At 45.0% G+C, this 1,153,433-nt stretch overlaps 1 protein-coding gene and 1 long non-coding RNA gene across 5 annotated transcripts; one reads left to right on the top strand and one right to left on the bottom strand.

Annotated features, from left to right (window-relative positions):
• Positions 1-268,414: 268,414 nt before the first annotated feature.
• LOC146783936 (uncharacterized) lies at positions 268,415-282,882 on the bottom strand. Its single transcript, XR_014970568.1, has 3 exons — positions 282,844-282,882; positions 271,491-271,544; positions 268,415-268,472 (listed from the first exon to the last, which is right to left on the bottom strand). It is a non-coding gene; the product is annotated as an uncharacterized LOC146783936 (long non-coding RNA).
• Positions 282,883-504,084: 221,202 nt separating this feature from the next.
• TRPV4 (transient receptor potential cation channel subfamily V member 4) lies at positions 504,085-1,105,414 on the top strand. Of its 4 annotated transcripts, none has more exons than XM_085636146.1 (16): positions 504,085-504,149; positions 770,893-771,315; positions 829,966-830,138; positions 847,286-847,438; positions 858,649-858,789; positions 925,033-925,331; positions 939,635-939,814; positions 987,196-987,354; positions 1,009,953-1,010,045; positions 1,013,001-1,013,074; positions 1,036,357-1,036,522; positions 1,043,617-1,043,683; positions 1,081,492-1,081,808; positions 1,088,335-1,088,462; positions 1,098,609-1,098,730; positions 1,101,242-1,105,414. In XM_085636146.1, the coding sequence occupies exons 2-16, from the start codon at positions 770,930-770,932 to the stop codon at positions 1,101,397-1,101,399; spliced, it is 2,616 nt and encodes an 871-aa protein (XP_085492272.1). In that variant the 5' UTR covers positions 504,085-504,149; positions 770,893-770,929; the 3' UTR covers positions 1,101,400-1,105,414. The 4 variants fall into 4 exon arrangements, with proteins under 4 accessions (XP_085492272.1, XP_085492270.1, XP_085492271.1 ...); XM_085636144.1 differs by lacking the exon at positions 504,085-504,149 and adding an exon at positions 643,475-643,720; XM_085636145.1 differs by lacking the exon at positions 504,085-504,149 and adding an exon at positions 643,533-643,735.
• The last annotated feature ends 48,019 nt before the right edge of the window (positions 1,105,415-1,153,433 follow it).

The raw sequence follows: 1,153,433 nt of genomic DNA, 5'->3' as shown, positions 1-1,153,433 counted from the left end.
CACAATAAACTAATTTTTGAATTAAAAAAGATATGGGAATAAGTAGGAAGAGATAGCAAAAGACTTTTTAGCACTTCACTCCCAGTCAGTCAGGGACTGGTGTCTAGCCTGATCTGGAGTCAATGATTGCTGCTGTAATCTTCTTTGCTGAAACCGCATCATCTGTTCTGTTCATGTTATACCTTCTATAGACTTGTGTTTCATCTCAGCCATGGCTATTTGTATTGACATACTTCATTGCCATTTTTTAGTAACTTTATAATATATATTCCATCTTTTCAAATTCACTGTGTAATAGATGTAAGGCCTCCCTCCCTTCATCAGTAGAAAACCCCAGCCTGTGATAGATGTTGGAGGTGCCCTACACAACACTGGTGAAAGGTCTTACATAAGTTACGTGCACTTATGGTCCTAAAATGTTGCATTATCTTCTTGCATGATGCTACTAGGTATGAGTCATTAATGGACTCAGATATAAACATTTACATAATAAGTGAGAGTGTTTCACTAAACATGCATATATCACTATGAGTCTCTAATCCCACAGCATACCTGGGTATATTCGGCAATCTTAAACCTGTCTAGAAAATATCCTGGGTAGTATAAAATTATCAGTCCGGGATGAGGAGGCGTGCACTGGCCAAAAGAACATTTACTATAGTTTTACAGCATGTTCTATAGCATGTTTTGGTCTTCATATTCAGACCACTTCACAGTCCCTCAACTGTCATTGATTTGGACAACCAATTTCATTAGTTATTGGCTATCATGAGGTCATCTATTGCAATCTACATTTAGAATGATGCTGAAATTGCCCCTCACAATAATATTTTATTCCATAAATTATAAAAGCAACTCGAAAGTATTTCGAGAGTCCACATTAGGTATATTTAATTACATCAATGTTCTCTCATGCACCCCCCAACAAGCCCCTAACAATCACAAACTACAAATACACGCCTGTTGGAAAGTGTTCCTGCTTGAAAATGTGATGGACGACCATTAACACCATTCTAGATCATCATGGCCTTTATAAATATCTCAGCTGCCCCCAAACTACAGCACATCTATTATAATCCACCCAAGGTAGGCGCATTTCATGCTACACGATCGCTTTCATCTTCAACCTATCTAAGTAAGCCATCCACTCTCTTGTGTATGCATTCCAAAACAAGAATCTAATCATTGCCCTTTCATTTTACCTGTTACATAGACCATGTCATGTGTAGGTATCACTTTGTTTGTCTACTTTTCTGTCTATTCACAGCGGGGTACTGCCTACTTTTATGCATACAATGTGCCAATCCAGTTCACTCCACTTTGCTGGCAAATATAACCATTATCTTGTTCCTCTCTATCCCAAAATTACAACTGAATGGCCCCAATATTAGACTTCATCTGCCTTCTCAGATGTCTTATCTTGGTGCTCTTAAAACCCTGTATATCCAGCCTCTCTTACTTTATTTACCAAAGAAACAAGTGTTCAGCATGTAGCTAAAGATAGAAGAGATCCCTCTAGGACTTCTTCATCAACATTTATACCCAGATGCGGCAAACGGGAATCTTAGACTTATACATTATAAGTATGTACACCAAATGTATTACACACCAGCACAACTCTATAAGTATGGCTTGAGGGACTCCCACTGTTGTAAGAGATGTGGTACCGATAATGCAGATTTTCAACATTTGGCATGGAGCTGTCAGAAGGTGGCTGATTTCTGCGGAAAAGTCACGGTGGCCGTAACAGAAATGGTTGGTGCAAAAATAGAATGTAATATGAAAGTTTGCTTGTTAGGAAATGTACTCAATCTTAAGAATACCAATCGAAAGTTGGTGACACTAGCGTTACAGATGGCAAAACGCAGGGTTTCACTCCACTGGGATGGTAGACCTGCACCCAAACCAGTACACTGGTTACGGGATATAGCCTATTGTCGTGATCAACTTACCTGTTATGCGGAAGAGCTGCCCAGTGCTTCAAGACCACGTGACATTTGGGGCCCATTTACTGCATATATGTTAACCAAAACTACTGAATGATGACATTATGTATGAAGACAATGTACATCTTGTATGCTTTCAATGAAGTGTATGTTCCAATGTCACTCTGAAATTATAGGATAATCTGTCAACTTGCTGCTATGTATTCTGTATCAATGTGAACAAGATGCTTTGTATTTTCATGATGGTTATATTATGACATTTATAAATAAAATAAAATAATAAATAAAAAACATATACCCAGATAAGTCAAAGCATGAAGGTCCAAGTTCATTGGGCTAGGTTCAACACCGGCTTTTCTACATTGATTATCTGCAATGCCAGACACAGCTTCGATGTTGCTTTGGATTTTGATTAGACTGTGACTTATTCCTCCAAAACAGATTACTGAGATTGTGAAAGATGTACAAATCTCAACATATCTGAACACACGCTTATGGACATGTCTGAATAAGGCCATCGTTCGGTTGAGTGTGGACCTCCGAAATCCCTTTTACTTGTGCCCACAATACATAGTGTATGGTGTATGGTAATAGTTAACAGAATAACAGTTTATACATGTACGTTGACAACTATGATATGGAAGACTATAATCTGTTAAGGTCCAAGTCATCTGATAGGAAGAGTCACCAGGTGTTGGAGCACATTTATGAAGAGCGAAAGGTGCGAGGTTTGACCATTTATGTACTCGGGTAAGCCCAACTAGTTGTAATAATCTGTCAAAAATGTCCAAGTTCTTACAGTAACATAGTGGCATAGCAAGGGGGGGGAAGTCTGGGCAGCACAGGTTTTTGGGGCGTCAACCTTCTCCTCACCCGCTCTTAGCTGCAGTGGTCGCGGGGCGGAGACCACAGGAATCGCCAGCACCCCCCTGCTCTTACATTAGGTTGTTACTGGCGGGAAATGCAGGGGCCGCCACAGGCGGTCTAAGGCCTAGCTACGCCACTTCACTAACCACTTACACAGCCTTTTTACTGGAGGCTGTAACCTGTAGGAAAACAGTGAAACAACTGATAAAGCTTATTGAGCTGAGGTTAGCCTTTGCTAAGAGAGAATGAAAATTATAAGTTAGAAATTATCAATATCCTCTATGTTGAAATTGTGTTAAACGTACATAGTGAAATGGGTAACTGTTGAATTTGGATTCTGGAGAGGCAGCATTCAGGACAGAGAATATATGTGGCTACCTTCACATGTGACTTGGCTTTGCCTAAGCTAGAATAGTCCTCAGATGACAGTCAGCACTGAGAGGCAGTCCACTTTTTGAAATGTAGCTGTCTGAATATGTCTGAAAATTCACAACTCATATACACGTTGACAATCTTTTGAATTTAAGTAGAACAAAATACTGACCTGTCGATAATATGTTGTACAAAACGTTTTTATACTATAAAATGTTGAAGTTTTTTTGCTGTGTACATTCCCTAGAAACTAACAGATAAGAAAACAATTACAAACATTTGCCTCCATCTTTGTCCACGGTCGTCGTGAGGAACGTAAAAGGAAGTGGAAACTATGTGGTCTGGAATAGTCCTGCTCACCAAGGACGCTGCATTGAATATGCCCTTGGACTGTCTTTACCCAGCCGTCACTTAATGCAGTGAATAGTGTCACACGACAGGGATTACTTTATAGTCAAGAAAGCTCCCAAACTAAGCCAAACATTGAGAGTTGTTAATGATGACACTATCCCATTTTTAAGAAACAGAATACTCAAAATGTAATTTACAGTTATTGTATTGTGTGATTTCCTTCCCAGATTTGTGACCAAAGGAACTTGGATTTTCAGGAAATGACCTTCTGAGATTGCTAAAGAAAATAAGTAGCACATTGGACATCCTATTCACCAGACACAGACGTGCTTAGAGCAGGTAAATTGAAGTTGTAATCACTGACAAATACCTGTATGTAGCTATGTGGTATTTGTATAGTGCAAACCTAGCTGAAAAGGCAGAAGAACAGGTCAAAGGCAAGCCTACACTCAATGAATGATAGTTGAGTTAGCTGGTTGTGGAGTCTTATCACATTGTGATGTAGTGATCTTTAAAGAGGTTTGTCTTCAACTATTTCCTATATTGGTGCAGCATTGAGGCAGCCCTTAGTACACAGGATGCTGTTCCAGATCCTGAGTGCATAGATGTAAATGGATGGCAGCCTTGGTTTTTTTTTACACTTAGTCTCCAGTCTGAAGGTGGCCTTGCTGTGAGTGTGCTTAGAGCCATCATAGATGGTGAGTTTGTCCACAAGATATGTATGGGTGCTGCTCATGATGTCTTTGTAAAGATGTAGCTGGTTTTGAAGTTGGTGCAGACCGGCAAGGGGAACCAATGGAGTTCCAACAGGATCGGGGTGATAGATCATTTTTCTTTCCTGACATGGGTGAGATAAGCTGTTGGGACAGAAAAGTTACTTGCATGATGATGTGCACCCCACTCTTCAGAGCCTAGTTGCTTAGATATCTGGATCCCTGGTAATGATTTTGTTCATGGGCAAACACTGTTCATGAACTAGACCTGTCGCATGGTTATGAGGTCTAGTTAGACTGGGAGGGACGCACCAGGTGCTATCCTCGAGAAGGTAGGTGTCTACCGCTCTTACATGAGTTAAGTGACACGAGTGCTGTGCTGGGCACATATCCATTTTCTTGTTTTTAATAGAATCAGTAATGTGAACAGGCCTTTTTACCTGTGCCACTGGAGTGTGGCTCAAGGGCCCACTCATGTAAAGCTCTATGGCTGTGTACTTAACTTACCCTTGGCCTGCTTGGATTGTGTGTAGCGCTGGACAGTGTATGACACTTGCCCAGTGCCTGGAGAGGTTGGAGAAGTAAGGACTGCAACGCCAGGCAGTGTTGCTGACTTTCCTGATGGGTTGGGCTGGGACACGCACAGTGAATGGATGGAGTAAAGCATCATCTGTGCAAATCAAAGGGCTCTTTGATTCCAGTAAGAGTTATTAGTTATTGAGGCCTGGGATCATTGTCAGAGATGGGGGGGGGGGGCGGGGATCAAAAAAGAGGAAGGCTTTGTCCTTTGAACCTTTGAGGGGCATATTTCAGTAGAGGTTGACAGGCAGGTGTGATCCCTGTTACTCCCAAGGCCAGTGTTGTGGGTCAATCAATTAAAATTCGGCCAATCCTGCTGTGGCAGACTGTCCCCTTGATAGAGGACAATGCAGAGGAGATAGCTCTGCAGACTTTTGAATGTTGGACTGAATTTTGTATGGTGTGCACACTACTTGGAAACAAAAAGACTAGTCCCAGCATGAATTTAACAGGCCAGACACTAAGGAGCAGATTTATCAATATTTCACCCAAAGCAGCAAGACAACTTGCTGAAAGGCAGAGGACAGGAATGTACTATATTTACCACTATATGGTGCATTCTTGCACTGTGCCTGTGCTGCGGTATAATCTGCTGCCTATCATCAACACAGGCACCCTTGCGCAATGGTGCAAGGGTGTATGCATTGAAGGCAGGATTGTTTTTGTGCAAGAAGGGCTTACTGCACAAAAACAATCCTTAGAGGATTTTTCCTTTTTCCAAATGAGCTGCAGAATGCACCACACTTAGAATGAGGAAACAACAAAGAGAAATAAATATACTTCACCTCGTTGCGCCTCCCTTGGGAAGGCATAGTATTCTGACGCATTCCCGGGTTTACTTGTCTTGGTAAATCTGGAAATGCACCAAAATCCATGGGTGGGTGTGTGGTAATACCCACGCTCAGCCAAAGAAAAGCCTTTCCAGAGCAGAGTATGCAAGGCAACAACCTGCGCTGCCTTGTGTTACTCCAAATTTACCAAACAAGGTGGCCTTGCATTGCTTTTAAATCTGAGTTAAGTATTGCGTTGCCCTTTTGATTACATGCGGGACGCAAGGGCAACGGAATGCAATGGTAAATTTGACCTTCATTACCTATGTATCAGCGCTTAGGCTGTAAAGGTGGGAGCAAGAGCCTCATACTTTGCTGAACAGCACCGGGAGGGGAGATTGCCAATACTTTTTGCTGGTGAAACCAGGACTGGGGACCAAGGTTTGCCAGTCTCTCATCTGGGTGAGGAGCAATCAACCAGGAGCCAAGAACAATTGCCATAAGCCTGGAACACCAGCCTACTGCTTGCCTGCCAAGACCAGTGGCCTTTGTGAGGAGGAGGAGAGTGCTTAGAGGCCTGCCTGCCTACCAGCGGAACCTGCGAGGATGAGGAGGGAGTCTGGAGGTGGTGAAGCCCAGCGTAGGTCCTGATGAGTGGATTTCGGTGAGCAGAGTGTGGGGCCCCCAGTCCAGTTGGCACCTTTGTTGTGAGAAAGCATCTGCTCAGGGAGATAAGTCAATAACCCCTGTCGGAGCTGCTGTGAAGTTGCTGGCCATTGCACGGTATCACTGTTCTCATTGAGGCCATTACCCATGTCTGTGACACCAATATGCAAGGAGGGGCTAAAGACTAAAGATGCTTGGGGCCGTTGCCCGATGCAACTGAGGATGTGGGCCATCACTAGTGTATGTGAATCCCACATGTGCCATGAGGGCAACACCCACACTGTTTGGGCCATTGCCCTGAGGATCCTACCAGAGCAGGCTGTTGCCTGTTCCAGTGACCCCCAGATGGAAGGAGGGTGCCACAAGGACAGTTGGGGCTATTGCAGTGTCAGAGGAATCGCTGCTATCATCAAAGCAGCTCCAGAACAAGAGTGGAAGTGGCCTGTTAGACTTCTGCTGCTTCATCATCTTACCTGAAGGGACCACGAAGAAGGAGCTTCTGGGCCCGGAGGCCGTCGCCTTCTGTGACTGCCTTGTAAGTGCTTCCCCTGCCAACTATGGGAGAATACAGTGCATGCTGCTTGATGTAGCAGCATGAGGGTGAAGAGCCTCATCTCCGAGACACTTTGTGGTGACTTGTACCAGCTCGGCTGTCTATCGCCCGAGAGTTGACTTTTTAAGACTAGAGCCAGACTTTGATGCGCACGCTACTATGGGCTGCACCTGGTGTGGCATGCCTAGTTTTACCCAGAAACACAGTGCTCAGAGAGGAGGAAAAGGGAGGAGAAATGGCACAGCCCTCCTTAGCACTACGGCACTAGCCTCAAAAGTGACTGTGTGTTTATTTAGCGTGTCGTGTTTTGTATATATAATACATACTGCTTTTATACTGAAATTGTTATTGGACTGGCCAATCACCTAATTGGGGGCACTGTGGGTATTTTGAGGTGTGAGCCCTCTTATATCTTACACCAACCTCCCCTTAAACAGATTTGGACTGCTCGACCAGCTCTACCAGTGAAAGTCAAGTGCTCATTGGGTAGTACTTGGCCAAGTTGAACCATAGTAGGCCAGCCCCTGGGGCAACAGGAGTAAAAGGCCACAACCCCCACGGTTGGCCCCAGCAGCTCATGCTTCCCATGGCTCTCTGAAAGTGGTTCTAACAAATGTATTTTTTGAGAGTGAGGATGGTGTCCAGAGTGAATCCAAGTGGCTTTGCATTAAGTGAAAGTTTGGGTTTGAAGTTGTGAAGGTTCATGCAGAGCCAGGTTTGTACTATTTCTTGTTTATTGTCCTTTGCAAACGACTAACAGAAACTCTCATTCTGTCTAGGCTGGGGTGAGCTTCAGGTAGGTGATGGATAACCACTTCTAAATATGGGACAGACTATGTTTGAGGCTTTAATTCTGCAGTAGTGAAGACTTCCAGATAGAGTTATTATCTGCATATTGGTGAATCATGATGCTGTTATCTGAGAGTAAAACCCTAAGGGGCTCCATGTAGAGGGTGAAGATGACAGGAGACAGTAGGGAATACTGAGGTACTCCGCAGGTAGTAGGGATATTTTGGGACCTGGAGGTGCCAATGTGAATAAACTGGTGTTGATTGGAAAGGTAGGTGGAGATCTGTTGAAGGGCTTTGATAATGAATTCCATTAGATGCTCAATGTGTGGATGAGGGCTGGATGGTCAACTATGCTGAAGAAAACTAACAGGTCCAGTGATATCAGAAGGCAGGTGTTATTTTAATCTGTGGTCAGAAGCACGTTGTCTGCAATGTGTTAGGTAGTCGGCTCCTTGCTGTGGCATGATCTAAACCCCAGATGTGTAATCATGCAGTTGATGGTTAGCATTAGTAGTGTTCTTGGGTATGAGCATACACTGCTTTTTCGATGAGTTTGCCGATGAGGAATAAGAGAGCAATGGGCTGGGAATTGGTCAGGTAATCAGAGTCTAATGAAGGTTTCTTTGAGGGTGGGAGAATCAGGCCTGTTTTGAGAGCTTCTGGGAAGATGCCTTGAATGAGGGAGGCATTGACTTGCTACTATATGTGAGACAGGTTCCCTGGAGAAATGTTGATAAAGGACTAGGGTAAAACATTATCCTAATAGGAAATAGCTTTGAGGGAGTAGAATATGTCGGGAAAGTCTCTGTGGGCTTTGAAGGATGACCATGGTGGGATTCTAGAAGAAGGGGTAGATGTAATTGGAGAAGAAGGCTTGGTGTTGTTGATATGCTGTCAGATCATCTTTTGTTTACCAACGAAAAGGTGATGGCACTGCACTTGTTTCTGGAGTGCAGTGGTCGCTATTTAATATGGGTTTCTGGGCTCCACCTCTACCATATGTGTTTAATCTTTTTTTTAAATTAAATACAATCTATCACTCTGACCCTCGCTCTGTGCGAGGATCAGGCAGAGTCAGACACTATTTGACAGGCACACGCCTTACCAGGCATGTGCTGTGTTGCAGGTTTTGCAGGGCTTGCTTGCTTACAGCCGAGGCCTTCATGACCTCGTAGGACTGTAGGGCTACTCCCCTCAGTTATATATGTTATAAAATGTATTAAGGGTGTAAATACATAATCAGGTGTCCTGGCGCTACCAGAGCAGGAGAATACAGGCAAAGGGGCAAACGGAGCTGACTAACCACTGATAAGCCAGGTTTTCAACGCTGTTTGGAAATGCAGCAACAGAGGGATGTTTACGAAGAGTATTTGATAGTTCATTCCCAGTTTAGTTGCCATTACCCAAAATGATTTGTCACCAAAATGGGCTTGCTTGACTTCTGGGATAGTAAGCAGAAAGTGTGTGCAGGAATATAGTTATTAAATGTAATTATTTATTTAAGGTTTTTATAGAGCGTAAACACTCATCCCCAGAAGGATATCATGGCGCGGAATTGCTGCATATGCGATAAGTTGAGGCACTGGGGTTCTTCTAGGAAAGGCCCAGCTGATGCATTAGAGTTAGTCTGAGAAAAGCCAGGTTTTTGTTTTTTTTCTAAATCTGACATGATTGTCCCAGAGGCAGAGATCGAAAGGCATTAGGTTCCAGTGGGCTGCTGCCAAATTGGAAAATGAGCGACCACCAGTTCTGGCTTAAATAAAGGATTTGTTTTTTGGCTGGTGCTAAATTCATTTTTCTCAGATATCGTGTTAGTTTATAAACTTCCACCTTTGATCGGAGAACTGCTGGGACAGGATCATAGAGTGCTTTGTGGGTTGGGTAGAGGAGTTTGAATTTTGCTCTCTTGTGGATTGGCAGCCAGTGAATGGGTTTTAGGCAGGCCGATGCCGAGCTGTATCTGTCTTTATAACAGATAAGTTTGGCGGCTGCATTTTGTATCACTTGCAGTCATGTGAAGACATAACCTTCCATTCCAACATAAAGTGCATTCACATAGTCCAATCTACTAATGATTAGAACTTGGACTACAATTCTTTGCCAGTCAACAGGGATGTAGTGAAAAATCGAGATGACCTGCTGGGTGTCGACGATGCATGAGCAGATCTCTTTTTTTATTTATTTATTTTTTATTTTCTTTATTTTATGCTTTACCAACAAGTTACAAAGTCGATTATTTCCTCATCAGACATCGTCCCCCCCCATCCCCCACCCTGGGTCCCGGAAAAAAAGATCCTTACAATACATACTATATTTACAAGCAGTGAGGCACAGTCTCCAAATATTAATAAAGGTTACAACATTATTTAAGCAACCGCAAAAAAAGGTAAATGAAAAGATATTTTGATTTAGAAAGGAGGGCGGGAGTGTAGAAAATAAAAACAAAGGGAGGCAGGAGTGGGCGAGAGGGAGCTGAAGGCGGGGGGGGAGGGGAGGAGAGCGGGAGGCGGGGGAGGGGGGGCCGATGGAGGAAGACATACATACATCAGAGAACAACTCATTATGCTTCTTGACCATTCAGAGTATCAAGCCATTTAGTCAGAGGATCCCAGACCACCGGGCCCTTTTTTTTTTGCCCATCTGCCCTTTTTAGCATAGATTACCCTCTCTAATTTGTAGGTGGCAAGCAATCTAGCCTGCCATTGACCAAATGAGGGGGGATTCAAATCTTTCCAATACGTAGCGATGCAAATCCGCAAAATGGTAATTGCAACAAACAGTAGTGTGCCCCCTTCCTTAGGTTCAATTTGATCATATAGCCCTAGCATGATAGAGGTTGGCGTAAGTTGAATATCTAAAGAAAGTACTCTGCTTAAAAATCGTTGTGTTTCTTTTAACAATGGCTCCAGCTTTGGACATGTAGCAAACATATGCACGGAGTCCGCACTATATTCCATGCAGCGCGGGCAGGTAGTTCCCAGTTGCCCATTTAGCAATCCTGTTAGGGGTTATATACATAAAATAACCCGTTTTGTAAAATTGCGCTTGGAATTTAGGTGATAACAGATATGTTTGCGCAAAACCCAAAGCTGAGCAGAAGGCATTAAGCGGAGTATTTCATTTCATCTGCCATTTCGCATCTATTTTACTTAGATCATCAGGTCGTCGTACATTCAATATGTAATAAATATTTCCTATCCTTGGTAAGTTAGACCGTAGCAATTTATCTATAAGCTCAACCGCTGCAAACCTAGCAGATCCCCCAGTTTTAATTGCTAAATATCTCGTAATTGCATAATACTGAAAAATCTGATTATTATTCAGCTTGTAACAAGTTTTCAAACCTTCGAATGGCCGAACACGGCCAGAGCTAATCGGATCTCCTAATCTATGAACACCTGCTAAGTGCCATTGTTGAAGATATGCATTCTTAAATATTAATGGCAGATTGTCGTTGTTCCTGATGGGGGGTATAATGATTCAATGTAGCTATTCCAAATACTTTACGAATATTACAAAAGACCCGATAAGCACAAATCATTGTTTTAAATCTAACCCGCTTGTAATAGCTGAATTCCCAATGTCGCCAAAGGCACCCCCTTATGTTTTCCCCTAGAAGTAAAAAATAAGGAGAAGGCAATCCTGAGGAGTTTATAATACGATCCTCGTGCAGTTGTTCACTGCCATATTGCAGGACAGCAGCCCAATCATATAGTTTTAGATCGGAGAGTGCCCTGCCTCCCCTGTCCCTAGGTAAAGAAAGAAAATTAAAAGCCCTTCTCGGTTGTGTATAGGCCCAAATGGCCTGAGAAAATATTTGCTCGAATACTCGAAGCATGTGATTATTAAAAACAAGCGGGATAGTCCGAAAAAAATAAAGTTACTTAGGAAAATAGGTAATTTTTAAAACATTACATCTCCCAATGATAGAGAGATGTAAGTTATCAATTTTCCGGAGTGATTTCCTCATATCAGCTGCCAGCGGAGTCAAATTCTCTGCCACCAGCGTGTCCAGGTCTGACACTATATTAACTCCTAAATATTTAGCTTTCTTGATAATTCTATTATCCGCCCAGGTTATTTTTTCATTAATAACAATATGTGTTTTTGTTCTATTCAGGGCATATCCAGAGATTGCTCCGAACTCTTGGGCTTCTTGCTCCAGGGCCCTGATAGCTGACTCGGGTTCCGGAGTTATTATAGCTACGTCATCGGCATAAGCCATGATCTTTGTATCTATGCCAAACCTACTCACTGGTAAAATTACGGGATTTAATTCAATTCTTTTAATCAGAGGGTCGATATAAAGGGCAAAGAGTAGAGGCGAGCAGGGACACCCCTGCCTCGTTCCTCTTGATATCTTAATTTGTTCTGATAGGTGCCCATTGATTAGTATTCTGGCCGTTGGATTTTGATATAGTGCCTGTAATGCTTGAACCATCCTTGGGCCAAAGCCAGACCGCCGCATGATAACCCAAAGGAATTGCCGGGAGACCCGATCAAACGCTTTTTCAGCGTCCAAGAGGATTAACAAAATCGGGTCTCCATCAGTAAAAAGGTCCCTTATTTGATGCGAGAAGACTTTATAGAATTCGACTGGTATGCTATCCATACCAGAAGCTTTACCATCTGGGAGGCCAGCTAATGCATCTACGATCTCATCCCAAACTAGAGGGATTTCCATTATATCGTGTGTATCACTGTTGAGTTTGACTATCGGTGTTTTCTCTAAATATTCCCTGATCTTAATTTCTCTATCTTCAAATGATCCTACCGTCTCTTCTAAATACAGCTTCTCATAAAACTTCCTAAAAGCTTCCTCTAGTTTCTTAGGATTAGTAGTTAACCCCTCGGTGTACGTATTAATTGAAGTAATAGTGTTTACTGTTACGTGTTGTCTAATAGAGAAAGCAAGCTGGTGACCAATGAGTTCGCTCCACTCACAACATTTTTCTCTCGATGCTGCCCATTTAATAGCGATTTTTTTTCTGCTAAAACGGTCCCAATCTCTGATTTGGCGACAGTGACCATTGTCTGTGCCTCCTCTATTCCTATTCCTGCTTAAACTGCCTGTATTAATTTTTTTTCCGCCTCTATCATCTGTCTTTGTAGTAGGTTAATTTGTGTCTTCTCCCTTTTGTTCCTCCTAATTGAAAAACGTAGCGTCTCCCCCCTAATGCCTGCCTTAAGGGTGTCCCACACCATCATTGTGGATGCAGTCCCTATATTTATACTCAAAAACTCCCATATCCAGCCAGCCATATATTCCCGATAGTCATTATCGTATAGCAGTGCCTTTTCGAATGTCCAGTTCGAGCTTGGCCCTCGATTGGCCCAACCCTCCAAATTTAAAATGAGGGGGTTATGATCCAAGAGCAGATCTCAAAGCTCCACTTACTGACAATTTTCGCGAGGTACGAGTCATACACATTGGAAATTGTTGAGTTTAGGGGGGAGCACTGACGGACCCGTATTTAAATGCAAGGGGAAGTGATATGAAGGTGTTTATCTGGACGGATTTAGGTAATTTACTTTAAAAAGTAGGCAAACCATTGTAGGGCTTTGGAGTGTACTCAAACCTCATGAAGTTTTTTTCATCATTAGACTACGTAAGATGGTATCAAATGCCGCAGAGGAATAAAGTAGAATCAGGGCAGTGGCCGTGCCTGATCCACTTCTAATTTGATATGTCCAGCACAGCGAGGAGGGTAGATTCTGTGCCGTGTTTGGCTTTGAAGCCCGTTTGTGACTAATCTTAACAGGTAATTGTTCTCAAGTTAACTGGGTATTGAGTAGCCTATCCAAGACTTTGAACATATAGCGGAGCGGTGATATGGGTCTAAAATTATATGATATGGAGATGTCAATCCCAGGTTTTCTAACGAGTGGGAATATTAGTGCTTGTTTTCAAGTATTCGGGTACTCTGCATTTGATAAGGGGACATTGAAGATTTGGGTCGGGTAAGGACTTAATATGGGTGCTACACAAGAAAAAATGAAGTGGGACAAAGGGTTTCTTGGGGAACCTGACTTGACCTCTGCCATCATGTTCTCAGCCTGATCCAAATAGAGCCTTTCAAATTTCCCCAAATGAGCGCATGCTTCAGTGTGAGTGCCAAGCTGTTCCCAAGGGAGCTCATCTAAGAATGGTTGTGGTCAAATGTCAAGTAAATGTTGTCGATTTTATCAGTGAAGAAGTTGCTTAATTCTTCGCAATGAATAGCTGAGGAAGTAATGGGCTTGTGAGAGACTGAGAAAGCTATTTTACTATTTTTAATACTGCTATTTTCTTCTAGTGTTTTAATAAAACGATCTTTCTTTGCTCTCTTAAGTGCTCTGTGATAGTTCTTCAGTTCTCGTTTATATGCTTGTCGGTCCCCCATAGATTGTGAATGCCTCCAGATTTGTTCCAATGATTTACATTGACTTTTTTCTGTTCTCAATTCCGAAAAGCACTATTTCAGAAGGTGAACCTCTAGATGATTTGTTCACTTTCCATGGGGCGCAGTTATACATGGAGTTGGAGATTGCAGAGTTGAAGTTATCTAAAACAGTATCAGTAGATGTCTCTTGGCCAAACTCCAGTGGGACAAAGTGATTTGAAAAAGAGTGGGCGGTTATTTTGCTCTAAGCCCCTTTGATGTTGTGGGACGTGCCAGGGGTATTTTTTGACCTAGTGATCGTGTGAGAGAAATGGTGATTATACAGTGATCAGATAAAAGTAATGGGTTGATGTCATAGATTTTGATATGGTAGGGCCAGTAACCCATTGTTTAAGGGGGAGGATTCGCATATCGTTCTCCAACAATCTGCAAAGTGTGTCTTCTGTGTTTTCAAAATGCAGATTAAAGTCCCCGATCACTAGATGGGTATATTTTAAACTAAGTGCTGACAACCAGGAAAGGAGATTGATGGCCAGTTGGGTGTTGTATCAGGCGATGGGGGAAAAGTCTTTAGAGAACCACATCTCCAAGCAATCTTCGCTCTTTATAAGACAGTTGGAAGGCTAAGATTTCAAAATTCTGCTGTAGAGGAGCTACGTTCAATAGAACATGAATATTTATCTTTAAAAATAATGTTGGTGCCACAGTCAGGACAGCCTAATCAATCAAATGCCGCAGTCAGGACAGCCTAACCAATCAATCAATCAATCAATCAGGCACTTGTAAAGCGCAGCTACTCACCCACTAGGCTCTCAAGGCGCGGGGGTGGGGTGGCTCCATTGAGTGCTGGGGTCATCCGATGAACCAGGTCTTGAGGTCCTTCCTGAACTGGAGTAGTGTACGGCATTGCCGGAGGTGGAGGGGAGGTCATTCCAGGTCTTGGGTGTGAGGTAGGAGAAGGACTTTCCTCCCGTTCTGGTCTTGTAGATGCGTGGGATGGTGGCCAGAGGGAGATTGGCTGATCAGAGGTTTCTCTTGGGTGCGTGGAATTCTATTCTGTCAGATTTCAAAATCTTATAGCCTATGGCCATTGAGACCATGATCTTGGGTAGGGTATAGTCATTAATCCAGGTTTCTGTAATAAAAACTACATCTGGGTTGGAGTCTGTGATTAAGTCCCAAATCTCTATGCAGTGTTTGGGTAGGAATCTACCCAAACACTCAAATACAAGGGACCCTTGTGGTATACAGTTTTGAAAATATGACACAGGGATTATAACACAATTCTTGTCTCCACTATAAGCCAGTGAAGATTGTTGAGGGTAGTGGAAGCAAAAGAAAAACATGGGAGACCTAGGCCCAGTCAGACCACTGCATATTGGACCCTTTGCAATTTCTTCATTAGGCTAATGGCATGGCCCAGAAAGAGAACATTACAATAATCCACCTAGCTTAAAATGGTTGTCTGGATCACCACACGATGGACAGACTGATGAATCAGGGGTAGGATCCTCCTTAGTACACTAAGAAGGAAAAAACAGGAAAGACAAGATGGTTAACATGCTTTTCTAATGAATGAAAGCTCTGGCTCTAGGTGAATGCCTAGATTTGTTATGGCTGGGGCTGGGTTAGGGTGGCTGGACCAAGTAAGCGGCTAAAAATCATGTGTAGAAAGGATGGAGGGAGCATGCATGATTTATTCAGAGCCCTTCCATTTTCCAAGAATGTAATTATAGTATAATAATAAGTTGTAGCTAGACTTTTTTGTGTTCAGTGTTTATTTTTTGTGGATATCAATGGAGGTCAGTGCTTTTAAAAATTGTTTTTCCAGTGCTCACAAAACATGGTCTTATAAAGCACCTATTTAATTTACGGAAGAAATAATGATGTGTCTTTTTATTGGTAGTGTGTCCAATGGACTTATGTTAGACTGTTTTAAGCATAGAAAGTCTGTTAATTGCACTCTCACTCACACTGATCTCATTACCCTCGCTCACCTTTCATTACCTCTCACACTCACTATGTCAGAGTTCTGCCTAGTTTACAGGACTATAAAGGGATTAAAAGAGTTGAGGGTCATTCACCTACTCCTTAATGAGGATTATGACCTTTTACTGGTGGTAACCCTGCTAAGAGTATAGTACCTTGAGAAATCTTTGAAATTTTGAATGACACCATATTCACTAGTAGCCCTACAATCTAAGGCACCTGAAACGTGATGCTTTAAGCGCATTTGCCACTGCTGTTCTGCACTCTTTGCCAGAGTACATTTAGGTGTTGTGCTGTTATGTGGCTATCCAAAGCCGCTTTTTACAGACATCACTTTGTATTCTAGGACCTGAAATTTAGCTTTTTGAAACTATGGGCATCATTACCTCCAGCAGGAAAGTAAAATTGATTAAAATGTCAATGGGCACCCTGCAGCTATGAATTATGTTGGTATGTACAAGGTCTTCTGTCATGTTTTTACCACCATTCCATGTGGCTGGTGACAGCACTCTTTTCACAAGTACCTGCCACTACACCTTCCAGTGACGGTTTAATGCCTGGGGTGTTTGGTATTTCACCTGATATCAATACACACTTGTGAGAAAAGGAGGCTGATGTATCAAAGTAAAACCTATTATGTGTCTGTGGGTAAATCTGTTACTACATATTGGCCAAGAACCGTATGAGCCACCCATTTTACCAATCAGTGAAAGTATTTAAACACTATCACAAGATAAAATATTATTTTTCACAGTTTCAGATTTGATAAATCATGCTTCTAAATCCTTCTCCATTTATCCAGCACATAACACTGGAAGAAACAAAAGAAAGAAGAAACAATATTTTAGTAACATCCTTACAACCAAACTCAAGCAGAATAATTTTATATCAGTCTTTCTTGATGCTACGTTGTACAACTAAGTCACATTGTTTTGGCCACTTCAGGAAAAACTAAAATTGGCTCATTCTTCTTCACTTTTCTTTTTTTGAATGATATTTCAGCTTGTGGTTGTGCAGGTGTGTATCAGTGTGGCTCAATGGTTAGAGCGGCAGACCCTGATGCAGAGGTCTGGCCCGGACCAGGGTTCAATTCCCGCCTAGACGGGTCTTGGGCTCAATTTCCCCGGACCTGATAATTCTTGCCTCGGTGCCTATTCAAATCATGGCTCCCACTCTGCAACTCTGGGCAATAGCTTGCTTAATCTCCACAACAGCCCCAACAGCGCTAGGATGCCTGGCTTCACCCTGGGGGTGCCCAGGAGTGGGCACTTCACAGGGAAAAGGCCAGGAAGGGTTCCACAGTGGTATGTGCACAGCGCCTGAGAGACCCTTTCGGGGGTGTGCGGAGCGCTATATAAATGCACTACATTTACATTTACTGAGGAGGGCTATCTCCCTTTGTTGGGGTTTATCAGTTATTATAGGTTTAAACCTAAAACAGGTTACCCTAGTTGTAGCCAACTGATTCGAAGCAGCAATTAATTGAGTGTCACCTGCATAGTTCATACAGTTGAAACCAAAAACTTTTACCAGCTAAAAGACAAATAAGTATACTAAAAGGTGTCAAGAGGACCCCTGAGGCACAGATTGATTTAGTGACTTACGTCAGGCATAAAGAGGGGTAGATAGACTGCTTGAGACCCATCTTCCAAATAAGACTGACGCCGCTCGAGAGCTATCACTATCAGTCCGAACAATAGTTTTGTGTGAAATATTTTATTGAACACTCTTGGCAGGTCCAGAAGCATAAGTGCTGATGTCTGTTGTCTGCCAGCAATCACAAATCATATGTGGTACACTCACTGATTGAAGGCAGTCTGGGCACTGTATGAAGAAGCCCTCTGCATCTGAGTCTGTATGTCAATCACCAAGTGGGCACCTCTCAACTCCTCACAGGCTAAGGTGGGATCTATTGATCTTATCCCACCTCACTGTGTGGCGAAAAGAGAAAAAGGGGATGAGAGAAGGCAGGATGAGAGACCATTGTGCCTTTAACAGGTGTCATTAGTCATGCTAGGTCATATGCTTTAAAGAGATATACTGAGTATGCTTCATTTTCTGTGATGTTTGCACAGTGTATCTGATCATCAGAAACTTTGAGGGAGTTTAGGGGAGGGCAGATCCAGCAAATGCTGCATGCTCTCTCTGGTCACATTGAGTGATATGGAGTTAACCTAACGTAGGATCATAGCATAGGAAAAAGAGAAATTCTGTTTATTCAGTTCCATGCTTCTGCGTGGTGTCTCTATGAATGCAGAGATTAAATTACTTGATAAGAAAGGTTGCCCTCTGGGCTGCGCACCCACCGAAGCTCGGAGGCAGACGCGCCAGTCAGGGATTATAGTCCACATAGAGGGAAGGGGTGCTCAGGTGTTAACTATTATGTGCTTGTGGCGGGCATGGCTAACCACCGAAGATGGCGGAATCATTGAGGAAGAGCTCCCAGGCCCGGACCTAATAATCCTGTCATATTCTTGCATTGTGGTGGCCATCCACCCTAGAAACTGAGTGCCAAAGCCTCCCATTGCCCAAACAAGTGAAAGGCAGTAGCTGCAAACTCTGCAACAAGCAAGTGGATTTGAGGATACACCGGCATATGAAACCCCTGGCAGCATGGCGGACCACTGATCGAATAACACTGTCCGGGGGTGTCCAGCTGGCGGGGAGAGCTGTGTCGGCTGGGAGTGAGGGGGGGCGGAGACCCATTACCTGAAACATATGTTGGCCGGTGATCCTGAACCTGTGGTGCAGCATGACCGGTTGAGAGTGGCCGTCCGTGAGCTGTAGGCTTGTCTTTGGACCTTACCTGGGTGGAGTCTGATGTGGCAGTTGCTGCCAATGAAAGCCAGCCTCAGGGGCGATGAGAGCACACAGAGGTGACTAGCAGACCTGGGGATCCGGGTATAACAGTGGTGACCGCGAATTGACTGCACGGCTGGGTTGTATCTGGAGGGGCCAGCTACCCATGGACGATTGCAGTCGCAGAGTGAGCCTCGCTGCGATCATGCGGATGGTGACTGTCGACAGAACGGCCTTGCAGTGATGGGCTCCTCAGTGCTTGGCCTGGCTGGCCTTGGATTGAGCTGCACTGGTGATGGGCCCGGACCTGAACAGCTGCGACCTGCTCCTGAGTAGTGCCAGCATGGCCCGCATGAACTGAAAGCCTCGAGGCGTAGGCAGGGCCTATATTTACTGGATTCTCTGAAGCCCGGATATCATGGTGCACCGGGCGCAAGCGGTCATCGTTGTGACTCCCCCTGCTGAACCCACCCATCGGTGACTCAGAGGCCACGGTGAGGGAATGACCCTGCAGTGTGTTGTGCGGGGCCCCATATCTGGCTCACATGTGCAGTGATTGGGTTGTGGCGGCTGATGATTTCCTGCATAGGCCTGGGCGGATTGAATTCGTTCGGAGAATAGAGCTATGCGGGTGCCACCCATGATGGCCATCCAGAAGTATTGCTAATGTCATAAGGACACTGCTGACCCTGGTGGCTGCCCAGCACGCATGGACCCCCCGCCTCGCACACCTGTTTATATACACCAGAACATGTGGTGACCTTAGGAACCTACTGGTACCTTGTCCTGGACTGCCCCAACTTCTCTGCTAACCATAGAAAAATGCAAGGGGGGGCCTGTTGCACAGATGGATATGATGCAGTGAACACGGCAGGAGGTGACACCCGGGACCGACCCTTTAACTGCTGCGGCGGGCTTTTTTTCTGTGCAAATCAGGACCAGCAATAAAGAACATTGACATTAGCCCACGTAATCGATGAACACCAACATAACTTTCAGGGACGGACTGGTAAGTCAGTAAAACAATGTTGTAATGCTTGAATGTCCTTAACACCCCCCCCGAACTTTGGTCTGGTGTATGTGTTCAGTGGAGGTAAGATAGCTTCATGGATCTTACTACTTTTAGGTGTGCCTCAACACACTATCTAAAGCCTAGTGTCAGCCCCAGAGTGAGGGGTGGAGTAGCGATATGGGCCGCACAATAGGAAAGATGACAGACCCAGCTGACCCTGGACGCTCACTGCCCAGCAGGTTGGACAGCTCATCCGCTACACTTGCCGAAGATTATGTTCCCCCTACGGTGATGGACTCACCCCCTGACAAGCTTGACATTATCCAGAAAGAAATGCAGGAATCTCAGATGGCGATTAAGCAATGGCTAGTGGCCCTCACTACAGATCTCAGTCTCCTCAAAGCTGACCACAGAAAGCTTGCCGACACAGTTAAGGACAATTTGTCAGTATTGCTAAAATAGCCCCTTGGAAGAAAGAATATACCGACAAGGTTGCACAACTCTCAGGCCAGGTGACCACTTTACAAGACCGAGTGGAAGATGTGGAAGGGAACTCGTGCCGCAATAATGTACAGGTAGTTGATCTACCCAAAAACAGTGAGTACCCCGACACCACTCAATTTATCGAAAAATGGCTGCGCGAGGTGGTGGCCCCAGAGAGGCTCACGGAGTTTTTCTGTGTTGAGAGGGTGCAGAGGGTCCTAACCAGGAAACAGATCCCAGGTGTGCCACCTCGCCCAATAATGGCCCGTATCGATGGAGATACCCTTCTCAGATGCGCCCCAGAAAAGGTACCCCTAACCTATGACAATACTCACATCTACTTATTCCAGAACTATACATACATGGGACAACACCAGAGGGCTTCATACCAAGAGGTGGATAAAACAACTGGGGACATTAAACCTCAAATATGCCCTGTTATACCCTGCCCGGCTCAAGATTATTCATAACCAGAAAAGCCACTTCTTTGAAAACCCAGAAGCTGTATGGACATGGATTAAAGACAACTTCCCGAATTGATCCCTTGCCCAAACTCAACTGTGTCCCTCCTTACAATCTCATCGGAGAGAATGTGGGAAAAGATGACGAACAAAGTCACCACAAAAGAAAGTTGAAATGACCCCATCACAGGAGCCAGTATTGGAGGGTCGACGAGCTGAGATCCTTTCAGCTACCATACTCTGAGACACAAGAATGCTCTCAACAGATGAATCATCAGCAGACACCATGATGCACTCTGATAACACTCTGGCACTTTTTCCCTCCATAACACTACAAACTGCGAACGACTTATTGGGCTGATGAATAAGCCACTGAACTCTCATGCTGAATGCTAGGTGGCAAAGTATGGTGATTTATTTGCTCTGTTACACAGATAAATGTGCACGCCACCTATGTAAATGCCAGTAAGGGAAGTATGTACCCCTTTGTTTTGAATTCCAGACACCATTGTAGGTACTACCACACCGACTGGTATTCATCATATTGGGGCTTGGTATTGCTTTACATCACAGTGTCCACACTCACACAGCAATAGCTTGGTCTAGGGCCGGGGGAAGCACTCCTCAGTAACAAGCAGCGGCCGGATACAACTGGCAACGCTGTTAATTGCTATGCTAAATGTAGCTCCACTAGCAAATGCACAATGTTCATCACAGTTAACATGATTGACTTTTAATGTTTGGTTGGACGATGTTCCAACGTCAGACCTTGTATTGGAGATGCAGAAGTTTTGGGAATTTGTTAAACTGACGGGCAGGCCTTTTTCCATCTCTACGAACATACCAAGTGTCTTGCTCACGCACATACTGGGAAGTAATACAATATACTATGTACCTCCATGGCTACTACGGGCCAACATAACTTAACCACAAGGAATGTCTGGGGAATGTCCGCAGAAGCTATGCACAGCTGCACAGATACAAGGCACATATAGTATATCTACAAGAGACGCACTTAACTAATTCTGAAATGCTCAAACTCCAGAAAAAATGAAGAGGGCAAATATTGAACACATCCTATTCCGTGTTTACAAGGGGGGCAGTGGTGTGGATAAAAACAGGGGTCCCTTTCAAAGTCCTGGATAAGTCAATAGACAGTAATGGCAGGTACACTCTACTCCGGGGTAACTTAGATGGCGCTCCTATGGTGCTCGGAAGTATTTTTGCCTCAAATAATGAACAGGATGTGTTACTCGCACAACTTAACTCGGCACTGGCTGACTGGTCAATGTACCCTTGGATATATGGGGAAATTTCAATGCAGTATTGGATGTCCAGTTGGACAACTCACATCCTCCTCTACCGGGCATGGCCTCCATTCGCCAGTCTAAGCCTCTCCGCACCTGGATCCAGGAATGGACAATCATGGATGCTTGGAGTAGCAAGAATGAGGGCATGCACAAAAATTCTTAGTATTCTCCACCACATGCACTACACATACAACTTGATGTACATTATGTACCACAGCACTCCTGCCCCAAGTAACGCCCACCACCTACCTTGGGAAAACACTCTGATTACAACCCCCTGGAACTCAGTTTGTCCTGGGGCCGGAGCCTCACACCAGTGCCTACATGGAGGCTAGACCCCCGCCTTGTAGAGGATGGGGTATTCCGTGACTCTATAGCCACCACCATAGACAACTACTTTACGGATAACACTGACACTGCCTACTCACACTTGATAGAGTGAGAATCATTTAAGGTTGTATTAAGAGGGACATTGATTAGCACAGTGGTGGGAGCACGTCAAACATTGAATAGTGAACGGAGGCAGGTGGAAGTGGGATTGGGAGCACTGGAACGAGCCGCAGCAAGGGACACAGACAGGGAAACAGAGCTTCATACAGCACGCATTGAATACGCAGAGTTACTAGAGTGCCTGCGCGAAATCAATCACCGATCCTGCACTCAGAAACAGACAATTCCGGTACACTGCTCGCCCAAATGATCAGAAATACTCCTTCACCAGTCCTTATACTTGAAATGAACACACCTACTAGGGCTCACATTACCATCCTGATTGAGATTAATGGCACATTTCATAGCTACTACGAATCCTTATATGAGGACCCTCCTGCGGTAGAGCCCCAAGCAATTGATGACTTTTTTGATACTCTATCCCCTTCCCGGATCACAGTAGCAGATAGGAGAGCTTTGGCACCACCTGTGACCTCCACTGAGATCCGAGAAGCCATAAACGAACTTCTTTGCAACAAAACACTAGACCTTGATGGCATTCCGGTGGAGTTCTATGCCATCTTCTCCTCCCAACTGGTTCCTCAGTTGGAACGGTTGTATCAAACCTCTTTCCTCAAATGATCTTTGCCCCTTACAACTGTACAGGCTCTGGTGACCTCGTTGCCGAAATCCAGCAGGGGCCCCACTGACGTCATAGCTTACAGACCTTTATTGTTATTGAATACTGAGTATATAGTGCTGAGCAAGGTGTTGACCCGTCGTCTCCTCCATCTCTTGCCAAGACATACAGATCATTGTGGCTTTAATCCGGCCACAGCACATCACTGAACATACATAGGCTCTATCAAGTAATGGATGCGACCGCTGATGCATTCCATGCGGGGGATGCTTTGCACTTGATCCACGCCAGGCTTTTGACACTTTAAGTTGGGCGTACTGGAGTCCACATATCAAGCCCATACCCAGTGCACAGGGGTACGAGACAGGGATACCCGCTATCCCCAATGTTGTTTGTCCTTTCGTTGGAACCTCTGGCGCAGAAGCTGCACCTGGACGCCCTAGAATGGGGCATCCCCATTGGCCGCTTAATCCACGCACTGTCACTGTACGCGGATGACATCATTTTATACATCAAAAATCTCCAGGACAATTTACAGACGGTAGCCCGCACTTTCTCGCTTTTTGAACACATTTCCGGGCTGGCAGTGAACGTGGATAATTCCCACGCTTTCTTCTTTGAGGATAATTCCCAGACTCTGACAGTATCATTTGGAGATAAGATAATTAAGGTGCACCCAAAACATTCAAATACCTATGGATCCAGGTGTATGGAATTGCACAAGATCTTTTACAAGGAAATCTACAGAAAGCGATATTCTCATTGCGCCCCCAGGTGTCTTTCTGGATGTCACTTCCCCTTTCCATAGCAGGCGCCGTGCGAGCTCGAAAATGGTAATGCCCTCACGCGTATTGTATTTCTTCCCTAATTTGCATTTAGTAGGCCTGATGCATTACTTTAAAGTATTGAACACGTTTGTGACAGACTTGAGCTGGGGAAATGGCCAGCGGCGAAAAAGCTTAGCAAAACTACAGTTGCCATCAGATAGTGGCTTTATGGGGGCACCAGATTTCAAATCATACTGCCTGGCGGGCCAACTGCAGTGGCTCTTGTACTGGTTAGCTGTCCATAATCTGCATGAGGTAGCCTACACGCCTCGCATGTTCACCCAGGGGTCGCTACACAAACTGCTATATCCCTGGGAGCAGACCCTCACTGCGGTTCCATTGCTACTAAAAGTCGCCCTTGCTTACTCCAAAATGTCCCTGAAATATAATGCGCAGACTATTCTCTACGCCCCCAATATACCACTCCTATGGCTCCCTACCCTAACACGCGCACTGACACAGCGACGACTGCGCTTATGTGAACAGGCAGGCGTGTCAACGGTGGGGGCGCTATTTGGAGATGGCATGTTGTTGAACCACGCAGCGTTCATAAATGAGAAGGGATTATCGGACTCACTGTTCCGTATGCATGCAAATATCACACAATACATTAAACTACATTGGGTGCCGGATGGAAAAGAACCAACAATGCATGAATTTGTACACTCCTTAGACTTAATAGGTAATGGCAGACGCTTGAGACGGTGGTTATACTGAGGCCTATGAACACACTTAGCATTACCTTTGGTGCAGCTGGGGTATCAATGGGGGCTTGACTTGGGAAGGGATTTGCAGGACAGGGAATGGAATGCTCTTCTTGAGTTCCCTAAGAAACTCTCAAGTAACTCCAAGTTCAAATGCCTACAATATATGGTCCTACATAGAGCCCTTCTCACACCCCACAGACTGCATGTTATGTTCTCAAATGCCTCTGCGGCATGCCCCAGATGCCCCGATCATGATGCGGGCCTGGTACACATGTTTTGGACCTGCCCCAATCTATCTTCTTTTTGGGCACAGATCAGCACAACATTTAGAGGAGATGACGGGAGGGACTAATTGGCGTACAGCCGAAAGCTGTCTGTTGGGGCTGTACCCACGCCCCTCGGGCTATAAGGTACAGGAGAAGATTGCAGACCTGGCACTTTTCCTAGCGAAGCGCCTGATAACCATAGGATGGACATCGGCAACCCCTCCTGGTATGTTGACTTGGAGGAAAGATGTTATACGATGGGGTCTTGCGGGAAGTGGCTTGCTCTGCCATGAGGAATACAGTGGGTTACAGAAAAGACCGATAGCCATGGATTGAGATGCCTTGCTGGAGTCCTTTAAAGCCTTGGACTTGCCCAGCGCCTGATCGCTGCATCATGTGACCCCTGTCCATTTGGGCTCCGTGTGAACACCTGCGAGATTCTGAATAATGTTTTACAACCGGAAATAACAAAATGGGTGTACCACAAATTTACTTGTGTCCTAACACTGAATGATGTTTGCCGTCAGTAGGGGAAAATAGGAGGGAGTTTGATGTTTACTAAGTTTAGGGCTAGTAATGCATTGAATAGAATACACTGCAAAGCACAAACACCATGCTCTGTATTGGTAATATGCCTATTATAGACCTACATCTGGACATTGTACATGACATATGTAACAACCAACTCTTGTTATTACCACTGCCATCATCTTCTTCCTTTTTGTTCTATATTGTGGTATTGCTGTGCACTCTTTAGGTGGAAACTCTGTAATTGATGTAAAAATGTTTTTGATGCTTGTCCAGAGATAGCAACGTTAAACAATGATAGGGATAGACTCTTGGAGGAACTTTTTCAAAATAAAAAACTGCAACTTCTGTTGCAACCTAAGAGGCTGTGTTTCAATGATTGACCTGTGTGTCAACAATTTTTCGATGTGAATGCTTGAAAATTAAAGTTGGATCTGCATGACTGGCAGATCGGAATTACTATACATGTGTAGTGCTCTGGATTGTTTTGTTATTTGTATATATGTAAAAGTGGTATTTTCATATATTCATTCACATTATTGAAGTGGCATAGTGTTGATTCATTTGAGCACAGTGTACTCTCAGTATCTTATATATTTACCTCAGACTTGACAGTTGTGCCAGCACTCTTGTTATTACCGCTGCCATCATCTTCTTCCTTTTTGAAATGCCATATGAAAACAGATTAAAATATATGGTCATATTTGAAGTGCTTTGCTGTGGTAGTATCATGTATTATATTAACTATAAAAACCCAATAAAGTTTGTGAAAAAGAAAACTATTATGCACTTGTAAAAGCGTGCTAAAGTGCACTAGACATGAAGTAATATGCACACACTTATTTGGGGAATTATGGGCATATTCTCAAGCCCTTATCGTCACGGGAACATCATTTTTTCCGACGTTGTTGTGGCGATAGGGTCAGCGCCTTATTCTCAAGGCAGCGTTAACCCACTTAACGTGGCTTTAAGCCACATCAAGTGGTTTAACGCTGCCTTGAGAATAAGGCCCCTTTCACGCTAAATTTAGCGTGAAAGGGACATGCAGTGGGTTTTGCAGTGGGCGTTCCACCGCAACACCTATTGTGACGACGCTGCCACTTATGATAGCCTATTATCAAGGGCGGAGATAATAGGTGGCAGCGCGGAACTTAAGACCAGAAAAATCCTTGTCTTAAGGTGGCAAACAAGGTGACATGCTTTATTTCCCCATCCTTTTTCCTTTTTCCATGTGTGCTGGCTTGTGCAGCACACATGGAAAAAGCAAAATGCCATGGTTTGTTCATGTACAGGTGTACATGAACAAACCTTTTCAAAAATGTCATTTCGTAACTTTGATGTGTGCTGCTCGAAGCAGCACACATGAAAGTTACTAAATGGTATTTTAGGATTGTTTATGTGCAGGAAGGGACACCTTCCTGTACATAAACAACCGTCTCCTGCACACAGACACCCTTGCACTTTATTGCACGGATGTCTGCGTTGGCGCTAAGTCATGAAACTTAGCGCCATCGCAGGAGGAAACGCCAGGCTACACCACATTCTTGAGAATAGGGTGCAGCCTTGCATTTCCGAAGTGGCGGTGAGAGGCGTTAAGCCAAGGAGGCTGACGCCTCTCACCGCCACGTCCTTGAGAATATCCCCCTATGTGCCCTTGCATTTAAGGAATCTGCTATGCTACTATTTGTATTTCCCAGTCCATGCACCTTCAAACCATGTGTTCAGTGTTTAGTTATTTTGCTGATCCAGTGATTCTCATTTGAGCGAAAGTAAGAGAAAGAGAGCAGTGAGAGTCAAAGTGAACTAAGGGAAAAGAAAGTTACGAAAGAAAAGGTAAATAGGAGAGGGAAGAAGATAGGTAGGTGGGGGAAGGAGATAAGGAAGGTAGTAAAGAAATCTTAAAGGAAGGAAGAAATGATCTCATTTCAAGGGGCTGTGTTGCTGGCATGTCGGCACTCCCTCTTACCAACATTTTCTTCACCCGCTTTACTTTCTTTTCCCTGTTTTGGTTTCTCCTTGGTGTTGACAAATTCCATCTCCGACTTTTAAACCTGCCAGACTCACCTTTATTTTTCAATTTTGCTGTGTTCCAAGCAGATTAGCTAAAGTAGCTTTGATGTATGTGACCAGTTTCTTTTTTCCATTTGTCTGACCCTAGATATGTATGTGAGACATTAAAACTGTTGATCGATCTGAAACGTTGGTCATATCAGCAGTGCTTCATTTAACATTTTTGGTGACAAGCAGCTGGGTATTTCCTAGGGATCTGAGCACACGTATTAACACAGTGTAATCTGATAAATGTTACGCAGTTTCTACCCAAGGCATCATTGCAGCAGCATGATTAAATGCCTTTGAATGTCCCTGTCCATAGTCAAAGCTCGGGGGACGGGTCAAACGAGCCTCTATCGGCTCCGGACAAAGGCAGAGATAGAAATCACCTTGCATTGCATTTGCAGCTGAGAGCTTTTTTGCATAGTAACAATTTTGACTGAGTAGGTTACATACCAGCTACTGGCTAGTCCATAGCATCTGCACATTGTTTGGACAACATAAACTAGGGGCTTGGTGTCAAGACTTATTCCGGACAACCCCGCAGGATATGTTGGCCTATAGACCAGCTAGCTTACAGTGCCACCGTAAGCCCTCATTACCTACCAGGATGCGAAGGAAGGGTTTCTGGCAACCACTGAACATGACAACCGTGAACCCTCAGGGATCGTGGAAACAGTACAGAATCTTTCGCTCAGTCACTTGTGCTTACTTATTCTCAGAGAAATATACAGAGCACACACAGTGGGATGTTTTCAATAAGTTGTATTGAACCAATGTAATTTTTGCATAATATACGTGTGCTGCAATCATTTGTAGGAAGAAACAGATAAACGTGATTACAAGCACCAAAAGGGTAAATAGTAGATACAGTTCTACGATGGTGCCTAAGCAATTTATATATGCAGGCATATGGCACAAGGCAGTAATCAAGCATACTCCTACGATGCAGACCCTATTCTAGGTGTACCTAGAGTGTGTTTAGGTGTAAAACCAAGAATCCCCGCAAGGGACGAACCAACCCCATTACATGATGGGATAGAGTGAAGGACCCCATCTTGGTCACGAACTGGACACCACTCACAAGATCTCACTCCGCGGCTTGGTGATTTCTCAACATGCAAGGTACCCTTAGAAGCAGCGGAAGTGCCTCCTTTACTAATCTATTGGGATGCTCATCTTTTATAATAAAAAGCAGCCTCGCGATGTGCGTATAGATTAGTGATGGTATGGATATGTAGATATCCCTGTCTCCCTGTGGATGAAGATAGAGATGACATTTGTACGTAATGCGAAAAGAGACCTTGTACATGATTTTCAGGGTGTTGTGATAATGTTGTGTGAAGCTAGATGTGTAAACAAGTTTAGTTTCAGGAAAACTAATCCAACATTGTTGTGCATGAAAAACATGTGCTGAAGGTCACAGCTGAAAATTTTATTTGTGAGGACAATGAAAGAAATAAGGCGCTTCGCTACTTGGGCCTAACTTGGCAATAAAACACCCACTCCTCATACTAAGGGTCAATACCTAAAAGCTATCTAAAAGCCAGCAGACAAATGTAAAAACGTTAAAAACTATTCTTAAAAGCATTAAAAAAGCGGGCTTCTCTTTAAAATATTCATTTAAACAGTTAATTATATCAACTTGAAATCCCAAGCAGTCAAAAAGCCATGGTGCCTAGAAAAAGAGAAAAAAAAGCAAAAGTTGTTTAGGTTCATTTTGTTTAAAAAGAGGCAACATTGTTCCCACACAGATTGGGCCAATTGTTTATGTGTTCCGAGTGGTAGACACAACATTACTGTTGCTCACATCAGCAGACATTCCCACGGGCACACCTCGTAGCATGTTTATTGAGCTAAGGTGATTCCATGCAGTTTCCACAGCAGCCGCTGAGGGAACCAGAAGAACGGTGACCCAAGCCCTCGTCAGCAGCAGGCTGGACTACGGCAACGCACTCTACGCAGGAATCCCGGCCAAACACCTACAACGATTGCAATGCATCCAAAACGCCTCCGCCCGACTGATCTTCAACATCCCACACCGCAGCCACATCACCCCCCACCTGCGAGACCTGCACTGGCTCCCCATCAAGAAGAGGATCACTTTCAAGCTCCTCACCCACGCACACAAAGCACTCCACAACACCGGACCAGCCTACCTGAACAGCAGACTCAACTTCTACAGCCCCACCCGCCAGCTACGCTCCACCAGCCTCGCTGCCGTCCCCCGCATCCAACGAGCAACCTCCGGCGGCAGGTACTTTTCCTTCCTCGCCGCCAAGACTAGGAACACCCTCCCTACCCACCTGTGGCAGACCCAGGACCTGCTCACCTTCAGGAAACTCCTCAAGCCTGGCTCTTCGAGAAGTAGCAGCACCCCCCTCCCCCAGTGCCTTGAGACCCTCAAAAGGTGGGTAGTGCGCTTTACAAATGACTGATTGATTGATTGAGGCGCTGTATCCCCTACATTTTCTGCAGAGCCGTTGTTCACATCACTAGGAGGTGAAGCATCTCAGGGTGACCTTAATAATGCGTTCTTCATCAATGGAATACGCTGGGGACAGCAATACCCATGGGCCTTTTTTTAAATAAAGTTTTATTCTTAACATTGAGAGAGACAGTGTGAAATACATTGCGTCACCTACAACCCTGGTCGGGCTGGCTGCATACCCAAGGATAACAGATCAAAGAAAGCAGTACAAGTGACACACAGCAAGTCGCTCACAACCACATTGGGCCGCCTGTGTTAGTATGGCAAATACAGAATTGAAAGCGATTCGCTAGGAGATATCAGTATATATGGCACATCTAATATTCCCTCTATTTGACTGATACGAGATGCATAAGAAACGCCCTAAACCCGTTAGGCATATGGCGGTAGGTCCCGGAAGCTATGTCACAGCCCATCACCCAACCATGGGAACATGATTGGTATTACGTTAATTGTAACTGTACAGCCTGATATGTGGAGGCATTTAAAATCCTGGTGAGGCTTGTGAACTAATGAAAAATATCTAACAAAGTAACTTCCTACAGGTCGGAGAGAGTTCTGTCTATGTGATCATGTCAAAGCGCAAGATCACGCAGTGGACGGGGGGGGGGGGCGGGCCCAGCATGCGGCAGCACGCGCGGGAAGTCCCAGGACAACTGAGGGAGACCCGAAAAGGTCAGAAAAGGTCAGAAAAGCTGAAGTGCTCTAAGTTTGGGGGGGTTGAAGCATGTTAATTCTATGCAGCTGAGATAGTGTATAAGGGGCTGCCATATCCGCTGAAACGTCTTATTGGTGTTAGCTAGGCTGTGTGACAGCCGTTCCATCACCATAAGGTGTGTCTTGCCTGCCTCACCCTCACAATACTACAGAGTTCCACAAATAACACTCCCACACAATGGCTCAAACACAGCGAAGCAAGAGACATAAAATACAACACCTAGAAAAGGGGTTTCACTTTACAAAATGCAAAGACTCTCTTTTTAGACTAAGGCTTGGGAATTTATTCATGCAATGCTCTCCAACAGAAAGGCTTTCCCAGATGTCAAATGAACAACATTTAAATGTATATAGAGATATATATTTATATGCAAACAATAATAACAAACTTGATATATACAACAGTTAAATGCATGGATAATTATATGAAATACAAGCAGCAAATAATATGTGATAAAACTCAGGCAAATAATATGGGACGTCCTGCAAGAGATCAGATAGATATATGTACACTAAACACATCAAATGATTACTTTGGATATGAATCTTGACTCACTTACACATCACAAAGAAAACGCCTCAAATGATGAAAGCCACTGGCCACACATTACAATGGCAATAATCAAAACTGGTGAGAGCGCTCTCCTTAAAGAAAGAGGGGCGTCTCCCGCATGCACTCAAAGGAATATGTTCAGTCCTTTCTCTTTTGCTCAATGTAGAGCCCCTGAAGAAGGGCATTTCTGCCCGAAATGCATTGGGCATAAACAATTGTTTGTTCGACATTACCAGTTATTAGGACGCAAGAATAACGAATTTGGATTGAATATCCCGGAACTCTTTGAAAAAACAAATGACAAATAAATAATTTACCTGAAACTAATGCTTTGTGAAAGTTTAATTCAACAAAAGAGAAAGGACTGAACATATTCCTTAGAATGCATGCGGGAGACACCCCTCTTTCTTTAAGGAGTGCGCTTTCACAATTGCTGATTCACACACTTATACTCAGGAGGATCTTCTCTATTGCACCATCCACCATTACACTTGGATTACCTCAACTACCCGACAGGAGTGCGTCCTTCTGTTTCAAGTTCAAATTCAATAATCAAAACTCAACACTTCACCTAGTGCAAATACTGCATCTTAGCCCACTCCAAACCGGGGGATTTAACAGCCGGAGATAAGAGCCTCAGCAACCAGGGTTCCGCTGTACCAATGTAGACACGTCAGTCCCCATTTGGATTCTAAAATCCCGGTTTCTAAGTCAACAACCCTCAGCTTTATAATCTCAAAACACACTAGAAGGTTTGAGAGTCTTCCCCTCTGCGCCAAGGAAACCTACTGGAACTGGCCAGTTTCCGGTCAAGCATTTCATGGCAAGAAGGGGTTCCCACGTTCCCTCTACATTCGCACATGTTCCAGCCTTTATCTTGACGAAGCTTACGAAAGCTTTCCAGCGTACATTAAACTATCTCTCACAAAACAAACCTTGAACATGATTAACCCAAGCAACTTGCAAACACTCTGGGGGCCTGTCTGTGCACACAGAAAAGCTCAAGCAAGGGGAAGTCAGAATTCAGGATGACATGAGGCCATGTCAAAGCCAATAGTAAGAACTTCATAATACTTCCCAATGTACAACACAATGCACATTTGTGCACCACTGCGCATAACACTGCTCTGCGAGACCAAAAAGTGCATTCCACACCTCTCTCTTTCTGTCATTCTTTCAAATGCACATCCCAAACGTTCTGTTCTTGGCAAGCTGTTCTACTGTGACAGCTCCCACTTCAAAACTACAAGAAGAAATCTTCAAGAGAAACAAGGATATGCAGGATGTCGTGCATTTAGGCTGGGATAAAATAACACACCAAAGTAAATTAAAATGATAGTAGTCAAAGGTCATCATGTGGTGTCAGACCACAAGAGTGCCTCTAGCACTACAAGGTGCCACGTCCTAGTGAACTGCTGTGCCACTGAGGGGGGTGACTTTTGTCTCCAAGCACATGCAATGAGCAGCTGCGTGGCTAGTAGCAGATGACTCGCTACGGCCCAGTCGGTGTGGGTCATAGCAGCAATGCCCGGTGGGCGAATGCCTAAGACCACTGTGCATGTCATGTCTTGGAGCGGGAAGCCCAAAATGCCCTTAATGTGGCCCAAGACCTCCTTACAAAAGGTTGTAATCGCCTTGCAGGACCACCAAATGTGGCAAAGAGTACCACCTTCCTGCCTGCAGCGCCAACAGACATTAGGGACCATGCAGTAGATAGTTGCTAGATGGGTGGACGTATGATACCATCAGAACATCAATTTATACACAGTTTTGTGCGCCACGATACTGCGATAGGTTTTAGGTATATCTTGCCATAGTGTTTCCCATTGTTTAGCATTTATCCCCCCAAGGGTATCATCTTGCCACGCAACTTGGTAGTTATGCATAAGGCCTGAGGTTGAATGTTGGAGCACATGATAAGTTCTGGAGATCAGCCCTTTAGAAACAGCAAAGGCATGCACTAGCATCTCGAAAAGGGCTAGGGGGCGCGTTGCTGGTGCGTATATCCCAGTATGCGTTGCCCAATGCCTCAGCTGGAGGTATTGGTGGAGTGTCATGGCAGGGAAGGCAATCCCCGCCCTACAGTTCTCAAAGGACTTGATGGTGTCTCCCACTAACAAGTTACTGATTGTCTGGCAGTCTCCCTCCACCCAGTGGTGGAAAGCGAGTGTCGGCAGGCTCGGGGGGAAGGCCGGATTGCGTGTTATGGGTGTGTTGGAGATGGAAAAGAAGTGAGTCCCCTTTTCAATGCAATTCTGTCCCAGATGTCTAATACCGTTCTGGTCGGGGCTGCAACATAGGCACTGGGTGGGCAGGCGGGCTCGTTTCGGCAGCCAGGCTAGGTCCCACAGGGATCGACACGCTACTGCCCGGTCCATGTGAAATCAGTACTTCTCACTTTCGCGCACCACCCACTCAGAGATGCACCTCAAGTTTGCCGCCCAGTAGCACTCCAACAGGTTTGGACATGGCAGTCCACCCCTGTCATGGGGCCACATCAGTAGTGGTGAGCAATGTGGGGATGCTTCCCATTCCATATGAAGGTGCGTAGATCTTTCTGAAGGCGTGGAATGTCCTCATGTGGTATCAATGTGGTCAGCGTCTGAAAGACATATAAAACCCATAGGAGTATGTTTATTTTGATAACGTTAATACGCCCCAACCAGGAGATATAAAGGGATTTCTACCTCTGCAGGTCTGCCAGAATCAAGTGACGGAGGGGGGACCAATTGGAAAGATTGGGGGTGATATGAAGACCCAAATACTTGATGGCGTCAGATGACCATTGGACAGGACTGGTGTCCTGTAATGTCTTGGCCTCCGTGGTCGGAAGGGTAAGATTGAGAACAAATTACTTAGTCATGTTGACCTTAAAGCCAGAGATAGCTGTAAAGGACTGTAAGTTTTCTATGATGTTGGGGAGCGCGACCTCAGGTTGAGCAAGGGTGAGAAGGAGGTCATCAGCGAATAGATTGATCTTATGCTCCTGCCCCCCAAAGGAGGTGCCCTTGTTCTCTTCTGAAGCCCGAATGCGGATAGCCAATGTTTATACTGCCAAGGTAAAGAGCAGGGGTGAAAGCGGTCACCCCTGCCACGTGCCACGACCTAGGAGGATCAGGCTCGTAGTCCTCCCATTCACTCCAACTCGAGCAGACGGAGCTACATAAGATGCCATGATTTTGGAGATAAAAGTTGTCCCAATCCAAACTTATGGAGCACCTGCACAGAGATATGTCCAGTCCACCCTGTCAAATGCTTTCTGCACGTCAAGCGACAGGTGGGTATGTCAGGTCTGCAAACTTTCTCTATTAAGTGGACAATGCGCTGTACGTTATCGGCTCCCTGTCGCTAGCGAATAAACCTCACTAGCTCAGGGTTGATGAGGCCTGGTACATACGGGTTGAGGCGTGTTGCAAAGATATCAGTAAAACGTTTGGCATCCGTGTTAAGGAGAGCAATTGGGCGCTGTGAGAGCATTGTGCAGGGTCCTTCTCTACATAGGGAATACCTACTGAGCTGAGACGGATTTGTTTCCCTTCCCACTATGGACGTCTCCTGCTTAAATGTGAGTAGGGGTCTCTGAGAAAGCACGACTGAACTACTCAGATTGACAGTTAAACAGGAGCCTATCCAATGTTGGGGGCGCCATGTCATGTAGTTTCTACTAATCAGTAGGATCTGTGCATTGTTTAGACAACATAAACTAGGGGTTGGTGTCAAGACTGATTCCGTACAACCCCGCAAGATATGTTGGCCTACAGACCAGCTAGCTCACAGTGCCACCATAATCCCCCCTAACCTACCATGGAGCGAAGGATTTCTGGCAGCCACTGAACATGACAACCCTGACCCCTCAGGGATCGTGGAAACAGTACAGAATTTTTCGCTAAGTCATTCGTGCTTACTTATTCTCAAAGAAATATAAATAGAATGCAAAGTGAGATGTTTTCAATAAGTTTTATTGAACCAAAGTTATTCTTGCATAAAATCCGTGTGTTGCAATGATTGGTAGGCAGAAACAGATAAACGTGATTACAAGCACCAAAAGGGTAAATAGTAGATATAGTTCTACAATGGTGCTAAAACAATGTATATATGCAGGTATATAACACAAGGCAGTAATCGAGCGTACTCTTACGATGCAGACCCCACTCTAAGTGTACCTAGAGTGTGTGTGGGTGTAAAGCCAGGAATCCCCCCAAGGGACGATCCAACCGCATTAACTGATGGGATAGAGTGGAGGACCCCGTCTTGGTCACGAACTGAACACCCTTCATGAGATCTCACACCCCTAAGTGGTGATTTCTCAGGATGCAAGGCCTTCGGTGTCAGTGGAAGTGCCTGCTCTACTAATCTATTGGGATGCTCATATTTTATAATAAAAATCAGCCTTTCGATGGGCGAATAGATTAGTGATGTTATGGATATGTAGCTAACCCTGTTGTCCTGTGGCTGAAGATAGAGATGACATTTGTACATGGTGTGAAATGAGACCTTGGACATGATGTTCAGGGCATTGTAATAATGTTGTGTGAAGCTAGATGTGTAAACAGGTGTAGTTTTATGGAAACTAATCCAACATTGTCGTGCACAGAAAATATGTGCAAAAGGCCACAGGTCAAAATGTTATTTGTGAGGACAATGTAAAAAATAATCTGCTTCGCTACATGGGCCTAATTTGGGAATATAATTCTATAAGCAATGGACTTGTGTTGTATAGACCAGATTGTGCAACTTGTTTGGGTCTCTTTCAAGTGTCCTTCTCAGGTTCCACTACAACTCCAGAGAGGTACGTATGCCTAACATGGGGCCATATGAAACATCTAAAGAAAGAAAGTCAATGGGAAAAACAGGGAAGGTTCAAGAGAAGGGTAAGTCAATGAGTGGAAGAGGCAATGAGAAGAAGGAAAATTGGATAAGTGAAGACTAGGGTGAGATATAGAAAATAAATAGATACATAGAGGGCTGGGAGATGTGGAAAACAATGAAGAATCTACAGGGCGTTGATGTGTATAAGGCTAGAAAGAAGGGAGGGAGAGGCATGGATCTGAAGTTTTGCCAAATTTTGGGCGAGGAGTTTATAGGCTATTGCTTGTTTCCTTTGCATTCTGGAGTTTGTAATTTTGTGTTATAATTTTAAATGTACCTCAGACATGAGATAACTTAAAATTGTTAAGGAAAGAGGATGTGAAGGACCGGTAAAGGCAAGACATAAGAAACTGGATGGAAGAGAAAGATAAGTGAAATTAATGGAATTACCTAGTGGAAAGAAGTGGGCTAGTTGTGTATGCAGAAAGAGAGGTATGGATGAAGGGAAGGAAAGAGAAGAGAAGAGAACATAGTGCACAGAAGAGGGATAGTGGCCCTGTCTGCTAAAACCCATTACCCAATTCTCTAACTCTTTTCTTCTCTTTGTATACCCCATGTTCAATTGTACCCATTTGCAAGTATCAGCCACTGAGTCACATGGCAGAGGGAGGGTCACTTCACGAAACAGAAGCAGCATATATGGGTACTGCAGTTGTGACCATTGAATGCACTGCTCAGAGAAAGGACATTATAGGGGTTTTGAATGATTTATATTAGAAATTGTGCTACCATATCCTCTACTTTATTCCATGTATTTTTAAACAATTCTCAGGAGAGATTTCCCCTGAACCTCCTCTGTCGCAGTCATGGGCACTCGCTCACAGTTTAATTCAGGAATTGCGCTTACACTCCACCACTTTTCAAGTTCACCATCAACTACTGGTGGTATGTGGAAGAGATGGGCCAGGCAGGGGACTGATGCAGTGCTGATCTCAAAGTGTTCTGTTTCTGTTTGTGGCTATACCTATGCCACCTCTACTGATGCAGTTAGTAGAGTGCTTTACTGTGGCTGATGTGATGATCTGACTCCATGTGCAGAAGGACTTCAGTATCATAAGCTCATCAATAGTTTTGCTTTGCTTTTCTTCCATTTACTTCCTGTTTGTGTTTTGAGAGGTTATTTTCTGCAGGGTCTTCATAGTATCAGAGTGCTAAAGGTTTTGGTTTGCATTTGTGCATTTTTGTTAGAGCGTGAAAGTTCAAATAGTTATCCAAAATAGCGTGGGTCGTTTAGAAGAGTGTTGGTGTTGGGCTTGAGTTAGTAGGGTGAAAGGTGAGTTCATGCATTAGAATGTAGATGGAGAAGTTTTGTCTTCTTGGTTTAGCAGTAGAATGCAGACCAAGGATATAGATATGGCGAGGTGGCCAGTCCAGTACAGGAGTAGGGATAGTTTGTGTTGGATTGTTGGTGTTGTTGAAAAGACAAGGTTGAGGATGTGGCCATTAATCTGTATGGAGGCATACAAGAAGATGGATTGTGTGTATTGAATGGATGAAGTGGCAAGGAGATCTGAGAATTCATCAATGAAGTTTTTGTTCTACCTTGGGAGCAGTGTATAACAAATGGAAGGTGGTGGTCTAAGTTGCAGGAAGTGAGAAGCGACATGTCAGTAGTGCCATGGAGTTGAGTGGCACTTGATTGCCTACAGCACAGGAGCAGGAGGATTTATGGATGACAGCGAGTCAACTTCTCTTCTTATGTGCTCTGGAAACATGATCGATGCTGTTGCCTAAGATGAGCGTATAATCTACGTTTCTATGATGAACAGGGTTTCAAGTTAAATCCCTGCAATCTTCATTATATGTGTTTGAGCTAATACACATTGTTCACCCAATGGGAAAACACTTACTAACCAAGTAAACACTAGATAGAACTATAAAGAATATTTCATTCAAGATTACAAACAGAGAAGAACCCACAAGTAAAATGATTATTTCACCAGCTGTAGCTATTCTATTAATATCCAAATGTTCATCTGTGAGAAGCAGTGAGTGCGTGGCTTTGGAGAATAAATGAAAGGGGTACTTGGGAGGAGGTATGTTCGAGCAGTAAAGTTAGACACTGTGGAACCAGGAGACACAGATCTGACTCCCAGCCTCCCTACTTTTCTAGGGGTTGTCTAGTGTACCCTGTGTACACATTTTATTAAGGTCCATAGAGCAAAGGAAAAGAAGATTTTGAGGCCTCAGAAGAAATTGATTAGGTTGAAAGGAGGGTTTCTTGAAAGCTGTGCAAATATCAGACTTCCCTTTAGCTGGCCCATCCGCATGTTGATAAATCTTCAACCTTGCCCTGCACTGACCAGTGGTGAAATGAGTCACCCTGAAAAATAGGTTATGAGCTCCCAATTATTGCTCAGCATAAGATTAACGCTAATCTAACCCTCAATAAAAAAAAAAAAATTCAATGGTATTGGGTTTCTGGTGAGGGCTTGAAATGCCGATTTCACCTTACTTTAAATACATGGTTATTTGGTTTAACAAAGTCCTAAAACAATACTGAATAAAATTGAGTAGCACCATAAACTCCACCCACAGTTCCAGTTCCCTTACTTTTAATGATATTTGAGATCTGGCCTACCCCAATGCCTAGTCTTTAAATGAGACCTGAGTTTGGGCCTACTGTCAGTGCCTGGGGAACTCAGTTTTAATTACTTTATGCGGGTATATCTTCCACAAGAGGAAAACCATGGGTGGATATGTTTAAGTAATTTCTCCCCTTTCTTACTTTATTTCAGTAAAGTTTTAGTGTGAGAATGGGGCAACCTTTTTGTGGTCAGTGAGGAATACTTGTATTCAATGTACTTTTAGATGTGCATGACTGTCCTTACACTTGGTTTTGTTGACAGTGTGGTTCTGGCTTGCTGCCAGTTTCTGGTGCCCTCAGTTTCATGTCAGTGGCGTTCTGCTCTACTACCAGGTTCTGACTGTAGCCTCCTCTCAATGCCTGAGACTAAAACATTTAATAACAGCAAGGTTCTAGACTGCTGTTTTATTTTAAGACCCTTGCTTTCAATGAAAACTGGTTTTCTGACCTTGGGTCAAGTGAGATTGTGGGGCTTTCATTTCGAATAACAGGGACGTTTAAGTCTGTTGCCAATGTCTTGGGTATAAAGCAAACACAAGGTGATGATGGACGGAGGGCTGAAACTTTTCAGACACTGACCCTCGGTAACAGATCTGGGTTGAATCCATCATCGTTCTTTAGCTCACATAGCCACTCCAGTTCAGTCCCAGTCATTTGCAAATCAGTCTTGACCCTGTTCCTCATGGGAACAGTCCAGTCTGAACTGCCAAGCCGGGTCTTCTCTGGACCAAAAGCAAGTATCCTGCGGTAACGCTCCTCATCAGCCAGAATAGCTTGAATTCAGAGGCAAAGTGAGCAAGGGACCCACGTCCGGGCATACCCTGCCAACTTAGGGCGAACAAAGCAAACACAAGGAGATGATGGATGGATGGATGGATTTTCAGACACTCACCCTCAGTCACAGATCTGGGTTGAATCCCTCATCGTTCTTTAGGTAAGGCCACTGGAATTATGAGATTTTGTTGCTGCTGCAGTTTTTGCTTTATTAAGGATTTGCCACATAACCCATCATGTGATGTACAATCTGAAGATTTTAAGGAAACAAACTGGATTCAACCTCAAACAGACGGAAGGTTACTAAAAACGTGGCAACACGTCACCACACAGTGGAAGAAATGCCATTTTCAAAGTTCGACTGGTCCCATTTCTGTTGCTTAGGGCTGTATTTCAGTGTTAAACCGGTACTTATAGGGTGAAACCTTTGCCCAGTGTTAACCTGTGTAAAAATGATAATATTTTTACAATCAGCAATCATGAATGGCGGTACTCCACTGCTTACCGTCCTGAAAATGATTAGAGTTGTGAAGTTATGTAGTGAACCCCAGTCCTTTATCAAACATATTACTGACGCATTTGTTTCTTGGAGGAAGAGGAAACTTTGAGGTCAGGAAATAGCCATAGGAGAGGAGCCCCACACTAGGGCAGGCAGCCAGCATCAAAAACGGTTAACCCATTCCCAGCTACTGCCAATGGAGAGCCACATGTTTGAAAATTGTTATATTAACAATAAAAAAATTAAACTATTTCGATAGTTTTCCAACATTTTACAGGACTAAGTACAGAAAGCTATGGAAAGCTATGTTTTTCTTAAATCTGAGGAATCGTTCGTCATTCCAAGAATTTTATAGAAGTTATGTCCAGTCCCACAAACTTTATACATTTTATGATGGCCGCAGGTCTGCATTATCCTACCTTAAACGTCCCCGATGGAGGCGTGCTGCTCCAGCCTACCAACCTTATGTACAAAGATATGAACACAAACTGACCAATGCAAAAACACATCTCTCTGTTTACCATATTTTCTTTAGGAAGTCCTCTCTCCACAGTTTCTTCTCTGGCAGTGTTCCCAAAATCTGGAACACCATCCCTCGTCAAAGAATGCCCTTTATTGTTCGAGGGTGAAATCAGAGCACTGCACGGTGCCTTGTTTTAGAGCACTGTACAGTGTCTTGTTTCAGAGCGCTGTACAGTGTCTTGTTTCAGAATGCTGCATGGTGTCTTGTTTCAGAGTGCTGCATGGTGTCTTGTTTCAGAGCGCGGCACAGTATCTTGTTTCAGAGTGCTGTATGGTGTCTTGTTTCAGAGTGTTGTACGGTGTCTTGTTTCAGAGCCCGGTACAGTGTCTTGTTTCAGAGCGCTGTACAGTGTCTTGTTTCAGAGTGCTGTATGGTGTCTTGTTTCAGAGTGCTGCATGGTGTCTTGTTTCAGAGCGCGGCACAGTATCTTGTTTCAGAGCGCTGTATGGTGTCTTGTTTCAGAGTGTTGTACGGTGTCTTGTTTCGGAGTGCTGTACAATGTCTTGTTTCAGAGCGCCACACAATGTCTTGTTACAGAGCACTGTATGTTGTCTTGTTTCAGAGCGCTGTACGGTGTGTTGTTTCGTAGCGCTGTACGGGGTCTTATTTTGTAGCGCTGTACGGGGTCTTGTTTTAGAGCACTGTACGGTGTCTTGTTTCAGAGCACTGTATGGTGTCTTGTTTCAGAGCCCGGTACAGTGTCTTGTTTCAGAGCGCTGTACGTTGTCTTGTTTCAGTGTGCTGCATGGTGTCAAGTTTCAGAGTGCTGCATGGTGTCTTGTTTCAGAGCGCGGCACAGTATCTTGTTTCAGAGCACTGTATGGTGTCTTGTTTCAGAGCGTTGCACGGTGTCTTGTTTCAGAGCCCTGTATGGTGTCTTGTTTCTGAGCACTGTACAGTGTCTTGTTTCAGAGTGCTGTATGGTGTCTTGTTTCAGAGTGCTGTACGGTGTCTTGTTTCAGAGCGCGGCACAGTAAACATGCTAAGCCTCCAAGCCCCTGTCTGAGCGCACAGACCAATCACAACACTGCTTAAGGCAGAGTTGTGATTGGTCAGGGGATTCTGGGAGGCTGGGGGCTTCCTGCTGGAGAAGACGCGGCGGCTGCGATGGCATCTCAAGGTAAGTTATTTTTCTTTTTCTATTATTTATTATTTTTAATTCCCTCCCCTTCTCCCCGCTCCGCTCCCTGACCTCTTCCATGCCTGTTCAGTAGCAGCTGCTACTGGCTGTAGCGCTGGTGGCACCTGGTGCAACAATGTTTCTGACCCCCAATAGCCTCCATCTCCACGGACTCCCTCACTACCACCCTCATCTCTCTATAGTCCCTCTCACATGCAATTAATTTGTTTTATTGCGCTACTAGTAGCAGCGTAGGGTGTCAGAGCACTTTATATCACACCAGTATTATACAGAGACAATGATTCATACATAAGTACATCGGTCTATAGGAAATGTTACATAAACCAATGAGTATTACAAGGTGTAGGAATCACGTCATCCACACTGTATATTTTAAGATTATTTGTTCTGGAGAAGCAAAAACTCGGGATTTAAAATGTACCACAATGGTTGGTGTTGGTTTTACTAATAAGAATGCATTTCTACCCAAACAAACCCTTTTAGCAACATTAGAATAATGAAAGAATGGTAGAAAATCATAAGGTTTCTAACCTGTACCATGCAGTTTGTATGCAACTCGTTGATGACAGTTCTTGGGTCGTTGTGCTATATTAGGATGGTTATTTATGAACTGCAAGTAACAAAGGGATCCCTGTGACAAAAGCGGTAACCCACTGAGCTATCCACAGAAACTACAGTTCCGTGATTTGTATGGTACACGGTCTTTGCAGCGGGCATATTAACCCTCTGCACTGCTTTATGATGAGTCAAAACTGCCTCTAGACAAAACTTCGATCTCTCTCCAGCAGGTCCATCAATCTCCAGAGTTATCTTGACATTTTTATTGTTCCCTGAAAACTGCTGGACGCACAAGGAACTCTGCATCAGGTTTCTTTTAAACCCATAAGTTAATTTTAAAGACAGCACCCCATGAAATAAGCGCCAGGTGCGGCTACACTGGTCACACCGCCCTAAAGCCAGCCATGCCTCGGATACACAATGTGGACATAACATGTGCTCTGTTCTCAAATCTGCAAAAATCAATAACTGGATCTCCATCAAAGTGGCACAAGCAACCTCCAACCTTAGAGAACAACTATCCAGGACACAGGAGTATTAGGGAACTACAAAACCCACAGAGGGATATTTTTGCACCACTTCTGCACATTTAACTCAGTTGATTTTAAATACGCTTTTATCTATCATGAGTTAGGCTCACTTGCTCCACTTACAATGTGCCTCACTGGTAAACACAGGAACAAAGGCATCTTGTTTTTTCAAGAACTCTTAATGAGGTTTTGGACAGACAGAGTAAGATGAATAAGAAAATGCTGTCCATGTCAAAACACAACGGCCACTCCCACCTCAACACATCCCCTCATTATCCACCTTGGTAAATACCATGTGCTGCTGTTAGGGAGGGCACAAGCACAACCAAAGGTAGATTGTAATTGTAACTGTATTTATATAGCGCTTACTACCACTGACGAGACATTAAAGTGCTTTTTGGGGAGCAGCACGCTACTCCGGAACCCAAATGGATTAATGGTAGATTAGTATAGGGAAATATGATGTTCATGTGAGCGCTGGACATGTGAGTGTGTTAGTTTGATTGAATAGGATAATGAAGGGGAAGCGTCTAGAGAGTGTTATTATGGAGATCATATTAGTGAGATGAGGTTTGGGATGAGTAAAAAGTTAGAGAAAAAGCGGAGGGAAGAGTTTCAAATGGGATTTAGGAGATCATAAAAGTAAAAGGAGGTTTGGGATGAGTCAAGGGAGAGATACATGAGGGAAGAATTTAGAAAGGGTTGTTTGGGAGATCATGGTAGTAAAATGGGGATTGTGGTGAGCTGAGGAGGGAAGAGTCTAGAACGGGTTATTTTGGAGATAATAGTAGTAGAGTGGGGTTCGAGATGAGGCAGAGTGGAGGTAGAGGATATATTAAGAGAGGTACAAGGTGAGAAAGAGTAGTGTATTGGGGAGAGTGAAAGTTATTTTTCCTTTCTTTGCATATGGGCACTCCTCGTGTTTAAGCGGGGTAGCAGGGCACAAGCGCCGGTAACACGAACATCAATTAGAGGTGGGCATAGATCAGACACACACACACAGCCAGACCTGCATTATGTAGAAAAATAAAACACAACTGCAACGCCAGCGCGACACACATCTATTAGCACAGACTGCTAGAAAGATGCGGCAGGCTGCAACAACTGCACGATAGTCTCAGACAAACAGACAAACAGCACAACATACAATGACTGGCAAACGTAACTACATGGAGTAAGAGACACCTAACAAAAATATACAGGGGCAGGTGTAGCGGTGTGCCTCCTGTGACTAACACAACAATATACTTTTCAACTGAAATGTTGTAGTAAGTGGTACATTTTAAAGTACAGTGAAGCTAGAAGAGGTCGCAAGAGGAGCTGCACGAGGACCGGTGACTTGCAGCCTACACATTTATGGCTGCAGGCTGTATGTTAACCAGCAGCGGTCCGTGGAGGGAGTTCCGTGGGGCTGAAAGGCGGGGCGGGGAGGGGCAGGGTGGGGGGTACTAAACACCGGAACATGGATAATTGGAGGTAAGTAAACAATTAAATAAATAAAACAAATTTCGTAGCGCGCCCTGCATCACAAAATGCGGTGCAGCGCGCGCTACGAAATTCGTTTTATTTATTTGTTTACTTACCTCCAATTATCCATGTTCCGGTGTTTAGTACCCCCCACCCTGCCCCTCCCCCGCCCCGCCTTTCCGCCCCACGGAACTCCCTCCACAGACCGCTGCTGATGTTAACCACTGAACTATTGCACCAGGGTTAGAGTCGGAAGGCGGTAGATTGCACGCGCTACTCTGCATTCGGTGCATCACTCCCTGCTGTGCACAGAGGATAGTTGCCACTACTTTTTTTTTTTTTCTTTTTTTGAAAAAACCTTTATTACACATTAAAAGGATACAAACAAGGGCCTACAACCACTGAGGCCGGCCGCTACAAAGCCCGGGGGGCCAGCAAGGCAACGCCATACATTCAAATGAACCATAAGCGAAAGCCCCCGGATGTTCGTGGACGCCTGTAACAGGCCGTGGCCGTAGTCCAAAAGCAATGAGAAAAAACGGTTTCAGATTTTCTATTTAAACTAACAAACAAATACACACAACAAGGCAATGAGAGTCCGAAATAGCAGCGTGCGCTCCCCAGGACGGGGGAAGATCCACATTATCTGGAGTAACTTGTGACATGAGGTGGCAGTGGGGGGGCAGCGGAGAAGAGGACAAATTATACAGCACATTTTGCGCCACTACGTAGGAATGCGCGGCTAGGGGGACAGAGCGACGTCGACCTCTAGCAGCAGAGGGGGAGCGCAGATACCTCCACGATAGGAATTCCATGGACCCCACACCTTAGTCCACCTCCCTGGCTTGCCTCTCGCCACATACACCGTCTTTTCCCTGAACATGCACCAATCCATATTCTCCTTCCATACCGAAATCGTAGGCGACTGCGGGGAACCCCACAGCTGTGCGATATTACGCTTGGCCACCATGCACCCCAGAGTCACCCACTGCGTTTGTGCCGCGTTATAGTCAGTTGGCTCCCAGACATTCAGCAAACACCTCCTGGCCTCTGGTAACAAAGCAACATGCGTAACCTCCTCCATTACCGTATGTACTCCGTTCCAAAACCGTACAACCTCCGGACATTCCCATAGGATATGAAGGAAGGTACCCAACAAGCCACAGCCACGCTTACACGTTCCATCCATCAAATAACCCATACGTATCACACCAGGCCCTGTAACATACACCCTATGGAGTATCTTCAGCTGCACGAATCGAAGGCGGGCCGGGATCGCCACCTCTTTCGGGGATGCCACCGCCGATACCCAATCCTCATCATCCAATTCCAATCCGTCGGCCGTCCATGCCTCCCGCAAATGGGTCAGCAGGGCAGTGCGATCATTAATAAGTTTTTTATAAATCAGAGAAATAGTGCTGTCGGGCACATAGCCATCTAACACTCTATCTTCCAACGGGGAATATTCTGGGATAGCCGCAACATCCGGAAAAACCGGACACAGAGCATGGTATACCTGTGCGTACCGGAAGTACTCACTGTTATTTAATTTATATTCAGTTTTGAGCACTTCAAACGTTTTAAATTTTCCTTTCGCCCAGAGGTCACCCACCTTACATATACCAATCGTTGCCGCTACTTTTAAGCACTACGTGATGCAAGACTTGAACCTGTGGAATTAAAGAACACTCAACACTCCAGGTGAGGATTCCAGGATGAGCCTTACACGAACGTTTGTAACTAGAGTCCGGTCTTCTTGCTCTGACTAATCCCACCCACGTGTTTGCATCACGCTTTGAAACCCCTTGATAACCTCAATCCTGAAAGAAGCCGAAGGGACCAACAGAAGGAATTTATTGAGACAAAATACTTAAAGGCAAATACAGGTAACCCCATTTATTTCGAAAAATATCTTTAAACAATCATAATCACCAAGGTGTGTGTTTTAGGACAAATCAGAGTTTTCTCCAAAACAATCACAGAAGTAATAAAAATACATAATGATTTTTTTTTCACGTTGTGAAGAATACATTTCAAGTCTAAGTATGTTGGATCTGAGTCATGGCACGGATAATTTTTACATTGTTATTTTGCTTTATAAAAATTGATATAGCAGACTGGGAGCAAACTGGCGATTAGGTTTCCTCTTAAAAGAATGTGCGCAGTAAACAGGTTAGCCCATAACGTTTGGCCTCAAATCTGTCTTTATTGTAGGAGACCACATTATGAGGAAGTAAACGAATAATTAAACACCACAGTATACAGCAATCAAACAAATCAGAAACTAAAAACAATGCACTTCTTTTGAAAGGAGGTGGAGCAATGCCTGGAAGCTTGTGCATCTAGGGCAACAGCAAGTCCCCAAACAAAAATAAACATTTGCCTCTGGTCCACAGGCTCAGGGATGTGGTAGGGTCCTTTCATATTAAGTCTCACCTGCAGACTGCTTTAGCTGTCTGTTGTTGAAGACCTGTTGACTACAATAAATTAAAAACAATGTTAGTTTCAGACCAGCCCCTCACTTATCCTGCTTTCTAATTTGATGGCTTTTCTCCTGTTCTAGTGCATGTTGCGCTCAGGGTGCATTACCTCTCTATATTGTTTCTGAACGGACCATTCATTTTCTTTTACTACAGCTATGAGGACACTATTGTTTATGCTGGGTTCAGCAGTTCTTAGGAGTTTATTTTAATACATTTTGGGAGGGCTGAGCAGCTGCATACCACTACCAGGCTGCTCGCTTGTGCTTGTTTGTGAGCCATCCCACACACACTATTTCTTAATTCACCTTTCTAAAATGACCATATCTATCTTAGAACGGTAACTTAAAAATAATTGCACAGAATGAAACCCCTTCTAATGACTATCTTATACTTTGACTGACGCATGCATGCACATGCGTGGATGGCCATCTTGGAATGTTTCCGACGAACCATTAGACCAAAGCAAGTTTCTGCAAATTAAAAGACTTATTTGATTTGCTAATGCTGGTTTTTAATTGGGCCATCTATATGTCTAAATCTCATTTTCATAAAAAAACAAGTATTAATGTTTCCAATCGCACTAGTCTAAGTCAAGTTACTTTTGTTATAAAACCACGTTTCCTTGTAAAGTTACAGCTAATTTTGCATTCCAGTGATTAACCATTGTCAAAAATACAGAAATTACGCTCAAAGAGCTACAGGTTATTCAACATATTTTCAAGAGGAGGAAGAAGTATGTGCCAACTGAGAGGGCCCTATGTGAGTAGATCCGACAATTGGAGACAACATGTTTGTATGTATAAACACACACACTTTTTGGGTTCAAAGCTGGCACATGGTTTAGACATCACAGGTTACTAGAAGACATGGATAACATGATCTACCCTACCAGCGTCGGTTCTCCTCTGTGGCGGTGGAGCGTCGCCCCCCCCCCAAAAACAAATGTCAGGAAAGTGAACAAAAATGACACTCACGTCGATTTATTTCTCCTTTCCTGTAGAGTCTTGGGGCGAGTCCTGGGTGTTGATGGCACTGAGGGGAGTGGTAGTGCACTCCCTTCACTGCGCATGATGGTTTTGCTTGCCGTCTCAGGCCAGCAAAACCATCATGCACAAACCTGCATTGCTGGGGTTGGAGAGAACAGGCACAGACTCCCAGTCTGCCCTGGAGAACCCATCGAGGGTGCTCCGGCCAATGCTGGAGCTGCTCTCATGTGAGAGCGTTATAAATAAAGCTCCCGGTTTTCAGTTTTTACGGATTTTTACAGATAAATACAGACAGAAAACAATGTGTTTTCTGTCTGCATTTATATTTAAAAGTGGATAAATACAGAAAATAGGGCTTCTTTTAAGTGACTCTGTGCTGTCTTTCATGAATTATAGGCCAACAGCTGAGCAGATTGACAGCATGGGAAATAAAAAAACAGGATGCAATTCCATTAAATAATGCCATGTGTCGACATACATTGGTGGTATAATGCTAATATTTACCAGTGGATGTTTTGGTATATAATATTTGGCACTTGAAATAGCTCAAACAGACAGACATCAAAGTATGAGAGCACGTCTAAAAGTTAAATGAATATGGAAATATACAGTTTTACAACTTTATTTATCCACAAAAAAAAAAAATATGGATAAATACAGATAAAGTGGGCAAAAAATAAAGATGGATAAACACAGACGGAAATGCTAAAAAAATAAATATCACAAAACCGGGAGCCCTGGTTATAAAACAATGGGGAAACCCAAAAATCCACCGGACCCGGGCAAGGTAGAGTACAAAAATAATGGTCACAGTGGAAATTAATTTTACAAAGAAATCAAATCATCACCTTACTAAATCAATTGATACGATTAATTCAGATTCATAATACGCTTATATTCAGATGACAGCACAATTATCCGTACATTTCTAAAAAGGTGAGAGCAGCTTCAGGATTAGCTGCAGGGCATTCTGGGAGCCAGCCTGTGCCTGTCTGAAGAAGAGTGCAAAAACAACAATTGATGGACAGAATGCAGAACAATGTCATACATTCACCCCAGTACAGAGATCTGGGCCTAAATCCATCGTTTTTTTGCTCACCATGCCATTCCAGTTTGAACCCAGCCATATGCAAATCAGTCTTGACCCTGTGCCCCATGGGAACAGTCCAGCCCGAACTGCCAAGCCAGGTCCTCCCTGGACTGGAAACAAGCATCCTAGGACCGGTTTCGGGCTTTCAGCCCTCGTCAGCCAGGATAGCTTGATTCCAGGGGCATGGAGAGCAAGGGACTCACGTCTGAGCATACCCTTCCCACTCGGGGTGACAAATGCAAAAACAACAATTGATGGACAGAATGCAGAACAATGTCATACATTCACCCCAGTACAGAGATCTGGGCCTAAATCCATTGTTTTTTTGCTCACCATGCCATTCCAGTTTGAACCCAGCCATATGCAAATCAGTCTTGACCCTGTGCCCATATGGCCATGTCTGAACTGGGGTGGCAGAGTGGGCTAAAGAACGGTGATGGATCAAACCCAGATCTGTTGACTGGGTGTGAGTGTTTGATTGGTTCTGATGCTCCGTCCATCACCACCCCCTTTTGCACCGCTTTGCTCGCCATAAGTTGGCAGGGTATGCTCAGACGTGAGTCCCTTGCTCACTTTGCCACTGGATTCAAGCAAGCCTGGCTGAAGACGGCTGAAATGCCAGAAACCGGTCCTAGGAAGCTTGTTTCCGGTCCAGGGAAGGCATGGCTTGGCAGTTCGGGCTGGACTGTTCCCATGAGGCACAGGGTCAGACTGATTTGCATATGGCCATGTCTGAACTGGGGTGGCAGAGTGGGCTAAAGAACGGTGATGGATCAAACCCAGATCTGTTGACTGGGTGTGAGTGTTTGATTGGTTCTGATGCTCCGTCCATCACCACCCCCTTTTGTACCGCTTTGCTCGCCATAAGTTGGCAGGGTATGCTCAGACGTGAGTCCCTTGCTCACTTTGCCACTGGATTCAAGCAAGCCTGGCTGAAGACGGCTGAAATGCCAGAAACCGGTCCTAGGAAGCTTGTTTCCGGTCCAGGGAAGGCATGGCTTGGCAGTTCGGGCTGGACTGTTCCCATGAGGCACAGGGTCAGACTGATTTGCATATGGCCATGTCTGAACTGGGGTGGCAGAGTGGGCTAAAGAACGGTGATGGATCAAACCCAGATCTGTTGACTGGGTGTGAGTGTTTGATTGGTTCTGATGCTCCGTCCATCACCACCCCCTTTTGTACCGCTTTGCTCGCCATAAGTTGGCAGGGTATGCTCAGACGTGAGTCCCTTGCTCACTTTGCCACTGGATTCAAGCAAGCCTGGCTGAAGACGGCTGAAATGCCAGAAACCGGTCCTAGGAAGCTTGTTTCCGGTCCAGGGAAGGCATGGCTTGGCAATTCGGGCTGGACTGTTCCCATGAGGCACAGGGTCAGACTGATTTGCATATGGCCATGTCTGAACTGGGGTGGCAGAGTGGGCTAAAGAACGGTGATGGATCAAACCCAGATCTGTTGACTGGGTGTGAGTGTTTGATTGGTTCTGATGCTCCGTCCATCACCACCCCCTTTTGTACCGCTTTGCTCGCCATAAGTTGGCAGGGTATGCTCAGACGTGAGTCCCTTGCTCACTTTGCCACTGGATTCAAGCAAGCCTGGCTGAAGACGGCTGAAATGCCAGAAACCGGTCCTAGGAAGCTTGTTTCCGGTCCAGGGAAGGCATGGCTTGGCAGTTCGGGCTGGACTGTTCCCATGAGGCACAGGGTCAGACTGATTTGCATATGGCCATGTCTGAACTGGGGTGGCAGAGTGGGCTAAAGAACGGTGATGGATCAAACCCAGATCTGTTGACTGGGTGTGAGTGTTTGATTGGTTCTGATGCTCCGTCCATCACCACCCCCTTTTGTACCGCTTTGCTCGCCATAAGTTGGCAGGGTATGCTCAGACGTGAGTCCCTTGCTCACTTTGCCACTGGATTCAAGCAAGCCTGGCTGAAGACGGCTGAAATGCCAGAAACCGGTCCTAGGAAGCTTGTTTCCGGTCCAGGGAAGGCATGGCTTGGCAGTTCGGGCTGGACTGTTCCCATGAGGCACAGGGTCGGACTGATTTGCATATGGCCATGTCTGAACTGGGGTGGCAGAGTGGGCTAAAGAACGGTGATGGATCAAACCCAGATCTGTTGACTGGGTGTGAGTGTTTGATTGGTTCTGATGCTCCGTCCATCACCACCCCCTTTTGTACCGCTTTGCTCGCCATAAGTTGGCAGGGTATGCTCAGACGTGAGTCCCTTGCTCACTTTGCCACTGGATTCAAGCAAGCCTGGCTGAAGACGGCTGAAATGCCAGAAACCGGTCCTAGGAAGCTTGTTTCCGGTCCAGGGAAGGCATGGCTTGGCAGTTCGGGCTGGACTGTTCCCATGAGGCACAGGGTCAGACTGATTTGCATATGGCCATGTCTGAACTGGGGTGGCAGAGTGGGCTAAAGAACGGTGATGGATCAAACCCAGATCTGTTGACTGGGTGTGAGTGTTTGATTGGTTCTGATGCTCCGTCCATCACCACCCCCTTTTGTACCGCTTTGCTCGCCATAAGTTGGCAGGGTATGCTCAGACATGAGTCCCTTGCTCACTTTGCCACTGGATTCAAGCAAGCCTGGCTGAAGACGGCTGAAATGCCAGAAACCGGTCCTAGGAAGCTTGTTTCCGGTCCAGGGAAGGCATGGCTTGGCAGTTCGGGCTGGACTGTTCCCATGAGGCACAGGGTCAGACTGATTTGCATATGGCCATGTCTGAACTGGGGTGGCAGAGTGGGCTAAAGAACGGTGATGGATCAAACCCAGATCTGTTGACTGGGTGTGAGTGTTTGATTGGTTCTGATGCTCCGTCCATCACCACCCCCTTTTGTACCGCTTTGCTCGCCATAAGTTGGCAGGGTATGCTCAGACGTGAGTCCCTTGCTCACTTTGCCACTGGATTCAAGCAAGCCTGGCTGAAGACGGCTGAAATGCCAGAAACCGGTCCTAGGAAGCTTGTTTCCGGTCCAGGGAAGGCATGGCTTGGCAGTTCGGGCTGGACTGTTCCCATGAGGCACAGGGTCAGACTGATTTGCATATGGCCATGTCTGAACTGGGGTGGCAGAGTGGGCTAAAGAACGGTGATGGATCAAACCCAGATCTGTTGACTGGGTGTGAGTGTTTGATTGGTTCTGATGCTCCGTCCATCACCACCCCCTTTTGTACCGCTTTGCTCGCCATAAGTTGGCAGGGTATGCTCAGACGTGAGTCCCTTGCTCACTTTGCCACTGGATTCAAGCAAGCCTGGCTGAAGACGGCTGAAATGCCAGAAACCGGTCCTAGGAAGCTTGTTTCCGGTCCAGGGAAGGCATGGCTTGGCAGTTCGGGCTGGACTGTTCCCATGAGGCACAGGGTCAGACTGATTTGCATATGGCCATGTCTGAACTGGGGTGGCAGAGTGGGCTAAAGAACGGTGATGGATCAAACCCAGATCTGTTGACTGGGTGTGAGTGTTTGATTGGTTCTGATGCTCCGTCCATCACCACCCCCTTTTGTACCGCTTTGCTCGCCATAAGTTGGCAGGGTATGCTCAGACGTGAGTCCCTTGCTCACTTTGCCACTGGATTCAAGCAAGCCTGGCTGAAGACGGCTGAAATGCCAGAAACCGGTCCTAGGAAGCTTGTTTCCGGTCCAGGGAAGGCATGGCTTGGCAGTTCGGGCTGGACTGTTCCCATGAGGCACAGGGTCAGACTGATTTGCATATGGCCATGTCTGAACTGGGGTGGCAGAGTGGGCTAAAGAACGGTGATGGATCAAACCCAGATCTGTTGACTGGGTGTGAGTGTTTGATTGGTTCTGATGCTCCGTCCATCACCACCCCCTTTTGTACCGCTTTGCTCGCCATAAGTTGGCAGGGTATGCTCAGACGTGAGTCCCTTGCTCACTTTGCCACTGGATTCAAGCAAGCCTGGCTGAAGACGGCTGAAATGCCAGAAACCGGTCCTAGGAAGCTTGTTTCCGGTCCAGGGAAGGCATGGCTTGGCAGTTCGGGCTGGACTGTTCCCATGAGGCACAGGGTCAGACTGATTTGCATATGGCCATGTCTGAACTGGGGTGGCAGAGTGGGCTAAAGAACGGTGATGGATCAAACCCAGATCTGTTGACTGGGTGTGAGTGTTTGATTGGTTCTGATGCTCCGTCCATCACCACCCCCTTTTGTACCGCTTTGCTCGCCATAAGTTGGCAGGGTATGCTCAGACGTGAGTCCCTTGCTCACTTTGCCACTGGATTCAAGCAAGCCTGGCTGAAGACGGCTGAAATGCCAGAAACCGGTCCTAGGAAGCTTGTTTCCGGTCCAGGGAAGGCATGGCTTGGCAGTTCGGGCAGGACTGTTCCCATGAGGCACAGGGTCAGACTGATTTGCATATGGCCATGTCTGAACTGGGGTGGCAGAGTGGGCTAAAGAACGGTGATGGATCAAACCCAGATCTGTTGACTGGGTGTGAGTGTTTGATTGGTTCTGATGCTCCGTCCATCACCACCCCCTTTTGTACCGCTTTGTCTGAAGAAGGGAGCAGAGAAGCGTGACGTGGGACGCGGCCGGCTGAAGGCAAGTATTTTTTATTTTTATTTTGCCCTCCCCTTTGTGACCCCTATGACGCCTCCTCACCTCCCCCTGCCACTCGTCCCAAACATGGGCCGCTACTGTACCCTACCATCCTTGTTTTTTAATAGGAACCAGGGTCACGGCTTGCTCACTAAGATTGGGGTGGGGGTGAGGGGGACTTTATGATTTCCCAACAATCACTCTGGCATGGAATGTTAAAGTACATGACAGACAGGAAAGGTGCATGAGAGGGGCTCTAGGGGCACTGGAAAGGGAGAAGAATACTGATGGGTGGGGTATTAAGTGAGAGAAAACACAATATTTGGTAAAATAACCAACACTTTTGAAGACTTTCAAAACTGAGAGAGAGAGAGAGTGTGTTTTTGTCCATGTTTATGTAAACATTCCTTGTGAAATTCGACAGACTCCTCTCCTTACCCGACTGAAAGCACCTGTACCCAACTAATTACCAGAAAATAAATTTATTAGGGGGGGGGGGTGTAACATCCCAAACACCTCCCCCCCAAGCTACGCCCTGATGGGAACCTCTGCCAGAAGCAGTGATCTTCACAACACATGAAAAAAAGATTGTAGTTAATTTGTCCTCACTCAATGTGTACTGGCTTTAAAGCTGCAGTGCATCTCCTTGTAACTCTTGCAAATCTCCATAAGTGGATTCATTGAAACCAGCTCCTTCTATCACAGAATACATGGAAGTACACCTTTTTTCGTTAACAACACATGCCGTTGCGGGTGGTGTGCGACTTATGGAAAGCGTGTATTTTAAATATGTACAAGAATTTTTTTTTTGTCAAAAGGAAAAAAGCAAATTAAAGAAGGGGGTAACCTGCTGCACTTCCACTGGACCTCCTAAGGAAGAAGGTGTTGGCTTGTTTATCTTTTTATACTTTTCCACAGGGCTCCTCTTGTGCCTATGTTCGCCTCACAATTTTGGAAATTAACTGTAAGAAAAACTGAGGCAAATCACTATTTGAAACAAGTCACAAACTTGCGTTGACCACGGCAGGTACAAACTGTGGTAAGGCACGCTCGGATTGGTGTACTGAGTGAGTTCAATCTCCAAAATGTGTTGTTATTTTGCATTACCAACAGGGACAGCAGGCCTCCTTTTTTAAGAGACAAAAATGCAATGTGAACAAGGGATGTGGAATAAACTAGTTTTCTACAATTGCCACCTATGATTTAGCTGATTTGACCAGGTGTTTTAACATTTCACTATTGAAATCAGAAGGGGCACACAGCAGTGAGAAGTGTAACAGAGCCTTTCTGACTGTAGAGATGAGGGGTCTAGTGGCTGTGTGGGCGGGCAGTATGGGCGGAGATAGGGGAGGACTGGGATGACAGGAAGAGGCGGAGTGGGAAGGTCAGGTCGGCAGTTGAGGGAAAGACATGCTGGTGTAAGGAATGCAATAAAGCACGTGAATAGAGAACCCTCCGTGTCTGTCGTCATTGTAAGTGAGTAGACACGACAGCTGGCGACGAGGGTGGGATGGAGCTGGATGCTCTCCCGAAACACCAGCACGCCGAGTAAGCTGGCGAGGGGCTGGTAGCAAGGAACCAGCGAAAGCGCCGCCACCCGTGACAACGTGTGAAGAGCCTGCGGCTGAAGGAGCGAGTGCTCTGCGGTGGAGAGGACCGCCGCCGTGGCAAGCAGCTGAAGGAGCGAGCGCTCTGTGGAGAAGAGGACCGCCGCCGTGACAGGCAAGGAAAAGTGAAAGCGCCGACGCGCGTGTCTCCCGGGCCGGATCGGAGCAGTGAATGTGAGGACTCCGCCCGCCTGTGAAGCCGTGAGTGAAAAAGAATAGTAATAAATGAAACTGACCACGAGAGGGGCCGTCCAAGCAGCGCGCTGCCCCCGGAATGAATGACTCGAGAGCCCGGCACCACGTGGGACGTCTACACACGCTCCCCAGCCGGCGGCCATCTTAAAGTCAGGCGGACTCCCAGACGCCCCATGCAAATAGGCCCGGGCGGCCATTTTGAAGTCAGGCAACATTGAAATTTCATCAAGCACAGGCAAATACAAAAAAAAAAAAAAATAACAAGAACGTGGGGACCTACCTAAATACAGCGCAAGACTCCACGAGGGATCCCCTGGGCCTGCTCTGCGCTGCCGCTGCGCACATCACACGCAAACCGCGATGTCGAATCAGGGGTCCCCAGCCCATTCTCCAGCGCGCCAAGATGCGAAGCCAATCATCATGGGGCTGTCGCACCTGCGCCCCCCAGAACCCCTAGCGCTCGTGATTGGGAGCAGCATGGGCCCGCGCTGGGAAGAGTGGATTGAAGACTTTGAGGACTACATTAAGGGCTCGAAGGTGACAGGGGACGAGGATCAACTGATCGCACTTCGAAACCTCGTGGGCAAGGATGTCAGCAAGATGATAAAGGAACTCCCCGCCGCGGACGCGGGAACATATGCGAACGTGCGCGCAGCCCTGGATCGGAAGTTTGTGCACAAGAAGAATGTAGACTATGAACGATACGTATTCCAAAGAGCGCGACAAGAAAAAGATGAAGTCATGGGCTCATACATCACAAGGTTGCGGCGCCTGGCGCGCCACTGTGAGTTCGACGAGTTCTCGACGGACGACGCCATTCGCCTACGGGTGATCGACGGCTGCCAGTCGGAGACGCTACGCAGGAAGCTACTAAAAAAGAGTCACACGCTGGATGAAATAGAAGAGATCACGAGACTCCATGATCAGACTGAAGAGCAAGCCAAGACAATGGAGGCAGGACGCGTGGACCGCAAGGAGGTAGTCTGTCAAGTACGCACCGACCGCCCTCGCCGGTGGTCGAGAGAGCGGGAACGACAAGCTCGGCCGCCATCGAGACACCACCGTCGCCCCGGTCATCGACGGCCTGATTCGGGGAAGAGAAGCAGGCGCCAGGATCATGGGAAGAAGGCGCCATTGAGAAGATGTTACCGGTGCGGGTACGACTTCCCACACATCGGAGCGTGCCCGGCCCTGGGACAGAAGTGCCACAAGTGTGGTCGCAACAATCACTTTGAGACCATGTGCGGTGACTACCGCCGGGAGAAAGAAAAAGCCTCCACGAGGTCACCAAGAGGGGAGACACGCCGCCACCACGCGCGAGCGGTACGTGACCGCCGGAAGTCCTCCTCCAAATCCTCCCAGTCCAGCAGGGAGTCACGGTCTTCAAGATGGTCTAGAAGATCACCATCAAGAGACTCCGAATCACCTTCGAGTGAACACGAATACTCTGTAGAATATGCAAACATGATTGCCGATCCCGATCAGCTCAAAAAATACCCTCGGTTGGACATTTGCGTTGGCACGCATCCCACAAAGTTCGTGATGGACAGCGGGGCATCCCTCAACTACATCCCAGTGACCGAATACCAGAAAATGAACCCTCGGCCTCGGCTCGACCCCGCACATGTGCGTGTCTACACCTGGATGTCCAGGAAGCCGCTCCCATGCTTGGGGAAGTTTTCAACGACACTAAGGCATCGAACAACATCTATTCCGGCCGTGATTCACGTCATCGAGGGACCGGAAGCTGACTGTCTCCTCAGTCTGCCAACCGCTGAACGGTTGAAACTGGTGGAAATCCTGTACCGCGTCACTGGTGAAAATGACACCGTGCACAAGTTCCCAAAGCTGTTTTCTGGACTCGGGAAAATGAACAGAGGCCAGATCCGCCTTCACATAAATGACCAGGTCCGCCCGGTTGCCCAACACCCGCGGAAAGTTCCGTTCCACCTCCAGCAAGCGGTGGAGGATGAGCTACAAGACCTGCTGGACGCCGACATCATCGAACGGACGGAGGGCGCCACACCGTGGGTATCTCCCGTCGTGATCGTACCAAAGAAAGGCACACCCGGGAAAGTGCGGCTCTGTGTGGACATGAGAATGCCCAACACCGCCATTGAGAGAGAGCGTCATCCCGGACCTCATTTAAGTGACATGATTGCCGCCCTCAATGGGGCGAGGGTGTTCTCTAAATTGGACCTAAACAAAGGCTATCATCAGCTGGAACTACACGAGAGCTCCCGCTATATCACAACATTTGCAACGCACCTAGGGTTATTCAGATACAAGAGACTGAATTTTGGCATTTCATCAGCCGCTGAAATATTCCAAGAAGCTATCCGGCAAACGATACATCACATCCCAAATACGCTGAACTACAGCGATGACATTCTAGTCTACGGGGCGACGCTCCAGGCCCACGACACGGCCCTAGATAGGGTTTGCCATGCTCTCCTGGAGGCTAACCTCACGCTCAATAAGGAAAAATGCGAGTTCCATCAGTCGCAACTGAAATTCTTTGGCCACATCTTTTCAGGAGCCGGAATGCAACCAGACCCTGCCAAAGTGAGTACTCTGAACAACACCAAGAGTCCACTTGACGTCAGTGATGTGCGATCCTTCCTTGGCATGGCGAGTTACTGTTCAAGGTATATCAAGGACTATGCCACAATAAGTCACCCACTTCGCACGCTCACCAAGCAAGGACAGGCCTTTGAGTGGACTCCCGAATGCGAGCAGGCTTTCCAGGACATAAAGAGAGCGGTGGGCTCGGTGGAAAGTCTGGCCTATTTCAGCCCAGATCGCAAGACAGAAATAACAGTGGACGCAAGCCCCGTCGGGCTAGGAGCCATCCTGGCTCAATATGACAAGGACACGGACCACCGCCACATTGTGGCGCACGCCAGCCGGAGCCTTTCTGACACGGAGAAAGCCTACTCCCAACCGGAAAAGGAGAGCCTTGCGGTGGTGTGGGCGTGTGAGCATTTCCACGTGTTCATCTACGGGAAGCATTTCACCATGGTAACAGACCACCAAGCCCTCGTCACCATCTATGGCAACCCCCGATCCAAGATGCCACCCCGCATCGAGAGGTGGGGACTCCGTCTGCAAGAATACACATTCACAATCGTGCACAAGCCAGGGAAGGCTGCCAACCCGGCTGACTATATGTCGCGCCACCCGGAAGACTCACAGCGACACACACCGTCCATGGCAGACGAGTATGTCCATTTTGTGGTGGACCAAGCGCGGCCACCGGCGGTCCCCCTAGAGGCCATCCTGGACGCCACCCAGCAAGACACCATGCTGCAGCAGGTGATCCGAAGGGTCCGAACGAACAGGTGGCGGCACGAAGAGTCGGAGGACGAAAAGGGTGATATCACAAGGCGTCAGGAGTGGCAAGCATTCCGGAACGTGTGCGAAGAACTATCCGTCACACCTGATGGCCTACTGCTGCGAGACATTCGGATTGTAATACCCCAACAACTGAGACAGGGAGTCGTCAACCTGGCACACGAAAGTCATCGAGGAGTAGTCACGACGAAAAGAGCGCTTCGTGAACGTGTCTGGTTCCCCTTCCTAGACAAAATGGTAGAGCACACCCTACAAGACTGTCTACAGTGCCAAGTGGTAAGGCAAGGAGACTCACCCGCTCCACTCCGGATGACGCCCCTGCCACCAGGGGTATGGCAAGAACTGGCCATGGACTTCTACGGCCCCATGTCATCGGGCAAGTATGTGTTAGTTATAATAGATGAGTACTCAAGGTTCCCCATCGCCCGGTTCGTCCCATCCACCAACGCAGCTGCCACGCTCACCGTCCTGGATGAAGTCTTTGCAGCCTGGGGCCTACCCGCGGAGGTGAAAACAGACAATGGGCCTCCGTTCAATGGCCGGGAATTCAGTGATTTCCTGACGCTCATGAATGTGCGACACCGACGGGTCACACCACTATGGCCGCAGGCCAACGGCACAGCGGAGAGATTCATGGCCACTTTAAAAAGGACATTCCAACAGGCCGCTCTGGACAAAAGAGACCCGCAGGCAGCCCTCAATGATGTACTCCGAGCCTACCGGACGACGCCGCATGCCACCACAGGCAAATGCCCTGCTACACTTATGTTGGGGCGCCCGGTCAGGACCCGGATACCCACTTGGGAGGGAGCGCTGCGACCGATTTCTCCCAACCGTATTCATCGGGAGGTTGAAGCCACCGACAAAGCTCGCAAAGAAAGCATGAAAGCGTACGCAGATGGCAGACGGCGGGCTCGCTCTCTCTCGTTCCACGAAGGGGACTGCGTGATTGTCAAGCAAGAACAATGCAAGAAGACAGACAGCAGGTTCAGAGCGGAACCTCTGACGGTCACTCGTCAGAAAGGCACCATGCTGACAGCAGAGTCAGACACCAGGCGTGTAACCCGGAATGTGTCTCACTTTCAGAAGTGCAGCCCGGCTCTGCAAGAGACTCTAGAGTCGCAACCTGCACCTTCAAAAACTCTGCAACCCGAGGCACAGAGCAAGGGTGACAGTCCAGTGGGGCAGACACCCGGAACCGAGTCAGATACAGTGCCTGAAAGCCGCACACTCCGTCCACGACAAACTATCCGTCAGCCCAAGCGGCTGATTGAGGAGATGTAACTCTTGGTGACCCCGTTCGTTGCTAACAAAGGGGGAGATGTAGAGATGAGGGGTCTAGTGGCTGTGTGGGCGGGCAGTATGGGCGGAGATAGGGGAGGACTGGGATGACAGGAAGAGGCGGAGTGGGAAGGTCAGGTCGGCAGTTGAGGGAAAGACATGCTGGTGTAAGGAATGCAATAAAGCACGTGAATAGAGAACCCTCCGTGTCTGTCGTCATTGTAAGTGAGTAGACACGACACTGACGACAACCCTTTTAAACTTTGAATTGTTATTCATTTGTGGAGTGTGCCATCAAAACATATGTTTGCTCCCAAAACCTAGAACACGCTCTCCTCGAATCGTGAATCACCGGAGTGTGCATTAGTAAGTTTTTTGTTTTGCTGATTTCACTTCTCTTTGCACTGTTTCAAACTCACTTTTGGGCGGTTCTGTTACCTGTGCAGACGCTTGAAGATCACTCTTTTCTTGACTGTCAATGATGCGGGTGATCCCTCGAGAGTTAGAAGTACTGGTAGAGAGACAATTAGGTTTTATTTTACTTTAGATGAAAATTGCTGACGACACGTTCCTTGGTTTTGCATTAAAACAAGTAGTAGCAAATATATTGTCGCTCAAACCCCACAACTTACAAAAATACTAAGTGACATTGTGCATAATTCCCACCCAGTACTTGGAGACTGGATGCTTAGAGCATAGTCTAGAAGAGTTTGTTGATGCGGTTCATCTAATAGCCCATGGCGCAGAGTGTGACATTTCGACCTGTGAAAAGTGGCCAGTATCGCGAGAGCTGCATACAACATGTGGCGCCCCAGTCCCTGGTAATCAGCTGTGGTGCGGCGTTTGTCACGAGCATCAACAGGATGCCAGGGCGGGTGAGTGCAGGGGTCTTTCAGGAAGCGCCCATCTGAGAACTTGAGACAGCCTGGGGGTAGTCAGTGCTGGAGTTGGGGTGTGAACGGCTCTCTGCTCGGATGGCTGGTGCCAAGATAAGATGCAGCCTTTCGAGTCACGGTGTTTTTTTCACCAAAACACAAACAATGGCGATTAGACGAGTCCATCCATCAGACAACAGGTCAGCGACAATCAGCACAAAAGGAGAAAGTTGATATGAGACAGGAAAGCCCCCATTGCTCCGTGCCACCTCCTCTTCCCGGATTTTCAAAGCTGAACTCAAAACTCTTCTCTTCCAAAGACACTTCCAGAACTAATACTTTTATACTCCGGCCCCTCTTGGAAGTTCGCTCTTCATTGTAAATTTGTATTTTTTCCTGTGCATCCCTCACCCCTGCGTGCTGTGTTGGATTTTGTGTTTGTGCACCCTTTATTCTCAGGCCCCTCTTGGAAGTTCGCTCTTCGTTGAAAATTTTATTTTTTCCTGTACATTCCTCACCCCTGTGTGCTGTGTTGGACTTTGTGTTTGTGTACCCTTCATTTTTAGTCTGTGTAATGTTATATTCTGTACCACTTTTCTCTTGTAACGTAACTAGCTCTATTGTACAGCGCTCTGACACCTTTGGGTAATGTCCGCGCTTTATAAAAATGCACTAAATAAAAATGCACTAAATAAAAAGCCCTTGATTGATATGATACCCCGTTCACAGCTTGGGGTTTCCTCCCCCAGCCCTGGAGAAAGATTGGCCGATGTGACTAACCGGAGCAGGCCGGGGGCGGTGGCTCCTTGACCGGTGTTGTGTAATATCTGGTATCCCCTTGGGATTGTGTATCCCCTGGCCTTCGGCAGAATCCGGAGGTCCTGTCTATTGGACACCTCGGACGAGCCCACGGAAGCCCCGCCCACCGCTGGAGAGGCAAGCCTCGGCTTTAGCAGGCAGAAGCAGCAGCGCTCCGAGCAAAGCTGCGGTTGTAACTGCACCTTTCTGCTCTAAAGCCGAGGAGCCATCTCATTCAAACAGGGTTAACTTAAAACACCGTATGTCGATTCCCTCATGGCAATTTTTAAAGGCAATCACCAGTTTACAAATGCTGAGAAATCGTATGATTGGAAGTGACAGTCCGTAACCAGGATGATTAAAACAGTGCACATGACATGAAAGGCTTGGTGGCATGTCTTCCATGTTTGTATTATTTTCCTATGAGCCCTTGTACGAGTTGTTTTCCCTCTAACTTGTATTTAGGACACCTTTTACTCATTTAAAAAGCAACAGGGGAAGTGTCACATTAGTACTTTGAAATGCGAGTACCTTGCTCCAATTTTGAAACTCTCTGGCAGACATTCGTTTTTTTAAATTAATTGAGGGGTTTACATCTAGGTAAGCACAGCGCTATGTTTTATATTGTCATATGTACAATGATAATTTTTTAGTTAATTTTAATAATAAGGGCTTTGGTAAAGCACTACTAGACACAAGGGGGCAGATTTACAAGCCCCTTGCGCCTCATTTACGCCGCCGTTGCGTCACTTTTGTGACGCAGCAGCGGCGCAAATCCTGCGCCATGGTGCGGGGTGCTTACAACGTGACGCATCTGGGAGATGCATCACGTTGTAAAGCCCTGCGCTACATGTAGGCGTTCCTGCGCAGGGGGGGGGCGTTCCGGCGCAGGAACGCCTCCTAAAAGTGGCTGAGTGAAATCTACAAGATTTCACTGAGTCACTTTTAGGCTCATGCTGCGTCAAAACCCTGCGCCTGCCTGAAGCAGGCGTAAGGATTGACGCAGCATTAGCAAGATAGGGCCCCCCAGAGCATTGCTGGAGCTGCGTCGCGCTCGCGACGCAACTCCAGCAGTGCGCCACTTTTACGGCACAGATGCGTCACGCATCTGTGCCGTTTTTGCCCCATGGTGCGCCGCATTGTAAATGCGGCGCATCCATGGTGGCGGAGCTGTGGCGCACAATAACTCCCGCATCCCTGCTGATATGCAGGGATGCGCCAGCTATTGTAAATCTGCCCCAAGATCCCTGCCCCAGTGCGCTTTGGGTGTGGACATTTACCAGGGGCACAAGACCCAAACTTCGGGGGGGGGTTGGCTAACACTCCCAGCTAGGGCTGGCCCTAGCACTGGCTGCACACAGTGTAACAGTCTTTTTTGGGGGCCCCCTGCCCCATTTCCTCCTTCATGAATTCTCTCACTACCACTCACCAACAATGCACCTCATCTTGCTGTTGCACCTTTCAGACAAACATTTAATTTTTTATAGCACTACTCATAGTTTGCTTACACTCAGTTCTGTGATCTGCATGGTACACTTTCTTGGTAGCAGGCACATTAATCCTCTGCGCTGCGTGGGTGGCAGGAGTGCCCATGTGAGTGCACGGTGAGCGATGCAACAGTGTGAGAGTAGGGTGAGTGAGGTGACCATATGAATTTGGGCGCGCATGTTAGTGCAGAGTGGGACTAATGAATGCATGGTTAGTGATGGGCTTGTTTGACTGAGATTGCAGATTGAGCAGTGAGGGAGACAGGTGAGGGAAGTGTCACATAAGTGCAGGGTGAGTAGTGTGCTCGTGTGACTGCAGGGTGAGGTACAGGGTGAACAGCGCAAGTGCATTGTGAGTGCAGAGTGATCACTGCGAGTGCAGGCTGAGTGGGTAAATGGGGCATGGTGATCAGTGTGAGTGCATTGTGATCGCTATGAGTGAAGGGTGAGCATGAAAGTGAAGGGGCGAGAATCAGGAATGAGTTGTCTGAATGCAGGGTGCATTACCAGACACTTGGAGTAACTCAGCATGTTATTGACGGCGGTGTAGGGTTTCAGATAAAGGTTAAACTATTGCTAATATGCAGGGCTTTGAGTGGGATAAAAAAAACGGGGGGTCTCTCAAAGGGGCGTGGCCGATATAATTAAAACATTTATGCTAAAAATCTGTGCTCAGCATAATGTGCTGCCCGACTGGTATTTCGCTGCTTCTGTTATTGCCTCCAAATAAGTAACATTGCACCTACGACAAGCCAGGACTATTGGCTTTGTCAAAGGTTGTTAGTTGCATAAGATAAATATACTACATGCATGCATACATCTATGGCTTTGTGGTATATTATAATAGAAAATGTTTTAGTTCTTGTGCAAGCGGTTGTGGCGTAATGGCTAGAGCTGCCAACTTTGGTGCTGAATAAGCAGGTTTCAGTCTCAGCTTCGGCTCAACATCCTGTGTTATAAGGGCAAATCACTTAATCGTCCGTGAGCTCGGAAAGATGGGAGGCTCACCAGGCCCATTGTGCCGGTACTTTGAGGCACAATGTATCAAGCTCGGAAGGGTGGGAGGCTAGCTAGTCCTGTCATCCCTTCTTCAGCCAATATGGCTGTCGTAAGCATGCAGAAGATTTCCAGAACACCCATGCACACTGTACCTCGGAATGACTAGCCCTTGTGCCAGCACACTGATGCACACTCTATTGAGCTCGGAAGGTTAAGATGCTGACTAGGCCTGTTTTGCCAGCACACTCTGATGCATACTCTATCAACCTTGGAAAGACGGAGGGCTGACTAGGCCTGTCGTGCCAGCACCCTGGTGCATACTCTATCGAGCTCAGGAGGATAAGTTGCTGACTAGGCCCCATGTGCCAGCACTCTGAAGCACACTCTATCGAGCTCAGGAGGATAAGATGCTGACTAGGCCCATCGTGCCAGCACTCTGGTGCACAGTCTATTGAGCTCAGAAGGATAAGATGCTGATTAGGCACTTCGTGCCAGCACTCTTATGCATGCTATATTTGGCTTGGAAGGATAAGATCCTGATTAGGCCCCTTGTGTCAGCAATCTGATGCGTACTATATCCAGCACGGAAGGATAAGATGCTGATCGGGCACCTCGTGCCAGCACTCTGATGCAAACTATAACCATCTCAGAAGGATAAAATGCTGACTAGGCCCTTTGTGCCAGCACTCTAAAGCATACTATATCCAGCTTGGGAAGATAAGATGCTGACTAAGCCCTTGTGCCAGCACTTTGATGCAAACTGTATCAACCTTGGAAGGACGAAGGGCTGACTAGGCCCATCGTGCCAGCACTCTGATGCATACTATATCCAGCTCAGAAGGATAAGATTGTAACAAGGCCCCTCGTGCCAGCACTCTGATGCATGCTATATCCAGCTTGGAAGGATAAGATGCTGATAAGGCCCCTCTTGCGGGCACTCTGATGCGTGCTATTTCCAGCTCCAAAGTATAAGATGCTGATTAGGCCCCTCGTGCCAGCACTCTGATGCATACTGTATCCAGCTCAGAAGGATAAGATGCTGATCAAGCCCCTCATGTCAGCACTCTGATGCACACTCTATTGAGCTTGGAAGGATAAAATGCTGACTAGGCCCCTAGTCCCAGCAATCTAAAGCACATTGTATAGACCTTGGAAGGATGGAGGGCTTACTAGGCCCATCGTACCAGCACTCCGCTGTATACTATATCCAGCTCCGAAGGATAAGATGCTGACTAGGCCCCTCGTGCCAGCACTCTGATGCATACCACATTAAGCCCAGAAGGATAATATGCTGACTAGGCCCCTCATCCCAGCAATCTGAAGCACACGTTCGACCTTGGAAGGACAGAGCGCTGACTAGGCCCGTCGTAGCAGCACTCTGATGTATACTATATTCAGCTCCAAAGGATAAGATGCTGACTAGGCCCTCATGCCAGCACTCTGATGCACACTCTATCAAGCTCAGAAGGATAAGATGCTGACTAGGCCCCTCATTGCTAGCACTCTGATCTACACTCTATCGAACTCAGAAGGATAACATGCTGACTAGGCCCCTCATCCTAGCACTGTGATGCATACTACATTCAGCTCAGAAGGATAAGATGCTGACTAGGCCCCTCATGCTAGCACTCTGATCTACACTTTATCGAACTCAGAAGGATAACATGCTGACTAGGCCCCTCATCCTAGCACTCTGATGCATACTACATTCACCTCAGAAGGATAAGATGCTGACTAGGCTCCTCATGCCAGCACTCTGATCTACACTCTATCGAACTCAGAAGGATAAGATGCTGACTTGGCCCGTCATCCTAGCACTCTGACGCATACTACATTCAGCTCAGAAGGATAAGATGCTGACTAGGCCCCTTATCCTAGTACTCTGAAACACACTCTTTCAACTTTGGAAGGACAGAGGGCTGACTAGGCCCTTCGTGCCAGCACTCTGATGCATACTATATCCAGCTCAGAAGGATAAAATGCTAATTAGGCCCCTCATGCCAGAACTCTGATGCGTACTATATTCAGCTCGGAAGGATAAGATGCTGATTAGGCACCTCGTGCCAGCACTCTGATACATACCTAATACAGCTCAGAAGGATAAGATTTTGACTAGGCACCTCATGCCAGCACTCTGATGCACACTCTATTGAGCTCAGAAAGATAAGATGCTGAAAATTCCCCTCATGTCAGCTCTTCGATGCATACTATATCCAGCTGGGAATGATAAGATGCTGACTAGGCCCCTCGTGCCAGCACTCTGATGTGTACTACATTCAACTCAGAAGGATAAGATGCTGACTATGACCCTTGTCCCAGCATTCTGAAGTGCACTGGAAGGACGGGGCGCTGACTAGGCCATTCGTGTCAGCACTCTGATGTGTACTATATCTAGCTGGGAAGGATAAGATGCTGACTAGGCCCCTCGTGCCAGCACTCTGATGTGTACTACATTCAACTCAGAAGGATAAGATGCTGACTATGACCCTTGTCCCAGCATTCTGAAGCGCACTGGAAGGACAGGGCGCTGACTAGGCCCTTGTGACAGCACTCTGATACATACTATAAACAGCTCAGAAGTATAAGATGCCAATTGGGACCCTCGTGCCAGCACTCTGATCCATACTAGATCCAGCTCGGAGGGATAATTTGTTGATTAGGTCCCTCGTGCCAGCACTCTGACGCGTACTATATCCAGCTCGGAAGGTTAAGATGCTGATTAGGCCATTGTGCCAGCACTGTGATTCATAGTATATCCAGCTCAGAATGATAAGATTCTGATTAGGCCCCTCGTTCCAGCACATTGATGTACACTCTATTACGCTCGGGAGGATAAGATGCTGATCAGGTCCCTCGAGCCATCACTGCCATGCATACTATATCAAGGTTGGAAGGATGAGATGCTGACTAGACCCCTCGTGCCACCATTCTGATGCACACTATATCCAGCTGGGAAGGATAAGATGCTGACTTGGCCCCTCGTGCCAGCAATCTGAAGCACACTGTATCGACCTTGGAAAGACAGAGGGCTGACTAGGCCCCTCAGCCCAGCAATCTGAAGCACACGTTCGACCTTGGAAGGACAGAGCGCTGACTAGGCCCGTCGTACCAGCACTCTAATGCATACTATATCCAGCTCCAAAGGATAAGATGTTGACTAGGCCACTTGTGCCAGCACTCTGATGCGTACTATATCGAGCTCAGAAGGATAAGATGTTTATTAGGCCCCTCATGCCAGCACTCTGATGCACACTCTATCGAGCTTGGAAGGATAAGATGCTGATTAGGTCCCTCGTGCCAGCACTCTGATGCATACTATATCAAGGTTGAAAGGATAAGATGCTGACTAGGCCTGCTATGCCAGCACTCATTTGCGTACCATATCCAGCTAGGAAGGATAAGATGCCAATTAGGACCCTCGTGCCAGCACTCTGATGCGTACCATATCCTGCTCGGAAGGAACGCATGCTGACTTGCCCTGTCACCTCTTCTGCAGATAGTCTGGCAGTTGTAAGTACACTGATGATTCCTAGTACACTGCATGTGTTGCAAGTGTATCTGGTGACTCTGGGATCACCTCAGCTGCAATCTGTGCTTGAGGCGTGCACACTGGCTACTGTGATCCAGAAACAACTCAATTGAATCTCTTTTGGGAACGGGGGAGGGGTTCGATGGCCCAGCCATCTTTTGGTGATCGAACTGCTGCAGAATCACAGTCACCCTGCTACATGACACTGGAACCTCAATGTACTGACAGCAAACACGTCTCTGACTCAGAGACACCGGTGCACCAGCAGAAACGAACAGGTGCTGTGTAATATTTGGTATCCTCTTGGGATCGTGTATCCCCTGCTCTTCGGGAGACTACGAGCTCCTGCCTATTGGACATCTCGGGCTGGCCCACAGCAGCCCCGCCCACCTCAGGTGAGGCGAACCTCGGCTTTAGCAGGCAGAAGCAGCAGCGCTCCAAGCAAAGCTGTTGCCCCAGTCGCTCTGTTTACGGGGACAATAAGAAATGGTCCTATTAAAGTCCTTAACTGTTTGTTTATCTTGCCTTGACCGCTGACTGTTTGAACTAAAATGCACTACATGTAAAACAAAAGAGAAAATAAACGTAGATCTCGAATGCTAAACGAAAAGATTCATTTAAGGAAATGAAACGAAATTAACATAAGGAAAAGAGCATAATAAGGGAGGGGAACCATCACATTAATAGAAAAAAGCAAAGAAAAATTGTAAAAACAAGAAGGAAACAACAGATATTTACAGCACTGAAAAAACTGAGAGAGAACGCATGAGAGAAAAATGGAGAAAGAAAACCTTTTGGTTTTTAATAATAAAATGTATTAAAATCTTTAAAGATGCTACAGGGACAGATCCGCAAAGGCCTTCCATTATTGCATGTAGACGTGCCTTGTGATGATATCTCATATGACTCTGGCTCCCTATTGAACTTAGAGCTAATGAAAATCATCCAACAAACATTGTGTAAAATATGATAAAGTCAAAGAAGTGTATTTCTTTAACTTGTTAATTCAACCTGCTACAAGTTGCATTGTGGAACTTGAAGACTTTTCTTTTAACCGGTGCTGGATGTGGTAAAAATGGCTAAAGGATCCCATAAATTGGGGCTGACGTGGTAGATGAACGGACTGGACGAGCCCTGCCAAGTTTTCCATGTCCCCAGTCTAGATTTGTTTTTAAAATTCTGGGACTTGTAGTCCTGTTCATTCCATTACAAAAATGAACTGCAAATTTGAGAATTCAAAGAAAAACCTGGCTAGAACAGCACATCATGCATTGATCAGGGAAACTTGGCAGCAATGCTAGAGTCACAAGTGGCAGAGATAAGAGGAGCAGGGGTTAGTATTTAACACACACACACACATAAATATATATATAAACTGTCCTGGAGATAGTTGGCAATGGACTGTATTTTTCGAGGGATCGAATTTTCCAGGACCGCCTCGACAAGGAACAAAGCCTGTGGCTGCTGCCTTGGCAGCCTGTGACTGCACGGGGAGCCGGGATGAGATTACTGCTTGCCTCACAGTCCGGTCTGTTTCCAAGTTGGGGCTGGGGCGTTGGGGACCGGAGGGAGCTCCTAGCACCATTGAGCACGCAATCACATACAGCCCCCTCCTTTTGCTTGGCACAACACAGCGCTTACTGAAGTTACATCGATCCAGCTGTCACACTTACCTTCGTGACGCATGCTGGGAGTAGTAGTCTCCCATTAGACTGCTGCGTTCCCAGTGCAGCTGGGTCAGCTGATCTCTCGCCAATGGGAGTGCCTGAGTAAATTCAAAAGGAGGGAGTAGGTGATTGTGGGGTATTAGCAACACCTGAGGAAGGCGGATAAACCGAAATGCATTGTGCACTGCTGTACCGGTGAATAAAGAGCTTCCAAAGTATTCCCCGCTCTGTCCTTGTGGTTTACTTTGAGGAATGGCCTGTTGGAGATATTTGTCACGGTGGCCAACTACGCGAAAGAAGGACCAGCCCTGCAAAGAGTCCTGGAGATAGTTGGCAATGGACTGTATTTTTCGAGGGATCGAATTTTCCAGGACCGCCTCGACAAGGAACCAAGCCAGTGGCTGCTGCTTTGGCAGTCTGTGACTGCACGGGGAGGCGGGTGAGATTACTGCTTGCCTCACAGCCCGGTTTGTTTCCAAGTTGGGGCTGGGGCGTTGGGGACCGGAGGGAGCTCCTAGCACCATTGAGCACGCAATCACATACAGCCCCCTCCTTTTGCTTGGCACAACACAGCACTTACTGAAATTACATCGATCCAGCTGCCACACTTACCTTCGTGATGCATGCTGGGAGTAGTAGTCTCCCATTAGACTGCTGCGTTCCCAGTGCAGCTGGGTCAGCTGATCTCTCACCAATGGGAGTGCCTGAGTAAATTCAAAAGGAGGGAGTAGGTGATTGCAGGGTATTAGCAGCACCTGAGGAAGGCAGACAAGCCGAAATGCATTGTGCACTGCTGTACCGGTGAATAAAGAGCTTCCAAAGTATTCCCCGCTCTGTCCTTATGGTTTACTTTGAGGAGTGGCCTGTTGGAGATATATATATAATTGGATCCCAAAGAATTGATAGATTACAGTAACTGTGTACTTTTTCGGTCAAAAATAGTCTACATTTTATATTACCTCTCAATAAGGCACTTGCTGTTGAGATCACTGTGTAAGCAAATTCCTAGGTATAACATTGATGAGATATCTATGAAGGTTAATGCCCTTGCTGAACAGATCTGTGTACAGTCTAGTTACAGGTTTAATTTATCATAAAATAGCATAGACTTCTCACCAGATCTTTCTCCAACACTACCAGTAGAGGGCATGACCCCCCCAAGCTGTTTACACCTTGATAAGTATACTGTGTTGTATACTGAATTGTGACCCAAATGCATTATTGTGTATTCATTGTATTTTTCATTTTAAATACACAGAATAAGATTTTTTTTAAATCTCATTAAGGGTTATGCCTGTTGCAAAGTACAGTGTGTAACATTCAAGTATGTATTATTGTGTGATAGCTTTGTGTTTTAAGTGGACATCTCAGTGTGTTATTACTTTTTTGTGTGGTGATCCTTGTATTAGTAAGTGCATCCTAATAATGACTCAGAAATATGCCTCTGACATTCGAATAAATCTTACATAAGTCTTAGTTTGGAAATATCAAACATCACACCAAATGATGGATGGGTCAAACATCTTACCCCTCCACCATGAAACATCTACCCTAGTTTACCTCTTGAGTACTTATGAAGTGACAAGCTCTGATAGATCTGCCAGCCATCGGGTGGAATTCCCCCCAACATTTGGCTTTCCTCCTCCATAGATTATGCACACTTTACCTCTGCTAACCAGTGCTAAAGTGCATGTGCTCAATCCTTTAAACATGGTCACATTGGCTAATCCCCAATTAGCATTTTTAATATCCTTTAAGTCCCTAGTAAAGTGGCACTACCTTTGCTCAGGATCTGTAAATTAAATGCTACTCATAGGACTACAGCACTGATTGTGACACCTACTGAAGTAGCCCTCTGAACATTCTAAGGCCTTGGACAGCCCTGTGGGCAGGGTGCAGTGTTTACATGTCCTGGTAGTCAAAAACTCTTACATTCATTGTGTTTCTACTGCAAGGCATACCTCTTCCACAGGATAGCATTGGTGTTACTTTATTACATTTAATAAGCTGTAATTTCTAAATGGGAGCAGGTAACCAGTTTATTTATGATGGCTTTGGAATTGCATTGAAAAATCCTAACTTATGATGAAAACAGATTTTAGGTTACAATTTTGAAAATACCACTTTTGGAATGATGGCATTTTCCAGCCTTAGCCATTTAGTGCATGTAAAATCTCTCTTGGTCACATGACTTGGTGTAGCTGACAAATGGGTTTTGTGTGTTCCTCCTAGACAAGCACAAACAATAGAGAGCTGCGGTGTGCCTAGTAGTTTCCATCACTGGCAGGATGGAAGGGTGGGGCTGGACCCAGCCCTAGTTACACTTATAGGTTATTTCCTCACTCCACACAAAGAGCTGCATACCCCCTGTAGTTAGTCTGGAGCTAAGGCAGGATCACTGAGGACTTCAAAGGGAAACGTGTAGAAGCTCCTCCCCACTTCAAATGCACAGCTAGATATAAATACTGGACCTCAGACACTAACTCTTCAGTACACTTCTGGACCTGTAGTTACTCTGCCAGGAAGACGGACCACTGCCCTGCTGTGCTGACCTGCTGCCATCTTGCCTGAGTGAGAAGGACTGGATCTGCACCTGTTGAACCCAGGACCACAAAGTGACCTGAATGGGCTAGTTGGTGGTCATCCTGACTTGGGCCTCAGGGACAGTAGCCTCCAGTCATCTTGAACTCAGCGCCTGAACTGTGCCATTTGTGAGTCTACCCTCTAAAGTGGTACCACCTCAGTCCCGAACCCTTGTAAATGGGCCTAAGGTGCTCTGCCAGGTTTTGTGAATCCAGTGGAATGGATGCATCTCCACTGCTTCCAAGCAGAACGCTGAGCAGAAACGATGTTTGCCACTGCTGCGTGGATCAGTACAAGGACAAAGAGCTGTATTGCGTCTCAGCCCATTGACGCATCGGAACTGCCAATGTGCGATACATTCTTGGTGTAGGGCTTCTCATCCCTCATCGACGACAGACTCGAATACGATGCCGGGTGGAGCATCGCAGCCGCTTAGCTTCTCAAAACGATGCATTGCCCAGACTGTGCAACGCTACCTTGAGGATGGAATTTAAATGCAAGCCCTCATCAATGGTACTGTCAACAACTGCGCAGGATCTTGCACTGCAGCCTTGCTGCACCTCAGAACTGACTCATCCCTTCAGTTGGGTGATGCATCTTTGACTCAGAACCACACAATGCTGTGCAAACCAGGATTGAAGGTACCTTGTTCAGCAGGCCTAACTGGGTCCCTGTAGCTGGCCCAAGCTCCATCGTGGTTGGCCTGAACTTGTTACTTTGTCTCGGTCTGGTGCAAACAGGTATCCATAGTTGACACTTAGTGACTTTTGATGCTATTTTTGCTGAAATCTTAAAACCTGCATGTCTCTGGTTCTATTGATTGGATTTTTGTTGATTTTATCTTCTTTTATTTATAAAAATGACCTGTATTTTTGTAAACTGATGTGGAATTCTTTTGTGGAGTGTTTTCACTCTGTTACTGTTTGAAGTGTTGCACAAATACCTTACACATTGCCTCTGAGGTAAGCCTGACTGCTCTGTGCAATCTATCGAATGGTTCAGCACAGGTTAATTTAGGGTTTGTTTGTCACTTTACCCCGAGAAGAATTGTGGTTGCTGCTTAAGAAGGGTTTTACCACCACTCAATCAGTAACCCAATTTCTTACAAGCTCTTTCTAGGGCGCTTAGCAAATGACTGGATGAAAAATCAATTGCATCAGAAGGGGGATTGAAAAAGATGTTTTTAGGTTCCATTTTTTTTATTGTCATAGAGAGCAATGAGGTTCAGGATGGCAGACTACATAAAAAAGAAACAAAACCAACTCCCTTCCAAACCTCCCCACCCCTTCAAGTCCCTCCCTGGATGCTCCCGACCCCCTACACCTATCTCATCCCCATCAGGGCCAGTTGAATGTCATGTCACTGTAACCCATCGAAGTTCACCAGGATGTTGTGCCTGGTGGTGCCAGTGGAGTGGATTCTTGTGGGGGCTACGAGAGCCGCAAAAGGCGCAAGTACTTAGGGCAGGTGAGTTCCCTCAGCCCAGTGGCAAGTAGGGAAAGGAACGGGCGCCAAATATCTGCAGAAGAGGCCCCATCTCCCTGTAGTGAAAGAGTTATGCGTTCCATGCCCAGAACGTGCCATCATTTGTGCAACCACCCCTGGTATGTGGTTATTCTATCTGTGCCCCAGTGGGATATTCTGTTTTGCAATGCTGCCCCAAGGGCTAGTCCCATTTGTCTACCCTTGCCCAACCTGAGGGGAAACGTAAGTGCGTTGGGTAGGCCCAAGACGACATCCACCAGGAAACACGGTATCTGTGTGTTGAAATGGTTGTCTACATCACCTAAAATGTGGTCCCAGTAGGGTGAACTGACAGGGCAGTCCCATAGTAAGTGTGTCAGTGTGCCCTCTGCTCCACATTCCCTCCAGTATTGCGACGAGCGATTGGGATTGTGTCTGTGTAGTCTGGGGGCGTAAGGTACCAATAGGTCACTACTTGGTCGCTGTTTCAATGCTGGAAATGTTCAGCGCGGTGTGGCGTATACAATAGTTAATGTCGCCCCATTCATTCTGCAAAAGTGTTCGCCCCAATTCTGCTTCACAACACCATTGCCCTGCAGAGGAGGTCCCCATTTCTGGGGGGCACAGAAAGTGATAAAGTTCAGTGATAAGGTGTGAGTTGGTCTTCTTGGTGTGAAGCCATTTTTTATATGGGGTTAGTGGTCTTTGGGCCCCTAGTCGCATCGAGGGGTGCATCTCCCAATGTCGTACCTGATGGAAGTGGTACCGCTCGGACCATGGCAGAGTGAGTTTGGAACGAAGATCTTCGAAGGTCAAAGGGCCCTCCAAGTCAAAAAGGTGTCCTATTGACCTACACCCTTCTCTATCCCAGCATTGGAAAGCCCTCTGATCTAGACCTGGGGTGAATTCCTCCTTTTTGACTATAGGTGTGAGGGGTGATGGGAAGGAGGTTAAGCCATATCTTGTTGAAGTGTTGTCCCATACCCTCAAAGTCATGTGAGTGATTGGCGAGCCATATAAACGAGCTGGGCATTGAGTCTTGTGAAGGAAAGGGATCCCCCACAGCGCCTGACCTGAGATCGCTCTTTCCATAACAGCCAATGTTTCTCCGACTTACTACAGGACCATTCCAGCAAAACACGCAATTGGGTAGCTTGGTAGTAATGAGCTATATTTGGGACTCCCCTATGGCTCAATTCCTTGCTCATTCTCTGCTTTTTTGTCAGCCCACACGATTAAACCGAATTCCAGCTGAAGCGATTTAATAATACCAGGGGGAGGCTCCACTGGGAGCATTTGAAAGATGTATAATATCTTGGATAACACGTTCATCATGAGTGCTGTCACTCGGCTGAGCAAGGGAAGGCCAAATGGCTTCCAGAGGCGTAGATCTTTACGAACCTGGGAGAGAAGATGCTTATAGTTCATGGTAACTGTAGCACACATGGACACTGTCAACATGATCCCTAGATATGGAATCGATTCCGTCTCCCACTGAAGTGGAACAGAATGCGCAAGGGTCTCCCAGGTTGAAGGCCGTAGGGAAATCCCTAGGACCCGCGATTTCGTAACGTTGACCCGGAACCCAGAACCCTCTGCAAAGCTCTCGAGTTAAGCAAAAAACACGGGGATGGAAGTCTGGGGTTTCTCCAGTGTAGCTTCTGCGTCGTCTGCTGAAAGACTGATAGTGTGAAGGTCCCCCCTGATTCTAACTTTAGAGAACAGCGGGTTCTGCTGCACCCTCTAGGCCACGGGCTCCATGTAAAGAGTGAAGAGCAGGGGACAGAGTGGACACCTCTGCCTCATGCCGCGGGCGATCGGGAAAGAGTCTGTGGAGCGGCCATTCACCCTCACCGTTGCATTGGGGTGGCTACAGCAGCTGAATATACATTTACGAAAACGGTCGCCCATCCCAAACCTCGCGAGGGTGGTCTCCAGATACTTCCAGTCTACTCGGTCGAATGCTTTATCAGCATCGACCGATAGCACCACACATTCCTCTTTCTGGTGTTGAGCCTTGTCAAGAAGGTGAAGTAGCCTCCGTGTGTTGTCACTGTACTGTCTGGTGGCCACAAAGCCAGACTGGTCGGGATCCAGCAACCCCGGCATCATTGGACCTAGCCTGGCCGCCAATATCCTCGTAAAAAGCTTTAAATCAGTGTTTAAAAGGGATATCGGTCTGTAAGAGGCACAGAGTTGAACATCTTTGCCAGGTTTTGGAATCACTACGACCGAGGCCATTAGCATCGTGGGGGGAATGTCCGAGGTATCGTCTACCTCGTTGAAAAGCTTGGTGAGAATAGGCGCCAATGTTGTGCAAAAGGTCTTGTAGAAAATGACGGGGTACCCATCAGGGCCCGGGGACTTAAGAGGCTATAGCTGTTATCACCTTCTCTATGCGAATAGGGCTTTTCATGCTGGCTGGCTAATCCGGTGTTAATCTGGGGAGAATTGCCCCCTGTGTGTAGGTGAGAGAATCTTGTTCTGAAAGGTGTTGGCCTGTGTATAGTTTTGGATTAAAACCATGGAATGCTCACGTTATGGCTGTGTCATCTGAGAACTCATTGCCAGACTCGTTGCATACTGTATGCATGGAGGCCGCTTGGCGTTGGGCGTGGAGCTTATTAGACAAAAGGCGCCCGCCTTCATCTCCCCCAAGTAGAAAGAATGTCGCAGCCTAAGGACTGCAAACTCCGCCTTATCCAAATCTAGGTGAGTGAGTTGCAGGCGCACTGCCTCTAATTGTCGCCATACCCGGGGGGGCCCCGGTTCATTTATTAATGCATTTTAGCTCCTGCACTTGCCTGTTGAGGCCCTCTCTTTTGTCCCGTCTAATTTGATTGTCTGCTGTGGATATAGCGAAGAGTTCCCCTCTAGCGAATACTTTGAGTGTTTCCCAAGGCGTAGTGATGGATGTGCCGGGGATATCGTTAAAAATCAAGAATTCCCGAACAATCTTAATGGTCAGGACTGTACACCGGAACATTGATACCTGACAAACTGAGAGGACTGCAATCCTGATACGGAGTTGTTGGAGAGACACTTCTCATGTAATGTATGAACTTACTATTGGGGAGCGGCTCGCCCGGGCCGCTGGGGTGCGGGTGAACACACCTTACAGGTATGAGCGGGATTAGTAATGGTGGCAGAGGTGATATATCCTGCTCCCGGGGGGGGCTCTTGGGGATTCTCTGAAGTCTCGAACCCCTTACCATGGTGCAAGTTCAGGGGTCAAAGCACTCTGCTCAGTTGGGGTGGCGAGCAGTTCCAGAACCGCCGGGCAGGGAGGCAGGGAGGGGGGCGGAGAATGGGTCTCAGTTTAAGAGGCGTAGTTTGTTTGTTATAATTTTAGATCCACAAACTATCAGAAGGTGTTCCATGATATGCACTGGTGCTTTGTCTATTGTGACACGCATTGCATGGCTTAACAACGACACTAACACATGGCACACACATTAGCGCGACCTGAGGATACAGGCAACAGCTCGCTGTCACTGGGGGGGCCAGGCACCGCCTTGCCAATCATATCCTGGAATGTCAATGAACTGGGTAATAAAATTAAAAGAGGGCTGGTCCTCCAATACTTAAAGCGTAAAGCCCCCGCAGCCGCTTTGACTCAAGAAACCCATTTGGTGGGCACAGCCTCTAGGGCATTGGATAGATGGGGGTTCAGGATGGTGGCCCATTCGGCATTTACCACCGGGTCCCGAAGAGTGGGGATATTGGTTCATAAAAGCTACCCTCTGATAATTAACGGGTCGTGGACTGACGACCAGGGCCGTTTCGCTGCGGTCTCATGTCAATGGGAGGGTAGGGACTACAACTTGATCTCAGTCTATGTTCCACCCGCGCTCCACCAGGTGGCCTTTCAAGAGCTGGGAAAATTCTTACTTAACCTCCCACCTGGAGAATTGATAATGGGAGGGGACTTCAATGCCACGATGGACTGCATGGTGGACCGCACACCTCCCAGAGACCCTACTAACACTACACGTAGACTAAAGGAGTTTATAGAAGCTCTGGGGCTTGTTGATGTATGGCGCATAAGACACCCAGTCAAGCAACAATACACTTTCCACTCCGGCGCCCATAATAGTCTCTCGCGGATTGACTACATTTTCACACTTGCAATGACTCCGGGAACACAGTTGGAAATATCCCATTTGCCGAGGGGCATTTAAGACCACTCCCCGGTTCAACTTGTTTACCTCTCGGGTGTGCCGAGCCGAAGACGACTTTTCCCTATTTACCCTGGGTATCTTAAGATCCCCAAGATAGGCAAGGGTCACAAGACGGTACTTCATTGAAAACGTGCATTCGGTAGCATCCCCTATCACACTTTGGGAAGCATACAAACCAGTGCTCCGTGGGCAAGCCATCTCGTTAATCACTAACCACAAACGAGAGCAGCGACTATACCTAGACACCCTGGAACAGGATGTGCTGCGGGTTGAAATTGCACATGCCACAAATATAACAGATGCCACGATGCTCAACCTGGCTCTGGCACAACAGGAGTATAAGGTATACGCATGGGAGGCGTCAAAAGCTCGACACACGGCGACGCAGCACACAATCTACGAAATGGGGGACAAAACAGGTCGGCTCCTGGCATGGCTAGATAGACGGGAAAAGGCAAGTCGCTGGGTGTCCCAGCTGGAGAGAAATGATGGCTCTGCCACGGCGGACCCACAACAAATAGCGGACACATTCGCTGCCCATTATGAAAACATCTATACACCCACAGCCACGGCAACCATACCCGAAAACATAACCTTTCTCCGGGACATTCGCCTACCTACTTTATCACATACAGAAATGCAGAACTTAGATGCGGCTCTGACCGAAGAAGTGTTGTTACAGGTGTTTGGGGCGCTCCACACAGGGAAAGCGATGGGACCTAATGGAATACCGGTAGAATTCTACAAGAAAACGGCCGCCATTGTGGTGCCCCATTTGCTCAATATGTACAATGAAAGTTTGGAGAAGGGAATACTACCGCGGGACTAACGTTTAGCCACCATCATAGTCATACATAAATCATGTAAACCACCGCAGAAGTGTGCATCCTACCGTCCGATATCCCTAATTAACGCAGAAGCCAAAGTATTGGCAAAAACACTGGCGATGCGGCTACAACCGATCCTCCCTACACTAATACACCCGAACCAATCAGGCTTTATGCCGGGGCGCAACACAGCCCTCAATCTTAGACGTCTGAACGGAGTAATGTCCCGCATATCTACTATACAGGAAGGCGCGGTGATCCTATCACTGGACGCACGCATGGCGTTTGACCTTGTCGAATGGCCATTTTTATTCGCGGTGCTCCAACGAATGGGTTTCGGCCCAAATTTCGAGCATGGATCCAACTCTTATATACAAAACCCTTAGCGCAAGTGGTGGCGAATGGGCGTATCTCAGGAGAATTTCCGCTGGGCCGGGGGACGAGGCAGGGCTGCCCTCTGTCGCTGCTCCTCTTTGCGTTAGTACTGGAGCCACTGGCGGTGTGGATACGACAGGATCAGATGATTCGTGGGATGAAGTGGGAGATGGGTTGGGAAGACCGTATTTCGCTCTATGCGGATGATGTGTTGTTATACCTGACGTCCCCGGCGCGCTCCATTGTTAGCTTGCTAGACATCTGCACCGTATATGGACAGGTCTCCGGATACACGATAATCTGGGAGAAATCCCTATTATATGTCCTATACGGGCCTGTTCCGAGGCTACCGCCCGGCTGTAAACGGCAAGTAGCGGCCGGGGGATTCAAATACCTTGGAATATTTATCACACCCCAACAAACACTCTTCATTGAAGAGAACCTCAAGAAACCTCTCGACAAGTTCCGTCATGATGTGACACATTGGAGATCGCTGTTGGGCAGAGCCGCCCTCTTTAAAATTATGGCGTTGCCGAGATTCCTGTATGCCCTACAGAACACGCCGTTTCCGGTACCATTGGAATATTTCAAGGCAATTGAGGCGGAAGTCACTACTTTATTGTGGGACGGAAAGCCAGCGCGTATAGCGATGCACAAGTTAAATCAAAGCTGGTATGATGGGGGGATTGCTCTGCCCAACATAAAACTGTACTATTGGGCTGCGCAACTAATGATTATAAACCAGTGGATACATACACCACAGGCAGAGCCAGCTTTCTGGCTGAACAGATACACCCTGCCGGCTGATCACATACTGAGGGCACTATTTACAAAAACAAGGAACAACAATCTCATGGGCCCGACAGCCCACACAGTCAAAATATGGCACACGGCGCAGCGAGCACTGGGGTGGGAGGGTAGACTGATGCAGGCCACACCGCTTTGGGAAACCCAACGACTGGGTAAGCTATACAACACCAAAGGGTTCAGACAGTGGGACCTTGTGGGCATTTCAAAAATAGGAGACCTTTGGGTGAAGGGTGGGGTCGTTCCCTTTGCACAACTGAGAGAAAAGTACGACATGGCCCCAACCGAAACTTTCAGATACATGCAGATTCGACACGCCTTGCTAAAAGCAATACCACTAAATACTCAGCTGCCGGAGGCCTCACCCTTGGAGGATAGACTCCTTACTGACCACATGACCACAAGGGCCATTTCCCAAACTTACCGCAAAATTATAAATAACCAGCGGGACCTCACGGTGTGCCTACGGGACCATTGGCGGGAGGACGTGGGTGCACTGGACGAAGCGGAGTGGCAGGAGGCATTGGCATCACCAAGAGAAGTGGCGATCCCCTCCAAACTCAAACTAGTACAGCTAAAGATCCTTCACCGCATATACTACACACGCATCCTGTTGCATAAATTGGGACGAGCTCCCGACCCCCTGTGCCTGCGACACTGTGGACAACCAGGCACATTTTTTCATATAATATGGGAATGACCGCAGATTATACCTTACTGGGAAAAAGTTATGAGGGTAATTGCGAGAGTGGGGGAGGCGGAGGTCCCACCGGAGCCAAAGAGGTCCCTCCTTAACATATGGCAACCAACAGACTTGAACCTGAGGATGCAGGAATGGGCGATACTGGTAATGACAATTGCTAAGCGTAATATTGCGCAGAACTGGGGTTCGGGGATGCCCCCCACATACCAACATTGTAGAAATGACATGGATAACGCCATGGTGGCGGAGCGAGCGGTGTATGTGCACAGGGTTGCCCCAAGAAGTGGTGCAAGATATGGGGAAAATGGAACGAATTCAGGGGCGACATATGTGAACCCCCGCGAGCTGCGTCCATTTCTGATGTAAGTGAATAAAAGATGGCTTATGTGGAGGGGCGGGGGTAGATTGATCGACGGTTGGAGCTATATGGGACAGGATGACTGCCAAAACAAACAAGGGTTCATGGTCACAAAGACACGGCACAGAAACAATGTATATTGTATGTTGAAAAGTAAATACCTTCAGGTGTTAAGATGTAAAATAGGACTACATGTGGATCAGGTTTGTTAATGTTTGCAAAATCAATAAAATGTTTTTTTTTTAAAAAATCAGGAATTCCTTCAGTGCCTTATCGTGATCACCCCTGGACGTGTGAAAGTGTGTCGGGCAGCTGCCATGTGTATGATGGTCTGTCTGGGGAGGGAATCGAAGCGTAAGTGTCAATGCGGCTTGGTCAGAGTGGGAACGAGGTTCAATATCTGAGGTCAGAGTGTGCTGAAGTAGCGAACTGGACCAGATAAAATAATCAATTCTGGCATAGGTTTTATGTGCATGCGAGTAGAATGTGTAATCTGTCACCTGGGGATGTATAGTGCGCCAGATGTCAACTAGTCCTAGATACTGCAGCCACTCCTCCCCCGTCTGTGAGAGAGCCCCTGCCTGCCCATGTCGTTGTGCTGAACGATCTAACTGATTGTCGAAAATGGAGCTAATATCTCACCTTAGTATAAGTTGCCAGTCTGGCGAAGCTGATAGTTCCATCACTGCCCGTCTTAAGAATGCCTCCTGCCTCTTGTAGGCGTAAATAGTGCCTAGGGTATCAGTATGCGCATTAATGGTAACCAAGAGGGCCAGTAGCCTCCCCTTAATTTCAGCCTGTTTTGTGCCTATTTTGCCCCTAAACATGTATGAGATGAGGATAGCAACTGCGGCTGGTTTAGCTGAGTGTGAAGAGAAATATTGTTGTGGGAAAGCCCTCGATCTAAGTCTGTGCGTGACCACGGCCAGGATGTGAGTTTCCTGTATTGAACATATTTGTGGGCTTGAATGTTCTAAGTAAGTTAGAATAGTTTTCTGCTTTATCTGGTTCTTCAGCCCTTTTACATTTAGCGTGAGGATTTAAATGTTCGCCAGCATGCAACTATGATGTCAATTGAAAGCCATGCGGGAAGCCAGTGTCCTGCAGGCACCCCCCCGTGAGCCTTCCCTTGAGATCTAGGAGTCTCACTCTGTGGGAAGCAGTGCCTATAGGTAAGGCTATAGATTTGTGGGACTCGGAAGAGGGGACAAACAAAGTAAAAATAAGAAGCATAATGAACCTCAACAATTGAACCCATGAGACAAAAGTCCATCATCATGGAGTGAACCTCAGTCTGGAGCAGTGTGCTCCAAAGAAGAAACAATGAACGGGTACTTGTGACCAATTTCACCTTGCCCCCACCCGAACCCAGCCCCAACAGCCATAAAAAAAGGATCAGGAGGAGGTATCTGCGGAATGTCCACTATTTCCTCCCGCTTTCGCCAGCCTTCATTCACTAGAGGGGTCCCCTGCGAGTGTTGCCAGTACTGCTTGCCGTTCCTTGGCCATGGTGTCTTGGTCAGGGCGCAGTTTGATTGCTGGGGCTTTAATTGTAGTCCATCCATGGCTGCTACATTGGCTTCTGTTTGTCTTGCTTTGTTGCGGTTCTTCCTTCGACTGGACCTCGATACGCAGGAGTCTAATCTAAATGGATGGCCCCAGTAGTAAGAGAGGCCAGCTGATCTGAGATGCATGGTAACGGGTCTGAAAGCATTGTGTTTCAGCAGGGTTGAGGCAGCCAGGTCTTGGTATAGAGCAGGTTTCTGGCCCTTGTATTTAAATGTGGGATCGTCTCTGGCAGCACGTAAGATCTGCTCTTTATGCTGCAAATCGTGTACACAAGTTGGGATATAGGCCGGGAGGGGGTCGGCGTGCCTCAGAGGACCCACTCTATGTGTACGATCAAGTTTAATGTAGAAATGTCTGTCACCATGGGCTCGATGTTTGCATCCTCTGTCCCGGACGCAATACCTCTGCTATGTATGTTGTTGCACTGGGACCTATTTTCGAGGTCCTCTGTATGCGCCTGGAGGTCAAGGTTTGGTTCTCACAGGCGAAGAACCTCTTGTTGCAGGCCCTCTAACTCCTTAACCTTGCTGGATTCATGATCTTACAGGGAGTTGACTCTCTTCCCTAGTGAATCTAAGTCCCGGCACACCTCCCTGAGGTCTCCTGGTAAGTCACGCTTCATAGAGGTGAGGTCTTCTTGAAGAGAAGCAAAAAGGGATTCCAGAAAGGGGCGTCTGACCGGGTCTCCGCGTCCTCAGCTCCCTCCACTTCTGTTGTGGGCTGCAGGGGCGGGGGATTCACAGATTGCGATTGGGGCGTCTTGAGAAGCATGTCCTTTACTGATCTGTCCTTTTTTACTCTACCGGAGGCCATGTCCAGGTTCACACCCCGTCTTGCAGGCTGTAGTCCACCTCTTCTTGGTAGCTTTTAGCACTCTGAATGTTAGATAGATTGCCCTGGGGGTCGAGGAGCTTGAGTTAGGGGAGCAGCAATGTCCTTCCCAGGGCTGCAGCTTGGTGCGGAATCGCCAGTAATCAAGGGGGCCCTAAGGGGGGATAAGGCAGTCCTCTAGACCGTGCAGTGGGGTCCAGGCCTGGGTCTGTCCTCCTTCTGCTGCCTCCGCTCTCCCCTATGGCACTCCCCACTCGTTGCGCACACCTGAAGCTGTCACAGCCCCCATAGTTATGGTGGGGGATCCCAGCCCCGCAAAGTGCTCTTGAGTGGAACTTGTCCATGGAAGGACTTCACTTTGAGTTGGGTTGGGGGTGGCGTCACCGTTGCGCTGCAAAGTTTTTCAGGCCGCTGCCATCTCTCTGCTCCTTATTTCAGCCCCCCACAGCTGCTCACCTCCTTGGCCTTGTGTCGCCTGCTTCTCCCGGAATTCACGGCATGAGGCCTCAGCCGTTCTGCCGCTTTCCTCAGCCGCCAAAGTCCACTGCACCATCTGCGTTCCTCTTTAGGCCTTGTTTTACCCCTGCCCTGTGGCTCAAGGTTTTCTGGCAGTCAGCTCGGCCTGGTTGCTGGCCAGAGTTCCTCCCCAGGCAATGGTGGCACTACCCCGCAGCCTGTAGTGCTCCTCATCGATGCAAATGGCCCATTGTGGGTGCTCATTGGCCCTGGTCTCATTGCCGGACAGCCCCAAGGTTTCAGCGACCCGGCACCTCTAAAACCACGGCACTGACTCTCCTGGCACAGCTTCTCTTCCACAGCTGGCTGTGCACCCGGCTCACTGGAGGCCACAGCCCCTGGACTCAGCACAGTTCTTCCTTCTGCGGTCTGTGTTGCTTAATAGCTGGTGCGGAATTATACTGGGCCTCTCTCAGTCACGCTGCCGCTCCCCCGGCCCCTTGTGGACTGGTTCTCCAGGCCACACAGTATCTTTAATGTGGGTCCTCACCGTCTGTTTCTCGCCACGGCGGGCTGCCTCCACTGCCGCCACAGGCACCTGTGCGGCCACCTCTCACCACCTGCCCGCCTGGATCTTACAGGGCTTAGTGATCCAGAAGGCTCTCTCTTACTTCCCCAGCACTCAGGAAGCATTTTGCTGGGGGAAGCATTTTCGAAGGTCCCCCTTCCGACGTCAAAAGTCGAGGCTGAGTCGGGCAGGAGCGAAGAGACAGAGAGACACGATCTAGCAAGTGCCATCTTGGCCACGCCCCCAAAAAGATGTTTTTAAAAGTGAATTCAAAGCTTGATCTGTCCTATGTTACATTAAGATCAGAATTTCATCCAGTTGGCATTGAAACTCTAACCAAATGTTCTTTGAGAATTAAATCTGGTCCTCTGCTAGACCTTTGCCCTTCCACATTGAGAAAGCAATTCTGGTCAGCCGCCTAATGACTTCACTAAAGTCCTCTCTTAATCAAGGTACCTGTTGGGCCTGGCCCTCTTTGTAGAGTCACTCCTAAACCTTTTTGCTTTTATCTCTTATGTTTCTTTATTAGTTTTTGTTGGCGTTAGGACTCCCAACTTTACTACTTCCAACCAGTGTTTAAATGCTTGTGATTTCTCCTTAAAACATGATACATGTGATTGATACATTTAATTTATTTCTGTAAGTCCCTAGTATATGCACGGCCGGACTGGGAACCAAAACCGGCCCTGGCAACTAGCTCGGCTGGCATACCAGGGGGGAGGGGGGATGGAGGAGCTGTTTGTCAGGGTCAGTTTTGTCCGCTTTTGTTACAGGGGACCGATATTGCAGCTAGGCTGCAAAACAGGCCCCCGGTAATAAAAACGGCCCCCCAGGGGTTCAAATCCTGCCCCCACCCTGGCGGTCTATTGGGGGAAAGCCTGGTGCCCGCTACGGCCAGTCCGGCCCTGAGTATATGGTACTACATGTACCAATGACCTGTAAATTAAGGTACATATTTAGCAAAGGTTTTGCGTCATTCTAGAGCCACGCAAGGGGACACAGAGGGATGCAAAACCTAGACTGAGATTTACGAGGCCAAGCAAGGTCAGCTTACATGACCCTGAGTGACTTGGTAAATCTGCAGTAACGGAAAGCAGCGCATGTCGCTGTCTTGCATTACTCTGTCCCCGGGAGGAATTCCATGGGTGGAACATGGGTGTTCCTGCGAACCCACTCATTAATTTGGGTGCCTTCCCAGATTTACCATGAGTGGTAGGCCTGGGAATGCGTCAAAATCCAGGGGAGGCATAATAAGGCGAAATATCCATATTTCTACTTGTTTGTTCCTCTATCAATGTGTGTTGCAGAATGCAGCACACGTAGAAAGAGGGACAAGCCTCACAGTATTGTATTCGTGCAGGAAGATATCCCCTCCTGCACAAAAACAATCTTGCTTGCCTCACAGGCCCATTTGCACCAATTGTGCAAGGGTATCTGCATTTGCGGTAGGCAGCCACAAGTGCACCAGGGCAAGCAAAGAACAGGAATGCTCAATGTAATGGTAAATATGGTGCATTCATTCTGTCTACCTGTCACGCAGCACTGCAAGGTGTCTTGCTCCACTGTGCTGCGTGACATTGTGCGAAATCTGACCTGCGATGCTGTTAGTGGGCTTGCAGCATGGATTGTGCAACCCACTAAAGTAGCACTTTAAAACACAAATCAAACCTGCCATTGCAGTTTTAAACTGCCAATCCGACCTGGCGTAATAACTTTTTGCCAGGCCTAAACCTTCTTTTTAATACATATGGCATTCCTTGTGTAGGCTCTAAAAAGATCACAGGGCATGGTGCATTGTAAATACAAAGTAGGGCATGTGTTTTTAAGTTTGCATGTCCTGGTAGTGAAAAAACTAGTACATTTAAAATGTGCTTTTTGATGGGGAACAGGTAAGGATGTCAAATTTTGACTCAAAAGAATTGTAACTTAAGATCCTCTTTAATGGTACAGTTTGATTTTAAGTTAACATTCAGAGACCGACACTTTTAGAAAGATTACTTTTTCATGTCCTGGCCATTTGGTGCCTTCTGCCAGTGTTCTGGGTCACAATACTGTGAGTAATTTAGCTGTTTGGCTTTGTATGTTCCTCCAAGTGAGACACAAGGGGATTAGGTGATGGCAGATTGTGCCATGCTGCCGGGATAGATGGGGGTGGAGCTGTTCCCTGCCACACCAACACTTCAAAAGGGCTGCCTTTAGCATATGCACCCAATCAAACCTGGCACTAGTCTTTTTCACCCCAGAATTCTTAGAGCCTTACAACCAGATGTGGGGGTAGCATAAGAAATGCCTCCACTTCAAAGGCCGGCACCAGGTATAACTATCGGAACCTTTGATCATCTTTTCAGTATGTTTCTGAACCTTTGGAAGACTTCAGAAGGATTTCATGGACTGCCAGATTACTGCCCTGCTGCTTGAGGCCTGCCGTGGTCCCCAGAGGACTGCCATGCTGCTAGCAAAATACTGCACTGCAGGTTGAGACCCGCCTTGCTTCCCAGAAGATTTCCCTGCTTCTAGAGCCCAACCTTTCTGCTAGAAGAGAACTGCACCATCTACTTGAAAGCAGGACAGCTAGATGTGACTCTATGGTTTAATTGGGCCTCCTGTTTGAGCTACAGGGGTATAACAAGCTCCAGAGACCGTGAACTCTCCCCTGGTCACTCTGCTAGAGTTAGTCCTTACAGCCTCTAAATGCTGCCCCCTCCCCCATCCTGCACCTTTAGAAGTGGTGTTAGAGGTGCTGCTCCCACCTACCGTAAAATCTTTTGACTTCAAAAACCTTTCACCATAAAGTGCCAGAAGAACCAACAGAAGACTGGAACCTACCTGCCAGTTGAGCCACCCAAGGTACATTGCCAGTCGGTTTGACTTTGCAGTAGCTCCAGCTAATTTCTTCACCATACCAGCAAATCCTGGTCACCGGGATTTCTCAGTGATGGCATCTGGTCTTGTGGAGCTCTCTTTGGCTACATCTTGTAGCTTTGTCCTGCTGGAGGTTTTCAACTCCCAAAACATTGTCTAAGCTGAAAGGAAATAGTCTTCACTGGGCTCAATGTCGATCAGCTCTTCATCAACAATGACAAACTCCTCAGCCTGGAAATTCAGCTTTTTCTGCTCAGAGCTATTTCCTGCCATTGTCATTTGCTTCACCAAGACTTTGTCCAGCACTCTCCAGCAATGATGAATCCTCTTTGGGCACAGCCTGCTGCCTTGCCCCATTGAACTCTACCTTTTCCTTCTTCTTTTCTTCAAACTTTCTTCGCAAGCCCAAAGGTAAGCCAAGGCCAGGTCCATTCCACCTTGTGTATCTGACTTGTGCTCCATTGCAGTAAACACTAAATTTTGACTTTATACCGGTCTTGCGCAACCAAATAACCGTGGTTGTCACTTTGATCTTTTAGGCTCTAGATTTTACTGAAGACTTTTAAAAATCATAACTTCAGTTGTACTGATTTGATTTGTTTTGGTGTAATTACATTTATTAAAACTTATCTAATTTTTCTACATTGGGTTGGGATTTTTCTTGTCTTGTGTTTCACTTTATTACTGTTTATATCTGCATAAATACTTTACACATTGCCTCTAAGTTAAGTCTGACTGCTTTTGTGCCAAGCTATCAGAAGGTTAAAGCAGATTAATTTAGTAACTTTTAAGGTTTTCTCTGACAGGTATTGTGACTGTTACTTCAGAAGGGCTCACCTCCCTTCCCCTCAACCAACAACCCAATTTCCCACAACAGCCTTATAACTTTCATTTTGTAGATATGTGACACCAGGATCTGGGATGTAGATGTGGTCAGTCTCACCAGGAAAAGTGGAGCACCCTCTTTTTCAAAGCAGAGCAAAACTTCAGAGAAAGTAGTTCCCAGGAGAAGGGACAGGATAGAAAGAAGGCACTGCTGAGAGGAGAGTGGCCAAGGAGAGGGAGGGAATAAGAGAAGGCAATACTGAGAACTGAGCAGGCAGAGGAAGGGACAGTGAGAGAGCATGCGCTGCTGCGCGGAGAGGGGGCCAAAGGAGGAAACGCATTAGAGCAGGAGATTTGCAGGCGAGAATCTTTGGAGGAAGAGGGAGAGCAATGACTGCTGAGGAAAGAATGTCCAGGCCGGAAGGGAATATAAAGAGTGAGAGCAACCACTGCTGGGGAGCGAGGAACTAGAGAGTGGAAGGCTGAAAAAGCAGGCATTGCTTAAGACAGACTGGAACTCAGTCAGGGGCTGATTCTCACACAGGGGCATACACCGTGCTTTCCCTGCCCTTTGATTTCTCATCCTGAGATATCAAAAGAGAGAGTCTTCAAACTGTTAAATATTAAACAGCTTTCACTATGTTTAATTGTCTTTTCTTTTCTGAGTTGCAATGTGCAATTGGTACCACCTACCATATACATTATTGCAACTTTCATTTGTGGTCATCAGGCATTTGAGAAATAGATTCACCATGTCCTCGAGTAGTTCTTTCTTTAATATTAGTAGTAGACTCACTAAAGATATCCAGGTGCTGCATGGCCCATCTCTCATCAACCAAGAAGTGCTGTTGTTAAAACCGCCCATATTGTAGTTTAGAACCTTTATATTTGAGCAAAAACAAACCTACCTCCATAAAAAAAATGATGTACGTTTCTATGCAAATCATTATCCTGAAAACTTCAGAATGCCAAAGACAAAACGCATAAAACAAGAGACTTGAGATGAAGCTCAGACATGAAAAACATCTGGTACCTAAGGGTATTCCAATGTATTTTATTTACTCTTATGTTACAGCCAGTCAACAATTACTGATATTGCACAGTTGTAAACAGCTTCCAACGTCGTATTTTTTATATTTTTATTCTGGTATATTTATGTACCGTAAACTCCATGCAAAGGCATACAAGTCCTTCATACTAGCTGTATTACGCAATACATTTTTTTTGGGGGGGGGGGGGGTTGCACAGGGAGATTAAGAGATTTGCTGAGAATCACAGGATGGTGAGCCCTGACACCGAGACTCACAGCTGATTCTCAGTTGCAAAGTCTGCGCTATGATGTAATGCCAGATCCTCTCCCTTTGCTCTGATTTTTTCATCAAACAAGAAATACAAAGTGATCAACACTCACTACAAAATTTCAAATAATCCACGGTATGACATCATTTCTGTCAGTAATAAGGTTAACTGCACCTTCTTTGTGAGAGATCACCTCAGTTTTAATCCTGAATTTTCACGTCAAATATAATTCTATTTCAGCAAAGCCATAAAAGTTTGATAAAATACAATAAATCTATAGGTAAAAGAAAAGTGCAGCACATTATTACATTGTTAATGAGGAAGTTGTCACAATTCCAAGTTTCAATCAACATTGGAACCCACAAACTGTTAAAAATAACAGAACATTCAAAAGTTGATAACACCAAAACCAGTGCATCACTATCCTAAAATCAATATGAAAGACATAATAATTTTATGACAGTTCTTCTCTTTGCCCACATCCGCCCTTAAATTGTTGCTACTGCACAGGTATACAGTATAGAAGGGTCCGATCTCAATACCCTCAAAGCAATGCAGTGGCTAGATGTGTCCAATTGTCTGCAAATGGGAGCCAGCCGTGCAGAGTGTGACTGGACATAAGCTGGGCATGCAAACAGCACATGTGGCAAAGACTCTTTTTGATCAAGACAGAAAGGGTAATTCCGAGAGACAGATTCCAACCATTTTGCAGTGAATGATTTCAGATGGAGCGTCCCTACTTTAAATTGATTGTGTCTAAAGGCCCCAAAATTAAGTCTTAGTAATTCTCTAAGCCATAAACCGATTTAAACTTAAATTCTCCCGTCATTGAAGTGCCTGCAACATTTTGCTCTCCCGTCTGCAGCATAAATGCCCAATTCTGTTTTTATAGTGTCACCTTGGAAGGTATTTGGGGTTCAGTAGGGTCGTGCCAATTATCCCTAAAGCCTAAAAAAACTGTCAACTTTTTAGTTGCAGTCAACGAGAGAATGTTTTAAATTCGATCGAACTTAATGATGACTTGTAAAGCAGCAGCATATTGAGCGAGCTCAGGGGCAGCCCATCATCTTCGTCAGAATAGCATGGACCATGGGGGACATTAAGGGCTACCTTTTTATTTCCCATTCCCAAAAATAGAAGGTGCAATGGTTTACTTCGTGGAAGGGAGGTCAGTGATCTTAAAAATTTTTCCCCAATTGCTCCAAAACCGAGACGTCACCAAAGCCCCACAGCTCAGCACCATGTAGTGCTGAGTCAAGGGCTTCAAGCAAGCAGTATTGATATGTGGACACCATGACATATAGGCTGACAATTTGATCCCAAGGTAATTAAACAAATCAACCCTCTCTAGGGCCTTATCGCCGAGCAGCAGCTTTTCCTTAACTTTTTTATGGTTGCTAAACAACATAAATTTTGTTTTGGCTGCGTTGATTTCTAAGCCACAAACTTGACAAAAGGCAGCACATTTTTTAAGAAAGAAGAATGTTCTGGCCACTCACAGTTTTCAATATTAAAAGAGTGTAATCTGCAAATATAAATATAGGGATCTTGGTGTTAGATATAACAGGGACATCCACTTTGCAGTCAAAAAGATAGCCGCCCAATCCATTTAGATACAAAGTGAAGAGAGTGGGAACTAGTACACACCCTTGCAGAATACCTTTCAGCACTGGGATCTTGTCGATCAGTTGACCCTGTTACCCCCATCTGACACAGGCGAAGGTATTCTCATGTAGCTTAATCAGTATTGACGGAATATTGTGAGGCATACCCATCGCCTTCAAAACCTGCCACAGCCTCAAGCATGGAACCAGGTCAAAGACAGATTTTAGATTGACAGAAACAACAAATAAGTTGCCCTTGCTGATCAGATCAATCTTCCAAAACAATTTGGACAAACCTAAATTCCTGCTCTATCGTAGAGGTTTTGGCTCTGAATCCCACTTGAAGTGGGCTTATATTATCCCAATCTGATATCCACGTTTGATTTCATACCAGAACAAAACGAGAATAGACTTTTTGAACTCAACAATAAGACTAATGAACCTATAATTCATATATACTGGTATAAATTCGGCACCCTGCCAAGATTCTGATATAGATGTATATATAACCTGGTATAACTTCGCCCTTCAAACTACTGGTATAACTTAAGGCACCGAGCCAAAATTCTGGAATAGATTTTTCCCAGAGCAATCACATTTGTTAGAGCTACTATATAGCCAGCCCAGTCATCAGCATTATGAGCAAACAAATAAAGAGGAATGGCAACTGGGCCTGGACGCTTCTCCTCGCAAATGTAGACAGTGAGTCTAGAACTTCCTCTCTAGTGAATGGGGGAAGAGGTAACATTCTGGAGGCTACTATACAACAGAGTAACTTTGGTGACAGGGACTACCTTCTCATAGTACAGTGCAGAAAAATGATTAACCTATTGTGAGGGTGGAACATGGTTTTGCGGTTCTTCCCCCCCAAGGGATTTGTACCACTGGCAACCAAGTGAAGTGCGAACATCCTCAGGATGGACATGCTTCCGCTAACTCCTGCTATCCATTATTGTCACACTTCTTCTTTGCATCCAATATGCCAAGTTTGTTTTACTTTCTGATGGCTGCAATCATAGATGGCTTTTTCAGCTTGATCGCCCTAGCTAGAGTGCGCCTCAGGTGCCCACACTCCCTGTTAGACCATCCGTTGGCTTTTATTTGAGGGGCTTCTTCTGAAATCATAAAATAAGCTGCAATCCTTCCTAAACGTCTTTTTGCAACACACTAAAGTCTAGGTGGTCTCCTTCCTTTTCCATACTTTTTGCAATGGTACTCCGAGTTGCCTGAACATCTTTTTTGATGTTTGACAAGATTACTGGCTTTCCATAACCTGATGCCATTTGAGGCGACATCTATCAGATATATGTACAACATTGTGAGTATTAGATGACCTGGCTGGGTCAATTGTATACTTATCAAACAAAGCTAGGAGCCTAAGACATAGAGGGTCATAGTCTCTCTCCACTCTTTCCTACTACCTGTACTACCATGTCACCCACTCTGGACCACAATCTTAAGTCGATGATCAATTGGGATTTTGGACAAATGGTTGTTAAAGTGTATGCTCCCTTGGTATTAGAATTAGTACGACCATTAGTAGCCCGACCCCCAATTCAATGGAGAGCGCTATCAACTGAAGGATGGCTTGGGTCCATTTTTGATTGAGTGAGGCTCCAGCTGGGGGATAGCCCAATATTCTTCCTCCTCAGCAGTGATTTCAATATCATCCATGACTAAGGGCTCAAATGAAGAATTAAGTCCCCTGCGAAGATCATATATAAACTTGAACAAGACTTATCCAGATGAGCCTCCAGGGCTTGAATTGCCACCGAAGTGTGTCTACTCTTAACCACATGTGCATATATGTTGAGGATCATCACACTATGGTCCCTCGCCCTACTTACTTCAATGCCTAGTATGTCAGTACAATCAATTGTTAATCAGAAAATCTTACAATTTGGGAAGGAATTCACCCATATTGTTAGACCACCCATAGGTCTTACAAACATATTAGACTTAGCTGAAAAATCGAAAAGACAAGTTGTGAGAAGTTGGCCTGGTATATGCTGTTCACTAATTAAAGTGGGCACCTTGCACAAGTCCAAACAACCTTTATGGTGATTTAAGAGGTCAAAGATGACCTTAGAAATCTTTCCAAATAGTAGCTGTGGAGAGCAGCCTTCAGTCTTAGTCTTGTTGGAATGTTAAGCAGCTTATTTTACCAGAATGCAATCTTATAGTATTGGTTAAAGGAAAGGAGAACCACACAGTAGTTATAGAAATATGTATTTATTAATATAACACTATCTAGTATGACACAGTATCTCTTATATGGAGATAATCACAAAGCACACACTACTTAAGCACAGAAATGACAGTAAATACACAGTGGGCCCCAGTGGGGGACCAAACCATATACTAAGTGAGTGGTATAAGAACCACAACTCGAGTCAAGACAGTGTTGAGAGGACGTAGAATCGCTGGGACCCCAAGGAACCACCCGAGGTGAGTAGATAGGGACCCCACTGAGGATGGGTGCAGTGTGGGAACACGACCGCGTGCTCTGCACAATTCTACGGGAAAGTCGCGGTTGAAGTTTTAGAGTTTGAGGATCCTTCCCAGTGGACTTCGAAGAAACCCAGTGGAAGACAGAAGGTTGGAGAGCCACCCCACCCCTGGATACCAAGATAACCAAGTTACCTATCCCAGGGAAGCTGGGTGCATAGGTCTGAAGTGGTGTCGGAAACCGCAGACGAACCCAATGGAGGACTTGGAAGAAGAGCTGCTGCTGGAAGGAAGAAAAGTGTCAGTTGGAATCCAAAGGTGGACTCTTGTTGAGATGTATGTGAAAGCAGAGGGGACAGAGTCTGGGTCACTTGTGAGTGACCAGGGCCTTGGTAGACGAATGCTCACCAATGTTGGGTGCTTCAGGTGAGTGGATGGAGACCTTGACTCTGTAGCTACGGGGACCAGGAGGCATCAAGGACAACCAGGAGCTGGATACGAGCTGTCCCATGAAGTATGTAGAGTGTGGAGGGGTCGGTGTCTGGTAGGAGCACCAACAAGCCTTGGCAACGGCAACCCACACAGAAGGTCAAGGATGGATACGGCTCAGACCAGCAAGATCCAGGAGACTCACCACAGCAAGAGGAGTCCTGGCAGGCCTGGAGCAACCAGCGGACCCCAAGAAAAGCAAAGTTGACCCTCAAGTGGACCCACAGGCTGGAGGCGCAGGAGTCGCAAGAGGACCTTGAGCGTTTCACCAAACAGCCCACAGAGCTTTCGGTGTGAGGAGGTCAAAGCTCTTGGTAGCAAATAGTGCCAGAGGTTGGGGCTACTCGGAGCTCAATGTACTTATTAAAGGAATGCCAACAAGTACATTCACTTGCAAATGAACACAGTGCACAGGGGTTCAGGTATTGCAGCCCCCATGAGAGATACTAGCCTCAAAATTGGTGAGAGGGCAGCTTGGGCCTCGAGGAACATAGAAACCCACCTCCTGTGTTGCTGGACCCTTCAGAGTACGTAGGAGCTTGGGATCAGCTGACTGGTCAGCGGGGATGAGGTGCCTGTGAATGCAGGGGAGTGACTCCTTCACTCCAAGGTAGATGTTTTTGGCTGTCCTTGATGCTCCACAGGTCCTGCATGTATCCTGTATGGTGCACAGGCACAGACGATGCAGCAGACTGAGTGGGAGACAAAGTCATCCCAAACGAAGTCCAGCGAAGTCCAGAGTGTCCAGACGGTAAAAGTTCAGTGGCTTTTGGTTCAGAATCTTGTCCATGTCGAATCATAGGTCCTACAGCCAGGTAAGCTCTTATGTACCCATGGAAGAGGGTTGGCAAGGTTCAGGGGACCATCCCAGGGGATGGTCTGGACAGTGGGGAGGTTACTCCCATGTCCTTTGTCCAGTTTTGTGCCAGAGCGGGAGCCCACATCACCCAGGACTGGTTTGAACTGGACTATGCACAGGAATACCAAATGTGCCCCTCATGCAGACTTTTGGTCACTGGCAAGCGCACCCACCCAGCCCTAATACACTAAATCATGTCTGGGAGGTAGTCACACCTCCCTGTGACAGGATGCCTATTGTTCTGCCTTCCTCTGTTCGAGCTTGGCTCAGCAGCAGGAGGGCAGAAATGTGTCTCTGGTCAGCAGCAACCATTTTGTGCTGTCCAGGACTAAAAGGCGGGTACCGGGAACACCAGGGACCCCACGAAGCTCGCTTCTGAGGGGTGGAATCATACCTCTCACACCGGTTACCAGTGTGAGGGTATGATTCCAACATGTTTGATACCAAACACAATAGGGTTAGTTTCAGCCATTTTAGAGTTGGTCATCACGCAGTCGCGTAATGCCCCTCTATATATCGTATATGGCTGCTTCACTGACAACCCGGTAGAATGGACTCCATAGGCTGCAGTGGTATCCCACTAATGCAGTGGCACCCTCTCACTTAGAACCAAGCACCCTGCCTTCAGGATTGTAAAGGCCTGCTATAGGGGTGACTGATAGGTTTTAAGTGCAGTGACCATTAGATATAGTAAACCTATGTCTGAAGTAAGTGGTGCATGCAACGACTTACACAGGCTGCAGTGGCAGACCTGTAGTTCCATTTTGCATGGCCTCTCATGGGTGGCATAATACATGCTTAATGGGAGGCCTCTGGGGTACCTATGCCCTGGGCACATGGGTACCATATACTAGGGACTGACCAGGGTACACCAGTATCCAATCTGGAGTGTACCGAAGTACATAACATAACAGTTTAGGGAGAAAGCAGATAGACTGGGGTCCTGATTAGCAGGATCCCAGTCAGACTCTTCGAAAAACAGCTTAGCACCTGGCAAAAAGTGGGGGTACACATGCAGAAGGATCCTACCTTCCTTCACCAGTACCCCACTTTATGTAGAGATTCTATTGACCAAGTTTCTGGGAAGTGGCATATGTCATGCTTGTCGACAAATTCACCCCATGGTGTCTGCATCATCCTGGCTTTGAGGCCAGCCACATTACCAGAAACCACAAAGATCAATGACAACATTGTTAATTTGGGAGTGGGTAAATAAGTCATGAGTATTCAAGCTGACCCAGTTAAGAAAGTTGGTATCTGGGCGTGAAAAACCATCAAACTGAGTATCCAAACTAAACATGGGTGAGCAGGGGCCCAAAAGTGTATCATGATGCTTGAGAGCCTCTGAACAGGTCGACTGTAGGTGAAAGATTCAGCACTTCTTGGGGTAGCCCTATATTATTAATACTTGCTGGGGGACTTGAGACAGGGGGGAAACCAGGGGGAGTCCAAGATAGTCGTACTAAGCCGCCACTAATCTGAACTGTAGCCAGGTCACACTTCCCTATCAGTTGTCAATTGTTATCTTCCAAGCTAGATAGAACCTGAAACCTATTCCCATGTGGCAGCTGAGCTATGTGTTGGTAGTGGCTGTGTGGTTGTATTTCATTGAGTCTCCTGGGTTTTGGGGCTAAACGTTTGTAAAAAAAATATCCCAATGGAACGACATTTATATGCCCTGGCTGTGCTAGATCTGTGTTTGACTTTTCACTTTACTAAACAGTTTGATTCTGTGCACACACTCATTTACTGTCGAACAGACAGCACAGCCTCACTCAATTGCCAACTCCCTAGAGCTCGTCCTTTACCCTGGCCAGAACCAGCTGCTCTAAACAATTCTTGCTCAGGTGGTTTCATGGAACTTCATTCACAGCAGGGACTTTGATGGAATAGCGCTAAAATGGATGCTTAATACTACTAGTCCAACTTTAGAATTTATTATTTATCTATTGAGTTTTGTATAGCATGAACTAGACCCGAAGGCATCAGAACGCTTTACAGAGTTATCACAGCAGCAATTACACGAGTTACATAAAGGGCAAATCAAAGTACATAGTAACCGTATAAAAAGTAGCATACGATAGACAGCAGGATATGTGAATGATATAGCAGCAATTACAAGAAGTACATAAAAAGAGTAAGTAGAAGTACATAGTAACGTATAAAAAAGAGGTATATACCAGACAGTAGGATATGCAAATTATATAGTTCTGAGGTAGTTACGGTTGGGTGTTGCGAAGATGGTGAGAATAGAGAAACAGTTTTTGTCAAGGGCAATGGTACTGACATTTCAATGGAGGTTGTGGGGTAGGAGCATTAGGCCAATCTGGTCATTTAGTGGGGAGGGTTTAGGTATTTATTAATAAGAAGAAGTTTAAGTTTCTTCTTGAAGTGAGGGAATGAGTGATTGTCATGTAAATCCTGAGGCAATGAGTTTCAGATTCTGAGAGCGTTCCCAGCAAAGGAGCAGGTGTACTATTTTTCTTTCTTGAATTATGGCGGAATCAGGAGTAGACTCTTGGAGCTTCAAAGAGGTCTCTTTTGGCTGGCTTTTGATAGATTGTTTGCAAGGTAAACTGTTTTTTCATGTAGAGCGCTTTGAGTGTTATTCAAGCACTTTTGAATATACATCTTGACTAGATTGGTAGCCTGTTGAGGTACTGAGAGTGGGAGTGATGTGGTCAAAGCGGCTCTTTCCCAGCAGGAGGGTAGATTTCAAAGGGGCTAAGTGTGTATTTGAGGTGCCCGTGATCATTGCGTTACCATAGTTCAGTTTGGAGAGGACGAAGACTTGTAACACTGTCTTTAGGTCTTCGATGGGGATGAAAGGTTTTTTATTTTTTTAAGGTGTTTATAACGTGTAGAAGGCAAGTTTAGCTGAGGCATTAATATACTCTTTCATAGTCAGGTTTTTGTCTAGTGTAATCCTCAGAGATTTTACAGAGTTAGAGATGGATAATTTGCAGTTTAATGCAGTGAGGCCGTCAAGCCAGATATCAACAGGGAAGGACTTTTTTTTTGGTTGGATGAATAGGAGTTCGGTTTTGCAAGGATTAAGCTTACGATGGTTTTTGGACAGCCAGGATTGAACCATGGAGGGAGTGCCATTTAAATGTTTTTAGCTGATGAAACTTTTATGTAGATTTGAGTGTCATGTGATAGGCAACTCTGGCTTGTTTCAGGATCATTGCAAGGGGTTTCATTTAGTGGTTGACTACGGCAGGAGACCCTTGCGGACCTCCTTGTAATTCTGGTGTTACTTTTGAGAGGGAGTGGTTTAATTTGATTAACTATGAGCATTCATTCAGGAAGGAAGCAAACCACTGAAGGACAGCGTCATTGATACCTGCACGTAGTACGAGGATGTTAAGGAGGATGTCATGGTTGACAGTGTCAAAGGCCGCTGAGAGGTCCAGGAGGACTTGGACTAGGAGGCAGGCCTGGCCTTCGTCCAGAGATCTGTGTAGGTCATCTACAATGTTCAGTATTGCAGTCTCTGTGCTGCAGCCGTTCCTAAACCCTGATTGGAAGGTGTTGTGCAGGTTGTATTTTTCATAGTGGTTTTTTAAATGAGCCGGCACACAGTTTTCCATGATTTGGCCAGGAGGGGGAGGTTGGTTGGGAGCATTACTGTGCAGCATGAAAAGGGACACCTGGATGACCTTATTATAGTTCCTCATGATTGAAGACACATCCTTTGCAGGCGTGATGTACTGAGAGTGGTTGGCAGTGCCTTGGGCTTCTCAGTTGCATGACAAAATGTTGATTTAATGGCCATGCTGTAAAGACTCTTTTCAGTGCCCCTGCTGGACGAGAGCCAGTTACTTTAGTACGTACTCTAGCACATGCCTGGCAGACTTCAAAGCACTCACACATTCTTTTTATTTTTTGTGGCTCTATAAGCTACAAAAATGGGCCAACTTTGATATAAAGTTATAAATGGGTAGTAACTTTGCAAAAATGCATAATAAAAGGTGTTTTAAAGATAATAAATACAAACATAACAGAAAAAAGTACCTGGCAGACACTACCAAGGGTTAATGTACTTTGCTAATGTCAGGCTAGGGTGAGGATACACACATACATGCCCCGCCCCACAGAATCTGTGATTTACACATACACACACACACACACCATCCCCCCAATGACCTATCCACCTCCACTTACTGGCTCAGTGAGGAATTATGATGTGGTGATGGCTGGTCACAGCAGGTCACCGTCATGCTCTAATCAGTGGAGGCCAGGCAGGCAGGTGCCAGTGCCTACAGTTCTGCTTGGCCTACCGTGCTTGCTCTCTGCAATGCTGCCACTGCCATGCTCACTCCGCTGAGCAATTAGAGTGGGATCAGTTTTTATACAGTGTCAGTGCAGAGCAGCACATGCGCACTGAGTTCTGACAGTGACTGCAGGTTTTGGTGGGCCCAGGCCACAAGCACGTAAAGGCAGCATTAAAGACCGCTTCAACTGGTTTCAGTTCAGTGCAAACTGATACAAACAGTATGCTATGCACTTTTAAATTGCTCCACGACATTCTAAAGTTTGTACAGAACTTTGCCAGCCTGCTCCCTCTCAGCACAGCTATCAGCTGCCCTCCATAACAATTTACCAATGGAATTAGAAAATGATGATGTGCCTTGGTGAAAGGCAGGTATGCACTGCTGACATTAATATTGTGATGCAGTCATCATTTCTGGGTCTGGGTGGGTGAGCAATATCAGGCAGACATCAAAAGGAGAACAGATACATTCATTTTTAATAATTACTGGACCCAATGCCCAGGGACGGAAAATTCAGTAGACATGGCCCTGTGAAATAAGTGCTGATGCTGAGCACTGGAAGCCACTGACACAAATTAAGCACTGGTTTGGACCCAGGTGCTACTTTTTTCTCAGTCATATTAACAATAGCAGTGGTAACCTTTTCCCAATATTCATTATGGGGGGGCAGGATCAAGTAAGATATAGGAAGTCCTTCTCCTCTGCAGCATTATGGGCGCAGCACAAGTCAGTCTGAAGGCCCCTTTGCATGAAGCCGTAAGGTGTGTGCTAAATTCAGTGAAGACATTTTTAATGAATGAGACACAGACTACTACAGGGTTAGAGGGTTCAATGACGGAATATCGAGGCACAAAATATCGATACACAAAAATATTCAAAAATAAATCTTGTGAACAAAAGTATGGCCTTTCTATACTTATCTAACAAAACAACAATTATAAAGAGCAAACATATCGCTGTAAACAATATAGTTTTTTACTAATATTGAATACAAAAATATTAGTTACAAAAATATCATTCCCTTTAAACAAACATATAAATTGTCGAAAATATCGCATCACAGAATGACAACAGCAATATTGCTAAAATAAGTATATTGTTAATTACTCATCATAAAAATACTGACATTATACATTAAAGAAAACATTAAACCAAACAATAAACAACATATACACATATTTTAACAATAGAATATTCACATTACATTACAAAATAAATATAAATAAACCCAGGAAAATATAACTCAATATATAACTTCAATAAAATAAATGTGTATAATCACTACATTTACACCACAATTTATATATATATATATACATATGTTAATACATATATTAAACCAGTCCTTAGTGCTGCATCACTCAACAATAATCCACAGGTCTCCTCTGCTGTTCAATAGTTTAATCAGGATATACACAAATACATCAGGCTCCTTGCACATGGGTCAGGAAGCAGACACTATGCTTGTCACTTATTCCTTTCACTGATTTGCAATTCACAGAGAGAGACAACACAGTGCTCATAATACATTATAGAGGGTCTGCAAACATGGGCACCATTTCCACATAAGAGTGATCAAAGCCATAACATAATGAAAAGAATGCAAGCTGCCCATTGTGTTTCGATTAGAAAATAAATGCCGTACTATTTTGAGTGACATCTCACAATAAATACTATAAATGCAAATTAAACATTAATCAATCTTGTGATATGAAGAAATGCCAACTCCTAATTCATGCTGACATGTCCGGTGGCGTCTGCCTACTGCACTTGCTCATAATTTCATGAGACCTAATGCCCATAGCATGAACCATTTAGATATTCACATAAGGCATTATTTTTACCCAAAAGCTTTTAATCCCTCATGTCCATTGTGTTTAAAACTGGACCTCATTCTGACCTCTCATGTACATAGTGTATGAAACCTAACACGCTAGGCAAAGGAGTCTCAGAAGCTGCGAGGAGCTATGGAATGACGCCCCAGTGGGTGTGCAACAACTTCCAATTTTCCAGCGCCACATTTGGAATGCAGTTATAACTAAAGAATTACCCTTTTGTCTTGTTTGGAGGGATCTAATTGCGGGTTTAAGACACATTTAAAATCCCCTTTAATAATCAAAGGCATATGCGCAAATCTGGTAAACAGGACAGTGAGATGGGCCAAGAAGGCTTGCTGTGCTACATTCAGCGCATACATCCAGGCTAATAAAAGGGGCCTGCCATCTAACTGCCACTCCACCAGAACATTTTGCCCTTGAGGGTCTATTTCCATGGCCATGCATCGAAAGGGAAATGCAGGCCTAACCCATATAAAGCCTGAATAAGTAGTGCTGTAACATTGACCACACCTACGCTCCTGGACACGCGCGTCTTCCTCTCCTGCATTACGGGTATCTTAGAGAAAGGCTATCTGGGCTTCATGCCTTCAAATATATTTTGTACTGTGTGAAGCTTGTTTGCTGTCCCCATACTTTGGACATTCCACGTTAAGATATGCAGCCTGGCCATAGCACAATGTGTAGGCAAAGGAGGGGAGACACCCACCAGTGGTGGGAGGGGCCCCTCATAATTCTGGTGGGTGGTAGCATGTGAGACAGGCAATACACAGGGCTGAGCAAATGCATATTATGTGACCTTGTCAACAAGTAAACTAGAACCACTAACTCCCAACCCAGGGAGGTCAAGAAAACTCCAACTGTCCAAACAATCAACAAACCGACCCACAGGTGGGATTATCCTAGTGGCATATTTTAATGCAAAACTACGCCTAAGGAGAGGGTCTGGGGGGCGGTTGGCAAACCGTCACCAGATACAGTAAGTCCCAAAATCAGTTCACCATCAAGGTGGGTCACTGACCCATTGCGGTTTAGTGATAGTCAGGAATATAAGAATCTGCTCACCCAGTCCCAGGCATCGGCTGTCTCAGTGAAGAAATAGGTGGTGTTGTTCACAATTACCTTCAATTTTACTGGGGAGAGTATCGAATAAGTCAGTCCTGCCTGCCTCAAGCATTTCTTTACTCCCAGGAAGGAGGCCCTACGTTACTAGATGACCAGAGTGTAATCTGGGAATAGGAATATAGGCACATTGTCATAGAGTATTGGCTCCGTGGTCCTACTGCTCCTGGACTGGCCTTTTTATCCCTGTAGTTCTTAAGACTGGCCACCACTGGCCTGGGAGCAGCTCGTGGTGGCAGTCGCTGCGCCGGCACTCGATGGGGATGCTCCACAAGGCCCAGATCTCTGTACTGGGGTGAATGTATGACATTGTTCTGCACTCTGTCCATCAATTGTTATTTTTGCATTTGTCACCCCGAGTGGGACGGGTATGCCCAGATGTGTGTCTCGTGCTCTCCATGCCACTGGAGTCAAAATATCCTGGCTGATAAGGGCTGAAAGCCCGAAACCGGTCATAGGATGCTTGTTTCCAGTCCAGGGAGGACCTGGCCTGGCAAGTTTGGCTGGACTGTTCCCATTGGGTGCAGGGTGAAGACTGGTTTGCATATGGCTAGGTTCAAACTGGAATGGCATGGGGAGCAAAAAAACGATGGATTTAGGCCCAGATCTGCGTACTAGGGTGAATGTATGACATTGTTCTGCATTCTGTCCATCAATTGTTCTTTTTGCATTTGCCACAAGGTATTGAGCTTATAGTTTCATCATGGGCACCCCTGTTTGCGCCAACCATGTTTCACAAAATAGCACTGGGTTGGACCCTTCCTCCCCTTTGGGGATGCCCGCAAAATTGCGAATGAGAGAACACCCTCTGATGCTAGCGCTGGCGCTAAATGTGCACCAGCGCTATCTGTAGTACAGAAGGGGCTGCACACTTGTCTGCTGCCCCTTCTGTAATACAAAAGTGCCCTGGCGCAAACACACGTTGCTCCCCCAGGGCACTTTGTATAATATGGTCCCTGGAATACTTTGTTTTTCGAAGTAAAATCCATGACATGGGTACACGTGGCAACTGTGGGCGCATAAGGTGGAAGCATATTTCACCGAATTTCAATTTAAATTGTATTGCATTCGATTTATCAGAGTCTTGTCAAGAAAATGCCCATAAATGATAAAGGAAATATGTAGTGTATGACATGCAAAATGTATAACATAAATGGAAATTATACTTTCAGAATACAGCATAAAAATTATTGCATGGCACGGCTTTTATGTTTGCGAATGTATGGAGGAAGGGGAAATGAAACAGGTGTTTTGGATATAAAGTAAGCTGGTGAGGCATTGTTTTCCTGACCTGTCACGTGGGCCATGTTTTTCCAGAAACCTGGGGCAATAATCCCGTCTTCTCTCTTCAATCTGCACTCATCTTTCAGCTGCAGACCAGTATTCAATACCTGTATAGAACGTGTATCTAATTAGGTACTTATTCATGGCAACTAGTTAGTTGTACTTCCAGGTTATAGGGCACAGAGTAACGGAAGGGGAGTTCACAGAAACGGTTTGGGGCAAAATGTACTTTCCTTGAGGGTATTGCCTGCATTCCTGAGGCTGTAGGGTGCAGACCCACACAATGGCATGTGGGAGGATGGAGACTAGGATACCCTTGGAAATGTTATGAGAACCTTTTACTAAGGGGTTGCTCTTCCTGGGCACTACTATTTGATAGTTAGTAGGGAAGAAGTCTGCCCGGAGATTCTGTTGTTATGGTGAGGATATTTCAAGGCACGGCCTGCCTTTTTGTATGTCCTTATTACTATGGCATAAAAGTGGATGATGGATGATCATAACTACGTGTTGTGAGAGATATTACCTTTAAGAAAGGCTTGACCATGTGGTATCTGCATTTTTGCCTGCACTACAGCCAAAGAAGACAACAAAAAGGAACACCTCAAACCAGTGCCAGGACCTTAGATAGTACATCCGCGTCCTGTCTGGAAAATGAGTATAATGGTTGTGTCCACATAACGTTTATGCAGTTTCCAGTTCCCCTTGACCATGAAAGAGAATATTTTGCAGGGTACTCACAGAGGTACTGTGATGCAGGGCTGGTATCTGCATGTCAGCCAGTTTCACAGAGGTGAGTGTATATCACCCAAAGTCTTTAAAACTAGCTGGAGAAGCTGTGGTTCAGCCTAGCACCAAGAAGACTGTATGACTGCTCAGGGAGGGAAGGAGAGAGCCTAGGCATAGCCGCACTGGAGGAGAGGCTGTCCAGGAGCAGAAGACCTGCTATGTTCCCAGCTGTGGAGTGTCCAAAAGAGGCCGAATGACACTGGAAGCCAAGCCTGTACTTTCCGAAGTTGTGTGATGTCAACCGTTTCCCTCTGCGATTAATGTGTGAAATCACATCAAGAAACTACAAGACAGCCAACAGTGTGATATCCAGCACTCTTGCAGCGTGCCTGAGGTGCTTGTCCAGGTGCTGCTGAATTTGTGGTACATCCTATGAGAGCCTGTCATCGCTGCTGTAGTGGTACATGGAGTCTGAAACTGCTAAAGACATATATTCACCAACCCGGGTTATCATGCTGCTCATTTGAGTGGCCTTATGGAGGTGTGAGTCCGGGGGCGTGGCAAAGACCACCAACAAGATGGCTGCATCTTAGTGAGGCTCAGGATCCGGCGGTCTCGGATATGTTGCTCGCCACTGCGTTATACTAACGCTGGTGTCCCCACTGCATACTGGGAGTGTTGTGGCTTGAGGAGATGCGGGGGGCGATGCCCTCACGCACCACTGTTACCTAAAGCTGAGGGGAATCAGGAGTGTTGCGGTGCCACCGACATTGCCTCGGAGGCCCTGCTGCAACAGGCCGAGATCGCTCGATCTTGTCGGTTGCCGACACTCCCCCTCCCTCCTCCTCCATGTGTGGGCTACGGAGCGGTTGGCTCCTTCAGACTTGCCCGCGGCCCTGCTCCTGATCCCAGAGCTGTGAGGCAGTGGGCTGCTGCGAGTCCAGAGTGTGGGCAAAGTGCGGCCTGAGTGGCTGTCTGAGTGCCGCAGGCTGCGCCTCCCCCTGGCGGCTGCCTGCAGTGCGTGGTTGGAGCCCTGCAAATGCCCTTATACAACGCTCATGGGAGGCTGCTGCGGGTGAAGAATGTTGAGTCCAGTCTGTGAGCTTTGACCTTGTTTAACCAAGCCGAACTCCTGGCACATGTGGAGCTGTGCAAAAGGGAGGTGCTGCGCTCACCCGTCTACTTGGCAGCCCCCCCAGAGACAGTAGCCTAAATCATCTGCTCCATAGCAGGGGGTGCTTGAGATATAGACCATCGTCTGGACACCGGCCGGTATGGGGCTACGAGGAGACAGGGAATGTTGAGTACATTGCCCCCCACTGGCCCGGACTCCCACAGTTTAAATATTGATCCTCTGGATTCTTGTGAGCAGATTCTGGGAGCTGATCTGCCGCACTGCCTGTTTACACCCAGAATTGGGGAGCTGGGGATAGGATCCCTGCCTACTGACACACTGCGTGACAGAAGTTGTGACCCACGGACATCTCTACGCATATAGACACAACGCTGGGGGCCCCACATGTGACACTTCATGCAACCCGCCTTGCTAGATTTTGGAGATTCCCCCGTAATAGGGGGACCCACCCTGGGTGGTAGTTCCCCACGCATCCAGAAACTCCACGATGTTGACTAAAGCCTGTACAACAATTGTGGGGCAGGCCTGGCTGGGGGGGGGGGGGGGAGGATTGAAGATGCTGAGTGCACACCCACACCCTGTACCCGCGGTATTTGCTTACTGAAGACATGACATGAGTCGTTCTGACCGCGCTAGTCACCGCGGCTACCAGTCAGATTCAGAAGAGCCCTCTGGACAAGGTGGTGCCGCAGCCCCCCATGTGACATCTTGGCAGGGATGGTCAAACTCAAGGCGGGCTTCAGAGCCATGGATGCATGCTTCGATACACTAACTGGCCACATGGACAGTCTGTGTGAGCAGGTGAACAGACAGTGAGCCCAGATTGATGGCGCTGAAGAAAGGATCTCCAGCCTGGAGGATAACTCTGTGACAACGCAGAAGCGCATAGATAAAATGGAGCGCCTTTTAAAACAAATGGCAATCAAGAACGAGGACCTGGATGCCAGATCTCGTAGGAATAACATTTGTGTCTCGGGAATTGTAGAAAATAACGACATGGGGCGTCCTGAGAACTTTGTTGAACAATTGCTACTGGCCTTCTTTGACCGCCCTAGTTTCTCCAATACTTCTGCGCTCTAACCTGCACACTGCTCATTTGGCTCCTGACCTCCGAACGGTGCTCCACCACGATTTCTTATAGCATGTCTGCTCAATTATAGGGACAGAGACACAGTGCTGCGGTTGGCCCAGGAAAAGGGTCCTCTTCAATACCAAGTTTCGAATATCCCCATCTTCCCTGATTTCACCCCAATAGTACAGGAAGCTCGGCGGAAATACCCCTTTAGACGCCAAGGCCTACTATAAAACTATCCATGCTGGATCTCCATAGAATGACCATGCGCCCCCGGAGGCTAATGGGACACAGGGACACAGGAGCCCGCCCACCACATCTCGAAATGAGAATGGGGGGGTGGTTGGCTGCTGGGTCTGATGTTTGATACCCTTGTCTCCTTGCTTGTATATACATCAGCAAATGACTCATATTGAATATCTCCTCACTTGTGTATCCGAATTCATGGGGGAAGCACCGCACTCCAGCTTTGACTCTTTACTTTGTAGGGACTGCCGGAGACTGAGTTGCTCCCATGCCCCCATGGTGAACACCATTTTAGATTGTTGTGGTTTTTGGTTTTCTTTCTTTCTTGAGGGACTAAATGGGATTCACAGGATAATGTTGGATCTAGTGGGGAGTGGTACTCTTCTGTGGGACTCTTTTACTAGAGTTAAAATGTTTTTTGATGTTGCACATCGTATCTTAGCATTCACCACCAACACAGTTGTATGGCACAAGGCCCTCAGTCCGATGTATGATCACTTCATACTATCTCCACAACATGGTCACGTCCATCGACCTAGGTGTAGTTACCTGGAATGTACGCGGTATTAACAATGCCTGCAAAGAGAAACAGGTACCGACATATCTTAATAGATATTCCGATAACATTGGTTTTCTTCAGGAGACCTATCTCTCCCCATGTGCTGACCATATGTTTGCTAAAAACTGGGGCACACATCGATATTTCTCATGTTACAGTTCCTACTCGCGTGGTACCTGTATCTTATTTCATAAAACTGTACCTTTTCTTTATCACTCCAACCACTCGGACATGGCAGGCTGATATCTGCTAGTACATTGAACGTTGGGAGGCTTTTAAGGCCTTCATCAGAGGGATGTGTATATCCAAGCAGGTGGGTATTCTTAGAGATATACGCACACAATTAAGCTGGATTGACACAAAACTGCAGGAGATGGAGCATAGCGAGGAGACTGATCGAGCGCCTGGACTGACTCTGTGGGCAGAACTACTGGCTGAATATCGCGAGTTGGCAGAAGGGGAAACCGCACATCAGAGTAAACACTCCCAAGCTCGTCGCTATTGTGAGGGCAAGAGACCTGGCCGCACCCTTGCTCGCATTCTACGCCCCAACAGATCGGTTAATTATGTCACAGAACTCCGAGCGATGAATGTAGGGGCCATTACGAGCACAGAACGTTTCATGGCCATGCTCTGTACTCACTACCAAAAATTGTACTATTCTCAGGTAACTGACTAATGACCCTGAGACACTATCAGCATACCTAGAGGATGCTGCCATGGTATGGCTTGAGGATGGTCAGAGACAATTCCTCACTGAGCCACTCACTCTAGAGGAGGTGACCCAAGCTATTGACACTCTAGATGGCTCAAAAGCGCCTGGGCTCGACGGACTAACAGGGGGGAATTTTATAAAGTGTATAAGCAACAACTTGCACCAAGATTGTTGCCATTATGCAACGAGGCCATGCAGGTTGGCACTTTACCCCCCACGCCCCGAGAGGCAGTCCTCACCTTGCTGCTGAAACCCGGTAAAGATCCTGGTAATTATGTGTCACATCGCCCACTATCTCTGTTAAAGTTAAATAATAAAATTTTGGCCAAGGTGCTAGCAACCCGATTTGCCTTGCTAATGGAGCAGCTCGTCTGCTCGGCACAGTATGGGTTCGTTTCACACCAGTCCACCTACTTGAATCTCCGTACTGCTTTTGCTATGCTCAATAAAATGTCTCCCGCCATGCCCTCTGTAGTGGCATTTCTCGATGCAGAGAAGGCCTTCAACTCCCTCGAGTGGCCTTTTCTCTGGGCTGTGTTAGGCAAACTGGGCTTTACCCCCAGTTCATATCGCTAATTATGCTACTATATTCCAATCCGACGGCCCACATTAGAGTGAACGGTGCTATATCAGATGCGTTCCTGATTCTGCGTTGTTTTCGGCAAAGGTGCTCATTATACCCTCTTTTATTTATAATGGCAATGGATCCTCTGGTCCAGGTGATGCAGGAGCGCCACTTGCATCGCGGGTTCCAACTCACCCATGGGCCTTTACTAATATCACTGTATGCAGACGACATTTTACTGTTCATCTGCAACCCCCACCTCAATCTCCCCCTTCTTAAGCAGGATAGTCAGATTCAGTGTCTTCTCAGGCCTCAGTATAAATTAGGCCTAGTCAGAGCTGTTCCCGTTAACGGACGCGACAGCTGCTCCCCCAGCTAAGCTCCCTGTTAAATGGGCACCTGTTGGAACTAAATATTCGGGCATCCACATCCATAGAGAAAAGGAGCAGGTACTAAAAATGAAATTACAGGCCAGCTCTGTCAGATCTCAATGCACAGGTGGAGCGTTGGATAAAACTACCTTTGCCAATAGCTGGGCGAATTGCAATTATAAAAATGGTTGTCCTGCCTCGCTTTCTATAGCTCTCCACTAACATCCGACCTTTGACCTTGTTGGTAGATCGCTCACCCACCACACAGCTCTGCCTGTGTGTCCTGACCCTGCCCCAGCTGCCGCTGCTGTAGAAGTTGAGGCCCTCCTCCACCCGCAGGCTACCACCTGCGCCTCATCCCTGGTGGCCACTTGTAGGCCTTAGGTTTGTATCTCTGTCGCTGTCTGTCTGTCTTCCCTGTACTGCCAATACTGTCTTCTGGAGTCTGTGACCGCTGTTGCCTGTCTCCCTCCTGTGCCTGCATTCTTATCTGTGCCCGCTTTGCCTTCTGTTCCCCCTCGCTGCCACTGATTTGTGCCCGTTTTGCTTGCCTTCTGTCCCCATCGTTGACCCTTAATTTCTGCACCCTCTTGCCTTCTGTTCCCCCTCGCTGCCCCTGATTGCGCCCGGTTGCCTTCGGTGCCCTTGCCGCTCCCATTCACACCGCTGCGTCCCCTGCGGCCCGCCCCCTCACTGCCCATTCGCTGCCCCTGCCTCCCGCCTCCCTCCTCCCAGCTGCTCCTCCCTCCCACATCCCCATATATGGCAGCCGCTGCGCAGCCACGCACAGCGGGTGCGCCTCTGGTGCGCCCAAGGCACGCCTAAGGCAAGCCTGTCTGCACCCGTCCGAGCCCGGACCGCTCTCAGCGACAGAACCCCTGGTCCCCGCACACGCCACGACGACCACCACCGCTGCGATGCCAGCACACTCTACGCTCTCAACCCCGGACATACCCACACCTGCTTCAAGGCCGCCCTGAAACGCACACACGGTCCCTTCACCTGCCTGAACTGCAGCTACACCAGCCTCAGAGCCGCTGAACAACCCGCCAAGAAAGACCTCAACCACCTCTGATGCATCCTACTGAACACCCGCTCTGCACGCAGATACACCGTCGAGCTCTGGGACCTGCTCGACACATCATCCCCGGACGTCGCCTTCGTGACAGAGACCTGGTTGAACGACTCTTCCGCACCCGGCATCGCCATAGCCATCCCAGATGGCTGCAAGATCACCCGCAGAGACCGCACCAACGGAGGAGGAATCGCCATTGTCTACAAGAACAGCATCTGGGTCTCGACCAGCACCGACGACACTCTCAGCACCGCCGAACACATGCATTTCCAGATCCACACAGACCCCAACTCCACCCTCAGAGGCACCCTCATCTACAGACCCCTCGGACCCCGACCCCAGTTCAGCGACTCCATCGCCGACTTCATCGGCACGCACGCCCTGACCTCCACCAACTACATCCTCCTCGGAGACCTGAACTTTCACTTTGAGAACGACAACAGCAACTCAACAACCCTGATCGATAACCTCGCCAACCTCGGACTGAGGCAACTCGTCACAACGCCTACCGACTCTGCTGGCCACACGCTTGACCCCATCTTCTCCGCAAGCCCCCATGTTGCCTTCAGCCACACCACTGAACTCCTCTGGACTGACCACTGCTGCATCCACTTCTCCTTCCAGAAACCCACCACACACCACCGCACCCAACAGATCCCTCGCCGCTGCTGGAGAAAAATCACCGAAAACCAACTACACACAAACCTCGCTCTCAGCCCAACCACCGAACCTTCCAACACCGATGACGCTGCCCACAGCCTCAGACGCTGGATCGACGACTGCGCCAACACCCTCGCCCGCTGAAGAAACCCCCCCACAGAGACACCAGCAAGAGGGCCAGCTGGTTCACCCCAGAACTCCTAACCTCCAAGCGAGCCTGCCGGAAACTAGAGAAGAGATGGCACAGCGAACCGACTCCGGACAGCCACGCAGCCCACAAGTACGCCGCCCGCAACCATCATCACCTCATCAGGACTGCCAAGAGGACCTCCTTCAAAGACCTCCTCGACAACAATGCACACAATAGCAAGGAGCTCTTCAACATCGTGAAGGAACTCTCCAACACCAGCTCCAACACCAACAACATTCCGCCGTCGCAAGCCCTGTGTGACTCCCTCGCCATTTTTTTCCACCGCAAGATAGCAGTCATCCACGACAGCTTCAACACCCAGACAGCCCCAACAGACAGCAACACAACAGACTCTCCACACACCATCGACCACGACCCCCTGCTAGCCTGGACCAGCATGAGCATCGATGACACCATCATGACCATGAGCACAATCCACTCCGGCTCCCCGTCAGACCCCTTCCCGCACCACATCTTCAACAAAGCCAGCAGCTCCATCGCACCCCACCTGCGCAACGTCATCAATCTCTCTCTCGAGACTGCGATCTTCTGAGAGAGCTGGAAAAACGCTGAGATCAACTCCCTACTCAAAAAACCCAAGGCAGACCCTAGAGACCTCGAGAACTTATGGCCCATCTCTCTGCTCCCGTTTCTGGCCAAGGTCATCAAGAAGATCGCCAACAGACAGCTAGCCCGATACCTCGAAGAAAACAGAATCCTCGACCCTTCCCAGTCACGGTTCCGCAGCAACCACAGCACCAAGACCACCCTCATCGCCGCCACCGATGACATCAGGACCCTGCTGGGCAACGGTGAGACCGCAGCCCTCATCCTCCTGGACCTCTCCGCTGCCTTTGATACCGTCTGCCACTGCACACTACGCGCACGCCTCCACGCCGTAGGGATCCGAGACAAAGCCCTGGAATGGACCACCTCTTTCCTCTCCGGCAGAACCCAGAGCGTCCGCCTCTCCCCAGTCCGATCCGAAGCCTCCGAGATCATCTGCGGCGTACCCCAGGGATCCTCCCTCAGCCCGACACTGTTCAACATTTACATGGCCCCGCTCACACACATCGCCCGACAGCACGACCTCAACATAATCTCCTACGCCGACGACACACAACTGATCCTCTCCCTCACCAAGGACCCCATCACCGCCAAAGCCAACCTCCATGAAGGAATGAAGGCAGTCGCCGACTGGATGAAGATCAGCCGACTGAAGCTGAACACGAACAAAACGGAGATCCTCATCCTTGGCTCCAACCCTTCAGCCTGGGATGACTCCTGGTGGCCGACGGCACTGGGGGCAGCCCCGACACCCACCAACCACGCACGCAACCTGGGAATCATCCTCGCCTCAACACTCTCCACGACCAAGCAAGTCAATGCCGTCTCCTCCTCCTGCTTCAACACCCTCCGCATGCTTCGCAAGATCTACAGGTGGATCCCGACAGATACAAGAAGAACAGTCACCTAGGCCCTCGTCAGCAGCAGACTCGACTACGGAAACGCCCTCTACACGGGAGCCCCGACCAAGCTCATCAAATGACTGCAACGCATCCAAAACGCCTCGGCACGACTGATCCTCGACGTACCACGCCACGGCCACATCACCCCCACCTGAGAAACCTGCACTGGCTGCCCGTCAACAAGAGGATATCCTTCAAGCTCCTCATCCACGCACACAAGGCACTTCACAAGACCGGCCCAGCCTACCTCAACAGACGACTTTCCTTCTACATCCCCAACCGCCAGCTCCGCTCCGCCGACCTTGCACTCGCCACCGTCCCATGCATCCGAAGAACAACCACCGGTGGGATATCCTTCTCCCACCTTGCTGCCAAGACCTGGAACACCCTCCCACTGAGCCTACGACAGACCCAAGACCTACTGACCTTCAGGAGGCTACTCAAGACCTGGCTGTTCGATCAGTAGCGTAATCAGTAAATGTTGATTGATTGATTGATTGATTGATTGAACATCCCTATTCCCTTAACACAGTACTTTTTCAACACACTAGGAGGAACCCTTTTGCGATTAATATGGACGGGAACCTGTCCCCGTATTCATTGGGACAACACTTACACTCCCTTGTGAGCGCAGGGGTCTATGTATCCATGACCTATATTCATATTATCTAGCAGCTCAATGCCATTACACATACCGTTCGTACCATCCTGACACTCGAATACCCTATTGATGCCCTGAAAAAGTGGTTCTTCAAAGAATCAGGCACACCCAGATTCTACCGAAGGGAATCCCACTCGACGATATGGACATACAAACGGTGTCCTTTACCTGTTGTGCATGGCACCGTATGCACTGCACATTGGGAGGTGGCCCCATCTATTCCAACGCCATCCCGCTGCATGACAACCCTTGGCTCCCTCTCACTAGGGAGAAACTAGACCAAGGAACCCTTCATAGGTATGACCTCCACACTATGGGGTACTTGTTCTCTGATGGGCATGATATTCCCCTTTTGGATGGACCATGGGATAGGGATATTCCGTACATGGAACAATTTATTTTCAGGAGACTGCGCAACAAGTTACGATCGCTCCACCCTTCCTATCCACTCCCTCCTGACGATTTTGCCCTACTGACAATCTCGACTACAGAGAGAGGACGCATTATTATTAGACTATATGGATCCGGTCTTGAACTAAAACCCAACACTACCAATAGAGTGCGTAAAGTTTGGGCGACAGAACTCCGGATGAAAATCAATGACAAAATGTGGGCATACTGCTGCACACAGATGCAGCACATTTCTATCGGTCAACACCACAAATTGTTACACTTTACATTTTTACATCGATATTATATATCCCCCTCCGATATTGCTAAGTTTGACTATACCAGATCTGATGCCTGTGCTAAGTGCCAAGATGCAGGAGCTGACTTTGCACACCTCGCCTGGACCAGCTCTATAGTACAGGCTTACTGGGTGACGGTGTTCGAACGGATCTCAAGTATGACGGGTGCAGGGCTTGCACCTTGTCCACTAATGGCATTATTGGGATATACCAACAAGGGGCAATGCATCGCCCAGAGGTTGGTGTCCATGGCACAGCTACTGGCTAAAAGAGAGGTAGCACTGCGATGGGGTAGTGCTTCTTCCCCCACAGCATCAGGATGGCTGGAGAGTATGTGTCATTGCTAGAAAGTAGGGGAGGATTATGCACAGATGCAACCCCTGATCTCACATCCCAAAGACTTCTGGACCCCTTTCCAGGCCTACCTGTCATCTATAGAGCGGAATGAAATACAGCTCATCATTCACGTCACTTTATACATGTCTCTGCGCTATCTGATGCCTAGAGTATCCCAATGACTAGTGCCATCCGGCTGAAGCATAGTTAATACTGTGAAATATTTGTAAATGGAATGCTACATGTCCAAATGGAATGTTACATGTTGAAATAGGATGGTCGAACTTTATTTTTTCATATATTATTTGACAAGTGTGATGTGCATACATTGTTGATATTAATTTGAAATGCTCAATAAAAAGTAGAAAAAAAAGGATGTGAGTCTGCCAACCAATGTACAAACTCAACTCAACTCTATGCTACTCCACTGTACAACACTGTCCTCCAGTCTAAACCAGTGTATATCACAGTAGTTTATTCTATGCTGCTGTACGCCACTTTGACACTCTATGCCCCTCCACTCTACCAAAGATTACTCCACTGTATGCTACTCCACTGTACAACCCTGTACTACAGTGTCAATGAGTGAGCCATAATATTTAGAATACCCTAAGGGAACCGGATGTAAAATCTTGTGGAATGATGTAAAACATCTGAAAAGATACTGTAGCCTGCTATCAAATAAAAGCCAACTTCAGGTGGTCAATGGCTAAAGCGTAACCCATGAAACGTATGTGGATCCGAGATATTGCAGCAATGCATGAGCCATAATATTTGGTATCCCCATTGTAAATGATGTTGGAAAGCAAAAGGAACACCGATATTTGGCATGGAAGTATTGTGCTCACCCATCCAACATAAGACTATGTCAAATTGAATCCTGCTAAGTTCTAACCCAAGAAACACAGGGGATACCGAATAATATAGGCGGTATGGACCATTATATATGGTATCCCCTAAGGGAACCAGACGTACAATCTTGTGGAATGATGTAAAAAATGTGAAAAGATACTGTCGTCTGCGATCAAATAAAAGACAATTTCAAGTGGCCGATGCCTAAAGGGTAACCCATGAAACGAAGGGGATACGAGATATTACAACAATGCGTGAGCCATAATATTTGGTATCCCCATAGTAAACGATGTTTGAAAGCAAAGGGAAGGGAGCTATTTGGCATAGAAGTACTGTGCTCACACATCCAACATAAGACCATGTCAATTTGAACACTGGTAAGTTCTAACCCCAGAATCACAGGGTATACCGGATTTTATAGCCGGTATAGGCCATCATATACGGCATCCCCTAATGGAACCGTATGTATAATCTTGTGGACTGTTGTAAAAAGTGTGAAAAATTCATGTAGTCTGCTATCAAGTAAAAGGCGACTTCAAGTGATCCATAGCTAAAGGGTAACCCATGAAACGCAGGGGATACAAAATATTACAGCAATGCGTGAGCCATAATATTTAGTATTCCCTAAGGGAACCGGATGCAAAATCTTGTGGAATGATGTAAAACATCTGAAAAGATACTGTAGCTTGCTATCAAATAAAAGACAACTTCAGGTGGTCAATGGCTAAAGCGTAACCCATGAAACGTATGTGGATCCGAGATATTACAGCAATGCATGAGCTATAATATTTGTGTGGCGGGGACGAGAGCGCCGCCTCGACAGACTGGAACTGGTGGGATTCACCGCCCTCTCTTCCCCTACAGCAGCCGCTGGACCGTTCAGCAGAGGACGCGTGGTGTCCCTACCCATCCCAGGACTGGACAACGGAGTCGGGACCGGGCTCCTTTAAAACGACCTACTTCACGGACGAAACCACGCCCCCTGATGACGTCTTGGCAGAGGGCGGGATAAAACCAGAGGAAACCCGGAAGACGACGGACGGCGATTCCCTGGAGGCGGACGGAGTGTTGCAGTGGAGAAAGACGAGGAGCTGGGAAGAGGAGCGACGTGGAGAAGAGACCGAAGACCAGAGAGCCGAGCGGAGTGGAGACGACCGCGACAAGCCAGGAGGCCAACGATCCTACGAGGCGCCCCGCCACGTTCCCACGGGAGGAGCGTGGCTTGAGCAGGTACGGGGGAAAGTAGCGGGCTGGGTGGGAAGGAAGACGCAGCCACCGCCTTGAAAGTAATTACCACCGTACTAGTGAGCTCTACACCCCCCCTCCCCTCACTGAGCACGAACTCACCTAGTTGCGGTACCACGAGCACTAGAGCACTTGGTTTCCCTCACTCCCGGCCCCGATTGTTAACAGAACGGCTCGGTGTCCTAATACCTGGTCTCTTCTTGTCTTGCATTGCTGCATTGGACCGAACACCCCGGAGCTTACCCAGAAGACGGAAGCAAGTCCCGTAGCTACGAAGGGAGGACTACACTCAATCTGGAGCCCCATCGCAGAAGCCTTCCCCTGGCGTCGAATACGAGACGACGAATAACACGTCAAAGGACACTGTTGACTAAAATAAAACCCTCGTTACAACGCACTGGTTTGGTTGTAGAGTCTGTTCCCACCACCCGCCACAATTTGGTATCCCCATGGTAAACGATGTTGGAAAGCAAAAGGGAGGTTGATATTTGGCATAGAAATACTGTGCTCACCCATCCAACATAAGACCATGTCAAATTAAATACTGGTAAGTTCTAACCCCGAAACACAGGGGATACCAGATATTATAGCCGGTATAGGCCATTATATGGGGTATCCCTTAAGGGTACCGGATGTAAAAGCTTCTGGGATTCATGTACAAAATCGGAAAAGATACTGTAATCTGCTATGTAATAAAAGGTAACTTCAACTGGTGAATGGTTAAAGGGTAACCTATGAAACGTAGGGGATACGAGATATTACAGCAGTGCGTGAGCCATTATATTTGGTATCTCCATGATAAACGATGATGGAAAGCAAAAGGAAGGGTTATAATCAGCATGGAAATACTGTGCTCATCCATCCAACATAAGACCAAGTCAAATTGAATACTGGTAAATTCTAATCCCAGAAACACAGGGGATACTACATATTATAGCCAGTATAGGCCATTATATATGGTATCCCCTAAGGGAACCGGACATACAATCTTGTGGAATGATGTAAAAAATGTGAAAGGTTACTGTAGTCTGTTATCAAGTAAAATGCGACTTCAAGTGGTCAGTGGCTGAAGGGTAACCTATGAAATGTAGGGGATACGAGATATTACAGCAATGCGTGAGCCATAATATTTGGTATCCCCATAGTAAACAATGTTGGAAAGCCGCTATTTGGCATGGAAGTACTGTGCTCACCCATCCAACGTAAGACTATGTCAAATTGAATCCTGCTAAGTTCTATCCCAAGAAACACAGGGGATACCGAATATTATAGGCGGTTTGGGCCATTATATATGGTATCCCCTAAGGGAACAGACGTACAATCTTGTGGAATGATGTACAAAATGTGAAAAGTTAATCTAGTCTGCTATCAAGTAAAAGGCGACTTCAAGTGGTCAATAGCTAAAGGGTAATCCATGAAACGCCGGGGATACAAGATATTACAGCAATGCATGAGCCATAATATTTAGTATCCCCTAAGGGAACCGGATGTAAAATCTTGTGGAATGATGTAAAACATCTGAAAAGATACTGTAGCTTGCTATCAAATGAAAGACAACTTCAGGTGGTCAATGGCTAAAGCGTAACCCATGAAACGTATGTGGATCCGAGATATTACAGCAATGCATGAGCTATAATATTTGGTATCCCCATAGTAAACGATCTTGGAAAGCAAAAGGGAGGGTGATATTTGGCATAGAAATACTGTGCTCACACATCCAACATAAGACCATATCAAATTAAATACTGGTATGTTCTAACATCAGAAACACAAGGGATACCACATATTATAGCCGGTAAACGCCATTATATATGGTATCTCCTAAGGGAACCAGATGTAAAATCTTGTGGGATTCTTGTAAGAAATCTGAGAAGATACTGTAATCTGCTATACAATAAAACGCAACTTCAACTGGTGAACAGCTAATGGGTAACCAATGAAACGTAGGGGATACGAGATATTACAGCAGTGCGTGAGCCATTATATTTGGTATCCCCATGATAAACGATGATGGAAAGCAAAAAAGGAAGGGTTATAATCAGCATGGAAATACTGTGCTCATCCATAAAACCAAGTCAAATTGAATACTGGTAAATTCTAATCCCAGAAACCCAGGGGATACCTCATATTATAGCCGGTATAGGCCATTATATATGGTATCCCCTAAGGGTACCGGACGTACAATCTTGTGGAATGATGTAAAAAATGTGAAAGGTTACTGTAGTCTGCTATCAAGTAAAACGCGACTTCAAGTGGTCAGTGGCTAAAGGGTAACCCATGAAACGTGGGGGATACGAGATATTACAGCAATGTTTAAGCCATAATATTTGGTATCTCCATAGTAAACGATGTTGGAAAGCAAAAGGGAGGGTGTTATTTGGCATAGAAATACTGTGCTCACCCATCCAACATAAGACCATGTAAAATTGAATACTGGTATGGTCTAACCTAAAAAAACATCGGGCATACCAAATATAATAGTTGGTATAGGCCATAATATATGATATCACCTAAGGGAACCGAACACACAATCTTGTGGAATGATGTACAATATGTGAATAGATACTGTAGTCTGCTATCAAATAAAAGACAACTTCAAGTGGTCAATGGCTAAAGTGTAACCCATGAAACATAGGGGATACGAGATATTACAGCAATGCATGATCCATAATATTTGGTATCCCCATGCTAAACGATGTTGGAAAGCAAAAGGAAGGGTGCTATTTGGCATAGAAATACTGCGCTCACCCATCCAACTTACCACCATGTCTATTTTAATCCTGGTAAGGTCAAAACCAAGAAACACGGGGGATACCACATATTATAGCCGGTATAGGCCATTATATTTGGTATCCCCATTGTGAGCGATGTTGGAAAGCAAAAGGAAAGGTGCTATTTGTCTTGGGAATACTGAGCTATTTTATCCAACATAAGACTATGTGAAATTGAATACTGGTAAATTCTAACCCCAGAAACACAGGAGATACCAGATATTATAGCCGGTATTGGCCATTATATGGGGTGTCCCTTAAGAGTACCGGATGTAAAATCTTCTGGGATTCATGTACAAAATCGAAAAAGATACTGTATTCTGCTATGTAATGAAAGGTAACTTCAACTGGTGAATGGCTAAAGGGTAACCTATGAAACATAGGGGATAAGAGATATTACAGCAATGTGAGAGCCATAATATTTGGTATCCCCATAGTAAACGATGTTGGAAAACAAAAGGAAGGGTTATAATCAGCTTATAAATACTGTGCTCACCCATCCAACATAATAGAATGTCAAATTGAATCCTTGTAAGTTCTAACCCAAGAGACACAGGGGATACCAAATATTATAAGTGGTATAAGCAATTATATATAGTATCCCCTAAGGGAACCAGATGTACAATCTTGTGGAGTGATGTAAAAAATGTGAAAAGCTGCTGTAGTCTGCCATCAGATAAAAGACAACTTCAAGTGGCCAATGGCTAAAGGGTACACCATGAAACGTAGGGGATACGAGATATTACAGCAATGCGTCTGCCATAATATTTAGTATCCCCTAAGTGAACCGGATGTAAAATCTTGTGGAATGATGTAAAACATCTGAAAAGATACTGTAGCTTGCTATCAAGTAAAAGATACATTCAAGTGGCCATTGACTAAAGGGTAACCCATCAAACGTGGGGGATACGAGATATTACAGCAATGCTTAAGCCATAATATTTGGTATCCCATAGTAAACAATGTTGGAAAGCAAAAGGGAGGGTGATATTTGGCATAGAAATACTGTGCTCACCCATCCAACATAAGACCATGTCAAATTGAATACTGGTATGTTCTAACCTAAAAAGCATAAGGGATACCAAATATAATAGTCGGTGTAGGCCATAATATATAATATCACCTAAGGGAACCGTACGCACAATCTTGTGAAATGATGTACAAAATGTGAAAAGATACTGTAGTCTGCTATCAAATAAAAGACAATTTCAAGTGGTCAATGGCTAAAGTGTAACCCATGAAACATAGGGGATATGAGATATTACAGCAATGTGTGATTCATAATATTTGGTATCCCCATGCTAAACGATGTTGGAAAGCAAAAGGAAGGGTGCTATTTGGCATAGGAATACTGCGCTCACCCATCCAATTTAACACCATGTCTAATTTAATCCTGGTAAATTCGAAACCAAGAAACACGGGGGATACCACATATTATAGCCGGTATAGGCCATTATATTTTGTATCCCCATTGTAAGCGATGTTGGAAAGCAAAAGCAAAGGTGCTATTTGCCTTGGGAATACTGAGCTAATCCATCAAACATAAGACTATGTGAAATTGAATACTGGTAAATTCTAACCCCAGAAACACAGGGGATTGCAGATATTATAGCCGGTGTAGGCCATTATATGGGGTGTCCCTTAAGGGTACTGGATGTAAAATCTTCTGGGATTCATGTACAAAATCGGAAAATATACTGTAATCTGCTATATAGTAAAAGGTATCTTCAACTGGTGAATGGTTAAAGGGTAACCTATGAAACATAGGGGATAAGAGATATTCCAGCAATGTGTGAGCCATAATATTTGGTATCCCCACAGTAAACGATGCTGGAAAACAAAAGGAAGGGTTATAATCAGCATATAAATTCTGTGCTCACCCATCCAACATAAGAGAATGTCAAATTGAATCCTAGTAAATTGTAACCCAAGAGACACAGGGGATACCAAATATTATAGGCGGTATAAGCAATTTTATATGGTATCCCCTAAGGGAACCGGACGTACAATCTTGGGGAGTTATGTAAAAAATTTGAAAAGCTGCTGTAGTCTGCCATCAAATAAAAGACAACTTCAAGTGGCCAATGGCTAAAGGGGTACACCATGAAACGTAAGGGATACAAGATATTACAGCAATGTGTGAGCCATAATATTTAGTATCCCTTAAGGGAACTGGATGTAAAATCTTGTGGAATAATGTAAAACATCTGAAAAGATACTGTAGCCTGCTATCAAATAAAAGACAACTTCTAGTGGCCAATTACTAATGGGTAACCCGTCAAACGTGGGGGATACGAGATATTACAGCAATGCTTAAGCCATAATATTTGGTATCCCATAGCAAACGATGTTCGGAAGCCAAAGGGAGGATGATATTTGGCATAGAAATACTGTGCTCACCCATCCAACATAAGACCATGTCAAATTGAATACTGGTATGTTCTAACCTAAAAAGCATAGGGGATACCAAATTAGTTGGTATAGGCCATAATATATAATATCACCTAAGGGAACAGTACGCACAATCTTGTGAAATGATGTACAAAATGTGAAAAGATACTGTAGTCTGCTATCAAATAAAAGACAATTTCAAGTGGTCAATGGCTAAAGTGTAACCCATGAAACATAGGGGATATGAGATATTAGAGCAATGCATGATTCATAATATTTGGTATCCCCATGCTAAACGATGTTGGAAAGCAAAAGGAAGGGTGCTATTTGGCATTGGAATACTGAGCTCACCCATCCAATTTAACACCATGTCTAATTTAATCCTGGTAAGTTCTAAACCAAGAAACACGGGGGATACCACATATTATAGCCGGTATAGGCCATTATATTTTGTATCCCCATTGTAAGCGATGTTGGAAAGCAAAAGCAAAGGTGCTATTTGCCTTGGGAATACTGTGCTAATCCATCAAACATAAGACTATGTGAAATTGAATACTGGTAAATTCTAACCCCAGAAACACAGGGGATTGCAGATATAGCCGGTGTAGGCCATTATATGGGGTATCCCTTAAGGGTACTGGATGTAAAATCTTCTGGGATTCATGTACACAATCGGAAAAGATACTGTAATCTGCTATATAATAAAAGGTAACTTCAACTGGTGAATGGTTAAAGGGTAACCTGTGAAACATAGGGGATAAGAGATATTCCAGCAATGTGTGAGCCATAATATTTGGTATCCCCATAGTAAATGATGCTGGAAAACAAAAGGAAGGGTTATAATCAGCATATAAATACTGTGCTCACCCATCCAACATAAGAGAATGTCAAATTGAATCCTGGTAAGTTCTAACCCAAGAGACATAGGGGATACCAAATATTATAGGTGGTATAAGCAATTTTATATGGTATCCCCTAAGGGAACCGGACGTACAATCTTGGGGAGTGATGTAAAAAATGTGAAAAGCTGCTGTAGTCTGCCATCAAATAAAAGACAACTTCAAGTGGCCAATGGCTAAAGGGTACACCTTGAAACGTAAGGGAAACAAGATATTACAGCAATGCGTGAGCCATAATATTTAGTATCCCCTAAGGGAACTGGATGTAAAATCTTGTGGAATGATGTAAAACATCTGAAAAGATACTGTAGCCTGCTATCAAATAAAAGACAACTTCAAGTGGCCAATTACTTAAGGGGAACCTGTCAAACGTGGGGGATACGAGATATTACAGCAATGCTTAAGCCATAATATTTGGTATCCCATAGCAAACGATGTTCGGAAGCCAAAGGGAGGATGATATTTGGCCTAGAACTACTGTGCTCACCCATCTAACATAAGACCATGTCAAAGTGAATACTGGTATGTAGTAACCTAAAAAACATAGGGGATACCAAATATAATAGTCGGTATAGGCCATAATATATGATATCACCTAAGGGAACCGTACGCACAATCTTGTGGAATAATGTACAAAATGTGAAAAGATACTGTAGTCTTCTATCAAATAAAAGACAACTTCAAGTGGTCAATGGCTAAAGTGAAACCCATGAAACATAGGGGATATGAGAAATTACAGCAATACGTGAGCCATAGTATTTGGTATCCCCATAGTGTATGATGTTGGAAAGCAAAAGGAAGGGTGCTCTTTGGTATAGGAATACTGTGCTCCCCCATCCAACATAAGACAAAGTCAAATTGAATCCTGGTAACTTCTCACCCGAGAAGCGCTGGGGATACCAAATATTATAGGCCGTATAGGCTATTATAATTGGTATTCAATAAGGGTACTTAAGGAAAAATCTTGTGGAATGATGTACAAAATGTGAAAAGATACTGTAGTCTGCTATCAAATAAAAGGCAAATTCAATTGGTCAATGGCTAAAGGGTAACCCATGAAACATAGGGGATACGAGATATTACAGCAATGCATGAGCCATAATATTTGGTATCCCCCTAGTAAATGATGTTGGAAAGCAAAAGGAAGGGTACTATTTGGTATTGAAATACTGTGCTCCTCCATCCAACATAAGGCAATGTCAAATTGAATCCTGGTAACTTCTAACCCGAGAAACACTGGGGATACCAAACATTATAGGCCGTATAAGCTACTATATTTGGTGTTCCCTAAGGGTATGGATGCAAAATCTTGTGGACTGATGTACAAAATGTGAAAAGATACTATAGTCTGTTATCAAATAAAAGGCAAATTTAATTGGTCAATGGCTAAAGGGTAACCCATGAAACATAGGGGATACGAGATATTATGGCAATGTGTGAGCCATGTCATTTGGTATCTCCTTAGTAAATGCTGTGGAACAGCCAAAAGAAGGGTGCTATTTGCTATAGCAATACTGTGCTCCTCCATCCAACATAAGGTGATATCAAATTGAATCCTGATAACTTCTAACCCGAGAAACGCCGGGGATACCAAATATTATAGACCGTAAAGGCTATTATAATTGGTATCCCCTAAGGGTACCGGAGACAAAATATAGTGGAATGATGTACAAAATGTGAAAAGCTACTGTAGTCTGCTATCAAATAAAAGGCAAATTCAATTGGTCAATGGCTAAAGGGTAACCCATCAGACCTAGGGGATACGAGATATTACGGCAATGCGTGAGCTATAATACTTGGTATCCCCATAGTAAGAGATGTTGGAAAGCAAAAGGAAGGGTGCTATTTGGTATAGAAATACCTTGCTCCCGCATCCAACATAAGGCGAAGTCAAATTGAATCCTGGTAACTTCTAACCCGAGAAACACTGGGGATACCAATTATTATAGGCCGTATAAACTATTATAGTTGGAATCCCCTAAGGGAACGGATGCAAAATCTTGTGGAATTATGTACAAAATGTGAAAAGATAATGAAGTCTGCTATCAAACAAAAGGCAATTTCAACTAGTAAATGGCTAAAGGGGAACCCATGAAACATAGGGGATACAAGATATTACTGTAATACGTGAGCCATAATATTTGGTATCGCCATTGTAAATGATGTTGGAAATCAAAAGGAAGGGTGCAATTTGCTATACAAATATTGTCCTCCTCCATCCAACCTAAGGCGATGTCAAACTTAATCCTGGTAACTTCTAACCCAAGAAACACTGGGGATACCAAATATTATAGGCCGTATAGGCTATTATATTTGGTATCCCCTAAGGGTACCGGATGCAAAATCTTGTGGAATGATGTACAAAATGAGAAAAGATACTGTAGTCTGCTATCAAACAAAAGGCAATTTTAACTTTTCAATGGCTCAAGGTTAATCCATGAAACATAGGGGATATGAGCTATTACAGCAATGAGTGAGCCATAATATTTGGTATCCCCAAATTAAATGATGTTGGAAAGCAAAAGGAAGGGTGATATTTGGTATAGAAATGCTGTGCTCCCTCATGCAACATGAAGTGATGTCATATTGAATCCTGGTAACTTCTAATCCAAGAAACACTGGGGATACCAAATATTGTAGCCGGAAAAGGCCATTATATTTGGTATCCCCTAAGGGAACCAAATGTAAAATCTTGTGGAATGATGTAAAAATGTGAGAATGTATTGTAGTCTGTTATCAAACAAAAGGCAACTTCAACTGGTCAATGGCTAAAGGGTAACCCATGAAAAATAGGGGATACAAGATATTTCAGCAATACGTGGGTCATAATATTTGGTATCCCTATAGTAAACCATGTTTTAAAGCAAAAAAAGGGTCCTACTTGGCATAGCAGAACTGTGCTAACCCATCCAACATAAGACTATATCAAATTACGCCCTGGTAATTTCCAACTCGAGAAACACAGGGGATACCAAATATTTTAGGTCATATAGGCTATTATATTTGGTATCCCCTAAGGGTACCGGATGCAAAATCTTGTGGAATGATGTACAAAATGAGAAAAGATACTGTAGTCTGCTATCAAACAAAAGGCAATTTTAACTTTTCAATGGCTCAAGGTTAATCCATGAAACATAGGGTATATGAGCTATTACAGCAATGAGTGAGCCATAATATTTGGTATCCCCAAATTAAATGATGTTGGAAAGCAAAAGGAAGGGTGATATTTGGTATAGAAATACTGTGTTCCCTCATGCAACATGAGGTGATGTCATATTGAATCCTGGTAACTTCTAATCCAAGAAACACTGGGGATACCAAATATTGTAGCCGGAAAAGGCCATTATATTTGGTATCCCCTAAGGGAACCAGATGTAAAATCTTGTGGAATGATGTAAAAATGTGAGAATGTATTGTAGTCTGTTATCAAACAAAAGGCAACTTCAACTGGTCAATGGCTAAAGGGTAACCCATGAAACATAGGGGATACAAGATATTTCAGCAATACGTGGGTCATAATATTTGGTATCCCTATAGTAAACCATGTTTTAAAGCAAAAAAAGGGTCCATCTTGGCATAGCAAAACTGTGCTAACCCATCCAACATAAGACTATATCAAATTACGCCCTGGTAATTTCCAACTCGAGAAACACAGGGGATACCAAATATTTTAGGCCATATAGGCTATTATATTTGGTATCCCCTAAGGGTACCGGATGCAAAATCTTGTGGAATGATGTACAAAATGAGAAAAGATACTGTAGTCTGCTATCAAACAAAAGTCAATTTTAACTTTTCAATGGCTCAAGGTTGATCCATGAAACATAGGGGATATGAGCTATTACAGCAATGAGTGAGCCATAATATTTGGTATCCCCAAATTAAATGATGTTGGAAAGCAAAAGCAAGGGTGAGGTTTGGTATAGAAATACTGTGCTCCCTCATGCAACATGAGGTGATGTCATATTGAATCCTGGTAACTTCTAATCCAAGAAACGCTGGGGATACCAAATATTGTAGCCGGAAAAGGCCATTATATTTGGTATACCCTAAGGGAACCAGATGTAAAATCTTGTGGAATGATGTGAGAATGTATTGTAGTCTGTTATCAAACAAAAGGCAACTTCAACTGGTCAATGGCTAAAGGGTAACCCATGAAACATAGGGGATACAAGATATTACAGCAATACGTGGGTCATAATATTTGGTATCCCTATAGTAAACCATGTTTTAAAGCAAAAAAAGGGTTCTACTTGGCATAGCAACACTGTGCTAACCCATCCAACATAAAACGATATCAAATTCCGCCCTGGTAATTTCCAACTCGAGAAACACAGGGGATACCAAATATTTTAGGCCATATAGGCTATTATATTTGGTATCCCCTAAGCGTACTGGATGTAAATTCCTATGGAATGATGTACAAAATGTGAAAAGATACTGTAATCTGCTATCAAATAAAAGGCAACTTCAAGTGGTCAATTGCTAAAGGGTAACCCATGGAACGTAGTGGATACGAGATATTACAGCAATGCGTGAGCCCAAATATTTGGTATCCGCATAGTAAATGATGTTGGAAAGCAAAAGGAAGGGTGCTTATTGGCAAACGAATACTGTGCTAAGCCATCCAACATTAGACCACATCAAATTGAATCTTCGTAAGTTCTTACCTGAGAAACACAAGGGATACCAAATTTTATAGGCGGTAGAGTCCATTATATATGGTACCAGGTATTACAGCAATGCAGAAGCTGTAATATGTGGTATCCCCATAGTGCAATATTATGGAAAACGGAGGGAAGGATGCCATTTGGCAGAAAAATAATTAGTTCACCCAGACAACAGAATGTCATGTCCAATTGAATCCTGGTAAGGTCTATCCCGGGAAACATAGGGGATACCAAATATTATAGCCCTTATGAGACATTATATTTGGTATCCTCCAAAGGAACTGGATGTGAAAGCTTGTGCAATGAAATCAAAATTGTGAAAAGATATAGCAGTCTGCTAGCAAATAAAAGGCAACTTCTAGATATTACAGCACTGCAGAAGCCATAATATGTGGTACCCGCGTTCTCATTGCCATCACCTGGGGGAAGTCTCCTGACCACGGGCGAAGCGCTGCCTGCTCGCCCCAACGCGCTAAACTCTTCGAGCTACAGGACTGCTCCCGTGCAAAGGGAGCCATCGCTGGTGACACCGCTTCATCTACAATGTTGGGAACTCCAAGTACCAGAAGCCCCTGCGCACCACTCACGCCTCTTAAGGCGCTCTACACTCCCGCTACACAGGACCCGCGATCTCATTGCATCACCTAAGGAAGCCTACTGACCACGGGTGAAGCGCTGCCTGGTCGCCCCAACGTGCTAAATTCTTCGAGCTACAGGACTGCTGTAGTGTAATTGGTGTAATCTACTATCATATAAATGGTAACTTGAATTGGTAGGTGGCTAAAAGCTAACTGTTGAAAAGTAGGGGATATAAGAAATTACAGCAATGCAGGAGTAGTAATGCCCGGTTACTCACCGGTAATATCCATTACTCCGAGTCCTGGTCTTCCCGTACCATTCCTTAACAGTGAGCAGCTAGTCTGCTACCCAGAAACCTAAAATCTAGCAGAGCTTTTCAGCACTTCCTCCAATATGGCGCCACCAATCCGGTGAGGATAAAGGGAGAAGTGCACAACATCACATCCTGAGAATACCAAAGAAATCCAGAAAACAAAAAAGCAATCACCAGAAACAAAACCACAGGGAGGGATGGAAGGGCACAGGAATGGGACGGGTAGACCAGGACTCGGAGTAATGAATATTACCGGTGAGTAACCGGGCATCACCTCCTCATCCTGTCTTCCCGTCCCATTCCTTAACAGTGAGCCAATACCCAAGCACATCGTGATTGTAAGAAAAAAAGACCAGAAAGTGCGTCAGACAGGTCAATTTTAATCAAAAGAAAGCAGTACAAATCACAAACCATGTACAACAGTCCAAACATAAGCTCCAAAAGCAGCCGAGGCCGCCATCCCCAACTGAAGACGATAATGAGAAACAAAAGTATTGGGAGAAGCCCACGTGGCAGCATTACAGATGTCACGCAAGGAGGCACCCTTGAACAAGGCCCAGGAGGAGGAGACACCCCGGGTGGACCTACCCTGGATCACAGAAGGGAGAGGACAGTGAGCCAACTCGTAAGCCGACACAATAGCACCCTTAAACCAACGAGACAAAGTGGACAAGGAAGGCTGAAGACCCTTCCCAGAGAGTCCGTAGGTGACAAACAAAGAATCAACCATCCTAAAACTCTTGGTCCGGTCCAAATAGATGCGGAGCACCATCAGCACATCCAAAGAATGGAGAACCACCTCCTCCAGGGAGGAGGGATCCGGAAAAAAGACAGAGAGGACAACATTTTCCTAACAGTGGAAAGAAGACAAAACCTTGGGCAGAAAAAATTGATTAGGACAAAGAACGACATTGTCAGAGCAGAAACGCAAAGGGGGGTGGGAGGGCAGCCATCAAAGCACCAAGCTCACCAACCCGCCATCCAGAAGTAATGGCCACGAGAAAAAGAACCTTAGCAGAAAGGAACTTAAGGTCCACTGAGAGCAGAGGCTCAAAAGGGGGCCTGGTCAAGGCCTGGAGAACCAGGGTAAGATCCCAGGCCGGCACAGGAGAGTGAGAGACAGGCCGCTGAATCCAAAAACTCCGCAAGAGGAGAGACACCAAAGGGGAGATAGAAGAAACAGAAGAACCCGGAAAAGCCAGAATGGTAGCCCACTGCGCCCAGAGGGTGGAATCAGTGAGCCTCAGGATAAACCCATCCCGCAAAAAGTCCAGCACCCGCACAGCCGCACAGGAGGAGGAAGACAGACCCTTACCAAGGCACCAGGAAGAGAAGTTCTTACAATGACGGTCATAGGACTTCAAGGTGGAAGGGCGCCTAGACAACTGGATGCACTGGGCAACCTCAACAGAACAACCCTGACCCAACAAACTCATCCTTTCAAGGGCCAAACCCCAAGCCGGAAGCGGCACAGGGAGGATAGGCGGAGAAGAGGAGCCCTCAGAGGGAGGGACAATGGGGAAACTGCCAATGGGGGCACACCAGACAGAGTCAGAAGAAGGGGAAACCAAGGCCGACGGGACCACTCCGGCACCACCAGAAGAACCTCCGCCTGGTCCAACAGAATCTTCTGGAGGACCCGGGGGATCAAGGCAAACGACGGCAAGGCAAAAAGGAAACCCAGTGACCACGGAACGGAGAAAGCCTGTATCGCCCAGGGCAGACGAGACGGAACGAGGCTGCAAAAATGAGGAAGTAGGGCAGACTCCTCCGAAGCAAACAGATCAAGCCAGGGCAGGCAGAACCAGAAGACAATCTGATCGAACAGAGCCTGGGACAGACACATCGTCACAGAGGAAGGGAACACCCTGCTCAGGGAGTCCGCAGGCCCATTCTCCCTCCTCGGAAGATAGACAGTCGTCAGAGTCAAGGGACTCTGCTCGGCCCAAAGACCAATCTTCCTGGAAAGGAGAAACAGAGACCGGCACATGCCCCCCTGATGATTCACATACGCACGAACAACCTGGTTGTCGGTTTGAACAGAGACAGCATGGCCCAGAAAGAGAGGAGCAAACCATAGCAGGGCCAACCAAACCGCCCGCAGCTCCTTCCAGTTGGAGGACTGAAGAGACTCTAACCGGTACCAATGGCCCTGAGCCTTGGAAGCACCCAGGACCGTACCCAAACCCACGGCACTGGCATCGGTGGACAACAACCACAGCCGGAGGGGGAAGGTCGAACCCCCGGGAAAGAGACTTAGGGGACAACCACCAATGGAGAGCAGCCCAAATCTCTGGTGTGATGGGAATAGGAGCCTCATAATCCCTAGAAGCAGGATCCCAGTGGGCCAGGAGATGATGCAGGAGGGGATACAAATGCTAACAGGCCCAATGGAGGAGATGCAGAGTGGAAGCCATCTCCCCTTGACTCCGTAACCAGAGCCGGGCAGAAACATGGGACTGGGAGAGAACCCAAGAAAGGTGACGGAACAAATTCAACTATCTCTCCTGGGAGAGGTACACCATCTCCAGATCCATGCGGAAGAGGGCTCCCCAGGAACTTCAGGGACTGGGAGGGCAGCAGGGAGGACTTCCGGAGGTTGATGAGGAACCCAAAGGACTCCAGAAGACGACACATCTGGTCCACATCTGTCAGAGCCTGAGAGAAAGAAGGAGAAACAATCAACCAATCATCCAGGTAGGGGAAAACCTGAAGACCCCTGGAATGGAGAATACCCACCAGAGGGGCCAAGAGCTTTGTGAAAACCCGTGGCACTGCTGAAAGGTCGAAAGGAAACACTTGGAACTGAAAATGGCGAGAGTCCACAGCAAAACAGAGATACTGGTGATCCGCAGGATGGATAGGGACGTGAAGATAAGCGTCCATGAGATCCAGGGAAGCAAGGAAACACCCCGGCAACACCAGAAGAAGGACAGACAGCAAAGTCATCATCTTGAAAGTACGCTTGGCAATGTAGAGATTGACCATTTTCAGATCCAAGACAGGGCGCAGATCCGTCGTATCTTTCTTGGAGACCAGAAAGAGGATTGAATAACAATCCCTGCCCCGCTCCAGAGGAGGAACCTCCACGACAGCTGCTTTCTCCAACAGAAGGAGCACACCCTCCAGCAAGGCCGCCCGCCTCACAGAGTGACAGGGCAGGGGAGTCTCCCGAAAGATTGGCGGGGGAGGAGAGAACTCAATCTGATAACCCGCCGACACAGTCTGCACACAACCAGGCATCCGGAAGAGTCAACCACTGATGCAGAAAGAAGCGAAGGCGACCCCCAACCGGAAAAGGCAGACAGTCACTGTGCAGGAGAAGGGGCAGGGACAGCACCGCCGGCGGGGGCCCGGGACTTGACACCAACCGGGGCCCCCTGGCCACGTCCCCTGCCACGAAAGGGCTGCTCAGACGTGAGTCCCTTGCTCACTTTGCCACTGGATTCAAGCAAGCCTGGCTGAAGACGGCTGAAATGCCAGAAACCGGTCCTAGGAAGCTTGTTTCCGGTCCAGGGAAGGCATGGCTCGGCAGTTCGGGCTGGACTGTTCCCATGAGGCACAGGGTCAGACTGATTTGCATATGGCCATGTCTGAACTGGTGTGGCAGAGTGGCTAAAGAACGGTGATGGATCAAACCCAGATCTGTTGACTGGGTGTGAGTGTTTGATTGGTTCTGATGCTCCGTCCATCACCACCCCCTTTTGTACGAAAGGGCTGCAGAGCACCCCGTGAAGAAGAAGAACCAAAGTCACAGCGGTAGCCAAACCCCAGCCCCCAAGAAGGAGGGTGAACTGGAGCCACAAGCTTGCGGTTTTCTGCTGACTGTTTGACTAAATCCTCCAGTTGGGGCTTGAACACCCGGGAACCCACAAAGGGCAATTTAAGCAGGACCGACTTCTGAGAGGTCTCAACCTTCCAAGAACGCATCCAGATATGATGCCTAGCAGCAATTGAAGCCCCAGAAGCAGCCGCTGCGGCACCCAAATTGTCAAAAGAAATGCCCGACAAATAGCGCACCTGGAGCTCCATGAGGGCCAAGAGAGAGAAGGCCTCAACCCCATCCTGTAAAAGAAGAGCCAGGGCCTGGAAATCCTTCAGCAGGGACTGGACCACGTAGTTGGAGCAGGTCGTCGCTCTGACTGTAAAGTTGGAAGCAGCGTATGAACGCTTCACCGCCCCTTCTACCTGCTTATCCACAGCATCAGCAGGAAGGGCATCATCAGACAGAACCAAACCCTGCGTGGAAAGACCAGCCATCAAATTGTCCACCTTGACAGACTGATGGAACTCAGTGGCAAACCCTTCCAAGGAATAACGCTTACCCAAAAAGCGAGGAAAGACGGACTTATCCACATCCTTCCACTCATGAGCAAGCACCTTGCGCACAGCACCATGCAAGGGCAAGGACTCTGGATCCGGCTGGTGATATTCAGTAAAAAAGTAATCCTCCAGGACATCAGGCACAGGAGGAGCGAAACCCAAATTGCCACCCAAATGGTCAAACAAGTCAGAGAGCTCCACATCCTGAACAAAGCGACCCCGCACACAATTATCCTCCTCGGTCCCTACACCGTCGGCCGAAGGGTCAGGCTGAACAAGAGACCCTTAAGGCACCTTGGCCAGAGGGCCAGCCACTTCCCGAGCCCGGAAAGCATTAGCAACAGCCTCATTAATCAGGAGGTGCAGGGCATCTAGAGTAGGATCAAAAGCATCAGGAGCATCCATGGCAGTGCAAGCAAAGTGTCAGGGGCACCAAACACAACAGCAGAGGCGGGAACCAACAGAAAATGGACCAGTTTTGAAAGAAAACGAAGTCCCGAGGCACCCGACCTCTTGCGGTACCAAGCAAGGTGGCGGATGCATAAAAGAGTAACCGGAAGCCCAAAAAAACCCCGGGAGGCAGGAATCCCAAAAGGACGCTCCGTGCCATCGGGAAAGACAGAGAAACCTCGCCCACTAAAGCAGGGCATGCTGGCACCTCGCCGGAGATGTGCGTGTGTATACCGGGTGAGGAGCCAGCAAAAAGAAAAACAGACACAAGCGATCGCTAGGAAGGCACAGTAAATGCTCCCCACAGAACAACAAGAAAAAGGGCGGCCGCTACAGCGGGCCACCAAAAATATACATAAAACAATAGAAGGGACACTTACCCGACCAGCAGCTCCGCTACGCAGAAAGGCAACTGACGAGGTCAGAAAAAAAGGAACAGGATGTGATGTTGTGCACTTCCCCCTTTATCCTCACCGGATTGGTGGAGCCATATTGGGGGAAGTTCTGAAAAGCTCTGCTAGGTTTTAGGTTTCTGGGGAGCAGACTAGCTGCTCACTGTTAAGGAATGGGATGGGAAGACAGGACGAGGAGGTAATATGTGATATCCACACAGTAAAAGATGTTGGAAAACACAGTAAAGGGTGCTATTTGACAGGAATATACTGTGTTCATCTAGCCCAAAGTATGCCATGTCAAATTGAATCCTGGTAAGCTCTAACCCGAGAAACATAGGGAACACCAAATATTACAGCCCTTGTAAACCATTATATTTAATATCCCCAGAAGGACCCTGATGTGAAAGCTTGTGGAATGAAATCACAAATATGAAAAGACACAGCAGTCTGCTATCAAATTAAAGGCAACTTGAGTTGAAAATTAAGGGAAATCAGATTTTACAGAAATGTATGAGCTGTAATATGTGGTATCACTTTAGGAAAAGATGTTGGAAAACTCAAGCAAGGATTCTATCTGGTAGAAAAAGTAATGTGTTTGTAGAGCCAACATGAGGCCATGTCAAATTGTATCCAGGCAAGTTCAAGCTTCAGAAAAATAGGGGCTACCAAATATTATAGGCTGTACAGGCCATTATATTTGGTATAGTCCATAGGAACCACATGTGAAAGCTGTGAAATTATATCAAAAATGCAAAACAAGACTGTAGGCGTCTAACAAATGAGAGGCCATTTAAACTGTTCAGTGGCTAAAAGGAAACCTTTGAAAAGTGGAGACAAAGATATATTAATGCATGATACCCCCATACAAAAAGATATTGGAAAACACAAAGATCGGTACACATTGATAGAAAAAAATATTGTGTTCTCTTAACCACTATGGAAATGTCTCGTAACTTACCCATTTCTAAATGTGAAATACAAAGTGCTATAGAGCAAAGGGAGAATGTGCTGTAACCAGTAGCATCCAAGATTGGCTGCTAGTCACTAACCAGACCAAGTAGAGGGAGTATCCACCACCTAAAACCAAATAACATATTGAGGCTAAGGATATTTTGTAGCTTTCAGGTTTTTTTTTTTATTTGCAATGTTTCCCCTTGAATTTGGCATACCCTTCATTTTGCACCTGAAGCAACCGCCTAGTGCACCTATAAACTCTGACCGTAACTTTTATTTTTTAAAGTGAAGTTTGCACTACAGGTATTTGAATGGCTGTATTCTCTTTGGATTGTTGACCATTACACTGTTCATTGCCACACAGCACTTTTAGTGTTCCCAAGCCAGTCAGTCTTCTCTGTTAAACTACAAGAGCGCTTTGCATGCTGCAATTTTTCAGCCATACTGTCAATCTTAAAAGAGAAACTAAAAGTCCCAGAATGCTCAATGTAGAATAAAGAGTGAAGATTTACATTGCATCTCTCATAATAAAGAGAGACTTGACACTGAAGCTGCACCAGAAACAAATATCATTTGGTTATGTTTACTATTCTGAAACAGCCAAGTGTTGGCACATGAAAATGTATTTGTGTAAAATGCCCTATATTCATTTGTAACAATTATGCTTCCTTTTAATAATCATTGTAGGAAATGAGCATATTTTGTGTGGCGTCCCTCCAGATTTTTCCCATATCTGCTTTGCTGGCTTTACATCTCTGTGCAATTTACCCCTACTAGTAGAGTGCCTGTGCGCCCTCTTAGATATGGTTAATTTGGCTTATTTCTCATTGGAATATTTAACTTGCTTGGATGTCCATACTATATGATGTAGAAAGTGAACACAAGGTCCGGAAATGTAACGGCACTAGAGGACTGCAGTGCCTATAGTGCCATCAACTACAGCGGCAGGGCAAACATGGCTTCGTGCCTACCCCGTGTATTCCTGACTGCTGCACTGTAAAAATCTACTGTGCTTTCATTCAACAAAATGTTTTTTGTTAGGTAAAATCATTTCTTTTAAATATCAAAAAGTCACTCCTGTGTAGGCCGTATAGCACACAAGGCAGTGTGCATGGTCTATGAAAGTGGAACAGTAGAAATATACAGTTAACAGTAGAAATATACAGTTAACATGCCCTTATAGTGACTAGCACCCAAAAGCTACTTTTACTGTGAGAAGGCTCTTGCTATCCCAAAGGGAAACACTGGGAAGCGATTGTAAAAACAAATGTTGGTATCTCCAGTTAGGGTCCAGCTACAAAAATTATGAAAAACTATTTTCTATTAGTTATTAAAATCCCAACTCAATAGTGTGAAGTCGTATTTTTAATGAATATTAGGGAAAGGTATATTTTAGAAAGTAACCTTTTCCCTGCTTGATGCTGCTCAGGCTAATTTGCATACTCTCATAAGCAGTGGCACAGCCAGGAATAAGCCATGATGAATGGTATGAAAAAATTATCATAGGTCAGGTAAAATGGCTTGGGAATGAGTTGTTTTTCTTTTCCCCTGGCAGTAAGACCAGTGGGGTTGGCCCAGGAACTTAATTTACTTCAAAGGGGTGTCCCCTGTAACAGGCAAATATTTGGTAACACCTGGAGAGGTCCGGGCTTATGTCCCTCTTATTAGGTTGGCCCCAAATGCTTCCTCCAGAACTGGTGTAGGGTGACCTCAGAGAAGGAGAGTGTTGATTTCCCTGGTCATACATCTGGGAGGGCAGTGCACACAGGCTCTGCATAAAGAGAAAAGGATTTCTCCATCTTGGATTTTGAGAGTGAGGGGGCACTGTGGGTTTGTTTACAGAAGGGCAAACAGGAACAGTTTTAAAAGCGGGTAGGGTTACCCCTAGGAACTTTTACCCATTCGCTTTGGGCGCCATTAGGAGCAATACACTAGTTGGTACCAACATTAATATGGAACCTCTAGACACTCTTTTTAATCACACTTTATGGACCTGTGGAAGAAGAGAACAGGACCAGACCTGATTTCTGTAACTAGAGCGAGCTACAGAAAAAGTTTTAAACCTACCTGACTGCTGTGTCCTGTGCTGTTCCGTGCCTCTCTGCTGCCTAGTGGGTCTCTCCCCGCCGCCGCGTCTCCCTGCATCGGCGCGGTCGCAGAGCGGGAGGGACTACCACCCCCAAGATCCTTTGCGGCAGGGAGCCGTCACCGACACCAACGATTTGGCGCCAGGAGGCGTTTAAATTTAGAGGACTCCTCCCGCGTCGCGGGACCGTGCGCGGGCGGCGCCGGGCTAAGCCCGGGCAAAGGGCGGGCCCTCTGTGGCCCTCAGTGGACCGAGGTAGACGGGGACGGGCCACCAACGAAACTGCTATCGCTAAACCTGGTCAAAGCATTGAGGTGATTACACTTTATATTTAAAGGCCATAGGTGAGATAGTTCGGATCGTTACTCCTAGCTAGATCTACTTTTGTTCATATACGTCAGTGCTTGTTACTGTGCCAGGTATCCAATACAGGATGACTAAAACTAGAAAGACCACCGTGACGACCAGATCAACTACCAGAAATAAGCCTGAACTTACTACACCATTACCATCCCTTACAGCCATAGACTTAATGCTGCAAAAGACCATTGGTGTGGTTGCTGATGCGATCCAAAACACGGAGAGATGTTTGTCATTGACTCCTAATATGTGCTTTCCAAATCTCTCAATGCACACTACTGTGCAGAGTAATACCGTGGAGTCCATCTCTAATGCAGAAGACTCACTTTTACTGCAATCTTTTTCGGGGTTGCCTAGTGGTAAAAGTTGTAGAAATAATATATCTTTAGTTTTACCTATTCTATCAAACAGTACTGAAGGTAGCCCATTATTTATCTCGAACGGAGGGGTCAACTCATGCCGGTTACATTCAGGTAACTTGTCAGTGAACTCACCAGGGGAAGTACTTGCAGAAAGTTCCCCTGTAATTAACACAATAGAAGTTGAAAAATCTCCCTCCCCTAAAATGAAAAAGCGCCACCATGGTAGGAAAAAAAAGACCAAATCCATCGTGAGGAAGATATATAAACCCCTAGGCTCCCATAAGCCTTCTGCAAAAGACGTCTGGCAAAATTTTAGATTGGCCAAACCGACAACTAGTTCATCTATTACGACTACAATAGCCACAGAACAAGCTGTCGTATTGTCCAATGAAAATCAGTTAAAGATTAATAAAAATATCAGTATAAATGAGACAACACAGACTGAAACGATGTGCTCTATAGATAATTTACACCTGACAGACCTAGAACAGTTGATCAGATCTCTGTTTCAGCCCATAAGTGAAAAAATTATTAGTATAGAGCAGACTCTAACTAAATTAGAGAAATCTCAACATAAGGATTATATCAGTACGCCCAAATCCTTAAATGCCTCTACTCAGATAGACATAATAGAAACTGCTGGTCATAATCCGACATCCTCCATTCCCTCGGGAGTTAAAGATCAAAACGTTGCAAACCAACATATAATTGTACCTAAAAAACCATTAGTTTTACCGCCTTTGCCCACTACATTGGCGGGCCCTCTAGCTGGTAATGACGAGAGTGAATGGGCCGCGGAAGATATATCCCCTGTCCCACCTGATGTTCAGGTTGCGCCTGACAGGCCTATAATAATGGTACCATCAGCCAGTAATACACGACCAGCGCAAGATTACATGCAGCCCCAACAAAATAAAAAACCCATTCACATCAATCTCCCTCCTGAATCCCAATTACATACTATAGTGTTGATAGGGGTACCGCAACTAGAAATGGGTAAGGTGGAGAGATATGGGGACCTGAAAAATAAAGTCAGTCATTGGCTAACTGTCAACAGACCGATCCCCCGTCACTTAAATGGTAAAATCACAAATGTTAGGAGGGTTGATTGGGTGGGCCATAGATTTAAATCAACCGAGGGTGACTGCATTGTTGTCACCTTTAGTGACAACCGCACAGTAAGGCATATTATCAGTTGGAAGGACGATATGATCAATAGTTTAATTCGTACCAAGGATTTAAGCTATTTTTACCCCTCAAGAAGCAATAGCTATAACAAAACGTCCTCATATCCTATTATTGCGGATGAGGTCAATCAAGCTACCCGTAACTCGAAATATAATGGAACAATGCCAAGGAATCCCGATCCATATACCACAAGAGATCAAAGATATCACAGAAGCGATACATTAGGCGAGTTTAGAAAAACAAACCACCAAGCAATATATCATGAGAGATGGGAGGGTTTAAACGGATTACGTAGTTATCATAATCAACCCCAACCAACACATTTGAAAACCTATTATAATGTTCCCATCTCAAATAGGTTTGATGCCTTTTTTGACCAAAACGGCCTGGAGGGGGTTGATTGACTGTGGGATACATCAGTCACTTCTATGTTTACCGATCCCACGTTAAAAAATCTTGCCAATGTTGATAACATTCCCCCCCTATTTTCTGATTCAGATAGTAAAAAATCTAAAGAGTCTGTATCAGATTTTCCTATAGTTAGCCTCGAAGCAGATGATCACGGGCTTTTTAGTATACTGCACTATCAGCCTGAAGGTCTTAATTTACCACCAATTCATGCAGACTCAAATCCTCCTACAGCAGATACTGTGGGAGTCACAAATGATGAACAACTAAATTGGGTTACAGAACCTATTATTACTGAGGCTGCAATTGAAATAGAGAATAACGACGCCTGTAAAGTGAGTTTGGTCTCTTGGAATGTAGCAGGCCTAGCTGATAAAATAGGCGACCCTGCCTGGCTTGCATTTGTTAAAAAACATGCAATTATATGTCTCCAAGAGACCTGGATGGAAGAAAATAATGCCTTCATTGAAGGGTATCAAAGCTTTCACAGGCCAGCAACCCCCTCAGCTAGCGGAAGGGCAAAGGGGGGTCTTGCCATTTTTATTAATCTAGCACTTTCTTGTGATAAAATTAGTCAAAAATGTGCAAATTGTAATACCAAAATGCTCGTACTAAAGAGAGGCAAACATGCTCTGACTCTAGTTAATTTTTACAATGCTACATCGAATCAAGGGGAGTGTAACATATCGATACTGAAAGAACTGTTGAAAGAAGGATCAGGCATATTGCCATGTAATGTATTGATCGCAGGTGACTTTAATGCACATCCTTGTGGAAATCCTCGAGATACCCCCTTGGGATCCCTGGGATGTAACAGCATGGACGGTTTCCATTTTGATCATACCAGGCGTGGCTCTAACCTAAATGATTTGCTAAACGAAATTAATTTGTTCGTAGCTATGACACTAGCCCCCGAGACTAAAGTTTATGATATTCCTACTTTTAAAGGCTTAGGTCATGGTTCTTACATAGATCACATATTATTATCCGGTGACCTTGTCAATCAGGCCACCAGTTTCTCCATTCAAGCAAACATTTACAGTGACCATAACCCCCTTACTATTAAACTGAACGGGGGTGTTTTTGAGCAGCGAAAACACTGTGAAGACAGGGGAATCCTAAAATGTTTAATGGGTAAACGCTGCCTGAAATGGCAGTTGGTAGACCAAGAAAACCTTTATAATGAAATTAACAAGTTATGTGATGGGGACTTGGTGGATTGTATATCAACATCTACGTCACCAGAGCAAACCTTAGCTATTTATGAAGATGTAGTATTAACAGTAGGGTCATTCTTATTAGTACCAGTGAAGGGGCAAGTTAAAAATAATCCTAAGTGGTTTGACCAAACATGCTCCTTGGCAAGTAGAAACTTAAGAAAGGCGTTAAAAATTAAACCCAGAGATGTAGGTCAAATCAAAAATCTCCGCCTGTCCTACAAAAAAGCACTTGATAAACGGAAAAGGGAAATTAAAGCCAGTACCTGGGAGTCTTTGCTTGACCCTTCAGTCCTAGGTAATAGCAGTAAATTTGGGGAAATTATTAACAAACCTTTGTTTGATGACCCAAGAGATACTGCAATAGGAACTAATATCCCAGAGGCAGATTGGGTCAGTTACTTTAGCGAAATTTTTAAAAGCCATGAACAACAGACAACCTATGACGTCTCAATGTCAAAGGAAAACTTTTTATGTTTTACAATCAATGAAGTAGAAAAGGCTATTCAAGGGTTAACTTGTAATAAGGCACCAGGTCCGGATGGCTTGCCTCCGGATCTTTTTAAATCTTGTATCTCATTATGGGCCCCCGTTCTCACAAAGGTGATAAACGCAACTGTAATCCTCGGGAGCCCAAAGTCCTGGGGGCAATCTACCATAGTACCTGTGTTTAAAAAGGGCGATCGTAATAGCCCGTCATGCTACAGGCCAATATCTTTAATTAATTCTGTAGCAAAAGTGGTAGGTGGTATAATTTTGAACAGACTAACAATTTGGGCAAATGAGAACAACATTATATCGCCAATACAATCTGGTTTCAGACCCGGTCACTCAACAGTGACTCAGTGTCTGAACCTATATTTGATTGTAGGTAAATACACCATGGCCCGGCAAGGAACCATTCATATGGCTTTTATGGACTTATCGTCCGCTTTTGATTGTGTGGATCGAGGCAAACTGTGGGACATCATGCAAAGGATGGGTGTTGATCAGAACTTAATTTATCTATTGGCCGATTTGCATTCAGACACTAGAGCAAATGTCCGTTACACTCAAGATCTTAAAGTAACAGGAGACATCAGAATCAATCGGGGTGTCCGTCAAGGATGCATTTTAGCACCATTCTTGTTTAACTTGTATATCAATGAGTTAGAGGAACATTTGACAAGAACAGGCGCTGATTACCTCTATGTCGGCCGAAAAGGCGTCCCAGTTCTGCTCTATGCGGACGATGCTGTCCTTATCTCAAGGACAGCAATCGGCCTCCAGATGCTCCTAAACTCATTCTACGATTTTATGAAGTCACGAGGCTTAAGCATTAATAATACAAAGTCCTACGTTATGAAAATTGGCCAAGGATCACGAAAACCAAACTCCTTTGTAATAAACGGGGAAAAAATTCCAAACTCCAAAACCTTCTCTTATCTCGGGGTTCTCCTTGACGATCAACTATCCTGGGGCCCGGCTGTAGTTAAAAAGAAGGGCGAGGTTACACGTGTTAACGCAGCTATACTTGGCTTTGCAAGAGAATTGGGCAATAGTCCAATAGAAGCCTTGCTCAAATTATATCAAGCAAAGAGCGTTGCCATCGCCTGTTAGGGCAGCGAGCTCTGGGGTTATAGTCAGACGCGAGACCTGGAGGTCGTAGAAAATAATTTTTTAAAAAGGTATTGAGGCTGCCAAGGGGAACCGGGAACTTCTCGGTCCACGAGGAGTTAGGCGTACCCTATCTTAGCGATAGATTAGCAGCAAATCCCCTATTATGCTGGATGAATTCTTGGCTAAACACTAATATTCCTCTTACCCATGATATTTTAAAAGAAGCTTTAACTTGGGATGGTAGGTTCAAGGTTCCGTGGCTGAGGTATATTAATGACCGCCTCTCTGAAATGGGACGGCCAGAATTGTTCTTAAACCCAATTTCCATAACTAAAGCTGATATCACCTTTGTGAAAAAAACATTCATGTCAACTAGGTATTTAGCCCGGGAGGAGGGTGAATTATTGAAAGACAGTGTTAGGAAACATGTTATACTTAAAACATGTCTGCAAATGGAACCGTATCTATCATGGCCTATGTCCGGCTATGACCGATATCTATTAACTCGGTTCCGTTTTAATTTATTTCACCTCATGTTGGCATTCCCAAGAGGGGCCCATCGAGGCCAAGTGCTACCTGCTTGCGGCTGCGACGGAAAGTCTCCGCAAGATATAGCGCACTTTTTATTTATCTGTCCTTATTATACAGTACCTCGGAAGTTATATCTAAAGCCCTGCTTAAAAGATTCAAATCTCACCCAGATTAAACCAGCTCTCTATTATCTTCAACTCCTGAATCCTAATTGCACTTTGTTTGTGTGCAGTTTTTTGAAATTATCTATCACCTTCAGGAAAAGTATGGAGGGCTAATTATGTTGCTACTATCATTGTACTTTTTAAATTTCTCTTTTTTAACTTTGGATAATTATTTATATTTTTAACTTGTTCTATTTGGACTGTTGCTCTGGTTCTTCGATAATTTAATAATTTGTAACCTGTTTTGTCTCTTAAATGAACTGGATGGTCAGCTTTATCTGCATATGTATGAAATGTGTTTATGATTGCATGTCTATGTAATGTACTTTTATGATTGTCACGTATACAATCGAATAAAGATATTTGAATTGAATTGAACTGTAACTAGAGCAGAGCCTTGAAGGATTGGACTTGCTTACCCTTGTAAAAAAGTAGACAGCTATTGACCTGTCTAGCTATAGGGACACAACAAGCTGCAAGAGGACTTTTCCATAAAGTGCCCAGCTGACCAATAACAACTGGACCTGACTTGGAACCTGCTGATGGCCTCTCCTGGAGTGAGTCTTGACTCTCAACTGTTGTTTCTCAGGTCCTGGAAACCTGAGCTGTGTCTAACTGCACTTGTCATACCACCTCTGAAAAGTTGGGACCTACAAAGTTTTAGATTTCCAGTTCTCAGGAGGATCGGAACACACAAACCCATTCTATCCACCCAAGGCAAAGCCACGCTAAATTGAAGAAAGTGGTTTCTCCCACTTGGAGCTTTGCCGCAGCAGCAAATCAGTGGGCCCTGAACGATAAGCCTGGCGGCTTGATCCACTGAAGAATTTTGACTTCGATTTCAGAGTCCCAAGGAAAAACTCTACTGTGGCCATTGACTATCAATGGAGTGTAATCCTTTTAAGTGCTATTATCACTATCACTGATTGTAGTTTCAAATCCGGTCCGGGCTTTCCAGGGAGCCCCTGAGAGCCGATCACCATTGTTTGCTAGAACCGCCATGGAGCCGGAGCTCCGGAGATTGGCGGACGGACGGAACCTGCTGTTTCTTTTCTCCCGCTCCCTACCTGCCTCTATGGCCTCTACAGCCCGCTTCTACGGCTTCTGACGCCTCTATGGTCTCTATGGCCTGCACAGTTCCTTACTCCTCAGCGCAAGGCACTAGCTCGTACTCCCACTGCACCACCCTTCCGCTGGCCTCGCCGCCCGCCCGGCAGCCCGGCTTCCCTGTTATCAGCTTGTGCGACCCCGGCCCACTCCTTCCCAGTCGGAGTTGGGAGCAAGGCACTGGGACCCAGGTGGCGGCAGAGGTGGCAGTGGTGGTAATGCAGCTGTGCAGCGGGAAGACTCACCAGGGTCTATCAATCAGCCCGCGGTGAGAGCGGGACGGAGATGGAGAGTGCGGTGTGGTGCGGTGTGGTGCGTAGAAGTGAGGTGCGGCTCTATGCCAGACACAGCCACCCCCCAACCACGTCCTGCTTGCCCTTCCAGGTGACTGCTGCTATCACCGGACAGCCAGATAGTCAGACCGCCAACAGATCACCAGGACGTCCATCAGGACACCCAAGAACTGAGTTGAGGTAAGACGAGAGGTGGGTGAAGAGAACTGTTGTGGATTGTGAGTGCACTGGAAGAGCATTTGGAGAGCCCGCTCACCCGCCCAGGCCCGCAACTTTAAAGAAACTCCAACAGCCCATCCCGACCATTTGGCTGGGGGAGCTGGTGAGCGGGCCCACAGTCGCTGAGGCTGCTGGAGGCTGCTGGGGGGTAGTACGGCAGCCTAGCAGGTGGCATTACATCAGCTCTCCACCACAAGAGCCCAGTGCAAAGATCAACCATGCGGACCAGAAACTCAAACATGGTCCAGCACCAAGACAACCATCTCCCTCACAAAACCGCAAGGCGGCAAAAATCCAAGATTCTGTATCCCCTAGGCAGAGGGTGAGCCAAACTCGGATTATTCCCTAGGGATGGGCCGCAAATGGGCGAGTCGCTAACCGCAACTGCAACCTCATCGGAAAAGACCATACATACAAGTGAAACTACGGCAACTGGTAATAGCAACAGTATTAAAAAGAGCACAACCACCACCAACAGTAACATAAGAGCGTACCTTTAATACACAACTTCCGAAGATAAATTTGGTGAATCTGGCAAAGCAGCCCACACACCCCGTGCTGAAAGCACTGTTAGAACATTGGCAGACGCCTACAAATATGGGGACAAATATGCAGACCCAAGTTTAGAACTTCAACCAGATGTTCCACTTTCTCCAGAAATAACTATTGTTAGGTGAAAAAGAGCTCCATAAACAACAATGGATCTAGGCTCATCCAGCTCCAACAACCCAGCACGTCAAACTTTAGGGACCGCAAAAATGGACCACATGGTCGAGAGAGACAACTTTTTTATTACAAACGAACTACCAGCGGGTACCTCACACGACCAAAATCAATACCAACCGCTAAACTTGGCTCCCCCGACATCCCAAGGGGGCACATTAACAAAAAGTGAGTTAATTGACCAGCCGACTGCGTCGTCCCTAAAGGTCTCAAGCAATGCCTCACTGCCTAGTCAAACAACTACGTCAACATGGTCCAACAACAATGACAGGGCTAAAAAAGAAACAAGTGTAGCATCAAAGGCATCCTCAATGGCTACTCATCCCAACGCCTCCAACCCAGGGTTTCACAGCCGAAATCACCTGCCAACCTTGAGAACATCTCCCATATTACCCATAAACCCTTCCGTTTTCCGAATGGCCCACAGTGCCAATAATCACGCAGAAAACAGTGGAGCACTTTTTAACAAATCAAATTAATCTCCTGATCTCTTAATTTCAGAATCGAGTGAGGGCTCTCCTCAGAACCAAGAACCAACACGGGCACACACAGAACTCCTTTAAGGCTTCAATCGGAGCCTTTTGATTCTTCTTCTGTGCCGGCTGAGTCCACAAGTCAACAACTCTCACCCACATGGAACCCTAATCTTTCAAACTCCAGCTTTCTTCCACACGCAAATGAGCCTTGGATCCTTGGTTCTCCTAAAAAGGGAGCGGAAATTGGTCTGCAGCCTCATGAAATCGAGAATCATCTAGCACTAATCAACAATGCCTTGATTTCAATGGCAAATGCTACCATAATGCATGCAGACAAATTGGACACTCAAATAAATATACTGCAAACAATCGCTGGACTGATCACTGGACTAGATTCAAAACTGAAACACTTAAATTCCCTGATCCATAGAACCCAGGCAAATACGGCTTTAATGTTCAAACAAGAAGATTGTGGATTCAGTCCAATACTGCAGAATCTGGAAAAGCTCCCAGAGATAATGAGCACCCTAGTTAAGGACTTCTGGAATTAAGTCAACAGGCGACCAAACACCCTAAACTCCCTGTCCCAACAAAAGACAAAGCGGACCACAAGCACAAAGGACTTACACACCAACCATAAAGAAGCTTTGCTTGAAATTACAGGGGCCATGGGTGACCAAATAAATAGTGCAGAAGAACCTGAAACAAAAACCTGCTGCAATTTAGACAAAGGTCCAGGAGCTATCTATTAGTCAAAGCCCATAACTTCAGACAGCCAACACTTGTCTAGAAAAAACAAGAAAAACTAAAAAAGTTAAACAAATAAAAAAAATCAAAACCCACAATGAAGGGTCTATCTTGCATTGGCTCCAGCTGGAAAACAAGGAGAATGAGGATCATAATAAAGAACACCGTGAGGTAATTACCTCTTCTCAAAAACGACCCCAAACAAAACAACTTCAGGCATTCAAACGGACGGCACAACCAACAGCAAAGTCATCGCTCTAGGCACCTTAGGACACCCTTTGGTGCATCCGTCTAAGTCCTTGGATACGACTGAACAAAAACCTAGGTGGCACTTTAATAATACACAAGGGCCACAAGTTGAAGAAGCAAACCACGAAAAAAGAAAAATCTGGAATCTAATTTAAAATGGCCTGCAGTGCCCAAAGCGGACAATGTAAGAATGAATAGCATCAATCAAGGAAAATCTAACCCAGGCAAAACAAATAAATGTCTTCCAACGCCAGCAACAGACCATTAGGAGCCCCAACTAACAACCACACCTATTAATTATAGGGAGATGAAGTCCATTCAAACATGCACCGAAGATCTATATTCGTCCACTGCCCACCACCATAAGTTCTGGAGCAACGCTCTGCGGACAGTAGTAAGCTTAAATATGCACGGGGAAGACTTGGATATCCAGGCGAAATCAACTCGGAACTCCATAGAGGCCCCTGACGCGCAGGAGGCAACTCTCCATCAAAATTTGCCATTCACTTACCAAACAAAAGACCAAGAAAAACTAAAAGTACTACTGTATCCCGATTACACCTCGCAGGGGAAACGGGACATTCTTAATAGAGGCAATCTCCTGAAGCTTTGGGGCATTCTTTGCACCCATGTATAACAACCAGACCACAATAGACTATATCTTATTAAGTGAGAGATTACAAAAACTCATGTCAAACTACACTGTGCAACCACGAAGTGAAAGCGACCATGCCGCCTTAATTGTTCAGTTAACCATCACAGCAGGCACTCGCCACTTTCTTAGCTGCATCGGGGCATCCAAAGGGGAAGAACAGCATAAACTCCTCAGAAGAATCAAATGGGGGCCGATGCCAATCAATAAATTTGACTCTTGAAACAAACGTGGACAGGCTGGCAAACCGGCTCAAATAATGGGGGTATCATAGACGAATGGGACCATTTCACCTACGAACGAGCCTCATTGCTTCGGGAGAGCACCACATCTAGAACTCCCACAGATTCATCATATACCCTAGGATACCCCCGCGATCAAGGAAAAGCGCCAAACAATTAAACGCCAAACGCAGAGTCTATCAGAAATCTGGGTCAGAGTCAGTGCTTAATTTGTAAAATATTAAGTGCCAGGGCTCTGACTAGGAGGCCACTGCAGCTTGCACCACCCATGACCCCTGTCATCGCTGCCAAAACAACCACTAACCATCTCTCTCGCATGTAAATGCGACAGTTCAGATTATTCTATGTCCCCAAAGCTAAAGGAATGGCTGGGGAGGCTGTATATTGTTTTCCTAAACAACTGTTAATCTGCTGATCTCTAAATTACATGAGCAGCGCCACCTTGTGGCAGACTGCCCTAAGTGTGGTGTTGACAATTAGGTCCCGGTGCAGAGCACCGGAAACCAATTAAGTGCCGGTGCTCAGCATTAAGCACTGGTCAGAGTCCGCCAAAATGCAATTTAAAATAGCTGCAAAAAGCCACTCAAAACAGGTCTGGAAAGCAAGACATGAATGCACGGAGGCAAAATGGCTGAAGATCTTTGAGCTGTTGGCACCGTGTAAATCCCAAGAATTTTGGCAATACCTAAACAACCTAACCCACAGGGCCACTAACAGAGAGAATCCACTTGACGCGGGCACCTTGGTAGCCCATGTGAAAACCCTGTACTCGGACGATTCAAACACAACTCCTCCAAATAGCCCCACAACACTAGGGGAGGGAACTGGCAACGCCACAGTTGAATGGACAATACTTTTGGATGATTTAACCCTCCCAGGTAAAGGACTAGTCTGCACAACTTTAAAAAAGTTTCAACACAATGGGGTGCCTGGCCCCAACGGGCTGCCTGGCTCCTTCTTCAGGGAAGATACAGACTTTTGGACGGAAAATTTGGCTCAGTTATACGCCGTTTACAGACTTCTGGGGGATGTTCCAGATTCCTGGAGGGGATCACTGCTGCATCCAATATATAAAAAAGGGCCTAACACTGACCCCAAGAACTACCGCATGATCGCCCTGTTGGACATTGAGGCCAAGGTTTATGCAAGCACTCTTCTGGCGGAACTAGTGGACTGGGTTGGCACTGAAGGCCTCTTGCCCTTCTTTAAGACCGGGTTTAGACCAGGGGGCTCCACTGTGGACAACATCATCGCCCTGTCATACTTAGCCCAACAAGCGGTGGCCCATCAAACCCTGCCGCTTTTCACCTGCTTAATTGACTACTCAGCAGCCTTCGACAGGGGTAGATCGCACCGACCTCTGGCAGAAATTGGCACGCTGGAATATCAGTCCGTCTTTACTACAAGCCATTAGATCGCTGTATTCACGAACCTGGGTAAGGGTCAAACTCTCGAGCGAGTTTGCCACAGAGAAAATCACCACGGATCGAGGGCTAAAGCAGGGCTGCATTCTGGCCCCAATGCTTTTCAATTTATATACAGCTGACATGGGCCAAGCCCTGCATGGAGCCACTTTAGCCACCCCCTGGATCGGGCACACAAAGATCCAATTGATGCAATACGTTGATGACCTGGTTCTTTTGGATCACACCAAAATCGGCCTACAAAAAGCACTCACAGCCCTCGCAGTCTACGATACCAAAAATAAATTGGTTGCTAACCCAACCAAGTCTAAAATAATGATTTTTGGCCACTATCCGAAAACAAAAGTGGCAAAGTGGAGGTTGGGTCCACTGACTTAGGACTGTGTACAACATTATAACTATCTGGGGGCTTGGCTTAGTGAAACGGGCCGGCCACGGGTCCACCTCCACAAACTGCAGCAGAAAAGGAAAAAGGCCACCTACACCCTCTGCAAATTACTCGCTACCCTAGATAGTCCAACAAGAACGGCCATTCAAAGAGTACTCAGGGCGAAACTACCACCCTCCCTCAATTATGCGAAACAGGCTTTTCCAAGGAAATTTGCAAATGACCTCGGAAAAAATACACTGCACAGCTTACAAAAAGCTATTTCGCCTACTAGTCTGCACCAGGAACAACTTAATTCATCTGGAATTTAATCTTAATCAACAAAAACTGGAAGAGATGGCGACCCTCAGCAAATACTTTTATCAAAAAACTTCAGCCCCGGAGAACTCTATGAAGGCTGTTATAAAACTCATCTTCCAACAACCTGACAATCCTTGGTTTGCCTGTCTCGCCTCCACCAAAGACCTCCTGCAACTTGCAATAGAGAACTGGGACCCCAGCATAATCATGTATGCCACTATTAAAAGGACAATAAAAAAGCAAGTACGTCTACGTTCTCGCACTTTGGATATGGAATCCTTGGTAGCAAGAGGCTTCCACGAGACCAAAAGCCTCCCCCAAACACTGCCCAGCCTCAAACTTCATCTTACACAGGCTGTGGGAAGACAAGCCCTACATAGAATCTTAGCTCCCTGACTACATCCTCTCCCTCTTAAAGAACTATATCCAACTGGGAAAGTAAGGCCAGTCATCATGGAGTGCCGCCTTTGCAACTACAAACGAGAGTCTCTGGTCCATATTTTACTCTGCTGCCAGGCGCTGCGTCTAGTCCGCAGAACCTACCTCAGGCCATCCTCCACCAACTGGGCACTCGCACAGCAAAGGAGGCAGTCCATCGCCTCTATACGTTGGACACAGTGAAACATATGGCCAACTTTGGCAAATTTGTCCACTACACTCGTATAAAACTGATGGACACCTCCCCCTAGGCTGTAAGGCGGGGGCTGCCATCTGTCCACTTCTTCACAACAGACTTATTTAATATAAAAGACTGATTATCACCTGATTGTTTTTTTATCTGAGATAGCAAAGGAGAATGTTAACATTGTTGTGCACATACACTTGCTTTTTTAATATTTTTAGATTTTTTTTTACACTATTTCATTTTATAAGCTGTATTTTTGTAATGGTTTTAAGTAACCACACAAAGAAAGAATTCATTCATTCATTCTAATATTTTAAATTCATATCTGTTGTATCCTTTAATGGATTAGTCTTGTTTTGGTGTCATTTTGCTTATTAAATTTTACTCTATTTTTATAATTCGGTTTGGTATTTTTATTTCTTGGTGTTTTTTACTTTATTACTGTTCTGACAGTGGATAAATAAGTCACACATTGCCATAAATTAAGCCTGTCTTATCTACACCATTCCTATCAGCGGGTGGAGCTTAGGTTAATTAGTGACTTTGAAGGTCCATGCTGTCTCGAGTTGTGATAATTTCTTGAGATGTATAGTTGTCCACCCCAAATATGAATCCAATTTCTTGCAATCATAGAAGAAATGCATATTTTTAAAGGACTTCTTTGTGCGTCCTTGTTTTAGGTGCAAATGTCAAAAGGAAAAAAAAATACATAGTTGTATTGCTTTTTAGGTTGAGCCTAGGGAACGCACATGTGCTGTCTGGAAGACCTGTTATATTGATAAAAGGAGTTTGCTCCTGCCTGCTGCTTACCATTGGTTCAGTCCAGTGTCGCTCTTCTTTGTTGCCTCCTAAGTGGTTCATGCAGCGATACCTCACTTCAGTTTTTCGCAGAGGAGCACTGCCTAAATACAGTTTCTTTCCGCTTGCATTCTTCATCTGTTGTTGGGGAGAACTATTTTTTCTTATTGTTGCAGTGCGGCACACCATGCTTCATCACTGTGCAGCAAATGTAAAGCGCAGCTCGTATGTACAGCTGCCCACCCCTGCATTTCTCTCATTACCAGTCCATAACCCCCCATTTCTCTCATCAGTCAGTGGTGAGAATAAAATATTGGAGGCTCGCCTGTGAACTTAAATGCATGAAGTCTGCACTCCCACAGTGCCTCTGCTCAGAGCCGTCTCGCTTCTTTCGCTAGTACTTGTTTTATGTTGCTGCCGCTGTATTAGGTTTGCGAGCCCTAAACCATGATTACGCAGTTTGCGATCCCTTAACCAAGATGGCACATCCTAAGCTGATTACCTTTAGCATTGATAGTACCTTAACTATGGCGCCCTTAGGGTGACAATGTATGGGTGCTGCGCTGGTCAAAATAATCCAGTTTTTGCCTTCCTTCTGCCTCCGGTGCTGGCTGAGATGCTGGAGGCCCTGGAAGGCAGCAACAAGCCCATGGGGTCCACGCTGCTGCAGATGCAGCAGATAAAACTGGGCCTGGTGAAGCTGGAGCAGGCAAGGGGCCTGGCCTTGGAGCTCCATTTGTTCAGGTAGGGCAGGGGTGGCGGGCTGTTCGGGCAGGTACAGCATCACAAGTTCGGCAGGAGTGCTTTTTAATACAATACATGCTGAACACCTGAAACTGTTATCTGCATCTTTGCAAGGCATACAAAATGTTTCTGGATCGTGTTTTGGGTATAGTTATACTTCTGATTTGTGATCCTAGACTATTGTTTTTTCAGAGCGCAGTGCAGCATTATTTCTACTTCGTAGTGCCTTCAGTGAATGCATGGGTCAGGTGTTTGGTGAGAGAATAAGGACTTTCACCTAGCCCATCAACTAAAGCAGTACATTTAACATTCTGGGGCCGTACTACAGATCAGTGCGCCAGCTCTAATTGTCGCTGTGCGCCAGAGAATGTCTGTGCTTATGTGCATTTGCGTCTGTGCGCTAATACAATAAGTGCAAACGCTTATAAACACAGAGTTCAAAGTCTTCACCAACATCATTGCGCATTACAGATTGATCCTCTGTAATGCCGTTGGGAGCATAATCTGGCGCACAGTGACAATTAGCGCTGGCGCAGTCATCTGTAATACGGCCCCAGAATATGATATCTTTTGTTTGGTCTTCCAATCGAGTAAGCAACAGAGATACTGGGAAGCTGCTGCTGTGAAGGCTCACTCGGTAATGTTGCATTCCTCAGAACAATAAGACGGTAATGCTGCCCCTGCTGTGCCAGTCATGCCATCCCTTCCTTGCCCTCACACAGATACAAGTTGCAAGGCTCCGGAAACATGTAGCATGCTTTTTGTGTGCATGACATGCACCAGAGAGTTTACAAATAGGCCTATATTTGGCAGTCTCAATGCCACAGAGTGGCATTATTGTGTTCATCAACAGGGCATTGTCAACGTGTCCTTGCAACGTGCAGAACACCACATGCAAGTGCTATAAATGAGACCAGTCAAGAGACTTTTCCTTCATCAGTCATAATTAGTAACTGTCTCTTGTAAGGTTTGATGGAAAACAGCATTTAAGATTTGAATGGGTTAAACCAGGGACCAAGTGTAATACTGTGTTGGAAGACTGCAGATTAGGCAGGCATCCAAGCAACTGACAACGAAGCATAGTTTTGGGGTAAGGGCACAAAACCACCACCAACTTCTGATTTGTAAATTGGATTTTATGTTTATTGAGATCTGGGCCACCATGTAGCCTGATATATCATCCAGTCTTGAGCAAAGGTCCAATAAAGTACAAAACTTTCCTGTTTATAAATATTTTCCCTATGTATCCATCTTTTTCTTTCCATACCAACCATCTGTAACTTTCCTACCCATGCATCACCTACCATCTTTTCATTCAACTGATCACCCAGACACCCATGTATGTACTCATACAGCTATCCATCCATTCAAGCATTCATACAAATAGCTATCATTCCACCAACCCATCTATCCTAACTGCACCTCTGCTTCTTAAATGCTCACATTATCTGGATGGTAGCCACATAATTCCACTACACACCACATACACCAACTCTACTCTATAGCACATAAATATTTACATTTACAATGTCAATAGCTTTAACTCTCGTTTTCTAACTGATCACTCCACTTATCTGTTTTGTAATTAACACATAAATAAAAAACATTGTCATTTACAATGCTAATAGCTCAAACTCTTGTAAATATGAGACCTATTTCCTTGCAAAGAAGTAGCCGCCATTGTCTCTGGCTGTGTGGAAAGTGAAAGCATGCATGGCGTGCTGAATATTGCAGGAAAACCTGTTCTGCCTGCAGTAGGAGAAACTCATTTGAAAACCAGCATTAGATTGTACTGTGCAGCATGAGGCATAAGCGTGCACCAGGTTATGTGCGTGAAAACCAGCATGTGGGAAACCAGCATTAAAGTGTGCTGTGCAGCGTGAGATATAAGTGTGCACAAGGACCCGTGCCTTAAAAACAGTATTGTGGAAAACCAGCATTAGAGTGTGCTGTGCCGCATGAGACATGAGCGTGCACCAGGGTCAATGTATGAAAACTATCATTAGTGTGTGCTTTGCTTTGATCCGTGTGTGAAAACCAGCCATGTGGGAAACCAGCATTAGAGTGTGCTGTGCAGCGAGAGGCATGAGCGTTCACCAGGATCCGTGCACGAAAACCAGCTGTGTGGGAAACCAGCATTGGAGTTTGCTGTGCAGCATGAGGCATGAGCGCGCACCAGTATCTGTGTGCGAAAACTAGCCATGTGGGAAACTAGCATTTGAGTTTGCTGTGCAGCACGAGACATAAGCGTTCACCAGAACCTGTGCATTAAAACCAGCCCTGTGAAAAACCAGCATTAGTGTGTGCTGTGCAACGTGAGACACAAACGTGCACCAGGATCTGTGCGCAAAAGCCAGCCATGTGGGAAACCAGCATTAGAATGTGCTGTGATGCGTGGAACACAAGCGTGCACCAGTATCCGTGAATGAAAACCAGCATCAAAATGTGTGCAGTGCTACGTGAAACACAAGCGTGCACCAGGATAAGTGCATGAAAAATACCCCTGTGGAAAACCAGCTTTACTGTGTACTGTGCAGCATGAAACATGAACGTGCACCAGAATCTGTGCATAAAAACCAGACATGTGGAAAAGTAGCATTAGAGTGGGCTGTGCAGAATGCGACACAAGCGCGCACCTGTATAAAAACCTGCCACGTAGGAAGCTGGCACCAGAATGTTTGCCATGAGCCACCAGCGTGCACCAGGATCCGCGTACAAACAAAGGCAGTAAGGGAACTAGTCCCAGAATGTGTGCTGTGTAGCCTGAGACACGAGCGTGCACCAGTATCTGCGTACGAAAACCAGAAATGTGAGAAATGAACATCAGAATGTGTGCCACCAGTCTGCACCAGGAACCATGTATAACAAGCATTTGCAATGCAATAGGTGTCACATTTGCCAGAGTTTAAGCTATTGGCATTGTAAATGACAATGACTTTTATTTATCTGTTTTGCTAATTAACACGTAAATAAAAGGCATCTACATTTACAATGTCAATAGTTCTAGCTCTTGTAAATGAGAGACCTATTCAAAGAAGTGGCCGCCATTAACCCTGGCTGCTCGGAAAGTGAAAACACGCATGGCACACTGAATGTTGCAGGAAAGCATGGTGTGCCTGCAGTAGGAGAAACTCATTAAAGAAAATAGTGCTTATAGACTAAAAAAGACGTACCATGTAACAACTGAAGTAAAAGGGACAGTCCTATTGGGAGGTTACAAATGAAGACAAGGCGGTACTAAGGAGGGACTTACAAGCCTATTTACGAATCAGAAGCAAGCATTTACGAAGGACAATGACAAAAGCCAGTGGCAAATGTGGGAGGAGAGTGGGCGGGGCTTCTATTCCATGCTCCAATACATCATGCCACAGAGTAGCGCATGCGCTACCCACGCTCAACCCAAAAAATAAGTAAAAAACATTGTCATTTACAGCGCCACTAGCATTTTACGAAGGACAATGACAAAAGCCAGTGGCAAATGTGGGAGGAGACCGGGCGGGGCTTCGATTCCATGCTTCAATACATCATGCCACAGAGTAGCGCATGCGCTACCCACGCTCAACCCATAAAATAAGTAAAAAACATTGTCATTTACAGCGCCACTAGCACTAACTTTAACAAAAGTATGAGACTGATTGCGTTGCCAATGCTTGTTTAATTAGCATGGACACAAAAAGACAGGGCAGGTGGTAAAATGCCAAGTATGTTGTATGAGTCAAACTGTTATTCAACTTATTTTGCAAGTTATATGTTTGTCATTAACACCTTCCTTATATGAAAATCAAAACACTTTCTATCCCCATTTTAATACTTAGCTTTTTTCATTGCCTTTTTTTTTTACCTTTACCCTTTAATCTTTCGCTCGTTTTGATATTATTTTCCCCCTTATTTGAACCCTGACAATTGTTTCTATTCTCTTCCCCTCATGTTATTTCGTTACGATTCGATATGCTTCAGCAATAGTTTCTTTGCTTTCACTATGTGTATTAATTAATTGACAATTCCATTACGATTCCATTACGATTCATTCTCTCTATTTATTTCTGTCTGTCTGTCTTCGTGCAAAAGCAGGCAATTTATCGCCAGAGCCGAGTTTGGCATCCTGTTGAATCGTGTATCCCCCTAACTCAGCCCGAGCAGTGATCAGCTGCTTCTGTCTGAACCTGCCCGGGCTGAGTTTCGTTTCCGGAAAGTGCCGAAGAGAAGGGGATACACGATACCGTGGGGATACCTGATATTACACAACACCGGCAGTGCTTCGGCCTCTTCATTGGAGGGCGGGAGCAGCCCCTTCTCGGGCAGCTTGACGGTCGAAACGTGCACTTGCCTTTCTTCGCTACGCTTGGCCTTCCGGGAGAAGATGTAGGAATAGGAAGCCCAGGCACACTTCACCAAATAGGACTAGACAAGCAGCACAGCGGCCAAGAACAGAGCTGCGACGAAGATTTCGACCCACCCTTCCAGCGGCTCACTGGGCTTCCTATAGCTCAAGGTGAGGTACAGGAAATACACCCTCGTAGGGTCCCTCCAGTTCAGGTAGTCCATGAAGTGCAGGCAGGGCGGAGTGCGCACGAACAGGCTGCAGATGCTGAAGAAACCGACAAATAAATCTAGGGTCAGCAAAGTGAAGAAGGGCAGCAATAGCGACGGGATGTTTTTACTACGCGCGATACCCGCCCCCACGGCTATCGCCGCCAATAGCAGACCGAACAGAACGTTCATCAGGATCAGGTACAACTCTACGCCGAGAAGCAGTCCGTAGAATGGGAACACAAGTAAGGCTGCCGTGCTACCCATGAACCGAAATAGCAGGCAAAAAACCAATATTCCCTCGAGATCCGCGTCTCCCATCTTAGCCTACAGAGGAATATCCAGACACGTCCGGGTGCCTCGTTAGTGCCAAGAGAGTCGGTGACGGTGACACAGATAGCTCTACAATGTCAGAGGGACTTTCCGAACGGGGTGGGATTGAACTTCAGGCACGCGCGTTCCCGTAACAACAGGACGCGGGCGGAGACTCCTGCGGCAGTATTCATATGCTATCAATCACACAGTGTCTGACTTCTAACTTCTTGGCTCTTGTGACACCCGCCCACTGACAGCCAGCAGCCTGTCACCCAAATGTTGGCAATCAGCTGGCACACAGACATAATCTCTGTATGAGACACGGCTGGATAAGGCTTTCTGAGCAGTGTCGGATTGGTAACGCGGGAATTCGGGCAATGCTGGAGGGCCGGTGTTCGAGTTCCAGCTGTGGGCTGCTTTTTAAGTCTCGCAGACCTATCACTGGAGTGCGCATGCGCTTCTTGCTCAGCGAGGCCTATTGTAGTGGATAAGATTTCAGAAGGGGACTTGTAGCCCTGCCCATCAATCTTATTGGCTGGTGCCATCGTTTATGTTAAACACTGTGTCCTGATTGAGAATGAGGCTTTTTCGTTACCGCCCTGTCACCTTCTTCAACAGCCCATCCAGGCTGTATTTTTTTACTTGCGGCGTTATACTGTCTTCTTCAATTACTTTGTGAGCACTCTTTTCCTCATTTGCACAATGGTGACAGCTTGTTTTGTTACTACTTTAATGAGTGCGGCGCCTGGTAGGGACACAGCAGTGACTTTATTTATTTATATTTTCTCAGCGTCCACTTCATGGGACATCGCGCTCTGTTTTAAAACATTTTTTTAAAGGAACCGTACGCCAGTGCCGTGGCAGATTGCCAATAATTCAGAGGCTGCTCCACTGTATCATTAGCAATAAAAGCCCTCTCTCCTTTGTGGTTTGTTGCGCCGTGAAGGGGATGCGGAACTGCTGGTCATGTCCGTGAGAGGCAGATTAATGGGCTGCCGCCTGAGCTAGGGCGTCGACAGACCCCGACTTTCGTGCCCAATCCAACCCTGTTTCTGAGTCTGCCCCCGGCGCACCCCAGGGTGCCCATATGAAAGGGCGGCCAACTTAGTGCCGCATTCAGCACATCCCCGTGCTCTAGTCACGGGGAACCCCGTTGTGTCCCCCAAAATCCGGTGCCAGGGCCGCGTCACTTACGGCGGGCGCCAAGTGATCCGGGCTCCTGCCATTATTGTGCCGCACAATCTCAGCCAACCCTATAACTATTTTTGACTTATACTATAGACAAGGCTCGGGCAGAGACTCACTTCATGCGCGCACAGCCATCAGTTCGGAAAGTCACTCCGTCATTGTCCTATGCAAAAATAACATTTTTAAAATATAGCATCTAGTTGAATTGAAAGGCCTACAAGTTGTAAGTTGACCAAAACCAGAAGAATACTTCCTCTTTTCAAGACAGTACAGCGAAGTCATCGAGAAAACCATCAACAGCCAACTCGCCACATTCATCGAAGAGCACAACATCCTCGACTCCTCCTAATCCAGCTTCAGAAAAAACCACAGCACGGAAACCGCCCTCCTCGCCGCAACAGATGACATCCGCACCCTACTGGACAAAGGAGAAACTGCAGCCCTCATCCTCCTCGACCTCTCAGCTGCGTTCAACTCAGTCTCTCACCGCACCCTAATACGCAGTCTCCACGATGCAGGGATCCAAGACAAGGCCCTCAACTGGATCCGCTACTTCCTCTCAGGCAGGACGTAGTGGGTCAGACATCCCCCCCCTTTCCTCTCGGACCCTACACCAACCACCTGTGGAATTCCCACATGGTCATCCCTCAGCCCTATGCTCTTCAACGTCTACATGGCTCCGCTCGCCCCAATCGTCAGAACCTACGGACTCAACATTATGTCATACGCAGACACCCAACTCATCCTCTCCCTATCCAACGAACCCAACACCGCCAGACACAATGTTCGAGAAGGCATGTAAGCCGTCGCCAAATGGATGAAAAACAGCTGCCTTCAACTAAACACCAACAAAATGGAAGTACTCATCATGGGCCCACATCCCGACGCCTGGAACGGCACCTGGTGGCCCCCCGCCCTCGGCAGTCCACCCACCCCCACGTACCACGCACACAACATGGGAATCATCCTGGACTCCGAATTCAAAATGGACCGCCAGATCGATGCCGTCTCGTCCTCCTGCTTCCACAGCCTCCGCCTCCTACGCAAGACCTTCAAATGGATCCCCCTCGAACCCAGAAAGACCGTCACTCATGTCCTGGTCATCAACAGACTCGACTACGGCAACGCACTCTACACCGGAATAAACAAAAACCTCACACGCAAGCTACAGAACATCCAGAACATCACCACAAGGCTGGTCCTCAACCTGCCAAGACACTGCCACATCTCCCAGCACCTGCGCACACTCCACTGGCTCCCCATCGAAGCTAGAGTCACTTTCAAGATGCTCACCCACGCTCACAAGACCCTCCACGACACCGGACTAGCATACCTGAACAGCAGACTCAAATTCCACGCACCCCAAAGGACCCTACGATCAGCCCAGCTCTCCTACGCTGTGGTCCCCCGCACCAGAAAGACCAGATCAGGCGGCCGCTCCTTCTCCTTCCTCGCGGCCAGAGCCCGGAACAACCTCCCTCTCCACCTCAGACAGACAACATCTCTCCCCATCTTCACAAGAAACCTCAAAATCTGGCTCATCGCCAGACCCCCTCCTTGATGGACTGGAACCTGCGAACCCCCCTCCCCCTCCCCCAGTGCCTCGAGACTCTCACGGGTGAGTAGTAGCGCTTAACAAACACGTGATTGATTGATTATTTTGCTCGTCAGTAAACCTGTCCTGGTTTAATTATTTGGTCACAGAGGCTGCATTTAAAAATATTTTATAAGTTACGGGATTATAAATAAGTGTAGAGGTTTAATGTACCCACTGCAAAGCACATTGTATAACATGTAGATCACAGATTTCTATTTTAGAAAGGTAAGCAAGTTACTGCTTTTGACACAGAGATCATTGGTGTCAGTTCACCAAAATGCAGGGATAGTGCAAGTGACATCCCATACCCTTTGACCACAACAACATCGCTAAAAGTGACATCCTATGACCCGAACCAGAATTTTTCCAGGAAGGCATGTTACATGACCTAACATCACAACAATTAAGGAGTTTCGCTGCATAGTATCACAAAGCAACACAAAGTTGGTCTATGTGCTGCTTTGCTCCATTTATTATCAAGGAGGTGTTCCAGGATGGTGCATGGAGGTTAGTATGCAACCACCCATGGGTTTTGATGCAAATCCCCCTCTACAAACATTGGTAGACAGCAACTTATGCCAAAATCTTATGCCTCAACGAGGCAGGCGTAACGAGGAGAAATGTTTACATTTGTTCTAGATTTCCCAAATTTAAATGTATGCTGTATTGTTCAACACACATACAAAGTGAGAAACACCTTAAAGCATATTTTTTGCACTGGAATATGTTTCAGAGAATGCACACACCTTGCACTCTGGCACAGGCGTTGGTGCATGGCAGCCAAAAGTGCACAAGGGCACTGGTAGAGAAAACATGTGCAATATCTTATTAGATATGGTGCTCCTTTTCTCTCCCCCTTTGATGCAGGGTTGCACAGCAACTCTGATGCAGTGTTGCTTTGCCTCAAAGAACAGGACATCTGGGCCTCAATCCCACCCACTACCTGTCACTTGACTCTCATTCACTTTCGCTCACACACACACACACACACATGCTTACAACAACTACAGAAACATTTTCTCATACATATGCATACCGTCTCTCAATTAAAAATGTTCTCACCTGCAAGCATGCATACAGTATACATTTAAAGCCGTTTTTACTTACCACAGCTGCCACCATCGGCCCTAAGCACTAATAGTGAATAATAAAATATCATTGACTATTAGTATAATAAAAATCAGGTAGACAATAAGTAATATAGAGTCCTTGAGTGTTCTTGGCACTGATTTTGCCACTTCTGAGGCCAGGGGTTGCAAAGGCATTGCCAGGCATTGCAAGGGGCGCGTCAGGCGTTGCAAGAGCGACACAAGTCGACTCCTAAATTACTTCCATGACAGAGATCCTTTTGTCACTTACAGTTGACGCAATATAATGAATTCATTAAGGCAGATAATTCACAAGAAAGGGAGAGTTCTCACATGTAGATAATTAGCCAATTAACCATTAGCATTAATGAAAGTCTTGGGACACTAATCTTATCTTTGTTAACTAGTCAAAATAATCATTACAGAAAATACAAGTTTGTTAATTAAGGAAATTAGCATAATCACATCATGAAAATCTGCTTTGCTAAGAAATCTGGCAATACACTTTCAAGCCACACTTCCCGGCTACACCATATGCACTCTGAATAGAGGAGGCAAAAGAGGCGGCAGGCTGGCTATCATATCATGACCACATTAAGGCCTCCTTTTCAGTGACGCCTTCATTGGATTGCGAAGCGCTGTATTTTAGTCTTAAAATACCATCACATTTTGATTTTAAAGGCATCCTCCTCAGGGACGTTTTAAGGGTTTTGGGGGCCCTGGGCCAAATGTATTTTGGGGGCCCCTGTTCAGGAACAGCTTTGATTTTATGATCCACTTTCAGCTCTTTCATGCCCTGTTTGGTCAAATTCTAAATGTGTGTACATCTGATATTCAGGGATAGCGATGTGTGTTTTCAATATTGTAACACAGCAGCAGCTCAATAATACTATTGCAAATAATCTTTGTGGCACCCTCCCATTTCTCATATGTGAGGTCCTGAATTGATCTAAAACAAACTTTTTATATGTATGTTGCATGAAACAAACACATTTTGTCTGCAAAATGTCTGTAATAGACTCACACATTAAAAATACATGATAGAAGAAAACGATTTTCAACAATCTGTTTAAAAAGTAAGACTCTCAGCAGAACAGAGCTGGCTCTATCAGGAGGCCCCCTAAACGGCTGTGGGCCTGGGCCAGAGCACACTTTGCCCATGCCTTAACCCCTTCAGTGCCCGCCCCTTTCCCCGCCCTGTGCCGGCCGTTGTATTAGCGGGCGGGGTTTATGACAAGCTGGTCTAGTCATGGGCACAGCGCAACCGCGGCCCATGACGAGACCAGCTCGTCATAGGCATTGAAGAGGTTAAAACGTCTCTGATCCTCCTGAATCGTCCTCCTGGGCACAGGGGATCATTTATTCCTAATGTTTGCTCTTTGTGTGAAGATGGTATTCGTTCCTCGAATTTCACATTAATGGGTGATTTAAATGATCATCTAGAAAATGCCAGAGATTCAGACTCATTCAATATAGGAGTTGGGCCCAAAGAGGACAAGGAGCAGGTAGGGCCGTACAATTGTGCACAAAAAAGGAATGCCCTGGACCTGGACTTTGGCTTCGATGGAGTGAATTGTAATACATTTTGTTGGTAGTAAAAAAGGGGGAAGCTGTAAGGCTTTGTGGTCCAAAATTAATTATTTTCCACCAAACACCCTCAAACTAAACTGCTTCCTACCTTTTGAGGCGCACATTCAATCCTATTTCTTGTCCGATTCTTTTTTCGCAGTCGGTGTTTTCAATTGTCTGTGGGAAAAGGACTTTGTTCAAAGGCGTGCTTCAAATGCGGGAACTTAAATCGTTATTTATACCAAACATATTACCGTCGCTTCTAAACTTTTCTTAAAAAAGCGTAACTTTACTCGGAATAAGTTCCTCAGCTTGCGCTTCTGTTTTAAATGAGTGCATTGCGACGCACGCGGCTGAATCTTGCGCAGACTATCTCTATGGAGAACGGAACCGTTATTTAATATTAGATACGGCACCGACCACTGTCGATTACCGCACTGCCCACAGAAAAGGATTTAAATAAGCGTACCTGGACACAAATTCCTTGTGTCAGGAAGCGCTTCAAATCACGACCTCCGAATCCATTCTAGTGATTCCTCGCATTTCTGTACGGGGAGACTAGAGTAAATATGGCATACTCCTCTCAGTTAGTTCCCAATTAACTCTCCAAACAATATGAGGCTTACCGAAATTAGTGTTAGCCGTCACTACATCGCACTTCCTGTCAGCTGTCTCTGTTTGAATACTGAACTTAGGGCATTTCCTCCTGCCGTCCCTCTCATAAGGCTCTATTGTGATATGCTTTGGAAATGTAGTTTCAGTACATTTAGCTCATCATAGTGCTACTGGTTTGGCCAAGCAACCGAAATGGTGCATTTTGGGTATTGTAGTCTTTAGAATTTGGACAACTCAGACATGCTGTTCAATCCAGTCACTACACTGTTAAATTTCAAAATAAAGTATGCTTCCTTATGAAGCAATACACTATCGACATCCATCAGATTTTTTGATTTATTTAAAGACACCAAGACTGTCCATTTGAACTGGTTTTCATTATGTGCGTTTTCAATGAAATGTTCAACCATGGGTGCAGTTATGATTTTCTTTTTAATTTTGGACCGATGTTGCGTGATCCTGGTGTTGATTTGCTGGTTCGTCTTGCCTATATATATTTTAGAGCAAGGGCATACAATTACATAAACCACATTTTTGGTTTTACAGTTGGTAAAATCCGTGTGTTTCCATTTAACCGTATTATGGACAAATTCAGTTCCTTCAATGGTTGTATTGCAGGCTACACAGGTGCCGCACCTCCGATGACCTTCAATCAGTTTGAGCTGCCACTGTGTCAATAAATTGCTTTTCGTTTTACTGGAGAAGATGTCAGCTTGCACAATTTGTTGCCTAATACTTTGATTTTTCTTCTTCGCAAAAAGAGGTTTTGGGAACTGGTATTCAAGGTTTTCTAACAGGTGCCAATTTTTTAATATGATCTGTCGGAATTTGTTGGCATCTGGGCTAAATGTAGACACACATACTAGTTTCTCAAATGGTGGTTTTTCCTTTATTTGGAGAAGATCTTCTCACAGTGTGAACCTGGCCCTTTTAGTGGAATGCTTAAGCAGTTTTTCGGGGTACCGTCTTTTGGCCATTTCCTTACAGAAGATATCCGCATGTTCCTCAAAATCAGATTTTCTGGAGCAATTTCTTCTGATTCTTAGTAGCTGCCCATAAGGAAGATTTTCTTTAAGGCTCCTTGGATGAGCACTCCTATGATATTCAAGTGCTTCCCTTGTTTGTTACGGAGACCTCATTTGTACTTCTTCAAGAGTGTCCAGGCTCACAAAAATGTATTATACCCTCTAAATTGGGGCTAGAAATTGATGTTGTCTTTTTTGTTAATGTCCTATAAATGTAGCAATGTTGTATTGTTGAATGTCAGTCGGGAATGTCAGCAGACTCGTAAAAAGTACATTTTGAGTTGCGACCGACCCGTTGTTGCGAGCCAGTCGTGGGAACCGTTGCGGATGCGATGTGAATTGTAGTGGTGCAGCGTCCTCAAGTCGCGGTACAGGCAGCGGGTCAGTGATGGTCATCCAGTGGCATCGGTGAGACTATGGCTGCGGGGCAGAGTGAAGGAGGTGCTCGCTGCGGTGCTGACAGATCACGTTGCAGGCGACAGAGTCCAGGGGTGGGGGAATCCTATCGCCCGACGCCCGAACCATGTTGTTTTTATTGAGGGGCAAGAAGATTTAATGTCTATTTTGTCCGACGGACAAGTAGACATTAAATCACGTAAATAAAATAGGCTGTGAGCACTCTAGGGCTCACAGCCAATCATAAAAGCTTGCCGAGCGCCTTTGGAGCCTTTGGAGCCCTCTGATTGGCTAGCAGCCCATGACTTCACTGGGCTCTAGCCAGTGATTGGCTGGGGAGTGAAACGTCACCCAGTCTCAGCAAGCAGTTGAACTTCGGGACAGCCGCGAGCAAGGCAATTACATTAGAGGTAAAATTAAAGCACTGCTAGAGTGTTATTTTTCCCTGCTTGCATACAGATTGCACTGAGATATTGGAATAGAACTTTAATGTCTGCCTGCTGAGGACCGTCGCTAATGCAGCGTCATTGTGGCTGCAGAAAGCAGGGGCTCTCATCGCTGCTCTTGCCGACTGCGCACGTTTCTATTGGTATGCACAGTGGATTAAAACTCCCTTTCATACCAGACGTCTGACACTGATTGGGCAATTTCTCTCACAAATGAGCGATATCTTTCCCATTAGTGTGAGAAAATGCTCAATTGGCCAGTGCCTATTTTTCTGGATTAATTTAGGCCGTTGTGCGTATTTGTTTTAAACTGCAGCGGCGCCTCAGTGTCGTCGCTGCAGTTTATCTCTCATAATTGTAAAAGGACGCTTAACTGTTCCCTTGAAAGTTAATTGCCGGTAGCATGAGCACTGCACATATAAAGTTGCACCACATCGGTGCCAGGACTTCGAACTCATCTGAAAGCGGGGGTTAAAAATACATTTCATTTTGGAAAGCGAAAGTAGCCGCCTCACTGTTCTGATGCTGAAGGTGTAAAGCTCTTTGTGACCGGGATTATGAGTCACATTAGAAGTCAGTATTTCTGCTGAAGAACGCTCCCGCCATCGCAAAAGGTCACGAAAGGCTCTCGAATTACACCACGAAGGAGGCATCTAGGGTGCTTGTGTTTTGGCTGGGCAATTAATCAGCTTAATGTTCTGGCGTGATAAAGTGAGGCAGCGCTGCACTGGGGAGAAGGAAGAGGCACACATACAGTAGTAGATTAAAAACTTCAGAAGGAGAAAGTGAAGGTGGAGGCGCGAGGAAAGGAAAGCGCATGCAGTGAGATTGAGCATGATCTACATTGGCATAAAGTGAACTGCAGGCGTGTGCTTATGTGGTACGGAAGGGCACTGCCTAACTGTGTGTATAAGGGGAGCAACTGTCACAGTGAGCCACACATCAGCCGCGCCGTGCTCCAAGTGTAGCAGAGAATGCCTAAGGCGAGTCACAGGGAGGCACCTGATGTACCTCTAGCAGCAACTTTGTTTTTCTCTCTGAAGACTACAATGATCGCCTCAATATTTTATTGGCGTCTGCCAGAATAATGTCCCCTCTGCAGGCTCTGCATAAGTTCACATATCATTTGATATTTCTCGTGCAGCTGCCAATAGTGCTACACTTTAGAAATAAATGAACGTGTCCTTGTAGTAATGTAACTGGCGCTCGTCTGAAGCGCTCGCGCTATTAAACTGCAAAAAAAGTCATTATTTTATTAGAAATGCACTCTCAGTGAGTCTCAAGGTCATATGCAAAAGTAGTCATGTCTTAAAATAACTTGGGCTAGAATATTAGAAACAAGTTAAATCGGGAGGTGGTGAGAAAGATATGAAGGGTACTACCATTAAAGAAGAAGAGAAAATGCTGATTTCACTTGGCAGGAGTTCAATTCTGGTGGCGTGTTCATTTGGTATGTGCTAGTTTATACAAATAGATATGCAGAGCTCCGACAATGAACACAACTAGATCAGTCTGACTGACTGTGCTTGTGTGAAACAGGGGGGCTGGGCCTCTATGAATAGCTCTGCAATGCACGTCAGTTCTTCCTCAAATAGCTCTGCAAATGCACGTTCATGTTACATTATTTAATCAAAGTCCAGGATTCTTTTGGTTATTTGTATCTCTATAGTCTTACTTGAAGCAAGTGGATATATGTTTTGATGACTGTCCGTTATTTGTAATATGTCTGCATGCTCTGGGATAGTCCAGTATTTTGGATAGGTAGTGGCTTGTTGGCGACCGATGTTCATTATTAGTGATCATGATTTTTTTTTGAGCAGTGAGTTAAGTACGTACTGGTTGCAATTAGTTGTGACATTGTGCAACATCCTTCTTGAGTGCAGAGTTTATTTACAGTAGTTATCTGCTATTTGTGATGTTGCAGAATTCTTGACAGTCCGGAACTATTTAGATACTCTTTGTGAAAGAGAACCTGGCTTGATAAATTAAAAACATAGCTTCCATGCTTAAATTGTGTGATCTTAGGCAAATATTTTATTTTCACCAAAACTAACTTTTACTTCATAATTAAGGCTCCCTGTTTTTCGTTTTTACTGATTTTTACAGGTAAATACAGACAGAAAACCATTTATTTTCTTATCTGTATTTATTTTTAAATGTGGATAAAAACGGAAATTGGGTGCTTTTTGAGTGATTCTAAATACACTTTTTCATGATTGCCAGGCCAATAACTGCGTGGATTGATAGGTCAGGGGGTTAAAAAAAGGGACTTTAGTAAAGAGGCTTAAATAGCACTAGATATGCACAAGGCTGATACTGAAATGTGCATATTTTCACATCAGTGTATTGATTTATCTTCTGCATGTGTTCATATCAATGAAGCCTGGAAGGCATTCAAGCATGAATGCATATTTATTGGTTAAATAAATGTGGAAATATACCAGTTTCAGCTTTGTTTTTTTCACAAAACTCATAATAAATATGGATAAATATAGACAGAAATGTCAAAAAAATAAATACCATAAAACCGGGAGCCCTAGTCATAAGAATGGAAGCACTTTCAAATGCATGCTGCGTTCAGAATACCAGCTGAGTCGACTACTGCTATTTCATGGCATTCCTGTGGACTCTCTTCAATGGTTCTTTGATAAACTTTGCTCAGGGAGAAAAACACATTTTATAGTGTTTAATTTGCAGCAGTTTAAAAAAAATACATATGGGTTGTAATCTGGTTCCTATACACTCTTTCCTTTCATTTTCTTTCTTTCCGTTTTGCCTCCTTCATTTTTCCTTCTTTCTTTTCTGCCTTTCCTGTTTTTCTTCCCTTTTGTCTTTCCTTTCTTTTCTTTCTTAATTACCTCCTTCATTCTTTATATATTTTTTCTTTCCTATCTTTTTGCCCCTTATTTCCTTAAGTATATTTATAAGAGGTTTGAAAATTTTAATTGCATGCCGGTTCAAGGTTTTCAGGCATTTGATTATACACTGTGGCCAGAAAGTAGAGAGGAACTCTATAAATATGGGCTCTCTGATATTGAGGCAATTGTACAACATTTTAAGGTACTTTTCACCACAGACGAGAGGTTGGCAATTGTAGAGGAGTTTTGTGCGGACATAAAAGGCCACATCTATCATAACTGTTGAAGTATTGCTAATATGAGTCTTAGAGCTTCCTGCCATGCAAGATCATTCATTGTTTTATTTCTACAATTTCTATATGTTTGGATAAAAGGGATAATATCGCTTGTCAAGTTTTTCTTAAGCATTATTATTGCACAGCATTTAATGGTTTACTGATTTTAATAAAACAAAAATATATTAATGTTTCTCTGTCCGCCAGAGCCCTTATGTTTGATGTGGGACGGGAGTAGGTGGGACAAGTGGATTTTACAGGACATGTAGATCTCAGTGGCATTTTGTCCCTTGGACAAGTAGATTATTTGGAAAATTCCACACCCCTGAGAGTCTGTTGTGGGGAGCTGGCGTCGGTCAGTCAGGACTGCGGTGTGACACGGGGCGGTGCATCGTGAGATTTACGAGCGATGCCCCCAAGCCACGATGCAACGGCGTCGGTGAGACCAGGGAAGTGAAGTGAAATGAGGCGGTTCAGAGTGCGGTGCCCAAAGGTCACGGTGCAAGCAGCGGCTTGGTGGCGGCGGCATCGGTCATCGTAGTCGGTGAGACCAGGGTTGCAGTGCGAGATGCGGACGGTGCCGTCTGCAATGCCTTCAGGACACGGAGCTGGCGACGGACTTGATGACGGAGTCAGCTGCTTCCCCCTCAGTGGCAACCAAAACAGTGGTTCCAGAAGCGGTATCCAGAGGTCAGTGAAGTCTTTGCGGTCCTTGAGACTTCAGAACAGGAGGCAAGCTCAGTTTCAAGCCCTTGGAGATACTCAGCACAAGTAAAGAAATGTCAGTTCAGTCTTTAACTGGCCAAGGCAGAAGCAGCAACGGCAGGCCAACCCAGTAAAGCAACAACACAGCAAAGGGGCAGTATTCCTCCTAGCAGTTCTTCTAGCTCTTATTCTTGGCAGGTTCCTTTATTCCAGCGAGTTCTAAAGTTCAGAGGTTTGGGCTCCAATATTTATACTCAGTTTCCCTTTGTTCTCTCAGGCAGAGAGACTCTGGGCTCAGTCCAAACCAGTTCTGTCTTCTCTAGCCTTACTTCCCAGCAGGAGGTGGAGACAGCATTGTGTAAGGTTAGATCAGGCCCATTCAGGTGCAAGGAAATCTCCTCCCACTACTCTAAATGCAGCCCAGGTCTATTTAGCCCAGCCCTGAATCATTCAGGAAAGGCAGGACACACCTCAGCCCCCCCAGTGTCTGTCTACAGTGAATGCACATCCCCAGCCCCTGTCACTCCAAAGCCAGACAGTCAATCCACAAAACCAGCAGAGGCACACAGGATGGCTAAGCAAGAAACACCTACTTCCTAAAAGTGGTATTTTCAAACACAGAACATACAAATCATCTTTACTAAAAGATGCATTTTTACATTCTGAGTCCAGGCAGAACAAACTCAATTTCCTCATCTTGTCCCAATGGGAAGATATGCTTATGAGATGTTATAATCAACCTCCCATTTTATCCTATGGGACAGATAGCCTTTCAGTGGGGAAAAATGAAATACACTATAATTCCCCACCAGGGCATGTCACACACACCAGTACATGTCTTACCTTTAACATACACAGCACCCTGTCCACAGGGGGAACTTGGGCCTACGTTAAAGGTGTCTTACATGTAAGAAAAATGAAGATTAGGGTCTGGCAAGTGGGTGCACTTGCCAGGTTGATATGGCAGTTACAAACTGCATGCAGACACTGCAGTGGCAGGTCTGAGAACCCTTTTCAGGGCTGCTTGTGTGGGTGACACAATCAGTGCTGCAGGCCCACTAGCAGCATTTGATTTAAAGGTCTTGACACTTTTGGTGCACCTTACTAGAGACTTACTAGTAAAGCAGATATGCCAATCATGGAAACACCAATCCATAACACATTTTACAACAGGAGCAGTTGCACTTTAACACTGAACAGCAGTGAGAAAGTGCGCAGAAACATAAAACCAGCACAAACAGAGCAAAAACCGGGAGGTCAGAAAGTAAAAAGTCTGGGGAAACATGCCAGAAGATGCCAGGTCTAACAACCCTCTTCTCAGGTTTCAGAGGTCCCTGCCCTTTACTTGGCCCGATCATTTGACAGTCCTCTTCAATCCCCCAATCCTCCCTAACAACACGACCAGTAACTCTAAGGTTAAACTCATCAAGTTTCACGCCTGGCACAAGATGGATCCATTGTTGTTTCAGGAACATCTCGCTTCTTTTCAGCCTGTCTACCAAGATGATGTAAACGCGGCCACAGCTTCATTCACTAGCTGGCTGCAAGCAGTAGGCTCATCACTAGCTCAAGAAATTCTTAAGCTCCCTTGTCGAGCCTGCCCCTCTGCCCCTTGGTTCCCAGATACACTCAGAGCTCAAAAACAAATTTGTAAACAGCAAGAACGTAGATGGCGCAAAGACTATGACTCCTGGTAAAAAAGCAAATATAAAATATGCCTCACTTACTATAAAACCCTATTGATACAAGAAGAATCTGCCTTCTACACTAGCTAAATATTCAAAGCAAAAAATTAGTCCAAAGAACACTTGAAAATAGTTAGGAATATATCTTTGCCCAACTTACCAAAGACATCAAGCAGCCAAGAGCTATGCGATTAAATTGGCAACCACTTTCAGAATAAAGTTAAGCAGATCTTCCACAACTGTTGTGGCTTACTAGTTCAGTCTACATAAGCTTCTTGTCAAGATCACCTGGAATCTTCCTCTATTGACTGTTCAGTTTTGCCCTTTTTACCCTGTTTCAAGCCCCTTTCCTCTGATCAAGTCCTAGATTTTTTCCATTCAACTAAGTCAGGATCCTCTCTGGATCTGTGTCCTGTCTCCATTTTTAAGTTTATCCCTGACCTTATTGAAGAAAATCTTACAGCCCTGTTCAATCTCATTTTCAAAACCAGTATTTTTTATCCTTCCTGGAAAAAGACCTCCACACTACCTCTGCTAAAAAAGCCAATCTGGACCCAAATGAACCTAATAACTATAGGCTAATCGTCAGACTACCATTTCCAGCTAAAATAATTGAGAAGGCAATGAATTGTCATATTTCCTCCTTTATCCAAACATCGGGCGTCCTCGACAATACACAATTCCACTTCAGAGGAAGCCATAGCATGGAGTCTACCTTGCTAAAAATAGTAGAGGAAATCAGAGAAGCACTTGATGGTGGAGGTCAAGCCGCCTTGATCCTATCGGATCTCTTCGCGGACTTTGATATGGTTCATCATGGTATCCTCTTGGACCTTCTTGCGGCCCTAGGAGTGCAACGGGCATCACTCACATTATTGCGTTCTTTCCTTTTAGATATGGTGCAATATGTAGAACTAAACACCTTAACTTCCAAGCCCTTTTCCCTCCCTTGTGGAGTTCCACAGGGCTCCTTTATCAGTCCAACTTTATTCAACATTTATGTCACTAAGGTGTCCCCAATAATTAGATCTTTTGGGTTCTCGCTGACGTCGCTGATTGTTTAAAACTGAACTTAGACAAAACAGAGGTTGTTCTGTTTGGTAACAATCTCTCCTTCTGGTCCCCTTCCTGGTGGTCAGCAGACATGGGCTCACTCCCTATGCCAACCACAAAAGTAAGAAATGTAGGAGTTATCAAGGACCACAGACTTACCTTTGGAGATCAGGTTAATTCAATTACTTCCACAACATTTCTTATCTTACGAATGTTAAGAAAAATCCTGTGTTTCATACCTCTAGATGCCCTGATAACCATAGTGTCCTTGCTTCTTCTGTCCAGACTAGACTACTGCAACAATCTGTACATGAGCATGCAGCAGCAATATCTTCACAGACTTCAGGTCCCCCAGAACGTGGCTGCTATGCTTCTTTCCGGAACTCATACATTCTGTCCCATTAAACCTGTGATCATGGACCTTAATTGGCTCCCTGTAATAAAAATAATTAAATACAAAGCACTCTGCATAGCCTATAAGGCTTCCTAAAATTCGGGTCCTGCCTTCTTCAGACAAAAGCAAGTCTGATATCTTCCCAGCAGAACTCGTCGATCCTCCAGCGCAAACTCCTGACAGTCTCCAGATTAAAAAAAGCCAACTGGGGAAGTCGAAGATTCATCCCGTGTGCTGCTAAAACCTAGAATGCTTTACCACTTTCCATTCATTCCTCCTGTAGTCTCCTGGCTTTTAAGAAGGCCTTGAAGGTTTGGCTTTTCTCCCATTAGTTTGCCCAGATTTAGTACTAGGAGCCAACGCCGGGATGCCTTCGGGTAGCTGCGTATTGTATAAAAACTCAATAACATTACCATTAACATAGTTTCTGCTCAAGCTAAAGTCTCAATAAAGTTTTCCAAAAATACGCCTTATTATACAGTGTTTGGACAATAGAAACACCCAAGTTATAGCATGATATATATGTAAATGGGCTGTACTAAAATGTTACTTTGCACAGCAATCAACTAATTTATTGTACGCCTGCTTCCTGTGATTTCTAAGTGCACATAGTTTGTTCTAGAGAGAAAATTATGTTTTTTTTATTAATGAAAACATGAACAAAAACAATAAGATGCTTTTGCACATACATAAATCCACATGTTATTTTTTACTCCGGAGTACATTTACCACGCATTTTTTACTTCGAATAGTCTGTTTCCACGCAAGCCTTAACACCGAACGCCTTTACCAAGCACTTGAACAGTAGGTGGCAGTGTTTTTTCTCTATGTAGCGTTTCTCTTTATTACAATCTCAGTGCGGATAGAAGATTATTTATTGAATTAATGACGGTATGTGCATCTGGGTGGCTAGTGCAGTATTACAAGGATAGTAGAAATGGAAATCCACCTTCTTGCTTGACGCCCCCGGTTCAACTGAATAACAGGCGTCAAAGCTCCCTAGCATGGAAGTGAACTGGCTCAGCTTCTAAAAGTCGTTCAGCAGTCGGTGGCTACTTCCTATTCAGTGGCGTACCTAGGGGGGGGGGGGGCGGTGCGCCCCAGGCGGCACTATTTTGGGGGAGGACAAAGGCATTCAGATAAGGCTTGGCTAGCGGGCAGAGAAGAAGTAGAAATAGGACTCCGGCAATGTCCTCTTCTTTTTTGTGCTGGCAGCTGTCCCCCCCTCTCTTCCTATTATTCCCTCTCTTTCTGTCTTGCTCCTCAATTACTGAACACCGTAACTTGAAGAAACGGTTCACAACCTCTCTTTCCTTCTTTCATTTAGTTGCTTCCCTGTGAAATGGATCCAAAAAAGAAAAACACTCTTGCAGGAAATGCCCTTTTTCTGACATTTTTCTATTCCAAAGTACAGCGGGATGGAGAAAAATAGAAGGTTTTAAATATGGAAAATAAATACATAACTAAATAAAGCAAGACAGAGTGGTTGCAAAGTGGCCAGATTGGTTTTATACATCCAAATACATCAGCCTCACTTTACAGAGTTTGCCAGTGAAGCGCTACTTTTGTTTTCTAGTCTTTCTTTGAACAGCATTGTTGTCCCCAGGTGGGAAAGTGTACCATTCCTGGAGGTACTGCAATACCTGGTTGATGGGTGGATTAGAAAACAAAATGTGTACCATGGCTCTGTGTTTATGGATGTGGTCTTTTTAAACCATACTGCTTACGTCCAGCTTGTCAACTATGCCAGGTGGCATTTGTTGCTTTTGAAAAAAGTGCAAAAGTGAACAGTTTTTGCATCAGTGTGGAATAGTTAGGGATATTGGCGAGGGTCAGATGATGCATTATCAAAAGTGTAATGTTTAGCAAAAAAAGGATACTTTATTACAGTTGGAAGACCAAGTAAACCAGCTCCGATAGAGTTGATTAGTTACTGTAAATAGATCACAGTGAAGGAGGTCTATGGAGTACGCTACCACTTTGCAAATCAATTACATGCAGGGGTATTTCTTCTACTCAGTATAACTATGATTGTATTTCATTCAGCTGCAGCTTTGAGGAAGTCTGATGGGATGAAACACATCTTGGCTGGACTGGCGATTTGTCATCCTCAATTTATCCAAGACAAGATATATCACTTTTCATTTAGAAAACTTTGGAAACTTTTTTTCTGGACAATTCTTTTTGAGTGCCTCAATGCCAAATCTTTCCGGCTACAAAGTCTGACTACACTGCGCACTGGGGCCATTATTGTAGCCTGATGTGGCACTCGCAATATTGAACCATTGCAGGCCAAACTGTTGGATGTTTTGTTGTTTGCTTTATCTGTGGCCCAGCAACTACTTGCAGTGGGTAACATTAAAGGAAATTTGCTGGCACTTTTGGTCTTTACTCTTTTTATGTTTGCCAGACCAGCTGTCCATGTTAAAATCATCTGTTGTGATGAGGTGTGTAAAAGTGTTTGACTCGTATGTTTCCTCCCAAAACTTTTGTAATGCTACAGTGGGATTTAAATTTGGTCCTCAGTTTCCTCATTTGCACTCCCTTTGAACCAATGCACAGCTGTCTGCTACGTCTATGGACTCTGAAGGCTGTGTAATTAGTCTCCATAACTTCAGCTCACCGTTTGAGTTAACTTAAAGCTCTCTTAGTGCAGCTGCCTTACACCACGTTCTTCCCAGTTAAAGAGGTGTTGGCGAGCAGGGCGGCCTTTTTGCCAAAAGTTATGACTGCTTTTCACGTTGGGCAATCCATCACTTGGCCAACTTTCTTTGCTCTGCTGCACCCCTCAAAAGAGGAGGAGAGATCCATCACCTTACCCCAAACGAGCTTTGAGTTTCTACATCAATTGCACCAAAGACCATCGGATGGGGGTCTCTGGGTGGAAAAAAGGCAAGGCAATGCAAAAAAGAACTTTGCCAATGTGGATAGACATTGCAGAAAAGAACTTTGTCAATGTGGATAGTCCTCTGCATTAAGTTCTGCTGGCCAAGAAGCAGCCTCTAGAAGGATTAAGGGCTCATTCTACCAGAGACAAAGCTGCTACCACTTCACTGGCATGCAGAGTGCCTGTCCTTGATATCTGTCAAGCCGCGATGTGGGTATCCGTACACAAACTCACAAAGCACTACTGCCTGGCAGACCGGTCGGCAGGAATGGCATTAAGCCTGACTTTATGATCTGAGCCTTTCCATAGACACCCCCTCCCACCTTGGACTGCTTTAGTATCTATTGTAAGGGTGAGGAATATGCAGTTTGAAGTAACCATTAGAAGTTATGATGCTCTTTCTGGTGGATATTCTGTGTAACCGCAGATTTCTCCTTGCCTCCCCGTTCTGTGAAATAGTTTTTTTTCCATCTAAAAAGATACCAAACTAGAGATTTGCACACTAGTATGTCTGACTATTGTGGAACTCCACATCCGATGAAGCAGACAGAGTCAAGAGGGAAAATGGAATCGATGTGCAGGGGTGGCACTTGTGTGTGGCTCCATGGCCGCTTTAGGAGTGGAGGAAAGTCAACACAGAGCCTCACCTACTGGCTTGCCGGAGCAATGCTGTTCAAATTACGCGGCTGCAGTCTGAGATGTTCTAAAGGTGAGGATTCTGTGGTCGGAATATCCACCAGAAAGAGCTCTACCAAAGGTGAGTAACTTACACAACATCTGCATGTGACATTTTGGATCTGGTAATAATGAAGGAGCCTGCCACTCATGCCACCTGATACACCCGAAATCCATCAGGATGCCAATTGTTTTTGGCCAAGGCATGGAGGGAAATGCCAAAGCTTAATGCTTTTCCTACAGATTAGTCATTTGAGAGGGGATGATCTTCCAAGAAACTCGAAAAGCCCAATAAGAAGAACAAATACTTTTCCTCAAAGAAACAAACTAATTTCTGGGCTTATTCTGAGTCACAATGCCGTTCTCAGACGTTGGGCTCTTCCTTACAGCCAGTTCCAAAGCTACAGGAGATACAACTAGAATCTCCGATTCCATCTGCCGACCCCACACAAGTGGAAGTTTTCTGTCTGGCTGTGTTGGACACCTTTTAGACACACTCGTAGGAGCGGACCTACTCCTTCAGACTTGGCAACTCTGGAGGCTCAGACACTTTCTGTCTCCACAGGCTCAGGTGCCTAACAAGAAGTTGCAGTAGCAGTGCCATTTCCTGTCCATTTATTGGCATCCACAGTGGCCACCGTGAGACATTTTTAACGTTGTATTTGAAGCCATTACTGGTGCTGTCCTTGAAATCAGCTAAAATTATACTGTTGGCTCAAGAGAAGGTCAGAACTTAAATTGAAGATCAGTCTCTTGTTAGTGCCCAGAAATATGCAGAGTAAATAAATGATGACTGAGAAAACTCAATAACTGAGTTCTAGATCAACGAAAAGCTTAAGGATTTTATTGCAAAATCTCAAAATAGGCAATACAGAAAAAAGCAACATTGATTTGCCATGAAGGCTTGGATATAGAGTATATAATTCTGAAATCAAAATTATTCCAAGTCTCAATAGGCAGTAAAAATTATAAATCGAACAGACAGCATCCCTGGAGGAATAGAAGAGGTATTAAAAATAATCTAACAGAATCTGGTGAAGAAAACAAAAAGTTCACCCCCAAAACTAAAGTTTTTTATACACATTTTATGCAAAAGAAATAAGTAAACTTGCAAATTCAGCATGGCATGACTAACTAATGATAACATATTGGACAAATCAGGATCGCAACCATAATAGTAATATTTTAGCACTAACCCAGTTTGAAAGAGTTAGTGAAAATCTTCTATTAGCTTCCACAGCAACAACAGTCAGGAGATGTACAACACAATGTGAAAAATTCTGAAACAAATATTCATACACTAGTGAGCTAGCAAGCATCCATAAGAATTTCCAGGTGAACATGTCCTTCATAAAATTACATTAGGAACACAATGAAAAACTTCATTCACAATAGGAAAATAACCAATTGTGTCAGTGTTTTGTGCTCCGCAAAAATTTGTGGGGAGAGAAGACGTGCATGGGGAAATTGATTGGGAGGGGTGATGAGCAGGAGCAAGTTTAATACTACGGCAAATACAGCATCCAAATTAATAAAATAGTGCCCCTATGAACATCTGGCATAACTAAACTACTTTAATAAAAACGTCTAAATGTCTAAATAAAATCGTTTTAGGTGCAACATAATTAATTTATCGGTTATGACTAAATTCATTGGAAAAATCTTTACTATTCACAAAATATTTGTCTCACTAAATTTCACATTCAGAAAAACTTTAACAGTGTCTAAGACTAACACTTTGCAAGAAATCTTACAATCATCTGCTTCAGTCACAGAAACTTTCCTCCCTTTTAAGGGGGAAACAACCATTACAACGCAGTCATTACAACCCACTACCTTAACAACGCAGCTGTTACAACACAACTGCCTTTACAATGGATGCCATTACAACGTATGTCATTACAACGCATGCCATTACAACGCATACTATTACAAAACATGCCATTACAACGCATTATAAGGTAAGTAATGGTTAGTTTTAGGGTGGGTATGGGTTTTGGGTTACCCCTACACTATTCAACACTTACCCTACTGTTGCACTCACTGGAGTGTGAATAGTAATTTTTACCTCTACACTATCAAACACTTACCTCACTGTCGCGTTGTAATGGTATGCATTGTAATGGTATGTATTGTAATGGTATGCGTTGTAATGGTAGTTTCTAAAAATGCATTGTAATGGCATTCGTTGTTAAATCATGCGATGTAATGGTAGTCACGATGTAAGAACCGCGTTGTAAAGGCATGCGTTGTAATTGTTTGTGTTGTAATGTCATATATTCTGTTAAGGAGACACTATTTGAATACACACAGTAATCCTTTTAAAATTGGTTAAAATTCCTCAAAACTGTTTCTGAAGAGTGTTTTGGATTCTGTACATACTGTGACATGAGCCATGGGCATGGCTGTCACATTGCACAGCATCCTGGATGCCTTCTAGTGGGTTTATAGAAGAGGTCCAGGTCACTTTGATGGACAATGGGGTTGCTGCACTACTTCTCTTGGACCTCTCCGCTGCTTTCGACACAGTTGACCGTGACACTCTAAACCAAAGACTCTACGAAGCCGGCATAGAAGGGACTGCCCTCGACTGGATCACATTCTACCTTCAAAATAGAAAATATATCATCCATTCTCCACCTTTCTCATCAAAACTGTACTCCACAAAAGCAGGGGTCCCTCAAGGCTCTATCATCTCACCCATGCTTTTCAACATCTGCATGAAGTCATTACCAGCAATCATCATGCATTTCAGCTCACATGCTATAAGTATGCAGATGAGAAACAAATACTCCTTAAATTTGAAAGCCCCAAAGACATTGAAAACTCACAAATATTCAGTTGCCTCAGAGCTGTTGATGAGTGGTGGACATGAAGCTATCTCAAATTGATTGCTCCAAAAGAGAAATACTCATGTGGCGATTGGAAAAATTATGACCCACTTTGCACCTGGCCTGACGATCTGGGACCACCTCCTAAAATGTATAAGGAAGTAAGATACCTTGGAATTACCATGGACTCCAAGTTATCAATGAATGTCCAAGTGGACAAATTAGCAAGATCAAGCTTCATTACTATGAAAACTCTGCAACGCATCTTTCCCACCATTTGATTTTCATGCAAGGTCCAAGCCACTATCTCTCTTGTCCCATCTAAACTTGTTTACGCCAATGGGCTCTACCACGGATCATCTTTATCAACTATGAAAAGACTACAAGGGTTTCAGAACTCTGCTGCCAGACCACTCCTACATGTAAAGCCACAAGCCTACATCTCCCCTCCCTTGAGGGCCCTACATTAGTTACAGATTTCCTAAAGATCCACATTTAAGCTGCTTCGTATCACTCACAGAGCAATACATGAAACAGGACCTCTTTTCATCAGAAATAAAATCACCAAATACATTAAACAAAGGAACCTCCGCTCCAGACTGACACCTCCCCTTAAAATGCCACCATACAAGAAAAGAACCATAGGTGGCACATCTTTCTCTGTTCAAGCAGCCAAACAATGGAATTCATTACCCCAAAACATAAGATCCACAGATAACTATCTTCTCTTCAGAAGACTACTCAAGAGTTGGCTCTTTCCTACATAAGCACCATAATAAAAAACAAATAGACAGCATATCCCTGTGTATGTAAACATTTAATTTGATTATATGTATATATCTAGATCTGTGTATTTCTTGATATAAATATGTATAATATGTACTTATGTAACTATATATTTATTAATTTACTCCTACTGTAAAAAAAATCTTTGACTCTCTCCAATGCACTACCTAATATTTCACCCTATACCTCTCTCAATATATCCTCTACCTTCACTCTCTGACTCATCCCAAACCTCATTCTACTACATGATCTCCAAAATAACCCTTTCTAGACTCTTCCCTCCTTCGATCACCCGAACCTCATTTAAATACTATGATCTCCCAAACAACTCTTCTAAATTCTTCCCTCACCTATCCCTCCTTTGACTCATCCCAGAACTCATTTTACTACTCTGATCTCCTTAATTCATTTCTAGAGGTTCACTAGCTCTCCTTATACTCATCCAAACCTCATCTTAATACTATGATCTACCAATAAACACTTTCTAGACTCTTCCCTCTTCTATCCCCCATCATCCTTTTCAATCCAACTAACAGACTCACATGTCCGCTGCTCAAATTAACTCAAATTTCACTATACTAATCCACCCCTAACCCTTTTTGGATTATGGAGTAGCATGCTACTCGCCAAAAAGTGCATAGACGCCTTGTCAGGGTAGTAAGCACTATATACATACAAGTGCAATGCAATGAGATTCAAAAATAAACATGCACTTCCTTCCGCACTCCTGCAAGCATTCTATTAACATGACAAAATATGGCATCCTAATCATGCTAACTAAAGTAACCTGAGCTAAACTATTATTTTAATAATGAAAACACACTTCAACATAGTTCACAAGGTGTCATCCTTCTAATATAGCACAAAGAGCAATGAAGCAGCCCCAAGGAGCTGCATGCAAACTGAACGGCATGGGTTTAGAATCATGCTGCTTTTTCCTCAAGTTGTCGATATTCTAAGGTTGTCAAAGAGGGTTTCTTTGGATGGGATTACGGTCTTTTTAATACAGAATACTCCAACTACTGTGCTATTTTTTAAATGCTGACATTGTGTTTCTCCAAACCATGCACTCAATATATAATGGCGATCAGTAAGGACAATATGTGACTCCTGCACCCTGAAAAGCTCATTGTGTTACGTAACATTTCCTGTACATAGGCTTCCACACTTGTATAACGTCTATCTGTCACTCACAGATAGACGACTGGCAAGAAGACTGAGGATATTTGCTCAGGAGACCTTACCTTCTTTATGCTACGGGGAATCCCGTGACATTGGAATTGCTTTAGATATTAGTGTGCTCCTTGACACTATCTTTGCTATTAGAAGAGAAATTTGTTTTCTCTGAAAATTGACCGCTCGGTAGTGGGGTCAAGTCAAGTGTGAGCACCTTTGTACTATTTCATATTTTGAGGACTTGTTTACTGGTGCAGCACATATAGCCCACACTACTGTTCCGTTGCTTTTAGTACTTGTGAAGAGTACTAGGATGCCTGTTTCCGGTCCAGGGAGGACCTGGCCTGCAGTTCGGGCTGGACTGTTCCCCATTGGGCACAGGGTCAAGACTGATTTGCATATGGCTGGGTCCAAACTGGAATGGCATTGTGAGCAAAAAAACGATTTATTTAGGCCCAGATCTCTGTATTGGGGTGAATGTATGACATTGTTCTGCATTCTGTCCATCAATAGTTCTTTTTGCATTTGTCACCCCGAGTGGGACGGGTATGCTCAGACGTGAGTCCCGTGCTCTCCATGCCACTGGAATCAAGCTATCCTGGCTGAAGAGGGGTGAAACCCCGAAACCGGTCCTAGGATGCTTGTTTCCGGTCCAGGGAGGACCTGGCCTGGCAGTTCGGGCTGAACTGTTCCCATTGGGCACAGGGTCAAGACTGATTTGCATATGGCTGGGTCCAAACTGGAATGGCATGGTGAGCAAAAACCGATGGATTTAGGCCCAGATCTCTGTACTGGGGTGAATGTATGAGATTGTTCTGCATTCTGTCCATCAATAGTTCTTTTTGCATTTGTCACCCCGAGTGGGACGGGTATGCTCAGACGTGAGCCCCGTGCTCTCCATGCCACTGGATACAAGCTATCATGGCTGAAGAGGGGTGAAACCCCGAAACCGGTCCTAGGATGCTTGTTTCCAGTCCAGGGAGGACCTGGCCTGGCAGTTCGGGCTGGACTGTTCCCATTGGGCACAGGGTCAAGACTGATTTGCATATGGCTGGGTCCAAACTGGAATGGCATGGTGAGCAAAAAAACGATGGATTTAGGCCCAGATCTCTGTACTGGGGTGAATGTATGACATTGTCCTGCAATCTGTCCATCAATACTTCTTTTTGCATTTGCTTCCCTCCATAGCATTCACCTCTAGGTGTTTAGCTCCTGATTGTTCCCAGCCAGGATGATACTGGAACTAAAAGACTATTGAAAGCCATTGTTTTGGTCTCATCTGAAAGTGAAAATAAGAAAGCCCCTCACCCTCTGCAATTTGCTAATGTGAACGGAAAGCAGACAAAGTATGTGCACTGCTGAATGTGTCCAGATGCTGCCAAATTACACCAGGACAAATTCAGCATATTTAACATAGGCCAACCCAGCTCAATAAAAGCAGCCCAATACGCGATCCCTCTGACCCTCCCCTCACCGTATTTCCTGCACATTGGTAGCACAGTACAATTGTTTCTGAAATTCTTTTTTACATTTTTTATTGGAACAAGGCAAGAGCAGTGTTAGAGAGAAAAATAAGAAAAAAAAACCAACAAGCATATCCATAAAAGGCATACACATGTCGCAGCATAAAACCAAAAACCTCCAGAAAGAGAGAGCACATTAAAATGCATAAGTGCGTAGCAGTCTTCTGATAACTGAATATTCTTACATTGTTTTCATCAACATACATAGCGTAAGAAAATTAAAGTGCAACAGTGTCAAAAAGTGCAATTATAACCGAATGGTACTTAATTAAACATATAAATACCTAATTCATCAGAACAATATATAACCCTCTCCTGATTGCTAAATACTCTTGTACAGAATCATACATGTCGAAAATCAATACGAATAAAAGGCAGCAGAACTTTAAAAATGCCTAAAACTAATTTGACATAAGGTGACAACAGTGCACTAGAATAAGTAAAACCCAATGCTATTCCTAATACCTTCACACTGATTAATTTACAAAGAGGAGAGAGAAGCTTGCCCATATTGCCCTGAATCTTCGAGTGGCACTAACCCTCTTCGCATACACTTCCTCAAATCTATATGTCCTACACATTTTACTGATCCAGTGACCCATCGTTGGTTGATTAATTGTTCTGTAAAATCAGTGATCTTGCCACAGCTATCAATATCAATATAAAATGCTGCTGATGTTTCTTGAGACATTTTACCTCCCCAGAGGAGCCGAATAAGACTAACATACATGATGGGTCAACTGTAGTGGACAAAGCAAACACAAGGAGATGATGGACGGAGAGCTGAAACGTTTCAGGCACTCACCCCCCCAGTCACAGATCTGAGTTGAATCCATCATCGTTCTTTGGCTCACTTTGCCACCCCAGTTCAGACACAGATATATCTAATCAGTCTTGACCCTGTGCCTCATGGTAACAGTCCAGACCGAACTGCCAAGCCAGGTCTTCCCTGGACTGGAAACAAGCATCCTGGGACCGGTTTTGGGCTAACAGCCCTAATCAGCCAGGCTAGCTTGAATCCAGTGGCAAAGTGAGCAAGGGACCCACTTCTGGGCATACCCTGCCAACTTAGGGCGAACAAAGCAAACACAAGGAAATGATGGACGGAGCGCTGAAATGTTTCAGACACTCACCCCCAGTCACAGATCTGGGTTGAATCCATCATCGTTCTTCAGCTCACTTTGCCATCCCAGTTTAGACACAGCTATATGCAATCAGTCTTGACCCTGTACCTCATGGGAACAGTCCAGACCGAACTGCGAAGCCATGTCTTCCCTGGACCGGAAACAAGCATCCTGGGACTGGTTTCGGGCTAACAGCCCTCATCAGCCGGACTAGATTGAATCCAGTGGCAAAGTGAGCAAGGGACCCATATCTGGGCATACCCTGCCAATTTAGGGAGAACAAAGCAAACACAAGGAGATGATGGCTGGAGCGCTGAAACGTTTGAGACACTCACCCCCAGTCACAGATCTGGGTTGAATCCATCATCGTGTAGTGGACACACAGCGAGAAATACTTATAAAAACTTCTATCTAAAATTGCTGTAAATACCTACATTAAAAAAATATATGAACCCAATCGCCTGCATCCTGTTTTTTACACCTAAAACAATGGCTACACATCGTGGGATACATCTTATGTAATTTTGAGGGTGTATTATACACCAGCCATCTTGACAAAAAATACATTATTTTAAAATTGGCACCCTGCAATCCTTTGTGATTCAGTTTGCAAACTGATGAGCATTCTTTTAAGTTAAATTTACAGCCTGTCTCAGAATGGGTTTCTTGAAGTTTGTCCAAGATATCTTTTTCCGCTTTTATGTTAAAGTGCAGCAGGTGATACCATATGCCTACACTCAATGTCCTCATAGCTATCTGTCTAGCACGTTGGTATGCTGACTCGCTCAGAGTGCCATAATTGCTTTTTAAGAAACTCATAATCTGAAAGAAACTTAAGCGGTCAGCCGTACTCAGGCTACCAGATTGCATCTGGACCATGTCACATGTAATGAATCTACTTGAATTAAAAAAAAATCCCAAATTGGACAAACCCTAGTTCTTGCCAGAATTATAGAAGTCTTTTAGACAGAAATAATCCACCTGCTGCACCATCTTGAATAAGGGTATAGGCATGATAAGTAGGGATATATTGGGAATTAAAAAACAACTGGATTTTACCTAACAATGCCAGTAGTAACTTATATCTAGTTTTCTTGGGCAGTTTTGCTACTCATAGAAAAACTGTCAGTTAAGTTGCACTTTCATTTAGCATATGGTTCAGAAGAAAGTTAACATAGACTGAATTTGGCTCACCTATTTGACATATCATGTTTGCCAAAGATGATTGATAATATCGCACAAAATGGGGTAGCGCTAAGCACCCCTGAGATGTAGCCAACTGCAGTGTAGCCAATTTCACACCAGGTTGTTTATTATTCCAAAGAAATTTCCGAATCATACCATCCAGTTCTTTAAATAAAGAGTTAGGAATTTTCAAAGGAAGATTAATAAAGAGAAATAAGAACAAGGGGAGTACTGACATTTTGACCATGGATACCCGTCCAACTAATGATAAACTCAGTGAGGTTTATTTATCTAGTAGTCTCTTTTCTTTTGTCAACATTTTTCCATAATTTAATAAAAACAGATCTGCATATTGGTCTGTGACTAGAATCCCAAGATATATAATAGGGCCAGGCAATATTTGTGGCAAACATGCAGGGATCTCTGCAGGAGTCAAATGAAATGTAAGAATTTTTGTCTTTGTTTAGTTTACCCTGTATCCCCCATTTCTTGTAAACTCATAAATTTCTTCCAGCGCAATATTTATATTTGAGCCCTCCACTTTAAGATATAAAATTATGTCATCTGAGTATAATTTAATTTTCACCATCCCTGCCATAGGGGGTAGTATATGCGCATTAGCCCATATTTTTACTGCCGGTGGATCAATAAAGAGAACAAACAGCAGGGGGGCTAATGGGCATCCCTACCGAGTGCCCCTATTAATATTTATCCTCCCTACTTCTGTTCCATTAATAATAATCTTGGCTTCGGCTTGGCTATATAGTACTTTTAACATACCTATCAGCTTATTAGCAAACCCAAACTTCTCTGATATAAAAAATAGGGCTCGCCAATCAACCAGGTCAAAAGCCTTCTCAGCTTCCATCATAAGTGAAGCGGCTTTGATTTGATTGGCCGAGCAGTAATCTGTTGCTTGTATTAATAAATAGGTTTTAGTTGCCAATAATCTCCCCGGCAAGAAGCTGTTCTGATCTATATTCACCATTTGTTGACCAGATGGTGCCATTCTCCTTGCCCAGATTTTCATAAAAATCTTGTAGTCTGTATTTAACAGACTGATAGGTCGATATGAGTTAGGGTCACATGGATCCTTATTTTTTTAAAGAAAAATAACCACTACTGACTTGTTAAATCCCTTAGGAACAGCTGCCCCCTCTTTTATTTGATTAAAAAGATTAGTTAAAACTGGTAGTAATTCATCATGAAACCTCTTATACACTTCTACGGGGATCCCATCACAGCCACAGGCTTTAGCATTAGACATATTTCTCAGCGCTTTTGACACTTCTAAAGGTTCTATATCAGTACCCAGCTGCTGAATATGTTCCCCCGACAACTGAGACAGATCTAGAGAATCAAAATATGAGATTCAATCATGCTCTTCTATTATCTGAGTTTTTGTGTACATTTTTCTAAAATGCGAGAGAAAGATATCTGCAATCTTCTGATTCTCCTCCACTAATTGATTAGAGATTGGATCCCTAAACTGGTGTGTTTTTTGGGCATATTTTCTGACTTTTAGTAGACCCAGCAAAAAATGTCCTAATCTGCTGGTTTTCCTCTTAGAGTGTTTGTTGGTAAGCTTTACTCCCTGTCATCTCTTCTACCAGAAAAACGTCCCTTTACTCCTCCTTAACTTTAGATAGTTCCCTGCTGCATTATTTTAAGTGAGTGTTCCTCGATAGAGGCTGCATTCATTTTTTGTCTAGCTTTGTCCACTGCTGCTTGCAGCCCCTCCACTTTTTGTTTATGCTGTTTGGACAGCCGTGCCTTATAGGAAATAACTTCTCCTCTAAAGGGGGCTTTAAAAGCTTCCCAGACCATAAATATTGAGGCAGTATTGAGATTAAACTGAAAGAATTGACTCATAAAAACCTTTGTCTCCTCCAGCCAAATAGGGTCGTCCATCAATGACTTATCAAACTGCCATCTTGATTTCTTTTCAGGAAAACTGCAGGGACAATGTAAAGGAGATTACCGAATGATCCAAAAAAGAGTTGGCCAAAATTTCAGTCTTTCCATTAGCCAACAATTAGTCTACCAGAAAAAATCCAATTGTGAAGCTTTTCTATATCTGTAGGAGTAACAGGTAAACTGAGAGAAGCCCAGGTGTTCCATCCTCCATGGATCTACTAGCGCTAAATCTGTTTTCATTGCAATTATTAACCTTGCTGTTTTAGGTTTCAATTGGCGTTTAGTATTTTTAAAGGTGTCAAGTCTCAGGTTTTGGATAAAATTTAAATCGCCCCCAATAATCTAGGCTCCTTCTGATTGTATTGCAGCATCATAAATGTGTTCTACCGCTGCAGATCATCATCAATGGGACAGTAATGATTCACCAAATTCAACTCTATTTCCTCAATTTTAACCTTGATCCATAACCATCTCCCCTTCTTATCCTGAATTACTTCCAAAACCTGCCAATCAATTGAGTTTGATAATTAAATCCCAACACAGCAAACCGCTGCAGTGGCAGAGGGAAAATATGCATGAGTATATTCCTTTGACAGGTGAATCCGGGGAGTATTAGTACTAAAATGAGCAAAGTCTGCCCGTGTTTTCGAACAAGAGATGTCCTAAAGGGCATAGGTAGAAACCATCCTGTGATTTTTTTTTTTATCACCACACGAGCAAGAACTGCTGCCGATGTGGTGTGTCTTATCAAGGATACTGGCCGCTTTCCATGTTACCATTACTGTGCGGTATTGGATGGAATTGTTGAACTTATATTTGCACAAATATTTCTATTGAGATTTCAGGATGGTTTCTACCTATGCCCTCTAGGACATCCCTTGTTCGAAAACGCGGGCAGACTTTGCCTTTACTTTAAACCCTGATGAAGTTCCATCTGTGGAACGAAACGCGTTGGCTGATGTCCAATTCTTATTTTCAACGACAACAAAGCTATTTTCTGGATACATTTGGAGTAAATTGACTTTATTTTGGTGCACTTTCCCTTAATTACAAAGATTATATAGCTCCTTATACTATCAGACTTTATCTCGAGATAGATTTGATAGAAAAAGATTTGCGTCCTCAACTGATGAAAAAACATGAAATTGTCTCTTCACCAACACATTTAGTGTCGTTGTTGCACAATAGAGGCTTGCCCCCCCATGCGTTTGAATTCTTGAGCCAGACCCTAGAACGCCTTGCGATCTCTGGCCATTGCAGCTGCCAAGTTCGGGAACACCCTCATATGCACATTTTCCAAGATAAGAAATTATTTATAATGGACTGCAGTAGCCGGGACCTGTTCCCTAATTCGATAATCTGCAAAATTGACTAATATTGTCCATGGGAATCTGGCGTCCGCAGAGTGTTGGACAGGGACTATATGTGCTCTTGTGATGGATAAATCACTTGGGGCATTTGGCAATATATATATATTAATAAGGGTATTCATCAATTGGAGGACGTTCTGATTTTCACCTTGGGCCTGGCTTCCTTCTGGGACCCCGATAAACCTCAAATTACTGCGTCGCGAATGGTTTTCCAATATTTCTATTTTGACTTCCAGCTGTTGCAATTTCTTTAGCTCTGGCCAAATTATCTTATCCATCCTTTGATAGCGGTCCTCATGATCAGAAATTCTTTGCTCAGTCTCCAAAAGACGTTTGGGAAGTTGCATCAGGGTATCCTCGATTATGGACAGCCTTTGATTGACTGTTGCTGTATCAAGAGCTTGCTGTACTCTGAGCCCAGGATCTCCATAAGAATCACTTACAGCAGAGGTCACAGCGCCTCAGAGTTAAAATTCATGTGGGATTCTACATTACCTGATTCCGGTGCTGTTTCAAGTGCTGGGTCCTGTTTGTCTTGCGCTGACATTTGCTCTGCACTTACTGCTTTGAGGACGCCAACCAAATCTGTGACATAAGGCAACCTTTCTGCTTCAAGTATCGCCTCAGGTATGGGTGATATCACATTGTCTTGGGTCTGAGGCAATTCTAAAGGAGTTCAGGATGTTTACTGTCTCTACCTGATATGTTTTGGGCAAACATTTTTGAAACAGAGGGTAATCTTTGGGCTTCCCTAAGGTGGCAATGGATACATTTTATGTTTACGCAGTTAGGGAGGAAATAGGCTGGGCAATTAATGAAGGAGACCACCCGTGAAATGACTCATTACTCGCCTCTGCTCCGTCCTCCTATAAAAAGGTTTCCTCCCCTGTTGAACAAGACGAATGGGCAGACTCCGCCATCTGGTACGCTGTCTTTCCGTAATGGATGGTGCTTCCACACCAGCAAGAATCTTCCAGCCCGCTACCCCGCACTGGGACATCATTTTTTGCTGCTTTGGAATGAACGGAGTCGCTGTAAGATTACCGGTCTGTTTGGAGCTCCGTTCTCTCATTGCGTTGGGATGCATGAGCTCCCACTGACCCTCAAGTTGAGCCAACCCGCAACTCCTCGCACGCTGGGCCCACCTACCTGGATCAGTTGATCGCCCTGCACCTTTCCACCTTTCACCTCCACATGAATTCTGACTCCTTCTTGGACCAAAGTTCGCACTCCGGGTGGGCTCCCCAAAATATGCAGGAGGAGAGAGCGCAGCGGGTCTGTGGTTCAGGACCTTTACACCACCTCGAAACTCACTCTCGGGGCCAATATTTGTCCTCGGTGGGGGGTGGTCGGAAACAGCTAAGAGAAAGAAACCCCCACAAGGAGTAAAATGCATGGACAGTCAGCGTTTTCCGATCCTGTTGCTACGGCAGTGAGCCTCGCGCAATAACTACACTTGAAACGTAAAAGGCCATTTTATTCGGACAAGGTTGCAATCATTTAGACTTTATTAACAGTACATAAATGCGAGAAATATACTTTTCCCATCTCATACCGACATATTCTCCCTTCATCCTTCTCAAAACCATCTCACCTGTTTGACTCCCCGTTCACTCAGTGACCTCCTTCCTTGCCCCATTCTCATCTTCACTTGCCCTCCAAGCATCCTCTGTTGACTTTCCTTCATTGCTTATTGCCTCCCGTGCCACGCTATCAGTCACCTGTGTACCGTTTCCCCCCCCGAGGGGTGGATCCACCCGAATGTGATTCACCACCCCTCCAAAGTACCGTAACATCGCTAATCTGAAACCTGCCCTAAACTGGCACGCTCTGACCAATCCAACCCCAAGCCCTTTGCCTAAGACCTGTAGGGTGGGTGGGTGGGCAAACTTTTCCCTCTAACCCCCCGGTGGTGCAAAGGTGTCAGGAAGAGGTCGGATCCTCCTCTCCTGATACCTTATATACATTCCTAACTCCCACACCTTCCCCCAATCTTCTAATCCCTCCCCCACCTTGTCCTTCCGGCCATTGGGTGAATAGCCCCGGTGGAAGACTGGTCTGCGACCTTCACTTCCCCCGGGGGCCTTCAGTGCAGCAGCAGCGTCGCTGAGAGCATCTTACGTCAGCCGGTGGGAAGGATCTCACTCCCAGAGCTCAGCAGCCAGGCATGGGGACTCTGCTTGCCATCAGTTGTTTCTGATATTCAGTGTTGATTCCTTGGATAGTTTACTTATTTTTGTCATGTATTATATTCCCTGAAAATCTGTGTGTTGAAAGCTATTTATTTTTCTGGCACTGGGCTTACAATGCTTCCAAACCTGTGACTATTTATCCCAGTAAACCTTGTGCACTTCCCTCTGACTAACACAGATGTTCACTTTTACTTTTTTAAACTGAAGCTTAATGCAAAGAAAAGTGGCCTTTGGAGCTAGTCAGTGTAAGACTGTGCACAAAGTGGTCAACGTCTTGCCTCAAAAATTCAGGTAAGTCAGGCATTTTAAGATGGTGACCCCGCTAAGGTCAATAGAGAATAAACACTTTTTTGAAGGGTGCCATGAAAGCAATTTGTCAGGTGGATAGATAAAAGTAAAAAGTGGATGACAACCGCCAAATGCTGGTGAGTTTATAGTATATTCACAAGGTTTTCAGATAAATATCCACAGATTGGGAAATGTATCTACTGGTATTTATATGGTGCAAACATAGCTGAAAAGCAACAGTGTACATTACATGGGGGTTGGGAGAGGTTCAACAAGCTCATGTACGTCAAGTGAGTACTACACAAATATATTTCATGCATTTTAAGCAGTAACACCTTATTTTTTTTACAGCAAAGAGAGAATAAGGGATTTTCTCAGAATCGCACCATGTTAAGCCAGGTGCTGAGGCTGGGATTCTAACCTGAGACCCTAGGTCCAAAGGTCGGTAGTTTCTGCCTCTAGGCCACAGCAGGAAATGAGTCATTGCTTTTATTTTTACCCTAAAAAATTAAGGTCCTTCAAATGACAGTAGGAGGTTTTTAAGTACTACAATTTCTTTTTCTAATTTTGTGATAATGGAGGGCTACATGCATTTAACTTTAATACAGAGTAGTGTGAATTCCATTGTAATCTTGGTTAACATGGATGTTGTGTTTCTGTTTGATTACCTCATGATTCTCAGTGAGCAAACCTGAATCGAGCACAAGCTTCCATCTGTGAGATAATACGGTGTAAGGTGTAAACTCCAGTTTTCTCCTGACTCAGAATTACAACCCAACATACATGCCAACATTTGGGAACAATTATGGGGGAGAGTTAGTGAAAAACATGGGGGGAATTAATTTTGCCATTGCAAGAAATTATTAGTTAGAGTGGATGGTAGTCTACCACAAGTAATAAAGTCACTGACTTGTTAGATACTGTCAAAGGTTTCAGCAATTTAGAAACGGAGCTCCAGCTAATTTAGAAGTACAAAAAACAGTTAAAATGTGAAAAACAAATATCCAAGTCCGAACTATAAAAATGGAAACAATGTAATGACCAAAATGACATCAAAACAACAAAAATCCAATAAGGGGAAGCAAAGAAATGTTTTTTTAAAGATTTAGGTGAAAATAGCACAAAGTGAAATGCGCCAATGGAAGTCATTGATCGTGATGGGGCGCGAGTTAGATACAAGAAGTAGATTGGGCCCACCAGGGCCTGGAACTAGCGAAATGTGAAAAAGTTTGTAAGTCTCAATCTGAAAAGAAACTTTTGCATTTTTCAGAGGAAAAACTCTTCCCTGCATAGGAGAAACCTAAAATTCAATCTGATGTTCTGGAACTGCAGTTCGGATAATATTTGCTGTCAGTTCCCTTGAAGCTCTAGATTAAACGTTTTAAAAACATTTCTGAACTTGTTCTGGTGCCGAAACAGTTACACGCATACACTTTGAAGGCCCCAAGAACTTCAGGTTGAGCACTTAAAGACTCTCAGTGTGTCAGGCAGAGGGCAATAGCAAAGTCCACTACAGGTCCAATTGCCACTGGTCAGCTTGGAATCTTCACAGGAATTTCCTTTTCAGCATTTCTATGTTCCGAACTAGCTAATCAGCCTTACAATCCTTGTAGATGTTTCTGTCCTTAGAGATTGGGTGGAAGGGGTCCAACCTCCTCAGCTACTTCTCTCGGGTCACAGATGCCAAGTGCTGCAGGTTCAATCTACCTGGTATCCTGTCAGAAGTCCATCAGGTTTCTGGGAAGGTATAGGTAAGGGTCCATCTTTTAGGTTTCACAGGCCTGTGTAATGGGACACCCTACAACACTCCTACTTTCTGTCTGAACAATCAAACTAAGTTCCCAGGCTCTGACATACCTACCTTTGCAGAAGCTACTGTTCGATTTACTGCAGACAGGCCCAAAATGCAATGTGCCAGGACAAATCCAAGATGGTGAAGGCCTTTAGCGACACTAAACCCAGGATCTGAGGCTGGCATTGTGAGTGGGGAGTGTAATCCTAGTATTCTCTCACATCTAACACTAAAATCCAGTTTGAAGCAGACATTGAACCCACAAAAAAAGCAGAGACAGAAGTCTAGTAGGACCAAAGCAGGGTTCTTCAGCAGCCAGCCAGGTGATAAACAACAGTTGTCTTGGCATCCTGTTCTCTCCCTTTCAAGTGTTCCCCAAGTGTCACATGTGGCTCAACACACCTGTCCAGCAGGATTTGACAGCGTGGTGTCACATGATGCCCACAACCCCCACTTTGAATATTTTGTGGAGTTCAGAGGCACCATCTTTGCCCATTCAGGTCTACTTATTGTATATTCTCGGGATGTATTTCTCACCTCTTTCACATGTAGTCCTGGGCTTGAGCACAGGTTGGGAGCTGGCAGAGGCTTATGCTAAGTAGCTTTCTGACAGTTCAGGCCAGTAAAATATTTATTTAAACTCTTCTTCACCATTGAACTGGATTTGTAATAACTATTACAAATAGGGGTTTAATTCATTTTCTAGCTTGCCCCATTCCTTAGATAGAAGTATTGGTATTTTAAATCAATACTCTGGGTTTCTACATAAAAAGCTAAGCCTGCCACAGTGAAAAGAGCAGTTAGGGCCATGGTATTATTAATTTTATCCATTATCCTACTTTTACATACCTTGCACCCTACATTGTGGACTATAAGACCTACATAGGGGCAACATGTTTATTTTAAAAGGGAGGTTTTTGCCTACAAAAAGGGTTATTTCAACAAGTCGCACTGCAGGTTTTACACTGCAGTAGTAAGGCTGCAATGGTAGGCCTAAAGCCATCTTTACTTTGTTACAATAAGTGCTGCAGTCCACAGGTAACATTTTGTTTTATATAACAGGTGCATTTCCTCAACATATACTATGACCTTATAAAAACGTTAATAAGCCAATCAGGGATTAGCCACTTTCAACATGTTTTAGGGGCCTGAGCATATATACTGGATACTGGACAACAGTGCTCGAGTGTGCCAAGTTAAATAAACAGCAATATAATTCAGCAGACAGGGGCTGACTGAAGGAAGTTGGCATTTTGTGTAGTGATGCCAATGTAAGGGCACACCAAGCAAAAAGGTATTGGTTTAGAGAGTTTACTTTAATATTTCCCAGTGCTCTTTTTGAGGTAATGTGGTCGAGCAGCTTAGGCTTATCAGAGGGGAAGTATTAGGCATGTGTTGTACACACACTGAATAAGATATCCGAGACCAATTTATAAAGAAAAGTAGATTTTTATATGAACAAGGGGGCAGATTTACAATAACTGGTGCATCCCTGCATATCAGCAGGGATGCGCCAGTTATTGTGCGTCACGGCTCCGCCACCATGGATGCGCCGCATTTACAATGCGGTGCACCAGGAGGCAAAAACAGACAGATGCGTGACGCATCTGTGCAGTAAAGGCAGCACATTGCTGGAGTTGCGTCGCAAGCGTGACGCAGCTCCAGCAAGGCTCCGGGGTGCCCTATCTTTGAAATGCTGCGTCAATCCTTACGCCTGCTTCAAGCAGGCGCAGGGTTTTGACGCAGCATGGGCTTAAAAGTGACTGAGTGAAATCTTGTAGATTTCACTCAGCCACTTTTAGGAGGCGTTCCTGTGCCGGAACGGCCCCCCCGCGCCGGAACGCCTACTTCTGGCGCAGGGCTTTACAACGTGACGCATCTCCCAGATGCGTCAAGCTGTAAATACCCCGCAGTACGGCGTAAAAGAGGTGCAAGGGGCTTGTAAATATGCCCCAAGATCTTTAGACTAACTTTAGTACATTCGGAAATATTGATTTTAGAAGAAAGTAGCAAAATAATTCAAATAACCGTTTTGAGGCATGAGCCTGAAACTCTACAATGTTAACCTTTGGGAGGAAAAACACTTGTAGCAAAATGGTATTTACAGCGTGAGTTCAGAGGTGCCCTTTGGGAATTAAGGTGCTGAGGAGTCAAGGTCCAAAGTACCGCCAGCAGTTTCACTTTACCTGCACTGATATGAGGTGCTGGTCAGAATGGTAGCCTTGAGCTCTACACTGGTAAAGTCAAGAGGACCTGAAATAAATAGGCCGCAATGGGGGCTTGGGGACAAGTCTGGCTGAACACAAAGGGGGGATCAGGTAGTGGGGGCCCCTAGGCCAGGAGTACGCAGTCAGAAGTCATGAACCTGGGCTGGGGGGCTTGGGTGCAGGTGTGCTTGGCGGCCTGGCTGGCTACTTGCGGTTGAGGCTCTCACGGTTGTTAAACAGCTGGGCTACTCTGGTCATGGTTCTCATGGTCCTGACATCCCTTGATGTGCAAGAAGGCTTCCAAGGTGGTGGTGTCCGGGCTGGATAAAGAAAAAGACTTGGCTGGTGTAACTGCCTTGGTATTCAGGGTATTGGTGCAGGGGGGTTCCTGGAGGGTCTAGCATCTCAAACCTCAGCAGAGAGATGAGGCAGATCTTCTGGAGCCATGAAAATCTCTTCCTGCCTTGTTGCTCCCTCGGTGGGCCCAATGGCCGACAACACGGTGAACCAGGTAGATGCGGTCGGTACCTGCAGATGCAGGTGGAAGGGCTCCTTTATTCCAAGGGAGATGCTAGATGGTTGTCGAAGTGCTGGACAGTTCTCCAAGTGTTGGGGAGGATGCATAGCTGCAAGACAAGTCAGGTCTGTGCAATCTTTAAGGAGCAAACAGCAAGTCAGGGTTTGGCGCCAGTTTCTGTGCAGGTCCTTGGTTCTGACTGTGTTGTTGCTTCTTTGTCCTTCTCCAAGGTAGTCGAATCTGAGGGCCTGGCGTTGGGAAGACTGAATTTTGGGGCTTTTAGGGAAGAATATGATGGTAGCCAATGGACCACCTGCCACTAGGGTGACTACGCCCCCTATATGTTCATTTTCTGTGGGGAGTGGGCACGAACCTGACCCAGAAGTCCCTATTTCACCAAAAATCAAGATGGTGAAACCCTTCTTTGGCTGTTCACTTCAGGTAGCCCACCAATCTATTTCTGGATTGCTCTGGTGCTGAATGGGCCCCAGGGCAGGTGGTGGCATTCCCCGTATGTGGAGGAGGGAGGGGTGGGGTGGCATATCAAAGGCGGCAGAGGCTTTGAAGCCTCTGGCTCCTGACATCTGACAGCATGGGCTCTCCCTTACAGGGGGTGAGAAACTTGTCTTTAGTAGAAGGCTGGAAGATACCAGTTACCCAACACACTAAGAACCAAATAGAGTACAGGGAGCACCTCTGGGTGGATGTCCTAATACATCTGGTACTGGCATCAGTACAGATTTATTGAGATGAGGTGTCTGATAACAAACACCATTATTTTCAGTGAATCCATCATGTATCAGGGCAACTCTTATTGACCAATCCCCAGTACATAGCCTCAAAATGGCTCCCTGAATACTTACAATGTCTAGCAACTGAGCTAGACATCACAGGGGCCTATATACTCATGCAGATGTGACCTCACTGGAAATATAATGCACCCTGCCTCACCTATAGTACATGCAGTGTGTGTGGGTATTGCACACAGGGGATCGCCAATGCCATGTTGTCAGAATGATTTGCATAATTTTAATGACGGTCTGCATGCAGTTTGAGTGTGGGTCCCTTTGGAGACATTGGGGCCGATTACGATGCGGTTCGTAAAGGCTCCAACCTAGAGTCAGAGCCTTTTCGGCCGCATCGTAATAGGCCACTTGGTTTCCTTTCCGACAACCTTATGATGATAGAGGTGGTCAGAAAGGAAACTGACCGGTCATTCCGGCAGGCTTCCAATGGGCTTGGAGAGCCCGTCCACCAGTCGGAATGCGGTCAGTAATCTCAAGGGTGGGCCTTTCTGTCCTTGAGATCACGGTGACAGTTTCCGACATGGTTTCCATGCCGGTCTGTCCGACTTGGAAACCATGTTGGAAAGCGTCTTTGAGGGCCCCCTTAGATGCCCGGCCTCCGGTCAGAGGCCAAGGGGGCACCAATGGTGCCCTCCTATTGATCCCTTCACCTTATGGCTGGGACCGTGAGGGGCCTGCCACAGGGGTGCAGGGATGAACCACACCTCCCATTTCACTATGGGAGAATCCATTACGGCTGGCTTACGGCATCACTGTATGCTCCCATAGTGAAATATATGAATGCGACCGAACAGTGTTTGGTCGCATCCTAATGAGGTGGTTGGGACCGCCGACCAGGTGTCGGTCGGTCCTATGATTGAGTCGGTGTCGGGCGGGACATCGTAATGACCCCCATAATACATACTGTAGCTCTTAGGGACCCACTTTAGTACTCATGCCCTAGGCACCATGGGTATCATTTACAAGGGTCTTACAAGCGGGCTAAAGTCCTTGCCAATTGGGTTACAATCAACATTGGTATCATTTTAGGGAAAGAGCACTAGCATTGGGCCCTAGTCTGCAGGGTCCCAGTGCCCTTCCAAAAAAAAAGCATCAGTAACAGCGAACATAAACGTGGGGATTACCATGTCAAAAAGAGGTACTTTCTTACACTGATTACGCAAACAAACATTGGCAAAGCCAATAGGTCTTGGCAATTCGAGAGCTATTGGTTTTGTGAATGTCAATGTCTTTCAGCCATGGTGAATAGCATCACTGCTGCTGTTCAGCATGGCTGAAAGCTATGGAAATAAGTGCTGGCCGTGACATCGCACTACTCTTTCATAGTGCTATTTTTTAATTTCAGAGTAGCTGTGAAGTATAGAACAGCCACCTGTGCATAAAGTGCTAAGTCTCAAACCAGTCTGGAGCAAAAGAAAGATAGCCGAAGCAATTGGATGGTCATGAATGTAAACATATTGTCTAATGGACGTTTGATGAAAAAGAAGCTACATCTGGCACTACCGAATAAAATGGGCATAAAATAGTACCTGGTAGTGTAAGTGTCATATGTCTCAACTAACAATAGTCATAGATAGCACACTTCTCATGAAAGTTTTGACCTTTAGTACCACATACTCGCAATTTAAACCTAAGTGTCAGTAAAACAACTATAACAGGTAACCGAGCAGTGTAAAGGACATGAAGCGGTGGTAGACCTCAACAGACAGAACACAGGTTTCTGTATCTTGAAACTTCACTGCTAGTTCAACTTTTCCTCACTGGTCTTGTAAATTCTGTCGATGGAGGGGAGGGGGCTGACGCTGAATGCGTGCACTACTTCCAACTAATTGGACTTTTGTGTAATTGCGTGCTTTGCTCTCAACCAGGATCGCATGCACAACCAGGATGCACAAACTGTGCATCTTGGGATTGGAATTACCAGTGGAGCCGCAGGTCGGCAGAGGAGATCGAAAAGCAAGCCGTTGTAGAGGATACTGGTTTGTGCTGAGATTTATGTAATGTTTTGAATGAAGCATAAATTGCCTGATATGTACGTGGAGAGGTTGCAGGGGATACATATGCTGTTGGATCATAACTGGCTCTCGGTGTAAACTGAGCTTGGCCCTGATTCCAAACACTACTTCTTTGTGGAAGCTAAGCTTTGAGTGTCGAAGAGTTAAGCACAGATTGGTGGTTGGATAGATGATCATTGCCTAAAATGGCGGCGGATGGCAAGTTTGCATGATGTCATGGGTGTACGGGTCAGAAGATTTTAAAGGAGCAATGACGGATATTGGACGAAATGATTAAATAAACCAGGCCAAGTGAGAATAAAAGGCCACCTTATTAGGACAGTATGCAGTTCTGAAACTCATTAAAACACTTTACAATTTAAAATCCCCAAACCATTCTTACCACTTTCAATCTTCACAATTCCCTTTCTTTCATTCACTGACCTTGACATGTGACTCAACCATCGATCCCCTGTGCTCCCTCTGTCAAAGCCTACTCTGCAATGCCCCCAACCCTTCCAGCCTGTCGCGAGACCCTCAATTTCAGCCACCAGGAAAAAAAACCTGCTAGGCCGTTTTTCATGTTCCCCCTAGTTTTTTTTTACACAAAAGAAACAAATGCACCTCATCATTGAAAAAATCTGTTGCCAAAACAGTTAGCCCGCTTAAATGCATTCAGAGGTACAAAAAACTGGCTGTGGCCATAACAGCCTACTAATTGTTAGCATCAACTTTGAAGAGCCAGAGTCAAAGCTAATCATTCCCTTATTTCAAGTCGATATAATTAATTGCCGCCAAACTAGAGGTGAACTCCGTCATGTCCCCCTACTCCTACAAAAATGTTGAACTTTCGGGTTAACTTTGCACCTTGCTCTTTCAACTGCTGTAAATTTAAGTTTGCCTTGCCAAACTCTTCTATGCACCAAAGCTGTCAACAATATTGTTGTCCCAGACTGAGATTTCCCAATAATATCAGGCTCATTCTTCATCTCTTTTATCAGACCAAACCCCGATAGCTTCACAAGATTGTTTTTACCTAAATGTAAAAGTAAAACATCAGGTAAAAGTTGCCCCCATTTCATGCCACCACTCCCCCACCAATCAATCTTGATTTAATCACTGCAAAGACCCAGAATCCTTGATTTGATTTGGTATTTCTAAAGCGCACGATTGCCCTGGGGCGTCTTGGCGCTATGTTCGATGCTAAATGAGGAATTGTGCTTACATGTATTGTCTTAGCAGGTAAAAAGCCATGTTTTTATGGCTTTTCTGAAATGCAGGAGCAACGGGCTGCATTTTATCATAATGGGGAGTAGGTTCCAGTCCTTGACAGTACATAACAAGAAACCTCTCCCTCCCCACCTCATCTGCTTGAATTTAGGAACTTGCACAGATTTTGAATGGGCTGACCGTAGACTTCTAGCCGGCATATACCACTTCAGATGAGTTCTCAGGAATTGTAGTCCCATCCCATGCAAGGCTTTATAAGCCAGACACAATGATTTAAACCTAATCCTCTTCCCCATAGGAAGCCAGTGAGGGCTACCCAATCTGTGGCCTACTGGTTCCAATCTAGTTATTTTGTGCGTCGGCGTTCTGCAAACGCTGGAGTTTTGCTAGGTGTTGGACTTGCAATCCTGAATATAAGGCATTTCCGTAATCTAGTCTGGCCAAGGCCAATGCTGTCACCAGTGTTTTGCACGAATCTTGAGTAATATATGGGCTGACTCTTCTAATCATTTTCAATATATACCAAATGGTTGATGCAAGGTTATTTATCTGGTCTTTAAAGTCAGTCGGTTATCAAAAATGACTCCCAGATTTTTAACCTTATTCACTGGTTTTGGGCAATCACCCAGACTATCTGGCCACCATCTGGGCGACCAAAAATCTGCCCCAGCTCCCAGTAGCATCACCTTGGTTTTCTCCCCATTTAGCTTCAAGCAGTTTGACTGCATCCAATGACCAACCTGTTCTGTACATTCATTAAAACGCCTTGCTGTTTCCTCAACATTCCCAGTGACTGACACCACTATTTGGGTGTCATCGGCGTATGACACTGGTGTTAAGCCATACTGCCTTATGATATCTGCCAGGGGAGCGACATACACATTAAAAAGTGTGGGGCTCAAGGATGATCCTTGAGGTACTCCACATGGTGATTTAAAAGGGGCAGATGTACATTCTCCTACTTTTACTGAGAAAGACCTGTCTCTTAAGAAGGAGGCCATCAGCATGAGTGCAGAGCCATGGAACCCTTGTGCTAAGCGTACAAGTAATATCTCATGGTTCACGGTATCGAAGGCCGCCGAGAGATGCAATAGAATCAGGGCGGCCTTCCCTCCAGCATCTAGAATCATCCTCAATCCCTTGGCTGCCAGAACCAATGCAAACTCCCTTGTTAGACACTCTTAATCCAATTTTAGAATCTAGTTTGGACGGGCCGAATTTTACAATCCTTGGGGATTTTAACTATCATTTAGAAAAACTTGAAAACAACAACACGGCAGCACTGGTCGATGCGATGACTAGCTTTGCCTTAACTCAAATAGTTAAACAAGATACACGCTTAGCACAAGGGTTGCAGTGCTTCTCTAAAAATGATCGCCAGCCCTCAGCCCCTCTTCCAATTTCTGTCTGCTCTAATGACCGCATAACCCACTGGGCGCGCTAGAGAGATATCTACTTCTGAGGCTCTGTCAGCCCAGGTCTCAGTTATAAATGCTATGTGTATTTTGTGTGACTCAATCAGTTCAGCCATTTCAGTATTATGCTTCACTAGTCATCTTGTGTTAAGTAACATTGCCTTTAAAACGCTAGTAGCCTTCTTAACAGGTGTGTTATAATCAGGTGTAAGCGCCTTGGTTTTTTAATATAGTAGCATCAGTTTGCAGTGCTCACACTGCTAAGTTTCCTTCTGCGGGTCTAAGCGCGGACACTCTGTGTGAACCATGTATTTGTAAAGCTCCACTTGCGAATATTATTTGCCTGGTAAAACGCAGGAAGAAAGTGCAGAGGTTGTGGCCCCAGGCCGGAACAGGCGCGGATGGACGCAGACGGGCTTGCCTTCGGTGTGCCGGGTGGCGCGCTAGTGGCGCGCCCGCTGCGCACGTCCGCAGCGCTTCCGTTCCGGCATTGGTTTAAGTAAAGTATGCAGCGAGAAGAACTAGCCCGCTGACCAGCCGGAAGTCTCAATGTCCCCCGGAAGAGTGTCACAGCGTGACGGCCCAGATTTACCCTCCTTTCAAACGGCACTTGCCGTGACGGACCGAGGTGCAGGCAGGATTTGCTAACAGCGTGCAGGTACAGCAATTTAAAATCACAGTATACACATTTAAAAAGATCGTAGGTTAAAACAAATTCCCAAATGCCAAGACCAGCGGCAGTCCACAAGGACGGTTCCCAGCTTGCTTCACGGCCCATTTAATGAAAGCGTGTCCAACTATCCAAATGGAAAAGAAAGCCACCTCCGGTCCTGCCACACAACCTGAAATAAGAAATAAGAGTTACTAACCACTTACAAGCTAAGCATCCTCAATTTCCCTGATGTACCGAAGACAACAATCAGATGATTGCCATCCTAATCTTTTTACCTCATTGAGAGAAAACCCCAACCTGCCTTCTTCAGAAGCAGCACTAATTCTAAAAGAATAAGTGCCAAAACAGAAAGGATCTTAACCCACATAACATTGAACCTTTCTAATTACCCCCAGAACCTGTGATGCAAGCAGCCACAAGCCATCTTGGTGAGCAGAAACTATACCTGATTGAGGCCCCCCTGCTGTCTTAAAATCTTGCCAAGTACCCACTGGACACACCAACCCACCAATTTTGTTTAGTAACACCTTTGCCCGCTTACCTCAGTTTTGGATCACTCCAGAAAGATCTGTATCGCTTCACCTCACACTGTTATATTATCTACTATCATACCCCCTGAATGGCCCCTCCCTAATAGCTCACATATCCTAAATTCCCCCAAAAATACCCAAGACATGCATACACTAAATAACAACTGTTCAAACAAAGAAAAACATGTGGAAGAAAGGCCCCTTACCATACGAAGCAACAATTTAATGGGAATAGGATCTCTGATAAAATGACGTCTCTGATTTACTTTAGCCCAGCTTTGTAACATTCTCCTACCCATCTCACCTGCTGAAGGCTCATAGCCCTAGAAAAATGTGCTGTAAAAATTAAAATCAGCTAACTTCCCACCAATCTCTGTAGCTGAAATCTTCTTATCAATTTTACTCATGATAAAATGTAATACATCAATCAATCAAACATTTATGGAGCATGGCAAATCACCTTTCTCGTCTTGACTCCTACGTGACGCTCCTATCCTCAAAGGTTCTTTCCAAGCTCTCCTGTAAGATGTTCTAGTACTCACTGCCAGAGATTTTTCAACAAGTTCAAGAATTCTTAATCCATTAGCTCCCACAACTCCTGTGGCACCTGTGTTTTCTGCAAATCTGCTCCGGGTGCCAAACCACAGAATCTCTGTCACTGTGAACGAGACAGTGCATTTGCGACATTTTTATCCACACCTGCCACATACTTGACTTTAAAGACAATATTAAACATCAAACAACCTAACATGAATCTTTGCAGTAGCTTTAAAAGATGCTTGTCCTTAACTCTATGACCATTGACCAAATCCACAACTGTTTTGTTGTCTACATGAAAAGTGCCAATTTTGTTGTCCATTTTCTTTCCCTATACTGACAAAGCCACCAACAAAGGAAAGAATTCAAAGTAGGAAATGCTCCATGTTGGACTTGGCTCTTTTTGTAGGGTCAACCCTGAACCTTTTGCCTTCCTCCTAGCCTTTGTTCTGACATGGTGTTGGTGGCCCTGGAGAAGAGCTCTGGAGCTTCGCAGCTGTGACCTACTTTGTGGGAATCCAGACGTGGGGATTCCCCCGCATTGCTGGTTTTTTGCGGGAGCCCACCCCGCATTTCAGTGCGCTTTTGCGGGAGCCCAACCCGCATTGATTCCTGTTTAAAAAGTGGGTGCCCACCCATCATTTGAGGTTCGTTAAAAAGCGGGTGCCCACCCGCATTGAACCGCCGAGAAAAGGGAGCCGATGCCGTTGCAAGCAGCGACCAGGAAGTTAGGCAAGCGCCGCCTGACTGTGGGCGGGGCCTGCTGTCAGCAGTCAGAGCCTCGTGAGCTCCATTTCCGCCTCCCTTTGCGGCGGGGAAGCCGTCCCGAGCCTCGCGGGCTCCATGCTAAAGTCCCCTGTCCCAGAAGAGGGACCGGGTGAAGTCAGGAGGGGTCCCAAGAGCGGGACCTGCTTGCCGGTGCCTGAAGACCGGGAGAGGCCGAGAGCGGGACCAGCCGAGACACATTGCCGGTGACTGTCCCAGGTGAGAGGCCGTGAGAGAGGTGGGGGGAAGTGTGGCTCTATTTTCCCCACAGTAGCAGTTGCCCCGGATGGTAGTGGGCACCTGCCTTGAGTCACTTCCTGGCCCAGAGCCGTTTTTGCGAGGCACATTGTCGGTGCCTGAGGCTCCCGAGGCACGATGGTGCCAGTGCCTGTTTTACCAATCCCAGCTGCCCTGCAAGAGCGCGCTCAGCTGCAACGTTTGGGGCCCATTTCTTTAATTAAGGAGAGGGTGAGTTGCACACCACGCCCCAGCGCATCTGCGCACTGTGTTTTTGCTGCCAGGCCAGCGAGGGGCCATTCGAGAGGCCTCATTTCAATCCCTGACTTTGCGGGACATAGGGCATTTGAGACCCAGTGAAAGGCCAGTTGGCCTGGGGATCAGGTTTATTGGTAGTGCGCAAGGCCCTAATGAGATTTATGCCCAGGGGGTTTATACTTCCGGTGTTTATGCTAATATGTTTTTGCCTACGTTGGTTGCCTAATGTGATTGTAGCATACTGTGTTTTAGGCTACTATTATGCTCAGGAGTTATGCACCATGTGTTTATGTTGCTAATATGATATAATGCTGAATACAGCATTTCGCCAGTAGTTACTGATTGCAATATTATTTCTACTGCTTGTGCTTGTGATGGTTCTGACAGTGGCTCGATTGGCCCAGTCACCTGTATATAATCCCCTTTAAATATTGCCTAGTACCAGTTGACACAGTGTATAGGTGTGATTACAATTCTAATGTGTTTTGGATTATATAAAGGATATTTTTTATATAACCTTGTGTGGAGTTTTTTTTTGTAGTGTGACTAGTGTGTTGCTGCTGTGTGTGTGTGTTTCCAAATGCTTTACACATTGCCTCTGGGATAAGCCTGACTGCTTGTGCCAAGCTACCAAAGGGGTGAGCAGGGGTTATGTTCGGTGTGTAACTCCCTTGACATGATGAGAGTGGTGGTTTCTGCCTGGCTTTGGCACAAGCCTTAGCCAATCAGAAATCCTATTTCTAACATTGGTTGTCAGCGGTGAGGATAGGACTTGCGTTTGCGCAGTACCACAGCGACAACTGGTTGCACTACAAATTTTGCATTTAGAGAATCACATGTTTGGGAATGATTTTTCCTGAGGTTTTTTTCTCCTTAAAAGTGTCATATTTGAATTGTGTTTTCCTGCTCTATTATATTTTGGTGATACCCCTAAAGTGTCATTCATGCCTCACCCCAATGATCCAGTAGTTGTTGTGACAGAAAGTGCAATTAGTGTAAGGGCCTTGCAAAGGTATACTGTGAAGGACCTAAAGAGGTTCTGTCAGGGTCTTGGGTGTCAAGTGAGTAGGTCTGCCCCAAAGGAGGAATACCAAAAGGCGCTGATGGCCTGGTTGGAATCTAGGCAGGCCAGTGAGCATCCTGGAGCGCTGGAGCAGGAGGGAGAAAATGACAGGGCAGGGACGCCAGTAGAGAGTGAGGACGCCACAGATAGGGAGTCCCTTGCTGGGTCCAGTGCCAGGGGCAGTGCCCCATCCCTTTCCTTGTCCCCACAGGAGTGGGTAGATAGGAGGGAAGAAAGGGAGCATCAGCTGCCGTTGGAAAGGCTCAGGTTGGAGCTATCGCAGCTGGGTGTGGAGGAGAAAAAGCTAGAGACTGAGAGGGTCTTAGCAAAGGAGAGGATAGCGGAGTCAGAGAGGGCCTTCGCCAGGGAGAAACTAGCTCTGGAGGGTAGATTATCCCCCGAGTGCAGTTTTAGTTGTCTGGATTCGCCAGTGAGGGTGGGGTCCAGTGGTGGCAGCAATATGGAGTCCAGTGCAGGAAGTCCCACTCCCAGATCCCAGAGTATGGTGCCTGGTTCCCGGGAAGAAGGGGGCAGGTTGAGGTTCAGGGGCAATAGAAAACTGTCTCACCAGTCTTGGGGGGGAGTTTGTGGATGAATGTTGTGATGCACTGGAGGATTGGGTGATGGTTAGCACAGCAAATGATTTTGAAGGACTGTTCAATATGGTTGTCAGATAGCACATGTTCAGTAATTGTTTTCCGGGGTTGTGCCAACACCTGTTGGAGTGTGAGTTCTCTGATCCCAGGGAACTTGCATGAGAGGCAGACCTCTGGGTGGTTGCCAGAGGTTATGAAGAGGCATTGGGGAGTGGCTCAGGTATCTTACAACCCAGAGTGGTGGGAGAGGTTAAGAGTAGCCCAGCTAGGTCCCTTTGTAGTGGGAAGGTTGTAGGGCCTCAAGTCCTGTCTCCTTGGAGAAGGAGTGAGACTGGGATATGTCCCGAAAGTACCCAACCTCAGTCTCAGGGCCTGGATGGTTCATTAAGGGAACACCAGGTAGGGACTCTAGTCTGTCCTCATGGGCCGCCCGTTGAGGGGGATCTCCTAGTGTCAGGAGAACTTGGAGTGTCTGTAAGCAGGACTCCATCAGTTCTGGTATCTGGCAGTGCCACTCCTAAGTGGATGGTGCAGAAGTCCAGATTGAGGGGCGAGAGGGGGAAGAACCAGTGAGTCAGGGGCCAGCCAGAAGGGCTGAGTCTCCAAGGAATGACCATGGTGACACAACTTCTGTCCTGGGGGATCTTCACGCACTGTCAGATGGACAGGGGCTGGGATATCGGCGCCAGGCAGACTGTCACACGACACATGAGTTATGTGTTACCCTTGGGGGCATGTGTGCTCCCAAGGAAGTCTTGGTGTGCCGGGCAAGTGTTCAACCGCAGGGTTCAGTACCTGGGTTGGGAAGTCAGGTTCAGGTTGTGCCTGACCTGGAGGGAAGGACAACTTTAAGCGGTGTCCTGACCGATGTAGCTTCTAGGGGTATCACTCCAGTTGGGAGGGTATAGAACTCTGGAAGGGGGTGCAGAGGGAGGGAGTCCTCGACTCTGACCCCGATGCAACCTGAGAGTTTAAATCCCAGGTTGGTAGATCACTTGCAGGGTCAAGGCCCTGAACTGGTGGGTGAGTTGTGTTCTGAGGTTGCCTCTTGTAGGAGGAGAGTGCAGAACCATAGAAGGAGAGGTAGGGGAAAGAGAGCCTGACCCATGACTTCTGGTCAGCCTGAGGGTGTGGACACTAGGTTGGAGGATCAGTGGCAGTTTGGAACTGCACTGATGAGGGGAAGAGTGAAGAATGGTTACGATGTGCCAGGGGTTCCTGCCCCCCACTCTGTGGATTGGAGAGGACCAGAGACATCTGGATGGCCTAGGGCCTGGTCCTGGCCACGGACAGCTAGGGAGTACCAGTGGGGTAGACTAGTTGGTCCTGAGAGCTTTGACAGAGGGAACCACATGGGTTCAGAGTGGCGTAGAACTGGAAGGTGTCCCTGCAGTTGCGGGCCCGCATCCGTGTTCTATCGCCCAAAGCAGGGAAGCCCATCAAGGTGGTGATTGGTCTACCCTGCTTTTTGGCTGGAAGGGGGTTGTGTTGGACTTGGCCCTTTTTGCAGGGTCATCCCTGAACTTCTTGCCTTCCTTCTAGCCTTTTTTCTGACATGGTGTTGTTGGTTTTAGGACTCTGGGCACTTTAACACTGCTGTCCAGTGTAAAGTACGTGTGCTGTCTGTGATAAATACGGTAAAGATTGGTCTGCACCTGTTTGGCATATTTAATTTACCTGTCAGTCCCTTGTAAAGTGATATCTCATATACCTGGGGCTGGTAAATTGAATGTTACTTAAGGGCTTGCAGCACTAATTGCACCACCCACCAAAGTAGCCTTTCAAACCTATCCCAGGCCTCTGCCATTGCTGGGTCTGTGCGCGCAGTGTTACTGCTGCTTTGACATGACACCTAAAGTGTATGCCACGTCTGTGACCCATCTTTTTACTGCTTGTCAGTCACGCCTAAGGTAGGCCCTAGCTAGCCCTAAGGGCAGGGTACATTGTAGGTGAAAGGTAGGACTTGTATCTTAAGTGTGTGACATGTCCTGGTAGTGACAAACCACCATTCTTGGTTTCTCACTGCTGTGAAGCTGCTCTCTCATAGGAATGCATTGGGGATTCCCTGATAAGTGTTTCAGTGGTAATTCCTGATATGAGAGGAGCAGCGTGGTCAAGTTTGGTATGTTTGGAATAGTAATAATAAATGCTAAGCAATGGTATGCACAGATTTATTATAACTATTTTAGAAATGCCAATTCTAGAAGTTGGCATTTCTGTGTGCTATGTGCCTGCCTGATGGGGATTGCATGTCTGGTTTTTGAGTGACAGGTGTGTGCCAGGTGCGTGTGGCTCCAGGTAGGGCAGGGTGAGTCAGTACTAGGCTGAATGGGACATCTGCATTTGGAGTAGTGGGAGGAGAAGTCCCCTGAACCTGAATAGGTCTGTGCCTGCCTAGGTGAAGGCTAGCTCCGCCCCCCCGTGGTGTGTCTGATGACGAGCCCCCACCTGACAAAGGGGAAGAGGAGCCTTGTCAACAAAGTGCTCCAAACCCCCCCAGAACCAGCGCAGGCTGGTTTCCCCAAGCCCTGTGCCATGGGCAGACAAAGGAGAAATGGAGTATAACTACTGGGGCTGTGACCCCATTAAGAGGTTGTGCTTTTGTGCTTCCTGTGGACTTGCTGCTGCTGGGTCCCAGGAGGAACCGCCACGATGGACTGCCTCCCTGCTGGAGGGCCCTGTGAGCTGGCCTGCCTGGGCCCAGCCTTTGCCCTGAATCTGTGGGCTTAGCGCCTCGTGAGCGCTGAATTCCTGCCCCTGGAGAAGAGCGCTGGAGTTTCGCAGCTGTGACCAGCTTTGAGGGAATCCTGACGTGGGGATTACCCCGTGTTGCTGGCTTTTTGCGGGATCCCACCCCGCATTTCGGTGCGCTTTTGCGGGAGCCCACCCCGCATTGATGCCTGTTTAAAGAGCGGGTGCCCATTTGAGGTTCGTTAAAAAGCGGGTGCCCACCCCGCATTGCAACGCCGAGAAGCAGCAACCCAGGAAGTCAGGCAAGTGCCACCTGACTGTGGACGGGGCCTGGCGCCAGCAGCCCGGAGCCTAGCGGGCTCCATTTCCACCTCCCCCTGCGGCGGGGAAGCCATCCGGAGCCTCGCGGGCTCCAGGCCGAAGTCCCGTGTCCCAGGAGAGGGACCGGGTGAAGTCGGGAGAGGTCCCAAGAGTGGGACCTACTTGCCTGAAGACCGGGAGAGGCAGAGAGCGGGAGCAGCAGAGGCACATTGCCGGTGCCTGTCCCAGGTGAGAGGCCATTGGAGATGTGGCTCTATTTTCCCCACAGTAGCAGCTGCCCCGGATGGTAGTGGGCAGCTGCCTTGAATCACTTCCCGCCCCAGAGCCATTTTTGCGAGGCACATTGTCGGTGCCTGAGGCTCACGAGGCACGATGGTGCCAGTGCCTGTTTTACCAATCCCAGCTGCCCTGCGAGATCACGGGCAGCTGCAACGTTTGCGGACCGTTTCTTTTATTAGGGAGAGGGTGAGTTGCACCCCACGCCCAAGCGCAGCTGCGCACTCTGTTTTCGCTGCCCAGGCAGCCAGGGGGCCATTCGAGAGGCCTCATTTCAAGCCCTGACTTTGCGGGACATAGGGCATTTGAGTCCCAGTGAAAGGCCTGTTGGCTTGGGGGTCAGTTTTATTGGTAGGGCGCAAGGCCCTAATAGTATTTATGGCCAGGGGGCTTATGCTTCCGGTGTTTATGCTAATGTGTTTATGCCTACGGTGATTCCCTAATATGATTGTGGCATACTGTGTTTTAGGCTACTATTATGCTCAGGAATTATGCACTATGTGTTTATGTTGCTAATATGATATAATGCTGAATACAGTATTTCGCCAGTAGTTACTGGTTGCGATAATATTTCTACTGCTTGTGATGGTTCTGACAGTCACCTGTATATAATCCCCTGTAAATATTGCCTAGTGCCAGTTGGCACAGTGTATAGGTGTGATTACAATTCTAATATAATTTGGATAAAACAAAGGCTATTTTTATATAACCCTGTGTGGAGTTTCTTTTGTAGTGTGCCTAATGTGTTGCTGCTGTGTGTCTGTGTTACGCAAATGCTTTACACATTGCCTCTGGGATAAGCCTGACTGCTTGTGCCAAGCTACCAAGGCGGTGAGCAGGGGTTATCTTCGGTGTATAACTCCCTTGCCCTGACGAGAGTGGTGGTTTCTGCCTGGCTTTGGCGCAAGCCTTAGCCAACCAGAAATCCCATTTCTAACACTCCACCTCTCTTCAACCCACTTCAATGGCCACTTCTCTGCACACCATCTGCCTTCCTAGAATAAGCCAACACCACTTGAGCCAGCTGCATCTGAGAATATCTGAACCATCCAAACAAAATCCGAATCCAAGGACCAGAGAGTGATACTATTGAAACCTTTCCAAATCATTACCCGAACTTCAAAGTTCACCCACATGCTGCACAGATCCTGATCCTGTGATTTGGTAACTTAGCTCCTGACATAGCAAAACCTTACTGCTGACAAAAAATCCTGCCTGCTTTTCCTACATGACAAGCAACGTTGAGATGACCTAGCAGTCATTGAATTTGCTTCAGTTATAGCTTAGGTGCTGTCACTGCTTCCTTGAGCAGCGCAACAATCTCCTTAACCTTCAATTTATGTACCTCTCCTCCATTTTAATGGTGTCCAGTTCAATACCAAGAAGAAATAAACATGCAGTAGGACCTTCAGTTTTTGGGAAGCCAAAGGAACACACAACTCACAAACGATAGGTGAACTTCATCCTGTCTGAAAACTGGAAATCTTTATTTTAATGCCAGTGTGTTCCAACCAACCTATATCCCTATTCCTACAAAAATGTTTCAGTTCCCGGTTAACTTTGCCCCTTGCTCTTTCAACTGCTGTAACTTTAACTTTGCCTCACCAAACTCTGCTAGGCATCAAAGCTGTCAACAAAATCTTTGCCAAAGACCAAGACTGCCTAATTATATTAAGATATTTCTTCTTCTCTTTTATCAGACCCAAACCCAATAACTGCACAAGATCATCTTTACCTAAATGTAAAAGTAAAACTTCAGGTAAAAGTTGCCCCCATTTCATGCCACCCCTCCCCCTACCAATCAATCTTGATTCCAACTCTCCAAATGGAGAAGAAAGCCATCGCCAGACCTGCTACACAACCTGAAATGAGAAATAAGAGTTACCAACCACTTACAAGCTAAACATCCTCAATCTCCCTGATGCACCGAAGACAACAATCGGATGACCACAGTCCTAATCTTTTTACCTCATTGAGAGAAAACCCTAACCTTGCTGCCTCAGAAGCAGCGCCAATTCTAAAGGAATGAGTCCCAAAACGGAAAGGACTTTCAACCACATGACATAGAACCTTTTTCACCCCCAGAATCTGTGACGCAAGTTGCCGTGAGCAATTGTGGTGAGCAAAAACTACACCTGATTCAGGCCTCCCCTACTACCTTAAAGTCTTGCAAAGTACCCACTGGACACCCCAACCTACCTATTTTGTTTAGTAACACCTTTGCCCCTTACCTCTTTGGTCAGTTTTAGATTACTCCAGAAAGATTGGTATTACCTCACCTCACACTGTTATATTTTATACCATCGTACCCCTGAATTGCCTCTCCCTAATAGCTCAGATATCCTAAATGCCCCCAAAAATAACCAAGACCTGTAAAACCTGAGAACAACTGTTCAAACAAAGAAAATCCTATGCAGGAAAGGCCCCTTACCATATGCAGCAACAATATCATGGGTATAGGATCCCTGATAAAATGACCTCTCTGATTTTCTTTAGCCCAGCTTTGTAACATTCTCCTACCCACTTCACCTGCTGAAGGCTCATATCCCGAAAAAATGTGCTGTACAAATTAAAATCAGCTAACTTCCCAGCAATCGTTGTAGCTGAAATCTTCTTATCAATTTTACTCATGTTAAAATCTAATAAATCAATCAAACATTTATAGAGATGGCAAATCACCCATGAGGGTCTTGAGGCATCCTCCCTAAACAGCAAGCAACTTTGTAACATTCTCCTACCCAACTCACCTGTTAAAGCCTCATAGAACCAGAAAAACATGCCATAAAAACTCAAACCAGCTAACTTACCAGCAATCGCTGTGGCTGAAATGTTCTGATCAATATTACTCATGACAAAAACTAATACATCAATCAATCAATCAAACTTATATAGAGCATGGCAAATCACCCATGAGGGCCTCGAGACATCCTCCCTGCGCAGCAAGCAACCTTGCTCCATTTGACTCCTACGAGACACCCCTATCCTCAAACATTCTTCCCAAGCTCTCCAGTAAGATGTTCTAGTACTTACTGCCAGAGAATTTTCAACAAGTTCAAGCATTCTCAGTCCGCTAGTTCCCATACCACTGTGGCACCTGTGTCTTCTGCAAATCTGCTCCGGATGCCAAACTAAGGAATCCCTACCACTTTGAACGAGACAATGCATCTCCGATATCATTGTCAACACCTGGCACATGAATGGCTCTAAAGACAATTTAAAAAATAAAACAACCTAAAATGAATCTTTGAAGTAGCTTTACAAGATGCTTGTCCTTACCTTTCTGACCATAGACGAACTTTGCAACTGTTTTGTTGTCTACATGAAAAGTGACAGTTTTGTTCTTCAGTTTGTTTTCCCATACTGACACAGCCACCAACAAAGGAAATAATTCAAGGAAGGAAATGCTCCACCTCTCTTCAACCCACTTCAATGGCCACTTCTCTGTACACCATCTACCTTCCCAGAATAAGCCAACACCACTGGAGCTAGATGCATCTGAGAATATCTGAAACATCCAAACAAAATCTAAATAAAAGGACCACATGGTGATACCATTAAAACCTTTCAAAAACATTACCCGAACTTCAAAGTCTGCCAGCATCACTGCGGAGATTCTGATCCTGTGGTGTGGTAACTTAGCTCCTCACATAGCAAAACCTTACAGCTGCCAAAAAGTCCTGCCTGCTCTTACAATACGACAAGCAAAGATGAGAAGACGTAGCACTCGTTGAATTTGCTTCAGTTGTAGCTTAGGTGCTGTCATTGCTTCCTCGAGCAGAGCAACAATCTCCTTAACCTTTAATTCAGGTAACCTCGCCTCCATTTTAACTGTGTCTAATTCAATACCAAGAAAAACTAAACATGTACAGCGACTTTCCATTTTTTCAAGAGCCAATGGTACACCCAACTGTCCTGCCATATCTTGAAATTGTTTTAAAGCTGCCTCACAGTCCTTTTTCTCTCCTTTTTGCCTCCTAAACCTACAAACAAAAAACCATCCAAATGGTGTGTAATGAATTCATAGCCTGTTCTGTAAACATAGCAACACTGCAAAAGGTACAAAAAAAAATCAAACTAACTGCAAGAGATGGAACAACCCATCCGTAAAACTATATCCACATACAACTGATTTTTAAATTGAATACCTAAAGAAAAGAAGTCAATATGACAAACTGGAAGGAGACGAATGGCAGAGTTGATGTCAGATTTTGCGTACTCGGCTCCAGTGACGTTGCACGGGGGAGGCGTGGAGGTGGAGGGGGAGGGGTGGCGATCCGGCCCGGGTGGCACAAGTTTTGGGGTTAGCGTTCTACCCCTCTCTTACCTGCTGTCTCGGGTGGCAAACACAGGGACCGCCACGGGTAGCCAGAGGGCTAGCTATTCCACTGCTTGGCTCCCAGGCCCACTGATCTGATTAGGGCCATAACTACACTCAGTGAAGCAAACTGCACTGCAGCATCTTTCTTTAAAATATCATCATTGACTGACAAAACCTGGGGCCATGGAAGGTGATGAATCACGTGGAATTTGCCTGCAGCTTTCTTAGGTACTACCACTAGGGGGGGGAATCATAAAATCAGGCAAAGGCCAGGAGTAAAGGGACCTGCCATCCTTCCTTCTGCTACTTCTTTGCTCAGTTTTGGTGTAATTATATGATGATGTTCTCTTGATGATTTTGAACTCTCTGCAAACCTGCATGTCCTAGAGCCCCGATAACCAAGTCTGAAACCTTCTTTAAAACCCTTCTCCAATCTTGTTGCTTCATCTCTATAGGGCAAATGTCAACCACTAACTTTAACAAATCACCTTTACTGGTGTAAAAACCTTTGTAACCAGGCTGGAAGGATCCCCCCATACCACTGGCTTGTCCTCTCCCCCCACAACCTGACTACTCCCTGAAAGACTGGGGGACCGCGTGCTCACACCAACATTTTGAACACCCGTGTTTATACTTATGAGATTTTCTCGGGCAATAACCCCTGTTGAAACTCCAGCAGGCACCTGAATTGGGACTTTGGCTTCTATCCCATGTTCCCACGCTTCCCCCGAGATGGGTTTCCTGAGAAAAGAGCGGTGAGGAACCGCTAAGCCACTTGTAGTGTGCATTGTTGGAAGAGATTTCTGTTGGTACATTCACTGGACCCATAACTCATTATATACTTCCCCCCAAGGTTTATCAGATATAAGTACCATAGGGGCCCTAAACATCTCATCGTAGGGCCACTATGTGAAACCCCCAAACTCCATATTGGCCATACGAATGATAACTATTGTTAGAAAATGGGTTTCTGGTTGGCTAGGGTATGCACCAAATCCAGGCAGCACCCACCACTCTAGTCAGGATAAGGGAGTTACACACCCAAGATAACCCCTGCTCACCCCCTTGGTAGACTGGCAGAGCAGTCAGACCTATTCCAGAGGCAATGTGTACAGAGTTTTCCGCAACACACACACACATCCCAGTGACACACTAGGCACACCACAAAAAGAGACTCCACACAAGGTTGAATAAAAATATCCTTTGTATTATACATAAAACACAGACCATAAATTGTATAAATCAGTTTGCCACTAAGCAATTGTCATGAACATTACACGGATCATGAATAACTTTGCCAACTAGTCGATTGTCATAACACTTTTAGTGCAATAAAGCAATACTTATAGATTGCACATGTTAGGAAACATCATCTTTTACCCTGTCCCCAGGCGTAAATTGACACATATCAGAACTCCGGGGCAGGAAACGAAATGCAGTAGTTTGAAGCACAACACATATACTGCCAAAACATCACCATTCCCATATTACCACCTACCACCCCCTCATCATGTTATGGGGCACAACACTCCTGTGCTCCTAATAAGTATTAGGCTGTACGTTTTCACAACACTCCGGTGGCAGGAACACCTGCACACCTACCCCAGTAATTACAGTAATTGCCTTTGTGCTGAAACTGCACTCATTGTTTCAGCTATGGCCCCTCGGGACCAGGGAGCCCATTCTGTGGGAAGGGCGGGAGACCTCACTCGTTCTCCCGCATATGTGAACTTAGGGAAGTGCAGCTGCCTGCGACTGTACGATACAGCTGCTGCTGACAAAGGGAATTTCAGTAATACTAAAGAAATACCCCTGAGGTACATGTCAGGACAAGAGGAGTTAGTGGTCCACCTCCCGGGGCGATGCTCACCCCCCCCATTGAAACGCAGGACAACAGCTGAGTTCCTCCTCTTCTTCCCAGACGGGAGGAGGCTGATTTGAGTCTGCAAGGCTCAGATTCCTTCCAGGTGTGGCTTTGGTTGCCGGGCAACGCCGGGAGGCAGGGATCCAGGCTCACAATCTTCTGTTTCCTAGCTGCTCTCAGATTTGCAGCTGGCCCCGCTCTCCAAGTTGCGGCTTCAGCGGGCGTCACCTCCTACAGAGAAGCTGCGGCCCCTATGGCAACGCGACTCACAGGTTTTGGTTAACACACTCTCAGCCCAGAGGCAGGTTGGCAGGCTCGAGCATTCGGAGGGCTGGTCTGTCTGGATGCTGCCACCACACACATCGCTCTGCACACAGCCCCAACCAAGCACGGTAGGGGAAATCCCCATGGCAGCCAACAGCACTCACAGGCTGAAATAATAACACCAATAAAGCGCTCAACACATGCTCTCTGGATAGCATGGGTAAAGGACACAGCTCTCCTTTCTGGTTTTATGCAACAGCATTCAAAGTGCTCATCACATGCTGTTTTTGTAGGAAAAGGAAATTGACTTGCCCAATGTTGTGCTTCACCACGCACTATAGTTGTCGGGGCCAGGGGCAGCAACCAGCACTCACCATGCGCTGGGTCCCCTGGGAGACCACTGGTAGGGCGAACACAAGGCAGGCAGCAGTAAACAAAGGGCCTAGCACCCTAGAGGCAATTTAGGGTGGTTCCTCCAGGCAGTCCAGCAGTGCCTAGGTAGTCTAGAGTCAGGGAGCAGGCTAGCAGCAGGGCAATACTGAGCAAAGCAGTCCAGTGTATCCATTTGCAGCTCAGCAGTCCTTCTGGCAGAGTTTCAGTCTGTAGACCCAGCAGCATCTGGTTGCAAGCCCCACACAGTGTCTAACGAACATGGGGTCACGGCCCGTGTACTTATACCCATAAAGTCTTTGTTTTGGGGGCATTTAAAACAACCTTTAGAAGTGCACAACACTCCCATTCAATCCCCAACCCTTGCTCCGGAAAAACTTCAAGGGGCAGGAGACAGCATTGTGAAAGGCAGGCACAGCCCTATTCAGGTGCAGGTGACAACTCCTCCCACCACTCAAAATGCAGACCAGTCCTATTCAGGCCAACTATGAGTCACCTAGGAAAGGCAGGCCCACCTCAACCCCCCTTGTTACCATCTAGAGTCAATGCACACCCCCTGCTCCTATCAGTCTAAACCAGATGTTGAAAACACAACCAGACAGGGCACAACGAGTCATAAGCACACAAAACTGCCGACTTCTAAAAGTGGCATTTCTAAAATAGTAATAACAAATCCGCTTCCACCATTAAGCAGGATTTATCCCTACTATTCTAATCGTACCAAACATGAGCACGATATCCCTTCATTAAAAACATTACCACTTAAACATATATCAGGGAATTCCCAATGCAAACCTATGAGAGACTCAGCCTCACAGCAGTGAGAAACCAAATAGGCTGTCTGTCACTACCAGGACATGCCACATAACTAAAGCATATGTCGTACCTTTTACCTACACAGCACCCTTCCCATAGGGATACTTAAGGCCTACCTTAGGGGTGACCTATATGTAGTAAAAGGGAGTTTGAGACTTGGCAAACACTTTAAATGTCAAGTCACTGTGGCAGTAAACTGCGCACGGAGGCCCTGCAGCCGCAGAGGCCTGCAAACAGGTTTGAAAGGCTACTTCAGTGGGTGGCGCAAGCAGCGCTGCAGGCTCACTAATAGCATTTAATTTACAGGCCCTGGGCATATAGGGTTTGGACTTCACACTTCACCCAAAGCTGCCCGGAGGTGGACATCCGACGAATGCCACCTCCAGGAGCCCCCAATGGAGATGGGGAGGTACCTAGCAAGGGTGTGTTCATCACCCTCTGGTGGCTGGCTGTGGTTTGCCGTTAAGTGTTGCTTAAATAGCTGTAGGCAACAGGCAGAATGAGTTCCATAAAAAGCAAATTGTTGACATGTTAATTATTCTTCGCACTGTCTTCCTACACCCGTACAAACTGTACTCCGATGCATATTTCACAGTTCTCTATAAGATCAAAATAGCATGACAGACAAACTTTCCATATGTTGTCAATTCAATTCAATTCAATATTTTATTAAAGATTTGGAACTCCTATGAGGTCCACATAAAAGTACATACATATTATTGCATGCAAGTATTAAACATATCAAAAACTCATTCCACGGACCATCATAAATTATCAAAGGCCTGTTTAGCAGGTCTAGAATTCCTTTGGATAACATTAGTCAATATCGTCAATTATCCTAATAGACTAAAAACTAAGATTTTCAACAATAATATCATTTAGCTCATAGACAGAAACAGAGGCCCAAAGACCTCTAACATAAAAAGTAGCGTATGTTAGGACCGTATTAAACAATAACAGCTTCATGTGAATATAAAATAATAAGCATCACATCAGTGCTTGAAATTTTTTTTTCTCCAATATTTGGGCAGTAGCACGCAACCGCTTTCACAGAAAATAACATTTGGGATTAGCAGCAGAAGGATTGAAGTAACAAAGCATATCCTAGAATGTGCAACGGGCAGTAAGTAGCAGCCAGTTCAAATACAAAATAGAGTCCAGAATTCAGCTTCAGCAGAAAGTTCAATTTGGAATTAGCAGCAAGAAAAAAGGAATAACAGGGCATGTCCTAACCTGTGCAGAAAGCATTTCACTAGCAGCCAGTTCATGTTCAAAATACAATCCAAAATCCCACTTCGATTGAGTTTTGAAGTTAACAACAAAAGCAAAAGTGGGAGACGAGCACAACATATCCCTATTGTGCAAAGAGCAGTAAATAGCAGCCAATCAATGTGCAAAATACAATCTGACAAAGGAGAAAATATTAATACTCCATAAGAAGATGACGGACAGGGGGGTTGACAGCCCATATAAAAGAATTTACAAAAGATTTAAAATATATACATAAACTCCTTAAAATAATTAAAGAGTTTCACATACACTGCTTTGTTTTAGGGTAAAAGAGAAAATCACGGGCTGAAGCTACATTTTTAACACAGTTTTGTAAAAACATCAGCCGAAGCCAGTGAAGATGACTCGAAACTAATGCTGGACAGGCAAATAAAACATGATTCAGGTTCTGAATACTCAGTTTACAAAAATTACAAGTTTTTCTGTTTTTACAAATTCTGGGACCAGTTTGTGGTTAGGTCGTTTAAAGGTAGAAGATTCATGTGACATAAAGTTAGCAAACGTCGACTTCCATGTTCTAAATTCCAGAATAAATATTTTTGTGAAATTCTCGGTGAGTTTGTCCTGGCTATTAGCTTTAATCTCTCTTTAGAATTACAAAATGTTATATCTCTATTAAAGCTAATCTTGCCACTTAAGGTTTTTTAAAAATATTTAAATTCTAATGGTGGGAGGGTAATCACTAATTCTTCTTGTACACACATTTTGTTTATTTAGTGCCAATGAGAAATCACGATAGATGGAGTAATTACCTGCCTTAACACCAAAGATTTCATGGCACATGAAACCTCTTAATGAATCAAGCTCGCTATTTTTTAACTGGTATCCCCAGCGTAAAACCCTGGATAGACCTTGGATATAGGAGCTTATCAATCCAAATTCCAGTCTAATAGCAGCTGTTGGAACTAACGTGTTAAAATTACATAATTTGCGTAATATCTGACCTTTATTCATTTTATTTTTTATTTTATTTATTTATAAAATTTTATATAACGCGAACAAGATCCCGAAGGATATCAGGGCGCTTTACAAAAAGGATGGACGGAAGGTAATAAATGCAATATTAAACATCAGGTACGAATACAAACAAGAATAAACGCATAATTACATGACAAATGGGTTCAAGGAGAGTAATACAATAAACAGGTCCATATCGGACTACCAGTGGGGCACACTATAAGGTAAAGAAGAACAGGATCCAATGATGGTCAAAGATTGTATGATCAATGACTATGAGCAGGTGAGCCTAGCCCCTTTAAGGTAAGAATTTGTTCATTAAGAATCTTTTTACCTACAGTTTGAAGGCAATTGTTGAGGAGATTCTGCGTACTTTCGGTGGGAGAGTTCCATATCTTTGGAGCGGTGCCGAAGAAGGCTCGGTGGCAAGTTCTCTTTTTGCTAAAGATTTTTGGTTTAAGTAGGAAGGTGTTAGCGCTTCTTGAGGCTCTACCTGCATTGTGTGCCAGAACAGCAATCTTTAACTGAATTCGAGCTTTGTAAGCCAGCCATTTAAGAGATTTTAGGACTGGGGATATATACAAATATCGTTTTGTACTTGTAACCAGCCTAGCTGCCGCATTCAGTGATGCCCTTAGTGGAGCCAAGGTGTATTTGGGAAGGCAACAGAGCGTAGCGCTGCCGCAGTCTAACCTCGGTAAGACAAGTGCTTGGACCATATGCTTGATATCAGTTTGTGGAAGGAATGATTTGATATTTCTAAGTGTCCTCTTCAAGTGATTTGTTCCCCTACACAGATTGCTGATATGATTCTTCATGTTCAGGTGCTTGTCCAGGGTGATTCCGAGGGATTTGGTTGAGTCTATAATGAGGTGGGTGCAATTGAAAGCTGTGAGGTGATTTAACCAAAGATCTGGTTTGGGGATGTAGTTCGGAGGGGAGATGAGAAGGAATTCAGTTTTGGAGTTGTTGAGCAGGAGATGGTTCTCAGTTAACCAATTTTGAGTAGCTATTAGGATCGTGTTGAGTGAGATGATGTTGTCCGGGGCGGAGATTTTCAAATAAAGTTGTGTATCGTCCGCATACATATGGAAGAGAATGTTTGTGGAATTTAGTGAGGTAGCTAATGGTTCCAGGAAAAGGGTGAAGAGTATGGGAGATAGGGCAGACCCTTGGGGTACCCCCAGGAGAACTGGGGAGGGCTGGGAGCGAGAGTGGTTTGCCTTGACTCGTTGCGATCTGTCGAGGAGGAAAAGGCGAGAACCATTGTAGCACCCGACCAGAGAAACCCATCCTATTCTTCAGTATGGTTAGAAGGTTGTCGTGATTGACCGTGTCGAAAGCGGAGGAACGGTCAAGGAGGATTAGGAGGCAGGAATCGTTTAGGTCCAGCATTTTTAAAATGTCATTCGTAACGTGAGTGAGAGCCGATTCAGTACAGTGCCCCTTTTGAAAGCCAGATTGATGCTGGTCAAGGAACTGGAAGTTCTCAATGTGAGCTTAAATTTGGGATTGTAAGCATTTTTCTAGGAGTTTGGCTAGTGTGGGGATGTTGGAGATAGGGCAAAAGATCTTGAGGTCAGCTCTATCTGCATTAGTTTTTTTTAGTATAGGTGTTACCTGAGCTGCCTTTAGGCAGTCTGAGATCATGCCTTGTGACAGTGAAGCATTTACAATCCTTGTCCAGGTGGGGATGAGGGCTTCCTTAATTTCTTTGAAGATGGCCGGTGGCAAGGGGTCGCTGAAGTGGTTAGAGGGGTTGATAATTTGGATAATCTTGTTAATGTCTTTTTCACTGAATGGGGTAAAGGTGCCCCATGATGCATTGTTCTTGGTGTTCATGCTGATAGGTTTGTAGTTTTCTAAGAGGTCAAAGGGTAATGCGGACCCGGAGGAAGGAAGTAGAGCCTTCTTAGAGGCGAGTTCAATGGAGATGAGTCTTGATTTCTCAGTGAAGACCTTTGATCCTATCTAAAAAACTCCAGTCCTTGACAGGGATTGATTCAATGGCATAAAGCAGGGCTGGAGGGATTTCTGCTTTAAAAACCATCACTAGATGTAAAAAATGCCTTCTGCCCATAGCACTATAAGAAATACGCAAACCATTAGCGTGGGATGCAGCTTTGCAGGAGCTATGTTCGATATGAAGTTTTTTTTTCGTACTACCCGCTATTAGTTTCCCTAAATAAAGGTATGAATCTACCACCTCCAGCTTTTCAGGACCAATTTGCCACTTAAAGTTACATGATTTTCTACTTTTGTTACATTTCATAATTAAGATTTTGCTTTTAGATACATTTATTTTCAAGAAATGGTCCACTGTATAATTCTGTAGTGATATCAGCTTCCTATTCAACCCAATAGGGGTTAGGTCCATTACTACTATATCATCTGCATATAAAAGACATGCAAAAGGCCGGCTACTTATCTTTGGTGCATCTCCCTGTACTTGAACAAAGCAATCCTGTTAATCTGCTATATATAAAGAAAATAGCAGAGGTGCTAACAAACAACCTTGTTTCAAGCCATTTTCTGTGGGGATTACATCTGATAAATCTTGATTCCCACCCATTAATATCTGGCACCAAGTTTGGGAAAGTAGTGCGATAATTAAGGATAGCAGGGGAGAGGGCAGTCCCATTTTTTGCAATTTTCTCCATTGTGATGGTCGATCTAACTTATCGAAGGCCGTTGAAAAATCTATTAAAGCCATGCATACATTTGAACTACGAGAAATTGTGTATTTCTCCTCAATTAGTTTCAACATGGAGATATTATCTAGGGTGGAATTATTTTTTCTAAAACCTGCTTGTTCTATAGGGAGGACCTTCTTCTCCGTCACCCAATCCGTGAGATGATCGAGGATACTACGTGCAAATATGTTTCCCGCCGCATCCAATAAGGCTATTTGCCGGTAATTACCTGAATGTGTTCTAGGGCCCTTTTTGTACAAAAGGATTAGAATACTTCCAGACCAAGATGGTAGTGTCTTCCCCTGAGAGTAGTAAAAATTAAACAGTGGGGCTAGATAAGTGGCTCACAGAAGTGGCTCCTTTTTGATTACAGTCATGGGAATTTCATCAAGACCCATTGCTCCTGAGGATCTCATTTTTTTAATTGCTCCAGCCACTTCATTAATTGAATGTACATAATTGGATACAGGGGTTTTAAACTGATCGGGTGCCGCAGTGATTAAACTGATGGAATTAAAATTCGCAGAATACAGTTCTAACAAAAGAAATTTCCATTCCTCTTCTTTAATGGGAATAGGGAGAGATTTCACTCTTGTGCCACATCAGTCTGTGATTATTTCCCAATACCTTTTGGAATTATTTTTTGAGGCCGCCTCTTTTAGCTACACACATACACCATCTTCCTTAATGTCTTAGGGAGCGTTTTTTCCTCGGTCTTTTCCTCTTTAATAGGCTTATTTAATGACTTTGTTCGCATGAAAAATTCAAGAACTGGGCCCTCACTAATTTATTTATTTCCCTATTTGAAGTAGGCAATGGGTTAAAATGTGATCGCCGTTTAACTGGAGCATGCGATAATTTACAAGATTTAGCCAGGGAACCTATATTATGGGAAAAGGCTTAGAGTAAATCGAATTGGGTAGCATCACACTCAACCGTTATTAAATGCTGCTGATCTCTTGTCAGAGTCGTTAAGTATGCTTTTAATTTAGCGGTCGCTTGAGTATTCCAGTGAATTCTACCATTTGTTGCATTGAACCCTACTGTGCTGCCTTTGAAGTTCCAGGGGCCTACCTTAGCACAAATAATTCAAATTTGAAACAGATCAACATATGGTCACTAAAAACATTTCACAGGACTTCCATGTTTATGAGTTTATAAACGAAATCTGCAGAAACAATTAAATAATCTATAATAGATCTCCCAGTTGGCGCTTTAAGAGTATAATTTGCTGGAATATCTTTTTGTAACTTCCCATTAGCAATTATGAGATCTAAAATTTGTAAACCTTCTAGTAATAAGACTCCTCTTTTGTCTGTGCTGCTTTTATTCAGAAATTGGGCATTGGGGATATTTAGGGCTTGGTTGTTTTCGGTATTAGAGAATACCCTGAGATGAGACTTTAGAGTTCAGATCTCCAACTAATAACTGGAACCTGCAGTCTTCACTTTCTAGGATAGAGGAGATAAAAACAAATAGATATTTTAATAGATAAGAGTAGGATATGTCGGGAGGTAAATATGCATTTACAATCAACAGTGAATTCAAATGATCCTGGCTATCCTTGTGATCTAGCTTAATCGCCTTGATTAGGTTAGAGGCATGAAAAGTTTCTTTATATGACCAACTAAGGTTTGTACTTAACATAATAGCAATACCTCTTTTAGCGTGACCTCTATTCACAGGAAGCGCAGACCGGCTCGGCACTATATAATCTTCAGTGGATCAGTTCTTTGTGATCCAAGTCTCTTGTAGGCATATAATATCAGCATTCTGCTCTTTTAAGAATAAGAGTTTATTTTTATTAGTGCTTAAGCCGGCTGCGTTCCAAGATATCACATTAATATCCGTGCTAGAAAGAGTTCCCACATTTTAGGCCTGAGGGTCTATTTGTATTAAGAGCACATGTGACCCAACTCCATTTCTTATCTTCCTCCTCTGCAGAAAGCACATGCTGAGTAGTTTTTCTCTGTGAGAAGCGAAACCCTCCTACCTTCTTTACCAAGGGAGACCTGCAATATACTCTCTCTCTCTCCGAGAAAGGTTTGCCCCTTGTGGTGGTTTCTAGATCGAAGTTAGACAGCTTATTTTGGACCACTTTTTTTTAGTGCTAGCTCCTCTTCTGGTATGAAAACATCAATGCCACAACAACGTAGTTTATCACTGTGTGCCATTATCAGATGGGAGATAGCTTTGGATGTAAATGTTATTCTCGCACCCCTAAAGTTATTATATTTTTGAACCTCAACCAGGGCGATGTCATTGCTTTCGATCATTTGAAGGCCTGGGATTTCACCAAAACAACCCAACAGAAAGGTTCTATTCATACATGGTTTGTGGTCAAAAAGAAAAGAAAAATCCAGGGTGTAAGGGGCAAGATGTGAGTTATTGACTAGGCTGGTTACCTGAGAAATATTTTCATAAGGATTATAAATGACAATATTACCTAAAGAAGAAGCAAATAGAAAAGCATTAGGGTTCAAGATACTCTGAGCAGAAGGGGGAACATTTATATCTAATACCATTGCATCTTGAGTAGATTTAATTGGTGCACTTGTGTTCGGAAGAGAGGAACAAGGAACCGATAGATTGAACACTGTTTGTCCATCTTCCTTCAAAACATTTTTTAATTCCAGGTTTGATGGTATATTATGGATAAGGTTAGGGTTCGAAGCGTAACCGTTTTGTCCTTTTTGCATTTATCCTTCGGCGTTTTTCCCTTTTTTCCTTCTTCTTTTTCTTACAGTCATTGTTACTTTTGTTCTTAATAACCTTTTCCTCAATGGGAGAGCAAACAACTTTTGGCCCTTCCTCTATAGGCTGCTTAGGCGATTTTACACCTGTGTTTAGGAAGATAGGGAAAACCTTTTGAATTGTACTTGAATTTGTTTTTTCCGTCTTAGATTGCGGGCGGGACGTGGGAACAGCCACTGTATCTAAAGACCTGGGATCGAAGAGCTGCTGTAGGTTAGAGGAGTGTAATTTGTCAAGTATATCTTCATTTTCTTTCATTTTTGTTTTATTTTTCCTACTAAAGAAAGGCTTACCAGCCTGAATTCCAAAGTCCCACCCTTTAGCATATGGAGGAGAGTCTATTTGAGTAGGACATAGCTTGTCGGAGTTATCCTCCAAAAGTAGGGGAGTGGAAGATCCCTTCCCAAGATTAGGCATACGAGAGGTGCGAGCTTTGCCAGGCGATAATTTTTGTTCAGAGGCTATAAACTTTGTCAGGGCCAAAACAGAGTCCAGAATAAAGTTGGAGTTACTTACTGATTTCTCCATTAAGGCTAAAGTAGAAGACAGCACTCTTTCCAGGCAAAGTAACGATTCGGACATCAGCATTTTTGGCTAATTAAAGGAAGAAAATTTGTGGATAGTTCAGGCGTTAATGAGCCCCATGAATCTAATAAGCTTGTTCCGCTGGGTGTATTACTGAACAGTTGCATTTTAGCAGGGCACTCCTTGGAGGAAAGTGAAGTAGCAGGAATAATAATCCTAGACGATTTCAGTTTATGTACGTGAGACATTTTAGGAGACTGATCTAGATTAATGTCAGGTAGCGTAAAATATTCCATTATGTGTTCTCCCGCTTTGGCACTAGTTGGGGTACCCCTTCAGGTTCAGAGACTCCATTTCCTAGGCAGTGGATGGTTAAATTAGACAGCAAAGAGTCAGCCACCCTAGATTCCGAGTGTTGGCGATCTATAGTCCATGGCCCTCCATTTTCGGACGGTAAATTGGAGGGAACTACTGGCAATGGTTTTCTGGAGATTACTTTAGCCTCTACATGATCTACATGATCTTTTTGGGTAGACCCCAGCATCCCTACTGATTTTAAGCTTATTTCTGTTTTTTGGAAAGAAGGAAGGGATGGTATTGAAACTCTTCAAACTGTTTATTTGCAGTGAGTTGTTCCTTAGGGGATTAGCTCTAGTTTTTTTGCATGCTCTTGTATACACCAATCTTCCAGAGCGCACTTTTTTTGCAGTCATATTTTGGTTCTTATAATTAAAAGACCCTTAGCCAGCCGATGCGCCAATCATGCAACACCGAGCACCGAGCACCGGGTTGCCACTCTCCTACGCACAGCTTCGCTTGCAGTCTTGCAGTCTCGCAGTCTCACGAGCTCGGGCAGGGGATTGTATTACAGGCCGCCAGTGCACGGCTCTAGGGGGGCAGGAAGGCGTAGGAAGGGAGCCGCGCTTGTCTCCTAGTCTCTAATAGTCAGCACGCTCGTCTACAATAGTCACAAGTCACTACAGGCATACACGACAGGCACCCTCTGTCTCCTGCATACCTCCAACAACCTCCAACAACATTTTTTCTCTGAGGACAGGTTTCAATTGTAGTTGCAATTGTAGTTTGGTAATAACAAGTTTAATTGAATCTTTGGCGAAGTTATGGCAGCGTTAAACAGGATCCTGAGTTCTACCAGGATCTTGATTACTTGGCAGCTTGGTGGCTTGGTAGCTTAGTGGCTTAAAACAGCTTAAAAACAGGGGAAAACCCGGGTGCTGAGCCGCAAAGTGGAGGGGGGGGGGCAGCAAGCTCTACAGGGCCTCCTCGTATTCTCCTATGCCCTGTGCCCGCCCGAGCCCATAAAACCCCCTCTGCCTCTCCACCTCTCCACCTCACCTCTCCACTTCTGCCCAGCCGTTCTGTCCAGCCGATCACCTTCACTGTCACTTCGCAGCCACTCCGCAGATCTATGACGCCGAATGGCTGCACTAACTTCATTATTTAAGAACTGGCCTATAGCGGGGCGTGGCTATACTGTTATAGCGCCGTGAGCTGTAATGACTATGGCACATCAATAATAGCAAAAAACAAGTGTCCAGCAAGCCCTTCAGATGCCTTTAAGTTTCCATACCCAGGATTTTTAACATGCTGTGTGCCAGTGCTGCGCATGGTTGAGAAGTGCTGGTTCACTTCAGTTGATAGATCACTCAGCGATAAGTGCAAAATAAGGCAGACAGGCTGGAAAAAGCCGAACACGATGGAGGGCAGGGTGGAGGAGGTAGGGTAGAGAAGGGACAGATAGGGCAGAGGACTGAAAGGGAAAAGCAACAACATGGATAAGGGAGATGAGGTGCTCAGAAGAGTGTACCCGGTAGCGTGGAAGATCTGTGTCAAGTCTCAGATGTCCTACCGAGAGCTCCAAAAACCTATCGCCAAGATTTGCCTCCAACAGCACCTAGAATTGCGTTCTAGCCTTCAACCACTGAATGCAGGGGTTCTGATAAACTAGCGCCTAATAGCGGGCTGGATTTATTTACTGCCAGACAAGGGGATAGCTCTCCTAGCCACAGGTAGAGCCCAAGAGCAGGATTTGGCTTCACTAGTACCTGCAGGTTTTTGTTTGGGCTCCCTTAAATCCTAAATCACTATCACTAGCGCCTAGAGGTGTGTTTAGTCTCCAGCAGCACCTCGATGCAGGTTTCCAGAGGTATAGAGATATAAATAGACAGGCATTTGAACAGAAGGATGCTCAGGATTCTTGCTGTGTCTGTTATGCTGTGTGGAGGATTTTTACCTTCTGAGTGAATGTAGAAAACTGTTAATGCTCCTCATTACACAACCTCTTGGTTTGCTTAATCAGTGGGGATGTTTGGTGTTCCTCAAATATACAAAGCGCTTCGACACCTTTCTAGAGCTAAAGCATTACATAAAAAGCGAATAAAATAGCGGCCATCGATGGGTTCTGGCCTTGCTGCTCCATTTAAAGGAACCAGTTCAACCTTCCCTTCCCAGGTCAAAGATCAGAAAATGGGATTGGGAGAGAGTTGCCTGAAAACAGGCAGAAACCCAATAACCAATATTAACACGTTTAATCTGCCTCCGACCTCACTGGTGCAGCCAGGCCTGGTTCCTGGCCACTATTTTCACACTTAGGTGTAAAGACGAAGGGGCAGAGTAAGGTATGGCCAGCAGACAAGGTGGAGAGAAGATGATTTGTTGTAACTTTTGATTCTTATGTATTTAATATCAAACACATCCGGGTAATGTCCATGCTACATATAAAAAAGCATAAACAAATACATAGATATGGTAAACTGAATATACGCAAGAAACAGACATGGTGTAGAATTAGACAGAGTGCAACACTCACAGAACGACATCTCCCCTCTTCCACAGCCAAACAGACAGCCATCAAGGGGGATTTGGGGGGCACCCGACCATAGGGAGGTCTGCCCTAGGTGTTTTGGGGAAGTGGAGCAGTCTGACGACTGCTCAATGGGTTTGTGCATGATTTGCGCTGCATATGTAGCCCAGCGGATACCTGACATTTTGTGGTACCAGCCACCATTTTCTCTTGGTGACACGGTGGCTGGTACCTGGTGCGGTAGGATTTTTTGTCGGGGAGTGATTAGCGGTTGCTGCATTTAGCGTAGTGTAGTTCATTACAATAATGGTGCTCTTTCCCGTTGGCGAAGACAAGGTGGCCTAGGAGAATGTGAGGCGATGGGAGGCCTCCCTGAGCCCGGGTGCGCCTCGCTATTCACGAATGGATGCGGGATAGCGGCGGACGTGTGCGTGGCCTCCAGCAGAGGGACGGGCAGGCTGGGGTTTTGATGGAGAAGAATTCTAGCAGACCGTGCTCGGCAGTTGCCTGCTCAGTGAGAAGGGGGAGGGGAGACTGGAAGAAAGGATTGTTTAGCTGAAGAAGAGAGCAGAGGCAGAACAGGGGCCGGTGCAGGTTTTTGAGAAGTTTATGACCAGCTAATGCTGGAAGAGGCAGAAGTAAATTGGTGGTAGAGCCATGTTCAGCCCAGGATAGTGGGCTGAACAAAATTGATTGGGGTGAGGATGGCTGGAGAGGGTGCTTGGGGGGGGGGGTGAGGATGGGTCAGGGCAGTCTTGGGCAGCAAAGGGGGAAATTGGGGTACCTGTGCGCCCCCGAGAGCCCCATGGTCAGCTAGCAGGGACGGGAGTGCAGATCAAGGGGCCTCCACGTACACTGGTGGTAGCAGCTAACCAGGAATGGAGTGAAGGGAAGGAAGAAGGACAGAAGGACAATTTGCATGAAGCAGGAGGCCAAGGTTAGGGGGTGCCACTAGCTCCTTGACAATGAAGTTCCCGAACAGGGTATAACAATATTTTAGTGACATCCCTGAACAATAAAACTCAAGCAGATCAATTTTATACCCGTCTTTCTTGCTGCTACCTTGTACAACAAAGTTACATTGTGTTGGCCCCTTCGGAAATAAATAAATATGGCTCATCCTCCCTCACTTTCCTTTTTTGAATGATAGTATAGTTTGCAGTTGTGCAGGTGTCTATATGTTAAAACTGATAAGGGCTATCTCTCTTCGGTGGGGTTTTATCGGTCATTATAGGTTTAAACCTAAAACAGGATAGGCTAGTTGTAGCCAAGATGATAGATCAGCCATGCGCTGGTGAAATTGCACTATGAGGCAGTACCACACTTTTCCAAAGCAACAATGAATTGAGTGTCACCTGTGTAGTTCTAAATCAAAAACGTTTACCTGCTAAAAGACAAAAATGTATACTAAAAAGCGTAAAGATGACCCCAGAGGCACAGCTAGATTCAGCGACTTAAATTCAGATCTAAAAGGGGGTAGATAGACTGCTTGAGAGCCATCTTCTAGATAAGACTGATGCCACTGGAGAGGTTTCCTGTTAATAACACCTATCACACTCAGTCTCAACAATAGTATTGTGTGAACTATTTTATTGACTGCTGTAGGCAGGTCCAGTAGCATAAGTGCTGCTGGCTTTGCCCTGTCTGCCAGCAATCGCAAATCATGTGTGGTACACACACTGATTGAGTCTGGGCACAGTATGAGTAAGCCCTCTGCCTCTGTATGTCAATCACCAAGAGTGCACCTCTCAACTCCTCACAGGCTGAGGTGGGATCTGTTGATCCAATCCCACCTGACTGTGTGACAAGCTGGGAAAGATGGGAGGAGAGAAGGCTGAATGAGAGACTAGTGTGCATGTAACAGGTGTCATTAGTCATGCTAGGCCATATGCTTTAAAGAGATATACTGAGCAAGCTTCATTGTATGTGATGCTCGGGCAGTGTATCTGATCATCAGAAACTTCGAGGGAGTTTAGGAGAGTAGACAAAGCCAATGCTGTATGCTCTCTCCTGACACATTGAGTGATATGAAGTTAACATAGGTACATAGCATAGGCATAGAGGAAATTGTGTCTTTTTCAGGCCCATGCTTCTGTCTGGTGTCTCTACGAATGCAGTGAGTGACTTACCTGACGAGAGAGCTTGCCCCATGGGCTGCACACCCACCGAAGCTGGGAGGCAGGCGTCAGTCTGGGATTATAGTCCACATAGAGGAAGGGGTGCTTGGGTGTTAACTATTATGCGCTTGTAACAGCCTGCTAAAATGCAGTGGACATGAAGTAATATGCACATCCTTATTTGGCGAACTATGTATCCTTGCATATAAGGAATCTGCTAAGCTGCTAAGTTATTTGTATTTCCCAGTCCGTGCACCTTCGAAGCATGTATTTAATGTTTAGTTATTTTGCTGATCCAGTGAATATCATTTGAGAGAGAGCAAGACAGAGAGAGCAGTGAGAGACAAAGTGAACTAGGGGAGGAGAAAGTTTTGAAAGAAAAAGTAAATAGGAGAGGGAAGACATGAGTAGGTGGGGAAAGGAGATGAGGAAGGTAGTAAAGAAATCCGAAGGGAAGTAAGAAATTATCTTCTCATTTCTAGAGGCAGTGTTGCTGGCATGTCAGCACTCCCTCTTACCAACATTTACTTCACCCGCTTTACTTTCTTTTCCCTGTTTTGGTTTCTCCTTGATGTTGGGACATTCCATCTCTGACTTTAACACCTGTCATACTCACCTTTATATTTCAGTTTTGGTTTGTTCCAAGCGGATTTGTAAAAGTGGCTTTGATGTGTATGATCGGTTTCTTCCCAATCCACCCCCCCCCCCCCCCGCCCCCCCAGTTTTCTGACCCTGGCCATGTATTTGAGACATTAAAACTTTCGGTCAATCTGAAATGCTGGTCATATCAGCAGTGTTCCGTCTAACATTTTTGGTGCCAAGCAGCTGGGTATGTCCAAGGGATTTGAGCGCCCGTATGAACACACTGTAATCTGGTAAATGTTACGTAGCTTTTACCTAAGGGCATCACTGCAGCAGAATAATTAAATGTCTTTGAATGTCACTGCCCATAGTCATAGCTCCTCTGGACAGGTCAAACGTTCATCCTATCAGCTCGGGACAAAGGCAGAGATGAAAATCACCTTGGTTTGCATTTGCATCTGTGAGTTTTTTCCGCATAGTATAAATTGTAACTGAGTAGGTGCTTACTACAAGCAATGGACTTGTGTTGTGTAGACCAGATTGTGTAACTTATTTGAGTCTCTTCCAAGAGTCCTTCTCAGGTTCATCCACAGAGATGTACTTATGCCTTACATGGGACCATATGAAACGTCTAAACTAAGAAAGCCAATGGGAAAGACGTAGAAGATTAGAGCGGAGGGTACATCTGTGAGGGGAAGAGGCAATGAGAAGAAGGGAAGTTGGATAAGCGAAGTCTGGAGTGAGATATAGAAAATAAATAGAAAGAGGGATGGGAGCTGTGGAAAACAATGAAGAGGCTGTTATGTAAAAGGTCAGAAAGAAGGGAGAGAGAGACATGGATCTGAAGTTGTGCCAAATTTGGTGCAAGGAGTTTATAAGCTTCTGTTTGTGTTCTTTGCATTCTGGAGTTTGTAATTTTGCATTATTGTTAGAAATGGGATTTCTGGTTGGCTAGGGCTTGCGCCAAAGCCAGGCAGAAACCACCACTCTAAGTCAGGGCTGGGGAGTTACACGCCAAAGATAACCCCTGCTCACCCCCTTGGTAGCTTGGCACGAGCAGTCAGGCTTATCCCGGAGGCAATGTGTAAAGCGTTTGTGCGCACACACAGCAACAACACCCTAGGCCCACCACAAAAAAAACTCTACACCAGGTTTATATAAAAAATAGCCTTTGTATTATAATAAACACATTAGATAATAATCACATAATTTACACTGGGCAGAATTTTATAGGGAACTATTTACACAAGACAGGGCCACATGGACCACTGTCAGAATTAGCACAATTCACCAATTGTAAATGTAGAACATATACCAGCTGTAGCACAAATTATCACTGTAGAGCACAACCAGTAACTACTGGCGCAATAATGACCTCAGCATTATCACAATAGAATCAGGTATCAAACCTATCCTGTATACATCACAGGGGCATAAACACATTATGCAATTTCTCACAAGTCCAACGCATTAGACCTTACCTCCTCAGTATAATTACACTAGGGGCGTACATCACACAGGGAAGTATAATCTCCCTATCTTAAACCTAAACAGGTAAAACAACCTCCTATGCAGAAATCATATCTAGAGGCATAAAACACAGGGTGCGCAAAACATACTACACACAGTACATTTCCTAACACCATAAGCATTAACACAGGGTGCGCAAAACATACTACACACAGTACATTTCCTAACACCATAAGCATTAACCCACCATAGTACTTCAATCACATTAGGGCCTGGCACCCTACAATCCCAACAGCTCCCCTGGCCAACCGGCCATCTCAAACAGGGACTCAAATGCCCTGTGTCCCAACAGTCAGGGTGCTACCAATGCCGCGAACTCCAATTGCGCCATTGCGCAAACCTAAAAGGTGCAGCTGGCACTAATTGCTGCGCAGCTGTAGATCTCACTGTAGGCGTGGGTCCTCACCGGGACTCCTATTATAAAGAAAGGCTGCCAACCATTGCAGCTGCCCGCGCTGGTGCGGCGCTGCTGTGAGCAAAGCGAAAGGGGGGCTCTCTAAATAACCTCACCCCTCGGTGCAACTGCCTTCTGCAAGCGGGGCAGCTGGGATACACAAACTGGAGGGGCCCTGGCACATCGGTGGCCTCAGGGCCCTACTAGGCTTTTTAATAACATTGGCCCCCATGTTGGAGCCCACGGGCTCTCCTGAGCAAATGCACCCAAAAGACTTTGCCCCCAAGCGTGGAGCGGCCCTCTGCCAGACGGGGCCGCTCTGACTCTGTGCCTCTCCCAGCCACTACGTACTCGAGCCCCACTCACCGGCTCACTGGCGCTGCTCGGGGTCTCCTCTCTGCTCTTCTCTCGGCAGGCGGGACCGGCAGCACTTCCCGGGGAATTCTCTCGCGGCCCGGGGCTTCCCTTCCCTCATGGGAGCCCCGCGCTGCCGTCGGCGGCTCCGGCCATGCTTTATCTTCACCCGGGCCCCCTCCTGGGACCCGGGACTCCTCAGTACTTCGGCCGCCATCACGGGGCTCTCCCTCAAGCATGGGAGCCCCGGGTCATCACGTTGCGCCGGCCTCTTCTGGCTCGGTGGCAAGCCCCGCCCACGTCCCAGGCAGGCATGCCTGACTTCTAGGACGGCCGTGGCCTGGGCCGCTGTGGTGATTATCTCTTCTGGCGGCAATGCGGGGTGGGCACCCGCTTAATTAAAGATCAATAGGCGAGGTGGGCTCCCGCATTCAGAATTAATAAAATAAAGAGGCGGCACTGAGGGGTAGGCTCCCTCCGAATTAAAAGTGTAACGCGGGGTGGGCACCCGCTTCGGCTGACATCACGGGGGAATCCCTACGATGCGGATTCCCTCTACACAGACGGCAGCCCAGCGCTGCGGAGCTCCAGCGCTCCTCTGGCTCAAAATAAAGCAATATAGCGCTCCCAGGGCGCTAAAAGCTAGAAGAAGCAATGAAGCGCTCACCAGGCGCTAGAAGTAAAGTCCTTGAAGTCCATCAGGCATCCAGGGGCTGGGCAGGGGCCAGGGAGGCAAGCCTTCCCCTGGGCCCCAGCAGCAACACGCCCCTGGCAGATTCGAGTCCAAGAACAAGAATATTTTCATGGGGTCACAGCCCCTCTTTTATACACAGAATCCTTTGTCTCCAAAGGTGCAGGGAAGGGGCGAACCAGATGCAACTGGTTCCTGAGCACTTTGTTTTGCTCAGCCCCTCTCCCTATTCACAGGACAGGCCAGGTACATTAGACGCACCACAGGGGGTGGAGCCAGCATTGTGTGGGGGAAAGCCCAGCCCTCTTCAGGTCCCAGGTGTACTCCTCCCTGCCATCAACATGCAGATCTCTCCACTCACCACCGGGGCAGACCCATCCCGACTCCTGGAGCCAGACACACCAGCCAATCACAAGCCAGAAAGTCACTGCACATTTATTACACAGACAGGCCAGCTTCTAGAAGTGGCACTTCTACACGAGACACCGTAACGCCGCACACATCATTGCGCAGCATTCACTCTCACGAGTTCGCACATACCAAACTCGACCCTGCACTCCTCTCACATCAGGACTTAACACGGTCCCTCAGATCCCCCATGCATTCCTATGGGAGGGCAGGTCAGTCTCACTAAACATACACAGAGCGCACGCACTTTCCACTGGACCCCAGTGCTAAAGTGCTCAGAGGCCTAAAATCACCAACACCAGGTTACAGAAAAAGGCTAGGAGAACGCAAAAAGTTTCGGGGTAAACCTGCCAAAAGGGCCAAGTCCAACAATTATAAACTTAAATATACTGCAGGCCCAAGATAACATGAAGTTGTTAAGGAAAGGGAATGTGAAGGACCGGTAAAGGGGAGACATAATGAACTGGATCGGAGAGCAAAAATGCAGGTTGAGGAAAATGAAGGAGAGAAAAATGGAGGAGAGGGATGTAGAGTGAAAGGGAAAGGAATGGAATTACCTAGTGGTAAGAGGTGGGTGGGTCGTGTAAGCAGAAAGAGTGGTATAGGAGAAGGGAAGGAAAAAGAACAGCATGTAGTGCACAGAAGAGGGCTAGTGTCCCGTTCTGCTAAACCCATTACCCAATTCACTAACTCCTTTCTCTTTGTATACCCAGTGTTCACTTGTAACCATTTACCTGTGCCAGCCACTAAGTCGCATGGCCGAGGGAGAGTCCCTACATGAACGAGGAGCAGCATATATGGGCAGTGCAGTTGTGACCCATTAATGCCCTGCACCAGGTTTGGATTGGGATTGAAAATCGGCACGGGCACACTAAAAAAACAGAGGCCCACATTTGCATATTGTTACAGCGGTAATTTCACGGTAATTTCTCAATGCAAAACCTCATTTTCTTCTAATTTACCGCTGTAAAGGTGTTGGACCCTTACCACCGTGTATTACTTTCAGGAAACTTTACATAAACATGAAAAATCAAAAATGCAATTAATATTTAAGCCAATAAAGAGAGCTGTGAGTATTTTTAAAGGGTTTTATTTTCTAGTTAAAAGTTAAGTTTCTCTGACCCTTTATTCATTAGTTAAATATCAATCAGGTTACAGAATTGAAAATAGGAAAAATAGAATTAATACAGAACATATTACAGACTGAATCCTTAAAGGAAGGGAATGAGGCAGCAAATGTCAATCAGAATTCTTTAAAGAATTCAGGAAAATATAATTCAAAAGTGAGTTTTTCAAGGCTAATCAATAATTATTAATTGGCAAAAATCTCCCATAAAGAGAAATAAATGCATAAGAAAAATAAATCTTTTCAAACTAGTTAGTTAGTCAAAGCATAAACTTAGAGTTTTAGCATCTAAATCGAAACCTTTTCTTTCAGCTGCATTCTCTGCCCTGGTCTGTTCAATCTGCCTCTCTGTGCTTCACACAGAGAGACAGCCCGCCCTTCACAAGACCACAGAGGAATGTGATCTGCCTTGCCAAAAATATGACGTGCAAGGACTCTCTGAAAAAATATGAGCAAAGTCCCCCACCTCCCTCTGTCTCTCCTGGGATGCAATCTCCTCCCAGACCGCACCCGCAGCGTTCACATACCTAACCCATATGATGTCTGGTCTCATCTGCCCCCTCTCCTCTCTCCTCCTATCTCTTCTAGCTCGTCTAAAGCTCTAAAGCCAACACGCCCCCTAAAGTTTCTAAAGCCTCATATGCCCACACGCCCACTAAAGAGGTCAATATTTATACTCTAATTCTGGGCTGACTACACTAATAATGTTGCAGTTTCAGTAGAAACTCACACTGTGATTGGTTAGTATAGATGGCATGGGGGTCTCACCAGCCTGTTCTCATTGCAAATCCAAACCATACCGGTTTTAACAAAATAAGCGTTAATGCTTAATACAATCATATATTTTTGCAACATTTATTAGGAAAAAACGTATCAGTCCAATTCCTCCTTCCTTTCACATCGCACGCAGGAAGGACACTGTCCACAAACTCTGGTACATTGGCATGATAACAAAAATGTACAGTTCACTGTGGTCTTGACCCATGTGTCTTCACTTGAGGCACTTGGCAGTATGTAACTGGTTCTGCGCATGCCTCTCTCATTCAGTACAATTCTCAGCCATGCTGGATTCCCAGGCAGCCATTTTATCTTGGGCCCAAAAACAAAACAAACACAAAAAAGTATTAATTTATGAAATAAAACCCATTATGTTTACTGTCCCCCATACTAGTACCCTGAATTAGGTATTACCTAGCAAAAGCTATTAATTTAAAGCAGCTTTTCTATTATTTGTGCACATCATGCACAAATGTGCAATGTACAACATAACATAAAAATGCACCAGTGCACATTTTCAAAGCGCAAGCAGTTAATTCATACTTAGAGCAACATGCTCTAATGTTTTAGATAGCTTTTCATGCAAAACATTTTTGCCTCACATGTAGTGCATGGTCGATTAGTTAATACACATTATGAAAAGATGTGTTATGAACTGAATATGCATTGTCTAAATATGCAACAAAGCCAAAGTCTCTTGAGATGGGTGCAGGGAGTATAATTTACAAGGGAAAGGAGCTGGGAGGAGAGAACACATTCCATGCTTATCTTTAAAGCAAAAAAAGGAAACTGCAATCACGAGTTTCTCTACACTGCAAAAACACATGTTAATTCAGCACAAGCATTTCAGACTGAAAGCATTTTGACCAGGCCTCATTTTATATTTTTCACTTTGCATGCACCAAAAGTGCCACTTTTAAAAGCATTTGACTAGGCATGTGCCATGTGTTTTCACTTGCACCAAAATGTGCGTGCCATTTTAAATGCAGTCTGTCAGAAACATAAAAAATAAAGCAATGCCTGAATCCAGATGAAATGTGAGCTACATCAATATTATCTTTCTTCATAACTCTTCTTCGGAGAAATTGAATTTTTTTAAAAACGGGGGGAGGGAATGCACGGATTAGTTTACACTGGTGAAACTGAAACACACCCGAAAACAAGTGAGGCCACGTCTGCTCAGGCCCCCTGCCTCCGCTCAAGCAGCATATATTAATGGACCAGCCCAGCAAAGAGAAAGGGAGTGACACCTCTGCCCTGTGATAAAAGGGAGGTAATGGACCCCCATCTGCCTCCAGAAAGGCCGCTCAGGCACCCACTGGGGCGCTGGCAGAATCCTAACAACGCAGAAACTGCCCAAATCGACCCCCCCCCCCCCCCCACCCCCCCAGACTGCTCAAAAAAGCAGCCCACAGCTGGAACTGGACACCAGCCCCTCTGGCATTGCCTGAGTGCCCGCGTTACCAATCCGACCCTGCCCTGCATGCATAAAGGGCATAATGGGGCTTTTGACCAATTCATATTAGAAATTGTGCTACAATTTGCTCTACTTTCTTCCATGTATTTTTAAACAACTCTCAGAGGAGATTTCCACTGAACTTCCTCCGTGGCAGTCGTGGGCACTCGCTCGCAGTTAAATTCAGTACTTGAGCTTACACCCCACCACTTTCAAAGCTCAATATCAACTACTGATGATGTGTGAGACAGATGGGTCAGGCAGGGCATTGATGCAGTGCTGATCTTCAAAAGTATTCTGTTTCTGTTTGTGGCTATACCTATACCAACTCCACTGATGCAGTTAGTGTAGTGCTTAACTGTGGTTGATGTGCTGATCTGTCTGAGTGTGCAAATGGACTTCAGTATCATAATTTCATCAATAGTTTTGTTTTTCTTCCATTTACTTCCTGTCTGTTGAATGACACTTTATTGTCTGCAAGGCCTTTATAGTATCAGGGTGCTGAAGGTTTTGGCTTGCCCTTGCTTTTTTTGTTGGAGAATGAAAAAAAAGTGTGAGTCATTCAGAAGAGTGTCAGTGTCAGACCTGAGTTAGCAGCGTAAGAGGTGAGTTCATGCATTAGGATGTTGATGGAGACATCTTTGAAGGATCTGAAGGTTTGGTCATCTCTTTTGGGTTGATCTTGGTTTATGAGTTGAATGCAGACCAAGGATTTAGGGATGGTGATAGAGCGGAAAAGTTTTCATGTTATTTCCATTAATGTAGGAGAGCAAATTAATCACATGTAGAATGCACTCACATGTATTCATTTATATTTTCATAGAAGGCTTGTAACATTTTTCATATTGTGGTCATTTCATTTAGCTGATAAATAAATTGTGTGTTGTGTAGTTTAATTGTGTTAACGTAGCAATGTAAAGTGATAGTTTAAAACATGTCGGATGTGAAGAGCTATAACATGCCAAATGAAATGATATATTGATTATGCTGTTGAGGAAATCAATAATAATGTTTCAATAGTTGCCTTTAACTGTAACATAGAGAATGTATATTTACAATCATTAGTGATTCTTAATGTAGGGAAATGTTAAGTTGACTTGATTATTAGTAAGCCTGGGCGATAAAATCCGCTTCGCTTGCGTAATTTGTGGAATTTTGGCAATTCCGCGTTCTGCGGAGAACGCGGAATTGAGGAAAATTCCGCTTTCCGCGTTGTAGCGGAATTTTTTGCTTTTTCGCGCTTTGCGTGTTCGCGCGTGCGGTAGCGACTTACTGGGATCCCTTTGTTCGGCGAAGAGTTTTCCTATCCGTGCAGGTGCGCCACGGGATTTTGGTAGCCTGCCGCGTGATCCCCCGAGAGTGTGCGATCGCGAACATGTCATTCGGACACGTGAAACAAGATGAGTGCGCCAATTGCCGACCGCTTGAGCAAGTTCGTGAGATATTTCCCCCCGAGCACGCAAACAGTGACCCCGAACAGGAAAAACGCATCGCGAAAGGGCGGAACAAGCAATTCCGCGTGCTCGCGGAATTCTGCGTAGCTCGTGGAGATTAGTTTTGCGGAACTTCGCATAAAGTGACTACGCAAATTCCGCCCACCCCAAATTATTAGGCCTTATCTGAAATGTAATTCTATGAGTGGGTTCTGCTTAGGGAAACAATTTGTTATTCATATGTATTGCATATGCTTTCTTTCTCACATTTTGCATTACAGGCGTTGAATGTATTTTCTTTAGATAAGAGTAGGGTCCTTGTTTTAGTGAGTTAGACGAAGCAAGAAGAATATACTGTTACATGATCTGAAGGTAACGGTGAAGGAGAACTGGTTCTCATGGGAGAAGTACACCGCTTCAGGGCCAAAGTGTATCGAGACTGGAATGAGGTGTCTCGTGGAGGCATGAGCATGGGAAGATACCTTTGGACCGATGAAGGATCAAATAGGAGTAGAGCATTTTGAGACTTTCTTGATGGATAACTGAGCATTGGAAAAAGGAAAGTGCCCGCACTTCTTTCTTCCCCACCAGAGAGAGAACATGTTTGAGATACTCACTCTGATGTAGCTTTATGCTACCAACTCATGCGCTCAGTGGAACAACTTCTTTATGGAGTTTTTACTACTGACACTTTTTTATCGAACATTCTAAGATAATGCTTATTGCAGGGACTTACCTAGCGTTAGAGTAGGGATAGATATATGCTCAATACGGATCAAATCTCAATGCAGATACATTTAGAAATTGGCTTGTTTGTTGCTTACATCATCGTATTGGATTTGGTGGTCCTATTAATTCTGTATCGTACAAATTTGGTGAGAAGTTTCGGTTTTATGTTGATCCCATTGTATTTTTACACTCTCGCACTGAGATGTGTTTATGTCCAGTAGGCTTTATTTCTGTAATAAATCCAAACTAAACTTTCTTAGCTCTCCATTGGTTATTTTGTAATTGTAAATGCTGGTTGTGAATAGCATTGACTAACTAATTTTCGCCCTTTCACACTTTCATGCTGCTTAAAAGAACCAACAGACAAGTTCTAGAAGATCCAGAACAGATTCTAGATTAGGCCCTTTCAGTTGGTAGCAGAGTAGGATGGTTCGCACATGAAGTAAGGGGAGAATCTAGAACTGGCCTAGTCCAGGAATTTGAGAGCCCCCAAAGTTAGAGCCCCAATGATCGTAAGTGCTGAGCGAAGGAGTGTGACTGAGAACAGCGGAATTTGACAGTGCAGCGAACTCTGTGGCAGACGGAGGTGTGAGTATAAGTGTGATGTGTGTGAAGAGTGTTAGATTGCCATAATGTATTGGTTGTGCAATGTCTTGCGGAGGTAGGATGACTGTGGAGTGAATGTGATTTCGGGTTGGACGCAACCCAAGGACTGATCAGGTTTAAGTTGCAGGCCCGAAGTGGTCTAAGTTCCTGGGATATTAAAAGGCGTATGAAGATGTTGTGATTATTTTGACTGCCTGACCAAGTATATTTGAGGGGTTAGTCGTGAAGACGTCCTCAACAGCTCCTCCTAAAACAGTGAACTTGTGTGAATTGGACAAATGCGAACTGTATAGTGGAACATCAGCGCAAAGAGAAAACTACACCAGTTCAGGGGATTCCACGCTGGTCGAGGTTGCACAGCGAATATGTATTCTCTTGAGAGAGTCAATTCTATCATTCTTTTAGTAGGCAGACAGTCACAGATTTAAAACAATGATGATGGAGGTGATGACATGAGACCATTGATTGAGTGAGTGAACGCATGTGGTTGTGTGTGTGTGTGTAAGCCGTATGGAGAAATTGTGAAGGAGGGTGAACTGATGCAAGGAGTGAGAGTGTCGTCAGAGTGTGTTGCGCAGTGATGCTTAGGACAGTGTGTTAGAAGTGTTACTAGCAGAAAGTCCACTGCCTTACAGTCCACATTCAGAGGAAGTAAGGAGAGAGCAGGAGGATCCAAATAGTGGGGAAAGTGCATCTGCCCCAGCTGCTACTGGACAGACGGTTAGTAGAACAATATCTGCAGGGACTAGGACCTTAGGAATTCCAGCTGTGGTGAGTGAGGAACAGAAGAATGCAGGTGCTACATCAAGGTTACTAGAGGTTCTTACAGTACCAGTTACTATTGGTCCTGTTGTTTCAGTATATGACCCAAGTCGAACGGAGGGTCTTGATTCCAGTCCATCTGTATTGAGGGAGGAAGCTTCAGGGGGAAGTAGAGGAGGAGGTTTTCATTATTTAGTGCCTATGGAATCTAGCACTGCATATGTGGCTACCGCTGACTCTTCAAGAGTCTTGGTGAGCTCCAGTATTGTTAGACATGTGCCCATGCTCAATGGAGAACCAGACTTGAGAAGGTGGGAAACTCCTGTAATGGGACATAACAAAGTGATGCAGGGACTGGAGATATGTCAGGGGACTCCCGAAGTTCAGAACATTTGAGATGGCTCAGGGATCACTGATGAGGGATTGCAGCTGTAGCAAGGACAATAGGAATTCTAGTTTGAGCCAGGATACCATCAAGTCTGCAGTGAAGGTAAATGTAGTGGATGTGGTCCGGTTGAAGGCAGAAGCAGATGAGATTATAGAGTGGAACATACCTATAGAAAGTGATGAGCTGTATGACACAGACAAATTGCTAATTGTGGACAAGGATATCACCCGTAAAGCAAGAAGGGCGCATGAAAAGTTGTTTGAGTTGGCTCAAAGGTATGAGGTGGATTTATCAAGGACCAAAATGTTGCAGGGTAACCACAGACTGGCTTACAGTGATCTAGAACTTGAGGGGAAGAGAGTTCCAGGATTGAAAACCCACATTTGAGAACTAGTCGTGGGAACAAGGGTTTGGAGTGCGCTAGATAAGTTGGAAGAGAAGTGGTCGAAGAAGAAGGTTGTCAGGAAAACAAAAAAGAAAACGCCTCCTCCGGGGGGGTGCTGGGAATTGTGGCATATCCATTACGGGAGGTGCTTAGTGGAGGGTACGTGCATGTTCCGTGGAATCGGGGAGATCTAGCTGCATTCACAAATAACTTTCCCAACCTGAGAGAGAAGGCTGTTGAATGGTACAAGCAAGTTGATCAGTTGTTAAAATCTCAAAGGTGCTATGTATTGATTTGAACATGTTGTTTGAAATTGTAGTACCTAGTTATCTGTGGTCTGCTTGTAAAATATCTATTAAGTGGCCTGATACTGAACCAGAAAGGGATGCAGTCACTCATGGTCCATCACCGATAGTTATAAAAATGTATGAACAGGTCATTACACCGTTGCAATCGAAAATTTCACCACAAGACATTGATTGGTCAAAATTGATCGAATGACCCAAGAACCCAAAGAAAAAGTCCATGCCTATTATGAAAGGCTCCTGCAAGCCTTTAAACAGTATAGTGGGTTGGACACATTGGAGCCTAAAGACATGGGAAAATTTGTGTCGAAACTTGTGACTGGAATCAGGCCGAAGATCAGCCTCATGATCCAACAGCATTTAATCTGCTGGCAAAATAAATCTGTGGACGAGATACTATGGCATGCAAAATATTGTGGTGATGAGGTAGAAGTCAAACTTAGGAGGATCAAGGAAAAGCCTATGTTGGTACAGATGAGGAATGCCTAGAGAGGAGAACAGGTGCCAGGGAACGATGGGTACAGTCAATTATAGTCAGGGAAATATGTCAGGCGTCATGCAGATGCAGCAGGGGGAGGATTGCAAATATCAGGGAAGAGGTAGAGGTATTCCCATCGACCCAAGGACAGGAATGGACATGGCAACATTGAAAAAGAAAACTGCATGTCATTTTTGTCATATGATCAGGCATTGGAAGTGCATATGTCGCCTTATCCTGTGATCAATCTCAAGGGGGAGAAGCCATGCAGGTGAATGGTAGATCAAATCAACTACAGACAGTGACTAGACCTAGGTCATTCCATGCCGGAGGGAATCAGAATCAGCTAGTACAAGTGCCACAGCCTCCCAGAATTCAACAGGGTAATTGAGCCTACCAGCAGATGCCTTTGATGGCAGCATTTGAGGGATTTGATTTGGACCCGTCCTTATGATGGTGCCCGAGGGGGAAGGAAGACTGTACACTTGGCGCAGTCTTGGAGGTAGAATAGAGTGGACCCTACGAGGAAGAAGACGTAGATGGACACCCAATTGCATTTGTGATTGATACTGGTGCTACCCGTTCTACTGTAAGATCTGCAGTAGCCCCAAACCTACCCCTCTTGAGAAAATCAATCCAAATAGTCGGAGTTGCAAACAAAAGAATGATTAATCCTTTGACGGAATAGGTGCCAGTTGAAAATCGGAACGTTCTGTGACAATCACACTAGCCCTGTATGTCTGTTAGGATGTGACATCTTGTGCAAGTTAAACTGTGCAATCTACTGAACACTTCAGGGAATTGAGTTACAGACAAATGATGAGGAAATTGCATTCAAATTGGTGAATCAAAATTACTGTGAGACAGTGTTCCCTTTTCTATCAGTGGAAAACATGCATGTAGATTTGAGGGATACAGTTTCAGAGAAAGTCTGGGACTTTACAGGGGAAGACATCGGACTGATTCGAGGAGTTGAGCCAGTTCACATACAGATCAAACCAAATGCCGTGTATCTGCATACTCTTCAGTACAACCTGACGCCGGAAGCAGTGGCAGGAGTTACTCCTGTCATCGAGCACATGAGTTCACAAGGCATACTGAAGGAGATTATGGGAAGTTCATGTAATTCACCTATTATGGGCTTGCAGGAAGGAAAAGCGGAAGTGAAAAATATTGCATTGTCCAAGACCTGAGGAAGGTTAATGCAATAGTGATTCCATGTTGTCCCGGGGTACCAAATCCATCTTTCATCCTGTTTCAGATTCCGTGTGAAGCTGAATGGTTTACTGTGATTGACTTGTGTCAAGCCTTTTTCTCTGTCCCATTGCATGAGGAAAGACAATTTTTATTCGCTTTCTGGCTGGGAAATCATGTATTAACATGGTGTCGTATCCCACAAGGGTATGCTGAGAGTCCATCGATCTTTAATCAGATCTTGAAAAAGAACCTCAAGAGCTTGACACTACCCAGAAACTCAGAACTTGTTCAGTACATTGACGATCTCCTCATTGCATCAGAGACATGCGATGACTGCAAGAAAGATACTATTGCTTTGTTGAACCATCTGGCTGAAAACTGGCATAAGGTGTCTCCGAGCAAATTGCAGTACTGCTTAGAAGAAGTGCAGTATTTGGGCCATCAGATTGAGGAAGGCAAGAGAAAGGTGTCATCAGATAGGGTCGAGGCAATCATGACCATGAATCAGCCCAGTACTTAAAAGGCGGTCAGAATGTTTCTGGGAATGGTCGGATACTGCCGACAATGGATTCCTAACTTTTCATTGTTGGCGAAACTGTTGCAAGTGTCGACCCACAAGGACCTGAGTGATCCTGTGGGGAAACAACATTTTCAACGCAGTCATTACATCGCAACATCCTTTACATCACATGTCACTACAACGCAGCCATTACATAACATGTTACTACAACGCATGTCATTACAACGCATGTCACTACAAAGCAGGCATTACATCGCAAGTCATTACAACGCATACCATTACAATGCATAGGACCCTTACACTATCCAACACTTACCCTACTGTTTCACTCAGTGCAGTTAGAATAGTAATTTGTACCCCTACACTAACCAACACTTACCTTACATGCGATGTAATGGTATGCTTTGCAATGGTATGCATTATAATGGTAAGATGCGATGTAATGGAATGCGTTATAAAGGTGGTTTCAAAAAATGCGATGTAATGACATGCGTTGTAAAAGAATGCATTGTAAAGGATGTTTCAATGTAAAAACTGTGTAGTAAAGGCATGCGTTGTAAATGTAGGCGTTGTAACATCATACATTCAATCCGGTGCCTTGGGATGACAAATGCTTGATCGCCTTCCTGAAGTTGAGAGAGTGCTTGTGTAGTACTCCCACTTTAGGAATGCCTGATTGCAACAATGTTTTTTCTCTCTTCTGCTGTGAGACATATGGATGTTCATTGTCAGCACTTACCCAAACACATGGAGGTGCCCGTAGACCAGTGGCCTATTACTCAGCCACGCTGGATCCCATAGCTGCTACGTTGCCCGGATGTCTAAAATCCTTTGATGCAACAGGTGTCAGTGTTAAACGATGTGAAAGCATTGTTATGGGTGATCCGCGTACTGTATATGTACCTTACATTTGGTTGAGCTTCTGATGACAAGGACGAAAGCACAACATTTGACTAATAACTGGCTGACGAAATATGAGCAGGTCTTATTAGCCACCTCTAATGTCACTTTGAAATGATGGTCTGTGTTAAATCCTGCTACTTTTTTGCCTGTTCCAAGCTTCGATGAAGAAGATTGTGAAGACCATGACTGTTTGGATGTCACTGAATTGTGCACAAAACCGAGACCTGATATTATTGATGAGCCACTGTTTGACCCTGATAAAATTCTCCTTGTTGATGGCTCATGTCTAAGGGACGATACAGGGAATCTGAGAGCAGCATTTGCTGTACGTACCATTTCTGGAGTAGTGGAAGCTGCTTGCTTGAAAGGAGTATATCCTGCACAGATAGCAGAAATCATTGCCCTCACACGCGCTTGTCGTGTCTCAGATCAAATTTGAGTCACAATCTACAGGGATAGCCAGTATGGTTTCTGCGTGGTTCATGACTTCGGACAGCTATGGTCACAGAGAGGTTTCCTCACGTCATCAGGCTCACCAATCAGAAATGGGGAATATGTAAGACAATTACTTGATGCATTACAATTGCCAAAAGCTGTTGTCAAATGTGCTGCTCATGGTAAACGAAACGATTTGGTAACAGTGGGTGATAGATACGCGGACAAAGTCGCACGCTACCGTTCCTTCAATTCTTGTGTACTTTGGAGAGGACGTGGAGAAGACCAAGCTGAACCTGATGTTAGCCATAGCAGATACTTGGGATGAAGTGATACAGTTGCAGATTGAGACTCCAGAGGAGGAAAAAGTAGGTTGGGTCAGAGCAGGTTATGAGACAGGTGTGAACGACATTTGGGTGTCAACAGATGGAAGAGCAGTGTTACCAAATAGTCTAGACGTTGGCGCAGAAACTATAACTGTAGAGAAGACCCTTTGCAAGGAAGCTATATCCAAATGACAGCATCTCATTAACCTAGAAAAGAGTGCATTTTCAGATTCAAATTTTCAGATTCAAATTCAGTCAGATTGAATCGGCTCAAAACTCTACTAAACAACTTTTTCAAGTCATCACCAAATTATCAGGGTCAGAGACTAACCCCCCCCCCCCAGCCCCCACTCAAGACCTGTGTTCCGCTTTGGCCCGCTTCTTCCTAGATAAAGTCAGAAACATCTACAACAATTTCACTTCTCACCCTAAAGCAGGTCAGTCTGATACAACTTCAGACAAAAGCGATACTCAGCCATTCCTCGCAAATTTCAGCCAAGTCTCCACAAAACAGATTACAGACCTCATTCTTTCCACTAAATCAGGCTCCCCGCTGGACCCCTGTCCGGCTTCCATCTTAAAGCTATTTCCCGATTTATTAGCATCAAATTTAACCGACATCTGCAATGCCATGTTCATGACCGGCACTTACCCTGACACTTGGAAAAAGGCCATCATCAAACCATTGCTGAAGAAACAACACTTTGACCCACTAGATCCCAAAAACTATAGACCTATCACAAGTTTACCATTCGCGGCAAAAATATTCGAGAAACTAATGAACCAGCAACTAGCCAAATATATTGAAGACAACAGTCTCCTAGATGAGACGCAATTTGGATTCAGGAAGGGCCATGGCACAGAAACCACCCTCATTAAAGCTGCCGACGAAGTAAGGACCATCCTAGACCAGGGGGGCACGGCAGTACTGGTGCTGTTGGACCTGTCAGCAGCCTTTGACACGGTCGATCACACCGCACTGATCGATCGTGTCTCAAACATAGGCGTTACACACAAATAAAATAAATTGCATAAAACATAAACATAAACATTACACCCCATGGCACAACAGATGCATGGAGCAGCACAGGTAGGGAGAGATGCGATGGTGCGATTGTTCAGACAGATTTGGTTCGACCCGAGTGTGATTGCATAGACTGTGTGTCACAGATGTGTTATGTGTCCCTTTAATCGGATGCATATGGACTTTATTGAAATGCCAATATGCAATGGCTTGCGATACCTTTTGGTTGATACAGTTGCAGATTGAGGCTCCAGAGGAGGAAAAAGTAGGTTGGGTCAGGGCAGGTTGTGAGACAGGTGTGAACGACATTTGGGTGTCAACAGATGGAAGAGCAGTGTTATCAAATTGTCTATTACACCCCATGTCACAACAGATGCATGAAGCAGCACAGGTAGGGAGAGATGCGATGGTGCGATTGTTCAGACAGATTTGGTTCGACCCGAGTGTGATTGCAGAGACTGTGTGTCACAGATGTGTTACATGTCCCTTTAATCGGATGCAAATGGACTTCATTGAAATGCCAATATGCAATGGCTTGCGATGCGTTTTGGTTGTCATATGCATTTTTTCACGGTGGGTTGACGCTTACTGGACGCGAAGGTGCAATAGCCTCACTGTAGCAAAACTGTGGCTTAGGGAGCTTATCCCAAGATTCAGATTTCCAACCTCCTTGGAATCGGATAGAGGATTTAATTAATATAATGAGATTATGTGACGATTGTGTGTGACATTGCAAGTGGATCAAAGACTACACTGTAGTTGCAGGCCATAGACTTCTGGTCTGGTGGAACAAGTAAATGAGACACTGAAGGCGAGGTTAGCGAAAGTTTGTGAATCAACATCTTTGAAGTGGCCCGATGCGTTGCCCCTAGTGCTGATGACATTGCACAGTATACCTGACAGGAAGACTGGGTTGGGTCTGCATGAAATACTGATGAAGAGAGCAATGCCCTTGCCTGCCATTCCTACTGCAGTGTTGGTAAACATCTCAGATGATTTGGTTCTTGATTACTGTAAAGGATTGGCTGACGTGGTCCGTTCTGTGTCTCACAAGGTTGAAACAGCAACTGCGCCGATGTCGAAGGACCTCTGCCATGATTTGAACCCTGGAGATTGGGTTCTCGTGAAACGTCATGTGAGGAAAAGCGGTCTTGAACCTCGTTGACTTGGTCCCTACCAAGTGATTCTGGTGACAACGTCTGCTGTAAAGTGTGGTGGAATTCCGAATTGGGTCCATGCCTCCCACACCCATAGAGTCTTACGTCCCTCTGATGATACAGCTCCTCTTCCAGAAGAATCGCCAGCTGTGACCGAAGGGTCACGGGAGAGGACAAGCCAAGGTGTAGAGGTACCTCAAGAGGCTGGATGTACACTTGGCCAAGCTGAAGAGGATATAGCTACAGACGATCCTGGTATAGATTCTGAGGGAGATGGTAACGTTGCAAGTGGTGGAGAGTCTAGTTCAGCTTAAGAGACAAGTGTGACAATGCAAACTGCACAGTCAAAACCAGGGAACGTGGCGAATAAAACGTGGCCTGAGGGACAGTAAAGAAAGAGTCTGAGACTCGCATCTGGGAGACAACTTGAGCCTATCATTGAGACCTCAGGATCGGATCTAAGTGAAACAGAGCAAGAGCCAGAAGGTAACCGAAGATCCAGAAGGGTTTGAGTGCCTTGTCAAAGATATTCCTCTCCTGAATGGACGTACCTGGTTACAAATGCTGGGGAGAAAGAGAACTGAAGTCTCATGGTTGGTCGTCGAGATAGTGCTGACGGTTCCTGGCATTGAGACAGATGCTCTGTTGTCTCTGACAGTTCCATTTCCGCCAAGGTTGAGTGGTTTGTGTACGTTGATCCTGGAAGATCTGGAATTCCCTGCATTTTGGTGTGCCACCGCCACCCTGAAAAACTGTTGCCTTGCGATTGAAGTTGCCTAGATAAGTCATCAAAGAAATTGGTTATGATCTCGTAAGGGATGTGAATTGAAGTTTGAACTGTAAATAAGTAAATAAAAGAAGATAACCTAGGCCTGAGTGGAAGAATAAACTTAGGGATTTTCATCTAGAAGAAAAAAGAGGGCTAAGGAAGTCTTTTGGACAGTGTATATATTTAATTGTAGCAAAGAAAAGGACACTTTCGAAAAAAAAGAGAGAGACTCTTTTTGGATTTTGGACATTGTCACATCTAGTTTGAAGTGAGGAGGAGACAAGGGACTCTGTGAATCATCATAACTTTGAACCGACTATCCAAGTATTCCAAGATGGAGGCTGCAAATCCAAATCGCAGGTGTATATGTGTTGTAGGAACACTTACAGTTATTGTGGTAGTAGTCATAGCTTTAGTCTTTGTAGAGCCAGTATTCAACTCACAGTGAAGTGGGTTGAGAAGGGGAATACAAAGCGTAACGCCCCCACCAGCACTTACAACTCCTGGAGGTACCCGAGGATCTGGGAAACTCTTAATACCACAAACTAGTCACCATCTGCACATAAATCTGTCTAAAGGAGATTACACACTAAACGCCTATTCAAAGATGCTTTTTTGATATATAGACACTATATAAGTGAGTAATTGCTATGTGTGTATGCAACTGCCAAGCTCTGTAGAAGAGGGAATTACATTACATCACTTACGGCTAACATATGGCATTAGTGGTAGTTTGCTTCTAAGCATGTTCTATGGGAAGGGTCATTATGAGATTTACTTTTCAAACTATGAAGTGATACTTGAATGGGTATGACTGACAAGGGAGGATAAACAGAATGGAAACATACTTTTCACCTATTATTACATTAGATAATGCTTATGGATATAGACATAACCTAACTGGCACTTGATGTAGAGAAGAAGTTTATAGATCAGGTAGAGGATAGACGTAGGGTACTAGTAAATATAGTAGATAAACCTGAAGAAAACACTGATTAGACTACAGAAGAGTTAGCTCTTAAGGCTAAGGGAAGTTCCGGTCCAATAGCTTGAGATTGTCAACATTGAGGGAGGCATTGTATATGACAAGCAGAAAGTAGAGAAAATTCTCTGTTTGTGGGACAAAGCGTATGTGATAACACATATCAACGTGGGGGGAGGTCTAAGGGAAGTTTAAACAAAACAATAGACCAGCAGGTTGTGTTTCCCCTGGCAACAAATATCAAAACACTAATACAACCTGGGTCAATGATTGAGCCAAGAAATTACACAAACAGGTCTAGGTGAACCCCATTCTCAACGTGACGACTCTATAAGAGAGCACTCCCTTCAACAGGACCCATCAATCACTTAAGGTGGTTAATTGTTATTATCATCTGGGTCTGTGTACTCCAACCAGCAGGACCAGTTCATGAAACAGTGACCCGGTCACTAGCATAGAAGGAGCAACCAAGGAGGATTGTCACCTGATCTCTCACGAAAATTGTCTTGGATGAGGTACTACCCATAGATCAAGGTGGGAAATCCTAAAGGTCAGCAGTAAAATCATAATAGTGTGAGTTAAAAATGGCTAAGGGTGCTCAAAAGGTCTTTAATAGTAGAGGACCCCTGTCATATTTAAAAAGCAAGATGGCAATATTGCATAAATTAAATTGACATTATGCTATTGTCCATAGCAAGTACGGTCAACATGTTTCTGCCCTCAATCGATCAGTAGTATCTGGGCTTTCGTCAGGACCTAAATTACTGCTGTGGTTTTCTTTGTGAAAAAACGTGTGAGTAAATTATACAAAAGTGGGGTGCAGATAAAAAATTCCTACCGCACCGGTCAAGTTTATCGGCAATCAAAACCGGATACCTGTGGAAAAATTGGAAAAGAAACAAAGACCCAATGTGTAAAACAAGCTCAACTACAGGTCAAACAAACTCAATGACCAAAAACTAGCATATACTAATGCTGTATGGCATTCAATACTGTTCGTTTTGAATTGCACTTACCCATAAACAGTGGGTACAGCCCTCACCTCAACCTGGTCTTGACTCAGGGAAAGGGGCCCCGCTCTAAAAGGACAAATTAGTAGGAGAAAGAGAAAACAGGTAATACCTGAAAAAACTCTCCTCTTTAGAAGCATAGTTTAAAAACCTGAGAACAGCACCAACTAATCCCAAAATGCAAAGGCAGATATGGTACATGAAAGTCATTATGGAAAGAAATATTAGAGCTGTGCCACATCTGCAGACACATTTGAATGTTCACTATCTTACTAGGTGATTATTAAACCGTGCCAGTAGACGTGAAACATGGAGGAAGACACACACTGTTAAAACAAGTCACATAACTCAAAATGAAGTTTGTCAAAATTGAATGTTAAGTCACGTGTACCAAATGTACTAGTATACAACAGAGTAATCACTGAGAACTCCCTTACATAGTGTGAGCTCAGTCAATCAAATTAATACAAAAATGAGATAAGCCTGGACAGACAAAGTGGAGTGTAGTAATCACCCAATCACGCCATCTGAAGCTAGCAAAATGAGCACTCACCTTTCCGTCGGTACCCCGGGGCGGTCTTTGAGTTAAGACCGGAGGTGCCGACGGACGCGGCGTGGAAGTCTATTTAACCCTCCTCAGTTCAAATGCCTACAGGTGAGGCGGGCCGATTAAGCTGCCCAAAGCACTGCCTGTAAAGACGTACCGCGCATGTGCGGTCAAGAGATGCTTCTGATAGAATGTTGCCCATGCGTGTAAGCAACTACCGCGCATGTGCGGCAAAGAGGTGTTTGTGATCGGGTAAGGCGCGTGCGTGGCGGAGAGGACAAAAACTCGTTCTCTCACGACAGCAACGCGTAGGTGCAGGATCTGCCCGATATGCATTACAACACTCCGACTTGTTATAAAACAAAACAAAACCGCTCCCATACGGTACAATAACCGCAAACATGATGTTGCTCAGAGGGTGTGTAAGTATTTAAGACACCACAATGATTGTGCAACCTAGGTTATATGAATGTATATAAAGAAGACTCTCTGTCAGGGAAGGTCAACAATGTATGTACATCCATGAAGGACATACATAGAAATAACCCATCTCCAGTGCGATAATGCAGCAATATAGTAGCCATCTAGTCGTCATAGTCCCCTCTGTAGCAAGCATATACATGCACATCAATATCAGCCAAAAAAGGGGGTAGATTTTACAACAACAGCCAAGGAATTTCATCATTCAAACCCTCAGTGTCTGAATGAAGTCTATGCACCCATCTCTGCTCTCTTACTAAAAGGAACTTCTGAATGTCAGTAATGTGAGCTGGAATGCGTGGTTGTTCTAGAACCACCCACTGAAGCTCGTTCTCTTTGTGTCCCACTGAGATGAAGTGATTAGTGAGTTTGGTAGCACTCTTTTTACATCGGATAGTGCTCTTGTGCTCCGATATTCTCACCTTAACCTTTCGTGATGTCATGCCCACGTAGTTTTTATTGCAGGGGCATTTTATCAGGTAAATCACTCGTTCACTGTTACAATTTGTATGGGTTTTGAGGGACCAAGGTCTATTCGTCCCTATCTCTACCTCAGTGGTGTGTCGAGTCTGGGGGCATACTGCACAATTTCCGCATGGGAAGTGACCTACAACTGGTGGTAACCCCCAAAGTGTGCTTGTTTCTTGGTTTCTTGGTTTCTCAACACCCTCGGGCGAGTGTGCACTAATCGATCTTTCAGATTGGAGCTCCTTTTGAAGCCCGCCTCACCTGTAGGCATTTGAACTGAGGAGGGTTAAATAGACTTCCACGCCGCGTCCGTCGGCACCTCCGGTCTTAACTCAAAGACCGCCCCGGGGTACCGACGGACAGGTGAGTGCTCATTTTGCTAGCTTCAGATGGCGTGATTGGGTGGTTACTACACTCCACTTTGTCTGTCCAGGCTTATCTCATTTTTGTATTAATTTGATTGACTGAGCTCACACTATGTAAGGGAGTTCTCAGTGATTACTCTGTTGTATACTAGTACATTTGGTACACGTGACTTAACATTCAATTTTGACAAACTTCATTTTGAGTTATGTGACTTGTTTTAACAGTGTGTGTCTTCCTCCATGTTTCACGTCTACTGGCACGGTTTAATAATCACCTAGTAAGATAGTGAACATTCAAATGTGTCTGCAGATGTGGCACAGCTCTAATATTTCTTTCCATAATGACTTTCATGTACCATATCTGCCTTTGCATTTTGGGATTAGTTGGTGCTGTTCTCAGGTTTTTAAACTATGCTTCTAAAGAGGAGAGTTTTTTCAGGTATTACCTGTTTTCTCTTTCTCCTACTAATTTGTCCTTTTAGAGCGGGGCCCCTTTCCCTGAGTCAAGACCAGGTTGAGGTGAGGGCTATACCCACTGTTTATGGGTAAGTGCAATTCAAAACGAACAGTATTGAATGCCATACAGCATTAGTATATGCTAGTTTTTGGTCATTGAGTTTGTTTGACCTGTAGTTGAGCTTGTTTTACACATTGGGTCTTTGTTTCTTTTCCAATTTTTCCACAGGTATCCGGTTTTGATTGCCGATAAACTTGACCGGTGCGGTAGGAATTTTTTATCTGCACCCCACTTTTGTATAATTTACTCACACGTTTTTTCACAAAGAAAACCACAGCAGTAATTTAGGTCCTGACGAAAGCCCAGATACTACTGATCGATTGAGGGCAGAAACATGTTGACCGTACTTGCTATGGACAATAGCATAATGTCAATTTAATTTATGCAATATTGCCATCTTGCTTTTTAAATATGACAGGGGTCCTCTACTATTAAAGAACTTTTGAGCACCCTTAGCCATTTTTAACTCACACTATTATGATTTTACTGCTGACCTTTAGGATTTCCCACCTTGATCTATGGGTAGTACCTCATCCAAGACAATTTTCGTGAGAGATCAGGTGACAATCCTCCTTGGTTGCTCCTTCTATGCTAGTGACCGGGTCACTGTTTCATGAACTGGTCCTGCTGGTTGGAGTACACAGACCCAGATGATAATAACAATTAACCACCTTAAGTGATTGATGGGTCCTGTTGAAGGGAGTGCTCTCTTATAGAGTCGTCACGTTGAGAATGGGGTTCACCTAGACCTGTTTGTGTAATTTCTTGGCTCAATCATTGACCCGGGTTGTATTAGTGTTTTGACAAAGCGTATGTGACCATATATTTTTGGTTAATGTTCCTGGGAGAACCTTCTTACAAGAATCTTTTTGAATGGTTCCAAGAGCATATTTTGTGCGTGGAAATGATGCGTACATGCGATTGCCAAACAAATGGCATGGTACGTGTTATCTGGCTGTTGTGTTTCTAAAGATATATCATGTGGATGATTTGGATAGTCATGAAGAGATAGGGGGACATAGAAGGAAACACAGGTTGAGCGCTGTAGAGGTTGTGGGTGATTTATTTGGTGCAATGATTCCAGGATTGGGAGTTTTTCTCAATAATGTCAAGATAAGGCGATTATCTACTATATTGGATAAGTTGTCTTTCAACACAGCTAAGTCCTTGTTGCTCATAGATGGAGAGATGGTATTTATAAGGGCTATGGTGATGCAGAATCATCTTGCTTTAGACATTATACTTGCAAAAGAGGGCAGAGTCTGTAAAGTGTTGAAGGTACAACAATGTTGTACTTATATCCCTGATAACAGCAAGGATCTGAGGAAATCCATCAGTAATATCACTGACATACATCAGGAGATACATGACCAGGCAACTGAGGAAGTATGGGACAAGGTTGGAAAAGGGTTTAGAGTGGTTGGAAATTGGTTTGCAAATTTGGGAAGTGGCATATTTGGATACATCTTTAAACGTATCTTGATTGTGGCAATTTGAATAGTTGTCGTGATTGGAGTAATAAGAGCATGTAAGTGGCATAAAGAATGAAAGCAAGCAATTGTTCTGAGGGAGAGAGAGAGGAGAATGGAAAGGCAGCAGGACAGCTATTATGGGAACGTAAAGCAAATGGAGGAGTTTAGGCAAAGAAGAATGACGAATGCATCTGTTTAAGTTGGTCTACTACATAAACATTGTAAAGGTGGTGTGATGACACAGGTCATCAGAGGTGGGACTGATAGAGTGGAAAGTTTCCATGTTATTTCCATTAATGTATGAGTGCGACATAAACACGTGTAGAGGGGACTCACATGTATTGGTTTAAATTTACAATTCGTAGAAGGCTTGTAGCATTTTTCATATTGTGGTCATTTCATTTAGCTGATGTATAAATCGTGTGTTGTGTAGTTTAATTGTTTTAACGTAGCAATGTAAAGTAATAGTTTAAAACGTGTAGGATGTGAGGAGCTATAATATGCACAATGAATCGATATATTGATTATGCTGTTGAGGAAATAAATAATAATGCTTCAATAGTTGCCTTTAACTGTAAGATAGAGAATGTATATTTAGAATCATTAGTGATTTTTAATGTAGGGAAATGTTAAGCTGACTTGAGTACTAGGCCTTAGCTGAAATGTAATTCTATGAGTGGTTTCTGCTTAGGGAAACAGTTTGTTATTCAGGTGTATTGCAGATGCTTTCTTTCTCACAGTTTGCATTACAGGCATTGAATGTATTTTCTTTAGACAGTAGGGTCTTTGTTTTAGTGGGTTAGACGAGGCAATGTTACATGATCCGAAGGTAGCGGTGAAGGCAAACTCGTTCCCATGGGAGAAGTACACCGCTTCAAGGCCAAAGTTTATTGAGACTGGAATGAGGTGTCTGGGGGCAGTGTGATCATGGAAGGATGCCGGTGGACCCATGAAGGATCAAATAGGAGTAGAACATTGTGGGACTTTCGTGGTCGATAGCTGAGCATTGGAGTTGGGAAAGAGCCCCCACTTCTTTCTTGCCCACCAGAGAGAGAACATCTTTGAGATACATCATTATGCTATCGACCCATGCACTCAGTGACTTCTTCATGGAGTGTCTATTACTGACACCTTTTTCTCAAAGATTCTAAGATCATGCTTATTGCAGGGACTTACCTAGCGTTAGAGTAGGGATAGATATATGCTCAATACGGTTCAAATCTCAATGCAGATACATTTTGAAATTGGCTTGTTTGTTGCTTACATCATCGAATTGGAATTGATGGTGTTGTTAATTCTTTATCATATCAATTTGGTGAGACGATTCGGTTTCATGTTGATCCCATTGTATTTTTAGACTCTCGTACTGAGATGTGTTTATGTCCAATTGGCTTTAATTCTGTAATAAATCCAAACTAAACTTTCTTAGTTCTCCATTGATCATTTTGTGATTGTAAATGCTGGTTGTGAAGACCATGACTAACACATTTTTTCCCCTTCACATTTTCATGCTTCTTAAAAGAACAATCGGACGAGTTCTAGAGGTTCCAGAGCAGATTCTAGATTAGGCCCTTTAAATGGCCACGTGGACAGTCCAGTAGGGGAGTATGAATAGTTTGTGTTGGTTTGTTGGTGTTGTTGAAAAGACAAGCTGAGAATGTGGCCATTGTAATGTATCGACGAGGTTGAGGAGGGGGTCTTGTTTTTTTAAGCTTGTGTTTTGAGGATGGTTGAAGGCAGTCAAGAATTTGGTTTGTGTGTGTTGAATAGATGAGGTGCAAAGAAGATTTGAGAATTCATCGATGAAGTTCTTGTTCTACCTTGGCAGGCCTGTATAAGAGATGGAAGGTGGTGGTCTAAGTTGAGAAGTGAGAAGAGACTGTTGAGAGTGAGAAGTGACATGTCAGTAGCGCCATGGAGTTGAGTGTCACTTGACTGCCTACAGTGCAGGAGGATGTATGGATGACAGCAAGTCTATTTTTCTTCATATGTGCTCCAGCCACATGATGGATGCTGTAGCCGAGGATGTGCATGTAAACTATGTTTCTGTGATGAAGTGCTTGTCAATTTAAATTCCTGTAATATTCGATATTTATGTTTGAGGTAATTCACAATATTTGTTTTTGAGAAGATACACATCCAATGGAAAAACACTTACTAACCAAGTAAACACCAAATAGAACCTGTGCTGGACTAATAATTACTGCTTAAATACCTGAACAATTATAAAAATATTGTCATTCGAGATTACTAACAGAGGAGCACTCCAAATAAAATGATAATTTCATCAGTTATAACTATTCTATCAAATCGCTTTTTGACGAGTAGCACGCTACTCCGGAACCCAAAAAGAATTAGTGGTGAATTAGTAGTGAAATATGAAATTAATTTGAGCGGTGGATATGTTAGTCTGTTATTTGGATTGAGCAGGATAGTGGAAGGAGAGAAAAGGGAAAAGTTTGCATTTATATAGCGCTTGCTACCCCTGATGAGGCGTCAAAGTGATTTTTCGGCGAGCAGCACGCTACTCCAGAACCCAAAAGGATTAGTGGCAAATAAGTATTGTAAAATATGAAATTAATTTGAGCGGTGGATATGTTAGTCTGTGTTTTGGATTGAGAAGGATAGTGGAGGGATAGGTTTGCATTTATATAGTGCTTGCTACCCCCTGATGAGGTGTTGAGGCACTTTTTGGTGGGTAGGACACTACTCCGGAACCCAAACAGGATTAGTGGGGAATTAGGATAGGGAAATATGAAATCAATTTGAGCAGTGGACATGTTAGTCTGTTATTTGGATTGAAAAGGAGTAGTGGGGGGTAGAAGAGGGTATGGCAAGTGTTTTTTTTTGTTCATAGAAGTAGGAGGGGGTTTGGGATGAGCAAAGGGGAGGTGGAGGTGCAAGAGTCAGAGGGAGGGGTTTAGAAAGGCTTGCTTGGGAGATCTGTATTGTAAAATAGGTACGAGATGATGCAAGATGGGGTAGAGTCTAGAAAGGGTTATTTTGGAGCTCATAGTAGTGGTATGGGCTTTGGCCTGAATGAGAGTGTGGAGGCAGAGGATTTATTGAGAGAGGTATAGGGTGAGAAATAGGTGCATTGGAAAGAGTAGTAGAATGAGGTTTGAGATGAGTCACAGAGTTGAGGTAGAGGATATACTGAGAGTGATATTGGGTGAGAAATATAGAGGGAGAAATAGGGTTGTACATTGGAGAGAGTAGTACAATGAGATCTGAGATGAGTCAGAGTGGACGTAAAGGTTATATTGCAGAGCTCCCTTCATAAAGACTCATGGAAATTAGAGGACAGTGAGGGAGAACAAGGCACAGGCAGCCATTTTAGAGAGCACAAAATAGCAGAAAACAGAGCTTGAGGAAGGAGTATGGGGGACACAAACCTTGTCTGTCACGATAATTACAACCCAACACAGGGTACACCTGAGCTCTGCACCCCCTGTGCCGGGCCTCACACACGCTAACAGATTAGCCACACTCTGAAAAGCGTAAGCACTAAGGCTACCCAGCAAACACCCCTGTGCACAAACCTAAACCACCAGGGAGCTTTCATTTAAAGCCCTTTCCACCTAACGCTGCTTGGCACCCTGCAATGATGCTGGTCTATTTACATTAAGTGACCCCAACACCATCCCTCGTACTATTATCTACACAACACCTGATCTCAGAAAGATGCATAACTGCTCCAAAAGGCTACAGTTTTGTGTTTGTTTTAAAGTATTAAACCCTAAACTTAACAATGACATACCAGTATAAACGCCCCAGTACACTTAGGAGAAATTCCCTGCCTACCCTGTTCTCTGAACACAGGCCTCAGTGCCCTGAACCTGCTCACCATTTGAGAAACAAAGTGCATATTCAGGGTAGTGCATACCAGCCTCAAATAGTTGGTCCCAACAACCATCATATACCATGTATGCACAAACAACCAACTGACAGCGTGCTTGAAGGACCACCCCCTTGATGACCATGACCCCCGTACATACCAAGTAACAGATTTTCAAGATAGTCCTGGATTCTCAACTACTGCCCATCCTTTTGTTAGAATCACGACCCGATGCCAAGACAAGGACCTCTTTCAAGCCCCACCCTCTACCCTATACTGGTGATTTCTCGTCCCATTGTTCAATTGTTCCATATCCCCTCCCGCTCATGTTCCCCTTGCCAGCCATACCTTCCCTTGGTGGCACACAGCTCTATAATCACATTTTCTTTGTAGTTTCACCCCATTACTCGAGCCCCCTTACCTGTGGAGTCTGCAAGGGCTACCCACTGCTGCTGGGACTGGTGGGTCCAAGGTGTCCCCACTGCTGCGTGGCCCTCCAGCTCCAGGTGGACCTCTATATTGCAGGGTGGGGGCTCCGTCAGGAACCCCGGGTGGGTAGCCTGCATAGGCGTGGGGGGCACGGTCAGCAGCTGGTTCAGAGTTGGGGTGGTTATGGGAGAACCCCATAGGAAGCACTGGGGGCCTCCAGGGTAGGACTTGGTGCATGGGTAGGCCCGGCCTGGGTAGTATGATTCGTAAGTTCACGGTAGGGCGCACCATAACCATCGGGCTGGTAGGGACTAGACTGGCACAGCCATGACTGAGGGAGGGACTGGCCTGGTGCAGCCACGAGTGAGGGAGGGACTGGCCTGGCGCAGCTAAGAGGGAGGGAGGGACTGGCCTGGTGCAGCCAGGAGTTGGGGACTGGCCTAGGTGCAGCCAGGAGTGAGAGACTGGCCTGGTGCAGCCACAAGTGACAGACTGGCCTGGTGCAGCTACGAGTGAGAGATTGGCCTGGTGCAGCCACCAGTGGTGTAGGGACAGGCTTGGTCCAGCCAGAATTGAGGGAGGGACTGGCCTGGCCTGGTGCAGCCAGGCATGAGGGACTGGCCTGGTGCAGCCACAACTGAGGGACTGGCCTGGTGCAGCCACAAGTAAGGGAGGGACTGGCCTGGTGCAGCTATGAGTTAGAGAGGGACTGGCCTGGTACAGCCATGAGTGAGGGAGGGACTGGCTTGGTACAGCCCGGCTTCTGACCTCCTGCTCCGTCCTGTTTCACTGCTGCAGCAGCTATCTGTACTTCACTCAGGGGGTCTGAGGGGGTCCAGTCCCTGCAGCTGACCCTGCCACTGGCCGGGGGGGCTTCCAGACAGTGGTCAAATGAGTCACCCTGAAAAATATGTTCTGAACTACCAATTATTGCTCAAGCATGAATGACCCTATTCTGTCCCTCAATAGAAAATACGTTTGAATGGTATTGGGTTTTGGGTGCAGACTTACAATGCTGAGTTCACCTTACTTTAAATACAGGGTTATTTGGTTTGACAAAACCATAAAACTATACTGAATAAAAAGGAGGAGCATCATAAACTAGCACTCACAGTTCCAATTCCCTTACTTAAATGATATTGGAGATCTGGCCAACCCTAGTGCCTAGTTAGTAAATTAAACCTGAGTCTGGGTTTACTGTCAGTGCTTGGGGCACTCAGTTTTAATGAATTTTTGCAGGTGAGGAAAACCATGGATTGATTTCCCCCATATTATCCATCATGTGATGCATAATCTGCAGATTTTAACAAAAAAAATGGTTTCAAGCTCAAACGGATCAAAGGTTATTAAAAAAAGTGGCAACACATATTGCTGCGCACTGAAAGAAATTCCCTTTTCTAAGGTTGGTTGGTCCCTTTTCTGTTGCTTATTGCTGTATTTCAGTGTTAAACTGGTACTCATGGGGTTAACCTGTGTAAAAATGACAAAAAAAAGAACTACTATCACGAAATGGGCTGCATTACACAATATAATTTGCCTTTTCTGGCCACATAATTTAGTCAACCCTGCTCCATGATTTAGTCCTCCCTTGCCGCATAATTCCTGTGGCCCTAGTCCTAGGACATCATGTAAATGACAGTATTTTTCTACTTGCCTCTTGTCCTGGTGCTCTCAGTGTCAGCAGCCTTATGTGGTAAATTAATTAATTACCAGATCTGAATTTCTATAAATTATCAATATAAATGAAATAATGAACTGAGGAATCCGTGGTGTAAGAGTTAAAATGGGTCTTTATTCAGTAACCCGGGTTAATGGAGAACAAACTCCATCACCATGAAAGGATCAGGAGTGGTCTGAGGCTTTATTCACAGAGTACAGTTTTTATACATATCACAGTACACTTTCAACTCATGGGGAGGGGCCCTCCTGGTTGCGTCAAAGGAAAAAAAAACGTTACAAGTTAGCATTGCTCAAGACGTATATGCAAAACCACACAGATCAGCACATTTTTCAAGAAAGCAACTCGGGTGGATGCTGTCAGAGGGAGAGGGGGCTTGTGTGACGGAAAGATAAGGATGTGGTGAGCGAGTCATGAACAGACAACCTTGGAGAGAACTGAGTTACGTGACATTCTGCGAGGCCCTTGGCCAGCCGGCCTTGAAGAGATACGAGATAAACTTGCTTTTCTTAGAAAAGAGGAAGATGGTGGGCCCATTTTTTTAGAATCGGCTTAACCACAAAAATGCGTGAAGGTTACTGTCAGAAAACCAGCTGCAGTATGAGGAGATACTTGAACTGGCTGACTCTGGGCAAGCTGACATGAATTCTTAAAATGGATGCTGTGTCCAAAATGGATGCTGTATAGAATTGTTTTAGAGCACAATGAAAAAGGGAAGTTTGTGAGGGGACAGAGCCGGGAGCGGTCTTTTAATTTTGATTTTTTTCATTCCCTCCTTGTCCCCAAGCTAAACTTATCCCTTTCTTTCAGATTACATCCATAGCCATGAGGCCATCCACATGGGCCTGCAACATAATTTTCTCATTTTCTCTTGCTCTATTAATTGGCTTAGGCACCAGGCATGTGGCACAGAGACCGCATAAAGCGGGGCCACATTGGTCACAGAGACAGCAGGACAATATCACCATCAACACAAGACCTAGTCCAGAAAGCACCTTCCAACTCCATGCTGACAATATGCCCCACAACCATCCCATTAGTGTCCACGAGCCAGGTTCTTGGTGTAAGTCTGAAGCCATTTTGTGCAATTTGGAAATTGCTGCATAAACTGACGGCGAGTTATCAGGTATATATACACAGCAGGAAGAACCTATCAATCTGCATGCTCCACCCCGGTCAGCCAGTATGACGTCAAGAACAAGACGATTTTGCAAAGTTACCATCCTTATGGCTGTCTGCTCCTCAGTCAGGTTTCCAAGGGCAGATATGGTCTGATTGATGACAGCCTCCAGAGTCCTGGTATGCCTACGTATTCATTTACTATTTTGTACAGGGCCTATGAAAAAGAAGAATTGCCTATTAAAATCAGTATATTGTTCCCAAGTTGTTTCAGTCTGGTCAACCCCTGAGGTATCAATTGTTCTTTTCCTTCGCTTGTGCTGATATAGCTGGAGGTCCCTATGATATGAAGGAGGGGCTATGAAAACTGGGGGGAGGAGAAACGCGATGTAACACGTGCCATCCCATCCTTGTGGCAATTGAAAATAGGCCATGGAGCCACATACAAAATAAGTGTGTCGGGAGGCTAAGGCAGAGGACTTACCCCTATCCTCAAAATCCAGTATTGTGGAGCAATCACTGTGTCCTAGTTTTAGAGACCCATTATGCCTAAAGCACAGATGGCCTTTAGTTGGTGTTACCAATATAGAGGGAGGCCCATTATTCCTTTTGGGTCTTATGTTCAGGATCTGGAATGGGAATGTCTTAGTCTTGTTATCTATTTGGTATTCTTCTTGTTCTAACTTGGACCCTCTTGATTGCTGGTCGCCGTTCTCATCAGGGTAACAGTCTTTGTTCATGACAACATTCAGATCTCCCCATAGCCATCCGTTTTTATAAGACTTCTTTCCATCAACTTTTCGTATATCCCCTCAGGAAGGAGAACCTTCAGTAATATCTTTATATCCTTAAAAGTATAATTCCCTAGACTCAGAATGTCCCTTATTTCTTTATGGAATCCTGCAGGGTCTTTTTCGTGTGGTGGGACTATCTTTTTCATTTCTAATATCTCTAACTTGGTAAGAGGGGTGTATACATGCACCCGCTCATACTCACCGTCATTACGCAGCCTTGGGTGTACCTCTCTCAGGGGAAATTGTCCCTTGTCATAGGTACCCTTACCGGACATTTCAGTTTCGAACTGTACATAACGTTGCCTTAGATCCAGAACTTTAGTAATGAATTCTTCATCCCTTGTGGACCAAAACCCGTCTGCGCAGTCACGCAGTAAATGATATATTTTCTTAGGTGGGGGACATGTTTTTTCATATAGTGTTGCCAAATGTTGTAACATGAACATACCTGCTATTCTTTGATCAGACAGGGAGAGGGAGAGGAAGATCTGTCCTACCATATCAGGGTCATAAAGTTGGTGCTGGGCAATCCAATCAGTGGCTGATCGGGCTATTTCTTTTTCATGTGGGGTGAAAGGCGGGTCGTCCTCGAGCCAGTGCTCCAACGACTGGACAGTGCACTGGAACAGCTTAGTGGAAGCGGTATCCGTTCTAGTATTTTTGTACTCAGTTGAGATATGAGGGGGAAGGGGAGGGAATCCGTGACGGCGATGGCTACGGGCTAGTCCCATAACAGGAGTTTTCCCTCCATCTTCTTCATCACCACTCGTCTCTTCCAAGACGTTTTCCTGTCTGTCCCAATCCTGATGGATGGTATGGATGCCCGATATCAATTGTAATAGTAATTTTTCTATCTGTTCGTGTTTAGTGAACTTGGACCGTTCAAGTGAGTGACTTAGGTCCAACAAATGGTTGGGCGCCTCGCGATTACTGCAGTCCAATATCCTTAAGAAACAGGTCACTGTAAACTGTAATATGGTCTGTTTGGTCGCGACCTTTCTACCTGTTATCATTGTTAACAAGGTCTGTTCATTTTTACCCGTTCGGACGAAATCGTGAACTGCGTCCAATTGGGATTTGCTGTTGGGAAGATTCTGGAGCGTGTCCAGGGCCTGTCTCAATCTATGAGATATTATGGCCATTCTACCCTCTCCGGGGCATTCATCATAAGGGCATTCCAAAGGCGGGATATCACTTTTATCCTCTGCCCCGTCTTTAACATCGTCTAGGGGAGGAGCGGTGGCCTCTTGGCCACCCATCGGTGCTGGTGATATTCGTTGCAGGGCTTGCGGTTGAACCACGTAAGGCGGGGGACTTTCTATTAAGTAAGAGGACACGAAATCCTCTGAAGGAGTTATTTTTACCTTCGCCATATGTTCTTGGATGGACATCTCCTCTCCAGTTGTTTCAGTAGGCAGAACGGGATAAATTCCCTCAATAAGTGCATTTTTTTCTCTTTCTCTTTGTTCAGTAATAACTCTCTCTCCCTCTTCCTGTAATTTCTTTTCTTTAGCCTGGTCTGACATTTTCCTACCTTTTTCAGCCTTCGTCTGTTCCTTCTGGTCCCTCCTATGCGCTTCCTTGCGCCACAATTCAATTGCTTTTTCTTGTGAAGGCCTTATTTTCTTTGTCCACAACTGTTCCTCTACCGCCATAATACATTCCATGTCCCACGTACCTGTAGGGGGCCATCTATGTCTGGGTTCTAGATGTTTTGTATAATCTGACCACAGGTCCAAAAACATTACCCCTTCAATACCATGTTTAGTATACATGAAATGTCCAGGTGTGTCTCTAGGTGGGACCGGAACAGCCTGCTCTAATAGTTTTTTCTTGGTACTTAAACCCCGAAATTTGGAGAATAAAGGCATTTTAAAGCCTTTTGCCTAAGCCTTATAAATATCAAATCACGAAAACAATATACTTGATATCTTCATACACTGGGGAACCAGTGCAACTTTACCGTGTTCTATCACAGAACCCGTCTTTATACATTCCCAGTAGTACTCACCGAGAAGCAGAACTTGAAGACCTGGTCATCGGACTGGAGCGCTGCGCAGTGGAATGAGGAATAACGGGACTCTGGAAACCTCGGACTCGACAAGTTCACTGGTCGGGCTCTGGGTTGGAGCGCTCCGCCACCTTCCTCACCGCCTCGTGTGGATGTTCAGTCTCAGTCTGTCTCCTCCTCGCCGCGAGGGAGTCAGCAGGAATACCCCGCCTCTTGTGCACGTGAGAGTCCATCGAGGGTGTGGAAGGGACAAAGACCGGACCTAGATCTCCGGCGCATGGGGAAGGGGGGGGCGTCCCTGTTCGGGCGCCATTAAATGTGGTAAATTAATTAATTACCAGATCTGAATTTCTATAAACTATCAATATAAATGAAATAATGAACTGAGGAATCCGTGGTGTAAGAGTTAAAATGGGTCTTTATTCAGTAACCCGGGTTAATGGAGAACAAACTCCATCACCATGAAAGGATCAGGAGTGGTCTTAGGCTTTATTCACAGAGTACAGTTTTTATACATATCACAGTACACTTTCAACTCATGGGGAGGGGCCCTCCTGGTTGCGTCAAAGGAAAAAAAAACGTTACAAGTTAGCATTGCTCAAGACGTATATGCAAAAACACACAGATCAGCACATTTTTCAAGAAAGCAACTCGGGTGGATGCTGTCAGAGGGAGAGGGGGCTTGTGTGACTGAAATATAAGGATGTGGTGAGCGAGTCATGAACAGACAACCTTGGAGAGAACTGCGAGGCCCCAGTGGGCCCTTGGCCAGCCGGCCTTGAAGAGATATGAGATAAACTTGCTTTTCTTAGAAAAGAGGAAGATGGTGGGCCCATTTTTTTAGAATCGGCTTAACCACAAAAATGCGTGAAGGTTACTGTCTGAAAACCAGCTGCAGTATGAGGAGATACTTGAACTGGCTGACCCTGGGCAAGCTGACATGAATTCTTAAAATGGATGCTGTGTCCAAAATGGATGCTGTATAGAATTGTTTTAGAGCACAATGAGAAAGGGAAGTTTGTTAGGGGACAGAGCCGGGAGCGGTCTTTTAATTTTGATTTTTTTCACTTAGCAAGAGACTGTTAAATTATACCCACATGAGGAGATGAGGCGCCTATGCTATATAGGCTCGGTATTAACAGGTATGAGAGGAAATGACACGAGTCCTCAATAAATATTTTTATTTGAGTGAGCAAAACTAAAGCAGTGAATACTTCAGATTATTTTGCTTGTAATTAGCAATCATGAGTGGCGGTGCTCCGCTGCTCATCTCTAAGCGCGGTCAGACCGCTGCATTATGACACAGTCGATCTGAAGGCATGGGTCCAGGGACCGACCAACAGCTTCCGACGGGCTCAAGGAGCCCGTCAGGCAGACAGTTGGATCACATTCCCCGCAATGGGGGAGGTGCCTTCTCAGGCACCACCATGGGGATTGTGATCCACCTTTCCGCCAGCCATTTCACGTCAGTTCTTCTGATGTGAAAAGGCTGGCAGAAAGGCTTTTTTGGGGCCCCTAGCAGTACTCCGCTATGGGTCTAGGGTGGGCACCTGCGGTGTCCCCTAAACAGCTCTGCATCGTGTGGCAGGCATCGCATGGTGCCTGTCACAAGGTGCAGGGATGTTTGGAAACATGCCTCTTTCCATTGGGTCTTGTGCTTTGGCCCTTTTCTAGGCCACAGCACAAGCCCCAATGCAAATAGGCATGTTTCCGACCACCTCCACGGCAAATTTGTTGGTTGGGACCGGCGACTATCTGTCGGACGGTCCCTTTGCCGCAACGATGCTGGTCAGACACTCGTGATTGGCCGCAGAGTAGTGAAGGTATGTAGTGAACTCTGGTCCTTTATCAAACTTATTACTGACCCATTGGTTTCTTAAAGTAAAATGACATTTTGAGGTCAGGAAGGGGCTGTAGGGGTGTAGCATCACACTGGTGCAGTCAGTCAGCATGGAAAATGGTAAACCCATGCACAGCTACCGTCAATAAAGAGCTAAATGTTTTCAGAATTGTTATATTATCTATAAAAACACAGTGGTATATTCACAAGAACGCATGATAACTACCACATGAGTAGCCTAACGCAACTTTCAATACCGCAGCCCATTGTGGGAAAATAACCCTGTGACAACGTGGAATTCACAACACGGCGGTACCATGCGATAGTCTGCCGAAAGCGTGGACAATGTCCGCGATACAACCATTACGATGGAGATAAAAACACAAACCACAACACCAAAAAACACGCGATGGGCCAAAGCGCGATAAGGAAAGCAGCGATAAGCAGCACCAGGCCTGCAACACACACCTGGCAGGCGTCAAAAAACACCATAGAAGATGAAAAAACAAACAAACACAAACTGACCAACACCCAAGCACCATGGAGGCAGCCGGAGCAGGCGCAGAGGATGAGTGCAACACCACATGCACCCTGGACAACCAGCCTGGGACCTCGGGGACAAGGAAGGGCAAGAACAAGAAGACGAGGAAGACGAAGTTCAGTCTGCAGGCGAACAGGATCATAGTCACGGAGGTGATGGAACACCATCAACAACTGTTCGTCACCTCCAACGTGTCATTGGGCACCAAAACTGGAATATGGCGGGACATCGTCGACAAGGTGAATGCCGTCGGAGAGCACAAGAGGACAATGGACGAGGTCAAGAGGCGATGGAATGACAGCCAGCGGAAGACCAAGGAGAAACTCTCCGCCAACCAGAAGGCAGCAACGCTGACTGGAGGAGGGGGGCCAGTGCCACAGCTGGAGCTGGATGACATGGAGGAGCTGGTGTCCACAGTCATCAGTGTGGAGACTGTGTCCGGAGTCTGGGGACCGGACACTGCTCGACAGGACACAACACTACAGTGAACAGGGTGAATGAAAAACAAGTACTGGGGGGACGGGTGGAGATGGCCACAATGGCACACATGCACAATCATGCAGGTCACAGTGCACACCCACAATGACCCTGGGTCCCCGCCCAGACCTACAGACTGTCACAATGTACAATGCCATGCTGTCTGAATGTCAACATGTGCCATGCGGCTACTTACATGTGGACACATTGTAATACACCATCTCCCATTCACATTTCAGGGCCACCGTCAACACCCCCTGCAGAGCAGTCCCAGCCACTCTTCACTGATGACAAGGAGGACAACACCAGCATCGACACCCAAACCATCCAAGACATCATTGACCTCATCTGCAAATCACCACCGGGATCAGGGCAGCCCAGCTACATCGATGAGACCCCACCCACCACCCAAACCCCCCAGCAGGAGGCACCCAAAGCCCCGGCACTCTCCCAAGACCCCCAGGAACAACACATGGCCTTCCAACGCTGTGTGCTGGAGGGCCAGAGGGAGATGGCTGAGCAGGTGCGGGTGGGCTTCGACCTCATGGCTACCAAACTGGATGCCATCCTTGGGTGTCTAGGCCCGACCCATTGTCTCCAACGAACCCTGACTGACATCGCTGGAGTCATGACGCAGAGAGAAGAACACCTATCCGCTCAGAATGGCTCCTGCAATGACAGCCGTGAGCTGGCACACATGTGAAAGCTCATGGAGGACTTGGTGCAGATGGAGGCGGAAAGGATGGCAGCCACTGCTGCAAATCAGCAAAATGTAGCTGGGATCTATCATGCACTGCTGGTCTACATCATGGCATTGCCACCACAAGGCGTGGTGCTGATGAATGCTGCTGCTCCCACACCATCCACATCTGGGCCCCCTGGTGTGTCATTGCCTCCCAGTACAGCAGGCCTATCCACCCAGGCACCTGATGTGTCAGGGGCACACAGTGCCGCAGCTGGTACAGCAACACCCACAGGTGGCGCATGCAACACATCCGGGGATGAGGACGTGGATGGGTTTGTGATCACAAAGAGGCAATAGCATTCATTTCCACCAATGGGCCTGTTGCTGCTTGGTCCCGCACATCGCCTCATGACCTTCCACTGTCCCCCGATACACTCCGATGCACTCACCTTGGACAGCGACATGGACTGACACCTCCTGTTCGACGAAAAATGACACGGCGGACAGACTGCGGACTGTACCCTTCCTCTACTGCAGTACATGTCATCCCCGGATGAACTCTGGCTGGTCCTCCACGGGCCCATATTGTGTGGTGTGCTCGGCATTGCCCTGTACCGCTCCAGCTGCAGGACTGCACTGGATGTGCCAATAAACATCTAGTGACGCACTGCTTTGTCATGTCTTACATCATTCAGGTATGGATGTGTGGATGGATGTGTGGACAGTGCCTTCCCTTGCGTCAATGATGTTCAACCTGCGGAATGCTAGTCAGAGGGTGCAACATTGCGTTTTGTGTACATGGTCCCGTGGACACTACAACAGAGACATACGCATCAGTCACTTCCTAGTCCGGACATGGACTGAACCACGCCCAGAGTCCACGAGTCATTGTTGCAAGCCCTGCGCTGGTCTGGCGTATGGCAGGCCAGACTGCTCTACTTACGCTCCGAGGGGGGGGCCACATTGCTACCCCTCGCAGGTGTACTCGCTGGTGGTGTGCAAGTCACTGGTCTAGTCATCAGCATGTCACAGCCGCTCCCTGAGGGCAGGTTTTCACACACACCACACCCATCTGGCACAGGCATCACTGGCCATGTGACTGCTCCAACATAAGGGGCCGACAGCGTCACATCCCTCTCTTTTGGTGCTGACTGGATGACGGACGCTCCATACTTCTCATCCATAATGGGCCCATTAGTTGTTGCTCACAGGGTTGGTGGCAACCGAGGCCTGGCGGACGGCATGGGCCTAACGCCACGTAGCGCTGACTGGGGTTGCACAGGGTTAGTGGGACCCAAGGCCTTGCGGCCCTAATGGGCCTGCCACCACGTGGCGCTGACTGGGGTTGCACAGGGTTAGTGGCATTGGAGGACCTGCGGACAGCACAGGCACCCCACCAAGGGACGGTGGCTTTGGGTGCACTGAGTCAGTGGCACCTTAAGCTGCTGAGCGGGTGTGCAGCCTGCGATGATGCCCGTTCCAGCGATCCGGCCAGCTCAGGTAATGTGTGCCCTGCTGGACCGCAGTGTGGGCCAGAGCCAGCGGGCGGCACAGGCCTACCGCCATGTGGCATCACCTCCTGAATCACAGAGTTAGTGGCACCCATAGGGCTGAGCGGGTGTGCAGCCTGCGATGGTGCCGGGTGCACTGGTATTGCATATGCCATGGATTAATCAGGACCCAGCACCACACGTAAGACCTGGTGGCCTGCGGAGCGTGGCTGCATGGTGTGGAGGGTGCCATGTCCGCGGGCCCCGGGCCCCGGGCTTGTGGCTTGCATGGCACATGGTGGGACCGCCCATCTACGCGCCAGTGACGGCAGGTGAGCATTGAGGCCTCGGTGTGCATGGGCGGCCAAGCTCGGATGGGCGGCGGGAGGGGCTGGTGTGCCTCTGCTTGGGTGTGCATGGGCGGGCAGGCGATGTTGTCTTGTGCAATTGTGTGTACTGTGCCAATCGTGTATCTGGACTCTGTTTCAGATGACGGCTCTGTCTCAGATGTTTGACCTGGGGTACTGCTATGCATGCCAGCAAGTGGTTGGAGACACACCGGGGGCAGCAGGTGAGCAGTGTGCCCTGGGTGCGCAGGGGCGGCTCTCCCTCACCCTCTCTTCTTCTCTCTCTCTCCTTCTCTCTCCCTCACCCTCTCTTCTTCTCTCTCTCTCCTTCTCTCTCCCTCTCCCTCACCCTCTCTTCTTCTCTCTCTCTCCTTCTCTCTCCCTCACCCTCTCTTCTTCTCTCTCTCTTCTTCTCTATCTCACCTTCTCTTCTATCTCTCTTCTTCTCTCTCTCTCTCTCTCTCTCCCTCTCTTCCTCCCTTCCTCTCTTTCTCCTTTCCTCTCTGTCCTTTGATGTGCGCAGGACACACCTTCTCATCATGTTTTTTGTCTTGCAGGCTGGGACCTGCGGATTGTCTAGAAGGGAGCGGACATTTGTCATCATTTAATTTCTTTGTTATTTTTAATAAAGTTACATTTGTTGCTTTGGAAGTGAATGTGTGCTGCTCATTTCTGTGTCGACACATGCATGTCACCAGTTGTGATTGTGCGACGGCAGGCTGATTATTTTGTACATGTTTGGGTGTAGCTGATGTGGCATGTCTTTGGTCGGGGGGATGCCAGGGAGGGGTGGTCCGGGGGGTTGTCGGTGGGTGTTGTCGGTGGGTGTTGTCGGTGTTGTGGCTCTCTTGGGTGTCCGGGCCGCATGATGGGTGGCTCCATGGCATCTGTTGCCCTTCCGATGTGGCCCTGGGTTGGTCTCCCTTTTGTGGTGCTGGCTGCCGGCCGATTTAACACCAGGTCAGAGCAGGTGTAGATTTCCTGGTGCTAATGCGCCTGTTTTGTGTTCTTATCGCCGATGTGGCTGTTCGTTGTGAATGTTGAGGAGTGGTGTTGTCGCGGCTTTTGGCACGGGAACGCCCACTCTGCATCTCATTAGCGATATTTGCGGGGGTCCTCTGTGGCGATGTATTTTGCGGCTGCTATTGCAGGGAAACTGGTGATAATGGCTGTTAGCACCAGCTTGTGAATGGGGTGGTAAATTTATCACGACTTTGGCTGCGATAAAGTGCCGTTAATTCAGCGATAGCTCCTTGTGAATATGGCCCACAGTTTCAACAGATTTCAAACATTTTACAGGACTAAGAACAAAAAGCTATGGAAAGCTATGTTTATCTTGAATGATGTCCTGTCCCACAAACCTAATACATTTTATGATGGTCGCAGGTCTGCATTATCCTTCCCCCCCAATAGGACATGCTGCTCTTTATGTGCTATGGTACGAAAAGTCAAACTGCACAATGCAAAAGCAGATCGCTCTGCTCATTATGTTTTATGTAAGAAATCCTGTATTCACATATTCTTCTGTTTGCAAAAGTCTGGAACACTATCCTACATCAAAGAATGCCCCTTGTTGTCCGAGGGTAAAATCCCTTAAGAACATCCTTCTTGTGAACCCTCTTAATTTGCCCACTAAACTCAGGACTCCTGTGTACAGCTCCCTTTGCTGTGTCTAACCACTAAATGCTGAAGGCTGCTCATTGGCTTTTTCCACAGACTCACTCAATTTATCCATTTGTTTTCCAAGATATTATTTTCCATCCTAATAAGAATGTTTCCATCCCATACTCCATATTACATACTAATAAGAATATATTTCTACCCAAACAAATTCTTTTTGGCAAGATTAGGATAATGAAAGAATAATATAAAATCATACCACGCAGTTTGTATGCAACTCTTTGATGACAGTTCATGGGTCATTGTGTAAGGATTGTAATTTATGAACCGCAAGTAACAAAGGGATCTCTGTGACAAAAGCAGTAACCCACTCAGCTATCCACATAAAATACATTCTGTCTTTGCAGCAGACATATTAACCCTCTGAGCTACTTTATGATGAGTCAAAACTGCCAATAGATAAAACTCTGATCTCTCTCCAGTAGGTACATTAATCACCAGAGTTCTCTTGAAATGTGCTGCCTGAAAACTACGGGACACAAAAGGAAATCGCATCAGTTGCTTTTAAATCCATAAATTATTGATCAATTACCTGTCAAGCATGCTTCCTCTCCTCCTCACAGACGACTTCCATCGGAAAATCGATAACATGCTCACCGAATTCCTCTGGCGAGACAAGAAGGCAAGGATTAGTATTAAGAAACTGAGGCTTGCTAATGGTCAGGGGGGTGGCAGGGGGGTGAACCTAGCAGATTTCAAAGTTTACCAACCAGCCTTCCTAGCAAAACAGGGCACACAGTGGGTGACCCAGATGCCCGACTACACACCAGCATGGCTACAGGTAGAGTATGCCATCCAAAACAACCTGCACCCTCTTGCCCTACTCACTACAAACACATACCCACACAAGTCTGAACAGATTCTTAAAAACACTAAAATAGCACTCCTAAAAATGGACAAGAGAATGGAGGTTAGCATCAGGGGATCCAAGTCAGAGTCACTGTGGACAACCAGCAAAATCAAATATAAGGGGAAAAGTCTTAACTTCGAGACATGGATAGAGAAAGGTATATGCTTTCCACACCAACTAAAGAAGGGGGTATCCCCGATTACTTTCTCTGACCTGAAAGCAGAACATCAACTAAAAGACTTAGACCGTTACAGATTCCTAAAGATAAAAGCAGCCCTGTCGAAGACAAAACTAATCAGCACCCAAACCTCAATCTTCCGCTTTGTGGCAAACATCAACAAACTAGAACACCAAGTCTCACAAATTTACAAGCTACTATGTCCAAAAAACACCAAACTCAATGCCAAAACAACCGAATACTGGGACAAACAGCTTCACCCCCGCTAAATGACCAGGAGTGGAAACAAGATCACCCCAGTCCTTGCACAAACAAAACTTTGGCTACTACACAAAACCTTCTGGACCCCAGACCGACTACACACACTAGGCCTCAGGGAGGACTCCCTCTGCTGGAACTGCAACACACAGAAAGGGAACCTAGCACACCTTATCTTCCACTGCCCAAAACTTGAGGTATTTTGGGGAAGAGTTTTTGACTTTATAGACAAAGTGTTTAAATGCAAAACAACGAAGGACTTCTCTTCCCTCGCCACAGCATTTATGAGATCTGATCTCTCCTCTGAGAAGGAGAAGGAGCTAATGGACTTACTACTGACTGCTGCTGTTAAACTGGTTCTGAACTGGAAAGACACTAGCAAAACTAGCTACCAAGGATGGTTAAACTGGGTCACTCACCTTAGAGGAGCGGATTGTTTGGCGCTGCAGTACTCCCCATGGAAGGCGTCTTCCAGGGGGCTGTGGGAAGCTCTGGACAGGTCCCTAGATCCATACAAGCCACCATAGATGAGTTGACCTAAGGCTTTTTGATCCTGGGAAACCTCGGAAACGATCTCAAGAACCCCGAGCTGTGGACTATTGAAATGCAGTTTGACTTATCGGTCGCTAAGGATTTTGCCTAGAATGTACACCTCTCTAATGGGCTTTCCTATCCCTTTCTCTGCTCCATTCCTACTTTGCTGTCCTTTTCCGCCTTTCATCTTCCTCTATATCAAACCATACCAGCAAGAGGGTAAGCACGGCTATAGCAATGTACTAACGATTAATTGCCAATTGAGGTGCTCCCTGCAACAGATTTTGATGATTGTATACAGTATATAAAAATGTTAATAAAAACAATTAAAAAAAACAAACACAGTGCCCCATGTAGTGAGCGCCAGGTGCGGCTGCATCGGTCGCACCGTTCTAAAGCCAGCCCTGCCTCAGCTACACACTGTGGAAATGCCATGTACTCTGTTCTCAAATGTTTTAAAATCTGCCAAAATCAATATCTGGGCTTGCCACAGAGTGGCACAAGCATCCACCAAGCTAAGAAAACAACTACACCAGACACTGTAGTATTAAAGAACTGCACAAACCACAGAGGGATGTTTTTGCACCACTTCTGCACATTTAACTTAGTAGATTTCAAATACACTTTTATCTATCATGAGTGAGGCTCGCCTGTTCAACTTACAACGTGCCCCCTGGTAAACAGAGGTGCAAATGCATCTTGTTTTGTCTAGAACAAGAATGAGGTTTTGGTCAGACAGACTAGGACGAAAAAGAAAATTCTGTTTATGTCAAAACACAACGACCACTCCCACCCTGACACAACCCCTCATAATCCACCTGAGTAAGTACCATGTGTTGCTTTTAGGAAGGGTACAATCGCAACCAAAGGCAGTGGTACTCAGAGAATAGTTGCAGCCACTATTAAATACCACATGATGCAAGACTTGAAACCTGTGGAATCAAAGAACACTCAACACTCAAGGCGAGGGTTCCAGGATGAGTCTTACACGTATGTTTGCAACTAGAGTTCGGGCTCCTTGCTACAAATAATCGCCGTTTACATCACGTTTTGAAACCTGTGGATAACCTCAATCGTGAAAGAAGCTGAAGGGACCAACAGTAAGAATTTATTGAGACACAATACTTAAAGACAATCACAGGTAAACACATTTATACTGAACAATATCTGTAAACAGTCACAATCATCAGGGTGCGTGTATGTAGGACAAATCATAGTTTATTCCAAAATAATCATCATCATCATAGACTTTATTTCGATCACTATGTATCATAAAAGTATAGACAACAAAGCAACCACAATACACAACTACATCAACATAGACATATAAATATCAATACATACAAGTTAGCTGTTAAAAACACAATACAATAAACACAGAAATTCATGTCACAACCGTTGTCTTAAAATAGCAAGAGACTAAAACCCCAGAAACAGTTCATAGCATAAATAATCCCTCCACATAACTTCATCAATGTCAAGCAGTTCATATCAAAGATCAGTGGCAGACTGTAGGAGTTTAGCTCGCTTAATCCAAAATGCCTTTGAAAACATAGCCACACAATAAATTACAATCTGGCTGGTGTCACTATACAGTATTCTAAATGTCTCCTTATGCTCCCTACAGCACAGATTTTTACGAAGGGGAACAATCCATTTTGCATGTGTAGATTTGTAAAAGGACCAAAAAAAAACATGGATAAGTGATTCAGAAAACTCTTCACAGCCTACACACAGTTCATCAAATGAGACTTTTTCCTGTTGCCATTTGCAGGTAAATTATTTTATAGGTAGAGTGCCATACCTGAATTGGAGATAACGTTTCCTCGCCAGTGGAGGGATGATTTTGTCAATAGTGCTTTCATAGGCGACCAAAATAATCACAGTAGTAATAAAAATACACGCAATGATTAGTTTTCAAGTTGTGAACAAATACATTTCATGTCTAAGTTGAATATGAGGCATGGCATAGATATTTTTTACATTGTTATTTTGCTGAATAAAATGTGATATAGCAGACTGGGAGCAAACCAAAGGACAAGATTTCCTCTTAAAAGAATGTGCACCGCAAACAGGTTAGCCTATAACGTTTGGCCTCAAATCTGTCTTTATTGTACGAGACATGTACACCCACATTAGGAGAAAGTAAACAAATAATTAATCACCACAGATAACAGCAATCAAACAAAGCAGAAACTAAAAACAAGGCAGTGCTTCAGGAAGGAGAAGGAGCAACGTCTGAAAGGTTGTGCATCTAGGGCAACAGCAAGTTCCCAAGTAAAAGTAAACATTTGCCTCTGGTCCAGAAGCTCAGGGATGTGGTAGGGTCCTTTTATATTAAGTCTTATTTACAGACTGCTTTAGCTCTCTGTTGTCAAAGATCTGTTGTTGAAAATAAATTAAGCACAATGTTAGTTTCAGACCAACCCCTGCACATCCCGTTTACTCATTCGATTCCTTTTCTCCTGTTCTTGTGCATGTTGTGCTCAAGGAGCATTTCCTTTCTATTTTGTTTCTAAACCGATCATTTGTCTTCTTTTACTACCGCTATGAGGACACTATTCTTTATCCTGAGTTCAGCAGTTTTTGTGGGTTTATTTTAATACATTAAAATACCACTATCAGCCAGCTCGCTTGTGCTTGTTTGTTTGTGAGCCATCCCGCACACATTATTTCTTAATTTACCCTTCTAAAATGGCCATTACAATCTTAGAACAGTAATTTAAAAATAATTCCAAAAACTGGCCATCTTCTAATGACTGTCTTATACTTTGACTAAAACTTGCATGCATATGCGTGCACGGCCATCTTGGAATGTTTCTGGCAATCTATCAGTCCAAAGCAAGTGTCTGCAGATTAAAAGACTTATTTAATTTGCCAATGTGGTTTTTAGGTCGAGCCGTGGCAGCGCGCATGTGCTGTTTGGAAGACCTGCTGTAATCACCCTACAGAGTGTAACCCTGCTTGCTTCTTGCCAGTGGCTTAGTCCTGCGTTGATCTTTTTTCCTGGCTCCTTATTGGCTGGTGCTCCTGATACAGCATTTCATTTAAGCAGAGGAGCGCCAGCCAACAACAGTTTTCTTACGCAGTAGGTTGTTATCTATTCCTTTGTGGACTACTTATTTTATATCCTGCTAGTAATTCACCAGGGCATATTTCTCACTGGCCACCGCGTGCATGACTTTATTTTAATTTTGAAGTGACTAACATTTTCACTCAGTGCTGCGAAAACCCCTCTCCCTTAAAGGACTGCTCCTTCCCATTTCTGCATTGCTCCTCTTTCCCCTAGTCTTCACTTCCCCACCCATTCGTCCATTGTACCTTCTTCCTTCCTCCGTTTTCGGGCTTTTATTTAATTATTTTCAAAAAGGAGATTGTTTTACATTTTTTTAGGTTTAACTGGTGGCTGCTGTTTACATCCGGCCCACTCTGTAGCACTCTCTCATACCTTTGGGTTGAGTTTGCGCTATAGAAAACTGTGAAAATAATAGCATTTGCAATGCAATAGGTCTCACATTACTAAATGTTTGATCTATTAGCGCTGCATTATTATTAGCAACGCTAATAGCTCAAACTTTCACTAATACAAGCCGTAATGCATTGGAAATGCTTGTTATTTGGGCCATCTATTATGTCTAAATCTCATTTTCATAAAAAACAAGTATTGAAGTTCCGGATCTCACTAGTTTACGTCAAGTTACTTTTTTTATAAAACCACATTTCCATGGAAAGTTACAGATGATTTTGTATTTCAGCGATTAACCACCATCAAAAATACAGAAATTACTCTCAAAGAGCTACAGGTCCTTTAACATATTTTCAAGCAGAGGAAGACGCATGCGCTAACTGAAAGGGCCCAATGTGAGTAGATTTGACAACAGGAGACCACATGTTTGTATAAACACACATACTTTTTTGGTTAAAAAATGGCACATGGTTTAGGAACCACTGGTTACTCGAAGATATGGATAACTTGATCTACCCTACCATTTGTTTTTTGAATGGGAGCCATGGGCGTAGCTTGGTCGCTAAGATTGGGGTGGGGGTCGGGGGAGTTTCAGATTTCCCAACAATCACTCTAGCATGGAATATTAAAGTTTGTTACAGACAGGAAGGGCGCATGAGAAGGGCTTTGGGGGCAGTGGTAAGGGAGAAGTATACTAATGGGTGGGGTACAGGGTGAAAGAAAGCACAATATTTGGTAAAATAACCAACACTTTTGAAGACCTTCAAAACAGAGAGAGGAGAGTGTGTCTTTTTGTCTGTGTGTATGTACACATTCCTGGGGAAATCCGACATACTCCTCACCATACCCGACTGAAAGCAACTGTACCCAACTAATTCCCAGAAAATAAATTTATTAGGGGGGTGTAACACCCCAAACACCTCCCCCCAAAGCCACGCCCCTGATGGGAAACTAGATCAGAAGCTGTGATCTTCGCAACACATCAAAAAAAGAGTGTACTCAATTTGTCTTAACTCAATGGGGTATATTCACAAGAACGTGTGCTAAACATCACCAAAAAATGCTAACACAATTTTACACAACGCAGTCTACCGCGGTAAAATAACCCTGTGTCAACGTGGAATTCACAATACGGCGGCCACATGTGATAGTCTGCCCAAACCAAGGCCAATTTCCGTGATACAATCTACTCGACGGAGATAAAAACACAAACCTCAACGCGAAAAAGGACACGATGTGCCCAAACGCGATAAGAAAACAGTGACAACCAGCACAAGAACAGCATACGGAAAACTGCGGAGTACCACGGATGCACCCTGATCGACTGCAGAGGACAACATGAACCCCACAACATCTAAGCACCGTGGAAGAACAGAATTGACAGGCACACCGCATGAAAGAGACCAGTGGTAGACAAATCAGAGTCGCAGGAGCAAATAACCCACCGTGCAGCATACGCACATAAGTATAAGTGCACCCTGACATTGACAACATCCCGGTACAAACAGCAACACCTTCACAACAGAACACAGGACACAACTGGTTCCGCAAATGCGCACAACATGGAAAATCACATCTAAAACGGCAGGAAACTGTGACATGACAATGTACAAGTACAACCTCTAACCTGCAAATATGTTTTGTTCACACATGCTGTGCAATTGGACATCTTGTATTGTCCCATGATTGCCAGGGACGGCCACAATGTGACGTGCTCATGAGAAGTAATTGTCAATGATGGTGTTCCTACGGGCCATTCCTGCAGTAGCTGCAGTGGGATGTGGGCCAACTACCCCATCATCACCATCATCATCCGGTACCTCTGGAACTGGGATCCATGGGGCATTGGTGCGAACACAGATGTTGTGCAACACACAACATGCAACGATCATTTTGCACATGATGTTCGGGCTGTACAGGAGCTTTCCACCTCTGCCGTCCATTTACCTGGAATGTGACTTCAACACACCAAATGTACTTTCAACAATGCCCCTGGTGCGTATGTGGGCTGCATTGTACTGCCTCTGGACGGGTGTGTTCGGGTCTCGGTGGGGTGTCATCATCCAAGGGCAGAGTGCATATCCTTGATCACCTGTGACAGTGCAGGGAGAAAAGAGTCAATATTTGGTTCGGCAGGATGTGATGGCTGGCCCGCTAATCCAGTGACGCCTGTGCTGGCTGTGTGTGGGGTGAGTGTAAGCCAGCCCTCAGGGAGTAGCTGGTGCTGGCAACAACTCCAACAGTCATCAGGCACTCAGAAATGCAATGTCAGAACAACAAGGGGGGATGACTTGAGTCGCACAGGGTTAGTGGCCCCGGATGCACAGCTGTTGACACGGGCCCACCGCCACGGGACGCTGACCTGCAGGAGACTGGGGTAGGGTCATGAGGGCAGAGCAGGGTCCCGTATGTGTCATAGGTGCCTTCCACGGAGTGTCACGGGGGAGAATGGGAGGTCTACCCCCAGGGCATGATGCAGAGGGCACATGCCAGCTGGGTCCGACAACATGGCGGATATGAATGCCACAGACTCATGCCAGACAACAAGTCTGTACCTGCCCGTTGCTGATGACAACCAGCAGGCCACAGGCTCAGACACCAATAATGTTCCGCCGGAGGCTGACAGTCACTCACGGCGCACAGGGTTAGTCACCGCGTGTCGCAGGCCTGCGATATGGAATTATGGCTCACTGAACGAGGGAGTCTGGTGCTGTTGCCGCTGCCTCGGACTTGGGGTCACTGCCATTCAGGACTCAGGACACAGTTCCACATGTGGGACCTACTGGGACAAAGAGTTTGCCGGTGGGGGCCAGCGATGGTCTGCAGAGGCTGCAGAGATATGCGGGACTGGGGTTTGGAACTTGCACCGGCATGTGATGGGCCCTCTTTGACAGACAATGGTGTCGGCAGGTGAGCAGTGCGGCCTTGGTGCGCTGGGGCAGGCAGGCCTGGTCTGTGTATCAGCGTCCTCGGGTGAAGCAGGCGCACAGGGTCGCAGGCCCCGCTGCTCACGGCATCGGCCTCTTGGCGGGCCGCGAGGCGCCGCACTGTCAGTGACGTTAGCCTTTCCGGGAGTGAACCATGCTCTGCGCCACGGGTTTTTGTCTACACCCCTGCACAGCCCTGGCGCACTCAGGGCCAACCCACTACACTCACGCACACTGGGGGACGCAGCGAGCGACATTTCCGCTATCTGACCCACGGCCTGGGGTGACATGGTTGCATCCACTGCTCACTACTCTCCAGTCACCAGCAGTTGTGGTCTGTATGGACATATCTGTGGTTTGCATACCCATGCCTGTCCTGCACATCCACACCTCACTTTTTGTATACATTCCCATTCATGGGTCACTTGCATCCTTCGCACATGGCTTCATTCCGCATCTCCACACGTTCAGCTGTTGTGTGGCTGTGGTGCCATGATATGGCTGTATTGTGTGCTGGGGTAGCCCAGGATGACCATGGAGTAGTGTTGTTGTGTCTGGTAGGTGGTTGTGTTGTTTGACATGTTGTATGCGGTTTGGTCACGTGTGTATTCCCACAGTTGTGCGTTGTGTGTTGGTGGCTTTGGGGTGTGCGATGTGTTGATTTGGCACTTACCAACGAGCAATCCAGTTCCATATGTGTCATCCTGGAAGCGCTGGTTGATGATGGACTGTCGGAAGATGTAGGAATTGTGCACATTGCCGGGGTAGTTTGCGACGACATTGGTGAAGAGTCCCCGGTGGTCCACTATTGCCTGCACATTGATGGAATGCGTGTGCTTTCTGTTGAAGTAGTGGTGTGCAGTATCCGCAGGGGGCACAAGTGGGACATGTGTGCAGTCAATTTCCCCCAACACGGCCGGGAATCTGGCTATGGCGTAGAAGCCTTGCTTGGTCTCCAGCTGTTCCTGCTCAGTGTGGGGGAAGTGAAGGTACTGGGGTATGAAGCTGAGGATGGCATCCAGGACAGGTGTGATGAACTTTGATAGGGCTAGCTGTGAGACCCCTCCGACTCCGGCAGTTGTTGGTTGGAAGGTACCAGATGCCAACAGGTGCAGCACAGCCAGCAGCTTTGTCTGCAGAGGTATGTTGGTTCTCCGCTGTGTTGGGACCTTCAGCCTGTGGGCGATGTAGGTCATGATGCGGAGGATGGTTGACCTTTGGAGACTGTAGTGAGCAATTACTTCCTTGGGCGATAGGTCTGTGAGAGTGGTGAATTTTCTGTAGGTCTGCTGTCTTACTCTGCGTTGCTTCTGTGGTGGTCGGGGGGGGGGTCCGGGTCCTGGGGTGGTGGCGGTCCTGGGGGTGGTGGCGGTGGGTGTTGTGGCCCTGTTGGGGCTCCAAGCTGGATGATGAGTAGCTCCATGGCGTCATTTGTTCTTCGGGTGTGGCTGTGTGCGGGGCTCCGTTGCCTACAGCAGGTAGTCGTCCGGCTTTACATCTGCAGGAGGCAGCCTGCTACCGTGGCTTATCGCGTGCTTTTGACTCGCATCGCGGATCTGGCAGTTTGTTGTGAATGTGGTGTTGTTGTCTTTTCGTGTGTTTTTGCAAGGGAACGCCTACTCTGCATCTCATTAGGGTTAGTTGGTGGTGTCTACCGTGGAGATAAATTTTGGGGCTGATATCGCGGGAATACTGGCGATGTCTGCAGTTTGCACCGGCTTGTGAATGGGGTGTTTAAACTATCTCCACTTTTGATGCGTTAAGGTGGAGATAAATCGCAGATAAGTCCTTGTGAATATCCCCCAATGTGTACTGGCTTTCAAATGTTTTGAAAGCTGCAGTGCATCTGACTGTAACTCTTGCAGTTATCCTTAAAATAATTCATTGAAACCAGCTACTGTCTATAATAGACTAGCATGGAAATCCGTCTTTTTTGTAATAACACATGCCATTGGTGGGGTGACTTATGGAAAATGTGTATTTTAAATACGGTACTTATATGTACATCCAATTTGAAAAAAGTAAAGCAAAGAAGAGGGTATGCTGTACTTTTGCTGGATCTCTCAAGGAAGAAAGGGCTGGGTACCTTATCTTCTATACTTTTCCACATGGCTCTTCTTATGCCTATATTTATCTCGCAATTTTGGAAATGTACTGTAAGAAAATAAGTCACAAACTCTTGTTTGGACCACAGCAGGCACAAACTGTGGTAAGGCACGCTCGGATTTGTTTATTGAAGTAAGGGTGAGTTAACTCTCCATGAATCATGATGTTATTTTGCATTACGAACAGGGACAGCAGGCCTCCTTTCTTCAGAGACAAAAATAAAATGTGAACAAGGACTGCAGAATTAGCGAATTTTCTACAATTGCCACCTATGATTCAGCTAACTTATCCAGGTGCTTTAGCATCTCACTAGTGAAATCAAAAGGGGCTCAGGGCAGAGAGAAGTATAACGAAGAGCCTTTCCGACGACAACCCATTTAGACATTTGCGGAGTTTACCATCAAAACCTATGATCTCTCCAAACCTAGAATATGCTCTCCTCGAATCGTGAATCATTGGACTGTGCTTTAGAAACTTGTTTTTGCTGATTTGTGTTTTCTCAGCGCTGTTTCAAATTCACTTTTGGGCGGTTCTGTCTGTACACTGTGCAGACGTTTGAAGATCACTCTTTTCGTGACTGTCAATGATGCGGCTGATCCCTCGAGAGTTAAAAGTACTGACTTAGAGCTAATCAGTTTTTTTTTTCTATGGATAAAAATTGTTGAGGAAACGTTCCTTGGTTTTGCATTGGAAACACGTGGTAGCAATTTATTGTCGCTCAAACCCCACATTTTACAATAATGCTAAGTGTCATGTGCATAATTTCCACCTTGTACTTAGAGGCAGGATGCTTACAGCATACTCTAGAAGGGTTTGTTGATGCGGTTCATCTAATAGGCCATGGGACAGATTGTGACATTACCTCCCTTCGTCCTGTGAAAAGTGGCCAGTACTAAGAGAGCTGCATACACGTGGCGCCCCAGTACCTGGTAATCAGCTGTGGTGCTGCGTTTGTCGTGTACCTTCAACCGGATGCCAGGGCGGCCTCGACCATCTGATGAGTGCAGGGGTCTTTCAGGAAGCGCCCATCTGGGAACTTGAGGCAGCCAGGGGGCAGTCAGTCCTGGAGTTTGGATGTGAACGGCTCCCTACTTTTGTGGGGGGGGGGGGGGCTGGTGCTAAAAGGCTGGAGTAGCTGACCCACATTTAGCACAGCCCAGCAAGTTGGTGAGCAGCCCTGCAGCTTTGGGGTGCATCCATCGAATTGTGGCACTGGTAGCCAGTGCTCGAGAATCCTACGGTACTGAGGGGTGACACTAAGCCCACCGGTGACGTTAGATCAGACCAAGAAATAATTGCAGCAGACATGGAGCCTCACCTGCAGCTTGGAACAGTCCCAGCAGAAAACGACCTGTGGAACACTGGGTCCTTAGGCTGAAAGAGAGACTCGGTTCAACACAAGGCAAATGAGTGGGAGAAAACGTCAATCGCCCCTTGGTTAAAGCTCCTCGAAATGTGGTGGTATCTTGGGATGCAGCATTTCGAGTCACGGCGAACTGTGTATTTTTTTTTCCCAAAACACAAACAATGGCGATTAGACTAGTCCATCCATCCAGACAACACATGTCAGCGACAATCAGCCCAAAAGGAGTACGTTAATAGACAGGAAAGCCCTTGATTGAAACCCAGCTCACTGCTTGGTTTCCTACCCCAGCCCTAGAGAAACAGTCGCCGCGGTGGCTAACAGGAGAAGGCCACTTATCGGGGGTTTGGGGTGGTTCTCCCCCCAAGAAATTTTTGAAAAAAGAGTGGGCAAATGGTGCATTTTCAAGCAAATATGAGAAAGCAGGAAGGTTAATAAAGCAATTGTGAATCTGTTCTAACAAAGAGAGTGACTGGCAAAATTGTCTATCACTTGTTCTGCTGATATCCTAGGTGCGCAAAAAGAAACCAGTATACTACTGGGTGTAAGGTTAGGTTTGTGCCTGAAACAAGACTATAATCATGCACACATTTACACATGCCCCAGTGATTTATGTCACAAAAAGAGCGGGTGCCAGCACTGCCAATCCTTTCAACCATGCACAATGTCCACACAATTCTCCAAGCAGCACTTATACTCATTTCGTTTCACAATAAAAGGGATCCTTTGAAGCCCCCAAAAGCCCTCCCTTAATTTCAAGTACCGAAGAAATGATGAAAGTATCAATATGAAGGGTATTGCATCCCGGCTCACTGTCCTCTGCAGCATAGACCGCTTTTGACCCGTACGGGGGTAGCCTTGCAATTTTCACTCAAATCGTTTCGAAAAGCACAACAGGATTTTATTTTCACTTACACAGGATCTTTCCCACATAATAGAGCACATTGGAATTACACCTCTGCAACATCGTTTTACCAACTCAGTGCCAAATAAAGATAACATTTTCAAACATATTGAATAGAACCGTGGGAAAAAATATATATTACAGACACACTTGAAGCAACAGCAATAACAAGTTCTGGGGGGGAGGGGTTACCAATATATGGGTCAACCAGTTCAATTTATAATTAATCAAAGTTAACCCAATAATAAGGGAGATGCAGAATAATGGACAAATTGTGGGCTGCAGAATCAAAAGATCTAAATTGTAATCCCAGCAACCCACTCGTGACAAGTTTGTGACCCAGGGCCAGTTCTCTGTGGTTTAGTATCGAGATATGGAAACAATGGGAGCACTTAGAGAAAATACATTTCCATAAATGAACAACCCTGCAGTTTGACAACGACTACTGTAGACTGAGTGATAACTTAACAATAGAATCAACTAAATCCGATAATTGCTCCCAGTCCCTCTAGGGACAGAAGACTGGTGTAGTGCTATCGCCGTGAGGCGGCAGGTGCTATGGAAGCGAGGATACAGCTACTGTATCTGCAACCAGAAATGCAAACTTTCACTGCTAGATATAACAAATTAACTCTGTCAAACGGTGCCAAGCAACTGAATGTGAGACAGCCAAGCTTAAAATAAATCCACCAAAAAGGTCCGGTTCCCTGACATCACACAGTACTCGGTGTCTGTACGTATTTCCAAGGAAGGAGGCAAACTAAAGTTTAGAGCCGACTGGCACAAATGTGAAAGGTCATACGTGTTAAATAACGGCCATCAGTGCACTGGTGGTTTACATGCCTTTACGTGGACTGTATGTCCGAGGATCATAGGGTCCATGCACAACCACGCTGTTTACTGCCTCTTGAGATTATTCTGGATCACATCTGGTGTAAACCCTGGCCCCATGTGTTCGGTTTATTATAAATCATACAGAGCTCTCAACTTTGCCCTGTGTGTAAAACTCCCCTTTATACCGTGGTTTACGGAGGGTCGGGTGGCTTCCGAATAAAGCGCCTACTCACGAATTTAAGAAAAAAAATAAGAGGTGTTGAAGAAGGGAGACGCACGATCTGGGAGAAAAGACAGCTGAGAAAGATAGGGTTCAAAGAGAGTGTCATGGTAAGAGGGGAGACGTGCGCTCTGGGGAGGAGAGAGAATCATAGTGGGAAGTGAAGAGAGAGACGTGTAGTCTGGGAGAAGAGATGGGATTAGAGAGAGTGTAGCAGAGACAAGAGCAAGATAGAGTGCAGCAGAGGGAAATGTGAAAGTGAGCAGGGAAAGGTGTATTTTGGGAGAAGAGAGTGTGGGCAGAGGGAGTCACCGGGGAAGAGAAGAGACAGAGGATGCAGAGAGAGAATCAGAGGGGAAGAGAGAGAGGCATGTTTTCTGGGATAATAAGAGACAGGGTGCAGAGACGATCAGAGGGGAAAGGAAAGAGGGAGCCGTGTGTTCTGGAATGAGATATGTGTATGTTTCCGTATGTGTATGCATGGCTATACGCAGGCATCTATCTTTAGGTGCACACTCTGGGATATATACCTGTAAGTGTGTGTACAACGGAGTCCAGTGCAGTGAAGTCCACTGATGCAGAGCGCAGCGCTCGATACTTCCCACCACTGAGAGCACGGGAAAGATAAGTAATTACCATCAAATCTCTGCGTTTCTGTGTTTGCTTTCCAAAGGAGCTGTCTCTTATAACTGTCACTTTGGCGCCCTGCGTGACAAGAGAGAACACCCGGACGAGAGACATAATGAAAAGAACAAACAGAAGCCCGGGCTCGAGTTACCCGGGGGCTCCTAGAGACGTTCTCGGGCGCCTTGGCTGTCTGCAACGCTACTCCCCAAGTTACACGAGGCAGACATGGTGTCATTGCGTGTCTGTCGAAACACTACATCTTGACTTATTTGAGGCAAAAACCCTCTAATTATATTCTGTGGGACAGAGAGGGGCCCAGTAAGGCGAGAAAGAGAATGGCAAACAGCGGGAGGCTGAGAGAATAGCAGGGTTCAAGAGGACCGCCATCTTCCTGGGAACGTCCTGGAGAGCCGTCTCAGGCACTGTGCCCTCAAACAACTAACTACAATATTTCAGGGAGTGTTGAGGATGAGAAGTGCTCCAGCAGGTAAATTGGTGCCTTGACTCAGTAACAAAAGAACTTGAATCTTGTCTCGGCTCCATACTTCAGCAAACACAACGTGTGATTCTCGACAATCAGCTATACAGGGTTCTGTATGAATTAAACGGTTCTATGTCACCCACCACGCAGTTGCGGCCAACAAGGCGGGGGGTTGTCTTGTGGGGATGGGGGCAGCGGGACAGCAATCAAAATAAAATTTATAACTTACCTTCCTCCCACTGCTTCCTCTGGGTCACGCGCCACCGCCTCAGCTTCTGCTGCTCCCGGCAGGGCCCGCGTTAACCTAGGCAGCCTCCCTTCCACTCCCCTAAGCCAATCAAAACGCTACAACGGCAGCGTTGTGATTGGTGCGGTGCAGCAGAGAGCGCCCCAGCCAAATAGAGAGAGTGCGCAACTGCGCATGACTGGTTTGGTCAGCCCTGAGCCGAACAAACAGTCAGCACCAAAGACAGTGGGCTAGCCAGGCCTCCCCTACACTCGAGCAGGAATGCCCACCCGCCCACCTCCAACCAGTCACTCCAGGCACTTCTGCTATCTCCCCTTGCGAAAAGCAGAAGCATGAAATGGTAGTTTCACCATTTAATGTTTCTGCTTCTCGCATTGCGAGAAAGCAGTGGGCCGACGCCCCACGCTCCAATGGAGGAGCCGCCACTGTCTATATGCGGATGACGTCTTATTGACTGTCACTAATCCGCGTGGCTCCTTACGCCCCTCTCCTAGAAGAACTGGCTCGGTTTGGAGAAGTCTCCGGCTTTAAGGTAAACACAGCCAAGACACAAGCCATGAACATCACTATACCATAAGCGGAGCAAGCCCACTTAGAAGACAAAATTCCCTTTCAATGGTCACAGCAGGGTATCCAATACCTGGGCATTCAAACACTACCCCCAATAGAAAGTTCAATCACCCATAATTATGAGGCTCTGTTGCAGGCTGTGAGATCAAATGGGCGGGTAAGCGGGCTCGGATGGCGAAGGAGCGCACGTACTCTTATATTCCATATCAGTACCCCAATAAAGGTCCAGGAAACATCGGACACTTTTCCTACATCAGCGCCCGTTATTTTATATGACCGAGCTTTATAAGGACAGAACTCCAAATAAGGATAGAATGCCTTATACGGACATAACGCCTTATAAGGACTGTATCCTTTTATGGACTAAACCTTTCACCTAGTTCCATGCTGAGGGTGGGTTTTTCCCAATCGACATTGCTAAGACGTCATCCTTAACGCATATGAATAATTGATGAGTACACTGTCCAGGGGGTACACTTCACCTCTCCCATCGACGCACAAGGTTTAATCCCCAACGTCATCCTCATACTGAACAATGGGGAACATACGCAGATAGACTGTATAAATACAGCACCTCTTGCTATCAGAAGGCAGGAGGGACCCGAGACTTCACGGCCGACACACTGACCAGAGACACTGCAGTTCCGGGATGCCATCGCTCCAGTTGACAGTGGTCTGACTATCCCTTGCGGGGTATGCAGCTCAAGTCCATGACGAAGTCCCACACTTTCACTCTTCAGGTAATGGGGTTCGACTAAAAGCCTAGCGGGAATCTCTGCTCTTAGGCTCTCAGGTTTAGGTTCTGTAGCACATACTTACATGCTAGGTACGTTTAGGTACATCTAGTCAGGCATGTTAGGAGCACTTTATTTTATAAATGCATTCTATTTCCATGTATCTGTTCATGACTATTACACAATGGTAGAACAATACTATTTCTTTTTATTCACTGTACTGCTGGTTCTATATCTCTGCTACTGTGTTACAGTTGTAACAGCGCACATATCTTACATGAGAAGAACAACGGTACAATAAACTCTTATTGTAAACGCTCCAACTGTTTCTTCTATGTGTCTCTCTGAGAGCAAAACAAGCAAGCACGAGTGACTGGGTGAAAAGTAATATATTGTTTCCACGAGTCTGAGGTTATTGTGTTCTGAGGTTGCCAAAAACGAATCTCTCCGACAACAGGGATTCTAGTAGGCACTGCGAGCTAGCTAATGCGAACCATAGACTGATATATGCGGTGGGGGTGTACAGAGTCAGTTTGCCACCTGACCCATAGTATATGTTATCCGTAATCGTCGTAGGTCCTGCATGACAGGGTATTATTAGGACTACACTACATAGCGCCCAACGTGGTATATTGAAGGTGCACTTACTCAAACAGTAGAATCTGAGTAGCTCAGTCGTGCTTAGTCTTATTATCAGGGACCCTACTTACAAAACCCAGCAACGTCTGGAGTAAGTGGGAAAAAACTCCGTAACAATTGAGTAGGCGAAATATCCTATGTATTGGCTGTTGGTTATTCAATCTTGAAAAGAAAACTTCCTGAAATTGTGCATAAATCCTTTGCATAAAACCTTTTTTTCATAATTTCCTTAGACAGCTGTTCTGTGTTCTAAACACGATGGCTGACGAAGAAGGAAATTTAAACCCAATAGACCATCTAGCCCAAGGACTTAATCAGTCTGGTGAGGAAGATGCAGATGCAATACATATTGCACCCAAAGTAAGACAAACCTTAACAGTCAAATTACTCAAACATTGGTTACCACCCAGAGAAGATGTAGTAATATTTGTGATAGAGGCACACGAAGATTTCAAAACGGAGGTATTTTTCTCTTGGGTTATATTCCCAGCAGCAGATGCTGTAACAAAAACTTTTTATTATTACTTACATGAAGACATTCCAGCGATCTACACTCCCTTTGAGGAGACTGAGATTCCGCTTACTTTCCAGGAACATATTTTCTGGTTTAATGGCACCCTACCCCACATAAGAACAAGAGCAAGGCTTGGTCCTTTAGGAAGACCAGGAGCAACATGGCCGATATTAGTGACCTATGCACCACATCCAGATATTGACACAATGCCACAGGATGAACTACTTGTTCAACACAAAGAGTTGATAACAATCAACAGAAATATGACAAACTTTGTCTTAACCCCTTCGATGCTCATGACGGAACGGTTCCGTCATGAGCATCGGTTGGGCTGTGCTCATGACGGAACCGTTCCGTCATGAGGACAGCCCCCGGGGGAAGCGCTGGCGCTCCCCCCCTTGTGCAGCGATCTTCACCCCCTTTACGGGGGTGGCAGCGGAAGAGCTTCCGCTGCCACCCCCGAGCCCCCCCGAGCCCCCCCACGCTTTCTGATGACGTCAGCGCGCACAGCGCGCGCCGGCGTCATCAGGAAGCGTTGGACGCGCTGGAATCCATTTCTTCCAGCGCGTCCAAGGGAGCAGAGGTAGGTTTTTGTAGTCCGGTGGGGGCCGCGGCGGTGAAATTTGTAGTATTGAGGCATCGGGGGAGAGGAAAGAGTATTTCCTCTCCCCCGATGTCTCAATACAGGGCATTCCTGCTCCACGATCGCGCACAGCGTCGCGATCGTGGAGTAGGGATGCCCCACTAGACACCAGGGATTTGTTATTTCGAATTTGGGAAGCGACCCCTTAGGCAAGGGTCGCTTCCTTGGGGGTAAAAATTTGGCGAAGTCTTTTCTGCCCCCCCTGGGGGCAGATCGGTCCGCTTTCTGCGCGTTTCTGCCCCCAGGGGGGGGGGCAGAAAAGCCCACTAGACACCAGGGATGTCGTTTTTACTATGTAGGAAGCGACCCCTTAGGCAAGGGTCGCTTCCTTGGGGGCAAAATTTTTGGAAGTCTTTTCTGCCCCCCCTGGGGGCAGATCGGTCCGCTTTCTGCGCGTTTCTGCCCCCAGGGGGGGCAGAAAAGCCCACTAGACACCAGGGATGTCGTTTATGCTATGTAGGAAGCGACCCCTTAGGCAAGGGTCGCTTCCTTGGGGGGCCCAATAATTTGAAGACTTTTCTGCCCCCCCTGGGGGCAGATCGGTCTTCTTTCTGCCCGTTTCTGCCCCAGGGGGGGCAGAAAAGCCCACTAAACACCAGGGATGTCTATTTCGTTATGTAGGAAGCGACCCCTTGGGCAAGGGTCACTTCCTAGGGTGGTAAAGTGATTAGAAGACTTTTCTGCCCCCCCTGGGGGCAGATCGGTCGTCTTTCTGCCCGTTTCTGCCCCCAGGGGGGGCAGAAAAGCCCACTAGACACCAGGGATGTCTTTTTCTTTATGTAGGAAGCGACCCCTTGGGCAAGGGTCGCTTCCTTTGCGGCCTAATTATTTAGAATACTTTTCTGCCCCCCCTGGGGGCAGATTGGTCGTCTTTCTGTCCGTTTCTGCTCCTAGGGGGGGGGGCAGAAAAGCCCACTAGACACCAGGGATATAAATATTATTGTAGGAAGCGACCCCTTGGGCAAGGGTCGCTTCCTTGGGCCCCTAAATGTTTTGAAGACTTTTCTGCCCCCTCTGTGGGCAGATCGGTTTTATTTTTTTGCCGTTTCTGCTCCCATTGGGGGCAGAAAAGCCCACTAGACACCAGGGAATTAGTTCAATTAGAAATAGAAGTGACCCCTCGCTTCCAGGGTGCAATTTGTTATATGTATTTGGCTCACCTGCCCCGGGACTGAATAGCCTTTTTTTTCCTGCTGTTTTCTGCCTGACCTGGCACACAAACCGATTGACCATTTGGGTAGTGACATGGCATGTTATAATGTTTATTGTTATATTTTTTGTGATTTCCAATTGTAATGTTTTTTTTGTTTACTTTTTTGTTCTAGGTGAAGGCTTTTCTTCTGTTCACGTTGACGTTTTGGTTCTGGTGGTTTTGCTGTTTGTGTAGTTTGGTAAGAGACTGTTTTTTTGTACAATGCAAATGTGTTTGATTTCTCTGCCTGTTTTTTTTTGCAAATGGTGTAATAATAGCAGTATGTTTGGTTTTTGAGTTTCAAAAACTTTTTGCATTGGTGCTCGATGTGTATTTTGTTGTCTTGTGAGTAATTTGTTTTTTTTTCTTCTTTCTAGTTTGATATCGTTGGTCTTTGCTGTGTCACTGCAGAGTTTGTTTCTGGTGAGTGCAGCTGTCTCTTTTGATTTTGGATTGTATAGTTTTTGAGTACATTGATCTTATTGATATAAGGTACACATTTCTTTACTTACTTGGTTTGCACATTGTTGGTTGTTGTTGACTTGTTTGTGCAGTCTTCTATCTTAGTAGGTATAATGGCTAGCCGCAGGATGACTGCTCAGCAGGTTGTTGGTTTGCTGTTTGAGTCTTCCTCTGATATTGGGTCAGAGACTGACTCTGCTTCTGAGGGAGAGGGGGCAGGGGACGATTCTGGCAGTGAGTTTTCTCTCCGTATGGGGTCATCGGATGATGAAGATACTCTTAGTGCGGATGAAGTGCCTGTGTTAGAGGAGGAGACTGATGTGCCGATAGTGCGGCAAGAGGCATCTGGGCTGCAGCCTGCGGCTGCAAGGCTTCCCGTTGGTGTAGTGCGGCAAGAGACATCTGGGCTGCAGGCTGGGACTGCAAGGCTTCCCGTTGGTGTAGTGCGGCAAGAGGCATCTGGGCTGCAGGCTGGGGCTGCAAGCCTTTCCGTTGGTGTAGTGCGGCAAGAGACATCTGGGCTGCAGGCTGGGGCTGCATGTCTTCCCGTTGAAAGTGATGACCTCTGGGTTGCCCCTGGCATGGTGCAGCCGGAATTTCCAGAGTTTACTGGTGTTCCAGGGTCTAGAGTGAATACTGAGAACTTTTTGCCTGTAAATTTTTTTCAGTTGATTATGGACGATGTGTTTTTGGCAGAGATTGTTGAGCAGACTAATTTGTATGCCGAACAGTTTTTGAGGGACAACAGTGCCAGTCTTAAGCCACACTCTAGAGCTACCCGGTGGACTCCCACAAATGTTGAAGAGATGAAGAAGTTCTTGGGTTTAACTTTTTTGATGGGCTTGCTAAGGAAGCCATCATTGGCTTCATATTGGTCTAGCAGTCCCTTGATGGCAACGTCTATTTTTCCGGCAGTCATGACTCGTGACAGGTATTTGCTTCTGCTTCGGATGATGCACTTTGTTGATAATGGTTTAGCATTGCCACGAGATCACCCTGATTGTGACCGTCTTTTTAAGATTAGGCCTGTCCTTGATCACTTTGTTGATCGATTTTCTGAGATTTATGCCCCTGGTAGAGAAATTGCAGTGGATGAGTCTTTGGTGTTGTTCAAGGGCCGCTTGGTTTTTAGGCAATACATTCCTAGTAAGAGGGCACGCTATGGAATAAAGCTGTATATGCTGTGTGACAGTAGGACTGGATATGTCTCTAATTTCAGGGTGTACACCGGTAAGGAATCTAGGTTTAACCTCCCTGGTTGTCCGTCCACTTTTGGAGTGACTGAGAAAATTGTTTGGGAACTTGGTAGAGGATTTTTTAACAAAGGCCACCATTTATATGTAGATAACTTCTACACTGGTGTGCGGTTGTTCAGGGAATTGGCCAAAGTGGACACTTTTGCTTGTGGCACAGTCCGCTGTAACCATAAAGGTTTTCCGAAAGAACTTGTTTGTCAAAAGCTTGTGCGGGGACAGTGCAGTGCGTTGCGTTGCCAGGAGCTTCTTGCTGTGAAGTTTATAGACAGGAGAGATGTCTACATGCTGACTTCCATCCATGATGAAAGCACTGCACCTGTGACTGTTTGGGGTCAGGTCGCTGAAGCGCGCAAACCTGTATGTGTTTTAGACTATAATAGGCACATGGGTGGTGTTGACAGAGTAGATCAGAGGTTGGAACCTTACACTGCTCTTCAAGAAGTTGGCTATCCATCTTTTCCACTTGGCAATGTTTAATGCTTTTGTTGTGTTCCAGGATTCTTGCCCTGAGTCAAAGATGACTTTTGCTAAGTTTCAGGAGTCTGTAATAGGCAGCCTTGTTGTAGTGGAACAGGCAAGTGTTCCTAGAGTTGGACTGGTGGAGGATGTTGCTAGATTGAAAGAACGCCACTTTCCAGATCACATTCCTCCCACACCCGCAAAAGATTTTCCCAGTAGGAGATGTAGAGTCTGTTGGCGAAGAGGTTTGCGGAAGGAGAGTCGTATGTACTGCCCCGATTGTCCCTCTCATCCTGCACTGTGTCTCTCTGCTTGTTTCCGAGCGTACCACACGCGTAAAAACTTCTGGGAAGATTCATGAGTGGTAAAGTGAACTGCCTGGTCTGTATTCTTTGGAAAATATGATTCTGTTTCAAGGTTGGTGTTAGTGCAATGTATTTAGTTGCTGATTTTCTGTTAGAAGATTTGTATCTATTTGCAATTTGTTTGTGTTTTTAATTTTTTCTAAAAAAATCCAAAATGTGATGGCGGTGTGTGTAGGCTTGCGCTTGGCTGTTGGTGTGTGTGGACTGGCACTTGGTTGGTGGTGTGCGTGGAATGGTGCTTGGCTGACGGTGTGCGTGGACTGGCGGTGTGCATGGACTGGCGGTGTGCGTGGACTGGTGCGTGGCTGGTGGTGTGCGTGGAATGGTGCTTGGCTGGCGGTGTGCGTGGAATGGTGCTTGGCTGGTGGTGTGCGTGGAATGGTGCTTGGCTGGCGGTGTGCGTGGACTGGTACTTGGCTGGCGGTGTGTGTGGACTGGTGGTGTGTGCGGACTGGTGTTTGGCTGGTGGTGTCCGTGGACTGGAGCTTGGCTGGTGGTGTCCGTGGACTGGAGCTTGTCTGGTGGTGTGTGTGGACTGGAGCTTGGCTGGCGGTGTGCGTGGAATGGTGCTTGTCTGGTGGTGTCCGTGGACTGGAGCTTGGCTGGCGGTGTAGGTGGATTGGCGATTGGCTGCCGGTGTGCCTGGACTGGCGATTGGATGGCGGTGTGCCTGGACTGGCGCTTGGCTAGCGGTGTGCGTGGACTGGCGTTTGGCTAGCGGTGTGTGTCGACTGGTGCTTGGCTGGCTGTGTGTGAGTAGTGACTTTCTGCTGGTCACTACACACACTGCTAGCTGAGTGCCACTCCACGCAATCCTTCAGCCTGTGTAGTTGCTGTGTCTGGATTGTGGGCGTGTGAAAGTGATGGGCCCTTGAATGGCGCTGTGTGCTGGTGTGAGTTTTGTTATGTGATGGGCCCGCGGCTGGCGGTGTGAATGGTTTTGTATGTCTCACACGTATGAAAGGTGTATGAATGGCCTGTAAAGAGGTTGGTGCCTTGTCGTGGCTTTACAGCTCACGAGCTGTGAGTCAATGGTTCAGTTTCTTGCCCTTTCAATTATTACCAGTGCATTTCATGTTTTGTGAAATCACTTGGTAATACAATTTTATTTACTGAACCATCACTCACCCTCGTGCCAAATCCAACCAGTATGTGTGTGTGCTTGCGGGTTAGATGACTGTGCAGTAATATTTGTCTTTCTGAAGCAGGGTGTACCTTGTCCCTTTTTGGTGATTTTTGTACTGTGTTGCTTTTGTACCTGGTGGTGCGAATGGTCTTGTTTGTATCACGTATGAAAGGTGTGTGAATGGCCTGTAAAGTGGTTGGTGCCTTGACGTGGCTTTACAGCTCACGAGCTGCAAGTCATTGGTTTGGTTTTTTGTGAATTTAATTATTGACAGTGCATTTCATTTTTGTGAAATCTCTTGTTAATAAAATTTAATACACTGAACCATGACTTGCCCTCGTGCCAAATCCAACCAGTATGTGTGTGTGTTTGAGGAATAGATGGTTGTGCAGGAATCTTTGTCTTTTGTTTCTCTGCCAAGGTACACTTTCCATGTAAGAATAACCCACCAACTGTAGATATTGTCGAAAACCCTTGGGAGTTCATGGTGATGTTTCTCTAGTGATTTGAAAAATATTTTTTATCCCCATTGTCCTGTAAACCTCAAATTGTCTACCACATTTTCTTTGCAGTATTATTCCTAAATTCTCACGCTGTAGTAACAATAGGTAATCTGGTTTTGCAAGGGGGGTTACTTTGGTTTTTTGCCCAGGGCTCGGCGGCCATCTAGGGAAACCTTTCAAACCCACGCATTTCTGAAAACTAGACACCCAACGGCTTCCAGGGAGGTATGGCTTGCGTGGATCCCCCAACGTTTCCTTACCCAGAATCCCCTGCAATCCTCATTTTTTGCCCAAAAAATCACTTTTTTCACACATTTTGGGGTGGGAAAGTAGTGGCATCACTGGGCTCACACAAATTTACCACCACCCAGCGTTCCCCCAGGTCTCCCGGTAAAAATGGTGCCTCACTTGTGTGGGAGGCCCAAGTACCCGCGGCAGGCAAGGGCCCCAAACGTAGTGAGGCGACATCAAGATGGCCTATCGCCAAACCACCTGGTTTTGCAAGGGGGCTCACTTTGGTTTTTGGCCCGGTGCGCGGCGGCCATCTAGGGAAACCTACCAAACCCAGGCATTTTTGAAAACTAGACACCCGGCGGCTTCCAGGGAGGTATGGCTTGCGTGGATCCCCCAACGTTTCCTTACCCAGAATCCCCTGCAAACCTCAATTTTTGCTCAAAAAATCACTTTTTTCACACATTTTGGGGTGGGAAAGTAGTGGCATCACCGGGCTCACACAAATTTACCACCACCCAGCGTTCCCCCAGGTCTCCCGGTAAAAATGGTGCCTCACTTGTGTGGGAGGCCCAAGTACCCGCGGCAGGCAAGGGCCCCAAACGTAGTGAGGCGACATCAAGATGGCCTATCGCCAAACCACCTGGTTTTGCAAGGGGGGTCACTTTGGTTTTTGGCCCGGTGCGCGGCGGCCATCTAGGGAAACCTACCAAACCCAGGCATTTTTGAAAACTAGACACCCGGCGGCTTCCAGGGAGGTATGGCTTGCGTGGATCCCCCAACGTTTCCTTACCCAGAATCCCCTGCAAACCTCATTTTTTGCTCAAAAAATCACTTTTTTCACACATTTTGGGGTGGGAAAGTAGTGGCATCACCGGGCTCACACAAATTTACCACCACCCAGCGTTCCCCCAGGTCTCCCGGTAAAAATGGTGCCTCACTTGTGTGGGAGGCCCAAGTACCCGCGGCAGGCAAGGGCCCCAAACGTAGTGAGGCGACATCAAGATGGCCTATCGCCAAACCACCTGGTTTTGCAAGGGGGGTCACTTTGGTTTTTGGCCCGGTGCGCGGCGGCCATCTAGGGAAACCTACCAAACCCAGGCATTTTTGAAAACTAGACACCCGGCGGCTTCCAGGGAGGTATGGCTTGCGTGGATCCCCCAACGTTTCCTTACCCAGAATCCCCTGCAAACCTCATTTTTTGCTCAAAAAATCACTTTTTTCCACACATTTTGGGGTGGGAAAGTAGTGGCATCACCGGGCTCACACAAATTTACCACCACCCAGCGTTCCCCCAGGTCTCCCGGTAAAAATGGTGCCTCACTTGTGTGGGAGGCCCAAGTACCCGCGGCAGGCAAGGGCCCCAAACGTAGTGAGGCAACATCAAAATGGCCTATCGCCAAACCACCTGGTTTTGCAAGGGGGTCACTTTGGTTTTTGGCCCGGTGCGCGGCGGCCATCTAGGGAAACCTACCAAACCCAGGCATTTTTGAAAACTAGACACCCGGCGGCTTCCAGGGAGGTATGGCTTGCGTGGATCCAACATCAACATTGCCTATCCCAAATGTCGCCTCACTACGTTTGTTGTCCTTGCCTGCCGCGGGTACTTGGGCCTCCCACACAAGTGAGGCACCATTTGGTGGTGGTAAATTTGTGTGAGCCCGGTGATGCCACTACTTTCCCACCCCAAAATGTGTGAAAAAAGTGATTTTTTGAGCAAAAATTGAGGTTTGCAGGGGATTCTGGGTAAGGAAACGTTGGGGGATCCACGCAAGCCATACCTCCCTGGAAGCCGCCGGGTGTCTAGTTTTCAAAAATGCCTGGGTTTGGTAGGTTTCCCTAGATGGCCGCCGCGCACCGGGCCAAAAACCAAAGTGACCCCCCTTGCAAAACCAGGTGGTTTGGCGATAGGCCATCTTGATGTCGCCTCACTACGTTTGGGGCCCTTGCCTGCCGCGGGTACTTGGGCCTCCCACACAAGTGAGGCACCATTTTTACCGGGAGACCTGGGGGAACGCTGGGTGGTGGTAAATTTGTGTGAGCCCGGTGATGCCACTACTTCCCCACCCCAAAATGTGTGAAAAAAGTGATTTTTTGAGCAAAAATTGAGGTTTGCAGGGGATTCTGGGTAAGGAAACGTTGGGGGATCCACGCAAGCCATACCTCCCTGGAAGCCGCCGGGTGTCTAGTTTTCAAAAATGCCTGGGTTTGGTAGGTTTCCCTAGATGGCCGCCGCGCACCGGGCCAAAAACCAAAGTGACCCCCCTTGCAAAACCAGGTGGTTTGCCGATAGGCCATTTTGATGTTGCCTCACTACGTTTGGGGCCCTTGCCTGCCGCGGGTACTTGGGCCTCCCACACAAGTGAGGCACCATTTTTACCGGGAGACCTGGGGAAACGCTGGGTGGTGGTAAATTTGTGTGAGCCCGGTGATGCCACTACTTTCCCACCCCAAAATGTGTGAAAAAAGTGATTTTTTGAGCAAAAATTGAGGTTTGCAGGGTATTCTGGGTAAGGAAACGTTGGGGGATCCACGCAAGCCATACCTCCCTGGAAGCCGCCGGGTGTCTAGTTTTCAAAAATGCCTGGGTTTGGTAGGTTTCCCTAGATGGCCGCCGCGCACCAGGCCAAAAACCAAAGAGACCCCCCTTGCAAAACCAGGTGGTTTGGCGATAGGCCATCTTGATGTCGCCTCACTACGTTTGGGGCCCTTGCCTGCCGCGGGTACTTGGGCCTCCCACACAAGTGAGGCACCATTTTTACCGGGAGACCTGGGGGAACGCTGGGTGGTGGTAAATTTGTGTGAGCCCGGTGATGCCACTACTTTCCCACCCCAAAATGTGTGAAAAAAGTGATTTTTTGAGCAAAAATTGAGGTTTGCAGGGGATTCTGGGTAAGGAAACGTTGGGGGATCCACGCAAGCCATACCTCCCTGGAAGCCGCCGGGTGTCTAGTTTTCAAAAATGCCTGGGTTTGGTAGGTTTCCCTAGATGGCCGCCGCGCACCGGGCCAAAAACCAAAGTGACCCCCCTTGCAAAACCAGGTGGTTTGGCGATAGGCCATTTTGATGTCGCCTCACTACGTTTGGGGCCCTTGCCTGCCGCGGGTACTTGGGCCTCCCACACAAGTGAGGCACCATTTTTACCGGGAGACCTGGGGGAACGCTGGGTGGTGGTAAATTTGTGTGAGCCCGGTGATGCCACTACTTTCCCACCCCAAAATGTGTGAAAAAAGTGATTTTTTGAGCAAAAAATGAGGTTTGCAGGGGATTCTGGGTAAGGAACCGTTGGGGGATCCACGCAAGCCATACCTCCCTGGAAGCCGCCGGGTGTCTAGTTTTCAAAAATGCCTGGGTTTGGTAGGTTTCCCTAGATGGCCGCCGCGCACCGGGCCAAAAACCAAAGTGACCCCCCTTGCAAAACCAGGTGGTTTGGCGATAGGCCATTTTGATGTTGCCTCACTACGTTTGGGGCCCTTGCCTGCCGCGGGTACTTGGGCCTCCCACACAAGTGAGGCACCATTTTTACCGGGAGACCTGGGGGAACGCTGGGTGGTGGTAAATTTGTGTGAGCCCGGTGATGCCACTACTTTCCCACCCCAAAATGTGTGAAAAAAGTGATTTTTTGAGCAAAAATTGAGGTTTACAGGGGATTCTGGGTAAGGAAACGTTGGGGGATCCATGCAAGCCATACCTCCCTGGAAGCCGCCGGGTGTCTAGTTTTCAGAAATGCCTGGGTTTGGTAGGTTTCCCTAGATGGCCGCCGCGCACCGGGCCAAAAACCAAAGTGACCCCCCTTGCAAAACCAGGTGGTTTGGCGATAGGCCATCTTGATGTCGCCTCACTACGTTTGGGGCCCTTGCCTGCCGCGGGTACTTGGGCCTCCCACACAAGTGAGGCACCATTTTTACCGGGAGACCTGGGGGAACGCTGGGTGGTGGTAAATTTGTGTGAGCCCGGTGATGCCACTACTTTCCCACCCTAAAATGTGTGAAAAAAGTGATTTTTTGAGCAAAAAATGAGGTTTGCAGGGGATTCTGGGTAAGGAAACGTTGGGGGATCCACGCAAGCCATACCTCCCTGGAAGCCGCCGGGTGTCTAGTTTTCAGAAATGCGTGGGTTTGCTAGGTTTCCCTAGGTGCCGGCAGAGCTAGGGTACAAAATCTACAGCTAGTCACTTTGCCAAAAAAAGGGTCATTTTTCGCTGCAAAACCACGTTGCGTTTTGCGCCGTTTCCTGTCGCGGGCACTAGGCCGACCCGCACAAGTGAGGTACCATTTTTCTCGTAGGACTGTGGGGAACGCAGGGTGGGTGGAAATTTCTGGATCCACGCAGATTCCAGAACTTTCCATCACAGAAATGTGGGGAAAATGTGTTTTTTTTGTCAATTTTTTACGTTTGCAAGGGATTCTGGGTAACAGACCATGGTGGGAGGCAGTCAAGTCACCCCATCCTGGATTCCCCTGGGTGTCTAGTTTTCAGAAATGTATAGGTTTGCTAGGTTTCCCTAGGTGCCGGCAGGGCTAGGGTACAAAATCTACAGCTAGTCACTTTGCCAAAAAAGGGTCATTTTTCACTGCAAAACCACGTTGCGTTTTGCGCCGTTTCCTGTCGTGGGCACTAGGCCGACCTGCACAAGTGAGGTACCATTTTTCTCGTAGGACTTTGGGGAACGCGGGGTGGGTGGAAATTTGTGGATCCACGCAGGTTCCAGAACTTTCCATCACAGAAATGTGGGGAAAATGTGTTTTTTTTTCAATTTTTTACGTTTGCAAGGGATTCTGGGTAACAGACCATGGTGGGAGGCAGTCAAGTCACCCCATCCTGGATTCCCCTGGGTGTCTAGTTTTCAAAAATGTATAGGTTTGCTAGGTTTCCCTAGGTGCCGGCAGCGCTAGGGTACAAAATCTACAGCTAGTCACTTTGCCAAAAAAAGGGACATTTTTCACTGCAAAACCACGTTGCGTTTTGCGCCGTTTCCTGTCGCGGGCACTAGGCCGACCCGCACAAGTGAGGTACCATTTTTCTCGTAGGACTTTGGGGAACGCAGGGTGGGTGGAAATTTGTGGATCCACGCAGGTTCCAGAACTTTCCATCACAGAAATGTGGGGAAAATGTGTTTTTTTTTTCAATTTTTTACGTTTGCAAGGGATTCTGGGTAACAGACCATGGTGGGAGGCAGTCAAGTCACCCCATCCTGGATTCCCCTGGGTGTCTAGTTTTCAAAAATGTATAGGTTTGCTAGGTTTCCCTAGGTGCCGGCAGGGCTAGGGTACAAAATCTACAGCTAGTCACTTTGCCAAAAAAAGGGTCATTTTTCACTCCAAAACCACGTTGCGTTTTGCGCCGTTTCCTGTCGCGGGCACTAGGCCGACCCGCACAAGTGAGGTACCATTTTTCTCGTAGGACTTTGGGGAACGCGGGGTGGGTGGAAATTTGTGGATCCACGCAGATTCCAGAACTTTCCATCACAGAAATGTGGGGAAAATGTGTTTTTTTTGTAAATTTTTTACGTTTGCAAGGGATTCTGGGTAACAGACCATGGTGGGAGGCAGTCAAGTCACCCCATCCTGGATTCCCCTGGGTGTCTAGTTTTCAGAAATGTATAGGTTTGCTAGGTTTCCCTAGGTGCCGGCAGGGCTAGGGTACAAAATCTACAGCTAGTCACTTTGCCAAAAAAAGGGTCATTTTTCACTGCAAAACCACGTTGCGTTTTGCGCCGTTTCCTGTCGCGGGCACTAGGCCGACCCGCACAAGTGAGGTACCATTTTTCTCGTAGGACTTTGGGAAACGCGGGGTGGGTGGAAATTTGTGGATCCACGCAGGTTCCAGAACTTTCCATCACAGAAATGTGGGGAAAATGTGTTTTTTTTTTCAATTTTTTACGTTTGCAAGGGATTCTGGGTAACAGACCATGGTGGGAGGCAGTCAAGTCACCCCATCCTGGATTCCCCTGGGTGTCTAGTTTTCAAAAATGTATAGGTTTGCTAGGTTTCCCTAGGTGCCGGCAGGGCTAGGGTACAAAATCTACAGCTAGTCACTTTGCCAAAAAAAGGGACATTTTTCACTGCAAAACCACGTTGCGTTTTGCGCCGTTTCCTGTCGCGGGCACTAGGCCGACCCGCACAAGTGAGGTACCATTTTTCTCGTAGGACTTTGGGGAACGCAGGGTGGGTGGAAATTTGTGGATCCACGCAGGTTCCAGAACTTTCCATCACAGAAATGTGGGGAAAATGTGTTTTTTTTTTCAATTTTTTACGTTTGCAAGGGATTCTGGGTAACAGACCATGGTGGGAGGCAGTCAAGTCACCCCATCCTGGATTCCCCTGGGTGTCTAGTTTTCAAAAATGTATAGGTTTGCTAGGTTTCCCTAGGTGCCGGCAGGGCTAGGGTACAAAATCTACAGCTAGTCACTTTGCCAAAAAAAGGGTCATTTTTCACTCCAAAACCACGTTGCGTTTTGCGCCGTTTCCTGTCGCGGGCACTAGGCCGACCCGCACAAGTGAGGTACCATTTTTCTCGTAGGACTTTGGGGAACGCGGGGTGGGTGGAAATTTGTGGATCCACGCAGATTCCAGAACTTTCCATCACAGAAATGTGGGGAAAATGTGTTTTTTTTGTCAATTTTTTACGTTTGCAAGGGATTCTGGGTAACAGACCATGGTGGGAGGCAGTCAAGTCACCCCATCCTGGATTCCCCTGGGTGTCTAGTTTTCAGAAATGTATAGGTTTGCTAGGTTTCCCTAGGTGCCGGCAGGGCTAGGGTACAAAATCTACAGCTAGTCACTTTGCCAAAAAAAGGGTCATTTTTCACTGCAAAACCACGTTGCGTTTTGCGCCGTTTCCTGTCGCGGGCACTAGGCCGACCCGCACAAGTGAGGTACCATTTTTCTCGTAGGACTTTGGGGAACGCGGGGTGGGTGGAAATTTGTGGATCCACGCAGATTCCAGAACTTTCCATCACAGAAATGTGGGGAAAATGTGTTTTTTTTGTCAATTTTTTACGTTTGCAAGGGATTCTGGGTAACAGACCATGGTGGGAGGCAGTCAAGTCACCCCATCCTGGATTCCCCTGGGTGTCTAGTTTTCAGAAATGTATAGGTTTGCTAGGTTTCCCTAGGTGCCGGCAGGGCTAGGGTACAAAATCTACAGCTAGTCACTTTGCCAAAAAAAGGGTCATTTTTCACTCCAAAACCACATTGCGTTTTGCGCCGTTTCCTGTCGCGGGCACTAGGCCGACCCGCACAAGTGAGGTACCATTTTTCTTGTAGGACTTTGGGGAACGCGGGGTGGGTAAAAATTTGTGGATCAACGCAGATTCCAGAACTTTCCATCACAGAAATGTGGGGAAAATGTGTTTTTTTTGTCAATCTTTTACGTTTGCAAGGGATTCTGGGTAACAGACCATGGTGGGAGGCAGTCAAGTCACCCCATCCTGGATTCCCCTGGGTGTCTAGTTTTCAGAAATGTATAGGTTTGCTAGGTTTCCCTAGGTGCCGGCAGGGCTAGGGTACAAAATCTACAGCTAGTCACTTTGCCAAAAAAAGGGTCATTTTTCACTGCAAAACCACGTTGCGTTTTGCGCCGTTTCCTGTCGCGGGCACTAGGCCGACCCGCACAAGTGAGGTACCATTTTTCTCGTAGGACTTTGGGGAACGCGGGGTGGGTGGAAATTTGTGGATCCACGCAGATTCCAGAACTTTCCATCACAGAAATGTGGGGAAAATGTGTTTTTTTTGTCAATTTTTTACGTTTGCAAGGGATTCTGGGTAACAGACCATGGTGGGAGGCAGTCAAGTCACCCCATCCTGGATTCCCCTGGGTGTCTAGTTTTCAGAAATGTATAGGTTTGCTAGGTTTCCCTAGGTGCCGGCAGGGCTAGGGTACAAAATCTACAGCTAGTCACTTTGCCAAAAAAAGGGTCATTTTTCACTGCAAAACCACGTTGCGTTTTGCGCAGTTTCCTGTCGCGGGCACTAGGCCGACCCGCACAAGTGAGGTACCATTTTTCTCGTAGGACTTTGGGGAACGCGGGGTGGGTGGAAATTTGTGGATCCACGCAGATTCCAGAACTTTCCATCACAGAAATGTGGGGAAAATGTGTTTTTTTTGTCAATTTTTTACGTTTGCAAGGGATTCTGGGTAACAGACCATGGTGGGAGGCAGTCAAGTCACCCCATCCTGGATTCCCCTGGGTGTCTAGTTTTCAAAAATGTATAGGTTTGCTAGGTTTCCCTAGGTGCCGGCAGGGCTAGGGTACAAAATCTACAGCTAGTCACTTTGCCAAAAAAAGGGTCATTTTTCACTCCAAAACCACGTTGCGTTTTGCGCTGTTTCCTGTCGCGGGCACTAGGCCGACCCGCACAAGTGAGGTACCATTGTTCTCGTAGGACTTTGGGGAACGCGGGGTGGGTGGAAATTTGTGGATCCACGCAGGTTCCAGAACTTTCCATCACAGAAATGTGGGGAAAATGTGTTTGTTTTGTCAATTTTTTACGTTTGCAAGGGATTCTGGGTAACAGACCATGGTGGGAGGCAGTCAAGTCACCCTATCCTGGATTCCCCTGGGTGTCTAGTTTTCAGAAATGTATAGGTTTGCTAGGTTTCCCTAGGTGCCGGCAGGGCTAGGGTACAAAATCTACAGCTAGTCACTTTGCCAAAAAAAGGGTCATTTTTCACTGCAAAACCACGTTGCGTTTTGCGCCGTTTCCTGTCGCGGGCACTAGGCCGACCCGCACAAGTGAGGTACCATTTTTCTCGTAGGACTTTGGGGAACGCGGGGTGGGTGGAAATTTGTGGATCCACGCAGATTCCAGAACTTTCCATCACAGAAATGTGGGGAAAATGTGTTTTTTTTGTCAATTTGTTACGTTTGCAAGGGATTCTGGGTAACAGACCATGGTGGGAGGCAGTCAAGTCACCCCATCCTGGATTCCCCTGGGTGTCTAGTTTTCAGAAATGTATAGGTTTGCTAGGTTTCCCTAGGTGCCGGCAGGGCTAGGGTACAAAATCTACAGCTAGTCACTTTGCCAAAAAAAGGGTCATTTTTCACTGCAAAACCACGTTGCGTTTTGCGCCGTTTCCTGTCGCAGGCACTAGGCCGACCCGCACAAGTGAGGTACCATTTTTCTCGTAGGACTTTGGGGAACGCAGGGTGGGTGGAAATTTGTGGATCCACGCAGATTCCAGAACTTTCCATCACAGAAATGTGGGGAAAATGTGTTTTGTCAATTTTTTACGTTTGCAAGGGATTCTGGGTAACAGACCATGGTGGGAGGCAGTCAAGTCACCCCATCCTGGATTTCCCTTGGGTGTCTAGTTTTCAGAAATGTATAGGTTTGCTAGGTTTCCCTAGGTGCCGGCAGGGCTAGGGTACAAAATCTACAGCTAGTCACTTTGCCAAAAAAAGGGTCATTTTTCACTGCAAAACCACGTTGCGTTTTGCGCCGTTTCCTGTCGCGGGCACTAGGCCGACCCGCACAAGTGAGGTACCATTTTTCTCGTAGGACTTTGGGGAACGCGGGGTGGGTGGAAATTTGTGGATCCACGCAGATTCCAGAACTTTCCATCACAGAAATGTGGGGAAAATGTGTTTTTTTTGTCAATTGTTTACGTTTGCAAGGGATTCTGGGTAACAGACCATGGTGGGAGGCAGTCAAGTCACCCCATCCTGGATTCCCCTGGGTGTCTAGTTTTCAAAAATGTATAGGTTTGCTAGGTTTCCCTAGGTGCCGGCAGGGCTAGGGTTCAAAAACTACAGCTAGACTCTTTGCAAAAAAAGTGTAAATTTTCAGTGTGAAAATGTGGTGTGTTCACCTTAGGTTTTGAGCCACTTCCTGTCGTGGGCACTATGCCTACCCACACAAGTGAGGTACCATTTTTCTCGGGAGACTTAGGGTAGTTCAAATTTGTAAAGCAACTGTTATTACCTATTGATTTTTGATGCATTTCTCCCTTCCAAATGAAAGACATTGTGTAAAAAAAAAGTCATTTTGAAAAATGACCAATAATTGTCATGCAAATATGAGTATTCCCAATTTCGAAAATGTGCAAATATGCACTGTTTCTGAACTCTGTAATTTGTTCCCATTTCAGAAATACATAGGTGACTTTCATACCGATTTTTCCATGTATACATTTTCCCACAATAATTGCTATATACCCGGACCAAAAAAAAAAAACATTACAAAATGCTGCTCATTTTTCTACTCTGGGTTCGTTGGGCTCTTGGTGAACCTACAAGTCCTATATGTCCCCACAACCAGGAAGGTCTACCGGATGTAACGGTACATTGCTTTCAAAGAGATGTCATAATTCGAAGAAGTTACAGGTAAAAACGTTGACTCAAAAGGCTGCTTTTTTCAACAAATTTTTAATTTTTCCTATATTTGCCTGTAAATTTCTATAAAGAAACCTTGATGGATCTACACAAATGACCCCTTGCTGAATTCAGAATTTTGTCTGCTTTTCAAAAATGTATAGCTTTCCAGGATCCATTATTGTTTTGTTACCCTTTTCTACCGTTAACTGGAAGGAGGTTGAAAGCACAAAAAATAGCAAAAATAGGGTATGTCCCAGAAAAATGCCAAAACTGTGTAAAAAATGTTGGTTTTCTAACAAAATTCTGTCATTCCCTAAAAGCTGGAGAAATTGTGATTTCAGCCCCACAAACCCTTTTTTGATACCATTTGCAGAGAAAAACCCAGAAGCTTTCATTTGCAGCCCGTTTTTCACATTTTTCACAAAAAAAAAAAAAATTGCTGTATTTTGACTAATTTCTGGGAACCCTCTAGGAGAATCCACAAACCCTGGGTACCTTTAGAATCCCCAAGATGTTGGAAGAAAAGGACGCAAATTTGGCGTGGATACCTAATGTGGTCAAAAAGTTACAGGGGCCTAAGCGCGCACTACCTCAAATAGCCCAAAAAGGGCTTAGCACAGGAGGGGAAAAGGCCTAGCAGCGAAGGGGTTAAGGACACTAGCAGTCCAACCTGCATTAATTGCACCTAATCTAGCTCCAAAACAAAACATAAGTAATACAATTACTCTACAAACGTTACACGCGGTAATGGGCAAAGTGCCCACAAAACGTGAACAAATTCCTTTCTGGGTAGCTCAGAAAATAACCCAGTTAGAAGCAGTATTTCCAAATACAACACCATTTGAAAAACACAGAATGTCAACAATCTGTTTGCCCATGGGGATAACACCAAAGTTAGAAGATTGCACCTCTCGGGGTACAGTCGTTGCTGCCATAAATACCAGAACTCATGGTGTTCCTTCATTAGCAGTAGTACCAGATGTGTTAAGACAAATACAAAATGACTATGGAGCAGAACCTGCCCTAAACTTAGGGATGAAGGCATTAAATAGCTATGACCAGGTATCAGCCATAATACTAGCTAACATTAAAGGGGAAGCAGCATCAGTGGTAATCCGCCAACGCCTAAGGGAGTTCTCACCGTTGAAACAGGAGAACGAACTACCAAAAAAAATTGACACTGCATATGCCGAATTAGGCAGAGATAGTTTGGGGGGGAAAGCTTTAAAACCTCAACTAAAGGGCAGTCCTGAGAAGGACACTTTTGAAAAAGACATCTTCTTCTTCGAAAAAAATGGGCATAATAAAAAGAATACTCTAAAGAGAAAAGATCTCAATCCCGAGGTAGGTCTTCCCAAAGGGAGCCCCCTGAAAAGAGGTACAACCTTAGGAACAGGGATAATATTAAAAAACCTGACAGGTATCAGGATACTGATACACGTTCCTCTCGTTCCTTTCAGGGCTTGAAGAAAGGCTCCAAAAGAGAAGGACGGTCAGAACACAGAGAGAAGTGCACACAGTCCAGAGACAAGCAGCGCACTCAAGGCTTTAATTCTATAAAAGAAGAGAAGCAAAATTCAAAACCTCAATTATCAAAAATAAAGTTGCCGATCTGAAAATCAGACCTGCCCAGAATTCTGAGGACACAACTTCTGAACAAGGAATGGGCTCTGAGGATGCTAGACAGTGCGGCAGAAGTAACAATAGCTCGCCAGAACCTGAGGGAATTTCTGGTGACAGCGGAGTTGAATGGTCACATCACCGTGGAAACACCAGACACCAGGGTGAGCGTCCCACATAAGTTATATGAAATAACACTCCGGCTGGAGGGGGACAAGCCCAGAAAGGTAAAAAGTCTTTTTTGGAAGAACTTATAATCTTGTTATGACATCCTGTTAGCAGAACAAGATTGGCCGCCTGCATCCGTTATGGAGTGCCCCAGGGGAGAAAGTGTCATTTTTACTGCATTTTTCAACTACGTTGCCGTTCACTTAAAACATGCTTATGCACAGAAGTGGGCAGTAGCCCAGGCTCCAGCACTGTACAAAAATGACGCTGGGTGGCATGAGAACTCAACCAACTACGTGATCCCGTTAAAAACTTCACCAAATGCTCGGAGGCAATACCCAATAAAGCAAGAAGCTAAAAAACAGGTCAGGGTGATCTTAAATCAACTTGAATACCAAGGGGTCATTGAAAAATGCACCTCTCCAATGAACAATCCTTTGTTTCCCTGTCTCTAAACCAGACAACACATATCATCTAGTTTTAGATTACAGGCATTTAAACTCATGCACAAAGACATTTGCTATCCAAAATGCACATAGTGCTGCCTTAATGAATAACATTGTGCGCAAAAAATACAAAACCACAATTGATATCTCAAATGGATTTTTCTGCCAAAATACAGCACCATACAGTATTTGACCGCATTCAGTGCGTTGGGGTCCCAGCGACAATTCTGTTGCCTAGCGTAAGGGTATAAAAACAGCCCAGGTGTATTCTCAGCAAGAGTAACAGAGTTACTTCAAACATTTGATGAAGAAGCATTGTCCTATGTAGATGATATCTAACTGACAGATGACAACTTAAAGAGGCAATTGACCAGGGTAAGCACCATTATCATGGGATTTGCTGCAGAGGGTTATAAGTTTAACTTTAAAAAATCGAAAATAGCCCACCTCAATGTCCTATTCTTAGGATATGTGTTGTCAAGTGAAAGCAAAAGTCTGGCAGCTAACTTTTTAGAAAAGTGTGCGATGCTCCAACCTCCAAAATCATTAAAAAATCTACAATCAATACTTGGATTCCTAAATTTCGGCAGCACATACATTTTAGGTTACGCACAAAGGGTAAAACCTTTCTATGACTTAATAACACCTTACTTTTCAGCCAGGGATTGGACACAAGAACATACTAATATTCTTTGTTTACTACAGGAAGACATGATTACTTCAAAACACGTACAGACACGCGTAAACGTATGCCACTTAGTGATCCGAATAATTGCGGGTCAATGCGGATACACATATTTGACCTTTAATGAGGGAGAAACCGTACCAATCGCTTACAAGTCACACCTGTACACAAATGCAGAATTGCGTTTCACTTCAACAGAAAAACTCCTGACAGCAGTTCAGATTGCAGTAGCTAGAGAAAGAGCACTGGCTCAGGGGAAACATTGTCGTAACCCCGGTACCAGCTTTTGGAAGCTGTTACAAAAGCCAGCATCCTAAATGCGAAAGCGTTACATCCATTCTCTTACTGCAACAGATGTTGAGTACAGATTTGATCCAAGTTTAAAAACACAAGCATTCCTGCAATACGAACAAGAATATCCTCTACCAAATGAAATCTTGCCTCTTGATCAATATGAATACATTATTTACACAGACAGATCTGCGCAACCGGTGATAGGGAGTAAGATGCTTGATGGCAAGTTCCATCCTAGTTGCACAAAGACGCAATCTCTAGGAGATTGCACAGCTCAGTTGGCAGAATTGAAAGCACTAATACTTTCACTTAAAAATACGGGTCACAAATTCCCCACACTTATCGTGTGTGATTCCTTTTACTGTGTACAGTCGTGCAATGAGTATTTACAACATTGGGAACAAAACGAATTAAAGATGCAAAAGTTGGCACAATCAAGCATAAATTGCTATGGGAACAGGTAGCGGAATTGAAAACCGAACTACCAAGGACTCACGTGATCAGTACCCTGAGTCATCAACGTGATGGTGTTCACTTTGAAGGGAATTCATTGGCTGATGAAGCCGAAAAAGGGGGCTGTTCGCACGGCTTCCGTGTCTGCGCTGACTCGTTCACAAACGAGAATAGACAGAGAAATAATGGTAGCTGTCATCGCTTCACGCAAAGGCAGCACAGCAGTACCAAAAAGAATTTCCACTCAAATACTCCTACAAGTTAGATGCACAAAGCATTCCATATGCTCAGATTCCTGGAGTGGGGGATAGAGTTATACCAAATATGGATCGTAGACAAGGGTTAATTTTAGCTGCACACGAAGGTTTGGGCTCTGCGCACACAGGCGTTACAACGACTATTTCTTTACTGAAACAGCGCTATTGGTGGCCAGGGTTATCCAAGCAGACTAAAGGCTATGTCTTGAAATGCGACATCTGCCAGCAGATGAAAGGTTCCACAGTTACACGCCCGGCACAGATGCCATTACTGAAGTCGGACAAACCTCCCCCCCTGCGGCCCCTTACAAACGGACGGGGCTTACAGGTAGATCATGGTTCCAGTAGATTCCTATGGGTTTGGTCTCAGTGTTCTGCTGACGCTCAAACTGTTATCAAAGATTTGCGAGTTTTTATCGGTACATTCGCAGTTAGCACTTTACACTCTGACCGCGGCCCTGCGTTTAGCTCTCTGGCTTACAAAGAGGCCATGGAAGGAATGGGTGTTACATTGCGGTTCTCCTCTCCATATCATCCTGAGGGAAATTCTGTTGTGGACAGAAAAAAACGGGACTTAAAGCAATCTTTAACAGCTTGGGTATTAGGCAAGGGCGGTAGTTGGGTCACACACCTGTATGGAGTTCAGCGGGCATTAAATAACCAGCCAAGAAGCTCACTAGGGGGAGTCACTCCATATAAGGTCCTCTTTGGGACATTAATGTGGGTACCTGATCTTGATTGTGAAGGCGCAATGGCGGATAAAAAACCATTTGATATCCATGATCGTTTGTCTGTTTTACAGGATCTGAATGAATCCAGGACAGAACAAATTAATGTCCATCTAAAACAGACCGTCACTGAAGAAGTCAAGGTAGTCATGGCAAGACCTGTCTGGATCCCAAAAGTCGGGGATCTGGTCAGAGAAAAAATTGCGGATAAAAAGGACTTTGGACCCTCTTACAGAAAACATGTACCAGTCCTTGCAGTACACAGAACAAGAACTGTACTTCTCCCGCCTCTTGCCAGAAAAAAGGAGAAAAGATTTGTCTCAATTGACTTAATCAAACTACACTATGTGGCCGATACTAAACAGTAGGCCTAGTGGACTCCGATGTAGCAGACGTCCTCCTCTAGCTTCAATCAAAGAAGTTCAAACATGAAGACTCATCACGTTTGAAGAGCCACCTCTAAGGAATGAAGGACTAAGCAACAAGGCTAGGGAAATTGTTCCACCTGAACCAAACATTCAAAATAAAAATAAAAATCAGAATAATTCACAAGTTGCAATTCGACCAAATACAGATGTCTACATCAACTTGCCTCATAGAGAGGAAAATAACATTTCATCCAATTCTAATGCAATTCCAACAATTGATCGAACTGCTTCTGGCTATTTCATTAACTTTGATATGTTTTCTGAGGCTCCAAGTGAGCCGGAAACGACACTAGCCAAAACACCGTTCAAGCAAGAAGCAAAGAACTTTCTTCTCTTTCTTCAAAAGACATACCTGGTATCACCATGGATTGAACGCTGGGTAATTTCTGGGATAATTATTTCTCTTTTATGGCTAGGTTTAGTAGTGACTTTTAGTATGCTTATCAATGGACACTATCTTCAACAAGATTCCACAGCTCAAAAGGTCAACATTCTCCTGAAGCCACACACATCTTCACATTGTGAACAAAGAGACTTGTCATCAGTGAACATCACAGCAGTTCCTATACCAGATAGAATAGTATGGGACAAGATTGATTATAACATAATCGGACTGACCGAACTTTTAAAAATTAACCATGTATTTAAAATATCATTAAGTGATTTCATTACCTCCCGTACATTTTCAGATGATTGGAACACTGAAACAGTTAATAACATGTTATATGATTTGGAAAGAACAGCTACATTTTCTAAAAATTAAATGTTAGATGGTTCATCAGATTATGACCGATTGTACTGCTATCAACATTATGGTCATCATTTCCTGCACAAATCCATTTCACCTAGGAATGTATTTGAATATAATCAGTGGGAACATTGTCCAACACCATCAAAGAGTATCTCACAGACGTTTGCACAAAAGTTTGCATACTTTTCAGGTTTTAACATGATAGATCCAGCCTCATTTTATTATAAGGTTGCACCAACAGCAGCACTGAAAATCATGCTAACAAACACTAAACAGATTTATTCTGCTTCCTTTTTGGCCCAATTGTCTGAACAGGGTTTCGACCTATGGCAAGACGAGATTGACACAAAATCAATTTGGGGTTCGAGAGAGGGGCAAGTCCAGGGTACAGAGGCACTATTTAGAGCATGCCTCATTCCACAGCAGATAATCTTCTTAAATGACACTGCGCAACAGACATCCTGTCTTGGAATAGCCAAGATGAAGGAACTGAACACTCCAAAGTTTCCAACACCATCACATGGGTGGCAGAATTCTTCTACACAGGGGCAACACTTGATGACATACTGAAGTACAATAGAACAGATCCCAACTGGAAGGAGTGGGCGGTTTGGGCCTTAGACACAAACACATGTCATAAGCGGTTCCTGCACATCACCAAGGGACTAAATATGCATAGGCCTGATCCATGTTATGAACAGAGAAAACATCCAGGGGTAGTGACAACCTGTAGTGTTGGGAAGTTGTTCCTACAATGGCTAGAAACCTCTACACTTTCAGAAGTGAAACAACACTTATCTTTACTCACACAAGACATAGATCTTAGGGACTTTGTACTAGGACCTAGGAAACAACGTCAAAAATGTTTCAGATATGCAGGAATTTATGCTGCCTATAATGGAATCTGGAAGATTTCACAACAAGAAGCCGCAGAGAGAATACGGGAAATTGACCGTATTATCTTAGACAAAGCTTTTGCTGTAGTGGAAAGTGGGTTAACAACTTTGACCTCCAGGGTATATTCATTGGGCAACATTGTATCTTCTGCTATTGACATAATAGAACAAGATTTAGCCAAATTACAACAAGGCCAATCACAGTTACGTTCTATCATGTTATTGAGCTGGACGCTACAATCTCTGTATGCAGGAATTGTGCCTTGGCGTTTTATAAACAGTATGTCTCTGTTTTCAGAATATAATCTTACTGATACACAGGTAGAAATGGCACAAAGGGGAGCTAAATATATGTAAGCGGGTTGCACAGAGGACACTATAACAGGAGGGTGGTATGAGGGGTTTTATTGAGGTAGCACAAGAAATGGACAGGCTCTGCTCTCGCACGGTGGTAGGGTCGACAGACTCGGTACTCTGCTCTTGGTCCCAGCGGGTTTGGGTCCCTCTTGCTTCTAGGCTCCTGGCTCGTGGGAAGGAGGGCTCTCGCCGTGCCAATGCAAATAAAGAAAGAGAGGCGGGTATTAGGATACGAGTGTTCCTTTGTCACTGTATTTGAGGGACGGGGAGTGAGGATAACACACAGTGATAAGGTGCTCTCAATGAACGCTCGTGAAGGGGGTGAGTGAAAGGAAGGGCGTGTAGCTATATACAAGGCAGTGAGCGGCGGCGTTCAGTGGCGCGCTCTCTTCTCCCGCCTCCCGACCCAACCCGCGAAGCGATCCCGTACCTGGGATAGCCACGCACCTCCTCCTGGGGCGTGGCTCGGCGGAGCGTGAATGCCGAGGTCTCCGGCCTCCAGTCCTCCTCTCGACTCCTGCTGCTCCTCGGTCGTTCGGTTCGCTCGGTCCCGTCTTCCTCCTCTGGTTCACCGTCGTGCGCTGTCTCCTTCCGTCCTCCGGTGTCGTCACACACCCAGGTTCTCTCTTCCCGGGTTCTTATTGGCGGTAGGCCCTCTACGGTGGAATAGAGGGCGGGGCTGTCCTGGAAGGCGTCCCAGTTAAAGGTACAGAGTTCCTTTCTTGTGCCGTCTGAAGTCTCTGTTGGCCACGGATCGTCCTGAGGGACACAAAACAAGTCACCGATCAGTTCGGGAGGGGACCACCAGTCACCTCCTTTGAGGACGGAGGCCGGGCGGTCCCGTGACAATATAAAATGCTGCAAATTGAAAAACTGGAAAGGCTACCATTTACAGTGGCTGAATCACCATCAACTGAGTGGCTAATCCATGGCCAAATCACTCTCCCGGTCACTACATTCCAGTTTCACTATTGCCTTGAGCAAAGGCAGGCAAGCACATATGAAAAATTGGGTAAAGAATACATTAGAAAATACTGGGATTTACCATATAAGTTTTGATGCCAGAATAGGGGTCAAGAGGTGTTTCTTAGTGGTACAACTGCAAGAACGCTTTAAGTGGTTCTCTCATATGCCAAGATATTGTTTTACACGGGGCCAGTAATGGTTCAGTTTCGAATCTGTCTTGCCACATGAAAGGAACACCAGCTAACGTCATATCGCCAGTGTTCGAGTTACTTTAGAATAGGAGTTACTTGATGCTGAACGATCAAGGTTGCTGTGGCATGCTTCCAGGCATTGCCTATCTGGTCACCGTGAACACCAGGGTTACTTGTTGTATGCAAGTATTATTTCCTCCAACAAATACAGTTAGGGAGGCGCTAGTATGGCCTTCACTGAATGTTTCATTGATACAATTTGATACTTTGAGCAGAATGAAAGCCATGCTTTTACAGCAAACAGTGCCACTGACCTCCGCTCGAGAATCCTTTGAACTTCAAGTTGCAAGGACCTCGACCGAGATACAGACACTAATTCGAACGAATTGCCCCCTACATTTTGCAGAAATGGCGGGACGTATCTTTAACATGTCTGATACAAGTGGCATTATTCACCTATTTTAGAGCATAGGGTCCGGATTCCTTAGCACATTCCAAACTATCCTTGGAGTTATTCCTAACTTCATACACTTCGTGTTTGGAGGCATTTTCGGGGGTCTGCCTCTGATCCTGCTTGCTGTAGCTGGAATCCTGATTATCGCCTACCTGCTGCGCAATGGACGGACCAACCGCCAGCGAGATTGCGAAAGCTCTCCTGGAACGACATTACCGTGTGCGCATGGTACAGCATCTCGGTGTACCTCGCCTACGAGAACTAAGTGCTTCTTGGTTCTTATCCTGAAGACCAATCTTTGAGTACTGCATCGTACCTGTCTTCCGATGCCTGTTCTGCGGAAGCGAATGCGGTTGGACATCTGTCTGACACCTCTGACGGAGACGCCAGCGGACTTGGAATCCAGGCTGGAGCCCTTGTGGTCCCATGCATGGCTCTGTCCCCTGTGTATTCCCATCTTGACAAATGCATTCCTTGAGGAGCCTCAGGTGCCTTTCACGACTGAATTAAATTTCAGCTCCACCATTGACACCGAGGTTCTGAATCCGGTACCAGAAGCGTACACACCAGCTACTGGCAACAAGGAGTTACATCTATGCACAGTTGATGTGTTATGCAAGGTACTGCAATGTTTGTCCCCTGCTGTAGCAGGCAGCGATAATGTTATGACTCCCAGCCAGGACTTCTAATCTGAATCTGGCTCACCGTGTGCTGGGAACCAAATATATAGAACTTTTTCTTCCTGTTTCCCTTTTCTATATAAGTTTTGCAAATTGACACTTCCTATTTCGAAGCATGGCCTTTTAAGTACGCTTACTGTAGTTCAACTTGCATGACCAAACTCACTTAGAGCTGTGATTTACGGAACTTTCCGACAATGTCAAACCTTACCAAAGAACACTTTTCTCATTTTTAAAACTGTTTTTAAATGACTTTTTAAAGTTTTTAGAAACTTTTTAATAGACTACTTTATAATGTTATACACTGTCACTCCTATGACTATGTGGTTCAAGAATGTGTATTATTATTGTTAAGTATAAGGAGGAGTGGGTGTTATATTCCATATTGGTACCCTAATATAGGTGCAGGAAACATCATACACTTTTCCTACTTCAGTGCCCGTTACTTCATATGAATGAGCCTTATAAGGACATAACTCCAAATAAGGACAGAATGCCTTATACGGACATAATGCCTTATAAGGACTGTAGCTTTTTAAGGACTAAACCTTTCACCTAGTTCCATGCTGAGGGTGGGTTTTTCCCAATCGATATTGCTAAGATATCATCCTTAGCACATATGAATAATTGATGAGTACACTGTCCAGGGGGTACACTTCACAGCTCCCATCGACGCACAAGGTTTAATCCCCAACGTTATCCTCATACTGAACAATGGGGAACATACGCACATAGACTGTATAAATACAGCACCTCTTGCTATCAGAAGGCAGGAGGGACCCGAGACTTCACGGTTGACACACTGACCAGAGACGCTGCAGCTCTGGCATGCCATCGCTCCAGTTGACAGTGGTCTGACTATCCCTTGCGGGGTATCCAGCTCAAGTCCAGGACGAATTCCCACACTTTCACTCTTCAGGTAATGGGGTTCGACTAAAAGCCTAGCGGGAATCTCTGCTCTTAGGCTTTCAGGTTTAGGCTCTGTAGCACATACTTACATGCTAGGTACGCTTAGGTACATCTAGTCAGGCATCTTAGGAGTATGCATTTTATTTTATAAATGCATTCTATTTCCATGTATCTGTTCATGACTATTACACAATGGTAGAACAATACTATTTCTTTTTATTCACTGTACTGCTGGTTCTATATCTCTGCTACTGTGTTACAGTTGTAACAGCGCACATATCTTACATGAGAAGAACAATGGTACAATAAACTCTTATTGTAAACGCTCCGACGGTTTCTTCTATGTGTCTCTCTGAGAGCAAAACAAGCAAGCACGAGTGACTGGGTGAAAAGTAATATATTGTTTCCACGAGTAAGAGGTTATTGTGTTCTGAGGTTGCCAAAAACTAATCTCTCTGATAACAGGGGATTCTAGTCAGCACTGCGAGCTAGCTAATGCGACCCATAGGCCGATATATGCGGTGGGGGTGTCAGTTTGCCACTAGACCCATAGTATATGTTATCCGTAATCATCGTAGGTCCTGCATGACAGAGTATTATTAGGACTACACTACAATACCTGCCGCTGGCTAAGGGGGGACTGGGAATACCTAACTTGAAGAAATATTATGCTACGATATATAGTCAAATGGCAGCGTCTGATGACCGAAAAACACTGGTGCTTCCTGGTCCAGGCAGTAGCCGGCATCCATATCTGGAAGATCCTGTGGCTACAGCGTAAATATCGCCCGCCTGGTGTATATATTTCGCCGGTGGTTAGGAAAACGGTTGGGGTCTGGGACAAGGTGTGCTCTTCCTACCAATTTTCCACATGTATTTCACCACTTACGCTGATCATAGGGAATCCGGACTTCCCTCTGGCGATGTCGGAGAAAGCTTTTGCGCTTTGGCAGAAAGCACAAAGGAGGCGGGTTGGGGACCTGTTTGATGTACAAGGCCTGTTGGATTTTAAGGACCTCCAACAAGTCTTTGGGCTCCCGGACTCAGAACATTTGCATTACCTAGCGGTCCGTCACTGTGTGTCTTTACCTACAGTTACACCACATGCTAGCAGAAGGCTAACGTTGTTTGAACTCTGGCTTTTCACTCGTAAGGACGACTCTCGTATTCTATCTGATATTTACTCCTTTTTAAATCTCCTGCCTACGCCGATACGCACTCCAGCTCAAAAGAGATGGGAGCGGGAATGCGAACGCAGTTTAATGGACAAGGAGTGGCTAGACGTTCAGCACTGAGCACGCACATCCGCCACAAGTGCCGCGGGCAAGGAAACTCTATTAAAATTGGCACATTACTGGTATTACACCCCAGCTCGCTTGGCTCAGTGGCAGAGGGGGTGGCCGGATGAATGCTGGAGGCACTGAGCTCACTCAGGCATGCTTGCCCACCTACTGTGGCACTGCCCCAAACTACATAGGTATTAGGCGGAAGTCCTGACTGATATTGACACAATGTTCAACACCCAAATACCCTCTTTCCTACCTATGTCCTATTGTGGTTGCCCAACGCCCTAACCTATCACTTACTCTCCGAACAGGGTAAAGCTATTACACTGGCTCTGTGCGCTGCGAAGCAAGTCCTCTCGTCCAAATGGGGCACGGATGTGATTCCAACCAACGTGGCCTGGCTCCATCAACTGTGGAACCTATTAGGGATGGAGAAATTGACAGCTACGGTTAACCACACATTATCCAAGTTTGAGAAACGTTGGGGGCCCTGTATTACCCACCTCTCTGGAGAATTTCAAGAATTAACCTGCCCAATATACCTATGCATACTGCAGATTACACCTCCCACAGCCCCAGCTGACCCAGGGGGAATGAAAGAGTGAGTCTACATCTAAGCAACTTGAGCACACATTGTTTTTTGTTTAAGGTTTGATGTGAGTCTGGATTATGTTTCCCTCCTATTTTTCCCCTCCCCCCACCCCCCATTCCCTCATTTCTGTCTGATCCCATGAATACCGCACCGGCCTATGGATGTAGGTGCAGGATGATGTCAACTGAATCAATACTTTACTGCTTATTCCTCACCAGCCAATGGATGTAGGCGACAGCTGTTGTTCCCTATTCCCCTTTATGAAATCAATAAAATGTTACAATCCTAAAATGTATAACTGCATGTGTGCGTTCAGGTGCAAAGCTAATAATGAGCTCACAACACATATGCAATGCATTTAGCATATTTTAAAGAAACATGAGCAAATATGAATGGGAACTATGATTTCCATTTGATTTCTAGTCATTGGAAGACTCTGTTACATTATTTCTTTAGTTTCTACAGTGAAACAACAGCTAATTATATGACTGATACTTCACTTCACATTAATAGCTTAAGGCACAATGAGTATAAAGGATGTTAGATACTGTACTCCTGCAACTAATGAGAGAGAAGCCTAAATTATGCTACTGCCTGGTCCTACCTCATTTAAGTCTTCTCCGTCAATTGCTTAAGCCTATGCTTCCTGTAGTATAGGATCCTATCTTTGGGCCACGTGTAACCTTCTATCGGATTCGCATATTGTCCTAACAGTCATCACTGATAGGACTGGTCTCCCTCTGTATTTGTTACATCGTCCCAAATTTTTTCTTTGCCTTACTTTGGGTATGGGCTAATCTCCATTATCCTCTCCAGCATATGGGGCCTCCTCTCACCAAGAGCTCCCCTCTTTCAATGTATTCTGTACTAAGGTTCTAAATTAGAATAATCTCTTTCCAGAATTAGGGATTCAGGCAGTTGAGGCTCTAACCCAACTATCAAAGGGGTAGGATCTTCAATAGATTTCTATATCTCTACAATCGCTAACAGATATTATTTCTGATCCCCATGTGGGCACTGAATTTTTATAGTACTCCGCAACTGTGGGGAATTCTCCTGTAGGAAAGTAGGATCTGCTTCTTATGGTTACCTTCACTTTTTGCTTCATGTGATGCTGTTTTTGACTAGTCTGACTAGGATCCTGCTAATCAGGACCCCAATCTATCTGCTTTCTCCCTAAACTCTTATGTTATGTACTTAGGTACACACCAGATTGGAAACTGGGGTACCCTTGTCAGTCCCTACTATATGGTGCCAATGTACCCAGGGCATAGGTACCCTAGAGGCCTCCCATGGGTTGAAGCATGTATTATGCCACCCATGAGAGGGCATGCAAAATGAAACTACAGGCTTGCCATTGCAGCCTCTGTAAGTTGGTGCATGCACCACTTACTTCAGATATAGGTTTACTATATCTAAGGGTCACTGCACTTAAAACCTATAAGTTACCCCTATAGCAGGCCTTAACAATCCTGAAGGCAGGGTGCTTGGTTCTAAGTGAGAGGGTGCCACTGCATGAGCAGGACACCCCTGCAGCCTAGGGAGTTCATTCTCCCGGGTTGTCAGTGTATCAGCTATTTATGATATATAGAGTGGCATTATGCAATGTCGTGATGACCAACTCTAGAACGGCTGAAAGTAACCCCATTGTGTTTGGTGTCAATCGTTGTGGAATCAAACCTCAGGTATAATTCCACCCCTCAGAAATGAGCTTTGTGAGCTCCCTGGTGTTCCTGGTACCAGGCTTCTAGTCCTGGGCAGCCCAAAATGGTTGCTGACGACCAGAGACACATTTCTGCCCACCTGCTGCTGAGCCAAGCTTCAGCAGGGCAAGGCAGAACAATAGGCATCTTGTCACAGGGAGGTGTGACCACCTCCCAGACAGGATTTAGTGTATTAGGCCTGGGTGGGTTCGCTTGCCAGCGACCGAAAGTCTGCATAAGGGGCACATTTGGTGCCCCTGTGCATAGTCCAGTTCAAACCAGTCCTGGGAGCCATTGGCTCTTGCTCTGGCCAGAAACTGGACAAAGGACATGGGAGTAACCTCCCCACTGTCCAGACCCTCCCTTGGGAGGGTCCCCTGAATCTGTCCAACCCTCTCCCGTTGGTACTTAAGGGGTTACCGGGCTGTAGGACACAAGATTTGACCTGGACAAGGTTCTGAACCAGAAACCACTGAACTTCAACCGTATGGGCACTATAGACTTCCTGGACTTCGTTTTGGCCCGACTTCGTCTCCCTCTCAGTCTGAAGCATCTTCTGTGCCCATGCACCATACAGGCTTCGTTCAGGACCCGTGGAACATCAAAGACATCCAAAGATATCTCCCTTTGAGTGAAGGAGTCACTCCCCTGCAACCGCAGGCAGCATATCATGATTGACTGGTCTGCTGCTCCTGGGCTCCTATGGACTCCAAAGGCTCCAGCAACACAGGAGGTGGGTTTCCAAATCCCTCGAGGTTCGAGCTGCCCTCTCACTAAGTTTGAGGCCAGAATCCCTCATGGGGGCTGCAATACCTGTACCCCTGTGCACCGTGTTCATTTACAAGTGCATATGCTTGTTGGAGAACAAGTGCACTGGGCTCCAGGTAGCCCCGAACTCTGGCACCATTTTCTACAAAGAACTCCAGCCTCCTTGCACCGAGTGCTCCGTGGGCTACTGCTCAAGGTCCCCTTGCGACTCCTGTGCCTCTGGCCTGTGGGTCCCCTTGAGGATCAACACTGCTTTTCCTGGGCTCCCCTAGTTGCTCCAGGCTTACCCTGACTCCCCAGTATTTCATGAGTCTCCTGGACCTTGCTGGTCCGAACCGTAACCTTTCTTGACCTTCTTCATGGGGTGCTGTTGCCAAGGCTTGTTGGTGCTCCCGCCGGACACCGACCCTGCAGCACTCGACATCCTTTGTGGGTTAGCTCGCATCTGGCTCCTAGTTGTCCTCCACATCTCCTGTCCCTGTGGCTGCAGAATCAAGAACCCTCTCAACGCACCTGAAGCACCCGACATCGGTGGGCATTTGTCTACCGAGCCCCTGGTCACTCCTGAGTGACCCAGACTCAGTCCCCTCTGCTTTCGGGTACTCTTCAACAAGAATCCACCTTTAGATTCCATCAGACACTTTTCTTCTTCCCAGCAGAGGCTCTTCTTCGAAGTCCACCATAGAGATCGACAGCGTTTTCTGATGCCACTTCAGACCTATGCACCCGGCTTCCCTGGGATAAGTAACTCTGGTTCTATGGTATCCACGGGTGGGGTGGCTCTCCAACCTCCTGAGTTCCATGGGGTTTCTTGGAAGTCCCCTGGGAAGGGTCCTAAACTTTAAAACTTCAACCGCAAGCATCTCCCATAGAATAGTACGGCGCACACGGTCGTGTTCCCACACTGCACCAGTCCTCCGTGGGGTCCCTACTTACTCAATATACAACAAATTTCTTCAAAGAGGGGGGTCCCAGGGAAAATCAGAAGACCAATACGGAATATTATCCCCACTCTAAACTCTTACAAACACATGAAAAACCGTAGGTCTGAAAAACCGAGCACTAACAGAAACAGAAAAGGAATGGTTCTTCTTGATTAGGAGAGTCCTCTGAAGGAGGGCGGAATCCCATCACCCACTGAGGTGGCATGCTTCATCATCTGGCATCTCCTCTTGGTTGCAATCGCTAGTGCAACCAAGGGCTCCGACCTTCTCAAAGGGGAAGGGAGCTCGCGGTTGTTTTTAAACAGAATCTACTATGATCCCCTCGAGGTGGAGCATGGAATGTTTTAAGGTGATGGTTGCAGTGCGTGTGAGTGTAAAAATAGAAGTGATTTAAAATTGGCTACCAGGACACAAACAAATTTAATAGGCGCTGTCCAGGTGTCAATTATAAAAACTGTGCGTCTGCAGTTTCAACCAAATAACTGCAATAGTCCAGAAGGATAACAGGTCTACATATTTCAGCCTACTGATCAGACTTGATCAAGGCTTTCATCAGGACCTAAATGTAAAATCGCTACTGCAAGTAATGTGAACGTGCAAAACAGGTACAGTCTCAATAAAGTGGTTGGTAAGATACAACCTACATTCACCTGTGGTTCAGAATTGGTCAACTTTCACAGAGATATTGGACACAATCCTGTAAAAGAAAAAGAATTCTTACAGAGTGCTCCTTACAAACATTAACATGCTTTAAGTTGGGAACGCCTCTTATACATCGCTGACATGCAAAGCGTCACCAAAACGGTTGCTTTCTCCATAAAGCTGTTGCTAACAGCTGTTAGCGACAGCTTGCTAATAGGGCGATAGAAATATCGCCGCTTTAGTGGCAAAAAGTGCCACTAAAGCGGCGATAACGCCCTAGCTAATAACCCCTCAGTCTGTTTTGTTTTGAAAAAAAAATCAGTCATCCGTTTTTGAATTACGCACTTCGGGGGTTTGAATCGAAGCAATTGCTGCAATACACCACTTAATGTTGACACTACGAGGTGTTCAGACTAGACATTTTCCATGAAAACTACAACATTTGGTGGTGTATTGTTTGGAGAAATACTCCACCAAATGACTTCGTTTTTCATGCACACACTCTGAGTAACGCACAACTGGCAACACTACATGGCGCACTTCATAATCTATCTTCCCTTTGGAATCGTTTTGATTACCTCTTCCCCCAGTTAACCACGTAGCAAGATTACTTGTGAATGCCTCCCACTCGAAGTATGCATGTAGAGTTAATCTGCTAACCTTCCAACTGGCACCACGCAGTATTGTGTATTGATCCAAGCAACACGGACTTGAATATTGCAGTTTCGAACCAATTCCAGAGGCTTTGAGAGCGGCTCTGTGCGTGAAATTCTAAAGCAGCCTTTGACTGTTGTGATATACCGTAAGCATTTCTAGCCGCAAACTGTGCCCATAAATTGTTTATCTGCCTCAGTTAAATTTATCATATCCACATATTACACAGTCCTTCATTCTCAATCAATTTTTAAATTGTTTTGCATTCATGTGAAAGATAGAGTGCATCTTTGCTATGATGTCAAGCATTATTTAAACTCATAATGACGACGAAATTGGGGACATATCAGCAACAACCGGCCATAATTATTGCTAAGCGTACTTAGCGCTAGGATAATTATCGCCGGCTATTGCTGGATTCTATCGTGGAGATAGCGTGCTATCAGCAACGCTTATCTCCAAAGTGATAGAAATCCAAGCGTTAGCTACAAAACAGTGCGATTATTGCTGGAAATCCAGTGATAATCGCACTGCGACAGGCGACACCTTGCTGATAGGGCAGGGTGGATTTAGCCATGTAATCCACCTCCCATTGGATTACATGGCTAAATCAGATTGAAAGCAGGCGTACAGGAACCTGCGTTAAGCGCGGCTAGTGCTGCTTTTCCAATCGCTAAGCAGGTTAGCGATTTCCTTGTTAATTGGAGAAATGTCGGTTGGCGACATTTCACGAGTTATTTTGGGAAGGAACGCCCATTTTGCATCTCATTAGAGATGCATAGCTGGGCATTGGGGAAAAGGGGCGCCAAGGCAAGGATTCACGCGATGGCGTGACCTTGCTGATACTGCGATAAAATTATTGCCGCTTTTTGCCCGGAAACGGACGCTAAAGCGGCGATAATTTTATTGCGCCGCCTTGATGATATGCCCCTTTCTTTTCTGTGTTGTGTGATAGTTAGGGTCTTCAGGGCTGTAAAGCAGGCCCCTGCGGCCTCTGCTCTGACGATGTGTGTAGACTAGAGTGCGTGCATGACAAACGAAAACATTTGGTGCTGGTGTATTGCTCGGAGCAATACTCCACCAAATGTTTTCATTTTTCACGCATGCACTCTAGTCTTCACACAGTTCACAGTCGTACCTCATTCCAGAGTACGTGCACGCAGGAAAAACAAAGACATTTGGTGGAGTATTGTTCCAAGCAATACACCAGCACCAAATGTTTCAGTTTTAAGAGTAAAAAATCTGTGCGATCAGTGTCGCCATGTATGATTAGCATATGTGTGCACGGATTACAATCCAATCCCATCGGCCCGTACCCCTCCCTCCAGGGCCGGACTGGCCTAAGCGGGCACCGGGCAATCCCCCGGTGCGCCGCACGGGTGGGGGCCGGTTTTGGGCCCTGGGGGCCGTTTTTTGTCCCAGGGCCGTTTTTCCAGCATAGCTGCAAAATCGGCCCTGTAAACAAAATCGGCCGAAAACCCGACCCGGGCAAAGAGCTCGGCGGCACCCCCAAGCCCGGGGGGAGGCCGCAGAGCACTTTGCCAGGGCCGGTTTTGGTTCCCAGTCCGGCCCTGCCTCCCTCCCCCAGTCCATCAGTGAAATCTTTAATCGTGCCAGCGCATTTTTTCAGTTAGTTCATTTAAAGTCACAACTCATTGATTTCAGCGCGCTGGAGGGTTGGCACCCATTGTATGGTACCTTGTGGCTGCCATTTCGGGTTGCAAGTGAGTAGTGTGATACTACTTCCTGCCTATCAATATAGTTTTTTATTGTTTACACCGCAGCTCCTCCAAACAGTAACATCGGTGCAGCGGTATTTATTTAATTTTGTACACTGTACATCTGCGCTTGGCTGTGATCAGGAGCCTCGCATCAGGCTCGGAGGCTCAGGCAGGCCACCACGAGGAGGTCAGGTGTGATCTTCATGCTCCCATGTTTGCAATGCTGCTGAGGCACTGTGCACGTACAGGGGAGGGAGAGAGAGGTTGATCAGCAAAGGCAGAATGGCCAATCACTGCACGGCTTCAACAATCAATCAATCAGTGACATTTATAGAGCGCGCTACTCACCCGTGAGGGTCTGAAGGCGCTGAGGGGGAGGGAGGGGGGGGGGGTGCTGCTACTGCTCGAATAGCCAGGTCTTGAGGTGTTTCCTGAAGGTGAGATGGTCCTGGGTCAGTCGTAGGTGTGCGGGGAGGGAGTTCCATGTCTTGGCTGCCAGGTAGGAGAACGATCTTCCTCCGGTGGTGGTTCTGCGAATCCGTGGGACGGTGGCGAGGGTGAGGCTGGTGGAACGGAGCTGGCGGGTGGGGGTGTAAAACGAGAGGCTGTTGTTGAGGTATTCAGGGCCCATGTTGTGGAGCGCTTTGTGTGCGTGGGTGAGCAGCCTGAACGTGATCCTCTTGTTGACGGGGAGCCAGTGCAGGTTTCTCAGGTGGGCGGATATGTGGCTGTGGCGAGGGATGTCGAGGATGAGTCGTGCAGAGGCGTTCTGTATGCGCTGAAGACGTTTCTGAAGTTTGGCTGTGGTTCCTGCATATAGGGCGTTCCCGTAGTCCAGTCGGCTGGTGGCGAGGGCCTGGGTGACCGTCTTTCTGGTTTCGGTGGGGATCCACCGGAAGATCTTTCGGAGCTTGCGCAGGGTGTTGAAGCATGAGGACGAGACTGCGTTGACTTGCTTGGTCATCGTGAGGGAGGAGTCCAGGATGAATCCCAGGTTGCGTGCGTGGTCTGTGGGTGTCGGTGCGGTGCCCAGCACCGTGGGCCACCAGAAGTCGTCCCAGGTGGATGGGGATTGTCCGAGGATGAGGACCTCCGTCTTGTCCAAGTTGAGCTTCAGACGGCTGTGCTTCATCCATTCTGCGACATCTTTCATTCTGTCCTGGAGGTTGGTTTTGGTGGTGGATTGGTCTTTGGTGAGGGAGAGTATCAGTTGGGTGTCGTCGGCGTAGGAGATGATGTTGATGTTGTGTTTGCATGCGATGGTGGCAAGGGGGCTCATATAGATATTGAAGAGGGTTGGGCTGAGTGAGGAGCCTTGGGGTACGCCGCATATGATCTTGGTGGCCGCGAAGTGGAAGGGAGGGAGGCGGACTCTCTGGGTTCTGTCGGAGAGGAACGATATGATCCAGTCCAGGGCCTTTCCTTGGATCCCAGTGTTGTAGAGGCGGGTTATTAGGGTGCGGTGGCAGACGGTATCAAAGGCTGCCGAGAGGTCCAGGAGGATGAGAGCGGCTGTCTCTCCGTTGTCCATCAGGGTCCTGATGTCATCGGTGGCTGCGATGAGGGCGGTCTCGGTGCTGTGGTTGGCTCGAAATCCGGACTGGGATGGGTCGAGCGAGTTGTTTGCTTCAAGGAATGCAGTCAGCTGTTTATTGACGGTCTTCTCAATGACTTTAGCCTGGAAGGGGAGAAGAGAGATGGAGCGGAAGTTCTTGAGGTCTTTGGGGTCCGCTGTGGGTTTCTTCAGAAGGGCGTTGATTTCTGCGTGTTTCCAGCTTTCAGGAAAGGTGGCTGACGTGAAGGAGCTGTTTATGACGTTCCGGAGGTGGGGTGCGATGATGGTGTCGGCTTTGTTGAAGATATGATGAGGGCATGGGTCGGAGGGGGAGCCAGAGTGGATGGTGTTCATGACGTGGGTGGTGTCTTCAGTGCTGATGGGAGTCCATGCGCTGAGAGTGGTGGTGGGGGTCGTTGGTTTGGTGGCTGGAGGCGGAGTCTGCGGTCCGAAACTGTCGTGTATATCCACGATCTTGCGGTGGAAGAATGTGGCGAGGGAGTTGCAGAGGTCTTGTGACGGTGTGATGTCGTTGTTGCTGGCGCTGGGGTTGGAGAGCTCTTTGACGATGCTGAAAAGTTCCTTGCTGTTGTGGGTGTTGTTGTCCAGCCGCTCTTTGAACGATGTCCTTTTGGTGGTGCGGATTATCTGGTGGTATTCGTGGGTGGCGCTCTTGAGGGCTGTCATGTTTTCTGATGTCCGTTTGTGGCGCCAAGCTTTTTCGAGGGTTCGGCATGATTTCTTTGCGACTTTGAGGGCGTCTGTGAAGCATGAGGTTTTTCTGTTGCCAGTCTTGCCTGGGGGTTTCTTCAGTGGAGCGAGGTCATCGATGCAGTTGGTGATTCACTGTGCGAGATTGTGTGCTGCGTCGTTGGTGTCAGGGGTGTCGACAGGTGGGTTCTGGCTCAGCGATGTGGACAGCTGGTCTGTGGTGACTTTGCTTATATGGAAAAAAGTGAACACCGGGCACAGTGTAGATAACAAATTTGTTGCACTACGACTCCCAATGTAATAAAAATCACGTTAACTGGACTCAGACATTTACAAAAATGTGTATGACAAATACATAGTGGGACCAACAAACTTGTATGTTAATAATAATTCATTTTAATCATTACTGAATTTGAATATTTTTTATGTTTTTCTTTTTTCTTATTTTTTCAAAAAATTAATTTCTCTATGTAAGCTTATACATTTAGGGATAGATCAACATAGTGTCTTTATACATACAAAATAGTTTCCTCAATAGTGCAAAATAAGATAACAGTACAGTCTTGTCATACCAGAGTTATTTCTTATAAGATATCTAATCAACACAAAATAATGTCAAATTAAATATATAGTGTACGCATTGCTAATTCAGATTTAAACTATGTGGGCGGTAGGTGGACACAACGCGTTTCGGCTAGGCCTTCGTCAGGAACCCGCTCAGGTTTGTACACTCTATACAAAAAAATAATTACAAAAAGAAATATATCACAATTAAAAACCAGTTATAGAATTGGGTGTCACTATAGCAATCAATAATCATTACAAAATAAAACTCTCTATCAAACTAAAAATATCAATAGATCTGGTCCAAGGTCTCAAAGCTAGACTGAGATAAACACCTGTATGAGATATTCGTTTATAACATTATGAGAGTCATAGAATACCAAGGGGAAAAAATGCTGGGTATGATACGTCTATTAAATGGCAGACCATTAAAGTTAATTCTCAAAAATAAAGATTACATAATGAATGCATACCTTCTTATGTGAGAGAACTAAACATCATACTGGTACACCTGATAATTCTTTATTAATCATGTATCGCAATTACTTGTACCATTTTAAATCAAAAAGTGTCTCACAGATACTTACATAGGGCTATGTATCTGTTAATCAATCTGTACATACTAACCCTATTTCATGTGGCTGTTCAAATTTTCAGCTTTTGGTGGACAGTTACACTCTGTATGTCTCCTTCTTCAGATACGCTATCTGCGGTAATAATGATTTAAAGGCAAGAAAGATATAGCTTGAGAGTTAAAATCAAACCAGGGATGCATATCTACAACACACTTGTTACTGTGTGGGTATTTTTGTGTTATGAGTAATGCTCATTCCCCTACTCAGAATTTTAAGATTAAGTATCTTTAATACTCACTTACCCTAAGGCAATACAATGACTTTCAAGATGGCTTCTTAGTATATATAATGACACAGGATGACAATTTTCTATCCTTGCTTCGAGGGAGATCTCGGATCAAGGGGCCTGAATATAAGAAAATACGAAGCAACTGATAGTTATCAAAAATATTATGTTCCTTTCAAAGATATGTGGCTTTTTTTCCTTATTTAATATAGGTGAATCTCTAGATAGTATGATATCTAAAAGATTAATGGAGGTCCTAAACAATAGTATCTTTAGGGCTATTCTGGGATTTACCAATTTCTTGATACATATCATATGTCTGAAACCTATCAGCTCATCATATCTTTTGTATGCACTGATACCATCCTGGAATTAGCGACATATATCTATATATTCATGACAACGTACCTTAATGGGTGCTGAATTTATTTTGAAAATATGTTGGATACGTTTCTTATTTTCTGCTGTCTCGTTACTTCCATGTGCCTCAAACTAGTCCGTTAACCTGATAGATAACATGAATATATTCCTATTAGCTTATACATTCCCTTACGTATTTTATCTAAACATATTTTTCATGTAGCTCAACTATAAACGGGCATGCTGATCATCCCGATTTGCCTTGTTATTAGTTTCTATGGACGTTATTCATTATTATATTTAATTATGAGCCTTCACCATCTTACCGACGTGTGTAAACGCTGAAGCTATTTAGCATTACATTGCCCCGAGGTCTCAAAGCGTGAGTTATGTGTCCATTCGCATAGGCTATCCCTCGATTTATTATATAGTAAAATCCGTGCAGGGTGCAGTCTTACCGACGAGTGATAACGCTGAAGCTATTTAGCATTACATTGCTTCGAGGTCTCAAAGTGTGAGTTATGTGTCCCTTCACATCGGCTATCTCTCGATTTATTTTATAGTCAGATCCGTGCAGCGTGTAGTTTTACCGACGTGTGTTAGCGTTGAAGCTATTTGGCATTACATTGCCCCGAGGTCTCAAAGCGTAGGTTACGTGTCCATTCGCATCGGCTATCGCTCAATTTGTTATATAGTAAAATCCGTGCAGCAATATCTGTTATCCTAAAAGGTATCTAATGGGTTTAATCTAGCTTACCTCCTCATTCGTGGATTACTCGTCTAGATATAGTTCGGCGATTCCCCGGCTGGTGGCCATTTTGATCTATATAAGGACATCGCGTAGACGTGCGCGTGTACGTCATGCTCGAGCATAGACATAGACATAGGTCTGTTTAAGAGACCCAAGGATGCCAACTACACTCGCGCCATTTTGAAGTACTCATATTTTATGTATCTGCCAAAATAAAAGGGTTGTTATACACTTATTACTGGTTTCCTCTTATGAGTTTATTACTAAACTTATTTACTGCTAACAACCATTATCCATATGATTAAATGTGTCATATAAATACGAGTTCATCAGCTCATCATACAATAACATGGGTATAAATATGACGCCTTGTGAGAAGGATGTGAGACAATGCCGGCTAACTGTCACCAGTAGTGTTTTAGATGTATATTTAGCCTCAAACTTGATGCTTCAATGTGCTCTCAATCAAAATTATTTCAGTATGATTCTTGTGGTTGGATACAGTAATATTGTATTTCCAGCTCTTGTATGTACTACTGTTAATAACTAGATCTTACCTAATGCAGATAAAATGCGATTATCTTCGACATGTTCTCTTACTGCTAGTCATGTGGTGACTTTGCTCCAGCATCTGTGGGGATCTGTAGCGTGTGGTGGTGGGATGTAGACTTCTTGAAGGTGAAGTGGATGCAGCTGTGGTCGGTCCAGTGTAGTCCGGTGGAGTGGCTGAAGGAGACGTGGTTGCTGTCAGATAATATGGGGTCGAGCGTGTGGCCAGCGAGGTGGGTGGGCGTGTCCACCAGTTGCTTGAGTCCAAGGTTGGCGAGGTTGTCGAGCAGGGTGGTGGTGTTGTTGTCGTTGATTTTCTCCCGGTGGAAGTTCAGGTCCCCTAGGAGGATGTACTCTGGTGAGGCTAGGGAGTGCGGGCTGATGAAGTCGGCGATGGTTTTGCTGAATTGTGTCCGTGGGCCCGGGGGTCTGTAGATGAGCGTTCCTCTGAGGGTGGTCTGGGGGTCGGTGTGGATCTGGAAGTGTAGGTGTTCGTCGGCGGTGAGAGTGTCTTCGGTGTTGGTCGTGACGCTGTTGGTGTTCCTGTAGATGATGGCGATTCCTCCTCCAGTTTTGTTGACGCGGTCCTTCCGGGTGATTTTGTAGCCGTCCGGGATGGCTATGGCGATGTCGGGGGCCGAGGAGGCGTTCATCCAGGTTTCCGTGAGGAAGGCGACATCTGGTGCTGTTGTATCAAGGAGATCCCAGAGTTCTCCGGCGTGTTTGAGGATGGAGCGGGTGTTGAGGAGGATGCACTTGAGGTGGTTGTTGTTATTGTTGCTGTGTTCGGTGAGCGGGGTGCAGGTTCGGAGGCAGGTGAATTTGCAGGCTTGGCAGGTGAAGGGTCCGTGGGTGCGCTTCGGGGTGGCTCGGTGGCAGGCGGCAGGTCGTCCGTGTTGAGTGCGATGAGGGTGGCGGTGTCGTATCTCAGTTGGGTGCCCTGGCATCGGCTGGGGCCAGGGGTTCTGGCGCTGGGTGCGATCCAGGCGCGGACTTATTCATAGTAAAGCCATACAGTGATTGGTCATTACAGTGCCTCGAGAGACTACAGTGGCAAGTCAACCACGCGCTACATGAGCAGCAGTACAACAAACAAATGATGGACGGAATGCTGACAATGCAGACATTCTCCCCCAGTCAAGAGATCTGGGTTAAATCCATCGTTCTTTTGCCCACTACGCCACCCCAGTTTAGACATGGCCATATGCAAATCAGTCTTGACCCTGTGCCTCATGGGAACAGTCCAGCCCGAACTGCCAAGCCATGTCTTCCCTGGACCGGAATCAAGCATCCTAGGACCGGTTTCTGGCTATCAGCCGTCATCAGCCATGAGCAGCAGTAGCCAATCCAGACGCTGCTCTCAATCCTGGCGCTTCTCTCTATTCTCAGAGTAGAGAGCAGTGCCAGGATTGGGGTGAGCATGCAAACTCGCCACTCATTTTTTGCCTACTGGGGACAGCAATTTAGGCCAGCTCCCACTCACCGATACTGTTTCAGAAAAGCCACTGTACGCATGTTGGGTTCCCAGCCGGGTAAAGGCAGCCAGCCAAACCCAACATGCTCACGGCACTGCTGTCGTGCCACAGACAGCCACTGAGTCGCACAGTCTGCAATCATTATTTCCTGCCAGCGCGCACCGCTCGGCTCATGTGAGTTCAGTGTCACGTGACGCCGCCACGCGAGAGCACCGGGTCATTATTTATTAATTTATTAGAAGAATTTCAACTTCCAAACTTTTAAATATGTACGTATTTAAAAGTTTTTAAGTTTGAAAATGATACCACCGTCCTAAAGCAAAAACCGCCACTGGAGCTCAATCCTGGAGGAACACTCCAGAAGGTTTGCTTAAATTCTTTAAGCCATGCTACACTCATACATGTACATATATTGATGGTTTTAATTTTTTTCACACCCTGGCTACCCCTGTTATCTGCACAGCGGTATCTAATTATATTAAAGTGTCGATGGCTATTAGAAAGCGCTACGTGACATAGAGACTGAATAAGAATTACACAATTTCATGTTATCTAAATCTATACTGCTGGAATTTGTATGACTTTTGTAACACTATGGCCCAGATGTAGGAAGCGAAATAGCAATTGCAATTGCGACCGCAAAATAGTCCTGTGCAATGTAGGGAGTGAAAACTCCAATCACAATATAAGGAATCGCAAAAAAACAGAGAAGTCAATTTGCGATTCCTTATAATGCGAATTTAACCTACCGAGTCCCAAATTGCGTCTCGCAAATAGAAAATCGCAAATTAATGTATGAAGATTCGCAAATTGGGATTTTAGCAGAAATCACAATTTGCAAGTCGCAAATTACCACCAACTCAAAGCAGGTGGTAACCAGGTGCACTGCATATAAACAGCCCCAGAATGCATCATTTTCCACACAATGGCAGCCCTGTATGTCATAGCAAGGAAGATGTGGATGCAAGCAGCAGCACAGAGGATGAAGAGGCGACAGGAGCGCATATATAGAGTACACATTACCCTGTTCCAACTTACAGAAGAAGAAATACATGAGAGGTACAGGCTTCACTCCACTACCATCCTAGACGTGATACATGACCTGCATTCAATCCTGGAGCATCAGATACGCAGGGTGCATGCAATTCCAGCACGTGTGCAGGTCCTGTGTTCCCTGCATCTACTTGCCTCAGGTAGTTACCAGGGAGTGATAGCTGTAGCTCGAGGGGTCACACAAAGTTGCCTGTTATGCTTCTTTAACACCTTCCTGGATGCCATGCCTCAAAGAATGCACCATTACATACGGTTTCCCACCATGCAACAGGACCTACATAAGACCAAGATGGATTTCTATTGGATGGCTCAATTCCCACATGTCATTGGGTGCATTGATGGGACATATATTGCAATCTGTCCCCCATCTGCTACTGAGTACGTATATCGGAACAGAAAATCATATCATTCAATCAACGTCCAGGTGATTTGTGATGCGTCACACATCATAACTGATATAGTGGCAACATTACCAGGAAGCACGCATGACTCCTACATCTTCAGGCATAGTGGAATCTATACACGTCTGACTGGGGGAGAATTTGGAGAAGGATACCTGCTAGGTAAATGCATGTGACACACTCTGATGTATACCTTGGATGTATCTGTAGTTGCCTGTGATTGATGTTTCAACCTTTGCCATTTAGGTGACAGCGCATATGCAGTGCGTGCATTCATACTCACCCTAATTCTAAACTCATCTACCCAAAGTGAGAGGAGATACAATGCTGCCCATAAGCCTACGCGGAATGTGTTGGAGCGGACATTTGGACTCCTGAAGAGCAGGTTCCGCTGCCTCCACAAAAGTGGAGGTGCACCGCAGTACTGCCCCGAGATATGCTGCAAAATCATTGCTACCTGTGCCATGCTACACAACCTGGCCACTAAGAAGGAAACCCCAGTGGAAATCACAGATTCGGACTCACAGGATGAGGAATGGCCACGGCCACATCACAGAGCAGCAGGTGGTGTAGCTGCCGCAGATGGGAGACACAGACGTGATGAGATCACACGTAACTATTTCTAAGTAAGTAATGATATTTTAAAACAGTGATTTATTGTCCTTACACCAGGCAATATGTATGCACACCACCTCACAATACTGGCCTCTGTGTGCCTTGAGTTGCCCATCAAGGCACGTCCACACTGCATGCACATTGTCAACCACTTTTACTGGGTCACATGGGTTACCTCACCCATCAGCAAATGTCAGCCACAGCATGGACTTATTTCCTGCGCCCATGCCCAGCAGTGCTTCGCTCAGTGTGCACACTTCCCTCCCTTGACGACTGTTCTGCTGATGGTCCTTGCCTTGCACTACGCCGTCTGGGCTCAGTGAAATGTGGAATAATGCTGCTGCAGCTGGTGACCTCAACAATGTCTCTACCATCCCCAGACCCTGTGGCAGCTATGTTGGCTGTCTGGAGCAGTTCAACAGCACTGGTGACCTGTACCAACCCCCTTGCAGCATCCTGGCTGCAGTGGGCCATTTCCACTTGCATGGCAACTGTGTGTCTGCTCAAGACAGCTGTAGCCTTTTATAGGCGGTTGACCGCCTTTGTGTATCCATCCATGCACTGTTTTTCACGGCGCCTCGCGCCACGTTCACTCTGCAATTTGCTGCATAACTGCTGTACTGCCACAGTCATGTCCCTCATGCACTCTGCATTGGCCCTATGATCCTCAGCAACAGTGGTGTTCAGTTCATTGATGCGCTCCTTAATGTCCCTCATGTTCTTGTTCAGAGACACCAGCTGCCGTTGCATTAATCCCATGGTTTTCATTTGAAGCCACTGCACCTTCACCATGGTGCCCTCAAGACCCGCAAAGACACTGGATTCCTCACCCTGCTCAGACAGACTTTGTGCCCTTGGTCTGTGTCGGAGACCACTGGTGTGGCTACGCTGCATGGGTGACTGTAGGTCGGGAGACTGTGCTGGCTCCTCGGGCATGGTCTGTGGAGCTTGCGGGGTCTCCTCCACTCCCCCCTCCATCTCCTATAGTGTGTCCACAGTGTACCTCCTAGGTCTTGGTGGTGGTGTAGGTGTGACATCTGTGGCTGTCTGAGACTTTTTCCTCCCCAACAGTTGCCCAGGTGCCTCATGTGTCTCCCTCTCTTCTGCCTGTGGCGCAGGTTCGCCTGTGGATACAAGATGTCCATTTACTGACTTTCCTTGAAGCAGTTGTATTACATTAAATTTACATGATTTGCTATTCACGCTAACAGTTCTCCGCTTGGTTATTGACTGGTGTGAGGCCTCTGCGATTGTGTTCACAAATGTCACTGCTATGCTATACGTTTTTTGGGACTACATCTCCCATGATGCATTGCTGGTTGTTATCAAAATGTGGACTGGAGTGGAATTCTAACTTGCTCATGGGGGATTGAGGATCGGGGAGGGTGAGGGTTCAGGACAGGCTGTGCATGCAGCTTACCTTGTATGGTGTTGTTTCGGGCTGTGTATTACAAGAGACAATGGTCCCTGAAAGCAAAAAATAATTGAACATACAATGAATATAGTCAAGATTGCTACTATATTACAGCCAATGTCCAGCCGGACAAGGCAACTTTAATAAGTGGAAATAGTTGGTAATGGTTCAGAGAATGTAATTTGAGTCTTAGTGGGACACAAGCCTGTATCCTGAGACTTACATATCGTGAGAACAAAATGTAGAACACATTCAGGCAATTACAATGATGTTTCTGTTTTTCAGGAGGATAATGAGTAATGAAACATCTAATACATTTTCTGTCACCTTCACAATAAGTTCAATACAGAGATTTGAATGTGTAAGGTAGACAATTATGTCGACGGCGTTTCGATCCTTATCAGGGGGATTTTGGATCATCATCAGGACTACTCAATTAAATTGCCCATATTCAAGTGCCTGAATTTACACAAACCATGAAGACAAACAACGAAAAATATGAAAGTTAGGAAAAAATGCAGGGGAAAAAAATTCAAAGAAAATCAGGGGGAAAGAAAATGCCAACATAATAGTTAATATAACATTTAAAAGTGAAAGTATAACAGAACAATCGCGTCAGATCAGGCGGTACTCTACAGTTAACAATCTATTACAGTGATGGCAATGTGGACACGAGAGAAGAGGTGAAATATAAGAAAAATAGGCAAAGGAATAAGTGCAAGGTTGGTAATGGAAACCACGTCAAGATAATATCATACTGTGCGCGTGATTGTGTGGGTATTACGGAGATGATGCTGATCGATATATTTAAGGAGCCGAGACAATCGTGCTACTAATACGAAGAAGTAAACCTGAAATGGAAAGCATGCCGTTTATAATGTCAAAATTGTGACACGAAGAATTGCCGAAATAAAGACGTTGTCATTAAAGCATGCCGCGAGTGTATTGCGCGGAAAGGAGGGAAGGCGAAGTGAAGACGTGATCTGGAAAGCATGCCGCGAGTGCATTTGCGGGGAAGGGAGGAGGAGAATTACCTCGTGGTACCGGTTGGGGTAGCCGAGGGGGCGCCAGGTCGTGGGCGGGTGTCGGGTTCGTCAGTATCAGAAGCGGACCCGGTTCAAGGGTGCAATGCCTAAGGAACAATTAATGGAATAAGGAGGTGGATCGGAAGCGGTGGTGGGGTGAACGGTAAAGCGGGAATTAAGCTTACCTGATAAAATAAAGTTCCGAGGTGGAGGGACACGGTGATTAATGAGTTACGTCTGAGGGAAAAATGGAAATGAATTCAGGAGCGTGGATGCAAGCACGTAGGGAGGGCATGGGAAACATCGTGGCGATTCTTACCTCAAAGTGGTAAATGAAACTAATTCCGTGGCCACGCGTATAACAGCTCGTTCGGATGATACCGGATCGACTGTGGAGTGGATGTGAGTAAACGTCATGCTCTGGTTAAATGCTATCATGTGGATGGTCACAAGGGGGGTCAGGTGATCCCAGAGAGTGCAGTATGAAGGAGAGGGAAGTGGTGGGCGTTCGTAGGCGCCATATTGGGAGAGTAAAAAGAGCACGAATTGCTGCATAAGAGCCAAGACGGTCAAGTGACAGAGAGTTGAAATAGTGTGGAAAGGAGTGATTTTGACAGAAATTAGAAAACACAAGTATTATGTATTATGGAAATACAGTGAATCGAGAAGGGATCACTTGTATTAAATTAATATACAATTTAAAGGTGCGAATAGTCGTTTGTGCCCAGCAAAGCCACTTAAACATCACAGCAGTGGCGAATGGGCAGTATCGCAGTCAATGTTTATAGATTGAGAAGGAATAAGTCCAAAAAGTTCATAGCAAGGAGGTCCAGTCCTCAAGACGGTTCAATCCATTGTGTATACTGCCAGTTTTCAGAATCCACTTTAATTCTTCTTTATTCAGCAGTTGGGAGAGATCCGCGCCTCTCGGTGGAATTTTCACAACAGAAACAACTGTCCAGCGTATGTCATCCTCAGTGTGGCCTAGAGCCTCAAAATGTTCAACCAAAGGTGCATTAGGGGTTTTACATCTTAATCTGCTTCTGTGTTGGCAGATTCTTATCCGGATTTTTTGCGTGGTCTGACCTATGTAGATCATATCGCAGGGACAAAAGATGGCATAGATGACATTACAAGTATTGCAGTTACTAAAGTGCTTGTGTGATTTACGTATATTCCCAAATGCAAATTCTTTACAGTCAGATGTGAATGCACACACAGAGCAGTTGCCACATCTGTTGTGGCCAATTACAGGAGGTAGGTCCCAGTGGTCATGGAGGGTGCCAGTGTTTGTTATATTGGGGAGTGCTGCTCTGACTAGGTGGTCTTTAATGTTCTTGCTTTTTCTGAAAGCAAAGAGTGGTCTCTCAAGGCTGAGTATTCCTGCGTTTACCACATTCCAGTGTTTAAGAATACTTTTGCGTAGTTTGTTTGAAGAGAGGGAGAAGGTAGTTACACATACTATACGGTTCTCTGTTTTCCTAGATTTAGGTTCCAAGAGAACTTCCCTTGGGCAGTACCATGCTCTTTTGAGGGCACTGCGGATCAGTCTTTTAGGGTAGCCTCTGGTAATCAGTTTGTTGCTGAGTGTTTTAGCTTCCCTGAAGTAGTCCTCCTTGAGGGTGCAGTTACGTCTTATACGTAGGTATTGGGAATAAGGTAGAGAGACTTTTAGAGCTCTTGGATGGTTACTGCTGTACTTCAGCAGGGTATTTCACTCAGTGGGTTTCCTGAAAAGGCTAGTGATCAGATGTCCATCTGTGTGTGCTATATTAAGGTCAAGAAATGGTATGGATGCTTTATTGTGTGTGAGTGTGAATTTAAGGCCACCGCAGTTGTTGTTTAGCCAATGGAGGAAATTATCAAGCATGGCTTGAGTGTCGTGCCAGATGAAAAATATGTCGTCTATGTATCGTTTCCATAACGACAAGGCAGTGAAGAAAGGGTTCTGTTGGACCAGTATATGATTCATCTCAAGTGCGTTCATGTACAGGATGGCCAGATTTGGTGCAAAAACTGCTCCCATGGATGTGCCATTGGTTTGCTGGTAGTAATGACCGTCGAACAAAAAGAAGTTTCTAGTAAGGCAGATCTCCAGAAGTTGCAAAATAAAGATGGTGGGGACTGCGTGTGGTCTAATCCGTGTGTCTAGAGTTGCCTCAATGATATGTAGTGCATCTCGCTGGGGGATGTTTGTATATAACGATTCGACATCGAGAGTACACAGTGTGTCAACAGAGGGGTCAAAAATGTGATTTTCTACCAAGGTAATCATTTGCATACTATCTCTCACATAGTAAGGAGTAGATGGGACAAAGTCTTTTATGAAAAAGTCTACATATAGACCTAAAGGTTCTAGAATAGAGCCACAGCCTGATACGATGGGACGTCCAGGTGGATTCAGAGTGTCCTTATGGATCTTGGGGAGAGTATAGATTACTGGCATCCGGGGTGCCTTTGCGTTAAGAAACTGGTATTCAAGTTTGGATAGGAAGCCTTGGTCTAAACCTGATAAGGTTACCTGCTGAATGAGTTGTCTGAGTTCATTGGTGGGGTTGGTAGGGAGTCTACAGTAATGGTCTGTATTACCTAGTTGCCTTAGTATTTCATTTTTATAGGTAGTGATTTCTTGTAGTACTATCCCACCGCCTTTGTCGGCGGGTTTAATGACAATCTCATTATTGGTCTTAAGAGCTTGGAGTGCAGATTTTTCTGCCAATGAGATATTATATGGGATGAAGTGATGTTCTGTGGCAAGTTGTGATAGGTCATTTAATACCAGCTTCTCAAAAGTAGAAATCTCTGGTGGGACCATGTTGGCCGTCGGAGAGAATGTGGATGGAGGTCTTAAAGGGGTGTTGGGATTTTTGGGTGAAAAAGAATTAAATTAAAAATAGCTATGTAGTCTTATCTTGCGGAAAAACCTTAGAACTTCAGTCTGTAGGTCAAGGAAGTTGGTCTGGGTGGTAGGGACAAACGAGAGGCCTTTACTCAATATAGATAACTCAGAATTATTCAATTGATGTTTGGTGAGATTAAATATAGGGAGTAAGAGATTGGTTTGTGTCTGACTAGAGGAATTGTCGTTGTCCATATGTTGTGGAGAATCTACCAGCGGTAGTAATTGCGTCGGGTTTGTCGTTCCCCTGGTGGGTTTTGCCAATGGGCACGTTTCAAGCCCCCTCTTTTTTGTTGCTCTTGTTGGCCACGTCCTAAAAAAGAGGCTGAAGGTTGTGGATTGCCAGGTACTCTATTGGCACTACTGGTCCCTTCGCCCGGGTCGGAATTGTCAGACGGGTCTGCAGAAGTATCTGAGAACCCCACTGGAGTGTTTCTTCTATTAAATCGACCCCAGGGACGGTTAGTGCGTTGGTTGTTATAGGATCTGTTGGTATAGAAATCTTTGGTTAAGTAGGGGTATGTGCGTTCAGTGGAATAGGATTTAATATCCTTCTTTACTTTATTAGATTTTTTATTCTGTTCTATTCTATAGAATTCATCCACGGTTTTCTGTACTTGTTCTAGCAGTTTTTTCTGTCAGATATAGTGTCGCTGTCTGTTATTTGTTTTTCAATGTCTGTTATTTCTTCCAAAAGTTTCTTGAGTTCTTCAGTTGCTATATCGATACCTAAGACCATCCAGTGCCTGGAGCAGGTTGTACTGATGTAACTGAAGTTTGTGATGTATTTGGGGATGTCAGTGAAAATACCCGGTATGTTTCTAACTTGGAGGCCTGTGGGAATTATGTCAGCTTTCAAATATTCTGTGAGCATCCGGATCATGAGTTGCAGCCTAACAGACTTTTTCTTGGTTTTCTCTAGTTGCTCGGGAAGTGTGGAGCTAATCTCTTGGGGGGCATTTGTGGAGTCAGTGAAGAGGGATGAACCTTCTAGAATCTTTTTGATATATTCGTCGGTGTAGAGAGGTGCGTGATCTGACATGTCAAAAAAAGGGGGGGGGAAAAAGAATATCTGGGGATATGGGAGTCGAGAGGAAAGGGAAGTGACCCACTTTCTAAACAAGAAGGGGGGATATGAGCATGAGCCCTTGCAATCCAGCGATTGCGCTTACTATGTGAAAAGGGGACAAGGGCACCCAAAGGAATTACACAGGGACCTTGGGAAGTTATGTATTACAAGAGACAATGGTCCCTGAAAGCAAAAAATAATTGAACATACAATGAATATAGTCAAGATTGCTACTATATTACAGCCAATGTCCAGCCGGACAAGGCAACTTTAATAAGTGGAAATAGTTGGTAATGGTTCAGAGAATGTAAGTTGAGTCTTAGTGGGACACAAGCCTGTATCCTGAGACTTACATATCGTGAGAACAAAATGTAGAACACATTCAGGCAATTACAATGATGTTTCTGTTTTTCAGGAGGATAATGAGTAATGAAACATCTAATACATTTTCTATCACCTTCACAATAAGTTCAATACAGAGATTTGAATGTGTAAGGTAGACAATTATGTCGACGGCGTTTCAATCCTTATCAGGGGGATTTTGGATCATCATCAGGACTACTCAATTAAATTGCCCATATTCAAGTGCCTGAATTTACACAAACCATGAAGACAAACAACGAAAAATATGAAAGTTAGGAAAAAATGCAGGGGAAAAAAATTCAAAGAAAATCAGGGGGAAAGAAAATGCCAACATAATAGTTAATATAACATTTAAAAGTGAAAGTATAACAGAACAATCGCGTCAGATCAGGCGGTACTCTACAGTTAACAATCTATTACAGTGATGGCAATGTGGACACGAGAGAAGAGGTGAAATATAAGAAAAATAGGCAAAGGAATAAGTGCAAGGTTGGTAATGGAAACCACGTCAAGATAATATCATACTGTGCGCGTGATTGTGTGGGTATTACGGAGATCATGCTGATCGATATATTTAAGGAGCCGAGACAATCGTGCTACTAATACAAAGAAGTAAACCTGAAACGGAAAGCATGCCGTTTATAATGTCAAAATTGTGACACGAAGAATTGCTGAAATAAAGACGTTGTCATTAAAGCATGCCGCGAGTGTATTGCGCGGAAAGGAGGGAAGGCGAAGTGAAGACGTGATCTGGAAAGCATGCCGCGAGTGCATTTGCGGGGAAGGGAGGAGGAGAATTACCTCGTGGTACCGGTTGGTGTAGCCGAGGGGGCGCCAGGTCGTGGGCGGGTGTCGGGTTCGTCAGGATCAGAAGCGGACCCGGTTCAAGGGTGCAATGCCTAAGGAACAATTAATGGAATAAGGAGGTGGATCGGAAGCGGTGGTGGGGTGAACGGTAAAGCGGGAATTAAGCTTACCTGATAAAATAAAGTTCCGAGGTGGAGGGACACGGTGATTAATGAGTTACGTCTGAGGGAAAAATGGAAATGAATTCAGGAGCGTGGATGCAAGCACGTAGGGAGGGCATGGGAAACATCGTGGCGATTCTTACCTCAATGTGGTAAATGAAACTAATTCCGTGGCCACGCGTATAACAGCTCGTTCGGATGATACCGGATCGACTGTGGAGTGGATGTGAGTAAACGTCATGCTCTGGTTAAATGCTATCATGTGGATGGTCACAAGGGGGGTCAGGTGATCCCAGAGAGTGCAGTATGAAGGAGAGGGAAGTGGTGGGCGTTCGTAGGCGCCATATTGGGAGAGTAAAAAGAGCACGAATTGCTGCATTAGAGCCAAGACGGTCAAGTGATAGAGAGTTGAAATAGTGTGGAAAGGAGTGATTTTGACAGAAATTAGAAAACACAAGTATTATGTATTATGGAAATACAGTGAATCGAGAAGGGATCACTCGTATTAAATTAATATACAATTTAAATGTGCGAATAGTCGTTTGTGCCCAGCAAAGCCACTTAAACATCACAGCAGTGGCGAATGGGCAGTATCGCAGTCAATGTTTATAGATTGAGAAGGAATAAGTCCAAAAAGTTCATAGCAAGGAGGTCCAGTCCTCAAGACGGTTCAATCCATTGTGTATACTGCCAGTTTTCAGAATCCACTTTAATTCTTCTTTACTCACATCCACTCCACAGTCGATCCGGTATCATCCGAAAGAGCTGTTATACGCGTGGCCACGGAATTCGTTTCATTCACCACATTGAGGTAAGAATCGCCACGATGTTTCCCATGCCCTCCCTACGTGCTTGCATCCACGCTCCTGAATTCATTTCCATTTTTCCCTCAGACGTAACTCATTAATCACCGTGTCCCTCCACCTCGGAACTTTATTTTATCAGGTAAGCTTAATTCCCGCTTTACCGTTCACCCCACCACCGCTTCCGATCCACCTCCTTATTCCATTAATTGTTCCTTAGGCATTGCACCCTTGAACCGGGTCCGCTTCTGATCCTGACGAACCCGACACCCACCCACGACCTGGCGCCCCCTCGGCTACCCCAACCGGTACCACGAGGTAATTCTCCTCCTCCCTTCCCCGCAAATGCACTCGCGGCATGCTTTCCAGATCACGTCTTCACTTCGCCTTCCCTCCTTTCCGCGCAATACACTCGCGGCATGCTTTAATGACAACGTCTTTATTTCGGCAATTCTTCGTGTCACAATTTTGACATTATAAACGGCATGCTTTCCGTTTCAGGTTTACTTCTTCGTATTAGTAGCACGATTGTCTCGGCTCCTTAAATATATCGATCAGCATGATCTCCGTAATACCCACACAATCACGCGCACAGTATGATATTATCTTGACGTGGTTTCCATTACCAACCTTGCACTTATTCCTTTGCCTATTTTTCTTATATTTCACCTCTTCTCTCGTGTCCACATTGCCATCACTGTAATAGATTGTTAACTGTAGAGTACCGCCTGATCTGACGCGATTGTTCTGTTATACTTTCACTTTTAAATGTTATATTAACTATTATGTTGGCATTTTCTTTCCCCCTGATTTTCTTTGAATTTTTTTCCCCTGCATTTTTTCCTAACTTTCATATTTTTCGTTGTTTGTCTTCATGGTTTGTGTAAATTCAGGCACTTGAATATGGGCAATTTAATTGAGTAGTCCTGATGATGATCCAAAATCCCCCTGATAAGGATCGAAACGCCGTCGACATAATTGTCTACCTTACACATTCAAATCTCTGTATTGAACTTATTGTGAAGGTGACAGAAAATGTATTAGATGTTTCATTACTCATTATCCTCCTGAAAAACAGAAACATCATTGTAATTGCCTGAATGTGTTCTACATTTTGTTCTCACGATATGTAAGTCTCAGGATACAGACTTGTGTCCCACTAAGACTCAACTTACATTCTCTGAACCATTACCAACTATTTCCACTTATTAAAGTTGCCTTGTCCGGCTGGACATTGGCTGTAATATAGTAGCAATCTTGACTATATTCATTGTATGTTCAATTATTTTTTGCTTTCAGGGACCATTGTCTCTTGTAATACATAACTTCCCAAGGTCCCTGTGTAATTCCTTTGGGTGCCCTTGTCCCCTTTTCACATAGTAAGCGCAATCGCTGGATTGCAAGGGCTCATGCTCTTATCCCCCCTTCTTGTTTAGAAAGTGGGTCACTTCCCTTTCCTCTCGACTCCCATATCCCCAGATATTCTTTTTCCCCCCCCCCTTTTTTTGACATGTCAGATCACGCACCTCTCTACACCGACGAATATATCAAAAAGATTCTAGAAGGTCCATCCCTCTTCACTGACTCCACAAATGCCCCCCAAGAGATTAGCTCCACACTTCCCGAGCAACTAGAGAAAACCAAGAAAAAGTCTGTTAGGCTGCAACTCATGATCCGGATGCTCACAGAATATTTGAAAGCTGACATAATTCCCACAGGCCTCCAAGTTAGAAACATACCGGGTATTTTCACTGACATCCCCAAATACATCACAAACTTCAGGTTACATCAGTACAACCTGCTCCAGGCACTGGATGGTCTTAGGTATCGATATAGCAACTGAAGACCTCAAGAAACTTTTGGAAGAAATAACAGACATTGAAAAACAAATAACAGACAGCGACACTATATCTGACAGCAAGAAACTGCTAGAACAATTACAGAAAACCGTGGATGAATTCTATAGAATAGAACAGAATAAAAAATCTAATAAAGTAAAGAAGGATATTAAATCCTATTCCACTGAACGCACATACCCCTACTTAACCAAAGATTTCTATACCAACAGATCCTATAACAACCAACGCACTAACCGTCCCTGGGGTCGATTTAATAGAAGAAACACTCTAGTGGGGTTCTCAGATACTTCTGCGGACTCGTCTGACAATTCCGACCCGGGCGAAGGGACCAGTAGTGCCAATAGAGTACCTGGCAATCCACAACCTTCAGCCTCTTTTTTAGGACGTGGCCAACAAGAGCAACAAAAAAGAGGGGGCTTGAAACGTGCCCATTGGCAAAACCCACCAGGGGAACGACAAACCCGACGCAATTACTACCGCTGGTAGATTCTCCACAACATATGGACAACGACAATTCCTCTAGCCAGACACAAACCAATCTCTTACTCCCTATATTTAATCTCACCAAACATCAATTGAATGATTCTGAGTTATCTATATTGAGTAAAGGCCTCTCGTTTGTCCCTACCACCTTGACCTACAGACTGAAGTTCTAAGGTTTTTCCGCAAGATAAGACTACATAGCTATTTTTTATTAAATCCTTTTTCACCCAAAAATCCCAACACCCCTTTAAGACCTCCATCCACATTCTCTCCGACGGCCAACATGGTCCCACCAGAGATTTCTATTTTTGAGAAGCTGGTATTAAATGACCTATCACAACTTGCCACAGAACATCACTTCATCCCATATAATATCTCATTGGCAGAAAAATCTGCACTCCAAACTCTTAAGACCAATAATGAGATTGTCATTAAACCCGCCGACAAAGGCGGTGGGATAGTACTACAAGAAATCACTACCTATAAAAATGAAATACTAAGGCAACTAGGTAATACAGACCATTACTGTAGACTCCCTACCAACCCCACCAATGAACTCAGACAACTCATTCAGCAGGTAACCTTATCAGGTTTAGACCAAGGCTTCCTATCCAAACTTGAATACCAGTTTCTTAACGCAAAGGCACCCCGGATGCCAGTAATCTATACTCTCCCCAAGATCCATAAGGACACTCTGAATCCACCTGGACGTCCCATCGTATCAGGCTGTGGCTCTATTCTAGAACCTTTAGGTCTATATGTAGACTTTTTCATAAAAGACTTTGTCCCATCTACTCCTTACTATGTGAGAGATAGTTTGCAAATGATTACCTTGGTAGAAAATCACATTTTTGACCCCTCTGTTTACACACTGTGTACTCTCGATGTCGAATCGTTATATACAAACATCCCCCAGCGAGATGCACTACATATCATTGAGGCAACTCTAGACACACGGATTAGACCACACGCAGTCCCCACCATCTTTATTTTGCAACTTCTGGAGATCTGCCTTACTAGAAACTTCTTTTTGTTCGACGGTCATTACTACCAGCAAACCAAGGGCACATCCATGGGAGCAGTTTTTGCACCAAATCTGGCCATCCTGTACATGAACACACTTGAGATGAATCATATATTGGTCCAACAGAACCCTTTCTTCACTGCCTTGTCGTTATGGAAACGATACATAGACAACATATTTTTCATCTGGCACGACACTCAAGCCATGCTTGATAATTTCCTCCATTGGCTAAACAACAACTGCGGTGGCCTTAAATTCACACTCACACACAATAAAGCATCCATACCATTTCTTGACCTCAATATAGCACACACAGATGGACATCTGATCACTAGCCTTTTCAGGAAACCCACTGAGCGAAATACCCTGCTGAAGTACAGCAGTAACCATCCAAGAGCTCTAAAAGACTCTCTACCTTATTCCCAATACCTACGTATAAGACGTAACTGCACCCTCAAGGAGGACTACTTCAGGGAAGCTAAAACACTCAGCAACAAACTGATTACCAGAGGCTACCCTAAAAGACTGATCCGCAGTGCCCTCAAAAGAGCATGGTACTGCCCAAGGGAAGTTCTCTTGGAACCTAAAGATAGGAAAACAGAGAACCGTATAGTATGTGTAACTACCTTCTCCCTCTCTTCAAACAAACTACGCAAAAGTATTCTTAAACACTGGAATGTGGTAAACGCAGGAATACTCAGCCTTGAGAGACCACTCTTTGCTTTCAGAAAAAGCAAGAACATTAAAGAGCACCTAGTCAGAGCAGCACTCCCCAATATAACAAACACTGGCACCCTCCATGACCACTGGGACCTACCACCTGTAATTGGCCACAACAGATGTGGCAACTGCTCTGTGTGTGGATTCACATCTGACTGTAAAGAATTTGCATTTGGGAATATACGTAAATCACACAAGCACTTTAGTAACTGCAATACTTGTAATGTCATCTATGCCATCTTTTGTCCCTGCGATATGATCTACATAGGTCAGACCACGCAAAAAATCCGGATAAGAATCTGCCAACACAGAAGCAGATTAAGATGTAAAACCCCTAATGCACCTTTGGTTGAACATTTTGAGGCTCTAGGCCACACTGAGGATGACATACGCTGGACAGTTGTTTCTGTTGTGAAAATTCCACCGAGAGGCGCGGATCTCTCCCAACTGCTGATTAAAGAAGAATTAAAGTGGATTCTGAAAACTGGCAGTATACACAATGGATTGAACCGTCTTGAGGACTGGACCTCCTTGCTATGAACTTTTTGGACTTATTCCTTCTCAATCTATAAACATTGACTGCGATACTGCCCATTCGCCACTGCTGTGATGTTTAAGTGGCTTTGCTGGGCACAAACGACTATTCGCACCTTTAAATTGTATATTAATTTAATACGCGTGATCCCTTCTCGATTCACTGTATTTCCATAATACATAATACTTGTGTTTTCTAATTTCTGTCAAAATCACTCCTTTCCACACTATTTCAACTCTCTATCACTTGACCGTCTTGGCTCTCATGCAGCAATTCATGCTCTTTTTACTCTCCCAATATGGCGCCTACGAACGCCCACCACTTCCCTCTCCTTCATACTGCACTCTCTGGGATCACCTGACCCCCCTTGTGACCATCCACATGATAGCATTTAACCAGAGCATGACGTTTACTCACATCCACTCCACAGTTGATCCGGTATCATCCGAACGAGCTGTTATACGCGTGGCCACGGAATTCGTTTCATTTACCACATTGAGGTAAGAATCGCCACGATGTTTCCCATGCCCTCCCTACGTGCTTGCATCCACGCTCCTGAATTCATTTCCATTTTTCCCTCAGACGTAACTCATTAATAACCATGTCCCTCCACCTCGGAACTTTATTTTATCAGGTAAGCTCAATTCCCGCTTTACCGTTCACCCCACCACCGCTTCCGATCCACCTCCTTATTCCATTAATTGTTCCTTAGGCATTGCACCCTTGAACCGGGTCCGCTTCTGATCCTGACGAACCCGACACCCGCCCATGACCTGGCGCCCCCTCGGCTACCCCAACCGGTACCACGAGGTAATTCTCCTCCTCCCTTCCCCGCAAATGCACTCGCGGCATGCTTTCCAGATCCCTGAAAGCAAAAAATAATTGAACATACAATGAATATAGTCAAGATTGCTACTATATTACAGCCAATGTCCAGCCGGACAAGGCAACTTTAATAAGTGGAAATAGTTGGTAATGGTTCAGAGAATGTAAGTTGAGTCTTAGTGGGACACAAGCCTGTATCCTGAGACTTACATATCGTGAGAACAAAATGTAGAACACATTCAGGCAATTACAATGATGTTTCTGTTTTTCAGGAGGATAATGAGTAATGAAACATCTAATACATTTTCTGTCACCTTCACAATAAGTTCAATACAGAGATTTGAATGTGTAAGGTAGACAATTATGTCGACGGCGTTTCAATCCTTATCAGGGAAATTTTGGATCATCATCAGGACTACTCAATTAAATTGCCCATATTCATGTGCCTGAATTTACACAAACCATGAAGACAAACAACGAAAAATATGAAAGTTAGGAAAAAATGCAGGGGAAAAAAATTCAAAGAAAATCAGGGGGAAAGAAAATGCCAACATAATAGTTAATATAACATTTAAAAGTGAAAGTATAACAGAACAATCGCGTCAGATCAGGCGGTACTCTACAGTTAACAATCTATTACAGTGATGGCAATGTGGACACGAGAGAAGAGGTGAAATATAAGAAAAATAGGCAAAGGAATAAGTGCAAGGTTGGTAATGGAAACCACGTCAAGATAATATCATACTGTGCCCGTGATTGTGTGGGTATTACGGAGATCATGCTGATCGATATATTTAAGGAGCCGAGACAATCGTGCTACTAATACGAAGAAGTAAACCTGAAACGGAAAGCATGCCGTTTATAATGTCAAAATTGTGACACGAAGAATTGCCGAAATAAAGACGTTGTCATTAAAGCATGCCGCGAGTGTATTGCGCGGAAAGGAGGGAAGGCGAAGTGAAGACGTGATCTGGAAAGCATGCCGCGAGTGCATTTGCGGGGAAGGGAGGAGGAGAATTACCTCGTGGTACCGGTTGGGGTAGCCGAGGGGGCGCCAGGTCGTGGGCGGGTGTCAGGTTCGTCAGGATCAGAAGCGGACCCGGTTCAAGGGTGCAATGCCTAAGGAACAATTAATGGAATAAGGAGGTGGATCGGAAGCGGTGGTGGGGTGAACGGTAAAGCGGGAATTAAGCTTACCTGATAAAATAAAGTTCCGAGGTGGAGGGACACGGTGATTAATGAGTTACGTCTGAGGGAAAAATGGAAATGAATTCATGAGCGTGGATGCAAGCACGTAGGGAGGGCATGGGAAACATCGTGGCGATTCTTACCTCAATGTGGTAAATGAAACTAATTCCGTGGCCACGCGTATAACAGCTCGTTCGGATGATACCGGATCGACTGTGGAGTGGATGTGAGTAAACGTCATGCTCTGGTTAAATGCTATCATGTGGATGGTCACAAGGGGGGGTCAGGTGATCCCAGAGAGTGCAGTATGAAGGAGAGGGAAGTGGTGGGCGTTCGTAGGCGCCATATTGGGAGAGTAAAAAGAGCACGAATTGCTGCATTAGAGCCAAGACGGTCAAGTGATAGAGAGTTGAAATAGTGTGGAAAGGAGTGATTTTGACAGAAATTAGAAAACACAAGTATTATGTATTATGGAAATACAGTGAATCGAGAAGGGATCACTCGTATTAAATTAATATACAATTTAAAGGTGCGAATAGTCGTTTGTGCCCAGCAAAGCCACTTAAACATCACAGCAGTGGCGAATGGGCAGTATCGCAGTCAATGTTTATAGATTGAGAAGGAATAAGTCCAAAAAGTTCATAGCAAGGAGGTCCAGTCCTCAAGACGGTTCAATCCATTGTGTATACTGCCAGTTTTCAGAATCCACTTTAATTCTTCTTTACTCACATCCACTCCACAGTCGATCCGGTATCATCCGAAAGAGCTGTTATACGCGTGGCCACGGAATTCGTTTAATTTACCACATTGAGGTAAGAATCGCCACGATGTTTCCCATGCCCTCCCTACGTGCTTGCATCCACGCTCCTGAATTCATTTCCATTTTTCCCTCAGACGTAACTCATTAATCACCGTGTCCCTCCACCTCGGAACTTTATTTTATCAGGTAAGCTTAATTCCCGCTTTACCGTTCACCCCACCACCGCTTCCGATCCACCTCCTTATTCCATTAATTGTTCCTTAGGCATTGCACCCTTGAACCGGGTCCGCTTCTGATCCTGACGAACCCGACACCCGCCCACGACCTGGCGCCCCCTCGGCTACCCCAACCGGTACCACGAGGTAATTCTCCTCCTCCCTTCCCCGCAAATGCACTCGCGGCATGCTTTCCAGATCACGTCTTCACTTCGCCTTCCCTCCTTTCCGCGCAATACACTCGCGGCATGCTTTAATGACAACGTCTTTATTTCGGCAATTCTTCGTGTCACAATTTTGACATTATAAACGGCATGCTTTCCGTTTCAGGTTTACTTCTTCGTATTAGTAGCACGATTGTCTCGGCTCCTTAAATATATCGATCAGCATAATCTCCGTAATACCCACACAATCACGCGCACAGTATGATATTATCTTGACGTGGTTTCCATTACCAACCTTGCACTTATTCCTTTGCCTATTTTTCTTATATTTCACCTCTTCTCTCGTGTCCACATTGCCATCACTGTAATAGATTGTTAACTGTAGAGTACCGCCTGATCTGACGCGATTGTTCTGTTATACTTTCACTTTTAAATGTTATATTAACTATTATGTTGGCATTTTCTTTCCCCCTGATTTTCTTTGAATTTTTTTCCCCTGCATTTTTTCCTAACTTTCATATTTTTCGTTGTTTGTCTTCATGGTTTGTGTAAATTCAGGCACTTGAATATGGGCAATTTAATTGAGTAGTCCTGATGATGATCCAAAATCCCCCTGATAAGGATCGAAACGCCGTCGACATAATTGTCTACCTTACACATTCAAATCTCTGTATTGAACTTATTGTGAAGGTGACAGAAAATGTATTAGATGTTTCATTACTCATTATCCTCCTGAAAAACAGAAACATCATTGTAATTGCCTGAATGTGTTCTACATTTTGTTCTCACGATATGTAAGTCTCAGGATACAGGCTTGTGTCCCACTAAGACTCAACTTACATTCTCTGAACCATTACCAACTATTTCCACTTATTAAAGTTGCCTTGTCCGGCTGGACATTGGCTGTAATATAGTAGCAATCTTGACTATATTCATTGTATGTTCAATTATTTTTTGCTTTCAGGGACCATTGTCTCTTGTAATACATAACTTCCCAAGGTCCCTGTGTAATTCCTTTGGGTGCCCTTGTCCCCTTTTCACGTTGTTTCGGGCTGAGCTGTCCACGTCTCCTATGCCTCTTATGCTGTTAGGCTGGAGGGTGGACTCCACAAAGTCATCCAGGGGTGTTGTTGCAGGCTCTGTAGATGGTCCGCCACCTCTCTTTTTGGCTTGCTTCAGCCTGTCTGCTACACTCTCCTTCGCCCTGGAGCCAAGTCATACCAGCGCTTCTTCAGGTCGTCGATGGAGCGCTGTGTGACCCCAATGGCATTGAGCTTGGCTTGTATCTCCAGCCAAATCTTTCTCTTCTGCGATTCTGGTACATGCAGTGATTTCTTGCCAAATAGTTGGTCATGTGTCTTCACCACTTCTTCAACCAGGACCTCCAACTCCTTTTCACTAAACTTGTGCTTCCTTTTCCTTTCTGCAGGCTCCTTTCCCTTCTCCTGTGTGTCCATCCTGTCAGTTGGTGTCTTCCTGAACACTTCTGTGCAGATCCTGGGTGTGTGTTCCTGCTCTCTGCCTCTCCCACAGGCTCAGGCACTCAGAAACAGCATGGGTGTGGCCACTTCCTGTATGTGATGTCATCAGGAAGCACCTGAGTAGCAGATTCGCTAATTTGCGATTTTTTTTAAATTGCGATTTCGCACATACAGAATCGTTATTTGCGATTCGGTATTCCGGGATGTGAGTTTTAGGGAATCGCTAAATATTTGCTTTTTTTTTCTACATAGCGGTTTGCAAATTCTTAATAGCGATTCGGCAAAAATCGCTATTAAGGATTCGCTAAATGGATTTTTTAAATTTTAGTCCTCATTTATTCAAATTATGCTTTAAATGAAAAGAAAATAGTGCATGGACCAATCCATTAGGCTGATTGTGTTTATCCCTGGTCACTCCACAAGGAATAGAAAGATATGATTTATCTCCAGGTCGACAATTTGACCGCTTGGTTGGAGAATGACACCAAATCTTCGATTTTTCTTTGAGCAGGTGCTTTTAAGGTAACAGTGGCCCTGCCACCGAAGCATCCTCGTTAGCATATTCATAATCAATGGACCGTGGTTAAAAAAGAAGAAAATAAGAAGAAAGAAAGTGAACAAAAAAAGAGGACTCCAGTCCAAAACCCAAAAAGGAAAGAGAAAACCGAATGTGCAATTTATATAAGTAATACTCAATGAGATATTTGAAGTGGAATTCTCAAGCCAGTCGTCCCAAATTTGCCAATATTTAGTTTTCTTAACCTGTTCACCTGAACGATCTAATAGGGATACCCTCTGGATGGATACATTCATTCCTCTTCCGTAGGGGAACAAGGAAGAATCCATTTAATACATAATTCCCTCCGAGCAAGAAGAATCAGTACAAAAAAAGAGCATTATGATTTTTTGTTAAGATTTGATTATCTGAATCCTCTTCTAACACCCCAACAATTATAGATGGTATAGTTAGCTTTATCTCTTGGCCCATAATATCTATTATGATCTTACCTACTTTCTGCCAAAAGACCTGAATTGAGGGACACCGCCAAAACATATGGATCTCATTTGCGCTGTCTTCTTCGCATTTCAGGCGTTTCATGATCACTCGATTTCCCTTTTTTGATATTTTTTGTGGTGTCCAATATGCCTTATGTACTGTGAAAAGATGGTTCTTTTTTAAAGGTGCAGATTTCACACGTGACCATAAAAGAGACATAGATACTTGCCCTCATTTTTAGAGATTTACATCCGGCATGTCCCTCTTCCAAATCTCTGTGGATGCGGTCTGCGCAACTTCTCCGCATTGAACTAACAGGCAATCCCACTCTGCAACTTCTTTCCAGGTTGAATGTCGTGAACAAATCTTTGACACCATGTCTGCTTTCCCTTTTAGCTACTGTCCTGAATATTTTACCCTGCTTGACCATTGGGAATACTTAAATTTTGAGCCAAGTGTTCGCAAATCAAAGAGAAATGATGCCATGAAATGAGTTTGAAGTCCACGATAAGTTGCCCCCATGTACAAATACCACATGATCGAAGTGGAACGGCAAGGGCATCCACCAGACAAGCCAGGGTGCCTGGAGAGTCCCAAATAGGTGCTGCATCACTATAGTAGGGGATTTTTAAAAGAGGAAAAACCCTGCCTGTTGAGAGAAGCTATCTGTAAGGGCCTTAAAAAGCAGAGAAACGGTTTAGCTATCCATCAATAATTGCCGAAAGTTCTTTGAGTGGAAGGCACAATAATACAAGTATAAGTCTGGGGTGGCAATACCTCCATGAGCTTTCTTTCTTCTAAATTGCTTTAGGGCTATTCTTGAACTTTTATTTCCCCAAATGAAACTAGAAAAAGCCCCTTGTACCTTCTTGAACCAAACCTTTGGGAATTCTAATGGGATCGTGTTAAACAAAAAAGTGAATTTGGGAAGAATTGACATTTTTAAGAGATTTTTAAGAGACTGGATTTACCCAGAAAAGAAAGTGAAAGAGCACCCCATGATTGCAACTGTAATTTGACCATCTTTGTTACTTTTTCAAAATTAACCTGAGCTATCTTGTCAATGTTATGGACTATTTGGATGCCCAAATTTCTCATTTCCTTTTTTGTAAGGTCACTCGTATATTGAGTATTCCATTTCATCAGTTCTGTTTTTTGTTGGTTAATCCGATATCCGGACACCCTCCCAAACCTCTCCATTTGATCCCATATTCCCGACAGTGACTGCTCTAGGTCCCTTGTTAAAATCATAAACTCATGGGCATATAATCCGATTTTCTCCCATCCCATTTATTACAACTAAAGGGGGTGATATTCCGGCAAGCTCTTAATTTACATGCAAGCGGTTCAATATATATATATTGAAAAGGAGAGGAGAAAGGGGACAGCCCTGTCTAGTACCCCTACCGATTTTTATTGATCTTGTAAGATTACCATTAACAAGAATTTTAGCAGATGGGTTTTTATAGAAGGCTTTGACTGCTGTTAAGAAGGTTTCCCCTAAATTAAGACACTCATTTTGAATAGCAAAGGCCAACTGACTCGGTCAAATGCTTTTGCAGCGTCAAAAGTCATTACTGCTAATGGAATCTTAAATGTTTGCGCCATGTCTATTGCCCCTATTAAGTAATGCGTTAACTCACAAAGCTGCCTCCCTTTCATAAAATCTTTCTGATCTGGGTGTATTAGTGGTCCTATTACCATGTGTCCAAACATTTAGCTATTATCTGAATATATAATTTATGATCACTATTTAAGAGTGAGATAGGCCTGTAAGATTCACAGGATCTCGGGATCGTGTTTGGTTTCAGTAAAATGGTTATAGTTGCTTCATCCCATGACTGGGGGAGATCTTGATCAACTATAAAAGCCGAATTAAACAACTGAAGAAGAAAAGGGGCGAGATCTTTCTTTAAGAAGACATAGATTTCATTTGGAATATAATCGGGGCCAGCAGCTTTCCCCTTTTTTAGAGTACTGATAGTTTGGACGACTTCTTCCAAAGTTATGAGGCGATTTTGATAGATTTTTTCGTCGCTCTGGAGAGATGGAAGATCTAAATCTAGATCTGAAAGACAGTCATCTATATTTTCTTCATTTAATATCAGTTCTTCTGTGTAGAGATTTGGAAAGAATTGAACAAAGGCATCTTCAATCTCAGAATCCTCAGAAATAATATTACCAGTGCTTGAGCATCGAAGATCCTTTATCAAATTTCTAGACTGGTCAGATTTTGTTCTCCAAGCTAGAAGCTTACCGCACCCCTCCCCGTATTCGTGGTGAGACAACCTACTAGCTTCCCACTTTTTTAAAATTATTGCTTCTAGGTAGTCCGGGAGCTTATGTTTCGCTGCTGTTAGACTTCGTGAAATATTCAAATTACCAGGAGTTTTTTCTAACTCCTCTTGATAAGTGTACACTTTGGCTTCTAGAGTTCTAATTTCCTCCCTCATTCTCTTGGTTTGGGCAATAGAGAGTGTTGTTAAAATCCCTCTTAGGAATGCCTTGAATGAATCCCATACCATATGGAGGGAAGCTGAATTAAGATTAAATTAAAAAAAACTCTTTGGTTGCTGTTTTAAGTTTTTCAATTACTGTAGTTTCCAGCAGTAGTGAATGATTTAGGGTCCACCTACAAAAAGACTGTCTCTTTGCAATGGCAACTTCCAGGACCACCACCGAATGATCGGACAGATGTTCTGGGACATGACTAACCTTGATGGTGTTTTTACCTGTAGCAGCATCGATCAAAAAATAATCAATCCTGGAGCGATGTCTGCACTTCTTATTATGAAAAGTAAAGTTTCCCCCGGCTGTCCCTGTCTTGTATCCCATCTCTCTCCAGATATTTAAAAACCCCATATCAGATATAAACTGCTTTAGGGCTGCTCTCATGTTTTGTGTTGTTACCGTTACTCTACTTGAAGTCGAGTCTTGACTGGGGTCCCAAACCAAATTAAAGTCACCACCAATTATAATAGGGCCATTCATATTAATTAATTGAAGAAGTAGGGTATACAATGGATCCGGGTTATCTACGTTTGGTCCATAATATCCCACAAAAGTCAGCCAAGAGCCAATAATTTTGGCTCTGGCAATTGCCCACCCCCCCTAAGTGGTCAACAGTGCAATCCCCTAGTACAGCTTCTATAGCTTTTTTGAACACAAGTGCAACTCCTTTTATTATACACGTTGTACAAATACAGTGTTCTACCCATTTTTGCGTTTTTAAGATTAGTTCCCATTCCTCCTTAAGCAGATGCGATTCTTGAATAGAAAATACAGGATGTTTGTTTCCAGTCCTGGGAGGACCTGGCTTGGCATTTCGGACTGGATTGTTCCAATGAGGCACAGGGTCAAGACTGATTTGCATATGGCTGGGTTCAAACTGGAACGGCATGGTGAGCAAAAAAACGATGGGTTTAGGCCCACATCTCTGTACTGGGGTGAATGTATGACATTGTTCTGCATCCTGTCCATCAACTGTTGTTTTTGCATTTGTCACCCCGAGTGGGAAGGGTATGCCCAGACTTGGGTCCCTTGCTCTCCATGCCACTGGAATCAAGCTATCCTGGCTGAAGAGGGGTGAAACCCCGAAACCGGTCCTAGGATGTTTGTTTCCAGTGCAGGGAGGACCTGGCTTGGCAGTTCGGGCTGGACTGTTCCCATGAGGCACAGGGTCAAGACTGATTTGCATATGGCTGGGTTCAAACTGGAACAGCATGGTGAGCAAAAAAACGATGGATTTAGGCCCAGATATCTATACTGGGGTGAATGTATGACATTGTTCTGCATTCTGTCCATCAACTGTTGTTTTTGCATTTGTCACCCCGAGTCAGAAGTGTATGCCCAGACGTGGGTCCCTTGCTCTCCATGCCACTGGAATCAAGCTATCCTGGCTGAAAAGGGGTGAAACCCCGAAACCGGTCCTAGGATGTTTGTTTCCAGTCCAGGGAGGACCTGGCTTGGCAGTTCGGGCTAGACTGTTCCCATGAGGCACAGGGTCAAGACTGATTTGCATATGGCTGGGTTCAAACTGGAACGGCATTGTGAGTAAAAAAACGATGGATTTAGGCCCAGATCTCTGTACTGGGGTGAATGTATGACATTGTTCTGCATTCTGTCCATCGGCTGTTGTTTTTGTAAAAAATACATCACTGTCAGAGAGTCTTAGATATTCTAGAATTTTCTTTCTTCTAGATGGAACCCTAAGACCATTTACGTTCCAAGACATAATTTTCAAGCTTTTTATTTTCTCTGTCCTACCTACATCTGTCATTGGGAAAGTAAATGGATTAGGGAGAGGAATCTGTGTATGACTAATAAAGTGACACATTTATCCAAGTCAATCTGAGATATTTGAGATAATTGATTGTTATTTGTAAATGAGGACAATTTATTTTCCCACATGCTCCCCCACCCTGTGCAAGAACCTAAATTTTGAGTTTTATTTTTATATGTGACCCCCCCCTTGCCTCCTATCCCTCCACCCTGGGGAACCCTCCCTCAATGCTAGAGGTATGCCTAGGATACCTCTTAATTCGGGCTCTGTCTCTATCTAGGCAGGATTTTTACAAATTCTCATTTGGATGTGCCTTTGATCTGGACAATCAGGGAGTTAATCTCAGAGGGGTCTTTGAAATTAAACATTGTATTGTTCTACATCACCCTTAACGAGGTGGGAAGCCTAAGTTTGCTGTAGCACCCAAACTTCTTAGTTCTTGGATGGATTTCCCACTGTTTGTCCTGTGTAGTGCGGGAAATGTCTGATCTAATACGGAACCACCAGTCCCCTTTATTAAACACTCCTGCTTTTAAACGCCCGGCAAGGATTTTTTCCTTTATTAGATAGGATCTAAAGTTGACTAGAATCCTTTTTTTTTTTTTTTTTCCTGGTCTCTTAGTGTATGGGTCATGATGGACTCTGTATATCGTTCTCCAGGGTCTCACTTTCTATATCAGGATGTAGTTCTTTGAGAAGGTTAATAATAAAGGACCTTATGTCTGCCCCCTCAACCTCTTCTGGGACGTTCAGAATCCTAATATTGTTCCTTCATGCGTTGTTTTCTATACTTTCTAGTTTGTCCCACAGTTCTTTGTCGCTGTTTTTTAATCTTGTGATTTCTGAAGAGTTATTTTCTACTTGTTTTGTGAGGTCTCCCAAGGCTGTTTCCATAGCTCCGACTCTCTCCGTTATTCATTTTAGTTTCTAGCTTTTCACAAACTGCTTGAATTTTTGTTTGGTTGCTTTCTGATACTGCACATTTTTCTCTAATTTCGGCTAGTAAGGTAACTAACATACCCTCTGTAGAAAGCAGAGCCTTTGAGTTGAGATCTGTAGCTGTAGCTGTAGCTATAGCTGTAGCTGATGTCCTTAGCTCCTCCCTCGGCTCATTTCTCTGTTGGCTGAACTGCCCCCCCCCCCTGAGTTTCGGGGCTTCAATTTTGACAAATGCCTTCAGTATTGTCTTTTTCTATCACTGCCAAAAGAGCAAATCGGTTTTCAACAGGTACAGGTACAGATTACATATCTATTCCTACTTCCCTGGTGTTTGTTATCATATGAGGCTCAGCAGAGGTCAGATATGAAAAAGCAATACTTCTACCGTTACTTAGCGTCACCTTGTAAGTAGATTCAGAGCTTGACTGGCTATCTTGAGAAGTTTGAACAGACTGGGCAGAGTGAACAGAGTGAGAGGGTCGAGAAGTTTGGGTTTGTACCTTAAAATATGAGCGGAGTGATGGGGTGACTCAGATGTTGACTGTTTTAGATTTAATTTGTTTTATTTTCTTCTTAATTGAGGGGGTCTTCTCCATCTTTTCCGTCTGTGCTTTTCTGTTTTGCAGGGCTCTAACTTTTTTTGAGGTTTAGTTTGCGCCGTGGATAGAGCAATTTCTTTGTTATGAGCCTCCGATGGGGACCGACTTCTACCCCAAATATCCCTGCTTCTGAGGGTGTATCTATTTAACCGATTTGCACCCGTATATGTCTCTGCAAGGTCCCCACTAGCTTGCTGTTCCTCCTGTAAAATGCCCATCTCCACATTCAATTTAGGCCCCCAGTCCCCATTCTCCTCCCTACCAGAGTCATTGGCAAGTGCCCTATACAATAATAATAATAATAATAATAATAATAATAATAATATCTTCTTTATTCGTTTTTTTTGCAATTTTAAAAACCATAAAAGAACAATTGTTTCGACAATACAATACAAAATAAAAGAAAAAGGAAGAGAGAAAAAAAAACACACTAATCTTAAAAAGTGTTGGTTAAAACTAATCAAATATCATATCATATAGCTTTAAACCATGGAATTACATAGTTTCGTTTCGTCAACATAGACTCAAATCAAACTCCAATTTACAGGTTATTCCTATGTTTCACAATACATCTTAGAAAGTTGAGGACATGATAACAGATCAATTCAGAGTCTAACATTTGAAGACGTAGCATCGCCGGGCGACATTGTCTTAATCCCCATCGCTTTAAAACAGGTAGTAACCAAACCTTCCTATGTGGATGATGAAATTTACAAAACAGGATAGTATGTAAATTTGACTGTGTTGATACTTCATCGCAAGGACAAAGAGTGGGAATCGAATCCCAACTATTTCTATCGGGGAAAGAAACTAATCTGAAAAAAGAATCTAATCTGAATTTTGTCAGCAACATTCTATGATAGGTGCTAATCTGTAATGTCAAGTATGGTTGAATGGAGTAAGTGATCTGAATCAGATTGGCATGAACGGCGGATGGCTTTGTCGCAACTGAGGTCATCCTCAAGGACTCCAGATGCGTTAACGCCAATTTTTTCAGCGTTCTCTTTGGGATTTCAATAATTTTTTTAGGGTCGGAATAATATTTCTCCAAGCCAAGATCCTTGAGGAAATTTCTTACATAACATAACCATTTTATTTTTACAGAATGGTCTATGGTCATTGAGTCCGTCAAAATTTCCTGCGAAAAGACATTATTATCGGACGTCCAAATACGTCTCCAGAGCAATAGGGGCTGAATTCTTATCAAATCCTCGAGATAGGGGATTCCAAGCTCCAAATGGAGAGCGTATACTGAGGTGCTCGTTAGTACGGCTAAAAGAAATCTCAGGAAGTTATTTTCAGCAACCTGGAGGGCGCTGACCTCTACGGATCCCCATACTCCGGCTCCGTAGAGGGCAATCGCCTGGCATTTAGCTAAGTAGATTTTTAGAAGCTCCACTGGGGGCCTTTTCCCTAGACTCTGTGAGAAACTTATCAGGGACATTATAGCTCTCTTAAACAGATGACATCTGGCCTCTACTGCTGCTCTCCAGTTGAGCCCGTCGTCAATCATTACCCCCAGATAGCAATACTTCGTAGTCACCTCCAATTTTTGATCTTTGAGAAAGATGTTCTTTACTCGCTTCTTTTTTCGCCCGACTACCATAACAAATGTTTTTTTGACATTGACTTGTAAGTCCAAGCCACCCATAAACTCGACATATCTATTTACGGATTTCTGCAGTTCGCATGGGGTGCGGGCCAAAATGACCGCATCGTCCGCGTAGAGCAAGGCAGGTATCAAACGCCGTTTTACCCGAGGTAGGTCCAGAGCCCCCCTCATCATCTCCACTTCCAAACCATTTGTATACAAGGAGAAGAGGAAGGGGGCGAGGACACACCCCTGCCTGACTCCTCGCTCCACTCCGAAAGGCGCGGTCAATTCACCCTTCGTACCAAAACGCACCCTTGCAGAGGCCCCAGAATATAACTCTCTCATAAAATCTACGAGAGGGGGGTCCACTCCCATATGTGTCAAGATGTTCCAGGCCCTATAAAATATCTTTCCGAGTATGTCGACCTGCTTTGAGAACCGCCGATTTCCGTGCTTTCCGCGTTGCTGTGAGCCGATTGAGCCCTGTTTCCTGTTTCTGGGGAAGTCCGCACTAAACGCCAGGGGCACACGAGGAACCGCAAAGTCGGTCACTCGACTCCCGCTGCCTTGGAAGCTGACCCTAGCCACGGTGCGCCTGCCACACACAATCCGCGCTGCCGCTACGGTCCAGCGGCTCCTTAGCAACGTTTCCTTCTCTCCAGCCGCCACCGTCACTCTTCAAACTGCCCCCAGAAACATGCCGAAAATGTCAAAAAGAGCAGAATCAGAAAGCCGTTTAGGCGTCGCTATGAAATCTCTCTTGATTTCACATCCAGGTATCGTGCATTCCGATTATTCTGCCAGGATTGAGCGTCAGCCCACGACCGCTCTAACTAGCGGTCGCCATTTTCCCCCAAAAAATAACAGATTTTACCTACATCTGGCCATATGTCACCTACACCTTCTATTTAAGATATTGAACTCCCTAATTGCAGAACTCTATGAATTGTGCCTCTTTTTCTTCCCATTTATTGCGATTGTTGTATACATTTTTTACCGGTAAAGCTTTTATTTGCTAAACATTTATGGTTCTTTGAGCCGCTATAAAGTTTTTTGACTTGACTTGAATCATTGGCATGTCTGAGCTAACGGTGGGCCCAAATATATGTTGTTTCTTGAGAAAGGGTTAATTGACACCATGTTGTCAGGTAAAGCTCCACACTTGTTCTCTATATAGAGGACTCTGTAGGTCCCAAGGTACCTTACTCCCCTGGATGCTCTAATACGACCAGTGGTGTCCCAACAGTTCAGTTATAGGGAAAGAGACATCATTCTCCAGCACATGAGTTTGAAAGGGTCATGACAAACTGGGAACACTATCACCATTATCCCCGACTAGATCTTTGAATTTCAAAGACTGAGAATTTCTTGTGTAGAAATTAAAAAAACATTTACGTCAGATCGGCCTGCAGTATGCCATCATGCATCTGGCTAAACTCAGAGTTGTAGTGGACGATTAACCCTTTTTCTTTACAACCCCATAGGATGTATGCCAGTGGCTCTAGACTAGGGGAGAAAACAGATGAATAGGCGGTTGAGAAAACTCATGATAGAGCAAGGAGTGTAGGAGAAAGCCTGAGTGGTCACGGAGATACTGGACCAAAATTGACAACAATTGCACACTGGCATGTCAGAGCAAGAGGAAGCTTTAGGATCAGAGGAGGGATACAGTGGAGACTCAGTCCAGGATACAAACAAGAAACTCCCTTTGACCCCCAGGTCTGCAGAACTGCTAATATAATGCTACTTACTGCCTTTGGTTAATGGTGCCAAAGACAAGCTTATGCTCCATGCACTCTAGACTGCCTAGGGAAATACACAGGGCTGTGCCTGCTGCCAGTTCAATTATATTGTCGGGGAGAGATACTGCATGGAACGCGGAAACATGTAATTTAAACAGATACAGAAAACCCCCTGTTGTTCTAGTGGAACTGGTTTTTACAAACTGACAGCATGTGTGGAGCTATCTTGCCTGTGGTTCGTGTTTGACAAGATGCCTGTTTATATTTAGACGAGAAAGCATGAGTTGAGAATGTTGATTTTTATTTCAGTTCATGGTTGTCCTCTAACAACCAATATTTACAAGATGACTTTCTACCGGCGAGGATTTATGATGGGCATTAGACAAATGTAAACATCACTTACCGAAAACACACTGTCAAGGAATGTGCAGGTATGGCCACACCTATAAAGAGACAAAGTTCACACTTACCTGAAATGTAAGCAAACCCACATTGCATTCATCAGGAAATGTAGATGAATAGAGATATAGAAACTTACTAGAAGGTGAAGGGGCCAAGTCATTGATACAACATATTCAGTATATGCCAGAGGGGTATTGATTTGGATATCACCTCCCACCCCATTGGTAGTTCAAACAAAATGGGTGGACCTGGAGAGCAGGTGGAGGGCTCCCTAGACAGTGAGCCATTACTCTTTATGGTGCTTTATGGCCCAAGCATGAATCAAACTGGGTTTCTAGACTCCTTCACTCATTTCCTGGTACCCAGTCCTCAGGCATTGGGGATTATAACTGCATTTTAGACATTGATTTAGACAGATCCCCCTCCACTTAAAGGAACTCAAACTGCTGGGGTGGTGAACCATGTGGTGGAAGTCTTGGTGATGCATGGAGGAACATGCACCCTCTGAATAGGGGATGCTTCTAGTACTCAACAGTGCTTAAGCTACAGTTTAGCCTGGATTTATTTGTGTGTAATCGACAAATTAGTAGCAAGGTACTTGATAGGGAATAGTTAGGTTGCATGCTATTAGACATTTCAAACAAAGGGAAATTTAGGAAAAAGGGGAAGCCTCCACTCACAACCAGACAGTAACAAAAGACCCCAATTTCCCACAACCCTGAAAAAATATCTTCACAAATAAATTAAGTCTTCTGATTGGGGCTTTCATTTATTTGTGGAGATATTTTTTCACAGGTGTGGTAAATTGTTTTTTGTGGTTACTGTGCCTGTAATCAGACCACAGCCCCCTCAAGATGGCTGTGGAATGGGGCTAGAAATGCTCAAAAAAACCAACATGGAAACTCAGTCTCAAAGCACGTACAGGCGCCCTATTTTGAGACTCCCTGGAGAACGATATTACGGACTACTTTACGGAAAACAATGGGACGGTTAGCAACATGACGGTGGAGTGGGACACATTTAAGTTTGTATTCCAGGGAATTTGCATTAAGACTTCTTAGGGGGCCAGGGAAAGGGTTGACCAAAGACATTTTGATGATATGAAAATAAATCTGGAAAGAAGAGTTCCGCCTGGCTCAAGGGTTGCAAAATGTCAAGGGCATCGGGACCTGAGAAACAAACACAGGGACCTACCTAGAAGACAGATTGAGGAAGTAGGCTCCAGGAAATACGAGGCACAACTACATGCCAGAGGTGATAGATCTAGGTGATTATGTTATGTTATGTTAAATATACTTCTATAGCGCTCGTCTACCCATAGGTGTCTTGGCACTTGCAGATCATGAGCTACTAAGCTAGAGCATTACTGATTCCTAAACAGCCAAGTCTTCAGTTACCTTCTTAAAGCGAGAAAGGAGGGTATGGACCTAAGATACAATGGGATGGAGTCCCACAGCTTAGCTGTGCTATAAATGCAACTCCTTCCTCCCTATTGATTACTTTCCTGGTTACTAAAAACAGATGTGAACAGGAAACAGATTAGCGTCACTATGAAAGATCACAATGTAGTGTCAACTCACAGGCCAAAATAAATTCAGTCTTTTTGAAATATTATCAGAATTTCTATGGGGCTCCACAAGGGCAAGACAAAATACAGCTATAAATGTATAGATGTCCCTGGTCTTGATCCTCTTTAACGCCATCATCTAGAGGAACCTTTGACAACTGAACAGGATCTGGAGACATTGGACCAGATGGCGAGACATAAAACCACTGAGACTGGTTGCTTATTGGACTAATTCCGTACTCCTTACAGAACCACATTGGCTTTGAAGCTCATTAGTTTACAAAACAGCTAGGTCGATTACAGACCTTGATCCATTTGGAACTTATAGGGGTCTTCCCTAAATAGGGTAGAGGCCCTCTATATCTGCAATCTTATCACATCCTGCCATTCCTGAATATCACTGTAAGGTCTTAGGAACATTACCCGTGAACAGGTTGCTGACTGTGATAAATTCCATGATACACCCAGACCAAGATGAAATTGTACCAGGCAGGAACACTTTCCTCAACTTGTAATGCCTGTTCAGTTTGATATCCTGTTGAGTTGGATAGAAAATGCTAAAGTTTTGGACACTTGACAAGAAGCACTGCTCTTCACTTAAAAAAGGCCTTTACAGCCCTTAGGGGTCCGTTTCTCATTTTAGAGAAAGTTGGACCTGCCCTAAATTTTTGTAAATAATTACTATAGTTATACACCAAACGAGAGGCCTGGGTGTGGTCAAGACACGTGATATTACAACAGCTTTCTATACATAAAGGATGCCCACTATCACTCCTGATCTTTGCCATTGTTATGACGCCATTATTGTGCCTACTGTGTAGCAGAAGAGCAGACTGGGGTACTCTCATGGAGGATAGCTTGCAATTCATCTTGCTTCATGCAGATGATCCCTTTATTTACATGAAAGACAAATTGTGGACCTTGCATAAGGTGATGGGTATCCTGGATGATTAAGGTAGCCACTCAATGATGTGAATGATATGGAGCAAGTCCTACTTGTTACCACTCCGTGCATTGTCTGAATCAGAGGGCAACACGGTTCCCTCCACATGACTGGAGATGAGATAGGACTCGTAAGTATCTAGGACTGATCATGTATTACAAGGTGAGGACCTCGTTGAGGGAAACCTGCGCTGGGTGGTAGTGGCAACACGCCGTCCCAGCAGGTTTTGGACACCATTGTCATTGTCCTCAACAGGTAGGCTAGCAATAGTCAACATGTTGGTTTTTCCCAGGTTCCTTTACTTCTTCTCTGCACTGCCAGCATGAACGGAAACGAGACTAGGTGTTTGACATTATCATAGGTGGTGAAATCCTGCACAGGCTCATGGCGCCAGTGATGAGCAGGCCAAAACAGCATAAGTTAGGAGAAGTGGCTAGGTACTGCTGGCAGCAGTAGACTCAATCAAAGGGCCACACTTGGCCCTATGATCCATGTGTTCCTCTGAGGTCTATTTCAAAGTCTCGGTCCTTGGCTGTTATACTCAGTAAAAGACCCTGGATAGTGGCCAGCACTGGGATGCTGGGTGCTCTTGTCATAAGGGAGGCACTATAACCATTGCAGGAGTTCCAAGACGCGTACCGTCTGGGACTGAGGGCATTCCTCACGTACAACACCCTGGGGGCATGTGCTCAGACAAGTATGGAAATGAAACTGAGAAGAGCTGGTTGAATCGACCACATTGCAGCTCTTGGCAGAGGGAGCAGGGCAGTGACCTCCCTTTATGCTTCACTCTGACTGCAGTGCTCAAACCCCAAGTTGCCAGCGCAAAACAAATGGACACACAACCTGGGACAAGACATAAAAGATAAGGAATGGACTTTTATTTTATAGTTTGGACACAGGGTCTCCTGAAGCTCCAGACTGAAACATACCCAATTTAACGACATCAACCAGACATATCTCACTTTCAGATGCAAAGCACATATATTCAAGGGTGGTAGCTGTATTTTTCCCTGCTGTCACCACAGTGAAGCATGTTTCTTTCATATGGCAATGTCCTTTCATAATACAGTTTTGTGTGGATATATTGAAAAACATGGCAGAGACAACAGGGAAACAATTGAATTTAAAGCCACCTAAGTGCCTAGGACAAAGAAGACATAATGTGTAAATAAATGTATGGATTTAGCACTGTTTTTGGCATTTGCTGGAAGTCTTCTAGGGCCCCGGACCTTGGTGTCTGGTTTCAGGACTTATGAAAATTAGCCACTTCTGAAGCAGTGTCCCCAATGGCACTGATGATCAGGAATGGGGAGTGAAAATGGGCATGCCCAGAGATGTACTGATGGAGTGGTTTGCTTTGTGCAAATTCTGGTCCAAATTCAGGTCATAAAGCACTCTCTGATTAATCTTTAGTTTCAACTGAGGCTAACACAAAATGTAAAAAAATATCAATCAGCGAAATAGATTCCACAAGGATGACGGAGAGTGAGTAAGTTTGAAAAAACAAAGGTTTATTGAAGGATTAGCAAAGGTACGAGTTCAAATTTATCAAATTAGTTGACAATCAATAATCTGTACATTAAAGAAGTACTCAATGTATAGTGCAATCTAATTCAAAGCCATAATGCAAACACAAACTATTAAAAAGTTGTCTCAAAGGAATTTTTAGGTAAAATCAGTTCTTTCATAAAGATAGCACCCTGCTCTACTGTCCCAGGCAAAGTTTTACTAATAAGTCAGGAAAAGTGGTTCTCAGTAAGAGCCAGGCAAAGAGGTTTCTTAGTTCTAGCCTATATCACATTAGCTTAAATCACACAATTCCAACTTTTGATACACCTGCATAAGGTTCCCATATAACAAACCAATCAGGTTAAAGCCCAGTGGAGTTGTGTCGCTCTCTATCACCTCAAAACATAGTGCTAGAGTGACACAAGTCCAAAGGAGATTTATGAAGCCACGTAAGGCCACTTTGCGTGCCCTGAGTGGATTCGTAAATCTGGAGTAACGCAGTGCAAATTGATGCATAACTCTGCCCTGGGAAGGCATTCCATGGGCGTTGCGTGGGTGTTCCCACACAGTTACCATAGTTTCTGACGTGTTTCCAGATTTACCAAAAGTGGTAGAACTGGGGATGTGCCAAAAGATACCCCTTCTCAGGGGAAGCTTAACGAGGAGGAATATCTTTATTTCTCCTCATTACTTCCTCTTTCTATGTGTACTGCAGAATGCGGCACACATAGAAAGAGGAATATGCCTCTCAGGATTGATTTTGTGAATAAAGGTGCCCCCTGCACAAAAACAATTCTGCATGCAACACAGGCACCCGTACACCATGGTCCAAGCATGCTTGCTTTGGTGCTATGTAGTCAAAACGGCACCAGAGCAGGGACAAAGGCAGGAATGTGCTGTATTCTTTTAAATATGGTGCATTCCTATTTTTTCTCTGTTGTGCAGTGCAGCAAGGTGACTTACTGCACTCCTCTGGGAGACATTCTCGTAAATATGCCCTCGTTATTTTCTCAAGGCACTACACAATGAGTACTCTAAACATATATTCAAATCTGCAGTTATCAGCAATATAAAGTGTCACATTGGACCAAGCTGTGCTCTTTAAATGTTCACAAAACTACATTCTACAGTTACCATGTAAGGGAAACATTTCACATAAATGTAAAAAATTCTCAAATGTCTCACCTGTTTTGTGTTTAAACTTGTGGTTTTTACCCGCCCATAACTGTTTTCATTTAACCTGTTGAAGTGTGGGATTTGCAGTCCAAAATCTGTAGTTTTTTCCCTCTAATTCCCCATGACTATCTGTTTTTTCCTCCTAATTTCTCCCTTGCTCTGTGCTCTGATATGTATGTTAAGCAATCCCCCCCAGCTCCAACTTTGTGCTAGCAAGTGAGTGAAACCAGACCCCTCCATTTCCTCCCCCCTAGCAACAGGGATATTCTACATCAGAGAGTGAACAGAGGGCGCTCTGAGACAGCAGCAATCTGAGGTGAGCTGTTTAACCTGTGTAATATAGGGATTGTGCACTTGTTTATGGCTAGGAGAGTGAGTAAAGTTTTATACAAACAGTATTGTTAGAGGACAAAGTTTGTTAGGCCCTGTCCTGCAGAAGTTCAAAGAGTAGATTGAGCCTGTCTGTCTCCTAGGAGATTCTGAATAGAGGAGCAGCTTCCTAGCCCCATAGATCCAGCAAACCTAAGCCTGCTGATTAGCTCCTAGGCAACCCTGAGCCCTCCTCTCACACCTGCCCAAGTTGTCTCAAAGGAATTATTAGGTAAAATCAGTTCATTCATACAGATAGCACCCTGCTCTGCTGTCCCCGGTAAAGTTTTACTAATAAGTCAGGAAACGTGGTTCTCAATAAGAGCCAGGCAAAGAGGCTTCTTAGTTCTAGTCTATATCACATTAGCATAAATCACACAATTACAACATTTGATGCACCTGCATAAGATTCCCATATAACAAACCAATCAGGTTAAAGCCCAGTGGAGTTGCATCGCTCTCTATCACCTCAAAACATAGTGCTAGAGTGACACAAGTCCAAAGGAGATTTATGAAGCCACGTAAGGCCACTTTGCGTGCCCTGAGTGGATTCGTAAATCTGGAGTAACGCAGTGCAAATTGATGCATAACTCTGCCCTGGGAAGGCATTCCATGGGCGTTGCATGGGTGTTCCCACACAATTACCATGGTTTCTGACATGTTTCCAGATTTACCAAAAGTGGTAGAACTGGGGATGTGCCAAAAGATACCCCTTCTCAGGGTAGGGTTAACGAGGAGGAATATCTTTATTTCTCCTAATTACTTCCTCTTTCTATGTGTGCTGCAGAATGCGGCACACATAGAAAGAGGAATATGCCTCTCAGGAGTGATTTTGTGAATAAAGGTGCCCCCTGCACAAAAACAATCCTGCATGCAACACAGGCACCCTTACACCATGGTCCAAACATGCCTGCGTTGGTGCTAGTTAGTCAAACAGTATTGTTAGAGGACAAAGTTTGTTAGGCCCTTTCCTGCAGTGAGTAAAGTTTTATACAAACAGTATTGTTAGAGGACAAAGTTTGTGAGGCCCTTTCCAGCAGAAGTTCAAAGTGTGGATTGAGCCTGTCTGTCTCCTAGAAGATTCTGCATAGAGAGCAGCTTCCTAGCCCCATAGAGCCAGCAAACCTAAGCCTGCTGATTGGCTCGCAGGCAACCTTGAGCCCTCCTCTCGCACCTGCTCATGCACCTTAAGGGTTTGCTGGGTGAACCCCAAAACATTCACGTCCATTTTGTGAACTGCAGTTTCTCTGTGCCCCAGATTGCAGTAAACCAAAGACCAGGAGGTGGTAAGGAGGCAAACTAGTGCTGTCTCTTTCCTAAAATTTAAAAAGCGATTTTCCCTACCTGTGATTGCATCATTTTTTTAAACTGTTTTGTTTGCAGAATTCCAAAGTGTGGCTTGAGGCTGTCTGTCTCCAAGGAGATTCGGAATAGAGGAGCAGCTTCCAACTCCCTGGCCAGCAAACATTGCCTGAGGTTGCTGGGACATTATATAGTCTGGTTTTGGATAGTACATGTGTGCACTGATTGGTGGTTGTATCTGGTGTTTCTATTGCATTAGGGTTAGTGTTCTCACTGACTGGGTATTTGAGGGTTTGGATTGGATTCCTGGGTCAGTGATTTAATTAATGTAGTGTTGGGACTAGGGCTAGAGTTATGCTTTCTATTGGAAGTAGGGCTTAGGGTTTCCTGTATGATTGGTTGCTGTGACTAAGGTTGGGACTAGGGCTAGGGTTAGGCTTTCGATTGGAAGCAGGGATTAGGGTTTCCTGTGTGATTGGTCATTAGACTAGGTGTGGGACTAGGACTAGGGTTAGGCTTTCTATTGGACGTAGGGATTAGGTTTTTGTGCCTGATTGAAAGCTTGGACTAGGACTATGATTGGCTGTAAGGTCTTGGTCTATTGGTTCCAGAGTTTAGGGTTAGTGTTAGGTCTAGGGGTTCCATTAGCTGAAGGGGTCACCTGATTACTCGGGCTATAAAAGGGCAGAGTTTAGGGCGTCTCAGTCTGGGCGTCGATGCTAAGGGTGGAGATCACAAGGGTGAGTGCCTGTTTGAGCCTGTTCAAGACTGGTCGGGACTAGGTACAGAAATGCTTCCCATTTTGTCATTCAGTAATACCCTCCCTGCACCATGCACATCCACAGAGTAACACCCTCACACCAAATGTTTGCCACACATTTACTACAAACCAACTGTATGCACAAATCAATGTACAAGCACACACTACAAAACCACACAAACCACACCTATATACCCTTCTATGCCAGCTACGACACATTTCAACCAGCACCTACAAAGAGTACACAACTCTATCCTATACCACTAACCAATCCACTCATCACTAACACAACCAAAATCCATACCATACTTAACTACAACACATCCAGACACACACTCTGTTTACTCCTAAAAGACCCCCTTTTATCACTAACAAACCTATACTCAGCCTTCCATCATTTGTCCAACCAACACCCTCCTCTTCCCCTACAGAAAATTACAGATTATATAAGTCAGCTATCGAAAAAGCAAAGAAAAGGTACTATTCAGACAGAATTCAAAATGCTAAATGTTCAAATAAAGAATTCTATAAAATAGTCAATGAATTTCATAAACCAAATTGCCTGGAAGGAACTCATCCCGTTACTCAATATTTCAAAGACAAACTGGCAAATCATTACACGGACAAAGCAGACTCATACTTAAAACAAAGACAAAGCACCAGCACTAACCCTTTTACAAAACAAAAATCCAAGACTACTCTAACCCAGCCTCTCCGTTCCTTCCAGCACATTTCTACACGATGAATTTATAGACCTGGTCAAAGCAAGCAGGCCTGCTGCAGCCCTTCGGACCCGTGTCCACCACAAACTTTCAAGACAATGCTTCTAACAACCTCTGCTGCCACTCCAGTAAAAATAATGATCAACAATCCCTTAACTGCCGGAATATTTCCAGAAGAACTTAAAAAGTCATACATACACCCTTCACTGAAGAAAAAAAACTTGGACCCGCTGAACCCTGACAACTACAGACCCATTACAAATTAACCTTTCCTGGGCAAACTGATAGAAAGAGCAGCTGTAGTATAGTGCTTTTGTAGTAAGTAGTGGGGTATTTAATAGAATTGTATTAGTCATATCCAGAACTGTGTATTTACGATCTAGAACATAGAACTGCTTGATGTATTAGCATTCCTCTTGAGTCAGTTCTGCCTGGAGACCGTTTGTGCTGGTAATAAAGGATCATACTTAATTCACAATATTGGTCTATTGTCCTTCTGAAGATACTACAACTTTCTGGCGACGATTGATGGCCCAGCCCCTGGCAATCCTTCAAGAAAAATCCTTTCAGCCTTTAAATTACTGCTGATTTTACGGACCTCTGCAAAAGATGCCAATTTCCTAAAGTATTCGAGCAAACAGAAGAGAGACCTGAGCGAGGGGACTTCACCGTCATATCGTGAGTGTTCCCTCTTTTCTCAACTGTACCTCTTCTACAACGTACAAGATAGACAACGCTGCTTGCTTTTGAACTTTCTGCACCCGCCGCTCCACGTGCTTCTCCTGATTCCCGAGGCCTGGCATTCCATGCTACTCCCCTGCGTTCCAGCGCGATCGCAATCTTCTACAACTTCAGAGTGTCCCCACATCACCACGCAGGGACGTAAAAAGTCACGTTGCATGACCCCAGCGGCCATCTTGTTTTTTTAGTCAGTAAAAAAAGTGCCGATACTTTATTTACACCACCGCAAACATTTCATCATATACTGTAGTGAACGCAAGTGCAATCGCAACTGGAGTATAGAGTTTCACAGTAACTATCCAGTAACTACAGTAAGACTATTTTGTTATTATTTATAATAACTCTCACTTGTTCAAGTGTTACTGCGAATATCTCATGGAAGGGAATTCAGGAACTACTCCTTCCACATCTAATATTACACAAGCTTCTAATGTTACCATCACCCTCAATGACCCCCAAAGAATTTCTAACTAATCGAGGGGAACCCAATGTCAAGTTGCTTGAATGGAAAAAATATTTTATAAATTATATAGCCACTCTTGAAGACAATGGCATCGTGTTATCTCCTGAAAGAAAAAAAAAGAATTCTAATGCATTGCTTAGGGCCTGATGGCCTCAGAGTTTATTGTCAAATGCAAAAAATTGAAAGAAGTCGGGACTTAGATGTTTTTAAGTGTGCCATACCCGACCTGGATGATCTCTATTTACCATCTGTATGTGTGGCTGTATTCAGGCATACTTTCTACAAGGGTAAACAAGATCCCAATGAATCAGCTGATGATGTTGTCTCTGCACTTAAACAGCTTGCCATCAAAGGCAAATTTGGCATGTTACACGATGACATGATCAGAGATCAAGTAGTGATGGTCACCAAGAATAAAAACATCCAGGATAGACAGTGGATCGAGGGTGAGGCACCTTTAAAAGATATCATCACACTAGTTAAAAAAGCGGAACTCTCAGAAAGATGCGCCAAAAATGTTTCTCCCCCACTGACGTAGTTTATGTCAATAAAGTCAGTGATGACATTCAAACCAAGACTATTTCCTACTTCCAATTTTTAAAAAACAAGAGAACTATACCTGTCAACAAGAGAACTATACCTGTCCTTGGTTCATCTGCTACAGACGTGGAAGCACTACACACAGCTTCTTTTAACAAAGGGGCTGGTAATAATGGGTCATACTTAATTCACAATATTGGTCTATTGTCCTTCTGAAGATACTACAGCAGAGCTCACTCAGATGTCACTATTCATTGAAGAGAATGCCATACTTTCAGACTTCCAAACAGGATTCCGTCCGGGAAGAGGTACAGAATCTGCCATCCTTGCCATCTGGGATGACCTGAAGAACACAGTTTACCACAACGGGATTTCTGCGATATTCCTCTTGGACCCCTCTGCTGCCTTTGACACGGTTGAAGATGACACTCTGATACAAAGACTTTACGAAACCGGCATAGAGGGGACTGCTCTAGACTGGATCGCATCCTACCATCAGAACAGAACTAATGTCATCTATAGCCCACCTTTCTTGTCCAAACCATACTCCACAAAAGCAGGAGTCCCTCAAGGCTCTATCATCCCGCCCATGTTTTTCAACATCTGCATGAAGTCATTACCTGCACTGATCAATCAATTTCACCTCACGTGCTATAACTATGCAGATGACACACAAATACTCCTTCAACTGGAATGCCCCAAAGACATTGGAAACTCGTCAATTTTCAGTTTTTTTAGAGCCGTGGATCAATGGATGACTTGGAGCCATCTCAAATTGAATGGTTCCAAAACGGAAATACTCACGTGTGGTGATTGGAAGCATTATGACCCGCTTACCGCCTGGCCTGATAAACTGGTATCACCGCCTAAAGTATCAAAGGTAGTAAGATACCTAAGAATGACCATGGACTCCAAGCTATCGATGAATGCCCAAGTGGACAAACAAACAAGATCTAGCATTGTTACAATAAAAACTCTGCGACAAATCTTCCCCCATTTGGAATTTCCACACAAGGTCCAAGCTACCATCTCCCTTGTTCTGTCCAAACTTGCTTACGCCAATAGCCTCTACCACGGATCACCTTTAATGACAATTAAAAGACTACAACGGATTCAGAACTCGGCTGCCAGACTTCTCTTGCATATCAAACCGCAAGACCCCATCTCCCCAGCCTTGAAAGTTCTGCATTGGTTACTGGTTGCCAGAAGATCCACGTTCAAGCTGCTTTGCATCACCCACAAATTGTATTTATTTATTTATAAAGTTTTATATAGCGCGAACATGACCCAAGAGGGTATCACAGCGCTTTACATTACACAGTTTTGAAACATTAGATGATTGGGGTAATATACATACATTCAATATTCGACAGTCAATACAAAAGAGGTAGACAATGGTATATAGGATAACATATGTGGCTAATAGTCACATATGAATTGGAGTCTTAGGATGTGAATTCGTTCATTAGAAGGATTTTTACTTCTTTTTTGAAGGAAGAAAAGGAAGAGATTCTGCGTACATCTGGAGGTAGGGAGCTCCAAATCTTCTGTGCGATACCTGAGAATGCTCTGCAACCGGTTCTTTTTTTGTGCAAGAATTGTGGTTTTAGTAGTAGTGAGCTCGCACTTCACGATTGTCTGCATCCTCCCAACCGCTCTAGCTTTTGTGCTAGGTAACTGGGGTCATTGCTATGCAGGGCTTTATGGGTCATGCAGGCGATCTTTAGTTGTATTCTTTCCTCGTAGGGTAGCCAGTTCAGATCTTTCAAGGTCGGAGAAATGTGGTTATTTCTTTTTGTTCCAGAGACCAGTCTGGCTTCAGCGTTAAGAGATGCCCTCAGAGGGGCCAGCTTGTATTTGAGAAGACCGCATAGAGTGGTGCTTCCATAGTCCAATCTTGGTAACACTAGGGCTTGTCCCGCCATTATTAAGTTGGTCTGTGGAAGGAAGGGTTTAAGTTTCCTTAGGATGCTCATCTGATGATTAGCTCCCTTGGTGGCATTACTGATATGCGCCTGCATATTGAAGTGTTTTTCTAGAGTGATTTCCAACAATTTTGTGGAGTAAAGGATGTGGGGAGCACAGTCAAAGGAAGTTAGATGCTTCAGCCACAAGTCTATCTTGGGTGTGTGATTGGGGGGAGATAAGGAGGAATTCCGTTTTTTTGGTGTTAAGAATGAGGTGGTTGCCAGTGAGCCAACTTTGAGTATTATGTAGAATAGCATTGAGGGAGATGAAGGCTTCTGGGGAGGAGATTTTCATATACAGTTGTGTGTTATCCGCATACAGGTGATATGGAATGTTCGCCGAGTTCAGCACGTTTACCAGGGGTTCCATGAGTAGATTAAAAAGAATGAGTGATAGTGCTGAGCCCTGTGGAAACCCTAGGGTGACCATGGAGGGTTGAGAAAGTGCTTGCTTCATCTTTATTCTTTGTGTTCTGTTATTTAGGAAGGAGCTAAACCATTGTAGCACGGGGCCAGATAGGCACATCCTTCGTTCCAGTAGGGACAGTAGGTTGTCATGCTTAACCGTGTCGAAAGCGGAGGATAAATCAAGAAGTATCAAGAAATCAAGAAGTAAAAAGCGATACATGGAATAGGACCACTCTTCATCAGGATTAAAATCACCAAACACATTCATCAAAGGAATCTCTGCTCTAGAGTGGCACCTCGCCTCAAAATCCCAAGATACAAGAAAAAAACCATGAGTGGCACATCCTTCTCTGTTCAAGCAGCCAAACTATGGAACTCTTTACCCCCATCATAAGATCCACGGACAACCACCTTATCTTCAGAAAACTACTAAAAAATGGGATCTTCCCCACATAAGCACCATACGCATATAGAAATATACAGCATATCCCTCTTTATATAAGCATTTTGTTTTTTACTAAAGATATGTACCTATATATATGTGTATTGCTTTGAATAAACATGTAGAATAATTATAATTTAATAAAAATATATATATATATATATACATTTTTAAGTAGAGCAACACTTGAAAAAAAGAGTTTATGTAATGCATCTGTAATCTCCATATACTTACTACCTTTATGCATCCATATACCTTCCATGTACTTGAATCTATATATTTATTTTTTCCTAAAAAAAGCATATTCAATGCACTACCCTATTTCTCACCCTATACCTATACCAATATCTTTAATCTACATAAACTTCCTTCCTTTATGTATCTACATACTTTCCATGTACTTATGGATCTATTTATTTATAACTTTCTTCTAATTCAGCATATCCAATGCACTACCCTATTTCTCACCCATATGCCTCTCTCAATATATCTTCTACCTCAACTCTCTGACTTATCTCAAACCTCTTTCTACTACTCTTTCCAAACACTACCCTATTTCTCACCCAATACCTCTATCAATATATCCTCTATATCCACTCTGTCATTCATCTTAAAACCCATATCACTACTATGATCCCCAAAATACTGTTCTAGACTCTCCCCTACTCTAGCCTTCCTTGCATCATCTGACACCTCTTTTACTATACAGATACCCAAAACAAGCCTTTCTAAACTCTTCCCTCTGACTCTTCCACTCCACATCCCTTTTTACTCATCCCAAGCAACTATGCTATGACCTCCAAATCAAAATAAAATAAAAAATAAAAAAAGTCTAAATCCTTCAATTTCTATCCCTCCACTATCCTTTTCAATCAAAATAACAGACTAACATGTCTACTTCTCAAATTTCATATTTCACTATACTAATTCACCACTAATCCTTTATGGGTTCCAGAGTAGCGTGCTACTCCCTGAAAAATTGCTCCAACACTGCATCAGGGGCGGCAAGCACTTTATAAATGCAAACCTTTTACCCTCTTCTATCCCTATGCTACCCTTCTCTATCCAAATAACTGAATGACATATCCACCACTCAAATGACTTTCATATTTCACTATACTTATTCAACACTAATTCTTTGTTGGTTACAGAGTAGTGGGCTACTCGCCAAAAAAGCACTTCAACACCCCATCAGGGTAACAAGCGCTATATAAATGCAAACCTTTTTCCCCTCTTCTATCCCTCCGCTATCCTTCTCAATTCAAATAACTTACTAATATCCACCACTCAAATTACTATCATATTTCAACATACTAATTCACCACTAATCCTTTATAGGTTCCAGAGTACTGTGCCACTCGCCAAAAAGCGCTTCAACACCCCATCAGGGGTAACGAGCGCTATATAAACCTTTTTCCCTCTTCTATTCCTCCACTATCCTTCTGAATCCAAATAACTGACTAATCTATGCACCACTCAAATTACTTTCATATTTCACTATATTAAACCAACACTAATCCTTTATGGGTTCTGGAGTACCGTGCTACTCGCCGAAAAAGTGCTTCGACACCTTGTCAGGGGTAGTAAGCTCTATATAAATGCAATTACAATTACAATATTACTTTGTGCGGACAGTTTTGGAGAGGGCCCTATACAGGTAGTCTTGTTTAGAGATGTCCAAATAACATATCCCATTGTTTCTTTGTTTCAAGAGCTACACAGATCTACACAGTCAGAAACCCCTGATATTAACCTAATTAGTTTTGATAATGCCTTCCTGAAGATGAAAGAGAGTAGCTTGGGTCCCACAGAGTCCAAGCTCAGAGGTTATTTATGGTATCTCTTGATACCACCGACTATTCATTCTGTGCTGACATGGATTTATTGGTATCGTAGGGGTGCAATTGACCCCCAAACCACGATTCTCAGTGTGCCCCCTCGGATATTTTTCAAGCAGTGGCACAATATTAAATGGGCTCTTTTTCCCTGCAGACTTTGTTTCAGTACGCCAGGGTCTCCAACCTTTTCTATAATAAGAGCTCCCAGGGCCGCCTTTAGTGCTGGTGGCTCCTTGTGCAACAATGTTTGTTGGGGGCCGCCAATTCCCACCTCCACCATGGATTCCCTCACCACCACCCTTTAACATTGCCTAAGTCCCCATAACCACTTTCTCTCTCAGATGCATTTAATTAGTTATATAGCACCACTCGTAACAGTGTAGGGTGTCAGAGTACTTTGCATCACACACACATTACATAGAGACAACCAATCATACTTTGGTAAACCAGTGTATAGGAAATGTCACAAAAGACAGAGGATTACAAGGTGTAGGAGTCACATGCCATACATACTGGTAGGCAGTTTAGTTTATTAGTGCTTGATCTAGACTAGTACAGTCTCAGAATTTTAAAAGGAACACCACAGTTGGGGTGCTCTTTCATAATAAGAAATGATTTCTACCCAAATTAACCCTTTTGCAACATTAATCTATGCCCAAATCTATTCTACGCAAAAACAACAGTTGATGGACAGAATGCAGAACAATGTCATACATTCACCCCAGTACAGAGATCTGGGCCTAAATCCATCGTTTTTTTGCTCACCATGCCAATCCAGTTTGAACCCAGCCATATGCAAAACAGTCTTGACCCTGTGCCTCATGGGAACAGTCCAGCCCGAACTGCCAAGCCAGGTCCTGGGGTGGCATGGTGAGCAAAAGAATGATGGTTTTAACGTAGATCTCTTGACTGGGGGTGAATGTTTTGATTTGTTCTGCATTCTGTCCATCAATTGTGTGTCTTTTGCTTTCTTGCCCTAAGTGCACCAGATATGCCCAGACGTGTGTCCTGGGCTCACTGTGCCACTGGAATCAAGCTATCCTGGCTGAAGAGGGGTGAAAACCCGAAACCGGTCCTAGGATGCTTGTTTCTGGTCCAGGGAGGACCTGGCTTGGCAGTTCGGGCTGGACTGTTCCCATGAGGCACAGGGTCAAGACTGATTTTCATATGGCCAGGTCTAAACTGGGGTGGCATGGTGAGCAAAAGAATGATGGATTTAACCCAGATGTCTTGACTGGGGGTGAATGTTTTAATTTGTTTTGCATTCCGTCCATCAATTGTGTGACTTTTGCTTTCTCGCCCCAAGTGCGCCAGGCATGCCCAGAAATGGGTCCTGGGCTCACTGTCCCACTGGAATGAAGCTATCCTGGCTGAAGAGGGGTGAAACCCCGAAACCGGTCCTAGGATGCTTGTTTCCAGTCCAGGAAGGACCTGGATTGGCAATTCGAGCTGGACTGTTCCCATGAGGCACAGGGTCAAGACTGATTTGCATATGGCCAGATCTAAACTGGATTGGCATGGTGAGCAAAAGAATGATTAATTTAACTCAGATCTCTTGACTGGGGTTGAATGTTTTGATTTGTTCTGCATTCTGTCCATCAATTGTGTGTCTTTTGATTGCTCCGACTGGCACACACCCACTCTTGTGGTGAAGGGAGAACAACAAGACAATTGGCATTCACCTGTATTAATAGGGGTAAGCAAACATTCCTGTGTCTGCGTGCAAGAATAGCAGGTGTAAGTGTGGGTGTAAGCTTGAATGGTGTAGCCTTGAATACTTCGAGTCCACCACATCCATGCCATTACTTTTATCCATTTAGTCTTTCTCCTGGTTGTCAAGGCCCTTGATACCAAACTTTTAATTAGTTATCTCAAGTAACTATAACTCGTGCCCTAAAGTAACTACAGCTTGTGTCCCCAACATACCTTTCGCCATATGAGGCACTTTTACACGTATAATACAAACATACAGAAATTTCTTTTAATGGGAGAAATTTAAAGTGAAGACATTTTTGAATTTTTTCTTTTCATAATACAGACCTTTTACCTGCACCTTAAATTTCACCCATTAACAAAAATGACTGTATTTTTCGGTTATAAATATGGCAGCATGTCTACAAGCCACTGGGAGCAAATTGCCTGCTTTGTACAATTGTAACATTTTAAATTGGGAGAAAATTACACTGAAGAGTTAACTTTATGTGTACATGAATTCTATAAAACTCATCATTTAAATTTTCTCCCATTTCATAGTGCACATTTACATTTACAAACCGCGGGCATATTGGTCCCAGTTGCCTGTAGTTACAGAGCCATGTTTATAACAGAACCGTTCAGCCATTTGTCCTAAATGGGAAGAATTTTAAGTGAAGAAACCTTCTTCATAAAACATTAAGACAAATTGACTTAATTGAAAGTAGAGAAAACCATTAAGACAATGGTTCATAGAAACATTTTTCTTCACTCTAAATTACACCCATTTAAAAACAAAATGGCTCTTTTTCAGTTATAAATTAAACTGAAGAGTTAACTTAATAATTAATTTACTTCTTCATTTTAATTTTCTTCCATTCAAAAGCATTCAGAAACATTATTTTGATCTCATGCTCTGCTATTGAGTTGACAAGGAGTCCTATTGAAGAGTTAAACACCTCCGTGCTTCAGGTCTTCACCTCTGTGGGTAATAAATCTAAGTTGAGCACTGCTCATTATCAGGCTCTGCTATCTGCATCCTGATGATATAAAATAAACACAGCCTTCCCTTAACTTTAAAAGGAATATATGAAATATTTATTGCACTGCCTAGCTGAAAATTAACTCAAGGGAGCGAGCTGAAGGTGTCAGTGAGATATTGGTAGCTCGCGATTGACTGGTTGGAGACCTCTGCACTATTCCAATTTTGGTCGCAATTGGTCTTGACGTGTTGATGACAGGGTGGTGAATAATTCTTCTGTATGTCTTTCACGGCACCACGTTCAGGCTTGCCCCATATGCACAAGCCTGCTACAGGCTGTAGGTGTGAGGAAGTATAGGATGGCAGAGGAGCCTTGCATCTTGTCATATAGTTGTCATAATTTAGAGATCTGCATTTCTGCTTGATCTAAGTTATGTGAAAATAAGTGGGCCCGTTTTTCTAAGCTAGACCCCCAGATAGTTGTAAGCAGATGTCTGAGAAATGAAAGACCCTGTTTTTAAAGCTTTCTGCCCTTTTTCAAAGACTATGATCGTTTTGCTATCATTATTCAGTAAGTGATTGTGTTCTTTGACTAGCTCTACCTGCTCCAATGACCTTCTCAGGCCAAATTTGGTCTCGCCAAAAATTATCATAACATCTGCATATTTAATATTTGAATGTATTACAGCCACAGTTTTGAAGGAAATGCATTTGCCATTTGTATATCTTGTCCCATGTACAGGCTGAATAAGAAGAGAGCCAAAACACAACCCTGTTTCATTTCCTTGATAGTGGACCAACATAATATTGGCACTACCCTCATTATTACAGATTAGACCACATAGCTATATTAAGGACATATGTATTTGTGACATATAATGTAACCCAGCAGGGAGAAGAGCACTTAAAGCTGTATATGAAGTGCACATTCTATGTAATCATGACCTTTGATATGTGTGTTTATTAATTCCTTGGCTTTTCAGTAAAAATGAGTTCCAGAATGTATGCATTTATATGACAATGTTTGCTTTTGCTATCTAATGGAATGTGTATTCATGAGAGTTGTCTTTATATTATAACATTACTATTCATACACAGACTTAGGGGACGAATAGGATTGCGTTCGGAGGAGCACCCGACCGTCATCATTGTGGGAACGGGACCGACCGACAGGTAGTCAGTGGTTCCGCCTGCCAAATTAGGGTCCGACTGCCATGGAGGCGGTTAGAAACATGCCTCTTTGTATTGAGACTTGTGCTGCGGCCCGGAAAAGGGCCGTAGTACAAGCCCCAATGCAAAGACGCATGTTTGTAAACATCCCTGCACCCTGTGGCAGGCACCATGCGGTGTCAAGGGAATCTAGATGTGGGAACCACCGCCAGCAAATCAGTGGTGGTGGAGGGGGTGGCCGAATGCACTAGGAGGAAGAGGGATGTGGGGATCCCACTTTTGCGGAACTAAGGTCCTCACACACCCAGCAAGCTAGGTATCATGCTTCATCATCTGGACCTGCTCCTCATTGGACCGGCGCTGCAATGCCCAACAGGCTCCCGTGAAGTGGCTGTGGTGGAGGGGGTGGCCGAATGCACTAGGAGGAAGAGGGATGTGGGGATCCCGCTTTTGTGGAACTAGGGTCCTCACACACCCAGCAAGCTAGGTATCATGCTTCATCATCTGGACCTGCTCCTCGTTGGACCGGTGCTGCAATGCCCAACGGGCTCCCGTGAAGTGGCTCTTTATCGGAGATCTTTCGTTCCTTTGCCGTATGTTAAAGTGGGGGTGTGTGGCCTGTGGAGGTGTAGATATGGTGGAGTGCAGTGAGTGCGTTAAAAAAGGTTGGATATTCCAAATAAAGTTTTATTCCGGCTGGTAATCCACCTTGTTGAAAACATGTAGAATGGCAATACCCCTATGAGGGGGTGGTCAGTTGAAACAATGCTCAGCTCTTAGGGTCGACATGTTTCTTGCCTGTTGGTTAAAAATACCGTGGCAATTCTTCAGGACCTATAATGTGAAAAAGTGAAAAATATAATATATTAGGACATGCCACACACATCAGGGCTTGTCCTACCTTATACTTACAATGAACACTGCCCTAGGGCCTACCATAGGGGTGACTGATATGAAGCAAAGGGAAGGTTTAGGGACTGGTAAGTGGGTGCACTTACCCAGTCGTGTTATCAAAAAGGGGGACTGGCGGGCTTTTGTTTACAGGAGGTCCAGCATACGTGCCCAGTTAATCATATCAAAAGAAAGAGTATGCAGTTCCTCAGAGAAAAGGGGGAGTGAAAGTGTGGAGAAGAGACCGTTAGGAAGAGGAATTCCTCTATTCGGAACTAGGGTCCTCACACACCCAGCAAGCTAGGTGTCATGCTTCATCATATGGACCTGCTCCTCGTCGGGCCGGCGCTGCAATGCCCGACGGGCACCCTAAAAGGGGCTCTTTAGCGGAGATCTTTAGTTCCTGGCCGTATGGTGCAGTGTGTGTGAGAGGGACCTAGTGGTGTAGATGTGAATGCATGTGTGTGGTTAAAACAAGTTGGAGAGTCCAAAAATCAGATTTTATTAGGAGTGGCTCTCCACTTGATTAAAACGAAAACAGAGTGGCAGCTGGCTGATATTATGATTCAGCTTGGCTATGCTCTTCTGTGGTGGTCAACATGTTTCTTGCCCGGTGGTCCTAATGATCCGTGGCAATTCTTCAGGACCTACTGAACTGTCAATTATCTACACAACGTGGTGAGTACAATTGTTACCTGCCACACGTTATATGGAAAACGATCTCGCCATATGTCTAAGGGGACCTAGGAAAAAAAGAGATTTTTAGGAAGGCAACCCAAGCATAGGCAGTGATTAAAATTAGTACTGTACAGGTAGATCTCACACAGTAGTGATTACTCCCTCGACCGAATGACACACGAATGCGTCCATTGTCACCAAGTGTCAAACTTTCCTATACAGTTAGTCGATATTCTCCTCAAAAAGTGAATATAAAAAAAGTGAATATAAAAACAAGCAACATTAAAACAGAAGACTGGAAGTGTTGTGTTCCCTATGAGGAAGTAATTACAAAATAACAACAAGTTTCTTCATTGAGGAGTTACAGGGCACTCACCTATTGTGGTGTGTATCCCTGCTCCTGTCCGTGGCCGTGGCGCCACCGGGACACCAAGATTCTGGTGTCCTAATGAGAGACAAAAATGTTAAATGGAAAACAAAGTAAAACATGGAGGGCAACTGGCCCGACATGTAGTGTCAGCACACGTAAAACAATATCGCCCGTGTGCGATCCCGTCATATGAGCTGAAGTAATGCGAGCCATGAAACAGAGGGGATTGTAGAATAATAAAGAAGCACCACGAGGGAAACTTATATGGAGTCACAATCAGAGGCGCATGGATCGTGAATGCCAGCCCAGACAATGTATCTGCCAGCCAGAGATGCGTAGCCACGGAGTCAAGGCACCGCAACGCAGTCGCCAACACCACAGGTGGAGTCTAGGGCAGGCCCGGTCTGCCGTCACGATGGAGAGGAACCGACGAGAACCCTGGGGTGCCCCCAGACCCCACGGTGTGCCAAGCAAAGTGCGCCAAAGAACCGTTTGATAAACAGCTGTTGCAATACACTGACAGCGTATAGTGTCAAAACCTATATATAGGAGCACTGACAACACCGCGTCTTAGTCATTACTCCCAAGTTCAGCTGCGGGATTCCATCCACCATTAACCATCGCCCCGTAAGTCACGGACACGCATTCAAACCACTCTCATGACCCATCACTATCAACCGGGAACATTGCAGTATCGCCGTTACACTTACTTGAAGGTTGTTGCTGGAATGGGCCGTCAACCTACCCTCGCGCCACTCAACCCGGGAGGAATAATTCCCGGCAAGATACCTGATAGATATACAGGCTGGCGTGTTGGGTTGGGGGCGGGCAGATTACCCGGAAGTGTGTAGTGTGAGAGCGTGAAGCTGGATCTATGAAAGGGAGTGTCAAATGCAGCGGCCATCTTAGGATGTGGTCATTGTAAGTAAAATCATTATTTATCATTGATTAGTGGTGTAAAACCTGCTGAGTTAAGGGGTGGAATACATTGTCCTGAAAGCTTGGGTGTGACAATTCGGTGGCCATGCAGACAGAATGGTGGGTCGGCTAGCTGGAAGCGGGTGTCAGTGTATGGCGTGTGAGGCTGCATCCATAGAGTGAATAAGTTATGGTGGCGGCCATCTTGGAGTGAGTGAACCTATCAAGTGTCCACAGGGCAACTAGAAAACGAAGTAAAGCACAACTACACTTGGGGGAGAGGCCCAGGGTAGCGTGTTCATGGTAAGTCTACTCCTTAGAGGACACAGTTATCGGAGTAGCAACGTGAGAGAAAGTCTGTATTATCTGTCCATGAGTACTGCCCATGGGATTTGATCATTTAAGCCTTCTAGGTCTGTCCTCAGACGGTGCACCCATCGCTGTTCGATCTTGAATAAGGCTTTCTGTGTGATCCTAGGGTGTGCCTCAAGTATTAGCCATCTAAGGGAGTCTGGTGTGTGGTTATTTTCTTTGCAGTGGGTATAAAGCTTGGTGGTTATTCTCTGGCATCTCACATTACTCTTGTGCTCTGTTATGCGTATCTTTACTGGTCGCATGGTCATGCCTACATATCTCTTTTCACATGGGCAGGTGATTAAGTAGATACACTGAGTGGTGTTACAATTGGTATGCCGCTGTATCCTCCAAGTGAAGGAGTCTGAAAAAACCACATCCGCAGTTTGATGGCATACAGTACACGATCCACAAGGGTAGTGTCCTTTCACTGGGGGGAGACCCCAGAGGGTGCTTTGGTCCTGGTGGTTAGTTTGTCTCGGTCTTGTGTTAATCAGGATATCCTTCAAATTTTGAGTGCGTTTAAAGGCAAAACGTGGGGGCGGGATAGTGAGGTCACCTGCAGTGAGAATCCCCCAGTGTTTCTTGATAATACCTTTTATGCATGTAGAGTCAGGAGTGAAGGATGTGACACAGGTCAATGTCTCTGACTTTTCCTTACTATTGGGTTGTAGTAGGGTTTCTCGTGGATTATTGCGAGCCCTCTTTAATGAGTTTTTTACCTGGCGGTCAGGATAACCTCTTTGTCTAAGGTTAGAACTCAATTGGTGGGCTTCAGTTAGGTAATCATTCGTGGAAGAACAGTTCCTCCTGATACGGAGGAACTGCCCAAAGGGCAAATTGTCCTTTAGGGCCCTAGGGTGATGGCTACTGTATAGAAGTAAACTGTTCCTGTCTGTAGATTTCTTGTAAAGTGTAGTGCTAAGGCCTGTGTCCTCTAGTGTGACCTTGAGGTCCAAGAAAGGTACATTGGAGTCAGAGATGGTATGTGTGAATTTCAGAAATAGATTCTGTGCGTTGATCCATTCGCAGAATGCTAGACACGTCTGCTGGTCCCCCTTCCAGAAGATTAAAATATCATCTATGAAGCGCCTCCACAAGGTTAAATTGTTGATATAAGGGTTGCTGGGGTGCCTGATGACTTCCTCCTCAAAGGTGGCCATGTAAATACAAGCCACACTAGGGGCAAAGGTGCTACCCATCGAAGTGCCATGCGATTGGTGGAACAGCTGTTTGTTATATTCAAAATAATTCTCAGTAAGAGCCAGTGTGGCGCATTCCATAACAAAGGAGATGGGGGTAGGTGATGTCCATTCCTCTCTCATAAGGGCACTCTCAATTGCCGTCAAAGTGGCACGCTGGGGGATATTAGTATATAATGCCTCCACGTCCAGCGTGACCAACAGGTCAATATTGCTTGTGTCGTGTATCTCCTCTATAACCTGCAGGATATAGGAGGGAGTTTTTTTGACCAAGGGTTGTAAGAAATGGTCAACAAACCTGGATAGAGGTTCCAAAAGTGAACCTATACCAGATACAATAGGACACCCTGGGACCGGTGTTGTGCCCTTATGTATTTTGGGCAGCGTGTAAAAGTATGGGATCTTAGGCTCCTTTGTATTGAGAAATTCAGCTTCCTTTTTACTGATCCAACCATTGCTTTCTGCCTCAAAGGTGATGGTCGCGATCTTGGTGGTAAGTCTGGGTGTGGGATCAATGGAGATAGGAGTGTAGTACCTTGTGTTGTCAAGTTGTCGTCTACACTCTCGGTCATAATCAGTAGTGTTTTGTATCACAGTAGCCCCACCCTTATCAGCCTGTTTGATAATGATATTGTTATCGTTGGCTAAGGTTCTTGCTGCTGACAACTCCGCATTGGACATGTTGTGAAAAGTACATTTAGCAGGAATCGTGCCCAGGTCACGGAGAACAGCTTTTTCAAATGTAAGTACTTCCGGGGGGACCATACTATTAGTGGGAGTAAATCTGGATGGATTACGTAAACCAGTGTCCGTGGATTCAACGACTGGTTGGTCTTGAAAAAATGCCTTTAAGCGTATTTTTCTGAGGAATTCATGAATTTCACAATTATCTCTAAATCTGTCTGTTCTCGGTGTAGGGACATAGCCAAGTCCCTTGTCGAGGACCGCCTCTTCCAAGGAACTCAAGGGTCTGTCAGACAGATTCACAACTAGTTCTTTTTCCCTCTGTTCCTGCCCCTGGGAGCCGACGGGAATTGTTCCTGATCCTGCCATTGAACTACCTTGGGGGCCCCTCTTTTTCGCCCTCTTCCTCTGCCCCAACCTCTGTCTAAAAAAGGAGGGTTGCCAGGGGGATAGAACTGTGGCTGTCCATGAGGATACATAGGAAACTGCCAAAAGGGGGGTTGTGGTGGACCTGTGTAGACCGGAGCGTTACTGTAAAGGGGGTATGGAGATTGAAAATTCCTTTTCTGCTGATTACCTCCCCAACTGTTTGAGCTCGAGTCACTACTCGTTGACCCCCTTCTTGAGTTGTCGGGACTATCATCAGATGAATAACTATTCTTAGTTGTCTGGAAGTCTGCTTTCAGATAGGGATAGATCTTCTCTTTATCAAACTTCTGAATATCCTTCTGAAGTTTGGTTATCTTTAATTTGAGTAGATACTCCTTATTATTAGAGATCTCACTGTTTATTTTTCTGTTTTAATGTTGCTTGTTTTTATATTCACTTTTTTTATATTCACTTTTTGAGGAGAATATCGACTAACTGTATAGGAAAGTTTGACACTTGGTGACAATGGACGCATTCGTGTGTCATTCAGTCGAGGGAGTAATCACTACTGTGTGAGATCTACCTGTACAGTACTAATTTTAATCACTGCCTATGCTTGGGTTGCCTTCCTAAAAATCTCTTTTTTTCCTAGGTCCCCTTAGACATATGGCGAGATCGTTTTCCATATAACGTGTGGCAGGTAACAATTGTACTCACCACGTTGTGTAGATAATTGACAGTTCAGTAGGTCCTGGAGAATTGCCACGGATCATTAGGACCACCGGGCAAGAAACATGTTGACCACCACAGAAGAGCATAGCCAAGCTGAATCATAATATCAGCCAGCTGCCACTCTGTTTTCGTTTTAATCAAGTGGAGAGCCACTCCTAATAAAATCTGATTTTTGGACTCTCCAACTTGTTTTAACCACACACATGCATTCACATCTACACCACTAGGTCCCTCTCACACACACTGCACCATACGGCCAGGAACTAAAGATCTCCGCTAAAGAGCCCCTTTTAGGGTGCCCGTCGGGCATTGCAGCGCCGGCCCGACGAGGAGCAGGTCCATATGATGAAGCATGACACCTAGCTTGCTGGGTGTGTGAGGACCCTAGTTCCGAATAGAGGAATTCCTCTTCCTAACGGTCTCTTCTCCACACTTTCACTCCCCCGTTTCTCTGAGGAACTGCATACTCTTTCTTTTGATATGATGCACTTACCCAGTCGACATGGCAGTGCGAGAATGCACTCAGGCTCTGCGATGGCAGACCTGAGACACACTTTACAGGCTGCTTCTGTGGGTGGCACAACCAGTGCTGCAAGCCTGCCAGCAGAATTTGACTCACAAGCCCCGGGCACCTCTTGTGCACTGTACTAGGGTCTGATAGTGAATCAAATATACCCAATCACGGAATCACTAATTCATACAACAATTTACCATAGGGAGCACTCGCACTGTGGCACTGGACAGGAATGGCACAGTGCCCTAAGCATCTTACACCAGAAAAACATATGAGGCACAGCAACAAAATGGAAGGGAGACTCACGCTATGGTGCCAGGTCTAACACACACCATACCACTTACTACACATCTACTCACTGGTTCTTAGGACTACACACACATCTACTCATTCACCCATACAATCACTCATACATGCAGTCACTCAATACAACACTATCATGTACACTCATACACCTACAGAGACACTCACACACCAGCACTCATCCAGAGTTACTCACACACCTAATCAGTCATGCAAAGAATCAATCACACTTCCATTTACTGGTCTACAGAGTTATACACACAAGAGATCACTTATTCAAACAAGAACAAACACATAATTACTCTCTTATACAATCACTGATACAAGTACACACTCATCTGTGCAGCCACTCTCACAATCATTGGCTCTCACATAGTCATTTATATACTCTAACTCTCACATACACTGCCTTTTACATATGTAGTTACTTGGACATGTACCACTTAGACATCCATTCACTCAGTAACACACCCATACACACACTGACCCACCCATACAGCTGTTTCCACATGCACTATTGAACCCATACACACAGTGAATCAATCACTCAAACATGTATGCACAGAGTCACACACCTCCCACGCATCCACACACACACTCAGGCACCCATACAAATACTCTGGCAACCAATCAATAACCCATATAGACACTCATGTAGCTACTAACCAACCCACGGAGGAGCTTATACAACAGCAGACAGACTGATACAGACATTCACACAGTTTAGTCACTGACCCAGGCATTCAATAAGACATATGTAATAACTCACTTAAACAGTCAGTGACGCACCTACTAAATCCTCCATCCAGACACTTATACACCCACTCATTCTTCAATTCACCTTGGTATATATATAATACATATTTAAACTTTATAGAAACACACATTCATAGGGCAGTCTTAGTTTGAGTGGCAATGTAGACACTATTTGGTCTAGCTTGTAGGGGGAACCAGGCTAAATCCCAAATTGGGCGGCAAGATACTGCACAATCCACGTGAAATAATTTTTTTACACTCTTCCTGACCACCCATTCTGAGTTATTTGTTGAGGTGTGCTGCCCTGCAGTATTCAGAAGTCTTGGGCTTGCCATTCCACACTTGTCTTTAGGGAACATAAGAAGTTTGTTACATAGGTGGAGTTCTTTACATGAAACATATTTTAGACTCTGGCTGGGCAATATCCAGCGAAAGTTTGGAGGTTGGGAGTGCCTGAAAGAGGAGGAGAATTCTGACTAGGACATTCATTTTAATGATGTGGATACGTCCCAACCAGAATAAGGATAATTGATTCCATCTCCTATGTTCTTCGAGAATGTCTGCAGTACTCTGCCCAATCAGGCTTAGTCCATCCCTTGTGGTTGTTCGTAATGTTAAGGTCCAGGTTCTGTACTGAGATGATGGCCTATTGGAAGGGAACTAGTGTTCAGAAGGGGAAAGAATGCCTGAGGGCAAAGTTAGATTGCAGACATAGGATTTCTCTTTATTAATTTGAAACCAGTTCAAACTCAACTAACACCTTTATTAGAGCGAGTGGGGAGCCGTATACATTGGTTAACAGAAGTAGGATATCATCTGCAAATAGGTTGACTTTTTGTATATGGCTCAAAAGTAGAATGCCCAATATCAACTGTGTTTACCTAATTCTCATGGGTCCGCCTCAGGGAAAAGAGAAGCAGGGAAAGAGGGCATCCCTGCCTAATGCCCCTAGTAAGTTTAATTGGGTCTGAGCATTGTCGCTTTTCTGATTAGTCCCAGTGGGGGAGTTATACTGTGCCATATAGATTTAGCACTGTAAGAGAACTCTTGCCCTTTTGAATTTTCCATTTTAAGTAGTTACCTGTTGCATCTCTGGTAACAAAGAGGCATCTGTCCAATGTGGGATTTCCTCAGGATGGGGAATCCCGCAGTTGTATTAGTATGAGATGCCCAGTATTGGTGAGGCTATTTAGGGTGATTGTGCATTTCTTTGCATTTCTTTGAGACATATGTTGTTGGGATGGTGTTGGAGCAGGCATCTCCAAAACTGATGTTGTTTGTTAGGGGAGTTTAAACCCAATAAGTTCAGCGAGAGAAGTTTAAATCTATGTGGGGTGGTCCCTGTCATTTTAGGATGGTACTCACAGTTAAGGGTGTTATATGTAGTGACAAAGTTTCCCCCCATCCCTAGGTAAAATCAGTTTTGAACAGAAAAGGATGATCAAAGGAAGGATACAAAATAAAAATTACAAATAATCAAAAATGGCCTAACCAGAACACCTTATGAAGCCAAGAAATCAGTGCCTGCACATTATAATTTATTACTGCAAGCATTTAAACAGCATAGTGGGATTTGCAACCCAGAAAGGGGGAACATGAGCAGTTTGTTCTAGGGTTACGTTCAGAGTTTAGTATGCATATCCAGCAGAATGCAAAATGCTGGCAGAACGAGCCATTGGATGAGATTCTTAGAGATGCAAAGTATTGTAGTAATGAGCAGGAGTTAAAACAAAAGTGACTTAAAGAAAAGTTTATACTTGCCCAAACTAAGTTGGCTTTAAATAGGTTCTAGAATGGGCCATTTGTGGGCCCTGTTGGCGGAATCTAAGGTGTGGGATACCAATGCAGAGGGCAGGCGGTGAAAAGTGAAAGTTGGGATTCCCAAGGTATAGATCGGGATGCTCAGGTTGACTCAAGCGCCAGGATAGATGTTGCAACATTGAAGCAGTTTAATCCATGTCATTATTGTAATAAATTGGGCCATTGGAAGCTGCAATTTTATCTAAGCCCAAACAGAGTATGCAGATGAAGAATGCGAACTCTGGGCAGATGCCGAATACTCCAAAGAGGAGAATGCGAAATCCTAACATGCCATAAATGGCAATGATGGAGCTTCCACAAGCCCCAACGCCTCAACAAAATGTAGGGAACCCAAGGTTCAACACGAACCAAGCTTGTAGAGCTAATATGAGTCTCTTTACAAACCAAGGCAAATATCAACAGTTTCCCATTTTAGATTCGTCTGAGGGCTATGTCTCAGATCAATCACAATGAAAGTGCCTGAGGGTGAGGAAGATTGCGTACTTGGCACAGTCTTGGAGGCAGAACAGAGTGGTCCATTAGTAGAGGGTGAGGTGAACGGCCATCAAGTGCCATTTCTTATAGACATTGGTGCTACCCGTTCCACTGTTAGAACAGCATAAGGCCCAAACCTACCTCTCTCGGGAAAACAGATGCAATTTTGTAGTTGCTGCTAACAAACATATCACCGACCCACTTTTGCAAAAAGTACCAGCAAAACTAGGATTGTTTGAAGAAGAGCATCAATTTGTAATGTATGACTCTAGTCCCGTAAACCTGCTAGGAAGGGACTTATTGTATAAGCTAAACTGTACCATTTACTGCACACCAGATGGTGTTGAGTTCTAAACACATATTTAAGATGTCTATTTTAATTTGGCCAGACAGGGGACAGTCATTGGCTTGTATCCCATAATGACTGTTGAGGACTTATCCCTGGTTCTGAGAAATACAGAGAAGCCCGAAGTATATGGCTTCTCTGGTAAACACATTGGTCTGTCCATCAAGCCAAACGTTGAGTACCCTGGAACACCTCAGTACAATCTCACACCTGAGACAACAACTGATATCACTCTAGTGATTAAGTCAATGATACTGCAAGGTATTTTGAGAGAGATAATGGGGAGTCCATGTAAGTCATTCATTATAGGACTGCAAAAACTGAAGTATTGGATTGCGCAGGACCTGAGAAAGATTAACAACATAGTTGTTCTCTGTTGTACCGGATCCAGCTGTAATTATGTTGGATTGGTTTACTGTTGTAGAATTGTGGCTGGCCTTTATCTCTATCCCGTTGCGTGAGAAAAGTGAATTCATATTTTCTTTCAGGTTCCAAAATAGAGTTCTGTCATAGTATACTCAGTGGGATACTGAGAGCCTCTCGATTTTCAATACATTTCTGAAGAAACATCTTGAGTCATTAGGCTTAGCGTGCAGTTCATTTCCTGTGCAGTACATTGATGACCTTTTGTTTGTGACAGGCTCACAAGAAGCATGTGAACCATTGCCCTATTGAACCATTTGGCTGAAAACAGACAAAAGGTGTCCCTGAGGGTAAACACCCATTACAACAAATCTTTTACCGCGACTACCATCACCCCATATACCATTACAACGCAACTACCATTACTCCACAATGCCATTACAACACATGGCATTACATTTTATATGCTTTTACAACGAAATTCGTTGTAAATGCATGAATGGTAAAAGCATATGTTTTTTAATATGTAGGTATAAGGTAAGTATAGGGTTTTAGTTTTGGGGTGTGTGGGTATATGTTTTGGGGTTCAGGGGTAATTTTAGGGTTAAGAGTATGTTTGGGTTTTGGGGTGCTGGGTATTTTTAGGGTTCATGGTGGGTTTGGGTTTTGGGGTAAACAGGGTATTTTTAGGGTTCAGGGTGGCTTAGGGTTGAGGGTAGCTTTAGGTTTTGGGGTGCTGGGGTATTTTTAGGGGTCAGGGGGTTAGGGTTTTGGGATGCAGAGGGGATTTTTAGGGTTCAGGGTGGGTTTGGGTTTTGGGGTACACAGGGTTATTTTAGGGTATAGGGTGGGTTTAGGTTTTGGTGTACTAGGGTATTTTTAGGGTTTAGGGTCGGTTTGGGTTTAGGGGTGCTGGGGTATTTTTAGGGGTCAGCGTGGGTTAGGGTTTTGGGGTGCAGGGGGTATTTTTAGGGTTTCAGGGTGGGCTTAGGATTTTGGGGTGCCGGGGTATTTAGGTTTTGGGGTACTGGGGATTTTTTAGGGTTTAGGGTGGGTTTCGGTTTTGGGGTGCAAGGGGTATTTTTAGGGTTCCGGGTGATTTTAGGTTTTGGGGTGCTGGGGTATTTTGGGGGTCAGGGTGGGTTTAGGTTTTGGGGTGCTGGGGTATTTTTAGGGGTCAGGGTGGGTTTGTGTTTTGGGTTGCAGGTGTAATTTAGGGTTCAGGGTGGGTATGGGTTTTGGGGTGCACAGGGTAATTTTAGGGTACAGGGTGGGTTTAGGTTTTGGGGTGCAGGGGTGTTTTATGGTTCAGGGTTTGTTTGGGTTTTGGGGTACAGGGGTACTTTTAAGGGTCAGGGTGGGTTAGGGATTTGGGGTGCACAGGGTAACTTTAGGGTACAGGGTGGGTTTAGGTTTTGGGGTGCACAAGGTAATTTGAGGGTTCAGGGTGGGTTTACGTTTTGGGGTGCTGGAGTATTTTTAGGGTTCAGGGTGGCTTTAGGTTTTGGTGTGCTGGGGTATTTTTTGGGGTCAGGGTGGGTTAGGGTTTTGGGGTGCAGGGGGGATTTTTAGAGTTCAGGATGGGTTTGGTTTTTGGGGTACACAGGGTAATTTTAGGGAATAGGGTGGGTTTAGGTTTTGGGGTACTAGGGTATTTTTAGGGTTTAGGGTGGGTTTGGGTTTTGGGGTGCTGGGGTATTTTTAGGGGTCAGGGTGGGTTAGGGTTTGGGGGTTGTTGGACCTGTCAGCCCTAGGGTGGTCTTCCCATCTATTTTTGATCGTGCCTCATTTTTTCCACCCTCATTTTTGATGTTGGACTTAGGTCTCCGGGCGCCTTTTCATTGCCAATCAGTGTTAAGGCGCAGGTGTTCCCTTCTCCCAAGATGGCTGCCACAGACCCCTGCTACTGCAGAGTGGTCTTCATAGTAGCACCCTAGCTGCCAGGAGCTGGCTGGAACCCCACAACAATGTTGCGACACCAGCCCGCCTTTTTGTCCCATAGGTAGAATGGGGAAGCTCCTGGAATGTGCTGGAACCTTCTAGAAGGGAGGTGTGGTTTTACTTTTGCTGCCTTGGCTAGAGGTCACCTGACCTAGGGCTACTTAAGTGAGGGAGGGAACTTTTAGTAGTTATTTGGCCAGTGGGGTAAAGCAGAGCTGGAGAATCCACGCCGGAGTGGAGGCGGTAGGGCCTAGCCAGGGACGTATGCCTCTGAGAGTGACAGAATTTAGGTGCTGCCTCTTAAGTGAGTGAGGGATCCTGTGAAACCCACTGATCTTGCCCAGCAGTAGGAGGACCCAGGGAACCTCTGCCCAGCCTGACTAGGAAGGACAGGCTTGCTTGAATCCAGTGGCAAAGTGAGCAAGGGACTCACGTCTGAGCATACCCTGCCAACTTATGGCGAACAAAGCAATTACCAAAGGAAATGATGGACGGAGTGCTGAACATTGCAAGCACGCACCCCCAGTCAACTGATCTGGGTTTAATCCATCACCGTTCTTTAGCCCACTCTGCCACCCCAGTTCAGATATGGCCATATGCAAATCAGTCTGACCCTGTGCCTCATGGGAACAGTCCAGCCCGAACTGCCAAGCCATGTCTTCCCTGGACCAGAAACAAGCTTCCTAGGACCGGTTCCTTGGCTAGAGGTCACCTGACCTAGGGCTACTTAAGTGAGGGAGGGAACTTTTTGTAGTTAGTTGGCCAGTGGGGTAAAGCAGAGCTGGAGATTCCACGCCGGAGTGGAGGCGGTAGGGCCTAGCCAGGGACTTATGCCTCTGAGAGTGACAGAATTTAGGTGCTGCCTCTTAAGTGAGTGAGGGATCCTGTGAAACCCACTGATCTTGCCCAGCAGTAGGAGGACCCAGGGAACCTCTGCCCAGCCTGACTAGGAAGGACCTAGTCGCCAACTCAATCCCTACCCCCCTGTAACAGAACCCCTCAAGGGCGCCAGAGACATCTGCGCCATCAAGACTTCATATAACAACTGAGTACAGACACTGAATGCTGAGACTGCATGTCCAGACTGAGCCCTCAAATCATATGCTAAGCGCTGAGACTGCGTGTCCAGACTGAACCCTGAAATCATATGCCAAGCGCTGAGACTGCGTGTCCAGACTGAACGCTGAAATCATATGCCAAGCGCTGAGACTGCGTGTCCAGACTGAACCCTGAACCCCTATGCCAAGCAGACTGAGGAATCGCTGGGGATCAACCAGGTATTAGCGCTGTGACCCCTGCGCTCCCTGACCTGGCCTGGGACCCCCGGCAGCGTGCTCCGCTGAGCGCGGAGCTCCCCTACTTAATTTGAGCCCTCCCCGGTGGCGTGGAGGCGAAGCGCGCTCACCGCTGCGGCCCGGAGGCCGGAAGAAGTGCCCCTCGGTGTCACGAGGCCCACGGAGAAGCCCGGGGCCCCGTCGCTGCCGTCGCAGCTGTTGGAGAAGGTGTGCGAGGCCGTGGACGATTTCCCCCGCCGCCGCCGGAGCGGACGCCTTCCGACGTCGAGAGCAAGGTAAGCCCGGAGGCTGGGATTGACCCCGGTGCGCCCCCTGCAGGCTGGGAGCCACACCGCACCCTGGGCCCGGGTTCCCTCTCCGTGGGAGTCCCCCGTTCACCACGACGTGGACACCCCTCCGAGAGATTTGCCCCCCTTTTACCCAGACTGTTCGGAAGCTTGGTGCGCCACGAACTGCACTGAAGGAACACTGGAAGCTTGCTCGCTCCGAGTAGCGTGGCCCCCTCGAACTGCACCGAAACCGTCTCTGCTCTGAATGTTATATGCTTTGGTGATTACGAGTAATGCCGCATTTGCAGGTTCTACTCTGAATGTTATACACTGTGCTAATTACGAGTAATGCCGCATTTGCAGGTTCTGCTCTGAATGTTATACGCTGTGCTAATTACGAGTACTGCCACATTTGCAGGTTCTGCTCTGAATGTTATATGCTTTGGTGATTACGAGTAATGCCACATTTGCAGGTTCTGCTTTGAATGATATACGCTGTGCTAATTACGAGTAATGCCACATTTGCAGGTTCTGCTGTGAATGTTATACGCTGTGCTAATTACGAGTACTGCCACATTTGCAGGTTCTGCTCTGAATGTTACATGCTTTGGTGATTACGAGTAATGCCACATTTGCAGTTTCTGCTATGAATGTTATACGCGTTGCTGATTACGAGTAATGCCGCATTTGCAGGTTCCGCTCTGAATGTTATATGCTTTGCCGATTACGAGTAATGCCATACTTGCAGGTTCTGCTCTAAATGTTATACGCTTTGCTGATTACGAGTAAGGCCATAATTGCAGGTTCTGCTCCGAACGATATATGCTGTGGGTGATTACATGGAACGCTTTGCTTGCAGGCGCTGAGTTGAATTGTAACAGGCTTCCTTATTACGAGTACCGCTATGGTGATAGGCTCCGCTCACCGGAGCTCCCTACGCCCTCACCACGAGTAGCGCTATGTCTCATAAACTGCGTGTACAATTCCTAAACTGCATATGCCTCATAAACTGCATGTACAATTCGTAAACTGCATTTGAAACCCATGAACTGCATGTACAAAGCCTGAACGGCATTGATCTTGAACTGTTGGATAAACTTGAGTATTCGCATAAAATATACAGTGTGGCGTCCCTTATAGTGTGTGTTCCACGTTCCATGAGAGGTGCGTGTTGTATGGTTGCTTTACACACAGGCCTTTGGGTGCCCAGCTGCTCGTGTCACGTTACCGCCATAGGGACTGGAGACCCCGGTTTCCTACATTGTTGGCGAGCGGTGGGATTTTAGGACCTGTGACCATACAGCACCCTTCCGTGAAGCGGAGGGCGCCACAATTAAGTGCCTATTTGTTCTAAAGCTCTAAAAACCATTAATTGCTGCGATTGGTAATTCCACTGTCCAGGCTGAGAGTGTAAGAATCCTGGTTAGCTGGTAACTGTCACCCATATCCTAGGAATTTTCTCCTCAGTATCTAGGTCCCCACCTGCCAGAATGGAATTCCGGTTAGCTGACCTCGAGGGGTACACTGTAAAGCAACTGAGAGAGTTCGGGCAGGGGATGGGGGTGCCTGGGATGCGGAAGGCCAAAGGACCGGAACTCCACACCGCAATTAGGGCATGGGTAGAGGCCCACCCAGAAGGGGGAGAGGATGAGGGACAGGAGGCGCCAGATGCACCTCAGGAGGAGAGCGCCCAGGAAGTACTAGACATATTAAATGTAGATGGGTCTGAAAATGTGCCCCCAGGGAGACGTTCTGGGGCCAGTAGTAGGACAGGGTCTAGGAGGAGCGCGTGTCCAGAGGAGTACGAGGACAGGAGGGAGGAGAGGCAGTTAAAGTGGGAGCTGGCCAAGTTGGAACAAGAGAAAGAAAGGGAATTGGCCAAATTGGAACAAGAGAGAGAAAACAAGAGATGGGCAATGGAAGAAAAGAAGCTGGCGCACGAGCTTCAGCTGAAGGAGTTGGAGCTGCGCGCCCTCCAGATAAATGCGTCCAATAAGGACAATGGTGGCAGCATACCTAGAGAGTCTCACGAATCGAAATTCTACCTACCTAAGGAAGTAATTGCCAATTACACAGTGGGGGACGACATTACTAAATGGTTGGAGGCATACGAGGTAGCCTTGACTGCCCATGGGGTACCCGAGAGTAATTGGGGAGGTGGTTTATATCGGTATATACCTCCCAATGTCAGGGACACCCTGCTATATTTGGCCAAGGCGGATCAGGTCAGGTATGCCCCCATGAAAGAGGCCTTGCTCAAAAAGTTTGGTCTTAACCCCGAGAGGTACCGGCAGAAGTTCCGTGGCAGCCATAAGCTGTCCACACAGACGTGGGTGGATCTTTTTGATTATGCGAGAAAGGCACTAGATGGTTGGGTGCGTGGCAGCAAGGTGCAGGACTACCAAGGGTTGTACAATCTTTTTTTAAGGGAGCACCTCTTGGATAAGAGCTTTCCGGAGCTGCGCCAACATCTGGTGGACCGCAAGTTGACAGATCCCCGTGAGCTTGCGGAGGAGGCAGATATTTGGGTGAGCACCCGGGTGTCTCACAAGGGCCCCGGGGGAGATGGCTCGAAAGGCGGACAGGGTTTCCCCCAGAAGAAAGAGGGGGGAGATAAAAGGTGGAGTTCTCGAAAGGTCCCCAAAATAAGTTTGGGAAGGGAGTAGGAACCCCACCCCCGTCCAATTCCACAAGACCCACTTACACTGACAGGAGTCAGCAGCCTAGGATTGTGCGGTGCTACGAATGTGGGGAGATTGGACACTACAAGGGAGATCCCAAGTGTCGCAAGCGACCCCCAGCCCCAACGGGCGGGAAAAGCCCCGGGGTGAGTAGTATAGCGCTTGGGGTGGAGCTGCCCTTAGATAGGGAAGGGGAGTGGACAGGCCTGACGCTGGTTTCACTCGGGGATAGAGAGGTGGTCCCCGTAGTGTCCCTGCCCCCGAACACTGCTAAATATCAGCAGAGGGTGAGAATTAATGGGGAGGAGGTGGAGGCTCTGAGGGACACAGGGGCCAGCATGACCACTGTCGTGCGGCGGCTGGTGTCCCCAGACCAAGTAGTCCCCGAGGAGTTCCATCCGGCCGTATTGGCTGACGGCAGTGTGAGTCACTATCCAGTGGCTCGTGTTCCATTCGAGTGGGGAGGAGTCAAAGGCCTACTGAGAGTTGCTGTGAGCCCTGCCTTGCCTGTGGGGTGCTTGCTAGGGAACGACCTGGAGCACACCAAGTGGAGAGATGTCGAGTTTCAAGCTCACACCGAGATGTTGGGATTACCAGGGTGGACTTGCGTAGTCACGCAGTCCATGACTGCCCGGCATGGAACTCACCCTGGATTGGAGCCTGGAATCATGGCCCAACCCACTGCCAAACATGGAAATAAGAAGGTGGTAGAGGACATGCCCCGTGAGATGGACGGGGAGGCCGCAGAGGTGCCCCCGGAGTCCGCGGAGGTAGATGTCGTTCCTGTGGAGGACTTGCCGACTCTTGCTGACTGGCATGTGGGAGGAGGGCCTACCCGGGAGGAATTTTGTCAGACACAAAGGGCGTGCCCCACGCTTGAAGGCATGCGGCGACAGGCCGAAGCCCAAGTGGCCAGTCAGGAGTTGGGAGGTTATCATGTGTATTGGGAGGATGGTCTCCTATACAGTGAGCCCAGGGTGCCGGTACATGGATCTTTGAGGGCCATAGTGGTCCCCCAATGTTACCGGGCCTTCCTGCTGGAGTTAGCGCACGAGATACCCTTAGCCGGACATCTGGGTCAGGACAAAACCTTTGCACGGTTGGTCCCCTATTTTTATTGGCCCAGGATGAGGATTGCCTCAGACACCTTTTGCAAGACCTGTAAGTCTTGTCAGGCAAGTGGCAAGACTGGGACTAAATTGAAGGTCCCTTTGGAACCGCTCCCGGTGGTCGGGACCCTTTTTGAGAGGGTCGGTATTGATATTGTTGGGCCATTGGACCCTCCGACCGCAGCGGGACACCGGTTCATCTTGGTTTTGGTGGACCACGCCACAAGGTACCCAGAGGCTACTCCTCTGAGGACCATCACTGCACCGGTGGTGGCGCGGGCACTGTTGGGGATTTTTACCCGAGTGGGATTCCCCAAGGTCGTGGTGTCGGACAGGGGCACGAATTTCATGTAGTCCTACATGCAGGCCATGTGGAAGGAGTGTGGGGTGACCTACCGGTTCTCCACTCCTTACCACCCCCAGACTAACGGACTTGTAGAGCGCTTCAATAAGACATTGAAGGGGATGATCCGAAGCCTGCCAGAGGGCTTGAGGCGTAAATGGGACGTCCTCCTCCCCTGCTTGTTATTCTCCTACCGGGAGGTACCGCAGAAGGGAGTCGGGTTCAGCCCATTTGAGGTGCTCTATGGCCATCCCGTTAGGGGTCCCCTCAGTTTAATGAAAGAGGGGTGGGAGAAGACTTCGCAGAAGCTTCCCCGTGACATTGTCAGCTACATGCTGGTGTTCCGCAGCCAGATTGCTAAGCTGTGGAAGGCGGCCTCAGAAAACCTGGAAGCTAGCCAGACCGTGATGAAGGAATGGTATGACCGCAACGCTTGGACGGTCGAGTTGGACGTTGGACAGAAGGTGTGGGTTATGGAGCCTGGGGAGCTTTGCGCCCTCCAGGACCGGTGGACTGGTCCGTACGACATTGTGGAGCGACGAGGCCAGACCACATACGTAGTAGACTTGAAGACCCCCCGTCAGTCCCTCAGGGTGCTCCATGTCAACCGCCTGAAGCCGCACCATGAGCGATCAGAGCTTTCTCTCCTGATGGTGACGGATGGGAGCGAAGAGGAAGAGAGTGAAGCTCTTCCTGACCTTCTAGCGGTACAAGAGAAGGATGGTTCGGTGGAAGGTGTAATCCTCTCCCCATCCTTGACCCCAGAGCAACAGAGGGACTGCCGCCATGTCCTGGGACAGTTCGCCTCGTTGTTCTCCCTCACGCCTGGAATCACTCATCTGTGTACCCATGATGTGGACACAGGGGACAGCCCCCCGGTGAAGAACAAGTCTTACCGGCTCTCTGACCGAGTGAAAGATAGCATCCAGCGTGAGGTGGCAAAGATGCTGGAGCTGGGGGTGATAGAACCTTCCAGCAGCCCGTGGGCTAGTCCAGTGGTGTTGGTGTCGAAAGCGGCCCCACCGGGTACGACACCGGAGCTTCGGTTCTGTGTGGACTACCGGGGGTTGAACTCTGTCACGAAGACGGACGCTCACCCCATCCCACGTGCAGACGAGCTGGTGGACCGGCTGGGAGCAGCCCGGTACCTCAGCACCATTGATCTGACATCCGGATATTGGCAGATTGCCATGGCCGATGGAGCAAGGGAGAAAACAGCATTCTCCACCCCCGAGGGCCACTACCAGTTCCGAGTGATGCCCTTTAGGCTCAACAAATGCTCCGGCCACATTCCAGCGGTTAGTGAATCAGGTACAATCTGGCCTGGAGTCCTTCTCAGCGGCCTACCTGGATGACATAGCTGTCTTCAGTGGCACCTGGGAGGACCATCTGCAACACCTCCAGGAGGTATTGCAGGCGCTGCAACGTGCTGGCCTAACAATTAAAGCCAGCAAGTGCCAGATTGGACAGGGATCTGTCGTGTACCTGGGACACCTGGTGGGCGGAGGTAAGGTGCAACCCCTCCAGGCCAAAATAGAGACCATCTTGGCTTGGGAGCCCCCCAAGACCCAAACAGAGGTCCGAGCTTTCCTCGGCCTCACTGGGTATTACCGCCGGTTCGTCAGTGGATATGGTACCATCGTAACCCCCTTGACGGAATTGACCTCGAAGAAGCAACCTCGCAAGGTCATATGGACAGCTGCATGCCAAGAAGCCTTTGACACGCTGAAACATGCGATGTGTACCGCTCCAGTACTGGCAACACCGGATTTCAGCAAGGAATTTATTGTGCAGACCGACGCCTCAGAGCACGGCATAGGTGCGGTGCTCTCGCAACTCAACACCGAGGGCCAAGATCAACCAGTGGCCTTCATATCCAGGAGACTCCTCCCTCGGGAACGGCGATGGAGCACCATTGAGAGAGAAGCCTTCGTGGTGGTCTGGGCTCTGAAGAAGTTGAGGCCATACCTCTTTGGAACTCACTTCCTTATCCAGACCGACCACCGCCCCCTTCGCTGGCTCATGCAGATGAGAGGCGAAAACCCCAAGTTGTTGAGGTGGTCCATTTCCCTACAGGGGATGGACTTTCGGGTGGAACATCGGCCCGGAGTTGACCACGCCAATGCTGTCGGTCTCTCCAGGTTTTTCCGCCTTAGCGATGAGAACTCCCTAGAGGTTGGGTAGCTCTCCCCTCTTTCGGCTGGGGGGGACGCGTGTTGGACCTGTCAGCCCTAGGGTGGTCTCCCCATCTATTTTTGATCGTGCCTCATTTTTTCCACCCTCATTTTTGATGTTGGACTTAGGTCTCCGGGCGCCTTTTCATTGCCAATCAGTGTTAAAGCGGAGGTGTTCCCTTCTCCCAAGATGGCTGCCACAGACCCCTGCTACTGCAGAGTGGTCTTCATAGTAGCACCCTAGCTGCCAGGAGCTGGCTGGAACCCCACAACAATGTTGCGACACCAGCCCGCCTTTTTGTCCCATAGGTAGAATGGGGAAGCTCCTGGAATGTGCTGGAACCTTCTAGAAGGGAGGTGTGGTTTTACTTTTGCCGCCTTGGCTAGAGGTCACCTGACCTAGGGCTACTTAAGTGAGGGAGGGAACTTTTTGTAGTTAGTTGGCCAGTGGGGTAAAGCAGAGCTGGAGAATCCACGCCGGAGTGGAGGCGGTAGGGCCTAGCCAGGGACTTATGCCTCTGAGAGTGACAGGATTTAGGTGCTGCCTCTTAAGTGAGTGAGGGATCCTGTGAAACCCACTGATCTTGCCCAGCAGTAGGAGGACCCAGGGAACCTCTGCCCAGCCTGACAAGGAAGGACCTAGTCGCCAACTCAATCCCTACCCCCCTGTAACAGAACCCCTCAAGGGCGCCAGAGACATCTGCGCCATCAAGACTTCATATAACAACTGAGTACAGACACTGAATGCTGAGACTGCGTGTCCAGACTGAGCCCTGAAATCATATGCTAAGCACTGAGACTGCGTGTCCAGACTGAACCCTGAAATCATATGCCAAGCGCTGAGACTGCATGTCCAGACTGAACCCTGAAATCATATGCCAAGCGCTGAGACTGCGTGTCCAGACTGAACCCTGAACCCCTATGCCAAGCAGACTGAGGAATCGCTGGGGATCAACCAGGTATTAGCGCTGTGACCCCTGCGCTCCCTGACCTGGCCTGGAACCCCCGGCAGCGTGCTCCGCTGAGCGCGGAGCTCCCCTACTTAATTTGAGCCCCCCCCGGTTGCGTGGAGGCGAAGCGCGCTCACCACTGCGGCCCGGAGGCCGGAAGGAGTGCCCCTCGGTGTCACGAGGCCCGCGGAGAAGCCCGGGGCCCCGTCGCTGCCGTCGCAGCTGTTGGAGAAGGTGCGTGAGGCCGTGGACGATTTCCCCCATCGCCGCCGGAGCGGACGCCTTCCTACGTCGAGAGCAAGGTAAGCCCGGAGGCTGGGATTGACCCCGGTGCGCCCCCTGCAGGCTGGGAGCCACACCGCACCCTGGGCCCTGGTTCCCTCTCCATGGGAGTCCCTCGTTCACCACGACGTAGACACCCCTCCGAGGGATTTGCCCCCCTTTTCCCCAGACTGTTCGGAAGCTTGGTGCGCCACGAACTGCACCGAAGGAACACTGGAAGCTTGCTCGCTCCGAGTAGCGTGGCCCCCTTGAACTGCACCGAAACCGTCTCTGCTCTGAATGTTATATGCTTTGGTGATTACGAGTAATGCCGCATTTGCAGGTTCTGCTCTGAATGTTATACGCTGTGCTAATTACGAGTAATGCCGCATTTGCAGGTTCTGCTCTGAATGTTATACGCTGTGCTAATTACGAGTAATGCCGCATTTGCAGGTTTTGCTTTGAATGTTATACGCTGTGCTAATTACGAGTACTGCCACATTTGCAGGTTCTGCTCTGAATGTCATATGCTTTGGTGATTACGAGTAATGCCACATTTGCAGGTTCTGCTTTGAATGATATACGCTGTGCTAATTACGAGTAATGCCGCATTTTCAGGTTCTGCTTTGAATGTTATACGCTGTGCTAATTACGAGTACTGCCACATTTGCAGGTTCTGCTCTGAATGTTACATGCTTTGGTGATTACGAGTAATGCCACATTTGCAGTTTCTGCTATGAATGTTATACGCGTTGCTGATTACGAGTAATGCCGCATTTGCAGGTTCCGCTCTGAATGTTATATGCTTTGCCGATTACGAGTAATGCCATACTTGCAGGTTCTGCTCTAAATGTTATACGCTTTGCTGATTACGAGTAAGGCCATAATTGCAGGTTCTGCTCCGAACGATATATGCTGTGGGTGATTACGAGGAACGCTTTGCTTGCAGGCGCTGAGTTGAATTGTTACAGGCTTCCTTATTACGAGTACCTCTATGGTGATAGGCTCCGCTCACCGGAGCTCCCTACGCCCTCACCACGAGTAGCGCTATGTCTCATAAACTGCGTGTACAATTCCTAAACTGAATATGCCTCATAAACTGCATGTACAATTCGTAAACTGCATTTGAAACCCATGAACTGCATGTACAAAGCCTGAACGGCATTGATCTTGAACTGTTGGATACACTTGAGTATTCGCATAAAATATACAGTGTGGCGTCCCTTATTGTGTGTGTTCCCCGTTCCATGAGAGGTGCGTGTTGTATGGTTGCTTTACACACAGGCCTTTGGGTGCCCAGCCGCTCGTGTCACGTTACCGCCATAGGGACTGGAGACCTCGGTTTCCTACAGGGGTGCAGGGGGTATTTTTAGGGTTCAGGGTGGGCTTAGGTTTTGGGGTGCAGGGGTATTTAGGTTTTGGGGTACTGGGGCATTTTTAGGGTTTAGGATGGGTTTGGGTTTTGGGGTGCAGGGGGTATTTAGGGTGGTTTTAGGTTTTGGGGTGCAGGGGGTAATTTTAGGGTTCAGGGTGGGTTTAGGTTTTGGGGTGCTGGGGGTTTTTAGGGGTCAGGGTGGGGTTGTGTTTTGGGGTGCAGGGGGTAATTTAGGGTTCAGGGTGGGTATGGGTTTTGGGGTGCACATGGTAATTTTAGGGTACAGGGTGGGTTTTGGTTTTGCGGTGCAGGGGTGTTTTTAGGGTTCAGGGTTTGTTTGGGTTTTGGGGTGCAGGGGTATTTTTAGGGGTCAGGGTGGGTTATGGTTTAGGGGTGGATGGGTATATGATTTGGGGTTCAGGGGTCATTTTAGGGTTAAGGGTATGTTTGAGTTTTGATGTGCTGGGGTATTTTTAGGGTTCAGGGTGGGTTTGGGTTTTGGGGTAAATAGGGTATTTTTAGGTTTCAGGGTGGGTTAGGGTTTTGGGGTGCATAGCTAATTTCAGGGTTCAGGGTGGGTTTAGGTTTTGGGGTGCTCGGGTATTTTTAGGGTTCAGGGTGGGTTTAGGTTTTGGGGTGCTGGAGTATTTTTAGGGGTCAGGCTGGGTTTGGGGTGCAGGGGTTCAGGGGGTATTTTTAGGGTTCAGGGTGGGTTTGGGTTTTGGGGTGCACAGGGTAATTTTAGGGTACAGGATGGGTTTAGGTTTTGGGGTGCAGGGGTATTTTTAGGCTTCTGGGTTTGTTTGGGTTTTGGGGTGCAGGGGTATTTTTAAGGGTCAGGGAGGGTTAGGGTTTTGGGGTGCACAGGGTAATTTTAGGGTACAGGGTGGTTTTGGGGTGCAAAGGGTAATTGTAGATTTAAATGGGTATGGGTATTGGGGTGGAATGGGTAATTTAACAATTCTGGGGGAGTTTAGTAATTGGGATACAAATGGACATTTATGAGTTTTAGGGGGTATTTTAAAAACATTAAATATATATATATATATATATATATATATATATATATATATATATATATATATATATATATATATATATATATATATATATATATATATATATATTTTCAACCTCAAATTGCCCAAGCATATCTGGAGGCACACACTACCATTGCAAACCAAGGGTTTATTAAGTTCGTAGCAACCAGCAGACACATTCCGGAAATGCAATTTCAGGGCCGACGCGTTTCGAGGATTTGTCCTCTTCTTCCTGGGCCATTGCATCAGTGAAGTTTGATTGGAGAGAACCAGCATGCCTTAAGTAATGTTCCCGCCCATAGTGGGTATTGCTTAGTGCACAGGGGCACGCTGGGACATGTAGTAAAACCGCTGAGTGGGTCTCCAAAAGCTTCTATGGCAAAGATATTCTTACCCTGGATAGGGTTCCGGATAGAGCGCTGGTCATTTTTTGCTGGCAACAGTAGCGCCGTGTAGGTAGGGATTAGTTCCCACCGTGGCCTCTCCATTTGTACGAGACGGTGCTCTCCAGCGCGGCAGGGCTGCCGCGATTCAATATTCAACCTCAAATTGCCCAAGCATATCTGGAGGCACACACTACCGTTGCAAACCAAGGGTTTATTAAGTTCATAGCAACCAGCAGACACAGTCCGGAAATGCAATTTCAGGGCCGAGGCGTTTCGAGGATTTGTCCTCTTCTTCCTGGGCCATTGCATCAGTGAAGTTTGATTGGAGAGAACCAGCATGCCTTAAGTAATGTTCCCGCCCATAGTGGGGATTGCTTAGTGCACAGGGGCACGCTGGGACATGTAGTAAAACCGCTGAGTGGGTCTCCAAAAGCTTCTATGGCAAAGATATTCTTACCCTGGATAGGGTTCCGGATAGAGCGCTGGTCATTTTTTGCTGGCAACAGTAGCGCCGTGTAGGTAGGGATTAGTTCCCACCGTGGCCTCTCCATTTGTACGAGACGGTGCTCTCCAGCGCGGCAGGGCTGCCGCGATTTAATATTCAACCTCAAATTGCCCAAGCATATCTGGAGGCACACACTACCGTTGCAAACCAAGGGTTTATTAAGTTCGTAGCAACCAGCAGACACAGTCCGGAAATGCAATTTCAGGGCCGACGCGTTTCGAGGATTTGTCCTCTTCTTCCTGGGCCATTGCATCAGTGAAGTTTGATTGGAGAGAACCAGCATGCCTTAAGTAATGTTCCCGCCCATAGTGGGGATTGCTTAGCGCACAGGGGCACGCTGGGACATGTAGTAAAACCGCTGAGTGGGTCTCCAAAAGCTTCTATGGCAAAGATATTCTTACCCTGGATAGGGTTCCGGATAGAGCGCTGGTCATTTTTTGCTGGCAACAGTAGCGCCGTGTAGGTAGGGATTAGTTCCCACCGTGGCCTCTCCATTTGTACGAGATGGTGCTCTCCAGCGCGGCAGGGCTGGAGAGCATATATATATAATATATATATATATATATATATTATCTACTGGCGGTCGCCAGTAGATAGTTATAGTTAGGACCGTGTTTCCATAGGAAATCTCAAAATTCTATTTTGAATAACTTTGGCGCCGGTTGACGAATCCTAGCGAAATTTTCAAAACTAATGGGGCGCTCCGTTCAGCTCCTACCCTGAAAGTCTCAGGGTGATTCGTCAAGCGGGGGCCGAGAAAAAAGGGGGTCCCAAAACGCATTTTCCCCATGCATTTTTCCATAGGACCTTTAGACGCAGCTACAGCCCGAACGGCTGAACAGAATTACTTGAAATTTGGCAGAGAGGTAGCCATAAGGTCAAGGAAGTGCCTTTTGCAGGTCTGGTGTAAATCTGTTCAGTATTTCGTGAGAAAATTGCATTTAAATGCATATCAATATCTATACGTGCGCAGGGTGCGCGCATCGTGCGAGCACCGTGCGAGCACCCTAACGTGCGCGAGCATAAGTCTGATTGGTGGTTACATGTTAGTCAACGTTCGAATCGGTCGAAATCAGGAAGTGTCGGCCGCCATTTTGTTTGTTTTCAGTGCGAGAGTAAAAAAGGAAGGTGGCGAACGTGAAAAAGGGGCAGGGTAGAGAGTTCCTGACCCCCTAGCCTTTGTCAGGGGGTCCCTGAAGGACCCCGAAGGCAGAAATTATTTATTTATTTTTTTTTAAATCGCGGGGTGCGCGCACCATGCGCGCACGATGAAAACCAAAAAAAAAAATACTTTTTTTAATACGTAGTTTATTGTAAAATAAATATATTAAAAAAAGAATAATACATAAAAAAATTAGCATTTAAAAAAACGTACAAATTCACTGAAAAAACCATAGGTTTTACACACGTTATAGTTAGGAATTAGCATTTAAAAAACCTTGCAAATTCACTTAAAAAACCCTAGATTTCACACATGTTATAGTTAGGTGGATATTTCACTCGTAAAAAACCAATGAAATTCCCCCGTTATAGTTAGTTCAGATAACTATAACTCGCGCGACCGCCACTCTATCACAAGGATGATGTCATCAGTGATGTCATGAGTGATGCCACTGACCATGTCATGAGTGATGTAATATGTGACGTCATGAGCAGTGGATTGCGGGCGCGCGAGTTATAGTTATCTGAACTAACTATAACGGGGGAATTTCATTGGTTTTTTACGAGTGAAATATCCACCTAACTATAACATGTGTGAAATCTATGGTTTTTTAAGTGAATTTGCAAGGTTTTTTAAATGCTAATTCCTAACTATAACATGTGTGAAACCTATGGTTTTTTCAGTGAATATATATATATATATATATATATACATATATATATTCACTGAAAAAACCATAGGTTTCACACACGTTATAGTTAGGAATTAGCATTTAAAAAACCTTGCAAATTCAATGAAAAAACCATAGGTTTCACAAATGTTATAGTTAGCTGGACATTTCGCTCGTAAAAAACCAATGAAATTCCCCCGTTATAGTTAGTTCAGCTAACTATAACTCGCGCACCCGCAATCCACTGCTGATGACGTCACATATTACATCACTCATGACATGGTCAGTGACATCACTCATGACATCACTGATGACATCTCAAATGACATCACTGATGACATCACTGATGACATCATCCAGTGAATGTGTGTTTCTGACCAATTTTAATATGTTTAATATATATATAGGGAAAGGCCTGTTGAAGAATGAATGGGTGTATAAGTGTGTGAATCGATGATTTTCTAGGTGCGTAACTGACTCTTTAAGTGAGTCATTAAATGTATCTTATTGCAGACTAGTGACTAAACTGTGTGAATGTCTATATGTGTCTGTTGGTGGTCTATAAGTGGCTGCATGGTTTTGTGAATAGCTATATGAGTGACTATATGGGTTATTGATTGGTTGTCTAAGTATCTGTATGGGTGCCTAAGTGTTTGTGTGGGTAGGGTGTGTGTGACTCTATGCATAAATGTGTGAGTGGGTGATTCTATGGGTGCATGGTTTTAAGAGTGCATCTGTGATGGACTGTATCGTTGAGTGAGTGTATGTATGAGTGTGTTAGGGATTGAATGTATATCTCAGTAGTACATTTGTGACTAACTACATATGTAAAAGGCAGTATATGTGCGTGTAACAGTATATAAATGAGTAGATATGAGAGTGTGTGATTGTGAAAGTGACTGTATGGATGAGTGTGTGCTTGTATGAATGATTCTATAAAAGGGTAAGAATGTGGTACTTTTTTATGACTAAGTGAACTTGAGTGTGTATAACCACATAGGGGAGTAAATGGGAGTGTGATTATTTGCATGATTGAGTAGGTCTGAGAGTACCTATATGCTTGATTGGTAGTGTGTGAGTGTCTATATAGGTGTATAAATGAATATGATAGTCTTGTATGGAGTGACTGTAAGTATGAGTGACTTTTCACATGAGTGTGTGTAGGTGTATGAAGACCTAAAAGTTAATATGTGGGTATGCAGTTATTGGTATTGCATTATTTATGGATATGAGAATGGAACTCTTTAATTTTGAGTTGGTTTATCAAAGGTTTTATAAGGGTGTGAAAAGATGTTGTAATTTATCACATTGTTGACGTCATCAGTGATGTCATTTGAGATGTCATCAGTGATGGCATGAGTGATGTCACTGACCATGTCATGAGTGATGTAATATGTGATGTCATCAGCAGTGGATTGCGGGTGCGCGAGTTATAGTTAGCTGAACTAACTATAACGGGGGAATTTCATTGGTTTTTTACGAGCGAAATGTCCAGCTAACTATAACATTTGTGAAACCTATGGTTTTTCAGTGAATTTGCAAGGTTTTTTAAAAGCTAATTTCTAAATATAACGCGTGTGAAAGCTATATTTTTTTGTGTTTTTGCATGATTTTTTGAATTTTATTTCCTAACAATAATGTGTGTGAAACCTATGATTTTTTATTGTTTTTTTTTCTTTTTTACATCATTTTTTTCCTTTTTATTTTTTCCTTTAAACACTATTCTACCTATGTATATATTCATGGTTTTAATTCATTCTTCAATTTGTAAAGATTCACCTTTTTTAAATAATTGGTTAGATATAGTTGTATAACATAGTTAATATCTTCAACAAACCTTTTTTAAATTTTTTTTAACCGTGCGCGTACGGTAAGCTTACCGTAAGCGCACAGTTCGCTTTATGTACGGTGAGGGTACGTAATATTTCTACTCTGTTTGCGTATGCTTACGCAATTTGCGTAGGCGTCCGTACTTCCTACGCGACGCGTAAGCGCATGCTTTACACGCGCATGCGCGCGCGCACGTTACGCGGAAGTGTTCGAGCGTGCCTGTAATGCGCATGCGCGCGTGCGCGTGTCTTTCGTACGTGCATGCGTACTTTTACTGTACGCGCTCGGTAAGCTTAACGTGCGCGTACGGTTGGTCATGTGATCAAGAAACAACACTTTTGATTGGTTTAAACTACTTTCAGTTCTAGAATCTTCCTACACCACACCCATTCTCCTCATTACTGCTTGTGATTTCTTAGGAGAAGGAGCTGAATTGTCTTTGGGATACAATGGCAGAGCAGCAGACCTCTTCTGAGAGTGAGCAGGGCAGCAGCATCATCAGGCAGAGAAGGAGGAAACAAAAGAGTTCTTTTATTTGGGAGTATTTTACATTTCCTGAGGGGCAGAAAAAGGTAAATGCTCCTTTAGTTACCTGCTTACTTTGTGAGCGTGTGTTATCTAGAGGTAATCCTAGAAAGAAGTATTCCTTTGGTAATCACACTATGTTGAGACACCTTAGGGATGTTCATTCAAGGACTTTTGCTCGACATACTGAAGCAAACCCTTCAGTAAGTCACCCGAGCACATCCGCAGAAGCTCAGCCGAGTACATCTTCGGCAGCTCAGCCGAGCCCTTCCTCTGCGGTGGGAGCATCACCCTCTTCTGCTCCTCTGGAAACGAACCCTCGATTTCTGAAGGTACAAATGAAGTGCACCAGATGTTATGGTCTAATTGTTCATGGGGAGAGCAGTGTTTCCCTAATAAACAATAAGATAGACCAGCACATCTGTGGTCCTTGTTAATATTCCCATTCTTTCTTTCCTCTGTCCCTGTATTAACCCAACGGCTCTTTTAAGAGCCAACCTTACCTCACAACTTTTTAAAAAAATTTAAAATAATTTTTTTATTTATTTTTTTTAAAACATTTTTTTTTTTTACCCTACAAGGTCCTTGAGGGAGTACAACAAAAATGAGAAAAGCAGAGAGAGGAGAAGTGAAAAAAAGGGAGCATGAAAATAAATGTGTAATAAATACAGAAATTTCACACTTACCTGACCAAAAAAATAACATATTTATTAATAAATGCTTCATTTAAATTGCTAGAAAAAAGTTTTTTTTAAAAAAAAAAAGAAATGTTCTCAATCTGAAAAAAAAGAAAAAAGTATTAATATTTAATAATACATTTTAGAGTACAGTACACATAATTTTATATTTTAAAACAATTTTTTGCCCTTTTTTTGCTGTTTTCAGAATATATTGAATTTCACTGTAAATCGTTAAAGCAATAGCATTCATCACTTAACAGCGGGCCAAAAAAAATAACAATCTGAAAGATTGTTTAAAAAAAGCCCAGAATCTCTTCTCACTAAAACATACCTTTATAGAAATGTTACATATTTTTTAAAGATATCATCTAAGAACAATAACTTTTTGCACTAAATATCGTCTTAAAATTTTTGTTGCATAAGCATAATCACCAAAATAATATGTGTGAAAGAAGTCCACAATACAAATTATTACCTTTCCTTTAGGCCAAATGGTAATTTTTAAAACCTTTTTTGATGACATTTCCAATGGTAATCCAATAAAATTGCAAAAATGATTTGTACAGATGTTGCAAATTCTATCTAAAATTTTGGTTTCAGAAAAATTAAATAGGAATTTGCTAAATCAAAAGGCAAACGTTGCTTAAAAACCAATTGAGAATCATTACACAGTGTCCAGCCTTTCTCACATTTAAGATAAACTGTGTAATGACCAGAAGTTATCGTAGGTCCATCATGGAAAATTATTGCAACTGTAACAAAAGTTTTTCCTGAAATTGATAATTGCTGTCCTATAAACTTCTTTATTAAAGTGTCCAATTTTGAACCATCAGCTCTACAACGTTGCATCATTAAAATTACATACTGTCCATATTTCTTTAAAAATAACGTTGAAAACATGTCAGATTTACATTCACAGCATTCCATGCTATGATTGGCATCTTTAACTAATTTACTAAAACTCACTGATTTACTTTCTGGCAATGTTAAATAGATAAACCTTTCTGAATCAACATTAGAGCTGCATGTGTGGAAACAGTTTTCACAAGTATGTTCCCATATATAAGAGAGACCAAACATATTCTCAATATCTATGCCTTCATCTTCCAGTACCATAAGGACATACATTAAGAATTCCTGTGCATCTTGCTGGACATTTTGAGTAAACTGTGTACGTCCTGAACATACATCTAAAAGATTTCTAATTTCATTAGCACTTTCTATTTTAGTTTTATCAATACTCAGTTTCTCATAAAGGAGACTTAGCACAGAACAGAATCTTTTATCATGATTTACTATTATCTGCTCTTGCAAACTATCAAGATAAAATACAACATTTAGCACTACATTAGCGTAGCAGTTGACACCAGAGCTATTTTCAAAATGACAACCAACAACCTCTTCAACATTGTCCTTTTTCTTTTTGCTTGCAATCACATGAATCTCTTTTTGTTTTCTCTTCTCTACATCCTCATTACAGATATTCTCAAATCTCCTTTTCCGAGAAACAACACGTTTCTCCAACACAGGATACTGACCTAAATGAGGAGCATAGGTTCTTCTTAATCTATTATACTCCTTTACACAATTTGCATCTGCACTAACTTTTGAGTCATCAAAGTCTATCATGAATAAACCAGATAATGTTTTCACTCGTGACAAAGCAACATATGCCATACCTTCTTTGAACACAGTAGATCCAATGTTTACAAAAGCACTATCTACAGTTAATCCTTGAGACTTGTGAATAGTTACAGCATATGCTAGAGAAAATGGAAACTGCTTTCTACGTACATATAAGTCTTTCACAAGCAAAAAACAGACTGAACAACGACTAATATCTTTAATCTCTGCAATCTGATCAAATTTTATTTTTAAAAATTCAATTCCATCTTTTTTCTGGTATTTCACAAAACCCACAACTTTACCCATAGCTCCATTCACTAAACCTTTTTCAACATCCAAATTTCTCCTTAAAAATACTCGACAGTTCATGCAAAGATATAGATTTTTTTCTAATCCAGCTATTTTCGAAATGTTCTTCTCTAGAGAATCCAATTTATTTTGCAGTTTGCCTGTTAATGTAATAGTAATTCCTTCATGCTGAATTTTATCAACTGCTTACATTTTCTTAATCTCTTCCTTTTCCAATTTCAAAAGTTCCTCATTGAATATCGAGCATTCACGTAGTGTTGGCATTAAGCAGATTACAGTATTATTTTCTGCAATATTCTTGTACATTTTCTCTGCAACTATTTCTTCCTTTGGAAATAAATTATGTAGCAACAGACTCTGTAATGCTTTTCTGCCAACTTCTGTCAGTAGTCCAATTCTGATATCTTTCAGAATACTTGCATAATCTTCATTGTTTGCTTGCCTCATATTGGTAGTAAGTTCTTTGTACTCAAAGAACGACCAAATATTTGCATTACCAATGCTTCCTAATGACTTCTTCGTGTCTTCATGTGTCACAGTATTAAACACTGGTTGTCCTTTAACTGGAGTAAGCTGTAGAAGATCCCCAAAAACTATAACATGTTTTCCTCCAAATAACACGTCATAGTCTCTCTTTAGAATTTGCTGCATTCTTATTTGCACAAAGGCAAGCATTAAGTTTGATACCATGCTTACCTCATCAATAATGAGAACTTGCATCTTCTTCAACACGCTTGAAACTTCGAAGCATGCTTCTCCTGTAAGCTTGTGATATTCTATTTTGTTCTCATGCTCCACTGGTAACATTAGCAAGTGATGTAAGGTAATTCCTTTTATATTATATGCTGCTAACCCAGTTGGAGCAGTAACAACACTAGACAAAGTTGAATTTGTTTTTTGCTGTAGGTAGCTTCTGATGACTTTAATTAGGAAACTTTTTCCAGTTCCAGCTTGTCCACTCACATACATCCTGATTGGTTCAAATGATGTGCATGTGCACTCTTTATTTTCATGTAGTAATCCGTGATCAATTTTTTTTCTGACTTCTTCATAAATTAGTTGTTGTTCTTCATTCAGTTGTTGTTCCAAATTTGGTAAGTCTATTAAATCTTCTTGAGCTTGATTCATAGCTGTTTCAACTTCATTCATGGCTATTGCAGCTTCATTTTCTACAATTGGTTGTCCTAGGGGATCTTGACTGAGCGTTTCAGAACTTTGGCTGTCTTGAGAACTGTCTCTAGCTACTTCAGCTGCAATTGTTGCTTCCTGTTCAATTTCTTCATTTAACATTTGCACATAATTTATGAAAGTACTGCATTCAATCGTATCTTTACATGCATTGAATGAATCCTCATAGCTTTCAAATTCTCCAAGTAGTTCGTCCTCTGTACGCCATGGTTTAAACAGCTGTAAAAGTGCCAAGTAGTAAAATTCCTTTTTGTCAGTAGTGTCGCAACTCAGCTTCCTATGATTAATCAAACTTCCTTTTGTTTGCTTCACCAAACATCCTTCCTCACCAATGACTTCATATTTTCCATTTTTGATGTCTTCTGTGGCTTTCCGTGAAAAAATGTAGTTTTGCAGCACTTCATAGAGACACATGTTCTCAAGATGACAACTTCTTTTTGGGTAATATGTGTCCAACATGTTTGTTTTCAAAATATCTGTACTTTCCGGGTCGTTCTCGGCCAAATATTCAATTTCTGCAACAGATTTCAGTACCCGATTTCGCATTGCTGCAAGGCCTAAACTTACCCAAATTATTCTTCTGGATTTCGAGTACAGACTTGCAGATGATAACCTATCTGAGCATTCGTAGGATCCAATTTCTCGATGCGATAACAACTTTAAACTGAAACTGTATATTTTTTTACTGTCAGTTTTCTCGTGAGAAATCTCTTCCCACATTTCCTTCAATTCCGTTTTCTCAGATTTAGTAATGTACGATGTGACATACCGAGCAACAGCAATAGAATTGTCTGCCACATACTGAATATCCATGTTAGCATTCCACATGGATAAAATGACTGGGTTGTAGTCATTTATATACTTTGACTCTTCTTTTCTTCTTAGGTTGTACGTATTTTTTGGAGATTTTCGTGTAATAGTATGTCGCACAGCTGACATAAAACTATTTACTCTTCCTTTTGAAAGAACAGGTCTGGGAAATCCAAATCGACATTTTGTGTAGAATTTATCTTTGCTCTTGTACTTCCGTCAACAGTATTTTCCACACCGATGACTTTGGAAACGTAAAACTTGGTCTTTTAACTTTTTCTCTTCTGTGCTTTTAGGTATAGCACATGTTGCATATTCTTCGATGAAAGATAAAACTGCTTCATCAGCATCTGTTCCAAATTTTGGGGCATCCTTGATCTACAACAGCATATGAATATGAGGAGCACCTCTTGCTTGGTACTCTTTTCTCCAAAAGAAATCCATAACTTCTCCAAGAGGTGGATTTTTTTTATTGCAGATGAAGGACATCATAGCCTCAAATCTATCATTGAAATATCTGCAAACATTAACCGGATCCAATGAGCACAGTTCTCCTGCTGTCTTGTATTCAATGTTTTTAATGTTTGAATTTGCCTCTCGAAGAAAATCCAGAAGATCATCCCAAGCGTACTCTGCACAGCTTAGGGTAAGGAACCATGTAGGAGTTCCTAAATTCCGTAACATGCATTTCAATTCTCCATGGCGTCAGAACCAATATTCATTTGTCCCACGCTGACAAGCCATCAGATTGATCAATTGTGATTCCAAATGATCATCTGGCTGTTGCACTTTGTTCATAAAATCCTTAGCAGACACATTATGTAGATGTACTCCACTTTTTAAAATGTGATTTACTGCATAATATAGTGCAGACAAGTCACTTTCAAATAACAGATGGAACAAATAAGGAATACTTTGACGAAATCTGGGATCGTCTGCATATAATCTTGTAGTCCGATACTCAGAAGCAGGAATCTGGACTGGACGTTCATCGTATCGTCCACCTTCTCCTGTAGGAAACAGCTGGGGAAAACAACAAGCTTCCAAACTCTCCTCCCATACACTTACGGGAGTTCCTTTGGCTTTTTTCATCTGAAATAGATCAATAGTGTTTGCCATAACTTCTTTTGAATGAAGAGGATGTATGCTGAAATGTTCATAAATTTCTTCTTCTTTTGACTTGTCCACTTTTTCAATTCGCCCAGTTGGTGTGTCTGTGTCTCCTAGTAAATCTTCTTCATCTTCATCTATATAAATTGATTCATACCATTCATTATTCCTTTTCAAATATAAATTTGCTCTTTGTACTTTCCGTACATCTACCAGCTCCTGACAAATTTTCTTACTCTTTGTAGGTACACCATTAACCAGAATAACTAATGGTTCAGTTTCCAAAGTATCTGTATCAATAGTTTCCATATTTGTTTTCAAATCCAACGGCAAATAGACAACTCTTCCTTTTAAATCTCTCTGTAAATCTGAAGGAGGTAATTTGCCTGTTTTTGGCTCCATACGTACTATTGTCTGGAACGGATGAACACATTGAATGAGTATAGACTCATACGTATTTAAATCAGAAAGTTCTGCAGGAACTTCAACCAATTCTAAATTATTATGTACAGCTCTAGCTGGCATTTTATTTTCTTCTAACTTGTTGTAACAGTATTTACAAATACGATGATCTTCACCCAAATCAAAACAATTTTCAAGAAATATATATGTTGCAAAAACCTTCCACTTATTCTTCTTCACTTTTTTTGTAGAGATCAACATTCCTTGTTTGGATTTTATAATGGCTTCTCCGGCAACAAATACAAGTAATATTTGGTCTTTCATTAGAGATGATAGCAAATTTTGTTATTTGATCTTCAAATTTCTTATTTACGGAGGGTTCTACATTCTCTTCCACATTTTCCTCAATAACTGTGTCATTCCCTGCACTTTCTTGTTCCGGACCAAAGTAACTTAACTGAATTTCATCAGTAACCTTCTCAACATCTGATACAGTTCCACGGAACAGAGCCCTATTCAACTCATTTAACTTTAGTGCTGGACTTTTAGCAAAATACAATCTTCTCACAAATTTTCTAATTTCAGTATGATGAACTGCCAGCATCCTAAAATGGTGAAAAACACTTTGACAAACTTTCCTAGATAGTCAAGCCAGAGAGTGTCCTTGCAAACCAGTATTCTCTCTCACTCTGCATGGATCTAGTCCTTGAAGCACCTTAATCTTCTGTTTAACACTCTTTTTACTATATTCTCTTAAAAACTCACGTAATTTATCAATAGATTCCTGTCGCAAAGTACAAATACCACTACAATTCCAAGTATACACTGGGGCTTTAGGACGTCTCCCCATAACCTCATCCGCAATCACTTCTTCCTCATTTCTTGGAACCATTTTCTCCTTTCCCATTATACAACCATCTTTTACTTCATAAGCTCGTCCAGTGGTGTCAACTGCATGCAGCAAACTATTACTTTGAAGATAACTCTCTTCATTAAAAAATGGTTCAGTACTTGAACTATGCATCCATTCTCCTAAAAACACTTTACAAAAGTTATTTCTTTTCACTACTCTTTTCGTTTTGCTTTGTGACTTCATTACATTGACTATTTTTTCTAATGTACGCATCCTGTTCAAAATTAAAATGAATAGTTTTCTTTTTATTTCTAAAGCCTTAGCTACAATGGCTTCAATATCTTTTTTTCTCTTGTAAAATTTCGCTCTTTTCTTATATTTTTTCACATCCTTTAGCAAATTGGACATCACTCTTCTCTGAAACATTTTCCTACGGATCTCTTTAAATGCTGTTTTTCTTTTTAAGTCAATTTTTATTGCTTCTGCTTGTACATTAGCATTTAGTAAATTCTCAGTTTTGTTCTGTTGTTTTCTACTTGAATCTGTTTTTCCAGTGGGGACATTTTTTTAATGTTTCCGAATATATTTTTAAAGAATTCCTTTGTCTGCTTACCAGAAGACTTTTTCTTTTTTCCAACATGAGCATCTTCAACTAACTTGGGTCCTCCAGTTGTCTTCAAATATACATTTTTTTCTGTTCTTTTCGCTTTCTTGATTTTATAGGCATCTTCTATTTCCTTCACTGCTCTGCAGCAATACCTGAAAGAAACTAAAAAAAAAAATACCTTTTTGTAATTTAAATATATTACTATATTTTTTATGAGCTTTTCTAATCTTAGAATACTATCTACCCCTTTCCTACAAGTGAAAAACACAATAAAACCAACACGAATTAAATCTCTAAGAACAATTCATGTGTGCACACAGACTCTTGGTGTGATTCTAGGCAGAACACGATATTTGATTTTCAATTCAAAAGCACACTTACTAATGTTTTTTTTGCAACTGATAATTATTCTAACAGTATGACACATTTTCCTTATAGTTTAGAGAGGCAGAAAAGAGCACATGTCCAAACAGCTTTTTCAGAGCATGTACATGTGTAACCTGGCTGACTGACTACACTCCAGCAAAGGTAATGAGCCTTGGTGATGTTCAATGCATTAGCGTTCCTCACTCTTACCTAAAACACCACACAGTGCTGATTAGTAAGCATGACTGTACAGGAAAAACAGCTAGCTCTCTGCTAAGAGTGTGGTTCTGGAGACTGTCTACTGTCAGGTGCAAGAGAGACTTGAATGGACCCTTACAGAACTGCATAAACACTGTAAACATGTATGTTAGACTACATGTGTGGTAAGGGTTAATATGAATTTTTAGCATGTAGCACCTACATGACCCATTGCACGAGTGGAAGAAAAATCTACCATGTTGATTTCAAATATGTTAGCATTTGCCTATTATTTGAGATACTGTTTTGGGCTGAATGCTAACCATCACATTTCCAGAAAACAAGCTTCCCCTTTCATACAAATACAATTCTAAATGAACCAGAGTGACACGAAATAGATCTCTGAGAACAATTCCTGTGTGCTCACAGACTCATGGTGTGATTCTAGGCAGAAAACGAAATTTGCTTTCCAATTTCAAAGCACACTTACTACTGTTTTTTTCTGCAAGTGTTAAGTACTCTAACAGTCTGATACATTTTCATGACAGTTTTCAGAAACAGAAAACAGCACATGTGCAAACAGGTTTTTGGAACCATGAACATGTGTGACCTTGGTGACTGACTACACTCCAGCAAAAGAAATCAGCCTTAGTGATGTTGAATGTATTAGCGTTACTCACTGCTACCTGAAACACCACTCACTTGTGAATACTAAGCATGATTCTACAGGATAAACAGCTGGGTGTGTGCTAAGAGTCTGCTTATGCAGACTGTGTATTTTCAGTTACAAGAGACATATGCATGGATACATCCAAAAATAACCAGAGTGACACGAAATACATCTCTGACAATAATTCCTGTGTGCTCACAGATTCATGGTGTGATTCTAGGCAGAAAATGAAATTTGCTTGCCAATTTGAAAGCACACTTACTACTGTTTTTTTCTGAAAGTGTTAAGTACTCTAACAGTCTGATACATTTTCATGACAGTTTTCAGAAAAAGAAAACAGCACATGTGCAAACAGCTTTTTGAGACCATGAACATGTGTGACCTTGGTGACTGACTACACTCCAGCAAAAGAAATCAGCCTTAGTGATGTTGAATGTATTTGCGTTACTCACTGCTACCTGAAACACCACCCACTTGTGAATACTAAGCATGATTCTACAGAATAAACTGCTGGGTGTGTGCTAAGAGTCTGCTTATGCAGACTGTGTATTTTCAGTTACAAGAGACATATGCATGGATACATCCAAAAAGAACCAGAGTGACACGAAATAGATCTCTGAGAACAATTCCTGTGTGCTCACAGACTCATGGTGTGATTCTAGGCAGAAAACGAAATTTGCTTGCCAATTTCAAAGCACACTTACTACTGTTTTTTTCTGCAAGTGTTAAGTACTCTAACAGTCTGATAAATTTTCATGACAGTTTTCAGAAACAGAAAACAGCACATGTGCAAACAGGTTTTTGAAACCATGAACATGTGTGACCTTGGTGACTGACTACACTCCAGCAAAAGAAATCAGCCTTAGTGATGTTGAATGTATTAGCGTTACTCACTGCTACCTGAAACACCACTCACTTGTGAATACTAAGCATGATTCTACAGGATAAACAGCTGGGTGTGTGCTAAGAGTCTGCCTATGCAGACTGTGTATTTTCAGTTACAAGACACATATGCATGAATACATCCAAAAAGAACCAGAGTGACACGAAATACATCTCTGACAACAATTCCTGTGTGCTCACAGACTCATTGTGTGATTCTAGGCAGAAAACGAAATTTGCTTGTCAATTTGAAAGCACACTTACTACTGTTTTTTCCTGCAAGTGATAAGTACTCTAACAGTCTGATACATTTTCATTACAGTTTTCAGAAACAGAAAACAGCACATGTGCAAACAGCTTTTTCAGACCCTGAACATGTGTGACCTTGGTGACTGACTACACCCCAGCAAAAGAAATCAGCCTTAGTGATGTTGAATGTATTAGCGTTACTCACTGCTACCTGAAACACCACTCACTTGTGAATACTAAGCATGATTCTACAGGATAAACAGCTGGGTGTGTGCTAAGAGTCTGCTTATGCAGACTGTGTATTTTCAGTTACAAGAGACATATGCATGGATACATCCATAACAGCATAAACATTGTAGTAATGTATGTAAAAGTATATGTGTGGCAAGGGTTAATAGGAGTTTTGTATATGTAGGACCAACTTCACCCATTCCATGTTTAGTTGCAAAATCTGCTATATCTATTTCAAATGTTTCATCATTTGCCTCCCATTTGTGTGATACTGATTTATACTGAATGGAAACCATCACTGTACCCAAAAAAAAGCTGACCCTTTCATACAAATGGCATTGTTACAGAACCAGGCCAACAGAAATAAAATCTCTGACAAAATTCAAAACCTCCCCTTTCCTACCAATGCAATTCTAAAAGAACCAGAGTGACACGAAATACATCTCTGACAACAATTCCTGTGTGCTCACAGACTAATTGTGTGATTCTAGGCAGAAAACGAAATTTGCTTGTCAATTTGAAAGCACACTTACTACTGTTTTTTCCTGCAAGTGATAAGTACTCTAACAGTCTGATACATTTTCATTACAGTTTTCAGAAACAGAAAACAGCACATGTGCAAACAGCTTTTTGAGACCATGAACATGTGTGACCTTGGTGACTGACTACACCCCAGCAAAAGAAATCAGCCTTAGTGATGTGGAATGTATTAGCGTTACTCACTGCTACCTCAAACACCACTCACTTGGGACTACTAAGCATGATTCTACAGGATAAACTGCTGGGTGTGTGCTAAGAGTCTGCTTATGCAGACTGTGAATTTTAAGTTACAAGAGACATATGCATGAATACATCCAAAAAGAACCAGAGTGACACGAAATACATCTCTGACAACAATTCCTGTGTGCTCACAGACTCATTGTGTGATTCTAGGCAGAAAACGAAATTTGCTTGCCAATTTCAAAGCACACTTACTACTGTTTTTTTCTGCAAGTGAGAAGTACTCTAACAGTCTGATATATTTTCATTACAGTTTTCAGAAACAGAAAAGAGCACATGTGCAAACAGCTTTTTGAGACCATGAACATGTGTGACCTTGGTGACTGACTACACCCCAGCAAAAGAAATCAGCCTTAGTGATGTTGAATGTATTTGCGTTACTCACTGCTACCTGAAACACCACTCACTTGTGAATACTAAGCATGATTCTACAGGATAAACAGCTGGGTGTGTGCTAAGTGTCTGCTTATGCAGACTGTGTATTTTCAGTTACAAGAGACATATGCATGGATACATCCATAACAGCATAAACATTGTAGTAATGTATGTAAAAGTACATGTGTGGCAAGGGTTAATTGGAGTTTTGTATATGTAGGACCAACTTCACCCATTCCATGTTTAGTAGCAAAATCTGCGATATCAATTTCAAATGTGTTAGCATTTGCCTCCCATTTGTGTGTTACTGATTTATGCTGAATGGAAACCATCATATTTACAAAAAGAAAGCTGCCCCTTTCCGACAAATGCCATTCTTACAGAACCGGACCATCACTATTAAAATCTCTAACAACAATTCCTGTGTGCACACAGACTCATGGGTTGATTCTAGGCACAAAACAGTATTCCTCAGTGATACCAGTACACCTTAACTTATGGTAAAACACACTCTATAATATTTAACTAGTTCAAGACAGTTAAATATCTCCCAAACCACAAAATGTAAAACATAACTTTTAAAGAAGAATCACAATTCTAATATTTATATCAAAAATCACCACATACATCCTCTCTCAAACTCATATCTCACCTTTAAAATTACTTAGTTGAGAAAGAAATGTGGCACTCAAACAGCAGACTATCAGAGTCAGAATATCAGAGCTCTACACCTCTCTCCTCTCTCCAGAACCAGTAAATGGCAATGTTTCCCTCTCTTTTTTCACACATATACATGTTAATTACAAATCTCAGTGCTTCCCACATTTTTTCAAATGAAATCACACATTTCTATTGGTTGAAAACTTCAACCCTTTTCCAAATGTACCCTTCCCCCAACTTGACTTCTGCCTGCTACCATAGCAACAGCTCATGGAACACTGCTGTGAGCAGAGAGGTCAGAAGTTCAGCACACAATGTTTCAAATCCAAAGAGCAAGAGTGCTTCACCTGTCAAACCTAACAGCAAATCCAAATTAATCTTCTGTGGGAACACAATTTTCTGAACCAATACAAAACATGCTTCTAAAAATGTACACATACAGCCTAGGTTTTACTGTAAAATGATTTGAATCAGCCAATGAGTTCTTTTTATTTAAAAAAATATGTATGCCTCCATTTTACAACTGTCTTTCATTTCATATTGCCATTCTACTGAAAGACACCTCCTGAGTGCATCCAGATCTCCTTGAAAGATGTTCACAGTGTGGATTGTAGGTCACAGCTATGTCTTCTGGAGTGAAAAGTATGCAGAAAAAAGAGGTATGGTGAGAGACCTTGCTTTGCCAAATGTAGACATTAAATGGATTGGTCAGAGAGGGTTAAAGTGGCACCAATTATTGCCTTTGGTGAAAACCTTTCAACATCTCCCACAGCCTAACCTTATTATTGTGCACTGTGGTGGAAATGACCTAGGCACTTTAACTGGGGTAGGTCTGGAAATGCTTATTAAGGACACCTTTGTGCAATTGATGTCGCTTTTTCCTCAATCTGCCTTTGTATATTCTAACATATGCCAAAGGCAAAAGTGGAACTGGTCCAACCAATTTTGTCCGCAGATTGACAAAGCAAGAAAGCATGTCAACAAATCTATTTCTGCTTTCCTCAGAGACTATGGTATGGGTTCTATATACCACAACAACTTGCGTTACAACATGCAAGGCATTTATAGAGGAGACGGTGTACATTTCACTGATGAAGGCAACAGAGTCTTCCTCTTGAAGTTTAGAATCTGCATTGGTACTTAAACACTTCATAAACACAACGGCTCTTTTTAGAGCCCCCTAATATCTAAACACTTAAATTTGTTTTTTACTTCTATTTTTTTATTTATTTTTTTTCTGCCGTACGCGTACGGTAAGCTTACCGTACGCGCACCCCGCAATTTTTGAAAAAAATTTTTAAATGTATTTTTCATACTTTTGTGACCTTCTTGGACCCCCTGACAAACGCTAGGGGGTCTGCAACTCTCTTCGTTGCCCCCTTTTCACGTTCTCCACCTTTGTTTATCAGTGTAAGACACACAAAATGGCGGCCGACACTTCCTGATTTCGACCGATTCGAATGTTTACAGTCATGTAACCACCAATCAGAATTAAGCTCGCGCACGGCACCGTGCGTGTACGGTAAGCTTACCGTACGCGCTCGGAGCGCGCTTACAGATATATATATTAATTTAAATGCTATTTTCTCAGCAAATACTGAACACATTTACACCAGACCTACAAAAGGCACATCCCTGACCTGAGGACTACCTCTCTGCCAAATTTCAAGTAATTCTGTTCAGCCGTTCGGGCTGTAGCTTGGACTAAAGGTCCTATGGAAAAATGCATGGAGAAAACACGTTTTGGGACCCCCCCTTTTTCTCAGCCCCCGCTTGACGAATCCCCCCAAGACTTTCAGGATAGGAGCGGAGCGGAGCGCCCCACCTATTTTGAAAATTTCGCCAGGATTCGTCAATCAGCGCCAAAGTTATTCAAAATAGAATGTTGCGGATTTCCTATGGAAACACGGTCCTAACTATAACTACTTACTGGCAACCGCCAGTAGGTAATATATATATATATATATATATATATATATATACAAAAAAACAGTGTCCATTGCTTGAAGACGCAACTCGAAAACAAGGCAGGACCCCATCATTTGTAACAGAGTCCTTTATTTAAGAAGAAACCAGCATTCTTTCTCGATATTCATCAAAAGCCCTACGCGTTTCGGAGACTCTTTCTCCTTGCTCACGGGCTAGCACAAGTGGTTGAGGCAGATATACGGGGAAGTTCGAGTCCCGATCTTTAAATGTCTATTCACGCCCCCCTGGTGGGCTTGCTCAGGTGCATTTCATTGCAAGCATCCTGGGACTTGTATTTCTCCCTCGTTTAATTATTCCCTTCGGTGGGTTCTGTCAGCAAACCACTGAATTACAGCTTATTGTTTAACACCCTCCAGTGGGTCACAAGAAGGAAGTCCGGTTTCCAATGACCCAGAACCTTGTTTTCCTGCATTAAGCGTGATTCCAATATCGCGCTGCAGCCCAACATTTTCCTATGGCGGTGCAATCTTCACGGCCAGGACTGGCCGTTGGGTTTATCCCAAAAAACAGTGTTCATTGTTTGAAGACGCAACTCGAAAACAAGGCAGGACCCCATCATTTGTAACAGAGTCCTTTATTTAAGAAGAAACCAGCATTCTTTCTCGATATTCATCAAAAACCTTACGCATTTCGGAGACTCTTTCTCCTTGCTCACGGGCTAGCACAAGGGGTTGAGGCAGATTTACGGGGAAGTTCGAGTTCCGATCTTTAAATGTCTATTCACGCCCCCTGGTGGGCTTGCTCAGGTGCATTTTATTGCAAGCATCCTGGGATTTGTATTTCTCCCTCGTTTAATTATTCCCTTCGGTGGGTTCTGTCAGCAAACCACTGAATTTCAGCTTTTGATGAATATCGAGAACGAATGCTGGTTTCTTCTTAAATAAAGGACTCTGTTACAAATGATGAGGTCCTGCCTTGTTTTCGAGTTGCGTCTTCAAGCAATGGACACTGTTATATATATATATATATATATATATATACAACACTTTTACAGAAGTTATGCCTTCACCGCGCATGCCTTTGCATTGGAATGGCATGCGTGGTAAAGGCATATGTGGAGTGAAAGTTTGCGGGTGTGATTGTATCATGTTGTAACATCACTTGTGTTGTAAAAAATGCGGGGTGATGGTATGCGGGGTGATGACTTGCGGGAAATTGACATATATTCGTCCCTGAGTAAATTGCAATACTACAATCAAAAAACGGGGGGAGGTTAAGGTTAGCTTCACCCTTTCTCACTGAATGCAGTTCCACACCATCCGGAATACTGGAATTAGAAACTTAACCATAGGAAGAACAGGGATTCCAATGAACATGTGTGAAAAACCCTCTTTCCAGAATTTTTTTTATTTTCTAGAGTCCCCTCACCCACCAGGCTTACCCTAAGGTGACATGCTTCATCCTTGCGGTCATCTCAGCCTGCTGCGGATTGAGGCGTGCTGCAACCTGCGGACTACGTAATATGTGTGGTGCAGTGATGTGGAGTGGGAGAAAAATAGGTTAAAAATACCTAGCTAATGAGTTAATATTTTATTCCTGCTCCTAGTCGGTATGTTTTAAAATCAGGGGTTAATACTAGGGAAAGACCTAACTGTAATGAGTATGGTGTCCCTAGTACTGGGTCGACATGTTTCGAGCTTTCCCCTAAAGGTCTTCTTCAGAAGCACATGAGGGCCAGCCCCGTGCGTTTCACTCCTAAAGAAACCTGTGAATTGGAAACAGTGGGGTGCACACCTAATGTGTGTTCACCTGACATTTAATCCATACGATTGTGCACTGACACACCGTATCAGTAGGAAATAAAGCAAAAGGAAATTTTAAAAAGCCTGCCTACTAGCCAAGCTGGTAGGCCATTTATAAATGCGGCATCATATCTCGATCAATGTACTCCTCTATAGCGGGTGTATGTGAGAAGTTTACATGGTATATGCTGTCCACTAATTAAAGTGGGCACCTTGCACCAGTTTAAATGACCCTTATGGTGATTAGGTCAAAGATAACCTTTATAGAAAGCTATTCTAATGGTAGCTATGGAGAGCAGCCTTCAGACTAAGTCTTGAAGGGATATAAAGCAGCTTGGTTTACCAGATCAGAACCTCCCGAGTGATCAAATAAAAGGAGAACCACGCAAGTGTTATATAAAAAATATGTATTTATTACTAAACACTCTCTACTAATGTCTATACGAGATGAGAACATAAAGCACACAATACTTAATCAATAGAACTTCAGTAATAGCACAATACACAGCGGGCTCCAGTGGGAGACCGGACAATATAGTAAAAAACAAATGGTAGAACAACAACGACTTCACTAGACACAGTGCCTAGAACACGTAGAATCACTGGGGCCCCAAGGAATCACCCAAAGGAGTCACACAGGGAGCCCACGGAGGACAGGTGCCGTGTGGGAACGCGTGCTTCGCGTGCTTCGTACAACTCTATGGGAAAGTCGCGGTTGGAAAATTGCAGTTTAAGGACACTTCGGAGAGGACTTCAAGCAAACCCTTTCGAGCATAGAAGGTTCTAAGGCCAGCACCCTTGTGAGTGCCGAGGTACCCGTGTTACCTAGCCCAGAGGAGCCGGGTGCATAGTTGTCAAGTGGTTTCGGAAACCCTCGTCGTTTTCAATGGCGTGATGCGAAGAAGTACTGCTGCCGGGAAGATGAAAAGTGTTTGGGGGAATCCAAGCCTGGATCTGAGGTGAGAAGAACCGGAAGGCAGAGGGGAAAGAGTCTGGGTCACTTCAGGGTGACCAGGGGCTCGATAGACGAATGCCCACCGATGTTGGGTGCTTCAGTTGTGAAGATAGGATGCTTGACTCTGCAGCCATGGGGACCAGGAGACATCGACGATGACCAAAGTCTGGAGGTGAGCTGTCCCACAAAGGATGTCGAGTGCTGAGGAGTCACGGTCCGGATTGAACAACAACAAACCTTGGCAAAGGCAACCCACGCGGGCAGAGGAAACAGATTACAGTGAGGACCAGCAAGGTCCAGGGGCCTCTCCAAGCTGTGGGGAATCAGGGCACGTCTGGAGCAACCAGGGAAGTCCAAGGAAAATCAAAGTGACCCTCGCCAGGACCCACAGGCCAATGGACCAGGGATCGCGAGGGGACCTCGAGCGAATTCACAGAGAACCAGCCCACAGAGCACTCGTGGAGTGGAGGCTGGAGATCTTAGGTGGAAATGCTGTTCGGGATCGGGACTACACGTAGTCCAAAGCACAGCCTCAGGGATCGCCGAAAAGCATATGCTGCTGCAAAAGCACATGTTGCACAGGGGGTCAGGTTGCACGGTCCCCACGAGGGGTACTGTTCTCAGGATTACTGAGAGAGCATATTGACCTCATGGAAACTCTGGAACCCACCTCCTGTGTTGCAGAAATCTTCGGAGTCCTCAGAAGCTCTAGGTGCCTGCTGCTGCAGGGGAGTAACTCCTTTACTCCAAGGGAGATTCTTCTCTTGTCCAGCGAAGAGTAGACTGTCAAAGTACTTGGTTTCTGTTGCAGAGTTTAGTCCAGGTAAAATCCGAAGTCATGTAATCAGGTTTCCCACTTTATACCCAGGGAAGGGGTTGGACTGACTCTGGGGACCCACGCAGGGGAGGGGCAGGACAGAAGGGTGGCTTCACCCAAGTCATTTGTCCAGTTTTGTGCCAGAGCAGGAGCAAATGGCTCCTGCAACTGATTTGAGCCGGACTGTGCATGGGGACACCAAATGTCCTTCTGGCACTCTCAGAGTGCACCCACCCAGCCCCAATACACTAAAGCCTGTCTGGGAGGTGGTCACACCTCTCTGTGACAGGAAACCTATTGACTCAGCAACAGGAGGGCAGACTCGTGTCTGTGGCTAGCAGAATCCATTTTGTGATGCCCAGGTCGAGAAAGCTGGTACCGGGTATACCGGTGATCCACATGAGTCCTTCTAGGAGGGTGGAATCATACCTCCCCGCCAGTTACTGATTCCAAGGTGTTTGACACCAAACACGACATGTTTCTAAGCAGGCGTTTTAAAGTTAGCATTTACCGCGATGTCATAATGCACTTAAATATATATGGTTGGCTGCACCACAGACAACCCCAGAGAATAGGTTCCGAAGGGCTGCAGAGGGGCCCTACTCATGCAGGGGCACCCTCTCACACACAACCCAGCACCCTGCCTTCATGATTGTTAAGGTCTGCCATAGGGGTGACCGATAAGTTTATATGTGTAGTGATTTAGAATAGATATAGGGAACCTATATCTAAGTAAGGGATGCACACACCTCCTTACATAGGCTGCAGTAGCAGACCTGTGGTGTAATTTTGAATGGCCTCTCAGGGGTGGCACAATACATGCTTCAGCCCCTGGGAGGCCTCTGGTGTACCTATGCCCTGGGTACATGGTGAACCATATACTAGGGACTAATAAGGGTACCCCAGAATCAAATCTGGAGTGTACCTAAAGTACATGCACAACCAATTTAGGGAGAAAGCAGATAGACTGGTGTCCTGAATAGCGGGATTCCAGTCGGACTAAGTCAAAGACCAGCAAAACACCAGAAAAAAAGTGGGGGTAACCATGCAGTCAGATCCTACCTTCCTACATAGTACTTAACAGCTATTTTGAGCGATCATCTGTGGCGGAAGAAATCAATCACATACGATGTCTTTGTGAAGAAAAGTGGTTATGTACAAATTGTAGTTTAAAATCACTAGTGAAAAAGACACCACGTGACATGCAACATATAACAAAATACTAGTATTACATCTCAATGACACCTACTTTTGTTTAGGCAGAATTATGCCTCATGATCTGCTGGGGTAGAGAGACTTGTAGTCACACCCTAAAATTGTAATGGGGACATAAAAATAGTCATTAGAGTTTCCTAAAGGTAAATGAGATAGGAACCGGGGAGAGAATTCCCGGTGCCTTGGCTTTCCTGGAAGGAAAATAGAAACCTTATTATTTCTTTGGAAAAATTAGAAAAAAGGTAAATCGGGTCTGGCTGGACTTACTTCATCAAAGCAGTCCTCTCATAAAATGACCTGATGGCATCCCTGGACACTGCATTGCAAGCTTCCTTCAAAAAACCAGAGCATGTCTCTCACAAAATGGCCGCTGTGACTGGCAATGGAGCAGGGCCATCTTGGATGAATGAAATAGACCCGGATCAGCATAGTCATGCTCACTTAAAAACTAAGCCGTGTCTCTCACAAAATGGCCGCTGGCATTGGAGGCCATCTTAGGCAAATGACCAAATATGTTGGGTATTGTGGACAAAAAGGCTAAAAATAAAATAAAACTAACTAGGGGGATAACTTTACAAGATATCTTCAAAACGGAAGAAGTTTTCCATCAGGGCCCACTTGCAGCACTCTAATATCAGATGTCTTGGTGTATGAGAGGTCCATTCTTGTTCATAGAGGACCTCTTCAATGATGTCCAGGGTCTCCTTGTGGGGTAAGCTGGTATAAAGGCTCTCCACATCCAACTCAATGAGGATGCTGGTTGTTGAGTCAAAATGTAGGTCTTGCAGGAGACACAGTACCGCTGTGGTATCTTGTAGGAACATGCTTGTTGCTTGTATCAAGGGGCGTAAAAAGACGTCCGTGAATCTAGAGAGTGGTTCTGGTATGGACCCTATGCCGGAAATGATGTGTCGTCCAGGAGGGTCTTCTAATGACTTGTGTATCTAGGGTATAGTATAAAAATAGGGGGTAACCGGGTGGGTATTAGCCAAGAAATCACCTTCTTTTTTGGTAATCCAGTTGTGTGCTGTGGCCTCTTCCACTATTCCAGCGATCTCTACCCGTAGGTGTTCCGTTAGGTCATCTCTGATGTGGAGGTAGTTCCTCTCATCTGCAAGGAGTCTCATGCATTCTCTGTGGTAGGCCTCTGTGGTTTGAAGTACGATGGCTCCTCCTTTGTCCACTGGTTTTACTGTGATTCTAGTATCGTTGGCCAGTTGTAGGATGGCTTCTTGTTAGATTTTACTGGTGTTGTGGAACACTCTTATGGTCCTGGGGTCGATTTTGCCTACTTCCTTCAGGATGGCCTTCTCGAAGGCTAGGAGTTCCACCAGTAGGTTGGCAGATGGAGGGGTGAAGTTTGATTTCCAATGTAGGCCTGTATCACCACTATGAGTGTCCATCATTGGTTTGTCCTCAAAAAATATTTGCAGTTTTATTTTCCGGATGAATTCATTCAACTCACAACTGAGTTTAAATTAGTCCAAATTTGGTGTAGGCACCAAGCCTAATCCTTTTTCCAGTACTGTCAGTTGGGCTGATGATAGTGTTATGCCTGACAGATTAACCACTAGACTGGGTGGCTGCTGTTGCTGGGCTTGTCCGCAGGGCCCATGCTCCTCGTGTCTATCCTCGTTGTTTCCAATGGGTGTGACCATTGTACTTGTTGTCCTCTTTTTGTTCTCCCTCTTGGTGTTCCTTTGCCTCTCCCTAAAAAAGGAAACAATTGTCACGACTGTTCTGGTTGTTGGGCTGATTCCCAGTTTGTGTAGTGTTGGTGTTGATAATGTGGAGGTCCATAGTAGAAAGGCAGAGCAGGGAAGGGTGAGGGTCCTTAATAGGTGGGCCATCCATATCCTTGTCCTCCTCTGTTCCTCATCCTACCATTGTAGTGGCGTCGACTTCTGGCGTTATTTTTTCGGTTGTATCCGGTATCTGAGCTATCTGAGCCGGTATCCGAACCATCTGTATCGGTGTTGTACCCTGGGTTCCTTCCTGATGGATTGTAGTCCTCTCTTTTATAAGGATATACTTTGTCATGTGAGAAGTTCTTGGAATCCTTTTTGAACTTCTGATATTTTGTATCTTTCAATGTCACTTTGGTCATGTATTTTTTCAAATCATCCAGTCTTTTCTCCAACTCCGAGACTGACTGGAAAGTCTTTAAGCGAACCTCAAGTGTATGTATCTCTTCTTTCATCTCCTGGGACAGTAGTGCCGCTGTTTTTATGATGAGTACCAACCAATATCTGGTGCAATGCCAGGAGATTAGGGACCACTCTTTTTTGAATGATTTATCTTGTTGAAAGATAAATGGTTCGTTGCGTACAATTAACCCTCGTGGTGCCGCATTCACCCTAAGGTATTCGGTCATCCTGAAAAATAGAACTAACTAGGGGGATAACTTTACAAGGGGGATAAATTTAGGCACTCAAATACAATCGTATTTCACCTAAGATGGTCCCGCTCCAATGCCAGTCACAGCGGCCATTTTGTGAGAGACATAGTCTTGTTCATGGAGGACCTCTTCAATGATGTCCAGGGTCTCCTTGTGGGGTAAGCTGGTATAAAGGCTCTCCACATCCAACTCAATGAGGATGCTGGTTGTTGAGTCAAAATGTAGGTCTTGCAGGAGACACAGTACCGCTGTGGTATCTTGTAGGAACATGCTTGTTGCTTGTATCAAGGGGCGTAAAAAGACGTCCGTGAATCTAGAGAGTGTTTCTGGTATAGACCCTATGCCGGAAATGATGTGTCGTCCAGGAGGGTCTTCTAATGACTTGTGTATCTAGGGTATAGTATAAAAATAGGGGGTAACCGGGTGGGTATTAGCCAAGAAATCACCTTCTTTTTTGGTAATCCAGTCGTGTGCTGTGGCCTCTTCCACTATTCCAGCGATCTCTACCCGTAGGTGTTCCGTTAGGTCATCTCTGATGTGGAGGTAGTTCCTCTCAACTGCAAGGAGTCTCATGCATTCTCTGTGGTAGGCCTCTGTGGTTTGAAGTACGATGGCTCCTCCTTTGTCCACTGGTTTTACTGTGATTCTAGTGTCGTTGGCCAGTTGTAGGATGGCTTCTTGTTAGATTTTACTGGTGTTGTGGAACACTCTTATGGTCCTGGGGTCGATTTTGCCTACTTCCTTCAGGATGGCCTTCTCGAAGGCTAGGAGTTCCACCAGTAGGTTGGCAGATGGAGGGGTGAAGTTTGATTTCCAATGTAGGCCTGTATCACCACTTTGAGTGTCCATCATTGGTTTGTCCTCAAAAAATATTTGCAGTTTTATTTTCCGGATGAATTCATTCAACTCACAACTGAGTTTAAATTAGTCCAAATTTGGTGTAGGCACCAAGCCTAATCCTTTTTCCAGTACTGTCAGTTGGGCTGATGATAGTGTTATGCCTGACAGATTAACCACTAGACTGGGTGGCTGCTGTTGCTGGGCTTGTCCGCAGGGCCCATGCTCCTCGTGTCTATCCTCGTTGTTTCCAATGAGTGTGACCATTGTACTTGTTGTCCTCTTTTTGTTCTCCCTCTTGGTGTTCCTTTGCCTCTCCCTAAAAAAGGAAACAATTGTCACGACTGTTCTGGTTGTTGGGCTGATTCCCAGTTTGTGTAGTGTTGGTGTTGATAATGTGGAGGTCCATAGTAGAAAGGCAGAGCAGGGAAGGGTGAGGGTCCTTAATAGGTGGGCCATCCATATCCTTGTCCTCCTCTGTTCCTCATCCTACCATTGTAGTGGCGTCGACTTCTGGTGTTATTTTTTCGGTTGTATCCGGTATCTGAGCTATCTGAGCCGGTATCCAAACCATCTGTATCGGTGTTGTACCCTGGGTTCCTTCCTGATGGATTGTAGTCCTCTCTTTTATAAAGATATACTTTGTCATGTGAGAAGTTCTTGGAATCCTTTTTGAACTTCTGATATTTTGTATCTTTCAATGTCACTTTGGTCATGTTTTTTTTCAAATCATCCAGTCTTTTCTCCAACTCCGAGACTGACTGGAAAGTCTTTAAGCGAACCTCAAGTGTATGTATCTCTTCTTTCATCTCCTGGGACAGTAGTGCCGCTGTTTTTATGATGAGTACCAACCAATATCTGGTGCAATGCCAGGAGATTAGGGACCACTCTTTTTTGAATGATTTATCTTGTTGAAAGATAAATGGTTCGTTGCGTACAATTAACCCTCGTGGTGCCGCATTCACCCTAAGGTATTCGGTCATCATGAAAAATAGAACTAACTAGGGGGATAACTTTACAAGGGGGATACATTTAGGCACTCAAATACAATCGTATTTCACCTAAGATGGTCCCGCTCCAATGCCAGTCACAGCGGCCATTTTGTGAGAGACATAGTCTAGTTTGTAAGTGAGCATGACTAGGCTGATCCGGGAGTATTTCATTCGTCCAAGATGGCCCCGCTCCATTGCCAGTCACAGCGGCCATTTTGTGAGAGACACAGTCTAGTTTTTTGAAGTAAGCATGACTAAGCTGATCCAAGTCTATTTTATGGCCACCGGTTGACAGACGCGGTAAGATGCGGTCTCCAGGGGTGCCATCAGCTCATTTTCCGAGAAGAGTGCTTTGACAAAGTAAGTTGAGCCAGACCCGTTTGACCTTATTTCTCATTTTTCCAAAGAAATAATAAAGTTTCTATTTTCCCTTCAGGAAAGCCAAGGCACCGGGAATTCTCTCCCCGGTTCCTATCTCATTTACCTTTATGAATCTCTAATGACTATTTCTATGTCCCCATTACCATTTTAGGGTGTGACTACAAGCCCCTCTACCCATGCAGATCATGATTCATGAGGCATAATTCTGCCTAAACAAAAGTATGTGTCATTGAGATGTAATACTATTATTTTGTTATATGTTGTATGTCACGTAGTGTCTTTTTCACTAGTGCTTTTAAACTACAGTTTGTACATAACCACTTTTATTCACAAAGACATTGTGTGTGATTGATTTCTTCCACCACAGATGATCGCACAAAATAGCTGTCAAGTACACCCACTATAGAGTAGACATTGATCGGAATACGACGCCGCATATATAAAGGGCCTGCCAGCTTGGCTGGTAGACAGGCTTTTTTATTTTCCTTTTGCTCTATTTCCTACAGATACAGCGTGTCATTGCACAACCGTATGTAGTAAATATCAGGTGAACACACATTAGATGTGCACCCCATTGTTTCCTATTCACAGGATTTTTTAGGAGTGGTACGCACGGGCTGGCCCTTGTGTGGTCCTAAAGAAGAGCTTTAGGGGAAAGCTCGAAACATGCCGACCCAGTACTAGGGACACCATACTCATTACAGTTAGGTCTTTCCCTAGTATTAACCCCTGATTTTACAACATACCGACTAGGAGTAGGAATAAAATATTAGCTCACTAGCTATGTATTTTTAACCTATTTTTTTCCACTCCACATCACTGCACCACACATATTTTGCAAAAACTAAGTGCTCCTACAGAGTCCGAAAGTCGCAGCAGGCCTCAATCCGCACCGGATTGAGAGGACCCTAATGTTGAAGTATACCACCTGGGGGTAACCCTGATAGGTGAGGGGACTCTGGAAAATAATTTTTCTCTCTGGAAAGAGGGGTTTTCGCACATGTTCACTGGAATTCCTGTTCTTTCTATGGTTAGGTTTCTAGTTCTGGTATTCCGGATGTTGTGGAACTAAATTGCAATACTGTCAGAAAGAAGTCCTCTATTTAGGACACCACTTTGAGAAAGGAGCAAGGAAGGTGTTGCAAGAGATAATCTCTGCCATGTTAAAAATTAATCTGTCAACCACTCAAAGAAAATTCAGGATGTTTCTGAGAAAGGTGGGCTACTGTAGACATTTGATAGCCCTCTTTCCCTTGAGACAAATCCTCTACAGAGGTTGATCCACAAAGATGTACCTGATCCACTGCCATGGGACATTGATGGTTTGATTGCATTCCTAGAGCTGAAAGAAAGTCTCCTCAATGCCCGGACACTGGAAATGCCAGATTACAGTAAAGTCCTTATACTTTTTTGCAGTAAGGGGAGGGCTGTGCTCTCTCACTTCCTACTCCAAAGCATGGGGAAGCTAGAAGGCATGTGGCTTATTTTTCGGCTACTCTTTAAAAAAAATATATTGATTTTTATTTATTTTGCTGTAAAAAAATAGGAAACAGAAAAAACCCAGATAACAAGCAAGATGCACAGCATGGTGATATAGATAAGCTAAGCAAAAAAGAACAATTGATGGACGGAATGCAAAAACAATTTCAAACATTCCCTCCAAGTACAGAGATCTGGGTCTAAATCCATCGTTTTTTTGCACAACATGCGATTCCAGTTTAGACCCAGCCATATGCAAATCAGACTTGACTCTGCTCCCCATGGGGACAGTCCAGACCAAACTGCCAGGTCCTCCCTGAGCCAGAAAGTCGGAAACCAGCATCATGGGCCAGTTTCAGGGCATCACCCCTCATTAGCCAGGCTAGCTTGACTCCAGTGGCATGGTGAGCACAGGACATAGATCTGGGCATACCCTTCCCACTTAGGGCGACAAATGTAAAAAGAACAACTGATGGATGTAATGCTGAAACAATGGCAAACTTTCACCCCTAGTACAGAGATGTGGGCCTAAATCCATCATTTTTATGCACACCATGCCATTCCAGTTTACACCCAGCCATATGCATATCAGTCTTGACCCTGCTCCTCCTGGGAACAGACCAGCCAGAACTGCCAGCCAGGTCCTCCCATGACCAGAAACAAGCATACTGAGACCGGTTTCAGGATATCGGCCCTCATCAACCAGGCTAGCTTGACTCCAGTTGCATGGTGAGGCCAGGTCCTAAATAAGCTTGGGACATGTCACCATGTGATACAGCCATAAGAAAGACAAACATACGAAAGATGTCTAAATCATAGTATTGCCGGGTCTCAACATGCCAAATTGGCACCAACATTTTCAATATTCACAATATGCTCGCCAGCCACCCCAAATACTTTGCCACTTCTGTGGGCATCCCCTGCTTTGATACACTACTCTCTCCGCCTATTGGTACCAGTTCATGTCCAATTCCCTGTCCGTGACCCTGTCCGTGACCCTGGGGGGGGCTTAATTTAGCCCCATGCCATGTTTCATTTAGCCACCCTGGCTCCCACTGTAAAGCACAATTTTTAGCACATCAGTTTGTTCTCTATGTTAAGGCCATTTTGCCTCCAAAGAACCTCCAAGTTCTTACTTGAGCCATTATTCATGTCAACCCCTCCCAATAGGTCTGAATGACTGCACTGATCAAGAGTATATAGTAAAAGGAGCTCTCCTGACCACAACCTCTCAAACAAAGTGCGGAGTCCCCCCTTTCTGTTTTGTGTAGGAGTGTTCTGGAGTAGTAAGACCTATGCAATATGCAAAGTTGAATTAATCGGAACTCTCCATTAATTGCGAGAATTCATGGGCTTTGCAGCACCTCTTCCCATTCATCGTCATCTAGCTCTCCCACATCTGCTATCCAGGTGTCCCTCAGAGTTTGAGAAGTGTTGGGAATTTTATGTATTATCTTTTTGTATGTCAGAGAGATGGATTTTTCTGGCCTGTTGCATGCCACCAACCATGTGAGTCCTAAGGGCATGTGGCACCTGTTTGTATCTGAACTGCTCCATTACTGCTAGTTTGTATTCCTACTGTAGGGCCTTAAAAGTCAACAATTTGAATCATTTCTATAAATCTCCTAAATGTTTTATGCCTATCAGGCCCCATTTGGAAAAGCCCTGTAGATCACCGACTTCCCTAAGCAGGCCACTGTTCCAAAAGCGGGTCCGCTCCATCAGTCTCCCAGCCCAGTCAAAGAATTTTGTGGCTTCCCTCCACACCTCCAGCATTGTCTTTGTGTGAGTTGGCAATGTGCCCACCTGACTCCGCTGACAGAGGATCATCGGATAGCCCATGGGTCCTATTTCCTCACTATCCATTTGAAGTACCAGCTCACCTCGGTCTGCAAAGACACAGTAATGTACAACCACAAGTTGCGAGACCCAGTAGTATTTAAGGATGTCCGGGACTGCAATTCTGCCATCATAAACTGCTTTCTGCAATTTATGGAGGGTGATGCGAGAGCAAACGTCATCCCACAGGAGCAGCCAGCCCTCCTGGTCTACGTTACAGAAGAGATCTCTGGGGACTCTGAATGGTGTAGTTTGAAGTACATATAAAAAATGAAGGAGCACCATCATCTTATACAGGGCAACCCTACCCCCGATAGAGAGGGGCCTGGTTCCCCAGAGACTGACGTAATGACGAAATTAATCAAGCAACACGTATAGGTTTCTTTGTAGGAATTTCACTGAATCTCGGGTTACATAATGCCTAGATACAAGAAACCCTCCATCATTATCAGCATACAGCAGCCCGGGTGGTAAACATGGAGCACCGCCCACCAAGGGATAGACACATGACTTGTCGCATTTGTTACGATAACCAGCATGGTCCCCGAATATCCAAAAGATCTGTTCCACTCTGTCTGTTGACAGGGTAGGCTGAGATAGGTAGAATAGTATATCATGTGCATACAATGATATCCGCTTCTCCAACTCCTTGGTGCAACCCACTCCTCATATCAGTGGATCTTGATGGACCCATTCCACAAGTGGCTCAGGTGCCAAAGCAGAGATTATTGTGGACAGCAGGCAACCCTGCCTCATACCCTTCTGTAGGGGGAAAGGCTTGTGACAGTATGTTGTTAACCTGTACTCTTGCCATCGGTCCGTGATACAAGCCTCACCCAGTTACAAAACATGGGGTGGAATCCCAATGGGTTGAGGACTGAAAATATATAATTCCATTCCATGCTATCAAATGCCATTCTGGCATCCAAGGAAAGCACAATTGCCGGCTCGCAGAGTGAACTCAAGTCACGTGCAGTACACTGTAGATGCGTCGCAGGTTGAGTCTAGTCCCCCTATGCGACATAAAACCGGGCAGATCAAGATTAATCACAATAGCATCCTGAAACATTGCTAGATTGTGCCCGACAGTTTAGTTGCCATGCGTTTACAAAGCTCCACTGGAGGCCCATTCAGACCTGCTGCCTTCCCTGATTGAAGATCCCTAATTGCTTTTGCTATTTCTCCAACCATGAGGTCCCTGTCCATGGCTCCTCTGACTTCATCAGAAGGTCCTGGAAGATGAATATCTTTAAGGGAAAGCATCACAATCTTCATCTGTCATGGTAGTTGTGGATGTGTAGGCGCCCTCATAGTAAGTCGTAAAGGCCCTAGCAATTTTGAATTACTCTTTCTGACCCCACCTGCCTTGTTTAATATTTCCAGGACCCAGTTCCGACCCCGGTAACACCTGTCCAGCCATGCCAGTTGTTTGCCTGCCTTATTGCCCATGCTGGAAAGTCGACTTTGGACAGCTAGAGCATAGGCTTGAGCTACGTTCTCACAATTCGTACTGCCAAAGGCGTAGTCAGTGTTTATGGCCAGAGTCTTCCCCAGCAAGGAGATGGGACCCCAACCACCTCAATTTCTTGCTCAAGTGTCGCAAAGTGGATCTGTCGTTTTTTCTTTTCTACGCTATGATGGAGAGTGCTTGTCTCCAAAGGACAGTCTTAAACGCATCCCATAAGAAACAAGCGGAGTCTACCGAGCCCTTGTTTTCCTGAAAGTGTTTGGTCTGCACCTCACCCAGCAGCCCCCTCAGGGCCTTACCGAGTAAATACCAGGGATCTAGTCTCGGGATTACCACACCATCCCCCATCTGGCCACGTAGTGTGACCCACACGAGTGAGTGGTCTGATATGCACAGATACTTATGAGGTGCCCTCCAAAATGTGTTAGCATGCAATTGTTGTGTAAATATGCAATCGAGATGGGAAAAGATAGTGTGTGCGACCGAAAACGAAGTAAACTGACGCACTGGCGGGTTGTGGTCGCGCCACAGGTCCACTAAGCCCAGTGCCTCAACAAATGCTGGCAGATGTCCAGATGTACCAGATGGCATTTCCTTCTTGCTCTGTCGACCCGGGGGTCAGCCACCTCATTCATGTCTCCCTCCAATATGAGAATACCCAGTGGCATGCCTAATATTAGGGCACTGATATCAGGAAATGTTGCGGCATTAAGTTGTGGTGAGACAGGTGGAGAACAGATGTTTAGGGTGAGACCTTCCCAGCTACCTGATTGCGTCACAAACGTACCGGACGTATCACTCCCCATGGGTTGTGAAATAAAGGGTATAGATTTTTAAGCAGTCTACCGGTCCCACTACAGTCAGACATGTAACCTGCATGTGACAAAAAGTCATACTCCAATCTATAGTCAACTTTTTGCTGACTTTACCGCTACCAAGGCTGTTGGCGACTATCATAGCTACCACTTCCTTTTTCTTTTACTCAACACTGCATCAAGAGGGAAATTCACAGCACCTTTGTGTGACCCAGGCCGCAACCCCTTTGTCGACGTTTTGCACCCAGTTTCTCCCCAGCACTGTGTCAGTGTTAAAACCAGTTCCCCAGCTGCTCCTGCTGCAGCACCAAGGACAGCCAAGACAACTCTGCATCCAGGCTTCTTGAGCCAGGTAAAATTGAACAGACTGTCGTGGCTTGACCTTGGGACCCGCATCACCTTAACCCCCAGTGGATTCTATGCAACTCAACCTGCAAGTGACCAATTGTCACTAGTGCCATTTACCATTGACCAAAATTGTACAATTTTGCTGTAGCGAAATGCACTGATTTATTTATTTTCTAAAATGTATAACTTCGGTTACACTGATCCGAGTTTGCTTATTTTGGTGCCTATATCTACATAAAAAGCTGCTTTATTTTTATAAATTGGTGTCGCATTTCTTTCAAGTCATGTCAATTACTTATTGTCCATGTTGGTACTCTGAAATGCTTAACAGATGTCCCTTTAATAAAGCCTTTATGCTCTTTGTCAAACTACCAGGACAGAGCTACGGATTTATTATTGTGAATTCAAGGACCATCTTTGGGGTATTGTGAGAGTATTGCATTATGAAGCCTAATCAGTTTCACCACATAATACTCCACCTTCCTACAGGTATAACTCACTAAGACTGATGTATATAATGCTAATTACATTACATTACGGAAAATCAGTTTTGCAAGTAGAAATGCTGCCAAATTGAAAGTCTCCTTGCTGCTATTTCTAAAGAAATCATGAGTACCCATAACCATGAAGCCCGTTTGTTAATACCTGGAGTACTAATTATTGTTATCATGGTATTACTGCTACTACTGAACCCATTAGATTAACTTTAAAACCTACCACATCTGTTCCTGCTGTACAGAATTTGCACAATTTTGATTTTAAGTTGTTGCCTAAGGATGCTTCCAGGGCAGATTTCTCATCAAGCGCATACTTTAGATTGCTTTATGAAAAGATTCTTTCAATGGGTGCATGGACTGGTATGGCTGCACTCAATTGATTGCTTCAGTTGCTGAGGCTTTATCTACCATTATATTCCGCTTAGCTATGGCATCACCTACAGTATCCTGCTTTTTCTCTTATATTGACAGGCTATTTTTGAGTATCATTTCTGAAACTGTGATTTGGTTTTCTCAGAAGTTCCAATGTATAAACATTTAAATCCACACCTGAATAGTAACACTATGAAGACAGTTTAGAGTTTCTTTAGACCTGTGACTAAACTTGACACCGCTTATTCCCACAGACAGGACCTGACATGTTCAATGAGTGACAATGAGAATAAATTCATAGACAAATTGGAGGATAAGCAAAGAGTTATAGAAGAAAGAACCAAAATGGGAAGAGATTGCGGGAAAGATAAATGGACAGATGAGAGAGGGAATTAAACTCAAGAATCTGGGAACACAACCCACGCTGATTTTAGATTGGCAACACAAAAATAAGTTTTGTGTTTATAGAAGAAAGGATGAGGTACATACTCATTTTATGGGAAAGAGCAAGTATGAGCACACATTTGAGTTAGGAGGTACCACAGATTGGCTAATGGGAGGGAAAGATCCTGGCATTCCTTGAGTCTACTATGTGTGCTTCTCACATGCTTATTTTGAGCTACCTAGACAATGGGCTGGTACATGTTTCTTAGCTGCAGTCTTATCTAAGATTCACCATGGAAACATTAGCTGAGCAAAAAGTAGGTTTCCCTGCTAGACAAAAACGTAGTAGTAGTGCATCATAAATTGTAGAGAATATTTTTGGAGCAATGATTCCCGCAGTATGAGGAAGATGCAACTCTAAATGTCGAGCAGATGTGCACTTAATTGTGTGAGGATGGGGATTTGGGGAGTTTACGGGTTCCCAGCAAAATGCGACTGTACAAGTGTCTCCAGACTGTGAAAATGAGATATGAAACTTCTAGGACCTTCCACTAAGCGTTCAATTAGTGTTTCATAGTTAGTTAGGGCGGAATCCATCCTGACTTGATGGGGAGAAGACCTGGCTCTCTACCCAGCTGATTTCCCCTATCGGACAACTTTATGCTGGACACTCTTTCTTTTCCCTTACACTTCTAGTGAGGTTCTTATTTTGCTGACACCTCCTGCTTCCCCTTAGAAATCCCATTGGAAATCCCCTTTATACTTCCGCTGCCAAAATTAGAATAGAGAAGTTTTTTTAGGGAATACTTGATGTGAGCTGTCTCTCAATGCTTCAAGTAGACAACTAAATGTCCAGATGACTTTATGGGATTTTGTTTGACTTCACCAAGAGATTAAGGGCCAGATGTATGACTCTATTTTGCGTGTCAAACAGGTTTGCCACCCTTTTGCGCATGCAAAATGTCACAGGGCCAATTACAATTCCTAAATAGCGAGTCACAATTTATTTGCGACTCGCTATTTAGGAATTGCCAGTCGCTATTAGGAAGGGGCGTTCCCTTACTAATAGCAACCGCAAAGCCATGTATGAATGTTTTGCGACCACAATTGCGGTCGCAAAACACTCGCAAATTACCATCCTCTTCATGAGGGTGGTAATGCACTTGCAAAAGGAAAGGGGTCCCAAGGGACCCCTTTCCCTTTGCAAATGCAGGGGAAAATATTTTTTAGGGGCAGGCAGTGGTCCCAGGGCCCACTGCCTGCCCCACTGCCTGCCCTCCCTTAATAAATGAAACGAAAACGTTTTTTTTTTTTTTTTTAAATACATCCTGTTTTCCTTTAAGGAAAACTGGCTGCATTAAAAAAAATACCTGCTTTATTGAAAAGCAGTTCCAGACATGGTGGTCTGCTGAGCCCAGCACGCCACCATCCCTGAGAGGGCCGCCATTCCCAATGGGGTTGCAAATTGCGAGTGGCACATTAATATTCATGAGCCTCGCATTTTACGACCCCATTGGGAATCTCAATCAGTGTCTATGACACTGTAGCACATTGTACATTTAGCCTGGCAAGTGTTATGTTATGTATCATAACATTTCCAATTTTTTTCTTGTGTAATGGCACACTGGTTTTTCAATTGGTACTGTATCCCCCATGATTGAATGTGTGTGATTTAGGTGAGTAAATGAGTAAGAGTTCTCTCAGTATTTGCCAACCAAAGGATATATTGTTACTTTTATCACGGGGTCAACATATCAACATATATAAATCAGACCCATTGTCGTTGACAAAAAGTCACCAATAATTATGTTCAAATGTATACTTTATGAATTCACATATTGCAATTTTTTAATTAACGGGATTCCCGCAAAACCATTAATTAACAGTTATTAAAAAAAGCATGTCTTTGAGTCCTTTTTTTCAAATTTATCAGGGCACAAAGTGCAGCCACAGAACCAAATACAAGAGGTCTAGCTGAAGAGCATACAGCTCCACCTTGGTGTGCTTTATAAAAATATAGTAAGCTATCCTGGGGTTATGATTGCAATGACCCAAGAGACTTACTATTTTTTAAGGTAGAGCCTGCAAGAGCATGCGCTAGCGCATGTGTCTCGCTTGCGAGACTCTGTTTCTAACAGAAAGGGCTTGGAGCCTGCCCATTGCTTAACTATTTCTTGCCTTGCTTGGCACTCTACTTTATAGCCTCGTATTTCGTCACATCAGGCCTAGCATAATGTCCATTCCTCTCTGTGGAGTAGGGACCAAGCGCTGATCGATTCAACTTAATCAGTGCCTGTCCGCTGCTCCCAACACGATTGATATACTATTTTGTTCTTTTTATCTTTTAGTGTCATGCAAACAGAAGGAGTGTGACTTTCAAAAACGTGCCCAGCAGTACAAAAGAAGATTGAAAAAATGTATTTTCTATAGTTAACTTTCTTTTATTTTGCCAAACCCCTTTCTCACTTTGTCCTCATGTTTTCTTTTGTTTTTGCTTGTGTGCCCTGTTCTAAAATGATCTAGATTATTTTATCATTCTTATGCGTAATTTCTGAAATGATGGTTTAACACATAATTATGCAGTACAGCGCAATCCACCCCACACCAATTCGCCCCACTCCAATCCACCCCAATCCACCCTATCTCAACCAACACAAATCTCTGCCACTCTATCCAATCTAACCCAGATCAATCCAATCCACCACATTCCAATCAACACCATTAATCCCAATCCAGTCCACACCAATCCACCACACTCCAATCCTACCAACCCACCTCACTCCAATCTGCCCCACTCCCATCTACCCCTCCAATTCTCACCACTCTAATCCAAAACAATCTGCCCCACTCCAATCCAAAACAATCTGGCCCACTTCAATCCAAAACAATCTGCACCACTCAATCCAAAACAATTGCCCCACACCAATATGCCCAATTCCAATCCAAAACAGTCTGCCCCACTCAATCTAAAACAATCTGCCCCACTCCAATGCACCCTACTCCAATCCCCAAAAATCTTTCTCCAATCTGCCCTGCTCCAATCCTAAGCAATCTGCTCCACTCCAATCCATCTCCCTCCAATCTTCCTCACTTCAATCCAAAACAATCGGCCCCACTCTAATCCAAAACAATCTGCCTCACTCCAATCCAAAACAATCTGCTCCAGTCCAATCCAAAGCAATCTGCCCCCCTCTAATCTGCCCCAATCCAATGCATCCTACTCCAACTCAAATCAATCTGCCCCACTCTAAGTCACCCCACTCCAATCAGCCCCTCTCCAAACCACCCAACTTGTCTAAGTCACCCCACTCTACTCCAGTCCTATTCACCCCACCCCAGTTCAGTCTACTCCACTTAATCTGAACCATTCAGCGCACCCCACTCAAATCCACCCCACTCCAATCCATCTCATTCCAATCCAATCCATCCCACGTCAATCAAATCCATCACCCTCCAATCCAAAGCACACCACTCCAGTTCAATCCACCTCACTCCAGTCCAATCCAACCCCATTTTACCCGAATCCAATCCACCCCCTCCAGCCAAGTTTAATCCACCCCACTCCACTCCAATGCACCCCACTCCAAACCATCCTACTCTAATCCAATCCAATCCTCCCCACCCCAATCCCCCACCCAGTCCTATCATTTCAATCCATCCACCAACTCCAAACCAATCTAATCTACTCCACTCCAATCCGCAGCAATCCAATCCATCCCACTCTAATGCTGTGTAGTTCCTAGGACCCCCCCAGGACCTGCGCATTTTGGATGACCTAAACTTAGGGCTTGGTGTGCAGACAGACTCTGGACACTCCCACAGGATGAGTCAGCCATTAGATCAGCTAGCTCAACTGTGCCACTACCACCCCCCCTGTATTCTGCAGTGGTGTATGTAGGTTCTGGCAACTACTGAATATGTCAAGCCTGATTCCTCAGGTATCATGGAAAACAATAAGGTATCTTTCGCTCAGTCACTCGTGCCTACTTTTCTCAGATTGCACATAGAATGACAATTGGAAAGGTTTCAATAATTATTTATTGGTCAAGCGTCAGTCTAGTGTAAAGCATATTTGTTGCAACAATCAAGAGACAGGAGCATACAAATGTAATCGCTATCACCAATATCGTAAACAGAAGATACATTTCTACCATAGTACTATTAAGATGAATATAAAAACAGATTATATCAAACAGTAGCTATGCAGGGAATAGGGTTTTTGTGAAGTGTGCGGTAGGTGGTGGCGCCTGAACCAGGTGTACGTAAGTATATGCCTGCAGTGTTTATGCGACGGTGCTACAGGTGGGGGATATCCCTCAACCCTTGGAAATATGACACACGGTCAAAAAAGCACAGAGCGGGCCCATGCACACATCAATAATGTATCTGTAGCAATTACTCAGTATCAGGGTGCCGAAGGTCAGAAATACAGTATTCATATGAAAAATTAAAACATGTAGAAGAACACGTTGCAGTAATGTTTGTTCTTCTTTATTGCGTGCTAATGCCCAGCCAACACGTGTTTCGTCTGGGGGATACCCCAAGACTTCTTCAGGGCTGATAGGCTGTATAGCAGACGCAGCTAGTCTCTCCGCCGGTTGAACTTCCTTCCCGGCCTAGCACAGGTGTCTGTGTACTCCTAATTAGGATCTCTGGTTCAGACTGTGATATTACGTTGGTGGAGCAGTGTTTGCGGCTGCACTTAAGAGAGCGACGAAAGAGCAGCGAGTGCGCTGCACCGAGTGACGACCGACGACTGGAAACCGGTTGCTCTACAGCCTATCAGCCCTGAAGAAGTCTTGGGGTATCCCCTGGACAAAACACGTGTTGGCTGGGCATTCGCACGCAATAAAGAAGAACAAACACTACTACGACGTGTTCTTCTACATGTTTTAATTTTTCATAGTAATACTGTATTTCTGACCTTCGGAACCCTGATACTGAGCAACTGCTACAGATACATTATTGAATTGTGCAGGGCCCGCTCTGTATATAAAATAGTAGCATTGGCGTACTCCAATGATGAATGGCCTACCTAAATGTACCTAGCCTAGATATGTAGGTGAAGCATGTATATGTGAATGCTAGAAAATGCTAGAATATGTCCTAATGGAGCCAAGAATCCCCCAGGGAAGTGCTAACCCCTCACTTGATGGTTCTGAATGAAGAACCCTGTCTCTGCATCGAGGATGCCACCCCGCAAGGGATGTCAGGTCTCTGCCTGTCAAAGGATCAGCCTGCAGACTCATTCTCGGTCCAGCCTGGAAGGAATTCTCCTCTGAATTTTTATGGGGGAGTAACGGCTCCTTTAAATTAAAGTGGCCACTCCAGGGTTTCTTCTAGGATCGATATGTTTTGGAAAACAACCGCTAATCCTTTGCTAATCCTTTTCTAAACAAAATGATCATGCACAGCTGTCTGTTGGCCATGGATAAAAAAAGTGGTAGACCTTGTACATGATAAATCTGCTGTGCCTGGGGACATGTTTATGTATGTCAGGTACAGGGATTATAATATTGTACTGAGAACTCTGTGCCGAAGAGACAGAGGTAAGCTACTAGGTAAAAGGTCACCTATACAAAACTGTTATGATCGTGTGGATGGGACAAAAGTGTATACGATTGCTATGTACATAATGGGACTATCCTAAGGGACATGACACCGACTCCTCATCGAAAGGTCAACAAGGTCAGCTAGGTAACAATAGTCAATGCTCTACAAAGGCATAAAATCAGTTGTACTAAAACATACTAAAAGCACTTAAACTGTCTTGAAAATGTCCATAAAACCAAGGTTTCTATAAAAGTCATTTTTACCTAAAAGGGTTTCTAAAAAAGGTCCTCTATATATTTGAATATATGTTCTTTGCTTTCTGAACACCTTGAAAGCCATTACGCTCAGAGAGAGCAGAGAAAAAAGTAAAGCAAAGTCAGTTTGACCTTTAATTTCGTGTTTTGTTTAAAAAAGTTACCAAACGGTTCCCAGCACTGAAAAGGCCAGATTGTGGAGAGGTGTGACGCAGTGGCCAGGGCAGCTGACTTTGGTGCACAGGGCTCACGGTTCGAACCCGGGCTTCAGCGGCAGCTCAGTTCAGCACCTTGTGACTCTGGGCAATAGCTCACTTAATTTCCACAACGGCACCCAGCACCTTGAGACCCATAGGGGTGAGTAGTTCACGCTTTACAAATACCGGATTTACGATTTAAGAATCCTGCGCTGAAGTCTCGACATCACTGAGCATGGCATCTGCAGGACGCAGTCCCTCCAATACTTTCAGTATGATGTCAAGGGAGCAAAGGTGATCATCTCCAGTTTCCACGGCAGCCACCGAGGAAGAATTAGTTGCCTATACGCCTGAGGCCGATGACTGCATAGTAGTTGTAGAGCTGATCTCCATCTCAACAGGAGCTGAAGCATCCTGTGGAGGCTCTAGGAATGCCATCAACATGGGAATACGCTGTGGACAACTGGTGCACATGGGCCCACAAAGGCGCCAGGGGCATGTCTATGTCTGGCAACGCAGCCGATGGAATTGACAGACAGAGGTGCAACACGCGTTCGGTTCCGCAAAATAGGAAGCGGAATACTGGCAGAATGCAGTCAAGCCACGCTGGTCTGAAAGATAGGAACCAATGCTCACACAGCTCTCGAAGCCGAGATGTTCCCAGGAAGAACACTAATCGCTCACAAAAACGTCGCTCCAGCCGTGTGCTCTCCATGTCTCAAGTGATGTCGGCATCCATTGAGCATCAGACATGTTAAAGATACGATGGACCATTTTTCCGAAATGGAAGTTAGTACGGACCAGAGCCTGTATCTTTGCCCAGGACATTGCAACTTGGAGATCAAAGATCTCTCGGGCAGAAGTTAAGTCCACAGTTTGCTGAAACAGCATGGCTTTCAGTCTGCTCAGAGAATCAAACCGTATGTTGGAAACATTCAGTGAAGGCCACTGTGATGCCTCCCTAGCTGTGCGAGCTAGGGGAAACAATACTTGTTTACAACAAATAACCCTGGATTTAACGGTCACCAGTTAAGCAATGCTGGGTGTCATACCACAGCAGCCTTGGTAATTCAGCATTACGTAACTCCCATTAGAAAGTAACTAAAAAACTGGATGAATTACAGCAGCTGGGGACCACCTCAGGAATCAGGACAGGTTCGCTATTGACGCATTACATGTGCAGTGAAGGGACACCTCTTTACACACTAAAGACCCACTCAAGGCCTTTTTGCAGTTCGTACCACTCAAGAAAACTTCCTTGTCCTTGTTCCTGCACCTCTATGTGTATGGTAACTCGCAGGTTTCTCGTATGTACCCTTTGCCCAACGCTTCATACCTGCCTACTGGGTGATATTTCAGGCGGTACTGGAATTGGAATGTCGTGATTGGCAGTGTGATATAGGCATGAATTAACCATTCCGTAGACCGTGACTCTGCTACAGTGAAAGGTAACTTCTCTAGTTTTTCAATGAGTAGCATGGTATACTTCGCATCTGTGCGTGCCATGGTCAATTGTCTGTCGGTCAGATTGTAAGCCGAAAACAGATTGGTGTCTTTAATGTATCTCCATGGAACATGGCCAGAACGCAATGATTGAAGTGTCCAGCTTAGAAGTGTGATAGCGCGCAGCTGAGATTGCCCATTTTGTAGAATAGACAAATCTTGTTCCATTATGTCGATAGCTGAGGACACAATGTTGCCCAGTGAATAAATATGAGATGACAGTGTGGTCATGCCGTTGTCTACCACAGCTAAGGTCTTTTCTAGGTTAATTCTATCAATCTCACAAAGTCTCTCCGCAGCTTCCTGTTGAGAGAATTTCCATACCTCATTATAGATGGCATGCGAAAAACATTTACTACATGGTTTCTTGGGATCTAGCAAGAAATCCCTAAGATACATGTTGTCTTTCAGAAGGGACAATTGTTGTTTCACTTGTGATAGTGTCAAGGTTTTTAGCCATTCTAGGCATAACTTCCCGACACTATAGGAAGTCACTACCCCTAGGTCGTCTGTGTGTACATAACGTGGGTTGGGCCTATGGATACTAAACCCCTCTTTGGTGCCCTTGAATCTTGAGTTACACATATTCGTGTCTACAGGCCAAATCAACCAACCCTTCCAATCGGGAGAAGATGAATTGTATGTACTTGTACCATGTGTCTCCTCACTTGTTAGTGTGTTATTTGAGATACACTTAATAGGTGTTTGATTTTTGCAAACTCGTAGCAGGTGGTCTGTTGTACTGTTCTGTTCAGGAAAATCATCTGTAATGGTATGAGGCAAGCTCCAAATAAAGCCTCCCCGAACCTGCTACTCTCTTGTCCCCCAGATGGATTTGATGTCTATGGCGTCCCTCCAGTAGTTGAAACCCTGTATAGACAGTTGGGAGATGAAAGGTGCTGATTTATATCGGCTTGGTATTCGTCAGCATAATTTTCTTTGTCGAATTTGCTTGTGCAACTCTGTAGTAATATGACACTGGGTCTGATGTATTGAACCGTGAAAAGTATGCAAATGTATGTTTAAATGTGGCAGAACTACCCTTTGGTGGTGTTGGGCACGGTTCACATTGATGGTACATATTAGTAGTGTGTGGTACACTTGCTCTATACAAAATGTGGTGACCATAATGCTGGTAACAATACATGGCATCATAATCAGTTGTATCTTCATACAATTCCCTGTAAAAAAATGCAGCAGACTGCTCTAAATCTGAAAGCATAGCATTTACAGTTTCAATATTCCAATTATCAGAGAATGTGCTTGGGGTAATGATGAAATCATTTAAAGATATTTTAAATACATGAGGAATTTTCAAATGTTCGGTGGGACCAAATACACCATATGAAACTTTATCCCAAACTATGCCATCAGGTATTGGAATTGCTGTAATTTTCACTAGGGACAAGTCTATTTGATAACAGTGTGATGACGTTTGTGGTTTCAGGACCAATTTCACAGATTGCATTGCAGAGCGTTCTGGGAGGTAATGTCGGTTCAGAAGTAGAAAAAAGACAGTCACTGTGCCAATCCAAATTAACAGGTATACTACCCCTATTGCAAACCAAATATGGACCACGGTGACACTAAGTACATCTCTTTGAGCAAATGATAGAATTGTAAACTTTTTTCTTCCTTTGAAATGGGCGGCGTTTGATCAGGTTCACTTGGATCTGAAGAGAAATCATCGAAGTTGATTAAGCTCCGCAGGTTTTGTAGAACTGGCAGATGTGTCGTTTGAATGTACATTAATGTAGACATCATTGTAGGGCCAAATTGTAACTTGCATTGTTGTTTCTGTTTGATGTTTTTCAATTGCAACTGGTGTGATTTGTACTCTATTATTCAGTACTCCTTCACTTTGTGTAGTGGAGTCTTGAAAGGTTATTAGTCTTTCCATCTGAACTTCCTGTATAGTAGCAAGAGGAGATCTGCGGCTAGTCAGGACCCCACGCGGCCTACTGTTGAGAATCGGCCCCATGATGCAGTTTGATCAGATCAATGGAGATTAATATTTTTTCTTTTTGATGGCAAGAGGCAGAAGTATACTGTTCTTGCTCCCACAACAACCAGGACAGGTACAGGTGCTCTGTAAAATGGCTCAAACTCTTTTCTGTCCACAATCTTTTCCGTGCCCAGGTCAACAATCCTGGGGACCCAGGCAGGTCTTGCCGGAACTGGTTTCACTTCCCCAGTGGTGATGCATTTGACTTGCACGTTGCTTTGTAACGCCCGGAATTAATTGAGTTCCTGTAAAACTGCCAAATGGTCATTCAGTTCAAATGGTTTTGCATCCGCCACTGAGCTGTCACAATCGAGATCAAGTACCCACATTCTTGTCCTAAATAGGATTTCATAAGGGGTACGGCCTTCCAAGGATTTTCTTGGCATGTTATTGGGTGCCCTCTGGACCCCATATAGGTGATTGACCCAACTACCACCCGCACCTAATACCCTAGCTGTTGAGGATTGCTTTAGGTCCTGGTTTTTCCTCTCCACCACCGAATTTCCCCTGGGATGGTAGGGAGAGGAGTACCGCAAGGTCACGCCCATACTTTCCATGGCTTCCTTGTAAGCCCTAGAGCTCAACGCATGGTCACAGTCGGAATATAACGTGCCTATTGCGGATTTCCGATGAAGACTCGCAAATCCATTTTAACAGTTTGAGCGTCAGCTGAGTGCTGGGGCCAAACCCATCGAAATCTAGAGCATGAATCCACTGCCCCTAAGATGTACTTGTAAGCCCTGCCTGAATTTAAGGGCTGCAGTGGTCCAAATAGACACATGCGAGAGGTCTGTCTTAAATCAGTAATGGTGTCTGTGGTGGCCTGTGAATGGTGGAACCCTTCATCAGCTGTCAAATATCGCACTTCAGGACATAGTCCTTTGTTTATTTTGTTAGCACTGACCACCGGTAACGCTGCTTCAATAATGAAATTGTTGCAGTGATTCATGTGTGTGCTTAGCCCAAACTCTTGTGTGCAGCTAGAATTAAACCTAATCTGCGATCTTTGTTTGGTATTACTCTATCCCCCACTCCTGGAATCTATGCATACGGTGTGTTTTGCGCATCTATCTTGTAGGAGTACTTGAGTGGAAAGCCTTTTGGCAGGACGGCAGAGCCGTTCTTTGTGGCATTGATAGCTACTAGTATATCTCCGTCTATTCTCGTGTGTGAACGAGGGATCGCGGCAACTGCAGCAGTTCGCACTGTTTCCTTGGCGGCTTCATCAGCCAGTGAATTTCCTTCAACGTGTATGCCAACACGCTGATGACTCAAGGTGTGAATAACTTGAGCCCGTGGCAGGCATGCTTTTAGCTTTGCCACTTGTTCCCATAACAATTTGTGTTTTATCGTGCAACCCTTGGCATCTTTAAAACCATTCTGGCCCCAGTAGTGAAGATACTCATTTCAAGATTGTACACAGTAAAACGAATCACACACAAATAGTGTGGGGAATTCCCGATCTGTGTACTGTAGTGCTAGTATCAGGGCTCTACAATCTTCTAGAGATTGTGTAGTCGTATTGCTGGTGTAGAACTTACCATCCCACATTCGACCTTTCACTATAGCACAAGCGGTGATATATTGTTGTTTACTTCCAATGGCAGGCTGGGCAGAATCATCAGTGTAAATGATGTGTTCATACTGATCTAGAGGCAAAATTTCATGCGGGAGAGGGTATTCTTGTTCGTACTGTAGGAATGCTTGAGTTCTCAGTGTAGGATCATATCTGTATTCTACATCTGTTGCAGTGAGAGAATTAGATCATCATGGCTGCAGCGCCTTCGCATTTGGAATGCTGGGTTTGGTTACCACTTTTAAAGTCGGTATCGGGGTTATGACAATGACGCATTTCCCCTGTGCTAGTGCTTTTTCTCTCCCTACAGTAGTCTGTACTGCCGTCAGTATTTTTTCTGTTTCAGCATTAGTGTACAAATGAGATTTGTGGCTCACTGGTTAGAGTAGACAGACCTGGAAGCAGAGGTCAGCCCGGGACCAGGGTTCAATTCCCGTCTTGGCTGGGTCTTGAGTCCATAAAATTGTCCATGGACTCGATAATTCTCGCTCCAGTGCATACTCGATTCATGGGTTCACACTCTGCGACTCTGGGCAATAGCTTGCTTAATCTCCACAATGGCCCCTCGCGGCGGGATGCCTGGCTTTCACCTTGTGGATGCCCTGCTGGGTTATCTCACAGGGGAATACCAGGACGGGTTCCCTAAGCAAGCGCTTAGAGACCGGTTGGTGATTTGCGCTATATAAATATCTGCACATTTACATTTGTATGTGATTGGAACTGTCTCACCTTCATTGAACGTGATGTAGGTATACCCTGATAACCCGGGGATGACCCATATTACCAGGTTGCTGACGTTTACTCGTGTCTGCAAGTGTTTTGTTAAGTGTTAAGTTAGTGCCAAAACTCGAACCTGGTGCCTCAGTTCCAAAGTCTGTAGCTCGAGCCGTAACACTACAGCCGAGACCCTGCATACTTAGTGCTGAACCACTGCACAGATACGGTAGAGTTTATGCAAAGATGGAGCTGAGCTCCTGCAGATACAATGCTGAGTTTCTTTGCAGACAGATTATTTATTGCACTGAATTAGAGCAGAGTCCCTGCATGCATGGAGCTGAGCCCCTGCACAGCAAGAGTCGTGTTGATTCATACATTGTTTTGAGCCAATTCACAGGCAGAGTTCAGCTCTTTCAGTATTCATTCCTTTAAAGTAAAAGCTCAACTTCTGTGGGGACTGAGATACCAGTCATCAGCTCCTGATCTGTGGGGGTGGTTAGTGTCTGACATGGCAAGTCTTGGATAGTGTGTCAGGAGGAGAACGTAGGAAGGAGGATGAGAGTGAGGAAAGAAATTGTGAAAAAGGAGCGACAGAGAGACGAGATAGAGAATAGTGACAGGCAAGAGAGAGAACATGTAAGAGAATAAGGATGGATGAAAGACAGGAAAAAGAAATGAGAGGAAAATGTGAATGAGATGGGTAAGAGGAGAGAAAACATGTGAAACGGGAGATGGCAGAGTGAGTGACGTGTGAACAAGCTGCAAGAAATTATGCTAAGGCAAACTTTACTACACATTTCACCTGTTACTTTTGCTCTCTTCTTTCCAATAATGCTGACTGTCCCCTTGTTAGTCTCCAGTGGCATTGCTAGTTGAGGGTGCTGCAGCTGCAATGAGACATTTTGGGTAATAGTACTTACGTTTTTTTTAAACAAAGCACCGTGCGGGGTGAAGCGGTTGCACATTTAATTTGGCAGCCATGTTTTAAAAATTTTACAAAGTGCTATAGTTACTTTTGGAACTGTGTTTAACATGGGACATTATGCATTAACCTTTCACATTTTCTTGAGTTTGGTCTTTTACTTAGATCACACATAAAAATATGCATTGGCAACTCCTTTTTTGGCTTCTGGAAAGTTAATTTATATTAGAAGGATCACTAAAACACACCAGAGACCCATCATGCCATTGGCAGCATCCCTAGCACAAAGAATAGGTACAGGACATGTGGCAACAGAAGCAGGAGCAGCACAGATGCTGTCAAACAGAGTAGGTACAAATAGGACACAGCTATTGAGAAAGCTTCTGTGCAGAACAGGTTGAAGACAACCATTAGTTTAAACGTTCTCTCTCACAGAACAGGTGCAGCTGGGACAGCAGCAGTGCAAGCTTCACTTCCTTATAGAGCAGGTGCAACTTAGGTGACAGCACTGCAAGCCTCCCTCTCTTACAAACCATGCATGTCCTCGACAGCAGCAATGTAAGCTTCAATACATATTTGGCCACTGCAGTAGAAGCGTTTTCCTCACAGAACAGGTACAACCTGACAGCAACAAACATTTTGCTCAAAGTAGGCAGCAGCGGTGTAAGCTCAACATCCATTTAGAAAAGACACAACAAGGCAGCTAAAGTGTAAACTGTTATCCCTGACAGAACATGTAAGCACAGGATGCAGGTTACACACAGTCTTTGAAGCAGGTCCTCAATCCATTGAATTTGGTTTATTGGTGAAAGTGTGAGTGCTGCTGCCACTATCACTTCGGTGGCTTTCTGACAGTACATGTGTAGTCACACTTGTTTTTTAAAATTCTGTTAGAGATGCTTCTGATACATCCTGAAACTTCTGAAGCTGTTGCATTGAGTGTTGATGTTACCAGAACTTCTACTTCTGTCATATTCTTGAGCCGTGTTGCTCTTTACTTTACTGAGTCTTGTCTTCATTGCCTGCAGGTCTTAATGCTACCACGCCCTGCGACGTGAGCCCTTGTCACTGCAAGTGTGTTCTGCTGCTATTTTATACTGTCAGCTCCTGTTGCTTTCACTCTGAGTACTGCTGTCAATGGACATAACTCATGCCAGTGCCCTGCTTCTTCAGGACATCATGCATAAATTGAGTGGATAGATGTGTGAAGCATAAAGCCTGTGAGAGTAGGCCAACTTCAAGGGTATAGGAGGATAGATTTTCTTCAGCAGCCTTAGGCTCCGATCATGGTTCCCTCAGCAAACAAAAGGTCTAAGCCCTCCCCTAGACTGTGAGCTTTTCCTTCGATCTTCCCACGAGAGATCATCGGCATCTGTTCAGGTGGCGGAACATGAGCTCCTTACTGGCTGGTGGTGCAGGTGATGTCAACCAGCTGGAGCTACAACATCTCAGTGTGAGTGGCCGCAGGTTCATGGGCATGCTCACACCTTCCCACATACATGGGTTTGTGCCCAGGTCTGCATCTGGTTATCCTCATTTCTCTCATTCTAATTCCGCAGCAATGTGTCTTGTGCTGTTGATGCTCACAACAACAAGGTTTAGTCTAACTTTTACACAGCTCCTTCATAAATGGCTGACAACATTATTTAGCATAATTAATTTTTGGTGCAGCATGCGCACATTTAAATTTTGGCATCTTTTTTTTTTTTTTTTTTTTTTATTGAACAGGCTGGTGAGTGAAACATACATTAATACATGTATTTACAAGAGAGGAAAGAAAGAAAGAAAAAAAACCCAGTAGGCAAAATTGAACAAAAGAGAGGAGCAGCACTATTCCATAAATGATCCCCAATTCTTTTCATGTTTCATCAAAGATCGAGTCCCCCTAAGATTAGCTAGTGCAAACTCCATTGAGTAAATCTCAGTTACCAATGTCCACCAATCCCACACCGATGGTGATTCGGAACGAATCCAAGCTCTGGCCAAAGTTAGTTTAGCACAAGACATAAGAATTGAAGCCAGAGCAGCCTGAGGAAAAGGAGTGGGATGGATATCTAGTAGAACAAAGGAGGCAGAGAATAGAGGAAGCTGGATTGACCTAATTTCAAGAACCTTGCGGATGTCTAACCAGTAATCCTTAAGGGTGGGGCAAGAAAACAGCATGTGTACCAAATCAGCTGCATGGGTAAAGCATTTGGGGCATTTAGTGTGGTCATTAGCAGAGTTGTTAAGAGACCATCTTGAGATGACTTCCGGTGTGTAATATAGCATGCAAGTCGTTCTGAATTGCTGTAACCTCAGACTAGAAGAATGGACGCGGTTGTTAATATTTAATAGGGAACTTTCTATATCTTTAGATGTGACGTTTGTGCCTAATAACCTACCCCACTTGTCAGCTAGTTTAGAGCAATCGTTTGGTTTAAAATTGATTAGAAGACTATAAGTGTTACTTATTGCCGATTTAGTTGTTGAAGAGTAAAAATGAGTCCAAATGTCGCAGTCAGTAATCTCAGATAGTTGTTTTTTGTTCACCAGATAGTCATATATCTGTCGATGTTTAAACCTCATAGATTCGGGGAGGTCATAAAGCAGTTTGAGTGTGTTAAAGTCTAAAGGGCCTTGCGTGCCGTATAAGTCCCCTAGATGCCTAATACCCCATCTTGCCCAGCTATAGGAATTATGTTCGTTAAAGATTCCCGGAAGACCCGGATTGCCCCACAACGGTAGTTTAGCGTGAAAAAAGGTGGTTTTGCAAAAAGTTAGTATGTTATCCCAGATCTTTGCTATGTCTCTTGCGGTCTTGAATTTTACTCTTTTAAAGTAGTTGGGGTCATTGACTCGTAGTAGGAACATATTAGAATCATGTTTTAACATAAAAAAATGAAAAAAAAATGCTCCGTCCTGATTTAATAAAGAGCGAATACGCAAAAAAAAAGCAGACCAAAAATATAATTTAAAATCGGGAAAGTTAAGCCCTCCCAGGTTTATACTGTTTTTCAAAGAATTCAGTGACCTCCTCGCTTTTTTATAGCCCCATATAAAGCTACTAAATGCACCGTCTTTTATTCAGAGAAAAAGAAAATATGGCTGAGTGCAAATGTGGCCTTGAAACATACCTATATTTTTGTGAAAGGTATGAAACCTTCCGCTTTCAAACAGAAGCTGGCTGTATAGTTGTCTTTGCAATTTTGGTGCTTTTCCTGTCACAGCAGCACATAGCTATTTCAAGAAAGGATTGTAGTGACAAAGACTAAAAAAAGATTCATCAACCCTTTGTATACTATTTTAAATAATAGAAAATATCCCAGTAAAATTGGTACTCATCATCTGGACCACTATCTCTGTTCCACCCTGATGGATACAATGCAGATGTTTCACTATTAATAAATCATAACAATGTTTAGAACCATCCAACTTTTTATGTCATATATCACATTATACGTTACATCATAATGCAAATGAGCATAGACAAAACTGAACTTTAAACAAGAGACAACATAATCAAGGTGTGACCCCTGTAGAATAACTACAGACCACAAGAATTTGTATTCACTGTACTCACTAGACATCATGGGGAATACGGCATAATCCCTATGGGAAAATATCAAAAGAATATAAGTAGTATTCACAAGGATTGCTGAAGATGATCTTTGGGATCATTTCCCACTGTTAACCTTTTTTTGAATGTTTTATTACATCAACTGAGGATGAAGATTTGGTGTAGTGACTAACTCAACATGGAGAACTGGTTTTTAATCCAGCTTGGTTGTTGTGCAGTACTGGGCAAATCACTTAATCTCTGGCGATGCCTTGATTCTGTGTAACTGTGTGTAATTCAAACATTTAAGCCTTACTTGATGTATATAATCTTGAATATATAATACTCCGTTGCCCCCCAGCTAAGTCTGTGCCATAAATCTATATAAACGCATATAGGTTTTTACATTGTAAAGTTATCCTGCTTACTTCACTCTGTGAATGCACTTTCCTTGAGTTCTTTGTGAACCTCTGTCATTTTGTGACATTCAGATAGAAATCCCGCATAATTTTCTTTATCCCAGTATGCCTCACACTTTTATTAGGGTTCATGTAAGTCTACTATTTGATGTCTGTGGGAGCACTTTCTTGTGTTGATTGGAAGATCCTGCATACACATCTTCATGTTACATGGAAGTATTTGTTTATTATGTGTCTTTAGTTGCTGTTGTTAACAGGAAACACTTTTCCAAAATGGCTTCAGTGCTTTCTTTTTTTTAGTGCGTCAGACATGCACAAGACTCGCTTGGTGCCCAGCATCTTGCAGACATCCAAAGCTCAGAGGTGTGGTGAATACTCTTGAAGCTCCAGCAGTGCTTAGTCTCTGGGTGAAAATTATTGGCTGGAGTGTGCTGAAGCAGGAACATATGGACATGCACAAATGTGGTTTGCATGAGTTAGCTCATTGAACCCTGTAATGGCCTGGGGTGAAAGGCACTAGGACCCTGCACCCGACCACAAGGCAGGAAGGGAACTGCACACCACTTCCGGTCAGGGAGTGGACAGGGCAGTATGAACGAGAAGGGCACGAGGACAGACGTGCATGTGGGTAGGGGAAGCAACAATAGCAAATAAAGAGTAACGCAACCCTTACCTGATTCCTGTGTGGTTCCTGGGGCAAGGGGAACACGACAACTGGCGACGAGCAAGGTGGGATTCCAAAGCGCCACCAAACGCGTGCACCGTGGTCCCTCGTGACTCAAAAACGGAGCCAGGAACCCTCCCTGGTCCGCCTGCCGCCGGAAAATAGAGAAGAAGAACAGCTGCGTCGTCCGAAGCCCACCCTGGCGCAGGAAGAAACGGAGCCAGGAGCCCACCCTGGTCCGAGCACTTAGGATCGAAGCATCAGCACGAGAGCCCACCCAGCCGCAGCGAAGACGCTGTAAGAGGACCCCCCACCTGCCTGAAGGAGAGCGGTGTACTCGTCTCCGTGTGGGTGTATCACGCGCCCTTTAGCGATACACCCGACTGTGTCCCTGCCGCCTGCCGCATCACGAAGAGCCCGGTTCGCGCATAGATTTAAAGGCAAATCTCGTGTGAACACGGTGGCCATTTTGGGGTCAGGCGGGAGCAGCCAATCAGCGCCCAGGAAGACCCGGTGGCCATTTTAGAAGGTCAGGTACCTGGAATCTCGGTGTCATGAGATCCGGTGGCCATCTTAAGGACAGGCAAAGCAAGCCAATAGAAGAAGAGGAAGGCCGGGAGGCCATTTTGAAGTCAGGCAGAAGCGTAAAAGGGTGGAAAAAAGTGGAATTCAAGGCCAGGAGACCAGAGTAAGGTGAAGCAGACAACTATACAAGGAGAAAGGCGTAATTCAAAAGAAAAAGACAACAAATTAAAGGAAGAAGTAAATGTAAATTGTGACAGTAAAACTGACAACAAAAGTGACAGGAAAAGTGACAGTAAATAGAGACGGAAGTGCCACTGTCACCGCAGAAAGAAAGCAATTATAGAAAAAGAAGACCTGCACAGGAGCTGCACGTCAAAAGAGTCCACAAGCAATATTTCGAAGAGCATTGCCATTCAGCTTATCGGAACCACAAGCTGGCATCAGGTGGGAAAGGTGGATTAGGCAATTCGAGCGTTACATGCGCGCCACGGACATTGTAGACAGCAAACAGCTGGACCTCTTTCTGAATCTCGCAGGGGATGAAGTGGAGAACCTGCTCATAACATTTTCCAGCGATCAAACAGCAACTTACAAAGGGGTGATACAGTACCTCACAGAGAAATTTGATCCACAGCGGAACATTGACTTTGAGAGATACACCTTCAACACAGCATGTCAGTGAACAGAGGAGTCCCTTGACGACTTCACAACATGACTGCGAAAATTGGTCACATACTGTGAGTTCGACAAGTTTGACAATGAGCAGGCGATACGGCTGCGCATCATCGAAGGCTGTCGGTCGGTAGAGTTCCGTGCACGTGTCCTGAAGGAACCAAGGATGCTGGAGAAGATATTGACCATGGCCCGCACGGAAGCGAGAGCAACAGCGCATGCCAAAGAGAAGGAGCTGGGGAAAGAGAAAAGAGTGAAAGAAGCGAATCGCATCACGGGAAACGGCAAGAAGAAAGAATACCTGGCGGCCTCACCAGCAAAGAACGAACAAACATGCTGTAGATGCGTACTCGACTTTCCGCATGTCGGTGCATGCCCGGCGATAGCCCAGAGATGCAGGAAATGCAACAAGGACAATCACTTCGCAAGAGCCTGCATGAGCAGGCAGTTCAGAAGTGAGCGGGGCAGAGTGGCAAGACCACGGATGACCCCCAGTACCACCAGCTGGTAGGCCAGACACATGGAAACAGCGAATCGCAGTTCCTCTGATGAGTCGGAACAAACGGCAGCACCTGTGAACGTGGCACGACTATACCTAATGTCCGATGCCCCCAAGGAAGACCGGAGACCAGAGCACATTCATCTCGTGGAGAAGCATCAAATAAAGTAAACTGCAACCGTGGACATTGAAGTAGGCCACATCTCAACGAGATGATCAGCTGTCTCACTGGGGCCTGCCGATTCTCGAAGTTAGACTTGTGCAAAGGGTACAACCAACTAGAGCTGGACCAACAGTCAAGTTACATTACCACGTTCTCGACGCACATGGGCCTGTTTCGCTACAAGAGACTGAGCTTTGGCATTTCATCGGCTGCAGAGATATTTCAAGAGATCATAAGGCAGGTGATAAGACCGGTGAAGAACAGCCTAAACTATAGTGATGACATTCTAGTATTCGGACGTTCAGATGAGAAACATGATAGGGCCCTGCACCAAGTATGCCTACAGCTGGAACAAGCGGGACTAACATTGAACGCAGACAAGTGTGAGCTGGGGAGAAGTGAATTGGTTTTCTTCAGACACATTTTCTCCAAGAACGGAATGAGGCCAGATTCCAGCAAAGTAGAGACACTGAGAAACGCGAGTCCTCCGAAGGATGTCACAGAAGTAAGGTCATTTCTTGTGCTTGCCAGCTACTGTGCTCGCTATTTCAAGGACTTCGCCACAGTGAGCGCACCGCTCCGAGAGCTAACAAAGCAAGGTCAGAAGTTCCTTTGGTCACAAGAATGCAGTTTGGCATTTGAAGCCATCAGAGAGGCCGTAATGACCGTAGATCATCTTGCCTATTTTGACCCTTAGCTATGCACGGAGCTGACGGTAGACGCCAGACCAGTCGGACTAGGAGCTATACTAGCGCAGCACCTGCCGGGGAGAGATTCATCAAGAAAGATTGTTGCGTATGCAAGCAAAAGCTTGTCTGACATTGAGAAGGCATACTCCCAACCAGAAAAAGAAAGCCTAGCAGTGGTATGGGCGTGTGAACACTATCACATGTTCATCTACGGGAAGTCGTTCACCATCATAACAGATCATCAGGCTCTGGTGACAATATATGGCAATCCGTCTGAAAAAATGCCACCTCGCATTGAGCACTGGGGCATACGGTTGATGGACTATGACTTCAAAATTGTGCACAAGCCCGGAAAGGAACATAACCCGGATAACTACATGTCGAGACACCCTCTACCACAGTCACCAGAGACCGCATCAATGGCTGAGGAATATCTCAATTTTGTACTAGAGCAAAACACTCCGGCGCCAATAACATTAGCGGAGCTAGAGTAGGAGACAGCAAAATATGCTACCCTGCAGCTGGCCAAAGAAACTACAAGGATGCAGAGATGGAGACGCATCAACAACAACTGCACCTGGGGAGGAGTAAACAAGGAGGAAATGCTAGCACTAAAGAAGATACAGGAAGAACTGTCGGAGACAGAAACAGGAATAATGATGCAAGGAACAAGGATAGTGATTCCATGGTCACTAAGGTGACAGGCTGTCAATGTGGCACTCGAGTCACACCGCGGAATGGTGGCAACAAAAAAGCTGCTGAGGTAGAAAGTCTGGTTTCCTGGCCTGGATAGAATGGTGGAAGACACCATCGTGAAGTGTCACATCTGTCAAACGACAGGACAGCCAGCCAAACCCGAACCGCTACAAATGTCAGAACTGCCAAGGTCGGTGTGGACAACGTTGGCAGCTGACTTCTTTGGGCCACTAGACACGGGCAACAACCTGCTCATGATTATTGACGAGTACTCACGATTCCCCATAGTGTGACACGCATCATCAACTTTAGCAACAGCGATGCTACCAATCCTGGATGACATATTTGCAGCCTGGGGCTCCCCAGAAACTCTAAAGACAGACAATGGTCCTCCATTCTCAGGAGAAGAGTTCCGAAAGTTCATGTCCTACCTAGGCATTCATCACAGGAAGATAACACCGCTGTGGCCACAAGCGAACGGCATGGTGGAACGGTTCATGGGGAACATAAAGAAAGCAGTCCAACAAGCGAAGCTGGCGCAGATCTCCACCGGACAGGCCCTATGTCAGGTTCTACGAGGCTATAGAAACACACCCCACAGCTCCACTGGAAGATGCCCCGCTGAGTTGGTATTGGGGAGGACAAGCAGGACAAGGCTACCACAGATAGAGGCAACGGCGTCACCAGAGCACAGCAGCATTGCAGCTAAAGACAAGGAAGCTAAAGAAAAGATGAAAGCATATGCAGATGCAAGGCGTCATGCCACCCCATCACACCTCAAAGAAGAGTCGCAGTGGTAGTGTGTCAGCGACAGCAAAGAAAGCCTGACAGCCTGTTCTCAAAGGAACCGCTAACGATCATAAACGTGAAGGGGCCAATGATTACGGCTGCGTCAGAACATCACTGAATAACTCTAGGGATGTTTCTACGTAACGTGGTAGTCCCACCACAGTGGCTTGAAGTACTGGCTACTCCCACAGTTCGGTCTAGTTGTGCCCCTGGCGGAGGTCAGAGGCGCAACTAGAGCCAAATTCCGGGAGGGGGGGGGGGCTAATAAAAATTTCGGGGGGGGGCCTAAGTCTTCCAGCAATAGGCAGAGTGAAGCTGCAGGGGCTCTAAGAAGAGGTGAAAACACAACAAAGCCTCGTTAACAAGTAAGTGGTCTTTTAAAGTCATGTGAAGTACTCGGGTGCGGCTGCAATAAGACGGTCGCCAGGCCGAGAAGCTGTTGCGCGCCTGCGGAGGTAATGTTATTCTCAACATGACGGATAAAGTACCGGTCCTCACACTTAAAATCATGCCCTTAATCTGCAGATGACCCTTAAACCACAGACTACATTTTAAAAATCCTATCCTACGTATGTGGTATTCTCCTAAATTTGCATTACAGAGAATACCTCCAATGCTAGTAAATAATAATAATAATAATAGAGAACACGACAAGTGATTAATTTTTGCTAGTAAACTCACTCCAATGTTCAATGTGAGCTGTGTGTACTAATATTCTGAAATTGCGTTTTTTAAACACCTATCTCGCCATCAAATTGCATGTATTTAAAAAATAAATGCATTTATTTTATCGGTAGTAGGCACTAGAGGGCAGCATTTTCCACTTAATAATTCAATAAAACCGCAGCTTTTGAAGGCTGGCGTTTACTTTACTTCTGTTTCAATGGTACCGAAAAACCCGACTAAGCTACTGAAAATGTCAAGGGCTGGGATGTCGTTGCAAGACTGTTGCAACCCATTAGTACGACTGGTGCTCCCAAATACACCGAGAATAACCTCTTTGTACCGAATGAGGATGCTGACATTTAACTGCAACCACGTGACAACAGTTCCTGGCAAAAGCCAGCGCATATCTTGGGGGAACGGAGTGTGATCAGAGATCTGGAACGTATGTGGAACAGTTTGAGACATAGTTTAGGGATATGTTTGACGGCAGTCGGAGAAATTGTCTGGGAACAGTCTGAAACATACTTTGGGGCAGCCTGGGGCATACATTGAAGATATAGATTTTTTTTTTTTTTTGCATATTTATATAGCGCGAACTCGACCCGAAGTGGAGCGCTTTACATAGCAACGTATTTACATTACACATTCAGGCACGGGGAGATTAAGTGATTTGCCCAGAATCACAGGATGTGGACGCGACCCCGAGGCTCGAAGCAGGGCCGGACTGGCCGTAGCGGGCACCGGGCAATCCCCCGGTGCGCCGCACGGGTGGGGGCCGGTTTTGGGCCCCTGGGGGCCGTTTTTGTTACAGGGCCGTTTTTGCAGCATAGCTGCAAAATCGGCCCTGTAACAAAATCGGCCGAAAACCGGCCCTGGCAAAGAGCTCGGCAGCACCCCCAAACCCCCCCCCCCCGTGAGGGAGGGAGGGGGGCAGCTGAGAACTTTGCCAGGGCCGGTTTTCGGTCCCAGTCCGGCCCTGGCTCGAAGCCAGGCGCTTTGTGAAAGTGCGGATTGAGACGAGCCATCAAGAACTCTTTTCTGGAATCTAATATTTACATAAAACACGCGGTAACATAAAATGAACATTAGCCTTCAAGAAAATAATTTTAAAAAAATGCGTTATAATATATATTTATACATAGTCATCATCCTGGGAAGGACAGTTAGATTAGTAAAGGCAACTTCATCTGGTACAGCGTAGGTGTGTTCTTAGTCAGAAATCCATTCAAGGAAACGTTACACCTCCTGAATATTTATACATACAATTTCATCATAATTGAGAGCAATTAAAAAACAGCTAGTTGGACAGCAGCCCACGGTATACAAACTCAGGTCGAAAAAATCTTTAGTGGTCACCACGCTCTAAATAAAAAAAATACTGCACTACACTGAATAATATCTAGATTTTTCTCAGTCTTAAATAAAAGGACAATGAAAGATAATTTGAATGTCACTCTCATGTGCTCTTGAGGAACAGAATCTGTTACTGGATTGGTCTGATGGCCATTAGAATTAAAGCACTGAGGGTGCAAGTGAATCTAGATGGAATTAAAATCTAGGCTATGCATCACATGTGTCATATTGTCTAAATATGCTTCAAAGTTTGTAGCACAAAGAGGGCGGATTCAAGGATGTGTAAACCTTTTCGATACAGTATTCTCAAAATGTTGATTTAATTAATTGAGTACTGGCTATAGTGATGCGTTTTGGATGGGACCACAGCTCATTGTAGGCCAATGTCCCGGGACGTCCTTCGCACTTGTGCGATCCAGCGCAGTTTAAGATTACTGCCACATTTAAGAGCTGTCTAAGTCCATCTGGGTAAATTTAGACCAAAAGAGAATAGTTTTAATTGAATCAGTATATAGCATATTCCTCATGCCGCTTTCCAGCGGTAATAACTTCATTGCGGCCAATTATAGCAGATAGCAAATTCTTCTACGGAAATAGTTTTGCACTGTTAACAAATCATCTACTTTCGTCCAACCCCAAACTTCACCCCCAAATATTGCACCAATTTCTAGTTTTGCTTTATATGTTTCCAATGGAGCTCTTATGTTTTTTTTCTCAATTTGGCCCTCAGCAATGATAAAACTTGAGTGGTATTTATTAACATATTGGTCCTCTTTCAGTCTTGTGGATCCCAAGCCTACTAAACCAGAGGTCCAGGTAAACAAACTCATCAATGATTCACAATATTGATTCATTTATTTTGAATGATTTCTTGGAAGTTTATCTGTTACTGTCACATCCTTGAATCTTTAGGCATGAATCCAAAACATTATTACAAACAATAAAAAGGTAGAAGGGATGAGTAGACATCCTTGTCTAGATCCCTTCATGACTTTGAAGGGCCTTGTCAGCTCTCCGCGTTACCAAAGCAGACACAAGCTGTACTGGAGAAGCAGATCAGGAAATAGCATCAGCCAAACTCCTGCTGATATTAGAAGGAATGACGGCCTCTCTAAGGAGCACCCAGTCCATGCGATCCACTCTAGTCTTGTTGAGAAAGGCCTCAAATCCCCGTCACATTAGAAAATTGAAAAGCTCCTTCGCTTGTTCCCAGTTCTGCTTGTAACACAGCTTCTCAAAGTACCACCATCATCTTTATTTCAATCTCTTTCAATAGGCAGGCAGCCACATTTTTTATGATAAAGCTTACCAACACCATTTAGAAGTAAAATCGATTAATAATACAATGGTGACATCCTACCTCCCTTTTTGGAGATAGGGGCAATTATGTCAGATTTTCAAAACTGCACTTGCTGTCAATACCTCATTAAATGAAAGCCATAAAGATCTTATCCATAAATGTATGTCAAATTTGAAAAATCAATTTGACATCATATCTAGCCCAGGTGCTTTTCCATTGCTTTGGCTATTTTGTGCACTTCTTACTTCATCAGTAGTTTTCGACGGGAAGAGATTCAAAAGGTAAATAATCAATTTTTCATTATCTTTCCCGAGAGACGCAGTTTGGCACCACAATCCCATAGAGTTTTGATAAATGGGAAAACCTTTCTCCCACACTGATATGTCCTTCAGTTTCATCCCTGTGGTCCTTTAAAATATGATCAATTAGAGACCAGAAACTTTTCCAATCCTTATTTCTACAAAATGCTGAAGGGTTTCCAACTCTAGCGCTGTATAACCCTTTGGGAATAATCTGGTAGACACTTGGGACTCAATGTAGGATAAACTGAGATATATTTTGGGCGGAGCCTGGCCATTTCATTGAGGGCAGTATGAGATATCCTTTTGGGATACTCTGAGACATACTTGGAGGACAATATAAGGCATACTTTGCAGACAATTTATAATGTACTTTAGGGATAAACTGAGACATACCATACCAATCAGAGATATATTTTGGGAACAGTGTGAGTTATAGTTTGGAAACTAACAAAAAAACTTGAGGGCAGTCAGTGACGTTGACTATCATCTGAGATATACTTTTCAGATAGTTTGATATATGATTTGAGACGGACAGACAAATTTTGGGGATAATGTGCTAGACACTTTGGGGCAGCTACTTTGGGAACAGTTTGAGACATGCGTTTGCAAAGTCTGAGACAAAATATTGAGGGTAGTTTGGGACGTAATTTGGAGCTGATCTTGGGCCTACTTTTGGGGGGGGCAATCAAATTTATATTTTGGAGACATCTAAGACATAAACTAGGTGTAATCTGAGAAATACTTGGAGTACAGCCTGTGGAGTGATTTGAGATAGACATCATGGTAGGTCATAGACATAGTTGATGATAATTTGAGAAATACCTTGGAGATAAACTTCGAAAATACTTGGAAAAATCACACTTTCGTTGGGGAAAATCTGAGATATGTATTGTGAACAGTCTAGGACATATGGGGACAATCCTCAGTGACTTGGATGCACTTACTGGTCACTGCACCGCCATTGTGCCACATTGTGCATCCCTATTTGCACACAAGCGAACATATAATCCACCAATCATCAGCCTACTCACCATGACAATGATGACATGTTATCAAAAGAGGCAGCTTTACAACAGCTTTCCCTTATAATCAACTGAATCCGTTGCATTTCAATAACCCTGGAACAAGCTGGCTAATAATTAGAACTAAAAAAAGCTGCTGATCTTGAAATTAATCTTAATACAAAAATATTCCTCCTTTACAAAGTAAATAGCGAAGGTCTCAAAAATCAGCAAGGCAACAGTGGCTTAAAAAGTCAAACTAATTTAAACCATTGTTTTAATGCTGTGAGTCATGGTGTGAGTTGCACACTCCAGCAAATATAGCACTGGTGGCCTGTTCAGTGTTATCATATGTGTCTATATGCTAAATGACCTTTGTTTGCATGATTGATCTAGAGTACTTTGAAGCAATTTTTCTATTTCATTGTGCTTTATTCTCATTCAAAAAGCTTTATTCCATTACAACTTAGATAATCATAAAGGTACAAGTAGTGCCACAATAAGAACAGTTAAAATATCGCCTTTCCATAAATAATTAAGGGGCACATGCATCAAGCTATTTTGCGATTGCAAATGTTGAGAATCGCAAAAATTGGCCATTTGCAATCGCAAAATAGCCATAAGCAATGCATGAAGCAAAATCACATAATCTTCTGAAAATTGGCAAAATTTAGCGATTACCTAATTACCAATTCTCAAATAGCAAATCCGTAATAGCTAATCGCTAATTGGTAATCGCAAACCTATGCATGTAAAATTTGCAAATTGCAAATCAGCTGGGAACTGCAAATTGCATTTGCTAAATACCACCAAATGAAATCAGGTGGTAACCATTTCATAGGTAACAAATCAAGTGGTAACCATTAGCAAACTACTTAAGCAGGCTCAGAAGGCCTCAGAATGTTTCACAATGGCAGCACTCTACGTCATGGCGAGGAGGATGAGGCTAGGAGCAGCAGCACAGAGAAGAAGAAGGATACAGGAGCGCATTTTCAGAGTGCGCGTTACATTGTTGGGGCAGACAGAGGAAGAGATACATGACAAATATAGGTTGGATGCAGACATGATCTATGATCTCATAGCTGAATTAGATCCACAACTGCAGCGTCAGACTTGCAGGACACATGCCATCCTAACTCATGTGCAGGTCCTATGTTCTCTGCACCTCCTAGCGTCAGGTAGCTTCCAGTGAGTGATAGCTGCAGCTGGAGGTGTCTCCCAAAATGCCCTATTGCGCTTTTTCAACCCATTCCTTGCTGCCATGTTGCAGAGGATACACCGCCACATAAGGTTTCCCACAACACCACAGGAATTGCAGCAAACCAAATAAGATTTCTATTAGGTAGCCTATTTTCCTCACGTAATTTGTTGCAATGATGGGATGCATGTAGCCATTTGTCCGCCATCAGTGAATGAATACATTTACAGGCACAGGAAATCATACCATTCATTGAACATCCAAGTAATGTGCAATTCCAAAAACATCATCACAGACATAGTGGCTAGTTACCCTGGCAGTACACATGACTCATACATCTTCAGACACAGTGGCATACACACACGTCTTCTTGCGGGTGAATTTGGCGAAGGATACCTGCTTGGTAAACATATGTAATACTGTCTTGAAGACTCTTCTCCCATGGTGACATATAGCAGTGAGTACTGTCTTTGCTTTACACCCTGTAGGTGATATCGCATACGCTGTGCACTTCTTCATACTGACGCCATACCTAAATTCAAGTACCCCAATTGAGCAGTGATATAATGAGGCGCATATTTCCACCCGCAGCGTGATGTAGAGGACATTTGGATTACTGAAATCTAGGTGGCGCTGCCTCCACAAAACTGGTGGTGCATTGCAGTACAGGCCAGATACCTGTTGCAAAATTGTGGCCACTTGTGCCATGTTGCACAACATTGCTACTACTAGAGGCATACCCCTGGAACTCTCTGACAGGGAGCCTGAGGAAGACAATCAGCCAGGACAACCACCACAAGCAGCACGCGGTTCGAGCGCAGCAGAGGGGAGACAGAGAAGTACAGAAATCACACAGCATTTATTTTTAAGGTGGATAATGATGAGACAACACACTACATGCTCAACTGTTTAATTAAACAAAATGTGATAGTGTTAATGCACACATATCAGGTGCAAACTTGAATTGTGTTTTACAAAAATTAAACAACATTACATTGCCTTGGTACTTTAATGTCAGCCCAGACAATTTGCATGCTACTGGTTACCTCACCAGATTTCACTTTGTTCATCATTTACTTCTAGCGGCCACGCACTCCCAGGGGCCTTTCTGTGGGCTCTGCCACATCCCTTGTGGAGCCTTTGGAGCCAGTGGTGCTGTGAGTACTGCGCCTCCTGCTTGTGGTTACTGGTGCCAGGAGACTTCTTAGGCTGGAGGCCTCCTTACTCCACCCCACCCAGTACATTGTTGCCACCGACTACAGCAGTCTGAAATTGTTCCACCACATTGGTGACCTGTATAAGGCCCCTGGCTACATCCCCACAGCAATGGGTCATCTCCACGTGCATCCCCACAGCACGACGGGACAGCTGAGCTGTGGTTGTGCTCAGGCGATTGATGGCCTTGGTGTACCCATCTAGGCACACCATCAAATTATGATGCCTTTTACTTTGTGACGCCTGGTCATCCTACATCACCCTGCACAACTCATGCATGGCTTTGGTGACATTGGTGAAATTGCCATTTGTGGCCCTCTGTCCTTCCACAACTGCAGTGGTGAGCTCCTTCATACAGTCCCTGATTTCTCCAATGTTTGTGGCCAATGTACCAAGTTGGGCCTGCATTAAGCGCATGTTCTTACATTGTAGGCGCTGAACCTTCAACATCTGTCCCCCCAGGCCACCCCAGACTGCAGACCCATTATGTCCTGCAGCTGCCATGTGTTCACTTGCCCTGCACCTACGAAAATGGACGGTTCAGCGCTGCATCAGTACCTCTGCTCTTGTTGTGGGCGTATGGCCAGCCTGTGATGTTGGAGGGTCAGGTTGGCTCCCCTCTTCAATTTCAAAATCTGGCAGTGGTGGCACTGTGGTCCTGCATCTAGTGGATGCAGGTTTTGGTGTTGCTGGTGTCACTTGTGTTTCCACTTCTGACTGGGTCTCAATATCCTGGGTGGCATGGACTTCACCACCGTCAGACTCCTGCGCAGCTGAATCTGTGATGTTAAACAGTGCAAGTTCAGAATTTTTGGTGGACATGTATGTTACATTGGCGCATGGCATTGTTTAATACAGTTATTTAGTTACACACAATGTCTAGTTTATTTTCTTGCTTGTTGTACTATGATGCACTAATTCTGTTTTTATCCCTCCTTGCCTTTCATATTGTAGTTGCTGTCTGCTGATACCATAAAGCATTTGGGTGTGGCAAATAAAATGTGGACTGGAGTCAAATTTGCTACACTAAGCCTGATCTGCATAGAGGGGAGATGTTTAAGATTTAACAATGAATGATAATTTGCATGGATCTTACCTTGTGAAGTACCGGCCTGTTCCGAGGTGTCAATCTGTGTTACACCAACTACTGCTTCCTGCTGCAGTGTTGACTCCACCATGTCCTCCAGGGGTGTGTTGGCAGTTTCGGTTGATGGTCTCCCTCTTGTCTTTTTGGCATCTGCAAGCCTTGTGGCCACCCTTTCCTTTGCACGGCTCCGCAGGTGATACCAGGGCTTGCGCAGGTCTGATATGGAGCACTGTGTGAACCCTACAGTATTGATCCTGAATTGGATCCCAAGCCATATCTTCCTTTTCACCGACTATGGGACGTGGAGTGACTGCTTGCCAAGCAGTTTGTCATGGCTCTGGACAACTTTCTCAATGAGGACTTCAAGTTCTTTGTCGCTGAATTTCAGCTTCCTCTTGCGCCCTTCTCCTTTCTTGATACCTGTTCCAGAAGCCATGCTGGTGTCCTTGCACAGGTTCTGCTCTCCAAAATGCTTCCTTCTGCTCTGCTCCAGCAGTCTGCCTCCTCCTCTGTCTGTCTCAGTACACAGATGTGAGCAATTCCAGCATTACTTCCTGGTTGTGATGTCATCATGCTGCACTGTTATTTCCGAATCGCTATTTGCGATTCGGTAATTGCGGATTCGGTTTTTGCGATTCTGTAATATGCAATTGCTAATAGCGATAGCAAATTTTACAGAATCGCCAACAATTTGCAAATATTTTAATGCATAGACTGTTGCGATTACCAAATAGCGATTTAGAAAATTGCAAATTGGGAGTTTGATGCACGTGGCCCTAAATCCCCCATAGAATTGCGACATTGCACAATACATTTAAGGTAAGACCCTACCATCGAACAGACCTCATCATCACTGAGTAACTGTAAAAATTGTAGGGCTGGAATACATCTTCTAAAATGTATTTGTTGCAAAAGAGGAATAAAAACCTTTTGGAGTATAATTCATAAAATATACAAACAAACATAAAATGCAGCATCGTCTGTTTCGAGGCATCATCTGGAGAGCAAAAGCCAATGCTAACTAACGTTTACATACTGACCCAGGGAAAACCCAACATATGGCGAATTGTTCCCGATCTGAATAAAAGCACCAGCTCTTATGGCAGATGCTGCATAATAGATAGGGTTCAGTAAAATGTGTAGTCTTTAGGTCTATATTTAGATATATGTTGGGCTTACTTAATTTGGTTCATTTATTTTCATGCCATCTCATGTCAAGGAATGTTCTCTTTGCCCAAAGTTTGTCCTGCATATAGATGGCAGGAGGATAAGTAGGATTCTCAGAAAAATTCAATTTTTCCCATAGATTTACAGGACTGCCTAAAATAAGAGAGCTTGTAATTTTTCTTTTTGTTCTACTGCTTGCTTGTACTTTTACGATTATCTAAGTTATAATCGAAGAAATGTTTCTGATTGGTCGATTTAATTTACTGGAAAGTCAGATTTGAAAGCAAATCTGTTTTGTATCGGACCAGTCAGCGTATTGCAGCTGTTACTGGTGTGAAATACTGCAGACAAGTGCGAACAAATACAACAAGCATTGGCATAGCCAATAGGTCTCGCTTTTGGGACCTTATAAGTATTTAGTTATGCAACACAATATCCTTTGTGCAACAACATTAACTGTTACATGGCTAAACACCTATAAGGTCCCAAAGGCGAGACCTATTGGCTATGCCAATGCTTGTTAAACTTGGTAACACTGTATGGGCATTGGTTCAACCTCATTAGTACCAGTTCAACACCCAGATATAGCAATAAGCAACAAAAAGGTGACCAGTCCAGCTTTGCAAAGGGTGTTCCAATGCACGGCAACACGTCACTGCATTTTTAGCAACTTTTTACCCATTTAAGTTAGACACACAAATGTTTTTTTTTAAATATGGAGATTATGTGGCAGATTATCAATTGTGTGGGAAATGCGGCACATCTATAATTATACGATGAGAAAGAGGGGTGTGGGAGAATAGAAGGAGATGAGGACGGATAAGCAGAGGGAGAGAAAATAAGGACAATGAGGCTAGAGTAGAGAAGATAACGAGATACAGATGAGACGATGGCGGTGGAGACGAGAACAATGAGATACGGGTGAGAGGATGAGTCGGAGGCTGGAGAAGTGAAGGGCGTGGAGGGCGGGAGAAGGGTGGGGGAGCGAGCATAGGAAAAGGAAGAGAAAAGGCTTCCGAGGGAATAGTGGAGAGGAGAAGAGGAAGGCTGTGAGGCGCAGAGGGAAGAGGTGAAAGAATGAAAAGTGGAACGTAATAAGGGAAGAAAAGAAAGTGAGGGAGGGGGCTCAAGGGTGGGATATTGTAAGAAATGGGTGGCAAAGAGAAGTGATGGGAAGGAAGAAAGTGGAGGAGAGAACATTAAAAGAGAGTGCTGCTCTAGAGGGGACACAAGGAAAGGGAGTACAGGGCATGAAAAGGGTGCGTAAAGGTGGTGAGAGGGAGCAAAGGGAGGGCTGGGGAAGTAATGATGTGGAAGAAGTGAGACGTAGGCTGAGATGGGGGTAGAGGAGTAGGTGCAATAGCATGGTATAATGAGGGGGAGTGGCGTAAGAGAGAAGGAGCGTGAGAGAGAGGTTAAGAGAGGGACGTGTGGTGGTGTGCATCAGGAGGTACTGGGACAAAGGCAGTCAGAGAACGAGGGAAATGAGACAGACCACGTGTAAAAAGAGACAGCAAAGTGGAGAGGATGGTTATAGGATTAGAGGCGGCACAGGTAGAAATGTGGGGAAAGAGGTGAGACGCGGAAGGACTGCATGGTGCACGCGGGAAGGAGGGGAGGAACAAGGGAGGGGAAGGAAGCACACTAGGTGTAAAGGGGCCAGGAGATATAACGAAAAAGGAAGAACAAAAACGGAGGTTGGATGGGCAAAGGAAGAAAGAGGCGACACACAAACTGGAATAAATAAAACTAAAAAGGAGGAAACTGGAGGAAACAAGCATTGGCCACGAAAGTCATCGCGATTACGATCGCTGTGAAAGCGAAAGTGATCACGATGACGCGCTAAAACGCGCAAGGGATGCGCGCGCAGGCACGCGTGCTTGTTGTGTGTTCTAGCAAGCTGGCTAAAAAGCTGGGGGGAAAAATGTTACCGCCGGCCACAGCTTGCACGCGCCCGCGCACATGCACTGCAAGCTGTAGCCGGCGGTAGCATTGGGCAAAGGAAGAAAGAGGCGACACGCGAACTGGAATAAATAAAACTAGAAAGGAGGAAACTGGAGGAAACAAGCATTGGCCACAAAAGTCATCGCGATCACAATCGCTGTGAAAGCGAAAGTGATCGCGATGATGCGCTAAAACACGCAAGGGATGTGTGAGCACTCCTGTGGCTCGGTCTGGGTGTGAAGATGAAACAGTATGTAAGGCAGAAAGGCGTTCCTGAGTGCTGCTGGCTGGCCTAGCGCATGGCGGCTGCGCGCGTGCACGCTCACGTGCACGCAAGCGTTAGGCCAGCCAGCAGCACTTTGAAAACTCACATACAAAATGTCTCTCCATGCAGTGCATGCACGCTGACTCAGCGAGACCTAAAAACTGAGTTTCAAATGCACATGCTTGAATAAAGGTGAATCCTCAGTCAACAAGCATTTGCAATGCAATCGGTCTCGCATTTGCGAGAGTATAAGCTATAGGCATTGTAAAACAATGCCTTTTATTTATATGTTTTGATAACCAACACATAAATAAAATGCATTGTCATGTACAATGCCAATAGCTCAAGCTCTTGTAAATGCGAGACCTATTCAAAGAAGCGGCCACCATTGTCCCAGGCTGCTTAGAAAGTGAAAGTGCGCATGGATCGATGAATGTTGCAGGAAAGCATGTCGTGCCTGCAGGAGGAGAAACTATTTAAAGAAAATAGAGATTACAGACTAAAAAAGACTCACTGTGTAAAAACCAAAGTAAAAGGGCCAGTCCTCATGGGAGGTTACGAATGAAGACAAGGTGGTACTAACAAGGGACTAACAAGCCTATAAACAAATCAGAAGCCAGCATTCATGAAGGACAGTGACACAAGCCAATGACAAATATGGGGGAGAGTGGGCGGGGCTTCTATTCCATACTCCAATACAGCATGGCTCGCAGAGCAGCGCATGCCTTGCCCAGGCTCAACCTAAAAATTTAGTTTACTAGAATTCCAAGGTACGTCTTCCCAGCAGATCACCTGTAGAGACCTGCAATGACCTGAAATGTTCACAGCTCCCCTCTGTAACAATGCTTTTAGGATGCTGGTTGATGCTGCAGAGAGCAGTGGTCGGGGGCTTCTAGTCCGCCAGATCTCTGCTGGCCTGCTTTTCACCTGAATCTCTTCCTTGCCAACCTGGGCCAGCTCTCTGAGCCACACCTGGGGCTCTGGCAATCTTGGTGAGATTCAGGATTCGAACCAGAGCCCTTCGAGGATTAGAACATTTGTGTTGTTGGTGGTGTCTGTGGATCCCACGTCAAGCCACATGGGCGAGGCTCTGCTGAGGACACACCTTGAATCTCTGTTGCTCCCCCTGGAAGCACACACCTTGCACACATGAACAGGAGCCTTCACTGCTGAAAGTTCTGTTAGCTGGCCAGAGCCGCTATCTCCAGGTGCAATTCTGCTTCTGCCACATTCAGCATCAGTCCACCGGGCATAGTCGCTGATCACCTCTTGGAAACAAAGGAGCTGCACCAGTGCTCTGCCTCTTGGAGAAAGTATCCTTCACTATGTGCTGCACATCCCCACCCCCTCCATCTTAAAGCAGTTGTAACAACATTATCATAATGAACACACAATGTAGCAAAGAAAGGGAAAATGTTTCTTGGAGCACCCTTCATAGGTTAATCACTCTCCCATTCCCACCTGACTGAGAATGCCGGCTTAGGATATATCTGTAATCCAAAGACATTGGCTGTCTTAAACATGAACACAAAAAATATCTTGGGCGACACTAAGAAACAGAATAGGGCTCGTGCATATAGATCTTGAGGCAGAACAAGTATTAACTTTACCTCCTCCACGTCAAAGGCCTGCTTCCCAATAAATGTTCCACTGGCTGATATGAAGTTCATGGAAAATCAAGGTAAACGGTGGGGTACATCGACTCTGGGAGAATGTTTGCCTAGAGTTATCAATGCAGCATCAAGGTTGGTGTAGCTTGACAAACAGTAGGGTGACATTTTTCCCCTGGCTAAAGAGTTGTGTGACCGAAGCGAAGACATGGCTTCGGGATGTTGTGCTCATTTCCTGAATGCATTGAAGTGTCGGAGATGGCCTGGCAACATTAGTAAATCTGAAAGAGAGAAACCAGAGAGAGCGGCTCAAGTTCTGCTTTTAATTATTTTTTGAAACCCTCACTTGCCTTCAGGGTGATGGGAGTAGAAGTGGAACTTGGCTACTTGTGCATGAAAGGAAAGGATGTGGCTGCGTGACTTGTTGTAGGATGGTATTAGGATGGCAATCCAGTAGGGCAGGAATAAGGGAACATGCTGATTGAAAAGTGGGCGCACAGTTCATAGGGCACACAGTGAATAATGCATAGCTTCGTGAACTTCATGTGCGTATTCATCAAAAGCCGATGACCTTTCAGGTGGGAGTGTCAAATGTATGTCCAGGTTGACCAAACTCTTGGCAGTGTTTTCATTAATACCTCTCACAATGTACATAAGCTCCATTTACATAAATGTAGGTCTATTTTTCCTATGTTTAATAATAGCCTCCTAGACAGACGCTGGATACCCTTGAAAGAGAATGACAGAATGGGGTACAGTCCACAGAAGAGATGGCAGGCTGCAACATAGTCAACCTAGGCGGAAAGGGGGGCGAGCAAGGGATCAAAGCGGACACTCTATGCAGGAATATTGGATGCCAAAAGGGTTTCATTCATTAATTTCTAGAACATACACTGGAAAGCTGAGTATGCCACCAATGGAAGTGCAATATAGTTAATGAGCAACAAGCAAGGCCAAAGGGAGCATCAAAATCAGACGAAAACCCAAGAGACAACCCAGTGAAATGAATGCCACCCCAGAGGCCCCTCTCCAAGGTCCTCCTCGGCCTCATTTCACGCCGGGGAACTTTAAAAGAAAAACACACAGCTAGATTGGAAGACAAACTATCTTCCTTCCTAGGGGCCACCGTGGTGGTGAGGAAGAGCTTCCTGGTAACATGATTCACTGACACCAGGTCTCCGCACGGGACCGCAAGGGTCGTGCCTTCTGTGCACTGGGGTGTGTAGCATGATCTGCCACAGTAAGAAGCGGAACGTGACCACGCAGCTGCACCGAGGTGGGCAGAGATGTATATTTGGAAAAGCAGAAAGGAGTAGGAAAGGAACGCCGTTTCTGCCCTGAACAAAGGGTGTCTGGCATCTGATCACCTTTATCCTGCCACATACATACTTACTGGGTTTTTTTTTGGGGGGGGGGGGGGGGGATAGCAGTTTTTATATCGCGCGAACTCGACCAGAAGGTATTGGAGCGCTTTACATGAGCATCAGTTACATCACACAAGGACACATTCGTTTTTTGGTGGGCACGGGGAGATTGATTCTGGGCAAAGGATGTTGAGCCCTGTTCCCCACTTCCAAAGTCGGCAGCTCTGGCCGTTAGCCACATCCTCATGACACAAGGTCTTGATAGACATTCACGCAGAAAAATTACAGAACTGAACATGTGTCCTATATTTTCATCTTTTCACATTTTTAGTAATCTTATTCAATTATTGGTTGCAGAACCTCTACCGGTGGGGGATTTCGGGAGAACCCCTGTTTTTTCCACTTTCAGTTCTCCTAGCCTGCCAAGTGAGTATGGTGGTCTCAGAGTAGAAAGGAAGCATGCAAGCAGAACAATATATACATAGCAGTGAGATCTCTGGAGCCAAGAGAGGTAACAGGACGACGGAGAATAGGTACTGCAACCCTCCTCCCGCGGGCTGTTATTCTAATCGCATTTATTAGTTATTAAAGCATCTGAGTAATAAGGTAAACCACATCAACAAAGCCGCCCTTTGGAGCCTCTACGGCTGCTTGAATGGTTGACTATCAGGGCTGGTGCAGAGTCAGTGATGTCAGTCGTTTGGATATACACTGGTCTGCATGGAAACCCTTCACTGCCAGCCCCCGCGCCAGGCTGCCGTCTGCAACCTTTCCCTGAGCCGTACAGGACCTACTTAAAGGATTACTTTGAACTGTCCGAAACTCCCGTGGCAAGGTCTTCACAGTCTGCTAAACTCCCTCCTCGAATTTGGCAGCTTGGAAAGGCCCCTCCGCCTGGGCGATGGCAGGGAACGGAAGAGAAGGGTACCCGGGCCCCTGGGCGATGTCAGGGAACGGAAGAGGAGGGTACCCGGGCCCCTGGGCGATGTCAGGGAACGGAAGAGGAGGGTACCCGGGCCCCTGGGCGATGTCAGGGAACGGAAGAGGAGGGTACCCGGGCCCCTGGGCGATGTCAGGGAACGGAAGAGAAGGGTACCCGGGCCCCTGGGCGATGTCAGGGAACGGAAGAGAAGGGTACCCGGGCCCCTGGGCGATGTCAGGGAACGGAAGAGGAGGGTACCCGGGCCCCTGGGCGATGTCAGGGAACGGAAGAGAAGGGTACCCGGGCCCCTGGGCGATGGCAGGGAACGGAAGAGAAGGGTACCCAGGCCCCTGGGCGATGGCAGGGAACGGAAGAGAAGGGTACCCAGGCCCCTGGGCGATGGCAGGGAACGGAAGAGAAGGGTACCCAGGCCCCTGGGCGATGGCAGGGAACGGAAGAGAAGGGTACCCAGGCCCCTGGGCGATGTCAGGGAACGGAAGAGAAGGGTACCCAGGCCCCTGGGCGATGGCAGGGAACGGAAGAGAAGGGTGCCCGGGCCCCTGCAGAGGAGCATCACATGCACAGGTTGATCTGAAGCTCTAACCTAAGGAGTGCGGCCGTAGCAACAGAGCTAACATTCAGTATTTCTGTTGTTAGGAGCGGTTTGTGCTGCTAGAATTAAACTTTTCTGATGTAAGTCGGAGACATTTCTGCGGTGAGAAGAAACTTTTTGAGGTTAGATGTGAATATTTCTGGTATCACGAGCATCTCTTGTACTGTTCGGATTGTACGGGTCTGTGAAGCAACTCCTCTGACTTTTGCAGCCAACAAAGATGCCGTGCCAGTCATGTCCTTGGAAATATGTCCTTGTGTCGTCAACAGGCGGGGATACGAAATAAAACAAGAATTGGCATAGCCAATAGGTCTTGCCTTTGAGGCCTTATAAGTGTTTAGCCATGCAACAGCTGATGTTGTTGCACCAAGGATATTGTGCTGGATAACTAAACACTTATAAGGTCCCAAAGGCGAGACCTATTGGCTATGCCAATGCTTATTTAAGTTCTATAGTGGTGTGTAACATGTTGTTAGCCCAGCCTTAGGTCTGAATATGCCATCGTCAATGTATGAACAATATGACATCTGTTGCTGAACTGTTCAGTCAACACTACATGCAACCCACAGGGAGGCAGGGTGGAATGTGGGTTAACTTAATACAATTGCTACATTGGCATGAACACATAATATGACATTGATATACAAATCTGACACCTACATTTCCTCATTTGGAAACATGGATGTCACTTACAGCTTCTGTAAGGAGACAGTGGTATTTTAATTGCAGCGTGGCAACGTAGCAATTCAAGGTTCACATCTGCAGACACATGTGACATCAGCATGAATTGTATGTAACCCGTGTGTGATGGTGAATGTGCATGTGTGACATGGTGGGTGCCGAGGACAATTCTAGACCTAATCTGTGGTAGGATCAGACTAGATTGAAAACCCAGGCTGCCTTTTAAAATATGAGCAGACAAAATGTATCTACATTAATCTAGGGAGAAGTACAGTCATTTACAAAAATGAAAGAAATTACATACGAATTAAAGTCAGACAAAACTGAAATGAAAAAAAAACACAGACCAGAGTCTACTTGCAAGGCAACTAGCACGTATAACCTACATTACAGGTGAAAGACATTCCTTGAGGAGGAAACCCAAAACTGAATACAAACGCTACATAATAACAGTGCATACAGAGAGTGTGTAGTCTGTAAAAATACGGTCAGGTCCTAAAAAAGAAGTGGGGGGACGCTCCAAGTTAGGTTGTGTCACCGAAAGTGACTTCTCGATAGGAAGTGACGTCACGAAATTTGCCTGTCTCCATCTGAAATGCAGTAATACATACAAGATACAAGTAGAGGTATAATACTGCAATAAGTGGCAGTCACTCAAAACACAAGAACACACTATAGACAGGACCCATTCCTCGGATTACACGGTTGTTACAGACTCGGGCCGTAGGCAGTACGGGCATCTGTCGGGGTCCCTGGAAGTGACATGCTCGGCGTGTTGACAGCGCAGCTCTTTGAAGACTTGGCGCCTCGGCTGTGCTCTGAGATTGGCTGGCAAGGGGAGGGCGCGAGGTGGAAGGGGGAATTATTCTGAGCCTCTGGTGCATTTGAAAGGCTATCATTCGCGCGCAGGTGCAGACTCGGGTAACGGCTCCATCTTTTGGGCAGGGGGGACGGCGTCCACCCGGTAAAAACCAGGTAAAATAAGTGGAGGGACGCCGTCCACCCGCGTGGTACCCCGACTCGAGTCCTGCATACGGTGCTATCTGCAGGGTGTTGTGAAGCAGGCGCTAAAGTTTAGAGCGAGCAGCTGACATGCTGAAGGGCCTCAGAACATTGGAATGCAGCCACGGGGAAACCCCATACACAGAGGTGACAGCCTGGCCATGCTTTAAGGGTTTCAAGGGCTGGATGTTTACAAGCTATTTTCATCCAGAAAGGATTTCCATTGGACTGTTTTCACATGGCAAGAGCATGCTACTCAAACGAAAATATAAACATCAAACCAAACAGACTGTGTAAGTACAGCAACATTTCAATACTTAAATATGCCCTGTACCCATATTTGTCATGGCCAACAGTAAGCATGTACGTGAACGGTATTCTAATGGGAACAGAAGAGTATCTGCACAAAAGTAACTATACAGGAGAAAAAGAGTGAAAACAAGAACACTGATGTCATTAAAAAAAGAGTCAAAGGTCAAAAACGTTCCATTTAAATTTTAGAGACCTTGTTCCAATCCCCACGTCCTAAAATGTATTTGTTCTGCCTTGATCCTCTCCTCTACCTAGATTTGTTTTAAATAAGAAGTAAAAGGATCATTAGGTTCAATATGGAAGGAACCCGTGGAATTTCAGTTTACTGTTTGTACCACAAGAAACTGAGGTAGGGGCTGTTGTGAGACTTGATGTGCTTTGTACATCACTGACGGGACAATTTGCATGAAACCCTTGCGTTTCTTTGCGACAAATCCCATTATATCCGATTGCCTGCGATTTCGCAATCCAACAGTGGACTGTGGTGCCCGTTCAATTTTCGCTTACATTCCTCAAAAAAAAAAAAGGGACCTTTGCTCCGTGAAGCAGCCTCTTCTACGCTCGCTCATTCCCAAGCACACTCCTCGCCCTTTGCTCGGCCCAGCAGTGTAAGGCCCGCGGAGGGTCGCGTGCTTGGCATCCAAATGTTGTGGCCTGACTGCTGAACTGCTCTAGTGCACAGATTTGGGGGCACACTTCCCAGTTTCAAAGAGGGCTCTGCCTAGAGGCCCCCCGGCACCCGCACCGACCCTGGCTGCCTTGCAGACAAACAACAGCGAGGATCAATAGCTGAGGAAGGCTTTGGGAGGCTCTGCGTGCGGCTGTCGTCCTCTGAATACAAAGAGCGCTGAAACACAAACGCAGCCCCACCGCCGCGAAAGTGAAACAGTACTGGGCTAACAAGTGGGAGGGGTGGGGGGATTGTGAGAGAACACACAGCGATTCCCTTGCAGGAGCGAGCCACAGACACCATGTGTTTGTAAGTTAATTACAAACATATGGTGTCAAGTTCGCTCCCGCAAGGGAATCGCCAAACGTGCACGCATTGCCATTGAAGGCAATGTAACGCGTGTACGTTTTTGGGACTAAAACCGTAGTGATTGCTACAGGTCTTTTTCCTAAGCAGCTCATGCGCGCTGAGTAAGCAGCGCATGCGCGCTGCGTAGGCGAGACCTAAAAACCTGTAGTTAACAAAGGCTGGTGCAATAATAATAATCCACATTTGTAAAGCGCGAACAATCACCCGTAAGGGTCTCTAGGCGCTGGAAGCCGTCGGGAAGAATTAGCAAGCTATTGCCCAGAGTCACATGGTGCTGGGCTAATCTGCCGCCGGCGATCGAACCGTGATCCCCAGATTCCGGAGTCAGTTGCCCTGGCCGTGGCACCACACCTCTTCCTTGACATACACTTGAGGTGGGAGGGGGAGGACGAGGAGTATTGTCGGGCTTGTATTGCCCATAGTGGCAAACCATTTACAGGTTGAGCAGATAAAAGCGGGGCTGTATAAGTAACACACGCGCACACACACATACACACCAGCAAAGATTTGAAAAAATGGCGCATGGCGCGTTGAATGTAAGCAAAGCACGTCGTGCTTGCAGGCAGAGAACCTCAGTGAAGAAAATAGTGCTTACAAGACTAAATACCACCTACCGTAACAACCAAAGTACAGGGGCCAGTAGCCATGGCAGGGTACAAATGAAGAAATGGCGGTACTAAGGAGGGACTAACAAAGTGATTACTTCATCAGAAGCCTGCATTTATGAAGGACAAACACAGAACCAATGACAAATATGGGCGGAGCGTGGGAAGGGCTTCTCTTCCATAATCTACTGCAGCAGTTCGTTAGAACAGCGCATGTGCGCTGGCTCAAGCTCAAACTAAAAGTTGAATAAAAAAGTGTCTGCACAAAACGCTATGCTCATGTGAAGGGTGTCACCTTCAACCACTTCTGGCTTTTTAGCATTACCACTTTGCATTCTGGAATGTTTACATATAAAGATCCCAAAGGAAGTACGAGATTGAAAGTGCCAGCATGCAAACTGATGTTGGATGAAAAACATACCGACTACAGTGTCACTCATGCGCAAATAGCTTTACATTTTTTCACTCTTTGCCTTCTGGAACTTGCAGTTTCATTTTTGCATTACAAATGCAGGACCACAAAGATAAAAGAGACCTAGTCATGCCTCATGCGTGACAGGTTGAGAGGCCTGTGTAAAGTAATCCTTTCTCAAATTGACTTGAAGAAGTAGGCAAAGCGGAAAGGGTATTTAAACCAGAAAGTTTTATTCTTGAGTAATAAACAGCATATCACAGGAGCACGACTGTTCCGATAGAAGTCCAACTGCTGACTACCTGTTTCAGCAGTTGGAATTTCTAGGGAGAACAGACATCATAAGCGATGCACTTTTGAAGGTAAAGATACCTTAAAGTGCGCACGCTGTAGAACACTATAATACAATGCATGAGAATAATTGACACAAAATAACAGCACTTTAATAAACATTGAAGGAAAACAGCTCGTTACATCATCTCCCTTTCTATACAAAAGAAGAAGAATCTGTGGAAAATAAAAGTAATGTTAAGACAAATAAAAATCCTTAAATTTTGCAGGAAAAGAACAATTCTGAGAAATTCTACTTGAAACTGAAACTGAGGGTGAAGGAGAAATGGGAATGGTTTGAGGAATGGAAACAGATGGTGTACAATGAGAGGAGTTATCAGAAGATGTTTGAGGAACTTGTGTGCAATGAGAAGGGTTGTCAGAAGGTGAATGTGAACATGAGAAGTTGTCAAGAGAATGTTTAGACGAGAGAATTCTGTTAGCTTGCTCAGGAGAAAGTTTTACTATAGCTCTCTTATTCCACCATCCCTTTTTATCCAAGAAAAGAGATCCTTTGGAAGTCTTAAGAATTTGAGTGGGTAAAGAAAATTTGGAAGCACCTTTCTTGACTCTATTTGGATTCTTGATCATAACCCAATCCCCAATTTGAAAGGTATGTAAAACAGGAGTGACACAAGAATCAAAATGTTTTTGTTGTAGTTTCTGTTGTGTAAGAACATTTGTCTTAATAACTTGTTTATCATAACAGGCTAAAAATGAATTATAATTCTTAGCAAGACTTTTGATCCATGAAGGACAAACGTTCCCATTAGGATTCCTTTTCTTAAGTAATCTGAAGGGTGATATGCCAGTAGTGGAATGTGGAGTGACAAGATATGACCATATTTTCTTTCTTAGAAAAGATTCAGCATCAACATTGCATGAAATGGCAGACTGTATGCCCTCTTTGATGAATCTGTTCATCCTTTCAATGAGACCATTTGAAGAGGGAGAGTAAAGTGCAAACCTAAGATGTTTGATATCATGTGCCTTCAAAAAATCTTGCATCAAAGAGGAACAAAAATATGAAGCATTGTCAGTGACAACTTCTTTGGGTGACCCTTCAGATAGAAAAACTCTGCTTAGAAAATTAATGACTGAAAGCGAGTTGGGAGTTTCACAAAAATCAAAATCAACCCATTTAGAGTGGTAATCAATGAGGGCAATGATATAGTGTTTGTTATGTGGTAATAGATCAAAGGGGCCGGAAAAATCAACGGCAAGTTTAGACCAAGCTTCCTCAGGTAAAGGAACGCTGTGTAAGGGGAGTTGAGTGGTCTTCCAGTGTTTGTCAGACACTAAACAGGTATCACAAGTATCAATCCATTGTGTGACATCCCTATCTAGAGCTGGCCACCAAAAGTGCTCCTTTAGTTTTTTTGAGGTGGCACCAATCCCTAAATGATCTTCATGTGCTGCATGAAAAAGTTTGATGTGAACAGAGGTTGGAGGAACACATTGATCTCCACGAAAAATGACATAATTGACAATAGATAAATCATCTGAAACCTGAGCAAATGATTTCAAAGGGGTGGGAAGAGAACGCTCCTTTGGCCAACCTAAGATTATCATATTTTTTACAGCATTGAGTATAGAGTCATCAGAATAAGCTTTGACCCAGTCCGATTGTGAAAGAGTGAAGGGAGAGAGAAGTAGGTCCTCAATAGAGGCCACAACACACTCTATGTCATCAAATTTTGGATTAACTGAATTGTCTTTTAAAGGTAATCTAGAAAGACAATCTGCCCTTAAATTATGTCCTCCAGAAATATTTTGTATGGTGAAATTGTATTCATGTAGTCTTGAAAGTATTCTAACAAGCCTTGCTGATGCTTTGCCAGTGCTGTTGCCGTTAAGTAAATGTAATAGGGGTTTGTGGTCACTGAGAAGTATAAAATGAGAACCCCAAATAAAAGTCTTACATTTTGCAACTGCCCAAGAGCAGGCAAGGGCTTCCCTTTCAATAGTGCTATAGTTTGTCTCAGCACTATTGAAGGATCTAGAGGCAAAACCAATGGTATGTTCTTTGGCACCAATCCACTGACAAAGAACTGCATCTAAACCATGTTGACTGGCGGCAACAGAAATTGAACATTTTAAACCTGGAGTAAAAGAGGATAATGTAGGTGTTTCAGTTATAACTTTTTTGACAAGATTGAATGCATATTCAATTTCTGTGGTCCACAAAAACTTTACATTTTTCTTTAAGAGTGCACGCAAAGGTTGAACAATTTGAGAATATCCTTGAATAAATGTCGAATAATATTCTGTCAAACCCAAAAAAGATTTCAAAGAGTCTTTGTCATTTGGAATGGGAATATTGGATATGGCTTGAGTGAGAGAATATTTTGGTTTGATACCATCTGCAAAAATCGAGTGTCCTAGATAATCAACTTGTGTGGCAAAAAATGTAAATTTTTCCTTTCCCAAAGTTACCCCAACATCTTTGAAGTGAGATAAAACCTCTTTCAAAGTGCGAATGTGTTCGTCATATTCTTTGAAAAAATAGAACGTCGTCTTTGTAGGCTTGGACAGAGTCAATATTTTTTAGTAGAGTATCCATAAATTTCTGAAAGACGCTGGCTGCTGAGGCCAAGCCAAATGGAAGTCTCAGGTATTTAAATGCTCCAAACGGAGTGATGAAAGTGGTAAGGTCAGAGGAAGAGGGAGATAAAGGAATTTGATTGTATGCACTGCGGAGATCGAGTAAAGTGAAGAATGTGGAACCAGAATTGCCAGTAAGTAAATCTTGTATTTTTAGAAGTGGATGACAATCAATAATTATATTTTGATTAAGGCAGCGAAGGTCAGCACATAAACTAATACTAGAATCTTTTTTTTTTACGATAACAATTGGGCTGACCCATTGGGATGAATTGGTTGGTTCAATTATGCATTCAGAAACCTTTTTATCTAACAATTTCTTCAAATCATCCCTTACATTTAAACGAATAACTCTCCATTGGTGCGTGACAGGAATAGCACCAGGTTTGAGCTTGATAAAATGCTCATAATTCTTGATTTTGCCAACTAATTCATTAAAAACTTCAGGAAAATCTGAAGTGATGCTGTTGACCAGTGAATCTTCATTTTTAGACACTAAGGAAATAGAGACATCATTGATTTAAACAGGACAATCTGAACCAAGAACCAGCTTAAGTCCCATTTTTGCGAGATCCTGCCAACCAATGATGCTCTTTCATTTGATTGCTACATAAACCTTGGTACTAATACATTTTCCCAAACGTGAAACATCACTTACAAAACATCCCAACATGTCTATATCTTTGCCACCATAATCTTTTGGGATGATGTCTAGTGAATTTAAATGTACAGGAGAAGAAGACCAATGAATGTTGAACAATAATTCAGAGATAATGGTTACAGGTGCACCAGAGTTTACCATCATGTTGAAAGGTATATTATCAATTTTAACTTCACATGTGGGATCTTTTGCACGATTGAAGTTAGATGGATCTTCACTGGAATCAATGGAAAGTATAATATTTTTTGTGGCAAATTATGGGAGGACACCTCCACAGCGTTAATGTCAAGATTTTGTAGGGAGGAGTCAAGGGAGGAAACATTAATGTCAGGATGTTCTAGTGATGATACAGCACTAACTTGAAATTTTTTTTAACTTTTGCACACAGTGTGAAAATGTCAAATTTTTTGACAATTAGTACATCTTTTACCAAGAGTAAGGCAAATGGGACTGTTTAAAAGATGTGCTCTTGAACCACATCTATAACATTTAGAAATTGCTTTCCTTTGAAAAGGTTTCGTAAATTTGTTTCTTGCAGTAATGCCATTAACGTGAGTGTCATTTCGTACACATTTTACTGGAGAAATACTTTCATCTGAAATACATTTTGATGAAATGATGGATCTTTCAATGCTTTTAGCCATGCCTATAACTTCTGATAGTGAGGGTCACGGCAGCTTGAAATCCTCTCTTGGATTTTTTATGGTAGCATTTGTAAACAAACTGGTCTCTGATAACTGTGTCAAGATAATCTCCAAAATTACAATCTACAGCTAAATTCCTGAGGGCAGAGATAAACTCTTCAACTGTCTCATTAGATTCCTGTCTTCGTTTCGTGAAATTAAATCGTTCCAACATTACATTCGGCTGCTCCAGGAATTTTTTATTAAGCCTTTGTACTGCGTCAGTGAAGACATTCCAGCCATCTCCATTCCCAGGGGGGGATAGAAGCAGGAAGATTGTCAAATATTTGACGCCCTGCACTGCCTAAGTGAATATATAAAATTGCTAATTTTCTTTTAGGGGAATAATCATCTGCATGATTGGCAACTAAGTAGCTTTCAATGCTGCGAAACCAAATTTTCCATGTTTCTTTTGGTTTGCTCGGAACCGGAAGAAAATGGTTAAGATAAACTATTTGTTGATTAGATGCCTTGTAATGAGAATGAAAGGAGCAATAAGTGAGGGAGAAAGGTGCAATATACAGGCGTGTATATCGCCGAAGAAAATTAAATAAATACAAGTACCTTATAATTTCAAGTGATCTGTGAGGGAAGGTTCACCAGGGTATTCCTTTACTCTGAAGCGTAGCGTATAAAAAGATGATCAATACACAGTAGGCGTGTGTATCGCCGTGAAACTGCTTCACGAAACGTTGCGTCTGTAAAAAGACGATAGTGGAGGAGGTTGCCTTGGAAACAAAACTTACGAAGAAATCAAAATTGCCGCTGAGTACGTGAATACGTTCACTTGATGATGTCGCTTGTAAGGAGGAATTCCGATGCCGTTGCTAGGATGCTGTAGTCAGGGGAGACGTCAGATGTCAGGCAAACGAGTGCTAGCAAAAGGCATGAAAGACTTCAAAATTTCACCAAGAACTCCCTGAAATTGGTATCGAGATGGGATAAGGAGGAAATGTAGCAGCGAGGAGCGCTGTTCAAGTTGAGAAGCGGGAGTGGTAAGTGAAGCGAGTCCGTGCAAAAATGGTGAAATGCTGCTCCGTTAAATCATGCCCAAAATGTAAAGTAATCCTTTCTCAAATTGACTTGAAGAAGTAGACGAAGCGGAAAGGGTATTTAATCCAGAAAGGTTGATTCTTGAGTAATAAACAGCATATCACAGGAGCATGACTGTTCCGATAGAAGTCCAATTGCTGAATACCTGTTTCAGCAGTTGGAATTTCTAGGGAGAACAGACATCACGAGCGATGCACTTTTGAAGGTAAACATACCTTAAAGTGCACACACTGTAGAACACTATTATACAATGCATGAGAATAATTGACAGAAAAGAATAACAGCACTTTAATAAACATTGAAGGAAAAAAGCTCGTTACAGCCTGCAAACTCCACCATCAATTAAAAAACATTTCACAAATTCTCTTCTGTTTCAGTAAAATGTTGGACATTTGCAACACAGAACACCAGTTGCAAAACATACATATGGAAATCTCATTCCCCCTCCACCAACAGCACAAGACTCTGTGATCAGTCATACATCATGTTTTTACAGGCATTCAGCTGTGAGCACACATAGTTAACACAGGACACTTCCCAGCTCCTGAGAGAATGAAATGAAGTTACAAATGAGTAATGACCTGGACTTGAGAGAAGAATCATTAAAAACAAGCGTTGGAAAAGCCATTAGGTTCGCAAATGCAAGAACTATTGTCTTTGCCAATGTCTTTTAGCCATGTTATAAAGCAGCGTGGCGTGGAGTAGAGTGGAATGCTATGGAGTAGAGTGGTGTGAAGCGGCATAGAGTGCAGTGGAGTGGTGTAGAGTAGAGTGGAGTAGTGTGATTGGAGTGGTGTTGAGTGGCTTGGAGTAGAGTGGATTAGAGTGGTGTAGAGTGGCTTGGAGTGGTGTAGTAGAGTGGAGTGGTGTGGTGTGGGGTGGCATAGAGTGGGGTGTCATAGAGTAGAGCGGAGTGACGTAGAGTGTAATGGAAAGGATTGGAGTCGAGCTTCATAGAGTAGACTGGTGTAGGCTGCAGTGGTGTAGAGTGGATTAGCATAGAGTAGAGTTGAGTAGAGATTAGTGTAGGGTGGAGTGGTGTAGAGTGGCACTGTGTGGAGTGGTATAGCTTAGAGCAGACTGGCGTAGAATGGAGTGGCATTGAGTCATGTGGAGCGGCATAGAGTAGAGTGGAGTAGCATAGAGTAGAGGGCATTGGCGTAGAGTGCAGTGGCATAGAGGAGAATGGTGCAGAATAGAGTGCAGGGGTGACTACTACAGTGGCGTACAGTAGGTGTGGTGTTGTGGTGTGTGTAGAGTAGAGTGGCTTAGAGTGCAGTTGTGTAGAGTGGTACAAAGTAGAGTAGAGTGGTGTATAGCGCTTTAGGGTAGAGTACAGTGGAGTACAGTGGTGTAGAGTAGAGTAGCATAGAGTGTAATGGCATAGAGTAGAGTGGTGTAAAGTGCAGTGGCATAGAGTGCAATAGCATAGAGTGCCGTGACACAGAGTAGGGTGGTGCAAATTAGAATAGGGTGGCATAGAGTAGAATGCAGTGGCGTAGAGTGCAGTAGCATAGAGTAGAGTGGTGCAGACTAGAGTGGCATAGAGTAGAGTGTTTCAGAGTAGAGTAGAGTGGCATAGAGTGCAGTACAGTAGAGAATACAGTAGAGAATGGTGCAGAGTAGAGTAGAGTGGTGCAGAGTAAAGTAGAGTGGGTTAGAGTGCAGTGGCATAGAGTGCTGTAACAAAGTGCAGTGGTGCAGTGTAGAGTGAAATAGAGTGCAGTGGCCTAGAGAGCAGTGGCAGAGAAGAGTGCAGTGGTGTATAGTGCAGTAGCATAGAGTTCAGTGGCATAGAGTAGAGTGGTGCAGAGTAGAGAACAGTGGTGTAGAGTGCATTGGCGTAGAGTTAAGTAGTGCAGAGTAGGGTAAACTGATGTAGAGTGCAGTGGGGCAGAGTAGTGCAGAGCGCTGTCGCATAGAGTGCAGTAGCATAGAGAAGAGTGATTCAGACTAGAGTGGCATTGAGTGCAGTTGCGCAGAGTAGAGTGGTACAGAGTGCAGTGGCATAGAGGAGAGCTGTGCAGAGTAGAGTGCAGTGATGTAGAGTGGTGCAGAGTACAGTGCAGTGGCATAGAGTGCAGTAGCATAAAGTGCAGTGGCGTAGAGTGGAGTGGTGCAGAGTAGAGCATAGTGGCATAGAGTGCAGTGGCATTGAAGAAGAGTGTTGCAGAGTAGATTAGAAAGGCATAGAGTGCAGTAGTGCAGAGTAGAGTAGGGTGGCGTGGCATGGAATGCAGTGGGCTAAAGCACAGTAGAGTTGCCTAGCAGGTGCATTGGCATAGAGTGCAGTGGTATATGGTGCAGTGGCATAGATTGCAGTGGTGCAGAGTACAGTGAAGTGGTGAAGAATGCAGCGACATAGAGTGCCGTGGGATAGAGAAGAGTGGTGCAGATTAGAGTGGCATAGAGTGCAGAGTCATAGAGTAAAGTGGTGCAGAGTAGAACGGAGTAGTTTACAGAGAAGAGGAGTAGAGTGCAGTGGCTTAGAGTAGAGCGATGTGGCATAAACTGCAGTGGCGTAGAGTGCAGTAAGGCAGAGTTGAATAGGGCAAAGTGGAGTGTCGTAGAGTACAGTGGCATAAAGTGGAGTGGTGTGGAGTGATGCAGAATAAAGTGGCATAGAGTGCAGTGCTGCAGAGTAGAGTGCAGTGGCTTAGAATGCAGTGACATAGAGAGTGCAGTGGCATAAAGTGCAGTGGTGCAGAGTACAGAGTTTCAGAGTGCAGTGGTATAGAGTAGAGTGGGGCAGAGTAGAGTAGAGTGGCATAGTGCAGTGGTGTAGAGTAGTACAGAGTAGAGTGCAGTGGTGTAGAGTAGAATGTTATAGAGTAGAGGGGCGTTGAGTGCAGTCGCTCAGAGTAGAGGGGTGTAGACTATTTAGTGGCTTATAATAGAGTGTTGCAGATTAGAATGCAGAGGTGTAGAGTGCAGTGGTATATATCGTAGGGTGGTGCAGAGTAGAGTATAGTGGGGTAGAGTGCAGTGGAATAGAGTAGAGTGGTGCAGAGTAGATTAGAGTGGCGTAAGGTGCTCTACTGTAGAGTGCAATGGTGTAGAGTAGAGTGATGCAGTGGTGCAGAGCCACGTAGACTGGTAAAGAGTGCACTGACGTAGAGTGCAGTGGCGTACAGTGCAGTGGTGTAGGATGCAGTGGCATAGATTACAGTTGCACAGAGTAGAGGGCAGTGTAGGGGCTATGGTACTTAGGCTAGAGATATGGAAATTAAATTAAAATGAAAAGTAAGGAGGAGTTAAAGGAGGGGGTCCGTTGATTTAAAAAAAAAAAATTAACACATACATTTTCAAATTATGTAACACATAAAAAATATATACATTTTAAATTAAATTAAAAGTACAGACAGATTAAAATGGGGTATTCCCCCAATTAATTTTTAAAGAAAGTAAATTCTACAACATATACATACAAATAATTAAACAATCATTATAAAAGACAATCAGTCTTGATTTGCCAATGCTGTTTGGTCACTGCTTCTGGCTTTGCCAAAGCTTTTTTTATTTTTGCAGTTTTTTTTACATATCGCAAACTCGACACAAAGGTATTACACAATGATACATTATTTATTTTATTTTTTTTTAGGCATGGGGAGATTAAGTGATTCACCCAGAATCACAAGATTTTGAGCCAACGCCGGGACTCAAACCTGGCTCCCCAGTTCCAAAGTTGGCAGTTTTGACTGTAATGCCACATCCTCACCCCAATGCTTTTATAATTGCACCAACATTGACAAAGTCAAGAGCAATGACTACAGTTTGAAAGTGCCCTACCTATGAATTCAAGAAGGCAGCCAGATTGATTGATGCAATGTGGCGTGATGCAAACTGGCAGCCATCTTAAAACTACAGAAAACAACAACAAGATGGCCCCCACATTGCATATTACAACATGGTGGCCATATTGAAAGTATAAAAAAAAATCTATAATTTCAAGATGGATGCCACATTGGTTTATCCAATGTGGTGTGATGCAGTCATCCTAAAAGTATAGAAAATAACATTTTTATACTTTCAAGGTAGCTCTCATATTGCATCGTGCAATGTTGGGGCCATCTTGAAAGTATAAAAAAATAATTTTCCTATACTTTAAGGATAGCTGTTACGTTGAGCCATAAGTTGCATCATGCAACGTGACTGTCATTTTGAAAGTTTACAAAATACATTTTCAATATGGCTGAGCAACACTATTCACTTTGTCAATGTTTGTGGAATATGGAGCAGGAGATGGCCAGCACGAGAGGGGCGGGGAGGCAAGGGAGAGAAAATGCTGGGGGAGCGGAGAGAAAGTCAGGGGTAGAGGTGACAGAAAGCGTGACACTAAGCCACAACTTAGTCTCAGTGAATAGGAGAAGAGGCCCAGGGGGAATAGATTGGAGGGTGTGGGGGGTTGGGGGGGAGTGAGATGAGAAAAATGTGTTTTAGGAGTGTGGTCTATGTGCACTAAGATAAAAGGAAAGAGGAAGAAGCAGGACATGTGGACCTATTGAGGGTTAAACGGAGTAAATGTTAACAAGCATTGGCATAGCCAATAGGTCTCGTCTTTGGGAATTTATAAGTGTTTAGTTATCCAACACAATATCCTTGGTGCAATAACATTAACTGTTGCATGGCTAAACACTTATAAGGTCCCAAAGGCGAGACCTATTGGCTATGCCAATGCTTGTTATAAACAGGAGCACAATCCCAACACTTGTTCTTGCCTAAATTTAGATTATGCTGTTGTCTGGGAACAGACTGGTGTAAATTAAGACATTTTTCGCGCCTGGATGTAAATTAGGACCCTACAGCGTGATATGCTTATCTCCGCTGATAACGTCAGTTCCTTTTACTTGGTAGCTGCATAGTTCTATAGGAATGTGGGCGGGGCCAGGCCTGTCACTAAGTGTGCCATCTGTGCATCCAGACATTCACTTGAGTCGTCGGAGAGCGGGTACACACAGGCATAGCCGAGGACATGAGATGTGTCCATGAATGGAAAACACATAAACATCTTGAAGGCAGCCAAACCCACGGGCTCAAGGGCGCGAGGAGCATCTATGTTGCAGCGATCAGTATTCCTGAACTGGCAATTGCCATTTAGCAGCATTGTCTCCTTATAAACATTAACCACATTAGCATTTTGAAACACATACCGCCAACCAGGAGCCCAGCTTCCCACATCGAATAACTCACGTCGAAATCCACTTACACCGCTGTGTGAAGTGCCTGTCCACCAGCAGCAGGCGACATCGCCTTCGTTACTGCTTAATTAAACACCATGGAGATGTACAGGTCATCCCACGTGCACACCCCCTCCCACCCCGATAAAGTGTTTCCTGAGCTCCTGGACATGGCTGAGTGTGTATTGGCTAACAGCTGGCTCAACAGGTTTGCAACATTCTTTGAGATCCCAGCTTCCAGTGTATGCATTGCATTCTAATCTATTTGCATGGTGATAATAATATAGTCGAGCAATCTTAATTATCACTGTACTCAATGGTACTCAATGTATTGACTTCACAAGGATAAAAGGCGGAGTGGTCTCTGATGGGATTCAAATCTGCGTACACAAAGACTATTTTCAACGGGCGCTGCACGTCTTGTTTAGTGACTAGTGCGTTTTGAATTTAGTTATATTAGCGTCACTTCGGTACCTGGTGGATAGGTGCTGCAGACCTCTGGCCGGGAAATAGTATCATCGCAATTCCGCGTTAAAGTGACATTTTCATTAGTGGTCTCAGACTCTGCCGAGAGGGCGGGAGGCCATTACTCGTTGTATAAGAATTCCGGGTCCAACCCTGGCCCTTCCTGATTCGCCTATCAGTGTGTGTTTTCAGAGTCAGGTAGTGGAGACCTTGCGTTCCTATTGCTTGCTTTGTTTCTGCCCCTTGCACTTTCGCACATTTGTGTGTGTACTGGACACGCTCTCTGTAGACAGTACAGAAAACAAAATATAAGGAAACCGACAAACTGCAGTGATTACGTACAGTCTGTCTCCGTTAGGAGCACCATAGCCCATATAAACAAATGTAAAAAAAAAAACACACCTTAGTACTTAAGTTAGTACTGCAGCTAGTTTTCATTCAAAATATATTTTATTGACTATGAAATTAAAACAAAAGACGATCTATCAGCAGGAAAGTTTGACAGGGGAGACAAGTGGTGTGGTGATATAGATGAATGAATGGGTAACAAAAACTTTTTTTTCTCTACACTGGATATACGCTTGAAGCAGACTTTAGTGAAAGACACTACGATACTGATTTCAATACAGCGACACGCACTATAAAAGGTTGGTGAGAAAATTCCCACAGTGGCATTGAGGGTCGCTTTGTCACTTCTGTAATGAACCTCAGTGGCTCTGTTGATTGATCCCAGTTAAAAACAAGCCTGCCACGCGCTGAAAGAGGAGGAGGCAGCAGGGGGAGGGGAGAGAGGAGGGGGCCTGTGCCTGTTTCCCTTGCGGGAGCGAGCAAGAACCAAATGGTTTCAAAGCTCGCTCCCGCAAGGGAATCGCCAAACGTGGACGCGTTGCCATTCAAAGCAATGCAACGCGTGCATGTTTTTGCCTGCAAAGCTGAAGCGATTACTAAACGTCTTTTTCCTAAGCAACGCATCAGCGCTGCATAGGCGAGACCTAAAAACTAGTTGCAGGACGTCTGCTGATCCAGTCAAAAGCGAAGGTAAAGAGGAAAGTGTGCTGCAAGGGTGAGACATCACAAGAAAAGGAAGGAATGTTATCCAGTCACGAGCAAGGGGCTGACCCAAAGACAATTCTTTGTAGTATTGTCTGAAATGTTGTCGGTGACAAGCATCTGAAGCTGTCTGCCGCTAGACACCAAAAGATATTTATAAATGTATAGGAAGAAATGCTTTGGTAGATGGCGCAATACTGCCATCTACAGGTTTAAATAAAAAATAATGAAAATTCGAGTTTTTCAATTGTATTCCCCATAAATTTAAATCGAATTTAACATTCATTAAAATGATGCTTTTACAAACAGAATATGTGGGCAAAAACAACCTCGAAATTAGTTTTCTGAGATTAAACTCAAAATAACGAATGTCCCCAAAACATTATCATGCCCTTACATAGATTAATAGGGGTTTAGCAGTATGTAATTATTGCAAAGCCATTTTGCAGTGCCCTCGCATCAACGTTTCACAAAAACCTTTGCACGAGAAAGATGTTCGAGGCTGCCATTTGCGCTTCTTTGTGTCTGTAACCCTGCAGTTACAATACTTGCACAAAGTCACGTTACTGCAACACTATGAATCCCACCTAAACAAACACACAAAGGGTAGAAAGGCAGACAGCAGGTGAGTGATGATACTAATCAGGGAAATGTTTAATTATTTAACTTTATTTTTGATGAAGGATCCTCTCTTAGGAGAAATGTGTTCCTTGTAACTTTTGCAGTGAATAATTCACTGGCCTCACACCAAGCAATGTACCAAAACAGCGAAGCTCTCCCCATGTGCACCTGTGAGTTGTTGCTCTCAAACACGGTGTCCATTTTTGAAGCGAGTAGACCACGACTCATCCTACACACTAGCAACCACACACGGAGTGGGACCTGGCCCTTTAAAATAAGAAAGTGTACTTCCTTTAGAACGTGGAGGTCTGGAACTCATATATGGTCTCTTACAATGAAGATCCCCCAAGCACGACTGTGCCATAGAGGACTATGTTTAAGGATTTGACCGTGTACTTTACGGTTGTTATAAGCGACCTTTGTGGCTAGGAGGTTTTGCCCTGATCTCTGTGCCCTTATATCATTCACCTATATGTCAGGAATGCCCATACTGCAGCCACAGTAAGGTCTCTCTGGTTATGAGAAAAGCCAGCCACAATTTTGATGTTAGAATTACTTGCCGAAACAAGATGGAAGTCAGTCCAGATCCCCTCAGCTTTCGTCATGCCACTGTGCTACCCAGAAACTACAAGATAAGGAGAAAAATTCCTATCACCATCAAAATTACTAATATTCAAATTAACAACGACTGGAGCAAAGCCTGGTTGACGAACACATTGTAAGGCCTGAACATTTGGAGAATGTGTTTGATATATTTGCAATCAAGTTGTACAAATACCTAAATGGCCTGATCTGCCAGAACAGAAACAACATGGAAACACTAAAGACAAGTGGGGGCCATGGGCCTGATCTATAGGTTCAAATAACATAAACAGACAACCAATATGCACAATGATCAATGAGTATGCGCAAGATAGAATGAGGACTGCAGGACCGATATGGCACAACCCCAACTGAGATCAACCTTAGCTGTCTGACATCTGTGCTGATGTGTCAAGTGAGCTCAGGGGGCTTAGAGACTGGGCCCAGCTTGTTCTGGCCTCTGATTCGCCACAGACAGTGCCCCTGCACCTGAGCTGATCCCATGAATTTGCAGTGCTGCAGGCTGCTTATAGAGATTGTGTCCATAAAGTCCTCTTTCTTGCCCTGCCACCATCTTGTCTAGCTGACAACAAGATGGTACCAGGACAAGAGGGCAGCAACTGGTGTCCTTTGGGTGAGCAGGTAGCATTAGGGTTGTGGGACACGAAGCCCCAAGTAATCCAACGTTTCTCCTGATACGCCCTGGTTGCAATGCTTCTTGGAGGCAGAGTGGGTGGCCAGAAGATAACCCCAACTCCCCCCCCTATATATTAACCGCTTGGCTTGGGACGACATAAGACGCTTTGCCCGACACAAAAAGCACAACGTTTTTGTAGCTTAATATTGGCACTGCTCTTTTTCAACACAATTCTATGTAAGCTGTGGCGTATTTTGACTGCTGTGGTGATGTAGAAATCTGAATCACTGAAGCGGACCCTACTGATTCGGACTTCCTTTTCCCAAAGTGTGGCAAGTTTTAGCAGCTCTTGTATGAGTGGAATGGCTTTGCAGAACCCTCTCAAGCACTTCCCTTCAATGCTACATTAAGGTAGATTTTTGTGCTCCAGTGTTTGATTATTCTGAATGGGACCAACTACATTGCATTATATATGTTTGTGAAAGATAGTGGGCACTGGGACCTGTCATGGGTCGATAGATGTTTGGAGCATGTTACTGCACTTTGAGCTATTAGCCTTCCAGCCTTATGGAGCAATAGCATCACATGTGGGAACGATTTTTTTTTTTTTGTGCTACACTGCTACTATCTTTGCCCTGACGAAGGCCCCAAAAATGTATTTTCAGAGCCGAAATGTATGCTGACTAGCCAGAGATAAATTAACCCTAAAGGTCTGTAGACATGTGGAAATAATTAATCCAAATGTATGGCCCATTCACTGTAACATATTATAAGGATGCTCACACGGTGCCCATGAGCTCGTTGTTATCGCTTGTGTTTTAATCAGTATTAATGAATGAACATGTTTTTATAGGTTTATTTAATGATCCACTCTTCCTTAGCTTGTTTTTCTTTCTATTTTGTCTCTTTCTTCCTCTTTTGCTATTGCGACTATTCGGTTCCAGTGGCCTTGACTTGGACTTAAATTAGGTATAGACATCAGTAAAATGATAGCAAATAGTTTAAATGCTGAGAACACCATTTGCTTTTTTACTGATTTGGTTGCAAGTTAGTTACGAAAATGTGAATTAACTGAACAAATACATCCTCTCCAAAAGGCAGCATGCGAATATATGCTTCGTTTTAAGAAATACAGTTACATCTTCAATAAAAATTTGAAAACTAAGAATAATGATTCGTCAGAAAGTTATAAGAAGAGTTTGTTGTTTTGAACACAGGGTGTAATGTGTGATGAACTGAACGTCCCCGTGTTTTTGAGCGCACAATGTCAGGGACATGTCGTATACCAATAATCTCAAAGGTCCTGAGTCGGGTGTGGGTGGGTATCGTAACATGACTCATGCACTTAAAGCCACAATGACAGCACCCGCTGAGTCACACACAAGCCGTCTATGTAGACAATCAACAAAGCATCGACCTCTTGCACAAAAAATAATCAGCGTCCCGCGAAGTTGCCCGAATATGCGCCCTACTAAACTTTAGTCCAGTAGGAGCACCTTAGCCCATATAAACAAATGTCAAAAAAAAAACACACCTTAGTACTTAGTACTGCAGCTAGTTTTCATTCAAAATATATTTTATTGACTATGAAATTAAAACAAAAGACGATCTATCAGCAGGAAAGTTTGACAGGGGAGACAAGTGGTGTGGTGATATAGATAAATGAATGGGTAACAAAAACTTTTTTTTCTCTACACTGGATGTACGCTTGAAGCAGACTTTAGTGAAAGACACTAGGATACTGATTTAAATACAGCGACACACACTATAAAAGGTTGGTGAGAAAATTCCCACAGCGGCATTGAGGGTCGCTTTGTCATTTCTGTAATGAACCTCAGTGGCTCTGTTGATTGTTCCCAGTTAAAAACAAGCGTGCCACGCGCTGAAAGAGGAGGAGGCAGCAGGGAAGGGGGCCTGTGCCTGTTTCACTTGCGGGAGCGAGCAGGAACCAAATGGTTTTAAAGCTCGCTCCCGCAAGGGAATCGCCAAACGTGGACGCGTTGCCATTCAAAGCAATGCAACGCGTGCATGTTTTTGCCTCCAAAGCTGAAGCGATTACTAAACGTCTTTTTCCTAGGCAGCGCATCGGCGCTGCATAGGCGAGACCTAAAAACTAGTTGCAGGACGTCTGCTGATCCAGTCAAAAGCGAAGGTAAAGAGGAAAGTGTGCTGCAAGGGTGAGACATCACAAGAAAAGGAAGGAATCAGGGGCGTAACACAGGCCCCCGCAGCCCCCGCGGTGCGGGGGGACCACCACACTCCAGGGGCCCCCTCACTCTTAGCGAGGGAGACGGGCCTGCAAGCAAGCCTCTTCAGTCTTCACAAATTCAATAGTGCTCCTGCACGCAGGTCCTCCCCAAGTACCCATAAATTAAACTGTGCACACACGCCACAATGACGGCTTCTAGGCCTCCGAGTCTACCCTCTCTCTCTGTCACCCTCCTCAGCTAGTGAAAACCGAGACTTCAAGAAACGGGTATTACCCTCTCTTTCCTCCTTTCGTTTATGTGCTCCCGTGTGAAATGGATCCAAAAAAGAAAAACATTTTTGCTGGAAACGTTGTCTTTTTCTGACACAAGTGCAGCCTCAGGGTGGAGAGAAATAAAACATTCCAATTGTGAAAAATAAATAACTAATTCAAGCAAGACAGAGTGGTTGCAAGGTGGCCAGATTGATTTATTTACACCTGAACACATTAGCGCCGCTTTACAGTGTTTGCCAGTGAAGTGATACTTTTGTTTTCTCCTCTCTCTTTAAACAACATTGTTTTCCCTGTGTGAGAAAGTGCATCTTGCCTGGAGGTACTGAAATACCTGCTTGATGGGTGAATTGGAAAATAAAGGGGCATATTAGCAACGCTTTGCGATAAACATTGCAAAGTGCGCTTAGCGTCAATTTGTTTACCGCTGGCTATCGCTGGTTTTTATCGCGGAGATAGCGCGTTATTAGCAACACGTATCTCCAAGGCGATAAAAAAACAGCGATAGCGGTGAAATGACTGTTCATTGCTGGACATCCAGGGATGAAATTCCTGCGATAGTGAAATCCTTGGTAATAAGCTAAGGTGGTCTCAGCCTGACAATCCACCTCCCATTGAAAAGATGTCTAAGTCAGGTTTCAATCAGGCATAAGGAACCAGCGATAATCGCGGTTAGCGCAAGTTTTTTTATCGCAACGCGGGCATTGATAATAGGGGAAAGTTGCGATTACGACTGTTTCCATTTAGTTTTAGTGATGAACGCCTACTTTGCATGTCATTAGCGATAAATATCGCTGACATGCAAAGTGGCAAAAAAACGGACGCTATTGCCAGTAAACTGTCGCTAACAGCTGTTAGCGACAGCTTGCTGATAGGGCAATAAAAACATCGCCGCTTTAGCGGCAAAAAGTGCCGCTAAAGCGGTGATATTGCCCCTGATAATATGCCCCAAAATGTGTACAGCGACTGTGTGTTACCGAATGTGGTCTTTTTAAACCATACTGCTTATGTTTTGATAAGATATAAGCAATGGGCACTGAAACAGGTCCCTTCCGGGCCCTGTAGTCATGGCCTTACCTTTTCATGCAAAAGCACTCACTAATTCCAGAATAATGAGTGTAAAATGAAAAAGGTAACCATGTTGTTCCTGCTTACATTTGACATGCTTTACTTAATCTTGCATTCCCTATGAGTGTTTGCTTTTTCTAGGATGTTAATTTTTTTTAGGCAGCATATTGCTCTTGTCTAGTGCGTAATTAGAATTGAGTCACATCCAGGTCTTTATAGCGGGTCAGTGCAGTGCAAGTTTCTCTAAGTGGGGCAGTATGGTTTTCAGTGGGGGAGAGGATGTGGCGCTATGGTCAGAGCTGCTGAAGTGGAACTGGTGAACCAGGTTGACCCTTAATGACCAGGCTCCCAGACCACTCTCCTGATGGAGCACATTCCTGTGCTACACCTTAGTAGGCGCCGCAAGATCTTAAAAGCCCTGGTGTCTTAGCATCAGCAGGTGGACCCTAGCGGTGCCAAGTGTGGATTAACCAGGCCTGTCCACCACTATCCATGAAGTTCACCTCCAGTCTTGGGGACGGACCTATGAAGCAGCACACCATAGAGTGGGAGTGATTCTGTCACTGAGGTCACAGGACCCTTGAGCAGGGTGGCTCTAGGGCAGTGCGACTGCACCGGGCACTAACTTCAGGTGGGGGCGTCATGTTTGTAAGTATAATATGGTTTTAAAAGCACTTGCTGCCTCCTTCCTGGCCTCCAACATTTTTGTGCAACAATAAAAATGTCTTGACAATTCCAGTGATTAATGTTCTTAGTAGAAGGTTTGACTCATGAAAAGGAATGGCAGAGGTGTAATGTGCATGCTGATAAGAACATGTGCCATGCAGATCACAAAGTGCACATAATGTGAATAGGTCAGTGGGTCACTGCTTTTGTCAGAGAGACCCTATTGTTACTTGCAGTTAATAAGTTAAAATCCTAACATAGAACAGTGAGCTATTAACTGTCATTTAAGAGCTGCATGCAAACTCCAAGGTATAAATTAGAGTGTTATGTTTTTTTTCCCCAGTCTTCGATTATCCTAATGTTGCAAAAAAGGGTTCATTTGGGTAGAAATCATTCTGATTATTAAAGAGAACCCCCAACCATGGTATTATGTTTTTAATTCTGAGTTTGTGTTTCTGCAGACTAATCACTATTAAACTATGCTGCCTACTAGTATGGTTGTCATGTGACTCCTACACTTTGTAGTCCTTTGTCTTATGTAACATTTCCTACACAGTGATTTGCACACATATAAATGATTGTCTCTGTGTAATATGTGTGATGTAAAGTGCTCTGACACCCTACACTGGTATTAGTGCTGCTGTAAATTTTCTGATACTTTATTATTTTGAAATTTGTACACATGCTAACAGTCTCTGCAAAGATTTTTCCTTATTAGTACTAGTGGAACATACAACTGCAGCAATGAGAAAGGTGACCAGTTAACCTTTGCAAAGGGCTCTCCACTTCACAGCAGCACAAGTCACATTTTTTAGTAACTTTTGATGTGTTTGAGCTATAAACAATTTATTAGTTAAAATCGTCAGATTATGCAGCAGATGATGTATTAAGTGGCAAATATGGCAAAGCCATAGTTATGTGGAAAACATTTGCAAACTAGGATATTTTGCCATTCATGTTTGAACTGCTCTTGTGGGAAAAGGGAGGAGAAGTGCTGATGACAGAAACTCCATGGCTGGGAGACAAATGGCTTGCGATTCCACTTTTAAGGATATTTGGGACATTCTGTGATTGGAAACATATCCCACTTTGTGAATGTATTTTAATGTCAGGAACACATATTTAACCTTAAATAAACGGTAAACAGACATAATATCGAAAAAAAAATATCGACTGGACAGAATATCGAGTTTGAAAAATATAGAATGGACAGAATATCGAATTGCCAAAATATAGTGGTGAAGAATATCGAAAATCAGGTAAGAAATATCGATTTACATAATATAGAAGTAAGTAATATCGACAGTCATAATATAGTTGTTAAAAATATCGAATTTTTTTATAGTGTTTTAAGTGTTAGTATATGTGTTAAAAGTATGTATTAATTTTGGAATGTATGTTTGAATATTTTTAAAGTAATGAATTTTATGTTATTTAATTTTTGTGTAATTTAATTCCGTAGCGGGTTGTGGGTTTATAGGGGATTAGGGTGGGAAGTAATTTAATTATAGTATATTAAATAATCTTTTTTAGGAAATAATAATTATTTTTAATTTTATTTTGCGTTTTACTTCTGTAGCGGGTTGTGGGTTTATAGGGGAATAGGGTGGGAAGTAATTTACTTGTTATTAAGTAATTTTTTATTGGTATTGTAAATTAATTGGTTGTTGATTAATTATTAATTGGTAAATAATTTGTATTAATTGGTAATTCATTTGTATTAATTGTTTAATTGATAATTATGTTCATTTTATTAATTTATTATTTGTAGCGGGTTGTGGGTTTATAGGGGAATATGGTGGGAAGTCATTTAATTGTAAATAATTAATTATTGAAATAATTATTGTATATTGATAATTAATTTATTATTAATTAATTATTTATAGGTATTGTTTGTATTTATTAATTTTTGGTATTGAAAATTAATTGGTTGTTAATTAATTATTAATAGGTAATTAATTTAAAAAACAATATATTGGTATTTATAACTACTTAATTATTAAATATTGTATCATTGGTAATTAATGTTAATACTTTTATTTTGGTATTAATAATTACTTTATTTTTAATAAAAGATTACATTATTATTTTCCCGACTATTGCACTTACTGGAATGGAAATGGTAATTTTTACCCCTATGCTATCCAACGCTTTCCCTACTGTTGCACTCACTGGAGTGGGAATAGTAAATTTTACCCTCCCGCTATCCAACGCTTTCCCTACTGTTGCACTCTCTGGAGTGGGAATAGTAATTTTTACCCCTACATTATACAACGCTTTCCCTACTGTTGCACTCTCTGGAGTGGGAATAGTAATTTTTACCCCTACTCTAGCCAATGCTTTCCCTACTGTTGCACTCTTTGGAGTGGGAATAGTAATTTTTACCCCTATGCTATCCAATGCTTTCCCTATTATTGCACTCTCTGGAGTGGGAATACAAATTTTTACCCTCCCGCTATCCAACTCTTTCCCTACTGTTGCACTCTCTGGAGTGGGAATAGTAATTTTTACCCTCCCGCTATCCAACGCTTTCCATACTATTGCACTTACTGGAGTGGTAATTGTAAATTTTACCCGCCCGCTATCCTATGCAAAAAATATTGAATATTTTTAATTAACATTACGTTAATATATATGTATAATTTTTTTTTTTTTACTTACATTAATTATTGATTAATTTTAAAGTTATTAAGTATTTTTAAGTATGTTTTAGTTAATTATATGTATTATTCCATTAATTTTACATTACTTTTAAGACATTTAAAAAATTCGATATTTTGACCAACTATATTTTTTACAACGATATTTTGGATTCTATATTTTTGTACTTACCTGTTTGTAGATAGGGATTCGATATTTTGGCATTCTATATTTTTTTCCTCGATATTTTGGCAAGTCGATATTCTCCTTCTCGATATTTCGTCAGAGATCCAAATAAACATGTGTATCTATTGGTTAAATTAAATAATGTAATAAGCTGTAACCGGTTAGTGAAATGGGAAACGAATACTAAAAATTGGGATATTTTGCTCTTTCTGCCACACCTCTCACTCTGCCCACTAACCCAATCCATTAGTTATTCCCGCCCTCTGATTCTCCTCCCACAGTTTCCCTACTTTTTTTCCCCCACTTCGACCACTGCCTGGCACTAACATGCATTAGAGACAACTGTGGGCTTTTACCACTGGGTCTCTTAGAGAACGACACCTCCGGTCCATACACGGGGGCTACACACAGCACGTTTCGGGGTTCTCCGCACAACTTGTTTGCTATTTGACGCCAGACTTCTGCAGCTTGAGTTGAGGAAATTAAACATCCCCTTGTGCTTGTATAAAACATAGCTGCCAAATGGCATTGGCACCATGTCGTGTCCATTCGTAGCTTTTATCCAACAACACTTTGAATGCTGGAATGTTTAACCCCTTACTTAGATGGTCACAGCACAACTCCCAGAATGCAAGGCGCTGTTGGCTTAAAATCCAGGCCTGGCTGGCGGTGTCACACGTGACGATAGAGCCATTTGGAGGCAATGGTGAATCTGTAATTTAGCAGGCCTGTGTATACTCTTAGTAAATTGTAAATACCACCAGTGTTAACACACTGAGGCCTCTGTTTGTTATGAAGTAAGGCCCAGTCTGGTTGTTCAGGTCAGTCCTTGTGAGGGAAGCTGCTGGACATGTTTTTACCATGCACTTTGAAAGTATTTTCACCTTGATGCAAGAAGAAAGTTGGATTGTTTTACAAAACATGCCTGATTTTTGTATATTGCTGGACTGATGATTGCTTTATTTTGCACTCTGAAAGTATTTGCACTTTTTCTTTTGCTTTGCCAACTACAGTTTAAATAGATTGTCATTAGGTACTTGCTAATATGGTTTGTTTTTATTCTACATGCGGTGTTATTTATGGTGCTGCTTGCACTTGTCTGTAATACGTGTACCTTAAATGTATTGTATTTGTATTTAGCATCATTTACACTACAGAAATGATAAATTAAAACAGACAAACATCTGCATCAATATTCTGAAGCATCCAAACAGTTTTCTTCCTCAGCCTTGTTTGCCTGCCTGTTTTGCAGTGCTTACTAATAAATACATTATGATTGAAATTTCTTCCTCAGTTCACGTTATTATCATACACAACCCTTGACAGTCGCTAGTGTGTGGCTGCAGATAATTCACCAGTCTATTTCTCTAGACATTCGCAGGATACTGAGTTAAAGCTTGTGTACTTCTCATGTATATTGTCAGTCGAGTTTTTATGGAATTGCAGGTTTGGGTTGGTCTTTCAAAGTTTCAATGTATTGTCAATTCTATTTCAGACCCTTCATAGTTGTTCTTTGTTCTTCAGCCATAGGCAGTTCCTGAGACAATAGGACCGCACCTTGGCATTGTTCTGATTGCTGCCTCAGTTAAATAATCTGATTTTGAAAGTATTGTTATAAATGGCATAGCTTGCATGTTAAGAGTGTTTCCCACTTTCTCATTGGAACTTAGAGAAAGACAATATAGAGTCATTTCATTTAAATGTTGGAGGTTTCAAATCAAAATATGCTAGATTTCTGGGTGGTAGGGCAAAGTGGCAGATGGTGGGCTGCGCCGCCGGGGGAGGGGGCCCCCCTCCATGTGCTTTGCAGGGGGGCCCCCTCAAGTTTCGTTACGCCACTGGAAGGAATGTTATCCAGTCACGAGCAAGGGGCTGACCCAAAGACAATTCTTTGTAGTATTGTCTGAAATGTTGTCGGTGACAAGCATCTGAAGCTGTCTGCCGCTAGACAACAAAAGATATTTATTAATGTATAGGAAGAAATGCTTTGCTAGATAGGTAGATGGCGCAATCCTGCCATCTACAGGTTTAAATTAAAAATAATGAAAATTCGAGTTTTTCAATTGTATTCCCCAATAAATTTAAATCGAATTTAACATTCATTAAAGTGATGCTTTTACAAACAGAATATGTGGGCAAAAACAACCTCGAAATTAATTTTTCTGAGATTAAACTCAAAATAACGAATGTCCCCAAAACATTATCATGCCCTTACATAGATTAATAGGGGTTTAGCACTATGTAATTATTGCAAAGCCATTTTGCAGTGCCCTCGCATCAACGTTTCAATACAAAAACCTTTGCATGAGAAAGATGTTCGAGGCTGCCATTTGCGCTTCTTTGTGTCTGTACCCCGCTGTTACAATACTTGCACAAAGTCACGTTACTGCAACACTAGGAATCCCACCTAAGCAAACACACAAAGGGTAGAAAGGCAGACAGCAGGTGAGTGGTGATACTAATCAGGGAAATGTTTAATTATTTAACTTTATTTTTGATGAAGGATCCTCTCTTAGGAGAAATGTGTTCCTTGTAACTTTTGAAGTGAATAATTCACTGGCCTCACACCAAGCAATGTACCAAAACAGCGAAGCTCTCCCCATGTGCACTTGTGAGTTGTTGCTCTCAAACACGGTGTCCATTTTTGAAGCGAGTAGACCACGACTCATCCTACACACTAGCAACCACACACGGAGTGGGACCTGGCCCTTTAAAATAAGAAAGTGTACTTCCTTTAGAACGTGGAGGTCTGGAACTCATATATGATCTCTTACAATGAAGATCCCCCAAGCACGACTGTGCCATAGAGGACTATGTATAAGGATTTGACCGTGTACTTTACGGTTGTTATAAGCGACCTTTGAGGCTAGGAGGTTTTGCCCTGATCTCTGTGCCCTTATATCATTCTCCTATATGTCAGGAATGCCCATACTGCAGCCACAGTAAGGTCTCTCTTGTTATGAGAAAAGCCAGCCACAATTTTGATGTTAGAATTACTTGCCAAAACAAGATGAAAGTCAGTCCAGATCCCCTCAACTTTCGTTATGCCACTGTGCTACCCAGAAACTACAAGATAAGGAGAACAATTCCTATCACTATCAAAATTACTAATATTCAAATTAACAACGACTGGAGCAAAGCCTGGTTGACGAACATATGGTAAGGCCTGAACATTTGGAGAATGTGTTTGATATCTTTGCAATCAAGTTGTACAAATACCTACATGGCCTGATCTGCCAGAACAGAAACAACATGGAAAGACTAAAGACAAGTGGGGGCCATGGGGCAGATCTATAGGTTCAAATAACATAAACAGACAACCAATATGCACAATGATCAATGAGTATGCGCAAGATAGAATGAGGACTGCAGGACCGATATGGCACAACCCCAACTGAGATCAACCTTAGCTGTCTGACATCTGTGCTGATGTGTCAAGTGAGCTCAGGGGGCTTAGAGACTGGGCCCAGCTTGTTCTGGCCTCTGATTCGCCACAGACAGTGCCCCTGCACCTGAGCTGATCCCATGAATTTGCAGTGCTGCAGGCTGCTTATAGAGATTGTGTCCATAAAGTCCTCTTTCTTGCCCTGCCACCATCTTGTCTAGCTGACAACAAGATGGTACCAGGACAAGAGGGCAGCAACTGGTGTCCTTTGGGTGAGCAGGTAGCATTAGGGTTGTGGGACACGAAGCCCCAAGTAATCCAACGTTTCTCCTGATACGCCCTGGTTGCAATGCTTCTTGGAGGCAGAGTGGGTGGCCAGAAGATAACCCCAACTCCCCCCCCTATATATTAACCGCTTGGCTTGGGACGACATAAGACGCTCTGCCCGGCACAAAAAGCACAACGTTGTTGTAGCTTAATATTGGCACTGCTCTTTTTCAACACAATTCTATGTAAACTGTGGCGTATTTTGACTGCTGTGGTGATGTAGAAATCTGAATCACTGAAGCGGACCCTACTGATTCGGACTTCCTTTTCCCAAAGTGTGGCAAGTTTTAGCAGCTCTTGTATGAGTGGAATGGCTTTGCAGAACCCTCTCAAGCACTTCCCTTCAATGCTACATTAAGGTAGATTTTTGTGCTCCAGTGTTTGATTATTCTGAATGGGACCAACTACATTGCTTTATATATGTTTGTGAAAAATAGTGGGCACTGGGACCTGTCATGGGTCGATAGATGTTTGGAGCATGTTACTGCACTTTGAGCTATTAGCCTTCCAGCCTTATGGAGCAATAGCATCAAATGTGGGGACGATTTATTGTTTTTTTGTGCTACACTGCTACTATCTTTGCCCTGACGAAGGCCCCAAAAATGTATTTATTTTCAGAGCTGTAATGTATGCTGACTAGCCAGAGATAATAAATTAACCCTGAAGGTCTGTATCCATGTGGAAATAATTAATCCAAACTTGCCTGATTAGATGATTTACGATTAGACTTTTCAGTTTGTTTGTCTTGGCCCATTCATTGTAACATATTGTAAGAATGTTCACACGGTGCCCATGAGCTTGTTGTTTTCGCTTGTGTTTTAGTCACTATTCATGAATGAACATGTTTTTATAAGTTTATTTAATGTTTCCCTCGTCGTTAGCTTGTCTTTTCCTTCTATTTTGTCTCTTTCTTCCTCTTTTGCTATTATGACTATTCGGTTCCAGTGCCTTGACATAGACTTCAATTAGGTATAGACATCTGTGGAATGATAGCAAATAGTTTATATGCTGAGAACCCCATTTGTGTTTTTTACTGATTTGGTTGAAAGTTAGTTACGAAAATGTGAATTAACTGAACAAATACATCCTCTCCAAAATGCAGCATGCTAATATTTGCTTCGTTTTAATAAGTAAAGTTGCGTCTTCAATTAAAATTTTAAAACAAAGAATAATGATTCGTCAGAAAGTTATAAGAAGAGTTTGTTGTTTTGAACAGAGGGTGTAATGTGTGATGAACGTCCCCGTGTTTTTGAGCGCACAATGTCAGGGACATGTCGTATAGCAATAATCTCAAAGGTCCTGAGTCGGGTGTGGGTGGATATCGTAACATGACTCATGCATTTAAAGCCACAATGACAGCACCCGCTGAGTCACAAACGAGCCGTCTATGCAGACAATCAACAAAGCATCAACCTCTTGCCCAAAAAATAACCAGCGTCCCGCGAAGTTGCCCGAATATGTGCCCTACTAAACTTTAGTCCAAAATCTTTTTACCCTCTTTTTTCTCCTCTGTGGTACCCTACACCCCCACAATTCGAATTACGTTTGCACTGTAGTCTGCAAAATGAATCATTTCCGATTTCAAAAGCAAACGCACTGCAACATTTTTGAAAGATATTTGGGTGTGCACAATTAAAACAGTGTGTGACCCAGCAGAACTCTTTCTGCTTTCAGGGACCAATTGAGGTGTTGAAACGTTTCCCACTGGAATGTGCAGGCGAAATGTACCCTGCTGCCGCCTCTTGTCTGCGCCTCTGCTTCACGGTATCACACTTCCCGCTCAATGGCGGCTGCTCGGGTTACAGCCGAGGAGGACAAAGGCCGCCGGCGTTCTTCCCACGGAGGAGGAACGGGCGGCGGGTGTGAGTGAGGGGCCGAGGCAGCAGGTGAGTGCGGTGGGAGTGACGACAAGAAGGGTCTGTTTCACAGGGAGGAAGGGCTGATGCTGCGCGTGACGGATGGCCCGGGGCAGACAGGTGAGCGATGGATGCGTGGGAGAGTTTATCTCCCAGGAAGGAAGCGGTGATGGCGGCGTGTGCGTGATGGAAGGACCGGAGAATAGTGATGCGTTTGACTTGTAGGCTTGTAGGAGAATGATGCGTGAGGGGACCTAGGGAAGCGAAAGAGTAGGGACCGTCAGGTGGAAGTTGTCTCACAGGAAGCTACGAAAATGCGACTGCTTGTATTTTTATTGGTGAAGCGCAACCTTACCATTAGGGACAGCTTCAAAGCGCTAGTCGGTGGGGGGAGTGCAGTGTGTGTGGCACCTTGGCTCAAAGAAAAGAGAGGTTGGACTGGCCATGCGGGGACAGTTGATGACCAGGGGGCTGCTTTTAGGAGTGTGTGGGGTGGGGGGGGGGGGGGTGGTTGGTAATCAGCATTCCATCCCAGCACGCAGCCCAAATGGGGTGCACACTGTTTTTTTTGGAGGAAGGTGTATAATTTCCCCCTCTTCCCCAGTCCTCCAGATGTCTTGCTCACTCGCTGCACTCACTCAGACCACTAGGGGGTGGGATGAGCACGTTTCCCAGGGCTGCCTCTAGCTCCCAGCCCTGCGCTGGCAGGGTGTGTGAGGGAGGGACCCGGGTCAAAAAAGGAGGATCACCTGGAGTCATTCTGAGGTCATCCCATGACTTCGGCGGGGCTATGCCTGTAATCATCTGGGGAAGTCATTGCAGGCCATCCTGAAGTATGTATAAAGACAGAATATGTACAGGGGGTGACTAGAGTCATCACTGAAACTGCTCCATGACTCGTTCCTGATTACTTCAGTGGAAAACATGTGATGATGTTTTACTGCTACCGGATGATCCCATGATGATTTCAGGATTAGACAGTATCACTCCAGGATGGGTTCCTGATTATTTCACTGGAAAAGGTGATGATCATTTACTAGAGCCAGAAACAGGTGAGCACGTGGTCTGCTGCTAAAGGGGGAGTGGGGGTGGAGGAGAATAGGCAGGAGTGGCCGCCTCAGCGCGAGCGAGTCAGGTGGTGGTGTACGTGAAGGGCGTAGGAAGAGAAAACTACAGGTCCATGGGGCTTCAGGGAGAGACAGAGGCGATGGAAGTGAGTTGCAAGGGAGTTTCTGTCGTAGAGGAAAAATAGGTGAAATGGCTGTTCACATGTGGTACAGAGTTTAGTGATGGGTGTGAGGAATTAGTTCATAGAGGGAATAAAGTCTGACAGAGAGTGACCCCACGAGGCAGATGTGAGTGCATGCATGTTGGCTCTGGTTAGTGCCTGTTCGATTAATAGAATATGTCTCATACACATCTGCTGCAACAACATCGCCCAAACCCCAAAACCCACATTTCACACCTGGAGCCTACCGGTGTCATCTGTAGTTGCTTAACTCAACTGTCCACTAAAGCGAGGAGACATAAGGTGAGAATACAGGTGGTATGGCCTGTCTGCTTGGGGATCGAGTGGAACATGTCTGTGAAGGAGGGCTACCGGGATGGAGGCATGAGGAGGGTGGGATCAGACGCCAGGTGGTGGTATTTCAACCTGGGAGAGAGGGGATGGTGGCAGGGAGGTTAGAGATGGAGCCTGTCTTCTGGCTGTTGACAAGGTGCTTTGGGGTTGGCGAGTGGTGTTGGAAGCCACTTGCTGGTGAAATACTTTGCTGACTTCTTCCCACTTCATAGCTCTCTGCAGTACACATATGCGCTGGCAAATTGTTATGTTTTTGGTATTTCAATAGCTTAGGATCTGTTATTGTTATGCACTTGCAGCACATCCTGTAGTCTGGCAGTGACTTTCCAAATAGCTGTGAGATTTCCATTGCACACCAGATTGAGATTAGGCTTGTGAAGATAGGCAATCAGCAGGGTGAGTGAGCATGTTTGTAGGGGAAGTTAATGTGTGTTTCTGGTTTCTACTGGGAGAGACTGAAGGGCTGTATTGAATCACTCACACATCTTCTAGGATGGTAAACAGGCACAGTTCCTAACAATAGAATATATGTAGCGTGTTTAGGCTGTGCTTGCTGTTTGTTAGGCGTAAACATGGGGTGTCCTGGTGGAGCATGCTGTAGTGAGCCCCATGTTCTGTAGCAAATATTCAGATGAATCAAGTGCAATTTATTATGATTGCCGAGTGTGGGTCATGACTCACCAGAGGCCTTCTGACAGCATACAGAGCCTGGATATCTCCACAGGCGTGTAGCCGTGCTTTACAAATCATGATTGATTTGTTGATACACAAATCTCTCAGCCTTTGGGTCTAGTGCCTAATGACGTCACCAAAATACCAAGATGGCAATATTAATGGGATTATATTACACACTTCCCCATTATGTATGCTCTCGCTCTTTAAATACAAATATATATATTTATAAGCAGATGTTTTAGTAATGATTGTGTATTTTTAAGTGTCATAATTATGCACTGTTGCTTACCTAACTTAAGTGTGATAATCTTTAGTTCTTTTGCAAAAAGTGTAAATAATATAAAAATAAAATTGAATATCAGTATTAACATATTAAAGTTGTATCTTATATGCATTTCATGCTGGCATCTTCTATTTGAGTACACTGCCACGTGTTTTATATGGATGTAATGATAGTATCACGTTTGTGAAAAAAGTAGACATTTGTGGACAAAAACATGTAGCATCATATATTGTATGAGCATGTTCTAAAACATTCTGCACTTAAACCAGTTTTTGGGTGAAATATAACTGTAATATTCCACACAAACTGTACATTTTCCATATAATATTGCTATTAGGTATTACAATTTGTAGAATTCCTGTTATTATTCCTTTTGTATTGTTTGTTGCTCCTCGCCTCCAAAGCATTGAGCAAGACAAGAGAGCTACACATCAGCCCTCATGCCTTCCACTGAAAGTGTGGGGGGGATTTCTTCCCTGCCTGGATTTGCCTACGGTCCAGGGGGGTTTAATTGTTTTGTACTGGCCCCCCACATTGCCTAAGAATGGGGCATTTCAGCACTTTGTCAAGGGATAGAGGTAGCCCTAAACCGTCCCTCATTGCCAAGAAGGGAGTGTGGGGCGGGGGTGCTTTTTTCACTGTCCACCCATGTTGCCCAAAGGGCAAGCCACTGAAGAGCAGGGCACCTCACACCTGCCCTTACTCCCTGATCCCAGTTCCGAACAGGGTGCTGGGGCAGCTGGGACCTGCCCTGCTCCTGAGTGTCATGAAGCCAGTGGCAGCTGGCTCATAATGGGCGATAGGGCTCTGCCTTACCACTTATAGACTGCCAACTAGAGTAATCTTACAAAAGAACATTCAGTTACCTACCTTGCTCAAGTGTACAGCTCTCGGTTACTAATCTAACGATGTTTTGCTGCTGTCTCTACGCTGTCAGCACAATCCTTCACTCAGATAAACAGAATAGTTAAGATCTGAGGAAATGGAGCAGAGAAAGGATCACCTCTCTCTGCCTTGTTTAGCAAGGTATGATGATGACTAGTTGGTATAATTCACATCATAGTCTCCTTAAATGAGTGGGTGTATCGTGTGGCACAAAGGAGGAGGATTAGTGAGTAAATTGTTAATTGTGCAACCATTGGTCCTGGGTCTAATGACGGCTTCCCGCTTCAACACATTGTGTGATCTGGGCAAGTCACTTTAATATAATATTCCAACTCCTATTGTCTAATTGGAAAAAATGTGCACTTAGAAACAACTTACACATCAGAGTTAAGCTATGCATATAGGCTGGACATATATTATGCTGATTCTGATTTGCTGTAGTTCAGATTGTATGAGTACTTTGAGAAAGTCAGTGGCCCTTGTCTTACATTGCACAGACATTCACCTAGTACGGGCACTTGACAACAACATATTGTATTCTGGGACTCGTAGTTCTCTTTGACATCCCCATTTTAATCCCAGCATGCAAGGTGCAGTTGGTTTAAAAGTGTCACAAACGACGTGGGATCACTTGCCAACTATCCCTCTGTAACATTAACTTAAAGTATTCCACAAAAACACTGCACCGCCAAACTGCTTTAATGGTTGTCTGGCTGAAAGGTACTTGGAAATTCCTACAACCAACACAAATGTTGAACGTGACTGGTACCAAAGCATCCATTAAATGGCCGCCATTAATTCACTTTGACAAATGAAGATGGTTATTGGTATTACTAGTAAAAAGGGATTGCGGAAGGTTGTTGATATCTTTCATTAATAACAAGAGGGTAATCACATGAATATATGATGTTACAATGCATGCAATTACAACGCATGCTTTTACAATGCAGTCTTTACATCGCAACTACCATTACATTGCATGATTTTAGAACGCATGCCATTACAACGCATTTGTGAAAACTACCATTACAATGCATACCATTACAACGCATAATACTTTTAGGGCAAAAGTAGGGTAAGTGTTGGATAGTGTAGGGGTAAAAATTACTATTCCCACTCCAGTGAGTGCAACAGCAGGGTAAGCTTTGGATAGTGTAGGGGTAAAAGTTACTAATTGTTGGATAGTGTAGGGGTAAAAATTACTATTCCCACTCCAGTGAGTGCAACTGTAGGGAAAGTGTTGGATAGTGCAGGGGTAAAAACTTACTAATCCCATGTACCACAAAACCCATAACCACCCTAATACTAAAAAATCTCCATTACTTATAATGCGTTGTAATGGTATGAGTTGTAATAGCATGCGTTGTAATGGCATGCATTGTAATGGCATGCAATGTAAAGGCAGTTGTGTTGTAACAGTTGCGTTGTAAAGGTGGGTCATTGTAATGACTGCGTTGTAATGGATCTTTCCCTAATCTCATACCACACACTGATTTGACTCTCGACCCCTTCATAATAAATGGTGATTAAATGTTTATAGTTAGGAATTATCATTTAAAAAACCTTGCAAATTCACTGAAAAAAACATAGGTTTCACACACGTTATAGTTAGGAATTAGCATTTAAAAAACCTTAAAAAGGAGGAGGAGCCTAGCGCGCAACCAAGATGGCCGCGTAGGTGCGAGGCTCCCGAGGACCTCCGCAACCTCCTACGTTTATCCTGTCTTCATCCTGAATCGGTTGAGGGGACTGTGTCGGTGAACCTGAGCCGAGGTGGTACCCGTTTTCCGTTTTTGAATCGGACCCCGGGGGCTGGGGTGGGCATCGACTGAAGTTTGCGGCCTTCTTCTCTCCTGACCCCGGACTCGAGTTTGGGGGTGACCCAGTGGCGAAGTGAATAACAACGGCGGGCCGGGCCTGGCGAGTCGCGTACCCCGCACTTTCACTTTCGCTTTTGAGTCCCCTTGCCGTCATCGCGAGTGGGACTACGGCGCTTCTTTGTGTGGTGGTGGCCTCGCTGGGGGACCCTGCCTGCCTGCCTGCGGGGACCCGCTCCGCCTTCCTGAGGTGACCCCCGGGGCTCACGGCCTTGATTGCTTGCTCTCCACTGCATGACTGGCGGGGGTGCGAGATACGCGACGATGGCCACGAAGCAGGATGGAGATCGGCTGAAGGCCAAATCGACCCGGCGTGGCACCGCACCTCAAGTCAACATTATGGATCGCTACACCCTCCCGAAGGGGTCTCCCGGCGGATCGCACAAGTCTTCCGAGTGTCCCCCGGATGCCCCGGATTTGCCTACGGATCTGACTTTGCAGGACGTCATGGGCGCCATTGCTGAGATGAAGACCTCAGTAGGCCAACAATTCGACACCTTGGCGCACAAACTCGATGCGGTCCTCATCGATGTCAACCTTGTTAGAGCAGATCTATCTAAGACAAATGACCGGGTTGACTCCTTGGCCCATACCGCGTCGGGCCTCACGACTGAGGTCGCGGCCCTTCAGACAGAGGTGCGCCGGCTCCGGCAGGCAAGTGCGCTCACGGATCGGCGCCTGGAGGACTCCGAGAGCAGGGCCCGGAGGAATAACATTCGCATCATCGGAGTGCCCGAGGGACGGGAGGACTCGGCGGCGGATCTCTTTGTGGAGGACCTGATTTCTACCCATCTCCAGCCTCGAGGACTGAGTAAATTCTTCGCGGTGGAGAGGGCCCATAGAGTTCCTGGCGGCAGACCGAAGGTCGGAGCTCCTCCGCGGCCTCTTATTGCCCGTATCTTCAACTTTCGGGATAGGGATGTGATTTTGCAAGCTTCCAGACTGCAAGGGCCGCTTAAGCTGGAGAACATGGAGGTGAACTTTTATCCTGATTTCACGCAGGCGGTCCAGAAGCAGAGACTGAGTTTCATGGGCGTTAAGCGGCGGCTTCGAGACATGAGCTTAAAATACGCCATGCTTTTCCCGGCCAGGCTGCGTGTGGAGGCTGATGGTCGCACTCACTTTTTTGACCGTCCCGAGGTGGCCGGGGACTGGTTGGACACTTTGTCTGGGGGACATGATCGGGATGGGATGGGGGCGGCGGGAGGAGAGTGCCCACCGGACCGGGTATGAGGTATTGACACTGGGGCTCATTCCTGATGATGCCACCTTTCGGCCAGGCTTAGGGTTTCTTGACTGTTGTGTCTTGTTTCCCCTCCGTTGGAGGTGGTGCTGTGTCTCGAGGGGGTTCTCTTTCCTCCTCTAGGGGGTCTTTGTAGTTTAGTTTACACAGGGGCGACAGGCACACTGCAAGTTGGGGGGGCTATTTGGGCTCATGCAGGGGTGCAGGGAGGGGGGAGTTTTGTTTGGGATGTTGGGTTGGGGTTGGGTATTGTTTATTTGTAAAACACACAAGATGATGGACGGAATGTTGCACAATGGCAAAACACTCACCCCCAGTCACAGATCTGGGTTTAATCCATCGTTATTTTGCTCACCACACCACCCCAGTTCAGACATGGCCATATGCAAATCAGTCTTGACCCTGTGCCTCATGGGAACAGTCCAGCCCGAACTGCCAAGCCATGTCTTCCCTGGACCGGAATCAAGCATCCTAGGACCGGTTTCTGGCTATCAGCCGTCATCAGCCAGGATAGCTTGACTCCAGTGGCGTAGTGAGCACGGGACCCACGTCTGGGCATACCCTTCCCACATAGGGTGAACAGCAAAACACACAAGATGATGGACGGAATGTTGCACAATGGCAAAACACTCACCCCCAGTCACAGATCTGGGTTTAATCCATCGTTATTTTGCTCACCACACCACCCCAGTTCAGACATGGCCATATGCAAATCAGTCTTGACCCTGTGCCTCATGGGAACAGTCCAGCCCGAACTGCCAAGCCATGTCTTCCCTGGACCGGAATCAAGCATCCTAGGACCGGTTTCTGGCTATCAGCCGTCATCAGCCAGGATAGCTTGACTCCAGTGGCGTAGTGAGCACGGGACCCACGTCTGGGCATACCCTTCCCACATAGGGTGAACAGCAAAACACACAAGATGATGGACGGAATGTTGCACAATGGCAAAACACTCACCCCCAGTCACAGATCTGGGTTTAATCCATCGTTATTTTGCTCACCACACCACCCCAGTTCAGACATGGCCATATGCAAATCAGTCTTGACCCTGTGCCTCATGGGAACAGTCCAGCCCGAACTGCCAAGCCATGTCTTCCCTGGACCGGAATCAAGCATCCTAGGACCGGTTTCTGGCTATCAGCCGTCATCAGCCAGGATAGCTTGACTCCAGTGGCGTAGTGAGCACGGGACCCACGTCTGGGCATACCCTTCCCACATAGGGTGAACAGCAAAACACACAAGATGATGGACGGAATGTTGCACAATGGCAAAACACTCACCCCCAGTCACAGATCTGGGTTTAATCCATCGTTATTTTGCTCACCACACCACCCCAGTTCAGACATGGCCATATGCAAATCAGTCTTGACCCTGTGCCTCATGGGAACAGTCCAGCCCGAACTGCCAAGCCATGTCTTCCCTGGACCGGAATCAAGCATCCTAGGACCGGTTTCTGGCTATCAGCCGTCATCAGCCAGGATAGCTTGACTCCAGTGGCGTAGTGAGCACGGGACCCACGTCTGGGCATACCCTTCCCACATAGGGTGAACAGCAAAACACACAAGATGATGGACGGAATGTTGCACAATGGCAAAACACTCACCCCCAGTCACAGATCTGGGTTTAATCCATCGTTATTTTGCTCACCACACCACCCCAGTTCAGACATGGCCATATGACTGGGGGTGAGTGTTTTGCCATTGTGCAACATTCCGTCCATCATCTTGTGTGTTTTGCTGTTCACCCTATGTGGGAAGGGTATGCCCAGACGTGGGTCCCGTGCTCACTACGCCACTGGAGTCAAGCTATCCTGGCTGATGACGGCTGATAGCCAGAAACCGGTCCTAGGATGCTTGATTCCGGTCCAGGGAAGACATGGCTTGGCAGTTCGGGCTGGACTGTTCCCATGAGGCACAGGGTCAAGACTGATTTGCATATGGCCATGTCTGAACTGGGGTGGTGTGGTGAGCAAAATAACGATGGATTAAACCCAGATCTGTGACTGGGGGTGAGTGTTTTGCCATTGTGCAACATTCCGTCCATCATCTTGTGTGTTTTGCTGTTCACCCTATGTGGGAAGGGTATGCCCAGACGTGGGTCCCGTGCTCACTACGCCACTGGAGTCAAGCTATCCTGGCTGATGACGGCTGATAGCCAGAAACCGGTCCTAGGATGCTTGATTCCGGTCCAGGGAAGACATGGCTTGGCAGTTCGGGCTGGACTGTTCCCATGAGGCACAGGGTCAAGACTGATTTGCATATGGCCATGTCTGAACTGGGGTGGTGTGGTGAGCAAAATAACGATGGATTAAACCCAGATCTGTGACTGGGGGTGAGTGTTTTGCCATTGTGCAACATTCCGTCCATCATCTTGTGTGTTTTGCTGTTCACCCTATGTGGGAAGGGTATGCCCAGACGTGGGTCCCGTGCTCACTACGCCACTGGAGTCAAGCTATCCTGGCTGATGACGGCTGATAGCCAGAAACCGGTCCTAGGATGCTTGATTCCGGTCCAGGGAAGACATGGCTTGGCAGTTCGGGCTGGACTGTTCCCATGAGGCACAGGGTCAAGACTGATTTGCATATGGCCATGTCTGAACTGGGGTGGTGTGGTGAGCAAAATAACGATGGATTAAACCCAGATCTGTGACTGGGGGTGAGTGTTTTGCCATTGTGCAACATTCCGTCCATCATCTTGTGTGTTTTATTGTTTATTTGTACCACAAGGCAGAAGTATTGTTGTGCTATCGCTAAAGTGCTCTCTGGGGGGAGATTGCTCGATTTTGGCTATGATGGGGGGTAGGGGACTGAGCCTTTTGTCCTGGAATGTCAATGGACTGGGGGACAGGATAAAACGGGGAGTGGTCCTGCAGTTCTTAAAACGAATTTCACCCGATATAGTATTTCTGCAGGAAACACACCTCATTGGAAACTCCTTTCGTGCCATGAACAGACGGGGCTATCGCCTTGCAGCCCACTCGGGCTTCACATCTGGTTCGAGGGGTGTGGGCATTATGGTTAAAACCTCGCTCCCGTTGGAGGTTGATGAGGTGCTCCATGATGATAGGGGACGATATACGGCTCTGGTGGGTAGATTGGAGGGTAAAGTGATTGTTTTGGTTTCTGTTTATGTCCCGCCAGGGTTGCAGACAACTAGTTTTGCTGATTTGGGGCGCCTTCTTCTTGGCCTGCCGGTGGGGATTCTAGTGGTTGGGGGGGATTTTAACGCTGTAATTTCCGGAAACGAGGATCGTCACCCTCCCAGGGATCTCCCCCGTGCCCAAGCTTGGTTATCTGGCCTCTTGGATACCCTGGGGCTGGTGGATTGTTGGCGGCTGAAACACCCTACGCAGATACAATACACCTTTCATTCCGGGGCTCATGGTAGTCTTTCGAGGCTTGATTATGTTCTGATGCCAGCAGCACAGGCAGGGAGGGTCGGGGAGGTACGACATCTGGCTCGGGGTATTTCAGATCACTCCCCGCTCCTGTTGTACTTCAACATTGTCCCGAGGGGGGAGGGGAGGGTGGTCCCGATTAATTCCTGGTACCTGCGTGACCCCACAATTCGCGCTGATTTGGTTAAATCTCTTGAGCGATATTTTGAAGACAATGTGGGGTCTGTGTCGTCTGCGGTTTCTTTGTGGGAGGCGTTTAAGACGGTACTCCGGGGGGAGGCCCTGTCCCTCATTTCCCATTCCCGGAGGCGCGAGCGGGAGGAGGTGACCCGTATCGAATCTGAGATAACTGAGTTGGAGGGTGATCTGGAGTGTGGGGTAATGGATGATAAACTGCATGCTCTCCGACTCAAACAGGCGGACTACAAGGCCCTAGTCACGGAGGCAGCCAGGGGCCTGAGTAGAGAGCAACAGGGGCGACTGTATGATGTGGGTGATAAGGCTGGTAAATTGATTGCGTGGCTGGATAAAAAGGAGAGAGCGAGTCGAGTTGTCCCGTCGATTGAGAGACTGGATGGTGTGTGTGTCACTGAGCCGGAGGAAATTGTTGAATGTTTCGCTGAGTATTTCCGTGGGGTGTATTCCCCGGTATCTTCCCGCTCGGAAGAGGATTCCCATGACCTGCTTAAAGACATTGCGCTGCCTTCCCTTTCGGAGGAGGATAAATTGTCGTTGGACGCGGCCCCGACATCTGAGGAGATTGCCCTCGCCATACGTTCGGTCGCCTCTGGCAAGGCCATGGGTCCTAATGGCCTTCCCATTGAATTGTACAAATTACGACCGGATACGCTGGCTCCGCATCTCCGCGCTATGTTCCTCGCGGCCCGGTCGGCGGGTTCCCTCCCGCTGGACCAGCGTCTTGCCACTATTGTGGTTATTCATAAGGAGGGGAGGCTGCGGGATCGGGTCACGTCTTACAGGCCCATTTCGCTGTTGAATGCGGAGCCCAAAATTCTCGCCAAGGTGCTGGCTAATCGGCTGGTTGGCGTGGTGTGCGATCTGATCCACCAGGACCAGTCCGGCTTTATCCCTCATCGCAACACCGCGCTTAACTTGCGGCGTCTGCACGGGGTGCTCGCGAGGGTCCCGTTCATACGAGAACCAGCCATTTTGGCGTCCTTGGACGCCACTATGGCGTTCGACACGCTTGAGTGGCCATATATTTGGGCGACGCTGGCTAAGTTTGGGTTTGGCCCAGGATTCATTGGCTGGGTGAAACTGTTGTATTCCGGACCGCTGGCGCAGGTGGCGGTGAATGGTAGAGTATCGGCGCTGTTTGAGCTGGGCAGGGGCACGCGGCAGGGCTGCCCGCTGTCGCCGCTCCTTTTTGCGCTTGCCTTGGAGCCCCTGGAGGAGTGGCTGCGGTGGCACCCTTCGATTCGTGGTCTCCGATGGACCCCCGAGTATGAGGATCGCGTATCCCTTTACGCGGACGATATTCTTTTGTACCTTGCTTCTCCGCGCAAATCACTGATTGTTTTAGTGGATGTGTTGCGTTCATTCGGCCGCAACTCCGGCTTAGTTATCAACTGGGCTAAATCCTGTGTGTATGTCCTCTCTGGGGAGGCTCCTATCCTTCCGCGGGGTTGTCCTATCCAGGTTGCTCCGCAGGGATTTAAGTATCTGGGTATCTTTATTACCCTGGACGCTGCGGCCCGATATAAACAGAACTTACTCCCCCCCTCCAGCGCTTGAAGGAGGATGTGGCGCGTTGGATGCGCTTGCCGCTCTCGCCGCTCGGCCGTGCGGCACTGTTTAAGATGATGTCGTTGCCACGTTTCTTATACGCCTTACAAAACACGATGGACGTCGTCCCGGCGCGCTACTTTCGGGAGGTGGAGGGTCTGCAGCGCCACCTGTTTTGGGATGGGAGGCCGCGTATCGCCCTCGCGAAGCTGACGCTCCCGTGGTATGACGGGGGGGTCGCCCTCCCAGACATCAAACGGTATTACTGGGCCTCCCAGCTGGCTGCGATAAACCACGGCCTTTATGGACCCACCCTTAACCCGGCTTTTGAAATGGACAAACTGTTACTGCCGGGTGGTGACTATAATCATGCGCTTTACTCTACATCGCTCGACGCACGTTTGACGGGCCCTACGCGGGTCGCGGTACGGGTGTGGCACGCGGCAAACTTGGCTATGGGGTGGAAGGATCGGTTGACCCGGGCGACGCCACTGTATGCATCTGAGCGACTGGGCTGCTTGTGGACCTCGAAAGGCTTTGAGAAGTGGGACATAATAGGCATCAGCAGGGTGGGCGATCTCTGGACGAGGGGGGGATTCAAAACATTCGATGTGCTGCAGAAGGAATTCCAGTTGCAGGACAGGGAGTACTTCCGATATGTACAGGTTCGTCACGCGCTGTGTTCTGTATTCCCGGATGTTGCCTCCATACCGGAGTGCTCCCCTCTGGAAGATAGAGTGCTAGATGGGCATGTACCGGATGGCACTATCTCATTGATTTATAAAAAGCTCATCAACGATCGCTCCGGACTGCTGACTGGCCTTCGTGAGGCATGGGTCGCCGATGGCTTGGAGCTGGATGACGAGGACTGGGTGTCTGCGGTGGCCTCCCCGAAAGAGGTGGCCATACCGGCCCGCCTTCGCTTCGTCCAGCTCAAAATACTCCACAGGGTCTATGTTTCGGGGCCGGGTCTGATGCGTATGGGATATGCCGTGGATGGACTGTGTAAGCGTGGGTGTGGTTTGTTAGGGACCTTTATCCATATTTTGTGGGAATGTCCGGAGGTGGCGCGATTCTGGCGTGGTGTACATGCGGTGTTGCAAGCGGTCACGCATGTGGCGCTGTTTCCCGAGGCTAGGAGATGTCTGCTAAATGTGTGGGAGCCGACTGATTATACGGTGCCGCAGACGTGGTGGGTGACTCTGGGATATATGGTGGCCAAGCGTGACATAGCACAATTGTGGGGCTCCCAGAGGTCACCAACGGTTTCGGTGTGGAAGGACAACATGGATTGGTGTATGTTTCGGGAGAAGGTAGTGTATGTGGCGAGAGGTAAGCCTGGGAAATGGGTGAAGGTGTGGGGCCCCTGGAACTCCTATCGTGGCGAGATTTGTACCCCGCCGCTGACGCCTGACTTGGCAGTGGCCCAGTCTCCCTAGTCTGCTTGTCACCTTGGTTCTGGGCATTGTGTCTACTCTGTTTCTGTCCCGGCCTGTCCCCCCCCCTATTCCTGTGGATCGGTAGGGTCCTCCCCAGGGGAGCTCATAATGCTGCTTTGACTTTTGCTGCCTTGTGGATTTGTTTGTGGTTTCTTATAAAAAATGGAACCGTCATTTGGGGGGTCCGGCCGGTGTGGCCGCCAACGCTTCCCTCGACTTCTGGGACCTTTATTACTTGCCGCTTGTGTTTAATGACTGTATTTTATGCTCTCACTGTTTGCTAGCGGCCGGCCTGAAGGTTGTAGGCCCATCTTTGTATATCTTTTGCATTCTGTAATAAAGGTTTAAAAAAAAAAAAAAAAAAAAAACCTTAAAAAATTTGCTGAAAAAACCATAGGTTTCACACATGTTATAGTTAGCTGGACATTTCACTCGTACAAAACCATTGAAATTCCCCCGTTATAGTTAGTTCAGCTAACTATAACTCGCGCAACCGCAATCCACTGCTGATGACTTCACATATTACATCACTCATGACATGGTCAGTGACATCACTAATGACATCACTGATGACATCTCAATTGACATCACTGATGACATCACTGTTGACATCATCCTTGTGTAAGAGTGGCAGACCTCCTCTCATCCTAATATAAACTTTGATACACACATTGAAAAATACAAACTAAAGTTTTGAAAACTATAGAGATTACCACTACCAGTTAGAACAAGCTATTCAGTAATTCCAAAATCTCCATACGCATCCACTCATTCATCAACACTTCTATATAGTCACTCATACATGTACTCAGTCATCATATATACTCATACACCTATACATCCTGTTACACACCTACACTCATACATAGAGTTACTCACACACATACTCACACATGCAAATAAACATCCATTTACTTGCATATACAGCTATACACACACCACTACACTTACTTCTACAGAAACGTACACATACTTACTCTCTTAACCAATCACTTATAGAAACACATACTTATTTATACAGGAACTCTTCCAATCTCTCACTCTCATATATCCTCACTTATATACATCAATACTCACATATAGTAGTTTAAAACATATGGACTTACTCATAAAGACACTATTCAGACAGTCATTCACTCTCTTACTCACCCATACACACACTCATCCACCCATACTGTCCTGCTCACATACTGTCTTCAAAACACATACAAACAGTGAGTCACTCATTCATGCATCTATACGCTAAGTAACATCCCCCACTGAACCATACAGACACTCATACTGATACTCTAAAAACGAACTAATAACCCATATACACACTCATGTAGCTACTCACCAACCCATGCAGCCACTTATACACAAAGTGAGACACTGACACAGATATTTAAATATTTAAGCATTACTCACTAATACTTGTATTCACTAAGATACTGTTAATAAGTCAGTTATACAATTAATTTTACAAAAAAAACATCAATTTAGACACTTATTTACCCATTTATTCTTCCATTAACCTTTAGATATACATATATAAAAAATATTTATTTTTCAGAAAGACACATATTCACTGGATGATGTCATCAAAGATGTCATCAGTGATGTCATTTGAGATGTCATCAGTGATGTCATGAGTGATGTCACTGACCATGTCATGAGTGATGTAATATGTGACGTCATCAGCAGTGGATTGCGGTCGCACAAGTTATAGTTAGCTGAACTAACTACAACGGGGGAATTTCAATGGTTTTGTACGAGTGAAATGTCCAGCTAACTATAACATGTGTGAAACCTATGGTTTTTTCAGTGAATTTGCAAGGTTTTTTAAATGCTAATTCCTAACTATAACATGTGTGAAACCTATGTTTTTTTCAGTGAATTTGCAAGGTTTTTTAAATGATAATTCCTAACTATAACATGTGTGAAACCTATGGTTTTTTCAGTGAATTTGCAAGGTTTTTTAAATGCTAATTCCTAACTATAACGTGTGTGAAACCTATGGTTTTTAAGTGAATTTGCAAGGTATTTTTAAATGCTAATTTCTAACTATAACATGTGTGAAACCTATGTTTTTTTTAGTGAATTTGTAAGGTTTTTTAAATGCTAATTTATGTATGTATTATTATATTTTTTATATATTTATTTTACAATAAACTACCTATGTATACAGTTATAGATTGACTGTATCCTGTAATATGGAATGGCGCAGCTCTTTTTTTAAAAAATTTGGATAAAGTTGAACAGCATAGTTAATATCTTCTATAAACTTATAAACAGTTTAAAATGTTTTTTTTTTTTTAAGGGTTTTTCAGGGTGCGCGCACCGTGCGCGCACCGGCAAATTTTTTTATTAAACGAAATGTTTTTTTTTTATTTACGAGGTCCTTTAGGAACCCCCTGAGAAGGTCTAGGGGGTCAGGGAGTGTCTTCCCTGCCTCCTTTTCATGTTTTAGAAATTGGGTTAAAAGTAATTCATTTCTGATCCGTGCTTGCACCGTGCGCGCATACGTGCGAGCACCGTGCGCGCACGGCAAGTCATGTGATTACGAAACAACACTTTTCATTGGTTCATAGTAGTTTCTGTTCCAGAATCTTCAAACACCACACCCACTCCCCTCACTATTTCTTCTTATTTCCTGGGACAAGGAGCTGAACAGCTATTCTAGTACAATTTTACTTGAAAATGGCAGAACAGCAGTCTACTTCAGGGAGTGAGGAGGAGACCTTTGTGATACCACCAAGGCAGACCAAACAAAAAGACTCTTTTATCTGGAAATTCTTCAACTTTCCAGAGGGCCAAAAGAAGGTCAATGCCCCGAAGGTGACATAAACTATTTGTGGAAGTGTGTTATCCAGAGGAGATCCCACCAAGAAATACTCGTTTAGTATTTATTCAATGTTGAGACACTTCAAGACAGTGCATCCTGCACCTTATGCTCGAGAGTCAACTAGAGCCCTAAGAGACAACCCTCCACCTGCTCAGCCGAGCACATCATCTGCGGCCGCAGATTCTCCGTGTACCAGGTCACTGAACATCCGCCCACTTTTCCAGAAGGTGCACATACATTGTAATGTGTGCAATGCTGTTCTTTGCTACGCTGAGAGCAGTATTAACTTGATCGAAAACAAAATACAGCAGCACACATGCTCCAGCCCATAATTTTTTTCATTTATTGTTTTTGTTCCTGTTGAACAGTATTTCATTACCAGTTTTTTTTGGGTGCTCTAAAAAAATTAAAAAAAATACACAATTGTTAAAAAACTAAAAAGAAAATACAAAACAAAAAAGACAAAAAAAACAGTTCTTTTCAGAACTCACTTCACTTCTCCAAGAAGAGCTATATTCCTAATATACTGTGTTGTAATTTTATTGAATGAATGTGTAGTGTATACATGAATGATTGAAATGATTGAAATGACTGAGTGAAGAGGAGGAAAGGACAGACAGAATGAGTGAGAAAAGGAAAGTATGATCAGTCATGAAAGGGAAGTGAAAGACTGACTGCAACAAAAGGACTAAGGGTAGAGGATACAGGTAAGAAGAGTGAATGAGTAAGGGAATGGCAGTGAGTGATGGAGAGTGATGGAGGGGGAGTGAGAAAAGGGGAGTAAGGGACGGAGATAGGAAAAGGGAGTAACAGATGAAGCGGATGAAGTACAGCAGGGTAAAGGGATTGAAAGTAAGAGAAGTGGAGTGATGGTGAGATAAGGGGTATGAGGATTAGAAAAGGGGGTAAGGGAAAGTGAGAGAAGGGGAGTGAGGGGATGGAGGGATTTAGGAAACTGGAGTGAGAGAAAGGGAGTCAGGATTTCAATGAGCAAAGGAGAGTGAGGGAGAGTGAAGGAAAGAATGCGAAAAGGTGAAGGGGTGTGAGATACAGACAGGAGGAAGTGAAGTAGGAGAATAGGAGTGACTATGAGTAAAGGATAGTGACAGTTAGGGAAGGTGAGGGAAGGAGAATGACAGAGAAGGTTAAAAAATTAACATAGATGGAAAATGAGTGATGGAGAGAGGAGGAGTGGTAGAAACAGAGATGTTAAGGAAATTAAGGGTAAGACAGACAAAGGGAGAGAGACAGAAACAGAGACAGAGAGCAAGGAACTGAGAAGGAGTAAGGCAGTTAGAATGACTGAGACATATGGAGACAGGGAGAGAAATATGGTTGAAAAAATTGTGATGGAGGCAGTAAACCTAGGGGAGTAGAAGGAGTGAGGGAGTTACGAAAGAGCAGTAAAGGAAGAAGAGAGAGGGAAGGGGAATGAGAAAAGCAGAGTGAGGAGAAGTGAAGAAAAGGTGACAGTGAAGCGGTGAGAAATACAGATATTTTAAACTTACCTGACCAACAAAATAACTTAATTAGAAATAAATGTTTTTTTTTTAATTACAAGAAAAATGGATTCAATTTCCTAAATTTTCTTTCTAGATCTGAAAAAAAAGAAAAAAAGTAGTAATATTTAACAATACATTTTAGAATACAGTACACATATTTTCATATTTAACAAAGTAATTTTTTGCCCTTTTTTGCTGTTTTCAGAATATATTGAATTTCACTGAAAATAGTGATATCAATTGTATTCATCACTTAACAGCAGGCAAAAAAATAAACAATCTGAAAGATTGTTTAAAAAAGCCCTGAATCTATCCTCAGTAAAACAAACCTTGATAGAAATGTAACATATATATTAAAAATATCTTCTAAGAACAATAACTATTTGCAATAAATAACGTCTGTGAATCTTGTTGCTTAAGCACATACACCAAAATAATATCTGTCAAAGAAGTCCACAATAGAAACATTTACCTTTCCATGAGGCCAAATGGTAATTTTTAAATCCTTTTTTGGTGAAATATCCAATGGTAATCCTATAAAATCGAAATAATGGTTTCTTCAGATGCTTCAATTTGTATCTAAAATTTTGGTTTTAGAAAAATTAAGTAGAAATTTGGTAATTCTGCAGGCAAACGTTGCTTGAAAATCAATTGAGAATCATTACAAAGTGTCCAGCCTTTTTTCACATTTTAGATAAACTGTGTAATGACCAGAAGTTATAGAAGGTCCATCATGGAAAATTATTGCAACTGCAACAAAAGTCTTTCCTGATATTGATAATTGATTTCCTACAAACCTCTTTATTAAAGTGTCCAATTTTGTTCCATCAGCTCTACAACGTTGCATCATTAAAATTATATACTGTCCATATTTCTTTAAAAATAACGTTGATAACATTTCTGATTTACATTGAGAACATTCCATGTTGTGATTTGCATCTTTAACTAATTTACTAAAAGTCACTGATTTACTCTCTGGTAATGTTAAATGTATGAACCTTTCAGAATCAACATTAGTGCTGCATGTGTTCATACAGTTTTCACAACAATGTTCCCATTTATAAGAGAGACCAAACATATTTTCTATTTCTACCCCTTCATCTTCCAGTACCATAAGCATACACATTAAGAATTCCTGTGCATCTTGCTGGACATTTTGTGTAAACTGTGTACATCCAGAACATACATCTAAAATATTTCTAACATCAGAAGCACTTTCTATTTTAGTTTTATCATTACTCAACTTCTCATAAAGGAAACTCAGCAGAGAACAAAATCTTTTTTCATGATTTAGGATTATCTGCTCTTGCAAACTTTCAAGATAAAATACAACATTCAGCACTACATTAGCGTAGAAGTTGACACCAGAGCTATTTTCAAAATGACAACCAACAACCTCTTCAACATTGTCCTTTTTCATTTTGCTTGCAATCACATCACTCTCTTTTTGTTTTCTCTTCTGTACATCCTCATTACAGATGTTTTCAATTCTCCTTTTCCGACAAACAACACGTTTTTCAAACACAGGATACTGACCTAAATGAGATTTGTGAATAGTTACAGCATATGCTAGAGAAAACGGAAACTGCTTCCTACGTACATATAAGTCTTTCACAAGCAAAAAACAAACTGAACAACGACTAATGTCTTTAACCTCTTCAATCTGATCAAATTTTATTTTTAAATATTCAATTCCATCTTTTTTCTGGTAATTAACAAAACCCACAACTTTACCCATAGCTCCATTCACTAAACCTTTTTCTACATTCAAATTACGTCTTAAAATTACTCGACAGTTCATACATACATAAAGATTCTTTTCTAAACCAGCTGTTTGATATGTTTTTCTCTAGAGAATCCAATTTAGTTTTCAATTTGCCTGTCAATATAATAGTTATTCCTTCATGCTGTATATTATCCACGGCTCCCATTTTCATAATCTCTTCTTTTTCCAATTTCAAAAGTTCTTCATTGAATATAGAGCATTCATGTAGTGTTGGCATTAAGCAGATGACAGTATTTTTTCTGCAATTTTCTTGTATATTTTCTCTGGAACTATTTGTTCTGTTGGAAACAAATTACATAGCAATCGACTCTGTAAAGCTTTTCTGCCATGTTCTGTGAGCAGTCCAATTCTGATATCTTTGAGAATACTTGCATAATCATCATCATTTGCTTGCCGCATATTGGTAATGAGTTTTTTGTACTCAAAGTATGACCAAATATTCACATTACCTATACTTCCTAATGACTTTTTCGTGTCTTCATGTGCAAGAGTATTAAATACTGGTTGTCCTTTAACTGGAGTGAGCTGCAGTAGATCCCCAAAAACTATAACATGTTTTCCTCCAAATAACACGTCATAGTCTGTCTTTAGAATTTGCTGCATTCTTAAATGCACAAAGGCAAGCATTAAGTTTGATACCATGCTTACCTCATCAATAATGAGAACTTTCATTTTCTTCAACACTCTTAAAACTTCAAAACATGCTTCTCCTGTTAGCTTGTGGTATTCTATTTTGTTCTCATGCTCTATTGGTAACATTAGCAAACTATGTAAGGTAATTCCTTTTATGTTATATGCTGCTAACCCAGTTGGAGCAGTAACAACACAAGACAAAGTTGAATCAGTTTTTTTCTGTAGGTAGCTTCTAATTACTTTAATAAAGAAACTTTTTCCAGTTCCAACTTGTCCACTCACATACATTCTGATTGGTTCAAATGATGTGCATGAGCACTCTTTATTTTCATGTAGTAATCCATGATCAATTTGTTTTGTGACTTCTTCATAAATTTGATGTTGTTCATCATTCAGTTGTTGTTCCAAATTTGGTAAGTCTATTAAATCTTCCTGAGCTTGATTCATAGCTGTTTCCACTTCAGTCATGGCTATTGCAGCTTCATTTTCTACGATTGGTTGTCCTAGGGGATCTTGACTGAGCGTACCAGAACTTTGACTGTCTTGAGAACTGTCTCTAGCTACTTCAGCTGCAATTGTAGCTTCTTGTTCAATTTCTTCATTTAACATCTGTACATAATTTGTGAAAGTACTGCATTCTATGCTATCTTTACATGCATTAAAGGAATCTTCATAGCTCTGAAAATCTCCAAGTAATTCATCCTCTGAACGCCACGGTTTAAACAGCTGTAAAAGTGCTAAGTAGTAAAATTCCTTTTTGTCAGTAGTGTCGCAACTCAGCTTCCTGTGATTAATCAAACTTCCTTTTGTGTGTTTCACCAAACATCCTTCCTCACCAATGACTTTATATTTTCCATTGTTGATGTCTTCTGTGGCATTCCGTGTAAAAATGTAGTTCTGCAGCACTTCATAGAGACACATGTTCTCAAGATGATGACTTCTGTTTGGGTAATATGTGTCCAACATATTTATTTTCAAAATGTCTGTACTTTCTGGTTCGTTCTCTGCTAAATATTCAAATTCTCGAATAGATTTCAGTACCCGATTTTGCATTCCTGCAAGGCCTAAACGTACCCAAATTATTCTTCTGGATTTGGAGTACAGACTTGCAGATGATAACCTATCTGAGCATTCGTATGACCCAATTTCTCGATGCGATAACATCTTTAAACTGAAACTGTATAGCTTTTTACTGACAGCCTTCTCGTGAGAAATCTCTTCCCACATTTCTTTCAATTCCGTTTTCTCAGATTTAGTGATGTAAGATGTGACATACCGAGCAACAGCAATAGAATTGTCAGCTACATACTGAATATCCATGTTAGCATTCCACATGGATAAAATGACTGGGTTGTAGTCATTTATATATTTTGACTCTTCTTTTCTTCTTAGGTTGTAGATATTTTTTGGAGATTTTCTTGTAATGGTATGTCGCACAGCTGACATAAAACTGTTTACTCTTCCTTTTGAAAGAACAGGTCGTGGAAATCCAAATCGACATTTTGTGTAGAATTTATCTTTACTCTTGTACTTTCGTCGACAGTATTTTTCACACCGATGACTTTGGAAACGTAAAACTTGCTCTTTTAAGATTTTTTCTTCTGTGCTTTTAGGTATAGCACATGTTGGATATTCTTCAATGAAAGATAAAACTGCATCATCAGAATCTGTTCCAAATTTTGGGGCATCCTTGATCCACAACAGCGTATGAATATGAGGAGCACCTCTTGCTTGGTACTCTTTTCTCCAAAAGAAATCCACAACTTCTCCAAGAGGTGGATTTTTTTATTGCAGATGAAGGACATCATAGCCTCAAATCTATGATTGAAATATCTGCAAACATTAACCGGATCCAATGAGCACAATTCTCCTGCTGTCTTGTATTGGATGTTTTCAATATTTGAATTTGCCTCTCGAAGAAAATCCAGTAAATCATCCCAAGCGTACTCAGCACAGCTTAGGGTTAGGAACCATGTAGGAGTTCCTACATTCCGTAACATACATTTCAATTCTCCATGGCGTCGGTACCAATATTCATTAGTTCCACGCTGACAAGCCATCAGATTAATCAATTGAGATTCCAAATGATCATCTCGCTGTTGCACTTTGTTCACAAAATCCCTTGCAGACATATTATGTAGATGTACTCCAGTTTTTAAAATGTGATTTACTGCATAAGATAGTTCAGACAAGTCACTTTCAAATAAAAGATGGAACAAATAAGGAATACTTTGACAAAATCTTGGATCTTCTGCACATAATCTTGTAGTCCGATACTCAGAAGCAGGAATCTGTACTGGACGTTCATCATATCGTCCACCTTTTCCTGTAGGAAACAGCTGGAGAAAACAACGAGCTTCCAAGTTCTCCTCCCATACACTCACGGGAGTTCCTTTTGCTTTTTTCATCTCAAACAGATCAATAGTGTTTCCCATAACTTCTTTAGAATGAAGAGGATGTATGCTGAAATGTTCATAAATTTCTTCTTCTTTTGACTTATCCACTTTTTCAATTTGCCCAGTTGGTATTCCTGTGTCTGCTAGTAAAACTTCTTCATCTTCATCCATATGAATTGATTCATAGTACTTATTATTTCTTTTCAAATATAAATTTGCTCTTTGTACTTTTCGTACATCTACTAGCTCCTGCCAAATTTTCTTATTCTTTGTAGGTACACCATTAACCAGAATAACTAATGGTTCAGTTTCCAAACTATCTGCATCAATTGTTTCAATGTTTTTTTTAAAATCTAATGGCAAATAGACAACTCTTCCTTTTAAACCTCTTTGTAAATCTGAAGAAGGTAATTTACCTGTTTTGGGCTCCATACGAACTATAGTCTGAAACGGATGGACACATTGAATGAGTATAGACTCATACGTATTTAAATCGCTAAGTTCTGCAGGAATATCAACCAATTCTAAATTATCATGTACAGCTCTAGCTGGCATTTTATTTTCTTCTAACTTGTTATAACAGTATTTACAAATATGCTGATCTTCACCCAAATCAAAACAATGTTCCAGAAACAAATATGTAGCAAAATCCTTCCACTCATAATTATTTTCTTTTTCACTTTTTTTATAGAGATCAACATTCCTTGTTTGGGTTTTATAATGGCTTCTCCGGCAACAAATACAAGTAATATTTGGTCTTTCATTAGAGATGATAGTAAATTTTGTCATTTGATCTTCAAAATTTTTACTAACAATGGGTTCTACATTCTCTTCCACATTTTCTTCAATAACTATGTCATTTCCTGCACTTTCTTGTTCTGGACCAAAGTAACAAAACTGAATATCATCAGTAACCTTCTCTACATCTGATACAGATCCACGCAACAGAGCACTATTCAACTCATTTAACTTTAGTGCTGGACTTTTAGCAAAATACAATCTTCTCACAAACTTTCTCATTTCAGTATGATGTACTGCCAGCATCCTAAAATGGCGAAAAACACTTTGACAAACTTTCCTAGAAAGACAAGCCAGAGAATGTCCTTGCAAACCAGTATTCTTTCTCACTCTGCATGGATCTAGTCTTTAAAGCACCTTAATCTTCTGTTTAACACTTTTTTTTACTATATTCTCTTAGAAAGTCACATAATTTATCAATAGATTCTTGTCGTACAGTACACATACTACTACAATTCCAAGTGTACACTGGGGCTTTAGGACGTTTCCCCATAACCTCATCAGCTAACACTTCTTCCTCATTTCTTGGAACCATTTTCTCCTTTTTGATTACACAACCATCTTTAACTTCATAAGTTCGACCACTGGTGTCAACTGCATGCAGCAAACTATTACTTTGAAGATAACTCTCTTCATTAAAAAATGGTTCAGTACTTGAACTATGCTTCCATTCTCCTAAGAACACATTACAAAAGTTATTTTTTTTCACTACTCTTTTCCTTTTGCTTTTTGACTTTATTACATTGACTATTTTATCTAATGTACGGATCCTGTTCAAAATTAAAATGAATAGCTTTCTTTTTAATTCCAAAGCCTTTGCAACAATTGATTCAATATGTTTCTTTTTCTTATAAAATATTGCTTTCTTCCTATATTTTTTTCACATCCCTTAGCAAATTGAACACCACTCTTCTCTGAAACCTTTTTTTATGAATGTTTTGAAATTCTGTTTTTCTTTTTAAGTCATTCTTTCTTGCTTCTGATTGTACATTAGCATTTAGTATTTTCTTTCTATTGTCTTGTTGTTTTCTTCTTGAAACACTATTTACAGTGGATATACTTTGTAAATTCTTTCTATGTTTGAGGATATTTTAAAAAAAATCCTTAGTCTGCTTACCAGAAGACTTTTTCTTTTTTCCAACATGAGGTTCTTCAACTAATTTTTGTTGTCCAGTTGTCTTCAAATATACATGTTTTTGCTGTTCTTTTCTCTTTCTTGATTTTATAGGCATGTTTAATTTATTTCAGTGTTGTTCAGCAATACCTAAAGGAAACAAAAAAAAAATACCTTATGTAATTTAAATATATTACTATATTTTTTTGAGCTTTTCAAATCCTATCATATGAGCTGCCACTTTCCTACGAGTGCAAGTCTTACAGAACAAGAGCAACACGAATTAAATCTCTGACAACAATTCCTGTGTGCAGATAGACTCATGGTGTGATTCTAGGCAGAAAACGATATTTGATTGGCAATTTCAAAGCACATTTACTACTGTGGTAGAGCAAGTGATAATTACTGTAACAGCCTGACACATTTTCCTTATAGTTTAGAGAGGCAGAAAAGAGCACATGTCCTAACAGCTACTTGAGACCATGAGCATGTGGAACCTGGGTGAGTGATTAGACTAGAGCAAAGGAAATGAGCCTTGGTGATGTTGAATGTGTAAGCGTTACACACTGCTATCTGAAATACCACACAGTGCTGAATAGTAAGCATGGGAGTGCAGGAGAAGCAGCTGGCTGTGTGCTAAGAGTGTGTTTCTGTAGACTGTGTATTGTCAGGTGCAAGAGAGATCTGCATGGACACTTGCACAACTGCATGAAGACTGCAGAGATGTATGTAAGATCACCTGTGGTAAGGGAGTTTTGAACATGTAGGAACTACCTCACCCATTGCAGGAGTGGAAGGAAAATCTACCCTGTTGTTTTCAAATGTGTTAGCATTTGCTTCTCATCTGCGAGATAGTGATTTGTGCTGAATGCTAACCATCACAGTTCAAGAAAACAAGCTGCCCTTTTCCTACGAGTGCAAGTCTTACAGAACAAGAGCAACACAAATTAAATCTCTGACAACAATTCCTGTGTGCACACAGACTCATGATGTGATTCTAGGCACAAAACAGTATTCCTAGGTGATATCAGTACACCTTAACTTATGGTGAAGACATACTCCATAATATCTTACAAGTTCAAGGCAGTTAAATATCTTCCAAAACATAAAATGTAAAACACAACTTTAAAAGAAGAAACAAATTTCTATTATTTATATCAAAATACACCACATACATCCCCTCTCAAATTCATAACTCACCTTTAAAAGTAGTTAGTTGAGAAAGAAATGTGCCACTCACACAGCAGATTATCAGAGCCAGAATCTCTGAGCTGTACTCCTCTCACCAGAACCACTAAATGGTAACATTTCTCTCTATTTTTTCACACATATACATGTTAACTTCAAATCACATTGCTTCCCACATTTTTTTAAATGGAAACACACATTTCTATTGGTTGAAAATGTCAACCCTTTCCAAATGATTCCTACCCCCAACATAACTTCTGCCTGCTACCATAGCAACAGATCATGGAACACTGGTGTGAGCAGAGAGGTCAGAAGTTCAACACACAATGTTATTAATCCAAAGAGCAAGAGTGCTTGACTTTTCAAACCTAACAGCATATCCAAAGTAATCTTCTGTGGGAACACATTTTTCTGAACCAATACAAAACATGCTTTTAAAAATTTTAACATACAGCCTAGTTTTTAGTGTTGAATGGTCTGAAACAGCCAATGAGTTCTTTTTATTAAAAAAGTATGTAAGCCTCCATTTTACAACTATCTTTCTTTTCATATTGCCATTCTACTGAAAGACACCTTCTGAGTGCATCCAGATCTCCTTGAAAGATGTTCACAGTGTGGATTGTAGGTCATACTCATAGCTATGTCTACTGGAGTGAAAAGTATGCGGAAAAAAGAGGTTTTGTGAAAGACCTTGCTTTGCCAAATGTGAACATTAAATGGATTGGTCAGAGAGGGTTAAAGTGGCACCAATTAATGCCTTTGGTGAAATCCTTTCTACATCTCCCACAGCCTGACCCTATAATTGTGCACTGTGGTGGAAATGACCTAGGCACTTTAACTGGGGTAGGTCTGGAAATGCTTGTTAAGGACACCTTTGTGCAATTGATGTCACTTTTTCCACAAACTACCTTTGTATATTCTAATATATGCCAAAGGCAAAAGTGGAACTGGTCCAACCAATATTGTCCGCAGATTGAGAAAGCAAAAAAGCACGCAAATAAGTCTGTTTCTGCTTTCCTCAGAGACTATGGCATGGGTTCTATATACCACAACAACTTGCGTTACAACATGCAAGGCATTTATAGAGGAGACGGTGTACATTTCACAGATGAAGGGAACAGAGTCTTCCTCTTGAACTTTAGACTCTGCATCGGTACTTACTTGTAGGTACAAAAAATCACTCAATGAACACAACGGCTCTTTTTAGAGCCAACCAACATCTAAACACTTAAAATTGATTTTTAATTCTATTTTTTAAATTAATTTTTTGCCGCCATGCGCGCACGGTGCGCGCACCGCGCAATATTTATAAAAATGTTTTTTTTGGGGGGGACCTTAGGGGTCTTTCATGGTCCCCCTGAGAAGGCCTAGGTGGTCAGGGACTCTCTACCCTGCCCCCTTTTCACGTTCTCCACTTGTGTTTTTAGCTCTCTTCTGCCTCTAAAACTCAAAATGGCGGCTGGGGGGTGCGCGCACCGTGCGCGCACACTGCGATTTTTAAAAAAAATAAAAAAAAAATTTTTTTCACCCTTCGGGGTCCTTCAGGGACCCCCTGACAAAGGCTAGGGGGTCAGGAACTTTCTACCCTGCCCCCTTTTCACGTTCTCCACCTTTCTTTTTCACTGTCACACACAAAATGGCGTCCGACACTTCCTGATTTCAACCGATTAAAATGTTGACTGACATCTAACCACCAATCAGAATTACGCTCGCGGACATTTGGTGCGCACCCTGTGCGAGCACCGTGCGCGCACGGTGCGCGCATATAGATATTTATGTACTTTTAACTGCAATTTTACTACTGAACAGATTGACACCATATATGCAAAAGGCACATGCCTGACTTGAGGACTACCTCTTTGCCAAATTTCAAGTAATTCTGTTCAGCCGTTCGGGCTGTACCTTCGACTAAAGGTCCTATGGGAAAATGCATGGGGAAAACGCGTTTTGGGACCCCCCTTTTTTCTCAGCCCCCGCTTGACGAATCACCCGAGACTTTCATGGTAGGAGCTGAGCGGAGTGCCCCATTAGTTTTGAAAATTTCACGAAGATAAGTCAACCGGCGCCAAAGCTATTCAAAATAGAATTTTCAGATTTCCTATGGGAACTCGGTCCTAACTATAACTATCTACTGGCGACCGCCAGTAGATAATATACACATTATATATATATAGCCCGAACGGCTGAACAGAATTACTTGAAATTTGGCAAAGAGGTAGTCCTCGGGTCAGGCATGTGCCTTTTGCATATATGGTGTCAATCTGTTCAGTAGTTCCTGATAAAATTACAGTTAAAAGCACATAAATATCTATGCCGTGCGCGAGCGTATTTCTGATTGGTGGATTCATGTCAGTCAACATTCGAATCGGTCGAAATCAGGAAGTGTCGACCGCCATTTTGTGTGTGACAGTGAAAAAGAAAGGTGGAGACCGTGAAAAGGGGGCAGGGTACAGAGTTCCTGACCCCCTAGCTTTTGTCAGGGGGTCCCTGAAGGACGATGAAGGGTGAAAAAAACATGTTATTTTTTTTTTTTAAACCGCGGGGTGCGCGTACGGTGCGCGCACCGTCGTGAGGTGCGCGCATGGTGCGCGCACGGCAGAATCATAAAAAAATAGAATTAAAAATCAAATTTCAGTGTTTAGATATTAGGTGGCTCTAAAAAGAGCCGTTGTGTTAATTGAGGGACAGAGGAAAAAAAGACATGGAAAAAATTATAGGGTGCCGCACGTGTGCTGCTGTATCTTGCTCTCTATCAGCAGAATGCTGGTTTCCGCATAAGAGAGAAGAGCATTGCACGCATTGCACCGTATATGCACCCTCTTAAACAGAGGGTGTATATCCAGAGGAACCAAAGAAGGTGAAGCTGCCGCCGCAGATGAAGTGCTCGGCTGAGCTGCCGATGATGTGCTCGGCTGAGCTGCTGCGGATGTGCTCGGCTGAGCTGCTGGAAGGTTTTCTCTAGCAGCTCGAGCATAAGCCACAGGATGTACATCTCTAACGTGCCTGATCATAGTGAAGATACTAAAAGAGTATTTCTTTTTAGGATCTCCTCTTGATAAGACACGATCACAAAGAGTGCAGGTGACTTTTGGAGCATTCACCTTCTTCTGCCCGTGTGGAAATATAAAAAATTGCCATATAAAAGAGTCATTCTGTTTCCTCTGTCTCTGTCTCACAAGGGTCTCCTGCTCACTCCCAGAAGATGACTGCTGCTCTGCCATTCTCAAGTACTGGAGTACTGGAAAAGCTGCTCAGCTCCTTCTCCCAGGGAATCAGAAGTAATAATGAGGGGAGTGGGTGTGGTGTTGGAAGTTTCTGGAACTGAAACTACTATAAACCAATGAAAAGTGTTATTTCTAAATCACATGATTTGCCGTGCGCGCACCGTTCGCGCACGGTACACGCACGGAGCACGCATGCATGCACGTACGGAGCACGTGCGCATGCGCGTACGCGTATGGAGCACACACGTACGGAGCACGCACGACGTACGCATGCGCACGTGGAGCACGTACGCTTGCGCACACGGAGTACGTACGCATGCGTGCACCGTGCGCGCCCCGTGCGCGCACGGACAAAAACACTTAAATATAAAAAAAAACATTTTTTAAGTGTTTATAAGTTTATAGAAGATATTAACTATGCTGTTCAACTCTTTCCAAATAAAAAAAAAAAAAAAACTGAGCCATTCCATATTACAGGATAAAGTTAATCTATAACTATATATATAGGTAGCTTATTGTAAAATAAATATTTAAAAAATATAAAAATACATTCATAAATTAGCATTTAAAAAACCTTGCAAATTCACTGAAAAAACCATAGGTTTCACACACGTTATAGTTAGGAATTAGCATTTCAAAAACCTTGCAAATTCAATGAAAAAACCATAGGTTTCATACATGTTATAGTTAGCTGGACATTTCACTCGTGAAAAACCAATGAAATTCCCCCGTTATAGTTAGTTCAGCTAACTATAACTCGCTCGCCCGCAATCCACTGCTGATGACGTCACATATTACATCACTCATGACATGGTCAGTGACATCACTCATGACATCACTGATGACGTCATCCATGTGATAAATTACCACATCTTCTCACACCCTAATATAACCTTTGATACACCGACTCAAAATTTAAGAGTTCCATTCTCAAAACCATACATACTGCAATACCAATAACTACATAGCCACTTATTAACTCTTAGGTCTACATACACCTCCACTCATTCACCTGTACAGTCACTCATACTTACAGTCACAACATACAAAACTATCATATGCATTTATACACCTAGATAGACACTCACACACTACCAATCATCCATAGAGGTACTCTCACACCTACTCAGTCATGCAAATAATCACACTCCCATTTACTCACCTATGTGGTTATACACACTCAAGTTCATTTACTCATAAAAATAGTATCACATTCTTACGCTCTTATAGAATCATTGATGCAAGCACACACTCATCCATACAGTCAATCTCACAATCACACACTCTCACATCTACCCACTTATATACTCTTACACGCACATATACTGCCTTTCACATATGTAGTTAGTCACAAATGTACCACTGAGATATACATTCAATCCCTAACACACCCATACATACACTCACTCAACCATACAGTCCATCACAGATGCACTCTTAAAACCATGCACCCATAGAATCACCCACTCACACATCTATGCATAGAGTCACACACACCCTACCCACACAAACACTCAGGATCCCATACAGATACTCAGACAAGCAATCAATAAATCATATAGACACTCATATAGGTATTCACAAAACCATGCAGCCACTTACACACCAACATACAGAAACATACAGACATTTACACAGTTTAGTCACTAGTCTGCAGTAAGATACATTTAATGACTCACTTATAGAGTTAGTTACGCACCACAGAAAATCATCCATTTACACACTTGTACACCCACTCATTCTTCAACAGGCCTTTCCCTATATATATTAAACATATTAAAATTGTTAAGAAACACATACTCAATGCATGATGTCATCAGTGATGTCATTTGAGATGTCATCAGTGATGTCATGAGTGATGTCACTGACCATGTCATGAGTGATGTAATATGTGACGTCATCAGCAGTGGATTGCGGGCGCGCGAGTTATAGTTAGCTGAACTAACTATAACGGGGGAATTTCATTGGTTTCTTACGAGTGAAATGTCCAGCTAACTATAATGTGTGAAACCTATGGTTTTTTCAGTGAATATATATATATATATACATACACACACATATATATATATATCTACTTCACACAGGGCGGGATGCATGGCCATACCTACCCCCTCTGATTGGTTTCCATGGCACAGAGGTTGATGCGGTTTGGGGACCCAGGGAAGCGCCTGACTAACATCGCAGCAGGACATTGGTTTTGGAAGAATCTCCGTTTGTTTGGCACGCAGTACGACCATTCTCACAATTTCATACCCCACTGCATCACCTACCTGATAGCCAACAGCATTCTGGGACTAGTAGTTCACCATCAATCTCGTGAGCTACTTCGTGTGAGCAGTTTCACCTGTGTGGGGGCGGAGCCAACATTGTCCTATAACATCGAAGCAGGGCTCACTTCAAACGGAACTGCCAAAACCTCCTGAACACTGCTTGGGCACTGAGGAAGGCCGACAGGCCGAAATTCATTTGCCGACAATAAAAGTGGTTCCCTGGATTTCCCCCGTGTGGCCTCTGCTTTCTTCGTGAGGAGGGAGTTTGTGGCGATATTGTGCACGTCGGCCGGAGACGTGATACAGAGGCACCCGCATTGCAAAAGGGTCCCAGCTCTTCTGGCTGCTGCTTCGGCGGTTTCTCTGACATTTCAAGGTATTGATAAGCTGGGACACGCCTCAACGCTGTGGAAGGAAAATGGTGGTTGTGAAGTATTCTACTTCACACAGGGCGGGATGCATGGCCATACCTACCCCCTCTGATTGGTTTCCATGGCACAGAGGTTGATGCGGTTTGGGGACCCAGGGAAGCGCCTGACTAACATCGCAGCAGGACATTGGTTTTGGAAGAATCTCCGTTTGTTTGGCACGCAGTACGACCATTCTCACAATTTCATACCCCACTGCATCACCTACCTGATAGCCAACAGCATTCTGGGACTAGTAGTTCACCATCAATCTCGTGAGCTACTTCGTGTGAGCAGTTTCACCTGTGTGGGGGCGGAGCCAACATTGTCCTATAACATCGAAGCAGGGCTCACTTCAAACGGAACTGCCAAAACCTCCTGAACACTGCTTGGGCGCTGAGGAAGGCCGACAGGCCGAAATGCATTTGCCGACAATAAAAGTGGTTCCCTGGATTTCCCCCGTGTGGCCTCTGCTTTCTTCGTGAGGAGGGAGTTTGTGGCGACACATATATATATATATATATATACATATATATATTCACTGAAAAAACCATAGGTTTCACACATGTTATAGTTAGCTGGACATTTTACTGATAAAAAACCAATGAAATTCCCCCGTTATAGTTACTGTAGGCAACTATAACTCACGCGACCGCAATCCTCTGCTGATGCTAATACTGTATTTAGACACTTATTTGCCCATATCTTCTTCCATTAAATTTTAGCTATACATATATTACAAATATTTTTTTTTCATAAAGACACATATGTCATCAGCAGAGGATTACGGTCGCGTGAGTTATAGTTGCCTACAGTAACTATAACGGGGGAATTTCATTGGTTTTTTATCAGTAAAATGTCCAGCTAACTATAACATGTGTGAAACCTATGGTTTTTTCAGTGAATTAGCAAGGTTTTTTAAATGCTATTTCCTAACTATAACGTGTGTGAAACCTATGTTTTTTTCAGTGAATTTGTACGTTTTTTTAAATGCTAAGTTACTTTACGCCATTTGTGGCGTGCGCGCCCACTTAACGCAGTTCGTTCCGTGCACGGTTTTTATCAACTTTAATAAGCCCTGTACATTTGGTGGCCTTCGGCCACCAAAAGCACAGAGGGTGAGGTCAATGTGGATAGTGTTTTTTTTATTTCGATTTTATAATTTCATGTTGCCAAAATTACGTTTTTTTTCTCTATTAATAAGCCCTGCACATTTGGTGGCCTGCGGCCACCAAAAGCACAGGGGGTGGGGTAAGTGTGGATAGTGTTTTTTTTATTTTTATTTTTTTACCGTAAGCGTACGGTAAGCTTACGGTAAGCGTACGGTAAGCGTACCCCGCGAAATTGCCGAAAAAAAAATAAAACCGTTTTTGCTCTGGGGGGATGTTTGGGGACTCCCTCAACATGACTATGTGGGAGGGAGTTGTCAAAACAGCCCCGTAACATGTTTTTGGCCATCATGTTTGATAAACAACACTCAGTGCGAGAGACAAAATGGCGGACGCCGCTTCCTGGTTTCGGCCGATTCGAATGTTTACTAAGATCTAAGAGCCAATCAGAATCGCGCTCGCGCACGCCACCGTAAGCTTACGGTAAGCGTACGGTAAGCGTACGGTAAGCGTACCGTAAGCGGGCTCAGATATATATATTGATTTAAAGGCTATTTTCTCAGAATCTACTGAACAGATTTACACCAAACCTACAAAAGGCACTTCCTTGACCTAGGGACTACCTCTCTGCCAAATTTCTAGTAATTCTGTTCAGCCGTTCGGGCTGTAGCTCGTTCTAAAGGTCCTATGGAAAAATGCATGGGAAAAACTCGTTTTGGGACCCCCCTTTTATCTCAGCCCCCGCTTGACGAATCCCCCCGAGACTTTCAGGGTAGGAGCGGAGCGTAGCGCCCCACCTATTTTGAGAAATTCGCGAGGATTCGTCGACCGGCGCCAAAGTTATTCAAAATAGAATGTTGAGGTTTTCCTATGGAAACGTGGTCCTAACTATAACTACCTACTGGCGACCGCCAGTAGGTAATATGTATATATATATATATTTTTTTTTACACCAATTTCCTCAGAAAGGAAGCACTGCACGCCAAAGAAGTTGTATGATTCAGGATTTATTTTCCGTGCAAATAGTCACCAACCTATGGTGGAGGTTGGTGACTATTTGCATGGAAAATAAATCCTGAATCATACAACTTCTTCGGCGTGCAGTGCTTCCTTTCTGAGGAAATTGGTGTAAAATTGATTACGAGAACTGGCCCGTTCTCGACACTAGCACCCGCTATGAGATAGCGCGCTCTCCTTTTGGGCCGTTTGACGATGATATATATGTATATATATATATATATATATATATATATATATATATATATATTACCTACCGGCGGTCGCCAGTAGGTAGCTATAGCTAGGACCTATTATCCATAGGAAAATGGTAACATTCTATTGCGAATAACTTTGGTGCCGTTTGACGAATCTTCGCGAAATCTTCAAAACTAATGGCCCGTTCCAGTCAGGTCCTATCCTGAAAGTTTAGAGGGTGATTTGTCAAGAGGGGGCTGAGAAAAAAGACGGGTCCCAAAATGTGTTTTCCCCATGTTATTCCCCTTAGGAAATTTTTTACATGGCTACAGCCCGAACTGCTGAATGGAATTACACCAAATTTTGCAAAAAGGTAGCTCTTGGTTCAGAAAGCACCCTTTTTTATGAAAATGGTGTAAATCCGTTCAGTAGTTCCTGAGAAATTCAAATAATAGTGGTGAAAAAATAATTTTCCCATAGGAAACTTTAGACACTCTTATAGCAAAAGCTGCATAACGGAATTACACCAAATTTGGCAAAAAGGTGCTGCTTGGCTCAGAAAGCGAACTTTTTAAAAATGGTGTAAATCCGTTCAGTAGTTTGGAGAAATGGAGAAATAAAGATAGTGATATCTATGGCCACGGAGGAACCACGCACCTTGCGTGCACCCTGCGCGCACCCCTCCCGATCACGAGCTTCATGTTAATTGGCTGTCAACACTCCAAACCATTTTGTGCCTCGGTAGAATAGTGGCAGAAGAAAACTGAAAAACAAATGTGGAAATCAGGAAAAGGGGGCAGGGTAGAAACACCCTGATCCCCTAATTGTGCTAAGGGGGTCCCAGAAGGACCCCCAGGGCAAAAAAATTATTATTTTTTGGGAAAAATCAGCCGAATACGCACAGGGTGCGTGGATCCTGCTGCGAAAATGAAAAAAAAAAAACGTTATTAATTAGCCCCTGGGTGGGCAAGTCCCGGGGGCATTTCTAAATAGTGTTTGTGGGGGCCCAGGGGGACCGCCACCCCCTGGGACTTCTTTTTTGTTAAAAAAAAAATGTGGGGGGGCTCGAGCCCCCTCACACACCCTGGGGACCGCCACCTCCCCAGGGAACAAAGATGTAAATATGGGGGCCCTTTAAGGACCCCCGAGCCCTGGGGACCACCACCTCCCCTGGGCTTTCTACAGATTTTAGAGAGCAGCTGTGTGGCCCCCCTCCTGGAGCCTGCGGTGGCCCTGGGGACTGCCACCCCCCAGGGCCGGCTCCTGCAGTGTCCCGGGGTGCCTACCCCCGGGACACTGTTGTTTGCAATGACAGGTCTGGAGCCTCGTGGCTCCAGACCTGTCATTGCAAACTGATTTGCTTCACTGAAGCGAGAGCAGGGAAACCTGCTCTTGCTTCAATGAAGCAAAGCAGATTGCTTTTCCACATGGGGAGCTGCATGTTAGCAGCTCCCCATGTGGAAAAGCAATGCTGGCTCCCGTAGGACGCGGGGAGCCGGCGGGACCGTGGGGGCATTGGGGCTCCCCCCACGGTCCCCAACGTGTTATATGGGCCCCGGGGGATGGGGTCCCTGGGACGAATAGAAATTAATGGTAAGAGCCATGTTTTTTTTACGGGAAAATATGGAGTCGCGTAACTAGCACGCCACTCAGCGCAGCCCCTAGTGTGCGCGCGAGGGGTATGCGACTCCTAGCGGACGAGCTATACCGGCTCCCGAAGGTCGCGGGGAGCCAGTGGGACTGTGGGTGCATTGGGGTTCCCCCCACGGTCCCCAACGTGTTATGTGGGCCCCGGGGGATGGGGTCCCCGGGGCGAATAGAAATTAATGGTAAGAGCCATGGTTTTTTTTTACGGGAAAATACCGAGTCGCGTACCTAGCGCGTCCCCTAGTGTGCACGCGAGAGGTTGGGAGATTTTTGTAGCTACATGTAAGTGCCAATGCAGAGTCTTAAGTTGTTGACAAAGACTCTGTAAAATGTATACCATCTCTTCTGTATATGCCGTCCATATTAAAACGCAGATTGTTGTTGTATATGGACCCCATACTATGGTCGCTGAGAAAAGCAGAAACAGCTTTATTGACAGTTTTTCTTGCTTTCTCAATCTGTGGACAAAATTGATTGGACCTGTTCCATTTCTGTCTTTGGCATATGTTAGAGTACACAAAGGGAGTTTGGGGGAAAAGCAACATCAATTCTGCAAAAGTATCCTTCATTAGCATTTCCAGAGCTAACCCAGTCAATGTGCCTAGGTCATTGCCACCACAGTGCACAATCATGAGGTCAGGTGGTTGGAGATTTAACCAATGGCATCAATTGGTGCCACTTTAATCCTCTCTGACCAATCCATTTAATGTCTACATTTTGCAAAGCTAGGTCTTTGTCAATACCTCTGCTTTCAGCATACCTTTTGCACCAGAACATATAGCTGTGTCCAATAATCTACACAGAAAGCATCTTGAAGGGATTTCTGTAGGTAATAAGACGATGACTGCAGCTGAGGTAGGCAGGTGGAAGAATAAAATCTATCTAAAGTGGTGAAAAAAAAAGTAGAGATTTGATTGGCTGTTTAAGAACACTCTACATTCAAATATAGGGTGCATTTTACTTTGTTTACAAAGCATGTTTCTTATTGGTTATTAAAATATGCTGGAAAGGTACAGCATAAAGGATAATGTCAAGCATTGCAAAGCCAACCACACCTGCTATTGTCATTTGCAACATTGTGTGGTGAACTTGTGACATGGCAGCTAAGTTGAATATTGCATGACCCGTTGCTATGGAAACTGACATTAAGGACAAGGGGTGAAGATGTCAGTTGAGAAGTATTATTCCCTGTGACCAATGGAAAATCGTTTTTCAATTTGAAAAACACTGGGAAGCAATGCCATTTGGTGCCTATGTCTATATGTGTTGAAAATTGAGGGAAAGTTTGCCAATACTGGTTCAACCTTGCAGAGTCTGTTGATCTACATTCTCTGTGTGAAAAAGAAAATCCTGACTGAGTGTGTGAGATTTTGCATTCAACAGGTGAGTTACATATTTTTTAGGTTAATTTAAAAAAGAATTGACATTTTTATGAAACTGTGTTGTTTGAAATATATTTTAAAATGCACAGATGTATATTGGGATTACTTTTATTGTACTTGAAGTTTGCTTAAAAAGCAGTATGTACAGTAATATATTTATTTAAGTGTGTTGGAAGATATAGTTGAATGAAGGCTTTTATTTACTATTAATTGGTTAAATATGTACTAAGAAGGTGGTGTTTCTAAAATATTCATATAATGTGTAGTTTATTAGGCATGATTATTTATTCTGTGTAAAAAGGTATAGTATAAAAATATTGCATTATTATAGATAGTGTGGTAAAATGAGGTACAATAGTGCTGTTTGTAAAATGAGCAAGAAAGAGGGTATGTAGTTCCTAAGTGATATATTAAACACTCAAGAGTGGGGGTTTAAAACAGAGAAAACTACAGGTAGTGAGGAGGGGGATCCCTCCTTTCGGAACTAAGGTCCTCACACACCCATCAACCTAGGTGTCATGCTTCATCATATCGGCCTGCTCCTCGTCGGGCCGGTGCTGCAATGCCCGACGGGCACCCTTAAAGGGGCTCTTTATCGGAGATCTTTTATTCCTTGCCATAAGGGTGCAGTGGGTGTGAGGGGCCTGAGTGAATGTAGATGTGCAAAGTGATGGTAAAACAGGTAAGGGAATCCTCTGTGGTTAGTTTATTCTGCGAGGAACCCGACCTGGTTAAAAATAAAAAGGGAGGGGTGACTCCTTTGTTTATAATGTAACAAAGCAATGTACTCTACTCCCAGATGGTCAACATGTTTCTCGCCTTATGTTGTCATGGAGTGATCATTGGCGATTCTCCAGGACCGTGTGAAATAAAAACTATCTCCATAAAAGTGGCAAGGCGCGATGCTACCTACCACTGATTGAACCCCTGGGACATTTCCCTGGGTAGAAAAAAGTAACCTGTAGTGCAAGAAAGAACACAATAGTATAGTTAAACTTCACACAAGATGCTAGTGCTGTAGTGTGTTCACATTGCTGAGTTAAGAACACAGTACTAATCATGCATATGCTGGAGCAATCAGTGTGGCATAAAACAACAAAACAGACAAGTGACATTAAATGTGACCCCCTATCATTAACCAAACGCACATTTAAAAAAACAAATCTTAGGTGAATGTCATGTAGACTCACCTAATTGGGCTTTCTATGCTGCCTCATCAGTTGCAGCGGAGTCTAAAAAGACACAGTAAGTGGAGTCCCTATGCAGTGGTAGAAAGAGACAAACGTAAAAGCACGGGGTTAGAGTCATGATGTATGGCGTTTTTTGTCTGTGCCACAAACATAATAAGCAACATGAGGATATAAAGTCAGCCTGAATAGGACCTAAAGGGGTGCTCTCGTGTCCAATCCTTATTGCAATATGTGAGGTAGCCAGGGTTACAAAACTCGATCCACGGGATGCAATGAGCCCATCACAACACAAGAAAACGTGGGGGAGAACCGATGCAAAAGGCGCTCATTATACATCCCCCGCGACCCGGTTGTGCACAGAGACCCCTCACAATACTGGGTTCAGGATGAGGGCAGCCAATGCTACCCAGGAGGGTACATAAGCAGGTACTGATACCATCTCCCCACATGCACCATTCGTAATAGGTCCGCCTTCCGTCAGTCATACTAACTCACTGACTCCTATGTTTCAATGTTTCTCATTGTCATGCCTACATATTGTTTGTCACAGGGCAAGTCAACAGATATATGCAACGTGTTGTGTTGCAATTAGTGTGTTTTGTGATTCTCCATAAGAATCTGTCTGTGAGTTTAAGTTCCTTAGTAGGTCTTGTCTGAGGACATGCGGCACAGGATCCACAAGGGATATGTCCTATGATAGGAGGGAGATCCCATAGGCGCCTTTGGTTAGTGGTGAATTTCTGTTTGGGTCTAGTGTGTATTACCATATCCTTCAGGTTATTTGTTCTCTTGAATGCAAACCTGGGTTTAGGAATTTTGAGATCACCCATGTTAAGAATATCCCAGTGCTTGTTGACAGCTTTCTTAATCAAATTTGATCTGGATGTGTAGGTGGTCACACATGTAAGTAGATTGTCCGGCTCGCTGTTCCTAACCTCTAGAAGGTTCTCCCGATGGTTATTATGGGCAGGTTTCATGCATGTGCGCACTTGTTTACTTGGGTAATCTCGTTTACTGAGGTTAGTAGATAGAAGTTCAGCTTCGATTTTGTAGTCTTGTGTCGAACTACAGTTTCTCCTGATTCTTAAAAACTGGCTAAATGGGAGATTATCTTTTAGGGTCTTAGGGTGGTAACTGCTGTACAGTAACAAGCTGTTCCTGTCAGCTGTTTTTTTTGTAGAGGGCAGTGTCTAATTTACCGTCTCGTAGTCTGATAGTTAAGTCCAAGAATGGAATTTTCGTGCTGGAAATCGTATGGGTGAATCTAAGAAATGGGTTTTTGGTGTTGATCCATTCACAAAATGCAATACAGGTTTGAATATCACCTTTCCAAAAGATGAGTATATCATCTATGTATCTCTTCCACAGTCTCAGGTTTGCTCCGAAGGGATTGCTGGCATGCTGTATGGTGTCTAACTCAAATGTTGTCATATACAGACATGCCACGCTAGGAGCGAAGATGCTCCCCATTGAAGTACCCTGAGACTGGTGGAAGAGTTGGGTATTGAATTCAAAGAAATTCTCCGTGAGTGTCAGAGTAGCACATTGCATGATAAAGGATATGGGTGTAGGTGACTCCCACTCAGTACCCATCAAAGCTGTTTCTATAGCTGCCAGTGTCTCTCTCTGTGGGATGTTGGTGTAAAGTTGTTCTACATCCAAGGTGACTAGTAAGTCAATATCAGTTGTATCTTCCAAACCATCAATGATGCGTAAAAAGTCAGTGGTGTCTCTCACATATGAAGGGGTTTGTTTTACCAATGGTTGGAGATAGTGGTCACAGAATTTAGAAAGGGGCTCTAAAAGACAGCCAATCCCGATACGATCGGCCTCCCTGGTACTGGTGTGATCCCTTTGTGGTTTTTTGGGAGGGTATAAAAGTATGGAGTCTTTGGTTGCTTAGTAATTAAGAATTCAGCCTCTTTCTTGCTCACCCATCCGTTGCTTTCAGCCTCGAAGACCATGGAGGCAATTTCTGCTGCCAACCTTGTTGTTGGGTTGGCTGTTATCGGTGTGTAAAATTTTCTATTCTCAAGCTGGCGCAAGCATTCGGTATTATAATCCTTAGTGGATTGAAACACAGTTTCATCACCTTTGTCTGCTTGTTTAATTGTAAATACTCATCTCTTCATTGAGTGATTTTATAGCTGCACGTTCTTGATTAGACAGATTATGAAAGGGGGTAGGTGCAATCCCTTTCTCAAGTTCCTTAACCCCTTCCATGCTGGACGGATTCCCCTGCTGTGCTGATCTTTTCCTGCGCGGGCGTGGTCATGACGGAACGGTTCCGTCATGAGCACAGCTCAACCGTGGCTCATGACGGAACCGTTCCGTCATGAGCACCGAAGGGGTTAAGTACAGCTTTTTCAAAAGTCAGCACTTCTGATGGTACCATGTTTATATTAGGAGTAAAAGTAGAAGGATTGTGTAGGCCTGAGTCGGTTTGATTAGGTTCTGGGGTATCTTGAAAAAATGCCCTCAGTCGAACCTTCCTAAACAGGTTTTGAATTTCACACTGCTCCTGAAACCTGTCTACCTTGGGGGTGGGTACGAAACCTAACCCTTTCTCCAAAACTTTTTTCTCAGTAGTGGTCAATTGTCTCTGTGATAAGTTCATTACTAGGCTCTCCTGCCCCGTGTCTTGCTCCTGGTATCCATCCCGTTCGTTTGATCGTCCTGCCACTGAACTTGTTTCTGACCTCCTCTTCTGTGCCCTCTTCCTCTGCCCCAACCTCTGCCTAAAAAAGGTGGCTTTTCAGTCGGAAAAAATGGTGGTTGATTAGGAGGGTACATTGGGACACGCCAGTATGGTGGTTGCGGGCCGTGGAACTGCTGTATGTTGTAATTGGGAAACTGGTAGTGGTTCCTCTTACTTTGATTAGAGACCCCCCAGCTCTCAGTGCTTGAATCACTGCTCGCTGAACCTCTTCTATTAGTGTCGCTATTCTCGTCAGATGAGTAGCTGTTCTTGTTAGAAGTGTAATCTGGTTTAAGATACGGGTACACTTTTTCCTTTTCAAATTTCTGTATATCTTTTTGTAATTTGCTGACCTTCTGTCTCATAAGGAACTCTTTCTGCTCTGCAATTTCGTTATTAAGTTCAGACAATTTGCTCTTCAAGAGGGAGATCTGGATAGTGGTCTTGAGAGCCCCTTCAGCTATTTGTATCCTAATTAGGAGGGCGTCTGCCAACCTTTTTTCTGTATTGATTATAAGGATGAGTAAGTCCCTGGTGCACTTCCATGCCACCAGGGACCATTCTTTTTTGAAAATCGCATCCTCTAAAAAGAGACGTGGACATTTTTTCACTATCAGGCCATTAGGTGCTATATTGGCCCTCAAGTATTCTGTCATCATCACTCCGTGAAGCGTAATTTTCAACCACTCTTTTTTCATAGTAGCGAGAGAGGTCCAATCCTCTGACGGAGTTCCTGAGGCTGCAGAGCCTACTGACTCCAAGATGGAAGGAGTGTTTCTAAGGATTCCAGCGGCCATTTCATCGCCGGAACTGATTCCAGGATTATCATCCATAATGATGGATGTGTCGTGGTGTTGTCAATGGAAAGGGGGGAATTTTGTTTTGCTAGGCGTCACGTAAAATGGGCCAGAAAAAGAAGGACACTTTCTGGTAACCTAATAAGTACCACGGGGGTAGCCGGTGCACAGTAATATCAAAGAATGGGGACGGAGAGGGCTTGAGTAGGTCCAACATACATGCCCAGTACACAATTAGCAAGAAAGAGGGTACGTAGTTCCTAAGTGATATATTAAACACTCAAGAGTGGGGGTTTAAAACAGAGAGAACTACAGGTAGTGAGGAGGGGGATCCCTCCTTTTGGAACTAAGGTCCTCACACACCCAGCAAGCTATGTGTCATGCTTCATCAGATGGGCCTGCTCCTCGTCGGGCCGGCGCTGCAATGCCCGACGGGCACCCTTAAAGTGGCTCTTTATCGGAATTCTTTTGTTCCTTGCCGTAAAGGTGCAGTGGGTGGGAGGGGCTTGAGTGAATGTAGATGTGTAAAGTGATGGTAAAACAGGTAAGGGAATCCTCTGTGGTTAGTTTATTCTGCGAGGGACCCGACCTGGTTAAAAATCAAAAGGGAGGGATGACTCCTTTGTTTATAATGTAACAAAGCAATGTACTGTACTCCCAGATGGTCAACATGTTTCTCGCCTTATGTTGTCATGGAGTGATCATTGGCGATTCTTCAGGACCGTGTGAAATAAAAACTATCTACATAAAAGTGGCAAGGTGCGATGCTACCTACCGCTGATTGAACCCCTGGGACATTTCCCTGGGGAGAAAAAAGTAACCTGTAGTGCAAGAAAGAACACAATAGTATAGTTAAACTTCACACAAGATGCTAGTGCTGTAGTGTGTTCACATTGCTGAGTTAAGAACACAGTACTAATCATGCATATGCTGGAGCAATCAGTGTGGCATAAAACAACAAAACAGACAAGTGACATTAAATGTGACCCCCTATCATTGACCAAATGCACATTTAAAAAACAAAATTTGTACAATGATCATATAAGCTGTTAATAATTATGAATCTGTTATTAGTTTGTACAGTTTGTGCAGTTTAAAACATCCTTATAAAAAAGTGTTCTTTATTACTCTTCTTCATTAAGTCTGTTGAGAGGTACAGTTTGATGAAGTTGCATATTTGTAGATTTAAAGGACAATATGTAGCTGCAAAGAAAGTCAGTACATTTTGTTATTTCTGGTATGTAGTAGTTGGTATGTCATGAGTCAGGGATTTGTTTACATTATATTTATATTTGTATGAATTAATGAGAGGTATCTGATACATTAGTGGATTGCACATGTGGTGTAAATGTGATTTTATATGTGTATGACAAGTGATTTTGTGGTTCTATAATGTCTATTTTCGTAGTTAGTATATAAGTAAATGTGCACAATCTATGCGGTACCTTTACCTCCAGCACACTAGTGATTCGCTCCTGTAAAAATCCATACAGTAGCCATGTAGGTAAGCAATCACACTGTTAGTCCCTGTCCACTGTTCCTATCATCCTAACAGCACTATGTCTGTATCTACTCTCTGTGCTGAAACACAAGCACTTAAAAACTCACCCTCCTGAGAACTACCAGCACTCTCACTATACACCTGTAGAAAGCCTCAGGCATTAAGCCACATACTGCTACAGTGAAATGTGTACAATGTATGCAGGTCTATAACCCCCAGCGGAGTACTGATTCACTCTTGCTATAAGCCAGGTAGTATTATTGTAGTGCTTCCTTCAATCAGCCTATCAGTCTCTGTCCACTCCTGCAATTATCCTGATAGAAGCATGTCCTTATCTAATCGCTATGCTAACACACAAGCACTGAAAAAGTCACCTTCCTGTCAACTACCAGCACTCTCACTATCTAGTCAGTCTCCATACACCTGTAGAATGACTTAGGCATTAAGACACATAGTGGTACAGTGAAATGTGTGTAATGTATGCAGGCCCTAACCCCTAGCAGAGTACTGATTCACCCTTGCAATAAGCCAGGTAGTATTCATGCAGTGCCCAATCAGACTGTCACTCTCTGTCCACTCCTGGAGTCATCCTGACAGAAGCATGCCCTTATCGATTCTCTGTGCCAACACACAAGCAGTTATAAACTCTCCCTGCAGTCAACTACCAGCAGTGTAAATATCCAGTCAGTATCCATGCACTTGTAGAGGGACTCAGGCATTAAGATAAGCAGTGTTACAGTGAAATGTACACAATTTATGTAGGCCTCTAACCACTAGCAGACTACTAAATCATCCTTGCAATAAGATAGGTAGTATTCATGTAGTGCCGCAATCAGCCTTTCATTCTCTGTCCACTCCTGCAATCATCTTAACAGAATTATGTCTTTATGTAATCACTGTACCAAAACCTAGGGATTTATAAATTCAGCATTCTCTTTTGTTGCAGTACTCTAATCATTCAGTCAGTATTTATGTACTTATGCAATGACCTTGGTAGTAATGCATCAATATTACAAACACCTATCCAGTATTCATGCAGTCCTCTAAACACATAAACACTACTTATTTTGTCCTTCATTTTTCAAACAACTACCTCTGTATTGCAGAAAATGGGTTGTGATTTCTAAACAAAACATATAAATACTTTTATGTAGAAGATATTTGTTTAATAATACAATAAATTATTTTATAGATTTATTTTAATAATATTATATTTTTTTTCATCAAACAGATAGTGTTCATCATTACAACAAAAGTCACCATGACTAAAAAAAAACCAGAAAGAAGGAAACAACAAAAAAAGGAGTATTATTTGAAGAAAACATAACAGCAACATTTAGATAAAGAACAACACGTGGGGAAAAAAAAGAAATCTTAGGTTAGAGAACTAAAGAATTTATTAAAAGACTTTCACAGCCTAGAAACAGTGTGCACAATGTGGAAAGTAGAAACAATGCCTCAAGAAGAAAGAACAATAACAAGAAAAAAGGAGAAATTAATGGGAAATTAAGTTTTCAAGAAAACAGATATGGTAAAAGGAGAAATAATCAATTTACTGAAATAAGAAAAAGAATGTTTTATAATAGAGTTATCTTTAATTTGTTTAAAGATGTGAGAACATATAAAACAAATCAGCATTTTATAAAAAACAGATTGAAACTATTGTTGAAAAGGCTTTTGAACTGAAAAGGAAATTATTCATTTTAGTATTAAATAGAGTTTTATCATTAGATAAGCCAATATCTTTTATGAAGGTCAAAAGTAAAAGGAAGAGATTAATTAACAGAAGTAACTTTTGTGATGTTTTTTGGGGTGAATGGAAACACAGTTCAAGTTCAGAGCCTTTTTTTAATGAAGAGAGTTATTTTCAAACCAATAGATTGTTGCATGCAGTTGATACCAGTGGTCATGCTCATGAGGTTAAAAACGGTTGTCCAATTGAAAAAGAACAAATGGTTCCTAGAAATGTAGAGGAACTGGTAGCTGATGAAGTTCTAGGGAGACATGCTAAGGCCCCAGTGTATACTTGGGATTGTAGTAGCATATGCAGTATACGTCAGGAATCTATTGATATTTTTGGGTATTTCTTACGAGTTTATAGTAAAAAAGTTTATAGGAAAAAAAAGTCTTAAACAAAAGATTAAGATGTTGCAAGGTCTAGATCCTTGCAGAGTGAGGAAAAATACTGGTTTGCAAGGTCATTCTCTGGCTTGTCTTTCTAGAAAAGTATGTCAAAGGGTTTTTTATCATTTTAGAATGTTAGCAGTGCATCATTCTCAAATGCGGAAGTTAGGCAGAATATTGTATTACGCAAAAAGTCCAGCAATATTTTTAAATGAATTAAACAGTGCACTTGTGCATGGGTCAGTATCAGATGTAAAAAAAGTTTGTGATGAAATAGATTTTCGTTACTTTGGTCCTGATGAAGAGTAGACAAAGTGAGACATTGATAGAAGTAGGCTTTGAAGAAAACGTGGAGAAGATTACTACAGAGAAATTTGAAGAAGAAATTTTAAAGTTTAAGGTAATTTTGTGTGAAAGGCCAAATTATACATGTATTTGTTGTAGACAAACTCACTATAAGAATCAAACTAGGACTGTTGATCTGTATTTAAAGAGTGAAAAAGAAAATAATGATAAGTGGAAGAAATTTATAACCTATTTGTTGGTAGAGGATTGCTTTGATTTGGGTACTAATCAACGTATTTGTAAATATTGTTATAACAAATTAGAGGATAATAAAATGCCAGGAAGAGCTGTGCATAAGGATCTGGAGTTGGTAGATATTCCTCAAGAACTTATGGATTTAAACAAGTATGAGTGTATTCTGATTCAATCTGTGCACCCGTTTCAGGCTATTGTTCGTATGGAGCCTAAAACAGGTAAATTACCTCCCACAGAGAGGATTAAAAGGAAGAGTTGTATATTTACCTCTAGATTTAAAGAAAAGTATTGAAACTATGGGTGTAGATAAAGAAGAAAGTAAACCATTAATTATTCTAGTGAATGGTGTTCCTACTAAGAGTAAGAAAATCTGGCAGGAATTAGTGGATGTTAGGAAAGTGCAAAAGGCAACATTGTATCTTATAAAAAACAATGATTTGTAGAAGATTGTGTTTGTTGAAGAAGAAGAAATACTTTTAGGAGATGATAGCGAAATGTCAAGGGGTCAGATTGAGAAAGTGGACATGTCGAAAACTGAAGAAATTTATGAACATTATAGTGTACATCCGTTACATTCTAATGAAGTTTTGGGGAATACTATTGAATTATTCCAAATGAAGAAAGCGAAGGGGAATCCCTTAAGTGTTTAGGAAAAGATTTTGGAAGCTCGTTGTTTTCCCCAGCTGTTCCCAACTGGAAAAGGTGGACGATATGACGAACGATCAATACAGATTCCTGCATCAGAATATCGGACAACAAGATTGTATGCAGAAGATCCTAGATTTCGACAATGTATCCCGTATATATTTCATCTTTTGTTTGAGAGTGACTTGTCTGGACTTTCATATGCAGTTAACCATATATTAAAAACAGGAGTACATCTTCGAAATGTTTCTGCAAAGGAATTTATGGAAAAAGTAGATCAGAGAGATGATCATTTGGAATCTCAACTAATTAATTTGATGGCATGTCAGCGTGGTACTAACGAGTATTGGTATCATTGTCATGGAGAACTTAAATGCATGTTAAGGAATTTAGGAACTCCAACGTGGTTTCTTACCCTAAGCTGTGCTGAAGACGCATGGGATGATTTACTTCAATTTCTTCGAGAAGCAAATTCAAACATTCAAAACATTGAATTCAAAACTCCTGGAGAATTGTGTTCTTTGGATCCTGCTAATGTATGCAGATATTTCAATCATAGGTTTGAAGCTATGATGTCTTTAATCTGCAACAAAAAGAATTCTCCTCTTGGAGAAGTTATTGATTTTTTTGGGAGAAAGGAGTATCAAGCTGGAGGTGCTCCTCATATTCATATGCTTCTATGGATCAAGTATGCACCCAAATTTGGAACTGATTCGGATGATACTGTTTTATCTTTTATTGAAGAGTATGTTACATGTGCTATACCTAAAAGAACAGAAGAAAACACCTTAAGGCAACAAGTGTTACGATTCTAAAGTCATCGATGTGGGAAATACTGTTGACGGAAATACAAGTCGAGGGAAAAGTTTTATACCAAATGTCGTTTTGGATTTCCACATCCAGTAATATCCAAAGGAAGAGTGAATAGTTTCATGTCAGCGGTGAGACATACCATCACTAGAAAATCTCCCAAAAATACGTACAATTTGAGAAGAAGTGAAGAATCGAAGTATATAAATGATTATAATCCAGTTATTCTGTCAATGTGGAATGCTAATATGGATATCCAGTATACTTGCTGATAATTCCATTGCTGTGGCTCGGTATGTAACATCATACATAACAAGATCAGAAAAGACGGAGTTGAAAGAAATGTGGGAAGAAATTTCCCACTCTCATTAAGAAATTGTACAGCTTTAGTTTGAAGATGCTGTCACATCGAGAACTTGGATCATAGGAATGTTCGGATCGGTTATCGTCTGCAAGTTTATATTCGAAGTCAAGAGGAATTATTTGGGTTAGTCTAGGTCTTGCTGCAATGCGAAATCGAGTACTTAAACCTATCCAGGAAATTGAATATTTAGCATTAAATGAACCAGAAAACACAGATATAGTCAAAACAAACATGTTGTATACATACTATCCAAATAGAAGTCCTCATCTTGAGAACATATGTCTCTATGAAGTACTGCAATATGACAGTTTTAAGAGAAATACTACAGAGAATATAAATGAAGGAAAATATGCAGTGATTGGTTCAGAAGGATGTTTGGTGAAACATACTAAAGGAAATTTGATTAATCATAGGAAACTGACCTGTGATACTCCTGATAAAAGAGAATTTTACTATTTGGCACTTTTACAACTCTTCAAACCTTGGCGTACGGAACTGGAATTACTTGGAGATTTTAAGTGCTATGAAGATTCTTTCAATGCATGTAAAGATAGCATTGAATACACAGTTTTTGCAAATTATCTCAAAATGTTGAATGAAAAAATTGATCAAGAAGCTACTATTGCAGCTGAGATTGCTAGAGACAGTTCTCAAGATAGTCAAAGTTCTGTTGCACTGAGTTAGGATCCTCTAGGACAACCAATTCTTGAAAATGAAGCAGCCATCACCATGAGTGAAGTGGAAATAGCAATGCATCAAGCTCAAGAAGATATGATGGACTTTGGAATCTTGGAAGAACAACTAAATGTTGAACAGAAAGAAATATACCAGCAAGTGAGAGAGCAGATCGACCATGGTTTTCTTCATGAAAAGAAAGAATGTACATGCACATCCTTTCAACCTATCTGAATGTATGTCAGTGGTCAAGCTGGTACAGGAAAAAGTTTCTTAATTAAAGTTTTGACCAGTTATCCAGAGAAAACAATGGACTCAGATTTGTCTTGTGTTGTAACTTCTCCAACTGGGTTGGCAGCACACAACATTAAAGGAATTACATTCCATATTACTTATGCTACCTGTAGAGCATGAAAAAAAATTGGAATATCACAAGCTATCTGGAGAAGCTTGTTATGAAGTTTCAACAGTGCTAAGGAAAATGAAACTTCTAATTATTGATGAGGTGAGCATGGTCTCAAACTTAATGCTTGCCTTTGTGCATTTAAGAATGCAGCAAATTTTAAAAACAGAATATGATGTGTTATTTGGAGAAAACATGTTATAGTTTTTGGTGATCTACTTTAACTCACTCCTGTAAAAGGACCACCAGTATTAAAAACACTTCAGCATGAAGACACCAGAAAGTCTTTGGGAAGCATTGGAAACGTTAATATTTGGTCATATTTTGAATACAAAGAACTTACTAAAAATATGAGACAGGCAAATGATATAGATTATGGAACTATTGTTCAAGATATAAGAATTGGAGTATTGACAGAACATGGTAAACAAGCTTAGAAAAGTCGGCTACTTACTACCTTGTTTGCAAATGTAAATATAGTTCCTGAAAAAATATACAAGAAAATTGCCGAAAAGAAATCTGTAATCTGTCTAATGCCGACACTACAAGAGTGTTCTACATTCAATGAAGAACATTTAAAGCTTGAAAACGAACAAATGATAAAAATGGAAGCCATTGACAAAATAGAGCATGAAGGAGTTACTATTATTTTAACAGAAAAATTACAAACATAATTGGATTCTTTAGAAAAATCTAGATCTAAAACTGCTGGTTTCGAAAAAATTTTATATGTATGTGTAAATTGTCGGGTCATTTTATGGCATAATTTGAATGTGGAAAAAGGTTTAGTAAATGGAGCAATGGGAAAGGTGGTTGCATTTGTCAATTATCAAAAAAGAGATGGGATTGAATCTTTAAAAATCAAATTTGATCAGATTGAAAAAGTAAAGCAAATTGCTTGTTGTTCTGCTCGTTTTTTGCTAGTTAAAGATTTGTATGTTCGTAGGAAAACGTTTCCTCTTTCCTTGGCATATGCAGTGACTATTCATAAGTCTCAAGGTTTAAGTGTAGACAGTGCTTTGGTAAACATTGGGAGTACCGTATTTAAAGAGGGTATGGCATATGTTGCTTTGTCACAAGTCAGAACTTTATCTGGATAGTATTTGATTGATTTTGATGAGAGAAAGATTAGTGCAGATTCAAATTGTGTGAGAGAGTATAATCGGTTAAGAAGACTATATGCTCCCAATTTAGGTGAATATCCTGTATATGAAAAGCGTGTAGTTTCTCGAAAACGGAGATATGAGAATATCTGTAGTGAAGTTAAAGAGAAGAAAAAAAACAAGATAATGTTGAGATTCCAAGCAAAAAGCAGAAGGAGACTATTGAAGAGATTGTTGGATATCAATTAGAAAATAGTTCAGGTATTAACTGCTATCTAAATGTAGTGGTTAATGTTGTATTTTCTTTAGAATATCTGCAACAGCAAATTATGGAGCATCGAGAAAAATGGTTTTGTTATTTGTTGCATTCTATATTTGAAAAAATGAAAACTGATAAAAGTAAAATCCAAAGTTTTTCTGATATTCGGAATCTTCTGGATATATGTAGTGGTTCTACACAATTTTCACAGACTGTCCAATAAGATGCTCAGGAATTTCTAATGCATATGCTTGCAGTATTGGAAGATGAAGGAATAGAAATTGAAAATCTATTTGAACTACGTTATAAATGGGAAAATCAATGTGAAAATTGTATATTTACTTCTACCAGTAACATACACACTGAGAGATTAATATATTTAACAATTCTGGACTGTAAAGCAGTATCTTTCAACAAATTAGTTAAAGCAGCAAATCAAAACATCGAGTGTAGCCCATGCAAATCAGAAATGTTATCAACATTGTTTATAGAAAGATTTGGAGAATATATAACTTTAATGATACAACGTTGTACAGCTGATGGAAAAAAATTAGAAACTTTAAAAAGTTTGTAGCAAGTCAACTATCAATATCAGGATGAACTTTTGTAGCAGTAGCAATTATTTTCCACGACCGACCTTCAACAAAATCTGGACATTGCACAGTCTATTTAAAATGCAATGAAGGATGGTGTTGTAATTTTCCTCCAGCCTCTTCCCTTGGTATCTCCCGTCTGCCCCTCCCCTACTCCCTTAGTTAGTATGCCCGGAGCTTACCTTAGAATGTTGACGATGTATTCGCCTGTTTGAGAGCGGATGACCTGTAATAAAGACACCATTTACCTTTGATCTTGTTACGTGTCTTATGAGTGACTTTACAACACTGGCGACGATCCTGCATACGGGGGCAGAACAGGTCATTTCCCCCTTTTGTGTGCTCTCGTGATATCTTAAGCGAAGCATCGACTGGTAATTTCATCATCTTGATGCGGTGCAGTTACAATTCTTGTCCACAGTCATCAAAGTCTAAAGAGGAACTACGAGGGATGCCAGGAAAGCTGAACCTCTGACGTGATCTTGACGGCATCCCGTTGAGGTTTCTCGTGGATGTAAGGGACTGTTTCTCTTCAGCGCTTGCCTGCTGTTCGCTGCTATCGTCAAGCGCACCAGAGGGAGATTTCTCCCTGGAGCTGTTGTGGTGATCGGGCATACTTCAGCCGCACAAAGGATCCTTTGCCCCGGGAAGCTGTGAGTGTCTGCGGTGCGGAAAGGCTTCTTGTCTTACCTCAAGACGACGGCTGGGTAGCTGCTTTATTTCCTTGTGGCCGCTGGAGGTACCTCCATAGCAGCGCCAGCTGAGTGCCTCGCCTACTTCACCTTCCTTGTGGACTGGAGCGGATCGTTGCTGCACTGCCTTCCTCACGTCTAGGGATCCTCCCTTCAGCGTCTCCTCAGTGGCGGCTTCCGGATCCCCACGGAGGCTCTCCCAGCATCCTTGCCTTCACTGACGCGCTTCCTGAGCGCCCATTGCACGCCCACTGCGGGCAGAGTCTCTGTGGGAACCTCTTCAGTGCCGGTTGGCTGTCCGACTCATGAGACATCCAGGTTACGGTGAGGTGAATTAACTTTCCTTCCCTCCTCCACGCTGCCAGGGTTAGTGCTCTTCACCTCACCCCCTCACCCCCTCCTGTGAAGAACTGACTTTTCTTTTAATATTTGTTTTCCGTTTCTCAGTTACTTCAAAACATTCTCGTGCTACGTAAGCTCTCACACCACTAGTCTGGTGTTCTTTCCTTGATGCTGTGTATATTACCACGTTATTTTTCTTCTTAACAACAAGCTTTCCTGGACACTGCCGCTGTGAGAATATTGCATTACTTGCATCCCTCCTCTGCTGATCTCAGCCCCATTCTGACTGTGCTCCGTTCCTCCATGTATCTGGATAATGGTGTAAACGTGGTGTGAGGACCCTCCTGCCTCTGCCTTTCTATTTTTGATAGTGTTGGTACAATTTACAACCTCTGGTTACTTACTTACCTGTTCAGGGGGTCGTCATTCCTTCTTCGTCCTTAACCAGGCATGGGTACGCCAGGGATCTCTCAACCTCCCTCATTTTTAAATGATTGTTGAGAACCTGATATCCACTGGAAGGAATGGACTAAATTATTTGAGTCCTATTTAATTGCCATGGGGAGGGGGAAAGGCTCTAGGCTTTGCTCAAGCAGCACATACTCTTAAATAATCTGAGTGTTCATGGTCGCAAAGTGTACGAGACCCTGCCTGAACCGGAATTAGAGGAGGAAGACGACCTAGATGCATATGAGATCACCCTGTTAAAGTTAGGCAACCACTTTGGCGACAAAATAAATGTTGTATTAGAACGTCACAAATTCTTCAGCCGTGTGCAAGGAAAGAATGAGTCCGTCAAAAACTATATTGCAGCCTTAAGAGGCCTAACTCAGCAGTGTGACTTTGGGGAACTTAAAGATTCTCTCATACGTGACCAGTTAGTAAGATGTACTAGCAACAGCAAGATTCAAGAAAAGTTGTTGTCCAAAAATCCCACGTTAGAGGAAGCTATCTCTTTAGCCCAATCAATAGAACATACTGCAAAATGCATGAACGAAATAAAAGTATCTGAGGAAGTGGTAGCTGCAGTAGAGGTTGACAGTATCACTAATAGTGTATTGAAAGTTAAAAGTAAAGGAGAACAAACCAATAGAGCAATAAGGGAACATTTTAATCTCAAATGCTACAGATGCGGAAGCAACAACCATTTAGCCAACAACCCCTTGTGCAATGCACGTAATGCCCACTGCAAAAAGTGCAACAGAAGAGGTCATTTAGCAAGAGTGTGTAGGGATGGTGAGAGCGGACAAGTTAAAGCAATTAGTGATGGTTGCGATGATCAACTCAAATTCGTTTTTCAAGTGAAAAGCTCTTGTGGTAGTTTTGTTGCAGAGTACCCTAAATGCTACATTCTAATCAACAACAAACCCTTTGAAATGTTTGCAGATTCCTGTTCTACATTTACATTGCTAAATATAGAGAATTACAGGAAAAGTCTGGATGTTCAGGGCATGATAATCAACAAACCTGACATCACACCACATGGTTACACGAAAGATCCTATCCCCCTGGTGGGTATGCTGGAAGCGCAGATAAACTTTAAGGGGAGATCCACAGTAGGAAAGGTGTATCTTGTGAGCACAGGGTCTAACCTTTTAGGGTGGAGACACCAAAAGGAGCTTGGCATCATTCTCGACCCTAACCGGAAGGACCAGGTCATTCTGGTCGAGGATGCTGATCTAAATAGATCTCTCTGCGATGAATTTCCACGCCTTTTTTTCTGACGATCTCAATCAATCAATCAATCAATCAGTACATTTGTAGAGCGCGCTACTCACCCGTGAGGGTCTTAAGGCGCTGAAGGGAGGGGGGGGGGGGGTGCTGCTGTTGCTCGAATAACCAGGTTTTGAGGTGTTTCCTAAAGGTGAGATGGTCCTGGGTCAGTCGTAGGTGTGCGGGAGGGAGTTCCATGTCTTGGCTGCCAGGTAGGAGAACGATCTTCCTCCAGTGGTGGTTCTGCAAATCCGTGGAATGGTGGCGAGGGCGAGGCTGGTGGAGCGGAGCTGGCGGGTGGGTGTGTAGAGCAAGAGGCGGTTGTTGAGGTATTCGGGGCCAATGTTGTGGAGTGCTTTGTGTTCGTGGGTGAGGAGCCTGAACGTGATCCTCTTGTTGACGGGGAGCCAGTGCAGGTTTCTCAGGTGGGCGGATATGTGGCTGTGGCGAGGGATGTCGAGGATGAGTCGTGCGGAGGCGTTCTGTATGCGCTGAAGACGTTTCTGAAGTTTGGCTGTGGTTCCTGCGTATAGGGCGATCCCATAGTCCAGTCGGCTGGTGACGAGGGCCTGGGTGACCGTCTTTCTGATTTCGGTGGGGATCCGCCGGAAAATCTTTCGGAGCATGCACAGGGTGTTGAAACATGAGGATGAGACTGCGTTGACTTGCTTGGTCATCGTGAGGGAGGAGTCCAGGATGAATCCCAGGTTGTGCGCGTGGTCCGTGGGTGTCGGTGCGGTGCCCAGCGTCGCGGGCCACCAGGAGTCGTCCCAGGCAGATGGGGATTGTCCGAGGATGAGGACCTCCATCTTGTCCGAGTTGAGTTTCAGACGGCTGTGCTTCATCCATTCTGCGACATCTTTCATTCTGTCCTGGAGGTTGGTTTTGGGGGTGGATGGGTCTTTGGTGAGGGAGAGTATCAGTTGGGTGTCGTCGGCGTAGGAGATGATGTTGATGTTGTGTTTGCTTACGATGGTGGTGAGGGGGCTCATGTAGATATTGAAGAGGGTTGGGCTGAGTGATGAGCCTTGGGGTACGCCGCAGATGATCTTGGTGGCCTCTGAGCGGAAGGGAGGGAGGCGGATCTCTGGGTTCTGTCGGAGAGGAACGATGTGATCCAATCCAGGGCCTTTCCTCGGATTCCAGTGTTGTAGAGGCGGGTTATTAGGGTGCGGTGGCAGACGGTATCAAAGGCTGCCGAGAGGTCCAGGAGGATGAGGGCGGCTGTCTCTCTGTTGTCCATCAGTGTTCTGATGTCATCGGTGGCTGCGATGAGGGCGATCTCGGTGCTGCGGTTGGCTCGAAATCCGGACTGGGATGGGTCGAGCGAGTTGTTTGCTTCGAGGAATGCAGTCAGCTGTTTATTGACGGTCTTCTCGATGTCTTTCGCCGCAAGGGGAGAAGAGAGATGGGGCGGAAGTTCTTGAAGTCTTTGGGGTCCGCCGTGGGTTTCTTCAGAAGGGCGTTGATTTCTGCGTGTTTCCAGCTTTCAGGGAAGATGGCTGATGTGAAGGAGCTGTTTATGACGTTCCGGAGGTGGGGTGCGATGATGGTGTCGGCTTTGTTGAAGATATGATGAGGGCATGGGTCGGAAGGGGAGCCAGAGTGGATGGTGTTCACGACGTGAGAGGTGTCTTCAGTGCTGATGGGGGTCCATGCGCTGTGGGTGGTGGTGGGGGTCGTTGGTTTGGTTGCTAGAGGCGGAGTTTGAGGTCCGAAGCTGTCGTGTATATCTGTGATCTTGCGGTGGAAGAATGTGGCGAGGGAGTTGCAGAGGTCTTGCGACGGTGTGACGTCGTTGTTGCTGGCGCTGGGGTTAGAGAGCTCTTTGAAGATGCTGAAGAGTTCCTTGCTGTTGTGGGTGTTGTTGTCCAGCCGCTCTTTGAACAATGTCCTTTTGGTGGTGCGGATCATCTGGTGGTATTCGCGGGTGGCGCTCTTGAGGGCTGTCATGTTTTCTGATGTCATTTTTGTGGCGCCAGGCTTTTTCGAGGGTTCTGCATGATTTCTTTGCGACTTTGAGGGCGTCTGTGAACCATGAGGTTTCCTGTTGCCAGTGTTGCCTGGGGGTTTCCTTAGTGGGGCGAGGTCGTCGGCGCAGTTGGTGATCCACTGTGCGAGATTGTGTGCTGCGTCGTTGGTGTCCGGGGTGTTGACAGGTGGGTTCTGGCTCAGCGAAGTGGTCAGCTGGTCTGTGGTGACTTTGCTCCAGCATCTGCGGGGGATCTGTGGCATGTGGTGGTGGGATGTAGTCTTATTGAAGGTGAAGTGGATGCAGCTGTGGTCGGTCCAGTGTAGTCCGGTGGAGTGGCTGAAGGAGACATGGTTGCTGGTGGAGAAGATGGGGTCGAGCGTGTGGCCAGCGAGGTGGGTGGGCGTGTCCACCAGTTGCTTGAGTCCAAGGTTGGCAAGGTTGTCAAGCAGGGTGGTGGAGTTGTTGTCATTGTTTTTCTCCAGGTGGAAGTTCAGGTCCCCAAGGAGGATGTACTCTGGTGAGGCTAGGGCATGTGGGCTGATGAAGTCGGCGATGGTTTCGCTGAATTGTGTGCGTGGGCCCGGAGGTCTGTAGATGAGTGTTCCTCTAAGGGTGGTCTGGGGGCCGGTGTGGATCTGGAAGTGTAGGTGTTCGGCGGCGGTGAGAGTGTCTTCAGCGTTGGTCGTGACGCTGATGGTGTTCCTGTAGATGATGGCGATTCCTCCTCCAGTTTTGTTGATGCGGTCTTTCTGGGTGATTTTTTAGCCGTCCGGGATGGCTATGGCGATGTCGGGGGCCGAGGAGGTGTTCATCCAGGTTTCCATAAGGAAGGCGACGTCTGGTGCTGTCGTATCAAGGAATTCCCAGAGTTCGACGGCGTGTTTGTGGACGGAGCGAGTGTTGAGGAGGATGCACTTGAGGTGGTTGTTGTTATTGTTGCTGTGTTTGTTGGGCGGGGTGCAGGTTCGGAGGCAAGTGAATTTGCAGGCTTGGCAGGTGAAGGGTCCGTGGGTGCGCTTCGGGGTGGCTCGGTGGCAGGCGGCAGGTAGTCCGGTGTTGAGTGCGATGAGGGTGGCGGTGTCGTATCTCAGTCGGGTGCCCTGGCCTTGGCTGGGGCCAGGGGTTCTGGCATTGGGCGCAGTCCAGGCGCGGACAGGTGCAGATGGGCTTGCCTTTGACGCGCCAGCAGTGCGCCAGCGGCGCGGCCGCTGCGCGGACTCCATATGAGGGTCAGAGGGAGGGAGGAGCAGCTGGGAGGTGGAAGTGGGGCAGCCAATGGGAGACGAGGGGGCGGGGCCACAGGGACGCAGCGGCGGGAAGCAGAGGCAAGGGGACAATGAAGGGGGCGGTGCACAAGGGGGAAACGGCGAGATGGGCACAGAGGAAGGGATACAAAAAGCAAAAATGGGCACAGAGGAAGGGTTACAAAAAGCAAAAGTGAGCACAGGGGAAGGGATACAAAAGCAAAAGTGGGCACAGAGGAAGGGATACAAAAAGCAAAAGTGGGCACAGAGGAAGGAGACAAAGGACAGTACCTGTGGCGACGCAGGTGAGGCGGGCTGAAAACGGGCGGCGGCAGCAGGAGTCACGGGTCACACAGGGGGCTGCGTGGCGGTGAGGGGAGCGACCTGCCTGGTGACAGGGTCAAAGGTCGCTCTGGGGCTATTGAAACAATATCAACGTAAAATAAAGATCAGACAAAGTGCTAAACCTATTGTCCATAAATTACGGCAAGTCCCTTTACTGTTAAGACAGCCACAAAAAATGAACTTGATAAACTATGTCATCTAGGATTTATACAACCTATTGATGCCTCGGAGTGGTTAGCTCCCATTGTTATCGCTTCGAAAGCCAATGGGCAAGGCATCCGCCTATGCATTGACTTACGCAGTCTCAATGAGAATATTTGGGTTGAGCGTTTCCCTCTCCCCAATATCAACGAAATGTTGAGCACAATAGGTAAAGCCAAATTCTTCTCTGTTATAGACCTATCTATGGCGTGCTACCAAGTTGAACTCCACCCGGAGTTCAGGCCTTTGACCGCCTTCTCATCACTATTTGGAACATATATGTTCTGAAGGATGCCTTTTGGCCTTGCCTCAGCAGCCGTTGTGTTTCAAAAAATGACGCAAAAAGTGCTGGACGGCTTCCCGAACAGTATGTGTTTTCAAGACGATGTTTTAGTCTATGAAGCGAATGAAGACGAACATGACTGTGTTCAGAAAAGTTTGTGCAAGACTGTCGGAAGCTGGATTGACAGTAAAGCACGACAAATGTAAAATAAAGGTAACTGAAGTAGATTACCTGGGGCATAAACTCTCGTGGGAAGGGATCAGGCCTAAACACAATCTAATTCAAGCAGTGGTAGACGCACCACTTCCCACAAATAAAGAAGAACTGAAGTCCTTCTTAGGCCTGTTAGAGTACATGGCAAAATTCATACCAAGATTCTCAGAGAAATATGAAAGCTTACGAAAACTTTTGAAGAAGAAACAAGAATTCAAATGGGAAGAGAGACATTCCGAGTCTGTAAACAAGTTAAAAAAAGAAATCGTAGGGTCTCGCGCCCTTGGTCCCTTCTACCATAAAAAAAAAAAAACATTCTAAGCACCGATGCCTCGAACAAAGGCCTGGGGGCTACCCTATCTCAGAAAGGGGAAGGTCGTGAGACCATCACAGCGTTTGCATCCCGTACCCTCAGTCAATCCGAACGGAATTATTCCGTAATTGAAAGGGAAGCTCTGGCATGCTACTGGGCCATTATTCATTTCAAATTTTTCCTTTGGGGAACAAAATTCACGGTCCGCACAGATCATAAGCCTTTAACACACATTTTTTCTTTGAAAAAAAGTCATTGTGATGCCCCTAGAATTGCTAAATGGGTCCTAGGGTTGGAGAATTTTTGCTTTAGGATAGAGTACCTCCCTGGACAGCAAAATGTGGTTGCAGATTTTGTATCAAGGTCACCTCTTGCAATCGAACATAATGAGGATACCTTAGATGCCCCCATTCTATCTATCCTTCTTCCTTCCTTCACTAAGGAAGAATGGGACGAAGAAATGATGAATGACTCTAATATGATTGCTTTAAAAAATCTAATAATCAATGGATGGCCTGAGAAATGCTGCAATGTTCCGGAGGAGTTGAAGAAGTTTTGGGAGGTAAGGAATGAGTTAACCATTTGTGACAACAAAGTTTACCGCAATACGAAAGCTGTCTCACCTGAGGCCCAAAGAGATAAAATCATAGACCTCGCCCATGAGGGACACTTAGGAGAAGTATCACCAAAAGTAAAGTAAGGAACAGCTTTTGGTTTCCCAACCTTGATTCTCTGGTGGAGCTGAAAGTGAAGGAATGCATCAGTTGCGCTAAAAGCGAAAAGACCAACATTTTACACAAAGTTCCATTATCCCCAGTAGAGGTGCCGGAAACTGCATGGACCAAACTTGCTATGGACATTATCCATCCAATGGAGGCATTGCGACCACAAAAAAGGTTTATGTTTGTTCTTGTGGACTACACCTCACACTGGGTAAATGTCAAATTCACCTAATCCACCACCACCAAAAATCTCATCACTTTTCTGAAGTCCGTTTTTTCATTCGAAGGGATACCAGCAGTCCTAGTAACCGACAATGGGGTGCAGTTTACCTCTGATGAGATGAATGCTTTTCTAAAGAACCTCAACATCAAGCACGAAAGGACTGCTCTCTACTGTCCAAAGGCAAACGGGTTAGCAGAAAGAACGAACTGCATGATTAAAGATCCTATCCAACTGGCAATCTCCAATGGGTTCAACATAGATGATTCCCTCAGAAACTGTTTATGGGCCTATCACACAGCACCCAACCTCGTAAGTGGAATATCTCCCTTTGTGGCCCTAAGAGGGAGAGAGCCTGGTACCAAACGTAACCCTCTCTGGCTGGATGAGGGTAAAACTGTGGTATAAAACAAGAAGGAGAGTCATCTTAAAGTCCTACAACATCAGTCCGGGTACAAAGATTGGTATAACAGGAAACACGGGGCGCAAGAACTTAACCTCCAAGTCAATGACCCCGTGGTGGTAAGGATGCCTACCCGGGTACAGGTGGGACAGAGCACATTTTTCCCTCCTCAAAATGTTAAGAGCTTAAAGAAAAATATGGTGCAGTTGGAGGATAGACAAATCTGGAGCGGGGATAGACTGGTTTCGTAGAGTCTTCCTTTCTCATCTTCCTCCTATGTTCAGTTATTATTCTGTGGGTAAGGAGATATGTTGTAATTTCCCTCTAGCCTCTTCCCTTGGTATCTCCCGTCTGCCCCTCCCCTACTCCCTTAGTTAGTTTGCCCGAGAGCTAACCTTAGAATGTTGACGATGTATTCGCCTGTTTGAGAGCGGATGACCTGTAATAAAGACACCATTTACCTTTGATCTTGTTACGTGTCTTATGAGTGACTTTACAACACTGGCGACGATCCTTCATACGGGGGCAGAACAGGTCATTTCCCCCTTTTGTGTGCTCTCGTGATATCTTAAGCGAAGCATCGACTGGTAATTTCATCATCTTGATGCGGTGCAGTTACAATTCTTGTCCACAGTCATCAAAGTCTAAAGAGGAACTACGAGGGATGCCAGGAAAGCTGAACCTCTGACGTGTTCTTGACGGCATCCCGTTGAGGTTTCTCGTGGATGTAAGGGACTGTTTCTCTTCAGCGCTTGCCTGCTGTTCGCTGCTATCGTCAAGCGCACCAGAGGGAGATTTCTCCCTGGAGCTGTTGTGGTGATCGGGCATACTTCAGCCGCACAAAGGATCCTTTGCCCCGGGAAGCTGTGAGTGTCTGCGGTGCGGAAAGGCTTCTTGTCTTACCTCAAGACGACGGCTGGGTAGCTGCTTTATTTCCTTGTGGCCGCTGGAGGTACCTCCATAGCAGCGCCAGCTGAGTGCCTCGCCTACTTCACCTTCCTTGTGGACTGGAGCGGATCGTTGCTGCACTGCCTTCCTCACGTCTAGGGATCCTCCCTTCAGCGTCTCCTCAGTGGCGGCTTCCGGATCCCCACGGAGGCTCTCCCAGCATCCTTGCCTTCCCTGACGCGCTTCCTGAGCGCCCATTGCACGCCCACTCGCCCACTGCGGGCAGAGTCTCTGTGGGAACCTCTTCAGTGCCGGTTGGCTGTCCGACTCATGAGACATCCAGGTTACGGTGAGGTGAATTAACTTTCCTTCCCTCCTCCGCGCTGCCAGGGTTAGTGCTCTTCACCTCACCCCCTCCTGTGAAGTACTGACTTTTCTTTTAATATTTGTTTTCCGTTTCTCAGTTACTTCACAACATTCTCGTGCTACGTAAGCTCTCACACCACTAGTCTGGTGTTCTTTCCTTGATGCTGTGTATATTACCACGTTATTTTTCTTTTTAACAACAAGCTTTCCTGGACACTGCCGCTGTGAGAATATTGCATTACTTGCATTCCTCCTCTGCTGATCTCAGCCCCATTCTGACTGTGCTCCATTCCTCCATGTATCTGGATAATGGTGTAAACGGGGTGTGAGGACCCTCCTGCCTCTGCCTTTCTATTTTTGATAGTGTTGGTACAATTTACAACCTCTGGTTACTTACTTACCTGTTCAGGGGGTCGTCATTCCTTCTTTGTCCTTAACCAGGCATGGGTACGCCAGGGATCTCTCAACCTCCCTCATTTTTAAATGATTGTTGAGAACCTGATATCCACTGGAAGGAATGGACTAAATTATTTGAGTCCTATTTAATTGCCATGGGGGGGGGGGGGGGGGGGAAAGGCTCTAGGCTTTGCTCAAGCAGCACATCTTCTTAAATAATCTGAGTGTTCATGGTCACAAAGTGTACGAGACCCTGCCTGAACCGGAATTAGAGGAGGAAGACGACCTAGATGCATATGAGATCACCCTGTTAAAGTTAGGGAACCACTTTGGCGACAAAATAAATGTTGTATTAGAACGTCACAAATTCTTCAGCCGTGTGCAAGGAAAGAATGAGTCCGTCAAAAACTATATTGCAGCCTTAAGAGGCCTAACTCAGCAGTGTGACTTTGGGGAACTTAAAGATTCTCTCATACGTGACCAGTTAGTAAGATGTACTAGCAACAGCAAGATTCAAGAAAAGTTGTTGTCCAAAAATCCCACGTTAGAGGAAGCTATCTCTTTAGCCCAATCAATAGAACATACTGCAAAATGCATGAAAGAAATAAAAGTATCTGAGGAAGTGGTAGCTGCAGTAGAGGTTGACAGTATCACTAATAGTGTATTGAAAGTTAAAAGTAAAGGAGAACAAACCAATAGAGCAATAAGGGAACATTTTAATCTCAAATGCTACAGATGCGGAAGCAACAACCATTTAGCCAACAACCCCTTGTGCAATGCACGTAATGCCCACTGCAAAAAGTGCAACAGAAGAGGTCATTTAGCAAGAGTGTGTAGGGATGGTGAGAGCAGACAAGTTAAAGCAATTAGTGATGGTTGCGATGATCAACTCAAATTCGTTTTTCAAGTGAAAAGCTCTTGTGGTAATTTTGTTGCAGAGTACCCTAAATGCTACATTCTAATCAACAACAAACCCTTTGAAATGTTTGCAGATTCCTGTTCTCCATTTACATTGCTAAATATAGAGGATTACAGGAAAAGTCTGGATGTTCAGGGCATGATAATCAACAAACCTGACATCACACCACATGGTTACACGAAAGATCCTATCCCCCTGGTGGGTATGCTGGAAGCGCAGATAAACTTTAAGGGGAGATCCACAGTAGGAAAGGTGTATCTTGTGAGCACAGGGTCTAACCTTTTAGGGTGGAGACACCAAAAGGAGCTTGGCATCATTCTCGACCCTAACCGGAAGGACAAGGTCATTCTGGTCGAGGATGCTGATCTAAATAGATCTCTCTGCGATGAATTTGAAACATGAGGATGAGACTGCGTTGACTTGCTTGGTCATCGTGAGGGAGGAGTCCAGGATGAATCCCAGGTTGTGCGCGTGGTCCGTGGGTGTCGGTGCGGTGCCCTGCGTCGCGGTCCACCAGGAGTCGTCCCAGGCAGATGGGGATTGTCCGAGGATGAGGACCTCCATCTTGTCCGAGTTGAGTTTCAGACGGCTGTGCTTCATCCATTCTGCGACATCTTTCATTCCGTCCTGGAGGTTTGTTTTGGGGGTGGATGGGTCTTTGGTGAGGGAGAGTATCAGTTGGGTGTCGTCGGCGTAGGAGATGATGCTGATGTTGTGTTTGCATACGATGGTGGTGAGGGGGCTCATGTAGATATTGAAGAGGGTTGGGCTGAGTGATGAGCCTTGGGGTACGCCGCAGATGATCTTGGTGGCCTCTGAGCGGAAGGGAGGGAGGCGGACTCTCTGGGTTCTGTCGGAGAGGAACGATGTGATCCAATCCAGGGCCTTTCCTCGGATTCCAGTGTTGTAGAGGCGGGTTATTAGGGTGCGGTGGCAGACGGTATCAAAGGCTGCCGAGAGGTCCAGGAGGATGAGGGCGGCTGTCTCTCCGTTGTCCATCAGGGTTCTGATGTCATCGGTGGCTGCTTTGAGGGCGGTCTCGGTGCTGTGGTTGGCTCGAATTCCGGACTGGGATGGGTCGAGCGAGTTGTTTGCTTCGAGGAATGCAGTCAGCTGTTTATTGACGGTCTTCTCGATGTCTTTCGCCGCAAGGGGAGAAGAGAGATGGGGCGGAAGTTCTTGAAGTCTTTGGGGTCCGCCGTGGGTTTCTTCAGAAGGGCGTTGATTTCTGCGTGTTTCCAGCTTTCAGGGAAGATGGCTGACGTGAAGGAGCTGTTTATGACGTTCCGGAGGTGGGGTGCGATGATGGTGTCGGCTTTGTTGAAGATATGATGAGGGCATGGGTCAGAAGTGGAGCCAGAGTGGATGGTGTTCACGACGGGAGAGGTGTCTTCAGTGCTGATGGGGGTCCATGCTCTGAGGGTGGTGGTGGGGGTCGTTGGTTTGGTTGCTGGAGGCGGAGTTTGAGGTCCGAAGCTGTCGTGTATATCTGCGATCTTGCAGTGGAAGAATGTGGCGAGGGAGTTGCAGAGGTCTTGCGACGGTGTGACGTCGTTGTTGCTGGCGCTGGGGTTGGAGAGCTCTTTGAAGATGCTGAAGAGTTCCTTGCTGTTGTGGGTGTTGTAGTCCAGCCGCTCTTTGAACAATGTCCTTTTGGTGGTGCGGATCATCTGGTGGTATTCGCGGGTGGCGCTCTTGAGGGCTGTCATGTTTTCTGATGTCCGTTTGTGGCGCCAGGCTTTTTCGAGGGTTCTGCATGATTTCTTTGCGACTTTGAGGGCGTCTGTGAACCATGAGGTTTTCCTGTTGCCAGTGTTGCCTGGGGGTTTCCTTAGTGGGGCGAGGTTGTCGGCGCAGTTGCTGATCCACTGTGCGAGATTGTGTGCTGCGTCGTTGGTGTCCGGGGTGTTGACAGGTGGGTTCTGGCTCAGCGAAGTGGTCAGCTGGTCTGTGGTGACTTTGCTCCAGCATCTGCGGCGGATCTGTGGCGTGTGGTGGAGGGATGTAGTCTTCTTGAAGGTGAAGGGGATGCAGCTGTGGTCGGTCCAGTGTAGTCCGGTGGAGTGGCTGAAGAAGACGTGGTTGCTGGCGGAGAAGATGGGGTCGAGCGTGTGGCCAGCGAGGTGGGTGGGCGTGTCCACCAGTTGCTTGAGTCCGAGGTTGGCAAGGTTGTCAAGCAGGGTGGTGGTGTTGTTGTCATTGTTTTTCTCCAGGTGGAAGTTCAGGTCCCCAAGGAGGATGTACTCTGGTGAGGCTAGGGCGTGCGGGCTGATGAAGTCGGCGATGGTTTCGCTGAATTGTGTGCGTGGGCCCGGAGGTCTGTAGATGAGTGTTCCTCTAAGGGTGGTCTGGGGGCCGGTGTGGATCTGGAAGTGTAGGTGTTCGGCGGCGGTGAGAGTGTCTTCAGCGTTGGTCGTGACGCTGATGGTGTTCCTGTAGATGATAGCGATTCCTCCTCCAGTTTTGTTGATGCGGTCTTTCCGGGTGATTTTGTAGCCGTCCGGGATGGCTATGGCGATGTCGGGGGCCGAGGAGGTGTTCATCCAGGTTTCCGTGAGGAAGGCGACGTCTGGTGCTGTCGTATCAAGGAATTCCCAGAGTTCGACGGCGTGTTTGTGGACGGAGCGAGTGTTGAGGAGGATGCACTTGAGGTGGTTGTTGTTATTGTTGCTGTGTTTGGTGGGCGGGGTGCAGGTTCGGAGGCAGGTGAATTTGCAGGCTTGGCAGGTGAAGGGTCCGTGGGTGCGCTTCGGGGTGGCTCGGTGGCAGGCGGCAGGTCGTCCGGTGTTGAGTGCGATGAGGGTGGCGGTGTCGTATCTCAGTCGGGTGCCCTGGCCTCGGCTGGGGCCAGGGGTTCTGGCGTTGGGCGCGGTCCAGGCGCGGACGGGTGCAGATGGGCTTGCCTTTGGCGCGCCAGCAGCGCGCCAGCGGCGCGGCCGCTGCGCGGCCTCCATATGAGGGTCAGAGGGAGGGAGGAGCAGCTGGGAGGTGGGAGTGGGGCAGCCAATGGGAGACGAGGGGGCGGGGCCACAGGGACGCAGCGGCGGGAAGCAGAGGCAAGGGGACAACGAAGGGGGCGGTGCACAAGGGGGAAACGGCGAGATGGGCACAGAGGAAGGGATACAAAAAGCAAAAATGGGCACAGAGGAAGGGTTACAAAAAGCAAAAGTGGGGACAGGGAAAGGGATACAAAGCAAAAGTGGGCACAGAGGAAGGGATACAAAAAGCAAAAGTGGGCACAGAGGAAGGAGACAAAGGACAGTACCTGTGGCGACGCAGGCGAGGCGGGCTGAACACGGGCGGCGGCAGCAGGAGTCACGGGTCACACAGGGGGCTGCGTGGCAGTGAGGAGAGCGACCTGCCTGGTGACAGTGTCAAAGGTCGCTCTCTCTACCGCTGCGCGGCCTCCATATGAGGGTCAGAGGGAGGGAGGAGCAGCTGGGAGGTGGGAGCGGGCGGCCAATGGGAGACGAGGGGGCGGGGCCGCAGGGACGCAGCGGCGGGAAGCAGAGGCAAGGGGACAACGAAAGGGGCGGTGCACAAGGGGGAAACGGCAAGATGGGCACAGAGGAAGGGATACAAAAAGCAAAAATGGGCACAGAGGAAGGGATGCAAAAAGCAAAAGTGAGCACAGGGGAAGGGATAGAAAAGCAAAAGTGGGCACAGAGGAAGGGATACAAAATGCAAAAGTGGGCACAGAGGAAGGAGACAAGGACAGTACCTGTGGCGACGCAGGTGAGGCGGGCTGAACACGGGCGGCGGCAGCAGGAGTTACGGGTCACACAGGGGGCTGCGTGGCGGTGAGGGGAGCGACCTGCCTGGTGACAGGGTCAAAGGTCGCTCTGGGGCTATTGAAACAATATCAACGTAAAATAAAGATCAGACAAAGTGCTAAACCTATTGTCCATAAATTACGGTAAGTCCCTTTACTGTTAAGACAGCCACAAAAAATGAACTTGATAAACTATGTCATCTAGGATTTATACAACCTATTGATGCCTCGGAGTGGTTAGCTCCCATTGTTATCGCTTCGAAAGCCAATGGGCAAGGCATCCGCCTATGCATTGACTTACGCAGTCTCAATGAGAATATTTGGGTTGAGCGTTTCCCTCTCCCCAATATCAACGAAATGTTGAGCACAATAGGTAAAGCCAAATTCTTCTCTGTTATAGACCTATCTATGGCGTACTACCAAGTTGAACTCCACCCGGAGTCCAGGCCTTTGACCGCCTTCTCATCACCATTTGGAACATATATGTTCTGAAGGATGCCTTTTGGCCTTGCCTCAGCAGCCGCTGTGTTTCAAAAAATGACGCAAAAAGTGCTGGACGGCATCCCGAACAGTATGTGTTTTCAAGACGATGTTTTAGTCTATGGAGCGAATGAAGACGAACATGACTGTGTTCAGAAAAGTTTGTGCAAGACTGTCGGAAGCTGGATTGACAGTAAAGCACGACAAATGTAAAATAAAGGTAACTGAAGTAGATTACCTGGGGCATCAACTCTCGTGGGAAGGGATCAGGCCTAAACACAATCTAATTCAAGCAGTGGTAGACGCACCACTTCCCACAAATAAAGAAGAACTGAAGTCCTTCTTAGGCCTGTTAGAGTACATGGCAAAATTCATACCAAGATGCTCAGAGAAATATGAAAGCTTACGAGAACTTTTGAAGAAGAAACAAAAATTCAAATGGGAAGAGAGAAATTCCGAGTCTGTAAACAAGTTAGAAAAAGAAATCGTAGGGTCTTGCGCCCTTGGTCCCTTCTACCATAAAAAAAAAACATTCTAAGCACCGATGCCTCGAACAAAGGCCTGGGGGCTACCCTATCTCAGAAAGGGGAAGGTGGTGAGACCATCACAGCGTTTGCATCCCGCACCCTCAGTCAATCCGAACGGAATTATTCCGTAATTGAAAGGGAAGCTCTGGCATGCTACTGGGCCATTATTCATTTCAAATTTTTCCTTTGGGGAACAAAATTCACGGTCCGCACAGATCATAAGCCTTTAACACACATTTTTTCTTTGAAAAAAAGTCATTGTGATGCCCCTAGAATTGCTAAATGGGTCCTAGGGTTGGAGAATTTTTGCTTTAGGATAGAGTACCTCCCTGGACAGCAAAATGTGGTTGCAGATTTTTTATCAAGGTCACCTCTTGCAATCGAACATAATGAGGATACTTTAGATGCCCCCATTCTATCTATCCTTCTTCCTTCCTTCACTAAGGAAGAATGGGACGAAGAAATGATGAATGACTCTAATATGATTGCTTTAAAAAATCTAATAATCAATGGATGGCCTGAGAAATGCTGCAATGTTCCGGAGGAGTTGAAGAAGTTTTGGGAGGTAAGGAATGAGTTAACCATTTGTGACAACAAAGTTTACCGCAATACGAAAGCTGTCCCACCTGAGGCCCAAAGAGATAAAATCATAGATCTCGCCCATGAGGGACACTTAGGAGAAGTATCACCAAAAGTAAAGTAAGGAACAGCTTTTGGTTTCCCAACCTTGATTCTCTGGTTGAGCTGAAAGTGAAGGAATGCATCAGTTGCGCTAAAAGCGAAACGACCAAAATTTTACATAATGTTCCATTATGCCCATTAGAGGTGCCGGAAACTGCATGGACCAAACTTGCTATGGACATTATCCATCCAATGGAGGCATTGCGACCACAAAAAAGGTTTATGTTTGTTCTTGTGGACTACACCTCACACTGGGTAAATGTCAAATTCACCTCATCTACCACCACCAAAAATCTCATCACTTTTCTGAAGTCCGTTTTTTCATTCGAAGGGATACCAGCAGTCCTAGTAACCGACAATGGGGTGCAGTTTACCTCTGATGAGATGAATGCTTTTCTAAAGAACCTCAACATCAAGCATGAAAGGACTGCTCTCTACTGTCCAAAGGCAAACGGGTTAGCAGAAAGGACGAACCGCATGATTAAAGATCCTATCCAACTGGCAATCTCCAATGGGTTCAACATAGATGATTCCCTCAGAAACTGTTTATGGGCCTATCACACAGCACCCAACCTCGTAAGTGGAATATCTCCCTTTGTGGCCCTAAGAGGGAGAGAGCCTGGTACCAAACGTAACCCTCTCTGGCTGGATGAGGGTAAAACTGTGGTATAAAACAAGAAGGAGAGTCATCTTAAAGTCCTACAACATCAATCCGGGTACAAAGATTGGTATAACAGGAAACACGGGGCGAAAGAACTTAACCTCCAAGTCAATGACCCCATGGTGGTAAGGATGCCTACCCGGGTACAGGTGGGACAGAGCACATTTTTCCCTCCTCAAAATGTTAAGAGCTTAAAGAAAAATATGGTGCAGTTGGAGGATAGACAAATCTGGAGCGGGGATAGACTGGTTTTGTAGAGTCTTCCTTTCTCATCTTCCTCCTATGTTCAGTTATTATTCTGTGGGTAAGGAGATATGTTGTAATTTCCCTCTAGCCTCTTCCCTTGGTATCTCCCGTCTGCCCCTCCCCTACTCCCTTAGTTAGTTTGCCCGAGAGCTTACCTTAGAATGTTGACGATGTATTCGCCTGTTTGAGAGCGGATGACCTGTAATAAAGACACCATTTACCTTTGATCTTGTTACGTGACTTATGAGTGACTTTACAACAGATGGACATATTGTAATGATGCTCATTTGGTTTTTAAATATCGTTTGCCTAAGGAATTACCGAATTTATACCTAATATTTTTAAAGCCAAAGTTCTAACAACATAATTCGGCCTCTTGGGAATATGTTAACATGTATTAATACCAATACTTTGGACAATTTCAGTATGAAGGATTTTAGTAATATAATTTGGCCTACAGGAAAGATATTAATAAAAATTAAGCAGTTTTTTAGAGATATTCTGTCAGCAAATATTTTAAATAACATCATTTAGAGTATATGGACATTATAAAGAATTGTTGATTGAGTTATTGTTTATCTTCTTTGATATTATATTGAGAAAATTCTGTTAGAAAGAAGCATTTTATATATACGAGAGTTGCATTATATACTTTGTTATTCAGGATGTTATTTATATGCAATGTGGAGAGATAGTTTTTTTTTTTGTAAAAGATTTTTATTGATTTTCCTCCATCCAATATAACAAAATGGCAAAGTTTCAAGCAATGGCCTCTTGCAAGAGGCTTAATCATCAGAAGACATATCAGGAGAAATCAATCTTCAGCATTTTCTCCCTAACACCCCCACCCCGCTCCCTCTCTACCCCCACCCCCCTTGTCAGTGTGCCTGCATCAATCCCTCCCATACTGGGGCATATAACGCCCCATGCGTCAAGAAAACTCTAATTCAGAACAATGGTGCGGGCCCTATCCTCTTCACAAGAGACAGGAGGCTCTACACTGCCACCGATGTGTTCTCCAAGGTCCCATCCTGACCCCTCGACCCTTCTCAATATATTTGGCAGATGCTGATTCCTCGCTGAAAGTGCTTAGGTGACCTCATCTTGGGCAGTCTCCCCAGCAGCCCTGGGGATTCCCACCGCAATCTCCGCATTCTGGTCCACTCCCACAGGAGCCCTGTCCCCCCGTCCTGTTCCTCCGGACAACGAAGCCCCTCTACCAATGCTCCCCACGTCCGGGCAGCGTCCAGCGCCTTGTCATTAGAGGCACGCCTGGCCAACTGTAAACGAAGCGTCCCTTCACTCCCTGCCCAGGCCAGGAAGCTCGTCTTCCACCTTCGAAAGCTCGGGCCAGCCCTTGCCTTCCAATGCATGGTGAGCTCCCTCTTCGCCATTATCAACCCCAAATCATAAAACTTGCTCGTGATTTTGGAACTGGGGGTATGCGGAAACCAAAGCAAAAGGCAAGTTCCCATCTCCACTTCCAACGCACGCTCTGTCACTTGATTCAAACATGTCACCACATCTACCCAATAAGAACCCAATCCCGGGCATGACCAAAACATATGCCCGAAATCAGACCCCTCCTCACTGCACCTAGGACACGGAGATTGGGACCCTCCAAAGTACCACAATATCTTTGCCGGAGTTAAATAGGCTCTATGGAGAGTGTAGAATTGGACCAATTGAAACCTAGCGTTGAGCGTGCCCTTCCAGGCTCGCCGCAACAACTGCAACCACGTCGTCTCTGGAATAGGCCTACCAAGATCCCCCTCCCATTTCTCCCGCAAAGCATCCAGGGGAGGAAGCCTCTCCGTGGACAGCCGCCTATAGAGACAGGTGATGACCTTAAATGTACCCGCCGCCATAGTGACGTATTGACACCCCAGGGATGTTGGGGGTTCCGACAGCCCCATCTTCCAGTGTTTCTGAATCCCTGACACCAAGGCGGTGTGAAGAAGAAAATCCCCCCTCGGCAAATCAAAGGCTCTCTGCAACTCCTGAAATGGCAACAAGACACCATCCCTGTACAAATCTCCGACCATGTGTACCCCGCACTCTTCCCAGCCCGCCAACGCTGACCAATCCCCACCATGTGGGAGGGCCGTACACATGCCCAAAGGGATTTCCGGGGCATATGGGACCATGAAGCCTGCCCGTTTCTGACTGCGAAGCCAGCAGAGCCGGAGTGTGCGCTCCTCGAGGGTGAGCTGGTCCAGCCTGATTTTCTGCGGGAGCACAATGAATGGCAACACGTGCCGCGGGATGATCCTGCCCTGGGGGCCCACAGGGCCTCTAAATTCACGCGCCACAGCCTGTGTAAGCCATTGTAGCTGTGACGCCAAATAATACCATTCAAAATCAGGGGCCGCCAGTCCTCCCTCCTCCCTTGGTCTCATCAGAGTGGCCAATGCCACCCGCCGCCTGCTAGATCCCCAGATGAACTCTGTCATCAGTGCCCGAAGCGTCTTAAAAAAAGAGACCGGAATCCATATCGGCAGGGTACGGAAAAAGTAAAGCAATCGGGGCAGCGCTACCATCTTCAGCAGTGCTACCCGCCCGGCCACCGACAGTGGGAGAGTGCGCCAAAACGCCACACTCCCCCGGAGCCCCCGCAACGCGCTGCCCACTTTTCCCTCATACAGATCGGCAGGAGCATGAAATATGCGAACGCCCAGATACGGTAGGCAGGTAGGTTCCCAACGCAGTTCGTTAAGCGCCAAGGGCGCCCGAGCTCCGGAGGACAGAGGGAACAGGCAGGTCTTAGCCCAATTCACCTGCAACCCCGATAAGCGGGCAAACTCCCGGAGCAGGGCTCTGGCGCCCAGTAAGGAGTCCCGCGCATCAGCTATATACAGCAGGAGATCATCCGCGTACAGAGATATATGATGGAGCTCTCCACGCAGCTGAACACCCTCATAGGAGCGCCCCGTCCGTGCATGTGCAGCAAGCGGTTCAATTGCCAGCGCAAACAAAAGTGGGGACAGAGAACAACCCTGACGAGTGCCTCTCCCCACCTGGCAAGCCGCTGAGATAGTACGTCCCGTACGGACCCTCGATGTTGCGGAATTATATAACAATCTGGTCCAGTGCATGAAGTGATCAACCAGGCCAAACCCCTTCAGCACTCTAAACAGATATGGCCACTCCACACTGTCAAATGCCTTTTCGATGTCCACCGACAGCACCACGGCCTCCGATGTGCCCTCCTCTCTCTCCCCCAGGATCCGCACCAACCGTCGAATGCACGTCGCTGTATTTCTCTTGGGAATGAAACCTGATTGATCCGGGTGTACCAATGTGCTCATGTGGCCCATGATGCGCGTGGCCAAGATCTTACTAAGGATCTTATAATCCACCGAGAGCATGGAAAGTGGCCGGTACGCCATCCTGGAGGTGGGCACCCCATCCTTCTTCAGCAGCGGTACTATGATCGCTTCTCTCATAGTGCTCGGTAGCCTACCCAAGTCCCACGTCTCCTTATACACTGCCTGCAAATGCGGAGCCAAAGTATCCAAATATGCTGCATAGAACTCCACTGGAAGGCCATCAGCCCCTGGAGTCTTTTTCCTAGCCATGTGTTTAACCGCTGCCCTGATTTCTCCCATAAAGATCTCCGCCCCCAATGCAGATCCCTGGTCCGTGTCCAAGTGCGGCAACCCTGCCTCCTCTAAATAAGCGTCCAGACCGTCAGGCAGGTCCCCCATTCTACTCTGATACAGCAGAGTGTAATAATCCAGGAATTGGTCATTGACCTCCTTTTACGAATAGACCAGGCCCCCTGCTGGGGTCGATAGAGACGCTGTCGGGGTTCTCCGAACAACCGGATTAGCCAGCCAGGCCAGCAATGACCCTACTTTGTCCCGTTCAGCGTGTGCTCGAACCATATATTCCCTATAGTCGTAGCAACGAAGCCGCTCCACCTGAGTGGCCACCCCCTCCCGCGCCGCCAACACCTCCTCCCGGGCGCCCCCATTTGTGTGGTCATCGAGTTCCACCTGGTGCAGCTGAGCCTCAGCTCGATCAATATCCTGTAACAGTACCTTGCGCGTCCTATCGGCAGCCGAAATGCAAATCCCTATAACCACCGCTTTAAGCGCGTCCCATTCATGGGCTCTGCTCGTTGCCGTCCCTGCATTGCCTGCAAAGTAGTGCTCTACGCCCCCCCCGAGCTCCACGTTAAACACAGGGTCCTCCAACGTTAGCGGATTCAGTCGGCGCATCGGAATCACTTGCCGCTGCCGTGACCAGAGTATCGTTATCAGACAGGGATTGTGGTCCGAGAGTGTCTTTGCCAGGTACTCGCTATGGCGCGTGAGTTCCAGGGCCCCCGGAGTACACAAAAAGCCATCAAGCCGAACATGCAGGTCACGCGGGACAGAGTAGGAGGAATAGTCCTTATCAAACGGATGGTGCACTCGCCAAACATCCACCAGGCCCCACACTTCCTGCCAGTCCCCTCTCACCTTAGCCACCCTGCGTACCGCCGACTGGGCTAGCGGGGGGTGAGAACGATCGAGTTCTACATCTGTGACAGAGTTAAAGTCCCCCCCAAGAAACACCGTGCCAACCAAAAATGTCGCCAGCCTCCCAGAAAGCCGTGCAAAGAACGCGGAGCAGTCGGAATTCGGGGCATAGACACTGCAAAATGTCACATCTCTGCTATCTAACCGACCTGACACCACCACAAACCTCCCCTCCGGATCAACCAGCGTATTCATAGGCTGGAAAGGAATCCCGGCCCGTATCCAAATTAGAGTCCCTCTAGCAAAGGCAGAAAAGCTAGTGTAAAATAACTGCCCTCTCCATCTCTTCTGCAGTGCCCGCACCTCAACCTGGTCTATATGTGTCTCCTGCAAAAAGGCTACCTGAATCCCTCTGCGTACTAAATATGCATGCACTTTGTAACGTTTTCACATGGAATTCAGCCCTCGCACGTTCCAAGTGACACATTTTAATTCAAGTCGGGTCACCATACGGAAGAATACAACAGAACACAATCCTATACGGCCTAGCGGGCACACTGACAAATCCCCCCCATATGAACCATCCCCGATAACCCCACAACCCTCCCATCCCCAGAACAGGCTCTAAACCATAGTTACCCATCCAAACACAGACCCAACAAAGGAAAATACCCTGGCAACTACCAGAGTCTCACAGTAAGTGTGAGGTAGAGGGGGTGACCCAGCACCAGCACAAGCCGGACGGCGATCTCACCAACCCTACCCGTACGTCAGCCTCCATTTTCGAATGCTCCCCCTTCCAGCGGCACCCCGCCCCCAGAAGACCCCCCCAATTAGGAAGCCCCCCCTCCCAGATCACCCCCCCATTTGAACCAAGAACTGTGCCCCCCACCATCTTCAGCATAACCATACTTGCTCCCCACTGTGCCACAAAGCGGCTTGCCATACATAAATCCGAAACAGGCATCCTCATCCGTCCAACATGCCATCTGCCGTGCCCGGCGTGACCTCCGGTAAGTGTCCAGCTGCTTCTCCCGAATCCACCGACCCCTCTGACCCCCCCCCTCTGACCCCCTCCGGGACCCTGAATCCGCCAGCGAGGCCGCAGCCACCGTCTCAGAAATGACAGAGACCGCCTGTCAAGCCGCCTGTCGCTCCGTCTGAGAGCGCGATGGCGACTGTCTGCCCGCCACACGCTTCCTGGTTCGGCGGCTCCGGTGAAGTTTTAGCCGAGTCCCAGCCTCCAAGTCCCCTCGCACGGCACCACCGCCACCTGCGTGGTATTGCTCCAGCCAGTGCCATGCGTCGTCCGGTGTATCAAAGAAAGTGGCAGTCCCATCTGTCATCACCTTCAAACGTGCCGGAAAGAACAGGACATACTGGATCCCCTCCGCTCGAAGGGCGTTCTTAATTGCCAGAAATGAAAAGCGACTTCGTTGGACTTCCTGAGAGTAATCAGGGTAAAGGGAGACGAAGGCATTGTCCACTCTGTATGGGACCAGACTTCCGGGCATTCTGCAATATAAGGTCACGGTCCCTGAAATGTAGCAGGCGTGCAACCACCGGCCACGGGGGAAGGCCCGGAGCCGGCCGGCGGGCCGGCACTCGATGAGCCCTCTCAAGGGTATAGAACTGCGATAGACCCTCCGGTGCCACCACCTCTCGCAACCACTTTTCAAGATAGCTGACCATGCTGTCCCCTTCAATTTTTTCGGGCAGGCCCACCACCCTCACGTTGTTGCGCCTGTTGCGCCCTTCCGCCTCTTCGGCCCTCTTCTCTAGCAGCTGCACCCTGCGCGACAAGCCATCCAATTATGCCTCTGTCACCCTCTGCGCCGGATCCAGTGTCTCGAGTTTGAGTTCCTTGTTTCTAACGCGGTCAACCAGTTTGCCATGGTCAGCACGCAATAGTCCAAGGCCCGTGGACACCTGCGCTATGTCTTGGCGTAGTGCCTCCCTCGTATCCGATATGGCCTTAAGGATCTGGTCCATCTATTGCTGCCGCAGCCCCGCTGCCAGGGCCCCAACCGGGTCCTGGTCCTGAGGGCCAGGCGGCTCCTCCACATGATCCGTCTGGGCTGCACCCGGGCCATGCCGCGGCTTCCCCATGAGCCGACAATGAGGGCAGCTCCCCGACTCAGCGAGCAATGGACCTCCCGCTGCGGCCTCCAAAGAAGAAGAACTGCGCCCCACTCAGCAGCCACCACTCTAGCTGCCCTGCATCACCCCAAAGGCTTCCCCTGGGTCTTCAAGCGCCGCTCAGGGATGGGAGCATCAACCACCGCCAGTCAAGGGGGCACCACTCCACCTAGCCGTCTCACCAGGTCCACCGGGAGGGGGGACTGTATCCTGTGTCTCAAGCAAGCTGACCACCTCGAGAGCCCCCGTCGCACTCCGGGTACAGTAGTTCAGGGCACCCTCGCAATGTCCCCAGCTGCTATGCCAGGGTCGCCATGACCCGCTCACCAAGGCCACCCGCCGCCTCCAAGCGGAGCCAACCCCTCCGAGGCATCCAGATCAGCGCGTTCAACAAAGTAGGGACCCAGCAGGAATGTGAGGGAGTGCCCTGTCCCACTTCGCCAACTGCCCTGTAGCTCCGCCGTAACAGGCCCCTCGATACGACCTCCATGCGCCAGTCCCTCCAAGACGCTCGGGCCACAAGGCTTCAGGGCGGCGTACTCCCGGGAATGCAGCCATCTTCACCAGTCTTTCCGTGGGTAAGCTCTCCCCCATAGCGAAACCCATGGAGCGAGGGGGCAAGGGGGAGGCGCTACGCACCACGAAGGTTCTGCCGTGTCCAAACAGCACCTCCGGCACCGCTCCCACGGGGGGCCGCAGTCCGCCCTCCCGGCCAGTCCCCAGGGCGCCGATGCTAGGCCCAGCCCTGCGTTCGCTGTCGTCAGCACAGCGGCCGCACCCATACCTCCTCGGCCGCTGCAGACTTCAGCACCGCCGGCCGTCCACAGTCCTCCAGGCGCCCCCCGGGCCGATAAAGATCAATCTGCCCGTCCCTGGGCTCGCGGGTCTCCATGTAGTCCAGGCGCCGCCGCCGCCAGGTCGCCTCTCTCCTCTGGCGGGCCCCGAATCACGCGAGGTCGGGGATTCCGGGCCACACACAGGCCCCAGGCAGAATTGCTAGGCCTCTCCAGATGGAATCCGCCTCAGGCATCGAGCACTGCAGCCCCCCGGGCCCGGGATGCAGCTCGGTCAGCAGGCAGGCGCAGCACAAGCACGGGGGGCCCGTCTCGGGTCCCGCGGCAGCGCCAGGGAAACTTTTAACAGGATAACTCCCGAGGCCGACACGGAGCTCCCATTTCACGCGTCCATGCTCGGTGGAGTCCAAACCACGCCCCTCATGTGGAGAGATAGTTGACTATGTTTAAAATATTTTTGACACAGATTTGTTTTTTTTTAAACAATCTTATTGATTGTTGTTTTTTTTGCCCGCTATTATGTGATGAGTAACATTGAAATCACTATTAATAGTGAAATTCAATACATTCTGAGAACAGCAAAAAAGGCAAACTAAATAATTTAAATAATGGTAAAATGATGTTGTGTTGTAAAAATTATAAGATTATATATTATAACTTTATTTTTTCTTCTCTTTTACATATCCTAATTCTAAATATGCAAAATGACTCTGTTATTAAGATACAAAGTGGTCCAGTCAAATGTGCACAATTTATGCAGTCCTCTAACCCCCAGCAGAGTAATGATTCACCCTTGCTATAAGCCAGGTAGTATTCATACAGTGCCCCAATTAGATTGTCAGTCTCTGTCCACTCCTGCAATCCTACTGTCAGAAGGATGTCCTTATCTAACCTCTGTGCCAACACAGAAGCACGTAAAAGGTCTCCCTGCAGTCCACTACCAGCAGTGTAAGTATCCAGCCACTATGCATGCACTTGTAGAATGACTCAGGTATTAAGACATGCAGTGCTACAATAAAATGTGCACAATCTATGCAGGCCCCTAACCCCCAGCAGAGTACTGATTCACCCTTGCTATAAGCCAGTTAGTATTCATGCACTGCCCCAATTAGATTGTCAGTCTCTGTCCACTCCTGCAATCATACTGTCAGAAGGATGTCCTTATCTAATCTCTGTGCCAACACAGAAGCATTTATAAACTGTCCCTGCAGTCAACTACCAGCAGTGTAAGTATCCAGCCACTATGCATGCATTTGTAGAAAGACTCAGGTATTAAGACACGCAGGGCTACAATCAAATGTGCACAATCTATGCAGGCCTCTAATCCCCAAGTAGAGTACTGATTCACCCTTGCTATAAGCCAGGTCGTATTCATGCAGAGCCCCAATTATATTGTCAGTCTCTGTCTACTCCTGCAATCATACTGTCAGAAGGATGTCCTTATCTAAACTCTGCTGCAACACAGAAGCATTTATAAACTGTCCCTGCAGTCAACTACCAGCAGTGTAAGTATCCAGCCACTATGCATGCATTTGTAGAATGACTCAGGTATTAAGACACGCACTGCTACAATCAAATGTGCACAATCTATGCAGGCCTCTAACCCCAAGCGGAGTCCTAATTCACTCTTGCTATAAGCCAGGTAGTATTCATGCAGTGCCCCAATTAGATTGTCAGTCTCTGTCCAGTCCTGCAATGATACTGTCAGAAGGATGTCATTATCTAATCTCTGTGCCAACGCAGAAGCACTTATAAAGTCTCCCTGCAGTCAACTACCAGCAGTGTAAGTATCCAGCCACTATACATACACTTGTAGAATGACTCAGGTATTAAGACATGCAGTACTACAATCAAATGTGCACAATCTATGCAGGCCTCTAACCCCCAACAGAGTACCAATTCACCCTTGCTATAAGCCAGGTAGTATTCTTGCAGTGTCCCAATCCGCCTATCAGACTCTATCCACTCCTGCAATCATCCTGACAGAATCATGTCCTTATCTAATCTCTGTGCCAACACACAAGCACTTACAAACTTACCTTCCTGTCAACTACCAGTACTCTTACTATCTAGTCACTGTCCATATACCTGTAGAATGCCTCAGGCATTAAGACACTTACTGCTACAGTAAAATGTGTACAATCTATGCAGGCCTGTGACTCCCAGCTGACTACTGATTCACCCTTCCAATAAGCCAAGTAGTATTCATGGAGTGCACGAATCAGACTGCCATTCTCTATCCACTCCTGCAATAATGCCCACAGAATCATGTCTTTATCTAAACTCTGTGTCAACACAGAAGCACTTAAAAACTCACCTTCCTATCAACTATCAGCACTCTCATTATCTACTCAGTATCTATACACCTGTAGAATGCCTCAGGCATTAAGACACATAATGCTATAGTGAAATGTGCGCAATGTATGCAGGCCCCTAACCCCCAACAGAGTACTGATTCACCCTTGCTATAAGCCAGGTAGTATTCATGCAGTGCCCCAATTAGATTGTCAGGCTCTGTCCAGTCCTGCAATCATACTGTCAGAAGGATGTCCTTATGTAATCTCTGTGCCAACAAAGAAGCACTTATAAAGTCTCCCTGCAGTCAACTACCAGCAGTGTAAGTATCCAGCCACTATGCATACACTTGTAGAATGACTCAGATATTAAGACATGCAGTACTACAATCAAATGTAAGCAGTGTAAGTACCCAGCCACTATACATGCAGTTGTAGAATGACTACGGTATTAATACATGCAGTGCTACAATCAAATGTGCATAATTTATGCAGGCCTCTAACCACTAGCGGAGTACTGATTCACCCTTGCTATAACCCAGGTAGAATTCATGCAGTGCCCCAATTAGATTGACAGTCTCTGTCTACTCCTGCAATCATACTGTCAGAAGGATGTCCTTATCTAATCTCTGTGCCAACACAGAAGCACTTAAAAAGTCTCCCTGCAGTCAACTACCAACAGTGAAAGTATCCGGACACTATGCTTGCCTGTAGTAGCACTGGGAAGCTGTTTGTGCACCAGTGCAGGAAGAAGCACAGAGTTGCGACATATTTATGTAAATATGTCACATCCCTGTGCTTCGGAAGTGCAACAGCGCGGCGCAGTTAAAGAGCTTGCACTGTATCGTTGCAGTACTTCCTCATAAATCTTCAATTATAAATTCACCATACACTACTAATACATTCTTTCAGTCATTCATACTCTACACATATATTCAACCAAACTTTCACACATTATCATACAAATATAGTTTTTTCTTTAACCAGAGAAGTTAGTTGTGATAAGAACTTTTTTTTTCTTTTAATTTATTTTTTTTCTGAACGATTTTTGGGGGTGTTTTTTCAACAACAAAAAAATGAAAAAATCAGGAAACTTCAGGAATTATTTTGCATTCCAAAAAACAAAGCAAACAAAAAACTAGCAACGGTGGTTCCGTTGCAAGCACAACATGCTTCTACAGACTGCTCCCCAAAACAAATGAGTTTTTTGCACTTCACGCAGTGCTGCTCTCGGAAAGCAAACTCAGGGCGTATGTCAGGTGCAGATGTAGAGGTTGATGTTCCAGAAGTACTTGGAACTGCAGCTAGAGGGTTCCTTTCTGCTCGTCTACACTCCTCCCGAGACAGATTTACCGGATGGATGGTCTTCAGATGTTTATACATCGAAGCAGTACCACAGGAATACTTCTTCTCGCTACTGCCTCTGGAGAGTACTCTCTCACAAATCCGGCAGGTGACCTTAGTGGCATTCACCTTCTTCTGCCCTGGTGGAAAGGTAAAGAATTTCCACACCACTGATTCGGGCCTTTTAGGACATTCAGGCTCCGGCAAAAATTCTTCTTCTGAAGAATGTTCTTCCTCCTCTTGCTGCTGTCCTGAAGCCATGATCTTCTTTTTTTTTTAAGAACACCCAAAAAAATGGTGAAAAAAGGGTTCTTCAAAGCACAGACATCACTCTCCAAAGATGCTCAAAGAAGAATGATTGAAATGGGTGGGGTCCTTCAATAGTTACAATGGGAAATGTTATGAACCAATTCAATCTTTTTTTTTTAGGTCACATGGGATCCACGCACCCAGCGCTTGCAAAGCACACACCCAACGTGACTTCACGAAAATATATTTAAAAGTAATATAACTTTATTACAAATAGAAATATATTATTTTTATGAATACCTTAGATAATCTCTAGCCCTAATATGTATATTAAAGACACATATATATCATTTTAGAACATAAAATTTTTTGTGGGAGTCGTGCACCCAGCGTGCCCCACATATGACATCACGCGGGGCCCGCCACCGCGCAAGCATCGCGTACCGTAATGCTCATGTGTCACGAATTAGTGGGAATAGGAGTCGCGCATCAGTCGCATACCTATCTCGCACAACACGTAATATTATACGTATATCACGTAACTGGAAAACACGCACCCGTCGCACACCATACGCGGATGCTTCACAACTTTTCCAATATGGTGGCTGTAATACGCACACCCATCGCGTTAGGTATGCTTAGGGTACACGACTTCAAAATTTCTTTAAAAAAAAATAATAATAATATAAATATTTTAAAATTAAAACATTTAAAAAAATAATTACAGTATATTTCAGTTTTAACTTTAAAGGAAAAAAAAATCAACAATTTTCAGAAAAGTATATAATATTGTTTAATAAATAATATATTAACAAATTAACAGTTTCCAAAAAATCTTCAAATTGTGTACAAAAAACATAGGTATAACTACTTTTATAATTAAAAATTAGCATTTAAAAAACCTTTGAAATTCACTGAAAACACCATAAGTTTCAGACCCGTTATAGTTAGGAATTAGCATTTAAAAAAACCTTAGAAATTCACTGCAAAAACCATAGGTTTTAGGGAAAGTTATAGTTAGTTGGACCTTTCACTCATACAAAACCCGTGAAATTCCCCCGTTATAGTTAGTTCAACTAACTATAACTCGCACCCCCGCAATGCACTGCTGATGACGTCACATATTACATCACTCATGACATGGTTAGTGACATCACTGATGACATCACTGATGACATCTCAAATGACATCACTGATGACATCATCCATGTGATAATTTCATGCATCTTCTCACACCCTAATAGAACTTTTGATACACCCACTCTAAATTACAGACTGCCATTCTCAAAACCATAGACACTCCAAGACCAATAACTAGATACCCACTCACTGATTCTTAGGTCTACACACACATCCACTCACTCACCCGTACAGTCACTCATACTTACGGTCACTCAGTACAGGACTGTCATATGCACTCATACACCTATACAGACACTCACACTCATCCATAGAGGTACTCACACACCTAGTCAGTGATGTAAAAATTAATCACACTCCCATTTACTCACCTATACAGTTATACACACACCAGCTCACTTACTCATACAAATACTAGCACATACTTACGCTCTTATACAATCAATGATACAAGCACAAACTCATCCATACAGCCACTCTCACAATCACACACTCTCTGTTATAGCCATGTATATGCTCCAACACACATATATACTGCCTTTCACATGTACTTACTCACACATATACAACTGAGATATACATTCACTCACTAACACACCCATACACACACTCACCCACCCATAAAGTCCATCACAGATGCACTCTTGAAACCAAGCACCCAATTAATCACCAACTCACACATCTATGTACAGAGTCACACACACCCCACACACACAAACACTCAGGCACCCATACAGATACTCAGACAACCAATCAATAACCCATATAGACACTCATGTAGCTATTCACAAACCCATGCAGCCGCTTACACACCAACACACAGACGGATACAGACATTCACACAGTTTACTCACTAACCCATGCCTTCAGTAAGATAAGTTTAATCACTCACTTATAGAGTCAGTCACGCACCTACTAAATCATCCATTCAGGCACTTATACACCCACTCATTCTTCAATACGCCATTCCCTATATATATTAAACATATTTAAACTTTACAGAAACACACGGTCACTGGATGATGTCATCAGTGAAGTCATCAGTGAGGTCATCAGTGATGTCACTGACCATGTCATGAGTGATGTAATATGTGACGTCATCAGCAGTGCATTTGCTGGGGCGAGTTATAGTTAGCTGAACTAACTATAACGGGGGAATTTCACGGGTTTTGTACGAGTGAAATGTCCAACTAAGTATAACTTTCCCTAAAACCTATGTTTTTTTCAGTGAATTTCTAAGGTTTTTTAAATGCTAATTCATAACTATAATGTGTCTGAAACCTACGTTTTTTTCAGTGAATATAACGCCGTATCTCCTTGTTTAAGGTAACAGCAAGCCGCGGACACAAAAATGCTTCCAGGCGGTGATTTATTTCAGCAAAGACAAAGGCAGACCACTCTCTTGTTCACGAGTACTGTGGTGACTACTTCCTGACATTTAAGTAAACAAGTGATGTAACTTCAATAGATAGTGAAAACAGACTTCGCAATTCAACGTTAACTCACTCAGAATCGCTAAACAAAAATGAAATCACCGTGTGTTGTGCAGGTCACATAATTTAAACACTATTAATTATAAATGTGCTGAACAAAAATTCTTAATTCATTATCCATTTAGAGAACTCCAGCTCGTAAAGCGCATGTCACCTTGCTGCGTATTTAACCCCTTCGCTGCCAGGCCTTTTCCCCTCCTGTGCCACGCCCTTTTTTGGCTATTTGGTGTAGTGCGCGCTGAGGCCGCTGTAACTTTTTGACCACATAAGGGATCCACGCCAAATTTGCGTCCTTTTCTTCCAACATCATGGGGATTCTAAAGGTACTCAGGGTTTGTGGATTCTCCTAGAGGGGTCACAGAAATGAGCCAAAATACAGCAAAACATTTTTTTCGGAAAAATTGGAAAAACGGGCTGCAAATGAAAGCATCTGGGTTTACCCTGCAAATGTTATCAAAAAGGGTTTGTGGGGTTGAAATCACCATTTTCCCAGCTTTTTGGGGATACCAGACTTTTGTCAGAAACCCAACATTTTTTACACAGTTTTGGCATTTTTCTGGGACATAGCTTAATTTTGCTATTTTTTGTGCTTTTGACCTCCTTCCAGTTAATGTCAGAAATGGGTACAAAAGCAATAATGGATCCTGAAAAGCTATACATTTTCGAGAAGAAGACAAAATTCTGAATTCAGCAAGGGGTCATTTGTGTAGATCCATCAAGGTTTTTTTATAGAAACTAACAGTTAAATATAGGATAAATTGAAAATTAGTTGAAAAAAACAGCCTTTTGTGTCAACGTTTTCACCTGTAACTTCTTCTAATTATGACAGCTCTTTGAAAGCAATATACCATTACATCAGCTGGACATTACTGGTTGTGGGGATATATAGGACTTGTAGGTTCACCAAGAACCCGACGAACCCAGAGCCAAAAACTGAGCAGCAACTTGCAATGGTTTTTTATTATGTACCGGGTATATAGTAATTATTCTGTAAAAATGTGTACATGGAAAAATCGGTATGAAAGACACCTATGTATTTCTGAAATGGGAACAAAATATAGAGTTTAGAAACAGTAGATATTTGCACATTTCTGAAATTGGGAATACTCATACTAGCATGAGAATTATCAGTCATTTTTTAGAATGACTTCTTTTTTACACAATATCTTTCATTTGGAAGGCAGATATGCATCGAAAGTCAATAGATAATAACAGTTCCTTTACAAATCTGAATTACCCTAAGTCTCCCGATAAAAATGGTACCTCACTTGTGTGGGTAGGCATAGTGCCCGCGACAGGAAACGGCGCAAATCGCAACGTGGTCACAACTCAATATCGCAGTGAAAATTTACCCTTTTTTGGCAAAGTGCCTAGCTCTAGTTTTTGAACCCTAGCTTTGCGGGCACCTTGGGAAACCTAGCAAATCTATACATTTTTTAAAACTAGACACCCAGGGGAATCCAGGATGGGGTGACTTGACTGCCTCCCACCAGGGTCTGTTACCCAGAATCCCTTGCAAACCTAAAAAATTGACAAAAAAACACATTTTCCCCACATTTCTGTGGTGGAAAGTTCCGGAATCTGCGTGGGTCCACAAATTTCCACCCACCCCACGTTCCCCAAAGTCTTACAAGAAAAACGGTACCTCACTTGTGTGGGTCGGCCTAGTGCACACGACAGGAAACGGCGCAAAACGCAACGTGGTCACACCTCAATTTCGCAGTGAAAAATGACCCTTTTTTGGCAAAATGTCTAGCTGTAATTTTTGAACTCTAGCTCTGAAGGGCACCTTGGGAAACCTAGCAAACCTATACATTTTTGAAAACTAGACACCCAGGGGAATCCAGGATGGGGTGACTTGACTGCCTCCCACCAGGGTCTGTTACCCAGAATCCCTTGCAAACCTAAAACATTGACAAAAAAAACACATTTTCCCCACATTTCTGTGGTGGAAAGTTCCGGAATCTGCGTGGATCCACAAATTTCCACCCACCCCGCGTTCCCCAAAGTCTTACCAGAAAAATAGTACCTCACTTGTGTGGGTCGGCCTAGTGCCCGCAACAGGAAATGGCGCAAAGCGCAACGTGGTCACACCTCAATTTGGCAGTGAAAAATGACCCTTTTTTGGCAAAATGTCTAGCTGTAGTTTTTGAACCCTAGCTCTGCGGGCACCTTGGGAAACTTAGCAAACCTATACATTTTTGAAAACTAGACACCCGTGTGCTTCCAGGGAGGCATGGCTTGCGTGGATCCCCCAACGTTTCCTTACCCAGAATCCCCTGTAAACCTCAATTTTAGCTGAAAAAATCACATTTTTCACACATTTTTGTGTGGGAAAGTTGTGGCATCACTGGGCTCACTCAAATTTCCCACCACCCAGCGTTCCCCCGGGTCTCCCGGTAAAAATGGGGCCTCACTTGTGTGGGAGACCCAAGTTTTGGGCCCTTGCCTGTCGCGGGTAATTGGGCCTCCCACACCAGTGAGGCACCGTTTTTATCGGGAGACCTGGGGGAACGCTGGGTGGTAGGAAATTTGTGTCAGCCCGGTGATGCCTCAACTTTGCCACACAAAAATGTGTGAAAAGGGTGATTTTTTCAGCTAAATTTGAGGTTTGCAGGGCATTCTGGGTAAGGAAACGTTGGGGGATCCACGCAAGCCATAACTCCCTGGAATCCCCCGGGTGTCTAGCTTTCAGAAATGTGTGGGTTTAGTAGGTTCCCCTAGGTGGCCGCCGAGCACCGGGCCAAAAACCCAGGTGACCCCCCTTGCAAAACCAGGTCGTTTTGAGGTAGGCAATTTTCATGTCGCCTCAATACGTTTTGGGCCCTTACCTGTCGCGGGTACTTGGGCCTCCCACACGAGTGAGGCACCGTTTTTATCGGGAGACCCGGGGGAACGCTGGGTGGTAGGAAATTTGTGTCATCCCCATCCAGGATTCCCCTCGGTGTCTAGTTTTAAAGAATGTAGAGGTTTGCCTACGTGCCAACTGCGCTAGGGCCCAAAATCCACAGGTATGCACTTTGCTAAAAAAAAATCGGAGCCCAGTGGGCTTTCTGCCACCCTGGGCGGGAATCGGGGAAGGGGGTTTCATCCTGATATGCCCCTAAAGGGGCAGAAAGACTGTGGCTATTTTTTGTGGGGGTGGGGGCATTGGTATGACCATTTTGGGAAGCCCCCACCCCCACGCATAAAAAAGCCTGCGTACTCGCTGGTACCTACTGGGCTTTCTGCCCCCCCCAGGGGGTAGATCAGGGGCCACTGCCACCATCTGCCCTCCCGGGGGGGCAGAAAGACTGGAATTTCTCTGGGGGTGGGGTGGGGTATTGTCATGCCCATTTTGGGGAGCCCCTACCCCTACACTAATAAAACAAAAAAATCCATGGTTTCTAGTGGGCATTCTGCGCCCCCAGGGGGGCCAGATTGGGGGCTACAGCCTGGGGGGCAGAAAGACTGTCATTTTTGTGGGGGGGGGAGTGGGGGCATTGGCGTGCCCGTTTTGGGCAGCCCACACCCTAAAAACAACCCCCCCCTGAAGGGGCAGATTAGGGGCCAATGCCCCATCTGACCCCCGGGGGGCAGAAAGACTGTGATAATTGGGGGGTGGGGGCATGGGCCTGCCCGTTTTGGGCAGCCCCCACCCCTATTTTTTTTTTTTTACCATTCCCTGGTGTCTTGTGGTCTTTTTGCCCCCGGGGTGGGCAGATTGGGGGCCAATGGCCCATCTGCCCCCCAGGGGGGGCAGAAAGGCTGTAATGGTGGTGGGTGGGTGGGTGCATTGGTGTGCCCGTTTCGGGCAGCCCCCACCCTAAAAAAACAGAAAAGAAATCCCTGGTGTCTAGTGGGCTTTCTGCCCCCCCGAAGGGTCAGATTAGGGGCCAATGCCCCATCTGCCCCCCCGGGGGGGCAGAAAGACTGTGAATATTGGGGGGTGGGGTGGGGGCATGGGCCTGCCTGTTTTGGGCAGCCCCCACACCTATTGTTGTTTTTTATTAATTTCCCTGGTGTCTAGAGGGCTTTTTGCCCCCCGGGAGGCAGATTGGGGGCTACTGCCCCCATCTGCCCCCGGGGGGCAAAAAGACTAAATAATGCCCAAAATAAACTGGGGGGAGCAAAGGCCCTTGCCCAAGGGTCCGCTCCTCCTCCCTGGTGTCTAGTGGGTGGATCCCTGCTTGGGGATCGCCCTCCTGTGGCGATCGCCAAGCAGGGATCCACTGGGGAGGGGTATCATTGGAAAGGGGAGATTCTCCCCTTTCCAACGATACCTCTCCCATCTTTCTACGTGCTCAGGGGGCTGAGATAGCCCCCTGAGCAAGTAGAAACTGAAACTGAAATGAGCCTCTTGGGTCTTTTCAGTTTCACTTTCACTGTAATGACGTCGCCGATCGTCATTACAGTGAAAGGGGGGGGGGGGGGCCTCGGGAGCTGGGGAAGCTCTTCCCCAGCTCCCGAGGCTATTTTGGCAGAGAGGGATTCCCTAGGGAATGCCTCATGACGTGCTGGACACGTCATGGGCACAGCGCGACTGTGCTCCATGACGTGTCCAGCACGTCATGGGCAAACAAGGGGTTAAACAAAGTGAAATACGTGACCGCGTCACCATGGCAACTGAAAGCTTTGCATGGAATACAAAACAAACATTGTTTCAGGTTGCGCATTGAGACATGTAATCCTGCCATGGCATACTAATAAATAACATGTTCAATAATAAATTGCACAAGCATGTCAAAATTCTTAATACTTTGTCCCATTTCGAGAAGTCCTGCTCGTAAAGCGCATAACGCCTTACTACGTATTTAAGCAGAGTGGAGTATGTGACAGCGTGGTCATGGCAACCGAATGCATTTCATGAAATGAAGAAGAAACATTGTTGCAAGTTACGGGTTTAAGACAGACAATCCTGCCACGGCATACTTGTGAAGTACGGTAATCAATTGCACAGGAAAGTCAAGTCACAATCTACGGATTCATTGTTTCGATTTAGAAATATTCACTGAATGGCGTCGAGAAATAAGAAACATACTATTTCAGTGCATATTTTTCCCGAGGGGGCACAACACAACGACGCCCTTTATATTTGGCATAACAGTGCAGCACACAAATTCAAAACTGATCTACAGATGCAATTGGCACACGCTTGAGTGCTGATCCATCAGCAAGGTTACACGCGCAATGCAATTCTGCCCATGTGGGCTGAATTAAAAGAATAGATATTTTCATTCTTTAGCATTCTTCTTTGTGACCTCGAACACATCCTCTGTAATAAAATAATAAAATAAAATTAGTTTTCTCAGAATAACCCTTATACCTAACCCCACAGTGCACTATTTTTAAAAAACGCTGTTACATGAGCAGTGGCATTCTTATATTAAAAAAATGATTATACTGTATCAAAAAGCCAAGAGCATATGGAGATATTAATCTTAACTTATATCATTTTTCCCTTAACCTAAATGGACTGCAAGTTTTTCATCGCAATTATGGCCTATTGGTGCTAGGGTTCTGTACTGAATTAATAACTTTGACTCAAGGCGTCGCAGATCTTGTACTCTATTCCCACCTCTCTCATTGGCTTTCACTTTATCCAACACACAAAAACTTAAAACATCACTATTTTCGCTGTGATGGGTTTGGAAATGTCGCGCCACTGGATATTGTTTGTCTCCATGTTTTATGGGGCGAAGATGTTCTAACACCCTTATCTTAGCCTAATGTATGGTACTGCCAATGTAGGTTTTTTGACAAGGGCAAAACAGAGCTTAAACTGCATACTCTGTGTTGCATGACGTGTGTTTCGTGATTTTGTAAGGCTTGCACTCGGGAGACAATTTGCACTCCTTGCGATTCTTGCTGTTCTTACAAGCTTTACACTTTCGACATGTATAGAATCCCTGTATACCTGAGATACTCATGGCGAATGGTTCGACAGCTCTACAGAGTGTGTCTTTTAATGATCTAGCTTTTCTGAATGTGATCTGTGGAAAAGTTTCAGCTACGTCTTTGTCAGTCTGTAGGACTGGCCAGAATTTCTTTTGACCTTTCCGTATTTCATGGGCCTGGCTGTTGTATGTGGTGATAAACCTGATCTTCTCATTGGGCCCACTTTTGATGTTCTCTATCTCCACCAAAAGTGAGACTCTGGTTCTTTTGGCAACTTCGGATCTTGCTTTGTTAAGGACTGATCTGGAATAGCCTCTCTCCAGAAATCTCTCAGTCATCACTTGTTCCTCTATGGTATAGCTCTCCTGCGTACTGCAATTACGCTTAGCTCGTAACAATTCACCCAAAGGGATGCTGGTTATCAAAGAGCTAGGATGACAACTGCGGGCATGAAGGAGGCCTGCTGTCACTTTTTGAAATAGTGAACTTTTCAAACAGTCTTCCTAAATGGTTAGTGAGAGATCAAGAAATTCTATACTCTCTCTCGACTACTTGCTTGTAAACTGGAGGTTAAAGCTATTCACATTCAGAATTCTCACAAATTCATTTGCTTCTCTCTCATCTCCCTTCCATAAACAGAAAATATCATCTATATAACGTACCCACATAGCTACCTTGTCTTTAAAGGTGTCTAGCTCTCTTACAACCTTCTCCTCCCAGTACCCTAAATAGAGACCCGCAATGCAAGGAGCAAAGCAGGTCCCCATTGATGTTCCAAGGGTCTGTTTAAAGATTTTACTGTAAAAAATGAAAATGTTCTGTTTTAAGACAGAAAGTCATCATCTCAATCAACATCTCTCTATGGAAAATATATGAGATGGATCTTTCGTTCAGAAAATATCTGCAAGCTTTTAACCCCAAATCATGGGGGATGCAGGTGTAAAGACTCATGACGTCAAGTGATAATAGTGAATAATTACTTCTCCACTCCAGGTTTTCAAGACATCTAAGGAAGTCTCCTGTGTCCTTGACATAGGATGGAAGCTTCCCCACGTATGCCTGTAAAAAGAAACCACATACCTTGAGGTATTTTCCATACAACTCCCCCTGGAAGAGACAATAGGTCTTCCAGGGGGATTCTGCAGGATTTTGTGAATGTTGGGAAGCAAATATAAGGCTGGCAGCTTTGGGACTTTGCAAAACAAGAAGTTGTACTCCTCTTGTTCTAACAAACCCTTATCTCTCCATTCTGATAAGCTTATTTGAAAAACCCTGATGGAGTGTTCATATTCCATTCTGTTACTCCTATTGTAGTTCTCCTTATCAGAAAGTTGTCTCATGCCTTCCTCTATGTATTTTTGTCTGGATTGCACCACTACGTTCCCTCCTTTGTCCGATTTTTTTAATGACTATTGTGTTGTCGTTCTTCAAATCATCAATAGCCTCACTCTGCGCTTGTGTGACATTCTTCCACCCATACCATTTTTTCATGAACAGCCTTTCTCAAATACATCAATGGCTTCATTCGTAACTTGCGGTAGAAAAACAGACTTAGGCCTAAATTCACTTTGAGCGCTTAAGTCAAGGGGAACATTTTAATTCATCAAATTAATAAAAGGATCATTTTCAACCTCCCCTTCATCTGCTAGTACATTGATTGTAGTGAGCAACTCTGCATCACTGATGCTATTAGCACTTGGACAATCTTTGCTATTTCCCACATTGGTTGAAACCTTGGTTGCATACCACTTCTTAATACGCAATTTACGTGTGAAGTAAAATAAATCAATTCGACTTTGTGTGTAATTAAAATTGTTAGACGGGCAGAATTTTAAACCCAAGGATAAAAGTTCTACCTCAAAGTCGCTTAGTGTCCGTTCTGAAAGGTTGATTACAGTCTTTTTATCCATTACTTCGCCTTGGTTTGGCCCCTTGTTCGGCTTCCCACTGGGCTTCCAAGCTCTCCTAATGCTGATGTATTTATTTTTCCTGCACCTCTGTTTCATCTTCCACGACAGCGAAAACCTCCCTGCTTGTTGCCCATCTGCCTCCCTTTGGCTACTAGGCTGAATTCCGTTAAAATGCTGTTTTTTACTCCGTCAAATTCTAATATGCTTGAGAAGTCGCTTCAACTTGTTACACTTCCATCTGTCCGATGCTCTGTACCTGACTGATCTTCGGAATTACTTACAGGTTTTGGAGGGTTTCCAGTCCTAAGGGCCGTTGTTGATGTAACATCGCAATTGATCATACTTCTTTGCGAATGTAAGGATTTGTCCTTTGTGATAGTCCACTAAGTCCCGCTGAAATTTTCTCTGTTTTTTCAACTTGACTTGATCTTCAATTTTTTCTAAATTTCTTTCCATCTTCTCCATTTGTTTCTGGAATTCTTCCTGTCCACATATTGCTTTCACTTGTTGCGTGATGTTCTCTATAGTTTCAGTTAGTCTTTCACAGTCCCTATGGGCATATTTCACCAAAAGCCCTAGCATGTTGACAGAGCAGTTGTGGTTGTTGCTGGCCCAGACATTCACCAACTCCGGGTCTGGGTCATTAAACGTCGATGTGATGAAGATGCGTAGCCCTCTTGGTATTCTACTAACATCGATGTATTTTTGGAGGGTCAACGCTTCCCACCATTTATTTTGCTCCATTTTTAAAGCCTTCCATAATTGGTCCCGTAATTGTAGTTTGCTTGACATAATATTTGCACTGCTTGTGGGTGCATTTGTCTCCATTGCTTCATTAGTTTCAAGATTGTCAAACATTTTGCCAGCTGCTTCTGCGTGTTTAACATTCCTGGTCATTGCCATCTCGAAAATACTTATTTCACGCATTTACCGTGTCATCGCTTAACGCTGCGAGACTGAAATTACTTCACAAAACAGTCTCGCGCACCGTCTGCTGCGTGTCAACTACATTTGTGCGTTTCGGGTGCCTTTCATATTTCTCACATTAGAGAGTTTCCGTCTAAAGAAAAAATCCTCTTCAGATCCAGCTCTCCTTTTGAGTTACGTACACCCAGATTCCTGCACACAGCGGGTCGGGGATTTTTAAATTTCAAAACTGCCAAACAGTGCTGCACACTGTAAACGCCATTCCCCTTCATCTTGCGATGGTGGCCCGCGGTGAGGAGGCGAGCCTCAAAACGCGGTATCTCCTTGTTTAAGGTAACAGCAAGCCGCGGACACAAAAATGCTTTCAGACGGTGATTTATTTCAGCAAAGGCAGACCAACTCGACGCGTTTCGGGAACACTCCCTTGTTCACGAGTACTGTGGTGACTACTTCCTGACATTTTTTTATTTTTTTATTTTTTATTAGTTATATCTTCAATAATTACAAGAACAATACAACCAACATAACCAGCCAGTCATTGTTATAGCATATTCATATACATGATGTTGTCAGGTGCCATACAAAGGTTTACATATTACAATATTGGTCTTGTCAATTCCATTTTAGGCAAAGCACAATGCATGCTAGAATAAATCCATGAGTCACAGGGGCTTCAACCATTAGCATAATTACATGTAGACACAAACATTCAGGACACACAGGCCATTATCATAGCTGTCATATTGCTCCACTTTAACCTGTGCAATTGGCCGTAGATTTTATTCTAGCCCATAGCTTGGGGAAATCAGAGTGCTACCTCTTTTTGCGGAAAGTTCCCCCAGCTCCCCCTTCATCCACCCCAGAGACTACCCATCCAGGGCATCACCCTCTGTCTCCATGCCCTGACGCTCCTGAGCCCAACTCACAAACGGTTCCCAGATATCGCGAGGTCGGGATGCGGACGGCATCAACTCCCAGAGCGTGTTTAGCTGTGTATGCCCATATGTTACGTCAGCCAGCCAGCCTTTTAACGTAGGCACCCTCCGTCTGCCCCAATGCAGCGCTACTTGTCTTTTAGCGAATAATAGAAGCAACGCATGCAATTTGCATGATTTGATTTTGGTGGAGTGTCCCTGACCTATCCCAATATACCAATTATAGGGGATGGGTTATCTGAGCGCCCAACAATCTGGTTTACCAAATTGAAAATTTGAGACCAATACTTCTCTATCAGTGGGCAAGACCATGCTATGTGTAAAAAAGAGGCAGGGGAGTGCCTACATCTCCAGCACTCATCAGTCTCTCGGAGCCCCATTCTTTTCAGACTGATAGGGGTTCTGTAGAACCTGTGTAAGTATTTAAAGTGTATTAATGGTAGCTTATAGTTGGGGGAGAGCTCAGTAAGCTGCCCACAGCAGAAATTCCATTGTTCCTCGGACAGTGGGGATTGGAGCTCCCCATTCCAATACTGAAGGGATTTAGGTGTGACCACCGGCGCCGTGCTTTGCATTTGCCGGTAGATACGGGTGACTAACTTGCGCGGGGACGGGGAGCCCACCACACCCTCCAAAGCAGTAAATGTCGGAGGGGCCTCAGGGAAGTCCCCGCTGAGCGCGCAACCTGTGATACAAAAATAAGTCAGAGAAGGGCGCAGTGCAGCCCTCCTCTGCCACTGGGGGGACATGAACTTGTTGTCAGGGAAGAGGTCTGCGAATGTATGAAGGTGCATTTTTTCCACTAGGTGTTTGGCAACTCCATCCGCAACACACGGCAGCATCGGGTTATTCATCAAGGGAAGCGAGGGGGCATAAAGCAACGGGACTCCAGCCCTCTTGCGCAACTCCTCCCACGCCCATTGTAGTGTCCCAGCAGTATCCACATCTCCTCTAGGGCGTTTTGCTGTGGCACATATCGCTACGTTTAGTGGAATTGGCGCGACAGCATCCCGTTCCACTGCCACATGTGGCTGAAAGGGAGTTGGGTGGGTCCAAAAATGCAAAATTGGGCTTGAGCGCAAAGTGCATATAGCCTCCCTGTTTTAAAGGCAGCGTCAGCATGTCCCATGCCACCCTCGCTTGTCCGCCTGCCCATGCTAGTGCAACCAGATGGGATCTCAGGGTGGTAAAAAAATGTGATGTGAGCGGAATCGGTATATTTGCAAATAGATAGAGGAATTTAGGTAATATAATCATTTTAGCCAGTGCTATCCTCCCTGTGAGGGACAGGGGTAGTTTTGCCCATATCTTCACCTTTTCTCCCAACCACATCATCGCTCTCCCATAGTTAAGATTCCAGATCGCTTGAAGGTCTCGACTGATCCATAACCCCAAATATTTGACCTCGTCTGCCTCCCATCTCAAGGGGTATTCAGAGGATACCCTTGCGGTATTATCAGTCAGGGGAAAAATTACCGACTTGGACCAATTGACGGAGATGCCCGCAAGACCCTCAAAGCGGACTAATTCACGTAATACCGGATTTAAGTTTTCGTCCGGATTGATAAGATAGAGGGTCACATCGTCCGCGTTTAGCGATATTAGGAGATTTCTAGAACTGAATCCTGTACCCCTTGCCGTGTGATGCTGTCTAATTCTGGCAGCCAGAGGCTCCATAGCTATGGCAAACAACAGCCTCGTGCCCCGCGAAATGGAGAAAGGCTCCGAAACCAGGCCATTTACCCTCACCCGGGCTCTGGGCATTGTGTATAGCAAGCAAATTTTTTTGATGAGGAGTGTACTAAAGCCCATCCTGCCTAATATAGTAAATAAATAGGGCCACTCAAGAGTATCAAAGGCCTTGGTGGCGTCTAAGAACACCACCGCAGCCCTAAACTCTGGGTGCAAGTAATGCAGGGCTGAGAAGATCGTGCGTAGATTGTATGAGGTTGATCTCCCTGGTGTAAATCCCGATTGATCGGGGAGCGCTATCATAGGTAACATGGGCTGCACCCGGTTCGCAAGCAGCTTGGCAAGGATCTTCACATCTACATTTATCAAGGAAAGGGGCCTATAGGAGTCTAAGTCTTCTGCCGGTTTATCCGGCTTTAGCAGTGTGATAATCAAAGCCTCACGCATGGATGCAGGCAAGACGCCCGTCTCCAAAGCTTCTTCATAAACTGCTAACAGCCTGGGCGCCAGCTCCTCAGTGTATGCCTTATAAAAGGCCGTGGTTAGGCCATCCGGTCCCGGCGCCTTATCTGGTGGTAAGCTCTTTATGACCTGTGCCACGTCCTCGGCGTCTATCGGGAGGTCCATGTATTCCCTGGGTGTGTTATTAAACCATACCAACGCAATCGAATCCAAAAAGGATTCCAACCCATCCTGGGTAGTTGTGTATAATTTAGAGTAAAAATCAGAAAAGGCCCCAAGGATCACTCCTTGTCCTCGAACCTGGACGCCAGATTTTGTGCGCAGTTCATGTATGTATGTCGCAGATCTTGGTGCTTTTAACATTCCTGCTAAGGCTTTCCCTGGTCTTCCACCCTCGCCATAACGTCTAGCCTCCGCATATTTACCTAAAAATGTTACCTCACGTTGCGCTTCCTCGGCGTATTCCAATAACTTGGCTTTCATCAGACCCGCCTTATCTTGCTGGCCAGTATCAAAAAATGTTTGTTCGAGTTTTTTTATATCGGCCTCCAGCGATGCCACGGTGCTCCGTATCGCCCTTAACACTCCAGCCTGCCGGGCAATACACTGGCCTCTAATGACATCTTTAAATGCTTCCCATAGGGATGTCTCAGTGTCTACCGATCCTGCATTAAGTTCAAAATAGTCAGTGATATCCTTCCTAATCTCCACCTTAAATACATCATCTAGTAGAGCGTGAGGCGGGAGGTGCCATGTAAATGCCGGACGTGGACCGCACGGGAGCAACAATTTCAACATGCAAGGAGCGTGGTCCGATAGAGAACGGGGCATATGTTCTACGTCCACAGTCCACAAGGCTATGTCTCGCGACACTAGCCAATAATCTAGGCGGGACCAAGCGTTGCGGTGGGCCGAGATGCAGGTGCCCTCCCTCAGCGCCTCATGTCTGCTTCGCCAAACGACAATGAGTTCGCCATCAGCTATTATTTCCTGTAGCGCGGTACTGGCCATCGGGTTCAGTGCACGAGCGGCCCTTTTCCTATCCATTTTGTCATCAAGAACCACATTTTAAATCTCCCCCCTAGAGAATCGTATTGCAACCAGTAGCCCTAACTTGTCCCCAAACCTTATGAAAAAAGTGGGGAAGTCAATATTAGGACCATAAACAGCCACAATAACCACCGAAAGGCCATATATCAGTCCCTGCACCAAAACATACCGACCCTCCGGGTCGCCTTGGACCGATCCCTCCCTCCAATCCAATCTTCGTCTGATCAATATTGCCACCCCACGGGCATAGTTGGAGTAGATAGCCGAATAAGCGTGTCCCCACCTATTATGCCGCAAGCGCTGGGATGGTGCGGTATTTAAGTGTGTTTCCTGCAACAGGCAGACATCTACATTGTGACGTACTAAGTAGGCATGCACCAACCGTGTCTTCCTATGATCATTTAGCCCCCGAACATTCCAGGTCAAACAATTCAACGTTTTATTCGCTTTGTGCATATGCCGCTATAGTCCAGAAGAGGAAAATAACAGTTCGACAAGACCCATTCCATATGCAGAGGACACTAGACCTACATTGTATGATCTTGGTGCTGGCATTGAACAAGGAAACAGACCCTACCCTCCACCCCCCACCCACTCCAACCCCCCAACCGGGTTGTAGAGTACCCATCCCATCTAATAACCCTAAACCAACATAAAACAAGCAAGGGAACATTCCCGAGGGGGTCTAGCTATGCCAGCTTCTACCCTGTATTTAACAGGGTGGCCAGAAAACCTGCGGGAGATGTGAACCGCCCAAGACTCATTTATTTAAAAAAAAACTTTAGAACAGACAGTGTGAATTGGTGTCCAGAGGCGTTCAAATGCACACTACAATTGACCATATTTCAGCCCCCAGTCGAACAATTTGATAGGTCCCATATATTCACAATACGATACCCATGTTAATCATTGTCACTCAGCCGGCCTCATGCTGCCTCCACTTCACCACGATGCCCTTTTGTTTTCTTGCCTCGCACATGCTTGGCGAACTTCAATGCCGATTTAGCGTCAGTAAATATGTGGGCAGTTCCCTCAAATGACATTTTCAGTTTAGTGGGGTATAAAAGAGAATAAGGAATCTGCGCTTGTAGGAGAGCCCGCTTTGCTGGAAGAAATTCTCGTCGTGCCACCTGGACAGCTGGAGTGAAATCTGGGTAGAATGAGATATTATTGCCTTTATGCGCGATGCTGCCTTTTTCCCTGGCCATTCGTAGGATGAGATCACGATCTTGATAGTTCAGAAGCTTCGCAATAATAGGTCGAGGCGGCACCCCAACAGGGGGGTTTCTGCCCCAGGGACCTGTGTGCCCTCTCCACCACAAACACCGCAGACAGGTGTGGATCAAATAGCTCGTGCAACAGGTCAGTTATGTAGGTTTCCATTTTTGATATTGCCATTGTCTCCGGAATACCGGTAACGCGAAGGTTATTGCGCCTTGACCTTGCTTCCAAGTCCTCATTCTTAGCTCTGATGACGCCGAGCAGTTTGTCCATATGTAGCAACTGGTCCTTCGTTTCAACTTGGAATTCATGAAACTCCGTCTGATGATTATCAAGCGTATCCAACCGCGTCTCGTGGGTTGCCACCTGTGATTTCACAGCGTTTAATTGAGAGGTTAAATTATCCAGTTTAGTGTCAATGTTGCGTAGGCTCGAACGCATCTCCAGCATAATTGTCCGCAAGTCCTCTCCACGATCTTCGGCCGTGGGATCCCACTGCTCCTCCGCCGGAGTCTCCGGCTCCAAGTCCGCCTGCCGCATGGAGCGCATATGTTCGAAGGTCAGCTTCGGCTGCTTAGAGTCCTGCTTGCCCATTGCCGGTAGGATGCACCAATATCTCGCGGAGAAGAGCAGCAGATGCACCCCCGAGCCCACAACAGCAGATGTTGGGCGGCAATGCCGTTCCACACCTTGGGCAGTTCACCCCCTGTCTATGCTTATTTTTGAATTTGGGAGGCTTTGGCCGTATTGCCGATATACACCACGTGCCGATATGTTACTTAGGCCAGCCTCACCACCAGGCAACCGCAGCTTCAACAGGCGGCGAGGCCCACCGCCCCACATCCGGTATCCTCCAGGGGAGACTTTCCAACAGCGGCCCGCTATATCACATATTGTACAGGGGGTTGGCAATGCAGCACCTACCCACAGATGGCAAAAAGCAGGTGAGTCCTCGACAGCTCCGGCACAGAAACCCACACCAGGGGCAAATAGCGCCGTGATCGTGTAGGAGCTCGAGTGCAGCCGGGGCCTCCTCTAGTCCGGCCAGCAGTGGCGCCCCCAGGCACCGGCAACAAGTACGGCCACCGATGCCCTCCGGGCAGCCAGGAGTCATCGCCGCGACCTCAGGAGCCTCCGCCGTTATGTATTTGTACCGTGACAGCCCTCTGGATGTGCACACATCCTCCAGGTGCCAGTGCTGCCCCGCCGTGGCGCTTCTCACAGGCCGTCACATCAGCGCTCCCAAGATGGCGGCCCCACACCTCTCCATTCACTGACCGTTATGTCTTGCCGAACGTCTCGCCGCCATCATAAGCCCGCTCCAACACTCCAAAACTCCAGCGTCATCCACACATATGCGGCGCTCCCCGGGGCACCCGATCACAACTCCGCCTACCGCAATGGCGTCCGGCGCACAGTGCAGCGCCTCGATCTCCTGCCGGCCTCTGTATCGCCGTTCGACCCAGCAGGCATCAGAGGCAGTCCACGCCACAGCCCTTCACCACCGGGGGGGAGGGGGGCATCCGCCGTCAGAGGCAATCAAATTATGGCCAGTCCAGGCTCCGCTCCCCTTCCCAATCACAGGCCATGATCAGCAGGTTCGCCTCAGCCTTGATTTGCAGCGCCTCCCGTCTACGCACCAGCAGATACCGCCGGCGTCCCTCGTCTCGGACTCCAGCGGGTCACAGCTCCAAGCTGCCCGAGGCAGGACGGGTATGAGGGACCTCCGCCGATGCCACATTGCTACACCAGCTATTTCTGACGGTCTGGGCAGTTCGTCATCACCCCGAAGTGCAGGATAATTAAAGGATAGGTTTCCGGCCGGCGGAGCACACTCAGAGAGCAGCAATTTCGCTGCTCAGCAGGCAACGCCCCCCTCCTTCCTGACATTTAAGTAAACAAGTGATGTAACTTCAATAGATAGTGAAAACAGACTTCGCAATTCGACGTTAACTCACTCAGAATCGCTAAACAAAAATGAAATCGCTGTGTGTTGTGTGCAGGTCACATAACTTAAACACTATTAATTATAAATGTGCTGAACAAAAATTCTTAATTCATAATCCATTTAGAGAACTCCAGCTCGTAAAGCGCATATCGCCTTGCTGCGTATTTAAACAAAGTGAAATACGTGACCGCGTGATCATGGCAACTGAATGCTTTGCATGGAATACAAAACAAACATTGTATACATACATATGTATATATATATATATATATATATATATATATATATACATATAGTCGCCAGTAGGTAGTTATAGTGAGGACCTATTTTCCATAGGAAAAGCGTTATTTGATTTGCCAATATCTTTGGCGTCATTTGACAAATCTTCGTGAAATAATAGGGTTTGACCGCTCAGTTTGTGTGTTGAAAGTTTCGGGGTGATTCATCAAGCGGGGACCGAGAAAAAAGGGGGGTCCCAAAGCGCGTTTTCTCCATATTATTTTCCATAGGAACTTTATTACAGGCTACAGCCCGAACTGCTGAATGGAATTACACCAAATTTGGCAAAAAGTAGGTCTTGGTTTAGATTGTGCCCTTTTTGTTAAATGGTGTAAATCTGTTGAGTAGTTCCTGAGAAATTAAAAAAAGAATTATATCGATATTTGAGCACCGAGGGTTCGCAAACCCTCCCGGGCACAAGCTTCACTCTGATTGGCTGCCAACTCTCAAAACCAGGAAGTGTTGGCAGCCATCTTGTGACCCGCTAACCAAGTCACAAGAAAAAGATAAAAAGAAGGAAAAGGGGGCAGGGTACAAACACCCTGACCCCATAGGCCTGCTCAGGGGGTCCTTGTGGGACAAAAAAAGCATTTTTTTTTTTAAAAACAGCAGAATTTGCGTTGGGGTTGCGAATCCTGCCGAAAAATTTTAAAAAATGAAGTGCGGGTTCCCGCGCTTCATTTTAATGAGGCCCCCGGGGCAATGCAAAAATGAAATAGCGGGGGCCCGCCTCCTCCCTGCGGAAATGCTAATTATGTGTGGGGGCATGCGGCCCCCCCGCAGCCCTGGTGACCGCCATCTCCCCAGGGCTTCTTTCAAAATGAATGTGTGGGGGGGTCCCAACCCCCCCACACTGCCCCAGGGACCGCCACCTCCCCGGAATACTCTGCAAACGGGCCTCTTGGCGCACTGGTGGTGTAGCGATGAGGTCCTCTTGTGTCCTGAGGACCTCAGGACACAAGTGGACTTCATCCCCCGAGCAGCAGTGTGCCAAGAGGTGTGTTTGCACAGTGCTGTAAAAAAGGGGCATGGCCTCAGACCACCTCTCTGCAATCCAGCTGTGTGGCGCTTACTGGAGGTACCTGGTGGGCTAGTTGACCCTCAGTATTCGTGGGGACTTAATCCTCCAACTTAGAACATGCCAGAGAGCATGTTTTCAGAGTGGTGAAGAAAGGGGGCATGGTCTGTCGACCTCTCTGCAATCGAGCTCTGTGGTGCTTACTGAAGGTACCTGGCGGGCAGGTTGGCCCCCAGGGACCCTCAGTATTCAAGGGGACTTAATCCCCCAACTTAGAACGTGCCAGGGGGCACGTTTGCAGAGTGTTGGAGAAAAGGGGCGTGGCCTGTGTCCACCTCTCTGCAATCGAGCTCTGTGGCGCTTACTAGAGGACCTGGAGGGCAAGTTGGCCCCCAGGGACCCTCAGTATTCAAGGGGAATTAATCCCCCAACTTAGGACACGCTAGGGGGCGCGTTTGCAGAGTGGTGGAGAAAGGGGGCGTGGCCTGTGTTCACCTTTCTGCAATCCAGCTCTGTGGTGCTTACTGGAGGTACCTGGTGGGCAATTTGGCTCCCAGGGACCCTCAGTATTCAGGGGGAATTAATTCTCCAACCTACAATGCGCCAAGGGGCGTGTTTGTAGAGTGGTGGAGAAAGGGGGCATGGCCTATTATGTGAAGTTAGCAATCCTGCTGTGTGGGACTTACTAGAGGTAATAGGTGGGTAGTTGGCCCCCAAGGTTGATGTAGGGGGCTTACTACCCCTCCTGTAACCTCCAGTAAAACTCACACAGAGGGATTGCTAAGAGGTGTTCGGAGGCCACGCTCACCTTTCTCCACCACTCTGCAAACGCGAAGCTATGTTACAGTTAGAAATTAGCATTTAAAAAACCTTTGAAATTCACTGAAAAAACCATAGGTTTCAGGGACGTTATCGTTAGAATTTAGCATTTGAAAAAACCTATGAAATTCACTGAAAAAAAACATAGGTTTCAGGGACGTTATAGTTAGTTGGACCTTTCACTCGTACAAAACCAGAGAAATGTTGCCGTTATAGTTAGTAGAGCTAACTATACCTCGCACCCCCGCAATGCACTGCTGATGACATCACATATTACATCACTCATGACATTTTCTCGGCACCCGCTTGATGAATCACCCTGAAACTTTCCATGAAGAACTAGGCAAAGTAGGACACTTTTTGGAAACATCGGGGTGATTTGTCCCCTAGGGATTTTAGCCTCAATTACAGCCCGAACCGCTGGACAGAATAACACCAAATTTGGCAGAACGTTAGCTTTTGGTCCAGAAAGAGCCCTTTTTCCAGTTTGGTGTAAATCTGTTCAGTAATTGTTGAGTAATTAAAGAAAAAAGAAATACAGATATCTGGGTGGAGCCTAAGCACAGATCTCATGGTGCGATCTGGTTGGTCATGTTCTTTCATGAGGTCCGGATGGGCACGGTTGGAACACTAGAAACTTGGGAAATTGGCAAACTACCCCGTGTGTGGCTCGACAAATAAGTGCACCTTGAAAGGATGTTTAAAGCGCAGGTTGACAAGGATTAACGCGATTAACATTGATCAAAACGGATTAACTATTGGATCGCCACGATGGCGCATATAGCTGTGCGACTGGCAGGGGCTCAAAGGACGCCCCACCTCTTATTGCGATCTGATTGGCTACCAACACTTCAACCAGGAAGTGTTGGCAGCCATCTTGTGACTTGAGTCCCAAAATAAAACATAGTGGGGAAATAAAAATCTCATGGTTTTTATGTCTTGCTCGTTTTCTTTGTTGGTCCTAAATGTACTGAAGGGCAACATGTGGGCCCTGGGTAAAGGAAAGGTCACTTGCTATTAGAAGTATCAGTGCAAATTGAAACAGGAGGTCGCTACTTAGACTGCTCCATGCCAAAGGAGTGTGATGAGGGCGTGTTCTAAAGAGAGCCATTTCAGCGTGGGCATAATATCCTTTATTTTGGGAAAATAACTTTATCTTGCGGTGTGTACAACAATGATTGTTTCCTTGGGTAAAGTAACTGGTGCTAATGTAAGCGCTCTAATACCTTCAGGTGGTGTTGGCGCTATATATAACTGCACAATAAAGTAACCTGTGCTAATGTAAAGTGCTCCAATACCTTTGAGTGATGTGGGTGCTATATAAAACTGCACACAAAAAAGTAACTGGTGGCTATGCAAAGCGTTCCAATACCTTCTGTTTGTGTTGGTTCTACATAATACTGCTCAAAAACAATTTTGAAAAACAGAGTTGGTAGAGGAGGGATCTCTGCAATGGAGTGCCAGCTGAGGCAAGCGGCGACATGTGGGAGGTCCACAGGCAACCAACAGCAAATGTGAGCAGCCACGGGGAGATTCAGTGATTTTCCCGTAATCACAAAATGTGGAATCAAAGCTGAGACCAAGGAGATGATGCGGCGTCCCCTTGGAAGAGGATGTGGTTTAAGGGCCACAGCTGCTGACTATGGAGCTGGGAAACTGGGTTTGAGTTTCAAGTGTCTGCTTAACATCCTTGATTCTGGGCAAATCACGTAATCTCCCCCTGCCATAAAAAAATGAATGTGTCCTTGTGTAAAGGAACTGGTGCTAATTTAAAGTGCTCCAATACATGATGGTGGTTTTGGTGCTATATAAAACTGCACATTAAATATTTGAAAAGCAGAGTTGGGGAAGGAGGGGATCTGTGCAACAGAGTTCAGTGAGCAAGCAGCGATGAGCAGGAGGTGGACGGGCAACCAACAGCAAATGCGGGCTGCCGCGGGGAGATTACGTCATTTGGCTGTAATCACAAGGATGTGGCATAAGGACCACAGCTGCTGACTAAGGAGCTGTGAAACCAGGTGTGAGTATCAGCATTGCCTTAATATTCTTGATTCTGGGTAAATCAATGAATCTCCCCGTGCCTAAAAAAATGAATGCGTCCTTGTGTAAAGGAACTGGTGCAAATTTAAAGCGCTCCAATACCTTCTGGGGTGTTGGCGCTATATAAAACTGCACAAAAAAGTAACTGGTGCTAAAGCAAAGTGCTCCACTACCTTCGGGTTGTGTTGGCACTATATAAAATTGCACAAAAAACAGAAAGAGGGGGCGTGGCTACGAGCCGATGAAGATGGAAGCGGTGTGAAGAGTTCCGCAAGCTAAAATCCCCCACCGCCAAATATCTGTCAAACTAATCCGCCCAAATTGCGAGAGTTGTCCCGGCGTCCCACAAAAACTGATGCTGTGAGGACCCGGGAACCGAGGCGCCAACAAGGCCTACTGGAGCTGTGGAACGGCGTAACCGACGTAGCCGAGCGATGTAACCACAGGAGTGGGGGTGGGCGACGGGATGAAAGAGGCAAACGACCATCGACCATCCGCAGGTGCAGGGCCTCTGAGTTCTTCCTGAAGCGGCATGCAGTGAGCCCAAGCAGCTTTTAATAGCGTCGGTGCCACCAATGAAATGCCGCCTAGGCCTGACCTGAGGCCCCAGACTGGATTACCAGCCAGAGCCGGGTGAAACTTAAAACTACTAAGAGGTGAGGGACGCAACCTCACCTTCCCCCACGCGACGATTGTGATATATAAACCAGGCAGCCTCCCCCGCAATATACGGCTCCAGAAATCACTGAAAGCGCGCATAGCATAAATTGAGCGCGATCCACGCTACTGGGCCATAAGTGTGCGCCTTGGAACTTAGTTGTCCTCCATAATAATAAATAAACACTGTCAAGGGAAAACTCCTGTGAGCCCAATTGACGTTGCCCATTGAGAGTGGTGCATGGACCCGCCGCCATAATGCCCCACCAAGAGTCCGGACGGAGGCACCGGTAAAGAGAGAAGTAATGGACCAGGGAGTGAAAACACACTCCACGAAGGAGAAATCTGTATAGCAGGACTGCGACACCAGCTGAGGCCTAAAACGCTGTGAGACATTCTTGAGCTCGATTGGTGATTGTTATCAGGTGCCACCAAAATCAAGAGTAGTGGGCCGTCAGGCTGGGCCTCAGCCCTAGGGGGAACCCCGACAGGCCACGTGGGGGCTAGTGACCATCACCCCACGGTCAGGCGGTGGGAAATATCCTCTGGGGAAGCGGGCCCGGCCTTGCGGTGAGGTCCCGTTGGAGCACCCTCCCGCCCCACTGGTGGTACGACCAAGCAATGTCCAGGAGTAAGTGGGGCAAGAAACACGCACCAGACAAAATTGGACAAATTTGCCTCCTCAATGACCACAGAGACGGAAGGGGCAGGAAAGACAGAAACAAAGAACACAATGGGACAAGGAGCTGAGGACTCCTTCCTGAAAGACATTATGGATGCCACCACTGGCGTACATGCATTGCTTTGAAAGTACGATGGACTCAATAACAACGGAGGTAACACTAATTCAAGCAGACATACAGAAAATGCGCAAAAAACTTAACATGATGGATCAGTTACAACAGATCTCTGCCACAGCTCCAAAACAATACAGCAGCAAATCAGAGACCTCCAGGTAGCGAGTAAATGATGGAAAATAAACTAGACTATTATGAAGGGAGATCACAAAGGAATAATGTTTGAATACTTGGAGTACCTGAGCGGGCGGAGGGACCTACACCTGATCTCTTTGTGGAAGAACTAATTACTAAACGCCTCCAACCGAAAAATCCTTCAAACTTCTTTTCAGTGGAAAGAGCGCATCGAGTCTCGGGTGGTAGGCCAAAACTGGGCACCCCCAAAGCCGCTTTTGGCTCAATTGATCAACCTCAGATATCGTGACATAGTCTTACAGACGGCCTGCATGGCTACACCTATTAAGATCAAAAATAGCATGGTGGCATTCTTCCCTGATTTTACTGTGAACGTACAAAAATAGAGACGCTCCTTTCAAGGCATCAAATCCCAACTAAGGGATAAGGGACTTAAATATTCCATGCTATTCCTGGCGAAATTGTGAGTTGAAGCAGAGGTAAAGAACTGGTTTTTCGACACCTCTGAACTGGCACAGGAATTCCTTGATGGATGGAGAATGGTCAGCGGAAACGGCACCAAGCAAGGGAAAGATCAAACGCCGAGGAAGCTCGAATCAACAGAGATGCATCCCAGGCGACAACAAGAAGGCGACAAAGAGGACTAGTCGACACCAACTTGACTGGCGCAGATCGAAATGGGGGAGGGCTTCAATCGTAGAGCGTGACAATGATGTAAGGAATCCTTCAAAAATATTCCCCCCTCCCTCCTTCCTCTTCCCTCCTTTCCCCCTCCCTCTCCTCCCCTGGCTGATCTAGGTAAAGTGACTCCTGGACTCTTTGCTGGTGAACATATGCAAGGATTTTTTCCCAACATTTCCCCTTCCCTTCTGTTCTTAAGTTAAAGGCGGTTGGGAGGATAGAGAGATAACAACACCCCACACTTTTCTTGTTAGAATTTTACAATGGGGCGAGAGTCACTCCCCATAGTTGGGGATAGGGGCTCAGTTCTGCCCAGATTGCAGGGAGGCAGGGAGGGGGTTTTGGGGTTACACTTAGTTTTAGTTATTAGGTTAGATGACACTAATATTTTATGGATAAGAGCAATCGACAATTCCAATGGGGCACGTCTAGGAACAATACCCATACACTACTTCAGCGCAGTGGTAGCGAAGGCAAAGGAGAGACCTACACATAAAGAACCTCCCATCAAATCAAGTAACACAGGTATTGAGTAAGATGGGTCCGATAAGGAAAAAGGAATATCAAGCTACTGTCGTGGAATGCAAACGGCCTGGGGGATAAGCTAAAAAGAGGGATTGTGCTCCAATTTATTAAGAGACATTCACCGGACATGGTGATCCTTCAGGAGACACACCTCATGGGAACTGCATGTGGGGCCCTCACCAGATGGGGTTATAAATTAGTGGTGCACTCGGCATTCACGACCGGATCTAGAGTAGTGCGCATAATGATTAGAAGGAATGTCGATTGAACATACGTGGACAGATACATTGGGCAGATACACTGCAATCTCAGGAACATTTGAGGGTGAAATCCTAACATATATCCTTATATGTACCCCCGAGCCTACAGGTGTCGGCTTTTAAAGATCTGGGGGACTTATTGCTTACTCTCCCTAAAGGATTATTGTTACTGGGCAGAGACTTTAATTCAGTAGTCTCAGGACAAATGGACTGCCATCCGCCAAAGGAAGTCCCATCATCAAGAACACAAATTTGTGACTTTATGGACGCTATGGGACTGGTTGACACATGGGGCACTCTTCACCCAGTGAAAGTGAAAATACTCCGATTGGAGGGGAGTATATGGGGAGAGGGTGAGGCTGAAGCCAAGCACAGGTTGGAAATAACACTCAAAGAGTATAGTAATCTAGCCACAGAGGTGGCCGGGCGCAATATAGAGCCACACAGTATAGGATATATGAAATAGGGGACAACGCAGGGAAGCTGTTGGCATGGCTGGACAGGAGAGAACAGGCCAACAGACTAGTGGCAGAGCTCAGGACTGAATCTGGGGAACACTTGATAGAACCACAAGAAATATAAATATAAATCTCACACATCCTCCACAGAAGAGGAGGCAAGTGCCCTTCTGTCGGATATGTCCCTCCCCACAGTCTCCGGAGAAGAATCCTCTAACTTTGATGAAGAACTCACACATGCCGAGGTGGAGCGAGCAATACAAGGGTTGCAGTCAGGGAAGGCAATGGGTCCCAACTGATTACCCATTGAACTATAAGTTTGCACCTAGTAAGATAGCACCGCATCTCATTAATATGTTCCTTGAAAGTCGGGAAAAGGGGATACTGCCAGCAGACCAGAGACTAGCCATAATAGTGGTCATACATAAGAATGGTAGGCCCAAAGACAAATGCGCTTCCTATAGGCCGATATCGTTGATCAACGCAAAGGACAAGATCTTGGCCAAATTACTGGCCACTCGTCTCCTGGGGTTAATCACAAAGCTTGTGCATCCAGACCAGTCTGGCTTTATTCCATCAAGAAATACCTCACTTAACCTCCGGCGCCTGCATGGCGTCATGGGCATTGGGAGCCACCATGGCGTTTGATACAATCAAGTGGCCCTACATGTTCACGGTTTTGAAGAAAATGGGCTTCATTCCCAACTTTGTCAGCTGGGTGCCATTGGCTCAGGTGGTGGTCAATAATAGGAAATCAAAGGTGTTCGCGCTAGAAAGAAGAACCAGACAGGGATGTCCCCTCTCCCCGCTGCTCTTTTCACTGCTGCTGGGACCCAATCATGAGGAAACTGCGGTGGGCAGAGGGAAGGGAGGACCGAATCTCCCTGTATGCAGATGATATACTACTATATCTGGCATCACCAAAAGCCTCCATAAATAGCATACTGCATATTTTTACGAATTTTGGCAAGTACTCCGGATATAAAATAAACTGGTCCAAGTCAGTCATCTATGTATTAAGGGGAGACTTTCCCAGGTTGCCTAGAGGATACGTCATAACAGAGGCGAAAGAAGCGTTTAAATACCTTGGCATCTATGTCACCAAAGATCCAGCTCTATATTATGAACGCAACCTCCTCCCCCCTCTGCAGAGACTCAAGAGCATTGTTCAGCATTAGAGATCCCTCCCACTGTCCCTATTGGGGCACGCTGCACTTTCAAGATGATGGCACTACCACGATTCTTGTATATATTGCAGAACTCTCCGTACCCAATACATGTATACTATTTTAAAAATGTAGAGACCAACCATAGAGAATTGATGTGGGAAAGGAAACCAGCATGAATAGCGACCCAAAAGATAAGAAGGGGATCGTATGACGGTGGCATAAGGCTCCCCGACATCAAAAGATATTACTGGGTGGCATAGCTAGTGCCAATTAACCATTGTATATATAGAACCAATGATGACCCCGGCTATAGAATGGATAGGTTGCTTCTCTCGGAGGGGAACTACTCTAGAGTGCTCTATACAAACCCGGCCAAAAGAAAGTTAACAGGCCCAACTAAACATACAGTGCAAATATGGCACACAGTGAATAGAAGTATAGGATTTGAGGGACGCAGGTAAGTTGGGCATCTTGAGACACTCAAAGGGCTTTGGGGCTTGGGAATTGATTAGGATTTCCCATGTGGGCGACCTGTGAAAAAAAGGTGGGGTGACTCCCTTTCATCAAGGCTACGATTGGTACAGCTTAAGGTACTACATAGAATTTACTTAACAAGTACTGCTCTAGTGAAGATGGGGTATAAGGAGGATCCCAGGTGTAGTGGAGGATGCGGCTAGAAAGGTACCTTTGTCCATACCATGTACGAATGTATATATATCCAGCGTCATTGGACAAAGGTGGCCAAATGCATGGCAAATGTGCTGAGCAAACGAATAGAGCCCAAGATAAAATTGTGTCTTCTGAATATATGGGAGTCCTCTGACTTGGTAGAAAATGAGAAAACTTGGGTGGCACTGGGGATGATGGTGGCAAGAGAAATACAGCTAAGTTGTGGGGGGCGCTCGAATCACTTACACTGAATACTTGGAAAAATTACATGGACTGGTGCATGGTATTGGAAAAAATGGTGTACAAGTCGCAAGGTTGTCCCAAAACTTGATCAAATATCTGGGGCAAATGGAACACGTACAGATGTAATGTGAGAATCAATGAACCATATGGTCACAGTATTATTTGGAATTGTATTTGCAACAAATTCAAGATGTCATCAATAAAGAGAATTAAAAATTAAAAAACTGAGAGAATCACAGTGTTAGGCTGATTTACAGTAGTGAACATGAAGAAATACATCCCTTCTACAACCACATTAAAAGGATTACTTTTGTCTTGGACACTGATGGGCAGGCTGACCTTGATGACATCAAGACTCAGCCTAGCTCCTTTGAAGAAAATTCAAGTTAAGCAACAATGGCGCATGGGAATACTTCACCGGTGAATGCAGAAAAGAAAGAAAGTGTCCTGACGGGAGAAATTTTAAAAAATAGAGTCCCACCACAAGAAATGAGAACCAACAATGTGAGACACCAACAGTTTAATCATTTTTCACAGGAGAAACGTGGCTATGCAATTGCACAAGAAGACCTAGGCACTTTAGAATCTCTGACATGCCCTGTGATAACGCATACCTGATTCACTTGAGGTCTGATTTTCTAGCCATAAACACCATTGCCGAATGACCACATATGGTGTAAACAAGTACACACCTACTACCCACACATGTGGGAAATAAACAGAAAAGACATGTGTACCAAGTAATAGCAGCCTCCACGCATGCTTCAATCAGCACATCAGCTATAAACTAACAGGACATTAAAGGGCAGCACACTACCACTCATTAGAATGAAACAGACTACAATGGGGGTTTAAAGCAGTGACAGAGTCAGGGGCGGGGGTGATTTGTGGATGAGGCAACCACTGATTGGTGCGAGAGAGCAAACAAAGACGGGATGGAGGAGGTGGGGGAAACGGAAAGCAGCAATGAACGGAGAAGCAGTTTCGGGGTAGGGGTGATTTGGGGACGGAGCATGAGGGCAGGTGGGAAGAGACATAGCTGGTAAAAGCACGAGCACTGTCTAAAGTGCTGAAAAAGAAAGAAAAAAGTAGGTCCTAAAATAGTCATAAAAATGGGAGCAGAAGATGTTTACAAGTTCTTGATCCATGCTCTGGGGGTAGGGCTGAACACAAGAAGAGACATGACCATGCTTGCCAGGGACAAATGGTGACAAAGGATATGAGACAGACGATAGCGCGAGCATTTGGGAAGCCTGTGGGTGGGCTGAAGTCCACAGATTAAACACAAAATGTGTCATCGAGACAGCACACATGCTGTTTAGCCGAGACCTAAAAAACCCTAGAAGTTCAATAATGAACCAAATGTTACAGAGACGTCATAGTTAGGTTCAGATTTTACATGCACAAAACCATAGAAATTCAGGAGTTATAGTTATACTTATCTGAAGAAACTATAACTCGTGCCCTGGCCATGCACTGCTTATTACCCCACATATCACATTGGTCCTGACATCTTCTATGACATCATTGATAATATCACTGCAACATTTGCAATAAAATAATTGATGAGAAAATTGTGCCTGGCGGGGGCACCAGTTATAGTTACCTTAGGGCACAAGTAATAGTTTCTTCACATAAGTATAACTATAAGTGCTGAACTTTTATGGTTTTATTTGTGTAGAATCTGAACCTATAACCTTTGTTTTTTTCAGTGAATAAATATACATATAACTATAACTGCTGAATTTCACAGGTTTTGTATGAGTGAACCCTGAGCCTAACTATAACGTCCCTGTAACGTTTGGTTTTTTCAGTGAATTTCTAATGTTTTTTTCTATTTTGTTTCCTAACAATAACGTCCCTGTAACTTTTGTTTTTTTTAGTGAATTTCTATGGTTTAAGTTGTAATGGCATTTGCAGAATTGTGTAGAAAGGGGGAAAGCCTTTGACCAGCTCGCAGGAATCCCACTGTGTAGAAATTACCAGGAGGGCTTCTTGGCCCCCAATGTCTCTCAGCATCCAAGAGGACTTAATTCCCTAAGCAGTAGTGCGCCAGGAGACACGTTTGCAGATTGGTGGAGAAAGGGGGGTGGCCTCTGAAGACCTCTTAGCAATCCCGCTGTATGAACTTCATCCCCCAAACAGTAGTGCGCCAGGAGGCATGTTTGCAGAGTGGTAGAGAAGGGGGCAGGGCAACGAAGACTTCTCAGCAATCCCACAGTGTAGGACTTACTGAGGGTAGCAGGAAGGGTAGTTGGCCCCCATACCAGGCTGATTTTGGCCCTGAGGACCCCATCCACCAGGCCTTGGCCACAATACTGGGTGCCCTGGTCCCACCCAGAGCACCCAGTCATTTTTGTTGGGGACCACGGGGGGAGCCTGAATGCCCTGTGGTTCCTGCCTGGTCCCCGCATCCTGCGGGAGCAGGCATTGCTTTTGGACAGAGGAAGCTGCTGAACATGCAGCTCCCTCCTTCCAAAAGCAATTCTGCTCTGCTTCGAGTAAGCAAGAGCATTTTACATGCTCTCGCTTACTCGAAGCAAAGCAGAGTTTACTATGGCTTGGCGGGAGTGGTGCTATCGCCAAGCCATAGCAAACTGCAATGTCCCATGGGTGGGCACCCTGGGACATTGCTGGAGCTGGCCCTGCCATGTGGCTGTCCCCAGGGCAATCTATGTCTCCCCTCTCTTTAATTTTTACCATTTGCCCTGGGTAGGCCAGAGCCCCCCCTGCATTAATATTATATTTAGCCCATGGAAGTTGGCGATCCCCGGGGCTGCAGAGGGGCACGTGGCCCCCCACCTTTGTGTCATGTTTTGCTCCTGGGAGGTAGTGGTCCCCATGGCTGTGGGGGGGGCGTGCAGGCCCCCTCCCCACATTCTTAAAAGGTTTGCCTGGTGAGGTGGCAGTCCCCATGGTGGGGGGTTGCCACAAGGGCAACCCCTGCATAAATTATGAGGAGGTGGTGGTCCCCTGGATTAGGGATCCTAGGTGGGGGGCCCAGTGCACACCTCTCCTACATATTTGGGCATGCCCCTGGGACCTGGCCCACACAGGAACTGATTAGAAATGAAGAGTGGGAGAGCACACATTTTTTTTCGGTAGTCAATGATCCAGTGTGACTCCAGCTGAAATGCTTTTTAAAAAAATGCTTTTTAGGCCCTGTGGGACCCTCCCCAAAAGCCCTTGGTGGTCAGGGTGTTTCTACCCTGCCCCTTTTCTATTTTTTTTTATGTTTTTTCCTGTGACTCGGTTCAACCGAGTCACATGATGGATGCCAACACTTCCTGGTTTGAAGTACTAGCAACTAATCAGATCTCAGCACGAGATCGGGGGAGGGGTCGCGGATCCATCGCGCCCCTATATATACAACTGGAAATTTCTTTAAATAACTCAACAACTACTGAACTGGTTTACACCATTTAACAGCTACCTTTCTGCCAAATTTGGTGTTAATTTGATGTAATTCCATTAAGCAGTTCGGGCTGTTCCTATGGAATTGAACATGGGGCAAACACGTTTTGAGACCCCACCCTTGTTTCTCGGCCCGCTTGACGGATCACCCTGAAACTTTCAAGACCGGAGCTCAAGTAAGCGGCAAACTAGTTTGAAAATTTCACGAAGATTCGTCAAACAACTCAAAAGTTATTGGCAAAACAGAAAAACGCTCTTCCTATGGAAACTACACCCTAACTATAACTACCTACTGGGGAACGCCAGTAGGTAATATATATATATATAAATATTTATATATATAGTTTCACTTACCTGTTATATACTTACAATTTTGTTGTAAAGGCATGCGTGGCAAAGGCATATGCATGCTAAAGACTTGCGTGGTAAAGGCAATGCATGGTAAAGTCATTGCGTGGTAAAGGCATGCGTGGTAAAGGCACTTGATGTAATGTCACTCAACCTTTTCCTGGAAGGAATTAATGTTTTTACAAAGCGACAGGGTAGAAACTAGGTCGCTCTTAAGTTAGTAGGAAAACTCAGTGGTTCAGTGCACCTGCTCTCATATCATGCCACAGTCAGGTAATTGATTGGGAGGGTGATAAAATGTGTGCCATAAATATGGAATTAAATGGCACCTTTCACCTAGAGTGACAAAGTTGTAAGACTGTGAGAACAAGTTGTATTTGAAACTATTTTGTATAACTTAAAATGAATATTTCTTGCTAGGGCCCTCAGCTAAGGATTGTTCCAAATTATAGTTTAAAGGTGACATGTGCAAGTAGTTTTTTTGGTGGGTACAAGTTACACCCCGCCCAGACATTGTGTCATTACATTGATTGTATCCATGTGTGTGCCTCCCAGAAGTTGGCATATTTATATACTTCCCCCTCAGAACTGAAGGGAAAGCATGGCAATATGCCCACATCGAGGACAGGATAATTTACAGTTCTAAGTGCAGCCTTCCAAGAGGTGGGCAAACTGCATTTCTAGAATGTTTGCCGGAGCGTCAGCAAGCAGGGAGATTACAATAGCGGCTTGTTAGTGGGCAGGCATGCTTCGTATGTGTGTGTTCTGCACAAATATTAGAGTATACAGTGCTTATAGTGAGCAGGTACTGTCCGGTACTGAGTACCTGCACTTTTTGAATTTTAGAGGGAGAGCACCTGCATTTCTCTGCACTGCTGCAGTACATTTAATGGGAGAGTTCCAACACTTCTCAGGAGCAAACAGGTGTTAGAAAAAATGTGGACCTTTGCTGCTATATTTCCATTTAAAACACAGAGCATGGAAAGAAAGAGAGCTTCAACATAAGGGTGTTGGCATAAAGCAAGGTAAGGAGGAGCTTTTGAGCACTACCCAGTTGATTGTACTGACTTAGGGCCCGATTACGAGTCTGGCTGCCCGAGGGCATGGCAGTGGCAGTCCAGCCACCGCCGCATCAGCGGTCCAACTGTCCTATTACAACTAGGGTGGTCGGAACACCACCGCACTGCAGCAACCGCCAGGGATCAGAGATCCCTGGCAGTGGCGCGGCGGTTTTGAGGCCGCAATATTCTTGGTGGGACTGCCAAGCATATTACGAGTTTCCTCTCTGCCACTGTTTTCATGACGGTTCCTACTCCATGAAAACCGTGGAGGAGAGGAAACAAAGGGGGCCCAACAGTGCCCCTTATGCCTCAGGGTCATGGGGTGCATGTAGGGTCGTATGTTTTGGCCCCCTGTGTGCATGTCCCCCGTGCCTGCACGGCAGGGACTGCAACAGTCCATGCTATGCAGGTAAAGTCTTTGGCGCTCCCATTGCGGTGCCAAAGAACAAACCGCCAGTGACAAGAAAAGTTGTAATCTAGCATGCGGTGCGGGTTGCTGGCGTGTCAGTCCCACTCCCACACTGCCAAACTCCCAATCAGGCCCTTAGCTTTGAAAGTGTATGGGGAGCATACAGCAGTGAAATTTCTATTTTGCTTAGAGCACTAAAATTCATCTCGCTCTTTCTGTAAAGGCACACCAGCCCAGGTTCTTTCTTAAACTTTTACATTATTGCAGGGCTTTTAAGAGTGTAAGCTTCAATTCATGAAGCAGCGGTCACTTTAAACTGGAAACCTCATGACCTTATTACTGGGTTCACAATATCAGGTTACAATAAGCAGAGTGTGTCAAGGCCTCACAGAAGTTACAAGGTACTACCTAGGTCAGCAGGAGTCTAGGATATGAGCAAGATTGGGCTGGGGATACAGGTGTTAAACATCTGTATATTGAGCGTGACCATCTCCAGCAGGGTAGAGGGTATCTCCCGCCAACCAGCACACTGACATGTGTAGTTGTGGTTAAGGTCTCATGGAGGATCTATTAGGGGCGAAGCTTAATCAATTATGTTAAGGGGGGGTGAGTCTGAGACTTGTCAACAAGCGACAGCAGTGTACCCAACTAAAAAAACACCTGAGGTGGGCAAAGAAAGAGAAATTAGTTTGGAGTTTGAAAAAATGAATGAATATTTTTGGTTGCATTAATATATAGCTAGAATCATCCACAGGCAACAACAAATGTGCACACCCCTGAGAGATAACACGCTACAAAGCCCAGTTGAGTAATAAAGAAATGCTAGACAATACAATAAGCATATGACAGGGTTCCCTTCCAGAGTGGCACAACTCAATTCCATATTCACATGGCATACATCAGTACATATGCACATGTGGCAACAACATTGTGCTTCTTCAGTTCTAGGTTGTGTGCTTGCCATTGGTCACTGAGAAGTGTGTTTTTTCCAACTGGATTCTTTAAAAATCCAGTCCTAGTATAAAACATGCCAAATGCAAGATCCCGGGCCAAACAAATAAGCTGGGAAATTATGGGATCCAGATGTGTACAGAATTAAACTTAAAGAAACACAGCAAGTGCAAATGGACCCTTAACTCTGTTGCCATCACCATACTAAAACTAGCATCCATGTACGAAAGTGAAGGTGCACCAAAAACCGAGTCAATGTCCTCCAAATGTATCCAAAGAGTATCCTTTTATTGTTCTTGATAGTAAAACATGGGTATCAGCCAACACGTTTCGTTCCATTGACCACAAATTTCGGGATAGTGAGAGCTCTGGTGCTGACGGTGCACGTATCGTATTAAGGATACTGGCTGTTAAATTGTCATTCTCTCTGTGGAGCATAATTGCTGGAAATGACACCTTTTGAGTTCTCATTTTTGTTACATACGTGTCAGGATATTTGGATCGTTTTTACTAATTATTACCTTGGACTCATCGTATTTTAGAACGTGGATATATTATTCCCCGTCTTTCTATATGAGGAATTCGGATGATTCTACTTACTCCGACCTTGAACACAATCTGATTCTGAGCGTGAATATATTGTCCCTCGTATTGTTATATGAGCCCTGATGAACTTCCCTCAGTTGAACAAAACGCGTTGGCTGATACCCATGTTTTACTATCAAGAACAATAAAAGGATACTGTTTGGATACATTTGGAGGATATTGACTCGGTTTTTAGTGCACCTTCCCTTTCGTACAAGGATTACGTTTCTGGTTTCCATTAGAGCTTAACTGCGGCAAGCTCTGGAAGTGGTTGCACAGGACTCTTAGTGTTTATGAAAACTTGGGATTTGATGTGCTGAACCTGTGGTCAGCCGTTGATCGTGCTTTTTTGTTAAGACTAAAACTAGCACATTAAGAAAAGTTAGGTATTGAGCCAGGCATTCAGTCCTAACTGATATCACTGTAGTTGTATCTGGAGGCAGGACATCTCTTGCCTTAACTAAAGCTGTTTATAGGCAGTCCACTTCCAAGATCAGAGTATGATGGTGGAAGAGCCAGCCAGGAAAGTGTCTGAGTGAAATGGTAGATTATAGTGGGCGATGGTGGACAATAGACCAGTTTCTTGGCACAGCATCATAGCGTAACAAGCATTGGTATAGCCAATAGGTCTCGCTTTTGGGACCTTATAAGTATTTAGTTATGCAGCACAATATCCTTGGTGCAACAACATCAACTGTTGCATGGCGAAACACTTATAAGGTCCCAAAAGCGAGACCTATTGGCTATGCCATTGCTTGTTTAAATTTGCTAACAATGTATGGGCTTTAGTTGCACTTGTCTACGTGAACATAGCCAGCGAGATAAAGGGACGTAAATAGTCACAACTGTACGGAGAACATACACCACGGTACATGTACACAAGAAATATAAGAAGACAGAATGCTGCACAGAATTAGTGCAGTCAGTAGAGTCTGTTATTTCTACTGCATGTTAGTGCCTGGTGGACATGGCAGACAGGAGTTGTCCTGCTGTGCAACATGGCTCAAATTTTTTTTTAAAGTGCTATGACGCGTCCTACTTTGACTGTCTCATAGTGTTATTTATTTACTTTAAGTCATGTTCCACAGCAGCGGAACTGCTGTGCAACAATGAAATAAAATATTGACAACGCTAATATATTTTGTATAAGCGAAACCTACTGGCTAAGGCAATACATGGGGTTGAGGGTGGGATATGCAATTATTTTAGTATAGAGATATAAGTAGGTAGATGTTACCTGCCCCCCGACATAATATTGTAGACACATTTTTGGACACAAATGTGTGATAATCATGCATGCTGTTGAAATTATGAACAGGTGCCAGCTGGGAGCTCTCGTATCAGCTGTCATTTTTTACTTTTGGTCAAATGTGAATACAATAGTGACTATTTGCTTATTTGTTTGGGGGCATACAAATACATAATATATGAATGACCTGCAGTAAGTGAAGAATATAAAAATATATTGCTATGCAATAAAAGGGTGCTGATGGGGTTAAAGGCGTGACCCCACACTGTATGTTCTTAAAGCGAGGGAGTGAGCCTGGCTACATTATTCCAGCCTGCTGCACATTAGAACTATGGTACACAATAAAATACTAGGTCAAAAGTGAAAGGACACTTGCTGCACACACTGTGATCGCGGGGAGGGGGAGGGAATTGAAAGTGACCGCGGGGGAGAGGGAAAAAGTGACGCGGCCGCGCGGCCAAGAAAGTGGCCAGGAGCAGCAGCAGCCAGCGGGAGGAGCTGGACGCACTCTGTGGTGGGGGAGGGACGTGCGTTGAGGCATGGGAGAGCGAGAGGAATGCCAGATGGCGGCTCCGCGTGTGAAAGTGAGAGGGGTGAAAAGCGCTTGCGAGACGCGCTCTGTGGTGGGGAGGGGCGTACATTGAGGCATGGAAGAGCGAGAGGAATACCAGATGGCGGCTGCGGGCGTGCGTAACCGCACTCTGGTGGCCGGCAAAAGCCTTTGGTAGCACTTTAAAAACCCGCTTACTAAATGTCTCGCAGCCAGCGCATGCGCTAGCTCAGGCGAGACCTAAAAATAAATAGCCGTGTACCTCAACACTTGGGGTACTTAGCACCTTATCACAAGCATGCCTGCTTCTGTGTCAGCTTGTAACGCACTATTTATCTTCAGATTCAGACACATCTTAGCATGTGGTACTGGTGCAATCTATTGCATGCAAGTCTAGGCTTGAAAATGGATACAATTATTGCTTACGGGCGAAAATCATTCAATAACTATTTGACCCCTGGCTTCAACCTCCTGCAAACTCAGGAGCACACCAAGGACTTCAACCGGGCTAAACCACTGGACAACCTGCTCCAGGCAACAACAGATGACACTTCATTCATTTTATTCTTTTGTAGCAGACTATTATGTTGTGTTGTGGCAGATGGTATTATGGTTAAATGTAGACAAAGTTGAGAGCCAAAGTGACTTTTGTCCTTCATACATTGCACTGATAGTTTAGAAATGATTAACCTCACCGCGCTAGCATCTATTTTCTCAGTAGAGCAACTCTTCCTGAAACAAGAATACCTCTTTAAAATACTATCCACCATGCCCTACATTGATTGATACGACAGTACGTTAACTGATATCATATGGGGCTCCCAACATAACTATTGAATACGCTCGAGCTTGATTACAAAATCATAAAGTACTGCATTTTAGGGCACGGAAGATCTGCAGAAAACGAATGCATTGCAGAGGCGATTTGAAGTGTTATACCATAAAACAATTTAGGAAGTAACTCAATGAGTAAAGAATTCCCTGAAAGTGAAGTATGTTTAAGTATCCCTCATCCAGAAACAAAACAAGGCTTCAGGCCCCGATCGGATACCAACTGATAGATTCAGATCAGAACTTACTACATGGGTACCAATTCTAACCGTAGCCTGCAAAGCAACATGGAACCAGAGGATGGTATTGGCACCGTGGAAATCTGCCATAATCATCTCACATCACAATGAAAGGTTCTTGGGATGATACCACAAACTATCGACCTATCTCCATACTTGATGCAGTAGAGAAAGCAAAGCTTTTGTACATTTGCCTAGATAATTGGTTGTGCAATAATGGGATTATACACACATTTCAGGCAGGTTTTAGGAAAGGCCAATGAACAATTGACAAGGCAATGCAGATATTTAACAATGTCCTGAAATATACCAGCATCAAGCAATCAAAATTATATTTGGCATTTACAGATTAAAAATGGCCTTTGACACTGTGAGCCATGATCTATTTGGGCAAACATTATTATCCCAGGGCTGTCTAGTAAAGGAAATTTCAGCATGTAAGCTTTTATACAGCAAAATACTTCCGCGGATAGATATGGCCCAAGAGGAGAAATTACTGAAAGCCTCAACATCAATATTAGGGTCAGACAGGGATGCGTCCTGGCCCCAGCTTTGTTTAATATCTTTCTCAATGATGTCACCAGTTATCTGAAGGCCTTAAATCTCGATATGTGGGGCCAACAAACTGCAATTTTGCTATTCGCTGAAGGGGCAGTGCTCCTGGTGCACACAGAATTAGCCATGCACAAGCTTCTGAAGGCATTTGAACACTATTGCAATATAAAGAAATACAGATCAATGCTGCAAAAACCATAATCTATGATCCTAAAGGGCAGTTTCAGACCGAGGAGCTCCTTCAAAATGTATGGAATCCCATGGATCATATTGAACATTATGATTACCTAGGAGTAAGGTTATACTCAAAGTGAATTGGTCTGCTAAAAGGAGAGGCGCCACTGAGTCAATATGCCTGGTTCCTAGTTTTGCTAAAAGGCAGGGGAGCAGATAGATTGGTCCTGTCCTTCAGGCATATAGAGCGCAAGCCCTTGCGGCAGGCCTATATGGAGCAGAGCTATGAGTTATAAAAAGGCCAAGAGATTCGTCTGGACAGAGAACTGCTTTCTATACCGCCTACTCCTTCTGGGCACAGGGTTAGATGCACTAAGTCATGAGCTGGATGTTAAATAGTCGAGCAGTATGCAGCACTACGTCCCATATTATACTGGGTAAGAATATGGGCAAAACATGAGCTGAGATCTTACCTAGATTTTAGGCAAGAGGCTTGGCTGTATGCTAAGTAAGTAAAACTACCTTGGTTTAATTATGTGGCCACTGCCTTGCAAATCATAGGATGTGCGGATTATTGGCTTGAGCTAGAAAAGATGACTTCGGACTCCAGAAAGGTTATAAGAAAGTTATAAGGAAATGCTTTGGCAATATGCTTCCAACAATCAGTCAGGCAAGAAGATAAACCAACTCCAGACTTTCAAGCCCATCCCTACCTTTAATCCATACTTGGAAATACTGTATCCATCCCTTAAAATTATTAATTTCAGACTAGGCACTCTGCCGGTAAAAGAGTACACTAGCTCATGGAAAAAGGGCAGTAAGCCGCTCACTCATTTGCGGGTGTGAGTTTGGAGGGGAAATGGGGGTCAGAACCTGTAATGCATATTGTTTTTCACTTTTACTCAGAGCCTAAAAGAGACTAACTCCCTCCGCTTTTTAATGTTCATGCGATAAGAAATTGCATGAACGCTATAGCTTTTGAGTATGCGTATAGATTCCGAGCAAATGTTTATCCATGTTTCCTCGAACATATATGTGTCTTGGAGAGCAAGTAGACAAATGCATTAACTATGTCATTCAGGGTTTCTTAATGTAGTTTTTAATCTATTCATTTGTACCTATATACACCTATTGTATGCATTACAGTTGGCAGGCCTGGCTATGGCAAGTTGTGGGGACATCTTGAAATGCACTTTGTTAATGACTGACTTTGTCTTTGAGTTAAAAATTATTATTGCCATCATTTAATTAGATGTCATTTTTTTTTAGGCACTAGCACTTTAGAGCCGGACGATGGCTATGCACTTGCACTTTACTAGTTGTTCAATACCTAAAATGTTTTTTAGCGATAATGTAGACTGTTCTTGTTTTTTTAGGAATGTTATTTTGTAATCATCAGATAATCAAATATTAAATGATGTATTATTTTGTATTGTATATTTTAGGGCGTGTCTTTGACAGGCTGACACAATAAATAAATAAATAAATGTGTCACAGGCACTTAGAAAAGAACGTAAAGGATCTGATTATCACCGCCCTATTCTGGAGCCACCAGCTTGAAAGGATACATTGAGAAACTCTAAAATGTTCAAGCAGTCTGCAAACCGCTGTGACTTTCCAATATGCACTACAAAAGAGTTCAGTAGCTGAGGCAATAAGGTCCCGCTCATAACTGGTTCATGCTCTAAAAAAAAACAATACCAGCAGAACACTCCATGTATGCTCACTCACTGACTCCTACGAGCACTAATGGAGACGAAACAAGCAATTGGCAGCACTGATGGCTCAAGGTTCGGACATATAAGTTAGGTATTTTCTCTTTCTTTTTAAACAAGCGCGCGCGCACCTTGCGCTAAAAGTGGGATGGGTTGGGGGGAGTGCGAGAGAACATAAAGTGTATCCTTTGCGGGAGCGAGCCAGGGGCACCATGTTTTTGTAAGTTAATTACAAACATATGGTGTCAAGCTCGCTCCCGCAAGGCAATCGCCACACGTGCACGCGTTGCCATTGAAGGCAATGGAATGTGTGCACGTTTTCGGCTGAAATGCCGAAGCAATTGCTATAGGTCTTTTTGCCTATACAGCGCATGCGCGCTGCTAGGCGAGACCTAAAAAGGACCAGGAGAGCAGACCTAGGGCTTTTCCTAGTCTACTAAGAGTAGACTGGGGTGAAGAAGGAGGGAGGGAGGTGTGGTCAGCAAGAGCAGGTTTAATAGAAGCCCAAGCCAGCAGCAGAGCAGGCATTGAGAGAGGGACCCACGGCATCAGGCCCAGCAACAGCATCAGACTTGGCTGCAGCAGAAAGAATGTTCATGCACTAAATGAGAAATAAAAGTTACAAACTCTGCTAGGTGAAAACTGTCAAAAAGCAACAAAAGCTGATGAATAACCAGCAACATGAAACAATTTGTGCCTGGTTATGACTTTTGGCAGAGCAGTGGCACGGTGGTGCAAACTGCGTGTCACTGCTCCGCTGAAGTTCACTGCCTCCCGCCAGTTTACGACTTTTCAGTGGTCTGGTGAGCGGACGGGCAGCGTGGCGGTTTCGAGGCGGTGCCTCTTTCAAAGACGGCAGTGCCTTTGAAAAAGGCACCGCAATGGGACTGCACTACAAGGTTCCTGCACTGCATGGACTTGAAAGTCCATACCGTGCAGAAACTTATGTACATCCACACAGGGAGGCACATGTTATGCCCCCTTGTGTGTATCGACATGAGGTTGAGACACAGGGGGACCCTGTAGAGCCCCCTTTGTTTCCTCTCCCCCAAGGTTTACATGGAGGAAGAATCCCCATGTAAACCTTGGGGAGGAAACTCGTAATATGCTTGACGAGAACGCGGCGGTCCCACCAAGCAGATTGCGGCTTCTGACCGCCGCTCCAACGCAAGGGGACAGTGGTTCCCTGGTGGAGTCAGCAGTCCCAGGGCAGTCTGACCGCCTGACTCCTAATGGGTTGGTTGGACTGCCGGTGCGGCGGTGGCTGGATCCGCTGCTCCTCCATGAGTCTGGTAGTCCTTGGACCGCCAGATTCGTAATAGGGCCCTTAGTGTCTTACAAGTAGTTTAGCCAATAGCATACGGACATACAGCACCCTCTGCTAATCTCGTTTTTTTTTACATTAGACTTGAGCAAAATTTTAATTACGCAGTCATAATTCGCGTAATTTTGAAAATACCATGCTATACTTGTTATGTGAAATTCCTGAAATGACGGCATTATGCCATTTTGTGTAATTATACTTTGAGCAGTTGTTCGAGATGCTCTTATTCAGATTCTCTTGTTTTTTGGGACTATTTTTAGCACAAAATGTGTCCTTGTGTCAAAAAATTGCATTCAGTACTAGAATGTAGCGCAAAATGGTGGATTTGCGTTTTGCATATTTTCTATGAAATTTCACTTAATTGTGCAGAAGCAAATTATGTGAATTTTGCACGCCCTAAATGCGACATACACACGCGTACTCTACCAATGCACATAACACACAACCTGGAGAAGCCATTCATTAAGCTATTTGTGGCTGACAAACTAATGTTTTTGCCTATGCACTCAATTTGAAATGCTGGGTGCTGCTTCAACCATTGTTCACAAACCGACACAGACACTCAAGCACATACATACAGACACAACACGCATATGTATGCACACACTCACATACACACATAAAATATGAGTTAGTGAAAGAGCATGTTCAGCATTTGGGGTATCTTGGCAAACAGGAATTATGTTTAATGCTACCCAGCTTAATGGTTTTCATTTTATTGACCTCAGAAGGATAAAAACCTGAGTAGACTTTCCCAGATTCAAATGTGTAACCACTATGTGAAACTTAAATTTCTGCACATGCAGACATTTATGTGCATACAGTTACGTGCACACTTGTTTATATGCACACTCACATGCACACACACGTATGCATCCACATTCATCTGGGTACGCTTGAGCACTACACTCACATGCGTACTCATAGTCACACACTCATGTGCACACACTAACACTCGTACACACACATTTTTCTGCGTACTTTAGTGGGTATACTTAATCTGTGGGCGCTGTCCCCAAGCACTCTCAGGCAGGCTCAAACTGCTTGAAAGCAACACGGACCTTAGGGAGGCAGACAACCAAATGAGTGCTGTCTCTGTGGGTTGCACCAATTACTAAGCACAACATATCAGTCCTGAACCCCTTAAATCTGATGCAGGCCGGAGAAAGCCTTTCTGAGTAGGGTCGGACTGGGACAGAAAATAGTTCTGACCCCCATTAGTGAATTAGAAAGCTATAAACAACCCATGTTTGCAAATTGGGGCAGTTTTGAACTTGTAAAGGCACACTGTGTAACTGTTTTGTAATATATAGAGGGCTGCATGGATTTGAGCTTTATGCAGGCTATGTTTGTTTTAATTTCAGGGAAATCAACTGTAAAAACCGACCCAGCTGACTATAAAACAGGCCAACAAACAGTCCAAACACTGACCTGTCAGATGAGCCCAGTGGACACTGCTTGGTAGTCCTACAGGACAGTCCGACCATGTTCCTGACTCCTGTCACTATGTAGCAGCATGCACGCCCAGCCACTTGAATCACAGTCAAAAGTAATGCCGTGTATTTAGAGTGAGAGTTAACCCTAATTAACGCCTGTCACAGGGACAGGCGCACTGTTTCACAGAGCGCACCCCCAATATACTTTAAAGGCTTAGGAAAGTGGGACCTAACACATTAAACCTTATTCCCGCTAGCCTATTTAATTCTTACAGGGAATAAACCTTCAATCACTACTATTCTGCCAATTGCTTCTAAAAAATATTTGTATTTCAAATTTTCAATAAGTACTATTTTTCATGAAACGTATATTTTTAATATAAGAAACATCATTAATCTATACATCCAACTTTATTACTTCTTCCAATAATACAATAAAAACACAATATTTCATCATAACAATTTAATCAGCATATAATATAATGAAAAAACACAAACCATAAACAATTCTTATATCCATGCAAAGCATACACAATAACACACTCTCAATACATCTAGACACTCCTCCCTCCCCCCCGCCCCACGTCTTCTTAGCAACACAACATGAGACCCTTCTTTATTCTTCCATCGGTATCTTAGACAGGGGGTTCAACTGAGGGTCAACACACGTTTCGGTGGCTTAGATGACTCATCACCACCTTCTTCAGGACCTTTATTTAATATCACTTATCTCATAACGAATATATGGGGTTTGTTAGGTTGCCCGGCACTATAGTCCTTGTATATATCACCATCTATACATCAACTGATCATAATCTTCAAACGTTGCTAATGATGCTCACACCCCTTCTATCCAATGGGGGTAAATAAGACCTTGTGTGTTACAAAGTCCTCCACATCAGAGATTCATGTCAATTTCATTCACATCCTTTTCAGGTGGCACAATGAAGATTGGTAATGTATTTAGTCATTTATAATGTGACCTAAAACTTAATTGTGCTGCCCTCGTTGGTAACAATAGTCCTCCACTAATGATTTTGTGGATCATGGCACAGTGACAGGGGCACTCCAGTGGAATGTATGTGCTTCCTATAATTGTGAAAAGGCCTAAGACAGGGCCCACCACAAGATCCTGCTCTGTGGCAAGGGAACTAGTCCACAGATTAGCTGATCCGACCAGCTTGTCAACTGTGCATGTTACCAAACTGAAATTAAGCATTGAGGGGTGCTCCACCCCCAGCAGAGGATACACCCCTGGTACCTAGTTAGAAAGGGGAGTTAACCCCACCCATTGGTAGATTATAGATTTTATTCACGATGAATGGGGTTTCATTTTTGCACTTAGGCCATTTCATTGATGGAGCAAGGACATGACCCTACAATGAGAGGGACATTTTGCACAGAGCCGCGAGAGACTATACCATGTCTTTGATAGCTAATAGTGTGCTAATAGTATGCTTATTTTGCTTGTAGGCTGATTAAAATTCATGTCAGCTCAGCTTAGATTTGAGCTTGTGTCTGCAGAGTATGTAGAGAAATCTGCAGTTAATGTCCAGAAGGAGGGCAAAGCCTGTTGGTCTGGCCTTAAGGTGTTAATATATGCAAATGTAGCCATGTACAAAAGCTGTTTCCATACACAGACAGACCTATTGCTAGTTATTGTAGATTCTCAAGCATGAGGCGCTGCAAATACAACAGCAGTTTGATGAGTAACATGTAATCGGACATTACACGCGTTTATATTTTCAGGGAGATAAAGTGATTTTCGAGCATCACTCGATTATTGGTGGCCAGGTATCTGAATTGGAATCTGGATCACAGAATACAAGGTCAACGACTTATTACCAGAATATATGAAGAACACCCACAAGCCCTCTGAGGTGAGGTGCAGAGGTGCAAGCCAAACAAAGGGGAGGGAGAGACATTTGCCTTCCTAGGTTAGGTTCTAGGTGTAGCTGCATTCTGCAGTGGAAGAGTACTCTTAAAACTGAAGGGTCCCCACCACATACATTGGGGAGGTGAGGGGCAGACTCACGATTAATATTAGAAAATGGGTATTTGTGTCAGTGGAAAAAAGCCCCTTCCCCTCCCTAATATAACATAGGTGTTTGTATTAATTCTGATAAGCATTGTCACCCCGAACAACCCCCTCTCTCTCCCCCACGCACACACTTACGCCCCTTGCCACTGATACAGGTCGGGTCAGTGTTATGGGACGTCACTCTGAAATACCCATACCTAATATTAGACTATATACAGCAGTGCATTAAATGGGAAAAAATAAGTGCAGGTACTCTTAAAATGAGCTATGAGTGTAGAAAATGGGCGGGGCTAGGGGCGGGACTAAGGACAAGACATATAAGACACTTCTACTATGTGGCCGATTGCTTATATATGTGTGCACACTCACAGAAACAAGCAGCAATGCTCACACAAAGCATTTAAATAATGTCCTTTAAAATACCTCCCTAGTGTCTGGATTCTCTCCCTCTTTCACTCGCTTTTCTCACACACACACACAAACATGTGCACACAAGCAGGCAAACACCCAGACACAGAGAGACTCTCACTCAAAAGACTCAGGTGGTATAAAGGCCATTTTACACTCCTTATCTCCCGCGCGTTCTTAATTGCTGCTATTGCTGCTGTCATCGGGATGCCTGGATTCGAGTGTGTGCACAAATACACACCATGGTGTGAATGTGATTGACAACACAGGGCCTGAATAGGCCCTGCTCTGTCAAACACAGCGTATGCTAATGATCCCTGCTGAATTGTTTAGTGGTGGCTCAGCTTGGGCTAGAGGCACTTTGGCGGTCAGACAGCCTCGTCCGTGGTCGTGAGCACTAGCAACAATGAGCCTACCTTGGATGAGTACCGGTACTCTCCTTGGCAGCAGAGAAGTGCCGGTACTCAGAGAGATAAAATTGAGAAGTGCCGGTACTCAGTACCGGTGAGTGCCGGCCCATTTAAAGCACTGATATACATGCCCTTAATGAAGTCTTATGGTTTGAATGAATGTAGGCATTTACGTTTGCAAAAGCATGTCAGACGTCCTGGTTTAAGATTAGATGATGTGATGTAATGTATGGTGTTCCATAGCCTGCTTGTTGCCATCCTTATCAGTGATATTTTATTGATATTACTTAATGAATCGCTTCCATAATGCTTTTCCTGTTCACAACCTTTATTAAGCATAGTTGCACATTGAGTTAACATGTATGTTAGCTGTTCCTAAAGCTTTCCACCTGCCTCTGGATGCGGCATCCACCTCTAAGCTCTACCTTAAGACACTTGCCCTTCACACCTGCGTGAAGCCCACAGTGCATCCCTGCCAAGGAGCTTTTGGTCCCAGTTGTAGAGCATCCAGAAAGGTCTGTAGGCCACCTCTGACCTAGACCTCAGGATGCACCTATTTCTAGTCCAGTGATGGCTAAGCTTTCTTATATCCCCAGCACTTATCTTCTATCAAGCTTTCTCTGGCTTCTGCCCAACGATGTACCCATCTCCGACCTGAATCAAACCACGTACTCATCTATGGCGTGCAACTAGTCATGTTTCCGCTTCCCTACATGAGCAATTCTTATTGCTCCCCTTGTAAGCCATCTCCGGTCTGTATTCAGTAACCATTTTAATCCTAATCATATACACGTAACAGGGTTCTTAAGTGTGTCCTGGCCTGTGCTCTACAGGCAGATGGCCAAACCATGGTCTGAAGTGAAGGGGTCTCGAAAAACGTGAAGCTACATTCTCCGAGATCTACGCTTTTTAGCTTACAGATGCCAACAGTGACGGTAGCAAGGGTGGGTGGGGCAGGCCACAAGTTTTGGGAGCGGCGGCCCCCCTTACTCCTGCTCTTACATGCTGCGGTCGCGGGCTGGCAAATACAGGGACCGCCATGGGCTGCCAAAGGTCTAGCTATGCCGCTGGTTGCCAAAGCTTTCTTTGGAACTCTTGACATGATTCTGACTATCCCTCACAAAATGCTAGAAGTGGGCGAGCCAACGCATTTACAGGGAGAGTCGACCCAGAGCCGAGCCATGGGTCTGGCTCGGATCTTAGAGCCTTTGCTCGAGCCAAGCCTGAAAAGATTTGCTATGTAAATCACACAACAAACATTATGTAAAATATAATAAAGTTGCTTCAAAGTTAAAAAAAAGTGTATTTCTTTCACATATGAAGCTTTGACATTAATGTGTCACATTACAGCACTGCACTGAGAAGTACTTATTAAAAAATTATAATGCACCAATGCTTTATGTTTAAAAACGAAGAGGCAAGACAATTGTCATGTAAACCCAGTAACTGGCCTAGATAATTATAGAGCAACATTATCCTCTATTAAGTCAAGCACAATAGGATTTGACCAACGGGTATTCCAAACTCACACATTTGAAAGTGCTTTCATACCCGATAATGAAGGGAAAAAAATGTGGGTGAAATAAAATATTTACCTAAGACCACACAATTTCAGCGGAGAAGCCACCATTTCTCCAGGTTTTCTGGTTTCACTTTGCACAATCAGCCATGAAAAGGGCATCTATTTTTCTTTCCTTACATTAAGGCTTTATTTTTTGCTCTTTGTGCATTCTTCTGCAGTTTTGGTATAGCACTTTACATGAGCACCTGTTATATTACACAAGATCACATTCATTACCGGGAAATTAAATGACTTGCCCAGAATGTTGAGCTGACACTGAGACTTTTCCAAAGTCTGCAGCACTGGCTGTAACCCCACTTCCCTGGGAAAGGGAGGGAGGTAGGCAAAAGCCACATGGAAGCTCGGCTCATTATGGGCTTGAGTTCCAACAGGACCTCAAGCTGAGTCAGAGCCAGACTTCAGGCTCGAGTCTGGCTTGAGCAGTCATTGGCTCGTCCACCTTAACAAATAAGCATTTGCAATGCGATCGGTCTCGCCTTTGGGACCTTATATGTATTTAGCTATGCAGCACATTAGCCTGGGTGCTGAAACATCTACTGTTCTTTAACATGGAGGTAAAGTAAGCACCAAACTGCGTGACATGCCAGGTATGGGAACACAAGAGAGAAATGTTGCCTTTCAGCGGGAAATGGTATAGTCCAAAGATCTGTTTTTAATATAAAAGCAGGGCCTTCGGTGATCATATCACTGAAAATACAAGATTTAAAAAAAAATATTATTGTCTACGGGTGTTTGTGGAAGACAATTTATATGGGCTGGAAACTTGAGAATACTAAAGTGATTCTGGTATTTTACTGACCTCTGCTAAAGTATATACTAAAGTATATACAAGAGATCTCTAATGCTCGACCTAAAAATGCTTTTGATTTGCTGGAGTTGCCTGAACTTTTTAGTAACCCAGAAGAAGTTGTCAACAGATAGGGGAATGGTAAAGCGGCCACATAGTGCAAATCTCAAGGATACCATGCTAGCACAGCATCCAAGTAAATCCTCACTTTAGTACCAATTTGATTTACTGACAGCGAGGGGCCCGAACTACCATCCTATGGTTTTAAAGCCTCAACACAGACTTTAACGCGTTTTAGATTAAATACTGTGCATTTCCTGTTTGCGTCCCTAACTGTGGTACTTGGTCTGAAAATCTCGTTGAATGCCCCAGTATAATTATAATGCACAGAGCATGTTGCCATTTTTAGTACATTGTATACTTTGCCCAGGAAAAGCTATGTTATATTAACTTAGGTTATGGCTTGATTTGAAGATAACTAGGGCTTTACAACAATTAGCTTCAGAAAAAGCTTGGCTGACCATAATTTATTTCATTCAAAGTACTTGGAAGATACGGAAACATTATGGTGTGGTAGCATTATGAATGAAGTTTTTACGTTAAAATAAAGTAACCAGCTAAGCATCCATCTCTGTTGGAAACAAGCATTTGGCATAGCCAATAGGTCTCGCTTTTGAGACCTTATAAGTATTTAGTTATGCAGCACAATATCCTTGGTGCAACAACAACTGTTGCATGGCAAAACATTTATAAGGTCCCAAAGGCGAGACCTATTGGCTATGCCAATGCTTGTTGCTGTTTTTGTGGTAGTGCAATATATAGGGATGTTATTTGTCACAGTTTACAGTTTGGATTAGATCATTGATGACACTATTGTTCATAGGATCACGATGTCTCCAGTGACAACTTCTTGCTGCCCAGGTCGTCCCGAGGAGTTCCTTTTCCGATGGTTCTGCTGTCCTGATCGAGCCGAAAGTCCTGCTGCAGTTGTCTCCTCCCTCTATGTGTGTGGTTGTGGTTGTGTGTGTGGTTGTGTGTGTGTGGTTGTGTGTGCTTGTGGGTGTGGGTGTGGTTGTGTGTGTGGTTGTGTGTGGTTGTGTGTGTGTGGTTGTGGGTGTGGCTGTGTGTGTGGTTGTGTGTGTGGTTGTGTGGTTGGTTGTGGTTGGTTGTGTGCGTGTGGTTGTGTGTAGTTGTGGTTGTGGGTGTGTGCGGTTGTGTGTGTGTGGTTGTGTGTGGGGTTGTGCGTGTGGTTGTGTGTGTGGTTGTGTGTGTATGTGTTGTGTGTGTGTGAGTATGTGTGGTTGTGTGTGTGGTTGTGTGTGTGGTTGAGTGTGTGTGTGGTTGTGTGTGAGTGTGGTTGTGTGTGTTTATGTGTGTGTGGTTGTGTGTGTGTGTGGTTGTGTGTGTGTGGTTGTGTGTGTGGTTGTGTGTGTGGTTGTGTGTGTGGTTGTGTGTGTGGTTGTGGTTTTGTGTGTGGTTGTGTGTGTAGTTGTGTGTGTGTGTGGTTGTGTGTGTGTGTGGTTGTGTGCATGTGGTTGTGTGTGTGGTTGTGTGTGTGGTTGTGTGGTTGGTTGCTGGTTGGTTGTGTGTGTGGTTGTGTGTGTGGTGTGTGTGGTTGTGTGTGTGGTTTTGTATGTGTGTGTGTGGTTGTGTGTGTGTGTGCTAGAGTGTGTGTGTGGTTGTGTGTTTATGTGTGTGGTTTGTGTGTGGTTGTGTGTGTGTGTGGTTGTGTGTGTGTGGTTGTGTGTGTGGTTGTGTGTGTGGCTGTGTGTGTTGTTTGTGTGTGGTTCTGTGTGTAGTTGTGTGTGTAGTTGTGTGTGTATGTGTGGTTGTGTGTGTGGTTGTGTGTGCATGTGTTGTTTTCCTGTTTGTAAGCCCTGCAAATTCACAGTGTTACTATACCAGATTAATGGTGATCACATTGCCGATCTTGAAAGGCGCAAAGGCCGTCTGTTTTGCAGGGATTTGAACATTTGACTTGCAGAGCAGTGCAGATATCAGCAGTGATCATTTAACTTATGGAGCCATCATTTCGGTTCGATTTCGATATATATGTTGTGTAGAAATGTTGATGTATTTGTGTATTGCATCCTGCAGATGAAATAGTTTGCGTTTCTCATGTCACCACCCACATACAATTATCCAGAAGGAAAAAAAGTGTAATGGCGATGGAGCAACTTACACTTCTAAAGGAGAGTTTGTAGATTTTTCTGCGATGTAGCCCAATTTTATTGATGATTTCAACAAAGAGTTCGTAAAATTCAGAGATGCTGTTTACCTATTGGCTTGCAGAAGAAACCTCTCTTTCTTGTATTCTGTGGAGGGCTAAGCAGTATTCAAGTCTGCTGCTCGTAAATGTCCTTACAACGAACATAACATAACTCGTATTGTTATTTTGAGTTGCTTGTTCGTTTTCTGTCCTCTGGGGGCAGTGGTGCTGTTGCAAATGCAAGCATCCAGGCATGAGAGTTGCATTCGCCCAGTATGTTGTATTTGCAAGTGGATTTGAATTATTGTTGGCTTCCTGAAATTTTAGCAGAATAAAAAGGGTGTATATCAGTAGCCATTATGTTATGCTGCATCATGTTAATTTGCTTACGCTTGTAAGCGCGAAGGTAGGGGGAGGGGCGGAGGCAGGGAGCAAGCAAGAGGAAAGACAGATGGTGCTGAAGGATGGCGGTTCGCGCTTGCACGCTCGTGTGAACGCAAGCTTGTCACCAGCCTGAAAACTCACCTACTAAAGTCTCTCCGAGCAGCGCATGCGCGCTGACTCAGTGAGACCTAAAAAGTACTGGTGGAAACCCTTGCCATATGTGATGACAAATGAGCATAAAAGGCAGAATCTAGTCTTGTGTTATGTTTAAATTTGTGAGTTCTTGGATGAAAATGACGAGCCGGTGTTTGAGAAACAAGCTTGTCTATACTTAAGAAAATGAAAAGCTGATATTTTAGAAAACATAATGCTTTTTCATTGTTTAGGTTAATAGGGCTTATTTGAAACATGCCTGTAATAGCACAGTGTGTACAATTAATTTGTTAGCATTTTCATTATGGGTTTTGTAGACTTATTGCTGATCTTGGTTCTTTGTGAGCTATGATCGTAATTTCATAACGTGTGGTTTATTGTATCATCTTTATTGATGAACTATTTTTACATTATTACTTCTTTTAATTGAGGTCTGAGCATGTAAAATTGGGTAACCTTTCTGATCCTGCTAGGGCGAGCTAATTTAGTAGTAGCGCTGTTTTATTGCTGCCTCAGGTCTGTGATGATGAGATGAGCTTCAGTTCTAATCTTACATCCTGACTTGTCCAAGTGGATTCTCAGGCAGAACATACTGAGAAACTACTTGGAAATGGCAGTCTTTAAAAATGCACAGACGTAGAACGTGGAAGAGAATACAAATTCTACATTTTGTAAAATGACAGGTGATGGGAACTCTCATACTCAGACTTTTTTTAATTCCTATAATACCAGTAGATCTTTAATTTATGAAAATTCCTGAATAATTCATTTTTGCTGGTCTTTTTCTAAAGTTTCCTAGAGGATGTTGAACCACAAGGCTCCTGAGGATGCTACAGCTTGGCTGGCACACCAAGAAAGTATTGAATTATGTAATGAGTTCCCCTTCAGAAAGTCAGCATTTAAAATCAGTTGGTATGGAAATCGTTCTGCGAAAGATACCAGGTGCCACCATTTTGTTCTCGCAATTTACTCTGCGAGGAAACCTATGAATCTGTCTGAATGAAGCCCAGCTCGCCTGCTTCGATGACTCGCTCTGTATTCACGCCCCACTTCTTTCAAAGATTAGCAGATACTGCCTGCAGCATGTAGCGGTTCACATTGGAGCGGGCAGATAACAGCTGACCATGCACTTAGGGCTTTAAGTGGACAGGATCCTTCCGGGTCTCTGACCTGGTAGCAATTAAAAACGGACATTCAACTGGGTCCCTATCGGGTCCTATATTCCTGTCCTATAACTCCACAGGTAAAAACAGTGATCGATTTCTGAACAATTAAGGTAAAAACGCTAAGGTAATTCATGTCAGCTACTTCGTTTCTGTTTATATTTCACATATGTAATACTCTTACGGAATGCGTGATTAAGTAAGCTATTTCCAGAATGTTCTGTTCCTGTATTTTGTTTTCCATGTAGCATATTACTCTTATATAATGCACACTTTCAACTTAGTCGCCTGTGGGTGTTTACAACGGGCCGCGGTTGAGATCTCTGGAGTTGAGGCTGTAGGCAGCATAAGTTTCTCACAGTGCCTGTCAGTGGGTCAAAAACATGTTCAGAATACATGGACATCCAATTCTTGGCCTCTCTTCAAAGCAAACGGAGCAATGGTGATGTATTCCAGTTACAATTGGTATTCTGTGCAAACATTTGTGAAGGAGGTACACAGCAGTTGAAATATTTACAAGGCGATAGTAAATGAAAATGCAGTGCTTACAGGTGAGTGGGTGTGTTTTGTTTGGGAGGTAGTGAAGTGAAGATGCGAGAAAGTGCATTCAGTCTGGAGCAAAAACAGGGTGCTGAAGAGGAAAGAGATGAGGTGTAAGATAGGCAGATGGACGAGATATGTAGAGAAAAAGGATGTACATGTCTAACATAGTGAACAGACCTGGAGTGACTGAAATACTCTGTGGACCATTATCCCTTCCACAGGCCTCAGTAATGATTAATTTGCAGTCTCAGTCTCAGAAAGGAAACATTTTCAATATTATTTACAACAGAATCGTTGTTACTCATTTCTTTTAGCTAACAACCATTGACTAAGCCAATAGGCCTGGTGGGCTTTAAATGTATGACAGTTGTGATATGTATGAAGTTGAGAATAGAGCGCTAGGACGGGTGTGAGCTACTCTACTTCTCAATAAATCACAAAAGGCTGCAAGCCAAGAAGTAGTGCAATAAAGTTCTACCAGCACTCGAGTCAGAGCTGGCAGCTGGCCAGGTACCTAGGGCTAACGCCGCATGTGGGCAGGAGCACTCCTGCCGCCCTCGGACTAATACCGCTAATTGGATTAATTCCCTAACATTCCTACATTCTCCTTGACTCAACGGAGCTACCTGCAACATACCCTTGACACCGGACAGACCCTCCTCCCCGACGGTCACCCGCGCTGGATGCATCCTTTCTCCTGGACACCGCGCTCTTCAGTCTCCCCGAACAAGCTCAGAACACCATATCTGAAGGTGCACCCCCCGGCCTTCCTGCCCTCTACATTGTCCCCATGTCAATCATGGTCCCTTTGGACCCATGATTGCATCAAGCTTGGGACCCCTTATCCGTTCAGCACGATAACCTTGTAACCTGGTCCTGATGATGACCTGAACTCGTAACAGGTCGAAACGTAGTCGACTGTCCAGCGCAATTACTGGCGGACCTCCACGGTTCACCTATATTGCCTAAAATGTTGGATTTTTATAAATCAAAATTGTGAACCAAAAAACCTTCGTAAATATTGTCACCACTGTTTAGCTTTTGCGCCGCCTCACGCTGTCACACTTGTCACTTGCACCGTTCACCTTTTCATGAGCACTTATGTGCACAAGTACCCTCAGGTTACTTACATTCTTGTAAATAGTGCTGATACTGTTCCTCTGGCCTTAATTTAATTTTAATTTTTTATTTTACAGTGTTTTATACAGCGCAAACTTGACCCAAATTGTGTATCAGAGCGCTTTACAGAGCACCAGTTGCATTACATCAATCAATCAATCAATCATAGAATTTCTAAAGCGCGCTACATACCCGTGAGGGTCTCAAGGCGCTGAGGGGGGGGGGGCGCTACAGGTCGAAGAGCCAGGTCTTGAGAAGTTTACGGAAGGCCGGCAGGTCCTGGGTCTGTCGTAGGCTGGTGGGGGGAGTGTTCCAGGTCTTGGCGGCGAGGTAGGAGAAGGATCTGCCGCTGGCAGTGGTTTTTCGGATGCGTGGAACCGTGGCGAGGGCGAGGTTGGCTGAGCGGAGGTTTCGGGTGGGGGTGTGGAAGCTGAGTCTGTTGTTGAGATAAGTAGGTCCGGTGCTGTGTAGTGCTTTGTGTGCGTGGATGAGGAGCTTGAAGGTGATTCTCTTGTTGACCGGGAGCCAGTGCAGGTCTCTCAGGTGGGGTGTGATGTGGCTGCGCCGGGGAACGTCGAGGATCAGTCGTGCCGAGGCGTTCTGGATTCGCTGTAGTCGTCTCAGGAGCTTGGTTGTTGTTCCTGAGTAGAGTGCATTTCCATAGTCGAGTCTGCTGGTGACGAGGGCATGGGTGATGGACTTTCTCGTGTCGGGGGGTATCCATTTGAAGATCCTGCGGAGCAATCGGAGGGTGTTGAAGCAGGACGCGGAGACGGCGTTGACTTGTCTGGTCATGGAGAGGGTGGAGTCGAGGATGACCCCCAGGTTGCGTGCGTGGTCCGTGGGTTCCGGGGCCGCGCCTAGCGAGGTGGGCCACCAGGAGTTGTCCCAGGCTGAAGGGGTGGGGAGGGTGAGAACCTCCGTCTTGTCTGAGTTCAGCTTCAGTCTGCTGTCCTTCATCCAGTCGGCAACGGCCTTCATTCCTCTGTTGAGGTTGGCTTTGGCAGTGTGGGGGTCTTCGGTGAGGGATATGATCAGCTGGGTGTCGTCGGTGTAGGATATGATGTTGAGGTTATGTTGTCGTGCGACGTGGGCGAGTGGTGCCATGTAGATGTTGAACAGCGTCGGGCTGAGGGAGGACCCCTGTGGGACGCCGCAGATGATCTCTGTGGTTTTTGAGCGGAAGGGTGGGAGGCGGACGCTCTGGGTTCTGCCGGAGAGGAAGGATGTGGTCCAGGCCAGGGCCTTCTCTTGGATTCCGGCGTTGTGAAGCGTGCTGATAGGGTTCGGTGGCAGACTGTGTCGAAGGCTGCTGATAGGTCCAGGAAGATGAGGGCGGCTGTTTCCCCTTTGTCCATCATGATTCTGATGTCATCAGTGGCGGCGATAAGGGCGGTCTCGGTGCTGTGGTTGCTGCGGAAGCCAGATTGGGAAGGGTCCAGGATGCAGTTGTCTTCGGGGTAGCGGGTCAGTTGTTTGTTGACAATCTTCTCTGTCACTTTGGCCGGGAACGGTAGCAGGGAGATGGGCCGGATGTTTTTGAGGTCTTTGGGGTCCGCCTTGGGCTTTTTCAAGAGGGCGTTGATCTCGGCGTGTTTCCAGCTTTCCGGGAAGGTTGCTGACTCGAAGGAGCTGTTGATTGCTTTCCGGAGGTGGGGCGCGATGGTTGTGCTTGCTTTGTTGTAGATGTGGTGAGGGCAGGGGTCCGATGGGGATCCGGAGTGGACGGAGTTCATGGTTTTGATGGTGTCTTCGTCGCTGACATGGGACCAGGCGGTCAGGCGTCTAGTGGTTGTAGGGGTGGTGGTCTCGGTGGTGGGTGCGGGAGTGTCAGAGTTGAAGCTGTCATGGATGTCGGCGATCTTACGGTGAAAGAAGGTGGCTAGGGAGTTGCACAGGTCTTGCGATGGTGGGATGTCGTGGGTGCTGGAGCTGGGGTTGGAGAGTTCTTTCACGATGTTGAAGAGCTCTTTGGTGTTGTGAGAGTTGTTGTCTAGGCGATCCTTGAAGGCGGTTCTCTTGGCGATCCTGATGAGTTGGTGGTGTCTGCGGGTGGCGTTTTTGTGGGCTGTGTGGCTGTCTGGTGTTCGGTCGTGGAGCCATTTCTTCTTCAGCTTCCGACAGGTGCGCTTGGACATCCGGAGGTCTTCGGTGAACCAGGCGGCTGTCTTGTTGGTGTGGTCGGTAGTGGAGGTCTTGAGGGGGGCGAGGGTGTTGGCGCAGTCGTTGATCCATTGATTGAGGTTGGTCGCGGCGGTGTCTGGGTCAGTGGGGTCGGCTGGTGGTCTCAGTACGAGGGAGGTGGTCAGTTGGTCCTTGGTGATCTTGCCCCAGTGGCGACGTGGTAGCTGTTGGGTGCGGTGGTGCGTGGTGTGTTTCTTGAAGGTGAAGTGGACGCATCTGTGGTCTGTCCAGTGGAGTTCGGTGGTGTGGTTGAAGGGGACGTGGCGGAGAAGATGGGATCCAGCGTGTGTCCAGCGGCGTGGGTGTCTGTCGTCACGAGCTGTTAGAGTCCGAGGTTGGTGAGGTTGTCGATCAGGGCGATGGAGTTGGTGTTGTTGTTGTTTTCGAGGTGGAAGTTCAGGTCCCCCAGGAGGATGTAGTCCGTGGAAGCGAGTGCATGGGTGCTGACGAGGTCGGCGATGGTGTCACAGAACTGTGGTCGTGGTCCGGGTGGTCTGTAGACGAGCGTTCCTCGGAGGGTGGTGTTGGGGTCGGTGTGGATCTGGAAGTGCATGTGCTCGGCGATGGTGAGGGTGTCGTCGGTGTTGGTTGAGACTCTGAGGGTATCCTTGTGGATGATGGCGATTCCCCCTCCAACTCCGTTGGTGCGGCCTCTGCAGGAGATCTTGTAGTCCTGCGGGATGGCTATGGCGATGTCAGGTGCTGAGGTGGCGTTCAGCCAGGTCTCCGTCAGGAAGGCGACGTCAGGGGCGGTGGAGTCTAGGAGGTCCCAGAGTTCGACTGCGTGTTTGCGTGCGGAGCGGGTGTTGAGGAGGATGCATCTGAGGTGGTTGGGTTCCCTGGTTGGTGGTTTGGCGGGCTAGGTGCTGGTGTATCTGCAGTTCCGGCAGGTGAAGGGTCCTTGGGTGCGCTTTGGCGACGCCAGGTGGCAGGGTTGGAGTCGTCCGGTGTTGAGTGCGTGGAGTTTGCTGGAGTCGTAGTGTAGTCTGGTGTTGCGGGGGCAGCGGGGGCCAGGGGTTCTGGCGCTGGGCACGGTCCAGGCGCGGACAGGCGCAGACGGGCTTGCCTTTGGCGCGCCTTCAGCGCATGAGAACACATTCATTTTTGTTACGCACAGGGAGATTAAGTGATATGCCCAGAATCACAGGATGTTCAGCGTCATTGCAGAAACTTGAACCCAGTTCCCCAGATTCGAGATCGACCGCCCTAGCCGTTAGGCCAACTCCTCTCCCCACTTGCACTTTTTCTCAAACAACTACCTTGGTCTTCCTGTATTCGCCTTCCTGCAAATTAATGTGCATGTTTTATAAACTATCTTCCCGTTGTTACCTGTTGAGACATTGTTATTTGTTACATAATAATTACACCTGGTCTCAACTGGGTTTACAGGGTGCCTCCTGTTGTTTGTTCTCCAGGTTCCTAGGAGGGCAGGTGCCATCTACCAGGTTCCTCTTATGTCTGCAAAATGCTTGAGGTGAGCGAGCCACTGAAAGCTCGAGCCAGGCTCAAGTCTGCAGCCTGGCTCAGCTCGAGGTCCTGCTGGAACCGTGAGCCAATAACGAGCTGAGCTTTCATGTGGCTTCTGCCTACCACTTCTCCACGCCCCATTCTACCCAAGAAATGGGGTGTAATGGCCAGAGCTGCCGACTTTGGATCTTGGGAACCAGGCTTGAGTCTCGGCATCAGCTCAACAGCCGGTGATTCTAGGCAGATCACTCAATCTCCCCATGCCTATAAACAATGAGTGTTAGCCTGTGTACTGTAACTGGTGCTCATGTAAAACACTCCAATACCTTTGTGCTGAACCCGCACTACATAAAAATCGAAGAAGAATGCACAAAGAGGTAAAAAGAACACGCTATGTAAGGAAAGACAGATTCCCATTGACTGGCTGCTTTGTAAATCCAGCTTAAACTGTGTGATCTTAGACAAATGCTTTATTTCACAAAAACTCCTTTTCCTTCATTCATATTCTCTTCATTATCGCATATGAAAGTACTTTAAATTGTGTAAATTCAGAATACCAGTTGTACAAAACCTTTTGTGTTTGATTTCATAGACTATATAATGTTGCTCTATAATAATCTGGACCACATACAGGGTTTACATGTGAACTGTCTTGCCTCTTGTCTTCTCTAAAAGTTCATGTTTAACAATTATCCCTTTTAATAAACAGGTCGCAGTGCAGTGCTATAAAACGATCTATTAATGTCAAAGCGCCCATATGTTATAAAAAATACACTCTTGAATTTTGGAGAGACTTTATCATACTTTACGTGCTATTAGTTGTGTGATGTACATAGCAAACATGTTCAGGGCTCGGCTCGTCCACAGCCTCTAAGAGCCTAACCAGACCCTTGGCTCGGCCCCCGCACAATGCTGCCTCCCACCGAGGCGTGGAGCGGCTGACAACTCTTCAGTGGTGAACTCAGCTCTGGGGGAAGCTGCGAGTTACCCGCCGGCCTGTGGCCTGCAGCATTTCAGCATCTCGCGGCCATGAGGAGCGGGGCACCTCGCAGCGACCACCTCCTTTATGTGTTCTTTTTTAACACCACTGCACCCGTTGGGCAAGGCAGGGGTGGGGAGGGTGGCAAATCTATCTCTTGTCATCCTTGAGGGCAATGGGGCACAGAAGATAGCCATCCTTGGCAATGCGGAAGTAGCTAGAACATTATGTCCCCTTGCCACTGGCAAGGTGGGCGCGTTAACCCCCTAATGTCCCCTCTCGCCCTTGAGCAATGTGGGGTGTGGCTAAAAATTCCACGGCCAATTTTTGTTAAATCTCTCACTATGTTTGCGAGCATCAGGAGAGATTAAAAAAATAACCCCTCCCGTCCTTAGAGTGGGGGGGGGGGGGGGAGGCAGAAACAGGCCTCGGCACCTGTGCACGTTTGGCGGTATTTCTTTTTCAAAGAAAGTGGATTTTTTTCAAAAACAAAATAGTATGTTTTCAAACCAAAATTTCCAATTCTGCAAAACGGTTACCATTGGTGGTAGGGGGACCATGACAAGGACAGAGATTTGGACAGGAAAAAAGAAGATAGGGACAGGAGGACAGGGGCGGTGAGATACGCAGGAGCATACCGACAGAGAGAGAAGGGCGGTGACAGAAGCATGGGGACAGGGACGCATGCAGAAGGAGAAAGAGAATTAAGGACAGGGCACGGGGGCAGGAACGGGGAGACAGGATGGGGAAAGAAACAGAGAGAGGCATGGTGGGAAGCGACAGAAAAGATAGAGAGGAGGGACAATGGGGCAGGAAATGATGGACAGAGACAAAGGGACAGGAAAAAGACAGGGAGAGGGACACACGCAGGGAGACACATTGCTGTAAAAATGTCACCATTGGTGGCAGTGGGACCATTGCAAGGACAGAGACTAGGGCAGGAAAAGAGATAGGGGGACTGGGACATAGGAGTACAGGAACAGAGAGATAGGCAGGGGGCATATGGACAGAGAGAGAAAGACGGGTACACATGCAGAAGGAGAGAGAGTTATATGGACAGAGGCGTACAGGCTGGAACGGAGAGGCAGGCAGAGGGAAAGGGACAGGGCGAGACAGACAGGCATGGTGGACAGGGGCACACGCAGAAAGAGGGGAGGAAATGATGGACAGGTGGACAGTGAGAGGTACAAGCGCTGGGAGACAGGGACGGGAGTCGGGACAGGGGGCAGAGCAAGGGTCAGGGGGAGAGAGAAACGAAGGGCAAGTCCTATTACTGGTGATGGGGGGTGTCAAAGGGGCTCTTCTGAGGAGTGTGGCGGCAGCAGGTGGTGCGTGGGCGGGCCATGTGACACGGGGGGCAGAATCACCGATGGCAAGGGTGTGCGGTGGGAACGCGGCAGACCGGTGAACCCTTGGGACCTTATTTGCTAAGGGTGGTCACCCTGGGAGAGGCGCGCTTCCTGTCGGCTGGAGCTCCGCTCTGGAGACAGGCCTGTGTTTGTCGGGGGTCTGCCTCGGAAGGCGTGGTGTTTGCTCAGGAAGCAGGAGGTGGTCTGCTGGCGGTGGGGTGAGGGGAGGGAGGCAGACAGGCGGAGGGAAGTTTAGCAGTAAGTCAGCGAACGGAGACACGTTACAGACGGACTGGAAGGAGCTCCCCGGGCACAGCACGGCAGCAGCGGCGCCTCCTCCCCTGACACATCACAGCCGCCAGCGTGCCAGCCCGAACCGGCGGAGCTTCCCACCAGTTCTCGGCTCGACGAGGAGCTGCACCGAGCCAGCCTGGCGTCCGGAGGTAGATGGTCAGGACTCCGGAGCCCGCAGTCCCGGTAAGGACGGAGCAGGTACTGCAGGTGTGGGGCGGGTACCGGGTAACGAAATGGGCCGCTGCCGCGCACACTAAACCTGCTTCCTTTCAGCTGCCTTCAGCTTTGCCCTTGGAGTGAAGGTGCTCTCTGGATCGGTAACCCTGTTTGTCGACTCCCATCCCTGTCCCCCTGCGCTTGCCATGCCTGATATCACATGGTTCGTCTGCCTTTTCAATAGACCTCTTTTGTACCACCAACCCAGGGATGTATTCGGGGCGAGCGCTTCGAAGAAGGTTGTTAGTTCGTCGCACATCTTTGTACCGAGTCAGGTAATTGGGATGCAGTGTGCAGTGCACTGCAAGTGGCACAAGAGCTGCCCCTCTCACCCCAGTTATTCTGTTCTGCTCCAGTCCTGAAGGCTTGGCGCGCGTGTGACTTTTACTTCTGTTTCTCTTTGGCCGCTGTTGTGACGTCAGTCGTTCGTTTGTGTGTTGAACCGTGACAACTTCTAAGTCGTGCAAGACGGTAGAGAGTGGGCACATCACGTGTTCTGCTTTAGTGAATGTTTGATAAAAGGGAAATGCCCCGGAGAGCTCCAATCTCCTCCCCGTGTGCGGATTCAGCCCCCGAGGGGAAGTGCTGCTCTCTGCGGGGAGCAGGTTTCAACAAGTGCCGGAGTGGGGCAGGGGAGGCGGGGTGGGCAGGGCTGCTCGCGGTGACAGCGCTGCTGTATGTTCCTCCGTACTGTTTGGCCAACACATGATTTTCCGATGGCAGGTTTGTGTCCTCATAGGGCCAAGAGCGTGGACTGCTTGCACGGACGTTTATTTATTAATTGTGCATTCTGCTGTTCTCTCAACGGCTTTAACCTTTTATACATTCCTAACTCGAGGTGGCTGAGCCAACACAATAACGAGAGCCGAGCCAAGGGTCTGGCTTGGCTCGAAGAGTCTGGTCACGAGCCAAGCCATGGAAATGTTCAGAATGTAAATCATGCAACAAACGTGTAAAAAATAGGATATAGTCCCTTGAAAATTAAAATACATGTGTGTAACACGTTGAAACGTTTCACCTTAGTACACCCTATTGAATCACTGCAGTGAGAGGTATGTACTTAAAGGTATAGTTTTTAAAAATTAACTTAGTAGTAGTTCTGCCACCCGCCCTTGTCCCCGCCCTGTTGGTGATGCCATTAGTGAAGAAGCAAGCCAGTTGTCACGTATACCCTAATTATGGCCTAGATTCTTATTATATATGGTGCAAATCTTTAGCCTAGATTCTTATTATATATGGTGCAAATCACACAGAAGAGCATTGAAACATGTCCTAGGGAGTAAAGCTTACCAGGGAGGGCTCCATCGACAGGGCCCGGAAATGGTAACCACAAGAGGAAACCGCTCCAGGCAACTATAGGTGTCCGGACTTAGAATTATTAGGCCCACATGGTGGGAACAGAAGACAATTCCTCCAGCTGTAGTAAAAGGAGAACAGTCCATCCAAACCCTCACAGGCAAAAGAAATACCCCCCCCCCCCAACCATTTACCACTTGCTCCACACAGGTGGTATCAGTGAACCTGTAATGTGTACATCTAATTTATGTTTGAGATAGAAAACAAAAACTGGTCCATTTAATTCATGCTGATTAAAGTGTGCCACTGAGATTTCCAGATCAAAACACCAATATTTCTAGTGCAGGGTTTTCATTTCACAATTCAACGCACTCCTGCAGTTGCAGTTGTTGTTTGCTTCGCTTGACTCAACTGAACTAAACAGTTCATAAAAGTTCAACACACAAACACAATCGTCTCTTCCGCCCACTTCCTTATTAAGAAAGTGAGGAAGATTCTTCCCTATATTCCCACAGATACCAGGAAAACCGTAGTTACATCCTTAATTCAAGCTAAATTGGATTATTGTAACGGACTATTGGTAAACGTGCAGAAGCAATGCCTGAAAAAGCTTCAGAGCGTACAGAATTCAGCCGCGAGGTTACTGTCTAATATCCCTAGGCATAAATCTGTTTCCAAAGAAATTCATAGTCTGCATTGGCTCCCGGTTGCACAACGAATTAAATTCAAGGCGCTGTCCCTGGCTTACAAAGCACTAAACCATACAGGTCCTATCTTCCTGCAAAACCTCTTCGTCTGGCATGAACCGACTAGACATCTTCGCTCTTCAGGAGCCAAACTCCTGGAAGTGCCCAAAATTCGAACTTTACTTTGGGGTGGCTGCAGTTTTCACTTTGGCATCTCTAAACTTTGGAACACTCTTCAGACTGAGCTCAGAAGCGCAAGCTCTCTCCCCTCCTTCAGAAATGGTCTGAAAACCTGGCTGTTCCAGAACTAGTTGCCAGAACAGATTCTCTTCCGTCCTCAGCGCCAAGACACCTCCAGGTATACGTGCGCTTTATAAATCACAGTAACATTAACATTATGATAGGAAATCTCACTGCTGGGTAGTGCTGCTAGTTGTCCATTGAGCATTCTAGTAGCCCTGACGTGTGGCATACACTAGTTGCAAAGACGTGCAGGCGCTAAATTTTGTAAAGTGCAGTCTATTCAAAGAGGCCAGGGATGGAAAGGGTATTCGAAGTGGACCTCATTGTTAACTATAGGAAAATATGATATGGCGATCAAAGCCTTCCACTAACTGTTTTCTCTAAGGAGATGCCAAGGTCTGAATGGGCATTTATACTCCCCTATGTTCTCCACCTTGAATGGGTTCTTCTCCGCAGACGGGTTAGGTATTAAGTGGACACGACGCCTGAATCCCACCAGAACTAGTTAAGTCCAAGGTCCAGCTGACTGTACTGTCAAGTCAAATATTAATTTCTTCAAGATTAAAAGCTAGCCATGCCAAGGGCCTGCAGTGTGGAATGCGACAGCAGGGGAACCCTGCTAGCTCCATCATTGACTGCCTGCTCTCCAGCCATTGGCTCTACAACGCCTTCAGATTTGCCTTTGTTGTCCCACTCCTATTTTTCCACATAAGGTTATGCAGGCACTTTTAAAATAATTGTTTTCTTCTTCTACCACTTCCGCCTCTTGAATTCAACACCCATTCACTTCCCACTCAGTGCAAACAAGTTTCACAGTAAGACCTGGGGCTGCTGGTGTTATGTTGTCTAGTTCTAGTACACTACTAGTAAATATTCAGCATACATAACATAATATAACATAACATATATGTGCAAAGTGCACGTTCATCCTAAACGGTACCATGGCGCTGAAATAGCAGAGGTTCATTGTTACCCAACTCACTGCTGTGCCAGTCACTCAGTAATAATGATCCCTCCATGCTCACTTGTTCAGTGACTTTCTCAGGTCTGCCACTCATCTCTTACTGTTCCTCATGGCTTGGCCAGGTTTGCCTCCATCTCTTAGTCCCCTGGGTGTGCTTGGACTTTCCACCCATCACTTGGTAGCCCTACAGGTGTGAGAGTGTCTAGTGAATAAGAACTGATATGTGAAATGTTAACAATAAGTAGGGACGCTGGAATTATGCAATTTTGTGGCTGCAGCGTTTTCTGCATAGGTATGGATGTGCTACAGCCACATAATCTTGCAGCAAAATTTGCAGATTTTAGCAAAACAATTGATTTAAATTCACACGGATTAAAGTTGTTTACAAAAAACGCAGCGACACATGTTACCGCACAGTGGCGGGCTCCTAGCAAAGGTTCATTGGTCTCCTTTCTGTTGCTTATTGCTGTATTTGGAGGTTAAATTGTTACTAATGACGTAAAGCCTATGCCAGAAAATGTTAACCTATGTAGAAATTACAAAATAAGGAAGTAATACTATTCCAAATATGCCACATAATGCAGCATACTTTGTCTTTTCTTGATACATAATTTAGTCAACCGTGCTGCATAACCTGGCCCTCCCCTGCCACATAGTTCCAGTGGCCCTGGCTATTAGGTAGTGCTGCCCCTTCTATATCACCCAAGAGTTGTTTTGTTGACGTCACCTCCTTTCTTTTTACACTTCAATCTCTGAATGGGTTTCCAGTCCTAAGTATTCCAGCTCTCCAGAAGTGGCCAGAGATTGAATGGGAGTTGACACTTTTTTTTTAAAATTTTATATAGCACGAACTAGACCCAAATATATCAGGTATCAGAGCGCTTTACATGAGCACCCGTTTCGTTACAGATGGACACATTTATTTTTGTGAGGCATGGGGAGATTAAGTGATTTGCCCAGAATCACAGGATGTTGAGCGTCGTTGCCGAGACTCGAGCTCGGTTCCCCAGCTTCAAGGCCGATGGTCGTTGCCGAGACTCGAACTCGGGCCGGTGTCTGCAAGGTTGCTAGGTTGTGGGTGCATGCATATCTGCATGGGTGCTTCTTCTGTCTCTGTGGCGATGTCTGTAAGTCTGATTACTGTGTGTGTGTGTGTGTGTGTGTGTGTATGGATTACCTTGTTGCTCTGTCTGTGCATAGATGCCGGTATCTGTGGTGCTCTATTTGTTCAGGTATGTGTGATCTGTGTCAATGTATGAACGCATGTTGTGTGTATCTCTGTGCATAATCCCTACAAAAACAAATTTCGTTAATTAATGCAGATGGCAGGGTGGGGTGAGGGGGACGAAATATGCTGTCCAATGAGGAAATAGATATGTAGTCATGGAATACTGAACCCCTTGCAGTGCTCCATGCTGAGCTCTTCTCGTAGTGCTGTGAAGCTCTGACCTCCAGGTGCGCACCTGTCGCTCTTCCAAGGGGCTGGATCACAAGACCTTCAGAGGTTTTGGATGTCATTCATGCAGAATGGTTCTGCAGGGTAAGTTTTGCAGTTCTCGATAAATACTGGATTATGGCAGGATCAAGGATATTATATAAAAATATCTTGGGGTAAACCCTAAGGAAATATCTTTATTGGTAGGTACCGCGTGTATAATTAAAAACAAAATGAGAAAGCGGATGAAATAGGGTATAATGTCCCATTGCACAGGCATCCATGATAAAAGAGTGGTCAGAAGGGGACCAGTGATAGATCAGACTGCGGTAGGATAGTATTGCTTCAAATATTTTTTGGAGTGGGAGTGCTGGCCAACGGCATCACCTAACAAGAGTGCTTGACTGTACTTTCCATGCGGGTGATACATGTTTGTGGTACTTGTACCTTACAATGTAAAGAAAGCAAGCATCCATAGGTGCTGGAAGTTTGGGTGGTGGGGGGGTTCTGCAGCACCCGCAAAATAACCAATGCCTGAGTTCAGAAAGGGCATGAGCCATAAAGATTTCTTTACAGTGGAGATTCGTGTTTACTTTCTCTTATTGCAATGCGAGACGGTTTTCTAAAGAGAGCTATGTGAAAATGTTAAAGGGAATGTAAAAGTAAAGGCTATAGGATGACATTTTTTTCAGAACACACAATAACATTTAAATATCTAAAAATGAACTGTAAAAATGTTTCAGAATTTATCAGCAGTTTGGAAAGCACAAATGAGGCTCCATTTTTTGGAAATCTAAAATGTGATGGAAACAAAGATTTTAATAGGATCATAACAGATCAAGAAATACTTATTTCCTTCCACACATTGTCGTTTGTGCACTTTTTATCTGTAAAACTGCATGTCTGAGCACATTTTGTGGCCATTTGAATGGAAAATGTGCTGTCTGTAAATGATACTGTGCTACTATACCATGCTTTAGAAATATATTTGCGAAAGTGTACTCCAAAAAACACCACAGCTACACACTACAGCCTTACCGCTCTCCTGCTGAATACAATTGCTACACTTGTTCTTTGTGTGACTCTTGGATTTTTCACAATCCTATGACTTCAGTGATGTAACATTGATGGCAGCACCCCGCACTCTGAAAATTGTTCCCAGCATCGCTGCACAGATCTTTATATATGTGTTAGAAAACTTCTACGATAGTCCGGCCTTTTCCTTTCACCTGTATGCCAGCAAGAGTGCCACTAGTTAGAATTGCAAAATACCCTAAACATGCAGCCAGAGAAAGGAATAGTAAACACAGCTCTCCGTGTTAAACAAATAGCATCATTTTGTGAAACAAAGTTTCCTATTGTAATGCACAGTAAATACTTCAGGACTAATACGTAAGGGCCTCTTTAATGGTAATTCTCCACCTGAACGCCATCAAGGATATATGGGGTGCTGCAGCAGCTCAAGATAGGAGGGATTTAGTGGTGTGGCTGTGTGGGGTCATGTCAAACAGGTTATGCTGTGGGCGAGAGTTTTTTCGTGAGATTAGGAGATAAAAAATGGCATGTAAACAGGAAACGGAGAGGTGGGGCCTTTGAAAGTGAGAGGCCGGGCTAGAGCTGTGAGATATATATATGTGGCGTTGAAAGTGAATGGCTGCCGCTGTGTGGACCTTAGGTCTTCTGGTGGCCATGAACGGTTGTCACTGTGTTGACCTTAGGTCTTGTGGTGAGCATGAATGGTTGCCACTGTGTTGACATTTGGTGTTCTGGTGGTCATGAATGGTTGCCACTGTGTTGACCTTAGGTCTTGTGGTGAAGGGACATTCAGGGGATATGTAGGATTCGGGAATGAGGGTGATCATAATGTGCATGCAAACAGTTGGGATGTCCAAGAAGAATGTGGTGTTGCGGCAGTTGCTGAAAACCAGGAAGAGTCTTGAAAGCCAGAGACCCGTTCAGGACACTGATCCATTGGGGTCAAACTTTGGGGGGCTGCAGAATCTTTGCACATCTTTGAGGCCCAGACAGCCTGAAGGGTACGTATGGCACCATGCCATATAATTGATTTTCGGGGAGAGAAGGACCTGTGGAACTGAAGTTGGCAGCATTGCTGGAAAGCAAGAGAGGCAGTGGTTCATTGTTGTGCTAAAATGATAATCTGGATGGATTGGATGGCAGGTCCCATGGCCAGGCCCTTACTCAAGAAGTAGCAGTAAGAGGCCTAGGAAGTGCATCTGGATCCCAACTCCAAAAGAGAACAGATAAGTGATGCTTGGAAGTAGGATATAGGGCCTCAGCTTGCAGTAATCACTAGAATAGGGTTGGTGTAACCAATGTGGTGGCTGTGCAGTGGAAGTAAATTCTGTTGCCAGGGGGAAGCGTAGCAGGGCCAACTCAAAACCTCATCCTTCTGGGGGCAAGGCAATGCGTTGCATTGAGCCAGGTAAGTATACCTGTCACTAAGTACATATTGGCATTATTGCCATAAAGGACATAATAAGGGGTTGCATGTCAGGCAGTTAAGTATCATGCATGGTCATTGTGGCAAGCACCCCCCCTTTTCCCAGATACACGGGCTGCAAGCCAGAGGAGAAGCGGAGCCAGTAGGTTTTAACCCTCTAACAGAAAGCCCCAAAGATGCAGTGGGATGGAATTCCACAGTTTGGACCCTGGTACATGAGAGGATCGCCTCACTGAAACAAAAAGGCAGGGTGTTCCGAGAGGTAGACCATAAGCTTCCGCAGTTGAGGGGGATACAGTTTGGAAGATTCCAGAACCAACCCCATCCACTTCATTGATAATCTGAACCACAGGCAGAAATCTCCTCACTCCACAGGAACCCGTGTTTACTTTTCTGCATGCACTTGATTGTACTACTGAAAATCAACACCAACACTATCGGGGTATGAGAATACGGAGAACAGGCTTTCGAGGGGCAAAAGATCGAAAGATAAGTGCATGTTGGGAAGTATAGCTTTACTCTTCCTAACTCTCATCTACTTACCTTGAAGATATACGTAGTGTGTAGGTATATATGTGTGGAGTTAGGTATAGTACATCTAGATTCGTTATTTAACAATGTTTTGTCCTGGATATTCTGTCCCACTGATATTGTGGGTTCGATATTCAGGGGCACACCTGTGCCCCCCTCTGTTCTTTGCCAATGGTTCAGTCCTCACACCATCATCCTTCGATGCGCGTGTCTTTAGTTTCATTTACTATTTTAACTGAACAGTGCAGCGTTATATGCATTTTAAAAACATCCGTTATTTCCTACAGATACAGCCTTTCTTTCAAAAATTACAAGCCATTTGTTTATATTTTGCTATTTTGGCAGAGCCGACTGGCCAAGAGCTGGTTGGTGAAAGAGAGTGTGTGCAATTCTCTTTCTTCTTTTGTACCATGGCAATAATATCTCTTTTTGTTTTAATAATCATTTAGACATTGAATAGACAGCTCTCAAGGACCTTTAAGTGAGTTATTTATGTGTTTTTCTGTTTTAGGTTTATATTTTGAAAGGACAAAAAATACCGGAGTGCACTGCTTTTCCCACATTTTTTAGGTCGAGCCTAGTGCAACGAGCATGCGCTGCTCTATAGGAGGCTTCTTGGGAGCACTCCAAACTTCTCCGTGTGGGTGTGACTCCACCCACACATTTGAATTGGCCTTTGCGTGTGGCTTTCAATAATGAAAGCATGCAAATGGCCAGAGGCGGGTGCATGTCCCACCTCTTCTTCAAATGTTCACTCCCATGGCATTTTGGTCTCGGAAACGAGCAGCGGCACAGAGTGGCAGCTGCATTCCTTACATTCCTTACAGCGCGCGCACCACTCGCACACAGTTCTCTGCAGCAGGCGCTTAACCCGCCTCGCTCTCTCACCAGTTCCATGTCTGCAGGTTCATCTGGTGTGCAGGCACTGTGCAGGCAGAGACAGGAGCAGGCACTTAAAATGTGCAGACTCCTTGCACAGAGGGGTGGAAGGGTAGGGGGCAGCTACCACAGCGCAGTGGGCATCAGGGCAAACCGGGCAACTCTGCGCAAGCTGCACGGACACATGAAAACCAGCAGGCACTGTTTCCGATGCCTAAGACCCGCCTTTCCTGTCTTAAATGTAATCATCATTTTGAAAAGATAGCGCTTCTATCGGTGGAGGTGTGCTGTTGATTTCTTGGCGCTCTTTCTTTTTTATTCTGAAAGCATCTTAGGGCAGGGCCCCTCCTGGACCAGGCCTTGGATTTACAGGAATAAAAACACAGATGCAATGTCTTGATGTCATGAGGAAAAAGCAACACCATGAGATGGTGGCATCGCACATCAGGCCCCAGGGGCTCCTGAATAGATAGTGTCCTTTTTCTAACCATAGTCTTCCTCGTCTGTGTTCCCTCATCTTCTATTTGCATTTTTTGTTTGCATAAGGCCCTGTGGAGGAGCAGTCCCTTCAAATCCAGGCACCCACTCAGCCAAATGAAAGGGGGCTTGGTCTCCCTTCTGTGCCAATTAATGACATGACCTATTATTTAGCTTTGTACATAAACTCGGCCCACTGAAAAATCAGAATTCTGACTGACTCTCTCATTCTCTCTCTCTCTCTCTCCCTGACTGACTGACTCTCTCACTGACTGACTGACTCACTGACTGACTCTCTCACTGACTGACTCTCTCACTCTCTCTCTCACTGAGTGACTGACTCTCTCACTCTCTCACTGACTGACTGACTCTCTCAATCTCTCTCTCACTGACTGACTGACTGACTCTCTCACTGACTGACTGACTCTCTCACTCTCTCACTGACTGACTTACTCTCTCACACTCTCTCACTGACTGACTGACTCTCTCACTCTCTCTCTCACTGACTGACTAACTCTCTCACTGACTGACTGACTCTCTCACTGACTGACTAACTGACTGACGGACTCTCTCACTCTCTCACTGACTGGCTGACTGACTGACTGACTAACTGACTGACTTTCTCCTTCTCTCTCACTGACTGACTGACTCTCTCGCTGACTGACTGACTCTCTCACTCTCTCTCTCTCTCACTGACTAACTCTCACTCTCTCACTGTCTGACTCTCTCCTTCCCTGACTGACTCTCTCTCTCAGTGACTCTGTGACTCTCTCACTGACTGACTCTCTGACTTTCTCTCTCTCACTGACTGACTCTCTCTCACTGACTGACTCACTCTCTCTCAATGCCAAATGGGATTTCCACCTTCCTCGATCAGCGATGCTGCATTTCTCCCCCTCTTGGGATAGGCTCAGAATACACTGTTTTAATCAGTTCAGTAATATTGTTTGGTTCGGGTCTTGAGGCAATGGTTGTACTATAGGCTAATCCTATACAGACTCGAATCCTTTTAATTCCTGACTGTCCCACTGTTTTTCCTAATTATATATATTTGGCCCTAGACTGATTCCCGCTCCTGCCACATAATCTTACGCATTAGCTCAGACTTCCTGTCTGTGTTTTACAAGCCGCAGTGAGGTCCCGGGGGCCCGGCCTCTTCAGGAGGTTGGCAGAGCTGCAGGACTGTTGGCACTGCAGGGCCCTACGTTTAGATGGAGGCTGCTGTACGTTTCTCAGGAGCTCGGCCCCTCAAGCCAGCATTTGTAGATTGGGCGTCTGTTCCTGGTGATTTCATCTCATTTTATATTTATTGGTGTTTGCCTGCTGACGTATGTCCGTGACCCGCAGATCTTGAGTTAAAATTCGAACAGGAGAAACACAGACTTTCATCATTCTAGGGGCGCGTGCGCCCAGGACCATAAAATTGGGTCATAGTTATTTACAGCGTCTAAAAAAGGCAACCCGGCGCTATTCTATATAAACATATTATGGCGAGTATGACAGTCGTGTGCTGTATGAATGTCCATGCTAGAACTTGGCAGTGTTTCAGTTAGTGGTTAGTATGAATCTTCTTTACAGTTTTTCTATAAATATAATTTGTGGCCTTTTTCATGTGCTGTGGGGATAAAATCATTATTCTATTTGCCTGACTGGGAATATTGAAAATATACCCGTGCTACATTTTCATTGCAATCATTTTACATCAAGGCAATGGTGTGTGTGAATTGTTCCACATGCAGGAAATAAGAGACAGGTTCATACTGCAGACTTTATAATAAGCTAAATACTCTCCTATGTGACCTGCAGGTTAGAGTTGGAATTCTGGCAGGTCTGACAACTCCCTTCATCCGTCTAAGATTGACAAAGAGTAATGCACATTCTTCCATTCACGCTGTTTTGTCATTGGAAATGAGACGTTTTGCTGTGGCTTTGTGTCCTGCTTGAAGTCCAGAATGCATTGATAATTTTGCTTTTTTTCTGTCAAGCACTCCGTTACTTTCAGGTCCCTTTCTAAGCCATGGTAACTTTAGGTACCCACCGTGGAGCTACCTGCAGAAGCGCCTTAGCTTGCTCCCTCAAACAGGCCTTGTGGTCCCATTCCTATTGGAGGAGGATGGTGTAAAATGTAACTTCACCCAGGGTGGCAAACCACCCTATGTTACTGCAGGGTTGTGTTGGGGGGGCTGACACCTGCCAGGAGCGTGGCAAGATGGAGGGTGCGTAATTGTGGGCGTACACCTTTGAAAAACGGGTCAGGACATTTGGGAGGTAGGCCTGAGCACAAATCACTTGGGATATGGAGCAGGTCAGTTGAAAGATTGGTCAGGTTTGAGTGAAATCTCTCAGGAGATCTGCCATATTGCTCTAGAGACAGTCAGATCACTCACGACTTCTATTACAGGGCACTTTGCAAACCGTATTGAAAACTTGGCTGATAGGTCAGAACTCTCGAGAGCCTAAATAGGCCGGGGCACTTGGGAGATGGATCAGAACACTTTGGCAATGGGTCGGAGCACCCAGCGGTATGCCGGGACACTTGGGAGGTAGGCTAGGAGACCACACAGACACATGCATAGCACTCCTCTGTGTTTTATTATGGGTGGGCTCCAGGCACGCAACACCCATTGGACTCAAAGGGCTTCAGCCCCCCCCCCCCTCCCAGTCGTGTGTGGCAGCCCGGGATGAGACAGCTTCCCGGGCACACACGCAGCCGCACCCGAGCACTTCACAGGTCTTTAAAAGACCATTTGCATGTTAATGAGGCCTCGCTGTTGTTTCACCCTTTCTAAGAGCCCCTGCAGCCCCACTCTGCCTATTGCTTAAAGATTCAGCCCCCCCCCCCCGAAATCAGCTCTACTCTGCCTATTGCTTAACGATTCAGCCCCCCCCCCAATTTTTTCGTAAATCCCCCCCCCCCCCCCGAAATTTAGCTCTAGTTGCGCCTCTGGTGGGCACTCTATTACATCTGTTCCTCTACTTCTAGAAGAGCTTGTAGGCAACCATGTGATTCCTGCACTCCCCTAATCTGCATTGTCTCGCTTCTTCCCACACCTGATGCCCAGCCCCTGGGGCATGAAGTGCTGTCCAGGGTCCTGGCTGTGGACCTGGAAGGAGTACGTCCTGTTAGTTCCTTGTACCCTCACAACATGACCTTTTCCCTTGACAAGAAGATCTCTGAGATAACTAAGTTTTGCACTGGTGGCTCACCCAGAGGGGGAGCCAGGGTGCCGCCGTACCAGCTCTTCTCCCATCTGCTCCTTCCCTCTTCAAATGTGTGCAAAAAACGGTCTCAGTGATATTTTATTTTCATGTAAAAGCTGCAATATCATGCCAGCAGCAAGGCGACTCCACTGTCGCAATTTCTACTGTGCATTTGTGAGGGCGATGGCTGTACAGTCAGTTCTCACACATTCACAATGCACAGCTAAAATGCTGCAGCATGGCAGCTAATGGAGCTTCTGGGCTTGCCAACCCTTATGCTCTTCAGCCCTTTTAGAAACTAGGCTAGAGAAGGAGGGGGCAACTCCTGGTTTATCTTCTCTCCTGCTTGGACAGAAGCTCATAGACAATGCCAGGAACAAGCAAAGTCTGGCAATCAAGATGGCTTCCACTGGCTCCTTCTAGTTGATGGAATGCTGGAGTCTGGAGGCGCAAGGATCGTGGATCTGGGACCTAGTAGGCTGGAGTCTGGAGTGCTTGTCGAGGAAGATGATCTCACCTTCCATATTCCAAAGTAAGATTTAGTAGAAGTTGTTACGTGTTTGTGTGTGTGTGTGTGTGCGTGCGGACGTGTGCGTGTGTGTGTGTTGCTCTTGTGGAGGATTTCAGATGAACGCATGCATAATACTGGCACAAGGACACATGAGCCAAAGGCACTTTAAGGAGCAGGTTTTCTTATAAAAAGTGTTACTCGTCTGTCACTCTGAGAGCTTTGGGAAGATCACAATGCTCCGGAAGTGACAGAGGAGGAACTGTTTTCTTGTGAATATTCGCATACCTCGTGCTCCTTAACTGCAAAGGTCCATGGTCTACTCCAACGCCCTTGGTTACAAGAGGCAGAGCCTCTATTTAGTTAGAACAAGTAGCAGCAGAATTTGTAGTTGAATTTATTTGAAGGCAAAATAAGGTTGGCATTGGTTGGAAGAGGGGAAAACAAGGTTTGTGGAAAGGGAGTACCAGAGTTACATGGGGTACAGCTGCAAGGAAATCGATTGGTGACGTCTGATAACTCTTTTTAAGTGAGGTTGAGAGGCAAATCCTACGTAGCATTAAGGACAGAGAGCATCAAAAAGACACGTTTTCTTGGTTATGTTTTGCTATGGTATGAAAGGCTGCAGATGCACACACTGCTTGGCTTTTGTGCTAAACTGGTAGGTTGAATTGCTAATTTGGACTGCTAAATTGAGCTACATTGGTATAATGTGCTTTGAAAACAGTTATACCTTATATATTATCATGTATGGGATTGTGGGCATATGGTGCACCACACTGTTGTGCTATGCTGCTATGTGATGGTTCTTTCTTGTGTTGTGTTGTTATTTTATGTTTATTTTTGTTATGATACCTCATAACGAATGAAATTAAATTACGCCATGGGTGTGTCTTTTTGTATCGTATGTTATAAATTACTGTTATGCTATGTGTTAACATTTGCTGCTGTTGGCCAGTCAGCAAATACTGCATTGTGTTAGGTTCGACTTAGTTTTATTATGCTGTGCTACCCAACATTTAGGTGTCTCTCAAGCCATCTTCTCCCAGATAAGGCTGCCACCCTTTGCGGAAATACACTGCTGTACCAGTTCTGCTGTATCTTTATTGTCCTATTATATGATTCTTTGCTGTGCTGATCTTTTGTGCTGCTAGTTCGTAATTTCTGCTATGATACTTCATAGATCGGTATGACATTGTTTACACATCTTTGATACCTACCTCTTCTCTTTTTATATTGGGAGGTCATTATAAATCATGGACAATGGATATCAGTATATAAAAGGGTTCAAAAATCAGTTTGTCAATATTTGGTTATTAAGTGGACAACGTTGTAGTTCAGATCCGTAAGAACAGGTAATTAGAATACAAGGTGTAGCCAGGTGCGGTTTTGTTTAGCAATAATCGATCTAGGCCCACTAAGGCAATACATGTTGACAAAAGTAAGGTGCAATAGAAAAATATACTCAGAGGCGGAATTTGTAATGAGTGGAGGGAATGCAAACATGCAACAAATAATGCATTATAAATTATACAAATCAGCCAAGAAAGGTGTCTACAATCAGCCCTACACGAGATGTATGCAAATGCAATGTACTTGTGAATTTACTCATCCAGCACTTTAAGTTAAACATTGATTACAAGTATTTCATTTTGGATTAATCATATACCTACAATCATGATATTAATTTATATATATGTGTAGTACTCAATGGTGGTTGCTACTGGGTAGTTCTAGTTTGATTTGCTTTTCCATGTTCCATAGAAATTTCGATTTTTTGGTCTGTTAATTGTTTGGGATCCATTTGCTGAATCTTCACCAATCTTTCTAAAAAAAAGTGCTCTTTAGTTGAATTAGTTTCTTCATGGAAAGTTTTGGGTTGATACGTCAAGTAAGGGCTGAGAAAAATGCGAGAGTCCCAAAACGCAAAATCCCCATTCATTTTACATAGTTTTCTGTATTAAGCGATACCTCGAAAAAACACTGCTAAACGGAATTACACCAAATGTGGCAGAAAGCTGTATCTTGATCCAAAAAGCCTGCTTTTTTTATTTGGTTGATGTCCTTTCAGTAGGTTTTGAGAAATAATTAATAAAATATATTTCTATATCTGGACGGTTGGGTTTGAGGGAGTCTTATTCTTACTGGCCTTGGGGGAGTTTTTCTCCTTGAGCCTCCTCACTCTCGGGGACCCCATCCCCTGGGGCCAAATATTAAAAACAGAGGAGGGGGGAAATGTGGTCCTCCTCCCTGAGCCACAAGTGGGTCCCGGGAAGCGCGTCCAGTGGGGCCGATTGTTAAAAACAGGGAGGGAGTCATGTGGCCCTCTCCTCGAGCTACTAATGGGTTCCAAGCACGCCTTCCCCTAAGAGGCGATTTGTAAAAAGAAGAGAAGGGGGTGCGCCGGCCCCTCCCTGAGCCATTGTTGGGTCCTGGGACTCCATCCCTCTGGGCCACATTTCATGCAGGTATCTTTCCCAGAGACTACACATTGTCCCGGGGAGCCTACCCCCGGGACATTGCAGTTCCATGCCTAGGAGAGCCCGTACCCTGCCCGTACTCTCCCGGGCAAGGAACTCCACCTTGCTCCTGCCCAGCAGGAGCAGTATAAATGTGCTGCTCCAGGTGGGGACAAAGGAAAGGTGCTGGCTCCCACCATCACCCAGTATGGTGCTGGCTGGGGCCGTTGTGGTCTTAGGGCTCTCCCTGCGGCCCCCATGGACCCTCTACTTTGTGGGTGCCCTTAGTGTTCAGCTCCCACAATGAGAGCTAGAAAGGTCTGCAAGGCTGTCCCGGTGGCCCCCAATGACTCTCTATGTTTTTAACAAAAAAGAATCATATATGAGCGGCAGGAACTGCTCATTTATTATTGACTGCTCTGTGAAGGAGCGCCCCATAATTAGGGGTGGGCTACTCCGTCAGCAGAGTTCGCAGAGTTTTGGCAACTAAGTGGCCAGTAAGCGAACGAGAATTGGCATCCTCTAGCATTATTTTCGGGCGCTAGGGAGGCATCCGATGAGATTTTTTCAACACGAGCGGTCACGGCAGTTTGTAGTGAGAAAGCTACAGCTCGAGTAGAACATCTACTTGAACGGCAGCATAGAAGCAGCGCCATCTGGTTCACTGTGTGGAGCCGTTCGCACTAACTGTGCAGTGCAGAACAAGCTCCCAGCACTAAAAATCAGCATGAGCAGCGCAGTGTACCGATTTCTGCCCGCTCATGGACCTCTGCAGAATGATTGAATTTCATGGGCTGGAAATTGTTAAAAGAAAGAGACATGCATGCTGTTTTTATTCAAAACAAAAAAAATATGCCTCTTAGTCTTTCCTTTAACATTTTTCCGTCCACAAAAGTGTTATAAGAAAGAATCACAGACATGTTTGTAATTAAAACTTTATTAAACATTTTTCTAATAATCACTACAGTTAAACATTGCATTGTGCAAACTACTAATGTATACATAAGATTAAAAATATTAGTGCGTTTTGGAGAAAGATCTGGTAAATATATATATATATATATATATATATATATATATATATATATATTCACTTATAAAACCATAGGTTTCACACATGTTATAGTTAGGTGGATATTTCACTCGTAAAAAAACAATGAAATTCCCCCGTTATAGTTAGTTAAGATAACTATAACTCGCGCGCCCGCAATCCTCTGCTCATGACGTCACTTATTACATCACTCATGACATGGTCAGTGGCATCACTCTTGACATCACTGATGACATCATCCTTGTGATAGAGTGGCGGTCAGGCGAGTTATAGTTATCTTAACTAACTATAACGGGGGAATTTCATTGGTTTTTTATGAGTGAAATATCCACCTAACTATAACATGTGTGAAACCTATGGTTTTTTAAGTGAATTTGCAAGGTTTTTTAAATGCTAATTCCTAACTATAACGTGTGTGAAACCTATGGTTTTTTCAGTGAATTTGTATGGTTTTTTACAATGCTAAGTTATGTATGTATTATTTTTTTTTTTATATATTTATTTTTTAATAAACTACGTATTAAAAAATACGTATTTTTTTTAATGGTTTTTCACCGTGCGCGCACCGTGCGCGCACCCCCGCGATTTAAAAAAAAAAATTAAATGTTTTTTTCTGCCTTCGGGGTCCTTCAGGGACCCCCTGATAAAGGCTAGGGGGTCAGGAACTCTCTACCCTGCCCCCTTTTCACGTTCGACACCTTCCTTTTCCACTCTCGCACTGAAAACAAACAAAATGGCGGCCGACACTTCCTGATTTCGACCGATTCGAATGTTGACTGACATGTAACAACCAATCAGAATTACGCTCGCGCACGTTAGGGTGCGCGGCTATAGATATGTATGTGCTTTGTACTGCAATTTTCTCTGGAACTACTGAACAGATTGACTCCATATATGCAAAAGGCACATCCCTGACCTGAGGACTACCTCTCTGCCAAATTTCAAGTAATTCTGTTCAGCCGTTCGGGCTGTACCTTCGACTAAAGGTCCTATGGTAAAATGCATGGGGAAAACGCGTTTTGGGACCCCCTTTTTTCTCGGCCCCCGCTTGACGAATCCCCCCGAGACTTTCAGGGTAGGAGCTGAGCGCCCCATTAGTTTTGAAAATTTCGCGAAGATTCGTCAACCAGCGCCAAAGTTATTCAAAATAGAATTTTGAGATTTCCTATGGAAACACGGTCCTAACTATAACTATCTACTGGCGACCGCCAGTAGATAATATATATATATATATATATATATATATATATATATATATTTTAACAAACAAACGCCCTTAAGCTTTCCAGGACGCACTCGGTGTTAAGCCTGCCATGCGGCTTGTCAGGATATTCCTCTCCAACAGAACCCAAGTGAATTATGGTGCCTGACGCGTTTCAGGGCTTGCCACCCCTTAATCATAGGCTGCTCAGTACGCGATGTTGAGAGGCTCTTTTATTTTAAATTATTGCATGCTTTCTATTGGTTCCCTGCCCTTAGTGGGCTGCACTTCATTTGTGTCCAGTTTCGTGCATGCTGGGAGATGTATTGTTTACAAAAGAGCCGCGATTATTTTCTTTAGTAAGTTCAATATTGCATACTTAGTTGAAGAGTTTATGTTGTCCTGCAGTAGGATCCCGGGAATTGTGGAGAGTTATTTACATCCGGCTCATCACGCTTGGCAAATTGAACTCGTTTCAATCTGCAGCCTCTTCTATTAGTTTCTCAGCAGGAACGATGAAAGAAGATGGTGCAATCCTGACGCGGCAAGGACACCGCGCTGCACATTTTAACAAACAAACGCCCTTAAGCTTTCCAGGACGCACTCGGTGTTAAGCCTGCCATCCGGCTTGTCAGGATATTCCTCTCCAACAGAACCCAAGTGAATTATGGTGCCTGACGCGTTTCAGGGCTTGCCGCCCCTTAATCATAGGCTGCTCAGTACGCGATGTTGAGAGGCTCTTTTATTTGAAATTATTGCATGCTTTCTATTGGTTCCCTGCCCTTAGTGGGCTGCACTTCATTTGTGTCCAGTTTCGTGCATGCTGGGAGATGTATTGTTTACATGCAATAATTTAAAATAAAAGAGCCTCTCAACATCGCGTACTGAGCAGCCTATGATTAAGGGGAGGCAAGCCCTGAAACGCGTCAGGCACCATAATTCAATTGGGTTCTGTTGGAGAGGAATATCCTGACAAGCCGGATGGCAGGCTTAACACCGAGTGCGTCCTGGAAAGCTTAAGGGCGTTTGTTTGTTAAAATTTGCAGCGCGGTGTCCTTGCCGCGTTAGGATTGCACCATCTTCTTTCATCGTTCCTGCTGAGAAACGAATAGAAGAGGCTGCAGATTGAAACGAGTTCAATTTGCCAAGCGTGATGAGCCGGATGTAAATAACTCTCCACAATTCCCAGGATCCTACTGCAGGACAACATAAACTCTTGAACTAAGTATGCGATATTGAACTTACTAAAGAAAATAATCGCGGCTCTTTTGTAAACAATACATCTCCCAGCATGCACGAAACTGGACACAAATGAAGTGCAGCCCACTAAGGGCAGGGAACCAATAGAAAGCATGCAATAATTTAAAATAAAAGAGCCTCTCAACATCGCGTACTGAGCAGCCTATGATTAAAGGGCGGCAAGCCCTGAAACGCGTCAGGCACCATAATTCACTTGGGTTCTGTTGGAGAGGAATATCCTGACAAGCCGGATGGCAGGCTTAACACCGAGTGCGTCCTGGAAAGCTTAAGGGCGTTTGTTTGTTATAATATATATATATATATATATATATATAGATATATATAGATATATATAGATATATATAGATATATATATAGATAGATAGATATGCTCACCCCCTGAGAAAGCCATTAGGCTCACTTTCTATACTCTGGTGTTGTGAATGCTTGACAAAGTCAGTAAGCATGCCTGAGTGCGGCTAGGACCCGTGGCCAACCCAACACCGCACACAGCCTTTGGCTGTGTGTGGCTTGGGGTTGCTTTCTGTGAGGGATTTGATGCAGGGCCTGATAGCAGGCCGTGTGTGGCAGGTTTTTATGTATGGTAATAAAATATTACTTTACCTTAAAAAAAATCTAGAAATTTACTGCAAAAAAACGATTAAAGAGATGTAATAGTCAGGTGAACACTTCAGAGACAACATAACGTTTTAAACAAAAAAAACTTTGAAAGTCACCAGTTATACTTATCTCTAATAACTATAACTTGTGCACTGAAGTTACCGTAATCGCACCCTTGCCATGCACTGCTAATTACCTCACATATTACCTCACTTTTGACGTGCTATGTCACCACTGATGACATCATTGCAACATCTTAAGTTACCTTATTGATGGAAAGATTATGCTTGGTGGGAGCGTAAGTTATAGTTACTTTAGCGTATGAGTAATAGTTACTAGAGATAACTATAATGGGTGAATTTTAGTGTTTTAAAAAAAAAATATTATGTTGTCACTGAAATGCTCACAAAACTATATACAACCATACTTTGACCTTTGTTTTTTCCAGTGAATATACATATACACATATAACATAAAGTAAGCATGACTATCAGATACAGTGAACTCTTACAATTTGAAGTGGATATACAATAAACGTAGTGATATAGTAGTTTATTTTAATTTTTCATTATTCGGAAACTTATAAAAGATGCATTGTTCGTGCTTCCCTTTTGAATTTTCCATCATCTCCTGACACTTTTATGACATTCCAACACCTTTTTCAGACCAAATCACACCCCAAACCCATTCAATGATATGTTAACCACCTGTTCTGTTAGATTATCCTTCCAGGCCCCTTTCTGCCCTGTCCATTATCCATGCCTCCATATTATAATTTGGTTATCTCTCGTCTGCCTCAGTGGAAATTTCAGAAACTCTGGATTTGTATCGTTTTAAGTGAAAATTATGCTGTAACCTGCACCGTTTGGCCATTTATATCTTGGAGGAAGGAGAGGAACCCCCCCTACTCAAATTCTGCTAAAGAGGTCTGGCTTGATGATCACTCACTTAGAATCACTCAGAGTGGACGAAGTTATTTACATCCCACCACATTCAAAGTTCACCAGCCGCCACTGATTATTTTTTTATTTGTGTCATTTGTATCCATTATGCCCGCTGCGCTGTCAGCACACGAGTAAATCATAATGTAGTGTTCAGGACTTCACTGACAATACAGGGGCCGTGGTAAATCCTGTGCCCCAGGGGAACAGTAAGTTGTTTCAGTTCTGGCTGGACCAGTGGATCCCCAGCCCTACCAGCCAGAGGGCAGCCTTGAGAGAGGGCCACACAACTTCCTTTAATAATCTTGTATGAGGTTTCCTGCTGCTTAGAAATCACACTCCTGAGTTTTGTGGCAGGTTCTGAAGCATTGAACTATTTCACTATCTGAAACATTAAACTATTTTCCTTCTGTCTCGTCAGAACTGCCTGCAAGACCTACTGCTTTTTATCCGATATATTTGGGAAATTAACCTGTAAAATTAACTGCTTGGAGCCATTTCGTTATTAAAAATAGTGTTCCGGGGGGCGTGGGCATCCTTCACACACTTCCTGACCTTCCTGGAGGGCGTCAGACTGGTCCCCTAAGCTCAGTCACTCGGCGGTGCAGCTGAGGCCTGTTGTTTTAGCCTAATCTGATTTATTTTTTTAATTAATCGCAGTCCAGCCCTTTATTGTATTATAACACTAATATCAGGTCCCCCATGAGGCCCTGAAACCTTCCGAGAGGAGAGGTAAGAAGCTACTTCTTTTGCTGTGTATGGGTACTAGAGAGTTGATACAAACACTGGCCTGTGTGGGAAGACTTCCGGTGTGATGTGCGTGGGTTGGGGGCATGCTTCAAGAGCATCACTTAAAACTGGCAATACCCCTAAGCATAGAGTGAAGCATACTTACCACCTCTCCAAAAAAAGATACTGTATTCACCTGTCATACATTTTTATGTGTTGTGTAGAGACACCAATGGGTTAAACGCATGGAAGGAAAAGGTCCTCTCTGCCCCCGCTTGGGTAATAAAAGTCGGTCATACTTGGGGCAGTAGAAGTCCCCATTACCTCAAGTCCCTGGCAGGCCTACCAACTAAGACAATGCAGATGCTGCTGTGTGACGTACCTTTGCTTCACTCATTACACAGCAGCCCGGTGAACAGTCACTCACACAGTGAGATGAAAACCTTTGCCCAGAATACGTTTCCAGCTCAGTTGTGAGCTCTCTACACACATGGACTCCGATTAGAGCCTCCCATGATAGAGGTGGTAGCTCCAAATGAGTTTGGTCTTGCTGTGAAAGCAGGAGTGGCTGCTCCGTTATTATAAAAAAAAAATCTGTAGCTACGAGGCTGGGTTAGTGCTGACAGTCTCCATAGCAGAACTGTCCTAAGATAGAATTTACACACACACAACACATTCTACAATCTAGAACTATATGACACATCTTAAAGCCACATACTACACAATCCCCCTTCTTTAAAGAAAACAAAAAAAACAAATAAAACAAAAACAAAAAAAACAAAAAATCTAAATATCATCAACTACAATCAAAAATTTCTAGCGAGTTTGGTTTTTTAACAATTCTACCACTAGAAGTTTTTACAATGTTTTCATCGCAAGATAGGGATGTATGATGTTACAACGCATGTTACAACGCATGCTTTTACAACGCATGCTGTTACAACGAAATTTTTACAACGCAAATGCAGTGACAACGCAAGTCTTTACAAAGCAAGTCTTTACATCGACTTGCACTAGATGGCGTGCTAACATTAAAAAGTGTAATTTACTATTCTAACTCCAGTCCACGTAACAGTAGGGAAGGTGTTTGGATAGTAAACTACACTATTTTTAATGTTAGCACGCCATCTAGTGCAAGTCGATGTAAAGACTTGCGTTGTAATGGCATGCGTTGTCAATGCATTTGCGTTGTAACAGTTTTGTTGTAATGGTAGTGCGTTGTAAAAGTTGCGTTGTAAAGGTTGTTCCCCGACCTCAGGTACAGAGACACTATTTGGAGAACCAATACAATCGGTTGTGAAACTTCAAAGTTAACATCAGAAGATATTCTTTGATTTACACTTTCATCATTTGAATTGGAATTATCAACATGTTGTGAAAAATTACACGTATCTAACCACCAACATTTTTTGCATTTGTCACGCTCTTCTGATTCAGAGTTATATGAAACTGGTGCCAAGCGACTACAATACCAAACTTCACCATTTTGAAGTAAAGCGGTGTTGTTCATAACCTTGACTACCAGTTTAGGTTCACTAAACTTGCTTTCAGTCTTTGAAACTTTCTTAGCGTTTTTTACTCTAACCCATTGACCACTATGTAAGTTAACTTGTTTAGTGCCATGTTTTAAATCATAATAGGATTTGTTTTTCATCTGAGATTCTTTAATATTCTCTTTCACAATAGGTATGTCACACGAAACCATTCCACTTTTATTAAACCAACCCGGATTGATTTTCGAATGAGGAATCCTACCTCTCATTAAAGAAAAAGGACTTTTACTAGTAGTACCATGGATAATACTTCTATAAGCCCAAAGGAGTTTTTTCAATTCTTCTTCCCAAGATAGGTTACCTTTGTTAGCAAGTTGGATAACTCCTTTAATACTGCGGTTAGCTCTCTCAACAATACCATTGCCACTAGGATGATACAATGCCGTGAATCTCTGTTGAATCCCAGAAGCACTTAAATAATTCTTAATCTCAAAAGATTTGAACTGTACTGCATTATCAGATAGGATAAATTTAGGGAAACCTTCTCTTAAGAAGATATCATCTAAAAATGTTATCACCGTTTTGGTATTGATGGTATCCACAACACACATTTCTAACCATCTTGAAAAAGTATCGACGAGTACCAAAATGTATTTCTGCGAATTATCTTGCCAACAAATTGGTCCCATACAGTCAATGGCTACAACTTCCCAGGGAAAATTAGGGCAACTAGGAGAAGCTAAAGGTGGATTGAATGTTTTAAGTGTCTTATCCGAAATCTCGCACTTCACACATGATCTTACGCATCTTTCAACATCTAAATCAATCCTAGGCCACCAATATAATTCTTTTAGACGCAATTTGGTGCGTGTAATTCCTGAATGCCCTTCATGACTTAAATTAACTATTTTATTCCTTAAATATTTTGGTGGTACAATTTTATCACCACGTAAAACAAATGTATCTGAAAGACTTAGTTCATTCCAAACTTCCCAAAAACCTCGCAACTCATCATTCACAAATTGTTTATCAATTCCATTCCACCCCTTCATGATTAATTGTTTAAGAACAAGTAAAATTTGATCAGAATTCTCCGCTTCAAGCCATTCTTCTTTGCTCAAACTGCATTGAGTCTTATTTGATGATATGTGAGCTACTGAGAAATCATTCCAAGAATTCATGTCAAGCTCAACCAATGGTAAAGACATACGGCTCAGAAAATCTGCCATAAAATTTTTAACACCAGGCACATATTGCACTTCATACATGAAATCCTGTAGCCTCATGGATAACCTAGCTATTCTGGCTGTGGCACTGGTCAACCCATCAGTGGTCAGTAATTTAGTCAAAGGTTTATGGTCGCATTGTAAAATAAATTTCCTTCCCCAAAGAAATTTCCTAAAATGTTCTAGAGCCCACACACAAGCTAGGGTCTCCCTTTCTACAACTGAATAACGTTCTTCAGTAGGGGTGAGAGAACGTGATGCAAAGGCAATAATAATTTCTTTGTTGTTCTCATCCAATTGTGTAAGTACACTACCTAACCCTTTGCTACTAGCATCAGTGGTGTCAATGGTTTGTGCACAAGGATCAAAACCTTGAAAACTAGGTGCTTGTGCTATGGCCTTTTTTATTTCTTCAAAAGATTTTTGGCAAGAATTACACCAAATAAACTGTGCCTTGTTTATAAGTAGGGATCTCATTACACAAGTTTTCTCTGAAAACTTGTCCACGAATTTAGAGTAAAACTCTGCAAGTCCCAAAAAAGATCTAAGATCCTCTTTAGATTTGGGTGGAGGAGCATCTTTAATGGCACTTACTAAGATGGTTTTGGGTCTAATACCTAAGGCACTGACTTCATGACCCAGATAAGTTACATTGTCTTCCGCAAATTTACATTTTGACAGTTCAGCTGTAACCCCTTTGTTTTGTTAGATGTTCATAACTTTTCTTAAACGCTCATCATGAACTTCCTTATTAGGACCCATTATAAGAATATCGTCCTGAAAGAATATTATACCTTGCATATCACCAAAAAGTTCATACATCAGCCTTTGAAATACCGCAGCCGCGGATGCTAACCCAAATGGCATGCGACGAAATTGGTAACAACCAAAAGGAGTACAGAAGGCTGTGAGGTGTTTACTCAAGAATTCTTTTGGATTACTCAGAGTAATGCTGACATTTGTGCTTTGTGTGTTCTTGCTTGCAGTGGAGACTGTACTGGATTCACCATCCATATTCACTTATTTATAAATGACTGTTTAATATAATAGAAATATAAGAAAACAGATATTACTATGAACTTGGGTGAAAACTTTGGATTTCTTGTTTGTAACCCTTGAAAACTGTGTAAAATTCTTTTAAACGCTTTTACGATAGAAATGCTTCACTCGTACTGCATTTCTAATGACAATTGGATAGCCAAGATGGCCGCCAGGGTCACGGTGCGTGACCTCGTAGCTTACGTAGGTTGACGCGTTGCGCGTTACACTGTCACGAAGCAAGAAGCAGAAGCGTCTTTCAAAGCAGGATTACGCGCTGAAGAACGGAAGCCACCGTCGTCCGCGCGAGGTAAACAGCGCTAATGCATGTAGGCAACTGTCATTGATTCGAATATACACAGCGCTAGCGTTGGCAGATTTAAATAGATTGTCAAAGTAAAACTTTGCGGATTACAAGAAAACACAACTGAACTCACGTAGATGTCGAGTTGTTCGCTGTGATTCCTTTCCATGAATAAGTCGTCTTTTCCGAAATCAAGACTGATAATGTAATTATGCACTCAGTTCAATAGTTGGCAGGGGGCTGAGCATCCTTGACGCCAAATCAATGTAGCATCCTTAAATGAAGATCCACTCATTAAAGATGATGTTTGCTGAGTTCTTTATTACAGCCCCCGCACACAGGAACAACACCTCCAACGCTGACAGTCTCCATAGCAGAACTGTCCTAAAATAGAATTTACACACACAACACATTCTACAATCTAGAACTATATGACACATCTTAAAGCCACATACTACATAAGTGTTTTAAAAAAAAAAAAAAAAAGGTTTTGATCACACACTCCCTCCACTCCGCCACCCCCGTTCCCTGCCAGCCGCCACTGTGTGGGAGAGAGCATGTGTGAATGGAGCGCAGGGGGTACAAAACACCACTCTCCAGGGCCCTGTTTATTCCCAAAGTCCTTTCCCCTGTAGGATCATACAGTGAAGGTTTATTCTAGGGGTTGTGAGGTCTGCCCTGGTGCTACTGTACCTGATGCGCTAACACTGCTAATCCTCAGGGCTTAGCTGTTTTTAGTGAACAGGTGCAGTGGTAACGTGGGAGGAGTTTTTGTAATGTTTAACGCTTTGAAGACAGCTTGCTTCTAAAAACCTGTAAAGTGACCAATAATCGAGTGAAACTTGGCAAGAGCTTGGGTGGTATGAAAGCAGTTCTCACAGTAATGCTCTCCATCTTGGTGTCTGTGCTGGGGCGTAGCCAAGGATTGTATCCTCAGGCAGTCACAACAAATCTCTACAAGTGGCCGCCACATTTATCACTCAGGTGGGATGTTTTCCCTTCAGTCAAAGGCAATAGCAAAAAGTAATGTCGTCCCTCGCTTCCATGTGAAGAACCTGTTTTAGGAATGTGGAGCTAACCTGCATGTTCTTGCGTTTTTCTCTCTGTTGCATCTTCTGAGGAGCTGGGAGAGAGTATATATATATATTTTTTTTTTTGTTTTGTTTTTTTACGACAAAAGACAAGACGCCGCACTCTGGAACCAGTAATTTCAAAATTTATTTAAGCAGAGCCCAGTCTGTTGTACCGACGCATTTCGGCCATGACGGCCTTTCGCACGCGACCGCAATCCTCTGCTGATGATGTCAGATATTACATCACTTATGACATATGTGTCTTTATGAAAAATAAATATTTGTAATATATGTATAGCTAAAGATTAATGGAAGAAGACATGGGTAAATAAGTGTCTAAATACAGTGATGTAATATCTGACGTCATCAGCAGAGGATTGCGGTCGCGTGAGTTATAGTTGCCTGCAGTAACTATAACGGGGGAATTTCATTGGTTTTTTACGAGTGAAATGTCCAGCTAACTATAACATGTGTGAAACCTATGGTTTTTTAAGTGAATTTGCAAGGTTTTTTAAATGCTAATTCGTAACTATAACGTGTGTGAAACCTATGGTTTTTTCAGTGAATATATATATATATATATATATATATATATATTACCTACTGGCGGTCGCCAGTAGGTAGTTATAGTTAGGACCCTGTTTCCATAGGAAAACCGCAACATTCTATTTGGAATAACTTTGGCGCCGGTCGACGAATCCTCGCGAAATTTTCAAAATAGGTGGGGCGCTACGCTCCGCTCCTACCCTGAAAGTCTCGGGGGGATTCGTCAAGCGGGGGCTGAGAAAAAAGGGGGGTCCCAAAACGCGTTTTTCCCATGCATTTTTCCATAGGACCTTTAGACACAGCTACAGCCCGAACGGCTGAACAGAGTTACTTGAAATTTGGCAGAGAGGTAGTCCTCAGGTCAAGGAAGTGCCTTTTGTAGGTCTGGTGTAAATCTGTTCAGTAGTTCCTGAGAAAATAGCATTTAAATCAATATATATATCTGTGGCAGCTTACGGTGCGCTTACGGTGCGCTTACGGTAAGCTTACCGTACGCGTACGGTGCCGTGCGCGAGCGCGAATCTGATTGGCTGTTAGATCTTAGTAAACATTCGAATCGGTCGAAACCAGGAAGCGGCGGCCGCCATTTTCTCTCTCGCACTCTGAGGGGGGGCTGAAAAACAAAGGCCAAAAACATGTAAAGGGGCTATTTAGACAGCTCCTAAGCACATAGCCATGATGAAGGAGTCCTCAAAGATCACCCACGGGCAAAAAGGCAATTTTAATTTTTTCGAAAATTTCGCCGATTACGCTTACCGTACGCTAAAATTTTTTAAAGAAAATAAAATTATCCATACTCTCCCCACCCCGTGTGCAAATGATGCCCAAAGGGCATCTTTTTTGCATGGCATATGTAATATATGGAAAAATAAAAGATTACCTTTCACAACGAAGCGCATAATATGTCCTCCATGTGCGCACGATGCACGAAGCGCATCGTGCGTACATGGCCCATCTAGCGTAACGTGGGCACGCGGTGCGCGTAGCGCACCGCGTGCCCACCGTGCGTGCACGGCACTAACTGCGTAAAGTGGGCGCGCGGTGCGCGAATCGCACGGCGTGCTCACTGTGCGCGCACGGTGCGCGAAGCGCACCGTGCGCGCACGGAACGAACTGCGTTAAGTGGGCGCGCACGCCACGAATGGCGTAAAGTAACTTAGCATTTAAAAAACCGTACAAATTCACTGAAAAAACCATAGGTTTCACACACGTTATAGTTAGGAATTAGCATTTAAAAAACCTTGCAAATTCAGTGAAAAAACCATAGGTTTCACACATGTTATAGTTAGCTGGACATTTTACTGATAAAAAACCATTGAAATTCCCCCGTTATAGTTAGTGCAGGCAACTATAACTCACGCGACCGCAATCCTCTGCTGATGACATATGTGTCTTTATGAAAAAAAAATATTTGTAATATATGTATAGCTAAAATTTAATGGAAGAAGACATGGGCAAATAAGTGTCTAAATACAGTATTAGCATCAGCAGAGGATTACGGTCGCGTGAGTTATAGTTGCCTGCACTAACTATAACGGGGGAATTTCAATGGTTTTTTATCAGTAAAATGTCCAGCTAACTATAACATGTGTGAAACCTATGGTTTTTTCACTGAATATATATATATATCAAACAGCAAAGAAACGAAGCCGCACTCTTGCTGGATATGATCGTAATGGTTTTAATGACCTCCTCTCCACCAACGCGTTTCGAACTACAACAGTTCCTGATCACGGTATTCACATAAGTCTATCTTTTGTTTCACATATTTATACCGACTGTTCCGACCTGCCATTGATGAGGCATTATGGGAGTGGTAGTTTTGTATCCATTATGCCCGCTGCGCTGTCAGCACACGAGTAAATCATATAGTAGTGTTCAGGACTTCACTGACAATACAGGGGCCGTGGTAAATCCTGTGCCCCAGGGGAACAGTAAGTTGTTTCAGTTCTGGCTGGACCAATGGATCCCCAGCCCTACCAGCCAGAGGGCAGCCTTGAGAGAGGGCCACGCAACTTCCTTTAATAACCTTTTATGAGGTTTCCTGCTGCTTAGAAATCACACTCCTGAGTTTTGTGGCAGGTTCTGAAGCATTGAACTATTTCACTATATGAAACATTAAACTATTTTCCTTCTGTCTCTTCAGATCTGCCTGCAAGACCTACTGCTTTTTATCCGATATATTTGGAAAATTAACCTGTAAAATTAACTGCTTGGAGCCATTTCGTTATTAAAAATAGTGTTCTGGGGGCGTGGGCATCCTTCACACACTTCCTGACCTTCCTGGAGGGCGTCAGACTGGTCCCCTAAGCTCAGTCACTCGGCGGTGCAGCTGAGGCCTGTTGTTATAGCCTAATCTGATTAATTTTTTTAATTAATCGCAGTCCAGCCCTTTATTGTATTATAACACTAATATCAGGTCCCCCATGAGGCCCTGAAACCTTCCGAGAGGAGAGGTAAGAAGCTACTTCTTTTGCTGTGTATGGGTACTAGAGAGTTGATACAAACACTGGCCTGTGTGGGAAGACTTCCGGTGTGATGTGCGTGGGTTGGGGGCATGCTTCAAGAGCATCACTTAAAACTGGCAATACCCCTAAGCATGGAGTGAAGCATACTTACCACCTCTCCAAAAAAAGATACTGTATTCACCTGCCATACATTTTTATGGGTTGTGTAGAGACACCAATGGGTTAAACGCATGGAAGGAAAAGGTCCTCTCTGCCCCCGCTTGGGTAATAAAAGTCAGTCATACTTGGGGCAGTAGAAGTCCCCATTACCTCAAGTCCCTGGCAGGCCTACCAACTAAGACAATGCAGATGCTGCTGTGTGACGTACCTTTGCTTCACTCATTACACAGCAGCCCGGTGAACAGTCACTCACACAGTGAGATGGAAACCTTTGCCCAGAATAGGTTTCCAGCTCAGTTGTGAGCTCTCTACACAGCTGGACTCCGATTAGAGCCTCCCATGATAGAGGTGGTAGCTCCAAATGAGTTTGGTCTTGCTGTGAAAGCAGGAGTGGCTGCTCCGTTATTATAAAAAAAAAATCTGTAGCTACGAGGCTGGGTTAGTGCGGTGCAGGCCTGGGAGGAGTGGTTTGTGCACAATAAGTGCGCATGATGGTTTGGCTGGCCGTCTTGGGCCAGGCAAACAGTCATGCTCACTTAGCATGTTCTCCACCGGGCTGTAATACACAGCCTGGGTGGAGAACATGCACAGGCTCCCAGTCCCCTTCTGAGCATCGAACCACGGCGTTCCGACCAACAGCAGCGTTGTGATTGGCTTAAGGGAGCCTGTGTAATTCCTGCTTCAGGGTCTCGCCAGGAAGAGAAACAACGACTGAGGAGAGACAGTAGCCATGAAGAGGTAAGTTGTAGCATCCTTAAATGAAGATCCACTCATTAAAGATGATGTTTGCTGAGTTCTTTATTACAGCCCCCCGCACACAGGAACAACACCTCCAATGCTGACAGTCTCCATAGCAGAACTGTCCTAAGATAGAATTTACACACACACAACACATTCTACAATCTAGAACTATATGACACATCTTAAAGCCACATACTACACAATCCCCCTTCTTTAAAGAAAACAAATAAAACAAAAACAAAAAAACAAAAAAATCTAAATATCATCAACTACAATCAAACATTTCTAGCGAGTTTGGTTTTTTAACAATTCTACCGCTAGAAGTTTTTACAATGTTTTCATCGCAAGATAGGGATGTATGATGTTACAACGCATGCTTTTACAACGCATGCTGTTACAACGAAATTTTTACAACGCAAATGCAGTGACAACGCAAGTCTTTACAACGCAAGTCTTTACATCGACTTGCACTAGATGGCGTGCAAACATTAAAAAAGTGTAATTTACTATTCTAACTCCAGTCCACGTAACAGTAGGGAAGGTGTTTGGATAGTAAACTACACTATTTTTAATGTTAGCACGCCATCTAGTGCAAGTCGATGTAAAGACTTGCGTTGTAATGGCATGCGTTGTCAATGCATTTGCGTTGTAACAGTTTCGTTGTAATGGTAGTGCGTTGTAAAAGTTGCGTTGTAAAGTTTGTTCCCCGACCTCAGGTACAGAGACACTATTTGGACAACCAATACAATCGGTTGTGAAACTTCAAAGTTAACATCAGAAGATATTCTTTGATTTACACTTTCATCATTTGAATTGGAATTATCAACTTGTTGTGAAAAATTACACGTATCTAACCACCAACATTTTTTGCATTTGTCACACTCTTCTGATTCAGAGTTATATGAAACTGGTGCCAAGCGACTACAATACCAAACTTCACCATTTTGAAGTAAAGCGGTGTTGTTCATAACCTTGACTACCAGTTTAGGTTCACTAAACTTGCTTTCAGTCTTTGAAACTTTCTTAGCGTTTTTTTACTCTAACCCATTGACCACTATGTAAGTTAACTTGTTTAGTGCCATGTTTTAAATCATAATAGGATTTGTTTTTCATCTGAGATTCTTTAATATTCTCTCTCACAATAGGTATGTCACACGAAACCATTCCACTTTTATTTAACCAACCCGGATTGATTTTCGAATGAGGAATCCTACCTCTCATTAAAGAAAAAGGACTTTTACTAGTAGTAGCATGGATAATACTTCTATAAGCCCAAAGGAGTTTTTTCAATTCTTCTTCCCAAGATAGGTTACCTTTGTTAGCAAGTTGGATAACTCCTTTAATACTGCGGTTAGCTCTCTCAACAATACCATTGCCACTAGGATGATACAATGCCGTGAATCTCTGTTGAATCCCAGAAGCACTTAAATAATTCTTAATCTCAAAAGATTTGAACTGTACTGCATTATCAGATAGGATAAATTTAGGGAAACCTTCTCTTAAGAAGATATCATCAAAAAATGTTATCACCGTTTTGGTATTGATGGTATCCACAACACACATTTCTAACCATCTTGAAAAAGTATCGACGAGTACCAAAATGTATTTCTTCGAATTATCTTGCCAACAAATTGGTCCCATACAGTCAATGGCTACAACTTCCCAGGGAAAATTAGGGCAACTAGGAGAAGCTAAAGGTGGATTGAATGTTTTAAATGTCTTATCCGAAATCTCGCACTTCACACATGATCTTACGCATCTTTCAACATCTAAATCAATCCTAGGCCACCAATATAATTCTTTTAGACGCAATTTGGTGCGTGTAATTCCTGAATGCCCTTCATGACTTAAATTAACTATTTTATTCCTTAAATATTTTGGTGGTACAATTTTATCACCACGTAAAACAAACTTATCTGAAAGACTTAGTTCATTCCAAACTTCCCAAAAACCTCGCAACTCATCATTCACAAATTTTTTATCAATTCCATTCCACCCCTTCATGATTAATTGTTTAAGAACAAGTAAAATTTGATCAGAATTCTCCGCTTCAAGCCATTCTTCTTTGCTAAAACTGCATTGAGTCTTATTTGATGATATGTGAGCTACTGAGAAATCATTCCAAGAATTCATGTCAAGCTCAACCAATGGTAAAGACATACGGCTCAGAAAATCTGCCATAAAATTTTTAACACCAGGCACATATTGCACTTCATACATGAAATCCTGTAGCCTCATGGATAACCTAGCTATTCTGGCTGTGGCATTGGTCAACCCATCAGTGGTCAGTAATTTAGTCAAAGGTTTATGGTCGCATTGTAAAATAAATTTCCTTCCCCAAAGAAATTTCCTAAAATGTTCTAGAGCCCACACACAAGCTAGGGTCTCCCTTTTAACAACTGAATAACGTTCTTCAGTAGGGGTGAGAGAACGTGATGCAAAGGCAATAATAATTTCTTTGTTGTTCTCATCCAATTGTGTAAGTACACTACCTAACCCTTTGCTACTAGCATCAGTGGTGACAATGGTTTGTGCACAAGGATCAAAACCTTGAAAACTAGGTGCTTGTGCTATGGCCTTTTTTATTTCTTCAAAAGATTTTTGGCAAGAATTACACCAAATAAACTGTGCCTTGTTTTTAAGTAGGGATCTCATTACACAAGTTTTCTCTGAAAACTTGTCCACGAATTTAGAGTAAAACTCTGCAAGTCCCAAAAAAGATCTAAGATCCTCTTTAGATTTGGGTGGAGGAGCATCTTTAATGGCACTTACTAAGATGGTTTTGGGTCTAATACCTAAGGCACTGACTTCATGACCCAGATAAGTTACATTGTCTTCCGCAAATTTACATTTTGACAGTTCAGCTGTAACCCCTTTGTTTTGTTAGATGTTCATAACTTTTCTTAAACGCTCATCATGAACTTCCTTATTAGGACCCATTATAAGAATATCGTCCTGAAAGAATATTATACCTTGCATATCACCAAAAAGTTCATACATCAGCCTTTGAAATACCGCAGCCGCGGATGCTAACCCAAATGGCATGCGACGAAATTGGTAACAACCAAAAGGAGTACAGAAGGCTGTGAGGTGTTTACTCAAGAATTCTTTTGGATTACTCAGAGTAATGCTGACATTTGTGCTTTGTGTGTTCTTGCTTGCAGTGGAGACTGTACTGGATTCACCATCCATATTCACTTATTTATAAATGACTGTTTAATATAATAGAAATATAAGAAAACAGATATTACTATGAACTTGGGTGAAAACTTTGGATTTCTTGTTTGTAACCCTTGAAAACTGTGTAAAATTCTTTTAAACGCTTTTACGATAGAAATGCTTCACTCGTACTGCATTTCTAATGACAATTGGATAACCAAGATGGCCGCCAGGGTCACGGTGCGTGACCTCGTAGCTTACGTAGGTTGACGCGTTGCGCGTTACACTGTCACGAAGCAAGAAGCAGAAGCGTCTTTCAAAGCAGGATTACGCGCTGAAGAACGGAAGCCGCCGTCGTCAGCGCGAGGTAAACAGCGCTAATGCATGTAGGCAACTGTCATTGATTCGAATATACACAGCGCTAGCGTTGGCAGATTTAAATAGATTGTCAAAGTAATACTTTGCGGATTACAAGAAAACGCAACTGAACTCACGTAGATGTCGAGTTGTTCGCTGTGATTCCTTTCCACGAATAAGTCGTCTTTTCCTAAATCAAGACTGATAATGTAATTATGCACTCAGTTCAATAGTTGGCAGGGGGCTGAGCATCCTTGACGCCAAATCAATGTAGCATCCTTAAATGAAGATCCACTCATTAAAGATGATGTTTGCTGAGTTCTTTATTACAGCCCCCGCACACAGGAACAACACCTCCAACGCTGACAGTCTCCATAGCAGAACTGTCCTAAAATAGAATTTACACACCCAACACATTCTACAATCTAGAACTATATGACACATCTTAAAGCCACATACTACATAAGTGTTTTCAAAATAAAAAAAAAAAAGGTTTTGATCACACACTCCCTCCACTCTGCCACCCCCGTTCCCTGCCAGCCGCCACTGTGTGGGAGAGAGCATGTGTGAATGGAGCGCAGGGGGTACAAAACACCACTCTCCAGGGCCCTGTTTATTCCCAAAGTCCTTTCCCCTGTAGGATCATACAGTGAAGGTTTATTCTAGGGGTTGTGAGGTCTGCCCTGGTGCTACTGTACCTGATGCGCTAACACTGCTAATCCTCAGGGCTTAGCTGTTTTTAGTGAACCAGGTGCAGTGGTAACGTGGGAGGAGTTTTTGTAATGTTTAACGCTTTGAAGACAGCTTGCTTCTAAAAACCTGTAAAGTGACCAATAATCGAGTGAAACTTGGCAAGAGCTTGGGTGGTATGAAAGCAGTTCTCACAGTAATGCTCTCCATCTTGGTGTCTGTGCTGGGGCGTAGCCAAGGATTGTATCCTCAGGCAGTCACAACAAATCTCTACAAGTGGCCGCCACATTTATCACTCAGGTGGGATGTTTTCCCTTCAGTCAAAGGCAATAGCAAAAAGTAATGTCGTCCCTCGCTTCCATGTGAAGAACCTGTTTTAGGAATGTGGAGCTAACCTGCATGTTCTTGCGTTTTTCTCTCTGTTGCATCTTCTGAGGAGCTGGGAGAGAGTATATATATATATATATATATATATATATATATATATATATATCGCTGCTCCGTAGGTCTTGCCTGCTGCCGCACTCGTGAGCGGGTGCCCGGTCCAGCGGTGGCAAACCGCTAAATATCACGCTCCTTACTTCCCAGTAAATTAGGGCCAGCACTCACGTTGGGTATAAACTTTTACGGTTTATTTCACGAGACTCAAAATAACAACAAACGCGTTTCGGCGTCAGCCTTCGTCAGTGTCGACGATCGCCGTTACTGTGGCAACTTAAATTCAAACCAAATACATGTAATGGACAAAGGACTTACGCTCAACTTCGAGCGCCATCTTGTAACATGTTATTATTCACATATACTGTTTCAAATTAATAATAATACAGCCTGATGTAATGATTTGGTCAAATTATATCATAATTCATTCAAAACCACAATTGATAAGCAGGTCGCTTCATAGGCCATGAGTAATAGCGCGTACATTCAATTGATTCATTTAAGGCATAATTTCGTCCTACATGGAATCGCGCTATTTCCTCGGCCACCAGTGCGTAATTAGATGGCAAAAACATTTCCATTGTGATAGATCTGACACATGGCACTTAATCTAACTTAAACTTTAAATAGTGGCACATTGAAGTTATATAGTTCAATCATTTTATAGAAAACTGATTAACGCCCTGAATGGGCTTACATTTAAAGTTCAAACTTACTCGTCGAACAGGTTTATATGCATGTGGTACCCGTGATCGGTCTGTCACATGTAGTGGGCAGTATGTTGACACCAGAAGATGAAGAATTATGATTGACACTACATGTGACAGATCGATCACGGGTACCACATGCATATAAACCTGTTCGAAGATTAAGTGCCATGTGTCAGATCTATCACAATGGAAATGTTTTTGCCATCTAATTACGCACTGGTGGCCGAGGAAATAGCGCGATTCCATGTAGGACGAAATTATGCCTTAAATGAATCAATTGAATGTACGCGCTATTACTCATGGCCTATGAAGCGACCTGCTTATCAATTGTGGTTTTGAATGAATTATGATATAATTTGACCAAATCATTACATCAGGCTGTATTATTATTAATTTGAAACAGTATATGTGAATAATAACATGTTACAAGATGGCGCTCGAAGTTGAGCGTAAGTCCTTTGTCCATTACATGTATTTGGTTTGAATTTAAGTTGCCACAGTAACGGCGATCGTCGACACTGACGAAGGCTGACGCCGAAACGCGTTTGTTGTTATTTTGAGTCTCGTGAAATAAACCGTAAAAGTTTATACCCAACGTGAGTGCTGGCCCTAATTTACTGGGAAGTAAGGAGCGTGATATATATATATATATATATATATATTATTTTTTTTTGTTTGTTTTTTTACGACAAAAGACAAGACGCCGCACTCTGGAACCAGTAATTTCAAAATTTATTTAGGCAGAGCCCAGTCTGTCGTACCGACGCGTTTCGGCCATGACGGCCTTTCTCACGCGACCGCAATCCTCTGCTGATGACGTCAGATATTACATCACTTATGACATATGTGTCTTTATGAAAAATAAATATTTGTAATATATGTATAGCTAAAGATTAATGGAAGAAGACATGGGTAAATAAGTGTCTAAATACAGTGATGTAATATCTGACGTCATCAGCAGAGGATTGCGGTCGCGTGAGTTATAGTTGCCTGCAGTAACTATAACGGGGGAATTTCATTGGTTTTTTACGAGTGAAATGTCCAGCTAACTATAACATGTGTGAAACCTATGGTTTTTTTAAGTGAATTTGCAAGGTTTTTTAAATGCTAATTCGTAACTATAATGTGTGTGAAACCTATGGTTTTTTCAGTGAATATATATATATATATATATATATATATCAAACAGCAAAGAAACGAAGCCGCACTCTTGCTGGATATGATCGTAATGGTTTTAATGACCTCCTCTCCACCAACGCATTTCGAACTACAACAGTTCCTGATCACGGTATTCACATAAGTCTATCTTTTGTTTCACATATTTATACCAACTGTTCCGACCTGCCATTGATGAGGCATTATGGGAGTGGTAGTTTTACATTTCAAAATTTACAAACATCGTTGTCAATTCACGCTATGACTGCTCAATAAACATTTACGTCTATATTATATGCATTTCATGTTCACTAAACAATGTATCACCTAATTAATTCGTGATTTTTAATACATCGTTGTGGCACTTGTGAGGTATTCCCCTTTGTGTGTGATGGCTTCAGTGGGGCAACCTTCTTTCTTTTGTGTATAGCGGCGTGTCCAGCTGCGAAGCAGTCCCGCCGCTTGAGACAGGGGATCCATAGTGCTCGCAAACTCGAGCCTATATTGGAACAAAGGGGTCCTGAGCCACGGTATCATATTGGCTTGGATTGCAACGAGACAACTTATTGCTTCACCCACTTGGGAAAAGACTCAGTTATGCTTGTAAATACTACGGACTATGTAAATACCCACATGGGGAATTATGGGACTTTGAGTATGGCATGTATTTTGGGAACTACTTTAACCACAATGCCAGCGCCCAATGGGGCGGGGCTTACATATTTAAATAAATCAGGTGTCCCACAACAGTGTTCCTGTGTCCGTGCATCATTAAGGAATGACAAGCTGCCAGTGAACAAGGGTACGAGGTTACTCGAAACGCGTTTGGCTTAATATTTGAAGCAAAGCAGGATCGCTGTGATTATGGCCGCCTGTGGCACTTGTGAGGTATTCCCCTTTGTGAGTGATGGCTTCAGTGGGGCAACCTTCTTTCTTTTGTGTATAGCGGCGTGTCCAGCTGCGAAGCCGTCCCGCCGCTTGAGACAGCGGATCCATAGTGCTCGCAAACTCGAGCCTATATTGGAACAAAGGGGTCCTGAGCCACGGTATCATATTGGCTTGGATTGCAACGAGACAACTTATTGCTTCACCTACTTGGGAAAAGACTCAGTTATGCTTGTAAATACTACGGACTATGTAAATACCCACATGGGGAATTATGGGACTTTGAATATGGCATGTATTTTGGGAACTACTTTAACCACAATGCCAGCACCCAATGGGGCGGGGCTTACATATTTAAATAAATCAGGTGTCCCACAACAGTTTTCCTGTGTCCGTGCATCATTAAGGAATGACAAGCTGCCAGTGAACAAGGGTACGAGGTTACTCGAAACGCGCTTGGCTTAATATTTGAAGCAAAGCAGGATCGCTGTGATTATGGCTGCCTGTGGCACTTGTGAGGTATTCCCCTTTGTGAGTGATGGCTTCAGTGGGGCAACCTTCTTATATATATATATATATATATATATATATATATATATATATATATATATATATATATATATTTTCCACCAAAAAATCCCTCGTTTCTCCAGCGCGCTCACGGTCGGTGCGAGAAATGCAGACAAGGGATTGAGATCTGCATCTATATTTTTCACCAAAAGAAGAAATACTCGCACTCCAGGACATAAGTATCAAGAGCTTCTTTACTTCAGATTTTCAAAACAGCCCAACACCATCGAGTTCCCTTAATTAACCAACGCGTTTCGACCACTCTGGTCTTGCTCACGGTTACCGTTACAGCACCGTTTGTACACATCATGTTAAATTAAATAAATATTCTGGCAACAGCTCATTGAAGTGTCCGTGTTCCTGTTTTGGTGCGACGATGCGGAGTGGATATATATATATATATATATCTTGGGGTGGGCTGCTTACTTTAGCTTAGCTTCACAAGAAAGGTGAGGAACCAGAAGGGCAGCCACCGCTTAATTTGTGACAGATATTTCATGGTGTAGACACCGGCACGGATATGGGTCACGGCCGGGCTTAGATTTTACCATAGAACCTAGAGTAAGAGAGTGAAAAAAAAGAAAAAACATCCACCAAGGGTAGAAACGGGTGAAAAATTGCCTGCAAGAGTGAGATAAAAAGACAAGTAGTGAAAGAAAGAGGCATGGGGTGGAAAAAAAAAGTAGGCAGTGGCATTCCGCAACCACGGCATTTGGCGGGGCTGGTGACTGGCTTCTAAGAAAACCTTTGGGCCTTTGCACTTTTTGAAGCACTGATGATTCCATGTTCAGCATACAGAAGAGCTGTCCTCATTGTCTGTGGTTCAAAAGAGCACTTAGTTGCAGTTTGACTTTCAAGCCAAAGCTGTTTGCACTTCTGGTTGGTTTGCGCAGCTCCTTTTATGACGGAAAGCTTTAGAAACGTGATGTTTGCTCTGAATTCCACGGTTGTAAGTCATAATACATACACTGTTATGCCTAAAACATTTACATCCTAACACTTGACTGCAATGGCTATAACCTAGTCACAAAATGACAAAAACCTAATTAATCAAAGCTGGACCTTAGCCTATCAAAGCCCACCTTTTACCTAAGTCAAATGTAATCTTGAACACAAGTGTTACCCTAACCTTGCTGAGCCTAAAGCTAACACTGATGCTCAACTTCATCTTAACGAACCTTTTAATGCTCCACTTTTTTTTAGGTCTTGTCTTACCGACGGTTGGTATTTCTGCATTACTTACCATTGGTTAGCATTCAACTGGCGCCCTCGTGTACATCTTTCCCTCACTCCCTCCCTTATCTTTGTTGCTTTCCCCCATCTGTGATGCTTACCCCATGCACCCACCCTCACCGTGTTGCCTTCCTTCTTCATGCCGCTTGCCTCCTTCATGCCGCTTGCCTCCTTCTTGTTGCTGGCCCCCACAAACCCTCTTTCTCTCCCGAACCTGTGTTGCTTGCCCCCACTTTCCCTCTCTCATGTTGCTTCCTCCTGCATTCCCTCCCCCGTGTTGCTTGTGATCCAGCGCGAGACTGGAAGAAAAAGGGGGAAAAGAAAGAGACAAATATATTTATACACAGCTATCCTCCCTGCGTCGCAGCCCCGACTTCACACTAGCTCATTCACACACGCAGTCATTGGTGGGGCCCATAACACCAACACTCACACGTCTCTTACTCATGAGTCTGCACACAGGAGGGGTGATGATTTCGCGCTGGACATGTGGGGGGGGGGTACCTTGTTACCTATAGGGAATAAAAGTTATTTTACAAAATATACATTTAGCATTCACCACCTATAGATTCCTAATCCCAAACATCAAGGCACTCCACCCACTAGGCCGACAGACCAATTAGTTGGATTGGTTGATGGTGATTTAGAACCAGCGAAAACACATTTTAAGACTCAGAATCCTTTATTCTCCTCAACGAAAAAAACACAAACTCGTAATTTCAGTTAATCAAATATTTGTTTATCTAAATATTGTTTGCAATTAATTTCGACATTTATGATTAATCAAAGTTTAGAAATTTAGTCAAGTAATATAGATCGCTGGACATTTATATTTACCTATTCTTGCTATCTGGATTTTTCTCTAATTCATTTGGCTCTGCATAACCAAATTTAGCCGTTAATTGTCCAAATAAAGCAGGCCAAAGCTCAAAGTCCAAAGTTCTTTGCTCAGCACGTTACAGTCCCAAAGATCTCCAAAGGATCAGAAATTGTGCAAGCATCTGTCATCGCCTGTGAGGTCAAAAAGGGTGTGCGGCCATCGAAAACCGCCGAATGCATTCGCTCGTCAAGAAAAATGGGAAATGGGGAAAAAGATGTCCCTCCCTATTCTACTACTCTTTTTATAATAAATTTCGGAATAACATGAAACATTTTTAGGCGACGAAAGTCTGTGATTGGCTGATTGGAAAACGTCCGATTTGTATTCTATGAGGTTCCCATGGATTTTGCTGGTTCATTCCCGTACCTGCTGTAGCCCTTATGCAACAATGTTTAAGGTTTGCTTGCATGTCCCAATTGTTCATTTAGACCAGTTTTTACTGACTGAAGTTTGATAGTCCACCAAGATCCTATCCTTGACCGAGGACATGGTGAGCAGAGGTTGTCAGGAAGTTCACGAAGCCATCCGAGTCTGCGCAGTAGGCATCGCGCTCACGAGACGGTAGCCACTTCTGAACTCGATTTCCGACGCCATTTTTAGGTAGGCCCAAATGTCAACTTAAGCGAAACAAACACAAAAGAATAATTAATACAAAGAAATGATGATTCTAATGTTAAACCCTCACTAATCCCTTTATGTATTAGTATTTTCCTAGCATATAGCAATATTTAAAGCGATAATATTCACCTTTAGGATCCAAACAAGAACGCAAACATCACATAAGCAACACAAATCATGCGATATCTATTACCACATGTACTACTATTAATATGGTGGTACGAGGTGCACAAATGGAATAAAAATTTCACCTTGCACTATATTTCTTTGGGTCCATGGTCGTCTTTCCCTGTGGATTGGAATTTGAAGACGAAGTTCCTTGTATACTATTAATATGTGTACATATTTTAGTTATTAGAGTTATTTTGCCATGCAAATAGCAATTTCCCACGTGTAATTGGTGTATGCAAAAGGTTGATTTAGTATCACACAGCAATCCGTTAGTAAAATTATAATCAGTAGGTTATATAGTTAGTCTTTTCATGTAAAATAGAGGAGGTATACAACATTTTGTTCTACCTGCTCCATCACTTGCTTTCAGCCATGTATCCACCCCATGTGGCTTGCCCCCTACTGCCCTCTTATCCCCGTGTTGCTTGTCCCCACCCACCCTCCTTCCCCGGTGTTGCTTGTCCATTCCTACCCATAAACCTCTATGTCGCTTGGCTCGACCCAACCTCAGGCACTCTTGCTGCTTGTCCCCATCCACCCTCCTTCCCCGGTATTGCTTGCCCACAGGAATGTTGTTGGTCTCTTCCTACACTCCAGCCTCTGTGCCACTTACCCATAACCCACCTGTCCCGAATGTCTGACAGAATATCGACGGACAGAAAATCGACCTACAAAAATATCGCCACAAAAATATCGATGACAAGAATATCGAGATCCTATCTACAACATGGTAAGTACAAAAATATCGAAAATAAAATATAGAATGTCAAAAATATCGTTATTAAAAATATAAAGTATTTTTTAGCTAAAATTTTTTTTGTAAAATAAACCAAATAATACTTATAAATAAAATAAACATAATTAAATATATGTTATAATGTTTAAAATTAATAATTAATATATATAATGTAATAAAACATTAATTAAACATATACATATAATATATAAATATATATACTTAATAATACATTTTAATAATCGTTTTAATAACTTATAACTTGTTAAAAATTATTATAAATTACAAATACATCATACACATAAAACAATAACATGAATAAAAATTAAATAATTATATATAACACATTTAAAAAATTACATTTAATTTGAATATTGTTAAAATTAATTATATATTACATTAGCTAAAATAATACAAAAAATAATAAATATCAGAGAGAATAAAACTACTACTCCAGCTCCAAAAAAAAAACAGTAAAGAAAATGTTGGATAGCGTAGAGCTAAAAATTACTATTTCCACTCCAGGGAGTGTAACAATAGGGAAAGTGTTGGATAGCGTAGAGCTAAAAATTACTATTCCCACTCCAGAGAGTGCAACAGTAGGGAAAGTGTTGAATAGCAGAGGGGTAAAAATTACTATTCCAACTCCAGAGAGTGCAACAGTAGGGAAAGTGTTGGATAGCGTAGGGGTAAAAATTACTATTCCCACTCCAGAGAGTGCAACAGTAGGGAAAGTGTTGGATAGCGTAGGGGTAAAAATTACTATTCCCACTCCAGAGAGTGCAACAGTAGGGAAAGTGTTGGATAGCGTAGGGGTAAAAATTACTATTCCAACTCCACAGAGTGCAACAGTAGGGAAAGTGTTGGATAGCGTAGGGGTAAAAATTACTATTCCCACTCCAGAGAGTGCAACAGTAGGGAAAGTGTTGGATAGCGTAGGGGTAAAAATTACTATTCCAACTCCACAGAGTGCAACAGTAGGGAAAGTGTTGGATAGCGTAGGGGTAAAAATTACTATTCCCACTCCAGAGAGTGCAATAGTAGGGAAAGTGTTGGATAGTGTAGGGGTAAAAATTACTATTCCAACTCCAGAGAGTGCAACAGTAGGAAAAATGTTGGATAGCGAAGGGGAAAAAATTACTATTCCCACTCCAGAGAGTGCAACAGTAGGGAAAGTGTTGGATAGCGTAGGGGTACAAATTACTATTCCAACTCCAGAGAGTGCAACAGTAGGGAAAGTGTTGGATAGCGTAGGGGTACAAATTACTATTTCAACTCCAGAGAGTGCAACAGTAGGGAAAGTGTTGGATAGCGTAAGGGTAAAAATTACTATTCCAACTCCAGAGAGTGCAACAGTACGGAAAGTGTTGGATAGCGTAGGGGTAAAAATTACTATTCCCACTCCAGAGAGTGCAACAGTAGGGAAAGTGTTGGATAGTGTAGGGGTAAAAATTACTATTCCAACTCCACAGAGTGCAACAGTAGGGAAAGTGTTGGATAGCGAAGGGGTAAAAATTACTATTCCAACTCCAAAGAGTGCAACAGAAGGGAAAGTGTTGGATAGCGTAGGGGTAAAAATTACTATTCCCACTCCAGAGAGTGCAACAGTAGGGAAAGTGTTGGATAGCGTAGGGGTAAAAATTACTATTCCAACTCCAGAGAATGCAACAGTACGGAAAGTGTTGGATAGCGTAGGGATAACATTTACTATTCCAACTCCAGAGGGTGCAACAGTAGGGAAAGTGTTGGATAGCGTAGAAGTTAAAAATAACATAGTTATAAATAAAATAATTATTTAAAATAATTAGTGATTTAATTATTAAATAACTCAAAATTATTTACAAATACCAATAAATAATTATTACAAACATAACTACCAAAGAATAATTAATTAACAATACATTAATAATAAATACCAATAATTAATAATTAATAAATATTAATTACCAAATAATAAATATTAAACAATAAAATATTTTTTCATAACCAAAAACATATGAATTATTAAAAAGTAAATACCAATTCAATATATTTAACCATTTAAAAAAATATATACCGCAAAATAATAATTATGAAACATTAATTACCAATTAAAAAATATTGAACTATTAAATATTTTTCATACGCCACACATTACTTACCAATTAATAATTACTTATTAATATATTAATTAGAAATATCAATGCATAATATTTAATTATATTTAATTCACAATTAATGATTAATCAACAATTAATTATTTTTCATAACCAAAATATTATAATTTAAAATATTTACCAATTAATAATTACTGTCCAATTAATTAATCAATACCCAACAACTAATTTAATATTTACTTAATTAGATTTCAATTACTTCCAACACTATTCCCCTATAAACGCACGACACACTCCACTAATATAATAATACACTTAACATAATTATCAATTAATCAACTAATTAAAACTAATTGCCAATTAATAAAAATTAATTACCAATTAATACTTAATTAACAATAATATAATTATCAATACTAATAAATGAAAATAAATTATTAATTAATGACAATTAAATTACTTCCCACCCTATTCCCCTATAAACCCACAACCCGCTACGGAACTTAAACGCAAAAATGTATTAAAATCAATTTATAATTCCTAAAAATGTATAATTAATTCCATATAATTAAATTACTTCCCACCCTATTCCCCTATAAACCCACAACCCGCTACAGAACTAAAGAACTTAAACGCAAAAAATAATTAAAATTAATTTATAATTCCTAAAAATTTATAATTAATTACATATAATTAAATTACTTCCCACCCTATTCCCCTATAAACCCACAACCCGCTACGGTACTAAAACACAAAATTTACTTAAAAAACCATTGTTAACATATAAAAATTGTATACATATATGTTAAAACCAGTAGAACACTTAACTAAAAACATATAACACATACATATTAAATACATATTAAAATACATAACAATAATATAAATATCGATATTAGTAACATCAATATTAGTAAAATCGATATATTTGATGTCGATATTACTAACTTCGATATTACTAACATCGATATTAAAATACTTACCTTAGGATCGATATTCTGTCCATAGATATTATTGACATCGATATTCTGTCCCTTCGATATTTAAAACTCGATATTTGTGTAGGTAGATATTTTAGTTTCGATATTTTGGCTGCTCACCCCTGTCCCAGTGTTGCTTGTGGTCACCTGCCCTCCCTCTCCCATGTTGCTTGCCCACACCTTCCCGCCTTCCAGTGTCTGTGTAATTTCATGCCAAGGTGCTGGCCGCTTCATAGCGCTTTTTTTCAAAGTTTAAGCATGGCTGCATGGCAGCCATGCTTTTGTATAACATGGATAAAAAAGTATTGACAGAGCCAATTACTCTTGTCTCATAATTATGACCAATTGGCTTTACCAATGATTGTTTCTTGTAGTTATGATCTTTCTCTTACCCTCCTTGTCACTTTTTTAGGTCGAGCCCAGAGCCAGAGCGCAAGTGCTTCTCTGGGATTGATCTGTGGTAGTTGACTACGTGAGGGAAGCCCTGCCCGCTCCCCCGCCCACTTTTTCATTGGCTTGTGTCTTTGTCCTTTCTAAATGCTGCCTTCCGATTGGTTTATAGGCTGCTAGTCCCTCCTTATGACGGCCATGTCATCACATGTATCCTTCCATAGCTACTGGCCCCTTTACTTCGTGTTTCATGAGCACTATTTTCTTCCCGTGACCCCCTCCCGCTGTCCGTGCCTTCTCTCCTGCCTCCCACTCCCGTTGTTCGTGCCTTTTTGCCCCCCTGACACCCGCCCACTTGCATTCCCGTTTGCAATGCAATAGGTCTTGTGTAAATGCGAGTCCTATAGCTTGTTTTCTTCTACTGTGTCTCTGTTACCCAAGTTTGTACCTTCAAATTGTCTTAGCCTTCTACCTCCTCCTCTCTTATTCTTATTGAGCATCGTACCCGACAGAGCCACTGTTGAAATGATTTTTAAAGAAGTGGCTTAGCTAGGCCTTATGCCGCCCGTGGCCCCTGCGTTTGCCGCACGTGAAGACCGAATGTAAGAGCGGGGGGGTGGGGTGGTGCTCGTGACTCCTGCCTCTGCCATCTCACGATGGCCGCAGGTAAAATCTGGGGAGGTGAGGGGAGAGGCCGCCGCCCCAAAACTCCTGCCGCCCGAGTCGGACCAGCCCCCCTTGCTACGCCACTGTTTCTATGTGCATATATATGAACATGCCTGACCTGCCTTACAACATAAGGTATATAAAAACTTTCTATTCTATCTTCAGATTCACTGTGAAGTGTACCTGCACTTTAAAGCGCAAGGTAATATTTTTTTGCCTAGAACTTCTCGGCAAACAGCAGACATTTATATCTTTAAAGGGACATTATTAGCTGCCATCTTGGTCGATCAGCATACTATTCTCTAAAGGAATGCGATTTAAAATCAAAGCAGCGGTGCGAACGCGCAGCCTATGAGCAAGGTTCTGTGTTTGTTTTATCAACACTATTTTACATCATGCTGAGCTATTCTACTAATTAGGAGGACTCTATTTTAGTTTTTAATAGGGCTGTTTTTAATCTCCACATTTTAGATGTCAATAAAGAACTTACTGTAAATTGAATTTGAAGAATTGGGAGCTGATTTGTTTGTTGCACCCTGCACTTTAACGTATGAGGTAATCTTTTTCTGCAAAGTGCTTCTCAGTGAGCAGTAGACATTTGTACCACTAGAGGGAATTATTAGCCCCGATTTTGAAAGGTCAGCATACTATTCACTCGAGGAATGCAATTGGCAGCCCCCTTTAAAAGCACTGCAGCAGCGCAGATGGGCCACTGCAGCGCCTAGGGCAACTCGTGTAAGCCCAACCGCGTCTGTTCCATGGCCAGCGCCATCCATGCTGTGCCCGTTGAGAACCAGTAAGGCATATGATAGCCTACTCTGCAGAGAACCTCACCTAGTTGGGAAACACAATAAGCTGTAGGAAACAGTTGCAAGTTCATTCCATGCTTGGGCCTTTGTGTTGTAGTAACTATCACAAACTAATCTCAATCGAAGAAAAAGGAAAAGTGGGTGCTCATAGGTACTCACCTGCCGGTGGTGGCTTGAAAGCAAATAAATTCAAATTTCGGGGGTGTCTTGTTAATGCTCGATCAGTGGTCAAACACACATCATTACTGACTTGATTATAGATATTAGGCTGGACATTTTGTTTATCACTGAAATGTGGTTCAGTGAAGCCTCTAACCCTGACATTGCAGATGCTATGCCTGATGGATATGTAATCCTACATCTGGATAGCGGGAAAAAGGAGGGAGGATAGCTATTGTCTTCCGTAATACTTATCAATGTACTGCATTTACGCTGGTAGGATTATCATGTGCAGAAGATTTAGCCTTTAGCTTGAAAACCTCACACCAATATATATAGATCTCCCAGTCCATCAATTTGTTGAATTGTTAGGTCATATCATTGCCTAACACTGTGATCAATTTACAACTTTCACAGTGCTGGAAGACATGAACTTTCACCTAGGTAATTTGAATTATTCGAATGCCAAATTCTTTCGGGGCACATCCATAACCGTAAACTTGAAGTATTTAGCCCAAGAACCTACATGTCTAGCTAGACACATATTAGATTTAATCTCTTCCAACGAACATAATCTTAAAATAGGAGAATTAATTTAATTATACTGGACCAATCACCGGTTGATACATTTCAGCTGGGATGTAATAAAATTTAATTTAGAAGACAAAGCTGATGTTAAACACATTAGTCGTGAGTGAAATCAAATAGATGACCTGGATCTTATCCATAACTTACAAACTTAATGTCACATCCTCTCAGTGAACTTGGACGTTGATGCACAAAGGTTTATTCTCATGGTTGGATAACACCTTGTGTAAATTAGCCCCGTCAATCCATCAGACTATACACAGGAAAAGAGATGGAGCTCCCTAGTTTTCGATTGAGATAGGACTGGGAAAAATAAGATGCAAAAATCTAGAATGAAAATCGAGAAGGAACTAATGGTTAGAAGATAAATTCACATATAAGGCCACCCTTAAATCCCATAAGAAATCAGTTAAATGAGCTCAATCAAATGTATTTACCTTGGAGATTAACAAATCCAAGAACGAGCCAAGGAAGATCTTTTGGGCTGTGAATCTTATCTTTGCAGCATAATGTTGTAATATACCCTCATTGGGACAGTCATAATCTGTTAGATGTTTTAAGGACAAAGTAAAAAACCTACAAGCTGGCTTTGATATGAGTAATTAAATAGATATAGACTGGGATCTCCCCGTAGTCACAATGTCAAAAAAGAAAACGTCTCTGTCAAGTTTTAAGAAACTCAGCCTGCTGCATTCAGAATGGGCAATCAAAAACTGTAAGGCAGTATCTCCGGCAGACCCATGCCTTTCTAGGATGTTGATCAGAGCCATTGAGGTTCTAAATCCTGTGGTCAATGCACTGTTTATTAAATGTAAAATGATACCCCACTTGTGTGTTTGTTCAATGCAAAATTGGCTAAAAACTTTATTTTTTTTGTTTTAAATGTAGTGCTTAGAATTCGCTGTTATACCTTTAATCCCAATGTTTTTGGCCCTTCCCAGGCACAGGCCCTTGTCCCACCCACGCAAGTGAGGTATCATTTTACTTGTGAGACTGAGGGGAATGCTGTGTGGTAAGACATTTGTGCCGCCATGGTGATCACAAATATGTGGAAAATGTGATTTCAGCTAAATTTGAGGTTTGCAGGGGATTCTGGATAGGAACACATTGGGAGATCTATGCGAGCCATACCTCCCTGGACTTCCCCGGGTGTCTAGTTTTCAGAAATGTGTGGGTTTGGTAGGTTTCCCTAGATCGCTGCCGAGCCCGAGGCCAAAAACCCAGGTGACCCTCCTTGCAAAACCAGGTCGTTTTGAGGTAGGTAATTTTGATGTCTCCACAATATGTTTTGGGCCCTTGCCTGTCGCAGGTACTTGGCCCACCCACACAAGTGGAGTACTATTTTTACCTGGAGACTTGGGGAACACTGGGTGGTAGGAAATTTGTGTCAGCCCGGTGATCTCATAACTTTCCCACACACAAATGTGAGAAAAATGTGATTTTTTACAGCTAAATTTGAGGTTTGCAGGGGTTTCTGGTAGAAAAATATTGGGGGGGGGGGGGGTGTGGTCCACGCAAGACATACCTCTCTGGACTCTCCCGGGTGTCTAGTTTTCAGAAATGTGTGGGTTTGGTAGGTATCCCTAGATGGCTGCTGAGCCCGGGGCCAAAAACCCAGGTGACCCCCCCTTGCAAAACCAGGTTGTTTTGTGATAGATCACTTTGATGTCTCCACAATATGTTTTGGGCTCTTGCCCGTCGCAGGTACTAGGCCCACCCACACAAGCGAGGTACCATTTTTATCAGGAGACCTGGGGGAAAGCTGGATGGTAGGAAAATTGTGGTTATTCTGATACCAGAAGATTATGACGCAGTAATGCAAGAAAATGTGTGACTATAGTCACATTTTGAGGTTTGCATGGCGTCAGGGCCGGACTGGGAACCAAAACTGGCCTTGGCAAAGTGCTCGGCGGTCCCCCAGGGGGTTGGGGGTGCGGCTGAGCTGTTTGCCACGGCCGGTTTCAGCCGATTTCGTTACAGCGGCCGATATTGCAGCTACGCTGCAAAAACGGCCCTGTAACAAAATCGGCCCCCAGGTGCCCAAAACCGGACCCTAACCCTGCTGGCCCACCAGGGAAATGCCGATGCCCGCTACAGCCAGTCCGTCCTTGCATGGCATTGTGAGTAAAAAAAATTGCTGGGATCCATAAGAGACACACCACCCAGTACTCCCCATATTTTTGGGGTTTACAAAAATATCTAAAGTTGGTAATTTTTCCATAGAGACAAACTCCACCTTAGCACAGAAAGACAGATAAACCAAATATGACTGCCCATCCCTCTGTTCCTCAAGCACACAAACATACTGGTTGGATTTGGTACAAGGGTGAGTGAAAGGCTCAAAATGTATATTTTATTAACAAGAGATTTCACAAAAAGGAAATGCACTGTTAATCATTAAAAGGTTAAAAACATGAACCAATGACTCACAGCTCGTGAGCTGTAAAGCCACGGCAAGGCACCAACCTCTTTACAGGCCATTCACACACCTTCATACTTGACACACACGTTCACACCACCAGCTGCGGCCCCAGCACATTTCAACACTCACATCAACAGATAATGTTGAGACAATGTACACCCTGGCAAAGAAAGACAGAAAAGACAAATATTACTTCACAGCAAACTATTCCTTAAGTACACACATATACTGGTTGGATTCGGCACGAAGGTTCAGAGCGTAACATTTTATTAACAAGAGATTTCACAAAAAGGAAATTTATTTATTTATTTATAACATTTATAGAGCGCTGCTGTTACCCAAGGGTGTCCTGGCACTATGTGAGAGTTACCAAAAAGCTCAGCATCAAAGAGGAAAATTATTCCGAAAACATCCATGTTTTTAAGGCTTTACGAAAAGCCAAAATATTAGTCAGCTCTCTTAGATGTAGTGGGAGCTTATTCTAAGCTTTAGCTGCGTTCACCACAAAGCTTCTGCCACCCCAAGAGGCTTTTTTTACCCGAGGTACGCAAATTTGTTTCGCTGCCGCGGACCGGAGCAGTCTGGCGGGAGTGTACCACACTAGCCGCTCTTTTAAATAAGCTGAACCTGTTCCATGAATCGCCTTGTACACCAAACACAAGGCCTTGAACTGGGTGCGTTTTCTGATTGGAAGCCAATGAAGCCTCCGTATCTCCTTTGAAATTGGAGCATACTTAGGGGTGCCTAATATCAGCCTAGCGGCGGCGTTCTGCAATAATTGCAATCTGTTCATTATTCCTTCCTGCATGTTAAGATATAGGCTGTTGCAGTAATCCAGCCTAGACATAGTGAGTGCAGTGACTACTGTTTGATGATTCTCTATAGGAAGGACCGGGAGAACTTTCTTGCAGGACCTTAAAGCAAAGGATGGAGCAGAGGACACCAAATTCACTTGATCGCTAAAACTAAGCTTATGATCCACCCAAACTCCAAGATTTGTTACCTTATTACTATTAGTAGGGAGCGGACCCATGGAGTCAGGCCACCACTCTGGGGTCCAGAACGTAGGGGCATTGCCAAAGCAGACCACCTCAGTCTTATTAGAATTCAATTTAAGACAATTTCTGGCCATCCAGTTCCCAACAGCGCTCATACAGTTCCTGAAATGAATTGCCGTACTACGCCATTCACTTGTTTGTAGAGAAACCACAATTTGTGTATCGTCGGCGTAGGAGGTCAGGCTAAACCCGAAAGACTGAATGAGCGGCGCCAGGGAGGAGACGTATACATTAAACAAAGTGGGGCTTAAAGAGGATCCCTGTGGAACCCCACAAGTTAAAGAGAAGGGTTCCGAAGAGAATTCCCCTACTGACACTGACTGACTTCGATTAGTGAGAAAGGACTTCAATAATTTCCATGCGGATCCCTGGACTCCGATCTTCAGCAGCCGGTCCATCAACAGATTGTGGTGGACCGTATCAAAGGCTGCAGAGAGATCTAACATGATGAGAGCAGCCTGACCTCCTCTATCTAAAATGAATCGGATCTCTCCGTGGATTTGAGAAGAGCCGATTCCGTTCTATGGCCCCCTCTAAAGCCGTGCTGGGTGGGATCCAATACTTGTGCCGCCTCAAGATACAAACTAAGTTGAGTTTTTCTCCACAATTTTGGCCGGCAGCGGTAATCTGGAAATAGACCTAAAGCTATTGGGGTCTTTTATATCCAAATTTGGTTTTTTTAAGAGAGGCAGAATGGAGGTTTTTTCCATTCTAGAGGGAAGTATCCTTCCTTGTAAATAGTGTTAAAAATGGGAGTAAGAACTCGTGAAATTGGTTCTGCTGCTAATTTAATTATGGATATCGGGCAAGGATCTGAGGGGGATCCAGATTTGATCCCTGTCATAAGATTAATAGTGTCATCAATTGTGAGCTCAAGAAATTGATCCAGACAGGCTTTCTTTATCACTGTGGTATCATCCCCATTATCCAGAGTTGTTTCAGATTTAACTTGAGAAAAGGCGGAGAAAATGACATTCACTTTCCCGTGAAAGAAATTGGCGAGTTTATCACAGAGTCCCTTACTAGGCGTGATTGTAATAGCTCCCGGATTGGCCAGATTGGTGACTGTATTAAATAGTTCCCTAGCTGAATTTTTTGCTTTGCTAATTTTCATGGAGAAGAAAGACGCCTTAGCATTGTGGATCAGCTTTTTATATTTAGCAAGTCCACATTTATAATCCTCCTTGTCACCATCTATATAGTTCTTTCGCCATTTTCTCTCAAGATGTTTGCAAATTAGCTTTTGATCCCTCAACTCCTGTGAATACCACGGGGCAGATGGAGCTTGTCTTGTAAACTGGCATATTTTGCTCGGAGCTAGTTTTTGGCCTGCATTTTCTAGCCAGTTTGAGTAACATTGTGTGGCCTTGTCCAGATTGTTAGGAGGCAGAACTAAGGTATCATTGAGGACCTCCATGAGGTCTCCAGCAGATACCTTATTCCAGGCTATTATCATCAATTTTTTTTTCATAGGTTTTTAAACCAGTTGCTCAGGCGTGGTGAGCTTAAAAAGAACCGCCTTATGATCAGACCAAGGTAAAGGAAGAATAGACAAAACCTGCAGTTGCGGGTTATTTGAAAATATACCATCAAGAGTGTGTCCAGCCCGATGGGTCGCACCCAACACCATTTGCACTAAATTGTTACATTTCATACGATCTAATAGTTGGGCTGTATCTAAGCTGGCTTCCAGATGAAAATTAAAATCACCTAAAACCGTGTAGGAGCTAGCTGTAATGCTACTCTCTACAAATTTTCCAGCCTGCATGCAGAAACTGCTTCTTGGGCCTGGTGGCCTATAAATCAAAGCACCTTGAAAGGTGGATTTAGGGGATAGGTGAAAGGAGAAGTCCAACACTTTGCAGCCTTCCACCCCCCCTGAATTAAAAGTGGCTGCCAATGAAGAGTGTTAAATGACCGCTAGACCACCTCCTCTTCCAGTGGGCCTGTTTAAAGTGTAGCAAACATAGTTGGGAGGCGTAGCTTTAACTAAATCCGGGCCTGAGGCATTATTTGTCCATGATTCTGTGATGAAAGCAATTTTTACGCCTTCATCCTCTATAAATGATGCACATTCCACGCTATGTTTGATTAATGATCTTACATTCATGAGGACGCACTTCCAAATAATAGTATTGAGCTCCCTTTTTGACTTCTCTTCCATAATAGGGGAGTCATTAGTTTGCAATAAAAGCTCTGGGATTGCCAATCCACACCCTGGGCATTCCTTAGGATGCTTCATAGGGCCATACTCTAGATTAAAGCAAAGGCATGGATGGGACCTATTAATAGGGTAAATTTTAGAGTTAATACCTTGTAAAACTAGACTATCATATTGTAATTTAATAAAAATAACTGAGTTTTCACTATCAGGGGGGCTGGCGCTGATCGCCAAACGATCGCGGACGGGCGCAGACGGGCCTGCCTTTGGCACGCCTTTGGCGCGCGCGCCAGTGCGTGAATAAATAGTCTTTAGCTGGCCAAAGACTAGTCCGCCGACCGTGATCCTGCCCAAGATGGCGGACCCACACTCTCAAACGGGAAAGCAAAGGCAGTGCTCGTAGTTGCGGGAGAGGAGTAGCAACCCCAAAAAGGCAGAAATCTAAGTAGGTCATTTTTTGTATTAAAAACTTTTAAATTAAGAACTTCATTAAATTTAAAAAGAGCAAATTGGTGCAAATAACTTCACTAAATTAGGTAAGTAAATAGGTGCAAATAACGCAATAGCAGCAAATACAGTGAACAACTCCCGGCTGAGCCTCAGGAGGTAAAAACACACTAAGCGCTCTCGCGCCAGTGCGTGAATAAATAGTCTTTACCTGGCCAAAGACTAGTCTGTCGACCGCGATCCTCTCCAAGATGGCGGACCCGCGCTCTCACAGCGGGAAAGCCAAGGCAGTGCTCGTGGTTGCGGGAGAGGAGTAGCAACCCCAAAAAGGCAGAAATCAAAGTAGGTCGTTTTTTGTATTAAAAACTTTTAAATTAAGAGCTTCATTAAATTTAAAAAGAGCAAATTGTTGCAAATAACTTCACTAAATTAGGTAAGCAAATAGGTGCAAATAACGCAATAGCAGCAAATACAGTGAACAACTCCCGGCTGAGCCTCAGGAGGTAAAAACACTGCACTGCAATGTACTGTTAATAATTGAAAGGTTTAAAACCTGAACCAATGACTCACAGCTGATGAGCTGTAAAGCCATGGCAAGGCACCAACTTCTTCACAGGCCATTCACACACCTTTCATACGTGACACACAAGACCACTCACACCACCAGCTGCGGGCCCAGCATATTACAACATTTACATCAACAGACAGCGCCATTCAAGGGCCTTTCACTTTCATACGCCCACATGAATGACACAGCAATCACACCGGCTGGTGGTTGACATAGTGTGTGCAGTGGCGTTTGGCTAGCAGAGTGTGTAATTATCAGCAGCAAGTCACTACTGACACATTGTCAGCCAAATGCCAGCCCATGCACACCCCCAGTCAAGCACCAGTCCACGCATACTGCTAGCCAAACGCCAGTTCACGCACACTGCCATCCAAACGCCAGTCCACCCACACAACCAGCCAAACACCAGTCCACCCACACCGCCAGCCAAATGCCAGTCCACCCATACCGCCACCCCACCCACACCACCAGCCAAGCATCAGCCCACGCACACCACCAGCCAAGCGCCAGCCCATGCACACCGCCAGCCGAGTGCCAGTCCTTACACACTGCCAGTCAAGTGACAGTCCATGCACATCGCCAGCCAAGCGCTAGTCCATGCACACTGCCAGCCAAGTACCTGTCCACACACACCATCATCAAAAAAATTTTTAACAAGAAAGAAAACACAAACCAATTGGAACTAGATACAAAACTCTAACTACAAACACAACAGCTGCAACTAAAAACATCATTCTAATGCCAACCGTGAAACTAAAGAACAATTCTAAAACCAAACAGACCAGGCAGTACATTAGTAGGATCACTTTTGCTCCCAAAAACTCTTTTGAGTATGATACAATCTGAAACATGCGGGCACACACAGCGCAGGATTAGAAGGACAATCAGCACAGTGCATACGACTCTCTTTCCGCATTACTCTTTTCAAACAGACTCTACATCTCTTACAGGGATTGTTTTTTTGGGTGTGGGAGGAATTAAATTGGGAAAGTGGTGATCTTTCAATCTAGCCACATCCTCCACCACTCCAACTCTAGGAACACTTGCCTGTTTCACTACAACAAGGCTGCTTATCAAAGATTCCTGAAACTGAACAAAAGTCATCTTTGACACTGGAGAACACTCCTTAAAAGCAATAAAAGTTACTAAATTGAAAAGATGGATGGCCATCGTCTTATACCAAATGTAAGTCTTACGAACAGCAGTGTAAGGTTCCAACCTCTGATCTACTCTATCAACTCCTTTTGATTGTAGTCTACAATGCACATAGGTTTGCGACTTCAGCAACCCGACCGCAAATAGTCACAGGTGAAGTTCTGTCATCATGGATGGTAGTCAGCATGTACACATCCCTCCTGTCCACAAATTTCACAGCTAGCAGTTCATCACTACGCAAGGCACTGCACTGTCCCCTCTGAAGCTTTTTGCAAACAAGCTCTTTTGGGTAACCTTTACGATTAGAGCAGACTGAGCCACAAGCAAGAGTGTCCACTTTGAACAATTCCTTAAACAATTGCACTGCAGTGTAGAAGTTATCTAGGTACAAATGGTGACCATTGTTAAACAGTCCTCTAGGAAGTTCCCACCCAATTTTCTCTGAAACTCCTAAAGTGGACGGACAACCAGGGGGCCAATAGTGGAATGCCTACCAGTGTACACTCGAAAAATATAGACATATCCTCTTCTACTCTCAGACAACATATACATCTTAATTCCATAACGTGCCCTCTTGCTAGGAATGTACTGTCTAAAAACCAAACGGCCCTTGAACAGGTCCAAAGACTCATCAACAGCGATTTCTTTCCCTGGAGTATAGATCTCTGAAAAATGATCTACAAAGTGATCAAGAACAGGCTGAATCTTATAAAGATGTCACAGTCAGGGTGATCTCATGGCAATGCCAAAGCATTATCAACAAAATGCAGCATCCGAAGCAAAAATAAATACAGATCACGACTCATAATTGCAGGAAATATGGCTGTTGCCATCAGTGGACAGATAGACCAATATGAAACCAGGGACGGTTTCCTTATCAAGCCCATCAAAACGTCAAACCCAAAAACGTCTTCATCTCCTCCATATTTGTGGGAGTCTACCAGGTAGCTCTATAGTGGGGCCTAAGTCTGGCACTTTTGTCCCTCAAATACTGTTCAGTATACAAATTAGCCCGCAAACATATCCCTGGTGGTCTCGTGGCGCATAAATGGCCCGATCTGCCCCCTGGGGGGCAGTAACGCCCAAAAATATTGCTCTCCAAAGGGGAGCGACCCTTGCCCGAAGGAGCTGCTCCCCGCAAACAGAAGAATACCTTTAAAAAAAAATCCCTGTTGTCTAGTGGGCATTCCTGCTGTACGATCGCGCCCCATGCACAATCGTGCAGCAGGAATGCTCAAAAGAGGCATTGGAAGAAGGGAAAACCATTTCCTTTCCCCCGATGCCACTTTTATTTAAATTCCCCCCTCCCCGAGGAGAAACTCACCTCCTCTCTGCTGGACGCGCTGGAAGCATATGGCTTCCAGTTTCATGTAATGACGTTGGCGCATTGGGCGTGCTGACGTGGAGTGGGGGGGAGCGGAAGGGCTCCCGCTGCCCTCCCCGGTGGGGGCAGCATGAAGGGCAGCCCACGGGGGGGGAAGACCACCGCTTCCCCCGTGGGTGTGTGCTAGGACATCCGGGAGCTGTCCGACGCACACACCCACCATGACGTTGGATGGCTCCCGGCCGTCCGATGCACGGAGAGGATTAATAGACGTCAGTTGGTACAGAATGCGGCAGCACGGCTGGTCCTGATGCTTCCGAGGCGATCACCTATATTGGGCCATCTCAGACCTTTACACTGGTTGCGAGTACACAAGCATATCCAGTTTAAATTATTAACTTTGGTTCACCGAATGTATCATGGGGTTTGGTCTAAATATTTGATAGACAGACTCCATCACTGCAAACTGGTCAGAAATTTGAGCTCAAGTTAAGCTAGGTTTTTTCAGCTCCAGGCTGTTAGACTAAAGACAAGGGTAGCAATGTATTGTCTTATTTAGCAGTTGAACTATGGAACAGCCTTCCCCCTTACCTGTGAGAAGTTGATGAAGAAGCTGTCATGAGAAACCAGCTGAAAACATGTATGTTTTCCTCCCAGTAGTTGGTGATTGTCTAAACATTCTGACTTGGTCTTGTGCTCAGTGCCAGGAAGCCCTTTTCTGGGCAGCTGTTGCCCTTTATAAATGATGTAATTCATTCATTCATTTATTCCTCACACCGGGACAGACTACAGAGCAGTGTTGCTATTCCCTCTGTGTTGATGGGTACACAGACCCTGGGATCCACCTCAGGCTAGGAGTCCACGCCACTGCAAGTACAGACTCGCTTGGGTCTTGTTGAGGCCAGTGAGATAGACTGCGTGACCACATGTACTTGTGTGCCCTTGAGGGTTCGGAGGCGTGGGACAGCCTCATACCCGAATGGTGGCAGAAGCATTATGGGGAAAAGATAGGCATCAAGGGGCCTCAGGGACCTAGCAACAAATTTACAAAACCTATGGTGACTAAGGATGGGGGCCCGCTCAGTTGACAGTAAGCCCGATGCAGGATGGAGAGGCAGCTATGTGGAGATATCAGGACTCGTGTATGGGTGGCCCATATCCTTGATCAGTGTGTACGCCACCCGCCTCTCCCAATGGACTTTCCCACTGTCTTAGGAGTACTGATGGCACAGCTCTCAGCAGGACTCTGCATCCTAGGGGAGAATCTAAATGGGGTGGTCTACTGGAGCCTGGACAGGTCTAGTGGGAGTAAAACTTGCAACCCCTCTCCCATGGCAAGGTTAGTCGAGGTGTTAGGTTTATTGAACAATTGAAGGGCTCTACACACCCAGGAACGCTGCTATACCTTCTACTCTGGAGCACATAGAATGTTCTCTCTCGCTTTGACTACGTACTTCTACCAAGGGCTGAGTCCCCTTTAGTAGAGGGGGCACACATCCACGCTAGAGGACTGTCAGACAACACACCAGTGGAGCTGCTGCTGCAGCTGGACACAGGAGGGGTGGGGATGGGGTGGCGGCTGGGTGCATGGTCGTTGCAGGACACAGAGACGAGGGTGGTCATATCAGAAGCTCTCACACATTACCTGAAAGAGAACATGGGCTCAGTCGGCTCCCTAGGGCACTCTGGGAGGTGTTCAAAGCCGGCTCCATGGAAACATCATCAGCCACATACTTGGTAGGCGGAGACAGAAGGAGGTGTCACTCTTAGAGGCATGTATCCTGTAACTGGAAAGAGAAGTGGTGGCGCCACACTCGTCCGTTCCACTCAGAGATTCACTACACACACAAACTGTTCTCCAACAAACCCGCTTGACAGAAGCAAGAACAATATGGTTCGTCATGCAGAGCCATATCTATCAGTGGGTTGACAAATCCAGCAAGCCCTACCCTAGCTTTGCACGAACACCACCCACCAAGAGCCAATCACCTACGTCTTAGATGTGGAAGGAAACAAGAGTAGCGGCGCGGCTAATATAGCTAACTGCTTTGCACCTATTATACAGACTGGTACTCACCCACAGACGTGACAGACATGACTATGTTCCAGGGGTTCGTAGCAGACCAACAAAACCCCTGACCCAGGAAGACAGACAATTCCTTGAGGAAGACGTGACTAGGGAGGAACTGACAGATGCCCTGGGACAGATGCAGACCAGCAAGGGGCCGGGCCCTCATGGATTACTGATGGAATTCTTCAAAACTTACAAGACCTAACTCCTAGAACCACTGCCCCCCCGCCTTTGTGGAAGTCCATAAAACAGGACAATTTCCCCTGCGACTGGTCGAGATAGTGGTTCGCACCAAGCCTGGTGGCCCTTCAGATAGCTGCTCCACCTACGCCCCATCTTGCTTCTAAACATCGAGATAAAGATATGGGCCAGGGTACTAGCTACCTGCCTCCTAAAAGTCATACGCTCCCTGGTACCCTCTGATCAGAATGGCTTTATACCTCTGCGTGCCACCAGCCACAGCATACGCCATGTTCACAATGTGCTGTCCCTAGCTAAAAACCTGCCTGGAGCCCACACGCTCCTGTGAGTGAACTTCTATAAAGCCTTAGACTTGGTTAGCTGGGAATAGCTATTTCTCCTCTAGTCCAAATTAAATGTAGGCCCCAAGTTCCTCAGGCATGTCCGACTATTGATTTGGTGGCATGCGTGCGAGTAGGTACTGCTCTCTTGGTTTCATTCCCAGTGTGCAGGGGAATGAGATAGGGATGTCTTGGATAAGAGTGGATGCTCGGATAAGGGGGCTGGAGTGGGCAGCCATATTATTGCATCCGGTGCCCCTTTCAGTGGGCCCTGGATATCTGCCTGGCTACCCCATCTCAGGCTGTCCTGGATTTCGAACTGTTGTGGCTAAAACCAGTTACTTGGGTAGGCGGTTTGTGTACAGCCCAGCGTTAGGGCCAGTGGCCGGAGGTGATCCTTGTGCTGCTTCACAGTGTGTCATTTGGATCTCAGTTTCATCAAAGGTAACACGGGTTCTCCTTGGATCGTCCTATCGACAAATGGAAATGAGGAGAATGTTTGTTCCTTTGACCTGCTCAATATGATGGCTGACATTTGCAATTTGGAAGGTTCAGAATTTTTACTGAAATTAATGTCATTCCACTTGGCATCCTACATCCTGGGTCCCGGTGATACGCTGTAATTGGATATATCTTTTAGCACAAAAAGTTCCTTTTAAATAGGCAATATTGTTTTTTGGACGCTCTCCAAATGCAATTGGTTATACGCTTTGGTTCTTCTCATCATTTGACTTCTGATCTCATTTTGGTGCTACCATCCTGACCAAGGGAAGGGTGTAATATGTCCCTTGCAGGTATTGCCATTTTCCATATGTTAGCATGAGCATGTTGCTGACTGTCCTCTGCTTTGCGCACATTACTCTACAAACATATTTTGATTTGTGCCACACTGTACTTTCACACATAGCCTGCTGTTGTTTTTGTGTTCTGTTCTTTCCTTTGATTTAGTCTGAACACTGTAGAAAAGGTTGAACAACAATGCCCCTTGTTATTCTGTTCTGGTCAGGCCCTAGCACCTAGGCAAAACACACAGAAGCAACTGTTGTTTGGGAACACATGCTTTTGTCATATAGGTATGCAAGGATAGGTAACAACACCCACTTGGAGAGGGACCTTTCCAGAGAAAAGCTCATACCAGCACCTGAGATGTAGTACTTTCATCTGTGTATGCTAAGGTACGGAGTCTGCTTCTAACACCCTGAGATCTTCTGAGATATAATCATTCAGCTTCGGTAGAAGGGGAGGGAGGTTAGGCCACCCTGTCTTATATCATAACAGCTTCTTTTATGATGTATGGACTACTTACTATGCTGATTGTATTTGTGTTAGGCATTTTCTTACTTATTGTGGCACGTATACCGCGTACTAGAGCACGATAGTTAAAATAAACATTTAAAACTTTCCTCGTGTCTCTGTCAGAACTTATTGTGGACTAGTACGAGTGTGAGAGTGAAAAGGTGTGTCCTGCAACCGCAGTTCCTGAGACCGTCGGGTGTCTTGTGTCCTGGGGTGTCTATTCACCTGTTCCTCTGGGAGTGAGTAGGAGGGTAAGTGAGACACTATAGCTAGCCGGTCCCGGGTTTATAGGTGTTCAGGTGGTAGGATGATGACTCAGTCCCTGCCTACTAAGGTTCCATGATCTTAAGCATAGTTCTGTGACTCAGCAGAATCCCTGCAACAGGTATAGCTGAGAAAATAACACTATATGCAGACGATGTTCTCATCTTTCTGGATGATCTGCAGGAGCCCGTACCTAGGGCCTTTCAGATACTTTAAATCTTTGATAGATTCTCAGAGCTCTTGATAAACATCGCCAGAACTTCAATAAACCCCATAAAATGCTTGACTTTGGCTCTAGAATGGGCTGACAGCCTACAGGTTCTCAGCCATGGCATTAAGTACCTAGGGGTCCAAGTGATGAACAATCCTCAGAGGGCATGGAACAGAAGCATACGTGTGACCCAGGATTCTGGCCGACCCTCCCTTTGTCTATCATGGGTAGGTTCAATCTATAAGATGGTTGTCTAGCCCTGTCTCTTATACCAGCTACAAAACGACCCCTTCCCTTGCTACACATCTTCTTTAAAAGACTAGACACGACACTGCGGGAATTCTTATGGAAACATTAAATCCCTTGGATTGCCCTGGCCAGCTGCTTCAAATCGCACTATAAGGGCGGTAGCAGTGCCAACCTCTGATCATACTCTAAGACCTCTCACCTAACCAACATCAGAATGGTGGTTTGACTCCTCAGGAGACCCGGCGTTCACATCAGAAAAGTGGTCTCTCAAAGACACATCACTTTTTCAGCTGCTCTATGGGGAGGCCTCACCACAATCTCTCCCCTTGGCTACTAAAGGGGTGCTCCTGGTGTGGAAAAATACAAATTGGACCCTGGGATGGCCGGGGCAGTTGACCAAATTGACACCCCTCTGGTTTAGGACCATACTGAGACAGGTAACGGCATTGCAGGGCTTAAAATCCTGGGACACCATAGGTATTACTAAGTTGGGTGATGTCACATCCGGAGTGACAATGAAGTCCTTTACAAATCTCTAAGCAGAATCTGACCTGCATCAATATCTACTGCTCCTACATGTACTCACACCATTTATAAGGGACCTCGGGGAGTTACCTGACTTCAGCCCCATTGAGACCAAGGTCTTTTTAGATGAGCTGACGACACACAAGATATCAAACATACACATGCAGCTCATTAGTAAACAATCCAGTGGACACATTCGACCTGACAGTGGCATGGACAAGATACTTGGGACCGTTGTCAGATAACGACTGAGGAAGGTGTGGGACTTCCTCCGAGAGGCACTCTTTGCCTCACAGTTCTGACTCATCCAACTGAAATATCTGCATAGAATATACTACACACGAGAAAGACTGTGAAAAATGGGAAGGATAGACACTCTGACCTGTCTGAGATGTGAAGCTCTGAGAGGCGACTGGCTGCACAGTGTATGGACTATGGACATGTAAGCGATTGGTGCCCTCCTGGGAGGAAGTTACAGCATGCATAGGGCAAGTGCTGGGGTGGAGAATCCCCAAGGACCCCAGGTTTGCCCTGCTACCTGTGACTGTTGACACGGACTGCACTGGCAGCGCTTCTGTGGTTGGGGTTGGTCGTGGTAAAAAGGGACGTAGCCAATGAATGGAAATGGGTTGATTCCTCATCGCTGGAGGGTTAAAAGAGAGGCCTGGACCACTGCATGGGTTTAGAGATTCCTGCCCAGAGAAACTAAACAAAATATGGTCTGAGTGGTGCCAATATATCCCCCTCTTAGACCTGAGGAGGATACTATCACAAACCATGGATGAAGAAGTCAGAACCTATGGCAGAAAGACACCTGTCTGAGAGGGGGTGGGGGGATAGGCAGAGTGATAGTGGACTCATAGTCCATTTTGATGTAAACAAATGTCCATCCTTATGGCACTTGTTATGCTGTCTGTTACATTTTGGGATTTTATAAGCATTGGCATATTAATGACTGATATGTCAAACAAAATCAATACAATGTGGTATAAAAAATGAGCTGAACTGTATCCCTAATTCTGTGTCTAATCTTAAACCTGACCATAAAATAAAAAAAATGAACGTGAATGTAGCCCCAGCCATTGCCCTGTTCCTAAGATGAATACTAAGCAAGGGCATTAACCTTTGCCTAATGTCGACAATACGCTAAAGTCTAACCCCCAACTCTGGGCCTAAAGTTAACGCTAACTCTATATCTAACTTTAGCCATGACGCCTAGGGTCTGATTCACAAAAGTTAATGTACACTTTTATGTAAGCTTACTACTTTTCATTATTCATGACAAGTGCAGAGTTTTATGACTCCACACTCCCTACACTTATGTGTGCGGAGTTCTTTCTCCCCAATTGTGGAGTCTTCAGATACATAGAACCTTGCACACATATGGAGAGGGTGTGCTTAGGTGTAAAACTCAGCATGAAGTTTGTGAATACCGAAAACCAATACATTTACATAAAAGTGTAAGGTTACCTTTGTGAATCAGGCCCAAAGCGCGCTGCTAACCCTAAAATTAAACCCTAAATTGACCCCAAGCCTAATGTTAAGCATCAGCCCCGAACCTAAGCCTAATATCAACCTTCTTTTTAAATTTCTTCAATCTCAGTTTAAAAAAGACTCTGGGCCCGATTCACAGAACTAACTTAAGACAAAATCCTAAACTTACTACTTTGGGAAATTCACAGAAGTTAGGATTTTGTCTTAAGTTTGTCTTAAGTCTGTCTTAAGTCTGTCTTAAGTTTGTCTTAAGTTTGTCTTAAGTCTGTCTTAAGTCTGTCTTAAGTCTGTCTTAAGTCTGTCTTAAGTCTGTCTTAAGTTTGTCTTAAGTCTGTCTTAAGTCTGACTTAAGTCTGTCTTAAATTTGTCTTAAGACAAACTTAAGACAAAATCCTAACTTCTGTGAATACCAAAAGTAGTAAGTTTAGGATTTTATCTTAAGTTAGTTCTGTGAATCGGCCCCGACATGTTTAACAACTGATGAATTTCAACTTTACATTTCCGATATTAGTATTTTAGATATTTTCCCTCATCTGTTATAACTGCATACCGTATGCCAAACGGAAACAATGTCCCTAGTGGTCCACGTGAAAGGAAATCTCCCATGCCACCCCCTTCAATTAGAAAGGGTAATGCAGCCACGATAATTGTCTCATGGTTGAGCCTAAAAGTTTCAAACTAAACAATTGAAAGCTGCTTGAGGGGGTTTTATGGGAATGGGTGTCATCTCGAAAACTGGTGTCGTTGGATAGCCCGGACTTTGAGCTGCACCAGCGTGCTTCTCTGCGTGGACATTTTTATTGACCCTTTATACGCATGTGCTATAAATATCCTGGGGTAATCGCAAGTTCCAGTGGTAATCTCTTCAAAAACTAACCAATGATGGCAACACCTGGCATGCTGTGGCAATGCCTGCATATGATGGCGTCACAGACGCACGTAGATACTGAAGGGCTGATATCTGACACAATCAGTAAACTTAACCGGCCCAGGTGCCCAGTGGAGTCCCTTGCGGACTGGTTTGTAGAACATTATGTTATGAGATACCTTGAAATATCTGATCAAGATCTCAGATATATAATCTGAGGGAATCTGATGGCAATGCTCTTTCAAAAAAAAAGCGCCAGTCCTGATGATATGACATTCTCTGGAACAGTAACTTTAACGGGCTTTTAGCCGGCACGTGGACATTGATAGGGATTACATTTTCTGGCACGGTTTTAAATGTTGATGTCATTTTTCCTTTAGGGTGCAAAATGATTTGGCAGAAATATATATCTGCTGTCTGTGCGAGCAGTACTTCTCTCGGGCACACAGTTTTTCTACGACAAAGACACAAAAATACGCGACTCCTTGCCACATACTAAAGTAGATTAATATTTTATGACTTCCTCTTCATAACTGCACGTGACATTTTACTAAACATATTTTGGGCCCTACGGGGGGGGCAACACAGACCACAGGCTAGCTTGTTGGTGTGAAAAAGGCCGCTTTATTGGAAACAGGTGCACCTTACATAGAAACATCCCTTGGCCTGTGCCGTACAAAACTATTCCTCACTAAATATAGCCTTCCTATCTGGCCCCCCACCCTCTCCCCTAAAAATGTTTACCCCCCTGCAACAATCATAAACCAACTTACAATTCCTAACTTTCCTACCCTACCTAACTAGGTAAATTCTTATGTCCTACCCCACCGTAAACATAAATCAGTATATGTCCCCCACGACCTAGGAAAAACGCCACTCGAAAGTCGGAACTGCCGGCTTTCGACCCCCCTTTAGGCCTCCTGACGTCTCGGGTACCTGCACACCCCCATTGCCCTGTCCAATGCCTCCTTCAACTGAATAATATATAGCTCCATGCCATACTGAGACAAATGCACCCCGTCCTCTCTAAAGAAGTACATTGCCGCATAGCGTAGTTCCGGGTGTTCCATCCTGCCTATCCCCTCCCTGTCACAAAAAACTCGCATGGCCCTATTAATCTCCCCCCTCCAGATTCTCCGCGGAATGAATTCTGACCAGATTATGCAACAACCTGACCACTGTGACCGAATCTCCAGCAGATCCCTTTTCATCTGCTTCAGCAACGCCAGGCCTTTGCACTGCACCAAATCATTCTCCCCTAAATGCACTACCAGAACATCAGGACACACCCCCCCTTAACAAACCTATTCAATACCGGAAAAAGTCCATGCCATCTCATACCCCCTTGCCCCTGCCACTGACATCGAAACAACCTAGAATCCAACTCTAAATTCAGGTTCCTGCTCTTGTCCCATTCGTATCGCTCCGCTCGCTTGATGAAAGAGTGGCCCAGGATGAGGATGGACAACGCGGCCGCGTCCGGCCCCGCCACCGCACCTGGAAAGAGACACATGTCAGCACAAAGGGAGTACCCCGCCTACTCTTCTCCCCCCCCTGCAACCTGCGGCCGAACGTATGTCTGGTAACAGTCCGACTTCCACCTCCCCAGACGCATAATGTCCTTCCTCCCCCACCCTTGACGCGCCGCATCGGTTGCCGCCCCGATCCGAAAGGAATGTGTCTCGAACAATTTCGGCTCCACCCCCATGCCGAGCAGGGCGTGCCGCAGGACCCACAGCAGCTGGGCTGCCGTCACCCATTCCTCCGCGACCCGGCGAAAGATTTCACCCTCCACCGGCCGCAAACGCGATGACAAACGCCACCCCCACACCGCCGGGCAGATGTTCTGCTCCAACGCGTGCCCCAGAAACACCCAGGTCCCCTCACCCCGCTGATCCGTCTTCGAGCGCTGCATGCGAACCGTCACCTCCCCGGCCCGCAGTTCCACAGCCTCCCAGCACACCCCAGCCTTACCCCGTTGCCCCACCAGCTCAGACACCCTGAACGCCCCAAAATACATCCACGACATAAGGGTGGAAAACAAAAGAATCTCCTCCCTATTGTGGCAGAAAGCAGGCAGGCGCCGAAGCACCCCTCGTAGCATGGCCCCCGTAATAGGCCGACGCTGCCGAGCTGTGGCCCCCCGTTCCCGCACCCAACCCTCCAGTAAGCGCGCGCCCAGCTCCCCTGCCGACGGCGCATAGCCCCACCACAACTTCCCCATGAACGCCATGGCCGACAGCTTTCCCACAATTGTCGCTTCAGACAAGCCCTTGTCCATCAATGCCAACATGAACCGCACCACCTGCTCACACCGAGCCCCCGGATCCCCACGCCACCCCGCCCCACTGTCCACAAACTCCCGCCACGCCTGCTCATATGCCCTCCACGTCGACCTGGCCACCGACCTTCTTACCAATTGTACGACCCTTTCTCTCCTACCGACCACATCCCCTCCGGCACTGGCGACTTGCAGTCGTCTGCCTCCGTGGCTAGCCCATGGAACCTCTGCCACTGTGAACGAGACAAAGCATCCGCAATGTCATTGTCCACCCCCGGCACATGCCGTGCCTGAAACAATATATCATGCTCCAAACAACGCAGCACAAACACCCGCAACAACTTGAGCACCTGCGGATCCCTAGCGGACTGCCGATTTACGACATGCACCACTGACATGTTGTCCACCTTGAAAATCATGCGCCTGTGCGCCAGCTCCCGCGCCCACACCGTCACTGCCACCACCAACGGGAACAGTTCCAAAAACGCGATGCTCCTCCCGCCGCCCTGCCAATGCGGCGGCCATTCCTCCGCACACCACCTCCCCTGCCAAAAAAGACCGAAACCACCCACTCCCGCCGCATCCGACGAGATGGTGACATCCCACTCCCAATCCTCTGGGGGGGCCATCGGGATCCCATTGAAATGTGCCAGGAACGCCCGCCACATACGAAGGTACTCTTTCGTGCCCGCTGACAATCGCATATGATGATGCAGCAATGTACCTCCCGCCAGGGCACGCCCCAATTGCCTACAAAACGTCCGACCTGCCCGCACCACCCGGCAAGCGAAATTCAAATGTCCCAACAGAACCTACACCTCCCGCACCGTCACCTTCCGCTGCCCCAACATGCCATCCACCAAACCCAGCATGCCCAACTTCTTCTCCTCCGGTAACCGGGCCTCCATGGCCACCGAGTCTAGCTCAATGCCCAAAAACGACAGCACCGTGCTGGGACCTTGTGTCTTCTCTGGCGCCAGGGGCACACCCAGGTAGCCCATGAGCTCCGTAAAACTATCCAGCTGCTGCTGGCAGGCCGCCGAACCGGGCAATCCCACCAGGAAAAAGTCATCCAGATAGTGCGTCATCGTCGCCTTCCCCGTGTGCCATGCAAATGCCCACTGTAAGAAGGTACTGAAGCGCTCAAACAAAGCACACAAAATCGAACACCCCATTGGCAGTGCTTTGTCCACAAAAATGGCGCCGTCGAACTGTATACCCAACAGTTGATAGTCATCCGGGTGGACGGGCAACAACCGGAACGCCGACTTGATATCGCACTTCGCCATGAGTGCGCCGGGCCCCACTGCCGTCACCAAACGCCGCGCCACGTCCACCGATGCGTACGAAACTGAAGACAATTCCGTCGCAATGTAATCGTTGATCGACGCCCCCTCTGGCCATGACAGATGCTGGATCAGTCGAAACTGTCCCGGCTCCTTCTTTGGCACCACCCCAATGGGCGAGATAATCAGCTCCGGTATCGGCGCCCACCCAAACGGCCCCGCCATCCGCCCCTCCCGTACCTCCCTGTCCAATTTCTCCCAGACCACCGACTTCTGTGCCGCGACCGATTTCAAGTTTTCCGCCCACCGGGCGATGCGCCGACCCTCGTAGCCCAGCCGAAAACCCTCCCGGAAACCCTGCTGTAACAGCCCCGCGTCCTCCGTCCGTGGATAAGACGCCAGCAGGGGTTCCAACCGATCCAGTCTAACCGGTGTACGAGCCCTTCCCCACAGTCCCTTGTCCCCCCCGACCTCCCCTGCCAGCCGCCTGCTGTCCCCCCGGAGCGGGCTGCTGCCCCTAGTTGCCTCCCGTCCCCCAGCATTGCACCACCGGGTGACGTTTCCCACATTTCGAGCATTCATGCCTGAACTTGCAATATTGTCGCGTACAAAGACCCTTGTTGAAGTCCCAGCATGCCCCCACCAGGGTTCCGCCGGTACTGTCGCCTTGCCCCACCCCCCCTCGGGTGGGGCGGCTGGTAAAGGGGCGGGGCACCAAGGGCAACCCACTCGCCGTGTAGATTGTCTTGCCAAACTTGGCCCCCCCCATGGTCTGCTGGTACAGATCAGTATCGATCTCCCCCCATTTCGCCTCCGGGTCCCAGGCCAACCGCGCCCGAAACTCCTCATCATAATGTGACCATGCGTAACCCCCATAGGTAACTTGTGCCCTCCGGACTACATCCATGTACTTAAAAAGGGCAACGGACCGTTCCGGATACTTTTCGCAGTAAACACTGGCGAAAATCAAAAACCCCGCGGACCAGTTCTCGATATTCATGGGCACTCTGGGGCGCTTGGCTAATTCCTGCTCCTCCTCTTTCGACCCCTCCTTCGCCGTCAGCTCCCTATGCAAGAGCTTCAGGATGTCCACGTAGTCCCCTTTCCAAATCTTTTCTTTAGTGGCCAACGACAAATGCGCCCCCAAGGGTTTCCTAATGCCCATATAAGGCAGCTTACGCACCGGCAGCTCATGGCTCTCTTTCCCCTCTTTTCCACCTTTCCCCTTCTCCCCCTCCTTGTCCGGAGTCGCGGTGCCCCCCGCCGACCCCGCTCCGTCCATTCCCACCCCTGCGTCGCACACGTACATGCCCAAATTCAGCCGCACCCCCCCTCCCCCCCCGCCTCCGTACCAATCGCGACTGTGCGCCTGTCCCCCCTGGAACCCCTCCCTGCCCCGTTCTCTGCCTTACCTGGCATCAAGGTCGGCGTCCGCACCGGATCCCGCCGCCTCACCAGTGGAACAGGGGGGGCGTCACTCTCACCGCCTTAGTCCGCCGGGGCGCCTCCTGCAATGAACTAGACAAGGCATTACTCTGCTCCCCTCCCCCCACCTCCTCCCAGATTTCCCCCTCCTCTTCACTCTCCTCCTCATAATCCAGGGACTCTCTCCCATCCTCATCATCCACCCCGCGATCCTGCCACAGGCCGCCCTCCACGGGCTCCAGCCTGCTCAGACCAGCCTGCTCCCTACACGTTAGCAACAGCTCACTAAGGTCCACACTCGCTCTCCGCCGCTTGCCATGCCGCTCTTCTGGGTCCCGATCAAAACGGACGGACCGCTGCCCCCGTCCCCCAGAGGCCGCATCTACCCTTTGGGGTGGGGCTGGCGGGGACCTACCGCCCCGCCTGTCTCGCGCCACCGCTGCCAGGTCCCTCATTGGAGCGCGACCGCCCACATGAAGCAGAGCCGGCCCATCCCCTCGGCGGATTGGAGCCGTATGCAGCTCTCCCGAGCACCTCTCCAGACGCTCCTGTGGAAACAAATAAGTGGAGTCCAACATGCCGGGGTTAAATCGGCCCGCCCCCCACCCCGCCGCATCGCCCCACGTTCCCCCGCCCCTCCCGACCCACGATGAATGCCCCCCCACCGCGCCGGGGCTGACCGCCATGCCCCCGCTTGCCACCCCCCATCCCGCCCCCTCCTTCTCCTCACTCCCCTCCAGTGCCTCCAGTTCCCGCCGTACTGCCCCGCCCCCCCCGCTCTGCACCCCAGCCCTCCACCCCACCCCCCGGTACCCCCCATGCCAGTCCTCCGCGCGTCCCCCCAGGTCCCTCCCCCCCGCTGCCCCGCCCGACCTCCCGCACGCCATCTCCGGGACCACCCCCCCCTGCCGCTCCTCACCCCCCACCCGTTCACCACCAAGACCCACCCCCCCGCCCCCCGTCCTGCTCTTCCCCCTCCCCCGAGCTCCGCATCCTCGCCAACTGCGCACCCCCGTGCAGCCCGCCGGACGCCCCCCCGCCACTCCCCTCCCCTTCCCCCTCCTCCGAGCTTTCTATCAACAGCGGCGAGACCCCACCCCCACTCCCCCCATCCATCCCACCCCCCTCCCACCCAGTCGCATGCCGTCCTCCCGAGCACCCTCCCCCTCTGCTTGTCCCACCACCTCAGTCGGTGCCTGACCCCATGCACACCGCTAACCTCCCCCCCACCCCCCACAAACTGCAGCACAGGCCGCTGTGCCCCCCGCCGCCCCCCCGCTTCCGTCGCACAGGAACCGCTACCGCCCCCCGCGCCACGCCCCCCCCGCCGCCACCCGCTGCCGGTCGCACGCGATGATCGCTGCGGCGACTCCGCTCGCCGCGCGCCTTTTAGGACTCACCTGAGCGTCGGGCCGCAACAAATCCGTGCGGCCCTCTTCAGCGAGGAGGCGGAGGGCCTCCACCACCCTCGGATCATCACTCCGCGCCATCGCCGGCGGAAAATGCCTCCCAAGTATGCCAAGCAATAATCACCGCCGTGAAAGGAAGCAACGCGACCCAGGAACTGCCGGTAGCAGGGCAGATATGCCCCGTAGCTACGGTACCGCTCCTGGCCAATATAAACCCCAAAGCGGTCTAGGCGCTTTAAACTCCACAGCGCAACCCCAACCCCAAAGCTCGACAAAACTAAACCAACCACCCCCAGCCGGCCGTTGTGTCACGATCCACCAAATGGTGGGTCGCCACACGAAATGGCCGGCTATATATCCCCCCAGCCCAAAAGGAGCCCAAGGAGCCCAACCAGCCCAAGGAGCCCAAAGCCCGGAAGTCCGCCCCCCGTGCTCCGGATGCCCCCCCCCCCCCCCTCTGGAGGGCGAGCCTCCCGCTGGTCGGCCACCCTCCCAAAGACCTATTGAAAAATATGATGTAAAATGTACCCTTTGAAAAAAAATATGAAATTCACTTGGGGTGCGGCAGGGTGAATGTATCAACTTCCAGCCGCATCTGAGGCGAGTCCAGAGTTACTGTTTGTGCCCAGTGACCGATGGGGCGGACATTGACAGCCCAGCTGTTTCAAAGTTCGCTAGCCATCTCTGGGGGGCATCAAATCATTCCTTGATAGAACCAATACCTTTATAAAAACTTAGATTGGCTATGGAAAAAGTAAGGCAGGAAATTGAAAAGGAAATATTTAAAACTTGGATGCTCTGCTCCCACAGATGAGGAAATAGGATGATGTAATACCATTGCTCCGTTATTACTCGATGACATTGTTTAACTTCCTGACTTCTTTATATCAGCAGGGTTAATTTCCAGACTCCGTTTCGCGTTATCTGCTGCGAACGCATCCTTCCCGGGGCAGCAAGCAGAGATTTGGAAGGGTTTGAGCATGCATACGCTGTGTCAGCAAACACAAGGAAAAAACACTTGCACATGTCTACTGTTGTTCATGCTTATTGTGTTTTCATTCATGCAAAGTTCAGGTTTTTTTCTAAAAGAAGACAAGTGATTAATGGGTGCATGTGATGTTAGAACTCCACCCTTTATAAAGGCAGCGCCGAGGAACAATAGTTTTTGTACCATAATAACACAAGATTCTCACCCCGCCAAAACTTCCCAAAATATTTGTACATTTATTTCTGCCTAGTGGAGGAGAGACATACATAGCTTTCAAAGTACGTTCCCCATAGCACGTTTCAGCCACTTCACATTAAATGTGTGTCTAGGGCAGTGCTTCCCAACATATTTAGAACCACGACCCACATTTTTAGAACGACAAACTTTCTCGAACCTTCTACCCCATTGTCGTTGCTTCTTTATCATCCTTGTTTGCACCTGTCTGCCTACTATTGTTGTTGCTTGTCCCCCTCGCGCCGTTGTTGCTTGCCTTCTTGTCATTTTTGTTTGCACCATCCCCTGTTATTGTTGCTTGCCTCTACTCTCTCCATCTGCCCTTGTTGTTGGTAGACCTGCCGCTGTTGTTGTTTGCAAACCTTACACCTGCCGTCATTGTTGCTTGCCTTCCCTCTTCACCCTCCCATCATTGCTGTTTGCCCTCCAATTGATGTTTTCTCCCCAATTCTTGTTGTTTGCTCCCTTGTCATCGTTGTTGCTTGCCTCCCCCCTCGTCCCATCATTGTTGCTAACCCCCCCCCCCCCCCCCGCTTTCATTATTCGTGGTAGAAAAAAACGCTATTACTCGGCTGCATCTTAGCACTTGCGGTGTCTCTGATTTCCCCTCCCATCTTTGTTGCTTGACTCCTCCCCCTTGCCATCCGGGTTGCTGTACAACAAGACTAAAATACATTGACAAAGCCAGTAGCTCTTGCATAGGTAAAACCTATTTGCTTTGTCAATGTAAATTCTAATTAAATGCCATGGTTGTCCTGTGTCTAATTTTTGATGTTTCACCTAGGGCAGGCTTTATCAACAAGTAGCTTGAGGGCTAATGGTAGGTCCTGAGCTACCTGTAAGTGGCTCTCCTGTGTGCAGCCCAGCCTACTAAATTAGACACTTTTGCTTGTTTGAATTACCATATGTATGCCCAAGCTGAAAACTGCGTAGTTGAGATGAAAATGTGTTTTTCAGAATTCATAAGCTGATCTCTGGATAAAAAGTTGTTGAATTTCCAAAATATATTTTAAACTGGTATTTGAGTGGCAAATCAAGCAGCGTTGGGGAGACTTACTACTAATATTATTACCTTTTACCTGGGGCATTGCAGCTATGACTGTTGTGCAATATCCATGTACAGACATTCCACATTAACAAAGGCTTTTTTACATTACTGCTGGCAAAAATGCCTGATGCACGGAGGTGATCTCTGCTGGCAATCTTCAATACGGTATCTGGTGGCCACTAATGTAATGTCTGATGTGATCACTATTACAACACCAGCATTAGGAGCTTGGGGTGATTTTCATTGAACATAAGTAGCTCTTAAGACAGAAAAGGTTGGAGATTCCGGACCTTGAGCCTCATTCCTGCGTTTCAAGGCCGCATCTGGCATGTTCTTATTCCAAACTGGAGGCAACCTCTTAGAACCTCTACCATATTGTATGTGTCAGGTTTTAGCAGCCACATTGTTGTATTTTATCTAGTTCTGAAGGCCTTGCCTGAGCTGTTGTGTTCAGTTCTAGAGAACCCTCTGATGTACTGTTTCAAGTTCTTGAAACCATTTTTTGCATAGTGTGTTTAGCTCTGGGGACCAGTTGTGATGTCTTATGTCCAACCTGGAAGTCAGAACTAGAGTGCTCTGTCGGGTTTTGGAGACACCGAGAGCAGCACTGATATTCAAACTCATGAAATAGTGGTACCACGCATGGGATACAGCCTTTCATTGACATCACAGATCTGCTTAGTTGTTATCATGTTTTCGTCAGCATGTATGAGGAGCAGCATGCTGTTCTCCACTTTAACAACTGTATTACACTCTACTTTTAAAACTGTTACTAATCTTGGCACAGAGACTGTGGAGATGGCTCTCCCTCTTAAGTTGTTGTTTTGAAACATTATGGTTATGGTTTGAGTTTTTACCCAAAAGAAACATGGAGTAGTGGGTAAAATGTCCAGGCGCGTAGCTTGGTCAGTATGATTGGGGGTGTGTGAGCTGCAGATTTCCCACCAATCATGCTAGGACATCTTGTTAATACACATTATATGAGAAGCAAGACATGAGGGGGGCTAAAGGGGCACTGGAAAGAGCGAGGGGGCGGCTCCTTAGGGGTACTTAAGATACAATATTTTTCAAATGAATCAACATTTTCTAAAAACCTAGGCTAGAGATTGTGTGTTTTTGTCAGTGCGGGAATGTACAAATTCCTAGTGAAATCCAACAGACACTTCACATTACCGGACTGAAAGCACTCACACCCAACTATTTACTACAGAATACATGTTTTAGTAGGGTGTAACACCCCAAACATCCCGCTGGAGCTAAGCCTTTGTAAATGTCATAGTAAACCCTAGATACAGAGCAATTTGGTGTGGTGGGAGAAACTGGGTTGAAATTGGGGGGGGGGGGGGGAGCAGTTAGGACAGAGGAAGAGCAAAGAAGGGCGACTTTGAGGTGACCTTGAGTTAAGATGAGTTTGAGGTGACTGAGATGAGATGAAGCTTGGTTGAGGAGGTAGAGTTTAGGTGAGGGTTGGAGAGAGGTACAGTTGAAGTAGGGTCAGTTCAAGTTGAGGTTGAGGGGTTTCAGGTGGAATGGGATGACGTTGGTTGAGAATAGAAAGAGGTTGAAATGTTTTTGATGAGACATGGGATGAAGTAAAGCTAAGGTAATGAGTGGTTAAAGTTGTCGTACCTCTGTGCTCTTGCCGGGTCCACAGACACATCACGGACAGTGTGTTTTTCTAACGCAAAGTTTGTTCTTTCACACGGGAGGTGTTTGTTGGACTTTCTTCCAGTGCGGCTACCTGGGTCAGGATGCTGAAATGTGAGTTTGGTCTTTAACAAATTCAGACCCTCACATTTACTGTTTTCTCTTTGAGAGTCGACTGGGGAGATGGCCTTGCTGTTCCACCTCCAACTCTGTTTCTGTGCTCTGTAATATTTCACTTACCAACCGTCTTTTTTCTAACACCATTTCTGAAATGTATTTTGATTCATGGACACATCACCAAATAGTTTCTATCCTAGGTCTCCATTTTTCTAGAACGGGAAGTTACGCCTTTTGTTTTACCCAATCCTTCATGGCTTTCACACTTTCATGTTGCAACAATACTTTCCCCAATTGATCATGGATAATTCCATTTCTATATGGCACTTCCTGCTGCTTCTTCTCTCTATATTTTTCCTGACTATATAAAAAATCTGGAGCCATCAGTACCATGTGTTACAAACGCTCCAGCAACTCCAGCTTACAATTGCTCCTCGTTTCCTCTTTCTCCTCCTCATAAGAGTCTGAAACTCTTGAGGAAAGAGGAATGGAAATTCCTTCAGCTGCTTCTCCTGGAATCTTGCTTTAGTTGGATCCGGTAATGATCTCCTCCGATGTGGGGTTTGTATGTGCCAGGTTCCCTTATCATAGTCTTTCTTGCATTCTCCTGCATGCCTTGAGGTTACTTTGATGCTCGGCTCTTTCCTCTGTTAATGGCTCTTCTGAGAATAACCTGTTGCTTCCATGTGATATTCACAATGGTTAAGGGATAGATCTGCACTTCTGGTGCGAGAGGCACAGTAAGGTTTGACAAATCACTCCATGTCGATAGGACACCATTTTACGTCACCTGCTTTCTCTTTACAACTCCTCAGAGCAGAGCAGCAAAGACCCCATATCCGACACAGACAAATTCTCTTGCTGTAATGGAGGGACGGTGCATAGTAACACTTGTGCCAGCGCTGCTCACTGCAGAGCTTTCAAGTTCCATGCAATAGACTATCCTTCCCAGGGTTTTTTCTTTACATTCTAGAACTTGCATCCTGATTTTCTAATGAGATTAAAAAATCACGTTGATTTATATTGTAATAAAATTTGCATTTTATAGTGCTTACTACCCCTTATGAGATAGGCAGCATTTTACACCGGAACTCAAGATTAGTGCTTAATCCAGTGGTTATTTTTGTTTGCTGGGATTAGCATTGGTAGACGAAATGAAGAAGAGTTAGATGTGATCATTAGGTGGGGGGTATTTGAGTTCACAGGAATTCATCTAATGGTTGGTAGGATGAAACAATAGGCAAGAGGAGATTAGGTTTTGTTGCAGGGTAATATTTCAAAGAAGATGTAGGTCTTTAAGGAGAGATGTAGGTAAATGGCAGAAACACAATAAAAAAAAGGCAGACAGAAATGTATTGGGAGGCCCGGTGACTCCATGTCTATGGGACACCAGTTTTTCAGTCCTGACACTTAATTTAACAAATTGCCACCTTCTGGGTAGGAGAGGGTTAGTTTGATTCCTTCGAGCCAATTACACCCAGACACATGAAAGTAATTACTTGTAAAAGGAAAGTGCGGGACTGGAAAGCCGGTGTCCATGTGCCATGAAGTCATCTGGTCACCCTAGGCATGTGGCTTACAGTAGGCTACACTCAGAGAGAGCAAGGTATGTAGAGGATGGAGAGTAAGAACATTGTTATTTGATAGAAAGGAAGCAGAGAGATACAGTGGCTGGTTTTAAGTGAAGGTCCCTTTTTAGGTCAAGCCTGCTAAACAGTCTGTTGCAAGACCTATTGTGGCTTACCAAGAACATAGAATTCGGACCCACCCATTGCTTACTTACTGTTGGCTGGCTTTCCTTGTCACTCCTATTTACTTGCTTCTTATTCGTGTCCCAGCTTGTCAATCTTGTGTTTGTCCCACCCATGGAGTATTTCCTCTTTACACAGTAGTTTGATTGGCTGACATCGTTGATTCCACTGCTTGCTTTTCAAGCACTACTTTTTTCTTTTCTGCAAAGCACTCCATTATAATTAGGGCTCCCGGTTTCATTGTATTCATTTTTTTTAACATTTCTCTCTGTATTTATCCATATTTATTTTTGGGCTGTCTTATTGGTATTTATCCACATTCATTTTGTGTTTTGAGGATAAATGGAGTCGTAAAATGGTACATTTCCATGTTGATTTAACTCTTAGGCGTGCACTCATACGTGGATGCCTGTCACTTTATAGCAAATTAAGCAGCCGTATATAACAAAACACTACACTCACAGGTGCATATTAGTGTTCTATTACAATTATATGTTAACATATACCTTTAATTTAAGAAAATCTGATCCTGGTTTGTAACTCTCCATTCTATCTGCTCAGATTTTGCCCCAAATTCATGAAAGACAGCATGGAGAGGATTTCACAAAAAAGCACAATTTTCAGTATTTCTACAAATAAATACAAACAGGAAAGACATTGTTCGGAAATCTGGGAGCCTCAATTATAACGTGTGTGTTTCTGGCCTCTTTCTACATGCACACTGCACTGGTAAATGGTGAACCATGGAGCCTGCTGGCAAGTCCCACTTTGTTTGTTTGCAGCTACGGGAGCAGGTGGCACTGTGTCCATTCTGGGTCCTGCATCGGGTGGGAAGGGAAATAATGTATTTGTGAAAGAAAGGACTCTGTCAGCTCAGCAGTGCTGGGTCCGCTACAGAGATGCGAGTTTGGGTCTCAAGAGGAAAGAGCGAAATGTGAATCAGACTCTTGCTCAAATGGAACACATGGCTTTTCCCCACTGGTCGCTGGGTGTATTTCTCATTCAGCCTTATATTTAGTGTTTTTTTTTTTTTTGCTGGGCTGGGCTAAGTCATGGCCATGGTGTCCTTGCACCTTCCTGTCAGGCAGCATGCTTACTTTTGGAATTTGTGAGACACAGGATTCTAGAGTATCTTCATTTAGGCCACGCCCTTAATTACATAGGCCACACAACTGCAAATAACTCATGGTCACGAATATTTGGCCATGCGCATTTATAGACACTTTTTTAAAATTTCTTTAAAGGCCTGGATTTAAATAAGAATGCGAAGAAAAAATATCTGAACCGCTCAAGTGCTGTTGGAAAACTTGTCAACTGTACATCACCGCTGTGTTGTCTGCAGTTGGTAGATCCAGGTGGGGGCGTGGGAGGGGAGAGGCCGAGCAGCTCGTAGGAAGTCCTTCTACCAAATAAGAAAAGCATTTGTCCAGCAGATCCTTCATTGTTGTTCTCAACATGCTGTAGAAATGATGGGACTCGGGCTTTTTTTTTTTTTTGGGAGCTCGGCTTTTTTAACCCGCCTTTCTTTGGTGGGACTGTGGAAGCTTCATTGAAAGCTATGTGCAAGCCCACACGTACCAGAATCCACTTCCAGCAGGCGTCCTGACTCAGCCTGCTCTCCGGGCTTGTCTCACCAATGGCGTTCACTGAAGCACTGCGCGGAAGTAAGCATGGGTAAGTGGAAACAAAATTACCCGCGTAAATTGTATTTTCGATTTATCCCGCATGCATTTGAGTCTATATGCACTCCGGGTTAGATTTGGACTTGCGGTTTTTTTTTTCCTCTCCACTTTTCTGTTTTATTTGTGGGCCTCCCCACCTGACGCCGAAATACTCAGTCACTGAGTGTGTTCACTAAGAAGACCCAGTTTCATTGCACCCCTCGTCGTGCAAAAATGGATACGCCCATCCCTTTATCTCGGCAAAGATGTTGTGCAAGAACAACAATATAGTGACAAAAGTTGAAAGTTTTCTTCGTGGAAGGAAGGAAGCCTGTTCATGGCACGATGAAATCCGAGAATTCCTTTGACAACCTTGTTAGCCTGGGAACTGAACCCCATTCTCGTGATTGTATTCGTATTGTGCATTATCATTTCAAACCACTGCTACACTGGAGGAAGGCTGTGGTGGGGTAACTGGACTCCCTCCCTCCCCTTTCTCAGAACTGGAGGCGATGATGCTTTCACCTCTTGTGCGAGTTTCGTTTGTGGTGTTTTTTTTTTTAATAGTAAGCTTCAGAGGAATTTACCTTTTCCGCCATGCTTCAAAATTGAGCTCTCCACTCCCCTCTTCAGTGTTCAAATACACGGTTTATATCCTTAGGCCCAGACTGTGCAAACAACCTCTTAATTTAAAAACAAAACAAACGTATACCTGCCCTGTTGCAGTTTCTTTACAGGAATAAACGGGTCTGACGGTTCACTCCCCTAAGCAGATCTTCCTGATTCTAATCTTGGACTCTTATTTGCCAAGCCAGTGGATTCTGGGAGTTGTAGTCTTTTGCTGATTTTTAAAAAAAAGGATCTGTGAAAAGGAAAACCCAGTCTGAAAACTTGATACCTGTCAGTAGGGAATGCTCCCTAAAAAGAAGTGTGTTCATCTTTGTGGCTTGCAGGTGGGCTGCGGCATTTGGGATATCCGTGTGCATGCTGTTCCAGATCCAGGGTGTGAAGATGGACAAGGCCCTTCTTCAGATTTATATTTTTCTTGTCCTTTTTTCAGTATCCACGGGGAGTGATTAGATTATTGGGCAGGTTTGCCGCTGTATTGTTTTGGAATCCCTTGTAGGTGATGCATCTGCTCTTGGAAACGTTGAGCCGAGAGCGGGAGCTTTTATAGCTCTCTCACGGTTGGGGAGATGTGGTCGAACTTCTTCGGGTCCATATTGAGGCGTGCTGCTGTCTGGGATGCCAGGGTTACATGACCAGATATCGCTTCCATAAACACCGCAATACAGGCAAAACCTTCGTCCAGTCCTACGTTTAAGTCGCCAGCATTTTACATTGTAGATCTGGTAAATTTGGATTTTCAAATATGATTAGGGAGTTACACGTTCCATTCCTGCCAGTGAAAAAATCCAGTAAGAGCCTAAGCTACCACAAGTGGTTTCAAACTACTTAGTGGCTATACGAAATTACGCACTAATCATTAAAATGTATCTATCACACTGTGTGGGACAGAGACATTATTTCTCACTTGAACTTTAATAATTGAAGGCTGTCATTCTCCGGTTTAAAAACCTCTATCTATCTATCTATCTATCTATCTATCTATCTATCTATCTATCTATCTATCTATCTATCTATCTATCTATCTATCTATCTATCTATCTATCCATCCATCCATCTTTGTAATAACCTGTTTTGGGTACACAGGATGAAGGGCTCCAATCGTACCTCCATCAGCAAGGCCTGGTGTCTCTGTTCAACGAGGTGAAGTACACATGAGAACTTGGCACTGTTACCACTAATGGGAGGTGGTTGCACGTGCGAACCACTTGGCTGTTGTCGTTGTGGGTGATTACGCCATCAAATCCCTCAGCAGCATTTAAGATCCTACTACACCATACCGGGCATGTGCGTTTGTATAGGACATTACTACCGTCTCATAGCGCTTTCCAGTTCTGTGTACCAATTGCATGTATATATTGTCATGGTGGTCTACTAAGATGAGTGACTACACAGAGAGGAAAGGGGGAGGCAGTTCCACTCAATGTTGGTTGATTTGCAATCTGCAAGAAACAATATTTGTAGTGCAGATGCAACCTTTCCCCTCAATATACTGTGTGTGAGATAACTGGTTTGTGTAGAGTAACTGAGGCTATCGTTTCCTAGCAGTCTCCAAGCAGACATCTAATTAGTCAGTTCCAATTGTTATCATGTGATGCCATGAGTTTTATTTTTTTTTTTTTTTTTTTTTATCTCTCTTCAGGTTTTAGACCTTTTTATTTCTCCCCTTCTATTGCTTGGTTTAATGGAGCTGACTGGGCTTTTCCAAGATTGGAAAATAGCGCCTATTATTATATAAATCATCAAAGTTTTTTGGTAAGAAACATCAGTTGAGGTAAGTTGTGTTTATTATGATACAAAACCTACAGATGACAGAAATTCACCCATAAAGGTGAACATTGCAACCATAGCTCCCCAAATGTATGGTTAATGACCTCATACATGATGTCACAGATGAAAACACGCATGATATTATTGGTGATATCTCCTATCCAATGAACTCACCTTTTGCATCACTGAAGAGGCTCTACTTTCCTACACCCGTGGCCTGGCTGCAGGGGCTGGCATTTGTTCATGGCCCGTGCTGAGTGGGAGGGCAGAGGCCAGACTCTCCTGCATCCTTTCTGAGCAGGCTTTGCATGCAGGGACTGCCTTCAGCTGGACCTGTACAGAGTAGGAAGGTTTGCTGAACCCTCATCAGCAGTACACAGAGTGCTGTTGGTACAGGGCTTGGCCTTTGCCAGGCGTTGTGCTCAACAGCGCATCCAGAGAGCTCTCTGGGCCTGGCCTTGAATCCGCCCTGCTTAAGTACCCTGAGAGTCCGATTCCATTGGGCGTGATCTTCAATCCGCGTCTTCGCTAAGCTTTCGACACTTCGAGCCCTCTGGACATGGCCTTTCCACCTTGCCCCTCACCTGGCAGGCTCTGTTTGCAGGGTCTATCCTAATATTTTGTCTGGCCTCTTGGGGTCACCCAGTTAAGGGCTCTTCATGGTTCTAGCTAGAAGACTATGAGAATGTCTCTTTCTAGTCACTGAGGCGAGGTCTCCAATAACAGAACTTGCCATAGCGCGTGAGTTATGGTGCCAAGACAAGAGTCTGCTGCATTTTACAATTAGGAGACCCTGACAGGTCCATCCTAAAGACCTTGGAGTGGGTGCTGCCCAGTATGTACAGAATTACACATTGCAAGCCTCATTCAGTATGAAAAATCAACCCGGCAAACCACCTAAAAAGTGTATCATTCTTCACATACAAGTAAACATGCCGGGAGCACCCCAACCCAAGTTTGATGCACTATATCCTCAGTTACCACAACATGAACAGCTCAGCACACCCATCTACTCTGAGCTGACCCTCAAATGTCGCATACCATGCAAAGAGCGCACACATGTTCCAGCTGTATTAGATATATACAGTGTCATTGTAAAAGCAAAGCATGTGTCAGAAATCAGACGAATGTACTCATTGAAACATCAACTGTGCAATAATGAACGAGCATGTGACGAACAATACCCTCTGTCGCTGCATGTTGCAGCAAAGATAAGCTGATTATTAATGAACATGTTCGCTAAAAACCAATTAAAACAAATAAAATAAAAAAGTGTATCATTCCTATCCATGGGTAATGTGCTTGGATCTTAGACTTCACCACGGTAGCTTTAATAGCCCTTCCCACTCATTGCTTTCTTGTACTTGTTTAAATAGTCCTGAATTGATAATAGAAAACGTGTGTGTGTGTGTGTGTGTGTGTATGTATGTGTGTGTGTTTATATATGTGTGTGTGTGTATGTATATATATATATATATATATATATATATATGTGTGTGTATATATATATATACTCTACATGTGCAAGAATGCTGGACAAAGCAGGACACCTGGCATGATGCAGCCTTAGATCTGTGTGCTAGGAATTTCACCCATGTTTAATGTATCATTCACTGTATTGTTTCCGTAAAGGTGAACGCAGCCACCACCCTTGTTGGGTGTATATTTCCAAATCTTTACTTAAATTTTCTCTTTTGCTTCAAGGGGGTGCACAGCTGCCAAGTTGTTTAAGAATGACTCCTGACACCTTGTAAAACCTGTTGCAATTTCTATGCTCCTCTCCCTCAAATGTGGAAAGTGTGCACACTTCTCTACAACAGTTTAAGAGTTGCATTGCGGTACAGTGACTTTTCCTTATGCCTTCTGCTGCTAGATAGGAAGCTCCCATAGAGTACTACTCCACCAGTGTTTTAGTGCCTCTCTGAGTGTTCTCTTATTCACAAAGTAACAGACAGACATCTAAAATAAGGCCAACCTATTAGCGTTGCCCGTGCTTGTTAGCAACATCAGATAAATGCGTAACAACGATTTTTGTGACTAATCAGAAATACAAATGTTTAAATGTTGGAAATATGAGGCTGTGAAATAATCGTTATAAGGTCTTTGAAAGGTTTTGTAGTATTTGGGGTGTTTCAATCACTCTCGTTCTTCCCTTCCCATCACTTTACTTTACAGTCTTTCTGTTAGACACGTATGCCCCTTTTCTTGCCACATCTTTCTGAAATCCTCCATCTGCCTGGCTCACACCTAGTCTCTTTCCTCTTTAGCACACTTTTTACTCTCCTGCTTGTATTTCCTTTCCTCGCCTTCACTTCACCACACCCAGACATGCACTAAGGGGAAACTGCCATTACAGCGCTGCTGTTACTATGCGATACGTTTACAACGCGGCACTTACAACGTGGCACTTACAACCTGACTACCTTTACCAAGTGACTGCCTCTACCACACGTGATTTTACAACAATTATGTCTTTACTACGCATGCCTTTACAACAAATTAAGCTGTAAAGATATGAACGGTAAAGGCAAATGCATGGTACAGGGTTAAGGCATATGCGTGGTAAAGGTAATCACCGTCCTTACCTCATTTAGCTGCCACCTGGAAGAAACCAGAGAAGGGATAGACGTCAGACTTTGCTTAAAAAACAAGCATTGAAAATGCAATAGGTCTCGCCTTTGATTAAGTTAAAGCCATTTGCTTTGCTAATGGTTTTGTATAGCAGGGTGGGAACCCGGACCCACTGACGCCTCTCCGATGTTATACTGGAAACACTGCCTTGTGTGATGCAGGTAACACGCGGGATTATCAATTTTCTGAAGAAAATATCTGTATTTTATAAATTGTTAGGTACCTCACTCTGGATACTGTTCCAGCGTCTGTGATTGCACAATTAAATTCAAACAGCCAAAACTAATACTTGAAATGCTGGCATGCCACATGCCACAGACTGCGCAGTGCCGTTTAGCTGGCACGTTCTGCCAATGTTAGGGATGCAACTCCCCTCAAAATTCAAGAAAAAAAACATGATGCAAACCCCATCTTTAACCCCTTCAGCGCGGCGCGGATTTCCGCGCCACGCTGAAGGTTCTGAGCGCGGGCGGGGCCATGACGGAACGGTTCCGTCATAAGCACAGCCCAACCGACGTGCGTGACGGAACCGTTCCGTCATGCGCGTCGAAAGGGTTAATATATGTATCATTTATAAGGCTTATCTGTGGTAGAGGTGGGCGAGCTACTGAAAGCTCCAGCCAGGCATGAGACTGTGTACAGCGCACCGTGTCCTCTATGTGCTTGAGCAAATACCCCCACAAAGAAAGTTTCCGACTGGAAGAGTGCACATTTGGAAGGTTTAAAAACACAACTTTCAGGGGAAGCCGTGGTATACAGCTATGGTTTAACAGAGAGCGCACAATGATGCGTCGTGATTAAAGCTAGGTCTAAAGAGCACACTGGTAAGGAAGGAGATCACAGAAGATGCCTGCACGGAACCCGAAGACCAAGCATGGTTAAAATGAACTTGACTACAGAACCCATTTCTTAGGTACCCGTTAGTGGTGGGTAAGATGTAGTCCAATATTTTCCCGAGCAACGGTCCCTACCATCTCCAGGAGGATTTTCGGGGGGCATTTACATCTCTACGTATACATGGCACGTGTTCCACTGGGCTATGTGCCAAGCTGCGTAGAGGATGATCTCACACACATACAAAAAGCAACCCTTAGTCATTAGCCCGGCGGGGGTTCCCATAACCCAGATGGCCAATGGAGTCCTGGTTCCCTATCACAGAGCATGCACTTATGGGGGCCAGTCAGAGATCCTACTCATACAGTCGCACTAGAGAGCAGTGTTAAACAGCACCTAAGCACAGAGCAGGATTATGTGGACTCAGACTAAGGCAATGGCTTCAGTGACCCCAGAACACTTCCATACACAGGCCCGTCACCAGCCACAGAGCAAACCTCTAATAAGCAGCGGATACCCAGCGCCTCCATTCACTCTTATACAGACCCTAAAGTCAGAGTACGGTCATACGGGCACCGATACACAAATGGCTTATACGGCCCAACTACCGACCATGATGATACAGAACACAAGTGCAGAGGGCAAGGGAGGGCCCTAGTGACAGACCACGCTTACACGGTGCCAGGCTGTAAACTGCCCTCATTAGTCCCTGCTGTGGTGCTCACAGGAACCTGGGCCGGGCACCAGGGTCATATGGACCTCCACCGCGCAACTCACTGCAGGGACCTGGCATATAGCACCGGCTTGTGGGACACTCTCTGTGCAACACGCCCCAGAGGACGTAAAGGCGGAACGTGCTGAGGCGCGCCTCTGCTCCGGGACACCACAATGTGGAACGTACTCCCAGGGACTGGACTGTGCGACCCCATCCACAAGAGCTGACAGTGCAAAAGCGAACCCAGGGAGCCGGCTTTGTTGGCCGGGCCATGCTGTGGGGTGTGTCTCAAGGAAGCAGACTGTGTAACATGACCCCCGGGCTATCGGTTGTGGACTGTGCTCCCAGGCACCAGACCACGGATCATGCAGTCAGCCACAGACTGTGAGCTGTGATCTCCGGGCCAGCTATGGGACATGCTCCCGGGGACCAGACCTCACAATACGAACCTAGTGACAACACAGCGCAACACGATCTCTGGTAGCAGAGATGGCAGGCTGTGCTCCCAGGGGGAGACACTGTCTATCGATCGTGGACTGTGCTCCCCGGGACCAGACTATGGGCGCCGCTCCAAGGGGCTGTACTAAGTATCATGGACATAGGGGCAACACCATGCGACTTAATCCTAGTGGACAGGCCGTGAGCTGTGCACTCCGGGACTACAGTATGGGACACGATCCCAGGGGTTAGACCACGGAGCTTGCGCCTAGGTGCCTACCAGGCAGTGCCCTGTGAGTTATGCCCTAGGTGACGGACTGTAGACGTTGCTATCAGGGCGCACACTGCGCTGTACTCCTAGGGGACAGGTTGTGAACTGTGTTCTCAGGGCCCAGACTATGTAACACGACCCCTGGGGGCAGAGCATGGAACGGGCTCCTATGTGGTGGGCTGAGCACCCAGGGTCCAGACTATGGTGCTTGGAGGGACCTGACCACGGATGTGCTCCTGGGCCAGACTACATGTTTCCTGACCACACAACTCGCCCCCAGAGACCATACGATGGGACACACTCGAAGGCCCCCTGACCACGGAATGCCAGGCATTCCAGCCTTGCAACAGCTCGTGCGCACCTACAGTGTGTTGGCACACAGCACACGTGAGGGGTCCTCTCCATCCAAGGACCTACAGCTTGTAGGGGTCCGAGCCAGCGAAAGCCTCTCACTCTGACATCCCCGCTGAGCAAACCACCTGCCGTAGTCAAGAAACAGGAACCCGTCACTCCCAGCCCGTGTCCCAGCACTTGCAAAGCCAGAAAGCGCCTAGAGTGGGCTCAGTCGCCCATGTCCCGCTAGACACAGTGCAGGTGACAGTATGGACCGTCCGTCCCCCCCACACTGACTTAAGGCAACCGCTGCTCCCGGGCAACTTTGTCATGTTCACAGTGGTCCACCGGGACTAAGAAACGAGTTACAGACCGGGAGATGCGCCCCATGGTACCGGTCTGACCTCTTTGGGTAGTCCTCCCCCTGACATCCGAAAGCACTGCGAAACCAATCTACTGTCAGAATGTGTGCTATATAAGTAGTAAATACGCGCAATAACAATACAGTGGACTTAATTGCCCTGTTCCCTCCCCCAGCAGGTCTCTTCCCCTCATCCGACATCCCTTCCCCCAGACTGGCTTCTAAATCACAGCAAAAACTCCCTTCATGGTGGACTGGGGGGATTGGGGAAGGGGGTCGATGGGGGTGGTGAGAGAGTCAGGTCACAACCACTTTGTGAGAGGGTCAGGACAAAGTGGTTGTAAGATGTTCACTACGCACAACTGTGCGGTGAATTCCACTAGGCACGACACAAGATCAAAAAGTCTGTCGCTCAACCCCCTCACTCCCGGCCCCAAAGGCAAGCCCTGCGCACTGACCTGTGGGAGTCCCCGTCTCCAGGGAGCAGACCTGCAGGGTCCAGGCCAGGAGGAGGGGGGTGCAGGCAGGCATGCTGGCATGGTACTCCTCGCACCTGTGGCGGAGGTCTCTTGACCTGTGAGGGGGGGTCCCTCCCCTGCATGCTCCCCTGAGCAGAAGAGGAAGGAGATCTCCTGTCCCTCGTGGTCTCTTGATCTACGAGTGGTCTCCGATCCTAAAAAGGGGGAGGGTTCTCCCCTGTCCTGTGTAAAGTGCTGTGTCCCGCGCAGGGTATCCAATGGCTGGGGTCTCCTGTGCCACCGAGGGGGGGCGGTTCTTTCCCACAGAGAAGTCTCCGGCCCGGCAGAGGGTCTCCTGTCCTGAACGGAAGGTGTCCTGTGCAACAGTGAGAAATCTCCCATCCCGCACTGGAGGGCTCCTGTCCTCTAAATACAAGTCTCCCTTCGCCAGGCAGGAGACCTCCGCTTCAAAATAATGTACGTCACGTTGAAATGCGGAAATGAGAGGATTGGAGACGCAAATGTAGCCATACAGCTTCGACTTCCAACCGGGTGCTCAAAGAAACAGAGAGCTGACTAAAGAAACAATTTGAGAGATGTAAAACAAGCTGCATACGCGAAGCTTCATTTTCGTTGCTATGGCAACGAAAGCTTCGCAAGATGGCGGCGGACGGTCCACTGTCCCACGGGCACACACATGCTGTCTGCTATGGACAAATGGCAAGAGCAGCCATGTTTGTCCATGCAGACATGTGCATTCAAGCCCTCGGCAAATTGATTCCAAAAGGTACTCGCAATAGCGAGTGCAGCGCATGCGCTGCTTTCGCTAGGCGAGACCTAAAAAGGAAGACCTGGTTGTCAGTACGACCTTCTTCCTCCTTTTCCTGCCATAGGTATGGGGAATGCACACAAGGGCCTTTTAGGGCTTAGGGCTGGGATTAGGATCGGGAGTTGGTTTTAGGGCTAAGGGCTAGGGCGGGGGAGGGGTTTTAGGGCTGGCGCAGCACCGAGTCTGGCTTAAGGGTTCAGGGCTGGGGTGGGTTTTTTTAAGGGCGGGGGTGGGTGGTGTTGCGCCAGGGGCCGGGTTTAGGGCTCAGGTCCAGGATTGAGATCGGGAGTAGGTTTCTAGATAACGGCCAGGAGTGGGATTGGGTTTGGGGAGAGCAAGGTGAAGCAGGGTTGTGCTGTGGTCCTAGTTTTGGGCTGGGGACTAAGGGGGGGTTGAGCCAGGAGCTGGTTTTAGGGCTCGGGCCTGGGAGAGAGGTGGTTTTTGTTTTTGGGGAAAAACTATTACCACGCATATGCCTTTACCATTTATACCTTTACAACGAAATTCATTGTAAAAACATACATGATAAAAGCATAATTGTTTTAAAATCCTGCATGGTAAAGGTAACGCGTGGTAATGGTACCCGAGTTGTAAAGACATGGGTGTTAAAACGCATTCATGGCTCCATCATACAACCAACACAACGCACCCACTCACCTGTAAGCACTGCATTTTCTTTTACTTTCACCCCGTCAATGTTTTGACAACTGCATACTTCCTTTACCCATTTTTGCAGAGAATCACATTATTTTAAATGGCACAATGACCATTGCTCTGTGCTATCTGCCGAGAGGCCAAGGATTGAATGGGCATGTATTCTGAACAAATTTATGACTTACTGTGAGAAACTCGCACTGCCTTCCAGCTCAGCTTCAAAGCTCTAGATTGTTGTCCATTATTAGCACCTACTCACAACCTGAACTCTAACAGACACCTAGGGATGACTCGGTTCACATGAAGAGCTATAGGAGAGGCTGCACGCAAACTACATAAAGACATAATCCTTGAAAAAGCAAACAGTATTAAGGAGTGCAAGAGTAAAAAAAAAAAACGACACCCTTAGTTTTTACAGTCACTGTTCAGTGTTTTTGTCTGTAAAGTTAAGCTCATGAATATAGGGTCCAAGAGGAACCCGTTTCACTATCTGATTTGTTTAATTACTGCAGAGGCTGAGACGTGGAGGGAGCAGGCCCTCTGGAAGCGGTTCTCTTATTTAATAAAGGAGAAGCCATGTAGTCTGTGCTGCCCGGTCTCTGTACTCTGTCACCTTCTAATTGAACGTCATGTGCTGGTAAAGGTAGAATAACTAGGGAGCTTGAAGGAACATAAATTACAAAATTAGAGCACTTTGTCCATCGCCTCTCATGCCAGGTACAAACCTTCCACTTAGATGGTTTGAGAAAACATACATTGCCCTCAGTACTATGTCATCAGTGTAGGCAGAGTTAATTGCATGGTGACAAAAATCAGTAAACCCACATCAAAGGAAAAATGTGTCTTGCAGTCTCTGCTGTGTTGAGCATAGGTTGTTGTTTCTTAGTTTATTTAAACAAAAGCTTATTTAGAAAGATGTATATTGGTCAGTACATTTTTTTAAATGTCTGGCTTGACAGCGCAGCTGTCGCCTGAACTGTTATGGTCTCCAGAAAAAACTTTAAGATTCAGTACTGAGAGAGGCACTTAGCTTCTGCCAATATGGTGATAACTTATGGGTCGAGACTACTAGACAGCACTTGTGCTGTCTGTTACAAGACCTACTGTAGCCTACCAAGAACTTAGAGGGGCTTGAGCCTGCCCATTGCTGATCATTTGTTAGCTTTCTGGCCACTCAAGTTTTTTAGGTCTCGCCTGACCCAGCGCATGCGCTGGTCTGGCGAGACTTATTGAGAGGGCTCCAAAAAGTGCTACCAGGCCAGCATAGAGCTACAGTGCATGTGCACGGGCGCCGCGCTTTACTGCAATTACTTTCACGGCCGCACGGCCGCTTTGATGTTTTTTTAAAAAAATATTTTTATTGGCATTTTTGGTACATAACCACACACAGAATAAAACATCCTAACAGACAGGTCAGTATCGAGCACCATCCCCACCACGTCCATATCGAGCACCATCCCCACCACGTCCAGGCCGCTTTGATGTTTGATCGTAAATGCGATCACTTTCACTTTCCGCAGGGCCGCTTTGCATAGCCAATAGGGCTCGCTTTTGGGACCTTATAAGTATTTAGTTATGCAACTGTTGCATAGCTAAACACTTATAAGGTCCCAAAGGCAAGACCTATTGGCTATGCCAATGCTTGTTTATTCATGTCCCAGCTTGTCACTCTTGTGTCTGTCCCTCCCATGGAGCATTGCCTTTTTACCATATCTTCACTAGCTCGTATTTCTACTTAATCTGCTTGCTTTTAAAGCACTACTTGTTTTCTTCTGTGTTAAGCACTCCGTGAGAGGACATGTTTTCTCAAGCTGTCTGCTTCATGTACTTTTCTCCCCTCTCTTCTGTCCCTTGCTCTCGTATCTTCTGTGTGCTTCTCCCCGTTCCCTAACTATTGCACTCGCTCATTTGCTTCCACACACCCGTGCCCTCCTTCTCTCTCTTTTATTGCTTCCCCTGTCCAGCGCCCAGTGTTACTTTCACCAAACCCCATGTTGATTCAGCACCCTACTTCTGTCTTCCGTTGCTTAACCCCACCCACCTTTAATTATTATTATTTTTTTTTTAAATCGCTATTGCGCATTTTCTTTTCTTTTTAGTTACTGATCGAACTCGGATTGGTTACTAAAAAGAACAAAAAGTGGGCATGTCATTTTGTAGGCACATGAAAGCATTGTGTGCCGGCCTACAAAATTAGGTTGGTGGCAGCGTTAAAGGGTTTTAACCCCTTGTGTGCCACGCCCTTTCCCCGCCCTGTGCTGGCCGTTACATTAGCGGGCGGGGTTCATGACGAGCTGGACTCGTCATGGGCACAGCGCAACCGCGGCCCATGACGAGTCCAGCTCGTCATGGGCACACAAGGGGTTAAAAAACTTTTACTTACCTGCACAGCATTGGAATTCTATACAGCATGGCTAAAAACACTGCAAAGTCAGTAGGTCGCAAATGCATTTTCTATCGGCTTTACAATGCTTGTTTCTAAAACGTTTGGTTGGGCAGAAGGGGCGTGCTTCTGCGGAAAAAGACGCCTGGCATTGGAGGGATTATGTTCCATACAGTAGTCCTGAGTTGGTTATGATGACACGCTAATGATCAAGGCTATAAGCCTAATTGGTTCTTTGGGAAAAGTTAGGCTGCAACAAAGGCAGTAGTTGTGACACATTTATTGTGAAAAGCTTATGCTAAATCTACTTGTCTTTTAAGAGAGAATTGTTATTCTACTGTGTCAAAACCTCTAGACTGGTGCTTTGTAAAATTCAATTTCAAGGATTGTTGTTTTGATGACCCAGGATGACAAATGCTGGGGGAAGAAGATTTACACTGTATGATAATTGCTAGTTCTTTTTAGGACAGGTTGTACATTGTTTTATCAACTGTAGTGCGAACAGATTAGTAAAAATATGCTCAATACAGAAGACCTGAATTGGTTATTTTTGCAAGCCATTGATAAACTCAATTGGCCTGATTGGTTTAGTGCAAGAAATTGTGTCTAATGCCATCCATCTGATCTTTTTATTTTGAAAAGTTATGACAATAGGCCTGACCTTTTTATTGAGAAAGCATACGTTCAAGCCAATATGCGTATACAGGTGTTTTATTATTGTACGTTGGGAAAGCCTGTAGACAGGTATTTTGTTATATAACATCTCAAAAATTACTAAAGTAGGTAGGTAAGGGCTTTAGTATTGGTTTCCTCCCTTTGACTGATCCTGGGAGAAGAACATTTGCATTATGGAAATAGGTCCTCCTAGGAGGGTTTGTATATTGTTAGCCAACTGAAAATCTGAACATATTTGTAATTTAACCCTATGTGTACATCAAAGAATATTTTAGATCTGGCATGAAAGCTTTAGATGTCTGGCAGGAACTTGTAATTTAAATAAAATCTTTAAAATTGCAAACATACACAAAGGGGCAGTTTTTTCTATTTTCTATTGTTATTTTTTATTTTATCTGTCATATGCTTGGTGATTTTGTGTTTGGCACCTTTTTCCATTTGTGTCAGTTTTATTGTATTTAGGTGAGTGGGTAAATGCTAGAATTAGTTGATGGTGGATGAATGAATGCATGAGTGCAAGATTGAGTAACAGAAAACAAGCCTGCGTGATTGAGAGGCTAAACGCCCCAGTGACTGAAGAGGTGCTTTCATTTATAGGCCTGTCATTTTATTGTTGCAAGTGCTTGTTTGGCATAAAATGTCTATGCTGTCAGTCAACTGCACTGCTACTGTAGCACTTCAGAGGAGATGAGTTATTTAGTGGCTACTCCAAATAAAATGCTTCCCTGTTACAAAACCACCATTATTATTTGAAGAGGTGACTGTGCAGTGTACCTATACAATTTCGGACATAGAATTTCATGTATCAAAAAACAAGTACATATATGGATAAGGTGTTAGGGTTAAGGGGATATATACACACACACACACCACTCTGTTATGGTTGGGTCAGAATTTCCATATGAAAATTATTTTTTGCTTCTTTAATAACTTGGGCGCCATTTGAAGAATCTGCATGGTGTTCCAAGAAACAATTCATCCACTTTGGCTCCTTCATGGAAAGGTTTGCGCTGATCCATTACGTCGGGCCAAGGAAAAGGGGTAGACAAAAGTGTTATTTCACATGTTAATTTCCATAGCAAAGTTTGTTCTTTGCTTTAAAAAAATGGCTAAACAGAATTATACCCGATTTAGCAAAAAGTTAGAACTTTACGCAGAAAACACATTTTCTGTTTTTTGGTGTAAATACGTCTAGACGTTATTTGAGAAGTTAACTATTAAAAAGGTGCTTGGGTGGTTTTTTAGGGGTTTGAACACGAATATAAAGTTACAGATATATGGACCTTTTGGTGTCTAAATATGCACTGATTGGTCCACTCATATTGGATGGGCGGATCCTTTATTACTGGTGACAACATGGAAAATATGTTGTAGCAGCAATTACAGGACTCTGTAATGCAGTTCCTGAGTCCTGAAAAAAAAATCAAATGCCATATAAATGTGCAGATTGGGCACAACTTGACACCCATGGCCATGTGTGGGGGTCCCTGTTAGATCTGGGGGTCTCTAGTTGGCAGGGGTAGGTACCACTGTCCAAATAGGGACCCTTGCTTCTAGTCAGGGGGTTACACTCTTTAGATAACCCCTGCTCACCCCCTTGGTAGCTTGGCACGAGCAGACCGGCTTATCAGAGGCAATGCGTAAAGTATTTGTACCAACACTCACAGTAACTCAGTGAAAACACCACAAATGGACTCCACACTAGTGTAGATAAATAAAGTACTTTTATATAAACCACACAAGACCAAAACGACAAAAATCCAACAAACACAGTTCAAGAATATGGTTTCTAAAGAGTTCTTATCTTAGCGACAAAATAATCCACATTAGCGTTGATTTTAGCCAACAGTACCTGGTGATGCGACAAAAGTTCCTAGCGGCGCTCAGGAGTCTCAAAACGAGCAACAGCGTCAGACCTGAGACCCTGGGGAGGCGATGCGACAACCCCGCTGCACGCAGCGGGCGTGTGCGACGAATCCGGTCTGTATGGGGAGTGAGGCGATACTTGTATGGATTCCAAGGTGTAGCTTCTCCGGTAGAAATGTACTCGCAAAGACACGATGCGACGAAATACGGCCCGCTAACGAGCGGTGTGACGATTTTCGATGGCTCTGCGACGATGTTCGCAGCGACTAAATGTGGCCCGTTAACGAGCGGTGCAACGATCTCCCTCAGTGGCGGCAGGCTCTACTACGATACTCGCAGCGCTGGGAATCTTCCCGCTCCGGGGGGCGATGCGCTCCGAAGATGAACGCGGCGTTGACGTTGCAGCGGCGACAGGCGCTGCGACGATCTTCGCGGCGACGGAAATTTTCTCGCTAAGCCGGTGGTGCGTGAAAAAGTTGCAGATCTTTTACTTTCTTTTGGTCAGCTTCCCAACAGCAGGCACAACTTCCAGAGGCCCCACAATTGGAGCAAGCACTCTAGGAAGGGCAGAACTCACACAGCAGAGTTCAGGGGGAAGCTGGGGGTGAAGTCCTTTTTGTTCCTGGGACTTCTTAACAGGAGGCCAGCTCTACTCAGGCCCTTGGAGATTCCTTCAAGCCAGGGGACACAGCACACAGCAAAGTCCTTCCCCTCTCCTTGGCAGCAAAGCAACTGCAGGTCAGCCTTACAGCAGGTCAGTCCTTCTTCTTCAATCTTCCAGCTTTCTCCTTGGCAGAGGTTCCTTCTTGATTCCAGGATGATCTAATTTTCTATAGTCTGGGTCCCAATACTTATACCCCAAAATCCTTTGTCCTCTGAAGGCAGAATGGCCTTGGCCTAGTCAGAACCAGTCCTGGAGCACTCAGTTTACTTGGTTTCTTCTTTCCTTTGAGACAGAGGGGCAGGGTCGTCAGCCGCCCAGCAAGGGGGTGGAGTCAGCATTGTGGAAGGCAGGCACAGCCCTATTCAGGCCCAGGTGTTACTCCTCCCACCCATCTACAGGGGAATTTCCCTATTCAGCCCTGGGCTGACTCATTCAGCCTCTGGGAGCCACCTCTGTCCCTGTCACTCACAAACCAGACAGTCAATTCACAAACCGGCCAAGGCACACAAAGGGCAAAAAAGGAAACCGCCACTTTCTAAAAGTGCTGTTTTCACACACAGGATTTAAAAAACATCTTTCCTAAAAGATGTGTTATTAAATTCTGAGTTCAGGGATACCAGACTTTAATTTTCTATCTTGCTCCTATGGGAAGATATGCAGGTAAACATTATACTCAGCATTCCCCATTATAACCTATGGGCAAGATAGCCTTTCAATAGTGAAAAACGAAAATGGCTGTAATTCACTACCAGAGCATGTCACCTACACCAATACATGCTCTACCTTTCCTATACACTGCACCCTGCCCAGGGGGGTACCTAGGGCCTTCCATAGGGGTGTCCAATGTGTACAGAAAGGGAAGGGTTAGGCCTGGCCAGTGTGGACACTGGTCAGGTCAGCATGGCAGTTAGCAACTGCACCCAGGCACTGCGGTGGCAGGCCTGTGACACCATTTTAGGGCTACTCCTGTGGGTGGCACAATCTGTGCTGCAGGCCCAATAGTAGCATTTGAATCACCAGCCCTGGCACACTCAGTGCACTTTACTAGCGGCTAACGGGTGAAACAAATATACCAATCATGGATAACTAATCAATATAACAATTTACCTAGGGAGCACTTGCACTTTGACACTGATCAGCAGTGGCAAAGTGCCCAAAGCATCTAAACCAGCAAAAACGAAATCCAGCACAGCCTCAAAAATACAGGAGGTAGAGGCAAAAAGTCAGGGGAAACCACGCCAAAGATGCCAGGTCTAACAGTCCCCAAGTGACCCCAGCCCTGTTAAATGAAAATAAAACAAAATCAGGTTGTGGTACCCAGCAAGGTAGCCCCATGTGGTACTAGGGTTGCAATCTGGGGTAAAAATAAAAAGCATCTGGTTATAGGCCAGACCCTGTGCCAACTGCCATTATGCAGGTTGTAGACTGTGTGCAGTGGCACACAGCCTATAATACCCCCCCCCCCTCATAGCACACAACCTAAGGTGTGCCCATTGGGGGTCGGGGGGGGGGGGGCTTTGGCCACTTGATTTGAGTTGTGCACCCACATAAGGAGTTGGCCGCCTCTTCTGGTGTTTGGTGCAGAGTATGGCCTCCAGTGACGCCCTGTGAACCCCCACCCCCAACTGCGCACAGCCAAAGGCTCTGCACAGGCCCAGACTGGGAAAACAAAACAGCCCAAGCAATTTTGTCAGACCAGCACCCGGGGGGTGGGGGCTGCCAGTGTGAAGCACGCTGCTTTTGTTACTGGTGGCCTATATTGCAGCTCTTCTGCAAAACCGGTCCCCAGTAACAAAACCGGCCCCACCATCTCAAAACCAGCCCCCACCCTTCCAGCCTCCCGGGGAAATGCCCGGTACAGCCAGACCGGCACTGGCTGTGCACAGTGGGGGGATGGATGCTTGTGGGGCATGAGCACTGCCTGGCCTTACGTTGGGCTCCTACCGGGGTAGCAGGGGGGGAGTTGGACACAGGGCCTGGCCAGACATCATTCCTCATGGCTGACCGCAGTACTAGAACCCAATATCGTGATACCCAGGGAGGTACAGCAGTACTGAAAAGCCTTTGAAAACCAAATAGATGGGTCTGGTCATGGTCCAAAATTGTGCAGCCAACTGTCTCACTGCAGACTGCAGTCTGTGTGAAGTTGGGGTTGCCTGCAGTAGTCTGCCCAGTGAGTCAAACCAATGCTGTGCATGGCAGGCTAAAGGCCATAGGGCTTGAGAGCCTGTGGATAGGTTGGTTTAGGTCCTGGCTGGAGATGGGCCATCACTCCGCTGCGCACCACCAAACGCCTTGCGCAGTGGTGGGTTGGGTGCCTGCTGGGTGTTGGGTTCAGGGCCTGGCTCGATGGAAATTTCAGAGATTGCTTCGATCTTCTCTTCCCCAAATTGAACAAATTAAACAACACACCAAGTGTGGACCTAATACACCATATGTGTACCTAGTACTCCTTATAGTAGGGCATGAAGACTTTGTGGTGCGGATTGTTTTCCTGCTGTTCTTCCACAGCATGCCTTTTTGTAATGCAACCTTTAGAACTCCTTGTCATACTTCAACTTAAGTTGTCAATGCATAGTTGGCATATTAAAGGAGTAGTGTCCTGTTTTTCCATTGCTAAGGATTTGTTTATACATCCGGTAGGTGACTCTGCATGCTTTTTGATTCTTCTCCCTGGCAGTATGGGTGAATATCACCCACAAATCGGACTGCTTCTCCTTCTCACCACCCTCTCCTTGGCATTGGACTTTCTATTCCTCCTCCTCTGGAGTGGCAGGCAGGGGCCAGGTAGCACTCCTTCTCCAGATTAAACCATAGTGGAGATGCCTGAAGCTCTGAGTAGCAGCAGCATCTGATGAGGCCTCTTGCTCTTTACCAAATGGTGGATATGTTTGCTGTTGCCAAGGAGTAGGCTCTGTTTGTGTGGTGAGAAGGGAGACAAACTCTCAGACAGTGAGAAGCTCAGAACACCTTTTAAAATATTAAATAGTGTAGAGACTACACAGAAAGTTCTTTGCTCCTTCTTAGGGGTACTGGATCTGTAGTCTCATGAGACAGCCTGCGGAGTCATTGCACTAAACAAGGCTGAGTTTCTACAGCCCCCTAAAATTTGATTATGGTGCCGGGGGAAGCGCTGGAAAAGGCCGCAGAGTCCGCTTTAACAATCCGGTTGAACAGTGTTCACTTGCTAATACCCAAGTACATTCATTGAAATAATGTATAATCTCTTTCCTGCTGTTCGGGCCGCGAGGCCATGTAGGTTACAAAGGGGACCAAATATCTATTGCCCTATTTTTGGCAAATGCAAAAGGAACAGATGAGTGTCGGAATGCTGACCAAATCAAACATTCACCCCCAGTCACAGATCTGGGTTAAATCCATAGCTTTTTTTGTTCGCCATGCCATTGCAGTTCGGATCCAGCCATATGCCCTGTGCTCCATGGGAACAGTCCAGCCCGAACTGCCAGGTCAGGTCCTCCCTGGACCAGAAATAAGCATCTTGGGCCCAGTTTCGGGGTATCAAACCTCATCAGCCAGGCTAGCTTGAATCCGGTAGGTTACAAAAGGGGTCCAAATATCTATTGCCCTATTTATGGCAGGCATCAGGGATCCGTGGACCAGCATTTTTCCAGTTCCTGGCATTATGCAATATCATTTAACCAGCAACCTATCCTGCGCCCACAGTGGTTTGCCACCGCCTCTATTCCCCACAAGCGAAACAACTAACATAGGTGGAGGGGGTAGGGCTGAAGGAGAAGTGGGAAGACCTGGGTTGGGGCAAAAGGTTAAAAAAATGTGTGTTCTCATTATAGCACTCATATGAAAATTTTACATGGAGCTACATCAAAAACGAATTACGACATCAAAAAAAGGAAATGGGACATACAATTATAAAAGGCACATAGTTAACACTTAAATATTACTAGGCAAATTGCAGATTTCGTTTTAAAAAAAAAAGTTAGAAATTAAGTAAATTTATTATTTTAATTTTAAATGATTGTTTGTGGAATAAATGATTAGGCGCTTAACAGGTCAAAATAATGGTGAGATGAAAATATTGAAGAAGAATTAGCAAGATCCGCCTGACTGAATAACAACCATGTGGTTTTTAAATTTTTATCATAAAATAAGTAACTAGATCATGAAGCACCCGGTTCTTTGGCAGAATTGCCACTTATAGCAAGAAAATAGAAGCTGTAGTTACATTTTAGACAAAGCATTAAGTTCTACATCTGTTTTGATTTTGTGCACTTTGTGGCTTTAGTGTAGGTTAAAAGATGTCTGCTTCTCTCAACATAAGGAGCTATGTAAGAGTCTCTGTCACTCACATGAACCTAGTTACAAATCAAAAGATTGCTGGACATTGGAGGGTTGGCACACTGCTGGCGGGACAGGGATCCTCAGTGCAAAGAGAACCGAGTGGTGAGAAAGTGATATGGGGTTACTATGCCTGAAGGTGCTGGGTAGAGAGAATGCATCTGGAAGCAGGGGACTTATCTGCATTTATTGCTCTCCTCTGGCCACATGCCTGCATGGTAATGTGGTTATCGGACATTAATATGGTGTTTGAAGAGTAGGGATTTTAATTCCTTTCTCATGTGGGGGAGGGGGGATGCTTAACATTTTGTTTGGAACAATGTTTCAAATCCTTGGAGCACAGCAGGGCTATTATCTGGTTTTCCATTTCTTAGTGTAGGAATGCAGCTGCTATGGATTTAGTTTAAACCTGAAGATGTTTCCAGCTTTAATGTCAAGTAGGGTGGAGGTCTGTAGTGGGCTACCTTGGAGATGCTGCAGCAAGTTTTGGTGGTGGTACAATTAGACAGATCTAGCCATTCGATTACTGGAATTATTGTGCAGAATTTGGTAAAAGCTTTAGTGAGTTGTGCCGCTACTTTAAAAACATGCATTTCAGGGGTGCCAGGATGCCCACAGTAAGGGCATTCCCTCAGTTGAGCTGGGACAGGGCTGGTGCTGGGACAGGAAATCTTAATTTTTCTCCTGGGAGAAATTGTATCAATCTATGGAGCAGAGACCGCTGAAAGCATGTGATCCTGAGAGGAGCCTTGGACATCCAGACTGATTTGTAGCAGTGCAGGTCTTTATATGGTTGCTGTCTTGACTAGAGGTTCCCTGCGTTGATCTAGGCATCTGGTGTGTATCTATAAATACTAATTTCTTGTGGCCAGTAGGACCAGCTGGAGTTCCAGTTATACATTGAAAATAATTGGTGACAGAATGAATCCCTGAGGTATCCGATAGCTTACTGGGCTAGGCTCAGCTTGGGCCTGAGGGTGTCGTTTGGCAGTTTTACGGTCTGTTCTTCAGTTAGGATGATCACCACAGTATTTTGGTGTCACTGAAGCAGGGCTTGATCTTGGTCCATAATGGAAAGTTAGTAGGAAGGGGAAGCAGGAGGAGAATGCGAGCATTGTTTTTGTTTGAGATCTGGAGGGTTTCACAGCCACTTGGATGATGACAACCTCTGTGCTAAGGTGGGAAGCTGGATTGACATTTCTGCAAGAAAGGGTTAGACTTGATTTTGTTGTGAAGGTGGTTAGTGATGCTATTAATGATGGTTTTTCCAAGCAATAGCAGGTAAGGGATTAGTTAATACTTTGCAGGGTCATCTGGGTCTTGATTGAGTTTCTTGAGGAGAGACATATGTCTCAATTTGAGAATGCCATGAAGTTCTAGGCAGGTTGATGGAACCGCAAAACTTGCATTGAAACTGGAGGTTCTGATTTGTCCCAAGACCTGAACAGGTGCATTAGTTTGGAGAAAAATCTAAATGGCTCATTAATTCCTCTTTTGGTAAATTATTAAAAAGATGAAAATATTTTTCTTAGATGATTATCACTAAAAAAAGAAGTACCGACCTAGGTTGGAATCCTGGGTCCTATGGTATTGGAAATTGTAAGAATAAAAAGAGCTGCAGTGCTGTCTTCTCTCTACCCTAACCCTTAAAGATAAATGCATTTATCATGGGGCAAGAAAGACCGCGCAGAGTGTAACAGTTGAAGAGGATTAGAGGTGTGGATGGTGGGGGTAGGTGAGGGGGTGCTTGTGCTGCAATGATGGTAGGGAAATCAACAGCAGGAGTAATATTAAACAAGCATTTGCAATGCAATCGGTCTCGCCTTTGGGATCTTGTATGTATTTAGCTATGCAGCACATTAGCCTGGGTGCTGAAACATCTACTGTTCTTTAACATAGAGGAAAAGTAAACACCAAACTGCGCGACACACCAGGTATGGGAACACTTGGAGAGAAATATAGCCTTTCAGCAGGAAATGGTATAGTCCAAAGCTCTGTATTTAATATAAAATCTGGGCCTTCGGTGGTCACATCACTGAAAATACAATATTTGAAAAAAATATTATAGTCTACGGGTGCTCGTGGAAGACAATTTCTATGGACTAGTATCTAGAGAATGCTAAAGTGATTATGGTATTTTACTATCTGGAAAATTAAATAGAGGCAGTTGCCAGAAAAATTTTAAAAAAAGAAAGTCCCTCAGCAGAAAGCAATTCTGGTATTTTACAGACCTCTGATGGTAGTTTTCTATCAAGACAGTTAAATAGAGACAGTTGAACAGAAAAAAAGTCCCTAAGCGGAAGCAGACCAATCCTAGGGCTGATCTCCAGAGCCCACAAAGTACATACACATATAAGTATATCATAAGTATATACTAAAGTATATACAAGAGGTCTCGACCTAAAAATGGATAAGGTAAATATGGGGTTAACGGGTTCCTCAAAGAGGAAAGATAAGAGAATTGATAGAAACGAGAACATGAGAGAGCATTCTAGACCATAGTGAGTTAGGAGAGAGATGGACTACTCCTGAGAGCCTGATTACTGTTCAAAGAAAAGCCTTGAAATTGAAGTGTATATCACGATTAGAGGAAACCAGACTATCTTCCGAAATTATGAAACCTTCGGTTTTGAGAATCGGATGATTCTGACTAGTCATCACATGCAACCCTGTTTAGTCAAAGCGTATAACCCACGCCACAGGTTCGTGTTGACCCGCTTTCGGATGGATATTTTTCACCATCTGATTAGTTTCCCGACCATTAATAATTGGTCACTCGCTGGAACCATTGGCGGCCTGGATCCGCAGGGACCCAATAATCCAGGGGATGCGTTGGACGTTGGAGTGGGAGGACCGCATCTCCCTCTACGCAGACGATATTTTATTGTATCTGACTGCTCCGAGGCGGTCCTTGATTGTGGCACTGGATATCCTCACTGCTTTCGGTTGATTTTCCGGTTATTCGATTAACTGTAGTAAGTCCCTGCTTTTTGTGGTGGCAGGGGTGCCGCCGGGCCCACCGAAGGGGTGTCCAATACAAATACGCACTGATGGCTTTCAGTACCTGGGAATCTTTCTTTCCCTGGATCCTTTACTTCGTTATACCCAGAATTTACGTCTCCCTTTGGTCAGGCTGCGGAAAGACATACTTCATTGGAAATCTCTTCGCCTTTCCCTACTGGGAAAGGCGGCCCCTTTTTAACCCCTTCGGTGCTCATGACGGAATGGTTCCGTCATGACCCACGGTTGAGCTGTGCTCATGACGGAACCATTCCGTCATGACCCCGCCCGCGCAAGATTCCGCCAGCACAGCGGCGGAATCTGCGCAGCATCGAAGGGGTTAAGATGTCTTTGCCTCGGTTTCTATATGTTTTGCAGAACTCCTTGGACCCAGTCCCGGCTTCATATTTCAGGGAAGTAGAGGGCCTCCAGCGAAATCTATTGTGGGAAGGAAAGCCAAGCATCGCTCTTGGTAAACTCTCCCAGCATTGGTATGATGGTGGTATTGGCCTCCTCGATATTAAAAACATAGACAGATGGTTGCTTTCTGGTGGGAACTACAATATAGCTCTTAATTCCAAACCGCGACGTTTTCCACTTACGGGCCCCACCAAGCACTCAGTACATGTGTGGCACGCAGCCTCTAAGGGCCTGGGTTGGGATCAAAAACTTACCCTTGCGACACCACTATGGGGCTCGGAACAGCTGGGTGGTTTGAGGAAAAGTAAGGGGTTTGACAAATGGGACCTAATAGGCCTCTCACGCATTGGTGACCTATGGGACAAGACCGACATTAAACCATTCTCGGCACTGCAGAAGCAATTTGACTTAGCTGACTCGGAGTACTTTCGCTATACGCAGGTTAGGCACGCCCTGGGATCCCGTTTGCAGCGTGGAACTGCCCCTCCATACTCCTCCCCATTCAAAGATGGAGTTTTAGACAGTCACATTCCAGACAGGACTATCTCGCTAATATACAAAAAGCTCATTAATACCATGCCAGACCCTCTCCACGCACTTCGAGAGAAATGGTCCAAAGATGGTATTGAAATGGACGACGAGGAATGGCAGGACGCCGTGTCCTCGCCCAGAGTAGTTGCTATACCTGCTCGCCTCCGACTGGTCCAGTTTATAATCCTCCTTAGAGTGTATGTGACTGGACCTCAGCTAGTACGGTTGGGGAGATCGGATGGGAGTGAGTGCAGACGGGGGGTGCGGTCAGGAGGCCACTTTTATGCATATAATTTGGGAATGCAACTCAATACAATCTTACTGGCGCCTCATACACAACGCAGCCTTGTCCACACATCTTCGGCTAGAAGCCCGCAGATGCTTATTGAATATATGGGAGCCGAATGACCTTAATACCTACATGATACAGTGGGCTACTTTGGGGCTTATGATTGCCAAGAGAAATATTGCTCAGCGGTGGGGGGCATTACTCCCGCCTACAGTGCGAGACTGGGAGAAAGACTTGGACTGGTCAATGTTCCGGGAGAAAACAGTGTTTGTGTCCTGAGGTGTTTAGCCATGTGTTTAGCCATGCAACAGTTGCATAACTAAATACTTATAAGGTCCCAAAAGCGAGACCTATTGGCTCTGCCAATGCTTGTTGCTTGCTTGCGTGAGGAAGAGAAGTAAGAGGGGAACTTAGCATCTCACGAAGCTCTTCCGTGCAGTAAGGGAGGGGGAGGAGCGGGTGAGGGAGGGGGAGGAAAGCCGGCCATGCGAGGAAAGGAATGCTAGAAACCAGGATAGCAGCTGTGCGCGTGCACGACATCGCGAACGCAAGCTGGAGGCCTGAAAAAAGCCACTAGGTTAGCACTTCCAAAACCCGCTATAAGCGCTGGCTCAGGCGACACAAAAAAGGACCTTTGTGAGCCAGACAAAAAAAGGGTGTAAAGGCAATTTTTTTTAGATGAAAGGCATTTGCCAGATTAAATTCAACAACTTCAGAAAGTCCCTCATTTTGAGAAAGAAAATATCAAGAAAGCTTGTTCAAGGAAAGTGTTTCTGCAGACCACTTTTTCAGCATCTGGGCTGTGTGAAATTGGATTATTATTTGGAGCGGGTGAATGTTCACCCCAAGTCAGTCACAACCCTTCTCGGGGTGATCCCTCAAAGTCTCTTAATTAACCTGAGCTAAACTCCCTGGTAGTTATTGCACACAGGAGACCAGCTTAACTTAGGGCAATGTGTAGAGTATTTGTGCGGTGCCAAAACCGCTCTAAAATCAAAATGCAAAACAATAAAAATCCCAAATTGAATTAGAAAAAAAGAGTAAAATGTAATAAACTGAGTGACACCAAAATGACGAAACTCCACTAAGGGGAACCAAAGCTATGATTTAAAAAAAATGTTAAGTAGAAATAACAGCACAATGCAGCAATTATAGTCGATCGTGGCAGACCTAGGCACTAGTTGAGGCTGACCACGATGGAGTGCGGGTCAGATATACCAACCAGGTTCGTCCAAGTCAACAAGTTTACCTTTTTACTTAGACTTTTTAGTCCCAATCCTCCACAGGAGTACACTTCTAAAGCCTCACAAGACCTCAGGGGAGGCACTTGGAGACTCAGAGTGTCAGGCAGAGGCCAACTTAGTGTCCCAGGCAGCAGTCCAGGCGCCACTGTTAGGCTGGGTCCTTTCAAGTAAAGGCCTCTTGCAGCTTGTTGTCTCCTTGTAGCCACACAGTAGTCAGCCAACTGGCCCTTGCAATCTACTTCTTTGACCTGGATAAAAGAGGCAGCAGGTCCAGTCGTTCAGCCTCCTCTGAGATCACAGACAGCTGGTCCAGTCCTCTTCTGATCTTTTCCAGGTCAACAAAGTATTCTGAAGTTGGCATCTGGAGTTGCCACATTTATGCATGGCTCGAGCTAGTTGATGGTGTGACTCCTACCCCCGCCCTAATAAATGGGGTAAATGTTCCTAGGCATTGGCCTACCTTCTTTTGCAGTACTTTGTTTGCCTTACTGCAAAGAGGTCACAAATGCAATGTGTCACGGTAAATCCAAAATGGCGAAAGTCTTCTGCCACACTCGACTTGGGCTGTGAAGGCCAGGGGTGTTCGCGGGAAGTGTACTATTGTAATCCTAGTGTCTGCCCACATCTAAGAATAAAGTCCAATTTGAGGCAGGCACCTCAACCCACAACAAACCCAAAGGGTGAAGTCTGATAGGACAATAGCAGGGTCCTCCAGCAACCTGAAAGGCAATACACAAGGATGGTCTTGGCACCCGGCTCTCTCCCTTTCAATCTCTCCCTTTCAAGTGGTCCCCCAAATGTTTCATGTGGCTTAACAGGCCTGCAAAGCAGGATTTAATGCTGTGGTTTCAAAAGGAGGTCCACAGTTTCCCCTGTTCTGCTGAACTCAGAGGAGTCCTCTCTGACCATTCAGGTCAGACTATTGTTTGCTTTTGGGAGCCATTTCACACCCATTCAAGGTAAATTACTGGTTGGTAGAAACTGTTGAGCCAATTCAAAGTAGCCCCCAGGAACTTCAGACAGAGAAAATGTAACTTTGTAAAAGTGACTGCTCCTTAATATTTATTAAAAATCAGACTCCACAATTGACTTGGATTTTTAAGAACTTTTAAAGTAGTTCATTATTTTTCTAGCTGGTCCCATTGCTGACATACAGCATTAGGATTTAATATTGCTGCCAAGTGTTTACTGATGGGCCCGCCAGCCTTCCTCCAGTAAAAATAGCTGTTGGGTGTTAGACTCTGTAAAGACGTGTAGAAATTTAATGTCAACATGTCCTTCTTTTAAATACCATGCACCCTGCTTTCTGGGTACACTGCCTGCATAAGGGTTCGTTTTTAATATTTAAAAGGGAGATTTTGACCTGTCAAATGGGTTTATTTTGACATTTCGAATTGCAGTTTGTACACTGCTGCAGTCATATGATAATGTTAGGCCTGAAGCCATGCTTGGACTTACCTATAGGGAATGGCACCATAGGTTCTGCATTTCCCTAGTGATATTTCCCTTCCAGGCCCTTCAGTGATTTATTTTTTTATTTTTTACCTAATACTGGGGACTGATGATCCCTGTGATACACAAGACATGTCTGGCTTTTAAAGTCGACTAGTAGACCTCCAAAACTTCATTGAATTACCTCTTTTCCTAAGCTTTCTGACTGTTATACTTGCTCATTCTGGCACAGTAATGCACAACCTCTCAATTCAGCTTTAGCTATGAACATACCTTTCTGAATAGTGTTTTTTGGCGTTTAGTCGGAGATCTGCTCCTAGTTTCAGATATGTGGCTTGTTCTCATCTCTGTAAGCAGCGATCTTGTTTGGACTTCTTGTGAGTGGTATACAACTTTTTCATTCCTTGGGTTTTCTCTCGTAAGTCATTGTTATCAAGCGTGCAAGTCTAAACTGATTGAATTGAGGTGAATGGCTGCTACAGTGTTGCATGAATTGATTTGCATCAGTAAAAGCACAAACCTGTAACAGTAGTGTACTATTCACCCCAAGCCAACTGCTAACCCCATCCCTGGTAGAAGGTTGTGAATATTATTTTCATTCATCGGATGTTTACAAAGGAATCAAATACTGAAGGTGCTAACGACTGAAGAGAAGACAAAGGAAGTAGGTATTTCACAATCTAATAAAAATGTTCATGTGTGATAAACCTGGAGCACTGATGCAGGAGCATACACATAACTTCAACGTCCAATCACAATCGCCTTCTTTCGTTCACCTGCCCACACCTCTGATCCTACAGCTCCAGATGAACTCTCCTGTTCCCCTCGCCTCTGGGTCTGACCCATGCGTCCTGGAGTCAACAGCCAGCCTCTACCTCATACCCTTTTACTGCAGCCCCGAAGAGCCACCACATAACTATTCTTGGCATCACAGTGTGCTATATGAGCTGCTCCCCTTCCTTATGTTCCATCATCTCCATGGTATAAGAGATGCGCTCTCCAACCCCCTAAAGTAATTGCCAGGACCCTCGGCCCAGAAACCACAGTTCAAACAAATGCTTCTCTCGGCAAACCAGAGACTGGAGCCTTTCAAACAAATGTTTAGGGTGCTGCCTCAGCCATCACCCCCAGACCTGACATTACCACCCAACAAAAGACAAGAAGAAACAGCACCATGTATTCTGGCCCAGGGTTGGTTCACTGGGGCGAAAGAAATCGCAAGTGCAGGTGATTGGGACTCCTATGCCCAATACCTAAAAAGAATCGAAGTCATCCGCTCTCAAGTTTTCCCATATCCTATCTCCGTTTTCTCCGTCTCTCCACCTATACTTCCCACTCATTTCCACTCCATGTTCACCTCACCCTTTCCCTCAACTCCATCCTCTCCATCACTCCTCCTTTTAACTCTCCTTCTTCCAACACCCCTACCCGACCCCCACTATTCCCTCCCTCAAACCTTCTCCTCCAACCTCTCACTCTCTTTCACTTCAGGCACGCCCTCCCATATGTCTTCCTCCTACCTCCTCGCTTTTACTTCCACGCACCATCAGCATCTCTCCCTGCCTACCCTCACAGCGCTCCCACTCTACACACTTTCATTTCCTCGTGACATCTTTCACCTGAGCCCTTCATCAGTCTACCTCCTACCTTTCTTCCTCCTCTGTGTGTCCCTCCTCTCCTGTCATTTTCTTCCTGTCATCTCTGTCCTCCTCCCTCTCTGAGCTCTCCCCACTTCTCTCCCACCTTTCACAACTACCCCCCCCCCCCTCCCTCCTCCTTTATATTCACTGCTTCCAACTTGTTTTTGAAAAACAAACTTTTCAGATTATGGCCAGAATCGCAGAATGCCCTCAAAAGTGCGCTGCCTTCACTTCAGCTGCTGCACATGTGGTTACTTGGAAGGCAGGCAGGGATCTCATCATAAGGTGGGTGGGTGGGCCTCCCCCAGGGTAGCAGAGACCAGCGCCTACGCTGACTTGGAGGTCTTTGGGACAGCCCATTGAACTATAAATGACACTGAAAATGTTTCAGCATTCAACGCTATCTCTACACTAAGAGGGAGAAAAAAAGTTACTGGGAGCTTAAAGTTTTGGAGGATTCTGACTCTGGGCAGGTGCTTCGACATCAGTTGTCCTAAGTTTATCCACTCACTAGCTAAACTAGATGACCTTGACATGCCCTGACATGCACATCTTTTTCAACCATATGACTAGGTGACGAGCATGTTTTAATCCGCAAAGAAGAACTGCTGATGACACTCTCTTGGGTCGGTGGAACTCCACAAGACCCATCCATCCTCCCGTAGAGACATCCACTGGGGAAACGCACACAACTTTGAAACCAGGATCACATGGAGAAGTGGCACTGAATATCGAAATACTTTACCCGTGGGAATCGCACAGATAATGGAATAAAATTACACTAACACAGAGACAGGGAAAACTCACAGGAGCATGGAAGGCTGGGACCCCGGGGGAGGGACAGAGGCAGGTTTGGTGGAACTCTGCCATTCACTCCAGCAAGTCCTCGTGGGTGCCTGTGGAGGGTGTGTTTCTTAGGCTGAATCCCTGGTGTGTACTGTTGTTTATCACCATGCCCTAGCATTAGCGCTGTATGTGGGGTTTGGGGAGGGGGGAGGGTTTTGCTGCTGCATCCCCCCCAAAAGAACCATGCTGAAGTGCTGAATTTCATAAAGTGAATGAGCAATAAAGATGCCTTTAAATTTAGTTTTTGTCTTAACACACTTGATGTGCGTTCAAAGAAAATGGTCAATTCTCAGGCTTTGTCTTCTGACAAATTGCTGCTTCTTTGGAAACTGATATTTACTTTTATTTTTCTGAATGCAAAGTAAGAGAATTTGGTAAAAGTGACCTAGGTAATAACCCATCTGAGGTGCAGAAAGTGTGAAAGGAAAGGATGTAGGATGCCCATTTTTTTTCTAACACACAATATTTAATACCTGTAAATGAAGTATATACATATTTCAAAATAGATCAGCGATTAGCAAAGCACAAATGAAGCACAATTTTGTAAGTGTGATGGAAACCAAGATTTTAATAGGATCAAAACGAGTCAAGACACTTTACTTGGTGATGTGAAAATGTTAAATAAATGACCGTGTGCTACCTCCCCAGGGATCCATACCGCACGCTTACCACTCTCCTGCTGAATGAGCATTGCACATTTGCCGGATTTGGTTTTTGTGTGACGCGTGGAATTTTCACAATCCCTCTGATTCAATAATCTAAGATTAATGACAGCACCCCCACTCTGAAACTAGTCCAGCATCACTGTGTCTTAGGGCCCCAAGTACTATTGCGCTCTGATTAAAAGAACAAGATATGCATGACTCGCCAGAAGTAGCTAAGTTGGGTGGTCAAGGCTTACTTCTGGAGGTGGTAGCAGATTTGGAACTCCGAGCTGGACACCATAATCATATGCAAGAAACGTAATATTCAGGAAGAGCCACTGCTTAAAACAATGTGCCCTTATTTCAAATAGGAAAAGTGAGACCGTAAAAACCATACTCGACTACACTAACTAGAAAGTATGAGAACCTTTAGTGGCCAAGATATAAGATGCTGAAACTGAAATAACACTGAGACACATGGACATAATGGGAGAAGATAGTGAATGCTTGGGGATCCTCTGACTACTTCTGGTTGGGCTTATTTTCCTATTAAATCGGATCTCATTGGACAAAGGTGCTAGACAGAACGTTTCAAATGCATCATGGCTGCAATGATAAGTCTGCCCTTTGTTTCTAAGCGACTCTAGGTTTTATCAGGGGCAACTCCTCAGGTTTGAGCTGCGGAGACTAAGAAACTGCAGTCATCAGAAACCCTAAAAACTTTTAAATGCCAAGCTACACACTACCTAAAAGTAAAGTTGGACTCCTGCACCACAAAAGATGCTGAATTCCGACACCGAAGAACTGATGTCAACGTTCCTGTGTCCAGATAATGAGCCATTTGTGGACCCAGTGGTCATTGAAGAGCATCGGATACTCCATTGGTCCCTAAAGTCAGTGTTTGTACAGGAGGGTGGGTTGTTGGTTCAGGAAATGGGCTTAGTTTTATCTGTAGGTTTCCTGGGGAATCAATAATAAGGGCACGCATCTTGAAGTGGCATATCGTGTTTGAAATGTTCGAGTGGCGGAGTGACCCACTAGACCAGGGCCACTCAAGGGACTCACTGGTACCAACTAGAAACTGGACAATTGGGACTTAGTGTTGGGGCACTGTCTAATGACATGAGATGAAATGGGGAAAACCCCATCTTTCTCTTAGGCTGAAGCAGGACAATGTGGTCTCCTGCCAAGAAAATAGGGTTCGAAGGGCAACAGACTTATCACTAGGCGAAGTCCTTTGATGTTCCAATCACAACCTTGCCCCTCAGATGAAGCCGTTGTCATGCGCTATTCAGACATTTGGCCGAAAACTCCTAGTAGGTTAAGTTTCCTAACTTGTACAGATGCAGACGGCTGGGCCCTGCTTTAGTGCATGGAGTCAGTCGCGACTCTCTCTCCAGATGAGTGCATCTCTAATTTTCCAAGACACAGCAGTGGTGCTCTTTTGAGTCTTGGGCCTAGTTCAAGCCTTGAGGGTAAATATCCCCTCACGGTGTCCTGGCTCTGGCGAGTCGAACCTCCAGACAGGTGCTGTCCAGCTTCTAAAGTCGAGAGCAGTACAAAGAACTGCCTCTGGACAGCCTGTATGTGTCCATTTTAGGGACACTGGTAGGAAGCCAGAGAAAGTTCAAAGGGGAGTCCTGTGCAAAAGCCATACCTCTTGCGAACAAGAGCTGGGCATAGACTATCTCCATAAAGCAGGCGTGGAAGCAAGCAGCAACTGGTTAAAGGGATGTGTATTGCTGAGACACCATGTTAGCTTTCTGAGTGTGGGCTCTGTGATTTCCAGACAATGTCCAACGGAAGTCAAAAGGTGAGGCCTCAGATGGCCGCAAGGATGTTAATCCAAGGGGCCCCAGACCATCTTAGGAAAGAGTATCCAATTCTCTGGGAAGATCTGCAGGCATTACTGCCAAGTAGAAAACCAGCTCTGGCAAAGCCAATAGGCCTGGCGTTGGTTGACAGCCTTTTGGCTTTGTCAATGCTGGTTTTGTTTTTTGCAAAACATTTCTGTTGCGGAAGCTGCTGGTTCCTCACATTATTCAAAAAAAGTAACTAAAATCTAAAAAATGTCTTGCTTCTCAAAGAAGTATTGTCATAGTAGTCCCAGGCATTGAAGGGAACTACTTTGTGTGCGGATGTGTTCCCTGTGAAGAAGCCGAATGTACTCAATCACACTCAAGTTATCCAAAGGCTAGTGTGCTGACCTCCTGCCCCATGATGTGTGCTGTAGGGGTCTGAATAGAAATGTGATTGACACAACAGGCCGGTGGCTAGGGCTGGCTGAAAGCCTCTTATAGGTATATTCTGTATATCATTTAGTAAAAGCAAAAGGCTAATGTCAGACCGAAAAACGATTTAGTTCAGTCCTTTGTTGAGTCGCAGGGCTCGTGCACGTCATGTCTTCTAAACATGGGGATGAACCTTCGGCTTGTGCTGCAGTCGCTGTGTCGTCAGAAAGGGCATACAGCATGTTTACAATCAGCCACATAACACATGAAGATCACTCCCGCTGTGCACATGTCGCAACACGCCACATACACATGGGGACAAGTGAAAGACGCCATAAATGGATGCCTTTATAATCTCCACTCCCAAAACTAAACCTAAATAAATAGGTACGTGGGCCTAAAGTTTTTTTCTCCGGAACTCTAGGCTGATGAATACCCGTGCTTGCCCAACGCCAAGGCCGTCTAGATTTGTCTCCACCGCACGTTCCTTGCTTTCACCACCCTCCATTCCTGTCCTTAATTTCACGTTCACAAAAGTTTCCTTTCATCCCAGTTTTCTCCTTTGATCTTCCCTAGTCACTGACTTCTGTCGTTCTCTTCCTCCTCAAAGTCTGATGATGAAAATTAATACGGTGCGGCCCCAGAAATGAGTACCGGTACCCGCCGCCTGCCACCACCGGCACAAATTAAGCACTTATTGTGCTTGACTATCTGTGAGTTACGTTCATTGTACCCGATTCTTTCAGTTGAGCTGACATTTTGCACAAGATTTCCACGCCCGTTGTCATGTTCTTTAACCTGCAGTCCGTTATTCTGGGCGCTACAGGCCCTCACTGTAGCTCAGTTCTCGTCTGTGATTGGCGCCTTCTGTTGCCTCGCTCTCATCTGAGATGCTGCCTGCTGCTGCCCACAAAATCACAGCGCGTCTCTGATGACATGTGGTCGTACAAAACCACGCCGAACGGGCTCTTTTTTGGTAACTCTTCTTGTAGTAACGTTTATTGTAATTACAAAGTTCTGCGCTTCTTCAAAGCCCGGAATTCGTACCAGTGGACGCCATTGCAGGGAAGGCCTCCCATTAAACCGCGTGCCTGTACTTCCACGGAGTACAAAATTGCACGTTGAAGCGCGCCTCCTTGTATTTATAGTAGCAATGAAAGGCGGGCCTGTTATAGACGCCGCGCCGAGCCCTGCCCTTGAAACCACATCTGGGCTGACCCTGGTTTGTGGATTTCGGATCACTCCATCACAAAGAGGCCTTGAAATGCAAACTGAAAGGCAACCCCGCGCTGTGGACGAGCTGTCCCTGTGACTCTTGCACTGCTCTGGCTAGCGAGCTGCCGCTGCCCGTCTCTATGAAGGCGCTTATTATCACAGCATTGCTCTTGAAAGTAACTACCAAGGGGTTTATACCCTGCCTCCCTTTACATGGGGTCTGAGGTATTGTGTTGGAGCAGCCTTAGGACAGGTAGCGTTATTATTTGCGCCTGACCTCAGATGGCACCTGCAGACACACACTGACAGGTATTCTGGTTTAGCCAAAGTTTTGTGTTGATGGCAGACGTAGTTGTGGAGTGGTGTCCGATCCAAGGCAGGTCATCCTTGTCGTACCCTTATTGAGGGGCACTGGCCCCATGGCCATCAAACACGGTTTGTTAGATCCCTCATACAAACCTATTTAACCTGCTGGATCAATTTAACTGAGACATACACATAGAGTGGGCTATGAGTCATCCCACCTCAACCATTGGTTTATTGTGTTCTTTCTGCTTCAGGTATTGTCACCCACACTTTAGATCAGCCCACAGGTGATTGACTCTCTCACCTAGTGCTTTCTGGGTCCTTCCTCCTCCTATTTAGCGCTTGCATTGCCGTGCATGAGGGATATTTTGGTTCCCTCTCTTGCTTCCTCTTAGCGGCTTATCAGTGCTCCAACTCCTCTCCCCTTGCTGTCCCCACTCGCTCGTTCTACTTTCCCACCCCCAGCACTCACGTTCACTTTATTCTGCTACCCCTCTTCCTTCTTATCGCCGTGAGACACATACTTTTGTCCTTCAGATCCAGCTCTGTGCCCCCCCCTCTTAAAGTTTTGGTTCGCCCTGACGCCTTTGGCTTTATTCTACCACATAACCTTCGCAGGGATTGCAAAAGCCCATTCAAAGGCAGTAGCAGTGGGTGGTCATCTTGAAATGGTACTTTTTTTAAAGCACTCGTACCACTCTTGTCATATTCTGTGTAAACATAGTAGGTATCTATCTAGTAATGCATTCTTTTTGGGTTACAGTTGCACCTTTCCAAGACGGTTGTCAAGTTGCGCTTAACCACAGTATGTACTCTCAGTGGCCATCTTGGAATGGTTCAAACATATGAACTATAGATTTAAGATGGCCACCCATTGCACTGCTAGATTTACTAAAGCTTGGACCGCAGTTGATCAAGCATTGGCGAAGGCAACACCAGAGTATGGCAGCCAGCCAAAGTAAAGACCAAAATAAAAGCATTGGCAAAGCCAATTCGCCAGGCAAGACCTATTGTGTTTGACAATGCTTATGCTGAGGAGGTGTTTGCCATCTCCTTGGAGTACTTAAACGATAGCAATCTAGGTAAAGGTACACATTTGTTTTTCTCAGCACACTTACTGCTGTCCTTTTTTGCAGAAGTAAATAGCAGAGGGTTGTGATCCTTTAAATCACATATTTGTTGCAGCATTCTTCTTCACTTTGGGCTGTTTGTGTCCAGCTACTGTGTGAGATTGATTGTGGTGCCATAAGTTTAGCCCGCCACCATTTGCCAATCCCGTCACAGTATTGGCATGATATTATGGATGTTGATAATACCGATAGTAGCACAAGAGTGTTTGATACCTCATTTGAAGGACACCATCTCCTTCCTGGCCACAGCTTTCGGGTGACCTTGGATGTCTGAAGGGGCATTTTGGACCCTCCTGCAGCTGACGCCCTGCATGACTGCCTACCATAGTCTCACACTTGAATTGTCTCTGAATATTCCTGCCTTTGGGCGCCAGTGTTCTCGTACTGCGACATAGATTGAGGGACATGGAGTGCAAAATTTTTTTTAAAACTTTTTTTTAATCATAAAGTGGGTAGTCTTCTAAAAGGCTGTTACTTTCTGATCAGCTTTCCTGCTCAACGGAGGGATAAAAAGGTTCGGAGTAGAATAGGAAGCGAGAGAAGAGTGAAAAGAAGAGAGGCAGAGGTATATCCCCGATGTCAAGGATCTAGTCCCGAAGGGGAGGGCCCAGTCTTGCCTCTTAGTTGCCCTCACACACCCCGAAGGATGTCATGCTTCATCATCGGGCTTTTATTGCTCCTCGACGGGCCGGCTCTGCAATGTCCGACGGTCCTCTGAAGGGTCACTTTCGCAGAGATCTTTTAAAGAGAAAAGCCGATAGGTGAGTGCGGGTGTGTGGGGAGGATCCAAAAAAGGTTGTGGAGTGCGTGCAGAGGTGTGTGTGAATAAAAATACCTAGGGGTGTCCAACTGAGGTCATTTAATAGTGCGGGACCCCTGGTAGATTAAAAAACCAGAAGGTTAGTGAGTTACTGTAGGGCTCAATGTGCCTGTGTAACTTAAAATAAGGTCGACATGTTTCACGCCTGATTAGTCGGTGAGATCAGTGGTGTTTCTTCAGGACCTAGCTGATGTGAATATTTGTGCACGGTGTAAGTGGGGTTCCAAGTTGGAATAGGTAACCCACGTAAGTGTAGGGGGGCTTGGGTGTTACCGCAGGGTTCAATGGTCTAATGTGCGGTGTTTATCTAGTTCCTGACTTGGTTAAGTATAACTTCTTGGCACACAGTCTGGATACATAAGAGTTTTCAACACCATAGATATAAAATCGAACATGCCATTTTCCAGAGGTTTTGGAGTGCCTTGGTGCACTACATATACAGAATTGCGAAAAACGGTAAGAAATTCATGAAAGGCAGGCACGCAGAGTGTTTTAGGGATGGGAGGACTTGGAGACTGGTAGAGGGGACCATGGACTTCGGGACAGGTAGACAGACCCTGGGACTGGAATAGGAAAAGGGGAAACTTGGAGAAGAAAACACTGGCAGCTGGACAGAAGGACAGGCTGAGCTAGAAGTCTAGATGGAGACACAGAAACTGACATGAGGCATGGGAAAAAGGCAGCTGGGAAAGAGGATTACAAAAACTGCCACTGGGACATAAACCCATGGACAATTGGACAGGTGGACATGGGCGCTGGGAGAAGGCGTACGAGGAAGCCTGTGACAAGTGGACATATGAATTTCGGATCAAGAGGAGTCAAAAGTCAAGAGAAACCTTAGTGACATGGAAAAATGCTCACATGTGCATATGTGCAGAAACCGGCTGGGGAAGACGAACACAGAAGGGACAGTGAGACATCTGAGCAAGGAGACAAGGGTGTCCCAACAGACTCCAAGGGACGAAATGTTGCCAGATGTTGTCTGGTCCCAGGGCTGTTGTCAAACCTTGTTATATTCTGAAGGGTTCCCAGTTAATCGAAAATGACAGAAGGGGTAGCCCACCCGGTCCTTCGTCTGCTCTTTTCAGCTCTGATTTTACCACCTACGCTTGTCTGTTTTATAGACTGCATTCCAGCTTTGATCAAAACTAAACTTGAAGTAACATACGCAAAACTAAGAGTAACATTGTAAATTGACCCACACCTGCAGTCGATGTACATCATTTATTTATTGTCTAATTTCCTTCAAAGTACAGTACCTGGCTCAAGAAATTGAGCATTGAAAGCTGCTGCTGGTGTGATCAATTCCTTATTGGAGGTAGCAATGGTACTGTGAAATGTAATTCAAACTGATGTGATTGGTGCAGAGTTCAAACTGATGTGATTGGTGCAGAGCTTATCCAATGACATCTGTGTTCTCTAGGGGAACGCAATATATCCAGTGTGGTGCACGTATTTTTTTACATTCGAATGAAAATACTATTATTTAATTAAACTGGGCTGTTTGGAGAAACCTTATCTATGTTAACTGGAGAAATTCAAAGCTGGCCACTGTGTACATTTTTAAAGGCCAGTCTTGTTTAAGAAAGATTCACTTATGGAATACAAACTGTAGAACATTTATTGCACACACCTGTACGAAATACCACATGCCCTAACCAAAGGACGTAGCATTGCTCCGGTTAAGAGTCTAAAGCTGATCACTGGAGAAAACCAGGACCTGTTTTCCATTTCAGTGTTTGTTGCTCCGTGCTTCATATGCAATTTTGAGTAATTTATTATTCTCCCAGCGATATGAGGTAATGTTAAGTTGCCGTCCTATAGTTCATGATTGCCACATATGTGGCATCTTAGCGCTGCCAGTCTAAATGACTCGAGCAACAAAAGATTCACTTGCAGGTCCTTGGAGACTGCACGTTTCACAAAAAAGGTTGTTCATCTAGTACTGAATTTTCGGTCTGGCCTAGAGACAGCTGAGCTGTTTTTGCCTGCCTCGTGTAAAAATGAAAAAATGCCCACATATATGCATACATAGAGGTGTTTTGGGTCAGCTCTGTTCTCCTTTGGAGTGTTCACCTGTCATTTATAGTTTGGTTCAGCCCACCATTGCATGCAGTATTGGGCAGTGGGTCTCGCCCCACTTCAGCCATTGGCTCGATTTCCTTGAGTGATCTCATCCTCCCCGATCACAGATGCAAATCTGCCGAAAAGATGTGTACTTGAATGCTTTACTTGATACTTCACTTCCCCAGTACTTTTTCTTTTTCAGGGTTTATTTATTTTAATTTTATTTTAATCATTCTTGTGTTTAAACTATGTCTTCAGGTTACTGTAATTCAAAGGTATGAATACCCTTTCTCGGCGCCAATAAGATTAAAACTTTCCTCTGATATGGATTAAAACGAGTTTCTATACCTGTTCTAGGCGCACCTCCATGCTAGGAAGCAGCTTTACAGGCCTATTTAAATTATATGTGGTGGTCATTTTTTTTATATATACATATTTAGTACAGAAATGTAGCTAGCCGCGTTTGGGTGGTTGCATGTTTCTTTTCGCCTTCTTTTTTAATTCTTTTTATTCTTGCAGTAAAAAATAACCCTTGCACAAGCTTGCTAAGACCAGACCTATTGGCTTTTCAATGTTAGTTTTGGTCACTTGTAAATTCACTATAAACTAACAGGAGGCTTGAAAAACATGTGCAAATCTCATCTTTATTAAACGATTGTATCAATATTTTGTATTGTGCTCAATACCCACCGCAGAGCAAAAGGGTACTTTGTGAAATTTGCAGTACAACTAATGTCAAGAGACCCATTCTGTCGACCCAAGAAGGATGAAGGGGTAAGTCAACCCAACCTTGGAGTTCAACGTGTGATCTTCAGGTTAATACAGGACCAGGCATGTTTATCCACCGACCTATACCCCCGCGGTCTCCGACTCACGCAGGCCTGACTTGCTAAAGCCACTTTTAGGTCACACGAGGTGCAATCCAATGACCGAATGCACAGACAATGGATGTTGAGGGAATGCTCCAATGCCCTGGAATCGACATTTTTTTTTTTTAAACCTTCAAAGACCTCGGATCGAGACTTTTTCTGCAAATAGGCGTGTGTAATAAAGTTAGAAATGTCGTATTGTTTTCTACAGGAGCAGCACAAGTGTCATTATTTATTTTCACATTTATAGAGCGCTTGACTGAAAGAATGGCTTTAGTGTATTTTCCTGCTGTACATTTTGGGAATTTTATGAAATCTGGAAGCTTCATTGTGGTTTTCCTGTGACAGTTTTGCTATTTGAGCTTTTGCGAAAATTGCTAACTTGCTTTTTGGAAACTCGGATGTAATTTTTTTTTTTAACTTTTATCTAAATTCAGGACATGGAAAGTCCTATGAAGGTTAAGATTTGCTGGAAAAAGACACACGACTTTTCATTCTTTTGGAGAAAAATTATCTAACAAGAAAGGTTTTGTGGCCAAAGGCACCATTTAAACCTTATTTTACTGGAAAATCGTTCACACACGAAATTTGCAACAAGTTTGTAGTGTCATAAAGTTTATAATCTTCTCAAAACATTGTGGAAAAAACCTATTTTAACACACCCTACTTTTAGTGTGAATGTTTCCTCCTTTCCAATTCACCCATTCTGTTACAAATCGCTCACATTCTCCCCTAATTATTATCGCTATTATTTTTTTTAGTCTCCCCTACAGTGAACTTTAGCTGTCTGTTGGCGACAGACCTATTGTATCCAATGTAGACCTTAACCCCTTCGCTGCTAGGCCTTTTCCCCTCCTGTGCTAAGCCTTTTTTGGGCTATTTGGGGTAGTGCGCGCTTAGGCCCCTGTAACTTTTTGACCACATTAGGTATCCACGCCAAATTTGCGTCCTTTTCTTCCAACATCATGGGGATTCTAAAGGTACCCAGGGTTTGTGGATTCTCCTAGAGGGTTCCCAGAAATTAGTCAAAATACAGCAACATTTTGGTTTTTTTGTGAAAAATGGGGAAAAGTGGCTGCAAATGAAAGCGTCTGGGTTTTTCTCTGCAAATTATATCAAAGGGTTTGTGGGGCTGAAATCAAACTTTCTCCAGCTTTTAGGGAATGACAGATTTTAGTCAGAAATCCAACATTTTTTACACAGTTTTGACATTTTTCTGGGACATACCCTATTTTTGCTATTTTTTGTGCTTTGAACCTCCTTCCAGATAATGGTAAAAATGGGTAGAAAAGCAATAATGGATCCTGGAAAGCTATACATTTTTGAAAAGTAGACAAAATTCTGAATTCAGCAAGGGGTCATTTGTGTAGATCCATCAAGGTTTCTTTATAGAAACTAACAGGTAAATATAGGAAAAATTAAAAATTTGTTGAAAAAAGCAGCCTTTTGAGTCCACGTTTTCACCTGTAACTTCTTCGAATTATGACATCTCTTTGAAAGCAATGTACCGTTACATCCGGTGGACCTTCCTGGTTGTGGGGATATATAGGACTTGTAGGTTCACCAAGAGCCCAACGAACCCAGAGTAAAAAACTGAGCAGCATTTTGTAATGTTTTTTTTTTTTTGTTCCGGGTATATAGCAATTATTGTGGGAAAATGTATACATGGAAAAATTGGTATGAAAGACACCTATGTATTTCTGAAATGGGAAAAAATTACAGAGTTTAGAAACAGTGCATATTTGCACATTTTCGAAATTGGGAATGCTCATACTTGCATGACAATTATTGGTCATTTTTCAAAATGACTTTTTTTTTTACACAATGTCTTTCATTTGGAAGGGAGAAATGCATCAAAAATCAATAGGTAATAACAGTTGCTTTACAAATCTGAACTACCCTAAGTCTTCCGATAAAAATGGTACCTCACTTGTGTGGGTAGGCATAGTGCCCAAGACAGGAAGTGGCTCAAAACCTAAGGTGAACGCACCACATTTTCACACTGAAAATTTACACTTTTTTTGCGAAGAGTCTAGCTGTAGTTTTTGAACCCTAGCCGTGCCGGCACCTAGGGAAACCTAGCAAACCTATACATTTTTGAAAACTAGACACCCAGGGGAATCCAGGATGGGGTCACTTGACGGCCTCCCACCATGGTCTGTTACCCAGAATCCCTTGCAAACGTAAAAAAATGACAAAAAAAACACATTTTCCCCACATTTCTGTGGTGGAAAGTTCTGGAATCTGCGTGGATCCACAAATTTCCACCCACCCCGCGTTCCCCAAAGTACTTCGAGAAAAATGGTACCTCACTTGTGCGGGTCGGCCTAGTGACCGCGACAGGAAACGGCGCAAAACGCAACGTGGTCACACCTCAATTTTGCAGTAAAAAATGACCCTGTTTTGGCAAAGTGACTAGCTGTAGTTTTTGAACCCTAGCTCTGCCGGCACCTAGGGAAACCTACCAAACCCACGCATTTCTGAAAACTAGACACCCGGCGGCTTCCGGCTTGTGTGGGAGGCGGGTACTTGGGCCTCCCACACAAGTGAGGCGCTATTTTTACCAGGAGACCTGGGGGAACGCTGGGTGGTGGTAAATTTGTGTGAGCCCGGTGATGCCACAACTTTCCCACCCCAAAATGTCTGAAAAAAGTGATTTTTTTTCAGCTAAAATTGAGGTTTGCAGGGGATTCTGGGTAAGGAAACGTTCGGGGATCCACGCAAGCCATACCTCCCTGGAAGCCGCCGGGTGTCTAGTTTTCAGAAATGCGCGGGTTTGGTAGGTTTCCCTAGATGGCCGCCGAGCACCGGGTCAAAAACCAAAGTGACCCCCCTTACAAAACCAGGTGGTTTTGCGATAGGCCATTTTGATGTCACCTCACTACGTTTTGGGCCCTTGCCTGCCGCGGGTACTTGGGCCTCCCACACAAGTGAGGCACCATTTTTACCGGGAGACCTGGGGGAACGCTGGGTGGTGGTAAATTTGTGTGAGCCCGGTGATGCCACAACTTTCCCACCCCAAAATGTGTGAAAAAAGTGATTTTGTTTCAGCTAAAATTGAGGTTTGCAGGGGATTCTGGGTAAGGAAACGTTGGGGGATCCACGCAAGCCATACCTCCCTGGAAGCCGCCGGGTGTCTAGTTTTCAGAAATGCGTGGGTTTGGTAGGTTTCCCTAGATGGCCGCCGAGCACCGGGTCAAAAACCAAAGTGACCCCCCTTGCAAAACCAGATTAACTATTGTTCCTACAGCGTGAGAATTTTGGAGTAAAATTGCAAAGAAAATGTGGCAGACATTTTGAGGTTTGCAGGACATTGGGGATAAAAAAATATTTGAATTCACAAGAGAGACATCACCATGAACTCCCATGGGTTTTAGACAATATCTACAGTTGGTGGGTTATTCTTACATGGAAAGTGTACCTTGGCAGAGAAACTAAAGACAAAGATTGCTGCACAACCATCTATTCCTCAAACACACACACATACTGGTTGGATTTGGCACGAGGGCGAGTCATGGTTCAGTGTATTAATTTTTATTAACTAGAGATTTCACAAAAATGAAATGCACTGTCAATAATTAAATTCACAAAAAACCAAACCAATGACTCGCAGCTCAAGAGCTGTAAAGCCACGTCAAGGCACCAACCACTTTACAGGCCATTTACACACCTTTCACACGTGATACAAACAAGACCATTCGCATCACCAGGTACAAAAGCAACACAGTACAAAATTCACCAAAAAGGGACAAGGTACACCCTGCTTCAGAAAGACAAATATTACTGCACAGCCATCTAATCCGCAAGCACACACACACATACTGGTTGGATTTGGCACAAGGGTGAGTGATGGTTCAGTAGATACAATTGTATTACCAAGTGATTTCACTAAACATGAAATGCACTGGTAATAATTGAAAGGGCGAGAAACTGAACCATTGACTCACAGCTCGTGAGCTGTAAAGCCACGACAAGGCACCAACCTCTTTACAGGCCATTCATACACCTTTCATACGTGTGAGACATACAAAACCATTAACACCGCCAGCCGCGGGCCCATCACATAACAAAACTCACACCAGCACACAGCGCCATTCAAGGGCCCATCACTTTCACACACCCACAATCCAGACACAGCAACTACACATGCTGATGGATTGCGTGGAGTGGCACTCAGCTAGCAGTGTGTGTAGTGACCAGCAGAAAGTCACTACTCACACACAGCCAGCCGAGCTCCAGTCCACACACACCACTAGCAGAGCGCCAGTCCACACACACCGCTAGCAGAGCGCCAGTCCAGGCACACCGCCAGCCAAGCGCCAGTCCAGGCACACCGCCAGCCAAGCGCCAGTCCAGGCACACCGACAGCCAATCGCCAGTCCAGGCACACCGGCAGCCAATCGGCAATCCACGCACACCGCCAGCCAAGCTTCAGTCCACTGACACCTCCAGCCAAGCACCAGTCCGCACACACCACCAGTCCACGCACACCGCCAGCCAAGCACCATTCCACGCACACCGCCTGCCAAGCTCCAGTCCACGGACACCACCAGCCAAGCTTCAGTCCACGGACACCACCAGCCAAGCAACAGTCCGCACACACCACCAGCCAAGCACCAGTCCGCACACACCACCAGTCCACACACACCACCAGCCAAGTACCATTCCACGCACACCGCCAGCCAAGTTCCAGTCCACACACACCGCCAGCCAAGCTCCAGTCCACGCACACCACCAGCCACGCACCAGTCCATGCACACCGCCAGTCCATGCACACCGCCAGTCCACGCTCACCGCCAGCCAAGCACCATTCCACGCACACCACCAACCAAGTGCCAGTCCACACACACCAACAGCCAAGCGCAAGCCTACACACACCGCCATCACATTTAGGATTTTTTTAGAAAAAAATAAAAACACAAACAAATCGCAAATAGATACAAATCTTCTAACAGAAAATCAGCAACTAAATACATTGCACTAACACCAACCTTGAAACAAAATCAAATTATCCAAAGAATACAGACCAGGCAGTTCACTTTACCACTCATGAATGCTCCCAATAATTCTTTCGCGTGTGGTACGCTGTAAAACAAGCAGGAAGACACAGTGCAGGATGAGAAGGACAGTCGGGGCAGTACATACGACTCTCCTTCCGCGTACCTCTTCGCCAACTGACTCTACATCTCCTACTGGGAAAATCTTTTGAGAGTGTGGGAGGAATGTGATCTGGAAAGTGGCGATCTTTCAATATAGCAACATCCTCTACCACTCCAACTCTAGGAACACTTGCCTGTTCCACTACAACAAGGCTGCCTATTACAGACTCCTGAAACTTAGCAAAAGTCATCTTTGACTCAGGGCAAGAATCCTGGAACACAACAAAAGCATTAAACATTGCCAAGTGGAAAAGATGGATAGCCAACTTCTTGTACCAAATGTAAGCCTTACGAAGAGCAGTGTAAGGTTCCAACCTCTGATCTACTCTGTCAACACCACCCATGTGCCTATTATAGTCTAAAATGCACACAGGTTTGCGCGCTTCAGCGACCTGACCCCAAACAGTCACAGGTGCAGTGCTTTCATCATGGATGGTAGTCAGCATGTAGACATCTCTCCTGTCTGAAAACTTCACAGCAAGAAGCTCCTGGCAACGCAACGCACTGCACTGTCCCCGCACAAGCTTTTGACAAACAAGTTCTTTCGGGAAACCTTTACGGTTAGAGCAGATTGTGCCACAAGCAAAAGTGTCCACTTTGGCCAATTCCCTGAACAACCGCACACCAGTGTAGAAGTTATCTACCATATAAATGGTGGCCTTTGTTGAAAAATCCTCTACCAAGTTCCCAAACAAGTTTCTCAGTCACTCCAAAAGTGGACGGACAACCAGGGAGGTTAATCCTAGATTCCTTACCGGTGTACACCCTGAAATTAGACACATATCCAGTCCTACTGTCACACAGCATATACAGCTTTATTCCATAGCGTGCCCTCTTACTAGGAATGTATTGCCTAAAAACCAAGCGGCCCTTGAACAACACCAAAGACTCATCCACTGCAATTTCTTTCCCAGGGGCATAAATCTCAGAAAATCGATCCACAAAGTGATCAAGGACAGGCCTAATCTTAAAAAGACGGTCACAATCAGGGTGATCTCGTGGCAACGCTAAACCATTATCAACAAAATGCATCATCCGAAGCAGAAGCAAATACCTGTCACGACTCATGACTGCCGGAAAAATAGACGTTGCCATCAAGGGACTGCTAGACCAATATGAAGACCTTGATGGCTTCCTTAGCAAGCTCATCAAAAAATGTTAAACCCAAGAACTTCTTCATCTCTTCAACATTTGTGGGAGTCCACCGGGTAGCTCTAGAGTAGGGCCTAAGTCTGGCACTGTTGTCCCTCAAAAACTGTTCGGCATACAAATTAGTCTGCTCAACAATCTCTGCCAAAAACACATCGTCCATAAACAACTGAAAAAAATTTACCAGCAAAAAGTTTTCAGTATTCACTCTAGACCCTTGAACACCAGTAAACTCTGGCAATGCCGGCTGCACCATGCCAGGGGCAACCCAGAGATCATCACTTTCAAGGGGAAGCCTTGCAGCCCCAGCCTGCAGCCCAGATGCCTCTTGCCGCACTACACCAACGGGAAGCCTTGCAGCCCCAGGCTGCAGCCCAGATGCCTCTTGCCGCACTATCGGCACATCAGTCTCCTCCTCTAACACAGGCACTTCATCCGCACTAAGAGTATCTTCATCATCCGATGACTCCATACGGAGAGACCACTCACTGCCAGATTCGTCCCCTGCCTCCTCTCCCTCAGATGCAGAGTCAGTCTCTGAACCATGGTCAGAGGAAGACTCAAACAGCAAACCAACAACCTGCTGAGCAGTAATCCTGCGGCTAGCCATTATACTTACTAAGATAGAAGACTGCACAAACAAGTCAACAACAACCAACAATGTGCAAACCAAGTAAGTAAAGAAATGTGTACCTTTATCACAAAGATCAATGTACTCAAAAACTATACAATCCAATTACAAGAGACCGCTGCACTCACCAGAAACCAACTCTGCAGTGACACAGCAAAAACCAACGATATGCAACTAGAAAGAAGAAAAAAAAACAAATTACTCACAGGACAACAAAATACACATCGAGCACCAATGCAAAAAGTTTTTGACACTCAAAAACCTAACATACTACTATTATTACACCATTTGCAAAAAAAAAACAGGCAGAGAAATCAAACACATTTACATTGTACAAAAAAAAGTCTCTTACCAAACGAATCAAACAGCAGAACAAAACGGCAAACTGAAAAGAGCAAAAGCCTTCACCTAGAACAAAAAAGTAAAAAAAAAAAAATTACAATTGCAATTCACAAAAAATATAACAATTAACATTATAACATGCTATGTCACTACCCAAATGGTCAATCGGGTTGTGTGCCAGGTGGGGCAGAAAACAGCAGGATAAAAAAGGCTACTCAGTCCCGGGGCGGGTGAGCCAAATACATATTATAAAAAATTGCACCCTGGAAGCGAGGGGTCACTTCTATTTTTATTTCAACTAATTCCCTGGTGTCTAGTGGGCTTTTCTGCCCCCCCTGGGAGCAGAAACGGCAAAAAAATTAAACCTATCTGCCCCCAGAAGGGGCAGAAAAGTCTTCAAAAAAAATTAGGGGCCCAGGAAACGACCCTTGCCCAAGGGGTCGCTTCCTACAATAATAATCAGATCCCTGGTGTCTAGTGGGCTTTTCTGCCCCCCCCGGGAGCAGAAACGGCGAAAAAATAAAACCGATCTGCCCCCAGAGGGGGCAGAAAAGTCTTCAAAAAAATTAGGGGGCCTAGGAAGCGCCCCTTGCCCAAGGGGTCACTTCCTACAATAATAATTAGATCCCTGGTGTCTAGTGGGCTTTTCTGCCCCCCCCTGGGAGCAGAAACGGCGAAAAAATAAAACCGATCTGCCCCCAGAGGGGGCAGAAAAGGCTTCAAATAAATTTAGGGGCCCATGGAAGCGACCCTTCCCCAAGGGGTTGCTTCCTACAATAATAATAATATCCCTGGTGTCTAGTGGGCTTTTCTGCCCCCCCTGGGAGCAGAAACGGCGAAAAAATAAACCGATCTGCCCCCAGAGGGGGCAGAAAAGTCTTGAAAGTATTATGGGTCCCCAGGAAGCGACCCTTGCCCAAGGGGTCGCTTCCTTTTCATCATCAAAGCATCCCTGGTGCCTAGTGGTGGCATTCCTGCAGCACGATCGCGACGCTGTGCGCGATCGTGCTGCAGGAATGCCCTGTATTGAGACATCAGGGGAGAGGAAATACTCTTTCCTCTCCCCCGACGCCCCAATACTTAGAAAATCCCCCCCGCGGCCCCACCGGAGCACAAAACTTACCTGCTCCTTGCCTGGACGCCTGGAAGCAAATGGCTTCCAGGCGTCCCAGCGCTTCCTGATGACGCCGGCGCGCGCTGTGCGCGCTGACGTCATGGGGAAGCGTGGGGGGGCTCGGGGGTGGCAGCGGAAACTCTTCCGCTGCCATCCCCCTCTGTGGGGGCACGATCGATGCCCCAGGGGGGGAGCGCCAGCGCTTCCCCCGGGGGCTGTGCTCATGACGGAGCGGTTCCGTCATGAGCACAGCCCAACCGATGCTCATGACGGAACCGCTCCGTCATGAGCATCGAAGGGGTTAAGAGGGCTTCGTGTCTGTTCCTTGCTCATGATTCACCGGCTTTCCTCTCTGACAGCTTCCTGCTATTGATTCAATGGTTTTCTCCCTGTTTAGGTCTCGCCTGACACAGCGCATGCGCTGGTCTGGGGAGACATTTTGAGAGGGCTCCAAAAAGTGCTACCAGGCCAGCCTAGAGCTACAGTGCATGTGCGCGAGCGCGCGCGCCGCGCTTTACCGCATTTACATTTACTTTCGCAGCCGCAGGGCCGCTTTGATTGATCGTGATCGCGATCACTTTCACTTTTGCGGCCGCTTTGCATAGTCAATAGGTCTCGCTTTTGGGACCTTATAAGTATTTAGTTATGCAATTGTTGCATGGCTAAACACTTAAGGTCCCAAAGGCGAGACCTATTGGCTATGCCAATGCTTGTTTTGAGATTGTCCCTCCAAAGGAGCATTTTGGTCTCGCCATGTTCTGACTGGGTGAGTTTTACTCTTTCACTGCTGACTTGAGACCTTGCTTTGCAGTGCACGATGAACTATTTTCTTTCCTTCTGTCTGTCTGTCAGAGTCTGCTCCCCAGCTCATTTTCCACCCCAATGTTTTTTGTAAACAAAATTAGGCCTCCCGCTACCTGCTTGCCCACAAGTCCACTTTTGCCGCACCTGTTACCAGTGGCGGCTCCTCCGTTAAGGCGGGGGGGAGCGCTGCACCACAGCTCTTTGAGCAGTGGGAAAAGGAAAGGTAAAATGATCATAACGCAACATTATCATTTGATTTTTCCATACTGAGGGAGGTTTGCCTGGCGGGGCAGGGCTGTCATCACAGCCAGCAGGGGAGGAGTGGTTGGGGCTCTTAAGTGTGCATGATGGTTTGGCCGGCCGTCTGTGGTCGGCCAAACAGTCATGCGCGCTTTGCATGTTCTCCACAGGCTGTATTGTACAGCTTGGGTGGATAACATGCACAGGCTCATAGTCCCCATCTGAGCGCCGAACCACGGCGCTCAGACTAATTACGACGCTGCAGGCATGGTGACAGCAGCATCGTGATTGGCTTAGGGGAGTTGTGTGTGCTTCCAGCATCCGGCAGGAACAGAAGAGGACGGCAGCCAGGTAAGTCAAATTATTGACTTTTCTACTCCGCCCCCGCCTCGCCTGTAGTTTTTGGTGCCAGCCGCCACTGCCTTTTACAGTATTGTTGGGCAGCTATCTTTAAACGCTTTTTAAACCATTCCGTTAAGACTGCCTGCGGGATTCATTTTAGAATGATTTTGCTTTAGGTGTAAGAAAAAACATTCAAAAATAACAGCTGGAAATCCATGCGTGTGTTGCTATCTTCTTAATGTAAGGAAACCGCACTACAAGGCCAAAAATGTTGCGCTCTGATGTCAGGAGTGAGAATCATTGCTTTGTCAATTCTTCTTTTAACATATTTTTAGAACGCTGTTTTGCACCTTGTTATCCTCTTGCGCTAGATGAAAGATGTTTTGAATATTAATTTAATTAAATAAATATATAACCAATGTGGGAGAGAAAAGTCCCAGAGAGGTACTGCAGTATATGTACTTTAAAGGGCCACAAAATACAATTGATAGTCGTAAAACCTTTTCTCTTAATTAAGTGTGTCTCAATCTCACACTCTTGTGTAACCTTGTGTGTCCGAAGTTGTGAAGGTTTTTTTATCACAGAATCGTGACTTTAAAAAAATCATCGTAATCCTTTTCCATTTCGTAAACTTAAATGAGTTTAAAAAAAAACCGACATGAATAAACTTTATTTAGCATTGGTATGAGTGTGGAAAGCCCAGCAAGAGCTTATACTTCACTTTTTGACACAGACCCTACAATTTGTCCCATTTCTTAGTGCCCTGTGACCTTTATATGTGGGTGTTATATTATGAGAGATTGTCATTGTCTGCTATTCAGTGCATGATCATGTATGCCATCTTTATGAAGTAGTGTTTTGCAGCAGCCAAGCTACATCACAACAGATGTTCATTAGGTGTTTCTGTCCAGATGTATTGCCTTTGCCTCCTGCATTTCTACTCCTCTGGTCAGTTTGGTGTTCTTTGAACTCTCAGATAGGAAAGAAAATCTGTTTTTCCTGTGAAGAAAATCCTAAACTATTTGTGGCTCGTATGGCCCCTTGTCTTTTTGAAAATTAATGTTAAGTGTGTTTTCATCACTTTCAGGCAAGATTCAAAAATTCGTGGAATTTACAGAGTCGTCATGGCGGATTCCGATGAGCCACCAAATCTCAACAGCTCCATTGATGTCAGCGATTCACAAAATGATGATGGGAATCCCGCAAATGAATCCTTCCCTCTGTCCTCTTTGGCCAACCTGTTTGAAAACGATGACGGTACGCCGGCCGTTGAGACAACCAGGGCTCCGCCGCATGCTGCGGGGGACAACAAGCACAACTTCAGGACCAAGTTCCAAGGGGCCTTCAAGAAGGGCATGCCCAACCCAATGGACCTACTTGAATCCACCATTTACGAGTCTTCGGTGGTTCCAGCACCCAGGAAAGCACCCATGGATTCACTGTTTGATTATGAGACGTATCATCACCACCCCACAGAGAACAAACGAAGAAGGAAAAAGATCAATGCGGAGTGAGTATTTTATATTATTTCCATCTGTGAAGTGCCATACCAGCAATGCAAATCATTGTGAAAGAGTACTTATTTAGTATATTTAACATTTGTAATCTCTACGATGCTCCTCCTAGTAAAATATAGTTTGAAAGCTTCAAACAACCTTTTTTATTTAAGAATGGGGTTGATGTGCCAAATGTCTACTTCAACAACCCAAACAACTACCAAGGTGCGAGTACAAATGAAACTAATAATTATGTACTCGTACCTCCTGCAAAAATATAAGAAAAAATCTAGAAAAGAGAGGAACCAAACAAGGGAAAGTAAAATTGAAATAGCATAGGCAGAAATCTGTAATTCTAATACACTAAATTTCATTGCACATTATTAGTCTAACATTTAAGGTAGAGTAAATTTCATTCAGGACTTCCATTGGTTGACAGTCCAGTGTGTGCCTCAGTTTCCTGGAAATACTCGGAGGACGTGGAATGGCGTCGTAATACGTGTTCGCATACAATGGTCTAGTTTGCTGGTAATACATTACGCAATGGCCATTTTAAATACAAGCTTGGTGGTGTAATGCATATCCACCTTTATAATGTGGTGCTTTTGTACTTAATTTGAGGAGGGGGCTGCCAGTGGTGGGCTCCAGCACTTACTTTTGGGGAACAGCACTTATTTTTCTGCATCAGGGAACAAGAGACGGAAAAACGGGCAAAGCGGAAAAACTGAGGCAGAAACGTCATAAAGGAAGAGAGCAGGAGCCTGTAAGAGTGAGATAAAGGGACAGGGCGCGTTGGGTAGTGGATTAAAGAGAGCTGAGGTGAATTCTGGACTTTGCAGTCATGGTATTTGATTGGCCGACATTAACTTCTCTGGCTGTGGGTTTCGGAGCAGAGCTTTGGGCACCGACACTCATTCCATTACAAATTAAGCACTGCTTGTACTCAAAAGCAGCAAACATTTTAGGGTTAAATCAGAAAAGGATATTTATCCTTAATGTAAGTTTACAACCAAAAATACAGTTTTTATACCCACTAGGAATTCACAAAGGGAGTTCGGGCAGGCATTAATGCCTTTTCATACTGTGAATTTCTTTGACATGAATGCCGAAACATTTGCAGCAGTAAATCCCAGTTAAAAGATGGGAAATAGGCATTGCAAACATGTAGGTTTGTTGGCATTCCCAGACTTTTCTACAACCATTTTAACCCAGAAAATGGTCAGCTGCTTACTCCAGCCAAGCGCTGGAGCTAACGTCCCACTTCACATCGTGGGAAAAGTTATTTTCCAGGCTGGGAAGTGGGAATTCAGTGGCGGCTGGTAGGCTGGAAAGTGGGAATTCAGTGGCGGCTGGTAGGCTGGGAAGTAGGAATTCAGTGGTGGCTGGTACCATAAATAATTGGTGCGGCAACAAGCAGGCCAGTTATTTGATCCAGTGACCAGCATTGCCTTTAAGGTCAACGCTAAAGGTCTCTGTAATGGCTCATTATAAATTGTTTATAAGGAACCATGACTATGAGCTCTGGCGTTGAGGCTGGAGGGAGTGTGAGTTTCTTACAGTGCTTGTCAGTTGGTCATTTATATAAAAATAAAATATGTACTTACCCACTGCAATTCATTGACTCTCCTCCTCCGGTCCTCATACTTCCAGTCCCTCCACGCTAGTCTGAACAAATCCCCCTAACCAATCTATGCACTGCTTTCATGCTGCTGATAATGTTAAGCAGCATGAGAGCAGAGCCAGTATTGGTTGAAGCGGGCTGGCTTGATGTTTCTTCTGGCCCTGGGGACCTGCGCCTGCTCCCCACCCAGCTGCCTTAGACAGCTGGGTGGAGAGGTTTTAAGTGTGCATGTCAGGCTGGCCATCGCATGAGAGATGGCCAAAGTGACATGCGCACTCTAAACTGGAGTGAGCACCTCTTCCCTGCAGTCAGTTAGCAGCATTGGTCCTGCCCGTCCTCAAACACGGCTCGGGCTGGAAGCAGTGAAGGAAAAAAAATGGAAATAAATTAATTGTGTTACCATTTTTATTTTCCACCTTTGATGCGCTTGCAGCTGGGGGGGTGACGCGTCTCTGTCCTAATGCAGAGGCCGCCGCTGTGGGAATTGCTTTCCAACCTGGAAAATAACTCTTTCTAGAATGGAAAGGGAAACCAAGCATATTTGTTATTTAATTCTGGTGCAGAATACCAAAATATGTAGTGTCAACAGCAGCGTATAGCGCACATGAAATGTAATAATAATATATCTCAAATTGCACGGGGAATAATTTTTGTAGTAGGTAATGAGATACTAGTACGGTAAGCATTTAAAATGTTGTAGTTGGAGGACAGGGTCTTTACACAGAGGTGAGGAGCCTTTCAGGTAGGAGGTGACTTATTTTTATTCCATGTTAGGCTCTTAGGCTACAACTACAGCCTGATAGATCCTGTTCGGGCTTCATTCCCCTTTCACCTGTAACCAGCTGGCAGGCTTCACCTGGCACACTCGCCATCATTGCATGCATCATCACATTGTCACGGCATCCATGTTTGACAGGATGCCCACTCAGCCTGTGCCTACACAGACACATTGCATCACTTCACCAACCTCTTTCCTTACACACAGGGCAAACCAGACATGCCATGTCACTACTTGCTTGTAATAGGTACTGAATCTATAGACCATATTAGCACAGTAGCGTTTATTCAATAATAAGCATGGTTCTGCTGGGAGCCCTATTGTTAGATTGTTTGTGATGGAGTAAACATAGGCCATGTTTGTACTTAATGATCTAGTCTCCCTGTTAGGTTTAACCCCTTCGGTGCCCGCCCCTTTCCCCGCCCTGTGCCGGCCGTTACATTAGCGGGCGGGGTTTGTGACGAGCTGGACTCGTCATGGGCACAGCGCCACCGCGGCCCATGACGAGTCCAGCTCGTCACGGGCACCGAAGAGGTTAAGTATTGGTGGAGTGTGCCAAAAAAGTGTTCCTGGATGTTCTTCGGTGTGGATGATGGTTGGAGCGTTGCTTCACACACTATCAATTGCTCCTTACAGTAAACTTTGGCTTTTGTCCAGTGTTTGTTGTCGGTGCTGGGCGTTGTCCCCCTGCAGGGCAAATTGACTCTGCCAAGAGTAGTGCGAGTGCTTTCTATTTCTTGGAATTCGTAGTGATATCTTTCACACAAACGAGAAGAGCCAGTTTAGGTGGTTTTGGGACGGTCTGGCTTACCATGTTCTAAATGTCTGTAAATGCTGTCTGCCACTAGGCAAGACCAAGCCAGGTGAAAGAAGCCTCCAGCTGAGGCACCACATCTGTTCTAGGAGGAGACCTCCTTTAAGCCACACTTCCGCCTCTCACAAGTAATATTTGAAGTGGATTAGCCTGTGTCTTTTGGAGATAGTCTGCCTATGTGAGTGCTGCAGTATCTCCCCTCACCACCAGGCGTCTGGGAATATAGCTCTGCATTCTCTTTATCCATGGCACAGGGACAGAAAAATGGGTGCTTCTTCCTGCATAGAGTTGTACAATTGGTATCTTAATAATCTAGGAGCAGGGAATCTCACGTGAATGGGTCATCAGCACATTTGATTGAGGCATATGGGAAGGACCATCTGCACCAGCAAAGTGTTTTTTTTTCCAACAGCAAAAGAAAATCTTGTGCATTTGCACAGGAAGCTCCATTACCCCTAAACAGTATTCTACTCTAGGTAGAACGCTGCACAGAGAGGATAAGAGCCCTTGGAAATTGTCAAATGACCTTCCTTGAGTGTCACGCTTAGAATCCTGTTGCAGATGCTGCTTTCCAGGCATGATGCTACTGGAACGTTTGTGAATAACAATAGGACATTTTCACCCATATGGAGGAATACTTTTAGGGTTGGAGATTTACTTCTTTTTTGGTGATTAGGGCTCTTTGTATATACTGTTAAAATAATTTTTTTAATTCTTCGTAAGCAATTTGATTTCTAAATCGAGGTCATAAATTTTGAGTGTGAGAAGGTGGCCTGACATATGCTGTCCACTAATTATAGTGGGCACCTTGCACCAGTCCAAACAACCCTTATTGATGATTGGTTTAAAGTCAACCTTTATTGAAAGCTATCCTAGTGGTAGCTATAGAGAGCAGCCTTCAGGCTAAGTGTTGAAGGAGTGTAAAGCAGCTTGATTTACCAGATTATAACCTCTTGAATTACTAAATGAAAGGAGATCCACACAAGGTATATATAAAATATATGTATTTATTTCTAAACACTCACTACTAATCTCTTTATGAGATTAGAGTCCAAGATACACAATAATGCAGTTCTAAAATGACAGCACAATATACAATGGGCCCTAGGGGCGGACCAAACCATATATTCAGAAAGTGGTATAAGAACCACAACTTGACTAGACACAGTGCCTAGAGCACGTAGAATCGCTGGGGCCCCAAGGAACCACCCAAGGTAGTGACGCAGGAGACCCACGGGGGACGTGTGCAGTGTGAGAATACAGCCGCGAGCCCCGTACTTTTCTATGGGAAAGTCACGGTTGGAATTTTAGAAGTTAAGGACACTTAGGAGAGGACTTTGAGCAAACCCCTTTAGACTTAGGGGGTTCTAGGGCCAGCACCCACGGGAGCACCGGAGTACTCGAGTTACCTCACCCAGGGAAGCCGGGTGCATAGGTGTCAAATGGTGACCGGAATCGTCGTTGATTTTAGTGGTGATCTGCTGCTGCCGGGAAGGAAAAAAGTGTCCGGTGTGATCCAAGCCTGGATCGAAGATCAGAAGAACCTGAAAGCAGAGGGGATAGAGTCTGGGTCACTTGCAAGTGACCAGGGGCACGATAGACGAATGCCCACCCATGTCGGGTGTTTCAGGTGCTAAGCGGTGAAGCTGGACTCTGTAGCCACGAGGACCAGGAAGCGCCGATGATGATCAGGAGCTGGATTCGAGCTGTCCCACGAAAAATGTCGAGTGCTGCGGTGTCGGTGCCCGATTGGACCCAACAAGCTTTGGCAACAGCAACTCATGCAGGAAGAGAAAAGATGCTTCGGTGCGGACCATCAAGGTCCTGGGGACTCCCCAAGCGATGGAGAGTCGGGGCACGTCTGGAGCAACCAGGTAAGCCCAATTAAAGTTAAAGTTGCCTTCACAGGGACCCACCAGTCGACGGACCAGGGATCGTGAAGGGACCTCGAGAGAAAACACAAAGGGCCAGCTCACGGAACACTTGTGGAGTGTAGGCGGGCAATCTATGGTGCAAATGCTGCTTGGGGTCAGGGCTACAATTAACCCAAAGCTCGGCTGCAGGAGTCATTGGAAAGCTGATGCTTCTGCAAAGTGACGCAGTGTCCAGGGGTTCGGGTTACACGGTCGCCACGAGGGATACGGGCCTCAGACTTGCTGTGGGCACTGATCGACCTCTAAGACCACAAAACCCACCTCCTGTGTTGCAAAATTCTTCGGAGTCCGGCGGGATCTTCGGCGATGCAAACCGGTCAGATGCGTCTTTGGTGCCTGCCTTGCAGGGAGTAATCCTTTACTCCAAGGGAGATTCTTCAGTCATCTAGTTCAATGTAGATTGTCGAAGTTCCAGGATTCAGTATCAGAGTTTCGTCCAGGTATAATCTAAAGTCCTGTTGCCAGGGGTTCCTATCTTATACCCAAGGAAGGGGTTAGACAAACTCTAGGGACCCACCTATGAGAGGGTCAGGAAAGAGGGGTGCCTACACCCATTTCCTTTGTCCAATTTCACACTGGTAGCCCCTGCAACCGGTTTAAGCTGGACTATGCACAGGGACACCAAATGTGCCCCCAGTGCAGACTTCAAAGCACTCTTGGAGTGCACCCACCCAGCCCCAATACACTAAAGCTTGTCTGGGAGGTGGTGACACCTCCCTGTGACAGGAAACCTACTGTCCAGTTCTCCCCTGCCAGAGTTTTGTCCAGCAGCAGGAGGGCAGACTTGTGTCTGTGGCTGGCAGTATCCATTTTGTGATGCCAGGGCTCTGTTAGTTGGTACCGGGTATACCTGTGCTGTCATGTCTCTTCCTCTAGAAGGTGTTTGACACCAAACACGATATGTTTCCGTGCAGCCATCCCAAAGTTAGCATTTACTGCTTGGTTATAATGCACTTAAGAGTATATGGTTTGGCTGCATCACAAACAACCCTGGAATAAAGGTTCCGAAGTCTGCAGAGGGGCTCTGCTCATGCATGGGCACCCTCTCACATAAAACCCAGCAACCTGCCTTCAGGATTAGTAAGCTTCAGGATTAGTAAGGCCTGCCATAGGGGTGACTGATAGGTTTATATGTGCAGTGATATGGAGAGATATAGTGAACCTATATCTCAGGGGTGCATGCATCACCTTACGCAGGCTGCAGTAGCAGTCCTGTGGTGTCATTTTGGAAGGCTTCCCAGGGGTGGCATAATGCATGCTGCAGCCCCTAGTAGGCCTCTGGGGTGCCTATGGCCTGGGTACATAGTATACCATATTTTAGAGACTTATAAGGGTACCCCAGAATCCAATCTGGAGTGTACCTAAAGTACTTGTAATTAATTTAAAGGGGGAAAGCAGATAGGCTGGGGTCCTGAATAGCAGGATCCCAGCCAAGCTAAGTCGAAAACCAGCAAAACACAAGGAAAAAAGTGGGGGCAACCATGCAGTCAGATTCCACCTTCCTACATTGAGTTGTAGGCTGAAGATTTCTTAACTACTGTGTCATTAAATCCTAATGGAGCACTATTTATTCTTGCCATGATAAAGTAGCAGAACACAATTAGGCCTCTACAGAAATTTGAAAAGATTCATTCAAAGCTCCTGCAATTTGGCATTGGAATCGGGGGCCCCGTTTCGTAAAGGTTTTTCCAGATGCAGGTCGAAGCGATAATGCGTGCACGTGTACATTGAGAATGATTCAACGAAGCATCTGTGAGTTCCATGGACATGATGAACACAATGCATGAGTGTGTATATATATATATATATATATATATATATATATATATATATATATATATATATATATATATATATATATATATATATATATATATATTACCTACTGGCGATAGCCAGTAGGTAGTTATAGTTAGGACCACGTTTCCATAGGAAAACCTCAACATTCTATTTTGAATAACTTTGGCGCCGGTCGACGAATCCTCGCAAATTTTTCAAAATAGGTGGGGCGCTACGCTCCGCTCCTACCCTGAAAGTCTCGGGGGGATCCGTCTAGCGGGGGCTGAGATAAAAGGGGGGTCCCAAAACGCGTTTTTCCCATGCATTTTTCCATAGGACCTTTAGAACGAGCTACAGCCCGAACGGCTGAACAGAATTACTCAAAATTTGGCAGAGAGGTAGTCCCTAGGTCAAGGAAGTGCCTTTTGTAGGTTTGGTGTAAATCTGTTCAGTAGATTCTGAGAAAATAGCCTTTAAATCAATATATATATCTGAGCCAGCTTACGGTACGCTTACCGTACGCTTACGGTAAGCGTACGGTGGCGTGCGCGAGCGGGATTCTGATTGGCTCTTAGATCTTAGTAAACATTCGAATCGGCCGAAACCAGGAAGCGGCGGCCGCCATTTTGTCTCTCGCACTGAGAGTGATTTTTAAAATATCAAGCCCAAAAACATGTAAAGGGGCTGTTTTGACAACTCCCTCCCACATAGTCATGTTGAGGGAGTCCCCAAACATCCCCCAAGTGCAAAAACGGTTTTATTTTTTTTTCGGCAATTTCGCGGGGTACGCTTACCGTACGCTTACCGTAAGCGTACGGTAAAAAAATAAAAATAAAAAAAACACTATCCACACTTACCCCACCCCCTGTGCTTTTGGTGGCCGAAGGCCACCAAATGTACAGGGCTTATGTTAAGGGCAAAAAACACTATCCACACTTACCCCACCCCCTGTGCTTTTGGTGGCCGAAGGCCACCAAATGTACAGGGCTTATTATAAGGGAAAAAAACTTAGCATTTAAAAAACCTTGCAAATTCACTGAAAAAACCATAGGTTTCACACATGTTATAGTTAGCGGAAATTTTACTGATAAAAAACCAGTGAAATTCCCCCGTTATAGTTAGCGCAGGCAACTATAACTCACGCGACTGCAATCTTCTGCTGATGACATATGTGTCTTTATGAAAAAAAAATATTTGTAATATATGTATAGCTAAAAATGTATGGAAGAAGACATGGGCAAATAAGTGTCTAAATACAGTATTAGCATCAGCAGAGGATTGCGGTCGCGTGAGTTATAGTTGCCTGCGCTAACTATAACGGGGGAATTTCACTGGTTTTTTATCAGTAAAATTTCCGCTAACTATAACATGTGTGAAACCTATGGTTTTTTCAGTGAATATATATATATATATATATATATATATATATATATATATATATATATATCTCACTCACTCACTCACTCACTCACTCACTCTCTTTTTTTCTCACTCACTCACTCACTCACTCTCTCTTTTTTTTACTCACTCACTCTCTCTCTTTTTTTTCTCACTCACTCACTCACTCTCTCTCTCTCTTTTTTTTTTCTCACTCACTCACTCTCTCTCTCTCTTTTTTTTTCTCACTCACTCACTCTCTCTCTCTTTTTTTTCTCACTCACTCACTCACTCTCTCTCTCTCTCTTTTTTTTTCTCACTCACTCACTCTCTCTTTTCTGTCTCTCTCAGTATTCAAGTGGGATTGCAATATTAGGGATTCTTATTGCATGGATAGAGGAGTGTGCAAATGCAAGTTAGATACACACCCACAGAGTGGTAATGCTTCTGTATTCACTAAGCTTCAGACAAGGATATTCACGAAGCTGTGCAGAAAGGGCACATAAACACACCTGTCCCTTCAACCATTTCAAAATGTGTGAAGCGTGGTGTGGCATGTATGGGGTAATATTTATTATTAATAGAGCAAGATATAGAAAGTAAGAATAATTTGGGAGTTCTGGGATTTTATTAACCATGCACATGTGATTTCTGCATGATACACAGTACATACTAGAATTTAAAATGGCTGCAAGTTTTAAAGTCAGAAGAATACCATACAACTAGCCATGTAATGCGTACACAATGCTCACTTTGTCATTGAATATGTGAGTCAGCAACAAAATGGCGTCCCTGGGCTTCTGAATCAGACATTAGCAATCTGTATAAGTAAATGAATATTCTATGGTGGGGCAGAGTAGACGCTTCAGCGTTGTAATTTAAGGTCAGCTGCGTCGTCTCTGGAGGGTTGTGTTTTTCATGTTGTTCATTAAACAGATTCTTAAAATGGGGCCTTTTATTTTGTGTTGGGGTTCGTATCCTGCTGCTGGTTCAACAGCACCTACCTTAAACGCCGCTCTCTATGGTATGAATGAATCTGTTCAGGAGTTCGCTTTTTTTTTTATCGTAGCACCGCTGTGCCAGGAAAGTTTATAGTGAGACGGAAAAAAAGGTCTCAGTCCAGTATATTTTAGGAGTGTCTGTAACAGGCCCCACATAATTAAGACAAGCAACTTCAGTTTTCATGCAGGGCACTGAGACTGTAAACGAGCAGATATGTAAATGCTTAAGTTTAAGCCAGCAATATGTAAACGCTTTCATTTAAAATTGCAAAACGATATGTATCCCTATTTTAAAGCTGCCCCCTTTCCCATGCTGCACCCTTGGTTGTAGTTAATGCAAGAGCCTTCCTTGAACTACTGCAGTGTTAATAAGGCCTTTGCCAGTTTTGTGTTCTTGGAATTGTAGCCAGTTAATTTTTAGGGTTGTGCGAAATTTGCTTTTGCATAATTGTGGGACATGTCGGAAAAATTATGCGGAATGGGAAACTGGCATTTAAGCATGAAATGCGTCCTTGTATGCGTTTTGGAGACCGGGACACATTGTTCGCTAAAAAACGTAGCACAAAAAACCCAAGTGCTGTGAGCAAAAGCCGCGAGCATTTTGGTCGCTTGCATTGTTCTTGTGCCAAATATAATTACACCACATGGTTTAATAGCGTAATTTCACATAGAAATCTGGAATTTCGTGTCACGATATTTCGTAAAATTGTCGGTGTACTGCAAACTTCACCCGGGCCTAGTCATTTCTGATAATGGTCATATTTTTCACCAAGTTATTCTGAGTGACCTCCTAGAAAACGGCCACCTTGTTAATTTGTTTACCAGGCATTGCCTTCTATTCTGACGCAGCCTTCCTCAGGGAACCGAGGCTGTCTGTGGGCGCTGCCTGCCCAGACCAGGCTTCCCTTTGGCAGCCTTTGAATTACAGATGGTGTAGGGAACGACCTACTGTTCTGTATATTACTATTGCCAATGATGCAGTAACTTTGAGTACTTAACTTATTATTTTGCTATTTGTGATCCTGAACATACATTTATATATGCATTTTGCATGGAAGTCAGAACAGAGGGGTGCTAGCTTCCATAATTTGCCTTAAGAACTTGGGGGCATATTATCAAGACAGGCGATAAAATTATCGCCGCTTTAGCGGCAGAAAACTGCCGCTAAAACGGCGATAATGGGCTTGATAATATGCCGCAGAGAATTCCCATAGAAGCCCATGTTAGATGTGAAGGACATCTAACATGGACTTTAATTGGAATTCCATAGAGCATATTATCAAGCCCATTATCGCCGTTTTAGCGGCAGTTTCCTGCCGCTAAACCGGCGATAACTTTATCGCCTATCTTGATAATATGCCCCATAGTAATTGTTATTAATACCTGCTGTGAAATGCTAGTATTAGCTCAGCAAAACTACAAGGCTTAGTATGCAGTCATTAACTACTGTTGTTTTCCTGTATTGTAAGTTCAGTTTGAAGGAGCGACACACATACGTACAGCAGATAGGGGCAGTATGTCTGCCTACGGCATATGAGTTTGATGATAATGTTAGTTAATGCCGTTATTGACAACGCGTTGTGAGGCTTTAGCAACTGTCCTTTTTCATTGTGCGCCCTGAATCGGGGCCATAATTGTGCCGTGGACATTTAACCGCTGTTAATAAATGTAACATAAGTCAATAATGCTTAACTAAGTGTCTTCTGTCATACCATGAAGCTAAAACTGCATTTATTCTCAAATACATATGCTCCCATGCATGAGGGTGCTCGCTTATACCTGCAGATTGGCCTCTCAGTAAAACCTAAAATCCTGTCCCTTCTCGTGAATTTACAAATGCATTTTGTGAACCAAAAATTCCAGTAATCCTGACTTCGTGAATGGAGATGGAATTTTTTGTAAGCAAACTGATTTTTTGTGTGCTCCGGGCTTTTCAATTTAGGTACTCAAAAAACGGTAGTGAATCGGGTTAAGGACGTAAGAAAAAAAATATGATTAGTAGCTTGCAATGATCTTCGTTTTTAGGTCTCGGCTAGCGAAGGCTGCGCTTGCACAGTCTCGCTCGCAAGATTTAATGTCTTGGAGTAGTGGGGCTTGAACCCGCCCCTCTTCTCTCCTCTTCTCCATTGGCTGTCCTCTTAAATGCTGGGCAGCCATTGGAGAAGAGCTTTGTCTCTCCAAACAAGCCCGTCTCTTTTGGATTCGTGGGCGTGTTTTTTTCGATTCTTTCTCTCCTCTGGAATGTAAACATTCAAGCCAATGGCAAGAGGAGAGAAAGAAAAACACGCCCCCCGACTCCTGCGTTTCTCCGAGGCATTTCTGCTTGACCTCGGAGAAAGGCGGCGGTGTTCATAGCTCTCGCCAGGTAAGGCGCTGGGACTGATTTCTTTAGGTTTTAATTTTTTTTCTTCAAACAGGCATCCCCTCTCCTCGCTGCTTCCGTCCCTGGCCGGTCTTTGCCTCCTGGCCGCCCTCTTCGCCCGCAGAGGAGCCTGGTGTGGGGACCAGGGCTGCGGGCGGACATCGTCATGCCCGTCAGGTACTTCTTCATCCAGGCAGTGAGCCCCGAGGGACGGAACCTGACGAGCTCGCCCTCCGGTACCGATGCACGCGCATGCCCCTTTGTGACGCTGCTTGTCTGACGCTGCTTGTTTATCGGCATTACGGCTTTTTTTCTTTTTGGTGGGTGCGGCTCCGACACATTGACTTGTTTTAAATATTCAATAGACGATCCTTGAATTATGTATTGCTACAGCAATGCCTCACAGTTCATAAGGTGGGTTCGTCTACAGTACACCCTGGTCTTGGGGGGGGTGGGGGGGGGGGCGTGGGTGACTCCCCACGACCTCGAATGGGGAGGCCCAGCTGTGCTTGAAACCCCTTCCTTGGCAAGGAGCCTGGTGACGTTAAGATTCATTGTTACTGCTGCCTTCCCATTGGCCTTCGAGCCAGGCTCCTCTGCGGACCAGTGCTCTTCGCGCACGTTAATTAATGCACATCTCAGAAGGGACAAGTCACCCCTCTGATTCCCTCACAAGGAGGTTTCAGGTTAATCTTTAGTACGTTGCTTATTGTTATTATATCAAGCCCCCAGTATACACGATGCATGGCTCATCAGTGATGCATGTTTATACATCTTCAGACACTAAATTGATGGGTGAATTTTTGCAAACCGATGCTCCGTTTTAATGCATCCAATCACCAAGGCAGTTCAGTGCGCACTTTAAGTATACCCAATCCAAGGTGAATGCATCCGTGCGTTTTCTTAGGGTGCCACATTGCAGAACAATTTATCTTAATCCATCCTTGTATGCGATTGATTCCCTTCGTACACCATCTTGTCAAGATGTAAAATCGCGCTGTTCTAAGGACATGACCAGGAGAAAGAGGAAGTTGACGCGGCTCTGGCTTACTTTATGAGCCTCACACCGACCGCGTTTTAATATAGCTCAGGAGGAGGAGGAGGGTAAGTCACCGGCACGATCCAGGTATGTTGCATGCTGCAGTTCTCGGGGTATCGTACCAATAAGGTGGCTTATGCTACTAATGCACTTGCGACAGTCTTGTCGTTAATCTCCAGTCGCAGGGGGGTGGGGGGGTGGAATTGCGCTTCGTAGACAGATGTATATCTCGTAACTGTCGGGGTATGATATGGGTAATGTAGGTCAGATAGACGGTTCACTGGCTGCAAATATGTAATCTCTGGTCGCGGGCTAATAGATATTATCATAGCTTAGCTTAAAGGTGTTATCTCCCTTCTCGAGCGTTGCATGAAATCTGCAGGTTCCAGGTATGTGACCTTGTAAGGTTACTCAATGAACTCGTGCACTTGTTTCCGAAATCCTTGTGTAACCTCCTGTTCCAAACATCTCCTCTAACGTGTAGTTGATCTGTTTGATTCCCTGACGGTTGCAACTCGATATTTCCTTCTTCATAGGCTGCTAAAGTGAGCTTCCTTGGGTTGGGTAGAAAGTAACACCTGTCGTTAAGGTCCATAAACAATTAAATTTGCACGGGGTGCTCTCAAATTGTCACTGTACGTGTAATCATGGACCGATCTATAGGCAGAGTTTAAGAGATTGAAATTATTTATTTTTTTCTGGCCAAATTGCCACATGACAAAGATTTTTTGTTGTTTTTCCTGATGATTTTTTGGATCTGAGAGACTTCTACTGGAAAGCTGTAAGTAGGTTAATTTAGACGATCCAGTTTATCATTTTTCAAGTACAGCCAAATTGTTTTTGTTAAAAAAAGCAAGTAAGAGAGGGCAAAATAAATCTGAGTGAGATATGTTATTTTGTGTAAAATGGGCTAGGGGAACAGTTTGCAAGTGTTTTAAAATAAATAAGAAAGATTTGCTGTTTCGTCGGTATGTGGCTCGGGGACAGGGAAAAGAGGCAGAATGTGAGGCTGTGTTATTTTTGCGGCCTCCATGCTCTTTGGGTTATCTGCAAATGCCGTGCCCGCCGCTCTTTATTTTGCATCGCGGAAATGTAGTGCTTTGTTTGGGAGAGGTGGTGGATAAAGGAGCCCTCCGCTGCTCTGAGCTTAAACTATTTTTTCATTCTTGTTGAAAATGTTCGAATGGAACCCACCCGTGAGCTAGATTGCATGAATGTGCTTGCTGCATTGTTTGAGACACTGCAGCAAATCTGTGTGGGGGGGAAGGGGAGGGTGGTATTCTCACATCTCAACAACAACCGTGGAGCAGACTCTGTTGCATTTTGTGATCTATTATTTCTAAAGTGCGCGTGGAAGCCTGTTCGAATGTGTCTGACTTCGTTTTGAAAGAGGTGCCCTTGGGATTTTACGTTTTATAGCCTGATCATATAATATAACTCTTTGATTTCGGCTTCAGAGCCCGATCCCGATAACATTACTGGCACTTTGTTATCCTGTATCAGTAGAACCTATTGTGATGCTGTACAAATATCTTTTGAAGTATGTGTATGTGTGAGTATGTGGCTCTGTGTATGTGTGTGGCTCTGTGTGTGTGGCTCTGTGTGTGTGTATGGGTGGTTCTGTGTGTATGGGGGAGGCTCTATGTGTGTATGTGTGCCTCTGTGTGGGTGGCTTTTTTTGTAGGTGGCTCTAAGCGTGGGTGGCTCGGTCTGTGTGTGGGTAAGTGTGTGTGTAGGTGGCTCTATTTGTGTATGGGTTGCTCTGTGTGTGTGGATGGCTTTGTGTGTGTGGCTCTGTGTGTGGGTGCAAATGCAATAGGTCTCGCATTTGAGAGAGATGAAGCTATTGACATTGTAAATAACAATGTTGTTTCTTTAAATGTGTTAAAAACATAAACAAAAATGTCATGAGCCATGCCAATAGCTCAAACTTTAACAATGCCGAGACCATTGCATTGCAAATGCTTGTTCTCTGCAAGTATGTGGCCATTTGATTGGACCTCTGAACCTAAGGATGCTTCCTAAAGTGGCAAAAAATTTTAATTTTGTTAGGCTGGACGATTATTTTAATGCAAGCATTTTATATCCTGCCAAATTTACAGCTTTTATTTGAGCAATGAATAGTTAAATAATGCATTCTTGTTTCAAATTCAATTTTTTCCATGATTGTAATGTTTTTTTTGGTAGGCGATCAATAAAGGCTTTCCAATTAGCATGACCCCCAAACCAGCCTGGTTTATCTAAAGCAGGGACAAGCCAATTGGTAGCTGGTTGTCAGAGAAGTGTTCATGTATCTGTACAGTAAGAAGGTAGATTATTATTTGAGGCGGGTGACTACCGACTTGAAGGAATAATCACAACCATTGTCAGAATGAACCTTCAAAATCACTAAATTGCCCTGAACCCCTTGATAACTATGGCACGGAGCAGACCGGCTTACCGTAGGGTAATATATCAAGTATTTATTCAAAACCAAAATGGTTATAAAGTCAAAATTCAAAACAATAAAAATACCAAACTGAATTAGAAAATTCTAATAACATTTAATAAACAAAATGACAAAAATCCAATAAGGGGAACCTAAGATATGAAATGTTTATAGTTTCAAGCAGAATTAGTGCCAAAAAGCACAAAATACCAAATTTAGTCAATGGCGCTGTAGATCGGGACATAGGTGAATTTTGAGGCTGACCATGAAAAAGAGCAGGTCGGATACACCAACCAGGTTCATTTTGGTCAAAGATTTTAGTTTCCAACTTAACGCCTGATTTTAGAGTTCAGTGGATGGGTTACTTCATAACAAACTTGACAGATATCCCGCCTGCTGTATTACAAGTGCCATTGGATATAATGCACTCGTAATCTGGGAAATACATACCATTTTAGACGGAATAACCCATATGCCAGACTCTAAATAAGGTCCTTAGTCACTTAAATCACAATCCACCACAGGAGAATACGTCTAAAGCCCCCTCCCCCCAAAGCCTGGGGGGTGGTGGGGCTTTTAGAAACTCACAGGTTGTCAGGCAGGGTCCAGTCCAGGTCCAGTTGCCATTGGTCAGCTGGGTACTTTCAAGAAAAGGCCTCTTGCAACTTGTTGTATTCCTTAAGCTTGAACAGGAGGCCAGCCCTATAACCCTTGGAGCCCATTTCTTTTTCCTGGGTACAAAAGGTGAGCAGGTTCAGCCCTTCAGGTCACAGACAACATATTTTAACCCCTTTAGATATTCCAAAGGTCCAGGAAGTGTTCTGAAGTAGGTGTTTGGCGATGCCACATTTATGCCTGGCACAAGCTAGTGGGTAAGAATGACTCATAGGAACACCCTAACCAATGGGGTAAGAGTTCCCCGGGGCACCCCTACCCACGTTGGCAATTTTCAAGATGGCAAATGTCTTGTGCCACACTAAACTTGGGCTCAGAAGGCTGGGGCTATATGTAGGGAGTAGACTATGGTAATCCTAGTTTCCTCCCACATCTAACATTGAAGTAAAGTTTGAGGTAGCCACTGTACCCACCATACAACCAGACACACAATTCTGGTAGGACACAGAGAGAGTCCTTCAGCAACCAGACAGTGGATCCAAAAGAATTGTGTTGGCATCTTGTTCTCTGCTCTTTTAAGTGTGCCTTAACTGTTGTATGTAAATCCAGCAGACCTGTCAAGCAGGATTCTACACTGTAGTGGCAAAAATGATGCCGTCAGCACTCACCCTGCATATTCTGTGGGCTTCAGAGGAGCCCTCTTTACCCTTTTAGGACAGCCTATTGTTTGCTCCTGGATGATATTTTGCACCTATTCACAAACATTAAAGGCTAATGAATGGCTAGGAAAAGCTAGAGAGGTAATGCAACTGAGGCACTACAGGCAGAGAAATTGTAACTTTCTAAAAGTTACTTTTCCTCTATTTATTAAAAATTAGGCTTTTGTAAATGTTTTTTTCACTTGTCACAAGATATCTGACAAGTGAATAATATTACTTTCGGTCTTTTAGTGAGCTTTATGGGTCTGCCAGGGTTGTGAAGGGCTTTGTTAAATATATTTCCACTTGTACTCACCCAAGAGATCTCTCTCTATAGCATGAACTGCTTCAAAATGAGATCTTCCTAATAATTACTAAAGTTGAAAAGGTTCATATCCCACTTCTAGATTTTTGTGATTTACTAAAGGCAATTATACTTTTACCCCTGTCCACAGCAATGTAGATAGAATTTTGTTCAGCTCTTTGAAAAATGTGCTTAAGATAGGATTTTGATTTGTAATACTGCACTTTGACCATCAAAATGTCTCTGATCAATAAATATTCAAGAATGCCCGGAAATTGAGTGCTCTTCTACAATACCTGACAAGGCTAGAATTGAGCAACCAGAGACTGGAGGGAAAAAAATGATGGAATAGTTTAGGCTGCATATGTGTTTTCTTTACCACGCTTAAATATTCTAGTAAGCAGTACCCTAATCCTGACTACTTAAGCTTAAAAAAATTATGATGAACAAAAGTGAAAGTGGCATGTATCTTTTCTCTATACCACTTTGTAGCTGGAAGTATTTAGATTCAATCCCACTTGGGTAAATATTGCACCTAGTTGAGCTTAACAGCACTAACATTTTCAGTAAATCTAACCTCTATCCCAATGCCGTTCAAAATCCTTAAACATGTTCCACTGCATCAGGTGGCCAAAAGCCTTTTGCTGATCCAGACTAGCTGAAACCAGATATTGACCATTCCCCGACAGAGCCCATGATATTGCAGATCAGTCTGATATTGGTGGTGGCATAGTGTCCTTTATAAGCAAACATTGTCAAAGCCAATTGGTCTCGCCTATGAGTACAAGAACAAGTAGGCGAGACCTATTGGCGTTGACAGTGCTTGTTGGTACAGCTATGGCTATTTTCATGTTTCAAACGTTGACAATATGTCAATCCATATAAAGCAAGTGACATCATATGAGAATGTGGAGAGGATGGGCCTAAATGTTAGAGCGTTCAACCTCGAAACTGGATAACCGGGTTAGAGTCTCAGCAGGAACGCTCAGCATCCTGTGATTCTGGGCAAATCACTTAATCTCCCGGTGCCTAACAAAATTAATGTGTACGTCTTTAACGCAACTGGTGCTCAAGTAAAGTACTCTGATACCTTTGGGTTGAGGTTGTGCTATATAAAAACAAAGAAATATGAAAGAGACTGAAGATTCATACAAAAAAAATGAGACCTCCGAGAAACAAAGAATTGCACCATGGCAAGTAGAAAAAACGAACATAGATGTAAGAAATTGGGTTGCTGGTTGAGGGGGTGAAACCCTTCTCGAGCAGCAACCACAATTCTCCTCAAGGTGAAGTCAAAAGCAAACCCTAAATTAACCTGTGCTCAACCCTTTGATAGCTTTGCATAGAGCATTCCGGTTTGAGTGCGAGGCAATGTGTAAAGCATTTGTGCAACACTTAAAACACTAACACATTGAAAACACACCACAAAAAGAGTCCACAACAGAGTTAGAAAAATAGAGTATTTTTTTTCAACCAGACCAACACGACAAAAATATTGAATTGTAAAGATTTAAGTAAAAATAGTGCCAAAAGGTGTTAAGTACCAACTGCGGATATCTGTTCGTGCCTGACCAGGACAAAGTCACAAGTTGAGGCCGACCGCCATGGAGTGCAGGGCTGGCTACATGGGCCCAGTTAGGCTAGCTGAACAGAGTATCAAAAATCCTGGTTTGCGGAGCTTTGCGCTTATCCATTTCGAAGATGTGCCTTGCAGTTAAAGCGATGCGTCGGTTACGAGAAGCGGTGAGGCTGCGGTGAGAGGTTACCGATGCATAGACGTTGAAGATCTGTAGAGTCCGAAGTCGAAGATGCATCAGGGTGTTGGGGCGATGCATTGGTTCCGAGGAGCTGTGATGTGGAGTCCAGCATCGCAGTTGAGGCTGCCGTTGATGAGAGATGCAAGGGCCTGCACCAAGGATGCATTGCACAGTGTCAGTTCTGAAAGTGATGTGAGCTGTGGCAGCAGTGCGGGTCTTTGCTATGAGTCTAATTTACTCAGAAGCGGAGATGCGTCGGTTCTTCTAAGCGTTGCGCTGCGAAGCAGAGGATGTGCATCGGTTCTGCTTGATCCACAGAGGCTGGTAGAGCACCTTACGCCCTCTTCCAAGGGTCCAGGACTGCGGTGGCACCACTTAGCAGGTAGACTCACAGAGGGTAGAGTCCAGATGCAAGGCTGTTGGAAGCCTTTTATGTCCCTGAGGCATCAGATCAGGAGGCCAGCCAGTTAGCCTTTGAAGTCTCTTTGGGTTCTGGGTTCAAGAGATGCATGCCAAAGGGGATGATGGACGGAGCGTTAGAGCAAATCAAACACTCACCCCCAGTCAACTGATCTGGGTTTAATCCATCATCATTCTTTAGCTCACTCCACCACCCCAGTTCAGACATGGCCATATGCAAATGAATGAATGAATGATTACAGTCTTATATAGCGCATAGCTACCCGAAGGCATCCCAGCGCTTAACTCACTAGATCTTGAGGAAATCAGGCAAACAGGAAGGTTTTTAAACTCTCCCTGAACCTGAGATGGTTAGCTTCCAATCTGATGGAGTCGGGAAGTTTGTTCCAAAGGGTGGCGGCTTGGAGGGAGAAGCGCCTGCCTCCCATTCGCACTCTCCTGGTTCTGGGAATTGCAATCAGCTTCTTATTTTCAGACCTTAGAGCTCGTCCTGGTAGAAATAAATGAAACATAGATTGAATCAGGGAGGGTCCTATTTTATTAATAGCTTTATGGACCGTAGTCAGCGCTTTGAACTGTACTCTTTGCTGGACAGGCAGCCAATGTAGTTGTCGCAGTGCTGGCTTAGCAGAGGTCCGACGAGGGGTATCCAGCAGCATTCGGGCCGCGCAGTTCTGTACTGTCTGCAAGGTTTTTATGGTAGCTTGTGTGGTGCCTAAATACAGCGCATTAGAATAGTCCAAGCGTGAGAGAATCAGCGCCTGCACTAATATTCTCCTGGCCTCAAACGGAAGGAGTTTAATTATCTTCCGAAGAAGTCTAATGAAGGCATAGCAGGTTCCTGCCACCTTGCGAGCCTGAACACCAAAGTTCAGGGCAGGATCAAGCCAAACCCCCAGGCTCTTGATTTGTTCTTTAGGTGGCGGTGGAGGGCCCAGATTAGACGGCCACCAGTTCTCTACCGTATTGGATGGTTTATAACCTAGCAGCATCACCTCCGTTTTTGATCCATTCAACTTTAGGAAGGATCGGTCCATCCATTCCTTAACTTTATTAAGGCACAGGGAGAGGTTCTCAAATGGGGCGCCCTGAGAAGCCAGGGAGATGATAAGCTGCGTGTCATCTGCATACGTTACCAGCTGTACTCCCCAGGGCAACACCACCTCAGCCAATGGCCTCATATAAATGTTAAATAGGGTAGGGCTGAGGGAAGAACCCTGGGGGACACCACATTGCAGACGCATTTGGGGGGAACAGGCATCATCCTCAAAGACCGCAAAAGTCCTATCGGACAGAAAAGAGCGCAGCCACTTTAGTGCGCCTCCTCCGACACCTACTTCCATCAATCTATGAATCCAGATGGAATGATTCACGGTGTCGAAGGCGGCACTAAGATCTAATAACAAAATGGCTGCCCTATCTCCATTGTCCACAATCTTCCTCGCTTCCTCTACAACAGTGATTAGGGCTGTTTCAGTGCCCTGCTTAGCTCTAAATCCTGTTTGAGTGATATGGAGGGAATTTCTGCTCTCAAGATAGGATCCCAACAATGCGTTCACATGCTTCTCCGCCAGCTTACTGATGGTTGGCAGTAAGGAAATAGGCCGATAATTAGCCCAGTCTTCTGGGTTTAGGTTTGGCTTCTTCAATAAAGCTTTCACTTTTGCCTGTTTCCAAGAAGAAGGGACTATGCCAGATGAAAGTGAAGCATTGATCACCCCTTGAATAGCTGGGGTTAAAACATCTGACACCAACTTTAGGATGGTAGGCGGGGCGGGGTCCGCTGGAGAGCCTGACTTCAGATTGTTCAAGAGGGCCCATGCAGTGGGGTAATCTAGTTGAGAAAAATGATCCAAACCGGTATTACCGGTGTCCATTGAGGGGGGAAGGATCTCTTCAGCGGGCAGAGGCTTAAACGAGGAAAAAATATTATCCACCTTATCGGAGAAATAATGCGCCAGTTCATTACAGCGGGAACTTGCCAGTCCAGGGTCGTTAACAGGCATAGGAGGAGTGACCAAGGATTTGAAAATTTTGAAAATTTCCCTGGGGGCATTGGATGCCGAATCAATTTTTTCCTGATAGTAATTTGATTGGGCAGTTTTGATTCCCTGTTTATATTTCTTCAGGGCCAATTTATAGGTGTCCTTACTCTCTTCTGAGTAGTTTTGCGCCAGTGTCTCTCCTGCTGCTTGCATTGGCGCTTTAAAACTTTAAGTTCCAATGTATACCAGGGTTTTTCATTATTGCCCATCCTATGGGACAGTTCACTTTTGGGGAGGGTGACATCCAAAGAGGACGATAGCCATTGGTTAAATTGTGTATCGGCTATCAAAGGGTCCTGGGAGAGCGCAGGTAATGAGTCACTCAGTTCCTTCCTCCACCTCTCGGTAGAGAGTTTGGACCAGACCCGTATGGACCTCCTTGTTGTATTGGAGGACTCAGACAAAATCAATGGAACCAGGGAGAGGAGCTGCAATTTATGGTCAGTCCAGGGAATATCGATTAATTTCTCAAAAATGAGATTATCCAAATCAGTCTGACCCTGTGCCTCATGAGAACAGTCCAGCCCGAACTGCCAAGCCATGTCTTCCCTGGACCGGAAACAAGCATCCAAGAGCTGCATGTCCAGTCCTCCCCACCCAAACAAGAGGGCAGCAGGTCCGCACAGCAGGGCAGCAGTTCCTGCAGAGCAGCAGTCCGGTAGAATGGAAGTCCTTGTAGTAGCACAGAAGTCCTTCTTGTGGTGTCAGAGCATGAGGTCCAGTTATGCCTTTGAAATGGAGGACAAGTTTCTTGAGGTTTCCCTTTGAAGTCTCTAGACACCTTGCTTTCCCTGCCATGGCTCCAGACTAACTATGGGGATATGCAACCATTTGTGTGGCGGCAGGACACAGCCTATTGAAGTGTAAGTGGGGCTGTGCCCAGCTCCTCCCTCCAGTCTGCCAGTGATGGTCCATCCAGACACACCTTAGCTCCCTGTTCTGTGTGGCTCCCTAGAAGGAATTTACAAAGCTTAACTGTCGGCTACACCCAGCCATGTGACCCAGGTACAGGCTACACTATGTTTAGAAGAGCGAGCAAAGGCACTGGTTGGTAGTTGTAAAGTGTGCAGATTCGTAAGGCCAGCAAAAAAGTAGATCAGCAAAAATGTAGAAGGAAGGCCCAAAAAAAGTTTTGGGGAAGACCACCCCAAGATCGACAAGTCTAACAATAGAATTCTACAAATGTACTGTCGATTTAAGGCTAGTTATAATTAGGGATCCCGGTTTTATGGTATTTATTTTTCTAACATTTCCATCTGTATTTATCCACATTTATTTTTGTTGCAAGAAAAAAAAAAACTAGTATTTTACCACATTTATTTAAATTGACATGTACACTTGCACTAGGTTGTTATAGCTATTTTTTTTAATTGGATCCTGTGCTAAATGCATTATTCACATTGGGAGCGTCCCTGCCTTCCTTTGAGAGTGCAGGCAAGTTTCTTCCTACCCTGATGAGGCATGCCGCCCTCCCACCCCAGATCGTTCCACCCCTATGACCCTACTGAGGGAAAGCATGCTCTCCTGTCTGGTGGCTGGTCGGCGAGGGGAGGCCCTCCCCATCACTACCCAGAGAAGTGAAACCTCTCTAGCGCCTAGGGCCTAAAGAGACAAGAGCAATATGCAATAATTATGGCCCGTAAATTCCGGAATGGAACTACCTTGCTATTATACCCGCTGGATTTCGTCGCCATCACATGCCCCACTCTTGCACGCCCTGTGTGGTATGGATATGAGGTATGAGTGTTTTGCCCACCTCGCTTGAAAATCGCTGGCATTGCAAAGCATATCTGAGCTCACTCAATCCGTCCTGGGAGCTGCAATCTCGGGTTCCTTTGGTCCCTGCCAGGGGTGCCTCACTCCCTCGTACCCATCCCTCCGTTTCTTGGGACCGTCGCTCCACCTTCAACAATCCACTATATTTTAAAATAAATGGTGTTCTTAATGCGCTCCCCTTTGACCCCCTCCGTTCCATGTGAGCTAATAGTCGTTAGAGGCATGTCTTGCCCCCTCCGTGCCCTGCCACATCAACCTCCTTCCCCCTCCCATACAACAACAAAAACAAAAGGTTGCTGGGGCTTCAGTCGATGTTCTGGGGTGTTTTCACACCTCTTAATGGACATCGGCTGCTTGCACTGCTCCAACAATGTACACCTTGCCTGGCCTCCGTTGTGAGGGCTCCTGGAGGGTCTCTGTAGACACGGCACTCCCGGCTGCACTTGTTTACCCCTCTTCGAAGCGGCAGTTTGAGGGCAGCAGTTTACGATTTCTTTCGGAAGCCCCTGTGCACCTCTAACTCAGATTTTATAGAAGAGCACAGAGGTGGCAGGAGAATCTGTTTTGTAAGTATTTTCCAGTTTCTATATATAAATAGAGACAAAAACCAAAAGGTTTTCCGTCTGTATATGTAAAAATCCGTTTATACGGAAAACCGGGAGCCTTAGTTATAATCTTCAAAATATCGATTTGAAAATATGCAAAGACATTAAACACTGGTCTACTCTCCTAGTCCCAATGCTGGGTCAAATAGCCCTAATATAAATATAAAAATAATTCTCGTCTCTAAAATCATTCAAGTACTCCCAAAGATGCTTAAGGTCGCCACTAAGATTGACTATATGGCAGGGCGAGCGTCCAGGACTGGTTGCAGCAACTATTGTACTGTGCTCCTTGCTTTTGCTGCTGGGCTGTCCTTCTGTGATCACATTCTACAAAGTTTTTTTTAAGAGTATGTGACAGATGTCTTCTCTGGCTGGCCTCCCTTCCTGACTTGGATCTGGAAGAGGCACATGCTGAATGCACGCCAAGCGTTTGCAGCGTAGCCAAGTTTCAAATGCGTTCAAACACTTTTGGTTGACAGCCATTGGGGTGACAGAACACAATATGTCAAATACCAAAAACATGAAAATCATCTAAAAATAAACATTATCATATAGTTTACTGCATGTGATTAGAAGTACAGAATAGAAAATAGTTTGTTAAGGATTGACCTAGTTTTATGCCTTTCTTTGCAGAAGACATTGATACAATCTAGTGAACCTAGAGGAAAGCTGCGATCTCACCCTTTTTTCAAACGCGAATGACACCCAGATTATTTTCTCACTGTCGTCCGAGCAGGGAGCTTCTTCGGAAGACTTTAACTCCTGCCTCTGCCTCGTCTCCAACGAAATGCACTCTAACTCTTTAAAACTGAATGGTAACAAGGCTGAGGTCATGGTATTGGGTAAGAATCCCCAACTCTGGGAGCCCCAACACTGGTCTTCTGCACTTGGGACTCATCCTGTACTCACTTACAAGGTGAAGAACCTTGGCTTTTGGTTAGACTCGCATCTATCCATGATGCCCCAAGCAACCAAGATTGCCTACTCATGCTTTGCCATTATGAAGTGGCTTAAGAAGATCCTATGGTTCCTGCCCAGAGATCCATCTTCCAGGCCATGATTTTATCTATGCTAGATTACAGTAACATTTTATTTCTGGGAGCAGAAAAGTCTGTGATCAGACGCTTTCAGGTGGTTCACAAATCTGCCGCCAGGCTCCTGTTATGGCTCCACAAATGTGCCTCCATGTCTGATCTCCTTCATGGCCTCCATTGGCTTACAGAGGACAAGCGCTTTGATTTTGAGGCATTATGCTATATGTATAAAACCTACTCGTGCTCAGGACATCAGTATCTGCAAAATCTTGTCTCCTCTTATCTCCCCTTCCGCACCCCGCCCTTAAGTAACCCATCTCTTTTCACAGCTCTGAGAGATAGGCGCACCCGGATGGGCGGTCGCTCTCGCTCTTCACTTAGCCCCAGATTGTGGAATGCCCTCCTGGAGTCTCTACGTTGCTCCACCTCTCTACTCACCTTCCGCAGGGAGCTGGAAACGTGTTTATTTTAATCTACTCCTCACGCCGAAAGAGCCGAAACCTGGTTTATTCTAGTATCACTCCTTACCGTGTCTGGCCTGCCACCTATGGGTAGCTGCGCGCTATACAAGAGTGCAATAATAATTATTCTAATCCAGGATCAGAGTTTATAGATGCCAATATAGGCGCTGTTTGGGATTAATTCAAAAATTGAATGAAGTGGTGGCGTGAATCGGGCAGAGGCAGGCAGAGTGAACTGCAGCTGTCCATCATCGTTTTGACTCAAAACCATCTTTAGTGTCAAAGGCTCATTTTGTAAGAACTTCTTAATGCGTCCAGTAACACTTGTGGCGCATATACGTAGTCCTTAGCATGAATTTTTTCTTTCTGGCCAGTTGAACCTTTTGAATTATTCGTATGAACAAAGCGAAAACAGTTTTTGGCGTTTAGAGGCAGTATTGTGTGTGGGTGCTGTTACTTGCGACTGGTGTCCCAATCAGATAGATACTCAAGGTACTGTCAGTGGCCGCATAACTCTCCTACTGTAGCTGAAGTGAAGGTTTACTGCAAGTCAGCGGAAGGTTTGTAAACTTAAGCACTGCCTGGCACATTAAGTCGCACATCATAAACCAGCCAGTGCAATAACTTCAAAGATGAAAAGGACTTTGAGTTACAGGTAAGTAAAAAAGAGACACTATGAAATGTGAAAACAGAAGTTTCTACTGCTATAGAGCGCCGAGAGACAACCTGCAGCAAATTGCTACTGGCCCACCTGCCTTAAAAGTGAGTTTGTTCTACTTCTGTATTTCTGTTTTTTGCCGATTCATCTCAGATAGTGAAAGAAAAATTACGACTGTCATTTTATAGGTGTGCGATGCAGCGTCATCATGCTATTTATTTGATTTTTTTTCACTTTCTTTCCATGCTGTACAACCTCCTCATGATGAACTATAGCTTGGCTAAGAGGCTTTGACCAATCCAATAGGTCCCAAAGGAGAGGCATGTTGGCTTTGCCAATGTTGGTTTAGTATTTACGCACACGTTGTTATACTTTGGGGCTGTGTTAGGCTGGTCTCCGCAATCATTCTGCCTGCTTGAGGTTGGTTTGGTGTTTATAAATGTTGCTTGGGCAATAATGCAAACTAAAAGGCACTGTTGCAGGATTGTTTATGAAATGTTCGATTGTCTGGTTTCAGTGGTTCTGGCTGTGTGCACACAGGGCAGCTCGGTGGACAGAAGCCCCAGCTCTCATTTACGCATAGTCCATAATCAATTTAACTAGTTAGTCCCAGCAGCAAGGGTCTAGTTCTAGCTCCCGAGAAGACAGACCGTGCTTAATGTGTGCAGATGTTCGTAGGTGGTGGGCACTGTTTTTTAATTTCACCAAGTATTGACCCAGAGCTGGAGAGAGAGACTGAAAAGGGAGAAAGAAGCTGGAATAGAAAGAACAGGAATGAGATAGAGAAATTAAGTTTAAAAAAGAAGTGAAAGAAAAGAGGTATGAGGTGTATTCAAGACTGGACAGATGGGGTATTTTGCACTCCGAATATTCATTGCGCTACTAAAGAAATATTTGGGCTCCTGCACTTTTTTTTTAACCAAATAAAGTGATGATTCTGTGTTCTATATAACTTCCACTTGTTTTCAACTGCAGTATAATTTAATGGCTTGATGGTGTCACCATTATCACCACTTTGAAGATGCTTTGGAGGCTCAAAGAGGGAGCCTGGGACACCATAGCCATGCTTTGTTTCAAAGTTCAAAGCTTCCTTCAGTTTTTATAAGGTTTTTTAAAATATTTGATCTGTATCCTGTTTTTGTAGGTTATTTTGCATATAGAATGACTGCTCACACCGGTTTGAACTGGTTCCGGTCAGGATGCATATTGCACTCGTATTGATGCAGCCATAGAGGTCAATTTATTCCTCAAAATAGATAGAATGGGGAATCCTTTGTCCGCCTGCGAATTTTGGGCACAGAGCCCTGAGTTATGTAAGATGAATTGTAGAGCATGGACTAATCACCCGTGAGGGTCTCTAGGCACAGAGTAGGTGCGGAGGTTAGGGACATCAGTCGAAGAAGCAGGTCTTCAGTTTCTTGAGGAATATTGTGAGCGTGGAGGCTGTTCGGATGTCCTGGGGGAGGGCATTCCAGGTCTTTGCTGATATATAGGAGAATGAGCGGTGCCTCCTGATGTACTTCTACAAATGCAGGGGATGCGTGCGAGTGATAGCGAAGTAGATCGGAGGTTCCAGGTTGGCAATGGAAAAAGTGCAGCTATCCATGTGATGTACCTATGACCACATGACCACATACAGTTTATAATAAACACAGTGTGGCGTAACACAAGACCCCACAGCCCCCGCGGTGTGGGGGGGGGCGAGCTTCAGGGGGCCTCAGCAAAAGTGGTCGGTGGTGGGCCTGGGAGAGGGGGCCCCTCCATGTACTGTGCAAGGGGGCCACCTCAAGTTTTGTTACGCCACTGATCAAACAATCACACACACACACGCATACACACTCGCCCCTCCTCTCTAGTGAGCTCAATGAATATTGCGTACACTGGAGCCAAAACGGAAAGCAGGATGGGAAAAAAGGTCTTTTAGGGTAGCACCTCCTTGCCTTACAAAGCCATACAGAGGACCTCTGCCTTGATAGCTTGCTCTTGCCCGATCAAAATACCATAGAGTTACTCTTGGCCAGAATACTATCAGTTGTCCGATTGACATTCTGTCTACATTCCCACTATGTGCCCCTACCTAATGCTCTGTGGTGTCTTTGGGTCATTCTTTTCCTGCAGGGAAATGGACCACCTCGGAATGGTTTCACAATTAACTGCCGTACTAACTTGAAAGCTTTATTATCTTACTTAAATTTTACTTTGTCCTTAACATTTTAAAACCTTGACATGGCATCACACTCCTTCTCAACCGCAACCCATTTCTACCCTCTGGGCAATAACCTGACACTGAATAAGGCATTAGGAGTCTCTCTAACCATCGAATGAGTTGAGTGAAGACGTTCGCTTCAACCTCCTTGTCAGTGTTTTAGTTTCAGAGTTTGGCAGTAGTTTAGTGCCCTCCGTATGGGTGCTTGGTACACTGCATGTTTTAGGTTCTTCAAACAACATCTGACACTGCAGACTAGATAAACGTCTTGGACTGCTTCTTGGAAGTCAGGGATATTTGAATGGTAGCTATGGTTCCATAGTTGGCCGCAAAGTTGCAGCAAAAACCACTGAGACATAGTGGGGGTCTTACCTTGGGTGTGAGGTGTTGACACCTTTCAATCCAGCACAGCCTCAGTATTGGCCTCTGGAGTTTAGTTTTTCCACTGCTCACTTGGTGATCAAAGTACATCACAGAAAACTGACCAGACTGCCACTTTGTTGCCTTCTGCAATGGAGCCCACTCCCTTTGGAGGTGTCCCACATGTTCCTTCCAGTGGAGGCGTGGTTCATGCCCTCCACTGAACAATGTGCTCCATGTAACGGGGTAGGAAGGGGCTTTGAGTCTTTCTCGACTTGGTGTACAGCTATTAATGGAGCTGGCCATTTGCTGCTCCTGAGGCTCCAAAGAGTCATGATCTCTTGTATCGAGTCTCGATGTTGCCCTCTAGACCTCTTAGGACCATGGGCCTGCTGCAGACGTGTTTGAATCTGTGCTGCAACGCAGAGAATGCCTGCACCCTTTATGCACATGCTATCTTACTGACACTTCTAGTGCCCTAAAGAGACGTACAGGGATTTCCCTTTACCGATATTTTCTTGATGCCATCAAGCAGCAGGGACTTTAAGAAACCGATGTATAACCATTAAGGGTTTATTCATGTGCCCTTTAAATTCCTTGCATGAATTGAGCCGTAAACTTTAGACACTCAAGACTATACCCATAGTAGGTGGTAGTGCAGAATACAAAATTACCTCACTGGTTCTGAAAAAAATGCCTCGAACACATTCCGGGAAATCGTGAGTAGGTGAATCAGTCTGATCAACACTCCCACGGGCACAGCAAGATCAGATATGGTATGAAAAAAAAGAAATCTCTTGAGGAGCATATGTCGTAGACGATCAAGGCAATGTTAATTGTAAGTTAACTGCATCAATGGATTCTTGGGAGAAATAGGAACACAGTCTTCAGTCCTAGTCAGAACTTCACCCAAAAATTACAGAAATGCCCTCTTGGTAGAGTGAGAACACAGGCCTTCTATTTGATTCTGAGCTTCCGTCATGTGTTTCATTGCCTTTATCAGGTAGAAGCAAAACAAGATCACGTAGACCATTCTAAGGCCCTCCTTGTAAAGCAAATTGTTTTAAGTTTGCAAACCTAGATGCTGAAAGCATTGGTAGACCGTGGAGGACCAAGGATCTTTCATAGAAACCTTGTTATGCCCTTCTGTCCACTGATCACTAACTCAGCATTCGGCTACTGCCCTCCGATTCAGATGTCTCCAAACTCCTTCTGTGCTGCAGGTGGCTATGTGAAAATCTCAGTCCAGACTCATCAAGCCATCCACTCCTAAGCAAACATTCTCCTTCCTTGAAAGGGTTAAGAGACCCGAACCAAGAGTCACATCTCTGCCCCACATATGACTGCACTTTGGGAAGGAGACTGCCTTACCTTTTGTAATCCTGGGAAACCAAAACCTAATGTTCCAGCAGCAAGATCTGCTGGTACGTGGCCCGGGGCATTGTTTTATAGTTTTTATCCTTAACACTGGGGCTACTGTTCCTTTTGACTAAAAGTCCATCAACCGGTTTCTGATTCCCCCTGATGCCCCCTGTTCTGCCTCAAATACTGAGTCACCTGAGAGGTCCCAAAGAGGTCTCCATATCTCCGCCTTGCCCTCTCCTCCCCGGAGCTAATTGCCATGCTCTCCTTGGCTAGTGTAATGAGGTGGTATTTGGTACCTGCTGTGCTTGCTGATGAGTTTGATTTTGGTGCTGTTTCTGGACGTCTGTTTCCTGTGCAGCTAAGCAGTGTTATGTGTTTTACCCTGGAATGACATGATAATTTCTAATCGCACCATCAGAGGAACATTTCTTAGATTCATACGCTAAAATGTGCATTTCCCTATGGTGGTGTGGAGTGAGCTGCCCCATCACACCCCTCTCAATGGGCACACAAGCAACGCCAGCGCTTCTCTGGCTCTCAGCGGCCGCAAGGAGTAAGTTTACGTTTCATTGTACCACACACAAAGCCTTTTCCTGGAGGCGTCTGCAGAGATTGTGGCCCTCTATGCACCATCCATGAATTTATCACACTCAACCGCTCACCTTGAAACAGGCCGGGAGGTATACATGGGCCATAGTTCACAACCTCTGATGTTCCGAACCCTTACGTCTGGACATAGCGCTGTGAAGCACCGTTCTGGGGCAGCTATGCTTTTTAGAACATCACATCACATACTAAAATCGCATCTGGTTTTTCAGGAAATACCCGAAAACTTCCTTTAAGCGAACCAGGTGTACATCTGGGGTTGTGATTGAAGAACAGCTGAGTGATCCCCTCTGTACCTGACTGTGTGCTAACTTGCCCTGCCTTTCCCAACTCTGAAATCCTGCATAGTCCTTCACAGCACACTGACGGTACCGAAAGGAGATGCACTTTGAAAAAAACAAAAAAACGACTTCAGGCAAAAACTATTTTCTATGACATTGGAGGTGATATTCTGCCTTTGCTACTGAGGCCAGTGGTGAATGAAGTACATTCCTCTGAAAGCCCCTTCTATTTCCGTGCACCACCTTCTCAGGAAACGATGCTGCTCTCCGGAGGATGTCCCTGCTTGCTTATGTGAATTTTAGCCACATGCATTCCAAGTATGAAGGTATTTTTATTACCTGAAGAATGCCATTGAAGATGGAACAATTTAAATACTCCATTGCTGACAGAATAAAAGACTCCCTTTTCCTGCCAAGAAAAGAAATGTAAAGTAAATTAAGATTAAAAGTGATAGATATTTTCCAGGTCAGTCTTGCTTTTTAAGATTTTAGATGGGATAACTGCGTTACTGGGATGGTGATTAACAATTATGGTGCAACCTCTGCTTTGGAATTATTTTCCTGCTCCCAGGTGCAGTCATAGTTGGTGCACCCAGTCCTGGGAAATTCAGTTTCTGGTTTAATTACGGTTTCTAAACCTGTGCAGTGTTTTCGAGAATAAAGTCGTCCTGTGTAGAGACTGCAGCGTTTATTAGTTACTTGCAATAGCAAATGCAACGACGTCTGAGAAATAACTTTGTGGGATGTGCTCGGTATGTGAACAAACTAGATCCACCAGAGAGATCGCATTGACTGACCCATTCACATGGAGGCTCAAGCGACACACTAACTGCAATACATCCAAGTGTATATACCTTATTACATGCCCTTGTGAGCAAAAGTATGTAGGGATGACTATGAGACCAGTGACGATACGCATCACTGAACATAAGAGTAATTTGAGGTGCATGAGAGTTACAACTAAAATGTACACACACTGCAAAGACCACAACCACTCTGTGGAATCTCTCAAATGGGTGGTCCTCGAGTCACACCCCAAACTAACGAAACGGGTGCTTTTCAGAATCGAACAGAGGTGGGAGCACCGCCTATCTACCAACTCATTCGGTCTGAACGATGAAATACCTTGGGTCGTGCTGGCTCAGAGATAGCTTCTTCCGGTCCTTATGGCTATCTCCGGGGCCCCCTATTTGCCCGGTTGGTGCCACGGTCAATTGACATCTCGATGAATACATATCTGGCACATAGCCTTTGAATTATATGGATCCCCTGTCCGATATATACACACACACACACACACACACATACTGTACTGCACGAGCACATGGGTGCACTCGCCCATTCGTCACTACTGTGCAATTTGAGCTGTTTCTTGTATACTTTTGTGCCGTACATATTTTGAATATCCGGGAATAGAGTAGCTAGAATTATGCGCACTCTGTGTTATTCTGATACGGTGCCCAACTGCAATTGTTCGGTCTCACATGGATCAACATAATGGCCTGATAGGATATGGGCAACAGTCAACCGATGGCCACTATCACCATTATACACATTACATCCCTACACTCTAAGATGGCCGCTGTGTTTCCTGGGCCACCCAGACTTCTGAGACTCCCCCTGCACCACGTGAGATGATGTGACGCGACACCGGCCGTCTACGCAACGGGCCGCGGGAAGCGAGGAAGACTGATGAGCGCTATCCGGATGGCAGCCGTCACAGTTTCCGACTTTTTGGCTCGGCGCTGGGTAGGCTACGGGCGCATGTCCTCATCGGACAGGACACCAACACTTGGGTGTCTGGAGCTGAAAAGACTGAATGGAGTGAGCGTTACCCTCCAGATAGGTGAGCTGTGCGTTGAACTACTGACTCCCTCCCCTAGTGATTGATCTCATACTTTTACCATATGTCTCTCTTCTAGCTGTTCTTTTAATCCAGTCGATCTTTTAAATCACTCTTTTAAATCACTGTTTCCATAGTTAGGGGTGCATTACACAACCCCTGTGCACACACTAGATGGACAAAATTATTTTTGAGGCTGTTAGGATGATGATTTGTCTGCTAGACCTATGCATCTAGTGACTTTGCTTTTGCTTTTGCTTTCATGTCATCCCCCTTTAGGCTACAACTAGGATTAGCGGGACATCGTGCTCGCGGACACAAAGAGTGGTAGGTAGGAACTTCTACACCCACCACCAGGTGTAGATATCTTTTTGCACTTAGGTCCTGAATAATTGCAATGGATCATTATTGACCGCTATGCATGAAACATGTCGACCACATCGTGAGAGTTGAGCTTAGCTTCACTGGACCATTGTTCCAGCAAGCGGCCACTTTGCTTTTCTTATTATAAGGTGGATAACCAACCCAATAAAAAGTTTATTTGGATTATCTAATCTTTTTTAAACATCACTCACTAACGTCACATCTACACTGTCTTTTAGGGCCCTCACACCCAAGCACCATACGGCAAGGAGCAAAAGATCTCCGCCAAAGAGCCCCTTTATGGGTGCCCGTCTGGTATTGCAGCGCCGACCCGACGAGGAGCGAGTCCATATGATCAAGCATGACACCTAGCTTGCTGGGTGTGTGATGATGGTGCAGATCGGAGCTTCCAAATCCCCTCTACTTCCACGGACGGAATGATTCCACAGTCACACACGCATACACACATCACACGCTGGTGGGGCCCATTACACCAACATTCATCCTAAATCACTCTATCCGTGCCTGGTAAAAGGAGAAAACACTTTCAAAATACACCTATCCGATCTGCCTATACTTTGAGGTCAATGCGACTAGCTAGTTGTCTTGTAGATCTAGCAAAATACATTTCAAAGAATACACAATTAATTCAATAAACATGACAAGAAATAACCACCCGAGACAGAAATTCAAACAGATTTTTCATTTATCTAAAATTGTAAGGAAAGCCAATTAAATGCAAATTCATTTCTCTCATATTTACCTATTCTGTCTAAATGTCAGATCCTAAGTCAGAACCGGTCCTCAGTAGGAGAAACAGAGTTTCCTGCAGTCATGTAGAGTCTCCGTCCTCTTCGTCAGCATAGGGACCTCACATCATCAGCTCGGGAAGAAGTGGCGCTAGACCTCTCTAGTCTACTATTATTTATACAAAAACTTACATTCTAAAAGTTACATTTCTTTATTCAAAACTGATGATTTGGCGGAAATAATGTCATCTTGGTACTTTTCGATATTGTGCGAGATTTTCTCATGCATAGATTGTCCCAAATAATGAATAGAAGAATTGAACGTCCATGACTAATTCGATACTTTTACGGATGTCTCTACTAGGTGAATTTGTTTCAATAGTGGGTTCAAAACAAGTTCGTGTTGTCAATATTTTAGCTTTTGCAACTTTTCCGTCTTCCAGGGGCTTTTGGCAGATGTCCCGGACTTGTCATCATGCTTATGGCTTTTCAGTTCATCGGAGGTGCAAGGTCACAGGCAGAGCGAAGCCTTTTTGTAAATTTCCAGCAACTCCAATGCAAGGTGCGGGTGGTGGCCATTTTATGACAGGCCACAATGGACAACTTAAGCAAGAAATAAAGACAAAACATAATTACTGCACATAAATTATTATACAGTGTTATTCCCCTGCTAATACCCTTATGTGTGTGTATTTATCTAGCCATTTGCGACATCAAAAGCCATTAATGCATATTAATTATAAGCGCAAAACACCATAACATCACATAAGCAACATTGATTTCTATCAGTTTGCTCACCAACTTAGTTCACTTATTATTGTAGCCATGCAATAGCATTCCCACGTGTAATTCTCTGGTTAATAGGGTTGATTAGTCAACATTTGACAAACTTTTAATACTTAATAATTAATCCGTAGTACTTTTAGTTATAACATACGGAAATGAAACTGGTATTCGGTTTTAAAGAAAAAACCCTGCTCCATCAATGACTCTAGTTCCGATAGGGAGGATTTCCCTCCTTCAGCCTCTGCACTTATTGTCTACCTTAGGGGAACAGCATACTCTTCTTGTAACACAAATAACTTTGTTAACAACAGATATACCAACATTTCATAACAAAGCTTCATGCATTACTCTAAGTATTTCATGTGAGGCTTTTATCGCATCCATACAGATGGACCTAGGAAGCAGGTTACACTGGTATAGAGAGTTCCATCATGCGGAAGTACGTAGAAAAGTAGCTGGCCGTCAGCAGTGGCCATTTGGGTCGATTTTGATAGGTGTGCTGTCACGTATTCTATGGCATCACAGTACTTGTGTCTGCCAGGCCACCTTTTGATCACTAACTAAAAGGCCGCATCTGAACATGCATAAGTGGGAACTTTTTATTGAAAAGAGCAGGGCACAGTCAGGGGTACATGCGGGTAGACTGCATCCACCCACTATTTTCACAGGGTGAACGCCGTCCACCCTGCCAAGAAGTTGGGCTCCACTGAAAAATAGGCTGAATTTGGCCCAGTGTAATTTACAAACACCGGGACACATTCAGCAGCGTCTGCATTTTGTTGTCTGCTTGGACTTTCTTAGTTTCGACTCCTGTTGGGCCCACAACAAAGACCGAATCTGAGGGGTCATCAGGCCTCCTTTTGTTCGAGTCTCCCAGCTTGGAGCAGCCAGGAGCCTCACACCTGATGCAAATGAAGCGGAGAGGAAACAAAGGCTCACAACATGTTAGCCCTACACACATACTTGAGAGGCAGCTTTTCACTGTGTTTAGGCCCTGTTTACGTGATATGCATTCACTGAAAGAATGTCAGCTGTGTTGGTCTTTTCCTGTATGTACACAAAATAAATGCAATTTATATAGTGCTAACTACCCCTAAGGAGGCGTCGTATAATTTAAGTACTACTATTTTTTCTTGTAAAGCACTATGGGTATAGGAAGTTTACACTGACACAACACTGTTTTATGTGTAGCTTACTTAAGTGTGAATCTTCTGCCTAAATCAGGAGGGTATCCCTGTATACTCGAAATATGCTCCAATGTACTCATGATAGACACGTTAAACATATGTGGGGGCTTAAGATCTGATGTCACTTCTTATGATGCCACTTCCTGTGTTGTCACGCGCTGAGATGCCACTTGCATACTGAATAACCAGGTTAGTCCCCCCACTTCTTTTTTTAGGACTTGTGCCCTGGTAAAGAGGGAGTAAATTCTGGTTGAAGTGAGGCGTAACGTAAAATGATGGGGCATCCCTGCAGATTGTGAAGAGAGCCTCAAAGTCTTCCATATCTCGCAGATATTCATTGGCCTTGGGTGGAATGGGCCCCCATACCTATGGAAAATAACCCCACACGTACAAATTTACACTCCTCTGCCCACTGTACATTTAATCCTGGACCAGTGAGGCAATTGTCACTTTGAGATCTTTGAAATTACCTTTAATTATGGCGACCTATAGCAAATAGTCTTAACAGGCTTGATCTATATTTTTAAATAGTTGGTAAATTATATTTAGCCAGTGTGGGGCAAACTTTCCATTATCTCTGCTCAGGGCACCATCAGAAGGTGTTTCTTGGGTAGTTGTAAACACCCTCTCGCACACCAAGGGCAAGGCCTATGACCTCACAATATTTATACCAATATATAACATGACCTAAAAGCACAACATAAGTGAATGGCAGCACACACTCAAATCACTAAATAACTCCACATTTGTAGTTGTCTCGTTCAATGTGTTAAGGGTAATGTGATTTGTAATTTAATTTTTAAGGTTTGTAAGGTTAGTTCTGACATTTGCAATTGTCTCTCATGTCAGGGGTGAGGTCAGGAGCGTTTCTTTTGGTTTGCGAGTTATAGTTTGCATGACTGTTGTGTGAAGTATGGATGTGAAGCTAACCATAACTTGCACAGTTCAGTGGATTTTCAGCTTTAATTCATAATCATAACTTTAATTTTTTATTTTTTTTAGTATGTATGTCTGCATATGGTATTTCTACAGCGAAAACCTAGCCCAATGGAAAAGTCGTCTTGTACAGTGTGAAAAGCCAGAATAAAGTCAAGGAGTGATACGAGAGGCTGTTGGGTTGTGGATCGTTAGTGCATTGAAACGTGGTGTTCTTTATTGAGGAGCATTTTCCGTTCTTTCCTAACATGGAGCAGCACTGGGGCAGTCCTGATGGACACGGGTTCCAGATCCAGAGTGTCCAGTTGGAAAAGGCCTACTCCCTTGTTTTGAATTTTTTACACTTTTTAGTCTGCAGTCTGATGGCGTCCTGGCTGCAGGTGTGCTCAGAACTACCATACATGGTGAGATTGTCTGCCAGATTAGCGGGGGTGCTGGTCATGATGGCTTTGTAATGATGCCGCTGGTTTTGAAGATGGCATGAGCTGGCAATGGGAGCCAATGGAGTTCCATCAGGATGTGGGTGAGGTCTTATTTCTTAGGGCCCTGGATGAGACGTGCAGCAGAATGTAGGATGCGCTTAAGAGGTGCCAGTGTGAAATCTGGGAGGCTGTGAATCCGGTATTACTGCCATCCAGTTGCAAGAGGAGGGCTTGAAGAGCAGTTCTCAAGTTGCTTTCTGTTAGAAACTGTTTAACTTTTTTTAGAAAAGCGAGTTGGTACCAATAGGCCGTTTTTTCTTTGACATTGTGTTCCTTGATATTGAGATTCGGAGCCATAGTAATTCCAAGTGACTAGGCATACTGTAAAAGTTTGGGTTTGAAGTGTCAAGGTTTGTCATTGAGTCACATGTGAACTTTATCTTGTTTGCTATTCTTTGCAAATAGAAATTCTGCCATGTGTGGATTGAGCTTCAGGTAGATGCTGGACCTGCACCTTTGGACAGTGTGCAGGCAGGGTTTGAAGCGTTGGATGTCTAAAGCTGAGAAGACTTTCAAGCAGAGTTGTGTAGTGATTGGCATATTGGGGAATCTTGATGCTGTTGTGTGAGTAGTTCTAGAGGAAGCACACTACTCTGTAGACAAAACAAGTTTGTGTGGTACAAGAAAATAAATTTGCCATATATGACCATCTGTTAGAACCGGGGTCTCTAGTTGGCATGGGTATGCACCCTAGTCCAAGTAGGGACCACCGCTTCCGACAGGGTAGCTTGGCGCAGAGCAGGAAGGCGTAACTTAAGAGGCGGTGATTCCGGGTACACTGCGCTTGCAGGACAGAGTACTGTCGGGTTGCCCGGGCCGGCAGCAGTGTTCTTTGGCCAAACAGCGCTTCACCTCACAACGCTTTCCTGCCACAGTGTCCTCACAGCGCGATCAGGTCCCAGGGCAGCGGCGGTGATTTTGCATAAACAGCGCTTCTAGCTCACTGCGCTTTCTGGCGAGGTTTACTGCTCCAGGGCTTCCCAATAGGGCAGAATATGAGAAGTCCCAAATTAGGTGCAGAGGCACGCGCCCAGGCCAGCAAGGACGGTTTTGAAAGGTCACAGACACAGCGTTGCAGGGAGCAAGTCCTGGAATGCGCTACAGTTTCAAAAGGCAGTCCTTTAAGATGTTATGGAGACACACTGGAGACGTTATTCCTGGTTCAGCTCTGGCAGGGCAAGATCGGCAGGCAGGCAGGACAGCTCAGCTAACTTGGGGCAGCAGTTCCTAGGAGCAGCCAGCCTCAGCTGTGTAGCAGTCCTCCTAGCACTGCAGTCGTCACTCCAGCAGAGAGTCTCCAGGTCCAGTAGTGTAACAGGGATGTGTGGCCAGAACCCTCCCTAATATACCCTAAGTAAGGTCAGGTGACCGGGAGGGGTGGCACCTTCTGGAAGAATCTAGGGGTTTGAAAACACTGGAAAAATCCAGGAGGCTCTGGGGGTGTTCCCTCCCCTTCCTATCTGTCTGTCACTGAGGACAAAAGGCTACAGTAGCAAAAAGTCCCAGAACATGCAGACTACCAGTATGTAAATGAAGGACAGGCCTCACTGCAGTAGCAGGGCCTGTAGCTGATACTCTAATGGCACCATGTTTTAAAGGGAGAGCACCTGCACCTCAGCACTGTTTAGCAGTTGTAAGGGGCCATACAGCTGGTTGCAATAATCGATAGAGACCCACGCCTACTTTCAATGTGGCACCTTTATACTGTGAGAGGTATGTTTGAGGACATTTAATCTGAGGCATTTTGGGAGTGACAAGTGTCCTCAGTAGCACCAGTGGATTCTAGCTAATAACTATTCTCTACCTGAAATTTTCATACGCTTCCTTGTAATATGCCGCGAGGAGGCATAAATTCATTCAGCCAAATAGCACTGGCCTTCTTCAAGAGGAGTTCACTATTTTAATCGCAACAAACTGTATGCTTGATTTATGTTAAGGAAGAATGGGATGTTAAACATGATATGCAGTAACTCTGTGCTTTTTCGCACTTGGAACAACCACTACCAAAATTACGCTATTACACTTTTAGACAAAAAAAAAAGATTTCAAGGGCTGTGTATTGCCTTCAGGGAATGCAAACTGTGTGTTTAATGTAGCAACAACAAGCAGTGACTTACCTATGTGATCTGTAAAATAAAATGGGCTCTTGATTGATTCAAACAGATTCACAATCCTGTCCTTCAGCTGTATTGTATAAAAGAGTAGTGCTATTGATGTTTTACAGAGTGGTTACTGTAATCACTTGTCTTTAGTACCTTCTGTGAACTGTCTCATTTGCAATTTCAAATAATGACTTGACCATTATTGTAGATTTGAAGTACCATTGAGTCTATGCCTTCCCTTTAGAGTACCCTGCTGTCCATACCTTTTGTACTAGATCCCAGGTTCTTGAAGGCTATTTAGGCTAGCCCTGATAACCTTTAAATGTGAATAGAGCATCTAGTGACGTCTGAGATTGAAGATGGCAGGAGAAAATGTGGAATGCTATGTGACTCTGCAAGCAATTAGGATATTTTGAGACCTGCAGGTGCCCAGGTTAACAGACAGGTGTCAGTTTTGAAAGGTAGAAGGAGAACAAGTGAAGGACAGTGTGGTAAATCCCATTCAAGATTCAGGGATGCATATGAGGGTGAGATGGTCGACTGTACCAAAGGCAGCTGAGAGGTCTAGCAATATCAGAAGGCAGACGTTATCTTAGTGTAGAGTGACAAGGGCATTGTCGCTGATGTGTATGGTACAATTCTTTGTGCTAAAACATTATTTGAAGTCCTACTGCTAGTTTTAAAGGAGACGGCTAGCTCTGATGTGAGCTTGGAGTTGAATATTGTCCACATTTTCAATGATCTTGCCGATGAATGGTAGGTGAGAGATGGGTCTGTAGTTGGCAAGATTATTAAGGTCTAGTGTAGATTTCTTTAGGAGCGAGAGAATCTGGCCTGTCTGGATAGCTTCTGGTAAGATGCATTGAGTGAGGGAGGCATCGACTATGGTGAGAAAGACAGCTTTGATTAAGGACCAGGGTAAGCCGTAAGCAATCATCTTCACAAGACGTTGCTCTGAGGGAGTTGAGTATGTTGGCTGGATCTGCAGAAGATGAGGCTTTGAAGGCTGACCATTGTGGAATTCTAAGGTAAGGGGGCGGCAAAAGAGATGAATCAGGCTTGGTGTTGTCGATGTGCTGTGGGATATACTGTATTTTTTCACTAAAGAGAAGGTTGATGAAATTGCACTTTTCTGTGGAGTAATGAATAGGTGGGTCCAGCAGGGAGTGATGCATTGCTCGATTGTCCTGAAAATTATTCTGCTTCAGTTGCTGGCTTAATGGATAGTGTTATAGTACTTTGCTTTGGCTGATGTGATGCACTGTCTGTGTGTTGCGTGGAGGTACATTAGTATCGTGGGGTCCTCCGTTCTATTTTTCTTCCATTTTATTTTCAGTCTGCACATGGGTCGTTTGTCTGCAAGGCCTTTAGAGTACCAGTGGACTGAGGAGCTTGGCTTTAACATGCATGTATTAACTGAGGCATGGATGTTCACATATTTTTCACAAAAGTGTTGAAATTGGTTAGAAGGGTGTTGTGAAGTATATAGAGTTCATAGGATGAGAGGTGAGTTCAAGAATTTGGTAAAATAAATGTGTATGTGTGTGTGTATATATAATTGTTTTTACAGTTTACAGTTTATGTTGAAAAAACCACAGAAATTAAGTTAAAGTGATGTTATAGTTACCTAACAACTTAATACCCACTGAAATGCACCGGTTCTGGCTAGGTAAACTAACTATAACTAGTGCCTCTGGCTTGCACTGCTCATTACCTATCACTAGACATAAGTAATGACATGTTAAATGACTTCACTATTGACATTATTTAAAGATTCCACTACATTGTTCGCTTTTATTACAAAAACATATTAAGTATTTACTGTTTTTTGTGTTGGTTACCATTTAATAGTATTAAAACAGATGTGCCTTGCCTAAAATGACATCTATAATAGCAGTGTAACCACGGCTAGTGAAATATATCCCTGCTTCATAGATTAATGCACTTAAAATAATTTTTCAAAAAAGTAGCTTTATATCACAATTCCTGGAATATTATTCCCTCATACATATACTGGTATGAAACTATAAACAATAGGCAGACACCCACTGTTTCACATACATTCACCAACACACTGAACAATCAGAATAAACATATACACAATAGCTATAAAACGTGAAACACTCAATATCCAATTATAGCAAACCTCACGTCATAAAACAAAATCATTTAACAACAATATGGTCAGTGTCGCACAAAAAATAATTTTATAAATTGAATCCACAATAAAAGTAGAGCAAGCATTAAAAAATACATCCAGTTATCCTGTACACCACTATACAGACACAAATATTTTGTCAGAAACCTACTACAGTATATAGGCAATATATAGACATGCAAGTACTATTCTTGAACTGGAAACGTTAATTAAAAAGATGCATATCAAATACAAATGTATTCAGCACTTCAAAAATACTGCAACAAAAACATTACTTCCCAAAAAGTTTATTATAAGAATATCCTAGTATAAACGATGATGTGAAATAATTATTAATTTGCCTCCGTGCAGAAATCAAAAGTAAAGTGTACAGCAGTATCACAGATGATTTCATCATTGTTGTAATCCATCATGTAAATGTATTTGTTTTTTAATCTGTAAATTACATTAGGTTGTCTTCTATCTTCTAGCCATAAATTCACTTTAATTGTGGATTTTCAAGTGAATGTTAGAGGTTAAAAAAAAAAGTAGATATAGTATTTTATATGACTTCTACCTATTACTTGAAGTGTTTTTTTTAAGCCAATTTCGGAGTTTAAATGAATTATAAGTTCTAATATTTCATATAAGATTCAATCATAACTGCTTTAACTGTGATTTTTATTTTCAGTGAACATAATATTGACTATACAATTTTGGATTGCTAGTCACTAGAGGGAGCGTCTTGAAACATTTCACACCCTGTTAAAATGCCATGTTTGGCAAGCCAAATTTTTTGCAGGTTTATAAAGGGCTAAAAAGTTGTTTCCTAAAAATAAAAAAAACTTTATTTTTCATTTTTATAAAAAACAACAAAACAGCAGTTATTGGAGTGTAAAACATAGAACAAAGCAGGCTCATTCCGGGAAAGGGCGTTCGGAACCAAACAACCCTCTCAGCATCTACCCGAGAGACAGCATATCCCTCCACACATAAACACCAATTTCTACCTCATTGCTATGGGGGATTCCCCTCCTCCCCAACTGCCTCCCCTGGAGGGGTCATCTGTGCTTTCGCAATCTGTTGAGGCAGTGGCAGCGTCGGGATCTAGGAGTGGGTCGCTGAGGACCCTCCAGGCTGCAGTATCCTCAATTACCTTGTTGTCTTGCCTCCTGAACTTCATGTGAGATTCCTTAGCCAGCGATTATTCCTGAACATCACTACGCCAATGGTCGATCTCGGGTGTCCTCTGCTCCATCCAAGTGATGGTGATCCTATGTCCGGCCAGCACTAGTGCCAGTTGCATAAATTTGTAGACCATCTTCCTACCCCTTGGACGTTTGACATTGCCCAGTAGACAGTACTGTGGTGTATGTTCAACGTGCAGGTGCATGGACCACTTTATATCTGTGACTACCCGGGTCCAGAAGCTTTGCACTCTCTTGCCACTGCCAAGCCAAATGCAAGAAGTCCGCCCCACTGGTACCGGTCGGGACGGGTGTATGTCCTTAGGGTTAAGATGGGTCCTATGTAGGAAGATGTCATGAACCAGCTTGAAGCCGACATTACAGGAAACAGTTTGTGTGATGTCATTAACTTGCATCCAATTGCCATCTTCCAGTGAGACCTCCAGATCGGTGTCGCTGCACTTGAACGTGAAGGGAGCCTCACTGCATCTGCTTGCATTGCCTTATATAACATGTGATCAAGTGGTGGTTTGAGCCGCAGGACAAGAGTATCCTGAGAGTATGTGTAGGTGTGGGTGCAGCAGGGTAGGAGGGCCAGGTCACCCTGGCTATGTCTGCCAAGCAGGCCTGTAGTAAGAAGCGCCAGGGGCCAAGTGAAAATTCAAGGCAAGCCTCCTCGAAAGTTATGAAGGTCTCTCGGGGTATAAATCCTCGAGGTAAGGGCACCTGACGTACAATGTGTGGGATGTCTTGTGAGATCCCTGCGCCTGCCATCAGCAGTTCGATCAGTCATCCTGCTTCTACCTTTCTAGCCAGTAGGAGTGTTTAGGTCTCGCCTAGCGTTGGAGCGCGCATGCGTTGCTGGCTCTGTGAGAGCTTTAGTAATCGATATTTCAGAAGGGTACTTTAAGCCACACCCCTGTTTTCAATTGACTGGCGTCATCGTTTAGGCTAAACACTGGCTCGTGATTAGCAATCGGGCTATTTTGTTTCCGCCCTGTCGCCTATTGGGACGGCCCATCTGGATTGGCCCACACCATATTTGTTTCCCATGACGTAGGAGGGTGTAGCCTGTTTACTGGCTCCTGATTGGAAATCCTACCCGCTCCTCCCTTACCTTCCCCCATCCCAAAGCAAACTTCCCAGAGTTGCGCTCTTCATTGTTCATGGGCGTCCCGAGGCGGAGGGCAAAACAGATGCATGGGAAAGGGGTATACCTTATTATACTGTGTTTTCCTTAAAATCCCATCATTTGTAGACAGAAACAAACTATTGTTGATGATTGTAAGTCATGTTTTTTTTTTTTATAGCCTTGTGTTATGGTGACCTTCACAGACCACTCGAGCCCCCTCGTAGCTCGGTACCTTGTCACCAGACGCCATGGACGGCCATAGCATATGGCTATGGTGTGCACAGAGGACACCGAAAGTGATTACAGTTAGTGAATGTTATGTTCTAATGTACATGCCACATATGTTTTTTTTTTGGTAATGTGTGTAGTTGTGAGAGATATTGGACTCAGGTGCATATGTGGACTGTAAGGTACATAGTTATGATCCTGGATTTATTAGGCATGGTATGTTTGTGTCAGACTGATTTGCATATGGCCATGTCTGAACTGGGGTGGCAGAGTGGGCTAAAGAACGGTGATGGATTAAACCCAGATCAGTTGTCTGGGGGAGAGTGCTTGCAATGTTCAACACTCCGTCCATCATTTCCTTTGTTCGCCAGAAGTTGGCAGGGTATGCTCAGACGTGAGTCCCTTGCTCACTTTGCCACTGGATTCAAGCAAGCCTGGCTGAAGACGGCTGAAATACCAGAAACCGGTCCTAGGAAGCTTGTTTCCGGTCCAGGGAAGACATGGCTTGGCAGTTCGGGCTGGACTGTTCCCATGAGGCACAGGGCCAGACTGATTTGCATATGGCCATGTCTGAACTGGGGTGGCAGAGTGGGCTAAATAACGGTGATGGATTAAACCCAGATCAGTTGACTGGGGGTGAGTGCTTACAATGTTCAACACTTCGTCCATCATTTCCTTTGTTTTTGCTATGTTTGTGTGGTAACCAAACTAGAGGCATTCTGTGGATGTATGGCTGCTATAATTAGGGTGCGTTGAGCCGCTCGGGCCTGGTACTACTGCACACGCTGCACCATTGAGAGCTCAGCTGCTGCCCGAATCGGAGCCGCGCTCGTGACTTTACTGCGTGGGCGCGCGCAGCACCCGTCCACACCAGGCTCCGTTTCATAAACAACCGCTACCGGGTGGAACTTGCAAATGCTTTGTTACCGCCCTGTCGCCTTTTGGGACAGCCCATTTGGACTGGCCGACGCCATCTTTGTTTGGCGTGACATAGGAGGGCTCTGTTTATGTTAAACGCTGGCTCATGATTGCAATTTGCTTCTATTGATCGCGCATGCCCACTTTCACTTTCAATGCGCTGCCGGGACAATGCGACAGTTTATGTCTCGCATTTAAATGCGAGACATATAGCATTGCAAATAGCTTTTATTTTACGGCGTGGTCCGCTTTCAAGAAGCCACGCGCCTTTGAGAGACTCCTCACTCCTCCCAACCCCCCACCCCCCCAGTTTTTTCATCCCACTTAAAGTCCTAGATGAGTGTCGGCACAGTGTTCCTGACAGCATGGTTCCAACTAAGGCAGATACTGTCAGTAATACCGGTAGCTACCACAAAGGTAAGCTCCTTTGTTGATTTTCGGATGGTGGAGTATTGTTAAGTTGGAAACTTGTGGTAGTTACATTGTGAAAACATAGGTTCTATAAAAAGTGTAACGCTTATTGGTATTCTTGTAGCTTTCACGATACATTTAACAGATGTATCCTTCCTAAATTGGGAGTGGCGCTTTGTCCCCCCACCCCCACCCCCCAAAAAAGTAGGTAGAAAATTAAGTAAGGTAATAGAATCTCAATGGGAAGGCTTACCCATGAGAGTGGATTCTGTCACTGATGACCATTGTTGCTGATCTTGGTAAATGATATGGGAGGGGGGGGGCATGCTATAATGTAACCAGGTATCATGGTGTAGAAATCGTACGCAAGGTCGGACTTCTAGGGCAATAAGGCAGCACCTGATGAGCTGGTCTAAAAGCTCTGTTTGTGGCTTTGTTTTATAATCTCCTGGGGCAGTTTAATATTGTTGATTTCACCCATAATAAAGCAAACTGTACTTGCAGCAAGCTCAAATCCATGTATCAACTCAAGAGTCCCTCTACAAATTGTCCCGTGAGACACGGGGGTCTGCTAGCGAGCTTTTCCGCCATGGTAAACGCAAGGTCAATGGTGCAGAAGTGGCAACGGGGCCACGAGAATTACCATAATTGCTGTATGTTATTACTCAATCCATGGTTAGGGGAACATTTTCAGTGTATTTACTCGTCACAGTTGTGTAAACTGTCTTTTTTTTTTTCTAAAAACGAGCCATTTCTAAGCAGGAATTGCAATTATAACCTTTGACTAGCACTACGTTGGGGTCCGTATGTCCTGCAACCGTAGTTTGCTTTCCCTTAGCACAAGCTTTCTTGATTCATGTGGAGGTTATTTCACAGGCCCGGTTCCTAATGGCTGGGGCGTTTTTAATAAAATATGTAAAGCTGCTGTTCTGTTATATTACTTGTATTATTTAAATGTGCATAGCTGCCATTTTGTATTCTTTTCTGATGTTTTTTTTTTTTTCTTTTTTCTGTGAGTAGTGTATGCCCCCCCCCCCCCCGCCCCACTTCTCTTTGCTCTGCTGGTGTCCATCTCTTGTTTCTTTTGCCGTGGCTTGTTTATTTATTCTTCCCCTCACCGCCCCTCCCCTCAATTGTGCTTAGAATTGGAGGCATTGAAGCACTTGAAAAATGTTTTTTTTAATTAACTCGCTTCAGGGACACCACACTTTTTTTTTTTTTTTTTTTTTTTTTACTTTAATAAGCGCGACGCGGTCTTCACGGACACCACGCTATACAATGCAAGAGGTGTTGATTTTAATATTGTAAATGACAATGCCTTTTAACTTTTTTAAAAGACATTGCCATTTACGATGCCAATAGTTCCAAAACTCGCAGTTGCGAGACCTATTGCATTGTAAATACTTGTTCTCAGTTGTTACCCGGGTGCAACAATCTAGCCGCGTGTTGCAGATGAGCAGTATAATGGTACAGGTCAAGTTGTGGGATTTCTAACCCCCTCATACAGTCGTGTCAGAGTCGTCAGGACCACCCTGCTACATCGTCCCGCCCACAGGAGGGAAATTAGAATTGAATCCAGCTGTCTGAAGACCTTCATTGGAAGGGGCAGAGCGAATTCTGTAACACATACAGACAACTCGGCAGCAACTCCATCATGCCGATGGCCAGTTGGCCCATCAGGGAGAGGGGTAATGTGCTCCAAAAGATCACGGAGGATTGTAAACCCTCCAAGACCCTGTTTACATTTAGGAGGAGTTGTAGTTTCCTGGTGTGTGCCACCCTAATCCCCAAGTATCTAAATTATGACGTCTCCCATCGCAGGTGGTAGCTTTTCCACTGGTGGAAAGATAGGTAAAACAAAGCATCATCCGAGAAGAGCGAATTAATGTGACGGACATCACCCGAGAGTATTTCCCAGTCCACACCTCCGATTGACAGCACTCAATGTGCACTCTGGTGTAGAGGAGCCAAACCCACCCACGGAACTGAGGCCATGACATGCAGCACTTATAGCAGGTATCCCCAGTCTACCGTATGGAAGGCCTTTTCCAGGTCAATGGTGACTAGGGCCATTTCGTCGTTGCGGTGTACAACTTCATGAAGAACATGAGCGAAACACCTCAGGTTCATCTCAGTGTTATGGCCCGGAATGAATCCGTACTGGTCCTCATGTACCAGTTGTGTCATATGGGCAGTCAGTCGAATGGCAAATAATTTACAAAGAACCTTCATGTCCAAATGAATCATTGTGAGGAGCCTGTATGCCACCATGTAGGCCTTGTCTCCTTCTGGTTCAAAGAGCATGCATATCTCACCCTCCCTTATGGTCGGTGCAAGATTCCTCCAGAACAGCCTCCAGGGAATCCTGTGTTAGCATTGCAGTGAATGCTTGATAACATTTGGTTGGGAATTCTTAGCCCACGGGACCATGTGTAAAGCTGTCCTGAGCTCCACTAATTATAAGGAGGCATTTAGGTTCTCACCCACCAATGGTTTGAGCCTGGGAACATCTAGACTCTCCATAAAAGGAGTGTATAAGTGTGTAGGAATGTCTGTTAGCTGTACATACTCCCTGCAAGTGCTGTCGGAACATGTCCACTATGGCCTCCCTGGATATGGCCCTTATACCCTCAAGTGTCTTTGGGTGTGTCGTGAGTGGTGGGGGGTGCTGCCTACGCAGGATCCAGGCTAAGAGCCTACCCGACTTATCACCCTCCCGGTGTAACCTCTGTCGGTGCTTTCAGCGTATATTTGTCTAGTTGGTCTCAAATGCTTTCTATGCTCTGGCGAACCATACGCTCCCTTTGCAGCATTTCAGGGTTTCTCGGTACAACCGCCTTTACTGAAGCAAGCACAACTTTTTCTCTACGCAGTTCCGCCTGCAGCTATCTGCACACCCATATGTCAGTCCCAGGCAGGTACCTCTCAACACTGTTTTAAGGGTCTCCCACTCCATGGACCTATGTGCTGTACAGCCCTAGTTTGTCTCCAGGTAACCAGTAGGCAGTGTGACAGTCCATCCTCCCTGATAGTCACCCTCTGGGGCCCCATGGGAGAGGACTTTGAATTTGAACTTCCACCCTGGCGATGCTGTGAGTTTCCATGGGGCCGTGTCCCCCAGGACCATTGTTCGGCTACCACCTGAATGGGGTGCCACAGCATCGTCTTGGAGCTCTAACCATTCCCACACCTCTTCCGGGCAGTCAAAGTGAGCTTTCTCATTGAAGATGACTTTCAGCCTCGCTGGATACAGGAGCATGTACCGCAACTGAATCGCTCGTAATTTCTGTTGGACACAAAGGAAGGATTTGGGTTGCTCGTGAACTTTTTTTGTATAGTCTGGGTACATGACGATTTTACTGTTGCTGACGAAGGGGACAGCCTGTTTATGCGCCTCTCTGAGGATGCAGTCCCTGTCAAGATAATTATGGATTTTGGTGATGATGACCCTGGGGGAAGTGTAGGCTCCAGGCAACGCGGGGGGCACCAGGGACCTGTGTGCCCTTTCCACCACAAACATTTCTGACAGACCCATGGTTTCAGCTCCGTCAGTGCCCAGTCTTCCAGTAATTATTCTTTAGAAGCCCTCTCTGCCCTTTCTGAAAACCCCAGGACACGGATATTGCTCCGATTGGAGCGGCTCTCAGCACCATCAGCCTGTCTCTCCAGCTTTGGAGCAGCTGTGGTCATTTGGGCCATCTGGCGCTTAAGGGTTGCGACTTCGCCCTGCAGTTCTGTGATGTTGATTTCCGCAGTTGTAACTTTGTCTGCCACTTTCCTCAGGACTGCTTGAAGAAGGCTTATGTCTATAGGTATAGCTTCAATTTGGGTTCTAGAGCAGTCCGAGTCCCGTATAACTGCCAAGAGTTCTGCCCTGGAAGACTTGGCATCACCTTCCGGTTGGTCCCCGACATCACTGGCTACCATTTGTCATGTTATCCTTTAGGTGGGCTGGCTCGGAGTGTAATACTGGGTGATGGTCTTGGAGGCGTGAACAAGGACTGGCTTGTCCTTACAGGAGAGAAGTGGGATCCCCGTGTGGGTGGCTGCGTCGTGGTTTACTGTTCTCACCGGTGCCCTCTGATCTCAGCGAGCTAGGGTCAGGGGCCCTGTCCTCTATGTGTGTTTGCTGCCCCCAGGCAGGGGGGCCCATCGTGCTGGTGTAGAGTATCCCAAGGGAGGCAGTGTCCCACTTCCGATTCGTTCACAGCCTCTGAAGGGGATCTCCCTGGGTGATCCCTCCTCCAGCTATGCTGGTCTGGGCACAATTTCTGGTGCCAGGCTTGAGGTGCATGTAAGCTACAGCTTCCTGCGTGACCCATGCATAAAGTCTGAGCAGGGGCTCAGCGTGTCAAACACGGCCATCAAGGGACCCCTATGTCCCGGCCATAACAATCGCCCATGATGGTGCATGGAGAGGACTATGTGTGCGGAGGACCACCAGTAGGGATTCGCCACTGGGCCCAGCCAGCCTCGCAGGACACAGGCAGGTGATGCTCTGGGAAACCCTCCTCGTGTTCCTCCAGCAGCTATACGGCCTCTGCACGGTGTCCCAATCACAACAGGCTGCAGCAGCAACCGCTACAGCCGTTCGTCATTCCAAGGCATCACTTCTCCCAGACATGAGCCCGCACCGCAGCAGTATGTGACAACTCGGCGGCTGCACAGCACAGCGGGCCGCCGCACAACACCGCCTCAGCCTAGCAGACCCAAGCACGAACCTACAAATGGGGAGGCCACCCTCAGCCCTTTACGGGGAGTCTGCGGCACTATCAGCATACCCAGTGCCACAAAAGGATAGAAGTGATGAGGCCTCGTTGATTCACTCTGTCAGTCTGCAGCTCCGGCAAGCCGCACTCCGCAGCAGATCACCACTCCACACAGGCCCAGCCCTGACAGGTCGCAGTTACGAGTCCTGTCAATTGCCGCATTCACACACAGGAAGGGCAGGCTGCAGTCGGTCGGGTGTCGGCCAAGCATGGCTCTTCGGGGAGTCAAAAAGGCAGCAAGATTGTGCAGGATTCAACAGGATTAAATGTCCTGGCTGGCCGGAAGCCCACATTCTGCTGGCCATGTTTTCAGGCCACGCCCCTTAAACCGTTGAAGGGGGGGAAAAACAAGACTCATTTCCCTCTTGGCTCCCATAGGAAATTTTGCTCTCCACTACAGCAAACACTTCCCAATAGAATAACATAAAACTAGCCATAAAACTAGAACTTTACTTTGAGGAAAGCCTTTGCTTTCCTGGTGTTAGTGCAAATTTGTTCAATTGTTTTTTAGATATGAGCGTTGAAAAATCTCAGGCCGGCATCGAAGAGGTAAAGTGTATAGATATCTTTATTTACTGAGAAGGTGTCTTTTGATTTGCCAATGAATTTAGCATCATTTGATGAAAATGTGTGAAATATATCTAACATTTAGCATGTTAAAATTACTTTCTATACTTTTAACAGCATGAAGATCCAGCAAGACTGGGCACTTACAAAAAACAAGCATTGGCATAGCCAATAGGTCTCGTCTTTGGGAGCTTGTACGTTTTTGGCCATGCAGCACATTATTAGATGTGCTACAACATCTACTGATGCTTCACATGCCACTAGTGAAGGGGGGAGTGAGAGCCGCCAATTAAGCCAGGATGGGCTTGTACAGGCCACAAGAGAGTGAAGAAGCTGCAAGGGTCAGGTATTATACTATAGAAGGGAGGGTGGAACATGTAGTGCCCTTGTATTAGTAAGAGATATAATGGTGATGCGTGTGTGCCTGCCCACATGTTACAGAAAAGTAAGAGACCAACACAAACCCAGCATTCAGCGCTAAAATGTGTGTATGTGTCAAATTTAGACACAAGGATGCATTTTTGCACCCCAAAAAATCACGAAAAACACAAGTACTGTGAATAACATACGCTCATTTTGTGGTCATGCATGTTGTTTTTGCGTTCCCACTTAATTTTGCAGCAAATGTAGCAACAAAACCCTTCATATAAAAGAGTACTAGTTATCTAATACATGCTCAGTTCGCTGATAATGTGGGTTTGAGCAACTAACTCTACAAATTAATCAAGAGACCTGTAAGCATCTAATACCAAATACCCACATATTAAAGTCTGTCAGACTTACTGTTACACTGAAGTTAAAACAATCGTGCCGCCTCCGACAGCACGTCCGAGCCTCAGCTTATGGAGGGCACGATAAGAGAGAGCAATCGTGGTGGTCCAGCTCCTTGCCAGTCACTAAGTAAAGTAACAGGGCCCATCTTGGAATTAATCCAATATAATAAGATGCAAGTGTGAAGTGCAGAGAATTGAAAATATTGGACCGCCTCCCTTTCAAAAGATCACAACAATACAACCATAATTAGAATGTCCTCACCATTGTTGTTCTTATGTTATTGAATGCGATGTTTCTCCTCATGTGGAGACCGGCTAGCTTGAATCCAGTGGCGCAGGGAGCAGAGGATCCCAAGCCTGGGCACCCAAGCCCACACTTTACAGTCCATTTTTTCGATCATTTATTAACTACATGGGAGCCATCCATGCACTTGACCGACTGCAGGAGTGCTGTCGCTCTCGGATGACATCACTGCACCCCTCCCCACTCTTGACTTTAATTGCCGAGGCGCACAGACTCCAGCCACTGTCAAGATGTGGTTGGTAAACATGTGCCTCGGCAGCCCTGCGCAGCCTACCAGCAGGGAGAGTTTATAAACAAAGGGGGGTTAATAGGCTGCATCCAAACAGGTGTCTCCTAGGGAGCGTACAGGTGTGATCTCCGGCATTAACGTCAATGGCATCTAGCTGTACATCAGCATGGTGGCAGGGAGCAGAGATGTGACCCGGAATTACTGCAAGGAGCTAGGATGCACTGCAGCATTACTGGCAGAGAGCAAGTCTGCATCCAACATTCAGAGTGGAAGGACTTTACCTCAGCATGTCAGAAGGTCATGCTGGCACCCTGCATTCCTGGCAAACTTGCAGTGTTCAGACCTGTGCCACAGCATGGCATGCCTATACCCCGGCACCGAACAGACCTGCACCCTAGCACTGTGGTCGTGGAGTAGGTCTGCATGACTGGCAGGGAATACCGGAGCACAGGTGAAACGAAGCACTGTCTGTGCTGACCAGCACTGGCAGGACTGTACCCAGCATTAGGGGCAGAAGGTGGTGTGTGCAATTACCATTGCTGGCTGTTTTGTACCACTATAGTGTTGTCGGTCTGTATAACTGGCAGGAGTACTAGCAGGCTTGTCCTTCAGCAGTACTAAAAAGGTGCCGGCAGGCATAACCCCTGCGATGCCCCTTCATCACAAGACGTGGGTGTGCAGTCTCAGAGAGGAGTGCAAAAGGTGCATCCGTTTTAAAACCTAGGGTAAAATTGCCAGATAAGAATGCGGTGGTTCAGCTGAGTGCGGGGAGGGGGGGCCAGTCTGGAGTCTGCCCCAGGCCTGGATTGCTGCTACACGCCTGCATTATTCACCGACTCACGTCTAGAAGGCTTCCAGTCGCTTTAGGACCTCCCTGCTGGGGGGGGGGCTGACTCTTACTGAATCGTACTCACACCTGGGATCCCCTCCCAGCAGTCACCGCTCTGACCTTGATGTTTGCATCTGGTACCTCTATGCCAGCTACGTCCCTCACCCCGGCAAACACCCCATGTTGCCGGACTTGTAAAATAAAAACTGAAGCAGTGCCAGACGCACATGTACATCCAGGAAGTGCCTGTATTCAGAGCTGTGTGCATGGTTAATGATCCACTTGTCTCCTGGCGTGTAAAAACCCCTATGCAAATGACTTGAGGCGGACGGGTATAGTGTAGGGGAAATAGCAGGATAGCAGAGGGATGCTTGGAGATCAGGATCACATCCAGTTGTGTCCTGCTCAGCACAAGCGGTGGACAATGGATAGGGTGTCTCCTTGTCTGTACGGTGGTGAATAACACACAAAGCAAGAAACAACACTGGGAGACATCTGAACAGCAATAGCTCCAACTCAAAACAAGCAGCCGCAAAAGTTAACGCGACCGCCATCTGTTTCCAATTAACGCGACCGCAAGACAGGCAAATGTAAACAAGCGCGGGCGCGATAATTGTAAACAGATGGCGCAGCTGCTCGCTCCCGCAAGGTAAACGCCATGCATGCACCAGTGCTCATTGGAAACAGTGCAGTACATGCACGAGTTTCCGAAAAAGTCCTGAGTGATTCCAATAGGTCATCTCCTAAGCAGCACTTGTGCGCTGCGTTAGGCTCGCCCTAAAAAGTTAAAACCTGTCTGACCGATCTACGTGAAAGCCCAGATTCACAATCGAGGAAAAATTAAAGGGAGATCAACTAAACGTTGATTTGCTAATACCTGATACAATTTCATGAATGTGTTTTGAAACTTGCCAGACACTTACCACATTGGACTTTCTCTTGATATTTTTATTTTCATGCAAATATGCCAATGGGGATCATAAAGGTGTTCATTTGCTGATAGCTTTATGGCTATTTAATAAATCTGCATTACATTTTGCAGGCTGTTAGCTAGTTAAGTCTGGAGCAAGGATCTCGGGTTTCAGCAAAATCTGACAAGCGGCAAAAAGATACATGGGGAGGTGGAGGCAAAAAAATAATTCATGCTCAATGTTGGCTGGCAACATGACCAAACTCTGGCCAGCATGCTGCAGGCCACTAACCACTTCTGTACAGCAAAGACTGGTTCTTTTTATTTTTTTTATTGTATACATTTTTTATTCTATCTATTTTTTTATTACTATTTTTTTTTTTTTAATGTTTTGGGGAATCCTAATGCAAACCCTTAAGGACTCGTTGTGCTCCTCGCATCCATGCAGGATTTGGAAACCTGGAACAGGAGACTAACATGAGTCCACCACTTGAAGAGTAGGGTTTGTGAATCTGAGTCTCACTCAGCAGTTTATGAACCCCCAGCCAAGGGTCCAGAAACCCCATGGTACAATTTCCTTTTTTTGTTGATTGTTTTTTAAACAATAGTACCACCCCACATGGCACAAGTGTATAAATTAGTGGAACATTAGTGCTTTGGTGCTGGTCATGTACATCTGGGTAAAGGGTAGTGGACAGGATTTCCATCCATTAGTTACATTGTTCATTGTCCTTAAACTATAATTCATTTGTTTATTATTTTCATTATCGTATAGAAAAAAGTTATTTTGTGTGAGCTATTTTTAGATGGCCAGAAATGCTTCTCATTGATTCTTTTTGGAACAGTCGTAAGTTGTCTGTCTATTCTTCTGGTTTTAGTAATAAGTATCCTTACATTTGAACAGGGGGCAACTTTCCCATTGATTCTTGAAGAACGTTAAGAATACAAGGCCTGAATTAGAATTTAGAGGACCGGGTACTCCGTTGTAAACTTGAAAGAGTATTCTGTCTGCCAAACCCTTGCTTTGCTAGATATTTTCTCAGTCTGCTGACTGTTTGTTTTCCAACAAGAGATGCCCCTGCGGATCAATGACCCAATATTGTGGTACACAATATTCTTGACACAAATAATTGTCAAAAATATTATTTACCACAATATCGTGCACCTATGCTTGAAAAGCAAATGGCAAAACAATCCCAAAAATATTATTGTGGACAATAATCTCGTCTCAAACCATGCAAAATTATAGATTTTCTAATACATAAAAAGTTTAAAGTAGTAAATGTTAAATATTATAATATATATAAACTTTAAATAATATAAAGTAAAACAAAACCAATAAATATGTGTTTCTGTATACAAATATATATATCCATAAACATATATATAGCATAACATATTTTTAAAAAAATGTAATATACATTATATTGCATTTCGTTTTTAAGATATTTAATTTACTACTATGAATCATTTTATATGCAAATAATGTCAAATAAATAAATATTATAATCCTATTTCACCAATAATGAGAAGAGTGTTTGATTCTGAAAATATTAGATATACTATTCTCACTCCAGTTTATGCAACAATAGGGAAAGTTCTGGACTTTAGAGGGGTTGCATTTATTATTCCCACTCTTATCTGAACAGTAGGGAAAGTGTTGGACTTCAGAAGGCTTAAATTTAATATCTCACTCAAGTCTAAGCAACAGTAGGGAAAGTGTTGGACTTCGGAGGGGTTAAAATGATTACTCCCACTCCAGCCTTTGCAACAGTAGGGAAAGCGTTGGATTTCAGGGGAGTTAGAATTTTAATTCATGTAAAAAGGATTACATACATGAATACAAATTCTATTCAACTGATTACCGTAATAGGCAAGGGTTTTGATGATCCCCTCTGACAAACCAGTGTGTTGAGTGTTTTTTCAATTTCATTGTTTTTCTGGTTTGGCTTGAAGGTACAGCAGTGTGGGAGGGATTATGACATCAGAAAAAGGGCAGTCAGAAGTAGAACTAAAAGAGGACCTGTGTCTCCTACCACATGTTGACCTTCTTCTCGACAAGCATTAGTTTGAAATATAGATGTTAGTCCACTTTGACTGATAGGTACGTTGTTAACGTAGGCCACACCTGGTCAAACACAGTAGAAAGAAGCTTTTCATGTTATACCTTGTGGTCATTAAAGTAGAAAGGTTTCCACATTGTGAATACTTTACCAAATGTTATAGTAAGGAGTTTTAGATTGATGGACTTGCCAAAATCAACATGAAGTAGCTTTACATTGTGAACTCTTTTTCAAATGCAACAAGCAGAGGTTTTAAAATGTGATCTCTGACAAATACAATAGGAAAGGTTTTACGTTGGGAACTCTGTGGCAAATGGTACAGAAAGAGAGTTTACATTGTGAATTCCATGATACACAGAAGGAGAGGGCTTACATTATGAATTATTTGATTAATTCAATAGGAATGGGTTTTACTTTTGTCAACTCTATATTAAATGCAATAGGAAGGATAACAGTCTCTGCAAACACTTGGTGTCTCCAGCAGGAACAAAACATTTTATTGTGTTTTTAAATGTGGTGGAAAAGGCAGTAGGCCTCTCATTTTATATGGCGAAGACTTGACGAAGCCTGTAGACTTAACCTTTTTGACTGTGAAAAGCTTCTTGGTTTCCAGTAGACTCCATGTTGGACCATTATTGTTTTTCACAATTAGAGCCTGCTGGTGTGAAAATTGCCACATGGTACCTCAAAGATAACTGAAGCAGACTATATTTACTATATTAGTTGTCACTGTGATATATTTTTAAGGTCTGTGATTTGCACCCTGGTTATTCTTTGAGGCCCATAACGGAGTGATTCTAATTTATTGTTCCACCTGAAATCTTGATTTTGAGTATAGTATTTAATTGTTTGTGCATTTTATCTTTTTGAAGAAAATTGAGTGTTTGATAATCAATAATATTTGAAGTTGAATGCAGATAAAATAAAGCTGATAGTTTTAGGGAATCATCCCTAGGCCTGAATAGCCTTTGGTAGTCATTGGCTCTTGACCTACCCTCGGGCTGTGCTACTATGACCAAAGATGTTGGTGTTACTGTTGTCGTTGATCTTAACTTCTTCCCACATGTCAATAATATTGGTGCTACTTGTTACTTACCTCTGAGTTGAAGGGAAAAGGACAGTGATCCCGCTATCTCATCCCGTTGGCAATATAAGTTTGTGTTCTTGCTTGGCTTACTTATCTGTCACCTTCAAATTGTTCAAAATGCAGCTGCCAGGTCTGTTACTTAATTTAACTCTGTGTGCTTTTGTTAAGTCCCAGTTGGACATCCTCCTCAAGTTACCGTTGAATAAAGCTATATTGTTTACGGCACTTTGCATTGTGCACAAGGCGCTTGCTGATGCATGACTGAGAATCTTCGCTCTCGGCTTCCGTACCATATGCTGTATTCCCCCTTCTCATGTTCTCTTGCTTGTGCCCTTGTTCCATTGCACCAGAGCAGGCTGACACTCTTTCTTGGTTTTCACTCTGACATGATCGATAAATGTCTCTGCCCATATGAGTGCAGGGAAAGTGGTGTGCCTGTAAGAATGCAGGGTGAAGCTTATTAAATCCAAAATCATTGACATTGCCAATGCTTATTCCAGTATTCAATGACCTACAACACCCACATGGTCCTCAAAGGCATATATTCTTAGAACAGATGTTTCTCATGGATGTTCGCAATTCTTTTTCACCTCTAAAGTGTTTGAGAGATGATTATACATTTGTGGATGGTCCGCATACTTCAATAAATGTTTAAAAAAATATTACAAATCCACCTAAGATTCCCTTAAAACGTATGTATCTTACTGGAAAATATGGTTTAACTAAACTCTAAAATAAATGTTGAAATTAGCGAACTATGCCACTGCAATCTTGTAGGCCAGAAGGTCATGCTACAACATAAAGAACCTTCTATTTGGATTACTTTGGAATGCTAACATTAACTGACCACTTTAGTTGTTTTAGGAGATATCAACCATAACGTTTCTTAATGGAATATTTTTCAGTGAATAAATATCTTTTAAACGTTTATGTAATCGGTATTGGACATTAACATTCTGTTTTAAGTTTATTTGCAATAGTCCTGTTTAAGGTCCTGTTTTGGAACAGTCATGGAATGCTGCATTAGTCACCTAATTAACAAAGTGATTGCTGTTGTCTTTTTGCAACTGCCTCGAGGACCAGCCCAAGCGAGATGCGCGTGCTTGCGTAGACAACGTGTTCCCTCGAAAAAGGTCAATGAGTAACATTGTAGTCTCGTCACGCATATCCTGTAAAACAAGTTTGGTTGACCTTAATTTACTGCTGATTTAAAAACTGCTCAAACTGGGGACTTTTATTAGACTGTACTGGAATGCGGTCCTGTTTCCATCCCTCAGATCAGATAGCTCTCTGGTAAACATTTACAGGATTTTCCTTTATTTACGCTTGTTGCATTCCACTAAAGATTCCTGGGTTGGTGCACCAAGGTCAGTCTCAAAGGATTTGTTGGCGGTGATCTTAAAAGGAAGGAGTAAAAATATAATGCATAGGGGTGCCCATTCACAAATATGCTGTATGCACATAGGAACATTAGCAAGATCCCGGTTCACAAAGCACAATTTCAAATTTTCAAGAGGCTTCCTGTCCTTCAATGTTGATTGAATAGTCATGGCCTGGTGATGCACATGGCTTTTGCAAATGCATGGAATTACCATGTCCCATGCCAGTACAGGGACGGAGTCTTTCTCTGTGCAGTGGGCATGCATTCCACAGGACCTTATCCTAGGATACGGATGATGTCCCTTAAATGGTCCAACCTAATCTCAGATGCATTTGTTTGCTGCTTTCACATGCGAAAAAAATCTACCCAGCTGCCTTTATACATGAAAAAACCACAGCTTAATTTTGCAATCCAGGGGTCCACTACACCCAGCATTCAATTGTGTGGCTCTGGATCACCATAAAACAATGACAAGTGCTTTGGGCCACAGGGCAGCAGACAACAGTGTCCCCATTTGTGAATGATGGATGTGATGATGCTACCTCAATGAGTTCCATCATTATGCCTCTATTTTGTGCAAGTGCACTCACTGGAGTTGTCTTCGTTTGTGCACATGCGTCTTTGGAAACATGTGTACAAAATTAGTTGTGAATAGTTGGTTTCCAACGCATATGTCTTGCGAGTGAACGCCAGAAGGTAAAGGGAAGATTTAACATTCTGTACAACTGCAGCTCCACTCTAGTGACTTGGGTGTATGCATTTTAGAAATGTGTGAAATTGTTGGGAATATAGAACAATGTGACAGATCAGGTCCAACGATGTACAGAAATTTTTTTAAACAAATCAACAATGTATTTCAAAAGTTAGCATGTTCTGTCCCCTAATGAAGGCCTACTTGACTGATAGATGGCTTGTGTTTTAGTGTGTCCTGACCGGTTGATTTAACTAAACCCTCATCTTTTGACAGTAAACAGAACCAAAGTCCAAAATCACAAGCATCGGACCCACCTCTGGTCATCAAGGTGTTCAACCGGCACATCCTCTTTGACGTTGTGTCGCGAGGGTCAACGGCTGACCTGGACGGATTGCTTACTTACCTGTTGACTCAGAAGAAGCGCCTGACCGACGAGGATTTTCGAGGTGAGTTGAGAGCTAGCATGAGCAGTTGGAATACAGAGACTCTATATGCAAAGGCCTAGAAGGAAATTCCAAAATAGTTAACACACTTCTGGCGGCAGGGATAAGCTTTTACAAGGGCAACATTCCTTTCTCTGTGTGTGTATTAGGAGGGGTAAGTTTAGAAGGTAGCAAATTATGCCTCAATGTAAAGGACATTGATGACCCATTTCTGAAGGTTCTATCTACCTTATAGCAGTGAAATATTTAAACATGCTACTGATCAATTCTTGATACGTCTTTGCTTTTCTATTGAAGTTGGTTCAAATATCCGTACACAGCCCTCGTAATTGTGTAGCACAATGCTGATCCTCCTGTGCATCCCACAGCAATATATAGATCTTTGAGTTCTAAAATGTGACTCACTTCATATTTTCTGTTACTCCCTAATGGCTACATTTACAGCCCAAATATATCATAGTTTCACTATACTCTCACAAAGCCTTTTGGCTATAGAGATCGTATCTTACATAATTAAAGCAATCATTGCAGTTTTGTATTGGCATTTAATTAGCATTATTTGGTTGACAGTTTTATCTTTAGTGATGGTGTTATCCTTAAATGTACAAACTCTTTGTTGTACGTTTTAGTTTGCATGTGTGTTCATTTTTGTTGATGTGCCAACAGTCATGATTCTCGATGTATTCTAGTTGGAATTCAAAACCATGCGCAGCACAGTATTCAAAAACACAAACTACAACATTAGTATTGCGTAAATGATTTCTATGTGTATGCTATCATGTCATTGGAATGTTGAATGCTTCATTGAAGACCGTGGAGTGCCATTAAAAGCCCGGTGCATCAACAGTCCAATGTTTGTTCACAGCTGTTGCTGTGAACCAAAGGCTCACGGAACCAAAGGGATTTTAACCCCCCTCGGGCTCCGTGAAGCCTTTGTTTTACAAATTTGAACATTCTGCCCTCTAAGGGTGTACTGTTCTAATAGCCTTGGAGCTCTCCGTAGCAGGCTCTAAAGGCCATCAAAGGCCCACTCCCTTGTTGGAGTGGGCCTTTTAATGGCCAGTAGAACCAGCTACAAAGGGCTCCTAAGGCTATAATATTAATCGTATCTATCAAATTCTCCATAAATTGAGTACCATTGACTTGGATAGTATTAGCACATGTATTATAAAGCAAGTTTAAGTAACTGTGTTAAGTGCTACATTAAAACAAGTTTTATAATCATTATTGCTTTACATTTTTTATAGCCACTTAAACATGGTTTCAGATAAATCGCTATCCTCTCCTCCGAGATTGACAAAGTGTGTACCACTCTATTGTGTGATATTTTAAAAGTGGCAATGGACAATTTATTTGTCCATTTCATCAACATTTAGCAGGTGGTATGTAGAAATACTAGAATAGCAAGCGGATATCTTCTCCACAGTTACCCATCCCTTGTTGACTATCTAGTAAGCTACTTTCACTATTGAAGTGCCATGGTGCTTTAAATTATTTCAACTTATGGTTTCACGGTGAAGCATTACTCCTTCGTAGCGGCCCCTACCAGCCTGGAAGTTATCAGCGCATCGCTACCTCTCCTTAACTGACTGGTCGACCATATCCAGTCTGTTAACATCTCTTGCAATGCTCCTCAACAAACTCAGTGACACAACGCTCACGAGATATTGCCCCAACTCATGGAGCATAAGCTATCCTAAAAATCTCTCGAATAATGCAAAAAAGAATTTCAAACAAAGACTAATCAAACGACTTCCAGAAACCCTAATAGTCGATACCTACCAAAGCGGGAGCAATGCAACCAGAAGACCGACTTCGTCTTCTACACTAAACTGCCTGCAAAGTGGAGAAACACCTTCCTCTCCAACTACAGATTTCTAAATCTATAAAAAAATCCCCTATGGAACCAACCTCACTGCTTCCCCCTTTAGAGGGGAAATCTCCATCTCTTATTTTCAGGACAGGGAACATACTTATACAAGCTTCAGACCGTCACTTCACCATCTTTGACCGACACTTTCTCTCACTTCTAGATTCTGTTACCAAACATGCCCTTGTGCCCCACAGTCGCCTCCCCCCTACATCCCCGAACAACAACCCCAATACTACTCGCCTCCTTGCCTTCACTGACTCGCTATGCACCACTGCTGCTCCCTCTGACAAGATGAGCAACATGACTACCCCCCTGGACGTGTGCCTTCAACAAATCTTATCTAAAATAACTTCAACCGAACCTACCTTAACCAACGAACACACGGGAACTCAACTCGCTTACTCACTGCATGAGCCAGTTGCTGCCAACCCCAATTCAAGACCTTCCACAACGGAGTCCCCTTTGGACTCAGCCCTCTTTCCTACTGCAGTATATAGAACAATTGGTTCTGTTGGGTGGTACAATTACTGTGCACACTGTATTTACTACAGATGAAAGAGTATCTCACAATTTTTTATTTGTGACACACGAAAAAATAATTTGGAAAAGAAGAACCCACCAAAAGGAGAAATTCACAAGTAAAATTAATTTACTCCTATATTTCAAAAATCTGTACTGGCTGTCACAGATACACATGAATTGCAACAAGACAACGAGTGACTAAGGTGATAAAGTGACGTAAAATGAATAGTGAAAGAAACAGTACACTATATACATGACAGTTATAAGTGACCTAAAAATAAAAAGAATATTTTTGTCCTGTCTTAATTTTTCACATGCAATAAAGACCCATTCACAAATCAATTTATGGTCAAGAGAACTGTGTGGACATATGTAATAATAAATATATAAGGATTAGCAAACTAAGGGATGAGGCAAAGCAAACAACCGCACCTGTCAAAACAAGTTCCGGGAAAGTAGTGGTGGTGCAGGAAGACCAAAGAGTACTACTCTCTATACTCCCTATTTGGAAACCCAAAACCGCATAAAAAACAAAGGAATTCCGCACACACAAATGATCTATCCATTCCAAGTCAGTTAGGCAACAGTCATAGTTGATGATGCGAAGAAATTCTCAAACGTAGTATTTCTGTTTTCTTTCAAACATTGTCCTTTATTGAAAAAGGATGATACACCAAGTTGATAAAATCCAATAGCTAGAATCCAATAGCCGACGTGTTTCGTCCCAATCGGACTTCTTCAAGGCTTCAAAACCACTTTCTTTCGCAACCAACTTGACTGCGCTAAGAACTGAGCCAGAGAGCTCGTCAACATTATTAAACGGCAAACTACCCTTTCATCCCCACACGATACAAAAGCCACCACTGAGCGCTGTGATGGAATTACTTTCCCCTCGGCCTCACTCCCCTACATGGCAGAACCCCCTCCTGGGCCTCTATAAAAACTAATTTCAACCTTGATCTCCTTCAACTGAAAAACAAAGCGAATTAGTCCGATTTTGAACCTATGACTGAAAGTGAAGTCTTCAATATAATTGCGAAGTTGAAGCCAAAATCCCACACTTTAGATCCTATGCCTTCCACAATAGTTCAAAACCTCAACCATATCTTTGCCCCATTCTGGATTAAAATAATTAACTCCTCTCTCTCCACTGGCAGTGTTCCTGACTGCCTCCAACTAGGCCAAATCACACCCAAACTCAAAAAACCAGGTGCGGACCTCAATGACTTCAATAACCTCAGACCTATCACCAACCTTCCCTTTCTAGCCAAAACATTGGAGAAGTGTGTCCTACAACAACTAAACCAACACATAGAAGAATTCAACCTCCATGACACCTTCCAATTGGGGTTCAGGAAAGACTGTAGCACTGAAACTGCTATGCTCAATATCTCGGATGACATTCACAGATCCTTGGATGAAGGTGATGCATGCCTCCTAATCTTACCTGACCTATTGGCTGCCTTCGATACCGTAAAATACCCTGCTTTACTTGCAACACTCAAGACCCGTACTGGGAACAATGGCACAGTCCTTAGATGGTTCACATCTTACCTGCAACATCGCTCGCAACAAATAAAAATCAACAACTGTTTGTCAAAAACCTAGTTCCTCATGGTGTACCCCAAGGCTCCACTCTATCCCCAGCCCTTTTCAATCTCTTCATGGAGCCCCTTACGGTTATCCTGAACCAAGCAGGGGTCAATTGTCACCTATATGCTGATGACACTCAACTCTATTACAAGATTAAATCACCCAGGGACATCCTACATCTGAATTCCACACTAATCAAGATACAAACTTGCTTAATATCAACCACTTAAAGCTGAACTCCCAAAAAACTGGACTACTACCTTTCTCCCTGAAAAAGAACCTGCTACCAATCCAAGTATGGCTCAAGAATATGGACGCTCTAAACTGTTCTCTAACACTGTCCAACACCGTTAAGTTCTTTGGTATCACCCTGGACAGAAACATGTCCTTGAAAGCCCACATCAACTACTCAGCCAAAGGAGCACTCCTCACACTAAAACACCTCCAGAAAATCCAACCTTTCATTCCCCCTGAAGATTTTAAGATGGTAGTGCAATCACTTGCCCTCTCAAAACTGGATTATGGTAACGCGATCTTCACAGGAACTCCGAAAACTCACCTGGCCCCCTTAAGTTCAGTTCTGAACATGGCAGCCCAGCTAATAACAGGTTGCAATCGGTTTGAGCACATCACACCAGCCCTCAAGAGCCTCAATTGGCTCACAATCGAAGAAAGATGTTTCTACAAGACCGCTTGCATCACCCACAAAGCCCTTAACTCACATAACCCCAACTATCTGGAGAACAAACTTTCGAAAGCTGGTAGAGTTGGATCTCTAAGGCGCTCCAACGCACTTCTTCTCATACCTCCCAAACTGAAAAAGACATCCTCCCAGACACGTTCTTTCTCTGGAAATGCTTCCACGGTATGGAACTCACTCCCGAGTGACATGCGCTGCAACCCCTCATTTTCCTGTTTCAAACGGGACCTTAAACACCTACTGCTCAACAAATACTTCAACATTCACCGTAACTGAGCTATGTTCCCAAAGCTCACGCCCACTCTGCCTTGACCAGTTGTAGAGGTTAAATTCGTGTTTCAGCTGTCCACTATGTCTTGTACATCTTTTAGCTCAAGCTGTTCCTATGTCTGCATACTGTAACTAGTGCTGCGACCAAACAATTTTCTTTGTCTGTTTTTTTTGCATGTACTTCAATCTAATGATCTCGCATTATATGTAAAGCGCTCTGATACCTTTGGGTCTAGCTAGCTCTATGAAAAAACTTATAAATAAAAATAAATAATATTTGCTGTGCGTGCTATGAAGGGTTAATATTCATGAATATTATATGAATAAAATATTTACATGCACACATGACACATATGAAGGATCTAGGGTTTGCTTTTAGAAGACACATTGGTAGGGCGGATGCTTACAAAAGGGAGGAGAATGGTGTTAATTGGCGTGAATTCTAGTCATTGGTGCAGGACCCAGGAGTAGCCTGACCGTAGAACAGGTGAACACTTTACCCATCTTGAGGTGCTAGACAGTGATCTCTGGAATGGGTTCCTAATTACTCAAGGGTAAATGAGCAGGTATGCTGGGTCAGCACCTATGGCCACAGACCCCGTGGGTGCATCTGGTGTTTGAGCGCTAGCCACTTCTAGAAGTACATCTTGGGTGACTACTGTGGTGTGCATGGTAAAATGTTTAGATAGAACCATAGTTAAACAGTTCCTGCAGACAAATAACCTGTATTTTCTATGAGGTCTCACTAGTTTAGCCCCACAGACCCTGCACTGTCCAGTGCCATTTAGTTCCCCTAGTCTAGGGAGGTATCCCAAATTATGGAAGCTACAGGGTCCTGGGCTGAGAAGCCTAGAGCAAGAACTTTGAGAATCTAGATGCTAACTTTATTTACAACTGTATCTTCTGAGCATTTATATTGCTGCTACAATCGGCTAGTGTAAATACACCCTCCCAATGTGAGCATGTAGACTGCTTGTCTTCAGACTAGACCCGGAATATCTTCCCCCTCCTCCAAAAGAAATCCTCATGTGAATTGTCTCCATAGGAGCTATTAACACCCACATCCACGTAACTTTCCAGTATAGAAGTGTGATTTAATTATTCTGGCATATTGGGAATATATATGTTGCACCCCATTCGGGGGAGGGAGCATAGGGCAGACACGGGGCTACTGGTCCCCAAACATGGTGCTTGAGGTTGTTTGCCACTAGTTTCAGCAGTCCATCCTTTTAAGGCTCTGCAAACTAACCAAGACCAACTTTTCCTCACTTTACTCTCAGGGTAGTGAGGGTGAGCAAAGGCTTCTCAGGGAGGTAATATGGAGGGCAAGTCCTCAGAACTCAATACTCAACCAGACACAGTAGCATATTGTCCAGCCGAGCGATTTATTTTTTTGTTGAAAGAAACTAATTTAATCTTGCAGCAAAATGAAATGTTACATGCACCAATGATAGTTTTGTTGCAGGGTTGTAAACTTGCGTACTAGATTTAGTAATGTTTGTTTACCGTCTACAGGGCCCTTTCCTGCTCTCCCTCACTAGGAAGCTCCCAATGTCTGTGGGCACTTAGGCAAAGCTACGAAAATAGACATAGTTTAGGCTCGGTTGCAAACAGTATCAATTAACCAAAAGGTTAGTGCATAGATCAGTTCAATAGTTTTGATGCCAAAACTTTTGTCACAATAAAGGTTACTGTTCTAACAGCAGTAGTCCCTTTTGGGGAAGTCACGCATAGTCATTCAGTTTGTATGAGCTCAACTTATCTTTCCTCCACAATCTTGTTGTGGATCTGTGCTGGCCGGTGTGGTCAGCGACTGTACTCCCAGCGTTGATGACCCCATGAATGATTGCTTCTCCATTCTCTTGGCCACAAGTATTGAACACCACATCAGACCTGCTTGTCAGGTGCTTGGCTTCAGCATCTGAGACCTCCAGGCCAAGGCAGGTGAGCGTTCAGCTTCAGAAGTGAAGTTAGCAGGTGCTCCTATTTGGTAGTTGCGGACAAAGGCTGATGCAGCGCACCTCATAGTCGAGCACGCCTCACACCTCTGGAAACCAGTGACAGCACCAGACCAGCGGCAAAATTCCCTGGCAGCACTAAGATATTTTAGTGGATAACTTCTTCATATAGCTCATGCCTAGAGTTGCACTGCAAGGTGGGCCGCTCAAGACAGTGACTTTGCTCTCTGAAGGCATTCAGCTACTTCTCTCTGTTCCCCGCTCCAGGAACATGCTGGGATTCTCCTACTGGGAAGTATTTTCCCCTTTTCCTTTCTGAGCAGGCAGAAAGACTTCTGCGCTCTAGGCAGACACAGCTTATCCAACAAATTGTAGACTTCAGTTGATATCCCTTACCTCTGGAAGACCGTACATAGACATGTAGACACCAAACCCGGTCACACAGCCCTGTTGAGCACTCTTTTCCTTGGTCAGGAAGAATGACATTGAAACAAGGTGGGGAGGTTTGGATCAACTTTTATACTCCCATTGTGGACAGTAGATGTGTTTCTACTCTCTATTTTATACAGTTTTATATTGGTCCCGTTTCAAATAGGGGCAGCTCCTCCACTAGGGTGGAGGAGCGTCGCCCCACGTGAAAGCCCAAACATAAAATGGTAATAACTTTTGGTTATTACCATTTTATGTTTCTTTGCGCATTGAGGGTGGGCTAGTGGGCGGGTGGGCGGAGCTGGCAGGGCAGGAGCGATTGGCCCACTCCTGTGTGCGCAAAGACTGTCGGTCAAACCAGTCATGCGCACTCTGCACTTCTCCATGTAGGCTGCAGTGCAGCCTACATGGAGAACATACCCTCCCCTGGCTGGGCGGCATCCCGACCAATCACAACGCTCCACTGGAGCGTTGTGATTGGCATAGGGGAGGGGAGGGAGGCTGCCTGCTTCCTGTTCCTCTCGGAGGCAGGAAAGCAGGAGCAGTGAAGACGCTGGCCCCGGGCGCGGCGGGAAAATAAGTGTAATTTTTTTTCATATTTTTTTATTTTTCAATTACGTTTTAGGCTGGAAACCCTGAGCAGAATTAAAAAAGAATAGTGAAGTGCCAGAATGTAAAGAGAAGCGGTTTCTAAAGCCTATTTTACTTTCTGCAAGATTCAGCCATTTGGTCCTCTGTAGTATGCCAGAGAGCAGATTTAGGGGCCTCCAGGAGAAGTGTCACACTAAGTACACCTTGCTCCTCGGGCGCAGCTGAGTGAGTGCAGCATATGGCTCTTCTCCCAATTGCCATAAAAGCTTTTGTGCCAAAGCTTGTGCTTTCCTGCAATGTGGGGTATGGAGGACATGAAACAAAAAGACCCTTAAAGTCTGCTCTTCAGCCATGCCCGAACAAACAAATCCCGGTCAAAGTGCTTTTACAGGCCAGCAGGGATGGGTGTGGTGCAACACAGCTTGGGTGGTATTTTTAAGTGGGACTAGCAGCCCACGAGGGATAGAACTAGAAAACATATGTGCTCTCTTTGAATGTTGAATAAAAAAGAAAAGAGTAGTTCCCTAAATGTGAGTAGTGGAAGAAGACAAGTCAGCCAATCGAAAGACTTGTAATGAGGATATGCTCTAGGAGAGGGTCAAACACTTGAAGAGTGTAAGAAGCAAGTACATGAGAGTTACTATTAAGCCAACCAATGTTAAGAAATGGGTGGGATGTAAGCCCACAGAAAAGTCACAGTAGGCCTTTCACAACCAGACCGCTTGCTCTGTTTGTTAGCTGAGGTCTGGTGTTACTAAAGACAGGAACCCAGTAGGCTGCCACCACTGAGTTATGTGACAAACCTTGGATTTGGACAACAATCTAATGCTCAATACTAGGATATGCTTTATGTGTCCATCCAAGTCACAGAATGGGTTCTGGACCTCTCATTACCATGGATAGGCCAAGGCCTGTGCACCCATGCTAGATTAGAACAATGCCAGGGCTAAACAAAAAGTCAGACTACCAGTTTCACATGCTGTCAGATCAGTGGCGGCTCGCCAAGGGAGTGTAGCGGGGCAGTGAGTCGGGGCGGGGGAGGGGCAGGGTGGGGGTTAGTAAACTCTGGCATATGGAGGTACGGGGTTAAGTAAATAAATACAACAATTTACATTGCGCGTGCTGCATCACCAAGTTGGCGATGCAGTGCGCGCAATGTAAATTGTTGTATACTACCCCCCACCCTGCCCCACCCCACCCCGCCCCACCCTGCCGCTCCACCTCCCCGCAGCACTCCCTCGGCGAGCCGCCACTGTGTCAGATACACCATACAGGGTACATGCCTGTTTACCATGCAGGAGACATTTTTGCCCTAACGGTAATATTGATTATGCAGTTACTGGACTGTCTAAGAATCATATGGAGGCACTGTGTTAGTACTGCACGTGGTTCATGCTCTGCTGCATCAACCTGCACTCATTTTGGTGTGCCTTCTCCTGGGCATCACTGCAGCTTGCTTCATCCTAGTAGACAGGCACATATATATTCTGCCTCATGAACCTCAGTTTGAATGGGGTCACCAAAGTAAGAAAGTACTAGAAAAAGGTAAATGATTGTGTTTATTACATTTTGGTTAATATCAAAATATACTGTTTATCATTAAAGCCACAAAGTATACAAAATGACATAATCCTGATTAGTACAAATATACACAGTTAAAATGCTAAGTTAAAGTGTGCACATAAAATAATATACCCTGTTGGAAAACTCTAAAACTTTTCAATAATGCTGTAGATGAGGATATACGTCCGACATAACGAAGCAAAACTTAATTACAAATACCTGCTATTTTGTATTTTACACATATAACATAGTGTTGCCACTGCAAATACACAATCTAATCTAAGTATAGTTGTTAAAAACGAGGACCTCTAAGACCTTTCCAGTCTTTGAAAAGTCATGCATTTGATTATTTTTTTTGTCACCCAAACATTTGTGGATGATGAGCCTTTAACTTTTTAGTTAAAGAGGTAGGGCATGATTTAGAGTTTGGCGGAGAGAGTAATCCATTTCAATGGTGACAGAATACCCTCTCTGTCAAACTAAAGCTCTGCCTGCCTCATTTAGAGTTTGATGGAACATATGCGTGTCAGCAACTGAGACTACTCCATCTCCGTCGCAGACCTACTCATTTAATGACTAAGGGTCGTCTGAGGTATTGCCATTTGTCTGCACAATCCATTTAGAGTGGACGGACAAATGGTCAGTTTTTATTTTTACATACCACCACCCAAAACGTGGTGGTAAGAGAAAGTAAAATAATTTTCATGACCCACTTGTCATTGGAGAAAACTCCTATGGCGACTGGGGTCATTGCTTTTTTAATTCTCAAAAAGAAAATCCTGCATGTTGACGGAGCTGCAAAGCATACTTTCAATGCATTGACTGCATCCGCTGTACTAGTGGTTCCTGCCACTGGTCCACGATGATCACTGATGTGGCAGACCTTTTTAAATTTGGAGTGTGGTTACGCCATCATAACGATGGAGTATTTTGCTGCATTGCCTTGATGGAGTAAAAACTGCACTCTGAACTCTAACTCATTCCCTTCATCTGGAATCCTGGGATGGCATAATTGAGAACTCTTGTGGAGGGTCAGCCTGCACAGGAGAGAGGCAAGTAAAGACAACTTCACTACAAAATGTTGACATAAATTCCCCATCTCGGATAGCTGGAATGTGATCCTCGTGGCTCGTCACACACCTTGATTTGGTAACGGAAGATTCATAGACTAAGCTACTTACACTTAACGGGAGGATGAAGCTATACACTCTTTATCTAAGGGTGACCGCAATAGAATCCCTCAGGGAGAACTCTTGAATGGGATTCGGTAAACTCAAGAATTGAGTCGCGGAGTTGATCAACTTTATGCACTATCAATTCTGGGAAGGATGTGTTGGGTAAGAGCAGCCTAGGGTTAGTTGGTTAAAGGTTTAAGAACTTTTCGATTTAATGAATCTTAAATGTTGTCAGCAAAATGCATATCCTTGGCAATGGAATCGCCTATTGTACAACGAAAATGTGACAACATCTTTACATGGACCCATGTAAATGAATGCTGTAATGTCTTTACCAATCAACCCAGAACATTTTCATCTCTGCTGCATAAACTGTAATTATGTGTGTTTTCATGCTGCAAAACTAAATAAATAGATCAAACCAAAAAAATAATCTCTACACAATTTAGATATGAGCAGTGCATGGATTTTGGCTCTGTGAGGGTTGAGGTGAGGGGACCTATACAGAAATTGAGTGGGTTGGACCAGCTGCAGCGTGAAGACTAAAAAAGAGATACATCTTGTGGTTAAAGTGGACTTCTTATTTCTCTTTCTCCCAATTACATCTACTTTATAAAGGCTGTGGCTCCTGTGTCTCCAACACTACCATTCACATTTGTATGTACCTTGATGCACTGAAGGCTCCATGTCCTCCACACACTTGAGTGTTTTAATACCACGGCATCTGTTTTAAAGTGTGATTAAGTGTTTCATTTCTTCATTTGAATTGGCACCAATTCTTCAATTTCCCACTGGCCAGTCACTGGTCCGTTAATTGATGTCCATCAGGATATGTGGAATTTTTCTATTGTCCCAGTATTTCCAGATCAGTGAGGAAGAATGCTGATCATCCCATTACAGGACGCCATGGAAAGATTGCTAAAGACAATGAAGAAGAACATTTCTACTTTGACAACATCTAAGGCTCCAAATAATAAAAAGATGGACTCTTATAGAGAAGCCTATCTATGTTCTTTCTCCTTCTCTTTCCCAGTCATGCAGTGTGTCCACATGCTTTCAGTGACATTTACTGCACCTCTGAACATAAAAGGTACATTTCAAAATCAGCTTGGATTTTTTTTTAATTTAGAATCGAGATGGTTTAGATCTTATTTTCTCCATGAGTTGAATGTCTGAGACAGAACTAAGCTTTCCGTCTCCTTGTATGCAGCTAGCATATGCATTTCTCCCCATTTTGCTTCTCCTCCTCCCTTAACTTGGTTCTTTTAATGGATTTTCCCAATGAATTCAAATTTTGTGACGGCACATCCCCTTAGACATACTGTCTGCTCTTTTTCTGGTTTGTTGTGAACACTATGACATGGCCCGTTTGGACCTTTACTATTTTTATAATGTGTTTATTTGCAGATTCTTTTATTCTTTTAGTAGAAAGTGTGCGATTTTAAACCCACGCAAAAGTATTAATATCCTGTTTGCCCGCTATCTATGCGGACGTATTTTTATTGTTATTTGTTTGTTATGGTCTTTGCCATAACATCTGGGACACTTCCAGTTGAAGATGACATGTTTTATTGTTTTAGTTCTAGGAGCTTAATATCTATGGTCATGTTTTTGCTTCAGTGTCTGCACGCCCTGTATCATTTTATAAATATGAGATTAAAACTGCGATCAGATACTATAAAAACCATTCATTTGAGGTACTTCGCACTGTCACTCTAGAGGTCATGCTGATTTGCATTGACAGCCAGCGTCAGTCAGGGCTGCTCCTAGAGAAGTGGCCTTCAGCCTTGCTTTGCTTATCATTCCCAGACAAGAGCTGTGATAGAGAATAGAGAAGCAGCTATTTTTTACTGAGGGAGGGTACTCTATATGATCCATCTTAAGAAACCCGATTTATAGGCCTGCTATTTTCTGCTTCTGCTCAAATTTAGCTTACTGGATAGAATTAGCGATGGGATGTTAGGATACTAGGAGCCTACTAACCATGTTGGGAATGCTGATATTGTTTTCACTTGCAGTGTCCGGCATTACTACATTTATCTTTTCATTCTGCGCAGACAAATGCTCTAGGTCTGGGTTTTAGAATAATCATATTAAAGTTCATCCTCTGTTTCTTAGTGGTATTTAAATTTACGAAAGATGGTTTGGAGCTCAAGTGTGTCCCTGAACTCATCTAGTGGGACTGATCATGGCCAGAAAGTACTTCTCAGCTCAGTGTGTTGTGTATGGGTTGCAGAGCATCTGCATTTCTAATTCATATTGGTGCTTTGGACTAAGTCCTTGAACCCGGGGCCTTAGAAATCTGACCCCTGGGACTCTTGGGGAGGGAGGCAGTTTGTGACAATGGGCATGCAACGTGAGGTGCTTGATTATCTGAATTTTTGGAGTATGTTTTGATAAATTCTTTTGAAAACAAATATTATAAATATACGGAGATGTTTGTTGCAATATTGATTCCCTCTTTCTTGTTAAATAGAAAAGCCATGTTTATTGGAGGATTGTCAAGCTTGCTTCTTAAAAGTGCATTTCCACCATTCTGTGGCTTCTACATTTTGGGTTTTATGGTTATTAAATGTATTCATTAGAAAATGGCAGCTCCTGTTGCGATCGGAGTAAATTACAAGACAGCAGTTACACAATATCTCGAATACAGAGGTGTCCCCAATTCTGGGTTTCATTAAACGTTGCTATTCAAACGCATTCTCAAATTATTTATGCATGGGTGGGGTTTGATCCTATAGATGCCAATACTGGGTATTTTCACACCTACAAAGCTGCAGCCGTTCCACCACAATACCTAACACATCATGACTTGGAGGTCCTTTGACCAACCAAGAACGCCACAACTAGTGTGATGTTTAATTAAAATAAAAAACAACAATAACACACCCCCCCCCCTACCCCCATTGGATCCACCCACCCCCGAAATGGATCCCTCAAGTAATGATATGGCCACCTGGCCTGTATTAATTGGGTATATGCCTTTTCCTAATCCAGGAAGCCTACAGGCTGCGGAAGTAAAATATTTATTTAAGTCAGTAGCCTTGTATAGACAGCTCAGACAATATGTACTGCAGCCAATAGTAGGCAGAGTAGATCCAGCAGGACCTGCACCACAGGCTTGGGTTGCCATACAGCCAATTAGTTCAGAGACTATAAGGGCTATTATGAGCAGATTGCCCGTAAAGCTTGACGAAATTGCCTTCTGGATTGCTTCCAAGACGAACCAGTTGCAAGCGGTCTATCTTCACTCAACACCTCAAGACAAGCATAGAATTGTGACTATATTCCTTCCGCGTGGGGTTCATGCAACCTGAAGAGGAGTGCAACATTTGCATGCTTCTATACATGGTACACCCTCACTGAGTTAAAACATGTACAAATTGTACACAGAGCTGCACCAGCTGTAGATCTGGGAATGATATTAATGGGAGGTGTTTAAACCGTTTTCACAATCATTCTGAATAACATTTAGGGAAAAGCGGTAGTTCCGGCTATACGTCAGATCTTCAGCAGTTCCTTTCAGAGAACAAGAACAGGAGCTATCTAATACAGTTTCTGTTATGTATACATAAGTGTGCCATGACATCCCGGATTCATAAGCCTACAAACTGCATCTCAAAGCTGAAATTGAGAATTAGGGTACTGGTAAGGAAGAAAACAAACAAGAAACTAAAAGGAAGCGGAAAATAAAATGGAAGACATGGACTGGATCTCCATCAACCTAGGAATCTAGCTGGAGTGGTTATAATTTGAGGGACCATGACAAAATAAAGCAGCCAGATTGTTAGCAGTATTGCTTTAAAGGACTCTGACTGTAAAAGAACAGGAAGGAGTGGATGGACCGAGTACCGAAGAAAAGACAAGCATGGCAAGCCGAACGGTGAATCCGGACATGAAGCTGATGTTAGTATAAAGAAGTAAGATAACGATTTGGACTCGGAGTCCCTTTAAAAAGAAAAAAATAGCAGGACTAGCTAAAACATGTCTTGCAAACTATGGATACTTCGCCGAAATAGAACTTGGGTGACAACCCTTCTGGACAGTGCACCAGACTATCCAAGAGCTTCTGGTGGTGAAAATGTGTATAAGTTGAAACTGCAGATAGACGAGTAAACCCTCTAGATGGGGTTTATAACGTAAAATACAGATTGAGGGAGATATACCACACACAATTGAAGAAATATTCTGGACACATTTAAAAGATAGCTACGACATTATTCTTGCAGAGGATGACTGGACTCTAGTCTTTATAAGGGGGTAATAATGTTAGCAATTTCTTCATTTATACCTGAAAACCTCAGAGAAAGATATGTACGTGAGTGGGATTTAAAACCAGCTGCAACACTACATAGAAATAAGTGAAGCACCTGTTCCGCAACACCTACCCTACTAGTCTAGTCAAATTAGTTAAAACAATGGGTTGTTTATTGTATTAATCCCAATTTGATGTTATAGTCATCAGAAACAATTCTTGATGTTATTATTTACTTTCCCGTCCCTAAAAACATATAAAATGATACCACACATGGGCATATAAACAGTTATACCCTATATCTCAAATAATGGGCAGCCATTTTGAAAAATCCGCCATATTGGATTAACGTGTCATGATAGAGTGGTAGACTTTTCACCATTGTTTTCTACGGAAAAATTTCAATAACAATCCACTCACAGAAATTGTATTGCAATTAGTTCTAGGTTCAGCAACAAATTGACTAGTCTATACCGCTGAACAGTTTGCCGATCGGACTGAGAGCCCTGAGCAGCCCTGTTAATTTTGTTGTAGCAGCCCTGGGGGGAGGTTGGGGCGTTCAAGTGTGAAGCACTGCTGCTTTTGTTACTGGGGGCCGATACTGCAACACTGCTGCAATACAGGACCCCAGTTACAAAACCGGCCCTCGTCACTAAAAAAAACCACCCCCCAGCCTTCCAGCGGAAATGCCTGATGCCCGCTACGGCCAGTCCGGCCCTGGGCGCTAACAAAATTCTTTCTTTACATAAATTCACAAACATTATTTAAAATATATTGTAGAGAAGACTAAATACAAAAAACTAGTCTCATAGAGCTGGATAATCAAAATGCACCTCACCTCTTCCAAGAGGGACAAAGGTTGCATGGAGTATCCTTGTGATGAGCAGACAATAAAATGAGGGCAATGTGAAATAATAGGTATTTTCCCCACACATTATCTGGGTTTTCAGCATAGCTTTATGACTATTGTTTGGTTTACTGTATCATCTGTTCATCCATCTTTTGTTCGCCCTTGACCTCTGCTTTGCAGTATCCGTTCCCAGCTTCCTGGGAGGGAGGGAGGGAGGGTCGGTTGGAGGTCGCGTTGTTGAATTGCTACTATGCATAATTGCTGCAAGCAATATTTTTCCTACCAGGCTCAAGAATGCATCATGTAAAAGCAATTCCCCAGACAAAATGTGAAGCAGGCAGGTGTGATGAAGACATGCAATTTTTCCCAGTACTCTGACCTTTCAAATTAAAGAATTATTTTAAAGGCCACCGCTATGCATGCGCTTTAGGTGTTTAGACTGGCCACAGCTAGAGGCCCCCAATTGCCTCTGTCTTGCAGTTGTAACCCGGACTGTTCGGGACCCCTTGTACTAACTTTTCAATGAAATTCTTTCAGGGTACAGATCAATTCTGCACCATAACGAGGACGTGAGACAAGAGGGACGTAGTCGCTGTTTCTCTGGTGTAGAGGGTCTACATTTGAACCATATGTTTTATTTATTTTATTTTAGTTCTGCGATACATTATGCTCCTAGCTTCATGAAGCAGTGTAACAATTTACAAAGAACATTTTCATTGTACGAGGAGCATTTCAAATGATGTAATTTACTCAGTGTGGTGGGAAAAAACAGATCATAAATACAGTGATGTGATTAAAAAAGGGAACACATGCAATTGGTTCTGTGCTAGACGGCACGCAAAAGCTTTTTTTCTGTTTTATCCTACATGATGTACCACAGCCTCTTGTGCTCAACGTCAAAACTTAGCTAATTACCTGACCATGGAAATTACCTTTAACAAGCCTGTCTACGTTCATAAAACTCTACAAAGACTCTGAGCGGGTCAACATAATTTTCACTTTGACATCGACCAACACGCACCACTAACATGTCTCTTTTACCCATACACTACCAAGCAACCACACTTAGTCCATTAAAGAAAATCCCAAACCCATATGAAAAGGGCACCCACATTCAGAAAGCACTGCAATGCCGTATTAGTGGTAGAAGCCCTACATAAAAGCTGATAACAAAAGAAAACCTATTTTGTTTATGAGATCAAGTAATATGGGCACATTGATATTTTCTCACCTCGCGTCCACAATCGAGGTGTTAAATACGTTTACAGATGTCTGCATTGTGTATTTCTGCAGTTTATACATAATTTGTATTCTTGTCATTTTTTTCATAAGAATGGCTACTAGTTGTCTCACTGATGGTTTGTTTTACAGAGGCCTCAACAGGGAAGACATGTTTGCCAAAAGCATTGATGAACCTGAGTGGAGGGAAGAATGACACCATCCCCATGCTCATGGACATTGCAGAAAAAACAGGAAACCTACGGGAGTTCATCAACGCGCCCTTCCGCGATGTGTACTATCGAGGTAGGTTTCGGAGTTATTCATCTGACAGTGAGTAAAAGATTCCAGAGTGAATATGTAGAATAAAGTCTGATTCCTTGTAACTTTTTTCAGTTAATATTTTTCTTCATGTGTTATCTTAACACTTTTGTATATGGTTGGTAAACACCTTCGGTTGCATAAATCTATTCTAGCGATGTAATGGCTTTGCATAGTTGGAACCTATGTCTTTCATTCTAATTGCCCATCGTTAGTTTCCCCTTCTGACGTATATCATCTTTAATTCAAGCCACATCCAATAAGGCAAAAACTGCCAATGCCTCGATCTATCGGGATGAAAAATAAGGTACCGTAGAAGACTAATGTTAAAGCAAAGAATCCAATTCAGACATGACCAACCAAGAAAAAAACACAAGTGTTGGCATATCCAAAATGGCTGCCTTTTGCAAGCTGGTGCAAAGGTTAACTAAAAATGTTTTTTCAAAATGTTGCCAGCATATACCACAAAACAATACTGCCACCTAAATGTGGCTATCATAGACTTGCATTATTAATTGAAATATATCTTTTTTAAAAAATTACTAATATGTACTAGTTGTGTTTTAAACAACTAGCATTTTAATTATGCCATGCATTTTTTCTTGTTAATATTTGTGAACGATACAAGAATGAATAAAAACATAGAAATCTAACCTAGCATTTAAATCACAGGTAGCTCCAAAGACACTTACACACTGTGTATGAGTAACTTTAAAAAGGTACCGAACAATAAATAACCATTTCAGAAAAATAAATCGCAGTTATTTAAAAATAAAAAAATAAAAAGGGCATTTGAACCAGGTTTGTCACTTGAGAGAAAGGAACTATTTTAAAGTTGTTGTCAACAATGTGAACAGGCTTTGTGGAGTCGCTCAAAGTAAATTGAGCATATGGATAAAGTGGGCTGATTTAATGTTCTGTGCGTTCCAATGTGGTTTGCAGACGCACAAGGTGAATGATGGTTTAACAGAGCAAAGATGAATCCTGCTGACCAAATGCCCCTTAGTGTTTGTATACTATGTACAGTTGTGGCCGGTATGACTTGCGGGTGGGGGGGTGTCACGTGGGGAGGTGGGGGGTGGGGGGGGGTTAATTATATTAAATATATATTTTTTTAAACATAATTAAACTTACCTGGCTGTGTCCCGGGTTACGCGTCTTCTCTGCTCTCCTGCTGTCCAGGAACAGGAAGCAGAAGCAGGCAGCCAGGCTTCCTCCCTCCCAAAGCCAATCACAACGCTGCTCAAGCAGTGTTGTGATTAGTCGTGACTCCGACCAGCCAGGGGCTAATGGGGAGGCCATTTTTGTCCATGTAGGGTGCATGCAGCCTACACGGAGAAAAGGCAAGAGTGCATATGAATGAGTGGTTTGGCCTGCCCAAGGGGCTGACCAAACTGTCTTTGCGCACTCTTGAGTGGGCAGGCACACCACTCCTCCCCTCCCCTGCTCTCAGAGCAGCCCCGCCCACTCGCAACCCAACATAAAATGGTAATAACGGAAAGTTATTACCATTTCATGTTTCTGATTCTCGCACTGTGAGTAGCAGTGCAGCGACGCTCGTCCGCCCTAGTGGAGGAGCCACCCCTGACTATGTATGAATATATTGGGAAAACAATAGTCTGGCAAAACAACTAAAACTTTCTCAAAGGCCAGACGTAAAAAACACATGAATGCACCAAGAGGCAAGTCCTCTCGATTTATAGGTCTGGGATCTGAAAAATCATTTAACTTGTTCGCTATTTTGTATTTTTTTCTGCTACCACCTCGGTTTATTATAAAGGTACTAAAACCTCAATCCTTCAAAGAGTGGTGAAGAACCTTCTGATCCAATGATGGAGCCTCATGGCTCTGTGGCCCTTTAACTAACCTCTTTACCCCTTCATCCCTTTGTCTTTGCAGACAAAATTAAAGTGTTCCATACTTGTCTGTACAGTTCATGGTACATTGCTAACTCACTTTTTTTCTAGTTCTGATTACGCATTAGACGTCCCATTAAAATACAGACATACTAACTAGTTGCTTACCGCACAAATGTTTGAGAGGCAGATGTTGGAGCTGTGTGAAAGGCAGATTAGAAGGTTGCCTTCCACAATCTAAGACAAAGATTACAATTTGGAGAAGAAGTTGAATGAACTCAAATTAGAGAATGTAGCTTGTAACTGATGGAAAAAGCACATTGTCATGTAAGCCAGAATTATCCTTTAACACTCCTTGGGAAATAGGTTGCTAATAAAGAACGCTAAATAGACTAGAAAATGCCCCAATTTATCACTTAGCTTTCATAGCTTTCTTGTGAAAGCTGGTTAGAGGTTAGAGCTTGAGGGATTAAATCACTTTCAGGAGCATGTGATACCCACTATGAACTTTGGAAAATGTATGCTTCCATTCACCTAAAGTGTTAACAGTTTAACTCGTCATTTTCTTTCAAAGAAAACAAATCGCGATTGAAAACGCTTAAACATAGTTTCAGACTAAAAAATGGAGACCAGTTGTTCCACTGATCTGCGTCCTCAGTATAAGCGCGATACAAATTCCACAATACAATACAAAACAAGCATTGGCATAGCCAATAGGTCTCGCCTTTAGGACCTTATAAGTGTTTAGCCATGCAACAGTTAATGTTGCACCAAGGATATTGTGCTGCATAACTAAATACTTATAAGGTCCCAAAGGCGAGACTTATTGGCTATGCCAATGCTTGTTTTATATATTTCCATTAAAAGGACAAATTCCATAGTCTATCAATTAAAACCTGTATTGGCTCCCAAGCAACATTTAGATTTGTGGAATAACCAATTGCACACTTTTACATTTCTTTAAGGTAGCAGGCACCCTAGAGGGAAGGCTTGTTTCTTCTTCACTGCCTCAACCATCTCTCACTCCACAGCAGAGGAGACTCTTCTTATGCATTTTCAACCCATGGAGCTCAAATATTTCAGGAAGGCTTGTTTTAAAAAAAGAAAAGTATGGAAACAGTTTTGACCAAATTAATAAAGCTTGGGATCGTCCATCACCTGCCAGCTTTGACCACAGATGCACAGACACACGCCCTCCCCACCTGACACAGGATTAGCTTCAACATTTGACACAAGTCAATATATTAAGTTCACTTTTGAAGCACCTGCTCTAGTATAATTTCCTGAGTCAACATGGATGAAAATTCGAACATTGACAATTAGGTCACCAGAGATTCCATGTTGGCATCTAAAATCATGACATTTGGCTTGATAAGAACCCGTAGCCTGCCTTATAGATGGGGGCAACCCTACCCAGGCAGCTTCATGCAAAACAATGACTCGCAAGCGAGGTTTGCATGGAGCATCTGATCTTATCTTAGTTATGTTAGAGAGGCGATGCTGGCTCCACAGATGTTTTTAGAATTTCAATGAGTCGCATTATCCCCTTCACGCTACAAGTATTTTTGTTCATTTATACGAACTTAGACCGAGGTGAAATTTAAATTAGGCTGGTGTAATTCACATAATTTCGCAAAGTTCACATTATCCTTGCATGCTAACATTACACCATGCCGCGTAACTAGATTGCTGTATGTGGCACTATGGTTGTGTGGGAACAACCAGAAAACAAGAGACTGTTGGTCGCAACACTTTTATTTTTAGTGCCTTTTTAGTCTAAAATGTGTCCTTGCGTCAAAAATTGACAGGCCATATTTTGCACTAAAACATTGCTCTTATTGATGGATTTGCAGTTCACATAATTTTGTTACATTTTGCCCAGATTTCACGTAATTACACAAAAGCAAATTATGCAATTTTTGAACACCCCTAAATTAGAAAGGGCAGTTGGAAGCCATTTTGCCATGTGTCCCTTTACCACAGAAATGGTACCATAAAAGTTTACCAGCAGTGTATTGTCCTTCGATATGTTGTGACACACCCCACACCCGATATATGTAGTATTACATTAACGTACACATTTTAAGACTCACGACACGTGAGTACTGCTGGGAAGGAAACTGCCGCCAGCAAGCCAGACAAAGTGCTGTGTGGCTGCAGAACACACACTTCAAACGATTTTAGCGCGCAGATAGACGGAAGCAAGAAACACTTGCTGATCGCCATGCGGCAGGCAGGGCTGTAAAAGTTGGCGAGCAGCAGCAGGCCGCTCACTGAGGGCGGCCTGGCTGAGAGGCTCCCCTCCCGCCACGGTGAAGCACAGGGAAGCGCCTCCTCCCTGCCTTCCCACACATACATCTTTTTGAGCCGGAGGAAAATGCTATTTTATATTTAACAAGGCGCTTATAACAGGATTTTCAAGCTCACCCCAGATCAGAATCAGTGTTATACATCACAAAACAACGTGTACAAAATGCATCTGGCAAGGAAACCTTTTGGTCTGGCTCAGCACCTGAAAAATCTATGAACGCGTGCCCCAAATGTAACATGACCACGGAAAATAAAATCTTGTATTTTCAGAGGAGTAGCTACCAGACGTGTATCAAGTTCAGTTGCACCAAGGTCCAAGTCGCAAATAATAGATGTTTTTTAAGTTCCAGACCTGGGGATGAGGAATCCACTTTCCTTGACTACATTGGGACCTTTGGCAGAGTTGGCACACTAATGCATGAATAATAGGGCAGCCCGAATATACCAGCCCTCTCAAGCAGGATAATCGCTTTTCATTTGAATAGAAAGAATAATAATAATTTTCAAACTTTTTAACACTTCAAAAGTATCCACCTTTCAACTGCAAGTCAATGAAAAACGCACGCACCACTCCCTTCGAGAAAATCGTTTAATTAGCAGCGCCCTAAGTGATGGAATGTGTGATTTTGGTTTCTCAGTTACATAGCATCTGGGTCTATTTGGTTCTCTGGCTGAAAAAGTGTGCGATTGATCAAATTTAGATTTCTTTGCTTCTAGCTGGCAGCACGGGAAACACTTCAGATTAAACATCAAAGCGGCCGTGCGGCCGCGAAAGTGAAAGTAATCGCGGTAAAGCGCGGTGCGCGCGCCCGCGCACATGCACTGTAGGTCTAGGCTGGCCTGGTAGCACTTTTTGGAGCCCTCTCAATAAGTCTCGCCAGACCAGCGCATGTGCTGGGTCAGGCGAGACCTAAATACAATACTGCGCCAGTAATGAGATCAAAGGAGGGAGGATACTTTTTCAGTGGGCGGAGGCCGTGTAGTGCTCACTTTGAATATATCGCACCATGGGTTTACCCCAGAAGTTTCTGAAAATTGCGTTATAATAATGAGAACCTCACCCATGAAAAAACTGAACATTTTGCTTGGAAGTCGTATTTTGTGAAGTTTTGGCACAGAAATACGTTGAAACCTACCTTTAAAGTGTCTAGACAGGGATCACTTGTATAATAAAAGTCTTATGGCTCCAGTAAACGTAGATAATGGTAAGAGAATGTGCACCGTTTATGCAATCTGCAGTCTATCTTTGGACAAGAACGAACTCGGGCCGGAATCCAAAAGGTAAACTTACGCTTTTGTGTAAATGTGCTACTTTTTAGTATTCATAAGCTACGTGTGCAGTTTTGAGACTCCTCGCTGCCTTACCTGTGTGCAGAGTTCTCCACATTGACTGCGAATTCTCTGGGCGTGGAGAACTCCTTACACATAAGTTTAGGGAGTGTAGAGTCGTAAAACTCGCTACATATTTTGTGAATACCAACAAGTCGTGAACTTACACAAAAATGTAAGTTTACCTTTGTGAATCAGGCCCAGAATTTGTAGGTTTCACAAAAACATGCCAACGCACGTTTCGGGATCCTGGCACATAAGAGACATTAGTCCACTTGGGGCCGAGTTGGCACCAGGGGCAGATATTTAGCTGAAGTGAATTTCAGGTCCTTCATTAAAATGCTGGGTGCATCCTACTGTGGTCTCAAAAAGAATACAGACATTATTTCAGAGTAGCAAACCGGTTTCCCCTTGCAGTTGCTCTCTTTCAAAGCAGGAATGCATTCTTCTGAAAAAAAGGGAAAGCGAGAACAGCTTCACACTTTTTGGAAGTCTTCAAGCCTTTCCCCCAATCTCTGGAAAGGCCACATGGGCATTTGTGGAAGCATGGAGTAACATGTAGTAACCTACATTTGTCTTAAATCGTATCTTCCAGGTTTTGTTACTTTTTTGTTGTTGGTGTGTGTGTCTGTGTGTGTGGGGGGGAGGGGGCGTTAGGGGTGCCAGTTTGTCCTCTAAAATAGATCACTCTAGACAACTGCTAGAGTGATGTAGCTGAAGAGACCGCCTGTGGCCCACTCCCATGGAATGCCCATTTACTTCCTCTTGTATGTCATTAAGGAAAAGTGTCCCCCTCCATCCCTTGCTGTGTGCATGTAAAAAGAACAAGCAATAAACAGGGCTGAGATTCCCTGTGTTTAAAAAGCATATGATTATCATACCGCACCCCCTTACACACCACTTTCACCTAATTGTCTTGTATGGCAAAGCCCCTCCCTGTCAAGTCAAAAACTTGATTCCATTAAGTGGTACATAAACACATACAGAGTTGAAGCGCAGCCTCCCCACCATCCCGAGTACCACTCTAACTGCCACATATTAAGATAAGTTGTATATGCACATCCGCACCAGATTGCCTAGCATGCCACCGACTGCCTGGTATGATTCTTTGCACCCCTTTCTCTCATTTCTGTGTCAATCACTTATACCATTTCATTATCTGAGCATAGAGTACCTTCACACATTCAAGTTACCATCTAACTGTGCACTTTACACTTGCAACAGGATGTGACTATGTACCCATTGTCAACAAGTTTGAAAATTGTTAATCAAGTGGATTAAAAACTATATACATCAAGCCCATGGTCGGATATGATTACTCTGCTTGTTAACCAGTATAATTCCAAATGCTTGCCCAAAATGTCTTTCTCCTTTTTCAGTCATCCTTCCTTTTCGCCATCTAAAGGCAACCCTCTGGGGGGACAAAGTGGGATCCCATAACCCAATGCCCCCCTCCCCAAAACATCACCCTGCAGGCGGGTGCAGTCATTCACTGCACCAGCCTGCAAGGGGATCTCTAATCCATCTTGAAAGCGCAAAGAAACAGCAGCTTTAAAACAGCTGCTCCGTATTTCTCTTGAATGCACTGCTCCCAGTTCGCGGTTGCCCGAGGGCAGTCCATGCAACATTTTCCCTGTTTGCACCCGGTGCACTTTGAGTTGGCGTACCTTGCACATAACAGAGGGCCGCCATTAGTAGTTCCACTGGCAGAAGCCTATAATGGGATCTCCAAAGGCTTCCTGCAAGAAGTTCTGACACCATCTAGGGGCACCACAACAGCAGGGCCTTAAGAGCTCCTTCTTTTGACTCTTGACCACACAGCAGTCAACATCTCCAGAGGCTCCAGACCTGTGGTGGGGGGTGCATAATCCAGAAACATCCCCCCACCAACACTTGATGCAAAAGGCGGAAATATGAGCAGAAAAGAATGGGGCTACTCCAGAAATTGGACTGATTGGCTGGTTTTGACCCCTTGATGTGGTAATTATCTTGTCCGGCATGGGGCTGGCTGGAGGGGGTGGGTTGTGGACCTTTCAGCCCTACCCTAGGTTGCCTTGAGTTCATTATGGATGGGGGCTGGTCAGTGCAGAGGTACCCGGGTAGGGACTGTGCATTATGCTGTATCCTGGAGTTATATATTATGTACCAAACTATGTGTGTTTCCATACCTCTTCTAGTTAGAGGTGAAAGCTTGTTTAAATTGATGTTGAAAATGTTATTTGCCCAAGAACCCTTGGTGGGGAATGAGAATTGTTGGCATCAGGTGCTTGCCCCTGCAGAGGTTGTATATACTAAGAATCTGCTAGCTACAATACATTTGTGAACTGTTAATCACTGGACTTCGGAATCATGGCTAATTATTTTCGGATTCAATTATCTCGAGAGTCACTTGCTGTTCAATATAGGTGTTGCAGTGTTGCCTTCCTTGTTTCTTTGCATTTATAGAAAACTCCTATATGACTATTTCATTTGCTAACAGTATGTTGCTTGATAAATAGCTACGTCTTGGTAATACCACACACTTATGTCTCACATTCGTCTCCAAGGATGGGGTGGTGGTTTAGGGGTGAAGTCCTGCGACTTGCATGTTGTGAGCGCACTTTTAATGTTGCGCCGTGGAGCAAACAGGAAAAGTGCACCCTATCTGTAATAGGGCCCCAGGGACCTTATTTACCACAGTGTTCTTTATGGCCAATCAAAAGCATCCTCCTTTAAGGCGATTGTTTTAAAAACATAAGGTGACTGTTCCATTGGTTCATGTTACTCCATTGTGGCCCTCTTCTCTTTATCTGGTCTCTTTCCAACCACTTGACCTAACATTCGGAAATTCAGCAGGCCAAGCCGGGAAACATCCATTACAACACAGTCATTACAATGACCTACCTTTACAACGCAGCTGTTACAACGCAACTGCCTTTACAATGCATGCCATTACAACGCATGCCACTACAACATATACTATTACAATACATGCCATTACAATTCATTATAAGGTAAGTAATGGAGATTTCTTTAGTATTAGGGTGGGTATGGGTTTTGGGGTACATGGAAATAGTAATTTATACCCCTACACTATCCAAAACTTCCCCTACTGTTGCACTCACAGGAGTAGAAATATACATTTTTACCTCACGCTATCCAACACTTACCCCACTGTTGCACTCACTGGAGTGGGAATAGTAATTTTTACCCGTACACTATCCAACACTTACCCTACTGTTGCCCTAAAAATATTATGCGTTGTAATGGTATGCATTGTAATGGAATGCGTTGTAATGGTAGTTTAAAAAAATGCGCTGTAATTGCATGCGTTGTAAAATCATGCAATGTAATGGTAGTTGCGATGTAATGGCATGCGTTGTTAAAGCATGAGTTGTAATTGCATGCGTTGTAACGTCATATATTTGCCCAGTCCCTTCTGAGTCTTTTGACACTAGCCTGCAACCTTGCCTTTTCTCTGGTGTGAGTGAGGCCTTTCGCAAACATACAATATGCTGTAAAAAAAAAAGTACATTTATTTTACAGATCTCTACTCTTCCGTACGTCATTTCCGCCTCCTGACATGTAAGAGACGCATAGAGAATTTAGCGAAGCACTGCTCATCGTTCATCGTAATTGGTTTTGGGGCTGCTTATTGTGTTTGTAAAACACAATAAAGTAAAACTTTGTTTTATATTTGTATTATTGTTTTTACGTGTTTGTTGCTTATAGTCTGCAGAACCTTTAGCGCTCCCACCACTTGTACATCTATTCCTGTGACGCCGTGCACCTAGTTTTCTTCACGTTTTGCGTTGCGCAAGAGCAGTTCTTCGAATGAGGAAGTGCAGCCGCGTGACAGCGCGAGAGACAGACAGTTCATCACATGCTTTACCACAGCAGAGAGCAGTCTGGGTTTGAGGAACGTAGTTTATTTTTGTGCGAAGCCAACCTCGCCTCCGGTTTGGATGTGGTGAAAAACATGCCTACACGGATCTGTTGACTTCCAGGCAGAAGACAAGTCAAATGAAACGGAATGAGATTAGCAAATTCAACTTTTACATTTGGCAACAAACGCGAGGCCCAGTTTTTGTCGTCATTCTTATTTCGTTTAGTGGCGCATGTCGGGCAGCTTTGTACATAGTCTTGTCACCTCATTCGAGACAACTATAAGTGTAGAATTTCTAATATTTGTGTAGTTAAAGTTGAATTTGTATACCAAAAATAAATAACATTTTCCTAACTAGAACTAAGCTTTGACCTTTGTTTTTTATTGGAAATTCGATGGTTTTTATAATTTTAATTAAAACTTTTTAATAATCTGACAGCTTACTGTTGTCGAGTGGAGTGTTATTAAATTGAGTGTGGTACAATGTAGTGGAGGATAATGTTCTAAAGTGTACTGTGTTACAGTATAGAGTGAAGTAGAGTAGAATGAGGTGGAATAGAGTGGTGTACACTGAAGTGGCATACAGTGGAGTTGCGTAGCATATAATGGCCTGGTGTAGAGTCAAGTCGGATCGAGTGGAGTGGCGTACTGTGTAGTGGTATACAGTGGGGTAGCATACAGTGTAGTGGCCCATTTTCTTTTAGTTCTGCATGCCTGCAATAAAACAAACAACTATCGCACTGGCTGGCCAAGGCCACACCTATTGGTTTTTCATTGCCAATGTTTTTTGGGGACTGGAACTTACTTTTCATAATCATATTGTGACCCAGAACATCACAGAGTAAGGCATAAAAGGGAGAATGAAGTGAAAGCTAATAAGACAGTGACAAATGGAGAAAGCAGGGATAAAAATACCCTCCAAGAGTGAGATCAAGAGACATGAAGTGTATGGTTGTAGAATCGGGACAAGGAAGCCTTATTATATGGCAGCGCAGGCATTTAGCAGCACTGGCCGTGGGTTCCTAAGAAACATTATGGGCCTCCGCACTTATGCATTTTTGCAAATTCGTCTCTGATTAGAATTGCCACAAATGGTGCATTGATATTCAATCTTTCTTCACCAGGAGTTGGTGAACAGCATTGACAGTGGGAGTGACTTACGCCTCACCAGTCCTTGTGATCATCTTTGCGCAGATATGGATAAGTGACAGCAGAGAGGCCTTTTTGAGGAATTATTTTGGAGGGCAAATTAGTAAATTCATATAATGTAAATCAGAGAAATATCTCGATGAGATTTGCTACAGGTTAATCGGAGTAGGTCAGGGAGGAGTTGATCCCTCCTTGCTCCCGCCATAGGCTGGCTAGGTGCTGATGACCAAGGTCGCTTGTTTGACTGGACATAAGGTTTAGTGACAAGAGATTCCAAGGCTTTGCAGGATGGATTGTGTTAGCAGCATCTGTGGCAGTGGAGTGGTATTTGCCTCTTTGGCTGAGGAGACCTACCTTTAACTTCTCTGCTCTACCCAGTATCCACCAAAAAGATTTATCTAGTCAGGTTGCCAGACCAGGTTGCCCTGAAGATCTCAAAATTGCTAAAGTCCTTTTGCAACCATCTTCCTCTTCCCTAGAGTTTCATGCCTTATATGAAGATATTTAACAGAGTTAATATTAGTTTACCAGGGGGAATAGATTTTCATTTAGCATTTTGCAGTATGTAGTTTTGTGTAGATTCCAATGAAGAGAGTAGGCCAACAAAAAGGCGTTAGTGGCCATTCAAAGTGACCTGATTCAAAATAATTTGCTCTATTACATGGTGACACTGTATTTTGTTCCAGGTCAGACGGCGCTGCACATTGCTATCGAGAGGCGGTGTAAGCATTATGTGGAACTGTTGGTGGAAAAAGGAGCAGATGTACATGCGCAGGCCCGTGGCCGCTTTTTCCAGCCGAAGGACGAGGGGGGATACTTCTACTTTGGTAAGGATGAATGCCTGCTGACTTGTGTGACTTTAGGCACTTTTGTGACTACACTGTGGAGTTACTCTTACTTGATGTAAAAATAGCAGGAATATAAAAAAAAAAATGTAGCAGAGAGCGGGACCCAACCAAACCATTGAGATACTTTCTTAGATCCTCTGAGGAGAATTGGTGTTATACATCAAAGAAATAATTTGGGCCCTGCTGTTACTGCAACTGTCAAAACTAAATAAGGCAACTGAACCACTTTCTTAGGGACTATTGCCTTTGCCTCTCCAGAAACATCCCTTTCATCGAGATACTGTGTATACCTTGTTAGAATTCTGAAAGGAATCAAAGATGTGCACTTTTTACTTCAGATAAATTCTGACATTTACGCAGAATGATGCACTCTAAAGCTTGAGACCAGTCTAGGTTTGTGCAAAATTGCAAACTTTTTGGTGAAGTACGTGTAAATATATAATGATAATTAAGCAAAATGACATGTATTACACAAAATGTACATGGCTTAGATCGCATATGTAAATTTTACACGCAAGCACACCTCACTTGAAGTAGTACCAGATACTGGCATGGGACTGGTTCGAGCAGAAAATGTCAGTTTTACAGTTCCCATGGGGCACTTTCTGCTCAACCGGTCTCCTGCAGCTAAGAATTTGTCAAAATTCACAAACGCAAAATGGGGAAAGAAAATCATCAAGAAACAGAGGAATTTCACAAGATTGTGTGTGCCTAATAAAAATGTCATCCATGCTTAACATCATGCATTCAAATTGCACCCCCCTTACTTAAGATCTAGCCCAGAATTTGAAGGAAGTACTTGCATCATCAGAGGCAGGGCAGACAATGTTTTTTTAACCCCTTCCGCTAATCCTATCAATAAGCTCAACAAGCATTGGCATAGCCAATAGGTCTCGCCTTTGGGACCTTATAAGTATTTAATTATGCAGCACAATATCCTTGGCGCAACTTAAACTGTTGCATGGCTAAACACTTATAATGTCCCAAAGGCGAGACCTATTTGCTATGCCAATGTTTGTTATCTTATGTAACATTTTCTAGACACTGATTTACACACATATAATTCATTGTCTCTTTATGTGTGCTAGATGTAGTGTATGAGAGGCACTATAAAACAAATGAAATACATGTGAGAGGGGCCGTGGAGAGGTGAGGGGCACTGTTGGACAGTGATAGTGAGGGAATCACTGGAGGCCCCCAACAAGATTGTCATATCCTGGTGCACTGTAAGGTCGTCATGTACTGTGCTTACTAAAAGCTAATAAGATTGAATAAATAATGAAAATGTGTTGTAGAATGCACCATTTTTGTATTTTTTTTTTTAAACTTTTCTTGGTGAGAGAACCCTCCCCCCCCCCCCCCCCTTTGTTTTTGAGTGTTGGGCATTGAGAGTTCTTCGAGAGTCCATTGTCTCCTGTCTCCGAGCATCAACGCCAGGTTGTGTTCTAAATAAAGAAGATGTGGAGTTTGACGTTGGTGTTATTACTACGCTGTTACTACACTATTCATGGCTTTTATAGACTACGTAAATGCCTAGCACAGAGCCTCGGGGAAGGGTATAGGCCCTCTGTAAGTCGTGACAGTCGAGCAATATCTGAAAAATACATTGGAGTTGACTTTTAGATATGACCTAGCTCTACATAATAGGTATGGGGTTTAAACTGAAAGCAAAGTGATGGTTTGAAAGGCATAGTAGGCATGAGTGGGTAGTGATTTTTGTCCTTACATTTGAGCACATCCCACAGCAGTCATCCTTGATACTGCCAAGTCTTAACCTTTCTTTCAGAGTTGCTTCGTCGCCTAGCAACCAGAAGGATCAGGGGGCAGGGGATTCCTCCCTTGAACAACTGTCGCCTATGAATCTAGGTTGAAAGTTTTAGTTTGAAATGCATTTTGTTTGAAACCAGTAGTGATAAACATTTAGTTCGAAATTGTAAAGCATCTATAAAAAAACTCAATAGAAATTAGTTGAAACTGTCATGTGTGGTAAAAAAGGAAAAATGATCGCTTACAAAAAAAGAACAAGTTACTTCCATTTTTGTTAACTTTTTAAATGTACAAAAACATGGCTATTGCGCTGTCTTGCCGTCATTAGAATTTATAATTCTAATTCGAGTTCCTACTAGTGTGAGTTACAGTCAAGTGTGTGTACTAAGAAGTGACCATCGTCATATTTCAAATGTAACACATTTTTTTCGAGCTCTTTGCAATGTTTTTTAAACTAACGAGTTCGAGCTACATGTACCATGTAACAGGGCTCTCACCTGGCACAGGTCAAGGCGAGAGCTCCGTCGATGCAGCATACACTTTACATTAAATGTCACAAGATATTCTCTTTCTTGCATGTAATTGTGTAGGACATGGTTTTGCCTCCAGTGTATTTGCTTAGCAATTGCAATCCCATCAAAGCAAACGTCAAAAATAGAAGCTTGAAGTAAAGAACAATGGGAATGTATGCGAATTATCAGAGACAACAAATATGAACAGAAATCCCCTTCAAACCAATCCTGTTGCACTGCCAAAAATGCTTAAACAAGCAGCCGCAAAAGTGAAGCGACCACCATTTAAAGGGGAAAAAAAAGCCAGGGCCAGGAAAGCTCCATCTGTGAAAGCGAAAGTGATCGCAGGGACGCCCTCTGTGGTGGGGGAGGGGCAGAGCAAGGCGCTTGGGAGAGCAAGGCTTAATGAGCCATTAAAGCCACATGGCGGCTGCGCGCGTGCATGCGCTCGTGAATGCAAGCTTGAGGTCAGGAAAAGATTGTGGTAGCACTTTCAAAAGCCACTAAATAAATGTCTCGCAGCGCATGCGCTGGCTCAGCGAGACCTTACAATTGAGTGCTGAGCGAGCTGCTGCTGTGTTAATAGTTTACACATCGCAGAGCACGTGCAGGAATGGCATGGTGTTGACTTTATCATCATCATTTCTTAGTACTGAACTGACAAAGGGTCACACGTTTGCCCAGGAACCATTGCGTCTTTGTTGTAAATCTCAAGATTTAGACTTATTTTTATTCTTTGTTACTAAATTCGATTCTTGAAATCTTACATTCATGCTCCTACTGTCGGCACCATAACTGAAGGGGTTGTGAGAGCTGCTACTGGGATCAGTTTAACTTGAGAGCCTTTGGCTTGGGTCCCCGATGTTCGACTCAGTCTTTCAGCCTAACATTGTTGATAAAGTGCCTACACTAGTGGCGTGTGTTGGTTAATTTTTATTTTCAATGATTTAATGACTTTACATCGCTTTCATACTATACGTCCGTTTCTATTAAGATGGTTCAAAGTTGGAGGCCACTGGCTGTCATTTCATGGCTATTTAGCCCAGGTGCTTTTATTTAGCAATGAGTATGCATGAATTATATTAGCTTGTTAAGCGGTGGAATCTAGCTAGAATGTGCCATTGGAAGGGGTTGCACTAATATTGCCAGGGCTTATTATATCCCTTTTATGTATTTAGCACATAATGTTAAATTAGTAGAAAAGTAAACAAAAAAAAAGACATTTACAACTGTGAACTTTTTGTTGATTTGTGGGTTGAATTATATTTCAAGAGCACTATTTGTACAAACAGAGATATCTATACATAGAGATGTATAGAGCTACTGCACTATAAGTAGTACCATGACAAACATTCCCGGTTTCAAAATTACATAGAGGACTAGTCGTAAAGTAGGTGGGAAATAGCTTTGTAATTAATCCATAAAAAATGAGTGTAGTAATGACACACAGCAGTGGCTACTGTGAAAGATCAAATACCACTTGGGCATGTGGGGGCAGTGGTCAAACACACAAAACACTCTCATGGAGTGCAGTGTGGGAATCTGGAAACACGTGTTTTCCCTTATCTAGACAGAGATGTACAAACTGCTGCCTGCAAACAACAGCAGATACAATTCTAATCTGACATTTTCTTAAGTAAAGCCCACCCGGTTTCTCAGTTGTAATTAATCATTACTCTCTTGGCACACAAAGGCAACATGTTGAAAAGATGCAAAAAGTCCACAAATATATTTTGTGTGATTATGCTGTTCTCTTTAATTACTTGTTATGCCTAATGATATCCACAGAGTGCAGAACAATGTCATACACTCACCCCAGTACAGAGATCTGGGACTAAATCCATTGTTTTCTTGCTCACCATGCCATTCCAGTTTGGACCCAGCCATGTGCAAATCAGTCTTGACCCTGCGCCCAATGGGAACAGTCCAGCCCGAACTGCCAGGCCAGGTCCGTCCTGGACTGCAAACAAGCCTCCTAGGACCGGTTTCGGGCTTTCAGCCCTCATCAGCAAGGATAGCTTGACTCCAGTGGCATGGAGAGCACGGGACCCACGTCTCGGCATACCCGTCCACACTCTGGGTGAGTAATGTAAAAAGAACAATTGATGGACAGAATGCAGAACAATATCATACACTCACCCCAGTACAGAGATCTGGGCCTAAATCCATCGTTTTTTTGCTCACCATGCCATTCCAGTTTGAACCCAGCCATATGCAAATCAGTCTTGACCTTGCACCCAATAGAAACAGACCAGCCTGAACTGCCAGGTCAGATCCTCCCTGGAATGGAAACAAGCATCCTAGGACCGGTTTTGGGGTTTCACCCCTCAACAGACAGGATAGCTTTATTCCAGTGGCATAGAGAGCATGAGACCAACATCTGGGCATACGCGTCCCACTCGGGGTGACAATTGCAAAAAGAACAATTGATGGACAGAATGCAGAACAATGTCATACATTCACCCCAGTACAGAGATCTGGGACAAAATCCATTGTTTTCTTGCTCGCCATTCCAGTTTGGACTCCCCCATATGCAAATCAGTCTTGACCCTGCGCCCAATGGGAACAGTCCAGACTGAACTGCCAGGCCAGGTCCGCCCTGGACTGGAAACAAGCATCCTAGGACCGGTTTCGGGCTTTCAGCCCTCATCAGCAAGGATAGCTTGACTCCAGTGGCATGGAGAGCACGGGTGAATGTTTGCATTGTCCAGCATTCCGTCCATCAATTGTTTCTTTTACATATGTTGCCCTAAGTGGAAAGGGTATGGCCAGACCTGGGTCCAGTGCTCACTACATCACTGGATTTCAGCTAGCCTGGCTTATGAAGGGTGAAGCCCTGGAACTGGCACTCCCCGCCCGCAGCTCATCCTCCTCACTGTGGTGCCATGATGAGCTCATGCAACTTAAACTGACCATATCTCACCTGTGCATCTATTCAGGCCCTTTTAACGTCAGGAAAGAAAGGTATTTACAGGCATAAGGACAGAACCATGCCCTACCTGTATTATTCTTAAAGAGAGCAATTTGTTTTCACTGGCATGATTTGAATGAAAAATATCAAACAATATGCTATTTCTTCATGCTCAAGAAACAATTGATGGACGGAATGCTGGACAATGCAAACTTTTACCCACAGTCACAAGGATCTGGGTTTAATCCATCATTCCTTTGCACACCACACCACCCCAGTTTGGACCCAGCCATATGCAAATCAGCCTTGACCCTGTTCCTTATGGGAACAGTCCAGCCCGGACTGCCAAGTCAGGTCCTCCCTGCAAGAAGAAGAGAGGCCTAGGAGGACAGCCAGGAGAGAGGCTGGCACAGGGAGCCAGTGAAGACCGCTCCCTGCTGAGTTCACCCTCCTTGAGACCAGGAGGGCGAAGGAAAGTGCTCCTAGTGGCTGGTGCGCGCCACCAGGAGCAAAAAGAGGCCAAGCTGGCAATAATTGGTCCGTTGGGGGCTGAGATATGCCCCCCAGGAGGTAGGTGACCTTTGACCTCTGGCTGGACCGACAACGAGGCACGTGGGGCTCTGCCGCCGGTCTTGGCTGGGCCCCCGGGTTAGGTCAGGTCCTGGGGGCTGCCCCCACAAGAAGTTAAGTTGGGGAGCGCCATCGCTCTCCCCGTGAAAATGTCCACACGGAGTGCCTGGAGCCGACCCTAGCCCCGACAAAAATGGAGACAGGGGAGCGCCATTGCACCCCCTGGGAACGGGGAAAGGGGCCCTGGACCTCCAACTCCGAGCCCCGCTCCCCCCACGAAGAAGCCAAGTTGGGGAGTGCCATTGTGCCCCCCCACCCCCACAAAAAAAGCGAAGTCGGAGAGCGCCATCGTGCCCCCTGTGAAGAAGCCCTGGGGCCCGGGATCCCAACTCCGGGCCCCAATGTGGACCGCGAGGTTGGGGAGTGCCGCCGCATTCCCCAGTGGCAGGAGAAAGGCGAGGGGAGTGCCGGCGCACTCCCCAGAAGTCCCGTCGGACCGGAGGCAGCATTGTGTCTGCCCGTGGGAGCGGGCAGACCAGAACAGCAGGAACGGCTCCCGCGGCAGCACACAAGGGTGCTGGCCAGACGGGGAGCCGCCGGGGTTGAGCTCCCCAACGTTCTAGACAAGTGGGGTGCCCGGGTGGGACCGGGCCCCCGGAGAAGCGGCAGGAGCGGCCGGGGGTGGGCTCCCCAAGCTGTGCAAGACGTACCTGGGTGCTAGAGGGGTCCAAGTGGGACCAGGCCCCCCAACGGGGGGCTAATGCGGCACAGGTCCGCCATCACAGGCACCGTGGCTCTCCCCGGACCAGCGGGAGAGCCGCTCATCAAAAATGCACACGATGGGGGTAGAGCACCCACTAATGCTTTGCAGGCCCGAACCGGCCTGCAAGGAAAGCGGATTTTGTTCTGTGTAGGGTGGCCCCAGGAGGATGGGGTAACCGCCAAGTGAGTTACCAGGTGCAGGGGGAGCTGCAGGAGCAATGCAGTCTCCCCCAGCATGAAGAGGAAAGTCCCCCCCTAACTCTCTGGGGGACCCCGAAGAAATAACCCCTCAAGGGCTCAGCCAGGCATAAACCGCATCCAGTGGCTGGAACTTTTGTTATTCAGCTGGGGGTGTGTGTGTGTGTGTTTGGGCCTGCACCAAAGTATGAAAGGCCTAAAAAGAAACCTATGAGAAACACTTATCCTAGGCCCTTTCCAAGCAGTTTAAAAATGATTTACACCACCAGGTACCTAAGTTGTAATGCTGTGGTACCATGAGGCATGACTCTTTCTTCATTTGACTCAAGGGCACTTGACTAGTGTAGGTTATAAAGGTGACTGGCCAAGTAGGACTAACCCATCTGCAGGAGTAGGCAGTGCCCCCCTCTTACTCCCTGGCATGGATTTCGAAGCTGCCCTAAAAGAAGCTGAAGACCAGATCCACCCCATGGGTAGGACTGGTGGCCTGAATCTGGTGAGTGTTAATATCCCCTTTTGGGTACTAGGGAGAGGGAGGAAGTTGGTGGTTAGCTTCTGCCATTGGTATGCCATGACACGTATGACTGGCCTTCCCTCCCTAGCATCGATAATCCTCGAAGAGATCCAGGTGTTGTCATGAACACTTCTTGCCATCTGCCTAAATATCCAGGTGGAAGAAACCTTGATCAGTATCAAGATGGGGTGAGCTGCAAAGGACAAGAACAATATTTGCATCCCTAATCAAGGGAAGCTTGACAAATTTCGCCAACACTAATGACCAGTGGCACCCCCTTGGGGTTGGCCATGCCCAACCCACCAGTGTCAGTTCTTTTTGTATGCTATTTATAGAATAAATAGCAATATAGTTATTTCATTACTTATTTTGTCTAAATATCATCTATTTTTCAAATATGATGAATTTGAATTCACGAAGAGAAACGTGCATCAAGTTATAGCGGATCTGGTGCATTTATTTTTTCTCTCTCCCTTTGATGCAAGGCAGCGCAGCAACTTTGGCACACTGTTGCCTTGGGTCATAGAATAGTAAATCTGGGCCACAAGACCAACAGATAAGCATACTGGCGGAATAGGCCCATATATCAATATCTTGACATGGATCTGGAGACAGTTAAATGTTCACAATAAAAGGGTGATGGTGAATGTCACAGTGAGGAGGGAACGAGAAGTATTCCATCTAGACCAAGACTAAGAGGCGCTTGGGCTGATGCTAATGGTTAGTTTAACTCTTGAATAAAATCTGAAACCATGATATAGGACCTTGCATGCTCAAGTATAATAAAACAATGGTACTAAATGGATGGACTGTAGTTACCTTGAATACGTTTATGGGGTAATTCAGACAAAAATGTTATTACGAACCCAATGCATTTCTAGTCACGTTAAAAGAGGAATTGTGAGTATAAAAGATACGTTATAATTCCCATTGTTCATAATAAAACCATGTTTAAAACACCACGTTCATTTTTTGTCCCCACAATAAAACATGCATTCAAAACTGACAAAGTGCAGAAACCGAGAAACTTGTCGAAAATATTTTAGCTGTTGTATTCAAGTGATGAAAGTTATACCTATCAAATTGTACAATTTTGTACAACTTGTGCAAAACGATAACTGAAAAAAGAGACAAACTCCAGTTGGTGCTAGCAACCAAGATCTCAAAAAATATCTACACAGTACTCAGACATTAAAATGTTTTTCTTTATTGTCTACATTTTCCTAAACACAAATTTATTTAGATGAGGAATCGGGGTATTGTCAACCCCCCGTAGTGCTCAGTGCGTGTTAATGGGTAAACTCCTTATGTCTAAATTACTTAACCGTAGACGTGATGCGTGCTCGCATACCAGTTAGATTTTGTGATACATTCCCCGGGAATAACTAGCAGTAATCCTTTGTAATGCTACTTTCCTTAACTTAGGTGCATAGCAGTTACCTGTATCCATTTGCTTATAGCAAAGCAATGCAGTGTTACTCTTTTCACAGAATACACTAGAAAAGCGAATTCTGTTAACTGTGCAGTGATTTTAATTACCACACATTCAACACATTTTCTGGCACTTTAATTTTGAGTCTCAAAAGATCAGGATCACTGGAACAGAATGTTAGAAAGACACATAAATAAATAAATTTAAGGATTCAGAGTGGCTAGATACCCTTCGGGTGAGGTACAGTGTTAGAGAGTATTTCCTCTTGAGCTCAGGTGTTGAAAACTGGTTAGGCTAGTAGTTACTGCACCTAGTGGACAGGTGCCCCACCCTCACACATAAAACCAACCACCTCACTAGTCACGTGCTGACAGACTCACCAGATAGGCTCGAGACCTAATGAGTAAATATGTTTCCTCTACTTCTGAAGGCACTTCTGGCATTGTTTCTAAGTATGGATCATCTTTTTGATAAAAATTAAAGTTTAAAATCAATATCCATGCTGTGCTTTAAAAACAGGAAAAGTATAGTATCGCACAGCTAAATACTGTGCACAAAATAAAAGTTGCCGGAGGTAATTAACTTTATTTCCAAGTAAGCCCTTTCTGAACTAGAGGAGAAGCTGTGTCCACCATTAAACATTATACGTTCGAAAGGATGAGTCGCTCTGCTGGGATACTGTGTTTCCAGGCCTGGATCCAGCATTTAACAAGTCGGACATGTAGTTTTGCTTCACTTCTATTGGACTAAATGAACGGACCCAGCATATGATAGTGATGTCTAATAGGGAAGCTTTGGACTGGAAACTCTGTCTTATTGAGGAGTGAAAAATTCTAAAAATACAACTAATAAGCCGTCCTATTAAAGAAGTCAATTCAAGATATCAAACACATGTCCTTGCGTATTGGTTTAGTATTGGCTATGCAATATTTTAAAGTGTTCATTTTAGGTTAGCATTTTAACAATGTTGATCAGAAAAGTAAATGGCAAAACACTTGGTGTTATTTTGAGCGAAATTGTCCACCTTTTGAAGCATCATCCTTTTTACATTGAATTCCAAGAAATGTAAGCTCTTGAGTTACGCTATTGATCAGAAGTACTTCATCTGAAATCATATTCCACAATCTGTATGCCCGTGATGCAGTCCATTTTGCTCATGTCTTCTTGTCAATATAGGATTCATGCATAATGAAATCAATGTGCCCATAATATTGGTGTGTGTACAGTGGCTCAGTTGAGTGTATAGTGGAGTGTAGTGTTAGACTGGCACATCGGTTTCACTGGAAACGGTTGCTTTTATTTTGTGAGTGGATTAATGAAAGCTAATTTGGTGTGGGGGTCAGTTCTCAACTCCATGTGGGATATGTTCCATTCATTTTACTTTGCTCTACAACAAGGGAACATATAAAGATTCTGCAATCCCCCAAGTTGAGACTGTCAGTGCAAACAGGGTGACAAACTGGCAAGGGTGCAGGTGGCTTGCAGGCCAACTTCCAGGGATTATGACCAGGATAGAGCCAGTCGTGGCTGTGATGCTGTCCACTGTATTTTCTGAAGTATGCAATAAGGGATGGGTGAATTGCTTAAATTAATTGCAGTCTCTGGTAATTACTTGACCCTGATTCATTGTTATTGTGCACATCATGCCATCTCCGCTTGGACCTAGCCATATGCAGTTCAGTCTTTACCCTGCTTCAAAAGGAACAGTCCATCTCGTACTGCCAGGCCAGGTCCTCTCAGGACCGGAGCACATGCAGCCCAAGACTGCTTGCACCCTGATTGGGTCTCGTCATGTGGGTGCAGCTAGGTTCCCAGTGGCACAGTGAGCATGAGACACACATCTGGGCATACCCGTCGCACTTAGAGCTTTGCCCCGAAGAATACAAAAAGGTGATCGACGGATTGCTTGGATTAATCTCAGCCGCTGTCAATTACCTAGTGCTGCTGTGCGAGATCGGTCTTGGGCTGCTTATGTTCCCATTCAGGGAGGAAGCCCTGGCCTGTTAAAAAAAAAAAAAAAAAAAAAAAAAAGTTCTAAAAAGCCCAAAATTCAAAAGACGGATATTATCACAATCTCTTTAAGAATTATATACCTCCGCCTGGAACTACCTAACTTAAAGATAAGAGATTCTTCACTCTGTAATGTTCTTCAGGAATTAACTCAAATCTGTGCAATATCGTGAAATATATTCTTGCCACACTGAAATTCCATAGTTCACCATGGGCTTAGTGGATTCATCAAAATGCCAGGGGTAGCAAAAGTGACATCACAGACCCTTTGACCATAATGTCATCACAGGAAGTGACAACATATGACCCTTGACACGTTTTTTTACAGGAAAGCATTTCACAGGACCCCACAATCACTTTAAAACTCTCTTACATCCCTCACACTTGTTCTTATTCAACTCATTCACTTACTTGCATTCCCTCTAAATCTCACTCATACTTACTCTTTACTGCTCTCTGTCCGCTTGAGTGCCGGGATGCTTCTTTGGAAGCAGCGGTGCGCTATACAAATGGATAATTGATTGATTTTAAGCCCCAGGCTTACTAACTAATGCTTTTTCACTGTTTGCTTCCCTTTTGCGGCACACACATGGAGCAAAGTGTTAGGGTGGAATTTACTGTCCAACAGAAATCCTGATTTGCGTTGGATAGTATCCCAAAGTAAGGCAAATTGAGCTATGTGTTGCTTTGCATATTTTGCGTTAAGGGGGTGTTTCATGGGTGGTGCATGGGCATTCCCAAGCAACCACCCATGGGTTTTGATGGAAGTCACTACCTGCAACCATTAGTAGACAGGTATTTGCGCCAAACCTTATGACTCCTTGAGGTAGGCGTAACGAAGAGAGAGGTTTTCATTCCGCCTTCTTTTTCCAACTTTGCTTATCTTCTGCATTGTAGCATAGTTTCTGTACTGACCCCTTTCAGTACAAAACCTAGCTTTCAGAGAATGCACACACCCTTTCTCTACGGCGCAAAGCTGTATGCGTTGTCAGCCAGAAGTATACGAATGCTCACGGAGAGAAAACGTGCATCAAATCATAGCAGATCTGGTGCATTTTTTCTCTCTCCCTTTGATGCCAGGCAGCGCAGCAACTTTGGCACAACGTTGCCTTAGGTCATAGAATAGTAAATCTGGGCCTGAGTATAACAGTCTCACTCATTACCCGTCACTGACTCTCGCTCACTTTCACGTGCAGACACAGGCTCACACATACACGTGCTCTTTCTCACATAAACAAGCACTCACCTGCAAGCATGCTCACAACATACATTTAAACCCATTTTTACTTACCACACTAATAGTGAATAATAGACTGATAGTCCCTATCAGTGTCATGAAAAACGGGCAGCATGTAAGGAATGCGGAGATGCCCCTGTGTGCCTGGCACTGATTGTGCCATCTCTGAGGTCAGAGGTCGCAAAGTGCAAGTGAGAGGTTTTGACTCTTTTGCCTTCTGCCTGCTTCTATCTGCTTGTGCTAGACATTTGAATGTTTGTTGTCTCATATTTCGATTGTCTATTTTTATTCTACATTTGTTCTCTGTGGGAGCCAGGTTTGGCTCCTTTTCCCACATTCTTCGTTGTAACCTTCTCTGATGCTGTCTGGCCTAGATTGCAGACTGAAAGCGTTAGTGATCCATGAGTGTCTCCACTCAATTTTTTTTGCTTTGTGAAAATGGCCGTCTTGTACTCAAAAATAACTTTTCCATTGACTCTAATATAAAAAAGCCTCTGTCTGAGTTTGGGGTCCTGGCAAGCAGTGGGGAGGGGTGCGGACGGGAGTGAGGAGCCGAGTCCCCTCAGTTCTGTCCGCCTTAGTTGTGTGAACAAAAAGTCAGACACTTGGGTCACTGAAGCATGACCATGGACTCGAGTCCTCCTCGCTGAAGCTGAGCCGGGTCAACATGCCCTTTCATACACCTGGCTTCCATTTGTGCCAAAGGTTTTTTACTTGCATGCTTCATCCCATGCAGAAAACTCTTGCATGTCCAGACGCAGGCCACAACTTCGGGCCAGTGTATGATAGTTACTTCATTAGATGAGGTGACCTCATTAATGAAGCAAGCATTTGTAATGCAATACGTCTTGCATTTGCGAGAGTTAGAGCTATTGGCGTTGTAAATGACAATGCCTTTTACTCATGTGTTTTGGTTTGGAGTGGAATGGATGTATGAGGTTTGTATTGGAATTGTTTGTTGCGGGATTGTGTAGGGTGGAACTGTGTGGTGTGTAGTTGATTTGTGTAGTGAAATTATGTATCCTGGTGAATAGCTAGTGGTCAGAGAGGCACAGAATAGATAGAAAGGAAGATAGGGTGGGATAGGTAATTTGTGCACGAAGTGGTGAGTGAACTTCAGATAGAGGAGCAGAAAGTGTGTGTGTGTGTGTGTGTGTGTGTGTGAGAAAGCGAGAAAGGAGGGGAGAGCAGGCTACAGACACATAGAGCGTGAGTTTGAGGGACATAAATGTTGAAAAGGCATGGGAAAGAAACTGTGCTTGAAGATCTGAAATGAACCAATATGAGAGAGGCGGGAAAAGTACGTGAGAGCGCGAGAGGTGTGAGAGAGCATACAAGAGAGAGACGAGTCAGAGGGGCAACCAGAAGGGGCGAGAGGTGAACTAGTGCACAGCGCAAAGTGGTGCAGGAAGGTAGCATGTGTGAGCAGGGAGTATAAAGAGGAGACGGGGAGTGTGAGGGAGGGATGAGGGGACCGTTTAATTGCAAGATGAGAGGGGGTAGGGGGAGTGTAAGGGAGGGACAAGAGCCGCAGTGAGTGTGTGGGGAAAATATGATGGGTTTGGTGGAAGTGTGAGGTAGAGATGGGTTGTATTGGCATTGCTTGTTGTGGGATTGTGTGGTGTGAGGGTGTGAGGGTGTGTAGTGGAAATATTTGGTATGATGTGTTTTTGAAGTATGTGGATAGTAGTTAAGTGGTATTAACTGTTATTGAAATTATGTCGAGTGTGATTGTGTGTTATGGAGTTAATTATGTGGAATAGTATTGTGTGTTGTGGAGTGGCACGTTGTGGAATTGAATTATGTGGTGTGTTGTTACAAATTTGTGTTGTGTATCGGAGGCTTATTAGGTATTCTGAATGATGTAGAAGGCATCTGTCGAACTGCATTCCGAGTAGCTTTATGAATTTAGGGGGAAACAGAAAAGCCAAATAAGCAACTCAGAAACTGACAATGTTTTAATGACAAAATTCAACCAACCAGACATTTAGGTAAGCTATTGTTAATGCATTAGGATGGGGCGTAATGGGGTCCCCCTCAACCACAATGGTTAGAGAGGGCCCTGTGCTTTCTGTTCTCGAGGGGGCCCTTTCGCCCTCAACTTGTGTTTGCTGCCTGCAGTGTGACGAGCAGACACTGTCCCTTTAATAATCTGATGTTTAATGTGCAGAGCGCTGACTAACAACTTCTCAATGCTTGAACTCTTAATAAAACAAGTACAAATGATTTCTAGAGAGCATAAAAATGAGTGCAAGCAGAGTGCGAGAAGCAAAGAAATCCGGAACAAAATGTGAATTTATAGGCAGTAGTATTTAGCGCAAGTCTCCGGTCACTGCTTTTAATGCTTTAGATAATTAGCTAAAGATTCCCAGCAAGAACTACAAAGGCGATTTTAATACACATGTACCAGTTAGACATTTGATGTGAAATAGAGTATGTAATGTTAAGACCATATCCGTAACCCAACATTGCGTGGTATACAGGCCAAGGGAAAATAATTACTGGCAGAGTTAAGAGAGGCGCATGCACTAAATTGAAACTGTGTAAAATCTGGCCCACAGAGACGCTTGACAGGGCTGTGGACTCGTGTTGGAAATAATTATTAAAGGCGCACGGACTCCCAAAGTGGCCGAAATACTGAGAGAGAAAGCGCAGCATCCGTAAAGCGAGTGCTGTGCTAATTAGGTCAACCAAAACATGACCCTCTCACCAGTGGCGGCTGCTACTGAACAAGGGTGGTGGTTTGGGGCAGGGCGGGGAATGAAAAATAAAATTGCACTTACCTAGGTACTGTCACAGCTGCACCTCTATCCTCCTAATGATGAAGCTGGAAGCACACAGACTCCCCTAGCCAATCACAATACTGCTTTCATTGGCATGGCCGCAGCATCGGGACTGAGAGCCTGTGCATGTTCTCCATCCAGGGCTGTGCAATACAGCCGGGTGGAGAACATTATAAGTGCACATGACCAGTGATGTAACGAAATTTGAGGGGGCCCCCCTGCAAAGTACAGGGAGGCCCCCCCCCAAAGTACATGGAGGCCCCCCCCCCCCCCAATTCTCCGTGCCAGACAAGAGCTCTCAGGCCAGCGACCCGCCATACTGCAGGGACTGCGGGGCTATTGTTACGCCACTGTTCCAAATACAGCTGTTACAAGTAAACCTGGATAGTGGAGTTAATAGTTGGGTATACTCTGCCAGCACAATATCATAGGTGGTGGTCTATCCACTGCAGCGTCCCTGCCATCAGTACGCAGGGGAAGTTTTCCCTATTTTAGGTGGGTTTCCTGATGCAGACTCCTGTCATGAAATACAACATTGGGCCGACTCATCGTTTAGTTTTGCCAAAAGTGCATCCACTGCTCCTTCTTTCACACCTCCCACTGCTCCTTCTCTTTCACACCTCCTTCCTCCCTCTTGTTTTCTATCTCTTCCTTTCCATTATTTCGGAGCATCCTATCTTTTCTTCATTCTCATCCCTGCCTTTTTCTTTCTATTCTCTGTCACTTTTATCTCCAACTTTTTCTCTCCTATCCCGTCGAAATCATTCCACCATGCTTTCCTATCTCCTGTGCAGTATTTCACTCTCTTTCTTGGCTCTTTTCATGCTATCTGCTTTGTATTTCCTTCGTCCATTTTCTCACCCACTCCATTCCCTACCTCTCTTGTCTCGTTTCCTCTATTATACCCCACATTCTCTTCCTTATCAGCTTTCCGGCTGACCTTGTTCTTATAGCCCATCGTGATTTCTTTCCTTCATACTTCATACTTTCTCGCTGGGTCCCTTGATTAGCTCTTCCAGTGAATTCTTATCTATCACTATGCTCTTCATCAATCCTGTACAGACCTTATTGCTATGATAATAAATTGTAAAGACCAGGCAGGGCTAAGGTTTTTAACACATGCAACTGTCTGTTACCATTCTTGGACAGATGTATTTAAACAATCCATTGTTGTATTTCCTGGATGCCTACATCTCGCTCTTGCTTCTTTTTCAACTTCCACGACACTACCTCACAAAGCCATGTACCGATAAGCACCACTATCGATCAAGGACAAAATCACCCCAAAAAATAAGCTGTGCTCCAACCATACACCGTCCTCCCAATAACTCACTTTCAAATACTCCGCAGAGGGCTGATCCATTTAATGTTTGACAACAGCCCTTGAAACAGACTTCCTGTAGAGCATCACAACCCATCCAACCTGCTACTGTTCAGAGAACAACTCAACGATCTCCTGCCAACACCCAACCTACCAACATGTGATGCTGCTACTCAAGACTCACTAGTTTCCACAACTCCTGGTTTATTGATCATCAGCCCAAAACTAAGACCGACCTCTTTCTCCAACCTACTGTCCTGCAGAAACAGTCCAACGTGTCTTCCCCAAATTTCTTTAAATTGATTAAGACAAAGAGAACCAGCCACAAACATAATCTTTCACACTGTGCAGCTATCTTTTCCAGGGTGTCTGAGATACTGACAGACAGGCACACATTCACTGCAGAGTGAGTCTCAGCACTTCTCGTGTCAATTGACAGAGACCAGGCTTTCCATCGAGTGCACTGGCTTTTTTTCTGTGAGAAATACTGGAGAAGGCGGGTCTGGGTACACGATTCAAAACATGGGAATTGTGCACCTATTCTAGCCCCGCAGCTCGGAGGCTGAGCTGGACTTTCACTTCATCCAAAAGAAATGGACTGACATCCTCCACAAAATGCACACCTCCTCATTCTGTGCCTCGAGGAAAAGAAGCAATACTTCAGATTGCACGCTATTGGCACTACAGCCCAGCCAAAAGGTGAAATGGAAACTCAACAGTCCTAATGGCTGTTAACGCAACTTCGGCCACCCAGACACACTGACTCGTCTCCTCAGGCTCTGTCCCAAACTCAAACGCTACTGGTAGGCCGTCTGAAAGATATCAATGAAATGTTTGCAACAGATATACCCTGTCTTTCTAGCTACGTCCTATTGAGACTCCTCAATGCCCAACACAGCCTCTACACTCTAACGAAGGGAAGGCAATGATAATGGCTTTGGCTTTGTGTGGGGCTAATCATGTCATCAAAGCCAAATGGGGCAGAGATACATTGTCATCTCACTTTGACTGGCTGCATAATCCGTAGGACCTCACAGGGATGGAAAAGATTACTGCTTCCCTGCAGAACAAGTTAATACAGTTTGACAAAATGAGGGGCCCATGCATCCAATCGCTGGCACAGGACTTTTGGGAACTTAATAGTCCTCTTTACTTATGAGCACACCAGCTTACAGGACGAGGGGGCATGCCTGATCAGCAAGACAAAGACTGACCGCAGTGGGTATGACGCACTAAAAGACCCAGCCTGCTAACACTGAATACATTGCAAAAGAGCTAATTCTGGTGAGAGAGGTGATGCTCCCTGGGTGACAACCCCTGATATTTTATCCCTCCTCTCCTGCCTTTCTCAGCCCCCCCCGGTATCCTCCCCTCCTTGCCATCTATCTCCTTCTTCTGTTCTCCCACTGTTATGTCCCACTGTTCTACCTAATCGGCCTTTGGATTTAGGTAAGAGTATTTGTTCCTGAATGAATAAATAAAAAGATCTGAACCACAAAACATCAATGGGTCAGCAAAATATTTAAATTCTAACATTGTTAATAATATATTCCATCAACATAAGGTTTCTCAGATTTGTGGTCTTAGGTTTTCGCTGTTACTCTCAAACACTGTAAACCTATTTCACTCTCCTTTGGTCTGCAGAACTTTCTGATAACACTCTTCACCTCAAGGCACCTCTTAAAATAAAGTGTTTCTTTGTTCTGTATTTCTACAGTTTCAAAGGCATTACTGTACAAATTTACCAACCTCAAAAAGATGAAACTATGACTTGGCCTAGTTGAGATTCAAATTCATGAACAGATCACAAAACATGTCTTCTCTTTTGATTTCACTGTATCTTCTCTCTTACTTTCTCCCTCTCTCAAAGTCTTCTTCTCTTCTTAGTTCTCTCACCCTTCGTCTCTTTTTCTCTCTCTCTCTGCCTCACTTACTCTCATTCTTTCCATTTATCTCCTTCTCAATAGCTTGCTTTCCTCGTTGTCCGTGCTTTCTCCTCTCCCTCCACCCTCCCATTGTCTGTGCCTTCTCCCCTCCTCTCATTGTCCGTGCCTTCTCGCCCCGTCCCCCCTCCCTTTGTCTGTGACGCCTACCATGTGCAATGCAATAGGCCTCGCGTAAATGCAAGACCTATTGCATTGCAAATGCTTGTTTATGCGGGACATCAGGTTGGCCATTACCCCGGTTCTTTCCCTTCCTCCCCCATCAGCGTTGGCACCATGGCTTTCATTGGAAAAGCTTTCCAGCATGAACTGCATGTTGTGTACATGCGACTGATACGACGTAGCTGACCTGCTCTACCACACAAGAAATAAAACCATCTTGAAGGAGCAAGAGGTACGCTTCACCCCCACCCTGGCGCAAGGCTTCAGCTACGACTCGTCGTGGTCAGAAAGCGTTTTTCGAATCTCCCCTGCTCTTCTCCTTTTGAGGTTCGTCAACTAGAAACGTAGCCGGGGGAGGGGGGTTACACTCTTCACATAAAAGGAATCACGGTGTTGTGTAAAACATTTGCACAGTGTCACAGGGTTAATTCAAGTGGCATAGTGTTGGGCATGCAACGCTAACGGACATGGGCCCATCGAGAGGGCACAGGACATTGAAGGAGACAAGCAAGAGAAACTAGCTGGCGCAGTACATACGACCAGCAGGTCACTACACATACTACACGCTATACATGCCAATGTGGAACTCTTTGAGCACGGAACATACAACACAATAGGAGACGTGGATATGCCAATGTGAAATCCTTCGAACACAGAGCTCACTTAGACAGTGGAGACGTGCGTGCCAATGTGAAGCTATTTGGGCAGTCCTTTACATACCAGACAAGTGCACACCAATGTGAAACAATCTGGGCACAGAACGTACTGCACACTCAAAGCGACATACATGTTAACAAGAAACACATTGTAGGGGACGTGCATGACAATGAAAAACTATTTGGGCACAGTAGAATCAGAAGAAACGTGTGCATGTCATTGTGAAGCTATCTAGGCACAGTTAATTTTACACCTGCTAGAAGAAATGTGCATGGCAATGAGGAATGTTCTGGGAAAAGTACACACTTCACATCTGAGGACAAGTGCATGTACAAGAGAAACTATCTGGGCACAGAACATACAGAGTTTACCTATGTGTATGCCAATGAAAAATTATTTTGTTGCAATACATACAGCACTCAATAGAAGACAGCTTCTTGTCAGTGTGGTACTATCTGGGCACAGTACACATTGCACTCACTAGGAAAGATGTGTATGCCAATGTAAATCTATATGGGCACAGCACATGCAGTGCCTTGTGTGTCAATGCAAAACTATCTGGGTACAACACACAGTGCCTTGTGTGTGAATACAGTGCCTTGTGTGTGAAAGTAAAACTATCTGGGCACAACACACAGTGCCTTGTGTGTGAATACAGTGCCTTGTGTGTGAATACAGTGCATTGTGTGTGACTACAGTGCCCTGTGTGTGAAAGTAAAACTATCTGCGCACAACACACACAGTGCCTTGTGTGTGAATTTAAAACATTCTGTTCACGGTACGCAGAGCACTCACTAGGAAAGCTTTGAGTGTCAAAGTAACATTTTTCAGGACATACGGAGCTATCTAGTAAAGATGTGTATGGCAATGTAAACCTATCTGATTGCAGTGCATACATGGCTGTGTGAGTTAATGTAAACCTATCCGGACACGGTACATACTGTGTTCACTGGGAAAGGTGTATGTGCCAATGTAAAACTATTTGTGTGCAGTAAGTGAGTACATGGCTCACTGGGGATGACTTGTACGCGCCGTGCATATAGTGTTGTGTGTGTCAATATAAAAAAATCCGGGGGTAGTACAAGCAGTGCTCGCTAGTGAGCAAGCATGCAAATGACAAATATTTGTGCAAAGTACGACACAAACTAGAAAAAGCATTTGCAATGCAATAGGTCTCGTATTTTCGAAACTTTGACCTACTGGTATTGTAAATGACAATGCCTTTTATTTATCTGTAGCTTTTTAAAGAAATAAATAAAAGGCATTGCCATTTAAAATGCCAATAGCTAAAAATCTCGCAATTGGAACCTAATGCACTGCAAATGTTTGTTTTTCTACCTGTCCCTCCAGTTTCTTTCTCTCCAGCGAGTGGAAACAGAGAGGTTGGTGCAGGGCAGATAAGAGGGAAAACACTGATCTGAGAAGCCAACAAGTAAAATAAATGCAGTCATCACAGGCAAGATGCTCCCCTTGCTCCTGAGCCCCGGTGCCACTGCACTAGCTGCACCACTGATAGGCCCCTGATTGTGTACCTTCCAATGCTTCTGATCAGTCTGTTCCTGGAGGGAGCTGCAAACCTTCTGCTTCCCCAGTCAGCTCGTCCCTTTTCAGAGGCTGTCCCTGTGGGGAATGTTCTCTCTGAGGTCCCCACCCCCATCCTTTTCCGGGCCGGGCTCTGACTGAAGAGAAACAATGTAACTTGTTACTTTGTCTCTTCAGTCCTGGGTCAGCGGAGAAGCTCAGAGCAGGCTGCACACTGCAGCTGCTTAAGAACAAACCTCTCACAGCTCTCTACCGATGAGCTGAGGGGGCCCCCCTTCATGTACTGAAGACTGGGGGCCCCCCTGCACTGCGGGGGTGTTTGTTACGCCCCTGCACATGACTGTTTGACTGGCCGTCCCAAGATGGCCGGTCAAACAGTCATGCGCACTTAGAGAGTGCCCACCACTGCTCCCCCTGTTCTAAACAGCCCAGCCCCACCCTGCACCTAAGCCAGTATGGAAAAATAAAATTATAATAATAACATTGCGTTGTCATTTTCATTTTCCTTTTTGAAATGCTCTGAGAGCTGTGGAGCGATGCTCCTCCGCCTCAGCGAAAGAGCTGCTGCTGCCTCTCACCTTCTTTGTCAAAAACGGCATCAGAATGGAATCACGTATGGGCTAGTAAAGGAGAGATTGTGCATGTTTTCTTTTGTAAAGAGCCATTTTGAATAGATGACCCCAAAGATTAGCATGGCAGTAAAGATTGCTGTGCTTGGGCTGGGCGTGAAATGCATGGAGCTGGGGGTCCAGAGTATGCAGAACTGCCCCAAGAGGGGGGCCGGGCACCAGAACCAGGGGCTCCCGACAGCGCGTTCACTCCTCCAAGTGAACGCGCCGTGAATTCAGTGAATCATGGTGGGTGAAGGCTCTAGGTGGTCATGGATCCTGGGTCTGGAGAGAGACGGCAGGGCTGTTTGCAGAGTGTGTGTGAGAGCGAGGTGGAAGGGAGAGTGTACCCACAAAGTATAAGATTGTGAAAGATTAACCTGGAAAGATAGGACCTAAACTTAAAGAAAAACTACTATATAAAAGTTAAAGAAAGAACTTACTTTCAATCGACCCTGTCCCGGTCTTTTTTGCAGTTGTCTGCCAGCCATACCTTCACTGTAGACACAGAACTGGATGCCTGCTTTAGCCCTGGTGTACTACTGAATGCGCCATGATGATGGGAAGCACTGAAGTCTGTCCCAGATTGTGCCCCGGGGGAACTGCTGAGTGTGTGCTCCATCGGAGCATATAAATGCTTTTTGAAGCACGTAAAAAACTACAATCCGAAGAAACACATAAATCCCTTTTCTAGGCCAATAATTATTTAAACGCCAGCTAAAAAAACAAACTGAACACTGCCTTTTCAAGCCACGAAAAAAATTAACCCCACGAAGCCCCGAACGATGTGTCCGCAAGTGACCGTTGTGAAGAAAAGGGGGGTTTAGTATTGCGGTCTGGGAGGCCGCATACGGCATAGCATGAGCAGGAAAGGTGAGCGTAAAAACAGCTCTTGTGAAAAGTGCTCCTAAAGGAAAAATAAATTAATGAAGCAGCAACGTGCGGAAAGTGACGGGCGGAAAGCAACAATTAACAAAAGAGATCTCACAACAGAAAAGCAATGCAAGCTTAAGGACACTGTACTTGGCCGGCGTTCCTCTGCGACAAACAGAAGATACGTATCACTGCATTAACCAGTTAGGAGGCAGCAAAGAAGAGCAACACTCGACTGAACCCATGGTAAGCAGCAGGCAGGTTATTCAATACAACAGGTCTTGTAGAGAGCGCATGCGCACTCCCTAGGATCGACCCAAAAAGTAGAATTGTTATTGGAAGTACCAATATCAGAATTGAATGGCAATAGGACACATTGCCAAATTAATTCTAATAGATTCCAAAAAGTGCCCCAAGTTTGAGTTGAAAAGACTCAATTTATTACTTTCTTATTACTATACAGCTAGGACGTGGCAATCTGATTTACCTTAGTAGGTCATATGGAACTTCCACATACTGAGAATCCTTTGAAGGCAATTAATACAACTTTTGAGCATAGTTATTACAGTATCAAAACCCTTGGTTCTAAGAGTGCTTTTGTGGTTCAAGAATAGAACGTCATGAAGAAGCAGCGGCTTGTTCCTTCCTCCCGAGCCATCTCTAAGTCACCTTCAGTTGTGATGTCCAAATTTCATCTATCGTGGTTATGCAGCTTTTCAATTGTTACCACTAACTTTCTAATTATGCCGAATACATTCTCATACACTGATTTTTTTTTTTCTGGCACCCAAATCCTGGGTGCACATTTTTACTTTTTTTTTTTTAAATGACTCTGTTTTTTTATGTTGCAACAGCTCCTGAATATTGCATCAATAATCAACAGTAGGGCCTATTGCCGTCCCTTCCCCACAGTGGCCCCATTAGAGAGGTAATGTGAAAGTACATACAGTGAGCTCTAGGCTTAAGACTATGGCGGCAAACTCAGTGTCTCTTGAGCTAAACAAAAAGAAAATAAGCGTTGGTATGTTAACTAAACTAACGTGTAACTCTTGCTTATACTCCGTGGAGACTGGGCACCTTAGGCCATGTCATATTGTCCAAAGGCACCCTGATGAGTGAGTATCTCGCCCCGCTGCCCAACCTTGCAGGACAGAACAATCCTGTAGCTAAGTTCTGGCAGCAACCACAGTGGTCATTGCGCAGTACATGGGAGCGGTTCGCCTCTAGGTTATACATATCTGTCCTAGCAGGCTGTGGCAACTCTGTGGAGACTGGTCATCCCGGGTGTCCAAGGCCTGGACGAAAACAACCATTCATGGATCCGGTTGTTCCCTAAGGTATTCACCACTGCAGTCCTTTCTGGGTCAATACTATCTCCCAGCCACCTCATTGGCCACTGGTCCTGCGCCACCATGTAATACCACTTATAATTCAGGGCACCCAGGCCACCCTCTTCCAGCAGAAGCTGCATTTTATAGACTCTCTTCCGCTTCCCGCCCCAGATATAGTTTGAGAGCATGACATGCAGTTCCACAGAGAATGCCGTTTTAAGCACCATGGGGATGGTCGTGAACAAATCGAGTAACTGTAGGAGAATCTGCATCTTGGCTATAGCCACCTGGCATGATGGAGATAGTGGGAGCGTGCACCAGAAAGCCACGGTCTGTTGCGTAGCCAATAGCACCTTTCCCAGGTTTCCCCTCACAAGATCATCCTCATTTTGCTTACCCCTAGATATTTGAAGAGATTGGCCTCCTATACAAGTCTGATGAGGAGGACCACCCGATTAAGACGTCAGGCCCTTTTTAAGTGGAAAGAGGCAGGATTTGGCCCAATTGATCTTGAGCCCGAGAACATACTATATCTTTCAAGCTCCGATGTTAGCAAACATAAGGACTCACTGGGATTGCAGAGATTCCAAGGGTGTTGTCCACATACAATGAGTACATACCACTCTCCCCCGAAGGAATCCCCCAGTCTGGCTCTGTCTGGTAAACAGACATGCCAAAGGCTCCAATGTCAAGGTAAATGTAATGGGAGAGAGTGAGCGACGCTGCTGTGTGCTGCGGACGATCTCCGATCCCTCCGAGATAACCTGGCCAATTCGAACTCTTGCCAGTGGACTTGTAAACCAGAGCTGCTCCCACGACAGAAACTCCGACCCCAGACCCAGTCTCTTAAATACCATCTGGAGATCATGCCAGCCAGGCGTGTTGAAGTCCTTTCAGGATCCAAAGACCCCGCTACAGCAGTTTCCCCTTCTGTGCCACCTGCATCCATCAGGCCAAATAGTCTCCGAACGTTCATGAAGGTGTTGCGAGTGGGAATAAATCAATTTGTGAGCATGGTTGACCATTGGTAATATTTGCAGGACTCTGTTGGCCAGAATGCGGCTCAAGACTTCATAGTCCTGAGTCAAGAGGGAAACTCTTTGCGTACTTATTGGAGCCTTTCCATGACTTTGTAAAGTGTAAGTGAAAAATATAAAAAGTATGCTAACATTCTAAAAATCCGTAAGTGGGAAACCCACAAATGGGTAAAGGGAAATGCCTCCATCTATTGGTGCCACCTCCAATGATTAAACACAATATCTAATGAAAATGTAGGAACCAGAACTAGCTTCAGTCTTAGTCATTCATGCAATTATCAATTTAAAGCTCTGCACCATCTGCAATCAAATTACATACCTCTATAGCAGTGTTATTTCTAAAGACCAGTGTAACATAAATGTGATCAGGGTATCCAAAATTACACCACGCTGTTACAAGGAAACGGAAGGCTCAAAGAACATGATCGTACATGGGTTTTGTCACAAATGTACTTGTCTCCTGCTGTCCTAACAGTTTAAAAACGATCAAGTGACTTCTGAATACTACATTGTAGCTCCACTGACACAGTTCAGGTTTTACTTTCAAGAAGCATATCTAAAAAAACATTTATTTTATAATCTCATGGTAGGTCGTTTGCTGAATTTGCACATGGAGCTAAAGCTGATTTCCACACCAGATGTTGCGAAATGAACCTAGTTGAGTTTCCATTACAGAAAACATCAACAAAATGCTGTAGTTCTTGGCCCCACACCAGTATAATATAAACCGATCTTCACACTAGGGTTTTGTTAGCATTGCCCAGCGTTCTACCAGTCTTTGTTATTTACTTATCTTGGAGTTTTATAAAGCTCTGCGCGTCCCCTTTTCAATAATTCTGAGAGCTGCAATTGAATGAAAGTCCGGTCAGTGAGTTGATGAAGAAAGGCGAGTTCATTTGGCTCCTGTCCTGCAGCCTTCTGTCGGTCCACTCATTTGCATGGAGTTTAGAGAAAGATGGTCCAGAACAGATCCGTTTTCTGACCTTCATTTTTTTAATTATTAGAAAATGCCTTTCCCTGATCTTAACATGCCCTATCTCTTCTGCTGTTGGAGGAATAAACAATACTTGAAGTGATCAGCTAAGCAGGTGGGGGGGGGACAGGGATGCAGGGCAGTAAGCATGACATCGGGTGTATTCAAGCTCATGTCCGGGAATTAGTCCAGTAATAAGTCCATTTCACACCACATTGTGATATATTGTGATACTTCAGTTACACTACTCTTGCATTACATCACAGGTGATAATTGCTAGGTTTATTTTACTCAAGGCGGTCACTCTGTTTCTTTGCATATTAGATTACAGAAGATAAGCCGCCTACTCTGCATAAAATACAAGAAAGACGTTACTCCACTTGCTCTACATCCACAGCGCTCAGTATTTTGGGCTATTCTAAACACATTCTGGTGGCACAGAAAGAGAAGTAAACAAGCATTGGCTATGCCAATAATTCTGGCTTTAATGTGCTGAAGCATGCAAATGCAGGTATGCACAATGCTGTTTGCATATATTGCATGCACAAATGCTGTTCGCATATTAAACCAGATATCTTAGCTTGGAAAAGTAGCAAAAAATAGTTGCTTTCTGTCTACAATGCATATAGAGAACAAAGAACTGCCTGTACCAAATAGTGTGACGATCAAGCGTACTTTTAAGATTTAAATTAGACCCTCGTGCATTTTAATGGAAGCACCTCCTAGGAGGTGGAATGATCCTCCAAACAGCCAATAGCATGAGATGAGGGAGATAATCCCCTGGTTAAAACCAAAGCCCTATCTATATTTTAAACCGTTTGTAAGAATAGGCCTTCTGTTATGAATTGGGTTATAGGTAGAGGGGGTGAAACCCTACGCAAGCAGTATCCACAATTTCTGTCAGGGTGAAACACCAGCAAACCCCAAAATTTGACCCCAAATATTAATGGCAAAATGCCGAAAGCCGACCTTGATGAGTCGGCAGTAACGAACGAGACGTCTCCTGTCAGGTAGCGTCCGGTCCGCATTTTGCCAATAATATTTGGCCCATCTCATCTTGGTTGGACCGAGGTTCCCTTCGACTTGATTTTCTTGTATGTCTGTTTAGGTCTCGCCTGAGCCAGCGCGCATGCGCTGCACTGCAAGGCATTTAGTAAGGGCTTTTAAACCCTGAACACACGCTCGTGCGTGTGTTTATCACCCGCAATTGGCCTTTGCGTGCGTCTTTCTAAGAAAGACCGCACGCAATTGGTCCAAGGCGGGGCATGTCCCGCCTTCTCTGTCCCCTGGCCTACGGTGCTCGGGAGCGAGCAGCAGCGCCATCTGTTTCCAATTATCTAATTTGAAACAGATTGCGGTCAGTGTTGGTCGCGCTGGTTATCTTGTTTTTTGGGTTACTTGAAGGTATATACAATACATTTCCACAAGGGAGAAAGGGTCCTAGGGAAGGGTTTAACGACCAAGCTTCAGATTCAGTGCAGCAACTTAATTGGCATGAATAGAGCCAATGTAAATCATCCATTTGAAATATATAAACTGTAGGGAACCTTATAAACTGTTTTATTACTTCAGAAATAGAATATATATGTTTGTATCTTACAGGTGTGAAGAGTACCCTGCTTGTTCTGAGATACCACCACATGAGGTTGTACTTGATGGCAACTTTTGAGCACTTTTTATTTGCACGTTTTCGCAGTAGCTGGTTGTTTGTGTCCTGAAGAAAGCCGGGGTAAAAGGCCCTGAAGGCTGAAACTAGTTGACCATTTTGTGAAGCGGCCTATTTGCTAAAAGTTGCTTTTGCATTATTTTAATAGGATTGGTAGAGAGATGTGTATTAAAGTCTTTTTTCTCTCCCAACTCCCTTTTTAACTTTCACTTATATGCACTGCACTATGAATTTCCATTATACAAGTTATGGTTTCCCATGCTTGATTTTTTGCTAGATCATGACCAAATCGGTCGTTTCCTGTCTTTAACTTTATTTCTTCCTGGCATTATCTTTATGGCCTTGTCGCAATCTATGCTACATGATTTCCCTCTATGTTATGAGGAGTAGTGGCAAGGTGGAAGGATATCCAAGTGATGACACTGGCCTCTCTTTGTAGTTGATGGAAATCCTATCATTTTGCGAAGGCTTTTTCCTTCTTTCACCTGCATCATTGCTTTCTAGTGACTGACTCTGCGGCTATATTCTGCAAAGTTGTGATAATTTTTTTTTTTTTTTTTCCCTACTTTTGTTTTCTTAGACCACCAGATTTTTCATAGAGTAATTATTACTTGAAGGTATGGCAGGCATTCAACCTCTTCTCTGCGGTGCCGTCTGTTGCTGCGCACGTTTTTGCACACATTGATTTATCACTTTCTTACTGACAGAGCCTTTCTTCTCGGTATGTGGCAGGAGGCCCCCCCACACAATACCACTCAGTGCCACATAATTATATGCTACATAATTACACTGCACTCAATGCAACATACACTCCAAATAATACCACTCAGTGCCACATAATAATTACACGCCACATAATTACACTCTACTGAATGCAACATACTCTCCACACAATACCGCTCAGTGCCACATAATTATATGCTACATAATTACACTGCACTCAATGCAACATACACTCCAAATAATACCACTCAGTACCACATAATTACACTCTACTGAATGCAACATACACTCCACACAATACCACTCAGTGCCACATAAATATGCTACATAATTACACTCTACTGACTACAACATACACTCCCCATAATACCACTCAGTGCCACGTAATTACACGCCACATAATTACTCTACTCAATGCAACACAAATACACTCTACATAATACCACTCAGTGCCACATAATTACACGCCACATAATTACTCTACTGAGTGCAACATACACTCCACACAATACCACTGTGTCACATAATTATATGCTACATAATTACACTGCACTCAATGCAACATACACTCCAAATAATACCACTCAGTGCCACCTAATTACACGCCACATAATTACCCTCTACTGAATACAACATACACACCCAATAATACCACTCAGTGCCACATAATTACATGCCACATAATTACACTCTACTCAATGCAACATAAATACACTCCACATAACACCCAGTACCACATAACACGTCACAATTACACTTTATTCAATGCAACCTATATCAACTCCACATAATACCACTCAGTGCCACATAATCACACACCACAGAATTACACTCTACTCAATGCAACATAAATACACTCCACATAACACCCAGTACCACATAACACGTCACAATTACTTTATTCAATGCAACCTATATCAACTCCACATAATACCACTCAGTGCCACATAATCACACACCACAGAATTACACTCTACTCAATGCAACATAAATACACTCCACATAACACCCAGTACCACATAACACGTCACAATTACACTTTATTCAATGCAATATATATCAACTCCACATAATACCACTCAGTGCCACATAATCGCACACCACAGAATTACACTCTACTCAATGCAACATAAATACACTCCACATAATACCACTCAGTGTGACATAGTTACACGCCACATAATTACACTCTACTCAATACAACAAATACACCCCACATACCACTCAGTACCACATAATTATAAGCCGATGCATTTTGGGCTATTACAGATATATATTTAGATTATATATATATATATATATATATATATATATATATATATATATATATATATATATATATATATATATATATATATATATATATACAGTTATCCGAAGATGCGAACAACACTGTTGCGAAACATTTCCCCTGACGAAGGGCTGTAATATCCCGAAATGCATCGGGAGATACTTGTTTAAAAGGATTTGATTGATGCTGTCAAAGTTCACCTCGAATGTTTTGATATGAAGACAATAATATCAAACCATGAATAAATGCAGCATACATCTATTTGGTTGATTATGGAACAAAGATTGTGTACTTGGTTTCATTAATTCCAATACCCAAGTTGTGGGTCTTATTGCTGTGCTCAGGGGGACATCCTCTAACCAGGAGACGCTACTTATTGTTGAATTCATTACACTCTGTGACCAGAGAGTGAAACCCCAGAGGCACGCAACAAACAAACAGACTATACACCTTGGTGGTGCGTGTTCCAACAAAGTTCCCCGTGTCGGTAATGGATCTTATTTTCAAAAGCATTTTCACAGCCAATAGGTCTGGGTTTATACGCTAACGCAGCCCCCCAGGAGAGAATCACAGGAGCGGACGGGGGGGAGGTTATAGTTGTGAATTAGTTCCTCTTGCATTTCAGTGCAAACAGTTGAGTGGAAATGAAAGGCTACCTCCAAGCATCCAGTAACATCAGGTGAGGGATGAATACTCCACTGGTCTGAGCCAAGACTTGATTGACAAAGTCTCAAGTCCATTCCTTAAGAGAGGCTGATTGAAGTGCGCCCGTGGTTGAAAGGGTTCGACCCAAAGCCCGCTCTATGTATATTGTTAGCGTAGTTCTGTTGGACAGCTGAGCTGTCCTAAAATGGTATTGTCCATGGATTATCCCCCAATATCTCTTTTGCCAACAGTAGGAAACATCGCGCGCATAGGCTGATGTCACTCAGCTGCTACTCAGATTGGATGATAGCGCAATACATCATAAGCTATTAGGTTCATGCCTTCCCCTAATGGGATAATAGATACTGCTAGTCAACTCCAGCCAACTGGTTAGTTCTTGCGTTGGAACGACAGCTGTTGACCTTTTTACCCACACTCTTATTTAATCAGGCCTCTCCACACTGTCTTTTTCTAGAAATGCCAAGGGAAGCTTGGGTGAAAGCCTAGGCATCTCCTTAGACATGTGTTCATGGAGTCCCAGGTGTCAAACCTCTGTAAAGCATTGTTTTCCTGCTGGCAGGCACATATAGATGATATTAGCCACCCAGAGTCCGGCATATTTTAGTTGGCTCCATTGTGAGCTCCTGTTTAACCTCTTCCTCTAACCTCCTACCGAATCAGCATCTCGGGATCATAGCGCTACAACTTTTATTTAGAGGCTATTTAAGGAGACATTGTAGTTTGAGAATTTCAAGCAGTTAGCGTTTCCTTTGTCCACCCATCGGAGGGTTTGACTTGTTTCCCAAGCCTATTTTGCAGGAAATAAGTAGAATAGCGCCTAGAGACTCGCTCTTCAATTTGCAAGTTATACAAGTTGTTTTTCATAATCAATAAATTCTTACTGAGCTGCCACAAGTCCAGTGACCAAAAAAAAAAAAAAAAAAAAGTTGGTACTTGTGCAAAACACTACTTCCTGCATCCTCTTCCACTTTCTTCGAACTTGTCTGGAAAACTTCAGTAAAGTCTCTATTTTAATGGTTCGTTTACCACGTTGATGAAGGTTCCTATGGCGTACAATATCGAATTATTGAGAGAAGGTTACAAAAGGTAAACAGTGTTTAGTTCACAAGCGGAACAACGCAAGCCATAACAATGTGGTTGTTACAATGACCACGGTGTTATTTCGCATACTGATACAACGCAAGTCGGAAAAACGATTAAGGGGGAAGAGGGTGTTTAAAAATCCAACACCTACACTAGTGTCCGCACAGACTGGAGTTTGAATAGTAAATTATACTATTCCAACATCCAGCGCCACCTACAGCAAGTCGTTGTTCCGACTTGTGTTGTAACGGTATGTGAAATAACAATGCGGTCGTTGTATTGACCACGTAGTTTTGGCATGGGTTGTAAACGCATGCGAAAAAAAGGTATACATTCCTTACAAAATAGTGGAGTGTTTAAATCATGGGTCCTAAGAGGACAGGCTAACGAATTTAAATATATGCTCAGAGGCCACGAAATTCCAAAATGGAAAGAAAGAGAATAAGTGGAAATCACTTTCAGTAGAAGACAGTTCTTTTGTTCCATAACAAAATGTTGTTAGTCAAGTCACAGAACCTAAGCCAGGGTCCCCGTATGTTGATCCAGGCAGCCCCGGACAGGGTACACCTGTTCTAATTCTGCACCTCTCTCCGCCCCCCTCTGCCAACGGTGGGCACTCTTGCACAACCAACAACGGGCAGTCTCTTCTCTCAATTAACCTAACCTGACCAGCATCTGCTTGTGTTGACTGTGTGCCTCCTTGTTTGTGACTCCCGCGGTGCGATCTGCGGTGCAAGCGGGACTGGGCCCGAGAGGACCTGAGTAAGTGTCGCCTGAATGTTGGGCCAGTATGTGCGCAGTCCCACACCACTTGGAGAAAGATACAACTACAAGACTCGTTACATCGCATCTCACGCATTCTGCGGCTGGTAACTTCGCTATTGCATGCAGGTGCCTTGGCGTCTAGTAATGTCTCTCGAGGATCTTGTATGTATCCGCCTCAGGCGCGCAGAAATGGCCTGCTCTATGGGGGCCATTTTCCCCTCTTGGCCCTCATTGTCGAAGACCATTCTTAGAATAAAGGGCACAGTCTGAGACTCGAGCAGGGGCGTGGCTACCAGTAGTGCAGCAGGTGCAGTGACAATGGGGCTCAGTAATCTCCAAAGGTCATCTACATCTAGATGTAGCGTTTTTTGCTAGTAACCTAGGGGATGGAGGCCCCTTCTCCTTGCTTGTGCCCTTTCCACCCTTTCCACCCTTACTACTGCACTGGGCTGGGCTGATGCCGTGTCCGGGGTATCTGGGGTGAAACAATGCAGGGAATTCCGAGACACCCTCCCAGCTGATAACAGGTGTGACTGGCGCACGAGGGGAATTTACCTAGTAATGAGTAAAAGCTAGAGGGAACGTCAAACATGGGCTAGGAAATGGCAGTGTAGGTGGGCCTGGCCTTCCTTATCTGCGGGCAGCATATGTTTCTGTGTTGACTTACAATGACGTGTTTGCCTTCAGCTGCCCTAAACCTGATTTAAAGCTCTCGCGGGGCAGCGACCGCGCGGCGGATTGTTCTCCGCTTTCCTGCGCTGGACATTTCCGAACAATGAATGGAATGGGTTGTTTGTTGACCTCACAACGATGAACAATTATAGTTTCGGAAGATAACAAAACCACTCGAATCTCATGTGGAGGTAGAGTCCACTCTTAAAGGACAGCAGAGTCTGAAAGTATCTATTCCAAGATAACCGTAGACTCTGTCAATACTGCAAAGAAGAAGAGCGCAAGGCGTGTTAGTATATCCTCTCAATAAAGCTGTCTTACTCTCCCTAGTCACAAAGGCAGGGTTTCATGGGGAGAGCTATGCACAGGGAGATCTCCTTACGGATGGCATTCATCATTTCCGTGCAGTTCTCCACCGAGATGTAGACTTATGACTTGTCAACCTCTTGAATGAGGCAGTGGAGATGACCAAACTTATGACCCCAAATTTACTATTAATTATGTTCCGACTTTTTGTGAAGCTCTCCATCACCAGGACAGAGATCGCCCTATAGAAAGACATAGAGAAGATTAAAGATAAATTGAGATTGTAAAACATTAATATATAAATCTAAATAAAAAACGTACTTCCCTCATGCCACATAATTTTTTTTGGGGGGGGGGAGTTTTATATAGCGCGAACTCGACCCCAATATATCAAAGCTCTTTACATGAGCACCAGTTGCTTACAGACTGGCACATTCATTTTGTTAGGCATGGGGAGATTATGTGATTTGCCCAGAATCACAGGATGTTGAGCGTCATTGCTGAGACTCAATCCAAGTTCCCCAGCTTCGAGGTCGACTGCTCTACCCGTTAGGCCACATCCTCTCCCTCCCACTAACAAGGCTAATTATAGTTTAAATTAATGTTCTATATTTACATTCTGTCTTAATCATTTAAATTAATTAAGTTTTGACCCCCCCACCCCCTTTAAAGTATCACTTCTATGTATTACACGTTACCAAATAAATTAAAATGTATTTAATGGTCAAAATGTATTCCCAACCGTAGTGTGTTGCAGTGCCAGTGGTTAGCTGTGTGTGGTGATTGACTAGCTCCAAGGCATGTCTAGAGTACATTAAAGCATGATTTATTTCAGTAGTACGTCTATCTTTTGTGAATGGGAACTGTCATACCCATTTGTGGGTGTTTTTTTGTTTCGGTATGTCCAATCCTAAATCCTTCTTTTATTTCCTTAATTCAAAACTATTTGTAGTAATTATTCCCCACTTTACCAGATTTTCCCTTGGTTTCCCCCCACATTTCCTACTAAAACCTGTGCCTCCATGTCCAGAGATCTCCATAGTGAAAAGATAGAAAGGTGGAGATCTCGGACCGCAGGCTTGTGAATTGCTTTTTGGAATACATGGTCCTATTATTTTTTTGTCATCCAAAATGGCATTTCCGAATTTCCAAATGCTTTTTGTCACTTTGTAATTTGTGTGTGTATATATGTATATGTATAAGTGTATGTATATATATATATATATATATATGTGTGTGTGTGTGTGTATTTATTAACCGAAAAAAATAAAGGTTGAAGTAACTTTATAGTTAGCTGAAAATTTCAGTGACAACATAATATTTAAACAAAAAAAAAAACACTGAAAAGCGCTTTGACACCATCAGGGGCAGCAAGCACTATATAAATGCAAACCTTTTCCTCTTCTATCCCTCCACTATCCTTGTCAAGCCAAATAAGAGATTAATTTCATATTTCACTGATCTGATTCACCACTAATCCTTTTTGGGTTCCGAAGTAGTGTGCTTCTTGCCGAAAAACAATTTGACTCCTCTTCAGGGGTAGTAAGCGCCATATAAATGCAATTACTATAATTCATGCCCTAAAGTAGCTATAACAGTCTTGTCATCAGTTATGCCATTCCAGATGTTGCAGTGATGTTATCAGTGATGTCAGTAGATAATGTCATGCGTAATGTAATTTATGTGGGGTAGTTAGCTTGTGCATGGCAAGGACGAGATTTAAAGTTACTTTATATTTCGATATATTATTTTGTTTTTTGATTAACATGAGGCTGGCTAGAGTCTCCTGGACAGATCTTGAAATGAGAGCGTTCTTGGAAGCCGAGCGGATCCCCTGAAGTTCAGCGTGTTCCTGAAAAGCGTCCAATGTGTTTTCGGTGTTCCTCATCACACCACTGTAGTTGGAGGGACAAGTGCTTCTTTGTGCGCGCCGCGGTGGCGACACCTCCTTGAAACGGGGCCAGCGTGTTTGTGTTGGTTCTCATTGCCTTCGTCGTTCAGGGCGTGCTTAAAAAATAATTACCGGCAACAGCCAGTAACTAAACCTGACCAAACACCTGACGCTCCCACCTGAAGTCTGCCAGGAGCCTTTCTGCAGCGACTCATACAGTAAATAATGCAGGCTGGAGTCTGGTTACACGAAAATCTGAGCGTAGGTGTTACGCCAGTCCAGACAGGGAGGTTTACGCTTCCTGCCCGCCTTTTTCTTTCTTCAGCAGAACAAAAAATTATTTTGTTAATTCAGAATGTAGTTTATTTTTTGAGTGACTTATTAAAACATTTCTCTTGTGTGTAGTGTTTTTAACAGTAGCGTAAATATAGCCTTCCCCATTTCAACGGATATCCTGCAGGGGCAGCATTAGGGCGAGCTTTTCCAAGCTCTCTTCTGAAGATGTGAGCCTCTAGGTAACGCAAGGGTAGTTTTATGTTACAGAACCATTCTTTTCTTGGCCTCTCTGTAAGGGCTGCCAATAAACATGTAAGCCACTGACGATTGAGGCCCTAGCTTCAGTGGACATCAGCTCGCTGTAAGGTAGGCTGTCCCTACTAATATAAGACTGTTCTATTGGGTGATATTGAGCCCCAATCATCTTTAACTTGAACTGTGCAAAAAGTCTGTCACTTAGAGGTTAAAGATACTGTAACTTGGGCCAAAGGCTTGATCCGCCTGTTGCTCACTAGGACTCTTGGGTGCGTGAAGGCCAAGGGCAACCTCCGTAGGTCTGGAAGCGTCGGATCTATGCCTTATTTTCAGCATAACCACGGACTATGTACACAAGTTCCATTTCATTGAATTGTATGTAATTGTATCTTGTGTGGATTTGCTAAAACTCTGGCATGAATCTGGCCTTTTTGGACCAACATTGGACCAGCAGTGGACACCCCTGCGTCAAACGATTGAGTCATCAAGCACCCAAATTAGGATACGTGTGTGCCAGAGCTGGCAAGATCCCCAAACAGGAAGCGGATATAAAAATAAATGTATATCTGAATACATTTATACCAAACCATAGAGCCGGTTAGCCCTCTGATTAGGACCCTTTTATATATGGAGCTATCATTCTATATCTGTGGCAAGCAATTGAACCACTAACTCTCTGATGAGGAAGCTTGCATATCGGATGTCCTCAGTACACACCTATGCCATTTAATGGACGTCATTTGGGAGTAGTCATGGGTCGCAGCTGTGACCTGTAGATTGCTCCCTGATAATCCTGGCACTTCCTTTGCCACCCCTGGCCTCAAAGAGGGCAACACCTTTTCCTCCTCTGAGGCCAGGGGTCGCAAAGAAAGTGCCAAGAGCAGCATGGAGCAAGCCAGAGGTCACAGCTGCGACCCCTGACTACTCCCAAATGACCTCCAAATCTTTGATGAGCAGGCAATCCTACTCATACATTGTTCACCGCATCTTTGCTGTTCTTTGAGCTGGGCCTTGAATGGTCGACCTCCCACCCAGAGTGAGGCCCGGCGCCCTAGATTTATTGTGTTGGGCATATCTTCGCTGCACCTCCAGCTGAGCCGTGCTTGCTTCATCAGCAGGGATGACCAACCCTTACAAAATAACATTAGATTCATTTTTCACCGTGCTGTACTGTGGCTTTCCATACATGAAAACAAGCGTAACCGAGTTTGATATGAAATATTGTTTTATTATAGTTTTTGGAATCGACAGTATTGAGTTGCAGATCTCCTGCTGGTTGCTCTTCCTGAAACTTCAGATCTCCACTTTGGAAATATTTGGACTGAATACAAAACCAAACTGCATCAAAGCACATTTGATGAAAAGCAAACGCTTCTGTTAGTCGCTAATAATAAAAATCAGATACGGAGGTATTACACTATCACCTACTCTCACAGTGCAATGGTGATCCGAGGGCTCGGGACGGATATGACGTATATGGAGAAAACGTGGTTCTGGCCCTTTAATACTTGACATTTTACTGAACTGTTTCATAGCAGCAGAAATTAAATAAGCACAAGCCACATTTTATAGCGCTTTTTTGTATCACAGGAGCATCCTCGTGGCGCACAGGGCCTTCTGTGATCAGCACGGTGGTTCGCTGAGCATTTTATGACTCCACTTACAGCAAACATCTACCTTTTGCTACCCGCACGCTCCTTCTCAGCTGCATTAGCTTGTCTTTGTCTTTGTTTTAATGTCACTGAGTGGTGCGAGTGGCTTGTATTTTATGTTGTATTTACACTGGAAGCCATGACAAATGTGGTTTATCTGAGTAAATGAAGTGGGTAAATATTTAAACATAGATTACACAACTTAATGTGTCCATTTTGATCACAGCTGTATAATTTCAATAACTGTGGTGTCATGGTAACATTTACTCCGACTAAAAGGGTTCAAAGTTGGAAATATTTTTTTTTTATTCCATTTGATCTTTTAATGTATTTATCTCCTATATGACCACAGGCAATTTCTTTAAATCTCGTATTTTTTTTTTAATACGATTGTGTTGATGTCTAACCAGGGTACAGCGATGACTGTCCGCAAGACCTATTCATGTTACCAATAACATATACAGAGGGTTAAGCAGCAGTCTGATATCGTGACTGTGGAGCAAGAAGGCGCCAGTATGTTAGCAACTATCATTGGGCACAAACAGGCTTGGACATTCCTTCTGACACTGCCTGATACCTTGTGATCTGCCCGGAGGAGCTTACCGTGGGGAATTAGAGGGTCGAGTGTTCCTTCATCATCAATTCTGCTCGCGGGACTGCGAGGACCAGCGGGCCTTGCGCTCACTCACTGCCTGCAGCTGGGGCCTCTTCCCGACCCCTCCCCCCTACAGAACATAACGCCTCGCGGCCCCCGCTTCGCAGGAGCCGCTCGGAGGCTTGGACATTCCTTCTGACACTGCCTGATACCTTGTGATCTGCCCGGAGGAGCTTACCGTGGGGAATTAGAGGGTCGAGTGTTTCTTCATCATCAATTCTGCTCGCGGGACTGCGAGGACCAGCGGGCCTTGCGCTCACTCACTGCCTGCAGCTGGGGCCTCTTCCCGACCCCTCCCCCCTACAGAACATAACGCCTCGCGGCCCCCGCTTCGCGGGAGCCGCTCGGAGGCTTGGTCTTTCCTTCTGACACTGCCTGATACCTTGTGATCTGCCCGGAGGAGCTTACCGTGGGGAATTAGAGGGTTGAGTGTTTCTTCATCATCAATTCTGCTCGCGGGACTGCGAGGACCAGCGGGCCTTGCGCTCAATCACTGCCTGCAGCTGGGGCCTCTTCCCGACCCCCTCCCCCTGACTTCTATTTCTGATACGCCCACTTACGCGTAAGCGGGACGCGAGCGGGGCGCAGACCGGGCAAAGGGCGGGCCCTCTTAGGCCCTCAGAGGCCGAGTGAGGCCGGGCAGGGCCCAGTCATTTAAATCGTTATTTATTATTCTGTGTCCATCTGTACTCCCCGATATTATTGCTGTTATGCAAAGACATTGAGGGAGATATAGTTGTAGTTAATTTTAGAGATCCACGTGCAGTTGATTATATACTGAACTGGCCTATGGGAAATGGTAACAACTGCATCATCACCCGCGCCTTGACTTATTTCTACCCTAGATCCCTGGTGTTCCCTTTATCTCATGCAAGTAAACAGGCTCCAACTCATACAAACTTCTCATAAGCATCCATTACTAAGCATTTGGCACATGGCCCCCACATAGCTCCTGATGTTGATTCCCTTGGGTGGAACATCGTACCTCCTAGATTTAATAGGAATACCAACAGGAGATTGGACCATTTGAGAACCTTTACCCCTTTGGAGATAGAGAACAGGTTTGATGTGTTCACCGGTATGGATGAATGCGATTGAAGACTACAGCCAATGCTGGGCACGGGGGGCCTTTTAGGCGCTGCTAGCCCAGTGGGCAGTGATCATGAGGCTCATATAGAGGCCATTAGTTCAGATATTGGGAAAGAGGTTCCATCGGTAGCCAATAGATTTGATATTAGCGGGATTCCAACCACCACTCACCCACTGTCACTGGGGTGCAGTGGCGACGGCTGTCCACCGTCAAAATCAATAGGCCCATTAGAAGCTACTAAGGATTCTATCCCATGTGTACTGGGTGGGAACAAGGGGGTTATTCCTGACCCGTTTGCAGTAGGTAATGAGGCTCTCCATTTGGTATCTTGGAATGTGGCTGGATTGCAAAAAAAGATGGCTCTCCCAGAATGGAATACCTTCATCGAGAAGTTCGATGTATGTATGTTCCAAGAAACCTGGAGTTTGCTCCCAGTACACAAATCTGGTTATGTAACCTTTTTCTTGCCCGCTCTAAGTTGTGGGAAGGGCAGACCAGCAGGTGGTTTACATGTTTGGGTAAAAATCGAATTGAATTGGGATGTTTCTACCCACGAATCAGCGAATAGGGACATTCAACACCTCTCATTCGCAGGACAAAAAAAGGGCAGCAGGATAGATCTATTTAATATCTATTCTAGAGGGACCCCGGGGGATACAACCTCATGTACATTAACGACCTTAGAACAGGCACTAGCCAACTGCCCCCCATCCTCCAAAATTATTGTGGGTGGGGATTTTAATTGTACATTTGAGCCCCTTAGTGGGGATGATCCTTTGGGCACAGAAGAGGAGGATTCTAGATGGTCCATCTCGGCCCTGACACTAGCACCAATTAAAAAATGGTCATCAAAGGTAATACAGATCAATGCCCTCACAGTGGAATATAATCTAAGAGCACTAAATGGCAGGTCACCTTCTGACCGAGCTGGAGCGATGACCTTTAATAGGCTTATTGGCCCGTCTAGAATTGATTACATCTTATTGGATGTCACACTGTGGTGTGATCTAATAGATATGGAGGTGGTACCCTCGCAGGATAGTGATCACAACCCCCTATGTATGAAGTTAAGGTGGGGTAAACCAAAAGGTTGTGTGTAGAACGCCCCCTTGAGGTCAACCAACGAGGTTGTCCCTTATAATGGTAATCGTAGGCTGAAATGGGATAAGGTTCAATCCCAGGTTGATAATTTGGCGAGGATCAGGGCGCATGTAGTAGATCTGACTATGGAGTTGGCGGATCTTGAACTGGGAATAGGTAGTGTCCAGGGGCCGCCCTTCGCCTTGGCTTACAAAAACGCAATAGAGGAAGTAGGAAAATACTTTTTAATCCAGGGTAAAAGTGGCAGATCGAATAACAAACTGCCCAAAGCCAGCAACCCTTGGTACACGGATCAGTGCAAGGTAAAAAGGAAAGAGATAACAGTTGCCCTGCGTAAAAAGAGTCAATCTCTAGTTAGAGCAGCTAGGAAGGATTATGCAAAGGTATTGGTGCTGGCCAAACGAGAGTGGGAGGAACAACACTGGCAGGATCTTAAATGTGCTTCTAAAAGGAAGAATGCATCGCTGTTCTGGGAATTGATTAATAAGGCTAGGCAGCGTAGCACGCCACCAATAGTTAATCATATAACAAGCCAACAATGGTATTCCCATTTTTCTGCACTGTATGTTGGGATAGATGCGACCCACTCTTTTCCCCTGATTCAGTTAGCAGGGCCCCTTCTTTATTGATGTTTGAAGAGCCATTTTTGGCTTCTGAGGTAGTATTGGCCATTAGACACTTGACCCCGAAGAAGGCTGCTGGCCCTGATGGGATACCAGGGGATCTCCTTCTGGATGAACCTGTAGCCTGGGCTAAACTTATTGCCAAAATAATGAATCTGATTTCTAAGGGATATCCTGTGCCAGACTCGTGGAAGGGAGCAGAGGTGATAACGGTGTATAAAAAGGGTGCTAGAGATGACCCTGCCAACTACAGACCGATCAGTCTGATTGACGTGACCCAGAAGGTGGTTGGCAGGGTCATTATTATGAGGGTGGGTGTTTGGATGGAAGAGGAGCACGTTCTTTCTCACTTCCAAGCCGGGTTTCGACAAAAGGTGGGCACGATGGACCAGGTCTTCCGCTTCTTTGCCATCTATTGGAAGTCAGTGACCATCAATAAAGGTAGTCTCTACCTGGCTTTCATAGATCTCAGGATGACGTTCGACCTGGTCCCTCGTGCAAGGCTGTGGGATGTTTTAGAGAAGATGGGCATCCCAGGACCACTTTTGGGTTTTATTGTGAAGCTCCACGAGGGGAATTATGCGAGGATCAGATGGGGCACACAGGGACAATTGACAGAGAGGGTGCCCGTGAGGAGGGGAGTACGCCAGGGATGTGTTATTGCACCGACCCTGTTCTCTCTCTTTGTTAATGGAGTGGTGGACCATTTGAGAGCGGATTCGGCAGATGCGCCATCCCTGGCAGGGGAAAAAACACCTACCCTACTCTTCGCGGATGACACCATTTTGATCTCTAAAACCCCCGCTGGCCTCCAAAAGCTCCTGCACCGTTTTAGTGCGTTCTGTACCGACAGAGGTCTTACCATCAATACCTCTAAAACAAAGCTTATGGCCTTATCACCCTCCAATAGATTCAGGAATAATCTCTTGCTCAATGGTGAGCCTTTGGAGTTGGTAGATTCCTTTGATTATTTGGGTGTTAGGGTAAACAGTCGGATGAGTTGGAAAGATCACTTGGCCAAAATGTTACTAAACTATAAAAGAGTCTCAGGGGCGGTCCTGAGAGAACAGCGGGAGTCGTTGAGTAAACCTGTTGCACCGACTCTCGCAATTTATGAGGGCCAAGTATTACCATCCGCACTATACGGTTCTGAACTATGGGGGTTCGAGAATACATCGGAGCTAGTCACATCTGAAAACAAGTTCTTGAGAGATCTGGTAGCCCTTCCTGCTTCCACCCTGTTAATCCCATTACGGTTAGATCTGGGTAGGCGCCACTTTAAAGACCTAGTGCGCCTGCGCCCATTACTCTTTTGGGTTCGTTTGAGAAGGACCCGGGAGCTTCAAAATTATGCAGCTGCTCTAGACTAATTTATTTAATACAGGTAATAAGATTAAGTGGTTGAGCAATCTGAGGCAGTTGGTTGTGCAATTGGGTTTGAGTGAATCATGGAAGAGCCAAACACCACCCCCCAAGCTAGTGATTAAGAAGCTGTATTGGGACTGGGTCCAGAAGGAGGCCACATGTAGAGGTGTAGGGGGTCCTCTCACCGAGCGGTTCATGGAGTTCAAATGGACAAGGAAACTTGAACCGTTTTTTGACTTTATAGAGAAACCCCTGGATAGATCACTCTACCTAAAGGTCAGGTTCAGGACTCTTCCGGTGAATGATTTCCCCTCTGGGTGGAATAACCAGGGTGGCTCATCGAAAGCTTGCCCGGGCTGTGCAGCCCCTAATGAGTCCGTGGCGCATTTCTTCTTTGCCTGCCCAGCATACAGGGTGGCCAGGAGGACATGGTTAAAGCCACTATGCAAGGGGCTGGGCCTTAGATGTCACAAAATGGCCCTGCGGGTCCTTTGCACCGATACGACCTCTTCTGCCATGGTGTGCGGAGTAGCTAAATATTTGGGTAGTGCATGGCTGACACGCATGAGGAGGACTAAGGCCCTCCCTTATTCCACCTAATTGTTAGTGGGCACCCTGGTAGGAAGTCCCCATGGTATCTGACAGTTGTTTTATGTACATTTTACTAAATTAGAAAATGCGTAGCATGTGTTGATGTATGTATTTAAGGATTGGTGGGTTTTGTTTCTATCTCTTATGGTATTGTATAAATTGTACACTTTTATGATGAACTTTTTATCGAATAAAGTATTACTACTACTACTACATATACAGAGTGAGGTTTGACTTCTCCTTGGAGGAGAATTACTAATCACCTCTTGCTACTGGCTGTTTGGTGTGTCAGTGTGCACCTTACGCACTGCTTGTCATGCCATTCATGATGGATGGACTATTTTACAGCAAAAAGTGTACTCCATTATCACACGTGAAACTTTTTGATTCCATTCATGCACTGAACACAGGACGCCTTCCTGTTTCTTCCACTCCAGCAGGTTTTTTAAGTCTGGCTGGGCAGCACAGCTGTCGCTGAACCTTATGTGATCAAAAAGAGCTTTCAGGGTGACTACATGAAGGACTTGTGGGAGTCCAGCTTTTGATTTGTCAATCGCTGTGTGCTTCCTCAGAAAGAGTGCTTACCTTTCAAACAGCTGTGATTATTTTGTGTATCCAGCTGCTTGAGCCAGGCTCTTTATCAAGCAAAGCTATTGAGTTTGACCTTTCAGTCAGACACAACACTGTGATGGGTAGAGCTTGTCTTTGAAGGTCGTACAAATGCCACTGCAATGCTATTAAACAACTACTAGAGAATTACATACATATCGTGTTTATTCTTCTCTGGTTACATACCATGTGTGTAAGCATGTGCTCAACACAGTAAGGCTTTGTTGGTTATGGTGGCAAGCCAGTGATAAGGTTAGATGCAGGCCCGCTGGAAATATGCGGCAGGAAAGTATCAGTTTATGTGGCAGAGTTGACTAACGTGGTGAGAAGGAGCAAATTATGCAGCTTAATGCTGCACATTTTGTGACCGTATTTCTTCGTTATTTTGTATTTTTTACCGTGTTGAGTCTCTTAGTAAAATCTTTTCTGCATTAGCGGCACTTGAACACTCAAATACAGCAATTAGCTACTGAAAAGTGACTAGTCAACCCTTGTTGGCAAAGAATCGCATAATTCCCGTGTCCCTTGCTATAAACTACATCTGTTTATTATGCAAAGTTATCATAAAGTAGGACGAACTTATTAGTAAAAAGGATATGCTAAAGTCAATAGTCCTGTAAGGGTAGATTGTTATGTCTCTGTTAAAATCTGCAGAGAGATATTTTATTATTTGAAGTCTCAGTTTCTCAACAGAGTCAAGAATGCAAATGTTGGTTGGCCCCTCTTATAAACAGTAGCAATACATTTGCACAATGATAATCCTTGTTAGGTCCTCTTAGGAGACTTAATATTTTGTTTTGCTAACTGTATTGTTTACATTTTTAGGTCTCGCCTGACCCAGCGCATGCGCTGGTCTGGCGAGACTTATTGAGAGGGCTCCAAAAAGTGCCACCAGGCCAGCCTAGAGCTACAGTGCATGTGCGCGTGCGCCGCGATCACTTTCGCGGCCCCACGGCCGCTTGGCATAGTCAATAGATCTCGCTTTTGGGACCTTATAAATATTTAGTTATGCATCTGTTGCATGGCTAAACACTTATAAGGTCCCAAAGGCGAGACCTATTGGCTATGCCAAAGCTTGTTTATTTTGTGACTGTATGCCTAATGGTTGCCTTCTTGAAATGCTCACAATCCATACAGCAGGCCCGAGTTGTTTATGATTACAAGGGTACAGTCCTGGGTCGTTTGCTGGTAAAAGTTACGGCCAAAGCTATTCAACTTTTGTGGTGGTTCAACAACACTTTTTCTAGCACCCAGTCCACTAAAGATCGTGATTTCAGTGACACTGTCACTGCTCGGCCCAAAGGTGAACATTAAACCATGGCCATCAGGATTCTTCACAACCCGACTGTAGCGGGCTATTCTAACCGTTAGCAGAGAAAATCCAAATGAGTGGTAAAGTGCTTCTGCTCTCCCTTAAACTCATGGTAAAATTAGCCTCCACCTGATTTGTACATTTAATTTACTCTTAAGTATATGGTACTACATGTACCCAGGGCCTGTAAAATAAATGCTACTAGTGTGCTGCAGCACTCGTAGGGCTACCCACTAAAGTAGCCTTTTAAAACATGCCCCAGGCCTGCCACTGCAGCCTGTAGTGCAGTTTTAAACTGCCCTTTCGACCTTGCCAGGCCTAAACAATCATTTTTAATACTTATAAGCGGCCCCTTAGGCAGTCTCAAAAAGCTCATTGAGCAGGGTGCATGGTATTTAAAAAGTAGGACATGTGTGTTTAAGTTTTACATGTCCTGAAAGTGAAAAGCTCATAAAGTTGTTTTTGACTGTTGTAATGCTATCTGTCACATAGACTAATACTGGGTTACCTTATTCCACTAAATGTTTGATAACTTCAGTTTGGGACCAGATAGGGAAATGCTATTTACACTCAAATGAATTGTAAATATGTGTAGTGGTAAAGTCCGAATTTAAGTTAGGGATTTGAAAATGTCCATTTTAGAAAGTTGTTGTTTTTCTGTCCAAACCAATTTCTCCTTTATGCCAGTGTCCTGGGTCACTAGACTGTGAGTTGCTCTCTTGTTGTGGGTTGTCTACTGCTATGCTATGATATGGATATTTGTAAAGTGCGTAGCTACCCAAGGGCTTTTCAGTGCTGAATGAGTCATAGCATACACTAGCGTGTTTCTGAGACAGTAAGTATCCAGCGCTAGTGGGGGTATAGCCATGTTTTAAGTATTTTCCTGAAACATGTCTCATTTATTTTGTTTCTGAGCTCAGCGGTGCATAGCATTCTATAGCTTAGGGGTCAAATGCGGGAAGGATCTACCTCTCCATCTGATCCTCTGGATTAGCTAAACCATTAATAATTGTGCATTGGAGGATCTGAAGGCCCTGCAAGGGTGAAAGGTAACATAAGTTCCCTTAGCAGAGAGGGTCCTATGTGGTTTATTGCCCTATTATCCAGATAAAGTCCCTTAAACTCCACTGAAAGCCAGTGCAAGGAGGCCAATGCGTGTTTGGTAGCTTAAGGATAGTCCTATCTGCCGCGTTTTAGACTATCTGGAGTATCTTAATAATGTTTTTAGGTGAGCCCATATACAGGGAATTCCCCTAGTCCAAGTGGGAGAGAATCATCGCTTGGTCCACTATTTTCCTAGATTGTGCGGGTAGGAGGTCTAGGATTGTGTGTAGGGTTCTGATCATGCCAAAACAAGATTATGTTAGCTTTTTTTTACTTGGGCCTCCATAGATAAACAGCTATCCAGCCTCATACCTATGCTCTTTGGGGAAGGAAGGGGTTGGCGGAGTTCCCAGGCACTCTAGCCATCCAATTGTTGTTTGTGGTGTTGGCTTGTTTCCTAAAACCATCAGGTCTGTTTTATCTCCATTCAACTTAAGTGAACAGTTAGCTATCCACCATGCAACTTTCTGTAGACAAGGGGTCTGTTGTAAAACAGTCCCCGGGCAAAGGGAGATGAGCAGCTGGGTGTCGTCCGCATAGGAGACTATCAATTCCCCAAATTCCTTGACGATATTTGCCGATGGGTGCAGATAAATGTTAAAAAGAGTGGGGCTCAATGCAGAGCCCTGTGGAACCCCACACTTTAAAGAGAAGACATCTGAGTAGCAGGGAGATTTGCAAATTTTGAAAGGATCTTTCTTTTAGGAACGAGGAGAGCCAGTTCAAAGCACCATTTTGGATTCCTATTTCACTCATCTTGAGCTCCAGAGTCTGATGGTCAACAGTGTCGAACGCTGCACTCCGGTCACGGTTAATAGCGGTGGAACTTCCTTAGTTCAGCAATATCTTCAACTCCTCTATTATTGCTAATAACACGGTTTCCATACTGTGTTGTGGACCGAAACCGGTCTGAGTGAGTTTGAGAGGTGAGTTCTCTTCCAGGAATAGGGAGAGGTTTTGACTAATATGTTTTTCTAGTAACTTCCCCATGGCTGGAAGCAAGGAGATAGGTCTGCAATTTCCTTGGACATGCAGGGTCAAGTTTTGGATTTTTTTAGTAGAGGCTTGACCACTGCACGTTCCAAGCTCTTGCAAGTGACTCCATTGTGCCAGGGAGAGGGGTGGGGGGGAGGGGGTTTGAGATACATGTCCTCTCTTTGTGCAAAACGTGTCTCTGGCGTTATGAACATGACTTTTGTTTTTGTCTGCTTTAAATTTCTATAAATAATAGCTGTAAATTACTATAAATAATAGAGACTTTATCTTGGAAGTACGCTCCAAGTTCATTGCAGTGTGCTACGGTAAGGGTAGGCAGCATATGTTCAGCTTTTGGTGTGGTAAGTGACTTGACATATGGAAAAGTTCCCTCAGGGCATTTGCTTCATTTATCACAACCGTATCATAATATGATGCCCGTGCCTTTTTAATTTCCAGATGGAAATGTCTGCTAGAAATCCTGTCTGGGAGTTTTTATTTTGTTTCATAATTGTTTCTCCATTTTCTTTCTAGGATTTTACATCCTTTTTCTTTTTTAAAGAGGACCTGGTGGGCAGTGAACCAAAGTGCTGATTTCTCTTTATTTCCCCTTTTTATAGTAGTAATAGGGATCATTTAGTCTTCTACTATGGAGTTTGTTGCCACAGGATGTTTCCCAGTGGCCTGTTTAGTTGCGGTTAATGAGGTAATCTGTTTCTTTATTCAGTTTTGACCATCTTTGACCTAAGCTGGTAGTGGTCTTATTGTCTGATGGAAATTAGATCAGGGCATGGTCTGTCCATGTCATCTGACGTGGTTTTCTATTTTTTATATTAGGGTCATTATTGGACACCGGATCTAGAAGATGTCCTTTGTCATGGGTGGAACCTTCTACTCTTTGGGTAAGCTGCAAACAGCCTAGGTCATGTAAAATGCCTCACACCGTGGGATTATTGATCTCATCACAGTGAACGTTGCGATCCCCTAGAAGAGTAACATTCGTTTTTTAGATTTCAAGGCTAGATACCATCTCAGGTAAGGCTTCCACAAACTTAGTAAAGGTCCGGGGGGGTCTAAATACTAGTAATCCCGAGAAGGAGGCAGTGGGTGACAGATGTGTATATAAAAGGAGAGATTTTTGCAATCTTGGATGGGCAAGGGATGAAAAGTAGATCTATGCATCTTTTAGGATGATAGCGATATCCCCACCACTTTTATGTGCTCGGTCTTTCCTACTTATATAATATCCTGGGGAAAGCGTTTGATGTCTGGTGTAAAGCTGTCACGTAGCCATGTTTCTGTTAGAAACAGGACATCCAGCTGTTCATCCTCCATTAGCTCAAACTTATGGAATGACAGGGATCTACAGTTGATAAGTGTGAGGATCCATTTATTGGGCCCAGGTATTGTAGCTCTGACTTCCTCGTGGCTGCAAATCCAGAAACTTCGGGGAGGGCAGCACAAGTCTCTGTTCCCTGGCCATAATGGGAGGCAGGTGAGCAGGGATGGTTTAGGCCTGAGCGAATATAAGGATTGAGCTGAATAGTTTACCTTCTTCGATGGGATTCGGGCAGGGTTCCTGGCTCCTGGTCCTGCATCCCGGCCTCCATTTAAGGCTGTGCAAATGAACACTAGAGCACCAACCTCACTTGTGTCTCTATGGTCACGTGCAAATGCAGAACCTGTGATCGGACTACCAAGTGCGCAGTACTTCTAATGCTTTCCAATTCCTCCTTTATGTGCAACTCCCCTTCATAACTCAAATTTAAGTTATCAGTTCCCGCTTTTAAAAATAGACATTTAAACAGCTTTTTAAAACATTTAAAAAAATGGTAAAATGCAATTCTGTCAGTGCAATTTAACTTACCCGCTCCCTAAACCTTTCCAGTTGAATCTTTCACTGTGAAGGTACGTGACCTGTTAACTACACTGCGTTACATGCCGTCGTATACAATGGGGATTTCTATAGCCTATTTCTGTCATTTATTGATTACAGAATCCCTGATTAGTTCAGATGTCGGCTGAGAACTCTAACGAGAGAAAAGGAAACTAAAATCCCATATTACCCAGACTCCAGGTGAGCGTCTGTGACACTGAGGGATTCCTTTATTGTTCCTTCATTCTTCATACACACATGTCCCTTATGTAAAATTATTTGTACTTACAGGCAGCCAGCCCTACTTTTTTGTCCTGAGGAAGACCCGTTCTAGATGCACACAACCCAGCACGATTATATAGGGTCGAAACGTCGACGTGCTTTGTCCAAATCGTCCACGCACTTCCACAATCAGAATTGGGAAATCATGTCCAACTGTGGTCAATGCTCTTGATTTGTGGACTCTGTCTGTATCATTTTGTGTTTGTTATCTTTGTGATTCGTGTATATGGCAAATGTGATTTTTTGTAGGCACTGAATGTTCTATGTTGTATTTGTATTAAGGTTGGTCAGACCTGTAAATGCACAAGTTTTTTTTTTTTTGAAAAATTACCGGACACTGATTATAAAATTAATTTAATTTCTGAATCCCTTTGTCCATGTGTGTATATTATCCCCCTCCCCATGAATGAATGTTTATTGAATAAGGTTTAGCATTTATTGCAAGTGTAACTAAGCTTACCAATTCCCGACAGAACCAATTTTTGCCTTTATCACAAATGCCCAGGTTCTGAGGGTTACTGGGTTACCCCATTATCTTTAATGGTTCCCTAAACCGTTGCAGCATAGTGCTTGACTGTACGATTGCGTTCATATATTAAGACAAAAGAGGTCTAAGTGCCAGGGGAGATGCTCTTCCTGATAGGATGGCTTGGGAGGAGTTGTGCCCAGCCCTGATTACACCTCACCTGTAGCACATGCAAAGGTACCTGACACCATGCCTGCCCTTGCTTTCATCAACTCAGACAGTTTGGACCCAAACCCAGGGGAAGGGGAAGAACTGTTAAGAAGCAGTTTTGCGGGTTGGAGGTAGGCCAGGAAATTTCCCAAAAGCCCGCTGACGCTCAGTTTAAAAGTGGCACCCTCAGCCCCTCTCATCTTTGACCTGTGGAAGATTCAGAAGAAGGACTGTGCTGCTGTCTGAAGAAAGAAGATTAGACCTGCTTGCCTTGAACCCAGTCTCTCCAGAAGGGATTCCAAGGGTCAGTGGGTTGACCTCCTGTTTGAGCTACAGAGACACAACAAGCCCCCAAAGGCCTCCCTGGCAACTGCCCATCTGACCAGCATCAACTGGACCTGCCTGAGCCCTTCTTCTGGCCTCTTCTGTAGTGAGTCCTAATCTCAAAGAAGCACCCCCAGATCCTGGAGACTTGGCTGATATTAGAGTGCACCCCCTTGAAGAAAAGGTGAATCTGCAGAAGATTTGAGCTCATCGCGACTGCGGAGTGGCATTTTCGTGCCGAGAAACAACCGCCAGTGCAAGGCTCCAGGGAGATCAGCACTATGCAACAACAGTGAAAGACTCATCGTCCAACAACGCAAAGCTCCTGTGGCGACCAGGTCATCAAGCTACAACAATGACCATCGATGATGTCTGACCTGATCCTCACGCTGACAACGACATCCTCGCATCCCCCACTAACATAAACAGCAGCTTCTCATCCGGACTTGAAGGTGACTCTTCAGTGGGATGAACCTGGTCTCCGTACCAGACCTGCGCTGCATCACAGTTGGCATATCATAACGTGTATTTGTAAAGCACACATTCACCCTGAAGGGTATCTTAGCACTGAATAACAGATGGTGATTGTTACCCAACTCAGTGGTACTCCTTTTATCGACTTCAGAAGGAGGAAAGGCTGAGGGGACCCACCAGGATTTGAACCTGTGACCATGTGCTCAAGCACAGGGCCCTACAATGGACGCATTAGTTCAATAAGCCACTAGACCCGGCTTTATCTTGAACTTTTTACTACCCCCAGTGCAGTGTAACCAGTCAGCCGTTGGTGGGGCGTTTTGCTTTTTCTTGCTATTTTCACCTGAAACTTTAAAAATTGAAAAGTTTGTTCTACTGATTGGATCATTGCAACTTTTGTGTCATTTTGTTTATTAATTTCTACTCTATTTTTCTAAATTGGTTTGGAGTTTTTCTTGCGTTGTGTTCACTGTATTACTGTTTGAGTGCTGCACAGTGCCTCCAAGTTAAGTCTGGCTGCTTTTGTGCTGCGCTACCAGAGGGTTAAGCACAGGTTTATGTAGTGACATTTGTGGGTCACTCTGATAAGGATTGTGTTTATTATTTGAGCGGGGCTTGCACCACTCTCAACTAATAACCCAAATTCTTGCACTCCATAATAGAGTGATTACATACTTGTTTTTTTATTCATGGGACTGATACCTGCATTTACCGTTAAATTGAATGAAGTCGCGCTTTGGCTTCACTAGTGTTTGGCCTAGTATAATATTAAACTATCTGTATGCAAGTTCAACGGTACATACACTCCACACATTAAACTTTCTTAACTCCTTCCCTCCCTTGATTTACATTGTTTTGGTTTCTAGTGACTGTTCGAAAATATTTGTACAATTAAGCAGGCGGTGACCCAACTTAGTTTGCCTAGCAAGGTCTTCGGCACCATAACTAATAAGGTATTCTATAGTGTAGTAATATCAAACATTATGTATTGCAGAGTTCTGCATTGCTTTAAGGATGAGTAAAGGCAGCCTTCTTTTCCGACTTACGAGGAAAAATGAATTGATTCCTCTCTGGAAAATGCTTATAGGCATGCACTGCCTTAAGAAACACCGCATATTCCATTTTCTCTCTATCTTGTAGTATTCCACTTTGCACGATTCCTTTTGTACATTGCCATGGCATGCATATCCTGCATTGATCCTTATTACCCTTTAGTTTATACCCTCTTCTTGAATGATCTGTCCCAATTATGTACACAATTGACTTGTACCTGGCCTCTGCTGCTTCTTTAACCACTTCTACCACACGTGCCTTGTGCCAACCAGTATCGGCCATTTGTCCATCCCTTATAATAAATCAACAGATCCAGAAATGTATCAAACCACAGACCTACATGATTCATAATCCATTTAATATGCTCTCCATCAAACGAGGTATAGTTTCTTGCTTCAGTGATCTTCCTGAATAGAATAGTAGTTCTGCTGTGAGTGGGTGGTCGCATGGGTGATATTTAATAACTTTTCAACAATCCTCGACAAGGATCTGTTTCACTGATCTATTGAACTGGATTGTAAAGTCCACTGTCCAAAGCCTCCGCTTTGAACAACTTCTGCGATGATTAGGGATGTATAAGGGCAGTGGAGTGTCTCCCACAAGTTGTCTCCAGAAGCCAAAGAGCCTCTGAGGCAGATGTGTCTGCCTTGGGGTGAAGAACCCTCTTATAACGGGGGCGCTAACGATTTTGAGGTGGTCGGATTCTAGTTAGGGTAATCTTTCCACACGGTTGTGCGCCAAATGAAAGGGTGCATTCTCCTTCGAACGGTGTGAAGGAGCTTGATGTCTGGACATTCTGAGTCCCAGAATCTAAACAAATTACGTGGTGTTTCCACAACTGGAGAGCAGTGTTTTAGTAAATATTAATGTGTGTGCACATTAAGTGCAAAGGAAATGAGGATTACCTTGAGATAATTGGTTGGAATGCCCAGTAACTGTGGAAAAGTCAAGTCAGTGAGAGGTTTTGTGGCACGGGTGGTCAGACTCTGGCTACAAGTCCGTAGCCCGGGCAGGTGAACAGCTTTATTCATGGGGCGCCAGGAGAGACCTCGAGCTGCTCACAGTGGGTGAGGGGAATGCCGTAGTTCATGTGTAAACAGAACTCCACCCTCCACATTTTCCTACATGAAAAGTGGATTTTTGAGTCCCTGAATGTTTTGCAACAGTCAATGAAATACTTTATTGCACATGCAGGGCGTAAGCACAAATTGTGCTGCCCCATCCGCGTGGTTACTTTGAAAGAAGGCTTGTTGAATGTTGGTGTGTCACTGCCAGCCACAGGTATGGAGTTCATGCAATCACCACAGGTAATAAAGAAAAAGAGGAAAACAGCAATGGGCAATGAACCTCACATACAGTCGTTCAATGCCCATAGTGTCTACTTCATACTCTCCACGTAGCGAGTAGGCTGCAGTACTACAGATTATCCATACCGCCTGAGGGAGCAGGAATTCCTGGACTATACAGAGGCTTTTTCTCTAATCTCTTTTACATGCTTGTTTGTATTTTCATGAGAAGAGAACTTGTCTGATCCTTGTGGCCGCTACAGTCATGCCTAACATAATGTTGTGACCAAATTCACCTCACTTATGCCTGTCAGGAATTCACACACGGATTCCTGAGAGGGGTAAGCCTGGTTACAAATGCTAACATCTCCACCACACTTGTGGAGTTTGCCACACCCTTACATCCAGCATTCAGGGAGTGGGATTGAGGGTGTTCCACAGTTGTCTAAGGCTTGTCTTTGAGGTTTGTGAACACCCACAAAGTAGTATATTTTTGGGCATTGACATACTCCTATGATTCCCCTATCCAGCTTGGATAGGATTTTGAATTTCTCCCGTCAGGTGCTTGTGTACATCCCTTGCCATGGCGGGAAGAGGAATGGATCCCCACATTTGGTGGAGGTGTGGGGCAAGCACTGCAGAATTAATTCCCCCCATGTTGAGTTCTCCGCTCTAGAGAACCTCATTCAGCGGGAATGGATTCCAAACTTGGAACTCCCAACTAATCCATATGGAAACCTGCACTAAGCACAGTTTGCATGTTGGATTCCAATCAGGATTTTTGAATTGCAAAAAGTAGTAAAACTACACTTGGAAAATAGATTTAAAAATACAAGGTAGTATTACTCCTATTCTTTGGGGTATCGCCCAAATACATTGAATATGAACTATGTTTTTGGCTTAAAACTACTCCTTGTTGTTAATTCATTTTGATTTATGTCTGCTTGTAAGGCACTATCACTCGTGTGAAGCACAGAGGTGAAGGGGTTGTTAAAACTCATAATTTTCCAGGTAATAAAAATAATGAAAGACGGGAACAGCGTGTTTAAAAATGTGTATTTAATCACATGACTGCCCATTGCACTGTCAAAGGTCTTTTATGTTTGAAGAACTTGAAGGGTGTTTTCAGTGGAAGATGTAGAAAGTAAATTGTGCTCTTCAAGACACTGGATCTTCTGCCCTCGAGACTATTTTTGACATCTCTGAGGCCAGGGGTTCCAAAAGCAGTGCTGGGGGTTGCACGAGGCAAGCCAGGGGTTTACAGCTGCGACCCCTAAATGAGTCCATACTTTTAGTAAGTTACTGTTTTTTTCTTTACTGGAGAGCTCGAATTCCTATGGAAATAAAAGTGAAAAAAAATCACTACCCCGCCCTCTTGTGATATCATACACAAAGCTTGCTAAGCTGAATCCAAATCGTAGGGACCTTTTTCTATTTTCTTTTAAGGGAAATGTTTTGCAGATTCCTCGTACGGCATCAAAATTATTAAGAATATAAAAACACCTTTTAAATGACAGAGACACTATTGCCTGCCGCCTCTAGTACATGCATATCGGGCAACCTGCAGAGCAGCCTCTTGTATATTCTATAGGATATGACATAGAAAAGTGGTTTGGACAGGTTGCAAGAACTGCATGATCGTTGGGGCCCTGTGGCTTGGAATATTTGCCTGTAACCTGAGGCTCTTCTGTTTGCCTCCTGTAAGCAGGCTCCAGGGAGATGAGATGAGTGCAGTGGGCTGTGTTCCCTTGGCAGCCACCAGGTGACATCCCATCGGATGCAGCTTGTGTCTTAAATAGCAGCTAATTACTGTGGCAAGGAGGCCTGTGCGGCTACTGCATTCTGCTCAGCAACTAGAACTCCTGCCCATGTGTACAATGGCATTGTGGCACATAATGAAAGGGACCTTCTTTACACATATCCTGAGAAACTTTCGATGCTGTATGTGTAACACAAAGCAAATTACTGAAAAAAAGCACATTTTCATGGCTTACTCGATGTGGAAACTTAGAACGTCCACTGAAACTTTATATGTTGGCAGGCACACCGCAGCCTGGATTCAAAGGCTAATAAACAGCCTAAATCACAAATCTATATATAAAAATCTCACATAATCCGCATATAATACCAGAGCGAACAATATTTTGTTCCATTTTTTTAGTTGATAAAAACTGATCTCAAACTCTGGCAGTTCTGGCTTCAGGAGGAGAGCTGTTTAGCATGTCTCTCTCGCGATTGCTCTACACACCGGTGATCGCCCAGTGCTGTGCATGTTCACGCTGCGGCATTCCCCTTTCTACTGATTGGCTGTCGTGGGCTACATAAAGAAAGCACGAGCCCACTCACATTTGTCAGTATTCTATTGCACACACTAAATGAAATAAATTCAACCACTTTGTTTTCTTGACCACAATCTGTAGTGTCTGTGCTAACATTACTGAAAGCATCATTCTGGTCATAGCAGCCCTAGAAAAGAATGCACCTTAGTGACATTAATCACGAGAGAGCAAAGATCCACACAGGACTGGCCCTAGGCTTGGTTGAGTTGGGCGACTGCCCAGGGCTCCTAGCACAGAGGAGTGGTCAAAGCTGCAGACACAACAGTCTTGGCCACTAGCTGCCAGAGGGGAAGTGTGTTTGTTTGCCCGGGACCTGCGTGTGGAGAATCGAGACCTCCCTACCCTTAATTCTTCTTGCACTTCCTTTAGCGCCCTACAATACCCCTGTCACATTAGTTATACTCTCTCCAGGAATACTGCATGGTGAGAAAAGGTGGAACATTTTGGTGGGCCTTATCAATGATTTTTTGTTATTCTGTCTGTGTTTTAAGCAGTGCAGGTGAGAGCAGTGTTTGAGGGCGGAGGGTTGGGGCAGCCGTTAAGAAGTGTATTCATCCAATCTATGCAGTGCCCATAACGTTTTTGTTATGTTTTCTTTGCATTTGGTACTTATTCTAGTGCACTTGGTGAAAGAAAACTGCAAGTAGGACAATGTATAGAATTCAAGGACAGGATGACCCAGGGATAAGTGGATACAGGATTGTTGGGATTCTCACATTCTGGCACAACCTACCATGCTTCACCTTCGCCCGCACTGTGGCTGGCAAATGCGACCGTGGTCTCACGGTAGCTTACGTCGGGCAGGATGGCTGATCTAATTATTATTTTGTCTGTTCGCTAAGTTACTGGTAGTTATGTTACTTTAAAGGCTTAACTACAACTGAAAGTAAATTCAATAAAATTGACCACTCAGGGTGAAGTACTCCCAGCTGTTATGATGTTCAGCTTATCCTGCTGCCGTCTGTACTGTACCCGCCGTGTGTCTATCAAGCATTTGTGCACTTTGTACTGTCCCCATGTTAGTGTGCTTCAAGGAGGCCTGCGCGGCATATGTCTGTGTTGTAACTGTCCTCTGAGTGAGAAAGGCTTATGCCTTGGTGCCTTTTGAACTGCATATCTCAACCAATCAAACTTGTTCAGAAGTGTGCAAGAAGAGTCCACCTTCCATGGCCACTCAAATGTTGGTCAATGATAGCATCCCTGCTCAGAGGGGTTTACACTGCCACATTAAAAGGATAAGCAGTCCTACGGAGATGCTGTGGAACGGTTTATAAGAGAATATATCATCTCTGCTGAGATGTTCTAACAATGTATAACTGTTTAACAGCCACACCGGGAGGTTCTTATACATGCGTGCATAGTGTGGCAGCCAATGGTAGTTGGTAATGAGTCCATCATAGTCCACTGCTCTCGTTTTTCCAGCTTTGTTCTAGCTTATTAAGGAATGTTCCAACTTTCTTGCATTGGGTAAAATTGAGTAAGTGCATTAAAAAATGGTAAACAATTCCCACTGCAAAAGCATGATGAGCAGAGCAAAACTGTAAGTACTTTGTACACCTGAGAACCAACCGCTGCCTTATGGAGGCATAAAGAGCTATTCGGCAAACACAAAAGAGAGAGAATTGTATAAACCCATATGATATGAGACATGGCGTATTATTTGGGAAAAAAACACATCTATTTTCTCTGCAGGGACTGGGCCTGAGTATGTTGAGAATTTGAAATGCTACTTTAAGCCTTTGTATTTTTGAAGAACTTCTTAGCCGAAACCCCATTCTTTCAAATGTGACGAATAAATCCTTCAGCCCCATGACATGTTTTATTTATAACATTTTATATAGCGCGAACATGATCCCGAGGGATATCAGAGCGCTTCACAATTACGGGAGGGAGGATGATCAGGGATGTACAGGCGTCAAATACATGTCAAACGAAACAGTTACAAAGGGTGCATCAAAACATTACAATAGCTAAGAATAGCAGATCTGGGAGGGGAAGAAAAGATTAAGTAAGAAAATATAGCAAATCAGTACCAGATGTTTCAAACTATGCAGAAGTGTAGCAAAAAATAAGTTAGAGGTATCCCCCAATTCTCATATTATTTAACCTTGATTTCTTGCACATCCTATATTGGTGTGCAGGTAGCAGGGTTTAAGTGAAAAGGTCCTTGAAGACTGAATTTTCTCCACCTCTCCCTTTCCCTGTGGTTTTTTGCAGTATTCACTGTAGTATTCACCCATTTATGCAGCAATTATGGATATTGGGGTTCCATAAAGGCTGACTATGCTTTATGCTCCCTTCTTTGATATTGTCTGAGCTTTTCTCTGTGATGTTGACAGACCTAAGACCCCCAAAGATTTAGGTGTTAGGGTATTGCTTATTTGGGCAATTCTGCCACCTACTTGTTTTAGCCACTTAGCCTGCAGCTTTTTAGGAGGCCTGACCAGGCCTATACAATTCACTGCCTTTCCTCCATTGAAATGTAAAAAACAAGGCATTTCCAGGGAAAAGCAGTCCCTAGGAGGTGAAGCTAAAAGTTTCTTAATGTTTAAGAGGAAAGCAGGGCAGTGAAGGGAGGGGCATGTTTAAAGTGAAAGCACACTCATTTTTAGGTGTTGCCTGAGACGGCACGCACGCTGTCCCTTGCTTGTTGCCCCGTCCTTCCCGCTCCTGTGCTTCAGGTGGGGAGCTCCATGTCCGCATTGATGGGTTTGAGCAGACAAAATAATTTTACTTGTCATATGAGGACATGCTGCATGCAGTATCTGGCTCAGGTATGACTATCGGTCTATGTCATTGGAGGCCAGATAAGTTCTAAATATAGCCACTCCTCTGTCCTAGAAGGCATCCATACTATTTTATCAAAATTGTAGCCGATTTTCAATTATTTTTTAATTATCACTTTCTTTTTGGAAATATGTGGCTGCAACATTTGAGCATTGGCATGTTTTCTTTCTAGTCTGCTTTTTATTATTGTGACACATGCTAGTAGTAATAAAAAAAAATAACTCTAATCACTGGACCAAAGGCCAAAGCTATTGTTTTTGCTGGTGTGGGGCTAGAACTAAGCTTTTTAAAAATGTATCTGATGCTCATATGTGGGGCCAAGGGGGCTCCACTTTGAGTGCAAAGATGTAGCTTACACTAATGTCATCACTGTGGAAATTTGACATCATTTCCAGTGTTGTCGTCATTAGGCTAATTAGCACCTTCTAAACCTGAAATATCCTGCCTCTTTAATGTCACATAAAGTTAGCAGGTATATCAGCAAAGGGCAGGTGAAGCAGTGCAGCTTCTAAGAATGAAACCACGTGACTACATTGAAAGTGGAGCCTCAGGAGATGTGAAACCCTGCATTACCCGTGTATGGAGCACGTGCAGCTGCTTCTCCATCACTGACGTTGCTCACCCGCAGTGAACACAGGTGTAGGGCTGGAGGTGGCTGAAAGCCAATGGATGCTCAAGGGACTACATTTAATTATGGTCTGTTAGAGTAAAATTTCCATTGTACATGTATTTATCACACTAGCCTTCTCCCTCCACACTGCCCCCACCCTAGCCTGAATTGTTGACGAGACCGAGACCATTAGGAAGGAATTAATTACATGAAATAATGTGAAAGTTTTTTAAAAATAGCTTTTCATTGCGGCATCAAGTAAACAGATAAGGTCTTATTTGCAGCCGCGGCCCGTGCAGGTAAGAGCGGTGAGGCCGGGTTGAGGGGGGATTCGACAGATGATCACGAGGGAAAAGTAAATTTCCCCCGTCGTCGTCATCTGTGGCAGGCGCTGTGACGGTTTCTTCGGCAATGCATCGGAAAATAAGTGCGAATAAGACACGCTTCTATGGTGTTTGGTCAATTTTCCAGCTCCTCGCAACAAACAGTCTCCAGAGGCCCTAAACAGCAGCAGGCACCTCTTTGCAGGTTGGAATTCCCAGCAAGAAAATTCAGGGTAGCTGGGGGTGAAGTCTCTGTGTCCCTGAGACTTCAGAACAGGAGGCAAGCTCTGTTGCTAGCCCTTGGAGATCTTCCTCAAGATGACAAACCAAACAGAAAAGTCCTTTTCTCCTTTCCTTGGCAGCAAGCATCCACTGAAGGCCAACCCCAGACAGCAAACCGCACAGGGTCAGTATTCCTCCTCTGCATATCCGGCGCTTCTCCTTGGCAAAGGTTCCTCTTGATTTCCCAGAAGTGATATAAAAATCTGGGGTCTGGGCCCCTCTTTTTATACACCAACATCCTTTGTTCTCTGAAGGCAGAGAGTGTCTGTATCCAGCCAAAACCAGTTATGTGGGGCCTTTTGCAAGTGCACCCCAACCTCCTTTGTCAGTGTGAGCCCTGGCTTCAGACACACCACAGGGGGGCGGAGCCGTCATTGTGGAAGGCAGGCACAGCCCTATTCAGGTGAAGGTGCTACTCCTCCCACCACTCCAAATGCAGACCAGGCCTATTCAGCACAGCCCGGACTCATCAGACTTCTGGAGCCACTGCCCTTCTCCAGCCCCTGTCATCCAAAAGCCAGACATGCAATACACAAACCTAGCAGAGGCACACTGGATGGTTAGGCAAGGAAATATCTACTTTCTAAAAGTGGTATTTTCAAACACAGAATGTAAAAATCACCCTCACTAAAAGATGCATCTTATCATTCTGAGTTCATGCATACTAAACTTTATTTTTCCATCTTGTTCCTAGTGTCAGTTATGTTTATAAGATGTTATAAACAAACTCCCCATTCTGTCCTATGGGAATAGATAGCCTCGCAATAGTGAAAAAGGAAATTGGCAGTAATTCACTATCAGGACATGCCACACACACCAGGGCATGTCCTACTTTTCACATACAATGCACCCTGCCAACAAGGGTACCTTGGGCCTATCTTAGGGGTGACTAATGTGTAGAAAAGGGAAGGTTTAGGGACTGGCAAGTGTGTGCACTTGCCAAGTCGACATGGCAGTCCCAGACTGCACACAGGCTCTGCAATGGCAGGCCAGAATTACATTTTACAGGCTGTTTCTGTGGGTGGCACAACCAGTGCTGCTAGCCCACTAGCAGCATTTGATTTACAGGCCCGGGTCACACAAAGTGCACTGTACTAGGGACTGACTAGTAAATCAAATCAGCCAATCTTGGAAGCACCAATCAATAACAGTAATTTACAGGGAGAGCATATGCACTTTTAGCACTGATCAGCAGTGGTAAAGTGCCCAGAGTCATGAAACCACCAACAACAGGTCAGAAGAAATACAGGAGGAAGGCAAAAAGTTCTGGGATGACCCTTCAAAAAGGGCCAAGTCCAACACTAACTTACTGTGAGTGAGGTCATTCTGCTCTTTCACAAGGAGCACAGTTGCACTGCGAGGGAATACTGTGGCAATATGTGCGCCTTTTGAGGCCAAAGAATATTTTGGGTTTTACAAATGTTTTTATTTTATATTGGCAAGGGCCCGGTTGCTACCCCAGCAATATTTTTTTTAAAAAAAAGACCAACTAAAGCAAGCATTGACAAAACCAAATGACTGCCAAACAATGCCGGGCCTATTGACTTTGTATTTGATTGTTTCATAATGGTGTTTTGCCACTGTTTTTTTTTTGGGATCACAAACCTTGCTACAAAGCAACCAAAAACTATACCGTAGGATGAATAGGCTATGTTGACCAAGACTGCGCACCAGGATATATAAATGGGCCTGAGAGTAATGGTAAGATGGAGATGAGAACCATTAGTTTAGGATTCTGATGTAGATGTAGGAGGAGGAGTGTGGAAAAACAGGCAAGAGTGGCAATTGGAGAAATTCGGAGAGCATGAGACACATGCAAATGAGGTGTCTCTTGGGTGTCTCAGATCCATTTTGAAGCAAAGAATGGATGATGCCAGGCATACGTCAACTCCAATGGCATTCCTTTACATCAACAGGCTTGCTTTGCTGTTTTGTTTTTACTTTTTTTTTCGCTTCTAGTGGTATTTTCCTCTGCTATTCTGTTGTAGTTAGGTAGCAAATATGTTGTTTCTCATTTATGCTGCCAGACTATTGCATTTTGTTTGACTCTTTAAAAATTACATTGAAAACAGTTGCAATTTTTCTAACAGTAGAGTCACATTATGCAACAAACATGACACGTGGTCCTAAACTGTGGATATAGTTTGTGTTGCAAGGACTGACAGTAATAACTTATTTTTTTTATTTATTTGGAGATTTGTACCACTCTCTTCCATTACTAAGCGCTGTGAACACCAGATTTTACTGGTACCTAATTTAATGTTACTTCATTTACCAAACTTGGAAGGATTTAAGTGTCAGCCGCCTTTGCAGGGATGAGAACATGAGACGTGAAGATCCCTCGTGCAAGTTCTAGCCATCGGGGTTTGTGTCTGAGACGCAGCAAGGTAAAGAGAGGTGCAGCTATGCATGGGCTCTACGCGAAGGGAGGCCTACACTAGAGGAACACATCTAAGACCCTTGGAACCCACTGTTTCTGATGTGGTCTACTGTATTCATTTCAGCTACTGGAACAGTACTTACCTTGTGGTTTGCACTGTGAAAGTGCTTGGTAAGAAGACAAAACAACACAAAAGATGGCAGAGAGTTTGATGCAGACTTGGTATCACTAAGTTTGCCTTTGAAACACAAAACAGATTTGATGTTAGCAAATAACACACACAATATGTACTGTAGATGACGTGCAGCCATGCACACCAAAGCAAGTTAATTTTACAAAAGTGCATTAAAAGTGTTCCTAATCCTCCTGTAAGAAAAGTGAAATGCAAGCCTAGGAGCCATTGTTTGGCTTTGAGCACCATGTTGGTGCAAACATATCATTATTGAACACTCTTGGTCTCTCACAAAGTGATGCTTGGAGCTGTGCTCTTCAAGGGGTTTTAGTAATATGCTGGACGGGTGACTGGACAGCTCATGATTACAAAGCCTTATTGAAAGTCTTGTCAACAGAAATACAATGCGGTTCCATGATCTACCAGTCATTAGGAAGACGGAAAATTACCTGTGAGTTAACATTCGCCCCCGACATCTCCAGTGATCTGAAGGGCACAAGTTTGAATCTCATAAATGCAGATTGTGAGTTCCATCCCTCAGAGGTCAGTAAATTGAGGAACATCTAAGTGGATAATAGTAACTCATGTTATGTACATCACTTACAAATATCAGAAGTTATATATGGAGCATCATAAAAAGATCAAGTTAGTATTGCTGTTATTGTGAAGGGGACACACCATCCAAAGTGAGGTCAGATTCTCATGTCCTTTCTTAAAGGGATACTGTAGAAGCTTCAATACCTAAAGCTAGGAAAGTTTCAGACTGTTACCTGTTGTTCTCGATCTTTAGGATCCCTGCATAGTGCTGGAACCGACATCTTAAAGCTGATTGAGACTGGCCGATCATGGATGCAGCATGCATGATGATTTTTTTTTAGTTGAACTCAAGCAGCCCTTACAGCTATGTGGATGTCATCAAGTGGTCCCAGACTAGAACTTATTGGTAGTTCATCCAAAAGATTGTGGTCTACTGTCTGCTTATTATTGCAGACTATACTAGACCTTTACCCTAGAGGGATACCTTAAATCACGTTCACTGGATTTTAGCAAGACGTCAGTAGAAAGAAAGCATTGCCTACTGTAGACTTGTAGTTTCATTAGCTATAATAGCAGAAACTACTGATGTAAACAAATAATTAAGCATAAATGTTTAAATAGTGACATTTGTCTAGCAGGTAGCCAGATACCGTCTTATATACAAATATGTTTGGAAGACTCAATACTTTGTGTCCTGCTACCATTTCCCATCATCCTGTGAGCCCTCTCTCACCACTTGATGGCCGTGCTTTCTACTCTAATCAAAAGCGGAGAATTAGCTCACTACTCCACTATCAGCATAAAACTGAAATCTTTTGTCAGTCATCACTGTGTCGGACCAGCGAATGACATGAGAGATAGCAGTGAAGATCACCATCCACCTTCTCTCATCTTCTTCGGGTCCTCCGAGACATGGAAAGGGTGGGGGAAATGCTCCTGGGATCCCCTGCTGTCAAGACCTCTTTGGAATACAACCAGTGAACTTTTGATTAAGGCACCGCTTACCCTCTGTTCAACCACTGATGAACCAAATCTGTCTGGATCACCATCAGGGATGACCTGAAGACCACCATCAAATCAAAACAAACAAAGTTGCTGCACTACTAAAATGCCTCTCTCCTGCTTTTGATAACGTCCATCAACCCAACTCACTTCAGTGACCAAGAAACATTGGTATTATAGGTACCATCTTAGACTGGATTTTCTTCTATGCCTCTGAAAGATTCAACATGGTTTTCTTCCATCTTTATTCATCAGCTTATTTCATCCCTTATGCTTATGTCTGTCAGGCTTCTAACACTTTTCCTCTTGTCATGAATGCGAACGTCCGATCTTCACTTGGCCTCATCAAACCATTCAAGCCAGTATGCCACAAGTGCACTGATGACATCCAGGCCAATCCAATGCTAAAAAGTCATTTGGATTTTGACATCAATTTTGTAGGTCCGTGCCTTCAAAGATTTGCCTGTGGATAATACACATCTACCTCAAACTAGTCTCTTCAAAAACAGATGTTCTCACCAATGACAACTGGGCAACTTTTCACTATACTAACCATGTAGAGTTGGATCTTGGATACCTACCAGCCACCTCACCTGAAATGAGGAATCTGGAAGTGATGATGGGCTTCAAACTCTTGCTTGTGCCATAAGTAATTCAAGTGACCACTAAACCATGCAAGTCTTGCGTTCATCTTATCACATGTAGGGTTTCTTGGGAGAACACAAGTTTGAATCATAGAAAGGTCAATTAAGCTGTTCATTCTTCACTGCTCGTAAATGCAGGTGCCATTAATTGGGCAATAGTAACACCTTTTATTTACAATACTTACAATCAGCAAAACTGTGGTGTTGAGTGGTATACTAAGCACAATATTAATAGTAATGCTATAATCATCATTGTTACCAGGAATCCATTGTATTGATACTTTCAGGGGGTGCTGTGGTTTTTTTCGCTACACCATGAAATCTCATACCTTCAGAGGGTTGTGCTCTAATGTAACCTGAAACACTGTGATGTATCCCTGGAACACTGTTCTATCTACTCTGAGGATGTTTGAGAACATTGACTGCCGTGGAGTCTGAGGGTGGTAGTTGGTGACTGGGAAAGGGCAAGGGGCCCACTTTCTGACATACGTTTCATGAAATAGGTCTGTGTTTGATTTTACACCAGTCTGAATTCGGTAGCAATGGAAAATACCAGTCGCACATCTATTTCCCTGTTGTTTGAACAATTTTTGGTGCCCATCGGGATAGAAAGAACATCCCACTACCACGGATGTGACCGACCACAAGGCCCGGGAGGGGGTCACTTGTAGTCACTAAACGTTTTCTAACTGGGCACTATCCCGGCACTCAAACGTTATTAATCAGAATATCAATAGTTATAGTGAGAGATATAGCATGATTACAAAGTGTCGTAACAAGAAGTCTTGATTGTCCCCCAGAGCTCAGAAAAAACAATAATGTCCCAACAGAGAGTCTTCGTAATGAATCATGTGATTTAATATGTGTCTGATATCACATATTATGCAGTTCCAGAAAGACCGACCTATTCTCCTGGTTACATTAATATGAATACACAGTTCATTGGATACACAAAGTTTTTGTGTTACACTGTAAAATTCCACCAACTGTTGTAGGTGACACAATATTATAGTACAGTACACACAGTTAGTTCCTTTGCAATGCACCAATTTCCCAAACAGTAAAGAGAATCAGGTGTCAGAAATTCATCAAAGCGGTGATCCAAGACAGCCGACACGTGTTTCGTTACGTGATGTAACTTTTTCAATGCTGTGAAAGTAATGATTTCAAGAAAACTTTATATTGGCCAACAAGTACAAGTCAAAACACAGAGTAGTACTGTGACTCAACAATGTTCATTAATCGTGGTGTACTGATATATGTAAGGTGGACAGAAAGTATCCCAACAAAGAGATTTGGTCCAAGAGCATTTGTGTATCGTGCGTGTGCTAATCCATTTGTGATCCTGGTACAAGAACCCAATAATAGGAAACCAGAGAGCAGGAAGATAGCCCAAAATAGTGTTGCATGCCGATAGTAAAAAGAATGAGTAATGGTTGTGGTAGTATAACAGAAAAGCGTCCAAAAGAGTAGAGACGTGCATAGATACATAGTCAGAGTATTCAGTCTCTGTAGGTATTACCTTTACAAATGATAGAGTTGTGGACGGTTTAGGATAATTTGGTAGTCCCAAGGTATGTTCCTCTGACAAGTAGTGATCCGCGCCGATAACGAGGTATATTAGCTAGGTGCCGCCATTCCGTGATCTAAAATAAACACGCAAGAGTAAGTAACTAGAAGAAAGAAAGTGTATCTATGTTAGAAAAGTCTCAGCAGACTGTTCCACCAGAGAAAGAGACTGTTCGCGGGGCAAGATTTCCTAATGTCGGTATATAGCCACCAGTCTAGGAAAAATCCGACGCCAATGCAAATGTATGCGCATGAGGTCAGAGCAAGGTGTCTCGACAAACAGAAGTGGTCACCCATTACCCTTCTGCTCAGAAAAATTTGTAATGACCAATACGTGTATTCTCTGGCCCAGATGTATAGGAGGCTGGTGGACTGGATTGGAAACCCTAAGCTTATCTATTTGCTGGGTTCTGTAGTTTCCCCCGCGAACAGTCTCTTTCTCTGGTGGAACAGTCTGCTGGGACTTTTCTAACATAGATACACTTTCTTTCTTCTAGTTACTTACTCTTGCGTGTTTATTTTAGAACACGGAATGGCGGCACCTAGCTAATATACCTCGTTATCGGCGCGGATCACTACTTGTCAGAGGAACATACCTTGGGACTACCAAATTATCCTAAACCGTCCACAACTCTATCATTTGTAAAGGTAATACCTACAGAGACTGAATACTCTGACTATGTATCTATGCACGTCTCTACTCTTTTGGACGCTTTTCTGTTATACTACCACAACCATTACTCATTCTTTTTACTATCGGCATGCAACACTATTTTGGGCTATCTTCCTGCTCTCTGGTTTCCTATTATTGGGTTCTTGTACCAGGATCACAAATGGATTAGCAAACGCACGATATACGAATGCTCTTGGACTGAATCTCTTTGTTGGGATACTTTCTGTCCACCTTACATATATCAGTACACCACGATTAATGAACATTGTTGAGTCACAGTACTACTCTGTGTTTTGACTTGTACTTGTTGGCCAATATAAAGTTTTCTTGAAATCATTACTTTCACAGCCTTGAAAAAGTTACATCACGTAACGAAACACTTGTCGGCTGTCTTGGATCACCGCTTTGATGAATTTCTGACACCTGATTCTCTTTACTGTTTGGGAAATTGGTGCATTGCAAAGGAACTAACTGTGTGTACGGTACTATAATATTGTGTCACCTACAACAGTTGGTGGAATTTTACAGCGTATCACAAAAACTTTGTGTATCCAATGAACTGTGTATTCATATTAATGTAACCAGGAGAATAGGTCCGTCTTTCTGGAACTGCATAATTTGTGATATCAGACACATATTAAATCACATGATTCATTACGAAGACTCTCTGTTGGGACATTATTGTTTTTTCTGAGCTCTGGGGGACAATCAAGACTTCTTGTTACGACACTTTGTAATTACGCTATATCTCTCACTATAACTATTGATATTGTGATTAATAACGTTTGAGTGCCGGGATAGTGCCCAGTTAGAAAATGTGTTTGATTTTACTCAGTCTATTCGTTGTGAGACATAACAAATTAACAGAACCCTAGTGCTGACCAGTCAGTGCCACTGGCAAATAATGTACAGCTTTCCTGGCGATATGGAAAGTATTGCCATAAAATCTGCCATAATCCTGGCCAATTTCTTAAAAGCTTCAACTCAATAGTTGGTGGTTACTGTCATTTGTTTCTAATACTGTCAAAGTGCTTTCACTGGTAGCCACTTATGAAGACATGCCCTTACTATCTTCTTGTGCCTTTAATTACTCACTTGTGTTGTCTGTTTTCTTTTCAGGTGAATTGCCTCTCTCTTTGGCTGCCTGCACCAACCAACCGGACATTGTACACTACCTCACAGAAAATGCCCACAAAAAGGCTGACCTGCGCCGTCAGGACTCCCGGGGCAACACTGTCCTTCATTCGCTTGTCGCCATCGCTGACAACACCAAGGAAAACACTAAATTTCTCACAAAAATGTATGATCTGCTGGTGATCAAATGTGTCAAACTTTTCCCGGAATGCAGTCTGGAATCTTTCCTAAACAATGATGGACTCTCTCCTCTGATGATGGCAGCCAAACTGGGCAAAATCGGGGTAAAAATGGTTTATGTTTAATTTGTAATTTGACTTCTGTCACTGTCCTTTTCCCATCTGTTCAGCCTCTACAAGGACTTCTTAAAAATGTTGCTTCTTTTCAACCATGTCATGCTGATGGACTATTTTAACTTACTGTCAAACATATAAAGCATAAGGCCTTCCCGCCATGTTTATGCACCCTGGCTTGATTATGAAACCTAGATTCCTCTTGAAATATTTTTGAAGCATGTACCCTCCTGTGCTGCTGCTGAAGGCTCTGTCCCTCCTTTCAATGGATCCTCTGCCTGTCACCCTGGAGGCGAAGCCTCTATCCTTCCACCTGTTCTGATAGAATCCATGACCTTTTGTCCCTCTCGCCCCTCTCGTGAAACCTTTATTCTTTCACAATCCATGCCACTCCTGCTGCCTTTGCTCTCTCTGCTGATAAATCTTCGGTCTTTTCTAACATACCGATTGAGGCTTTATCAGGTTTGCTGTCCTGATGAGGCCTCAAACCTCGTGTTCTGCTAACAAAGCTCTGTCTCTTCTGCAGGACAAAAATACCTCCCTCCCGGCTGTTGTTCTGCTGATTTTCTCTTCATCCCTCCAACTGTGTTGTGAAGGTTGTATCTCCCCTGATCTCCTGAATCATCCTCAATTATACCTGTCAAACTGATGAAACTCTTACCCAACTGATACAAACTGTTCCTCCCCTTCCCTGCTGATGACCCCCTGACCTCCTGCTCTGTGTGGATGGTATCCCCACCCAACTGCTATACTGATGAATCCTTCTACATCACTGTGACACTTAAGCGATCTGTATCCATTTTGCCCTGCTGATGAATCCTTTATTCCCCATGACCTGCTAATGAAATGTCTATCCTTCCAGCTTTTAAGGGATGTATCCTTCCTTCCTTTCTAATGGAACCTCTGTCCCTCTTGCCCTATTAATTATACTTGTAGTCATTGTACCCACTGCCTCTAAACCCTGTGCTTCCTGCCATGCAGATAAAACCACTATTCCTTTTAAACCGGGGAAGCCTCTAATTCTTCTGCCTCTCTGATGAAGGGATATTCCACCCAGTAGCCAGGAATTGAAAACTGATTGGATAGCGACAAAATACAGTGGGGCTGTCAAGATTGGGAACACCTCGCTGGATAGGATTTAAAAGTAAGCTTACAGGAGGATTTGGGAGTTATTCTTAAGGATGTTTAGGGGTACATCGTGAGAAATTGGGAATTTAGAGCACATTTATAGCATCCTGAGCCATTAATAAAGGCATGTAGCAGCAACATACAGGGGAATTTGAGTTCTTTCCCAAGAGATTCTTGGGAATATATTGGCAAGTGGATTGTTTTAAAGCACACGGTGTCTGTAATGTACGCAAAAACTGGATAAGCTTTAAAATCAATTTTACAGGGGATTCTCTCCAATGTATTTGTTGAAATCTTCGTGGCCCACAGTAAATTTAATTCACATGAGAACAATTTTGCATATGCTTCAAAAGTGATACTGTAGGAGAGTTTTTGTCTTCCCAAATATTTTTTAGGCAGGATATGTGGTATATGTGCACACTGCGACTATATAATTGATCACTAAGGAACCTACAGCACACCTTGGCTGCAGCAGCAATGTCCTTCATAGACAGCGCTGCAAGTGCTACTTAGCCCATATCTGCAGTATCCCTTTCACTCTCTACAAACTGGGATTCACTCAAAACCCATGATGCACCTTCGTTGTAATATGCACCAGCCCCCTGCTGCTGGGAACCACTCACCACTGGGGCTGCTCTGCCAAATATTCATAGTCCAGATCTGCAAGACCCTATTCCTCTCACAGAAGTGGTACCAATGAAAACCCTTTTTAATGCTTAACAATCCTGTATCACCATCCTTCTCTCCCAAAATTCACAGACTGGTTTGCCATCTCTTTGGAGCTGTTGCACCCCTTGCTATACCAAAGCTCCTTACTAAATCCCATAGATCTTTACTGCCAAAGTTTCCCAGTCCTGATCTGCTATGCTCTCTTTTGCTGGAGATATTTATACACAGACAGCTTTGCAGAAACACCTCAGCCCTGAACTGCAGCTACCATTGCTATCATAGGACAAGGATCCAAAAGCACCTGTGCCAAGGATGCTCAGCTGAGTCTTGGTCTCTTTGGCAACTAATGGGACATAACATGCCGCATCCTGCATTCCCTCCATCCATATGTATGAGGTGGGGGTGGATCCGTTGGCCCGCAGGTTTGGGCAAGCAAGCCATCCTGCCTAACCCTGTCCTCCACTGCTTGTTTGGTGTATTGCTTTTGTCTAGCATGAGTTGAAGAGTGTTTGACAACTTAGGGTTTGATTACGAGTCTGGCGGTCCATGGACCGCCAGATTCCCAGGGGCACTGCGGTAGCGGTCTTCTGACCGCCCTATTACAATTTGGTCAGTCGGACTGCCATTGCCCCACCGCAGCCGCCGGGGAACCACGTTTCCTGGCGGTGGTGTTGGGCCAGCAATATGCTTGGCGGGTATGCAAAGCATATTACAAGTTTCCTCTCCACCACGGTTTCCATGGCGGTTCCTCTGCCATGAAAATCGTGGTGAGAGAAAACAAAGGGGGCCCTACAGGGCCCCCTTGTATCTCAGGGCCCTTGGGTGCTTGCAGGTGGCACAGCATGTGCCCCCCCTGTATACATGCTCCCCAGTTCCTGCACGACATGGACTTTACAGAATATAAAAGTTCACTGGTTCTTTGTATTTGCAGAGAAAAGCACATGTGTGTTTTGTCTCTCATGTATATAAGTAGTATTTGTGTTTCACACTGGAGCACTGCGTTGCCTGCACTTATGTTAATTATATTATCTGCATATATATATTTTTTTAAATAATACAAAAAAATTACCACAGAAACCATTATCAGCATTTTTCGATCAATTAACTGTACTTACTTACTTATGAAAGACTACCAAAGTGTGTAAGGTACCACTTGGTGTTTGAGTAACACATTAAATGGTGGCTTCCCCAAACGAATGGAGGAGGGTGGCTTATTCCTGGAAAGAGTCCCACGGTGGACGCTGGTTGCATATACGTGTGAAATGAAGCCACTTGTCAGTTATGTGAGCGAGTTTGTGCAGTGACCTTTTAAATTTTGGGCACAGTTGCTTAGTGTGTGTTATCAGTGAGAGGATTTGTGGCTAGGGGTCACTTCTATCTGTATACGTGGCACTGTAAGTGTTCAAATCACGAGAGGCGGTGGGGGCAGGGTTCTAGCTGTCGTGAATTGCTCACGTTGACCTGTGCTCCTTCTTTAAGGTAGTAATGCATATGTAATAGCCTACAGTGGAATTAATATTGGAGTGACTCCTTTGAATAAGCTGCAGTTCTTTTTCTTAATACCTTACATACAAAGTGAAGGGCCTTCACTCTGTCAAATGACTTCTTGGCTCAAACCCATATAGTTTGGGTGGTGGCATCGGATGTATTGACGAAATGAAACTGTGTGCACCTAAATACTGCTTTCATTTGTACGATAAGGGAATCTTAAGACGTTTTACATTATTCACTCCAATCTCTTGAATGTCTCATCCTTTCTTAAGTGCTGCTATTCATTTTAAGAACTATCTTACTTGTCAGCTTACTTACAGCAAATTGCCCACAGCAGCGCTTTACTATTCAGCTCTGAGCATATGAGCAGTAGTGTGGTGAGATGCAGTAAACAGTTCACTCTGTAGAGTTACCTGGAGATCTACATCTCTTCAGCTCCTCAAACTGGGTCACTGCTCAGACAACACAAGCTTCTGGTGGTCTTATGGAATCTATGCCATACATTTACATTGTTTGAGCAATCCTCAGATAAAAGTGGTGAGCTTCAATGAAACTAAAATAAGTGTCTTAACACCCACCATTGTTGGTTCTAGAAACTTCATTATTCTCTAAAGCACTGTTTTTGTCACTATCCCAAAAGGACGTAGGAGAGGTTTTCTATGGAATGCCTTGTGTTTTTTGTGGTATGTACAAAATGAACTTCTACAAAAAATAGAGAGACTAAGAAGAACAAGTGGGGAGGACCCAAAGAGGGAGGACCCTAAGAGTGGTTGAGCAGGAGAAGAAACACATCTGGATTTGTAAGAACACTTAGCCAAGAAAGGTGGCTAGTAAAGCTAGAGATAGGGAAGGTGGAAGAAGAAAGTTACCCTAGGAATGTAGAGTATTACAGATACATTTCAAACCGGAACTTTGTTAGCGTTGCAAAATTGGAGGCGGTCTTTTGAGGGGGTTGGCTCTAGTGAAATTGGTTCAGCAATGCCGAAAGCAGGGGTTGCTGTCATGGACAAACATGAGCTTGGTCACCAGTAGGTTTCTTAACTGAAATCTGTACTCTAGGACCGCCTTGAATTAAAGCTCCTCTTTAAACCCCATGAACATCACCTTTCCCAGTGGTCAGCACAGCTCACACTTTCAACTACTTGCACTTCACACTCCTCTTCAGTCAGATTCAGGCTCAAATCACAGACTCTCTGCAGCTTTGGCTGGCACTAAAATGTACTGGAGTGAAAGACGCTTAACATCGACGTGTAAACACCAACGCGCAACCAAGAGTAAGTAGCCTGATTCAAAAACCTACTTAGTTTAAACAAAATATAGGCACCATTTTTGCCAAAAGGTTCCTAACACAGAAATCTTGTACTCCTTTCAGGGATGACTTACATAATGAGTGAGGATTTGACCACAGTCGGTGAATATACGACTGCAATTAGTGCATGCATGGACGCTGCCAGTGAGAGTATGTGTACAGTCAGTGAGGGTATGTGTGTGCACATTCATTGATGTCATGGATGGTTTCAGTGAGGGTATGTGTGTGCACATTCATTGATGTCATGGATGGTTTCAGTGAGGGTATGTGTGTGTGCACATTCATTGATGTCATGGATGGCTTCAGTGAGGGTATGTGTGTACACATTCATGGATGGTTTCAGTGAGGGTATGTGTGTGTACATTCATTGATGTCATGGATGGAAGACATGCATGCATGCCATAAGTGCAGTTATGCATGCGTTCATTAGAGTGATGTGTACAGTCAAGTGAAGGTGTGCAAGCAGTTGATAATGTCATGGTTGCAGCCACCGAAAATTGTCGATAGTGTGATGTATAGCGTGCTGTCACCCACACATGACCATTCTAGTGCTAGAAAGACTGACTGCAACTCAGAGTAATTGCATCTGAAAAAGAAATTGTGTCCAGTAAGCAGAGTTGAAAATGTGAGTCTTTGATACCTTAAGGAAAGCAAGGTGGCTATTGATTTTCAAGCTCTGTCCACCAAAAAAACAGAAAGATCGGATATCAGAATGGCTCTTGTGTGTCCCAGGGACCACTAGGAGATGGCAGGAGGCAGATCTGAGGGGGTGGGGTAGTGACATGATGGACTAATCTCCATTGGAGAAATCGGAGGACCGGGTGGTAGAAGACACAAACTTAAATTTAATCATGCGACCGGGGATAGGTGGTCAATGCAGGCAAGCTTGTCTGAAAAGAAAAAAGCTGTGAGGAAGCTGAAACGTGACATGGGCTGCTGTATTATAAAGTCTGGACCGTGTAGCAATTGACGATGCAGGAAGACCCAGTCAGAGTTGCAGTAGTGCAGAGGTGCAAGAATGATGCTCTGGACCATTGTTTGTAGAGTTGATTGAGGAAAGAGCAGAGTAATTTTGCAAAGTAGACAGATATGATAGAAACAAGGAGAGAAGACTCTGGCCCGATTCTGGGCAGTAGCCAAATCTGCAGGCCACCAGTGTATACAATCGTTGCCAACTACTAAAATCTTAGTTTTGTCAGTGATGGTTTTAAGTGAATTTCACTGTAGCATCAATGTGAAACAAGATCTCTGTATTTTCAGCGGTGGTCATAAAGAAACGTCCAAAGGAGTGGAGGAAATTGGCCAAGGGAGAAACGTAACCATTGGACATAGTGGGCTCAGGAAAGCAGGGTCGGATTGGGAAGGCGGACAGGCGGACATTGGGCGACGGACCGGTGCCTAAGGGTGACATGTGGACCGTTTTTTTAAGGGCCTCTGCTTTGTTCCTCCCCTGCCACGTCATCGCCACGTTGCTCCATTTGTTGGGCCATTCTTACCTCTGGCCCGGTTTGGCCCTGAAAGCAGTGTCTTGCTCCTGACCCCTCCCCTGCCAGGCCATCATATTCAGGCAATGGTGGGTGGGAGTATGCAGGTACCTCGCATGGGGGTGCAGGTTATTTTCTGGCTATAGGCCATCTACATCTCTTTGCATTTGTCACCCCGAGTGGGATGGGTATGCTCAGACGTGAGTCCTGTGCTCTCCATGCCACTGGAATCGAGCTATCCTGGCTGAAGAGGGGTGAAACCCCGAAACCGGTCCTAGGATGCTTGTTTCCAGTCTAGGGAGGACCTGGCCTGGCAGTTCGGGCTGGACTGTTCCCATAGGGCACAGGGTCAAGACTGATTTGCATATGGCTGGGTCCAAACTGGAATGGCATGGTGAGCAAAAAAATGATGGATTTAGGACCAGATCTCTGTACTGGGGTGAATATATGACATTGTTCTGCATTCTGTCCATCAATAGTTCTTTTTGCATTTACATCTCAGCACCTCCCCCCCGAGCAGCAGTAGCTGTGTCCTTTCTCTTGAGCCCTTCACTGCAAGGCCATCGCCCTGAGGCTATTGAGGGCTGGGGAGGGAGTGATGTAAGAGAAGCCTTCCTGGAGGGTGTGTTTGTGTTTGCATAGGCCTCGCTGTGCGCCAACCATTATTAATCTTTTATTAAACTAGAGAGGAGGTCGTGTTACAGCCAAATCTGCTAACTTTGGAACTGGGAAACCAGGTTCCAGTCCCAGCGTCGGCTCAAAATCCTGGGCAAATCACTTGTCTCCCAACACCTGAAGTAAAAATGAATGTGATCTTGTGCAGTGTAACAGGTGCTCATGTAAATCGCTCCAGTGCCCCAGCGCCGAGTTCACCCTATGTAAAACTATTAAAAAAAAGCAATTAGAAAACAGCAGCAATTTATTTATGTTATCGGATTCTGCAAGGGCCAGAGCATGATAATTAAAGCGCACTCTATATATACAAATATACATATTATTTTGTAACATGGCTTTTCTGTCTTTGTTTAGTTTAACTGATGAGGAGAGCAGCTTTAGAACACATTTTGAGGTGCTTTCATCTTATGTTGACTGTTAAAATACATACTGATGGGTGTTACAAATGCAGACTTTTGGTGATTTTCTTCATTTTTTCGTACTGGCCAGGATATTAAAACACAGGCCTTGTCAGTAAAAAAACGGCCAGGTGGCAACCCTAGCCAGGTCCGGCATTGTGGCCCTTGGGGCATTATTTTTACCTCGCCCTCCTAGCCAAAATGCAGTAGTGCTCGTTTCCCCCAATCTCACTGATGATATAGGCTTTTAAATGCTTAGGTTACCAAGCAATTTTTTAAAAATGAGTCCAACGAGACTAACCAAATGATGTTTCATGAATGGGCACGATCCGCGAAGGTTGGACACTCTTTTTTGGGGGGACTGTCTGGGCCGGATTGCAATCCCCATCCTACCTTGCAGGGAAGATCCCTGTGGAGCGATTGGCTTCACAGTGATTGCCTTGAGTGAGGATCTAAAAAAAGGAAGGAAACTCTTTGTAAGCGATCTGCCAGGTATTGGGCGATACAGGCAAGAGCGTGATCGTCGATCTCGAATCTTGAAAGCTGATGCGGCAAATTCTCATATGGCATTGCATCGGCTATGGCAAACAAGTCTCGGAGGATTAGGGCGGCAGTGCCTACCTGATCCACTATTAATCTAAGGGTTGTCCAAGGTCCTGACTAGGGCAGATTCAGGGCTGTGTTAGGGCTGGACCAGATCGATAGTGATCAGTGAGTTCATGCAGGCAGTCAGGGGGGAGGAAGAAGTTGTCTACAGCCATTGATGGTGTCTATGTCTCTAAAGGCATGGAGGGGGTGTTCACCATCAGAGGGCTTTAGTCAATGAGCAAGTGAGTGCACTGAAGGTGTGTAGAAGAATAAATATTAGTCGTTTTTTAAAGTACATACACAGCTAAACAGAATTTTAAATTGTAAAGCGTTCTGTAAATGTGAAGGGATTTGAAATTGGAGGCTAAAAATTAAGTTGATTTCTTGGAGAAGCGCAAATACTGCAGACAGTAGTGGGGAAGATTGGCGGGCGGCCTCACTGGAGCGCTAGTTCTCCCTGACAAAGGAGGGGCTGCGATAGGAGCATAAAAGATAGCGATGTGGGAGAGTCGAGTACATCGTCTTATAAAAATAGGAGCACACTTAAAGCTCAAACCTTCCCATTAAAATTAACATTTCAATTTTTGTTTGTAAATAAAAATAAAAAAATCATACATTTTTGCATTTTTTGATGTATACTTGTTTTTGTAGTTTAGGGTATTTTTTGAGTTTCATATCTTAGAAATTGATTAAGTGGATGTTTCTCCACTTCAATCCTCATTCAGTGGGAGTCAAAGGTTAAGAACCGCTGTCATCTCTGAAGCAGAGAGACTGACAACTGGACCTTTAAGTCCCAGTCAAATGCGGAAAAATATTCTGGCTGCTTTGTTAATCTGCTTTACAATAATGAGAGAACCCATGTCTAAGATAAACAGGTTATATTGACAAGCACGGTGCTTATCTAGACAGCAGAATGATTAACTTGTCCTTTTCAGATTTCTGTGGTTTAATATTTTGTTTTTAATGAGTGGAGTGCTGCTGCCATCTTGTGGTCAAAGCAGTGCTTTGAAATGTAACTGATGGATCGGTCATAGTCCTGTTTGTCATTTTCAGTTTTCCACCTCTTGGTATCGAGTACAGGGCCAAGGGTATGCTTTCTCATTATTTACGCTACATTTCATGCTGCAAAGCGTTAACATTCTGAAAACATTATCGCACCATTATTAGTTGCATGAAAAAAATGTAATTTATGATTTTTGATGAGCAAAGCTGTGCGAAAGAGGAGCAGCTTTTCTCACGGGTTTGCTGCTCGGGGGTCCAGAGTTCACCAGGTCAACGAGGGCTGGTGCACAGCCCGCAGTGCGTGGTCTGCAGTCTCTGAGGGCTTGTGCACAGCCAGCAGTGCGTGGTCTGCAGTCTCTGAGGGCTGGTGCACAGCCCGCAGTGCGTGGTCTGCAGTCTCTGAGGGCTTGTGCACAGCCAGCAGTGCGTGGTCTGCAGTCTCTGAGGGCTTGTGCACAGCCCGCAGTGCGTGGTCTGCAGTCTCTGAGGGCTTGTGCACAGCCCGCAGTGCGTGGTCTGCAGTCTCTGAGGGCTTGTGCACAGCCCGCAGTGCGTGGTCTGCAGTCTCTGAGGGCTTGTGCACAGCCAGCAGTGCGTGGTCTGCAGTCTCTGAGGGCTTGTGCACAGCCCGCAGTGCGTGGTCTGCAGTCTCTGAGGGCTTGTGCACAGCCCGCAGTGCGTGGTCTGCAGTCTCTGAGGGCTTGTGCACAGCCCGCAGTGCGTGGTCTGCAGTCTCTGAGGGCATGCATGCACCCGACCAGGTATGGCTGCTGTGCGGTCTGTATGGCCATAGGGGATTTCAGTGAGGACCTGTGCAGTGGCCGCTTAGCAGCAATTATTGTATGTACTGATAAAGGCTGCTAAGACAGCGACGTCGTGTGTAAGTCCTCCCTTGTTGTTCTTTAGTGCATTGTATATAATTGAGTTTTTAAACAATTTACTTGAAGATTTCAAGTTGCATGATCCCGCAGACCTTAAGAGCGCTTTGTTTACAACAAAAGTCCAAACCGCGAATTATAATGTTGCCATTGCGTATGAGATCGTAAGGCGAGTGGACCACGCAGTGCATTTAGATAAAAATGATAAACATTATGAAACGAAGCGACCAGAAATGAAAGCGAAGCGAGGAGGAAGTTCATGAACACGGAAGAAGTTTGGAGTTTATTTATTGAGGTAGCCTTTCAATCAGAAAGACTGCTGCTAGAAACACGTGGAACAATTTGGAGGATACATAGAGGGGTAAAGGGGAGACAGTGAAATGTGATTAGTAAGACATATAATCCTTTTGTATGCTTGCATATTATGCTTTCGTGACCATATGTGGACCCAGACAAGAGGTGTATTTCGAAACCAGTCAGGGAATGTCATTTCACCATTAGATTGCATTAGATTAGAGTGAATTACCTTTTTTTAGTGGAAGACTGAAGTAAAACTGTGTTTTGTCCTTTAAGAGGCACAAGTCTACCGCCTGATTCAATAGCATTGTCTTGCATGTCATGCATTCCACGCTCTGCCTTTGTCAGTCTAGTGTGAGTTGAAGGCAGGGGTTTAAAGTGAGATAGTCATTCATTTTCTTATTAATTTAGGATGCAGAAATCAAATATGCAGGTGAAGGCAGACATTTAAGAGAGGGATCCATTTAAGGTGAATGGCGAGTAAACATTTTTAGGAGGGTGCTATATGTTTCAAGCGGCCAGTATGATTTTGGTGTTTGATCTACAGAAGGCTGGTTTTTAGGAGCATTTTAAATGATGGAATGGAGGCTCGCAGGGAGTGAGTGCCAGTGAAAGAGTCACAAAAGAGTGGACTGTCCTTTGCTTCACGAGGTCAGGGGCATAGCTTCAGGGAAGGTGTTTGGGGTGTTACTTCCCCCTAATAAATGGTTTTTGGGGGTAAATAGTGGGTACAGGTGCTTTGAGTCCGGTTTGGGGATGAACCGGTCGGATTTCACCAGGACTCTTTCCATACACGCAGACAAGCGCATACAGACACTCCATCACTGGGTTCTGAAAGTCTTTACAAATGTTGGTTATTTTACATATTTACATATTTTAATATATTTTACTTTACAAAATATTGTGATTTCTCTTACTTAGTACGCCTACCAATCCGCATTTCTCTCCCTTTTCCCTGCTGCTTAAGCTCCTGTCGTGCACCCTGCTTGTGATGTAATCTATTTTAACAGTATATTGTTGGAAAACCTGAAGCTCCCACCCCCATCTTACTGACCAAGCTACGCCCCCGCACAAGGTAGTTTGTGGATAGCTAGGAGGTTCACACTTGAGGATTGTAGATTGCAGACTGGAGTGTATCTAGCTAGTGTTTGTGAGTGGTGCGTTGGAACCAGGGGCGTAACACAGGCCCCCACATACCCCGCCATGCGGGCAGACCCCCGAGCTGCAGGGGGCCCCCTCAGCCCAGTCATAAAACCTGAGCGCTCTGTATTAAATCCGGATCAGGGGCCCCTCTGTGTACATAGCAGGGGGGCCCCTTAAACTTTCGTTACGCCACTGGTCGGGACAGTGCCATCGATCACTCTAAAGACTATAGGGAGCTCGGTATTTAGCAGACAGTCTGTCATCTTGGTGATTCTGAGCTGGCTGGGAGTTGCTTGTCTGAGGTGGTTGTAGTTGTGAACGGCAAAGTTAATGCGCGTGTCTGGGGAGATGTATGAATGTATTTTTATTTGTAGAGTGCAAACATAGCTCAAGAGCAACAGAGGGCTAAACAAGGAGCATGACCCCTCTGCAAAATGCAATCATGGGCGATGGCCAAGGGTAGACCACCAGGTCAGGTACAGTGCTCCTTGCAGCTTTTCTCTGCCCCAGGCGGAATTCATCAGTGAGCTACACTTTGAGTTAAATGCACGATGAGCACGATGGCACAGTGAGCACTGGACCAATCAATCAGATGTCTTGTAAAGCGCGACTACTCGCCCATAATTGTCTCAAGGCCTGGCCCTACCCATTACATTTAGGGGGCTTCACTGAGAAGACAAAGGTGGTAGGTGGAATGCTTAAATGAAACTCAGCCACTGGTAATTGCTCAGGACGGCGTTCAGCCTACAGAAAGGCGGTAAAAATGGAGAGAGAAATTTGTCGTGAGAGGTGGTTTGTAGGGAGAAGATGTAAAGCCCCAAGACTGAATGGACCCCCTGGTACACCCACTGGTAAGGAAGTGGGTGTAGAAAGAGAGGCATTTTGGGATTGTGAAGGATGGGTTGGAGAGGTAACAGGAGAATGAGCCCAGTGCCGAACCTATCTCTAAATGACGCAAATGTTGCACCTGGTCCAGGATGGTCGACCATGTCAAAAGTATCAGAAGTGCTCAGAAGAATTTAGATGCAGCATCTTTGGTGGGCAGAAGTGAAAGTTTGAGGTACATGTGAATTTGGTCTCCGTGAAGTAAAGTGTCCGGCAACCATATTTGGAGTAGGTTTAAGGCAATCGTAGGTCTAAAGGTGTAGTGAATGAGCACAAGGCGTCCAGTGTCTTAGAAAAATAGTCGGAGTTAAGTGAGTTGGGATTGAAGTGTTTTTCCAGCTGTGGTATGACAGCAGATTTGAAACATTTTGGGTGGAATTGGGATAGAAGAGTGTGAGTGAGTTATGAAGTCGGTCAGGCCTCTAACATTGGAGAACAGTTCTAGATAATTCATCATTTCAGGGCTAAATGCATCAGACTAGTCAAAGGAAAGGTTTTCTGACTTGAATATTAGTAAGAGTTCTGCAGGAGAGGTGGAAGGTGGCAAGTTGAACATTATGAGTGATGGTGTGTAAATGAGTGTGGTTGCAGTGGGAAGTGAGGAGGCAAGTTCAGCCCTGTCAATGGATTGGTTGTAGAAAAAAGGCAAAGTCAAAGGTGCTAAGGGAAGCATAGGTAGTGGGCTGTCTATGCGGAAACAGGAAGGAGAAAATGGTACAGGCTAAATATTGTGCATGACGTTATAATGAGGTTATAAAAGTAGGAATCTTCGTCAATTTGGAGAAAAATTGTAAGTGTATTGACTACCAATTTGTATTCCTGCCAGTGTTCATGGATTCTGGATTTCTGCCATCTTTGGTGGAGTAAATGTATTTGTGTCTTGAGGGGGTGGATATTGAGAGTGAGCCAGGGATGTGGGTAGGGTGCAACAAGGTAGAGTTGTTTTCCCATGAAGATGTGCAAAATAACAATAAGCCCATCTCAAGGTGAAATCTGAAACCAGCATTGGCATAGCCAATAGGTCTCGCCTTTGGGACCTTATAAGTGTTTAGCCATGCAACAGTTGCATAACTAAATACTTATAAGGTCCCAAAAGCGAGACCTATTGGCTATGCCAAGAGGCCGTGCGGCCGCGAAAGTGATTGCGATCAAACATCAAAGCGGCCGTGCGGCCGTGAAAGTAATCGCGGAAAAGCGCGGCGCCCATGCACTGTAGCGCTAGGCTGGCCTGGTAGCACTTTTTGGAGCCCTCTCAAAAAGTCTCGCCAGACCAGCGCATGTGCTGGGTCAGGCGAGACCCAAAAATGAGGTCAGTTTCTTGGAGTCTTTGAGAAACCTCATGGCCTATCTTAGATGCGGCATGATCTTTCCTCGTAAAGAGAAATTAGTGTATTCTTCTTGTGACCTTGCCCGTCCCCCTCACCTACCGTTCCCTAAGAGCAACAGAAAAATCACACAAGTAAACAACTACCAACCTTTGTGTTTGATCTTGTACCTAGTGTTTCTACCATGTCAGGTAAAATATGGCTGATCATGTGTATGCTCTTGCGAGGTTAGACTGTGCTGTACATTTATTTGTGGTCCAATTTTCAGACGTGTACTGGCCCCAAGGTCAATATTCATTTTTCCAAGAGTCCAGTGCCTCCAATGAGCAGGTAAAGTGATTTGAGACTCAACCACACATTAGTTGAGCCTGAAAGGTGGCTTAGTGTGCCCGATCCTTACTAGCCTTCAGAAGCATCAGCATATCGTGCACTCTCCCTCGTCTGCTGCAGTCTAGCCAGCATCTTCATTGGACGACATGCTCCACAGAACTGCATTAAGGGTTCCTGGAAAGCCCTGTTGTTCATTTTATGGACAGGAGGTTCGAACCAAGCGTGCCAATTGGCATCTGCGCTCCGTACAAATAAGGAACAAAATCAATCATTTGTCTCTGCTGCCAAACAGATAAACCAGATAACAATAAAGTTGATCGTTTATTTTATTATGTAAGTTCTTATAAAAAATCCTGTTTTTTTAATTCCATATTGAGTGACCTGTTAAATGACTTTTATGACACTGGATCACTCTGACCCTCTTCGTGATGAAACATGACGCTGCTTGGCTATAGAAACCTTCCTCCAGCGTTGGAGAGGAATGTCGGTGTGTACTGGTTATGGCAGTCCGCGCCTGCAACAGCTCAGCACATCCTAGACCACAAAGCCGCATTCCCTCCTCCACGCCTCAAGTGGCCCTGCTATCGCCCCACATCCCTAATATACATTACACTTTCTTATACTAGTTTGTACTGTGGAAGCCGCATTCCTGATCATATGTGTAGCCTGAAATGGTTTTCTTTTCGATGCAGGTATTTCAGCATATCATACGTCGGGAGATCAAGGACGAGGATGCGCGGCATTTGTCGCGAAAGTTCCGCGATTGGGCCTATGGCCCAGTCTACTCTTCTCTGTATGACCTCTCTTCGTTGGACACCTGTGGAGAGGAGGTGTCTGTCCTGGAGATTTTGGTGTACAACAGTAAGATAGAGGTAAGGGTGTGGATGGGTTCTGGTTTAATATCATGTTTGCTTGGTGTCAATAGAACTTTACTGTGGCGTGGAAACATTGTGCTCAGTATGAATGTATTATCTGTATAATGCACCATGGACAATCACCGTAGACTGAGAATAGATCACAGTACTGGAGCGCTGCAACACGGGCATTCTTCTGTTCGTTAACACCTTCTGAAAAAATCCGTAGGGCATTGGCCACCGATGGACAGTGAAGCCTCAGCCTTCCTGGCAGGGTGTGTCAGGCTGCCTTGCGGCATGTCCCTCGTGCAGCTCTGCACGGCAATGGGAGCTGGGATGAGATTTGATCGCGTGGTCCGCATAGTACCCTTTCCCCGGGCACGGCTGATGCACAGTGACAACATACAACACAGTTTAGAAGGCCTCCCTTACCTTCCTTGTGGCAGGCAAGCATTTTAGGGAGTCATTTCCTCTCTTCTAGAAACTGGTGATGTGGGCAAAAGAAAGGAAAGCTCCCGCCCTTTATTCTCTCCTAGGAAACAGCTTGCTTCATCCTTAACCAACTCAAGGGCCCCCCCTTTCTTGTGAGGTATTGAGAGCGCGGTTTGGAAGTAAAGAAAGAGATCACTTGTCTTGAAGACCTCTGCTTACTTTGTGTTCCTAACCGAGCAGGCTCTAAACCAGGGGCTTTAAGGGTGCAATCTGGGATTGCAGAGGGGGAATCCGCAGGTGCCCAGGGTGGCTTCTAATTGTGGCCCGCGGTGGAGCTCTTCAATTTGCTTTCCCTTATAATGCGGTGAACTACAGTGCCAGGCTCTGCACAGATAGAACTTTGTTTCCGTCTAGATAGCGGAATACAACATTTTGCAAATGCTTTTCTTTTAATCCACTCCCCTTTATATTTCAGCCCCCACTTCTGTACCACTCCCTCCATGGGTATGCCCATCCTCCCTATCACTTTACATTCTCCTCTCTTGTCTTCTTTCTCTACATCCCCACCCGTACACCAGCGAATCCTCTCTTCCTTGCATCCTCCCATTGCGAAGACTAAAAATCCCTTCTCTTTCAAAGCAACTTGCTTCTTTGTAGCTAGGTTTGCGCTTTATGAATCACATGCAGTGTCTGCATAGATATCTACTACAATGGCACAGTGTTTAAAAGTGAGCAATGGCATGTTTTTCCTGAAAGAAATACCCATATTATTAGGATCATGTCCTAATCTAGATTACGGTTACAGTCGCCACACTCTTTGCAAATGCATATTCAGATTTTCTCTCATTAGCCCTGTTGGAGTATCTTCAGTCCTAGGAGTAGCAGAGTTTTCTTCCAGTTGGGGTCTTTATGCCCTTCCAGAAAAGAACCCCCGAATTGGCCATAAAATTGCACTTTTCATAAATACTGATCACAAGGAAACCCCGAATTCCATGCACCACATTTGAATCTATTTTTCAGTCAATAATCTTTATTCGGATAAAAGACAAGATATCCATAAAAGATACAATTCATACAACAATATTAAACTCCAATAAAAATGATATGAGTCAATTATATACATTTCCAGTAAAATCAATAATATAAAATCCCTATATAAAAACAAGTTAAAAAACGAACAATCCAATGCGGAAAGCCTTTATATACGACAATCTTACATGAAAGGGGGTAAAATATATCTGTGTGTGTCAAATCATTCCCAGACAAATTGTCCATTTTCTGCTTCATTGGGCCTCTCCTTTGGTCAATCTTAATTTGACTGCAAGTCTCAAAAAGTGCACAGTGCTAAATAAGACAAAAGGGTCAGTCGACATTTTAAGGAACAAAAGGGCCACTTTGGCCTGTCTAATTTTAGCTCGTTTTAAGACTGTTTTTAAAAACCGGGACCTTGGTAGTGCATAAAAGGGACGAAGTGTAGGGTGTCCTGCGGAGATCGCAGATCGCAGCCGCAGCACCCTTTTGTCCTAACATCGCTCACAAAGCCAGCGGGGACTGACAAAATGTGATGCACAAGGTTTAACCTGAATCTAGTCATCAGGAATCTATCCTGTTTGTTGTATGTGTTAGACAGGTAGGCTTCCATCCCCACGGAAGTTTTTGTGAGCTGATAGTCACGGACACTATGTTTTCGGCCTTCTATTTCCTCTCTTGCCCTGGCTATATGTCGTAGGTGGTCAGCCTTGGTGAGAACCAGATCATTCTTGGCCAGTGTAGAAGGTTTGTTGAAAAAGGATGCATGGCCCAATGTATCTAGTGCCTCCCTGACGTGCTTGAGCCAAGGTATTAGCAGGCCCTTATCCCCCCTCATGCAATCCTCCAAGATTTGTCTAGTTAACAGTGCCTCGGGGTTTGTCCAGATCTTGATCCAGTAAATTAACGGATTAAGCTGTATCCTGTCACCAAGGTGAGGAATGCCCAATTCCTCGTGGGCGATGTATGAGGGGATACATTGGGGCACTTGCAATAATCTCCTTAGGAACTTGTTTTCTTCCACTTGGATTTTGCTTGGATCTATAAAACCCCACAGCTCGCTCCCATACAAAGTCTTAGCACAGCAAACTGACCTATATAGCGTTACTATTTCTTTGGGAGACCACCGACCCAGTCTACTTGCATAATTCATGATTTACCCCGCTGCACTCGGGTGTTGACTGCATTTGTGCTTTGCAAGGGGTTTAAAAGAGAGGTCCTTATCGAGCATGATCCCCAAATAATTAAAGGTTTTTACCTTCTCAAGTTTATGGGTGTAATTCCTTAGAGGCGTTTTGCCCGCTTCCATGACATAAGACTTTGATAGGTTGGGAACTAAGTCTAAATCTGCCATGAAACGTACAAAGCCGCTGATGAGGGTCTGCAGGCTCCTTCCTGTGCGTGCCAGGAGTACCGCGTCATCTGCATAAAGGAGGACTGGTATACTTCTCCTCCCAATGCAGGGACAATCGGCCTCCAGCTCTCTGAGTGCCTTGTCAAGTCCATTAATATAGAGCGTGAACAAAAAAGGGGCGAGGATGCACCCCTGTCTCACCCCTCCACTGCACCCAAAGTCCTCTGTCACTTCCCCTCTCTCACCAAATCTGACTCGTGCCGTGGTGTTTAAATGGAGTGTTTGTAGAATATGAATCAGGCCAGGTTCGACGCCCATCGCAACCAGGATCTCCCACAGTCGTCTTCTGTTCACGCAGTCGAATGCTGCTGAGAGATCCATAAAAGCCAGGTAAACGGTGCCTTCCCTGGCCACAGTGTACTTCGCTGTCAGGAGGTACAGGTTAAGGCACTGATCAGTAGTAGAACGCCCATTTCTAAACCCGTATTGCACATCCGTGATGATGTTATTTTCATCGGCCCAAGTCAGCAGACGATTTAAAACAGCTCTTCCTAAAATTTTTGCCGAGACATCAATAAGGGAAATTGGGCGATAACACTGTGGATCGTTTCTGTTGCCCTTTTTAAATATGGGTACGATCGTAGCAGTGGACCAGGATCTGGGCATGCCTACTTCAGCGGCTGTGTTCAGCACCCTAGTCAATACAGGGGCCCAGAGATCTACCTGGCTTTTAAAAAGGTCGGGGGGTATCCCGTCTGGGCCTGGGGCCTTCCTCATCACCAAGCACTCAATTCCCAGTGTGACCTCCTCAACCGTGAAGTGGGACCAATCGTCACCGAGTGATTCTATGCCAATATTTGGCAACTCCTCCGACTCACCACGGTTGTATAGGCCACTAAAATGCGCCATCCATTCATCTGGCAAAATATGGGAAGCCACCTGGGGCTTATTTGGGTGTTGAAAACATGGGGCGTTTATAATCCTCCAGAAACTGGTCATGTCATGGAGCTCTGCAGCCTCTTTCAGGGATTCCCATGCCTCTGTTTGTAAGGATATTTTTCGCAACTTCGTTGCCTTTTTGTACCGGGCCCTACACGCTGCAATCTCTCCTCTATTCCTAGGGGCGGATGATAATGCCATTTTTAGGTCCCTATGGGTTCTAGAGCAGTTCTTATCGAACCATCTAAGGCAGCAATCTGCCTGGGACCTTGGTTTACTTCTTAAGAGGGTGTCTATATGCTGTGCGGTGCCCTCAAACGCTGCAATCAAATCCATCCCCTCAACCGTGGGATCTAAACATCTCCACAGGTGATTCTCGGCATTGGCAAGGAGGGCTTTATGGAGTTGTTCTCCATCGATGTTTTCCCATTTGATTCTTCTTCCTTGATCCTTTGCCTTGAATACACCCGTGGTGGTCCTTCTGTCTATTTTGGTGCCTGGGAGGATGTCCACTAGAAGCATAACCAAGGGGTTATGATCGCTAAACACGCTGGGTACTATCATAAACTTGCCTATACTGTGTATTAAGACAGTGGGAATGAAGATGTAGTCTATTATTGAATTACAGCCTCTTCCTTTAAAGGAAGGGGCTATATCATCAGAATTCCCCCGATCAATCAGATCCATTGTGTGGGTTAGGGCGAACTCACTCAATATTGTACTCAGGGAAAAACCCTCTCTGGAATGCTCCAAGTGCCAACCCTTAATAGAGGGGCAATTATCCCAAGTGCCGCCCTCCCATTTCAAGTGTGGGCACTGGTGGCAGTTAAAGTCACCCATGAGAATTAGTTGATAGCCCTCGTCCCCTGAGTTCTGAAGGGTGGCCAATCTTTCCTCTAATTCCATCAAGTTTATTAATGATTGTCACGCATTATAAAAATTTATAAAAATCAGCTTTTGACCCACCAATGTGTATTTTATGCCCTGAAGGCAGGCAGAGTCCCACCCCAGATCTTGCCATTTCCCCTGCAATGACAATGCTACATACGTGATTAAACCGCCTTTGGCTCTTCCCATGTTAGATTTCAAGGCTGGTACAAAAAACATTTTATATCCTTCCAGGAATGGGACAGTTTTGTTGGATTCCCATGTTTCCTGTAGGCAAATGATTTGAAAGTTTGTTATAAATGCTAACCATTCAGTGTTATGGATCTTGGTAGCGAGTCCTGAAATGTTCCAGGAAATGATGCCCAAATCCCTGGAGTTTGGAGCTATACCCCTAGTCTTGCTAAGCATCGTTCTTAGGGAGGGGCTCTTGTCCAGACCGTGTGATGTTAGCGGCCTGTCTTCCGTTTCCGTCCCTTGCTCTACACCAGGGGCGGCTACTACCACTTGCTCCGGGATCCCTATGGCATCTACAATGTTGACCAAGGTAGGATTTACCTGCTCAGGCACCATACTCCCTAATTCCAACAGTCAGTCCTGTTCGTCCAATGCAGAAGGACAAGAGAGCGGTGCAAATCTATTTGTGTCAAATACAGGTGCCACCTCCCTCCGATTTTTGGGGCGCCAAGGACCCCGCCATCCTTGCCCAATGTCTGGTATGTTATTCCTATAAAAAAAGTGCAGGGGTAGCATCGATATGGGTGACTCTAAGCCCCCGTACATGTGTCGGTTGTCAAGTAATTCTCTCACCATCTCGGGGTGTCTAAAATTAACTATGATGCAGTCACCTGTGAAACTTTTCGCGCTATTCACGATCCAGGCCACCCTCCTAGCCATTAAGATGTGCCTGTGTTCGAGCCTCATCCCATGTGGTTTGTTACGCACCCAGTGTGCGGTCTTATTTATCAGGGTGCTAGTTGATTCCTCGACATCTTTATTAAGGCCTGGAACACCTACTAACACTAACGTGTAGGGACTGGATGCAGGGGGTAAATCAAGAATCGGGAGGCCTGGGGTATTCTGTGCGCAAGCAGTGTTGTTGCTAGTGTTGGGCCGGACTACATTCTCGTTTAGACCACAGGGGGCGGTGTTTGGGTCGGGAGGGGTGCGTGTGTTACCCTTAGATTTTTGTCCCGGGTGCTTATTGCCTGTATGTGCTTGTACTAAGGTGGCTTCCCTACAGTTACTATGTTCAGGTTCGTTATTAAAGGTAACCGTTTTGTCACAGGCAACCCTGTGTGACTCTTCTTCATTCCCTCCACCCTCTTGCCTCCTCTGTGGGAGGATCCCATCTGGCTTTTCAGAAACTGATTCCACCAGCCTCCTTATTGTGCGTTCCAAACTGGAAAGTGCTAATAATACCGGGCCTAGATGTTGGACTAATAGCTGTTCCAATTTCCCTTCCAGTGCTGTAGTGGCTTCGTTTAGCCCTGTCGAGCCAATTATGGTTTTACAAGTTGTGCATTTAGAGCACTCAAGGTTCTTGGTGGTCTTGGTTGGTCCTCTGCGACTAGGCTTACTCGCGGGATTAGGGGTATGCATCCCTCCTATGGTTACTGGGCCTGGCTGTAATTGAGATCTTTTCGATCGAGTTACCACTTCCCTGGTGGGTGATTGTTTGGATTCAGTGACTACTGCTGGCGAGAGTGCATTTGGCCCCCCCCTTTCTGCTTCTCCTGAGACAGTGTCAGGGTGTTGAGAGCCAGCAGCTTGCGGCTCCCTGGAAGTCGGGGAAATAATTATGGCAGACGGGCTTTCTAGATCTAGGGACCCCCGTGGACTAGGTTCCGCCACCTGCAAAGGGTCAGGGAGAGTTCCTCCCGGCGTTACACTGAGGGCTAAGTTTCCCAGCGAGGAACGTTTCTTGGCTATTAAAGCGTCCAGGGAAAGCCGCTTTTCCGTCAGTAAGATTTCATGGGCAAGTAGGGACTCTGCTCTTACGATAAAGGCGTCCAGGGTCCCCTTAACCCCTCCCTCCGCCCTAGGCTGAGGGTTGTAATTGTAATTGTAATTGTAACAGTATTTATTGAGCGCGGTTGCTGCCCGCAGGCGTCCAAGCGCTGGATAGAGGGAAAGTGACTGAGGGAGCTTAAGGTACATAGGATTGAACAAACAACAGTGTTTTTAGGTTTTTCCGGAATGCCAGAAGGTCAGGGTTGGAGCGGAGTGTGATGGGAAGAGCATTCCATAGCCTAGCGGTGTTCAAGGAAAACAGCCTGCCTCCAGACCTAGCTCGCTTCACCCTGGGTACAACGGCCAGGAACGCCTCCGAAGACCGGAGGTTCCTTTTAGGATGGTAGGGGGTAACCAAGCCAGTGTATATGGCAGGTCCCGTCTTCCAAAAGGTGCGATGTGCCAAGCATAGCGCCTTGAAGGACACTCTCTGCTTCACTGGCAGCCAGTGGAGGCTCTTCAGAGCAGGTCTGGCCGACTGGGTCCGTGGAATTTTCAGCAAAGTGCGTGTTGCACAGTTCTGAACAATTTCCAATTTCCTGAGGGTCATCTCCGGGGCCCCCAAGTATAAAGCGTTATTTGAGTCCAGGCGAGATTGAATCAGACCTTGGACTGCCACCTTTTTGGCCTCTAGGGGAAGTAACGGGAGCACCTTCCTCAGAATTCTGAGTAGGCCAAAGCAGGTGGCGGACAGCTTCTTGGCCTGGGTGGAGAAGGAAAGTTTGTTATCTAGCCATACTCCCAGGCTTTTAACACTTTCTTTGTGAGTGGGCGGGGGACCCAGGGCACTGGGCCATAGGGAGGTGAAAGACACAGGAGAGGTTGGTCCCAGGAGCATGAGCTCCGTCTTTTCACCATTCAGCTTAAGGGAGGAGTTGGTCATCCATCCCTTCACGTCCACTAGGCAGTTTAACAGGTCTGCTGCGGAGTGAGTATTGTTCTCCGTTGCCAGCGAGACCACAAGCTGGGTGTCGTCGGCATATGACACGATTTTAATGTCATACGGTTCGACAACACCCGCCAGCGGCCTCATGTAGACGTTGAACAACACAGGGCTCAAGGAAGAGCCCTGTGGCACTCCGCAGCTCAAGGGTTTCCTGGAGGATACTGTCTTTCCATCGAAGATCTGAAACGACCTCCCAGACAGAAAGGACTCGAACCACCTTAAGGCGTCACCTGAGACCCCGATGTTATAGAGACGGTCTAGCAAGGTGGTATGGCTGACCGTATCGAAGGCGGCACTTAGGTCAAGGAGGATCACTGCCACTGATCCTCCCTGGTCTAGTATCCTTCTGGTTTCTTCGGTGACTGCCAATAAGGCGGTTTCAGTACCATGCTTTGGTCTGAAGCCTGTCTGGGAAGTATGTAGTAGAGAGTGGTCCTCCAGGAACTGGACCAGCTGCGCGTTTATGTGTTTCTCTAACACCTTGCTAACCCAAGGGAGAAGTGAAATGGGGCGATAACTGGCGTGGTCGTCTGGGTCTAGGCTGGGTTTTTTTAGCAGTGCCCGCACCATGGCCTGTTTCCAAGCCATGGGGACTGAACAAGCAGATATGGAGGTGTTGAGGAGGTCTAGAATTGCGGGCAGGGTGGTATTGCTGGCTCGCATAAGGATCTCTGGGGGGGCAGGATCACAAGGGGAACCCGACTTGACTTGTTGGGCCACCTTGCTTAAGGTGTCCAGATCCTGAGGATGGAAGTACTCAAGGGAGGGCTGGTCTGGGTGAGGGGGCGGTCTAGGGGGAGGTGAGATGCTCGAGTCCAGGGATGTGGCTGCGATAGGGAATGTAGAGTAAATTTTTAGAACCTTTTCGTAGAAGAAGTCCGCGAGCTCGTTGCATTGGTCCTGGGTTTTAATGGGTGGAGGGGTCGTATTGACATTGGAGCACTGTTTTATAATTTGAAAGATTTCTTTTGGCTTGGATTTTGCTTCTAATATTTTCTCGGAGTAATGGGTTGCCTGGGCTGACCTGATTGCTTCTTTGTAGGATCTGATCGCCTCTTTGTAGGCAGTCTTCTTATCTGGGAGGAAGTCTAGGCGCCAAGCTCTCTCTCGTTGTCTGCAAATGCGTTTTAATTGTCTTAGAGAGTCGGAAAACCAGGGAGCGGATTTCTGTGATCTCTTCGCGAAGGACTTACGATGCGGAAGGATCGCGTCTAGCGAATGAGTGACCCAGCTCTCATAGTGGGTGTTTGCCACGTTGGGGTCTGGACAGGGTAGCGGGCGCGTGGAGTCTAGGTTGTTCATCCAGAGCTCTAGTGGGAGTTTTGACCAGTTCCTCCTGGTGGTGGTTTGGGGAGGTAGCTGGGGGGTCTTGTGTTTTACCCAGGAGAAAGGAATTAAGAAATGGTCTGACCATGGGAGGGGGATGGGTGGATCCACAGTTAGATTCAGACAGTTACTGAATATGGGGTCGAGTAAATTGCCTTTATCATGGGTCGGGGCAGCAACCAGTTGGAGCAGTTGGAGAGCTTCCAGGTCCTCTTGTAGTTCGTGAGCAATGTGGTCTGAGGGGGAGTTAAAGTGAAGGTTGAAATCACCCAAGATTGTGTGATTGGCAGAGGAAAGGATTCTTTGCGTTGTAATTTCTGGAAGAGACCTGTGAAACTCTTTTGCAGGCTCGGGGGGGCGATAGATTAGAGTGCCAGAAAAAGTGCTGTTGGCATGAAACTCTATACAGAATTCTGCACTCTCGCACTCAGGGATGGTTCCTGATGTAAAACGGCATCGGTACTGGTCTTTTAAGATGATCGCCAGACCTCCGCCTCTCCCTAGCGGTCTATCCACTCTGAGGATATAATATCCTACGGGTAAAGCTTTTACCACGTCTGGCTCGGAGTGGGCAGTGAGCCACGTTTCTGTTAGGAATACCGCGTCCGCTCTTTCCTCCTCCAACAGCATGGAGATCTGTGTGCTGTGTTTAGGTAGGGCGTGGCAGTTGAGCGCGTACATACGGTACGTTAGAGCCGCGGTCAAGGGGGTTTCGTAGAAAGAGTGTTTGCACCCTGAACATCGGGCAGGTAGCTCTGTGGGTCTGAAGGTATGAGGGCACTGGGGAGTAATAGTCCTGCCTATGCTATGTAAGGTCGTCGAGCTGTAGGTTCTGCTCTGGATAAGGCAGGAGCCAGGGGTCATGGCCCCGGGTCCCGGCTGGTCGCGGACGGGCGCAGACGGGCTTGCCTTAGGCGCGCCTTCGGCGCGCAAACGGCGCTCCCGCTGCGCTCGTCCGCTGCGCTTCCTGTGGATGCACATATTTGACCAGAGGGGGGTGTGGCCTAAGTGGGCGTGGTCAGCGTGCACGCCTCGTCTGATGGCGGCCGCTGGGGCTGATGAGGAGCGTCAACAGCGTTTAGAGCAGCTGTGCGCTAATTTCCATCAAGTCCTGGCGTTGGTGCAGTTTAAAAGCAGCACGTTTAAGTGACACCACACAATTGTAAAAGTAAGCTTTTGTATTTAAAAACAATCAAGTATTTCTCAACACTCGTACCTCCAGCTCCCGGCTTTCCGCCTCAGGAACTGGGTCAACAGTCTGCCGGTGCGCTGGAGCTCAGCGTATATATAGTGCGATCGAGGGGGCGTGGCCTAAGTGGGCGTGGTCAGCGTGCACGCCTCGTCTGATGGCGGCCGCTGGGGCTGATGAGGAGCGTCAACAGCGTTTAGAGCAGCTGTGCGCTAATTTCCATCAAGTCCTGGCGTTGGTGCAGTTTAAAAGCAGCACGTTTAAGTGACACCACACAATTGTAAAAGTAAGCTTTTGTATTTAAAAACAATCAAGTATTTCTCAACACTCGTACCTCCAGCTCCCGGCTTTCCGCCTCAGGAACTGGGTCAACAGTCTGCCGGTGCGCTGGAGCTCAGTGTTTATATAGTGCGATCGAGGGGGCGTGGCCTAAGTGGGCGTGGTCAGCGTGCACGCCTCGTCTGATGGCGGCCGCTGGGGCTGATGAGGAGCGTCAACAGCGTTTAGAGCAGCTGTGCGCTAATTTCCATCAAGTCCTGGCGTTGGTGCAGTTTAAAAGCAGCACGTTTAAGTGACACCACACAATTGTAAAAGTAAGCTTTTGTATTTAAAAACAATCAAGTATTTCTCAACACTCGTACCTCCAGCTCCCGGCTTTCCGCCTCAGGAACTGGGTCAACAGTTCTTGCACTTTACCATGGCGATAGGGTAAGGGACGGGCCAACTATAAATTTAATGGGCACCGAAGGGGTAGTGCAGGACACAACATAGATCTCTCACCACTGCCTCCAACCAATATATGAGGCGGGATGAAAGCGGGACTTTTGACAGCAAAGAACGGGAAAAGTCAGCGGTCAACAGAATACAATGGATACACCCAGTGAATCGACATCCGCAGCAACAGTCTCAGTGTCCCAAATCCTGTAGCGGCGGTTTTGTACTTGCCTTGCAGGACAGTGTCTAGTAGGAGAGGGAGCAGGATGAGCGATTTGCCACGGCCCGCCCTCTGCCCGGGCTCAGCCCGGCGCCGCCCGCGCGCGTCCCGCGACGCGGGGGGATCCACGTCCTTTTAAGCGCCTCCGGGCGCGTGCTTTGCGTGAGGCGGGCGCTAGGGCACCTGGGGAATGTAGTCTCCCCGCTCTTCGGCCGCACGATGGTGAAGCGGCAGCAGGGGAGACACGGTGTTAGTTAGCCCAGGAACAGCGACGGGACAGCAGGTCAGGGATGGCGCCAACAGACTTTCCCCCACAGAATGTCCAGTTTTCAAATTGGAAGGTTTCCCGCTCCCCAGAGGGGTCCACGTCCTTTTAAGCGCCTCCGGGCGCGTGCTTTGCGTGAGGCAGGCGCTAGAGCACCTGGGGAATGTAGTCTCCCCGCTCTTCGGCCGCACGATGGTGAAGCGGCAGCAGGGGAGACACGGTGTTAGTTAGCCCAGGAACAGCGACGGGACAGCAGGTCAGGGATGGCGCCAACAGACTTTCCCCCACAGAATGTCCAGTTTTCAAATTGGAAGGTTTCATTTGAATCTAGATCCCTATAGCCTGGCCCAGCTCTAGACTCTGCCCACTGTGACTCTTTCCATTACACTCTGACTCTCACAGCCCCCCTATACTTTCACCCTTGTTGGCCATCACCTAACCCTGCATAACTCAGAGTATCTGCTGGCTAAAAATGATTGGAATTGGAAACCATCTCAGGTCCCAGACTGTTTGACTGCAAAGTAGCCCCAACAGCTCTCACATCGGTTCTTGGTGTAGTCAACCCTGCCTGCTCCAAGACTTCATCTGCTCGTTTGAATCCAAAGCTCACTGCGTAACCAGCACCATTAACTATTTACAGGAACCCTTTCTACTTCTTATATCAACTTTGCCACACAAACCATCGTCGTCCTCCACAAAGACATTTCCGCCAATTCCTATGACCACCAAGCTGAATAGATGCCTGCAAAATTACCCTAAATGACTTACTTTGATATTTAAAGCTACCCACAGCACCTCCGCAGTCTAACTCTCTCAGTCCTTCAGGATAAGACTGTGCAATGTCTGCGCCCCTCTAACCACAGTCTTCTCACTGTCTCAAAGCCACTTTCTGTCTCGTCCTTGCACTTACTTGCCATCCATCTCCCTGCCCCTCTCCCCAGAGCTCCTTCCTCGCAGGCAGAGGGCCCATCCCTTTGTCATAATTCCCCATCCTAGGACAATACAGTGGGTAATAAAGTGGTATTTAGCAACTTTTCAGGACTTGAAACAATACAGCAGACGAGTCATTCCCTCTTTCCCGAACCCTGTAGTCATGAGATACCTTGACCACCTTATACTTATGTTTCTTCCAGCGAAGAAGACAGACCCTCATTATATCAAGATTTCAGAGTATACTGCCTTTTTACATCAACAGCATGCGTGGTACGCAGGGCCGGTTCTAGGATTTTCGGGGGCCTGGGGGAAAGAAAAGGTGCGGGCCCCTATAATTTACATAATTGACACCTTCTGGGCTCCGGAGGGTTCTTTGTGGAGACTCTTCCTGGACCGCAGCTCCTCCTTTCAGCCACCCACAAGCACCTCTTTACAGCTCCTATCGGGCTGAAGGTGTGAGAATTGCTTGGGGTCTGACAGTTAAAACTGTGGGGACGCTAAAGTGCAGACTATGGGCGTCCTGCGGTGTCTCTGAATGGGCAGCCCGAGAGGAGGCAGAATTGCAGGACAAACCTTCAAAGTGTGTTTCCCTGCAACTTGGACAAGAGGAAGTGTCCCCCTCCCCTGGGCCTTTCTCCACCATCCCTGAGAGGCCCAGGGAAGGGGCCCCTCTCCCATGGGCCCAATTGTAAAGATACACCTTTCTTTCAATTGGACCGGCAGGGGTACATGAGCACTGGTGGGTTGTTGGAGTTGTGCGGGGCCCCATGCTGGCAGGCTGAGTGGGAGGCCCTGGGGACCAAGATGAAATGTGAATATTATTTCAAATATGTTGGAGAAGTAACTCTTTGAACCCGCTGACTCCTGTGAATTCAGGTGTGGCTTTGAAGAAAAACATTTTATTATTCCCCATTTAACTAATCCAGTCATTAATTTTCAGGTTCTTCTCTAAACCATTGAGTTTTCACAGGGACAGCGGTACCAGTGATTTAGTCTGTGCATTTACGTGGCAACCAGAGTGTTCCTCTACAAACGTCTTTCCGGTTCTCCATGGGCCCCAGTGCATAGAGTGAGCACAGGAGGCGTGGCCTCAAGCACAGTTTTGGGCTGACTGGTGTCTTCATCTAGGGTAGCTCGTGAACTATGAAATTGGGGGAGTTTGGGGGAGGGGAGAGTCTCTCAGTCCTCTGCCGGCACCCCATTTCCCACCATACATATTCGAACGCAAACACACACACGCCATACTCCTTTACACTCATTCACTCCTAGGTGGGCACACACAACCACCCCCGTCCAACCCCCTCCTCACTTACCACTTGGTGGCTCCGCATTTCATCTCATCAGCAGGCGGCAACTGGCTGTGGTGAAAGGAGGGAGCTTCGGGCTCTGGTGATGGTAGCCACCTGGTGCTAGACCCCAACAGGGTTTAGGAGACAGACAGCTGCTGTTTACAGCTCTCCCCCCTCCAGAGCTTTGCTGAGACCGAGCACCAACATCAATTGGCATGGGGATCAGTGGAGGGGGGAAAAAGAAGGATGACAGCAGTGAAGGTAAGTGCACAAAGAAAGAAATGGCTGTTTTGCGCTCTCTCTTTCCCAGATCTAGCCACTGCCTCTCATTGACTATAATTACAAAGTGCAGTAAAACACAGCAGAACAACAAATCACAAAGCAAAATAACAACACAATAAAAACAATAGAGGGCAACAACATATTTAAATAGTGAAATCCAACAACCAAAGTACAGCAGAACAATAACTCAATGCAATAATACAGCATGATAAGGAAACCACACAAAAATAAACAGCACATCACCACCACACGAAATTGCAACTCAAGAAATATACTTGTCCCACATGACCATCTCCACAAATCTGCTTTTATCATACAATGGTAAAAGGTGTTTGCCCCTAGCACTGGCTTACTTACCACCAAGGACGTGTAATAGCACCAGTCTAGAATGTATTGCAAAATGGCCCAAGCATTTAGTGCTGGGGAAATATTTCAAAATCTGCATATGAGATGTGCACTGAGACGTATTACGTTGACTGGATCAATGAGGTTACTCTTAAAACATGGCTGCTGTGGACTTCGGATGCTCTCGCAAGAAAGATTCCTAGGCATCCATTTTCCTCTGTATAATACTTTGTGTCCCTCACAGTTATTAAAGGGGCCTGGACCACTAGAATCAATGCAGTTCCTGCGACTTTACAGATGTATGTTAGCAACGCTAACATCAGAACATATATGCCGGCCTCACGAAAGCCCTTGCTAACAATGGTTTGGGATGTGCCTGTTGACATACTCTAAGCGACGTATACCTGCCAGTCTCCGCCCCATGATTGGTAACAAGTGGAATTCGTTATGACAGTAGGGAAAATTTACCAATGTTGGAACATCTCTTATGTTAGATCACCCTGATTCGACATTGAGAGGTCCAGCGGTTCCTAATATTTACACAGGCATACGCGCAAGCGCTGTGATCCTAGGTATGGTGAATCGGGTAAAAAAAAAAAAAAAAGGACGTTCCATCATTTGGCGGAACTCCAGAGATCAGTACCGGGTCAGCCATTCTGCTCTTGCTCATAAATATCCAACACCCACCCACCGTATTTTATTTGACTTTTGCTTATGGCACATTTTCTTAATTTACTTAACATTGAACCATAATCTAAATAGATAAAACATATTTTTTCCTGATGTCTGTGTTTTTGAGTAGGCCAATCTGAATTTTTTTATATTGTTAATGGGATCATTTACTCTTTTCAAAATAAAATCTGTTGTTCCTTACTATTAAAGTCTTAGACCCTGTAGATATTTTAATTGACCATTTTCCCATAATTCTTTTTTTTTTTTTTTTAACTTAGTTGTAAGCACTTTCCTCAAGCAGGCTATCCTCCATCTTGTGAATGGGTCTCCAACGCCTGAAACGAGAACCTTATTTGAGTGAATCATTTATAGGAAATTTACCGAAGCTATTTTGTGGGAAGGGAAATACAGGAGTCCTTAGTCAGAAGCATTAGGAACTCCAGTAGTATTTAATCCAAAAGAACGACCCAGTACTCAGGACACATCCGGATGCTTCAAGGGACTCAGCAGAGCACCGGGTGAAGTTCAAAGAACCATCCAGCCCGTTCTAAAGAACGTGGAACCCCAACCAAAGAAATACACTTTACAAGTAACGATGTATACATGAGTACAAAATACAATACAAATAAAAGAAAACAATAATAAGCACATACTACTTCACCTTTCCCCCATAATAAAGAAAAGATAAAGATAATACAATTTATCTACTTTTTTTCAAATTCAATACAACTCATGTTCCTTGAGTTTTATCGGTACCTCAACTACTCTAGAGGAACGAGTGACTGCAGCACCTTGCCTTGCTGGGACACTTGCTCCTGTGACCAACTGTTCATAAGTATTAGGATTGGCAACGTTCTGGGAACCAGACCCATTGACATCAGTACCATCGTTTCCATTAGAAGTGAGAAAATCTGTGGGTAACATGGAATCATAATCCTCTGGTAATTTGCATGTCTGATTGTAAATGATAGCTTGATATTTGGAAATAGGATTCAAACTATTCTTGTTCCACCAGCCTCTCCGCCTTGTAACAAAACCGAAGCTGCCCCAGTTTTGATCACTTTAACTGGAGAAGTATCTTGAGATTCACACTTCAAGACTCTGTGTGGTTTCCTTATTAATACAAAATTATTTACCTTTAAATCTACATCATGTACCCTGTACTTGTTATCATACCAATTCTTTTGTTTGCTGTGTTTGTCCAACACTCTATCTATTACACTCGGTGAGGTGCTTCGATTCCTAACTGACTCACACCCTGAGACTAGTTGTAGCCACCCCGGAATAAGTTTAGATTTGGCATCTCCACCTCTCAGATAATTGTAGGGAGACACCCCAGTGGTCGAGTGAGGAGTAGTTAAGTAACTCAAAATGTTGTCCTCCAAAAATTCTACTACATTGAACCGAGCAGAAAGAGCAGCTTGGAAACCTTTTTAGGTCTCGCCTATGCTGCTTAGGAGGGTACCTCTTGGAATCAATTCACTTTTTTGCCCAAAAACGTGCACGCTCTGCATTGCTTTCAATTGCAACGCGTGCACGTTTGGCATTTCCCTTGCGGGAGCGAGCTTTGGGGACATCAGTTTTTAATTATCTTGCAAACAGATGGTGCCCCTGCTCGCTCCCGCAAGGGAAACGCTGTGTGTGTCTGGTCCACCCCACCCGAGTTCAGTTCCTGTCACCCCGCTCGTATGCATCGGCCCCTCCTCCACCTTAAAAGTACAGACCTGCTCGTGTGGCTTTGAGAATCTGGTCACCCTATGCTGACCGCAAGTAAGGGTGGCTGTTCCTGTGTGCACTTTCTGGTGGGAGGAAGCGCTGTGTGTGCACTGCGAGGAGAGCTGTCCGGTTGGGACTGTAGTTCTCGCGGCGGCACATGGGCATGTTGTGTGTTCGTGTGTAGCTCGCAGCTGCTTGTGCACCCATTTCCCCAGTTCAGTTCCTGTCACCCCGCTTGTATGCATCAGCCCCTCCTCCGCCTTAAAAGTGCAGACCTGCCCGCGGGGCTTTTGTTCTTCGCATTCGGGCACTTATAGTCTTGTTCATTCCATTGTAAAATAACGCTTACAAATCCCACAATGCACTTCAACCCAAGACTTGGCGACTGCTTCAGTGTGGGCCTGGGAAACTTAAGGGGACTGTGCTCCTCAACCGAAACGCCCCCCCTGCTGCAGTCCTCGCCCGCCCTCCCTTAAGTTTCACTTTCATTTATCTGCCGCCTCTTCCCCAAAACATTGTTAAGTCTCTGCGCATCCCACTGAGGTAAATCCGCTGCTGCTCCCTTGTGAAGGGATTATTTCCCACCTGGAGCTAAGTGAGGGGACAGTATCACTCTGCCTTGGGGGAAGGGGAGACAGTCTGCCTCCGCTTACACGGCGCTGATGTACATCTGCTGCAGCCCCTGGGGTGAGGGGATTTCCACATGTGAGGGGGGTGGGGTGTGTCATGGTCGGCTCATTCGACCTCAGTTCACACATAGCGTTCAGATTCAGTTACCAGAAAATAATTTTTAAATAAGTTCCAATGTGTCTGACAACTAAAATGTGCATTTTGTTATTTGATTTCGTTTAATGTTGTCACCCTGAGACCAAATGTAGCAACTCTGGTAAATTATTCTGTAAAGAGCTTAGACCCTTAGACGCCGATTTCTGACTAAGTATAACCGAATGAAATGACCCAGAAAGGTGATGAGAGCTTGAAACGTATATTGGCAGCTAGGGAATCCGTCACTGCAACACCTGGAGTAAACACCAATTGTTTAAACCAAGTTACTCACCCCCAAATGGCCAACTACCAATTGGCCATACATGAAATACTTTAGAACATAGAATGAGAGGCCACAATAGTCTAAAGTGATAAAAGCAACAACTTAAACACCGAACTAAAGAAAGCAAGACGCGCCAGTCACTGCTTGTGATTTATCTTTTATTCATTTATTTCATTCCTTTTCAGCTAGCGCTGCCAACGCGTTTTGTCTAAATGTAGGCTTCCTCATGGCTGCAATCGTGTAAAAAACATATTACAAACATAAGTGTTTTTGAAAACCAAAGACACAAATTTCCGACAAAAGACAAAAATACATGCCACGTTATAATGCAAATGTTTACAGCTATACAAACATTAAATATATCCAATATCACAAACATTTAAGAACAAGCATTGGCATAGCCAATAGGTCTCGCCTTTGGAATCTTATAAGTGTTTAGTTATCCAGCACAATATCCTTGGTGCAACAACATCAAGTGTTGTATGGCTAAACACTTATAACGTCCCAAAGGCGAGACCTATTGGCTATGCCAATGCTTGTTTTAAAATGCGATTGGCTCTTTCCACCAAACCATTGGAAGATGGGCTGTAAAGAGCTACTTTCAAATGTGTAACATCTAAGCTTGTTATGAAATTGTTCACCTCTCTTGACACAAAATGGGTATCGTTGTCTGTAACCAAAAATTGCGGAAATCCTTCAATTAAAAATATCTTTTTGATAAAATCAATAGCTGATTTCGTGCTTGGTGAATCCACAAAGGAGTAGTGAATCCATTTAGAAAAGTAATCAACTAGCACAATGAGAAATCTCTGGTCAGAGGGTAACTAATTGAAAGGCCTAGAGAAAACCAAAGCTACTTTCACCGAGGGACCTGAAGGCAAAGGAGCAGCATAAAGTGGCTTGACAGTGGGGATCCAATGTTTGCCCGAAACCAAGCACTGAGCACATTTATCACTTATGGTAGCAACCATTTTGTCCAAACCTGGCCACCAGAAAAATTGTTGAAATGTTTTACTTGTGGATGAAATACCCAAATGACCACTGTGAGCTAACATAATTTTGTGCTCATGTAATCCAGATGGTGGAATAAATAAGCTTCCTCAGTAATGCCACACAGCTGAGTGCGATCGATATGCAGCCGCCCGCACACGAAGAGCAGGAAAAAAAAAAAGTGGCAACCTGCCTCAAGTTCTCAAGACGCAGGGTGATCCGTCAACTGCGCGTTGCAAGAAACATCGCAAAGCTGTAATCGCAGGGACGTCACAACAGGAGGCAAACGCACTAAGGAATGCAGACTGGAGATGGCAGCAAACACATCAGAGGGAATGCAATGCAGGCACATGACGAATGGAATCCTGACCAAGTTCAAACGACGCCGGGGCTTCCCAGCGGTACGTCCTCTCACAGGAAAATGTAGGAAGTAAACCATTTCACTCACTGTCAGCAGGCTGTTGGCAGGTTGTACTCTTCGCGGTCAAAAAACATCTGATAGAGATGTTTGGTCGGTGGGTTTGCGTGTTCACTGGAAAGTGCGGAGATCAGTAATTATTCCCTTTCTGCTCGAGGCGATACCCCACTCCTGGCACCAAAGTGTGGGAAGGGAAATAAAGGAGATCGCAGCAAGAAGGAGTATGAACTCAAGTAGTATTTTTTTATTTTTTTTTCAAAAGTTTTTTATTGGTTGTTACAGCATAGACATATATAAAGCAAGTCCATTAGTGTAATATGAGTCATAAATTTACGAATCAAAATTACTGTACGCTACAGTACATCATAGTAAATGTCAGTACAAAAGTACAACAGTAGAGCACGTATCACATACTCACAACAATTCAGTAACAGACATTGTATTTCAACAGCATTTTACTCATTCATTAAGGACAATTATTTACGGTGGCTAGGAGTGCAATGAAGGCAGTCGGGCAGCATATGTTGGTGAGTCGTGGATGGTGTGTGGGCCCATCTAAGGTGGCTTACGTGTCGTGAAGTAGTTATCAAGAGTCGACCATAGTTTTCTCGTGGCAGGACGCCACGGTGTCTGAAGGAGTGTAATATTGTCTGCTCCACGTAAGCTAATTATCCAATTTAACCACCCTGCGTAGTTGGCCTTGCTGGTATCTTTCCAGTTGCTGAGGACTGTCTTAACTGCAGCCGAGAGGAGGAGGTCAAGTAATGCCCTATCATCTGCATCAAGGGATGGGTTCTGGGTGAACCCGAAAACTAGATAAGGGAGCTCTTTCACCGGTGAGATGTGGAATAGCTTTGAGATCAAGTCGAATATATTCTCCCAGAATTGCGCCACGCAGTCGCATTCTAGGATGATGTGTGATAAGTCACCCCCCGCGCGTTTGCAATTCCAGCAAAAGGCATCTGGGGAGAGGTTGTGTGCAAATAATCGTGCAGGGGTCCAGAAGGCTTTGTGTAAGAGCCAGTATTTTGTCTGTGATAGTGTAGGGCTGATTTTGTGTCTCGTGCAGGATATCCATGCGTTGGTCCAATCTGAGTCTGTGATTGGCCTAGATGAAAGGTTATTCCAGAATTGTGTGATTGGGGCAGTAAGGCCAGATTGTTGGGGACGGCTGAGTTTATAGAGAAAGGAAACCTGGTGTCCTAGTCTGTTTAGTCTGGCAAGGTATGGTGGGAGTGAGGGCGGTGTCGGGGAGAGTTTGAGTTTGGACAAAGCCGTTTTTACGTTTAGGAAGTTATAGAATTCAATTGGTGCAAGATCGTATTTGATTTGTAGGTCGCTGAAGGGAATAGGGTATTCCCCCGCGTACAGCTGGTGTGGGAACAGTATGCCTTTTTTGATCCATGTCTCGTTGTGCATGGGCTTACCCTTGTACAGAATGTTACGGTTGTCCCAAAGGGATTCCCATCGTGAGCCCCGGATGTTGATTTCTAGGATTCTATCAAACTTTAGGAGAGCAGATTTTGTGTTATGAAATATCGATTTAGAATGGGTCAGTTTGTTCAGGTTGGATGAGAGGGCCGCGCTAGGGGAGATACCGTTAAGAATTTCCTCCTCAATTTCTAGCCATACTGGGGTGTATTCAGGTGAGGGAGCGAGCCAGTGGGCTCCTTGTTTGGCTAGGAAAGCGGTCTCATATCTCTTAAAGTCTGGTAAATTGACCCCTCCCGCGGATTTGTCTAAGCGAAGCTTTTTTATGCTGATTCTTGCCCTTTTCCCTTTCCATAGGAAATTAGAGATGGCCATGTCTAGTTTGTGATAGAAGTCTGGTGTGAGGGTTAGTGAGAGCATAGATATGAGGTAATTAACTAGAGGTGAAATCATCATCTTGATGGTTTCCACCCTACCCCACCAAGTGATGAAACGGGGGGACCACCCCTCTAGTTGCGTCTTGATTTTATTTAAAGTGATTTTTTCATTTCGATGGAGGGTCTCCATGAGGGAGTCACCAAACTCGATACCTAGGTACTTCACAAACTCTGGTTGCCAACATAGCCCTGAGTCTCCCAGCACCTCTTTGGTGGTTAAAATATTGAGTGGTTTGACCTCAGATTTATCCCGGTTGAGTTTGTATCCTGAATGGGAAGAGTAACTATCTATGGTGGACATTAGTGCAGAGATTGAAGATTCTGGTGATTCCGTTACAATCAGGATATCGTCCGCATAGGCGGCGAGTTTGACGCACTTATCCCCGAATTCCACACCTTTGATGTTATCATTTTTTTTTATATGTGCAATTAGGGGCTCCATTGCCAAGAGGAAAAGTGAAGGGGAGAGGGGGCAGCCCTGTCTAGTCCCTTGTTCTAAGGGAAAGGCGTCCGACAATGAACCGTTTATAGCAATGCGTGCGGAAGGTGACCGGTATAGGGCCATAACCAAATCAGTGAAAGTTTCTCCCAGATTAAAGGCGGACATGCAGCTCTTGAGAAAAGACCAGGAGACTCTGTCAAACGCCTTCTCTGCGTCGAGGGTAATGGCTACGGCCGGGGCTGCGAGCATTTTGGCTTTTTCAATGACGTGACAGAGGATCCTCGTATTATCGTTAGACATGCGCTGTTTCATGAAGCCTACTTGTGATGTGCTGATTAGCTTTGGGAGTTGTAAATTTAGACGTGTGGCGAGGATCTTAGCATAAATTTTGCAATCTAAGTTAATTAGGGAGATTGGCCTGTAATTTTTGGTTAGCAGAGGGTCTTTACCATCTTTAGGTATGACTATGATGGTAGCTTCACTCATGGAATTGGTAATACTTTTTGTTACGCTAAAGGATTGGAATAGTTTTAGGAGAGTTGGGCTCAGGGAGTTTGTGAGTTCTTTATAGAAGCTGGCTGAGAACCCGTCAGGACCCGGTGCTTTCTTACATTTAAGCGTCTTAATGGACGCTGATATTTCCTGAAGGGTAATCGGAGAGTTCAGTGTGTCCTTATCAGTACCGTTTAGTTTAGGAAGACCCAGTGAGGTTAGGTACCTGTTACACTCTTCCGAGTCAAAGTCTAGGTTATTTTTGTACAAGTCTTGGTAAAATGATTTGAACGTATTAAGAATTAGATTCTGCTTTGTTTGGATGGCATTGTTGCTATCTTTAACTGAGGCAATGTTGAATTGCTTATTTTTATGTTTTAGATATGATGCTAAGATCTTCCCAGCTTTGTTGCCCTCACATGTTCTTAGAGCCTTAAACTTATTGATCCAGACCCCTGCCCTTCTGCTGAGTATCGAGTTGTATTCATATTTGAGTTTGGTGAGGTCGTTTAAAATATTCGAGTTTTGGAGATCTGCTATATGGGCGGTTTCCAGCTTTTTGATGTTGTCTTCCAGAGTGGACAAGTCTTTGTTTAGTTTTTTGTTAGTTTGAGCTCGGATGCCTATTATTACTCCTCTCAAAGTGGCTTTGAGTGCCTCCCAAACACTCGCTATGTCTGAGTCGGGGGTGTCATTATGTTTGAGGTAGTCAAGGATGGCCTCCTCGATTTTTCGTTTGTTTTCTGGCTCGGAGAATATTTCGTCATTGAATCTCGTTCTTTTAGGGGGGAGAATGGAACTGGAACCCACTAGTTTGGTCTGTATGCTTGAGTGGTCGGAAATCAATTTAGGGGCAATACTGGTTTCTTCGATGAGGTGGGTGAAGGGGCTATTAATGAGGATATAATCTATCCTCGAGTAGGAATTATGAGGAGGCGAGTAGAAGGTGTAATCACGGCCATCAGGGTGTTGGAGTCTCCATGAGTCGTGTAAGTTGAATCTGGAGCATAGGCGGTGTAAACTAGTATGTGAGCGTGTGGGGTGGTAGGCGCAATTCGAGTGTCGATCGGTGATTGGGTCTAGTGGCAGGTTGAAATCGCCCCCCACAATTAGTAGTTCTCCCTGGGGAATACAATCTAGGGTCGGGGCTAGTGAATCCCAAAACTCTGGATCGTCATTGTTGGGGCCATATATGTTTAAGACATGGATATGATCTTCGTTTCTCTGAAGGTGTGCCATGATGAAGCGGCCGTTATCATCGTGAGTGTGTGAAACTACGGAGATGTTGGATTTCTTAGCTATTAGTGTGAGAACCCCCCTTTTTTTGCCAACTGCTGGGGAGCAAAGGTTGTGAGATATCCAATGTTGGTTTATAAAGACAGCGTCATCCTTTGATAGTTTAGTCTCCTGCAGAACCCCCCTTTTTTTGCCAACTGCTGGGGAGCAAAGGTTGTGAGATATCCAATGTTGGTTTATAAAGACAGCGTCATCCTTTGATAGTTTAGTCTCCTGCAGGAGTAGAATGTCACCCTTGGATTTTGCCAGATAATCTAGAACTTTTCTCCTCTTGACCGGATGGTTGAGACCTTTGACATTGAGGGAAACAATGTTAAGGCCCTCCGAGATGGATGTATTACGAGTCATTGGTTACTATGGTGTCGCTCTAGTTCTGGTGTATTATTGTTGAAGAGTACGTTAGAGGGTGGTAGGTGTGTGATGAGTATGAATGAGTAAGCTGCTTCATTGGATCTGTTCTGTCTCGCGTGTAGTGCTGTTACAATGGTGATGTTAGAGCAGACGCATTTCGGGTTTGTAGTGAACATGGTACTGGAGGCTATTGCTGTGGATAGGCTAGTAGCACAATAGGTTAGGTCACCGCATGTGTACTGCGAGGGCCCCCATGAAATATCGGAAAGCAGTCCTTTTGCTGACATATAGTTGAGAAAGAGCATTAACCTCAAATAGAAAAAGCATGCTGAAACAAACCAGATTTTTCCTCCCCCTTCCCCCCCCTTGCCCCCTTCCCCCTCCCTCCTCCCTCCCTCCCTCTACTACCCTCCCCCCTCCCCCCTCAACAGAACTTGGGAACTGCGACGGCATTGCCATCCATCTGCAGCGCAGGAAGGAGTTAGACTGATGGATGTAATAGGGAACAGGTAATTAACCATATTCGATAGCTGTAAGTAGTAAGCAGTATATAGTAGTGTTTGATACACTGATAGTTTTTGTAAACATAAAACTTAACCAAGCAGTGAAGTTTAAGAACATATTCAAAAAGAGTAATGACCATTTAGCCACGCACACCGTGTGCATTCATACGTGTAAGACATGCGTAAACAAAAGGTATGCGCAAATAGAAGACAAGATGACATGAGGGGATTTTCTGCAGATACATATATAGATAGTCCCTGAGGAACAGCTGATTCCCCGGTATGATCATGGTGTAGAGAGTGAAGGAGCAGAGCATATGCCCCGATTTCGGATTAGAGAGCATCAAGCAAGATCCATTCTAAAACACTTGTTAAGGATATTAATGGATGTACAGGTGACCACGGTATGAACACTGGGCGGTCTTACCTGACGGAGTCGATCAGAATCAAAGCATCAACAGAAACTGAAAACAGAAGAGACAGCAGAAAGTTCGGCTGCTCAGGGGTGAAGATTATTTCAACTAGCTATTTATCATAGGCGATACTGAACAATGAGAACATTATGCACTTCAAATTAGAGGCTTGAAATTGTTCCGTTAGAGTCACCCATGACCAGAAGCCGAGTTTATATTTTCTTGCGAGTTGGTCTTCCGTTTGAACTCAAGTAGTATTTAATCCAGAAAAACGATCCATGACTCAGGACGCGACCGGATGCTTCAAGGGACTCAGCAGAGCACCCGCTTAAGTTCCAAGAACTGTCCATCCCATTCTACAGAACGTGGAACCCCAACAAAAGAAATGCCTTTTACAAATAACGATGTATACATGAATACAAAATACACTGCAAATAAAAGAAAACAATAATAAGCACATACTACATATTTGCAATAAATTCAATGAAACCTCTTGATCAATATATGCAGAATTCACGAAGAATAGAAGAGATGATAGGATTTAGAAAAAGAAGATGATCATGGTAACAACAAGTAAAAAAGAACCATGTCATCCTGATAATAAGTATGTAGTATTCATAATTAGTATGTAGTAGTCACAGTCTTAAGCCTCACAAATCCTCCTCAAATAGAAGACAACAAACGTGGTAGATGGGAACCCATATTAATGTGCAGTGTTTGAATATTGATTAATACAAGCAGCTAAGATTTCACAGTTACTTTGAGGACAAAAGCCAATGCATGTGAAAGGGGACCCTAATGGTCCTTCAGATTGGCCAGGATCCCTGGTACCAGAATGAATGAATCCAACAAATGTCCAGAGATGACAGTGAATATGTTCACTTTACCCCACTCTTTAGGATGAGATGAGAAAGGGGATTTTATTCATGCATACTTATATAGCCCGGACATTACCAAAAGGTGCTAGAATGCTTTATAGGAGAAATATTTTGTTCAATCAAAGTTAGAGGGTTTAAAATAGATAATGCAGTTATAAGTAATTACAAGCTTGAAGCTAGAAACAGGTAGATCATTACATAAAACAGAATGTACAAATGCTGTACGAAGGTTGAAGTAGTATACAGAGTGTTCAAAAGGTATGTAGGTCCGTAAACAGGTTGAGGTAGTATACAGTCTTGCAAAGGTTGAGGTAGTATAGAGGTCTGTGCCAAGAGTTCATTACAGTGTTTTAGCTGAAATACCATTGGATGAGCAGGACTTTCAGGTCCTATTTGAAAGTCGCCAACGAGGTGGTTGTGTGCAGATTTGGAGGTTGTGAATTCTAGATTATGGTTGCGCTTCCGGAGAAGGATTGTGCCATCAGTTGTTCCATTTTAAAGGATGGGGTTCAAGGAGCAATGGCCTGGAGCCACCTGATGGCTTGAGTTTGTCCACCCTGTAATAGGGAGTGGATGTGTGCAGGTCTTTCTGGGTAATGTAGGCAGTCTTGTAGATAGCCCTCCCTTCAACAGGCAACCATCGGAGAGTGATCAGCATGGGGGCAATGTGGTTATTTCTTATGGCCCTGTTGACAGACTGTGCTGCTGAGTTTAGAATTGCTTTCAGGGGGTGAGATGGGTTTTGGGGAAACCAGTCAGGACATCATTATAATAGTTTATTCTGGAGAGCACCAGTGTATGAGCAAGAGATTGACCATCTTGTTCTGAGATGAAGCTTCGGATTCCCCACAGAAGTAGTTGGTGATGAGTGTTTTTGGCCATGGTACTGATTTGAGAATGTAAGTTGACTTTTGTCTAGGATGACTACCAGAGATTTAACGCCGTCAACAATGGGGGGTTTACTGGTGAGGATGCTGTGTGTGTCCATCCAGGATTGCAGTGGAGGTGTTGTTTTCGAAGGGGAGATCATTCAGTATTAGAAGGGTTTAGCTGTAGTTTGAGAGGACAGGTAGGCATGAACAGAGTTTCGGGTAGTGGAGAGCTGATGAGATATAAGGAGACTTAGATACAGCTGTGTGTCATCGGAGTACTGGTGATAGAGGATCCCTGACTTCTTAAGTAGGACTCTGAGTGGTTCGATGTATAGGTTGATAAGGGTGGGCAAGGATGGACCGTGGGGGACTCAGTAAGCCACCGCAGTTGGTGAAGAGAGATAATCGTCAATTTTTATTCGTTGCAACCAGTTCTGTTCGTGATGTTTTGTTTTTTTTTAAACTAAGTTTATTGGCTTTTTTTTTTTTTATTTTATTGTGCAGAGAAAAAGGGTACAAGCACGGGCCTACAACCTCCTGGGCCGGCCGCTAGTATTCAGAAATGATCAAGCAGTTCAAAAAACAATGACTGGCCCACAGGGGCTCCGCTAAATTACAGGAGATCAGACTGCACATAAGGGACGTCAGGATATACCCTTTTTACATAAATATTAACCAAAGTAAAGAAAAACAAAAAGCAAGGCGAAAAACATTGAAAGGGCGTCTAACCACAGCAGAGGAACTCCACACCCGACCACCCTAGGGTGGTCAATAAAAAGGGGGATCTGAGAGGGAGGGGGGGGCCGCGGGAAAACCAGATCTATACACAGATGAACAAGTTAAGCAAGGAACCCTCAAGGATCAGGGGGACAAGGCAACCTCAGACGTATCCACCAGGGGGGGAGAACAGATAGTCCCTCGATACACATTCCACTGACCCCAGATTCTACCCCACGCCCCCGGTTTACCACGAGCCACATACACCGTCTTCTCCCTGAACATGCACCAGTCCATGTTCTCCTTCCATACGGACACGGTGGGAGGCCGTTGGGAACCCCAAAGCTGCGCAATATCTCTCTTTGCGATCATGTTTCCAAGGGCCGCCCACCGAGCCTGGGCCGCATTATAGTCATTGGGCTCCCACACATTCAGAACACATCGGCGCACCTCCGGCAGCAGAGCGACCCCAGTGACTCGTTTCATAACATCATGCACCTGGCGCCAATATTCCGCCACCTCGCGGCACTCCCAGAGGATGTGGAGAAAGGTGGCACTGAGCCCGCAGCCACGCTTACAGAGCCCGTCGTCAGAAAACCCCATCGAAACCAAACGGGGACCCGTCACATAGACACGATGGAGAATCTTAAGCTGGACCAGACGGAGACGGGCCGGGATGGCGACCTCCTTAGGGGATGACAGCGCAGACTGCCAGTCCTCGTCGTCCAACTCAACCCCATCTCCCGTCCACGCCTCCCGAAGACGCACCAAGAGATCAGCCCGATTATTTATTAGTTTTTTATAAATCAGATAGTACTGTCGGGGACGTGTCCGTCGAGTATACGGTCCTCGAGAGGCGAAGAAACAGGGACCGTGGTCCCCTCCCCAAAGACCGAGAGTAGGGCGTGCCGAACCTGGGCATAGCGGAAGAACTCCCTTTCACTAAGCTCGTACTCGCTCTGAAGCGCCGCGAAGGATTTAACCGCGCCATTAACCCATAGGTCCCCCACTCTGCTAATGCCGATCGTATCCCAGTGCTCAAAGCCTTTCGTTGTCCAGAGGCTTCCCAAGCGCTCTGAGGCGAATAAAGGAGTAGCACACGTTAAACGCTCACTCCAGCCCACAGCTACATTCGCCGCCGTCCACACACGTACCGCAATCCTAGTAGGGCTCGTGAGGGTCCTTCCGGCAGATCGAGAGTAAAGTGCTCTGTTATAGTTACCGCCGGGAAGCAGGAATTTATCCATCTCATATGCCGGGTTCGAACCAGGAGCGTACGTAGCAGGGTTAATGGCAGACAGCTGGGAGGCCCAATAGTACCTTCTAATGTCAGGAAGCGCGATGCCCCCGTCATACCAGGGAAGAGTCAGCTTTGCCAAAGCGATACGCGCACGACCGTCCCAAACCAGTCTCCTCTGCAAACTCTCCACTTCCCTAAAGTAGGCCGCCGGAATGATATCGAAGGAGTTCTGGAGTGCGTAAAGAAATCTGGGAAGGGACATCATTTTAAACAGTGCTGCGCGACCAAGTGGAGACAAGGGCAACTTACACCACCGAGCCGTATCCACCCTCAAACGCCGGAGGGGAGACAGGAGATTCTGCTCGTAGCGGACCGCCGGATCCAACGAAACGTACACCCCCAAGTATTTAAAGCCGGATTGAGATGTTTGGATCGGAAGCCGAGGCGGCAAGAGAGGAAGGCCACCGGAGATAGGATACACGCAAGATTTGGACCAGTTAATTATCAAACCCGAATTTCTCCCGAAGGAAGTAAGGACATCAAAAAGCACACTGAGCGACTTCCGCGGCGAGGTGAGGTACAAAAGAATGTCATCCGCGTACAACGAGACCCGATCCTCGAAGCCCGGGGCCCACCGGATCCCTCTAATCGAGGGCTCCCAGCGGAGCCAGGCAGCGAGCGGTTCCAAGGCGAGAGCAAAGAGCAGAGGGGACAACGGGCACCCCTGCCTAGTACCCCTCCCGAGAGCGAAGGGCCGAGAAACCCGCCCATTGACAACAACCTGAGCCATTGGTCCAGCATAGAGGAGCTTAACCCAACTAATAAATCCCTCCCCAAAGCCAAACTTCGCCAAGACGGCCCAAAGGAATGGCCACTCGATGGTATCAAAGGCCATCGTGGCGTCTAAGGAAACCAATATGGCCGGTTCAGAGAAGTACTCCGCCCTAGCGAGGACGCCATGTAGACGCCGCAAGTTGAGAGCGGTATTACGATGAGGGATAAAGCCGCATTGATCCGGATGTATCAAATCACATATAACTCTCAGCAAGCGATTAGCGAGGACCTTGGCAAGGATTTTCGGTTCGGCATTTAGTAGGGAAATAGGCCTATATGAGGCACAGCGGTCTCGTGGCTTACCGTCCTTGGGAATCACAACTATAGTAGCCAGACGCTGGTCGTCGGGAAGGGAACCCCGCTCGAGCGACTCCAGAAACATACGACGGAGGAAGGGCACGATTTTATCCGGGCGTAGTTTATACAGTTCAATCGGCAGTCCGTTGGGGCCCATAGCCTTGCCTGAGCGAAGGGAACGAATCGCGGTAGCAATCTCGTCGACAGACAGGGAGGCCTCCATCTGCTCACGGTCCTCGACGGATAGGCCGGGCAAGGCAATATCCCGCAGCAAGAGACGAGAGTCATCCTCATCTCTATCAGACACCGGGGAGTACACCGCCCGGAGGTGGTCAGCAAAACACTCCACAATCTCACCAGGCTCAGTCACACACACTCCATCCGAAACCCGAAGCTCCGGGACCACACGATTCACTCTCTCCTTCTTATCCAACCAAGCAATCAGTTTACCCGCCTTGTCCCCGGCATCATACAACCTACCCTGTTGCTCCCTATATATGGTCTTGGCAGCGTCCGTAACAAGAGACTTATATTCAAACTGCTTCAAGCTGAGGGCATGAAGCCCATCCTGAGTGACACCCGTCTCCAAAGCTGCCTCCATCCCCGATATTTCAGTCTCCAGCTTCACCACCGCCTCATTCTTAACCCTCTTAGCCTCCACTATCTGGGATAGGGCATGCCCGCGGAGCACTGCTTTAAAGGCCTCCCACAGGGACACTGAGGACAACACCGACCCCTCATTCTCGAGAAAATACTGATCAATCGACTTAACAAGGCTATCACGAATCTTGGGGTCTCGCAAGTACCAAGGGTTAATAGGGGCGATCCGCCCAGCGGACCGCGTCCCGGTGTCGAAAAGCAACCACAGTGGGGAATGATCAGAGATACCCCGGGCCAGGTGCTTAACCTCTCGAATCCGGGCAGTCTGGGCCGCGGGCATAAGAAAATAATCCAATCTGGAGAGACTGCCGTGGGCCCCAGAGTGAAATGTGTACTGACACTGTGTCGGATGCATTAACCTCCAACAATCCACCAGACCGAGGGTATCCAAGAGCCCGCCGAGCCACGCCTGGGCAGCAGGGAGGGCCCTGGGCGGGTGGCGATCCAGATCACCCGAAACAACCGAATTAAAATCCCCACCCATAAGCAAAAGACTGTCAGGAAGCTCAAGCAGCATACGACCCAAGTCTGAGAAAGTGGAGTTCTGGAGGCCCGGGGGAACATAAACCGAAACCAAGGAAAGGGACTGTCCCTCCCACCTCCCAGTCAGGGCCGCATAGCGCCCTCTATCGTCTAGGACAACCCTGTTGATCTCTAGCGGAAGTGAAGATCGTAGGAGAATGCCCACCCCTCTGGAGCCGGTGGTGAAACCGGAATGGGCCACGAGTCGGTAGCCCCCCCTGTTCATGGCATGACAAACATTACCAACCAAATGCGTCTCCTGTAAGAATACCACATCAGGAGTCAAACGACGCAAATATTGCAGCACAACACCCCGTTTGATACGATCCCCCAATCCGTTGACGTTCCAAGACATCAATCTCAACCCGTCCCCCCCCCCATCCCCTCCAGTAGGTCAAGGGTCCCCCAGCAAATAGCGCGACACCTGAAACTGAAACAGAGCCAATACCTTGCCTTGAAAACAAAAAACACAAATCCAAACAACCCCTCCCACCCACCAACCCCCCCCCGAATTCAACTCCCCCCCACCCTGCACCCCTGCGGTCCAAAAAACCACCCCAACTTGCAGTGTGCCTGTCGCCCTACAAACCCCATTCTACGAAAAGACCCCGGAGGAGGAAAGGGACCCATCCCTGCCCGCCCCCAACACAGATCATAATTAAACAAAATGTACAAAAGAAGTAGAACCCGGCTGAACAAAACAAAATGTCAAAGTCAAGGACCAAAAGTCACTCCGAAAGAGGCCCGCCACCCTCGGTACCACCAGAAGGCCCAGGCCGGTCACCCCGGTCCGGCAGAGAATCCAGACAGTCACTCACACTCGCAGGACAGTCAAAAAAGGTAGTCCGGTCTTCGTATTCCACTCGGAGCCTAGCAGGAAAAAGCATAGAGTACTTGAGACCCAGGTCCCGGAGACGGCGCTTCACCCCCTGGAAGCCCATCCGCTGCTTCTGGACAAGTTGGGTGAAGTCCGGGAAAAAGTTAACGGATAAGTTCTCATATCGGACCGGGCCATGTACCCGTGAGGCCTGCAGAATCGCATCTCGGTCTCTGTAGTGAAAAAGTTTTGCAACAATAGGCCTCGGGGGAGCCCCCGGTCGCGGCCGACCGCCTGGGACTCGATGGGCCCGCTCCACGGCAAAGAACTTACTCAGGCCAGCGGGGGCAAGCTGGTTGAGGATGAGATCCTCAACCATAAGATCAACCGGGCGATTGTCGGAGGTCTCTGGAACACCTATGACGCGGATGTTATTGCGTCGAGCCCGTCCCTCGAAGTCCTCCAGCCGCCGGGCCATCAGGTCGTTGGCCGACTTGAGGTCGCCAAGAGCAGTCTGCAGGTCCGACACATCCGTACCAAGGGTGGACGTCCGCAAATCCAGCGATTGAACCCTCTCATTGGTCTTAGAGAGATCCGCCCGAATTAGCGTAACATCAATGGCCACCGTGTCGATTTTACGGGCCAAGGCCTCGTACTGCTTAGCGATGGTCTCCTTGATGCCGTCAATGGCGCCCATGATGTCCTGCAATGACAAATCCGGAGGGACGGACGGAACACCACCAGCGTCATCCGGGAGAACACTGGCCGTCCCAGGGGACCCTTTACCTTGAGTGTAGCGGTCCATGTTGTTAGTCTGGACCGGTCCCCCACGTAGGGATGTCTTGGTCTTACGCCTCTCGGGATCCCCCTTGCCACCCATGTTGAGCCACGCTTGCCGAAGGGGACCACCGAGCAAGCGGCGAAGGGGCACAGGCGAAGCAGACACGAGCCGTACCAGAGACCGCAATGTGGCGGTGCGAGAGGATCAAAGTCAATGGGCACACTGGTATCAGGCGGAGGCAAAGGCACCAAGCGAAGGCCGAGTGAAAACCCAGCCGCACAAAGCAACTCCACGGTCCAGCCACTCAGAGATCCAAAAGTGAAACCGAAAGTGATGGGACGGCCGCCGGCACAGCCCCGATGCCGTTGTTGTTCAACTATGCCCCGGCTCCACAGTTCACATTCGCACCGGGCACAGCCATCAGTTGGGCCTCAAAAGTTCAAACCACCATAGATCAGGTCTCCCAGGTCCGATTTGGTTTCTGAAAAGAGTTTAGGGTTCAGCCAACGTTCATCTTCCAGAATCCGTCAACCAAGTCAGGATAAAGTCAGGATAAGTTCCGAGGAGCAGCGAGGGTCCGGGGAGCCCTGTGCTCACGCGACCATCTTGGATGCGTGCTAGGCTCCTCCCCCTTTATTGGCTTTTTTGGTTTCATATACAACATGGCATGCTTACAGGAGCCAAGTCGTTATACTTTACATCTCCAAAACAACCAATTCAATTCAATTCAGCTGTAATTTCAGCTACTTAATGTCAGTGTGCGTCATATCAAACAATAATCCCCTACCACGCCCCCCACTCCGTGTCACTCATTAGTGTGCCCAATAAAGCAACATTATACTGGTTTACATGGTCTTCTTAGGTGTCACATGGCATTCCCCTTACAAACTTTTCCCCACAAGTCTAGTGGGGACTGGGTACACTTGGGGCAACCCCCCGTCATCAGAGCCATCTTCCCCATCCACGGTCTGTTCCCCTTTAGTTCTGTTATCCTATGGGACCATTCCTGTAGATCCTCCTCAAGCTTTTCATCCGATGTCACAAGTTTCATTTGGATCCGCTCTGCCGTGGCCCATTTAGGCATATAATCCAGCTTTCATATTTCGGAGGTCTAGGACACGGCCATGCTATAGCAATCCGTTGTTTTGCCAACACAAGACCCAGCAAGACAAACCTTCTGCACAGTTTTTTTGCCCTTAGGTGAGGGTAGTAGGCCTAATAAGACCTGCCTGATCTCCTCAGGCACCAACCATACTGTGGCTTTCCACAGGCAAGCAAGAACCTTGCCCCAATAAGCACAGAGCGCCTGGCATGTCCAGACCGTATGCATAAAATCTGCTGCATTCTCTCCACATCTCGGACATTCGTCTTTACAGGTAGGTTATATAATATGCAGTGTTAGAGGACTGAGGTATGTCTTTTGAACTATATTGAATTGAAGGAGCTTAAAACGCGAGTTAGAACTTACTGTTCGTACCCCCTCGTGTACTTTCTCCCATTCTTTATCTGTCAAAGGTTTGTATAATAACCTTGCCCATTTTGTATGTACCCGGAGCTCTCCTCCCGATAGATCGTCTCGTATTGCCCTATAACGGTGTGATATCAGTCATCTGCCCTGTGCCATACACAGCATTACTGATAGCATCTTAGTGCTAGGGGGTTCTTCAGGAAATGTTGGCCAAATTTCCCTTGCCACACTTGGAATATTCTCATATTGCAGAAACGGGCCTGTCCCGAAGTCAAAGGTGGCTTCTGCCTCGGCTCCTGTGATATATCTGCCCTCCGTTTACAAGTCGCCCAATGTAAGACATCCCCCTTCCTTCCACCAGTTCACAGACATTGAATCAGCCATGCATACAAAAGGACGCAATGCGCATATAGACATATCGTGCGTGAAAGGTGCCCTTTTTATCACCCGCTACACTACCGTATGCCACACCGTGGCCACATGACGCACCACATATGGGGTCAAGGGCGGAACGCCTCTCCCAAGCATCAGTAGCTCCAGTAGTGGGTGGCCCTGATGCGTACCCAGCAACAGCCTTTTTTCCCCAATTATATCCGCTATCTAAACAATGAATTGTGTTGCAACTGGGAAGCCATGTACTAGAATTCCAGGCAGGGCACCTCCAATCCTCCCCTAGCCCATGCTCTCTGCAATGTCGCCAGCTCTACTCTTCTCCATCTATTTCCTCACAGAACTGAAGGTCCATCACCACAGCATCCAATGTTTTAAAATAATGACGTGGTATCTATATATGCAGTTCTGCAACACATATAGGCATCTGGGTAGAATAATCATTTTCACAATTGCGACACAGCCTTTTAAAGAGAACAGTAGCTCCTTCCAAAATCGTACAGATCCTTTCAGACCCTCGATCACTCTCCCGATATTAAGATCAAAATACGTGGAGGCATTATTTGCCAGTCTTATCCCAAGGTATCGCGTCCCCTCCCCCGTCCACGGCAACTCCACTCATGGCAGCTCCGCATCCGTCGGCTACGACAGGCGTCCAATGGGAATAAATTTAGATTTCCCAGGATTTGTATAAAGACCAGAGATTACTCCAAATTGTCGCATCACCCCCAAGGAGTACCGGGACTGAGTGCTCCGGCTGTCATGAATAAATCAGTGTGTCATCAGCGTAGAAAGAAATATGTTTGGTCTCTCCCAGGCGGATCCCCCATGGTTCCAATACTTACCGTAGGGTGGCTGCCAGAGGCTCCATAGCTACTGGAAACAGCAGCAGAGACAATGGGCATCCCTGATATGTGCCATGACCCAGAGCGAGCTGTTGGGATACCACCATACCGATTTTGACTCTTGCCGTTGTGGTTGCATATAACAGCCAAATTCATTTAAGGAACCGCGCACCTACACCCACCCTTTCCAGAACCAGCCACATGTAGTGCCAATCTATGGAATCAAAGGCCTGTTCAATATCTAACTGTGAGAGTACACAGTCCTCTTCCATCAAGGCCGGGGCATGCCATACATGTGCCAATCGACGTAAGTTACGAGCAATGATTCTCCCTGGGATAAACCCGCCCGGTCCGTATGAATAAGATTGACATATCCGGCAGGAGACATGCCGCCAGTATTCCAATGCGAAGTTTGACATTTAAATTAAGTAATGAGATTGGTCTATATGAGTTGGGAAGTAAGGGATCTCGGTTAGGTTTCGATATCATGGCAACTAGCGACTCCCGCATAGACGGCGGCAGAACGCCCAGCTGAATTGCCTCATTATAGACTTCTAAGAGCCTATCAGCCAGCAGATGGGCAAATTTCTGATACAATTCTGCTGGTAGTCCGTCGTTACCCGAACTTTTCGAGTGTTAGTTTTTGAATGGCCAACATCACCTCCTCCCTAGTTATAGGGATCTCCAGGGCTTCGGCCGCTTCCTGTTCCAGTCGGGGGAGCTCAACTAAGTCTAAAATGTTTGTCACCTCATCCTGGCTGGGCGACGATCCGCTTCTATACACCCCTCAAGGTGTCTCACTAGGACCTTGGCAATTTCATTTTGGGAGCATACTAATTTCCCGCTACTGTCACGTAGCTGTAGAATGGGGTCCGTCGGGGATTCCCGGCGTGTTAGGCACGCCAGCAACGCTTTTGTTTTATCACCTTCTATGTGTAGCCTTTGACGATGTGCCATATAAACGTGTTTCTCTAGCCTACGGAGGTCTGTTAAAAGAGCCTCTTTTGTTGCACACGAATCTGCCATCTTATGAGGAACCATAGGGACCTCCCTCTCTAGTCTGCTTACCTTCTCCTCTTGGGTGGCTACAACCTTTTCTAATTGCTGCCTTACTCCATATGATGTTTTAATATATATTTCCCGCATCACTACCTTCATGGCTTTCCATTCGAGTACACAGGTTGAAGCTGTGCCCCAGTTTTCCTCAAAGTACTTTTGGAGAGCTACCGTTACCTCCTCTACAAACGGGGGATCTGTTAATGCTTCCACGTTCATTCGCCACAGGGGAATTCGGGATCGAGATCTGGATCCCTCCTTTACTTTGGGCCCAAGCTCAGCCGACACATACCAGCAGTCCAAGCGGCTGAACGTACCAGTGGCCGGGGTATGAAAGGAAAATCCATCCAGTACGTCTCATAACATCTTCATCATTCGGGGTTTGGTATTTTGGCATTTGGGTTCACGCTCCTACATCCCATTCATTATACAGTTGACATTCCCAGCCAAAAGTAACGGACAACTCAAGAACGGCGTCACCGTCTCAACCACATTAGGAAACACGCATTTTTCAATGCAATAGGTCTCGCGTTTGTGCGAGTTTGAGCTATTGACATTGCAAATAACAATGCCTTTTATTTTTGTTTTCGTTTTAAAAACATAAATAAAATGCGTTGTCATTTACAATGCCAATAGCTTAAACTCGCATAAATGCGGGACCTATTGCATTGCAAATGCTTGTTTTAATGACTGTCAAATAAAGGTACTACACGTCAGGGTGCAGGATATATGCGCATGCACAGGTTGAGGTGGACATATCCGGGAATATTTTTAATGCTGCAAGGCAAATGACTCTTGAGAAGATCCCAGATACAAGAACGGACAATGTAGGGTTGTAAGCCCTCGGTACAGTATTCCCTATTTTAACCACGCTGGCAGACGAAAACTCTGCCTCGAGCCCTATTACCAATGCGCTATGTGATTATGGCATGTCACACCGACAAAATGTGAACTTCTGCTACTCTTTGCCTGGGCAAGCCAAGTCCATGTGCCAGGCTATGACACTAGTAATTGTTGAAGGCAGCTCGATCCATTTGTGAGATGCACACCTTTTTACGTGAACCCCCAATCTGTTTCCTGAAGGATGGCTCAGACGACCTCATTCTTGACCGGTAAATAATCTGAAATGAACTTGGGATGCCCAGCGTACCATACCTACCCCGTCTAAAACACAAAAATTACCAAGCCACACGTTGGAAATGAGATAAGTGAAACCCCAGCCTGTTTGTTCCTTTTGATATTTCTAGTAGAATTAAGATTACAAATTTTCTGTTTTACTCATTTTTACAAATGATTCAAATGTGAAATCATTTCCCATGGGTATTTCTACATAAAAATGGAACAACCGGAAACCATATAATATTTAGGTTAACTACACACACTACGTCACTAAGCACTCCAATACAGAGGTATACTGACAGCATAGAAAGAGCAAAACTTCCCGGAAGTACCTACGTTTATAAACGGATGCTCGGCAATAGGTACTTAACCGAAATAAACATTGCATTATCGTTTTAACAACCCAGTAACAAAAATGTATTGTTTGTTTTGTAAAACGGCTCATTAACCTGCATAGAAATTCATGTGTGAGAATATATTTTATGTACAAGTAAAAGCGAAAAACAGTTACAGGATTTTATTTTCAGGCACCAAAAATCAAACCGTATAACAAAAGATAAATTGAGGAAAAATAAATATATATAAATATGGACGGAAATGTTAAAAACAAATAAATATACTATAAAACCGGGAGCTTGAACTGTAATTTAAAGTAGATCACAGGACGAAAGTAGAATTATCAAAGTAAACATGCGTGGTTACAGCAGAATAGCGCGTCGTCAACATAACAGCATAAGATTGACTGAAAATCCCTCCTCGATTTCCGTATAAGCAGAATGTCTGAGAGGAAATGTTCTAATTTAATGCCCTGGATGAGGGTGGCACGCGGGTTCTGTTCTTGGCCTTCACCCCCACCCCCCCCCTTAATTCTACGTCAAGTTTAGTTACACTTCTGCCACCCTCCTGAGGAGGTCCGGGTGTCTCGCCAACTGTGCGCAGAGCAGGAAACGCCCCTTCAGAGATCGCCTCCAAAAACATACCCGTTCGGCAACTTTATGAACACTAATGGGTGGTTAAGGCGAGGAGAGGGTTCGCTATAATGAGAGGTAATCTAGATTTGCAGCAGTAAAAAAAAAAAAAAAAGACAATGAGCAGGAAATAACAAGCGCGTACCCGAAAGTGAAAGAGGACCGCGCTGCAGCCAGAGCATGGGGATCTCTTGTCTTTATGGGGCCATGTGTTTCTAGAAACACATGGCCCCATAAAGATAAGAAAGTGCTTTGCAACAGCAGCAAAGCAGGCGAGCCAGTCCGACTCGGAGGCAAGAGGGCGTGAACCAAAAACCCTAATTTCCAATGGCAGGTCACCGTTTAGCATAAACGGTGATGCCAGCCAATGGGAATGAGGGGCGGGGCTCTTCGTTCACAATAATTCTCGCCGAGTCGAGCAGCGCTTTGCGCTGCAACGCCACGCGAGTCCTAAAAACATGGGGCAGTCATCATTAGGAGCGTATACATTGATGATACGCAAGTCTCTGCCATCTGGTTTACCATACAGAATAATTTATCTCCCTTCCGGATCTATTACGTGATGGAGGTGCTGAAATGGAACCCCCGGGGCCACCCAGATTAGCATCCCTTGCGCATAACCAGAGTAGGATGTGACATATAACTGACCCCCTCCAGCGTTTCTGTAAACATGGAAGTGAATCCCCCCACATATGCGTCTCCTGTAAACAGGCCACAGCAATATTAAACCTCCACAAATAGGCGAACACTCTTCTACGCTTTTCAGGTGCGGCCATACCACGGACATTCCATGTGATCATTTTAGTAATGTTGGCTGCCATATAACATTTTTTCTATACATATCACTAGTATAGGTCGACATTTTCTCAGACAATGTATACACCAGTAACCCTGCTAACTTCACTTTGGGCAACACAGAACGACATACTTGTGGAGATACCCACCCTTCCCATCCCCAAAAATGAACCAACTCCCCACCCCTCAGGGCAATGCCGACCCCCCCCGCCCCCCCAAACCCACCAAAGGAGACTAGGAGAGGGAATATCGCCTTCGCCCCATTACCCAATGAATCCCAAAACACAGAAAAACACAAAACCAAACTTTCATATTTTGGCTTTTGGCTTTTAGCTAATGACCAGTCTGCCGGTGGGGTGTGAGTCAATGCCTCCAGCTCCCCGTCCGGGTACTCGTCACCAGGGGTGCTAATCCCCCGTCTACCAATAGCTAGGATGTAGAGACACACCCACTTAATATTCTTACCACACCCCTGTATTCATTAGCGAAGACTATCAGATCAGTCATTATCAGAAACATTCAACCATTCCTTGGTTCCACAGACTTAGATATACTACACATACAGGTACTTATATGGGTTAATCATAAGCGTCTTCATTCGGAGCACCGCTTGTAGATTGTGACAGACGACTTTCCAGAGTCCAGGACGGTGTCTGGCAATCGTAATGTTCCATCTGGACACACCTGGACCCTGCCCAGGCTGTGGCTTCTACCACCTGTAAGCTTTTGGTCCTGTTTTTTCAGATTTCTTGGCTGCCTTGCTAAGCTTGACAATGAGGACGAACTTGTTGGGAGTACTACCACCTCTTCAGGTCTTTCTTAAGTATCCAGCCAGTCACTTGCCTCAGCCGCTGAGAAGAACAATGCCCTTCCATTACTTTCTATACTCAATTTGGTTGGGTAGAGGAGGCTGGATTTCAAGTTAAAGTCTCGTAGTCGTCGTTTTACTGCTACAAACGTTTTTTGTAGATCTTTCACCGGTTGTGTGTAGTCGGGAAAGATGGATATCTGATGTCCCCCAAACAAGAGCTGGTCTTTCGCACGTGTGATTTGCAAGACAGCATCCCGATCAGGAAAATGAATAGCCCGGCTATGATAGCTCTCAGTGGCGCATCCAGTCGCGGTGGGGGAACCAGAGCACTGTGTACTCTCCCCATGGTGAAAAACGTAGAAAGTTTCTTGGGAGCCAGTGCCCTAGTGAGCCAGTTTTCAAGGAACAGTTCGGTGGACGGTCCTTCCGCCTTTTCAGGAAAGCCCAGGAACCGTAAGTTATTTCTTCGTGATCTTTCTTCAGCATTTTCCGCACATTCATCAAAGTGCACCACACGTTTCTGGAGGCCATGAACGTATCACGTAAAGTGCTGACCTCGGATTGCAAGCTATTCATCGTTTGCTCAGTGGTTGTGACTCTGAGACCTTATGCAAGACGCAGTGGAGCAAATTCACATCAATAGCTATAGAGTCAATTTTATGGATCATTTCATCTCGAGTAGTGTGTATTGCCACCAATCCCTCTGCTACTGAGGAGGTCTGTTCCATCTACTAGTGTTGCTCATCAGCATGCTCACCTCTGCCCTTCTCCGCCATATCCTGGTGCATAGGCATGAGCTGTGCATAGTTAAGTATTTCGTTGGATTGGGCTGAGTGATTACCTTTATCTTTCACCATAATGCTTGACTGCATTTACTCCACTGGCCCCAGTGAATATTCAACGCTGCTTAACACCTCCAGCCAGACCCACCACTGTGTGTATTCAGATTCGCAATGTATTGTGGTCAGGGCCTGATCCCGGATTGCGTCCGGCCTGCCTTCTGTATCCCTGGGTGTTGGTCTCCTCCAGAACAGAAAATGGGCATAGTCTATCACCTTGACCTCTTTCTAGGGTTGGAGCCGGTGTTTCCTGCCTACTCCAGCCACGATATATATGCCAGCCATTCAATTATATAGGGTACCTATGTCCCTGGTTTAAACCTTCCCATAAATATGCCGCCTTTCAGTTCATCACAAAAGCAGTCCACTCCACTACAATCTGTGTCGTTGGAGATGCACAGAGCTCAGCTGTCCATTCACCGCTGGTCAGAATAAACTTCCAGACCACCCACTGGTCTTCCAACTATGCTATACTGCCCCACACTGCCGCCTCTCGCCCGCCGCCGTGCTGTCTGCAGAGTTTCAATTTTGGGTGCTCAGTCCGTGCCACAGCGCTTCCAATATGCTCCGTTGCTGCCCCAGGGCCGCGCTACACCCCAGGCCGATGCGCACTCCGCCTCCTCGGCCACTCATCGTGGTTCGTTGACTAAACTTCGAGCCTGAGAGACTCTCTTGGGCAAATGCGGGGGGCTCTGTCAACAAGCGGCCATCCCAGTCTGTCGTATAAGTGCAATCAACAGGAGCTTCAGTAGAAGATGTCTGTCCAGCCATGATGTTAGGCCACGCCCCGCTATTGGTGATGGATGAGGCAGAACAGCTGATGAAGCCAGGGGCAGAACTCCCCTGTCATCCTATTTAGGCCTTCATAGCAATAACTCAATGCCGCAGATGCTGATAGCCCCCAACTGACCCGCCTGCAGACATTGACCCATTCCTTCCTTCCTCCCAGCAGCAATGCTTGATTTCGACAAGGCTCAAAACAAAGAACACAGGACCCAGTAACAGTTGTAAAGTCTTCCTAGCAGGTCAACATGGCACCTCGCTTTGGCCACAGCAGAAGTAAACAGGAAATCAAATGGAGGAGGTCCATATCACAGTGGTTAGCAAAATATGCATTCTTCACCTTTGTTGATGAAATGCATGTAAATTGTGTTTTCTTTCGTACACAAAGAAGAGAGGAGTTGGCCTAACTGTTAGGGCGCTCGACCTCGGACCTGGGGAAACCGGGTTCGAGTCTTGGTAATGACGCCAAACATCCTGTGATTCTGGGCAAATCACTTAATCTCCCCGTACCTAACAAAAAATGAATGTGTGTCCTCATGTAACGTAACTGGAGCTATGTAAAGCGCTCTGATACCTGATTGGATTCGGGTCAAGTTCGCGCTATATAAAACTCTGCTGTATGATTGTGGGAGGCTTTGATTAGACAAAAGGACAGCGCACGATGGAGGACCCCAAACAGAAGGTGGTCCGGGAATCGCATGCTTACTTACCTGGTGTTCCTGATTCTCCCCTTACAGACTCCTATACAAAAATGTGGAGGGCAAAGCGAAAGCATTTATGATTGTGAAATCGACTGGAAATTAAAACATCATTTTATTTCTTTTAAACCTAAAAAAAATATGGTCTTTACACCATTGAAGGTGAGCAAGCCTGTAGCTGGGTTTACCAAGTTTGTAGCTTGTAACCATCTTCAGCAAGCGGTTGACCGTGACCCTATAGATTAAACATTGAGTATTAACTCATCATTGTGTACCGTGGCTTAGACACATTTTTGGTACCCAGCATCACTATGAGCCATGTGAGTTGAAAACGTGTAATTGAAAGTGTCGTTGTGCCTCACTGTGATCCGTGAAGGTGGCAGACGGTATTAAGCCCTTGCGTTCTCAGTACTAGAATAAAAGTATAGCTTTCGGGTGCATGTATGTTAGTTCTTTTAGGTAATATTCGGAAAGACTCATTATCCACAGACTAAGTGCATGTATAAGAACTGCAGCCTTTCCCTTCCCAGAAGGTCATTGTAACCTGCTCATGAAAAGAGGCGATTTAGCACGGAGTGTTCCTCTGCCGATTACCAGAAAGCCCTGGGCTTCAGGTCGGAGCTGAAGAACCGCAGACCATCAAGGAAAAGCAGGATCTGCCCCCGAAGTGTATTTATCTTGACATTGGGAACAATTACATAGGGCTGTCGGTTTCATCTTCTTCCTCGACGCTTTTTATGAAGCGCAATCTCTCGCGAGACCATGATTTAACAGGACACGGAGCCCTCCGCGTGCACGGGCTCGCTTCTCTTTCCTTTTCTCACAGCCTCTGTGGTAGTAAATCAAGGCCTCCTGATGGTAATGGCGATGTTCCCGTCCCTTTTAGTGCTAAGGGCACAAAAGATGCAACTAGAAGTTTGGCATCTGTTCAAACCACGTTGAGGAAGGCAACTTCCTTGGACTGCGGTACAAGGGAAACAATAATGGTGCCGTCGGTTTCTCCTGTCTGCAGTTCCGATCTGTGCGATGTTCAAGCGACATCCACAATAAAACTAATTGAACTGTTCAGGTTTTTGCAGTTCATCACTTCTCATGTGTCTTTATCCTGCTTCTTATCTGTTTGATCAAAAGACACACCATTGATGAACGGAATGCAGAACAAATCAAAACATTCACCCCTAGTTAAGCGATCTGGGTTAAATCCATTATTCTTTTGCTCACCATGTCACCCCAATATAGACCTGGCCATATGCAAATCAGTCTTGACCCTGTGCCTCATGGGAACAGTCCAGCCCGAACTGCCAAGCCAGGTCCTCCCTGGACCAGAAACCAGCATCCGAGGACCGGTTTTAGAGTTTCACCCCTCTTCATCCATGATAGCTTAAATTCAGTGGCACAGTGAGCCCAGGACCCACGTCTGGGCATACCCAGCGCACTTACGGTGAGAAAGCAAAAGACACACAATTGATGGACGGAATGCAGAACAAATCAAAACATTCACCCCCCGTGAAGAGATCTGGGTTAAATCCATCATTATTTTGCTCACTATGCCACCCCAGTTTAGACCCCGCCATATGCAAATCAGTCTTGACCCTGTGCCTCATGTGAACAGTCCAGCCTTAACTGCCAAGCCAGGTCCTCCATGGACCAGAAACAAGCATCCTAGGACCCGTTTTGGGGTTTCACCCCTCATCAGCCCGGATAGCTTGAATCCAGTGGCGCAGTGAGCCCGGGACCCACGTCTGGGCATACCATGCCAACTTAGGATGAACAAAGCAAACACAAGGAGATGATGGATGGAGCGCTGAAACCTTTCAGACACTCACTCCCAGATCTGGGTTGAAGCTCTCATCGTTCTTTAGCTCATTAAGGCGCAGATCTCTGTACTGGGGCGAATGTATGACATTGTTTAGCATTCTGTCCATCGATTGTTCATTTTGTATTTGTCACCCTGAGTGGGACGGGTATGCCCAGACATGGGTCCCGTGCTCTCCATGCCACTGGAGTCAAGCGAGCCTGGCTGAGGGGTGAAACCTCAAAACCGGTCCTAGGATGCTTGTTTCCAGTCCAGGGAGGACCTGGCCTGTCAGTTCGGGCTGGACTGTTCCCATTGGGCACATGGTCAAGACTGATTGCATATGGCTGGTTTCAAATTGGAATGGCATGGGGAGCAAAAAAACGATGGATTTAGGCCCAGATCTCTGTACTGGAGTGAATGTATGACATTGTTCTGCATTCTGTCCATCTATTGTGCTTTTTGCTCTTATCTGTTTGATGGTCTATTGACCTGTCCAACTGTCTAGTGGTATATTTTCTGTCTCTCTATCCATCATTCTGTGCATTTTTTGATAGCTCTGCCATCTGTTTATCGGCCTATCTGTGAGTATGTCTGTCCATCAACCTGTCCAACCATCTTTTATCAGTCCCTTAGTTAGCTGTCTTTTTTCAATCAATGTGTCCATCAATTGGTCTGTATTCTGCCTCTGGTCTGTGGATCAAGTCATTGCTTGGTCACTATGTCGTTCTGCTCTTTTTTCTGTGTGTTTATCCATTTGTCCACTTGTCTGACTATTCATCTGTATAACAGATAATTGCTTGAAAAGTAAAATGTACATACAATAAAGACAATGTACTATGTAGACTCATTCAGTTTTGTGTTTGTTTCTATTTTGTGTAGACTTTGATAGCTTAAAAAGACAGACTATAACATTCAGAATAAATTAATATGGGCTCAATGTACATCATACTTTCTAAGAATTCTCTCTCTACTAAATGATATGTCACGTATGACTTCAATAATAGTTTCTACACTGTTCGACTTTGGTGTCCGAGGCAAAAAGAAAAGCATCAAGTGCATTGTAAGGCTATCTGTTCCACCATTCATTGCTACGTAAACAGCCCTCTGCAAGCGAACCACCCAAGAGAAGATGTTTTCGGGCTATCTTAAGTTAATGCAAGAGATGACATTGTCTCAGACTTCAACTTTTTCAAGAGTTGGCCTGTCTTTTCCACTTCAGAGAAGGCAGCAACCTTTCAATTATAATTTACTTGCTTCTTGGACTGTGCCCCGAGCTCCAGGACAGACCTCTTCGGCCCTGAAGCTCAATGTGGTTTCAGAGCCCACATCAAGGAAGAGTAAAAATCTTCTGCCCCAAAAGTAATCCTCATTGTTTATCGTTGCCATGTTGATTTTGATCTCCGAGGCTCATAATCTGTCCTGTTCCACTTTCCTGCTCCTTCCCAAGAGCTTTTTCTTTTTCTTTTCTTTTACTGTTTACGTTTTATGCCCGTCTGCCATAATTATGTAGTTAAATTAACTATTAAAAGATTTTGTGGAGCATCTATAGCAGGCCCATACCAAATTCTGTAGATGATCCACTTTTTCCACATAGTGCACTGAAGATGTGGCACAAAACTGGCGATCTCTAAACACATTTGCTCATCAGACTGAGGTCAGCTTTTCGTTTAAATCACTAGTGGCCCCACCACATCTTTGTTTTCCTATCAGTCTCTGTCGCTGAGACATTGCAGCTACACCTACTAATCGTTCATGCATTTTTTCTTGTTTGAGTCCCGCCCTATCGGTCAGTTTTTGAGAGCTAGTTCTCGGTTCTGAGTTCGATGTGAAAGTTCCCACCTTGTTCAAATCAAGTTTGTTCCCCCTTTGATTCAATAGTTTCAGGAGTTATTTACTTTGCTGGTTATATGGGAATAGCACAATCATTCTCTTGCCTGACACTGGGATCAACCTTCTAGATTCAACTGAATTCCCATATCTTAGATGTACATCTCTACGTCTTTCACCATGGAAAGGAGAAGGGTGGTTGCTCATCAGTGCTGATCCTCTGCTAGCACAGCTCCTTCTTCCACTGATGGCTCCCTCAAGCAAAGAGACAATACAGCATGCCGTCAGCACTTTAGCGGTATTTTCTTTTCTGCTTCTTCTTTCCCATTATTTCTTATAGTTCCAGTTCAGCTGCAAATATTTGACTATGTCAGGACAAGAGTTCTAGGTTTCCTCTTGCTCATGCTTTTTGGATGGGGCGATTGAGTGAACGCATCTTGTTGAGGAACTTAAAATCAGGACAAGATGAGAATGTTCAAAGGATATTTCAGCAAACAGGCAATCGCGTTCACTAGCACACTACAGGTTGTAATCTTCAAAATGTGTAGTTCTTATTCTACAGAATCCATACCCTCATTGTTTGACTTTAAGTTTGGTTCCAGGAAGGAAACAGTACATATACAGATGCTGGTGAATATTTTCTATTACCACCCCTTTTTTTCTACTCCCAGTAGAAGAACTGTGGTAATAGTAGCCCGATCTACACACTAAAAGGCATCTTCTGGACTATGCGTGTGGGCACACCCAGAATAATTACTGATGTCTTTATAGATACAAAAACACGACTGAGATACAAGCTCCTGCTTGTGTGAAGCTAACAGAGCACACGCAGACCGCATACATGCACCTCATTAGTCCAGAGCAGGCCAGTCCCCATACATGCCCAAGGATGTTGAATGTGCAGGAGCACAGTGCCACACTGCTCCTTTGAATGCATGGTGGACTTAGAACAGACATCTGCCCAGGAGAAGCCAAAGCATTAAAAGCCTCATGGACATGAACGGCCAACTTGACCCTCGGATAGTTCCCTCTACTTGGTATGCTCACTACTAAGCTTTTACTATACTAGCCCATGAGAGGAGGCACTGCCCAGTGGCAGAGTCACCCTTCATGAAATTTAAAATCTTAGACCACCTTAGAAATGATCTCCATGAGCAGCTCTTAAATCCAGACAATCCAGAGAGCAAGATCTCTCATTCAAAGGGCAGCTACCTTCTATGACTGAAACAGCAGCATAACCAAATATGTCTACAGTTAACACCTCCCACGATCCCCTGGTAGACTAGTGTAGTAAAAAACCACCAAGACAGCGTACGCTGGCAGCAGAAGGCTTTAACGTCTACCACCCACCTCCACATATGATACTCTAAGCCGTGGTTCGACCCCAGCTTCTTTTGAAAAACATTGAAGTTTGTAACATTGCTATATAAAAAAAATCGAATAGAGACTGTGTTACTGTATTGCTAGGGAATTGTGTTACAAGACAGTTTGCATTGCCCCCTTGCCAGGCTCAGTACGGTTGGTGTGAAAGGTCTGCATAATACATCTTCATGCATCTGGTTATAGGGGCGCTGAGAGATGAGGAAGCATGCAACAGGCAGGGATTAAGGACGGTCTGCAGACTGTTCAATCGTTGTTGCTCAACTGCAGATGCAGTGATTTCTTCTGGTCAACCAGCAGGAGTTTGGATTACAGCACCATCACAGATGGTCGTTGATCGGGATCATGGAGTGGACGTACTTTCTACTGCTTCCTGGATTGGTCTAGTGGTCAATTGGCTTCTTAGCAAGTGGATAATATGTCTAATTTTCCTGCCTCTTGTAAAGCTAGTAGGATACCTGGCAACACCTAGTAAATGGACACACCAGTTGTAAGTGAAAAATTAGGAATAAAAATTGTCTTCCCAGCTCAAAGGAGCAAAATCCAATGGAATGTGACGCTGGTTGTTTTATTTAAAACATTGATGTATGTGGCGTGTAAAGGGACTAACATGCTACAAAATGGCTTCTTTCAGAACCGGCACGAGATGCTTGCTGTGGAGCCGATTAACGAACTTCTAAGGGACAAGTGGAGGAAGTTTGGTGCAGTTTCTTTCTACATAAGTGTTGTTTCATATCTCATTGCCATGATCATTTTCACGTTGACTGCATTCTACAGACCACTGGATGGCATCGTAAGTAACAACGGATTTACCTATTGTGAAATGTTTATCACGATCTGCGTACTAGGTTAAAAGACATTTATATTTAAAGCAACCATCTAAACATTTCAGGCAACATCGAGCTATCTTTAAAAGAATAGCATGCGCTCTTAAGGAACTGGTGTACTTAATTTGGAAATTCGCAGTTTTGTTAGAAGAAAATTGGGTGAGGATCCAGATTACGTGATGGTCATCAAATAAATCAACTTGTAGCATAAAATAATGTAAATGCAATTTAACAAGTGTCATATTATGCCAATAATTTTTGTCAGCATGATGTCTAAAAATAATTCAGGCAGTATTCTGCAAAATATGGCTATTCTCTAATAGTGTTTAACAATGCAAACCCTTATTAAAAAAACAATGGTATTTACTACTGCTTTTTTTTTATTTTTTTTTAAACAATTTTTATTGTTTTCTTTCAACACAGTACAATACATCAACTGTTGATCACTTATTAGTTTTCCAGCATATAAAAAGATCTCAAGTGGCTCAACCCCCCACCTCCCAACAACACCCCCACGCATACTACTGCTTCTTTTAAGGCTGATGTTCTTGCTTCTGATAATCATAGAGTGTGATGATTGACCTCTAATCAATTTATTCAAAGACAAGGGAACCCATTAGGGAAAACAAGGACCTTGGGTAGTGATTTTTTTACAAAAACAATGGTCCTTGATAAGGCTCAGTATTAATAGAAATGAATATAGAATGCAATCTCTTCTATATAGTCACTGTCCATCCAGACAGTGAGATTTAATCAATCTATACGTTCAAAAATTCTCAGCGACAAATGAATAAAGTGGGACACAGTCCTATATCCTACATGGAACATTAGACATAAAAGAACAGATAATCAGGCAAAACAACAAGGCTTGTTGGTAAATATTCGTGGTTAAACAAGCGTAATGAGCAACCAAAAACCGTTACAAATTAGATATGGATACCTTAGTGCGCGCCGAACGAACAGACGGACATTGCTCTGCCCCGGACCCCCGAGCTCGTAGCACCACACGGATTCTACTGCTTGTAGCCGGATTTCCCTCATGTCTGCCTCCAGTAAACTGCCGGTACAGACTCCTTGCTAAGTTTTAACTAGCAACGCCGAATAATTCATTTATTCAAGCCCCACCACCTTCCCCACGGATATCTCCGGGCATCCTGCGCTGTAACAAACAACGACCATTGCCTCATCGAGTTGTATGTCTTTCAGGCAATTATTTCAGTTTGTCCTGATGATGATCCCATTATTTGTCTAGAAGTGATCGAAACATCGTTGACTTTTTAAACCGTGTATACAAACGTATTCATATCTAATTTGTAATGGTTTTTGGTTGTTCATTACGCTTGTTTAACCACAAATATTTACAAACAAGCCTTGTTGTTTTGCCTGATTGTCTGTTCTTTTATGTCTAATGTTCCATGTAGGATACAGGACTGTGTCCCACTTTATTCATTTGTCGCTGAGAATTTTTGAACGTATATATTGATTAAATCTCACTGTCTGGATGGACAGTGACTATATAGAAGAGATTGCATTCTATATTCATTTCTATTAATACTGAGCCTTATCAAGGACCATTGTTTTTGTTAAAAAAAAGATTGACCTCTAATCAGCATTCTGGTGGGGGAAAGGCTGACGGAGTATTTTAGTGGGAATTGGGGTTCCTCGACTAGTGAAGTCAGTGAGTGGGAAGTGGTGAAAACGGAGATGTGGGGGGAGTGCATTAGTAAAGTCTACGGTATTACGCAACAGTTGACTAGAGAGGTGGAGGCAATGAAAGGGAAGTTGGCAGAGCTGTGCGACACTGAATCCCACGGTGGGAGTGGAATTGATTAACAGTATGCATACACTGGGGGAAACATGGGACTGGCTGGACCAATTCACATACAGAATTCCGTTAGAGACTGCATAGAGAGGGAGACAGGCCAAATATGCTCCTGGTGTGGCTGTTAAAGTGAGAAGATAATAGACTCCCCATGATGGCTCTGAGGAGGCTTGATGGTACTTTGGCATCGACGCAGGTGGGGGTTAATGGGGCGCTTAGGACTCACCTGGAGGGGATGTATATGGAGGGACACCATGTGGAGTAGCTGTGGTGACTGCCGGGCACAGGTGGATCTTAAGGTGGTCTCCCAAAATCACAGCGAGGGGCTAGAGGTGGAGTTGATGTTGGTGGAATTGTGAGGGACATTGGGAAAGATGGCTGGGAGAAGTCTCCGGGTGGAGACAACTTCCTGGTGGAATTTTATCAGACTTTTACAACGCCTTTGACGGAACTCTTGTTGGAAGTTTATAGGGAGGCATTTAGGTATGGGCAGGGCCGGATTTGCCGTAGTGGGCACCCGGCATTTCCCCGGTGGGACGCTAGGGTGGGGGCCTGTTTTGTGCCCCTAGGGGACCTTTTTTTTTTTTACCGGGGTTCGGCAATATCGCCCCCCCCTGTTACAAAATTGTCTGAAACCAGCCCCCCGCAAACTGCTCGGCTGCACCACCCCTCTCTCCAGGGGAGCCGGCCGAGCAGTTTGCCAGGGCCAGTTTCGGTTCCCAGTCTGGCCCTGGGAAGCTGTTTGTGTGGTACCCAAACTGGGTGGGGATGTTATGGATCCAGCGGCTTATAGGCCCCTGACCATGTTGAACGTAGACACGAAGGTGCTATGTAAAATACTTGCAAAGTGTCTTAGAGCGGTGGTGGGGATACCTCGTGTAAGAGGACCAATGTGGCTTCATTCCGGGATGGAGTACGGCCAGGAACTTGCGTAGGCTGGCTCATGTGTTGCATTTGGTTGAGGGTAGCAATGAGGAATCAATGGACAGTATGAAAGCATTTGATACGCTTGACTGGGAATATCTGCTGTAGGGGTTTGGGACGCATGGGATTTGGTCTGGGTTTCTGGGTGAAGCTCCTCAATTGTGTGCCTCAGACCCGGGTCCGTAGCAGCAGGTTGGTGTCAGAAGACTGGGCGGTAGAGAGGGGTACACAACATGGGTGTCCCTTTACCCCACTGCTGTTTGCATTGGTTATGGAACTGTTGGTAGTGAGGCTGTGCAGTGACCTGCAGGATTATGGAATAAAGATAGGGGACGGTATGCATTTGATATCATTATATAAGGACGATGTATTTTATTTGTGGAGGCCAAGGGATTTAGTGCATCTGTTGATAAACAACCTAGATGAATTTGGATCTGTGGCTGGGCTCAAGATTAATAGGAATGAGACACTGCCATTCCCTCTGGGGGTGTTACAAAATAGTATGGGATCTGAATTGGCTTAGATGGGAGACTGAGGCCTTCTGATACTGAGGATTATGATTGGGTATGGTGTGGAGGGACAGAGGCGACACAACATGGACAATAAGCTGGGGGGATTGACAAAGTCAACTGCTTTTTGGAATGCATTGCCATTATCACTGGCAGGTTGAATTGCTGTAGCTGTATTATGTACTGAAGTCACTTCTTACAATTGCCCATTGTACGTTCAAGGCACTAGATAGCTTGTTGATTTACTAGTGTGGGTGGGAAAGAGCAGCAGGGTGGCACTGGCAGCACTTAAACTGGACCAGGAAGAGTGAGGCATGAGCGTCCCTGACGTCGAGTTGTATTATGCTTCCTAGCTGCAGCACGCAGCGCAGTGGTTGACGGAGGAGGGCAATTGGGAGAAACGGCTGCTGAGGGGAACGTGTGGAAATGTGTCCCTGCTGGAGTTGTTGATGATAGGGGTGAGAATGCCACAACACTTTCCACACTTGGTGTGGTGAACTGCGGCGATCTGGGAGAGTGTGATTGGCAGAGTCCTGAAGAGGCCGCCATTTGCAGTAGATTTAAGTAGTTGGTCATTGTTGCCATTTAAAGGTATTAGCGAGAGTATGTCCATAGCTCGCTGTTGAAAAGGGGGCTGTGAGATGCTGGGGGACTTCTATCCAGAAGAGCGGTTTGTTATGTTTGAGTATGCACAAGTTGAGTTTGCGGTAGTGGCGTGTCACTTTTTACAATATGCTAAAATTGCCAGTACGTTCAGGGAGATGTGGCGGAGGTTTCTGGAAGCCCCCAGCCGATCAGAACCGCTGCAACTGTTGCTGACAGTGGGAGATGGAGGGCGGGTGGTGACTGTTTTATGGCATGCTTAGAAGCAACAGGGCCAAGGGGATTTGCAAAGCTAGGCAAGTTTATGTGGATATTTTGGAGGAACCTGTCACGGACAAAGCGTGGGCTGAGACATTTTTCGCTTGTGTGTTGGGTGTCCTGTAATCCCCAGTTCAAATTGATCCATTTTAACCAAGTACCCGTACCTATTTGACACCAATTAAGCGGAGTAGAATGTATGCTAATAGATCAGCGGACTATTCCGATGTGCGGCGGTGGGTGCCGCATTTTGGCACTTGGCCTGGATGTGTCCCATCGTGAGCACATACTGGGCGCCGGTGACGGCGAGACTGAGCAAGGTGACTAGCATCGGGTTGGGGGGAGGCCCCTGGACAGTGTCTTCTAGGTATGGTTCTGGTACCCCATGTGGGGTGGTGGAGGGTGGCGATGAGATGGAGGTTTCTACAGTTAGCACTGGGCATTGATGAGTAGCAATGTGAAGGTAGGGCAGCGCGTTCCATCGGTGTCCCTGTGGGGTAAGGATATAGTAGAATGGACCCTAGCAGAGGAGACGCATATTTGATTGTCGATGGATGACAGAGTGAAAGAATTTGGAGATCTGGGCCGCGCTACTGGAAGCAGAGGAGGTGGCACTGGGACTGACGGTGACTGGAAAGGTGAGGGAGGTGAACATGCAGAACGCACATGGGGAGTGGGTGGAGAGGAGTGAGGACACACAGGGGTCAGTTGCGCCGAATGGGTGAAGAGGTTAGTGATGATGGGAGAGGAGATTCTGAGGAGGTCCCTTGTGATCCCAGACATTGTGGCCAGGGTTTACATGTATGTAGTCATTGTTCTGAGAGGGGGAGGTGGCTCTCCAGTCAAGCTGGAAGTGTTGACACTGTGATCCGTTATGATTGTATTTTTGTCTATTGTGATGCAACAGTCTTCTTTTTTGTATCAGTGAAAACTATAAGAACACAGTTAAAAAAATTTGCATTATGTTACTGACAACACACACGCAACACAGGGGGGCGAGAGGTACCACCCTTTCCTAAATACTACCTTCTGTAACACTGCAACACACCAAGGAAAGGAAGGGGTAAATCATGACCTATTGTCTCAAAGGGAGTTGCTCAGCATTCTGTAGTGGGAAATCCCTTTGTATTTAAATAATGCCCTCACACACTAGATAGTGTCATGCTTCATCAAAGGGCACACATCATCATCCTGACGCAAACCAACAGCCAGAATGAAGCAAAAAAAAAACATTTTTTTAATGTTATTATCAAAAAGTTGAGGAACTAGAATCAATCCCTCTGTCCCACCTGGGTTCAGGATCCTCTAAACACTTCCCCTGGAAGGATTAAAAATGGCAATAGGCGGGATATTCCTGGACCCTTCGTATCCGTGCCACGTAATATATTTATTGTGTTAATCTATATACAAGTTTCGACCTTCTGTATGCCCCGGAGGGTGTAAAGCCTTCCTCAGGATTAGGATAACTCTTACATAGGCATATTCTGCACTCCCCTACATTCAGTACCTTATGTCTTCAGGTATAAGTGTAGTAAATTGTAATCGCTCTTTCTCGTTCCCACTGCAACTTTTCTCAGGAATATCCTACAAATATAGTACTTTCGAGTCACTCTTCAACCCAAGTGGGTTTAGGAGTGACTTGAGAGTGCTATATTTGTTGAGAGGGGGAAGAAGACCACATAAATTGTTTTTAATGAGGGAGCTGCAGGTGATGCAGCGTGGAATGCAAAATCCCTCGCTTCATCACAGATCACACACAATACTACATACGCTGGTGGGGCCCATAACACCAACATACACCCATCTAATAACCTGTTTCAAAGAGGTGATTGTTCCACTCGCTGTAATGGAAGAGAGTACTCACATAACCCAATTCATAAAGATCTAAACTTCACCTTTAGTACTCCTCCCATGAATAGGCCATGGATCTACTAGCTGCAGGTTGAAGTGATAACGAAATCCATAACATCATTTATATAAATACATTTTCTCAAATAATAACGACCCAACACAGTTCTTGTAATGAATATTGAATTTTTATCTAAATAATTGAAATTCGATTCTCTAGGTTTTAATCAAGCAAAATAGATCATCATAGTTACCTATTCTGGCTAAAAGTCGCCCTCTAAGTCAAAATCTTGGTCATCAGTTCATACTGTCAGAGTCTTTGGAAACAGCTGTCCTGCAGTGTCATCGTCAGCATAACGTCAGGAAATCGCAAATCTTCTGAAGGGTCTCGACTGAAATCTCTCAGAATAATAATAATCTAACCTCTCTAGTCTACCATTTTTATAGCAAATTTACATTCCAAAGTGTAACGATTGATATTTTGGACAAGTTTGATTGGTCCGTCGGGGAAAGTTCGACTTCTTTCCCATACATATAATGTGTCTTTAGATATAGTTCCAATCCACACAATAGTATCTTTTCATTGTTTCTTTCAGAGCAGCTGGCCGAAAGCCCGGGAAATAGCCTTGGTTGTCACAGTTGAGTCGGGGTCGTGTAAAGGCCGCGGCTGCTGATGGCGACGCATGCGCACTTCACCCAGAGATGCTCATAATGGAGTTGTTCTCGTCTAACAGGGACGTCGGCCATTTTGTGGCCACCAAATGGTCAACTTAAGCAAAGAAACACAAAAATGTAATTAATACATAGAAATGACTAATAATCTGTTATCCCCTTATTAATACCCATATGTGTATGTATTTATCTAGCAGGAGCAACACTTAATACGGGTTATATTCACATTAATAAAGCACAAATCACAAATACATCACAAAAGCAACATATAATCATGCAGTTTCTGAATATATTTTATTAATATGCATACAAATTCAGTTTACGTCATTAGTTAGGCCATGCCACTGCAATTCCCACGTATATTTCTCATATTAGTAATGTTGATCAATTCACACAGCAAACCATTAGTATAATTACTATTAATTAATTAATCTTATTAATCTAAACATGCAAAATGGAGAGGGTATACGATTTTATGGTTTATATGTTTTTATTGAAAATCAGCCCAAAGAACATGCGTCGAAACCCAAGTACACATTCCTATGATATAACTACCATCTGGGTCATTGTCGTTCTTCTTTTAAACCGAAGTGTGCTTAGCTGAATAATCATTTAATCAAACACAACTTTCAAATATAAACCCTCCTCCCCCAATAAAAGGCCCCTCCAAACAAAACAACCCCCCTCCAATCTCCCAAACCCCATCCTCCCCCCTCCCTGGCTCCACGTCTTTCCCAAGGTCCCACCATTAATGCCCGTCTCCCACTGGAGTCTCCGCAATACGTAACAGTCTTAGATATCGGGGACAAGTGACTTCCCTAAACTCTGAGGCTAAGAGTGATAAAAAGGGCTTCCATAACTCCCCACATCTGTCCCCTTCCCCCGCCATGGTTAGCGCTAGCTTTTCCATCCTAAGACATACCACAACCGATGGAGCCATCCCGTGAAGGTCGGTAGCTGGGGTGTACGCCAGTGCGCAAGTATATTTTGTATAGCAGACCCCAGCGCGATGTTTATCAGCCTGCCTCTGCGTGAGCGCAATGGGTATGTCAGAGGGTTGGGCAGACCTAAAATTACATAAGCAGGGAAACGTGGTATCTCCGTCTCGAAGTGATTATCCACTTCATCCAATACCCGCTTCCAGTAAGATTGGAGATGTGTGCAGTCCCACAATATGTGCGTTAGACTACCCAATTGACCACCACCCCTCCAGCATGTCGCCTCCCGAGAGTGGTCCATCGCATGTAAGCGCTCCGGGGTGTAATACCAGTATGTCACAATCTTCGTGAGAGTCTCTGTGAGCCCCATGTGGTATGCCGAGTGCCGTGCCCTGTAATAGATGCCCTCCCATTCTTTATGACTCAGTGTTCTTCCCAGTTCTCGTTCCCATCGGTTCCTGCTAGAATTATATGTGTGTTTGTGTTTGACCTGCAACTGTTTATAGAGATCGGAAACGAGGTGTTTGTCTGATGTGCGTGTAATAAGCCATCGCTCGTAGGGGAAGAGGCGCCAGTCTGCCCCGGAGCAAACCTGTGGCTGGAGAGCCCAATGTCTCACTTGCATATACCGCAACCTCTCTGTCACCGGTAGCCCGTAATCTCTCTGCATCTGTACGAACGAGTGTACTCCCCCCTCTCCATAAACATGACACAGGGACCGGCAACCCGCTGCCTTCCAGCTCGCAAAGGCGGCATCCTCTAATCCTGGGGTGAAGTCGGGGTTGCCCATCAGCGGGGTAAGCGGGGACGGGAACGATGTGAGTTCATGTGTGAGATTAGTGGTGTCCCAAACCTCCAGAGGGACCCGCGTAATGTAGGAGGCATATAGGTTAGGCGGACGGTGCGCCTTGCGCAAGAAAGGAATATCCTGTAAAGGACGCGCAGCCACCGCCTGATCTTGAAATAGCCAATGTTTCTTGGATTCCCATCTGCTCCACTCCACCAGATATCTCAGTTGGGCTGCTTGAAAGTAGAGCCCCAGATCTGGGATTCCTAGTCCACCCGCTTCCGGAGCTAATACCCCCAGCGCCCGTCGCATTCGCGGTTTCTTCCCGTTCCAGATAAACCGGGCCAGGTCTGACTGCGTCGTTCGAATCCATCCCGCTGGCGGACGGAGAGGTATAGTGCGGAAGAAATAGAGAATCTGTGGAAGAATGGTCATTTTAACCACCGCAATCCTACCCAACCACGAGAGGGGGTAGTGCCGCCATCTGTCAAGTTCCTGGCGAATCCTGTCGCGTAACTGCGCGTAGTTCGTCTGAACCACTTAAGAAAGCGATGGGGCCAATTGGATCCCCAAGTATGGTATCGTGCCCGTTGCCCAACGAATGGGAAGCCGGGATTGCAAATGATCTTGAGTGGACCGTGACAGCGACAGGTCTAGGGCTAAGGATTTCTCTGCATTCACTTTGAACCCGGCAGCTTGCACGAAAACCTCCAGTTCTGCCCAGCACGCTGGGAGGGCGGGTCCCGGATCAGATAAGGATAATAATACATCATCCGCATATAGACTGATTGTATGGACGAAGCCCCCAAACCGGATTCTCGTGATTTCAGGGTTTTGTCGCACCCTCTGAGCCAACGGCTCCATATAAAGGGAAAAGAGGAGGGGGGGACAACGGACATCCCTGCCTTGTGTCTCTCTCAATGTGAAATCGAGAGGATGTGTACCCGTTCACTCTAACAGTAGCTGTGGGGGATCTATAACAGTTGAGGATATGCGTGCGGAATCGGTCGCCTATTCCTGCTTTTTCCAACACTTGCTCTAAAAATGGCCAGTGTACCGGTCGAACGCCTTTTCGGCATCAATGGCTAGCATCATGAACTCCCCTGGGACCCGAGTAGCCCTTTCTATAAGATGCAAAATCCACTTAGTATTATCAGTCGTTTGCCGCTCAGGGATGAAGCCCGCCTGATCCGGGTCTGTGAGTCCTGGCACAAGAGGGCCGAGGCGGGAGGCCAGTATCCCCGTGTATAACTTAAGGTCTATGTTAAGGAGTGATATCGGGCGGTAAGAGCCACACTGCGATCCGTCCTTGCCCGGTTTAGGAATTACTGCTATCGATGCCTCCAAGAGGTCGCCTGGAATAGCTCCCTGAATGGCAAAGGAATTGAACAGCCTGGTGAGGATCGGGGCCAACAGGGAACAAAATTTCTTATAAAAAATAGCGGGAAAACAGTCTGGACCAGGGGCCTTTCCCAGTTTAAGCCGAGAAATGGCAGACACCACTTCCTCCGTTTGAATGCTTCTTTCTAGATATTCGGCCTGTTCAGGTAATAAAGCCGGCAATGTGACAGAATCCAGGAAGGCCACCCCCTCAGAGCGGGCCAGCGGGGCCTCCGCACACAGGGTCGCATAGAAATCGCGGAATGCCTCTGCAATATCTCTATCGTCCGTTACTGTTGTGCGATCTTCCCGAGAGATCAATTTAACTCCCTGTCGTTGACGAACCTCTCTGAGCTTATGAGCCAAAAGGCGCCCACATCTGTCCCCACCCGCATAGTAGGCATGTCGCAGCCTCAGTGCCGCAAACTCCGCCCTGTCTTGGTCGAGCGCTGTCAACTGTTGGCGAGCTGCTTTGAGTTGCCGCCATACTCTCGGGGCGCCCGCCCGCTGGTGTATCCGCTCCAATTCCCTCACCTGTTGTGTAAGCTCTTCCCGTTCGCGTCCGCGCTCCCTATTGTCCGTCGCCGAGATCGAGCTAAGCTCCCCTCTAAGGACCGCCTTCAGCGCTGCCCACTGCGTTGCCAGCGAAGTGTCTGTTGTCATTATGTGTGAGATAATCATGAATCTTGCGCTTGATGTGTTGAACCACCTCTTCTCTCTGCAAGAGAGCATCCCTGAGACGCCACACTCTGGAAGGACGCGGTGTGGGCGGAAGAGTGAAAATAGCGGTCACCGGAGCATGGTCCGATAATGACGCCACCCCCATGTCAGCTGCTGTCGAGAGCGCCCGCAGCGGTGCAGAAACTAAGAGATGATCTAATCTGGCGTAGGTCTTATGCGCATTAGAATAAAAGGAGTAGTCCCTGTCGTGGGGATGCATGGTGCGCCAAAGGTCGCATAGCCCCAAATCTTGCAAACGCGCAAGCCCTCCGCAGAAATGGCCCCGACTTGATGAAAACGCTGACTGGCTCTATCCGGAGCGTTATCGAACACCAAGTTAAGATCCCCCCCGAGAATGACATGGCGGGCTGGTGTAGTCGTGGCCTCTGAGTGCAGAGTGTAAAAATCGCTCGGGTCCCTCATTCGGGGCGTATATGGAGCTAATAGTAAATGGCATCCCCCCAAGGGCAAAGCGATAGGTCAGGAGGCGCCCCCTGATCTCGGCCACCCTATGAAGGACCTTCCCCCGAAACCGTTGTGCCACCAGAATCGCCACCCCAGCTGTCTTAGTAGGCCCGGAAGAAAAGAACTGAGTGGGGAACCTCCGGGACCTAAGGCGATAGCAATCGCGCGCTAATAAGTGGGTTTCCTGCAGGAGGCAAAGGTCTGCTTGGTAATTTTCTAGGTATGATAGGACAGCTTTACGCTTAACTGGGTTATTAAGACCCCGGACATTCAGGGTCAATACTTTAAGTGTAGTGGGTGGCATGATAAATATCACATGAGGACACTGCAGCTGTAAAGCAACAGGCATCGCGGCTCTAGAGTTTCCGATGTGTAAGCGAGTCAGGGACATGGGGGTGCAAGTGGAGGTTCCGGCTTTAAAGGGGAGGCGAACGTGGAGCCCCAGTCCCTCTCCCTCCCCTACCCCAACAAACCCCTTAAAAAAAAAAAATACCCCAACAATGAGAACTAAAAATATATAGTCCGTCACTCGTCTGCGACTGGTAAAGAGTCATTGGGGTGTGTCCACCAACCGTGGAAAGAAGCCTCCCTCCCGCCGAAGGGCTGGATGTAAGAAGAGAAATACCTCAGGTACCGTGCGTGTCCAGTTCAGCCACTCTGAGAACCTGAAAGATCCGTTGACACAGATTCCAACGCCGACAGACGGCCTTTCGTAATCTCCGCAGCTGGTGGTTTCTTGAGACAGCGTCTACACCCCTGTTGACGCCAACGAGGCCCAGCAGTTCCCGCACCGGACGTGGAGGCCCCCTCTCCATCTTCTTCCTCCGGGAGGTCCACACCCAGCAGTTTGCCGGCCTCGGACAGAGAGCGCAATTGGTACAGTTTGTCATCTTTACGAAACACCAAGCGGAAGGGGTGACCCCAGCTGTAAGGAATGTTATTTTGCTGAAGGTGCATCGTGATGGGTCTGAACAGGCGCCTTTTTTGTAGCGTGAGAGCGGACAGGTCTTGGTACAGCACCGGTCTGTGATCACGAAATTGTAAGGGGTGCATACGGCGTGCCTTTTGCATTATCATCTCCTTGGTACGGTAGTCCTGCACGCACACTAAGATGTCCGACGGAGGGGCCGACGGTGCCCTGGGGGGACCCACTCTATGCGCCCGATCTATCCCCAAATTCGTGTCCAGGATGTGGTTGAATAATTCCCTCGCATAGGTGAAAAGATCCTTCAAGTCGTCATCCGTTTTCACGCCCCTGATTCGGATGTTATAACGACGAGAGCGGTTCTCGAGGTCCTCAAGGTGTCCTTGAAGGTCCACCTGTTGATCATGCAGTCTGATGATCTTCTGCTGTAGATTTGTGATTTCCTCGTCCCTTCCATTGCTCTTGCCCTCCAGGTCCGCCACCCTTTCACCAATGCTATCCATATCGCGGCGGACCTCTTTGAGCTCAGACGTGAGCTCTTGTTTGAAAGTTTGGATATCATCCCGTAATGCTGTGAACATTGACTCCAGGAAGGCTTTAGTGATGGGCTCAGAGCCCCCGGCATCCGGCTTCCCCTTTCCGGTCCCCCCGGCATCTGCCGTCGTAGCCATCTGACCACCCGGGGACCTGGAGAACAGATCCTTAATATTTTTGTCCTGCCGTTTCGGTGATGTGGACATAGCGCGACCCGCAAAGCCCCGTGTGTGTCCTGCAGAGATCCTGTCCCCTTCTCACCAGCTCCTCGTCAAGGGGACAAGACCCGGGTATACGATTTTAAAAGAAAACCCTACTCCAGCACAGGTCTGTAAGACAAACACTGTTTATGAGATCTCATTCCCCTGTAGGATATTCCTGAGAAAAGTCTGCAAAGGGCTTTCGTCTGCGCTGGAACACATCGCCATGTTTTTATAAATTTTTGGTCCATTTGAGCTAGAATCAATGTTATTGTTAACATATGCAGATTAAGCAGCAGATGATAAATGATGGCTAATACTGCAAATCCTTAATTATGCTGAAAATGCCATGGCTGCAAAATTGCATAATTCTAGTGGCCCTACCTATAGGCTCACTATCTGCACAAATCCCCCACTTCATGAGCAGCTTTTCGTGGGTTACGGTATAGGTGGTAATTACCAGGGCACAAAGCACAACAAAGCCAAAAGAACTGTTTCATGGCCTAGGAAAAATGGGGGCGTGGCTGTGAAAAGTATGATTGGTAAAATATAGGTCCTTACCGCAGTCCCATTTCAGGCAGTAAGAGGTGTTTGTACACTACTTGGAATCCTCATTTGGGTGCAAAGTTTGCCCAGCTCGTGCATTTCTTTCCTATACAGATTTCTCCAGGTAAAACCGGTGAAGACGAGCGTAGGGAAAAATAATCTTGAGTTGTAGAACTAGGAGCGAAAAAAAACATACGTTATTAATATGTGTTCCCAATTCTGTGGAACTTGGAATGGGGGAGATAATACCAAAACCAGGGTAAAATAAATAATGCCTTATTAGTAAGTATTACCGTTCGGGATTACCACAACCAGTGTAATGAGCGCTACAGGCAGTAAGTGGATCTGTTTGGCTACTTGCACCCAGTTTAGGGAGAGAAGAGCCAGAGAGTAAAAAAAATCCATTGAAGAAGGTGCAGGAAAATCAGGGATGCTGTATTCTGGAGGTGCTAAATGCATCAAACTGGCATAGGCAAAGAGCCTCCATTGGTTTTTTCAGGACTCGATGGCACCATTAAATATTGAGGTACCTTTCTGGCCCTGAAGTGAAATGTGCATGCTTTGCTTCACAACCCCACTGTGAGGCAATGAAATCCAACGCAGTGTCTACATGTACACCCAAGTTCATTATCTTGGAGACAAGTAGGGAGCAGTAAAAAGACAGTATCTTAATTGCCTTGACATGCTGAGGTCTCACCATTGAAACTCCTACGTAGCTCTGCATAGTGAATTATATTTCACCCAGCGAATATCGCAGTTAAAACACAATAGGAGTTACAATTAATTATTTCAATTTTGGCTAGCATGTGTTATCTTTTTCTGGTATTTGCTGAAAAGTCAAATGGATTTCAGTTCACATAAATTCTATACAAAATAATAGTGAAAATATTTTACGATAACTCCCACAGCCACTATATGCACGCTGAGCATATTTCATCAAGATAGAAAACCCATGGTGTGCTTCCTTTAAAGCCACAGTGCATACATGCTTTAAGCACCACAAAGAGGTGCAGGTTTCCCAGGAGACAACAATCAATTTCCTAAAAGAATTTAGTTTTGGATTAGTCCATAAATGTGTGAAGTGGAGACAATAGTAGGAGGCTCTAAAGATGGAGGAAGGGCAACCTGAGAGGCTGTGGTGGTGCAACTCAACCAGCACAAACTTTTTGTATGCACATAAATTGAAGCATGATATGCTGTGTATTTTGGCCTGGTGTAAACTCCTACTTCAAAGGCCAGGCAAGAATTTGGTAGACGGATCTACACATATTTTTGAAGTGTTGAAAATAGTTTTAGCATTCTGTGTAGGACCTTTGCAGCGTGCATCAAATATGTCTCTATATTTATACTCTTTGACAAAAAATTACTTGCTATTTCAAAACAAGTTTGGTCAAGGTACAGTGAATATTTTTTTTAAAATGACTTTGTTCCTTGTTCCTATGCTTGGTTGGAAACATTGTTAAATTCTGAAGATAGTCGAGGTGTACCAGTTGGTGAAGCATCAGGTGTCAAGGAAATGTGACCTTTGAATACCCCACTACAAAAGCCCTAACCCTACTATAGAAACATGGATTTATCACTAATCACCAGAACGGCCTCTGTCTCAATGTGGTCTGTGCCTTAGCTCCCACAAAGTTAAACAATTTAGAGCCTAAAAACTGTTTAAGAGGAATTTTGTGTTTACACTTAGTACCTTGGCACAATAGAGAGGCTTCCCTCAGAAAAATGCATGTGTTGTATTTAACAGCACCAACAGAGCAATAAAGTCAAGGAACTAGACAAAATTCCTGAACCATTTGAGTACATTTTCTAATAAAAGAATACTAAAATGATGGCTAAGGGAATCAGGAGTTATGTGTTTTTAAAGTATTAGTAGACTTTGGGAAACACAATACTCCTTGTAATCCTATAGTCCGCTGCAGACTGGGATCGAGGCACCTTTTGTGACCAACTCAATGTAGAAAGATTCTCTGACTGGGTGAAGCTGGATTCGGTAGCGAAGCAGGGCTCAAGGAGATCGGATAGGATACTTTCTCCCTGCTCTTCTACAGCAGGAAAAAACGTCTCTTTCATAAGCTCCAAACTGGACATAGCTGTAAAAAGGTGGACACCAAAGGTGTGTCTTTTTTGTGTATGCTTGCAATTCTGTTGTGGTTAATAACACAACTGGAGTCTTTGGAAAGCTCCTGGTTTTATTGCACACAGCATTAAATGCAGCACACCGAGACACTCTCTCCCCCTCCCCCTCCCCCTCTCCCTCTCCCCCTCTCCCTCTCGCCCTCTTCCCCCTCTCCCCCTGGTGACCTCATCATCTGTTCAACTGCCTGTGCTGGAACCCACTAGCACCAAGCAACCAGCCCTCACAATTTACCCCTACCATTCCTTTCCACACATAAATTTGTTCTAGTCTTTCAAAAGTGAAAATATTTTTAAAGTCTCAACAACCAAAAGTTGAAGAACTGCATTGTGAATTTTCCAATTTCCCCAAAATTGTCAGGTCCTGACCGTGGATTTCAGTGAGAAGACAGGCCCATCAACCATTCTTCTCCAGCCCACAGCCTAAAGTTCAGTTTCTACTATTCCTGCTCGTTTTCTCCTGGTCAGCAAAGCATACTCTGTTACTTGGGACTCTCCCTTTGCTGCAGCCCTGGGAAAAGTAGTCCACAGAAGAAGACACTCAAGGATAAATCCAGAAATCACCTTTGTTCTTGCTGTGTGCAAGGGACCGGTTCTCTTGATCCTGAGATTTTCTCTTGTAAGCAGATAATAATGGGAAAGCTAAAGTCAACCCCTCTACTGTCCTCTTTCAGTGGGATCAAAATGTCTTCTATTGTCCTCTTGGTTCAAGCAGCATTATGGCGTGTAGGTGGTGGGAGCCTTACCTGATAGTGGTACCCCCTAGTGATTGGTGAGGTTTCTTAAGCTTATCAAAGTATATTCCCCAGCATACCCCTCCTAGTGCTTGCAGTACATCTTTTATTTGAGGTGGATTTTTCTACAGCGTACCTGAAAAATAAGTATGCATGTAGAACCAGTGGCATGTCGTTAATCCACCACCATAGATAATTTAATTGGTTGATAAAGCCAAGGTGGTGTTTGTGGATGTCACTGACAAGTTCTGGAGATCAGACCCAGCTCTGTGGGGACATGCCAGTGCCTGTTTCCTTAGTTAAAAAATCATCGTGGATGAAAATCAGATTTTGGACTCTTTGGTCTAACATTTAACTTTGGAGCGTAGTTAAGATAAATCTGAAAATGTTTCCATGTCCGTTATGTGAGAGATCTCAAATCTTACTGCCATCTTCATATTTGAATTATGGCAATGTACTATTTAGGGCATTCTGCGATTGCAAGGAATGGGAACTGTTAAATCTCCTCAAACAACCCTGAAGACATTTTAACACATTTCCTGCAGCAGTGGCTAGCAACCACTTTCTCCCTCACACTTTTCCTTGCATTTTTTACTGGAACCTCAAAGGAATGCGGGCACTGTTTCTTAAACACAAGATAAGAAACTGCCTTATCAGCTCCTATCTACCCACCCTATTCAATTAATGCAACCCACTCCATTGATGGTCATAAGGACTTTTCAGCTTGTAGCATTTATTTAGGGTCCACGTACGTCAACCAGCTTCCCATGGTCTGTGTATTTTTGTTCGAGTTCCAAGTCCTGTGTTCAGTGAGAAGTGATATTGTGTTAGCCAGTCTTTTCATAGTTATCGCAGTAAAGCAAAGTATTTTCAATCTTGGCCCTTGCCCTCTGGAACTTCTTTCTTGCATCCATGAGTTGTGCTGAGAAAAACCTTTCTTGTGATAGAGGGATAAAACTATGTCCATTCTTGCAATACGCATGGTCATGTTCCACTAGCCTCTTCTATATTGTTTCTAATAACCATTAGTATAAACAAATATGGTGAACACATGTCAATTCAGGCTACATTGTTTATTATTATTAGTTGACCTTGAAAAATTGATAAAGACGCTTTTTCCAGACTGATGTCGCATCAGGTGTTCTTATGGACGTCATTGTCCAGATAGCTTGACATGCTTGCAGGTTCTTAGAAGGATAAGGAGAAACAGCATCTACCTCAAAGGTACACCTGCTGATGACCGGGCAAAAAATGGTGTCTCAGCGTGCTCAGAAAGGAGTCTGGCCTAACTGGGTTTACGTCAAGGGCTCCTAAGCAAAAAAAAAAAGCTGGTGGAAGATCCAACTTCTTAAGGTGTCATTGGTTATATTAACTAAGTGAATGTTTAATAAGGTTACTAGAGTACTGTATCGGATATTTTCATAAACTCCCTTTCCGTATGCAGGTTAGCAGGGAGTATGTATGTGAACTCATCTTATGTTGTGTTGGTCGCTATTCTTTTTTCGCTGCAGTTATTCTCAACAAACCCAAATTTGGTAAAGTATCTATCAGCTCTGTGTAAAAGGTCTTAGCACTCTCTAGAAGCTCCATGACCTTAAAAGATGCCTGCCCGTTTGGGTTGTAATACATTCTGAAAGCTCGGTGTCAGTGAATATGTGTTTTAAATGTATTCTAGACTTTCTGTGTCGAATCTATGGTCTCAGCTAGAAAGGGCATTCTGATACATGTTTTTTTTTTTCAGTGACAAGGCACCCCAGAGATATTGCAAAGTCTAACCTAGTATAGTGTAGATCAAGCTCCAGGGGGCAATTGAGCATTTATAGAGAACCTTGTTATCACAGAGGACTATCTTGAAAATTGTATGGTGTACAGACACAAAGAGCAGTATGGCGTGTCTGGTTCAGTAGAGGATATATTAACAGACACCGATTGTGATGGGAGTATTAAGAGGGACTTTGCTTTTTTACATATTTGCATGGCATGTTTGCTCTTTGAAACACAGTGTGATTAAGCAATTTGCCCCGAATTTCATGCATTTGTGTCATATGCCGAAGCCTGGATTGAGAGTCCGATCACAGGGTTTCTAGACTGGCAGTTTAGCTCATAACCCAGTTCTACTCATTTTCCTATGAAGAAAATTAAGATGGGCCCATCAGCTGTTGTACTTAAAAACAGGACACATTTGTGATCCTGGAAAATCACTGTGCTTCCACAATGTTTCTTGTGGATCTTTTAAAGGCCATCACAACAACCTCTGTCAGGCGTGCCGCATACACGCAAGGCTCTGATAACTTGAGCCTACAGTGCTGGAGCCTGTAAACAACATTTATGTTTCCACAGGAATACCAAGAGCCTATGTGTTGCCCTGTGGCTGATGTTAGAAGGCATACATTTCTATTTAATTTTATGTCTCTTGTTTCTGGGAGTAAGGTACTAAAGAGTCTTAGAATGCTTAATTATTTCTTGCTATGTTTGTGTTTTTTAGTCATCCTCAGCGGTGTGGGGATTAACAATGTGCTCATTTCCCCAATTTATCTTTCAGTGGTAACCATTATACTGTGAATCAAAGGTATTTTACTTGGTAGAGTAACCAGGACATTGATTGGGGATGACATTAATGTGTTGAGACAGAATTCTAAAGCTAGCACTTTTCGGCAAAGCTGCCCTCATCTAGCTTGGGATTTTAACTACACAGGCATTCCTGTGTCAGTGGGGCCTGAAGAAGTCAGTTCAGTTTACAAGCAAATGTAGATGGATGAGAGGAGAGGTTTCTGTTAGAAGGTGATGAAAAGAGGCAGGGTCGGACTGGCTTGCAAGCCAATGAGGTACAAAAGGGGGTGGTGATGGACGGAGCATCAGAACCAATCAAACACTCACACCCAGTCAACAGATCTGGGTTTGATCCATCACCGTTCTTTAGCCCACTCTGCCACCCCAGTTCAGACATGGCCATATGCAAATCAGTCTGACCCTGTGCCTCATGGGAACAGTCCAGCCTGAACTGCCATGCCATGCCTTCCCTGGACCGGAAACAAGCTTCCTAGGACCAGTTTCTGGCATTTCAGCCGTCTTCAGCCAGGCTTGCTTGCATCCAGTGGCAAAGTGAGCAAGGGACTCACGTCTGAGCATACCCTGCCAACTTATGGCGAACAAAGCGGTACAAAAGGGGGTGGTGATGGACGGAGCATCAGAACCAATCAAACACTCACACCCAGTCAACAGATCTGGGTTTGATCCATCACCGTTCTTTAGCCCGGATCTGTTGACTGGGTGTGAGTGTTTGATTGGTTCTGATGCTCCGTCCATCACCACCCCCTTTTGTACCGCTGTAAGCCAATGAGGCTGTGCCCCCAAGGGCTGGTATGACAGGTAGTTTGTGGGCTGTTTTTAGGTTGAGCCTAGAGTCAGCATCCATGCGCTGCTCTGCGAGCCATGCTGTATTAGAGTATCCATTTGAAGCCCCGCCCACTTTCTGCCCATATTTTTTGCTTGTCATTGCCCTTTGTGAATCCTGGCTTCTAATTCGTAAATAGGCTTGTTAGTCCCTCCTTAGTACCGCCTTGTCTCCATTTGTAACCTCCCATGGCTTTTTACACGGTGTGCGTTATAAGTAGGTGAGCACTATTTAGTTTATGGCTGACTAATGGGGACAACAGCGGCTGTTTTTGTTGTATTTGCAGTGCGCTCACACAGAACAATGGCGGCCGCTTTCGTATTGAACGCTATGCCGCACTAACTTTAAAAGTTCCTGCCCCCTACCTTGACAGTACAATGGCATTTAAAAAAAATTAGTTTTAAGAAGAACGCGGCGTGTGCTTCAGGGACACCGCGCTTTGATTTACATTTTTATTTTAATAAACTTGCATGCCGAGCAAGGCACCCGCTTCAGGGACACCGCAGGGTTTCCCTTTTTTTTTTTTCTTTTTTTTTTTTTTTTAACTTTACTGGTGAGTGCAGCTTTCACTTCAGGGACAACACGCTCTTTTTTTACTTTAATGGTGAGTGTGGCGCCCGCTTAACGGACACCGCACTCTGCAGTGCAATAGGTCTCGCTTTTGGCGAAGTTTGACCTACTGGTATTGTAAATGACAATGGCTTTTAATATTATATGTTTTATGGTCTGGTGGGCCGGTTTTTGTTGCTGAGTTACACGATAATACCACAATTATTGCTTACAGCAAGCTCAAATGCATGCAGCCCCATACCTTGCAAAATTCCTATACAACTTGTCTTTACACGTTCAAAACGGCCCTGATTTCCAAATGACGGGCACCTTTTTGCTGTCTGATTCCCCAATGGGGGGCACTTTTATTGTGGATCCCGGGCCTGTTTTCTGTCCCAGTCCGACACTGACCGGTTTGTTTTGGCTTTGAGATCGTCCAACGATTTGCTACTTTGCACTGCTACATGTTTGACGTTATGTCAATATGCACAGTGCTAAAAATATACTAATGATGAGATTGCCATTTTTGGGGGAGGGTGTTTGTAGGCTTTTTAATGTGTGCTACAGAAGACTCTGGAACCTAAACAAATATGGGTCATATAGATTTATGATTATAGTCCAAACTTGGAATTTGCGAGGGAGCAACAAGGTGAAATGTTGATTTCTACAACAGGGTTTTATAATTTAATACACACTTTTGTAGGTCCATGGGCAATAATCTGAACATAGCAGCTTGGCACAACAGGATTGCCAATTGATTCACTGCCTGATTAAGAGTTTGGCGGCCCGACCGCCGAAGGACCACGTCTACGGCTGCCATTAGCTATTACGAGTTGAGCGCGAGACATGCTGTGTGGCTGCAGCGGTGGGCAATGTTTTTCCAAATATATCAATGCATGTGTGTACATTTCAACAGCATATGTGTTGAATGCACACATATGCATGATACATATGGAAAAATGCCACCTACCCATTGGCGGTGTCCGACCCATATGTGGGCAATCCCTGCAATGGGTATATGGCATCAAGAGCACTTACCTGTGCATCGCCGCAGACAGGGTTGTATTCCTCAGGGTGAAGATCCTCCTGTGTAGGGGGGACCTTGAGAAAGGGATCCAAATTGAAATCTGCTGGGAAAAACTGGAAAGGGGTGGGTATGCACTCCACATATTTCATCTCTGCTGACCTTTAGGCAGCGGTCCGACCGATATGGTGGGCTCGTCGGAAAGTCAAACCATAATACGTCCGGCGCTGTTGCGCCTCTGTACTGCCCTATGGAGGCTCCTCCCCGCCCCCCCCCCCGGACCGCAGTCCTTGGTGGTTGGCGGGATGCTGGCAGTGCTGATGGTCCAGTCTTGGTCTCTGCACAGGAAACACTCCCAACTAGTAATACGGCAGTCAAACCTTCGAGCTCACCATGGTTGGACCACCACCGCCGGTACGATGGTCCACGGACCTCCAAACTCATAATAAGTCCCTCAGTGTTGACATGGCAACATGTTTCTAGGCGTCGGCCTTCAGGTTGCAAATCGTTGCCATAAGTTGCACATGTCAAATTGATTCTGTTGTAGCTGCAAAGACTGCACCGCCCAGAATTCATTGATATGTTCACTGAAAGGCAAGGCCAGAAAAGCCTCTTTTCTATGGACACAGAATGTATCTTATAAATCATCTCCCAGATGTATTCCTGCTAATTTATTATTCTTATTTTTTCCCCCCTTTCTCTCTTCACCTGTGATCTTGTCTTTTTATTTCCATTCTAGAGGTAGCTTGAAACCCCCTTTATTTAATTTTTTTACTTTCCAATGCCCTTATCTTATTTTTTACACCCCCCCCCCCCCCACCACTCATTTGCTTTGGATTTGTTTTGCTTTTGTTTTTCTACTTTTCTTTCTTTCTTCTGGGAAATAACATCTGTTACCCCTTTAACTTCTTCCTTAACCTCTTTTTCCTCAGTTAATATCTGTATACTCGATCCTTTCTGAACCGGATTTTTGTTTCTTTTGAATTATTGACAATTTAAAATTATTTTGAGAAGCAAATCTTAAGAAGTACTGAATTAATGATTAAAATTGTGCAGGTTTTGAGATATTATCATAGACATACAGAGATCTGGAAATCCTGAGTGCAAGCAATAGAATCCAACATGGCTGAGACTGTTTTATGACAACTGAATAAGCCCAAACTGAAGTGTTTATACATTTGATGTTTCTTTGTCAAAGTTATACCGGGGATATCTCTACTATAGGATATTGTGTCACAACTTTATCTCTAACGAAGTGAGCAGAAGTAGAAAATATGAAGAAACCAGTCAGAAGACTTCTCGTGCCAAACTGTTTATTCCAGCTGTGCCCAGTGTATGTTCAGGAGGGCTGAATCCACATCAGATCTTCAGTATCTGCATATAGTTTAAATTTACATTTAATAGGTCTAAATTGAAATTGTTTATATAATTAATGGTTATCCTGAAAATTTGTCATGGATTCAGCCGCTTCCAAACCTGTGTTTTATACTTCTGTTTTAGTCTATTTATTACAGGATTTGGGGAAATAGTTTAGAGCCTGATCTGAGTAGTCTTAAATTATTACTAAATTAATCTTTTACTTTTCCTCTTTTTCAGCCTCCCTATCCCTATACCACTACAATAGATTACTTGCGCCTGGCTGGAGAAATCATAACTTTGTTCACTGGCATTTTATTCTTTTTTACTAATGTGAGTACTCATATCATAGCTGATAATGCATGTTTCTTCTCTACTGAATCACTGTTTGACTTGTAACTGATAAAGTAAATTATTTTCCTAGGCATTAAGTCCAGACTAGCCTTTGAGGGTGTGTGGCTCTCAAGGGTACAATCTTCTGACTCCATTCCTATTAAGTGTTGCTGCTCATTTCTGAATGAAGATATGATATGTCTCTAAGATGCTCTTAGGTGGGTATTTAAGGGACCAGCGAAATTAATAGTCCCTTATTCCGTGCAAGCAGACTCATTCTTGTCATTATACCAAATTAATAGGCGGGAAAGCAGGATTTGTTATCACACATGCTAGGTTGCCTGATGATATCACAAGTCAAACCACAGAGCCCTTTAACCTAATGATATCACAGGAAAGTGATGTTACACACTGTTCAACCCTGAGGAATTCACAGGAAGTAAATGAGAAATTATTCACAATAATCTCACTGATGCATAAAATGGCAAGTGTGCCTGTGAGAAGTGGGCTGGTTGCGTACAAAAGCATCCTCTTGCCGTCAAGCTCTTTCTAGTTCCTAGAGGCATATAGGTAGCTGTTATGTTGTGTTTTGGGAGTTTGTGTAAAGCATAACTGTTAAAAATTAAACAAACCCCTTTTACACTGACAAACTAGACTCCCTGCCAAATATCGCAAAAGAAGCCCTGGTTCAAATTGGAAACAGAAAGGTTTTCCCAACTTGCCGAAATATATAAAGGTCTTCCATTGATTTTAGATCATGTGACAGGAGACTGAAAAAGCCCCAGCAATGAGGGGAGTTCTTTATAATTTAGGAAAAGAAAGTTGTCAAGGATAGTCTTTAAAGTAAGGCTCTTGTTGGATTGTAAAACCTGTTCTAATTATTTAGGCTGACGCATAGGCACTGCCTATGTCCAGGCCTTAATACGTCTGTCACCTCAACATCCACCCACCATGACAGCTTGTAGTATTTGCCCTAGATTACAGGGGCAGGCAGCTCATTCCTGGTGGATGGTGGGGGGTAGTGATGGACATTATCATAGCGATACTAGAACCGCTGTGCTAATGTTTCTGTTCATCCTTGTGGTAATGGTGCCTTGCGCATGCAGTGGGCCCTAGAAAATCTCCCAAATCCATTGGTAGACCTACACGTGCAGGATAGTGCCAAATGACTCTGCTCCCAATTGTTTGAGTGTCTCAAGGGAAAACAACCTTTACATCGCGGTCTAATGACCGCGATGCCTTTACAACATGGTCATTATAACGACCGCATTGTTACAAACGCGATGCCATTACTACGCAAGTCATTAAATCGACTTGCAGTCGATGGCGCTCTAACATAAGGAATAGTATAATTTACTATTCCAACACTTTCCCTACTGTTGCGTAGGCTGGAGTTGGAATAGTAAATTATATATTCCTAATGTTACGGCGCCATCTACTGCAAGTCGATGTAATGACTTGCGTAGTAATGGCATCGCGTTGTAACAACGCGGCCGTTGTAACGACCGTGAAGTAAAAGCATGCGTTGTAACATGCTATATTCATCTCAAGGAACACTCGTTATCCCTAGGATTATATTCCCAGTGTGCGCACGCACACCCGCTGACAAATCGGTAAAAGAAGACTCCTGGGGACTCAATTGCCTAAACTGCCTGAAAGTGTGGTACAACATTTCCCTTAGGCAGTACCACTTTAGTACTACACGTGTGTTCAGTGTCTGCAAGGAAATAGATGTGATTCCCCTTTTGCCAGGAGTTTATGGGCAACCCTGGAGAGGTAATCTCAGCTATTACAGCTAATGTACGTGAATGAGCGGGGGGATGGAAGCTGTCTCCCACACCCTATGACTGAGGGAATAGTCTGTGATTTCATCCCTTTGGCCTACCCCATATGAGCAACAGACCAGTGGGACACTATGCAGGGATTCTCTGAGGTGAGGGATACTTTGGGCTACTGCAAGTTATGATCTATCAGCCCCATCATCACTCCATCACCATCCTTCATTCCACCAGGCCATATTAGACTCAGGTGGTGAATGCCGCCATCTGATATAGGCATGGTGAAGGTTAGGTCGCAGAGGTAAGGAACACGCATGTGATTGGTGCTATTCCTACCACCACCACTGCCTTGAAATTTACAGCAGGGAGTTGGAACCGTGGTGGAAGAAGGCATTAGCCTCCTTCCGTCCATGCCAAAGTGACTTAAAATTTATCAATTTTCAGTGTACTTGAGTCCAATTTTCAAAGCCTGTGTCATGGTCTATCCGAAAGCTAAGACTTTCATGACATGGGTTGATAATTTTGTGCATTGCTTAAATTAGTTATGTGGCCTACAGAAGAGCCTTTGCTGAAAGGCAGTAGAGTGTCTCATTACCTAGGGGTCAACCAGAGCGCTGTTCCTGGTCTTGTTCCTATGTGACAACCTTGGGGATAGCTCCGCTTAGCTAGCTCATGACTGACCAGAAGAGGTGACCCCTCTAGTTCTCTGTTGTGTGGACAAGATTATCAAATGATGGTCTCATTTTGTGTGGCTGAATGATGGGTGTATGATATCATTGTGTACTTTGTTGAGTGTTCTACTGAAGTCAGGGTTGGCATGGAGATCAGATACAGGAGTCTGTCATTGAATATCAATGCCTTGGTGCTGCAATTGCCTAAATAGTTGCCTTGGTACTTAGCTACTTAAGAGACAAGCTTTCTGAATTGGTCTTCTGTACCTTCTGAGACCTTCAGAACACTTGTGTCCTCTCTTGTTAATGGCCAATAACCTTGGTCTCTAAGCCCTCTTGGTTCATGTTCCTCTATTTAGAATAATTCTCCCAACATCCTTTTTATTTATCATACCCTACATTTAACACTGCAAAGGGTATTTAGGAACTATATTACTTTTGCTATTACTGTTCTTACATTTCCTGAATTAAAATGTCTGCATTATTTGATTCTTTGTCTTGCTTAGATCAAAGACCTGTTTATGAAAAAGTGTCCAGGAGTGAATTCACTGTTTATTGATGGTTCATTTCAGTTACTGTAGTAAGTACAAGTTCTTATTCCATATGTGTCTGCTTATACTTGACACTTTCTTGGTAACTGTGACTTGTTTAAGTTTATGAAAATGTTACCATATGCTGCCATGTTTGCTTTGCGTGCGCGTCACTTGCAATTCCGCAGGTGGAACCCAGTTACTGCCCCGCTGATGATTGGCAAGAAGGCTGCTATGCCATATGTGCCCAGCATGGCTCACTGCGGTTCTGTATGTAAACTTACCTACCTTTCATATTGACAGAAAGACTATAGCTAAGGAAGTATAGTTAAGATTTCCAGTTTAATGTTTCTTGTTTATTAATTTTGTATTTAATCTTGTTTGCACTTAAATACGGATCATATGGTACGAATGCACTTTGAAAATGGAAAAATTCACAAAGAAGGTCATATTTTTATTTACTTCATGTTGCCAATCGTGCCTGCCATGCAATATCTCTGCGGTTTGTGAACATGGCAAGAAAAAAATATTATATGGTTGATATTTGCATAAATAGCAATGGATGTACACGTCCTTTTAGTACAAGGTGGATGTTTTTCAAACAGTCTATTGTTGTATTAGTTGTCTCGTTATTGCAAAAAAACGATAGGCATGCAATTGAGAGTGTACATTTTTTTAATGAAAAAAAGCACATTGAAAAATATTGAAAGATTTGTCAAGAATGAAATATGGCTGAATGCAGACAGCAATTGTGTGTGTGTGTGTGTGTGTGTGTGTGTGTGTCCGTGTCCGTGTGTGTGTGTCCGTGTGTGTGTGTGTCTCCGTGTGTGTGTGTGTCCGTCCCCCCTACTGCGGTTGCCAGTAGGTAGTTATACTTAGGGCCTGGTTTCCGTACAAAGGGCTTTATTTGTTTTGCCAGTAACTCTGGCGTTGTTTGAATCCATAAGTTACTCACTTAAGCTGCCGTCTTGAAAGTTTCGTGGTGACCCGTCAAGCGTGGGCTAAGGAAACAGGGGTTTTCAAAAACATTTTCCCCATGTTAATAGAGATTTTAGCTATGCTTACAGCCCGAACTCCTGAACGGAATTACACCAAACCTAGCAGAAAGGTTCCTGCAGATCCAGAAAGTGACCTTTTTGTAAATTTGCGTAAATCCGTTCAGTAGTTTTTTGAAATATTGAAGGAAATCCAAATTTGTATATATAGGGACTCCGATCCTCCGATGATCCGACAGTCCTAGTGCTGAAATGTGATTGCCTGCCAACACTTCAACCAGGAAGTTATGGCAGCCATCTTGGAACTTCGGCCGAGTCCCACGAAATCTTTTTAAAAAGAAAAGGTAGGAATACACTGCCCCCCAGGCCTCTTGGGTGATGCCGGGGTCCCACATTTTATTTTAAAAACGTGTGGAGGGAGATGCTCAGGATCCGCGACTCCTTTATTTCTGTGGGAAGTGCGGGCTCCCGCACCTCTGTAATGTTTAGCTTCAAGATGGGCCAGGTCCCTGGGCATGAGCAATTATGTAAAGGAGGGGGACGCACGGTACCCCTCTCCTAGGAGTTCAGAAAGCTTCGGGGGTGGTGCGACCTCCCCAGGCACTTTAAAATATATATGCTGGTGGGCCCGCTGGGTCTGCCCTCACCCCGGGGAGTGCCACCTCCCCGGGGGTAATCAAGTTAAATTAATGCAGGGGGCCCGCACGGGGACCACCACCTTCGCCAGGCTGAAATAAATTAATGTAGGGGATCCATCATGTCCCCTGACCCCGGGGACCACCACCTCCCTTGGGCAAAGATTTACAATGGAGGGGGGCTGAGCGGCCTACCTTGTAGAGCCATTTATGGCCCTGGGACGGCAACGCCCCAGGGCCGGATCCTGCTACCTCCCGAGGTGAAAACCCTTGGGAATTACTTGTTTGCTTTTGCTTGGTGGGAGCTGGCAGCTCACACCAAGCAAAAGCAAATAGAACTCTGCCTTCGGCAAGCCAGAGCTGTTGATCAGAAAACAGAGTGTTCGAGGCATATGAGCTGCAGATTGTACACTTAGCATAGATCGCCATCTGGTGTTGGGCCCGGATGTTTGCAGTTTGTTTTTCTTCTTGGACAGTCTTTGGAAGTCACGAGTTTGGTGACTCCTCCTTCGGTCCGTACTGCGCATGGGCTTCGGCTCCATCCTCAGATTGTTTTTTTCCGCCATCGGGCTCGGATGCGATACTTCGTGCTCCGGCTTCGAACTTCTACAGTTCCAGCCTCGACGGAAAATCCTCGTCTCTTCGAGTTTCTTCATCATCATCTTCATCTCTCGAAGCGGCACTTTTCTCCATCCCGTACATCGGCACCGGCCTTCGGGCCCTCCTCGACTCCGGTCCCGGCCGATGGAAAGGACTCCGTTCAAAAAGTGCCCAAAATGTGGGTCTAAATTTCCCCACACCGACCTCCATCAGGTGTGTAATCTTTGCCTCTCTCCAGAACACGAGGCCAGAGACTGCCCCGCCTGTAAGTCTTTTCGATCGAAGAAAACCATCCGGGATCGAAAAGCTCGACGCACCATGGCGCACTCATCGTCTGCAGCTCCACCGGACATCTTCGGAGACGGCGCCGAAGCTTCGGGGCAAACACACACCGAGCAGGAAGAAGACGTCGTCAGCGCTTTCGAGGCCGACGACTCCGACGTGGAGGACATCACACCGGCGCAGCGGGCCGTGAGTACTGTGCCCCCTCCCACCCCCGCGCCCAAAACCAAAGAGACTCAGGTTACTCCCTCGCCTGCCGGCCTGGGCAAAACCAAGACCAAAGCTTCGATCACCCCACCTTCGGGCTCGGTGTCGAAGCATCCAAAGTCTCACGGCAGCTCGGGATCGAGCCAGCCGACGCCCGGTGCCGAAAAACGGCATCCGGCACCGAAGAAAGCAATATCCAGCTCGACTCCGAAGCCACCGGTGCCGAAGCCTGGACTCTCGGTGCCGACCAAACACAAATCTGTCGGCACCGACGCTCCGGCGCCGAAAACTCCTTCGACGCCGAAAAAACAGGAGGCCCCAAAAAAGCATGGCGCACACAAACCATCGAAGTCCTCGGTTCCGAAATCACCGGTGCCGACGGACGATTCGACGCCACTGGCTCTGTTTACACCAGACCCTCTACAAAAGACTCTGTCCAAAGTTCCAAAGACTGGACTATTGACTTTAATTATCAAGAAAAGACGCCTTGATACTCCGGCTCCTCCTCCACCACCCAAACGGAAGGACTCTGCTACTTCTCCCCTCAGAGTGCCCTCCCCACTACCACCTCCCCTACCTCCTCCACCTCCTCCACCCCCTCCCAGGTCTCCGCCACCCTTACCTCACTACTCTCCGGCCCCGTCCCCAGATCCAGACGACGGGGACCCGGACAATTATCCGGCGGATGCCCCCATGGATCCCACTCCACCAGGGACCCCAGACCCGTGGGAGGATTACAATAACCCTGATGTACCCGATATTCCTCAGGACGACCTATACCCATCCAGGCCGTCTCCTCCAGAGGACTCCTTAGGGTTCCATCATTTAGTGCAGAGAGCAGCACACTACCATGGGGTGGACATGCACACTGAACCAGTGGAAGACGACTTCTTACTGGATACATTCGACATACAGGACAAATCCACCTCCATCTTACCCATGCTTAAGGGTGTCACCAAGCATGCCGCAGAGGTGTTCAAAGACCCTGTCAGGGCCAGGGTACTAAACCCTAGAATAGAGAAAAAGTATAAGGCGGCACCCACAGACCCTGCATACATTAAGGGCCCTGCTCCCTTAGATTCCCTAGTTGTCTCTACAGCTAGAAAGCGGGCTAACTCCCAGTCCTCAGGAGAAGCCCCACCGCCAGACAAGGAATCCAAACTCCTAGACGCGTCTGGCAAGCGCACCGCCTCTCAAGCTGCAAACATGTGGCGCATTGCAAACACACAAGCGCTACTTGCGCGCTATGACAGAGCACACTACGATGAACTTGAGGCTCTTATGCAGCACCTCCCCGAGAAACACAAGCGTAGGGCTCATGAGCTAATACAGGAGGGTAAACTCATTACAAACACCTCCATTAAGTGTGCCCTCGATGCAGCCGACACTGCTTCTAGAGCCATAAATACCAGTGTCCTGCTTCGTCGCCATGCCTGGCTCAGGATCTCAGGGTTTAAGCCTGAAGTCCAGGCGTCCATACTCAATCACCCCTTTGACCAACAAACGCTCTTTGGGCCCAAGGTAGACGAAGCGTTGGAAAAGATGAAAAAGGACACAGACACAGCAAAGTCTATGGGGGCACTCCAAACACAAGCGTCTAAACGTTCCTTTCGACGCTCCTCCTTTCGTGGCACAGGCAGAGGCTTCTCCACCGATAGCACCTCTACCTCCTACAAATCCCCTCCTCAAAATACCTTTTCAAAGGGCAACCAAAGGGGTGGTTACAGAGGCAACAACAATAAGGGCAGGGGCAAAACTAACAACACCCGTTCTGCCACCCCGCCCACACAATGACTTCCCTCCGCTCCCCCCAGACCATTCCACTCCGGTCGGGGGCAGACTACAAAACTTTATCCACGCATGGGAGTCCATAACATCGGACAAATGGGTGACCCAAATCATTCGGTCAGGGTACTGTCTCGAGCTAACATCTACCCCACCCAATATCCCACCAAGGCACTGCCCAATGTCTCAAGAACATTCCACACTGCTCAAACAGGAGGTACTCTCCCTCCTCCAAAAACACGCTATGGAGCAGGTCCCCACCAATCAGCAAAATCTAGGGGTTTACTCCCTATATTTCCTAATACCAAAGAAAGACGGGACCCTCAGGCCCATTCTGGACCTCCGGCCTCTAAATGCCTACATACATTCAGACCATTTCCATATGGTCACCCTACAACAAGTCCTCCCACTCCTCTGTCAGGGAGACTTTCTCACAACATTGGATCTGAAAGACGCATACTTTCACATTCCAATACACCCCTCTCACAGGAAATACCTCAGGTTCGTGGTGGACGGGCAACATTACCAATTCACGGTTCTCCCCTTCGGGGTCACCACCGCACCACGGGTGTTTACCAAATGCCTAGCGGTAGTAGCAGCACACCTCAGACGTCAACACATTCACGTCTTCCCTTACTTAGACGACTGGCTGATAAAAGCCGCGTCTTACCACCAATGCGTGCAGCATACAAACGGCACCATCCAACTGCTCCACCAGCTAGGCTTCACGGTGAACTACCAAAAGTCCCAACTCATACCATCTCACACAAAGCAATATCTCGGGGCCACTATAGACACCTCCAAAGGTATTGCCTATCCAAACACAGCCAGAATCACAAGCATTCAAGCCTTATGCAAAACATTCCTTCCCCAACACTATCTTCCAGCAAGAGTGTTCATGAAGCTCATAGGAATGATGGCGTCTTGCATCTTTATAGTGCCCCATGCAAGACTACACATGCGTCCACTTCAGGAGTGCCTAGCACAACAGTGGAACCAGGCCCAGGGTCAGCTGACGGATCTGGTGTTGGTGGACGGCCGCACACATCACTCTCTGCAGTGGTGGAACACCACAAACCTTTCCAAAGGGCGGCCGTTCCTGGACCCGGTTCCTCAGGTGATTCTAACAGCGGACGCATCGCTCTCCGGCTGGGGAGCGCACCTCCTACACCTCACAATGCAAGGTCTATGGACGCCACAGCAATCTTTCTAGCCCTAAAATCTTTCCAAAAACAGATTTCGGGCAAAGCAGTCCTCATTCGCACAGACAACATGACTGCAATGTATTATATCCAAAAACAGGGGGGGACACACTCTCCCCAGCTCTCCCGCTTAGCCCAGAGCATATGGAGATGGGCAATTCCCCAAAACATCTTTCTCCTGGCACAACACGTTCCAGGCGTACAAAACACCATGGCAGATCTGCTCAGCAGACAAACGCAACAACTACACGAATGGGAACTGCATCCGCAAGTTCTTCAGCCATTCTTCCAACAGTGGGGGCATCCTCAGATAGACCTCTTCGCCACCCACGAAAACAAAAAATGCCCAAGCTTCGCCGCCAGATACCCACACCCATTGTCCAAGGGCAATGCGATATGGATGAACTGGTCAGGCAGATTTGCATACGCCTTTCCACCTCTCCCACTAATTCCATTAGTGGTCAGGAAGCTACAACAGCACTCCCTCACACTCATTCTGGTAGCTCCGACGTGGGCCAGGCAGCCGTGGTACACCACGCTACTACAACTATCAGTGGTACCACATCAAAAACTGCACCTATCCCCATGCCTCCTAACCCAGAACCATGGAGAAATCGGGCACCCGGACCCAGCTCAGCTCAACCTGGCGATCTGGCTCCTGAAATCCTAGAATTCGGATACCTTAACCTTCCCCCTGATTGCATGAACATCATCATGGAAGCCAGACGTCCTACCACTAGAGCATGTTATGCCGCAAAGTGGAAAAGATTTGTTATTTACTGCCGTAACAATACAATCAACCCTTTAGATGCATCCATACAGCACATCATATGCTATCTGCTCCATCTTCACAGGTGTAACCTGGCATATTCATCCATACGCCTACACCTAGCAGCGATCGCTGCTTATCTACAAAACAGACAGCATTTATCTCTTTTCAGAGTGCCCGCTATTAAAGCCTTCATGGAAGGCCTTAAACGAGTAATTCCTCCCAGGGCACCACCTTCCCCTGTATGGAATCTAAATTTAGTTCTTACACGACTAATGGGTCCGCCCTTCGAACCAATGCATAAATGCGAGCTACAGTTTCTCACCTGGAAAACAGCTTTTCTCGTAGCTATCACTTCCCTTATAAGGGTTGGTGAAATACAAGCGTTCACTATACAGGAACCCTTCATACAAATACATCACAGCAAGGTCATACTTCGCACAAATCCGAAGTTCCTGCCCAAGGTCATTTCCCCCTTCCATCTCAATCAATCGGTGGAATTACCTGTCTTCTTCTCGCAACCTCAATCTGTTGCAGAAAGAGCCTTACACACACTCGATGTAAAAAGGGCCTTGCTATACTACATACAAAGAACGCAACCCTTCAGGAAGACTAAACAATTGTTCGTCTCCTTCTCTCCACCACATAAAGGCAACCCCATTTCTGAATCAGGGATAGCTAGGTGGATTGTAAAATGCATACAGATTTGCTACCAAAAGGCTAAAAGAACATTATCTGTTCCGCCTAAAGCCCATTCTACAAGAAAGTTAGGGGCTTCTATGGCCTTTCTAGGGAATATACCCTTAGATGACATCTGCAAAGCAGCCACATGGTCTACACCGCACACCTTCACAAAACATTACTGTGTAGATGTGCATTCCAAGCAGCAAGCTAGAGTGGGCCAGGCTGTACTAAAGACACTATTTCAAACCACTGCAACGGATACCGGTGGTCGCCGCTAGGGTTGGGTACTGCTATATAATCTATGCTAAGTGTACAATCTGCAGCTCATATGCCTCGAACGGAATATGCTACTTACCAGTATGTATCTGTTCTTGGCATGTAGAGCTGCAGAGTTGTACACGCCCACCCGCCTCCCCGGCTACCTGTATCCGTTCCAGTACATCTTATTTAGATACTACACACATGGGTTTCTCACTGTGATTACCAAGCTCCATCATTTCCCTGTTGGCGAAAAACAATCTGAGGATGGAGCCGAAGCCCATGCGCAGTACGGACCGAAGGAGGAGTCACCAAACTCGTGACTTCCAAAGACTGTCCAAGAAGAAAAACAAACTGCAAACATCCGGGCCCAACACCAGATGGCGATCTATGCTAAGTGTACAACTCTGCAGCTCTACATGCCAAGAACAGATGCATACTGGTAAGTAGCATATTCCTTTCATCTGTTTCCCCTGCATACAAATATGTGTGCAGGGAAACAGATTAAAATGTTGCTCCTACAAATAGGGAGCTGCTATTTCAAGCTGCTCCATGCTTGCGGGAGCAATGCAGGCTCCCGCATGAGTCCGGAGCCGGCTGGTACCACGGGGATCTTGAGTATGCCCATGTAGTCTCATAGCACACTGTGTGCCCTTGTGGCACCCAGGAGACATGGCTGGGGCCCCACCCCTATTGGATAATGTGCTGGCCCCGGGAGATGGGGTCCCCAGCGCTGAAATCGGCCTGGGGAGGAGGTCCGTGTGGGCCCCTCACCATTTGTTTTATTGCCGGTCCCAGGGGTTCCTGGGCCCAATCAACCTGGGGATGGGGGGCACATGGGTCCCCTCACCCATTTAAAATATATATTTGTGAAGGCTGGGCCCCAGGTGATGGGTGCCTCCCCTCCCCATTGAGTTGAGGCCGGGCCTTGGGGGATGGGGCTATATGTGGCTAGGGAGGGGTACCATGCGGCCCCCTCCCACTTTGATAAATCTGTATGGCCCCGGGGCCCGGGGGGTCTGTGTGGCCCCCTCACAATTTTTTTTAATAAAATTCTCAGAGTGGTGGTGATCCCCCAGGGCCCGGTGGTGGGCCGTGTGGCCCCCACATTCATATAAACATAAGCCCTGGTTAGGTCTTGGTCCCCAGGGCATAGGAATGACAAGAAATTCCCTCACAGCTGGATTGCTGAGACGTCATCGGAGGCCCCACCCCCTTTCCCAACCACTCTGCAAAGGTGCCTCTTGGCACACTACTGGTTTGGGGATGAAATCCTCTTGGCTGCTGAGGGTCATTGGGGGCCAAGAACCCCCATTGTTACGACACGTAAGTCCCCCACAGCGGGACTTCTGCAGTATTATCGGAAGCCCCGCCCCCTTTCTCAACCACACTGCAAATGGGCCTCCTGGCGCACTATTTATAATAAATATATGGAGAGGGGGTGTCAGTAGGGCCTCCCTCTCTGAGCCCACTTAGAACCCTGGGGACTGCATCCCTAGAGCCGGATACATTTAATTTAGGGGAGGAGGTGCGCTCCCCCAGCCTGGGAAGAACTTAGAACCCCATCCCTTGAGGCTTAATATTTTTCTGTTATAAAGGGGTGGGGGTTGCGTGACACCCTCCCTGAGCCTTCTTAGGCCCCGTATACCCCATCCTCTAAGGCCAAAATGTAAAAAAAAATAAAAAATTGGAGGGGGCCATGCTGCCTCTCTCCTTGAGTCTTAAAAAGGCCCTTGGAATCCCATCCACTGAGGCCAGCCATGAGGCCACCCTCCCTGAGCCTTTAGAGGCCCCTTGGACTGCATCTCTGGGTGCCAGCTCACTTACTGTGTCCCAGTGAGCCCACTCCTGGGACACAGTAGTTTCCCTGCTGCACTACTGGGATGTCCTCAGTGATGTCATAAAGATTCCATAGAACATGTCATGAGTGATGTAATTTGTGAGGTCATTAGCAGTGCATGGCAAGTTCTAGTTAGTTCAGTAAACTAGAACTGGTGAATTTCAGTGGGTGGTTTTTTAAAAACAAAAAAAAAAGATAATTTTTTATATTAGAGTTAACTATAACCTCACTTTAACCTTTGTTTTTTCAGTGGAATATATACCTTCACCTTCCTTGCTGTCCAAAACAACAATGACACACTTCAGGGCAGTAATTCTGCTGAATTCTTTAATGAGGGAAACCAGTATTTGCATTCCTGATTCTTTTCTTGCCTGACCGGTTTCGGAGCCCCCAACTCCTTAATCATAGGCTTGCAGATGCTCCCAAACATTTCCAAAACTGCATGCTCATGAAATCATTGCCCTTCGGTGGGCCTCGCAGGTGAGTACTTTGCAAAGCATGCTGGATTTTGTAGTTTGTTGACTGCCAATTCTTACCCTTCAGTGGGTACTACATGATTGCAATTAATTCATTTTATATTTACAGCCCTCAAGTTGGCCTCAGGAAAACAATTGCATGGTTTAATTTTCAAAAGCTGCTCTGCCACTTGTGGGTTTTCACCAGTTCAAGCCCCTGTGGCCCCAGTGCACCACCACCACTGACAATACCACCACACCATGGAGCACCTCAACTTCAAGCTCCACACGGGCAACCATCAGAAATACCCTAGCATACCGACCCCAGGCCCACAGCCCCAGCTTCTGCAACACAATTGCAGACTTCATTGCACACCTCGCCCTGGACTCCAAGGACTACATCTTTCTCAATGACCTAAACTTCCACCTTGACGACCACAACAACACCAATTACACCCACCTCCTTGACAGCATGAGCAGCCTCGGATGGACCCAGATCATCTGCGACCCCACGCACATTGCCGGACACACACTGGACCCCATCTTTACCTCCAGTGACCACATAATATACAGCCATGTCACAAAACTTAAATGGACAGACCACTCCATCTGCTGCAGCATCTCCAGTCCCTGCACCACCACCCCCAAGTTGGCCAATCCTACCCCTCCACCCCCCCAATAAAGCTGGACCAAAATTTCAAAGACCAGCTGGACGAACGCCCTCACCACCGCCACCCTAGCTACTGCCACCAACCTGGAATAGGGAATCAAGAACTTGAACACCTGGATCACCAACTGCGGCAAAAGCATTGCCTACTGCAGGAGCAACAATCACAGAAGATCCTCCAAAAAGGCCAGTTGGGGCACCCAAGAACTGAGAACTGCTAAACGTGACAGCAAACACCTGGAAATGCGATGGCGCGCAAGCAAGGACACACCGACAGGGCAGCCTTCAAGACCTCTATCTCTGCCTGCTGAAGGCAACAAACAAGACAGACCTAGCCACATGCATCAAAACCGGTGCCAACTACAGCAGGGAACTTTTCACCATTCTCCAACCGGGCTCCCAGTGAAAACAACATCACACCCTCACATGAACTATGCGACAACCTCGCTGACTTCTTCCATGTCAAGATGGCAACCTTATACAGAGACTTCTAACCCCAACCTAAATACACACACTTCATCGACCGATACACCCTCCTGGCAACCAACACACACCTCAGACTGACCACCCAGAACCACTCTCCACCCAGGACGCCACCTTTATTATGAAATTCATCCACACAGAAGTTACCACAGACCCATGCCCGCACCTCATCTTTAACCTCAAAGGCCAAAGAATAGGCCAGGAACTCACCACCCTGTTGAACACCTCAATCACCACCGCAACATTTCCCAATGCCTGGAAAAACACTGAAGTCAGACCACTACTCAAAACAAAAACCTCCTACCCCAGTGAACTGGAAACCTCAGGCATATCTCCATGTACCCATTCCCTGCCAAGTTACTCGAGAAGACTATCAACCAGCAACTCACAACACACCTGGAGCAGAACCAGCTACTCTGCTCCTCCCGATCAAGCTTCCACATTAATCACAGCACCGAGACCGCCCTTATCACAGTCACTGACAACATCTGAACCCTCCTCGACCGAGGAGACTCATCAGCCCTGATCCTCCTCAACATCTCAGCAGTCATTGACACCGTAACCCACCAAACGCTGATCGAAAGACTCCACCCTCTCGGCATCCAAGAACACACACTCAGATGGATCACCTCCTTCCTCACCGGAAGAACAGAGGTTCTGCCTACCACCTTTCTCCTCAAAACTCAAGAACATCACCTGGGACCAATACCTGCAAACCACCCTAGAAACCTCTAAATCATCCTCTATATCAAGCTCAGCATGAAATCGCAGATCAATGCAGTCTCCTCCACCCACTTCCTCACTCTATGCACGCTGGCGAAGAACTTCAAGAGGCTTCTCCTGCACACGAGATGCACAGTGACACATGCCCTCATCACCAGCCGACTGAACTTTGGCAACGCTCCCTACGTAGGAATCGCTGCACACCTCCTACAAACTATACAGATTGCTGCTATCAGATTCGTCCTTGACCTCCCCTGATGAACCCACATAACACCTCACCGTAAGCAATGCCACTGGCTCCCCATAGAGAGATGCAAATTCAAGCTCCTGACCCATGCACACAAGGCTCTACACAACCAACGACACGCCTACATCAACTACCGCCTGAACTTCCACCAACCATTGAGAAGACTATGTTCCGCCTCCCTATCACTGTCCCACATTCCCAGCATCCACTGAAGCAGAAGTGAAGGATGCTCCTTCTCCCAAATTGCCGCAAAGACCTGGAATGGCCTCCCCATTCAGCTCCGGACCATCACCTCAAGGAATTCCGAAGGACCTCAAGACCTCGCTGTCTGGGACCGGCAAGTGCCTAGGTACCCTATTGGGTGATTAGCAGTGGTATATAAATGCTGATTGATTGATCTCTTGACAAAGTCAATAGGTCTGCCTTATTTAAAATGACACCTAGGCCTGCGCTCAATTCTCCGCTGCCCATGGTTAGGGTGTAAAGAGGTGGGTTGGACATCACCAGGGGTTGGGGGTAGGGCCTGACCTGTGGCCAGCCTAGGCTGTGTATGTCCAAAGGCTGTGCACAGCAGAGTTGGCTCCTAGAGAGTGGTATGACAAAGAGCCTCGCCACGGGCCAGGCCCTGCATTCAACCCCATTCTGTGTGCGGAAGAGGGCCTTTCACGGTGTGGGGTTGGCTGCTTGCCAGGGGTTGGATGCAGGTACTGAGCACAGCAGGCCCTGTGGCTATCACCACACCACATACTGCCAAAGGCTATGTGCGGTGTAAAGTTGGTGTTACATATGGTAAAAAATATATACCTTTACATTAAAAAAAAAGTAAATATTCACAGAGAAAGCCAAAGGTTAATGGGATGCTATAGTTAAGTGAAAATGTCAGTTAAAATATACCTTTGTAAACAAGCAAAACCAATGAAATTCACTATTTATAGTTCTCTCAACCAAGTGTCACTAGAGCCCTAAAATAACTATAACTCGCGCCTTGCCATGCACTGCTGATTAGCTCCCATATTTCATCACTCATATCATGTTCTATAACATCATTGATACGATAACCTGTATCATCTGAAATGACATCATGATCAGACGACTACGCATGGCTGGGATTCAAGTGGATAGTTCTAATCTCAGGGCCATCTTGAAACCTATGGCCCCAGAGGATTGTTTGTTACACCTGCTGCGGTCTGTGCATTCCAGTCTTCTTTCGGAGGGGAGGTATGGCGCAAGCGGGAAGTGCACTGATCGGTTCTGGATAGCCCAGGGTGTCGAACAAGGTTTTATATCGGCGCCAGTTTTGTTTTCCTTACATACTATTTGACAGAAGAACTAGTACAGGTTTCTCTGAAGATTAGTATTACATTATTGTTGCTTTTGCTTTATGCCAACGAAGCAGTGCTGATATCGCAGGTTGTTATTGGTTTGGACCATTTGTGATCGAAATATGTGACTTATATGATATCTTGCAGCTGGAAACTAAAGTGCTGACCTCAAACTTTAAGTCCATAGCCCCTTTGTCTGCCAAAACAAGGAGGATAGGGATAGGTAACTTCGGGCCTCGTATTAAGAATTGACTTGCAAAAAGTGGCTGCATATTGCGCAGCGACTTTTTGCAAATCAGTTCTGATTTTGCTAGCCGCCCTATGTACATATGGGCCGGTTCACAAAATACCGAATCGTAGAGAGGCGCAGAACGACTTTCCTGATTAATATAATAGGCAGGTTGTAATTTGCAACTCCTTGTGATTATCTGCACGGGTCAGCAGGCCAACATGTATGTGATTGTGTTAAAAGAAAACCTTTCTTAAATGTATCCTGTTTTCCTTCAATTTTGCGGCCGCGCTTGTTGTTTTTCTATCCCACTCAACTCTAAGACTGGGCGCTCGGCATAGTCAGAGTAGCTCTCTTTCCTCCATCTTCTGACTTCTCTGCGTTCCAGTCCTGAAGGACAACTTCAGCTTCCTTCAGGACAGGACTCGAACGCATGGCCGGGGGAAGTGGGGGGTGTTCTCACGCGCCTCTTTCAATTTTGCGGCCGCTCTTGTTTTTTATTCCTGCTTTTATGTACTGTGTGTGCCTTTGCGGCGCTGTAACATGATCAGTTTCACTAGGGGACTCATTGGGTAGGAGCAGCGTGTGCCCGCGATTACTTTGACTTGCTACATTTGACCGTGTTTTTTTTAATTCCTGCTTTTATGTTCTGCGTGTGCCTTTGCGGCACTGTAACACGATCAGTTTCACTAGGGGAGTCATTGAGTAGGAGCAGTGTGTGCCCGCGATTACTTTTACTTGCTACATTTGAACGTGTTTTTTTTTTATTCCTGCTTTTATGTACCGCGTGTGCCTTTGCGGCGCTGTAACACGATCAGTTTCACTAGGGGAGTCATTGGGTAGGAGCAGCGTGTGCCCGCGATTACTTTCACTTGCTACATTTGACGTGTTTTTTAAAACCTCTATCTCCTTGTTGGCACTTTCTTCGATAGTGCCATTTATGAACTGGGCGGCCTTTAGCCGCTTGTACGAAATATGGGTGCGTAGCCCACGCTTATGAAAAGTGTAAGCTTGAAGTCAGGAGGACCTAAAATACCTTACAGGGTGCTGGGATTTCACCCTTTCCTAGATTCCTGCTCCTCACACTGCCCTCCGGGAAGAACTTCCAATATTATCCATAAATTGTGAGTGCCCAGCAGTGCCAGATTCGTACACAGCCCACTGCAGGTGGGCAATGCCCATAGTGCTCAAGGCTTCAGCCCCCCCCTTCTCGTCCTGTGTCTCAGCCCCGGCAGCTTCCCAGGCCCACACACAGACTGTTTTTCAGCTGCCAGCAGCACCAAAGTACTTCACAGGTCTTTCAAGACCATTCACTTGTTAACGAGGCTTTATTTTTTTACCCCTAATAACCCTTCGAACTCTTCACACATAGCCATATGTTAATGACCCAGCCCAGCAAAAACGTCCCTCCTCTCTCAGTGGCGCCCAATTGCTGTCCTACCATTTCCCAGTATTTGCACATACCTGACCTGCAATCACAATGCCCATCCTACACAGTTTAAAGCCACCCGACCGCGCCTACCCTGTGAACCCCCCTCATCCACCATCCTCTCGCGCAATGTTCCACTCCTGCCGCCCGATCAATATAGGAGGCGGTGGGGGGCAAAAGAGGGCACTTTTGTTGTGTTTCCGGCTTCCAGCTGCTATATGGCCTGGCCTCGGCCCCTGTGCAGGGGCTGCTGTTCGGGAGAGTGAAACTGCATCGGCTTGTGCAGTCCCAGCGCGTGGCAGGTACACAATCCAGGGCATCTAAGTTCATGCTCCCCGGGTACTGCTTGGAACAGACACCATGGCGGCAGCAATCGCAGCCCCTTGTCCGCAGGGCGGTGGCATAAAGGTGCTCACCCCCACCGTGGCGCAGATCAATACGGAGTTTGTTACCTAGGTACATGCTTCTTCTCCAGACCACTTTTTAAAAAGTGCTTATGTTACAATCTCACTAAGGATCAGTTGTGAGTAAGGACTCCCCTAAAACATACACAGCACATATGCGATACTCCAATACTGACAAGTTACATGTAGTAAGAAATGTGCACTTCAAGCCGCCTAGGATATCAAATAGGAGCTGGATAGCAAAAAGAGGTGCCCTGTGTCTATAAGGAGCAGGCATTGGTGTGTCGAGCGAATGGTGCCCAAATCCCCACGGTCCAAGATAGTTGAGAGATAATGCTTGCATCTTCAAGTTGACAGATGCCATGTGGGCAACGGTTAATAGATGTGCTTCAAATATCATGCACAAGTTTTACCAAAGATAACTCATTAAGGTATTGAGAAGTTCGAACTCCCAGAGTTAATGTAGTTGTGCTTAAGACCACAACCCCCCAGCGAAGCCACGGACGTCACACCTTCCCAGGAACTCTGCGACAAGCTCAGCTCCTATTTCCACCAGAAGATAAAGGTCCTCTACTACTACTTCAGCGAACAGCCGCCGGACACCACCCCCCTATGCCGCTGATAAACCGACCATCATGACCTGGAACCCCACAACCGTCCAACACATCACCCGACCATGAAGAAAACCCACTCGGGACCTAACGGACCCCTGCCCACTACGCATATTCCACAGGGCCGCCGCCGCCAACTCGCCCGAACTAGGGCGGACCATCAACACCACCTTCATATCCAGCAACTTCTCAGACGACTGGAAGCAGGCAGAGGTCAAACCCCTCCTCAAGAAACCAACGGCCGACACAACAGACCTGAAAAACTACCGGCCTATTTCTCTCCTCACCTTCGCAGCCAAAGTCCCCGAGACACTTGTAAACGCCCAACTGACTGCCTTCATCGAAGAGAACTCCATCCTGGATGCCTTCCAGTCTGGATTCCGCAGCAACCACAGCACTGAGACCGCCCTCCTTGCCGCCACCGATGACATCCGCATGCTACTCGACCAAGGACACACTGCGGCTCTCATCCTTCTAGACCTCTCCGCAGCCTTCAACACCGTTTCACATTGCACGCTCGCAGCCAGACTCCACGAAGCGGGGATATAAGGAGCCGCCCTCAGCTGGATCCAATCCTTTCTCTCTGGGCGAACCCAGAGGATCAGACTCCCTCCCTCCCTTCCTCTCCGAACTCAACGATATTTACTGCGGAGTATCCCAAGGATCATCGCTCAGTCCCACGCTCATCAACATCTACATGGCTCCCCTCACCGCCATCGTCAGACAGCATGGGCTCAGCATTGCATCCTACTCTGACGACACCCAGCTCATCCTCTCACTCACAAAGAACCCTGAAGACACCAGACTCTGTTTCCAGGAGGGAATGAAGAACGTGGCAGCCTGGATGAAGGACAGCTGGCTGAAGCTCAACTCAGAGAAGACCGAAGTCCTCATCCTCGGACCCTGCACCTCTTCCTGGGACGACTCCTGGTAGCCCCCCGCCCTCGGGAATCCACCCACCCCCACAGACCACACACACGAAACCTCCGCATCATCCTCGACTCCTCTCTCTCCATGAACCGCCAGATCAATGCTGTTGCCTCCACCAGTTTCAGCTGCCTGCGAATCCTCCGCAAGACCTTCAAATGGATCCCCCCGACTGCAGAAGGACCGTCACCCACATGGTCATAACCAGCAGGCTGGACTACGGGAACGCCCTAGACGCTGGAATCAACAGAACCCTCCTACACAAACTCCAAACCATCCAGAACGCTGCAGCCAGACTCATCCTCGATACATCACGTCACGAACACATGACTCGTCACCTACGAGACCTCCACCGGATCCCCATCGAGAAGGTCACCTTCAAACTCCTCAACCACGCCTACAAATCCCTCAACAACATCGGACCCAAATACCTCAACGAGAGAATATCCTTCCACGCACCCAAGAGGAACCTTTGCTTCGCAGACCTTACCCTGGCAGTGGTCCCCCGCATCCGCAGAAATAGAACAGGTGGGAGGGCCTTCTCCTACATCGCAGCCAAAACCTGGAACCAGGTCCCGGTGAACATTAGACGCTCCCCAACCCTGCACACGTTCAGACCCTGCACACGTTCAGGAAGGACCCTAAGACCTGGCTCTTCGACTGATCCGGAGCTGATCCGCAGCTTCTCTCCCCCTCCTCCCCCCCCCCCAGTACCTTGAGACCCTCACGGGTGAGTAGTGCGCTTTACAAACCCCTGATTGATTGATTGAATGATTGATTGATTACGTGCTCCTGCTCATGAGCCCATCTACCTCTTTCCTACCCTCCACAAGTAGAGTACCTGAGCGCACTGCCCGAGTCCTCTCCTACCCTCCCTGCAGGACTAACCACTTCTAAGGTCCCAAAGGCGAGACCTATTGGCTATGCCAATGCTTGTCAAACCAGTTCCCACTGGCATCGGACCAGAACAGTAAAAAAGGCCTGGGCACCAAAATAAAAGTGACCCCATTAATGAATTAGATGCCTAAAAAAGTGGCCCATGTCTACATTGAACTTGTAAAGACATCCTCTATATGCGTTTTGCAATTTATGGAAGGCTGTATGCATTTGGGCTTGCTGCAGGCAATGTTTGTGATAATATCAAGGAAATAAACAGTAAAACCTAGCCCACCAGACCATAAAACAGACCCACAAACAGCCAAAAGAAAGGCCCACACACTGACCTCCATTGACATCCAGCCCTTTGGGCACTGCCTGATTGCCCTATTTGCCAGTTGAACCCTGGTTACCATTGCAACTTGCCAGTCAGTAATTTTTCAATGTTTCGGGACCGGATTACTGTCACAAACATTGATATATCAGCATTCGAATCGCTATTTGGAAAGGGCACCCCAAACACGCATCTTAAAGTAGCGATTCTGAAACCATTTCTAAACCCATTTAGCCGTTTTGAAAACATTTGCTAAATCACTTAATGGATTTTTTACATTTGGAAAAAAGGTTTTAGCATTCGCAAACGGCCTGATTTACTGAATCCGAGGGTTTGCGAATGCTAAAACCCATTGCGCATGTGGCCCCACCCCTTTCATAAAGTTAATTCTTTCTCCTACCAGGTGGTGGAATGTGATTGTAACTTAAATTAGTCCCCCCCCCCCTTCTGACCACCAGGAGATTGAGTAGCAAGGGTGAACAGTGATATTTTCAAACTCACCTGCAGCCATGGAGACACATATTTACTATGTATGAAAACAACTTAAAAATCAATGTCTGTTCCGTTTGCAACATATGGTGCAGGATTATGAGGTTAATTACCTACTGACTGCCTACAGGGAGAGCAGAATGCATTTTTCTATCACCTGCTGCTTTTGTCTCAATAAGAACCTACTATTTCTATCACTAGGCAGTGGCGTAGCAAGGGAGAGGGGTGTGGGAGGGGGCTGGGGGTGGTGATTAGGGGTGGGCGGAATTTGCGAAAGCGACTTTCGCAAATTATCGCGAAAATGTTTAAAATCTCCGCAAACACGCGGAAATATCGCGAAGATGCGGAAGTTTTTTCCCGCCCGTTCACGGTATTTTCTGCATGTTCGCGGCTCGCCAACTTACCCATGCGGTTGCTTGCGGGCGCGGCCATCTTGTTTTCACTCTTCTCGCGGTGCATGATCGTGAGAAGAAAGACGTGATCGTGCGACGCATGACGTCACTGCGGGCGCGAACTGTCGCGAGACAGCGCAAATGGCTAAAACAATACAACATCTCATGGAGAACGCGACCGGATCGGGAAAACTTGTCGGCGAACGCGGGGATTCAGGTAAGGCGATCGCGAGAATGTATTATTTTACAGCGCGAGCAAGAACCAAATTATCGCAAAGCTGCGGAATGCGGAAATTTTGACATTTCCGCGCTCTCCGTGGAAAGCGGAAATGCCAAATTATCGCAAATTCCGCGAACGGAACGGAAATTTTGCCCAGGCCTAGTGGTGATCCGCCCCGGGTGGCTCAAGTTTACGTCCTCACGCCTTACCTGCGGCCTTCGCGGTAATTGCCAGCGCCATCCTTCGCCCCCCTCACACCCCCCCCTTTACCTGCGGACATCGTGGGAATTGTCAGCAACCCCCCCCCCCCCCCACACACACTCCTACATGTGGCAAACGCAGGCACCGCTACGGCGGCACATGGGCTGGCTATGCCACCGTCACTAGGCACTTTCTTTTTTGGTTATCACACACTTATCAGTGTAGACCAAGGCCTCTGCCACATTCTGTCGGCTGATCCTACTGTACTGCTGGACCTGGTCAGTGACACTGCATAGGTGAAGTGGGTGGCAAAATGGATGAGCCATCCATAAATGATGTCACATTCGGATAGTCTGATGGCACTTGAAAGGTAGAAGTATGCACAATTACCTTTCCATCTCTGGTCTTTGACATTGTATCAGTGGAAGTTGTGATACAATGAGCCAGTTTTCGTTTTTAAGTTTAATAACTAAATGATGTGGAACCAAATCTTGTATGGGTAGAAGCCGCTATGATGATAGGATACTGGTGTCTTGCTTTATTTTGGACGGGGTGTCTCTTTTCCAGGACACGTGGGTGTGAAATAAATGTTGCTCCATGCTCTTGTGAGGATATTTGATCAGAAACTTTAATGCAGTTCTTTTTCTGCCGGAAAGTATTGTTTACGTCCTGTGTCAATTACCTTGGGTCATAGAATGGGCCGTTCAGCTTTTATGGACTTGCTGTTGCTGAGCAACCCACTTACTGCGCTTATTGTCAGGAATGGGCAGCACAGAGATAACGAAAAACACTGGAGGTTGGTGTATAATTGTTTCATGCAGCTGAGTATTATATGATGAAATGTTATGTTTTTATACTGTGTTTTTATGATTCTGTGTGCATCAAAATAATGAATCGTAGCTTGAATCTTCCACTTTGGGGAGTTTTTTTTTAAATTTAGGAATATAAGCACTTAAGTGTTGAATGACTCTTAGAACTTAAAAATTCGTGTTTTCTCATTTGCAAGAATAAATTCTTGGCTCGAGCTCAGAGGCATCATGTACAGTTATGGAATGGGCTGTCAACTGTGCAGAGCTTCTTGGCCAGTCATTGCTAGCTTTTGTGCTGCAAGTGGTGATGGTGCTTGCACGACCTTGGCGTTATTTGGCCATTTACATAGCCCTCAGTATCAATGCCTGGGTTACCGATGAATCGCCTTGTTCCTGTGCAGAGAGTCCAAAACTGGCTTTGAGCCAACATGCTTGATCTGGGTTGCTGGCTCCGCCTGGTCTAGCAGCTATCGTGGTATTACTGTTCGACTCTAACCCTGGTTTATTACCAAGTACTGCTATTGATGGCATATCTTGCAAAGTGATTTGAGTTTCATGGTGTGCACTGTGGAGGGAGTCTGTCCATCGCCTGTGCTAAAAAGTGGATGCTCATCGTCTTTGTTAGACGAACACAGGGTGGCTCCTCCGTTATGGCGTCGGAGCATCGCCATCCCTGCTTAAAGCAAGCCGAGGCAAAGGACAAAAACAAAATGTTAATAAATCATTTTTATTATAATTTTACTTTTCGTCCTTCAGGCTCAAACTGTGAGCCGAGGGAGGGGCGTGGCCACCTACACGGACGCCGCAGTTGCAGCACTAGGGAGGAGGGGGGAGTGGTGGGCGCTGTCAAGGACATAGGATGGTTTGGACGGCCAAACCGTCATGCGCACTTGGCCTTTCTCCATCTAGCTGCGCTGTACAACAGGGTGGAGGAACCAACACAGAATCCCAGTCTATGTCTTAGCACCAAACCGAGGCGCTTAGACCAATCCAGGCTCTGCTCACATGCTGGGAATAGTATTCACAGCATGTGAGCAGCGCTGGAATTGGGAGCTGGGAGCCTGCATAGTGTGCTGCAGTTCCTGGACGTCTGGGCGGCAAGGATTGGGAGTAAGGCGGAGGCTGTTGGTGCAGGTAAGTGCATTTTTCTTTCTTTCTTCATATTTCTTTTTTTTTTTTGTCTCCCCTCACCCCGCCCCACTACTTCAAAATATGAATGGCCGCTCCTGGATTGTCACAGTACCAACTTTGGTGAAAATGCTTGGAGTACCTGTCCGGCTTCATGTCTAATCCCAGGGGCTCCTCGCCCGATAGCTTCAGAAAGTTTGCAAGCCCACTCAGCTTGCTCCACCCTCACCCAAGCTACTGATGAATGAATGGAGTCTTGGGGATACAACTAGGTTGCAGACAACTATGGTGGTAACATAGCTTCAGCAACAAGAGCCAATACTCAAGGGGTGAAAGATCTGGTGACGTCTAAACAGAAGCTAGCCAGTTTTTCCCATCATTTTTATTGTTTAGTATCAAAAAGAAGGCACGTCATACACAAACTCCTTACAGATCAAAATGTTAAGAGGAGAACAAGGCACATGTAAATCAACCAATTTGTATCGAAGATACATAAATACATTTACCATAGAAGGCATCCACAACCCCTGTAGCCGTCAGGCCTTTCTCTGAGTCAAAGCAGTTTCTAGTATGACCACCCTGGGACGGGAGGATGTCGATGCTACCCAGATGAGCTGGGGCCTGGCCAGGATCCACCATGTGTTACATCATGCTCGTCCATGATCCCCAGATCTTAGTGTTTTTTTTGGGACACCCCTTGGCCTTATAAGGCTGGCCCCATTTCAAGGTTACGAGCGGCCCGTTTCAGCAAAGCAGGCGTGGGGGTGGCCCATGCCTTCCACTTTCTTGCCAGATCTCTTTCGGCCATCTAATACCCAAGACAGAGGACTATGTGGTTCGATATGTTGCCCTCCGCTATTCCATGATCCCAAATAGGTTAACAGTAGGTGTCCAGTCGATAGGTTGCCACATCACAGAGGACAAAGCATGTTGGACTTATTTCCAGTAGGGCTATGTCCCAAATCATGTGCATCAGGGTGCACCTTGAAGTCTCACATCTACTGCAGCTAGAGGGCAGTACAAGTCCTTCCTCCATAGCAAAGATGGGAGATATTATCTTCTATGTGTATAATACAATGGAACAATCGGAGTCTGGCCGATCTGAAGCTAGTTATTTTAATTCTGAGCGCCAGTGCCTGAAGACGTGGAAGCCTCCCCATTGATGTGGCATGATGTGATTGCTCCTTCCATTAGGTGCTCGATCTGCCTGTCCTTCTTTGAGTTTTCAACCTCTTTAAGATGCTACTCAAACCAGGGGACATTGAGTTGAGTGCATTTCCATGGTGGAGTGGGTAGCATGGTTCAAACCATAGTGAAGGTGGCATCTTGTGTAGCTTGTGTATGAGAAGGAAAAGGTTGCTGAAGTTTGGCATTACCATTAGACTCTATAGACGGACAAGACTAGCAATATAGCAGAGTAGCATGGGAGAAAACAGTGAATTAATTCTAACAAAAACTGACTGACCAAACTGTAATGGCAGGTGGCAACCACATATGTATGTATGTGTGTGTATGTATGTATGTATGTATGTATATATATATATATATATATATAGTAAAAATGAAAGGTTACAAGGACGTTATAGTTGGGCTGAGATTTCACTCATGACATCTCAAATGAGTCACAGAAAGAAAAATAAATATAATAAAATAAGATGACTTTTGACCTTTGTCTCTGAATGTCAGCAAATATGACAAAATAACGAGATTTAATGCCATCTGTATTGCTCTTTCACTTTGTGAGCAATAAAGATGCCTTTAAATATTTTTATCTTGTCACATTTGCTCTGCTTTCAGAGACCAAGGTCAAAATTCAATTTGTCTTCCCTGAAGTTAGAGGTTTTTCAACTGCCAAAAAGGGTGAGTATCCCTAAAAATAGCTGGTCCTAAATAAATCTTGCTCAACAATGCGAGTGGATTTGCTGAGCCCTGTATTGTTTGGAAATAAGTATCTAACATCATAAACAACACACAGAACAGTTTGTACTGTATTTAAGAACGTTGTTCTTCCTAAACACAGAGTCGGGCCTATTGTCTTTGTCATTATTTGTTGTGCAGAGCATGCTTACTTTAGCCATGGTGGTGCTGGCAGGGTGACGCTTACATTGACAAGACTTTTTCTCTTGCAGCTTCATCTATTCAGTCCTGGTGATAGTCTCAGCAGCATTATATTTGTCTGGGATTGAAGCTTACTTGGCTGTCATGGTCTTTGCCCTGGTGCTTGGTTGGATGAACGCACTTTATTTCACCAGAGGGCTGAAGCTGACCGGCACATACAGCATCATGATCCAGAAGGTTAGTTTCTGTCTTGTTTATGACTTTTGCTCGGCATTGAAAGTGGAAATGTTGTACCGAAAAGATGGGGTGCACATAATTCAACAAGGTGTACACCCCACAAGAACATATGCCATCAACAGTAAATAGAAATGAGTCCTTGTCACACAACTGTCTGGCATAAGAAGCTCTAATGTTACTGTGTGACTTTAGTCTGTTTTAGTGTTGTAGAAACCAGCTAGATGCCAGTGTGCCTCATACCATTTTTTTTAAGCTTCTTTATATTTTCACAGTGCTCAGTCGACAATACATAGAGGACACATTACACAGAATATCATCAGTCAATGAGTCACAAGTACAGTAATTGCATCAAACATCATCTGACTAAATGATTGTGACAAGATTATACAGATCCTCGTCCTATAACTAAAGACAGTTCCTACAGTCCCCGATATGCCTGCCAGTCACCCTATAATTTTTTTCATTTACCTGGGCACCCTCTACTCATGGATATTGTATGTTCAGCTCACCAACACCAATCCAAATCTGTTTTCCAATCAGCCACTCTCGGTGGAAAAGCCACCCCCCATCACCTCACTATATTACGCTTTGCCACCATCGTGGCCAGCGCCAACCATAATTGTTTATATCTGGTCCAAGTCTCCTCCCCTAGGATAAGTAACAAATATCATTTTGCTTTGAGAGGGACCTCCACCCTACCATCTCTGCCATTATCTCCCAAGCTCAGACCAGTAGTTCTGGATTAACGGGCATTCTCACAGCAGGTGATAGAAGGTCCCCTCCTGCCCACAGCTTCTCTGGCATAGTGTATTTTCTGTGCGTCCCAGGCGATGCAACAGTGGTCTGGAGTAGTATATCCTATGGAAAACCTTCATTTGAATCAGCCAGAAACTGGAACGTATGGGCACCTCCCTCAGGCTGTAGCTGTAGCTATCCCTCACTCTACATCTTCAAGTGGACAAAGGTCATTCTCCCAAGCCGCCCTAAGAGGTCCCAGCGGGTCTGGAGAATTGTTCACCAGCTTCTTCTAGATTAACGAAATCGCCTTGTCTTCCAGTGGTTCTTTCAGCAACCGATCTTCCAATAGAGCTGCCTCAACCAGTTCCTCCCCTTCACGAATATAACCTGGGAGAGAGTGCCCCAACAGTAAATACCTGAGCCATTTCCCATTCCCCATCCCCCAGATTGAACTCTTACCATGGGAGGTGAACATGTTGTAAGCTTGACCCCTCCATATTTCACCCAGTCTTTCAAGGCCTATCAGCTCCCATTTTCCAAATTCTGAGAGCTCCCCCACTCCCCGAAGCAGATCACTGACTCAGAGCGGGGTAATCCCTGTCAATCTTCCTTCCTAACCCAGACTTTTAGTGGCCTCCTGCCATGCCCTAACCACTGTTTGCATGTGCAGAGGTAATACCATGTCTCTTTTCCTCATATAGAGTAGTAGTGGCTATCCCTTTAGGCCCATGGCCAGTCTATATACACGATAGACTAGGTCTGCCCGATCCCGGAGCACCCAGTCATTCACTGTGACTAGTTGGGCAGCCCAATTATTTTTCTTAATATCATGGACCGGCAGTCCCTCGTCAAGGACTCCTCTCTGCAATTTATGTAGAGCTATACGGGCGGCACAACCACCCCACAACAAGGACCATAATTCAGCATCCACCTTTTGGAAAAAGGCTTGTGGAACAGGAAAGGGTGTATTCTGCAAGCTATACAGCATGTGCAGTAGTGTCATCATCTTAAATATTGCTGCCCGGCCCATCAATGACACCGGTAGTATGCCAGTGCTGGGTGGCTCTCGTGACTCTGTCCAGTTGAACCAGCAGTTTCTGAATGTAAAAGTTCTGGGGTCTCCTAGTCACATATATTCCCGGGTATTTGAACCCATTCACTTCCACTGGGATTTTGCATCTAGACGTTAAGGTAGGCGTCCCACCCACAGCAGGGACGTATCCCAACTTATAGGATATCCAGAATATATATCCCAAATATATGAAAGATCTGCATAATTCTATCAATGAATTGTTTTGGTCTAGTGAAGTATAACAGGATATTGTCCTTATATGATATAACTCACTCATCCCATTCCTCACCTATTGGGATGCCCCAAATGAAGGGATCCTGCTTCACCCAGACAGCTAGCGGCTCCAGGCTAAGGCAAAGCGCATCGGGGACAAAGTGCACCTCTGCCTTTTCCCTTTCCACAGCGGGAACACTCTAGATACTGTGGTGTTAACTTGCACACAAGCCAACAGTTGTGCATAGAGAAGTTTTACCCAGCCAATGAATTTAGAGCCAAAACCCAGATGCCGAAGAACAGCAAAGAGATAACACCATTCCACACTATGACATGCCATTTTTTGTGTCTAGGGACAGGAGAGCTGCTGGCTCAGCAGAGGTGGGCTCCGTGACATGAAGGATTCCTAACAGCCATTGTAAATTCAACATAGTCCCTCTATGAGGCATAAATAGGGATGAACAAGTGAGGTGATCACCATGCACAGGCGGTGGGATAAGACATTGGCCAATACTTTGACCTCATAGTTACGCAGTAAAATGAGTCTGTATGACCCAAACTCGGTCGACGGCATTTCCTCTTTAGGAATCACTACTTTCACTGCCATCCTTAGCTCTGTGGAGAAGATACCATATTTCCTGGCTCCTTGAAACCTATTTAAAAGATGGTCCACTGTTTTGTCTAGCATCCATTTAAAGGGTTCACCAGGCTGACCACTCTGCCCCACCGCCTTCCCAGATTGTAGGGCCTGTGCCGTTCCGCTTATTTCTTCCACGGTCAGATCCCCTTCTAACAGTTCCCGGTCCTCTACCGACACTTAAGGGAGTCTTCTAGAAGCTCCATACAGTCCGACTCTCTCATCCCAGCCTTAGATATATATACTGCCTCGTAGTAGGTTGCAAACGCCTCAGCTATCTCAGACCTAGTGGCATGTCATATCCCCGCCCCATCTATTTTTTCCGGGACCTATCTGTTGCCTATATCTAGCTTATCCAGCCCCGCCTGCAGGTTATTGGACTTATTGCCAATGTCATAGAGACGATGTTTCGTGGTCAGAGCCTGCGCCCTGGTGCTATCACCCAGTAATGTCTGTGACTCATACTGACATTCTTAATTGATGCCCCAGTGTTGGTGACACCTTCTATCATCTGGCAATGCGGAATTCTAACTGAACAATGTTGCTCTCCAAAGTGAGGCTCTGCACGCTCTTTTCTTTTTTAATAGCTCCCCCCTGAGCTTGGGCATGATCCCTAATCACAGTTTTAAACTCTTCCCACAATGTAACTGGTAAACTCACTGACCCCACATTTTCCTTGAAAAATAGTTTGGCATGTTCCCTCAAACTAGTTTTAAATTTCCTATCTTTAAGGAACCACAGGTCGATCCTTGGAGGTAAGACGTCGTCTCTAGTCAGGCCTTCCAGTATTGCCGCCACTGGGGAATGATCTGATACTCCTCGTGGCACATGCACAGCTCTGTGAAACTCACCCAGGGCGGGTGGCTGTGTAATCAAGTAGTCCAGCCGGGTGAGGCTCCCATGAGCCGCCGACATATAGGAAAATTGCTTGACATCAGGGCATTGATGTCGCCATATATCACTCAAGCCCATAGCCAGCAGGAAGTCTTGCAGCGGGCCAATACTCCTCCCAGATGCAACTCCCTCCAGAATACCAGCCTACCCTCTTGGAGCTCTAGAAGCAATGGGACTAACACGTCAAGCATGAGAGCCTGACGCTTCAGTGGGACATAAATCGAACCGAGAGTAAGGATTTGTCCCTCCCACTGGCCACTCACTGCCACATACTACCCCAGGGGGTCATTCCAAGTTTTTTTTCGGGTGAAAGGCAAAGGCTTCCTACATAGTATTCCCAGCCCCCTAGATCCAGTGGTGTAATCTGCATGTACTATTAATATGTATCCAAACCTGTCAAGGTCTTTACAGTGATCTCCCAGCAATTGCGTTTCTTGCAGTAAAATAACATCGGGGGCTTGCCTCCTTAATGAATTGCAGAACCACAGTTCTCTTTATCTTACCGTTGAGGCCATTAACTTTCCAGGGCCATATTTTTAACGTGTATACTTTTCAGGGCCATATTTTTAACGCGTATACTTTAATCCTAGACACATTTGAGACAAACGATGTGAACTCGCCAATGAATCCTCCCCTTGCGGGAAATGTATGTCCCCCTCCTCTCGTGTCTGTCCCTCTGGAAGGTGGCTCCACCCCCTCCACCCCACAACGGAGCACGACATTCCACACTGTGACATTACAACAAGAACTCAACTTCCCTCAACTGGAACACCCATCCCTCCACCCTGCTAGATAGGTTTTGCATTCCCCGTCACCCCCTCCTGCAGAGAGCCTGTTGCCCAAACAATATCGCTCTGCTCTGACTGCCTGTAAACAAATTTAGATAGTATATACCTATGTTCTTCAAATTTAATGTGTGGTCCCATTACACCAGCACCTCCTCCTGTGTAGCTGTACCCAGGTATTGTCTTTGTTCCTGTAATGAATTATAGTCCAGTTGGATTTACCTTCAGGACAGTCTAACAAGAAGGCATTTCATACCCAGCACTGCATCACATTATGTCTGGATGCTGTCCATCTTGTTGCTTCTCCTGTAACTCCTCTGTCACTTTGTCTTGGGCCGGTTCCCCACGGCCATGCCGTGGTCCCTTTCCTTCCTTCCAGCCAGGCACACGCCAGCCCTACAACCACTCCCAGACCTTCTCTGGCGACTCGAAATGCCAAGTTTTGACCTCCATGATCACTCAAAGCTTTGCTGGAAATAGCATCCTGTATTTAAGTTTGCGTTCTTGGATCTCTTTCTTCACTGCCTCAAAGCTATGTCGTTGGTGCTGGACCAGGAGGGTGAAGTCAGGGAGGAAGTGAATCGAAGCATTTTCATACTTGAACTCACCCCTTGCTCTTGCAGTTTGAAGAATTGCATCTCTGTCACAATAATTAAAGATTTTGATGATTATCCAGTGCGGACAGGTGCCTGGTTTGGGTGAGGGCACCGGGGCTCGTGCGCTTTATCGACCAAAAAAAACTTTAATAATCTTTTAGGTCGCAGAGTGTTCAATATAAAGTCCTACAGGAAAAGGCTTCAGCCCCCTCCGGCACACCCACCACCATGATGTTATTCCGTCTTGCTCTTCCTTCTTGGTCTTCGAGCTTTGCCGCCAGAGACGTGGCCTGTTGCGTTAAGGACTGAACCTGCATCTCCAAACGCTTCGTTGTGGACTGAAGTTGAGGTATTTGGACCTCTGCAGTTGTGACTTTTTTTACTAAGCTTGTGAAGGTCCGCCCTAATCGAGGTGACCTCCATTGTGACTGCATCTATTTAATGCTCGAGGGTACCCTTCACATCTTTAATCGCCACCATAATAGCCCCTCCCTTGCGCTTCCTCCTGGTGCCACAGTGGCTTTCTGGACCGCATAATTGTCCATTTTGTTGGTTTGGGGTACCCTTGGGCTTGACCATTGCAGTATTGGTATAGTTGCTCCATCTATGATAAAAATCTAGGCCATGTTTATGGTTTACATGACTATCGTCTTGCCTGTTAGTTCACTAACGGCATTGTCGTTGAGAGGGAACCATGAATGTTTCACTTCTTTTAATAAATGTTTGTCTATGCAGTGATATGACCTGTTGTATTTGAGTGAAACACGCATGTTAAAGAAATACACTTTTTTTTTTTAAATTCTTAAGAGATTGTTTCATATTTTTACACAGTTTTCATGTTAGGGAGAAACCCAAATATGGAAATTTTACATGGCTCCTGGGTACACAAAAGCTAGAAATTGTGAAATGGTGTACTTTTGGGGGGAAGGTAATGTGTGGGAATCTTACTGAAAAGGCCCATATTGAAAATAACATTAGCAAAGCCCAGTCTCAAACTAAAGGCTTGGGTGCTTTTATAGGGCAAACGGGAGAAGACACTTCTTGCATCTTTTAGAGGTCTATAGAGCAAAAATTCCGGCCTCTCTGCTCTATGGCCAGGAGCCAAAGTAGCTAAATGTTTTTTCTGTAGCTATGATGGCAGGACGAGTCCTTAGAAACGTATCTTCTATTAATTCTACTAATTCAGCGACCTCAGTGGTGGCCTTAAGATTGGAAATGGGCATGAGAAGTGCCATTGTTCAGGGTTTGGTGGGGATGGTACGCTTAGCAAAGATGATACATTAAGTGCCTATGTGAAGAAAGACATTTTGGTTGATATTACAGATAAGTCATCAATTTGTAGAAACTTTGCTCATGCTATTGATATGCTTCAACTAGATTCTAATTTGGTTTCTGCTCCAGCAACGCAGCAGTTAAAAGCTAGTTTAAGACAAACTACACGGTCCTTAAACTTTGGTATGCCTCAAAGAAACGGGCTTTCAAAATATAATTGTCTACTTGGCAAATGCACTTTTCCTTTGCATGTGTTGTTGCAATACTTTTAAAGTGCAGCCTATCTAGTGCATAGTGGTGCCTCTGAAAATCATATATTCATGTTATGCATGTGGGAGCTGTAAATAAATACTACCTGTCACATATGTTATTCAGCTTCCAGGCCATTGGAGTTCATCTGCACCATAAATCTAGAAAGTTAAATCCAGCTTTGTCAGTACCATTTACTCCAGAGTACATGCACTATGGTATTATTTGGCAGTTTCACAGCACACTGTCCTAGCTCAGCAGGTGCATGGTGTGTCCTCCAAATGCAGACCACTGGGGGAGTGAAGTATTACCTGTGCTATGTTGTTAAAGATCTTTTCTCTGGTACAGTTACACCTGAATGGTTCTTGCCGCTTGCTGAAAAGAGTGATCTTATTGGCCGTGTGTTTAGTTTTAGTATTAATGTCACCTATACTAACAGTGTAACAGTTATACAATACAGCTCTGCTTGCTCGGGTGTCAAACCCTCTTTGATGGGTTACACCATCATGGAGGATAGATCAATGAGCAGCTGTGTAATGACCAGTGTTAACTGTAGAATACTACCTGGAGACATGGGACAAATGTTTTGACAAAATTACAAAACTGTTGAAAACTAAAATGCCTGCCTTCTATTGCAGATCCTGTTTAAGGACCTCTTCCGCTTCCTGTTGGTCTACCTGCTGTTCATGATTGGATATGCCTCCGGTATGTAGCCAGAATGCATCACGGGTGGGAACCCCTTACAAAGATAGTGAGAACAATTCAAATGCATCAATGATAACAAAAATGATGTGGAGTAACAATGCACTCAAAGTGCAGGCGAGACACATTCCACATTATCACTTACACACATTCTCTTTCCGATAGGAAGGAAGGATGCAGCAATGTTGCTGATCATGTGGAACATTTATTTTCAGAGTTATTGCATGGCAGTGAATCATTGCAAAGTGCACATATTTAAAAATACAAGAATTTAAAATACAAAATGAAACCTAGAATCATCCAAATTTACAGCATGAGCTGCCCCTGCCAGATAAATCAGTAGTATAAAAACAGGCGAGACTAGTCAAAATTAATTAGGATGGTGTTCTAAAATACAAAACCATATATGAACATATGCAAATATGGAAACCTACTAATTATTGGGGACATATGTGTGACCTAAATGAATAGTCGTTATCCCTTATACTCCAAGTTCTTCACAAATGAAAATACTTAGTCCTGCATCCAGGGGCAGCCGGCATGGCTCGCGGGTGAGTGATGGGGGGGGGTGGGGGGGAGGTCGCGTGGGGTAGGGGGGGTAGCGGGGTTTCGAAATTTACAGAATAGAAACTTGCCGAGTCCTGCGTCTTCTGTGCTCCTGCTCTCCTGAGTCCGCTTCCAGGAACAGGAAGCAGGCAGCCAGGCTCCCTCCCATAAGCCAATCACAACACTGCAGTGCAGCATTGTGATTGGTCTGATCAGCCTGACACAACGCTCAGCCAGGGGCTGTAGGGGTGGGCATGTTCTCCATGCTGGCTGTAATGCATCCTGCATGGAGAACAGGGAAGTGTGCATGACTGCCTTGGGCGGCCTGAGAGGGCCGACCAAACAGTCATTGTGCACCTCAGTGGGCAAACCTCTCGGCCCCTGCCCTGCTCAATGAGCAGAGCAGCCCTGCCCACCTTCCCGCCAGCAAAGGAAACATAACATGATAATATATGAAAGTTATTATCCTGTTTTATTTCCTCTTCTCTCACTGCTTGAAAGCAGTAGGGCGACGCTCCTCCGCCATAGAGGAGGAGCCACCACTGCCTGCATTCCAAGGTGTCCACAGATAAAGATATTATACTCTTATGCCCCACGTTCTCCGTAAAGACTCCATTATTGCTGACTGAATGCCTGGATCAAATCAATTACAAATAAAGCACAAGGCTTCTGAAATATTTTTCTCACTTTATCTTAAACATTTAAGGAGACTAGCACTTTACATGTACACAGAAAAGAGCTTAATGATTCCCTTGGCATTCAAAACCAATGAAATAACTTCAACAGTGGCACTATTCTGAATCCATGTAGACTACCTTTGGGTGGGAAAATATATTCTAGGGTTCCATTCAGAGTTCATAAAAGCATTTTAATCCTGATAAAAAGGACGTGGATACCCTTCCGGATCACACACTTCTGACCATTTAAAGTGTCTAAGCAGCCTTTTGTCTTCAACTGAAGTGTCTTGATGGCTGAAACTGGCAGGTCAAAAGAACGTTTCTCTATATTTGCTTTGCTGTTGACAAAATCTCTGGCAATTTACCCAGGTGGTCGGAGCAGCTTCTGGCCAACCTGTTTATTTGATGCTAGAGCCTCTCTTTTTGTATTGTAGAGTCCTGTCGACAAAGAAGAAGAGCTCACTTTCTGATTCATGTAAAATGCCTAAACCCGTTATTTTATCAACAACCAAACACTGATCTACATCACATCCACATGGGTTAGTAGGAAGGCATCAAGCTGCACCTTCCCCTCATACATCTTTCATGCAGAAAGCATATTTAGTCACAGACATCAGGCTCTAGGGATGTTGGGATGGTAAAGTTCTCTGCATGGTAATGGATGTGCACCCCTGCCCTGAGTGCTCAACTGTACTGATTTCTGGGTCGCTGATGCTGATTTTTGTTGTAAGCTAACACAGATCATGCATGTGTGCCATCACATAGGCCTGTCTTACGGATTGCGGTGTTGTTGAACCAGAAGAGGCACCTAAAGTGCTACCCCGACAGTGATGAAAAGCTTCTGCCTTCAGCGGGAGTTAAGCAGCATGAGTGCGGTGCTGGCAGCATACCGTGTAGTAATCAATAGGAGTGAACATGTCCTTCCCAACGTGTCACTGGAGTGAGGCATACTGGCTCACTTATTTTTAACGTTCTGTTACTGGCACACTCATATTTAAAGTTCTGCTGCTGTGTGCTTAACTTTTCCTTTGCCTACATCGGTTTGGCGTGAAGTGCTGTGCAGCACAGTGGTGTTGTATCTGCGCTGGGTTTATATGTGCCTGGGAAGGGACAATTCAGGGATAATGCAGTACTGAACAGTGCATGCACAGTGAATGCATGTGCTGGATGCATATGTGCCTATGAGTGGTACAGTACTTTAAGGCTGTAGTGCTTTGCTGTGCGTGCAGGATAAATGCATGTGCTGAATGTATGTGTACCTGTGAGTGGGTCAATTCATGGAGGACGCAGTGCAAGCATTTAAAATGCATATGCAGAATGTGTGTGTGCCTATGAGTGGTTCAGTACATGATGGAGACAGTCCTGAGCGGTGTGTGCATGTTACATGCTAGTACTGGATATATGTGTGCCTGTGAGTAGTAGAGTACAGTGAGGACACAGTCTGTGCAATGCTTTTATGCTGAATACACTGGTGTATGTGAGCCTGTGGATAGTACACTACAAGGAAGGGGGGCTTGGGTTCCATTCTGGGAGAACCAGGCCTGATGGTGAGAAATGGAGAGGTGGTAGAGAAATCCCACCAGACAGATATGTGCATTGCTGCATTCCTATAAGTTGATTGAGACACACTGGGAAGGGGAGAGCAAGGCTTATCCTGTACACTTCAAAGGATGCTCTTTGATTAAGTGAGAGGTCACACAAAAAGGGCTCGAACATCCTAGGAAGGATGTTGGGCCAATAAGAGAATCATAAAGAGTATGGCTAGGGGCTCTGGGCATGGCCAGTCTATGGGGGGGGGGGGGTTCAAGTGTGAAGTTCTGCTGGTTAACTAACTCGGCCCCAAGCCCTGCTCTTTTGTTACTGGGGGCCGATATTGCAGCACTGCTGCAAAACCAGCCCCAGTAATGAAACCAGCCCCCACCGCTGCTTGCCAAGACTAGTGTGCCCTGTGAGGAAGAGGACAGCATGCCATGTTGCGCCGATCTGGCCGAACCCCTGCATTGTTCCGAGGCAGTGGCCCCTTATGCCAGAAGAGGTCCCTGGAAAGAAGATGGCCTTTGCCTAGTGGGTGGTAAATTAATGCATACCACATAGGAGGAGCCGCAGAGAGCCTCTAGACACTTCGGGAGCATGACCGTGAGTGAGAAACTTTGCAACCACTGAGAGCAGTTGCTTGGGCTGCATGTGGCTGGCTCACTTTAATTCAACTGCATCCACTGCGAGTGCCAGTGGACGAGGCGCACTTAGAAACTGAACGTTTCACACCTGGTGGTACAGGTAGGATTGCTTTCAGGAATGCCGGCGCTGGGGGAACATATTGCCTAATTTGAAGCATAGCACTGGAACACTACTGAGTAGAGTCCTAGTGTACTCTTGAGACTCGGACTACTATTGGTGCATACCCTGGATGTTACCAATAGTGGAAGAGGAGTAACCATGATCGCTAATGCAAGGCGTGAGTGGGGCAGGGAACCGCCAAAGAAACACTAGAGCCCCGACCTCAGGGAAGGATTGTCTAATTGTTTGTGAATGTTGTATTTTTTCCTTTGTGTGTGTAGTGGTAGAAGTAAAATACTTCTATTTTTTCATAAAAGTGAGTATTTAGCAAGGTAAAGATGTATTGCTGCTACTGAACACATTTGAGTTGTTAGTCTGTGTTCACTATTCTGTATCCACCCCTCACCTTTGAGAGGGCCTTGGACTGCTTGAACCACACTACCCTGAAAGTTAAGTGAAGAAGGGGCACATGGCCACATGGCACAGGATCCATAGTTGGTCAGGTCCTGGGACATCAGGAGTAAGGCCTCAACCCCCATGGTTGGGCGCGGTAGCCCTTGCATGCCCTGTGGACCTCTGAAACGGGTTAGACAGGGGATAAATCAGATGGGACAAAGACCATTTCACCTATGCAAAAACAGCCATCTACTGGAAGTGGGTTGATGAGAAGATATGAACAGGTAAAACAAGATCCTCTAAGTTTTTCTAGCACATTGTAGAAGAGCATGCACTCTACGGTTATGATAAGTGTGTATGGCCAGGCTCCCCTCTCCCCCACATGGGACGACCGGGCATGGCTTCAACAACACAAATAGTTCATATCAATGGTTTATGCTGCAGTAACAACAAATATTCTAATGTAAATTCATTTAGTCTGTTTGATTGGGTAGCTGTGTCTGCTTTCGGTCCTGCATGGCTGATCAGGTAACACTAAAACCAATAAAAATCTTCCAGGGAACAGCTTGTACCTCTATAGTCTTTCTGTCCGGGCATCAGTGGTCAGGTCCTGCTCTTGATATTGTACTTTGCAGCAGCCTCAGTCTCTTCTTTGAGCACTTGGTTGTAGCTAGCATGGCACTAGTGCACCGTTCGTGTCCACATTTTGCCAGTGTGTGCGTATATCTCTAATACCCATCTGCTGCACAGGGTCATTTGAACATGTTGGGTCTGAATCCTGAAGGCCCCAAATCGTACTACTGATAGTAGTGTCATCTCAGCTCCTCTAGGTTCAATGGTACATGTTCCTGGTACCCGTTTCTCTTTCTCTATCCATACCAGTGCAGCAGCTCCACGTGCACCTGCAGCTGTTTTGAATAAGAAACGTATCTCATCTGTTCTAGTCGGACAGGTTGTCCAGCGGCACTGGCTCTGGCATCTCTTTTAAAGTTTTCTTTCGGTCTGAAAACAGGGCTGTCCATAATACACCATATGATCTAATATCCAGAGATAACCGCATTGAAAATCAGATTAACTTATATTTTTAGGATTCTAGAAAGTACATGAGACAAAATGTAATAGTCTTGGAGTCGATTCATTTTTCATGAGGCTTATGTACTGAAAACGGACATTTCCCAGATGTGTGGAATTGCGAAAAGTATGCACAATCTCCCAATGTGTTAATCAATCAGGGGAATTGTAAGCGCGCTACTCAACCGTGAGGTACATTGAATTGTGATTTCCCAATGGAGTGTCGGGGAGTGCGGTCAGGGAATCCTCATTACTTGAAGTAAACACTTTTGATAATTTTGAGGGTATGTAGGCAAACGTCTTCCATGCATTTCCCACACGTATGTTCAGATCAAAAGTTACAACTGAGTGATTAGTTGTTAAGTGCTGATAAATGGACATAACTGGTCCGAGAAATTATGTGAATCCATGATGGTCAGAATTTTTTTTGTTTTTTGCTGATTGGACACAACTGCTCCTGAATCACTTTAGAGAATTTTTGATTAGTAGTGCACTGACATTTATTCCCTGGAGTGACTCGTCTCTAGTCTCTCTATGTATTGAGCTCTTATCCAGTTTGCCTGTTTCATTTGCTTAATTTTCCTTGAAGTCGAACTCTGCCCTCCGGCCCATTTATAAGCGCTTCACTTATAAATCAGCGCCGCACTTTTGAACACCACTGGAATAGTGGCATAGCTAGGACTTCTTGATAGAGACATTTTTTTGCCCAGAGGCTATGTACTTAAATCGAGATGTGGCATGATTTCCAAGGTAGCCACTACTCAAGTTAATGCCCTCAGCCATGAAAGCATAGGTAATCTTGCCTTCTCTTTTTGCATAATTTGAAAACGTGTCTTTTTTTTACATTCATTTATATTTTGGCAGTTTTATTTCTTAGCACCTGGATGCCCCTAGGGGTGTTACTTACGCATAGTTTTTTTTTTTGTTCCCCTCTTTTTGTTTCTGGCCCACACCAAGTGGAAAGTATCTTCAATAGTGTACAACCATCCATGTGTATATTAATGAGTAAAAAGAGCAGGACTCGGGTTTAAGAGGAATACAAAATTAACCTAAAGAATTTATGGTAAACTCCTGCTTGAAGCATGTGTTGTAGATCATATGCTGAACACTCTTCTGCTATCTAATTTAGGGTTTAGAATATTTTATTTTGTTTTCAATTGAAGCCTTTACACTTCAGGCAATCTCTGTTTTTAAACAACTGGATTTGTCCTACCGAGAAAAGTAGGCTTACCCTTGTATTAGAAAAAAAGTAAAGGTGCATGTCCCAGAATGCATTGTGATGTGGGCTAAAAAGCCTGTAGTGGTGGAAAGCTTCACAGATAAAAAGACCACCTGTCAGCACTGGTAGCCTGGTTTGCCGTTCAGTGCAGTGGTCTCGAAAAACTCAAATAACAACAAAAAATCGTTGTTTTCGTCATCAGTGCAGAAAAGCAAACATCGATTGTATTTATGAACAGATATATTGAAGGAATAGTTACACTGCCAATGGGGAAATCCTTCTCAGTGCATCTCAAACATCTCTGCAACTTCTGTATATAGAGACAAAGAAGGACGGTTTTGTTGAAGTCTCCCACATTGTACCCAGTTTCACCATAGTTTTCTCAGTAGTACCGCTTCCCTTCTCTAACCGTTCCATTCTTTAGGTCATCCCCTGCTGGCGTGCCCCGTGTGCCCCCTCCGGTGGAAGGCTCTTCGCTTAATGCTCTTGCTGCCATTTTCCAGTTGCTTCTGAATATATCCATCTGCTTCTGAATGGATCCCTTCCAGTCTAGCTGTAGGTTTCATGAATAAATTGTAAGAAAGTAAAAAAGTTATTTATGTTGACAGTGCTTAACTCCTGAAAAGCCAGAACATTTGCCTGGCTCATCTCTTCCTTCATTAACCTAAATTTCACAGGTTTACATAACCCCTACTCTGCCTCAAAAAAGTGTTAAACCGTTTTGAACTCACTTGGTAGGTATTTTTAGATAAGCCAAATATATATATATATTTTATGTTCACATCGTCAAGGTGTAACTTCCAGATGAAGGTGCATGTGGTGTAACATATGCCAAGGTTAAATAAACGGGCCTCTGTTTATTATTCCTGCGATGTGATGTGTCCTCAATTTAACCTGAACGCCCTCGCAGCCAAACATTTCACTGACTTAGTTTATACTAAAACCTACTTTAATATATAGTGAATATTTACAAATCTGCTCTTTCCGCCACTCTTCCCTCGTCCACCCTGCACAGTGCCAGGACAAGGTCAGAGGGCGGCCATTTTGTAATGTAGGGCTGGAAGGCCAAAAATCCACATGCTAGCTATGCCCTTTATCAAGCCGCTGTAATCGCTGGTACACTAGCTGATTGTTTTTATTGTGAGTGCTGTGTAACCGCTTATCACTGGAAGCCCTTGAGGGGCAGCTCAGGAAACATGTGCTGCGCCATTTCAAGGCAGGGGTCGAGGTATTGCAGGTACTCAACTAAAATTGCACCATCCTCTAGGACAAGGATGGCCCAGAAATAGGAGTAGCGGCACATTGTCTAATGTCTTTTCAGGTTCTTGCTGGCATTTTCAGGTATCTCTTGGCTTTTTAGCATGCAGGTTTGTTGAAGTGTGAATGTTAGCCTTTAGTACTGCAGTGCGCACATTTACATCTGAAAGGTTATCTCTGCCCTCTCACTCACTAAGGGGTATATCAGCAAGACGAGGCGATAAATATCGCTAAGCGCACTTAGCGCTAGGATAATTATCGCCGGTTATCTCTGGAGTCTATCGCGGAGATAGCGTGGTATCCGCAACGCTTATCTCCAAAGCGATAGAAATCCATGCGTTCGCTAGAAAACAGTGCGATTATCGCTGGGAATCCAGCGATAATCGCACTGCGACCGGCGATACCTTGCTGATAGGGCAAGGTGGATTTAGCCATGTAATCCACCTCCCATTGGATTACATGGCTCAGTGAGAAGAAAAGCAGGCGTAAGGAAAGTAGCGATAACCACGGTTAGCGCTACTTTTCTTATCGCTCTGCTTGTTAGCGTGAAGCTTGAAAATGGGAGAAATGTCGGTTAGCGACATTTCTCCAGTTATTTTGGGAAGGCACGCCCACTTTGCATCTCATTAGAGATGCGAAGCTGGGCGTTCCGGAAACCGGCGCTAAGGCATGGATTCACGCGTTAGCGTGTCCATGCTGATAGGGCGATAAAATTATCGCCACTTTTCATCCGAAAATGGACGCTAAAATGTCGATAATTCTATCGCCTCGCCTTGCTGATATGACCCTAAGCTGTGTAGCCTTTGCTTTTCTACAATTCATAAGGCAGGCAGTCAGAAACTAAATTTTACTTTTCATTTTACAAGTCTGCCAAGTAGTGCTATCACATATGATACAATTAGCCATTACTGGCTTTACTGCCAATACCATGTTGTATTGTGGAACTTGTAGTTTTGCTTTTAACACAGCAATTATGGTTTCAAAACCCTAATATGAAAAGTGCTGCTGGCTAAAATTCCAGAATTAGACAAAAATCTTATACAAGTCATGGAGATACTTGTCAGCGTTGTTTTAAAACATTTTTCAACGTCTAGTCTGTTTAAAAAAATTCCTTGTTTCATGCATGAATCCAAAATAAAATTCTGCTCATGTATGTCGTGAGGTTTGCATCTTACATTCTCATCAAAACGAGTGTTGCCAATGGTTTTGTATTTTTTGTAGTGGAAAGTATTAAACCAAGCTTCAAACCCCAGCAAGGTAGCAGCGTATGAATAGTAGCAGCACAGTCTTCTGTAACATAAAGAATAAGGGACAGATAACAGTAGCAAGAGTAACATCGTGTGATTCACTTACACATACAGGGCATGTATAACAAAGGTGGCTAACACACTAGAGAGGGAATGAGAGGAGTTAAGAGACTGTTGTATGCTCTCTGTAAACAGACCCAAACAACCAAGAAGTAGAGAATTCCTGAAAGAAATAATAAACCTCTTGTGGAATTGCCACACATAAATGTACTCAACTAGGAGATGAACCCTCACATACCTAGGGTGGTATGAGTTAACAATGGGTTCCACAAATAGCGCTGGGAAGTATTCAGGAGAACTTTTGTTCATTGGTTGTACAGCCTTCTAGTTATGGGTTCCCCATTTGTATGAGGTTATGCCCCTTATGTCACCATTTATGTTTTTCTTTTGTTAAACTGTCCAACCCCTAGCAGGTCCCCCTTCTGTATGTAGCCTCTGGTTGGGGGCCGGGGAGGCACCTATGGTGCTCCCTTGTTAATCCCTGCACTGTATGGCAGGCACCCTCGGGTGCCTGCCACGTGGTTCAGGGATGAGCACAACCTCCCTTTTCCCAATGGTAGCTTGTGCTACGGCCGGTTTATGGCCATAACAAATGCTCCCATAGGGAAATGGGAGTATGCGGACATGTGCGGTCGCATCGTAATTAGCCAGTCGGGGCTGCCAAGCGGAGGTCGGTCCGTCCTGTTTCTGCATCCGCCCGACATCGTAATAAGCCCCTTAGTTGATATTCCACATCTGCTGTTGATCTTAATGGATATACCTTATGAGTATTCTGATGGCCTTTCTGCTTTTACTCAAAGACCTGCTGTTTCTGCTAATTATTTGGCTTAACACATATTGAGACCTAGCCGTTACCCAATGCCGCCTCATTATTTAGAGCAGCCCAGCCACATTCTAAGTAACTATGCTCTAGACAGGCACAGAGGTGGCATCCTCTCAAAGACTGAATGCAGGCGCATGATGCTCCGTGCAATCCCAGCCTCGGTGCTGCATCTGTTCAACATGTTGAAGCCGCCAGTGACTATCCTGCTTACTTTATTGATGTACAAAGAAGGGTGCAGTGTGCTGCTGATAGCCAGTCTATGCAGCGTGATCTTAGTGGTACTTACAAACTGCATAGATGGCGAGATGAACGCTCGCAGCTGAGGGGCAGTAATTTGAAGGACACAATTCAAATGACGACAGGGCAGACTCAGACTTTTATCTTTCGTATGAAGGCAAATTCCATATCATTAAATGGGGTAACATTAAAATTTGCTACTAACAATACTCAGAAAGGACACAAGTGCAGTATGATGTGATATATGAAGACAAATTATTATTAATGTGACCTCATAGTGTCCTCCATCTTTCTACGTGGTGCATGGTCATGAAAAATGGCTTAACAAGTGGCGGCTTACACATATAATTCTACATGGATATATCGACCTCCTCATACCTTTCCACCGGCCTTCCTGGCCGGGCCACCATCATGCGGAGATGTGATCTTTTTTTTAAACTCCTTGTATCAGCTGAGAGAATCAATACCAACTCTGTGCTGAGCCGCAGGGTGAAAAACATCAAAGAAAATAATCATTGCAGTCTGGGAGGGTGAACTGGCACTGTGAATACACACATTCCAACAACTGTACCAGCTGTTTCTTTCAATGAACATTCTCCACAGCACTAAATCTTATTTGTAATGTTCCCTGTTAACGAATGGAGTGCTATGGCACTGCTGCAGTAATTCAGTACTGTGGGTATTTGTTAAATTGTATTTATTTGATCCTTGCTGTTTTATACTGCGCAATCCTGGCCAAAGGCATTAGAGTGCTTTACATGAGCACAAGATTGCATTACACAAGCTCAGATTAATCTTTTTAGGTCTCGCATAGACAGCACATGCGCTGTCTCTTCACGACGCATTATTTTGTAACAGCGGGCTTGGAGACTGCCCATTATTTATCATTGGTTGACTTCATTGTCACTTTCATTTCCTTGTTTCCTTGGTTACCTGCCATAGCTTTCCTTTCTGTATTGTTTTTCCTCCCCTACATCATGGATGCATTACTTGTATGCTTCCACTGCTCATTTTGTAGGCGCTACTTTATATGCGATTAAGCAAACTACCAGGGTGCATGTTTGGTCATGTCTCCCGCCTGTACTTGCCCTACCTCCATGTTCCTCCCGCTTGCTGGCTCTCCACTGTCCATCTGCCTGTCTCTAGCCCCTCCCACCATCTGTCATCAGCTTGCCCCAACTCCTCCCTCTCACCCTCTGTTGTCGTTAGGTTGCCTTCCATCCCACCCTCTGTTTTCATCAGCTTGCCCCAATCACTCCTTCCCACCCTCTTTGGTTGTCAGCTTGCCCCCAGCCCATCCTGTCGTTGTCAGCTTGCCCCCAGGACCTCCCTCCCTCTGTTGCTCCCACCCATTCCTGGCTCATCCCTATCCCACAATAAACAAAAACAGAAAACTATTACTCTGCCTGCGCTGACCCAGTCATAGACCTTTTTTCCCCACACCTGCTGCCCGTGTTGCCCCTTCCACACCCTCCCTCTGTGTCGTTTCCCACCCCCCTTTCCATCCCGCCAACAGACCAAAAAACCCCACAAAAAACACTGGTTCACCCAGCGCTGATCACGCCATAAGACAAGGCTAGACAACATTGACAAAACCAATAGTTCTCTCAAAGGCTAGACCTATTGGTTTTTGCCAATGTTGTTTTTTTAGGCATAATGGCATAAGGAGATTAAGGAATTTTCCCAGAATTACAGGGTGTTGTGTCAATGCCGGGACTTGAACCTAATTTGAGAGTTCCAAAGTAGGCAGCTCTGGCTTGCAAAAGCTATTGACTACTTTCAACCCCTTTGATGTAGCCAACCTGACCAATGATTTTTTCATTGCTGTGGGTTTTCAGTGCTTCTTACAATAGTTGGATATAGTGATTTATACCATTAACTGTTTATTAAGGCCCTGCAGCGTCAGGTTTTTAACTAGCGCTTATACTTCCGATCATGGGGATGGAAGTTAGTTGTTGTGCTGTGACAGAGTGCCATTGGGCCTAGTCTGTCACTTTCGCAACCCCAAGTGATTGTGGTGAATAGAAGTCACTACATTTTACATTGTGATTAGCAACATATATGCAGACCATCCGACTTCCATTGTACCGCCATGTGTGCAGTGTAGGCCTATGCATTTGTTTGTTTTATACGGTAAGCGTACTGTCCTATAAATACTAATTCTCATGTATTTTCTGCTACATATAATTTTTGTTTTGCTTATGCTTTACTCATACTTTTTGCTTGCGGGATTCTGTTTTAAGCTGCACATGCATTCATGAAGTGTGAATGTGTGCGGTGACTGCATATGCTGCACAAACAATGTTCATCTCATGAAAACAGTACTGTACAATAAATACATGAAGCAAGTCTCTTGTGTGACTTCTGTTGCTAAGGCATACCTCAGGTACAAGTTCGACACAATGCAATTTATTTTTGGAGCCACATCATGATGGGATTTGCTGGCTCAGTCTGTGTTATGCTCCTGCAGGGTGTTAAGTGGAATCATTTAACCTGATAATTGTTTGAGTTATTGCTTTATTTTCAGATAAAACAGCTCTGAAACATTGAGAAAAGTTTGCCTCTATCTGTTTTTGAACAGGGCTATCTGAAAATAGAAAACTAGCTCTGAGAAAAATTGGGTTAAATTAATTCAGTTTATGCACCGCAGCCACATAAAACGGGCACCTGGCTCTGTGCTGCTCCAGCAAAGACCACTATGACATGGCCAACGATGGACAGGGAGGCGTTTCTCTGTGCACATGAAGGGGTGTGCACACAGGAAGAAGGGGAGGAGCATAAAGCCTCTGTCCGTTCTAAGGACTGTCGAAGAAAAGACCGCACCGCTAGACAGGGTTCTGTTTTCACTGAATAAGTTACCTGCATAAAACACAACCCTGTGACTTATTCTGCTTTGGTGATCAATGGCTGTGAGTCAACAGTTATTAGAGGCACGTTTGTTGGGACTGACAAGTGCACTTTTGTTTGGAAAATGTATTTTAAGTCTTGAGACTAGGTAGTTTAGTCATGCCAAGTACCACGCATCTGGGGTTAGACTGACGCTTTTTAGTGCGGGTGTACGCATTATAGCTCCCGACCTTCTCAAGAGGCATAGTGCAGGAGGAGCTGCATTTAAATGGCCATTGTGCTGGTAATGAGTGCACTGTGCAGAGAGAAACTGCATCTCGCTTGTTTACTAAGCACTCTGCATAAAATGATCTAAATAAACTCTGGCTCTGCTTTGGCGAAATGTATTAATTAGAAATTGAGCCTGAGCGTGCCACCTGGGCCTATGTCATGGGAAACAAATCTGTACGCGGCAGAGTGTTCCTTGTAGATTTGGAGCGGCGCTATGCGTGTTGTGACTATACACGGTCTGATTGCCCAGAGGCAGCCACTCAGTGGACCATAACTGTGTTTTAACATTCCACACATGTGACTGGCAGTGAGGAGGTGAGTTGTGCTCACAATGTTGCACGGGTCTGTAAGGCAGGATATTTTCAAAGCCCTGCAGCCACAGCCTACCTCAGCAACCCCCAGCACTGTCAAGCAATCATCGCCGCCTGGACAACCTGCGCTCCCCTAATATTGGTGCGGCGGAGGGAGTACCCACTCTGACTTAACTGGCAGGATTTTCTCAAGCAGGGCCATCCGCAAGGCGGGTGGAGTAAAGTTAGGGCGCTTGCCCCCCTCTGGATTTTTCACTTGCCCTTTAATGAATATGCCCCTGAACATTGTTAAAATTATGCCCCCCTGAAATATTTCTGCAGACGCCCATGTTTTCAAGTTCTTGCATTCTGCCTCAGCAGCCCCCGCTGGATCCAGGAGCTGGTTAAGCACCCGCCCTCCACAAATGATCAATCACTAGCAGTATGCCTGTTTCTTGTTAGAGCTATAATCAACCTTCGTCTCTCTTTGCATAGGCCTGATATGGGCTTTTTGACAGAGACTTGGCTAGGCCACCCTCTATTACTCAGGCTCTCTCAGATATTCATCAAATGATTAAAGTAGACCGAGTCGGGAGATCCGGGAGGGCGCATCTCCATTCTATTTAAAGATACCATTAAAGTTTCTTTTATAGGCTCCCTTAATTTGGAGTGAGTAGAAATGTGCGTCTTCAAAATAGAATTTTCCTCAAACAATCATTGGAAAGGTGCCTCACTGTATTGCCGCCCTCCCCCCCCCCCCCCCCCCCCCCCCCGCGCCTTGGGCCCAAAAAATATTTTAGACATCTTATTGAGAGCATTGCTACCCACGTGCTATCAGTCCAAAATTTCTACTATTAAAGATTTTAATTACCATTTTGACGACCCTTTGGACACAGACACGCCCCAGCTTCTAGCTGATTTAGAGACCTTGGGGCTTTATCAAAAAATTGGATGCCCTACTCACACAGCTGGCCACTCCCTGGACTTGATTTTTGCAAACTCTAAAGATTTACATTGCAAGCCACCCCTTACATAGACCGATAATGCTTTGATCAGTTTCCAGATTGCCAACTCTGGAAAACCAGATCTGAGACAACTTAACAACAAAGGGGCCACAAGACATTGTCACTGTGTCTCCTCAAATTCCTTTTCTGAGGTTTTTGACCCCTTCCCTCCCCACCATTAGGCAAGGTTTTGAAGTCAACCAAATGTTGGCAGGATTTCTGTCTGCTATGATTCTAGCCTTTGATAGCATTGCACCTTTAAGAACTCTAACTAATACTTCACTGCGTCTTTTTGCACCCTGGTACACCACAGAGCTAAAAGCTGAAAAAGGGCTGTTTTAGAAATTAGAAAGACAAAGGCAATGCAATTACGATCCAGACGATAAAGTAGCCTTCAAGAAGGCACTTTCTGTGTGTCATCACAACATCAAAAAGGCTTGCAAAATGTATATTTCTAACAAAATCGAGCATGCTGATAACTCCTCGAAGGAACTGTTTAAAAATTCTTGAAAACTTTAATCAACCTATGGCATGCTCACAGCCGCTGGCTGATTACTTTGAAGACAAGATCAAGCAGATTTATCAGATTTCTACAAATAATTTGCCCCATTACACTGAAGATCTAATTGATGCCCCTTCTGATAGTCCTAGGGGTTACAGGATGGACAATTTCAAACCCTTACTCTTGTTCAAGTGCAACATGGGCTTGAAAGGGTGAAATCAGGCTCTGCCATGGACTCCTTTCCACTGAGGAATGTAGCTCTAGTGTCCAGCCAGATTGCCCCCACAGTTAGTGCATTATTCAACTTATCCATCAGATCAGGAAAAATCCCCTTAGCCTGTAAAAGTGTGCAGATCATACCCATTCAAAAGAACAATAGTTTAGATCCTTCTATTCTTTCAAACTACAGACCCATATCATTACTTCTGTGTTTGGGCAAGCTGCTGGAAGGCCAGATTAACAAACAATTGACTGATTATCCTTAAGTGAATACAATCCTATATTCTTTTCAATCCGGCTTTAGAGCAGAGCATAGTACTGAAGCATCCTTGGTGGCCATGGCTGACATAATTAGGTGCTTGCTGGACATTGGTAGATCTGCCATGCTTGTGCTGGTGATCCATGGCTCTGCCCTGGCTTGGTTCCAGTACTTCTTGAAGGATAGAGTGCAGGTTGTCTTGCTGGGAACTTTTAAATCCAAGCCCAGGTTGGTTGAAAAGGGAGTCCCGCAAGGGTCATGTTTGAGCCCTACTTTATTTAACATTTATGTGGCACCCCTTACTGAAGTCCTCAGAGAATATGGGTTTATTATATCATATGCGGACGATAATCAGCTGGTCTTGTCCTGAGAGGAAGATCTCGACAAAGCAAAGTATCGGTTGTTGACTGGTATGAAGGAGATTGTCGAGTGGATGGCAGATAAGTTCTTGCAGGTAACCCAAAGTAAAACAGAGATTGTTCTGTTTGGGAAGAGCCAAACCCTCTGGTCTCCAGATTGGTGACCACCTTAGTTAGGCATGGACCCCATCCCTAGCAATGTAGTAAAAAATCTAGGTGTCAAGATACATCAGGAACTTAAAATGAAAGAAAAGTTCTGTCCACTGTGGGCACCTGTTTCGACATACTACGCTTACTCAAGAAGGCATTACCATTTCATCCGTTATCTGCCAGGAAGACCTTGGTGTGTACGCTCTTGTTGTAAGCTGGCTGGACTATGACAATGCGCTAATGGCTTCTGCCAATGAGTCGCTATTGTCGAAATTGCAGATTGTGCAGAGTAGACCAGCATGGCCGATTTGCAATTGGCCGCGTAGAACAGCCTGCGTTCCCCTTCTAAAATCTCTTCACTGGTTGCCAGTAAAGAAAAGGATAACATTTAATTAGTGCTATTTAACCTACAAAGCCCGGCTGGGCAAAGGTCTTGACTATATGTCAGAGGCTCAAATGTTATCACCCTTCTAGGAATCTGCCTTCCAGTGAGAAAGAGCTACTGTCGGTTTCCCGTATTCATCGATCTAGATGCGGTGGAAGGTCTTTTTCTTATTTGGCTCCCACCCTCTGGAACAAACTGCCATTTTCTGTCAGACCCTGTCCGGACTAGAACACATTTAGGGATGCACTTTAAACTGCATTATTTTAGATCTGCTTTTGCCTCTCTGTGCTGTCGGTGTGCCGAGACACCCCGGTTGGGGTGATTCATGTGCGTTACCAAATTAAATCATTCATTCAGTCAGCAAATGACAGGGCCTGCTGCAGCCCGGTACCCTACCCACCCCTCCTGCCCAGCTCTAGCCAAAGAAGACGCTCTCGCTCCTGAGCGGCCTCACTGTGGTGGACTCATCCCATCAGGGGGCACTCATAGGCACACAGTCAGGTGAGTGTGTCCAGCACTAACTGTGATCATTATAAAAATATAATCTGCTGGCTAACTCTAAACACGCTGAGGCTATTGCATAGTATGGGTCCATGACCTTGTCAAGCCACAGGCCCCCTTCTTCGGGGGTGGATACGCTTCAGCTGATCACAGCCGCTATAACACAGCAGTCCATTTTTGTTTTGAAATAAAAAGATTCTGTTTTCATTAATAAAAACTTTTTTAGAACGCAGTATGTGAAAGGGACCACTTCTCCCTTCAAAACATCCCTCCTGGACCGTACAGTTCACATTTAATAATTGTAAATTGTATGGCTTTATTGTGATGAATGTCAGCATGTGTGGCAAATGCCATCTTCATGCAGTTCTGAAAGCCAAGCCTTTTGCCATCATGGAGTATGATACAGTGCTGCTCGCATGCCCTTCCTGTAATGATCGTCTTAGAAAAGGGCATTAGTTTAGTGACCTTTCAAGTCCGGGGTTTTTGCAGCAGCTTCAGGGTCTTTTTAGAGCTTGTCATTGCTTGGAAGAGTGTACTTTCTGATATTTATGTGTCCATTGACTTAATTGCTTCATTTTATTCTTGAAAAGGGTGTCACCCTTAAGTGTCAAGCGTTTGGCAGTTGAATGTCACTCGTAGTACACAGAAACGGTGAAAATGTCACACACGAGCAGTCTGAAAACGTGGAAGTTGTAGCGTTATGGAAGCTGATATTGGCACTCCCGAGTGTTGCAAATGCACCACTTATAAAAATATATTGAGACTGTGAAGTTATAATCCTCAGTACTAAAATGGACTCACAGTTTCAACTCGTTTACTCACTTTGCAAAGACAAAATGTTGCTTACTGCTCCAGAAATATGAAATGTTTTACAGTGTTGTGATACCTGTGCTTAAGTTCATGAGCACCAGTTAAGGACACATTCATTTACGTGGCAATTAAATGTTTTGCCCAGAATTACAGGATGTTGAGCCAACTCTGAGACTCGAACCTGGTTCCCCCAGCTCTGAAGTCTGCGGCTCTGGCTATTACGCCACATTCTCTCCCCACTTTTATTGTTTGCATTTGGTTCTGTTTTAGGTGGCTCTAACAGGAGAAATGGGCTGGTGCAAGCTGCCTCCTGACAAGAACCCCGGCCCTTTTTAAATTTTTTTTTTTACAAATTAACCACTGTGTTATACATTGAATTATTGACCACTAACTGCATTTACCATAGTTAGATTTCAAAAGTGTGCGGATGTTGTCATGGAATCACAAGCGCAAAAATATTGAATGCGAAGGCCTCCTTATGTTAAAGACATGAATACTGTAAGGCGTGATATACCACAGAATATAAAGTGGGAGAATATAAACTCCTGCTATTCTCCTCACCTGTTGGTTACTGGTGATGAAATGAATGCGTGATCTGCTTTTACTTCCACCAGCAGTCCTTGCATTACCATATGGGCTATAGTTGGCATACAACCTACCGATTGCTTACCATTGGTTGACTTTATTGTCACTCATTTACTTGACTCCTTTTTCATGCCGCTCCTTTCTCTTCATGTGTTTGTTTCCAGCTTCCAGTTAGAGGAGTTCTGCTTCCAGTAAACCCCAGGGTCTTGAAAGAACTGCCTCACAAAGAGTATCGTTTTTTTAATTTTATTTTTTACCTGTAATGCTTTAGCCATGGAGAATATTATTTAAGAAAATACTTCTACAAACGCCCACCTATAAACATTTACCAAACATAACCTAAAATGTTACACCAGACTCTGAGGTGTATTTAAATTTGCCCAACTTCTTTACCATCCTTTTTGTTTGGACAATTTTTAGCCCTCTACTGCCTACATTCAGGGCTATTTTTCTTTAGATTTTAGCACTCCATGGGAGTGCAAGTGTTTTTTTTTACCTCCCTGGTATGCTGCTTCCACACTAAATCCCTGCCCTCCTGTAGGAAGCTGGCTCTGTATTTACTATACCAAAAAGAGGTATAGTGTGCACAGAGTACAGGGAGTTCCAAAATGTCTGGCAGAGGTTAAAGTAGTAAATACCTTACTCTAAGTTTAGCGGTAGCTGGGCTGAGCAGATAGACATATCAGATGGTAGTGTGAATGCATTTGGTGATCATATTCATACAAGGAAGGGACAAACACTCAATGACTAACTCCAGGCCAATGTTTTGTACAAAAATATTACTTTGGTTACTTATATTTCTCGGAACCAAGTTGAACTCAGTTGCAGGTAAGTAGACTTTTATGTTGTACTTTCAAATTACTGGCAAGAGATTTATATAGCATCAAACAATACTTTACATGTGCATGAAATGCTTTTCAGTACAGAAAAAGATACTTTGTATTCAGGATCACACTTAGTATCATACAGTGAGAGACCAATGCAATCCTATAAAAAGGAAAGACTGGTGACTTACTTACAGGAAGGTAAACGATTTTGAGATTGTCTCCAGGGGTTTGGATGACCACTGGTAAACCATCGGTTGTGCACATGAAGGCCTGGGGGGCTGTGGGTGCATGGGTGTCTTAAGGCATCTGATTTTTCTCACCACATCTGGTAGCGGCAGCGGGGCTCTTCAGGTTGAGGCTGCAGTGGTGCAAGTGCCGTGGATTAGCTTGGATCTGGAGTCCTTGAGCTAGTTTCTTGTTAGACAAATCCGGTGTCCATGGGAGACAAGAATCTTTGTTGAAGTCCGCGCCGGTCCCCAGGTTCTTGGAGGTTGTTGTCTGCAGGCCACGCCGGTATCTTGGAGCAGGGTCGCTAGAGGAAGAGACAGGCCAGTAAAGATGGGGCCAGGTCAGTCGTCGTCGTCTTCTCCAATGCTGCACGGCTCTTTGGTCCTTCTTCTTCGTAGTTCGTCGAATCTGAGGAACAAGGTTCAGAGGAGCCCTCAAATACTAAATTTAAGAGCGTTACTGAGATCGGGAGCAATAGCTTATGGCTACTGTCCCCTATGGTGACAACACCCTTTAGGTGCCCCCTCCCTTTTGGGAGTGCGGCACATCCCTGTTACTATTAGGCCTAATTCTCTAAATCAAGAAGGTGAATTTCAAACAGAGGGGTTCACCTCAGCTCTTGGCTACTCTAGGGGTGTTCCAGGGTGAAGTAGACACTCCTACTCTGCTTACTAATTTGCCCGCCACCCCTGCTCCCAAAAGTGGGGTGAGGACAGGGGGGGTGGGCATCTCCACTAGTTGTAGCCTTTGTAGTTCACCTTTTGCTGTTACTGCCAGGGGGGGTGTGAAGCACCTTCACCCAGAGCAAGCTTTCTTTCTGACCTCCGAGAGCACAAAGGTTCTCACCCCATGATGTCTGAAACCTGTCTGGTTGTGGCTGGCTGGAGGGAACCAGTCAGCCAGTACACTAGAACATAGTCATTTTTCGGGGGTGGGGGCGTGGCTTAGGGGGCCAATCAAGATGGCAGCTCTTTAGCGGAGCTCCGGACCGCACTTCCAAGGTATCCCAAAATCCGCACAGTCATCCGATCCTGCTGACATCCATATGCCGGTGACGTACAGAGGAACGTTGGTAGCCAGCAATAAGCTGTGAAATGTCCGTGGTGCACCGCAAACACGCAGGTACGGAGCACCGGCAGGAGTGAGGCCTTCACAGCATCGGCCAGCGCAACCATCACAGTGAGGAGTGGAGGCAATGATCGGTGGAGGCCGCAACACACTCCCATCGTGAGGTGGTGGCACGCTGCATGTGAGCTGTTGGCAACAGAGACCCCCCCCACGTTCTATGCCCTTCCATCGCGGGACACAAATAAGCAGAACATGTGGCAAGACCAGCAGCGGTAGGCTCAGGGAGCAGAAGTGGGCAGCCGCAGTGAAACTTCGGGGGTCCGGCTGTGGTCGCACCAGAGCAAGAGAAAAACGGTCACACTAGCTGTGCAGACACCCGGAAAAGGGGCTATGAAGCCGCGAACAAGGTGTGAGCTGCAAGGAACAGCAGAGGTGGCTGGGGGTGACAGAGTGTACATGTGGTTTGCGACCACGGGGCGAGAACTGTCAGGACCCCAATTCACAGCGCCCACTACCACTTGGGCGAGCGGACGCTATACCCAAGACCCAGTGAATACTACGGGAATTATACGGCCATGGCCATAGCTCCAACGTGAGGAGCTACATCTACAGCGTAGGGTCTCCGGATGAGGCCCAAGGGACAAACCGGGACGCAGACCAATAAAATGAACAAGTACGCGGTCCCGTGGCAAATGGTAGGAGCCCAGGAACAGCGGTCGAAAGAGACTGTGGAACCTTCCTTGACTGCAATAATGGCAGCAATTATGGACTTAAAAGGTACGATAGAACCTAAACTAGATGCAGTGACCATAGATGTGAATCTTCTGCGGGCAGAGCTCCACAAAATATCCAACAAAGTCACTGAGACTGAGGTGGCGCACTTACAGACCAAAACAAAATGCCTCAAAGAACAAGTTCTGATCCTCACAAAACCGCAAGAGGTAATGGCTGCTAAACTGGAGTATCAGGAAGGGCTGGCGCGTAGAAACAATATTAGAGGTATGGAGGGACCGATTGTTGATTTGTTCTTGGAGGACTTAATCCTCAATCATTTAAAGCCCAAACGACTCTCCAATTATTTTACCATTGAAAGTGCACACAGGGCACCCATAACCAAGTCAAAGCCTGGTGCCCCACCCAGAACAATCATTGCACAGAGCCTTAATTTCTGGGATAGGGACGCCATTTTGCAAGCAGCGCGTGCACACACAGACCTCCATCCTCCACCACGAACATGCAGTGATCCGGTTCTTTCCAGACTTCACGCTACAAGTCCAGAGGCAGAGACAAACTTTTGAGGGTGTCAAAAGAGAACTACGCAGCAGCAAAGAGATCAAATATTCAATGCTGTTTCCAGCAAAGTTGAGATAGGTCGCAGAGGGGAAAACCTGGCACTTTAACTCAGCGTAGGAGGCCTGGGAATGGCTGGAAGGCTGGCGTACAGTGGGCCACAATCCCCAGCGAGATAGAAGACATGGACCACAGAAAGACAAACCAGGGGGATCAAAGGCGGAATTAATCCATACCTCGGACTAGGACTCATCCGAAAGGAGAGTCTGGAAAAAGAAAGCAACGCGCACGTACTCTGCTAGCAACTGAATGCATGGGATCGTACATCCTATTACAGGTGGGAGGGGGGAGATAAGACATTGTGAGTGGGGCTGCAGTCACTGGGACAGATAACCGACCAAGGGCCCGAAGTGTTGTCAGCAGGAATAAAGTTAAAGCCGGAGGAGTTTGTGGTATGTGGGAGATCGAGGCGGTGCTCTAATCTGTTCAGCACCTGCCAAGCCTCGCTTAGTTATCGAGTTAAAGGGCGAAAGGCACTCTGCGATTTGTGGTTTTGAACCCGCCAGCAGGGCAGCAGGGAGGGGGGAAAATATATAGTTGGGGTATGAAGTGTTATTTTTGTTCTAGAAATTTGTATCACTTGCTACAGAAATGTCAGATTGTGGGGAATGTACAGTATCCAGGGTATTAAGCGATGAGGTCAATGCATGAATGGTTATTGAAGGTGCTTTTGTATCCCAAATGGAAGATCAAAATGTAAGGGCGCAGTGTCGGGGGAGCACCAGAGTGACACCAATCTTAGAGTACTGTCTTGAAATGTCAACGGTCTGTGTAATCTAATTAAACGCTCAATAGTCTTACAGTATCTACATAGACACACCCCGACCTGGTGCTGTTCCAAGAAACTCACCTGAAGGGGAACAAGCATAAAGCTCTGGATAGATACGGCTACAAGTTTGTAGCACACTTGGGTTACACAACGGGATTGAGAGGGGTAGGGATAGTGTTTAAGACTGCTCTCCCCCTGGTAGTGAGGAAGATCTGGCATGACCCGTTAGGAAGATACGCAGCGCTCTCAGGGAAATGGGAGGGACAGACCCTGAATATTATCTCATGCTACATACTGCCGGCCATGCACACAGAGGCATTGTCGGCACTGGGGGCCTTACTGGTTGACCTCCTGCCAGGGTTCCTAATATTTGAGGGGACTTGAACTCCACCATAGATCCAGAGAGAGATAGAGAAACTAAGGCCAACAGAGGGCGGGGGACGGAGCCACTTCAAGAATTTGTGGAAGCCATGGGCCTGATGGATGTATGGCGCCTACATAATCCCTGAGACCGACAATATACATTCTACTCAGCAGTGCATTTTTATTTTAAAAGTTTTATATAGCGTTGGCTAAACCCAGAGGTATCGGAGCGCTTTACATGAGGAGGTACAATTGCTTCAAAACATAGTTACAACAGTTTCAGGTACGTAGTTGCTGGAGATACATAAGTTACAAAGGCATGGCTCAGGTATGGGTAAGAAAAAGCAGGCAGGGGGAGAGAGATTCGGGGAGAGAGGGAAGGAATAAAAGAGGTAGATAAAGAGTGAGGGAGGAAAGAGTAGATGGAGGGGTAGGAAACACAACGGAGCGACGAGAAAAGAAAGTGTCTGGTGATCGGATGGGTAGGTGACGGCCAAGGGGGGAACCAGAGCCAAACTTCTCAATAGCTGCGTAGGGCAGCTCCACCAGTCATCGTCGGAGGGTTAAAGTATCAGCCTAGAGGAGATCATCAAGGGGTTCAAAGAGAGCGCCTTTCATGGTGTACGGGGCTGAGTTCCCAGCGATAATGGGAACCTTCCCAAACCTCCGCTATGTGTTTGTCCCTTAACACTGTGGACTCTCTCAGAGGGGAATCTGAGACTCTGGGGCATAAATGCTGGATCCCTCCCCAACAAGGGGAGAGTGAGTGCTTTGGCACGGGGCACATTCATGGAGGCCATTTACGGACAGTTGGGTGGTAGGGGAGGACCTATACAGCAGAGTGGGGGAAATGAGAGAAGGTACGCTGGTACAGACGCCTACTGCCCTAGAGCAGCTAACGTTGGAGGTAGTAGGAAAAAGCTAAGGAAATAATATGCGTAGTCTGCCAAAATGAACGTAGCTTAATCTAAATCAGTTACCCTCATGGTCTAAAATGGGAGGGTTAGCAGTAAAAAGCGAGTTAAAGAGTGAAGAGAGCGTAGGCAGAATACGGAGATCGCAGAAACAATGGAAACAAAAGATTGCGGAGGGGAAGGGAAGATGTGGCCCGGGGGGAAATGTTTGGCCGTCATTTTTAAGGTCAGGCCGGTACAGGCAGTGTCACAGGGACGGTCACCGGGGGTGCTGGAAAGACCCAGAGGAGTCAGAGTGCTAACAAGGGTATTGGTAAGATACAAAATTACACAGTTAACAAAGGATAGATGCAGTGATGCACCATACGAACCAAGGTATTAAAATAATCGGGGGGGGGTCGACATGACATAAAAAGAGTGGGGGGGAACAGGTATCCGCAATACTCTTAGACGATGCGTAGATCCGTGGAGAGGAGAGAAGATCGAAAGTAGTCCAGGTGGAGATCAGTGGGGCCGGAGGTACTGACCAGGTCGCAAGATGGCGGAACGGGACAGAAGTGACTATCGGAGATGGTCACAAAATGGTGGGATGCAAAAGTGACGTAGTCCAGAAGTCCATTGGAGTAGTTTTTACCTCCGCTCAAAACCTCCAAGTTCTCCCAGACGTCTTACGGGAGGCAAACCAGTCAGGATGGCAGTAGGAAAAGCAGCGGCAGTCCAGTCCGGAGGCAGAGGGAGAGTCGTGGGGTGGGGGGGGGGGGAGCCTCAGCCCGGTTCCTCAGTGGCCATCCGGAAAAATAAAGTCAGAGGCATCAGCGGCGTTGCGATGAAATCCGCCGAGAAGCGTCGAGGAGTAAGTCAAGAAGCGGCGATGAGCGTGGAGCAGGGCTCAAAGAAAGGGGCGGAAGAGAGAGATGGCTGAGTAGAGTGGATCCTCACCTCCAGCCTCGGGGTTCTGGTGGCAGTCTGTGCCGAAAAAGTCTAATCACGGCAAACCGAGGCGCTCGCCCCAGCAGCCCTGCCAGTGGTAGAGCTCAATTGAGATGGTCCATGTCTGAGGCGTGGGAAAGGGGACAACACAAACACCGGCAGCCCCACCAGTAAGGGGCACCCAGGGAGGACCTCACTCCGAGGACCCACGTTGTCTGCAGGGAATGGCGGCGCGAGGGAGCACGTCCCAGTCCAAGGGAGAACTCGACCAGCGATGTTGTGGAGTGTCCAGAAAGGGAAGCAATGTCGTCACTATGCATCGGAAGATGAGGGAGTCGCACTCCGGAGCGACGAGGCAGGACCGTTCCTAGCAGCAGATTGGCCCCAGTGCAGGAGATCAGCCGAGAAGTGCAGGAGACCGGGCAGCGTAGGTACAGACCGGAGCAGCAGCAGCGGTCGATCCGACGGGTAAGTTGGATGATAAGTTCAGCTTCAGTGGAAAGTTTCAGAAGGGTGCGCCGTCTGGTCCTAGGGGTGGAGAGGTGGTTTTTACGGGGATAACTACCAGATTGGTAATCCCCAAACCAGGAGCTCCTCGGGAGGCTGCTACTCAGCAGCCATCTTGCTCTGACCCATCAACTGCATAGCAGTTACTCTCACCTAGACCATGTTTTGACACACAGGGGGAGTGATGGGTGGATCCGAAACACCCGAATTAGACCACGAGGGATCTCTGACCACTCACTGGTGGAAGTGGCCCTGCAGGGCCAACAAGAACAAACATACTGCTGCCTAGAATAAACCCCTGGGTTTTCAAGAATAAGGATCTAGTTGACCAAATTAAAGAGAGGGCCCAACTTTATTTTCAAGGAAATGAGGAGTCAGTGGATTTGGCATGCACCTTATGGGAAGCATTTAAGTCCGTAATAAGGGGACATATCCTGGCGCATCATGGGGGATGTCAGGAAGAAAAAAGGATTCAGTGGGATATATTAGAAGAAGTAGCAGCTACGCTGGAGGCCCGAATATTAGCCGGGGTAGAGGCTTACCCACCGCTCATGCATCGTCTTGACATAAAAAGTAGGAAATAAGACCTGGCGGACAGCGCCGCAAGGTCCGTTGCATTAGCAACACAAAGAAGGCTATATGACCTAGGAGATAAGGCCAAGAAAATGATTGCATGGTTGGGAATGAAACTGGGTGGCAGATATGTGATTCCCGGGGGGTAATGCACATACTGGTGAAGGAATAGCGAGGGCCTTTGTGGATTATTACGAGGGGGTCTATGCCTCCAACCCTACCAGAACAGAAACAGACTATCGAGAACTATTAGTTGATGTCCGGCTACCCACGTTTTCCGACGAGGATAGAGAGGAAATGGAGAAAGATATAACAGCCAAAGAGATTACAGGAGTCATACAAGATCTGCAGGCAGGGAAGGCCCGTCTCCTAATGGACCGCCAGCTGAGTTATTCAAGGGCATGGCGAGTGTATTGGCACCGCATCTTCTGAACATGTTTGATGAGGCCGGAGAAAGGGGTTGTTTACCACTAGACCAACGAACAGCCACCATTGTGGTAAAACCTAAGGCGGGTAAGCCACCGGAATAATGTAGTTTCTACAGGCATATATCCCGAGTACAGCCCCCTAGAGGACTGACTCGTATTAGACCCAATCCCAGAAAAGGCACTATCCTTCACATATAAGAAGGTCATCAACAACTCACCCAATCCCTTGACTTTGCGAGAAGCCTTGGAAGCCGACATCGGCCTATTAGAAGACCATGATTGGGCAGAGGCCATACATAGCCCAAGGGAGGTAGCAGTCAGAGCGAGATTTAGGCTAGTACAGTTAAGGATTCTTCATAGATCCTACTCCACGAGCGTAGTTATGCACAAGCTAGGACGCACCCACACAGATCTACGCATACGGGGCTGCGACCAGAGAGGTACCTTTTTCCACAATATCTGGGAGTGTCCAGCTATACAACAATACTGGAGAAAGGTAATACGAGTTATGTCAGAGGTCCTTGGGCAGGAAATTACCATAGATGCCAGATGGCATATATTATGTGTAACAGGGGAGCAGACATGGCCGAAATACCAGAAAATGTAGCTACTAGTGGCGGCAATGGTGGCCAAAAGGCATATCTCCAGGGCGCGGGGAGCTACCCTCCCCCGAAGATGGGTCAATGGAAGGCCGATCTTGATTGTTGTAGCGCAGCTGAAAAGATTGTTTACAGGAGCAGGGGAGGCCCACGAAAATGGGAGAAAATATGGCACCGATGGGAGACATATAGGGATCTTTGAGAGGGGGAGAGAGGGAAGACACCGAGACCGACAACAGGTGGGACAAGAGAGTTACCAATGATCAAAGTTGTTATGGAGATGAGATCCGGCATAACTGTTGTACCAGTGGATTACAGATTTGGATATGTATGCTTCTGTGTTTGTGACCAAACGCTTGTTGATGGTATGCTGTACACTGCATCTGACGCATGTTTAATAAAAAGGCTTTTTTTTTAAGAAAAAGAAGTTAGTCGTTTTCAGGGGGTATCTCTAAGATGCCCTCTGAGTGCATTTTATAATAAATCCAACAGTGGCATTGGTGTGGGTTTATTATACTGAGACATTTGGTACCAGATGTCCGAGCTTTCAGTAAAGCCATCGTGGAGCCCATGTACTCCATATGGCTTCTCCGCACTTACAATGTCTGTGAATGGCACAGTCACTGTAGGGGCATATTTCTCATGCAGTTATGCCCTCATGTGCTATAGTGCACCCTGCCTTATGGCTGTGAGGCCTGCTGGAGGTGTGACTTAACCATGCCACAGGCAGTGTTGTGGGCATGGAAACCAGAGATGGGTGCCATGTTGAATCTTCGGTTTGTTCTGCACCAAAACACACAGCCTGCAATGGCAGTGTGTGGGTGTTAAGGTGAGTGGTTTCTAATCGTGGCATAATAAATGCTGAAGCCCTCAGAGACCCTCTCTAGTCACAAGGCCCTATGTACCAGGGGTACCTTTTACAAGGGACTTACATGTGGCCCAGAGGTGTGCCAATTGTGGAAACAAAGGTAGAGTTTTGGAAATGAACACAGGCCCTGGGAAACCGATTGGCTTGTTCCGTCAAGTTAGCATCCGTTTTCTGGCAAGAAGTTAGGAGGTAACCATGCAAAAAGGGGCATTTTCCTACATCCCCTCTCTCCAAGACACTCATATCTGCTTGAGATGACACGACAGTCTCCAAGCAACCCACCTCCATGGATGTTATGTTAGTGAGTTTTCTTAAGTGCACAAATTCCCTGGGGCGTCAAGACGCTGTGGTAGAAAACAAGACCAGGATCTTAGTTAAGATGGTTACCTTTCTCAAATATTAAGTGCCCTAAGCAAAAGGTAGAAATTCAGAATTGTAAACTAGAAAATTTATAAATTTTCATAGCAGGCAATGTATAAGATCTGTGCAACTTGTGAGCACCATTGACCTTAGATTGGCCAATGGGAACTCACTGTCATGCCTTCTGCAGCGGCACCACTTATTCACTGTTTGTAGCTGTAACTATACTCTATCATCCCTTGAGTGAGTGGCTGCTCAGGGGTTGGTCCTGTGGGTACATTCGGTATTACTTTAGAGTAGGTGGTTTGTGAACCAGAGGTGTGTCCTTGTTCCCTGACAGCTCTCCTGGTAGTTTATGCCATCTATTCCTTCTACCTGGCTTGGTTTTAGCTATCTGAATCCTATTTCCCAGCTACAACGGAAGTAGCAAAGCTGCTGGAAATGACAACATATAGAAGTGCACTACAGGAAGTGGGGTGAGGTGTTAGTCTGAATGTAACTTGTTTTCTGAACAGGTTTGACAGGATTTTCTGATAGTGCTCAAATATATTGAATGAATGGAAATGAAAGGAGTTTAAGCCCCAGCTATGTTTGTTTATCGGAAACTACCTGACCTCTCTGTTCCTTCTGAAAATAGCCAGAATCACTTTTTGCTTGGTCAATGCTACAGTAAGGCCACTGCAGATGGCTAGAAGTTGGTGCCAGATAGCCATAGATCGACTAAACACAACCCTTGCTGCTAGGGGCAAGTGAGCACCCGAATGGTAAAATGTGGTTTTGCATGGGGCTCCGAAAATACCCTGCACTGAAAATCCAACCCTGGTGTAAATTATTAAATCACACTGGAAACTAAATACCGCGCTGTTTATGCTCACGTCAGATCCTCATGTTATCACTGGCCTTGAAAGTATAATGTGTCTTTCCCCTTACACCAGTCTTCTTTTCCACATTATTTCAGCGAGGGTAAACAGAGACACAAAATATATATGCTGACCAATGTCATGCTTTTTTTTTTTTTTTAACTCAGGACGGTCTTAAATGTGTGCTATTCCTATGTCTCACATTATTATTTGAACCATGGAAGCTTTTTGTCTTTTGTTATTTTCTTCGGTTTTATAACACTCTTGTCTTTGTAAGCCTGAGACACAAACACAATATGATGGGAGGAATGCTTGCACATGGTCCAAAACCCTGGCAATCGGTCTGGGTAGCATTCAAACCTATGTATTTGCATCCACTCGACCACTCTAGGCAGAGGTCCACCTTATGTAAATTCATTCTGAGCCTCCTGCACATGGGGACAGTCCTTCCTGAGCAAGGCTGACATCAGAAGCGATTTCACATTTTATTGCCTCGAAGGGGTTTGTTTTGTATGGCAATAATGAAAGGACCTCTATCACTACATCTGGTAGTTCATAGCTTTTTGTGTTATGGCTTGCCATCCATAATGGGTTTATCTTCATGCTGTTGGTGCCAGGCCATTACTGCTTCAGTTTTGACCCCCATGCCTCTTATGGAGACCTGCTGAACTTGTTGCCAGTTGTCCATCTGTGCTGTCTCTCGAGGTGATTGTCCTGACCTTATTCCCAGCAATGACATTGACGTTTGTTAGGCAGGTTTTGAAAAACCACTTTATCTATTGAGATGTTTTCCTGAGACTCTCCCTCAGTAAGATCAGTGGCCAGGTGACATTATAATAAGAAAAGGTGATGTGGAGAGCTCTTTGTAGGCGAGTGTATGAAGGTGGCAGGGTGCCAATTCTGTGCGTGCAGACGAGCCTGTGTGCCTTCGCCATACTGAGGAGCCTACGAGGGCATGCTGTAAATTCTGTGTCTGTGGATGAGCAAACATTGATGTCTGGAATGGAAGTAGGCGTGGCCACAGCGTATTCAGGGAGGAGTCTGGGGTGAATGATGTTTCCTGTAGAAGACCAATAGTCTGCAGGGAAGGGTCTGAAAGGAGAATGTTTTGTAATTAAGTTTTGTTGCTTGTGAGTGGAATATGAAGATCTCCCCAGTGGGCACATCCCATGGTGTGTAAGTCTAACCCTTTGCTCTGTAGGCAATCCAGGTATTGACAAGGCCATCTTGAAAGTGGACTCGACTTTCCGAGACCCAAGTGACATGTCAGCCCCATGCGGTCTGAAGCCACCAGTGGGTATATTCCCCAGGGTTGTTCCTGGTCCTTGTACAGTTGCACAGCCTCTCACATGGTTGGAGACGGTATTGAGCTATCACAAGCCAGATTGAGTAAGCGGAGATACACTGCAGGTTAACTTTGTAAGGCTACCAGCCAGCAGGGGTCAGGATGTGCTTCACTCCTCAGTCCTGAGGATGGAGACCACTTTGCACCTAGTCCAGAGCTGGAGGTCGACCCTAACTTCACATCAAGGGGTAGTGATTTGCCTAGATATTGAGCCTAGGCAGTACGCATGCGCTGTAATCAAGACCTGTAGTAGTCCGTAAAAGGACTTTGCTCCCGCCTGCTGCTTCCTCATTGGTTTAATGCTGTGTCACTCTTCTTAGCTGCTTTCTAAATCGTTGATGCAGCGAAATGTAACTTCCGTTTTTTCAGGAAGCAGCACCGCCCAATCACAATTGTTGCAGCCCAGCATGCTGACCTGCATCGTCTAATATGGAGGCCACATATTTATTTTGTTATGCGTGGCCATCTAATTATCTTGCTGTGGAGTGAGGCCGCAAGATCCCTTTTCAGTACTGAGCCGGTCTAATCGTGCCACGGCTGTGGCTGGAGCCGCTTTTCTTTCCACCCTTCGCTGCGTTCAGCCTCCATGTATTTTACCTATTTAGCTCGCTTTTGTTTGAGGCCCTGGGATCCCTCTGTTACACCGAGCCGGCCCAGTTCTTGTTTCCGGTGCGCCACGATTTTCAGATTTCACTGATTCTGCTTCACACACTGGGAAGCTCAGGGAGAATCTGCATACTGCCAGGCAATGCCGCATTTAGCAGGGCATTAAGGTACAGTAAATGGCAGCTGGAGGGTTATTGCACATGGTCAGTGACTGGCTACCGCCCTCCCCCAATGACCACACCACCCCCGGACACAGCACCCAGACGTGGTATCTTTGGAAGGCGGGGGGTCGCGAAACCCCCCGGCCGTATTTATTAAGTACAAAAACAATAAATTTCAAATTTGCATGATAAACGGTTATACAAAATTCAGCAGGACATTAGATACATAATTGTCAACAGGTGTGAGTGTCTATCCTTAACAAAGACTCTAATACAGATAGTTTCCTAACCGAATCTAAAATCCTCCTCTGCATTTTGTATACTAACATTTCTGGGTCATATGGCAAGGTCGCTAACCGGTGTCAGGTCCTACTAGCTGCGCCTCCCCTACAGGTGTGCGCATGCGCAGCCGGGCCCGGTAATTACCCGGTCCACGCCGTGAACTTCATTTACCCACTAAAGGAGGGCCCTTACTCTGCGCCATCCGGTGACGTCATGAGTATGCGCGCGCGGGGTGGCTACCAGCCTAAGGAAAGCGTGACTCCCCAACCCGCGCCCCTTTGAAGCACCAGTTACCTTGCCCCTGAAGTTCTAGGAGGGGCCAATGGCGTCCAGGGAACAAGGGGGTCACCTGGGCGCTCCCCACCGCTTTATCCCCCCCCCCCAGTGGCCCTCCCCCCTCCCTTCCGACCCGGATGTCGATTAACGACATCCGGGTCATACAGGCAGCCAATCGGCGGTAGGGCGCGCCCCCTCAGTGACGCGCCCCACCACCGAGTAGTCCGGGAGGAGGTCGCCGCACAGCCATGCAGGCGGGGGGGCCAAAAGCCCCCCCTTTCCATAACAAACAATTGAGAAAATCTAACTATCTTTTTTACGCGGCCTTTCAAAGATCTGTAAAGAGCAGGTTGTTCTGGAATTATCCAATTTTCTTACACATGTTGACGGAAAGATGAAAGGCGGAGCCTCCCCAGAGAATATAAACGTGTTTCTTTAATATAACACACTCCGCTCCACTATTGTTTCTCCAAGTACTTCTTCATACAGTCTGCATTACTACTATTATTACTCAAATAGATGTCACTCATTTTATCGGAAATATGAGGCAGAGTAACCTCTGACAGACTAACATATTTATGTAACTCGCTGGCGCACCGACCTGTCTCTTAGAAAGGCAATGTAGTAATTCATATTCAAAATGTCTTTATTCTGCACCGAAATTGGCCATAAAAGATCGACAAATAAAAACATCACAAAAATCTGGTATAACATTCGAATTTGTTAATGTAGTAATACTGTATATCGTGGAGACAATTGTTATTTAATTCGATGTTGCTCATGTCCAGGGCCGGACTGGCTGTGTCGGGCACCGGGTATTTCCCCGGTGGGCCGCCAGGGTGGGAGCCGGTTTTGGGCCCCTGGGAGGCTGTTTGTTACTTGGCTGATTTTGCAGATTAGCTGCAATATCGGCCACTGTAACAAAATCGTCCGGGCCCTGCCAAACAGCTCGGCCTTTACCCCAAACCCTGGGGGGGGGGGGGGGGGCGTCCGAGCACTTTGCCAGGGCCAGTGTTGGTTCCCAGTCCGGCCTTGCTAATGTCGTCGGAATAATGAACAGCGAGACAGCCCTGTCGGAGAACAAACAGCGTATTTTTTTTTTTACTTCATCACAACGTTTACTGGCACCTTACTGTGTCTAGAAATATTGCTGTATTTTGCACGTGTTATTTATTATTTACCATGACGGCAATAGTATATGTAGGATAACAGTTGAATATGCCCTGCGTGGATTCCAAGATGTAATTTGAAGGTTGCATGTACGCATCTGTTGAAGGGCAGTTAAGCACTGATTTTTTTAACGTACTAGAAACATATGGGAAATCGTATTCTTCGTTTTCTCAGTGTTTCGGTCCACTCACTGCATCTGTGAGGGTCTTGCTTGCTCCCCCACCAACCCTCACCAGTCGACCCCGTTTGTAAGAGCCCCAAACCCCCCTAGCCACAGCTGCAGTCATAATGGGAGGGAACAGGTCGGAGTCATTGCAACACGTGGATATTTGAGGTCTCCACCTGCCCCAGTGAATTAAAGTAAATGTTGATTTTGCCAATGCTTTTTTTTTCGTTGCTGTTAATCTCCTTCCCCATCCACGTTTAGAACTCATGAACAGCAGATCACAGCAGATGTTAATTAAGAGCGGTGAAGTCACTGCGCCACAATTCCACCATTCAAACGTGAAGCCCTTGCACAAGTGAGACTTGCCTCAAAACCAAACTGGGAGGTTTCTTGCCGTTTCTCAATTCTTGTGAGTTGTCTGCACTTCTAAGAAATGTCTAGCCAAGGATAGGGCTTTCACACCACTGTCACACGCACCTCTCTGAAGCCTCAAGCAAGGCACTATGTAAGCGATAACACCATGGTTTGGCACGCTGAACAAGTGGGCGAATGACCTTATAAAACGTGCAGAGATTCGGCGAGTGATAGGCCAATGACCGTCCATCTTCACTCTCCCGCCCCCTTTTCTAAATCTCCAACAGATGACACGGTTGCGATGTTACGCACTATTTCTAGCCGTAGTGACATTTCCACAGGAAGCTGTTTCAGTACAATACAGCCGGCTGATTTTAGAAGTAACCACGTTATTTTTGTTTTTTTTAACAGCAATATTGTTTTGTTTTCATGATAACAATCAGTTACATCTTTTGTGACTTCTGGGAAATGGCTAAACAGTGAGCTCTCACGCCAGCCTTTTCTTGTGCTGTCCTTCTCACCGTGGTTGTATTACCTTCAGGGTTAGGACAAGGAGATTTAGGTGGAAGACTTCACAGCTCAGTAGGTTGAGTAAGGACTGTAAAGATCAGGGTGATCTGCAGGTTTTGTAAACACATAAATAAAAGGCATTATCATTTACGATGCCAATAGCTCAAACTCTCGCAAATGCGAGACCTATTGCATTGCAAATGCTTGTTTAACCTTCTTACCTATCAATCTACAGTTATTGGCCTGGTAGCCATGGCAAAGTGTATTTAGAATCACTCAAAGAGCACCTAATTTCTATTTTTATCCACATTTTAAAATAAATACAGACAAGAAAATAAATGGTGTTCTGTCTGTATTTATCTGTAAAAATCTGTAAAAACGGAACAGGGAGCCTTGTTAATAGACGGCTCACTAGGGGTTGGTAACACAGCTCTGTTGAATTTTCAAGGATGTTCGCAGTACCCCGAGCCTCATGGGTGTAACACAATCTACTGCAGGCGCTGCATTGCAATGTGCTCCCCCCCCCCCCCCCCCCCCGCCAACCCTTGACGGAGCTCCATGGGAGCCCTAGGCCAATGAATATTTGTGAGATATGGTACTCTCAAGGGGCCCTTTTCACATTCTGCAGGGGGGACAATTATTTAGTGTTACGCCACTGCCGAGCCTGTGCAAATCATGATTCACCCCGACATGGCCTCATGATTCTTGCGATTACAGGGGTTCAGGATAACAGTGGAACTGTGCATCCATTCCCTTCTCTCTGGCCCCTCCAGCCCCCCCCCCCCCCCAGCCCCACCCGGGGAGTGACATAGATTCTCTCCTAGATACGTCTGCCCAAATAACAATGTGTTTATTGTTGTAAAACTGTTAGTCGTCTTTACTAGAGAACACATTTGGAAAAACACTAACAATGTGGCCCCTAATCGGCTGTATTAGCTTCTTTATTTGCTGCATTAGTGATGGTTTTTTACTTTGGACTTGTAGTTGGGTGAATCCAAAGTGATTGCTACTGCCTGGCCCCGTCTTATGAAATCACTGGCTCTGCTTTTTTTAAATCACTCGTCCAGTGACAGGTGGATGGGATTTGTTGCTGTGAATCCATCCGCTTACTGCTGGTCTCCTAGGCATTGCTCTACAGGAGTCGTTTCCCTCAGGCCTGAGTGGGTCAACCCCTAGATTGAGGAGGGTTCAGTAGTACTTCTTGTTCTCCGGTAGGTGGAGTGCATGCACGGAATCCCGAAATTGGGGCTTTTGTTAAAATTAATAGAAGAGTTCTCTGCCTGGATCTTCTCAAGAAACAAAAAGTTGGGGCGCTGTTTTGTTTCTGGGTGGGAGTACATTTCTGTAGATCCTGTATGGCATGTAAGACTCGAATGGCTTTTCTTCCTCGGTGAAAGTGATTCCTGTCCCTTGCTCAGTTCCGCAGAGGGCGCTACGCCTAACAAGATGGTGTACTAGAGAGAATAGAAGACCTTGACATGTGTCTGAGTTTGGCGGTGTTATGGCGTGACTAGGTATAAAGAAAGTATGCTTGTTGAGAAGGCTAATACATTTTTGTATTGTATTATTATTGATCATGCTTAGTGCTTCCTACCCCTGGCGAGGCTTTGATTCACTTTACGGGGCAGGTAGCACGCTACACCTTAGGGGAGTGCTTGGTTGGAAGAGTGTGACCTATGTGAGGAGCATTCCGCTGCCACGAGGGTTGAGCCTTAGTGGCACTCTTAGCTTGCCATAGGTCACTGCGCTAAGCGTGTGATGGAGAGAAGACGAGCGCAGAAAAGAGCGCATGCTGTTCACCTGGATTTATAGTGCCTCATTTATGAAACGTGACCCATCACTGCATGAAAACAGATGCGTCACTTTTCATTGTGCCCTCCGTGCGACATGCTGGATGCGTCATATTTATAATATAACGCATCATGTGGCAAGGAGTTACAGATACGTCAGTATTTCTGATGTATCTGTTGGCGCAAAAATGGCGCATTGCTGGAGTGTGTCACAAAAGTGATGCAACTTCAGCAACGAGCCATTTCACATGGGCAAGTCCCATTTCAATGTGCCTGCGTCAGTCTTACGCCTGCTGTGAGGCAAGCTTAAGATATTGACGCATTTGTGTCCTAGAAGTGGCGCCGTGAAATCTCATAGATTTCACTGCGTCACTTCTACGAGGCTTACTTGCGTCCTAACGCCCCACCTGCATACATTATACCTGGCGCAGGTATAATGTGGTGCAGAGGTTTACAAAGTGACGCGTCTACCTAGATGCGTCACTTTGTAAATATGAAGCAACATGGTGCATTTTTTACGCTGCTGGTGCGTCACAAAAAGTGACGCACCTGTGACGCAAGGGCTCATAAATAAGCCCCGTAGTTGTGTGTGGGGTATGAGTGTGGCCTGCACAGGGAGTGTTTTGGTGTCATACATGAAGAGTGGTGGGTTGCAGTGCTCGTGTTGTTGTAGTTGTGTCTTCTCAGTTATGCGTGGAGCGCAAAGGAGGAGAGTCAAAGATGGCAGTGCATGTGGACGTGCCTACCACCCTGCGCAGGGCGAAAGGCCCTGGTTCTTGGTTGGGGTTTGAACAACAGAGGAGCATCCCACAGGAATGCACTGGATCTCAAGCAGCCAGGTAAAAGCTCCGAGGGGCCCAAGTGACTGAGGACACACCCAGGAGCGACAGTGGAACAGTCCACAAGAACATGGTCCGTGACTGGCTACCCACCCCTCCCAGCTTTCCACACCACCTTGAAGAATTGTCATAAGCAAATTATCTTTGGAAGGCGGGGGGTCAGAGACCCCCCGGCCGTATTTATTATACAAAACAATAAAAGGATGAATATCAACATTACATCAGTTATGCAAGAATAAGCAAAATTCATGACATTAGATTTACAGAATCGTAGACAAATATCAAAGGCTAACCTTAACAAACGTCTAATACAGCGTGTTTCCTATCCGAATCTAACATCCTGCCTGAATTTTGCATTCTAACATATCTGGCCGAGCGTGGGGCACACGGAAGACACGGGGAGCGAGCCAGGAGCAAGAGGGCGCCCCCCCGCTCCCCGCGCCTTATAAAGGGGGCTGCACATCGTCCTGGGGGCCCGCACCCCGATCGTCCCGCCCCCTCTGCCCCGGAAGCCGAATGGCTGCTTCCGGGTTCACGGGGGCGGCATCAACCAATCGGTGTTGGGGGCGCGCCGCGCGCGTCATCGCCCCGCGACACACCCCCAACACCGAAAGGCCGGGGGAGGGGGGGCGCCACACCGCCATGTGGGCGTGAGGGCCGAGTGGCCCCCACTTTACATGCGAATCCTACCTCGAGGAGACGCAAATATTTTGTGAGGATTCCGTTTGCAGTGTTGTAAGTGAAAACAAATTAAAACACTACATCCATGAGAAAAAGATTCTACAGAGGTTTCTTTTCCACTAATTATTGGAAGACGAAATTGAGTAATTCAGCCTGAGAAATGGAAGAAAAGAGCCTGCGCCCTGCTTAACCTCACTGTAGGAACTGGACGCAGAACGACAGCACAGGCGGAAAGTGGAACAAAAGACAGAAACCAGTGAAAACAATGCATCAGAACCTAGTGGAGATGGAAGGTGTTCGGGGAAGGAGAGAAAGGTAGAGGAAAGGCGTTAAGCATTCTTTATGCAGTAAATCAGTATGCAGAACCCTCCGGCAGAGATTAGAAAACCACGATAGAAAAACACTGATGTTCCTTACTTACCAGCAGGGTTTTGCTGTGAGGAAATACAAAAGATGACTTCATTCATTGTCACGTACGTAGCATGACGTCCTGTTGTGGAACGAGTACAGATGTTCCTGTTTACTAGCTAGGTTCACTCAGGAATAGAAACCACCCATACTGAATGATAAAACAAATGTGATAATGATTAAAGATGGCTGCCATCTTAAAGAGTGGACGGGGGTCAGGCTTGGCAAGATGCTGTGGGAGGGTTAATCGGCCCTCGCATATCAAAAGCAGAGATAATGGGGCAATACAGGAATCCCCCTGCCCATTGTATGCAACATGAGAAGGGTGGAGGCGGGAGAAATGGCGCTATGCAAGGCAAGGGCTGGAGAAAGAAGTGTAAACGTAGGTATCTCCTACTGAAGCAAAAACAAAACTGTTGAAAATGCACAAAATAAAAAATATATATATTTGGCTCAAACTCATTACTGGGGCTACAAAGATTAATTAATCCTTCCGGATTTATTGACCAAAAGTAGATTCTGTTATAAATGAGGATCATTTAATCACATGCAGGCAGTCACTGGACATATTTTTTCTGTTTTCCACAGCTTTGGTGTCTTTGCTGAACCCTTGTCCCAGCTCAAAAAACTGCACCGAAAACTCCACAAACTGCACGATCCCCGAATACCCCTCCTGTCGGGATAGTAGCACCTTCAGCAAATTCCTGCTAGACCTCTTCAAGCTGACCATCGGCATGGGCGACCTGGATATGATCAACAGCGCCAAGTACCCCGCGGTCTTCATCATTCTGCTGGTGACCTACATCATCCTGACGTTTGTGCTGCTGCTCAACATGTTAATCGCTCTGATGGGGGAGACTGTTGGGCAGGTGTCAAAGGAGAGCAAACAGATCTGGAAGTTGCAGGTAATGAACCATAAGTAACAATAGTTTCTAATTTGCACGTACATGCCTAGTTTGACCTATTTCTGTCCCGCGACAGCAAACAGGAAACCAATAGTGAGACAGGCTGTGGTTCACTGGTTAAGAGGGGAAACAAAAGCTCCATTCTACTCATATTGCAACTCAGCTGCCTTATCACTGAGTGAGTCCCATAGAATTGACTTTATGCTCATTGTGCTCTTTTGCACAAGCATTTATGAAGTCGCCTTTCCCTTATAGGTCTGTGTGTGTTGTGTGCGCATGTAGAACCCACCCTGTGGGGACAGGCTCGGTCCAAATCGCGTGGTTAAACCTTGTTCCAATTAGACAACCAATATCTTCGTGAGGACCGCTGCATCAGGAGGACCGGCCCCCGTCGTGTGTTTAGGTTCTTTTGAGCGTGTGTATCAAAAAACTAAAAGTGCCGTTCAGTTCAATTCTTTCTTTATTCGACCTTCCGAAGACGTGTCATGAAAAGTACACATAATAACAAACCACATTAAAATCAAAACTCATTTAGGAAAATTAGAATTACAATTTCCGTTTAATAAAATACAAAAGACTGCAGGCAAAGACAATGATATGTTCAAAGCTAAAGTGGCAGTGCAGATGAACTGGATAGCAGCAGATATAAACCAATAGCATTAACATTTTAAAATCAGTCTTATAAGACAGCAGCAACAATAAGCATTTTAGCAGCAGTACAAATACAATAAATACAGCAGCTGTTAAAGTGCATTGATATTAAAACAACATGCTCCTTCTCTTTGCTAAAGTGCAATTCAGGAAGCTCGCAACAGCGAAGCAAACGTCTCAGTCATTAAGTTGCTGAAGAAAATACAAAACCGCTTTACACTTAGAAAACATATACCTGTGCAAAAGTGGTAATAAAAATTTACTAGTAAATGGAAGATCGAATTGACAAAAAAGACAAAATGTAAAATAGTTTGGCTCGAATGTTCATCGCAAGGGCAAGTGGTAATAGTTTCAGAAGAATACTGGCCGAATGGGAAGCATATCAACCAGCGAAAAGACCCCAGCCTAAATCTGGTCAGCAAATTCCTTTTGTGAACGTTATTTACATATAAAAGATATGAGGCAATAGTGGAAGGTGCCTGAATAAAGCAATAATCTCTGACAGTGGGTTTGGACACTTCAAACAATTCCCTAGAGGATTCTTTGTGCTTTCCGAAGCTATCCAACAACCTCTGTCGGTCCCCTTTGCCAATTGATTCTGGGTACTCAAACAGAGAGACACAACCAAGTTCCATGAGGCAAGTTTTAATGTATTGGAGCCAAGGAATAGAAAGGCCTCCGGAACAACTTAAACAGTCTCTAATAATTCCCCTGTTTAGTTCAGCTTCTTCGTTTGCCCAGATGGAACACCAAGTGGCTAAAGGTGCTGCATTCATAATATCTTGTACATAATCAAGACCTAACTTCAAATGAAGGGAAAAATGCGGCGATGAGGGGGGGAACTCCTAAAACTCTGAGACAAAATCTATTCTCCTCAGTCTGTATAGCATGTACATCCCTACATCTGCAGATTCCCATGCCATATGTTAAAATTGGTATACATTTACGATTATAGATCTCTAAAATTGGGGCAACTTGCTTTTTACCTATGGACATTGCAAGGGAGAAGGTGGTCCCAACTGCTCGCGTGTATCGTATTATTTAATTTTTGATACAAGTGTGCCATGTGCAACCTTCCTCGAATTCCAGGCCTAAATACAGGAAGTAACTAACCCTCTCCAGCTTCTTTCCCTCCACGTTCAGACAACAGTATTTAGTATTTTTGGGGCCACAAATCATTATAAAACTTTTCTTATAGTTTGGCTCCAGTCCCAGGTCCTTCATAAAACTGACAGAACTGGCAATGAGTTTTTTTAGTCCATTCGCAGTCCTTGCCAGAAGGACTGCATCATCCACATAGAGTAGCGCTGGCACAGCCTTTTTCTCCACGTCAGCCCCAACTGAAACTAAAGTGTTCTCCTAATCATTAGTATAGAGGAGAAATAAGATTGGGACAAGGACGCAACCTTGGCGCACCCCGTGCTTGATATTGAACAGCTCTGAACATTCCCCGGCATTGCCATACCTCACTGAAGCAGAAAGATCATGATGGAGAAGCCTCAGAAAATAGACCAGACCTGTTTCGACTCCCATGTTAGTTAAGATGTCCCAAAACTTAGAGCGTGGGACAAGTGCAGTTATATTTGCCTTGTTCCGTTTTATAACCTATCTACACAACAAGACCTGCCTTAAACAATGACTTTTATCTTACTTAGCTCAGTGAACACATCCTACTCAGCGACCCTGGTACTTATAAAGCCCATTACAATCTGTACCATCTATGCGGCACTGTTTGCCAGTCTCTAGGTGGGTCTAGTGTCACAAGCTCTTGGACCTCCTACGTGTCAACGTGTATTAATAACAAAGTTTCCCTGGTGCTCTATTTCCCCAATGGTATATAAGAGAAAGGAGGGCTCAACAAATCCCTGCGATGTAGTGCCTTTTCAAATGCCGCCAGGAGAGAAGTGCAGAAAGGTGCAAAAAAGTGAGAAGGACGACAGTGCCTCACGGAAGTAACCCCGGCGAGGAAATGCAGACAGGTACTCGCCTGCTACCTCACGTTCTCATCATAGGCAACTGCCGACCAGGTTAAAGAAAAAGAATAAATGAAAATTCTAATGTAAACCTTAACTGACTAGTGTTTTGTGGAACTAATAATCAAACTGTGTCTATGTTCCAATAAATAATAAAGTGAGTGTCGACCCCAAAAGAACACGGGAGACTGAGTCTGATCAGGACCCACGTCACTCCCAATTAAAACCGGGCAAGACCACACTAGCTATATGCAACTTTATTCTGTGCTGTGTGTCTGTCCAATAAAAACCAACATGTTTCGTTGCCTGTTTAAATTAGCGACAACTTCTTCAGGGCTAGGGTCGACTGGCCTCTCTGCTTTACTAGTCCTGACCAGTGTTATCTCTATCAGCACCGTGAGGGTTGCTCACTTACAGCATACCTCAACCCTCGGTATTGGTTGGTATGTGTTGCCTCGGATAGTTCAAAATTGCTTGTTCCTTAGCCGCGGATTCGCGTTTCTCATCGGCTCGGAGTTCCGGATGCTATTCAACCTCCATCCTTTTTATAACCTACCCTGCTATCAAAGCAATCTTTGAGTTAGAATAGTAAATACACACTTCATTACGGTCAATGGCCGATCATCATAATGATAGGTATCGTATGTTATGTTGGGGGGGGGGGGGGTGTGTGTGTGTGTGCGCGCGCACTTTTTTTTTTTTTTTTTGTACACTTTTTTTTGTTCCGAATCTTGCTCAGATCTTGGGGCATCATCATTGAAATTATCATTTACATTGACTGAATTGGCAATTTGTGTTTGATCATATCCAAATAACACTCATCAAAATCAGGAGCAGCACCGATTGAGCTACGCACGCTCCGAGTACTGGTCCATTGCAGAAGCTGTACACACTGGTGACAGAGTTTAGCAATTGTACTTGCTATCCTGCTTTCCCTACTGTACCCCACCGCCCCTTATACCTCCCTTGCGGAGGTTCAAGCTCATTGGTTCCATAAGCACTATTGTGCGGGGTTGCACAGTATTATGAAAAGAAGCAGATTTTTCGAGTAAGCTATGGCTATTCCTACCCGTTTGGTCTTTTGCAAGTTGATATGGGACTCCTCTCACACATTTTAAGGTAGCAGATGTCTTGTGCATTTACTTTAAACCGGGGGATCCATAGAGCTACAAAAGATGCACTCGCCTTCCATAATTGTGAACGAAGCACTGCATTGACTCCCTCGTAGAATGAGATGAGTAAAGGATGTTAACTCAATATTGAATTTGCAAAGAGGAGATTGAAGGGAAGGTGACGAGTGGGCAGAAGGTTTCAAGCTGTTACTAACCGTGGAACCAAGGTGACTTCTTTCGCACATCATTGCAGTGTAGTCAGTGAAATCATGCACTTTGTTTTTGTAACTGCAGAAAAATAATATTAAAGTGCTCGACTATCATTATTTGTTCAGTGGATATGAGTAAGTTTGAAATGACATGATAGAATACCGTTTGACTGTATATAGACGTTCAAACAACATACCGTCCTATCGGTTCTAAGCCATGTTGCTTTAGCTAGTTTATTGCCATTGTAGAAAAAAGCATTTTCATCCCAATCCTGGATACTTTCAATTTTCCTATATGCGAAAAGAAGCCTAAGATATTTTGCCGCAGCAGTTTCCGTGTTCCAACCATTAGCTCAATGGCTTTAGAATTTCAAGTAAGCTAGAACCATGGTCCTCGCCCTGTTAAATCTCACTTTCTACTGACCTAGATAATTAAAAGCAGATCTTCAGCACTGAATCTGTTGCTATCACACAGTTGCTGAAGTTGGTCAGCACCAAACGAAACTTGGAAGACTACAAAGGAGTGTGGCAAAGGCTGAGAAGATTATAACCAAGCTTTGCCACTCTGGCTCAAGAAAGTGAGAAAGCAAAACCAAAGGGGATGATGGACGGAGTGTTGAACATTGCAAACACTCACCCCCAGTCAACTGATCTGGGTTTAATCCATCATCATTCTTTAGCTCACTCCGCCACCCCAGTTCAGACATGGCCATATGCAAATCAGTCTGACCCTGTGCGTCACGGGAACAGTCCAGTCGAGAAAGTGAGAAAGCCTGCATTATTCAGGTGATCAATATTCTATGCATATATATTTTGGGTATTGGAGCATGTTTGTTCTCAATGTGATTTCTTTGGTTTAGACAAAGGATGGCAGTCAAACTACGGTTTGTGTATGGGACTAAGCAAATAATAACCACATACAAGTGAATTGTGCAAATGTTTATCCAGTGTCCTCTTTAATGCATGAACTCGTAGTGTATGTCTGTGCAGAAAGTTCTAAGTGGATGCTGATAGAGTGCCTGGAAACATAGTTTACTATAGATCCCAAACTCTTTATTAATGCCAAGACTCTTCACCTTGAACTGAAAGGTCAGAGTGGTATAGTCCTAAATGTGATCACTGTGTGAGGCTTCACATGGTGGGAATTGGAGATGGCCTAGAGTCTTAACTTTAAGGCTTTTTAGAATTCTCTATGATTGTTCTCCAAGATGCGAATGGTTTGAAAGATGTCACTGTGATGTATGAATCCTCTTGGGCATGCTTTGGTATAAGAGGGATTGCTTTTATAGATCTGTTTTATATACAAGTTTGTCGCTGCTGTGAATTCATAACATTGTAAAGTCTAATGGTGGCAATAGAGATGTTTCTGTACGACAACTAATTGCTCCAACGTAAACGACAATCCTGATGTGAAAAGGGATTAATGTGGTAAAAAAACAACGTTTTTTGCTGAAATGGATGAAATGTTAGTAAAATGTTATAACTCGAGTGCAACGGGCAGCTGTCTTCAATTTGCATAAGATACCTGGCCATCTTTCAGCTGTTAATCCTACGGTGTTGATATCTCTGATTCTAGACTGGGAAAGGAATTTTGTCTGCATATATAATAAAAACCCTCCTGGATAGAAATAATGAATCCTTTTTTATGAAAATATTTAGTTTTACTGTTCCTGCAAGTTCATGTTTAAAACCACAGACAACAGATATTTTTACAAGAGCACACAGAGGTCTGTAAAATCCCAATCTTTTTATATTTTGTAAGGTATCAAGCCTGGTCTGTAATGTGTCTTACAGTGAGATATTTTTATAACTGATGTGCAGTGTGTAACACTGTTCTGCAGGGCTGTTTCTTAATTTAAAGAGGAGCTTCTAGAGACCCCTAGTGCGAGCATAGGCTGAAGATTAGGGCGAGATCTGAAACAAAACTGGAATGAACAGATTAAAAGGGGTTCATTCTCTACACTGCATTTGTTTTACACAAATGATCACACTCTGCTAGGTAGAAACAATAGTATTGCTGAAATGGCGTTCATGTTCTAATACGCAAGGCAAATGAATTGTTGATTAATATTATTTTGTGTTATAATTCTTTATTAGTCTTTCGAAATATAAATTACAAATACTATAGCATGAACCATACACTTATAATGGATGAATAAACAAGTGCATTCAAACTTATATAGTACTATGCTTTTATATGATGAATATTATTTTGAGCAGAATCTGCTGAAGGTGCCATGTATTTTGTTGTATTGTAGGGGCCCTTTGTGTATCTTAATTGTGTGTAAAAATGCCATAATGTCTATCTAACGGGGCCACAAAATGTGCAGCATAATTTGCCTGTAATTGTATCACACGCAGCACAATTTAGCTTTTTGTTGTATAATTTGCCTTTTCTGTATAATTTATTCAACCACGTCGCATAATTTGGCCTTCTACTGCCATGTAATTACAGTGGCTCCCAGCCCATCCTAATGGACTTTACCATTTTCATAGAAAATCCATTCTAGTGTGTGGGTGGTCCAGTGCGCCATTTTGGTCTTACAAGCTGATTTGTTCATGGGTTCTCTCATATCAACAGTGGGCCACCACCATTTTGGACATCGAGCGGTCCTTCCCCGTGTTCATACGAAAAGCCTTCCGCTCAGGAGAAATCGTCACCGTGGGGAAAAATTCAGATGGCACCCCGGACCGCAGATGGTGTTTCAGGTACAGTTGTAGAAAATTATCTTTTTTTTAATGCCATTTGATAAGTAATTAAACGAGAAGCGGTGGGAAGCCTTTTGTGTCACAAAATGGGTTGTGTTCACTGAGGATGCCCCTTCAATTAATGCGCTCACAGACACAAAACTCTCTGCAGTTTTCATAGTTTCAAAATGCATTATAGTTGATTGGTTCCCAGGGCAGCCATGATAAGTGTTTAGAGGGTACAGCGGAACTGCATACTAATTTGCATATTAATGAAGTCACAAGTAATACAGGGGGCACAGCATGAAATACCAGATGGTATTTAGGCCTCCTAGTAAATATGAAAGACAGGCAGTGCCTACCAATTATGACAGCGTTTCGTGGAATATCTGTTATTGATTCATAATTAGGCCTCATTAGACCACATGCCTTTTTCTCTAATGCGGATCTGCTGAATTCCTTTTGTCATTTATATGCCTGGCTGAATAGTTGGCTGTCTGTGAATAGAATGTGTGTCAACACTACCGCTTAGTCTTAAGTACGCGGGTCATCTTATTACATGCAGTTCTTCTCGTGAATGTAATTTGCCAGACTGAAGAACAAATCTGCTGGAAACCTGGAGCCTCAAGAATTATCAAGTGCTTTTGAGATGTCGTCGTTTTGAAGACGGCGGGCAGTCTTGAGTGGAACAAAAGGAAGTGGCCCTTTTCTTCCCAGGCCTGGTGTTCAACATTCTGAAAGGCTGTCAAAACCTCGCTGCGGTACATCTCTTTTCATCGCTTGCAGTATCCAGAGGTAGGTGGGAGGAAGTGGCCTGGACGCGACAGTCACGGTGGTCTTAAAGGCGCCTGGTCTCCATCCTGACGACATTGTTGACCTCAATTGATGGTGTGGACCCACGGGTAGGTGAGACACTTGTGTAGAATTTGCAGGGATGCTCGAGGTGCCCCAGCTCCTATGTGAGTCATGAAACACCCCAACATGGCACCCGATTCTTGAGTTGCTAGGGTCAGGCGGGAAGATGATCTGGCGCTCCTGCGGGGGGAGTGCGACATTCATTTTCTCCCAGATGTGGCAAAAAAAATGGCATTGGTTATTGCTGTAAAAAAAAAAGTTTCTTCTTATTATTGCTGAACCCATCTGTAAAATACACATAATGTGGGACATTGCCTGCACTAACCTTGTTTGACACTGTTTTATTATAGGAATCCTTCCTAGTCGGAAAGGGATAATGGTGGGTCTTTTGAGGGGGGATATTCACCGGGCCTAGGCTCACGGAGTGGAGGGGGGCAAAGAAGATAGGCGTGCATTGCACAGTAATCAGAGCTTCTGTTAATAGTTTTGGAGAGGGAGTAATGTAATACTTTGCTGAGAATTTTCCAAGGGGTTCCACTTGTTTGGAAGTTTTAAGATTTTGAGATTAAATGAGTCCCTTGGTGCGCAAGCTATGGAAAAGCCAGTAGGTCTCGCCTTTAAAATACATTAGCTGACCTTTTGGCTTTGCCAATGCTTGATGATCAACAGCATCCACAACAAGAAACAATACTATTTTGCATCAGCAACAAGTTCACAATAGCATTGACCAACTCAAAAGGTTGTCTTTATCCTAAATGAAAGCGATTCTTTAATGCCTGGCAAATTTGTGCCTGCGGATGTGTGAGCGGATTAATGTGAGAATGAGGCAACGGTGTGAGTTCATGGATGAACAAATAGAGTGCATAGTTAATAGGTGAGTGAGTAAATCAAAGGATAAATGGGTGAGCGCATTGATGAATGGTTTAATGACCCCAATTTTACAGCCTAAGACTGAAACAGCAGTAGTGATAATGTTGCAAATAGGCCAAGCATTACCAATATCATGTAAACATGATTGCAGGATTTAGTACACGATATGTCAAGAATTGCAACCATTATCCCATTGCAAAAAATATCCTTGAGTGGATATCGCTGTGCCAAATGTCCAAAGTATGTCAATAATTTCAATCATTATACGTCCTCATACTTGCCCCATCACTCAGTGATCGTAACTAAATGCTTAGATTTGTCCAATTTCTCTGTAATCCATAGCACATGATTGCATTTGTCCCCTCAATCAATAATACTTGGTGCATGTCAACTACGCATTTTAACATCTAAACGGTTAGGTGTCTACACCTTCCCATAGCTTAGTAAGAAGTGCTTGTAAATAAGTGCCAGGGCCTTCTTCAGGAGGCCACTGCAGCTTGCACCAGTCCTTGCCTCTGCGAGCGCTGCCAGCGGCATAACCAACATCACTACTAACCATCGCACTCCCGCAAGGGTGATACCTGGGGCTATCCTATGTCCCTAAAGCTATAGAAATAGTATGGGCGGCAAGTATCAGTCATTTTTAATGTGTAATAAATTAATAAATAACTGTTAGTGTGCTCCTCTCTAAATAGGTCTAACAACGCCACCATGTTGCAGACTGCCATAGTACAGGTGTAGACAAATAGGGGTCGAGCACCGGAAACCACTGGCTCAAATTAAGCACTGTAAGAATACTGGGTAAACATTCTTATGGCAGGGGAGAGAGAGTTTCGAAGTGGATAGCAAACTGATTATTTCCATCAATAGCACAATATTTTGTGACATTTATTGAGGTTTGGTATCACTTAGCTTAATTCTATCTACCAAAGGCTGCATGTCCACCGAGAGACAAAGCATTTGGAATGAAAACACAGAATAGAGGATGCAGTGTTGAGGACCAGCAGGCTATTTCTGAATCCTAGTTGAAAAGATCCTTAATAGGTATTAAAAAGATTTTTTGCAGGTCGGTGCAATGAGTCCAATTTTCAGGAGTACGTCAACAAACAGTGGGCATGTGTGCACAAAGGTACCTTGCCCAGGTAAAACAAAAAAGATTGCAAATTGCTCTTCAATGATGGACCTAGCACCCTTTTTGTAAAAATGCAGTGTGCGATGTCTTAAAGTAAACAATGATATCAGATGCTCTTGTAAGAATTAAAGTGATATCTGTAAAGAACCAGAGGGATTCTTTCTTTCATAACTGGCACACCTTTTTGTAGCCCAGAAAGCAGATTGTTTAGCCTTGGCCTATCTCTTCCTTTGACGAGGAAGTGTGTTTTATTCTTAGCCACTAGAGGGGGCTTTGAGAACCAACTCCAAATGAGGAAGAGATACAGCACTGGTCCCTTTATTGGCACTCCTGGCAGCAGCATCTCTCCTACCACAGTGGCATTATTCTAAAATAAACTGCAGCGGCGTGGACACGGTTCACACAATAAAGCCCGTGTGAACGTGGAAAGAAAACAATCACACAATTACTGTAGGCTGCCAGGCGCTCTGATTGTCAAATGGCTGCCTGGGCTCTCTGTAAGTAACTGAGCAGGTCGTTCTGTTTATCACACGGGCATATATTACATGAGAGCTTCCTGGATATCGGCAACTCTGCCAGGAATCAATAGATGATCTGTGGGGTCAATATGAAGAGTACAGGGGGCCTGTAAGAGGAAGCCGCACGCTGATGGGGAGAAAGTAAGAAAACGCAAGCACTCCCAGGAAGTGCAGGAACAAAAAGAACAAAAGTAGTTTACTGATGTCACTGGGGAAGGAAACAAGCTAACCAATGAAAAGAATGGTAAAGAGTCCCTGCCCCAGTGGAGGGACAAGCAGTAGGGGAAAGTAAGCCAGCAAATAAGAAGATAGCAAATTAGAGTGACAATGAAGCCAACTAATGGTAACCAATGGATGGGCTTTAAGCCCACAGTGAGTTTTTAGTAAACCCACAGTAAGTTGTTTACAAGCAGACAGCTTCTGCTAACTGCTAGGCAAGATCTAAAAATTAAAATGAGAAGTCAGTACATAAAAGACATACCATGCCTGATTCTTCTCACATACTTTTTTCACGTCTGAAATATAAATGGCAGATAACACAACAAATAAGATTTGTAATATTCCCAAACTTAGCAGAATGAATGGGACTGTAAAGGGCAATGATGGAGAACATTGACTTCTGCTGTTTTAAGACCATCCCAAGGTTCCAACTCTGTAAGTCGCAATTTAAACAAAATGCAGTATGAATTATTTTGATTTCCTGGCACATTTTTTGTAGTTTTATTTATTTCTAATCTTATGGATTTGAAAAAACCAACAGTGGAAGGGCTTATGCTATTACTGCCTTATATCACAGTAGGTCCTATGCTGTTCATATTCCGTAATCTGCTCTACTGCTGCATTTCTGTCCCAAAAGCCACATTACGCATAAGAGACACATGGTTATCACACTTTAATGTTAATAATGCAAATGCATTCTCATAAATCTCTTTGAAATGTTTTAGCCAAGTATTTCAAGCTATCACTTCAACCTATCTCTGTATCGCTGGTTGACTATCTTTGAGTGGATTGTAATCCATACCACGATGGCCACCTGTGTGTGCGGCAATGATCTTGGAATAGTTTTTCTTTAAGAAAGAAAAGAACATTTTAATATGACCCCTGCATGCAAATGCAGCAGACTTCTTTGATTATCTTTTCTTTTGTTTAAGGAGAACATTCAGGGCACACAATGGGCATCTGTGGGTTTTTTTCTGGTTTGCAGAGGCCATCCGGGAAAAAAAGCACTGGGAAAGCTTCTCGGCATCACAGGAGAGCGTGACCAGCAATGGCAATGCAAAGTCTCTGACTCGATGTACTTTTAGATCCAATACACATCGACCCCAAGTTCTGACGCGGTAGCTTATCTGATTAGCTATGTATATGAAAGGGATCGCTGAATAACTGCATTTATCCTCCTTGGAAACTTAGAAAGCATAAATGCCAGTTAACGATAATGCGCCAGGATTGTGGATGGTGGAGAGACTGCTAAGATTATTTCACCTTGTAAATAGTGTTTTATGATACATATAGGTACATCCGTGTAATCTGTACCCCGTTTGGGTATCCGCACTGGTATCTAATTTTGTTTTGTTTCTTGTTCTATTCAAAGAACAGGGAGGGGTCTCCTCCACTTGGTACTGTCCACTTCTTACCAAGCCTGCTCACATAAGCACTAGGGTGTGATCTGAAGAATGTTATGGTTTCACTGAAAGCACTCAGTGGTACAGGTAGTGCCAGTGTGCTATCTGTGCAAATGTGTTATTTATTGCTGCGTGTTTGTGACCCCCACCAGGTACATAGGCCCATCAATTGGTAGCAAAGTTCTGTAAGCAGGCTGTCAAACTCCTACATGAGGCTGCAACAGAGTTCGGCCTCCAATCACAGTCCAGCACTGCAGACGTGACTTTGACTTGAAAGCGAATACACATTTGAGAAACTAAGGAGCATATTTACAAGGGCATTATCGCCGCTTTAGCGGCACTTTTAGCGGCGATAATTTCATCGTTCTATTAGCAAGGCAGCGCTAAGATGCATTAGCGCATGTTAGCTGCCGTTTTTGTAACGCCACGCATCTTAGCGATATACATTGCTAATGTGATGCAAAGTAGGCGTACCTTCCTGTAACACCATGGCAAAAGGTCGCGAACAGGACATTGCGTTATTTACAACGTGGCCCCGGAAGCACGAAGCGATGATGGAAGCCACGCTAACTGCGGTTTTCGCAGGATCCTTAAGGCCTGGTCAAAACTTGACTTGGGCATGTTTTGAATGGGAGGTGGATTGTTCGGTTACGTCCAAACTCCCCTATTATCAAGCTTTTCATTAGCGTGTGAAATCATCGCTTGATTTCACACGCTAATGATGAATATCGCCGTCTATCACAGGTTTGTACATTGCCTGTGAGCAAGACGTTGTAAATCCGCCGCTAACACGGCGATGTAAACCAGCGATAGGCGGCGATATTCAAAATCACGCTATGCGTGATTTGCGATGTTTAAGGTGAAGCGTTGATAATATCCCCCCAAAATAATATAGCTCCAGCACATGCACACCAATGAAGACAGCAAAAAACACTCTGAAAGTGCGGCAAAATCACAAATGCTGGGCAGGCAAGAGACGAGAGAGAAAATGCAGACCAACAGAAGAGCCAGAGCATCTGGGCCATGTGAATAACATGCAGGTGAGGAGGACGGAATCCACAATACCAGAACCACACACACCAAACGCGATACACCCGCCCAAGTAAGGTAAAGAGAATTAAAGCTCCAGTGCTCACCATACATGGAAAACATCAGCAGACATCATTTTGTCAGACTCAGAAATACCACAAATCAAACACTTTAGGTGGTCAGGAGAACACACTGCACATTCTGCTAGATTGAGGGAATGGATATCTAGGTTACAAAACTGCCAATCAGAACCATGCCACCCTTGCCTATGAAGACACCATTGCCACAGGGGTGGATATAGTGTACTTGATCAATAAAACCAGCAACAGGAGGATATTACAATTGGAATGCATGCTTAAAATGCAAGGCCACAGTACTCTAGTTCTTATTGACATGTTGACAACCGTAAATGTGATGTCGGATGAACGGTTATCTCAGGTGACAAACGTGAACAAAGCCACTCATTTGAGGGGTTAATATACATCCATTTGGTAAGTCACCACCTCTCACTCGAAAGGTCGCCATTCATCACAACCGCCATTAGGTCACAGCTAAAGTTTTTGTAAGAAATGCGCCCTTCTTCAAAAACTCTTTCAAGCTACAGATGAAGGATGAGCTCAAGATGAGGTTCTTCCTCCCCAGTTACTGATGACCATCTAAGTGGTCTTGACTTTGATCTCCGCATGCAGTTTTCCATCAAGAGACTCATGGGACAGACAGACAGACAGACAGACAGCCCTCCGGTGGATTCAGATTCAATCCCTGAACAGCTCAGCCATTCACTGACCCAAGTTAGTGAATCCCGTAGCTAAGGCTCCCAGCCCTACAATAACCTAGAACCAAACATTCGTCTACAGCCACCCTCTAAAGAAGCTCTTTTGTATCACGTTTGAAAACGTACTAACCTTTTTAGCATGTCTCTGTTTGGGGTGTTAAGGTCCAAGCGAGGAAAGGGATGCCCTTCCGCTTAGTTCAGCCTTCTCCTGACTTACCTCACCCACTATGGTATGTTCTTAACAATGTTAATGTATCAATGAAAGCACTCACTGTGGCGGCTCGTGTGCCTGGCAGGTGCAGCCCATCACCCAGGAGTCCGTCATTTATTTTTAGTGTGTAAGGGCATCCCCGCCTGTGTGCTTGGTCCTAGCTTAGCACTAAGAGGTGTAAATGACTTGTATAGCGCCCATTGTGCAAAAGGTTTACACGTACTTTCTGCATACGTTTTCAATAGCTTGTGGATTTTCTTTCAGTTTTGATATTTCCCTTCTATTTATCCCCTTCATGTTCTCATCTTGAAAATGCTGTACTAGTTGAGGTGAGAACTGTTCTTTACAAACTATTTCCTGGTGTACATTAGGTCCTCTGGCAAGTGTAAAAAGTTTATTTCCCATTGCAAGGCCAGTCTCATTAAGTTGGATGGAGCTAGGAGCAGGGTTTAGTTCCAGATTTGCGTAATGATGAGTGGTGACCGTAGCGGAGTAACAGTACGAAATATGGGCGTTTGTAGTGTACTGTGCCCTGTGTACCGTGCAGCCTATGTGAGTGAAACAAACAAGTACCTCCAACCCATGTGTAGGCACTTGAAGAACTACCAAACACTACATGGCCATTCCTCAAAAAGAGCAGGCACCCAGATTGTGTGCCAGTAATCCTTAATTAGGGGTTGCATAACTATGGGTGCAAATAAGAGGGTTTATCACATTGTGGATCCTTTTTTCCGGAGAATTAAGATCACCCAACCTTGCGGACATTCTCAAATGTCAGAAACTCAGTCACTCAGAGACACCTTTTTCACAGACCTCCTCCTTCACTATATGTTGTACAGGATAATAGGGTCAGGCTTTCCCCTAAAGCCTCTAAACTATTTCTGTTGCCAGGCTCTCTAGGCTATCCCATCGCCTACTCCTTGCTGACTCTGTAATTGGGTTTACCCACTACCTAGGGAGATGGAAACTGTCTTATGGACAAACTGGTGCAATTATTTCGGTCATGGTGCAGAAAGGACTCTTTTACATGCCAATTCGAGAGGACTGATGTGAGGAATGCATTGCCAGTGACTGCCGTATCTAGGACAGGTAGGCTGGCGTCTCGTTTGTCATCAGAATGTGGAGGACCGGGGAGAGAAGCACTTGCTGCAGATAAGGTGTAAGAGGCCATCCTGATTTTTAACCCACTGATAATGTCAAAGACGCTCCTTTATCCTGCAGGCTAAAGATACCTGCAGGACTGATAAACCTCATGGTGGCCTCCGTGGCTCAGTCGCATTCCTGTTCAGGTCCTCGCTGCAGAGGCACCAGGCAGGCCAAGGGCCACTCCATCTCCAGACTGATAAAGGAACACAAACTACCAAAGAATTTACCACCAGCTAGGGCCTCCTGTCCAGCTCTTTGGATCATAACCAGGTCCTTTCACATCCTGGTGCAACTCCTCCCAGGTAGGCCTTCCTCAGGTGTGCAGGCCACGGGACACACTGGAGGCATTGTGTCGCTCATGTACTCTTAGTCTCATCATTCAACCAGTTCCCTCTTTCTCAAGCGAACTTCACACAACACCATCCATTCACCTGGCCATTCACTCTCTCACCTGGCACATTAGAAACCATGCCCTGGCCGCACATACCTTCAGACCAGCCTCCTATTGCTAAGGGATATATGTCAGTTCTCCTGTCCACATTAGGCTGTGCACAACACCGCCACCTAGGGGGCCAAGAGGTATATTCATGCAGCACACATTGCCTGCTCTCTCATTCTGTTAGGCGGGAGACACACATGCATTTCTGCTTGTCCTCATGTTAGTGTAGCCCACCCGTATATTATATACCACTTCCTTGACACTACTCTTGCACCTATTTTACACCGCTTGAGACATCTTAGTGCTTACACACATTAAACAATTGCTTGTTTTATGTTGTACTAACCTGTGCTTAATTTGTAAAATGTTATGGTGTCGGGACCAAAGTTTTGCTTAGCAGCCCGTTGCCGGCGCTACAGATATCAGTGATGTCAAAAACAAATACTTAATAGATTTGATTCCACCTGATGCCCCTTTCATCCACAAAGAGACACTCCCTGCCCCTTTATCTGAATCCTGCAGGTTGTTTTTAATCCCTGATTTGTCGCTTTGTCACTGTTTTCCCAGCTTTGTCTTCCTCTTTCGCCCCCTTTTTGTGTTTTTCTCTCTCTTGCTCCAGAGGCAAGTCTAAATGGGGAAAAATAAAATGAGTTCCTGTGGGCCCCCCCTGCAACCACCGGCTCAAATTAAGCACTGGTCTTAGCCTACTCTTACGTAGACGTGTCATAGACCTACATAAGAACAAGAAGTATAAACTTGGGCATGGCATGGTCAGCTCAACTATCAGCCGCTGTCAATCACTGCTACTTGCTTGACTTATGATTTTTCCAGGTGCAGTTGTAATTGTGTTATGAAAAAATGTTGCGTCTGCCAATTTCAACCTTAGCTTATAACGAAGTTTCACATCAAAGTAGAACTTTCTTAGAATGTCCCGTGCTATAGATCTGTTGTTTTGCATCTCCGATTGTAATTACTGCAAGTGCATCCCTGCTAAACCAACATCCCATTGTTGTTTTATTATGACTGGGTTTCAAAAGTTGGGTGCTCCTCAAATAATGTTGAATTCTACTGAGTGTTTCACTTCTGCTGATAGGTTTAGAAAACTTCTAAAACAGGAATTCTAATATTTGAAAACACTTGGCAATCTTTTACACGCCCTGGCACGACATGGCAGGTAAGTCACTCCAGAGCATCTACCGGCATACTGAATGGCAGTTTTTTATTTTTTTTTCTTCATAAGGTTGGGCTCCCATTTATACAACCTGCTTTACATGCTTCCTTAGCATTGAATTGTTGAAAGTCATTGGGGCATCTCTTGCGTCTGTCGAGGAATAACTCCTATGAGGTGTCATATGCAGGAGATGCCTTTGAATATTCTAAAGATGTCCATTGTGGAGGATGCAGTTAGTGTTCTGGGATGGTTTAGTGCATAGACAGGCTTGGATCAAGACTAGCTCTTGACTCTTGTGTGTGAATACAGGGTACTGTTACATAACACCATTGTCTTAACTTGCTTTTATACCTTGACGTGTAACATATTCATTAAGTAATTCCTCCTTGTGTCTCTCAGGGTAGATGAGGTGAACTGGTCACACTGGAATCAGAACCTGGGGATCATAAACGAGGATCCTGGAAAGAATGAGACCTATCAGTATTACGGTATCTCGCAGACTGTGGGCCGACTGAGGAGAGGTATGATTGGCTGAGAGCATCATGTGATCATTTTGCAGCTTCCGGCCGTGTGCTTAGTTCTGGAAGATATCCACCTGTTATCGCAACTGTACATCATACGTCAATCATAACTATGTTAGTTGTTTCAAGAGATTGAGACATCTTATGTTCAGCTATGTTATTGTTAAGATGCATCAACGTCGAAGCAGATACGTTTTCTCCGTATGATTTAATCAAAATATGACCGGTTCAAGTTACAAGATTAGAATTTGTTTGAAAAGTCCTGCTAGAGCTATGTTGCTGCATATGCAGCCCCTTTATATCTGAGCTCTCCCCCTGCAAAGCTAGAATCCTAAAACACGTTTTCTATAGTAGCATCATAGCTTCAACAGATGGCTGACATCATACCTAGTGCAGCACACAGAGACAGAACTTAACCATTATCTTCTGGGCGCTGTATCCCATGATCATCTCGAACGTGCCAGGGTGAAGACCCGCTTCTCATCGGATCCCCACTTTGAGAGTCCCATTGTAGTTGCTGTTACAGAATCCACATCTCTCCTTTTTATGGGATCTGCTGCACACTTACTGAAGTCAGCGGTGCCAGCAAAACCCTAAATGGTTCTTGACATCCTTTTGTAAAGGACGTCTGGGGCGATACTACTAGGACCCTGGGAGGGAGTGAAGACACCAGCAGTAGCAATACTCACTTGGTTTCAAATAGTGGTGGGATTGAGAGGAGAAGTTTAAAGGAAACAGATCTTTATTAATATACAGGTGTAACGCATAGCTGCGGTGAACCCGCTTTGTACCCTAGGTGATGCTCGGTGCCTTAAGAGGGCTCCTTGTCTTCCATGGTGTTTACTCAGCTGGTCTCATTTCACGACTGTGTAATACAAAAGCACAGAGGGACAACATCTGAGACTGCCTTGCATGCTTACAGGAAGGTGTAACAGGTCCTTCACAATTCTCTTCTTTTCATGACAGAGTACATAATGCTCAGCTACTCGAATCACTCCCCTTCAGTGTTTTTAGGTTCTTTGCTACTTAAAAGGGGGGATGCCCTGACATCTTTGGCACTTAAAAAAGGCACTCAAGTGGCGGTTTCTATTTTTTTATTTTTTTTTAATTTTTTTTTTACATAAAAACACATTTAGTGAAAACAGTGTGTGAAATTTGGCTATGTCTTTATCCTTCTTGAATATAACTAAAACACTTTGCCAATCTCCAGCTGTTTAGGTTGCTCGGATTTTTTTATAGCTCCCAGAGGCACTCTAGAAACACTTCGACACACCTCGCTGAAATGGCAATGATGGTTCACCCCTCCCCTCCTGCCCTCAGCTCAGCCTTCGTTTGCCTCTCCTCCCCCCTACCTCCCCCACCCACACATCCAATGCCTTTTCCCTTGGGGCAATTAAATCAAGATTGCCTTGGGGAAACACGATATACTCATTTGCAGATCAGCAAGAACGCAGGAGAAAAAATGTTTCTGCACTTTTGCACAACTATCCAGTTGGGTGACTACTGTCTTATACTGTATAGTTCTCTCTTTTACGTAACATAACATGTATTTGTGAAGTGCACGTTAACCCAAGGGTATATTGGCGCTGAATAAGTGTTTATTGATACTCAAATCAGTGGTACTCATTTTATCGACCTCAGAAGGATAAAAGGCTGAGTGGACCTGCCGGGATTTGAACCTGTGACCATGAGATCAAACACAGGCCCCTACAGTGGACACATTGGTCCAAGCCACCATACCTGGTTTGTGAATTCAGTGCAAATATGAGTCTGTTTGTAAATATGTGCATGAATGAATTATTCTGGCACGTGGCGTGCTTGGGGTGATTAGGTGTTTTGGCCGTCCAGAATCTATGCACTACATTGAAGCACTCTTTAGTAAAACTGCATGCAAGAAAAAAACAGGCCAATTGACTACATTATCGTAAAATACTTTACTATAAAAAATGTTAGGTTTCCGGGTAGAGAAATCCATTCTGTTACACTGACAGATAATATGGGAGAAGTGTCTTTCGCACTCGATTTGCACATGTACCCCAGCAGTGGAGGGCCTAAGTGTTCACCTTGCTCACCTCTGGCCTCCTAGGAACACCCTGTTCTCTCCCATACATCTTAAGGCTACAGAAATGCCGCCATATTTGCTGATTTTTCAGTTCCAGAAATGCCATTTGTGAGTTGAAATGTGGAACCTTGTTTGTATGAACCAGGATCTGCTGTTGGTGCCATGAATGACAACGTTTGCGCATTCTAGATCAACTTCTGCAAGATGCAAACAATTATGCGCTTCTGGCCCACAGATACTACAGCAAATGCAGTCTTTAAAGCTTCGATTTACTCTTGAATGTTGCAGATATATTTCCTATTTCTGTTGTCTGTTCTGGGCAGTGGTATTTATTTGTAGTTCTTTCTTAATTTGTCTAGATCCTGTCCAGATAGAGCTGTCATATACAATGCTGCGCATTTTCTCAAGTAGGAAAGATTAATACATGCCTTATCTTTACCTATATGCAGATCGCTGGTCGAGTGTGGTCCCGCGTGCTGTGGAACAGCACAAGAACCCCCATTCAGATGAGGTGGTGGTATCACTTGATCAAATGAGACCCTCCAGCACTGCCTATCCACGGCAGGGATACCCTCAGAACTGGAAGAAGGACGAAACCCACATCTAGCAGGCAGCACAGGGGGACATTAAAAAGGGAAGGCCATAAACTTCAAAGCTCCATGATGTCTCTGCTTTCGATGCACAGACCACTCCTTGGTGCGGCATTGCATTTTTGCACATTACTAGATGACCGGAACAAGAGCCTCTTTATATTTTTAACCAAACACACATGGATAGTTTTTACTGTTTTGCATCCAATTTTCAGGAGCATTCAAGGTCTGGTGATAGCTTTGACTCATGCATCGGTCCCTCACGAGTCTTAGGCCCAGTGCCTGGGAGTGGATGTAGCCTTAATCTGAACCTCTCTTGTGATTGTGCTTCGTGGAGAACATAGACAAAATGTGGATTTGTAAGTGATCTTCAGACCACGGATCATCTACTTCTGGACAGTCAATTAGCCACAATATGGGGAATCTGTCTGGGAGCTAGAGCACATTGAGAAAAGTGACATTGATCTTTTCCGGGTCTGAAAATTACAAAGGCCCCATGCCATGCAAAGGATTGAACACTTTCCTACGACATCATTTTTTTTGGATTCATTTGTGTGCTGAAGTCAATGGAAGGAACCTGATCATTCCCAACCCAGCACTGCCAGATTCTGATCACTGGTGCTCCACTTCCTAGTACTTGTTTTTTTTACTTTGTTACAATTAAGGTATCGTAGATGTTTACATGTTGGGAGCAAAAAGCCATTTCTCTTGAACTGTAGCCACCTGTGCTTATCTCATCAAACTTCGGTATGTTACGCTTTGTTGTTACATTATGTAAGTCTTCTAGAGTCCCCTGCAATCTATGGATTTGTTCAACTATTTTTTTTATGCAATTTTCTGTAAACAGCTTGTGATTATATTGCTTAGATTTTTAATATCATATTTGCTCTCTTAGGCAATCTAGAAACCCTCTGACACACCTCCCTGAAATGGCAATGATGGTTCATCTGCTGCCCCAACTTTACCTGCGTTTGCCTCTTCCTCCAGCTACCTCCCCCACCCGCCGATCCAATGCCTTGCCCCTTTTGGCAATTAAATCAGGATTGCTATGAAAGAAACACAGGTTACTTATTTGCAGACCAGCAAGAACGCAGGAGAAAAATATTACATTCTTTCTGCAGTTATATTGTTGTTTTGCATTCTATCATATTTTATTTAATGAAAAGACACATTGCTGTGCAATACATATGTGTAGGCTTTTCTGCCAAGCATTATCAGTATACTGTTGTTTATTTTTATAAGCATGCAACAGCTTTTAATAAGACACCTCATGTAAACAAATATTTTGCAGGACCAATGGCAAAAATATACATCTCGCACAAAAACAAAAGACACAATTTTAGTTTTTGGTAGACAATGCGGTTTTAATATTTTAATAAAGTGAACTTTTGAATATTTGTTTCTATAAACATTGATGGCTTGTCCCCTGTTTTGTGATTTTATTCATGATATTAAGGTGTTTTTAATGTCATTGATGCAAAATCCATCGATTGTGACAATTGTGTCTAAATTCACAGCCAGAATACATTGATCTGACCCTCTGACACAAACTACAGCCCATTAAATTCGTTTGCAGAATTTGCAAATTTTTTAGCCATCAACATTTTAATTCATACACATAATATGCAGAATAAGTGATCTGTGCTGGAAAAACACAGGGTGAGACACTGAGGAAAGACAAAACAAATGTTTTGCTTTTGCACATTGAACTGCCATAGACATGGAGACAATACTGCATCTGAGATGGCACTTTGTAGAATTTCACAAAATTCCAGTTATATCTATTAGTATATACAAGTACAATAAGCCAACTCAAGCACTCTGCATAACAGAATGTAAAACAGAAATCGTAAAACTGGAAAGCTTTTTGCGGAAAACAACATTCCACCGGAAAAAAAGAATATTCTTTGTTAGTGTTCAAGTGTTCCACCACTGTCTGTGTGAAGTCCAATGAAGAAGGGTGAAGTATATATCTCGTGTAACGAATCTGTTTAATCTGTCTTTGTTTAAAAAATAATTGTGTTGTCCAAAAGTATGTCCACATTTAATTTGAGAGGCCCCAGAAAATTTGCACTGTACAGCTGTTGATTTATTGCTCTCTAAAACCTTTTGAGAATGTGTACCAAAGTCTTTTAACTTTATTCCTATATACTGCCCCTCGCTGTCATATTTGCGAGGGGTTGATTTCTAACTGGTCTTGTACCTTCTGGTCGAATGTGAACGGTACGAGGGTAGGGAAGGGAACATTGCTATTTAAGTGCCTGAAAACAACCATCAGCTTTTAGTAATGGAAATTCATAAATAATAAGAATATTGTTGTGTCCCTTGCAGCTACTAGTACTTCCGTTTCTAACTCTGGTTCCTGAAAGAGTGTGACTTACCTTTGCTTTCATAGTCCGCAACCTGCATGCCAAAAAGTAAAATCTTTACAGACAAAAAAAAAATCTATTGAATCTGGCGGCACCTGATTTGCACTCAAAGTACAGTTCTGATACTGTGGTTGTCATATAACAGCTGATGTGTTAAATAATAAGATGCCTTTGTGGATATAAACAGTACTCTAAAAAATACTCTACAAAGTTGTAATTTTACATCTACAGTGAAAAGAAGTTTAATTTCCAGAGGTCCAGCTTTCATTTTCTGCTAATACACATATGTTTTTCTGAATCTTATATGTAGTTTTCTATAGATGATAACATCAAAAGCAATTTTTTTTTCTGACTTCATTCTTTGTTTCTTCATCATTCTTATACCACGGTCATGCCTTATGTACATAGGTACTGTCATAGGATGAGTTGAAGGGAGAAATTATGCATGATATAACAAACTATTGACGGTTGATTGCTCCCACAGCTCTAAATGTTAAAGTCTGAATAGAGAGTAAAATTGTTATGAAGAAACTTTATATGCAAGTGTTAGTGTTTGGGGAAAGTGTCACATTTGTGATAAAATGGTCCACATTTGCATTTCTTTCATATGTATTGGCAAAGTTCTGTTCATTCAGTAATTTCACTCATTTATTGTATTGGAGAAAACAACATCTGACTTTCTTCAGACTGATACAAATTGTTGTCTATCCTTATATGCAGAAAAAGGGAACACTCCCAAAGAGAAAGAGGTTTGGCAGAGCCTCTTTGAGTCACTGATGTCATAAAATGTACACATTTGTTAGACTGAATTTTTCAAGACAAATATATACACAAATTGTGGATAAAAACAATTTTATGGACAACAGTTTATTCAAATTATTTAACAATATGAATTGTTTTTTAATATTCAAAGTTCGCTCTATTTCAGGTAATAAAATGTATTTCTTGTAGATTATGTTGAAAGTAAAAAAAGAGTATTTATTACTGTTACATGAGTCATAAGTTAAAACTTATTTTTGATTCTTCAAGTTGAAAGCAGCGTTACGATGCTTCCAAATAATATATGACCTAATTTATAAGATAACAAAACAAGAATTTTGTATTCTCTAATTTGACAGGTTGTGATGTTTCATCTGTCTTTAAAACATAATAATGAAACTTCATAATAGAATGAATATTTTTATGAAACACAATTTTCCTTCCATCTCTGTGCATGTGTGATTTTCATCAAATTTGGAAATGTTTTTTCTGTATTTTTTTAACTTGAATTATTCAACAATTCATTATCTAAGACCGAGATGACAGTGCTGGTGGCAATGCATTCATATTTTTTTTTAAAAATCAAGGTGCCTAAAAGTGATTTTCTTATTGTTTGCATTTGTTGGGAAAAATGCAGTTTTATTTGAAGGAATCCATATTTTAAGAAATACTAATTGTAGTTAGTGTAATTTAGTTTATAGGTCAAGGCTCATGTTTTTCTCTTTGGACACTAGAACACCCTCATGATATATAAAACCATACCACAAACATTCGTTTGTTACGTGCATTCATTTTATTTTTCTAAACAGTGCCATTCATACTATGTATTTTAGGAAGGATCAGTCACTTAAATATTTCATTTGGCCACACGTTAGGAATATGTTCACAGCAGAAAGAAAATAAACACAATTAACATATATCCTGATTGAATGTCTATTTCACTTACTTTTCTTGCAGTGGCAAAATACATCAACTGTTTCTGTCATAAAAGTGGTTTAATCTCCTAATTACTGTGTGGCGTGAGCTTGCGGTCTCAAAATAGCACAAATAACTCCTCATCTTTGTAGGTAACTCAGTGCTTAATGACGAATGACACAATTTTCAATCTAGTACAAGAGCACAGACAATCCATGTATAAGGGGCAAACACATCCCTAACACATATTGAACTAAAATAAAATATGTAGATGAGAGAATTGGGAGGACCTGATGGAATTTTTAAATCTGTCTTTTGGTACAACAGGAGAGGGGGCAAGAACCCCATCTTGCACACAGAATCAGAATGAACCAGCACCTGAGCATTGGGTGGAACCTGTAAGGCTGGCTCCTACTCTCAGGAGAGGAAATCACTTTCAGGTGACAGTCCTTAGAAATATACACCAAACATTGGTGTCATATATCTAGATAAATAACAAATGTCAATCAGACAATGTTAATTATCCTGAAAGTCTAAGCACATTTTGCTGTTATTTCAGTGAGGATGCTTTAAATGGTTTCTCTGCTAGGGTGCTTACAGATACTTGTATGGCAGGGTCAATTTAGATAAAGTATAGAAATGTTTTAGCTCATAGGATGAGAACTTGTATCACCCTTCCTTTCCATGACTGCGGTGAACTAAAGGTGTATCTAAAGGTGTGGCTCTGTGGAGTATTACTTCTTTCTGTTGCTTGAGGAGGTGGGCCTCTGGCTGGAGTCATGTATGTAAATGTGAATATCATCTTGGGACTTTCAAAAGTCCATGTAAAGCCTGACAGTCAGATTGCCAACATCTTGAATTTTTCTTGGGTCAACCAATGTTATGAGTGACAAAGCGAAAAATAAAAAATGTATGAAAACTACATCTTTATTGTATTATCTCGAGGTCAAGAAAAGACATAAGCATGTGTCACACTGCTAATTGCACTGTTTCTCTTCAGAGAGCCGGCCGGCAGTGCCCCTGGGCTGCAGATATTAAACACATGGCAGTATTACAAAAAAGGTTTATCTTACCAATAGTTAAATAAATCATGGTGCTAAATGTGCTGCTTTTACCCAATCTCTAATTTGAGCTTTAGTTTCACAAAAACATGAAATATTCTCAAAACCCTGTGGTCTGATATCAAAACCTGACTGTCAACCTAGGACGCCAGTGGCTAAAGGGAGGTCAACACAAACTAGTCAGTGGTGTACGAGGGCTGACCCAAAGCGGCTTTCTAATTGCCATATGTGGTGTGGTTATTGTACTAACAAAGGGATACCTGACATCAAAAGCGGTGTATTGCTGCACTTAAAAATAGCCTTCACTTTACTTTAAAGTGGATATTGTGGGCCCTTGTCTGTTCCCCAAATTAATTATTAATGCTTGTGAGTCCACACAACCTCTGGGCAATCTTCATCTGCCTGCCCATTGCTGCATTTTACTACCCGATGGAGTGAGGACGTAATGAAACATTATCAGGTGTTTACACTTTCCTTGTGAAAATACTGTTCATGAAGAGGCTGCAAAACCATCCGGAGCCTAAAAAGCCTACCAACTTTGTAGCCTTCTTACTCTGATCGAAGTGTAATGATGAAAAATGGGTCCTGGTCCCTAAAAATAAGTTCAAATTCTCACCACCTGCAACCACAAAAAAATGGAAACATCCAGTGGTCTGTCAGTTACTGGGATACCGAGATAAGTGGCCTGTTGGTTTCTATGTCACGTCTTACTCTGGGCTGAAGACTTTCAGTGGTCTCCCGCGGGGATTATCGAGAGGCAGAGGTAGTTGGAGAGTGCTAATCTTTGAAAATGCAACTCCAGAAGGGCAGAATATCAGCACAAATCACTGTCCTGGCTAAAACAGACTTCCCACACAGAAGTTGCAGAGGATTAGAGTACTATCAAGTGAGAAACCTGCACTTGTTCTATTTTAACCAGGACTGCCACAATGTCAGAAAGGAGGCACTAGACTTTTGTGGGGAAAAAACTAATGATTATCCCATTGCCTTTTTCAAGGGGTACTGCTGGTTTTCCATGATGGAACTCACAGGCTCGCACTGTCACTCGGTACCTCACAGGTAACAGAAATGGGTTAGGGTTTTAGTTCCCCCTCTATGATGAATTCTTATGGTAGGTGGTTTTTCTTGGTTATCTGTGAACCCGCTTTAAAAGGGGTTTAAAATTGTTATTCCCTCCAATATCTTGTTCACTGTTTTGCAAATTGTTTTTCTCCAAATATCGGTAATTTTACACATATTTACCAGTGTGTGCATTAAAGTACTTTTCCATCTTAAATGTTCTGACTGCACAATGATTTAGTGATTTTATTTATGTTTGTGACTGCTGACATTCAGGAGGTCCTGAGGTCTTTAATATAGTCATTTATACCAGGCCCCATCCTCATTTAGCACCATGATCAAAACTTAAATCTTCAGCTGTATTTTATAGGAGATGACTGTAATGCAGGTGATGGAGCAGGGTTTTTACTTTAAAACCGAATACCTGTTTCATTTTCGCATGTTATAATTAAAAGTACTACGGATTAATTATTAACTACTAAAAATATGTCAAAGTCGTGTCTAACCAACCTTATTAACAAGAGAATTACACGTGGGAATGCTATTGCATGGCTAAAATAATAAATGAACTAAGTTGGTGAGCAAACTGACAGAAATAGATATTGCTTATGTGATGTTATTGTGTTTTGCGCTTATAATTAATATGCATTAATGGCTTTTGATGTCGCAACTGGCTAGATAAATACATACACATAAGGGTATTAGCAGGGAATAACACTGTATAATCATTACTATGCAGTAATTCTGTTTTATGTTCTATTTTCACTTAAGTTGACTAATGTGGCCTACCAGAAAATGGCTACCACCCGCAGCCTGCATTTGAGTTGATGGGAACTTTTGCAAGGAAGCTTCGCGCTGCCTGTGACCTTGCCCACTCGACAAAACTGAAAAGCCATGATCATGATGACCAATCCAGGACGGATGCCAAGAGCCCCTGAACATGAAGTTTGTTACAAATACGAAAACTGAACTTATGAACTGATGATCCCAAGACTGGGATACAAATTATGTAAAAGAGACATCCGTAGAAGTATCGAATTAGTCATGGACATCTAATTTTTCTATTCATTATTTGGGACAATCTAAGTGTGAGAAAATCTTGCACAGTATCGCAAATGTACCAAGATGACATTATTTCCGCCATTCATCTGTTCTGAACAATAAATTGTAACATTACAGAATGTAAATTTTAGTATAAATATTAGTAGACTAGAGAGGTCTAGCGCCACTTCTTCCCGAACTGATGATCCGAGGTCCCTATGCTGACGGAGAGGACGGTGACTCTACATGATGGATAGAAACTCTGATGAAATTACTGAGGACCGGTTCTGACTTAGGATCTGACATTTAGACAGAATAGGTAAATATGAGAGAAATGAATTTGCATTTAATTGGCTTTTCTTACAATTTTAGATAAATAATTCTGTTTGAATCTCTGTGTCGGGTGATTATTTTCTTGTCATGTTTATTGAATTTATTTGCATATTATTTTAAATGTTTTCGCCAGATTTATAAGCAACTAGTTGATGCCATTGACCTCAGGGTACATGCAGATTGGTTAGGTTATCAGAAAGTGTTTCCCCTTATACATGGCACGGATAAGAGTGGTAGGATGAATGTTGGTGTAATGGGCCCCACCAGCGTATGATGTCTGTGTGCGTGTGTGACTGTGAGACCACTCCGTCCGTGTAAGTAGAGGGGATTCGGAAGCTCCGATCTGCACCAGTTTCTTGGTAGCAGAATGATGGTTAACTATTGTCTTGATCTGGTGAAGTTGCGTGTATATAGGCTTGTTGACTATTGATTGATATTTGTACTAACACTGTATGTTGAAGTTGTGTTGAGTTTTATGTATTGTGAACGGCTTCTGGGACGTAGGGAGTCGGTGACAGTTCCGTAGTAGGGCAGAGGAAGTGCTGCTCTCGGAAAAAGGTTTGGATTGTTGGCCCTGTATGCAGACAGGGGAAAACGCGTGACAATTGAAGTTGCGCGTCGCATTGTCTGGGTTCGATGAGGTAGCATCACTGTGTGTTGCCATTAGAAACTTATTGTCTGTGTGAGAGAAGTGTATATGATAGCAAAGGTAATCTGTGAAGTTCTGGTCTTAGGTATCAGGGATCCTTATGGCATTCCGTTATTGCTTATCACTAGAAAGGTAATAGGTATTTTCTGAGCTTGTTAGAAGGACGGAGCAGAGGTAAGCGCTGCTCTGTTAACGTGTGATATAATTCTGTAGTAGGACAGACTGTTCGCTGTTCTCGGGAAAGACAGAATTCTGTGTGAATGTACTACATTTTCTGGTATGAAAGTGCGTGAATGAGAAGGCATTCTGGTTAATTGTGAAACTCTTAGGAGCATTCCGGAGAAAACAGTTAATTGGTGCTTGTTAGAAGGGTAGAGTAGAGGAATGTGCTACTTTATCAATGGAAGGAACGATTCTGTAGTAGGGCAGAGGTAAGCGCTGCTCTCGGGAAAGGCAGAATTCTTGTGGGAAAGGTCTTTTGCTGTTCTGTGGCTAGCGAAGCAGACAATGGAGATGTTTGTATGTTGTAACTAACAGACTCGTAGAAGTTGAAACAAAGTCTACCGAGTAGTCTTGTAAAGGAGGGGTAGATGAGAGAGACAGGAGACAGGAGCAGAAGCTGCTGCAGCGACTGCTGACGTCAGGGAGACCGCGCTGTGATTGGACAATGGGTTGGAACGGTGAAGGCACGGTGATTGGTGTGCTAGTGTACGCCGCGCTAGGATTGGGAGACATACAGGGTGACGTAGACGCTCCAGGATTGGTGCGTTAGTGTGAGTCGCGCTGTAATTGGACAAGAGATCGTACAGTTGTAGAAAGGACAAACAGCTTGTGGAAAATAAGAAAATGTACTACCACGCTGAGGAAAAGAAAAAGAAATCCTTGCTTAGTAAAGTAAAGAACTGGTTTGACAAGGATAAAGATATTGTGACTAGGGAAGGACAGTTACTTCCTCCGATAAGAACCCCCGCATCCTTCATGGTTGCAAAGTATGGGTATCATACCTGTATTTGGTTAGATAACTGGGTGAAGTATACGAAAGATGATGGAGTGTTAGCGTTCCCGGAACATGGCTCATTTAATCTGGCCATACTGAGGAACTTACGGGAGCGGATGATGAGCTTAGAGCCTCGGCCTAGGCCGACGCAGTTTGAGGCATTGACTGAATGGGAAGATGAAATGCATGAACGAGAAAAGCAGAGGGGTGGGGTTAGTTACAGGTATATGTTTGGGCGAAAGTATGATCGTGAAACCCATCATGATCGGATGAGAAGGTGGCGTGATGCCAGTATGACCGAGGGATTATATCCTGTAAGAACAGCAGATGAGTCAGAAGGGAGGACGTGTACAGAGAAAGAACATAATGTAGAAACCCGGAGATATGGGGCGAATGAGTCTGATGACGATGTCTTAGAGGACATGCTCTATAAAAGACCACCCCCGTATAGACGAGAACCAGAGGTAGGAACAGCAGTGACCCCAATGAGAGACACCCTGCGGATTATTAAGACAGAGGGTACCACCCCTGGATTGAAAAGCAGTTGTTCTCTGGCGGAAAGAGAAAAAGAGAGAGAGAGAGAAAGAGAGAGAGAGAGAGAGAGAGAGAGAAAGAGAGAGAGAAAGAGAGAGAGAGAGAGAGAGAGAGAGAGAGAGAGAGAGAGAGAGAGAGAAAGAGAGATAGAAAGGGAGAATGAAATTGAGGATGAAAAGACCAGAGAACTAGCAAGAACTACCTTTGAACTGACAGAGAAAATCAGGGAACTGACTAAAAATCTGGAGGCAGTTAAGGTGCCTGTGACAATAGGTCCGGTTATGCCGATTTTCGATAAGCAGAGGACGGGCGAAAGTGGTTTGACAGTACCATATGTGGGCAATAGATTGATTGTTCATCCGGAGCAGGCAGAAATGAGAGCAGGAGAAACACAGTGGAGAACGGGAGAAAATCAGTGGAGACATACCATATGTGGAGGAGAATTGAGTGTGCAGACTAACTCAAGTTTGAATTCTGGATGTGTGGAAGGGAACAGAGGATCGATCTTAGAACCACAAAGAGTGACAGAACCAGGGGGTGCAAAAAAATCTGTGGGAATAACTGCTGAAGATTTGAATGATTGGCTGAAGGCTTTGCAGAAGAAAGAAAAAGAATCCCAGGGAATTGATGTAGCTAGGCTACGTATGGAAATGGAGGAGATGATTGTAGGAACAATCCCTACAGAAACACTGAAAAATTATCAGGAAGGGGAGATCCTCTTCCTGTGCAAGAGTATCACATGGAGAGCAAAGAACATACATGACAGGTTGAAAGGAATAGCCAGTGAATTGGGGATTGACATGGACAAGGTAAAAGCTTTACAAAAACCTTACCGAGTAGATTTTACAGATAAAGACATTGAGAATCTGAACAATGCAGGCCGAACAGGGCAGATCAAGGAGATGCTTGCTTTGTTGAGGAAATGGGGAGACGTAGAAAGATGGAAAGACAGATGGTACAGAAAGCGAGAGGATGGAACAGATAGAACTTACTCGACATTCCCTCTGAAAGAAAAAGAGAAAGCAGTGACAGCCTATCCTATGAGGGAGATTCCAGGAGGTGGTTATGTACATGTCCCATGGACCAGACAGGATATTTTGTCCTTTACAAATGATTTCCCTCGACTAAGGGAGAAACCCGTTGAGTGGTATAGACAGGTCAACAGATTTGTGAAGTTGTCAAAAGTACTGTGGATTGACCTGAATAGTCTGTTTGATATAATTGTACCAGCAGACTTGTAGGCAGAATGTAAAATAGTCATAGACTGGCCCACTAAGGAATACCCAAGAGATCCAAAGACAGGAGCTCTAGATCCGGAGGTCATGAAGAAGTACGAACAGGTTATGGCCTTCCTGAAAAATAAGGTACCCCCCAAGGAAACAGATTGGGTTAAAATAGATCGAACCCATCAAGAATTGAAAGAATCAGTCCATGCATATTATGAAAGACTAATATTAGCTTTCAAACAGTTCAGTGGAGATGAACATCTGGGTGACAAGGACCTGAGCCATTTTGTATATAGATTTGTGTATGGTTTGCGGCCGGAAATCAGTGAAATGATAAGGCAGCATACCGTAGACTGGCAGAGCAAGAAGATTGATGAGATTCTGAGACATGCAAAATACTTCAGTGACGAGATTGAGGCAAAACAGAGGAAGCTAAAAGAAATGCAATGTGGGCACAGGTGAAAGTTGCAGAAAGACAGGAAGCTCAGTTGGTTGAACAAGCAAATAACCCAGGTAATAAACCCAGGTTTGGTCCAGGAAAAGGGAAAGGAAACATAGAGGAAGCGAAGAAGAAGTTCCCATGCCATAACTGTGGAAAATTAGGGCACTGGAAATCCGAGTGTAAGAATCCACCGTCTACTAATGATGATAATCCATCATTGAATTCACAGGTGCAGAGTGAGGGGTGTGGTCAGCATCAGCAACAGCAGAAGGCTGTTAAGCAGCAGAATCAGGTGCCAAAACCCGCCTTGCCACAGAGGAGAGGATCCCAGAAGTACAGCCAAGAGTCGGGGTTCTACGATGAAGAGCAGGTAATCAAGCCAAAACGCGCAAGCGCTGTAGCTCAATACTGGCTGAAAAATGAGGGAAGTGATTCTGAGGGAGACTTCTGACGGTGCCGAAGAGAGGAGGAGGAGTGCGTACTTGGCGCAACTCTAGAGATAGACCAGGCAGGGCCTTTTGTAGATGGGAAAATTAATGGTGAAAGTGTTACTTTTCTAGTTGACACAGGAGCTACGAGATCAACTGTCAGGTCAGCTGATGTAAAGAATCTTCCTCTCTCGGATGAAGCAATCCAAGTAGTTGGTGTGTCCAACACACAGATTAAAACTCTTCTTACTGAACCAGTAAGGGTTAAGATAGGGAAATTTTCAGACATGCACCGATTTGTGGTGTGTGACACTAGTCCTGTGAACTTGCTAGGCAGGGACCTGCTGTGCAAGATGAATTGCACTATTTTCTGTACTCCAGATGGAATAACCTTTGAAACACCAGATGAGGATGTCCTATACAGAATGACCATGGATAACAGGGAATGTGAGGCTTTGGGGACATATGCTGTATTTAATCCAGATGCATTACCCCCAGAATTGAAACAGACAGTAAAAGCAGCAGTTTGCGATTTTACTGGAGAAGATGTGGGCCTGATGAGAAATGTAGATCCAGTGAAGATTACTGTAAAAGAGGGAGTGGTTTACCCAAACATACCGCAATACAGACTGACACCTGAAATAATCAAAGGAATAACACCCATAATTGAGAAGATGATTCAGCAGGGGGTGTTAAGAGAAATATTGAGCAGCCCATGTAACTCACCAATAATGGGACTGAAGAAACCTAATGGAAAGTTCAGAATAGTACAGGATTTGAGAAAAATTAACAAGATTGTTGTGTCATGTTGTCCCATTGTGCCAAATCCATCAGTGATTTTGTATCAGATTCCCCATGATGCAGAGTGGTATACTGTAATTGATTTGTGTCATGCTTTCTTTTCAATTCTATTGCAACATGACAGCCAGCCAATATCTTCTTTTAGATTTGGAGAACGGATTTTGGCATGGTGCCGAATTCCACAAGGGTATACAGAGAGCTCTTCAATATTTAATCAATTGCTGAAGAAATCTCTGGAAAGTCTAACAATGCCTGAAAATTCAGTCTTGGTCCAGTATATTGATGACCTGCTTGTGGCATCAAAGACCCGTGAAGCCTGTGAAGTAGACACCATAGCTTTACTGAATCACTTGGCAGATGGAGGATTAAAAGTATCTCCAGCCAAATTACAATTCTGCAAGAAAGAAGTCCAGTATCTGGGACTTAACATTGAGAAAGGCCTGAGAAAAGTGACCATTGACAGGATTAAAATCATTAGAGGAATGAGAGCCCCAATGACACAAAGAGAAGTGAGAATGTTTCTGGGAATGGTGGGTTACTGTCGTAATTGGATAAGTAACTTTTCCCTGATTGCCAAACCATTGATTAAATTGACCAAAAGTGAGGTGAAAGAACCATTAGAACTAAACCTAGAAGAAATGGCTGCATTTAGAGAGTTAAAGGACAGACTGTGTGAAGCTCCTGCCCTGGGAATGCCAGATTATGAAAAGGAATTTGAGCTGTATTATAGTGAGAGAAATGGATGTGCACTCTCAGTGTTAATCCAGAAACATGGACGCCTGAGAAGGCCAATTGCCTACTTCTCATCAACACTTGACCCAATAGCTGTGGGTTTGCCAGGTTGCCTAAAAGCAGTAGCTGCTACCTGTAAAAGTCTGGAACAAAGTGAGGGAATCATAATGGGATATCCTGTACGGGTATTCGTACCTCATGATGTGGCAATCCTTTTGACAAGGAGCCGGACACAGTTCATGTCTCATAGTCGGATGACTAAATATGAGAAAGTTATTCTTGGTGCAACCAATGTAAGCCTGGAGAGATGTGTGAATGTGAATCCAGCGACACTGTTGCCTGATGCTGAGTGTGTGGGAGTGAGAAATGAAGTTGATCATGACTGCCTGGATGTGCTTGATTACTGTACAAAACCAAGACCAGACATAAGAGATCTGCCACTGCCTGAGAGTGATCATGTGTTGTTTGTGGATGGATCATGCTTGAGAACGGATGAAGGAACATTGAGTGCTGCATATGCTGTGTGTATGGTTTCAGGAGTTGTGGAAGCATCACCTTTGAAAGGAGTTAAATCCGCTCAGGTGGCAGAATTAGTGGCACTGACGAAAGCCTGCAAAATTGGAAGAAATGTGAGAGTGACTGTAATGACTGACAGCCAGTATGGCTTCGGAGTTGTCCATGATTTTGGCCAGCTATGGCTACAAAGAGGTTTCCTGACCTCAAGTGGAACTCCTATAAAGAATGCTGAAGTGTTTGGAAAACTGCTAGAGGCGATACAGCTGCCTAAAGAACTAGCAGTAGTAAAATGTGCTGCTCATGGTCAAGGTGATGATTTTGTCACCATTGGGAATAAATTCGCAAATGACATGGCACAATACTGTGCCAGAAACAATCACTCCATTAACCGGAGTAAAGAAAGAGAAATATCTTCTTGTTCCTTAATGTTTACTAATGAGGTGGGAACATGGGAGGAAGTAAAACAGCTGCAGGAGGAGGCAGGAGATGAAGAAATGAAAGATTGGGTGAAAGCAGGTTGTGCACCTAGAGAGAAAGATCATGTGTGGGTCTATAGGGATGGAAGACCAGTCATGCCAAATAGCATGCTATCAACAATGGCAAGGATGTATCATGGCCAAGGACACCTGGGGAGGGATGCTATGATAAGGGCCTTTAAGCAAACCTGGTACAGCCCAAAGTTCAGGCTGATAGCAGAAAGTCTCTGTCAGAGATGTCTGATATGTCAGCAATTCAATCCTGGAAAGAAAACAGTGGTGAGCCTAGGAACAATAGGCAGAGAGGGAGGACCCTTCACAAGAATGCAGATAGACTTCATTGAAATGCCCCAAGTCAACAGATTGAGGTATGTCCTGGTGGTGGTCTGTTTGTTCTCCAGGTGGGTGGAGGCATATCCAACAAGAAGGAATGATGGGATAACAGTGGCCAAGCTACTGTTAAGAGAGTTCATCCCAAGGTACGGGTTCCCAGTAACCATTGAATCAGACAGAGGAGGACATTTTTATAATGAAATCATGAGTCTGATCTGTGAAGCATTGAGTGTACAGCAGAAGCTACATTGTGCTTACCGACCAGAAGCTTCTGGTGTGGTTGAACAAATGAATGGTACCATCAAAAACAGAATTGGCAAAATGTGCTTAGCCACAGGAATGAAATGGCCCGATGTCTTGCCTCTAGTCCTGATGACCATTAGGTCTACTCCAGACAGAACAACAGGTTTGAGTCCACATGAAATTATCATGGGACGTGCTATGAGACATGCATTTGTACAAGTCAACAAGCTGATGGCTATAACTGATGACATGATTTTGGATTACTGTAAGGGCCTGGCTGACGCAGTTCATTCTGTGTTTCACCAGGTTGGAGAAGACGCCACCACCCTTGAAAAGAAACCAGCCCATGATCTGAGCCCAGGGGACTGGGTAAGGATAAAAGTCCACAGAAGAAGGAATTGCCTGGTTCCAAGGTGGGGAAGGCCAAGACAAGTCATTTTGACCACAACGACTGCTGTGAAGTGTGCTGGAGTGAAAAATTGGATACATGCAAGTCACACACTGAGAGTTCCAAATCCAAGAGACGGCACTGGAAAAGAATACTTTGAAGAATCAGATTCCAGTGATGATGCAGACAGCGAGACAGTAAGAAGGAAAAAGAATCCTGAAAGTGGGGAAAGTGAGTCAAGAGAAATTTTCATCCCACCAGAAGAGGTTCTGAAAAGAACAGTGCAAACCGCAGAGGCAAGTTCAGATTCTGAAGAAGTTCCTGAAGTTCCAACTAACAATAACCAACACAAAAAGAAAGAAAGAAAAGAAAAGAACATTCCAACAGAAGAGACACCTGCATCACATGAGGAAATTGGACAAGTTCCACCTGAGATAAATATTGAAGAAGAAGGGACAGACAAAGACAGAGAGGGACAGATTACGGAAAAACCACGAGGAGGTGTAGGGAACATCAACAACAAGCTAGGTGAAGGGACAAGCAGACAGCAAGAAGATTGCGTGTCGGAGACCCGAGGAGGGACAGAAGTAGGGAAATCTCAATTGGTGGAAAAGAGACAGTTGGAGAAAAAGAAGTTGTTGGAGAAAAGAAAGCTGTTGATGAACAAGAGGTAACTGAAACAGAGTCTGATAAAAGTGACCATGAGATACATGGAGGACGAGTTCTGAGAAAGAGAACTTGGCTTGGAGAAAGAAACAATAAAGAAGGAAGACAAAAGAGAAATGCTAAAGGAGATCTTTGGCCGAATAAGATAAAGAGACTGAGGTATAGATTGGGACGCTCTTCCTTGTGGGATCTGCCTGCTACCATTGTTGCCTACCTGCCGTGAGGGGAACGGCTGCTCCAGCGAGGTGTCACCGCAGCGCGGGACGCTCTTCCTTGTGGGATCTGCCTGCTACCATTGTTGCCTACCTGCCGTGAGGGGAACGGCTGCTCCAGCGAGGTGTCTCCTTGCCTCTTTCCTCCATTGTGCGGGCGGACGCATCCATAAACGCCGTGAGGGGAACGGCACATCTGGACTAATCTTCCCGGCATTCCTTGCGAGCGGCGCTTGCGGTGACGACACCTGGCAGCGCCGGACCACTACTTAGGCCGCCAGGTGTCACCGCAGCGCGGGACGCGCGTGGGCGGCGCCCGGGCCAAGGGCGGGCCCGTCCTTGCCCGTCAAAGGCCGGAGAAGGCTGGGCTGGGCATATCCTCTAACGTGTATTGCTGGACAGTGATTTGTAAGTACTTATGTGCTAAAAGATCGGGGCAAACGTGTGTTTGAGCCTGAATGCCTGGGGTCCCAAATCTGAAGAAGTTATTTAAAGTTTATCAAGTAGGGTCAAAAGTACGGGGGAGCCACCCCTTAAGGGGGGACACCACCGTAAAGTTTTAGTATTTTAAGTATTATCGGACCCTTGCTTTAGATTGGAGGCCCTTGGTTTATATATTATACACGATGAACACTAGGCTTAGCTCGAATAGGAAATCATCGGTGGGAGGATCTGTTAGGGGTACCCTAGACCAATTTATTACTAGGGCAGCCTCACTGTTAGATCGCGAAATAGTGCACACTGAAAGATGCATCTCAACTGAATTACAGAGGAAACGTTCCTCGTTGGGGGCCATTCAATTTGTAACTACACCATCACACAACACTTGTTGCATTACACACCCTGAACAAACAGGGGATACAAATGCTATCTCACAGCCTCATATACAGATAGATACTCAAATAAGCTTGAATGACACTGTCACTATAGATAATGGCACAGGGACAGAATCTGAACATCACACTGAGGGCCAGACTCAGGCAAATAAGACTTCCACAAAGTCAGATAGGACAAGTAAAAAAAAAGACTCACTGCCCAGTAGCGTAAAGCAAAAAAGGACTTGCGGCACTAATAACAAAAAAGGTGGGGTTAAAACATCAAATAATTCCACTAGCGTCATAAGCCCAATTGACCATGGTCAGCCTAAAACTAACATAGATAGTCTGGCAGCACACCCCTAGCAAGAACTATTTAGTGACATAGAAAAATTAATTACATCTTTGTTGTTACCCCTTGCAGAAAGGGTAAAGAGGATGACAGAACAGCTAGTGTTAATAGAAGAAAATAGTTCGGCTAATGCCAAAGCACTGGGAGAAATAGCCGTGAGAATGTGCACGCTGAATCCTCTAGGTCCAGTATCTGAGCCAGCGGCCAATTTAGTTAATCACACAAGTAGTGTAAAGTCAACCCCTATACTCAGGGAGACTAGCCTGGCCACACAGAAGATGAACCCGGAATTAAGAAAGGATATAGACAGTGGGCTTGTAAACAAGAAGAATACTGAGTGTGATAAGATGAGTGGGCGAGAACGCATAGATAGAAATCATGAGGGATCACCCCAGCATATAGATCTTCCACCAGAAGCTGAACCCTACGTCATTGTACTCACAAAGGTACCTGAGCTAGCACATGGAAATTATGAAGGCCACCAGACCCTTAAAAATAAGGTAATGCACTGGCTCAGAGTGAACAGGCCACTACCCACAAATTTAGACGGGGAAATTCTTTACGTCAGAAGGTTAGGATGGGTGGGACGACGCCCCAAAAATGAAAAGGGAGATGCAGTCATTGTTAACTTTAGGGATTATAGAGTGGTAAACCATATTAGAGACTGGTACCCGGGGGGCCGGGGGGGAGGTATAGCCACACACGATCTGAGTTATTTTTATCCTAAGACCCTGGTAGACAGAGATGAGTGTTTAACACGCCCAAACTCTCAGCCAACGACAAGTTTAACGTTTAATGTCCCAACCTCAAATCAGTTCGCGACACTCTCTGGTCTGGAGGAGGTTGATTGACTAACCATTCCCATGATCACCAATATAACTACTAATGAGAAATTGCTAACTGATGATTTGGGATTAGTCTCCTGGAACATAGCGGGCCTTGCCTCAATATTTGATAACCCTGAGTGGAGAGAATATATAGCAAGGTTTCAAGTGATATGTCTCCAGGAAACTTGGGCGGTGGATTACAATTCTTTTCAGTTAGAAGGGTATGGGTGCTTTTTTGTGCCGGCACAAAAATCAGTTATGGGTAGAGCTAGTGGTGGATTGGTCACCTATGTGGACCTGAGACTGGAAGGTGTGTGGACCAATTTGAATTGGAATTCCCATCATATCCAGGGCCTAAGCCTTAAAATAAATAAAATGTGCATTATTTTAGTTAACTTTTATAATGCCATTACCCATAGTAAAGAAGGCTCAATATTATGTGTCCTAAATAGCCATCTAATCAGTGCAATGAGCAGGATAATTCCACAGCGGCCCCTTGCATTATTTTAGTGGGCGACTTAAATTGTCATCTGTGCCCAAATGTAAAATTCCATAGGGGCACGTGGTCTGGGTGTACCATAACAAATGGTCTGCACCTTGAACATACCAAGGAAGGGAAGGAGTTAGAAAAAATCGTGAAAACCCACTCACTAAAATACACGCTTGACTTGGTATCAGTGGAAGAAGGAAGTGGTGCCCCAATAACTTTTAAGGGAAGAGGATGCAGTTCAACGATAGACTTTATATTAGTTTCAAATATATTCTGGCAGTGGATAAAAGAGAGGACCACGGACTGAAGTATATTTAGTGACCACAACCCATTAACGCTTGTGATTAAAAATCAGTCAGCCCCTAAAGATAGAAGAGGCCCACAGAAAGGCACTCTTGAGAAAGTAACAGATCAGGGGAGACGATTAAGATGGTCCTGTATTGATGGAGCTGCCTTTTATGAAACCCTTATCTCGAATGGGAGAAAAGAGTTCGAAATATGTAATGACCCCCTATCTGGAGGTTTGGATGTGATAAATGCATTCGAGTCACTGGCTAATCACATAAACAGACTATTAAAATCCACTCGTTCAGTGAAACACAATGATGTGTCTAGATGGTTCAATAAAGACTGTTCACGAGCACAGAAGGATTTAAAAAAAAGTCTGAAACAGAGACCAAGAGATAAAACGCAAATTGCCAAATGTAGGGCTGCTTATAAAAAGGCTGTAAAATGTAGAAGACTTGCCTTACAGTCACACACATGGGAAACTTTAAGGGAAGCCGCGGAAAAACGAGATCAGGGTACTTTCTGGAAAATTATAAATAATCCCTGTTTCCAGGATGTCGCAGCGCCAGTAATTGGCACAACCATCCTCCCCGAGCAGTGGTCAACTCATTTCAAAAGTCTGTATAATTTTTCACCCGCAAACTCTCTCGTGGAAGAGGACTTGTGCCCATGGAGGGCAGAGATCGAATTTACTATTGGTGAAGTTAAAATTGGAATTCTGGGGCTTACACAAAATAAGGCACCTGGCCCAGACGGTATACCACCGGATTTGTTTTTATATAAGGTAGAATTTTGGGCACCAATTCTGACTAGTGTAATTAATGAGGCCATTAAAGTGGGTATGCCACGCTCTTGGTCCACAGCAATAATAGTACCCATTTTCAAAAAAGGTAAAAAAGACGACCCACAGTGCTATCGCCCTATATCGTTGATTGACGTGACAGCAAAAGTTTTAGGTAGAATGATTTTAAACCGCCTATTGGACTGGGCCGAGGAACACCATATAATTTCTGACTTCCAATATGGTTTCAGGACAGGCAGATCAACTACGGATCAATGCCTGAACCTCTACTTACTGGTGGCAAAATATACCATAGCCAGTGAACAATCGATATACCTGGGGTTCATGGATCTTTCGGCGGCATTCGATCGCGTAAATAGAGATAAGTTATGGGCACTTATGACAAGATTGGGAATTGACCCAGAACTTATAAGTATCCTGAGAGCATTACACTGGAAAACCTCCGCAAAGGTACGATATAACATGGCCGGGGATACAACAGGACCTTTTCGTTGTACAAGTGGAGTAAGACAGGGCTGTATATTGGCCCCATTCTTATTTTCCTTGTACATTAACGAACTAGAAAAATCATTGTGTACTCTGAACGCAGACACTCCAATGGTAGGTCACCGCCCGGTTCCAGTGTTATTGTACGCAGATGATGCGGTTCTATTGGCACGTACGCCGAAAGGTCTACAGAGTCTAATAGACGGTTTTGTTGATTTTATGAATACCCTAGATTTGTCAGCTAACCTATCAAAATCCTATGTATTGTTAGCGGGAGCTAAACCATGTAGAAAATTCACTTACCACCTAGGGGGCCTCATGTAGGTAAATAAATTTTACCGTTTCTTAAATACCGAGCCGTACCGAATCGGTAAATTAGAATCGGTAAGTTATATGTAGGTAAAAATTCGGTAACAGTTACCGATTCGGTAACATTCGGTAATCACGAATCGGAATTCACCGAATCGGTAAATACCGAGGTGGTATTTACCGAATCGGAAAATACCGAGGTGGTATTTACCGAATCGGAAAATACCGAGGTGGTATTTACCGAATCGGAAAATACCGAGGTGGTATTTACCGAATCGGAAAATACCGAGGTGGTATTTACCGAATCGGAAAATACCGAATCGGTATGTACGGAATCGGTAAATAAAATCACATGACTTGACGAAACAGCTAATCCTGTGCAACCACAGCCCACCCAACCAGGAAGTGGCCACACCCAGGCAGGTGTACATAATTAGCCGACCCTGGAGAGGCTTGGAGTGCAGAGGAGAGGCAGGGAGCCGGTGCCTGTGCGAGCGGGAAAACGAACATCATGTCCAGCCAGAGAACACAGAGAGACGGAGGGGAAAGGAGGAGGAAGCTGAAATTTAGCCCCAAGGAACTCCAGGTGCTGGTGGAGGAGGTGGTGAAGCAGCACCAGAAGCTGTTTGGAAGGCAATCCCTGCAAGTGCCTGAGGCTGAAAAGCGCAACATATGGCTGGCCATCCAGGCCCATGTGAATGCCGTGGGAGTGACCCACAGGGACATAGAGGTCCTAAAGAAGCGCTGGTATGACCTGAGGATTGTAACCAAGAGGAAGATGGGCGACATCCAGAAGGAGGCCAGCCAGACTGGAGGTGGAACCAACAGGGCACCTGCCCTCACCGAACTGGAGGAGCTGGTGGGGGCCACAATCGAGCAAGAGAGCGTCGTGGGTCTTGGGGACGCCGACAGCTCTGCCAGAGCCGCCACACAACAAGGTAAGACGAAAGCACAGCAATGTAGCACCCCCTATCCCTATCCCACATCCCCCAATGTGAAACGAGAATCACACTGCAGTCCACACGTGTCAGTGCAGACAGGCAATGCATTCCGGGAGATGTAGTCAGGGAAACACCAACCATGACGTAAATGTTACAGGGCAACAAGGCATGTCACGCACTCGAGGCACAAGGAGACAGAGGACATTTTGGAATGTGAAATTATTTATTGTGACGCTTTCAATGCAGCCCTTCGGGGACACTGAGCCAATGTTGTATTTCTGTCCACAGATGTGACATCATGCAGGACAGGGCATGCTGCAGGAGAGACGGCACACCGGCCACAAATATCACCTCTAGCCAGCACAAGTTCAGACCAGGGAGCAGGCCCACTGGCAGCCGCACCACCAACACAGGCAGCCTCGCCGCAGCCAGAGCCAGCATCACCTCACCCAGAGCCAGCATCACCTCACCCAGAGCCAGCATCACCTCACCCAGAGCCAGCATCGCCACTCATGTTTGAATCACCGGCCACATCTCCGCTTGCAGGTGTGGGAATGAGGAGGCGTCCAGCAGCCAGGCTACGAGCCTTAGACACCTCGTCAGACGACAGCATGGGCCCTGAAGAACTCACCAGGCCCCAGGAAGGGAGCCATGCCACTGTGCCCCAAACCTCACAGGCAGCACAGACGGGAGCAAGAGGGCGCCGCAGGTCGCGTGTCCAGAGTCCACCAGCACCCATTGACGGCCATGGTGTCTTCTTGGGTCTCGAGGGCCAAATGTTGAAACAACAGCGCCTGCAAACAAAGGCAGTCATGACAGTCCAGAGGCACATGCGGGTGATGAAAACTACATTACTCAACATGGACAATAACATCAGCGGCATGGCTGCGGGCATTCGGCACATGTCCCAGTCAATCCAGCAGTTGTGCAGCAAATTAGATGCTGACATCGAGGCACGGCGCCGGGAACGGCAGAGAAGGGACACTACCAACAGGGCACTCAACCGTCTGGCAACTGCGACTTCTCTACTGTGCCGGCGCTCTGTGACGATGCAGGAGGGCCTAACACACTGCTGCAGCGACCTGTCTCGGGGGATGGTGCAGGTGACAAGTGCACTAGGGGTGCTATTTACCAGTCAGGCGTCGACAACTGCTGCAGGGGATGCTGCGGAGAGCATCGACACCAGCAGCAGGAGCAGCATCACACCCCCCATCCCAGAAGCACGCAGGAGCAGCAGGCGGCTTGGGGTTGGCTCTAGTGAGGATGCACAGGCCGTGCCATCCACCACTGCAGCGCGTATGCGCAAACATTGATGTGGCCCTGCTTAGCCACTTCCCAATGGGTGACGTAACCCTGGACATACTCCTTGTATAGATGGTATATTGCCAGATTGGCTTGTTCATGTGTTCATGGCGTGGTGCCACATTAAAACTACGTCATGACTGATCACAACTGGCTGTGTCCCCTTACTTACTCAGAAATAGTTGCATGTGATCTCTGCCCGTCTCTCTCTCCCATCGATTGCAGTTGGCACTCTAGCTGCGTTGCCCTGTGGCTGGCCTGACTCATCCTCGTTGTCCTCAAAATATGTTAGTTCCACATCTGTACCTTTTTTCGTGGCAAGGTTGTGCAGCATTGCACAAGTGGCAATAATCTTGCAGCAGGTGATGGGTGTGTACTGGTGTGCGCCTCCGCTCTTGTGGAGGCAGCGGAACCTGCTCTTCAGTAGTCCAAACGTGCGCTCCACCACATTGCGTGTTGTTTTGTGTGCCACGTTGTATCGTCTCTCACTCTGGGTTGCTGGGTGTAGGTAGGGAGTGAGGATGAATGACCGGCATGCATATGCACTGTCGCCTAGATGAGTTAAAGGGACACATCAGTCACATGCCTCTTTACACTATGATTTGCAGGTTGCAAGGGGCGTCACTGTTACTCACCTAGCAGGTATCCCTCTCCAAATTCTCCGGCACTCAGTCGTGTGTAGATCCCACTATTCTGGAAGATGTACGAGTCGTGGGTGCTACCAGGAAACTTTGCAACAATATCTGTGATGATGTTCCCTGCATCACAGATCACCTGCACATTGATGGAGTGGGTGGACTTCCTGTTCCTGTAGATGTGCTCTGTGTCAGCTGGTGGACAGATTGGGATGTGTGTACCATCAATACAGCCGATGACATGGGGGAACTGTGCCATGTGATAAAAGTCTGTTTTTGTTTTCTGCAGTGCAGCCTGTGTGTTGGGGAAGCTGATGTAGTGGTGCATTCTCTGCATCATGGCATCCAGGAACTTCCTGAAGAAACGTGACAGGCAACTCTGGGATACACCACCCACCGCAGCTATCACCACCTGATAACTGCCGGATGCCAGCAGATGTAGGCTGCAGAGCACCTGCACATGTGGGGGTATGGCGTGCGCCCTTCTTATTGGCTGGTCCAGGAGTGGGTGAAGGTCCCTGATTAAGTCCATGATGGTTTCGGGGTGTAGCCTGTACCTCTCATGTATCTCTGCATCAGTCAGGTGGAATAGTGTGATGCGCTGTCTGTAGATGCGTTCCTCCCGTCGCCAAACCCTCAGTCCTGCTGCCTGTAGACGTAGGCGCCTTGCAATGACATACATAGCGGCCATGTTGTCCACGCTGTTGCATTTTGGGATTGCTAATATGCACTGTTGATGGTTACCACCTGCTTTCGATCCGTGTTAATTACCGACTCTTATTTACCGATTTTCTTGGATTTCTTAATTACCGAGTGCTCCTACATGTCATTTTAATTTTTACCACTTCATATTTACCACTTCATATTTACCGATTCGTTAAGTATGTATTCGGTAAATCTGATTCGGTATTTTAGAATTCGGTAAATATGATTCGGTATTTACCGCCTCATATTTACCGAAAAGTCGTTTTTGGACTCCTACATCTCACTTGTCTGATTACCGGTCGGTAACGGCATATTTACCGAAAATCGGCCGTTACCGACCGGTATTTGGCTACCTACATGAGGCCCAGGGTCACATAACTTAGAAGAAGTGAAAACTTTCTCTTATCTGGGTCTTTTATTTGACGGGCTTTTAAATTTTAGATTTTTAACTGAAGAACGGAGCATAAAATTGATTTCTTCAACAGGAGCAATTATGAGCCATGGAAGGAGGCTGGGTCGTTGGTCACCTGAGCAGGTCATGCACCTCTATGGCTCCGTCTGTTGTACCAAAATAATGTATGGAGCAGAAGTATGGGGATTTGCTGGGACTAAACAAATACAGGTTGAGGAAAATAAATTATTTCGTAAGATCCTTAAAATTCCTCAGAGCTCGTCGGCTTTTCTCACCCATGCCGAATTAGGGAGACCATATATTGAGGATTTAATCCAGACTAGACCTGCCATGGCTTGGATTAGGACATGGTCCAATACGGATGCAGAATTAGGACGGCAAATTATAGCAGACTGCTTGACCAGGGATAAAGGGATGTGCATACCATGGTTGAGATATGTAAAAACATCATTCGAAGGTATAGGTTGCACAGACCTTTTTACTAATCCATCCACCATAATACCTCAAGACAAGAATAGGATTAAAGATTTGCTCCTGGAAAAAGCTGGAGAGCAAAGAATTAACACTGAGGGCAGAAAGCCTCTAGCTAGTACCTACTGTAGGACCAAGACAGTAGTTGCCATGGAACCATATCTTGGTTTAATATATAATGGACAGATCAGGTTCTTGTTCACTCGTTTTAGGCTCAACCTCATTCATCATATTTTAGCGGACCCATCGGGATATACCACTACAGTTGAGCAGAAAGGTGCCTGCGGCTGCGATAATAAATCTCCGCAGGACACCCTTCATTTTGTATTGTTATGCCCTTTTTACTCTTTTCCCAGACGTCGTTATTTAATAAGACTTTTAAAAAATGGCAAATTTAGACAAGCCAAGGTTGCCCTGCTGTACTTACAAAGGGCAGAAGACCCATTAACCTTGGCTAGTATTTCAAGTTTTTTACAAGCTGCACTCAAATTAAGAAATACCAGGGGACATCCAGGGTCAAATTAGGGCCAAGTTAAGAAATGCTGTATTTTTTAATAGAAACCATTTTAACTGTATTTAGAAATTATTGCCTTTTATGTCATCAATGGTTTTTATTAATTTATATTCTAGCCCTAGCATTTGCACTTTAGGAATTGTAGTCTATTCTTCTCCTATGTATTAACAATGGAAAATGTGTGATGGAAAGTAGCAGTCCATGTGTATATGAATAGTGCCTTGTGGCCTCTTTATCACGAACTGAGTTTTTTTATCTTGGTGAAGATATTTTAAATGTACCTTTTAAAATGTTAAGTTGAACAAGTGATGAATGTACTGTATCCTATTTTTTATCAATCAATGTTGCTTTTATGGTGACTTGTATTGCACCGAATAAAGCTGATTTTGAATTTGAATTTGACTGACACGAGTTAACTCTTCGAAAGCTGAACAAGTGAACGAAGTGTCAAGTCAAAATCCTACTGAAGAAGAAGAAACAAAGATACCTGAGAGAACTAAAAGAATAAGGAAACCAAACCAGAGGTACAAGTCACCGGAATGGACGTATGTGGCACTGCCTGAACAAGGAGAAGAGGCAGACAGTCAAGGAAGTCCAGAGGAGGTTTTACTGAAAGAGGCTGCCGAAGAAGAAGCTGTGGGAATCCCGAAAGTTATCTTGTCCGACATTGGAGAAGAGACGGATGTTTAGGACCTGATACAGTTTGATGATGATGAAGAGACAGTGAAAAGTGATGAAAATCCAAATTGAGTAAATCCAAGGAAAATCACTTGGAGAAGAGAAGAAGAAGCAATACTAAAACTAGTAGATTGTAAAAATCTGTTGGGCACTTGCTGCCCTTAAGTTCGGTAGAGGAGTAGAAGAGGCTAAGTCAAAAGACACGGTCAAATTAACAAAATGGCTAACACTGAGAATAATAAGAGTAGATGTACCTTTCTGAAAAGATGGTGCAAAATGTGCTGCTGCTTTACAGGTTTATTAATGCTGCTTTGGAGCGTGCTTGCTCTACTGATTTCATTTAGAGTCACTATAGACACTTTAGAAGGTCATACTGAGAACAAAACTAATATAGGGAAGAGTTCACAGAAAAAAGTACCAACTAGAACTAGCAATGTACATATACATAAGGATAGGTCAATTAATGATTTTTCTAGCAATGTTTTTTCAAAATTGTTGTATGAATACGTAAAGACAATGGAAGTAAGGGATTGCTATGTTTGCATGCAATTACCTGCCTCCGTTTCGGAAGGAGTGACTTATCATCATCTTGTATGGAATTTCATGTAGTGTGTTGATTAGTATATTCTACCAGTTAGGGAAATTAGATTATAATATGTCTAATGTAGATAATATTCTTGGGCAGTTGCCTATGAATAAAGCACTGAATCCTGCAAAAGAAGCTCACACTTTAGGTGAGATTTTTTTAGAAACCAAAGAATTAACCTTAGAATATGTTTTTAGAAACAATTTAACTTGCAGTTTGAAGGGAGAAGAGAAGAATTTTCTAGACATGGTTGAGAGAAGATGGTTGAACATGCACAAGAAAGCAGAAGGGCATAAAATGAGTGTCACAATGTGGGATATTGAGAAAGAAAAGGAGTTGAAAAATGGAGCCAGTCCAACTATGGCTATAGATGCCCCACAGAAAGGCAAACTGTGCATTACCAGGAAGAGATCCCAGTATGATTATTATTTCATAGGGACTAGTGAGTGCCATGATACATACTTTATTGCAACCGGATGGGGATTTGGAGGAGGAGAAGATCCAGTTTTCCCGGGAGTGTATTATATTTGTGGGAACAAGGCTTATTATAGTTTGCCTGACCATTGGTTTGGCACATGTTATGTTGGCCTGGTCTTTCCAAAGATCTTTCACATGGATAGAGTAGAAAATGCTGAACAAACTAATCTATTAACACGCTATAGAAGAGAAACATGGACAGAAATTGTAGGAGATATTTTTGGAGCTTTAATTCCAGCAGTGGGAATTTCTTTAAATGCCTTTGGCATTCGGAAGCTGTCAACAGTGGTGGATCGCTTGTCAACAAGCACCGCTGGAGGCTTTCTTTTGGTTAATACAGAAATGGTTGCTTTGCGTGCTATGGCAATGCAAAATCGACTTGCCCTTGACATTCTTTTGGCAAAAGAGGGTGGAGTCTGTGGAATGCTAAAAGTTCAACATTGTTGCACTTACATTCCTGACAAAAGCAAAGATCTAAAAGTTTATATCAAAAATATTACTGATTTGCAGGAAGAATTAGTACCACTGGAAGCTGAAAGTATTTGGACTAAAATGGCTAATAAGATGATTGCTATTAAAAATTTTGTAGCTAAAATAGGTAGTACCATATTTGGTACGATATTATTTCCATTAACCTGTGTAATTGTTGCATTATTGATCCTTAGATTAGGGTGTATGTGTTGTAGATATAGAAGAAATAAAAAGAAAATTACAAAAGAAAATGTTAAAAGGAGACAAAAGAATCCAGAAAGAGATCCTCAAGAAATAGAATTAGAAGAGCTAAGAGAAAGTATGTATATAGAAACTAAGAAGGAAGATGAGATGGAAACAAGGGTTTGAAAGAATGAACAAGAAGATATTTTGAATTTCTTCCAAAAAGGGGAAATTAAATTGATTTTCGGGTTTTTGATTTTTGTGGTGATAAGATATCACCAAAGGGGGGATGGATGGAGCAGGGTTTTTACTTTAAAACCGAATACCTGTTTCATTTTCGCATGTTATAATTAAAAGTACTACTGATTAATTATTAACTACTAAAAATATGTCAAAGTCGTGTCTAACCAACCTTATTAACAAGAGAATTACACGTGGGAATGCTATTGCATGGCTAAAATAATAAATGAACTAAGTTGGTGAGCAAACTGACAGAAATAGATGTTGCTTATGTGATGTTATTGTGTTTTGCGCTTATAATTAATATGCATGAATGGCTTTTGATGTCGGAAAATGGCTAGATAAATACATAGCAAAAACCAAAGGAAATGATGGACGGAGTGTTGAACATTGCAAGCACTCTCCCCCAGTCAACTGATCTGGGTTTAATCCATCACCGTTCTTTAGCCCACTCTGCCACCCCAGTTCAGACATGGCCATATGCAAATCAGTCTGACCCTGTGCCTCATGGGAACAGTCCAGCCCGAACTGCCAAGCCATGTCTTCCCTGGACCGGAAACAAGCTTCCTAGGACCGGTTTCTGGCATTTCAGCCGTCTTCAGCCAGGCTTGCTTGAATCCAGTGGCAAAGTGAGCAAGGGACTCACGTCTGAGCATACCCTGCCAACTTATGGCGAACAAAGCAAAAACCAAAGGAAATGATGGACGGAGTGTTGAACATTGCAAGCACTCACCCCCAGTCAACTGATCTGGGTTTAATCCATCACCGTTCTTTAGCCCACTCTGCCACCCCAGTTCAGACATAGCCATATGCAAATCAGTCTGACCCTGTGCCTCATGGGAACAGTCCAGCCCGAACTGCCAAGCCATGTCTTCCCTGGACCGGAAACAAGCTTCCTAGGACCGGTTTCTTGCATTTCAGCCGTCTTCAGCCAGGCTTGCTTGAATCCAGTGGCAAAGTGAGCAAGGGACTCACGTCTGAGCATACCCTGCCAACTTATGGCGAACAAAGCAAAAACCAAAGGATATGATGGACGGAGTGTTGAACATTGCAAGCACTCACCCCCAGTCAACTGATCTGGGTTTAATCCATCACCGTTCTTTAGCCCACTCTGCCACCCCAGTTCAGACATGGCCATATGCAAATCAGTCTGACCCTGTGCCTCATGGGAACAGTCCAGCCCGAACTGCCAAGCCATGTCTTCCCTGGACCGGAAACAAGCTTCCTAGGACCGGTTTCTGGCATTTCAGCCGTCTTCAGCCAGGCGTGCTTGAATCCAGTGGCAAAGTGAGCAAGGGACTCACGTCTGACATCTAATTTTTCTATTCATTATTTGGGACAATCTAAGTGTGAGAAAATCTTGCACAGTATCGCAAATGTACCAAGATGACATTATTTCCGCCATTCATCCGTTCTGAACAATAAATTGTAACATTACAGAATGTAAATTTTAGTATAAATATTAGTAGACTAGAGAGGTCTAGCGACACTTCTTCCTGAACTGATGATCCGAGGTCCCTATGCTGACGGAGAGGACGGTGACTCTACATGACGGATAGAAACTCTGATGAAATTACTGAGGGCCGGATCTGACATTTAGACAGAATAGGTAAATATGAGAGAAATGAATTTGCATTTAATTGGCTTTTCTTACAATTTTAGATAAACAAATAATTCTGTTTGAATCTCTGTGTCGGGTGATTATTTTCTTGTCATGTTTATTGAATTTATTTGCATATTATTTGAAATGTTTTTGCCAGATTTATAAGCAACTAGTTGATGCTATTGACCTCAGGGTACATGCAGATTGGTTAGGTTATCAGAAAGTGTTTCCCCTTATACATGGCACGGATAAGAGTTGTAGGATGAATGTTGGTGTAATGGGCCCCACCAGCGTATGATGTGTGTGTGACTGTGAGACCACTCCGTCCGTGGAAGTAGAGGGGATTCGGAAGCTCCGATCTGCACCACAGGCCATCCAGGTAGATCTATGGCCGTGCCCCTCTTTATCCATTTCTTCCCCCTCCCAGACCAGCAGGACTGTAGATGGCCCAATTTCTATATACAACACATGAAGTATATGACATTTTTTAAAATAATTTCTGTGATCATAACAATTTAAATTATAGACCTGCAGAACAATTAGATCACCTTTGCCAGTTAATTCAATCATAATGTGAGCACGGCTACCTCTCACCTATCTTTCTTTCCTCACACCATTAATCAATGGTCCCCAAAACCAGAGTGCCTCTGTGGACAGTTGTGCACAACACCAAAATGCTGCCCACATAGGCTCACAAATAAAACAACACAGATCGAACAAAACACTCCCAAATGGTTAAGTGTGCTACCCATCTGATAAAATGCCTTTGCACCTCACAATTGGGTGTGGAGTACTGTATAAATGCAATTACACTTGCCGTAACAGTATGATACAAGTCACACTGTCAACTGCAATTTCTTGATCCTCCCTCAGGTTAAACTGCATATTCCCCTCCCCACCATTAGCCCCCTCTCTGTTTCTAGCTAAATATAAACACGTTTGAATTGGGTTAACAGGTTAAATTCATCCATCCTACATAAGTATAGGTAGCCTTCTGTACATAATCTCACGCTCAGAGCTTTGAAGGTCAGAAGGCACATAATCTCCCTACCAGCCACTGGTCCCATATAAGAGACCAGCGGCTGAATGCCTTTAGGAATAATCACTTTTCCCAACAACAATAGAGGATTTTATTTCCTTTGCCCATGTGTTAAAACAACCACAATTACTGTATGGAAATTCTCTAGTGATGGAACCTTTTTCCAACTTCAAGCTATCACTAGTCTAGCGGTTCAAATAAAATTGTGTGCCTGTTCAAGTTTCTCATATTAATTACTTCTTGTTCTCAGACACATGGTAGCCTGACAGGTGTTAAGGCATGGGAAATGTGGACTCTGCCCAGGGCCACCACTTTCCATGGCCCCCCTAGTAAAGCCATCATACCAGTCAGAAGGGTCTCTTTCTCTCCGGTATCTCATTTCTCTTTATCTCGCCAACTAATAGATCTCTGCTCTTTGCTGTACCTCGTTTCACTAAATACTGCTCTCTGCCTACCTCTATATAAGCTCACACTACCACCCTGTAAGCGTGAGCTCGGTGGCCCGCAGAAGCAGCCAAGCTTGGTCTGGTTGCAGCTTGATGGCATCCTGGTGAGCTCCCGTTCACCCCACCCCACCTTATCTGGACTCGCAAAACCGAAATTACCTTAACAACGAGCGCAAGGCTATAAGACATACCCTGAACACTGGGCTTTAGGTCTAAGCAGCTTCAAGTAACTGTGAGTGCCCGTCCGGGGCACAGCACGTCTCACATTTCACCATATATTTTGAAGTAATAAGCTTGGAACATAGACCTATAGAAAATATCAATGGTAGCAGGAACATAACGGCACTGTCCATTTGTTCTTTTTGCTTAAGCCATTCTACAAAAAAGGGCATCAGAGGAGAAGGCAGCCAAAACTTCATCCGCATTAGCAAAACTTCATCACAAACTACAGAGCCCAACAGCAGAAGGGATACATACAGCAATCCGTACCAAATTTCTACCCTCCATAAGCTATGGGCATCTCGCCCACCGAGGAATGGTCCAAACACACTTGAAGGTTGTCAAACTGCGACCTATAGGAACATCTTTGAGCTCCTCAAAACAACAAGGCAACCTTGATACAGTTAGAGTTTGAGCTGGTAAACATGGACATTGAATGTAAAAAGGATATAGGGCCTGATTTGATCTTGGCAGGACACTGGTCATCCCTCCGTGGCGTAGTCAACAGGTACTTTGTCGAGCTGACGGATTCCCGCACGCCGTATTTAGATGTGAGCTGGTTGATCCGCCGTCCGCATTGACGGTGTTTCCCGTTGCGTAAACATCTCACTGCTGTCAATGCGACAGACTCCTCTGCTGGCTACCATTACTCTGTTGTCCTAGTGGCGGATTGCCGACGGAATGATTCTGTCATGGGGCGCTTTTAAACATTGTACAGTTCCTGTGGCTTTTCGACAGATGCTAGCATCACACATCTTCTTTTTTTAAAAAAAATATTTTTATAAATGTTTTCCTCCATCCAGTATAATAAGCTGACAACATGTCGGACAATGACCTCTTGCAAGAGACTCAATCCTCCCAGGATACATCAGGAGAAATCAAACTTCAACATTTCCGCCCTAACACCCCCACCCCCCCCTGTCAGTGTGCCCGCATCAATCCTTCCCCTACTGGGGCGTATAATGCCCCGTGTGCCTGGAAAACCCCAACTCAGAACAATGGTATGGGCTCTGTCCACGTTCACAAGAGACAAGAGGCTCTACCCTGCCACCCGCATGCTCTCCAGGGTCCCATCCCGACCCCTCTCAGTATATTTGGCGGCAGCTGCCTCCTCGTTGGGAGTGCTCAAGTGACCCCATCCTGGTCAGCCTCCCCAGCGGCCCCGGGGGTCCCCACCTCGGTCCCCGCATTCTGGTCCACGCCCGCAGGAGCCCCATCCCGATCCTCTGGACAACGAAGCCCCTCCACTAAAGCTCCCCACGCCCCGGCGGCATCCAACGCCTTATTAGAGGTACACCTGGCCAGCTGTAGACGAAGCATCCCTTCACTCCCTGCCCAAGCCAGGAAGCTCGCCTTCCACCTTCGAAAGCTCGGCCCAGCCCTTGCCTTCCAATGCATGGTAAGCTCCCTCTTCGCCATTATCAACCCCAAATCATAACATTTGCTCGTCATTTTGGTACTGGGGGTATGCGGAAACCAAAGAAAAAGGCAAGTTCCCATCTCCACTTCCAACGCGCGCTCTGTCACTTGATTCAAACACGTCACGACATCCACCCAATAAGACCCCAATCCCGGACAAGACCAAAACATATGCCCGAAATCAGACCCTGCCGCATTGCACCTAGGACACGGAGATTGGGACCCTCAAATACCGCAATATCTTTGCCGGAGTTAGGTAGGCTCTGTGGAGAGTGTAGAATTGGACTAATTGAAACCTAGGGTTACGCGTGCCCTTCCACGCTCGCCGCAACAACTGTGACCACGTCGTCTCCGGGATAGGTCTGCCAGGACCCCCCTCCCATTTCTCCCGCAAGGCGTCCAGGGGAGGAAGCCTCTCTGTAGACAGCCGCCTATAGAGGCAGGTGATGGCCTTGAATGTACCCGCCGCCATAGTGACGTATTGACAACCCAGGGATGTTGGGGGCTCCGACAGCCCCATCCTCCAGTGCTTCCGAATCCTGGACACCAAGGCTGTGTGGAGAAGATAATCCCCCCTCGGTAAATCAAAAGCACTCTGCAACTCCTGAAATGGCAGTAAGACACCATCCCTGTACAAATCTCCGATCATGTGTACCCCGCATTCTTCCCAGCCCGCCAACGCCGACCAATCCCCGCCGTGTGGGAGGGCCGTACACATGCCCAGAGGAATTTCCGGCGCATACAGCACCCCGAAGCCTGCCCGCTTCTGACTGCGGAGCCAGCAAAGCCGGAGTGTACGCTCCTCGTGCTAGCATCACACATCTGATGTGTTTTTGCTAATTGTTTTCATCTGCATACCACACTATAAAACACACTCCTTTTCAGACCATGATCCTTTGTCATTCCACTCCAGCAGAACACTGTTCCTAAACACTTTCTCAGTGGTCATGTGTTTTTTTTGCTTTCTACGTCTCTTGTCCATTTGCTTTTTTTTAAATTATCTTGTGGGTTATTAAAAATGAGTTTTAATGAGGAAGAATTGTCCTTCAGGTGGATGAAATTATTAGAATAGAGTCACAATTGTTTGGAGCACAAGTACAAAATACAACTATAGCTCGGAAAAGGTAATGTAGGCCAGAATAGTGGACAGTGAATGCTGTAGCAAACAACCTGTTCACAAAGGAGAAAATAAGGAAGAGGTAGAACGACCTGCGGTGAGAGTACATTCCCTGGCCTCCAAGCGTCATTTGGAGGCCCAGAGGACTGATGATGGTTCTCTCAGCCCCCCTTACAACTTTTCCCTGGGAGGAGGTTTTGCAGATCCTACATCCTGAAGGCCTGACCGGAATCCCTGGTGGAGTGGAGGCTGGTAAGTTGTACTTTTGAAAGTGTTACTAAACCTAAATGTCATTTTTGCTATTGCTAATATGTTTTGCACCTTTTGTAAACCTATAAACCCATATACAAATATTTTTTAGGAAATTTGTAGCATTGTTGTTTCCCTCATTTTACTAACTGTTGATATGTGTTGTCAATGTGTGTTTTTCTTCATGTTTTAATTTTTATTCTGTTTCTTTGTATGTCTAAATGTATTATGTTGTACTTAAGATTACAAGTTTCAATCTCCATATAAATACACATGATGTTATGGTGTTTGTAAATATATTTTTCACCTAATAACATATTTTATATGTGTTTTATATTGTAAATATCTGTCATTTTCACTTCATATACTTTATTAGTTATGTTCAATGTACAATGTTGCAAGTGTTGTTACTGTTTAATTGAAATGACTACAACTACCATGATGCCATGTGTTTTGTGAAAATAATATTGCAATGTTATTTTGGTAATTCTCTCTTTTCTTTCATATTTTCACATATGTTAAAGTGTTATGTATTTATCAATCTCCATTTTATGCTATGTTTTAAAATAACATTTTTTGTTTAATTTTGTATGTTCTCACTTTCTTGTAATTTTATTGAATTGCTGTTTTGTTTCACAAATCAAAATATCCTGAATCAAAAGTTTTAATGTATGTTATGTTGTATGCTGAATATAAGTTGTTTTCATAATGTACTTTAGAATGTTTATATGATGACAAATGCTATTTATCCTTCTAAGTTGTTTACTTTACAGATGTGTACCCTGCTAGGCCTTGGAATAGTTTATTTTGCATTTCTCCTCTCAACTGTGGTGTTGAATGTTTGCTACATTTTATGTACACTTCCTAATTTTTTTTCCTTCAATTTCACAACATCAATTTACCTGCTTTTCAGAAGTAGTTTTGTCTGTAATTTATAATATTTTTTGTAATTTATCATACTACTGAAAGATATATTCATCATTACAAAGCACTTTTCCCTTTTAGGTTGTTTCCTTTTTTCCTACAGGCTCATTTGATGTATCATCCACATTATAAAAGTTTTATTTTTTTAAATTTACAGTGGGTCCAACACACAGAGTACGTAGACAACCATCTGCCGCTGCGACTGACGATACCTCCACTCCAGACCGGGAACAAGCCTTCAGTGAGGAATCCACTCCTGGAAGTCTGGATGATGAGGAGCAGGCTGGTCCATCTAGTCTGGCTAGGCAGACTGCTACAGTAAGTCTCACTCTGCCCAAACCTACACCTCCCATCCCAGCTGTTACCGCACCTCAGCCTCTGGATTCCTCCACTTTCTATGTTCAGAGGAATGCCACCCCAATCTTGTGCACCCCAGTCCTGGCTCCTGTTGATCCAACACCACCACCTCCAGTACAGCTAGGACCCAGTTGGATGGGGCAAACTGTCAATGGCAGAGGGTAGTGGGTGTGTGGGTCGTGTAAGGGAATCTGTGGGCCAGCAAATGAGGCCACTGGGTTTATTGTCACCCAGGCCAACATCGACCAAGTCTTGGGATCTCTCAGTCAGTCCCAAGACATGATGGGCCAGTCCTTACAGAGCTCCGGGAGATGAAGCAGCTACAGAGGGAGTACAATGTACAGATGGACAATCTAAACTCAAATGTGGGCTCCCTGACTGGGCTTCTGCATAATTGTTTTACCCATATGCACAGGGCTTTTCCAGCAATATCTTCCCCTTTCTGGGCCTCAGCCACAGAAAGGGAGTCCCTACCACAAGAGAAAACACCTGCAGCCACAACTGTGGATTCACCAGTCCCCCTCAGGAGGAAACGTTTACTCGGACCACCAGGAGAGGATGGGAAGACCACCATCAGCACCGCCAAGAGATGCAGAACCTAATTTCCTCCAGTGTGTGACCACCATTCACTCTGTGGACTATTTTCTTGAAAATTAACAATTTTGATGCTAGTTGCATTTTGTACATTGATTTTCAAACTGTTTTGGTTCTTCAATGTTAGTTTCATTCACCGTGATTGACTTATGTTTTTGCTTTGGTATTTTGTTTCATCCTGTTTTATTTGGTTTTGTTGAACAAAAAATAAATAAATAACTGGTGTTTTTACTTTTCTCAATTTGTTCACTTTATTTTGGTTCCATCATAAATTTTAAAAAGTTAAATTAAAGACGGTTTTCTTCCTCTGCAATGTATGGGAATTTTCATCGCAGGGCTATGTTGTGTCGCATGCAGCATGCCATGGTGATTTTGTAAAAACAACAATTGATGGACAGAATGCAGAACAATGTCATACATTCACCCCAGTACAGAGATCTGGGCCTAAATCCATCGTTTTTTTGCTCACCATGCCATTCCAGTTTGAACCCAGCCATATGCAAATCAGTCTTGACCCTGTGCCTCATGGGAACAGTCCAGCCTGAATTGCCAAGCCAGGTCCTCCCTGGACTGGAACCAAGCATCCTAGGACCGGTTTCGGGGTTTCACCCCTCTTCAGCCAGGATAGCTTGATTCCAGTGGCATGGAGAGCACGGGACTCACGTCTGAGCATACCCTGTCCCACTTGGGGTGACAAATGCAAAAACAACAATTGGCGGACAGAATGCAGAACAATGTCATACATTCACCCCAGTGCAGAGATCTGGGCCTAAATCCATAGTTTTTTTGCTCATCATGCCATTCCGGTTTGAACCCAGCCATATGCAAATCAGTCTTGACCCTGTGCCTCATGGGAACAGTCCAGCCCGAATTGCCAAGCCAGGTCCTCTCTGGACTGGAACCAAGCATCCTAGGACCGGTTTCGGTGTTTCACCCCTCTTCAGCCAGGATAGCTTGATTCCAGTGGCATGGAGAGCACGGGACTCATGTCTGAGCATACCCGCCCCACTCGGGGTGACAAATGCAAAAACAACAATAAAAATAAATAAATAACTGGTGTTTTACTTTTCTCAATTTGTTCACTTTTTTTTAGTTCCATCATAAAGTTAAAAAAGTTAAATTAAAGATTGTTTATTTATACAAAAAATCCATATAGGTAATGTTTTTCAAATCTTTAAAATTGTCAACAAAGAACAACAAACACAAATCAAAAACAAGTATTTGATTTAATTGCAATAAAGACATTTTTCTCATATTTTCCTAATACATTATAACCCATGCATTTTTCAAGAAACATCTTGCAATATTTTCATTTACAGTTCCAGACCTTGCCACCATTGAAGAATAGCAGATGATCAAACACGTCAGATAAAATAGGCAAACTCTTACTGATGTATATCATCAGCTGGGTCCAGATCTTCTGCTTCACAATGAAAAACACACATCATAAACACCAATAATGCAAATAATGGCCGTACTTCCTTTTGTGGCCACAGGATCTTTCCAATACACTGTTGCAGTATCTGGTGGAATGTTCAACTAGCTTGAAGTGGTGTGCTACAAGACATTCTTCCTTCACTGATGAGACGCATCTATAGCTACATATAGTTACCACAAAATGTGGATTTTTCCTATGTGATGGGAGATTTGTATGCTTTGGTTAGCCTACCACATGTGGTTAGAGCAATTTAAGCAGCACATATTGCCTTTGTGGCAACAATCAACAGAAAACCAGTCTAATGCAATCTTAACAAATTGAATTTAGTCACTGTGCAACTTACCTTTCAACAAGATCTGTACATCCAAAGTGTGTGTGTCTTTAATAGGATCAACCCCTGCTCCCTTTGTACTTCCCAGCAGCAGTATATAACAGCAAATGTCACAATGTTAAATGTCCAAATGAAGATGAGATGGTGAAGGAACCCAAAATAGATTTTAAAAAAAAGATTTGTATGACATTACAAAATAGACACATTAAAAATGATACATTTTGAGGACACATTTTCTAAAAACAATCAAAGATAAACAATGTAAATAAACATAGTAGTCTGTGTGTCAAAACATAGACCAACAAACATCTTTGCCCTGGATTTACCTTAGTGTGCCCTGTCACAGAAATATCTAGCACAGATTTGTATTCTCAGCAGATTAAAAGTTGGCTTTAAATGTAATGTAATAATATGTGGCATTTCAACATCCTCACCTGGTGGCTCATCATGGTTTTCTTCCTCTGCAATGTATGGGATGTTTCATCGCAGGGCTATGTTGTGTAGCATGCAGCAGATCATGGTGATTTTGGAGTAGTCTGGAAATGGTCTCAGAACTTGAGGCTGTTGTCTCCTCTTCCTCCCAGGGTTCATATGTCTGCATTTAAAGGGGAAAAAAAAAGTCTGAATTGTTGCATACATATTTTTAAAATGAAACGCTTTTCATTTCATTTTCTCAAAAAATGTTTAACATTATTTTACACATTAATGTTTTTAAATATCATTTTTGACAAATATATATATATGGTTTTATTAAAATAAACGTGTGAATAATACATTTAAAATGTATTATTTACACATTTATTTTAGTGTAAATACATTCTAAATGTATCATTGACATATTCTTGGTTTTTTTCATCAAAAAGTCTGTCAAGGGAAGAATAAATAAAATCATGCAACTATTGCATTTAAACACAATAAAGCACAGCATAATACTTTGTTATAAAACAAATTAATAACATGAGCATTTTGTATATGTAAACAAACTAGCCACAATTTTGAGTGGTGGTGATGCACTTAACATTTACAAACACACTATTTCACCACCTAAAATGGTGGACGCCTGACCTCACCATCTGGACATTTCTAATTAGAGGTCAGCAGAAGTTGACTGGGTACTGGGTGTGAAACTCCATTACACACAGCCATAGGCTAATAAGTGTGAAAGAAATGCATGAAAGTCAATGGATGTGTCTGTCTTCATTGATCTTGCACATCGCCAGAGGAGCTGGAGATGCTGGCTACTGAGGTCCTGTCCCTCTACAGTCAGCTGTATGGCTCAACAGAGGAACAGGTATATGTTTAAGATAAAAATGTAATTCTGACTAACTTTTAGTAACTTTTTTTTACTTACACACCATCTCCTTTTTAATTCCTGGATGAAGTGCAGTAATTGAAGTGACGTTTCTGGCTTTTTAAATGACATATAAACCTTATGGTGGGTATTTTTAAACACATTATAATTAGACAACAACATAACATTAGTATGAGTTAAGTGTGTGACACCATCATTTGTATTCTGGTGTGCATTATCCCACAAATAAATCAGCCCAAATGATGTCACAGGCCTTGATTAGTTAAATAAGAACATAACAAGGGGGGATGAGGGTACTCAACAGGTCACTACATTTTTTTTTTATTTTATGAAAAAAAACCTATGCTGTTGTAACATATTTGAAAATGCTTGTGATTGGTTTCTCAAAATTGTGCCACATCCATACAAGAAAACAAAAAGTCACAATTTTTTTTTAATTTGTGTATCCATACAGGTAAACTCCCATCAGAAGAAGGAGATCTGGAAGGCCATCACCAAGAAGGTGTGGACCCTGGGGGTCTACAAGTGGTGCAGCATTCACTGCAGGAAGAGATGTGAGGACATACAATGCTAGACCAAGAAGTCAGCAGAAGTCCAGCTCAGCCAGTCCTCCCAACTAGTGTGCCACACCCTAACCTCCCTCTAATGGCCTGCATTCGTGTGGTTACCGATCCCCAGCTTGATGGGCAGTTGAGACCCGACAGAAGCATCAAGGTGGTAAGTTCATTTTTTAGTTTTTTATTTTAAATAACTATTTTTGTTTACAGCAACAAAATATGGCATCGAGGTCAAAACATGTCCAATGCACAAGAAGAGTTCTTAAAGGTGTAAGTTTTGCACAAGGTGTATGATGGTGTGTTATGTATATTAATTTGTGGAAAATAATACCAATATATGTCTGATCAGTACCAAAGTGCTGTTTTTAGCAGACACATGCCTAAAAAACATTATACATGAGTTTGTGTGATGTTCTAAGGGACAGTTGTACCAAACAAGCCCACATTTTAAATTGTGTGTGGTGTGCTGCTCCATCACAATTGTGAAGTTGTGAAGGAAGTTACGTTAGCCCTATTAGAGGTGACATAGCATAAAACACCCTTATGATACAGTGGATGTTCCAAACGTCACAATTGTGTGTTAGTATTATAAACAAACAATAGTGAGCATATAAGCCAAAATGACTAGAAATATAAGATCAAATGGCTACATTTTTGATAAAATTGCAAATATGTTTTTAATGAAACCTACAATTAAATTTTTGTTATTTATTTTAATTTAAGATGTTTTATATAGTGCTGGCTCCACCCAGGGGTTTTGGAGCGCTTAACATTAGTAGGATGATCTTAAAGGAATACATAAGTTGTTTCAAATGCAGCATTCATACATGGTGGACTAAAAAAGCATATTGAGTAACCCTGGGCGTAGTTTGCGTAGTAGCGCTACGCGTAGTGCACAACGCACTAAGCACGCTACGCGAACTGCGTAGTGCGGTAGGGAAATGCTGTTCACACTGATTGCACAGTGCCGGATGCTTGTCCGCACTGTGCAATCATTGCAAACGGCATCTTGCACAGTGCAAGCAGTCATTTTCTTCCGCTCGAGTAGATTTGTACTCAAGCGGCAGGTTTCTCAACGCGGACTGGTAGTTTCTCACCGCGAGCGGTCGCGAGCATACGCAACCACTCTCAATGATAAACCTGTCCTCCCCGCATTGAGAATCTCGCCGGGAGATTTATTTTCCACGCTCGCGATCGGCAACTTGATGTTGCTGATCGCGAACGAGGAAAAAGTCTCGCCGGGATGTTGATTTTGCTTGCTCGCGGTCGCCAACTTGACGTTGAGGACAGCGAGCAAGCAAAAAATGCCCGCTATGCGTTTTTGCACTGTGCTACGTGCAATTCGTGTAGTGCGTGAGCGTAGCGTAGTACTACGCCCAGGGTTAATATTGAGTACTATAGGCTAATTGGTGAGAAAAACAAAAGCAAGGGCAGTTAAAAAAAAAAGAAACAGCATGAAAAAGATGACGTAACAAATTATAATACAGTGCACATGGAGTAGGCTCAATGGACAGAATAAAGCTGGCGGGTTGAGCGCGTGAGAAGGGTGGGATTGGGGATGTTGGGATGGGGAGAGGGGGAGAAGCAGTGTGGAGAGGGGTCAGGAAGAGGATTTATCAGAGAAAGGGGGAGAAGGTAGGGGTATTTGGGAGGAGGGAGAGTATCGCATGTACAGTAAAAGAGGGATTATGTTCCCCAATATTTGTTGAGCAGGTGTATTTTAAGGTCTTTTTTTAAACTGACATAAGAGGGGTTACCTCATAGATCTTTAGGGAGGGCATTCCAGATGCTGGGGGCCTTACCAGAGAAGGAGCAGGATTGGGAGGCTTTTTTTTCAAGAGAGTGGGGAATGAGGAGAAGAGAGTTGGTGCTTCTCAGCGGGCGGGCGCAACCTGCTTTGTTGAGTTTGTTTGAGAGGTAGAGCGGGGTCTTTTGATAGAAGGCTTTGTGCATAATGCAGGCAATGTTATAGGCGGATCTGCCTTCCATAGGAAGCCATTTAAGGTCCTTGAGGGCAGGTGAGATGTGGTTGAGACGTTTACAGTCAGTTGTTAGCCTGGCTGCTAGGTTAAGAACAGATTTCAGGGGGGCAAGGTGATCTTTGGGAGTTCTGGAGAGTAAAGCGTTTCCGTAGTCAATTTTCGAGAGGACTAGAGATTGGACAACTGATTTGAGATCTTCCGCTGGAATGAAAGGTTTGATTTTTTTTGAGATGTTGAAGTGTGAAGAGTGCTCCCTTTGCCCAATTTTTTATATGGGAGTTTAACGTTAGCTTACTGTTGATGGTGATGCCAAGAGATTTTACTGATTCGGTGAGGGAGAGAGAACAGTTTAGGGCATTAAGGTCCGCGATCCATGTTTGAATGGGGAGAGGGTTGTTTTTAGGAAAGGAAAGAATGATTTCAGTTTTGTTTGGGTTGAGTTTGAGATCATTGGAGTAGAACCAGGATTGAATCTTGGTTAGGGCAGTGTTGAGGTGTAAGATATCTGAGTGGGATTTAATTTTATAGTACATTTGGGTGTCATCAGCAGATAGGTGATAGCTAATTCCGGCTTGTTTAAGTATGAGGGTAAGGGGGCTCCATAAAGAGGTTGAAAAGAGCAGGAGAGAGGATAGATCCTTGGGGGACACCGAGGGAGAGAGATGTGGGGGAAGAGAGGCAGTTTATAATTTTAATTTGTTGAGTTCTGTGTTGGAAGTAGGAGGCGAACCGGTTTAGGACAGTGCCGTTCAGGCCAAAATGATCTTTGAGTGCATTAAGTAAGGTTGAATGGTTAACTGTATCAAATGCAGCAGTGAGGTCGAGAAGCATGAGTAGGCAGGTCTCTCCCTTATCCAGGGCGAGGTGGATGTCATCCACTATATTAAGCAATGCAGTTTCTGTGCTGCAGCCTTTGCGGAAGCCGGATTGTAGGGGGTCGAGCAGTATGTAAGTGTCAATGTGTTTATCCAATTGAAGTAGGGCACATTTTTCAAGGGCTTTGGAGAGAAGGGGGAGATTAGAGATGGGGAGGAGGTTGTTAGGGTCATTAGGATCGCCCTTTGGGTTTTTAGGGAAGGGTGTGATTTGTCCAAGTTGGAGGGAGACAGGGACGCACCCCGTAGAAAGTGAGGAGTTAATGATATTGGTCCAATAATGGACGATGACGTGCTTTAGATCTTGGACGAGGGTAGATGGAAGCGGGTTTTTTGTGTGAGAGGACGGTTTTAATTTGGATAAGATGTTAAAGACCTCCAGTTCGGAAACGGAGTGGAAATTCTGCCAGGAGGCATTATTTTTAAGCATTGGGTTAGTGAGGTAGGGTTCAGGCATGGTAGATGAAGGAAGGTGTAGGGAAGGAGTAGGGGGTAGAGTCCGGGGGGAGTGTGGTATTGTGGTAGCATCAAGAGGCCCTTGGCGGGGTGGTAGGGGCTGAGTAACAAGGAAGGTTTGATCAATTTTGGCAATTTTTCCGGAGAAAAGGTTAGCAATATCTTCACATTTGTTAGTGGGGGCCAACAAGTTGAGGGGGCCGGGGAGGTTTGGTTTCTAACAATGTTGAGCAGTTCTCTGGGTCTGTTCTTGGCACGGACGAGTTGCGAGGGAAAGAAAGATGGTTTTTCAGAGAAAATTTATTTTTTGTAGGTAGATCTAGCGGTTCTAAGGAGGGCAAGATGGATGGTCTCCATGATCTTTCAGCGAATCTAAGTGTAACGCCCTGAACGTCTCAGGATCGTTTAACAGACACGACAATGAGGACGCAACCACTTGTGAAGGGTTAGTTCTTTTAATGAAGGCAAATAAAATACAAAGAACAAACAAAAGTTATAGTCACTGGAATCCTCCAGGCTAAGTACGTTACCAGCCCACAGCACGGATGGTCCTAACCGTCCTCTGCATATACGCTGATCCCGGCGTATGCCAACAGAGGGCAGAAATGAAATGGCCGACAATGCCAATCGGTAGGCTGTGAGGGGCACGAAGAGTGTTGGGGAGAATCGAGGAGTCAGGGAAACACCCAGCCGGGGTCTCTACCTGAAGGGAGCAGCCGCTCAACCTCTTCCTCAGACTGCACCGGGACGCGGAGTCACCTCCTGGTGATGCGTCACCGATACCCCAATCACAAGCAAGAAGACTGAACCGAGAGCAGCCGCTCGATCGATCCTGTGGACTTCCGAGTCTGTAACGCGGCAAACACCTCCTGGTGTGCGTTACAGCTGGCAGTCCCTGTGTCTCTGGTCGGGCTGGGAGTTACGACTCCAACCAGCAAAAGCGCCACTGCGCTTGGACTCAGCCGAGTCAAAAAGCGAAGCTCAATGGTTGACCGGTAGAGCTTCCGGGTCCTTCACAGGTGACGATGGGGCAAGACACGGCCCAGGGAGTAACGACTCGACCTACCTCCGTTCTTGCCTTACTGGAGCACCACTCCGGAACACTGCTCTTCACGAAGCAGGTACGTCGGTGTAAACACAATATCCGACAGCCTTGTACCTCCCGGTTCCTCCCTTTATAGGGCGTGTTTTCCTTGAGTTATGTAACAGCTCTCCTGTTTACATAAGGGCGTGTTTCCCTTGAGTTATGTAACAGCTCTCCTGTTTACATAAGGGCGTGTTTCCCTTGAGTTATGTAACAGCTCTCCTGTTTACATAAGGGCGTGTTTCCCTTGAGTTATGTAACAGCTCTCCTGTTTACATAACCTCTCAACCGCTAAGCATCCTGGGAGATGTAGTCCGTTTTCGCTGGTTACCGTTTTCCTCCCCTCGTATGACAGGAATTCTTGACAGTACATCCTCCCTCTCAGCGGCTCCCCACGGGTCCAGCGCTGGCAGGAAAACGCCGATGGAACAAGGAGACCAATCGCGGAGCATGAACCCCTTCAGCCGGTTCCCATGAATGCTCCTCCGGGCCATAGCCTTTCCACGCAACCAGGTACCACAGCTTCCCCCTGCGCCATTTGGACGCCCGTATGCCCGACACTTCATACTCCACCTCCGACTCCACGCATACCGGCCTAGGTGTCCCAGACGGCTTGGAGGGTGCTGGTTTGAGCAATGATACATGAAAGACAGGGTGTATCCGCAATGACTGGGGCAAGCACACCTTCACGTTCACGGGACCCATACACTTGGTAATTCGATAGGGGCCCATGTACTTGGGATGGAACACACTGTTCTTTCGAAACCTCATGTTTCTTGTGGATATCCAGACGTAGTCTCCAGTGCGGTACAGTGGCCCGGGCCTTCTCTTCCTATCTGCCGCAGCCTTGTATCTTCTCTTGGCCTCTATTAGGACAGCCCTTGAGCGCATCAACGTGTCTTTTATGTGTGCCACCCTGTCCGCTGTGGCGGGAATCCTGTCCTCTCTGAACGGATGTAGAAATGGCAAGAACCTGGGATGTTGGCCATAGTTGCTATAGAACGGAGATGACTGTGTGGAGCTGTGAGTGGCATTGTTATAGGCTATCTCTGCAACCCATAGCAAGTCGACCCATTCTTCCCTGCCCTGGTCCACAAAACATCGCAGATACTGTTTGAGCGTTTGGTTCAGGCGCTCGGTTTGGCCGTCCGTTTGAGGGTGGTAGCTGGTGGACAGGGCGGTCTTAACATGCAGCGCAGTGCACCAAGTCTTCCAGAATTGCGCAGTAAACTGCGACCCCCGGTCCGACACGATCACCCCAGGTAATCCATGCAGTCGTACCACATTCTTTAGGAGTAGTGACGCCAATTCCCCGGCTGTAGGGACTCTCTTGCAGGGGATGAAGTGCCCCATTTTCGTCAAGTAATCCACCACCACCAGTATTGCCGTCATCCCCTGGTCTACCGGTAGGCCCACCACGAAGTCCAGTGATATGCTATCCCATGGTCTATCCGGGGTCGGAAGTGGATGTAAGAGCCCTTGGGTTCGGCCATGGTCGGCCTTCATGGTAGCACACGTAGGACACTCCTGTCCCCACCTCCTGACATCCACTCTCATGGTTGGCCACCAGAAATGCCGTCCCATGCTAGCCACCGTTTTTTCAAAGCCCAAATGACCTGCGCATGGAGAGTCATGGCACCAGATGAATGCTTGTTTCCTTAGCCTAGGCGTGGGTATCAATAGGCACCTGCCCTTCAGGGGTATCCCGTCCTTCAGCTGCCATTCTCTGTGACTGAGGAGCCACCTCCGCCATGCGAATGACCTGATCCCTCTCTTTATACCCCTCAGGAAAGTATCCGGTTGGATAACCCCCAATACCATCCTCGGGGAAATGATGGAACGCTCGGTTGCAGGCAATGGTTCCTTAACTGCAGATTGACGGGACAGGGCGTCCGCCTTCCGGTTTTCCGTCCCCGGCCGATATGTGATGCGGAAGTTGAACCCCGCAAAGAAGATCATCCACCGCAGCTGCCTGGGAGAAAGGTGTCTAGTGGCCGTCATGAACTGTAGGTTCCGATGGTCCGTGTACACCGATACCACATGTCTTGCCCCCATCAACCAATGCCTCCATTCGGTGAAGGCGTCCTTGATTGCGAGAAGCTCCTTCTCCGCAATATGGTAGTTGCGTTCGGCGTCGTTGAGTTTGCGGGACATGTACGCAACGGGATGAAGCACCCCTGTGTCGTGGTTGCGTTGGGACAAGATAGCCCCCAGCGCCACATCCGACGCGTCCGCTTCCACCACGTAGGGGAGATCCGGATCGGGGTGAGCCAACACCGGCGCCTTACCAAAGGCGCTTTTCAGGGCCTCAAAGGCTTTGTTCGCTTCAGGGGACCAGACAAACTCCTTGGACTTCCTCAGTAGCTGTGTGATTGGGGCCACCACTCCTGAAAATCCATCTATAATCCGCCTGTAAAAGTTGGCGAAGCCAATGAAACTTTGGACGTCCTTCACGCTTTGGGGCACCGGCCATTCTTTCACCGCCTTGATCTTTCGTTCTGCCATCTCCTGTCCCTCTGGACTCAGCATCGCTCCGAGGAATTCCACGGATGTGACGTGGAAGTCACACTTGCTGAGTTTACAAAACAGCATGTTTTCCCTCAGCTTTTTGAGCACAGCTTTGACGTGGTGTACGTGCTCCTCCACACTGGACGAATAGATGAGGATGTCGTCGATATATACGACCACGTAGATATCCAACTCCTCTCTGAATACCTCATTCAAAAAGTACTGAAAGGCTGCCGGGGCGTTGCACAGACCGAACGGCATGACGAGGTACTCAAAAAGGCCGAACCTAGTCTTAAAGGCGGTCTTCCACTCGTCTCCGTCCCTCATGCGCACCAGATGGTATGCCCCTTTCAAATCCAACTTGGTGTAGATACGAGCTTTCTTGACCTGTTCCAGAAGTACACTGATGAGAGGCAAGGGGTACCGATTTTTTATGGTTATCGCATTCAATGCCCTAAAGTCCACACAGGCTCTCAGCTCCCCATTAGCCTTCGGGATGAAGAAGAGTGGCGAGGCGGCCGGAGACTTGGACGGGCGGATGAATCCTAGCTTGAGGAGTTTATCCAGGTACCCCCGGAGATGCACGTTTTCAGGCTCCGTCAGGGCATACAGCCTGCCGCTGGGAACGCTGGCCCCTGGCACCAGGTCGATCTGGCAGTCAAACTGTCTATGTGGTGGTAGCACTTCCGCCTTCACCTCATCAAATACATCCTCAAAACTGTGATAAGCCTGGGGGAGAGCCACATCTTTTTCTGCCGCTGTAGCCACCATCTGACTCCCGCTCTCATCTGCGTCAAGGGATTCCGTTCTTATTCCACAATGCAGGATGCAATACGGTGACGTCATTTCGATGCGATGTGTTGGCCAATCCACAAAGGGGTTGTGTTTCTGTAGCCACGGCAATCCCAATATGACGCCATATTGGGGAGCTCGGATGATGTTAAAATCGATTTGTTCCAAATGGTTCCTCCCATATCTCATCGGAAGGACCCCCGTGTGCTGTCCGATGGGCCCCGTCACCAATCGCCTTCCGTCTACCGCATAGACGTCTTCGGGTACTGCTTTGGGAAGAAGCACTAGCCCTAGCCTGCATGCCTCGTTGTGGTCCATAAACATGCCAGTGGCCCCTGAATCCACCATGGCCACAACGGGTATCCACTGGTCATGCACTCCCACGTGCACCGTGATAAACCGGTGTCGTTGTCCCTTAGTGACCGAGTTGGAAAGTGAAGGGATGGATGAGTGACTCCGAGATGCCCCTTCTCTGGTCTTGGAGTCCTCTAGTTTTCCGCCGGTATGTCCACCACGGCTGTTACCGACCGGTTGGCCCGATAACGTGACGTCTTCGGTTTGGCAGGGCATTCACGTACGTAGTGGCCTTTTTTGCCACAATATAGGCACAATCCTTGTTTACGGCGTGACTCTTTCTCCGTGGCTGTGAGGCTCGCTCGTATTGCGCTGATGTCCATGGGTTCTCCCTTGGATGCGGTGGAAGTTTCAGGACTTCCCACCGTCACATAGGATGGAAGGGATTTTCCTTTTCTCCCATGATCCCCCTTTCTTTCACTTAGCCTATGTTCCAGCCGTAATACCAGGTTGATAAGGCCCTCACATGTCTTGGGTTGAGGGTCAATATGAGCCACGGCGTCCTTGAGCTCATCGCATAGCCCTTGATGGAAGAGCGCCGTCTGTTTAGCAACAGGCCACTTGGTTTCCGCAACCAGCCTTCGGAACGCGTTGAGATACTGCACCAGGTCGTTGGATCCCTGTCTCAACTCAAGCATTTCACGGTCCGCCGTGTACGAGTCAGCCCTTCTGTCGAATACCTTCAGGAATTCCTTGCGAAAAGCACCCCAATCACATAAGAGGGGGTCGTCCCTGCTCACCAGAGGTACGGCCCATTGTGCCGCGTTTCCAGCCAAATAGGATATAAGGAAAGCCACACGAGCCTGACTCGTGGGGAACGCCTTTGGTTTGCACGATAAATGTAGCGCCACTTGTGTGAGGAATACCTGCACTGTGTTAGGATCCCCACTGTACCTCTCTGGTGTTGCCAAGGGGATGGCTACCGGCATTTCCACTACTACCGCAGGGGTCTGGTTCGTGAGGGAGGTGCTGGGCGTGAGCGGGTCCAATTGGATAGCATCCAGTCTGGCTTTTACATCGGCTGCTTCTTGCCTAGAGGCAGCCACTTCAACTTGCATGGCCGCTAAAGCAGCCAGCACATCATCAAGTGTTGCCATGTCTGTTATCGACCGGGAGACAGTTAGTGTTATTAAGGTCGGATATTTTGTAACGCCCTGAACGTCTCAGGATCGTTTAACAGACACGACAATGAGGACGCAACCACTTGTGAAGGGTTAGTTCTTTTAATGAAGGCAAATAAAATACAAAGAACAAACAAAAGTTATAGTCACTGGAATCCTCCAGGCTAAGTACGTTACCAGCCCACAGCACGGATGGTCCTAACCATCCTCTGCATATACGCCGATCCCGGCGTATGCCAACAGAGGGCAGAAATGAAATGGCCGACAATGCCAATCGGTAGGCTGTGAGGGGCACGAAGAGTGTTGGGGAGAATCGAGGAGTCAGGGAAACACCCAGCCGGGGTCTCTACCTGAAGGGAGCAGCCGCTCAACCTCTTCCTCAGACTGCACCGGGACGCGGAGTCACCTCCTGGTGATGCGTCACCGATACCCCAATCACAAGCAAGAAGACTGAACCGAGAGCAGCCGCTTGATCGATCCTGTGGACTTCCGAGTCTGTAACGCGGCAAACACCTCCTGGTGTGCGTTACAGCTGGCAGTCCCTGTGTCTCTGGTCGGGCTGGGAGTTACGACTCCAACCAGCAAAAGCGCCACTGCGCTTGGACTCAGCCGAGTCAAAAAGCGAAGCTCAATGGTTGACCGGTAGAGCTTCCGGGTCCTTCACAGGTGACGATGGGGCAAGACACGGCCCAGGGAGTAACGACTCGACCTACCTCCGTTCTTGCCTTACTGGAGCACCACTCCGGAACACTGCTCTTCACGAAGCAGGTACGTCGGTGTAAACACAATATCCGACAGCCTTGTACCTCCCGGTTCCTCCCTTTATAGGGCGTGTTTTCCTTGAGTTATGTAACAGCTCTCCTGTTTACATAAGGGCGTGTTTCCCTTGAGTTATGTAACAGCTCTCCTGTTTACATATGGGCGTGTTTCCCTTGAGTTATGTAACAGCTCTCCTGTTTACATAAGGGCGTGTTTCCCTTGAGTTATGTAACAGCTCTCCTGTTTACATAACCTCTCAACCGCTAAGCATCCTGGGAGATGTAGTCCGTTTTCGCTGGTTACCGTTTTCCTCCCCTCGTATGACAGGAATTCTTGACACTAAGTGAACGTCTTTCATTGTTGAGGTCTGAGATAAACCATGATTTGGAGGGGATATTTTTTAGAGTTTTAAATTTGGGCAGGGCAAGTTGATCTAAAACCTCGGCGACAGTTTTATTAAAGTGCTCAGTGAGTTCATTTGCATTGAGAGAGGGTGGGGTGAGCCGAAGTTGGGATTGGAGTTTTGACTCAAGTGCACCAGGAGGGATTTGCTTGAGATTTCTGGTCACAATCGTGGTTTTGTTGTTTTTAGCTGAGGCGGGCGGGGTTGAGGGGGAAAGCATGAACAATATGAGGTGGTGGTCAGACCAGTCGATAGGGATGATGTTGGATAGGGATGCCAAATCTGTGTTAGCGATGATGGCGATTGTTTGAGGTCGCTAATCTTGAGAAAATTAGAGAGAATTAGAGAGAAGGTTGATTGTGAGATCTTCTGGTCCGTTCCAGTGAAGGTTAGAATCGCCTAGGAAGAGATTTTTAGAATTAGAAAGTAACGATTGCCTAAGAAGGTCAGATAGTTCTTCAGCGAAAGGCAGAGGCTCACCAGGAGGGTGATAGATACTGTGTAGTCGTATTGGCGGAGAGCCCTTCATCTTAAGTTCAGCTCCAAGTTATTCAAAGGATGTATAGTCTGTGTTCTTGGCTAGGGGGAGCTGGATTTCTTTTTTTAAAATAATTGCTAAGCCACCCCCAACTCTCTCAGATCTGTCTTTTCTGATATTGGAGTAACCAGGGGGGGAGAGTAGGTCGAGGATGGGTGTTGAGTGATCTTTGAGCCAGGTTTCCGTGAGGAAGGCAATGTCAATATCTTCGCTAAGGATGATTTCGGATATTTCGGTTGCATGTCAAACAGCCAAACCGCAGTTCACGAGCATGCAGGTCAGGGGTTTAGGGTTAGTATGGGGGGCAGGGCATGAGTGACTGGCGGTGAGTTGAGGGGGGGTCTGGGGGAGCCGGGAGAGAAGTGGATTCTGCTGATCCCCATGATAACAGGGATATTGGAGGGAGGGAAGAATCTTTAAGGGGGGACTTATTTAGGTAGGAGTTGCAGATGTCGGATAGGTCGGAAGCGGAGCAGTCACTCAAGGTCTGTGTGTATGGTTGTTAGGAGGGGTGGTTATCCAGCATTTGGGATATGGGCGTTTAAGAGGGCCAGAGCATGGGGAGGAGGACCAAGAGGGGTGGGTTCTAGGGTTGAGGGATTTGACATTTTTGAAATCCTCTCTAGGTCGGGCAAGTTCTGTAACCAAGGTAGAGATATTGCAGTCAATGTTGTAAAGTGTCTGGGTTAAAAGAGTGAGGTGGTATGTGGTTGGGGCAGAAGGAGGGGGGGTATGGTCTGAGTTGGCTGGGAGAGGAGGTTTGGTGTAAGGAGAGGGCGAGAGGCAAGGGGGGGGGCGAGGGTAGTGCTGAGGCTGTGGGGGAGGGCGGAGAGGGTGAGAGGCCAGGGTGGGGGAACGAGGGTAGTACTGGGAGTGGGGGAGGCCTGGGGGGAGGAGGGAGGTGTGATCTGGCATTGGGAGGGAGGGGCAAGGTGAAGGGTGGGACAGTAATAGAGGTAGGTGATGGGGCATGAGGAGAGGAGAGGTTGTCAGGGGTGTGAGGAGATGCTGCATCATCGTTGTGGGTTGGAGTGTAGTTTGGGGAGGGAGAGGTAGGGGCAGGAAGGGGTATAGTTGCTAGGAGGTCAGCTTGGGGGGAAGGAGAAGGGTTTGAGATGAGATTAGGGGTTGGAGGGGGGCGGTCATTAGGGGGCATGGTAGTTTGGGAGTGGTAAGTGACTTAGAGGTGATGAGGGGGTGGGTTTAAGAGAGGGTGATAGAATAGAGGTCAAAGAAAGGGATATGTTAAGAGTAACAGATTTGCATGATGTCGTACTGCTTCACAAACTATTTTTGCAGCATCTCCAGGAGCAGTTCAAGGGAACCTTGGTCAAGAAGGCAGGGAAGCAGATGGCCACTGTGTTTCAGGAGGTGAAACATCTGACACCGATCGACAGATTGGCATGAAGG

The sequence above is a fragment of the Triturus cristatus genome, chromosome 11 (assembly GCF_964204655.1).
Source record: "Triturus cristatus chromosome 11, aTriCri1.1, whole genome shotgun sequence".
Lineage (NCBI taxonomy): Eukaryota > Metazoa > Chordata > Amphibia > Caudata > Salamandridae > Triturus > Triturus cristatus.
The sequence above is the reverse complement of the archived record's forward strand: the minus strand, read 5'-3'. Positions and strand labels throughout refer to the sequence as shown.

Coding starts and splice junctions, on each gene's coding strand:
- TRPV4 (XM_085636143.1), top strand. CDS start 721,470: ATGGCGTTCACTGAAGCACTGCGCGGAAGTAAGCATGG. Junction 939,815..987,195: donor TGTACAACAGTAAGATAGAG/GTAAGGGTGTGG, acceptor GGCTTCTTTCAG/AACCGGCACGAGATGCTTGC. Junction 1,098,731..1,101,241: donor TGTGGGCCGACTGAGGAGAG/GTATGATTGGCT, acceptor ACCTATATGCAG/ATCGCTGGTCGAGTGTGGTC.